The sequence below is a fragment of the Triturus cristatus genome, chromosome 5_2, assembly GCF_964204655.1.
Source record: "Triturus cristatus chromosome 5_2, aTriCri1.1, whole genome shotgun sequence".
Lineage (NCBI taxonomy): Eukaryota > Metazoa > Chordata > Amphibia > Caudata > Salamandridae > Triturus > Triturus cristatus.
Genome location: NC_140588.1, coordinates 615427308 through 616408945, shown reverse-complemented (window position 1 = coordinate 616408945; position 981638 = coordinate 615427308). Strand labels below are relative to the sequence as shown.

The 981638-nt window shown below is 43.8% G+C and overlaps 1 protein-coding gene across 2 annotated transcripts; it reads right to left on the bottom strand.

The window, feature by feature from the left end:
- Positions 1-144493: 144493 nt before the first annotated feature.
- LOC146829075 (glycine receptor subunit alpha-4) lies at positions 144494-931907 on the bottom strand. 2 transcript variants are annotated; one of them, XM_085606653.1, is made up of 10 exons: positions 931656-931907; positions 561461-561579; positions 474904-474971; positions 360158-360381; positions 333649-333731; positions 330868-331005; positions 311342-311556; positions 275838-275987; positions 232821-232931; positions 144494-145499 (listed from the first exon to the last, which is right to left on the bottom strand). In XM_085606653.1, the coding sequence occupies exons 1-10, from the start codon at positions 931796-931798 to the stop codon at positions 145200-145202; spliced, it is 1551 nt and encodes a 516-aa protein (XP_085462779.1). In that variant the 5' UTR covers positions 931799-931907; the 3' UTR covers positions 144494-145199. The 2 variants fall into 2 exon arrangements, with proteins under 2 accessions (XP_085462779.1, XP_085462778.1); XM_085606652.1 differs by lacking the exon at positions 232821-232931.
- Between the last annotated feature and the right edge of the window lie 49731 nt (positions 931908-981638).

The window sequence follows — 981638 nt, the reverse complement described above, 5'->3', positions numbered from 1 at the left end:
CACCCTGCCTCCTGGAATCCCCCAGCCCCTGTCACTCACAAAACCAGACACCCAATACACAAGCTAGCAGAGGCAGGCTGGATGGTTAGGTAAGAAAATACCTACTTTCTAAAAGTGGTATTTTCAAAAACAGAATGTTTAAAACCAACTTCACTAAAAGATGTATTTTATCATTCTGAGTTCAGGCATACTAAACTCAAATTTCTACCATGTTCCCTGGGTCAGTTAGGATTATAGGATGTAATAATCAAACTGCCCATTCTGGCCTATGGGGACTGGTAGCCTTGCAATAGTGAAAACCAAAAATGGCTGTAATTCACTATTAGGACGTGCCACACACACCAGGGCATATCCTACCTTATACTTACAATACACCCTGCCCTTGGGCCTACCTTAGGGGTGTTTGACATGAAGAAAATGGAAGGTTTAGGGACTGGCAAGTGGGTGCACTTACCCAGTCGGCATGGCAGTTCCAGACTGCACACAGGCTCTGCAATGGCAGGCCTGAGACACACTTTGCAAGCTGCTTCTGTGGGTGGCACGACCAGTGCTTCAAACCCACCAGCAGCATTTGATTTACAAGCCCTGGGCACACATGATGCACTATACTAGGGTCTGACAAGCAAATCAAATAACCCAATCATGGAATCACTAATCAATACATCAATTTAAGATAGGGAGCACTTGCACTGTGGCACTGAATAGAAGTGGCACAGTGCCCAAAGCATCTAAAACAAGCAAACAGATCAAAAACAGAGGTGGCAATCAGTAAAAAATGGAAGGGAGACTCACGCCAATGGTACCAGGTCTAACACGCATCCCCTCCAGCTGAAATGTGGGGAGAACTACCCTTCCCCTTGGGAGTTCTTTTCACTAAGGCGGAAACATCTGGACAGACCATCAGCATTGGTGTGATCTGTACCAGGGCAGTGTTCCACCGTAAAGTCCTTCCCCTGAAAGGGAAATGGACCACCTCAACAACTTTGGGTTCTCACACTTCATCTGCATTAACCATCTGAGGGGCCTGTGGTCTGTCTGAACCCGGAAGTGAGTCCTAAACAGGTATGGTCTCAACTTCTTCAGTGCCCAGACCACAGCAAATGCCTCACGCTAATTGCACTCCACCTCTGTTCCAGTGGAAGTAACCTCCTACTGTTGAAGGCTACAGGTTGGTCTAGGCTCTCCTCATTAATCTGTGATAGAACAGCCCCCACACCATGCTCTGAAGCGTCTGTTTGAACAATGAATTCTTTTGAGAAGTTGGGCGCCTGAAGCACGGGTGCTGTGCACATGGCAGTCTTCAGGGCGTCAAAAGCCTTCTGACAGGTGTCAGCCCAGTTCACTTTCTTGGGCTACTTCGTGGAAGTCAGCTCAGTTAAGGGTGCAACAACGTTGCCATACCCCTTGACAAACCTCCTGTAGTAACCTGTGAGTCCTAAAAAGGCTCTCACCTGTGTCTGAGTCTTAGGGGGTTCCCATGCCAGGATGGTTTCAATCTTGGGTTGCAGGGGCGCCACCCAGCCGCTCCTTACCTGGTGCCCCAAGTACACCACGGAACCCTGCCCGATCTTGCACTTACTCACCTTGATCGTGAGGCCTGTCTTTCGCAGAGCCATCAACACTTCCCAGAGGTGGCGCAGATGTTTTTCCCAACTGGCGCTGAACACTGCATGTCATCCAGGTAGGCGGCACTGAAATCCTCCAGTTCAGCCAACACCTGGTTGACCAACCTCTGAATGATGGCAGGGGCATTCTTCATCCCAAAGGGCATAACTTGGAATTGGTAGTGCCCATATGGTGTGGAGAATGCTGACCTCTCTTTGGCCCCATCAGGTAAGGCGATCTTCCAGTACCCAGACGTCAAATCAAACGTGCTGAGGTACCGTGCAGCCCCTAACCGATCAATGAGCTCATCAGCTCTGGGGATGGGGCACGCGTCAGTCCTGGTGACTGAATTGAGTCCTTGGTAGTCCACACAGAACCGGAGTTCGGGTGTGGCACCAGGCGCGGCAGCCTTTGGGACCAAGACCACTGGGCTGGCCCAAGGACTGTTAGAGGACTCAATCACCCCTAAGGCAAACATCTTGGAGACTTTCTCCTTGATATGTGCTCTGACCTTGTCAGTCACTCTGTAAGCCTTGTGCTTCACAGGAGGACTGTCCCCAGTGTCCACATCATGGACGCACCACTCAGTGACACCAGGAATGAGGGAAAACAAATCAGAGAATTGTCCCAACAATTGGCGACAATCTTGCTGCTGATCAGGAGTCAATGTGGCAGAGAGGCTGACACCATCCACTGGCCCATCTTGCTCTGTTGCAGACAGGAGGTCAGGAAGAGGCTCGGTCTCCTCCTCCATTCCACCATCTGTCGCTAGGAGCATGCCCACTTCGGACCTTTCTAAGTGGGGCTTCAGGCAGTTAACATGCAGGACCCGCAAAGGGTTCCTTGGAGACCGCAAGTTCACCAGATAGATGACATCACTCTTGCACTCCACCACCTCAAATGGACCGGTCCACCTGTCCTGGAGCGCACAAGGCTCTACAGGGGCTATGACCCAAACTTTCTGTCCAAGTTGAAGCTCAATCAGAGTGGAATTCTGATCGTACCACCACTTAATTTCCTTCTGGCTGGCTTCCAGATTCGCCTGAGCGAGCTGTCTGAATTGCTGAGTCTGGTTCCTGAAGGCCAGCATGTAACTGTATACATCCTGGAGAGGTTTCCTAGGAGATTGCTCCCAGCCTTCCTTGACCAGACTCAAAGGTCCTCTTAAAGGGGCGTCCATACAACAGTTCAAAGGGACTGAACCCTAGGGACTTTTGTGGCACCTCATGGTAATCAAAAAGAAGTCATGGCAAGAGGACGTCCCACTTACGCCTCATTGGTTCCTCAAGACCCTTAATCATGCCTTTAAGGGTCCGGTTGAATCTCTCAACCAGCCCATTACCTTGGGGGTGGTAAGGAGCGGTGAACTTGTATGTCACACCGCACTCCTGCCACAGGGACTTCATATAATTGGATATCAAGTTTGTACCACAGTCTGACACCACCTCTCTGGGGAATCCCACACAGGAGAAAATCCCCATCAGTGCACGTCCCACCACGGGGGCCGTCACTGTCCTGAGCAGGATGGCTTCCGGGTACCGGGTAGCATGGTCCACCAAGACCAGGATAAACCTGTTGCCCATGGCTGTCTTGGGGTCCAGTGGCCCCACAATGTCAATGCCCACCCGTTCAAGGGGGTACTGACTACAGGGAAAGGTTGGAGAGGAGCCTTTTGCTTCCTTCCACTTTTCCCACTTGCCCGGCAAGTTTGACATGTTCTACAATGAGTGTCTGAACTCTTCAGCATCTGGGGCCAATAAAAGTGGATAACAAGCCTTTCAAAGGTCTTGTCCTGCCCCAGATGTCCAGCTAAAGGCACTTCAGGAGCCAACCCCAGTAGGAAGGTTCTAAAGCGCTAGGGTACCACCAGCACTCAGGCTGACCCGGGCTCAGCAACCTTAGGCTCGCTATACAGGAGGGGGTTCTCCCAGTAGATCCAATCTTATCCAGACTGATCACCTGCTACCTGGTTTGTGGCCTGTTGCCATAAACCCTTAAGAGAAGGGCACTTCCTCTGTTATGCGCAAAATTCCTCCCTGGAGGGTCCTTCTTCTTGCTGCCAATGGGTCAGCTCAGGCAGGTCCCCCAGTTCAGCAACTTGCTCCCCTGTAGGTTCCAGGGCATCCCACTCAAGGTCTGCCTGCTCCTGGACCGTGGGAACTAAGGGGGCTGGTTTCACGCGCCCCTTACCTCTTCTCTTTAAGGCAGGTACCTGGGCCATACTTTCAGGCTCCAGGACCTCTTAAACACCCTTACTGGCTTCCATTGACCGAGTGGTTACACACGCCCACTCAGGCAGACCCAACATCTCAAAATGAGCCTTCTTCTTCACCTTAGCCCAAGGGGAGCTCTCTAAATCAATGCCCAACAGACAATCCACAGGCATGGCTGGCCTCACAGCTACTTGAAGAGTACCAGAGACCCCCCCACTCAAAGGGAACCTGAGCCACCTTGCAGTGTCTCTCTGTGTTGTCAGCGGCAACAACTGGGAAGAATGCATTGGGGACCACCTGCTCTTCAGACACCAAGTGACACCTGACAGCTGTCACACTGGCTCTGGTGTCTCTAAGAGCCTCCACTCTATGGCCATTGAGCCCAGTGCTGACTCACCCTGCCTCCTGGAATCCCCCAGCCCCTGTCACTCACAAAACCAGACACCCAATACACAAGCTAGCAGAGGCAGGCTGGATGGTTAGGTAAGAAAATACCTACTTTCTAAAAGTGGTATTTTCAAAAACAGAATGTTTAAAACCAACTTCACTAAAAGATGTATTTTATCATTCTGAGTTCAGGCATACTAAACTCAAATTTCTACCATGTTCCCTGGGTCAGTTAGGATTATAGGATGTAATAATCAAACTGCCCATTCTGGCCTATGGGGACTGGTAGCCTTGCAATAGTGAAAACCAAAAATGGCTGTAATTCACTATTAGGACGTGCCACACACACCAGGGCATATCCTACCTTATACTTACAATACACCCTGCCCTTGGGCCTACCTTAGGGGTGTTTGACATGAAGAAAATGGAAGGTTTAGGGACTGGCAAGTGGGTACACTTACCCAGTCGGCATGGCAGTTCCAGACTGCACACAGGCTCTGCAATGGCAGGCCTGAGACACACTTTGCAAGCTGCTTCTGTGGGTGGCACGACCAGTGCTTCAAACCCACCAGCAGCATTTGATTTACAAGCCCTGGGCACACATGATGCACTATACTAGGGTCTGACAAGCAAATCAAATAACCCAATCATGGAATCACTAATCAATACATCAATTTAAGATAGGGAGCACTTGCACTGTGGCACTGAATAGAAGTGGCACAGTGCCCAAAGCATCTAAAACAAGCAAACAGATCAAAAACAGAGGTGGCAATCAGTAAAAAATGGAAGGGAGACTCACGCCAATGGTACCAGGTCTAACCCGCGTCCCCTCCAGCTGAAATGTGGGGAGAACTACCCTTGCCCTTGGGAGTTCTTTTCACTAAGGCGGAAACATCTGGACAGACCATCAGCATTGGCGTGATCTGTACCAGGGCAGTGTTCCACCGTAAAGTCCTTCCCCTGAAAGGGAAATGGACCACCTCAACAACTTTGGGTTCTCACACTTCATCTGCATTAACCATCTGAGGGGCCTGTGGTCTGTCTGAACCCGGAAGTGAGTCCTAAACAGGTATGGTCTCAACTTCTTCAGTGCCCAGACCACAGCAAATGCCTCACGCTCAATTGCACTCCACCTCTGTTCCAGTGGAAGTAACCTCCTACTGTTGAAGGCTACAGGTTGGTCTAGGCTCTCCTCATTAATCTGTGATAGAACAGCCCCCACACCATGCTCTGAAGCGTCTGTTTGAACAATGAATTCTTTTGAGAAGTTGGGCGCCTGAAGCACGGGTGCTGTGCACATGGCAGTCTTCAGGGCGTCAAAAGCCTTCTGACAGGTGTCAGCCCAGTTCACTTTCTTGGGCTACTTCGTGGAAGTCAGCTCAGTTAAGGGTGCAACAACGTTGCCATACCCCTTGACAAACCTCCTGTAGTACCCTGTGAGTCCTAAAAAGGCTCTCACCTGTGTCTGAGTCTTAGGGGGTTCCCATGCCAGGATGGTTTCAATCTTGGGTTGCAGGGGCGCCACCCAGCCGCTCCTTACCTGGTGCCCCAAGTACACCACGGAACCCTGCCCGATCTTGCACTTACTCACCTTGATCGTGAGGCCTGTCTTTCGCAGAGCCATCAACACTTCCCAGAGGTGGCGCAGATGTTTTTCCCAACTGGCGCTGAACACTGCATGTCATCCAGGTAGGCGGCACTGAAATCCTCCAGTTCAGCCAACACCTGGTTGGCCAACCTCTGAATGGTGGCAGGGGCATTCTTCATCCCAAAGGGCATAACTTGGAATTGGTAGTGCCCATCTGGTGTGGAGAATGCTGACCTCTCTTTGGCCCCATCAGGTAAGGCGATCTTCCAGTACCCAGACGTCAAATCAAACGTGCTGAGGTACCGTGCAGCCCCTAACCGATTAATGAGCTCATCAGCTCTGGGGATGGGGCACGCGTCAGTCCTGGTGACTGAATTGAGTCCTCGGTAGTCCACACAGAACCGGAGTTCGGGTGTGGCACCAGGCGCGGCAGCCTTTGGGACCAAGACCACTGGGCTGGCCCAAGGACTGTTAGAGGACTCAATTACCCCTAAGGCAAACATCTTGGAGACTTTCTCCTTGATATGTGCTCTGACCTTGTCAGTCACTCTGTAAGCCTTGTGCTTCACAGGAGGACTGTCCCCAGTGTCCACATCATGGACGCACCACTCAGTGACACCAGGAATGAGGGAAAACAAATCAGAGAATTGTCCCAACAATTGGCGACAATCTTGCTGCTGATCAGGAGTCAATGTGGCAGAGAGGCTGACACCATCCACTGGCCCATCTTGCTCTGTTGCAGACAGGAGGTCAGGAAGAGGCTCGGTCTCCTCCTCCATTCCACCATCTGTCGCTAGGAGCATGCCCACTTCGGACCTTTCTAAGTGGGGCTTCAGGCAGTTAACATGCAGGACCCGCAAAGGGTTCCTTGGAGACCGCAAGTTCACCAGATAGATGACATCACTCTTGCACTCCACCACCTCAAATGGACCGGTCCACCTGTCCTGGAGCGCACAAGGCTCTACAGGGGCTATGACCCAAACTTTCTGTCCAAGTTGAAGCTCAATCAGAGTGGCATTCTGATCGTACCACCACTTAATTTCCTTCTGGCTGGCTTCCAGATTCGCCTGAGCGAGCTGTCTGAATTGCTGAGTCTGGTTCCTGAAGGCCAGCATGTAACTGTATACATCCTGGAGAGGTTTCTTAGGAGATTGCTCCCAGCCTTCCTTGACCAGACTCAAAGGTCCTCTTAAAGGGGCGTCCATACAACAGTTCAAAGGGACTGAACCCTAGGGACTTTTGTGGCACCTCATGGTAATCAAAAAGAAGTCATGGCAAGAGGACGTCCCACTTACGCCTCATTGGTTCCTCAAGACCCTTAATCATGCCTTTAAGGGTCCGGTTGAATCTCTCAACCAGCCCATTACCTTGGGGGTGGTAAGGAGCGGTGAACTTGTATGTCACACCGCACTCCTGCCACAGGGACTTCATATAATTGGATATCAAGTTTGTATCACAGTCTGATACCACCTCTCTGGGGAATCCCACACAGGAGAAAATCCCCATCAGTGCACGTCCCACCACGGGGGCCGTCACTGTCCTGAGCAGGATGGCTTCCGGGTACCGGGTAGCATGGTCCACCAAGACCAGGATAAACCTGTTGCCCATGGCTGTCTTGGGGTCCAGTGGCCCCACAATGTCAATGCCCACCCGTTCAAGGGGGTACTGACTACAGGGAAAGGTTGGAGAGGAGCCTTTTGCTTCCTTCCACTTTTCCCACTTGCCTGGCAAGTTTGACATGTTCTACAATGAGTGTCTGAACTCTTCAGCATCTGGGGCCAATAAAAGTGGATAACAAGCCTTTCAAAGGTCTTGTCCTGCCCCAGATGTCCAGCTAAAGGCACTTCAGGAGCCAACCCCAGTAGGAAGGTTCTAAAGCGCTGGGGTACCACCAGCACTCAGGCTGACCCGGGCTCAGCAACCTTAGGCTCGCTATACAGGAGGGGGTTCTCCCAGTAGATCCAATCTTATCCAGACTGATCACCTGCTACCTGGTTTGTGGTCTGTTGCCGTAAACCCTTAAGAGAAGGGCACTTCCTCTGTTATGCCCAAAATTCCTCCCTGGAGGGTCCTTCTTCTTGCTGCCAATGGGTCAGCTCAGGCAGGTCCCCCAGTTCAGCAACTTGCTCCCCTGTAGGTTCCAGGGCATCCCACTCAAGGTCTGCCTGCTCCTGGACCGTGGGAACTAAGGGGGCTGGATACACGCGCCCCTTACCTCTTCTCTTTAAGGCAGGTACCTGGGCCATACTTTCAGGCTCCAGGACCTCTTAAACACCCTTACTGGCTTCCATTGACCGATGGTTACACACGCCCACTCAGGCAGACCCAACATCTCAAAATGAGCCTTCTTCTTCACCTTAGCCTAAGGGGAGCTCTCTAAATCAATGCCCAACAGACAATCCACAGGCATGGCTGGCCTCACAGCTACTTGAAGAGTACCAGAGACCCCCCCCCCCCACTCAAAGGGAACCTGAGCCACCTTGCAGTGTCTCTCTGTGTTGTCAGCGGCAACAACTGGGAAGAATGCATTGGGGACCACCTGCTCTTCAGACACCAAGTGACACCTGACAGCTGTCACACTGGCTCTGGTGTCTCTAAGAGCCTCCACTCTATGGCCATTGAGGGTCACCCACTACCTGTATTTTTTAGTGTTATCAGGCAGCTGAGCTTTAGGGACCATCTCAAAGTCTCCTAAACAGACAAGGGACATTTCTCCGGGACCCCACCCACCTTGGGTACCCATCTCCTCCCCTCCCAGGGCTATACTCACCATCTGACAGGGTGGTGCACGGGGTGGCACATACTGACCCTTTTGGGGACATTGGGGATCATACCAATGGTGTCCCACTTGATTACACTGAAAGCAGGTAGCAGGCCAACTGTGAACAGGTTTACCTGTCGGTGGCTCTGACTTTTTCTCAGGGGGAGGCTGGGAACCCTTCCCTTGTTCCCTTGGGAATTACTTTTGGGCCCTTTCTGGAACTCCCTCTGTTTACCCTTGTCCCCCCCACTCTTCTGCTGGGGACCCTGCCCACCTTTGGCTGAGTCTCTCACATGACCCTTGTGGACCCTGGTACTGACCCAGCGGTCCGCCTCCTCAGCAAGCTTCCTAGGGTTAGTTAACTTGCTATCAATAAGGTGCTGGCGTAGCTCTGGAAAACAATTAGCAGACAAGTGCTCCCATGCAAACAAATCATAGAGCGCTTCAAAAGTATCCACTTTGCTACCCTTCACCCAACCAGCCATAGCTCTGCACAAGAAAGATACATATTCTACCCAAGTGGTTGCCTCCAGCTTCTGACAATTCCTGAACCTCTGTGTATAGAGTTCTGAGGTCAAACCATACCTTGTCATCAGGGCTTCCTTCATGTCATAAGACATCATATTCTCACTAGGTAGGTCGAACAAAGTATCCCTCCCCTCACTCACAAAGCGGCCCCACAACCCAGCTCCCCAATCCTTCTCAGGGACCCGGTGGGCCAACATTGCTATCTCATAGCCCGAAAACCACTGCCCAATATCTTCATGCTTATGGAAATCTTTGATGACATCCTTGGGGATATATACCCTGCCTTCTGAAGGCACAGATGGTGTGCTGCCACCAGAGGGATTGATCTCTAAGCCCTTTGCCTTGATCTCTAACTCCCTCAACATCCTCTCATGCTCCATTCTCATTCTCTCTCTCTCCAAGGACAACTTGTTATTCTCTATTTCCCTCTGACCCTCCATCTTAAGCTTAGCCATCTCCAGCTTGTGTGCCCTATTTCTCTCCCTGTCTTCCAGCTCTCTGGGGACAGGTCTTTGGAAGAGATACTACTGCCAGGTGGGGAAGGTACCCCTCCCCTGGCTGGAAACACTGGCCTATCCAGTTGCCCATCTGCATCCCCAGCTCGCTCCACCACCATCTCAGGGCCATTTCTTGCTTCAACCCAGGCCCTCAGCGCCTTTTGGTAGTCATCTTTTTTGGAAATGCCTGGTGTAGCAACTTTCAATTTCTTGCAGAGATGCCTGAGCTGTTTCAAAGTGTAGGTTTCCAACCTCTCTTCCTCAAAATCAAGATCCATCGATGCAACAGATGCTGGTCTACTCATGGCAGTAAGAATTGGCAGTTCTCAGAAATAATAACTTTCCATGGAAAATAAATTCTACCAAAAAAAGTATCTGGTCACGTTTGGTCTGCACTCACTAGCAGTGCACACCAATTACTGTATCTGAATCACAAATGCAGGTCCAAATCCTCACCGCTGACCACCAATGTTAGAACTGGGGGTCTCTAGTTGGCAGAGGTAGGTACCTTTGACCAAATAGGGACCCTTGCTTCTAACTCAGGGAAAGGGGATTACACTACTGGATAACCCCTGCTCACCCCCTTGGTAGCTTGGCACGAGCAGACAGGCTTATCTCAGAGGCAGTGTGTTAAGCACTTGGGAACACATACAGTAATACAGTCACAACACTACAGATGGACACCACACAGGTTTTATAAAAAATAAGTATTCTTTATATAGACTTATCACAAGACCATAACCAACAAAAATCCGCAATACTGTAATCAATAAAAATTCTTCAAAATGGTAGAAATAGTTAAAAAATGGGTTATTCACTTAAAAGCAGTCTTTAGCAACAGATAACCCCAACTGGAGTTATCAGGACGTCGAGGTCAAAGATATCCCAAAGTACGGCACTGACCGTGAGGTCCGCGGCGTCGGGCCCAGAGTCAAAACAGACCCACAAAGAACAGTACCTTGGAAAAGCGAAAACAAAGACAGGTCACGGCGTCGGGGAGATGCGGCATCGTTGGTGCGTCGCGGCGTCGGTTCCTTACTTAGGGGGAGATGATGTGTTGGGACCTGGATGCTTGCGCAGGCAGGTGAGACGTCGGTTCCTGACCAGAGAGGAGGTGACGTCACGATGGCGCCGAAACCACGGTTCCGTACGATGTCATGATGTCGATGGATTCATGACCACCCACGTCAACGATTGGCACCACAATGATGTCGTCTTCGGAGTCAATGCGGCACAGCAGCAGGCATTGGGCCGGCGTCGCAAGTCGGAGCACCGCTCATGGCTATGGCAGGCTTACGATGTCGTTAGCTGGCATTGATGTGGCACGGCGGCCGGCGTCGGGTCTACGTTGCAAGTGCGAGCAGCGCTCACGGCTTCGATGCAGAATACGGTGTCGCTCGCCAGCGTCGGTGTTGCAAACTTATTTCTGTAGCAGCTAGAACAGCAAGTTCCAGATGCAGGCAAACAGAAGGGGTGAAGTCTGGTATCCCTGAGACCTCGGTCAGGAGGCAAGCTCAAATCAAGCCCTTGGAGTAATATTCTGCAAGATGATGAAAGTTCTTTAAAAGTTCCTTCTCCTCTCCTTGGCAATGAAGACACCACTGCAGGCCAACCCAGCTAGACAGCACACTGGCAGGGGGGCAGTCCAACTCCTACAGCTTCCTTGGTTCTTCTCCTTGGCAGAGGTTTGTCTTGTTGTTCCAGAAGTGATCTAAAATCTTGGGGTCTGGGTCCCCATATTTATACTACTAAATCCTTTGCCCTCTGGAGGCAGAGGGGCCTGTACCTAGCCCAAACCAGTTCTGTGCAGTCCTGGAGCACTTTGTTGACAGGACTCCTTCTTTTCTTTGACAGTGTGGGCCAGGGACATCAGACGCACCACAGGAGGTGGAGCCACCATTGTGAAAGGCAGGCACAGCCCTATTCAGGCCCAGGTGCTATCTCCTCCCACCACTCTACATGCAGATAGGTCTATTCAGCCCGGTGCTGACTCACCCTGTCGCCTGGAATCCCCCAGCCCCTGTCACTCACAAAACCAGACACCCAATACACAAGCTAGCAGAGGCAGGCTGGATGGTTAGGTAAGAAAATACCTACTTTCCAAAAGTGGTATTTTCAAACACAGAATGTTAAAACCAACTTCACTAAAATATGCATTTTATCATTCTGAGTTGAGGCATACTAAACTCGAATTTCTACCATGTTCCCTGGGTCAGTTAGGATTATAGGATATTATAAACAAACTCCCCATTCTGTCCTATGGGAATTCTGTTTTTTTGTGATCAGAGGCGTAGCTAGAGCTTGTGGCGCCCGGGACTATCCCTCAGATTGCCGCCCCTGTGGAGGGGGGGTTGCTGGGGAAAAAGAACGGCGAGCACTTGAAAGAAGTCCGAGAGACACATAGTATCGCCGCTCATAGTTACCTCGATCATGCAAGTTACATGCACATACATTACACGGTCCAAGGCTACACAGTTGAATACACCGGTGCCTGGCAGTGACTGGAAGTACACAGACTGCATGATCTATCTGCGGACTCAGAAAAACCGCATGTGACATCCATCAGAGAGCTGCGTGAATAATTACCTGGTAATCCCCTCAGCACAATGCAAACATGCACATACATGACACTGTTCAGGGATCCATTATCTACAGCTGACATTAAATGACCATTCATCATTGTCCCCCCATTAAAGCAGTGCACTTTATGATCTGCATGGTACATGTTCTTTGCAGCACATTAACCCTCTGTGCTACCTTCCCAGGAGTCAACCCTTCCACTAGACAAAACTCCGATCTCTCTCTCAACCCTTCCACTAGACAAAACTCCGATCTCTTTCTAGGAAGAACATTAATCACCGAAGTTATCATGACATTTTTATTGTTTCTGAAAATTGCTGGAGGCCAGGAAGGAGGCAACACGTTTTTTTTAAACCATAATATACTTGCAAACACTACGCACCCACCCGAAATAGGTACCCAGTGCGGTCACACCGTTCGCATCGCCCTAACCTGCTCAAGGTTCATGTGACCTCAGTGACAGAGTCACAGCGACTAGATCACTGTTGCTCTAGGGTGCGCTGCTTCGTAGGCCTGCCCGCAAGACTGGAGATGAACTTCAGTATGGATTGTGGTGGACTGGCCTTCAAGGTTAACCCACAATTGACACCACTAGGGTACACCTGCTTGTGCTAAGACATCAAGCCTTCTAAGGTCTAGTGGGCCCTTCTAAGGTCTAGCATGTGAATGTGTTCCCTCAGTAGAGTGGTCTGGCGGACTGGTCATGAAGGCTGAACCGGGTTCCCCAGTTCCAAATTCGACAGCTCTGGCCATAGTGCCACATCCTCTTCCCCACTGAACACCATGCTTCCCCACTGAGAGAAACTCGCACTGCCTTCAGCTATAACCTAATTGTGCCCGCTATAAACACTTGGTTGTGGCTCAATTCAAATTATGCACTTGATAAGAGTAATATGCTGCCTAAAAAAAAAGTAAAAGCAACCACTCATAGGGAATGCAAGATTAAGTAAAGCATGTGAAATGTAAGCAGAAACAACATGGTTACCTTAACGATCTCTCACTCACTATTCAGAAATCAGCGAGTGGTTTTACCTGAAAAGTTAAGGACATGACTAGTGGGCCCTGAAGGGAACCGTTTCAATGTCCATTGCTTATATCCTTACAAAGCGTAAGCAGTATGGTTTAAAAAGACCACATCCATAAACACAGAGCCATGGTACACATTTTGTTTTCCAATCCACCCACCAACCAGGTATTGCAGTACCTCCAGGAATGGTACACTTTCCCACCTGGGAACAACAATGCTGTTCAAAGAAAGACGAGAAAACAAAAGTAGCGCTTCACTGGCAAACTCTGTAAAGTGATGCTGATGTATTCGGATGTAAATAAAACCAATCTGGCCACTTTGCAACCACTCTGTCTTGCTTTATTTAGTTATGTATTTATTTTTCATGTTTAAAACCTTCTATTTCTCTCCTTCCCGCTGCACTTTGGAATAGCAAAATGTCAGAAAAAGGGCATTTCTCGCAAGAGTGTTTTTCTTTTTTGGATCCATTTCACAGGGAAGCAACTAAATGAAAGAAGGAAAGAGAGGTTGTGAACCGTTTCTTCAAGTCACGGTTTTCAGTAAGTGAGGAGCAAGACAGAAAGAGAGGGAATAATAGGAAGAGAGGGGGGGACAGCTGCCAGCACAAAAAAGAAGAGGACATTGCCCGAGTCCTATCCCTTCTCTGCCCGTCCCCGAACGTCCAAGAAAGCAAGCCAAGCCTTATCTGAATGCCTTTGTCCTCTCCCAAAATAGTGCCGCCTGGGGCGGACCTCCCCCACCGCCCCCCCCTAGCTACGCCACTGGTTGTGATACATGTGTAGATTAGTATAAGGTATAGTTATTTGGAATAAGGTAGGATGTTAGTATGACAGTGTAGCTAAGTTACTTTAAGGTAGTGTAGGCATGCATATTTTGGGTCTCTATAGGGTAGGAGTTTTTAGATTAGGTTTTATATATTCATAGTAATTTGTCAATAAACAATTTTTCCATTTTCACAACTGCTTACTCCTTTAAGACCTTGCAAGTTACGACATCTGCGAAGGTTTTGTTATGCACATGCTAGGTTCAGAGTGTCATGTTTGTGCATATGTGGGTCAATGGGTGGAAAGTACAAGAAGTCAAATTGCCTCATTGGCAAGCACCACAGCACTACTGTTGGGAAACAGTATTTGAAGCACTGGAGGAAAATTATGGCAACCCACATAGAGTAGACCACAGAAATGCACCATTCCTGAGTTAACAAGGCCTTTGACTTATATGCCCCTTTATTCTGCAGTAGTCTGTGTGACAGGGGTGTTTAATTGGTGATATTGTGGGTGTTTGTAAGCTACATCAATGGACCCTTACACATTTCGAGATTTACAAAGATACTTAAACCCGGTTAAGTTTCAGAATCACACATCTCTCTAGTATAAGGGAGGTCAAGAGAAAGATTCAGATGCCTATTGGTAATCACCAGTAGCGGCCGGTGGTGGGAGTGCTGTGGGGCGGTGCGGGGGTGGAGCAGGGTGGGGGGTAGTAAACTATGGAATACGGCCGAACAGAGGTAAGTGCGCGCAACGAAATTCGTTTTATTTATTTATTTGTTTACTTACCTCTGTTGGGCCGTATTCCATAGTTTACTACCCCCACCCTGCTCCACCCCCACCCCGCCTCACCGCCCCACAACACTCCCACCACCGGCCGCTACTGGTAATCACTCTGTACTTTTTCCTATGAGTGCTGCATTATGAATACTGCTATGACAGTGTTTTACAGACTCAGGAGCTTATTTACAAGCCCCTTGCACCGCTGGTGCATCACTTTTAATATGGGAAAAAGTAACGTGCCAGCGGTGAAAGGGGCTTGTAAATAAGCCCCCCAATGTAGAGCACTATCTGGAACTTGTCCTTTCCTACACAAACTCAATTACCTCTGCAACACATGCCCCCTTTCACCATGGTGCTAGGCTGTCTGTGTTAGTATAAATCATTTTTGTGTACTTCAGTTCATGGATCTGAAAACAGGAATGTTCCCTATCATGTACCTGATATGCATTCGTGGACTTTTCGTTAGATGTACAACATTGCAGAAGAAAAGACAGGTTGCCTGCTATGCATCTATCTCTCGTTTTTGACTAATAATTTTATACCATAGATTTGATTAAACTTAAGTGTCAAACATATGACCAAAGTTGAGGTAAGTGTGAACTTGATTGGTGAATGGACACACAACCCAGGGCAGCTCTAATGGTCATTTTGCAGTGTATGTTTGGTACATGTAGCACATGCTATATCTGTGAAGTTGTGACAAATATAGGATGTACTTGCTAGCACACTGATGGCAATCACTTACTCACTTTACAAAGCAGCAAATTGCAATACCACCACTAGGGTTTCCAGTCTAATGTGCCTTTTATATAAGTCACCTGCGCTTCAGCTACATTTGTACATACCATTGTTAGGTCAGCCATCGTTGCACAGCAAACATTCATGCAAGGATGCCAACCTGAAATATAGCTTGTACCATTTACCCATTTAAAAAAAAAAGTTCTACAGGTTGTCATACCAACATTGTATATCATATGATATCTTCTGCTTTGCAATTTTTATCATTCACCATGTACTGGTCTCTCCACCATAAATGGAGGACATGAAATGTCAATTTCTTGAGACAAAACACCAAGGAGCAAGGTCCAACTGGCATGCCAAAAACCAACAACCACTAACATAGAGGATGAGCCTGTAGATGTCCAGGACCAGTCCATGGGGAATACCTGTCATGTGACTTGTAGATGAGAGGAATGTTTCAGTGCGGAGGAATGTACAATTGTCACTATCCCAAAAACATTACATTGACAGTCCATAGATGGATAAGAGATCAACCAGTGCTCAAGCAAATGGAGGGCAGTTCTAGTTTAGGGGTACATTGGCATGATAAGTAGCACAGGACAATGGAGAATTTGGCCATGTGGCAAACAGAAATGCTAACAGGCAGTTTTTCTTAGCACAGTAAAATCCACATCTTCTTCCTCTGATGTATGTGTTGGCTCAGGTGAGGGTGGTTACGAAGGTCCCGGAGCCAAAGAAGGCACACATACACATCAGGAGCTGAAGACGTGGAAGGCAGGTTCACGGCAGCATTTCCCTGTGCCAACAGGTAAGAAAGCAATGCACTGAGGAGTTCTTGCTAGTTTGCCAGCGCAGCAGCTACATCATAGTGGTAGGCAGCCATTACGGAAATTTAGGAGTCCTGCATCCGCTCCATGAACTCCAGAATGGTCTGGTTGGCCCCCAGCCTGTTGGCAACTTTACTGGTGCCACTTGTGCAGGGCATTTTCTTGTGCCTCTGCTGCATTACAACAGCGATGTCAGCTAGGGACCTGTACAAGCCATGGAGCGGAGAGTTGGTGCCTTTTTCAGGCTCTGCACTGCCCCTATTGGAGATGAGGCACCGACGGACTCCCTTTAGGGTGGCTGCCATGGTTCCATCACCGTCCACACCTCCTCTGCCGACTGCCTCTGCACTTCAAGAACACATTGTTCAAAAACATTTGGCAGGTCTGCGAGTCTGGTGGTTCAGATGTGGGGGGAGGTGGTGTTCGATGGATGCCAGACAGGTATGTGAAGACTCCGCAATGCAGCTTGTCCTTCTCGTGACAGAAAAGGGGGTTTGAATGAATGCAAACAGTTCCTGGAGGATGTCTTGATCCAGGCTTGGCTCACTGTCACCCTCCACAGAATCCACTCCCAGGACAGGTTGCCGCTCAGGATAGGATAGGATAGGATACGTATTTATATAGCGCAGCGAATGCCGAAGCGTCTTGCCGCTCATACAACACAAAGGGGGAAACGAAATCCTCAAATACAAGCCTCTTGAAAGAGCCATGTCTTTAAGATTTTTCTGAATGTCTGATGGTTATGTATAGAATTTAAAGAGTGGGGAAGCCTATTCCAGAGTCCGGCGGCACGAACCGAAAAGGCTCTGCTGCCCCATCTAGCTTTCCTAATCCGATTAATCTTGATGAGACTCTGAGTGCTAGATCTTAGCACACGGCCGGCGGTATGAGGAATAAACAGCTTCTGAACGTCCCTAGCACCACGTCCGAAGACAGCTTTGTGTACCAGGCAGATAGCTTTAAAATCTATACGCAGATGGACAGGAAGCCAGTGTAATGCAATGATTCCCTCTGAGATCGATTGATCTCTTGGGACGTCCAATAATAACCTCGCCGCTGCGTTTTGGAGAGTCTGCAACCTTCCTATCTGCGTCTTGTTTATCCCTAGCAATAAAGCGTTGCAGTAGTCGAGTCTGGATAGGACAAGTCCCACTACCACCGCTTTGCGCATTTCGGCGCTGATGAAAGGAAAAATCTTACGCAGCGTCCGTAGAAGGAAGGAGCAGGATGATGCAAGGCTGTTGACATGGGCTGAAAAATTCAGCTGATTGTCAAACAGCATGCCCAGATTTCTCACTTTGGGCACGGGGCAGGGACACTCCCCAGCCCTTGCCGGCCACCAAGATCTGTTCCACAAGGGACTTCCATGACCAAACTCAAGCTTTCCTGCATCCAACTCATAATTTCTGACAGACAGCTATGGAATTTAAGGGCTAATTCATTAGAATGTTTAGCCGCGGAAATTATGAGCTGAGAGTCATCAGCGTAGGAGACTATCTGGAACCCATGCTTCCTGATAAGTTTCGCCAAGGGAGTCACATAGATGTTGAACAGCGTGGGTGACAATGCTGAGCCCTGAGGAACACCACACGGCAGCTGAAAACTGTCCGACTGTAGCCCGTCCCAAAGTAAATTTTGCTCCCTCGCCTCCAGAAAAGAGGAGAGAAGGGACAGTGCCGTCCCCCGAATGCCAACCTCCTGAAGCCTCTGAGTCAACACCGTATGATTTACGGTGTCGAAGGCTGCTGATAAATCTAGCATCACTAGGACTGCCTTACCTCCCTTGTCCACAATATTGCGGATCTCCTCTGCTGCCACCAGAAGGGCTGACTCAGTAGAATGCTGTGCCCGAAAACCATGTTGGCTCGAATCAAGTAGGTTGTGGGCAGTTAAATATTCTGTCAGGGATCTATTTAGCTCCCTTTCCATAATTTTAGCTGCAAAAGGCAGATAGTTCTTTAGTGTAAGAGGGTCTAATGAGGGTTTTTTTAATAGCGGTCTGATGATTGCACTCTTCCAGCTTCTAGGGTAGGTGCCAGACTCTATTAGCTGGTTGATTAAAGCGCATAGCTCTCCAGCAATCAGATCTGGTGCAAGGTGCATAACAAGGGGGGGGGCAGGGATCTTTAGGTGAGCCTGATTTCGTCAGAGTAATCAATCTCCAAGTTTCCTCTTTTGTAATGAGAGGGAAGGTGCTAAGGCCAGAACTGTCCTCCCCACCAGTTGTCAATAGCTGGCTATGACTATCTGGACTAGGGTGCAGATTAAGGAGATCCCTATATATTACCTGCACCTTGCCTTGAAAAAAACGGGCAAGTTTCTGGCACATTTCCCGGTTTGGCCGATAAATGTTATCCGAAAGGGGCTTGGAAAGGGCCGTGATAGTTTTAAAAAGCTCCTTGGCTGAATTCCCTGCATCCTTAATCTTAGTCTCATAGAATGTCCTTTTGGCTGATATAATTGCCTCTCTATAAGCTGATAGAGCATGGTTATATCTGGCCTTTCTGTCAATACTATAGTCGACTCTCCAAAGGCGCTCAGCCCTTCTACAAGTACTCTTCAAGACCTTAAGCTCCCTATTGTACCAGGGGGCAGATGGCTTAGTCCTACTTGTACCAAGTTGTTTAACAGGCACTACTTCATCAGCCGCATCGGCCAGCCATTTATCAAAAAGCAGTGCTGCCTCGGAGTTGTCTCTACTATGAAGGGGGCGTAAATGACCCAGAGCAGTAATTAGATTATCCGCCTTTGTCTGAGACCAAAGTCTAGTTATTACCTTCGGCGCTTTAGAGCGGAAGGACGCTGCTGCTATTTCCGCTCTGATAGCAAAATCCACTACGCTGTGGTCAGACCAAGGAAGAGCTGTAATGTTCATAATTTCCAGATCCATATTGCTTGTGAAAATACCATCTAGGGTGTGACCCATTGTATGAGTCGGACCCTTGACCACTTGGTTAAAGCCTAGGGCAGTTAGATTATCCAGTAGTAAAGCTACCTCTGGTTGATTACTAAGTTCTAAGTGGTAGTTAAAATCGCCCAGAAGGATAAAAGGGTGAGGATCCATTCGGGATTCCAAATGGCTCATAAGCTTTGAGGGGAAAGTGGATTTAGGCCCAGGCAGTCGATAGATTAATAGGCATTGCAGTTTGAAAACATTTCCCAAATATATAGTAAAATAAAGTGCTTCTGCTGGGAGATCAAGATATGTTTCCACTCGCAGGTTTAAATGTGCTTGATGAGCCACTGCTATCCCTCCACCCCTCTTGCCTCTCCTATCTTGAGAGGAGACCACATAACCGCTGGGTAAGGCGATGTTTCAGTCTGGGCCCGATGTATTGTCGGTCCAGGTTTCGGTTAGAAAGATTATATCAGGGAGCGGCTTTCTACCAGATCAGCGATCTGATACTTATTCCTATGTAAAGACCGAACATTTAAAAGAATGCAACTTAAGATTTGAGACTGATTGACTTTGATCTGTTTATGCGGGTCATGCCTTCCGATGCTCTCTGCATCGGCTATATGTCTCACGTCTAAAAGGCTGTCTGGACCCCTCTCCTCTCTGACACATTTAAACCGATAGCGGCAGTTAGTGCAGGTCCACTTCTCTATATCTTCCCGTGATAGCACCCTATCATGGGGTTTGCATGGGGCCATATCTAGAGCCATCAACTCAGCCCTATGATATTAACGTACCTGATGGGGAGGGGTCTTGGCGCTGGGCACGTCTCGAGCGTGGATGGGCACAGACGAGCTTGCCTTTGGCACGCCTTTGGCGCGCATCCAGGCGCTCCCGCTGCACGCGCCCGCTGCGTGAACGTCCCAGCGCCCGTTTTGTAGACATCAAACACGCCCACCAGCTGACGTATCAACCCAGGTGCAATGCGGACCCGCCTAAGAGCCGGGTCCGCTTGGGTCGAGCGTCAGAAACAAGCAGCAGGAAAAGAGGACTAACAAATATGTCCTTCCACACAGCAGGCAACAAACAAGAAGGTAAAATCGCTTTTTAATTAAAATGTCTAATGGTGCAAACAGCGCAATGTGCAAAACTGCATAAAAGCCTATTAATTCTTTAATAATACCAAAGCGTGCTATAGGGGGGGAATACGATTAAAATGATAGTGCAATCAGAGGAAAAAAGGTTTGTATTTATATAGCGCTTGTTACTCCTGATGTGGTGTTGAAGCGCCTTTTTTTGGGGGGCTAGTAGCACGCTGCTCCGGAAACCCATAAAGGATTAGTGGTGAATTAGTGTGGTGAAATATGAAAGTAGTTTTGAGTGGTGGTGATAGAGCGTCATGATGTTCTGAAAATTGTAGGGGTGCATCATAATCATGATTAGTCTGCACCCACATATATTCTTGTGTTGAATTAAAAAAAAGTTCATTAGAATGTCAAGGTAATAACAAGATGTGTACAGCTATTGGTAGAATACTAGTTTGTGTTAGTTGAGAAAGGTGAACGACATTTAAAATGTAACGGCTTATCGCAAATGTTTAATGAATTAGCTCTTGTGTAATGTAATGCATTATATTCAAACATGTACAATATTAAAGTCTGCATGTGTAGGAATGACTACTTATATACTGAATGTAATGAAATAGTGCTTATCGATGCAACGTTTATTAATGTGTAATGTTTAATGTGTAAAGGCCTAACTGAATGTTCCCGTTTTGCTATGAAAGGACTATTTGTTTTTCTTATGTTAGCTGAATTATGTAGTCCTGAAGTGTACTTTCTCTGGAAAAGCCCTCATTTGGAGGTAGTCAGCGAATTTCATGTGCGGGGAAGGATTTTCTGTTCTCATGCTTCTATTGCAGGTGCAAGGACACCACCTTCGTTAGTTAGACAGATGCCTTTTGTTTTAGGAGTTAGGTATGGAGGAGAGCTGAAACAGTGTATCCTGGAATGCTGATAATTGGAAGAAGCCTGGGACCCAAGGACGTATCAACTGTTGCTGGACGAAGTACAAGTTTGATGGAAATTTACCTACGAAAGGTGCTTAGCCAGAGGAGGTGTTACAGAGGCATGTCCTTCATATTGTGCATTTTGTATTAGGGACAGTGCCCCGGGGGGGAGGGAGCAGATGTAGCAGAGAGCCGTTAAAGGGTCGAAGGAAGATATCGATACAGAGGAAGGACTTAGAACGAATTCAAAGCTTTAGCTACTGACCCTTTCAACGTGTATTTCTTAGGAAGTCATCACGCGCTGACACCTTTTCATTGATGTGGACTGGGAGATGCTAAGTAGGGATGTCACCTTAGTGATAGTGTAGGGACAGACTAACTGATTTTTCATAGGAATTAATGAAGACTGATTTGGATATTGGAGCAGTTATCGCTTGCTTAATATTTTTAGAGCTTCTTATTCTTTTTATGCTTCACCGAATTAGATTATTGCGTAGGATGAACTTTGTATTAATGCCCATGTATTTCTTTAACCTCGTCATGAGGTACTTGTATGTTCAGTTATTTTTGGCTTTGTGATAAATCCCCTAAAACTTAATTCGGAGTTAGTGATTCTTCAGAGTCAGAATTGATTGCTTCGTTGGTTTCATCTAAATTAATTGTTTTTTCTCCCCTTTAAACTTCACAGCAGGTAAAAAGGTCCAGTCGGTCGAGGATTCTTAGGAGTGGTAAGATAAGATAAGAAAAGAGAAGAATCCGGCGTTATCAGTTGGTAGCAGAGTAGGATGGTTATCTCTGTAGTAAGGGGAGAAGTAGAGAAGGGTAGATATTGATCCCATAGCGCCCATGGGATGGTGATACAGTGGATCGTGAACGGAGGACAACGGCGTTGATGGAAGCCGGCGGAGAGTAACGGTGCGGCTGAAGCAGCAGTTTGTGGGAGAGTGAGTATGAACAGGGATGTATGCCTGTTAGATTGCGGTGTTGTGTTGATTGTGTGATGTCTTGCAGAGTTGGTGTGAGAGTCGAGTGATTGTGGTTTCGGGCTGTGAGCGAGCGCGGTCCATGAGATTTGATTTTGACATCCCGAGATAAGAGGTTGTGGTGTAGAAGACACCAAGAGTTGAAATTGTCTGACCAGTGATTGTGGGAGTCATGAGATGTTGTTGACTGACCCACCGGTGATAGGGAAACGTGTGTGTGAGTGCGTGAGTAACTGACGCAGGTCATGGGTTGCAATATGTTGAACATCGAGCGTTTGGATCCTATCGATTAGGTACATGACTGTCTGGCCGTTTGTGGGCAGATAGTCTGAGGCAGTTGTCCAGTCGTTTCGCGGACAGACGATTCCCAGAGTTGAGGTCGACAATTGCATGAGACTGTCCGGTCGTTTGGTGAACAGGCAGTCAGAGAAGTGACTGTTAGGTTGTTTGGTAGACAAACAGTTATTTCATTCTATGAAAAAGATGTGTGAGTGTGTGAGAGACGAATTGCAAAATAGGGGAAATGCTGCATGCGGAGGAAGAGTGACGTCAGAGGGTGCCGCGCTGCGATAGGTCAGTTGGTGTGAAACCGCGCTGGGATTGGTGGTTTAACATCAGGAAGTAAAACAAACGCTGGATGTAAAGGAAAGTTGATTCCATCATGAAATGTTTTAAAGTGTTACCAGATATGTGTAGAGGAGATAGAAGGGTGGTTACTCGGGGAGGAGAAGAAGCTCTGCCTGAGGATACCCCAGCCCATTACGTGGCAACAAATGTGGGATTGCATACTATAATTTGACTTGAGAATTGGCATAAAATGACTGAAAAAGAGGGAGGATTGGCTTTTCTACGCTATGGTACTTTCAGATTGGAAGCGTTGTATCAGTTGAAATCAGTGATGTCTTCATTGCAACCTCTGCCCAGACCAATGCAGTTCGAGGCGCTACATGCATGGATTAGAGCCGCACATGACAGGAAACGAGATTGAAGTCAGGAAAGGGTGAAAAAGTCGATTAGGGCATTTCAAGATGCCCGGTGGGATGCATTGGAGAAAAGATGAAGGGTGGAGACTACCAAGGGGTATAGGCTACTCCCGTTGATGGTGAAGGTGGGAGACACGAAGAAGAAGAGTACCGAGGAAGACGATAGTGACACAGATGACAGCTTGTTAGAGAGGTTATTGTCAGAGAGACCACCCCCATATAACCCATACTCAGAAGAGGGAAAGTCAGTGCCGACAGAGGGGATTGGGGATTTGCAGGCTCAACCTAATGCAAGGGTAGTTGGAAAAATCTCAACAGTAACAGAAGGGATGAGGACACAGACACCAGCAAGTGCTGAGGCTAATGGAGTTACAAGGTTACCGGATGCTCTTACAGTGCTGGTTACCATTGGACCCATAGTGTCAGTTTATGACCCAGATCAGCCGAGAAATGGGAGTCTGGCATGGTCAGCAGGAGGAGAAGGGATTAGCTCTGGAGGGAATGGCACAGTGAGTGGAATAGCTCACCATCCGAGACCCATAGAATCGAGTTCGCCATTACCATCCACTCCAGACTCCTCTAGAGGACAGGTGGATGTGAGGATGGCGAGACCAAAGTCTTTGGCTGAGTCAAGATCAGACCTAAGAATGTGGGAACCACCAGTAAGAAACCAGAGTGACAGGATGGCAGGAGATTGGGATCGTGAAGACTCAGGAGGCCGACCAGTCCTTAGGAATGTAGTGGAAAAGAACCGTTGCAGAGATCAGAGCAGTGATAATGAAGAGTCTAGTGGCGCATCTAGTCGAGGGACCCTGAAAGTTGCTATAAGAGCAAAGATTTTGGATGTGGTGAGATTGAAAGCTGAAGTCGACGAGATAATTAGTGGGAACCTGCCTTTGGAAAGAGTGGAACTTTATGAACCATACGAGTTACTGTTTGTAGCGAAGGATGTAACTCGCAAGGCAAGGTCAGCACATGAGAAATTGACTGAAGTGGCAAAAGGGTATGAGGTGGATCTGTCCAAAACAAAAATGTTACAAGGAAGTCACAGGTTGCAGTACAGTGATCAGGAATTGGAAGAGAAGAGAGTCATAGGGTTGAAACCTCATATTCGAGAATTGATTATAGGGGTACGCGCATGGAGCATGCTTGATAAGTGGGAGGAAAGATGGTCCAAAAATAAAAGCACTAAAAAGAACGTAGGAGAGATGCCACCTCCAGAAGGGGGGATGATAGGAGTGGAGAATTACCCTTTACGAGAGGTACAGAATGGAAGGTATGTGCATGTGCCTTGGAGTAGAGGTGATTTGGCAGCATTCACTAATGACTTTCCTTGGTTGAGGGAGAAGCCCCTCGAATGGTACAAACAGTTCGATCGTTTTGTTAAAATCTAGAAGGTGTTGTGGGTTGATCTGAATACATTGTTTGACATTGTAGTACTGAGTGATTTGTGGGTAGCTTGTAAAGTTGCAGTTGATTGGCCAACTTCTGAACCAGACAGGGATTCTGTTACAAATGGTCCTTCACCTATCATCATGAAAAGGTTTGAACAGGTAATTGCATGGCTGAAGTCCAAATTCTCACCACAAGATATTGATTGGGTTAAGACAGACAGAACTGTTCAGGAACTGAAAGAATCTGTCCATGAATACTACGAAAGGCTCCTGCAAGCCTTCAAGCAGTACAGTGCTAGACACCTTAGACCCCAAAGACATGGGACAGTTTGTTTGCAAGTTCATTTTGGGTCTGAGACCGGAAATTAGCTTCATGATTCAGCAATAATTGATCTGCTGGCAGAACAAGTCAGTGTTAGTCCAAATGCAAACAGCTGACAGGGAACTTCAGACACCGTCAAATGGAGGGACGCTAAGGAGAAGACAGGGAACCAATCAAGGAGGGACTCAGTATGTGCAGTGTCAAGGGAAAGGGAAACCTGTAGACCCCAAGACAGGAATGGATGTGGCAACACTGAAAAAGACCACTGCATGTCACCTTTGTCACAAGGTCGAAGATTGAATCCAGCAAATCAGGTGCAACAAGAGACAGAAATAGTGCAGGTACCTGAAGCTGTCAATACAGTAACGAGGCCTAGATCCATGCAAGGGGGGACGATGGTCCAGCAGGTGCAAGTCCTGCAACCTCTGAGAATTCCACAGGAAAATCGAACGTACCAACAGATGCCCCTTTTCGAGAACTTTGACGAGTACAGCTCAGACCCATTGAAATGACGGTGCCTGAGAGGGGAGGAACACTGCACTCTTGGTGCAGTCTTAGAGGTAGACCAGAGGGGACCGTTTGTAGAGGCGGATGTTGACGGTCATCCTACCACTTTTTTGGTTGACACTGGTGCTACCCATTCTACTTTAAGATCTGCAGTAGTTCCCAACCTACCCCTCTCGGGACAATCAATCCAAGTTGTAGGTGTGGCAAATAAGAGAATGACTAATCCTTTAACTGAGCCGATTCCTGTGAGAATAGGAACCATCCGAGACCAACACCAGTTTGTGGTGTGTGACTCAAGTCCAGTCTGCTTGCTAGGACGAGATCTTTTGTGCAAGTTGTATTGCACCATTTATTGCACGCCCAAGTGAGTGGAAGTACAGATGAAAGACGATGATGCCACCTTTAAGGTTGCAAATCAGCATTTGTGCATAGAGATGTATCCTGTGCTGACAGTGGAAGAGCTTCCACTTGATTTAAGAGACTCTGTTTCACTGGATGTGTGGAATTTCATGGGAGAAGAGATTGGGTTAATCAAAGGTGTCAAGCCAGTTAAGATCCAGATTAAGCAGAATGCTGAGTTTCCAAGAACGCCCCAGCATCATCTGTCAACGGAGACAATCGCAGGGATCAAACCTGTGATTGATTCCATGATTAAGCAGGAAATACTGAAGGAGATAATAGGTAGTCCATGCAACTCACCCATTATGGGATTACTGAAACCAAGCGGGAAATTCAGAATCGTGCAAGACCTGCGAAAGGTCAACACGATTGTTGTTCCATGTTGTCCAGTGGTACAGAATCCATCAGTGATACTATTCAAGATTCCATGCCAAGCCGAGTGGTTTACTGTGATTGACTTGTGTCAAGCATTCTTTTCGATACCTCTCCACGAGAAAAGCCAATTTTTGTTTGCTTTCTGGCTGCAAGACCGTATGTTAACGTGGTGTTGCATCCCTCAAGGGTATACAGAGAGTCCATTGATCTTTAATCAGATCTTGAAAAAGAATCTTGAGAGTCTTGTATTGCCGCACAACTCTGTTCTCGTGCAATACATTGATGATATCCTTATTGCGTCAGAAACTGAGGACGCTTGCAGGATTGACACGATTGCCCTACTGAATCATTTGGGAGAGAATGGACACAAGGTGTCCCCAAATAAGCTGCAGTATTGTTTGAGTGAGGTACAGTATTTGGGTCACCGAATTGAGAAAGGCAAGAGGAAGGTGTCACCAGATCGGATTGAGGTGATCATGAACATGGCTGTACCTACCACTCAGAGGGAAGTCAGCATGTTCTTGGGGATGGTTGGCTATTGTCGCCAATGGATTCCCAATATCTCTCTGAAGGCAAAGCCTTTACAGAGACTGACGCACAAGGATGTAAGTGATCCAGTACCATGGGACCATGTCTGGTTTCATTCTTGGAGTTGAGAGAGGGCATGTGTCGTGCTCCTGCTCTGGGAATGCCTGATTCCATAAGCCCTTTTCATTGTTCTGTTGTGAGTGAGAAGGTTGCGCATTGTCAGTCCTGACTCAGAGTCATGGAGGTATTCGTAGACCAGTTGCCTATTCCTCAGCTACTTTAGATCCAGTGGCTTCAGCGTTTCCCGGATGTCTCAAATCCGTTGCTGCTGCGGATGTCAGCATTGAGAGGTATGAAAGCATTGTCATGGGCACCCTTTGATAGTTTGCGTTCCGCACTCTGCTGAACTGTTGATGACGAGGACTAAAACACAGCACCTGACAAATAATAGACTCACACGCTACGAGCAAGTTATACTTGCCGCAGAGAATGTAACTATGAGAAGGTGTTCTGCTTTAATCCTGCTACGCTAATGCCTTTGCCAAATGCAGATGATGAAGAGTGTGAAGGCCGTGACTGTCTCGATGTGACTGAACTTTACACCAAACCGAGACCTGACATTGTTGATGAACCTCTGCCTGACCCTGATGAAATCTTCTTTGTTGATGGTTCATGCTTAAGAGACAATGTTGGTCAATTGAGAGCAGCGTTTGCTGTATGTACCATTACGGGAGGGGTCGAAGCTGCCTGTCTAGAAGGAGTATACTCCGCACAAGTGGCCGAAATCATTGCCTTGACTTGCGCCTGTTTGGCAGCCGATCAGATCCAAATCACCATCTACACCGACAGCCAGTATGTGTTCGGTGTGGTTCATAATTTTGGACAGCTATTGTCTCAGAGGGGTTACATGACTTCATCTGGTTCTCCCATTAGGAACGAAGAGTATGTGAGACAACTGTTGGAGGCTTTGCAATGTCCGAAGGAAATTGCTGTAGTGAAATGTGTGGCCCATGGCAGGGGAATCAACTTTGTTTCTCTTGGTAATAGCTATGAAGATGAAGTTGCAAGTTTTTATGCTGAACAAGGTTGCATTTTTACTGGAGATTACACAGCTCAACATGATGTTAGCCATGGCAGACATTTGGGATGAACTCAAGCGCCTGCAGGAACAGGTTTCAGAGGAGGAAAAGGAAGTATGGGTCAAATCAGGATATGACAAAAGGGACATTGACATTTGGGTTTCAAGTGATGGTTGAGCAGTGTTACCAGATGACTTGTTGAGCCCGATGGCGAGGCAGTTTCATGGTGCTGTGCACCTTGGAAGGGATGCGATGGTGCGAGTGTTCAGACAGACGTGGTATAATCCATGGTTTCGTACGGTTGCCAAAGCAGTGTGTCAGAGGTGTGTTACTTGTCAATAAATGAATGCTGGAAAGAAGACAGTGGTTACACTGGGAGGTCAGGAGGGCCTTTCAATAGGATGCAGTTAGATTTTATTGAGATGCCTAAGTGCAATGGATTGAGGTACATTCTAGTGGTGGTATGTGTTTTTCCACGGTGGGTGGAAGCTTACCCAACACGAAGGTGTGACACCCTCACAGTGGCAAAGCTGCTATTGAGGGAGCTGATTCCTAGGTTCGGTTTTCCAACCTCGTTGGAGTCTGATAGAGGAACACACTTCCACAGCGAGATCATGAAGTTGCGTTGTGCTGCTTTAAATGTTGATCAGAGACTCCATTGTAGCTATCGACCAGAGGCTTCTGGAATAGTGCAGCAGATAAATGGAATTTTAAAAGCACGAATAGTAAAAGTGTGTTTGTCTACAACTCTGAAATGGCCTGATGCATTGCCTTTGGTGTTGATGAGTGTTCGCAGTGTCACAGATAGGAGGACTGGTCTTCCCCCGCATTAGATCCTGATGGGGAGTGTGATGCGATTGTCAGCAGTACCGTCTACAGCTTTGATAAACATCACTGATGACTTAATGTTTGATTACTACAAAGGACTAGCTGATGCATTCCGTTCTGTGTCTCAGCAGGTGCAGGCTGCCGCTGTTCCTGCTTCAAGTGACCTTTGCCACGATTTGTGCCCGGGAGATTGGGTATTTGTTTGCAAGCACATGAGAAAGAGCTGCCTGGATGCTCGGTGGCGAGGCCCTTACCAAGTAATACTGGTAACGAATACAGCAGTGAAGTGCAGAGGATTGCTAAACTGGGTACATGCTTCTCACACCCGCAGAGTTTCAGCACCCTTGAAAGAAACAGCTACTCTCACGAAGGAAAATCCAGCTGTGGCGGCAGGGCCATGAGAGAGGACAAGTCAAGCTGCGAGGGTTGCTGGTGAAGCTGGTTGCTCACCAGACCAGGCTGAGGAGGGTCACGTTATCCATAACCCAGGTATTGACTCTGAGGAAGAAAGTGACGTTGGCAGTGGCATAGAGTCAGACTGCGGAAGGAAGTGGTGCGCAGAGTGACCGAGAAGAAAGCAGAAGGGCTAGAAGCGCAGAAGAAGCTGGCCTAGGAGACAGAGAAGGTTGAATCTGAGGCTGGCTCCCAAGAGAGATCTTGTCCCTGTGTCTGAGGTCTCTGAATCAGAAGAGAGTGAAGAAGAACAAACTCAAAGTCTGAGAAGGTCAAAAAGGACAAGAGTGCCTTGCCAGGGATCCGCAGCCCCGGAGTGGACTTACACAGTAACTGATGCCGGTAGTAGTGAGTTCCGGGAGGCTCAGGTCCGTGAAAGTGATCAGCAGGAGTCCTCAACTGAAAATCGATGTGGAACTGTTAGTTCCAGGACTTGAGATTGAAGGGATGTAAACAATCACGGTTCGGAAACCTCCAGTTTTGAGTAAGGTATGAATCCTGATATTGCACAGATTGGTCTTTCCATCGTTTGCATTTGAACCACCACCTCACCAAATGGTAGATGCTCGTCTTGAAATTTTGCATCACGTTTTAGCTGCAATCGAATCTGAACTTATTGTGGATTGCGAATGAACTGTGTTTTGTAAATAAATGTTTAAAAGAAGATAACCTAGGCCCGAGAGGAAGAAGAAGAAATTCAGGGACTTTCCGTAGAAGAAGAAAGAGGGTTAAAGAAGTCTTTTTGAACTGTGTAAATAAAGAACTAAGGGCCATATGTAGGTAGAACGTGTTTTGCAATTCTCTAATTGCAATTTTTAGGGAATCGCAATTAGAGAATTGCAAAACGGAATGTAGGTAGGATTAGCAAATAATTATGCGAATCCTACATATTCCTTAATTGCGAATTGCAAATTGCAATTCGCAATTAAGGAATACCTCCCCATTCATTCCTATGGGCCTAGAGGCCCATAGGAATGAATGGGAAGACATTCTCAATTTGCAATTCTCAATTAGAGAATCGCAAATTGAGAATGCAATTTCAAGTGTGCCAGGGTGTCAAAAGGACACCCTGTTGCACCCCTGAAATGAGAATGGGTGCACATGTGGCACACATACATGCCCTAAGGACATGTGTGTGCACCACATGCCACTTTGAAAAATGCAAAAATATGCATTTGTGAAAGAAATCGCAAATTACCACCAACCTGTAGTTGGTGGTAATTTGCGATTCCTTAAGGCCAAATTGCACTTTTTTGGTGCTTCTTACATTGCATTTAAGGAATCGCTAAATTTGCGATTCCTTAAATGCAATTGCAAAATAAGGAATCGCAAATTTAGCGATTCCTTATTTTGCACGCAGATTTGCCTTCCTACATACCACTTAGCAAAATTGCGATCGCAAACGCCGAAATTCGGCGAATTTCGGCGTTTGCGATCGCAATTTTGCTTTCTACATATGGCCCTAAAGTACTGTAAAGGGAATTTCCAGCACTTCTGGAGGGGTGTCTGAACTGGTTAAACGGCAACTTGTGTTGGAGAAAGAGACTCTAAGTGTTCGTTTGCTGAAAACCAAGCCAACAACGAAAATGGAGGCTGGAAATCCAAACCGTATGTCCAAATGTATGATAGGTACACTCATAGGAGGAGTGATAGTTTCAATAGTTGTAGTTATTATAGTGTCAGTTGCTAATCCACATGAGGATGAAGCTGTAGAGGTGAAGGGAACACCTACACCCTATACTTCAACCAAGAAAGAGGGTATCATAGGAAAAGAAAAGGCTATGCTAGATCAGAATAATAGTAGATTTCCTGTAGATTTGTCTAGAGGTGGTTCAAGCTTAATTCATATGCCAAGCTGCTATATGAGTATGTGGAGCCGATGGATGCAAAAGATTGTTATCTGTGTATGCAGTTGCCTGCCTCAGTGGACGAGTGTATTAAGTACCATCATCTTCCACTGACGTATGGAATTTCATGTAGTTTGTTGCTTAGTATGTTCTATGGGAGAGGCCAGTATGAGTACTTCTTTTCAAATTGATGCAGTGCTTTCAGAGGTACCAGCTTACAAGCACCTGAATAAGTATGATTAACATAAGCAGGAAGATAGGATTGGAAAGTATTTCATACCGACTACAACTTTAGATACAGCCTATGCCCTTAGACATAATCTAACCTGTTCGCTAACCAGTGTAGAGAAGATATTTGTAGACCAAGTAGAAGATAGATATAGTCAGCTAACACAAACACGTAACACTGGAGAAAGTCCAGTAGATTGAACAGAGGAGGAGAGAGCTCACCGAGCAAAGGGGAGTTATGGCCCTATAGCATTGGACTTAGTGCAAAAGGGGAAGCTGTGTGTGAAACGTGTGCAGACCTATTATGATATGATCTATGTGGGACAGAGCACGTGTGATCATGTTTTCACTATGGAAGAGTCCGCATAGAACTTTTTGCAAGGTCCGGTGCAAGTGGTGCCGAAAGTATATTATGTGTGTGGAAAAAACGCTTATGTGAGATTGGCTGCAAATTGGTATGGTACATGTTATATGGGAATTATTTTTCCTAACATCTACCATGCAGAGGAATTAGAACTTTTGGAAGGTGAAAGTATTCTAGAGCAAGGAGAGATGCAAGTGCAGGAGCAGTGATTGGAGATATCGTTGGAGCAGTAATACCAAATTTGGAAGTGATCTTGAATGATGTAAAGATTAGAATGTTGGCGACTGTTGTGGACAAGTTGTTGACTAATACAGCTAAGTCGTTGATACTTGTTGATGAAGAGATGTTGTTGATAAGGACGATGGTGATACAGAACCGTCTTGCTTTGGACGTGTTATTGGCAAAAGAGGGCGGAGTCTGTAAAATGTTGAAGGTTCAAGAGCGCTGTACTTATATACCAGACCACAGCAAAGATCTGGAGAAACATATAAGTAACATCACTGTGATCCATCATGAGATCCAGGATCTGACTGAAGAGGGTGTTTGGGAAAAAGTTGGTAAAGGATTTGGCAGAGTGGGAAATTGGTTTGAGAATTTGGGAAAAGGTATTCTTGGTTAAATTCTGAAGCCTAACATTATCATTGTGGTCTGTGTGGTTTGTTTGTGGGAATTTGCTAGAGCTTATCAGTGGTACAAGGTGAACTAAGTTGAAAGGTCCCTTAGGGAGCAAGAGATAAGGATGGCTACACTGCAGGACAGTCACTACCAGAATATCAAGAACATAGAGAAGTTCCGACAGGGAAGACTGGTTACGAGCTCTGTTTAGGTCGGTTCTTTCTCCAGGGAATGGTAATTTTGTGATGACACTAGTCATCAAAGGGGTGAACTGATAGAGCGTCATGATGTTCTGAAAATTGTAGGGGTGCATCATAATCATGAATAGTCTGCACCCGCATATATTCTTGTGTTGAATTTTAAAAAAAACGTTCATTAGAATGTCAAGGTAATAACAAGATGTGTACAGCTATTGGTAGAATACTAATTTGTGTTAGTTGAGAAAGGAAAACGACATTTAAAACGTAATGGCTTATTGCAAATGTTTAGTGAATTAGCTCTTGTGTAATGAATGTAATGAAATAGTGCTTATCGATGCAACGTTTATTAATGTGTAATGTTTAATGTGTAAAGGCCAAACTGAATGTTCACGTTTTGCTATGAAAGGCCTATTTGTTTTTCTTATGTTAGCTGAATTATGTAGGCCTGAAGTGTACTTTCTCTCGAAAAGCTCTCATTTGGAGGTAGTCAGCGAATTTCATGTGCGTGGAAGGATTTTATGTTCTCATGCTTCTATTGCAGGTGCAAGGACACCGCCTTCGTTAGTTAGACAGATGCCTTTTGTTTTTGGAGTTAGGTATGGAGGAGACCTGAAACAGTGTATCCTGGAATGCTGATAATTGGAAGAAGCCTGGGACCCAAGGACGTATCAACCGTTGCTGGACGAAGTACAAGTTTGATAGAAATTTACCTACCAGAGGTGCTTAGCCAGAGGAGGTGTTACAGAGGCGTGTCCTCCATATTGTGCATTTTGTATTAGGGACAGTGCCACGAGGGGGGAGGCAGCAGATGGAGCAGAGAGTCGTTAGAGGGTAGAAGGAAGGGATCGATAGAGAGGAAGGAGACTTCGAACAAATTCCTAGCTTTAGCTACTGACCCTTTCAACGTGAGTGTACTTCTTAGGAAGTCTTCACGCGCTGACACCTTTTCATTGATCTGGCCTGGGAGATGCTAAGTAGGGATGTCACCTTAATGATAGTGTAGCGACAGCCTAACAGATTTTTCATAGGAATAAATGAAGACTGATTTGGATATTGGAGCAGTTATCGCTTGCTTAATATTTTTAGAGCTTCTTAGTCTTTTTATGCTTCACCAAATCAGATTATTGCATAGGATGAACTTTGTATTAGTGCCCATGTATATCTTTAACCTCGTCATGAGGTGCTTGTATGTTCAGTTATTTTTGGCTTTGTAATAAATCCCCTAAAACTTAATTTGGAGTTAGTGATTCTTCAGAGTCGGAATTAATTGGTTAGTTGGTTTCATCTGAATTAAATGGGTTTTCTCCCCTTTACACTTCACAGTAGGTAAAAAGGTCCACTCGGTCGAAGATTCTTAGGAGTGGTAAGATAAGATAAAACAAGATGAGAATCCGGCGTTATCAATGGATATTAGTCAGTTCTTTAGAGTGAGAAGGATAGCGAAGGGCTAGAAGGGGAAGAAAGCTTTGCATTCATATAGCACCTGTTACCCCTAATGGGTGTTGAAGTGCTTTTCTGGCGAGTAGCACGCTACTCCAGAACCCATAAAGGATTAGTGTTATAAATTAATATAGTGAAATATGAGGTAATTTGAGTGGTGGATATGTTATTCAGTTATTTGGATAGAGAAGGGTAGGTAGCAGGATAGAAGAGGGAAAGAGGTTGGTATTTATATAGCACTTGCAACCTCTAATGGGGTTTTGACGTGCTTTTTTGGGGAGTAGAATGCTACTCTGGAGCCCATAAGGATTAGTGTTGAATTAGTATGGTGAAACAGGAAAGTAATTTGAGTGGTGGATATGTTAGTCAGTTACTTGGATTGAGAAGCGTTGGGGAGGGGCAGAAAAGGGAAAAAAGGTTTGCATTTATATAGCGCTTGTAACACTGATGGGGTGTTGAAACGCTTTATTGGCGATTAGCACGCTACTCTGGAACCCATAAAGGATTAGTGGTGAATTAGTATTGTGGAATATGGAATTTGAGAGGGGAACATGTTATTCTGCTATTTTGATTGAAAAGGATAGAGGAGGGATAGAAGAGTGAAGTTTGGCAAATGCTGTAAATCCTGCGATAACCCTGGGAAAGAAACAGTGTAGCCTTTTTGAACCGCACACCTAGAGATACAAAGGCAGGTCTAAATGGGAATGGAGTTTATGGGTGGGGGTAGCAAGCGCAGAGTTATATTCTGAGAAAAAACACGGCCTCATAAGCGCAGGGTGCTGGCCTGCTCCTGGTTGCCCTAGTGGCCCGAAAGAACAGGGCAGGCTCAGTACGCAACGCGTGGCTAACATGCTCGACTTGATGCAGACGAGGCTGAGCTCAGCAGTTTATTGCAGTCTCATGGTAATTAGACGGGTAGCACCCCCTCCCCGGGGCTGCCAGTCTGACGCAGGCGTAAAATACTGTTACACTTGACTACAGCAGTGTAGCAGCTAGGCTGATTGGATGCTAAGACTCACCAGGTGCCCCAACCATGGAGCACAAATGCACCATATGCAAATACTTGGCTACCTCCCTACATTGAAGCTGCTACCCAATAAGTGTTGAGACAGACCCCCAACCTCCCCATCTGATCAATGAACCCTGCCACAGAACCTCTTCCTCTGGAGCATCTGCACTCCCTTTCTTCAAATACCACACAGGACCAGAGAAAGCCGCTCTTTTCTTTGTTGGTGACTGCTGCGCTATTCTGCAGAGGTCGAGTACCACCGACAATCTACCTATAGCTTTCCCTTTCAGGCGAGGGGTGTGCTTTTAGTGCAGACATTTGTGAACTATTCAGCTAACCACATGAATCACATAACGGTCCACAAAAGTGCTAAGGCAGCTAAGCGTTGCTAACAGGCCTACACAGTGAAATGGTACTCACACTCATCCCCTCGAACACACACACAGATCGGTCATAACTCCCACTGCTATTACCTGCGTTTGCTGCCATTGCACCCACAATACCCCTTTGAAGGCACCCCTAACCACCAGCACTCATACCAGCCTCACCCTTTATTTGGTTGTCTTCTGGCAGGCAACATTTCCACATGACACAGGGCGGTATGCATATGCCTCTGATTCACAAATACAACTTCCACAGTAGGACCCATCAGACATTACTTCACCCACCCCCTTTTCTACCGACTCATTGTACATCTCCATCCCTCCTTTCTCTGGTGTAGTCCTGTCAACTCTATACATCATTCCGTCACTACCCCCATCAACTGCAATCTGTAAACCTTGTTGAACCATCACCCTAATCCCAAACCTCATGAACTCCCATAACTAGCCCAGGTCTTCTCAGCTTCAACAAACCCCTCACTTCACAACCACAGCATACAGTACCCAACACGTCCTCATACCGCAATATGATCCTATTCCAGGCAACCACCTAATTGTTACACATACCACTCAGGAACGCAGGACTCTACAGACCCTTCGGACGCACTCCCCTCCACCATTTTCTAATACCAGTTATTCCCTTTCCGAAGTCATATTCACACCACTGGTAGTTAACAATCCCCTTACCTCTTCACACCCTTTACTTTACTATGGTCTCTCCTTTAGTTAACCGAATGCATCTCGTATATATCTACTCATCCACCCTCTTCTCATTTCCCCACCCACTTCTACATAATTGATCCCCATGAAATACTGATCCTACCTAATCTGAGGAGCACAGCTCAAAGCGTATTTTATTGAATGCATTTTTATATAGTGCCGACTTTATCCATAGGTGTCAGAGCGCTTTACAATAGAACCAATAATTGAAAGGACATGTTTGCACATGCAACAGACGACTGCCTACGTCCAGGACTTGCCACCAAATAAACGGAGGCTTCGCCAGCCTTAATCACCGTTAGAATGGCGATCGCGTGCCCTACCTATTTTAGTCACCTTTTCACTGCATCTACACACTCTAGGCCCCTCACTCCCACTGCATCATATGGCGAGGAACAAAAGATCTCCGCTAAAGAGCCCCTTTATGGGTGCCCATTGGGTATTGCAGCGCCGACCCGATGAGGAGAAGGTCCATATGATGAAGCATGACACCTAGCTGGCTGGGTGTGTGAGGACCCTAGTTCCGACAAGAAGGATTCCCCCCTCCTGTCTCCTGGAGCTACCCAGTTTGCACTTACAAACAGGGGTTCCTTGACTTTTTGAATTTTTGTCTCTGGCACTGAGAATAGAGGAACTGCATATCTTTAGGTAATAGATTGCTTGTCTTGCCCCTTTGAAACGTGCGCATCTATATGCATCCTTCATCTGCAATATTAAGCATACGCAATTCAACCTCTGCGCCACACGTTGTGGCGACGCATGCGCACTGTGCCCTTGGCATCCTTGAAATATGTGGCAAATGAGCTGGACATGCGCGCAGCGTGCTGCTTCATCTCTCACTCACACTCCATTTCCCCGGTACTCACCATTCTGTGGCTGTAAGTTTTTATATTTCGGTGTGCAGAGGGAGTGTGGCGGCTCCTGTGGGGGAGTGTGCGGGGCGGGTTGTGGGTGTTCTGGATGAGGCTCTCACCGACCGACCATTAGGAGTCTCAGTGAGAAGAGCGCTCATGTTTGACAGCTGTTCTCAAGAGCCTACATGGTAGGGTTTAATGGCATAATTTGTTTGCTAACATTGTAGGTCAAAATAACAAAGTTCATGCAACACAGCATTAAATGTACATTTTAGACCATGAATGCACCACATCTAAGTCGTTTTTGCCATTTGAGTACTCTGCCATAGCGCAGGCCCTTACATGCCTGCCGTGATCCAATGTATGCAAGTAAGTTTGCATGCCTTGCTGGGCTGATTGTTTTTGAGCAGGAAGGGACACCTTTCTGCACAGAAACAATATCCACTTTCTATTTGTGTTCCATAAATCAGCACACATTGAAAGAGGAATAACCATGAAGATATGTTAACGTTTCTCCTCATGGCACCTCACAACGCCACCCCTGATGTGGTATTAGAATGAGACCCATTCTCATGTTCGCAAGATCTCATAAATCTGGGAATTCTTCAGATTCAATTTTTGTTGCAACACCCATGAGGCTCCCCTATCACACTTTCTTGTACATGGAATTGGCTCATATTTACAAGGCCATGGAAAATCACACAAATTGTGCTTAGGTAGCCTTGTTAAAACAGAACAGCACAATGCATCACTGGTACATCTAAAAAGTTACATACCAGCGGCACATTACTGCCGCTGGGCTTTCAAAAACGAGGGCCATACTTTTTAAGCCCCTTGTGCCTGTAATACCTCACTTTTGACAATAGTGACATACCAGCAGCGCAAGGGGCTTGTGATTAAGCCACATAGTTTTACTGTGGCTCCCCCATTTTTACATGTACATGTATAAACAGCCAATTAACAAATATGACCAGGTACCAAACTCATCTTCACACACTGTTGACAACCAGATCCTACATAGATTGACGTGCCTAGTACTACAATAATATGCATGGACATTGCAAGTTATATAGCACCCAGTGTTAGTGGGCTGTGGTTAGAGTAGTTTCCCAAATGGAATGTGGTTTGCAAATGAGACATTTATGCAGCCTGGTTTTACACACAGCAGGAGCAAGTCTAATGAAGCAACACATCATCCCTTCTTCAATGGCTTAGTGGTGTCACATATGTCATCCTGTACCTTGCTTAACCCTGTTTCATAACATCCAACTGTAACATATGTGTCATGCTGTAGATGTAAGCCTACAGACTCCCTCCTACGTCATGTCCCATTTTCTGACTAGCCTAAATTACATATATGATGTGTTGGCCAAATGGACTTATATCTGTCATAGCTTACCATGTCCCTCACAAGGCTGATGCTGTCAGACACATCAGTGGATATTTTAGTTTATGGGAAGCTTGCTGGATACTTATGCCCTATCACTTTTTTCTTATGCAATTTCTCCACATGCATGTACACTGCCAGTTGGATGTGCTCTGCCTGCACCTAGTGTTCACAGCAGTTACTGGGAAGAGCCAGGGTCAGCAACGTGGCCTCACATACATGTATTAGGCCTGCTCCACTGGGGATCCAGCTGTACAGCCCTAGAGTTAAATGTGAACTTATAAAAATGGATAATGTATGTGAATGATCATGTAGTAGTAATTTTCACCTGCACTGGCACACAAAGGAATTCCAGGCACAAAAGCAGGGATCCTTGAACCCTGGAGTAATGATGTTTGAGTTGTAGGGGGAATTTGTTTGCATTCATGAAGGACACCATCTTACTGAAAATAGAGGAAAATATACATTAGTATTTGTCTTGCTTACATTTCACAACAGATGTAACCCAGAGAAAATCTGAGGATGTAGATATTTAGCCATCCTATGAACCTTAACTTAGTCACCATTGAAACAGTGCACACAGAAAAATTTGCAACACCTAGAAACACTTGTTTTGCATCTGATTCCATGAGTTTTGTTATGGAACACACCAAGCAACACACACAGACCACACCTTTGAGACAATGAAATGCTTGTATTCTAGACAATTGTAATAAGGCATGACAAACCATTGCATTGCTTCACATATTTTATAGAGAGGCATAGACCACCAAAGTTTGATGATATGTAAGCTTCACACAACATAGGTCTATGCTGAGATTAACACTGGGCCCCTCATTTACCGTCATGTAATGCACAGCAGCACGGCAACCCTTCACACTGCATTTCCTTGTGTCATTGTATATTTAAAATAATGTGACATTTATAAAAGATAGGGGACATTCTGGGTCATTAACCCTGCAGCATGGAACAGACAGCAGCCATACACTAGTGACGGTAACCGTATGCCATGTTGCAAGGGGACTCAATTGCAGGGGTGATTTTTTGTGTGGAAGGAGAGATACATGCACAAGGGATGAAGGCCTTTCGGTATTGAGAAGTGTGTTGCAGATTGCAGCACACAGTGTGTGCCTCATTTATGAACTGTTAACCCAGGGCAGCAGCACAAGAAATCTTGCAGCACTGGTCTGTATCAAAACAAAAGGGCATGAATGTGCCATTATGTATGACATGCACTACATACTGGTCCTTTTACCCTACTTCAGCACACAATGGTTTGGCATGTAGCAAAGTACTCATCCTTGCACTCCGGTGCAAATGTGCCTGCTTTGCCAGGCAGATTGCTTTTGTGTTTGGACGGAGAACTACCTGCCCCAAAAGATGAAAATAAATGGGCTTATTTGCAAGCCTCTTGTGCCGCTGGTGCCTCACTTTTGAAATGTGAAAAAGTGACATATTGGCGGCACATGGGTGCTGAAAATAAACCCCTATAACATTTTCAATTGTATCTGTATGATGCAGAATGCAGCACAATGCAGCACACACAAGGTGAAATATCCACAATTTGGCGAGGTGCACCTCCCTATTTATACCATGGTGGCATTAGGGAGGCACTATGAGGTGATTTAATTAATTTCTAATTGGTTCTTCCATGTTACATGTGTGCTGCATTCTACAGTACACATCTATCAAGGAATTTTCACATTTATTTATTTATTTCTGGAGTTTTATATTGTGCGAACTTGACCCGAAGGTATCAGAGCGCTTTACATGAGCACCAGTTACGTTACACAAGGACACATTCACTTTTGCTGGGTACGGGGAGATTCAGTGATTTTCCCAGAATCAAAGGATGTTGAGCGTCATTGCCGAGACACGGACCCTGTTCCCCAGATTGAGATCAACCGCCCTACCCCATTAAGCCACATCCTCTCCCCTATCTTGAATATGAGCAGGGAGGTTTCCCTTCCAGCACTGACTCAATCAACCCAGTTAGACAAGCACCATTGCACCATACAGCAAGGATGAGTTCATTGGCTCATGGCAGGCCATTGTACCCAACGCAGGGAGAATGGGCAGAAATGCAACATATCTTGGAGATTGAGCACAATTCATACCTTTTGTTTTAATGCAGGGTACCACAGCAAGACTCCTTGCAGCACTGCCCAGCCCCAAAAAAACATACATGAGGCTCTAAGTGTGTAGTAGACCATGGATGTTGTGTCAAAACACCAACATCAACACCCATGCTACAATACATTCACATATAGCACTGGCTGGAAGGTAACCATGATTACACGTCCTCAAAAAGCCACACAGCGTGACTCTACATGGCCTTGAAAATGTTCGCCGAACCATTGTGCTACCAGTATAACTCATGAAGGGACGTACAAGTGGTGATGTGGTGTCTTCATGAGACCCTATGGAGCTTTTTCATCTGCTCTTTGCACCGCTGATGTGTCACTTGTTTAACGTGACCAAAGGGACACTCCAGTGGCGCAAGGGGCTAATGTATAAGCCCATATGTATTTTGCAGGGTATTGTGGGATTTGTAGTTCAGATGGGTTCTGGTATAAGTACACTTGCATGTAACACTTCACAGGGGTGGCAATGGCCTGGTACTGCACTTCTGACATGTGTGTGTTACATGATGGATCTGGAGTGAGCTGGGCAACATCTAACTGTCCAGTGTACGTGACAATTATGTGACACTCAACTGTAATTGACACATATACCTTCCCTTTGCACAACACATGTCACAAATGAAGATTGATACCTAGGTAAATGCACTGCATACATTAGCTTGTTAGCCACATTGACCCTTGCTGAGACTTACCCTGTGGGTCTTGCAGTTCCTCATGCTCAGCACTGTCCTGTCCTGGAAGTCCTGCCACCAACTCCTCTGGGATGACAGCTACCACCCGCTCCTCCAGGTCTCCATTGCTGCCTTAAGGTTTTGGGCCACTTTCTCTTTGGTCTTGTGCTCAATGTCATGCCAGCGTTCCTTCAAATCTGGTATTGTCTTCTTCGATTGAGCCACACAGTTGACCTTTGCCAATATGGACTGCCAAATGGTGTCTTTTGTGGATAATGGCAATTTAGAGGTGACAAACATCTGGTGTTGGTCGTCTGTCACCTCATTAATTAGGATTTCATTCTCCTCCGCACTGAAATTTAACTTCCTCTTCCTCTTCCCCTGGGTTTCTGCCTGGGCATCTTGGCTGGTGTGGGGGGGTTTTCTCCTGGCTGCTGCTCCATGGATTTTTTATTTGCCAACAAAAATTATTTTAATGTAGCTGCGTGTATTTTTGAGCATTTTTAATCATGGCCCAGTGAAAAAGTGGTGCAAGGCTAGTTTGTCTTGCATCCGAATATGTGATTCTGACTTACGACGCTTTTTCAGCACTTTGCGTCACTTTTTGATGTTACGATGGCAGCGTCAATGTCATTTTTTTAAACTTTACTCTTGACTTGCAACATGGTGTACCAAACCATAAATTTGATGCATTCATGCCCAAATAAAATGATGCAGCGTTTCGTAACAAATTGTGACGCATCCCTGCGGCAGCGCAGAGATGCACCCCTTTTCATAAATAAGGCCTTGTATACTTTATTATTCCTTTTCCCTTGCATGGAACATTCTTTAGAACATTGCCGCTCTGTCAATGTGATGGCGTATCCAGGCAAAGCACGTCACTTTATGTTTTCTTGCACTTTATTCTCTGTGCCACGTTGCTAATTTTGGGTACCTATTTTACATAAGAGTAAAATCAGATCACATAAACTAGCTATGATACGCCTACAGAAATTAGACACATCAAATATCTGTCTTGCTGTTTTAAATTTAATAAAAAGAGCAATCTCTATCAAGAAAAAGGTATGAGTTTGGTGTATGCACTTTATGATTTTTTAATATTACATTTTATCAATATATACTGTAGCTTTTGCTATATTTGTATCTGTCTATTTTATTAGAATATGTTGTGATGCTTTGCTCTTTTATTGCTGTTTTAGCTAAATAAAGATATATTGAACGGAACTGACTATTCATCAGCACTGTATGTGACATTAACTTGATTGTCTTAAATGATGTACTGCTAAACACAACAGCCCGCATAATCGTCTGACAGCATTTGAGGCGACGTGCAAGTGAAATAATCCTCCAGCCCTCTGCCTTTTTGAATGAAATAGTAATACCTTTGCTTCGTTTTCTTTCAAATGAGTAGTTGGTGTATCTGTGCGCTGACAAACTTAGCCTTATCCCCGGGACACGTAGAAAATGGAAACAGGGTTTAGAGTGACGCGGATGGGATTACTTCCCTTTGTGTGGCATTATATGAATTTCAACAGAATTGTGACCTTTCAGGCAAACCACAATAAAGCCCTCTTTATGCAAACCAAGTGCATAAAGTAGCAATTTCTTCTTTACATGAAGGCAAACATCGAATTCCCTGGAGGTCGATTGTTGCATCCTGAACTAACAAGCCATCAGAAGATATGGAGGATTTAAAAACATATTTTGAGCTTTGTGCCCCGAGAAACAATAAGCTTCCTGATTTCTGCGCAGAAAAAAAGTCTATTTTAATTGTGTTTAAACAAGAGACGAGTTAGAGAGAAGGAATCAGGCACGATTTATACTTGGACAAAGATGGGAACGTATGAGCAGAATTGATGTTCAGCAGACTAGAGAAAATGGCCACAGGCTCTGCATTCCTCGTTCTCAGTGCTGCAATTTGACAGGTCAGTTTGTTGCCGGAAGTCTGGGGCCGTGGAACAGATGTTTCCGCGTGGCGCAGGAAATCTGTCTGATGAAGCGAGAGGCTCATTCCCTTTGCACACCCAGGAAATTAAGCTACAAAGTGAGCAGCAGATATCCCAAAATCAGTGTGAATTTTTACTTACATATCAGATTGACAGTTTTCATAAATGTGCTCGTAGTGTACAGAAATGTCGCCTGTAGTTGTCAGCAGAATTTCCTCAGAGCCCCATCGCCAGCCTGTCATTTTCAGAAAGTACATCCATTGCCCCTGAAATATCAACTGCAATTTTAGCAAACAACCTAATTTTGGACCAAAACATTAGCTCATAATTTTCTTAAGTGACACGTTTTGTTCCGCAAATATCAGATTCTCATTTTCAGTAAAGGCATTTAGGGGCATATTTACAAGCGTGGCGATAGGGGCTTCGCCTTATTCACAAGGCCGCGTTAAGCTACTTAACGCTGCCTTGTAAATAAGGCACCCTTTAACATTATACTTAGCACAAAAGGAGTGGGCAATGGGTGTTGAGGTGGGCGTTCTGCCGCACCACCCATTGATTTTGACGCTGCCTCTTATTTACAAGGGTGGCGTAAATAGGGGGCAGCGCCAAAATTAGGACCAGGGAAAACCTGGTCTAAACATGGCAAAATGAGGAGAAATGCTTTATTTCTCCTTGTTTTTGCTGTTTCAATGTGTTCTGCATTGTGCAGAAAATAAAGCAATGTGTTGATTCCTTACTACCAGGATAGGTGATGTGTCGATTCCTTACTGCCAGTGGAGCTGATGCATTAATTCCTTACGGCAGCACAAGGGAGGTGATATGTTGTTTCCTTACTGTCAGGGGAGGTGATATGCCTATTACTCAGTGTGAGGGGAGGTGATGCATTGATATCTGAACATGCCACCTTGGTTACTTACTGCTGGTGCAATGCATCAAAAATCGGGATGCACTGGTTTGATGAAGCAGCGGTGAAACAGGCGCTGCGTCGATTTTCATGCTGCGAGGCAGGTGATGAGTTGATCTATTCAGCCGCAGAGAAGCACCTGTTTCGGAGTCAGATTAGGTGCTTCTGATGTTGGAGAGACAGTGCCCAGGACTCGGACTGTGGCAATCTTTTCAACTGCATGGGAGGCACTACATACATTTTTTGGCCACACCGTGGCGATGTGTTGGTTTTTCAGCCGCACAGCAGTGCTGCATCAGAAAAAAAAGGCGCTGGAGGTCAATGCATGGATTTTCTCAGTCCTTTACAGTAAAAGCCACCTCTAAGGGTCCAGATTAGGAATTAGCAACACTACTTCCACTTCCAGCAGAGAAGTTCAAGGGCTGCAGATTGAAGGAGGCAAGCACACTCAAGCCCTTGGAGAACCTTGGCAAGAAGAATACAGAAAGCAAAGTCCAGTCCATCCATCCACTGCCCATGACAGAAGCAACAAGCAGTAGGCAAACACAATAAAGCACACAGCAAAGTGGTAGTCCCGCCTGACAGCATATCCAGCCCTTCTTCTTGGCAGAATGTCCTCTCAGTCTAGAAGTGTTCTGAAGTTCTGATGTCACAGCTCCAGTACGTATACCAGTTTCTGCCTTTGAAGTAGGGAAACTTCAAAGAAAAGTCTTTATAATGCACAAGATCCTGCCTTTCCCTGACCTGTCTCCAGACACACAACAGGGGGGTGGAGACAGCTTTGTGTGAAGACAGGCATAGTCCTATTGTGGTGTCAATGGCAACTCCTTCCCACCACTCTAGCTCAGGAAGACCCATCAGCCTGGAGATGGGCCATCAGGATATACAGGGCATACCTCAGCTCCCTTAGTGTGACTGTCTAGAGTGAATGCACAAACCACAATTCCACAGGCAATGAGAGGCCCAGAATGGTGAAGCAAAAAAATGCTCACTTTCCAAAAGTAGCATTTTCAATCACACAATTTACAAACCAACTTAACTAAAAGATGTATTATTAAATTCTGAGTTCAGGGTCCTGAAACTCCATATCTTCATCCCGTCCCAATTGGAACTTACACTTGTAAGAGTCACTAAAATCCCATGCCAAAATATTGACTACCTATACTTAAGATTAAAAAAAAAAAAGTATCCCAAAAAATATTGCATGAAAAAATTGATGTAAAAAATATTGAGTACAAAAATATTGTAAACATAAATATCATTAAAATTAAATGAACATATAAATTAACAAAAATATCGTCATCCACAATATCGAAAACATGAACATCGCTCAAATATAATTTTTAACCAAAAAATGAAATACACACATTTAAAAACATATAGAAACATATTAATAAATACCACAATTAAAATAATAAATGTCAAACAAAATATATAAATATATATTACCAATTATAATTATATAAATAAATACATATTTTATATAATTAACAAATAACCAAACAACACAAATATTTAAATAAATAATTAAAACATATATAACAAAAACATGTATCACCATTAAGAATAACCAAACACATATTAAATATATTTAATTATGATAAAACATATCAAAACAAATACATTGTTACATAAATATAATATTAATCAAAGTATACCATTAAATAAATATATACAAAGTTTTCCAAATTAACAATTTAATAATTAAACAGATGCTATAACAACCAATAAAATAAAAACATAAACAACAAAAACCAGTAGAAAGCTTTAACTAATTAAAACAACACTATAAAAGAAGTCAATCAATTAGGCCAAAATTACCTCACAACCTGCAAAGATTGGAGAAGGACGAAACTCTGCCAGTTTGAAGCCCCAACAAAGGACCTTCAAAAGAGTCACATCAAACAACTCAAATTCAAAGTAAGTACAAAACTTAAAAAGTTACATATTCTCCTAACTAAACTTACAATAATTAAAACATGTAGAAAGAATAACATTTTGCTATTTTAGAGACTAAACAGGTTTACAAACCTTACCAAAATCAACACTGCAAAGAAATAAAATGTGCAGCATTCTACCAATAATAGATTAAGAATTAAAAAAAATTATAAAACATATAAAACACAGTAAGTATAACCATTACTAATTTTTAAACCTTAGTTAAATCAGCTGATAAGCAAAACTAACAAACTAAAACTAATAAACATTTTTTTTCCTACTACAGGCTGTAACAATTCCAAGAACAAAACTACACTAAAGCAACTAACTAAATCAACCAAAAATAGTAAGTTATGTTTTAAATATTTTTAAAAATAAAACCAACTAAACACCAGCCAACCTGTAAAAATTCAAACGTGTTAAATTTCCATCATAATATTAATCATAATTGTTTCACTGAACAGATAACAAAAACAACACTAAATCACAAGAAAACAGCAAAGAACTTCAAAGAAAAATCGAAATTGACAAAAACAACATATATAGAAGGATTAATATAAAAGTAATATAACAGTAAAAATGTTTACATTGCATTTATTATTCATGCCGGTTTATTTCAAGGCAACTGTTACTCCGCAGTGTAGGCAAAAGAAAGTCCTGCCCCACGCGGTCTCCAGGCTTCCCGGAGTGGTGCAATCTTCCCAGCTTGGACTTGCCGGTAAATATCTTCACAAGGGTGTCCACAAATGAAGACGCACTCCGTAACAGTTAATTCATCCGAATTCTTTACTTGCGGCAACCGGCACTCTTGTTATGGATAATTACAAGCCTTACGCATTTCGGAGTCGCATCGCTCCTTGTTCAACGGCAAAGATTGTCACGAGCAGTTCAAGGGAAACACAATTTTTCATTTCATTTATGCCCTCTGTTAGGCGTTGTGCATACTTTTACTCACTGATGCAGGCTGGTACCTGTAATTTCCCTTGTATCCAGTTTCGCCATTTGGTGGGTTCTGCTTTGTGGCATCCTTTGATTTTCTATATTTAAAACCCTCCAGTGGGTCTCCATAATTACAAATGCTGGTTTATTTCAAGGGAACTGTTACTCCGCAGTGTAGGCACAAGAAAGTCCTGCCCCACGCGGTCTCCAGGCTTCCAGGAGTGGTGCAATCTTCCCAGCTTGGACTTTCCGGTAAATATCTTCACAAGGGTGTCCACAAATGAAGACACACTCCGTAACAGGTAATTCACCCGAATTCTTTATTTGCGTCAACCGGCACTCTCGTTATGGATAATTACAAGCCTTACGCGTTTCGGAGCTGCATCGCTCCTTGTTCACAGGCAAAGATTGTCACGAGCAGTTCAAGGGAAACACCATTTTTCATTTTATTTATGCCCTCTGGTGGGCGTTGTGCATACTTTTACTCATTGATGCAGGCTGGTACCTGTAGTTTCCCTGGTATCCAGTTTCGCCCTTTGGTGGGTTCTGCTTTGTGGCATCCATTGAGTTTCTATTTTTAAAACCCTCCAGTGGGTCTCCATAATTTGAAATGCTGGTTTATTTCGAGGGAACTGTTACTCCGCAGTGTAGGCACAAGAAAGTCCTGACCCACGCGGTCTCCAGGCTTCCCGGAGTGGTGCAATCTTCCCTGCTTGGACTTGCCGGTAAATATCTTCACAAGGGTGTCCACAAATGAAGATGCACTCCGTTACAGTTAATTCATCCGAATTCTTTATTTGCGGCAACCGGCACTCTCGTTATGGATAATTACAAGCCTTACACGTTTTGGAGCCGTATCGCTCCTTGTTCACAGGCAAAGATTGTCACAAGCAGTTCAAGGGAAACACCATTTTTCATTTCATTTATGCCCTCTGGTGGGCGTTGTGCATACTTTTACTCATTGATGCAGGCTGGTACCTGTAGTTTGCCTTGTATCCAGTTTTGCCCTTTGGTGGGTTCTGCTTTGTGGCATCCATTGATTTTCTATTTTTAAAACCCTCCAGTGGATCTCCATGATTTCAAATGCCGGTTTATTTCAAGTTAACTGTTACTCCGCAGTGTAGGCACAAGAAAGTCCTGCCCCACGCGGTCTCCAGGCTTCCCGGAATGGTGCAATCTTACCGTCTTGGAATTGCTGGTAAATATCTTCACAAGGGTGTCCACATATGAAGGCGCACTCCGTAACAGTTAATTAATCCGAATTCTTTATTTGCGGCAACCGGCACTCTCGTTATGGATAATTACAAGCCTTATGCGTTTCGGTAGCCGCATCGCTCCTAGTTCACAGGCAAAGATTGTCACGAGCAGTTCAAGGGAAACACCATTTTTCATTTCATTTATGCCCTCTGGTGGGCGTTGTGCATACTTTTACTCACTGATGCAGGCTGGTACCTGTAGTTTCCCTTGTATCCAGTTTTGCCCTTTGGTGGGTTCTGCTTTGTGGCATCTATTGATTTTCTATTTTTAAATTACCGAAGGGTAATAATGGAATTTCAGGCAGACTACAAAGCCCAGCATGCTTTGCAAAATAAAGCGCACCAGAGCGACCCACCGAGGGACCAAAACACCAATTAGCATGCGGCTTCTAGATGCTTGAAACTACCTGCAGGAACCAGCCATGCCTATGATTAAGGAGTAGAGGACTCCGAAACCGGTCAGCCGCATCAAATCTCAGGACCGTAAATGCTGGTTTTCCTCAAAATAAAGGTTCGTGGTGAACAGTTGCTGTTTGAGTGCATTTTCATGTCTTTGGACAAAACTTGTGAACATTAATTACGGCCGCCCAAGCCGTAGAAAACTGCACCGCTGACTACTTCAATGTCAAGGACCACAGGGATTGAATTAAAGCAACCCCGACAAATGGAACAGCAGCGTTATAAAATTGAACCATGTTTTTACTATCCTGGAGCCCACCAGAGGGTATTAAATGGAATTAAGATACTGGTTTGATGTAGGACCCACCGAAGGGTAATAATGGAATTTCAGGCAGACTACAAAGCCCAGCATGCTTTGCAAAATAAAGCGCACGAGAGAGACCCACCGAGGGATCAAAACACCAATTAGCATTCAGCTTCTAGATGCTTGAAACTACCTGCAGGAACCAGCCATGCCTATGATTAAGGAGTAGAGGACTCCGAAACCGGTCAGGCGCATCAAATCTCATGACCGTAAATGCTGGTTTTCCTCAAAATAAAGGTTTGCGGTGAACAGTTGCTGTTTGAGTGCGTTTTCATGCCTTTGGACAAAACTGAACATATATATATATATATATATATATATATATATATATATATATATATACTTTTCACTCGTACAAAACCATTGATATTCCCCCGTTATAGTTAGTTCAGCTAACTATAACTCGCGCGCCCGCAATGCACTGCTGATGACATCACATAGTACATCACTCATGACATGGTCAGTGACATCACTCATGACATCACTGATGACATCTCAAATGACATCACTGATGACATCACTGATGACATCATCCTTGTGATAGAGTGGCAGACCTCCTCTTCCCCTAATATAACCTTTAATACACACATTCAAAAATAGAAACTACAATTTTCAAAACAATGGACATACCAATACCAGTTACAACAGAGTTTCAATGGTTTTGTACGAGTGAAAAGTCCAGCTAACTATAACGCCCCTGAAACCTATGTTTTTTTCAGTGAATTTCTAAGGTTTTTTAAATGCTAATTCCTAACTATAACGTTCCTGAAACCTATGGTTTTTTCAGTGAATTTCAAAGGTTTTTTAAATGCTAATTTCTAACTATGCCTACAGAGATAGGACATGTTAAGAAAGAAGGAAAAACGCACAGAAAGAAAAAAAAGAAATGCAGAAAGAAGCAACAGAAGTCCTCAAAGACAAAGAAAAGTGCAAGAAGAAGGATAACGTGCAGAAAGAACAAACAGAAGAGCAGAAAGAAGACTTGTTGCAAAATCATCCTGTACCCTCAACTTTTTCAGACGGATACTGGTGGTAACTGAGTCTGACTAACCAGTCCTAGAGCCAGTGCTATGTTAAAAGACACTCAGAATACAGTGAAAACACCTCCATACACTAGGGAACACTATGCGTTGGGGTCCCCCTGTGATTAGCATGACCTCCTCTGTAAGCCCCTAGTATATAATAGGGCAGGGGATTAAAACTACCTCTTAAAACGCGCCACAGGGCGTGTTTGCACACGTCACCTCAGGCCCCGTCCCCTCTGTGTAAACACGCCCTGAGGCCGTTTTAAGTAGGGAGATTAAGTCCCCTTGAATCCTGAGGGCCCCTAGGGTCCAACTAGACCACTAGGTACCTCCAGTAAGCGCCACAGAGCTGCGTTGCAGAGAGATGTAAAAAGGGGCACGGCCTAGACCACCTATCTGCAACGCAGTGCAGTGGCGCTTACTGGAAGCACCTGGTGGGCTAGTTGGACCCCAGGGTCCCTCAGAATTGAAGGGGTATTATCTCCCCAACTTAAAACGTGCCACAGGGCGTGTTTGAACACGTTAACTCAGGCCCTGTCCCCTTCCTTCACCACTGTGTAAACACGCCCTGTGACCGTTTTTAGTTGGGAGATTAAGTTAATTTGAATCCTGAGGGTCCCTAGGGTCCAACTAGCCCACTAGGTACCTCCAGTAAGCGCCACAGAGCTGCGTTGCAGAGAGGTGTCAAAAGTGGCACGGCCTGGACCACCTCTCTGCAACGCAGCTCAGTGGCGCTTACTGGAAGCATCTGGTGGGTTAGTTAGCCCCCAGGGGCCCTCAGGATTGGAGCGGAATTTTTACCCCAACTTAAAACGCGCCATAGGGCGTGTTTGCACACGTCACCTCAGGTCCCGTCCCCTCCCTTCCCCACTGTGTAAACACGCCCTGTGGCCATTTTAAGTTGGGAGATTAAGTCCCCTTGAATCCTGAGGGTCCCTAGGGGCAAAATAGCCCACTAGGTATGTCCAGTAAGCGCCATTGCAGAGAGGTGTAAAAAGGGGCACGGCCTGCACCACCTCTCTGCAACGCAGAGCAGTGGTGCTTACTGGAAGCACCTGGTGGGCTAGTTGGCCCCCAGGGTCCCTCAGGATTGAAAGGGAATTATTTCCCCAACTTAAAACGCGCCACAGGGCGTGTTTGCACACGTCACCTCAGGCCCCGTCCCCTCCCTTCACCACTGTGTAAACGCGCCCTGTGGCCGTTCTAAGTTGTGAGATTAAGTCCCCTTGAATCCTAAGGGTCCCTACAGTCAAACTAGCCCACTAGGTACCTCCAGTAAGCGCCACAGAGCTGCATTGCATAGAGGTGTAAAAAGGGGCGTGGCCTCAGAACACCTGTCTGCAACGCAGCTCCCTGGCACATACTGAAGATACCTGTTGGACTAGTTGGCCCTCAGGGACCCTCAGTATTGAAGGGGAATTAATTCCCCAACTTACAACTGGCCAGGGGGCACGTTTGCAGAGTGCTGCAAGGAGGGAGCGTGGCCTCCGGCGCAATGCCTGTCTTTTAGTTATTTTATTTTTTTAAGAAGGAGGGCTGTGTGGCCCCCATTCTTTTTCTAATTTATTGGCCCTGGGGACCCCATCCCCCAGGGCCTGCACCCTAATTTTTTTTGTTGAAAAAAATAAATTTGGAAGGGGGCCGCGTGGCCTCCCTCCCAAGGCCTTAATCGGCCCCGTGGACCCCAACCCCCGGGTCATGGCCTTTTTTAAAATAATTCTTTAGGAGGAGGGCTGCATTGCCCCCCTCCTCAGGCCACTTATGGCCCCGGGGACCCCATCCCCCGGGCCGACCTTTGTTTTTTATTATTTAAAATATATATATATTTATAGAAACACCTAGGACATGCTGGACAAACCGTATGTACCTATCACCATGACGATTTGCGTGATATTCATTAAAAGGCGACTATGCATACAATGAATCCACGTGGAATGTATTTACACCGCTAGTGAAGCTCTGACGTGTCTGATGCTCTACCGTGCATAATCCCGGCGCCCCCGCCGGTGGGTACTCTCCAAGTAGACACCCATGTTGTTTATTTATACAAACATGGGTAGCTATTGACGGGCACATTTAATACACACACACACCAAGCCATTCAAAGGGGATTCGACAAAAATTCGACCAAACTATGCAAGAAACCCCCCTCACGGTTAATAAAACACACATCCACCGCCAGATGTGTAATACTTTTTATTTTACTCTCTGGAAAGGAGACGAACCTCACTTGAGAGTCACAGCGTCCTCCTGGCTGAGCCCAATGCAGTGTTACACCCACCAGTGCCCACCCAGTGCCACACACCTCTGTGTTGTATTCCACCAGCTAGTGCGTATGCTATGACACTGTCTAGCCCATGTGCACTGTAACACCACCCCGTGAATATGTCATGCCACACTTGCCCTCGCACGGGTTATATTGCCCCATCTAACGTGCCTTCCTCGATGCCTATGTTATAACGCACAGCGCTATGCCATACATATTACAATCTAGGATCCATATCTTTGTCACAGTGCATATGCAACGTTACACTCCCCAGCACATATTTTATATTACAACTTTAGAGAATAGTTAGGTTACACAACACTGCCCTATGCATATTACACTCCAAGGCGCATATCGCATAGCACGCGCTAGCGCCTGTGCTATCTCGCGCTCTCCAATGAATCTGTCATTGCGCACAATGTATTGCATATTATATTTCACGCCCCGGTTCATCTTATATCACACTTTTTGGTGCATAGTTTATACCATATAATATATCTAGTTTTCATTCTCAACCGTGCTCTCAGGACTATGTTCTATATAACACTGCGTCCACCTACCCTTTTCACGGGAAATTACATTTTGCGATGGGGGGTGGAGGGTCAGGGGGTGTTTCTGCCAAGTGAGCCCGGAGTCACAGTCACAAACGTCCTCTTCTTCCTGAATAAAAGTGAGATTATGCTGCATACTTGTTCATATTTTAAGTAGTTCACACAGACACACATTTTAAAAACAATCAAGTTCCTAATACCCACTTTCTCTGAACAGTTAGCTTGCTGCCCCATCCACCTCATCCCTATCCTCTGTTGTCTGAATCCATGGACTAGCCTCCTCCCTCCTGCCATGCGTGGTCTGATGTGCTGCCACTGCCCTCCATTTAGCATGATGTACCAGTCCACTCCTCCTGCCCTCCATTGCCCAATTCTATGGCCCATCATTGACCTCCTGCTTAGCCTCTGTGCTTAGCTTGCTGCCCCTATTCTCCTTCCCCCTGCCCTCCGATGTCTTTGTGCATGCCTCTGCTCCATCCTTTTTGCCCACTATGTTCCATGGACCTGCCACTCCTATCTACCCTGAGTGTTCTGTTGAGCTGCCACTCCCCTCCCACCTGCCTAGCATTGTCAGATGACTGTAACCTGTTCCTGCCACCTCCACCCTGCCTGACCACATACCATGCCCCTATCACTTTCCTCCTGTCCTCCACGGTCCATTGTACTGCCACACCCTTCTGCCCCCCCTGGTCTGTTGTGCTGCAACTGCTCCTCCTGCCTGCCCCACGCGGTCTGTTGTGAGGCCCCTTCCCCTGAACTCTCTTGTCTGTGCCCAAGTCCTGACCCTCCCTTTTATCCTCCATGGTCCTTTGTGATTGCCCCTGCACCCTCCTTCTTGCCCATCATAGCCATTGTGCTGCCAATAACCCTTCAGCTTGCCATGCATGGTCTTCTGTGCTGCCATGGCCCCTCCCACCTTCCCTGTGTGGTCAGCTAGCTGCCCCTGACCCCCTCCCACCTTCCCTCCATGGTCTGTGTGTATGCCATCATAGTCTCACTGTTGCTGTCCATGGTGTGTCTTGTTTCTAATGCCCATCCTGCCTGACCTCCATGGTCATCTTGCTGCTCCTGCCCTGCCCCCTTGCTCCCAGCCCTCGGTTTCCATGTGCAGACCCCTATTCCCTCCCTCCTGGCTTGTCTGTTCCATTGTAATGCCCCTGATCCGTCCCTCCTGCCCTTTATGGTCTGTTATGCTGCAGCTTTCTCTCCTGTCTGTCCATTATGGTCAGCTAGCTATCATTGCCTCTTTCGCCTCTGTTCTCTGTTGTCCATGTGCATGGTCCTGTCCCCTCCCTATTGCTTTCTATGGATTGTTGTGCTGCACTCCCGTCCCACATGCCCTGTGCGGTGTATTGTGCGGCTGCAAACCCTGATGCCTGCCCTGTAGGGTCATTTTGGCGCACCTCTCCATGTCCCTCCTGTCCTCTGTTATCCGAGTCCATGTCCCTACCCCAATTCCTCCTGCCTACCATGATCCAATGTACCATACTTGCGAACATTTTGAACTTGGTAAGAGGGAGATTTTGAAAAGAAACTATGGTATTGATTTTCCCCTTTGAGTTACATTGAAAAAGAGGAGATTGTAGACAGGAGACAGATCAAATAAAGCCCATTTGAGCTTAAAAACATTGGACGTTTCCTGGCTGAAACGAGTCTGTTGGCATGTATGGTTGTACTACCACTGCCTCTTCCTTCTGCCCACAATGGTCTATTATATTGCCACAGCCTCTCTTGCCAGTCCTGTATTGTTGGTTTGTTGCCTCTGCCCCCCTTTCCACTGCCCTCCATAGTCTGTTGTGCTGCCACTGCCTTTCCTGCCTGCCCAGTGTGGTCAAATTGTTGCCTCTGCACTCTCCTACCTGCCTTCAATTTTCAGAGTCCGTGCCCCTGGCCTCTGCCTCTCAACAGTATCCCAATGAACAACTAGATTGCTAACATTCTATATTTATTACAAAAGTGTGGAACGCCTGACGTCATCTTGATGTAATCAAAACTGTAATACCTAGAGCATTTCCTTTAGAAATTACATATATGAGAGGGTCTTATTTGCATCACAATTATGGTTAGTGCTCTAAAAAACTAAAATAAGGACATATTTTCTGAGTTTTCAAATAGCGACAAAGAACTTTTAAATTATTTGTAATCTTTGTTTTTTTATCCAGTTGACCACTTGATTAAATGTTGCACTTAGAGGAGAGGAGGTGGTGTTACTTCCAGAGCTGCAGACTTTGCAATTGGGGAACCAGGTTGGAGTTTCTGCTTCAGCTCAACATTCTGTGATTCTGGTCAAATCACTTAGGGGCCGATTCCGATCCTGGAAAAACCGGGTACAAACTGTCGGTCGGAGCGTTTTCTCTGTCCGACTCGTACCCGGGAAAAAAACCCTACAAACTTGCAAGTACGATTCGTACGGAAACACCATTTCCGTACGAATCGGAAAAAAGACCGACCGACAGAAAAATACATACAAATGTGATCCGGGACACCGCGGACGTGACGTCCGGACGGAGTTTGGCAGCTTTTTACGTACCAGCAAGTACGATTCGTACCGACAGCACTCTGGACGGCAATATTTTTATGGCACCCAAAAAGTGCCGGAAAAGCGAAGTACGCCGCGAAGCGTGAGGAAAAGGGGGCCCGGTACGCGCGGAACACCCCCCTAGCCCCCCGTAAGTACGCGCCGGACCCCCAGCCCCCCCCGCGGATGGACGCGCCATACCCCCAGCCCCCCGTATGTACGGAGCGTACCCCCAGACCCTGTATGTACGGAGCGTACCCCCACCCCCGTATGTATGGAGCGTACCCCCAGCCCCCCCGTATGTACGGAGCATACCCCCAGCCCCCCGTATGTATGGAGCGTACCCCCAGCCTCCCGTATGAATGGAGCGTACCCCCCAGCCCCCCCCGTATGTACGGAGCATACCCCCAGCCTCCCGTATGTACGGAGCATACCCCCAGCCCCCCCGTATGTACGGAGCGTACCCCCAGCCCCCCGTATGTACGGAGCGTACCCCCAGCCTCCCGTATGTACGGAGCGTACCCCCAGCCCCCCCCCGTATGTACGGAGCGCACCCCCAGCCTCCCGTATGTACGGAGCGTACCCCCCAGCCCCCCCGTATGTACGGAGCGTACCCCCAGCCCCCCGTATGTACGGAGCATACCCCCACCCGAGCTGGGGGTCCGCACCGTACATACGGGGGTGGGGGTACGCTCCGTACATACGGGGGGCTGGGAGTCCGCTCCGTACATACGGGGGTGGGGATACGCTCCGTACATACGGGGGGCTGGGGGTCCGCTCCGTACATACATAGGTGGGGGTATGCTCCGTACATACGGGGGGCTGGGGGTCCGCTCCGTACATACGGGGGTGGGGGTACGCTCCGTACATACGTGGGGGCTAGGGGTACGGCACGTACACACGGGGAGGCTGGGGGGGTGTTCGGCGCGTACCCGGCACCTGTTTGGACATCTCCATGGTTGCTATGGGAGTTCGCTCCGTACAGTCTTTTTTCCATACAGTTGTACAATCGGACGGATGGGACGGATCGTACTTGCGCATTCGGACTTCAGTTTTCCCATTTGTACGTAAAAATGTCCGGGGACGTGTCGGAGACTTTTCCCGACCCGAGGACGTGTGGGGGAATTTTCCCAATGCGATTCGTATGGACTTTTTCCCATACGAATCGTACTTGCCAGTTTGTACGGGACTTGTACGATTCGGTCGGAAAAAACTCCAGATACGATTTGTATGGGGAATATTTTTCCAGGATCGGAATCGGCCCCTTAATCTCCCCATGTCTACAACCAAAATGAATTTGATCTTGTGTGATGTAACCAATGCTCATGTAAAGCACTCCAATACCTGACAAGTCTGCACTATATAAAACTGCAAATACACAAAAAATAAGTGTTTTGCACACTTCTGTCATTGGGCTACATGTGGGCTACATCTGGGTGATATTTGTGCTGCATTTGGGCTCTTTTGTCTCTGGTGGCCATCTTGGGAGATTTATTCGTTATGAAGTTTCCTAATTTCCTCATTTACTGCAGTCTCCTCAGTAGGAAATGCTTTCAGTTTTTTTACTTTGATTCCATCAAGAAGGTATTCAGATATATCACACATTTGCCTTAGATTCTGAATGTTAGCACTCTAGTTGCTCATTAGATCACTGTAGTAAAGCTACTGCTCACCACGGAAGTCTGCTGCTGGTATTAAAAGTGCATGTTTCAGTCTGCATATCAGAATTTTTTAATGAAATAGAAGAGGATTTGAGAAGTCACTCAAAATGTGCCCTAATTTTTCTTTCTTCAGCACTGATCATAATTTCTATGGCAAAATGAACCCCCTCATTTTGTTCCTTTTTAAATTAAATGTTTTAAGTGTTACCACTTTATTCCAATCAAGATGGCTTCAGGTGTGCCATACTTTTGTCATAAGTAAGACAGTAAGCGCTCTAGTTGTTCTTAAGAACACTCTGGGACATTCTGTCATTGGGCTATACTTGGGCTACATCTGGGTAATATTTGGGCTACATTTGGGCTCTTTTGTCTCTGGTGGTCATCTTGGGAGATTTATTTGTTATGAAGTTTCCTAATTTCCTCATTTACTGCAGTCTCCTCAGTAGGAAATACTTTCAGTTTTGTACTTTGGTTCCATCAAGAAGGCATTCAGATGTGTCACACATTTGCCATAAATTCTGAATGTTAGCACTCTAGTTGCTCATTAGATCACTGTAGTAAAGCTACTGCTCACCAGGGAAGTCTGCTGCTGGTATTCAAAGTGCATGTTTCAGTCTGCATGTCAGAATTTTTTAATGAAATAGAAGAGCATTTGAGAAGTCAAAATGTGCCCTAATTTTTCTTTCTGCAGCACTAATCATAATTTCTAAGGCAAAATGAACCCCCTAGTTTTGTTCCTTTGTAAATTAAATGTTTTAAATGTTACCACTTTATTCCAATCAAGATGGCTTCAGGTGTGCCACACTTTTGTCATAAGTAAGACTGTTAGCGCTCTAGTTTTTCTTAAGAACACTCTGGGACATTCTGTCATTGGGCTATACTTGGGCTACATCTGGGTAATATTTGGGCTACATTTGGTCTCTTTGTCTCTGGTGGCCATCTTGGGAGATTTATTTGTTATGAAGTTTCCTAATTTCCTCATTTACTGTAGTCTTCTCAGTAGGAAATACTTTTAGTTTTCTATTTTGGTTCCATCAAGAAGGCATTCAGATGTGTCGCACATTTGCCATAAATTCTGAATGTTAGCACTCTAGATGCTCATTAGATCACTGTAGTAAAGCTACTGCACACCAGGGAAGTCTGCTGCTGGTATTCAAAGTGCATGTTTCAGTCTGCATGTCAAAACATTTTTATGAAAACGAAGAGGATTTAAGCAGTCAAAATGTGCCCTAATTTTTCTTTCTGCAGCACTAATCATAATTTCTATGGCAAAATGAACCCCCTAATTTTGTTCCTTTGTAAATTAAATGTTTTAAATGTTACCACTTTATTCCAATCAAGATGGCTTCAGGTGTGCCACACTTTTGTCATAAGTAAGACTGTTAGCGCTCTAGTTGTTCTTAAGAACACTCTGGGACATTCTGTCATTGGGCTATACTTGGGCTACATCTGGGTAATATTTGGGCTACATTTGGGCTCTTTGTCTCTGGTGGCCATCTTGGGAGATTTATTTGTTATGAAGTTTCCTAATTTCCTCATTTACTGTAGTCTTCTCAGTAGGAAATACTTTTAGTTTTCTATTTTGGTTCCATCAAGAAGGCATTCAGATGTGTCGCACATTTGCCATAAATTCTGAATGTTAGCACTCTAGATGCTCATTAGATCACTGTAGTAAAGCTACTGCACACCAGGGAAGTCTGCTGCTGGTATTCAAAGTGCATGTTTCAGTCTGCATGTCAAATTTTTTTTATGAAAACGAAGAGGATTTAAGAAGTCAAAATGTGCCCTAATTTTTCTTTCTGCAGCACTAATCATAATTTCTATGGCAAAATGAACCCCCTCGTTTTGTTCCTTTGTAAATTAAATGTTTTAAGTGTTACCACTTTATTCCAATCAAGATGGCTTCAGGTGTGCCATACTTTTGTCATAAGTGAGACTGTTAGCGCTCTTGTTGTTCTTAAGAACACTCTGGGACATTCTGTCATTGGGCTATACTTGGGCTACATCTGGGTGATATTTGGGCTACATTTGGGCTCTTTTGTTACTGGTCGCTATTCTGGGAGACGTACTTGTTATGAAGTTTCCTAATTTCCTCATTTACTACATTCTCCTCAGTAGGAAATACTTTCAGTTTTTTACTTTGATTCCATCAAGAAGGCATTCAGATGTGTCACACATTTGCCATCAATTCAGAATGTTAGCACTCTAGTTGCCTATTAGATCACTGTAGTAAAGCTACTGCTCACCAGGGAAGTCTGCTGCTGGTATTGAAAGTGCATGTTTCAGTCTGCATGTCAGAATATTTTAATGAAATAGAAGAGGATTTGAGAAGTCACTCAAAATGTGCCCTAATTTTTCTTTCTGCAGCACTAATCATACTTTCTATGGCAAAATGAACCCCCTCATTTTGTTTGTTTTTAAATTAACTGTTTTAAGAATTACCACTTTATTCCAACCAAGATGGCTTCAGGTGTGCCATACTTTTGTCATAAGTAGGACTGTTAGCGCTCTAGTTGTTCTTTAGAACACTCTGGGAAGCTGCAGTAGAACACAAAGGAATCAACTGACAGTCTCTGCCCTTGTTGGATGTACATGTTTTACTGAGAATGTCAGACTTCATTCTCACATGACTGAGAAAGATAATGTGAATTTACAGAAAATATGCTCTCAGTTAGCTTATAGAACACCTTCCAAACCTCTGTGGGAAAAGCATGAGAAAATAGTTTTCTCTCAAACATGATTCATGATATCACAGCAGAAGGCTTTTTCACATGGTAAAATCACCTTAGAACACACCACAATTCCTAAAATGAGTATGGTACCATCAACAAATGATTTATAATGTAACTAAAGTCTTAAAACCTTCTATTAACTGCAATGCTTTTTAATGAGGTGCTATCATGTATATTGGTCCCAAGATGGCTGCCAACACTTCTTGGATGAAGTACTGACAGCCAATCAGATTTCACGATGAGATGTGTGGTTAGGCTCCGCCCAGATATATATGTGATTTTACTTGTGATTTTCTCAGGAACTACTGAACGGATTAACACCATTTAAGCAAAAGGCACATGCCTGACCTGAGGACTACCTCTTTGCCAAATTTCAAGTAATTCTGTTCAGCAGTTCGGGCTGTACCTTCGACTAAAGGTCCTATGGGAAAATGCATGGGGGAAACGCGTTTTGGGACCCCCCTTTTTTCTCAGCCCCCGCTTGACGAATTACCCCGAGACTTTCAGGGCAGGAGCTGAGTGGAGCGCCCCATTAGTTTTGAAAATTTCACGAAGATAAGTCAACCGGCGCCAAAGTAATTCAAAATAGAATTTTCAGATTTCCTATGGAAACACGATCCTAACTCTAACTATCTATCTATCTATCTATCTATCTATCTATCTATCTATATATATATATATATATATATATATATATATATATATATATATATTATTTTTTATTTTTTTATTTTTTTATATTCGTATGCTCAGCACTTGAGGGTGCACTCTGTAGACCGCAATCTGTTCATTAGGGCAACGCTAGCACTTCAACCTCGAGTGTTCGCCTGACGCGTTTCGGATGGTTCCTTACTCAAGGCGTAGGAGGGTAGCACCACCCCAGGATTGCCAAAGGGGGCCACGGCGCGCAATTCATGTCGTCGCCGTATGTGGGGGACTAAATTGAAGATGGGCATCAGCGGCACATCACGGCGCAATCAGTGCCGAAGGACTATATACTTACCTAATCTCATTTGAGCAAGAGGCGGCGGCTGACACTACGAGTCCCAGCAGGCGTTGGGAAAAGCCAGAAAGAAGCTCATTGAAGGATTTTCAAATGAGTGTCAGCTGATATGCAAATCATTGGAGTGAGCCTATGCGTAAGGAACCATCCGAAACACGTCAGGCGAACACTCGAGGTTGAAGTGCTAGCGTTGCCCTAATGAACAGATTGCGGTCTACAGAGTGCACCCTCAAGTGCTGAGCATACGAATAGGAATATATATATATTATATATATATATATATATATATATATATATATATATATATATATATACATATATATATATATTTGAGAAAACTGAGCCCACTCAGAGAGAGGAACAACTCCTCCTTCGTTATCCCTTTCACTCGTATCCACACCAAATCGCTTGGAAGTCCATTTAGGCTGGTGTAACAAAGCGCGAGTCGTGCCCCCTCAATTAAATATACACATCTTCCTCCACTTTACCGGGGGCCTTCAACTCTGCAGGGCGGGCTCCCAGACAAGAATGGAGAATCCTGTTTTTTGAAAGCACACGAAAAAACGGAGCCCACATATATATATATATATATTCATTGAATTTGAGATGTCATCAGTGATGTCATCAGTGATGTCACTGACCATGTCATGAATGATGTAATATGTGACGTCATCAGCAGTGCATTGCGGGGGCGCGAGTTATAGTTAGCTCAACTAACTATAACGGTGGAATTTCTATGGTTTTGTATGGGTGAAATGTCCAACTAACCATAACGTCCCTGAAACCTATGGTTTTTTCAGTGAATTTCAAAGGTTGTTTAAATGCTAATTTGTAACTATAACGTCCCTGAAACCTATGTTTTTTTCAGTGAATTACAAAGGTTTTTTAAATGCTAATTTCTAACTATATCCTCCCTGAAAGCTACTAATAATAATAATAGCAGATACTTGTGTAAGTAGCTGCTCCATTCCATAAGTACATGACTAGTAACTGGAATAATTACAGTGCTGCAAACAGAGTGCATGGTGAGTTACGTATTGCCTGGATGGGTAATTGTAGAAGTGCATCAGGCTCACAGGAGGATTCTTACACTGCATAGGTAATATCTGCGTATTTAGAGGAGTGTATTACTAGTATATAGTTGGTTAGAGGTCTATATGGATAGTGTACAGAATATTGTAGCTGTACTTATATTCGTAATTAGGCCATTCCATAAGTACGTGACTAGTAACTAGATGATTATAGTGCTGTAAAGAGAGTGCCTAGTGTATTTATAAGTGCTTGGGTGTTAGTGGACAGATTGCATTAGTATATAGTACTGGCAGGGTGACTGGAGATGGGCATGGGGAGTGACAGTGTCTTTGATAGACTGCAAGGGTAGTACCTGGGTGCATTAATCTTACCTGTTTCCAAATAGATATCAAATTAATAGTAATATATATTCCCTTATTTTTTTAATGAAAATTTAAAATATTTTAAACTTTAGTATTAAGGTCTGTAAAAGAGAAGACAAATTCTGTTCTTACATATAATTTTATACTTTTTACAACACAAGATAAGTATACAATTACATCACATATTCAATTTGCCTTTTTTTGCTGTCTTCAGATTCTATTGAATTTCACCATACACAGTGATTTCAATTTTGATCATCAGGTGACAGCGGGGAAGAAAATACAATCAATAAGATTGTTAAAAAAAACACATTTATCTTCAAAATATCTACTACAAACTCAATTCTCAATTTCCATTTTCACAAATGAACATCCTTATTAACACTGTATATAACACAAAGATTACATATATGAACGCCTTCTTTCAAACACATTTTTCAAAATGCAATATGAAGAAACATAATCAATTATTTAAACCGTAATTCTGAACATATTTCCAAAAGGCCAAATGATGTTTCTGAAAACATTTGCATTGAGGATATCCAAAATAAACTTCTGAATTTATATTAACACCTTCCCAATAGGCCGAATGATGTTTGTGAAATTATTTGTTGTGAATATATCCAAAATATACTGATTACTTCATGTTGACATCTTAGAATTTTGGCATCAAAAATATTAAATATGAATTTGGTAATTCATTAGGCAACCAAAATGTATACTCTAAATGTGCATCATTACATAGTGTCCATACTTTATTGCATTTTAAATATACAGTATAGTGTCCAGATGTTGTAGTTCCATCGTGGAAAACAATAGCCACTGTTTTACAAGTTCTTCCTGAAATTGAAACTTGACCTGCCACAACATTTTTAATTTTGGTTTCCACTTTTTGTTCCATCTGCTCTACAATGTTGCAGCATTAAAATAATATATTGTCCACATCTTTGTATAAATAATGTTGACAACATTTCTGAGTTGCATTGATGACATTCCATATGTTGGTTAGCTGATTTTACTAAATCGTTGAAAGACACTGTTTTCAAATCTGGCATTGTCAAATATATGAATCATTCAGTGTCTATTTTAGTAGTAGATGAAAATGAACAGCTGTCACATCTATGATCCCATCTGTAACGTAATCCAAACATATTTTCAATTTGTATACCTTCATCTTCTAATACTGCAAGCATAAACATAAGATATTCCTGAGCATCTTGCTGTACATTCTGTGTAAATTGTGAAGATCCAGAAAAGATATCCAGAAGATTCCGCACATCAGAAGCAGTATGGACTTTCGTTTTATCAGTTTTCAACTTCTCAAAAATATAATGTAACAAAGAACAAAATCTATTTTCTCGATTTTCCTTAATTGCATGCTATAGATTTTCTAAAAAAAAACACAACGTTGACGATTACATTAGCATAGCAGTTGATACCTGAACTATTTTCAAACTGATATCCTACAATATTAGCGACCGTGTTCTCTTCTATTTTCTTTCCAGACTCATCATTCTTTTCAATTCATTTTTTCTTTGCAACCTCCGTAAAGTCTTTATCATATTTTCGTTTTGGACGTATTAAATAGGATATTCACCTAAACTAGGAGCATAGTGTCTTCTTAACCTATTGTACTCTTTTACACAATTTACATCTGCACTAACCTTTTCTTCATCAATATCAATCAAATACAATCCGGATAACGTTCTTACTCAAGACAATACAACATATGCCATACCCTCCTTAAGCACAGAACTTCCAATATTTACCAAAGCACTGTCTACACTTAAACCTTGAGATTTATGAATAATCACTGCATAAGCTAAGCAAAGCGGAAACTGTTTTCTATGAACATACAAATCTTTTACAAGCAAAAAACAAACAGAACAGCGTCCAATCTGTTTCACCAGTTCAATATGATCAAATTTAATCTTCAAAAATTCAATCCCATCTCTATTTGCATAACTAACAAAGTCTACAACTTTCCCCATTGCTCCATTTACTAATCCTTTCTCAACATCCAAATTACGCCGTAATATTACCCGGCAGTTTAGAGATACATATAAGGTCTTTTCCAAATCAGCAGTCTTAGATATTGATTTTTCCAAAGAGTCTAATTTTAACTGCAATTTCTCTGACAAAAGAATAGCTACTCCTTCATGTTCTATTTTATCAATAGCTACCATTTTCATTATCGATTAATTCTCAAGTTTCAACAGTTCTTCATTGAATGTAGAGCATTCTTTCAGTGTTGGCATAAGGCAAATTATAGATTTCTTTTCTGCAATGCTTCCGTAGATTGTTCCAGCTGCAACATTTTCTTTTGGAAACAAGTTTCTTGGTAGACGACTTTCTAAAGCATTTTTTCCATCCTTTGTTAAGACACCAATTCTAATATTTTGAAGAATATTTCCATAATCTTCATCATTTGCTTGTCGCATGTTCTTGATAAGTTCCTTATATTCAAAATAACTCCAAATGTTCACATTTCCACTACTTCCCAAAGATTTGTTAGTGTCTTCATGAAGAAGGGTTTTAAACTGGTTGGCCTTTCACAGGTGTGAGTTGTAGTAGATCACCAAGTACAATTACATGTTTCCCTCAAACTAAAACATCATAATTTTTTTAAAAATCTGGTGCATCCTCAAATGTGCAAATGCAAGCATTAAGTTTGAGACCATGCTTACTTCATCAATTACCAGAAGTTTCATTTTGTTCAGTACTCTTGAAACTTCGAAACAAGCGTCTCCAGATAGCTTGTGGTATTCCAACTTATTTTCATGTTCTACTGGTAACATAAGTAGACAATGTAAAGTAATTCCTTTAATGTTGTGTGCTGCTAACCCAGTTGGAGCACTTACAACACAAGACAAATGTGAATCAGTTGTTTTCTGTAGATAACTTGACAAACATTTAATCAAGAAACATTTCCCCGTTCCCATAAGAATAGGTCTAAATTATGTACATTGGCAATCATTCTTTTCATGCAGTAATCCATGTTGTATCTGTTGTGTAACTTGGTGATATATTTCTTTCTGTTCAGTATTCAGACGTACCTCCAAATTTTCCAAATCAATATTGCCCTGTTGTGCTTGCTGCATCACCGTTTCCACTTCACTCATTGCTATTGCCACTTTATTTTCAAGTATGGCTTCTCCTAGTGGATCTTGACTTTGTGGAGCAGGACTCTGACTGTCTTGTGAACTATCTCTAGCAATTTCTGCCGCACTAGTTTTTTCTTGATTAATCTCTTCATTTAACATTTGGAGATAATTTGGAAACATTGTATATTCAATGCTATCTTTACATGCATTGAAAGAATCTTCATAGCAGTCAAAATCTCCAAGAAATTCTTCTGTTCTTTTTATATTATAAGTATTTTTGGGTGATTTTCGAGTGATAGTATGCCTCACTGCTGACATAAAACTGTTCACTCTTCCTTTGGAAATTACTGGACGTTAAAAGCCAAATCGACATTTTGTGTAAAATGTATCCTTTGACTTATATTTCCGTTGACAATATTTTCCACATCGATGACTCTGAAACCGTAAAACTTGCTGTCTTAAGATATTTTGTCCTCCTGTTTTCGGAATTGCACAGGTAACATACTCTTCAATAAAAGATAAAACAGTCTCATCCGAATCAGTTACACATTTGGGTGCATCCTTGAGCCATAAAAGCATATGTATATGAGGAGCACCTCTAGCTTGGCATTCTTTTCTCCCAAAAAAATCAATACCTTCGCCAATTGATGGATTTTTTTTATTACACATGAAAGACATCATAGCTTCAAATCTATGATTAAAATGTCTGCAGACATTTACAGGATCTAGGGAACACAGTTCTCCAGGTGTCTTCTATTCAATATTTTCTATATTTGAATTTGCTTCTCGTAGAAAATCCTGTAAATCATCCCATGCATACTCAGCACAGCTAAGTGTAACAAACCAGGTAGGAGTTCCTAAGTTTCTTAACATAGATTTTAATTCCCCATGACGTCAATACCAATATTCATTAGTGCCACGTTGATATGCCATCAAATTAATTAACTGTGATTCTAAATGTTCGTCTCTTTCTTCAACTTTGTCCATAAATTCCTTTGCAGAAACATGTGAAAGATGCGTTCCTGTTTTTAATATATGGGTGACTGCATATGAAAGTGCAGACAGATCACTCTCAAATAAAAGATTAAACAAATATGGAATACACTGATGAAATCTTGGTTCTTCTGAGTAGAGTCATAAAGTACGATATTCTGAAGCTGGAATCTGAACTGATCGTTCATCAGATCATCCACCTTTTCCAGTAGAGAACAGCTGTGGAAAACAACGAGCTTCGAAACTTTTTTCCCGCACACTCATGGGAGTTCCTTTTGCTTTTTTCATCTGGAACAATTGAAAAGTATCTCCTATCAGTTCTTTTGAATGTAGAGGGTGTATAGTATAATGTTAATACATTTCTTCTTTTCTTGAATTCTCCACTTTTTCTATTTGTCCACTTGAAATATCAGTTTCATCTTCTGAAGCCATTTCTTCTTCTTCTTCTACATTTACACTTTTATAGTAAATATTGTTTTGCACCAGATATAATGTAGCCTATTGGTCTTTCCTCACATCTACTAACTCTTTCCATATTTTCCGACTCTTTGTGGGTACACCATTAACAAAAATGACTACTCTCTCTTTCTACACCAACAGTTTCAACATTTTTCTTAAAATCTAAAGGTAAATACACAACTCTTCCTTTTAAACCTCTTTGTAGATTTGTAGGAGGCAGCTTACCTGTTTTAGGCTCCATATACGAATTACAGCCTGAAAAGGGTGCACAGATTGAATAAGGATGGCCTTATTTTTTTTTAAATCTTTAAGTTCAGGCGCTATAGCTATTAATTCTAAGTCATTATGGAAAGCTCTAGCTGGAATTTTGTTTTCTTCTAATTTATTGAAACAATATTTAAAAATACATTGTACAGTACCTAACTCAAAATGAACACAAACAGATATGCAGCAAATTCTTTCCATTTATCATTGTTTTTGTTTTCACTTTTTAAAAACACATCTACATTCCTAGTTTGAATTTTATAATGAGTACGTCGACAACAAATACAAACATAGGGCATCATTAGGATGGCTTTGTCTGCCAGCCATCCCGACGTGAAGAGGGACCGCCTGCCATAAGGGCAGGGGTCCTGTGGGGGCAATTAGGATGTGCCCGCCACAGTGGCGGGCACATCCCTCATATTTAACATTGTGGCGGGCGGTGCTGAATGCACCGCCAGCCGCAATGCTAAATATGCATGTCGCACATTCCAATGCACAACGTGACAGGCACCGCACGGTGCCTGCCACGTTGTCTATTGAAATGCAAGGGGGTACCATAGGTACCCCCCATGTGCACCCCCCAGAGTCCCTGGGGGCCCGCAATGGGCCCCCGCAAGCAATTCCTGCATGCCTTTCTGTGGCGGCAATGCCATCACGGAAAGGCATGTTTCCGCGCCCATAGTATTATGGCTGGTGGTCTCTAACAGACACCGCCACCATATTAAACTCTTTACCACCCGGTTGACTTGTTGACCGAGCGGAAAAGCGGCGGACGGTCTTTCCGTCCGCCGCGGTCCCCCCGCCATAGTAATATGGCGAGGGAAATGGGTGGCGGATAGGGAGGGATCTCGGGCAGATCGCCACCGTCATGCGAGCGGTGGCGATCCGCCCGAGATCCTAATGGGCCCCATAGTTGGGATTTTCACCGGACACTACTTTAAACTTTGTTATTTCTTTTTCAAACTTCACATCAGTACTATCTTCCATCTCTTCTTCAACACCTACACTTATCAAACTCTCACTTTCTCTACACTCCTCTTGACCAGCAAAGAAACGTAACTCTATATCATCACAAACTTTTTTTACATCCATCACTGAACCATGCAAAAGAGCTGTATTAATTTCATTTAAACGTAATGCAGGACTTTTCACGTAGTATAATCTCCTAACTAACTTTCGCATTTTGGAATGATGTACTGCTAACATTCTTAAATGATGAAAACGACTTTGACCCACTTTCCTAGAAAGACAAGCCAGAGAATGACCTTGCAACCCTGTATATTTTCTCACTTTGCAAGGATCTAGTCCTTCTAATATCTTCCATTTTACTGTTTTTCTTCCATATTCTCTTAAGAAATCAAGTAAAATATCAATAGATTGTTGACGTATACTACAAATACTACTGCAATCCCGTGTAAACAGTGGAGCCTGGGTACGTCTCCCTTGAACTTCCTCAGCTATTACTTGTTCAACATTTCTAGGAACTATCTTTTCTTTTTCAGTTGGAAAGCCATTTTTTACTTCATTCGAATGACCACAGGTATTACCTGCATGCAGTAATCTAATTTCTTGAAAATAACTTTCTTCATTAAAAAAAGCTTCCATTCACCGGAAAATATTTTACAAAAATTAGTTCTATTTACAATTCTTTTCCTTTTACATTTGTCCTTCATACGCTGCATTATTGTATTTAAAGTCTTCAATCTTTTTATAATTTGGCTAAAACCTCATACTACTCCTGCCATCACTTTAGGAATTCCAAACAATTATAAAATTGTAAGACTTGATCGTCCTAGAAAAATAGGAGGTGGGATTGCCATCGTGTACAAACAAGAAATTAACATTCGGGTCTTAGAAGAACTAAGTACTCCTGAACTCGAGTTACTAATTTTTCAAATAAAACTGTCTTCTAAAGAAAATATAAAGGGTGCTTTAGTATATCGTCCTCCGGGACCTTGTAACAATTTTTCAAGCACACTGATGGAGCTGCTTGTCCCATATGTTGACAATAATAATGATTTTATTTTGGTCGGGGATTTTAATGTACACAGTGACAAATCGGACTGTAATGAAGCACAATCATTACTGCTTGACATGGCCACTCTAGGACTGTTGAAACGTAACTGCGGCCCTACACACCAGGCAGGTCACACCCTGGACTTGATCTTATCTAACTTTTCATTGATTTCCTGTTCACCTGCCAAACAGGTTAGTTGGACTGACCACTTCCTGGTTGAATTTTGTACTCAGCATCTGAGGTACATCTCCTCCCGTCCAGCTCCACTACCTAGGATATATAGACAATGGCATAAAGTTAATGACGGCAGTTTTAAGAAAAACTTTACCTTTTCTTCCTACCCTACACAAGTATGTATTGAATCTGCCCTCACAAAATATAATAGAGCCATTACACAAACAATAGATAAAATCGCCCCTATGAAGCAATTTAAATCCAGACCGACCAAGAAACAGGAAATTTAGTTTTCGGATAACCTAAGGACATTAAAACTTAATGCTAGAAAATTAGAAAAGAAGTGGAGACTTTCTCATTTGGCAGAAGATAAAACAAAATACTGGGACTCACTTTGCACATATCATAAAGCTATTCGCACTGCTCGCAAAAACCACATCACAGCTCTTCTAGGGTTCTATATCAAATCCTACAAACTTTTACCAAACCTGCAGCATGTGAATCTATTGAATTAGGCTCTAAACAACTATGCGATGAAATTTCATGTTTTTTGCGAATAAAATTGAACTCATCTATGATAAAATAATATGTGCCAATAAAAGTGTTTCCATTGATAGAGTGTTACCTGAAATGGAAGATGAACTTAAGCAGGAAAAACATATGTTAACCTGCTTTCCACCTATTTCTCTACAAGAAACACTTCTACTCACATCTCAGATTAAAAGTGGCAGTCCTGATGATAATATTCCAGCCTGGATTATACCTGGCCTGAGCGAACAGCTTTGTCCTATATTTGAAGGATTGGTGAAGCTTTCACTTAGTTCAGGTACTGTTCCAAGAGATTGGAAACGAGCTTTGGTTAGACCCATTAGGAAAAACACCTCCATTCCATGGACTGATCTAACCAACCTTAGGCCTATATCCCTCCTACCATTCTTAGGGAAACTGGCTGAGAAACATGTCAATCACCACTTGTCCAATTACATCGAACTTGTGGGGGCTCTGGACTACTCTCAGTCAGGGTTTAGGCCTAAACACAGTACGGAGTCTACTCTCCTGTCTGTCACAGATGACCTACAGATGTATCAGGACAGGGGCTTTTCAGTAATCCTGGTGCTTTTAGATCTATCAGCAGCGTTCGATACCGTCTCACATGCCATCCTTATTGAACGGTTATCGAACACTGGCATCAAGGATAGGGCCATCGAATGGCTGAAAAGCTTTCTCCTCAATCGTTCCCAGAGAGTTATCATGGACTCCTACCACTCAGCGGAGATTGAGATCTCTAAGGGGGTGCCCCAGGGCTCTTGTTTGAGCCCAACCCTTTTTAATATATACGTGGCGCCACTGGCTAGAGTGATGCGAAGATATGGTTTTATTCCAGTATCGTATGCTGATGACACCCAGCTCCTCTTTCCTTTTAAAACTCTCTCCGCTGAAGTGAAAAGTTCCTTTTCCGCTGGCATGCAGGCAGTAGCTCGCTGGATGTCTTCCAACTTTCTCCAGTGTAATGTCAGTAAAACGGAGGTAATGTTGTTTGGTGAGGCAAAAATGTTGTGGACCCCTGACTGGTGGCCACTCGATCTAGGAATAGTTCCTGAACCTAAACAGGTGGTGAAGAACCTTGGGGTTCGTTTGGATCAAGACTTGCTTTTTAAACAACATGTCAATTACACTTCAGGAATTTGTTTCCATACCATCAGTTTGCTACGGAAAATTTTCCCCCTCCTACCAGATTCCTGTAGGAGAACCTTGGTTTAGACCTTGGTTTTAAGTAGGATTGACCACTGTAATGGCCTGCTTTTTTCTGCCAATGAAAGCGTTTTGAATAAACTTCAGGTCATTCAAAACACGGCAGCTCGCCTTGTCCTTAATGCTCCCCCTAGAACTGCTTCTAAACCCCTCCTGGATCAACTACACTGGCTGTCGATCCGTCAGAGGATAAAATTTAAGATATGCTGTCTTATCCACAAATGTATAAATGGCCAAGGGCCCGTTTATCTCCAAAATAAATTTGTCCCCTACATTCCGCTTCGATCACTAAGATCTTGCAATAACCTTCTCTTGGTGATCCCACGTGCAAAAAAAGCTAGACATGGGAAGAAAGCTTTATCAATTACAGGCCCCACATTGTGGAATAAACTTCCTTTATCATTAAGACAGTGCAAGGAACACCTTACCTACAGGAAACTCCTCAAAACTGTGCTGAATGAGATCTAGCTCCTCTTTCATCTTATCCTTGCTTTACCGATTACTGAAAAGCGCAGAGATACTCCATTGGAGTCGATTCTAGCTCTATATAAACCAATAAATAAATAAATAAATAAATTAAGATAAATAAATTTATTTTCAATTCAAAGGCTTTTTCAATTCCACTTATAATCTCCTTTTTTTGTCTGTAAAATGCTGATCTCCTTTTATATATTTTACATTGTTTTAGTAAATTTTGGAATACTTTTATAGATTCTTTCGAATTTCTGAAAATTGTTTTTTCCTGCTTCCAACATAATTCTTTTCCCAATAATCCAATTTTCCACTGTTTTGTACATTTTTCTTTTCCTTTTGTTTCTCTGCTCTTGTTGTATCTGTCTGTTTTTTTTTTTTAAATTAGAAACTGTTTTTAAAAGTTTTTGGAAAAAAATCTTTACTTCTCTTACCAGAACACTTTTTTCTTTAAAAATCTGCGAGCCCAACAATGTTTTGCAGAGGGTCAGCTGCGAACTGGCGGGCTGGCTCGTAGAGGGACAGCTGCAGCCTGTGGGCTCGCAGAAAGAGAGATGCGGGCCAGCTCACACAGGAACAACTGCAGGCCGACTGCTATAAGAAAAGGTGCAGGCCGTTGGCTTGCAAATCATGCGTGTGGAAAGGTGATATGGGGAGAGGAAGCGTGAAGGTGGTATTTCGTAGACACACACCTGCGGTATATTTCCAGTCTTGGTTTGTAGAGCTACAACTGCGGGCCTGACGGCTCACAGACAATGAGCTGCAAGCCGACTAGTGGTTCGCAGATGGAGAGTTGCGAGCCGGTGGGCTAGCTCGTAGAGGAAGATGTGCGAGCCAACCAATAGTTTGCAGAGAAAGAGCTGCAGGCTGGCTCATAGAGAAAGAGCTCCAAGCAGACTGACTGACTCGTAGAGGGAGAGCTGCGGCCCGAATTCAGACTCTTGCATAAATGGTGTAAATCCGTTCAGTAGTACCTGAGAAAATTAGAGTAAAAAGATAGATATATCTATGGCCTCGGAGGATCCGCGCACCCTATGCGCACCCTGAGCGCACCCTCTGTGAACCGAGCGCGCACCCTCCTGATCACGCGCTGAATGCTAATTGGCTGTCAAGTGTCTATCAACATTCGAAAGCAGGAACTGTTGGCAGCCATTTTGTGCATCGGTAGAAGCGAGGCTGAGTAAGTAAGGGAAATAAGTGTGTGAAAGATGTAAAGGGGGCAAGGTAGAAATACTCTGACCCTCTAGTGTTGCTTAGGGGGTCCCGGAAGGACCCCCTGGGGCCCCCTTTTTTTAAAAAAAACCAGCGAAATGCACGCAGGGAGCGCGGATTCGGCCGGAAAAAAAAACCAAAGCGCGGTCTTCCGCGCTTCGTTAATAATTCGTCCCCAGTGGGGCCAAATCCCAGGGGCACAATCTGTAAAAATGAATGGGGGGCCCAGGGGGCCCCCCCAAGCCCTGAGGACCACCACCCCCAGGGCTTCATTGATTGAGGGAGGGGGCTGCGTGGCACCCCTCCTGGAGCCCTCGAGGGCCCTGGGGACCGCCACCCCCCAGGGCCAGCTCCTACAGTGTCCTGGGATGCCCACCCCAGGACACTGTTGTTTGCTAGAAGAGGGCGGGAGTCTCCCGCCCTCCCATAGCAATCTTCATTAGGATTTTGAAAGAGAGAGCAGGGACACCTGCTCTCTCTTTCAAAATCCAAACGATATTGCTTTTCCACACAGGGAGCTGCATGTCAGCAGCTCCCCATGTAGAAAAGCAATGCCAGCTCCCGAAGGACGCGGGGAGCCGGCTGGGACCATGGGTGGCGTTGGGGCTCCCCCCACGGTCCCCATCATTGTTTAATGAAACCCCGGGGGATGGGGTCCCCGGGGATAATAAAAATTAATGATAGGGACTATTTTTTTTTTATGGCAAAATTAGGAGTCGCGCTTCCTAACGCATTGGGTGCACTATTTCTCTTGCGTTGGGTGCGCGGTTCCTAACGCGTTGGGTGCGCGGATCCAAGGAAAAAAATTGCATTTTTTGGGAGATAAACATCAAGCGTAAGTGTTTTGTTCTTGAGTGGCTCTAAAAAGAGCCGTTGTGTTCATTGAGAGTTTTTGGTACTTATAAGTACCTATACAGATTCTAAGGTTGTTGAGGAAGACTCTGTTTCCTTCATCAGTAAAGTGTACTCCATCTCTCCTATACATCTCTTGCATATGAAAGCGCAAATTGTTATTGTAAATCGACCCCATTCTATAGTCTCGGAGAAAAGCAGATTTATTCACATGTTTCCTAGCTTTCTCAATCTGTGGACAAAAATGATTGGACCAGTTCCATTTCTGCCTTTGGCATGTGTTAGAATACACAAAGGCAGTTTTGGGAAAAAGTGAAATAAATTCTGCAAAGGTGTCCTTCATTAGCATTTCCAGACCTACCCCAGTCAAAGTGCCTAGGTCATTGCCACCACAGTGCACTATTATGAGGTCAGGGTGTTGGATATGCATAAAGGATTTTACCAATGGCATTAATTGGTGCCACTTTAACCCTTTCTGGCCAATCCATTTAATGTCTACATTTGGCAAAACCTAGGTCTTTGGGAATGCCTTTGTTTTCTGCATACCTTTGGCTCCAGAAAATATAGCTGTGTCCCACAATCCACACTCTAAGCATCTTGAAGGGAGGTCTGGATGCACTCAGATGGTCTCTGTAAATGAAATAGCAGTTTGAAAAGTAAGATTTTTCTAAAATGGTGGCTAAGATGCAGTTTTGAACAAAGACAAGAAATCATTGGTTGTTTGACAACCTTCTACACTGAAAGGTAGGGTGCATGTTTCTGTTTTTTAAACGCATGATTCTTATTGGTTAACAAAAACTGATTGAAAGGAACATTATATATGATAAGCTGATATGTTGAAAAGTCAAGCACACTTGCTGTTTTGATTAGCAACATTGTGTGCTGAACTTGTGACCTGTGTGCTCAGTTCAGTGTTCCATGACCTGTTTCTATGGTAACAGGCAGAAGGCAGATTTGGGGTAGAGTTAAAATTTATGTCGTTTGGTAAGGGTTGAAATGTTTAACCAATAAAAATGTGTGTTAGCTTTTGAATTTATGTGGGAAGGAATGTGATTTGATGTTTACATGTATATGTGTGGAAAATGAGAGGGAAACTTTGCCATTCTTTGGTTTTGCTGACAGGTGCACAGTGCAGAGATTCTGTATAAGAAAATCTGGTGTGTGACTGATATACTTCTTAATCTACAAAACAACTTGAAAGGTGAGATATTTAATTGTGAGAGGATGTATGTGGTCTATTTTGATTTTAATCAAACTAATGTGTTTCTCCTGCTAAAGTGCAGGGAGTACTTTTTTTTGTCTACAATCTTATTGACAGTGTGTGTGCATGTAGAAACCATTCTGTGATAAGCATTTGTGTTTTTCATGTGTTTGCAGACAGATAACTGTGCTGTTTTTATATTTTGGTACAATTAGAAACCAGTCATTGTTTATGAATTTGCAAAATGAGTCATGTTTCTACACTAAAATGTAGTATTCATAGATTAAGAAATGTGTTTTGGTATAGTGCAAGGGATAATGTTGTTTGTCTAGAATCACACAGTGAGTCTGTGTGCATTTAGGAATCATTTTGAGAGAAACATTTTGGTACTAATGTGTAGTAGAAAATGTTGTGTAATGTGTGCAGTCACCTTAGATCTTGTAGACTAGTAAATGTATTTTGTTCAAGGGATAGTTGGCTGTCTACAATCACACTGTGAGTCTGTGTGTATTTGGGTAACCATTGTGAGAGAAGCATTTGGTAACATCATGTATTTGCTGACAGATAACTGTTTTAAAAACCTGTCATGTTGTCAAGTTTTAGTAGCATTAAAAGCCAGTCTTCGCTTATGCATTGATAAAATGAGTCAGGCTTTGACACTAAAGTGCAGTACTTAAATATGTACATTGTGTGCAGTCCCCTTACCCCTTCCACAGTAGTGAATGAGTTTTGGAAACTCCTAGTGATAGTGTTGCTTGTCTAGAATCACACTGTGAGTCTGTGTGCATTTGGGAACCACTGTGAGAGAAGCATTTGGTAACATCATGTATTTGCTGACAGATAACTGTTTTAAAACCTGTCATGTTGTCAAGTTTTAGTAGCATTAGAAGCCAGTTATCGCTTATGTATTTATAAAATGAGTCAGGCTTTGACACTAAAGTGCAGTACTGAAATATGTAGATTGTGTGCAGTATGCTTGCCCCTTCCAGAGTGGTGAATGAGTTTTGGTAAACTCCTAGGATAGTGTTGCTTGTCTAAAATCACACTGTGAGTCTGTGTGCATTTGGGTAAGGATTGTGAGAGAAGTATTTGGTAACATCGTGTATTTGCTGACAGATAACTGTTTTAAAACCGGTCATGTTGTCAAGTTTTAGTAGCATTAGAAGCCAGTCTTTGCTTATGTATTGATAAAATGAGTCAGGCTTTGACACTAAAGTGCAGTACTGAAATATGTAGATTGTGTGCAGTATCCTTGCCCCTTCCAGAGTAGTGAATGAGTTTTGGTAAACTCCTAGGATAGTGTTGCTTGTCTAAAATCACACTGTGAGTCTGTGTGCATTTGGGTAAGGATTGTGAGAGAAGCATTTGGTAACTTCGTGTATTTGCTGACAGATAACTGTTTTAAAACCGGTCATGTTGTCAAGTTTTAGTAGCATTAGAAGCCAGTCTTTGCTTATGCATTGATAAAATGAGTCAGGGTCGGACACTAAAGTGCAGTACTGAAATATATGGATTGTGTGCAGTCCTCTTACCTCTTACACAGTAGTGAATGAGTTTTGATAAACTCCTAAGGATAGTGTTGCTTGTCTAGAATCACACTGTGAGTCTGTGTGCATTTGGGTAAGGATTGTGAGAGAAGCATTTGGTAACATCGTGTATTTACTGACAGATAACTGTTTTTAAAACCTGTCATGTTGTCAAGTTTAAGTAGCATTAGAAGCCAGTCTTTGCTTATATATTGATAAAATGAGTTAGGCTTTGACACTAAAGTGCAGTACTGAAATATGTAGATTGTTTACAGTAGCTTTACCCATTCCAGAGTAGTGAATGAGTTTTGGTAAACTCCTAGGGATAGTGTTGCTTGTCTAGAATCACACTGTGAGTCTGTGTGCATTTGGGAACCACTGTGAGAGAAGCATTTGGGTACTTCATATCTTTGCATACACATAACTGCTTAAAAACTTTCCTGTACTCAAGTTTTGGTGGAATTATGTATGCTTATGTAATCACCCAGGAACTGTTCTTGCAATACTGTAAACATTCAGTTAATATCCAAGTAGTAACGGAGTGAGGCAGGCCTTAGCACATGCATTGATTTCAAATGCTTATCCACTATGCATGCAGTCCTCTAACCATCTACACAGTTCTCTTTTCACACCTTTAATTCCACAGTCAGTATCCATACACTTCCAGCAAACACCCTGCCACTCCCCTTGTACTCCTCTAGTGACCCATTCAGCACCATGTACTAATCCATTCACTGTGCCAAAACCCAAACACTTATAAATTCATCCAGGCACTTTCCTTGCAGTACTCAAATCATTCAGTTAGTACCCAAGTACTCATACAGTGAGCCAGGCCTTAGCACATGGACTGCTTCAAACGCCTATCCACTATTCATGTAGTCCATTAACCACCTACACACTTGTCTTTCACACCTTCAATCCCCCAGTCAATATCCATACACTTCCAGGAAACACCCTGACACTGCCTTTGTACTACTATACTGATCCATTCAGCACCATGTACTAATCCTTTCAGTGTGCCAAAACCCAAACACTTATAAATTCACCCAGGCAGTGTCTTTGCAGTACTCTAATCATTCAGTCAGTACCCAAGTGCTTATTCAGTGACCAGGCCTTAGCACATGGACTGCTTCAAACCCCTATCCACTATGCACGTAGTCCTCTAACCATTAATACACTTGTCTTTCATACCTGCGATTCACCAGTCATTATCCATACACTTCCAGCAAACATCCTGTCACTCTCCTTGCACTCCTCTAGTGACTCATTCAGCACCATGTACTAATCCATTGACTGCACCAAAACCCAACCATTTTTAAATTCACCGAGGCACTCTCCTTGTAGTACTCTAATGATTCAGTTAATACCCAGGTACTTATGTAGTGAACCCGGACTTAGCACATGGACTACTTCAAACGTCTATCCACTATGCATGCTTGCCTCAAATCACCTGTACAATTGTCTTTCACACCTTCAATTGCCCAGTCAGTATCTATATACTCTAATAAACATCCTGTCACTCCCCTTGCACACCTCCAGTGATTCATCCAGCACCATGTACTAATCTATTCACAACCCAGAAACTTAAAAGATTCATGCAGGCACTCTCCTTGCAGTACTCTAATGATTCAGTCAGTACGCAGGTACTCATGCAGTGACCCAGGCCTTAGATAATGGACTGCTTCAAATGTCTGTCTAGTATGCATGCAGGTCTCTAACCACCTACACACTTGTCTTTCACACCTTCAATATCCCAGTCAGTATTTATACAGTTTCCGCAAACACCCTGTCACTCCCCTTACACTTCTCCAGTGACCCATTCAGCACCATGTACTAATCCATTTACTGCGACAAAAGCCAAACACTTATAAATTCACTGAGGCACTCTCCTTGTACTTCTCTAATGATTCAGTCAGTACCCAGGTACTTATGTAGTGAACCCGGTTTTAGCACATGGACTACTTCAAATGACTATCCACTATGCATGTAGGCCTCTAACCACCTACACAATTGTCTTTCACACCTTCATTTGCCCAGTCAGTATCTATATACTCCAATAAACACCCTGTCACTCCCCTTGCACACCTCCAGCGACTCATTCAGCAGCATGTACTAATCTATTCACTGCGCCAAAACCCAAAAACTTAGAATATTTATCCAGGCACTCTCCTTGCAGTACTCTAATGATTCAGTCAGTACCCAGGTACTCATGCAGTGACCCACGCCTTAGCCCATGGAGTGCTTCAAACGTCTGTCAAGTATGCATGCAGGCCTCTAGTCACCTACACATTTGTCTTTCACTTTTTCAATTAACTAGTCAGTATCTATAAATTCCAGTAAACACTCTTTCAGTCCACTTCCACACCTCTACTGACTCATCTGGCACTATGTAGTAATCTATTCACTGCACCAAAACACAAAAACTTAAAAAGATGAACCCAGGCACTCTCCTTGCAGTAGTGTAATGATTCAGTCAGTACCCAGGTAATCATGCAGTGGCTGAGGTCTTAGCTCATGGACTGTTTAAACGTCTATCCACTTTGCATGCAGGCCTCTAGTCACCTACACACTTGTCTTTGACTTCTTTAATTAACTAGTCAGCATATATATACTTCAATAAACACCCTGTCACTCATTTTGCACTCCTCCAGTGACTGATCCAGTACCATGTACTAATCTATTCACTGCGCCAAAACCAAAAATCTTAAACGTTTCATCCTGGCAGTCTCCTAGCAGTAGTTTAATGATTCAGTCAGTACGCAGGTACTCATGCAGTGAACTGTGCATTACCACATGGACTGCTTCAAAGGTCTATCCAGTATACATGCAGGCTTCTAACCTACTATACACTTGTGTTTAACAGCTTGAATTCTCCAGTCAGTATGCATGTACTTCCAGCAAACACCCTGTCACTCTTCTAGCACTCTCTCAGTGACTTATTCAGCACCATGTAGTAATGCATTCACTGCTCCAAAACTGAAACACTTATATATTCTCCCAGGCACTCTTCTTGCAATAGTCTAATCATTCAGTCAGTACCTAAGTGCTAATGGAGTGAGGCAGGCCTTAGTAAATGTATTGATTCAAACGTCTGTGCAGTATGCATGCAGGCCTCTAGTCACCTACACACTTGTCTTTCACTTGTTCAATTAACTACTCAGTATCTATAAAGTCCAGTAAACACTCTTTCAGTCCACTTGCACACCTCTACTGACTCATCTGGCACTATGTAGTAATCTATTCACTGCACCAAAACACAAAAACTTAAAAAGATTAACCCAGGCACTCTCCTTGCAGTAGTGTAATGATTCAGTCAATACCGAAGTAATCATGCAGTGTCTGAGGTCTTAGCTCATGGACTTGTTGCAGGGATTCTGCTTATGCACAGAACTATGCGCAGGAAACCAGGACCTCAGAGAATTGTGGTGTACCAGAAACTCCCCTCAGAACCAAGAACCCCTATCCGACTAGCTTAGTGTCCCATTCGTTATCCGAGATTTAGCTCGGCGGTCCCAATGTATAGACAACCCAGAACAAGCGACTTAGATACTCTCAGGAGTGGTGGGAATCCGAAATACCCGTTGGTAGCTATATATCAGTCCACAACAGAATAACAAAGACACGGTAAAGTTTAAAGAGTTTATTTTATAAACCTCGCATCCTAAGATGCAGTACTTTGGCTAACACAAGCAGACAAATGGTTAGGATCAGTACCATCAGCATTGTTACACTACCATAGAAAATGAAAGGAGCAATCATAATAATAATGACAGTGGAAAGCAACCACCCTCCTTTCTCTAGCAACTAATAAGGTATTATTAGACTAATAGAAGGTCTCTTAGGCTTGCATGGGGGACCCCATACCTTATAGATCAGCTTAGTGGAATCACATCACAGGATCAGCTAGGCTCTCTCCTGCAACAGCTCTTCATTTCGAATGTGTCAGAAAACATGCTACTCTGCAATATTAAAGGACTCGTCTTTCAGGTATTGGCAGCTGTATGTATGTTATGGCTAAGAAGTGGTACGATCAACCTGAACACAATAACCTGCACTGTCTAGTGACCCAGACTCGTTTTTTACACGGTGCACAGACCAAGGTCACTGCTCACTGTTAAGGATGTTAAACAACAGACGGTTCTCATGTGAAGCAAAGTCGAGTCAGCAGTTCTCGAATGAATAACATGTAACAACAGTGTCGCGTGCAAAAGCAGCAGAAGCGGCAAGCTGGCTTTCTAACAGCCGATGAGGTTATGCTAACTTAGCTTTGTACATAGGGAGTGGTTAACCCATACTACACCCCCCCTTGTTCGGACTACTAACCACTAGGGGCGCACTTATCAAGAACGCAGAGTTCAAGCTAAAATGAACGGAACCAAGGGCATGAACTATAAGTCCATATAAGGTAAGTGTAAGTTCGAGAAAATAAATTAATTCAAAAACAGAAAAAGATGTCATCAGGTGAAAAAACCATGAAAAAATGGGAAAAAAATGACATCGACGGATACACCATGAGTCGATCAAGACAAAGAGTCAATCCATAAAGGTATAGGTACAATAAGCTGCAACAGCCTCCAAGAGGAAATCATTGGAGCGTTCCGCAAAAGTATCTGCCATCCAATTCAGCAAGGGAAAGGAACACACGTGTTCACTCACAATTGGAGCTTCCAGCACCACACGGGGACAACAGGAAGGTTCCTTGATATAACTTTGTTCCAGAAAGTCAATCGCAGCCTCTTCAATGGCCCAATTTCCAAGGACTCCATGTGCCGCACCCAAGGCCATAAACCCAACACCAGAACATTCAAACTCATGAGCCGTTAAGGGGCCCATTAGTTGACCAAAATCCGGTACAGGTGACACCGAGGTTTTCAGGCATAAATCCAGAGCCCACTGGAATGGACAATCCAGGCAGTGAAAGACGGCTTGCACACAAGTAAAGAAGGGAAACCGGAAGGACAATCCATACGCGACACTTAAAGTCGCCAGTGGCAACGTGCCATAGTATTCAAGCATCCGGGTACGCAGATGTAACAGCCGGAGCATGTTGTCTCGGTACGCAAGTTGCGCAGCCATTGCGTAGGACGCAAATCAACAGAAGTATCCCAGCTATAAGGGCGAGAAGCAAAGGAAGACCTCCGAAGACGCTGTAAAAAATAGAATGAAAGAATGCGGAAATCACACCAAAAATAGTTTGAAAGGAGGTCACGAGGCCGGAGCCCACAAGTTGAAAAAAATGAACTATGCCGGTCGTAGACGAGGCATTAAAGATAGTCTGTATCAATGTTCCAAAATGGAAGGGGAGGTCAGTATTCAAAAGCGCCTGCACCTCCGTGCGGGTGTTTGCCACGTGAAGAAGAAAGGTTTCACGGGATGATGTCAAAGCGACCACCCTTTGAGACAAAAGAGCCCTTATTCTGCTCATCTGGTTGAACTCTGCGCTCAAGGTTGGAATCGAAGGCCAGATAGAAACATCGAGCCGGCCATGCGGGGGTGGGAAAAGGACATTATTACAGCAAACAACACGCTGTGAAACAGTGACTATGTATGGTATGCCCTTTAGCATCCCACAGCAATTTTCATTATTTAAAAGCAAATAACTACCGTTAGCAAGCAGTGTAAATGAAGGGGTTATAACTGGCACCGGTACACCTTTCAGGACGCAAGCCAAATTAGGAGCGTGTACATTGCAAGCACCATGTAATTGTATGTGTCTACACACCACAGAATGATCAGGAGCAGAAGTGCATTCCTCACCCTTCAGATAAACCTCTGTGCCCTCCCGCATGCATCTATATGTGAACGGGAGCGACCAAACTTCGTGCAGGAATGCACTACCAAGTTGTTCATATATGCCTAGAGCATAATGTTTCATGCACGAACTAAACTTAAAAAGCGAAAAAGGTAAAGTGATCACGCCGTGGATAAGCCACACGGCTGAATTTAACTCAGCAATAGAGAAAGGCAATGGTTCTAATTTCTCAATGTGCAGTGATGAATAAGTTGCATCCTTCATAGACATAAACTGTTGTTTCGCAGTTAAATTAAAAGGGAGGAGCAAAGAGGAAACATTCATGTAATCCCATGGGACCTTCCCTGCCTTTAATGTTTGTAAAGTCCATGCAAACTGCATAACAGAACGCAACTGATTCTGGCCATGGTACAACACAGACAAATCATCCTGCACAATGTCTATGACAGATGAAACGATATTATCTAAAGTGTAAATTCTAGAAGACAAGGTATTTATACTATTATCAATCACGGCCAAAACTTTTTCCATATTGGCCTGGTCAATAGCACGTAATCTGGACTCAGCCTCGACATTTTCCAAACTTCGTTGTAAATAGCATATACCCATCTCTTGGACCTGCCTATTGCAGGACCTTTAATAAAATCATTCAGATCAATTTTGTCGTTTAAACGTGACAAATGAAGTTTAACAGATGCTAATGTGGAATGTTGCAGCCACGACTGGCATAACTTACCCACAGAGTAGGTAGTTACGGTGTGTGATGATTCAAAACGAGGATCTACCCTAACTTGAGTGTACCCAGGTGCCAAGGCTAAAAATCGACGTTGATAGGAATCTGAACCAGTTTGCCATACCAACCACCCTTCAGGATTAAACGCTGAAACATTAAAGGTGGTGTTGGAAATGAGGGACTGCAACCTACTAAGGGAAAGATCTGTGTAATTACCCCAGCCGAGATAAGGACCCAGATCCGGGACTGTGGGGGAATTCAATTTTTTAGACGTTGCCAAACCAATACAGGTTGTCTGAAAAATAGATGAATTCAAAAACAAAATGTGGTTTGGGATAAGACAGGCGCGATGCAAAGCTTCTGTTCCCTGAACCTGCCATGGTTTAGTACCCCAAACCGATTTAAGATCGATAGTAGCTTTCCATAGCTCATAGCCTCCGATAGCCAATTCGTCCATAAAGGACTTGGAATATAACAATTTGGTATGTGTCAATCTAACCTTAGAGGCGGTTTCAGCTGCCACTTTAAAATAAAAGGAGGTCGGTTTAGACACACTAAAATCCAAAAAATATGTGAACTTGTTCACTAATGTGGCAGAATTGCCACGATAAGGGGTCGGACAGTGTTCCCATTGTGTGTAATTAACAAAATTACGAAAGGTATTTGCTCTGTGTAGGAAATGTGTGCCATAATGTTGATAACAAAATTGCTCACCATAACTAGCAGAATTTAAATACAAATCTTCAGCATTTAAATGCAGCATACTATTTTAGATCAGAAAATAGTGCTTCTATTGCTTGTACATCCCAATCATCAGATCGGATATTCTGTTTAACTACATCACCCATAGAAACACGAAATACATTAGGCACATTAATCACTTCGGTAGGTCCATGAATTTGAAATTTAACAGCATCCCAAGCGATCCCATCACACACAGGCCAGGCAGTAATGTTCACAAAAGTCTGGTCCCTTTTCATAATGTGTGATGAGGCCAAAGTTCCATCAATTAATCCAATCGTAGATCTTTCAGTCAGGTAGTGTCCATTTATAAGTTTAAAAAACACTACCACAAAGCCAAATGTCATGAACAAAAAAATACATATTAGCACCAGCCAGATGTAAGTCCATGGTGCCACCAAAACATGTCTCTTGAACCAGGCAAAAAATATAGCAATTTTGGAAGGGGCAGTGGAAGCCATTGATTCAGTGTCAAAGGAAGAACGGGACTGGTTAATCACTGTTGAATGTAATAGAGGCAACAGGACACCGGCAGGATAAGCATACTCAGGATCATCAGACAAACCACCGTCAGTAGGCGGCATAGGAGGGGCAGCAACAGCATGCATCTCAATGGCAACCTCAGGCATGATGTTCGAGGGCGGCATCACAACAGAATTTCGCAGAATGGAATGGTAAGAAACTGAAGGTGTCATACTATGGAGTATCGGCCACTCGCTGTAGCTTGACATTGTCAATCGAGATGTACCTGTTATCCTTGCGACCAGGAAGTGGTGGTAAAATAACTGTACGTGTACCCTGGACTCCAAGCACCGGGACTGGTGCACGATAAGAGGGGCCAAACTCTTTCTTGTTCTCCACCTTCTCACGGACCAGGTCACCAACTCGAGGTAGCCAGCCGACTACCGGAATCTGGAGCTCAGCTTCGCATGTAGAGGGTACGTGTTCCTTTGGTAGAGTGTCTCTGGCTTCTTGTAGATTCTGCAATACAGCACAGTGATCATCTAGGTCAAAAGGCGCGGCAGCCGCCGTCATGTCTAGACCCTCAAGGTCCGGAACAAACATTCGCATGGAGTCCGCCCACCCAGAGACCTTCTAGGGAGATTATTAAGTGCACGTTGCACATCATACAAGTGGGTTAGCCAGCTTCGGCCTGTACCTAAAACCCTTGCTGTCAAAGATTGCTTTAGGTCACGGTTCATTCGCTCCACAACACTATTGCCCTCAGGCCGGTATGGAGACGAAAATTTGACTTGGACCCCCAAACTTCTCATGGCTTCTTTGTAAGCCCTAGAGGCAAACGCAGGGCCCTGGTCAGACTGAAGGGTACCACATGCAAAACTCCCAATAAAGACACGCAAATCCTTGATGACCGTCCGGGCATCAGTACTCCTTTGCGGCCACACCCACAGAAAACGTGTGCACGAATCCACTGCAACCAAGATGTACTTGTACGCAGTATCAGAGGAAAAAGGAGCGCAGTGATCTAAATAAACACACGCAAGTGGTTGATTAGATATATACAGCTGCGTTTGTGGTGGACGCGCGACAGAAGAAGGTTTAATCTTCTGGCAAATGTCACATAAAAGGACATAAGCTTGCGCTTTTTTGTACAAACCGTACCACCAGTAACGTTGCTGCAAAAGAGATACAGTCGCCGAAACGCCGGCATGCGCAGACGCAACACCTTCGTGGGCAGCTGTAATCAGAGATGGTCTGCAGTCTGCGTTGGGAATCAATCTGTCACCAACGTCGTTAATCCTCACTAACGGGACGTTATCAGGACTTAAACGATAATGACAGCGAGAAGGTAATCCTTTCGGAAAGCCCGTCCCTGTCTCGGACGCAGCAATAGCTGCCAAGATGTCATCATCAATCCTAGTTTTGGATCTCGTAACTGCTGCTACTAAATATGTCGCCACTGCGGTTTTTGCTGCCTCGTCAGCCAAACTGTTACTGACAGCATGGACACCAACATGTTGGTGACCAAGAGTGTGAATTACATTCACGAGGGGCAAAACTTCTTTAAGTTCAGCCACTCGAACCCAAAGCGTTTTGTGCTTTACTGTGCTACCTTTCGAATCACGAAAGTCATTGTGACTCCAAAAGTGTAGATTCTCGTTGTATGATTGAACACAATAGTACGAGTCACTCACTATAAGAGTGGTGACTCGAGGATCAGCAAACTCCAGTGCAAGCACCAGAGCTTTCAGTTCTGCTAACTGCGCGGTAGAATCACCCAATGACTGCGTATGCACGACATCAGACTGGAACTCACCGTTCACGAAAGTACCCACCACAATTGCGCAGGCCTCTGAATAGGCGTGCTTTGATCCAGTTGCGGGTTGCGCAGACCTATCAGTGTAAATGACACAATGGTACTCCTCGAGCGGGTGCAAAGTCAGAGGAGCCGGATGAACAAATTCATACTCCAAGAACTCCTGTGTCTGTAATGCCGCGTCAAAGATATATGTGACGTCAGGCGAGGTCAAGGAGGTTGCCCATTGTATCCACCATGGATGCAAAGCCTTAGAATTTGGTACACTGGCTTTAGTGACCGCCTCAAGGGCAGGGTACGGTGTTACCACCAGCATGTGCTTCCCCTGTGATAGCGCTCGCTCTTTCAGGATCGCCATCTGAACTGCTGTCAGTACTTTTTCGACAGCGGAGAAGCGTAGCTCAGCCGAAGTGTACAGATGAGATTTGTATGCAATGGGGACGGTGTCGCTCTCATTGAACTTCAAGTAGGTGGAACCCACTGCACCCGGTACGATTCTAATGACTAGGTTAGTGTGGTTATCACGAGTTTGTAAGAATTTTGAAGCAAGAAGATCAGACTGCAAAGATTGCAATGCAGCCGAATGCTCAGGCAGCCAGCAAGATTTGGTAAAAGTAGGTTGTACCAAGGCATAAAGCGACTTGATACGCTGGGCATAATCAGGAATGTAGGTACGACCGAAATTCAGAAAACCCAGCAAAGATTGTAATTTCTTCAGTGTCGTAGGAGTACTAAGGCGTGCGCATTTCTCAAGGAACTGCGGAGCCAAGCCTCTACCCTCATGATTGAGCTCGTACCCCAAGAACAACACTGTGAACTCGGCAATGTGGGACTTCGCAAAGTTAAACTTGTAACCGAAGTCAGCAAACATAGTTATTATGTTATCCACGCGAGCAAGGTGTGGAAGCAACTCGTCGTCCGTCAGGTAGATGTCATCTACATACGAATATGCTTCCGGGTCAATCATCTCCAAGAGAGAGACCACACGAGCAGCAAAGACCCCGGGGCTATTTTTATAGCCCATCGGGAGCCTTTTGAACTTCTTTTGTTTGCCACCCGAGGTAAACGCCGTCCACTCATAGCTATGAGGGGACAGATTGTGGCTATAAAAGCCATTGGAGATGTCAAGAGTAGTTTTAAATCATTTTCTCACGAGACTATCGACGAGAGCCGAACTGTGTGTATTCTGTACCGCACATGTCCGGCAGTGCGAATTTAAGTGCGGGTAATCCAAAACTAGGCGGTACGATCCGACAGGCTTCGTCACAGTGAATAAAGGATTATTCATGGGTGACACACATGTTTCAATTACTCCCTGGCTGGGGTTTTGACCGCAACGGAATCGTATGATTGGGAGAAAATTTGTCCCAGCCCACCTGAGTACGGTACAACGCACCGCCCACTCCCTGGCTAGCCTGTTAGAATGTTCCAGTGGCACTGTGTGCCCAAATGAAGGGAGGATTACTACCTCCCCTCTAGGAGCCTCTAAAACGAAAGCCGGGGGCCAATCTGCCTCCGCCAAAAGGATATCATAGGTGGAGGTTAGATTATCCCAAAATACCACTTTAATTTTACGTTGTATGTCACCCTCAATTAAAAGGACAATTTCAAACATCCGTTCAGGGGGAGCTACGCGAGTATCAGCAGTTTCAACACTTACATATGTATCAGTTGCTGTCGCCGCCAGAAATGGACGCAGCGCTTGCCGCACTACTGTAACTTCCGCCGCGCTATCTAGCAGCGTCAGTGCCCATGTCTGGTTCAGAAGCTGTGTCCGTACCATCTGAGGCATATCACGCAGTCAGAGCAGCAACTTTTTTCTTCTGAAACGGGGGTCTTTGACGTGCAGACTCGTCCTGCTTGCCTTTACCGTCAGTCTGACGGGGCTGCTCACGACCTTGAGCACCCCTTCCCTTCCCACGATCTCCGCCACCGGATTGAAAAGCTGATGTTTCCTGTGAAGAACGAGGAGAGCGTTGTTCAGGAACATGAAATCTATCAGGTGACTTAATATTAGAACGGTCGCGCAAATCATAAATGGGTTCACTTTGTATCTGCACCGGCGACGCAGAACGAGACCTCCGTTTCTCTTGCTGCTTCCCCTGTTTTTTAGCTCGCCAACTTTGTTTTGGAAAGTTGGGCTTCTCGTCTTTAGTAGACGAGCTCACTTTAGGCTGCTGCACCACAGTAGGAATGACCACGGTGGGTTTCACACCCAAGGCGCTACGTCCCACCATTCTGTAGGCTTTCGCTATCATTTTTGCGAATTCCTTTGGCCTGTCGCCCGGATCCACAAGTGCCAACATATTATACACTTGGAATTGCATGGCATCTCCTTTAAGGTTGCCCATAACCATGGAACAAACAATATCGAAGCTGTCGACAAGCCTCATTCCCAACTCAATTGCTGCCTCTGCACCATGATTGTCTTGGACCTTCTTGATGACCGAGGGCAGTACAGACATAGACGGAGTGCCATAGCACTTCGAATAGGTCGCAGCAAAGACCTTGCCCCAATTGTCACAGTCGACCATATCCGGGACCAGATCCTTCGGCAAAGTAATAGTGAGTATCCTGTGTTTATCCACAGGAGAAGTATGTGGAAAAACGGCTTCTAATTGATCAAATTTTTCAGCAAGCCAGTAAGGAAATTCATCCCTATTTTGGGGGCGCTTGCCGACAACCGCATTAACCATAACAGGACTGATGACCACCGCGTGATGGTCAGTCGTGTGGCCCGCAACTGCAGGTGCCCCCACCTGTACATTGCGAGACACGTACTGCACTAACGCCCTATGGACCGTAATCAGGGCAGTGTGTAGCACTCGTAACTCCGCCACCGCCACAGTCATGTAGCGGGGGTGGGGTGTATAACCGGCCAGCACGGGCCATGTGGCCCCTGCAATAGACAACAGGCCCATTCTCGCCGGTACTACCGCATGGGGAAGGGCGCCATTAAACCAAATAGTATGCTGCCAGGCAGTGAGAGGAATCTCAAGTGTCCGATAAGGGGCATAGGCTGCAGGCACCGCGGTGTGAGTATATTCGTGGAACAAATTGTCGTTTGCATCCACTTTCTCAAACGTCACCCAAGAGTAAAACAACTCATACGGGAACGCCGCATCAGCGCCTACTACTAAAATAACAGCCAAGCCATCATCAGGGACCCCATAGACCCGTAAATGTTCGGTCAGGGGAACCCGACTATGCGCGGCAACATTGACCGCTATCGGGACACTCAGAAGAACAACAAAAAGCTATACTGTAGCACTGGGATTCAGAAAAAGAAAACCTTTTTAATAATCAAGCTTGAAAGAACCTTTAGTCGAAACCTAGGTAGGTTAAGCCGTCACTCCCGTTGTCCGGAAACCAGAGTGAGGGCGTTGTGGACTAATAAAAGCACTACTAAGGCGTTTCAGATCAAAAGACCAAACGTTAGGTGCGCCATGTTGCAGGGATTCTGCTTATGCACAGAACTATGCGCAGGAAACCACGACCTCAGAGAATTGTGGTGTACCAGAAACTCCCCTCAGAACCAAGAACCCCTATCCGACTAGCTTAGTGTCCCATTCGTTATCCGAGATTTAGCTCGGCGGTCCCGATGTATAGACAACCCAGAACAAGCGACGTAGATACTCTCAGGAGTGGTGGGAATCCGAAATACCCGCTGGTAGCTATATATCAGTCCACAACAGAATAACAAAGACACTGTAAAGTTTAAAGTGTTTATTTTATAAACCTCGCGTCCTAAGATGCAGTACTTTGGCTAACACAAGCAGACAAATGGTTAGGATCAGTACCCTCAGAATTGTTACAATACCATAGAAAATGAAAGGAGAAATCATAATAATGACAGTGGAAAGCAACCACCCTCCTTTCTCTAGCAACTAATAAGGTATTATTAGACTAATAGAAGGTCTCTTAGGCTTGCATGGGGGACCCCATACCTTATAGATCAGCTTAGTGGAATCACATCACAGGATCAGCTAGGCTCTCTCCTGCAACAGCTCTTCGTTTCGAATGTGTCAGAAAACATGCTACTCTGCAATATTAAAGGACTCGTCTTTCAGGTACTGGCATCTGTATGTATGTTATGGCTAAGAAGTGGTACGATCAACCTGAACACAACAACCTGCACAGTCTAGTGACCCAGACTCGTTCTTTACACGGTGTACAGACCAAGGTCACTGCTCACTGTTAAGGATGTTAAACAACAGACGGTTCTCATGTGAAGCAAAGTCGAGTCAGCAGTTCTCAAATGAATAACATGTAACAACAGTGTCGCGTGCAAAAGCAGCAGAAGCGGCAAGCTGGCTTTCTAACAGCCGACGAGGTTATGCTAACTTAGCGTTGTACATAGGGAGTGGTTAACCCATACTACAGACTGTTTAAACGTCTATCCAGTATGCATGCAGGCCTCTAGTCACCTACACACTTGTCTTTCACTTCTTTAATTAACTAGTCATTATCTATATACTTCAATAAACACCCTGTCACTCATCTTGCACTCATCCAGTGACTGATCCAGTACTATGTACTCCTCTATTCACTGCGCCAAAACTGAAAAACTTAAAAGTTTTACCCAGGCACTCTCCTAGCAGTAGTCTAATGATTCAGTCAGTTCCCAGGTACTCATGTAGTGAACCATGCATTACAACATGGAGTGCTTCAAATGTCTATGCAGTATGCATGCAGTCTTCTAACATACTATGGACTTGTCTTTAACAGCTTCAATTCCCCAGTCAGTATCCATGTACTTCCAGCAAACACCCTGTCACTGCCCTTGCACTGTTCCAGTGACTTATTCAGTACCATGTAGTAATGCATTCACTGCACCACAACTGAAACACTTATAAATTCACCCAGGTACGCTTCTTGCAATAGTCTAATCATTCAGTCAGTACCTAAGTACTAATGGAGTGAGGCACGCCTTAGCACATGGATTGATTCAAACGTCTTTCCACTATGCATGGAGGTCTCTAAGTACCAACACAATTGTCTTTCAGACCTTCAATTTCCCAGTCAGTATCTATAAACTCCAATAAACACTCTGTCACTTCAACTGCACACCTCCACTGACTCATTTGGCACTAAGTACTAATCTATTCACTGCACTAGAACCCAAAAACTTAAAAAGATTCACCCAGTCACTCTGTTTGTAGTACTCTAATGATTCAGTCAGTACTCAAAAAGTTTTGCAGTGATCCAAGTGTTACTCTATGGACTGTTTCAAACATCTATCCACTACGCATGTAGGTCTGTAGCCAGCTACACACTTGTCTTTCTCACCTTCAATATCCCAGACAGTATTCATACAGTTTCCGCAAACACCCTGTCACTCCCCTTATACTTCTCCAGTGACTTATTTAGCACCATGTACTAATGTATTTACTGCACCAAAATACAAATACTTATAAATTCATCCAGTATTGCACTCTCCTTGCAATACTCAAAACATTCAGTCAGTATCCAAGTACTATTGGACTGAGACAGGCCTTAACACATGGATGGATTTAAACACGTATCCACTATGCATGTAGGTCTCTATTCACCTACACACTTGTCTTTCACACCATCAATATCCACGTAAGTATTCATACACTTCTAGCAAACACCCTGTCACTCACCCAGTGTCTCTCCTTAAAGTACTGTAATCATTCAGTCAGTTAGCATGTAGTCTTGTAGTGAGGCAGGCTTTAGGGCATGAACTGCTTCAAAGTAGTATGCACTATGCATGTAGTGTTTTAACCATCATCACACTTGTGCTTCGGGGCTATAGTTTCTTAGTCAGTATTTATATAAAATGTGTTTGCACAGTAATAGAATAGTATACATTTGAAAGTTATTAATATACATTTATTTGTGATTCTTTTTTACAGATACTATTTTTCACAGTTAAAATTGAGAAATCATGCCAGAAAACAAAGGAAAAAGAAAAGAACAGAGACAGGAGAATTACTTGAAGAAACATCAACCACAAGTATTGAATGAACAAGATAATGTGGCTAAAAAGAAAAAATCTTCTGGTAAGATCACAAAGCAATTTATTAAAAATGTTTGTAGGACCAAACAGAATGTACAGAATGCTGAAACCTCTGAGAATGCTTCAACTAGAAAAAAAAATCAGAATAAGAGGAAAAGCAAAGAAGCAAATGGACAGTCAAAGGAGACAAAGTATAGTAAAAGAAGGCAAAATCAGTATAAGGAATTACGCAAAAAAATATTTTACAAGAGAGTAGTACATAATTTGCTGAAAGATGTGAAGAAATATAAAAAGAAGCATATTGAAACCATTGTTGAAAAGGCTTTTGAAGTAAAAAGGAAACTTTTCATTTTAGTATTAAACAGAATTCGATCACTAGATAAACCAATCCATTTAATGAAGGCCAAAAGTAGGAGGAAAAAGAGTAATTAATAGAAAAAAAAATGTTTTTTGGGGAGAATGGAAACACAGTTCCAGTTCAGAGCCTTTCTTTAATGAAGAGAGTTATTTACAGAGCAAAAAATTATTGTATGCAGTTGACACCAGTGATCGAGGTTATGAGGTTAGAGATGGTTGTCCAATTGAGAAAGAGAAAATGGTTGAAAGAAATGCAGAAGAAGTGATAGCTGATGAAGTTCTAGGGAGACGTCCTAAACACCCTGTGTACACTTGGGATTGCAGTAGTATTTGTAGTGTACGACAAGAATCTATTGATATATTATGTAGTTTTTTATGAGCATATAGTAAACAAAGTGTTAAAAGATTAAGGTGTTGCAAGGACTAGACCCTTGCAGAGTGAGGAAAAAATACTGGTTTGCAAGGTCATTCTCTGGCTTGTCTTTCTAGGAAAGTTTGTCAAAGTGTTTTTCACCATTTCAGGATGTTGGCAGTACATCATACTCAAATGCGGAAGTTGGTGAGAAGATTGTATTATGCAAAAAGTCCAGCACTAAAGTTAAATGAGTTGAACAGTGCTCTTTTGCGTGGGTCAGTATCAGATGTGAAGAAGGTTTGTGATGATATTGAGTTTTGTTACTTTGGTCCTCAGCAAGAGAGTGCAGAAACTGACACATTAGTAGAACAAAATGTTGAAGACAATATAGAATCCGTGATTACAAAAAAGTTTGAGGATGAAATCACAAAGTTTAAGGTAATTTCAGGTGAAAGACCAAATGTTTCTTGTATTTGTTGTCGGCAAAGTCACTATAAAAATCAGACTAGGGCTGTCAATCTGTATTTAAAAAGTGTAATAGAAGATAATGATAAGTAGAAGGAATTTGCAACTTATTTGTTGGTAGAGGATTGTTTTGATTTGGGATTTGAGCAGCGTATTTGCAAATATTGTTATAAAAAATTAGATGAGAATAAAATGCCTGCTAAAGCTGTTCATAATAATCTAGAGTTGGTTGTTATTCCTCCAGAGCTGATAGATTTGAATACGTATGAGTCTATTCTCATTCAATGTGTGCACCCATTTCAGGCTATTGTTCGTATGGAGCCTAAAACAGGTAAATTACCTCCATCAGAGTTACAAAGAGGATTGAAAGGAAGAGTTGTGTATTTACCGTTAGATTTAAAGAAAAATATTGAAACTATTGGTGTAGACCATGCAGAAAATGAACCACTAGTCATTCTAGTTAATGGTGTTCCTACTAAGAATAAGAAAATCTGGCAAGAGTTAGTGGATGTTAGAAAAGTGCAAAAGGCATCATTGTATCTGATAAAAAATAATGAGTACTATAGAAATGTGTTTGTAGGAGAAGTAGAAATAGATTTAGCACAAGATTCTGAAACATTAAGTGGACAAATTGAAAAAGTGGACATGTCCAGATGTGAAGAAATCTATGAACATTACAGCGTACATCCACTTCATTCCAAAGAGGTGATGGGGAATACGATTGAGTTGTTCCAAATGAAAAAAGCAAGAGGAGGTCCCATGAGTGTATGGGAAGAGAGCTTGGAAGCTCGTTGTTTCCCGCAGTTGTTTCCAACAGGAAAAGGTGGACGATATGATGAACGTCCTGTGCAGATTCCTGCATCTGAATATCGGACAACAAGATTATATGCAGAAGATCCAAGATTTCGACAATGGATCCATTATATGTTTCATCTTCTGTTTGAAAGTGACTTGTCTGGACTTTCATATGCAGTAAATCACATTTTAAAAACTGGAATGCATCTGCAAAATGTAACTGCAAAGGATTTTATGGATAAAGTGCATCAGAGAGATGATCATTTCGAATCTCAGTTGATTAATCTGATGGCATGTCAGCGTGGGACTAATGAATATTGGTACCTTCGTCATGGAGAACTGAAATGTATGCTACGGAACTTGGGAACTCCTACATGGTTTGTTACACTAAGCTGTGCTGAGTATGCTTGAAGTGGTTTACTTGAATTTCTTCGACAGGCAAATTCCAATATAAAAAATATTGAATACAAGACACCTGGAGAATTGTGCTCTTTGGATCCTGTTAATGTATGCAGATATTTCAATCATAGATTTGAAGCTATGATGTCTTTCATCTGCAATAAAAAGAATCCTCCTCTTGGAGAAGTTGTGGATTTCTTTTGGAGAAAGGAGTATCAAGCAAGAGGTGCTCCTCATATACATATGTTGTTATGGATCAAGGACTCCCCCAAATTTGGAACAGATTCAGATGAAACTATTTTGTCTTTCATTGAAGATTATGCCACATGTGCTGTACCCAATAGCAGAGAAGATAAACATTTTAAATAACAAGTCTTACGATTCCAAAGCCGTAGGTGTGGAAAATACTGTCGACGAAAGTACAAGTCAAAGGATAGGTTCTATACCAAATGTCGTTTTGGATTTCCACGTCCTGTCTTATCCAAAGGAAGAGTGAACAGTTTTATGTCAGCTATGCGACATACAATCACAAGAAAGTCTCAAAAAAATACCTGCAACTTAAGAAGAAGCGAAGAATCAAAATACATAAATGACTACAATCCAGTTATTTTATCAATGTGGAACGCTAACATTGATATTCAGTATGTTGCGGACAATTCTATTGCTGTTGCTCGATATGTAACGTCCTACATTACTAAATCAGAAAAGACGGAATTGAAAGAAATGTAGGGAGAGATTTCTCACAAGAAGACTATAAGTAAGAAATTATACAGTTTCAGTTTGAAGATGTTATCGCATCGTGAAATTGGAGCATATGAATGTTCAGATCGGTTATCATCTGCAAGTCTATATTCCAAAAATATAAGAATCATTTGGGTGAGTCTAGGTCTCGCAGGAATGCGAAATCGGGTACTGAAATCTGTTCAAAAAATTGAATATTTAGCAGAAAAAGAACCAGAAAGTAAAGATATTTTGGAAACGAATATGTTGGACACATATTACCCAAACAGAAATCATCATCTTGAGAATATGTGTCTCTATGAAGTGCTGCAAAACTACACTTTTAAACGGAATACTACAAAGAACATCAATGATGGAAAATATGCAGTGATTGGTTCCGAAGGATGTCTGGTGAAACAAAGGAAAGGAAATTTAATTAATCACAGGAAACTGAGTTGCGACACTGCTGACAAAAGGTCATTTTACTATTTAGCCCTTTTGTGAACGTTCAAACCGTGGCGTTCAGAACTGGAATTACTTGGAGATTTTAAGAGCTATGAAGATTCATTTAATGCTTGTAAAGATACCATACAATGCAGTGCTTTTGCAAATTATGTGAAAATGTTGAATGATGAAATTGATCAAGAAGCTACAATTACAGCTGAGATTGCTAGAGACAGTTCTCAAGATAGTCAAAGTTCTGTTGCACTGAGTCAAGATCCACTAGGACAACCAATTGTTGAAAATGAAGCAGCGACTGCCATGAATGAGGTGGAAACAGCAATGTATCAAGCTCAAGAAGATCTAATACAGTTAGGAAACTTGGAAGAACAACTAAATGTTGAACAGAAACAAATATATCAACAAGAGAAAGAGCAGATTGACCATGGATTACTTCATGAAAAGAAAGCGTGCTCATGTACATCATTTCAACCTATCCGAATGTATGTGAGTGGTCAAGCTGGAACAGGAAAAAGTTTCTTCATTAAAGTAATTACAAGTTATCTGCAGAAAACAACTAAGTCGCATTTGTCTTGTGTTGTCACTGCTCCAACTGGGTTGGCAGCACATAACATTAAAGGAATTACTGTATATCGTTTACTAATGCTACCAGTAGAGCATGAGAACAAATTGCAATACCACAAGCTATCTGGAGAAGCTTGTTGTGAAGTTTCAAGAGTCCTGAAGAAAATGAAACTTCTCATTATTGATGAGGTAAGCGTGGTCTCAAACTTGATGCTTGCCTTTGTGCATTTAAGAATGCAGCAAATTCTTAAAACAGAGTATGACGTGTTATTTGGAGGAAAACACGCCATAGTTTTTGGAGATCTACTGCAACTGACTCCGGTAAAAGGACAATCGGTATTTAAAACACTTGCACATGAAGATACCAGGAAGTCTCTTGGTAGTGTTGGTAACGTGAACATTTGGACTTATTTTGAATACAAAGAACTGACAACAAATATGCGACAGGCAAATGATGCTGAATATGGAAGTATTCTTCAAGATATAAGAATTGGAATTCTGACAGAACATGGCAAACAAGCTTTGGAGAGTCGATTACTTTGTAATTTGTTTCCAAATGAAAATGTAGTTCCTGAGAAAGTGTACATGAAAATTGTAGAAAATAAATCAGTGATCTTCTTAATGCCAACACTGCGCGAGTGTTCCCTATTCAACGAAGAACTATTGAAACTGGAAAATGAAGAAATTATAAAAATGGAAGCCATCGATAAAATAGAGCATGAAGGAATCACTATTATTTTGATGGGACAGTTGAAAACAAAACTGGATTCTTTAGAGAAAAAAAATATCTAAAACATCTGGTTTAGAAAAGACACTATATGCATGTGTAAACTGTCGGGTAATTTTAAGGCGTAATTTGGATGTAGAAAAAGGTTTAGTTAATGGAGCAATGGGTAAAGTGGTGGATTTTGTTAATTATCAGAAAAAAGAAGGAATTGAATTTTTAAAAATTAAATTTGATCAGATTGAAGAAGTTAAAGAAATTGGTCGTTCTTCAGTTCGTTTTTTGCTTGTTAAAGATTTATATGTCCGTAGGAAACAATTTCCATTTTCTCTGGTATATGCAGTGACTATTCATAAATCTCAAGGATTAAGTGTAGACAGTGCATTGGTAAACCTTGGATCTACCGTATTTAAAGAGGGTATGGCATATGTTGCTTTGTCGCGAGTCAGAACATTATCTGGTTTGTTTTTGATTGATTTTGATGAGACAAAGGTTACTGCAGATGCAAACTGTGTAAAAGAGTATAATAGATTAAGAAGGGTGTATGCTCCAAATTTAGGTCAATATCCTGTATTTGAAAAGCGTGTGGTTGGTCAAAAAAGAAGGTTTGAGAATATCTGTTCTGAAGGTGTAGAGAAGGGAAAAGAACAAGATAATGTTGTGATTGCAAGTAAAAAGAAAAAGGACACTATTGAAGAGATTGTTGGTTATCAGTTTGAAAATAGTTCAGGTGTCAACTGCTATGCAAATGTAGTGGTCAATGTTGTTTTTTATCTTGAAGGTTTGCAAGAACAAATTATGCAGAATCTGCAAAAAAAGATTTTGTTCTCTGTTGCATTCTGTTTATGAAAAATTGACAACAGATACAAGTAAAATACAATCTGTTTCAGATGTTCGTAATCTTTTGGATGTGTGTTCTGGCTCTACACAATTTACACAAAATATCCAACAAGATGCTCAGGAATTTTTAATGTATATGCTTTCCATTTTTGAAAATGAAGGTGTAGAAATAGAAAATATTTTTGGCCTTTCTTACAAATGGGAACATCATTGTGAAAATTGCATGTATACATGTACCACTAATGTAGACACTGAAAGATTTCTGTATTTAACATTACCAGACTGTAAATCAGTGTCTTTCAATACATTAGTTAAATTTGCAAATCAAAACATGGAGTGTAGCCAATTTAAATCAGAAATGTTATCCACATTATTTTTAACAAAATATGGACAATACATAATTTTAATGATGCAACGTTGTACAGCTGATGGAAGAAAATTGGATACTTTAATAAAGCAATTTGTAGCAACACAATTATCAATATCAGGAAGGACTTTTGTAGCAATTGCAATAATTTTCCATGATGGTCCTTCCACAACATCTGGACATTACACTGCCTATCTAAAATGTGACAAAGGCTGGACACTTTGTAATGATTCCCAGTTGGTTTTCAAACAACGTTTGCCTAGGAAATTGCCAAATTCCTACCTAATATTTTTAAAGTCAAAGTTTTAGGAAGATAATTCACTCTCTGAGGAATTGATTATTATAATTTAATAGGATTACCATTGGACAATTTACATCAAAAGGAGTGCAAAAATACCATTTGGCCTCAAGGAAAGGTATATGTTTGAATTATGGACTTTTTCGTGCTCATTGACTCAGTGAATATTTTAAAGCGACAACATATACAGTTTTTATAAGTTAAAGTTATAAAATTTTGTTAGCCATAAGCATTTCATATATGTGTGATTTGTATTTTCTGGTATTTTACTGAGAATAGCATGTTGGTTTTTTTTAAACAATCTTTTTGATTGTTTTTTTTTGCCCGCTGTTGAATGAATGAATGAATGAAGCGGATTTGTATAGCGCAACTAAGCCCAATGGGCGTCAAGGCGCCTAACCAAACAGTACTGACTCGCAAATAAGCGGAACTTACTGGTAAGCCTTCATAAAATACCAGGTCTTAAGTGCTTTCCTGAAAAGGACCAATGAGGGTTGTGACTTAATCTCTAAAGGGAGAGAATTCCAAAGTCGCGGAGCAACGATGGAAAACGCTCTACTACCCCATCTCACCTTCTTGCTTCGGGGGACTACCAATTGATTAGCCTCTGAAGAGCGGAGACATCTACTGGGAGTATAACGTGTCAGAAGAGACCCCAGAGCATCCGAAGGGCCAGCAGAGAGGGCTCTGAATGTGAGACAAAGAAGTTTAAAAGAAATCCTGAAATGGATGGGGAGCCAATGTAAGTGCTTCCTAGCAGCTGTTGCGGAGGAGTCTTTTGGGAGAGCCAGAACGAATTTCGCAGCAGCATTCTGCACCACCTGAAGGCGCTGGATGAGATGTTTATTGGTATCCGCATAAAGTGCATTACAGTAATCCAACCTCGAGCCAACAAGAGCAGTCACAGTTTGCTTGCGTGCCAGTGGTGAGAGATAATGAAGAATTTTTTTTAGGGTCATAATGACTCCCCAACATGTGGATACCGTCCTGCTGACCTGGAGATTCATAGTCAATGAAGTGTCAAAGATGACTCCAAGGTTCCTAGCAGACTTGACAGGGGAAGGGCAAGTTCCTAAGGATATAGGTCACCAATCACTATTTATTTATTTATTTTTAATTTATTTTTGAAATTTGTAAAGCGCAACGTTTACCCGTGGGCGTCTTGGCGCTATAACTCGGCTTAAGTCTCTTTAGGAAGCAAGTAAAACATGCAACAGATGAGGCACAAAATAGGGAACTATTGGTCAAAAAGCCAGGTCTTCAGCAGTTTCCTAAATTGGACAAGTGTGGGTGTGGATCTCATAACCAGTGGGAGAGTATTCCACAGTCTTGCTGCGGTGGTAATGAAACGTCTGTCTCCCCAAGAAACGGTCTTAGTCCGTGGCACCACTAGTTGGTATGAATGTTTGGATCTTAGCTGACGGGTAGGGTGGTAGAAAGAGAGATTCTGTTTAAGGAACTCTGGCCCTAGCTGATGGAGGGCTTTAAACGTGAGACATAGTGTCTTAAATTTAATCCGGTTTTTGATCGTCAGCCAATGATAATTCTTTATTACTTGCGTGATCGGTTTGAATTTGGGGGTCCCAGATAGCAGTCTTGCAGCCGCATTCTGGACCAGTTGCAGCTTGGCTAGTACCCGACATTGGGCATTTGCAAATAGACCGTTGCAATAGTCGAGCGATGATAGTATCAGTGAAGTCACTACAGTTTTCCTAGCACTTTCTGGGAGAAAAGGAATTATTTTTTTTAAAAGTTTAAGTTTATGAAATGCTGAGGAAGCTGTTTGGTTGGCATGGTTAACAAAATTTAGTTTCTCATCGAAGATGATACCTAAATTCCTAACCTTCTGGACTGGGGTTGGAATGGCTCCGAGTAATGGAGGCCACCAGATAGATGACTACATGGGCGATAGATTACCAAAAATGATCACCTCAGTCTTCTCGGAGTTCAGCCTTAGACAGTTACAGGCCATCCACTCCTTTATTGCCAACATGCCTTCCTGAAACTGGGCCGCCACTCTTTCTCCATCATTATTGATGGATAGCACCAACTGGGTATCGTCGGCATATGTTGTTAGGCTCATCCGATAGGTCTTAATGACCCTGGCTAAGTCCGACACATAGATGTTGAAAAGTGTCGGACTTAGGGATGAGCCCTAAGGAACCCCACAAGGTAGAACCAAATCGGCCGATTTGAAAGGGCCTAATGTTACGGCCTGAGTTCTACCGGCCAAAAAAGAGGCAAGCAATGCTCCTGCCTTTGTGTGAATGCCCAACTTTCTGACACGGTCATTCAAAATGGAGTGGTTGACCGTGTCGAAAGCCGCAGACAGATCAAGCAAGACCAATACTGCCGTGCCCCCCTGGTCTCTAATAGTTCTAATGTCATCTGCAGCTTTGATTAAGGCGGTCTCAGTGCTATGCAATTTCCGGAATCCGAACTGAGAGTCATCCAGCAATGCGTTGTGTTCAATGTATTCTGAAAGTTGCTTGTTCATTACCTTCTCAGCTACCTTAGCCAGAAACGGCAGGCTAGCAATAGGCCTATAGTTTTTCAACAGATCTTTATCTAGACCGGGTTTCTTGAGAAGTGGTTTTAATAACGTGTTCTTGAGACTATCTGGAAAAATCCCGGAATTGAACATTGCGTTGCATATTTGCATGATGGTTTCACTGATCAGATCAACTACTGGATGAAGAAACATTGGGGGACAGGGATCAATGGCCGAGCCTGTTTTGACGGATTTGATAATGTCGGCTATTTGGTCTTCTTTTATGTCTTTAAATTGGTTTAATGAGCATTCAAGGTGTTTACTTTGAGAGCTGGGAACCGGAGTCATAAGTGAGTCATCCGTTGCGAACTCAGAGTAAATATCGTTTACTTTGGAGAAAAAGAAATTTGCCAATGCGTCACAAAGCTCTTGAGAAGGGAGGGGAGCCAGGTCGGGTAATTTCCCAGCCAAAGATTTTACCACCTCATACAGTTGTCTGCTTGAGTTTTTGGCTTTTTCTATTTGATCCCCATAAAAGTTTTTTTTGGCTTCATTGATCATTGTTTTATAGGTAAGCAATGTATTTTTGTATAGAATTTTACTTTCGCTATCGTAATACCTTCGCCAAATTCTTTCATGGCTCCTACAAATTTGTTTTTGTTTTCTTAACGATTCCGAAAACCAGGGTGCAGACGGCGTTTTCCTGTTTCTAGAAATCGATTTGAGAGGAACTAATGTCTCCACAGCGTTACTTAGCCAATCTGAGTATTGTTGCACAGCTATATTGGCATCTGTGGAAATGGTTGGACGGGAATTGTTTAAGGATGCCCTTAGGGTCACATCATCGACATCCTTCCAAACTCTAAAATATTCTTGGGTTTGAGGAAGCTGATTAGGTGTATGAGTCGGGATGATGGAGATGTTACTCAGAATGGCGAAATGATCGGACCATGTAAGAGGCAGTATATCACTTACTATTATATCTTTAGTATTGGAGAAGATACCGTCTAATGTATGACCCGCCTCGTGTGTGGGTACAGTTATTAGCTGAGATAATCCTAAAGTACTGAGATCAGCCATAAGGGACTGGGTCTCTGTATCTTCCGTTTTTTCCAAATGGAAGTTAAGGTCTCCAAGTACCACAAAGGTATCGTCAATGGCAAGGGGTTCCATAAGTGACATAAATGTGGCCAAAAATTCGGAGCGAGGACCTGGTGGTCGGTAGATAAGCGCTCCTTTAAGGTTATATAAGGGGGTAAATTTAATATTAAAGTGTAGAGCTTCGCAAGTGTTGGAGAGAATGGGGGAGATTCTGACCTGGAAGTTGCTGCGGATAATAATTGCCAGACCCCCACCTTTCTTCCCCTGTCTATCGTGACGATATACAGTGAAGCCCTGAGGCACTGCTACCACTAAATCAGGATCGGATGCCTCATTCATCCATGTCTCCGTGACAAAGAGTAGATCAATTTTTTTGTCCTGAATAAAATCGACAATCTCCTGCCTGTGTCTGCCTAGGGATCGTGCATTAATAAGTGAAAACAGGATGTTCTTAGTTTTAGACTTATGAACTTGAGATGAAACGGCTTTGGAGGTACAGAGTGGTATAAAGGACTTACATTTAAGGCAGTGAGTGATGACTGTTCTAGTGATGGTGCTCGGATCATACTGTGGGCACACAGTCTCACTAGAAGGTCTCAGCTGGGATAACTGCGCCGTAGAGTATCTAATCCGTTCTTTAGTTAGTGGACAAGGGGTTATGGCGCTGGGCGCTGGTCCGGCGCGGACGGGCGCAGACGGGCGCGGCTTTGGCGCGCCTTCGGCGCGCCGCCGGCGCGCCCGCTGCGCCCGCCCGCTGCGCGGACGGGATAACATACTCTTTTTATCCAGTGAGGAAGAGTGGAAGAGGGCGGGAATCAGCCAACTACTGGCGCGGCACCCTTTGTTCCCCCAATATGGCGGCTGGTCACACTTTCCTCCCAGCGTCAGCACGTCATCGGCTGCGCCGGAGCAGCGTGATGAATCAAGTGAGATGCAGTCCACTCGCAATTTTTTAAAAGCAGACAAAAATGTGAGTAAAACTAATACAAACTAAGCAGTACAAATGCACGCAATTTAAAAAACCTTGCTGAGCCCCCGGCTTCCGCCTCAGGGGTGAGACTAGTTTTGGAGTCGGCGCAGTCACACTACAAGTCTGTAATTTGTAACCTTAGAGGGCGGGAATCAGCCAACTACTGGCGCGGCACCGTTTGTTCCCCCAATATGGCGGCTGGTCACACTTTCCTCCCAGCGTCAGCACGTCATCGGCTGCGCTGGAGCAGCGTGATGAATCAAGTGAGATGCAGTCCACTCGCAGTTTTTTAAAAGCAGACAAAAATGTGAGTAAAACTAATACAAACTAAGCAGTACAAATGCACGCAATTTAAAAAACCTTGCTGAGCCCCCGGCTTCCGCCTCAGGGGTGAGACTAGTTTTGGAGTCGGCGCAGTCACACTACAAGTCTGTAATTTGTAACCTTAGAGGCCGGGAATCAGCCAACTACTGGCGCGGCACCCTTTGTTCCCCCAATATGGCGGCTGGTCACACTTTCCTCCCAGCGTCAGCACGTCATCGGCTGCGCTGGAGCAGCGTGATGAATCAAGTGAGATGCAGTCCACTCGCAATTTTTTAAAAGCAGACAAAAATGTGAGTAAAACTAATACAAACTAAGCAGTACAAATGCACGCAATTTAAAAAACCTTGCTGAGCCCCCGGCTTCCGCCTCAGGGGTGAGACTAGTTTTGGAGTCGGCGCAGTCACACTACAAGTCTGTAATTTGTAACCTTAGAGGGCGGGAATCAGCCAACTACTGGCGCGGCACCCTTTGTTCCCCCAATATGGCGGCTGGTCACACTTTCCTCCCAGCGTCAGCACGTCATCGGCTGCGCTGGAGCAGCGTGATGAATCAAGTGAGATGCAGTCCACTCGCAATTTTTTAAAAGCAGACAAAAATGTGAGTAAAACTAATACAAACTAAGCAGTACAAATGCACGCAATTTAAAAAACCTTGCTGAGCCCCCGGCTTCCGCCGCAGGGGTGAGACTAGTTTTGGAGTCTAGACCAAATATCCTGGTCTTTACCGAAGACAAGGACCTCAGTTTTGTCGGCATTCAGTTTTAAGGAGTTTAACACAATCCAATCCGCAACCAACTGCATACAGGACCTAAAACTGGACGCCGAGACACTGACAGGGTGGGCTAGGGACACCATGATTTGTGTGTCGTCGGCGTACGAGACTACCTCCATCCCCTGAGATCTTACTAGCCTAGCAATGGGGGCAACATAGAAGTTGAATAAAGTTGGGCTTAAAGCAGACCCTTGAGGCACCCCACATTGCAAAGATTTAACAGGGGAGAGGAAGTCTCCAAGCATGACTCTTTGCTCTCTCAGATGTAAAAAAGAGTCAAGGAGACCTAGAGCCGACCCATCCACCCCTGCCTCCCTTAACCGAGAGGTTAAGATAGAGGGAGACAGGGTATCAAACGCTGCGGTAAGGTCCAAAAGAACTAAAATAGTTGTCTGACCCCCATCAACCTTGCAGCGAATGTTATTTACCACCATCGTCAGAGCAGATTCAGTGCTGTGGAATTTCCTGAATCCATGCTGAGAACTATCAAGAAACTCAGAGGAGTCAAGAAAGGTGGATAGATGGAAATTGAGATGAGCCTCAAGCATCTTAGCAGGAGCAGGTAACAAAGAAATTGGTCTAAAATTCTTCAATACTCCAGGATCAAGGGAAGGCTTTTTAAGGAGAGGTTTAACTATAGCCTTCTTCCAAACCGCGGGAAAAATACCCTGGGCTAGGGCCTCATTCATAACTTCAAGCAGTGGAGGCAAAAAGATCTCCCGGCACTCCTTTAAAACTCTTAAAGGACAGGGATCAGCAGGAGAGGCAGACTTAGTCCTATCGAGTAGGACAATCAGACCCTCAAGGGAGAGCGGCGGAAAGAGGGTAAGGAACTTATTGGGGTCCTTCCTCCAGGACTCTGCGGCCTTAACAACAAGGAGGGAACCATCATCTGATAGATTCCTCTGAGTTTCTAAGTCCTGATGAATATCCGAAATTTTCTTATAAAAGAAATCGGAAATATTGTTGCATAACTCCTGCGAGTCCACAACTGGATCCGGTGACTGAAAAGAACACAGAGAGTCAACTATTTTAAACAATTCTTTGGACGAGGGGAGGGAAGCCGTCAAATTAGAAAAATAGTCTTGTTTTTCCTTGATCACATTAGATTTATAAGTTCGTAGAGACAGCTTGTGATCATCTCTATCAGAAGGATCCCAAGACTTACGCCATTTCCTCTCCTTGGCTCTACAAGTTTGTCTAAGGAGTCTTAGAGACTCTGTGAACCAGGGCGCTGAGGGTTTACGACGAGCCACATATCGCAAAGAGGCGGGGGCAAGCACATCAACCGCTCTGCTAATGGAATCGGCAAACTCCTGAGCCGCCACGTTAACATCTCGTGAGGACAAAACCCCAGAGCCTCTTATAAGAGGAGCAAGGGCTTGGGTGGTAATATTTTTATAGCTTCTTTTCCAGACTCTATTATTGATGGCGCAACTACGGGGCTCTTCAATAGAGACTGTGAGTTCAAGGGGTACAGCCAGATGGTCCGACCAGGCCAAGGGAATAGGAGAGCCAGCTGAGAGTCTAGGGTCGTTGGTAAAGACCCCGTCTAGTGTATGGCCCGCTCGATGAGTAGGGCCTTTCACCAGCTGGCTAAGCTCACAGGCTTCTAACGAATTAATCAACTGAGATGTATCTCTTGCTCCAAGATCCTCCAGATGGAAGTTTAAATCCCCCAGAATAGTGAGCTGCGATTTACCAAAGTAAGGCTCTAAGATTCGAAGTAAATTGGAGCAGAAACTCGTTCTGGGACCGGGCGGTCTATAAACGAGAATGCCCGTGAAGGAAGCTGTAGGCGAAGAAGAGATACAAAAGTACATAGCCTCGAAAGAGTCCGAGGGATCAGAAACAGTCTTTATCACACAGGAAAATGGGGCTCTACACAAAATTGCCAACCCTCCCCCTCTACGTCCCACTCTATCCTGTCTATGAATCGTAAAGCCCTCCGGAATTGCCAGTAATAAATCATGTCCGGAAGAGTCGGAGGCCCAGGTTTCCGAGACAAAGACCCAGTCCGGTTGCCTATCAGTGACGAACTCATGGAACGCAATATTATTCTTGATAAGCGACCTGGCGTTAATCAAGAAGCCCTTTTTAGATTGTGTAGTAGTCCGACTAGCTAATAGATTAGAAGAACCTCCCCCCACCCCTTTAGGTGGAGACAAAACCGCCCCACATAGGCGGCATGAAGATGAAAATCTCAAGACCTCAGGGGAGAGAGAGAAATGGCAAGCTAGAGGTCGAGGTCTGAAGGCAAGCAACTCACCTATTGAATAATTCCTCACTATATGTAACGGGCAATGCGGAGTCCGGTCGGCCAGCCCGCCCATCAGCATGTCCTCAGCGCGGACGGGCGCAGACGGGCTGAACTCAGGCGTAACTCCGGCGGAAGTCCGGCGACTCCGCTGTGCGAGTCCGCTGCGCGAAGGCATGACTCCCTTTTCAAATGTCTATGGCCCTACGGAGAGCTAGAGCGTCCAAGCCACACGCTCACCTCGTAGTACTCCTAAGATGGCGCCCTATCGACTTCAATGAGACTGGGAGATGGACCCGCCCAACAGCGGTGAGCAATACAAATTATAGTGCAAGCAGGGGACCTAGAGAATAAAACCAGGGAGTAATTCAAAATTAAAAACTAAATAAAATACAAAACGAGGGAATTTTAAAAAGCCAAAGGCCAGTAGTTCCAGGTATACAGCGCTCGCAAAAGCGCCAGCGCTACAACAAATTTCACAAGTGATTAGTCAGCAAGGGAGAACAGACAGTTTACCTCCCTTTTCAAGTGTCTATGGCCCTACGGAGAGCTGGAGCGTCCAAGCCACACGCTCACCTCGTAGTACTCCTAAGATGGCGCCCTATCGACTTCAATGAGACCGGGAGATGGACCCGCCCAACAGCGGTGAGCAATACAAATTATAGTGCAAGCAGGGGACCTAGAGAATAAAACCAGGGAGTAATTCAAAATTAAAAACTAAATAAGATACAAAACGAGGGAATTTTAAAAAGCCAAAGGCCAGTAGTTCCAGGTATACAGCGCTCGCAAAAGCGCCAGCGCTACAACAAATTTCACAAGTGATTAGTCAGCAAGTTAAGTGATGAGTACGATTGAAATCACTATTTCTAGTGAAATTCAATATATTCTGAGAACAGCAAAAAAGGCAAACAAATTACTTTGTTGAAATTATGCTGTGTTGTAAAAAATGTATTATTACATGTTATAACTATTTTTTCTTTTCTTTCACAGATCCTAATTCTAAAATAAGCAATTTACATCAATTTACATTACAAAAAAAATCAGAAAAAAATGTGTACCATTTTTAATTTCTATTACTGTGAAGGTAAGTTTAACTAAGTATTAATATGCAGAATGGGCAGATCTGCAAGAAGCTACAAAGTTTGAACACGTTTTTAAAAACACTCTGTTTATACCTATGTAGTTTTGAAATCTCTCTGTTATCGAATATCATGTGACCTCCAAAAAAACAGATTTGAGTGGTTCATAATATTTCCCATTGTACCTATTGAAGGACCGCAATCATTTCAATCATTCTTCTTTGAGCATCTTTGCAGACCAAACTCTGTGCTTACCTCCTATCATTCGGAAGCAATTTTAAAAACAGAAATATGTCACTTTTTGTAACATAGTTATCGCACAAGACACTCTTTCATATTTACAAAGAGAGGAAAAGGCACTCTGTGTACTTTTTCTACTCCATGTAAATACAACCTCATCATACACACCACTTTGCGTTGAAAGGGTTTTCTATAAGTGTTGTTGTGCGTGATTGCACTGAATACTCATAGAACAAGACACATCTCCAGATTTATCATAAATCATAAATCACGATATGTGTGTGAATGCTGCACCATTCTCCAATTGGTGTAGGAAAGCACAACAAAGAGAATTGTTTTCATTTCTCCTCATTTTTAAATCTTCAATGCATGCTAAAATGTTCAGCATAAATTGAAGGAGAAAAATGCGTTTTCCTGCACAAAAACAAACAGCACATGACACAGATATCCTTGCACTATGGTGCAAGGGTGCCTGTGTCACCACATGGCTGCAATTTAAGCAGCCGTGCAGAGCGAAGCATAGATTTGCAACACATTTATGTACATATGTTGCATCCCTGTGCTTCAGAAGTACTACAGCACACTGCAGTTAAAGAGGTTACTGTGTGATGCTGCAGCACTTCCTCATAGTTCTGCACTTATACATTCACCATATGCTACTAATGCATTCATTCAGTCAATTACATACTACACATACATTCATCTAAACTTTCACACACTAACAAACAAATATAGCTCTTTTTTTAAACCAGGAAAGTTAGTTCTTAGAAGAACTTTTTTTTTCTTTTATATTTTTTTTTGTTGGTTTTTTGAACAATTTTTACATTGTTTTGGTTTTTCTTGAAAAAAAAAGTAAAAACAGAACTGGAGGAGTAAAACAAGGAACTTCGGGGAAAAAAACAACAAAAAAAACTAGCAATGGTGACTCTCTGGCTTTCGGCAGATAAGATAGATTGACTGCTCTCCATTGCATTGCATTTTATGCAGAGCACTTTTAGGGTTTGAAACTGTGGACGGATGTCCAAATTTTGTACAGAAGGATCAACCCTTGAAGTGCTTGGCTGTGATGGATCTGAAGGAGCAGGAACAACTCTCATTCTGCAGCATTCCTCTTGAGCAAGGTTCACCGGATGAAGGGTCCTCAGATGCTTCATCATACTTGCACTTCCACAGGGATATTTTTTGTTCGGATCCCCACGGGACAGCACTCTCTGGTAGATCTTGTAGGTTACTAAGGTGGCATTGGTTTTCGTTTGCCCCTCAGGAAAGATGAAACATTTCCACACCACAGATGAATATCGTGGTGGGCGTGGTGGTTCTTCCAAAAATTCATCCACAGATGAATGAGGAGATCCTGGAGATGCCTGCTGCCCTGAAGCCATTGTTTGTAAAAAAAAAGTTTGAGCTAAGTGTAAACTTAGTCCAAAAATGCTTCTTGTCTGCAAAGAGATGCTCCTCCAAAGAAGGTCAAAGAAGAATGATTGAAATGGGTGGGGTATTTCAATAGTTAGAACAGGAAGTGTAATGAACCAGTCAAGTCTCTTTTTTTCAGGTCACATGGGATCCGCGCACCGTGCGCATAGGCAGCACGCACCCAGCGCGCATCCGCGAAATTGAATTTAAAAGGAATATAGGATTAGAAGTAAAAATATATTACTTTTATGAGTAGTTTAGAGTTTGTCTTCAATTAATATTCACATGAAATACATATATATATGTTTTTTTAACTGTAAAATATTTCGCGGGATTTGCGCACCCACCGCGTCATACACACACATGACGTATCGCGGAAGCGTGCAAGCGTCGCGTAACGTGCATCTTACGTGTCACGTATAGGCGTGGAGTCCCGTACCAGTCGCATTGCAGTCGCACACCAAACACGTACCCAACGCACACCATACGCGGATGATATCGCGCAGGGATCGAGAACGGTGGGCAAAGGGGGCGCGAATCCCCCAAGAAATGGGGAAAAAAATAATAATAAAGTATTTAAAATATAGTTTACAAAATATTTAAAAACATATAAAAAAATAGATATTTTTTTAATTAAATTGTTTTTTTAAAACATTAAAAACAAATAATATTTTTTAATTTTTAAAAGAATTAATTGTAAAAATAAGTTAAAAAAATGGTGATAAAAAAGTATTTTAAAAAAACATAATTAAAGTAAATGACACACTGAAATAGAAAAATTTTGAAATCCAATGAAAATCATTAAACATCATAGCTTTAGAGATAAGTTATAGCTAGGAATTAGCATTTAAAAAACCTTTGAAATTCACTTAAAAAAAAACAGAGGTTTCATGCACGTTATAGTTAGGAATTGGCATTTAAAAAACCTTAGAAATTCACTGAAAAAACCATAGGTTTCAGGGGCATTATAGTTAGCTGGACATTTCCCTCGTACAAATCCCTAGAAATTCCCCCGTTATAGTTAGTTCAGCTAACTATAACTCGCGCCCCCGCAATGCACTGCTGATGACGTCACATATTACATCACTCATGACATGGTCAGTGACATCACTCATGTCATCACTGATGACGTCTCAAATGACATCACTGATATAATAGATCTATTGCTCAATAGGTTTCCCCTAGGATAAGAGAACTGGTACATACATGACAGCAGGTGTGCCGTTATTGGAGGCATTAGTTTAAAACCATAGTTATCCGTCGGTTTCTCATAGATACGGATGATGAGCTGTTGAATTGGAGAGGGAAATAGAGGAAAGGGAAACATAATCACCCTAATTCTCTCAACCAGCTACAGTCAATGTTTGTAATTGTACCACCAGTGCTTTGTGCAACTAATGCTTTGTTAAAAAACTATGATTTTACCTGATGGTGTTGCTGTAATGTTCATGCAACAAATAGATTTAAAACCTGTAAAAGAAAGGTGGTATGTTACCATTAAATGCAGTGCAAGGTCGAGTAATCCGCTTCACAGAGATATTCTTTAAAGTTTTATTTAGTCCAGGTACGTGTATCTTCACTTTAGTTATGGACAATGGGGAATCAATGTCTACAATTTGAGAATGTTACTCAAGTGGTTGTCTATTCCCTCAGCCATTTTTGGCGTTGAGAACGTATAAAGCCCGCAATGTGAACCTTTTACTTTTAATTTCATGCAGAGAAGTAAAGTTATCTATGCTGTAATAACCCAACTTCAACACTCATGTGTTAGATCTGCCGGTATACTGAGACATCTTAATTAAGCATAAAGTTGTATGTCTTGCTTCCATCCCACTTTTTTCATCAGTATATGCGGTGTTATTTACCCTGTTACATGTTTTTATTAAGGATATAAGTTATTCCCTCATTTTTGTTAATAATTTTATGCTATTTTAAGATAATCACTAGGCCGAGAGTTATCTGCACATCTCATTATTATCTATGTCAATACATTTTAGCTTGTATTATGAGTTACAAAATGCCATAGAGTCATCCCGCTTACCTTTTAGAAATACTCAGGCCTCCCTGCGCCAACGAACAACTTCCGGATCAACATACACGTTTGTGTCAGATCCAGAGTTCCTTTATATATGTTTTTTTGGGGAAAGCGGGGTCACGTGGCATCAATTAAACCGGGCGATTTCCCGTATCAGTGTGTATTTTAATTTTAACTGAATATTATCTCATTTAGTAGTTTAATTTGGGAAAATCAGGGATTTCCTTTGTGGACCACAATAAACACATTTGCTTATTTGCATTTGTATATGAACGGAGAAATGGTATCGCCGCAAAAAGGGCCATGAATGAGTCGGCCATCTTGGAGCAGGATACGCTCTACTGAGCTGAGACTTTAAAGCATCCCTGGATTAAGACTCTGGTTCTTATTTTTTTTCCTTTATAATTTTTTCATTATTGGAAGTCTCTTATTCCTAGCAATATTTTTATAAGAACTGGTATGTATTTGGGTTCGCATGTGTTGCTGAAGTTTGTGATCTATTGCTATCAAACTCTGCTTTAATCTGATGTTTTTGTGCCTTATAGAATTACACACATGACGGAAGAATTATTTCCTGTTGCATGAAGACTGATTGAGTCTGTCCTCAATTGATCAAAGGTAGAGTGAGCAAATTTAGTGAGAAACTATGAGTGTAGTTATTAAATGTGCATGCACTCATGTTGCTGTTCTTTGTTTTGTAGGTTCTTTTCCCCTCTGTTCCTATCCTACCCTTCCCTCACTCGATCGCCCTAACACTCTGTAACCTAAAGTCAGAGTTGGGGATGTCAAGGGGTGGACCCTTTATTGCTTCACCTGGATCCTGAGGAGTTAACTTCTCATGTTGTATGAGATCCTGGCAATACATTTCTTATAACCCACCATCATTAATATCATCTGCTTTGAATCCAACCTACCATTCAGGGTTACATGGCAATCACTGAACAATTTACTCACTAACATGGATTCCTTTATAGTTCTAGATTAAACTGGTTATTGGAGAATCTAATATTTTTTGTTGCTGAAATCCAATTTGCAGGAAGGTCACTGTCAGGCTATGACAGGGGTGCCCTCAAACGTATGTGCAGGTCCAATGGAACAGGCTGCTCTATGACATCATAGAAGCTCCACAGTACGAAATAATTTTGGGGATGCCATGGTTTTGGCACCATAATCCCACTATCGATTGGAGGAACAAATCGGTACAATTTGTATCGAATGAGTGTCAAGAACATTTTACTCAGGACACTCTTTCTCAGGCTGCAGCATTGACTTACCCGTTTGTTGTGGCTACTGCAGCTGAGAAAGAGGTGGTGTTGCCTTCGGGGTACTTGCAATTTGCAGATATATTTAGTAAAGTCCAGGCAGAACAGCTTCCACCCCACAGATTATATGATTGTCAGATAGATTTGATAAAAGGAGCGACCATTCCAGCATGTAGAGTGTATGCATTGTCGGATCCAGAAACCAAATGCCTGAGAGACTACCTCGATCACTGTCTAGAGATTGGTTTCATTAGGCCTTCACGTTCCCCGGCAGCCACTCCGCTGTTTTTATAGCTAAAGCGAGTATTGAATTGAGAGCCTGTATAGACTATCGCATGTTGAACACAAACACCATACGCAATAGATACCCTTTGCAACTCATTTCGGTGTTGTTGGATCAGGTGTGAGAAGCCACGGTTTACACTAGCTTGGATTTAAGAGAGGCCTACCACTTGGTTGGTATCCGAGAGGGGGATGAGTGGAAGACCACCTTTAAGACTTTGCATGGCTTATTTGAATATACTATAATGCCGTAAAATGCCCCAGCGGCTTTTCAGTATTTCCTGAACGACGTCCTTAAAGAGTATGTAGATCGCTTTGTGGTGGTCTACATTGACAATATCCTGATTTATTCCGCTTCTACTGAGTTACATGAAGAGCAGGTCCTCCTAGTTTTGGAAAAACCTACCTACAGTGGGACAAACTGCTCAATTACTGTTGAGTAATGTCATACGTATTCATGGTTTGCCAAAGGTGATTGTGTCCGATAGAGAGCCTCGGTTTATAGCAGGTTTTTGGAAAATGTGGTGTAATGCGTTACAAATCGACTCACCTTTGTCAACAAGCTTCCACCCCTAAGCAGACGGCCAAACAGAAAGGCTAAACCAGACTCTGAAGAAGTACTTAAGGTGCTATGGCAAGGAAGCTCAAGACTCATGGGTCTCATTACTGTGGATGGCTGAGCTGCCTTATAGCAATGCCTTGCACTGTTCGACAGGAATATCCCCTTTTATGGCTAACTTTGGTTACAGTGCAAGAACTTTACACTTAAATATCCCTGATGACACTGCGAACCAACCCACAGTTAGGGAACACATTAAACAACTACAAGCTGTTCATAAGAAAGCAAGAAGGCATTTGATACTAGCCAAGCAGGTCTACAAAAAATGGGAGGAACGACACAGAATAGACGGCCCTCAGTATCTAGTGGGAGATCGTGTATGGCTTTCCCCAAAGAACATCCGGTTTAAGTTGCACAGTGTGTTCCATCCTAAATTTATTGGTCCATATACTATAGTAAAACAGATCAACCCCGGGGCCTACAGACTGAAGTTGCCCGGCAGCCTCAGAATACTCCCAGTGTTTTATTGCAGTCTGTTGAAACCAGCTGCTGGGGCTCGGCGTCGGGCTCCACCTCTGGTGTCTTTTGATGGGGGATTAGAATATGAGGTCGGAGCATATTGGATTCAAAATATCAGAGGGTCAAGCTATGGTATCTTATCTTCTGGAAGGGGTATACCGCTGAGGATGACTCTTGGGAACCCAGTCAGAATGTGCATGACCCCGCCGCTGTGCGTTCCTTTTTTCGGAGGAATGCCTCCAAACCTGGATCTAGGATTCACATGGCAGGAGGGCCTATTGTCAGGAATCAGGTTGGATAAGCGCCTTCCTGGTGTTTAATCACAAAACTACAATTCCCAGGAGACTGTGGTGGAGGGGGAACCAGCGTCTATATGACGGAATGATGCGCGCATGCTAGCGTGTGTAATTCTTGTTTCTGAAGTTTGTCTCTTGGCTGAGAGAGTTCCTGCGTGGAGGATGCAGCCTTGTGTTGCTTCTGTTCCTGGACCTGGGGGTGTTTTTCCCCGACTTTGGAAGATTGTGGTTATGTTACCGCATTGCCGTGCTCAGCTGGGCATTGAGAGACACTTGGTTTCTAAAATACCACCACAGTTTGCTGTAGCCTTTGGGCGTCTAGTGGCAGAGTATTGATTTCCTGCTGAGACGCTGTGTTCCAGTACACGTGTGCTGTGCTAAACACTCTGTGGTGAGTGGAGCGTGTCATTGGACAGTAACGGGGATGCAGTGAGGTTAACCGTGCCTTTCCTTTTGATCATCAGAGGTAGGAAAATGTTTGCCCTCGTTTACTTTTCCCCTGTTTATTTCTACCATGCACTATTTATCATTTCAACCGCTTCCAGGCTGGAAGTGAACTTGTGTTGAAAGTAGTCACAGGTAGCTGACTACATGGGATCATCATCGTATATATAATGTGATAATAACTCTCGAGGAATACATTTTGTTTTACATTTTGACTAAGAAGATTGAAAAACCATTTAATATGCACATTTGTCAGTACATGGGAAAATTGCATTGAGACTTCAAAGCACCCTTGTATTAAGACTCTGGTTCTTATTTTTTTCCTTTATAATTGTTTCATTATTGGAAGTCTCTTATTACTAGCAATATTTTTATAAGAACTGGTATGTATTTGGGTTTGCATGTGCTGCTGAAAATTGTGATCTATTGCTATTAAACTCTGGTTTAATGTGATGTTTTTGTGCCTTATAGAATTACACACATGATGGAAGAATTACTACCTGTTGCATGAAGACTGATTGAGTCTGTCCTCAATTGATCAAAGGTAGAGTGAGCAAATCTAGTGAGAACCTATGAGTGTAGTTATTATATGTGCATGCATTCATGTTGCTGTTCTTTGTTTTGTAGGTTATTTTCCCCGCTGTTCCTATCCTACCCTTCCATCACTTGATCGCCCTGACACTCTGTAACCTAAAGTCAGAGTTGGGGATGTCAAGGGCTGGACCCTTTATTGCATCACCTGGATCCTGAGAAGTTAACTTCTCATGTTGTATGAGATCCTGGCAATAAATGTCTTATAACCCACCATCATTAATATCATCTGTCTTGAATCCAACCTACCATTCAGGGTAACATGGCAATCACAGAACAATTTGCTCACTAATATGGATTCATTTATAGTTCTAGATTAAACTGGTTATTGTAGAATCTAATATTTTTTGTTTCTGAATTCCAATTTGCAGGAAAGTCTCTGTCAGGTTATGACAGGGGTGCCCTTAAACGTATGTGCAGGTCCAATGGAACAGGCTGCTCTGTGACTCCTGAACATGCATGTCTTTACGAGCAGAGTAGGATTGAAGGGTGCCTAGCTTGTGGGTGCTACTTGGGCAGAATCCTTATGTCTCAGAAGGACATATTTTGTGAAACATCTGAAAAAAAACCAACAATGGCTACATGTCCTAGGAGCACACAGGACTCTCACAAGACTTGCCAGTAGTGGTGGTCATCCAGAAGGCATAAAGTATATGTTTCTGGTTGTACAGAGAATTCTTGTTAGGCACTCATGATACACAGTAGCCGCAGCCAGGACTTGCTGGTGGATTTTTGTCATCTGTTTTACCGTGAAGTTGAAGAAAATACATCCAGGAAACAACAAAGTATCTTGCAAAGATATTGACTTGAAATTGTTGTATGCACAAAGAAATAGCCATTAGCATTGCAAACTTGTAGCAAATGTTTGTTTAGAGAGGGAATCATCCATTAGAATCACAAAATCTTAGCAAGGAGGCATCTGAACCCTATTACACTTGCTTTTCCACAAGAAGTTACCCATTTGAGCCATGTACTAATTTTTGTTGTAAACTCCGGCAAAATTAGGTTCGCAGAGAATTACTGTTGTATGGTATGTCAATATCAATGTTAGTAAATCTATGTTGACCAGGGGCAGAAAACAAGCACTTAGTACTAACAAATGCTTTTCATGTTCCAATTATCAACATATCACTTTAAACATAAACACATCACAAGTTACTTCTTCATGTAGAAGGTAGGTCTCTTTAGCAAACAATCTACTATGACCCCAAGTGTGATTCACAGTTACTATGTTAGTCATAATTATATTTCAGCTCAGATGAAAGATCGAGTTTCACTTTATAATAGGAAGTAGAAATATAGAGAGTGTCAGGAGGTATATGAAAGACCATACCTAAAGTTAAAACTCTAGTGTCCAAACTATGGTCATGCTAAAGGTCTTCTTTATATGTTTAGCTATCAACACTCTTGTAGTGCTGTCTAAGGCTAGTATTGCAACCCGGTGTGTGGGGAAATCCAGTGTCTTTGTTTCCATTTGTTTTTTAAATATTTTCCCTTTCCCTGGGCCTATTGTGCATCTAGAGGTTAGGAGTGTGAGACTGGTTATGCGTTTTGTGAAGTGTGAAAACTACCATCTCTCCTGTTGGATCTGGATTACCAAGTTATTCTGTATTGACAGACCCATATTTGCAAATGATTTTTCTGAAGATAAGCTCTCAATAACACAGCTGAAAAGAGGAAAGACCTTTGGCCATAATTGATTCCTGATTGAGTTGGGAATCAAGCAAAAATGTTGGTCATGTCCTTAACATTTTACAAGTGGCTAGGAATGAGGCAGGCATGAGACTTTTTATTGGATAATTTCACATTGGCCACAAATGTAGGAAATACATAAATTAGAAGATTCAATTATGACTGCTTCATACAGACCTATTTCATTATTGAGTCTGAATTGTTGGCCATGGGGATAGCTAATAATTTCTGCTGACTTATTGAAACCCTGATACATCCTGACCAATCTGGATTCAAGTGTGCACGTCCATGAGGCTGATATTTGCATCACCTGCAGTGGTGCCTTAAACTCGAGGAACATACAGTAATCCTATCACTCTGTGCCAACATGGCATTCAACTCAATTGACTGATTATTCATGTCTGCACGCCTCGAGAGTGTAGATATGGGACTTTCTTTTCTAGCTTCAATATTTCTTCTTTATAGGGCACCGAGATATTGGTTAATGGGACAATGTCACAGATTTTTGACTTGTGGAGATGGAGTAGACCGCACTGCCTCCTGCCACCTTTCCTCAATGCTCTAGCCCTTCAGTTCCAGCCTGCTGGATTTGGAGAAACACCCTCATCATGGAATTGAGATGGAACCCAAGCTGATAAGACGCGGTATCCATGTATGCTGCCAATCTTTTACAGAACACTGCTTATCCTAACACCTCCATTAGTAGCCTACTGGTGATATTTAAGATATATGGTGTCATGCCTCAGTCTACCTGTGCCTTATGTTTCCTATTGTCAACAATATTTTGCAATTAGACAGGTGCCAGTTCTTCTGCTATGTACTTTATTTTGCATGCTATGCTGAGTATTTATTTAAAAGTCATTTTATGCACTTTAGTTTGTGTGCACTCTAAATAAGTATGTTTATTGATTGGTATGTTTGTTAAAACAACATGAACTGTTGAGCAATCAATTATTGGCCTGTGTTGCCTGCTGTCCTTTTTTCCCATCTGAATGTCTGTTATATTTGTTCGTATAACGGCGGCTGGCTAATTGTACACTGCTAAGCAATTTAAGACCTTTGATTCCTGATGTCCTCATTTCCTGTCAGAGTGTCTGGTATTTTGTTTCTGTTTGTACATGCCTGTTTACCTGGTAATACACTTTTCAGCAATTAAAGACCTCTATTTTCTGTTGCCTTTGTTTCCTGCTGGAGTGTCTGGTATTTTGTTTTTGTTTGAACAATGACTGCTGACTAATGCAGAACTGGTGTTTCCTGATGGAGACTGTTTTCTGATTGACAGGCAGCACTCTCCATGTGCATGATGGGCTATAAATACCATCATCAAAGTGTGGCCATCCGATTGGCTTTGTTAATCTCTGTTGGCCATTTGACAGGTCAAAGCTCTATAGGAAAAGGTAGGCCCATCAGAGAAAATTCACCTTCAATCAATCAGGGTTGGTAAAGCGCAACTACTCACCGTGAGGGTCTCAAGGTGCTGGGGGGCGAGTCCATTGTGTGATGGGGTAATCTGAAGAGCCAGGTCATGAGGTCCTTCCTGAACTGAGGTGGAGGGGGAAGAGGAAGGGCTGTGAGTGAAATGTCTCCAAGCTACTTATCAGCATCTCCCTAGCAAGAACATGCCAGAGGTCAGCACGTAGGACAAAGGGTGACAGGTAGAACTTTGGCTAGTCATGACAGAGAGTTTTATTTAAGCTTGAGGAAGGAAACTACTCTTGGGTGGGCAGAGCCTGGTGAAGAGCAGACGTCTGCCGTAATTTCCCTCTCAGCTGCTATCCCCTTTTTTATCCCAGAACGGTGTACTATGGGTTAGGCAACCAATGGGCTTTTCCTTGCAAGTGTCGCTAGGGCTGGAGGAGGTGATATGGCTTCTATGGGTGAGATCGGGGCTCCCAGATTCTAGAATTCTCCACCTACATTTTCAAACCTTAACACCAGTAAGAAATGCTGAGAAATAGGGGAACAAAATAATAGGATGATGGGCTCTCACAGAGAATGAATTCCTCTCTGAAATGTGGAGGACCTACTCTGGATTTGTGCACTCTGTCTTTGGAGCTAGTGGCACTAAATATCTTCCTTTCTCTCAGGGCCAGTAGAGTGGCAGGGTCCCTGAGGGCAAGGGATACCTTTGGACTTCAGTGGACTTTTCCTGTTTGTGGATGCTTTAAGAGTGGGTACTAAAGGCTGAACATGCAAGTGGCTGAAGCCCTTGTTGATTGGTGGGGGTACAGGCAAGGAGGATGGTCTGCCTTGAGTCCTTTAGAATATTGCTGTCGAAACAACCCCTGATCAGGAGAAAACCAGAGCTGGACTGTAGAACAGGTACAGGCTCTTACAGCAACCTGCTGCCGAAGAAGTGCATGCAGCAATGCCAGTGGCTGTAAAAAGGTATCATGGGATTACAAACTTGCATTCTGGGAGTCAGGAGATCTCACAATATCTCTCTTATTAGCTAGAGAGCCCCACCAAGAGCACAAAGCAACAATCCCGACCTGAGTTAGCCCATTTGGGCACACAATTTTAAACCCAACCCAATATTTAAACCCCAAGCAGGAAAGCCATTCCTGCTTGGGGTTTCATGAGCTATAATAGGTGCCCTGAAGGTCCAACAAGAAGGCTCAATTAAACTACCCCAGGGAGCTTGTCTGTGCTGCCCTCTCCCCAGGGGATGAGGAACGCTCCAATGCTAACCTTAAAATCATCCCCTATAGAGGAGGTGAAACTGCACCAAGATATACTACACACTTGCAGGCCCGGCATGAGCAGTCAGGCATGAGCTATAGAGACGCTGGACTCGCCCACATGGCACCAAAGAAGGAAGTGCTGAGGCAATCACTTACCTTACAGACTTGCAGCACTTGCACTGTCCTAAAAACTATGGAGCAGATTTACAAGGACTGGCGCATCCCTGCATATTAGAAGGGATGCGCCAGTACCGATGCGACACGCAATTCTACCCTTGCTCCACCACGGATGCATCGCATTTACAATGCGGCGCACCGTGGCGCAGGGATAGACAGATGAGTGTTGCATCTGATGGCACGACTGGGCCTGAAGCACTGGTTGTGCCATCCACCTAAATAGACCCTTACAAATATGTCTCAGGCCTGCCATTATGCAGCCTGTGTGTGTAGTTTAAACTGTCATTTCGACCTGGCAAAATAAACCTTTGGCCAAGCCCAAACCTTCCTTTTAAATACATATAAGTCAGCCCTAAGGTGGACCATGGCCAAACCAGAGGGCAGGGGGCAATGTATTTGAAAGGCAGGACATATATGTTTAGGTTTTTCATGTCCTGATAGTGAAAAACGATCAAATTCATTTTTCACTATTGCAAGGCCTATCACTCCCATCGGCTAACATTGGGATTACCTTATTATATTTTATAAGTGTCATTTCCAATTAAGAAGAGATGATCCTTTTAAGTTTGGTGTCTCTGAAATCCTAATTTAAAATCCTAATTTGTGGTTAAGCCAGATTTTAAATTGTAACTCTGAAAATGCCATTTTTAGAGTAGTTGGCATTTTCTTCCTTTAGCCATTTGTTGCTTGTAGCCTGCCTCTGATTATATGACTCGGTGTAGTTGGCAGATGGAGTTGCTGTATTCAAACCCCAGTCAACCAGTCACCCAATATCCATTTCCATTATTAAAAGTGTATCAAAGCCAGTAGGTTTTACTATTCAATAATTAAAGATGAAATATTGTATTTTTTTCGTAACAGCACACAAAAGTTCATTTATATTGAAAGGAATATTATAACCAAAATGTTATCTGACATAATTATGATGTCAAAAAGATAGTTTACAAATACATCACTGCATTTGTATTAATAGCAAATCCATACCTAAAGGGCAGTATCTTTGTAAATGATATTTAGGACAAGAGGTTTCTTACAGCTATTGTGATTTGGGTAATAAGGAAAAGAATAAGGAGATATTTTGTGGCTGCACAGCAGCCACATCAAAGGCTGATTGAGGAAAGCTCTTGAGCTCATGCACAACTCGTTAAATGAGACTTGGACCTAGAGAGTCTAGTCTGCATTATGGGGTTTACTTGATTACTTTGATCTTGCCTTAATGTGCTCTCCTTGTAGTATCAGAAGGTTCTTCTTAGGGGTGTCCTCATTGGTTTTCCATCTTATATATATTATGTGACATATTTGAAATTGTGTGCATCAAATTAATACATGCATGTATTAAAGCATATTTTCTTTTAAAAAGTAAAGCACTGACTAATCACTGATTCATTTAGTTATTTGTTTTGCCACTGAGTTCCAAATTTCTAGCCCACAGCACCTGCTTGAATCATTCTTGGATTGCTCTGCCTCAGCACCTTGTAGGTCGAGGCTAATAGGAGTATTTGACGTTCTGCAGTAGGGGATCCTCAAACACCAGAGTTGAAATATGTGAGTTGACTTAATTGTGGCCAGGTAACATTTAATTAACAGTCCTTGAGTAGACAGCTGTGGTTGTGCCAAGCCCCCGGACCAGTCAATTGAGTTCTTAGGGGTCAGGCAAGGTAAGAGGCCCATAACAAGGAAGAGGAGCAGGGGGAATATGGGGCTCGCAGTGGCGCACAGCCAGCTGGTCAGGTGAGGAATGTTTCAGACTGAGGGGGATAGTCGAGATGTGGTATATGTGGATGTAGCAGACACTTTTGTTAGGGATTGTTGTCTGGGCTTTCAGAAGGACAGGCTGCCAATGAGTCTACAGTGGCAGCTTCTTGCCTGGTGCCCCTTGGGTGTGCCGGCCGTGAGGAAGAGGACTTTGAGCCTCTCTTAGAAATTCTAATGTGCCAGAGACCAGTTCAGCTGCTGGACTCAGCCCATAAGCTGAATGAGGGGAAATGAGAAAGTATCCACCAGAAGATGATTTGTTAAATTTCGCAAGGGGATCTATAGGTCCCGGCTTGACTAGATGGGGACAAGAGAGTTGATAGAGGTTGGGGTATGTCAGATGATACCAGCAGGGTGTCCAGAGGTACTCCCAGTTGGTCCTATGTGGCTTGACAGTCCCTGTGTGGGGGACCTGGGCCCTCTTCTCATGGAGGACAGGTAAGCCAATGTTCCAAGAGAGATTCCTGATGATGGGGATACCCAAAGGAGTATACTGGATCATCTTCAAAAGGAAGACTCCAGTCCCCCTAAGGGCATTGTTGTAGTGGTAGATGGCATTGGTCTGATGGCTGAAAGAGGGGTATTGACCGCTGGTGTTCCAGGTGAGAACTAGACCAAGTGTCCAAGGAGGGTGCTCAGTGAGGAGAGAACACTGGAAATTGAATGGATTCTTCTCCCAGAAGGGAAATCATGTCATCCCTAAAGGGTAGTGAAAGCATGAGACCCTCTGTACAGATGGTCAGGGTTTAAGGTCCTGTCTGGGGTTGGAGATTGCACCTTTAGAGTGTAGTGACCCTGAAAGAAAGGTGGAGAATGGATTATCCTTTTCTCCCTAGGGCTGTGATAGTGTGTGCAAACCTTTTCTACATGACTCCTTGATGGTATTGGTGCAGAGCAGGTAAGGGTAAAATTAGGCTGTGTAACTGCACATCTGTGTACTGTGGCTATACTGGGAAGCAAGATCCCCCAGGTTGTGGTGAGTGAGCACACACTGTCTGACCAGTGTCTGGACAGCCCTTGGGAATCTTTAGGTGTTTGCTGTTTTACCAGCGAAGGCAAGTAGGACAAAGTGTGGATATTGTCATTCTGCATTCTCTAGAGATTGAAAATGACAGCCACCATCTTGACAAGTTTGACACCTATCAGTTAGCAAATTCTGCTTGGATCAATTTGAACCAGGCATTTTACCCTAGTAAAGTTCAGCAACTTTGACCTGACAAACTATAGTAGGGGAAAATAGTAGCGAAGAGGGGCTGATAGTCTCGGCATAGCTTGAAATTCTAATTTGTATAATGATATCACAAAAATGAGAATTTAAAACTACAGTCAGAAGTGAAGCCATAGTGTTTATGCTGATGACACTAAACCCCTCCAATCCTTCCACAACAGCGATTTATGTATCTGCTATTTTCTTCTTCTGATGCTGACTGTGGTAAATACCACAAACGTGCAGTACCACAGGATATAATTAGATATTCCTCTGGGACCAGCAGAAAGGATGCAACACCACATGTTGTTACCAGAGGTTCCTCTGAAGTTAGCCGAAAGGGTGAAAGGTGCCAGTTTCTTGTTGTCCCTTCAAAATCAGCAGAAGTGTTTGGTACTATCACCTATGTTAGAATTGAAATGTTATTATCCTATTGCTCATGCTTCATTCTGCATTAAGGTAGCATGTATTGCTCCGTTTTCTTAGCAGTGGCCATTTTGTTCTATTATCAAAACTAAGCTTCTATCTCATACTGCTTGCCTCAGCAGAAAGCTGCCTCGGTGCACCCCTTGTTTGTATTTGTTCAAGGCCGAGTTCCGCTGCACTAATGAATGTACTCTCTATTATGGCATATCCTCCCTGTTAGATAGGCTGGTTCCCACCTTCCAGAATGGCGGGCACGCGCCGAAACAACCTTGAAGCAGAGAAACTATGTACCCGGTCTCAGGACCGTAGCTCTTCCTTCTGTGCCCCTTTGTTTGCCAGTGCCCGGACTGGAATTTTCCAGTCTGGGCGTGTTCTCTTAGAATTGGAAATGTACATTATCTAATGTTATGTTGGGGGAAGTTAGTCCCTCAGCAGCCATCTCGGGAGGCTGGTCAGACTGGGCTCCGCTGCTGCGCAATACTAATAAATAACTCTGGTTTGTGTTCTCTACTGTCTGACCGACTCTTCATTTGGTTTGGAAGGCTGAGAGGTGGTCATGAGTGACCCGAGTGACCCTAAGTGGGTCACTTCCTTCACCTATCAGATGTCCTGTGCACTCAGAAGTCTCGTCCAGGTCACATCCACTTAATGACAATGCCGCCTAAATGTAAGCCAACCGGATCCTGTTTGAAGAATCAATGGTCAGCAAGTTCAAAGGGTGCCATTCGTTCTCCTTGACACTGCCAACAATTTCTACTATAATAAATGTGTTTGATATAGAAGTGACTACTAGTTCAGGCCGAAATCTGAATTGATATGCATCCAAAAATAGATGGATTCAATCATTGTAAGCTGTATAACCATAATTCATTTGAGCAATTTGGAGTGGATTGGCAATGATGAAGACATTATGAATTATTGGAGGGTTTCTGAATACAGAGTGATCCAAACTCTTGTACAACAATTGCATAATGATTAAGTAATTAGAAGCTTTAGAGCTGATTTAATTTGAATTACCTTCTGGCCACCATTAACATAAATTAAAAGTGTAAAATCAACAATGTGAGAATTACAGTGCATTGCGACAAATCTGAAGCAATATATTTTGAAATTTTACAAGCAAGCTTCAAGAGAACTGTGTTCAAGAATCAACTGACCCCTTGTGAGGCCCTTGTCTCTTATATTGAATCTTTCTGATGACATGGTTGGCTGAATCACCATTTTATTTGTAGAGTGTTGCAAAATGCCTCTTTTAGCATCATCACTCCCATGTACTTTGGATTGATGCTGCTGTTTGTTTTTGCATTGGAACTATGCTAGCCAGGTCTCAGTGCATATGCAAGACCCCCTAAAACATGTTGCAACTTGCTGTAATCATAATTGGCAAATTTTAGTGACCTATAAGTCCCTAACATATGGTACAAAGTGTTCTCAGGCTCATCAGAACACTTCTGGGACTTTGGAAGACAGAATAAGAACTGCAGCTGCTGCTGTGATCTTTGAGGAGACCTGAAAAGGTGAACCTATTCCCACCTGTACCGAGGACAAAGAAGTAGACTTCAAGGGTTAGTTACTTAATCTTTTGTTAAGGCTATAAAAAGCTGCAAGAAGCCCCTTTTCCTGTAGAGCCAAGTGATCAGTTCCAACTGGACAATTCCTGGTGATGGCTTCTGTTGGAATGAGTCTTGACCCCCATGTGATGTGTCTGAGGTTCTGGGACCTTTGGCTGTGTAAAAATGTACTCCTAACATTGTGAAAAACCATTCGCTTAGAATCTTTTTTGCCTCCAAAGACCTCTGGAGAACTGGGACATACATGCCAAGTTAATCTGATGAAGGTGTGTTGCCTCTGGGCCAAAGAGTCAGGTTTCTCCGACTATGAGCTTTTCCGTACTAGCAAATCTATTTCAGCAGCATGGCTTGGAGAAGGTATATGGCATCGTAGAGACCTGTTCAGCTTCTGCTTGCAGCCTTGATCCACTGGAGGAATCTGAGCTCCAAAAAAGTGACTGGGGGCAGGTTTACCATTTTTTCGGCACATTCCTGTCCTTTCCTAGAGCTGGTGCACTTTTGGTTGCCTAGCGCCAGCGCAGGCCCCCTTGCATCATATTGCAAGGGTGCCTGAGTTGTAGGCAGGATCGTTTTTGTGCAAAAATGGAAACCTTCCTGCTCAAAAACAACGCTGAGAGACATTTCCCTCTTTCTATGTGTGCTGAAGCAAGGCTCACCTGGGGAGGTGTAGTATTTTGACGCATTCCCAGGTCTACCACTAATGGAAAATCTGGGTGTTGGAAGGTGGTTAATTGGTGGTGGTAAGTATGCACCTACCACCAGTAACACATTTGCCGACACTGTACTGGGTCCTGAAAAGGGTATGTATCAATTAGCCCCTTGCTTACACCTTGGTAGCTGACACCCAGCAATAAGGCCTTACTTAGGAGACAGGCATGTAAAGCATTTGAAAACAACAATACAGTAAATAAGTAAGACACAACACACAATATAAATCTATCACCAATTTATGAAAATAGGACTTATTTTCATCTTTAAAATGACATCCAAACTAGCAAAATCCAATGTAGGGAACCGGAGATATGAATTTTTAAAGAATAAACACTTTCTGGTGCTTAGAAACCAATTGCGCCACTCTGCTACATCTGGTCGCACTTGACCCAGAAAAAAAAGTCAATGTTTCAGGCTGACAGGGATTGAGCCGTGCTCGAATACACTAATCGGGAGGCCCTGGTCATAAGTTTAAATCCACAGTTAGAAACTTTTCTGGATCTTTTTCTTCTCGGGGCCCTCACTGCTCTTCACAAGGCCGAATTCGGTGAGGGTTCACCAGCTTGACTTTCAGGGAGCTTCTGCTCAAAGTCGGAACTCTGGAGCTCTTCAGTGGGACGAACCTAGAATTAGAGCTGGCTTGGGGTTGAAGGTGACCGGCTTGGCCCTAGCAGCCAGGTCGCTCACCTTATGGAACATTTTTCCAAATGTCCCTAAAACTTTCCCAAAATTCGGGAGGTCCTTCCAAAAGGTCTCCTTGTAGGTTCCAAGGGTCCAAAACACAAATCCAATGGTCTGGAATCTCCCAGATGGTCCATGGAAGGCCTGAACTTCACTTCCCACAATGCACTTTGTCAACCCCTTAAAGGTCCACTGGATGCACTCTAGGAGGGGGACTCTGGCTGGAGAAGGGTCACTTAAGCTCTGTTAACCTGTAGGGAGGCCACTCATTACTTCTTCTATAAGTAAGGCAAAGTCCTCAAAGTTGTTGCGCCAGACAGTGCAGCAGGTGCAGTCTTTACCAGGCAGGCCCTTGAGTGCAGATCAGTATTCCAGCAGGACAGTCCTCCTTCTTCTTGGAGTTTCAGGCCTCAGAACAGAGAGGCTATGTACCTCTCACATATTTAATCTCAGCTTCTGGGCATCAAGAGGGGGCACCCTTAACCAATGAGATGTAGGGTGCTACCCAGGCTCATGACCACTTTGTCAAAGTGTGGCATCTTCTTGTCCCAGAAAGCACTATTCCTCCATTTCCATCAAGGCTAAAATCTCAGCAGAGCAGTAAACGATAACTAAACCAACTCTCAGTGTGGCTCAGTTCCATGGTTCTCCTCCCCCTAACATCTGCAAATTCCTTCCTTAAGCCTGCTAGCTGGCTGGGGAACAGTGGACTGGGGTAGGTAGGACTGACATTCCCTGCCTGTCCTAGCTTCCTTTGACTTCTCATGCTTTACAACCCCTGTCCCCTGCTCTGGCATTCCTGTGTAGCTGCAGAGCTCTGTACAGCAAATAACCTTTCCCCTTGATAGCCACTTATCACTTAATCAAGGCAGCCTTGCAAAGCCTATTAGCACTGATCAATCAGGGAAGACTGCTGGAACACTGGATTTTGGGTCAGGGGCAAGAACGTGTAATAACTTATTTTCTGTATAAGTTAGTATAAATTCAACAAGAGGAATCTGTTGGATTTATCAATACCATTCTGTTAAGTCTTTGAATGAAATATTTTACACTTTCCTAGCAATAGTTATGTATCCATTAAATATTTCCATGTTAGCCTACTAGGCCAAGTATCTACAACGGGAAAAATGAAATGTGCAATTTATAAAACATTTTTTATAGGGACCCTGCTCATAATTACAGGAACCCCCTTGCCCTATTATCTACTAGGGATTTATAGGGTAGGTCATGCCAATTATAAGTGTACAAAAATACATGTGTGTACATTTAATATTTCACTGGCCCTGGGCCTGACTAGCAGGGCTCAGCACACAGTCAGAGTCTGCTACTATCAGTACCAGTCAGCACACAAAAAGCGGGGATGAACAGACCAAAGGGAGACTTTTTAACACTGGGGATGCACCAAAATTAATCGGTCGATTAGTCGGCAGACCCATGCTGCCCCTATGGAACAGCTCACTGCCACAGAGTAATGCAAGGAAGCTATTTGCACTGCCTTGTGCTACTTTAGATTGATCAAGCAATGCATGGATTTGTTTGTTTTGGTGGTATTTTGTTCATTAAGTTATTACCTCTTTTCTTAATTCGAGATGGGATTTTATTGTGTTGTAGATTTGATGTTTTAACAGTTTAGTACTTTTAAATGATTTTTACATTATCTAAAATTAAGTCTTTCTGATCTGTGGCATGGTTAGCAGGGGCTGAGCTCAGGATTAAATTACTGAAACTTTTACTGTACCTAACAAGAATAGCGAGCGACCTTATCGCTTGAGATGGGCTTCCATCCACCCCAAATAATAATCCACTTTCTCACAAAGGGTAGTCCATAATACCACTGTTCAAGGAGCAGCCAATCCTGGTTTTGTATGCTTTTCCATGATGGCCTGTTTGCAGATCACAGAGTGGTGCTAATTCCTACAAGTATCATTTATACTCACAAGTTAAGCATTTCAGAGATGCAAGAGGACAGCAAAAAAAGGAATCAACAATAAAACTGTTATTCTTAATGTCACCCTTTGTTTAAAATAGCTTGAGAAAATATATCTTAATACCACACTATGCAATTCCAATATGGTTTCACTTACATTGACCATGCAATGTTGATGAGAGACTCCTTTAAAAAAAATAAGTGTGTACCTTTCTCCTGTTGGCTAAAACAAACTGCAAAAGACATTAAAAATAAGTGATGCCTGAAGGGGGCTGGACTGGAATCCATTTGTTATGTATTTGTGTTTATTGATTACATGACCTCTGGCAATACCCAAAGTTATAAAATGGCTGTGATTTATAAAACGACCATGGATAATAGAAGAGTGAGCAGGCACATTACTGTGAAAGCTCAGTTGTGAGACTTGAACTGTAATTGTGCCAGTAGGGCAGTTTACGAACCATCCTGGAAATACCTAAATGAGTAAGACTGAGTTTGCCTTTTCAAAACAGCACCCAAAGTTATATTCTGGTTTCTGTTTTTCTTTGAACTATACATAGCATCGCCGGATACTATGTCAGAAAGGGGAAGACAATATCATGATCGATTCTCCTCAGATCCTCACCAATTGCCATTCGCCTGTTTACGTGGATAGTCACAAAGAGGTGTGTATTTCACAACGAATCTAACAATCATAGGTGCATATTTACAAGCCCCCTTTGCCACCTGAGTGTCACTTTTCTGATGCTCCAGTGGTATTGCACCATTCCCAATATCTACATGGTGGCTCTAAGCCACTTAACATGGCTTAACTCCAGCTTGTACATGTGCCGCTTTTTGCAGCAGTCCGCTGTGGCAAAGGGCGTGCAATGGGTGTTGCTGTGGGCATTCCACTGCAACACCCATTGCAGATTTACAAGGCTGGGGCAGCGCTAAAAACTAAGGCCAGGTTGCGATACGAGTAGAAATTATTAGTTTCTCCTCATTTTTTGCTCTTTCTATGTGTGCTGCATTTAATAAATCCCCATGAATGATTGTTTATGTGCAGGAAGGTGTTCCTTCCAATACATAAGCAATCGCCCCTGCAGCTCAGGCACTCTTGCAACATGGCGAATAGATGCCTGCGCTGGCGCTAGGCAGCTTTTTTTGCGCCAGCGCTAGGGGAAACACTGGGGTGCGTCATATTTTTGTAAATACAGCGCATCCTTGCGTATCGAAAATGCTGGAGTGCTGCATTGCCAAATTTGGTGTAGCACCGCGCTCCGACGTTTGTCTATAAATATGCCCCTTAATATTATTTGTGTGCCCTGATAATTTCAATGCTGTAGGTTCACGGCCCAACGTTATTTAACAAATGGAACCCAGAGGCAGGGTGCTAGAGACTCTCATTGGTTCATCAGTTCATTTGAGACATCCCACCAGAACAGATACAATAACTTTTCTTTCATAGAGCAACAGTAGTCATGTTAGAGACATATTGTATGATAATAATTTATTTGTTAAAAACACATCCTTTTAAAACGTGATGTAAAGTTTGTCCCAGAGATGGTACAAGTCCTTGTCAAAGTCTTTTTGGGCGCTTCAGTGGAGAATTTACAGACAGAAATATCCATCCTGTTTCTTGGGAAGCTTATCCCTGCTGGAAAAATTGATGGCATGCCAGGATGTCCTGACATCTATCTCCAAATGGCTCTTTCAGTTATTGAAAATAATGAAGTGTTTGACATTTCAGTCATTTGAAACATTTTAAAGATGCGTTTGTAAACGTAAGCCAGGTTTCACTAGGACAGAGATGCGAAAGTTTGTTCTGCACCTTTGCTGAGGCAGATTTAGAGTAGCAGGGCATCACGGCACAGTTCAAAATCAGTGGCACTGCCGGCATGATGCTGCTCTCTAGTGGGTTCATATAGGGTTGCAATGTGTTTTCTCAAGTGTTCCATGACTTTGCCTCTTTCGTTATATGGGGAAAGGCTAAGTTACCTCTGTATTTGCAGGTTCTGTTGTCCCTGACCTAGGACCTGATTATGGCTGTGGCCTGGCCTCTTGATTGTGGGTCTTGTGTGTCCTGTTGAGCTGGCAGGTGATGTATTTGTGCCTGGCAGGCAATCACCTTAAAAAGTCCCTCCCATATCCTGCCACTGAATGGTTCTGACAGCAAGGAGTAATGGGGAAGAGCTGCAGAAAGAGAAGGGACGTTAAAAAGAAGCAAGGGTGGCTGGGAGAAAATTATTGTTTTGTTTTTGAAAAGGAAAGGGGTAGAGTAAGGAGGGTGGCTGGAGTAACCTGGGGCATATTTACTAAACTTTCATACAACGCAGGGCAGCAGACAAAGTTGCTGTGCTGCGTTGCGTGAAAGGGCAGAAAAGCTCCATAATTACAAAGATATGGAACATTTCTGCTCTCGCCTTATGCTGGCGCGCTTCAGGGAGCTTAGTGCCAATGCAGGCACCCTTGCAGAAAGGTGCAAGGGTACGTGCGTTGCAACAGGAATTGTTGTTGTGTAGGAAGGAATCAGTACTTAATTTGAGCCAATGGTTTCCGGTGCTCAGCACCGGCACTTAATTTTCAGCACTGGCACTCATGACTGTCTGCACGTGGTGGCACTGTCAGTTGACTTTAGAGTTAAGGACAGCAGCGGTTTATTATTCAATTCACCAACCACCCAGGCCTTTTCTTTTACAGCTTGGGGGGCATTGATTGTCACACTTTTAAGAGTGTGATGATTAGGGTGTGTTGGTGTCATTGGCAGCTCTGGTAGAGACAGCAGGTGGTGCAAGCTGCATTGGCCTCCTGACGAGGGCCCTGGCACTTATTTCTTTTTACAAATTAAGCACTGGAAGCGATATATCCCTGCACAAAAACAATATCTGAAGGCATTTTTCTCTTCTATATATCCTGCAGGTTACTGCACACACAGAAAGAGGAAATAACAAGGAGAAAAACAGATTTTTCCCCTCGTTATGCCATCCACTGGGATACATAGAGATTTCACACAATCCTAGGTTCACAAACTTTGTAAATCTGGGACTGCATGTAATCCATGGGTGGATGCTTGGAGACGCCCATATTCCATCGAGGGATCGCCTCCCAGAATAAAATGTAACACAATGCAGCCCAAGCCACTGCATTGTGCTACTTTTTTTTTTTTTTTTTTACAAAGCCACACAAGGCAGGGCAAATCACCTCTTGCATGGCTTTGTAAATATCTACTAGCATTTTGCGTCATGGATGCGCCATAAAAGTGGTGCAAGCATGACGTAGAATTAGTAAATATGGCCCCTGGTGTTTTCCTGTGGGAATTGTGAGCTGACGAAAGAAGGCTGGAAGATGAATTGGAAGCCAGGTGACTACAAGGGAGTAGAGCAGTCAGGACTCTGTGAAGCAGGAAGTCAGCTGAGTCCACGTGCTGTCTCTTGTGTCCACCGGAGACAGAGAATAGAAGCAGGCCTTTTTGTGAGGACTTGGAGGAAAGAGACAAATCGATGATACTAGCTGGAGAAAGTGTAGTTTTTCATGTGACGAGGCACCGGTTGAGCGGTTTGGGAGGGTCGCATTAGTGTCATTGTATGTCTTCTGTAATCCCCCATACTTCCCCTTCATGCCCCTTGGACTGTCTTTACTTTTCCAAAAAAGAGTTCGATGGATGGAGTTCTGGGGGTGGTAAATGGCACAGGGAAGGACGGGGGCTCTCAGTATTATACACCCTTCTTTCATGTCTCAGTGTAGAGGCTCAAATTAAGCAGTCCAGTGGGGCAACGAACGGATCCTTTAAAATGCTGTGCTGTCGTCCGAACTCATGGCTCATATCAAACACGTTTTCAGTGATAAAACGGTTTAAAGCAGTGTATCGAAAATTCACCTGTTAGGCTGTTAATGAAACTGCAAATATTGTAGATATTAATGCAAGTCAACGCAAGCATGATACACCGCCAAGAAACAAATGATTAATACGCAGGTCTTTCCTATGCAACAGACATATTAATGATTTTTTTTTAGACGAAATGGAAATAAACAAGTCCCCTAGAGCCTGATTTGACCCTCCACCCCCACTTCTCCCTTCCTGGGTTTGAAAAAAACACACAGGCTTCCTTTTTCAAATAAATATCCCTCCCCTGAGTGCGCCGACCGCTGACCCAGCACACTTCCCTCGCAGACATTTTCTACTTGTGCATCCGAGTGATGATGATCCTGTGGAAATGGCGCGAGCCGCAGTTTATCATAGTTCGTTCTTGTCACCTTTGCAGAAAACGCTTTGGAAGGAGCGCTCGTGGCAGGCCCAGGGACCACCTGCGTGACACGCGGCCTCACGCGCCGCTCTCAGGAGCTCAATTATCGCAAGGATTCCAGGAACAGCAGAGTCTCGTTTCAGGTCACGTTCCAGAAAAATATAAGAGGATTTTGTTTCAAATCATGCGAGTGCAGACCAAAACGCCTTTAAGAACAGCAATTTGCATTTACTCATAAACATGTGTTTACACTCCTGACCCTAATACTTTATTTCAGAGTTGTAAAGTATACAATGTTTGCATGGATGGCTTGTTTCCTTAATACCCTTAGTCCTAGGATGCTCAGCGGGTCACATTATTACATTTCTAATAAACGGATTAATGGTCGGTCATAAAAAGTAGCGCCGGAACCATGCTTACAAATTGTACCTGCCTAAGCATTTAAGTATGATCCCACACAATTATTCCCTTGTGGATTTTGTCAAACGGATCTTATCTATTTTGTTGTTGTTATGAATTAATTTGTATTAGTCTAATAGCATGTTTGATTGTCAGCACACAGATCTCATTGATGCTGCACTCCAATAAAGAAGCTGTGTGGAAGCCCTCATTGCGAATGGTGCCATTTCACCAGAGACATGCGTCTGGGTGGAAACATGTCACTCAGAAACCCAGGGCTACACCCGACCTCACTTTTCTACAGCAGGGGCTGCAAAGAGTGGGCAGCAGCACAGCCTGGCTCCGCCCCAACCACATAGCAGGCAGTCCTCCCCCTCCAGACAGGCAGAGTCCTGCCCTGAACCTCTACACCCCCCTCCCCAACAGTCTGTTGGTCTGTTCCTTCCGATTGCTCAGGACAGGCTGAGCATGGAAGAGGTTTTCTCTCTCAAATGGGGAAGAAGTACATGGGAGATGACCTGGAATGTGCATTTATACCCCATTCTGGTAAGAAACCCTCAAATAGTGTAATTTGGTGCTGGAATATTGGCCCGAATCGGAGAGCCCGGCTCCCCACGCCAAACTGCGTCAACTCATGTTGCGATTCATATTGTTGCTGGGAGGTGCAGCCTGCACAGCTGTCCTGGAGAGGAACAACATGTTATGATTTTGGTAGCTCGACAAAGACCAGATCAAGTTAGAAAATCCCAAGACAGGATGACAGATCTTTTGGTAGGTGGAAAATGTCCGGATATTCGAACAGCAGCAAGCACTGAGGCATTATCGTGGATGCTGAGCAGCTGGTGCAAGGAAAACGTATCATAGCCATTGGACAATATATTAATATTATTATATTGGGATATTTATAAGTAATCTACGACAATGTCATATGTAATAGTGGTATTAGAAGGAGCAGTGGTTCCTGCGGACAAGGTATATAATAAAAGATAATTGTTATGCTCAATGGCAATATTTATGGGTGACAGATATCGGAGGGAGACTCACAATTATATACAGGGAGTTCATAAATATTTGCTGTTTATATATTATGTAGTAAATCTAGTTAAACAAATAGGTGCTCGGTGTCCCAAGTGAACTTAGAATCTATATTTCATAGTGACAGTTTGTGACATACTTATGGTTTCAAATTATAGAAAAAAATGACTATCAAATCTGAATACATTAGATCTTAACAGCCTCCTAACTTAAGATATACGGACGTATACCTTTACCACTCCGCAATCGACTGTCAGTCCGCCCTCCCCTCACAGGGTGCCCGGATGGACCACTTATTTTAATGGTGTGCCCTCCACCACCCTGAAAGTCAATTGTTATCTCTTCAGGTGTCCCTCATTGTTAGGTCCTGATGAGACCTCCTACTGTCTGTGGGGTCGAAACGCCATCAACAAGCATTTAAAACAAACCACTTCTCAGCCCCTATTTTTGTGTTATGAGGCTGTTAAGATCTAATGTATTCAGAGCGTAACGATTATCTTTTATTATATACATTGTCTGCAGGAACCACTGTTCCTTATATAATTGATACCCTGGTTCCATGTGAGTAGGGTGGCCCTTGTTTTTTTAACACAATGTGTAATAATGGTGCACAGAATTACACCTAATTTGATCAGCGTGTATACTGCATATCAAGGACATAGTGGATCCTGTTGTGTTATGTTAGCCAGCACTTGTATCGTGCACAGCTACTCCAATGCAGTGTCCCGGCGCGTGGATCCTGGCCCTCAATATGGCATGATATGGGAAAGTATAGAGAGTTAGCATATGAACATTTTAGCAGCACAGACACTTCTCCATCTTTTACCTGACAGAATATATCTAGGTAACTGAAAAGTTCCTGTTCATCACACAAACATCGGGTTGGCATATTGTCATACTAAGCATGTCCTGATTCCATGGGTTCCAATGTTGCACCACACTATGATAACCTCTTGGGGTGTAGAAACATGGGGTACTGCTAGAGTTGAGTTGATGATACCTCGCGATGGTACAGCAAATACATGTGACATAGAGTGACAGAAGTTGTGAATCAAGAGAGCATGCCCAGGGTTCAATGTAGGAACAGTTTGAATGTTTGGGCTGTTAGCAGATGGTGCATATCGCTTAGGCTACTTATGTCTAGATTCTGTATGGCACATAAGAGTCACTAGTGTGACCTCATGGCATGCTGACAGTCTACGGCGATTGTTTTAGCAACAACATGGTAGTATTATCCTAAAATGTTGCAAGTAGCATATAATACTCAACCTTTGCTATCATTAGACCCTGTAACAAGATAATAAAGGCATTCAGTGTTATGATTGGCTAATGTAACTGCTTGGTGCTCTGGAAACACTTGTAGTTACTAGAGCACTGTTACACTTCCTGAAACATTGTGCTCTGTGTCATGTTGAGAACTAAATAGCGTCAAACAGATTCTGTAGCACAACTGAGTCCTTACTGATGGCAGAACCAAACTTATATGTTCATATTCACTAGAGGCAATATAAAGATAACATCATTTGGCCTGAATGGGAATTTTAGAAACATGTTGGAAATCAGCATATTTTCATAGCAGATGAAGACTGAAAAACATGGCACGAAACAAAACTTATTTTAAGGGAGCTGCTACTTGTGTTCAGATTTTAGCAGTGAATGAAGTTGGACAGCTGGGGCATCTTCAACCAGGATTCATTGCCACAGACAATACTACTAATGGCCAGTTCTTACAATAAACGCATGTTTAATACTACAAATTCTTTCTTGTTTGAAGGAAGAGTACCAATTTTGAGACCTAAGTTTGCCCTCTGAAAAATTCTTTATGACCATTGCATTTCAGAATCTCTTATGGAACTTGCCCCTCCCTCTCGCACTTTTATTTACTTAAGTTTCTCTGAACTCTAAATTTTAAAATTATGAAGCTGGTGTAAATCCCAACCACCTTTGTCTAGATCCAAAGCTGTTGCTGCCACTGTGTATAGACTGCCTCCATCATGTCTTGTGCAATGGTACAAACTGACTCTTTTCCTAATTTCTATGAGATGAACCCACCTACAGAAAAGAGAATGTTTTTTTCTGTTTTTCAGTGTTTGCATTGATGACTGATTCACTGATTATCATAGAGGGGTTGTACAGTCATATCCCATCTTGATCTGGTGTGGTGTAAACATAATAAACTATTTTTAGATAGAAAGCATGATGTCCAGCCAATTACGCAAACTAAAGATTTGCTTGTGTGCTTTTACTGCTGCGCATCATGGGATATCTGTGGCAGAAGTACTGATTGGCTGTTTTTTTACTATTCTGTGTGCTATGTTGGAAAGACATTTCGTACAGTGACGTGGTGTATGAGAAGACTGGAGAGGAGAAAGACAGCCCCATAACTGGTCGATCAGCCATTCTGATGTCAATTACTTGCTTGCTATATCTCCAAACAGAAACACAAAGGGATGTTAATATCGGATCAGCACAAACAGGGTTCTGTGTTCGTTTTGGGTTTACACGCTGTTCACGCTGTGCATGCTTACATCATTTCTCCATGTGCAGATTTTGACAGGAAAAGTGGTGGGAAGTAGGAGAATCATAGTATTATGTCTCGTTTATACCAATATTGCAGATTAGCCATCATTCTGTATCATTATCTCTCAACGAGGTAGTAACGTCACACTGGGGTAATAGTGCTCTGAGCTGTATGAGTCTTTTCCTGGTGCAGAATTACCCAATTTAGAAAGGCCCTCTTTGACCTAACAAGCATGTGGGTTTCAAAAGAGGCATATAATAAAACGTTCTGAAATACTGTATCATCTATGCTCTAAATTAAATATGCAAACAGACACATACTTGGAAAGGAAGATGGCGGATTGACTCAGCTAAGGAGAGCGGCTTCTGTAGCCCTCTCCTGATGAATCCTCTGCCCCTGGCATCCTCCAGTGAGCATCAGAAATGCTTGATTGAAACCCGTTATTCACTGAGAGGGGGAGGAATGGATTATGCAATAAATGAAGCCTTTGAAAACTTACAGGTAAATATAGAAGGGCGGCCGTGGCCGGTACCTCGTGGGTGGATGTGCCGGATTTGCTCAGCAGTTGCTAGCGGCTTCATACATCTGAACAGGTAAGCAAGGTGGCTCTCGGGGGGCTCACCTATCTCTCCCAGCCTCAACTGTTTTAACCTCATCCTCATCCTCAGCCTCAGCTTGAGACCGGTTACAGCAGCAAACAGCTTGGCCCCAGAATGACCTGTCGCCCTGAAGGGACGCTGCCGTATCGAAGAACCAGTAGGAGCATCAGCATGCGCAGCTCAAAGGATCCTCACATTGGGCATGGACCCCGCCGAACTGAGAAGAGATGCAGCCAAGGAATCGGCTGCAGCATCTGAGGCAGCCCCCGGCTCCCAACTTGGCAAGCAGATCCTCTGCTTGCTGCATTCCGGAAGGGTTGGCTGTCTACCCCAGTCCAGTGGGTCGGAGACTTCCACCCCGGGATCTGAGATGACTGATGTCCTCATTACAGCAGTACAGGGGGGCTGGGGCATTAAGGATGGTTTCCCGGTTCATCCTGCTAGTGGCAAAGTAACCTCAGCTCTTGAATTGCAGGGGGCTAATGGGGGAGCTAGCCCCTCTCCCAAGAATATGAATTTCACAGAAAAATATGTAGGTCATTTCTCGCCTGAGAAGACAGCTTGTGTCAACTTTAAGCCTGTTAACCTCAGCTCTCTCTTGTCACCTAACGCTCTACCTGGACCATCCATACACTTACAATTGTGCACAAGCAACTTGAGTGTGACAACGTTGGATGCTGTTGACCCAAATCTGACCCCATGGCTGACCCCAAATCTCAGAGTCCACTGAGCTCAGGAGCAATTGAACCTTGATCTGAGGCACCTGTGGCATCAGAAATTACTAATTCTCTCCCAAACATTTGGGCCAGTGCCCAATCGGAGCCCCTGGTCCAGCCCATGGAACTGGCTGATTTCGAGGAGGCCCCAGAGCCTAATGTTACAAAGGACAGTATCCCGGTGAGGGGTAAATCTTCGAGGGGGGGAAAGGATCCAAAGGTGCCAGAGGAGCTAAAGGAGGGAAAGGATGCAGAGGCACAAAACCACCTTGTACTGCTTTGGAGGGGCGATTCAAGAACCCTACATTGAGTGGTATGAAGACTGGTTTCAGCGCTAGTCCCTTGCGTAAATGGGTGGCCTCAAAAGGAGAGGTTAAAGTTATCATCACTCGACTGTTTAACTCTGGCAATTCAGACGTCACAGCGCTTGAGGTGGGGGGCCTAGCAAAATTCCTTCATGCCTGCCGCAATACAGCTGCTTCTCCTCTGGTTCAATTGGATAGCTCTGATGGGGCCATGGACGGGGCCCCCGATTTCTCTGGCCCTTCACCTCTACCTCCTGCACCCATGGAGCAACTTGACCTCACGAAAGGGCCACTCGCCTGTGACTCCAGACCTAAGGAATGCGACGAGCCCTCTCTATCCAAAATTTTACAGGCATTAACCACTCAAAGAGCAGAGGGCCAGGAATTTTATCTTCAAGCCAAAGCTGACAGTCAGAAACAAGCATTGGCGGACGTTACTACCAAGGTTGCCTCACTATCTTCGGAAGTTCTGGACCTGCACGAGCGGGTTACGACAGTCGAAGAAGTCAACACCTCCACTGCGAGATTTGTTAAAACACAAGAGACCCAGATGACGTTTCTACAGGCACCCTGAAAATCGACAACGTCAAAATAACTTGAAGGTGTTTGGTATACCCAAAAAGAGGGAAGGCTCTGACCTCCGGGCCTACATAGTCAGCCTTTTCCAGCAGGCATTCCCAGATCTTGCTGACTGGGACATGGACTCACAAGTCCAGTGGGCACATCGACCACCCTCCTCTATCTCACAAAGGAACCAAGCCAAATCATCCCATCCATGTCCAATATTGGTATTAGTAGGCAACTGCTTTCTCCATCAAGCAATCTATGTTAAATCCCGTACTTCCACTCCTGTCAAACTGGACACGATCACTATATACGTAAGATCGGATCTTTGTAAATCTAAAATGGATAAGTGGTGGAGGCTTTGCCAGTTAATCGATCCCTTTGAGACAGTCTGCTCACAAGTCTTCCTGCAGGAAGATTTATGCTCAAGATTTACAAAGACGGACAGTCGCACTTCTTCTATACTGAGTCTGACGCTAATCAAGCTGTTCTAAGATGGCAGTCTGACTCCACTTAGTTAACACAAAAGAGAGGGGCTAAAACGCAAGGGGGGCATAGAGTTTTTTCAGGATTTCCTCTCTCTCTTCTCTCTGAGATATTCTCTTGTATTCAAAGTTGGTGGATCGGGGAGGATGGGGGTATGGGCATCGGGGGGGTCTTTGGGAGGTTTCTCTCTTCAAGCTGTCAGTCAGTGACAGCAGAGAAAGGGAATGATTCCTTTCTGTAGGCACAGGGGGGTGTGTTTAGCATGGTCAGGTCAGGGGTTGGTAGCACTGGAGAGCAACTCTCTGTCATCTCGTTGGAGGGTGGGGAGTGGTGGGGGTTGGTGTGGGTTGGGAGGGGGTTAAGTAGCCATTCAATAGTTCGAAGCTCACACATAGACAGAAAGTGGCACAAGGATAGAACCATGCGGTAGACGGTTGAACGTAGCTTATGTAATGTCTGACTTAAAGATGATGTGTTGGAATGTTGCGGGGCTGAACCAGGCTAGAAAGCGGCGATTGATCCGTGAGGAACTTCAGATATTTATGCAACAGATATTAGGCCTATCCGAGACTCATTTAGCCTATAAAGATAGATCTGTGTTGAAACAACTGGGGCTCGATGTTTTGATATGTACCTCACAGACAGTCTCCATACGGGGGGTTGCTATTTTGAAATCTAGAAACTTAACAGTTACTGTCCTGCGCACACTAGCCGACTCTAAAGGGAAATGTGCAATAGCTCAGTTGTCTGTATCAGAGCATTGTGTATGGCCCCAACTCTGATAGCCCCGAAATGTTTCATTATTTAAGTTCTGGATTACTTGGGTGGGATGGGGCTTTGATCGTTATGGGGGATTTCAACTGTATTATGGACAACAAAACCGATACCACTAATAGTAAAACGCGGGTTAGAATGGTGAGGACCTGGGCAGCTATGTTTGAATTATTGTGTATCCCTCAGCTAGATGATGCCTGGAGGACACTGTTCCCAACACTCCCAGGGTACACGTTTTACTCATCCCCACACAAACAATACTGACACATTGATATGATTTTCATTAAGAGATCACTACTGGAAAACACACATACAGAGATGTGCCCTAAAATCACATCAGACCACAATCCAGTGAGGCTAGCACTACAGAAGCAGTTAGGGGGCAGAGAGGCTTATCAGGCCTTTTCATTTCCGCGACAATTACTTAGCAATCCAGAGTATCTTGCGAGTATTAGAGTATTATTGAGGGAGCATTTAAGAAATAACACGGGCACTGCCTCTATCTTGGTGGTATGGGATTGTATGAAAGCCTTTATTAGGGGGGCCACGCTTTAGTTCATTCTAACTCAGAATCGGCGTGTTATTTAAGAGGCGGAACAGGGTTGTCTTGACTACTTAGATCTGGAACGGCAACATGCAAAAGCAATTGAAGCAAGGGATCCAGCGGAGCAACCAATATTCTTTGGCTTCTAGAAATGCGGTGTAAGCTAAACAGAAGGCTAACGGCGAAGGTTGACGCTAATTACCACAAGTATAAAACATTGCAGTATGAATATGGGGAGAGTGTCGTCTGGTTGTTGGCTATTTAGATATTTGATAGGAAGGCTAGATCAAGCATCAATTGTATCAAAGGAGAGGGTGGTTTGCTTTACTCTCGACTACAGGATATAGTTAAACAGTTCAGATTATTTTACGCCAAATTGTATTGCGAGTTAGCCTCTTATAACAACCATACTCCCCTAGAATGCTTAAAAGAGAGCCACCTATCACGGCTTGACACCGCAGAGTCTGTACTTTTGCAAAGGGATATAAAGCTAGCTGAGGTGGAGGATGCAATCAAGTCCCTGCCTTCTGGCAAAGTTGCGGGCAAGGATACCATCCCACTTGAGTTCTGTAAAATCTTTAGGGATATTCTGGCACCTGCTCTCATAAAATTAATTACCTGCATCACCAATGGGGGAATGCCCCCTGCATCCTGGAGTGTGACTAATATAGTGGTATTCCCCAAGAAGGGAAAACCGCTTGAGGACAAAGGCTCGTACTGCTCAATATCTTTGATTAAATCCGACGCCAGAATCTTTTCTAAAATCTTGGCTACACGCCTGGCCCCCCCTTATCCATCAGCTAGTCTCCAATCAACAGCATGGGTTTGTCCTCAGCAGAGACACCGCAGCTCATATCAATACAGCTATTGCAGCTTTCGAAGTATCTTGCAAATTAAAGAAACATATAGGGATGATCATGCTAGACGCCAAGAAGGCTTTTGACAGAGTACCCTGGGAAGCACTTAGGCTTACTATGTCAACATTTGGTCTTGGTTCCCGGTTCATCTCTTTGACACAGAAACTTTATAAAAACCTGGTAGCAACAGTCAAGCTAAACGGCATTTCATCAGCATATTTTGCTGTTCAAAGGCGTACACGACAGGGTTGTCCACTTTCTTCTTTACTGTTTGCCCTCTACATCAAGCCTTTTATAAGACATTTGTTGCACTCTAGTGTGTCTTAATGGAACTTAAGCGTACTTCATATGCAGATGACGTTGCTGTTTATTTCTGCCAAACCCGTTGTCGCAATAGCCTGTATTAAACGATAGCTGAGCTTTTCGGGTTTTTTTCAGGATACAAGTTAAACTTGGCCACGACCCAGGAAATCTCAAATTGCCAACCTGGTACCCTGCCTATATCCTTAGGGGCTACAAAAAAATGACTACATACTTATGTGTCTGTCTTAGCAGCCAAGTAGAGAATATTGTTACCCTGAATTATGAGCTGCTTCTTAAAACAGTCTTGGCTAAATTGCGCAGTTGTCATTGGCTTCCCCTCAGTATTTCTGGTAGGTGCAATGTAATTAAAAAGAATATATTGCCTAAGTTTCCATACCTATACTGCTCAATCCCCCTGCGGATCCCATGGTCTCTCTTCAAGCATTTGGATAGCACCATAGGTAGTTTTATATGGGGGTACTAACGTGCTAGGAGGGCCCTTAGGTTCATCAAATTGTCTTATAAACAAGGGGGCTTTAAGCTACCAAATTTCAAGCTTTATTATAGGGCGGCATTCATCGGGCGGATTCAGAGCCTGTTAAATGGGCTTGAAGCTGGTTTGAACTCACTGGCCTATCAACTAGCTTGTGGACCATCCATCGGGTTCACACTATACAAAACCTCTGACCCTAACTATTGCAAACGGGTCAGATTCAAGGTAGTCAAGGATATCACCAGGATCTGGCAAGATATCTGTAAGGAATCTTTTGTGCCCTCGCTGCATCAGTACACAGTCTTATGGGGTAATCCAACACATCCTGATATATTTCAGGATTATGTCAGAAGAGTCTGACAGCACAAGGGCATCAACAGACTAGGACAATTGTACAATGGTCATGGGTTTCGTTCTTTCGCTGCACTAAAAGATGAGTTTGGGCTCCCGCATAGTTCTTTTTTAAAATATCTACAAGTAAGGGGCTATTTCCTACAGGGACAGAAGTTGTCAGATATGCCATGTTTATCAGAAATACTGTCAGGAATATACGCGACCTCTGGCAGTGGCGCTATTAGCGCATCTTTTTCAGAAATGTAACACAGTAGCTCATGTCGAGCCTGCAGATGTCCGCAAAATTAAGCCGGCTTCTTAAATTTAAAACTGGCATAATAGCAGAGGAAATACAGGAGGCATTGGGCACTCTAGACCGAGTAGTAGCTTCCGTCAATCTGAAATTGCAACAGCATTGGACAGTTTTTATGCTGAACTATACGCCGGAGCTTATTTCTAAGAGGGCAACATCCCAACCCTCTGCTAAATCGTACTGCCCAAAATGTAAGCTTTTTGCTGCAGATTTAAGGCACATGGTCATAGACTGCCCGAGGTTAAATCCGTTCTGGAATGATGTCTCTACAATGCTTACACTGCACCTCAGCTGTGATTTCCAGCCTACAGAAGAGGAAATCTTTCTTGGGATTAAACACGAGGCTGCTAGTCACGAGAGCTCACTAGCCACTATTATCTTTGTATGTGCTTGTCTATGCATAGGAAGAGCCTGGATAAACCCTATCAGCCCAAATGTCAATGAAGTCTGGGCACTGCTCAGACAGGTGTATGAGTCGGAATCAGCTCTAGCCAAGGTCAGAGGTCTCCGTTCTTGGTTAAAATTCAGAAGGACCTGGTCTAGCTTTCAATCTGATTAATTTAGTGTTGTTACTTTATCCTATGTTTCTCGTAGCAATTTTGCTGTCTTTTTATCCCTCTGTTTCTTCCCCAAACGTCTCGATCAGCCTTTCTTTTTTCCTTTTGTACTGGCCTATTTGTATAATTTTCTGATTTAGAATTATGTGATTATTCTAAGCATGTGTGTGAATGCCTTTTTTTTGTCTCTTCAGCACTTTATAGTCTTGCACTTTGTCATATTAAATGGCTAATAAAAAGTTTAAAAAATAAATTAAAAAATAAATAAATATGCAAACAAACATAAGGATGACAAGCAAGGAACAGAGGCTAATACTTCTGCTGTGCATATGGCAGGCTTTAGCGGCTAAATCTCCCAATGTTAACCACAGACACAGGTTTACTGATGTCTATGGCAGTTCGCAACCTATCACAATGGCAGAGGTTTCCTTCAGAACTTCAAACAGTGTAAATGCTTGCCCATAGCTTGCCACAGGATGCATCACACGGCTTCATACATGGGCTGTCTGTGACTGTTATCATATTTCTACCACTTATGAGAATGTGCGAATTGCTCCATAAAAAGCCCAAATAAAGTTACACGGATGTATTCCTTACTAGACACCACACCATTCAGGCCTACTCCGAGGATGTTTATTGAAAAGGTGCTAAAGATCTTTCATCGCCACGCTAATTTGGAATTCCACTACACCTGGGGGTGAAGGAGAGGGGGCTGACAACTTGCTTAACTACTCAGAAACTACAAAGATGGCTCAGTAAAGTTATTTCTCATTCTGACAGCTATTCGCAGGCTGCCTGCTGCCAGAAGAAACATGTTCCCGCTCTTCTACTTTTTCAGACAGTAGCTTCAATGCCTCTGTGTGAGAATGAGGTAGACATTGGGGTAGTACTCTATATTCCGAGCAATAGGGGCGGATAGTAATCTTACCTTTGCCACAAGTACCACACCCCTATTCGATAAGTTTAGGGGCTCAGGGCTCTTTTTTACTCCTTAAGAACATCGTATTCTGAATGATACACTTTACTTTATTTAACTGCCAGGATTGCTTTATGTAGCAAAAGGTGATTGGTAAATAGGATAATCATTTTCTAGCTGAGAACAAATAAATTATCTGTACGATGCAGCCATATTATGTTCCGAATGGCAAATGCAGCACCTGGAAATTCAGGCCCTTCAAAGGCACAACCTTGTCATCAGAGCCAGTGTGTGAGTCCCTACATACAAAGGTCTCCAGCTATGCTGCATGAGAGCCTACAGAGACACTGACAAACATCTCCAGGAACACCCACAAGGAAACCCGAAGCCACTACTTTTCTGGTGGGCGCTAAGAACTGTAGGAATATAGTAGGATAAGTGCTGCAGCAGTAGAATATGACGTGGCGATAAGCGATGGTTTTCTGGGCCTCCCCACTCTGAGGGCCAGATTTACAAAATTGTGACGCAGAGCAAAGTAGCAAGACAACTTGCTGTGCTACGCTGCGTTGTATGGAGAGGGCAGGAATGTGCCATATCTATAAAGGCGGGAACAGTCCAGCCTAGCGCCAATCAAGGCACCTTTGCACATGGTGGTGCAATATGCAGCACACGTAGAAAGAGGAAACAAATAATGATATTTGTCCTCATTTCACCTCCCCTGGGATGGCAGATATTTTCAAAGAATTCCCAGGGTTACTCCTAGTAGTAAATCTGAGAATGTGCCAAAATCCATGCGTGGATTCATGGGAGCACCCATGCCCCACCCATGGAATGCCTCCCAGGGAAGAGTAACGCAAGGCAGCGCCTTGTGTTGTGCTGCTTTGCTACAATTTTACTATGCCACCCAGGGCTTCGCAGGGTGGGTCTGCATGGCATATTAAATCTTACGTAAGGCTTGTGCTGCTCTTGTATTACCTTGCGTGATGCAAGCGCAACACAATACTTTCATAAATCTGCCCCAAGTCTCTCCATTAGGACAGGGGATGATATTTGATAAGGAGTTGAATGGTGCCTATAGCACATCCAGCACTGTGGGTTTTGCCATTTAACAAACTCCCTCCCTAAATAGCTCCATTCACCAAAATGAGGCAAGAATGATACTTTAATGCTGGGGGTATTGGAACAGAGCCTGCAGTGCACTCTACCTACCAGGATGCAAAAAAAACGTATTCTCTGCACAGTGAGAGAACGTTGAAAAACAGTACTGACCAGGTAATTGTGAAGAAATCTTATACTCCTCTAGCTGAAGTTAAACTAATCACAACTTGGGCCGTATAGTCTTTTGCTCTTTGTATAGCTAGTCTAAGGTCAACACGTACCATATGCTGCTAGAGGGGGCATCAAAGTTGATCAAACCATATGCTCAAAAATCAGTCCTCTCACTATGCTCCTTTCTTTCAGGAAAGTGCTAAGTAGATGCAAGTTCTTACTCCTTCCAATCTTACGAGTTACACAGAAGGTCCAGTCCAGCTCTTTACATTATTGTGCCTAGATATGAATCAGTTTGTAGTATGTGCCTTGCCATGCCTGAAAACAAATTTGGCATAACATAACACGGCAAACCAACAATTATTTGCAGGCATTGAAGAACCTTTGCGTTAACCATAGCCACAGGCCATGTCAAGGCTAGATAGGGAACAATTCTTATGTGGAGTTGTGGCCCCGTCTCATTCTTACGCCAGCGTAAAGATTTTGTTAAACCTGTAAATTCTCTTCACAATAAAGCCATGTATTCTAAAAGTAATTTCTCCTCAAAACAAATTAGAATCAATTATTGGCATTTTGCCTAAAAGATTTGAACAGAACTCCAACCCACTTAGAACCTTAGAGATAAACCAATGCTAAGATTCTGGAATGTACTGAACAGAAAGGAACACCACCACAGGGTAGTCGTGGGCACAATTTGCTGTCCGTCGATTTTCTGCTGAAACCTGTAACTGCAAAGCTCTACCAAAGGTCTCATTTCCCCAACCTGAAGAGTCTTGGACAAAGGCCATTGCAGTATAAACAGAAAATGGGGGGATAATGCTGTCTCTCATTCCAGGTAGGACCACTCATAGTTCACAGTACGGCGTGGATGTCCTCCGATCGCAGCACCTTGTAGGTCAGCCAGTAAAAGATGTTGAAGATGAGAAAAGTGAGGGGGAAGAAGGCTCGGGAGACGGTATCAATCCGCTTTGCACGGTCCACAAAGCGTTTGTGAATGACTTCGCTGTCCTTCAGGAGTGGTGGCGGCGGTGGTGGTGGTGGCGGGCTGTACACGCTTGAGCCTTCCATGGCTCCCACATCTCTCAGTTGCAGACAATGGCCGAGGCCATAACCATGAAAGTAGAAGCGACTCTCCCTCATGACGTCTTCTTCCTGCAGCAAAGTAAGAGAATGACACCACATTTTTGTTACAATGATTTGGCAACTCACTCTGTACAGACTGCATCAGAGACACTGCAAACCTCTTGGGTTAACTATCTCTCTTTATTTACCAGACTTTTATTTCTTAATTTATAAAATGTTGAATATAATGCCAGCTAGCAAACAACTAGCAAAATAGACAAAGGAAGCTATCTTCCTAAATGTGCAGTCTCTCTCCACAGCAGCATGCACAGATGCACATTTTACAGCTCAACATATGCAGCATAAGAGGTGGGTGTATCAGGAAAAGACACGTACACAAGTTTGTGGATTGGCAAAACACACTTTACATACATTCATACATAATCCCCATGAATTATTGACTGCCTACACAATCGCAAGAGGCTCGCCCGGGAGAAGCCACCAGCAGGTTATGAAAATCCAGCACTAATGAGTCGAGATAAATAATGTATCCGCGGTTAGTACATTGGACACTATGATTTATGCAGCAGCTTGTTTTATATTGTACTTGCTGTTGTGCTTCTGCCCTGCAAGCAGTTTCCTTTTTTAACCTTGCCGAATGGTACAGCAGAGGTTATAGGGGGCACATTCTATCTTTGGGAATGAGAAACTGAGTCAACTTTCATGTGCACTTTTGGGTAGCGTGATTACAGATGTTATTATCTAAGCAGCACATGTGCTGGTTCAGCCGATTGGTCCTCTGGGATAGTGCCTCGAAGCTAACTTTTCCAAGCTTGACTCCTCTTGTACAGGGAGGGTATCGGAAAGAACTCTTCCAATGGGAAGTGGCAGATCTCATAAAAAAGATTATTAATAATGATTTTACTTTTCACCTCTTAATGTGAAATTTTCAAGGGCTTTATTATTATTATTTTTTTATATAATGCACTGTGGTAACCTTTTAGTTACCGCAGAAATTCTGGAGGTGGATCTGAAGAGAAAACAATGTCAGGGGTGAACACTTTAGAAAAATACGGTTGGTACCTGTAGCTGATTTTCTTCTATCGTAGCCCATGATAGTCTGCAAGGTTCATTTAGAAAAGGAGCATGAATAATGCAGTTTCCGGGAGTTTTCTGAAGCACGTGTTCAGTTTCGAGCACAAGGAAGGCATAACAGCATTCCACAATCTTGGCACTTTAACTCAAAGGAATTTGCCACAGTGCCTCAGGGCTGTCACAAGGAAAGGGCAGCTGGACCTGCATTTCAAGGGCCAGGGCTCGTGTTATTTATATAACTAAAAAAACAGGCCTGACCTCTTTCTTCATGATGCAGTTGATACTGCAACATCACTAGTGTGGTGTTTGCCTTGTTCGCCCTAAGTTGGCTGGGTTTGCCCAGACGTGGGTCCCTTGCTCACTTTGCCACTGGATTCAAGCTAGCCTGTCTCATGAGGAGTGTTAACCAGAAACTGGTCCCAGGATGCATGTTTCCAGTCCAGGGAAGACCTGGCTTGGCAGTTCGATCTGGACTGTTCCCATGAGGCACAGGGTCAAGACTGGATTGCATGTGGCTGGGTCTGAACTGAGATGGGGAAGTGAGCTAGAGAACGATGATGGATTCAACCCAGATGTGGGACTGGGGGTGAGTGTCTGAAATGTTTCAGTGCTCCGTCCATCATCTCCTTGTGTTTGCTTTGTTTGCCCTAAGTTGGCAGGGTAAGCCCAGACGTGGGTCCCTTGTTCAGTTTGCCACTGGATTCAAGCTAGCCTGGCTGTTGAGGTGTGTTACCCCGAAACCGGTCCCAAGATGCTTGTTTCCAGTCAGGGCAGATCTGGCTTGGCAGTTCGGTCTGGACTGTTCCCATGAGGCACAGGTTCAAGACTGATTTGCATATGGCTGGGTCTGAACTGGGGTATTGAAGTGGGCTAAAAAACGATGATGGATTCAATCCAGATCTGTGACTGGGGGTGAGTGTCTGAAAAGTTTCAGCGCTGCGTCCATCATCTCCTTGTGTTTGCTTTGTTTGCCCTAAGATGGCAGGGTATGGCTAGACGTGGGTCCTTTGCTCACTTTGGCACTGGATTCAAACTACCCTGGCTGATGAGGGGTGTTACCCCGAAACCGGTTCCAGGATGCTTGTTTAAGGTCCAGGGAAGACGTGGATTGGCAGTTCGTTCTGGACTGTTCCCATGAGGCAAAACTGATTTGCATATGGCTGGGTATGAACTGGGGTGGCGAAGTGAGCTAAAAAACGATGATGGATTCAACCCAAATGCATGACTGGGGGTGAGTGTCTGAAACGTTTCAGCGCCCGTCCATCATCTCCTTGTGTTTACTTTCAGAAATTGGACATTTTTCTGCTCTTACTGCTCTGTGTGCCTGCAGCCTGACTCCAATACATGTCTGGGCTGGGTGATAACTACTCTTTGTACATTCCCTCTAGACAGCCACAAATAGAGGAAGGGTAGGTGTGACAGAGAACTCCTCTGCATTCATCTGCATTCTGAAAGCTCTACCTGGGCAGGAAGACTGGGGGGAGCTGACACTTACACCTGAATAGGCAGTGTCCAGTTTCCCACACAAAGGGCTGATTATCCCCTACTGATAGTCTGGACCCAGGGCTGGGAAGAAAGGGCCTATGTGCGCCTCTCAGACCCTACTTTAAAGTCACTCCCACTTCAAAGGCATAACTGGGCATAAGTACTTGGGCTCTGACCCGACCAAAACACTACATCACTGGACCTGTGAAGAACTCTGCCAGGAGTAAAGACTGTTGTGTGACAAGAATTGCCACTCTGCTTGACTGCTGCTCTAGAAGAACTGCTTATGCTGTCCTGCTGCTTGCTGATCTCTGCCCCGAAATGGAAAGCAACTGGACCCATCTCACTTGAGCCCAGAGTGACTCTAAGGGCTCTCTGGCTTGCTCCCTGTTCTGAAGTCTCATGGCCATCAAAGACTTCCTTCAATCCTGCAACAGTAACTTGTGTCTGCCATAAGTGAGTCCTGTCCTGCCAAGTGCTGCTGCCAATCCAGTACTGGATAGGTGATTTCTGCTGTGCTTATCTATCAAAACCGATGCATCAACAACTTGGCACCAATCAGTCCCAAAGCATTGCCCTACACCATGGATGGGGCTACCCCTCGACAACATCGCTTTGACAGACTACATGGCTCGACGACTATGAACTGCTCAGCTTGACAATGATGCATAGCCTGCATTGTAAAGAGGTTCATCGATGAAGCCTTCATCAACAGCGTAGATCGGAATAGACGCATTGCCTGCATCCACAGGATCGACGATGATGCCTCGCCTCCTCAGCTCCTCGCATCGAGTATCGACATCCACACTTCCTCCATCCAATATATTTTTTCAGTGGGACCTGCGTGAGTCCTGTAGATGGCCTGCCCTCAACACCGATGGCCTGAGCTGTGGATTTACCCCATTCTAGGATGAACAGATGTCCCTGGTTAGAGATTTATGATTCTAAGCACTTTAATTTGCCTTAATCTTTCAAGAATGCTAACTCCGGTTCTACTTATTGGATTCTTGCCGTTTTGGTCTTGTTTTACTCACACAAATATTGTCTATTCTTCTAACCCTGTGTGGGGTATTTCTGTGGTGTTTTCATATTGTTACATGTGTTTATGTGTTGCAAAAATACTTTACACATTGCCTCTTTAGATAAGCTTGACTGCTCTGTGTCAAGCTACCAGAGAGTGAGCACAGGTTATCTTTTGGTGAGTATCTAGCTTACCCTGACTAGAGTGGTTGTTCCTGCTTGTACAGGGTGCATACTCTGACAACCAGAACCCCGTTTCTAACACCACTGCACTGTCTTCCTTGCCTTCTGTAGTTGCCAAGATGCATCCAAGTCCAGAGATGCTGTGTACTGAAAATTAGGCTATTATTGTCTGATCACATGCAAGAGAAGTGCAAAAGAATTATATAGAACCCAATTGAACCTATGGTGTGACTAGGACATAGACACATTGTAACCATATTGGAAAGGCTTGACGCCTGTAATCTGCCCAGTGTTTACTCAACATGCACTGATCATAGAAGAGAGCCACTAAATCCTGAGAAATTGTTTTTTGAGATTAGCTGTATTTTTACTGGATGCTAATCCCCGAGGGTATCCTGGTGCTGTAGCAGGTGAGTGAGTCTAGTGCTGGTGGCCTTCCTTGAAGAGCTAGGTCTTCAGCTTCTTGCAGAATTCAAGAAGGGAGGAGGCTGGATCAGGCTGGTTCCCAAGGGCCAAGTAGTTGACCTCCTGTTTGCCTGACAAGGATACAAAAAGAAGAGGAATTCCAGACTCAACAAAGGCCTACCTGACCACTAGGGCTGGACTCTGCTGGAGCCTTTACTGGAGACAGGCCTGTGCTTAGAAGCCAGCCCTGAGGAGTTGAAGGCTGCAGGAGTGACATGGAGGAGTTTTCCCAGCAGTTGAAGAAAAAAGGTGCACCAGGCCTGGTTTAACCCCTTCAGTGCCACGCCCTTTCCCCCTCCTGTGCCGGGCGTTGCACTAGTGGGTGGGGTTCATGACGAGATAGTCTCATCATGGGCACAGCGCAACCGTGCTCCATGACGAGACTATCTCGTCATGGGCACTGAAGAGGTTAAAGATTGGTAGACAGGGTACACAGTCACAAATGTGGCGGGGTACCCTGTTTGCAAAACCGACAGTCCGCCCTTCTTATTTACAGTCAGGTGGACCATCTTCTTTCTGATGGCAGTGCTCCCTCTGGTTCCACTTCTGGAAGGCTTACACCAACAGGCCGTAGAAGTAGGGGCAATCAGATTAAATACATCAGACTCCCCACCCTATTTTGAGTGGATGTCTGATGTATTTTTTCTGTCTGTCACTTCCAAGAAAAACCTGGAGGTTTTTAACAGAAAAAAAAGAAAATAACACCCACACCCTGGGAGAACACCCAGAGTGTGGGCTATTAGAGTTTTGTTTTTCAATAACAAACTCCTGCTTCTTGAGTTTGTTTCTCAAAACCAAAAACGTTTGGTGCATGATCACCTGAAAGATGGCACCAAACATGCTGTGCCTTCAGAGGATTCACAACGATGGTTCCTCTGAAGGCATAGAGATCACCAGTGGGATGCTGGTGATCTCAAAATATCGTGGTCTTCTATCTAGCAGGGTGCTAAATACAGTGTCTGTTGTGACCCTTATATACAGAGAAAATACCTCCAAACTCTAAATCAAGCTCTTATTAATTTATTCTACCTCCAGAGGATTGAAGCAAGGTGCTGAGGCTTGCCCAGGGAGATCACACCGTAGGTAGACAGGCAAGGAAATCCAGGTTTGTCCAATTTGGAGCTTTTACAGTGCTGAAAAAAGGTTCAGCAGGACCTCATGGTAAAGGTATCTGTTATCATAGGGTCCTGCCTAGCTTTCAGCATTGCCCTGCTGGAGGATTTTGAGAACCCAACATGTATTCAAAGTTCTAAGTTCAAAGAAAATACTGTGGACCTGGGCAGGCAACTAATCTAAACCTATGACAAGGTGAACACGAGGTTGCAAAACCCAGCTTTGTCCCACTTGGTGTTTGTGGCTACAAAACCAACAGCTTTAGCGGGAACTCAATGATGACATATTGAACTTTAGAGGACCCTCACTAACTTTTCTCGGGCTTTGGTCTATTGGATTATTTTGACCTCAGTTGGAATGTAAAAACGTTGAACTGGTAGGCCCGCTTTATGTATCTGACCTCTGCTTCATTACAGTTGACATGACATTGCACCCATGTACAGGTCAACCACAAACTAAGGGCCAGATTCACAAAAGTAAACTGAGATGCAGTCTAAATTTACGACTTTTGGTATTCACAAAGGGCATTTACAAGTAGTCTTAAATTTAACTGAGTCCAAAAGTCTAGTCTCAGTTAAACTTAGGACAAAAACAAGTTAAACTGAGACAAAAGTCTAACTTTACTACTCCTAAATGCCCTTTATGAATACCTAAAGTCGTAAAGTTAGACTTTAATCTCAGTTTACCTTTGTGAATCAAGCCCCTAAGACTTTTAATTGGTACTTTATTTTTGTAGGCGCTTTTTTCTTGAAATCTTACAAATTCATATTTCATGATTCCCATATACAATTTGTAAAGTTTTGGAGTGTTTGTTTATTACATTTTTCTTTATTTTTTCTAAATTGGTTGGGGAATTCATTGTGTTGATTTATGGACATTATTTTTGGGTATTTTTTTAACTTACACATTTCTCCGGGGAATTGCCCTTAGTCAAATCTAGCTTTAAGTCCTGTATTAAAGTGAATATGGATAATAAGGACTGCAAAGCATTTGATTTTAAAATTGAATTGCTTGGCCAACACTCTTTTAATGGAATTGTACTCTATCGCCTGCCCACATCTTTGGTCACATTTTTAGACAACTTAGGCACCTTGTTAGCTCACAAAGCGGGACACCCTAATTTCACGATACTAGGGGATTTTTATTTCCGTGTAGAAAACTGTGCCGACCCTGATACTAAAGCACTTTTAGATCAAATGGATAGCGCAGAGATGTGCCATCTTGTGAAGGGCTCAACCCACAATGCTGGACACTGCTTATATGGTATTTTCTCAGATAACCCCCTGGTCAGATCATAATGCGATCCTTTTTGACATATCAATGCTGAAAATAAATCATCTTAAAATCCCCAGAGAACTCTATGTCAGTCGCCCATGGAAGAAAGTAGAGGCTAGTTCTCTAAATACTATTCTTTTAAAAACTCTGCCTAATCTGTCCTCTGATTCTGATCAAGTGCAGCTCAATACCACTCTTGGCTTGACTCAGCCACGACACAATTAGCACCCTCCAAACAGTGTCATCAATCCAGGAGAACAGCATCAGAACCATGGTTTAATCACACATTGAAAGCACAAAAACAACTGTCGCAAATAAGAAAGAAAGTGGAGACTTTGAAGATAAACCTATAAGGAACTTATCCTCAGGGAAAAATACCCTATACTTTTCTGAGGAAATCATGGCGGCCAACAGTTGTCCCAAAGCCTTGTTCACTACAGTTAAGAAATGAGCAAATCTGCCATCTGCACTTGATATTAGTCTTAGTCAAGAATTCTGCAACGCATTACCAGAATCCTTCCAATACAAGGTCAAGTCTGTCTTTGGCTTTTTTATACAGAAGAATAATCGCCCAGCTCAAACACCGGTAGAGCTTAACAAGATTCAATCAGCCTTTTCTGATAAAATACAAGATCCCTCAACCCGTTCCTCTTTTAACACCTTGACACATTGCTGCTACTAAATCTGGCTCTCCATCAGATCCATGCCCTCCCAATATTCTGCATATTTCGCCAGAAATTATAGCTATTCCTTTAACTGTGATTTTTAACTCAATGTTTACGACAGGAATTTTTCCAATGGAAAGGAAGAAAGCCTCCATACTTCCTTTATCTGGATGCTAAGGAGACTCTCAATTACAAAGCGATAAACACCAAACTCTGTCGTTATCAATGACAATGCTGTTCTGGAACACTCCCAGTTTGGATTTCGTGCTTAGCACAGCACAGAGTTGGCTCTCATTACTGCAAAGGAGGAGCTCAGGCTGATACTAGACACTGGGAGGAACGCATCTCTGATCCTCCTGGACCTGTCAGCATTCTTTGATACGGTCAATCATGGGCTGCTGCGGGACCGGTTGAGCTCCATCGGGATCAGGGGTAAGGCGCTGTCTCTATTAAGCTCCTTTTTGTCTGAGTGGTCTCAGGAAGTGGCTTTGGGGAACATGGTGTCATCCCCCTTTACGCTGCCTTGTGCAGTCCCCCAGGGCTCTTCCCTCAGCCCAACGCTCTTTAACCTCTATGTCACCCCTCTTGCAAGTGTAGTAAGAAGCTACAGTTTTGCCCTTGTGTCGTATGCGGACGATCATCGTCTCGTTGAGCAGTTCTGCCAGCCAGACAGCTACTGGGTTTCGCAGCTGCATGGGCCACATTGCAAATTGGATGTCAGACAACTGTCTAAAATTGAACTCTTCTAAGACTGAAGTTTTGCTGCTGGGGAACAATCCTTAATTTTGGACAAACAACTGGTGGCCGGTCCAATTGTGCCCCTTGCCCAAACCAGTGCCTAAAGCCAAAAACCTAGGTGTAATTTTTGACACCAAGCTGTCCTTTGAAGCACAAATCAACTCGGACACTTCTGCATGTTTCTTTATCTTGAAAATGTTGAGGAAAATCCTTCCGGCAATACCTGTGGATCTATGGAAGACGGTGGTTTCAGTGCTGATTTCCTCAAGACTGGACTACTGTAATGCCCTTTTTTCCAGTGCTCTGCGGCGTAGCATCAATAAACTTCAAACGGCTCAGAATGCAGCAGCAAGATAACTGTTGGACATTTCTAAATGTGACTGAGTCTCTTCAGCTTTAGTCCGACTCCACTGGCTACCAGTAACCAAGAGCATCCAATTTAAATCATTATGTATCGCCTTTAAATATTTTAACAACCTGGGGCCATCACAGCTGAATTAATTCCTTTAGCCGTACACTCCTGCCAGAGCCCTCAGATCAGCCGCACTGGGAAACCTAATTGTTCCTAGAGTTAGCAGGGTGAGATGGGGCAGTAAGAGTTTCACGGCCACAATGGCCAACCTTTGGAATTCTTTGCCTACCACGTTGAAAAAGGAACCCCGTCTATTTGAATTTAGGAAGGGCCTTAAAACGTGGTTGTTTACGGTTTAATTGTTTTCTTATCTGTTGTACTGATTGAATCAAAGGCAGCGGCTAGACACCCCAGGGTATTTGTTGCACTTTATAAATTCTCATTAACATTATCACTAGTACCAAGGGTTGCACAATTTCACTCACACTTGCGATGAGACCTAACTGGGTTGCCTTTTGAGTTGAAAGGGATCCCCCTTCTCAAATTAATAACCCACTTACTGACAGTAAGATTCTTGGTGGAGGAGTTACACAATAATACTAATATGAACTGCATATAGCACTTTGGCAGCAACGTGTTCATGAACTCGGGCCCCAGTGATGCATTCTCCAAGTTAATTAGGACCTCTTCTTTCTTTGCCACCATCTTAAGTATTCAATGAAAGCAACCTGTCCTGCAAATCAAGAGATTCCTCAAGCTTCCCGCCTTTACAATGGTAAGCCGTTCTGCCACCCAATTTATAAATATGACTATTTCACCCTAAGCCTAATGAAAGTCTACTGACTCACCTTTAAAATGTAATTCTGTTTAAATTCTAATGCATTCACTAAAAGGCAACGATAATCAAAGTTGACTCCTACTTCACCGAATAACTGTTTTCTGGCAGAAAACAAAAGACCAAACTGTAAGGAAATACATCTTTGTGTCATTTTTGCACTTTGGATACCTGATATTTATACGTTTGGGCAATGAGGAACTGCTAAATAGTTTGTACCTGCCTGCGCCTTTTGCTAAATCGAGGAAATCATTTTTCTATTCAATTGGCATGTTTGATATTTGTATAAGTTATCTGCAGAGAGTAGACCAGAAGCACAGTCTGCTTTAATGCATTATTTCGGGTGTGCATCTGTTGTGGAAGCATCTTTCTCTCAGATTTAGAGCAAACCGTAAACCTTGGCCCTTAGGACTGTCATGTAACACTCAATTATAACCAAGTGTGTTAATTATTTTACTTTTTAAATGGTAGTTTGAGCACAGCACAAGACAGCTGTACCTGTTCCTTGCAAAGGTTATGCCCAGATACCCTGTACCTAATTCTAAAACGTAAAATGAGCACAGGTATGTTTAAGATGTTAATGTAAATATTATGTTATTAGAAGGAAGCTGCAAGCTTTTAAAACTAAGGAGTGTTTGAAAGCCTATTGTGCTAAAGAGTGTTTCGAAATAATTTGGAAAGGCATTTCTGTGATATGTATCTAGTAAAGGCAAATTAAAACCAAAAGTCACATTGCATTTTCAGTTCATGTGTTGGGAATGGCACTTCTATAAGCTTGTCACCTTGTCTTGTCTTTTAAGTAAGCATTGTGTGATAGATGCAGGTAAGCTCCCTCCGATGGACATGTAATGACGTAATTAGGGTCATGCACTGGGTGGCCTCCTAAGGGGCTAGATGATGAATAAAAAAAAGTCCCAATCAGGCCTGTCATCAAAAGCCTGGGCCAGGATCTCCCCAAAGTTCTGAGATTAGTTCTAATATTGTGAGTGCTGTTCACCACTGGCACACTCCATGTCTCTGGTTCAATTAACTGGTCAAGGGGCATAACCAGTGGCAATAGATTGGGAAACGTATCTCATAGTTCAGTGCCCATTTCAGGACCATAACTCGATGCAGAAAAAAAACCTTTTAAAGCTTTTTCAAAGTTGTTGCTCGGGAGAATAGAGTAGCTCAGCACTCACTGCTTAGTCCTTTAGTTTGTCCAAACTATTGGGACCTACATCTTGTGTGTGGGAGTACCTAGGGCACCCAGAAGAATCCAAAGCTTCACCAGCATTAACTAGGAACTAGACAGTAGGTGTGGAGATTCACCAGATATCTGCAAGGCTATATCTTTCAAACAATAACAGTTTGGAAGTGAATTTTAATGGTGCCAGAATCAGTGCACCACCTCCACCCTGTGGAACCAAATACCATTCTAGGGGCTTAAGGTTGCAAGACCCCTTGGCTCCCCTGAAACTAGACAGGCCTCCTAAGTTTACTAGATGAATCATGGATAGTGCAGGCTTTTGTAATTAATGTTGTAATGATGTTTCAGCAACTCTGATTCCACGTGATGGTGGTCTTTGGTTTCTTTGCTGACCAGCTGGGTTGTATAGATCTTGTCACTAATAGATAGTCTTGGTCTACTCAGGTGCCTTCCATGTGGATTATCTTCTTATATCTTTGTTATATCAGCGCATCTCTTTCTATAATAGGTACAATTCAAACGCTGTTGAAAGCAGGTATGCCTCTGACCCACTTTGGGCGACTAACAGTAGCAGGAAGAATGTTGCAAGGGCCAATAAGGCTCAGCAGGACACTTACTTTACAGTCAAGACAGTCATCAGTCCAGTTCCAGGCTCTATGGGTGAATCATCATAGGCATTAATGGTGCGCTCTGTATGCAAGGGATGCAGGATGCCGCAGATGCGAAGGATGCTGATCTAGTCAATGGGGTCTTGCTGAAGGCCCCCCTCGGTTCACAAAGGGTTTGGGGTGACGTTGGCCATAGAGGATGATGTCCCTCAAAGTCCAGGTGAAGTTCAGCAAAATCTAGTTGTCACTGGTCTGCTGGTCTCCAGTCACAGCGAAACCAGCAGTTTGTTTTAACTGCGGCTAGTCCATCTTGGACGACTGAACTGCACTTCGACGACTCTTTAGGGTCCCGCCTGCACGGGTGCAACCTGAGTGTCAGGGTTTGGTCTACGAGGCTTCACTTTGGTGGTCAGTGATGTACAAGTGATTGTGACTACCTACTTTGCCAAGGCACCTTCTTCAGCTTTTTTGGCCCTGGAACTGTAACAGGAAGTTAGGCGGCTGACTCTAGGAGTTCACCTCTTCTGTCTGGGACTTGGGACGGCTTCTCCTCAAGCAGGGCACTACAGGCACAGTCCTCTCTTTGCTTGTTCAGAATCAGCAGGTGCAGTCCAATCTTTGGTGCAGCCTCTTTTTGTCAGGTCCAGGGAACAGCAGGGCAGTCCTTCTTCGGTCCCCTCACCAGCACAGACGTTATCTGAAGTCTAGGTGCCAACGGTGCCACTTTTATGTCCACAACTATCCCTCTGGAGATGTGGTGTCTACTAGCCAATGGGCTACTGGGTCCCCCCACCTGATGATGACTTCCAATTTGTAGCATCTAGCTATCCCAAAGGGCAAAGTTGAGTTAGCAGTTTAAAGCTGCTCTACCTGTCCACCGTGTCAGCATGGGAAGCATGTTTTACCTTGTCACACTGATGCTGGCACAAGTGCTGCAGCCCATGAGGGATACTTTAACTTACTGAAGCGTGGGTCTGAGGGTCCTATTTTTATACCTGGTGCCAGCTTTGAAGTGGTAGACCCTTCTGGGGTTTTCTCCCCACAGAGGTTTCTAGAATTTCAATCTGACCTGCCCAGGTTCCAAAGGGCCTGGGGTGACAAAAGGTTAGTGTGAAGATCTTAGTGAGTGTGCATCTCCTTTGAAATGTAAATGGGGCAATGAACACCTCTGCCCCACATATCCTGGCAGGATGGGCCATTCTGCCAACATCTAGCCCACATTTGTCTTACTGTCTGGGAGGAATATACAAAGGCTTACTGCCATGCTAATCACAGTCATGTGAGCCAGGATACAGGCTGCATTCACAATTAGTTAGGGAAGAAAATACCAACTTTCTAAAAATGACCTGTTAGAATTGTCGATTAAAATCCAACTTTACTGTTTAACAGGATCTTAAACTACAATTTTATAGAGACCAAACATGATATTTCTACCTGCTCCCAATCAGAAGTAATCACTTGTTCAATTTAATAAGGTAGCCCAATATTATTCAATGGAAGAGGTAGGCCCCACAGTAGTAAAAAACTACCAGGACATGTCTAACTCTTTAAATACAATGCACCCTGTAATGTTTGCGGGTGACCCTGCTGAGAGTGCTAAAATGTGTATTCTGAAGGAATGGATGTCTGTGACACCTACTGTAAGGGAGGAACGATACATGGATGTCGTAATTAGAGCTGGCCATAAGCACCTATTTATAAGATCAAGGATTAGCTACTTATATTCTCAAAACTCTGGGTTCACCTTTTTCTACAGACTTGGCATAATGTTGGTGTTGACTGGTTGGACATACAGAGGTCAATGGATGGGAATGCGGATCCCTATGCATAAAGTGTGTGGGGGGGGGTTGATGTATTGGAGTGGAGGGGCCCATGCTACTATATATGTTTTGCATAACTGCATCCTCATGCTCCAATGTATACTGTCCTGAAAGCTGTATCTGCTATCAAGGTCAGACAAAACTATGGGACTCATACTGAAAATGCTTCAAGAATATTGGCTGCAATGTGCACACCATGCTTATTGAATGCATTTTTATTTTGTGAACCAACCTATTTACTAATAGGTCAGTTCACAAAATACAGAAATGTAGTGGATTGCAATTCGATCTACCTCAAATATTAATGCGATAGGTCACAAATTGTGACGCACTACAATTGGCTTGAGCCACAGGCCCGGTGGCCTGCTGGGATCAGAACACCACCATGTATGTGATTGCTTTTCAATAAAGCATTCATTTTTTTCTAAATGTAGCCTGTTTTCTAAATGGAAAACTGGATGTGTTCAAAAACAAAAATGAGATGTTACTCATGCCATTGCAAATGGGTTACTACCACCTGTAAAATTTTAATGTTTTGCAACTGCATTCAGGTTGCAAAACATTAATTCAGGCCATAAGAAATAAGCATTTAGAAGGGACTCCTTCAACATGCCACTTCCAAATGTTTATTCATAATGGTTTTCTAAAGCGATTTAACAATTCAGAAAACATTTTCTACATTGTTGAATGGAGTTTGTACTTTTAAAAAAGGGATTTAGCATTCTCAAACCCTCTGATTTACTGAATCAGAGGGCTTGTGAATGCTAAAACCATTAGTACAAGAGGCCCTGTAACAAACTGGGTTATTAGTTGAGACAGGTGGGAGCCCCACCCAAATGTTATACATAATATTTGTCAGGATGAACCACAAAAGTCACTAAATAAACCCATGCTTAACCCTCCAGTAGTATGGAAGAGACGCAGTCAGGCTGAACTTAGAGGCAGTGTGTTAAGTATTAATGCAATATTCCAACAGTAATAAAGAGAAAAGGTAAAACTAGAAAAATCCCTCTTTACACTTTTCACAATTTAAAAAAATAGAGTACATGTTAATAAATAAAATGACACCACCACAACCCAAATACTATCAGTAGAACAGGAGTTATCAATTTTTACATTTTCAGGTGAATATAGTGACAAAAAGCACAAAGCGCCACTCATGGTTATCTGGATTCCAGTAGACCAGGTCAAAGTCATAGGTTCAGGCCGACCCCCAATGTAGCCCGGATCAAATATAGTGATCAGATTTGGCCCGGTAAAGAGTTTACCTTTTCGCACAGTTCAAGTTCATGAGAGGAGCCTCAGCCGGAACTTCACGCTGGTGAGAGCTGCAAGGAGACCATTATTGGCACAAAGAGCAGGTTTTCCCTGAAGCTTTGATTTGGCGGGAGACACAGGCGGTCATTGTTGATACAAAGAGTCCACTCGTAGTCACGAAGATCTCAAACCCTGTGGATTTTCACCTCTAGTGCAGTTTTGAAGTAGGAGGAGAACACTCTGATGCCAGTGAAGGATCCAGGACCTGGTAGGGCACCTCTTGATGATTAGGACTCACTCCAGCAGAGGCCAGCAACAGAACTCAGGCAAGTCCAGTTGGTGATGATCAGCTGGGCAGTTGCAGGAGAAGCCGCGGGAAGCTTGTTGTACCCCTGTAGCTCAAACAGGAGGCCGGGCAGCGGACCCTTGGTATCACTTCTGGGGACCCTGAGTTCAAATCAAGCAGGTCCAGTCTTCCTTCTTCAGACAGCAGGGCAGTCCTTCTTCTGAATCTTCCACAGGCCCAGGAGTGTTAGTCCAGGTCAGTTCTGTCCCTTCCCCTGGGATTGGCTCCAAACTGTCTAGGGTGAGAAAGGGCAGGAGGGTCCAGGTGTCAACTGCATTTGCTAGTGACAAGCAGGCAGCCTCAGAAGTCAGAAATGGGGTGGGCACAGTCCTCATGCTTCACTTTGAAGCTCAGGAAGGGTTGAGTACAACGCCCCACTCCACCCTGCTCAGAAGAGGAACACCCTCTCTCACACCCAATGCCCTTTTGTTCACTGTCTGGAAGGAATAAACATCACACCACAGGAGAACAATTTTCAGTCATGTGACCCTGGACACTGGCATAAAAGTAAAGTCAAGTAAAGAAATTGGAGGGATTCACGGGAGTGAAGCCACAGGCATGTGCTCGGATGGCGTAATGACCAATAGTCGATTAATGCGCCGTGCTGCTCAGGGGTCAGCATCCGGATAGCGGATCCCGGATGCTGACCCCCTGAGCAGCACGGCGCATTCATCGACTATTGGTCATTATGCCATCCGAGCACATGCCTGTGGATCCACTCCCGTGAATCCCTCCAATTTCTTAACTTGAGGCCATCGCGCTGCCATCGCGAAGTCGTATTACACGCAGCCCCTCCTGAAGTGTTCCCTGAAGTGCCCCTTGATCCTCGACCTGCCAGTACCGCATATCTGCGACGGCCGGAGCGCCTACCGAGCCCAGACGTTCCCGCATCCGGTGTTGTCACACCCACAGTCTCGTGGCAGGCCCTTCGGACTTCCCCAATTATCTTAGGCACTTATATACAGGCATGCTAATATAATGTCCAGAAGATGATCCAAGCATTGCTCACTTGGATCGAAACGCCGTCGACACCTTAAAACACCTCATGCACTAAATGTGATGTCATTATTAACTGTGTAGAGACGTTACTTGCGATTTGTTTCTTAAAATTCATACTACTTGTCAAAACAAACCGTAAGCGTTGCCTGAGCCTCGCTTAAATGTTCTCCCTATTTTATGTTTGTATGTTTGTGTAGTAGGATGCAGGCTTGTGTCCCACTTTTCAGTATTTGTGTTTGTTTATATCCCAAAAACTTGCTGAGAAATTAAATATTGAACCTCTGTCCGGCTGGATAAGTTAACCAATACAGCACTGATTGGGTCTGTATTCATTTGTTACTTCCTATCCCTACCTCCCTGGGGACCATTGTAGCACAAAATAACTTTTATAAAAGTGGAATTTTCAGAATAGTAGCTTAAAATCCAGCATTACCATGAAAGAAGATTTTAAATGACAATTCAAATGAGTGGCAGAAGTATTTCTTTACCTTCTCCCAAGCTGAAGTTATCACTTATTAACCTCTTCGATGCCGATGACGGAACGGTTCCGTCATGCACGCCGGTTGGGCTGTGCTTATGACGGAACCGTTCCGTCATGGCCCCGCCCGCGCTCAGAACTTTCAGCACTGCGCGGGAATCCACGCAGCGCTGAAGAGGTTAAGTGTAATAAAGCAGCCCAGTGTTAGTCTATGGGAGAGATAGCCTTGCTATAGTAAAAAGAAAACGACTTTAGGAGGTTTTCACTGCGAGGGCATGTAAAACTTAAGTACCCATGTCTTACTTTTTAAACACCATGCACCCTGTCCTATGAGCTTTTAGGACTACCCTAAGGGTGAATTATAAGTATTAAAATTTAATGTTTGAGCCTGGCAAAAGGTGTACTTTGCCAGGTCAATATGGCAGATTAAAATTGCAGAACTAGCTGAAGGCGCAGCCTGAGACATGTTATACAGTGCTACTTTAGTAAGTGGCACAATGAGTGCTGCAGCCCACTTGTAGCATTTCGTTTACAGTTCCTGGGTACATGGAGGACCATTTTCTGGGGGCCTATAAGTTAATTACATTTGCCAACTAGGCGCATACCAATTTTACTATGTTTAAGAGAGAGAGCACAAACACTTTATCTCTGGTTAGCAGGGCTTAAGTGCACAAACACCTAATGCCACCACAAAATGGGTTCAGCAAAAAGCGGGGAGTGAAGGCAAACTGCCCCTATGTTTTTAACTGCACTGTTGTCCTTAAGTGACTTACTATTGGTCCTTAAGTCTAAAACAGATTAACATGTTAGCCACAACAGTTGGATTACTTATTTTGGAGGCAGCCTGTTTTTGAGATGTGTTTATTAGCTATTTATAGTATTCTTGATTGTAAATGAGTTTTTCCTTGTTTCACATGATGGTGACAAATTATAAAGAATTTTAAAAAATGCCACATATGCATTGTATAAAAATAATTTAAGCTTAGAAACAAACATATTTGAAATTCAAATAAAAGAAAGATATTTTTTTTCTTTATTTTGACTTCGAGTTTGAATCGGGTTTAGGGGTACACAGGCTGCCATCAAACAGTGGTGAGAGTTTATTAATTTTGTAGGCCTCTTGCTGAAACGCATATGATGGGAAGTACCACAAGACAAAGGTACGCTTCCACTTCTTTATTGAGGTCCACGCAAATAGGTGGAAACACGACTGACCAAGCAGGGAAGCCACTATAACTGCCACTTAAGTTCCTATCATAACATTTCAAACATCACTGGATTCTCATCACAGAATCCAGACCCAACACATCTTCCCCTTTATACTAATTTCACAAAACTAGTTTAAAACATATGAAACATAAAAGAAGCCTACAAAATTAAAACACACCAAAATGAACCCCCCACCCCCCAATTATTATAAAATAAAAGCAGTTAACAGGTTGCACACAGTCTTGAAATCCTGAAAAGGACACATGTTAACAGGTTACACATAGTCCCTAAACCATGTGGGGGTTCTCCTCACACAAGTTTACCTTAACACATGAGTACTCCCAACACACACAACCCCACCCCCATCACCACTCACAATTACATCCCTGCTCCACTGAGGTGATAACTTCTCCATGTTCTACCATTTGTTGTCCTCCACTTTGAACACACGATCCTTGACTCAAAGAACTCTCTTGGGTTGGGAAAACTTGGAACGACCTTTCACCCCTATTCCAGGAAGCTGAACTCTGACCAAATCTCCAGGCTAGATGGACGAGGTATGAACCCTTTCCTGCCTCACACCATCACAATACTTCCATTGAGAATTTTCACGTCTCACTTTCACAGATGCAAGATCCCTCTCTTTTACAGAATTCCCCATCCAAGGACTGGCCAGCTTGGTCACTGGTTCATGACCTTGAGGAGAGTGAAAGGAGACACGCCAGTGACTGCATTGGAAGTGATGTGAATTCCCCCTACTAAGTCCTTAATTTATTTGTCCCAATTCAATCCACTGGAAAAAGACAACTGAATGCTGTCCTTGATGACCCTGTTGCATCTCTTGACGAGGCCATTACTTGGAGGGTGCTACAATGACGATTTGGTGTGTTTTACACCCCCAATGAGATAGAAATTATCCAAACTCGCCAGACAAAAACTGAACAACATTGTACAACATAACCTCATCTGGTGCTCCTTCCCTTATGAAAACAGTTTGCAGAAATTCCACCACAGTAGAAGAATCACGACCTCACAGATTCTACCTCAGGCCAGCGTGAAAAATAGTCAATCAGCACAATTCCATATTGACAGCTCTCCTTCGATACATTAATGAGTACAATAATGTCAATCCCCAATTTGGGCCACGCTCTGTCAAGAAAAGGTACTGTCTACATTGGACTAAGACGGTAACCTGTGACTTGTCACTGATGGTACAAGCCATACATTCACTCAGGAAATGCTCCACCTCCCTATCCAAACATGGCCACCAACATTTATTGTGAATCCTTCATTTCATTGCTCTCATTCCTACATGACCTTCATGAGCTAACTCCATGACCTTATCACCTAACTCACCAGGCACAACCAAAGTATCTCCTCTTCTTAGCCAACCATCCACAACTCAGCAAAACATGCTTGTAAGTGCTCATATGAGCAAACGACTTGTCTTTAGGCCAATCATTGCCAACGTGATTTCTGACATCCAACAAATCTTTGTCACTCTCTAAAGCAGATCTCAACTCAGCTTCAGAAATACTCCCTTTCAGCAATGCTAGCTATGGCACTAACCATGACAAAATCATCAATATCCATGTCTTCAACTTCCTTCACATAATTCAAGGACAAATGGGACTAACAATCCGCAAAAATGTTCCTTGCCCCTGGAATGTACTCAAACCGGTAGTGAAACTCTAAAAGCCTAAACTGCCATTTGGCTATGCGTAGTGTGGCATTACAGACACCTTTGGTAGTAAAAAGATTAAGGGCTTATGGTCCATCCTGTTGGTGAATTCCACACCTCATAAGTAATTCCAGAAGTGGTTAATTCCCCACCAACAGGCCAGGGGCTCACGCTCAATAACAGAATACGTGCGTTCAGCCCCTCTCAAAGCACGAGAGGCAAAAGCAACCATTTTGTCCTTCCCTCCACGTGTCTGCAACAAAACTGCCCCTAAACCATATTGGCTGGCATCAGTACCAATGATGGAAGAATCATGTGTGTCAAAAGGCTTCAAAGGATTAGTAGTGGCAACTTCCTTATTGAACATCAAATTCACGATTTACCTCTTTTCCACACAAATGCTTCTTTTCTCTTGAGCAAACTCCTCAAAATACAGGTCCTTTCTGCACATTTGGGTACGAACCGTGAATAGAATTCCAACATGCTAAAAAATGATTGCACTTGATCCTTGTTCGTGGTAGCTTGGAATTCAGCAATTGACCTCATTAAACTCTCCTTTAGTTCCAACCCTTGTCCAGAAAGGTTGTAGCCCAAACAGTCCACACACTCATCAGCAAATTTGCACTTATCTGCTCTTAACGTCAAACCTATGTCTCTAAATGCAGCTAAGAACAATGCCAATGACTTGTCATAGGGGGACATGTCTTGACTAAAAATCAGGATATCATCCTGAAAACATCAGACATTGGGTATACCCTTGCACAGTGCCACTACTACCTTCTGAGAAACCATCGGAGGCCAAGGCCAAACCAAAAAGCATGTGTTTAAAATGAATTGCAACTTCTCGCGTGATAAATGATGTGGTCACACAAGCCACGCAACAGAATAGGTCGGGTGACCTGGCTTCTCGGATTTGCAGCAACAACCTCATTAAATTCGACTTTAAATTAGACTCGACTGAAAACCAGGATCCTGCAGGGGGATTTGCATCAGTGGATAAGGAGCGGAGAGGACGGTGGAGGGCGCATGAACCCGGCACCACCACCGCGTGCTGCAAAAAAACCACAGAATACCAACGCAGGTGCCTGAAACCCCGATCGAGCGTTTACCATTCGGTGGCGGCCGCGGTGCTGGTCCGGATCTAGAGGGTGGTCAATGTAGGCCAGGCGGAGCGCAAGCCCAAGATCTTTCATGTGAGGCACCCGGAGTGCATCTAAGTCTCGGCCGCCACTGCGAGACCGGAGACCAGGCCATGGTGAAGGAATCCGAGCAGCGGGTCCGGTATGAGGATAATGGTGACTCCGCCGAGAGGCTCCCCCCTGCGATGCAGTGCACAGGCGGCTGAGGGGGCGCGCGGCCCCAGAGCAGAGCTTCTCGATGTTGTGGCGCCTCACCTGACTCAACGCGCTAAAGAGGTGAGCGGGGCCCGGTAAATGAGGCGGAGCGGACTCCCTGTTCTAAGCAACACCGCACCAGGAGCATATGAATCCTAAGCTGGGTGGAAGGCTGGAAGTGGCACCTGACCTCAAGATGGCATCCAGGAGGAGGTCTTGCTCACGATAGAGGAACAATTAAATACACTGGCTACTAGTCTGGGGGACAGACATTTAAGCCATAGATCTGAAGCATCTCATCCATAAATGCAAGGTGAAAAGGCTGATGCACTTTGCACTGGCACAAACAAAGCTATACCACACACCTAACCCTAAGATGGCTGACTAAGGCTGAACTTGACAAGACCACCATTGACTTGGCTCACGCCTGACAGCCACTACTCAGCATCAGCCTACACGAAGGGGCCGCAAAGCGGAGAGGGGGCTGCTTGCCCAATAGAGGAAGGCCTACAACACAGCCCTTATGCCACCGAAAAAAGTGGCATAAATTGTGTGGAACCTGGACACAAGGGCTATTTCTGGCTCGGGCGTTTCCAGCCTGGAGAAGCGGTGGGGCTCCCCCACATACTGACCTTGATCCTAGATCTAGACTCTAGAGGACTGAAGGCAAGTACCATGGGTTGTCCCACAATCTACAGACTTAGGCTAGCGGGAGGACGAAGCAAAGGGTGTTTCCCAATTACACCAGGAACGATGCCTTCGATTGAACTATGATGATGCCCCATGGGCGAAAAACCAAATCTGTTTGTAATTTACACTGAACCCGAGTACCATTAGCCGTTACCCAGTGGAGCTGTCCTATGCAGCTATAGAGGAGTCTGGCCATGGTTCACCCCTCGGCCGTCACCTACCCAGTCGAACATCGGACATTGGTTTTAACGGTGTTTCACGGTCTTGTCTATCTTTCACTTTGACTGCTTGTTTCCCCTGAAGTGCCTTCCCCCCTCTGGTCTGTCTTATGCTATCTGCATTCCTTTTTCCCTGTTTACCTTTCCCCCTCTACCTTCCATTCCGCATAGGACGTTTCGGTCTTTGCTATGTAACTCGATAATAACCTTTATTATCATGTAATCTGATGATTTTCTACTGTCTGTTCTCACCGCGGAGTCTGAACAACCTTGGCCGATGCCCGGTGGAGCTGTCCTAGGCAGCTATAGAGGAGTATGGCTAGGGTTCACTCCCTTGGATGTCACCTACCCAGCTGGACGTCGGACATTGTTCTTAAGGTGCTTCACGGTCTTGTCTATCTTTCACTTTGACTGCTTGTTTCCCTTGAAGTCCCTTCCCCCTCTGGTCTGCCTGACGCTATCTGCATTCCTTTTTCCCCTATTTACCTTTCCCACCTCTACCTTCCATTCCACATAAGACATTTTGTCTTTGCTACGTAGAGCAAAAATAACTTATGTTATCGTGTAATCGCATGTTTTTCTACTGTCTGTTCTCACCCCGGAGTCCAAACAACCTTGGCCGATTCCTGGTGGAGCTGTCCTATGCAGCTATAGAGGAGTTTGGCCCTGGTTTACCCCCTCGGTCGTCACCTACCCAGCCGGACATCTGACATTGTTTTCCTCTCCTCCCCGTTATGTTTCCTTCCCTCTATCTTTCTCTTATGTCTATACTTGGAATCTGTAACTAAGTAATTATGTAATCTTTAACTTGCTGATCCTCATGTAAAGCGCTCTGATACCTACGGGTCTAGCCAGCGCTATATAAAACTTTGCAAATAAAATAAATGCCTTGAATCACTTTGAGCGCATTCTGGTGATATGTGGTTGTCATATCTAAGGTTGTAAACACCTTGGCACCCTTAAGAGAAACCAACATCTCAGTTATATTGGGAAAAGGATGACTATCTACCCAGATTCTATTGCTGCAGTCCCTCAAGTCAATGCAAATCCTCAACACTCCATTGGTCTTCCACGCTAACACAATGGGGGACAACCATTCAGAACTTTCAATGGCCTCAATAATACCTTGATCACGCAAATTGTTTAGTTCATTCCTGATTTCCTCCCTCATATTTAGTAGAACAAGCCTCACTTTGTGCACCACTGCAACAGCCCCAGCTTTTAGCATAATTTGAGGAGAGAAACGCCTAAGTTTTCCCAGTTTTTCTTGAAAAATATCTGGAAATGCTTTCACCCACAGGCAATCACAGACAGTTGACACACATTCATATTTCAACAACACTTGCTCTGGTCTATAGGGATCAAGGATTATACCCAATTTCCTCTGCTCCAGCCATCCTAATAGACATGATCCATCTTTGGCCACATACACAGTAGATCATGCTTTGTTCCCTTTAAAATCCAACACTGAATCAAATTCACCCACGACCTCTATGGATTTCTCTCCATAAGAAATTGGTCACACAGTGGACTTTCCTAAACTAATATCTGTGAACCTTTCCCACTCTTTAGTTCCAGAGTGAAATAAGATACTGAAGGAGCAATCATACTGCCCAAATGTCAGCTACATTCACCTGGAAAAACGGCCTTTTAGCATTTTCAGATTTAGTCTGCTTCACACCTTTGTCCGGATCATTACTGGCCTCTTGCACCCAAAATACAACATTCTCATTGTCAGATTCTTCAGACACATCACCCTTACTGATAGTGTTTTCAATGACATTAATTTGTTTAGGAACACTCTTCTCCTTACCAGATTTGCACACCTTGGCAAAATGTCCCTTTTTCTTGCATTTCGCACACTTTTTATCCACAGCAGGTCACACCGGAGAATTCCCCAAAGGATTCCTATTCCCACATCTGTAATATTCCATGACTGTTCTCTTAGTGTCCCCTTTCTTTTCCATATGCTTCACAGAGTCCCCTTTCTGGACAGCATGTACCTGTGATCCAAGAGACATCTGTACCATGTAAATGGTAGTAGCTTCAATGCTACTAGCGATTTCAATAGCATTATCCAAGAGTAGGGCATCCATGATCAACAACTTCTCTTGAATGTTCTTATTCCTAGTTTTCGCCACAATCTGGTCCCTGATCATCTCTTCCTCAAACACCCCAAAGCTACAGGTAGCAGCTCAGATTCTTAATGTGCTGACATAAGATTCAATAGGTTCCCCAGACAACTGTTGTCTAGCATAAAATGTATGCCTTTCCATAATAACTCTTTTCTTTTTCTTGAACCTGGCATCCAAGTTGTTGATAACTGTGGCATATTCATTCAAAACATCCCCTCTCCCAACCTGCTGACTCTCTCAAACCATGATAACTAATGAAACACCCTTTTCTCGTGCAAAAGGTGAATAAAACTCAGCAACTGCTCTCCGTGGGAAAAAAGCTGGTGCCCAGAGAACCGTTCTGGGCATGAAGGCACCTTGAGACGTCATCAGCCGCGGCCTGTGGAGGGAGTTCCGTGGGGCGGTAAGGCGGGGCGGGGGAGTGGCAGGGTGGGGGGTGTTAAAAACCGGAATATGGATAATTGCAGGTAAGTAAACAGTTAAATAAATAAAAAGAATTTCGTAGCGCGCGCTGCGAAATTATTTTTATTTATTTAATTGTTTACTTACCTGTAATTATCCATATTCCGGGTTTTAGAACCCCCCACCCTGCCCCTCCCCCGCCCCGCCTTACCACCCCACGGAACTCCCTCCATGGGCCGCGGCTGAACGTCATTAGCAGGAGGGACTTGAGGGCTTCCCTCAGTTTTCACATAGGGATCCCCAACCTCCGGGGCTCCACGAGTATTGTTCACAGCCACCACTACTGCATAAAAATACAACGCAAAAATTGGTCAATATCAATGGGTGGGTCTTCTCCCCCACCGAAGAACCTGCATATCGGGTGGATCGCATGGCCATGGGGAAGGGCACCTATCTCGCTGCCCTGTACAGGAAGAGGAGGGGCGACTCTGGTCTTCCAACTCACATGGAGACGGTCCTGGCGACGTGGCGGAATGCAACGAAGATGATGGGGTGGGACGCCAGGCTCACGGAACAAACCCCGCTGTGGAAAGGGGACTTTTTGTCAGAGACTGCACGTTTGAAGGGCCTTCTTGGGTGGAGTTCCATTGGGATAGATCTGCTGGGGGATGTTTGGAAACGGGAAGATGCTCAACTTTTCGGCCATGCAGACGGAATATTAGATGGGCGAGGGAGAATTTCTAAAATATTTACAGGTCAGGCATGCCTTGCATTGCCATCTCAAAGAGGGGGAGCGGTTGCCGGAGTATTCTCCGCTAGAAGATAGGCTCCTACTCGATCCCATGGTGGATAAGGCCATCTCCCTTACATATAATAAGTTAATTAATAATACGGCCGATCCGTTGGGACCGTTACGTGAAGCCTGGGAATCGGATGTTGGGCTCCTTGAAGATGATGACTGGGCTGAGGCCCTACAGAGCCCCAGAGAGATAGCAGTCAGGGCACGGTTTCGCCTGGTTCAGCTCCGGATTCTCCATCGTTCCTATGTCCCTAGAACCTTGCAGTATCGAATCGGGTTTAGCGGGTCAGACAAGTGCATGAGGGGTTGCAATGAGACAGGGATGTTCTTTCACATCCTGTGGGCATGCCCATTGATGCAGAGGTATTGCTCACAGGACACTCCAGCGCCGCACGGCCACCAGCCGTGCCGGTGCCCTCTCCCTTCGCTGCTCAGCCTCGCTTAGACCTCTGCCCAGCTCCGCCCAGCTGACCCGCCTCCCCCTGCGGCGTGCTCTGCTGCTAGGCAACGCTCGCACTCCGTGAGCGCTCTCCACCTCTAACTCGGCTCCGCCGGATCTGGTAGCACCCTGCTGCCCGGTTTGTCTTTCTGCGCTATTGTCTAGTTCAGTTCTATTTTTGTGACTTGTGACTGCGGTTTTTCTGCACGTTTCCCTGGTGCTCGTTCCCCCTGTGCCCTCCCCGCCCCGCTCCCCGCTTCCCGCCGCCGTTCTCGCGGCCACGCCCTCTTCCTTTCTGTGCCCTCCCCGCTCCCGCCTCCCAGCTGCCCCTCCCTCGCTCCGCCCCCCCCACTCTCCACTTATGGCAGAGTGGATAACGCACAGCGGTCACGTGCAGTGGGCGCGCCCTACGCGTGCCGAAGGTGCGCCAAAGGTAAGCCCGTCTGCGCCCGTCCGCGCCTGGACCGCGCCCAGTGCCAGGACCCCTGGCCCCCGCAGACCCCAACCCACCCACCTGACGTACGACACCGCCACCCTCAACGCACTCAACGCCGGCCGACTCCCGGGCTGCTACCAAGCCACCCCGAGACGCACCCACGGACCCTTCTGCTGCAACTCCTGCAAGTTCACCTGCATCCGGAACTGCACTACTCCAGCATCAACCAAGACTAAGACGAGCAACAGCAGCAGCCATCTGAAATGCATCCTGCTCAACACCCGCTCCGTCCACAGGCACGCCATTGAGCTCTGGAACCTGCTCGACACTACAGCCCCAGACGTCGCCTTCCTCACGGAAACCTGGATGAACGCCTCTTCAGCGCCCGATATCGCCATCGCCATCCCAGACGGCTACAAGATCATCCGAAGGGACCGCACCAACCAGACCGGAGGAGGCATCGCCATCATCCACAGGAACACCATCCGCATCACGACCAACACCGACGACACCCTGACAACCGCCGAACACCTTCACTTCCAGGTCCACATCAACCCCAAGACCACCCTCAGAGGCACCCTCATCTACAGACCCCCGGGACCACGCACACAATTCAGCGAAGACATCGCCGACTTCATCAGCCCGCACGCCCTCCTCTCCGCTGACTACATCCTCCTCGGGGACCTCAACTTCCACCTAGAGAACAACAACGACCGCAACACCACCACCCTGCTGGACAACCTCGCTAACCTCGGACTCAAGCAGCTGGTGACCACCCCCACCCACTACGCCGGACACACACTCGACCCCGTCTTCTCATCCAGCAAGGACATCGCCTTCAGCCACACCACCGGACTCCACTGGACGGACCACAGCTGCGTCCACTTCAGCTTCAGAAGGACCACGATCCACCACCACCAGCAACAGGTTGCACGCAGAAGCTGGAACAAGATCACAGCCAATCAGCTCGCGTCCTCCCTGAGCATGAACCCCCCCACCAGCACAACGGACCCAAGCCAGGCGGCCACCAACCTCACGAAGTGGATCAGCGACTGCGCAGACGACCTCGCCCCCCTGAGGACCCCGCCTAGCAGACACGGCAGCAAGAAGGCCCCATGGTTCACCGACGAAATCAAGAGCTCCAAGAAGCACTGCCAAGCCCTCGAGAGAACCTGGCGCAGAGACCCAACCCAGGACAACATGGCGGCCCTCAAGCTTGTCACCCGAAAGCACCACCAACTCATCCGCACCACCAAGAAAACTGCATTCAAGGACCGACTGGACAACAACGCACAGCAAGGAACTCTTCAACATCGTCAAAGAGCTCTCCAACCCCAACGCCGGAAACAACGACATCACCCCTTCGCAAGACCTCTGCAACTCCCTCGCCTCCTACTTCCACAACAAGATCGCGGACATACACAACAGCTTCAGCACTCAACCGATGCACGCCACGACCAAACCTCCGCCCCCCACCACCACCCTCCGCACCTGGACCCCGATCAGCACCGAAGACACCGTCCGCACGATGAACTCCATCCACTCCGGATCTCCGACCGACCCCTGCCCTCACCACGTCTTCAACAAGGCCGACGCTATCATCGCGCCCCACCTGCGGGACATCATCAACACCTCCTTTGACACCGCCACCTTCCCGGAGAGCTGGAAGCACGCCAAACTCAGCGCTCTACTAAAGAAGCCTTCAGCCGACCCCACCGAACTCAAAAACTACCGCCCCATCTCGCTGCTCCCGTTTCCTGCTAAAGTCATCGAGAAGACCGTCAACAAACAGCTGGCCGCCTTCCTCGAGACGAACGGATCCCTCGACCCCTCGCAGTCTGGCTTCAGGGCCAACCACAGCACCGAGACCGCCCTGATCGCAGCCACCGATGACATTCGAGCGCTGCTCGACAACGGAGAAACAGCGGCCCTCATCCTCCTAGACCTCTCCGCGGCCTTCGACACAGTCTGCCACCGTACACTAGTGCAGCGACTCAGCAACGTCGGAATCCAGGAGAAGGCACTGGAGTGGATCATCTCCTTCCTCGCCGGAAGGACACAGAGAGTCCGCCTCCCCGGTTAAGATCTGAAGCCACCGAAGTCATCTGCGGCGTTCCTCAAGGCTCCTCGCTCAGTCCAACCCTCTTCAACGTCTACATGAGCCCCCTCGCAGACATCGCACGCCAGCACAACCTCAACATCATCTCCTACGCCGACGACACCCAGCTGATCCTCTCCCTCACCAACGACCCCGCCACCGCCAGAGCCAACCTTCACGAAGGGATGAAAGAGGTAGCCGAATGGATGAAGAGCAGCCGCCTGAAACTGAACTCGGACAAGACGGAAGTCCTCATCCTGGGATCCTCACCCTCCGCCTGGGATGACTCCTGGTGGCCCCCCGCCCTAGGCAACGCACCCAAACCAACAGACCACGCACGCAACCTGGGCTTCATCCTGGACTCCTCCCTCTCCATGACCAGGCAAGTCAACGCCGTCTCCTCGTCGTGCTTCAACATCCTGCGCATGCTACGTAAGATCTTCCGGTGGAGCCCCACCGAGACAACGAAGACGGTCACCCAGGCCCTCGTCACCAGCCGTCTGGACTACGGCAACTCCCTCTACGCCGGAACCACCGCCAAACTCCAGAAGAGACTCCAGCGGATCCAGAACGCCTCAGCACGACTCATCCTGGACATCCCCCGTCGCAGCCACATCTCCGGTCACCTGAGAGACCTGCACTGGCTCCCGGTCAACAAGAGAATCACCTTCCGACTCCTCACCCACGCACACAAAGCCCTACACAACCAAGGCCCAGGATACCTCAACAGCCGCCTCAACTTCTACGCCCCCAAACGCCAGCTTCGATCGACCGGCCACGCCCTCGCATCCGTCCCCCGCATCCGAAGAGCCACCACAGGGGGACGGTCCTTCTCCTTCCTCGCCGCCAAGACATGGAACTCCCTCCCGACCCACCTCCGCCTGACCCAGGACCACCTCGCCTTCAGGAAGCAACCCAAGACCTGGCTGTTCGAGCAGTAGTGGACCCCCCCTCCCCCAGCTCCTTGAGATCCTCTGGGTGAGTAGCGCGCTATATAAATGCTTTGATTGATTGATTGAAGCCATTGCGCGGGTTATGTCTGAGGTGGTGGGCTCCGAGGTCCCGCTATATGGTTTATCCTGGGAGTGACGGGGGAGTTAGTGTGGCCCAAATGGGCTACTATTTGGCTGACGCTGGCCGGGGTGGTGGCAAAACTAAATTAGCTAGACTGTGGGGGGCCGCAGAGGTTCCATCGATAGAAAGATGGGAAAGGGACCTTGATTGGTGTCAGCGAGCCGAACATGTGGTGTACCAGAGCAGGGGGTGTCCACGTAAATGGGAAAAGGTCTGGGAGGTATGGATGGTGTTTAGGGGGGATTTATTAATTGATTGAGGGGTAGGGTTTGTGGGGGTGCTGGGGGCGTGTTGGGGATCCACTGGCAGGGCCTCGGACTATTACTGGCCTCAGGGTATGACAGTTGCTGTATACTGTAATATCACTACCCGGCTGACCCACTGCTATGTGTATTGTCTCATTACATGGAAAGCTATATTTTGTTAATAAAAAGATGTTAAAAAAAAAAAATACAACGCAGAAAAACTGCAAAAAACAGATACGAGATACCGCGGACACCATGCGCTCTCAGCAACAAACCTTGAAGTACTGAACTGGACAAAGGGGCCACAGGACCAGACAGTAAAGCGAAAACAAAGCACTCTATACCTACAGAGGAGGACAGGAAAAAGCAGCCACCCAAACAACAATCATTTGCAATGCAATAGGACTTGTATTTACGCAAGACCTATAGCATTGCATCATGGACAACGAGAGGGGGGAAAGCACGGACAACGGGAGGGCCAGCGGGGGGAGGGGGAGAAGGCCCGGACAACGGGAGTGCAGGTGGGGGGAGGGGGGAGAAAGGGGTGAGAAGGCACGGACAACGGTAATGTGGGCGGGGGAGGCGGTAGAAGGGGCGAAAAGGCATGCACAACGGGAATGCGGGCAGGGGGAGGGGTAAGAAGGCACGGACAACGGAAGGGAGGGGGGAGTAAGGAAGGCAGTAGGAGAACCTCATTAAAGAAAATAGTGCTCACAATCTAAATAACACGTACTGTGTAACACTCAAAGTAAAGGGCCCAGTAGCCATGGGAGGATACAAATGACGACATGGCTGTAATAAGGATGGAATAACAAGCCTATAAACAAATCCGAAGGCAGCATTTACGAAGGACAAAGGCACAAGCCAATAAAAAATAGGGGCGGGCAGTGGGCGGGGCTTCCCTCACGTACTGAACTACCACAGATCTTCCTTAGGCTCGACCTAAAAATTATGGTCAATTATCACATGAATCAGGGTATTTTTAATCCTTTTTTTCAGCTCTTAAGTTCTTGCCTGACTCTAAGTTGGCCATCTGGTGACTCCCCTCCACTGCTGCCAGGCACCCACCTTAGTATCAACTCACACATTAGGGCTGACAAAAATAATAAAAGAAAAGGCATGATGTAGTAAAAAACAAAAACATAAACAATGCAATTTTTGAACAGCATTGAAGTATGACATTAAGGCCCAGATTTTCAAAACATTCACAGAAAGCAGTGCAGCAGCCAAAAATGCTGTGCTGCATTGTGTGACAGGAAGGAAGAAGGAGGGTGGCATAGCTACAGAGATATGGCTTTCTCCTCCATTATCCCTAACACCGGTGCTGATTTTAGCTGCCGTGCACCAGGCACACACCTTAGTGCCATAGAGCAAGGGTGTGTGCCTGAGTCTACTATAGGCTGTGTACTGGAAGGGTTACCTTCCAGTACAAAATACTTTGCTTAGACATACTTTAAAAGTTTTCCTACTTCGTATGTGTGATGCACAGTGCAGCACCCATGCAAAGTCAGAATGGAAAGGAGAAATAAAAACATTTCTTCTTTTAACACTTTCTTTGAAATGGGGCTAAACCCTGTCTAATATTGTTTGTAGATAGGGTTTTGCATCAAAAGGCATGGGTGGCAGCATGGGAAGGCCCATTTACCACCCATGTAAAGCCCCCTTGGTGCTAAGTAACGCAAAGCTGTTGCACTGATTTGTGTTACTTTTAGGGTACTTTCCAGCACAAACATTTTTTTGTACTGGAAAGTACATTAGGATAAAACATTTTGTGCTGGATAACATCACTTTTGTGATGCTAACCCAGCACAAAGGTTTGTAAATCTACCCCAAAGTATTGCGTGCATCTAGGTTTTTGCCACCACTAAGATGGTCTCCGGGAACTCCTGTACTAGGCCACCAGGATGCTGCTCTCACAATGAGGGTGTCTGGCAACCCGTCTCCCCAGGCCAGTAGCTAGTTTCCTTTGTCGCTGGGATGCTATATTCTATTAGCATGCCCGACAGATCCCTTCTAATGACAAACATTGCAAAGCTAGTCTGACTTGTAAATCACAATGTGAGCCAATACTATTGGCTTTGCCATTGCCAGTGTTTGTTCTGATTCCCATGCCCCTGAGAAATGTGAAAACCCCAAACCAGACCTTTGGTGTGTTCTTGTTATATTCTTGTAGAAGACTAATTCAACACATTACCAATTATTCAGGTATGAATGGTGCGAATTCTCCCATTTTAAGATTTACCAGATGTTATTGTACTTCTTTCAAAAAAAGACTTATCTGATCTTTGGGACGTGCTCGTGTCAGCTTTGTCTATTAGTTCTAAAATATTAATTTATTGTTCAAAAGCAGCTGCGGGATAATGACTGGGCTTTATCATACGAAAGACTAACGAGGCAATTACAGTCAGTTTTGTCAACTCAGTGCCTGCAGGTCATTCTAAATCCGGGCCAGGATCCCTGAGCGAGTTAAAATGCTGGTTAATGCAGCGTTTCCTCGGGAGTTTACGCGCCGACAGATATGCAGAGCATAAGGGAACACCGGAAATAGAAGTGAACCAGTCAAACCAGCACGGGTGTTATTTGTACCTATTCGCTACTGGCCCTTTCTTTAGCTGGCCAAAGAGCTGTGGGTAAGTGCACCCCGCCGCAGCTTGGAGCCTGCGACTTGAAGTACATTATAGATCAAGAAACGCGCGCCTATCACACAGGACCGGTGGCTCACAAGGTTCGAGGAGAAATGCACCTCTTCCCAGAGTGCATGCTTATGCTACTGTAACGTCACTACCTGATGTTTGACAGAAGTGTGAGAGTGGGGTAGAGCCTGTAAGGAATCGAAAGCCCTGTATACATATTCTCAGAAGGGTGGTGTAGTGTCCTAGCATGGACACGTTCTAGTGTTCATCCGTGTGTGTAATACACTATACACCCACCCACCACCTACGTCACTGGGTCAGGTGACGAGGATAATAAAAGGGCCGAGCGCACGTGCTCGTGGCCATTCCCACTACACTCTCCATGTGTCCTGTGTCAGTCCTTTACCCAGCATGAGGGCCTTGGGACCAACATTACAATGGCGACGAGGCGGGTACTCTACCCCGCGTGTGCAGCCCCGATCTGCGCCACGAAAAGACAATGAGGGAGAGAGGACTGCTCCCAGTGAGGACACCCCCCCTCTGCATGGAGGTGCAATGCGCCGAGAAGCCTGCAGGGCTAGGCGGAGCCCGCAGCATGTCCTGTAGTGACCGGGAGACTGCCGCTGTGATTCCCGGTGAGGGGAAGTGTCCGCGAACAGCGCGCACCGATCGGAGCTCACCCGCATCGGCCGCGACAAGCCCAGTGAGTGAGGGAGGAGCTGAAGAGCCCCAAGTGCAAGGAAGCCAGCGGGAGCTCACCCCGCGCCTCCAGTCCCCACAGCTAAGCGCGGCCTGGCCAGGGAGTGGCACGGTCCGCGGGAGCCCACCCCGCGTACACCAGCGAAAAGGAAAGGTCCGGCCAGCGGGTGCTCACCCCGCGGCCAGAGAAGAGCGAGGTACCAGCACCCCCTCCCCGCGCAGCCCGTGAAGTGAGGAGACCGGCTGCAGGGAGGGGGCGGTATCGATGTGGAAGCAAAAGCGGAGCCCACCCGCAGCACAAGACACCGGTTCTACTCTTTCTCCCTCCCCTGTGCGTGCAGCAGGAGAAGTGAGCGAGGCTGCTGCGGGAGGGAGGGAGATGCCCAGGAACTGTATGCGGCCAGCGCCGCTCACACTACGAAATAAATAGACGCCGCAGAGGTGAGGAGCGAGCTCCGCGAGTGCACCCTCGCCCTGCCGCGCGAGGACTGAAGGAAGCTGCCGTGGGCAGGGAGGGCAATCTCCAAAATAAACAATGGCCGCCGCCGGCCATCCGGAACATGCCCCCACCTTGCAGGGCCGCAGGCGGCATGGAAAGTGTCCCGAATGTGCTGGGAAACCCAGCGTGAGGAAAGAGCAGGTCTTCCCCAACTCGCACACAGACTGAGTAATGCCTTGACCTCTGCAGCACACTGAAAATGCCTGTGCCCCCCCCCCTCCTGTCTTCAAAATAGGCAAGTGCAAAGAGACTTACCTGCTGGCTGGTGGTGTCCTGCACTCCACTGTTCTGCCTGGCTCCAGCTCCCCTCCACAGTCCGAGTGAAGCCTGGAAAAAGGGAAGACAACAGGGCAGAAAGTTCTGGCAGCCAAGAAGGGTGCTGCTGCATGGAGATGAAAGCAACACTGCCATCTAGTGGCCACTGGTGGTACTGCAGCAATAGAGACAGAAACAAGCCTGCAGCAAGCCAAGGAAATCCAGCAGCCACAGGAGACCGACGGATTGTAGCGCAAGGAAGAAGAGACAGTGTGCCACAGGGATGCAGCGCCATCCCACAGCGACAAGGAGGAAGAAAGAAAAAACGGTGTCAAGCCACATCCACCCCAGCAAGGACTGCGCTGTCGCCGCATCAAGTGGAGCGAACCCTCGAGAGAGCGAACGGACTCAGCGCAGATGTACCCCGGATGCGGAAGGTACACAGCAGCGCCTACAGGAGAGGAACCCACTGAAGAGGATGGGCGCAGCAAGTATCCGACACTGACGGGTAAGGATGCAGAAGCACACCCAGTGGCGCCAAGAAGCCACCACAACATGAGATCACACGGTACAAGGAGCAACGCTACACTGAAGATGTACCACAATGGTACGAAGAGAAGCACGCACCAGCGCTCGACAAGTCAGAAAACACAGGTAGTCACACAACGTGGCGCACCTCGTGAACACAGGTAGTCACACGACGTGACGCACCTCGTGAAGCCGACCAGCCAAATGGTCACACCACAAAGGCCAAGCCGACCAGCCAAATGGTCGCACCACAAAGCCAACCCGCCAGGGGTTGCACAAGGAGGTGACCGATGCACGGGTCAGTGAATCTACGAAACAAGGTCTGACGCAAGACCGAAGGTATCCTGCCAGTGATCGGCAGAGTGGATCGTCAAGTGGTCCAAGAAGTTCAAGAACGAAGAGGACCAAGAGCATGGCCCCGCGAACTTCGACAACCAAAGTACCCAAAAAGGAGAAGAGGAAGAGAAGGTCACGACCCTAACTCGGAATGCTGAGGAAGATGGAGAGAGTGTCCTCGGACGAGGACAAGACCAGGGGGAACACGTGCAGAGTACGCGCGCTGCATGGAGTAGCCTGGCCAGACCAAGTGGAGAACAGAAACGGTCCAGAGTAGGTCGTGAAGCGAAGGGAAGAAGATATCGGAGTGGCACGTTTGCCACTACAAGAAAAGAAGGAAGATGACATCGGAGTGGCACGTCTGCCACTAAAAGGAAAAAGGGGAAAGAAAGAGATCTGAGTGGCACTGTTGCCACTGCAAGGAGAAGGAGAAGAAGTCAGAGTGACTCGACACCCTCACGGAGAAAAGAATCGGGGAAAGAGAGAGGAGTGTGGCAAGAGTACTCACACCCCGAAGATAAGGAAGGCAAGTGCCAGAACATGGAGAGCAAGTCCTGAGAACACCCGTGGCACGGAGAGAACACCATCTGCTTGACAATGCTTTCAGCACACCTGGGATCTGCAGAGGTGAGCAGGCCGGACCGTTCGGAACATCCACCTTTGGGGTCACGCGGACACGGGACAACGCCAGCCGTGGTGACTCAGGGGCAAAGGCCTCAGGGATGCCAGTGAGAGAGAGCATCCCCGCGACGAGAGATGGTCGTCAGCCGCCCTTCAGCAAAGGTCCCAGGAGGATGAAGACATCGCGCGCAAAGACAGGAGCCAACAGCTACCCTCCAGGTCTGACTGCGGAATCTGAGGTGAGACTTGTCGTCTCCTCCGCACCCGCACTTATCGGCATGGGAGTAACACGATACAGGACACTCAACCCAGGACAGAGCTGATGAAGAGGGCCTCAGGGATATCCCGTGGCAGGGGAACACCTGCGAGAGAGGCGTCATGGTGAGAGGGGTGTCTTGCAACCAATCCGTCTTTTGCCAACACAGAATACACGCCACAGATGAAGAAGAGGACAGGACGGAAAGATGAACGGCAACAGCTAGCGGTGAACCACAAGAACTTCAACTGCATTTGTCGCCACGGAAGTAAAGTGAAGAAAGGACTGTGAGTACAACTTCAAGGCAGAGTCGTCAACAGACTGGATCCATCGAGCACCCATGGCTGGTGTCACAGTAAACTGGTGGTCTCCACGACAGGAAGAACATCGTATGTGACCCCAAGCAGCGGAGGCGTAAGCGACTCTACAGAAGTTTTGGTCACTGTCTTACTTGTGTATGGGTTTTCCTTCTCCCACAGGTTGAACTTTGACTTTGGGTTTTTGTCATTAAAAATTGGGAGGGATGTAGTGTCCTAGCATGGACATGTTCTAGTGTTCATCCGTGTGTGTAATACACTATACACCCACCCACCACCTACATCACTGGGTCAGGTGACGAGGATAATAAAAGGGCCGAGCGCACGTGCTCGTGGCCATTCCCACTACACTATCCATGTGTCCTGTGTCAGTCCTTTACCCAGCATGAGGGCCTAGGGCCCAACATTACAGGTGGTAGCTAAAGGGTCAAGAGGTTGGAGTACGAAAAAGAGTTGGGCCTTTAGAGAGTTTCATGTTTTCTGCACCAGAGAAGAGGGTTCCGGGGACGAGGACATAAGATCAAACGTGTAAGATGCTGGGATGCAGAGTCAATGGAGATCGGGCACCTGGTGGAGGACACTATTAGAACAGAAGGTAGACACATGAGAACAAAGGTGTGGGTGTGTGCCTGAGAGTGTGCACCATACCTTTGGCAACAACAGATTACCGGCTCGGGAGTAACGCATCCACCACAGAGACTTGTGCTTGACACAATGGTCACAATTTCGAATCCCAGTGCACCCACTGCACAGTCAAAAGCCAAAGCACCGCTTCACATAGCTCAACCACCGCCGTTCTCCACCAGACCTTAAAAGTACTGGACTATTTAATGAGTATCATGTCACAGTGCCTTTCAGAGCCCACGGCTTTTTAGCAATTGGAGCAGCAAAATGTAGGAAACCACAAAATCCCCTTGAGGTAGACGGGTCAGCAATTTGTTTGTTCTGTGAAATTTGTCTTTGGACATTGTCAATTTAGGCAAAGGGTGGTGCCAGTGTGGTGCCAATGAGGGAAGTTGCAAGCATCCTTTTTAGCCATCTTTAATAATTTTTTTAATTAAACATAGGGAAAGCGTTGAGGGTTCTTCTTGGAGATGGTGGACTAGAGGGCATGGGCTTAGATGGGGTTGCAAATGTACTGACAAATGGTGCATTTGGAAGCACATTAGGCCAGTAAAATTAGTCAAAATGTAAGGACAGCTTTACAAGAAGAGCTGTGATTCTCCGGAAAGTATCTCTGGAAAATATTAGTGCTGTTAGGCTTGGCATCCTTGTTGTGGTTTTACCCCTAACCTTTTGCCTTCAACCCACCCTCCTGTTTGCTGACTTCATTTTTGCTGGCTTTAGGAATCTGCACACGTTTCCACTGCTAACCAGTGCTAAAGTGCTTGTGCTCTGTGCTTAAAACATGGTAGAATTGGTTTATACCCAATTGGCACATTTAATTTACTTTAAGTCCCTAGTAAGTTGGTAATGCCTGTGCCCAGGCCTTGTAAATTAAATGCTGCTAGTGGACCTGCAGTACTGATTGTGCCACCCATTTAAGCAACACTTTAAACATGTTTCAGGCCTGCCATTGCAGCCTGAGTATGTGCAGGTTTAAACTGCCATTTGGACCTGGCAAAATAAACCTTTTGAAAATTGAGATAGATTATGTATTCCTAATGTAATTTATACCTCCATACCACACTCAAACGGCCTTGAGGCAGTAGAATGGGCATTACTTAGGCAATCGAACATGAACACTTCAAACTGTTTCGTCATCGAACTCCTGGAATTTTGCCTACAGCACAGCTATTTCGAATGGAATCAAGAATATTTCTTACAACTCAACGGAACATCAATGGGCTTTCCATGAGCACCAGCGTACGCCAATACCTTCATGGCAAAGTTCGAGCATGAACACATTTTGACGAATTCAGCCTCGAAAGATGGATTAATTTTCTTTTGGCGACTTATAGATGATATTTTCCTCATTTGGAAAAACACGGAAGAACATCTTATTGAAAACATCAGAATACTTAACACCAGGGATCCCGGGATACAATTTACGCATTCACTCCAGAAGAGTGGGCTTGCATTCTTGGACTTCTGGTTTGAATTGGAATCAAATCAAATCACCAAACGAATGTATAAAAAACCTACGGATAGGAATAACTCATGGCTATTTCGTAGTTTTCATCCTCCATCCCTTGCGAGGAATTTACCATATTCTCAATTCTTGAGAACACGGCGAATATCTGAAAGGAGCACATGTGAGCAGACTATGGAAATACAAAAAGATCAACTACATGGAAAGAGGATACCCCAAAGAGAAGCTAGAAAAACATGAATTACAGGCTATGTCCTTTGGGAGAGAGGCTCTACTACAAAAAAAACTAAGAAGGAGACCAACGGAATGGCGTTTGAATCTAAATACTCAACGGTTTCTAGGTAGGTGAAAACCAGTATATGTAAACGTTTGGAACTTCTGGAAGCAGAGTCAGATTTCAAGGTCTTTTCACAGATAAACCACTGTTTTCATATACGAGAGCACGGAATCTCAAGGAAATTTTATTTAAAAAAGCACAAAGACACCAACAGGGAAAGCCGGGACCATGAAATGTTGGAATTGCATTCACTGTAATAATGTCATACTGGGGGATATACTACTGCACCCCAGAACAGGAGAATGGATATGATTGACCCAATCCACTGATTGCAACACAAACAACATAGTTTACACGATAAAATGTCCTTGCGGCCTACTGTACGTAGGGAAAACTGAGAGGAAAATGAAAATTCACCTCACGGAACACAAAAGTAAAATCAGAAACAAGGGCATCAACTCCAGCTTGGCAAAACACTGGGAGCAAAGCCGACACACTATCGCACAATTAAAATTTCAAATCATCAAACAAGTACCCATTCGCCAAGGAATAGACAATTCTAAAAAACTTCTACAGAGAGAAGCTTTTTGGATAAAAAGACTGAATACTTTAATGCCGCAAGGCCTCAATGACAAATTCGAAATGGTATGCTTCTTGTAATAAGTAGATTCTGAGGAGTGTCACCAAACACACACTGATTTACTACCATTTCTTAGAAAACATGCTGGACATGAATTAATTGAATAATCCTCTGACGAATCAATAACTGTATGATTTTAATTAGTTGACATGGTTATGAGAATGTCTTAGTGTGATTCTAAGCTGTTAATATGACAATATCATAGCAGATTTGCTTATGTTAAATCATGAGTGTACTGTACATTCTCACATAATGTTATAATTGCACAACATCTTACATGCAGGGCTGGGATAGCCCTCATAGATGCGCAAAACTTTCCAAACACTTTGTTATAGGCGATTTGTAGAAGTGTTCTGGTATAATCAACCTATTTAAACATGGCATCCACCCTAGGGACATACTTGGTTTCTTTCACAATGTGGTGCGGGTATGGCATTTACTGTGTTATAACCTCAGGTATTTACCTTTAAGATAGGTATAAGGATTGAAAGTCATGAGACCCTTCATTGTATGGAAATGAGATGTTGGTTAATATGCGATGACGGTAGTTTCAGATGTTCGGGTACATTAAAATATGGCGCCAGTTGTGGCTAGTCGAGTAACTCTCGCGGGATTCTGGCATGTTACAATTCAGAGCACGGGAGACCAAGGTAATGATTGATTTACACAGAATTGAGTTTGGAGAATAAGCGTGTCGAGCAGGAAGTAAGATTGCGGATGCAGAGATGTATTGTACTTGCAATGGGCTGAGCGGTTATCAGAACAACTGTGGTGATTGAGGCTTCTTTTAGGTCTTGGCAGAAACTACTGGGACAAACTTTTGCCTTAGTATACCTAGCTGTGAAGCCAAGAGGTCCGGACACTTCGTATAGAGGAACGAAGTACAATTCTTTATTCTCAGTGATCCTAACTGTGATTGTAGCATGGTGTAGCAGATAGTTGACCACCATGGCATGTATCGTTGCAGGTCTTGGTTTGCTTGTCGGTACTTCAAGATGAGTTTTACTTGAAGCTTGGATGGTTGTAAGTAATGACACATAATCTTTCCCTCAGGCATAGCACAGGGGTGCTTTACATAACGTTGGTTTGTGGTGGTGACACATGATTTGCACAAGGTTTTTGTTGCAGTACAAACTCTTCTATTTAATGAGATTGAGGAAAACACTATTTGGTTTTATTTATGAGATGTTGTAAGGATTGAACCATTGACGTACATGATTTGATGTTTGTTTTTTTGTTAACAGGTTTGCCCCTGACAAAGGGACAGTTCGTCCCGAAATGCATTGGGCGCTGCGTCTCCCAATATTTTGATTATGACATAAAAAATATTGTATAATTATTGAATGATGTACAAAACACATTATGTGTGTAATGTATTGATCCACATATTTTCTTTGAAGGATTAAAAAAAACAAGAATTAAAATTAATATTCTTGAGTAAAATGGAAAACTACTGGTGTAAATGTTCTATAAATGATGTAAATCCCACATAGCTGTGCACGCTACAGCCCAAGTTGCCTAAGGAACTTGGCCACTTTTCACCAAAATAAACCTTTTGCCAGGCCCAAACCTTCCTTTCTTATTACATACAAGTCACCTCTAGGGTAGGCCCTGGACAACCCAGAGGGAAGGGTACAATATATTTAACAAGTTGGATGTACTTTTAAGATTTACATGTCCAGTTATGTTATGAGGATTTGTAGAGTGTGCTCATCACCAAAGGGTTATCCCGACGCTGGAGAAGATGAGTAGGCGGATCAGGCTTCTTACTGAATAACCAGGTCTTACATTTCTTGCAGATTTTGAGAAGGGATGGGGAGGTCCTGATGTGGTGTGGAAGGTTGTTCCAGGATTTGGCAGCAATGTAGGAAAAGAAGCATCCTCCTAACTTACTCCTTTCCATGTGGAGTGAGGCTGAGCGTAGTTGCCTGATGGGTTGGTGGAAGTTGAGGCGGTGTTTGAGATAGGCAGGTTCCATAATTGTGGAGGGGTTTGTATGTGTGGGTGAGCAGCTTGAATTGGCATAGCTTCGGGATTGGTAGCCAGTGTAGCTTTCTGAGTTGCGGCGTGATGTGTGTATTGTGGGGAAAGTTGAGGATGAGTCTGGTGGTGGCATTTTGGGTGGCCCAGAGTCTTTGTATGAGTTGGTTTGTGATGCCGGCATAAAGTGCACTGGCGTAGTCAAGTTTGCTGGTGATGAGGGCCTGGGTGACCATGCATCTGGTGTGAGTGGGAAGTCAATGGAATATTTTGTGGAGTATACGTAGGATGAAGAAGCAGGAGGAGGTGACGACATTCACTTGTTTGGCCACCGTTAGTCTGTCATCCATGATGATGCAGAGGTTTTTGACATGGTCGGTGGAGGTAGGTGTGTGTCCCGGTCTTTTGGCAACAAGGAGGAGTCCCAGGGATAGCTCTTGCTCCCAAAGATCAGGAATTCAGTTTTGTCTTTCTTGAGCTTTTGGCAGTTCTGTTTCATCCAGTTTGCTACGTTAGACATGCAGGTGTTGAAGTTGGCCCTGGTGGTGTGGTTATTGTCTGTGAGATGGAAGATGAGCTGGGTGTCTTCTGCTGAGGATAGACGTTGAAGAGGGTAAGGTTCAGTGATAATCCTTGAGGGACTCAGCAGGTGAGGTTCTTGTTTTTGGGGGTGTAGGGCAGGAGCCTGATTTGCTGGGTGCTGTCAGAGAGAAAGGTAGTGTTGTGGCAGTGAAAAACTCTCAAATTCATGTTTCACTACTGCAAGGCCTGCCTCTCTCATAGAATTGTTTTGGAGTTACCTTATCACCTTTAAAAAGCTGTAATTACCGAATAGGAGCAGGTACCCAGTTCATTGCTGGTGTCTTCGGAAATGTAACGAAAAATCCTAATATATGGTGAAGTCAGATTCTAAATTACAATTTTGAGAAGTCCACTTTCAGAAGTTTGTCATTTTCCTGACTAAGCCATTTGGTGCATGCGTCGTATCTCTGACTCACATGACTGGGTGTAGTTAACAGTGGGGCATTGTGTATTCCTCCTGGACAGCCGCACACAATAGGAAGCTTGGATGTGCCTGGATGGATGAACACTGGCAGGATGGGAGGGAGGTGCTGGGCCCAACCCCACTAACACTGGGATAGGCTGTGTATTGCCACAACACAATGGGCTGCATACCCCCTGTAGCTAGTCTGGACCCAGGGCCAGGAAGGCAGGGCACCTGTGCGCTTCAAAGGCCTGCCTCTAGAATCTTCTCCTCACTTCAAAGGCACAACTGGGTACACATACTGGACCTCAGACACCAACTCTTCAGTACACTGCTGGACCTGTGGATACTCTGCCAGGAAGAAGGACTGCTGTGCTGCTGAAAGGACTGCAACTCTGCTGGAGCTGCTCTGAAGGACTGCCGCCCTGCTGTGTTGACCTGCTGCCCTCATGCCTGGGTGAGAAGGACTGGACCTGCATGTGTTTAATCCAGGATCCCAGAGTGACTCCAAGGGCTAGCTAGCTGGCCTCCTGACTTGAGCCTCAGGGACAGAAGGGTACAACAACCTCGACCCCAGCACCTGGACTTTGCCATCTGTGAGTCTACCCTTCTAAGTGGTGACACCCCAGTCCTGGACCCTTGGAAGTGGAGCTAAGATGATCTGCTAGCCCTTATGGATCCAGTGGCACCAACACATCTTCTCTGCTGCATGGCACAACCCCGAGCAGAACTGACTCATCGTATTGCAAACCCTCAATAATGGGATAGGTGACGACGGAGCAGGACTTTGTATCGCAGCCTTGCCGCCCCACAGAACCGACGCATAGCTTCTGCTGTGTGATGTATATTTGATGCAGAGCCTCATAACGCTCTGCAAACCAATATTTATTGTACTTTGTTCAGTGGGCCTAACTTGCTCTCCATTGCTGTCAGCCTCAACTTGTGACCTTGTCGTGGTCTGGCACAATCAGATACCCACCATTGGCACTTTGGGCATTTTGGCGCTATTTTTACTGAAATCTTTAAACCTGCAAATCTCTGGTTCCACTGATTGTATTTCTATCATTTTAGTCTTGTTTTACTTATTAAACATAACTCTAGTTTCTAAACTTTTTGTGTGGTGTTTTCATATTATTACTATTTGAAATGTTGAGTAAATACTTCACACATTGTCTATAAGTTAAGCCTGACTGCTCTGTGCCAAGCTACCGGAGTGTTGAGCAAAGATTAATTAAGGTTCGCTTTGGTCTCACCCTGACACGGGTAGTGGTTGACCAGGGTTCACATCGAGGTCAACAAACAACCTTAATTTCTTACAAGTGCCAAATGGTGCATTTGTAAGGATCGCAAGCAGAAATTGGCAAAGCTTAACAATCGTTATAGAAGGGAATCCTGGGTTCGCTCAGAAGAAAAGTTTTGGAAATGTGTAAGTGAATGGCCAACTTGTAACCATGTTCAGCCAGCAGCATTTTGCTAAAATTACAGTGCATGTATACTTGAGAGTAGGCCCATGAGTTCTTGTGGCGCATTTCATGCAAATTGTGCACATTTAACTATGTAAGGCCAACCTAGTTTTATAAAATATGAGATTCAAAGAACAGTTCATAGGGTTGGTTGGAGTACTTAATGATTGTTTGGAAAAATCTTTGGCAGATGTCACATTTCAAAATACTGTTCATGGGATGATGGGAGAAAGAACATGCTAGGGGTCGATATGCTTTCCCCTGGTTGGAGAACATCATCTTCTGGGGGAGGTATATTGATGATGTGATTGTCAATTGGAATGGCTCTGTGGAACAATTGAAGGACTACCATGCTTTTTTAAATGACAATCCATACAATGTTGCACTGACAATGACATTTTAGAAGAATAAAATTGATTTCCTAGACATCACTTTTTATGCCAAGGAAGAACTCATTCACAGTACACTGTATCAGAAACCTACCACCAGAAAAAGCACACTACATGCCATCAGCGCGCACCATAGAGCCACCATCAATAACCTCCCCTATGGTGAGATGGTTAGGGTGCATAGGAACTGCTGCTAGACTGACACCTTTACAACCAATCTGGAGGAGAGCAAGGAACGTTTTAGAAAAAGAGGTTACAATGAAAGGATCCTACAAGATGCAGAGAAGAGGATTAGTCAGAAACCTAGGGCAGACACACTGAAACAGCGTGAGTGGAACCCTAATATACAGAATAAGAAAACCAACGTCAACTTCGTCACAAAGTATAACAAACACAGGCAAGGAGTTTTCAAGATACTTTTAAAACATTGGGCCTTGCTTCAGGATGTGCACGGTCTGAGGGGTGTTATTTCACCGAAACCCAGAGTAACATACCGGCGAGGTACAACCATAAGGGACATACTATGTCCAAGTTACATAGCACCTAACAAAACAGATAAGAGTTGGGTGCCCAAACAAACACATCGATTTTTTTATATGGACTGCAACATCTGCCAGTATGGTAAGAACAAACTAAAACAGTTTAAATACAACATGGAACATGGTTATACGATTTGCAATACCATCCCCATTAAAACATCCTTTCTAACGTATGCTATTGGCTGCAGTTGCAATACCATTTTTGTTGGAAGTACGGTTAGGGCCCTGAAAACCAGAATTTAAGAACACGTAAGGGCAATCAAGCTACACGATGCTAGGTATCCGATGACTGCACACTTGACGGAACAACATGCAGGCAAACCTGATATTTGGTTTCATGCGATTGACCATGTTCCACAGAGGGCGAAGGGTGGAGACAGAGAACTGTCTCTTAGACGTAATGAGGCAGGATGGATCTGTCGCTTACGTTGTGTCACTATGGGGCACAATACGTACGAGGAACTCCATTACTTCTCATAGGGGCTATCTCTGAGCATACAACGACCTCCTCTAAATATACCTCATAAGCGTGATATGCTCATGGATGTACACAAGGCTTTGTGTAACTTTGGGGAGTCCTGGGGAGTAATTCACATCTCTTTCCTTCTTTTTCTTCTATCCTGGGACTCATTTCATAGATAAGAATACAATCACTGCCCCCTCTAAAGTGACATTACATCAAAGGTCAATACCTATAATTTACATGCATAGGACACGCACTATGGGCCCCCACAGATTACTAGGAATATCACCAGCATGGACTGACACTGGGAGATATATCCCATCTTTTCCATAAACCGGGGACAAACTCTCATTGTCAAATTACTACAGTTATTAATGATGATTTCACTATTCTTAGATAATAAAGCATTCATACATTTGGTTTCTAACTTTGATATGAAAAACGGGAGAACTGTGATGGTACAATGTGGTTGAACAATTTGAGCTGGATAAACTAGCCAGCTTTCTTTTCACCTGTTGGTATATTGCTCTTACATTTATGAACGCATGGGGAAATACTACATTTCTTAGAACTTCTTTCACATTTCCACATAATGGCATACAAATCAATTTCCTTTTGTCCACACCAGATTTTAATTTGAAACTGCATATCATATTACGCCTTTGAACATGCAATTGGGTTAGTACACGCCATACATATGATATGGGCCTTCCTTGATTGCCATAGTACACATGGCTATATCACATTGCCGTCTAAATTAATCTCTGTTGCGTATACTTTATGTTTTTTCTTTATACTTGGGTATACTTTATCGTTTCTCTGTAAATAAGTGGTTATGCCTCTTAGTAGTGCACGAATTCCACCGAAGTACAGCTTACAGATATCCCCTTAAGAACTTGTACTGGGCTTGTGCACGCAGAGAGTCTTTACGTCTTGAATTAGACAAGTGCATCAAACTACAATTCGCAGGTATTCCCTTAAGAATTTGTGCCTACCTCTTGCGTGCCAAGACGCCTTACGTCTTTAATTAGACAAGTGCAGTTTCGCGTTTAACACTGCACGATCGGAGACGCGGATTATGGCGGTCTGAATTGTTACGCGGCGTGGTGAGTAGTAGCTTGGGAGCTTTGCTTAGCTCAATGGGTGGAACAGGGGGCCAGGTGAACCCACATTTTTTGCTCTAGGGCCCCAGCATTGTGGCTTCTTCCATATTGTGTTTTCATGGAATGGCTCAGGCCAGGTCGGTTTTTACTCAGCGACATGCGCACCGCACTTTGATAAAAGTTAGCACATTCCACCCGGGGTTCTCCTTTTTCTTTTGTAACACACACAATTTTATTTTATTTTATTTTTAATGAGGCACCACAATTTTGAAGTAGGCGGTAGTTGCCGAACCGGTCAGACGAGTGCAGATACTAATGCACGACACTCGGGGCATATTTACAAGTGTCGTTAATGTATGTCCAGGTACCATCTAACATGGCAAATGTTGTAACATTTCTGAACATTCTAGACACCATATCTGCTGTTACTCTTTGAGCCGCTGTTTGTAATGGTGGCAAAATGATCAAAGATATCTCCCTGCATTGCTCAGAGGGCAAGCGCTATGGGGGGGGGTTTCTTTTCTCTTCTTTTATTGGACTTAATACCCATTGATACGGCTATGGATCCACATCCTGGATTCCATCGCAAGATATATGGGACAATAGCACACATTGTGTCAGGGTCCTAATGCAATTTCCACTTTTTAGGGGATAGTAATTCAATCGCATGTTTCATACAAACATTTCAAAGTCCCCCCTAGTCTTCAGGGGGCCAATAGTCTGGATGAGGGCTTTAACATCAAATATCTTGTAACTATACTTTGTAGGCACTGGAGCCAAGCAATATTGAACTTATCCTGGATACAGGAGGGATCAGTTCTAACGCAAGACACACACTGAACTTGAAAACATTGTTGTAAATATGAACAACCATAGAAGAACAAATCTAGATACTAAGGTATGTCGCTTTGGCGACGTTCACTTCTTGGCACTATCGCCAAAAAGGGTACTATCTTGCTAATAACTTCTCTTCACTCTGGATTATCTACACTTATAGGGTGTCCAAATTTCCCCAATTAGTCACGGTGCATTATAATCTATTCTTTTATAAATATCCCTCTGTACTCTTCGGTTCTCTTTTGTCTATTCTTTATACTATGTCACCCAGATATGTAACAATATTTTTCGTTGGTTGGACGTGTGCCGATACTTCCCCTGTCTCTTGTATATGTGATTTTTTACATGTGAATTTATATATATGAATGTTTTTATGTGAGTTCTTTATATGTGAATATTTCTATGTGAGTTTTTCACACAGATTTTCCATGTGGAAATGTTGGTGTAAATATTGTGTTGTTTTTTTAATCATTGTCAATAGTTTACTTGTTGTATTATACACTATATGTTTTGTATGTTTTACATCCCTGAGGAAGTCCACGGAAGTTGGACAAAACACGTTGACTGTTTGGCTGTTTTAATTAAAATTTCAAAGTGAAGAATAAACAAATTTTGCGATATCAAGTATTAGATGAGCTTAATCACTCTTGAATTTGAAATTGGTGGTGCAATCCACATTTGTGATTGATTACACATTTCCAAATATGTTAGACCAGTAGGATTTAAAATTGGAAATGGGGTTCTCCCAAGGCATTTTTAAAGCAGTGCAATCAAAAAGCTTCCAGCTGCTGGTCCAAGAACTAGAGATACCATGAATGGGTAGTTCATTTTTTTTTCAGATAAGCAAATTGTGAGAGGCTGGCTTAGCATATGGTGCTCACTTATGTAAGTGTAGCACCTTGCACTAATCCAGGCAACCCTTATGGCGATTTTAGTGGTCTTAGACAACCTTAGAAAGCTCTCTAAGTGGTAGCTGTGGACAGCAGCCTTCAGGCTTAGTCCAGAAGGAGTGTAAAGCAGATTCTTTTACCAGTACTTAATCTTATGGTACCGGTTAAATGAAAAAGAATCACACAGTGTAGTTATATAAATATGTATTTTATAACAAACACTCACTAACACATTGTATTATATCCTACTTGGAGATATAAACATAATACACACAATACTTAGGAAATAGAACATGTACGTAGCACAAATGCACAGTGGTCTCCAGGGGGAGACCAAACCATATACTAAAATAGTGGAATGCGAACCACGACTCAAATCAAGAATGGACCCAAAAGACGTGGAAGAGCCGGGGACCCAAGGAACCACCTTAGGTGGGTATTTAGGAACCCCACAGAGGTTGTGTGCAGAGTGGGAACAAGACAGAGTGCTCAATGTTAGTCAATAGGTAAGTTGCAGTTGCAGTTTTAAAGAAGGACCCTTCCCAACCGACCCTGATCAAACCCCATGGAAGATGGAAGGTTGGAGAGTTACCCCACCCATGGATACCCCAGGAACCAGGATGCCCACACCAGGGAAGCCAGGTGCATAGGTGTCAAGTGATGACGGAAACCACTGTAGACCACAATAGAGGACTTCAGGAAAGATGCCGCTGGATAAGAAGACAAAGGAGTCCAGTGGATCCCAAGGGTGGGTTCAGGATGAGGGGTACCTGCAAGCAGAGGGGACAGAGTCTATGCCACTCAGGAGTGACCAGGAGGCATGGAAGACAAATGCCCACCAATGTCGGAGATGCAGAAGAGGTTGATGGTGCCCTCGAAGTTGCAGTTGTGCGGACCAGGTGATGTTGTAGGAGACCAGGAACTGTTCACAAGCTGTCCCACGTCAGATGTCAAGAGCCAAGGGGTAATTTTTTGGCTGGGGCACAATCAAGCCTTGGCAGCGGCAAACAATGTGGTCAACCCAAAAGGTGCAGTGTCGAGCCCACAAAGGTCCAAGTGACTCACCACAAGCAGGTAAGTTGGAGCAGGCCCCAAGCAAGCAGGGGAGCCCACTAAACCAAAGAAGACCCTCAAGAGGAACCACGGGCCTAAGGCCCATGAGTCGCAAAAGGACCTCGAGTTGCTCACCAGTTAAAAAGGCCCAGGATGCAGAAGTAGTGGTGAGGGCAAAGATCTTGGCTGCAGTAGTTGCTTGAGGTTGGAGCTTCTTGGAGCCTAAAGATCTCTGGAGAAGAGAACCAGCAAGCCTTAGCAATGGTAAGTCGACACAGTGCACAGGGTCCTGTTCCAGTGGTTCCGACGAGGGATACTGGCCTCAAAATTGGTTTGAAGTCAGTGCAGGCCTCGAGGGAGTAGCAGAACCACCACCTGTGTTGCTGAGCTCGTGGTCCGTGGGAGCCCAGGATCAGCAGACCAGTCAGCTGTGTTGCGGCGCCTGCAGATGCAGGAGTGTGACTCCTTCACTCCAAGGGATATTCCTTCAGGTGTCTTGGATGTCCACAGGTCTGGTAAAGAACCTGTATTGAGCGCAGGCAAAGACGTTGCAGAAGACCAGCAGGACGATGAGACCAGGAGCAGCAGGAATCTTCCCTGTTGCAGAGTCGGTTCCCAAAGCGATGTCCAGAGTGTCAAGACGGTCAAAGTTGAAGTGGTATGTGATCTGAATCTTGTCCCACAACTAATCTAACGACCCACCCACAGGTAAGCCCTTAAGTACCCTTAGGACATAGTGGGGATGATTCAGGGGTCCCTCCCAAAGGAGGGGCTGGACAGTGGGGAGTAAACACCCATGTCCTTTGTCCAGTTTCATGCCAGAGTGGGACCCTACGGCTCCCTGAACTGGTTTGAACTGGAGTATGCACGGAGGGCACCAAATATACCCTTCAAGCAGTCTCAGTGGCGCTGGCTAGCACCCCCGCCCGATCCCAATACTCTAAATCCTGTCTGGGAGGTGGTCACACCTCTCTGTAAGAGGATACCTATTGTTCTGCGTTCCCCTGCTTGAGCTTGGCTCAGCAGCAGGAGGGCAGAATCGTGTCTCTGGTCGGCAGCAGCCCTAGCTTGCTGTCCGGTTCTGGAAGACTGGTACCGGAAGCATTGAGGGCCTGGAATTATACCTCCCATACCATTTAAGGTATGGGGGTATGATTCCAACATGCTTGATACCAAACATGAGAGGGTTTGTTACAGCCAGTTTAGAGATGGTCATCGTGTAATGACGCATGTCCACTCTATATGTCATAATGGCTGATGCACTTACAACCCAGGAGAATGGACTCTGATGTTTGTAGGGGTGCCCCGCTCATGCAGGGGCACCCTCTCACTTAAAACTAAGCACCCTCCCTTCAGGATTGAAAGGCCTGCCTTAGGCAGTGACCTCAGATATAAGGAATCTTATATCTGTCTTAAGTGGTGCTAGCACCAGCTTACACAGGCTGCAATGGCAGGCCTGTAGTCACAATTTGAGTGGTCTCTCATGGGTGGTATAATACATGTTTCAGCCCATGGGAGACCGCTGGTGTACCTAAGCCTTGGGCACCTTAGTACCATGTACTAGGGAATTATCAGGGTACACCAGTAGCCAATCTGGAGTGTACCTAAGTACCCACCGTGTCCAATTTAGGGAGGATTCATTAAGTATAATGGGGTTACCCAGTGACCCTCATAACCTGGGTGTCTGAAATCAAAGGTAAGGTAGGTTTTGTCTGGAGTTAGATAATTACTTTAACAGCATTTATAAATAAAAAGTAAACGGTAAACACACCTAGATTGATGTAATCAATATCAATTGTATTTGCAATTTGATTCATTTTTCTTGTATACAATTAGAGCTATATCTTAGTCAGGCTGTCACAAAAAACTGTTTTGTATACAGTGCTGTACAAAATGTATATAAAAAGTTAATTCAGTAGACATCATTCCCTATTTCATTGAATCTTCAATCCATACATGGTTGTGCTATTACATGGAGTGTAGAGAATGGGGAAGGATTGTGTAGGCACGTCGATGTTTCGACCCAAGAAAGTGTGTGATTCAATTGCAGTCAATTCTTTTTCAGGACGAGGTGGGACAGCCAGTAGTAGTAACAATCAAAGATCTGATGAGTGCTTCGATTGGTCGATCCACCAGGGGTTGGATTCTATTTAAGAAAACACTGCGTCATTGTAGAACCATCAGACTTTGACTCAACCTACCCCTGGTGGTTCTACAATGACGCAGTTTTTTCTTAACTAGAATCCAACCCCTGGTGGATCGACCAATCGAAGCACTCATCAAAATCTTAAAAACAATATATGCACAATTAGTGTTGAGGTCGAGAGCGTCATAGCGCCATTCTTAATCACATGTATGCAGATGACACACAACTGTATCTGAAAGTATCCTCCCCAGAAGACTTTATTTCCCTCAACTCTACCTTGTTGAATATGCAAACCTGGCTCACTGATAACCATATTAAGCTCAACACTACCAAAACAGAATTCCTCCTTATTGCTGCCCCTAAACACGCTCCCAAGATCGAACTCTGGATAAAGCATCTAACAGCCTTCAACTGTACAACTCATGTTATTGAGTCAGCAAAATACCTTGGAGTCACTCTAGACAAACACCTGAATATGCAGAATCATATCAGCAATGCCACCAAGGGAGCTAATCACTAAATGAGTATACTAAGGAAACTTAAACCCTTCCTACCACAAGATGACTTTAAACTGGCAGCCCAAGTTCTTGTATTGCCTAGACTAGACTACGGAAGCTCCACCCTTTGCGGTCTTCCTAAATACAACATGACCCCCCCCCCCAAAGGGCATCCCTTAATGCTGCAGCTAGACTTAGAACCGGTACTAAAAGAAAGAATCACATATCTCCAGCCCTAAAATCTCTAACATGGCTTCTGTATGAAGCACGAATTCTGCTAAAGATTGCGTGCATGACTCATAAAGCCCAACATTTCAAGACACCCATATATCTGGCACAAAAGCTTGAGTTATCAGGGAGCAGCAGTCCCTCATGAAGTGCAAACTCATTACTACTGAAACCACAGATTTTCCCAAAAAGGAGAATGAGCTACAGAGCCATCTCGGGCATCGCCCCGAAAATATGGAACTCTCTGGCACCGGAAGTCGGTCGAATCTTATCTACCTCGTCATTCAAAAATGAAGTGAAATCTACACTAATGAATACATGTTTGCCCTAAAACACAGCATGATTTATTGTTTATCTATCTGCCTATTATTCTGATGCTCTGATTGACCACTACTCTGATGTGCAACCATTGACTCCAGCTTTAGCATGCTACTCCCATATATTTAATGTTTGTTTGTTCCTACTACTGCATCCCACATATAATGTGAAGCACTCTGATGCCCTCTTGGGTCTTGCTCACGCTATACAAAACTATATAAATAAAAAGAAGAACTTTCAGCCTGGAGGGTGAGAGTCACAGATGTAGATCCCATGGACAGACGGAAACACTTTCGTCTGGCAGGAGACACAATTTTGCAGCTAATGTGACAAAAACAATCCGTTTTTTGGCAAGTCAAAAGAGTACTATTTATGTTTGTAAGCAGGCATTTTGCATGCTTTTTGTATATGGGGTTGATTCCATCAACATTAATTGAAACTTAATTGAAATTCATAATTACTGTTTTGCATGGTCTATTACTTGCAGAGTCACTTATAAAATCCAGTACGTACTGCAGTACATTATAAGTGAGTACACAATGCACTGCACTAGTGTGAATAGAGCTTCTATGAACACCAATAGATGTGCTAGCAGCTAGAAGCCTACTGGTAGCAGCTGTTCACAATAATAACCAATACTGCATGGTACCTGCATACGCTCTGCGTCCTCTCAGTCCAGGGTCCTCTTACATAGCAGCCGCTGCCTTTGAAGCCTGGGCTGCAGGCGCAGCTGTAGTTGCTGTCGGGTGATTTTAGACTCCATCAGGAGACTTTTTGCAACAGTGCTTGGTGCACTTGGACTCCTCGGAGACTGGCAGGGTGGCAGCATTGTAATGTGGTATTGTGCGATAATTGCATTTCTCCAGCATGACGGGCATCAGTGGAAGTGTTAATTATAGAGCAGGAGGGACAGCTGAGGGCAGTGGCAGGGAAGCGGCAAGGCCTGAACAGGGACTCAGCAAGAGGGCATGGCAGGAGCAGTACTTGGGCAGCAGCAGGGCAGTCATACAGCGCCAATGCCATAAATTGACACAGAGCAGACAATAGCGATTTCGTCATGCTAGTAATGACAACAAGCGCCGGCCTCTGATGCACTCTAGAGAGTGCTTTCTTGTGCCCATGGGGGACTGTGGAGTCTGCATTGCAATGTGAACAAGTGACAGGCTCTGATGCAATCGAGTGGGACCCTGCTGAATGTGCCTATGTGTTATATAATTGGTGCTCATCTTGACCATGTTAAGGTGAGATGACAATAACAAAGACCAACTGGTCTGCTGACAGAGAAAAAAAAGCGCTGTGCATGCAAAACCTTAAAAAAATAGTTCCTTAAAAGCAGATGGAAACAGTATTTGGTCACGGGGAAACTGATAAGAGAAGCACAGGAACAAATATTGGTAAATGCAGGAAACCGTATGCTTCAGCCGACAGAAATGGTGAAAAAGTAAGTGCCAAGCACAGGTACCAATGAAAAGCAAGGAAAGCCAAGAGATGGGCTATAAGCACCTTTTTATGATTTATAATACATACAATTGATTTCACAAGCGCAGTGCAAGCGCTGTGGAGGCAAAACCTATAAAAACACCTTTAACCCTTTCGCTGCCAGGCCTTTTCCCCCTCCTGTGCCTGGCGCTTCCCCCGTGGGTGGGTTCATGACAAGATGGTCTCGTCATGGGCACAGCACGACTGTGCTCCATGACGAGACCATCTCGTCATGGGCACAGAAGAGGTTAATATAAAACAATTACTTAACATAAAACAAACACGTTTTATACACATACTTAAATAAAACAGAAATAAACAAAAATATATTTACATTTACTTCTCACTCCCCAAAAATATATAACAAGAAATTATAACAATACAACCCCCCAAAAATATAAGTATAAACTAGAAACATTTAAACTACAGCCTAAATATTACTTAGGGGCTGATTGCGAATATGGTGGTCCAAAGACCGCTGTAACATCGGTGGTAGTCTGACCGCCACCTCCTCGGCAGTCCGACCACCAGATTACAAGCATGGCAGTCGGACAGCCACAAGACTGTTGCCATGGCCTGGATTGTGGATCTGCGGCAGTAGGGAAAGTGGTGGGCCATGGAGGCCGTGCCAATGTCAGAACTGCTGTGCTGATCATGAGCGACCTTTCCGGCCTTTTCATGGACGGGACCATGCCATGAAAAGCTCGGCAGAAAGACAGGGAAGTGGCCCCAAACAGAGCCCCAGGGCGATTTCGGCCATCGGAGAGTGTGTATGGGGGCACATGTTGTGCCCCCCTCTTTTTGCACTGTTGTGCATGCATTGTGTGCCATGCATGGCATGGTGCATGGTACACAGTGCTCCGACGTGCAAGTGGTGCTGCACTGCAACAGTATTTGCTTCAGACTCCCTCTATGAGCTAAAGCATGCTGCGTCTGTGGAACCACTGCAGTCACACCACCAGTCCGTTGGTCATTTTGTAATGAAGTGGTCAGGATGCTGCCGACTTGTCAGCATTCTCCCGACTGCCACCACTGCGGGCTCAAGGTGGGACTGATAAGGTCATAATTGGGCCATAAATATATATAATCAGAGGAGGGAAGCAATTCATTGTCATGGAAATCAACAAAGGTCTCTTCAAGGTTCACAGAGGTATGTTTTTCTGTCGGCCATCTTACAATAGGTTCTCTTTAAACATACTATAATTTCATATGTACCAAAATGGTCCACATCATATATTGTTCCATACTATCAATTCATTCCAATATGATATTCCTCATTTGTATTCATAAGGTTATTTACACTATCAAATGAGTTTGTGCAACAATAAAAAATGTATATTATTATTTAGTTTTGTTTAATTGAGCCCTGAATGGGCAAACTTAGTTCACAAAGATTAGCAGTAATAATTTGTTTTTCTGGGGGTCCAATTACTTATGTCAGATCTATTTTAATGGATTTTACTGAGCAACAGGCATTTAGTGTTGTGTTCACAACTTTTATGGGTAGATTTCATATTCTCTCACTAAATGTGTACCCATAATTCTTCCTAATTATTGTGTCCTTTCGGATTCATTGTTTGCAATTCAACTATGTACTTGGACTCAAGTAACCTAAGTTTTCTTGTTCCTTCTCCTCCCCTCTCTTCTCTTGGTATCTGGTCCAAGCAGAAGAACTTGAGTAGGTTCGGATTACTTTTGTGTTTCTCTTCAAAATGGCGGGTCACTGGATATGTGTGGTCTGTATTTTTGATCGACCGCATATGCTCCAACACTCTTTGCTTGGTTGGATGTATTGTGCTACCAACATACTGTTTCCCGCAAGGGCAGGAAAGACAGTGAACGGTGTATTCGGAGTTGCAATTGAGCATCCTAATGATTTTTCTCTTTGTTATCCTGCCTGGCATATGAAAGTCTCGGACTTTGTGACTATATTTACATGCCTTGCATCTCATGCAAGGAAAAAACCCTGTAACCATGTCTCTCTTTCTGTGTCCTGCCATGAAATTACTTCTGACCAAATGGTCGTTTAAAGCGGAGCCTCTTCTGTATGTAATGAGAAGTGATCATGGTATGTGTGGGCCTAAGATGATGTCATTTTGAGGAATTCACCAGTTTCTACGACATATCTGATATATTTCTGATGAATTTGTTGTGCAGTCTGTTAGTATTCTTACTTTGTGATCTTCCTGTCTATCTCCTATTGTCTTTTCTTTTTTCATTAGGTGTTCCTGCCTTTGCACTTTGTCTGGCTTCCTTACTGCTTCTTGTAACATTCCCTCTGTGTATACTGTCTCTATGAATCCATTAAGGGCCATGTCTCTTGATTTTATGTATTCCTCATCCGTTGAGCAATTGTGTTTTATGTGCAGTAACTCCCCATAGAGGACACTGCTAATCACGCTACGAGGATGGAAGCTGCCTGCATGCAGTGTGCTGTTCCCTGCCGAAGGTTTGAGATACAGAGTTGTTTGTAAAGAGTTGTTTTTGATGTAAACTAAGAGGTCCAGGTATGCTACCTGTGTATTGCTAATACATTCAGTGAATTTCAAATTGAAATCATTATTATTGAGGGCAGTGATATAATCCATTGCCTCTTGTTGGGTGCCCTTCCAAATAATAAAAAGGTCATCTATATAATGAGCCCAGAGAGTTATGTTATCCAGCTGTTTTTCATTTTTACCAGCCCAGGCCACGTGCTTCTCCCACCAGCCTACGAAAGATTCACGCTGCTGGGGGTGAAGCATGTGCCCATGGCTGTTCCCTGTTGCTGTCGGTAGAGCTCTCCTAAAAACAAGAACATTTTGTTATTTAAACAAAAAGAAATTAATTCCAAGAACATCTTGTTGTATTCCTGATATTTCAGGGCTCTTGTATTTAAAAAGAATTGTATTGCAGTCAATCTTTTATCATGGGAAATGCTTGTATAAAGACTTGTTATGTCTAAAGTTATTAAAAGCATATTAGGTTCCTACTGAATGTCTGATACAATGAGCAAAAAATCTTTAGTCTCTTTCACATATGAACTCAAGTCTTTTACAATAGGATTAAAAAAACAGTCTATGTATATTAATGCATTCTCTAGTAGACTGTTTTTAGAAGATACAATTGGACGTCCCGGAGGATCCATTGTGCTCTTATGAACCTTTGGAAGGTGATAAAACATGGGTAATTCGGGATATTCACAGTGTACAAATTGAAAGACCTGTTCCTCCAGAATTCCCCATCTCATCCATCTCATTAGAAGTTTCTGGAAATCTTGTATATTACCAGTAGTTAGTAGGACCTTGTTTCTATTCAAAAAGCTTATTTTCTTTTGCCAATTTCTTTGGCATCATTTGACGAATATCCGTGAAAGTTTCAAAACTAATTGCCCACTCACTTTAGCTGCAGTCGTGAAAATTTGGGGCAAACTGTTGACGCAGCTATAGCCCGAACTGCTGAACGGAATTACACAAAACTTGGCAGAAAGGTAGTTCTTGGTCCAGAGTGCACTGTTTTTGTTAAATGGTGTAAATCCGTTCCGTAGTTCCTTCTCAGATATACAAATATGGCCGCAGAGGATCCGCAAACCCTCCCGATCTCGTGCCTGAGATTTGATTGGCTGCCAACACTTCAAACCAGGAAGTTTTGGCAGCCGTCTTGTGACGGAAAATTGTCAAAAAAGGTTAAAATCAAGAAAAGAGGGCAGGGTAGAAACACCATGACCCCATAGGCCTGCACAGGGGGTACCACAGGGAACCCCAGGGCCCAAAAATAATTAAATTGTTTTTTTTTTTTAAATGAAGCATGGTCTCCCGGGCGTCATTTAATTAGGCCCCCAGTTGGGCCAGGTCTTGGAGGCAATGATCAAAATACATGCAGGGGCCCGTGCAGGCCCCCGCAGCCTGGGGACTGCCACCTCCCTTGGGCTATGGTCATTAAATGCAGGGGAGCCATGTGGGCCCCCCACAGCCCCGGGGACCGCCAACTACCTGGGGTTTTATTTTTTAAATAAAGACTTGTGGGGGCTCCTGCCCCCCTCGCAGCCCTACGGACACCACCTCCCCAGGGCTACATTAAAAAGTCAAATATGGGGGGCTTGACAGCACCTGGGACCACCACCTCCCTGGGGCTTTAGAATTGTTGTAGGGGGCCGCACGGACCCCCTCACGGAGTCATAAATGGCCCTGGGGACCACCACCCCCCAAGGCCGGCTCCAGCAATGTCCTGGGTGTAGTTTCCTATGGCATGGTGAGAGCACTGTACCCGCCATGCCATAGCAAACTCTGCTTTGCCTCATGGAAGCGAGCTTATGAAAAATGCTCTCACTTCCATGAAGCAAAGCAGAATTGCTTTTGGGCAGAGAGAGCTGCATCTGATGTCACTGACCATGTCATAAGTGATATAATATGTGACGTCATCAGCAGTGCATTGCAGGGGCGTGAGTTATAGCTAGCTTAACTAACTATAACGGCTGAATTTCTCTGGTTGACATCATTGATGACATTATCCAGTGACTGTGAGTGATTGAGTGCTTTTAAAAAGTTTGAGTGTTATATATACGCCAAGGTGTATTGGTGAATCAGTGGTTGTATGAGGGCCTGTACAGATGATTTAGTGGGTGCATGACTGACTGTATAAGTGAGTGATTAGGTGTCTCAGTGATTGTATCAGTGAGTGACTCGGTTGTGTGAATGTCTGTATCACTCTGTCAGTTGGTGTCTAAGTAGCTGTATGGGTTCGAGTGGATGTATGGTGATTGATTGGTTCTCTGAGTACCTGTATGGGTGTATGAGTGTCTGTGTGGATGGATGAGGGGGTGTGTGACTGCCTATATGGATGAGTGAGTGGGTGAGTCGGTGGCTGTAGGGGTTAGTGAGTGAATCTGTGAGGGGCTGTATGGGTGACTGAGTGTGTATATGACTGTGTTGGTGAGTGAATGGATATGTCTGTAGGGTAAGTAACTGCATATGTGAAATGCAGTATAGGTGAGTGTATGAATAACTGTGTAAGTGAGTGATTGTGAGAGTGGCCGTTTGGGTGAGTGTGTGCTTGTGTCAGTGACTGTATAGGTGAGTGAGTACATGTTCGTATCTGTAGGAATAAGTGAGTGGGTGTGTGCATAACTATATAACTATATAGGTGAGTTAGTGGCAGTGTGATTGACTCTATGGGTGAGTGAGTAGGTACATGAGTACCACTATGGGTGCTTGACAGTGTGTGAGTTCCTGTATGGTTGTATGAGTGGATATATCAGTGGTTGTATAAGTGAGTGAGTTGAAGTATGAGTGGCTGTATGACTGACTGAGTGGATGCATGTGTAGACCAATGAAACAGTGAGTTGATGTGTAAGTACTGGTACGGGTGTGTCAAGGGTTTTGAGAATGATAGTGTGGGAGTTGGAGTGGGTGTATGAAAGGTTATATTGAGGTGTGAGTGGGTGCGTCTTCAGTTGATATCATTAGTGATATCATCAGTAATGTCATTTGAGATATCATCAGTGATGTCAACAGTGATGTCACTGACCATGTCATGAGTGATATAATATGTAAGGTCATAAGCAGTGCATTGCAGGGGCATGAGTTATAATTAGTTTAGCTAATTATAACTGCTGAATTTCTCTGGATTGCACAAGTGAGACCTGAGCCTAACTAAAACTTCCCTGTAACCTTTGGTTTTTTTTCAGTGAATTTCTAAGTTGTTTTTAATTTCATTTCCTAACTATAACACCCCTGTAACTTTTGTTATTTTTCAGTGAATTTCTATGGTTTTTTAAAATGCTAAATCCTAACTATAACTTCCCTGTAACCTTTGTTTGTTTTCGGTGAATTGCTATGATTTTTTAACCAGTAGTCACATTTACAGAGTGGTGGAGAAAGGGGTCTGGGTCTACGTCCAGCTCTCAGGAATCCCACTGTGTAAGACTTGCAGGAGGTACCAGGAAGGCTTTTTGGCCTCAAGGTCCCTCAGGAGTAAAGATGACTTCATCCCCCAACCTGCAGTGCACCACGGGCCATGTTTGCAGAGTGGTCGAGAAAAGGAGCGTGGCCTCCGAAGACCTCTTCGCAATCCTACTGTTTGCGACTCATTGGAAATAATAGGAGGGGTAGTTGGCCCTCAAGGACCTGCTTGGTGGTCAACTACCACTCCTGTTACCTCCAGTAAGTCTCATACAGCAGGATTGCTGAGACCTGGTAGGAGGCCTCGCCCCCTTTCTTTACGACTCTGTAAACACGCCTCCTGGTGTACCACTAGTAGAGGGATGAAGTCCCCTTGGCTATTGAGGGTCACTGGGGGCCAACTACCCCTCCTGTTACCTCCAGGAAGTCCCACACAGTGGATTTGATGAGAGGTTGTCAAGAGACTATTCCCCCCTTTCTCCACCACTCTGCAAAAGTGCCTCCTGGTGCACTACTAGCACGGGCAGGAAGTCCCCTTGGCTATTGAGGGTCCTTGGGGGCCAACTACCCCTCCTGTTACCTCCAGCAAGCCAACACTGTGGATTTGCTGAGACCTGGTAGAAGGCCACCCCCCTTTTTTCCACCACTCTGCAAACGTGCCTCCTGGTGCCCTACTAGTAGCGGATGAAGTCTCATTGGCTATTGAGGGTCCTTGGGTGACAACTACCCCTCATGTTACCTCTAGCAAGTCTCACAAACTGGGATTCCTGAGAGGTTTATGGTGGCCCGCCCCCTTTCTCCACCACTTTGCAAACGCGCCACTGGGCGCACTACTAGTAGAGGGATGAAGTCCCCTTGGTTCTTGAGGGTCCTTGGGGGCCAACTAGCCCTCCTGTTACCTCCTGTAAGACCCACACAGCTGGATTGCTGAGAGATCATCAGAGGCCCCACCCCTTTTCTCCACCAATCTGCAAATGCGCATCCTGTTGCACTGCTGCTTGGGGTAAGAAGTCCACTTTAGTCTCAAGGCCCGCAGGAGGCAAGGGAACCTCATCCCCCCACCAGCAGCGTGCTAAGAGGTTCGTTTGCAGAGTGGTGGAGAAAGGGGGCGAGGCCTTCGATCACCTCTCAGCAATCCCACTGTGTGGGACTTACTGGAGGTAACAGGAGGTCTTGTTGGCTCCTAAGGACCCTCAACAGCCACGGCGACTTCATCCCACAGCCAGCAGTGCACCAGGATGTGTATTTTCAGAGTAATGGAGGGGGTGGGGACTCTGGTGAGTTGCTGTTTTAAAATGTTTTTTTTGTTTTCAATTTTTGGCCCCCCTTCCCTTGACCATTTTGGGCTCCAGGGACCCCATCCCCTGGGGCCTGCCTTTTTTACCCCAACAACATGGGAGTGAGGCCCCCTCCCGGGTTGATTTCAGCCCCAGGGATCCCATCTGCCGGGGCCTGGCCTGTAATCTGGGTGCCCTGGTTCCACCCAGGGCACCTACTTTTGAATCGTTGGAGACCACGGGGAAGCCTGAAAGCCCCTGCAGTCCCTGCAGGCTCCCACCTCCTGCGGGAGTCAGCATTGCTTTGGGACCCAGGGAGCTGCTCCCTGGGTCCCAAAGCAAAGTGTCTGTTCCCCTGCTTGCTTCACAGTGAGTGGGGAAACATACACTTGCTCTGCTTTCAGCAAGCTAGAGCATTTTGTGCTCTTGCTTGCTGAAAGCAGAGCAGCTATATGCTATGACGGGGTGCTGCTCCCACCAAGCAATAGCAAACTGCAATGTCCCAAGGGTAGACACCCCAGGACATTGCTGGAGTCGACCATGGGGGTGGCGGGGCCCAGGGCCATGTAGGGCTCCTAGAGGGGGGACCCGTGGCCCCCCTCATTTGTTGAAATTTGCCCCAATGAAGTGGGGGTCCCCAATGTCCACAACAGATCCCTTCATTATTTGATTTGTGCCCTGGGGTGATGGCGGTCTCCCTGGTGGGTCTCTGTAGGACCCAGCCACCATATCTGGAGGTTCAGGGTATTGCTACCCTGCCGCCTTTGCTTTTTAGTGACTTTTTTTCTGGGACTTGGCTTCAAGCTGAGTCCCAAGATGGCTGCAAACACTTCGTGGTTAAAGTTTTGGCAGCCAACCACATTTTAGAAGGATCTGCGAGTTCACTGCAAGAACTCGTGCCCCCAGATATCTATATTTTGTAAACTTAAAGGGCCAGATGTACGACCCTTGGCTTTTGCGACTCGCAAAATAGTGTCAGTACATTAGCCATGTAGGTTTTCGCATGCGCAAACGGGTCACAAACCTGTTTGCACATGCAAAAACTGGTCGTTCATCTGGCCCTTATTTCTCTAAAACTACTGAGCGGATTTACATCAAATCACAAAAAGTACTCCTTCTGGACCAACATCTAGCTTTCTGTGAAATTTGGGGTAATTCTGTTCAGCAGTTCCGGCTGTAGTCGTGATCAAAAAATAAAAAATCCCCATACACATCACATGGGGAAAACATATTTTGGGACCCCCCTTTTTTCTCTGCTCCTACTTGACAGATCACCTCGAAACTTTCAACTCAGCAGCTGAACCAATCAGGGGAAGTTTGTGAAAAATGTGTAAAGAATCGTCAAGTGGCAAAAAAAAATACGCTTTTCCGATGGAAACTTTGGTCGTAACTATAACTACCTAGTGGAGACCACCAGTAGGTAACATGTATACACATATATATATTTATATACCTTAACTTATATTCAAGAGTAGGAAAATATATATTATACACCAATATATATTATACAACAAAATTAATTTCTAAATTAGCATTTACAATAGAAGGACCAAACGAACAAACAAATTCAAACTAAAACTAAACAAACCAAAGAAACAGAACTATAAACAACTTTAACAAACAAAATCAAACAAACAATTTAATCAACAATATAAAGGCAGACTAATTTAAACAAGTAACTACTTGAAAAATGGCAAATGCATGACGAGGAAACTCTGCCGAATAATCTCACCAAACCATTACAGAAAAAACCTATACATTTCAGCAACTAGTTAACCAAGTAAGTGCCACTAATATTTAAAGCTAAGATGTAATTGTTATTAAACTTAAATCTGAAATAACAATTGATAAAATACTATTCAACATCTGTCTTTTTACATAGCCTTCCCAAAATAAAAACCCATGCCTGGAAACAGCGACAAACTGCCTGAAAATATCAAAAAGGATCAAAAAGATTTACGAAAGTAAGTATATAAAAATTAATACAAAAGTATAAACTCACCCAAATAGCAAGCAACAATAAACATAATGACCATAACATCTTGAAACCAACAACAAATTAACAAAAGCACCAGCTTCACATTAGGACACCCACAACATAAAAGCTTCAAAATGGTGAATAAACATCTATACACAACATACATGTAAGTATGCAAAATAGAAGTGATTGTATACTTTTAAATGTAAATTAAAAATACACAATTGTTAAAATATTCTATATATTCATACTATTACACTACTTTTGGATTCAATGACATTAGCTGCAAAGTGTAACAGTTTGCAGAAAGGAAAGCAGTTACTAAATCACATAAGCACACCTACAGCCAGAAAACTGCATCAAAGCAACTATAAAGTGGACTTTATAGCAACTAAATATTATTCTAATGCATGCTATGGGTGGGCAACTACAAAAAACAGTATGCTGTAATTCATGTAAAAGAGCACAACCACTCCCCAACTGTAACAGAAATAGAAGAGGGAAATTGCAATATATAAGAGAGGCAAGCACTAACTACCAGAAACCCACAAGCAAACTCCATAAAGATATACTACCTAAAGTCCCTGAACACATACCAGGCCAACTACCACCTATTTCCACTTTAAAACGTTTGATTGCATGAACTAAAAGAGCCACCAGTGATACCCCACCTGCCCCTAGAAGATATCAAGATATACACATGCCTGAACACTTAATAGTGATACATAATGAAGACAATTTCCTCTTAAATGACAACCAAAATAAGGAAAAAATGAATCCTAACATGCTCTACATCAGATAACTTACTAAACTGAAGCAATGTGACTCATGGATGATGGATGGGACCTTCAAAATGTTTCCCAAACCATTCACTCAGATATACACAATACATGGCAAATATCAAAACACAAATATTCTTTTTACATATGCTCTACTACCAAATAAACAAAGCAGCACTTCCTACAAACTCCTAAACCATATCAAACACAAAACAAATAATTACTACTCTGAAAAAATAATCATAGACTTTGAGCAAGCCATGATTCAACCATTCTAAAAGTGTACTTCCACACAGCCATACAAGGTTTTTACTGTCTTTTTACTATCCTTTCAATTAAAGTCTGTGGAGAAACCATTGAAAATCTGCACACAGTGTAGAATATTTTACAAACAGCCACTTTGCCTTTGAAAAAAAAAAATGATAGCACCAGCCTATGTCCATGTCACACAGGTAGACAACCACTACAATCTATTAATTGAAAGACCTTTCTACCAACAAAATGAAGAGAAACTTAGCCCCTTAATGGAGTATTTTGAAGACACTTGGGGTGCTCAAGACACAGATGCCAACCCAAATCGCAGATACCATGGTGGAATGTCTACAACAGAGCCTTGGCACAGGAAGCCGAAGCAAACACATTAGAAAGAACCCAACTTGACGAGCAAGATGGAATCGACCTGAGTCCACGTTGCTCGGCTGCTCACGCCGGACGCGTAACGCTCAGCTAGCTGCCCTGCGCCGTCACCCGAGATGCCAGAGCATCGCGTTTACTGCTCTGCAACGCGAGCCCGGAGACTGCTCGTTTTGGAAAGGGGGCTTGTATTAGAGATCTCGACTCGACTGAGGGCTAATCGACCCTTCTTCATCTCATACAAGAAGTTGGCGGAAAAAGCATTGGCCACGCTGCATGCTTTTAAACACCCGATTTTGCGCTCTTTTCATTTGGCATTCCTGGCAGCATTCAGCGGGGGTAACGACCACCAGGACGTTTGGACTCCCTTTTTCAAAGATCTCTGTAAGGTGAAGCTGCTGGAATATAGTAGGATCATCATGAGCACGCGCGGGTCCCGAAGAGGCTCCAAACAAAAGACTCCTGTTACTGCTTTGGATCTCAAAGACGCAAAAGCCGCCAAAGATGCCGTCGTCGCCACTGAGGAAGCTCCAAAATCTAAAAACGAGGTCAGTGGGGACAAGAAAATGCAGGGGAAACCTGGGGGCAAGCCCCCCCTGCAAAAATCTTTCTGGGAGTCAAAAAAAACATTTCAAACCCCTGTACGAAACCTCAATCCTCTCTTGCTACCCACTCACTAGTAGATATCGCAAAGGTTGGGACATCCCGGACAGGGAATGAAGTGGACTTTGCTGCACTACCCACTTTATTAGATAATGAGTCGGCTGAACTAAGTGAGCCCACAGGGATCCAGGATGAGTCTTCCCCTGTCCCGGCGCCGGTACTACTACCCATAGACAATAAGATTTCTTTGTCACAACCCTCCCATCAGACACCGGAACCTGAAAATATACTCAGCAAGAATAATTCAGAGGCCCCTCGGCTCACTCCTGATCTCGATTCTGGGGTAGGGATTTACAAAGTAATCAAAAACCTGTCGGTACCCCCTGGATCACAGACTCCCTGGACTCCTGAAGCAGGAGGGGAAGATTTTTACTCTGTATCAGACAGTACCCCAAATTCTTCTAACGAAAATGTCTCTGGAGAAGCCAGCGAAGAAGACAGTGAGACCTCACCTCAAAACACAGGCACAGTACAGCGACAGAAAAAGTCCGCCAGCAAAAACAGGCGCCGTAGTCACCTAAAATGGGACTGCTCCGACTCTCAGGTATCATACCCCCTAGAAGAAGATGATTTAAACTCTACTCAGTGGGGTAGTTCCAAGAGTCTACATGCTGATATGGCTGAACCCTCTTTAGCCTCTATCTTGACCTCCATCAAGAGTTTCACGAAGAAGTCTGGGCAGATAGTCGAATTGCCAAGAATGCTGCCAAAAAATTGCAGGGTGGGCTAAGGCATCTGAGCAAAACCTGTGTAGACATTAGCGAGCGGGTTTCTATGGCAGAAACACGAATTGATCACTTGGAAACTGACACTCTGACTACTAAAGAGCAGGGAGCGTCTAACGCCGCCTGTATGATGGACCTGATGACAAAAATGGAGGACCAGGAAAATCGCCAGCGCCGGAACAACCTCCGCTTACTTGGTATTCCAGAGGGGAAGGAGGGGAACGACCCCCGGCGATTCATAGTTCAACTACTAAAAGACTCCTTTCCAGATCATCCAGGTTGGGATTGGGACTATGAAGTTCAGAGGGCACACCGATTCCCCTTTTATCAAAAGCGACAACACAGCGGTGCCAATACGTCAGGAGGGCAGCCTAGAGTATTCCTTGTTTACTTTGGAAATTTTTGCCTTAGACAGATGATATACGATCAGGCCCGCTTTAACTCCAAGAAAGGAGCAAATGGTGTAACATTTTTTGCTAAGCCAGACTTTTGCCACCAGACTGTTGAACGAAGATGGCGTGTGAGACAACTAATTCCCCCTTTTCAACAGCAGGGGGCAGAAGTGTTTCTCATGGTCCCCTCAAGGCTCAAAGTAATACTTAACGGGAGCACTAAGATTTTTCTCTCCGAGATCAAGGCAGGGGAGTATTTGGAGGAATTGAAAAGCAAGAACAAGTGACACTCGTTCACTAGGGGTTACTAATGCAGTCAGACTCAATTCGAACTTCTTTTTTTTTCCTATCATGACTGGCATTATTGCTTTTTTTTTTTTTTTTTTCTCTCTATGACCCTAATTGACTTTTGCCTTATTCTTCATTCTTCACTGCATGGGCTTTCTCCTTTTCTTTAGGCTGTTATTACATCACATCACTCCATTACGTTACGTTACGTTACTATTGAACATAGCTAAGAGAAAGGGGCATGCGGCTGAACTTATAAAATTAGAGTTATAGAATTCACCAATCCGGCGTGGCCGGCAGTCGGGGCTCAAGTTGATTTTTTCATCACTCAGGCTCTGCCTGATTGCTCGAAGAAGGGGGGGGGGGGAGGGGGGCGGGGTGGGAAAGGCACTACAAGAGAAAAGTTCTTTACATTTTTTTTGCACATACATCTGCATATCTAAGACACACTTGCCACGGCATAAGATAAGATACCAGGATCTTGTAATATTATTATTATTCTTTGGTCTCTTTTTTTTCCTTAAAAATGGCTAAGTTAAATTCTCTAAGAATTGTCTCTGTTAACATCTGCGGGCTAAACGATCGCTCAAAAAAACAGAACGTGGCGCTTGGGCTTCGCTCTTTGGGGGGGGACATTAATTGTATTCAGGAAACTCACATTGAGGGCTCTCAGAGATATTTATTGGACTCCTTGGGATTTCAGGTCTTAGGGGCCACTACACAGGGCTCAAAAAGCAAGGGGGTGGGTATTTTGGCTGAAAGAAAACTCTCTATTCTCTCACCCAGGGTCAAGGCCGATCCCTTAGGTAGATGGGTGATTATCGAGTGCCATGTCTCTAATAATCCCCCTTTTACCCTTTGCTCAATCTACGGGAGTAATCTAGACGACCCAGGAGCCATACATTTGGTCTCCGGGGAACTAGCACACTGGCCCACCCCCATTGTCCTCTGTGGCGATTTGAATGTGCATTTACCCTCTAATTGGGATAGTGTCAGTCACCGGAAATACAAGGGTAGGAAACCACAGGTATATCAGGCCTTAATAGACCTTGCACAGGTACATGGTCTTAGAGACTGCTTGGCAAGCCTAAACCCCTCCTTGCCAGGGTATACTTTTTATTCTGCTCCACACCATACCCTTGTTAGACTAGATTATTTCTTTCTTTCATCCTCGATCATTAATAATTGCACTATCGAAATGGCCCCTCGCTTTATGTCCGATCATAACCCCCTTATCATCAATATCTCAGGTCTAGGGAAAGTCAAAGCGGTCTCCACCTGAACCTTTGAAAAAGCTCTACTACTGGATCAGACATATAAAACACATATGCAAGGATGGCTAGAGGAATTTCTGGAATTCAATGTTGGCTCTGCCCCTCTTATGACAGTTTGGGAAGCATTAAAAGCGGGGGTCAGGGGCGAAACACTGGGTTTCTCAATACGTAAAAACAAAAAAGAGAAAGCGGTGATAAATAACCTACAAGGAAAGCTTAGGGTGGCTGAAATTAAGCTGACTCACCACATTCAGACCGGACAAAACATCGAGACAGTCCAGAAAGAGGTAGTGCTGGCCAGAGCTGAAATTGGGGCAATCTTTGCAGAAAAGACCGCCGCAAAATGGGCAAGTACCCGAGAGAAAAATTATGAGTGTAGTGACAACATTGGACATCATTTGGCCGTCAGGACTAGGCAACAGGTCTCCCATAACGAGATTCGCTCGATTAAACTTCCATCAGGGGTCGAGACTAACAACACAGGTCATATTCGAAACGGATTCCAGGACTTTTATTCTAAGCTTTATTCCGAAGAGAATTGTGGCCCTAGCGACTTAATCGCTCTTGAGATCACTAATTATCTTAGCGAGGTCAATCTCAGATCTCTTTCCTTAGAAGATATGAATAGATTAGATATAACTCCCACATGGGATGAGATATTGGGGTCCCTTAATAGCCTGCCTGACGGGAAAGCCACTGGGCCAGATGGCATTCCAGTAGAATTTTATAAGTCCTTTGCCCCACAGATTAAGAAAATCTTAACAGAAGTAATAACATCTACTTTCAACGGGACTTTACCACCAGCATCCTGGTCCATGGCCAGAATAGCTATCTTCCCAAAGAAGGACAAATCTCCAACAGAGATGAGCTCATATCATCCAATAACGCTCATTAACTGCGACTCAAAAATCTTCTCCAAAATATTAGCTAATTGAATCTCTTCTGTGGTTGAATCGTTGGTCTCAGAGTGGCAGCACGGGTTTATCCCGAAAAAAGGAACAACCGAACATGTCAGAAGGGCCATTACTCTTTTTGACACCGCACAGGCTGCCGGAGACCCGATGTCACTCACACTCTTGGACGCTGAAAAAGCCTTTGATCGGGTCTCCTGGCGATTTCTGTGGGCGGTCATAAAGAGAATGGGATTTGGACCTAAGATCATGCAGGCAGTACAAGCCCTCTACGTAAAACCAACAGCTTGTGTCTCAGTTAATGGGCAATTGACTAGTCAGTTTAAGATCTCCCGGGGCAGCAGGCAGGGCTGTCCATGCTCCCCACTGCTGTTTGCCCTTTATCTTGACCCTTTTATCAAGCAAATAGAGAAGAATAACGAGATCCTCCCAGTTAACTTCCAAGGCAGCTATACAAAGATCATGGCTTATGCCGATGACCTGGCCATCACTTCACCTGATCCCTCAAACACCATAGTTGCTCTTGAAAATGAGGCGCTAAAATTTGGGAGGCTTTCTGGCTATGCTCTGAACCAAAACAAAACCCAAATAATAACAAATAGCCAAGCTCTATGGACTGACTTTCGAGTTGTCTCTAAAGCCAAATACTTGGGAGTTTTTATATCATCAAATTTGGACGAAATTGTCACAGACAACCTAGCCCCCCTGGCACTACATACAAAAAAGGCCCTAAAACAAATTAACAACTTACATTTAACCCTTGTAGGCAGATGCAATGTCATAAAAATGACATATTTTCCCAAACTCTTGTATTTCTTCCGCACAATACCCTTGGAGTTCAGTAAATCCAATTTGCTAAAATTTCAACAAATTTTCACACAGTTCATCTGGTCTTACTCCCAACCTAGGAGGGCACTAAGGCAGCTTTGTCTACCAAAGGAGCGAGGGGGCTGGTCCTTTCCCAACATTACACTCTACTACTGGGCTTCGGTACTACAATACAGCACAGAACTGCTAAAAGAGGCTCCACCCCTCCAGACTATAGGGCTCCCCACGCCTTTTCAGCTACTGCTGGGTGAACAGTCCTGGGGCTGCTTACTCCGGGAGACCACTTACGGATACTATAAAAGGGTGAGGTTTAAGACACTACTAAACTCTTTTAAAGTCTTTCGCAGCATCCGTAAAACTCTTGGGTTGGGAAGGTTTAACTTCTACACTCCCACGCTGAATAATGGCAGCTTACCTGCTATATTCGGTAGGGCTTATCTTTTAGACTGGCATAAGGCCGGCATACTGAAATTAGGAGACCTTATTACCTGTGAAGGGGAGGTCCCTTTTTCGGAGCTACTAGTTAAGATTTAAACTCAAAAATGAAGATGCTTTTAAATACTATGGTATATTTGATTTTTTGTCTAGGAAGGCAGGGGGGCCCTCCGGCTTCAGGGAAACCGACTTGCTTAACATCTTACGCAAGCCAGTTGCACCACAAATTGGCTCATTATACAACATAATAAATAGACAGACCCCCGACGACCTACAGAACATAGCCGATAAATGGTCCAGCAAAACTGACACTTCTAATACTATTTTTTTTAACTCACTTTCTCTCTCACAGAATATTTTAATTTTAGCCAAATTACAGGCGCAACACTTTAAAACTATTTTTTTTCTATATCTTACCCCTAGTAAGATTGCCAAGTGGGGGTCTGGCCAAGGCACCCTCTGTCCGAGATGTGCGGAATATGGGGTTAATTCTATTCACATTTTCGCCACATGCTTAAAACTCTCCATCACTTTAAACAGAATACAGGAATTCTTAAAGGAAGTTACAAGTCAGCCCATAATTCTGAATCCTACCATTATTTTGTTAGGAACGCAGACTGAGTCCTCCCAGCTGAAAAGAGATGGTTTAATTTTCATCGCCATGACTGTTTGGAGGCTCTGTGTGGCTTCCTCCTGGCTAGACCCGGAGCCTCCATCGTTTTCACACTGGCTAGCCCGTTTCATTGCTACATATCATTTAGAAATCGCTATATATGCAAAGAAGGGAAGAAGGGGACGGAAGAAGGGATTGGAGCTTTGGGAAAAAATGAGCCTATGGCTTGCACAGTCAGGATAAATATAAGCGCTTCTCTCCTTCTTTCGTTTTTGTTTCTTTTTCTTTTCCTGTTCTCTGTGTCTTTTCTTTTCTCATAATCATACGCAAGTTCTTTCTTTCGTGGGGGGGTGGGGGAATGGGTTCCATTCTGTAATGCCTATTGTAATTTTCCCTTTTCTTTTTGTTTTGGCAAATAAAAAAATAAATAAAAAAAATAAGAAAGAACCCAACTTAAATTTACAAATTTACAGAAGCTTTCCAAAAAGAGCAAAGCTACCAACAACTAAGACTAGAACAGTCTGTTACCCAAATTACCCCTAAGCTTAGCAAACAAACCAAAAGAATGTACAATATGCTACAATTTAAAATCAAACTCTTCATAAATAACAAAGGAGTAGATCACTTAGAAACGATTGCTAAAGACATATTATAAATTAAATAGTAACCTACCAAAATCCTCAAAAACCATGATAAATTCTAAACGAACAAACCAAACGTTTTTTATTTTAAATAATAAATATAATATTTTAATACATCGGTCAAAAAAGCAATTAAAATACCAATATTAATAAAGACTGATATAATAAAATTATGCATTGCTTATTTAAAATAAAATGTAACGATCACCAACTAAAAATGAAAAAAACAAATTCAATCCATCACACAAAATAATTACAACACATAAACCATCAAATTCCACATAACATTCAAATAATATTAACACAAATATTTTAAAATTAAATTTCCCACCCAAAAGGAAATAAAATAAACAATACTTAGAGCCTTATGACGAGTATGGCGGGCCACAGGACTGCCATACGCAGGGTGGTGGTCCAACCACAGCCACCACTGCCGGTTCACCCACATATTCAGAGTGTGGTGGCCGGACAGCCACAGGCCTGCTGCATCCACCCAGGATCCCACAGCAGTCTCACAGAGGAAGGTGGCAGCAATATGCTGCCTGTGCCGCTACGACACCTCCGTGCATATTAACGAGCTATCCAAAAAAAAGGGGAACTTAGGGCCTTTTAATCTAGGTCCAGCATACAAGCCTGTGATTATGTTTGAACAGAAGTGGTATGTCGTTCCTATTCTAAGAAGCAGGTAGGTGTATGTTTTTGAGGGCACATAAAGTGGTGTACAGTCAAGAGACAGGAGAATAGTTTCCTCCTTTTGGAAAAAGACCCTCACACACCCAGCCAACTAGGTGTCTTGCTTCATCATCGGGTCTGCTCCTTATTGGGTCGGCGCTGCCATACCCGATCGGCACCCGTGATGTGGCCTTCTTGGCGAAGATCTTTATTCCTTATGCCGTTGGGTGTAGTGCGTGTGAGGGCCCTTAGTCAGTGTAGGTTTAGTGATGTGTAGGGATGTGAAATTAAAACAGGAAATAGTGGTCCACTCACAACAATTTTAATGAATTGTGGCCACTACCCTGATTAAAATGAAAAGGCGCGTATGCTCACTCTAAGGTTGCGTGATTATACGCTTGTGATTTAGGTCAACATGTTTCTTGCCTTATATCAATTTGATGGCAATTCCTCAGGACCAACGCGAGATCTACCTGCACATTTTGGTGGTGGTCTTAAACTAAGTGAAGTGAAGTAATGACCACCCATACAGCACCATAAAAAGTGGTACCTGTAGATCTACAACACAGCCTGCAAAAATAAAGATTTATACACATTATTATTTCATATTGCAACTGTAGTTCTTACAATGTTGTTTGTGAACCATTCATTATCCAGGGTGCATTACACACATGCTAAACACAGGTGACTGGTGGCATGCGTCATTAGAGTACTTGCTACGTTAAAAACACACGTTAAAAAGCAGCAGCCGTATTAAACATTATTGTGCATAGGGCACAGCAGTGAGACTCACCCTCTTTGGGTCAATTGTGCACTGCAATGTGTACCGGCAGGTGCAGACACTAAAGGTGTAGTGTCCTGGTGGATAAAAAAGGAGAGTTGAAATATGGACATACAGGTACAGTTAACTGAGGGCAGTATCACAATCAGAGGCAGAAGACACAACAGTGGTGGTTCCTTGTTGTGTTTCATCATGCTGAGGTATATGCGCCTCGAGTAGGGACTCTGTGTCGCCCTTCTGTTTTGGTACAAAGTGGTTTGCACAGAAGTGGTCTCTCCAAGCGCCATCCGGCGGCTCCTCAGACACCAACCGGGGTTGGTATCCGATTAACAGCAGGCACGTGCCATGAGGGACGGCCCGGCACACGCTCCTCGCAAAAAAAAACAGTGCCCACAACTCTCAGTCCGCGCTGAGAGATGCGCCTTAATTACACCGCCCCCCTTTCATGGCGGTGAGCCTGCCATGAAAAGGGTGATGGAGAGGCAACTGAGGGGACCCTAATAGGGCCCCCTGCTGCTCTTCGGTCTGAGGGTACATGCTGTCGTACTTTAGAATTTGGGACCGCGTAGGAGGCAGGGCCCTACCCCTGTCCATCTCGGTAATAGTGAACCGCGAATGGTTAATGCGGTATGTACAAGTGCTTTGTGTAACATTTTAGCTATGAATGCACTGTGTATACGCTATTTTACATCACTACGTGGGTTCCATTTTGTATTGGTGACCATCTTATGGTTGCCCTCACATAGGCTATATAGCATGAAGCGACAACGGGCCTTTTTAGAGCACATGTGCCTTCCTTTGACTTTTCTGTGACCTGGGCAGCTTGGCTCCGCCGCCCCAGGTCAAACTGGTCTCACGAGTTCCCCGTCCTCTGGCCACCTGTGATTAGCATCAGGGCTTGACACACCATAAAGTCTTTTCATCCTACACAAGCCTCCAGCTAATCTCTTTCACACCTGACTGTTCCTGCTTTATGGCTTGTTTCCCAAAACAGGAGATGCTCATGTCTATTGGGGCCTATCGATATCTGATGTGGGATCTGAGCCTTGCTGGGTAAATAATTGCGGGCTGGCTGAACTGGAATGTGGGATGGTCATCATGACTCTGCCTTTTCGTTTGTAATGTATACTTTAAATGACCATACCATAAACTAAGGAATGTATGCCTGAGGCAGGAAATTCTGTATTTAAGGAGAAGCCCGTTTCTGTGATTTTTAGCAGTCTCCTGAGAACATACACGCTGTTGTACTTCTAGGATACCTGTAATTGGTCTGCAGCCAATAAACTGATCTTTGACTTCACCCAGAAGACTCTGGGCCCGATTCACAGAACTAACTTAAGACAAAATCCTAAACTTACTACCATTTTGGTATTCACAGAAGGCACTTACTCATTTTGGTATTCACAGAAGGCACTTACTCATTTTGGTATTCACAGAAGTTAGGAGTCCTAACTTTAGGACTCCTAAATGCCTTCTGTGAATACCGAAAGTCTTAAAATTAGGATTTTTCTCAGTTTAGTAGTAGTATAGTTAGGACTCCTAACTTTAGGACTCCTAAATGCCTTCTGTGAATACCGAAAGTCTTAAAATTAGGATTTTTCTCAATTTAGTAGTCCTAAATCTAAACTTAGGACTACTAAATTGAGAAAAATCCTAATTTTAAGACTTTCGGTATTCACAGAAGGCATTTAGGAGTCCTAAAGTTAGGAGTCCTAACTATATTACTACTAAACTGAGAAAAATCCTAATTTTAAGGCTTTCGGTATTCACAGAAGGCATTTAGGAGTCCTAAAGTTAGGAGTCCTAAACTTAGGACTACTAAATTGAGAAAAATCCTAATTTTAAGACTTTCGGTATTCACAGAAGGCATTTAGGAGTCCTAAAGTTAGGAGTCCTAACTATACTATTACTAAACTGAGAAAAATCCTAATTTTAAGGCTTTCGGTATTCACAGAAGGCATTTAGGAGTCCTAAAGTTAGGACTCCTAACTTCTGTGAATACCGAAATGAGTAAGTGCCTTCTGTGAATACCAAAATGAGTAAGTGCCTTCTGTGAATACCAAAATGATAGTAAGTTTAGGATTTTGTCTTAAGTTAGTTCTGTGAATCGGGCCCTTCGTGTTTCTGTAGGTCTGAAACAGGAAGAACCCCGAAGTCATAGGGTGTGTTCCCCTGCACCGCTGGGCTTAAAATACCCAGTACTTCAGTTGGCGACCAACTCGGCGCGATTTCAGCGGTACCGGTCCAAGCCAGAGGTTCGTGAGGAGCTTCATGTGGAAATTCTGGAGGAAGGCCGCCACTTCATCGACCCCTGCATGTCGACGTGGTCCGAAAGTCTTTTCTGCGAGGTTCTCCGCGACCCGACGGCTACGAAGGACTGCTGCCCTGATTAATCGCCCTGTTTTGGACCCTTGACGATTTTTTGGTAGAGCGAAACAATCGAGAGAGTCTTCTGGTGACGCCATCGATCATCAATATTCAGTTAAGTATAAGTGGAGCGTCTCCTAGTTTGAATTTGGTATCCTTCGGGATCATTTTGATTTGGTGCTTGCAAGTCCCAAAGCCAGAGGACTCGTGTATTCACGAGACTATCGTATTCAATAATCCTTTGACGTTTGAAACTAGACTAGTGAGCGAAGATGCCTGGTTCTAGTGTATTTTGTAGATTGTTTTGTTTGGGTTGTGGAAGGGATTTCCAGTTAGAGGATTCATGTCCGGTTCCTCCAATTGGAACTCCTACTTATGAGCTTTATGTAAAACATGGCGTGGGCCCCATTGCATATAATGAAATATGGATCCGATACACCAGAAAGGACGGTGTTTTAAAATGGCCCCAAAATGGTAGTTTTGATACAGATATCTTAGATAATTTGGAAGTTAAATTGTTTAAAAAGAAAGCCCGGCCGGCGATGTTTGATTCTTTCCGCCTATGGCGAAAGGAAGCCAAACAGAAGGAAATTAAGCTAGCGAAAAGAAATAAGAGAGAGAGAGATATGTCAGTGATGCAAGCAGCTGTGCAATTTAAAGATAATGAGGAGGAACAAATGAAGGAACAGTTACATAGACAGCGCAAACTAGGGATTGATAAATGTTACCCTGTTTTGTCACCCCTTGTGCAAGATGAGACAAAAGAGAAAGAAAAAGATTCCCTGATGTCCCATTTGTTAAGTTCGCCACCCCCATATGCGCAAAATGCCACCGCGCCTCCACAGCTTGTAAATGTGCAGCCTCCAGTAAATATGCCGCAAGCCTTCCCGCAGCTGCCAGCTCCTCTTCAGCTGGCTCCTATCCCTGCAGTGCAGCCCTCTCAAGGGCTGCCAGTTTTGTTACCTGTTACCCCCGCTCTTTCTGCGACTTTGCCTAGCACGCCAGCGGCTTCCCCTGGCGCTCCTCCTTACACTACCCAGGTACCTGTCTCTGAATCTTTTTTTCTTCCCTCTCTCTATCCCCCTGTTTTCGCCTCAACCTCTCCTTCAGCACGACAACGACTAGCTAATGTAGTTACTAGTCTAATGTTGCCTCTCTTTGGGTCATCGAGTGCAACTCCTGCCTTACAGCATAAGCAATTGTGTAGTCAGCTACCTGGTCCCGAAGAGAAAGAGGTGTTAGATCATTTGGCGCGTAGGTGGATTGGTTTCCCTTCACTCTATGATGTGGAATCGGTTGTTAACGTTTTTCACCAATGGGATGCCCCAAAACAGAGGTATGTCTTTGATAAAATGTGTGAATTCCTCTGTGAGGAATTGGAGGATAAGGGTGCAAACCCAAACCCACAGGAATTGTGTCGAGTGCGATTTGATTTCGAAACAGGTGTAATTGTGGGCCCCAAGGTAGATAAAGCAGTTGCGACTTTACTGTCCCTCAGAAATGGCGATTGTCAGCAATCATTGTTTGACCAGGATTTCCCTGTAGGGAAGGAGGTAAAAGCGCGCCAATATCCGATGCGTGAGGTTCCCCCAGTTTGGAGACCTGCTGATCTGAATGCTAATCCAGCTGTCCCAGCACATTTTCAGCGTGTTTGGGTGCATGTCCCTTGGAAACGATCTGAAGTAATAGCGCTTAAACAGACATTGCCTGCCCCCCGTAAAAACCCTACCGGTTATTATAAGGAGTTATCCCAAACTGCAGAGTCGTGTGTCATGAATTTGGCCGACATAGATATGCTGTTTGGGAATGTGGTTCCACAGCCTTTATGGGGATCCATTCGTAATATAGATCACGCTGTAGAATTGGGTGACACATGGGCTAATATCGTTGCTGCAGACGCTAGACAAGTTGGTGGTGCAAAACCTGCGCCTTTGGTAGCAGAGCTCCCTGGTAGAATTATTACCTACATGAAAACTATAATGCCTGCGATGCGCGTAAATTGGGACAAACTATCCGCATGCAAGCAGAAGAAAGATGAGACAGTGTCTGATTTCTTCACCAGGTTTGAAGAAACGTTTATCGACCACAGTGGCCAAGACATGAGCACTGAAGGTGGCCAACGGTTATTCGTTGATAAATTTGTGCAGAATCTACTTCCCGAGTTGTGTAAAAAATTAAAAGACTCAGAAAGTTCTTGGGCTGTTTCCTCTTCAGCGCAAATACTGGCTACTGCACAGTATTATGAGAATAGAGACAAAGATGAGAAGGATAGAACAGATAAGAAAACGAAAGAACTTAAAACAAAGGTCCTCTTGCAGCAGGCCTATCCGCCACGTGGAGGACAGAGCAATTATAGGCAAACACAAGGTATCTATCAGCAGCCCCAACAGTTTCAGAGTAATCAGCAAATGAATGGGTATTATCAACCACGAATCCCTGTAGGTCCCAACCAATGTTCATATTGCAAAGAGGAAGGTCATTTTAAATATAGTTGCCCTAAATTAATGCAGCGTAACAGTAATGCATATGGCGCAAGAGGTAGAGGTGGTCAACAAGCTCCTAGAGGCAGAGGGCGTGGAAATGTTCTCCAGAACGCGCATCCTCTTCCGCCTCTAAATAGCATAAATAGCTTTGATCAGCAAGCCAACGCGACTGGTAATACAGCTCAGTACTATAATAATGATTATTATGCAGAAGACGACAATGTAGAAGATGATGATTACTAGGACAGCCGTAGACAGAGAGAGGGAGTTGTTTCAGTGCCAGTGGATCAGAGCGGACCTTATGTTAAAGTAACTACAGCAAATGTAACGGAGCCCTTTCTGCTAGATACTGGTGCTGCAAAGAGTTCAATCATGCATTCAAAACTCCCTGGCGCGCCTTTGTCTGGCGAAATGAATGTTTCAGTAGGTTTTTCTGGCGCCCCAGTTAAGAACCCGATTTCTAGTCCTATGTCACTTTCTGTTGGACCTTGTGAGCTAAAAGCACCCCTCATTCTAACGACAAGTTGTGGTGAAAATTTGCTAGGCTTAGATTTGCTAAAAAGATTGCATGCAACGCTATATTGTTCTCCCTCAGGAGTACAACTTACATTAGGCAAGAAAGTGATTTCCCTGATGTATTTGTCTAAAAATGCAATGCCACCTGAATTGTCATCCCTTCCGGATGCCCTTTGGGCCACTGGTCCCAATGATGTGGGTCTTTTGGAAATACCGCCATATGTGGTCACTTTAAAAGCCAATGTCAGATTGCCACGCATTCCCCAGTATAAGATCTCCAATGAAGGTCAGAAAGCGTTGTTAGAAATTGTCAGCGATTTGATCAAGAAGGGTGTGATTGAAGAGACAAGAGGCAACATTTGCAATAGTCCTGTTTTACCTGTCTTAAAACGAACGGACCCTTCACAGCCACCTGTTTACAGATTTGTGATTGATCTTAGAGAGGTTAATAAGATTGTTGTGCCACAGTTTCCAGTTGTCCCTGATATAACTGCCTTGTTAACTATGATTCCAGCCTCCGCTGCATGGTTCTCAGTGATCGATCTAAAGAATGCTTTCTTTAGCATCCCAATTGCAGAGGAGTGCAGAGACATTTTTGGCTTTAGTTTAGGAGGTCGCAGCTTCCGCTTTAAACGCGCTCCTCAGGGCTACTGTGAAAGTCCATCAATATACAGCCAAGCTTTAAGAGCGCAGCTTGATGCACTGGTTTTACCCAGTGGCGCTATCCTCATTCAGTATGTTGACGATTTACTAATCGCCGCGGATACTGAAAAGATTTGCAAAGAAGCTACATTGTCATTGTTGCGTCATTTGTCTGCATTTCATCACAAAGTGTCTCTCTCAAAATTGCAATATTGTCGACAAGAAGTGACCTACATAGGTCATCTCTTATCGAAGGAGGGAAGGAAACTGACCCCAGAAAGAATTCAAGCCATTGCACAGTTGAGTGTGCCAAGAACACAGAGAGAAGTGCGTGCTTTCTTGGGCATTACTTCATACTGTAGGCATTGGATTCCTAATTTTTCTTTGTTGGCAAAACCGTTGTTAGCATTGACATGCAAAGACACACCGAATCCTATTCCATGGTCTGAAGAGTGTCAGAAAAGTTTTTGGGAATTGCGTAATGCGTTATGTTCAGCTCCTGTGTTGGGTACCCCTGACTACAGCAAGCCTTTTACATTGTATGTTCATGAGAAAGATGGTTGCGCATTATCAGTGTTAACACAGCCTTTTGGCGACAGACCGCGTCCATGCGCGTATTTTTCGTCAACCTTGGACCCTGTAGCGAGGGCATTGCCAAGTTGTCTGAGAGCCACAGCCGCCGCAGCTATGTCTATTCGACAGTCTGCTGGACTAGTAATGGATAACACATTGATTGTTATAGTCCCACATGCTGTGGACACATTGTTAAACAGGACCAAGACACAACACTTAACTAGTGCGCGATTATCTGGTTATGAGCTGACACTGTTAGCAAACCATATACACATAAAGAGATGCAACACATTGAATCCAGCTACACTATTACCAATTCCAGCAGACCTAGATGAGATTGAGCAACATGATTGTCTATTCAGAACAGAAGAAGAAACGAAAGGGAGAGTAGATCTTAAAGATACTCCCCTAACTGAGTGTGATGGTACTTTATGGGTGGATGGTTCGTGTTTCTAGCTTCAGAATGGTGATACGACTGCTGCATATGCTATTACGACTTTGCACACGATTGTTGAAACTGCGCGTGTGGCACAGAATTCGGCTCAAGCAGCAGAATTGATTGCCCTTACGAGAGCATGCGTGTTGTCTGAAGGAATGAAAGTGAACATATATACAGACAGCCAGTACGCCTTTGGCGTGGCTCATAATTTTGGGCGATTGTGGAAAGAACGTGGGTTCCTGACTTCGCATGGAGCTAAGATTCAGAATGGCAAGTTGGTGAATGATCTCCTTGAGTCGCTGACCCTACCGTTGCAAGTTGCGATTATGAAATGCAGTGCGCACAAGAAAATCACCGATGATGTTGGTCGTGGTAATGCGTTTGCTGATGAAGTCGCGAAAGAAACAGCAAAAGATGTGAAGACTCGAATGTATGTTGCAGGCCCTGCCAGATGGGTTGGTGATGTTGGAATGTGTGAAAACACAATAGAGAGTGTAAAGTCCCTTCAAGCTGAAGCCACTGAGAAAGAATTGAGCAAGTGGAGAGAAAGTATGGGTAAGTTGGATGAGAATGGTTGTTGGGTTGATCTGTCAGAACATAGGCGATGGTTGTTGCCTGATGCATATGTGCTTCCAGTGGTTACTATGGCACATGGAATGGCACACATCAGTACGAAAGGAATCTGTAAGTTGTTGGCTCCAGTATGGCAGAATGCTGGAATTCCTAAGTGTGCAGAGAATGTGGTCAAGAATTGTATGGTATGCTTGAAATACAACCCTGGTAGGGGAACCCCAACTCCAGCTGGTCATTTTGCACCTCCATCATATCCATTTGAAGTTTTGCAGCTAGATTTTATTCACATGGAAAGGTGCAACAACCTGAAATATGTATTGGTGGTTGTTTGCGCTTTTTCAAAATGGATTGAGGCCTATCCCCTAAAAGATAACACTGCTCTATCCACAGCCAAAGCCCTTGTGAAAGAATTTTTCCCTAGGTTTGGAATGCCAAGAATGGTGTGGAGTGATAATGGGAGTGAGTTTGTGGGCCAAGTGATGAAGAATGTGTATGAGGGACTAGGTATAAGGCAGAAATTTCACGCTGCAAATCACCCCCAATCAGCTGGATTAGTAGAGCGCTACAACGGCGCTCTAAAACTCAAACTGGCCAAAATCCAAGCGAGCTCAGGTCTTAAATGGCCTGACGCTCTGCCTCTAGCACTCCTGTCCACTAGAATGACCATGCACTCACAAGTGGGACTTAGTCCTTATGAGATTGTTTTTGGCCGCCCGGCCAATGTATGGGGTGTGCCAAGACCGACGAAATTCAGTGAAATCGAACACGCAGTACTGCTTGATTACTTGTATGATTTGACGGTTAAACTGCGTGTTTTACACCAACAGGTGCACGATACTCTCCCTCCGGCCTCTGAGGCTCCAGGACACCCCATGGCACGTGGGTGCTCATCAAAAATTTTCCGCGGAAAACCAACGATGAGCCCCGCTGGATTGGCCCTCATCTCGTGCTACTGTCTACAAGATCAGCTGTTCGAGTAAAGGGGAAAAGGAACTGGATCCACGGCGCCCACGTGAAGAGGATCCCTTTGCCTCTGCCGTATGACCAGTGGGTCCAGGAGGGTATCGCTGACTCTGAAACAGACACTGTACCTCGTTTTGTGCCATTCAGTGATGCACGCATAAAAGGCACAACTTCAGACCAGGAGAGTGACGATATTTTGCAAGAAGCTGTGCCACCGTCAATTCGATTGGACACTACAGAGCCTGAACTCTTGTTCCAAGACCAAACAGTACCTGGCCGTCTCCATTACAATCTGAGACCAAGGCCTATGGACAAATAAATATTCTTTTTCTTTTACCTTTTTATTTTTTGATAACCAGAGCTCTCCCATCTGAAGGACTTTCTTGATTTTTGTTTTTCGAACCACCATCCGGGTTCAGCCGCAGGGTCGCGGTGCCAAGACTTTGGGGTACAGGCCGAAGACGTTAGGTCGACGGTTCTGGTTGGTCTAGGGCGTTCCCTGGACTGACAGGCGTACTCCTTAGCAGAAGATACTCACCCGCCGCGAGCGGCACAATTAGAGGATGGAGTTTTGTAAGATGGAGAGACTCACTGGGGAAATGAACTTTAAAGCAAGAATATGTAAAACAATGAGGAGCAAATGCTTTGTATTTTTATGCCTGTTTGTATTATGTAGTATGGTAGTGTTTACTGTAGGATTTGTATTCTTCTCCTCTCAAGAGCCCATTGCCCCCACTGTACAGCCTATACCTCCTCCTACTATCTCCTCACACTCTTTTCACCCTCTGCCTGAACATGAACAAGTTAGACGATCAGAGTTTGTGAATAACTCGTTTATTCAGCTCCTGCACCAGCACCAACTAGTCATGAATACAACAAAGTGTTGGGTGTGCGGTTTAATGCCACATACCATTAATAAGGGTATTCCCTATCTGGTGCTGCCGTATAGTTACAATGGATCGTCATGGGCATTCCAGACCATGTTTCTCTATGCACTAGATGCGTACTCCCCGCGACAACGCGTTCCATCAGACCTAGCACCAATAATAAAGCTTTAATGAAAGGAGTTCCCGATATGAGTAGAGATATCGATGCATACTCATCCATTCCCAAAGAAGAGCTGAGAGCTTATGTAGGGTGGAACGCGACGGGGTATAGTATCAGTCTAGGTGAAAGACAGCGGAAAATCTCATCCCCAATCTGGGTCGTACCCCACATAGGTCGGTTCTGTTTGCAAGGTAATGGTCAGAATCCTAGAGCTCAACTGGGAAGAAGTGACTGTACTGAAACGTACACTTTTCCGTCACAGTTTTCCCCTGCGTTTTTGGCTGCCAAGGGTACATATTTTATCTGCAATGACCGAGCATATACATGGTTGCCCCCCGATTTCTCGGGCACATGTTATATTGCAAATCTGCTACCGCCAACATTTACTGCCGCCTCTGACTATCACAAGACCAGAGTTGTGAGAGGCGTGATTAGTAAGGAAGTTACTGCCGGTCAGGAAGCGGGAGATTTCTTTTTGGGTTTCCTGCCGTTTTGGGGACCTATGGTTAATAGTAGGAACCTGAGACAGCTGACTCGTGTGGTTGAATCCACTGTTAATGTTACGGCTGGTGCCCTTGGTAATTTGACAGCTGAGCTCCAAGCGGATCACCTCATGACTTTGCAGAACCGCATGGTTCTAGACGTCATACTTGCAGACCGTGGTGGGGTATGTAAGGTTATCCAATCCAGTTGTTGCATTTTCATACCAGACAACGCTCCAACAGTTTATCAAGCCATCTCCAAACTGCATAAAATATCTGAGTCCATACACGTGGATAAAGGAAATTGGTCACTGGTGGGGTGGTTCTGGGAACTGATATCTGCCTGGGGTTGGAAAGTTCTGATGGTCATTGGAATGATCATAGCCATCCTTTTCCTGTTCTGTCTGTGCGTACAGTGTGCTCCCGCAATATGTGGCCTCTGTGCTACATTATGTGTAAGGAAACCTGTATCGAGGGACGAGCTAAGTAATAGGATGATGTTACAGCAACATCGCCATGACTTCGTGAATATTGACCTAGACTCGGATTGAAATGAGTATAGTTATTGCCTATGTAAGGGCAAAAGGAGGGTCTGTCGTACTTTAGAATTTGGGACCGCGTAGGAGGCAGGGCCCTACCCCTGTCCATCTCGGTAATAGTGAACCGCGAATGGTTAATGCGGTATGTACAAGTGCTTTGTGTAACGTTTTAGCTATGAATGCACTGTGTATACGCTATTTTACATCACTACGTGGGTTCCATTTTGTATTGGTGGCCATCTTATGGTTGCCCTCACATAGGCTATATAGCATGAAGCGAAAACGGGCCTTTTTAGAGCACATGTGCCTTCCTTTGACTTTTCTGTGACCTGGGCAGCTTGGCTCCGCCGCCCCAGGTCAAACTGGTCTCACGAGTTCCCCGTCCTCTGGCCACCTGTGATTAGCATCAGGGCTTGACACACCATAAAGTCTTTTCATCCTACACAAGCCTCCAGCTAATCTCTTTCACACCTGACTGTTCCTGCTTTATGGCTTGTTTCCCAAAACAGGAGATGCTCATGTCTATTGGGGCCTATCGATATCTGATGTGGGATCTGAGCCTTGCTGGGTAAATAATTGCGGGCTGGCTTAGCTGGAATGTGGGATGGTCATCATGACTCTGCCTTTTCGTTTGTAATGTATACTTTAAATGACCATACCATAAACTAAGGAATGTATGCCTGAGGCAGGAAATTCTGTATTTAAGGAGAAGCCTGTTTCTGTGATTTTTAGCAGTCTCCTGAGAACATACACGCTGTTGTACTTCTAGGATACCTGTAATTGGTCTGCAGCCAATAAACTGATCTTTGACTTCACCCAGAAGACTCTGTGTTTCTGTAGGTCTGAAACAGGAAGAACCCCGAAGTCATAGGGTGTGTTCCCCTGCACCGCTGGGCTTAAAATACCCAGTACTTCAATGCGTGGGGGCGCACATGTTTTGCCACCCTGGAATTGCACGCCAGTCCCTGCACAGTGGGGCATGCATGCTACACCATGCAAGAATGTGCTGCATGCGCTGTCACGGCTGTGTCTGCAGTTAAGGCTCACCTATGAGCCTTATACAGCCGTCGCTGTGAGACCTCCGCAGCACCGCCTACCTGCCATGGATTACAGCTGTAATCCAATGGGGGCTTGGTGGTCCTCCTGTTGGCGAGGTGGGGTGGATGGACAGGAAGATACCAGAATGTTCACATGAAACATATATATAAACCTTTACAGGATTAATCTTGATAATATTTTCTCTGGCAGTGAAGAGTAGTGGTAAATTATTCCATTGCTTACGTTAAAGCAAAGGTTCATAACTGAGCTTCCACATGTTAAGAAGATTAATAGATATTTTAATACTAAGACAGTAAACAGAGCCTTGGACATACATGTGGTCTTCATATGGAAAGTTTTTAAGAGATTGATTTATGAATATATGTTCATCTCCCTGTGTATTAGCTATAGGTGTAGACCTTGTTACAGGCTATGTTCCTCCAACACAGAGCTGCGTGACATTGGACCGAGGTCACAGGATAAGTTAGTGCGACTGGGGCACTAAGCAATGCTTACCTTGACTCCAGAGGTGTGTTGTTGCCGGCATCGAGGACTAATCTAGGCCTAGTGAAAGAGTTATCTTTGAGCTGGGCGCCAAAAATGCAAGAGTTCACAGAGTTGGAAGAGTCTCAAGGCAATGTTTGCTCGCTGTCAGAGTTGCAGTGATCGATGATCGGAGACACTTGTCATCGGAGTTGAGTGCTGAAGTTGGCATCGGACTGGGGTTGCTGTCATTAGTGCCGGACAGAAGCCGCTTGGCATCGGAGTTGCTGAAACTGTGGATTGGGGTCCACTTTAGAACTGGATTTGGGGAGCAGTCGATGGCCGCTGCTGTCGTTGGAGTCAGACTGGGCCGCTGGATTCTGAACCGCTTGTAGCCTTCGATCAGAGTAGGGCATTGGGACCTTCAGAAGTCGTCAATCTGAACCGCTTCAGATTCAAAACTGGGGATCATGGTGCCGCTCAGCGTCGCTCAGTCGGTGAGCAGAAACATGCAGGAATTGCAGGTAGGAGCACCCTTTGACACCACCCAAGGGTCCTGTATATTTAGGACAGCTCAGGACTAGACCAGGTTCTGGTCAGGGAGAAGCAAGCGAGGCAACTGGAACTTGTTGTAGGTCTGAAAGTTCAAGCAGGGAACCATCCAACTGGTTCTTGGAGTCACTCAGGAGTCTTGGAAGAGAGACCAGGTCCAGTCTCTCATGCAGCAAGGCAAACCACTTTGCAGTCTTATCTTCTGCTTTCCAGTCCAAAGATGAGCTAAAGCAATCTCTGAGCTGGGGTTTTTTGTCCAGATGCAAACCTTTGAAGTGAGGGACAGACTATTGACACTAAAGTCTGTCTTGCCCAGTTCTCCTCTCCTTCCTCTTAGATGCCAAGATGTCTGGGCCCTGGTGTGTTGGTCAATGTGTGAGTGTGAAGACAGGCCATTGAACTAAAACTGGTGTGTCAATTCCACCCCCTCATCCTACCCCAGGACTTCACCACTCAGCACACCCAGACCCCATTACCTAGTGTCTGGTTGAAATTTACAACCCAGAGAGGCAGGGAGACTACACCCAGGAAAGGCTCTGGAGATTGTAGGCAGAAAAATACCAACATTCTAAAAGTGGTATTTTAACATTAGGAACTAAAAATCTAACTTTTTATTAAAGAGGATTTTAACTTCTAATGCAATTAAGTATGATAAATATTTATCTTGCTGATCCCATTCTGATTCCAGCCTTTAGTGGATTGCATAAAGGTGAATCAGTGTTAATCTATGGGAGATCAAGGCCTTGCAACAGTAATAGTTGAATTTGGGAGATTTTCACTTTTAGAACATGTAAAACTTAAATAACATATGTCCTACTTTTTAACTACACAGCACCCTGCCTTCTGAATTGAAAGGGCCTACTCTAGGGGTGACTCACATGTAATGAAAACTATAGTTTTGGGACTTGGCAGGAGTGTATCCTGACAAGTCGAAATGGTAGTTTTAAAACTAAATTGCGGGCGGCAGGAGTGCTGTCCTGAAATATAGTATTACAGCTGCAGTAGTGGGTGGCACAATAAGTGCAGCAACCAACTAGTAGCATTTAAGTTACAGGCCATGGGTACCACAGTACTCCTTGCCAAGGACTTAGCTGTAAATTAAAAGTGGTACATTACATTTAATGTATTTATATTTTTGAATGTTAAAATAAGTTTATTTAATTTAACATTACTCCCCTATGGGCTTTTATTTTCAGCCCCAGCCTCCCTTATTTTATATGGCAGGTTGTTGCAGAAACAGTGGTTGGCAATGTGTGATGCTGGATTTACTCCAGTTCTGAGCTGAGTACATTACAACTCTTTAAAGTCCTTTGTGGCTGTAGTAAATATATAAATACAGCTTGTGAATAGCAATGGGCTGACTCTTTTGTTAGTGGGTGTCTATCAGTCCCTAAACCTCTTTATAGCCCCGCCTTAGCCCCTCCTTACTCCTCCCTTAGCACCCTTCCCTTTAGTAGTAAATATTGCCCATTTTTCAGCCTCTCATCCCTGTCCCGCCACATTTACTGCAAGAATATATGCCTAGATTTGCAGCGATATCTGCAGTCATGAAGATATCTCCGCACATAAAAGATAGGAGAGGAAAAGGCATTGACCTCTGCATGTAGGTTTGTTGATAGCATTTTATAGTGCATTAGTAGCACTATTGTTTTACTACTAAAGTACTACAAAATGGAGTTTTTGAATATGCTGCTTAGTCTTCTGTTTGTTCCTTTCTTTTAGCAACCCCGAAAAGTGGCATTAGCCGGGTTGCCTTTTTAACTGGGCTTAAAATCTGCAACTCCTTCTTGTGGTACTGGAGATACTGTGAAAACATTGCTTTACTCTCCATGCCCTAGATCATACAGATTTGCTTACTTATTTTGCTTCACTTTTTTTTAATCAACCTGGCTCATTGCCTACTTCCCTTACTAGTTTTAACAGTTTGTACCCCATTTTATTGCTCAGTCGTCAACATTCCTCAAATGAATACCTCTCATCCTAATTAATTGTCTCTGATCTCTGGACACTTGTCCATTCCTTGACGTGAACTTCTCACATGTAAGAAGTCTTTTCTGACTTAATTTTATTTTTTTCTAACAGCGTTTTTTTTGGTTCCTCTTTCCCTATCCATTGGATGACCAAGTTCCTCTCCCGCATTGTTTTCACACACTATTCCCCTTGTTTTGCCCAAGCTTTCCTTGTTTTTTGTTTGTCCCTATATTCTTCTAACATTACCCTTCTCACCTCATATATTTTTACTACTCCTGAAAACTATCTTGTGTATAGTGCACTGTGCAAGGCCAAGAGGAGATGAGAGCTATTTAGATCACCGTCTGACCTCCCATCTCAATGCTTTTACAACTGTTGTGGTAGTTTAGTGAGTTAGATATGCGCTGGTGCAATCCAAATATGAAAGGCATCTCATACTTTAATTTTTCTCAGGTCCACTAAAACAAGTACCAGTTTTATTTGAGTAATATTATTGGTGTATAAAAAGTTAAATGTAAAGAATATTGGATGAAAGTCATATAAGTATAATAGATTGTAGATAAATAACACATTATTAACCCTCTTTTTAATTATTAATTTCTTTAAGGCCTTAAGCTTATGCTGTTTTACATTGTATATGCTTTACATTGCCGTTTTTGTTGTACCTCTTTAATTGTCATGCATCATTCTCTGATTCTTTGATATTGTTAAACAATATAAACTTTGAGTTTAATTAATTCTGTCGTACATTGAAGAACAACACTAGACAATATTAGGTAAAAGTGACCTCTTTTAGAACTGGTAAGATTTATTTTTTCCTCCTTAAGTGTCTTGGTTCAGGCACCCACCCCTAGTTGCAACAAATAACTGTGCCCTCATATTTCTGTCTTCAGATTCCTACCAGCATAGAGCTTAGGTAAAATTATTTATGCCACTAACCTCCTTCACAAATGATTGAATTCTAATACAAACTGGCTGATAGGAGCTGATTCCCTCTTCTCTTAGAGTTACTGTTCCGATTCTCTTTGACATGTGTCCTGAGGAAGACTCAAGGAAGTGACTATAAAAATTGTTGAAACAATTTTTGTTTTGGTCATTGACTTGCACTCAACAACATTGAGAGATATAGCATTCCCTTAACTTAGCATGAATCAGCCTTGGTAGGCCTGCTTCAGTTCCTTTGAGAGAATTATTTATTTTGTTTCTTTTTTTGAAGAATGGGCTCAGTTGTTCCTGATTGCTTTGTTTGAATGGGGAAAGCAGAATCAAGAAGTATAGCATGCAGGTAAGGACAGCACCCTTTTATTCTTTAATTTTTGCATACCTCAGTGCCAGACCCATAGGTATAATTATTTAAAACCTAAAAAATGTCAATATAACCTCAAATATGTTAATATATCCTCAATTTCAAGGCCTTCAAACTATAATCTGCTATCACACAAATGATTTGAATACAACATAAGGTAAAACAAAATTCATTTGATTGAATGGAACTTGATATAGCGTTGTCTTTTTATTTTTGACATGAAAGACAAAAATGCACCTTTAGTAACGTGTAATTGTGAAACAAGCAGTATCCTTTGATTGCTGAAAAAGCGGTGACTTTTCGAGACGTTTTCTAGCTGCCTAGTGCTGCTGCTGTGCACAAAAACACATACAACACCAGTGCCCATTCAAGGAATCAAGCAAGGACAAAGGGAATTTCACTAGACAGGGAAAACGCAAGGGACTGGGACGGAAACAGACGTGGGGGGTGTACGTTTGTTACCCTGGTGTTGGTTCTGCAGAACTGAGAAAGCGTTCCGTAGGCGGGGTCAATGCTGCTTAGGCTGCTCGACTGTTGGTCAGACTCTATGCTCTCCGTCTCGCTATCCAATCCCTTTTTTTCAAGTAGCAACCAAACAAAAACAGGATAGAATGTGATTGATGGCCCTGCTGGTCGGTTAAAAAACAGAATCTGCTATGCTAGTTGGAGTCTCTTGTTACTGTAAACAGAAAGCCAAACTAGGGACGTATGAATGTGTGTACTTTTAAATAACTTTACTTATTTATTTATGTATGTATTTATTTATTAGCAGTTTTATGTAGCATGGATAAGACACAAAGGTTGACAGTAAGCTGTACATAGGACCAATTTTGCACAAATAATAGAAAAAAATAATATGATGTACAATATAGCATTAAATAATATATTACAAAAAACACATAATAGCATAAGAAAAGGCATTTTTGAAATCATAACATTGTGATCATAACATTGTCAGGTACAGAATTGGTTTCATACTTCATTCAAGGTCTTGTGTCAAGGACTTTCATAGTTGGTTACATTAAAGTTGTAAGTGCAGGCGTTTGAGTTGTTTTAAAAAAATTAAATATCATAGGATGCAATTTTCATAATAACTGGTGAGATGGAATTCCACATCACAGGTGAACTTCCAGAAAGTTAATTTTTGAGTATTTCCCTTAAGTTCTGATGTTTTCAGTAAACCGTTGTCCTATACTTGCAACTGCAACATAATTCTTTTAGCATTGATTTTGTTTTTATGATTACAAATATTATATTTCTGGCAATTATTTTTCTGTGTTAGGCAGCCCTTTTTTTGAAAGACATCAGTAGTTTCATTGACAAGGTCTCTTGGAAGGTAGCACTCTTTAAAGCTGAGCACTTCCTGTCAGTAACATCAAACAACTAGTAGCTATCTTATTATTGTCTGTCATCTCCAGGCATTTACAGCATTGAGCAAAAGCCTGACCTGTGTATGAACTACTAAGTGTTAGTGCACTTTAGGGGAAATGTGAGAAAATATGAGTGTTTGTCACACCCTCTTCGGTGACACTTTTACATCATCTCTCTCACTGTTGGTATGCATATTTGATAATATACGTACAGCACAAGCTGTCAATCGTAGCTCACACTCTCGAAGTGGGGTATTATCCACTTTGACATGTGCAAAAAAACACAAGAGGAACTGAAACAAGCATTTGCAAAGCGAATAGGTCTGTTATTGGTCGCCACCCTTTTGGCTTTGGCAATTTGTATTTTGTTCTCTTGTGGCCTTTGCAAAACATTATTGTAGGGGAGGCTCCCATGTCCTCATCAATCTAAAAAAAAAACCTTGGCTAAAGACAAAAATAATTTTTGTTCTCAAAAAAGCACACATTACCATAATAGTAACTGGCACTGACGGGAACTACGTTGTGTGTGGATGTGCTCCTTGTGAAATGGAGGCATGCTGTAACTCACAGCTGAAGCCAGCCAACGGCTGAAATGGGCTAACCCGTTGCCTCATGATGCATGCTAAAGTATGTACAAGAAAAACTTGAATGTCTCTAAACCCCGGTACCACCTATATTGTACACATAATGTTAGTAACTAGTAGCTATCTCATTATTGTCTCTCAGCTCCAGGCATGTACAGCATCAAGCATGAGCCTGACCTGTGTATGAACTTCTAAGTGTTAGTGCACTTTAGGGGAAATGTGAGACAAATATGAGTGTTTGTCACACCCCCTTCTGGGACTCTCTTACATCATCTATTTCACTGTTTGTATTCATTTTTAATAATGTAGGTACAGCACAAGCTGTCAATCCTTGCTCACACTCTCGAGGTGGGGTATTATCCACTTTGACATTTGCACGAAAAACAGGAGGAACTGAAACAAGCATTGGCAAAATAGTGGCGTAACAAAACTTATTGTGCCCCCGTGTAAAGTACCTGGTGCAGGACCCCATGCTCCAGGCCCAGTCATGAGCTCTCAGTGCCACACAGTGCTGAAGGGGCCTCCCTGGAGCTCGGAGCCCCCCCCCACCCTGCACCGTGGGGGCTGCAGGGGCTATTGTTACACCACTGCGTTTAATGATAAACATGTTGTGGGCAGGGATCCCAGTCCACTTCCTCTATAAAGAGCCCATTCATTCCAGATTTGGGGGTATCCCCTTGGCCATATAGATTGGCCTTCACAGATTTATGGAATGATGAACACTGCTCTTCCAATGCTCCAATGAAGGAGGGCGAACATTTGTGTTGTTTGAGCAAGGTCCCTCTTTGCAGCCAAGAGACCAATCAGTAACAGTCTGAGTTTGTGACGGTTTCTATCTAGATAAATAGAAATTAGCTTGCCTTTAACTTCCTAGTATATGTTGTAGAAAATGCGCCCAGGCCCTGGAAGCTAAATGCCCCCTTTGAACTATAGCACCTCTTATGTCATCCACAGAGTGGGCCTGTATAACATGGCTTCATCACTACCATATGTAGCCTGACTGCAACAGTCTAAATACCTTCTGTCAACATGTCAAAATAACCCTTTTTGGCAAGCAGGAAACCCTGTATTTAAATAGTAATGTCAACCCTAAGTACACCTTGTTGCCCACTATGTTAGGTCCCTGATATTTAAAAGTAAAATGTGTACAAAACGAAAGTTGGCATATTCCTCGAGAGACTTGCCCCCTGAAGCTATTTTCATTGCAAGTCTATAGTTGGAACCCGGAAATGTCAAAGTACAGATTATAAACTTTAATTTGTAACTTTTGATGGGAAATGGCTAGAATATTTATCATATTCATAAAAAATCCAATCCTTTACTGAAGCTTGATTTTTAGTAAATGTATGGCAAAAGTAACTTTTGGAAAGTTATACGTTCGTGTCTGAGCCCAGATTAGGCTTATTAGCATTTTCATGGGAAATCTTGCCTTTCAGTGCTTCCTTGATATTGAGGTATGAAAACTGCTCCCACAGCAGAGACAGTAACCTGGGTGTAGGGTGGTGTTTTTCTTCCTCTTGTATGAAAGGCAAGTAGCGTGGGTCAAGGAACTTCAGTAACCTCTAAAGGACCAAGGTGAGGCCTGCCCTTTCACAAGAATGTGAAGTAAGACCTGGAGAAAGGCAAGCATGTGTTCCACAGTCCCACACTAGCCCTGTTAGTTCCAAATCCAATGGGAGGAAAGCTGCCCCCAAAACAAGTTTGGGGAGTGGATACAAAGGAGACGACTGCTCATTTCTCTACCTATTCCTCTGGGAGGGTACAAATGATCTGCACAAGGCCCCTCCACCTTGACATTTGGGAGTAAGGGGCATTGTGGAATTGTTTGCAGTTGGGCAAACAGAAAGTGCTGGCAAGTGGAGAGAGTTACCGCTAGTAACTTTTACTCCTTCCAGAGAAAAGGACCAAGAGTCATCCACACCCACTGGCTAGTGCCAACCATAAATGTGGCACCTCAAGCAGCCCTCCTCAGAACACTTCCTGCACCTGTGGAAGTTCAAAAGAGGACATTACCCTCCTTACAGAAACTTAAGAGGAGCTCTGAATTACTAAATGTGCTCCCTCTTATACACAGGACAAATACATTGATTCCAAGTTTCAGCGGGCTGATGTCCTGTTTGGCTACAGTGACACCAAAAGCTGAAACACACATTTTCCGGGATTCCCAGTTGGCAAGTCTCATCTGGATTTGCAGTGGACCCTATTTAAGGGCTTTGCTGGATCAAGGGCTAAAGTCCTGCGAGCCTACCTGACGTCTGGAAGCCTTGGGGAAGAGCTGAGGCAAAGGTGCTACTTCACTGGGCTAAATAAATAAGTTCTTCCTGCTTGGAGCTTCTCTGAAGCAGCCAATCTGCTTCAGCATGTCCTTGGCCAGAGGGTACCAGCCTTATGGATCCCTTGTCGGATACAGCCTGCTGCCTTGGTGCACTGGAAGTCAACGGCTTCCATTTCAGATACTAAGTTCCAGTGAGAAAATGTTTTCCAGCCAGAGACATGAAAAGTATACAGGAGACGGTTGGACCTCCATCTGTGGGAAATTCAAATCTCTTAGATGATAAAATCTATGATCAGTTGGAATTCGAAGAAGCTGGAGCCTTGTCAGGTCCCCAAACACAGGATGCACAGGGAAAATGAGAATTCACCAACGAATCAATTTAAACGACAGAATCCATTTTTAATCTATGTGTTTTTAATTCCCATTGAATCCATAGTCCATTTTTTGCACAGTTATTCATACTATGTCATTTCAACAACAGGTTCAAAATATGCCTATCCAGTCTTTTCCTCCCAAACATATGGGGGTCCACTGTGTCCCACAGCGCAATGTCAAAAATATGACCCAATGCATTTTGGGCATCAAACTGCCCTTCCTCAGGGGTAACTACGATTAAACAAATCACATTTTAAAATGTAAACCAACAATACCCAATGCAGACACATATGCAATATAGTTACTATGTGTAAAACTCTTCTTATATAGTTATCCACTCATAAAGTATGACATCCACCCCTCTGCATTCAATGGATACAATTGCAATACGAGAACTCAAGCATGTGAATGAGGCAGAAAAAGTTTTGCAATCTGAAAAAAACTGAAAAAAGGCAGTTAAAAAATAGAATCTAAAATAATGAGATAATTTTAATGACATATAATAAACAAACGTGCTCCCTAACTAAAACGCCAAAGTGTGAAACAAAATATGTGACCAAACCACAATCAACAGAGCAAGAAGCCATAGCGTTACCACACATTTAAAGCTCAAGATTTAAATATGTCATTACCTTCAAACCTCAATTTAATATAATTGCAACAGTAGTCATGCCAAAACTTGCCAAACACCAAAGTTAGAAAGCTAATTAAACATGATTAAACCGGAACATGTGCTCGCAGAGACCATGAAACTAAACAAAATACTACGATGTCTCCATCCACTCCGACACATGACAATACTACAAAGTGAATGATATTAAAAAACATAGCTTGCACTAAATCACATTCTATCATAATCACTTATTATGATAACATGCCCCTAAAAAAGATCTGTGCATAATAAATCGCATGACATATTAATAAAATGAATATACAGATGCAACCGTGTTGATGATACATTGCCAGATCTGTGGATGTGCACGTTTTTCTTAAAATCACAAATTGGTGAAAACACAAATAGGAAGCCCCGTTGGTATTTTCGGTGCGGCAACCTATTGCAGCAAGGTGAACCCCCAATGTAATATACTTTGTACTCTAATCATTTGACCATGTGAACTTATGGCATAACTATATCTGCAGGTGCAAACTAACCATTGGATGGAAAAAGATATGTATAATGCAACAATTGAAGTAGATGCACACCAAAGTTTTATGATGCTCAACAACTTATGTAGTAGTTGAAGCGTGCAACCCTGGAGCACTACATTAGCAGAGTTTTACACCTAGTAACTATATTGCATATGTCTCCGTGTTGGGCATTTTAAGTGTACATTTTAAAATGTGAGTTGTTTTATCATAGTTACCTCTGTGGAAGGGCAATTTGATGCCCAAAATGGATTGGGACATATTGTTCACGTTGCACTATGAGACACAGTAAATACCCATATGTTTGGAAGAAAAAGGCTGAATAGGCATATGTTGTTGAAATGACTCAATATGAACAGTCATTTGAATTAATTTGTTGGTGAATTCTAATTTTCGCAGCGCATGGGTGACAACGATAAAACAAATCACATTTTAAGATGTAAACCAACAATACCCAACACAGAGACAGATGCAATACGGGCCTATTCAAAGAATTGAGGACCATATCAACAAGGCGGCGATAAAAAATTATTGCTGCTTTTGCGGCCGTTTTCGTCCGAAAAGCGGCAATAATTTTATCGCTTTATCAGCAAGGTCACGCTATCGAGTGAATCCTTGCCTTAGCGCCCTTTCGCGTAACGCCAGCTTTGCATCTCTAATGAGATGCAAGGTGGGCGTTCCGTCCCAAAATAACTGGAGAAATGTCGCTAACCGACATTTCTCCAATTATTAATGGGCACAAGCATAGTGATAAGAAAAGTAGCGCTAACCTTGGTTATCGCTACTTTCCTTACGCCTGCTTTTAGTTTGACTTAGCCATGATATGCAATGGAAGGTGGATATCATGGTTAAGTATGTCCTGCCCTATCAACAAGCTATCGCCAAAGGTTGTGCGATTATCGCTGGATTTCCAGCGATAAATCGCACATTTGGCAGCTTGCACCAGGAATTTTATCGCTTTTGAGATAAGCCTTGCTAATAGCACGCTATCTCAGCGCTAAAATTCGGCGATAGCCGACGATAATTATCCTAGCACTAAGTGCGCTTAGCGATAATTATCGCCGGTTATTGCTGATATGCCCCTGAGCTGTTTGCAAATGCAAAAAGGCATGTACAAAACCCAAATTGCGATTTGGTAACCTGTTATTAGGAAGGGGTGTCTTCAGGGCATCCCTTCCTAAAACTGAATCACATTGGTATGTATGAATGTTTTGTGACCCAAATGTGGTCGCAAAACATTTGCATTTTACCAATAACTTCAAGTAGGTGGTAACCCATTGGCAAATGGGAAGGGGTGCCCTGAGGGCCCTTTCCTCTTTGTGAATGTTTGTAAAAGCATTTTATAAGAGCAGGAAGTGGTCCCATGGAAAACGGGCAGCATTTAAAAAAAAAAAAAAAGATTGCTTTATCTAAAAGCAATCACGGACATGGTGGCCTGCTGAACCCAGCAGGCTACCATACCTGGGATTTTAGCGATTCCTAATGGGTCACAATTATCAATCTACCTCATTAATATCATAAGGTAGGTCTATTTGTGACCAACTAGGAATTGCCAATGAAAGTTTCATAAATTTGAAACAGAAATTTCCTAATTGCGATTGGTAGGAAATTACAATTAGGAACACCCTATTTCAAACTTTCATACATGTGGCCCAAAGTTACTAGGTGTAAAACTCCACTAAGGTAGTGCTCCATGGATTAGAAATGGATCCAGTTATTTAAATTGATTCGTTGGTGAATTCTCATTTTCATGTGCATCCTGGGTTTGGGGACCTGATGATGCTTCAGCTTCTTCCAATTACATTTAACGTGCATGGACAGATCGCGCAACAGGGATGCATGCTTCTACTACACACAAGCCGTTGAGCATCATAACACCTTTGTGTACATCTATCTCAATTGATACATTATACATATCTTTTTCTATCTAGTGGTTAGTTTGTACCCACAGATATAGCTATGTCTTTAGTTCACATGGTCAAGTAATTAGAGTACAAAGTATATTACACTGGAGGTTCACCTTGCAGCCATAGGTCGACGCACCGAAAATACCAGCAGGCTTCCAATTGGTGTTTTTCCAATTTGTGATTCTAAGAAAAACGTGTGAATATCCACAGATCTAGCAAGGTATCATCAACACTGTCGCATTTGTATACTCGTATTATTAATATGTCATGCGATGTATTTATTTTGGACAGATACATTTTTTTAGGTGCATGTTATCATAATAAGTAATTATGATATAATTTGTTATGTTTTCTTATATCATTCATTTTTTGTTATTGTCATGTCTTGGGGGTCGATGGAAAGATCGTAGCATTTTCTTTAGTTTCATGGGTTCTGTGAGCACATTTTCTGAATGAATTAGGTGGTATAATTTAAATGCACTTGGGATGCTCGTGCATGTTTGATTAGCATTCTCACGCTGGTGTGCAGCATGTTTGTCGTGACTACAGTTGCAGGAAAATTGAATTCAGTTTTAAAGATAACGATATATTTAAATCTTAAGATTTAAATGTGTGGTCACGTAATGTCTTCTTGGTCTGTCGATTGTAGTTTGGGCAGATGTTTTGTTTCACGCATTAGTTACTGAGCATGTTTATTTAATATATGTTATTGAGGTTGTCACTATTGTAGATTCCATTTTTTTCACCGCGTTTTCACAGTTTTTTCACTTTTTTCATTGTTTGCACATCTTTTTCTGCTTTATTCACTTGCTTGAGTTCGTGGATTGCCATTGAATCCATTGAATGTAGTACGGTGGATGTCATTCTATATGAGTGAAGTACTGCATCAGTGGAGTTTTACACCTAAAAACTATGTTGCATATGTCTCTGCATTGGGTATTGTTGGTTTACATGTTAAAATGTGATTTGATTTATCGTAGTTACCCCTGAGGAAGGGCAGCTTGATACCCAAAATGCATTGGGCCATTTTGTTCACATCGCACCACGGGAGCTGGTGAATCCCCATATGTTTGGAAGAAAAAGCAGAGGCATAGATTAAACATGTTGTTGAAATGACTCCGTATGAATAACTGTGCAAATAATGGACTATGGATTCAACTGGAATACAAACACATGGATTAAACATGGATTCAGTCAGTTCAACTGATTTGTTAGTGAATTCTCACTTTCACCGTGCATCCTGGGTTTGGGGACCTCACTAGGCTCCAGCTTCTTCCAATTACATTTAACGCGCATAGACAGAGCGCGGTACTGGGTCGCATGCTTCAACTACTACAAAAGCAGTTGAGCATCATAAAACTTTGGTGTGCATCTACCTCAATTGTTGCATTATAAAAATCTTTGATTAGGCAAACCAACTTGGTGTATTTGACCTTGGGATCCATTGTGGTGTTATTTTCACTTAAATCTTTGAAAACTCATATCTCAACATTTCAGTATTCGATTTTTGTGTCATTTTGTTTGCTAAACTTTACTCTATTGTTCTGAATTGGAGTTGGATTTTGTTCTTTTGTATTTTGACTTAATTACTTTTTTGGTACTGCATAAATACTTTACACATTGCCCTAAGTATGCCTGTCTGTTCTGTGCATTAGCTACTAAGGAGTTGATCTCAGGTTAATTTAGTGGATTCACCCTGAGAAGTTAGTGCTATTATTTATTACTCAAGGTAAGCGACTGCTCGCACCAAATAGGAATCCATGTTCTTACACCCACCAACTTCAAAAACATTATAAACAACCTTGAATTGTTACATTTCATTCAGCTAGTGAAGAGCCAAATGCACAGTGTGAGCAATGTTGCCCTGGTGAGAAACAAACCTAGTCTCCTACTTTCTGTTGTTGATCTTTACTTTTTCTATTCACTTGATTTATAAAGAGTATGGCTACCCATCACCCTGCTTTCCTGCACTGTTGGTAATAGCTGGAGTGAGGAATAAGAATGGTAAGGGGAAAAGATAAATTTTTAGTTTATCTCTGAAACCCACAAAGTTGTCCTCCTTTTTCAGGCTAATATGCATGGAATTCCAGAGTTTTGGTGCAAGGTATGTGAAGGAGAGACCGCCACTTCTTGTTTCTGGGGTCCACCAGAAAGTCAAGATTGTTAGACATAAGAGCTCTATTAGTCCAGTGAGAGGTGACCAGCTGATGGAGAACATGTGGGTCCACTTTGTGTTTCGCCTAATCTGTCATACATAGTTCATTGAATTATATTCAGCAACTTACCGGCAGCCAGTGGAGAGTTTTAAGCGCTGCCCATGCTGACTGTGTTTTCAGGATACCCAACAGTATTTGTGCGGCAGCGTTCTGAATAATTTGAAGTTTTTTAATGACTGAAAATGGGCTGCCCAGGTAAAGAGAGTTGCCATAGTCAAGGCAAAAAAGAATCAATCCATGAATCACAATCCTACATGAGTCCATTGGGAGTCAATTCAGTCTTTCTTAGGGCTCTTAAAAGGCCGAAATAGCAGAAAACCACCTTTTGTACTTGGGAAAGAAGCTTGTCCAGATTGATCCCTGGGCCCTTAACTTCCAGCTTGGGGGATGGACATTTTCCTAAAAAAGGAGGCCAGGTGATTTGGTTCCAGAGTATTGATTTGTTCCCCACTACCATGACCTCTGTTTCATCTCCATTTAGATTTAAGCAGATGGCTGACATCCATTGGTTACCTTCTCTAGGCAATCATCAAGTCCCGTAGAGGTGCAATCTATATCAGGAGATAACAGGACTATCAGTTGACTATCAGCAGTGTACGATACCAACTTAAAGCCAAATGAGGAGATGATATCGGATAGAGGATGGACAAACACATTAAAAAGTGTGGGGCTTAGAGAGGATCCCTTTTGTACCCCACAATTCAACTGATGTCTGGGCGAAAGGCAAAGCCTTTTATTGACCTGAAAGGTATGCCTCCTCAGGAATGAGTCAAGCCAGTTTAAGGCATTCCCATAATGTCCACTTCTTCCAGCCGATGGAGTAGGATGGAATACGACACTGTATCGTAAGCATCACTTAGATCAAGGAGGATCAGTGCCACTGAGCCACCCTCATCCAGGACCAATTTAAGATCATCCATGGCCCTTAGAAGTGCGGTGTCTATGCTGCAACCAGAATGGAAACCTGTTTGAGGGGATGAAGGATGTTGCTTGCTTCCAAATATTCTGTAAGGTGCCTGTTTATCATCTTCTCCAAGATTTTACTGACTCCTGGAATTAACAATATAGGTCTGTAATTTTCTAACAATAATAGCGTTTTTCCATTCCACCGGAAAGCTGCAATTATTTAGGGACAATTTATACATATTTGTCAAGTCTGAGAGCATCACATCACCCCCTTTAAATAAGATATCTATTGTGGCAGGCTTAAGTGGCAAATCTGACTTGACTGAGCTTGCCACTGCAATGGCTTCCTCAATTGAGGAAACGTTTGAGAACACATGGCAATATGTCTTACAGCCTATGCACCTACTGGACAACAATGCTTTACATTACAAAGATTCAAAACTACTAAGGTCTAGAAATATTGTTACACTTCACATCTTCACACAGACCTTATTCAGAGAGGGCCCAAGCTAGAACTTTGATAAACCGAAATGCCGGGAAGCAGTTGTTTTAGTGAGAAGTCCCAGTAAAGTAGCAACAAGGCAGGATAGACAAGTAACAAATATTTAATTCTAAGGTAACAGTCAAAGACCATAACATACTCCTTGGAGCGCAAGTTTAGAACATAATATGATTCTAAAGTAAAACCCTGCCTCTGAAAGACAAATGAGACAACAGAAAATGGTGATTGGGAAAACATTTTTTAGTAGTGTCTGCACAAGAATGCATATGTCAGGTTCAAATCAGAACAAGTAATGGCAAATCTTAAATTAAGTTGAAATATCAGATGTGATTAAGCCTAAAGTAGTTACCAAAGAAGGCCTTTGTAAATATAATGCTTTTGAATTCACTCAAGTACCGCTCAACAAAACCCGGCGCAATCACACATCAGCACTATTAATTTGTCGATCATACTAAATCACCCCTTCTTTTGGCCATACCTAGAATAGGCTCATTAATTACATAAACCAAAAGTTCATATTAGGGATCCAGCACAAAATACTGCATTTTTAAGAAAACATCTGGTATGCTCATATCTTTCAGAAAGTGTTGCGAGGAGGTGTAATTGTCACTGCACTTGAAGACTGTATCAACCTCTGTCTGGAATCTCAGATGGAAATCACCTCTTTCATGATAGCAGTTGCTGTCCAACCTTTTGAAAGAATCATCTTCGGGCAGGTGCAGGAAGGCTTTTTAAATTATAGAACAGTACAAATGTGGGCTATCTGGTGAGTTGTTGGAGTGCGTTGCCGACCGTGGTTTAGTCAAGGTGCCATTGTCCCAGGTGATAAAAAGAGTTGGTCCTGTGTATTCTTAGTCCTGGCAGCTAAAGCATAGAATGCTATTTCAGTGACCCAAGATCAAAGACCATCTATCCTTTGGGAAAGCTTTAAGCATATGCCTATTTGCAGTATAATTTGTTGACCCCCTTCATGCTACATCTCCTTTATGCCCATCTTTACTTTGTGCTTAAGCCCACAGAGGCCACCAATTGATGACTGATTCACTTTATAGACCTCTTTGTCATAACATAACAAAGCATAAATAAGTGCCACATTATCTCTCCTATAATAAAATCAAATACAAGAGTTTCTCCTTAACTTGAAAAAGGTTGTGCAAATCTGCAAAATATTTTTATTGCAGGAAAAGAGAAATAATACAATAACATTAAAACACAACCATTGTAGCATCACATCAGAATCATCAATCTCCCCTTCCCTCTAGCCCGCCCCTGTGGCGAGACATCAGGTCATATTGCCAAAGTTTTAAAAAAATGTAGGAAATCGGATTCGGTGGGAGCAGTCAGAGTACATAATTCACCTCGGAAGTTGTTCCACTTCCCACATAGTTTGGCCCATTTTTTCAACAGCCCCATCCCTCATAAACTGCCCTCTCTGCCAGCATGCAACAATCCATGCCTTTGTTCCAGTCATTCAGTCGTGGCACCTGGGCGGCCCTCCATTCACGTGCTCTATTGCGATTCACTACCATCAACCCCAATGTCAAGCAAATCTGGTCAATGCGGGGGGAGGTCCGTAGCCGCCCATACATTGAGGGTACTCCACTTCGGGGGGCCTGCGCATTGCTCCCACACACCTCAAACAGGCATGCTACCACAGGGTTCCAATTTTTCTGAATAGCAGGGCAACTTCAGATCATGTAGAAAAAAGTATCCTCTTGGTTACAACCTTAGTGACATAGTGTGGTTGCCGCCCTGCCCATCTTTTCCCTGGTGGTACATGCAAAATAGCTGCAGTGTAGGATTTATAATTGTACAAGGCAATCCCTGGCTCTATAGCCACTTCTCAAGGGGACGCTGATACCTCCAACCATTCATCCTCCACTATACCTCGGGGAGAGGAGTTGGCCTAATGGCTAGGGAGGTCTACCTCGAATCTTGGGAACTGGGTTCTAGTCTCGGCAATGATGCTGAACATCCGGTGATTCTGGGAAAATCACCTAATCTCCCCGTGCCTAACAAAAATGAATGTGTCCTCATGTAATGAAACTGGTGCTATGTAAAGCGCTCTGATACCCGATTCGGGTCAAGTTCGCGCTATATAAAACTCTGTAAAATAAAAAAATAAAGAATTAAAAAAACACCCTCTAGATCTCTCTCTCAATGCCCTCGTAGCCTAACTACGGTGTCGGGTGAATTGTTAATTAATTTAAGGTATGTGAGGGAAATGGCTATTTTTGGACACATGTTCGTCAGGGGAGAAATCCTCCAGGAAGGGAGGACTCTGAGAGCTCCTCTCCCTTTGGCAGCACCGTCTGGAATGCATGATGGATGTGCAAGTATCTATATGTTTCTGTGGGTGCTATTTGATACTCTTGTTGAAGCTCTGCAAATTGGATGATTCCCCCCTTGTCTCTTCAGGTCACTCAATTTGGAGAGACCAATGAGGTCCCATTTGGTAAATCCCTGCTGCTTTCCAGCATTTAGGGGAGTAGCCAATGTAAGTTTACATACCAGCCTAAGGAGTAGAGGGCTGTGTGCCAAAGAGTGAGTGTGACTGCTGTGGGGATTAGAAGGACTTGGGGCATACATTACCATAGATAGCCCCTAGGTACCCCCTCCTGGTATCCTCCTGGATGCATTGCCTGCCTGTCAATATGACCAGCTGGTTCCCCTTCAGGGAGATTGGCACAATGATCAATTGAAATGAGCTGCACTGCCCAGTAGCACTTTTGTATGTCGGGGAGGTCAATGCCTCTATCGTACCATCCGCTTGTTCTTTTTTTAGGGCAATGCTTGTGGATACCCCCATCCCAGAGATGTTGGTGGATTTCCTAATCTACGACCTGGAAGTAGGAAGGAGGGACTGGGTAAGGGGTATTGTAGAGTGCGAATAGAAAGCAAGGCAGTGCCATAATTTTAAACACAAGGAGATGATTGACGGAGTGCTGAAACTTTTCAGACACACACCCACAGTCACAGATCTGGGTTGAATCCTTCATCGTTCTTTAGCTCACTTCGCCACCCCAGTTCAGACACAGTTATATGCAAATCAGTCTTGACCCTATGCCTCATGGGAACAGTCCATCCCAAACTGCCAAGCCATGTATTCCCTGGACCGTAAAGAAGCCTCCTGGGACCGGTTTCTAATGCATATGTCGCCCTAAGTGGGAAGGGTATGCCCAGATGTGGGTCCTGTGCTCACTACACCACTGGATTCAAGATAGCCTGGCTGATGAAGGGTGATGCCCTGAAACCGGTCCCAGGATGCTTGTTTTCAGTCCAGGCAGGACCTGGCTTGGCAGTTCAGGCTGGACTGTTCCCATAAGGAACAGGGTCAAGACTGATTTGCATATGGCTGGGTCCAAACTGGGGTGGTGTGGTGAGAAAAAGAATGATGGATTAAACCCAAATCCTTGTGACTGGGGGTGAATGTTTGCATTGTCCAGCATTCCATCCATCAATTGTTTCTTTTGCATATGTTGCCCTAAGTGGGAAGGGTATGCCCAGACGTGGGTCCGGTGCTCATTACAGCACTGGATTCAAGCTAGCCTGGCTGATGACGGGTGATGCCCTGAAACCGTTCCCAGGATGCTTATTTCCGGTCCAGGAAGGACCTGGCTTGGCAGTTCGGGCTGGACTGTTCCCACAACTAACAGGGTCAAGACTGATTTGCATGTGGCTGGGTCCAAACTGGGGTGGTGTGGTGAGTAAAAGAATGATGGATTAAACCCAGATCCTTGTGACTGGGGGTGAATGTTTGCATTGTCCAGCATTCCGTCCATCAATTGTTTCTGACACAGGTAGGGTCATCCGTTGTATATCTCCTTGGAGGCTTGGAAGAGGTGGCTCCAGGTCACGTCTGAAAAAAACCTCTGAAATCCGCTGTAATGCAGATTCCTAGATAACCGTACTCCCCAACTGTGATTTTGGCATCTCGGAGATAAATGAGTGATTTATCCCAATTGATAGTTTATCCTGAATAGAAGCAGAACAGGGTAAGGATGTGCATTATCCTATCGAGCCTAGGGACTTGGTCAGATATATACAACAGGATGTCATCTACACAAAGAGAGATCCGGTCCTCCCAGTCCTCTGTCCATTTTATTTCTCGGACTAGGGTTTAATGCTTGATGCTAATGTCTCCAGAACTAGGGCAAATATGAGAGGAGAGTGTGGGCAGCCCTGTCTTTTGGGATGTCGCAGATGGAACACTGAGGACGTACCACCATTGACCGTCACCTGAGCCAGAGCAGCAGTATATAAGAGTCATACCCATGCCAAAAATGTGCAGTCCGAAGCCCAGCTTGGCAAGGCCTTGAATATGTATGGGCACTCGACAGTGTTGAAGGTAATATGCCAGTCCAGCGACAGTACAAGGGCATCTTCACTGAGCCTCTCAGCACATCCCAAAATACCATGGGAGCAGTGGAGGTCTAGAGAAGTGTTGCACTCTGGCATAAAGACGGATGGATCGGGAGGATTAATGATTTGATCAGCATGATGGCCAGCAAAATCGCTAATATTTTTACTTCAGTGTTTAATAGTGAGATCAGCCTGTATGAGGCACAATCTTCAGGAGGTGTTCCTTTTTTGTATATCACTACTATATTGAATAATCTGTGATCTCTGGGCAAAAGACCTGAATCTCGGCTTTCCTTATACATTTTCAGTAAATGGGGCACAACTGGGGGAGCCATGAGCTTGTAGAGTTCACTGGCCAGGCTGCTGGGTCCTAGGCCTTTATCAGGGGTTAAATCCTGGATCACCTGGATTATGCCTTCGTAATTTTCTGCTCCAATAGCGCTGTGTCTGCTTGTATCAACCCAGGTAACCGAATATCCACCAGTAGCTCAAGAGACCCTTCGGCTAAGGCCGTGAGTGCTGGGGAGTAGTGGCGTGCGTAATAGGCCACAAAGGCGTCCGCCACTCCCTGTTGGTTGTCAACCCATTTTCTCCTGTCCATTCGTATGGTAGGGACCCGCCTCTTTATCTTTTCTTTCTTGTCTAGCCAAACTAGTAGTTTACCTGCTCTGTGACCTACTTCATAGAGACACTGTTGAGTTGTGCGTAGCTGGCTCTGGCAGCCTCCTCTGCAGTGTCCCTATACTCGTTTTGTTTGAAAATGAGAGCATGGTGCACGCCGTCATGGTTCATGTGCTTCGAGTCCACCAGCTTTGTCTTGAGATCTTGGATCTTACTCTCTGGTGCCTCCATGCATGCCCTCTTTTCTTTTGTGTCCTACTATCAGAGAGAGGAACCAACGCTTAATGATTGTCTTGTACGCCTCCCATAAGGTCTGTGCCAAGTTTATAGATCCCTCATTCTTGCCAAAGTATACCTCCGCGGCCTCATGGAAGCCCTTGCAAATACAGGGTACTTTGAGGTGCCAAGGGCTAAGTACAATCCTTTTATGGTCATGGAGGAGGCTGTCCATACACCATCCACATAGGGGAATGGCCAGAAATACCTCTTGCGAGGTGTTGGACCTCCATGAAGCATATGAGCTGCAATGCAATAGTAAGAAAGTAGTCAATGCACGAAAGGCTGCTATGTGCCCCTGAGTGAAATGTGTAGTTTTGTATCACAGCATTACAGACACACCAGGTGACAATCAGTCCCAGAGCCATCACGAAGTCAGCAAGTGATCTGGGGGAGGGTCTTTCCATCCTGTGGAGCCATTGGTCCCTACAGTCATCTAGGGACAGGTTAAAATCTCTGCTGACAATCAGTCCACCCTCAGGAAGGCGAACCAGAAGAGCACCCCGGTCCAGGAACATTGCCTCATGTAATCTAGGGGGACATAGACTGGATATTAATCACTTTTCCCTCCCAGTGTCCAGAGAGAGCAACATATCTATCTTGAGTATCTGGCCAGTTACTCTGTATGATGAATTTTAGGGATTTGGGTAGTAGGATGCCCATCCCTCTTGAGCTGCATGTGTATCCCACTTGTGCCACAATTTTGTATCCCTATCTGTCTAGGGCACGAATTGAGTTCCCCTGGAGATGCGTCCGGGCATGTCTTTTTCAGGTATTGGAGTACCACTGCCCTTTTAATTTTATGCCCCAGCCCATTCACAATCCAAGAGGGCACATTGAAACTCAGAGGAGCGAGTGTGGTGGCCATGAGTTGTGGGAATTAAGGTTCAGAGTCGGGCTTTAACCGGGAGAGTCATGGCTTCATTAGTAGCATGTAATACTAAGGATAGAATAAGTTGAAACAATAGAAAATAAAACCAACCAACCACCCCAATCATACCACCTCCCTGCTTCTCTGCATGGTGGGCCTAGAATTGCCCACTACCCCAACTCTGAAGTGTGCCTGTCGCCCCAACCCAACCTAAGTAAACTGTAGGAGATGGAGGCCAAACGAGAGGTCCCCCCCCATCTATCCCCCCATATCAAACACAAAGAGAAATGTTACCAACAGTACCAAAGGAATGCATGTTATGGCTGAGTCATGCGGCTGTCACTTTTGGGTGCTGCTTCAGTTACAGGCAGCCATTTACTGTGTGTTTTCTGGTAGGACTGGCCCGGATTCCATGTCAAGAAAGCCAACTGGTTTCAGTCCCACCTGTCCCCAGCAAGTGAGCACTACAAAACTACAACCAATGGAGTGATCACGGTGCCGGGTTTTTGGTGAGGTCACTATCTTGCTGGCGATTGCCAGCTCAGTCTTGCTGCTTTAATGTCTTACCCCCTCTACCCCGGCCTTCAGATTGTGCCTGCAGTTGTGTTTTTTTAGCCATTCTCCAGCCCTCCAGTCAGTCCCATGCTTCTTCAGGGGTTGAAATGTACTAGGCCTTAACCTGGGTTGCAACACAGAGTGTTGCTGGGAAGATAATTGAGTATGTGATCTCCCAGTCCCAGAATGTTTTTTTACTTTGAGAGAGTTACGGTGCATTTCCTGACCTTTCAAAGTAAAGTCCGGGAAAAACATGATGGTGGCATTTTTGTATTTGAGTGGAGGGGCGCTGCGGGCAATTTGAAGGATAACATCACAGTCGTGATAATTGAATATTCTGTTTATGATAGGGCGGGGTTGAGTCCCTGTTTTCAGTCGGGTCCCCGGTCGGGACCAAAAAGTAGTTGGAGAGGCCACTGAGCACAAGCATCTCCAATATAAGTTCTTGCACAAACAGGTCAACCTCTGGCTCCTCCGCACACTCGGGTACTCCAATGATGCAGAGATTATTGTGAAGAATGAGTTGGCTCACGCAGTCCGAATGCGTAGAAAAATATTTTAAATATTCCGTGATTTGATTAATCACTTGTGAGCGTACATGAAGGAATCGCTTTCTGATCCCAAAGTGTAAAGAACAAAGCAAGATAGCTTTTCCCGTTGTGGCATACGTCCCTCCAGTGCTCTGCTTGTATTCCAAATGGGGAATGGGTAAGGTGTGGCTGTTATTGTATTAACTTGATTTATTTCATCAAGAGTTTCAGCATTCTAAAATGACAAAAGAGCTCAAGAAGAGCAATATTCAATTCTGCATCATATCAATTCATCACAGAACATATACATCATGAATACATTCACAACATTTCGGGCTACATTAGCCCTGCATTAGCCCTTCATCAGGGAAGAGAGTTCTGTAAGGAAACAAAAAGGTGAAGTAAGAAAAGGGCTCGCCGATAAAACAATTTTCAGGACAAGAAGCAATAATGGCCCACTGTGGTATGCAAATGCCATTGTATTGAACCCTCTATAGCATGTGCAATGTGATGACTCCAAATGATTGCCAAACCATTAACATCAGGAAGTGCCCATAATAGAACCAGTAAAGCGAGGAACAAGAGGGATGTAACAAAAGGAATGTTCTAAACATAATGCAGAATTTGATGCAAACACGTGCGAGTAAAGCAAGGCTTTGTAAATTTCAAATGGTTTAAAAGATGTGATTAATAGTAACAGTAACAAATCGGAAAAAATAGAAAAGAAACCATGTGTGAAAAGATCATAAAAAGAGTGGCAAGTGAACCTGAATAAATCTCCACCAGTAGTTTACGCAAAGTGACATTAATCGGAAAGTGAAATGAATAGGAATACACTAATGGAAAGTCGTGTCTATTGTCTCAAATGGCAGCCGTTAGAGTGAACGCGGCCGGCCACAGGTTATAAGGAATAAACATTAACGGAGGGTGCACACTGCATGTGTGAATGTTGTGATTATGCGGTCGCCATATTGGAAGAGAGTATTAAATGAAAAGGAAAACGACGAGAAGAATAGGCGGTTAAAGAGTAAAATTAGATAAAAAGCCAATTAACATTGTAAATTGAAAAAAATATTTAGGCCTTTAGATAGGGCTCACGGCTGTGTGGTGAGCAGAACATGAAGAGGAGACTGCTCGTCACAAAAGATGGATGATTGGATGGATTAATGGGGGATTATATCAATGAATTGCCAGAGCTGCTCTAGAAAGGAGGCATCTTCCTTGATGGCTAGCCACGCCCCCAAAGCACAGATCATATCATACCACAATACAGATCATTGCCAGAAACTGAGAAGCCATCCTGCTGTGATATTTATTATACTTTTTTGGTGGAAAAAGTGTAGAGCTTAAGGCTTATTAATAATGTTAGAAATTGGGTCAGTGGGTGACTAGGGTGTTAGCCCTGGTCAAGTAGCAACCACAATTTTAGTCAGGGTAAGGCACAATCAAACCCCAAATTAGCCTGTGCTCAACCCCCTGGTAGCTTTGCACAGAGCAGTCAGTCTTAACTTAGAGGCAATGTGTAAAGTATTTCAGCAACACTTCAAACACTAAAACAGCGGAAACACCACGTAAAAAGAATACCACACCAAGTTAGAATAATAGAGTTGAATCTAATAAATAAAGCCCAAAATGACAAAAATACAATCAGTAAAACTGGACTGAAGAAGTTCTAAAGAATAAACTGCAACATAGCGCCTAAGAGCATAAAGCGCCAACTGCAGTTCTCTGGTCGCTCTAGACCTGGTCTAATTCAAAAGTTCAGGCCGATTGTGATGGAGCACAGGTCGGATACAGTCCCAGATTAGTCCAGTGCCCATATATTAAAGTGCCAGGTGCTATATACAATTTATGCTACTCAAGTCACTTATAGTTCCCACTTCAATAACTTATTTTTTTTTATATATATTTTTGTCTTGTTCATTTCTATTTTCTTCGACAAAACCCACATATTGTTAAATAAATCTAGATCAGAGTGGATAATATAGCTTAAATCGAACTATGTACACTCTCACAATTCAACATTTCATTATACAATGGAAAGCACTCTTCTGGTCCCTACATGAAACCATATGTAGTGATCCTATACTACAGTCACACTCCTATATATCTATGGGCAATTCAAATTGTCCACTCCTACTATACAATATTGGGTATTTACTCAAATTTACAAAAAAAAATGGAAGTGAGACTTATTACTTATTTTTCTGTGTATAAAGTGTCTTAGTGCTACCTAAAACAAAAAATAAATACATATTCACACAACATGATCTTTCTAAGAGGAATGAATGCTTAGAGGATTTCAATTAGTATAGGCATGTATAGAGCTCTTCATCAATATTAAAACAATTTGGTTCATTACTATCCGGCTCCAGGATGTAGAAGGTTTCTAACTTTATAAGTTCCTTCTTTCTATCCCCCCCTCTTTTCTTTTTAGGGGTTTGAGCGATGCAGCTATATTTCAAGTGTAATGAATTGCTCTGATGACATCTTTCAAAATGCCTTGCTATTGAATAACTAGGATCATTGTTATCAATAGCACGAATATGTTGTAAATTTATCTTATGTACAGCTACAGTTGTACTCCCAACATAAAGTTTTTCACATCGGCATTTGACTATATAGACAACAAAACTCAATTTATAAGTTAAATTAACCTTGATTTTTATGCTTTTTTGGAATGGCGTAGTTATTGTTGATAGATTTTTGCCATTTTTACATGCTTTGCATTTAGAACATTTCTTAAAGCCTTCTCTCAGCGTAATCCATGTTCTATTGGTATTATAGGAAGATAAGTCACTTTTAACTGAGTAGGCCCTTAAAGATTTGGATTTCTTATATGTAACTTGTGGTCGTTTAGTGACTATTTTGCCTGAAACTGGGTCCTGCGTCACTAGGTGCCAGTGTTTATTTAAAATTCCTCTAACTTTAATATGTCCAGAATTCTATGTGGTTATGAACCTGTGTGGCCCTTTCTTTGTGAATATTTTTTTCTTAGCTGCATTAGAGGGTTCAAAGAGGGCAACTACCCACTAAGGTCTCTAGCTTTTTTAGATGCTGCTTCCAACATTGAACTGGGATATCCTTTCTGTATGAAGCGATTTCTAATTTCTCCCTCAATCTTATCATATTCCTCCAATGTGCTACAAGCTCTTTTGGTCCGTTAAAATTCACCAATGGTATACTTTTGATCAGTGGAGCAGGGTGCGAACTATGTGCATGTAAAATGGTCTCCCCGTTTGTTGGCTTTCTGAACATGGTTGTCTCTAATTTCTCTTTTCCAATCCAGACCAGGAGAGCTAGGATTTCTACAGACGTGGTGCTTGTTTTTCCTGTAAATTTCAAATTCAGGGTATTCACATTGAGGTCCTGTATAAACAGTTTAGCCTCTGCCTCTGTGCCCTGCCACAGCACAAAGACATCTTCGATAAAACTAAGCCACAATATGGCTTTTGCGGCCCAATGTTCCATGGTCAGGCCTCCGAGCACCTGCTCCTCCCACCAGCCCATATGCAAATTAGCATAACTGGGGGTGAAGAAGGGACCCATGGCCGTTCCCTTTTCTTGTTGGAATAATTAATTGCCAAACATAAAGATGTTTTTTGCCAGACACCACTGCATCATTTCTATAAGCATTTGATTATGTAATGCAAAGCCTATTGGTCTCATCCTCAAAAAATGCTGGGTTGCCCATAAACCATCCTGAAGTCTGATGCTGGTATACAGTGTGGAAACATCCAATGTCATCAAAAGCATGCCGCATTCCCATTTCACCTGATATATATGTCTTAAAAAGTCATCAGAGTATTTTATGTAGGATGGCAGGGTAGTCACAATAGGATTTAAAAAAAAATAAAGATACATTTTCAAAAATACTGCTTTGAGCAACCATAATATGTCTACCAGGTAGTCTCTGAGGATCTTTATGTACTTTGGGTATCATATAGAATGCAGGAATCATGGGGTGATCTTGTTTGAAGAAGTTATATTCCTCCCAACTGATCAGTTCTTGCTCTCTCCAATATTTACATTTCTCTGCGAACTGCTCTGTGACATTGACATATTCATCCTTTCTAATGCGCTTGTAACACTGCGGATTACTCAGTTGTTGTAGGGCTTTCATTTTATATAGTTCTTTGTTCCATAAAACTATGTTCCCTCCTTTATCTGAAGGTTTTACTACAACATCTGCACATTTTGCAATCCTTTTAACAGTGGTAAGCAAGGTTTTGTCTCTCCAGGGAAGATTTTTTTTATTTTTCCTTGATGGATTATGATATAGTGACTGCAGATCTTTTATTACATTCTCTTAAAAAATTTCTTAATTGTCTTTTATTGTTTGTGCGATATATTTCAACTTCAATTGAAAGGGTGCCATCCCCTCAGTTTTGGTGGCAAATCTGTTTCACTCCATGTTCGATGTGTCCATATTTGCTTGTGTACTTTGTATGGAGTTACTTTCTTCCTCTAAGGATTGTGGGCCTTCCAGTATATCCAGGTCCAACACTGTAAGGTTGGTATTTCCATTTTCGCCGATGGTACCTTTATTTGCTAGTTCTATATTGTTACTCCCTTTCGTCATATGTGTTTTAGTCAACTGTCATTCTGCTTTGCAGATAGTTGTAATCATTGGCATGGCAGTAGGACAGTCCCAGGCTTAAGCAGGAACTTACTTCCTCTGAAAGATCTATCTGGCTTAGGTTGACTACTGTTCTTTTTTCTTCTAATCCCGGGATGTTTTCTTGGAGTTCGAACAAGTCGATCTTGTTGTTGTGTCTCCTTGTGTTTCTTTTTCATCCCTCATCACCCTTTCTTTGTTTCCTCTTCCTCTGGGTCTTCCTCTCCCCCACGTTGTTTTGTGGTCTGTTCTCTGATCTAACTGTAAAAAACGTAGCTCATCCATTAGTGAGAGTCTCAATATTACTCCATCTTGTCTGGTTGTTTCATCCAATTCCACTTCAGAGACTGCGTCTTAGCTCATTTCCCTTTGGGAAGTCTCCTGCTGTTGTTTATAAACCTCCTGTTGGGTTTCCTGTGTTTTCTGTCATCTAACAATATCAAATCTCTTAGTAAACGTGTAGGTCTGACCTCTCTCATAAACTAGGCGATCATAATAATTTTGTGGCTTTCCTATCCTTTATCCTCTGCTCATATTACGTCAAGCATCCTTTTAATTCAGTTTTGAATTTGATGATTTTTCCTTGATCCGGTTCTTTATCCAAGATTGCAGCTAATCCCTAATTTGTTTTATTATATCCATTCTCTCAATTTCGGCATATTTTATGAGCATGTTTATCATTCCCATTGAGCTCTGAGCACTGTGCTCAGCCCATTTGTTCAACAACTTGGGGTTTGGATTTTCATATATGAGGGTGATCATGATCCGTAGTCCCATCAGTACACGTCCTACTTGTATGTATTTTTTCAACGAGGCACACTCCCAGCAGTGTAAGATTTCTCTCTTCTCTAGTCTCTCCCATAATTGCAAGTTCATCCATATGTTCATTATCACATTGTTTGAATCACTCGTTGCATCTTTGGAGCTCACCTCTGAAAACACTTTAAAGGCCTCCTGCTCCCTCTCAGCGCATTCCTCATCACTCATTTCCTTATCTTTAATGAGTTTTCCAACACAGCTCTTTAAACAGCGTCTAACTAGCCGCTTTTGTGAAATTCACTAATCTCCTGACTGCGGGGCCCACTCCTGCCTCATACTCTTTCCATTTCTTTACTGAGGTCGCTGGCATGCTTCCTGAATGCTGGTGGTGCCACTTGAATGATGCATCTGCCACGCCTCCAATTTTCCAAGGAGAAAGAATGTCCCTGGGAAGGAGATAAAAGTGGCCCACTTTCACCAGAGGGACTTATAGCAGTCATGTCAATTATATCCTATTGAATTTAAGAATCTGGCACGAGATATCACACCTGGCAGGAGGCAACAATTGCAGTAGTGACCATTTTCCCATTTTCCTTCTCTGGGACAAGATGATAGACAAGTGTCGAGAGGCCTTTGAAAACCAAGATGCCACAAATCAGTTGGTGGTTACTAACAACAAGCGCACTGTCAAATGGGGAGACCTTCCTTAATTCTGAGGAATAATTAGCTAATTTATACCAACTTGTAATAAATTAATTTAATGCACTGTTTCAAAAAGAACGTACCCTAGGACAATCAGTGGCTGCTCATAACAATTTATTTCACAGACTGGGCCTCTTATTCGTAAAATACTGCAATGGAAAAAGGGGTCCTAAACCCGTGATGTCTAATGAGTGGTTTAACCATAGTTGCAAAATTTCCAAGGGAGCCCTCATTAAAGCCATAAAACATAAGGATATACCCCTGATTGCTTCATCTAGAAGGAAGTATGCTAGTACCATGTAGGCAAGTAAAACCCAGTGGGAAGAGGATGTCTTGGAAAACTTATTAGTGGCAACCAGAGAAACAGACAGCAAGCGCTTTTGGCAACTGGTTTTCCAAAATGGGTATACCGATAAATTAAGGCCAGGCTGCCACATTTCCCCCAAGGAATGGGTTTTACATTTTGGAGGTCTTTATGAGGTAAAGACCTCAACAGCTATAAGGAAAGTTAATTTAACATTAGCGCTGATGATGGCGACAGATAGCATGAGTAATTTTCTCTTAAAGAAACTACCTGAGCTATACTAGCCCAGAAAACTGGAAAGCCCCTGGCCTAGACAACATTCCTGTAGACCTCTATCGAAGTGAACCTCAGGTTTGGGGTCCATACATAAGCTCTGTGTCCAATGCCTTGATGGCAAGAGGCCAGATTTGAGACTCCTGAAAGGGAGCTATGATGGTACTGATCCAATAGAAGGGAGATAGGGCCATCTCGAGCAACTACAGACCCAAAGTCTGATTGACAGTATACAGAAAGTCTTCAGCTCTCAAATACGTAACAGACCATGGGGCTGGATTGCGCAAAATAGGATACTATCCCACCTACAGAGGGGTTCAGGCAAAAAAATAGTATATAGTGGACCAAATCATGCTTTTTTTAGTGACTAAGTGGAGGTGTTAGATATGGGGGTCTATAGTTGGCAGAGGTATGTACCTTGACCAAATAGGGACCCTTCCTTCTAATCAGGATTAGGGGGATACACTGCTACAATAACCCCTGTTCACCACCATGGTAGCTCGGCATGAGCAGTCAGGCGTATCTCAGAGGCAATATGTAAAGCATTTGCACATAACATACAGTAATACAGTGAAAACACCACAAAAGGACCCCAGACCAGTTTTAGAAAAATAGCCAATATGTATCTTTGCAAAACAAGACTAAAATGATAAGAATCCAACATACAGTTATTCAGAATATCAATAAAGCAAAAATAGACTTTAGAACAGTTTCGTGAAGATGATAGGTCCATCTGGGGCTATTACTGCATTGTGAATAAACAAATCCAACAGTTCTGTCTGACCGTGGCATTGCAGGTCAGCTAAGGTGTTGGGGAGACCCACAGTGCCTTCTGGTCAGTGTCGGCAGCAGCTTTTAAATGACATAGAGTTGTTTTTTCTTCTGTTGCAGCACAAAACACCCAATTCCTGGTGCTGGCAGCAGATGAACTTTAAGTCTTTTCTGTTTCTGAGACTTCTTGAACAGGGGGCAAGCTTTACCTCAAGCCCTTGGAGAAACTCAGGAAAATAAGATGCAGAAAGTCCAGTCCAATAATTTCACTGCCCAAGACAGAAGCAGCCACTGTAGGCCAACACAACAAAGCACACAGCAAGGGGATAGTATCTCCTCACAGATTCTCCAGCTCTTCTTTTTGGCAGGTACCTTGATCCAAAAGAGTTCTAAAATTCTGATGTCAGCGCCCCAATATTTATACCACATTTCCCTTTGACGTCAGTGCAAACAAACTTCATCTGGCATACATAAACCAGTTCTGCCTGGCTCAGGCCTGGTTCACTACAGGAGGTAGAGACAGCTTTGTGAAAGGCAGCCACAGTTCATTCAGGAGCAAGTGAAAACCCCTCCCACTACTCTAAATGCAGCCAGGTCTCTTTAGCCTGGCTATGAGTCACCCAGGAAAGGCAGGACACACCTCAATCCCCCCTTGTGTCTATCTAGTGTGAATGCACATCCTCAGCTCCTGCCACTCCAAACCCAGACGGTGAATAGACAAATGGCAGAGGCAAACAGGATGGTTAAGTAAGAAAATCCCCACTTTCTAAAAGTGCAAAAAGAACAGTTGATGGACAGAATGTTGAACAATGTCAAACATTCACCCCAGTACAGAGATCTGGGCCTAAATCCATAGTTTTTTTGCACCCCATGCCATTCCAGTTTAAACCCAGCCATATGCAAATCAGTCTTGACCCTTCTTCCCATGGGAACAGTCCAGCCTGAATGGCCAGGTCATTTACCTCCTGGAGCAGAAACCAGCATCCCGGGACCAGTTTGGGGATTTCACCCCTCATCAGCCAGGCAAGCTTGACTCCACTGTCATGGAGAGCACAGGACCCCTGCCCTACTCAGGGTGACAAATACAAAAAGTACAATGGATGGACAGAATGTTGAACAATGTCAAACATTCACCTCAGTACAGAGATCTGAGCCTAAATCAATCATTTTTTTGCTCTCCATGCCATTCCAGTTTAAACCCGGCCATATGCAAATCAGTCTTGAACCTGCTCCCCATGGGAACAGTCCAGCCCGATCCGCCAGCCCAGGTTCTCCTTGGACCAGAAACAAGCATTCTGGACCGGTTTTGGTGTTTCACCCCTCGTCAACTAGGCTAGCTTGACTCCAGTGGTATGCCCAGATGTGGGTCCCGTGTTCACTGCGCCACTAAATTAAGTTTTAAGTTCTAGACATTACCATCCTAAAATTCACCACCTGGTAACTGACCTACATATCTCCCACTTGGCTCAACTCAATCAGTATTTCTGCTATATTTTATTTATGTATTCCGCCGACAAGGTGATAGTGCTGACATTAAAAAAAAACCTTGCCAATCTATTGCCAACTTTCAAAAGTGCCAAACATCAATTGTTATCTGGAAGAGCCTTAATTGGTTACAACTTAATGATGCCAAAGCAAACATACTCTGGTCAACACTTAATTCTAGCACTAATTACTTCAGCTTCTATAATTAGGAGAACCTCCCATGCTAGTTACCTGTATAAAATAAATTAAGACTTAACAAGGGACTCAAAATTGAGCATGACCTCTCAAATTAATTCTGCTCGTGCATTTTATGACTTCAAACAGTGAAAAGTATCCTTATTTTTTTCTATTCCTCACAAAGTTCTTACCCTCAACATATTAATATCTTCCTGGGTTATTACTACAATTCAGTTTACATTAACCTGCCTAAAGGTTTACTGCTTAGACTGCAGCTGAAGCAGTGGTTAGACTCTGGGCTTAACCAGAAGGATTAAACACTGGATTCTCTTGCATTGGCCTCACTACACTGGCTGCCCACTGAATAGCAAATTGTGTTTAAATCCATGTGGCTTGCACATAAAGCTATGAATTTCTAAAACCAACCTAGTCAGAGTGGGGAGCAGGGCATTCTCAGTAACTGCAGAGGTCCAATAAAACTGTTTTCCCGAAGAAAGATTAGAAAACTCTGGCGCTACCAGTCTAAAAACACCCTGTGGTATTTTCCATTTGTGGGCTACCCTTAAATGCCAACTAGGGAGCTATGGGTATGCAAAAGTGTTTAAAAAAACAACATAATGGAAATATATTGGAATCATGCACAGATTAATTCAGGTAATTTCCAAACAGCATACATATCTTCGAGGTGGTTGATCTAAAATGTGATCCAGTCACATCATTGTACATTATTAAGATTTAATTTTTGTTCAAATATGTAAATGTAGATATTTGTTTATGATTTAACCACATTTGACTCCATTACCTTTTCCACAAACTACGAGAAAACATGATTACTGTGCTTGAAATAATTATGAGACTAGATCATATGTAACAAATAAAGCAAAAAAAGACAGTAATATTAGATTTGAGATTGTTCTAGCACAAAGGGGAGGGCCGGGTAGTCAATGAATGTGTTTGTGAACTTTTAGAAAAGTTAAAACCTGGGAATCACTTTGTTGAAATTGTTTTACTACATTGTTGTGTTGCCCTTGACCTTTATTTTCTGGTGTCTTCATCAATTCATTCAGTTGATTCACGCATCCTCTTGCTACAAAATGTATCTGTGATTAATTATGCAGCACTTTGAGGAAAAGAGGGGGAAAGAAACAGGTCCCAGTCCCTTAGTGACCCTATGATTGAGTATAATATTGGTTGAGTTTTTGTCCTCAAACAGCGGGTGGACCCCTGTCCCACTGATAGAAATAACGTTTTAAGAGGATGTTTAGGACAAATGTTTTTTTTTTTTGTTGATAGTTGTGAGGAAAAATTCCAAAGTCGGCATTTTTGCGATTTTTGCATAAGAGAAGTTTTTAATTGCAGTTGCATGAGATATTTGTGATTTTTATGTGAACAAGCAGCTAGAAAAGTGCAGCCAACACGTGTTTCACCCCATTAGGTTGGCCATCCGGCCTGGGGCTTCCTCAGGGCTGTGGTGATACGTAACAAAAGCATGTCAATTCAAGAGTAATGCATTGGGAAGAAAAAATACATTTAGAATGGTTGGAAGTGCAGTATGGTACAGTGTTAAATGCAGAGATGTATAACATCATATGCAAGTGAGCAATTGGAAAGTAATAGTTAAAAAAGAGTAAATCGTAAGTGAGATATCACAGGGAGAACCGAAAATGTTGCATTTTACCGTGGGCATTCGAAAGTATAAGGATGCATATCACGTATATAATGACAAGGGATGAGAATTGCAGTGAAGAAGGCACAGTTGAGTGATGTGATGGTGAGGAACATATATTAAGAGGTGACAAGTATTAACATATACAGTCAATAACGTATCGGGTAACGGTAAAGCGACACATATGATTCAAGATATGGAGCATGAAGAACAACTATGCAAAAAATAATAATAAGTATCACATGTTCATAATACGCATGTTACATTAAGATGCACATTTTGGAAATACAGAGGCAGAGATATATGGAGCATGGTGGAAGGTAAAACGGATGTTGAAAGAACACGTATCATAAATCGACATGTACAGTAATTGGTAGAAGATGGCAAGTAAGTATAATGCATATGAGGTAGCATGTACAAATTGTGCAGGTAAGGCATGTAGAAAGAAGCGTTATTCATTGAAATGGTAAGGTGAAAAACAATAATTACCATGTTGGAAGGATCAGATGCCCGGGTCAGGAAGAGCGGGAAGAAATGAACAAAAGATACGGAAAGTTAGAATTTAGACAGAGAGCTGCTTGTGGGTGGTCAAGGAAAAAGGGGGGGTAGACCCGGGCGTATAGCCGTAACCGGAAAAAAACTCTTATGGGTCGCGAGTCCTATGCGCTATAAGGAAGAATGGGCGGATACTGCAGGTACTGCGCTTACGAGTTTATGTAAAAAGGGGGAGCGGGGGGGGTTGGGAGGTCGCGGCAGCGTATTCTATATATAGTTCCGCTTACCGTAGGTAATTCAGGTGGACTCTTGGGTTTTTTAAGGTTCAAAATGGAAAGTAGAAGAATTTCTCGGTCATCTACGGAGGGAGACAAAGGGAGGGGAAATGGATAGGTTAGGATCGGGAGCGGAACTCCATAGGGGGAGGACGAGGGTTTCCGGTGGAGCCAAGCGAAGGGTTTACCTATTTTGGCACGTCGCCTCTGCGTTCAGGTCCTGATCGGTCGGTATGAAACAAGTATGCAACGGCGGGTCGGATATTTAGGGAGCTAGTAACGAGTGCTTCCGGGTGGGGCTGGTGGCGGAAATATGCAAACTGGGTGCTTCCGGGGTGACCGGAGTGAAGCCAGGGGGCGTATGAGGCCGTATGTGACCGGCGCCATCTTGAAAGGGGTTAGATATTTCAAGACGGATGGGGTAGCAAGTGGATTACTGGAAAGTATGAATACATAAAGTATGGGATGGCGGAGAGAATGAATAAAAAGATGTTAGCAAAAAATATAGCGAAGAGGAGAGGAAAGGATATCTGACCCAGGTATATACATTATAATAGATATGTATTCGGTTATAGATAGACATAATAATAAGACAAGATCATTCAGCATTGTCTCATACTTCATTGTAGTATGGGCTGTGGAAGTCCAACTGGGGGGTTGAGGTTAGATACATGGTAATGGGATACAGTCTAAGGGTAGGTGAACATCATTTATTCACCTAGCCATACATGCATCTCAGCATCTTTATTCAGGCCGAGTTTAACTGTGTTGAAGTGGAGGATGAGCTCAATTTCTCTCCTCCTGAGTTTTAGTGCACGGTTACCTCCTCTTTTGGCTGGTCGTACCAGTTCTACACCAAACCAAACCAAACGAAAGACAACAGTGCTGCACCAAATTGTGCAGCACTGTTGTCTTTTGTTTCTTTTGAGATCTAATACTAAAAAGTTTTCTTCATATAATTTCTCCTTCACGGAGTAATTTCTAGATATTTTTGGAAACAGAATTACAGAAAGTTTCTATATTTTTGATAGAGGCTGGAGAATCAAATGTACATTTTGGAGGCTATTTTTCATGGATCACTGATATAATATCGACTACAAAAATATAGACTTACAAAAATATCGATGCCAAAATATAGAATACCAAAATATCGACTCCCTATCTCCAAACAGGAAAGTACAAAAATATAGAATCCAAAATATCGTTGTAAATAATATAGTTAGTCAAAATATCGAATTTTTTAAATGTTTTAAAAGTAATGTAAACTTAATGAAATAATACATATAATTAACTGACACATACTTAAAAATACTTAAATAACATTAAAATTAATAAATAATTAATGTAAGTAAAAAAATTATTAATACATATATATTAACGTAATATTTATTAAAAATATTCAATATTTTCTGCGTAGCATAGCGGGAGGGTAAAATTTACTATTACCACTCCAGTAAGTGCAATAGTAGGGAAAGCGTTGGATAGCGGGAGGGTAAAAATTACTATTCCCACTCCAGAGAGTGCAACAGTAGGGAAAGCGTTGGATAGCGGGAGGGTAAAATTTACTATTCCCACTCCAGTGAGTGCAACAGTAGGGAAAGCGTTGGATAGCGTAGGGGTAAAAATTACTATTCCCACTCCAGAGAGTGCAACAGTAGGGAAAGCATTGGATAGCGTAGGGATAAAAATTACTATTCCCACTCCAGAGAGTGCAACAGTAGGGAAAGCGTTGGATAGCGGGAGTGTCAAATTTACTATTCCCACTCCAGTGAGTGCAACAGTAGGGAAAGCGTTGGATAGCGGTAGGGTAAAAATGTACTATTCCCACTCCAGAGAATGCAACAGTAGGGAAAGCGTTGGATTGCGGGAGGGTAAAAATTACTATTCCCACTCCAGAGAATGCAACAGTACGGAAAGCGTTGGATAGCGGGAGGGAAAAAATTACTATTTCCACTCCAGAGAGTGCAATAATAGGGAAAGTATTGGATAGCGTAGGGTTAAAAATTACTATTCCCACTCCAGAGAGTGCAACAGTAGGGAAAGTGTTGGATAGCGGGAGAGTAAAATTTACTATTCCCACTCCAGTGAGTGCAACAGTAGGGAAAGCGTTGGATAGCGTAGGGGTAAAAATTACTATTCCCACTCCAGAGAGTGCAACAGTAGGGAAAGCGTTGGATAGCGTAGGGATAAAAATGTACTATTCCCACTCCAGAGAATGCAGCAGTAGGGAAAGCGTTGGATAGCGGGAGGGTAAAAATTACTATTCCCACTCCAGAGAATGCAACAGTACGGAAAGCGTTGGATAGCGGGAGGGAAAAAATTACTATTCCCACTCCAGAGAGTGCAACAGTAGGGAAAGTATTGGATAGCGTAGGGGTAAAAATTACTATTCCCACTCCAGAGAGTGCAACAGTAGGGAAAGTGTTGGATAGCGGGAGAGTAAAATTTACTATTCCCACTCCAGTGAGTGCAATAATAGGGAAAGCATTGGATAGAGTAGGGGTAAAAATTACTATTCCCACTCCAGAGAGTGCAACAGTAGGGAAAGCGTTGGATAGCGTAGGGATAAAAATTACTATTCCCACTCCAGAGAGTGCAACAGTAGGGAAAGCGTTGGATAGTGGGAGTTCAAAATTTACTATTCCCACTCCAGTGATTACAACAGTAGAGAAAACGTCTAATGGCGTAGGGGTAAAAATTACTATTCCCACTCCAGAGAGTGCAACAGTAGGGAAAGCGTTGGATAGCGGGAGGGTAAAATTTACTATTCCCACTCCAGTGAGTGCAACAGTAGGGAAAGCGTTGGATAGCGTAGGGGTAAAAATTACTATTCCCACTCCAGAGAGTGCAACAGTAGGGAAAGCATTGGATAGCGTAGGGATAAAAATTACTATTCCCACTCCAGAGAGTGCAACAGTAGGGAAAGCGTTGGATAGCGGTAGGGTAAAAATTACTATTCCCACTCCAGAGAGTGCAATAATAGGGAAAGCATTGGATAGCGTAGGGGTAAAAATTACTATTCCCACTCCAGTAAGTGCAAAAGTAGGGAAAATAATAAATTAATATTTTGTTAAAAATTAATTAATTATTAATACCAAAACAAGTATTACAATTAATTACCAATCACACAAGATTTAATAATTGATTATTTAAAAATACCAATATATTTTTGTTTAATTAATTACCTATTAATAATTAATTAACAACCAATTGTTTTTCAATTACAAACATTAATAAATGCTAATAATACCAATTAATCATTAATTAATAATATATTGATTAACGATATACACAAATTATTTAAATAATTAATTTTTTACAATTATATTACTTCCCACCATATTCCCCTATAAACACACTACCCGCTACAAATAGTAAATGAATACAATTAACATAATTATCAATTAAACAATTAATACAAATTAATTACCAATTAATACAAATTATTTACCAATTAATAATTAATCAACAACCAATTAATTTTCAATACCAATTAATAATTAACTAATAACAATTAAATTACTTCCCACCCTATTCCCCTATAAACCCACAACCCGCTACAGAAGTAAAACGCTAAATTAAATTAAAGATATATTAATTAACAATATACACACATCAATTAAATAATTAATTATTTACAATTATATTACTTCCCACCATATTCCCCTATAAACACACTACCCGCTACAAATATTAAATGAATACAATTAACATAATTATCAATTAAACAATTAATACAAATTAATTACCAATTAATACAAATTATTTACCAATTAATAATTAATCAACAACCAATTAATTTTCAATACCAATTAATATTTAACTAATAACAATTAAATTACTTCCCACCCTATTCCCCTATAAACCCACAACCCGCTACAGAAGTAAAACGCAAAATTAAATTAAAAATAATTAAGAATTCCTATAAATTATTATTTAATGTACGATAATTAAATTACTTCCCACCCTACTCCCCTATAAACCCACAACCCGCTACGGAATTAAATTACACAAAAATAAAATAACATAAAATTCATTACTTTAAAAATATACTAACATATATTACAATATTAATACATACTTTTAACACATATACTAACACTTAAAACACTATAAAAAATTCGATATTTTTAACAACTATATTATGACTGTCGATATTACTTACTTCTATATTATTGCAATCAATATTTCTTACCTGTTTTTCGATATTCTTCACCACTATATTTTGGCAATTCGATATTCTGTCCATTCTATATTTAAAACTCGATATTCTGTCCACTCGATATTTTTTTTTCGATATTATGTCTATTTACCATTTTTCATATGTCTCCTTTTAATCGATTCCAACAAAAGTCTCAATACAGGAATCTTTAGTCTTTCTTTCCAAAATAAAGCAATGTAGGTCGGTTCCATTGTTGAACCAGTTTCAAGCACAATAGAGATCGAGGTTTAACTGAAACATTTGATCTCTTTTTATTGCCCCTCTTCAAATAGCTGAAGTTAGACCTACTTCTTCTTTTATTGTACTCCTCCACGAACGTTTAGGTTTCTTCTTTATGTCTAAAAAGAAGCACAAGTGGTATTTCCTGTATGAGCTTTGAGGGCAGTGGTGTTATTTAAGAATCTAAGGGCTTTATTTAAAGTTTGACTGAAGGATTTTGTACTATCGCCATATGGAGTACTTCACTCTTGCCATGGCGAAGGTACTGCGCCTACCAAATGTAAAGATATTCAGCAAACACTTGTTACATTTCCAGGAACTGCCATCACGGCAGTTTCTGTAAATGCACTGGAAGCTTGAGAGATGGCTCTGCCAACTTGATAGAGCTGCACGTCAAACTTTCAACTTTTTTTTAATGACAAAAACAAAGGGGGCGAATACGACATCAGTCGGTAAGCCTCCGACCGCTAGTCGGAAGCTTTCTGACAATATTGGCAGTTGTAGCATAAACCGGCCAGTTATTCTGATGCGGTTCCGATCGGTGCGCGGAGTCTTCCGGCTTGTCGGAACCACACCGTAATCCCCTATGGACGGTGTTTCTGCCATCGGGATTACGATGGCGGTTTGAGACATGCTTTCTGTGCCAGCATTTCCGAAAAGGCTGTCATAAAGCAACTTTGGGGGCCCCTAACAGGCCCCCTTGCCTCTGCAGCCTTTGGTTGGTGGCCAAGGGGTACCTAGGGCATACCCCTTTAAATCCCTGCATTGTGTGGCAGTCACCATGGGGTGCCTACCACAGGATGCAGGGTTTTACACACTCACCCATTTCTTTCTGAGAGCCTGTATTATGGCTATTTTTAGCACAAGCTCCCATAGAGAAATGGGAGTATGCGACTGAACAGTGTTCGTTCGCGTCGTAATCAGGCAGTCGGAACAGCCGACCGGTGGTCGGTCAGTCCTGAGACCGCCACGGTGTAGGTCGGAAGACACTCTGACCGACATCGTAATTGGCCCCAAAATGTCAAAGGGTAATTTTGTTTTTGGAAATTAAAAATGCAATGATCCCCTCACCATGGGAGTTTTCCCATGGCGGAGGTTAATTTTTTAGTTCTTACTGCCCTTTACTGCAAGGTTTTACCTGGAGGTGACAGACAGTGAAAACTTGCCAGTTGTCCTCCCATTCTTAATAGGGCAGACAGATGGACAAATGGCAAAACCTTGGATGCCCATTACTTTTTTGGGCTATCGGAGGTGTATGTTTTAGTCGACAGCCCATGAACATACTGATGGTCCACCCGATTCTAAATGAGACTGGCAATTCTTCAGTTTGGCGTCACAACAGAGTACCCTCTCCGCCAAGCTCCAAATTGAGCTCTAAATGTTTCAGCATTCATACTTATTGCAATCCACAAACTCGCTCAGTTGGAGGCAATGAAAGGCTGCTTTAGGAGAGATGCGTGGAACGGAAATTGAAAGACATCTTTTTCTGCTGCTTAGGGGCTAGATATACAGGTTTTTTTTGTGATTGCAAACCCTGCAATTGGGTAAAATACATTGTTTGCATCTGCAAAAACCCTCTGTATTAACTCCATTTTACTATTTGGAAAATTTGTTCGGGTTTGAAAAATGGGTTTAGAAATCCTTACATAACGAGTGTAGGAGCATTCCTTCCAAATTGCAATTCCATAACCTATGTATCAACGGTTTGTGAAAGTAATTATGGTTGCAAACCATTGATCAGTTACTGACTCTGGAGTTGGAATGGGACCTGATTCACAGAGGGAAAGAAGTCCCCTGGAACCCCTTCCCATTTGGGAATCAAGGTGGCAGCTTCAGTGGGAGTAGGCAGTGGTCATGCGCTCTGCTTCCTGAGGTTGCTTTTAAAAAAATAAAATTGTAATGCAATCACAGGAATGATGGTCTGTTGTCACTTGCAGGCCCTGTGGTTGCAGTCAACCACATAGGGTCGTAAATTGCGACCTCACTAGTGAATATTGTAGGAAAATGGGAAACTTTTTGATGGGGGTGAAACCCTACTCCGGCAGTAATCGCAATTCTTGTCAGAGGGAAGACACATGCAAACCTCAAATGAATCTGTGCTTAACTGTTCGGTAGCTTGGCACAAAAGCAATCAAGCTTAATTTAGAGGCAATGTGTATATTATGCATTCAGCACTTCCAACAGTAATAAAGTGAAAACACAACACAAGAAAAATCCTAAACAATTTAGAAAAATAAAGTAAATGTAATTAATTATTTTCCAGCAAAACGACAGAAACCCAATCAGTACAACCAGAGAAATGCAATTTTAAAGATTTAAGTAGAAATGGTGCTTAAAAGCTCAAAGGGCCAACTGTGGTTATTTAGATGTTCCGGACCAGGACAAAGTCACAAGTTCAGGCCGACCACGATGGAGAGTGTGCCGGATACAGGGACAAAGTTATGTGTGCTAAACAAAGTACGTTACTCTTGTCTAGCATAGGTCAGCGGAGGCTCTGAGGAGCAGCAGGGCTGTGATGCGAGGTCCTGCAGCAAGGATGCATTGTGCGATGGCAGTTCAAGGAGCTCACCATTTCTGATGGGTCTCGGCACACCCTCAAAGAGGAAATCATTAGGCTTCAGATTGAGAGGTGTAAAAAAGAAAAAAACAAACCAGAAGGACTTTTCAAACTATGCACCAGGATCTGGAACAACATCCCCATATCCATTAGGACTGCCCCATTGCTGCTCCAATTTAGGAAAGACTTGAAGATGCACCTCTTTAAAGAACACTTCATCACAATGCATCAACAGTCCACAGACCAGCTCCCTCGGTAATAACTTGTTGACTTTATGCTTGGCTTCGACCCGGTTTCACCAAATTTCAGTGGCTTTGTTAATTTAAAACAAGTATGTTTTAACTGACATTTTCATCTAATTATAACATCACTTTAACATTTAGTTTTTTTTTATTGAATATATATATATATTATTAAAAAACAAAGGTTAAACTAATGTTATAGTTAGGTGAATACGTCAGTGACAACATTAACGTTTTGGACAAAAAAAATAAACACAGAACTTCACCAATTATAGCTAACAGAGCAAACTATAACTTGCACCACTGCCATGCACTGCCTATGACCCCATATTTCATCACTCATGAAATGTTCTATGACATCTTTTATGACATCACTAATGACATCTCAAATGACATCAATTATGACATCATCCAATGAGGGTGTTAGTTTATTTTACAATTTACATAGCTTCGGGTAAATATCATAGTACTTTTCTACCTAATGTGCACAACTTTTGTCCAGCGAACAGGTGTAACTGCTCACAAAATGCATGTGCTCCTAATGCATCATAGATGTATAGAGGTATTGAACATGTTATAAATCTTTGTATTGAAGAGTAACTGTGTGTGCAGATGACAGTTGATGACTTGTGTTCAGCATGTGTCATACAAGTTTTTTGGTTCTGCAGAAAAAGTTTCCAACTTGGCAAAGATTCTACCTTGTAGATACTAAGTATTGTAAGTAGCCTTGAGTTATTGGATATAATCGTCTCAGCATGACAATTTGTACATAATATAGAAGACTTTGTTCACCATGTACTAATCTAAGTACATGCGCTACTTTTGCTTCAGAAGATGGGTTATCTGTAACGTTTTCACCACAGTACAAAGACTGCAGGTAGTATGCTCTTTAGCACCTTCAGACCTTGGTTATTTTAAGCAAAAAGTTTTATTTTTTACAAGCGTTGCATAAATTGTACACTGTTGTTAGAAGATACTTTTTAATAATCTGTGGTGTATTTCACATGAGAGTTTCACTGTCTGCAAACAGTGTGGTACAGAACCCACTTTTCTGCTCCTATCCACTTAGTTTCTCAGTGCAGGTTCAGTGACTGTCAGGAGCTTGACACAGGTAAAGAATATCCATAGTAGGGCATTAGTTATGTAACAGGGGTAGGGCTACATCACCACGGGTAGGGAAACAGATCAAAAGTGTTCTCTCAGTGGGAGGGAGTATTTTTGAAATCCTGTCCGATGAGATTGGACTTGGTGTTTGCTCCCACTTGGCAGGAGTTTTGAAAATGCTCCAGTGAAGTGAGAGCAAACACAGGCTTGCCTGCCAGCACCTCTTTGGGCAGGGAAATCCCTATCCTATCTCCCGAGGTGGGCTCCCTGAGGCATAGCATCTGAGCTGGCTCCGGCAGTGGGCTCTCTGGGGCATCTCAAGTCTCAGGAAGGGAGCTGTGCGTCCCCCCTCCCTATACAGAATATGTTCAGCCATTGGCGTGGACTCCCCGGGGCCTCTGATGGCCCGGGGAGGGGGGCTGCACATAGCCCCCTCTCTATAAACAATGTTTTTGGCCCTGGGAGCTGTCTCAAGAGGGCCACACAGCCCCCTTTGCCAGTCCTGGGGGTTGGCTCCCTGGGGCTTATAGTTTATAATTGCGTCCCGGGCCTCCATTTCTTTTATTTAGAGACCACAAGAATCCTGTGGTATGTGACATTCATTGACTCTTTTTTGGCCCAAGGGTCACCCTGGGTCCCCCATTGGGGCCTAGAGGGTCAGGGTATTCCTACCCTGCCCCTATATATCTTTATTTTTAATACATTTTGGACAAGATACTAAGGGGCTAATTACAACTATGCCGGTCCTGGGACCAGTGTATACGCGCTGGCAGTCCACCCACCTCAGAGCATATTCTGAGTTGCATTTTCACCACCCATTTCATAGCGGTGAGCCCGCCATCAAAAGTGTGGTGGACATGCAAGTAAGGGGGCCCTAAAAGGGCCTGGGGGTGCCTGCGGGGGGTACGTGTTGTGCCCACTTGTCCCTGCACAGTGTGGCATGCACGCCATGGTGCATGTCACACCATACAGGAACGTGTTGAAGGCTCTGTCCTGGCTACAGTCTGCTGTTAAGGCTCTACTATGAGCCTAACACAACCGCCACCATGAGACTGCAACAGCACTGCCTGCCTGCCCTGCATTCAAGTTGGAATAAGGCAGGCAGGTGCAGCACAGGCTTGGAGGTCCTCCTGGCATTGTAGCAGTGGTGGTGCTGCAGGACGACCGCCAAACTTGTAATCGGCTCCTCAGTTCCCAAGGTCTGTAATGGTTGCCAGCAACATTTTTCTTATGTTGCTGCGAGCCTATCAGAACACTCGCTCTTGCAGGAGTTTGACTCTCACAGGAGTGAGATGGCCCAAGGGAAATAAAGCATCCTGGGCCAATCAGAATGCTCTGATGTTTTGAAGTAGCCGCGGGACCATGATGTAGCTTCCTGCCGAATTTGGTGTAATTCCTTTCAGCAGGTTTTGCTGTAGCCCGTCTTAAAGAAGTTACATAGGGATTTTGCATTTTGGGACCCCCTTTTTTTCTCGAACCCCGCTTGACAGATCACCCCGAAACTTTCCAGGAAGGAGCTGATGTGGATGAACTTTTTTTGGAACTAAAGATTCATCAGATGGGGCAAAAGTTATTAGCAAACCAATAAGCGGTCTTTCTAGGGAAAAGCAGACCAAATTATAACTACATACATAAAAAATGCAATCCCCGTTTGCCCATTACAAACATTATTAATAGCATTTGTAATTGCAAGATTGGTGCATCAATGCTCCTGTTAAGGGCTATTTTATTACAAAGCTTGTTTTTTTGCCCTCACACATTTGGAGCTCCTGGTGAGGCACTTATGATCATGGAATGGGCTATCATGAGATAAACGTCTTACGCATTTCAAATGCTGAAACTTTAAGAAAATACATATTATGTGACGTGGCCATGTTAATTATAAAAACAAATGAATAGTAAAGTTTTTTGTAAAGGCTGCTCTTGGTTGTGCAATAAGGATTGTGTAGACCTGTATTTAGTCCAGAGCTCAGCAGAGACACGCCATCTGTCCTTTAATTTTCATCTGTGAGGTGAGTCGTGTTTTCTGGGCAAAAGCTGTCTAGGAGTATAAACCTTATGTGCAGTGACAGGTGGGCAGAGTTAACACAATAAGCTAGCTTTGCATGATCTCTACAAAGCAGTTGCTTTTTTCTTATGGAGTTCAGAACAGTGTCAGCTTAATTGTGTCTCATTTCCAAGTGCAAGGAGCTTTGTAGTTTTTGCAACTCACTGGCCGCAAGAGGATGTTGTGTTAATATCAAGCAAGGTGTGTTGAGTTGCCATTGGTCCTCTATGAAATTTAATCATGTCCAACGTGGTTGTTTTTAGGCAGATTTATTGAATTTAGGAAGAGTTATGAGTGCCTTGTGGGCCTCAGGCAAGATCTGCTACCCCTTACCATTTACATTGGTCACATCCCCTGAGGAGCCAAATGAGTTTACTTTAGGCTTTGAGTAACCAACATCACCAGCCCAAGCACAGAGGGGCTTAATCTAACTAGACTTAAAAATATTATTCTGAAAATCCAGTGATGTATGTAAAAAAGAAATTTTTACCAAGGTTATGTCCAGGGTCTGATTAAGACAGAAATAGGCCGAGGCAACAAATAAAAGTGTCTCTCGTTAGCAAATCAGATTATTACAAATGTTTCCATCATTTGCAAATCGGGCAGTGTTGAACTTGTTAAGATATGTTGTATAGGTGTTTTGCATGGTATGGGGGACATAATGTATTTGTGCTTTCTAAAGGCAATGTTTGTGGTAATAACAGGGAAATGTTGGCACAACTTACATTACCACACTCCTACTGGTCAAACACAACAGGAGAAGTTGGCCACAGTAGCCATTTTGAATATAGTTAAGTTACAGAAATGCAGTCTATATTCAATACTGCCTTGCATCCAGTGTCTCACTTGTAGGTGTCATGGCCTAGATAAACCTACCGGGCAATTGACAAGGTAGTGAGCTCAACGTGGGGTGAATTGCATTTGTCATTAAAGACTTCTCTACCACTAAAGTATTTATTTGCTGCATATGTTAAGTAGGGTTGCAAATTCAAAGGCAATCATGCATGTACTGAATTTCTAAGCCACTGTGGGTACAGAAAGTCTATACAATTAATGCATGACACGACTTGTTCAACTTTCTAGGCCAGATACAGAACAAAAATATATGGCAATGCTATGTTTCCTTTGAGTGCATGCCCACTGCTATACTATGCATTGACGGCTGGACCAAAATTTTATGTATAGGATTTTAACCTGCTGCTAGTTCTCCCCGTACCCACAAATCCTGATCATGATTTTAGACCTGCTGGCTTTGAAAGTCCAGCTCATCTTTGCAAGAGGTAAAATGGTTCTTACAAGTATCAGACCGCAGTTTCCTAAATCAGACGCTAGGGGCCTGATTCACAAAGGTAACCTACAGTTTTGTTTAAGTTTAGTCTTTTGAGTAAGTTTACTACTTTTCGGTATTCACAAACTGCACTTATGTTGTAAATACCACTTTTGTGGTAAGTTCAGCAATACACATGGCCAGCCACTGGTTATGCAGCACTCTCTCATTGAAAATAATGAGGTTATGGGCTTAAAATAAAACCCCATAGTAAATAATGTGAAATTGAATTAAATTAGATAAAAAATATAAATACATACAAATGAATGGTAACAATATTTTTCTGTAATACATATTTATTATTTAATTATAAAATATTTGATGAATCAAAATGTAATGGCCAGATGTAAAATAATTTGGAATTGCAGTTTCGAAATTGAGATTCCAACCAAACTGCAATAGAAGTCCCTACTACCTATCAGTAGTCAGTAAAAAATGTATGTTTTGCAACTGTAGTTCATTCATAAAACAATAATAAACACCATTGCGATACGATATTTAGAAGGGATGCCCTAAACACGTCACTCCCAAATACTGAATCGCAAAACCAAATTATGATTTGGGAACAAGTCTGTAAATCGCAATTTGGCTTTTGCACATTTCACGGCATTTGCGACCTCCAAAGTCCTAAATTACTACAAAAGTGCAGTGTGCGAATACCAAAAAGGAGTAAGCTCACTCGAAAGTGTAACCCTACTCCACAGTGCAGCCCTCAGGCTTATATTCTGGGAGAGTTGTATTGATTCTGGTACAGGCTCATTCAGAGCCCTTGGATAGAGCAATCGCTGAGTTTTCCCTTACACATTTTAAGATTAACAAACTGAGGAGTCACAGTGGAAATATTAATATTTATGCCATTCATCTGAGTACATTTTACCAAAATTACATTCAGTTAGTTTTCATAATATAGTCTTTCAGATTAAAACTGGTGTTTTAATGCATTGTATTAAAGTAAAATATTGGGTTCAATAAAAATTATTTTCCCAATCAGACATTGGTAGGAACCCTAATCCTAAACTAAACCAACCGTAAATGTATCCCTCACTCTTTCCTCAATCTTATCTAAAATTAACCCTGACCCTAACACTTACTCCTATCCTAACGTGATTTAACCTATAACTACACCTGCCTCTGACCATATCCGTTAACCAAACCCTACGCACAATGCTAACCTTATGTTTGTTTGCATTGGTATTTATATAGCATGAACCTAGCTTGAAAGCAACAAAGCACTATACATTACTTGGAGGAATGGGAAACGATCATGTACAACAAGTGGAGATTACAAAAATACAATTCACACATTGCACTCAAGATGCTTTTGCACCAATTTGCACTGCAAAAGAGCGAGATAAAAATCATTAAACAGATGTAGCCTGATGTAAGATGGAAGCGGGGTGTACGAGGGGGCATGAGATTAATGCGGTAAGCACATGTCCCCAAGCGAAGAGAAGGAATATAGATGGGGATAGACCATTCCTAGAAAAATAAGAGAGGAGTATGATAGAATTGGATTGTATTTGAATCCCCATCTTTAAAAACAAAAGATGGGGTGGAAGTATAGACAGCCACATATGCTCTCCAACAAAAAACAAGGAAAACCACATGAGGCTAAAATCCTATGTATTGAGCATCATATTTTTTCCAGCTGACATTAACACATTGGCAAAAATGAAAACATGACAACAGGGGAGACAGGGCACCGAGTTTGGAGCAGGAAGCAATGAATAACAGCCTCACCATTCTCTGACGTCTTTGTCTTCTTCGCAAGCGGAGAAACTCTTTGTGCTGGCGGGAGACAAAATTTACTGCGGCGTACTCCAGCAGAGCAGCAAACACGAAGAGCAGACACACTGCCATCCAGATATCGATTGCTTTCACATAGGAAACCTGGAAATCGACCACAACATTAGTTGCGCTTTGCATAACATGCATTACTCCCCCTGCAGGGGCATAGTTAACAATAGTGCAGCAGGTTCAGTGGCACAAGGGCACAGGAGTCAGAGGAGCCTAATGCACTCGAATTATGACTGTATGTCAGAGCCTAATCAAGGAAAGAGGGCCCATTTTACTTGGCCCATCAGAGCGTTGCACTGAAGTATACAAAACAGTGATGGATGGAATGCTTGAATTAATCTCAGCCACCAATAACTAATCCGGGAAGCATCCCAGTCCATTGCTATTGTGCACGCCAGGCCACTTTCAGTGTGGACGCAGCTGTATGCAAATCAGTCTTGACCCTGCTCCAAAAGGAACATTCCAGTCCGAACTGCTAGCCAGGTCCTCCCTGAATTGGAACGCAAGCAACCCAAGATCACTGGCATTTTTCCTACCCCACTTCCTCCCAGTACATTTTCTGCATCAATATCTCAGTAAATATCATAAAAAGAACTCACATAATGGCAGAATTTGCACGCATTTAGGAACAAGCATTGGTAAAGCCAATAGGTCTGACATTGACATCTTGCCTTCTGGCAATTCTTGTTTTGGTTTGCCATGCTTTTTGCAAAACTTTATTGATTAGGAATATGTCAGACCCTCATCAATCTAAAAAAAAAAATTGCCACAGGCCCCAAAAATATTTTGGGGTAAAAAAAACACACACATACACACGCACTATAGAACTTCTTTGCAATGAAGAGAACTATTTTGCGAGTGGATGTGTTCCTTTTGAAAGGGCAGCATGCTGTAATCTGGAGTGAAGTCAGACAATAGCTGAAGTGGGCCGATACATTGCCCCATAATACATGGGTGGGTGGAAGAAAATGTGAATGACACAAACCAAGACCTATAGGTAACTATGTTATACACATATATTTTGTAAAAAATCAAAGGGTCTTGGCTGACAAAGACCTAAAAAAGTCCCTCAGCCTGACATTGGGTGCAAGCCTCTTGCCTTTAAGAAAGAAAGGAACAAAGAACAAAAGAATGAACACAGGCAAGAAAGAAGGCTAAAAAGAAAGAATGCAAGAAAAAAGGCAACAAAGAAAGAAGGCAAGAAAAAAAGGCAAGGAAGAAGGTAAAAGAAAGAAGGAAGGAGAGAGAGAGAAAGAAAGAATGAAGGAATGAGAGCAGGGAAGAGAGGAGGAATGAAAGGAGGAAAGAGAAGGCAAGAAAGAAAGAAGGTAAAATGAGGTAGTAAAGCTATAAGGAAGAGAGAGAGAAGGAAAGAAAGAAAGAAAGCGGAAGAAAGAAAGAAAGACAGAAAGAAAGAAAGAAAGAAAGAAAAAGAAAGAAAGAAAGATTGTGAAATTTGCCAAATTTGCTTTCTACTAAATATGTAACATTTCTCAAAATTAGACAAAATTTTACATAGCTATGCAAAATGCAAAATCAGTCAATTGGTGCTACATTTTATTGCGCAATGTGTCCTTGCAAACACATTTCGACCAAGCACCATTAGCAATAGCTGCTTGCATTCTGTTGTTCATGCTCCTTCGCTGCAAATTTGCATTAATTGTACATTTTTATGGTAAATGGTGTGTAATTACATGAGGTAACATCATGGTGGAATTTCTGGAGTTTTGTGTATCAAGCGTATAGTGAAATTTCTGAAGCTACGCAATATATGCCTGCATCATTTACATTTCGCCCAGGCCTATCTGTATCCCAGCCTACCTTATGCAGCCTCTCGGTCTGCCATCTGACATCCATTTCTCAGCATGTATTTCTCAGCAATCGGTGTGTGCCACCCCTCCCTAATTCTAGCAACACAGAAGGTAAGCAATGCAACTATTTCTGCTTCTTTTCAAGTCAGATCTGTATAAGGTTGGATGGCATTGGCTGAAATCAATAAACATAGCTCTTCAGTTTTTGGAGAGTGGAAACTTTCCAGTTTCTCTGTTTCCGTAACATGACTAATGTCAAAATGCAGTTATGCAGGGCGATCAAGCACACATGTGTTAGCATTGCCAAAGTTAGCTTTCCAAGTCTAAGCAAGTCACACACACACTCTGATGAATGAGCCTGTTAACGTTGACATACAATCAGTCATGGTTTGCATTTAACATGCATCTTTTACCTGGAATGCCCTGCCACAAGTGACATCACAACACAGCAGCTAAGTACAGGCTGTCTTGTGTTCATTCAAGCACACCGCAGTACATACAATGTGATGATGTACATTTTCATTTTTTTGCAAGGTTTGTGGATTTACCACATCCCTCAATATTACAGTATTATTTTAATTTTGGGCCACTAGTTTTGGACTTCTGAGGTCACTCAAGCAAGCTTATACCACAACTACTCTGCTTAAATATGATGGCTCTTCTTCCCATTGCAGCCAATGCTTTGTGTGATTGGTTGGCTATTTATCAGGGCTTCAGACTGCCGCTGAGGAATAATAAATTAATAATAAAACAACACTAAAAGTGTAACCTCCTCCATTTTGCACCTGGGCCAATTAGGGAAACGCAGATCAGGATATATGTGCCCACAATTCAGAGTCAGATAACTTAGAGTTACATTGAACTATTTCCTCATAAGGGGACGTCACGGAATGAATGGGATGGTATGTTCCATGGGGCATTTGTTGTGGGGGGGTAGATGGCATGGACTTCACATGGGTAGCGGGGTATGCGTGGAGGGATGGGGTGGCTATGGGCCCTGGGTGTGGATTGTTGATGTCAGTTTCATCTGTTTCAATTTAGACAAGTATTGATGGGGGATTGATCAAGGGGGTTCTGATGTCGGATGCCATCCATAAGTTACACATCTTGTCAGGGAGCTGGAAGTGTTGTGATGTACCTCCATACTTTGTCATTGGTGAACGCACAGCTATCATTTGTGTACCGTTTGATTTTGCAAATCTAAATAAAGCTTTAAAAAAAAAAACTATTTCCTCATAAGAATAAATGCAAAATGTTATGGGGTTGGTCGGTGTATTAATCGTACTAACTGGTAATCTCAGTGAAAGCATGAAATGTATAATCAGATTTGAGGTATTCACTGTGCGTTTTGAAACCCTTTGCCATAATGTACAGAAGCAAATTCAAGGTATATTAACACTCATGACAGAAGATCTCCCACCTTCGCGCCCCTCTTCAAACCTCTTACAAATCCTTAAAAGCCAAATGCCAGCCTAGAACTTGAAAGGGATCACCCACAGCAGGCTGGGATACACGTGGCATTACACTGCCATCACCTTGTCGCTTTGAGGATGGGGCCCACTCTTGTCTCAATCTGCTCACTAGGACATCGTGGGCACGAGGAGGCAGAAGACATTGAAATGCCTTTGCACTAGACTGGGCAAACAGTGGGTGGAGTAGATGGGGTGGGAAGAGGTCCTTAGCCAGAAAACTAATATCATCCATTCCGGATTTTCACATAGCAGGAAACTCGAAAGGTATTTCAGTGCCATTATGCACTCAATCAAAACGGGGTCTGAATCACACTCTAGTAGAATTGGGAGCTAGAGTGAGAAAACCTTCCAGTGACTAGACTTCATATGAAATGCGTTTTGATAAAGCTGTGTTAACCATTCTTTAATATTCAAACCTATGACATTTTCCAAATGTCAGCGAGAGAAACATTTTAAATTCCAGCCATCAACTCTGCATTACACCAAGGTCTCCAGAAGCCTTTACATACAGATAGAACTTCCATTCTCAGCAGATGCTAGTTTGCCGAAAACTCCTCTGAGTTCCACCATGGCGTAATGGGTTTTGCATGGTGGCTTCACAAACTAGAGCTAAAGCTTCTATGACTCCTTTCCACAGGATGCCTTTGCCTCAGAATTTCTAGATCTCGGTTTCAAAGGGACTAAGCAAATATTGGCTAGACCGCTATCCAAGAACATTACATCACATCTCAGCTTTTGCCCTTTAGAGCATCAACCTGTATGTATGTGTGGTGGAACATAACCCTGAGCCATCAATATCTTTATTCAAGTGGCTTGATGACCAGATCCTCTGAGCTCAATCTGCTCAACCTCATTGTGCTGAGAATTCTTGCAGGTTAGAAGGCAGTTCCTCCATTAAGCTTAAACCCACCTGCAACCTCATCACTGGCCCTCTCCAGATATCCTGCCCTTGGCTCCTAGGACTTTCATGGAGGCACTTTCATGTGTTTTTGAGGATATGTTGACTCTACAATAAAAATATTGTACTGTTTTTGCCTCCTTGTTTTTTATGGTGGTTAGTGTTTTTCCTTTTTAACTTGTAAGAACATTTGACTAATCTCCTTTATTATTGTATTGTTTCCTAATTGTATTGTTTTACTTAAATTGTACCTTGAAGATCTTTATTTGTTCACATTATTGTTGTTTGATTGGTTAGTTAAATGAAACACCTCACACACAATCTCTGCTGCTGAAGCTAAGAGACCAAATAGGAGGCAACGTTTTCTAAATAGGAACACGTTTACCTCTTTAGAGTCTTCTGCCCATGCCTACTGGAGGAAAGCACAACATTGATGGCTGGAATGCTTGCAAAAAAGACTGACAATCTTGTAGAGGTGTTTTAACTGACAGGAATTGCTAAGTGGGTCAATATTGATATCCACTCACCGGGAGATGTCTAGGGACATGAAGAGAAAAATTCTTTCAAACAACTACAAAATAAATTCAATCTGGAACCGACTAGGACAATTCATTGGCAATGTATATCACTCGTCAAACACCCATTGAAAACTGCTCTCCATTAGAAAATAGGGTTTTGTAAAAATCACTGGGGAAGGGAGCTACCTCTTCCATATATAAATCTTTATTTAACAATACATCCGATACTTAGACTAGACTTACAGTGAAATAGGTTGTAGATTCTGGGGCGCTGGTCAATCTCAACTGGGAGGAAACACCGGGACATCGCAGAGAAGTGGCAATAAGGGCTGGATTCAGGCAGATCTAAATATAGATGCCTGATAGGATATAATATACAAGACTTCATTTGATAACATTTGGCATGCTTGTTTCAGATCTATGTCTTCACAGATGTGGTCAGTTGGGAGATTTTGTTCACACTGTCTGGTTGTGCACTATACCAAGATCCTTTTGGGAAGGGACTGGGGATTTCTATCATAAATTACATGGTCTCTGTAAGTTCTTGTGTTATTGTTTGAGGGGGGAGAAAATTCTTCTCAAGCAACAACTACAATCCTTGTCAGGGTGAACCACAAAAGTCACTACATTGACCTGAGCTTAACCCTATGGTAGCTTGGCACAAAAATAGGCAGGCTTACCTTAGAGTCACTGTGTTAAGTATTTATGCAGCACTCAAACAGTAATAAAGTGAATACACGATACTAGAAAAATCACACATTAATTTAGAAAAGTAGAAAAAATATTAATGAAGAAAATGACAAAAAAATGAATTAAATCTAATCAGTAGAATGGGAGTCATGATTTAAAAAGGTTTTTAGTGATAATTAGATCCTAAAAGATCAAACCACTAACCGCAAGTATTTGGTCGCTCGAGACCAAGGCAAAGTTAAAAGTTATGGCCAACCATAATGGAGAGCGATTCAGATACTCAAGGTGGATTGGGCCCAGTCACAGCTTACCTTTGGACTAAAAAGGAATTTTTAATAAAAGTCCTGGAGAAGATAGAGTTCAGCGGGGGAAGGCAGTAGGCTGCATCCGAGGAGGTCTCCATGAATACGTCGATGATGGTGGGAAAAAGCTCAGAGCAACAGAAGCCAGACTTCCAGGCTGAGGAAGTCATTGCTGTCAATGGGGAGCCTGTCACTGTTGAGCCCGGTGAAAAGTTTTACCTTTCAAACATAGCCAACCTTTTGGAAGCTGAAAATCCTCCAGCAGGACGAAGCTGCAAGCTGTAGCTGAAGAGGGCTGTTGAATACCATTGCTCGGAGGTCCCACTGAAAATTATTTGCTGCTGTGGAGAAGAATGTAACTGAAGCTACCTCGAAATCAGGCCACCCGGCGATGCACCTTGAGTGGATTGTGTGGCAGGTAGGTCCCGGTCTACTGTTGGTTCTTCTGGCACTTTTTGGTTAACATTTTTCCAAGTCCTACCTTTTAGGGTTAGGCAAGTGCAGCACATCTAAAACAACTTCAAAGGGTCCAGGAGTGTAGGGGCACTGCTTGGGCAGTTAGGACTCACTTCACCAATGGTTCAAGGTCTTTGGGGCTTGTTATGTCCATGTAGCTCACACAGGAGGCCAGCCAACTAGCCCTTGGAGTCACTCTGGTAGTCCTGGTCCTCTCTCCTCTAAGCAGCAAGACAGGCCTCAAGCAGCAGGGCCCTCCTCCGTGGAACCAGGCAGGCCTTAAGCAGAAGGATAGTCCTATGGAGTACAAGGCAGTCCTTATGGCATTTTCCACTAAGGAGGATTTTAAATTCCAATTCATTAGAGACCAGACTTAACATCCCTATCTGTTCCCAATCAAAAGTTAGGTCCTATTTAATGTAATAAGGTAACTCAATGTTACCCAATGGGAGAGATAGACCTTACAGTAGTGAAAGAAAGCTATCTAGGAGGTTTTCATGACCAGGACATGTAAAACTTAGAAACGAATGTCCTACATTTTAAATGCACCCTTCTCTATGGGCTGTGTATTGCCTACCTTAGGGGTGACATATGTTTTAAAAAGCAAGCCTTTAATAGGCCTGGCAAAAGGTTTATTTTGGCAGTTCAAATTGGCAGTTTTAAATCTGCAGTACAGGCTGCAATGGCAGGACTGAGGCACATTTTAAAATGCTATGTAAGTGGGTGGCACAATGAGTGCTGCAGGTCAACTGATAGCATTTAATTTACTGGTCCCAGGTACATGTAGTACCATATACTAGGGACTTATAAGTAAATTAAATATGCCAATCAATTGTAAGGCAATAGTTTCATATTTTAAGGAGGTAGCATATGCACTTTAGCACTTGTTAACAGTGGTAAAGTGCACAGAGTCTTAATACCAACAAAAATGACATTCAGAAAATAGGAGGGGTGAAGGCACAAAGTTTGGGGGAAGATCACACCAAGATAACAGGTCTAGCAGGTTCAAATAGGAGAAGAGGCGAAACCTATGCTATTGGGTACCTGGAATAACTATACCCTGCCTAAATTTACCAAACTTTTATGTGTCTTTGGCCCTGTGGTTGCTACATTTAACCTAGCCTAAGATGACTGAACAATTCATATTGGCTGGTGCATGGCAACTGACAAGCCTATGCTAAGATATGGGATTACTGGAAAATATGCAGAGGCCTGTCTTCACCTTACACCTAGATACCATATTAAGAGATGAGTGGTTGTTAGACCTCAGGGATCGATGTATATTGTTTCCATGTCGTACTTGAAAGCTCACCATGATATACACCCGAAATCTTCATGCAAGATTTTCCTTCAGACGCTTGTATGATTAATGATGCAACCAGGAAATGATGATGGACTACAATTTTTGTTATTTAAAAAAATCAATAAAATATGTTTAAAACTACTTGTACATCACGAGGAGGTGTGCCAGGGGAATTTCCTCCTCCATTGCACTAAACAACAGCTTTTCAAATTCACTAATGGACATGATTCATAGTGACCAGGAAGCCATGGACCTCAGCTACAAGGAGCTTCACACTGACCTTTAGGAACAAGAAGATCTAACTATTCTCACAGGTTAGTTAACATTAGGGGACTTTGCTGGAAAGCTTGAATAACTGCAGAGGGTTTTAGCTTTAGGTATTGGGTGTTTAAGGTACTCTAATACCTCTAGAGGCAGGTTAACACTTTTGGAGGTTCTTTGGTTGGAAACTGAAAGATCTTCCAATTGCAGGCTCTGTTGATAGTAGGGTCTAGGTACAGATGGGGACTGGCCATTAAAACAAATAGGGTGAATGCTCAGTCAGCCAGCTACATCAAAGGATGCAGGGCTTATTTAGGACTGCATCACTGCATTTGATTACCACATTCCACCCACTAAGCCATAGGCTTCCATCGGAAGAGAATACAACAAAATAATAAATTCTTGTATGGCTAAAGATAAACGTATTGTATGAACAGAGTTGTGTATGAGTCCTAATGTCCTTTCATCATTTTAAACAAATGACTGACTCATTGTGGAATTAGGGGTGGTAGATATGGTATGAGATTGGAAACTGGGTGGCAGCCACACCCTGGGGCTCATTTACAAGCCTGTTGTGCCGCCGGTGCATTACTTTTTTGGATGCACTGGCAGCCCAGTGTGCCTGCCTATATTTACAAGGCCGCGTAAAGCCACTCTGCATGGCTTTTCAGGGGCTTGTAAATATGCCCTCCTTTCACACATTACTCTGTGTGAAAAGGGAATTCCATGGTTGTTGCTGTGGGTGTTACCACACAACACCCATGGAATCTGACGCGTTCTCAGATTTACAAGGTTTGGTAAACCTAGGAATGCGTCACATTCCTATGCCTCACCAGGGAAGGTGTAAGGGAGGAGCAATGAGGAGAAGTACTTTTATTTGTCCATGTTTTTTGCTTTTTCTATGAGTGCTGCATTCTGCAGCACATATCGAAACAGGAAAACGTCTCTTGTGATTGTTTTTGTGCAGGAGGGTGCCATTCTTGCACAAAAACAATCACCACTACAACGCAGACACCCTTGCACCATGGCACATGGCTGCCTGCATTGGTGCATGGCAGCCCATTTAGCGCCAGCGCTGGGGAAAAGGACAGGGATGCACAGTATCTGATAGATATGGCGCATTGCTGCCATTTTATTTTGACACACGGCAGCGCAACAGGAAGGCTTGCTGTGCTGTGGTGCGCCAAAATATTGTAAATAAGGTCCCCTGACTGGGCTCCTGGTGGCACCTGAGTTCATCATTAGTTCCAAAGTAAGGCAATCAAGGAGGCAACAGGTTGCCCCTGCAAACAGTAAAGTTACCCTATTGTTTGTAAGTTAAATGGAAATCTCACTCCGCTACGAAAACCTAATGTCCATGTAGCAACTCTGACATTGTGAATCCTACTTTCAAATCCACAATTTAGGTACTGCAGTCACGTATACCTTGGTCGCCCCAGCCACGTGAACATTTACTTCTGCATTCAACCAGTAACAGTTAAAAAACATAGCCAAATAAAAAAATAGGAAAAACTGGCATTCACTATTCCAAGAGATGGTTTATAAACTCTCTGTAAGCTGGGCACAACAAATAAACTTCTAAATTGTAATTATTGGTGAGCCAAGTTTTCTAGAGTGCAAGCAGTGAGAGTGTCAGAAAGCTATTCACACATTTTGCTAGGGATGGTTCGATAAGAGATGCGTTGAAAGAGGCAGTGACCTGTAATGTGAAGAAGTGACAATCACATACTGTCATATTGGCAAACGCAATCTTCAAGAAGGAATAATGTGCCAGTGGCCAGTAATGGGCGAGCTGAAGAATGTGTCAAATCACTCTTAAGGAGCATACCTAAGACAACTCCAGTATTTATAAATGCACCATTAATTACATTTAATTACATTTGATATTCAGAAATAGATTACTGTGTAGTAGATGTGGCCTATTGGATAGCCTTCAGTTTTATAATCGAAACATTTGAGTTATAATTCCCCTTTTGAACATATACGGTGATACTGGGATCATCATATTGTTACAGTGTTCCACATTATCCTTATTTGTCAAATTTTGCACAATTTAGAAATAGGTACTATCTGCAAAAGGAGAAAGCATAGATTTTGTTTTGCCATGCAGTCATTTCAAACTGCTAACATTGTTACATTAGCTAAGGGGTGAAAAAGTATTTTCCAAGTAGAAAGTGCAAAATAATTTTTCACCCAGTTGTATCGTTGTTAAATGGCTTGTCCAGCCTGACAACTGAGTGTCAACAAATTAATAGCCATTGTAAATATTGAATAGGCACAGTGAAGAAGCACTGTTGGCCAATCTGACATCAAAATATGGCAAAGTCGCCGTTTCGACCCCAACAATACGTAGGTGGCTTTGGTCCTCACAAAGGAGTCTTCCTCAGGACTGTGTATGGGGTACCGTGGGCCACCATTTACTGGGCAGTCGAAATACGTATTGTTGGGGTCGAAACATTGACTTTGCCATATTTTGATGCCAGTTTGGTCAACAGTGCTCCTTCACTGTGCCTATTCAATATATACAATACCCATTAATTTGTCCCCCTCCACCCCACCCCACCCCACAGTTCTTACCTGCTCGGGCCGCTTCTGCTTTGGGGTAGTTCTGAGCCATCACCAGCAGCTTTGGTGGTGTGCTTTGGGTATGGACTGCTTCATGAACACAACCCCAAGCACTTCTTCAACCAGCGCTGTGGTATGCCGATGACTGTTTTTTGTAACTGGATCACTTTGCTTTTAGGCATCTCTTTGTACTGTCTGACACCTGCTTGATCTCTGCCTCACAGTGATTTTAATTGCAGCGTTATCTTGCAATGTGCTGTTGCTATTTACTGCTCTTTTCAAAACCTAGTTGTATCCGCCTTTAACGTTATCACTCCGTATGATGTATACCTTTAGGTTGCATAATAGCAATGCACCTCTTTTTATGGCCTTCCCAGCAGGTTCTTTGGCCAACAATGTGTAGATTTCTCAGTGAAGCTTATGTTATCTTCATTCTCAGGGCCGGGTCTACACGGGCAGCTGCTATTAAGGGGCTGCCCCACTAAAAGTAAACACAAGAAAAACCCACTGAGTTGCTTTCATGAAAGGATCCGGTGCTAGTTTCAGGCAGTATATAACCTGAAACTCGTTACAACCACTCCATCTGTGTCAAACTGTTGAGATAGCTTTTACAGTGCACCAAACTTTTGTGATACTCTAGACAACCCTCACCATACTCCCTCAGGACTCCAGCTGGCACTGATAGTAAGAAATACTTAATTAAGCAAACGCACAGATGATGAACAGCCTGCACTTTAACTGAAAATACAGACGAAAGAATTAAGTTTAATAGTGTGCACCGATGAACTTGAAAAAATGTACAGCCAGAACTATATATGTTCCCAGTTATGAAAGCTTTAGAATATACATTGGAATTAGTTTCTTAAAATAAGTAAAGATTTTAAATTTGGAAGTTCCTGCTAGAAAAAAAGCTTCACATTGCAGATGTTGGCTGGTGACTATGATAAAATACTCTCGTTTAAAATGTCCACCTTGTTCGTTTGTTCATCCTTCCCGAGTGTTACTTCCGTCCAGTTTGTTTGAACACTAGAGCGTGGCTGGTTTTGAGTCACTTGTATTGGGGCAGCCACATTTGTGTTTCTGTAGACAAAATAGATCAAAGTGCAATGGATATGTTTAACCCACTTTTCATATCACAGCTGCCGCCCTACGCTGTACAAGTATATATATCACCCACTCTCAGCATGAGTCACCTCCACTACCAGTAAGTAATATGGCCTGGTGTCAAAAGAGACAGCTAGGGATGTTGAGTCGTTTGTGGCTGGAGGAGAGACAAGGGTGCAGATTTACAAGCCCCCTGCGCCACCAGTACGTCACTTTTTGGGAGGTACTGGTGGCATATTTCACTGCTCCATATTTACAAGGACAGGAAAAGCCAGGCTTTTCCTGTCCTTGTAAATATGGCCCCTTCACACGCAGCACTTTGCATGAAAGTGGCATTCCATCGGTGTTGCTGTGGGTGTTGCCACGCAACACGCATGGAACCAGACACATTTCCAGATTTACGAGGAATCATAAATCTGGAAATGTGTCGGTATTCTACGACACACTAGGGGTGGCGTAGTGAGGCGCAACGCGGAGAAATGTTTTCATTTCTCCTCGTTTTTTCCTCTTTCAATGTGTGCTGCATTCTACAGCACGCATTGAAAGAGGGAAATGCCTGTAGTGATTGTTTTTGTGCCTCTTCCTGCACGAAAACAATCTCCCCATGACGCAGGCATCCTTGCACCATGGTGCAAGGGTGCCTGCGCCGTCGTATGGCAGCTGTTTGCGTGCTAGCGCAGGGGAGAGCACAGGAATATGACATGTCATTGCAAATATGTCACATTCCTGTGCTCTGAAAGTGACTCAGTGCGGAACAGCCAAATGGCTTGCGGAATGCACCGAGTCACTTTCTCGTAAATCTGCCCCAAGGTATGTTAACGCCCCTTCATCATCTTAACAATGTAGACTCTTTAACTTATTGAGCTGCACTTTACCACCTACGTTGCCAGCTATCCCCGCCCGTCACTTTACCTCCCACCTTGGTTTACTTTGATTTCCCTTTGGCGCTCTTCCCAGTTGCCTGTTGCTTCGTCGACACTGTTTTTTAAAAGATTTTCTCCATTGAAATTCTTGTATTTTTCCGTTTGTTCCTTTGACGCTTTGCTGGCTTATGCCCGTCTTTTAACACTCTGGATGGCAACTGCTGCTGCAATTGGCATTCTTGTTTTAAGCACTGTGAGAGTGTATGGCACAAGGCAGTGATGTGTCATCAGGATGGTGGGCGCTGCATTTTGCAATGCCAGTGTATTTGATTCCTAATCAGCATTAAATCTTGTGGTAGGGTGCACTAGCACCAGAGACAAGAGAGGCAGGGTTGATTAGGTGTGAAACGTGTGAATCCCTCCAAAACCCCATGCTTGCCTGGAATGCTTTTGCTTCAAAGAGGGCGGGTGGGAGGAGGGGCCCACAGCGTATGTGGCAGATGGGGCACATGAGAGAGGTAATGGGTGCGGAACATTTTGTTTCAAATTCAGCATGGTGTACCTTGCTCCTTTCACCAGTGTTGTCTCCAGCAGCAAGATAGCAGCTGATCTGTGCTGCCAAATGACCACCCCTTGCGAGCTGCAGGGTACCTTTGTGGACTGGAGCCAGGGTGGAGCCAAGTCTCCATTGACCAGCGGACTGTCTCATGGGACAGTGGGACATTTTCATTAGGTATGTATTAATAGCAGTTAACACATCACAGCATGAATGCTATAAATAGTGTTGCCATTTGTAAGTGTGACATGGTGATGCCATCCAAAGTCTGTCTAACAATTCTCCTGGCCTCCCAGCACATGGAAAGAGAAGTTTGCATTACAATGAGGGGCATGACATTTCGTCTCGGGCATTTTACTTGTGTATCAATGAGGAAAGCTACCCTTTGCAGTTAACAAAAATGCCCACTCTCCTGTGTTGAGTGTGCATATTTCAACTGCATAATTACTCTCTACATATGCTTTAATGGCAGAAATGGCCCCTAGAAGTGCCAGATCTTCTTCCTGTCTTTATTGCCCACTGCAATGAAGAGATGCCATTAATCACAACTGCTGGTGCTGCTAGTTTCTCAGTGCATTAATTGATTAAACCTCAAATGTTCTGGTATCAGGAAGAGGGTGTTCCTCTAAGGGTATTACATGGACTTAATGTGTGATTCTGGGCATCCATGATTCTACAGATTCCTGTATGTGCTATAAGTCTTTCCATTTTCTTCATGTATGAGTCCAGGCTGAGTGGTGTGCCTGTATGAGTGCAGAGTGAGTGCTGTGTGCCTGTATGAGTGCAGAATGAGCTGTGTGCCTACATAAGTGCAGGGTGAGTAGTATGCCTGTATGCGTGCAGGGTGAGTGGTGTGCCTGTATACGTGCAGGGTGAGTGGTGTGCATGTATGAGTGCAGGGTGGGTGGTTCAAACAAAAGCCTGCACAGGTGGACATTTCGGTATGCCCAGTTTGCAGACCTCCATTATATGCGCTGTAATGCTTAAGTCATCTGCACATCTAAAAAGAGTAATTTTCAGATACCACAGAATTACATACTGTGCATATGCAAAGGGTCTGCATTGTATACTGTAGGCATATCTGTGACATAGCATGTTACATGAGCCTATGATATGTGCACATTTTGGAGATTTGATATATACAGATAATCAGAGGTTTTAGCTGTCCATATTGACATAATACAGGACTGAATGATGTGCATAAATCAGTTACAGGATGTGCATATGCAAAAACAACAGTTGATGGACAGAATGCCGAACAATGTCATACATTCACCCCAGTACAGAGATCTGGGCCTAAATACATGATTTTTTTGCTCACCATGCCATCCCAGTTTGAACCCCGCATATATTCAAATCAGTCTTGACCCTGTGCCTCATGGGAACAGTCCAGCCAAACTGCCAAGCCATGTCTTCCCTGGACCGGAAACAAGCTTCCTAGGACCTTTTTCAGGGTTTCACCCCTCTTCAGCCAGGATGTGCATATGCCAGAGAGGGGCATATTGTGCTTCTAGCAGCGCCCAATATATTCTTCATGTGATAGATACCTTCATAGTGGGCTTGTGCCTCTTAGCTCTATAATGTCCTATATCATTTGGCAACAAAATGTACATATATCAATGGCAAATTCCCCAAGTTCTCAGAACAAAATAATTGAGAAGTGTGCAGGGTGTGGTACTGTCTTTTACTAAACGACTGGTCAAGAGAAGCTCAGGGCACTGACGTAACGAAAGTTGAGGGGGCCCCCCTGCAAAGTACATGGAGGGGCCCCGCTCCAGAATGAATCCGGAGCTCTCAGGCCCGACTACTGTGCTGAGGGGGCCTCCTGAAGCTCGGGGCCCCCAAGCACCGCGGGGAATGGGGGGGCCTGTGTTATGTCCCTGGCTTAGGGTATTATTTGAAAAGCAATCCTGGGGAGACACAAAATACAACAGAAGTAGATAGTAATTTCAGCATTACTTTAGAGTCTTTATCTTTGGTTCCAAAAGCCATGACACCCAGTCTCTTTTGCGGTTTTGCCTTGATTTTATTAAGATATCCTTCCCAAGGAGCTTGAAAACCAATATGTGTTTCAAGTCAACCATCATATTACGAAGGTATGAATTACATCTAGCTTTCATCAGTGCCAGTTGAGGATATGGGTGGAGACAATAGACAGGGGTGGGGCAGTGAAGGAAGTGGGTGGAGCCAGGGAAGTGGGTGTGGCCTCCTACAAAAACTTGAGCACCTAGACTTAATATTTTACAAATTAAGCACTGTCCAAGAGACTGGTATTGCCAGGCACATTGGTCAAAGTATGGATTGTTCCATGGTGTTGGATGTTGCTGTGATACATCTGCAGAAACATCAGAAAAGCAATTGTACAATAATAATGTGCTGTGAGAATGTCTGAGAAAGGGGCGGAGGGCTCTCTTGGATACACAAAATGCAGGCACTGCATTCCCTTTTTTCCTCATCAGGGCTCAGCACTTTTGCAGTGCTGGAACAAGTCCCAGCTTCTGCTTCAGGTCATGCTCAGCTGCCTCGCAGCCTCTTAACTCTACTGCATGGTCTATTGCCTTGAAGACTCCAGACTCCACTCTTTAAGATGAGCTGCAATTATAGCTCCAGTATTTCTTTGAAATTCACTGTGATCGATTCCTGCACAACATTGCGTAGCTGCTATTTAAATGCTGGTTTAGTAATCAAATTTACTAGAAGTTTCGTTGACTTGGTTATCAATTAACTGTGAACCCAATGGATGTACACCAAGACTGAAAGCAAACTGAAAGACCAAAAGAAAAAATATCTTAGTAAAAAAAAAAAAAATTGAAAGTCAAAAGGCACAACTAAATACTTTGCATCCATATTAAAATTAACAAGATCATTCAAACCAGCTGCAATTAAATGAGTCAAAGGATAAGTGTCATTGTATACATTGGGGCAGATTTTCTATTTGGGCACGCAGGACAGCAGCCGCAAATGTTGTGCTACGAAGCGTGAAAAGGAGAGAGGAGGAGGGGGCCATATTTCCAGAAATATGGCACTCTTCTCCCCTTTACCTTGCGCCTGCGCTGAAATCAGCTGCCCTGCGCAACGGAGACACCTTTGCATGATAGTAAATCCACCATACAACCGTGCTGCAACAGTCAGTGGAAGGAGGTACAGGAAAGCAAAAGCTGTAAGTGCTGGTTGAGATTGAGTGGTTCAAAGACATCTGGTTACACATGACCGGCAGAAACTATTTTTAACTCATTATTCATTGTAAGTTTAAAATTTAGTACAAAAGCAAGGAAATCAATAATTTGACGTTGATGACTTACACTCTATTGTTGTGAACATATATATGAACAGTTCCATTTTTAGGTCTCGCCTGACCCAGCGCATGCGCTGGTCTGGCGAGACATTTTGTGAGGGCTCCAAAAAGTGCTACAAGGCCAGCCTAGACCTACAGTGCATGTGCGCGGGCGCGCGCGTCACGCTTTCCCGCGCTTAGTTTCACTTTCGTGGCCGCACGGCCGCTTTGATGTTCTCCGTGAGGCTTCAATAGATTGCAGCAGTTAAAACAAGCATTGGCATAGCCAATAGGTCTCGCTTTTGGGACCTTATAAGTGTTTAGTTATGCAACTGTTGCATGGCTAAACACTTATAAGGTCCCAAAGGCGAGACCTATCGGCTATGCCAATGCTTGTTCAATATACATCTTGGTAAACCCCCGTCAGAGTCTAAGCCTGCCGTTCCTTATTACTTCCTTCGTCTCGATGTAGGCAAACCTTTCTGCATTCAAATGACTAATTAGCTGTTGTTGCATTAGTTACTGGATGTGACCATTTCTACTGGTACTTGCATTTAAGCCATGTTCTACTGTCAGTTTTACTGTCAATGGGTTCCTTGATGTTATTCGGACACTGAATGGAAGACAGAGAATATGCTTCATTGTGTCCTGGACAATAGGACAATAAAATATTACTTTGTCTTCAGCCAGAGTCACATTTCAGTGATGACCTGGAGTCTAGACTAGTTGTGCTAGAGGCAGATTGATACCATCACCTCTGAATGTTAGCGCACCTTAAAATTTTCAGGCCTGCTGGACTATTCAGTGGACCACGGTAATGCTTTTTCCTTGAAAAGTTTGGCTGAGTTTTAAGGAGAGCTACACATGACGTGGCATGCGCAGTAAGAGGTTTACTATTTATGTGCCTCATGAGCCGTCCTGGTAACTGCAGGCTAATTAGGTGTGAGTAAACCTGGGGAAACGGTCTTTACAACGCGGGCTGAGCCACGCATGCCTTTTCCCCACAAGCGAAACCATGCATATGTCTTAACCACGCATATGCATGCGTAAGGCAGTGCACGGTCTAGTTACGCAGCTGGGTGGGCACAGAAAGAGGGAGGATCAAGAGATGGGGTCTGTTAAGTTTTTTTTGTGGATTTGGATTTGGGGGTGGGGGATAGGTTCTAGGGGCGGGGTAGAATTTAGGACATCTTGGGATCAGAGTAGTTTTCAGGGCTCGGCGGGTCAGGGTTGTTTTTAGGGGTAGGGGTTGTTTTAGGGCTCAGGGTTGTTTTTAAGGCTCTGGGGTTGCCGGGTTGTTTTTAGGGCTCAGGGTTGTTTTTAGGGCTAAGGACTGGGGGGCTGGGGTGTGATCTCTACCACACATTTCCCTTTACCAGTCATGCCTTTACCACAAAATTGTATGGTAAAGGCATGCATGGTAAAGGCACGCATTCATTGTTTGATCAGTACGATCACCTGATCACCTTGTGTTGTCAGTAATGCCCGCTCAAGTCTGTGTGTTTATCATCATGTCAATACGCTAGAAGGAAAGAGTGGGAACAGTGATTTGGCTGAACACGTTTGCACCACATTGAAAGTAAAGAAGTTCAAGCATGCTTATCAGTGAACCATTAGGTGAGGAAAGACAAAGATCAAGGGTATCATAGTAAGTGAAGAAGGACAAAGTTCAAAGATGCCTATCAGAAATTCATGTGAAGTAAGGACCTTGGAAACGAGAAATATTCATTTAAACTGTTCTCTGTTACTGAGTGTTCGGGAGTTAGTTAGCCTCAGCTGGATTCATCATTGTCCATGATCAGATGGTTCAGTGTTCTAAAAGCCCCTGATTCAAGAGAAACCTTTAGTTAAAATTCTAGATTTGAAGGAACTAGTGGCTCCTGTTTGTTTAAAGGAGATAAAGGTAGAAATTATCAAAAGGAGTACGTTGAGATATGGAATGAAAGGTGAAGAAAGTAGAAAATTCTGTGAGGGTCGTGTTAGTAAGGAGAAAAGTGATTCCATTGTGATTCAATTGTGAAATGTTACCTGTGCAGGAAGACGGAACATGTGACGAACAATAGAGTGCGCATTTCCAGGAAAGCAAAGTGCAGGCAACATGGGAGGAAGTGAATGTTTGCAAGGTCATGGAAAGAAATAAGTAGAACGGGGATCTAGGAGGTTGAAAGTATTGAAGAAGGCATTGCTGGCGCTTCAGATGGAGAGCACTGAATATAAACCTGAGATGTGTTTCACAGAAATCATTTTAGAAGGAAGGATGGTAAATGTTTAGCAGATTCAGGTCCAATTTATATGGTAATTAATAAAGATGTAATCAATGGAAAGTTTGTGAAGGAAGGGATTGCATTGCTGACAGAAGAACTGAAAGGGAACACTGTGGTACATAGCAAAGAACAATAAGGATGATGCCTATAGTAAATATAGAGTATTTTGTGATTAAACCTGCTTGGCTGGAGGGAGCAAACTGATTTGGGTAATAAGTTGGATCTAAATGCTGAAGATCCCATCTTGTTAATGGAGAGGATGATGCCAGGTGATGAGATCCACTCTTATCTTTCCCGGGGTCTTTTCTGACAAGAAGCGTTTCCAAAAACAAAGTATTTATCTTAAAGATGGTACTTTGGAGGTAACGCATATAGCATGTTCGGCATCATACGTCATGGATGAACTACGGAAGGAGTTAACATGTGCATTAACTGAAGTGTTCTTAAAGCTAACAACTCAGCAGGTCATACCTCTTTGCTTAGTATAGCTGTGATGCTTAGTTCAGTAAGCTTATCTGCCTTCTTAAGCATTATTGATTTGTTGAGGGCATTTTCATAAGAAGGTCTTCACTTTAAATCAAGGAATTTGACATCTTTTTTATGGTCGTGGGGGTATTGTGGCTTTGAAGGATGCTTTTTGATTTGGCTTCACCAGCTGCTGTAAGCATCATGCAGAAATCTTTTAAGGGGCTTCAGAATGTGGTGTTTCAAAGAAAACATCTAAGCCAAAGGGTGTGATTGTTATAGGAGTGCCGAAAATTTTGAATGGCAATGTTCTTCGTAGGGGCAGTGGAGTTTGCCGAGGTGGTGGGCACATTAAGGGGTTTTCTCAAGGAAGGGGCTTTATTTGGTTGGATTAGTTGAGATGTGCTTTTTAGATGGATAAAAAGGGTATATGTTATGCACCTTCTTTGGGTACATTTGAGGATTATAATTGAACATGGATGCTAGTAACAAAGACTTTAGTGGTAACTCTTACCCAGGATGTCGAAAGCAAAGAAAGCATTTTATCTTTTGCTTAGAGTGCCCTAAAGAGTAAGGGGATTTAATAATTTAGCATGCGGTCTTAGCATGTTTTCAGCCATTAGACAGTTTATATTTTTCTTTTGGAGATTGTCTTTTATGGTGCACATTGAACATAAGCCTCTCCAATTGCTTTTACTTGATTGGGTGCTGAGTGCACAACCCCTCATGTGCGCACTGGCTACTGGGGCTGTAAGAGCATCATTTCAAAGTAGAATATTAGGATGATAGCTAAATTGGAGGGTATTGTTGGTTAAAATAGTAGATTAAGGTGATTGTGTGGAAGGTTCAATTTTGACAGTTGAAACATATAGTATCTGATAAGAAGAATGGGATCAGAGTAATAGAGTTAGTAAGGTGTTGACTTTGATCAAAGTAAGAGTATTTTAGCCAGTCACGGGCAACAGATGAATAAGTGGCTATGAGCAAGTTTTGGTGGTGAGAAGTAATATCTTGGGGATATATTGATACCCGCTTTTGTACTAGAAGTCATTTTAGAAGACGTCTGCCAAAGATCAGGATCAGAGCATGTTACTGGCAGTTGTTTTGGGGAATCTGGTCGAGCACAAACTCATAAGGTGTTTAATGTGTGTAATAGAAAGAAAGATTAAAGTGATTCATAAAACCTGAATCAGCTCCAGTTAAAGTTTCTGAAAACCTTTGGGTAAAATTAGATTTATATATTGTAGGTTCTGTTTTTGGATTGGGGTTTGAAAGCACTATTTGTTTCGGTCCATGTTGATTATCATGAGGTAAGGTGGTGCAAGAATATCCATTTTTGTTACCATGAAGGTGCTGACTGAAATAAGAAAGGGAGTACAGTTGGAAGAAGGTACACCCGCGGTTTTCATCATGGAAAAAGGTATAAATCTACTATGTGTTCATCATGGATAACAATATGCAGCTATTGTCTGAAAATGATAATGTTTACAAGAGCTGTCTATGAGGCATTGGAAAACGGTGTTGAAATGCCCAGATCAAAGGGATTGGTGGAATTGGTAAAGTGGATGTCTAATTATTGTCTGCTGCTTAACAAGCTGAATTTTGCTCCAGGCAGTGCTTAATAAGAGCTGCTAGTTTTCGGTGCTCAACACCAGCACTTAATTGTCAACACCGGTGCTTGTGGCTGGCTGACACCTCTGAGATGACTACAACTACAATCAATTGTTAATTCACTATACATTAAAAATGACTACTACCTGCCACCCAAGCCATTCTTATAGCTTTGGGGCCTGGAATAGTCCGAATTGTCACACTTGTCATTATGGTTAGTATTTGTGTTGTTACTACCATTGGTGCACGTGCATGACGTACAATGTAGGGGTTATCAAAGAAGAAGGATGGCGAGGACGAGGAAGGAGAGCGGCCATGGCGAGGAGGAGGCAGCCATGCTGGGTACGTGATTTTATTTTATATTATAATTAGGGCTCCCGGTTTTATGGTATCTATTTTTTTAACATTTCCGTCTGTATTTATCCATATTTAATTTTTGCCCATTTTATCTGTATTTATCCATATTTATTTTGTGTTTTGCGTATAAATGTAGTTGTAAAACTTTACATTTCCATATTTATTTAAATGATAGACGCGCACTCATACTTTGATGCCTGTCGTGTTTTAGCTATTTAGGTTGCCAAATATTACATAACAGTACATCCACTGGCAAATATTTACGTTATACCACAAATGTATGTTGACAAATGCAGTTATTTAAGGATATTTCATCCTGTTTTTTTAACTTCCCATGCTGTCCGTCTGCTCAGCTGTTGGCCTAAATTCATGAAAACAGCACAGAGAGTCACTGAAATGAAGCACATTTTCTGTATTTATCCATTTAAAAAAATAAATGCAGACAGAAAACAAATTGTTTTCTGTCTGTACTTATCTGTAAAAATCCGTAAAAACGGAAAACAGGGAGCCCTAATTATAATTACTTTGGGAGGGGGGAGGGAGCGGAGTTCAACTGAGTTTCTTTCCAACTCTGTGGAACTCCGCGTAGAGGCGCTAAGCCTGCTCCGCCCACCCTTAAAAACAAGATCAAAATATCAACAATCCAATGTGTACAAGTTGAGATATTACATTTTGATGAAATAAATGTAGTAAAGTGCTTAGAAGCAAGTAGCCCTAAAAAAGTTACTTTAGGTTGTGCTCAACCAGAGTAAAATCAAAGTTCGGCCTACCGCGATGGAGCATTGGCTGGCTACAGGACTCATGCAGGCCCCGGTGAACAAAGTATCTTTCCTGGTCGCAAGCAGTGAGATGCGTCGATCTCCTCATTGCAGTGAGGGCAATGCGTCAGTTCCGAAGACGGGACCCGGAGTCAAGAGACATCGATCTATGCACCGGTTTCTGCCACGCAGTCGAGGTGATGCGTTGATATCACCAAGCGTCAGTAATATGTGGTCTAATACATCGATATCTGGAGGCAGAGCGTGGGTACTGAAGCGATGCACCGATTTTACTCGTTCAACTGGGTCGATGCGCCGGTTCTGCTACACACAGACAGGAGTTGCGTTGAAATCCGTTTATCAAGTATCTGGGCCACTTCCAGTGAGCCAGGCACAGCATTAAGGTTAGAGACTTTTATATTCCTGAGTCTCAAGCAATAGGAGGCAAGCAAACAACCATTGGAGATCAATTGGAAAAAGGCAGAGTCTAGCTCTCCTTCAGCAGAGTCAGAGTGCAGCAGGGCAAAAAGGAGGACAGAAGGCCTTCCAGATCAACAGTCCAGTTGAGTGCTTTGAGCAGCACAGCAGTTCTTCCGACAGAGATTCAGGTGTAGGTCCAGAAGTGTCTCATTTGCTGTAGTCAGAGATCCAGTACTTATTCTCAAATAGGCCTTTGAAGAGGGGAAGACTTCAAAGAATGGCTTTGAGGTGCACCAGTTCCCTTTCAACCCCGTCCTGTCTGCCAGGCTATCTGTGGAGGGTAATCAATCTTTTGTGTGGGGTCAGACCACTACCCTTAGTAGTGCAAGTGTGAGCCTCTTCCTCCCTTCCTGCTCAGGAATGGCCATCAGAATGCAGATGTATGTAGATGGGTACTCAGCCACACCCAGCCTTCGTGTGTTTGTGACTGTCTGGAGGGAATGCACGAAGTGGAACTGTCACCCAGCCCAGACGTGCATTGGAGCCAGACTGCAAGGCACACAGAGCAGTAAGAGCAGAGAAATGTCCACTACAAGATTTCTTTGTAACAAAAATAGGGAAGGGTTGGGCCCTTAGCCGCAAACTAGATTGGGCCTCCCTAAACTTTATATACTAACCAAGTATCTTGTTGCCAAATAATAATAATGCTTGCTCAAAATAAAAGGACCAATAATATTTTTTCATTAGCCCATGTGATTTTTTTCACTTTTCTTCTATATTAACTGCAAGATTTCATATACTTCATCTCACATGTCTTTTATGAAGGGCAAACTTTTTTCTAGAAGACAATCTCAAATGTACACATCAAAACACATTTAACATTGCAACAAATACAAAAACCATAATATGATCAAAACAATAAAGTTATCCCATTGAATTCAAAAACACATAATGTGAATGATCTTACTTAGACCAGTCCTTCATTTAACATATTAACACCTGGCAGAATATTTAGTTTCTGTTTCTGGCCAGAACACTGAACGACGGATAACTAAGAATAATGAAAAATACACTGTCTAAAAGTGGCATTCTAAAATATTAATATTATATCCGACCTTACTAGTAAAGAGGAGTTATCATTACCATTCCACATATATGGAACATGATGCAGCTACTCTTTTCTAATCAGAATTATCAATGCTAGCCTATGAGAGGAGTAGGCTTCAATGTAGTGAAAAAAGAAATAGACTGTTTGTCATTACCAGGACATGTAAAACATAAATGTACATGTTCTATCTTTTGTTCACAAAGCACCCTGACCTTAGGGTTACTTAGGGCTTGTCTTAGGGGTGACTTATCTGTTATATAAAAGGAGTTTAAGGCTTGCCAATTTGTTTTAAATGCCAAGTCGAAGTGGCAGTAAACTGCACCCACAGGCACTGCAGTGACAGGCCTGAGACAGGTTTGGAAGACTACCTCTGTGGGTAGCACAATCAGTGCTGCAGCCCACTAGTAGCATTTAACTTACAGGCCCTGGGTAAATGGTATACCAACCTGCAAGGTACTTACAAGTAAATTAAATAGGTCAGTCAGGTATACGCCAATTACATAACTGTTTAAGGAAGAAGCACATGCACTTTAGCACGGATTAACAGTTGTATAGTGCTCAGAGTCCTAATGCCAACAAAAAGAGTTCAACACTATGAGGAGGAGGAAGATAAAAAGTTTGGGGTGACCCTCCAAAGAGGTCTATTTTCAAACATTATGTATGAGTGCAAACATACATACTTCCTTAAGTGACAATTTCGCCCTTTAGTCTTTCTCTCTGACCCTCCTCATTGGATGGATGCTAGCGCCGGGACACCTCCGTAGGAGGTAGCTGTTGCGCTCTATAAATGTTAATAATAATGTTAATATGTGTTTATGTAGTTAGTGAGTAGGATTGATAGGTATCTATTTGTGTCTAATTATATATATATATATGTATGTATGTTCATATGAATACACTTATTTAAGCATTTATTGTAAATATTTTTGTCATAGAATAACTTAAGGGTGCTGACATATGCCTCTTCATAACAAGAAATTAAAGAGGCTTGGGCTGCAATTTATAAAAACAGCAAAATGTTTCATCATCAAAAATACTGTAAATCAGGAAATGTATCCCTCTTCTTCTGACCACCTGGTAATGTAACTTAGCCAACTACCTTAAAAGTCTCAGGTCGGAAGCTCAGTGGGTCCATACAGTGCTGCCAAAATGTTCTATAAGGAATAACAGCTTTTGAGTTACTATCATTAACAGATGGCAGAAAGTCATCCAGCAGCTAGTCGCAGGCTTTCTGGCCTGGGATCAGTGGTTTCCTTCCGACCGCCGTATTACAATACTGGCAGTCAGAGGGAAACCCGCGGGGGGATTCTGCTGCGCTTAGCGTTGGAATGACATGTAATCCCATAACGACGGCTCAGCCAGCCTCGGCTCTTCCATCTGGATTATAACGTCACTTTCCCACAGCCTTTCCATGTCGGCCTTTCCGACATGGAAAGGCTGTCAGTAAGTGACTTTGGGGGACCCTAACAGGGCCACCTCCCTCCCGGCCGGCGGCGACAGGGCTATCCCTGCACCGTGTAGCAGGCACTGCTTGGTGCCTGCAACATGGTGCAGGGTTGTTTACAGCTTTTGCTGCTGGCCTTTTCTGCCAGTGGTCGCATCCAAAGTACGGAACAGAATCGGTCGGACGCAAGTCCGACCAACATCATAACGAGCCCCTATGTTGTATGTACTTACTATAGAAGTAAGGTTTATGGGGAGATGATGCGCAGCACATAGTTTCGGTGGAAAAGAAATCCAGAAAATTATCATTGTGCTATGCAGACATGTTTTTCACAAAAATAAGGGAAACAGCATTGTACTTATTCTCACACACTTTGCTGGAAGAAATAGTGAAATTCATGTGTGCTGCAGAACTTTCCAGCAAAAAACATTTTGGGCAGGAAAAGTTCTTCAGAAGTTGTAACAAGATAAAAAGTTAAAACATTTGTTCTGTGGAGAAATCATGACATTTGCACATCCCCACTGAAAGTAAGAAAACTTTGTAGCCCTAGTTTCATTCGCTCAATCACCAGTCTTCCTTCTGAGGTTGTAGAGAGTAAAAAAAATACTTTATCATCAAGAAATTATTCACTTTGAGTGTGTGCTCTACAGACCGACTTTTACTATCTTCACTAGAAGTATATCAGCAAATAGCATTTAGATTGTTGCTAAAAAATCATATGTGGGCATATTCATCACTGTGGTCCAAAAGGACAAATTAATCTGCACAGGATCACTCACTGTGGGAAATGGTTGAGCTAAGGATTAAGGCATAATAACTGACAATTCAGCCACCACGAGGTGATCTGATGATATGCAGAGGTGCCACGTGATATGGGTGTCCTACTGGCTATAGCGCACTCTTACTCCACAGTCAGCTGCAGGTGAAATGTTATGACTTGCCTCAGAACTATATGCAGGACAGTGAATTGTTACTGTCCCATTTTGTTTCAATACCTCTACTGTCCAAATGAACGTTTTTTAACCCCTTCCCTGCTCATGACGGAACCACTCCGTCATGAACCACGGGCGCCGTGTGCTCATGATGGAGTGGTTCCGTCATGCTGCGGCCGTTGGCGGCCGCTCCGCCCTCGCGGCACTGATTCCCCGCCTGTGTGGGCGATCAATGCCAGTGGGTGGAGTCGTGACGGAACCACTCCGTCATGAGCACAGCGCGCCCGTGGCTCATGACGGAGTGGTTCCGTCACGAGCATGGCGGCGCCGCGCTGACCCCGAACCCCCCCAGCGCCGCGGCGGAATTTGTGCCGCGGCGAAGGGGTTAACCCAAATAACTAGTTAAGGAATTGTCAAATTAAAAGCACAGAGGCTCGGTAAGAAAAGGGTTGTATAGGCCATTGCCCAGCCATCCTTCTTGGAAGTGTCGATACAATCTCATTAAAACTAATTTGATATATTGAGTTTATCTCATCACCAGTGCATGGCCTACTGTGAAAAGATGTTTCTACTGCTTTCTGGTCTTTCAAAAGCACCCCATTTGAACCACCTTCACCCAGACCCAGCAAGCACCATGCACAGGCAGATGAAGAAAAGTATGTATCTTGACTTGTGCTTGCCTTCAAAGCTGAGGCAGGACAGCACTCTTCCCTGGTACACCTCAGGCATCAGCAGCAACGGGCACTCCGCATCCATGGTCTTCTCTGGACAGGTACTGAATGCCACAGAGTGAACACTATCCCAATAAAAAGCCCCTGGACCATGCTAGGGGGCAATCCGCCTGTAGAAGGCTGACAAATGTTCTCCAAAAGGCTTCCGGCCCTGGGGCCGTTCCATAACACAAAGGGGGTGTCAAGCCCCCAAAGTTAATTGCATTTTGAACTCTGAGGTGTCCTGGTGGCTGTGCTCCCAAGGGACACTTCAAAGAGCAGGCCAAGAATGACAGGCCCATTTTTCCAGGTAGACGGAGCTGAGTTGGCTTGTGTGGACTCCCCAGGTGGGACTGTTTGTTCTGACCCCACCCTTAACCCGTCTAAGTGAGTAAACCTCTCAGTAGCTTCTTAGTGACTTTAAATTTGATTACTTTGAAAGAAGCAAAAGTATTTAGCACTATCCCCCGAGTTCAATTTTTTTAGACACACCCCAAAATTGTGTTTGTTTCAGGCCTTTAAAGGTCACAGTCACAGAGGGAGAGATGTTGGGGGACAATCATCTCAATACAGTCCACTTCAGTTTGTATTTTCATATATATCATTTAATATTTGGACTAAACCTGTTTTCAAACAACCACAATTTTTGCACATAAACCACATGAGGATAACATGTTTTGGCCAGGATCACACAATTTGGTAAGGTAAGAGAATCAGGGTTTAGAAGTGTTGTTATTTGGTGCCACAGCTGACAGTGTAATCACTAGACAACGTGTACCTCAGTGAAAAAAATATTCTGTGAAAAGAACCTAAAATGGTGAAAATGGTGCACAAGAGGAAAAGTTAACCTAAATGTCTTCCTTATGGAAGGAAGTTAATAGTTTCACAATGAATACACAGGATTGTGAAATTTTAGGGAGACTGTAGGGCCAAAATCACAAATGGCAAAACCAGATGCTGGAGTCGACGATTAATCATAAGCCGTACGTAGGGCCCTATGGAAATTGTATGACTGAAGGTAGGGAAACATGGGAACTGGGGATACTGAATAAAATCAGCATATGGTAACAACTGGCACTTAGAATTTAGAATGAACAAGGCAGAAGCCAGAAAAATAAACTTCCCGCTACTTTCAAACACTGATGAATAGCAGTGAGTGGGGCAAACAAGCCGGGCACTTGTTCACCTGTTTCCACGAATTTGGTCTTTTATCCATCCTTCTACTCCATCCTTTTTTCCTTCCATCCATTCTTCACTTCATTTAACAATCAATACAATGTTTCTGTCCATCCACCCTTACTTCTCTCCAGCCATCAATCGATTTGTCCCTGCCATCCATCAATCCACCCTCAGCCAACTCTCCATCCCCAGCCTCACACACCTACCAAGATCTTAAGTTGCTTAAGTGTAGGATTCATGACGCCATTGGTAGTAGCTACAAATCAAAATCATGTCCTTCTTAATGCATTTCCTCACTATCTTCAAAGGTGCCCCTCATCTCTCCATTGCCCCCTTCCACAATTTCTTTTGTAGTGCTACTCATTGTGTGGCAGTGGGCCAAAGTGGTGGGTGTAGGGGCCCACTCAATATTCTTGCAGGGGGCCCCAATCAGGTTTTGTTACACCCCTTGGTCTTCCACGTAGAGATAGTCTATTTGAATGTTATTGCTTTTGATTGCCAAAACAGATGTGACTAATATACCTAGCAGCCTGGATTTTAGTTTGCATGTCCCCTTAACTTGAGATCTGTAAGGATAGACTTTTTGATAACCTATACTTTTAAGGCTGTGAAATAAATTACGATATCTCATATAGAAGAAACATTCCATTGTTTTCTAAGAACCTTAGAGCATGACTTCATTAATCCATGAGAAGCAGTGAAAAAAAATGTTGTGTCTCCTAGGTATGGGAATATGTTTATTCTGCCTGATGTGGGAGAACAAGGGATTCTTATATTCAATTTAAGTAGTTTTATTGTTAGATTCAAAAACACAAAATACAGTGCAATTCTATTTTAAACGTGTTACCTGAGCCTATATGGGACCTAGACATACATTTATTTACAAACATAAAGGTAGGGAGTCACTTTAGATGGTTAAGATAAAAAAGATTGATTAAACATCACTTACCTGCAAAGTTCAGTCACCCACATGGCTCATCGGAGTTACCAGTATCTCTGCTGAGGAAATCTGTTGTCTGTCCATACATGTCAATAAGAGTAAACACAACAGCAGGATACCTAGTAACGAGAATGAGCATCACATCTTCTGGTGCCTCTGGCTGGCCTACCTGCCTTCCTGAAGCGAGTGAATTTACAAGAATCTTTTCAAGACTCGCAGGTCTATTTCACTATAGCTGACAAACGTCAAGCACAGAGCCCTATCTGCCTCCTCCCCTCTTGGTTTTATTGCTGACTAGCCCTGAGAAGGGCACAATTATTCTTACAGCACTGCCCGTTGAAGCCCTACCCTTCTGAAAGGGTTTGGGATGCTGATTTTTGGAAAGTGGGTTATTAAAAGTGGTAAATGTATTTCTACACTGGCAATAAAGCCATTAACACAATATAGGGCTCAGTACAGGTCTAAGATAATAATTCCCATGCTCAGCCCTTGGTAGCTTGGCTGCAAGCAGGCATGCTTAACTTCAAAGACAGGTATATAAAGCATTTAAAAACACCAATTCAGTAAATAATTAAGAGCCAAAACACAAAAAAATCCAACACCAATATATAAAAATGGGAAATATTTTTTATCTTACAAATGACACCAAAACAAAAAGAAATCCACTGTGGGGAACCGGAGATATGATTTATTTTAAGATTTAGCACTGTATAGCACATATAAACGTATAGCACCTATTGGGACATCTGGTCACCCTAGACCGGGTCAAAGTCAAAGCTTCAGGCCGACTGTGAAGAGCCCTGTACGGCTATACCTCGCAGTAGGTCTCAGTCAACTTTTTACCTTCTGATTTAGAAACTTTTCTGGAGCTTTCTTCCTGGTGTCCCTCGAAGCTCTCAGTGAGGGTTCGCCGGCTTGCCTTGTGATGAGCTCCCTGTCTAACATATTGATGTCTGACCTCCAGAGCTTTCCAGCGGGACAAACCAGGGATCCAGGCTGGCTCCCAGTTGAAGGTGGGTGGCGTGGCTCTCGCTGTGGGTCGCTCTCACCTTTTCTACATTCGGACTTAGAAACTTTTATGGAGCAGATTGGGCTGCTGGCCTCTAAACTGCCAAGCCCTATTATATAGTAGGGAAATAAAGATGGTTTCAATCCCCCTGCCCTATTATGTACCCTAGTACATAATAGGGGGGGTCAAGTCAATCATAGGGGTACCCTAAACCCACAGTGTACCCTAGTGTGTGTAGGTGTTTTCACTGTATTCTGTCTCTTTCAGGAAAGCACTGGGCCTGGTTATACAAAGCCTAGGATCAGTCAGAGTCAATTACCACCAGTACCAGTCAGCAAAAAAGTTGGGGTTGCCCAGGGCAGAGAATTACTTTGCAACACTGATGAACTAAGCCTCCTAGCACCTCTCTACATTCACTTGGGAACTGTCCATTCTGACCAGTGGTTAACCCTCGAGTCACATGCCTTCCTGTGGCACGCATCACCCTCGGCGTTGTGCTTACTGCCAGTAGTTGAACAAGTCTAATGCAGATAAGGCCTGCCTGCTTGTTAAACCAGCAGTCTACCAGGGGATGAGATCATGTGAGCATGTCTTTGGCAATAGCCACAAGCCACAAGCAAAATAGAGACAAGTTCCACAGTAAGGCACAAGCTCCTCAAAGAATGGTTTGACGTGTTGGAATGACTAAATAAAGAGCCTGACATTTTAAGATTTTCTGCACAATGAAATAGATTTCCTGAATACAGCACTTTAAATCTCTTTCAATAGAGCTGGAGTTAGAACAAAGAGGTATTGCTGGCATTTAGTTTAGTTATTAAACCCAAAGAATTTGCAAGCAAAGAGGCCCAGTTGAAAGAGGTACATACACTTCCAAGTTCAACTCAGGTGTACTTTCATATAGGAGTGCAAGCTCATGGAAGCTATTTATGAAAGATGAATTAGACTCATAAATGTATTTATTTACATGTAAATTGGTCTCAGGAATTGGCTTGTGCCATTCTAGGGTGCTGGTGCCGTAGGGTGGTTGCTGAAAATCTACAAACTTTCATGTTTGTGGTATTCACAAACTTCTGGCACACACATTTCCAGAGATTTACTCTTGCCAAGACAGAAGTAATTTTAGGTGTGGAGAGGACATGAACAAGCAGACATTGGTATGGGTAATCTCCGTGGAGGTAAACTATTCCAAATGTCAAATTCTCCTTTGGGGGCACATTTAGGTTTGCACAAATGTTAGTTTAGTGCATGTCTGCATGAGTAAATATTTCGCACAAAGGAAGGTGCATTCAATAAAAATAAGTCCAAGGGCCATATGTAGGTAGCCTAATACCGGTCGGTAACGGCCGATTTTCGGTAAATATACCGTTACCGACCGGTATTTAGGCTTTTGCTATGTAGGGGGAACATTTCAGGATTCGGTTATTTACCGAATCAGTAAAATTACCGAATCGGTAATTTTACCGATTCGGTAAATACCAAATCCTGAAATGAGATGTAGGTGACACTCAAATGAGTGATGTGTAGGGAAAATAATTCGGTATTTAGCACCAAATATATGTTGGTGCTAAATACCGAATTCATTGCAAAAAGCAATATTTCGCTGGACTAACAGTGCCATGTGGCAGACATACATGCCCTTAGGGCATGTATGTGCGCCACATGTGCACACATGCAGGAATCAGGGGTGCAACAGGGTGTCAATGTGACACCCTGCCACCCTTGAATGTGCTCCCCCGATTACCGAATCGGTATTTACCGATTCGGTAATGAGGCATACCTTCCCATTGATTCAATCAATGGGAAGGTATGCCTCATTACCGAATCGGTAAATACCGATTCGGTAATTACCGAATTTCTCTGATTCGGTAATATTTACCGAATGATTACCTACATACGAGTTACCACTTCTTAAATACCGAATCGGTAAAGTTCGGTATTTAAGAAGTGGTAACTTGTATGCTACCTACATATGGCCCCAAATGAGCAAGTATATTCCATAGTTCTTCTTTTATTCAGAAGATCACTTAAGAAACAGCAAACAGCCAATGCGTTTCGTTCCTTTTGCCACAAGAACTTCTTCAGGGCTTTGAATAGTGATATACATAAATCCTTCAGTGAAGCAAAAGTGAAGCAGATTGCATAAGTTTTGAGTCAAAACGTAAGATACAGAAGGTAAAAAGTCTGAAATATTAGAGGCATCCGGACGTGACAGGCGACATGGTAACTGGCTGCCGGTTTCCATGCCGCCTGTCACGTCTGGATCACTCTGATCATTTTACCCCAGAGCTTGTTGCCGGTTTTTCAAGGGACCAGACTCCCATTCTCGACATCTATATTCTTGAGGTTTTATTCATGCCTCTAATATTTTAGAGGAAGGGTCCGTGGTGCTGAGCGTGATCCAGGGGCAGACAGACGCAGACGGGCTTGCCTATGACTTGCCTTTAGCATGGGAGACATCCATTACAACGCAGGCATTACATCGTAATGCCTTTACAACGCAAATCCAACAATGCAGGTGACTTTACATCGCATTCCTTTACAACGCATTGTGAAGTCAGTAATGGGGTATTTTTAAGTTTTAGAGTGGGTATGGGTTTCGGGTGTCGGAGATGAAATGTGGGGTGTATTATGGGTCAAATATGAAATTTGGGGTGTGCATTTGGGTCAAATATGATTCTTAGGGTGTGCTTGGGAGCTCAAAGATGAATTTTAGGGTTCAGGGTTTGCTTTGGAATGCAAGGGTTTGATTTAGGGTTGCACCCACTGAAGTGGGAATAGTAATGTTTACATCCTCGCAGTCCAACACCTTCCCTATTGTTGTAATATGCCTCGTATTAGTATGCATTGTAAAGGAATGCGATATAATGGTATGCAGCGTAACTCCATATATACCTTTGGCACACCAGTGGTACACCTGCTGCGCATGGCCACACAGAGGCTGCCATTGAGAAGTGCTGCGGGGGGACTGGACAGCTGGGAGGTGGAAAACGCCGGAAAGAACACTGGATGGGCCGTGGACGTGCGGTGGGTGTATGTGAGCGGGTGTTGTAGATATTTAAATTAGAGAAACCTTACCTTGAGGCCGGGTCCCGTGTCTTCGTTGCTCCTGCTCTCCTGAGTCTGCTTCCAGGAACAGGAAGTAGGCAGCCAGGCTCCCTCCCCTAGGCCGATTACAACGCTGCAATGCAGCATTGGGATTAGTCATTGGCGCTGGGACGAGGCGTTCAGCCAGCGGCTGGAGGTGTGGGCATGTTCTCAATGCAGTCTGTAATGCAGCCTGCATTGTGACCAGATCAGTGCGCATGACTGCTTTGTGCGGCCTGAGCGGGCCGATCAATCAGTCACTGCTCACTTTAGTTTCCATGCCACTCTACCCCTGCCCTGCTCCATGAGTGGAGCAGTCCTACCCGCCCTCCCGCCTGCAAAGGAAACATGGCATGATAAAATCAGGAAGTTATCATCGTGTGATGATTGTTCCTCTTCTTGCACTGCTTGGAAGCAGTGGGGCGACACTCTTCCGCCACAGCGGATGAGCCGGCATTGGGGGTGCGTCATCTACTGGTGCTCGGCCTGGGAGATTAGACCCCCGGGCCTGCTCCTCCATGTGTCCCACCTTCTCCTTACCTGGAATTTGACACCGTGGCGCAATCCGCTAAACTTTCTCCAAAACTGTGACTCACCCAGCAGGAGCCTCAGCCAGGTGGGATTTCACCAGTGTGGGTACAGCATTCGCCGCCAAGTCCGCTGGTGAACCTCCCAATGCAGTTGATGCAGCAGGGCCCCCTTAGGCGTGAACTCGCAGCACTCCCGCAACACAAGTTTGGCTCAGCTCAGGGGCATCACCCTCCACAGCGTCTGGCCAGCGCAATGTCATCAGGCCTGTGATGGAGAGAGGTGCCGCCCACCTTTGGTAATCCTCTCTGTGCACCCCGGTGTAGTGGTGGATCGTAGTATGCGATGCAGACCTCCCTCCGTTGGTGCGTAGGAGCGACTCTACCATTCAAAGCTCTGAGGGGCGCAAGGGGGTCTTTTCACACAGGTCAGAAACGTGTCTCCTATTTTCTATTGGAGGTCGACTGATAGGATATTTTTTCCATTAGAGGCCAAAAAAACTCACGTAAGGCTGACTAACGTGCGTTTTTATCCCCACTAATATGCCTATCGTTGGTTTTCGCCCGCTAACGCTGGAATTCCTATTGCCATCACGCTAATGTTAGCAGCAGTTTTCACCACTGATCCCTGAAGCTATCACCATGTAGCGACATCTTGTACATATGTCGCTAACAAGGTGATAGTTTTCAGAGGTACATAGTGGTAAGAAAACTGCCGCTAACTAGCATTAGCGCTAGTTTTCGTCAGTCCTTGTACATGTGCCCCCTAATTTGGGGTAAATTAAAAATAGTTAACATTAAAAAATGTCAAGCCAAAGCAAAATCGCTCCCGAAATCTAAACACACAAACACAGAGCTAAAACTAAAACAAACTAGAAAAAAGTATGAACAACAAAGCTTTCCCACTAAAGTTCCTTTGAAGTCCCTCTTTGAAATCGCCAGTCATAATATTCAAGTGCTATCGCTGTTCGTGCTGGAACGTGTGACGAATATAGAACTTTTTGCACACTGCCTTTTTTGATATTAAGTAAAATCACAGTACATCTAGAAACTCTGATGACATCATCAAACAACGTAACATTCTACAATGATGATAGAGATGCAGGAGTTGGAGAAGATACTGTTTTCTCTGTATTGGATGACCCTTTTAAAAAGCTGGTAACCAGAACCAAATTGTATGGTGAATGATTCTCCGTAAAATACCTTATTCTAAGTAAGCCTGCGTAGTTTGCGAAGTTCGCGCTACTTCGCACTACGCGAACTGCACGTAGCACAGTGCGAACACGCATAGCGTAGTGTTGCGTAGTGCTGCGGTCATTTTTTGCTTGCTCGCGGTCCTCAACGTCAAGTTGGCGACCGCGAGCAAGCAAAATGACATCCCGGCGAGACTTTTTTCTTGTTCGCGATCAGCAACATCAAGTTGGCGATCGCGAGCATGGAAAATAAACCTCCCGGCGAGATTCCCAAAGCGAGGAGGTCAGGTGTCTCATTGCGAGTGGCCGCGTATGCTCGCGACCGCTCGCGATGTGAAACTACCAGTTCGCGTTGAGAAAGCTGCCGCTCGAGTAAAAATCTACTCGAGCAGCAGAAAACTACAGCTCGCACTGTGCGAGATGCCATTTTCAAAGATTGCACAGTGCCGGTTGCTTGTCCGCACTGTGCAATCATTGAAAACGACATCTGGCACAGTGCGAACAAGGTACTACGCAGTTCGCGAAGTGCTACGCGTAGCTCGCGTAGTGCGAACTGCACTTTGCGTAGCTTCGCGAAGTGCTACTTCGCGAACTACTCCCAGGGTTAATTCTAAGTCTTGTCTTCTCGAAGACCTATTGTCTGCAATACAATGTAGTAAACATGGAGTGAGCTGTGGTCTGTTCCTTGCTCGTTGGATGGCTTTCCTGTCTGCCTCAGTTCCGTATTTCATGGCATTCCTCTCTAGTCTTCTTGTGTTTGCCCTGCCCGTGAAGCATTTCTACTTTACCCCATATCTAATTGGGTTACTTGTAGCTTTCCATTTCAGGTATAGAGGACTGAGTTTTTAACTGTCGTTCAGCACTTCATGTGAATGCATTGGTTTCCACACGCTCTGTTTCCCATCTGCTTGCTATCACCCCCTCTCTCCTCCTGCTCGCCTTGGTTTTATAACTGAGCACATGACAACGGGCAAGACTGTGTACCCCTTTACACACTTGAGCACCGAAAGTCACATTTTCAAGCACTACTTTAAGGATGGATACATTGCCTGCAGACTCAAACATTCATATAGTTTCTAGCAAGACAGGAGAAAGAAGTAGGGAAACAGAAACTGACCCCACAAAGAGTTATACGTTCCGACATATTAGTTTAATTAAAAAATTTTATGGTGAATATTTACAAAACCAAGGCACTATGTAACATTGCGCTAACCAAAGCATCTCGTTTGTTTATATTGTCCTCTTTCACGCAGCATGACGTATTTTCCACGCTTTGTAAACCCAGACATTACCGACACCAGCCATGACGTATTCACATGGTAGCTGAAGAGACACTGAGACACTACATACCCTCCCGTGCCTCCAATACTGACCTTTGGCAGAGAGGCGCGGGATCCGGAGCTCTGGGTAGTCATGGTCAGCACGGTGGTGATGCCAAGACCCACTCTGGCTGGGGCAGCGTCCATGTTTATCCAGAAGGAGACCCAAGAGAGGATGACGATCAGCAGACTGGGGATGTACATCTGAATCAGGTAGTAACCCATCTGCCGCTCCAGGTGGAACTTGACTTCAATGCAGGTAAACATGCCTGAACAGCCACAAATCACAGCAAACGATCACAACTCAGTTCATGTCTCATTTTGGCTCATTTAGAGGCTATAATAATTTGCAGTCAAGTTAGTTGGGCACAACATAATCAGCTATTAAAAAATCAGAAGATGCAACACTTACACACAAAGAAAATTACAGCCTAGTAAAACTTCCCTCTTCCCTACAGCATATTTTCAAATACAACACAGTGTTTGCATTTTCTCGATTTTCCTTGTCTAATTTTCATTAATATTAAAATTAATATTAACAGCAAACTGTAGACTCAATGAAGGATTGAATCCTTAAACAAACAATATATAGGTCATTCTATATATATATATATATATATATATATATATATAAATTAATTAATTATTTCATTCAAAATTAAGTTAATAGTACTGTAGCATTTTGTATTCTGTTCTGCATTTGAAGGAAATATATAAAATTAATTTGCATTAAGATTTATTCTAAAAATAGTTTCCCATTTGTTGTTTTAACTTTAGTAAACTTTTTTGCTATTCCCTATGCTTTATTATAGGGAGATTTCTGGCGGCAGAGACCTCCGCCTACATGTGAAGAGTTAGTAATTTAGTAGTACTCTTACACTCATAAATTAGGCTCCACTCTGAATTCAGGGGGTGAAAGCTTATGATTCTACACTTTGAAGTAACTTTACACTCAGAAATAGTGACTAGCCAAAACTATTACAGTTCCAACAAAGTGTAGAGTACATTTATATCTGTAGATTTACTCAGATGTAAATATACTTTTGTGACTATACACCTCAGACATTGATGTCAGGAAAAAGCTAAGCATTCATGATTAAATAAAAATATCTATTGACTTAAAGGTTTGAAAAGCAAAAAGCAGAGCCAAAATATAGAAGGTAATGCTCTGCGGGACATAACAATAGCCAGTGGTGCGGACTTAGCTTGCTAAGCCGAAATCAATCAATCAATCAATCAAAAGGAATGTTTATTTAGACCATTGGTCCTTAAACATAAAAAAGCATTTCAATCATTTCAAAGTACAATGTCATTAAATAAATTATACATAATAAAATTACAATCCCATGATAAATAGTTATTTCATTTTCCTAATCTAATTCCTTTTATCCTAAAATATAATTCATAAATTCCCAATTTTATAAACTCTTTTAACTTCAAACATAAATCTCCCAAGTCCACATTCAATGTCCAAATACGACATTTCTGTTAACAATTCTGCTGCCTGTGCACTGTTCTTAATACCATATTTTAAAAACTATTGGTCGTAAAAACATTTTCTGTGCAACAAGAACCTTAAAACAATCTAATATTCTGTGCAAAATATCGCATTTTGTGCCTATGTTGCAGGTACACTTCCCTTTAGAATCCATCATAACCCCTTTTATCCTGTCATTTGCAAAACAAGGTTTAATTCCTATTCGTAATCCAAATACTTCATTTCTAAGGCAATGATTGGGTAATATATCTATGTACGGGAACTGTCGATCAGATTGCCATGACTTAATCATTAAATCCACAGATTTTTTTCCCCTCTACGTACTGGCTGTCCTGTTCTCGAGATGTTTCTTTCCCTAGTATCTTTAATTATCGTTTTACAACATACATTTTTCAATCCTGATGGTACAGTTTAACTCCCAGCTCCCTACATATTGTATCTGGTGTTTTCCTGACCCCCTGCCCATTTCAGATCACTCTGCAAGATTTTCCTTTTGCACCATTCTGCTATTTTGTGCTCCTCCCCATTTCCCAGGCGTTGCCAGAATCTTAATAATGCCATATGTGCCATTCCCTCCCAAGATAACATGTCCGTTTCTATTCTTACCTCATGAATAAGAGATGACCCATGTATGGACAATACATTCTTTATACATTTTCCCTCTTCAATATCCCATCCTCTTTTGCCACTAATATACAATATTTCAGCTCCATATTGGAACTGAGGTGGTATGTATGTATGTATGTATAGATATGCTTATATAGCGCAATGACTGTCACCCAACGGGCATCCTGGCGCTTAGACATTAGATGGAACCTACAGATGAAATAAAAAAAAACACTGTAAAATTACGCCACTCTTGGGAACAGATGTGTTTTCAGGGCTTTCTTAAAGGAGGGGAGATCATCCATGTTCCTCAAGGCCAACGGCAGAGAGTTCCACAAAATTGCTGCTGAAAACCTGAGAGACCTACCTCCCAACCGAGTCCTCAAAATTTTAGGAACTACCACCAGACAGGCTGTGGCAGAGCGAAGAGCTCTGGACGGAACATACCAGGAGAACATGTTCCGCAGGGGAATGGGGCCTTGTTCATGAAGAGCCCTAAATACTATACAGAGTGCCTTAAATTCAATCCGCTGAGGGATTGGCAACCAATGAAGGTCCCTGAGCGCAGTAATGGAGGAATCAGCACGCCGGCGTGACAGGGCCAGTTTAGCCGCAAAATTCTGCACACGTTGCAGTTTCCCCACCAAAGTCACCGGGGCTCCCAGAAGTAGTGCGTTACAGTAGTCAAGTCTACTTAAGATGATACTCCGCACTACCTCTGGTCTGGCCTGTGCTGGGAGAAATGGTAAGATCTTCCTCAACGTACGGAGCAAAGCCATGCATGTTGCCACTGTTTTGTTAACAGATGCATCCAATTGAAGGTTGGAACTGAAGAATACTCCCAGATTCCGCACACAATCTGCTGGTATACTGGTGCCCTGGGAGGAAGGAGGCCAAAAGTCCAACGGAAGGGGCCTAGGGATGCGGTCAATTGAACATTGCAGAACCTCCGTTTTCGAACTGTTAAATTGCAACGAGTTGTGGCATAGCCAATCTGCCGTAGAGGTCATACAACTATGGAAGATCTCTTTCGACACCGCCTCCTTACCCTCAAACGAGAAGATAAGTTGGGTGTCGTCCGCATAGTTGCTTGAAAGTATAATGGCCATATATGCTTTCAAGGTAGGTCTATCTGACCTTATTCCTTAATTTCTTTTACATTTTTTCTTCCCACCAACTGAGGTCAGCGCACATATTCTTAGAGCATTCAAATGAGATTCCCATTTTAGGGATCTTTCAAACCATATTCCTAAAAAATTATACTCACTTCCTATTTACAGCTTTGTGGAGCCCAAGAAGCAAATGAATTTCTTCCTTTTCTTGCCAAAAGCCTCAAACCTTTGCTTTTTCCAAGTTTACTACAAGTTGTTTCTTACTACAATATTCATTAAACACATCCAGCTTCCTCTGCAGACCCATCTCTGTTCGATCTAATATTACCAGATCATCTGCGTAAAGTGAGCAAGCAATGTGTTTGCCATCTAATTTGGTACTAGCTCCCTGTACCTTACCCAATGTGACTGGTAAATTGGCTGTAAACAAAGAGAAGAGCAAGGGGGGCATGACTCACCCTTGTCTTAACCCAGTTTCAATTAGTATCTTCTTTGACAATGCCCCATCTGTGTCCAGGAAAACCTGTGCCCAATTGTTCCTGTGGAGCTCTTGTATCATAACCAGAAGGCCCTCAGGGATAGTAATATGTATCAACATCTCCCACAGCAGATTTTGGTCTACCAAATCAAATGCTGCCTGGAAGTCGACGAAGCAGCTGAATAGCATACCTCCCTGCTCCACCGACATCCACACAAAGGATCAAAGGGAGAAACAGTGGTCTATTGTAGAATGCCCCTTCTCGAAACCCCCCCCTGTTCTGGGGGTATTATCTGGTTAACTTCTACTCATTCTTTAAGTTTTTCTAGGATTAATTTAGCAAATACCTTTCTCCCACATCCAAAAGGTTAATTAGCCTTTATTTTTTGGGATCTTTACATCTCCCCATTTCCAGGTCCAATGATTGCTCCTTTCCAGGTTTGGGGCATCTGCCCTGTTTCGAGAATGCCAGAAAACACCTTTGCAAAATATTTTGCCCACCAGTCTGATTTGGTCTTTATAATTACTGCTGGGAGGTTGTCAGGGACGGCTGCTCTAGTCAACGTTAGATTTGCTATGATGCGTTTAACATTACATTATGAAAACGACAGCCTGATATCCTCCCCCATTCCTAACCATAATACACGTTCTGTAATTACATATTTCACCAAAATATCGTTCCCAATCATCTTCTGTCACTACGCAATTCATAGTCGCCTGTATCTTCCCTGACCCCTCTAGGACCAATTTCCAAAACATTTTTACATCTTTAGTTTCTATTGCCTGTAGGTTTCCCAGCATCTCTCTTTATATGTTATTTTATGTTCCCTAATGACCATTTTTCTTTAATTTTTGTAGGTTAATCATCATATCTGTATCGTGCTTCAATTTCAGTCTTCTTTCCCCTTTTCCTATATTTGATGTTAATTTCCTACATTCCTCATTAAACCAGTTTTTATCTTTGTTCGAACCTTTCTTAGGATTCCTATCTTTCCTGTAGTTCTCTTTTAACTTAACCCTTATACATTGAACCATTTGGGTAATCGCATTTTCGAACCAACTTATGTTACTAATATTGGAAATATCATCTAGTGTTTGGCACTGCTGAAATGACCCCAATTTCCCTAAACACTCCCCTGTAATGCAAGTTGTTAGCCATCTAGGGTACTCCAATTGTACCGGGATAATTGTATCTCTAGAATTTTTATTTCCTCTGGAGTAACTTTACACTAAGAAATGATGAATAGCCAAAACTAGTAAGGTTCCTACAAAGTGTAGAGTACATTTATATGTGTAGATTTACTCACATGTAAATTTACTTTTGTGGCTATACACCTCAGACTTTGTTGTCAGGAAAATCAAAGCATTAATGATTAAATAAAAATGTCTATTGACTTGAAAGGATTGAAAAGCATAGAGCAGAGCCAAAATTATAGAACATAATGCTCAGTGAGATATAACAATAGCCAATGGTATAGACTGAATAAAATTCCATACTTTGTCGCTTTATTAAGGTGATTTTTAGCTTTTTAGCCATTATAAATTGTAGAAATGTGTAATTTTGGTCCACTGGTTTTTATAGTGAGTGCCATTTTTTAGAAGCAGAAACAATTGACTTTAGCTGCCACCAACCACATTGACAGTTAGAAAAGGAAATAGTGCAGAAACTCAAGACTGAACGATTTGTGCCATGGTAGTAAATAACACATAGGAGCACATTAGCATCAACTGGGCATGACATGTTTTATTGTTAGTATAACTGTAACTTGCTTCCAGCATGTTTTACTTCTCATGCTAACAAATGCCCAAACGAAGTGCCCATCTCTAACATTATGAACCTCTCATTTACATCTTGGCTCCCAAGATGGGAAGGTATTGATTAGCTTGCTAAGCTGAAATATTTATATTCCTGTAACAAGCTGAATATTGTCTTCTTCTTTACTCATGATTTCAGTCTTCAGACCCCTGTATGCTACCTTGTTTGAATCTGTCATACATTCAACTTTGCAAAATCATTTATGAAATACTATGTGTGTGCCTTGCCTTTGCTTAGCAAGCATATTTCATCAAATATTTCTGGGGGACACTGGCTTACTGGACCTGTGAATCACAGGCTAATATTGTTCTTTATGTTAATAAAACATTTCAGACGTCAAGTGGCGTGTAGGCAGAATTGCTTTTACACTAGAAAGTTATGAATTCCAGGCTTCAGCTGCAACCACATAACTGAAACATCTGAGCAAAGCACATCAAACTACAAGCCACAGCAACAAATATTGCTTTTCTGAAAGAACAGTCTGTTCAGTAAATATTTTACACACTAGTCCAAAATATGTGACTGCTTTGGAACACCTGTAAATAAATCATTTGTCATCAGCTATTTTCTAACGGAATCCAGTTTACTTTTTGATTACTGGTGCACTTTGACAAATTCATACTTTGGAAACTTTCCCATGTCTTGGTTGTGACTGTAGGTAGACAGTAAGCAAAGAAGGTTCCAAAGGGTAAGAAAGGGAGCCATTTAAGATGACCAATGTGCCGACTAACATTTATACCTAGACAGCGGCATTCACTATATTCGCAAGCGTTCATTGTCAAAAGGCTCCGGAGCAGAGTATTGCCTTATGAAAGTGTGTTGATGTCTTAGGATGACAAGCATCAACTTTGGAGGCTTCGCATGGTTAAGAAATTACAAACATATACGGTGAGTGGTTTGCCAACTCCTCACCAGCCTTTTCTGAGCTGTCCCACTCAGAGCGGGGTGGGAGCTGGGTGGGCATGGGAACCTGCTTGAATTTTAACAAAGGAGACTTTTATAGGTACTCCTTCAGGTTTCACCATGGCTGTTCTAAGTGTGGCGGCAGGCAGTCCCTGGGGCAACCCACAGGACAGGAGGGACGGCAGATGAGTGGCTGTGAAGGGTGGTTACTCCGGTTAGACCAGAGGCAATGCTGCTGTGATTAAGGAGATATCCTGATGGCGCTGCAGTGGCTTTCATGTGGAAGGGATTTAATTTTGTTTTTTGCATATATTATATGCGTCCTAGGGTGGGACAACAAACAGACAACCTAAAGTCCAGTAAAGACAAGGAGGACCTGGTAAGGGAGAAGAAGGGAAAGGAAGTGAGTCAGGGCAGGATGGCAGGTCCATTCTCATTGTCACTGTTGAGGAATGTGATGGTGTGTTCGCTAGGGCTGGTATCATAGAAACGGGAGCGTTCAGGGTTATACACCAACTGTCATGGCCTGAAGGGGGATCTGTAAATGACTTCAATGACCAGGTGGTGTATTCAGTGTAATATGCAAGAGTAGACATAGCCCTTCAGTTGGTGTGAAGGTTCAAGCCTCAAGTGAAAATGGGCAATACATATATTAATCAGGCTTTCACCTTCTTCCAGTGCTCCTGGACGATTTCCACTTGCTGGGAATACATTTTTAGGGTGGCTACGTCATGGATAAATGTATGCCTATGGGTTGTTTGGTTGCATGTGCAGTATTTGAGAGATTTAACACCTTCCTAGAATTGGTGGGTCTAAGGTTGGGGTCATCAGAGTGGGTCTTTCATTACTTGGATGATTTCTTGCTAGCGGAAAGAGCGGGGTGCCGGGTGAGTGTGTGAGATTGATAAAGACATTGGAGTTTGTAGTGGACAGCTTTGGAGTAGCATTGGCAGCCCAGAATCTGGAGGGGCCAGCCCCCACGCAGACATTTGTGGGGATTGATTCGGATTCTGTGGCAAAGTTGTTGTGGCTGCCAGGTGACAAGTTGAATATGCTGAATGAGTTGATTGATGAGCTGCTGCAGAGAAGAAAGTGTGAGCTGTGTCTGGTGCTAAAAGTGTTGGGTTATTTGAATTTTGCATGTAGGGTAGTGGTCCCTGGGAGTTTTTTGAAGGAACATTGCATTAGTGATGCATCGGGCTGAGAAGCCATATCATCAAGATTTGCTTTTCCAGCCGAGTGAGGGAAAACTTGTTGGTCTGGAAGTGGTTCTTGGGGGGTATAACGCAGAGACAATGTGACTGCAAAATGACCCAATGACATGGATGGTGGAGATTTTTTTCAGATGCCTCAGAAACAGGATGTTTGGGGCAAGCACTGGATGGGGGGCTGGTGTGCAGAGATATGGCCTCAAGCTTGGAGAGACAATGGGCATAGTATTGCCTTCCCGGAATTGTTTTCATTACTGCTAGCAGTGGATCGGTCGGGTGATGAGCTGAGGGACAGGAGAGGGATGTCTGTGTCTGATAATGCAGCAGTGGTACAGGTGGTGACCAGGATGGCTGTTTCTGTTGCTTGGGTGTTGAAGATTCTGCGATAAATTGTACTGCTATGCTTGGAGAAGAATATTTTGTTTTGATCTAGGCACATTGTGGGTCTGGACAATGAAGTGGCAGGTGAACTTTCTCATTCACAGTGGGAGATGTTCAGTGGTTTGGCTATGTGTTCCAAAAGACTTGTGGGACATTGTGCTCTGAAAGTGTGCTTGCTAGTGGAATATTCATGTGCGGAGTCGAAGAGAATTATGTGCTGACAAGGTTGAAGGGAGTTCATAGCAGACAGCGTGACAGTGACAGGATTGGCTTATGGTTCAGACACTAGGTCATGCTAGAATTATTCTTGTGAAAATATAAGAAGGGGTTATCTGTGATTCCCACAGTGGCTAAGTTTGCAGGAATTGTCTAATCGGGGAAGATGTGATGATGGTAGGACCCATGCAGTGGAAACCTAGGTCAGAGAATGTTAGACGACTAGTCACTACTACATGGCAAGTTGCCCCGATTTTGAAGATGGTCCTGAGGGCAATGGTGAAGCAGGCATGAGTCACGTGCACTTCCCCCTGGAAGGCACAGCTCTTCAGAGAGATATTCTGTCTGATGTTCTTTGGAGCCTACAGGGTTTCAGAGTTGATAGGAGGAAAAGGCAGTGCAGGGAAGGTGCAGGCTGGCTGGTGTGGAGAGCAAAGAGTTTGTATGTACATTTGAGGAGTTCTAATACTGACCAGAAGGGAAAGAAGGCAGTGATGCATCTGAACCATTCAGTGGAGGCATGAGTATGCCCTTGGTTGCAGTTACAGGCTTTTTTGGAGTTAAGGGGCTGGGGAGAGGGCCTCATTTTCCTGAATGAGAGCAGCTAAGGATGCTCATGCAAAGGGCTGGGAATGTCGAGAGGGTCCTTCCGGCACAAGACTTTGGCACATATGTTTTAGATAGGGGCAGCAATGGAGGGCTTCTGGTTGGGAATGGGGTAGGACATACTGAAGGTTTGGGGGAGATGGAGAAGCAATCTTCTGTGATATGTTCAGCAGGACCTGAAATAATTGTTTCCTTTATTGAAAAGTGCTCCTTGTTCTCACTGGATATATGGATCTGCCGCCACTCCTTGGTTAAGTGGACCAGAGCTCAGGCTGAGATACAATATGGAAGAAATCAGCAAGGGATGGAAAAAGATGGTGCCAAGTTCTATTGGTTTGGACTTGGTAGGATGTGTTTCTGCTGCCCGTGTGGGAGTATAAGGCAAAGTGGGGCAAGCCTAATGTGTTAGTCATTCACCTAGAGGAGAATGACTTTGTACAATCAACTGGTTTGGAATTGCTGAAGTCCATGAAGCAGGACTTGTAAATCCTGAAGGTCACATCAGGTTCCATGGATGTGTTTTGGACTAGGCTTTTGCCAAGGATGATGTGGAGGGACACGCAGGAGCTGCCTATGTGGTTTAGGCATGCTCAGAGGGGTGCAAGTCACTGCACCTGTTCAGGCTAGCTGGTCTGCATATATCCTAGCAGGGCAATAACCTACATAGGGAAGGGTTGGGAAGGTCCTTGGGTGGATGATTGAAAGAAGCTCTGTGTTGGGGGGCAGAATTAACACCTTGGTGAACGATATTTACAGTGGTGGAGGAAGGCAAACTGTTGAGCTGATTGGAGGAAATATGGGGGTAAGTATAAGCAAAGAACAATAGGGCCAAGATTTGGGGTAAGGACAAGAGCCTGGTATAGTGAACGGGAATGCTCAGCTTTTGGATTATTGTGGGTTCTGATGCGACCACCACAATTTAGAATAATCAAAATTAAATCTATACATAAAGTTTGGCAATTTTATAATACATAAATCAACAACCATAAGGTAATTATTTTGGGTTCTGGTGCAAGGACCATAAGGTGGTTAATGAGGGACCACAAAGACTCATGGCATTTCAAAGGTTGTGTGCAGTTGAGAATTGTTTGCGGGGGTGGGATGTTGGGGTTGGGAGGTAATTAGAGGAGACAGGCTGAGCCTTGCGTTAGTGTAGTGTCAAGGGAAGCATACCACAACATGGGAAGAGGACAGCATAGGACACCATAGAGGGGTAGAATCAACCTAGAAAAAACAATTCTCTATAGCACTTTAACTCCTATTGATGTTTTGGTGCCATTAAAAATAATATCCATCAATAAAGGTTTGAGAACCAGTTTGCAAATTGCCTAACATCCTAAATAAACATTTGCTGAACACTTCAAGTTGGTGAAGGGTCACTAATATTGAAAAATAAATTTAAAAAGAAAACAATCATCCCTCAAATGAGAACTGAGGTCAGGAGGACTTGGTGCAGGTTTGACATAAGGCAATGCCCTGCTTAGAAAGACTGCTGCTGATGGCCATAGGCCATGCAGAGTGAGCTTTGTGTCCAGGAGCACAAGGCTCAAGGCATGAATGAAGGCCACTTACTGTGATCTGAATGGTATACACTGTAGTCTCTGTGGCTAGGGCTTTGGTCGCATATGGTGGTCTTTGGTCACATCATCTGCCCACAGCTTTGTACAGGGTCACAAATCATGTGCAGCATATGCTGATTGAAAATGCATGGTTACAACCAATCTATTACATCCCACAGTTCATGGCCAAATGGCATGAGAAGTACATATGTAAGAATGTGGTATTTATATAGCACAAACCTAGCTGAAAGGCAGGATAGTGGTGTATAGGATCAAAGACAAATATTACAATAAACTAGTGATTAGAACGGTAGTGGGGTTTTGAGAACAGAGTGTACTGTTGCTGCAAAATGATGCAATGTTCTTTAAAGATGTGTGTACTCAACTCTTTCCTAAATTGGAGTAGTGTTAGGACAATTGATGAATATGGGTTGTCATTCCCAACCCTGGGTACATAGATCGAAAAAAGCTTATTGGCAAGTTTTGTTTTCTTCATTTTGTACAGCTTGGTTTGCAGTCTGATGGTGTCCTGGCTGCAGGTGTGCTGCAATTCACCAGAGATGGAATTGCAAGTTTGTTGTCAGGTGCAGTTTGTGATGACTTTGTAGATGTTAAAGCTGGTTTTGAAGATGAAGTGGGCAGCGGAGTTCCATTGGGGTGGTGATCTCCTATCACTTCAGTCCCTTGATGATGTGTGCGGCAGTGTGTATGTGGCCCTCCTGGGAGTCAGTGTGGAGCCTGGAAGGCACGGGAGAAGTGCATTGCCACCATCTAGATGTGAGAGTACGAGCTTTAACAGCAGTTCCTAAGTTGCTTTCTGTGAGGACTAGATTCACTTTCTTTAGCAGAGAGAGCTGGTACCAATCATTCTTGATTATCTTTGTGATTTGTTCCTTGGCAGTGAAGTCAGTGTTTGAGGTAAATCTGGTTGACATGGAGTTGAGTGGAATTTGGTACTTTCAGGTTCATCGTGTTGTTGACCCAGCTTATTATTTTTTTTTTAATTGTTTTTATTTGCATTTTGTATCAAACAACAAAAAACAGACATTGCAATGCTGGAAATGTATAGATAGGACATGGCAGCCCAATGTAATATACAGGCAGCTATAAAATTCTGTAAACATGAAATGACAATTGACATAAATTTGCACAGTGTGAAGTCGTGTCATACACCTCCAGGTCAAGATCCCTCGGCACAGGCCAGTGGGTGTTACAGCGGGGACATATGTCATGGCGCTAACTCTTTAGTCGTCTCCTGTCCTCGAGTTTAGCCATGTTATAAACGGTTCCCAAATGCCCTTGGGTCGGGACTTGGCCGGCTGAAGTTCCCAAAAGACAGACAACTGTGTCCTGCAATAGGTTACGTTTGTGACCCAATCTTTTATCAACGGGGGTCTGGCCACTCCCCAATGTAGTACTATTTGACGTTTGGCCATCAGTAGGAGCAACCTGGGTAGTTTACGTGTCTTAGGGGCCACTGTGTCCAATATCCCAAGTAATGCTGTGAGTGGCGTGCAGGGCAGGTCCAACCCAGTGATGTGCTGTACATGTTGGAAAATTTCAAGCCAGAAGTTCGATATGGGTCTGCAGATCCAAGCTAAATGTAAAAAAGTTGCATGAGGAGATCCGCATTTCCAGCAACCGTCATCTTCACGAAGTACCATTTCATGTAAGTGTATGGGTGTCTAGTACAAGCGATGGAGGTATTTAAAGTGTATCAGCCGGAGACGGTATTTGGGCGACAACCACTCCAGCTAAGTTTCCATTGTTCATCCGTTAAGGGTGCCCCCAGCTCGCACTCCCACGCCACATGCGAAGGGGGAAATATGACTGGGGAGGTCTTTTGTGTGTGTCGGTATATTCGTGAGATAAGCTTCCGTCCTGACTTCCCGGCTACCAGGTTTTCAAGCGCCGGCAGCACTTGCGGAAGCACCGGGAATGTTGGAAACCTGCTCGGACAGGAGGCGCGAAGCTGGTAGTATAATAGCACATCTAGTGCTGACGGTTCTGCAGGGGAGCACATGTGTTGTAGCGTAAAAAAGGCATCATCAGGATAAAGATCTCCAACTAGTGCTAAGCCATGTACGGTAGTGCGCTCTCGTGCCTTGCAGTCCATTAAAGGGGGGAACATGGGGTTATTGAGTAGGGGCATGGATGGTGCATAGAGTACCTCCAGGCGTGCCCATTTACGTAGGCCCTCCCAAGCCCACCGCATGGCCTGCACAGTGTCTATTTCATCACGGGGGCACTTGTAGGGTTGAAATAAAGCCGTAGATATCGGAAGGGGGGAGGCACGGTCAATTTCTATGGACAGGTGAGGTTGATAGGGTGTGAGGTGGACCCAGAAATGTAGGTATTGCGCCTGTGCACTGTATGCATATAGGATGAAGTCCGGAGCTGCCATCCCCCCTTGTTCCTTTGGTAGTGTCAGAATTTCCCAGGCAATCCTTGGTTGTCCCCCCGCCCACACCAGGTCGACCATGAGGGATCTCAGTCATTTAAAAAAATGCATTGGGAGCGGAAGAGGCAGATTAGCAAAGAGATAGAGTAATTTTGGCAATATTATCATTTTAGCTACCGCAATGCGGCCCGCCAGGGAGAGCGGGAGAGACTTCCACCGTTTTACCCTTTCCTCAATCCACACTATCACTTTCCCATAGTTAGCTGTCCATATTTCCTGCAGATCAGTGCTGAACCATATACCCAGATACCTAATTGGGCCCGATGCCCACACTAACGGGTACTCGTTAGTAAAAATCCGAGTTCCGGGCGTGAGCAACACCGAATTGCTCCAGTTAATGTGCACTCCAGAGAGCCCACCGAACCACCTCTCTGGTCATAGGTGCTAGGTTGTCTGCCGGATTAACCATGTAGAGCGTGATGTCGTTCGCATACATGGACAATGGACACAGTGAGTGCCCTGGTCGTGAAACCAATCCCCCTGTTCGCGTGGTGTTGACGCAAACGCACCGCCAGTGGTTCTGTCGCAATCGCGAACAGTAACAGCGACAGGGGACATACCTGCCTAGTGCCACGTGTTACGGCAAATGGCTCAGAGATCAGCCCATTAACTCGGAGACGCGCCGTGGGTCTTGTGTAGAGAAGTTGGATTTGCCTGATAAAGGTCGGACTCAAACCTTTTCGTGTGAGTAAGGGAAACAGAAAGCTCCATTCAAGTGAATCAAATGCCTGCGTGGCATCCAGGAGAGCTGCAGCAGCGGAAACATGTATTGCCAAATAGTGCAGCAGTCCAAATAAAGTTCTGAGATTGTGCAAAGTTGCCCTCCCCGGCACAAAGCCTGATTGGTCCGGTAGGACTATCATTGGGAGTAGAGGTTGAAGTCTTGTGGCCAATAGTTTCGCAAAAATCTTGGCATCTAAATTTATAAGTGATAGTGGACGATAAGACTGGCATTGCTGTGGATCCTTGTCCAGTTTGAGAAGGGCTATTATGATTGCCTCTCTCATCGATTCAGGGAGGCTAGCATCCAGTAGTGCCTCCTGGTATTCCTCAAGGGGGCAAGTTCTGCAGAAAATTCTTTATAAAATTGCGCAGTAAGACAGTCCGCTCCCGGCGTCTTGTCTGCTTGCATGCCGCTGATAACCCGACGTACATCCGCCACCGTAAACGGCAGATCAAGATACTCCCGATGAAAATTGTTAAACCAAACTAGTGCTATAGATTCTAAGTATTCCTCTAGCACTTCGCTCGGGGGAGTCACTTGGGATGTGTACATCTGTGTGTAGAAGTTGTGCATGGTATGTAGAATGTCCGGTGGAGAGTGTACCAGGTCATTAGCTGGGGTGTGAAGTGCTGTGATAAAGGTGGCCCCCCTGGGTGGTTTTAGAAGATTCGCTAGTTTCTTCCCAGGCCAGTTTTCCTTGCCATAACTCCTCGCAATGGCATACTGATGAAGGAACTTAGTTTCCCTGTCAGCTTCCTCCCGAAATGCGGTCAACTTGCTATGAATTTGTCCCAAGGTTCCCGCTGACGGTGTTGTGTAATATTGCTGTTCCAGTGTGTGTATTTCCGATTCCAGACGTCCCAGTCTGCCACGTATGTCCCTGAGCACCCTGTGTTGCCCTGCTATACAATGGCCTCTGATGACCACTTTAAAGGCCTCCCATAATGTCCCCACTGTGTCCACAGACCCTGTGTTCTTCTCAGAGTATTCTGTGATGTGCGATTGTAGTTCCCCCCTGAAGGCTGAATCCAGCAGAGCGTGGGATAGCAGGCGCCATGCAAAGGCTGTAAGGTTGGGGTATCCTGAGTGTTAGTGGGACTGGAGAGTGGTCAGATAATGTGTGAGCAAGGTGTGACGCGTCTGAGACCTAAGAGTGCAGGTCAGGGGAAGTAAGCCAAAAGTCTATGCGTGACCATGCATTATGCTGGTGCGCAATACAGGTACCCTCCCTGGAGTTGGGGTGAAGGCTCAGCTAGGTGTCTATTAAGCAGTAATCTTTTTTGATTTGGTGTAGGACTGCTGCGGCCTGTGGGTGGTGGATGCGCGAGGCCCCCAGTCTATCTGCGCTCAGGGACATGACGGTATTAAAATCACCTCCCCATATGAGGGATGCATCCCCCATGGATTGCATAGTGTGCCAGATATGGTGAAAGAAGTGGGCGTCATCTATGTTTGGCCCATAAACGTTTGCAAAATGAGAACCTTTTGGTGAAACCACACCCCCAACACCAACACATAGCGCCCTTCTGTATCGCTGGTCACCTTCAAAGTTTGCCAGGGCGTTCCCTTCTTTATTAAGGTAGCAACACGACAGGAATAATTGGAATTGCCTGAAGTAAATACCTCACTCCACCTATTGGATCTCAACCTATCACCAGTTACACATCGTAAATGGGTCTCTGGAGGAGGCAAATTGCGGCTGAGTGTCTAGAGAGGTGAGACTGGACCAGGCGCATTTTCCTATGGTCATTCAAACCACGCATATTCCAAGTGAGGCACGTTAAGGTAGACAGGTCAACTGGAACGAAAACATGACCCCTATGCTGAACAGTCCTGCCTCTAAATATGTTTCCTGTGATGCTACAGGCTTCTGTCAGGTGTGTGATGGCAATCTCCAGATAGTGTGAGACATGTCCAAAGATCATCGTTACAGTAGTATTCTGCGAGGCACATTGCAATGAACACTAAACCAATAGGAACAAACCCCCCCATCCACTACAACCCCCCAATCAGGTTGAGTTTCGAAACTGCCCACCCTCTAGAATCTAATACCCCAAACATTCTCAGAGATAGGGAATTATCCCAACGGGGGTGTGAGGTCACCGGCATACTGCCCTGTCTCAGCCAAGCCTCTTTGAACTACCATAAATGCGTTATCACAACTTATATCTAGAAAACAGAGCAAGAGCATGTGGAATACTTTCATCCCCAGCTGCGTGAGGGGGCCAACAGAATGAAGGGCCACTAATAGATCAAAAAATGTTACATCAGTCATTGTCATTTAGCTGACTCTGTGATGAGGTGCCTTGGTCGCGGTCCTTGTCCCGCTGTTTTCGTGTTTGTTGCTTGGCGAATTTCAATGCAGCACTGGCATCTGTAAAGAAGGAAGGCTTGCCAGTGGTATGAACACGAAGTTTGGCAGGATAGAGCATGGCATACGTGATTCCGGCTTTCTGGAGCAGTTTCTTTGCCGGAATAAACTCTCTTCTCGCAGCCTGGGCCGCCTGCGTGAAGTCGGGGTACAGCGAAATTACGTTATTTTGATACTGTAGAGTACCGCATTCACGCGCCAGACAGAGGACTGTGTCCCTGTCTCTGTAATTGAGAAGCTGTGCCAGTATTGGTCTCCGAGGGGCGCCCGGCTGTGGCCAAGGACCCAGTGTGTGGTGGGCCCGCTCCACCAGAAACATGGTAGAGAGGTCCGACCCAAACAGATCCTGGAAGAGACCCTCTACATACTTCTCCATGTTTGATATGTGTGTTGATTCCGGCATTCCAGTCAGGTGAACATTGTTCCTACGTGAGCGCACTTCAAGGTCCTCATTCCGCGCTTTTATGACCTCCAGTACCATGTCCATACGAAGAATGTGGCCCTGCGACTCGACTTGGCAGTCATCTATGTCAGAGACCCTGGTTTCCAGCTCATTTAGCCGTGATTCATGTTTGTTGACTCTGTGAGATACCTGGTCCATTCGGACTGCGAGAGAGTCAATTTTAGCGCCAATTTCCTTTAGACACCCTTTTACATCACGAAGCATGGTTCTTATGTCCTCATCCTGTTCCGGGTCCAGTTGAGTTTCCGATACTACTGTCTGTGAGGTTATGTCTCCGTCAGCTTGTCGAGTGCTGCGTTTATCAAAGCTTATCTTTGGTTGTTTAGCATCAGCCTTCTCCATCGTGCTACTAAACTGCGGTAACACCTCCACGAGTGGGCTGGCCAACTATCCGCTAGCACAGTGTGGGGGAGATAATGGTGTCTCTGGTCCCCGAGGCAATCCTCTTGCGGGCTGTATGATCCGCCCAGCATGGGCGGAGTGTGTGCGCACTCCCACACCGCCGTCCGCCCGCCACAGGGCAGCAAGATTAATTCACCTCCAATAGGTCATACCGGTGGGTTTGGGGTCCACGTCTCAGATGCTCCACTAGAAGGCCCACGCGGCGGCACTGCCGGCGGGGGGGTGCCACACTCAGCAGCCGGGGACAGTTACATCTCAGCCTTCAGCACCTAGCTCTGGCCTCCAGGACTCCCCGATCAATCTCCCTGTGTCCCAGCAAAGCAGAGCCACGGGTGTAGCGGGACCGGAAGCGTGCATCGATGGCTGCGCCGATAATATGTCTGGGGGCGCAGGGCCCGCAATGTTGATGCCGATATTATTACACTGTCCCCAACTTAGAGTGGCGTGGTATGTGGGTCCACATGCAGGTCTCCTTGCCCCCGCACCAAATCAGGTTTGGGCTCCCTCGGCAGGACGGGAGCGCCTTGGGGCAAAGTCAATTTGGGCCGGTGCAGCTCCCGGGTCTCAGCGCCCGTCTCCTCCTCTCACTGTGATTTTAAAGTGTCCAGGCTAAAGGCCGCGCATGCGGAGAAGCGCCCGACGGGCCTTCGGCTCCTCAGTCTCCACAGCGGCACAGCATGGCTATGGACCCCCCCCACTCAGACCATCTTCCGGAGGTCCCGAGCGAGCCGGGGTTCCTCCGTCCGCACTCACCACGGGGAAAGCATTGCAGGGGTTGGTCCAGGCCCCCGGAGATCGTCTCCCCCACACCGCCAGCAGTCACAGCAAGTTTCCAATGCGGGCGCACAAGTCGTGGCTAGCGGAGGTGTCCCACGGCGCAGCGATCGCCTACCAGTCACTTGGCGGCCGCAGTCATTTCCTCGGGCGCCATGCTTGCCAGCCCTAGCCAGTCTGCCAGCTCTTGTTCGGTGTACAGGTCGTTTCCACGCGAGGTACAGGATCGATGGGCGCCTTAATCAATGCAGCACAGTGAACAGCATCCAGTTCCGACTCGTACTTTGTAGGATGGGTGGTTTTTCGTCGGATAAATGGCGGAGATTGTGCTCGGCCGGCAGAGCCCCTTTACCAAGCGGCCATCTTGCAGCTCGACTCGGTCACGCCCCTGTTGACCCAGATTTAGGCTAGCACTTGCTTGCTGTTCTTCGTGAATAGCAGCAATTTGGTGGAATTGAGTATCAGGTAGGTCTTGGACATCTGGATCTAGGAGAGAAAGAGGCAGTGTTTGAGCTGTTGTATGCCTGGAGTTGATGAGATTGTTGTCATCGGCGTACTGATGAACCTTTACACTGTTATTTGTGAGTAGAGTCCAGTGGCTTCATGTAGAGGTTGAAGAAGATGAGCCACAATATGGAATGAAGTAGGACTGCACAAAGGGCTCCGTAGATGACAGGGATTTTCTTGGACCTGGAGGTGCCCATGTGAATGACCTAGTTTCTATTGAATATTCTGGAGAAAAGTCAGTGCTCTGTTGAGAAGGTACAGTGTGTACCAAGTATGCCTAACATCCACACCCTGCACCCTGTAGATGTGTGCAGTGGAAACTTTGGACAGGAATCAAGGTATATTATAATAAAACCCAACCCATCACTCTGAAAAAACAGCTTGTTGAAGGGAAGTGCACATACTAGAATAATATTTATTTAATAGAGCATCACAATTTTTTATTTCATCAATGATATCTTTAGGGATATCTCCATGATATCGCAATTTATATCATTGCTCATTTTGATGAAGTGGGAAATAACAGCTGCTTCAAACAAGAGAAGATTAGCAGTCTATATGCATCCATGTTTCTATATGTATTTTTTGTAAGGACATCCAGATTTTAAATGCCAAAGGCTGAGCTATGAAGGGTCTGTGGGTAGGGTTATCAGCAAACTGTTCGTCTGATGTGATATCATTTGTGAGGTCATGAATAGTGTGTTAGAGGGAGTTATGGATGCAATGCAACTTTTAGTCAATTTGTTTGGATTTTCATAATATATTTATGATATCTTGTACCCTCAATCCACAGTATCTTCTAGACATTACCTTCTGGTATGTCTAGCAGATATTGGGCACAGGGTGTGGCCTTTGACCAAGACCTGCAGCAATATCCTGTCCAAAGTTCCTGCTGGGAACGCTACGGCTTCTATGAGTATGGAAACCATGCCCACCACTGGGCAAGCTATTTCTTCCACTCCCACCTATCGCACAGTGATAGAAAGTTCAGCCTTTAAAATTGCAGCATCTCTATTTTGTTTATTTTACGTGTATGAGAATAGATCTGTGTGGTGTGACCAATTACACAATTGATACTAGATTTTCTCCTGTTTTCAGTCAAATCATAGTTTTAGCAGTGAAGTTCGATTGCAATTGGCCTGGAGCTCCACTTCCATTAAAGATCCCTGAAGGACAGGGTCAAACTCCATCTCATCTTGTTCTAGGGAAATCATGACTGTATTGTATTGATATCGGCCTTAATTTCATACACCTGCTGTTACTCTTCACATTTGTGAAAGGACAAAGGCTTAACAATAACTCAGCTTTATAAAATATATGTGCTTCACATTCAGTCCTATGGTCAATATTGTATATCATAGGATCGGCCATGACGCAAAATGTTGCACAATTTTGTGCACCATAGTGCCACTGCTGAATGTGGTACCAGAATATAAATTAAACATGATAGTTCAATGTTTACCATTAGTAATGGGAGTTAGACGCCATTTACCTGTGTTGTAGTGTTTTGTACAGTATCCCAGATCCATTTCTGTCTTCAGGATAAACTGAGGCAGAGTCAACCCCTCTGCCACCTGGACAGGTCCTTTGTCCAGCCATTCAAATATGAGGTCATTCATAGTGTAGCCAACTGAAAAGAGAGACACGGAAAGAGAGTTAATGGTAATAGGGTAATAAATCGTAGACCAACAAAGGAGAGAGAACAAACATTAAAAACATCACCAGAGTGTAAAAAGCGGAAATGCAATAAATAAGGTGTGGTCAAGATCTGGTGGAATGAGAAAGTTCCACTTATTTTTTTCCAAAAAGTGTTAACAAATCTTTAGAGAAAAATGTGACATATACAAGGGCACTTACAATATAAAACAGCCTAAAACGATAAAGACTAACTTATTGGTTTCATGTAAACCATGTTTCCCAAGTACAAACTAAGAATCATATTATAAAGCACAAGTTAAAGCCCATACGTTATTACTTAAGATTGGTTTGAATTAAAATTGAAATGCACTTTAACGTCCATAGCTTTGCAGGCGAATTAAATACATTTCTTCTCAGTCTCCAAGAAGGATTTCTCTTTCAGCGTGTTAAACCATTTCCTTCCTAATCAGACACAGTGGCATATAACATGTACTATATCATGTACTCCAGTCCCTTGGGTCTCATGCAACAATCTTTGGGTGCATTTTATTTATTCGCACAGAAGTGGACTCTTGTATTGTTAGGTTTACAGATGCACTATGATGTCAAAATATGTTATCATGCATATCCATGCATAATGTTCCATTTTTGGCCAAAACTTCCAGGAAACCCCAAAATCACACAAGCACAATATTTAGACAAATTCAGTTTGGTTGAGGGTCCTACTCAGTGGCATAGCTAGACTAGTTGCTGTCCTGTGGCTGTGTGTAAGGGCTGTCAGGGGGTGCCGGTGATGTTGCAGCTAAGATCAGGGCGACTGTAAGCCTGGGCGGTAAATTCCGTTCCGCTCGCTGAATTTGGGTAATTTCACGTTCCGCGGAGAACGTGGAATTGCCTAAAATTCTGCATTCCACGGCTTCGCAACATTTTTTGCTTGTTCGCATTCTCAAAATGCGTGTTCGCGAGATATTTCCCCCTGGGCATGCAAACAGCATTCGCGAACAGGAAAAAAGCATCGCGAACAAGCAATTCCAGGTGTTCGCGGAATTTCTGCATGCTCACGGAGATTTTTTACCGTTTCGCGGAGCTTTGGTTAGCTCGACTACGCAAATTCCGCCCACCCCTAGCAGACTGCTCCCCCAATCCCCTTGCTACGCAACTGGCCATACTGTAGAAATGTATTCATAAGGCCCAGACGAAATTTTAATTACGCTGGCGTAATCAGAGTAATTTCAGTAATTCCATGTTACTCTTTGATGTGGAATTACCAATATAACAAAATGATGCTCCCTCTCGTAATTAAATGTAATTTGGGGAAAAACAATCCTACCACGACAGCACATTTAGCGACCATGTGCGGCCACTCGCTATTGGTGATCAGCTGGATTTCGCACTATTTCTCAACACAAAATGAACCCTTGGAACCATTTTATACACGAGGGTGCATTTTGCACTACATAATTGCACTAGATGGCAGAATTGAGTTGGGGGGGGGAAGTCTACAGCACATTTAGCACTATTTCATAGTGCAAAATGCCTTCTCGCACCCATTTTGGACACAAAGGTGCATTTTGCAATAAGATAATAGCACTAAACGCCAGAAGTAAGCTTGGTGAAAATCCTACCCCATGAGCACATTTAGCGAACGCCTACTCGCGCTTGTCATTCATGTTCTGTACCACAGGTAGGGGTGAACTTCTGCTATAGACAGGAAAAAGTCTCCAACTGCATCTTCGATGGGAATGTTTTTTCCTAATGTTTGTAAATAACAACAAACATCCAGTCTCTCACTCATAATCTTCAGTCTACTGTCTCTGTTCTGTAGAACACCCATACCCTATCTCTGTCATTAGATTTTCCATATATATAATAACAAAATGTTAGTATATTTTTACATCAGTCTTCAAAGACGATACAAAATGGCGGACGCGGTGACTGAAACCGGCGCCTCACATTCGTTGACAAAATTGGAGAGAAGGAGATAAATAGGAGGCGCCAAAGTCACCCCAGCAATGCCACAGCTATTCCGAAGGATAAATCCACGATTTCCCTGAGTGCCAGACACGTTGGGAGTCTCATTGCGGTAACTCCGTACCACGCCACCCGGGAAAGCTACGGAAACGCCGCCATTGTCCGCGGGCGCTAGCCACGCCCCTCATTTTTACATCAGTCAATCATTTGATGACAGCAAATTCGTAAAAAAAAAAAAAACCTCTTAAATGTTCAACTGACTTTGAAAATCCGGTGTATGTTTTGTCTGTGATTTTACATCTCCGTTTCTACTCCGGGAGTTTGACAACATTGTTCCCCATGTCTCGCCCAATCTTTCCTTGCTGCATGATTCATAACCACACCTTATTAACCTTACTGGAAATTATTATTTTAATAGATGATTTATATTTGAACAGAGCAGATGAACATGGAGAGCAGCGCTTGACGTTGGTTACACAGAATGGAGCTTTTACCTGCAGCGCCACAAAAACAGCGTTTTTGGAAAATAATTAATGGGAACACAAATTTAGAATAGTAAAATAATCTAGACCACTCTAACTGTCAATATTTAGAAAATTAGAAGGTTGTTGTCTTTTAATTAAACCCATCCAACAGCAGAATGTGAAAAAGTGAAAATACTTACAGCTCTCCAGTTGCATGGTACATGTTTGGATGTCCATGGGAAAGTTCTTTAAGTCCATTGGGCATGACAGGATTAGGGTCAGCCTGTGAGAGCAAGAAAACATATGAATTTAGTTGACCTTTTTTACAAATCAAAAAAAAAGATTGGTTGAAATAATGAATAATCGGAAGTGCGTTCTTTTAAACTATACCCTGTATGATATATAAATGCCACATGTTGATTCTCAAATATTTAAGCACAAATATTATAAAACATCAGCCAACAAAACATCTTGGTTCATCACACAGGAAGTTTTTTAGGTCTGTCTTGACACCACAGCTGTTGCCAGAGCATATGAGATCAACAGAAAAAAGAGCTTTAAGAAGCACCGAGGGAGGGGTTTTGGCTCCACCCACATGCTGGCTGCCTCGAGCAGTGGTTCTTAACCTGTGGTCCGAGGTTCCTGATGAATCGTGATGCTGACTCAGGGAGTCTGCAACTCTTTTACAACATTAAATAATATAAAAATGTATCAATTTAAATAAAGAAGTATAAAAATTAAAGAAGCAAAATCGAAAATGTGCAAACATTCTATATTTGTTTCCCAAATATACAAAATGATTCAATATTTGAGCGTTTGATTGGTTATACTTATTTTGATATATTGTTTCCAGATTCAAATCATATAAATTGCTTAGGCAAGGGGTCAGCAACTTCCATTATTGACTCAGTGGGGGGCCACCCGGATTCCAGTAATGATTCAGTGGGGTCCGCGGAAGTCAAAAGGTTCACAGCCATTGACTTAGAGTAAAGCAGATTCTGTAGGCTTCTGCTGAAAAAGATGGCTTGTATTGCATGTTTTTTACAGGAAAGTTTATGTGGAATACAGCAGGCCTGAGTTGGTCATGGTGAAAAGCCATTGGTCAAACATATAGTCCTGATCTGTTTCTTATAAAATGCTATGTAAAAATCAGTCGGCCTAACATGTTTTTTATGAAAAGTATATCTTAAATCCATTACGTTCGAAGGGTGGATTGTTAGTACACTGTGTTAGTTTTGCTACATGAAATCTGACTTCTCCCTTTAACAAACCCTGGAGGCCAAAGATTTACAAAGTGATAATCCTTGTTAGGATCTCTTGTGGACATGGGAGAGTTGTATATTCCTTTGCCATATATTTGCATGGTTATGAGAGTATGCCTATTAGTTGCCTTGAGGGAAAGCTTACCATCAACACCGTAGGGTTGAGTTGGTTATGGTGACAAACCAACGATAACGTTTGTAGGCCTCAAACCTGATTGGTTGTTTGAGAAAAATTATGTCTGATGCCATAGTTCTGATCTCTTCTGCTTATTATGTTATAAAAATGAAGTTTGACTTATTTATTATGAAAAGAAATTTTAAAGCCAATATGCCTACAAGGATTCATTTTTATTACACCGTGTTAAAGCTACAGAAATGCATTTTGCTACCTGTGATTCACAGATTACCATAGTAAGCCTTGGTTTTGGTGTTGTCTATCCTATTTGGCAAACTCTGAGGAAAAGAAGATTTAGTAGAAGATTTGCACTTTGAGAAATGTTGATTAATCTTATTAACAGTGGCGTAACAAGGTGCAGAGGGCTTTAAAGCAAATAAGAAAAAACGGGTTCCCTGTCCATTGGTATGATAGTAAAATGAAGAAATCACTTGGGTACAGACGGCCCATCGAATCCCTGGACCTAGTGGCACTGCACTTACAGCACTATGGATAAATTTACCCCTGCTTGCTAACCCTTTTTAGGAGGATTGTATATTGTTTTGGCAACTGTTATTTTTCACATTTGTGTATTTTTATGAATATGCCTAATGTTGCCTTGTGGGAGAGCTTATGCTCACTACAGTAAACCTGAATTGCTTATGATGACAAGCCAATGATAAAGGCTGTAGACCTGATTGGTCCATTGAGGACAGTGTATGTTATATGCCATAAGGTTTATTATCAAATGTTAAAACAAAGGGAGCAGGTCTGAATTATTTACTGTGAAAAGATTATGTTAAAGGCGATGGTAATTGCATTATTTGAAGCAAATTATTGTGCTACCATTCCAAGAGGTCACTATGTTTAGAAGCCTTATGTCAGCCATCTAGGTTCAAAACAGCAGTGATTGCACTATGCAAAACATAATGTTGTGTATGATTGAATGTATGTGAAAGGCAGCAAGTACTGTGCAGGTTCAAAGACACAGTTAACTTGTGATTTGAGAGGTAGCTGGATTCTAAGTGCGACATTTCCAACATGGCTTCCCAGTGTGATGTTTATTGAGTGGTCGTCTTCGAATGCTTTTTGAATCATGTAGAATTGTTTTACTACTTCAAAGTAGCTAAAAGGTTGCTTCTAGACCTGGAGGCCATTTTGGAACTTTAAAATAATGATACAGTACTAATACAAAACGGCTGCAAGCAGCGATGTTTCATTAAATTTTTTGTTGCAAGCTTATACCAGCCCCATTTAGGCTGTAAAATACTTACCTTTTTCGTTTGTTCTTTTATTTCATATTTTGTATGCTTGTTGTATTTGTGTGCTTTATTGTGGGTAAGTAAATGGGTGAATGCAAAAATGGGCCAGTGGGTGGATAAAAGGATGCCTTAGTGCATGGATAAGTACTGTATGGTAAATTACTGATTGCCTAAACTCACCAGTGTCTGAATAGGTATTTTCAGTTTTATGCAAGATCTGTTGGCATTGCCAGTGCTTGTTTATCTCCATAAATCTACATATTAATCTGTGCCTCATCATAAGAAAATATCAGCCTTATCGGAAAAAACATCCAAGCGCTCATACACACAATACATCAGGTTACCGGGTCGAGTAACTATAAACCAATCTCAAAGTGCTTGATTATTTACTTGCCGCCCAAGGTATTTTGGTCTGTTGCAGCATAGAAGCTTCTGAAAACAACTGTTTCCTCGTCTAGGAGATCGGAGAAATCCCTGTGTTGTGTGTGTTTGGGGGATTGGTAGGGGGTATCTTTCTAGTATTTTTCTTTTTAGGGTAAGACATTTATTTTCGAATGGCAAGGTGTTTTTCTCCGTTTATGGTCATCTGCGATTGACAAACACAGTGATTTCTGAACAGGGAGAGTGCCTGCTCCGGAGAGCCTGTTGTGGGACACATTTCCTCGATCGGTAGTTTGGTAATTCTATGATTCTCTGAAAAGTGTTTTAATTTGGTTTCTGACTTGCGATGCAGCGCGCGCAACGAAATTCGTTTTATTAATTTAAATGTGTACTTACCTCCGTTCATCCATATTCCGGTGTTTACATTTCCCCACCCTGCCCCTCCCCCGCCCCACCTCACTGCCCCACCGAACTCCCTCCACGAGCCGCTACTGGTTTTGATATCAGGGAACTCAGCAGGAAACCATAAAACAGGTCCACAAGCAGCAACAAAATGCAGCCCACACACTGATCTGTGAGACCAGCCTACCAGGTACTTCCTGCATACCCGATAGGCCAGTCCAATCCTGATCTATATCAACATTGATATGTGCAAGAAACAAAACCTTGTCCAGTTAATCAATTTGGTGCTCCTAAATTCAACATTGTTGCACAGAAAATGAAATGTGTAGGCGTAGTCACATGACTTTGATACACTTATCCTGGTTCTGTGTGTATTTCCTCCTGCAGATGAGAACATGGTTATTACCTAATATGTGGTTGAGGTGGCACTTGGGAAGACAGTGAACACTCACAAAGGCATTACATTGTAGGCATTTATAAGCCCTCACAATGTTTTTGATGCCAAATTTGCATCCCTACAGTTCGGGAAAAAAGGACAGCAAAAGTGTGTCTAATGTGTATGGCAGGCACCCTTCCTGTCTCATAGGAGTGCGTGATAATGATGAATATGGTGTTAAATCCTACATCCAATTACAGTTTACGTGCAGTATTTATTTTTTATAAAATACGAGTGCAAGATTTGCCGAACTTCAAGATTGCCTAGTCTTCACTCCAAGTCATATGTCTTTCTTCCTCCATCCTATGCATTGTATCTTTCATCCATGCTTTCTACGTTTGTTACTATTTTCTACCCTTTTCTTCCCCTTTCTTTCTTGCTTCTCTGTTTTTGCCTCGCTTGCTCTTGGTCAAAGTCTGATGATGAAAATTTCGTCCCACTCCTCGATTTGAGCACTGTTTACATGGTTCTTCAGGGACAAGATCAAAACACTTCTTGTTGGTCCTGTATTTCATTTCCTGCTTTATTTTTTTTTCTCGATTTCCAATGTCTCTTCCATATTTTGTTAATATTTCTGGAAGGTCCAATCAGCATTCATATAGACTTGCAGAGACATCCTCGCAGCCAGACTTCTCGCATGGCTACGAAAGAAGGGAGACCAAGAAGTACCAGTGAAAAGAGGAACTCTGGAACATAGAATTCAAAATGGTGCACACTTTTAGGTTGTGTGGGAATGGCATAAGGCGTTATCAATGATGTTAGTCTCTCTCTTTTCTATCTTTTGGTGCCATCATAATCCTGAAATATTTGTATAGCTGGCTGCATGAAGAATGTGCATTGTTGGTGACATCGCCCAGCTGCCATCTTTTGTTGGCAGCTGTGGCATTGACTGGGCCGCGTTTTGATCTGTATCCAGTTGACAATCAGTCCAAATGATGTGTAATTCTCCTCTTACATTACTGTGTACCAATCAATGCATCGAAAAAGTAGTGTGATGCAGTCGGGGGTCCTCTTTCTCCAAACATTGTGTTCCTGTATGTGCTGAACCATAAGTAGTAAGAAATGTCACCACTTTGTGACAGCCACACAAGACTGTGTGCAGACGATAATCTTAGGGTACCATTTAACCTGTTGAAGCATTTGCTTGCGTTGAAACTGACTGGGTGTTTTTAAGCACGGCTATCGCTGTATTATGTTTGGAAATACATTTGTACCCATGGCAGCATTCATGAAGTGCTAGTTTGTAGTGGGGGGCTTTTGGGTGTGGACACTAAGAAAGACAAGACCCATTTAAATGAGTTATGTGAACTATGTTCCTCTGTAGCATAGACAGAGAAAGTTATTGCAAAGCTTTTACTGATGCTGAGTGGGCTCCACGTTCCAAGTGAGCATGTAACAAGCAACTAAGCGACCACTAAAGCTGTGGTGAAGGAAACATACACAATGAGAGGGTGGGGAGCTGGATTGGAAGCTTTGTTTTCGCTCCTCAAATTTGGCAGGTGATGGAACTTTATTGAATTACAGCATCTTCATTGGTGTTTATGATGCCAATGGGAGGACATTGCCACTCATTAGGAGGACCAGAATTACAGCCTGGAAAGTGGCTTTTAGATCTGTTTTATTTTGAATAGCAGAAGAAAGCTGGCATCAGCCTGTCAGGCTGTTTGGTTTTCTTTGCAAAGTGTGTTCTAAAGTAATGTTCAATACCGATAATAAACCTATGTGATTTGGCATCGTTGGAAATTAAGGGGGTGCTTTCCTTCGTCTTCATGACAGGTAACTACACCTGGAAGTGCAGTCACAGTTGCACTAACCTGGCAATCCAGATCAAACAGCAGCGATGCTAGTATTCACAATTTGTTGAACCCACTGACAACCATGCAAATTACATGCAGGTCAGCAGTAAATCTGGGGAAAAAGGAATGGGACAAGAGAAAAATAAAAAGACACTGGATATCTTAACCTCCCATGCTCCTGCTAGCGGACTCCATCTGCACTGCAGAGACACTGATGTCTACAATGTGAAATAATTATTTTGGTATTTGGCCATTGCTGCTATAGTTCAATATTTCCGCTACGCCATCTAATATGCCTTGTGGCAATCTCTGCATAACTCACTCTCTGTGGTCACTGATAATCCTACGACTTCTTAGAACTGAAAGATTTATATCACATATGTAAATAAAGAATAGAATACCCTAAACTGTAATGCACATCTTATAAATAAATCAAATTTCAGCAAGATAGAAAGCAAGACTGTTGTCTGGATGATTCTTAATATAAATAGTTCATCAGCTGTAACATAATGAATTCTCGTTGGTATTTTGCTTTCACTCCCGAAAATATACATTCACTTCACCACCTCTGGCAATATCTTAATCGAAGCATAAATCCTTGCTTTCTAATGTTTATTCAGAATATTTCTTTGAGAAAAAGGTCCTTAACAGGTTTTGATGAAATCACAGTGAATCCAATCTTCTGGCAACAAGTTTCCAGCCCCAGCAATTATTTATCATGATTGTCTAGAAAGAAATGCTCTGAACTATGAGGAACGTGTACTCAATATGTCTAAAATGAGTGACACCATATGCAAGTCTCTAGAGAGCCCTGTGGAGTCCTGGGAAATGTAGTTTGTATTGATTCCACTTTTATGTTGTGTGTAGTGCAGGTGTTGCAGCTGCAAAGCTTCAGCACGATTGGTAACAGCACTCTGGGGGTACCACTGACCTCCTCTGCAGCATAAAACACCAGGACCATTGACCTTTGGAGAAGCATACATTTGTGCCTGCCGAGTATGCACAGGTACGCATGATGCACTGATCACAACACTGAATTTGCTTGATGCTGTATGCTATGAAAATGTTTAGGTTCTGCGAAACTGTGTAACTAAGGGGCACATGCATCAAAACCAGAATTTGCGATTCCTAAATAGCGATTTGTAAGGAATCGCTATTTAGAAATCGCTATCTGCAATGCATGACCCCACTAGCGAATATTTACAGAATCGGTAAAATTTGCAATCGCTAATAGTGATTTGACAATAGAGACGCACAAACACCGATAAAGCAGTTTTGCGATTTCGCTTTTAGCGAAATCGCTGATAGCAAAATCGCTAATAGCAAAATCGCAAATAGCGCGTCGCATTGGAAGCATGCTGATGACATCACAACCAGGAAGTCATCCAGCCCATGCTTCATTCAGTGCCCAGAGAAAGTGAGAGGAGGAAGCAGAGAGCTGGAGCTGAGCAGAACCCTCATCCAACTTGGCTTGCAGGAACTTCCAGTGCACAAAAATGGATCCACCTACATCAGGGGAGAGTGCCACGCCCAGGAAGCGCAAGTTAAAATTTTGTGTGAGGGAACTTGAAAACCTCGTAGAGGAGGGGGGGCCAAGAGCCATGACAAGCTCTTTGGCAAACTCACACTCAAAGTGCCAGAGGCTGAAAAACTAAAAATATGGTTCCGGATCAAGAGCAAGGTAAATGCTGTGGGGGTCACACACCGCAGCATAGATGACCTCAAGAAGCGGTGGTACGACCTGAATAGCCATGCCAAGGAGCGAATAGCAGACAGACTGAAGGAGGCCAAGAGCACTGGAGGGGGCCCATCAACAGTTCCTGACAACACAGCCCTGGAGGACCTGGTTGAGTCCACAATCCAGCCAGGAGCAGTGGTGGGAGTGACCCAGCTGGATACATCCGGAGCGGCCAGTACTTCAAGAGGTAAGATGCATGCAACCATGCACATCAAAGTACTGATCAATTGTACACATCCCCTCAGTCCAACCCCAGTGTACAGATAAAACTCCAGGCCACCTTTTTCCTCAAAACCCAAATGCATTATGGGAGTTGTAGGCATGTCAGGCAAGTGGGCAGTCAAACACAACAATGGCAAGTAAAACTCGTCAGCACTGCATGGCAGTCCGTGATTGCAGTCAGTGATTTAATGAGAGCCAAGTATGCTTAATATCACACAACAGTAGCCTTACCACAAATTAACATTGCACTGTTTCACATCACAGATGCAGCAGCAGGAGACACTGAGGACAGTGAATGTGTAGACATCACGGACACTCCTGCAGAGGCTGATGTGGAGACACCTGTGGCCCCAGCAAGCATACCCCCGCACCCACAAAACACAGGGCCCCCGTTACGTCACTGCAGCCCATGGAATCTGAGCTGGCTCCTGAACCTGCTACTGTTACTAGCCAGCCTCGTGTGAGCCCCACAAATACACCACAGGCACAGGTCCGACAAAGACGGAGGCGCAGCTCAAGGGCTTGCACTGCAGCACAGGATGACCAGATTCCAAATGTGTGGGGTGGCGTGGAGTCCCAGATGTTGAGGGTGCAGCGCCTGCAAGCAAGACATATGTGGTCAATACAGCTGCAAATCACCAAATTGGCTAGGAACATCACAGTCATGACTGATTGTGTGCGGGAACTAACTACAGCGGTGGTGGAAGGAAACAGGCAGAACAACACAAGCATGCAGAAGCTGACCAGGGTGATGCAGGAGTGCCACGACACAGAGGAGAAGGCATCAGCAGTTCATAATGCGCATGGCTGGCTATACCAGGTCAAACAATAACCTATGCAACACCACTGCACTGCCGTCACGTCGGTCCGTGGCCATGCAAATGGACATGGGCCATTGTTGTCGGGATGTGGCCAGGGCCCTTGGCCAAGTAACCACTGCTGTGGAACAGATCCAGGCTGCTACTGTTGGGGGCAGCAATGTTACAGGGGAGGAGGGGAGTAATGAGGCATCCAGCCTTAGCAGCCTGTCGGTGCCAGTGACCACTAGCAGGAAGCGCAGTACCCGCAGCACAACACCCTCCGGTGCACCCATGGGGGATGTTGCAGATTCAAGCGAAAGGCGTTTGTGGGTGCGTGGCAGGAAGCGCTAGACTGAATTATCCTTCATTATTTGCCCATGGTGACGTAACCATGAACAAAATCATGATTGTGACTGAGTAGCACCTTCTATGTGTGGCACTGGCTACACACTACTACGTGGTCTCATGCTAGTAAATACTTTTCTGTTCAAACATGAAGTGTCGTGTCTCATCATTACATACCTCAGAAATAATGTTGTGTGATGTCTGCATATCTCCTTTGCCCTTATGCTGAGCTTGCCCCATGCACTTGTCGTAGTTGTGCCAGTGGCTGGATGTCCCCCTCAGACTCGCTGTCGGACACTTCAATGGGTATGCCTCTCCTGGTTGCAATATAGTGCAACATGGCACATGCAGCCACAATCCTGCAGCAGGTCTCTGGCCGGTACTGCAACGCTCCTCCATTTTTGTGTAGGATGCGGAAGCAACCTTTCAGCAGTCCAAATGTCCGTTCAATCACATTCTGTGTGCTGATGTGTGCTGCCTTGTACCTCTGCTCATGTGGTGTGGCTGGGTTGAGGTATGGTGTCAATATGTAGTTCTGCACGGCGTATGCGCTGTCACCTACAGGGTAGTAAGCAAAGGGTTAGCGACAGTTATGCATTGCCATTTTGTCATTTTGTGTTGAGAATAAGTATATGTGTTTACCAAGCAGATGTCCTTCGCCAAATTCACACCTGAGCAGGCAGGTGTGTATTCCACTTTGTCAAAATATATAGGAGTCATGTGTGCTTCCAGGGTATTGCGCCACAATGTCTTTTATGACATGGTTTGCATTGCACACTACTTGTACATTGATTGAATGGTAGGATTTCCTGTTCCTGAAAATGTATTCATTATGTGCTGGGGGACAAATGGCAACATGCATACAATCTATGCAACCAATCACATGAGGCAACTGTGCTACCTGGTAGAAGTCCAGTTTGGTCTTGTTCAATTCCGGTTGGGTTGTGGGGAAGGTGATGTAGGTGTGGATCCTTGTCATCATGGCATCCAGGAAGGACTTGAAGAAACATGAAAGGGAGCTTTGTGATACCCCTCCAGCTATAGCTACTACCCCCTGGAAACTGCCTGAAGCAAGTAGGTGCAGGCAACATAGAACCTGGACATGTGTGGGGATGGCATGGGTCCTACAGGTCTGGCGCTGCATTAGGGGTTCCAATTCTGCGATCATTGCACCATTCAGCCAGTACTTGTCGTAGATTTCATCCTCTGTTCGTCCCAACAATGTGATGCGCACTCTGAAAATCCGCTTCTGTATTCTCCTTCTGTGCTGGGCTGCTGCATGGATCCTCATCCTCCTCGCCATCATATAGTGCTGCAATAGTGAAAAGCTTCAGGGGCCTCCTGAGTCAGTTTAAATAGGTTTCTGAGTGGTTACACCTGTGTGATTGTTTTTGCTCCTTTTTACCATCTGATTGTGATTCCCCTTATTCAGCACTTGCAAAATAGCGATTTTCGTGCGAATCGCTATTTGCGAGTTTATATGCATTGGTTTTTGGTTCTTTGTTTGGGAATTGCTATTTGCTATCGCTGTTAAGTTAAGGATTCGCTATTTTGGCTTTCGCAATTTGTGCGATTCCTTATTATTGCGATTTTGCATATTTTTCGATAATTGTGTTCCTGCATTGGGAAAGGCGGAATTGCGCTCGCAAACAGCCTTTTTTTGCGATTCGCAATTTTTGCGAGCCATTTTTAGCTTGATGCATGTGCCTGTAAGTGTGCTTCTTCACAGTCTGAGGTAGTGGGTTCGCCTGCTGCTCAGTCTGCAAATCCCCCCCCCCCCCCCCAGAACATACACTAGCAAAGGATCACTTTAGAAATCTACTGTTTTCCTATATCTGCAGATTTTATTTCATTTCCTTGCTAAATCCAATGGAAGAAGCCTATTGCTCCAAATTTCTTGCTGACTCAACTAGCTCCTTTTTTGTTACTTTGTTAAATGTTCCCTTTCCTATTGTCCTCTCTTCGCTTTGTTCTCTTCTTTCTTTTGATCATTTTCTTTTCTTCTTTCTTTTCCTTTCTTTCATTATAAACTGCATAGCATTTACCCGCCCTCTGAAGTTAGAGAATGTCAAATCTCATTACAAGCACATGGAAGCTGAAAAGGCCGATTCCGGCCATTTGCAAGGATCAAGGGCCAGGACTACATTTGGTGGAGTTTGGGAGTCCAGGTTGGTTTGAGGTCTCTGTGTGTACTACCCTCTTCTCTGCCATCTGATTCCAAGACTAGGCTGGGGCTTCTCACAAACTGGCATCCACAAGTCAGGCAATGTTGGTAGAGAAACCTCGGGTGGAAATGCTGCCAGTGCTCATGTTGGATGTTGAAATTTGTACTACCAAATCTAGATGATGTATTTATTTACCCCTACGCTTGGTCTAGATCGTCGGTGTCTGCATACTGATTCTCCCTCAAATCTTTGGGGTGTATACCAGCATGTTATAAAACTTCACTTACTTTTATCTTTAAGTCCTACATCCTTTAATTGATATTCTTTCATGTAACTATATCTGTAGTGTTGGAAATGGGGTTACTGGTTGAGGGGTGTGAAACCCTACTCAAGCAGCAGCCATAATTTACGTCAGGATGAAATCACAAGCCAACCCTAAATTAACCTGTGCTTAACCCTCTGGTAGTTTGACACAGAGCAGTCGGGCTTAACTTAGAGGCAATGTGTAAAGTATTTATGCAACACTTCAAACAGTAATAAAGTGAACACAGAACACAAGAAAAATCACAGGCCACTTGAGAAAAGAGCTAAATTTAATAAATTATTTGAGACCAAAACAACAAAAATGCAATCAATGGACCCAGAGATATGTAATTTTAAAGATGTAGGTAGTGCCTAAAATCACAAAGCACCAACTGCAGTTATCTGGTCGCTCCGGACCAGGACAGAGTCACAAGTTCAAGGCTGACCACGAAGGAGCAAGGGCCAAATACAGGGACCAAGTTAGACCCGCTGAACAAAGTATCATAAATCCTGGTTGTGGAGCATTGCAGGATCTCGTGCTGAGGATGCATTGCACAGAAGCTTTTACGAGGAAGTTGCAAGGCCGTAATGTGGTGTCCTGCTTCATTGTCAAGGATGCCCCTGATGAGGGGCTTGCAATAGGAAAGTCCTGCATCGAAGGTGCGCCACGCACTGGCAGTTCTGAAGAAGCTGTGGGGCTGTGCTGCAGAGTCCTGAATTGTCGTCGAGGCTGATGTCAACGAGTGTCTTACGATGTGAAAGCCTGCATCAAGGTGGCGTCAATCATCAGTGGTTTCAAGGAAGGTAAGGGCTGCGATGCAGGGTCCTGCATCACAGACGTGTCATGCTGTGGTGATTCCAAAGCGGCTGCAAGGAGGTGCATCGTGCTGTGTTTGTTCTGCTCACAGGACCACAGATTGGCTGCCAGAGCACCTTCAGGCTCACTTCCAAGGGTCCTTGACTGGGGTGGCATCACTAGGGTGACAAAACACATGGCAGATTGAGTACGGGTGCTAAGTTAAAGGTTGTTAGAACTATTTCTGTTCCTGAGGCTATGATCAGGAGGCCAGTCACCTTTGTAGTAACTGTGGTTGTTCTGGGTTCAAGATGCAGGTACAGTTCTTTTCTCTCAGGCAGCAGGCAATCAGGGCAGCAGAGAAGCAGTCCTTACGGCAGGGCAGCACAGCAGTCCTTCTCTTCTGAATCTTCCACAATTCCAGAGGTGTACTGAAAAGGGTGGGTCTGATGGTTCAATATTTATACCTGGTGCTCACTTTGAAGTAGGAGAAGGTTCAGGAGGTTCTCACCCCCAGAGGTATTTGGAATTTCCTGCCTCCCTGCCCTGGCCCCTACTTGTCTGGAGTCATATCAATCTAGTGTCAAAACCCTTTGTGAGTGTGCTGGGAAAAGCCTTTGTGATGTGCAAGTTTGGTAGGTGTCCGGTCCTCCCCCTCATCAAGTCAGAGATGGCCGAACCTGCCAGCCCCTATTCTCCCTTTGGCTCACTGTCTTGGAGAAATACACAAAGACCAACTGGCAGGTATATGTTACAAGGAAAAAAAGATAAGTAGTCCAGTGATGTATATAAGGATCACAGCTTTATTCTTCAGATAGGATCCACATTAAGTTTCATGCTAGGCCGTATTCAATACCCCACCAGGAGCAGCCTCCCTGCTGCTCAGCCCTTTCACACCAACTGATTCCTTCTTCCACTCAAACACTCTCAACATTCCGATGACATCACATAGACTGAGCAGCAAGGCAAAGGCAGCAACAGAGGATGCATTAATCACTTACTAGATCATAACAGTACATCTGGTTATGTGACCCAGGATAGATAAGGCAGCCAACCAGTGGTGCTGCTGCAATGCTAAAGTGGGGGTGGGGTCTGGACGGTGGATTACAGGAATAATAATTTGTAAAAAACGTACCTGACTACGCGGCGGTCTCGATCCTCTTCTCCGGCTCTCCTCTCACCATTACTTAGGCACAGGCTCCTTACCCACTCCTGGCACTGCTCCTAGAAGCCTGTGACATTTCTCCAAACCAGCTGTGCAACACAGCTGGGTTGGAGAAACCTAGGTGCGCATGTCTGTTTGGCCGGCTTAAGATGGAAGGCAAAACAGACATGCACACTTACAGTTGGCTCAGTCAGCCAGCAGTCATTTTATTTTTAGCTTGACTGCTGACTGACTGACCAGTGGGGCGACGATCCCCCAGCATTACAGAGGAGCATCCTCTGCAGGCAACACATGGCTGGAACAAGAAAATGCCAACTTTCTAAAAGTGACATTTTCGGAATTGTGACTTAAAATCTGCCTTTACCATTAAAGAGGGTTTTAAATTACAGTTCTTTAGACACTAAACTCGACATTCCTACCTGCTTGCAATATCACTTATTATATGTTAGGTCAACACAGTGGTATCCTATTGGAGAGGCAGGCCTTGCAGAACTCAAAACCAATTTTTGAGTTTTGCACTACCAGGAATTGTGAAAGTTAAAAGTACATGTCCATGTTTTTAAATACACTGCACCCTGCCCTATGGGTTATTTAGGGCTTACCCTCGAGGTGACCTATGCGTATTAAAAAGGAATCTTTAGACCTGGGAAAAGGTTTATTTTGCCAGGCTGAAATGACACTGTAAAAACTGCACATACAGACTGCAATGGCAAGTCTTGGACATGTTAAAAAGGCTAATGAAGTGTGTGGCACAATAAGTGCTGCTGTCCCACTAGTAAAGTAGAGGCTCTTGGTGCATATAGTACCACTTTACTAAGGACTTACAAGTACATTAACTCTGGTTTTAGGTTTTAGTCCATTTCACCATGTTTAAAGGAGACAGCACAATCACTTCATCACTGCTTAGCAGTGGTAAAGTGCACAGAGTCCTTAAAAGCCAACAAAAAAGGGTTCAGATAATAGAAGGGTGGAGGTAAAACATTTCAGGATGAGCCTGCAGAAAGGGCCTAGTCCAACATGTAGACATCAAGAGAAACAACCACTTCATCTACAAACTAGAAAAAGAAGTAGAGAGGTTTAAGGATAATCTGATACAATTCCACACCTACAGATGCTTTATTATAACCATTAGTGCACTGTGCTCCCTTCTACAAATCTATCAAAATAGAAGCAGTCAACAATGCAGAGAACTCTTGAAGACAGTGAAACACTTGATGAGCTCTCTTTCTAGCACAACAATACCCAGTCGCTCTGACAAATGCAATGGAACTGATATGTCATATACAGAGAATAGAAACAACCTCAAACACCGCATCAACACAGGAAACGTACCACTACCATACACCATCAAACCACACACATTACCCAAGTGGATCTTGTTTACATCACTGCCAAGCACTATCTTCATGCACGTCTTTCTAGTTTCGAGCACTACAACTTATAATGCTGAGATGCTTCACTCAACCATCTTGAAGTCCCTCTCAATACAAGGACTCATGGGTCTCTACAACCTAGTTCACATCTCCATCACAGAATATATCTTCCATGATCCACTCAAAAATGGAAAGCTACCAACTACCCGTCCATCAACCATCCCTGAAGAAAACAGCACTAAATTAGCTCTAATTACTGTTCCAATTACTATCCATCACACACCTTGCATACATCAGAAAGATAACTGAAATGATTGTGTCCAGCTGGACATTCATATAAAAAATCATTAATTCCTGCAGGAATTCCAGCCTAATTTCAGATCAAGATACAGGAGAGGCCACAGCCTTTCAAACTATGAACAATTGCCTCTTTGTCAAATATGATGCTTGGCTTTCGATCTTGCTTAATCTCTGTTTTATGTCCACACCTCTAGCAATCCAGCTCTCCTTTTTGTCAAATCCAGACCACCTTGCGCACATTGGCACCTTAAGATCCCGAATGTTACCAATTAACTGCAGATAATCCAGGCATCCATTCTGTCCCCCATCATATTCAATGACCACATGGAATCACTTTGAAATCTAATTTAAGGAAAACACATAAAAATCCCAAAATATGCAAAATATTCATAATGCTCCTCCTGCCTGATTCTTGCTCAGAATAGGAGGTCAAGTGTCTATCTGAAGCACAGCTAAACCAAGTGGACATTGTTCCACTTAGCAAACAGCGAAAGACAAGCCATAACCAAAACTGACGATTCAAAACAAATGCAGATGAATTCACACCACTCACAATGAATGGCAAATTACATACCTGTCCTTAACCCCTATCTACCCCTTCGAACATACTGTAAAATAAAATATGTTAGTTAGGGCTCTGCAAAGTTGCACAGCCGTCAGCTTGCAATTCTGTGCAGTCTATTTTTTATGCTTTGTAGCTTCTTTAAGAGCCAAGTTTGTGAAGAAGAAAAACCTTCTGCTGTAAACAAAAGCAGGTGATCCATTCAGAGGCCATACTGCCCACTGCTATCCTGGGCAGGGAGTAGCAGTGCTTACCTTTTGGCTGTGTTGTGTTCCTTTTGAATCCCCTGATCCTGGAAGTCCCACTGGTGGGCTTCGGAGCTCAGAAAGTCCACTAGAGAGATTTTGGAAGCCCACAGGAATTGAAAACGAAGACCTTGCACAGCTTAACTCATTCTCTATAGGCTGATGTTCCATTTTATTGCATGAGACACCAGACTGCGAGAGCATAGTGATTTGAACTGCACTGTATACTAAAGAAAACTCTAGACACTCTGGAATTTCCATCAGGTAGGGCTCACGATGGCCCTGTTGGGATCTCCCTTTAGATCAGTTCATGTCTGAACAGTCTCCTGCACATGGCATACCTCTCACTACATCACTCTTATGCATCCACCATCCTGAAGCATTATGGTCCATGTAGTTCCTTCTATTGCCAACCCATATGTGGATCACAAACTGATGTGGGTCTTTGTTCGGTATCATGCTCCCTGGTTTCTACAGATATACGGACTCATACAAACATGCCTTCTGCACTTTTCTCTTTGTCGCCTCCAATAGGCACTGCATTCCTGGTTTCCCTCTTTCTCTTCTTGTTCACTCTGCATATACCTTGTCCTGTCCTTGTTTGTGCTCAGATGACTAAACTTGGATTCCAGTGTACTTCGTTTTGTATGCATAGTTCCACCCCAGTTCTTGTTTGGTGCAGTTTCCTTGTCTTGTAGGTCACTGTTCTGTGATGTACTTACTAGTCCTCTCTTGTATTCAAGTTGAAATTTAATTTGTGTTACCAGAGGGTGCCGGTTAGTCTGGGGGTTGAGGATTCTTGCACAGAAAGTAACCCAGCACTCTTCTCCCATAAATGTTGCTGGGACTCTTCATAGACACTGTGAGATGAACAGCTCCTTGTTTTATGGCTGGCTTTTCCTACCGACAGACGCACCATTTTCCACATAGCATACAAACTGCCATTTATTATATTTTATCTGTTGGTCTTCTGCGCTGCATGTTCTTGAGCCCTACCTTTTCCTTGTTGAAATGTATACACCATGTCTTTTCTAGATTTGTGTTTACAGGCTTTACCCAGTTCAAGTCTGGTGCATCAATCCCAGAAGTTCCAATCTGCTCTAGTGTTCACCTTCTTTCTTGTCCTCTTTCCAATGTTTCAGGTACTCCCTTGATTGTGCCAATCTCTTCCTCATGAATTTCCTTCTCCCTGCAGCTCTCCCTGTTAATTTGTCTTGTCTCGGACTCAGCCAGGTTTATTCTTTATGTGGATCACACATTTCCTGAATCCTCTTGCCAATGTGAGCATGATTAAAAATCCACTCTGCCCTCGTGTATTTGTGAAGCTCCATTCACCTATAGGGGTGCATTTCACAATTCAAAAAAGCAGATGTTTATTGTTAATCCAGTCTCTGGTGCTTATATTGTCAAGGCATGCCACACAGTAGCTTTCTCTGTTGGGCAACAAAAATGCCTATGTCATTATAGCCAATGTCAGCACAAGTAATCTTCCTCTCTCATCTGTGTGAGCGAAGCACCCTGCTCACCACATCCCAATATTTACACTGGGCACTTTCACTGTCCGGATTAGGTAATGTACCTTTGCCTAACAAAATGATTCTGACCATGGCTGATGTAACTGGAGCTTATGTAAAGTGCTCCAATGCCCTTGGGCTGAGTTTGTCTAATATAAAACTGCAAACAAATCAAAAACCAAAATGTAAATGAATGCCAAATATGGTTAGTGAAAACGTAGAAGGAAAACTGGACTACTAATCTCAAAGGGTAGAGCCTCCACTTTCAGGTTAAACAGAGGGATTGCTTCATGGCTTTCCATTTCCTGAGTTTGTCACTGTGTATGTTTCCTGAACCACTCTTGCTTTGTCCCCATTACATTGCCTCGTGTAATGGGTGAGGCAGGTATGTTACTTTGAATACCTCCACCTTAATATTACAGATTTTGTAGTGTCCTAGGATTTGACACCTGTATTCAGGTTGGTGTTGTTCCAGCACCATCTGCCATGGAGTCCGTAAGACCCATTTCCTTTATGTAAAAGTATTGTTTGCTTTTGTATGTCTTCATTGACACATTTACGTCTCTGTGTGATCAGTGTCAATTTTCCAGATTCTACCAGCCAAACATTTCTGTCCAGAAGATGTGTAGCAGACGAATTCTCTCTCTCTCTCTCTCTCTCTCTCTCTCTCTCTCTCTCTCTCTCCCTCTCTTTCTCTTTCTCTTTCTCTCCCTCTCTTTCTCTTTCTCTCCCTCTCTCTCTCTCTCTCTCCCTCCCTCTCTCCCTCTGTCCTTCTCCTCTCCCATAAGCCTTGTGGATCTCTGCTTCAGCTACGTGTGCTTGTTCTAGTCGACAGGGAGTAAGCGGAAGGAGTGGGAATCTTGTCCGAGTCACAGTCCTTCTTGCAAAGCTTCAGACCTACATGTTGTTACTCAGCTCAACAACACAAGCACATTACACACATACGTAACAATATTAACACAACAACCACTGTAGCTAAGAGAACATGAAGGGATCCATATCTAGGTATGACATGATACTAAATACCCGGGCGTTGTTGTGTTAGTAATGCTACTGGATATCCATACTTTGAGTTCTATTTCAGTTTATTGTATTCTGGCCTCTGTGTCATACCTGGGACTGGTGCAATATTCTGTGTTACATGTATTGTGCACATTGGTTGTATATCAGTTGACCTTAGCCTGGCCACTGTGTCAGCAATAAAGACTGAGATGTGATTTTGATGCTCAGCTCCCACTGCTTCATGACTCTGTCTTTGCTTAGCACTGCTGAATTCCCATGAGACCCATTAAATGAAAACATCTCCTCTTAGCAACTTGGAGCTACTCACACCCTAGTTGACCACTTGGGTGTGGAACCCTGATTTATAGAAGGGACTCTCAATCCTGCCTAGGATACTAATGCCACTTGATATCAGGAATGTATGTCATTTGCACCACTGGAATGCTTAGTTGCATCAACAAGCACACCCAGAAAAAGATTATACACATCTTCAGCCATCACGCACCGTACCCACTTTACTCACAAAAGATAACCTTGTCCAGTACCCCTCTAACTAGGATGAGCACCTCCCTTCAGGTCAGTCTCGACACTGTATTCACCCCTCAATATATGTGTGATAGTCCAATGCATTCTGAGTTCTGTAGTGTTTTGATTCCATTCATCTAATTAGATTATCACTTTTGAAAACAATGATTTGTAGGTGAAAGTTCAGAAGAGGAGACAATAGCCATACTGACTGGAGTGAAGTGGGCACCTTAACTTCAACCATCATAGGACCATGTCATTCATACAGATCTAAATTCTGCACTTCAATATGGATTTAAATGTGCATCAGGAAATCTGCAGTTGAGAAACGTTCTCCATATACTTCTTTCTTCTAATTTTTCCAATTGAATGTCACTACAGGTGTCAACTAGATCTCAGGAATGTATGACGTTACAACGTATGCCTTTACAACGCAGTTTTTACATCGCAACATCCTTTACAACTCATTCTTTTACATCGCATGCCATTACATCGCATTTTCAGAAACTACCTTTACAATGCATTGCATTACAGCGCATTATACCTTTACAACGCATACCATTACAATGCATACCATTACATCGCATTTAAGGTAAGTGTTGGATAGTATAGGGGTAATAATTACTATTCTAGCTCTAGGGAGTGCAACAGTAGGGTACGTGTTGGATAGTGTAGGGGTAAAAATTACTATTCTAACTCCAGTGAGTGCAACAGTAGGGTAAGTGTTGGATAGTGTAGGGGTAAAAATTACTATTCTAACTCCAGTGAGTGCAGCAGTAGGGTAAGTGTTGGATAGTGTAAGGGTACTATGTGTTATAATGGTATGCATTGTAATGACGTGCAACGTAATGCCTGCATTGTAGTGACATGCGTTGTACTGACATGCGTTGTAGTGACATGCGATGTAATGGCTTCGTTGTAATGACATGCGATGTAAAGGATGTTGCAATGTAATGACTGCTATGTAAAGGTAGTGCGATATAATGACTGCGTTGTAAAGGTTATTTCCCTTTTGCCAGACCTAATGTTTTCAATATACAAAGAGGGGGCTTTTTGTCAGCCCCTAACTCATGAGTGGATGGCTTTGTTGTCTATCTAACTTCCCTGCTCCTGATTAGATGTCTTTGCTCATTCACATTTTTGTCCTACCCAGGAGCATATCGGTCTTATGGTGTCCTGATTCCTTGAATTGCATTCTTTCACTTGCATTCATGGAACTTTTATTTTATACTGTACACACTCAATGTGTTTTCTTGCACTGTCCCCCTTATAGTGGTTTTTTCTTCCTTTCCCAATCATCGCTTTCTGTGTTTCTTCCCCACTTCCTCCCCTTTCCAGTTTATCCATTGCTTCCTCCACAACCCGCCCCCTACTCATTTTTTAAATTATTTCCCTTCTCATACACTCCTAATTTGCTCCTCTCCCATCCCTCCTGAGGGCCACCTTCCACATGTATATTTTTATAAATTATTGTAAAGTTTTGGGCACCCGCTGCTCTTTCAGCGGTGTCCATCTTAAAGTGCTTGTCCCATTATAAGATAACAGCCTACAGGAGGCACCTGTGAAAAGGTTTGTATTATTTGGAGAAAATAAATCCCATTCAAAGAGGACTGTTGAAGATGCGCTGGCCTGCCTGGTGTACATCCATGCCAGCCATCTTTGAACCGGTTCGATAAAATAATACAGATGCAGTCAACAGTGCGGCAATTAAAAGAATTGTTTTTTTATACGCACGCCTTCTTCTTTGTATGAAACTTAATATTAAGACACAAACTCCTGTTAACAGAAATTTAGGGAAGCAACACATGGCAGAATATGCATACACAAATTATTACTGGAACTATCGCCCTGCAGTTTTTCACTTAGCTGTTTTGGAAACTATGAAGTATGTATTCACACAGTCATGAAGCACTTACTAATCAAGCCATAGAAAGAGCTCCTGTTAGGTGTAAATCAGATGAGGGATTTTGAACTCTTCTCAGAGAAACACATATGTAGGTTTCCATTGTGCCAACGAAGCTCAGTTCACAAAATCTAAACCTCAACATCAGGTACTTGGATATATGAGCAGAGCAGGAGCCGTATTTAACGCTGAACTTCTGTAGGTTCCCAAACTAGCTGAAATCCTTGACTGGAGTAAATATTTAATGAGACTCGGTCAATTCTGTTGTTGTACTCTCAACGTTCCTCCTCTTCTGAGTGCGGAGCTGATAGTTACAATTTTTAATCCCTTAAGAATGTTGAAGGACACTAAATCACTTATAAACACTACACTCCTTTTCCCACCATTCTTGCGGCCAAAAGGTGTCAAGGCCGAGACCTATTGGCTTTGCAAATGTGTGTTTAATCTATGGGGCAACACCCTGTGGGCCCTTCTTTTTCCTATCTACTCTCTCTTTGTCATGTTAGCGAGAGGCCACAGCCCTCCTATGCCTCTCGTTGCTCCTATTCCTAGCCACCGGACTGCTCCTTCTTCTTTCTCACTCAACTATGATTTTCTTTATCCTGCTCTCTACTCCTACCTATAGCCTGGTATATCTACCTAAATCTATAATCTCTACCCCGGCATAAACTCTAATTTCCTTACCCCTTATTCTACCCAAATTCCTCTACCACTGCCTATACTATAATATTTTTTACTTCAACCTATAACATAGTACCTTTACTCCTGACTATACCACAGCAATCCAATGCCTTCCTATACACTAGAACTTTTACTTATGCTTAACGCATTATAATATCTCACCCCCTCCATTACCAACACCCCTTTTTCGTCTCATCTCTCTGTTTCAGGTGTGTTTTTATTATTTTCTCAAATTAATTGTGGAAAAGTGTTATCCTCTTTTGGAAATTCACTTTGAAGATGAATGCCATACACCCAAATCTTTCCATGAGGATATTATCCACCCACTCACAGCTCCAACATTTCATACAGGGTCTGCCCTTCAGCTGCTTCTGGACAAGGCGCAACACTACCATGCCAGACCAGAGGCAGGTGCATGGTGCATGCTAAACATAACCAGATAGCATAAGACCCTCAGAGAACTGCAATGACTGCTGCTCCAGGTCTGCATCAGCTTCAACAGTTTTTAGCATCACATACAAAGCAGCAAGACAACATCCACTGATCTAACTGGCAGTAAAACTATCCGTTCAGACGACCAACATAACAGAAGGAATCAAGACAGGAAAAGAGTTAAAAACAAAGAAGTGCAAAACAGAGAACTTTAGAAACAAAAGTATTCTCAGTGATTGCACTAAGAATCTTCAACAGCTTTTCTATTCACATCAGAATGTGACATTCACTCCAGCAAATCAAAAAGGAACCAAATATTCAACAATCCAGGAAACACCTCTCCAACACTTGGTAAAAGCTCTTCTAGGTTCTCTGTCTGGCGCCCAACAACATAATTCCAACTCTCTTCCTGAATACTGTATACAATATTGAGCTGTTCTCACACCTTGACTGCACCTAGGACTTCTGTTATGAACAGCACTGCCTTTCTCTTTAGCTAGGTTTGTGTATAGCCAGATTTGAATGATGGGACAAAGGAGTGTAATGGAGAAGTAGGGCCCCGATTACACTGGCAATCTTCATTATGCATGCTCTTTTATGCCCCTGTGTCTATGACCTTCCCTCGCTTCCTTCTGTATGATTTGACCATTGAGGCGAGGATAGGTATTGCCATGGTGTGTAGACAGTGGAAGTTGGCGGTGCCAAACCTTTCTTGACGGCTCAATATTTGCTCAAGGTTAGGCATGGCTAAAAGTGGTGTGAGATACTTTGAAGGGCATTTTAATTGTTGAATCAGGCATTTTTGGTATAGATTGAACCTCCTCATGATTCAGGTTAATGGAAATGACTGAACAAATGGCCACTTGATATACTTTCACCTTCGGTTCTTGTAGCCTAGTTTTTTTTGTCTACACGTGTGGCAAGAGCCCTAACTCCCATACATTAAAAGGGGTTAGAAACAATTGCTTCCGTGCAGAATCGCCTTCATGATAAAGGTTTAGTGAAGAGAAATGTTTTTTGAAAGAATAACTGTGCCAACATATGCATTAAAAAAGTAGATTCCATGTTCAGAACACATGCACTTGCCTTGGTTAATGTTTGAAATCATAACTGCGTTGACCTTTTAATTTTGTTAATCTTTTATCATAGTCAAGCTATGCAGGATGTCTGTTAATAAACTCAGCCCAGAAATAATATTTGGAGATGTTTTAACAGGAGTGGCCAGTGCAGCTAAGAGCACTTGCAGCATCGCTTAAGTTAAGTGGTTTTATTTATTTATTGATTGTAGGACTTGGCCTTTTTGGCTAAAGTTCCCTAAACTTATGGCTTTCCCCCTAGACCGTTTTCCTGATATAGAGTTCTCAATTTAGATGCTTTGGGTACTTTGCCACTGCTGATCAGTGTCAAAGTACAAGTGTTCCCTATGTAAAATGTAATGGTAATTGGTTGGCCATGATTGGTGTGGTTGCCTTACTAGTAAAGTCCCTAGTGATGTGCACTGTGTTTGCCAGGACTTGTAATGCAAGGCGCGCAGAGTAGGGAACTCAGGCCTGCAGTGTAGGGCCTGCACGCAGTTTGCTAAGTTAGCATGTTGTCCTGCCAAGTGCAACCACTTGGCAGGACACAGGCCTGACTTTCCCTTTTACATACACAATGGTCACCCCTGTGGTAGGTCCTGGGTAATCCCTGGGCAGGGTGCAGTGTAGGTAAACGGCAGGGCATATCCTAAGGTGTGTGTCATGTTCTGACAGTGAAAACTCTCTATTTCGTTTTTCACTGCTGAAAGGACATCCTGCCCATAGGACAGAATGGGGTAGGCTGGGTGTTGTGTTTGTTAGCCTAGTTTCCTGTAAGTTTATAATGTAGAGGTGGAGAGGTGTATGAACTCACAGTGTCATAACACATCTTTCTGTGAAGGTGGTTTTGTCACTGTGTGTTCAGAAACCAATCTTTTAGAAAGTGGCTGAGTTTTGTGCTCTAGGCATTTCTGTGTGTCTCTGCTGAAATGTGGATTGTCTGTCTGGATCTGAAAGGTGAAAGGAGCTGGGAATGGTCTTGACCCAGGGAGGGGTTGAGATGGCACCAGGCTGCCCTGCATCTGGAGAGTAGGGGGAGGAGAAGCCCGGGAGGTGAAAAGGCCTGGGCTGGTGCTATAAACCAATTGACCCATCTCCTGCTGAGTGATTAAGGATCCAGACCCCCAGTATCAAAGGGAGGGAGGTGAAACTGGGAGGGAGACACCCAGAGCTGATTTAGGGAGGGGTCAGGGATCCCTGAGCACAAACGAACTTCAAAGACATTAAGGGGTATAACTATGAGAGCTGAAACCTCTGAATGTGGGAATGAAACAGAAATGGATTGAGACTGAAAAGGCTTGGACCCATTCTGTGGTCAAGATGAACCTCTGCTAAAGAAGGAGCAACTGAAGAGACTGCTGTGGAAAGACCAATCCTTGCTTCGTGATCTGGGGCTGGTCTGCAGTTTGCTGTTCTAACCAAGGGAGAGGCTTTTGGGACTGTGCTTGGAGGTGCTAGGTCCCCCTGCTTGAAGAAGACTGTGCTTTGTGCTGTGTCTTGTAACCCCAAGGGCCCAAGGAGAGCTGGCTCCCTGTTTGGAAATACAGGATCATAAAAGTTTCCGGAGAAGTCCCAAGCAACGCGGTGTGCACGTACCTTTGCAGCTTGAGACCCTCAGAAGTTGTGCCTTGTGATCGTGGGCATGCAGGAGTAAGCTGAGTCTCTGACGCGCTGGGTGTGTGTCGTGGTGCAGGCCAAGGCGTTGGTGAGGAGCGTCTGGTCGTGGTGTGCACGGGGAGACGAAGTCAGACTCAGACATGCAGAGTGCGTGTCGTGGTGCAGGCCAAGGCGTTGGTGAAGAATGCGTTGCCGTTGTGTGCACCAAAAGACGAAGTGAGTCTCAGATGCGCAGCGTGCATGTCGTGGTGCAGCCAGGATGCTGGTGAAGAGCGCCTGGTCATCGTGTGCACCGGGAGAATTGGTGAGACTCGGACAGGCGGAGTGTATGTCATGGTGCAGTCAGGGCATTGGTGAGGAGCGCCTGGACATCGTGTGCACTGAAAGAAGAAGTGAGATTCAGACGCGCTGAGTCTGTGACGTGGTGCAGCCAGGGTGTTGGTGAGGAGCGCCTGGACATTGTGTGCACCGAAAGAAGAAGTCAGTCTTGGACACGCAGAGTGCGTGTTGTGGTGCAGCCAGGGCGTTGGTGAGGAGCGCCTGGTCATCGTGTGCACCGGGAGAAGAGGAGAGACTCGGACACGCAGGGTGCATGTTGAGGTCAAGCAGAGGCACTGGTGAAGTGCGTCGGGTCATCGTGAGCACCAGAGAAGATGCGATTCTCAGACGCGCAGTGTGCGTGTCGAGGTGCAACGTGAGGCGCTGGTGAGGAGTGCCTGGGTAGGGTGTGCACCGAATTTAAAGTAAAGTCTCCACAGCGCTGAGGGCGGGTCTCGATGTTCTCTGAGACCTCCAGAAGGAGGGCCAATTCATTGGGCCCTCGGAGGAAAACAGCAGCGGCCCGGACCTGCAGCCCCGGAGGAGCTGAGCCGCCGGCCCGAGCTCGCCCCACCCCGTGACGGAGTTCTGGATCAAGGCCCAAGTCGCTGACATCGGAGAGGAGAGTGGGATCACGCCCCCCCAGGTAACATGGATCATCACCTGGGGTGGGGTGCGGGCCCGGAGGGACACTCTCTCGGCCTCTCGCTTCTGTCAAATGTGCGAGCCTGTTGCTTCGGCTCAGATCTTGGCCTGTGCTGACCCAAGGAGGGCCAGTACTGCGGCCGGAGTGGGAAGCAGTACTTTTGTGTCATCATTGATCCATATTGGGGGCACTGTAACGGAGCACCTAAACTATAGTATTACACTTTGCATTATTGCTGCTAACAAACTATTGAACTGTCGTATGACGCCTGACCTCATTTGTGCCTGACAAACTACATACTTAGTGCGCTACGCACTGCATTATTTTTCCCCTGCAGATTACCAGATTGTAACGTGGCGCATTGCATTAATTCTTCATTGCACAGTATATGATTATAATGTGGCATAGTGCATTATTTCTTCATTGCACTGTACAGGATTGTAGCGTGACCAATTGCTTTGTTTCTTCCTGGTACAGGGCATGCCGGTAGTGATATGCATTGCATTATTCCTTCTATTGCAAAGTAAAAGACTGTGGCGCTACGTATTGCATTGTTTTTCTGTTGCACAGTACAAGAGAATATCGCTGCGCATTGCAGTATTTGTTTTCTTCTGCAACGTGTGTAATTCTAGCAATACGACTGGCCTAACCTTTTGGAAACAGAAGAGAGCTTAACTGTTGGTTAGAAGTGGTGGTTGGGATTAGAACCTACCAACCCACCGGAAAGAATACTACCCATTCTAATATGTTGATTTTGTATCGTGTGGTCGTATCGTATAACCTTTTATATAAAGTTTATACTCATTTTATAAAAACTCATGTGGAGTCTATTTGTGGTGACGTCATTGGATTACTGTGAGCATGGTTGCACATACTGTACACTCGTGCCTTGGAGATAAGCCTGGCTGCTCGTACCAAGCTACTAAGGGGGTGAGCAGGGCTAGATCAGACGGTGTCCTTACTTAGCCTAACGTTGAAGCGAGGGGTTGGGTACACCCGCTTCTAGCATTTGGTAACAGCCGTAAGCGATAAGGACCCCCACTTCCAACATTGATTTATTTTATTTTCCCTATTCCATCATCTGTTGACTTTCCTCCGTCCTGCCCCACCACTCTACTGCTCTTACCTGCACCAGCTGCGACGGTGTTTTAATCAATGAAAAGGTTTGACGGGCATGACTGAAAGAGAGAGTGAATGTCTATGTGCATGTTAGGCAAAGATTCTCCCCTCTCCTCGTTAGGTTCCATTCACTCCTTTTTCCCATCACATCACAATTCTCAGACACTACCTGATGCTGTACAGCACATTGCCATTCTTGAAGATCCGGAGCAGCTTGTTGTCCGTGGTGACTTCATGGAAGTTTGCTCCCTTCTCGTTGGCAAAAAACAAGTCTGGTTTCCAGATTGAGTCCAGCATGGAAGGGTCGAGGTCCAGAGAGTCATCAGGGTACTCCCTGTATGCCAGTCGGGGGTCATTCCACTGCTGCCGCAGGAAGACATTTACCCTGTAATCCTGGGATGATAAAGAAACACAAACATCACTCACATATCAAAGACCAGGACAGCTCTTGTGTTTGTGGGACCATGTAAAATGATCCCACTTGCAATGTCACCAGCAATGAGAGAGCATGTGTGCATGTGGAGGTCATAGGCAATAAATGTGACCCATCCACATATCACCCTTTACTGCTTCTGCTCATGCATGATGCACCTATAGAGATTATTAAACAGGCCAGTTGACCAATTCGCTCATTGAGCTGTCTTTTTTTTAAGTATGTTGCTGAAAACTAAATAGGTTTTAGCAAACTGGTTCTGTATGGTCAAAGACTGCATGTATTGCCCGTTGGAATGTGCACTGTCAGCATTTTGAATGTATTACATTCAAGTAGCCTTTACATATTTCTCACACCAATTACAATTAAGGAGAACCCATTTTATTTGGGTTTGGTTAGACACTATTGTCACGTGGACAAATCTTTACTGAGACAACATTTTGTGCCATAGATACTTTGATTCGCACCTTATATTTATTCAACTGGACAGATTACATTGTTACCTACAAAGATACATAGTGATAAAGAGATTAACTGAACAGATTAAATTGCTGTAACCTATATCAACATTAAAGTTTAGCACACTGCACCTGGTCAGTGTATAAAAACAGGCACAACAAGTTAACATGGAAGTGAGTATGCCTTTATGTGTGTGTCTGTGTGCACTCATGTATGTGCATGCACGCATGTGAATGGTTGTATATTCGTTTGTGGTTGCCTTACACTGTTACCAGCTCTCTGAAAAATGTGGCTTGTAGCATTACTCTAATTTAGAAACAGCATTAATTTGTTTTACTATTTTTTTATAACTCAGTAAGCACTATAGTATGTATTATTATCTAAGAAAGACTGACTTTCACATGTTACCTTGGCAGAAAATACATTGGTATGTGTTGTGGAAGATCCCAAGATGAATAACCAGTGTTGCTTGCCTATGTGCTTATGGTACGTTATGGGGAAAGGAACACAACAACTAGCTAGCGGCAGGATTTTGTACTACCATGTTGCACGGAGATAAGATGACGCAGCAATAGTGCGGTGCCCCCCCAGCACGGACGGAGATTTTGAGGAAAAGACTACTGTGCTAGCATTTGTAACGCCACGGGCTCAACCGCACTTAGACAGGAACCGTACCGCATCAGAACCTTTTTGTTACTCCAAGCAAGTAGGCACTCATATTCCCAGTGACTATTTGAATACAGGATCTTACCTGTTAACCATTGCCCCCAACTCCCGAACACTATTGTGACATTCTATTGCTGAAAAAGCCTAGAGCTCGGCATCTCATGATAAGGAATTATGAATACATGGCTACCTGATGAAGGCACAACGCCGAAACGCGCGTAGAGACTATACCTAGCCATGCTAAACAATTAGATTTGATATTTGTTGCCCTTTTTCCTACACCCCCCTTATCTTTCCATTATTAATTGGAATTACAGACAACATTTATTGTATGTTTTTGATTATAGATGTACAGATGAATGTATAAAGAGTTGAATCAAAGGACATGTATCCTTATGCGAAGAAATATTTACAATCTGTAAATATTTGTATAAATTTGCTGATTTCTATTGATCCACATATAATAAAATTTAAAAATTAAAACTGTATTTTTAAGTTGTTTTGGTCCTTGGACTATCACATGTGTTCTTAACTAATTAGCCTACCGTAGATTGAGTTTCCACAAAAATGTCATGCACAATAACCTGAATTATTGAGAAAGCAACAGAAGACCCATGAAAAAGGGCAGGTATCAGAATATCCTCACTACCGCTTACTTTTTTAAGTTGCCGCAGAATGATGTCAAACACCACCTACAGGAGTTTTTGAAAGCCAAGGAACTATTACTCAACCAAGTAGCCGTGCTCATGCCAGCCAGAGGCCCTGCAGCATTCCTAGCAAATATCAGAGTAGTCCCCTCACAACACTGAATAAGAACTAACCAGTATTCCTAATCTTCTAAGGTATGTCAGTCATGGATCATACCGTGAAGCATCAGGCTCTTCTCTGCCAGCAACAGAAACCGATAGGATTCTCTGGCTTGACATTCCAATCCATCAAGGCCTTCCTCACAGATATCAACATTGCAAAACAGGCAAGTGGGATTCTGAAAATCTCTGTTCCAGTTACATTCAATGCTTACGACGTATCCCTCGGCTCAGTTCTTCCAACAATATCACCTCCACCTTCAGATGCACCCCGCTGATCCACGCCCTTCTGGCGCTGGCTTGGAAAACCAGCCAAACATCAAGTGATGCCTTGGGCGCATAGTCTTTTGTCGGACAGAACCGTTTTACAGCTAAATAGGTCTACAATAAAGATGGGCCAGGAGATGTTCAGCCCAACTGAAGATGTACTTATTACTGGACATTCAGGAAAACCCCTGCAGCCCCTCCACAAAAGACCAAACAGCCTGAGACAACCCTCAGTTCTGAACTTCCAATAATATGCTGGTGACAAGCACAGCCACCAGCTAAGTTTGTCGCGTAAAACTCATCCGTTGCTCCTGTCGCGCTTCTGCGAAAGATAACCATCAACCTAGACTACAACAGCAGCAGCATGCAGGGCTCCTTAAGAACACATATTGAAACTAAAAATAACTCAGTACAAAGCGCTTAATCTCGCTTCTAATTTCAGAATGAAGGACAGACTGCGCCAGCCCTAACATCTCTGAGCGGAATGCATCTGGAGCAAAATGACATTCAAGGTTTGGAGCACCGTTCACAGGCACGGGCGCTGGAAGCAGGAGTGCGGGAGGGGGGGGGGGGCTGCAGCAGGTCCTGAAGGAACCATGCTGGAGCTAGGAGGTGAATGAGCAATAAATATGCGTTGAAATGCTGCGTTTGTCCTGTTACATGTGCTGCACGCTCAGAGCCATGGGTCACATTCCAGGACGTGTCTCCTGACACATTGCTGTGGATTGCTTGCACATGGCGACTGGTTTACTGTTCGTGAACTATATCTTGCACGAGTACAAGAAGTGTGAAAGGAAAGGCTGCATAGCATATCATATTTTTCTAACACAAAATGTAAACACACGTAAATGCACTGTACAAATATTTCAAAATATACCAGCAGTTAAGAACGCACAAATTAAGACATTTTTGTCATTCTGAAGTGTGATGGAAGCAAAAAATGTTATTCGGATCAAAACAAATCAAAACACTTTACTTACTGATGCAAATGATAATTAGCATCTGAACTCCTATTTCCACACATTGCTGCTTGTGTGCTACATAGTTTGACTAGTAAAACTGCATGTTTGTAACATTTAGTGGCCATTTCTATGGGAACACATCCATGCTATATTAATATCTTTGCTACAATGCGCTCCAAAGTGCAGCTACATGTCACACCCTTAGCACTCTCCTGGTGAACGGGCTTTGCTCATTTGCTACACTTGTACTCTGCTGACGCTAGCATTGTTCACAATCCTTATGACTTCCGTGATGTAACAGTGATGACAGCGCCGCCGCTCTGAGAATTGTTCTAGCACCACTGTTCACAGGGACTCTCTGGGACAAGATCAGATGTTTTAAGGCATGTGCGTGATGGCCAATACTCATGACAACTAGTGTAACGTGACCTGCACCATACCATTCACAATAAATAAATAAACTCACCGAAAACTGAAGAGGCGACTAAAAACCTCCGTGTGGCGTCATTGCTGAAAACCTGTGCTGCGGCATTTCATAAGCACTCACACGTCGCCATAAGCGGTCCAGTGGCCCAGAAGAGCCAGTTGGCACTCCCGGCTGGTGTCTCTGGCTACTGTGCTTCATTATGCTACAATGCGCTCCAAAGTGCAGCTACATGTCACACCCTTAGCACTCTCCTGGTGAACGGGCTTTGCTCATTTGCTACACTTGTACTCTGCTGACGCTAGCATTGTTCACAATCCTTATGACTTCCGTGATGTAACAGTGATGACAGCGCCGCCGCTCTGAGAATTGTTCTAGCACCACTGTTCACAGGGACTCTCTGGGACAAGATCAGATGTTTTAAGGCATGTGCGTGATGGCCAATACTCATGACAACTAGTGTAACGTGACCTGCACCATACCATTCACAATAAATAAATAAACTCACCGAAAACTGAAGAGGCGACTAAAAACCTCCGTGTGGCGTCATTGCTGAAAACCTGTGCTGCGGCATTTCATAAGCACTCACACGTCGCCATAAGCGGTCCAGTGGCCCAGAAGAGCCAGTTGGCACTCCCGGCTGGTGTCTCTGGCTACTGTGCTTCATTATGCTCCTATGTCCTTCTGCCATGATGCACCATACTTTATGCCAGGCATGTTGAAATAAGTAGAAATCATCACATGTTCTCTTCCGAACAACAATTTCTTTCTCGGCTGCTTCTCGAATTAAAATGCTGTTCTACGGCTCTTTACTCCAGTTTTGTTGGCCTTCACCCGTGTGTTGCATCTGCAAACTTGGCAATCCCTACTCGCCAGCTGATGCTAGCCTTAGCCTTGGGACTGCGGCAACTGAAAACCATTTTGCGAATTTTCGAATTAATCCTTTTTGTCACCACGTCTACTGTTCAGGTTATTTCTCGTACAAAATTCCATTTCAGTAGTTGTTGCTGGTGAGAGGCGTTCGTGTTCCCATATACAGACTGCAAACTCCTGCCACTTGGAGAAGCAACCACATTCGGTATTTTAAGGAGCGCGGCTGGAATAGAGTGGGAACCAGTTTTCCGGAAGCTGCAGTTAAGCCAAGGCCGTCCTGGCCACAGACCATTACTTGTACGTAGGTGACCAACTGACATGGGTGCAAATTCAGGACAGTGAGTGTAAAAATTCAGGACAAGGGGTCAAAATTCAGGACAAAAATTCAGGAAAGGAGGTCAAAATTCAGGACAAAAATTCAGGACAGGAGGTCAAAATTCAGGACAAAAGGTACGTTTTACAGACACATCAGAGAAGGTTGCGCAATAGTATATAAGTAAGTAAATAGACAACTACTAAAGTATAAGTGAAAATAAGTTTATATTAGGTTGAGACAATTGGGTACTTCATGGTTTGTCAGTGTGCGCGCAGCTTTAAGCAAATGTGCAGGTCTTTTTGTGGTAACAAAACCGCCCCCACCTTTCCAGCTCCCAGAGAAAACGCCTGATGCCCGGTCCGGCCAGTCTGGCCTTGATACCACCCTCCAATGGCGCCCCTCATCTTCACATAGAGCCTCTCTCATGTGTATTTAATTTCTTCTATAGTGCTACTCATCCGAAGTATGTGGGGCAGAGTGTTGGAGTGCGTTACAACACACACACATATTATATAGAGACAATCATTCATATAAATGTGAAAGTCAATGAATAGGAAATGTTGCTTAAGATAATGGGGCTTACAATGTGTAATCATACTTTCATCCATCATTCAGTCTTTCACCATTCATTCTGTCCTTCCATCTGTATGCCCACCCATGTCCATATTCAACCATTTACAAACCTATCCATCACGAATCCTTCCATCCATCATTTCACTCATCCATCCCTCAATCCACCCTTTTACTCATCCATCATCCACCCTTTCACCCCATCCTTCCGTACACTCATCCATCCACTCTTCCACCCATCCATCCATTGACTCATCCATCCAGCCATTTACCTATCCAGCCATCCTTTCACTTACTCATTCATCGATCCAGTCACTCATCCTTCTACCCATTCACCCGTTCAGCCATCCATTTACCCATCCCCCTTTCACTTTCAATTCCCCTTTCACTTAGCCATCCATCCTTCCATCCACCCACCCATCCATCTACTCATCCACTCATGAATCCATCCATTGAACCTATCATTCATCCATCCTTTCACTCATCCATTCATCTTTTCTCTCATCCATCCACCCTTTCACTCCTTCACTCCTCTATCCATCCTGTTGTCCATCTACCCGCCCTTTCACTCACTCATCCAGCCTTACATCCACCCTTTCACTCATTCGTCCATTCATTCACCCTTTCACTTATCAGTTCAGCAATCCACCCTTTCACTTATCAATTCATCAATCCATCCATCATTTCACTCATCCATCCACCCATTCTCTCACCCGTCACCCACCCTTTCACTCATCCATCAATCCATCATTTCACTCATCTATCCAGCCATCCATCCACCCATCCCTTCACTTACTCACTCACCTTTTCACATTAATTATGAGACCCATCAAGAACTCCACCCTCGCTGTAGTTCCTAAAGCAAGGGGTGGGGTGGGGTGGGGTGGAGCAGAGTTCACTATGCCCCTGCACTTAGGCAATCTGAAAAAGTGGAAGTCATGCATGATGCACAGTGCCTGGACGTGGGGCGACTGTGACATGGTGTTTCCAGAGCTTTAAGTGGGATGTAAAAACTAGGGGGTCTCTCCAAAAGGCTATTTAATGTAATAAAATGCGTGGCTTAAAACACATAAGCTAAAAATCTGTGCTTAATATAATGTGCCACCCGACTGGTATTTTTGTTGCTTGTGTCATTGCATCCAGATATATAATACAACAAGTAACGTTACACTTAGAACAAGTAACGTTACACCTACAACAAGCCAGAACAATTGGCTTTGTCAATGGTTGTTAGTTGCATAAAATAAAAAAAGCAGCAACTATGGCTGCTATACTATAACTATAATCCTTTCCTTTGAACTTCTTTCACTGCCTTCCTTCGATTAACTGGATTCTCAGGTAGCAGCAGCATGGGCGTTTTGCGCTTCCAGGTGACAGAATGCCCTGCCCTGGACCGAGGCAGGAGGAGGCCACCGCATGCTGTGCCAGCCCAGACTGAGCCATTGTCATTCTGTGTGTGGCAATCAGCCCCACACAGAATGACAATGGGCGGTGTGGGGCTGCTCTTGCACTCAGAGGAGTGCGAGGCGGCCCCATCAGGGAGCTGAGGCCTCTCGCAGGGGAACAGATCTGTTCTCTGTAATGCCTAAAATTACGGACAAAAGGCGTCCGTAAAAAGGATCTTCACGGACAACGGACGTGAGGTCCAATTTACGGACTGTCCGTGAAATTTACGGACGGTTGGTCACCCTACTTGTACGTGGACAGTGGGGCACATGCCGCAGTGCCAGTCCATTCAATGTTTGTGCCAAGGGAAGCTGCCGTGCCCGCTTCTTTCCCGTTCTCGCACAGAAAGCTGCATAATGTCTCTATTCACACTCCCCTTTCTGAAAGTGGTGGCTAGTCTTGGAACAGCTGGAGAGCACAACTGGAAGCTTACACATGGCCAGCACACACAGCAGCCCATGGTCAGGAAAAAGGACACATCCTGCAGAGGTATTTCGCAAGTTTTACATCCATAATGGCGGATATACGTTTTTCCGGACTTTCACATGTTCTGTATCTATGCGAAATGTGTTAGGCTTCGTATGATCTACAAGTACATTCATTCCATGTTAACATGTTTACTGTGTGTTTTACGAAGCTCTGACACTGACGTTCACAACACAGAGATGTAGCTCAGAGTGCAAAAAGAAAACAACACTGGAAGAGGCTTGATAGTAAATTTAAAAGATGTCTTGGATATGTCCTATGACTCATAGACAAGGAGAAGATGAGTTAGTCCAAGCTAAAGAAATACACATTTTAATATTAGTATGGAAAGTGAATATGGAGAGAAATAAAGCATATCATGACGGTCAAGATCCTGTTAAAAGGAAGCGTAAAAGGGGATTATTCATGTAGCATGCAAAGCAAACTTTGGTTGGTGCTTAGTAACTGAAGGAAGCCTGCAACAAAGCATTAACCCTCTTAGCTATGGTCCCTAAAAACGCAAATATGTGACCCACATATTCCAAACTTATGCTCTGCGGTAGCATGTTAACCAGCTGAGCCATTACATGAGCAGTCAGACCTGTGAACAGAGATTGCAAGCAGACCTCTCCAAGAAACGAATTAAACACCAGTCACATACTTACTTACTTGCCTATGCCTACTACCCCTCATGGGGTATAGGCCTTCATCCAGGACTCTCCAGCCATTTCTGTCCTCTGCATTTTTTTAAATCAGACTCCAGGTTTGACCCATCTCTGTGAAGTCAGCCTTGAGGCATCGGCGCATCTTGACCTTTGTTTTTCTATTTTCCTGGAGGTTTTCAGGTCTGGGCTTGCCTGGGGGTGTTTGAGGTGGGCTTGTGAGGGGTGTGGCCTATCCTGCCCCAGCATGTTTTCTGATTTCTTCATAAGCAGGGAGTCGGAAAATCTGCTGCCATGGGTTGTTGTTACTGATGGTGTTAGGTCAGTGGATTTGGAGGATTTTCCTAAAACGGGTGTTGATGAAGGTCTGGACTTTGTTGGTGGTGGTCACTGCTGTTCTCCAAGCTTCTGCTCCATACAGAAGGACCAATTTTACACTGGTGTTAAAAAGCCTGATCTTGGTTTTCAGTATTAGGTCCCTGAAGCTCCAGATCTTCTTTAGCTGATTAAAGGCAGCCCTTGCTTTGCCAATTCTTGCCTTGACATCGACGTCTCTGTCGCTCTGCTTGTCTATGACACTGCCTGTTGGAACGTGGTTTATTAGTAGGGGTACAGAGGTACCCACCAATAGTAATAAGGCCAAGGTATCTGGCTGCAAGCAGGCAGGCTTACCTTAGGAGACAGGTGTGTAAAGCATTTAAAAACACCAATACATTAAATAGGTAAGACACAAGACACAATAAAAATCCAACACCAATTTATAAAAAATAGGAAATATTTTTAGGATTAAAATGACAACAAAACAACAATAATCCAATCTAGGGAACTGGAGATATGAATTTTTAAAGAATAAACAATGTCTAGTGCCTAAATTCCAAAACCACCACTTTGGGACATCTGGTCGCACTTGACTGGGGGAAAGTCAAAGTTTGAGACTGACCGCGATGGAGCGAGGGTGGAATAGTTAGTGGTAGGGTTCGGTCAAGTTTTTACCTTATGACTTAGTCACTTTTTTCGAGCCCTTTCTCTCAATGTCAAGCGAGCCTCCTTGCCAGGCCAGCTTTGGGTTTGATGAAGGTGGCTTGGCTCAGCATGATGCCTCGGTCAAGTCCTGGAAGTCTTATTGACAATTAAAAGCTCCAGAGCTTCAGCGGGGCAAACCTGAAAATCTCAGGCCGAGTCACAGTTAGACGTCGCAGGCTTGACTCTCGGCGACGAGCAGGCCAATATATGGAGCTTATTGACAAAAAAATCTCCAGATCTTCTCAAACTTCTGGATCTTCTTTCAGAAGGTCCTTTTGGGATTCCAAAGTGTCCGCAACACCAATCCATGGTTCCAGGAGCACTGAGTTGCTCCTTGGGATGCTGGGACTACGTTTCCCAAAATTCACCCTGCCAAATCCTTTAAATTCCAGCTAAAGGTAGTCAGCTGGTTTCTTCTTGCTGGAGCTCTTTTAACCTGTTGCTTTTAGGGAGTCCACTCCTTCACTTTTCAAAGCAAGACTAAGTCCTTAGAGCTGTAGTTCCAAAGTGTGCAGCAGGTGCAGTCACTCAGAGTGTAATCCTCTTTGTGCAGTTAAGGGTTTCATCAGGGCGGTCCTTCTTCTTCTTGTAGTTTCAGGCAGGGAAATTAGTTGCTGGCCAGTCTGCTCATATTTATCCAGTGTTCTTGGGTGACAAGCAGGGGGACACCCCTGACCAATGGGGTACAGGGTGCCACCCAGAGGTATAACAGCTGCCTCCAAAGTGTTGCATATTCGTGACTCAGATAGCACTGTTCTTTTAAAATCCAAAATGGAAAACCTCTCTCCTGGAGGTTAAGATCTGGCTAAACCAACCCATGGACAAGGCTAAGTTTCCCTAACACTCTCCTTCCAACCCCTCTGCTAATTCAATTACTGGAGCTCCTGCCTGGCCGAGGGTGCAGGATGTGGGGTGAGCCTGTGTCCTGCTGGCATTTCCACTTTGAAGACCAGTTTGGCTACTGCACCCTCATCCTGCCTTTTTCTCTACAGTTGCAGGTCTCCTTCCCCCACCAGATGTCCTTTGTCTCAATTCAAGCCACTTCATACCTCGTCAGAGCATTTTGGCTCAGCCTGTCGAAGAATGGCCAATCGGGTGAGGCTGCTGGAAGGGTGGATTTTAGCTCATCAGAAAAGCACCTTCTATAACTTTTCTTCTATAATAGTTATAGTAAACCCAACCTTGTCAAATTGTTGGATTTAGTCTAACTATCATTTTAACAATTTGAAGTGTATTTTTTAGCACACTCCTGCCAATAGTTACACTTTATTAAAGTATTACCATGTTAGCCTATGAAGCCAGTGTGCTACAATGGGGAAGACCGAAAACAGGCTTTTTGATCCTCAGCAGGGCATATAAAACATCTTTTAAAATGTCCCTGCTTATTTTTACATGGCACCCTACCCTGGGGGCACCGAGAGTAGACCTTAGGGATGCTTTATATGTAAATATAAGGTAGTTTAAGACTTTGGAAGGACCTTAAATTCCAAAGTTGAATTTGCATATCATTTTACTTTAAAAGCAGCCCACAAGGCAGGGCTGCCTTTAAAATGACAGCAGACAGCACAGCAGTGCACACTTAAGTGTATTAAATCTACTGGGCCTTTAAACCTACATGCCCTATCATATACTAGGAACTTACAGGTAGGTTGTCAGTATCAATTATAATTATAAATAATTACCATGTACTTTTAAGCAGAGCACAGACCCTTAGCAGAGCCTAGGGCACAATCAGAGTAAAAAAACCAGCATATAGTTGTCAAAATGGGGGAACAAAGTGGAGGGACACTGCAAAAAAAGTCCTGGTTTCTCACACAGCCCAGGTAGGTGTAGGTCTCCACCTCTTCCAGTGCATCGCCTGCAAGAGTGACTACAGTTGTGCTGGCTGTGTTAGCCTTCAGGATCTTTGTTCTTCCTCTGTGGATGTTAAGGCCAAGTTGAACTGATGTGGCTGCCTCATTGTCAGTCTTCTCTTGTATCTGCAGATAGTTATGGAGAGTAGGGTCAGGTTGTCTGCAATGTCCAGGTCATTGAGCTGCATCCAAATTGTCCACTGGATCCCATTTCTTCTCCTTGCAGTGGATGTCTTCATGATCTAGTCAATGGCAAGCAGGAAGAGAAAAAATGAGAGCAAACAACCCTGGCTGACTCCGGTCCTCAGTTGGAAGGCTTCCGTGAGTTATCCTCCATGAACTATCTTGCAGGTCATTCCCTCGTAAGAGTTCCTGATGATTCTTACAAGTTTATTTGGCACACCATAGTGGCAGAGGAGTTTCCAAAGGGTCACTCTGTCCGCACTGTCGAATGCCTTCTCATAGTCAATGAAGTTCACTTGCATTACATTGACTGCTCAATGATGATGTGCTGTGTTGCAATCTGGTCTATGCAGGATATTCCTTTGTGGAAGCCAGCTTGCTGGTCTAGTAACTGAGCATTAACTTGCTCCTTCATTCTGCTCAGGATGACTATGTTGAACACTTTAATACTCAGGTCAGGCAAGCACTTTCACACTGAAACTACTAGAGTTTCTCTTCCAAAGTTCAATAAACCAGAAATCGTTCTTTGAAAAAAAGTATTACATTGTTTATGCTTTGATTAAATCATACATTTATTATAGAATCTTCTTTGGTTTATTTTATGCTGAAAACATTCAATAATTCATCTTGATTCCATCATTGCTGATTTTTTAACATAGCCCAATGTATTTCGGGTCTGTGTTGACCGTTCATCTGGGGTCTAAAAATGATATAAAAACAAGAACCAGTTCAGTCCCTCTTCTGTTCAAACACAATACCACAACTGAAATTCAATACCCATACAAAATAATTAAGTTGCCAAACCATTGGTACACAATGTCATAATTATTTCTTACAGTAACCTACTATAACTACTGCCATTAATATGCGTTCTAGTTTGCCATCAGTTAACCGTGGAAAAACATGAAGCTTTATCCAATTTAGTGTGCTATGCCTTACATTAAAAGCATCGGTGTAACCGCACAGACATACTCGTTAAATCAAAAAATAAGATGAAATCAGTATCAGTATCTGTGTATTCCAAGCGCCGCGCGCACTTACACTTCCTGGTGTGCATCGAGCGTAATGACTTGGATGCCTTCATGTGACTCTCAATTTAAAGGAAACTGATCTGAAAGCAACCCCGGGTACTCGAGAGTTCTAAAGAATGCTTTAACGTAGCGCAGCTGCGTCATGGAATTGTTAGGACGTGGGAACGTATCTGGATTAGATGGCAGAAAAAACTCAAAGTTACTTAATGCCCAAAAAAACGGGATTAAAAAAGAACCATGTGCACGAATGGAATCTAAAGTGAGTGTACATTGAGCATGAACGCTCAGAAAAGGAATTGTAATCGCAGTCTATTGTGTGTAACGTAAGCGCTTATGAAACCCCATATATTCAGTGGTTCTAAAAAAAGCTTTAACGTAGCGCAACATAATGCTGCGTCATGCAAACATTACAACATGGTAACATGTCTAAATTAGATGAAAAACGGGATTATAAATGACCATGTGTGGAAATGGAATTAAAAATAGAGTGGGCATTGAGCATAATGCTCAAGAAAGACATCGCAATCTCTTGTGTATAATGTGAGCGTATATGTTCACACGGAACAAAAAAGTAGTGTCAGCTCTCCTCCAAAAGTGCAATGCACACTAATTTTTAATTCCATTTGCACATATGGTCATTTATAATCTTTGGAAGAGAAACTCTAGTAGTGTCAGTGTGAAAGTGCACACATCCATCCATGGTTCAATGTCTTCAGTGCATCTGCATGAATGTTGTCAGGTCCTGCTGCCTTCCTATTTCTCAAATATTTGATGGCTTGCTGTATTTCTTCTTTGTTTGGTCTGCTGCAGTTGACTGGTAAGTCCTTTTCAGCTAGCTGTATGTCTGGTGGAGACTGCGGCATGAGCTGGTTGAGCAATTCTTCAAGTTTGCTTCTTTGTTGGTTTTGGTGTATTTGCCTTGAGCTTTTGATTTTTCTGCTTTTGTTCGGCTGGTGTTGACTGCAGCCTTCTTTTCCTTTCTCTCTTTGATTTTGTGAAAACTCAGTGGAGATCCATTCTTTTTTATGCTAATGTTTCTTCGGACACAGTATCTCCTGGCAGGTTGATATCACAGTTTCTTTGATCTTCTCCTACTGTCTTTCTACAGGATCTCTGTTGTCCTCTAGTTCTTACAGGATTTGAAAACTTGTTACTGAGGATGACTGAGTATTTACTCATTTTCTGTGCATCTTTGAGTAGGGTGGTGTTATATCACTGATGTTGGTTTGTTGGTTCCATCTATGCTTTTGTCACCTTTAGCATAGGCCTGGCCATGACAAGGTGATGGTCTGATGCCATGCCCATTCCTCTCATCACTCTCACATCCTGCAGGGACCTCCAGAACTTCTTGGCAATGCAAACATGGTTGATCTGATTCTCTATTGAATGGTTTGGTGACACCCACGTTACTTTGTGTGTTCTTTTGTTTGGGAATACCTACAGCCTATCACCAGACTATTCAGGGCAAACAGATCTGCAAGCCTTTCACCATTCTCGTTCATGTCGCGAAGGCCATGGTTGCCCATGACTTCTTTGTACCCAGTGTTGTTACTTCCAGTCTTGGCACTGAGGTCTCCCATCAGTATGGTGATGTTCTTTTTCCTCTTCTTTGCCGTCAATTGTAGGTGCATAGCAGTCAATAACATTTATGCTGATCCTCTTTTTCTTTGTGTGGAGGCTCACTGCAATGATTCTGGGACTGTGGACTTCCCTTCTAATCAGAGCTCTGTTGGCTGCTGGCACTAGTATCAGTGCTACTCCCTACGTGTGTGAGGGCGTTTTTCCCTTGTTTTCAGAATACAGCAGCATTTCTTCTGGAGCCAGTCTTTTCTGTCAGGACTGTCTCCATTTGGTATCACTGATGTTAAGCAGGGCAAGGTTGTATTTTTCATCTCTGCTGCCACTTGGGCTGCTGTTTTGCCTGTCTTTTACATGGTCCTCAGATTCCATGTCCCAATGGTAATGGTCTTGGGCAAAAGCAGATGAATCAGCTTTGAAGTTTTCAGGGATCTCTGGACTTCACCACAAGGCATCATAGTACCCTGTGAAGGAGATTCCTCTCTCCTCAAGGCCGGGATGTTGCTTGGTCTTTTGGTTGATGTTTCAGTAGCTAGGATTTTTTACATGGTGAGATAGTTGGCCCCATACGTAAACCTCCTCCTTTCACAACTAGGCTTGCTACCGGCCAAGGCAGTCATCTTACCAGTAGTATAGCATTAAACTAACTGGATATGCTTATCTCTGTGCAGCAGATGCCATCATTGCCTAAGCCATCTTAAAATTCAGTTTATGACTGACCGATTAGGTAAATCAGAACACCTTTGCTATCACATTTTTCATTTCCTATTACAATTTCTTTGTGAGAAGGCTTTGTAAACAAATGAATGCATATGCTTTCGTTGACTTCATCCCTCATGACACTGTCCCTCATGACTCTACCTTTCTTTGGCTGACATCACACCTCATCCCACTTAATGGGTCTTTGGAGTATTTTTTCCATTTCCAGCACAGCCTAAGAAGTATGTATTTTCTGTGGTTCTTTATTTTCATTCACCATTATAAAAGGCTAGGGATGCAATAATTGCTAACATTTGAAAACATGAAATCTTGACAGAAATAAATTATTTCTAAATGACATATCTTTTTTTCAGATAACCAAGCAGGATACCAGCATGGGAACATGTTGTGCAATGCAGTGTTCAGAAATTAGATTATTTGGACCAATGTGCTCAATAGATGTGTATGCTGAGTGATATCCTCAATTCCTTACCAAGAAAGCTATGAGTTTCTTAGATCACATCCTCATTTTCTATTCTACACTGAACAGGAAGGATCTGAAATCAGTATGTGTTAGCTGTCTGGACAGACCTACCGCCACCACTACACATTTTACAGGTATGCACACATAATAACAGTAAAAAATGGGATTTTGGAGAGCCTTTTACACACATTGGCTGGTCTGTGAGCTCACTTTTTGCATTGATTGGATGGCTGGCTATTGCAATTTGGATCACTCCCTGGCACACTGCATATGTCAATTTGTTTAGTAGGTGCTTTACATTGGTGAGTAAGCTAAATAATTACCACCTCCCAGGCATGAAATTGCCCCCATATGGAGGCTGGTAGCTCCCCAGTTACTGCCTCTGCCCCTCTTCCAATGACATGCTCCCAACTGCTCCCCTGTGGCTTCTGTCTGGCATTATTTCAATAAGAAATAGAAATTACAAAAAATATCTTGAGGTAGGGGTGTAACACATGTTCCTGAAGCCCGTGTGCAGCAGGGGGGGCCCAAACTCATAATGGGGCCCGTAACCATTCAGGGTTCCCTAATCAGCCAAAGTCCAATGAACATCTGTGATATATGGGAGACTCACAAGCCCCTCATCACTTTTTGCAGGGGGGGGGGGGCAACATTTTGAATTATGCCATTGTCTTGTGGACGGGAAGATAGGGAACTGCTGTGTGTTTGCTTTGCAGTGACAGCATCATTGTTGGAGCCTGCAGACTGTCCCCTCATATACAATGCAGCTGTAAGCTCTGCCAAGCCAGTAACATCGCCCCACATTGCCCCTACTCTTATGTTATCCCTGCAGCCTAGAAATGCCAACTGCACATTGTGCATCCCACTCCCATCGAAGTTGTTGTTTACAATTCCGTTCCTGATCACCCTTTTAAGTTTAAGAGTTTGGAAATTCCACATGCTGGAAGACTGGAAGCATTCTGGTTGTAATGCTCCCTCTCTTCTGACAATTAGAGTCTAGAAACCAAGTAGTGTAAGAAAGGAAAAAACAAGGCAACAGGCCTTTCCCGTCTATTCACCCTAGATCTGGAACAACATTCCTGTAACAATCAAGACTGACCCAACACAGCTCCTAGTTAAAAAAAAGTGTTAAAAAACGCATCATTTTAGAGAACCCTGCATCACAAGGCACTAACAGTGCACTAACCAGCTTCCTCTCCATTCACTCGTTAATTTGAGCTTCGGTTTGACTCTGTAAAGCGCTCATCTGTTGTTTAGCTATACTTGTGCTATAGAAGTACCACATCCATAAAAACATATGTGTGAGCTATACTTGTGCTATAGAAGTACCACATCCATAAAAACATATGTGTGCTCAGGCCAGGACATTTGATGACCCACATCTTCATCAGCGCCAGGTCAGCATGCGACAGTTGGTGAGGCAGATGATAAAACCTCCTTTTTGACACGCCTGCCAGACCCAGAAGATAGCCTGGCTGCCGCTGAAGAACCACACCACATGACATGCTCGTACACAATACAGGAGAAGGCGGCGGGAAAGGGTGTTTAGCCGCACGCGAGCCACAATGTCCCGTTTGGGACAACATTACAAAAATGAAATCGATTGCAGCAGGGCACATTTAAATAAAGCATATGCGATGTGACCGCAGCCAAAAGTAGCATAGGTGCACAATGAATAAAGACAGCGTCGTTGTTGCTAGGCAACCAGGACAGCAAGAGCTCAAAGTCACCACAGAAGGCTCCTCGCAGGGAGAACATTTGCAAATTGAGCCGGAGCGCCTGTATAGGCCGGAGGGGCGCATGCATGGAGGGCCTCTCTGGCCCAGCCACAGCAGAACATTGAAGAACACACTGTCTAGAGGCTAGAAAGCAGAGGGGCCCAGAATTGGCATGGCGTCACCAACAAACAAGCCTCTGAAAGCTAAGCTTACGACGACTAGGTTCGGGTAGTGCCCTTATGTACTGCAGCCTGCATTGGCATCAAAACGTACTGCAAGTAAAATAAAAATATGTAAAAGATCTTCAAATTCTAGTTTTGACACTGTTAAGAATGTGCTCACACTTAAATGAAGCAGAAAGTTCCTTTAATTAGCATAAACCAACACATGCTCCGGAAGGGAGGAGCGAATGACGACTTGCAGTGTCGGCGATCAGCTGTCAACTGTCAGTGCTACAGTTGGACAGCTGATGACCTCACAGGTATGGTGTCCGCGCAGGGACACACAGTGGCAAACTAGAACGGTGTCCCAAGTGGGACATAAGAGGAACGTAACACATCTTCCCCCCTTTAAATCAACGTAAGAGTCAGGAAACTATGGAAGAGTTGACAGGTCTAAGTGAGGAAAGTTTCATTCACAAACAAAGTCCTTGAGCTTCATGGGCGCCCCCAACAACCTTCCCGCACGTGTTCTGCGAACTTGTGGTGAATCTCCTTCAAGAGGTGTGGGTGGCAACTTGCGCCGGTTTTCCTTAGTGTCCTGAGTGTCTTTAGTCGTATTTGATGGATCCATGGTGGTTCCTGTATCGCTTCTTTCCACAGTCACGGGTGTTGCAGGGAACTCATAGTCAGACTCGTAGTCTGAAAAGTCCATGGATGTTTTGTTGTCCTTGGAGGCTGCACCTAGATTATCCCTGTAGTTTTCCGGAACGGGATCCTTCTTGGACTCAGCTTCGGGTTTTGCTGGATACTTGTACGCTGACAGTGCTGAGAAATGCCACACTCTTCCGTCGCTCAAGCGAGCTGAGTTGCTGTAAATGTCCCGTACTGACAAGGGTGGGGTATATCTATTCTGCATTTTCCCCACGTGACCACTCCTTCTTACCTTAACAAGATCACCCACTTTGATTTCTACTTGCTTGCATCCGTGCTTTTTGTCATAGAAATCTTTTGTTTTGTGTTGGGCTCGCTTAAGTCTCTCTTGGATTTCTCTTGCTGACCTTTCCACTCTTTTGGCAGCATTTATCCACCCCACGTTGTCTTTGGATAGTGGCGTTCTGCCGCGCATAAGTTCAAATGGGCTATAACCCGTGGTGTCACTTGGTGTAATGCGGTAAGCCCACACAGTTTTCAACACCTCTTGTTTCCAGTCGAGGTTATTGTTCGCTGCCAGTTTGATGGTCCCCTTCAACACTCTATTAAATCTTTCAACTGCACCATTGGCAGCGGGGTGATACACAGATGTGGTTTTATGTTTTATATTGTGTTTTTGTATATAATTTTGAAAAATGTGAGACATGAATTGTGCCCCATTGTCACTAATAATCTGCTTGGGTAGACCTTCCCTTGTAAATGTCTCGTCCATAAATTTAACAAGGTTGTACGCATCTGGCTTACTGGTTATTTTTACTTCCGGCCATTTGCTGAAGTGATCCTTAATTACTATCACATACCATTGTTCCTGCGCTTCCGTGATGGGTCCCATCACATCAATGCCGATTCTTTCCCATGGCATGGCGGGTGAAGCTATGGGTTGTAATGGTGGTCTAAATGGAACTTGTGATTTATCTGCGTCCATGCATAACTTGCATTCTCTGATCACCCTTTCAACGTCTTTGCTCACGCCTGGCCACCAGTACATATTTTTCACTCTGCTCTTAGTCTTGGCAATACCCAGATGCCCTTCATGGCATATGTTGAGAATTTTGGTACGTAATGACTCCGGTGGTACGAATCTTCCGTTTCTGATCAAAAATCCGTCCTCCTGGCACAATTCATTCTTGACTTCCCAAAAATGTTTCAGTTTTTCTTGTAGCCTATTCTTTGCTGGCCACCCCTTATTAATTTTTTCCATCACTTGAACGATGGTGTCATCTTTGCTCTGTTCAGCGAACCATTCGTCTTTTTCCAACCGGCTGTCGTCATCAAAAATTTTAGCAATGCACATTTCTTCGTTTTCCTCTTCAGTCTGCTCCCTGTTCTTCAAGGGCATTCTGCTGAGATAGTCAGCCACGACATTCTTCACACCTGGTATGTAATGCACCTTGTACACGAAGTCAAACAGGCGTACAGACATTCTCGCTAACCTTGAGGATGCAGTGTATAATCCCTTGGTTGTCAGCACTTTCACTAAAGGCTTGTGGTCAGTGCAGAGATGGACCATCCTTCCCCAGATATACTGCCGGAAATGTTCCAATGCCCATACACACGCGAGTGCCTCACGTTCAATCACGGAATACTTTTCCTCCGCTGGAGTTAGTGAACGTGAGGCGAAAGCCACAGTATTCTCATTGCCCTTGGAGTCTTTTTGGGTTAGGACAGCACCAATGCCCTTGTTACTGGAATCAGTTGTCAAATAGTTTTGCAAGGTTGAATCGTATCCTTGCAACGGTAAAGCCGTGCACATGTCGTTCTTGAGGTTTTGAAAAGCGGTTTCACAGTCCTTGCTCCATTCAAACCTGTTCTTAGTTTTGAGCAGTTGTCTTAGATCGTATGTTTTCAATGCAAAATTTTTGATGAATTTGGAGTAAAACTCCACCAGACCTAAGAACGATCTTACTTCATCCTTGTTGGATGGAATGGGGGAATCCTTAATTGCCTGTAACAATTCCATTTTTGGGCTAATACCTTCACCTGTTATCTTATGGCCCAGGTAATTTACAGATTTACATGCAAATTTGCACTTGGAATGTTCTGCGGTGAGACCTTTACTTTCCAGGATTTCGAGGACTTGCTCAACTCTTACGTCGTGTTCTTCCTTGGTCTTTCCCATAATCAGGATATCATCCTGAAATAGTAAAATTCCTTTAATTCCTTTGAAGACATGGTTCATAAGTCTTTGAAACATAGCTGCCGCTGAGGCCAAACCAAAAGGTACTCGGGTGAACCTGAAACAGCCATGTGGAGTAATGAACGTCGTCAATGACCTGCTGTCACGATGTAGTGGCACTTGGTGGTATGCAGACTTCAAGTCCACCGTTGAAAACCACTTTATACCCTTGGTTGCAGCCAACATTTCGTTTATTTTTGGAAGTGGGTACTGTTCTACAATGATGTTTTGATTGAGGTCTCTCAAATCGACGCAGAGCCTCAATTTTCCGTTGGCTCGTTTGGCAATGACCAATGGGGCGACCCATTCAGAGGCATCGATTCTTTCAATAATTCCCTCGTTCAGGAGTTGGTCCAATTGAGATTCAACCTCCTCTCTGATGGCAAAAGGGATATTTCTTGATTTATGTATCACAGGTGTGTTAATAGGTTTAAGTTGTATCTTATGTTGATATCCCTTGAGCTCTCCTACAGTCCCACTAAATACCTTGGGGTATTTCTTTAGCAAAGAGTCTGCGTAATTCATGTCATCAAAAAGGCTCAGAACGGGATCCTCTCTACTCGGATCAAGGATGATTCCCAAACTTCCCTGATCCATCCATCCCAATACAGATGGACCAACTTCAGAGACATACAGTTTACTGTCGGATTCGCGACTTTTATATTTGAAATTTAGTCTCTTGTAACCACAAACCTCAATTGGCTCTCCAGTAAATGACCTTATTTTTATGTCTGGTTTCTCTAGGTCATTTCCCAGTTTAGATTCAAACTTATCCTTCCATACTTGCTTGTTGACTATGGTGTATGGAGATCCGGAATCTGCCACAATGTCAATATTTATTCCTCCAATAGTCATGTGACATATGGGTTTTCTTGTTCTGGTTATTTTTCCTGTGGTGTTTATTACATCTACGTACTCGCCCTTTTCTTCTTCAATGCATAGTACATACATGTTAACGTCATCATGTTCATCTTCACTGTCACTTGAGTTCCCACTGTGCTCAATCATTTTAATTTTTTGCGGTTTTCTTTTATTACAAGCTTTCACATAATGCCCTTTAACCCCGCAATGTGTGCATTTGCTTTCTTTGGCTGGACATTTGGGATCATTGGCCAAGTGAGATGGGCTCAAACATCGATAACAATGAAATTCAGTTTTGGTATCATTTTTCTTGTACACTTTTCTATAGTTTTTTTGATGTACATTGGTTTTGTTATAGATCTTTTTATCAACCACCTTCCCCACGACGTCACTTTTATTTTTCTCTTTCGTCTCTGCCAGAACTGCCTTGGCGCAACGCCCTGTAAGTTCTGCCTTTCTGGCTATATCAATTATGTTTTGTAGAGGATACTCTCCCTTAGCCCACAGATTGTCTTGTATGTTGGAGTTGGATCCTTGCATTACAATCTGATCACGTATAAGTTCATCATGTAGGTCCCCGAAACGACAATTTAGTGCTAGGTTTTTCAATACAGACACATAGTCGTCAATAGATTCATTGTCACCTTGTTTTCGGTGGAAAAATTTGTATCTGTCCACACCGACGCATACTCTGGGTTTATAGTACGTATTGAGGTCGTCAATGGCATTAAGGAAAACGTCGCCTTCATTTTCGGCCCTAATCCTTTTGTTTATAGCATTATACACTTTTATGCCACCAGCCCCCAATGAATGCATAAGTAATTTATACTTCCTTTCAGGCTTGACTTCGTCATCTTCTTCCAGTGTGGATATGTAGTTTAAAAAGTAGTCTCTCCACTCTTCCCATTTGAGAACTGGTTCATCCCCTGCTCTTAAAAATGTCTCTGGTGGTGCGAGATTCCACACATATCCAGTTGCCATGGCAAGGGTTATGTTAAAAAGGTTGGTGAAAGAACAATAGTGAAATGAGGAAAGTACACGTTAAGAAATAGTGAGGGTAGTTCTCAGGGTGAGCGAAGATGTAATGAAAATGTGCTAAAAAGCGCAGGGGATAACGTATCTGCCAAGCCCTTGGGAGTGAAAGGGTTAAAACTATCCACAAGATGCCAGTATTATAATCAAAATGCTTACTGGTGTAGAAGTCTCAAAGGATAGTCCTGATACACTGTGTGGTCTTCCTTGAGCGCGCGCTGCACCGGTGGTGGTTTGTTTGCTTAATCCGGTGCGCGCGTATGTTTCGTAAGTGTGTTTCTATGTACGTTTAAGGGCCGTCCGAAGCTTACACGAGGGGTTTGGCGCTGTCCGCCGAGTCAGTGCTGAAACAGAGCGTGGAGTCTGAGCCGAATCGCGGCCAGCCATGGTCCCTGGGTGCGGCTGCACCGTGCTCACTTAAAACTCAGAAAAACCGACCACGGCGGCTCTAGACTACCTATCGTTGTGTCACCTATACCAAACATCCTCCTGCACTTCTTAAACAATGCTGTGTTTGCAGATTTACCTCCTTCCTGCCAATAGAGCGAAGCTGTTCACACCAAGCTGAGAGAGCAGTCATGGCGGATCTCGCTAATTGCATTTGAAGTTCATTTTTCACGGCTCTAGTTCACATCTACTTATCAATTTGCCGTATAAGGAAGGTTATTTTCTAAAACGCTGCTTTGTGAAAAAAAAACTGAAATGAAAATTAAGAAAAACGGCTTTCAAATTTTCATTCTAAAAAGAGAGAATTCAGAATTCGAATGGGGCATCAATGCAGGAAGCATGAGGTGTGTTGTTCGAAGCCAGCTCTGATTTAATGGGCATGTCACCAGAATGTGTTTGTCAGCAGGGGCACAACCAGACCCGAACTTTGGTGAGCGGGCTGAGCTATTGCTGCAAGAAATAGAACGGAGTTATCCTCGGAGCCAGTAGAAGAAAATAGAGTGAAAAACTGTGCATTTTAAACATTGGTCAAAGGCGATACAATTGCAACAAACATGTTTCAGTAGATTTGACAATGCTTTTAGGCTACTACTAAAACTTTGAAAACGAGACAGCTAAAAAGCGTCGATGTATTTCAATGCATAGTACTTTAGAACCAGTTTCCACAAGTTGATTCTGCACAAGGACAATTTTTGACAATTCTCTGACAATTCCTTCAGTGAAATAACAATGAACTTATAAAATATTTTTCATTTCATCTTCAGAAAGATGCTATTGTCTGACTGTTGACCAAAAGGCACATTTTCAGTCTGCTCATCTGGCGGTTGCAGCATAAGCCTCATTGAGGCCACTCACACTCAGAATATTAATCCGAGTGGGCTATTGGGATGTGGGACTGGCGAGTCTCAGGTTTAATTTCTATTGCATCTTCCGTTCCTCCTGAGATTGAATACGCGAGTGCCATTCTTTTGGCAATATTACTGTCTGTTACTTACTTTGCCAGGATTTTGCACTATTCTAAATCAAAATAAAATCTTTATTCTCTGCACCCCACATTGAGCACTTCTCACATGAGATAACAGAGCTAGATCCATGTAGGAAGCCGCCAAGCCTAGAGAACTGGCAAAAACCTACTTGGCTGGAAATAACTTAGCAAAGAATTGTGTTCTAGCATTCAAAGAATAAAAGTATTCCTTCAAGCTCCAGAGCACACAGAATGTCCTGCAAAAATAGAGAACTTCTGAATTGCATAAGTTTTAATAACAACCATTCTTTCAATTATGTTCTGAAACAACCAGCAAAAAGTGTTAAATCCATGATAGTATACATGTTTTTTTAATCATGCAGGGTGCAAGTGCTCCCTCTCTTAATTGTTATGATCGATTCGTTTTCCATGATTGTTTTTTTTTGGTTTACTGTTAAGTCCCTATTACACTCCACTCTGTGTGCCCAGGGCCTGTAAACCAAATGCTGCTAATGGGCTTGCAGCACTAATTGTGCCACCCACTCAAGCAGCTTTGCAACAGAGTCTCAGGCCTGCCATCGCGGTGCCTGTGTGTAGTCTAGTACTGCCATGTTGAGCTTGCAAGTGCACCCACTTGGCCGGGCCTAACCTTCCCTTTTCTTACTCATGAGTCACCGCTAAGGTAGGCCTAAGGTACCCATGTGGGCAGGGAGCAGTGTCTGTGAAAGGTAGGACATGCCCTGATGTGTGTGGCATGTCCTGATAGTGAAATACTGCCGATTTCGTTTTTCACTATTGAAAGGCCATCTCTCCCATAGCACAGAATGGAGTTCATTTATAACATCTTATAAATATAGCTTCATATTGAGACAAGATAGGAAGTTAAAGTTTATGTTAGACCTGGCACCTTGGCGTGAGTCTCCCTTCCACTTTTTTGTCGCTGTGCCTCATGTGTTTTGCTGGTGTTAGCTGCTCAGAGCACTGTGCCACTGCCAACCAGTGCCACAGTGCAAGTGCTCCCTATTTAAAAATGTATATGTTGGTTGGATTCCATGATTGGCTTATTTGGTTTACTGTCAGACCCCAGCAAAGTGCACCAGGAGTGCCAGGGCTTGTAAATACAAATGCTGCTGGTGGGCTTGCAGCACTGGTTGTGCCACCCACAGAAGCGGCCTGGTAAAATGTATCTAAGGTCTGCCATTGCAGAGCCTGCGTGCAGTCTGGTACTGTCATGCTGACTGGGTAAGTGCACACACTTGCCAGTCCCTAAACCTTCCCTTAACTTCATATCAGTCACCCCTATGGTAGGCCCAAGGGAAGGGTGCATTGTTAGCATAAGTTAGGACAAGCCCTGATGTGTGTGGCATGTCCTAATAGTGAATTACAGCCATTTTCGTTTTTCACTATTGTAAAGCTACCTGTTCTCCATAGGCCAGAATGGGCTGTTAGAATTGTTACATTCTATGATCCTAACAGACCCAGGGAACATGGTAGAAATTCGAGTTTAGTATGCCTGAACTCAGAATAATAAAATACATCTTTTAGTAAAGGTCATTTTAATATTCTGTGTTTGCAAATACCACTTTTAGAAAGTTGGTATTTGCTTGCCTGACCATTTCAGCCCGCCTCTGCTATGATGTGTATCTGCTGTCTGGCTTGTGTGAGTGACAGGGCTGGGGAAACCCGGAGGGGTAGGGCTAGGTAGCCTGGTGGTGAATAGGAAGATTGGCAGTCAGATGGGTGGGAGGAGTACACCTGGGCTCTGAATAGGGTTGTGCTCTGCTACCACAATGCTGGCTCCACCTCCTGCGGAGCGGCTGATGTCTCTGCCCTGCACCCTGAATAGAAAGGCAGAGTCATGTCAACAGAGTGCTCAAGAACTGGTTTGGACTGGGCAAAGGCCCCTCAACCCCAGAGGAACAAAGGAATTAGGGGTATAAGTATTGGGACCCTGCTCCCAAGAAATTAGATCCTGCTGAAACAAGAAGAACCTCTGCCAGAGGAGAAGGAACTGGGAAAGCTGTAGGAGGAGTAACTGTCCCTGACCTGGGGGATTGGCCTGCAGTGGTTGCCTTGCTGCTGAAGGAGAGGAGAAAGACTACTAAAGACTTTGCTTCAACTTGTGCTTTGAAAAGATCTCCAAGGGCTTGAACTGAGCTTGCCCCCTGAACGAAGTCCCAGGACCAGCGGACTTCACCCCCAGCTCCCCAGAGTCTTTTGGAAGTGCCTGCTGCTGTTGTTGGGCCTTCTGAGGGACTGTGTGTCGCAAGGAGCTGGAAGCGCGACGCAAGGAAGAGAAGCGTGCCGCCGTCGGAGCCGCTGTCGTCGCATCTTGCAGAGAGTGTCGCCGCTGCAGCATCGCATCGAGTGGAAGCGTCTCGCATCATTCCGGAAGTGTCTCGCAACACCGAAGAAGCGTGTCGCCATCGCAGCCATCGTAGCTGTCGCATTGCACCGCATCGAGAGAAGAGTCTCGCATCGAGGAGAAAGCGTGTCGCCATCGCAGCCATCGTAGTTGTCGCATTGCACCGCAACCAGAAAAGGCATCCACGGAGAAGCGTGCCACTGTCGGAGCCGCTGTCGTCGCATCTCGCAGAAGGGGTGTCGGCGCTGCAGCATCGCATCGAGCGGAAGCGTCTCGCAATGTCGGAGAAGAGTGCCGCTGCCAAGGCTGTTGTCGTCGCATCTCGTCAAGGGTGATGCCGCTGTAGCTGACGCATCGAGTCGAGTCTTCTCGCAACATCGGAGAAGCGTAACGCATCTGGAAGATCCCGTCTTTATTTCTTTTGCACCAAGAACTTCAACGCATCTGCATCGCTGCAACACTTTCGTGGCCCTGCGTGTCGCATCTAAGGTACATTGACTTAAAGTGTCGCATTTAAGAACTTAAGAGTAACTAAGCAATCTTCTACCAACTAAGCAACCGTATTTTTAATCGTTTAATGGTCTTGTGAGAATCCTATATAAAGAATTCTTATTTTTAATATAAATACCTGTGTGGTGTCCATTTGTAGTGTTGTCAATTGGTTACTGTATGTGTTCACAAATGCTTAACCTATAACGCTCTGAGATAAGCCTTGTATGCTCGCGCCAAGCTACCTAGAGGGTGAGCAGGGGTTATTTTAGGAGTGTAACCCCTTACCCTGACTAGAGGAAAGGTTCCCTGCTTGTCACATGTACCTACCTGTGCCAACCAGAGAACCCGGATTCTAACAGTTTAGTATCCCTGAACTCAGAATATAAAGATGCATCTTTTAGTGCAGATGATTTGTACATTCTGAGTATGAAAATGCAACTTTTAGAAAGTAGGTATTCTTTTGCTTAACCATCCAGTTTGCCTCTGCTAGGGTTGTGTGTTAACTGTCTGGCTTTGGAGTGACAGGGCTTGACAATGTGCATTCTGTTCAGACAGCCACTTGGGGGGAGTTACGTGTGCCCTGGTTTTTCAGGGTTAGTCAGGTTGGGCGGAATAGACCTGGGCTGCATTCAGAGTAGGGGGAATAGATTTCTTTCACACCTGAATGGGACTGGTATGCCTTGGACAATGCTGTATCCACCTCTTGCCGGACACCTACACCAGAGAGGACAGGATTGGTTTTGGCTGGGCAAAGAGCTTCTCTGCCTCCAGAGAACAAATAATTGTGTGCTATAAAGAGTGGGACCCAGAACCCTGAACTTTAGATTACTTCTGGGATTCAAGAGGAACCCCTGCCAAGGAGAAGAGCTGGAGACACTGAGGAGAAGTACTGCCCCTTTGCTGTGTACTATCTGGCATTGGCCTGCAGTGGCTGTTCTGCCAAAGAAAGGACAAGGACTTTGCTGTTTGCTGTATTCCCTCCTTGAGGAAGATCTCCAAGGGCTTGAAGTAGAGCTTGCCTCCTGTTTTGAAGTCTCAGGGATACAAAGATTTCACCCCAGCTCGCCTGAACTTCCTTGCTGGGAGTTCTGAGCTGCCAAGAGCTGCCCCCTGTTGTTCTGGGCCTCTGAAGTTTGTTCCTGTTGTTTGAACCTGGAAAAGCAACACTACTAAGAGAAGCACAATGCATCCACACCTGTTTCCGATGCATTGCCAAAGAAACCGACGCAGTACCTGCCCGCGGCTTGAGAAATGGATGCACGCTGCATCGAATGCACTGATCTACGGAGTCCAAGATCACTGCACCAGTCCCAACGCAGGCCCGGCTGTGAGGATGCAAGCATCAAGGCATCATAGGACCACGGCTGCAAAAACTGATGCATCCCCAATCCTCACGCATCGCATCTGGGCACCACACCTTCAAGAATGCCAGGACCGCAGTAAGAAACCAATGCATCACCTCCCCGCACAGTAAGAAACCGACGCATCACCTCTGCTTCAGTAAGGAACTGACATATCACTGCCCCTGCGTGGCAGTAAGGCACCGATGCATCACTTTCCTTGAAGGAAGGACCTGACGCATTGACTTCCCTGGGCGTAAGGAACCAATGCATCACCTTCCCTGTGACAGTTTTTGTTTGGCTGCATGATGCATCCAAGGTACTTTGTATGAAAAGTGTTGCATCTTCAATTTGCTTTGAACTGAACTGTTTCTACCTTTTGAAAGTCATATTTTTATTACAGCATTTTGGATGTTTGTGATTTTGGTCTTGTTTGGTTTAGATAAAGATTACTTATTTTTGCTCAACTGGTGTGGTGTCCATTTGTAGTGTTTTCACTGTTTAACTGTATGTGTGCACAAATGCTTTACACACTGCCTCTGAGATACACCTGTCTGCTCGTGCCAAGCTACCACAAGGGTGAGCAGTGGGTATTTTAGAAGTGTATCCCCCTTACCCTGACTAGGAAAAAGGGTCCCTCCTTGGACAAAGATGCAAACCATTGCCAACAGAACGTATTCTACACTTTGTCAGAATTATTTTGCTTTTGAGAGACCCAGACTATGTATAGAAGCAAAATAAGATTTTACCAACATTTTGCTGCCAAACTCAACTAGTTTGAAGATTCAGGACAAAGTGATGCAATACCTACACAAGGGAAGTGTGGGTATACTGAGACTGCATAGACGCCATTCTGGTGAAAAAAAAACACAAGGCATTTATTAAAGTAAATTCCACATTTATGTTAAAATGCACTATGAGAACCTGATCATAGAGGTGTTTGCTTTAGGAAGAAGAGGTATGCCTCTGGTTAATCATAAATTATATGTTCAGGTTTCACAGAGTCTCCACACAGGCCAATTGGCAGACACCTCTCCTATGTCTGCGGTGACAATGCTCCATCACCAAAGGACCAAATCCACAATTCATCATTTCTGACCAATGACTTGTAATGTTCCCACCAGCCCTGCATTTCAGGCCTAGGACACCCATTAAATACTTTGAAATGCTGCATATGCAAAGTATCAGTTTAGGTGAGTTGTTACTTATAAAGTGTAACAAATGCCTTAAGGAATCTTGTCACTGAATTGACTAACAACATCAGGAAAGATATGAAGATAATCAATAAAACAGAATAATTTTAAGAGCCTTTCTAAACATAGAAGGATTCTCTATTTTGCACAGGCCAAGATGGAGTGTATTCCAAACAGAGGAAGCAACAAAAAGACCACACTCTATCCCACAGAGATCCTTTCTAAGTCAGGGGACTGATTGCAGGACAGAAGAACCATGATGAAGCGGTCATTTAGACATGGATGCAAACACATAAGCAGCATGGGGCCTGTTTCATAATAGGCCCTATGGGAAGCTTAGCACCATATAATAGATCCTATGTGCCTGTAGGGATATCATCATGGTACAAGCACAGAGACAGATTTCGAGTCTGGGCCATGATTTAAAGTTATGTAGTATTTGGGCTATTAATAGTGCGCATCATAATTACTGCCACCCTGGTTTGGGATATGTAATGGGTGACATAATTAACTTCTTTCGTGTTCCCCATCTGGGATTGAAGCTTAACAAGTGGAATCAGTGTTCTCTAAGCCTGGGGAGAATTTCAATTATGTCGGAATATTCAGAGTAATTTTGGTATTTTCGCATAACTCTTTGACGTGGAATTACCAATAATTATGCAATTACTCCTGTTTGGGTAATTTGGTGAAAAAATTCTACCACGAGACGACATTTAGTGAGCGTGAATGGCCATTCTTGAACTCACTAATCATGTTCTTCTGTATTTAATGAACTTTCTTAGCACCAAAATGCATCCTCGCATCCATCTTTTGCTCAAAGAAATAGTGCTAAATGTAAAATTACTTTTCTCGTGCAACTCTGCATCATCCCGTAGGATTCTTAGGTAATTCCATGTGATTAAGTTACACAGAATTATGCAAGCTATGCCCACCCCTAGTGTTTACCATACCAATTTCTGCACGTTTTGCATTATTAGTTTATGTCTTAACATTTTTCCTGATAGATTTCCTCCGCTTTTTTCAGGGGAAACTTGACAGGAGAAAGCTGCAGGTTGTGGCAGTTGATGCACAACTCAGAATTCTGACCTCGGAGCAAACATTCATGTGTGCCTGGATAGGAGCTTAAAACATATCTTTAAATCAGCTTCCAAGTAAAATATGTATGTTTATAAAAAGCAGGGACAGGTTATGTCAATAGCAATTTGCCTAGCTCTGTGTTGCCAATATTAGGGACTTACAGTGCTGTAGGGTTCATGTACGTTGTACTGTATTTTAATTATATTTATTTAACACTTCGTGCTCTTAATGAGGCGCCTCAGTGCGCTTGTGAATGGGTAGCACGCTACTCTGGGGAATGCCACAGATGGGACAGCGCATGTTTGTCATGTCACCTATATAGGGAGGTTTTTTTTATGTCATGCGTCAGGATTTGACTTATGCTTTTAATAGATTTTGTAGCTAAGCCCCTGCATGAATTTTCAAGAGAAAATGAGTGAGAGATAAATTACAGTGATTTTAAGAGCTAGGTTTTCAGGCCAATAAATGTTGGTATGTTGTTCGCGCAGCCAGTAAATTCTGAAGCAGGCACACTGGGCCTCTTATAATTGTGCGACACATAATTAAACTCTTCCCTGTCAGAGCCCCTGGGCACCTTTCATGTGTGCTGATTAGGCAGAGAGAGGGCGACACCATTAGGCAGGAAAAGCAATGAAAAAAACAAAGCCCCCTCTATGTATAAATGGCTTTTGGATGACCTCAGTGGGCAGACATTATTAGAAACAACACTGTCAATCTTTTCTATTTCTTAGAATGAGAGTCAGCATACCTAAAAAAAAAATAAAAAAAAAATAACCACCATTACAGAATGGATAATGCTGACCCTTAGGCGCCTCTGGCTGAAAGGGAAGGGGAGGTGGTCTCCAGTTCTCTCGAGCCAAGGTAGGGGCAGGCAGCAAAAGATGAAACAAGCATTCCCTCCAGGGAGTATGTGAACTGAAATATATGCAAATGTGTGCAATTAGTTAATCAGCAAATCTGCAGGCTGAAGGGGAGCCAGTATATTTCTTGAATTGATGGATCCATTTGCAGCTTTATGGAACAACGGTTTATTCTTTCTGCGAGGTAATGTAAGGGTGTTATAAGCTGTGCTCTGGAGTGTGTCTCTCTACTACAAACGTATTAAACAGTTTTGCACTACATATACTCGTATTGCGTATTACTACAAATATATATATTAAGTCACTTGTTTTATCTTAAAGTCTAAGGACCTGATATACTGATATGCAGGAGCAAACAGTGGTTGCAAATTGAGCACCAGCATTTTGTGAAAGGAAAATAAATTTGTAAACCAACCTAAATACTAATAGGTCTGTTCACAAAATTGCAAATCACTGTTGATCATGATCTGATCTGCCTTATCAATATTTATGAGAGAGGGCACAAATTGAAATCCACTATGATTGAATGCCATCACAGGGCTGGATAGTGGTCTGCTGGGTCGGAGATCACCATGCCTGTGACAGCATTTAAACAAAGTAATTGTTTAATACAGTCTGTTTTTCTTAAATGAAACGGGCTGCATTTAAAAAAGATTTTTTTTAAAGTTTGATAGTTGGCAGTAGTCCCTTCGACTACTGTATACTTGCCAACAAACTTTGTTTCACATTTCAAAATGTGTCATCAAACCAGCTCGGGAATTTGTATTTTTTCAATGTTCTTCCACCTGATTTTGGTGGCAAAACATTGATACATACCAGGTACAATCATAACATATCGCAGTTTAGAGGGAATTACCTAAATACACCCCTTCCAAGTAGAATAATGATTAATGATGCCTTCCTTTACCCCATTTTGTGATTTGGTAACCTGTTACCGAATCAAAAATTGATTTACTACATTCAAAAAAGCCATTTAGTGGTTGTAAAAACTGTTATTCTGCACATTGCAGGCTTTAAGATCGCAAAATGGCTTTGTTTGCCATACTCTTTGCTTGCACATTTCCCTGTAGCCTATCTCATGCTGTGTAAATATTATTTAAAAATAATAACTTGCATATATACAGTGCTTTTAGCTTTAGGCTAGGACCTCTTATCACTATAAATGTATGTCTCTATTTCGTGGTGCACCAACCAGGATTCAGTTGTGTAACTGTCTGGTTACTCACACAGACATCAGCAGTGATCACGTTAACCAGCTGAGTTTCTATAACATAAAATAACGAATTACTTTAAATTACATTTATTTTTCAGTTAAGGTGTTTGTAGTAATATATATTTACATGACGGTGAAACACCAACATAATATTTGCAGAATGTTTGGTTTTCTTTTAGCCACTTTTAAGACCCTGTTCCCTTCGCACTTAGGATCACAGTACCCATACTTGTTTTATGAAGTGCAGCTCCTGGATGAGCTGGAAATACTTTGTACGAAGCTGTCATTCACAGGGCAGCCCAGAAGACCAGTTTAAGAGGTTAAGAGGTATGCATGTCCTGGAAGCTTCACAGCTAGGGTTCAGTAACACGAATTGGGTCAGGGGTTCTAAAGCCCTTTTAGCCAAATGGGCGTTGCAAACCTGTTTGTCAGAATATCAGCTGATTTAAATATCTTGTGCTAAATATCACTTACAGAAATATAAAAATAGAATAGAAATAGAAAATATACAGCCAATGGGGCAATCATTTTTTGAACAATATACAGGACACAATATTTATGTCATACAATATTTTTGTTTAAATATATTGTAACATACAACCGTAGTGGAAGTGGTGTGTCTATTCCAAGATGGTTTGAGGTCGATGTGGCGGTGGCAAACAGGCGCTGCGTCGATTTCTTCAGCCATGGTCCCAAGATACACTGGTTCTTTCAGCCACACAGTAGGACCTGTGTCGCAGTCAGTGTGGAGATCTCGGACTTCAGAGGTTAGTGCACGGGAATCGGCGTATGGCGGATTTTTCAGGTGCTGACAGGCACCGTATCGATCCTTTGGCTGCACTGTGGCAAAGCATGGAAACCTTTCTCTCTCAGTGGTGCTCTGTTGGGAAAACAGGCAATGGAAGGGCGATGCATCGATTTTCTTGTTTTGTTCAAGCTATTTCAGCTCCCAACAAAAGGAACAACCTCCAGAGGCCCAGAACTGGAACAGGCACCTCCTGGCAGGTCAGAACACCCAGCAGTGGAGTTCAGGGAAGCTGGTGGTGAAGTCTTTGTGTCTCCAAGACTTCAGAACAGGAGGCAAGCGCACACAAGCCCTTGGAGATTTTTCACAAGCAGGTTCACAGCAAAGTCCCAGGGTTATCCTCTCCTTGGCAGAAGCAGCAACTGTGGGCCAACCCAGCAAAGCAACACACAGCAAAGGGGCAGTGCTCCTCCTTACAGCTCTGCAGCTCTTCTTCCTTGGCAGAGGTTCCTCTTGATTCCAGAAATGCTCTAAAGTTCTGGGGTTTTAAGTCTAATATTTGGACCCCAATTTCTCTTTGTAGGTCTTGTTGCAAGAGTCTCTGAACTAAGTAAAAACCAGTTCTGTCATCCTTGGTCCAGCTGCACTACAAGAAGTTGAGACAGCATTGTGCAGAGTAGACACAGCTATTCAGGTGCTATTGAAAACCCCTCCCACCACTCTAAATGCAGAACGGTCTATTCAGGCTGAATGAGTCACCCAGGAAAGGCAGGGCACACATAAACCCCCCTTGTGACTGTCTAGAGTAAATGCACATCCCCAGCTCCTGTCACTCCAAAACCAGACTGTGAATACACAACCAGGCAGAGGCACACAGGATGGTTAAACAAGAAAATGCCCAATGTGTCTTTTACTTTCACTTTCTAAAAGTGGCATTTTCAAACACACAATTTAAAAACCACCTGCACCAAAAGTTGTGTTATCAAATTCAAAGTGCCCAAAGCATCTAAGCCAGAAAAAACTAAATCCAGCACACAGTTAAAAATGCAGGCGGTAGAGGCAAAAAGCCATGGGAAACCACCCCAAGGGTGCTAAGTATAACACTGACACTCCTCTTTGATGCAGGAGGTGGTGACTGAGCACTGTGGACCAATTTTGTTCAATACAAGGGTCTCATCTGCATCTGTCCACTATACCTGCTCGCCTGCATGTCTTGCTCAACCCTCCGAACCCTCTAGTCCACCTGGGTCCTCGGAGATTTTCTACTGCTTTTTTGGATATGCTTCCTTCATGTGCCTGCCACCTTTTGATTATCACTTGCTTTCTCTCTCACTGACCCCCTCAGAGCCCTCCATAATGTTTGCTTCTAGCAGTGATTGTAACCCCTTGGGGAGGGTCCTGAAATGGAGGCACGGGTGAGTGGTTATACCTCCTATGCATGCAAGGGTGACGGTTTGCGGCTGCCCACAGTCTCCGGCAGGGGTGTTATTATTACCGAGGTGAATGACTCTGAAAGACTCATTAAAATTGGACTTGCTGTGTAAAATGGGCAGGAAACAGCTGAATAACCCCCACCACATCTCAGGTGGAGGCATATTGAAGAGAAATTCCTCAATATGGAAAGGGAACCAATACCAAGTTATCCATCTTGCTAAGAGGAAGAACCAGCAACGCCTGGGTCTAAGCAAACGTGGTAAATGAGATCAGCACCCCTCAATGAACCTCCTGTTCAACTTCCCAGAGAAGGCAGCTGCCCTGCTGAAAGGAGAAACAGAATTGGGGAGACACAAGGGACTTCCTCAGTTCGGTACACCGCAGACCAGCAAGTCGAGAGTGAGAAAGCTGGAAGATGAAGCTGTCTTTACCTGCACAGCAATTGATAATGTGGGGGACAAAGATAACCAAGTGAGGAGAGAAAATCCAGTCAAGCCAGCAGAAGAGTTCAGGCCTTCACTCAGTTGTGGTTTCAGCCACACATATGGTGACTCCCCAACCGGACCACAGTATCTTCTTTTCCTTAGATCCAGTAAAGGGGCAGAGGGCGGCCACATCTACACAAGATCTCAATGCTGGGAAGGAAGTGCGAGACCCAATTCTGGGGTCCAGATTTTGTACAAATGTGAAGGAGGAAATACAACTCTCCCAACCCATGTCCAATGTTCAGCAAATCTCCCTGTCCAAGAAGGAAACTCTGGGAGGAAGACAGAGGCCTGCCCTGTATCTTCCCTCAGCTTTGGCATTGTCTAGGGCACATGCTGTGGTTTAGCCAAATCAAGGGCTGCTAAAATGTTCAGACCCTTACAGTGTTAAACCCAGGGGACAAGGGGACCCAGGGCACAAAATACTCGCAAAGTTTCAGCTTCTGCTTACAGAAGTACAAGAAAAACCAAACACCCAAACAGTGATTCCAAGTAAACTAGAAGCCAACCTGGGAACGATTGAGGAAAGAAAACTAGATCTGAATGCTCACTATGCAGAAGTAGAACAGAGAGTGTCTACTTTGAAAGACAAAATCATCAACCAGTCTATGGCATTTTGACTACTACAGAGAGAGATGAAAGGCGTTAATGGAAATAATTGAGGACCTTCAAAATCAAAGTTTGCGTCTGTGGGGGGTCCCCAAAAGATGGAGGAGAGGCTCTAAAATGACTCAGGTAGTTTCCAAGTAGATCTCTACAAATGTGCTCAAAGAATCTCCGGCTGACGTTTCCATTGATAGAGCCCACAGGGTACCACCCGCAGTATCACCCAGGGATGGCAGAAAAACTCTTATTCTGGTGTTTTTTCAAAACTTTAGGATCCAGGAAAAAGTCCTGCATAAGGCCATACAGCGTAAATCTATAAATGTAGAAAATGATTTTTCATTTAAAGAGTTTTCATGATGTGTTTGCAGAAAAGTCTCGCCGTAGCGGGAGTTTAGGCAGATGATTAATGAGTTTAAGGTCAGAGGAAAAAGCTTCAGATTGTTTAATCAGCTGAACTGAAACTTTTATGATCTGTTAGTTTTCATATCTTCAGAAGTACAGGGTGCCAGAGTGCTGTTCTCCAAGATAAGCAACACTTGAGCGATTCACCAAGTTTAACAATCTAGAGTCTTAAAGGAGGCCAGAGGCTGAGTCACTCCAGGTGCAAGACCAATCCACCCATTGCATGTTGGGAAGTGGAGGACTTCGTAATCTGGGACTAGGTGCTCCGGGGGGTTACTTGGTGATTGGGGGTTGGGACTAATGGGGGTTATGAATTGTGCATTGAGTTGTGGGGCTGGAAGGGAATGGGGGAAAGGGGCGGGAGAAGGGGTGAAGAAGAAAGGATTGGTGTCATTTTTTCCAAAAAGAAAAAAGTGAAGACACATGTCAGGCTAATAATTCATGGAGGATTTGGTGGCTTTAATGCAGATGGGATTTTGGATGCTTGGGCAAGGTTAAAAACAAAGAAGAGGCCAGTGGGGACAGATTAGCAATCCCCCGCATCCAAGTCAAGGGGGATCTACATGTCACAGCTAATTTAGCCCAAAACGGGTCTCATCAGGACCTACAAATAACAGATCCCTATTTTCCTATGTGTGAGGAAAATTCCAGACACAAAATGTACGAAAATGAATGTGTTTAATTGTCTCACACGCCGTGACATCACCCTTGCCTTCCCTGTCCAAAATAAAACTAAGTGGATCATATTGCCTTATTTTTAACTCCTACTGCATCAAACATCAGTTGGGTTTTGTAGCTGATTAAACCCTTTTCGAGTCTGGGGGGCTATAGTATCAATGAGGCTAAGACAGAGTGCCGATTGTTTTTTTGTTTAATATCGCCCCTGAAGCCCTCACACCAGTTTTGAAGAAAAATTATGGAGCAGGCCCTAAAATGTATTTGGGGATTTACTATACTGGAGCCGGGGGAGCTATTTCATATCAATTTTAATCCCATAATGAGAAAAGTCTCTAACTGTTTGGAAATATGGAAAGTACTGTCTTTATCCATTACAGGGAGCATATCATTTTTTTAAATGCCAATTTAACCTTTGATTTTGTCCCTCTTACAGCCAATCTCCTGCATGTTAGAAGTCTCTTTCTTTGCAACATTAGAGCAGGCTACATCATCTTTTGAATGGAATTAGAAATGTGCCCGTGTTAAACTGAAGGTCTTTCAAATTACCAAGATTGAGGGCAGCTTGGAACTTCCTGATTTTCAGCAATATTATTTGCCGTTTTGTATCTTACAACTACGCCGCTGCTCACCTCAGTTCTCAAATTTTGATAATTAAATTTTTCAACATATGTTGAAGAATCTTAGACCTTCGCTAGTGCATTAAAACACTTAAACCTCCAAAGAAATGAAGGTACAAGACATTGAATCTCATTTGGACTATGACACCAAAATGTTTTACTAAATACTCGCGGTTAACACTGAGATGCCTGGCAGTAGTGTCGACTTCCGTTGCCTAGCTCACAGACGGAATAATAAGTAGAAGGGCGGATTCATCTATTACGAACAAATAGATAAGGGCCTTCTATGAGGGTTATGGCTTAAAATCAACCCAAAATATTTGTTTTCCGCAAAAGAACTTTGAGTGTTCCCAACTTTTTATGAATGCCCAAATATGTGCCAATTTTTCGAAATATTTTGGCAGCAGATATGGATTCTCATAGGCGCCTTGTAAGGCAGTTTGGAGAAGAAAATGTCAATCTAACCATGAGTATTTGGGGATGCATACTCTCCGGAAGGAATATATGAGATTGGAATGGAAAGAGTACACTGGCTTACAGTTAGGAGAAGCACAATGGGAAAGCTATTTTGATCTCCGCTCTCAAGTCTTAGATGGGCTAATTTCCGGTGCATGGCATTTTTAATGGATGTGATATCTCACACCACGAACCCCGAATAAGGTTTTTCCCACCTCAGCCAGAAAGTGCCCCAAGTGCAACCAGGAAGGGGATCGGCTACATATCTTCTGCTTCTCTAGCACCATGGAAGCATTTTTAGAGGGTGTATTTCAGATAGCTGGGTTTACAACAGGGAGGAGTATGAAGGCCTCCCCTGAAGGGGCTCTCCTCGGTTCATGGGACTCCGGGACGGCCACGCGCATAGCTTGCTCTTTGATTACCACGTATTGGAACTCTCCTGGTGCCCCCAGTGTTGACGAGTGGGTTACAAAAATGTGGAAGGTTAGTCAGCGTGAAGCCTGGTATTATGCCAAGCTCAATGGACTGTCTTCATATTTTAGAACATGGGAATAGTGGGCGGTTAGCAGCAGGTGGATCCTATGAAATCAAGCACTGTCCCTTTAAGAATGGGCCCATTATAGGCAGTATGTGTTAAAGTACGGATCTCTACTGCATAAGTATTGTCACTCTATGCGCAGAAGGGAATGCTATCAGGGCTGTTAACGTTCGAGAATTTTGAATATTCTGATTAGTACTGTAATAAAATAGGAAAGGTGGGCCGGTTTTTTTTTTTGTATTCATGGCTGCCCTCAGGAAGGATGTTCGTTTCATAAGAAGGGTCGAGGCGGGCCAGCGGATAGCTGAGTTTAATGCAAGGCCCCACAGATGAAAATCACACGCTAGAAAAGGGGAAATTCTAGGCAAAGTGCAGAATGTATCGCATAACTTATCACTTACAGCACTGTGACTTTGAAAGTAGGCATATTTTGGGGGGTATGTGTTTCAGACTTGGTTTGTTCTGTAGTGCACCAACACTTTATGCGGATAATTGTATTACTCAAAAGGTGTCAGATTTAAGTATAAAAGGGGAGAGCATGTAGATTTTAACTTGAGTACTGTTTAAAAACAATGTAAGGATTTTTGGGGCATTACAGGACGATTTTCGGGGAATCAAGGAACTTTATATGTTGATTCTATTGTGATATGCTCTGGAATGTTTTTTAGGCCCGACCTTAAACATAAGCAATTTTGTATTATGAATTTACCTTTCCTTAATTAATTAAAATCAATAAAATATATCATTAAAAATGTAAGTCCGAAAATGTGAAAAGATAAAGACCTGCAGATTGTCGCGATAGTAAGTTTGGTCCATTCTTATCACCCGTTTCAATTTTCCTCGCGTTTATCTGTTTGTTGCAAGTGTCTTTCAAACGATGGTCCTTTATTGGTGTTCTTTGAAACTCTCTAAGATAACTATACAAGTGTTGGTTTCTGGTCTTGGTCAAGATAGTCGCCATCCTCGTGAAGTAGCCTCACCATAGCCTCCTAGCCCTGCCGTACTCGCATCACATGCTCCAAAATGCTCCCAGCAGTTCCCTATTTGCTACAAAATACAATCAGCCTATCTGCACCTAGGGCAGCTCTTGCCTATATCAGTGTACACTTTATGCAATGCACAGGGCGTTTAGAGCTTTTGGTAGGTAAAATAATTTAAAACACCTTGTACGAGGCAACTCAATGTACATTGTCTGCTTCTGGAAAGACTGCACTCCTATTATCAGGGCCAGACAGGCCGTACCGGGCATCCCTCGTTTACCCGGGAGGCTGGAAGGGTGGGGGCTGGTTTTGTAGCAGTGCTGTAATATTGGCCCCCAGTAACAAAAGCAGCAAGCAAGCGTTTCCAGTGCCAGGCAGTGCTTCCCCAGGGGCTGCTCAAAGAACATTGGGGGGGGGGAGAGAGTTTTCTATAGCATGAACTCGACCCAAAGGCATCAGCGCACATTACATGAGCACCAGTTGCATTACAGATGGACACGTTCATTTTGTTAGGCATGAGAGATTAAATGATTAGCCCAGAATCACAGGATGTTAAGCATCCCTGCTGAGACTTGAACCCGGTTCCCCTGCTTCGAGGTTGACTGCTCTGGCCGTTATGCCACTGCCAGGGCTGCTTTGAATTCCCAGTTCGGCCCTGCCTATTATTCTCCAAATTGGAAACCTTCCCAGTACAATGCTTCACACGTGTACTGTATCCCTCACAACACGAGTTTGGATGATACAGTGATCCAATAAATATCTGAGATCTTTTCTAAAAATAAAAGTTTCAAAAACTACGGTAATTTTAAATTAGTTTCAAGAAGATTTTAAAGTACTATTTAAAAAGAAATCTAAAGGAAGATAATAGTTTGATAACATGTTGAATTTACTTCTTTCCTGTTCACAAAATAAGCAAGTGCGTGCAGGCTTTCTCAAAAATGCTATGCAAATATTGGCCCTTCGTGAAAGGTATCTACTATGCAATATTGTGTTTCATATGCCTTTCAGATGCGACACTTTCCAGGCAAGCTTCCTCTTTAGTCTCGATTCCACAACTCTGTTTTTTGAGGGTACAGCGTAACTCTGCTAATGCAATCTCTTCACCAAAGTGGCCATTTTTTATCATTATTGTTATTTGAAGTAAGGAAAATCACAGACATGTCTTTGTATTATTAAGGAATTCTTTTTCTTCTCCTACAGCACTGTATTTTTATATTTCATGCTGTGAACTGAGAGCAGCAAGCATAAAGAATGTACCACATCAAATACAATGAAGCACAAATATAGAAGCAAAAAGGTGTGACTTATTCATAACAGTCTGTTCTTCATTACGATTGCTATGATTTGTAAAAAAGAAGTCTAGAAAATTCTTTAACAGCTCAAACTTTTAACTACCAGACAAATGTTATGTCCTTCCTCGCCAAACCTACCATATTATACCTAACGTATTATATCCACCCAGCATGTCTAATTATTAAAATCCCAAAGCGCAATTCTACTTCTTGGCATATGATACCACCACAGTACTATCTTTCAGCTAGGCTGCATGTTTACTGTATATATTTTGATCCCCATCAGTTGCATCTACCTGCTCATCCAATGATATTGTGTGTGAGTCACACGTTTTGCCATACATGGATTCTTTCTATTGTCTGCCTTCATCGCTGTGCAGCACTCTGGGGTGAACCCTGACGTGGATCAGACTGTGTAAAATTCTAAACTAAATGAGATATGAATGAATATAAGATTACCAAACCAACTTGCCATGCCTAACTCCCATACCTAATGTACCTCCTAAAAGTATTTCCCACTGCTCATCTATCATACCCACTCTAAGTACCAAACCTACCAAAACTATCTACAATATCTACCCACTGCCATCAGCAATGATCCTTATCACAATTACCTATCATATCTTCCATACATAACCTCATATCTATGTTTTCTACTATGCTTGACCTTACCACACATATCCTAAAATCTATTGTACCTACCTATCATAACCACAGTACCATACCTACCTACCACACCTAACCTAAATTACTTACCCTACCGCCTAGGGTCCATAACCTACCATACATAGCATACTTAACTAATCATGCCTAGTATCTAATTTATCATACATAGCATATCATATTGAACCTAACCAACAATATCAAGCCTGCCTTAACCTCTGTAGTACCGATATCTTGCTCTGCCCTGAGGTCGTGGTTATGTGAGAGGGGACAGTTATGCCTATTGGACCTCCAGGTATGGCGTAAGGTACTGCAGCCTGACAGAGAAAGCACCGAGGCCATTACTATAGGTCCCTCAAGTTAGACAAATGGTACTGCAGCCTGAATCAGGAAAATGGCAAATGCAGCTTTCGAAGAGCATAAAAATATGAATTCCATTGTTTCTTTAAAAATATTAAGGCCTGAGTGAGTTTTGCAAACAATTGTTTGTTGCGTTTACTATTCTCTTGTTTGTGTTATCCTTTCTTACTATCTTCAGTTTATCTTCCATTTATTGTTTTCTACATGCATGCTTGTAGTAACAGTAGTTAAGCATTCTCATGGAATGATTAAAGATATGTTAAGAAACAGAAATGAACTGTGTCTATGGTCTTGATTATGAGTTGTATGGTACAGGTTGGGTGCAAATTTAGTTAAGACCCCACCAGTTCTGTGAAATTACGAGTTCATTCCCCAGAATGGGGGTTAACTGTACAGACCTGGTTTTACTTGGCACAATTTTCTTGTTTCAGGGGAATTAAAACTCACATTTATCACTTGCTTTAACCAGGTGCTAACTGTAAGCTGGGGACAGGTGCAGGGTGGAAGGGAAAAAAGCACTCTGGCTGGGGGGTGTCCATTCCCGAAAATAACTGCTTAGACAGGAATGGGGAAAGAGGCTTGGCTGCTCATGCCGCCAAAGCTGGAAGCAGTGTTATCTGCCATCATTTTTTCAGGTGGTAAAGTCATGTCCAGCGTTACTTCCTGGGAGCGGGAACACCGACACACTTGTGATGGGGTGGAGCAGAATTATATACGGTGATTCCACTCTGCCTGGCTCGTAATCAGGCCCCAATTGTTTATCAAACTCCATATGCATCTGAAAGCTCTATTAGATGCTTTGCGTGCAATTTCTTGCGTTTTGTCCACTGTGAAAGGTAACACAGTAGCAGTTGTGCTTTGGTTTGGGGTCTCGTTGACCGTTTTTGCTTTTCTAAGTATGTTGGCCTGCCATCTTGTCTGCATGCACACCTGGTCGGTGCTATGTACCTCGAATAGGTAAGTTAACCTGCTACTGCAGTGAACCAACTTCCAAGTCTACCGCCTGTCCCTTCGTGTTCATTTCCAGCGGGTCTTCCTGAGTAGGGCTGGACCAGTTGAAGCCGAGCTCAATCACTCAAAGCCTTGCAGAAAAGATGGTTTGGATTCAGTTCTAGAGCACCAGACTCATCAGAGAGATCTTCCTTAATCAGCGCTCTGCTATCTTTTGGCTAGGTCCATGCTACAGAAATACCATAATACAATTATAAATTCCTGAATTAATTATGTGTCGGCCAAGTTTCGAGTCTTTGCCTTTGTTACAACCCTCCTGTGGAATGGGTGTGAATTACTTCAGTGCGTCTGTCTGTATCTTCAACTTGCCAAATACCTTGATACTCCACGTTAACTACCTGCAACAACTCTGATTATCAGGCGAGAGTGGCATCATCACATCCTCTGGGACAGATCCATTAGTCGCTAAATTGGGAACTACTGAATTCAAAACCCACTATGTAGTGCACATGCCCCCGTTCAGCAGATTTCGCTACATCATTTCATTCTGTGGATAGAGGGTCCTTCAAGGCAATATTTTTTGGAAAGTTCAAACTGGAGGACATGCCCTTGCGGCACAAGCAGTAGATCTTTGAGACTTAGTAGAGGTATCCTATTTGATCTTTAAAAAAATCTAATGACAGTGTTGCTCACTCTTAGCTCCTCTACTCCAAGCTAAGCTAATCTAGTTGACTTCATGCAATCGTTTTATGGTTCCTTGCTTTAGAACCATGCATTATCCTGTTTGGTCTATATGATTCAAAGGTCAGAATTAAAGATGATATATCTGATGAGTGTATTCTAACAAACAGTGAAGTTGCTGAATGGTCAAGTTCGCATTTAGCCAAATTATATTTTTTAAAAGACCAAATTGTTGAAAGGAAGAGCATAGAAAATTGTCTCTCAGAACCTAGGATAAAAAAAAAAACATTGTACAATTCATAAAACTAAACTGAAATAATGGTTTGCTGGCAAACAGTCAATAGATACATGTTTTAGTGTGTCAGAAGTGGGTTATTAATTTGGGAAGGAGGGGCCCTGATCTCTGTAATAAACACATATTTGTTAGATCTCAACACAAGTCTATGTGTGTTTGAATATTTCTATTGGCATATCAAAAAGAAAGAAACGTATCAAACATCAACCATCACTGGTACTCAGATCTTCCAGCTAGTCCTCAGTCAAACAGGACATGTACATCTGAAGTAGGTAGTAAACTCAGTCTAGCTATGTTGAGGCAGTTCCTTGAACCGTGAGAGGTACAAGAATATAAAGCTAAAGAAATTGATGCAATAAATAGGAAGGCAAAAGAAGCAGGGAAAGGAACAAGGAGAGGGCTCATTAGGTAGGTATAACACATGCCTCTGTGAAATCTGTCCCAACACTTGTTAGTGATGTAGCGGAAACCGCATTTTGTTTGTAGGCGTGCATTATAATCACACGTGTAGACAGCACTCGCATATGATCCTTTGTCGTGTTAATATGAAGTGTTAGGATCTTGAAATGTAGTAAGATGAAATGTGATGTATTTAGGCCATTGAATGGTAACCTGAAGAATTAACGTAGAAAGTGAATGTAACTAGCAGAAAACATTAACACGAAGAATTTGTGTAGTGCAACTGACAATCATTCATTTATTAAATGTGTTTATTAATGTGTCATTTTACGTGTAGGTAGGGCCTTAATTTCTTATAAAATTTCATAAAGCTCACATGCCATTTTCTTATGTTAGTTGAATCTTGTAGGCATGAAATGTATTTTTCCCTGGAAGCTCGCGCTTTAGAGTGAGTAGCTGAGTTTCATGTGTGCTGTGGATTTTGTTCTTTATCATGTTTTGTGTTGCAGGTGGAAGAAGCACTCATGTTAGCTGGAATAATGTCTTTGTTTTACTAGTCAGGCAAGAAGGGAAAAAGTGTTACAGCAAACAAATGATGGACGGAATGCTGACAATGCAAACATTCTCCCCCCGTCAAAAGATCTAGGTTAAGTCCATAGTTCATTTGCCCACTACGCCACCCCAGTTTGGACCCAGACAGATGCAAATCAGTCTTGACCCTGTGCCTCATGGGAATAGTCCAGACCGAACTGCCAGGCCAGGTCTTCCCTGGACCGGAAACAAGCATCCTGGGACCGGTTTCAGGGTATGTCACTCTTCTTCAGCCAGGCTACCTTGAATCCAGTAGCACAATGAGCAAGGGACCTACTTCTGGGCATACCTATCCCACTTAGGGCAAAAAGTGTTACAGCAAACAAATGATGGACGGAATGCTAACAATGCAAACCTTCTCCTCCAGTCAAAAGATCTGGGTTAAATCCATCGTTCTTTTGCCCACTACGCCACCCCAGTTTGGACCCAGACATATGCAAATCAGTCTTGACCCTGTTCCTCATGGGAACAGTCCAGACCGATTCAGATCAAATGATGTAACTGATCTGGCAGTTCGATCAGAGAGGGCAGTTGTCCTTTGCACAGGAGAAGGCTTGTGAACAAAGGACAGAAATGGTGAGAAACAGAACATTGCGGTCCCATGGAAAATTACCTTAAGGAATATATGCAGAGCAGATGGCGTGACCCACAAGGACTCTTGGGAAGGATACCTGTAATAATATGAAGTGGAAAGTAGGGAAAGTGCCCCACTTCTCTTTCTGCCTTCGGAGAGAGAGCATCTTAGAACAAACTCTATCTCGATAACTTTATGCTATTGGACCCATTAATGGTGGAGAGACTTCTTAGGAAGACTCCACATGCTGACACCTTTTTATCTCTTGTCACTGAAGAGGCTTAAGTAGGGATGTCATTTTAGTGCTAGTGTAGGCATAGATGGATGCTTTATTTCCATCAACCTTCGATGCAGGGAAATTTGGACTCATGCCTTCTAATCCTCTGCTTCCTGTTTCTTGAATCCATTGTTCTTTTTATGCTATAATGCTTACATTGGATTTGAAGATTTGGCTTTATGCTGATTCCGATGTATTTTTACACTCTTGTTTTGAGGTGTATTTATGTCCAGTTAGTTTTGGCTTTATAATAAATTAACTAACCTTACCTAGTTGTCTGTGGTTACTATGGGTCCAGTGAAATTCCTGATAAATTGATTGGCATTAATAACAACTTTCTCCCCTCTACGCTTACATGCTGCTAAAAAGAACCAGAAGAACAGGTCCAGAACTCATGGGCCTGGCCCTTACAGTAGCTATGACAAAAGTAGCAGGTTTATTACCAAGTGAAATGTGTGTTGGGTACAAACAGTGCCAACAGTTTAAAGTGAAGAAGATGACATGATAAATGACCCCAGTCAAGTCAAGTCAAGTCAAGATAGCTTTATTCGAATTCAAATTTAAAATCATAAAAGCAACACAAAAATACATACATTTAAAAAAGACTGAGTTAAAAATCGAAATTTTAACAGCTCAAGTACATCATGGTCGGGGTATCCAAGATAAAAGCAGACTCTAATTTAATTCATCGACAATCTGCACCGAATAGCAAATTTTAAAAACTTGGATAAGGCATTAATAGTTATTTCATCTTGTAGTAAAAGCAGTTTTAGAAAAGCAGGCCTACACTGCCTCAGTCCCCAGGTCTTCAGTAGGGGAATCAAGTATTTCCTTCTTCCCCAAGAATAAAATTTACAGAAAAGAACACAGTGTATTTGCGATTGCATTGCAAGATTATCACATGGGCAGTTAATTAAATTTGGAGACCAATCATTTCTGTCTGGAAAAGTTATCAACCTATAATAGGACCCGACTCTCAAACGAGCTAACAACATCCTGTCGTAGCTGGAGTAATCGGGAGACAGATACAACTGTAGGCCAGGGGCCTGTAAAAGTAAGTTGTGTTGGGATACAGATATCTTACTTTTTTCTTCACACCATCGTCTACTTTCCAGGAAGTCAAGACAACATTTTTTAAAAGCCTTCCGGGAAATCGAGGTTAAGGAACAAGGATTATCAAAAAAAGTTAAATACCCCATATTAATCATAAACTCTTTTACGTAGCCAATCCAAGGAATATCCATGCATCTTTCTAATTTGAGGCAGTCAATCAAAATAGTTCTATTAAAAACAGTTTCCTCTGTAGTCCATATCTTGTGCCATAGCAATAAGGGGCTAACTTTAACTAGATCAGAAATATAAGCCAGATCTAATTCCTTGTGGCAGATAAATGTGGAGGACGAGTTGGGAACCGCTAACAAATAACGCAGGAAAGAATTTTCTTTTACTTGAATCTCCTGACAGTCAGCGATACCCCAAATGCCGGAACCGTATAATGCAGTTGAAACACATTTGGCATTATAAATATCCATTAGAATACGGACAGGCCTGCCCCCCAACTTATTGGAAAACTGTTTTATTGCTCCTAATGCCCGAGCAAAAGCAAGGTTCCTGCTCCTAATCGCTGCTTTCCAAGTACCTTTTTCATTAAAAACAACCCCTAAATATGAAAAAGTACTTGTAAGTCCTATCTTAGACTTTTCAATAAAAATATTACAAGGAAGTTTATTCTTCGAAGAGCAGCACATGGAGAACGTTTTCCCTATATTTATTTTTAGGCCTCTAGAGCTCATAAACGTTGTAAAACAGGTTAGAGCTTTTTGGAGGCCCATTTGGGTTCTAGCCATGATAACTGCATCATCCGCATAAAGTAAAATGGGAACCGTCGTGCCATCAATTTGGGAATAATCTACTTTTTGTTTGATTAAAAATTCCGCCACACCATTGATATATAGATTAAAAAGTAATGGTGCCAGAATGCACCCCTGTGGAACCCCTTTCTTTATTGGGAACTTAGTAGAACACTCTCCTTTATTTCCAAAGCGTACCTTTGCCCCTGCCCCCCTGTATAATTCTTTAATGAAGTTAAGAATGTTTGTGTCAATACCCAGGCCTGTCAAAGTATTCCATAAGACCTCATGGTTCAGACAATCGAAGGCTGAACTTAAATCGATGAACGTCATAAAAAGATTACCTTTTTTAGCCGTCATATATTTACCAATGATTAGGGCTAAATTAAGTCCTTGTTCGATTGTTCCTAAACGAGCCTTAAAACCATATTGGAACTTAGAAAGGACATCATTTTCCTCAGCCCAGGAGTTTAATCTGTTTAAAATGACTCTACCTGCCACTTTCATCAAAGAATCAAGTAGGGAGATGGGCCTGTAGCATGACCCAAGTCAATCTCGAGAAAGACGAAAACATGTTAAGGAAAAAGACACAAAAATGTATAAATGTATAAAATCCGATATGGGGCCAGAGATATACATTTTTTAGGTTTTAAGGCAAGGAGGCAAAAAAAGTAAAGTGGCAACGTAAAGTCTTTGTTCTCGATTGACAGGGACCTAGATGCAATTTCATTTCTGACGAGGATGGAGTGGAGATCGGACACTCACGGCAGTTTCTCTGAGTAAAAGTTTTTACCCTCTGATTTAGTTCCTGAGTTAGAGTTTGACCGACAGTGTACTCCATCATAAACGCAACAAAGTACTTGGCCCGTCAAACCCTTGTTCCAGCCACCTCATTTAGAGATGGGTGGTCCTTAAGTTTTCAGTTGACAGACCCCCTGTTAACTCCATCAACTGAATATTGCCTCCAATATGCCAATAGAGTAGCAGTTGTTGGAGAAGGACATTACACTGTCTGGTCTATTTAGGATGAATAGTGTAATGCCTTTATTTTCCTGTCCTTCACAACCAGGACACACCTGGTGATGATAGGAAAAAAAACAGAATGACCCACACGCCCTGGAAGAAACAAACTCGAGCTTTGTGAATGTTTCAGAAAAACAAAAATGTCAAAGGTTTGGTGCACGGCTGTCGAAATCAATGGCGGACACTTTGAAAGGATTCACTGTGACAGAGGTTGCCTTCAATGTACAGTGATTACTGCTGAGCCAGTGGTCATCTCTAAATTTTGCAAGCTGAGTACAGTCTAGATCGTAGAGGTAGCATCTTCTGACATCCCTATAGACACTAATCCGTCCAACAAACCATAAATCAGGCCATTTGTCTCAGTTATGGAGGCCAATATTTCCAGCAGGGGAAAGTCCAGTGTTGAAGCCAGCGAAAGTACCTCAATGTCCACTTCATTGCCATCAAGCCCCCACTAAAGACATTGGTTTTGATGCCAAAACCTGTGAGTGGGGCAAAAGAGGATTTCGCTGCCACAGAGGTTGCTTCACCACAGGGTTAGATTTGTTCCCTCACTCAGGTGCATGGTTCAGTCACTTAATCACTTTTTGCTTATCAAAATCTCCAGCAGGAAAAGGCTGGAACCTGTAGGTAGGATGGATACCTTCACTGTTATGTTTTGCTGAACCCAATTTTGGAACTGCAAAAAATTCCAAGCTGGATAAACCTGGTTTTTTCCCTGTCTAGCGTGCAGACAAGATGGTAGAGGAAAGAAAGAGAGGCAGGGGATCATGTGGAGTTCCAAAAACTGGACTTAGATGGGGAGGATAAATATATGTTCTTTGAATGTTGCAGGGCTGAATTATAGAGTGAAAAGGGCGAGTTTATCGGAATTAGTGAGAACGAACGCAATTGATTTAGTGTGTTTACAAGAAACCCATATTCCTTGGGAGAAAAAGGAGCTGTTGAGTATTAGAGGATATAATCTACTAGCATGCACCTCCCAAACTTCAAATACGCGGGGAGTGGCTATATTAGCTAACATCAATTTGGGACTGGCTAAACGAAAGGCAGCGGATACATTGGGGAGGTGGGTTATAGTAGAATTAAAGGCAGGATTCACCTTATGTTCAATTTATGGGTCAAAACAGGATGATCCTCAGATATTCGAGGATTTGGAGTTGGCGCTTGCGTCATGGCCCAGCCCATTAATTTTATGTGGTGATTTTAATATCTCACTTGACTCAAGACAAGGACAGCATAATCAAGGGGGGTTATCACGCTCAAAAACACAGAGTTTATAGAGCACTAGCCTCCCTCAAAAATAGCCATAGTTTAGTGGATGCCTAAGCATTGAACAATCCAAATAACGCTGGCTATACATATTATTCTTGTCCACACAGGAAGTATGTTCGGATTGATTATTTTTTCTGCACAAGAGATTTATTAAATGTAGCAAACATTAAGAAACTCCTAAAGGTGATCTCAGATCATAATCCTCTAATCTTGGAGATGGAAATTGCAAGCTTTATCCCCCCAGAGCCGGATAGAGCCATACGACAGGAACCGAGAGAGGATCCTGCTCTGCATACGACTCTGGAGTTGGTAGAGTCTAACTATACACAGAATATTTAGGATCACCAGCTCTTCTGATTAAGACAAATTGATTTGGGTTGGTCTTTCAATTTTGCACAAAAATATTTATAATTTTTGTTATTGCTCAGCAGAGTGACTTGATATTAAGGTCCTGATGAATGCCCCGAACTAAGTATTGTCAGCCTGGGCAGAAACATGTTGACCACCACACAGCGTAAACATCCATAACCCTGTATCCAGTTAAATTTTTAACTCTATCCAGCGGGACGTTTGAATAAAAGTTGAGTTGTACCCTCTGAGATAATTTTAATTCACACAATTTTTATTTAACTTTTTTTGCACTCTGCCCCTTACCCGCACCATTGAGGTATAGAAACATTCACATGCTAGGTTAAAACACTCCTGCTCTTTCCCGAAGGGGATGCTGAAGTCCACACTGGGTACCTTGGGGTCCCAGTGCACTTGGAGGAACCCAATGATGAAGCATGTCACCCTTGGGTGGGTGAGGGTTTTCGGCCATTAATAGGGAATGCCCCCCTATATATATATATATATATATATATATATATATATATATATATATATATATATATATATACATATATATATATATATATATATATACACACACACATTCATACCTAGTTAGCGTACTATCCTTTATTTAGTGTGAGTTATATTAAGCTTTAGGAGAACCCAGAGGAAATGGACATTTGACAGGAAACTCCTTGTAAACAATGATTATATCGAACATATTAAGAATTGGTCATAGGAATTCTTTGATATGAATAGATATAGTGCTGGCAGGGGGACTGTTTGGGATTCCTTTAAAGCCGGTCTTATAGGGGAAACCATCAGCTCCGTTGCAAGGGCTAGGACCTCGCAGAGGATTAGGAATCAACAACTAATGCAGGAGCTAGCAGAAGAGAAACATGTCTCCTTAATGGAACAGGGGCTGGAAGGGGTTCAAATCCAGTATCAAATAATAACTCTGAAAGCAGAAATTAATAGCTGGTTAACACAAAAATCTGCAGAGGAATAGCAATCCCAGCAGAATAGCTCATATGAAAATGGTGAGCTAGCTCTTTGTACTAGGCAGAAGAACTCATTGAATGTAATATCTTCTATTATAATGAATGGGCATACATACACAGATCCAGATGATATTATCGGGGTATTTAAGGATTATTATCAAACAGTATATCAAGTATAATGATGAGGATACAGTTGAAGTATTACAGCATATATCTCGCTTAGCGAGTAACTTCGAACTAGGTGAAAGGGTGGATATTTTAACTAAGGAAGATCTAGAAAAAGAAATTTCACTAGAGGAAGTCCAGATAGCACTGCAAGGAATGGCATCAGGGAAAGCTGCCGGTCCCGATAAGATTCCGCTAGAGATCTATAAGATATTAGGAGAAGCAATAGTCCCTCTTTTATTGGATCTGTTTAGGGGTGTCCAATATAGTGGGGAACCCCTGAGTCATGGAGAGAGACCGATATTATAAGTTTTCCAAAGAAAGGAAAACCAACAGACAATCCGTCATCATATCGACCGATCTCTCTGATTAACTCAAATACAAAAATCTATTCCAAGATATTGGCTAATCGGTTAGGGAGGGTCATAGGTCGTCTTTTCTCCCCTTGCAACAGGGGTTCATCCCCGGGAAAGAAACAATAGATCATATTCGAAGGGCTATTTCATTATTCGATATCATGACTGAGACCGGGGGCCAGATGGCTATGATCCTCCTCGATGCCGAAAAGGCATTCGATCGAGTGTCTTGGAAGTTTTTATGGGGGATATTGGAGTTGAATGGGTTTGGACATCAATTTATAAGGGCAGTTAAAGCTATGTATAGTGAACCAAAAGCCCAGTTACAAATAATGGGGAAGGAGTCTAGTAATATTGTAATAACCAGGGGGACTAGGCAAGGTTGTCCCTGTTCCTCCATTTTATTTGCCATGTATACTAATCCTCTTTTGGTGAAACTTTTATATTCCAAGAAGATTAAGCCAGTTGTAACCAGGGGATATGAGACAAAAGTCCTGGTTTATGCCGATGACGTTGCTATATTAACTACGGATCCAGCAGAGGCAATTGAGGAAATTATTCAGATAGCTGAGGGTTTTAGGATTCTTTCAGGTTATGCTCTGAACAAAGGGAAGACCATTGTTATCTTTATGGATAATATTGATTTTAATGATCCTATACAAGCAGATTCGGCAGTCTACTTGGGGGTCCGAGTTAGTGCGAAAGTGGATGATATTATTAAACTTAATTTTGATCCTTTAGTTAATTCAATAGCTACGGAACTAAAGAGAGTTAATGGGTTACATCTCTCTATTAAAGGAAGAGGGAACTATCTGAAAATTACAATGTTGCCTAAAATACTCTATTTGTTTCGTTCAATACCCCTTGTGGTGGATTACCACGTATTGAAAACTTTGGACTCTATTTTTTCTAATTTTATTTGGCAGTATGGGAAAGTGAGGAGAGCATTAAAATATCTAACCCTACCACAAAATAGAGGAGGGCTTACAATCCCCAATATTACGTTTTACTACTGGGCGGCCCTTCTTCATCAGATGATGTCCTTGTTCATTGCAAATGGAGCTAGAAATAATGAGCTGGAGGAGAATCTGAGAGTGCCTACAGTATATGAACTTGCTTTAGGGAATGAGGCACAGGGCCTGTTATTGAGACAAATGGAGCCGAGCTATTACAAAAAAGTTTGTTTTAAAGTAATATATAGCTCATGGAAAATTTGGAAACAAGTTTCAAAGTTTATGACGATTCCTAAAATCTGCAGATATACTTCTGATTAAGACAAATTGATTTGGGTTGGTCTTTCAATTTTGCACAAAAATATTTATAATTTTTGTTATTGCTCAGCAGAGTGACTTGATATTAAGGTCCTGATGAATGCCCCGAACTAAGTATTGTCAGCCTGGGCAGAAACATGTTGATCACCACACAGCGTAAACATCCATAACCCTGTATCCAGTTAAATTTTTAACTCTATCCAGCGGGACGTTTGAATAAAAGTTGAGTTGTACCCTCTGAGATAGTTTTAATTCACACAATTTTTATTTAACTTTTTTTGCACTCTGCCCCTTACCCGCACCATTGAGGTATAGAAACATTCACATGCTAGGTTAAAACACTCCTGCTCTTTCCCGAAGGGGATGCTGAAGTCCACACTGGGTACCTTGGGGTCCCAGTGCACTTGGAGGAACCCAATGATGAAGCATGTCACCCTTGGGTGGGTGAGGGTTTTCGGCCATTAATAGGGAATGCCCCCCTATATATATATACATATATATATACACACACACACACATTCATACCTAGTTAGCGTACTATCCTTTATTTAGTGTGAGTTATATTAAGCTTTAGGAGAACCCAGAGGAAATGGACATTTGACAGGAAACTCCTTGTAAACAATGATTATATCGAACATATTAAGAATTGGTCATAGGAATTCTTTGATATGAATAGATATAGTGCTGGCAGGGGGACTGTTTGGGATTCCTTTAAAGCCGGTCTTAGAGGGGAAACCATCAGCTCCGTTGCAAGGGCTAGGACCTCGCAGAGGATTAGGAATCAACAACTAATGCAGGAGCTAGCAGAAGAGAAACATGTCTCCTTAATGGAACAGGGGCTGGAAGGGGTTCAAATCCAGTATCAAATAATAACTCTGAAAGCAGAAATGAATAGCTGGTTAACACAAAAATCTGCAGAGGAATAGCAATCCCAGCAGAATAGCTCATATGAAAATGGTGAGCTAGCTCTTTGTACTAGGCAGAAGAACTCATTGAATGTAATATCTTCTATTAAAATGAATGGGCATACATACACAGATCCAGATGATATTATCGGGGTATTTAAGGATTATTATCAAACAGTATATCAAGTATAATGATGAGGATACAGTTGAAGTATTACAGCATATATCTCGCTTAGCGAGTAACTTCGAACTAGGTGAAAGGGTGGATATTTTAACTAAGGAAGATCTAGAAAAAGAAATTTCACTAGAGGAAGTCCAGATAGCACTGCAAGGAATGGCATCAGGGAAAGCTGCCGGTCCCGATAAGATTCCGCTAGAGATCTATAAGATATTAGGGGAAGCAATAGTCCCTCTTTTATTGGATCTGTTTAGGGGTGTCCAATATAGTGGGGAACCCCTGAATCATGGAGAGAGACCGATATTATAAGTTTTCCAAAGAAAGGAAAACCAACAGACAATCCGTCATCATATCGACCGATCTCTCTGATTAACTCAGACACAAAAATCTATTCCAAGATATTGGCTAATCGGTTAGGGAGGGTCATAGGTCGTCTTTTCTCCCCTTGCAACAGGGGTTCATCCCCGGGAAAGAAACAATAGATCATATTCGAAGGGCTATTTCATTATTCGATATCATGACTGAGACCGGGGGCCAGATGGCTATGATCCTCCTCGATGCCGAAAAGGCATTCGATCGAGTGTCTTGGAAGTTTTTATGGGGGATATTGGAGTTGAATGGGTTTGGACATCAATTTATAAGGGCAGTTAAAGCTATGTATAGTGAACCAAAAGCCCAGTTACAAATAATGGGGAAGGAGTCTAGTAATATTGTAATAACCAGGGGGACTAGGCAAGGTTGTCCCTGTTCCTCCATTTTATTTGCCATGTATACTAATCCTCTTTTGGTGAAAGTTTTATATTCCAAGAAGATTAAGCCAGTTGTAACCAGGGGATATGAGACAAAAGTCCTGGTTTATGCCGATGACGTTGCTATATTAACTACGGATCCAGCAGAGGCAATTGAGGAAATTATTCAGATAGCTGAGGGTTTTAGGATTCTTTCAGGTTATGCTCTGAACAAAGGGAAGACCATTGTTATCTGTATGGATAATATTGATTTTAATGATCCTATACAAGCAGATTCGGCAGTCTACTTGGGGGTCCGAGTTAGTGCGAAAGTGGATGATATTATTAAACTTAATTTTGATCCTTTGGTTAATTCAATAGCTACGGAACTAAAGAGAGTTAATGGGTTACATCTCTCTATTAAAGGAAGAGGGAACTATCTGAAAATTACAATGTTGCCTAAAATACTCTATTTGTTTCGTTCAATACCCCTTGTGGTGGATTACCACGTATTGAAAACTTTGGACTCTATTTTTTCTAATTTTATTTGGCAGTATGGGAAAGTGAGGAGAGCATTAAAATATCTAACCCTACCACAAAATAGAGGAGGGCTTACAATCCCCAATATTACGTTTTACTACTGGGCGGCCCTTCTTCATCAGATGATGTCCTTGTTCATTGCAAATGGAGCTAGAAATAATGAGCTGGAGGAGAATCTGAGAGTGCCTACAGTATATGAACTTGCTTTAGGAAATGAGGCACAGGGCCTGTTATTGAGACAAATGGAGCCGAGCTATTACAAAAAAGTTTGTTTTAAAGTAATATATAGCTCATGGAAAATTTGGAAACAAGTTTCAAAGTTTATGACGATTCCTAAAATCTGCAGATATACTCCCCTTTGCGCTCTTCGCTATTTCCTCGTCAGGTATATGATGATATGGTGAAAAGATGGGAAGAGCTGGGGGTAGGAACAATTGGTGATCTTTATGGGGGGACACAAGTTTTGCAATTTTCACAGCTTCAGTGTAATTTTGGAATTCCAGCAAATCATTATTTTAAATTTGTACAGATTAGGAGTATTCAACTATATGTAGGCCAACAATAAATTTAGAAAGGATACCACTGCTAGAAGCTATCACTAAGAGATCAAACAGAATCAGGAATACCTACAGTTTACTACTTGAAAAACTACCAGATGATTTGGAAAAAAATTAGACATCCTGGGCATCGAAATTGGACAATCCTGAGGTAGATATATACATGAGTTTATCCTTGTCAGCCAAGCTATTTTTATCCACAAATTTAAAGGCACAACTTTATAAAACCATTTTTAACCTATTATTTACACCCTCTAAGTTATTTTTGTGGGGGAAAAAGGTAGGATGATAAATGTCCCAGATGCGGGGTAGGTCCAGCAACCTTGATGCATATGTTTTGTGATTGTGCCAAATTATGTGTACTAAAAAAGGGGTTGCTTGATTTCTGGGATAAACTGTTTGGTTTCAGATTCAAACTGACTCCTACACTGCTGATGTTAGGGTGTGTTAGCTCTCTGGCCCTCAACACTGCACAGGAATACTGTTTATTTCTGGGGACAGCAGTATTTAGAATAATGATAGCTGCCAGGTGGAAAGATGCAGAACCTACAACTTTTCAGATGTGGCTTGCCAGACTGCTCATGTTAGATCTGGGGGTCTCTAGTTGGCAGAGGTAGGCACCACTGTCCAAATAGGGACCCTTGCTTCTAGTAAGAGTAAGGGGGATACACTCTTTAGATAACCCCTGCTCACCCCCTTGGTAGCTTGGCACGAGCAGACAGGCATATCAAAGGCAATGTGTAAAGTATTTGTACCAACACTCACAGTAACACAGTGAAAACACCACAAATGGACTCCACACCAGTTTAGAAAAAATAAAAGTATTTAATCTAAACTAAACAAGACCAAAACGACAAAAATCCAACATACATAGTTCAAGAATATGATTTTTAAAGAGTTCTAGGGTTTGCGTGAAACTAATTTACTGTTGCGTCACGTTTAGCCTAAAGTACCTGTAGATGCAACAAAAGTTCCAAATGGAACCTGCAGCGTTGAAAAATAAGTGATGCGTCATTCCTGAGACCCTGGGGAGGCGATGCGACGCAGCGGGCGTGTTGCAACGAATCCGGTCTGTATGGGGAGGGATGCGATACCTTGTATGGATTCCGTTGCGCAGGTTCGGTAGGAAGCGTCTCGCATAGGCACGATGCGACGATCTTCGGGGCGGTGACGATCTCAGGTGCGGCGGCGATGCGCGGCGCAGCGTCGATTTTCTCCTCTCGCGGCCCCTCGATGCGATGACTCTGCGCCGATGTTCGCAGCGACGTGATGCGGTCCGCAAGCAAGCGGTGCGCCGATCTCACCCAGCGGTGACAGGCTCTGCGACGATATTCTCAGCAACAGGAATCTTCCCGCACCCGGGGCGATGCGCTCTGCAAGCGAGCGATGCGTCGGCTCTTGCAGCAGCAACAGGCGCTGCGACGATCTTCGCGGTGGCGGGAATATTCTCGCACTGTCGACGATGCACTCCGCAAGCGAGCGATGTGTGAAAGTTGCAGATCTTCTTCTTTATTTCTTGTCCAGCTCCCCAAACAGCAGGCACAACCTCCAGAGGCCCCACAATTGGATCAAGCACTCTAGGAAGGGCAGAACTCACTCAGCAGAGTTCAGGGGGGAAGCTGGGGGTGAAGTCCTTTGTTCCTGGGACTTCTTAACAGGAGGCCAGCTCTCCTCAGGCCCTTGGAGATCTCTTCAAGCAAAGGGACACACCAACAGCAAAGTCCTTCCCCTCTCCTTGGCAGCAAAGCAACTCCAGGTCAGCCCACAAACACACAGCAGGACAGTCCTTCCTCTTCAGTCTTCCAGCTTTCTCCTTGGCAGAGGTTCCTTCTTGATTCCAGGATGATCTAATTTCTTGGGATCAGGGTCCCAATATTTATACCCCAAAATCCTTTGTCCTCTGAGGGCAGAGGGGCCTTTGCCCAGCCCAAACCAGTTCTGGAGCACTCTGTTTACATGACTCCTTCTTTCCTTTCACAGTGCAGGGCAGAGACATCATACGCACCACAGGGGGTATAACCAGCACTGTGGGGGGGCAGGCACTGTCCTATTCAGGTCCCAGGTGCAACTCCTCCCTCCCATCTAGATGCAGATCTCTCTATTCAGCCCTGTGCTGACTCACCCTGTCTGCGGGAATTCCCCAGCCCCCTGGAATTCCCCAGCCCCTGTCACTCAAAACTCCAGACAAGGAATACACAGCCTAGCTCAGGCAGGTTTGGGTGGTTAGACAAGAAAAGACCTACTTTCTAAAAGTGGTATTTTCAAACACAGAATGTTAAAACCAACTTCACTAAAAGATGTATTTTATCATTCTGAGTTCAGGCATACTAAACCCGAATTTCTACCATGTTCCCTGAGTCAGTTTAGGATTATAAAATGTAATAATCATACTGCCCATTCTGGCCTATGGAGAACAGGTAGCCTCGAAATAGTGAAAAACGAAAATGGCTGTAATTCACTATTCGGACATGCCACACACATCAGGGTTTGTCCTACCTTATACTTACAATGCACCCTGCCCTTTGGCCTACCACAGGGGTGACTAATATGTCGAAAAGGGAAGGTTTAGGAACTGGCAAGTGGGTGCACTTGCCCAGTCAGCATGGCAGTTTGCAACTGCACACAGGCACTGCAGTGGCAGGTCTGAGACACCCTTTTAGGGCTACTCATGTGGGTGGCACAATCAGTGCTGCAGGCCCACTAGTAGGATTTGAATCACCAGCCCTGGCACACTCAGTGCACTTTACTAGGGACCTACTGATAAACCAAATCTGCCAATCATGGATAACCAATCATAATAACAATTTATACAGAGAGAATATGCACTTTAGCACTGATCAGCAGTGGTAAAGTGCCCAGAGTCCTATAGCCAACAACCATGGGTCAGGAAAAACAAAGGAGGAAAAAGGAAAAAGTTTGGGGATAACCCTGAAAAAAGGGCCATTTCCAACACAACCCCCTTCCACCCTAAAGCCATGGTAGACCAATCGATACCTCGATGGGATTCCCTGCTTGGGGCGATAGAACACGGAAACTGGCCCAAACAGCAGGGCGCTATTCCTGTTCTACGCCTTCCTGAACCCAGTTAGATCCCTCTATCCATACTCTCAGGGTCCACCAATTCAACCCACGTGGAACCCTTCTCCTCACCTGTGGACACCATGTGTGCAGCACCTAACCTTAACTTGCTCACAGGTGTGTCCCGACAGAAAGACCGCAAGCCACAGTGGCCACTGACAGTGGTCAGGGATGAGACCCAGGCCTTATGCCTCTCAGAGCTCTCAAACCCCTGTGCCGTCAGAGGGTGGGGGGCTGTAGCCTCAGGTGATTGGCACCCTTTGTCCACTCCCCCTCCTGTCAGGTCAGGTCTGACATCCTGGCACTGACCCACCAGCCCCGGGCAGCTGGATAGGAGGCTGGGGTGGGCTTTCCCATACCCGGTCCTCCTCTTCCTTGGGGCTCTGTACCCTCCCACCTGTACCCCCTTCTAGAATAGTCAGGGCACCTGTGGCAGGGGTCCTGCACCATTCGCCCACCAGTTCAGGGGTTCTATCCTGCAACTGGGATTCCAGGTCAGGGGGGACACCCCGGACCTGGCCCTCCAACCAAGGGTTGAAACCCTTCAGGTGAACCGGGGTCAGAGGCGAGGACTCCCTCCCTCTGCACCCCCTTCCAGAGTTCTGCACCCTTCCGCTTGGAGTAGTACCCCTAGAAGACAACCTGGTAGGGACACTGCTTACAGATGTCCCTCCCTCCAGGTCAGGCAACACCTGAACCTGGCTTCCCCACCCAGGGACCAACCCCTGCGGTTGAACACTTGCCCGGCGCACCAGGACTTCACTCACAGATGTGTCCACACTGGTAGACAGCACCCACCTGGCCAACACAACGGTGTGGCCCAGTCCACCCCCAGGGTGTGACTCCTGCCCTCCTCCCAGGGGCAACCCTGTCCACCAGGACAACCAGCCACAAGGCCACTGACAACAGTCAGTGATTAGAGCCAGGCCTCATGCCTGTCAGGCCTCTCTAACCTCTGTGGCATCAGAAAGTAGGGGGCAGTAGCCCCAGGTGCCTGGCACCTTTCCTCCACTCTCCCTCCTGCCAAGTCAGGTAGGGCATCCTGCCACTGGCCCGCCTGCCCAGATTTTGTACCCTCAGGCTGACCAGAGGTCACGGGCGAGTCTCTTCTCCCCCTACCTCTCCTTCTGGGATCCTGCCCTCTCCTCCCAGGAGAGTCACCCTCAGAACACAACTCACCCACCAGTTCAGGACCTCTCTCCAGCAACTGATCTCCCAACCTAGGGTCTAAACCCTCAGGTTGCACCGGGGTCAGAGGCAAGGACTCTCTCCCTCTGCACCCCCTTCCAGAGTGCTGCACCCTTGCACCCTCCACACTGGAGTGGTACCCCTGGAAGCCAAACCATTCAAGACACTGATTACAGATGTCCTTCCCTCCAGGTCAGGCAGAACCTGAACCTGGCCTCCCAACCCAGGGACTAAACCCTGCGGTTGAACACTTGCCTGGCACGCCAGGACTTCCAGGGACTCACACAGTACTCCCCCTGCCCAAGGATGACACATGACTCATGTGTCTGGTGACAGTCCACCTGGCGCAGATCTCCCGACCCCTGTCCACCTGACAGTGCGTGAAGATCCCCCAGGACAGAAGTGGTGTCAGCATGGCCACTCCTGGGAGACTCAGCCCTTCTGGCTGGTCCCTGACCCACTGGTTCTCCCACTGGGGAACACTTCCCCCTTTCACCCCTCAGTCTGGACTTCTGCACCCTCCTAACTGGAGCGGTACCACCAGACACCAAAACCACTGGAGCTCTGTTTACAGACGCTCCAGGCTCTCCTGAAACTAAGAGATCCCCCTCAAATGGCCTTCTAGTACAGCCTAGGCCCCCAACCTGGTGTTCCCTTAAGGAACCCTCCAGGCCCTGAGACTGAGTTTCGGGCACCTTGGGACCCACAGTCCCACACTCACTCTCTCTCCACTGAGACAAGACATGAGCCCCTACACCCCTCCCACTACACTGGGACCTAACTGGGCTACACTAAACCTCTTCCACCTCACAGGTCTGGAAGATATCTGCGCCACTTCTTTTGGGATCACTCCCCAATGCCTCTTCAGACCCTCTGGAATCCACCAAGAGGTCTGCCTCCAACGCAAGCTCCCTGGAATCAGAGTACTCCCACTCCACTGAGTGTTGGTATAGCTCTGGAAAACAGGGACTTAAAATATGCTCTCCAACAAATGAATCACACAGCCCCCTACAAGGGTTAACCAAACCATCCTTCACCTCACCATCCAGTGCCGTGCACACGTACCCCACACCACTCTCCTGAGACTGGCAAGACTGTATCTGACTGTCTCTGTCACACTCACACACCAAGGTTTCTACCATGGGGGAACCCCTCTCCCTGTACCACTCATCTAGATTCAGTAGAGTGTCCCTCCCACCACTAGGACTATGGTCCCCTGTGTCAGTTCCAAAATCTACTTCAGGGACACTGCACACCACTGGAACTACCTCATAAACCTGAACCACCTGGTGTATGTCAACCCCCTCCCTCAAGTCAGGCGCCACATCTCTGGGTGTTTGTACCTCTCCCTCAGCACTAGATATTACAATCTTGCTGCCACCATCTGAGCTGGACTCCACCTCCAACTCAGCAAAGCTCACTTCTTGAGCTACCCATTTTTCTTCTTCAGCTGAGACACTCATGGCCTCAAGCCTCTCGAGCTCCAAATCAAGCTCCCTCATCCTTAGTTCATGTGCCAAGGTCAATTTAAATTCTTCCAAGGCATACATCTTCTTGCTCTCTTCTACTTTGTTTTGGGTTTCTATTTCCATCAGCTTCAACTCAAGCCTCATGACTTCTAACTCATGATCTCTAACCCTTTGGTTTTGGTCCAACTCCTCTCTGCTAAAGATGTTCTTGTAACTTCTATCCGATATGTATTATATGTCATGCACTTTATGAACTTACACCTTGGTTTTAATCGTTAGAATTGTATAGCTTGATTAATGAATATATCAGCGGATGGTCTTAATACCGATAAGGCCCCTGTTTTTTTTATTTTATTTTTCTACCTGTACAACTTTTATGAACTGTTTAAATGATTTTTATCCCCGGTTAATGTATAGACCTACTAAATGACCTGTGTCATTTGATTAACTAACCGCTATTTTTGTGTAATATGATGTTTTTTTCCCAATGGCTTGGATGATTATTCCTCCTGGTCACACCTGCACTCCTGAGATTCTCATGGCTGTCTTCAAGGCATCAAGTCTCTCTCCAGCCAGTTCTGTAGGGACCAGGCCTCAGTGCTCAGCTGAGCCTTCTTGGAGTAAGGAGTCCTTCTTCTTTTTGTGCTCCTGAAGTTGACAAAGAGATGCCCAACCACTTGACCCTTGAGGAACAGTTCATGTCCCCATGTACTGTGAGTTGTCAGTTGTCCTCATGTCAAGTTTTTCTAGGAGGGCCTTCTTAGGGTGCAGTCTTCCAAGATCCAGGAATGTTCTGAGGAGGTTTTCATGAGGTGCCAGTCTTATTCTGTGCACTAGCCAGTTGATGGAGACTTTTTCAGTCTCAGTCCTGTTTACTTTTTTACCCTATGTTCACCACCTTTGGCATCGCTTCTTTTTTGCCCATGAAGCCTAAACCCAAAATGGCATATCCTTTCTTCCATCAGCTGGGGCTCTGGATCTCCATAAACCATTCCCCTAATTAGATAAGGTCACATCCATCTGCCAGGTCCAAGAATTTGTTTCTTTCCTACTGGAACTGAAGTCAGAGAGTCTAGGAGGGATCTGGGAATGAATAGCAGCAGATCCTGACAGCCCTATTTAAAATGTCCAAGTCAGAAGAGGTAGTGTGAAAGCTCTCCTTTGTTCTGTCAACTGTCCCTACCCCCTCCCATTGTTGTTAAGTGAGCAGTTGTGGTGAACACCTGCCTGTTTATAAAATATTATTAACAAGAGTGCAGCTCTTGGTACTTGGCACTGAGTGACGCATCACTTGAATTGTCCCCTCTTTACTGGATGGACTCACACTGCAGTGCCCTCCATCGTCCATTGGCTATAAGTAAAAGACACAATGCATTTGCAACCTTTTCCTGAGACCTCTTGCACTGGTTGCCAGAGAGATATTTGCCATGGGCTAGCGTGATTGATGATATGCCATTAAGTGTTTTTTGCTCTATGATAGTTGCGATTTATGAAATCAGGTCATTGTCACCAAGGAAATTGCTGTCCCTTCACTCTATGAATGAGTTGCCAAGCAGTTGCCAACTTAACATCTGCGATAATTGACAGAATGATATGGAAGTTATTTTGTTTCTGAGCCACAACATGCACTCACGGTGGAAGAGAACCTGAAAAGGTCTACAGTACTAAGTGCTATCGACAGCCCCTAGAACATATCAGATGGACTAGGGTCTGTGCTTCATCCCCTAGTCTGATGAACAAGGGTTGAAATGTTTAAATGAGCAATTAAATATAGCACAGTGTGCAATGAGTGTCATTTGCTTTGATCACACATGTGGGATTGGGGGGAGGGTTAATGATGTCAGAGAATGTGCGTTTACGTGTCATATTGATAGGAACATACCTTCTTCCTTAGGCATACAGGCCTTACTCCAGCTTATTACAATTAAGAAGTTTTCTTTATTCTCTTCCTAGATGAAGCCGACCTAGGAATATATAAACGGACTGGGTCTATGGTCTCCAGGAAAGCCGGAGGTTGCTTTTTGTACCAGTTGATGGCCTGAAACATGTCGACCAGAGGATGATAATGATAAAGGTAGCATTATAATAGCTAGTATCTTCCTTTCCTAAGTTAGGTTTTAAATTTTCCTATAATATGACGTTTACAGATAAACTGACTGCGCACTTCTATCTAAATGTAATTTTAACAGCTCGTCTTTGAGAACCCCTCAATCTGCCACACACATCTTCATTTAACAATTCTTTTCAAAAGACCTCAAGGGCTCATAAATGGTCCGTACAGCATTCACAAGGTGCTGATGAAGGAGTGACCTCCATGATGAGGCATTTCACCTGATATGAGTGAGGGGTGGCATTTATTTTAGAAAACATTCTAGATTTTGATTCGGCTACTGAAGAACCAATGTGTTGCATGTACCTTAGTGCATCCATACATAAACTCACTAATTTTGATGCTAGCAGCCACATAGTGCCCAGGTACATCGACCTACGGCAAGACGCTGATCGCTCAGGTATGTTACAATAACGATTGCCACATAAACCACGCTGCACTCTTCATACCGAGCACTCTGTCCATGATTCAGCATACTATCAGTCCTCTAATACATTTCTCTGCCTTGTTGGGGGTTGGAAGAGATGTATACATGCAATTACAATACAATACAAAAGAGACAGGAACATATAGGTCATGTATGTGCTAGCTCCTAATGCAAGATATCTCCAGCCTCAGCTCATTTGCTAAAAGAATCTCAGCATGAGGTAGAGGGATATACTGCCATGGATGAAGTTAAGAAATGGTTGAGCGCAAGATCTGTAAGAGGTATTTTGCATCCAAGGTGTTGAGGCCTGCTAGAAGAAGAGGTATTGAATAGTAACAGTGGAGAATGAAGAAAGGCCTTCTCCTACTGTTCAATATCAGATGGACAGTGAGGCTGTCACTTTGCTCTTTTCTAGCTTTCTTGTTCAACAGTTGTTAAGATCAGGATGGGAAAAAACACAGTTGGAATCAAAGTCCTCATGCTGTGTGGGTTTATCATGCTGGACACTTTTGACTTTTCCCATCAAACCTTGTTTTGCTCAAGTGAACTACACATCTCAGAAATATTAATGTACCAAATGTATTTTTCTCGCTCCACAACAAAGCACCCTAAACACGGTTGTTGGTGGATAATGCACTGCACCACTGTAAAGGGTGACTTATTTTTGGAGGCATCGGATTTGTTTGTGCAGAGTTGAAAGACTTTTATGTCTACCTCCAGGTGAGTCCCACAAGCCCCATTACAAATCGTCAGCTTAGTGCCCCCAGCATGTCTTCATTTGCTTCTAAAAGGGCATGTTACAGAAAGAAGTGCTGTGCAAGCAGTATTCTCTATATGATGTTGACTTCAGCAAAAGATGGAACTCTTTATCTTGACAAACACAACCATCTGCATGAAACTGAGTGGTACAGAAACCTGAGAAGACTTTGGACAGAATTGTCAGCACACCCAAAACAAAGCGTTGCTCTATACTGAAAAAGGATAATTATCCTGAAACATGTATCTAGCGATACACAGCACTGGCTGCAGCAACAAGGGTGAAAAACTAAAGACTATCACTGAAGTAAGTGTTATCTCGCACTGCGTTTACCATAATGCATTGGGGCGATCTGATTACTGGTATTCGAGGCAGTGTGCTTCCACCCTCTTTTTATCTGCATGAATCTGTGCCGGAGACACACAATACATGCGTGTCGGAGTGTTGGGGGAATCAACATTCACGGTCTCCCAACTGTGTAGGTCTGTTCTAAGGAATGCATGGAGATCTTCAAATGAGGGGTTGGGAGTACACCACTTCCCCAAACTGTGCCAGTACGATTCGGAACAGGGGCGTAACAAACACCCCTGCAGCCCCTGTGGTGCGGCAGGGCCCCCAGTCTCCAGTACGTGAAGGGGGCTCCCTCAGGTCATCTGTGGAGAGCTGTGTGTGCTCTAAAGCAGCTGCAGTGTGCAGCATGCTCTGCGCTCCTCGCGCTGACCCAGGATTGAAGAGAAACAAAGTAACAACTTACTTTATTTTTCCTCAGTCAGAGCCCGCCAGGACCCTGACCACGGTGGGGTGGAGGCCCTCAGAGAGAGCATTCTCCACAAGGCACTGCTCCTTTGAGAAGGGACGAGGCAGCACAGAGACAGTTCAAAGCTTACTCCATGGCAAGAGGCTTTTTATGTGTTCTGTATTGTATGCAGGTGTTGTGGGTAATGGATCTTGGGAGGCAGAAGTTCGGTTTGAAGGGGAAATGAGCTACCCGCGGCTTCCAAGGTAACTGCAAGGCTGATAACTCTCCTCGGGTGGCAGTGGTATGTAGGAAGTGAAAGCCTGGCAGCCAGCTTTACACTGAGCAGGGGTCTGCCCGGACCAAAGATTGTGTGGAGCATTACTATCTCATCCGCTGGTCAGATGAACTGCCCTGGGAACATTTCGGCGTTCCGCAGGATCCCATGCCTTCAATTAAAAAAAGGCCTATGTGGAGCCCTGGTTAGCTTAAACTGACGGGAGCCGCTTTTCAACTTCCAGGTTGTCCTTGCTTTGGCCCACGGGGGCCTTTATCAGTACCTTGCCCTGGTGGCAATAGCTGAAGCTCACAGAATCCATAACTAGAGATCACCACTGTAACATATTTGACCCCTGACAAATCGGCCTGCTTTGGCAAAGGCAGCAATGCCTCTAAATAATCACCTGTTCCCTCCTTCGGCCCACTATGTACTTCTAACACTAGTGTATCAATCCTTTTATTCACACCAATACCACATTTAAAATAATTTTTCTCTGTTTGCAGAATTTCTAAGTACGTTAAGCACTGGCCACTGACATCTCGGGTGTCTTGAAGGTGGTATCCTGGTGAGGTTAACTCAGCCTTGTGAGGTCCATAATTTAAGTACTGTTAAATTTGATAATAGTAACACCTGCGCTGTAGCTGGTAGAAAGAACTGATGCGTGCAGAAACACTATGAAAACATAAGTCATTCTTTATTCATTTCTGTTGTGTGTGACGGTTGGCCTGCTGGTATTGAGGGGCAAAATGAGTTACTGCACTCTTTTGTTGATTGTACCCTGGGGGGTGGAGGGTGAGGGAGGGACTGTACTTCGTAGGGGGCCATGAAGTGGCCTCCAGGGTGGAGGGATTGACATGACTCCCCTCTTTCATATGTCACCATCCGCCACTGGACTAAACATCGAAGTCCGCTGGTACAACCAGTCTTGGGAGCCATGACACCGATTCGGTGAGCTGGTTTCTAGAACCATTCTGTATTACTATGCTGTACCTAATGCTGGACTAACTATTCGGGCAGTCAGGCAGTCTGTCACCGCCAGATGGGCCAAATTGAAAGGGCTAGTGTGTTCATGCTGCTGGGCTCCGGTGTCACTGCACCTGCTGCACTAATGGAAGCTACGTCCCGGTATCTCTTCTGGTTATAATGGAAGCTTGGCATGCTGCAACTACTGTAGTTCCCTTTCATTATATCTGAGGGAGCCTAGACATCTGCTGCATCGGCTTACCTCGTTTGTGTGAGCGTGAAACTGGAACTGCTTCTAGCGATGTTCCCTCTGCTCCCTAGTTATGAAGGAGGCTTGCAGATAGCATCAGAACAGAGATATCACTCACGCGCCTGCTCGTACTAGATCTGATCTGCGTGCATAAGGGCTGCTTTCACCGATGTCGGTACCGGTTGTGTATGTGCGTGTGTTTTGGGATGAAACTTGCACAATATGTACCAGTTATGTGTGTTCGGGGGAGCTCACATTGCTGCCCTCCTGTCATGTCTCTGTTGTGCGTGAGGAAGCTTGCACTGCATTTTACTAGCTTGTCGTTGCTCCTTCTTTATAAGAGAATCTTGAGGTCTCTTGTGTTTGTGCTGCCCTTTTTTGCTGTGAGCGAGGGAAGCTTGCCCTGTTTCTGTCTGAGACGTGACTGTTCTGGCAGTATGAGTGAAGGTTGTACAGAACTGCCTCTACTATATGTATTCTGTGAGTGGGGGTTAGGGGTCAGTGGGGATTGAGCTTGCACCTCTGTCGGCTATGCTGCGCCTGCTTTCTGTGAGAGTTACCTGCCCTGATCCTATCTGCGGTTGTATCATCAGGGTCCTGAAGCTTACACTGCTCTGATGTGCATGTGCTGCGACCGCAAGGGACTCTTAAATACAACTGTCTCTGCTGCACGTATTGCGTGTCTGGCGAAGCTTGCACTACTGTTGTTTGTTATGCACCTGCTGTGTCGGTGATGTATCCTATCTTATATTGGTCTTTTGGGGTGAGAGGGGAGGCTGCGCTGCTAGCACTGTTGTTGCTTGTGACATGTACCCTCTGTGGTGAAATGGAGGCAGCTTCCCGCCACTGACAGTAGGTAGAGTGCTCCACAGCCCGAGAAAAGCCAGCCAAGAGCGCCAAGGGTTCTAGCTTGTATTCATATATTGAATACACGTTGAGCTGTGATTGATGCCTTTGACTGGAGGTTGCTTTAGGTGTGAGGCGGGGGTAGAAGACGAGGGGGGGAACAGAGGGGATATTCCACCGTTGACAAACACTGTGTGGCTGCGCATGTGTTTCCACCTCACATTAATCATTCATCTTGGATGGTAACCAGGCTGCGCCACAGAGGAGCTGATGTGTGGAGGAGACACTTTGTCACAATTTAGGAAGGTGAGGGACACCAGGATCCCCCTCATTACGAATCAGCCGGAGCAGTATCACCCAGTCTTCCAGAAACAAGCGGCCCCATTTTACTGGCTGGTAGAACCGCATGAGGGTGTGGCTGCAAACGCCCCTGATGAAGCATTTATTTTTGCCAACGGGTAGTAGAGTTAGAAAAGACCCCGTGGGGGCGCTGGAGGAGGAGGGAGAGGGGGGCACTTACAAGTCCTTGGCCTGAGAGACCCGAATTGGATCCGGAACATTGGGGGCCCCCTGCAAAGTTCCGTTACGCCACTGATACAGAAGCAGTGAATCACAGGGAATGGTTGACCTAGTGGAGTCTAAACTAGCCCAAAGTCAAGGTCCTTATGTCTAGGGGATTCTTACAGATGAATAAATCACCAAGCACATACCTAAAATCCTCTAACAGAAAGCATTCACATAGTCATAGCTGTTTAACCACAACTGTTTATCCAGGGTTATGGGCAGTGTCTTTAATAATCACCCTCCAAGTCCATAAGACAACAGATCCATGATTAATGTGCAACATAGGGAGCTTCTACTTCGAGCCAAACTGGTGGATCCTCAGGGACAGTATCTCTGCCTAACAACAGAGGGCGCGATTCACAAAGCTTTTTGCTGCTAGTAAGTGTATCTGGAGCCAGGAAATGCATTAGTAAGTCATTCAAAAGTGGGGGTTGAGACTCAACTTCTTGGAGAATTAGCTTTGTTAATTCTGTAAAGATGGGGCACGTTTTCAACAAAGGGAAAACAAAGCAAGTAGCTAGGAGTGGGTTTTTCTAAAAATATAAAGTATCAAAGAATCACACACTGTAGTGCACAGCTAGAAGTTCAGCCTCAAAGTTCACTACTTCTAAGAATTAATTCTGATAATCATTCCCCCAGAGGAAGGAATATCCCTTCTTTCATGTCACGTAGGTCTAGGAACTCACAGTAGCCATGTAGGGATTTCAGCCTATTTATTTCTTCTCCCACATCAAGTGTCCGGCAACCCAACCAGGTGCCCGTCCGTCCTCCTTCTGTACGTGTTCCTTGGAATCCTGTGCCCTCCCCTTCATGTCCCCACCACTTCCTGCTCTTCTCACCATCAGCCCAGGGTCCTGGCATCCACAACACCACCCTCATAAAGGAATGCCGTAGACTTGATGTGAAATAGAAGCTGCCACATGTATGGATCTCTCTGGATGCAAAGCAAGCGATTTCCGGGAGCCCTGTGCAGTCATGTAGCACTTCCTGTTACCCCTCTTCTCACAGTCCCGCACAACAGAGTGTACCCTATTCGGCTGCAAGGCTTACCTACTGACAATCCATTAAACAGAGTCCTTCATACTGCGAGGCGGGCTCACCCGGGAAGTCCTGAACTGATCTCTCGGAGGGCGCCAGGCTCTGGCCAGTGGGAGCATTTACGGGGGCCCCGGGGAACCAAGGCAAACTTCTTGCTGAAAAAAACAGTGCTGCATTTTTACTGAAACAAAAATGAGTGTCAGCGAGCCACTCTGTAATGGGCCATCTGTAATGTTTTGTCACTCATGTACTTTAGCTGTCATAGTGAGAGGCAAGGGCGTAGTGGACCACCCGTTACACCAGCTTAAGCGGGGGTGCTACTGGAGCGGATGAAATTGTTTTATGTCCTTCGTTTTGGCTCGATGGTCATCGCATGTCAGAATAAATTCCGCCAGAATAAACTACGATAATAAAATAGCTGTGGGTGGAGGAAGGACAAAATGAAAACCTAAAAGTGAAAGAAAAATTATTAAAATGGCAAAGAATAATAAGTTACAGCAAATGGAGGGAGACAGCACAAAGGAAAGAAAGTAAAATGAAAATAATGAAGGAAGGGACAAGGAAAGAGGGTGCAAAAGAATACGAGAAAAAAGGAAAAAAATATATATAAAAGAGAAAAAAGGAAGAAAGAATGAAGGGTGGAATGGAACTGGAAGAAACACATAAAAAAGGAAAAATGGAAGGAGATGGAGAATGCGAGGGCTGGGCATGGGCGCCCTTTTTAAAAGGAGGTGGTGGGGAGCAGAACAGTCTCTTGTTCTTGCACCCCACAGGCAGCATTCACTGGCCGGCTGCGGGCCCGTAATATCTTCTTTCTTTTTCTCTTTTGCAGGTGATCGACGTCGTTGTGGGGGTTTGTTCCGTGGAGTCGCAGCGGAAGTTCGACGCGAGCGGTGAAGACGCGGTGCGGTACCGGAGCAGTGTCTACGCGGGAACCTCTGTTCAGATTCCCTGACATCGTCTCTGTGGTGAGGCATCGCTGGCGGGTTTCTTGGAAGCCTGCCCGCTCTACCGGTAAGACGCGTGTGCTGCGGGCGTGTCAGATTCCCCGACATCGTCGCTGTGGTGAGGCATCGCTGCCGGGTTTTAGGAAGCCTGCCCGCTCTACCGGTAAGACGCGCGTGCTGCGGGCGTGTCAGGAAGCTGTTTTTGTGGGGGGGCGTTCTAGTTAGAAAAGGACCTGGCAAGCTCCCGATGCAGCACGCGCGTGCAGTGTAAAATTGCACATTATGGTCCCTCCTGCATTTAGCCCGGTCGAGGAGGCTTTACCGCATACAGAGAACAAAGTGGGTTTTATTTTCTCTATGTACAGCCTGCTTGGTACGGTGGGCAGAGCGTCAATTTGGTAATCGGAAGGTCCAGAGTTCGATTCTCTAGTAGGGCCTTAAAATAAATTTTAGAAACACGATCATCTATACACCGAGGAGTGTGATTAAAGACGCTGCCTGCAGATATTTTATTGGCTCTGTGCGCTCGTAGGTGCTGTGGCTTAGTCGGTATAGCGCCTGTGTAGTACAGAGGAAGGCATAAGGTTTTTGAGAGAGGCAGAGCTCTTTTGTGTGAAAGCAGAATCAGGGCGGAAGCACAGTCACCACCTCAATTCTAAAGCTGCATATTGGGAGTAGTGGGGCAATACGAATAGCGAGTTGATCTCATTGGCTCTCTGAATTGTGTGCAATTTGTTGCCATAGCTTTTCAATGCACTGTTACTCAGTGTAAAGTTTGTGCAGTATATTGCCTTTAGGATAGGAGTAAATAAGTTCTGTTGCCCTTTTTTGACTCTCACTGCAGATTAGGTAAGCAATCGGTCAACGGTATCTACGCCACTACAAGTGGGGAGATAATTAAGTGTTTTGCTGGGGGTCTGCTGCTCAGTACATAGGAGCGCGTTAAGTGGAGTTTGATTAGTATCTGTGGGGTAACAAACTGGTAGGGCGCCGCGCAGTAAAACCGGTTTTCTTTGTGCGTTCACAGCCCCAGCACACATTACGGGAGGACAAGACGGTGCCAGTACCAAGGAGATCTCTGGTGATCATTGGAGGAACACGCTTGGGCGGCACCGGCTAGCCGGCATCTCATCGCTTCTGGGAGCCACAGAGGGTTTGAGCGGGCGGCTCACCTGAGCCTACTGGGTTAGCCAGTAGGTCGTGGCTCTGGTTGCATGGGTGCAAGGGTTGGCTGGTGGCTGCTGCTTCTACAGGTAAGGGGTGACACAGTCGCCTATCTGGGGCTACGGTTACGCGTGCAGGCAGGTCCCATATAATTTTACATCTGTTAGCCATGGCCCCTCCGGTCCGGCGGCATGAGAAGCGATTGCGCACGGACGTCCTGCTGGAGGCTTTAATGCAGCAAGTCCAAGTAATGGGGCAGACCCTCAACAGGTTCCAAGATAAGGTGGAAAGGCCTGAGGTGCCAGAAGGGAGGGGTAGGCGGCCTATTGTCCCACCAAGACACTACTCACCGCCACTGCCAAAGAGGTGCAGGCGTAAGCCATGTGGGAGAGGGGCAGCGATGCCACCAAGAAGTGAGCACCCGCGCCAAGCCCTCAGGGGGTGGGGGGTGCAGGTTACGCAGTCCCACCAGCAGACACGTCGGGCCCCGTGGGCGACGGGGGCCAAGGTGGTACTGTGCCTGTGGGACCCTTTGTTGACCCCGCTCTTCCCCTGGGGAATGGGACTGGGGGAGCAACCCCGGCAGAGCCAGACATAGCCACCAACTTGGCAGTAGTCCTGCCTTGGCTGGAGATGGTAGGGAACTGATCTCACGCTGCAGGGGCGACAACTGGCAGGGGGGATGCCATTGAAAGGCAAAGAAATTGATGGATGAGCTAGGAAAGGGAAGGCCAAGCGAGGTGCCGGCAGTACTGGCAGGTGGTGCAACACCCTTTGCCACAGCACCAGTCCCCGGTGGCGAAGGTGTCCGGGAGATAATCAGCGACGCAAAGAACACAGACGCGGGCAAGACGGCTGATGCAGCAGCACCAGCAGGTACAAGGGCAACACTACCTCCACTAGGTTTGGGAGAGATGCGCTCCGGGAGGGAACAGTTGGGGCGGCATCTTTCGAAAGAGACTAAGGAAAGGATCTGGAAGGGGGAATATGTTAGCATGTTTTCCCTCTTGATTCATGAGGCAGACAGAGAAGAGGCAAAAAAGAACAAGGAATGGACACATTACAAAGAATGGTCTAGTCCTGAAATACAGAGTAGAAGAGAATTTGGCCAATTGGATACAGGATTTCACTATATTCATGGCTGTCATGTTAGAGCGTTTCCCAGAGGTTGGATCTGAGATGGCATGTTATCAGAATAGGATCACAGTCGCCCATGCTACACAAGGGGGCGATGGGTGGAAAGAGTATGACAAGGAGTTTAGAAGGGCAAAAGCGCAGGATCCAACCCTAAGATGGAGCCAGACAGACATGTTTATTCATCCGAGACATTTGGTTCAGGGAACAGCTGATAATGGGCGGGGGCAGGTACCTGACGCAGTGCAGTCTCAGCCCTTTAAAACAGGCCCCACCGGTAACATGGGGGATTCACTGGGAAGGCAGGGAGCAATGGTAAAAAAGGCGTCTGTTTTGACTTTAACAAAAGAACTTGCAGTAGAGCACCAGGCACATATAGGTTCAAGCATTCCTGTGGTTACTGTGGTAATGCACCCCATCCCGAGTCCAGGTGTCACAAAAAGTCCAGGGGCAAAGGGGTAAAGGGGTAAAGAAACAAGAATAGAGCCTGCTACTAGGAAAGGCTAGATCTCCTGTTAACATTAGCGCTATAATACTTTGGTTAGAGTCTTACAATTGCCCCGAGGCAGCCAGGATGATCAGGGAGGGGTTTTTGGAAGGTTTCAGGATACCAGCCCAGGGTTACAACGGGGTGGTACACTGCCGGAACCAGCTGTCAGTTAGGTCCAATGTAGACATAGCAACAGCAAAAAATCCTTAAGGAAGTGAGCCTGGGTAGGGTGGCGGGGCCTTTTGAAGACGTCCCAATGAAGGATTTTGTGTGTTCCCCTCTAGGGGTAGTACCTAAGAAAGCGCCAGGCAAATTCAGACTGATTCACAATCTTTCTGCACCAAGGGGCAGTTCAGCGAACGATGTCATCTCTGACACACTTTGTAGTGGGAAATATGCATCTTTCGACCAAGCGGTAGACATGCTTAGGTCTTTGGGTCAGGGGGCTTTGCTGGCGAAGGCCGACATTGAGTCTGCATTTAGATTGCTACCAGTACACCCTGCAGATTTTCACTTACTGGGTTTCCAGTTCCAGGGGAAGTATTACGTCGACAAATGCATGCCAATGGGTTGCTCAGTGTCCTGCGCCTACTTTGAGAAATGTAGCTCATTTTTGGAGTGGGCACTCAGGAGGGTGTCAGGGCATCACTGGGTGCTGCATTACCTGGATGATTTTCTGTTTCGGGGGGCGCCACAATCTGGAGAATGCAGGGCAGCATTGTCAAAATTCTGTACATTGATGCAGGAGTTCGGTGTGCCCCTGGCGCCCGGTAAGACAGTGGGCCCAAGCACAGCAATTGAATTCCTGGGGATTGAACTAGATTCTGCCCAAAGGTTCTCGAGGTTACCCGCTGACAAAGTCAAAGATTTTGGGGCGGCTTCGCAACACTGCCTCAAGAAAGAAAGTTACATTGCACCAGCTACAGCAGGTGATAGGGCAATTGAATTTCGCACTACGCATAATCCCAATGGCTCGCCCTTTGTCTTGCTCTATCGCGCATGCAATGTCAGGCCTCAGGGAGAAGCATCACCACACCAGGCTGTCCGGCGAAGTCAGGCAGGACATGTTGATTTGGAAAGCATTTTTGCGTGACTTCAATGGGAGAGTGGTGTGGCCCAGCCCACCTAGGTCCAGCCCGTAGCTGGGCCTCATGACTGACGCTGCAGGTAGCGAGGGTTTCGGGGCCATCCTGGGGTGCGAGTGGGTAGCTCAGCGTTGGCCAGACTGGGTGACGGAATCTGGACTCACCGCTAACATAAGTTTCTTAGAGCTTTTTCCAATTCTAGTGGCACTGACTGTGTGGGCGGAGGGTTTAAAAAATGAGTCTGTAATATTCTGGCCCGACAACATGGCAGTAGTAGAATGTGTAAATAGCCAAACAGCTAAATGCAGCATGATGCTGCATTTGTTGAAGGAGATTGTGTTGCAGTGCATGAAATTGAATGTCCTTTTTAAAGCTAAACACGTTTCAGGTATTCTGAACCACGCGGCTGACGCATTGTCTCGTTTTAAAATGCAGGCATTCAGGTCACATATTCCAGAGGCAGCAGTGCACCCATCACCTTTCCCAGAACAGCTTTGGCAGGTTGGTGCCCCCGAGTATCGAACCTCGTGGCAGCGAGCCTAGCACCCAGAACCAGGAGTGCCTATGAAGGGTCTTTTTGCTTGTCTTGGGGGAACAGTGGGAGCACAAATGGCATGATCATGAGTCAGTAGTTGAATACCTGGTGTTCATGAGGGAACAGGGGCACACGGTAGCAGGGGCAAGAAGACATATCTCAGCCATATCATTTTTTGCAAAGATGAAGGGAAAGGGGGATCCCACAAAGAACTTCGTAGTACGCCAGGCGCTGAAAGGATGGCAACGCTTACAGGGAGGGCAGCCGGATGTCAGAAGGCCCATAGGTTTAGAAACACTAGGGAAGCTAGTGGGGGCTCTGCCGCAGGTTTGCACTTCCCCAGGCGAAGTGATCTTGTTTCAAGCAGCATTCTGCCTTGCATTTTACGGCGCTTTTAGGGTAGGCGAGCTAGTCACAAAGAATAGGTAAGATTGGCTGGGGGGCCTGCAAATGGGACACGTTAGCATAAAGAAGGATTCAGTGCTGATTTCCATCCGGAAATCAAAAACCGATCAAGAGGGTAAGGGAGAGAACATAGTATTACACAGGGCAGGGAACACGCCATGCTGCCCAGTCTACAGGCTTGAAGCTTTTATGGCCCAACGGGCACGAGCTACGGAAGGGCCTCTCCTGATACATGGGGACGGGACACCACTCATGGTGTTTCAGTTCAGGAAAGTCATGCTTCTGGCATTGAAGAGTGCCGGGCTAGACCCTGCCGACTCCGGGACTCATTAATTCAGAATAGGAGCAGCCACCGAGGCAGCAGCAAGAGGGCTGGGGGACGAGCATCTCAAAAGGATCGGTAGGTGGTCCTCTAACTGTTACAAGAGATATGTGCGGCTGCACATGCTCTAACACGGTGTGACTGTCCAACTTTTAGGTGAGCAATGGGTTTTTCCCTTTCTCCCTGTTACTCAGGGAAAGGGGCTTTCAATGTCACTATCTGATAGGTGCTAGATGCAGTTTTGTGGTATTTTTGTGTTGCATGCCAACATGGCCAGGCACTTACCTTTGGCTCTCTTGTTTCAACGTCATTCGCAGTTTCTTCATCCTGTGACTCAGGAGAGAAGCCTGGACTCGTTCGCACTCACAGACCACAAGAGCAAGCAGAAGAGCGGCAGACGTTGAATTTTGGGCAAGCAACAAAAATGGTGGCGCAAGTTCACTCTTCGCACCAGGAAGATCAACATGTTTGGATGATAGGGCACTCATATGTTCGCCGTTTGAAGAATTTCTTTTCAGGAGCTAGCAAGACTAGGGCCGCTCAGCTAGGGATAAACTTATCCTTTATCGGTCAGGGTGGCTTGTGCGTAGGTCAATTCAGGGAGTTGGTGAACCGAGCGTTGAAAACAAGTACGGGACCACCGGCAATCTGGATCCTGCACCTGGGGGGGTAACGACTTGGCCCGATTAGGCAGGAGAGTACTAGTGGCGAATCTGCTCACAGATGTTGGGTGGCTAGCGAAGCAGTGTCCCCAGTCGATAATAGCGTGGTCACACATGATTCCCAGGTCGCAATGGAGGGGGGGCGAGTCAGTTTGAGCGTTGAATTTTGATAAGTTATTTAGGCCCCCTAGATTAGGGTCCATAGGACACAGATACATCAAGGGGGAACAGTTTTTTCTGCAGGACGGGGTGCACCTCTCACATAAAGGGAATCAGGCTTTCATGGAGGACATCCTAGCTTGGGTGGAAAGTGTAAGGCGCAGTACATGACCTTCCTAGTGAGTGAGGGGGAGACCAGGTAGTCGGGCAACTACGCTGGCCTGTGGCGGTAAGGCCATGATTGGTAAGCATAGTCTTCGGTCCTTAGCGGTCAGCATCATGTAACTCCAGGGGGTAGTGACATCCGGTAGGTAGGCTGTCGTGGTGCGGGGGTCAGGGGAGTCATCCTTCCCAGTGGGCCTGGAGCCACCCCCACACGCACATGCGCATCAAGGCGCCATTATGCAGCAGTCTGCAGCCCCCCCGTAATGGAGTGTAAAGCACAGGGCATAGGGGGGCCCGGGGGGAAAGTATCCATCCAATAAGCTGTAACCCCCTGCGCAACCTTATTAGTACACTGGGACCGGGGGAGCTTCCAGTCATTGACTTTGCCGTAGGCTCTAGATGGGACACGCAGAAAGTAAATACATGCATTGATAGATTTACGGTAGGAGTGTCTTGTGTATTAGACTGTGTTAAGGTTAGCCATGGAATATCTGACTATCAAAATGTATCTGTACTTTCTGTGTAAAGTTTCTGTATATAATGTTTTTAATTTGTTTGTTAATGTTAATAAATACGGCCGGGGGGGGGGTGACTCCCCCCAATCCAAAAATTTAGAACTATTGGTGTGGTCTCCAAACTGTTATGCTGGAGGGGAGGGAAATGCCATCCATAACCCCAGGGTCTGTAGTTAGAGTAGGGGACATAGGTAAGTACCAGACCAAAGAAAGACGAGAAGCAGAAAAATATAATGAAATTTAGAAGAAATGTGAGATAAAATGATGGGCGACTAAAGGAAAGAAGTGAAAAAGAATCTAAGAATGACTGGAATAAAAAAAAGAAAAGATGCAAAGAATGTGCTAAGGATTGACAGGAGCATGATAAGAGTAAAGGGATAGAAAGCTAGAAAAAAAGACAGATGGGATGAGAGAAGAATAGACAGAAGGAAAGAAAGATGAAAAGAAAGAATGAAATATGCATAACAACAAAAGAAAGATGATAGAATGAAAGAAGCATGAAAGGAAAAAAAGAAGATGGAAAGGATGAATGAGAGAAATAAGTCAATTCTGGTAAATTTGCAGTTGTGTGTCAAAATCCTTTAAAATTACACAGTAATATTCATAATTTTGCACCGTTTCCTGCAAAATTTCCACAGGGATACAAAAACGATGGCACTTCATAGCAGTGGTTGGGTTTCTCACTTTACTTGCACGTTATTTGTCATATATGGGTCAAAGTGGGGAATATTGAATATTTCTGGCCACTCCCTTGGTGAGAGGGAAAGATCCATGTAACCCTCAGACCCTCCCTCTTTTAACCTTTTGGCGAGACCAGGCTCCCAGTAGCATTTTGGTGATCATGTATTTGATTTCACTGATAAAAAGAATAAATAAACATAACTACAATGCTGAATTGTTAAATATGTTCAGAGCTATCGATTTTGTAGAATTATTGGGAGAAAATGTTTTTTCTTTCTCGGGAGCCCAGTTTTCTGATTATTTTTTTTTACATGGGGAGGTGGGGGGGGGGGGGGATTCGAGAGTTAGATTTGTCCTTGACCTCCTGTGGCTTTTGTTCTCACCTTCTGTGACTACAGCAGCGCCCACGCTGCTGCTGTTATTTTATTCATCCTTCAAAGCCCTTCTTCTCAGTCCCCACTGGGACTTGTAACACATTTGCTTTAGCGCCACAGCAAAGGCCCATTGATTGTGTGACTCTGCCAGCCACGTATCAATAATAGAGGGCATACGGTTTTTGAGGATTCATTTGATATGTTCTGCTGCCTGTTCTCACCGTGTGACATTCATAGTAAGTAGGACACCTCTAGGCAAAGTGAGATGTTGGGAATGGTCCCTGATGGATAACTTCACCGTCCACAGGCCCTTGGAAGGAAATGAAACAAGCGCACATGTTTCGCACTTCCCATTGGAAGGGGGCATTCACTGGTTACACCGCAATCTCTGCAGATGGAAACAAACTGCATTAGACAGAGGAACTCTTCATAGGGCTCTAGATCACCAGGGCCTCATTAGCAATGCCCCATTATTTGGTGCGGAAATACCGCATTGTGTAAATACCAAAACAGTGGGGTGCTGCACCTACTGGGTGTGGGAATACCACACCACTCAAGTCCCACTGCTTGGAAAGGTGTGGAATAGGGCAGTAATATCGCGTTTTTCCTCATTCTGAGGTGCAAAACTGGAATGTGCAGCATTTCGCTCTACACATTTTGCCTGGCGAAATTCGTGCTGGGAAGAAGTGCAGTATTGCGGCAGCTGTTGTACTCACAATTGGTTAGCACCAGACTCGGAATGAGGCCCGAAGTGTCACAAAATATGTTTAATACATTTATTGCAGGGAGTGGGAGAGCTCCGATACTCGGTAGCACGCACTGAGTATGGTGAAGTAAAACAAGAAAATACTTGTCTGGGTTCTCACTCTTGACGATGAGTTTCATTCTCATTCATCCCAAACTATGTTGCAGGTTCTTAGAAGCTGTTTATTTTTTCTTATACAACTATCCTCTGTGGGTGCCCAGAGCCATCTTTCTTTTTGCCATCAGTCCCCTGACAGTAACCGTCAACCACTTTCTATGGTCTTTTTCTTCTTTCCAAAAGTGAATTGTAGGAAATACGCATTTTCTGCATGGTCAATCCAGATTGTTCGCCTTTTACTAGACTTAGATTGTTTGTTGGCCTTAGAACTCTGTGCTCTTTACCCCTACTAACCAGTATTAAAGTGTGTGTGGTCTCCCTTTAATCATGGCAAAATTGGCTTTTTCCTGGTTGGCCCATTTAACTTGCCTGTGTGAACTTACTATATGGTGTAAAAAGTGCAACCACGGCCTAGAAGTTAAATGTCACTTGTGGACTGTAGCATCCATTGTGCAATCCACTCCAGTGGCAGTGCAAATATCAGTGACACTTCAAAATCCAGGGGAAAATCCTACACATTGCGCGTCATTCATCCAGCTTTACTTAATAAGTATGGGTACAAAATTACTGGCTAGGTTTTTGGCAAACTGGCTATTATTGCCTCTTCCCAGTATTGTATTACCAGATCCAGCCACTTTTATACCAGGCAAATTGACTGCCCACAACTTTTGGTCTCTTTTTGCGCTGATTATCAACTTGTTCCCGAAACCGAGGCATAGCAGTCTTCCTAGACGTCACCAGCCCTTTGACTCACTAAAGTCAGAGTTCCTGTTCGCTGTCTTGTATGGGTGTCCTGGACTGTTATACAGCTGGATTCTGACTACTGTACAAGCAAACAGCCACTAAAGAATCATTGATGTGTTCCTCTCTGACCCTTTTGCTACAAGACAAGAAAACCCGTCAGGGATGCCCATTGTCCCATCTACAACATGTGCTGGCCTCAGTGGCTTTGGCTTGTGCTGTTAGACAATATCATGCCCATAAAGGCTTGCAATTGTGATTCTGGAACTTAATACATTTCTTATATGAGGATGATATTACCCTTTACATGAAAAATCCTGCCGAAAACCTGAGCCCCACTACTCAGAAATTTACCCTTTTTAAAACATGAGCAGGGATTTTGATAAACTGGCATAAATTAACTGGGGGCATATCATCAAGGGCATTATCGCCGCTTTAGCGGCACCTTTTGCTGCTAAAGCGGCGATAATCTTAATGCCCTATCAACATGCACACGTTAGCGCGTTTTCATGCATTTTCACCCTTTCCCTGAATGCCCAGCTGTGCATCTCTAATGAGATGCAAAGTAGGCGTTCCTCCCCCAAATAACGGGAGAAATGTCGCTAACCGACATTTCTCCTATTATCAAACCTCCCGCTAACTGGCATGGCGATAAGAAAAGTAGCGCTAACCCCGCTTATCGCTACTTTTCTTACACCTGCTTTTAATCTGACTTAGCCATTATATCCAATGGAAGGTGGATATAATGGTTAAATCTGCCCTCTCCTATCACCAACGTTTCGCCAATCGTTGTACGATTATCGCTGGATTTCCAGCGATAATCGCACAATATGTAGCTATCGCTGGTATTTCTATCGCTTTTGATATAAGCGATAGCCGGCGATAATTATCCTAGCGCTAAGTGCACTTAGCGATAATTATCGCCGGGTGTTGGTGATATGCCCCAACTGGTTCTTTCCTTGCATGCGTATAGTATAAGTGAAATGGAGTTCCCCCTTTCTTGGACCCAATCACCTGTTATGTACTTCAGATATGGATAAGAGGGGATAGAAATAGGGTAATAGTTCAAAACTGCAGTACAGCATTATCTAAAATCGGAGCTCAAATAAAGCGATGGATCTCCCTCCCCAATTCTCCGATGGGCAGAGTTGCCTGAGGAAAAGGATAATCAGGCCAACATTGCTCTACTTAGCCTACAATATTCCCATTCCACTAAGTAAGTAATTTTTCAAAACTCTCAGATCACACATGATTGCATTGTCTTGGGTGGGGGGGCAGCCCTGACTAAATAAAAAACGCTTCACGCTACCTCATAAACAGGCGGGATTTGCAGCCCCAGATATCAAGCTAGATTATCAATGCAAACAGGCACAGTGCACTAACATCTGGATAAATCCACTGCCATACATCTGGTGGTGCAACAATACACTGTGCATCCAATCCTCGTAAAGGCACCGATTGGTCAAGTTCTGTGTGGGTGCAGATAAGAAATTAACTCAGCCGCTTCTACACTATTAGCATTGGGGGATCAAAAAATAAACTTCATGTTCCATTCTTTACTCACCAGAGGAATCAATATCACAGTACCCTCTTTGCTAGCAGACACTCCTCCATACAATATGAAAATGGGAAGCAAACACCATTGGTGACATATTTACAGATGCCACTGTAACAAGTAAGACTGCCACCACTGCTGGATATCCTTCCATCCCCCTAGACACTAAACCCTGCAATGCCCAGTCCCTACGCCTAACTCTTCCCTCAAGCAGACAGCTGGTCACTAGCTTATACACAGTGATACAAACCCATACCCTGGTGACCAAACCCAAAACAACAACAAGGTGGGAAACCACTTTGGAACACACACACTCACAAAAAAAAGAAGAAATGCACATATTGCTGTAGTCAGATTGGATTATTGTTGCCGAATGTTAGGCTGCGATTAATCCATTTCAATTCCTTCACCAGAAATATAATACACACCCCTTAAATCTCACAAATGTAACCCTGCACACGAGGCAAACTGTGCCAGATGTTCTGCTCCACTGATGGACTCATGTAGTGTCCTAAAATCACTGGCTTCTGGCGTAAAGTGTTTCACCTTATTTCTACTATGATAGACACTGCAGTGGCAGCATCACCCACAGTGGCTCTGCTGGGATATACTGAATGGCCGCCCCCTACAGTGTGGCATTTTTCCTCAATCGCTTTATTGCTCGCATAAAGAAGAGTGGCATGTGCATGGGGAAGAAGTGGGTGTTCACGGTTAAGGCTTGGATGTCTGAGCTTATATTCTGCATTGAACAGTTGGGGACATACTATTCGACGCCACCCATCCACAGCAGGCCCCAAAACATATAAGCAGTATAAGGGAGAGGAGTTGGCCTAACGGCTAGGGCGCTCGACCACAGACCTGGGGACCTGGGTTCGAGTCTCTGTAATGATGCTGAACATCCGGTGATTCTGGGCAAATCACTTAATCTCCCCGTGCCTAACAAAGAATGAATGTGTGTGCTAATGTAACGTAACTGGTGCTGTGTAAAGCGCTCTGATACCTGATTGGTTTCGAGTCAAGTTCAAACTGTATAAAACTGCAATTTTTTAAAAAAAAAGTACCATTGCAGAACTATTTGGTTGCGGTAACTCCGATGATGTAGAGGGATCCAGCTAAGCATTGAAAGTGGACCCGGTGCCCTCGCTGTGGAGCATTGCTCCAGCTCGCCAGTACACTGGCTGGCCTCTGCCAGGGTTAGCGAGCTGCACCAGAGGTGTACCATCAGACTGTTATGACTTCACATGCACCACTGAACAGGATGCAGACATCAATATCATTGATTCTGGCTATGAACTGAGCATTGTCCTAACCTCGCTTTGAACAGAACACCCACCCCTGTAGGGCGTGTGATGTGCAAGCCAATTGCACTGGTGATGTGTTTTGATGTGATGTTTACGATGCCTGCATGACTTTCACTGCCTGGTATTCTTTTTTTCTTTTCTTTCTTTCTATTAGGTTTGATACACATATAACTAAAAGCTTTTAAAAAGTATATATAGGTAAGTATGGATTTTGTATACTTAGGTTCACGTAAATGTATCTTGACGATATATATATCATCAAGTTACCTTTCAGTGAACTTAATTTCATGTAAATGTGAACAATACATTTACGTGAATTTAAGCATACTAATCCTATACCTATAGCCTATAAACCTATATATACTTAAAGTTCATTGATATGGCTCACAATATTTTTGAAGTTCAATATTTTTGAACTCAATATTCTGACAAACAACCTGAACGTTCTGTTGAAGACTTGTATGTCAAAATATAATTTAAAAAGTGTAATTATATCATAATATCATGGGCAAAATATCAAGAGCCAAAATATCAGGAAGGTAAGTGAATGTAGGGAAGTATAGGTTTACTATTGTTAACTCCAGACATAGGTACTTTGAAGATATATATATGGTCAAGGTATACATGTGTGACTTAAGTAAAGTAATCTACATTTATCTATCCAGTCCTACCTTGTTGACATCTTGATTCTCGAAATTTTTCCCATGAGAGTAGGGTAACAGATTTTTTGTAAATGAAGTTTAGGTGGAATAGCTTTCTGCTAAGTGGAACTAATAACATGTATAGCAATAACATGAAGCATCAAAAACAGAGGGACAGAGTTCCAGAGTCCTAAAATGGCAGTCAGAAAATTTCTCTTCAAGTTGTTTCCTGCCATTCAGAAATTGCGCTTTGAGCATGGGGTACTCAGCGGTAGTACCACGAAGGTATAGCAGCCTGAAATATCTACGAAGGTTGAACTATAATTTCTCGAAAAGTACTGAACAGATTCACTAAAACCTCTCTTTCTGGATAAAGTTCTAGCTTTCTGGCAAATTTAGTGTAATACTGTTCTGCCATTTTGGCTGTAGCTGTGTCTAAAGTTCATATTGGAAATTGCATGGGGAAAATGTGTTTTGGGACCCCATCATTTTCTCAGTCCTGCTTGATAGATCGCCCCAAAGCTTCCCAGTAAGATGCTGTGTGGCTGAACCATTTTTTGGAAAGTTTCATCACACGGCACTTAAATTATTAGCAAACCCAAAATATTTTTATCTTCATTTTTTGAGTGTTTACAATCTAATCCAGATTTTTCTAGGAGATGTGTTGTAGAATATGTTCCAAACCCTGAATTAGATACTGCTAATACTTTGTCTTACAGAGTGCTATGTAGTCACGAGCTGCTTTTCAGCACATTTTGCACAGAGCATTTTACAATATTATTGATTAATTGATAATCATCTATTTACATGTTTCCTTCTCCTGGTAGACCCTTGTTTTAACTGCTTGAAAACATTTGACATGATTGAGAATCATTAGGTTGTATTCAACAGCATTAGAATGCAAATGGTATTGTGCTAGAGTGATATTTCTAAGGTATTGTGAGCCCCAGGGTATAAGTGAGTCCTTTAAAAATGTGACAAAAATTAACACTGGGAGTTTGTGAATGATCTGAAGGAATTACAATATTTTCTGGGACAACCTAATATATATAATGCTATTTTATAAATGGATATTACCTTATAGTGTCTCCTCCCACTTTTCTAGGGAAAAATCAAAGAAATCCATGTGGCATGTGTATAGTCAGGCACAGTCCAGGACCTTAAGGCCCGGGTCAGTATGTCTCCCATCATACAAACAGCAGAACCTTTAATGTCTCAAATGGTTGAAGAAGATGAGGCCCTCTTTTAAATTAGCACCAAGTGTTTCATGATCACAAGCTGACACAAGAAATTCAGCCAAAGGCATTTCAGTCATTGAAGAAGAATACTGCTCATTGCAACTATACAGTGTTTGAGAAAGAGTTTCTAATTATTAGAATGCCTTACCCAGAGGGAGACATACATTTTGAGGGAGCCAATTGGCATGCCATTTCAGCACAGGGAATATAAATATAGGGTGCCTCAAGATGGCAAACAGCTACTACCCTGGTGAATAAATGATTCCCTCAATTCATGTTTGTGGTTATTAATCGATATGTCAGTACAGATCTGGCTAGACGATTTGTTAGGGCGAGGCGATCAAGGAACAGTTAAAGAATTCGCCCTATTGCTTTTTGTGCCTTTTGATCAGTAACTTGCTGTGAGCATGAATGCTCCCACCAAACCCTTTCTGAAAATCTAGACCATGTACAAACAGGTCACACTGCTAAAACATGAGATTTTACTTTTCTAACAACACAATCTAAGACTGTTAACCAAGCCGTGTCATTAAATATGTGTTGCGCTGATGCCGTCCCTTATGCTGAAAACATCCAGGAGCTGGTCTGCTGTTTGAATTGATAAAAAATTACTTTCTCAGGATGCAAAAGATTACGTCTCAGGAGGAGGCCTGGGTGGCACTTAAATATCCAATCTTTGCAGTACTTCTGTAAATACAGTCAGCCAGCACCCCAGGTGTAAGGCACACCATGGCACTAGACTTTCAACAGATGTATTGGTGTCCTCAGAGTGCAGTATTAAAGGAATGCGGTAGATACAATTGCTAAAGTGTCCGACTACAGTTAAAAAAAGATCGCTGCAGTTTAGTACCGGCCATCCACAGCATCCTCTTTTTTATATTCATCTACTAATCATTTTCTCTGATCATTTAACAGATTTCCTCAACAGATTCAAGGAAGAAATTCACTGACTGTTACATTTATTGGTAAAATATTCTTCCAGTTACCCTCCTCACAGGTAAGAGAAGACACAGCGAACCAATCAAGTAAAGGTAAACACTGTTGTTTATGTGTAACCCATGTAAAACATTGCTATTTCCCCCAAAGTGCTCCAGCCGGCTAAAATATCCTGCTGTCAAAGTGGGGAACTCACAACATAGCAGTGAGGCCTCAGCTGGGATGGTGGAGTCAGCTGCATGGTGATCTGCCCCCCAAAAGGAAAACAAAGCACGTCTGAATTGTTTTTAATGTCAGTTTGTATATTGGGTTGATTTACTTTTATTGTTCATGTTGATTGTGTGTGTTCAGATGTGTGTATGTGAATACTTGCATGTGTGTCTGCATGCCTGTGCACGCCGTATGTGATATTTGGTTGCTGTAATGATTTTCCATTATGTCTGTAACATTTTGGAAAGCCATGATTTCAGGAAATGTTCATCTAACGTATTCGAAATTAGATCACAAGTGGAATCCACAGTGAGTCATTAAAACGTGTAAATGCACTACATTACCCGTTGTCTTAGTTGGTCTTGTGCAATGTAATAACGTTCTGTTTTTTGATTGCTCTTTCTTTGCTTCTGCTAAATCCTGTCATGTAGTGTAATTGTTCTCTAACTATATTCATAAATATGCCTTACTCTATTGTTGGTTTATTTTTATTTGTTGACTCTTGTAGATCTTGTTGACTTGCTCAACTTCCTTAAAGCTACTTCTTATAAAGATGATGTGTTACCCTTATCCTTCCGCAAAGGTCTTTGGTGGTCTTTCACCCCTACTCACCATTGTCAATGTCTTCTGTAATCAAGGCATCTTCCCAGAAGCTCTGAAGAGAGGCAAGATGCTCCCACTCCTTAAAAAACTTCCACTAGACCCTGATGACCAAACAAACTATGGGCCTATCATTCATCGACTATTCATTGGCAGGGAAATTGAAAATGCAGTCCATATGTAACTCCATAATCTTAATAATACTAACCATCTCCTGCACAGCAACTAGTCTGGCTTCAAATGATGCTTCAGCAGAGAGACCGCTCTCTTACACATTGTGGACGATGTCCTCCTGACCACAAATGAAGAAGACCCCTGCCTCCTGATATTGCTGGACCTCTCAGCTGCCTTCGACATAGTCAACCATCCCACCCTCATGCACTTTCTTCAAATGGGGATTCCCCAGCAATGTCTATCACTGGTTCTCATTCTACTTTTTCAACCAATACCAGTTTGTTCACATAGTCCCCTTCAGGTCTAAATAGATACCTATCACCTACAGAGTCCTCCAGAGTTCCACACTACCCCTGTCATCTTTAACCTCTACATGAAGCCGCTTGGTGCTCTACCCACAGATAACAGCATCAAGATTCAACAAATGGCTGGTGATGGTCAACTCTATTTGAAAGTCTCTGCTTCAGTCATCCAGCATTTCCAACACTACCTGCACTTTATCCAGACCTGGATGCCCAGTGCCTATCTTAACATCAACCCAACCAAGACAGAATTCTTGTTAATTGCCAGGAAAAACAAATATGAAACATTACAAACCTGGCTCAATTACAAGAACCTTGACAATTTTGAGCTCTAACTTTCTCTGAATACGAAGTCACTTGAATTCTACCTGGGCACCAACTTCTCCCTCAAAGAACAGTTGCCCAAAACAATTATGGCCTGGCACCAGAAAGCGACCACATAGCTACTGTTCAAGCGTCGTACTCTACCATCTTGATTATGGTAACGCCATGCTCGATGGCCTGCCAGACTCTACACTGGCATCCCTTAAGGGCACCCTACGTGCTGCAGCACGTCTCATCCAGGTAATGAAAAAAATATCATATACCTCCCATCCTGATGGAACACAATTGGCTTCCCTGGCTGGTCAGTATCATCCTCAAAACCAGTAGCATCACTGACAAAGCAATCACAACTAGTACCCCCTGCTTATCTTGCAGACTTGCTCACCATCTCTAGTGGGTCTTAGCACACCCACAGCTAGGACACCATCAGACTGTAGATTAAGAAATGTAAAAAAGAAAAAACAAGCCAGCAAACCTTTTCCATCTATTTACCCCGGTCTCGAACAACATCCCTGTATGGATCAGGACTGCCCCAATGCTGCGCCAATTTAGGTTACATGTTTAAGATGTACATATTTAAAGAACACTACATCACAGTGCATTAACACTCCACAAACCTCCGATCTCTTCTACTAGTCATTGACTTTATGCTTGTCTTTGACCCTGTACATAGCCCTACTGCTTTTTGGCCAGGTACACAGTACATAAATATCACCTATATACATACATGTAAACATAGATATGCAGAAGGATGTAAATAAATCGAGTAAGAGGTTCACAGCCAGTGATGTGTCGATATTAATGTGAAATATACAAAGCATAAACAAGTAATGAAAATGCATTCTATTTTACATGGGTAATGTACCTGTGCCCATGGAATTCTTGTCAGCCAATAAATTGTACAAACTTAATGATTCAAAAGTAATATAGCATATTGAATGCCCTTGTGGCCATATCTATAGAAGCAAATCAAAATGGAAAATACAATTCAGAATAGTGAAATAAAAAGCTGGATCCAAAAGATGGGAACAAGTTTTCTAGTGAACATTGTCATAATTCAGAGTATTTAAAATAGACAATACGCAAAAGAGAGGAAATGTTGATTTGCTTCTATTCGGAAATTAACTTAAGATAATTGTGTTACAGCATCATATTCAAGGAATTAAATAGGTTGTTGTGTTAATACAATAAATCACTCAGCTAGACAAATTATAGAAATCATTAGGTCAATAAACTGATTACAAGGATGACTAGTCCAAATAAAAGAATTACATACAACCATTGACTCAAACTAGAAATTTGAGGAAGATAAACAAACCTAATTGGGTGTGCATGGGTTGGTCATGGCAATCATAAAGTTGAACTTTGAATGTCTTTGGGATGTGGAATAGAAACAAAGGCAAGGTAACATGGTTTGATCTGTACATTACAGGCTAGAAGCATGCTAGAACAAGCAAAGGAATGTTTATGTGACAGGAAAACCGATGTGTATCAATGCCAAGCTGGTTTCTAGCCTACATGGAATGTACCCTTTTATTACTTCTCTAACTTGGTAAATTAAGTTGAACCTGCCAACTACATTTTTGACTCTTCCAGTTTCATAAAACCAAATTATTAGGTTTTTAAATAGACACTTTCTAAGATGTTCCAAAAATTGGACCGATCACCAGATCCAAAAAGGCAGTCTAGACCCAAACAATTTGACCAACTTCAGGCCGATCTCCAACCTGCATTGACTAAGAAAACAATCAAGATATCTGACTCCATGTAAATAAATGCCTACATCAATTTCAATCACCTGGTCTTCTATTAATCAGGCTTCCCCAGTAGTTGTAGAATGAGAGAGAGCCTTTTTAAAAAAAAATGTTTTCTTTTTTTGCTAGAAGCTGTGTAACTGCAGCATTAGCTACATGTGCTCACAATCCAAACATAAAGCCATACTTTGATTTGAAAGACAAAGAACAATCCGGTAATACTTTACACACAGTAATCAGTAAATAATAAACTTAAAAATGACATGATATAGTAGCAAACTTTTCACTATGAACTTAAGGGGAACATTTCAGATTATGATAAAGACGCAATGCAGGAGGAGAGGGGCCCCCAGATCCTATTCCCTTTGATCCTGCCTTTTCTGCCTCTCCTTTCATAAAGTGCCTTTTTCTAAATTATATATATGTAAAAATCGTCCCTTCCACTGCTGGAAGGTTGGAAGTTGTAAATCAAGCCAGGCTGAGGCGACACAGAGCCTGAAAACTGCCATTGCTATGAAAGTGAGTTCTACCCCTTTATTACCAACTAGATAATTTACTCCTAATAACATCCTCTTAGGTGTTAGAGGAACATCTTCGTTAAGAATCTGTTGTAGAAAGCCTGAAATTTCACGACCTATAGATTCTATACAAGGACAAGTGGCAAAAATATGCACTAAAACCACTCCAAAGGTTGCACATCTGAAGCAAGAAGTCCCCTCTGTACCCCCCAATTAACGATTTTCGCAGGTGTAATATATAGATTCAATAAGGTCTTAAAGTGTTGAGCTCGCATATTAGCAGAGCACAAGACCGTATCCCAAAGTTCTAAGGATCTCATAAAACAAGAATCCTCAACCCCTAACCTATCCTGCCATTTCAGCCTATGTTTATCTAAATCATTTGGTATTCCTGACTGCAGGCATCTATATATTTGTGTGATTGAGGATCTTACATTACTAATTAGCAATTCCATCAAAGGTACTTGTCCAAACCCTGCTGCACCACCAGCCTTTTTAAATAGGAAGTCTCTCAACTGTAGATATTTAAAAAAATCCCGGGGGCCAACTCCGAACCTATCCCTGATGACTTCGAAGGAAGTTACATGATCCCCAGATAACAAGTCCTCTATCCTGTATAAACCACCCTTTCCCCACCTTGCCAACCAAGTATCTTGTAATGCCCTTGGCAGTTGATAATTTCCTATTAAGGGAGGATAACGGTTAAACCTACCTATCCTAAGTTTCTTCCTTAAGCCTGCCCAATTGCGAAAAGCAGCAATCAGTACCTTGAAACGCGTTTTCCTAAAGTAGCTTGCTTCATAGAATTTCAATAAACAGCCGTTGGCCCGGGCACCTAAAAGTAGCTCATATATTGTCGGCACATGAGCGGAATCCTCCCAATCCTTTTCCTTAGCTCCAAAGAGAGGCCATTAATATTGGAATGGAGCTGCTAAATAATATAACTTAAAATGTGGGAGCCTCCATCCTCCTTTATCCATTAGCTCTCCTGGTCTTTTGGTAGCACCAGATTAACCTAGGTACCTCCTTCTCTATTTGTTTAAACCAAAAATTATGAATTTCCAAAGGAATCGCACCAAAGATATACAAAAGTTTTGGCAGAATCATCATTTTAATAAGATTACATCTCCCTACTATTGACAATTTCAAATGATCCCATCTTTGGAGATCGTTCTTGATTTTCCCCATCATAGGGGTGATATTCAAATCCACTATGTCTTCCACCTTTGATGTAATGGTAATGCCTAAATAAACCGCTTTTTCTACAATTCTATTATCTGTACTTATGACAAATCTATTTATCACGATCTGCGTTTTAGCTTTATTCAATAAAAAACCAGATTGAGTCCCAAAACTTTTGGTAATGCTTTCAACCGCAGACATTACACGATCAGGGTCAGATGAAATAATAGCCACGTCATCAGCGTAAGCCAAAAGCTTGGTGTCTCCAACTTGTGGACTAACCGGAATAATTTCTGCGGAGGCCTCCAGACGCCTAAGAAGGGGGTCTAAGTATAGAGCGAAAAGTCGGGGAGAGGCAGGACAGCCCTGTCTTGTTCCCCTACTGATTGAGAATGGCGCCGTCTCTTCCCCCATAATTTGTAATCTTGCTATAGGGTTGACATATAAGACCTTTATTGCCTTCACAAATGAATTCCCTAGGCCATAAGCCTCAAGGGTCTGCCATAAAAAGCTCCATGACACCCTAGTGAAGGCCTTCTCCGCATCTAAAAAAGCTACCCCCATAGGTTTGGAGGCAATCTCGGTAGCATCAAAGAGAGTAATTAACCTTCTAACGTGATCAACAGTTCCTCTGCCTTGTATAAACCTGTGCTGCCAAACCGATACAAGGTGATGCATTACAGAGTTCAAATGCGAGGCCAAAATCTTAGAATAAAGCTTGGCATCACTGTTTAACAGCGTTATTGGCCTAAATGAGCCTAAATTCATGGGATCTTTGCCCTTTTTTAAAAAGATGACAATATTCGCAATACCCCAAGAACCCGGTGGTGTAGCCCCTTCCCTGATCTCCTGAAATAAATTAAGCATAAAACAATAAATTTCGCTAAAAAAGTCTTTATAGAATTCTATCGGGATACAGTCAGTTCCTATTGCCTTGTCCGATAGGAGGGGTTGAAGAGCACTAAATAACTCCCCCTGTGGAACCCTTCCTATCGGATCGAATTCCTGTACTTCAAGATTTGATGAATTACCATCACAAGATGGAGCTGAGTAAAGGTCTTCATAACATTCTCTAAAAGCCTCTCTGGTCTCGGCAGGCTCCGTCACAACTTTGCCCTGCATATTTCTAATCCTATCTATGTATCCTGCTTCCTCCTGCTGTCTGGCCCTGATTGCCAATAATCTGCCCACAGTCTCGCTATATTCATAGCAGTCCTGCTTCTTAGGTAAATATTTTCCTGCAAGCCTCTCAGCATTAAAATCATTCAAAGAAGCTTTAGTTATGTTAATAGAACTCAAAATTCTGACCACCTTGCCTCCGCGAGACACAGTACTGATCAATTCTTTTTGCAATCGGGCAAGCTTTTGATAAAGCTGTTTAATCTGCTCTGCCTCTTTTTTTCGCGCACTCAAACAGTATTGCAAGATCTCACCTCTGGCTGACGCTTTAAAGGCGTCCCAAACCATACCAGAGAGGGTGCTACCGCTATTATTATCAAAGAATTCCCTGATCCAACCCTTCACATAATCGATACATTTTTTATCTGAAAGCAGAGCCCTCTCAAAGGTCCGTCTTGAATACTCCTTCCTTGCCCCGGTTACTGAGAACTCTAGGACTACCGGGTTGTGAGCGGACATAATTCAGGGGAAAAGCTCTAATCGTGCCTCTTGGAGTATAGATGGCGAGGTTAAAAAGTAGTTAAATCTAGCAAACTTGTCTCGTGGAACTGAATAAAAAGTATAGCCAGGCTTCGGAGCTCTTAGTTTAGGCCATGAGTCTACCAGACAAATATTAACACAATTTTTAAACGCCCTCATCGAATGTGGCTTCCGATCTTTACTGGAGGTTTCTAATGCTCCCGAGATGTCTCTAGATCCATTAAGATTTAGATTCCCACACACCACAAAAGGAGCTGGCCAAGATGGTAATTCATTGGCCAAAAAACAGAAAAGCCCAGGGTCATCTAAAACAGGGGCCTAGACTGTACATAATGTAAAGGAACCAATTGTGTGCCTGCATTCCAATAAAATCCATCTACCATTTCTATTGACAGCTTTCCTACCTCCACTGCCTTTTATAAAAACTGCGACCCCCCTTAATCTTCACATCTTGTGTAGTGTAAGCCGCTTCCTTCAGCCCCAGGGATTTGAGTAAGTTACTATTATTCCTGGCAATGTGGGTCTCCTGCAAACAACAAATATCTGCCTTTAATACTTTGAGATCTTCCTGAATCCTCCTCCTCTTAGCCATGTCATTCAGCCCGCAGATATTAATAGACGCAATGGGAACATTAGCCATTATTCCAAAAAGAAATTATTACCATCTGTATTACAATGTCTGAATAAATACAAGTACTGTACTGTCCTAGCAGGCAGTCACGTACATTCTTCTTTCTAAGTCGCACTCTAACCTTAAGTATCCACATAAAATGACACCCATAATAAACATCATGCTTCGGCTGCAATTTACACTTCACATTACCTCCTTGAAACCCCTCTGACGATGAACCCAACCTCCCACCCCTCCACCCGTTCTCCCTCCCACCCTCCCTCCCCTACCCTTGGAAGCAGCCACACCAAAAAGGTCTGAGTGATGGAGACAGGAAAGAACAACGCAGCTCCCCCCCCAAACTCCCTCCGTACTTATCAAGCTCAGCCCACATATAAAGATAAAAGAGGAAGAAAAAAAAGAGGAAAAAAAGGAGAAGAAAAAGAAAGCGTAAACCACTTGCATATTAAGACTTTTACTCACAATGAAGTCTTATTTAAATTTACTCCACAGATGCAATGAAGCCTCAGACATTTCTTTTATCCAATTTGGCTTGATCTAAGTACTCTTTAGCCTGAACTTCCGAGGTAAAGAACTTGACCACCCCTCTTACAATTGTCTTCAGTCTAGCGGGAGCAAGCAAGAAGGCCTCAAACCCAGCGTCCTGGAAGGGCTTAATTAGTTGCCGAAGTCGCCATCTCGCTCTACGGTAATGTGACAAATATCAGGGAGTACAAAAAAAGAGGACTCTTTATATTGTCTTCTGGCCTCGGGTCGAGCCTTCTTGAAAATAGCTTGCCTAAGCAAAAAAATTGCCAAAAAAGACCAGGATGGCCCTTGGTTGATTTATATCTCTGCCTGAATTTTTGTATCTAGTGAAAGGGAATCGATGAACCCTCTGGACTTCACGTTCCCATTCCCACCCTGTAAGCTCAGGGAAAGCTTCTTTATGAAGATTTACGATGAAAGTACGAATGTCCTCCCCTTCCAAACCTTCTTTTATCCCTAAGAAGCGGAGGTTATTTCTCATCATACGGTTCTCCATGTCCTCCAGTTTCCACATTACATCAGTGAGCTGAGCATCATGGGTTTTAGTCTCTTCTTTTACATCAGACAGCTCCTTTTTGACCGCCGTTGTTCTTTCTTCCAGAATGTTCAACCGTTCACCAATCTCTACACAGGTTTTGCCAACCTTCCGTATTGCCCCTCCAGTTTTTTAGAGGCCTGCCTTGCCTTCGTTCCATCAGCACGAGTCTCAGCACAATGTTCTTTTTATAGAATCCAAGATCACACTCAAAGCGGAGTTCATGGGTGTTATTCCCTTTGCCTGTAATACGCCAGGGGAAGATTCCATCTGTTTGGTTGTCGATCCCATAGGACCGATTATCCTCATGTGGGAGTAGTCCCACTTCAGACCAGAGCCATCTGAACGCCTTCCCTTATTTTCTGAATCTCGCTGTGGCTTTTAGCCCGCTTAGGGTTCATCCAACATTTCTGTCACTTCAGGGCTGTCTCAGGTGCTTCCAGAGTGCTAGAGCCTGACGAAGAAAAACTATCGTCGATCTCACTATGGTCTGAGTCGGATATGCCTGATAATGACTCCTCAGTAAGTGAGTAAAACGTATCCGTTCCATCGGAAATTATGTCCTTAGCTGTAAAAGACAGTTCCTCGGGCATGTGACACCTCCTACTTCACCAGAAATACCATCTGGAATTTGCGACGGCTGTCCGATTTGGTGGTCAAGTAAAGTTCCATTATCGTCCTCCCTGTTAGCCTCAAGTACTGTCTCCTTTTCTTTCCGGACATCTTCGGTATTGCTGGCCGTCTCGTCCTTATGTATTGCTGGATTTTCCCCCATGGCATCGACCGGATCTGCGCTCAAATTAAGGGTCACCAACTCTGGATCTGAATAACCAAGAGATTCTGTTGTATGCTCCAGAGTACCATCTCTAGTTTTTTAAAACAAATTCAGTAATAGCAGGTTGAGGAGGTATAGAGAGTCTATTTGGTTTATCCCCCTCAAAGGCAGTTCCCATATCTTCCAAAGTTTTTATTATTCGTCCCTTTCTGCCCGTTGGTACGCTCAGTCTGAATCCTCCGTCTCACTGCCCCTCCACTCTCTACTTGCTTCTTAGCGTTGCGAGGCTCATTGGTTTTACCTGCCAATACACCAGTACCCAGGGGAGACTCCAGGCTATTGCCCTGAGGTGGCTGTATTTGCGGTGATTTTTTATTCATGGCTTCCTTCACTTGCTTTACTGATTTGGATGGCATCCTCTCGAAAACAAAATTGTTGCCCCACTATGGATCCTGATTGAAGTTTATTCCTACTCCCCAAGGGTGACTCCTAATGCTTTACTTGTCAGCAGTAGGTAACCTAGTTACCCACTGTAGGCTGATGGCACCTCTAGAACGTTGCATGGGTTTTCTGGGTAAAGTCCTGAGCCAAATCTGCTCCTTTCTTTTATTAGGTCAGAGAAAAATTTCAATTACTCTGGCAGAAATAAGTCACATAATTCTGCGTTAATCTTGTAACATGAAATTCCCTGAAATTACACCTTTCCACTATATCGTGCAATTATTATATTATAACACAGGCGTGCAGGACCAACGCAAACAGCCAGAACGTGTGTGGCTGTTGTTTGTAGCATTTGTTTGGCATTTGTGCGTTGCTACTGTATTTTTAAAGTGAGAAGAATCCCCATGCACAAAAGAGACATGAGGTTTCATTTCTTGCTAAAATATGCCATTAAATGGCAGTCTTACGTTTTGCGTAATTATGTGTCATTTTGTGTAATGTTACCAAAATTATGCTTAATTCCGCAAGAGAAAATTACACAATTTTTGTACACTCCTATTTTTTATCCAATCGATTAAAGTTGGTTGAAATTGAAGATGATACAAATTTCAACAATGAATGCACAACAACCTTTTGAACCAGAAGCTGCAAAAAATTGAGTTCCTTCTCATCATCCTCAAACACCAATATAAATTTGCTAGATCATTGGATCTTTCCCCTTAATCATCTCACCAGTGAAATCATGGGACTTCATATTGAACACTATCTTCTGCTTTGTCCATTACATGAACAGAATCGCCTCAGCCGCTACCACCTGGACAACAATAATGCCTAGTTGATGGGAATACATGGGCCTTGTGTTGTATTTCCCACTAAAAGCCTTTTACCATGAGAAAATTGTCCCCAAAATGTAGGAACTTACATTGGCTCCACACCGAGGCAAGGATCACATTTAACATTTCTTGCATTACCTTGAAAACAATCTACCTTGAAACTAAAGCTATCTAACCTCACTAACCTTCTAAATGTGTCTGGGAGACAAGGTGGCCCGAGAAATAATCTTTCTTTCTCGAAGCAAATTGATTCAATACCATACAAGCGCACAATTAATCATTTTCAGATGCAGTAGCTAAAATAGGGAACTTAGTTCTAGCCAATATAGGAGGCATTCCTATTCTTGTTTCTTTCAGAAAAGCATTGAAAACTCATCTCTATTGAACCCACCAGTACTTGATCTAGTAAAATGTATCCTATGTTTAATGCTCTGATGACTTACTCTCTTGTAACATATTTGTAGTATCCTGTTCTTGTGAATGTCCTGCTCAGCCAGTGTAAATGTGCTGTGTGCTGAATGAAATTTTGGAGTGATGATGCGTATTGCAATGTTGGGTGCCAGTGAGGTGAAGTGTAACAGTTGGAAAAAGGCAGGTAGGCTGCTCCCCGTGAGGCTGCTACACTAGAACTCTTCTACATGTAACTTACTTAATAAATCTACTTAATCTACATCCTATCTGCGTGGACCTCTTTACTACCTTATTTTGGCGACGAGTTGGTGACTACCTCCGTGTCACAACTGGACTTCATGGACATGGCAGCCAAAAGAGCAACTGAAGATGAAGCTACCTACAGAGCCTACAGATGCTGGCAACACAACATACATTACCAAGAGGAGTTATCCACTGAAAAAAAAATACGCTCACAAGAAACAAAGGAGTTCTACACAGAACAGTAATGACGTCCATGAGAAACCAAGGAGTACTTCACATACAACAGAAGATGTCCACAAGAAACCTGTGAAGATGAAGAACTACGCCACTCAGCCCCACCAGTGTCATCACCATCTGACAGCCCTAGCCCAGGCGTGTTGTGCTCATCTGGATTACTTACTTTGGACTTTCATTTTACAAGCACAGATTCAGTCATCAAGCCTAACTACTTTCAGCTTGTTAATTCTTTTGGGTCACTAATCTGTATTTCCAGTCAAATACAGCATGACCATGAGGACATTTTCAAAAACAACATGAAACTTGGGAAAACATTGCAGTCGACAAGAATGGGAGGGATGGTCTCTGCCCACTATCTTCAATGGCAAGCAACATTCGGTGTTTGGGAGACGTGTAGCTGCACAGAGTAAAATTGTGCTCTTGTGTTAAATCGCATGTGGAGGATTGTGGTGTTTGTCTGGTGAACTCTGTCTTACACTGAGGATATCTAAGGGGCCACTACGGACCTGGATGACTGTGTTCAAGGAAGCGTCAGCTATTTTTGCATTACTTACTGGTTCCACCTCTTTCACAATGACTGTTAGATACGGCTTTCACAAACAATTTATTATCACATGTGCAGTTTTCACCAGGATTACCAATACGGTGAGGAAGAGGAGGACTGCAGCCCGGGAACACGGTAGTACAGAGGTAAGTGGTTTTAAATGCATTTTGAATGAATGTTTACTTACTTGTTAATGGGGGGTGGAGGCAGGTGGCCTAGCGGAGCTCCACGGAGTTCCTTGGAGTTTGTTTGCGACTCTGTGGACCTCCGCGTAGCCCCGCTACACCCACTACGCCCAGGGTCACTTTCTTTGCCAGTTTCTTCAAAGTAATAGGCAACTCGCCTTTAGCGAACTAATTGTCCCTGACTCGTGTGTCTTTTTGTTGCTGTGACATATTATGTTCTATGGTGTGTGACACTTCTTTCAGCAGGCAGTGCACATGGGTACACAGCTTCATGGGACTTGATTGTGACCGCATTTACCAGCATACTATAAGTTTCAAAGCTACAGACTTCCTGTTTAGTTCTTTTTTTAATGAGGTTCATGCATTTTACAAAGTGAAATTTGGCTTGATTTCTTATCTATATGTCCAGTTGGGGGAAGTATGAGCTCATCCCCATGCTCTATTATCAATTACATTCTAGGTTCCTGTAATGTCGCATTACTTGCTATTGTAGGCAATGTATTTATAGTATTTGCCATATTCTTGCTAGGGTCAGTACGCCTTTGGGAATGACTCTGCCAAAAAAAGTTAAAAGTTTGGTGAACGGCCATCAAAAGCGATTGCAGATGTCCCCCGAAATTTAGTACACAGAAAAGTGGAGTGCAGTTTGAGTAGCTGTACTTTGCTTTGGGTCTTTAAATGTTGCCTATCCCTCACAGTAGCACCTAGGTTTAGCTACTCCTTTGTTTTAACTCCACTTCTAATCATTACATTTGACTTATTGTCATTTTATCTTTCACAGGGGTCTGTGTTGTATGACCCTCACACAGCGTATCTGCTTATGGGTGTCAGTCCCATTTACTTTAGCTAATCACCCTTCTGTTAGGGGGCAGGTATTGGGTGTCAGTAGCTTTTACTTTAGCTTTCCACCCATTTGCCTTGGGGTTGGTTATGGGTGTCAGTCCCATTAACATTTTTTTCCCTTCCTCATGTCACAGGGTAGGTCATGGGTGTCAGTCCCATTTACATTATCTAACCACCCTTATGCCAGGGGTAGGTCATGGGTATCAGTCTCATTTACACTATCTATCCACCCTTATGTCAGGGTTAGGTCATGGGTTTTAGTCCCATCTTCTAGTACCAGTGGTACATTATTACCCTTACACAGGGTGTGTCTTATTGGGTGTCAGTCCCATCTTTGCTATTGGTTATACTCTCTCGAGGGTTGTCCCTAAGGGTGTCATTCCCATCTTACACTATTCTCGTCAGTAATCTTTTCATTATCAATCACCTGTTGGGGTGCACTTTATTTTGAGTCTTCACCTAGACTTTTCTGTTCATTTACTTCCAGCGTTATGCTACCATTGTATTACTTTCCATTTTGAAAATGGGAGAGGATGAGTTATATTTCCTGTATTTTCTTCTCATCTCTGTTTTCTTGCTTGTTCAGTTCTCCTTGTGATGTCTTATCCTTGGAATCTGGACTACATTTGGTTGTTGTCTTCTTTTGTCCACTATTTTTCCATCATCGTAGTGTGCTTCTCTTTCTTCCATGTTTAGGCTGAGATCTTTCCCTCTCCATTTTGTGTGTCTGGGTGTTATGCATGTGTTTAGTTTGTGTCGTGCTATGTCTTTCCTCCTTGCATAATGCTCTGGTCAGTTTTGTTGTTTGGGGGTAGTCATTGGTGCTTTTTCATCAATCTCTTATCACGTTGTTCCTTCCACCTTACTTTTGCATTCTGTTCTGTTGTTATTTATTGCAGGGGAGGGTGGGTTATATCTATCTTTTTATTTTTATCTATTGCTCCCTCTTCATTTACTTCCACCTATCTTTCCACTCTCTCCTTTTTGTTCACTTCATTGCATCTATTCAGCTGCATTTGTGTTCCTCTTATTTATACTTCTGTTATATAAGAAAGGGGTATCTGTAGTATCCTGTTCTTGTGAATGTGCTGCCATTATCTCCCAACCTGCTCAGCCAGTGTAAATGTGCTGTGAGCTGCATGGAATGTTGGAGTGATGATGCATATTGGAATGTTGGGTGCCTGTGAGATGAAGTGTGACAATGGGCTGAGCAGCAGGCAGGCTGCTCCTGGTGAGGTTGCTACACTAGAACTCTTCTACAGAAAACTTACTTCAATAAATCAACTTAATCTACATTCTACCTGCGTGCACCTTATTACTACAATATTCATAATCTATGTAAAGTGAGCAAATGCCTCCTGGGAATGATAGTACTATAGAAAACGATTACATACATTTTTAAAGGTTTCTTAGCATGCATGACTTGGTACATAGATAAGGGACATATTTACTATCATTTTATGCCGTGCGACACAGCAAACAAACTTGTTGCGCTACGTCAAATGAAGAGGGCAGGAATGTCCCATATCTACTAAGATATGGTGCATTCCAGCTCTCCCTCTGTGCTGGCGCACTAGTTATTGCCTAGCACCAACTCAGGCACACTTGCACCATGGTGCAAGGGTGCCTGCATTGCAGGCAGGATTGTTTTTGTGCAGGAAGGGACATCTTCCTGCACAAAACCAATCCTCTGAAGCTCCTCGTTATGCCTTCCTTGAGAAGGTGTACCATTTTGAAGCGTTCCCAGGATTTCTAGTGTTAGTAAATCTGTGAATGGGCCAAAAACCATGGGTGTATGTGTGAGAGCACCCATGATCCATGCATGGAACACCTTCCCAGGGCAGAGTAATGCAAGGCAGCGACTTGCACTGCCTTGCGTTACTCCAGATTTACTACGCCAGGCAGGGCCACATAAGGTGGCACTGCCTGGCACAGTAAATCTCACTAAAGGACTTGCGTTGCCCTTGCGTCACCTTGCGTAATGCAAGGGCAACACAAGCCATTGATAAATCTGGCCCTGATGTTCCTGAAGAGCAGGGTATTTGTATGATGTTAAGTAAGTAAGTGAGACATATGTCAGCAAGATACATCAAGCTGGGCAATGAATCTTAACCCAGGTTATAGATGAATTTTGGAAAGCTGAACAACTATTCCAAAAATTTGCAATAATAAATGCACTAAACATGCATGGGCATGACAGGGTCAGCATAGTGGGGGAGTGAGACTGTAATATCAGAAGATTAGCAAGTGCAGCACATGTTTCAACAAAGCCAAGATCGGGCTAAGCTCAGGCCATCACTCTCAGTCCATGAGACCACTTTATATCTGTGCAGTGAATAATATGCATAGATTAACATCCTCAGCAGAGGTCACTAACACCTACTACCGACTTCACTATTGATCAATAATGAGTAAATACAGTATCTGATAAAGAACCTATTTACGGAAACCATATTTTAGGTGGCAGCATTCACATGTCTTAATTGTTTGAAACTCTTTGTACTCTAGTAGTTAAGACTGAGAATGACATTTTGATAGAAGCACTAAAAATTCCTTAAGGATACAACAGCAATAGAGGAAGCAAGAAGACACTGGGGAGCAATAGTCCTATAACAAAGGTTAACCATGTAGGAGTTTGAAGAGTAACATAATGAGATTTTCCTCACTGAACGTCTGACACATGCAACAGCTGTAACAAAATTCACAGGTTCTATGCTAAACAAAAAGGAGTGTGGTAGTGCAAGAGTCTACTGTAAATCCCATAAATTGGAATTTGTAAATCAAAATGGACACTGGGGTACATATCTGTGATCAATATCTTTGATTCTTTTTTATTTTTTATCATCCCCTCATGCACCTACGTATTTTTGCCCTTGCGATCTCCATTTCCCTTTACCTGCCTGGAAGATGCGTACCTTACTTCCCCTTTCAACCAGTAAACTAGTAGATGGAACCCTTCCTCCCTCACCCTATTGGATGCATGGAAGCACATCCAAAAAATCTGACCAACCCTTCCCAACATCTCCCATGACATTAGGCATTACATTTTCCACAAATATTCAAAACTAGATTTACATCACAGTAAGTCACAAATCCCCTTTGGTGATGAGAGGATTATGAAGTTTTCCGCTGTGAAACAACTTTCTAGTACTCACTGGCATCTGAAAAATCATAAAAGGACCCCTCCAATTAATTCTGAGTCTGAATCCTTTCAAGGTTACAGGGTAGAACATGTCTGAAATTCTAGAATCAATGTATGAGGTTCAAGCAGTTTTGCAGTATTAGGCCAGGTCTGAGCATGCTTGTAAATAGCCTGTGTGCTCTTGTGATTAATAAGTTGGGCGTTGAGCTGAATACTTGTAAATCTTGACTAATGTATCCTTAGGTACATTGGTACCCCAAATATCCTTCGGTTTTAGCATTTGTATCTATTTTTGGGGTCTTCACACTTTATCATTAGAGTTTTAATTTGTAAGTCATATTGGTTTCTGTTGACTTTGCTTGTTCTTCCATTTGGGTTACACTAAAAACTGCATGCCGGTGGGTTTGCATGGTATCATCAGTCTTTCAGCAAGTGCATCTACTTTTTCCCGATGCTTCCATCTTGGGGCCTTGCTAAATGTAACTTTTTTTATTCTTTAGGACTTGATCTAAAGTTTGTTCTACTGACTACCCTGCATGCTAAACCCTTGGTTCGCCCGCCTCATTTTGAGGCATCTGATGGCCTAATGAAGTGGGAGCCATTGGCAGAAGAAAGTTACACTGCCTACACTCCCAGGGCGTGAGGTCATTAGCTTTTGATTTTCAAAAACAAACTCCAGCTTTGACAGTTTGTTTTTGAAGAGCAAAAAAAAGTTAAAAGTTTGGTGAACGGCCATCAAAACCGATTGCAGATGTCCCCCAAAATTTAGTACACAGAAAAGGACCACTATGGTGACGGTTCTCTTCAATGTACAGAGATAACCACTGGGCCTGTGGCCATCTCTAAATATAGTGGGCAGTAGTCCATTAAGGTAGCAGGTGTAATGCCCTCTGCAACCCTGATAGACTATACCCCACCTCCCAAGTGATATATCAAGCCCCTTATTTCCTCTAAGATGATTTTAAACATCCACTCAGAACCCTCATTGGACCCTTGTCCACACTTAATGTTCACCAATTGACTCATCCCCATATTCACTGCCCTCACTGGTATCCTCAACAACACTCTCATCATGACATCTTCTCCGATCAGACAGTTGGAAACACGCCATCATCCTACCTCTTTTGAGAAAAACCTTCAGCGGACCTGAAGACTCTGTCTCCTTACAGACCCATCTCCTTTCTACCCTACATGGCAAAAGTCTTGAAAAAACATATCAACAAATGTCATGTTGGTCATCTCAACAATTGCTTCCTCCTAGACCCTTCTCAATCCGCATGCAGACCAAATAATAGCACAAGACCACACTCACTGCTGACCCAGATGACAACCAGTTCATCAGGGACAAGGATGACAGTGTGACACTCATCCTTCTTGACCTCTTTGCCTCTTTGACACCATCTTCCACCCCATCCAACTCCTCCACAAAACCAGAATTCAAGGCCCGACTGCAAAAAGTAAGCTCCTTCCTGAAAGTCCACATGCAATCAGTCAGCCTGCCCCAGTCACCCCCACTGCCTCCAACCTGATCTTGGCATCCCTCAAAATCCTCACTCAGCCCCACTTTATGAACAAATGGCCTCACCCGCCAACATCGTCCACCCCCTGGACTCAACACCATATCATATTCCGACTTTACCCAGCTCATCCTCTCCTTCCCTGATGACACCACCAACACTCAGATAACTTTCATCAACTGCCGGTCAAAGTTTCACAATGGATACAGACCAACTGCTTAAAGCTCAACTCCAAGAAGACAGAGGTGGTACTCTTCAGAAAAGACACCTGACTTTGGTCCTCAGCCTGTTGGCTATCAGAATTAGGACCTACACCCATTCTGTCAGATAAAGCCATGAACCTAGGGATCATAATTGGCAATCAACTCTCGATATTGAGCCAGGTTAACATGGCCACCTCCTTCTGCTTCCACAGTCTTCCACTCCTCAGAAAAACTTCCAGATGTCTCCCACTCACCACTATCCTCACTCAAGTGTTGATAAAGAGCAACTTGGGCAACATATATGGTGTGTACTTCGGAATCTAAGTAACAACCAAGGGCTTCCAGAATATCCAGAACTCAGCAGCAAGACTCATGTTCAACCTCTTCTCCGGCTCTTACATTTACTCTCCCCTCAAAGGCCTCCATTGGCTCTCCATTCACAAATTCTGTCTCTTCAAAGTCCTTACACACACACATACATATGAAGTATTAAACAAACAAGGAACAAAATACCTGATTAGCCATATCAACTTTCACATCCCAACCAGGTTCCTCCGCTCAGTGAACCTCCTGCTCGCTCACATCCAACACATCTGAAGAGTAAGAGCCACAGTTGCCCCTTCATGTAGCTAGCTTCTAAAGCCTAGAACAACCTTCTGCTGCAAATCAGAACAGCCAGCTCAGTCCTTCAACTCCACACAAAATTAAAAACATGGCTATTGCTATAGGTCTCTGTAATAATAGCAGAAGATGCTGCTGCCCTGACTATCATAACATAACGCAAAAAATCAATAAAGAATGGACCACTTGTCCTGTGTAGCCAGGGTCTTTTTGGTCTTGGTTCCGTCATAAAAGAACCCTCATAACTGTACACAGGTGGAAATGGCGGCATGTACTGGGTCACCGTTTGAGTGTACTAGTACAGCATCATCATAGGGTCTTTTATTTGTATGTGTGCTGACCTCCGCCAGGAGGAAGACCGACTGGTTTTTCAGTAGCGTCCAGGCATAAAAATTGAAGAGGGTGTGATAGTGCTCAGGTGTAGTGAGGTTAAAATTCTCAAAATCGTTTTTTCTGGTTAATCTTTATTTGAAGAATATTGATAAGAGAAATTAAAAGTTGGAGTGCGGATGAAGACCGAGTTACTGGTCTACCTAACTTTCAGATGTCGAGGGTCAACATGTTTCAGCCATCTGTGGTAGTCTAAAGGCTTTCGTCAGGACCGAGTTAATAAAGGAGTCGCATTGTGGCTCCTTATATAGTGGAAATTATCCACTAGTTGTGTCTAGAGGTCAGATCCATGGTATCTGTACCTAATGGAAAAGGGAGAACAATTGTGTTTGGATAATCCTAATTACATAAATATACTGTAAAGAACATGTTTTATGTCTCAAGTGACTCACTTGTGGAGCTACTGTTGTGGTCAACATGTAGTGAGGTTAATAGCTACGTGAACTATTGGCTTCCTCATTCTGGGCAAATGGCGCGAGAAAGGAGGGTGGCTATGTGAAGATAGAGGGACTGAATTTGAAGCAACAAGCGTTTGTCTCATTTAAAATAGCGCCCTGATGTCGTATATTCTTACAATATCGGGCGTTTCTGTAACCGCCTTAAGGTGCAGTAAGTAAAGAGTGTTATGAGATAGCCGCATCTAGATAATACGTGCATGCACACCAAAGGTGTGCGCCCAGTACATTTAGTAACAAATAACAAATAACCACCAATGCCGGTTGTGGCCCTATGCTGATGTGGTCTCCACAATGCTGGAATATAAAAGGTGGCGTATCAATGTGATGTCATGTGGTCCTGCTTACAGGAATTAGTTCGCTGTCGATGTCGTGTTTAAATAATAACAAATAGCATGATAGGAAAGAATACATCGTTACCTTATAGATGCGTGTTGTGCACTTCCTGGAGGTACCCAACTGCACATACGGAACTTATTTCTAAAGTAACAAGATAAAACAGGATGTATAAAGGATTAGAGGCGCCTTACTTTTGTGTGGAGCGTTGTACCTCTGACGGCGGCCATTGGAGCTTACCGGTTCCGTCAAGTCATTTGCTTGTTCTAGCTCTGTTCGCGGTACCCCCGGTGACGCGGGACCGCTTAGAGCTCCGATTTACATAGAGAATCGGTGTGGAGATGGAAAAAAGACTTTGTTGAATACCTGCGGTTGGGGATGTATGTCGTTACAACGCACACTTTTACAACGCATGCACTTAAAACGCATTTTTTACAACGCAAAATCCATTACAACGCATTCCATTACATAGCATGACACTACAACGCATTTTTAAAAACTACCTTTCCAACGCATTCCATTACAATGCATACTACCTTTACAACGCATACCATTACAACGCATAATATTAAATTGCATTTAAGGTAAGTATTAGATAGTATAGGGGTAAAAATTACTTTTCTAACTCCAGGGGGTGCAACAGTAGGGTAAGTGTTGGATTGTATAGGGGTAAAAATTACTATTCTAACTCCAGGGGGTGCAACAGTAGGGAAAGTGTTGGATAGTATAGGGGTAAAAATTACTATTCTAACTCCAGGGGGTGCAACAGTAGGGTAAGTGTTGGATAGTATAGGGGTAAAAATTACTATTCTAACTCCAGGGGGTGCAACAGTAGGGTAAGTGTTGGATAGTATAGGGGTAAAAATTGCTATTCTAACTCCAGGGGGTGCAACAGTAGGGTAAGTGTTGGATAGTATAGGGGTAAAAATTACTATTCTAACTCCAGGGGGTGCAACAGTAGGGAAAGTGTTGGATAGTATAGGGGTAAAAATTACTATTCTAACTCCAGGGGGTGCAACAGTAGGGTAAGTGTTGGATAGTATAGGGGTAAAAATTACTATTCTAACTCCAGGGGGTGCAACAGTAGGGTAAGTGTTGGATAGTATAGGGGTAAAAATTACTATTCTAACTCCAGGGGGTGCAACAGTAGGGTAAGTGTTGGATAGTATAGGGGTAAAAATTACTATTCTAACTCCAGGGGGTGCAACAGTAGGGTAAGTGTTGGATAGTATAGGGGTAAAAATTACTATTCTAACTCCACGGGGTGCAACAGTAGGGTAAGTGTTGGATGGTATAGGGGTAAAAATTACTATTCTAACTCCAGGGGGTGCAACAGTAGGGTAAGTGTTGGATAGTTTAGGGGTAAACATTACTATTCTAACTCCAGGGGGTGCAACAGTAGGGTAAGTGTTGGATAGTCTAGGGGTAAAAATTACTATTCTAACTCCAGGGGGTGCAACAGTAGGGTAAGTGTTGGATAGTATAGGGGTAAAAATTACTATTCTAACTCCAGGGGGTGCAACAGTAGGGTAAGTGTTGGATAGTATAGGGGTAAAAATTACTATTCTAACTCCAGGGGGTGCAACAGTAGGGTAAGTGTTGGATAGTGCAGTGTAATATTATGCGTTGTAATGGTATGCGTTGTAAAGGTAGTATGCGTTGTAATGGAATGCGTTGTAAAGGTAGTTTTTAAAAATGTGTTGTAGTGTCATGCTATGTAATGGAATGCGTTGTAATGGATTTTGCGTTGTAAAAAATGCGTTGTACGTGTAGTGCATTGTAAAAGTTGCGTTGTAAAGGTTGTTCCCCGCGGTTGGCAGTGGTGGTTGGCATGAATTTTGAGCCATGGGAGGGGACGAAATGTATTAAAATTTAATGTTAAAAAGTGGTGTCTCCTCTAGTGTACCAGTTGCTGTGGTGGGTAAGGGAGGGCATGTCTCGGTCGACAAACGACAACTTATTGTTGGTGCATTTGGTCAGGAATCAACCAAGGAAGTCCTCTCCTGCAATTAGATGTATTGGCACAGTGTTTGGGGACTGCAGTGAAAGGGGACACTAGTCGTATTCAGTCTGTGTGTCCTGGAAATAGATAAAGGTTTGAAAATTACCTTATGCTAGTGTGTGCCATGGGATATTATCGTTCAAACCTCCTTTATCTGTCCCCAGACGGTAAATCCAACGTTGTTCCTTTTCAAAGAGGACACGTTCGGCATTGTTGCTTTTGATCTGTAGACTTTCCAAGATTACCCAGTTTAAATCGCTGGCACTGTGGTCGTTTTCTATATAATGTCTGCTCATTTTGGTGGTTAGTCTTTTGCAATTCACATTGCTTTTGTGTTCACCGATACGTTGTTTTATCTTGCGACACGTCATCCCAATGTATCTTAGATCACAGGGGCAGGTGATCATGTAAATTACATGCGTGGTGTTACAATTTGTGTGTTGGCGCAGTGTCCAAGTTAGGTTGGGGAGAAGTTGGATGGTTTTGGTGATCTTAGTCAGATTGCACACTGAGCATGTACCGCAAGGATAATGTCCTATGATTGGTTCTAGGTTCCATGCTGCAGTGATCGTTTCTCTTGCTGTGTTTGGTGCCGGTCTCGTGTGCACTAGAAAGTCTTTGATGTTCTTTGTTCTTTTGCTTGCAAATCTAGGTTTTGGCCATTGTAATGTATCTGATGTCAGAATCCTCCAATTTCTGTTGACGATTTTTTACACTGTGTTCGTTATTGTGTTATATGTGGTAACACAGGTCAGTAGGTCCTCTGGTTCTTCTCGTGTGATCATTTGTAGGAGATTTTCTCTTGGCTGATTGCGAGCTCTTTTTTGGCACTTGTTGATGGTTTTTGTTGGGTAATCTCTTCTTACAAGTTTGTCTCCCAGTTCTTTTGCTTGTGTCTTGTAATCCTTAAGGTTACTACAATTTCTCTTCAGTCGTAGAAATTGACTGTACGGTAAATTGTCTCTTAAGGAACGGGGATGAAAGCTTTGGTATGATAGTATGCTGTTCTTTGCTGTAGGTTTGAAGTATGTTTAGGTCTGTAAGATGCTGTTCTCCGAGTAGACTGTGACGTCCAGAAAGTCAAGTTGTCTCCTGTCCGATGTACACGTAAACTTCAGGCATTCGTCTCTGGAGTTTATCCAACCTAAGAATTCTTGTAGGGCTTCCTCAGTGTCCTCCCAGATCATGATGATGTCATCAATATAGCGTCTCCAAAATCTTACTTGTGTAAGATAGGGATTACTGGGGTTCTGTATGTGTTGTTGATCGAAATCACTCACATACAGTCCCGCCACACTAGGAGCAAATGTGCTTCCCATAGAAGTTCCGTGGCGTTGTTTAAAAAGGGTACCATCATACTCAAAATAGTTTTCAGTGAGAGCTAGCCTGCAGCACTCTAACACGAAATGTCTTGGTGTGGTGTAATTCCAAGTTTCTGAGAATAGGATGTTTTCCAAAGTGTTCAGTGTCTTCTGTTGTGGGAGGCTAGTGTAAAGGCTCTCTCCATCCAGTCCTACAAGGTACATGGTGTTCTCATCATAGGATTGGCCTCCTAGTTGGTTCAAGAGGTCTCGTGTGTCTTTCAAGTACGTGTGTGTGTTTTGTACTAAGGGTTTGAGAAACTGGTCTGCAAATTGGGACAAAGGTTCTAGTACAGAACCAATCCCTGAGACGATTGGTCGTCCTGGTGGTGGGACTCTGTTCTTGTGCGTCTTAGGTAAAGAGTAGAAATAGGGTACCTTGGGACATTTTGTCCTAAGAAAGTCTGCCTCATGTTTTGATATCCATTGGTTCATTTGTGCCTCTTCTACCATCAGATCTATGGTTCTTTGCAGTCTCTTAGTTGGATCGCTACCAATTTTCTCGTAGAATTTCTGGTCTGAAAGTAGGTCCAAGCACTGTTTGTCGTCTCCCTGTTTGTCAAGGAGGACAATGCTTCCTCCTTTATCCGCCGGTTTGACGACTATATTATCATTTCTACTTAGTTCTTCCATTGCCTGTTTTTCTCGTCTTGTGATGTTGCTATAAGGTTTTTTGGACAGGGGTTTGATGTTATCTACTTCTTTCATGATGGCCTGTTCAAAGGCCTGTATTTCGGCGGGGACCATGTGGTTAGGGGGACAGAAAGTTGATTTCGGTCTCAGGTTTGTATCACTTCTAGGGGTCTCACTCTCTTTATTGTGGTAGTCTAAAGGCTTTCGTCAGGACCGAGTTAATAAGAGCCCGAAATCAACTTTCTGTCCCCCTAACCACATGGTCCCCGTCGGAATACAGGCCTTTGAACAGGCCATCATGAAAGAAGTGGATAACATCAAACCCCTGTCCAAAAAACCTTATAGCAACATCACAAGACGAGAAAAACAGGCAATGGAAGAACTAAGTAGAAACGATAATATAGTCGTCAAACCGGCGGATAAAGGAGGAGGCATTGTCCTCCTTGACAAACAGGGATACGACAAACAGTGCTTGGACCTACTTTCAGACCAGAAATTCTACGAGAAAATTGGTAGCGATCCAACTAAGAGACTGCAAAGAACCATAGATCTGATGGTAGAAGAGGCACAAATGAACCAATGGATATCAAAACATGAAGCAGACTTTCTTAGGACAAAATCTCCCACGGTACCCTATTTCTACTCTTTACCTAAGACGCACAAGAACAGAGTCCCACCACCAGGACGACCAATCGTCTCAGGGATTGGTTCTGTACTAGAACCTTTGTCACAATTTGCAGACCAGTTTCTCAAACCCTTAGTACAAAACACACCCACGTACTTGAAAGACACACGAGACTTCTTGAACCAACTAGGAGGCCAATCCTAGGATGAGAACACCATGTACCTAGTAGGACTGGATGTAGAGAGCCTTTATACCAGCCTCCCACAACAGAAGACACTGAACACTTTGGAAAACATCATATTCTCAGCAACTTGGAATTACACCACACCAAGACATTTCGTGTTAGAGTGCTGCAGGCTAGCTCTCACTGAAAACTATTTTGAGTATGATGGTACCCTTTTTAAACAACGCCACGGAACTTCTATGGGAAGCACATTTGCTCCTAGTGTGGCGGGACTGTATGTGAGTGATTTCGAACAACAACACATACAGAACCCAGTAATCCCTATCATACACAAGTAAGATTTTGGAGACGCTATATTGATGACGTCATCATGATCTGGGAGGACACTGAGGAAGCCCTACAAGAATTCCTAGGTTGGATAAACTCCAGAGACGAATGCCTGAAGTTTACGTGTACATCGGACAGGAGACAACTTGATTTTCTGGACGTCACAGTCTACTTGGAGAACAGCATCTTGCAGACCAAAACATACTACAAACCTACAGCAAAGAACAGCATACTATCATACCAAAGCTTTCATCCCCGTCCCTTAAGAGACAATTTACCGTACAGTCAATTTCTACGACTGAAGAGAAATTGTAGTAACCTTAAGGATTACAAGACACAAGCAAAGGAACTGGGAGACAAACTTGTAAGAAGAGACTACCCAACAAAAACCATCAACAAGTGCCAAAAAAGAGCCCGCAATCAGCCAAGAGGAAATCTCCTACAAATGATCACACGAGAAGAACCAGAGGACCTACTGACCTGTGTTACCACATATAACACAGTAACGAACACAGTGAAAAAAATCCTCAACAGAAATTGGAGGATTCTGACATCAGATACATTACAATGGCCAAAACCTAGATTTGCAAACAAAAGATCAAAGACTTTCTAGTGCACACGAGACCGGCACCAAACACAGCAAGAGAAACGATCACTGCAGCATGGAACCTAGAACCAATCATAGGACATTATCCTTGCGGTACATGCTCAGTGTGCAATCTGACTAAGATCACCAAAACCATCCAACTTCTTCCCAACCTAACTTGGACACTGCGCCAACACACAAATTGTAACACCACGCATGTAATTTACATGATCACCTGCCCCTGTGATCTAAGATACATTGGGCTGACATGTCACAAGACAAAACAACGTATCGGTGAACATAAAAGCAATGTGAATTGCAAAAGACTAACCACCAAAATGAGCAGACATTATATAGAAAACGACCACAGTGCCAGCGATTTAAACTGGGTTATCTTGGAAAGTCTACCGATCAAAAGCAACAATGCCGAACGTGTCCTCTTTGAAAAGGAACAACGTTGGATTTACCGTCTGGGGACAGATAAAGGAGGTTTGAACGATAATATCCCATGGCACACATTGGCATAAGGTAATTTTCAAACCTTTATCTATTTCCAGGACACACAGACTGAATACGACTAGTGTCCCCTTTCACTGCAGTCCCCAAACACTGTGCCAATACATCTAATTGCAGGAGAGGACTTCCTTGGTTGATTCCTGACCAAATGCACCAACAATAAGTTGTCGTTTGTCGACCGAGACATGCCCTCCCTTACCCACCACAGCAACTGGTACACTAGAGGAGACACCACTTTTTAACATTAAATTTTAATACATTTCGTCCCCTCCCATGGCTTGAAATTCATGCCAACCACCGCTGCCAACCGCAGGTATTCAACAAAGTCTTTTTTCCATCTCCACACCGATTCTCTATGTAAATCGGAGCTGTAAGCGGTCCCGCGTCACCGGGGGTACCGCGAACAGAGCCAGAACAAGCAAATGACTTGACGGAACCGGTAAGCTCCAATGGCCGCCGTCAGAGGTACAACGCTGCACACAAAAGTAAGGCGCCTCTAATCCTTTAGACATCCTGTTTTATCTTGTTACTTTAGAAATAAGTGCCGTATGTGCCGTTGGGTACCTCCAGGAAGTGCACAACACGCATCTATAAGGTAACGATGTATTCTTTCCTATCATGCTATTTGTTATTATTTAAACACGACATCGACAGCGAACTAATTCCTGTAAGCAGGACCACATGACATCACATTGATACGCCACCTTTTATATTCCAGCATTGTGGAGACCACATCAGCATAGGGCCACAACCGGCATTGGTGGTTATTTGTTATTTGTTACTAAATGTACTGGGCGCACACCTTTGGTGTGCACGCACGTATTATCTAGATGCGGCTATCTCATAACACTATTTACTAACTGCACCTTAAGGCGGTTACAGAAACACCCGATATTGTGAGAATATACGACATCAAGGCGCTATTTTAAATGAGACAAACGCTTGTTGCTTCAAATTCAGTCCCTCTATCTTCACATAGCCACCCTCCTTTCTCGCTCCATTTGCCCAGAATGAGGAAGCCAATAGTTCATGTAGCTATTAACCTCACTACATGTTGACCACAACAGTAGCTCCACAAGTGAGTCACTTGAGACATAAAATATGTTCTTTACAGTATATTTATGTAATTAGGATTATCCGAACGCAATTGTTCTCCCTTTTCCATTAGGTACAGATACCATGGATCTGACCTCTAGACACAACTAGTGGATAACTTCCACTATATAAGGAGCCACAACGCGACTTCTTTATTAACTCGGTCCAGACGAAAGCCTTTAGACTACCACAGAAGGCTGAAACATGTTGACCCTCGACATTTGAAAGTACGGTAGACCAGTAACTCGGTCTTCATCCGCACTCCAACTTTTAATTTCTCTTATCAATATTCTTCAAATAAAGATTCACCAGAAAAAACGATTTTGAGAATTTTAACCTCACTACACCTGAGCACTATCACACCCTCTTCAATTTTTATGCCTGGACGCTACTGAAAAACCAGTCGGTCTTCCTCCTGGCGGAGGTCAGCACACATACAAATAAAAGACCCTATGATGATGCTGTACTAGTACACACAAGCGGTGACCCAGTACATACCGCCATTTCCACCTGTGTACAGTTATGAGGGTTCTTTTATGACGGAACCAAGACCAAAAAGACCCTGGCGATACAGGACAAGTGGTCCATTCTTTATTGATTTTTTGCATTAACAATTGGAAGCCGAATGGATCACAGCTTCTTCTCCCCCCCATTGATTATATTGTATCATAACATAACAACACATTTAAGCTCAGTGTTAGTGGATTAGGTTGATGAGTGAGATGTCTAGGAGATCTTGAATCCCTCAGGATTGTTAGAGACTATACTGCTCTTGGTACCTGGAATGACTGACCGTGATAGGGTACCTAGCTCAGCATTCTGGCCTTAGCTAGGCATGAATTGTACTTTGATGTTGAACACTGGGGCAAAAAGGCTATATACATATAGGAACAGGAAAGTTGAATAACTTGGTTGCTAATCACACCAGCAACCTTCAAGGCCTAGTGTGCTGATAATGGATATCCGGGCCCTGTTGAGCATCATTCTGCATTGGATGTTCTTTGAGCAAAGGAACTTGGTTTTTATCGAAGGATAGACACAGGAGGTGGTCTTCCTTCAATTTACGTATTTTTGATTGAGCTTTTAGGGTGTCCTTGTTCCTGTGCTTGTTGTTGCAGAGTGGTTTTATTTATTGATTCTCTTTCCTGGTTATCGTCATATGTCAGAGCCTCAGGAACTTCCTCCAAGGGGATTACTATTATTGGGTAGTTAGATGAGAAAGAATCTGAAAAGGTTCCTCTGGAGATTTCCAAATTATCAGCATCAGGAGACAGTCCTCAATAGTTGTTGACCTAGTTTATCTCTTGTAATTTATCTGAGGTCCTGTTCTGCATCAATAATGCCTCTGCTATAATAAACATATTGTATGGAGGCTGTGTAATTAGAGGTATCGCGAATGAGATCCAGTCTATTTGAAATGGTTGGTTGCCACGTCCCCCTCCCACTTTAGTCCCTTTATACCATTCAATACCTAAGTTGCTCCTTTACAGATAATATATATATTTTTTTATTTAGCAACCATTGTGTACAGTTAAAATGAGGGGCAATGAGAAAAGCAGCTGGTGTGGGACAAGCATTTTTGTATAGCTGTGGGTGTTTAAAGTAATATTTAAATAAACCAAATATTAGCAGCAGGCTTTTTTCATCCACACCAAACCAAGCAGCTGTATAATGGCTCAGTGAAGTCCCACAGGCCACACACAGTTGCATCCAGAATGTGGAGTGCAATTGAAGTTCACCCTCTGCTGGTGGTGTTATGAAGAAGCACTGGTTAGTTAAATTGCTTCTCAGTGCTGCCAGCTACAGCTGTAACGCTCATAGGCTCTTTTCAATCCGGGTCACACGTGACATCTTGTCCTAGCTGTCCTTCATAAATGTTTTGTATAATAACTTTCTCGAATTATAAAAATGGCAGCAAATAGTAGAAATATAACTGTACATTTATGAAACGGTCCTAATGTTAATCATTGAAGACTCCGCCTACGATTTTAAAAATATATTCTTGCAGACAAGATATGCTTTGCTGTGACAAAAAATGCCACAATAAGGGGCACATTTATGTGCCCCTTGCACTGCTAGAGCGCCACATTTTGTGACGCTCTGGTGGCACAAACCATGAAATCATATCTATGAGGCTATGAAAAGACACTTTGCATGGCTTTTAATTGCCTCATAGATATGGAGTAAGGCAAGGCAGAGCAAAAAGCTGCATTGCCTTACACTGCACTAGAGAGGCGTTCCATGGGCGTTGCGTGGGTGTTACCATGCAACACCCATGGATTTTGACGCTTCCCCAGATTTACAAAACCATGTAACCCTAGGGATGCGCCAAAACCTTATGCCTCCTGAGGTGAGTTGTCACGTGGAGAAACAGCTTTATTTTTCCACATTTATTCCTCTTTCCATGTGTGCTGCATTCTGCACCATGCATAGAAAGAGAAAAAAAACTCCCAGAATTGTTTTAGTGCCAGAATGTGCCCCTTCCTGCACAAAAACAATCCTGCCAACAACACAGGGACCCTTACACCACGGTGCAAGGGTGCTTGTGTTTGCACCAGGCTGCTGAAATGGCACTAGGGCAGGGTGAAAGGACAGGAATGCACTGTATTGGATAAATACGGCCAATTCCTGCCCTTTCACTTTGGGCAACGCAGCATGGTGACTTGCTGCTGTGATCTATGCCAAAACCTCATAAATCAGGGCCTAAGTATTTCTGGTCAAGACAGCTAATATTTCTGTTGTCGGGAGACAAGCACAGGTTATGGGATTGTGTCAGTGCTTAATTTGAGCAGATGGTTTCTAGTGCTCAGCACCAGCACTTAATTGTGAGCCACCGGCACTATGACAGTCTGCCACATGGTGTCGCAGTCTGTGTAATTTAAAGATGAGCAGAACAATGGCTGTTTATTGATTCCAGCTTTGGGGGCTTTGATTAGTCTGACTAATCACACTTGTAGGAGTGTTATGGTTAATAGTTGCATAGGTATTTCAGTTGGCAGTGCTAGCAAGGTAATGGGTGGTCAAAGCTGCAGTAGCCTACCGGCGAGGACCCTGGCACATATTTTGTTACAAATTAAGCACTGGGCACGTGTGGTCAAGCCTTTACTTCCAACTACTCCAACATGAATCTGCTCTTGCTAATTCAAAGTATATTCTAGAAATAAAATGATATGAAAATACTAGCTGTCAGAAAATTGCAAGTAAAAACAACCACATTGCTGGTGTGAACTGTGAATACTGTACAGAATTGTGTGTACTGTGATATGTTTTGCACATCAGATTTTGCATTTGTTGTCAAATCTCAGTAACAGTCAAATTATTAAGAACTGCTGAAAGGAATGTACTTAACACAATCCTACCATCGTAGTCTCTGTCACCGACCCAAAACTGTTGATGAAAATGTTGCATGTGACATTGACAGGAGGCCCTGCAGGACAACAAATTCAAGACAAGAAAACACAATTAATTTAATAAGAACATGTGAAAGTGATTATTTTCTCCTGTAGTAAAAAACACACCTGTAAACAGTACATTTCCTTGACTTCCCTTTTTCATATGATATGCTGTACATGGAGGAGGGAGCAAGAAGAGCGGAGAGAAGAGTTTGAAAGAAGGGAAGACAAGGGATAAGAGAGAAAAGATAAGGAAGGAAAATACAAGGAAGGAGAAGGGTGTAGAGGGAACCAGAAGGTGAGGGAAGGAATCCTATTGAACTTTTGCAATTGTTCAAATGGCAGGTGTATAAGGAATAGTAACAGCAACAGAATAGGACAGAAGATGACAAGAGAGGAGAGCTGATAGAGGAGAAAAGAAGCTAGATCTGTGCACCTCCATCCACATAGATCCCCACCCACTTGGGCTAAACAGTTACCGCAGCATGCAAATCCCCAGACAGAAGATACAGCTTTCTCCGATTGTCAAATATAGAAATGCGTTCTGCTCAGCAAAAATAAGGTTAAATATGAGCTTCTTATGCTGTGTTGCAACACACGGCAGAGAAAATTATTCAGATAGCACAAGTTGTATGGCATTTGTTGTATATGGCTATCTTGCTTCATCATTGTATTTTGGAATATTAATTATCGTATGGTAAATCTGTATAATCCCACATTATAGTTTTATTTGGGAAATTGTTGTATCATCATGTGGAAGTTAGATAAAATTGCATTAAATATTTATAGATATAGTAAAGGTGATTTATGCTTGCTCGAATATTACAGCTGGTGACAACCACATATTTGTTTGTTAATTTGGAAATCCTACTCATGGTTAATTCATGTTAGTGCAATGGTGGGGCAGTCAACAAATAATGGACTTGTAAAACGCACCTTCCCTCACTCATTTTTAGGTCGAGCCTATAGCGGCAGCACGCATGCCCTGCTTGCTTTGCGAGGCATGCAGTATTCAGTATGGAGTGGAAGCTCGGTGGAAACTCCGCCCACTCTCCACCCATCTTTTTCATCGGCTTTTGTATTAAATGCTGCCTTCCGATTGGATTTAGGCTTGTTAGTCCCTCCCTAAAACGGCCATGTTGTCATTTGTTTCCTTCCATGGCTACTGTCCCCTTTACTTTGACTTTTGCACAACACTACTTTCTTCCCGTGCCCACTCCCTGCAGTCCATGCCTTCTCGCCCGTGCCCCCCTCTTTGTTCGTGGCTTCCGCACTCCCGTTTGCAATGCAATAGGACTTGCGTAATTGTGAGTCCTATTGCATTGCAAATACTTGTTTTGAAACCCTGTACCCGCTCTTGACGCCAGTGCAACTCTCTCTCGTTTTAAGAGGGCGATGTTCAGCGCAACATTGTGAGTCTCTTCTATGCACCCATGTTCTCAGAGCAGCACCTGACGTACACTGACCACGTGTGAGCAGGCAATGTGCCCACCTATCCAGGACAGACACTGTGCCCCGATGCAGTTACCCCGGCCTCGGGATAAGGACTCCTTCAGGATGGTAACAACCACTTTAAGATGATTTACTATTTAAAAGTTAGGCTGTGTGGCCAGGACAGAATGCCCCATGTGATTTTTCTTTAGTCCATGATGAGGAAAAGTCTGCGTCTTTAGATCGGGAGTTTTGATCTATTCTTTAATTCGTTTACAAGTGTTTTCTTAAATATATAATTTCAAGTCCTGTTTTCGGCCGTGAAGTGGGGTTTCGTCTAACGGAAGCCTCAGCGACTGCCAGTCACCAGGGACAGTCCCTGTGGTCCCACTGGACAAGGGAGGAGTGACCCCGTCGCTAGTGCATGGCACCAGTAGTGTGCAAGGTAGCAATGGTGAACATCGCACACAGTTGGAGAGCTGGGTGGCACGGCCTCTTGTACGAATGTTGTATATACGTCCAACTGATATTTGCACGGGTGTTATATGCTTTAAGGACCTGCATGGCTGGTCTTTTACATCTCCTACTGGAAACCCTTTCTGCATCTAGGACGTATAGTGAGTTGCAGAAGATGAAGGAGGCGTAATGTTCCAGAATCTCACTCGTTGGTCACCGGGACATACATTGTAATCTAGCCTTAACTTTAAAATTGACTTACCTACTATCTCGTTTCGTATATTAGACTGCCCATGCACGCCTTAAGCATTCAGAGATATTTTGAGTGTGCCACGAGGGACCTAAGTCTTAGTAGGGTGTTTCGGCTGCAATGCTTGTGTTCTAAAAGGCACGAGAACCCGAGAGTTAAAGCAAATGCATGCCTTGGGTGTTTGCGGTTGGACAAAATGTAAGCTCCTCACATGGTGCTTTATATTTTGTTGTGGTGTCGGAAAGGTGGTTTATGAACAGGTGTTTTTCATTTGTAACCAGTGTCATTTTAGTATTCGTAAATTCTGCGGTTTGAGCCATGTAGCCCTGACTTGCCTGGAGGAAACTGTTAAACCTCACTCTGAAACATTGCTGTCACTTGTGTGTTTGTGTGTGTGCTCTGGGGGGGTGGAGTGGCAGGTTTGGGTCGCCTACTCGGAACCTTGGTTTGCCGGTTGCTTTAAGACCCAACAGTGTGAGCTAAACTCAACATTAAATGTGGAATGTGGTTCTACTTCATCTGTCCTCCCGTGAGGACAGACGGCGTAAGCCATTGGTCCGAGCTGAGGTCACTTGGTTCTCTGTTCAGCACTTATGTCTTAGTTGTATTCCATTAGTTCTCGTTCATGAATGAATTGGGATTAAATGTAACCATATTTTGTATAAATCCACTTACTAGACCGCCTGCGTATACCTAAAGCGGTGCATGCAGCGATGAAATGCGGTATGTTTATTTTATTGTTTTTGGGAACGTTTAGTGTTGACTGACACTGGTGGGAAGTCTATGATCAGCTGAGTCATTCTGCTGGCATCATATGCCTCCTTGGACAATTAACCAAGTCCTATAACGTCACTTCTGCTGATATCCAGTGGGTCTCCGAATCTGTCATTGGTATTAAAGCTAAAGTCACCAATGAATGCCATTTAAGTAGCAAAACTGCGAAAGACTTTGACCTGCTCTTTGTGCAGGACATGTACTCTCATATGTCCACAAAACTAATTTTCTACACAGCATAGGTCAGTAAAATACCAGAATCACTTTAGCATTCTCTAGATTCCAGTCCATAGAAATTGTCTTCCATGAGCACTGGTAGACAATAATATTTTTTTCAAATCTTGTATTTTCAGTGATATGGCACCGAAGGCTATACCATTTCCCGCTGTAAGGAGATATTTCTTTCCATGTGTTCCCATACCTGGCATTTCACGCAGTTTGGTGCTTATTTTCCCTCCATGTTAAAGAACAGTAGATGTTTTAGCACCCAGGCTTATGTGCTGCATAGCAAAATACATATAAGGTCCCAAAGGCGAGATCGATTGCATTGCAAATGCTTGTTAACTTGAGTAGGCCCCATTCACTTCACAAGAAGGTAGACCTACAACCTTTTGTACCCTCTTAAAAAGTCACTCCAAGGAGAGTCCACTGTGGTAACGTTTGAGGACTGCACTGATGAACCATGCCACTTCGGTGGCTTGTGGTCACTGTCCTTTCTAGGGAATAATCCCTATGAGGGATCACCTTGTTTAGCTAATAAATACATTTTTCTTCACCCTCTCTCACTGTAAGAGAATCTAGTGAACTTGGCCTTATGTCAAGGTATCTGTTTGAGGTATTCAAATTAATTTTATGTTACTTATTCCAATTTCCTACATTTTACACCTCAGGTAAGCTATCAACAGCTATTAAAAAGTGGCCTTGTCCATTGTGAGAAAGTCATCCTTTTGGCCTTGATCACCCTTTGCTTGATACTGGTATTAACTGACACCGATTGTGCCCGGGGCTCTGCTTACCAGACCCATGGCCAGTGCTCTGCTTTAAACGAATGTGGTTGTTAGGTATAATTACAATTGACAATGATAGACCTCTGTAAATCCCTAGTATATAATAAGGCAAAGGGATCCAAACTCCATATACGTCCCTAGTATATAATGGGACAGGAAGGTTAGGAGGACCAGTAGATTTCCTGCACTGGAGTGTGCACTGCTATGTTGCCTGCTGTCATTTTAAAGGCAGCCCTGCTTTGCAGGCTGATGTAAAATTAAATTATATACAAATTCAGCTTTTGATTTAAAAGTTCTTCCAAAGTAGTAATCTACCTTATTTTTACATATAAGTCACCCCTAAGGTCTCCCCTAGGTGCCACAGGGGTGGGGTGTCATGTAACTGTGAGCAGTGACATTATAAAATATATTATATAAGCCCAGGTGAGGGAAAAACTGCCAAATTTGTTTTCCCTATTGTAGATAATTGTCTCCATTGGCTAACATGGGACTATGTTATTTAAGTATAGATATTGACAGGAGCAAGCTAAAAATGTCAAATAAGGACTTAAAATGATTGTTATGATAAATCCAACAACTTGCCACTGTTAGATTTAAAATAACTACCACAGAAAATAAGTTATTAAACTTTCTTTTCAGCCAAAAGGAAAGGCCGGCACAAAAAGTCAGTTGGAAACTGCCATCGTAATCCCTCGGCCAGAAAGAGGCGGCCGGGGGATTACTGTGTGCCTTCCGAATGGTGGATGGGCTCTCTGAGCCCATCATAAGCCATTCGGAAGACTGGTTCGGATTCCCTTCCGACCGAGTCCATCGAAATGGCTCGGTCGGAAGGGAATCCGAACCAGTGATTACGATGCGGGCAGGAGGGCTCCACCGACGGCCGTAGCCCTTTGCGCCCGCATCGTAATCAGTCCCTAAGTGCAAAGGTAACATTTTGACCGGGCCCCCCGCTTCATGTATCCAACCAGGGCTCCATCACAGTCCGCCTCAAAATTTGTCTTTGTCCCAGTCAAGCATGACCAGCGGTCCCAATTTGGCGCTATAGTATTTTTAAGCACAAGACAGTGTTTATTCTCACTGCATTGGATGTTTGTCATTTTGGTGTCTGTTTGTTCATCATAATATTGCCTATTTATATAAATCTGACTTGTATTTTTACTGTGTGTTGTGTCTTACTTATTTAATGCATTTTGTGTTTTTAAGTGCTTTACACCCCTGGTTCCTAAGTTATATCTGCCTGCTCGTTGCCAACTGCCAAGGGTTGAGCAAGGAAATAATTTATTGAGACCTTGACTGACAATTTTATTGTGTTTGTGGCCTTATTACTGGCGATAAGTCACTACTTATCACTACTAATAATCCACTTTCCAGCATCAATATACTCCACACCCAATCCCCATACATTCACAAATAAATAAACAGCCCATCAAACCTGTCAACACAGACACACACACACATACCCTCTCAGAACAAACCTACAGAACACACTCAAGCTCATCAGTGCAGACTCTGAAAAAAGGACTTGTACACAGTGAACATGTGATCACATCTTCCTCTGAACACACCACAAAGAAAACAATATGGACCTTGCCCTCTCCTTCATCCACACCCTTCAATTAGACGTGCCACATCACAATCTAAATTACACTACACATTTCAGACTAGCACATTTGCTGTCAACCAAAGACCTTCATATAGTTGTCCTAGTCATTCAAACACTATTCCACTAACACTATGTAACATAACATAACATGTGTATTTGTAAAGCGCACGTTCACCCCAGCAACGGGGCATCTTGGCGCTGAATAACAGATGTTTATTGTTACCCATCTCAATGGTACTCTATGTAACTAGACCTGATCGCAGTGACCCCTTCATCAAACACCTCCTCAGATGTTAATTCCACACTCAACTCCCTCCACCACTAATCAACACCCATATAGATGCTTCTGGTGTTATGAAGCAAACTCGCCATTCTTTGCCACAATAAGAAATTGCTAATTTCACAGCCCCAGGAAGATCTTAAGGCGTTAAATTTCAAAGAAATGTGGAAGTTCACATCATTGGATCTAGATTGAAAGGGAAAACATTTTTGTTTTTGGACTGACCAGGACTCTTGAATTGCAAAATGGTTTGGGGAGTCACAAGCAGATAGAGCTATTCTGACTGGCTGCTGGGAAGCCAGGCCAAATGGTCTAAACACGTAGACCAGATCTGATTGAATGCAGGGCACCCAATTAAAGCCAGTTCACTGTTTAGTCTATTGTGATTGGCAGATGGACAGCCTTAAATAATGGTGCTGGCTCTCAACAGTACTGCCCATAAGGGGATGGGTGAGCTGGCATTCTAACTGCTATTCATGACCCACTGTGTGATACCTGCAGAATTTCTCTGTCTGGAGTATGGGACCATTTTTCACAAAAGGTAGACTGGCCCATTTATGTATATCTGCATATCAAGGAGAGTCTAAAATGTTTCTCTCACACATTCTTTTGAAATCTGAAGGGATCTGCAGCTCCTGATTTTATTCCCCACAGTAACAATTTAGGATCCATTATAGAGATTTGGCTCACCATCTGACAGAGGAGCAGAGTAATAAACTCTCCTACCCTGGCAAACTACCGTCTGATGCATTTAGAGATGTCTGCCAACTTGGTTGAGCTCTCCATGCCTACAATGAAGCCATTGAATGTCTCTAAGTGTCATGAGGCGGCTCATCAAACTATTACATTTTACAAAAACAAACTCTCAAAATGGAAGTTTGTTTCTGTAAAAGAAAAACAAAAATGACTGTGACATCCATGGAGATGTTTCCTAAGGTATGGGGGTCTGTTTCTTTTTTCTCTCCTGGATAGCCAGGCTTTTATCAGAGGACCTGAAGAGAAAAATATATACATCAGACAGCCTGCTCTAAATAGGACTAACAGTCTGATGTACTTAGAATGAAACCCCCAAGTCCATCAAGTTGTCGGTGTAAGGTTTCCACTGCCAGAACTAGCGGGGAACCCCTGGCAAGAAGTAGAGCAGATGGACCATGAGTTTGGTTGACTGGGTGCTCCGCCACTGTCCACAAAACTCTAAATCGGGCCCCTCGTCTTTAATCCTCAAAAGTTAACTTCTTGCATAACAATAAATTGAATCTCAGTAATACCTGCTGGTCACAGCATTAGAAGTGGCAAAATTGTTATATAAAGAAATGTATGAAAATAAGTTATTGTTATGAAAGTGTATTTCAGGCTGTTGTAATGGTCCAATTATTCATGCAATCCACTATTTACTCATCTGCTTCTGAAAAACCCACAGTGTGCCTAGTCCAGATGTTGATGCGATGGGCCAAGGTTGCTGAGGGCAAAGTAGCTACCTGCCCTGGAACAAAAGGGCATTCAATCGCAGACTTTACCCCATCACCACCTGATCTACAGTATAATAATCTCCATGCCTGCAAGAGGATTACTCAACCTCCAATACTTCTACAATATTAGGTGATGCCACTATCAAGTTCCTTGCCTTCCAAGACATACTCATACATATGGTACAGCGATTCATCAAAATGTTATACGACAATGCCTTCAACCTGCACAATGTAACTGCTAATAAAAAAAAAATGACATCCTCATGAATACTGAAAACTAATTAACACACATTATTCCACCTCTTTAGTGCATATTGATCTACTTAAAGACCAAAACAGAAAAACTGGTCATGGCGGTAAGGGACCGATAATATACAAAACAAAATTTTAAAGTGTGAAATGTGGGGTTCTGATTTATCGCCTCTGTGCCTCACTCTCTATAACACTTATGTCAAGCCTACAAGTTAACCATATAAAGCTTCACTCATGCATAAGAAAAACATATGTACTATCACACAGGCAGAAAAACAGATCATCACCACCAACAAAATTATGAAGCCTTTTAAAGTAAGTATGGTAAAGATCAGTCTCAAATTTAACGGACAGATTACTGAAATCATTGTCCTTGGCTTCTGAGGCAAACTAAAACCTCTCACCCTGTTCTCACTTTCTTTGCAAAATTCTTTCCCACCAGAACAGAAGGCAAACATCTGCATGTCCCATGATGTGTGTTCTGCATTGATTCCCATCCTCAGTGGTCATTACAACCTGCTAGCAATGCAGCCTCCTAAAAAGTATTCTGTAATCCCTCCCATCCTTCAACTAAAGATCCATGCCCTCTTCACAGATTCATGTTGAAGCCTGTCTTGACTATACCAATGTCCTCTATGCAGATAATTCCTGAATACCAAATCAACATGCTACAGAAGAAAGCAGATTGTCTTGTCTTAAAAATGGAGACAACCAAACTAAAGTAACATTCAAAGTGCTGTGTCTCATGGGTATTTATATCAATAGAAGGTTCTGCCCCTGCAGATAAGGTTCTGCCCCAGCAGACCTTAATCAATGAACCATTACCATTCCACCTGGTGCCTGCGCTGTGTACCTGAAATGTACATGATCACACCAAAATCAATGTGCAAAGGCACAAGAATTATTTCCTAAGCAAAGGAATGCAAAGCGGTGCAAAGTGACACAAAGCATTCTGTCAATTTTTTTTACTATTATATAAGCCTGCAGACAAAGCATTAAATTGTGCAGGGCTGCACAAATACCCATACCACCCTTAGTAAGTAACTCTCCCAATGTTCTTACCTTTCACTTGTAGAAACAATGTTACTAAAAACATCCGCATAGTTGTGCTACTGATGTATTTAAGGGCCTCAAGTCATAATACATGGGATTCTGCAATACCTGTATAAGCGTCAGTCTCTAATTTCTTTATAATAGGCGACTTGTCACGCACCCAGTCACTGAGGATAAAGAAAACACATCTGAACTCAACTATTATAAGTCATTACAGTTGAATCAGGTTATGGAGCACAATTGAATCAGCTGTTTAAAGCATTAAAAAAGGAATGTTGCTTTTCCTCCTTCTGCTCTATTTTTCTAGCTTACAATGACAAGCAGAGAGAACATGTTTACTTTTGGCTTTCCTTAGATAGTTAGAGAAAAGCTAGCATCTTTCTGCATGTCTCTACATATTCCAAGCTACTGCAGCTTATTTTATTTTTATATGTCTTGTATAGAACTGTTTTTAATTTCTGTTTGCAACAAATATCTAACAGGTTTTTGATGCGTTTAATTTTACCCTAGAGGATTTATTTTTATTCTTCATGTTTGTAAACATTTATGCTCTTTCATATGAAAGAGGTATGTACCAAGGTTTTAAGTGATTTGTGTGAAAGGTAATGATGTGACCATATATTATATGGGATAGGTACCCCCTGCCATACATTATAAGGATATTGCAAGTCACCTCAGCATACCATAACCTTAAAAAGGAACTCAACCTTCAGCCTCATTCATCTTCATGGTTATGGAATTCCCCAGTGACTTGCAATATCCTTATAATGTACTGTAGGGGGTACTTTGTTCCTTATATATGAAGACATACCAAAGCAGGAAGGCCCATCATCGATCGCCACCAAGGTAGTCAGTCAGAAAGGGAAAAGCCAAGACACAAAGTAGGAAGGACTGCACCCTGAAGGTCAACAAAGCCCCAAATATCTGTAGCAACAAGACAACAGGCACCTGAAGCACAAAAGGCAGAAAGGACAACAGACCAGGGGCCACCAAACATTAGGAGACGACAGCAATAGCAACCCACAAGAGGCAGCAAGGAAGCCAAATGTAGTAGCACTAACTCACAAGTAGCGATTCAGGGTAAGAGCCAGAAAGGACCAAAAACACCAGCAGGAACTCCCTCTAGCATATCAGGCACTTGCAAAATCATGCAAAAATGGGAGGCCACAGAAGAGAATGCCATTTAACCCCACCACCATGGGGAGGAAGGAACAGTAATGTTAATGAGAATGCACATGTTCAAGACAGAGACCCTCAAAACAAAATGAACCTCAAATACCCTTGAATTCACAGGGCAAATGCAACAAACAGGCATTACACTATTACCAGAACAGGGCCCAAGAGTACATTTGCTCTAACAAAGGCAAACCAAAGGGAAAGCAAGAAGTAGGGCCAATGGACGCGAATAAGGCCCAACAAATAGAAGGTGAAGACTCAGATCAAACAAACAGGCAGGCCAGAGTAAAATAAATAATGCCAAGAAGACAGGAGGGAGGGAGATAAGCCCAGAAGAGGAAATACATGCACTGCATGCACAAATCTGAGCCTACCAGACAAACCCAGCCCTCTAAAATACAAGGCAAGTGGGGATTAAGAAACACTGAAGAAAAGGAAGCAAGGAACCAACCAGCCAAGAGTTGATCAAGCCCTACCCGGTGCCTAACTAATAGCGCCAGGCAAGTATGTGACCATGTCAGGGAACAGTAGGATTCCAGGGCTGGATGGGTGTTGATAATAATTAGCTGGAATAGACTAGATGATATGCCTAGTACACAAAACTTGACCCTAATCTGGGGCTCAATATGTAGAGGCTGCCACCATGCTCACAATCTTTCAGGATGCGAGGTCGATCTTGAAGAACCCTCCTCTCAACATAGACACCTTACAGCTCGCTGGGCACAGTGATAAATCTCCTACTTTGCATTCTCAGAAGACAAGTACCTTTACACCAACTTCTTTTGTAGAATGTTTAAAAACAGAAGGAAGACTGTCTCACTACAGTTCTTTCGAGACAAGTTCTTCCTGTGAGAGCTATCCTGCTGTGGCCATCTTGGGTGAGGCATCTCTACACAAGGTCCCGCTCGAAACATACCTCGCTCTTCACCAACAGCATCGAGAGACACCAGAGGTCTGAGTTTGCAGTTGCCTGACAACACAGCAATTAGGAAGGGATCATCAACCGCTTTTTCAGGAAGGACAGAAGTGACCTCTTCAACAACTTTTACAGGTACAGCATTGGAGAGTTTGTTTGTAAACAAGGCATATGGATAGGTATATCTTTTGAATGGTAATACATTAAAGAAATTAGAGAATTGCAAGAGCAAAGACTCATTGGGTAAGACACTGAAAGGAAGGAACTGCATGTGAATGACTCTAAGAAGTGTTTTGTGTAAGACACTGAAAGGCAGGAACTACATGTGAATGACTCTAAGAAGTGTTTGTGAAATTGTGTTTCATCAAGAAGATGTGAACCAAACAACTATAAATCAAACATGAAATGGTGTCTATTCTTTGAGTAAAGTATAGCACAGAGGAGAAGATCTTTTAGTGAAAGACGTTTTAAGCAGTTGGGTGTGACATGGTAACATCCCAGTTTAGAAAGCAAGGAGGTAATCATTATGTAGTAAATTTGAGAGGGCAGCAAACATTAACAACTATTGGAGGTGAATGCTTTATGTACAGATTCCCAAGGAAGCTAATCTTTTTCATATCTTTAATTTGAAGGTACACATACATGAAGTATGTTAATGCACATTACGAGAAGGATGTAACACTGAAGATAGTCCAGTGGGGGTAGCAGGTATTTGTATCAGTGGTGCTTCAAGAGAAAATGTACGGAGGAGATTGATCTGTTGAAAGGGTAGTAGTGATTGATGTTTGTCAATGACAGGTCTATCAAGGAGCCTGAGTAATAAACAGACAAAACCTAACCAGGACAAATCCCATAACTGCAAGGAATCCAGTGTTTTGTCGATTCATTTTGTTTGTTCTTCCAAAGATCTATAGTTAAGCTCATGTGGTAATCAGAAATCACAATTCATAGGTGGGATTGGCTAGTCATATATTTTTCACTGTGTTCCTGCAGCAGAGACAAGTACTTTCTTGACATACCGGACCCCTCCCCGAAGAAGGAGGTGGGAGAGGAGGTCAAAGACCCCATCAAGAAGGCATGCGAGATTAGGCAAAGCAATCCCAGAGAAGGTCGAGCCCCCACACCAACAAGGAGAACAGGGATAGAAACCACCAGAATCCAGAGCCCACAGCTTCAACAAGAAAGACTAAAGCAACCAGAAATAGAACTTCTAGGGCATATTATGCCATAGGTTTGAAACTCCAACAGGAAACCAGGACTGTAAAACCCCAGAGGTGTGACTAAAGGCCTAAGAAGGAGAACACATTAGACTAACCATAGTGAAGCAACTAAGGAATCCACTTCTTGTAACAGAAAAGAACAAGCACACACTACTGACTTGAAAGGACAGGACCATTACAGAAGGCATACAAACTACTACTCCTGGATGATGCACGAGCAAGGGGTAGCCTAGAGGCGGGTAAGGCCCCAAAAAATAAGCACGTCAGAGCAAACACTGCTTTGATGGGGTGCAGAGCTGTTGAAGAAACAAGATGAAAAAGGACTAGACAAAGCAATCCATATCATCCCATATATCCTGAGGCGTGCAGCAAAGAGAGACAGAGATAGGCCAGTAAGAAGCCAGAATCCTCAGAGAGCATCGAAAGGGCCAAAGACTCAATCCCCAAGACCAGCAGAAAATGGAGTAATACATAAAGGGAGCAAGCTAACAACAAGCTAAGGATACAAGCACCCAACCCCAACACTAATAATACTCTTCCACAGATTTTCAGAAATTAAAGATAGACACCGGGTATGAACCCACCACCGACAAACACACAGTGCTGATTAAGACACTTAGGCCACAAAAGCAGACAACAACCTGTCAAGCATGCCTGTGTGAGGAGGAAATACCCCAGATCACAAAACTGCCACGGTGAAAACAAGGCCAACCAGACCAACAAAGAGTGACAGAATCACAACAGGACAAAAGCACTCCATCTCTGGTAAGGTCAAGTCCCAACAAGAAGTAAATCAAACTGCATGCCAAATAAACAGGATGGGGCAAACTCCATTAAGAACAGAAGCTCCATCAGAATAACCAAAAACAAACAATGGAGTCAGGAGTACCACAACTCCCTTGGCACCAAGAAAGGAACATAAAACTCAGGCCGAAGGGAAAGTTAAGGTAAAACCTCAAAAAAGCCCTAGGGCAAGAAGCACATGGCCAGCAACCACAAGCTCCAAATCCAGGGGAAGCAAGGGGTGCACACTCAAAGGCAATGAAGAGGCACATGAACCAAAGCAAAACAATGCAGAGTACCAGCCTGGAATAAAAATGCAACTCCCTTCACAGTAGCCACATAGTGAGGGGAAAAACGTAAGACTGACCGCACCCAAAACCCCTAACTCAAAATAAAGTGGAGTGGACCAAAACCCAAGCAAGAATGCAGAACCAGCCCCCCAACCCTAAATAAAACCACAAGCACAAGCAGAGAGCAACACAAAAACACCAAGCGCAGCAGAGAGAGGTGGTTGAGCGCACCATATCACACCATGACACATGTGTCCATCTCCTGGCTAGGTCATGCAACATCGCAAAGGCACACCTGGAAGGGGAGGAGTTTACATATTTTCATTTAGGTAGTCAGAGAGGTGCTTGTCTCCAGAGTGTGGGCACATCTTATAACATAGGGACTGGAATGAGGAAGCGAGGAGGAGGTAATAGTATTTCTTCACTAAATAGTTCAACTTTGGAACATAAATCTGCTCAGGAGAAAGCAAGTGATCTCATTGTTCATAGTCACTCAGTCACCCCAAGCCAATAAACCTAATGAAGGGAGGACACGGAAAAATCACTAGAAAATATGCGAACACCACCAGAGGTACTCTCTTAGATGTCACCTGGGGGTACATAAGCAAAGGACCCAGAGCCCAACTCCTTCTCAGCAATCCTTAAGTGGTCCTTCTCAGCAATCCTTAAGAGGAGTAATCTGAGAATTGGAACCACTCTCATACGTGTAGGTGAGGAATCAAAGTCAGTAGGGCCCCTGGAAGGTACTTGGAAGTGGGCAGAATTTCCCTTAGTGATGTAACCATCATCTCAGTAAGTAAAGATCATACCCTGATAGCTTTAAATGTTACAGTAGATTGTTGAAATCAAAAGGCATAACAGTGACCCTACTCACACTAGCATTAATGATAGGGTAGATAGAGCTGTCATATTCATGTCAGAGCTCCCTCAAGAAATGGAGAGCTTGAAAAGTACAATAAGGAGCCAGGAGAGCTGATAACCTGTGCAAAATAAGAATGGTAAGAGGAAAATTAAGAGGACAAGAGTAGATCTACCACTGTATTTCCAAAGAAAAGGTTTGAGACCAAACACACATCTCAAAATGCCTTGACAAAATCCCTACAAAAGAAAAGGAACATTATTAAGCCACCACTTATTTCAGTATACCACAGCGTAACTACCAATGACACTGCCACTCATGTTTCGGAGGATAAAACCACGGGAATAGGTAAGCTCAGGCAACTAAAACAACAACAGAGATCCTGACTGATATGAGTTCATTTAAAGAAGTAGTGCTCTAAATCAAACAGCCATGAAGCATAGGTTGAATCCTCAATATCCACAATTACAATGGCCCTGGTAAAGAGAAAGGTTACTAAAGATAAATGACCCTATATAATCATCACAAATGTTCAGCAGATCTCCAAACAAAAATCCTGGAATGCTCTAAGGAATTCACTCTTGAAGGCTCAAGAAAAAAGGAAGATTATCTGATCTAAAAACTGTAACATGAGTCTTGTTAACAAAGTGGAAGCATGGATTATTACTGATTAAGCATTGATAGTAGCATTGGAATATTACCAGAATCATTAAACAATATCCAAAAACCTAAAATCAAAACCCCAGCCTAATATTGTTACTATGCAACAATGTTTTAACAGCAATAATACCCCCAATAATGCCTGACTATGTTTTCAGCTATCCGGTCAACCAACCCATAACCCATGGTACCAAATAATAAATTCCCTTCTATTCCAGCAAAACTGGTGGTCAACATAAGCTGGAAAACTAAGGCCAAAAATATAGGTGGGCTGAAAGTGAACGTAATAATTATCACACCTAATAAATTAGCATACTCATTGTAGGAAATGGGGCTTTTGATTGAGGGGGGTGAAGATTCTTGTCAAGCATTAACCACAATCCGTTTCTGGGTGAACCACAAAAGTCACTAAATAAACCCGTGCATAAAACACTGATAGCTTTGCAAAACAGCAGTAAGGCATAACTTAGAGACAATGTGTAAAGTATTTATTCAGCACTCAAACAGTAATAAAATGAAAACACATCATAAGAAAAATCCCACACCTATTTTGAAAAAAGACTTTATGAATACTTTGATACCAGACCAACAAAAATCCATGAGTTTATGATTTTTTAAAGTTTTTAGTAAAAACTAGCGCCTAAAAGATCAAAGTGCCAGCTTCCGGCATCTAGTTGTGAGAGGATTTGCTGCTGCAGATGAAAACATAGCGGGAGCTACCACAAAGTCAGGTCAACCACAATGCACCTTAGGTGGATTGGCAGGCAGGGAGGTCCCAGTATCCTGTCAATTTTCATGTCAAATTCTGGTGGAAATATTTTAAGGCTCGAGTTTCAGTTTTTGGCAGCTTTAGCACCACTTCCAAGGATCCAGAACTGGTGGGGTTCCACTTGGAGGGCATGACTCACTTAAGGAAGGGTGTAGGTGCAGGGTTCAAGGTTGTTGGAGCCTATTGTGTCCCTGCACGTCACACAGTAAGCCGGCCAACTAGCCTTTGGAGTCGCTCTGGTAGTCCTAGGATCAAGCCACAAGGCAGGCCTCAAGCAGCAGGACCGTCCTCTGAGGGTACAAGACAGGCTTCAAACAGCAGGACAATCCTCTGGTAGCAGCAGGGCAGTCTTCTGAGGTACAAAGCAGACCTCAAGCAGCAGCGCAGTTCTATGAAATATAATGCAGACCTTCTGGGGTTCTTCTGGCGGTCCAGTAGTGAACTGAAAAGTCTGAGGGTCCAATATTTATACCTGGTGCCTGCCTTTGAAATGGAAGACACTTCTAGACTACTCCCGACATCTGGTTCTAAAAATTTCCTTCCTCCCCTGCCCAGGCTGTAAGAGGTCTAGCGTGACAAAGACTGGTGTCAAGTTTTTTGCAGGTGCGCTTTAGGCAGTCCCTTTGAAATGTAAATGGGACAGGGAACAGCTCTGCATCTCCCATCCTGGCAGGAGGGCCCACTCTGCCAACACCTAGTCCTCTTTTGTCTTGCTGTCTTGGAGGAATACACAAAGGCAAACTGCCACTATATTCTGAGTTATGTGATGCAGAACAAAGGCTGCAGGCACCAAATGGTTAGGACAAAAAATAATTGAGTGTCTTGGTGCAGAACAAAACAAAGAGTCGAGATGGCACACATCCCTGTGTGTCATGCCCACAAACCACTGCCCTGGCATACATCAGTCTCCCCTCTAGCTGGGTGCCCTATGGCAGTGGTGAGGGTACAGGTGCCTGAGCCCTGTACCCCTACAGTGCCCAAGTCCATTCCTGGGCTCTGTAAGTGCAGTGTTGCCATTAAGAGTATATGGTGCTCGGAGTTTGTCATTACGAACTCCACAGAACCACAATGGCTACACTGAAGACTGAGAAGTTTGGTATCAAACTTCTCAGCACATTAAACCCACACTGATGGCTGTGTGGGATTTAATGTAAAATGCACAACAGAGAGCATCTTAGAGATGCCCCCTGAAACTCGACCAAGTCCCAGTGACCTGACTGAGTGGCTGCCTAGGCTGCCATCACAAGACATGTTTCTGGACCCCTGGGTCGAGAGCTTGCTGCTCTCGGGGGCCTGAAACAATGCACATCCTGGGACGAGGTGCCAAGCCTCCTCCGCCAGGATATAGGGTCCACGAAGGAGAAGCTTCAAAGGCATGCCGCCTTTGTGAGTCTCTTCAGACCATTTGCTGCTTTCAGCAACTGGTCCCACTGGTTCTACCCCCCACTTTGGGCGGGAGACTCGGCGGGAAAAACAAAGTGAGGAAGAGAGGTGTGCCCACATCTGCCAACTCAACCCCTAGGGTGAGGGAGGTGGGGTGAATTACAACCTCGAGTCCCCGCCATCTTGAGGATGGGGGACCCAGCCAACCAGGGACAGGCTCCTGCCCCCTCCCACTGGAGAGTGGCAGAATAGGGGGTGTACCCACCCCAGGGAAGGGACCCATTGGTCCCTGCCCTTTACCTACAGGTAACGCCCCTAAATTTAGTTATTTAGGGGCACCCTGAACCTTCCATCCTCAGATCCAGCAACCACAAGAAAAGAAGAAGAAGAAGGAGGACAAGAAGCCGTGCAGAGCTAACAAGAGGACGACGCCCGCTGACTTGGCCCCAGCCCTACGGGCCTGTCTCCCCTTGAACCTGCTCCTGCAAAAACCCTGGCATGTCCAGCGGCCAGCAACCTCAAAAACCCCAGAGGACCTGCCTGCATTCACTTTCCAAACTGTTTCTCCCGTGAACACCGGACGTGTTTGAACTGCAGCTTCTGGTGCCAGCCAGAACCCGCAAATCCAGCCCACTCTGCACCCGTAGAGCCTGGCCCCAGCTTGAGTGGAAAAACACCACGAGGAGGTACCCCCGGCGATCCTGATCTGAGATCCGGTGACCCCTAACCTGCCTCTAGCCTCCTGATGATGCCTGCAGCCTCAATCCAGAGGACCCCCCCCCTACCGTGACCAGATCGGGTAAGAAAATCCGACGTCCCAAGGCACACCTGCACCCGACGCCCCACGGCCTTGTGTTCCCAACCCAGCAGTGCCTAACCAAACCTCTACATCCCAACTTACCCCTCAAAGTGGTGGTTCACTACTGGAAGATCCTCATCCCTGAGCCTGCAGTGTTTCTTTGTCCCGGATAATCTCCATTGAAATCAACAGGGCACCCGGCCTCAAAACAACACCCTGCACCCGGCCGTCCTAGTGCCGCTGAGGGTGCCCCTTTGGTGCTACCTTGGTCCCCAACGTGCCCTGAGGTTAACCCTAGGAGCTTTGCTCGCACAACCCCGTGGCCAGCTTGCCAGCAGCCAACAACCGGAGTCCCCCTATCCTCCGTAGCATAACATTGGGCCTCAACACTCTGCACCCGGCCGCCTGAGTGCCACTGAGTGTGCAACAACAGTGCATCACTGACCCTGGGAGACCCCTGAGTCTAACCCCAGGACCCTAACTCCAAAGACCGATTACCTACCGGAAACCGATAACCTCTTTTTCCTCATAGAATGACATAGACACTTTTTCTCCCAAAAAGTTGGAGTCGACTTTTGAAAACTACATATATTCCTTAAAAATCAGCCGAATAACCAAAACGCATTTTCTCAACTGTTTTCAGGGAATGCCCCAGTGCTGAATCTAAGTATCCAGCACTGAGTAAGAAAAAGTATCGGAAACATAACTTACCTGCTACGTGAATTTCCTCCCATAGGATAATATTGGTGATTTTGTGTGAAAAAGTTTCTGTCAACTTTTGAAATGCAATAATATTCTTTAAAAATCGTACCTCTAACTAAAACGCATTTACTAACCTATTTTCAGGAAATGTCTCAGGGCTGAATCTAGGATCCAGCCCTGTGTAGTAAAAGTAATCTGAAAAGTAATTAACTGCATTTTACTTAATAAGCCCATTCATTCGAATGTACTATGCCTGCAATGTGTTGCACACTGCTTACTTAAAACTGTAACCAAAACCAGTACAAGGTACACTGCAATTTTGAACGGTGTTCATACAAGTAGTCTACTACTGAAAAGTATTTTTATGCTTACCTGTACCAGGCTTGCTTGGTTCTAGAAATAAAACAGCAGTATATTTTTTATACAAAACAATTGGCCTAGAGTTCAGTTCTCGAGTGTGTGAATTCATTTGCTGACTGAGTGTGTACATCAAATGCTTAACACTGTCCTCTGATACTGCCTTACTCCTCGACCAAGCTACCACTTTAGAGAGTAAGGTTCTATCTAACTTTAACCTCTGCCAAACCTCTGGAGACCCTTGGACTCTATACACACTGTACCACAATTTGGTGCAGTATATATAGAGCCAGTTTCTTACACTTTGTGAACTTTTCGCCCCAGCCACAAGATCCGAACTCCATCAGATAACTGCATTTCCTTTTGTTTTTGCAGCACACTATTTAAAGCATGTATTATTATATTATGCTTGGTTCTTCTTATGATGCAGCAAGATCAGTCAGGTGAAACAAAATTATACTAACTTGAACGTGAAAACACGCAGCTTAATTAGAACAAATAAAACCCCCTCTCAGGCATGCGAGTTCCCACCTTTCCCCCTAGCCATGCCCTGCACCATCCGCCCTTCCAATCATTCAGGAGACAAAAGTTTATGGTGCACAAAGGCCGCAGTTTATTTCAAAACATGGATGATAAATTTCGCAACTTACTGGTTGGTCATTCAAGACCCAAGTTTGTGTGTTACAGCTCACACTTATCCGTCAAAACATTTTTCGAATGGCTTTGTTTCCATTTCTGTCTGACAGCAATGACCCTGCTCGATGGCCCCTTTTGCAGGTGTCTCGGGATTCTGCGGGTTCTAGGTTTACCTTGTTACTGACCTTGTGGGTGGCCATCAGACCAAGCCCGGGCTACAAGTGCCGTTCCACTTCCCTGGACCCTTGCTGACCACTCGCCTGCTCCCCATATCCCTGCCGTCAGGCATCCCAAGGACACTGTTTGAGCAGCTCTTCTGCCCATGCCCTCCATCCCCTATTGGGTGGTTCATCATTTTAAAAGGTGCCCCGAATCATCAATCAATCAATCAATCATTGGTATTTATAGAGCGTACTACTCACCCGGAGGGTCTCAAGGCGCTGGGGGGAGGGGGGTGCTGTTACAACTCGAAGAGCCAGGTCTTGAGTAATTTCCTGAACGTGAGATGGTCCTGGGTCAGTCGAAGGTGGGTGGGGAGGGAGTTCCATGTCTTGGCAGCCAGGTAGGAGAAGGATCTTCCTCCTGTGGTGGTTCTGCGGATCCGTGGGACGGTGGCGAGGGTGAGGCTGGCGGATCAGAGCTGGCGGGTGGGTGTGTAGAACGTGAGGCGGTCATTGAGGTAGGTGGGGCCCGTGTCGTGAAGGGCCTTGTGTGCGTGGGTGAGGAGTCTGAATGTGATTCTCTTGCTGACCGGGAGCCAGTGCAGGTCTCTCAGGTGGGCGGAGATGTGGCTGTGACGGGGGATGTCCAGGATGAGACGTGCTGAAGCGTTCTGTATGTGTTGCAGTTTCTTCTGTAGTTTGGCCGTGGATCCTGCGTAGAGGGCGTTCCCGTAGTCCAAACGGCTGGTGACGAGGGCCTGGGTGACCGTCTTCCTGGTTTCGGTGGGGATCCATCGGAAGATCTTGCGGAGCATGCGCAGGGTGTTGAATCAGGAGGATGTGACGGCGTTGACTTGCTTGGTCATCGTGAGGGAGGAGTCCAGGATGAGGCCCAGGTTGCGTGCGTGGTCCTTAGGCTTGGGGGCAGTGCCCAGTTCCGGGGGCCACCAAGAGTCGTCCCATGTGGAGAGGGATGATCAGAGGATGAGGACTTCCGTCTTGTCCGAGTTCAGTTTCAGGCGGCTGAGTTTCATCCATTCCGCGACTTCTTTCATTCCTTCTTGGAGGTTGGCTCTGGCGGTGGCGGGGTCGTTGGTGAGGGAGAGGATCAGTTGGGTGTCGTCAGCGTAGGAAATGATGTTAAGGTTGTGTTGGCGTGCGATGGCTGCGAGGGGGCTCATGTAGACGTTGAAGAGGGTGGGGCTGAGGGAGGATCCTTGCGGGACGCCATAGATGATCTTGGTGGGCGATGATTGGAAGGGGGAGAGGCGGACTCTCTGTGTTCTGTCTGAGAGGAAGGAGGTGATCCAGTCTAGAGCTCCCTCTCGAATTCCGGTGTTGTGGAGGTGAGTGGTTAGGGTGCGGTGGCAGACTGTATCGAATGCGGCCGAGAGGTCGAGGAGGATGTGGGTGGCAGTTTCCCCGTTGTCAAGCAGGGCCCTGATGTCGTCGATGGCCGCGATGAGGGCGGTTTCGGTGCTGTGGTTCGCTCGGAAGCCAGACTGTGAAGGGTCGAGGGAGCCGTTGGTTTCGAGGAATGCAGTCAGCTGCTTGTTGACGGTCTTCTCGATGACTTTCGCGGGGAAGGGGAGGAGCGAGATGGGGCGAAAGTTCTTAAGGTCGGTGGGGTCTGCGGTGGGTTTCTTCAGGAGGGCGCTGATTTCTGCGTGTTTCCAGCTCTCCGGGAAGGTGGCGGATACGAAGGAGTTGTTGATGATGTTCCGCAGTTGGGGGGCGATCATCACAAACCCTTTTCGCAGGTTTTTACCCATGGTGGGTGCTACCGGTGTTTCCCCCGCCGGTAGGGGTTTCTTGCGGGCCCCTATCTGGTCTGGCTTTGTCTCCCTGGCCCACGTCGCATCTCATCGCTCTGCTCCATATTACATAATATAAATAGTTCTGAAAATACACTATTGTTGTAAATATTACTACATAAATTTCAAAAAGAAGTCTGTTATCTCTTGCCCTATGCCCAAATGTATATTTTTCAGGTATAACATTTGCAAATAGCACAGCTTGTAATCTGGAAGTCTTATAAAGTACTTAATTGAAATGCTAAACAATGCACTTTATAGCCAATACAGGGCCATACGAACGAACACATTTTCCCATAGACACAAAATGGAGAAAACACTTTGATACATCTGGCCCACAGTGTTTTTTTTAATCTCCATGGCGGTTTAGTCACTGGCGGCCCCCTGTAACAAAAGCGGGAGCGGTGCTTCATACTAGCACATACCCCCCCCCCCCCACACCCCCGGCTCAAGGCCAGACGAGCAGCAATCTGCCAGGGCTGGTTGCTGTTCCCAGTCCGGCCCTGACCAGTCTCCCCTCGCTCCTTGCAGCTCCTGCGCACACAGTGGACATGGACCACCACGGGCCACTTGAGTACTATACAGTACTTTAAGGTTGCAAGGGTGGTGGCAATTTAAGCCTATCAGGCCAATTTAAGTCTATTTATGGAATCAAATGCAATAATCATTAAAAATTAAACTTGACCACCTGGAGGTCTGGATTTGCTGCATGAGAGGTGCAGACAACTCACTCAATAAAGACCACGGCCCGTTCATGTCCCCTACACCTATACTCTGATCCTGACGTCTATTGGTCACCATAGATTCTGTCGTCCTAGATACATGCATGCTTCCGGTCTGCTTACCTTCCCCCATCTTTACCTCCCCTCTCCCGTGCTCGAAGTTACTATCGGGTGGGTGTGGGTAACTAGTGATTCCTTACAGTCAATCAAGTGCACCCAAACAGTGCTTGAGTACTGTGTGTATGGCCAGGCCATCTTATCACTAGCCAGACCTACCCAGATATACCAGTTCGACTGGTTACTGCATACTACTTGATCGTTCACATAATATATGTAAAAAGTGTTTTACTTTTAGTTGCTCACTCCTTTGTCACTGAGGAAATAAAGCAAAAAGTGAAAAAAAGAAAAGAAAACAAAATAAAAAGCACACAGGTGCTGGATTAGGTGTGAATGAAATAAGAGCGTATGAGAGAGAATCCCAGTTTGAGAGAGGCGAGCATTAAAAGGCATCGCGGATGCTCTGCGAGCTGCTGCCCCGCTGTCAGAGGCTGTCAGTGGCATTGTTTCAAAGCCCGGGGAGAGGCAATTGGACGGCGGGGGATGCGTGCGCAGCACCTGCGGCCACGCCGTTAGCTGCTCTGGAGCACAGCGCCAGCATCACGGCGCGCGCGCTAGTCGAAGCTGGCAGTGACGGCTGATCGCAGCAGACTGGTGGACCCCTCCGCAACCTCGGATGCTTTTAATTCTCCACATGAGCCTGCGAAGGACAAAACCCAATTTTAACCGACAGCGCTATAAATTGAAAGCTTCTGCTGACCAAGGAAACGTACAATTTCTGTTGAAATCCCTCGGATGAAAGTGCCCTCCGTGACACTCCGTTCCTGGCCCTTCTTAACATACCTCAATTTACAATGGGCTTTGATTTGTGCTTGCGTTTCTCATGCATTCCTTCTTTACTGTTAGCACGGAGTATTGAAATTCTGATTGAAAGATGCCTACGCCTGGTGGGCACTGATGGAAAAAATAATCCGAGAATATGTTTAGATGGGGAGTGGTTACATCTTCGAAAGGTGAAAGCTGCTCCTGGAAATACTGGGTCTTCTTCGCTCCACTAGATTGGTATTATTATTTTTATTATTATTATTATAACAAAGCATTTACGCACCCTGTGAAAATCTGTAACAGTTGTTGAAGGTTCCAAACTCAGAAATAGGATCAAGTGACAGAGGAGTGCCTTTAACAAGGGAGAGGGCCTTTAATAAAGGGAGAGGGCCTTTAACAAGGGAGAGGGCCTTTAACAAGGGAGAGGGCCTTTAGCAACTGGTTTAGACCGAGGTAGATCGATTATAATGCTATTAGAACAGCGCCTCCCAAACTTTAGACTCATCACCCAATTTTTAGAACTGAAAACTTTCTCGACCCACCTAGCTTGAGAGGATCGAGGCAGGGGCAACTTTTTAATGCAAAAACAGCAATTATTTGTAAATGTCGCAAACACAGCCTTCAATATCAGACTATGGTCAAGATATTGATCTGTCCATAAAAATGGAAGATGGGGAACTGTATGGAGCCTGGAGCTAGGTGACATCTATATTACTTAATTCCTTTGTGAAAGTCATACACAAATGGTGTTGTTGTGTAGGATAACGTATGGTGAGCAGATTCTCTGTTCCAATGGCTTTGTGAAGTAAATAATAAAGCAGCAAAACATACTGTCAGAATTACCTGGAGTCTTGCTTGGTGAAAACTTGGAGTCCTTGTTCAGCACATATGCACGGGTGCCAAGTAGTATCAGTACACCATGAGTACACCTTGCCACTTCAAAGACTGTATGTAGGGACTAAATGCCAACATGCACTTAAACCAATCTCAACAGGAGCTACCTATGCCTGCTAATAGTCTTGCTGTAGGGATTTAGGGCAATTAACGGAGTAGTGCAGCATAACTGTATATCACCTTTTCCCTTTCTTGCATACTCTGAAGCTGCTGACCTTTCTGCTGTAAGGTTATACCAACCATTGACCTTAAATAAACAGTATTTTATGAATACTTTGAGACTGGGGCAAGCCTCCTAACTACCTATGAAGACCCACCCGGAGGTATGTGACACTGCCACACAGTACTTAAACAAAGTCAGTTGCATGTAAAGGTTGAGGTGATTTCAATAGTGTCAAGTGTATCAGATCACATGCTTGTCATCAGGTCCTGTCCGCTGAAGGTGATGGTGCTACATGTAAATCCACCAGCATGGAATTGGAAATGCTGCTCCACATATATTACAGTGCACCTACAACTCATGGGAATGCCAGTATAATACAAATACGTTATTCCTTTCACTTGGCTGTCCAAGTGCTTTCAGTTGACTATAATGGCTTCTCAAATCTGTTTGCCCATGACAAGAAGAAGGCTTTCACATGCAGGAAGTGGTTGAAGACATTTCCCAACCACTGCATGCATTACTTGAACTGTTACTCATTCCCGTGGCTTTCCATGCTCTGCTTTCAGCAGTTCTTGCTTCTTCTGAGTTAACATATATATTTTGTCCTCCTGATGTCTTCTTGATGATTAAAATTCCCACTTGCCTTGTGGGTCCTCTCCTTTTCTCCACTGGCCTTGTACCGTGCAGTATCTTCTATGAAAGGTGTAATAAAACAAATGTTATGCCTGTCACAGCTCCTTCTGTGAGATATCCCTCACAGCATTAAAGCCGTTCTTCTTGGACCACCTCAGCAGTCACTGATGAGAAGCCTTTCGGCCGCTCTAATAAACAGGTAAGAAGGTGCCTTCAAGGGATTTATTTAGTAGTTAACTTATGTAATTTTAGATATCAGTTAGAGGTAGGGAAGTTATATACCTACAATATTAGTTATTTTCACTGTTTCTATTCTTGAACAAAATCAATTTGTCTGGTTATACATCAAACGTGTACGAATATAGCAGCACAGATCGACGTACATTGAACAAGGAGGAAAGAAAAAAGAAGTAGAAGTCGGGTGTATATATAAAAATCAAATTTATGATGACAGTTCAAAAAGGGTACTTCAAATAACAGCAGTTATAGATGTACTGGAAGGAAATGATTTAATTCTTCATGCCTTCACTTTCATATTAGTCAAACACTTTTTCACAAAAACAGTGGATTATTTCGCTGGAAAACAGTGTGAGAGTCGACGTTTCGGTCTCTAAATTTTCTTTGACAAGACCATCCTCAGGACAATTACATTTAAAAGGTTGACCCCTTTGCGTTCAGCGTGGTTTAAACGGAACTCGATCAACACGCTCCGTTATATGAAAAGTTCAAGTCGAGAGCTCTATAACTGCCATTTGAATCTCTGAATTAATGACTACACGATTCGGACACTAATGAACAAGGGATTATACTTCCTACAAGATTATCCACTACCTAAAGAAATTAAAATACATTTGAGACGGAGCCGCGAACGTCTAAACGTCCACCTGAATATCGTATCGTGTGATTATACCACTTGGACTTTTCATATACCGGAGCGTGTTGATCGAGTTCCGTTTAAACCACGCTGAAAGCAAAGGGGTCAACCTTTTAAATGTAATTGTCCTGAGGATGGTCTTGTCAAAGAAAATTTAGAGACCAAAACCTCGACTCTCACACTGTTTTCCAGCGAAATAATCCGCTGTTTTTGTGAAAAAGTGTTTGACTAATATGAAAGTGAAGGCATGAAGAATTAAATCATTTCCTTCCAGTACATCTATAACTGCTGTTATTTGAAGTACCCTTTTTGAACTGTGATCATAAATTTGATTTTTATATATACACCCGACTTCTACTTCTTTTTTCTTTCCTCCTTGTTCAATGTACGTCGATCTGTGCTGATATATTCGTACACGTTTGATGTATAACCAGACAAATTGATTTTGTTCAAGAATAGAAACAGTGAAAATAACTAATATTGTAGGTATATAACTTCCCTACCTCTAACTGATATCTAAAATCACATAAATTAACTACTAAATAAATCCCTTGAAGGCACCTTCTTACCTGTTTATTAATATTTGCCCGAGCCCTCAAGGGTATATTGGGTTGTCCACTGCATTTACCTATTTCAGCCGCTCTGGCATTCGAGTCCAAGAACCAGGAAACACTTCCTCCTTCCCATACTTACTCATTTATTGTACATGATTTTAAACAGCCTCCTATCTCCCCCTCACACGCACATTAGACTCGTTCACTTTCTTCTACTTCTATATGCAGCACTCCACTACTCTTTGGTTGTCTTCCTCCTACATTTTCTTCTAATGTATGTGATTACTTCAACTTTTTTTTTTTTTAGAACAAACTTTATTGATTACCATAAAGTATCCAATTGTTACAAAACATTTCACTGGGGTATTTTCCGTAATTGTCCAGCTAGCATATGCTATTAGGAGTATTGCAGTGTGAGCACACAGAGTCATGTTGTTGTTACAAAAGTAGTTTGCATGATGCAATTGCAATAAAGATGCATGAGTTTAAATAGGTTATCAATATAACTACTATTGGATCCCCAAGAGCCCTCCCATGTGATTACTTCAATTTAATACGGCTATTGTACAGCTCTTCATTATAAGGAGCAAGACGCAGGTGTAGCTTTTGGTTTCCTAATGCTGTTACAGAGGGTCCACCAGATAATCGACTGTTAATTCATTTTATTCTCTGGAAATGTACAACAGTATGTGGTCAATATCAAAGTAGTTATCTGGATTATATCAAGAAAGCTAAGGGGAGTCTGTTAACCTTGAAAAACACCACTAGGATTAAGCCAAATAATTATCAGTGATAAAGGAATGTATAAAATCAACTTGTCTTCCAAAAATAAGTACAATTATACCAATTAAAAGAAAAAAGTCAAACCCCCTCACACAAAAATAAACCTCTTGGCCACCAAAAGAAATAAAGTGCACATGATGCTGGTTGTTTTTTTCTACGATTTTCAATGGCGATCCCCAAGAATTCAGTGCATATCTATGAGTTGTTGAACATCTTAAAATACCACTGTGCTTAGATTATAGCCTTATTATTAGGAGTGGGCATGACTGCATAATTCTGTGTAGCATAATCACATTAAATTACCTGAAATGTCCTTGTGATTATGCAGAATTACACGTGGAGAGTATTTCTGTATTTTCTGGATGCCTCTTCCTAGACCTCCAACAAGCATTTGATATGCTTGGGTGAGATGTTATGTTTGCAGCCCTTAGCACATTTTAACATCCCCCTACCTACATAAGCTGAGTTTCAGTATCATACAGAGCCCCCACAGCATGGGCCAAGATGGGATCGCACTTCTCGCCATTCCCCGTGTCTCGCGGCACCAGACAGGGTACCCACTCTCACCACTACTTTTTGTGCTGGCGCTGGAGCCAGTGGCACAGCGAGTCAGACAATGTGCATTGGGATGGGGGATCCTACAGGAACATATTACGCATGCCATATTCCTATGTGCCGATGACATGATATTATACATCCGCAATCTCCGGGCAGACCTGATGTCTATGTCCGGGGTGCTTCACTGGTTTGGTAACTTGTTTGGCCTCAGGATGAACTATGGTAAATCCCAAGCTTTCTCCTTCTCAGATACCACCGATAAGGATACTCTGCCTTTTGGCCCTGATAACATATGGATAACCCACCAAAAATGTCAATACTTCAACATACAGATATATTGTAACCTAAAGAATAATTGGATGGCAATCTTATGAGAACTATTAACTCATTGAAACCTCAAATTGAAATTTGGGTCACCCTGCCCCTGTCGGTCGGAGGATGGCTGACACTTGCCAAAATGGTCATGTTACCCCGTCTGTTGTACTATTTGGTGTACTGCAAAAATTCCCCATTGCTATGGCATAGGATGTTATTCTTGAGTCCATTAAATCCCAAGAGCAGAACACTGAATGGACTTCTTGCCCTTTCCTTATAAGCACCTATCACTCTGCTCTGCATGCACAATACACCGGGAATGCCCCGCCCCCGCTATGAAGCAGTGGCCCATTGGAAATAATGGGTGGCCCACTGACGTGCTCTGCCTTACCCCATTACTCATCATTGATTTGCTAGGTTTTGGTCCACCGATTTCACAGCCAGCCTGCACGCTTCGTGATGTCTAACAACAGGCATTTTACCCACACCCCGATATCTTTAATCCGTGCTATGAACAACCGCATGGCACAGCAGTATGATGACAGGTAGGGGTAGGGTGGGGGTTTCATGTTGTGGTGAGTTGGTCGTATTTCTTGCCACAGCTGTTAGCGCTTCATTCATTTGTTCTACAAGCCATTACATTAATTGCGTCAAGTAAATGATCTTCACCATTCCACCGTATGGAGCACATGTATTATATAAGATTCACTTCCTGTAAAATGTTAACCTCAGGCCTGGAGAATGCACATCTTAATGTTTTACGTATGCTTTTCTGGTGACTCGATAAAATGCAATAAAGTTTGTGTTAAAAAAAGAAGAGTAATTCTCCATTTAGCTCTATCTTCTTAACACAAAAATGCCCCCTTTCATCCAAAATGGACGCAAGGAGGCATTTTGCAATAAGAAATAATGCTAATGCAGCAGAACATGAATAGCGAGTGCAAACATTCGCTCACACTCGCTAAATGTGCACATGGGGTAGGATTTTTCCCCAACTTATTCCTGCAATAGGCACTAAGGGGCATATTATCAAGCACGGCGTTAACATTATCGCCAGTTTAGCGGCAGCAAACTGCCGCAAAACCGGCGATAATGGGCTTGATAATATGCTCCAGAGAATTTGCATAGAAGCCCATGTTCACACCAGAACATGGGCTTCTATGGGAGTTCCATAGAGCATATTATCAAGCCCATTATCGCCGGTTTTGCAGCAGTTTTCAGCCGCTAAACCGGCGATCATTTTTAACGCCGTCCTTGATAATATGCCGCTAACTTCTTAGTGTAAAATGCATCCTTGCATTCAAAATGGAGGGGGGGATGCATTTGGCACTAAGAAATTTGAGCTAAATGCAACGGAACATAAACAGCAGTGTAAGCAGCCATTCGCGCTTAGTAAATATGATCTTGCTGTGGGATTTCCCCTCCCCCCATGACTAAATTACACAAGCAGGCATAATCCCATTATTATTTGCGATTACGCAACAAAGAGTAATGTGGAATTACTGATATTACTCTGATTACTTTGGTGTAATTAAAATTACGCCCTGGCCTACTTATTATGAACTTTTTGCCTGAATTCTCTTTCTTTAAAACCCAAGTGTTTCCAGCAACAACTTGCATACTCGGAAAAGTTTCCATGTTTTGAATCTGGAGAGAATCTCAAATAAAGGGTTGTTGTGGGGCTGTGTGGTACGTAGGTTTTCCAAAACTGTGTGTTTCTGCCCATTTCCATGTGCCCCTTATTTAGCGTACTGTCCAGTGCAATGAGACAGTTTGCAACCCCACATTCTGGCAGTTTAGTTGGTGGCAGCGCAGAACATGTATAAAGCCAAGTATAGGGTCAGAATAGTACAAAGCAACTGAAAATAGATGTGCAAAAATGACAATTGGCAAATCTTACTTAGGCAACTATGTTGGTCACCGTTGAGACAATTCTGGGCGCACAAATGAAGATTCCAGGGCTAAACTTATATCCGACTACAGATAAATGGAAGGAGTGACAGACAACACACAGACCACACAGCACCTTGAGTTGCACCACAAACTACCTTTTAGTCTGACTCGCAAAATATGGTCATGTGTAAGTGTATTCCAACACTTAAAGACCACCAGCCTCGAGGAGATGAACGGAGTGGCAAGCAGGTCGCAATGTGCTTAGCCCCTTGAGCAGACACGCTAGGAGGGACAATCCTGATGTGCGGATCTATTCATACTTGTCACTGAGACCCTGAAGGACTCAGGAATGTTTGTGCACAGGGTCCAAAGACAATCTTCCACACCAAAAATGGTATATGGACAACCCCACTAAAAGCAATGCTGTGATCAGAGAATTTAGGAAAGAGGTGGCATAACCTCAAAAAGAGTTTCCATGAAAAGGCAGCAGAGCACCATGTACATTCGAAATTAAGAGAAGGTAAATGCTGACCACCACAAATGGCTCCTTGGCAGTAGTGGTCCCGGTGTATGATGAAACGGGGCTAGAGACCGTAGAGTGTCAGTCTGAGTGGTCTATGTGAGAGCTCAATCACAGCTTAGACCAAGAATGGGACCTCTTTCCCAAAGAGCCTAGTGCACCATGCATAGAAAGCTGTGTAGGTGTAGAATGTATCACTATGCTTATTACCTTTCTGCCTTGGCGCGTTAATACTCACTGATGCCCTTGACCTAAGTCAATATTATAAATTAATACACATTAGAATAGTGAACCCCCCCCCCCCCACAAGACCACAAACACTCTAAACTCAACCATGAGGACGCAATACAGAGCAAGCATTTCCTAGAACTTCATTACTAATTTTAAAGAGACCCACGATATAGGCCCAGATTGTAATATACATATCATATGTGCGCCTGTGTGAGGAAGGTCATAAAGCCAATGGCACCACGTGCACTTTTTCCAGTGTCTGGACAGATTGGTGCCAGAAAATGATGCAGAGGGAACCACATTAATTCCTGCTGAAGCATCATAATAAAGGCAACATTAAGAACGGGATTTACAAAGCCCACATGTCCCACCCCTTGAGAAATTGTCACAGCAAGGCTTGACAGAAAAAACGCTGATAGAGAAAAAACTCCTGCAAAGCATATACAAGGCCAAGTAGGAAAGGTCCAGCTTGTGGGTGGTCACTGACCACCCAATAACAGTGACCCATGTAATATCCCAATAATACTATTCCCAGCAATGCCAAACAGCACATGATGACCACAAAAATCAGGATCGATGAAATCACCTCTGGAAACACAGTTGAGCCACAAATCTGAAATGAGAGACATAAGCCAAGTTCATGACAGTAGTTTGTTTGCACACGACAGCCCCGATTTGCAAAGGTGTCATGCAATGCTGTGCAAAACCCAAAGTTGCTCGGCTATGTTGCATGACAGGGAGAGAGCAGGACAGCACCATATCTGCAAAGATATGGCTCTCTCCTCCCTTCTCCCTAGCACCAGTGCAGAATGTTACTGCTGAGCTCTGTTAGACTTGGGGGTCTCTAGTTGGCGCAGATATGCACTTGTGACAAATAGGGACACTCGCCTCTAGTCAGGGTAAGGGGGTACACTCCTAAAATAACCCCTGCTCACACCCTTGGTAGCTTGGCACAAGCAGACAGGCTTATCTCAGAGGCACTGTGTAAAGCATTTGTAAACACATACAGTAATCAAGTGACAACACTACAGATGGACACCATGCGAGTTTTATATAAAAAATAAGTATTCTTTATATAGATTTACCACAAGACCATAAACGACAAAAATCCACAATACTGATACATTAAATGGTATTTTTAGCTTAGTTCTCTTTAGTTCTTAAATGCGACACTTTAAGTCAATGTACCTGTAGATGCGACACGCAGGGCAACGAAAGTGTTGCAATGATGTTGATACAATGAAAGTTTGGTGCAAAGAAATAAAGATGTGAAGATCTTCCTTATGCGGCTCGCTTCTCTGATGTTGCGAGAGATCTCGGCTTGATGCGTCAGCTGCAACGGCGACACCCTGGTGCAGTGATGCGACGACAGCGGCTTTGGCGGCGACACTCTTCTCCAGCGATGCAAGACGCTTCCACTCGATGCGGCAGTTTCAGCGGCGACACCCTTGTTCAGTGATGCGATGGCAGCAGCTCCGACGGAGGCACGCTTCTCCGTGGATGCGAGGCGCTTTTCTCGATGCGGTGCAATGCGACAGCTACAGCGGTGTCAACCAAGATGCGACGGCACCGGCTGCAACGGCGACACGCTTCTCCCTCGATGCAAGACTCTTCTCTTGATGTGGTGCAATGCGTCAGCTACGATGACTGCGACGGCGACACGCTTCTTCGGTGTTGCGGGGCGCTTCTCGTGATGCAGTGCAATGAGACAGCTACAGCGGTGACAACCTTGTTCAGTAATGCGACGGCAGCGGCTGCAACGGTGACATGCTTCTTCTCAGTGAGTCGTGCTTCCAGCTCCTTGCGACACGCAGTCCCTCAGAAGGCCCAACAACAGCAGCAGGCACTTATAAAGAACTCTGGGGAGGTGGCGGTTGAAGTCTGTTGTCCCTGAGACTTCAGCAGGAGGCAAGCTCTTTTCCAAGCCCTTGAAGATCCTTCACAAGTTGAGCAAAAGTACACACAAAGTTCCTTTCTCCTCTCTTTGGCAGAAGGCAACCCCTGCAGGCCAATCCCACAGTTTCAGGGATAGTCTCTCCTCAGTTTCTTCTTGGTTCCTCTCCTCAGCAAAGGTTTCTTCTTGTTCCTCAAAGTGATCTAAAGTTCTTGGGACCAGGATCCCAATGCTTATACCCCAAAATCCTTTGCCCTCTGAGGACAGAGGGGCCTTTGCCTAGTCCAAACCAGTTCTGGTCAGTCCTGGAGCACTTTGTTTACATGACTCCTTGTTTCCTTTCAGAGTGCAGGGCAGAGACATCAGACGCACCACAGGAGGTGGAGCCAGCATTGTGGAGGGAAGGCACAGCCCTATTCAGGTCCCAGGTGCAACTACTTCCTCCCATCTAGATGCAGATCTCTCTATTCACCACTGGGCTACCTCACCCTGTCTCCTGGAATTCCCCAGCCCTGTCACTCAAACTCCAGACCAGGAATACACAGCCTAGCAGAGGCAAGTTTGAATGGTTAGACAAGAAAATATCTACTTTCTAAAAGTGGTATTTTCAAACACAGAATGTTAAAACCAACTTCACTAAAATATTTATTTTATCATTCTAAGTTCAGGCATACTAATTTCGAATTTCTACCATGTTCCCTGAGTCAGTTAGGATTATAAGATGTAATAATCAAACTGCCCATTCTGGCCTATGGAGAACAGGTAGCCTTGCAAAAGTGAAAAAACGAAAATGTCTGTAATTCACTATTAGAACATGCCACGCACACCAGGGCATGTCCTACCTTATCCTTACAATGCACCCTGCCCTTGGGCCTATCATAGGGGTGTCTGATATGAAAAAAAGGGTAGGTTTAGGGACTGGCAAGTGGGTGTACTTGCCCAGTCAGCATGCCAGTACCAGACTGCCCACAGGCTCTGCAATGAGAGACCTTAGACACACTTTTATGGTCTGCTTCTCTGAGTGGCACAACCAGTGCTGCAAGCCCACCAGCAGTATTTGGATTACCAGCCCTGGGCACTCCTGGTGCATTGTACTATGGTCTGACAGGTAACCCAAACCAGCCAATCATGGAATCACTAATTCATACATTAATTTACAATAGGGAGCACTTGCACACTGGCACTGGACAGCAGCGGCACAGTGCCCAAAGCATCTAACACCAGCAAAAACACATGAGGCATCAGCAAAAAAATGGAAGGGAGGCCTACGCCAAGGTGCCAGGTCTAACATGTGTCCCCTCCAGCTCAAATGTGGGGAGAACTACCCTACCTCCTGGGAGTTCTCATCACTAAGGCGGAAAAATCTGGACAGACCATCAGCGTTGGCGTGTTCTGTACCAGGGCGGTGTTCCACCGTGAAATCCATTCCCTGTAGGGAAATGGACCACCTCAACAGCTTTGGATTCTCATCCCTCATCAACCATCTGAGGGGCCTGTGGTCTGTCTGAACCCGGAAGTGAGTCCCAAACAGGTAAGGCCTCAGCTTCTTCAGTGCCCAGACCACAGCAAATGCCTCACGCTCAATAGCACTCCACCTCTGTTCCTGTGGAAGTAACCTCCTACTGATGAAGGCTACAGGTTGATCTAGGCCCTCTTCATTCATCTGTGCCAGAACAGCCCCCACACCATGCTCTGAAGCGTCTGTTTGTACTATGAACTGTCTGGAGAAGTTGGGTGCCAAGAGCACGGGCGCTGTGCACATAGCAGTTTTTAGGGCCTCAAAAGCTTTCTGACAGGTGTCAGTCCAAATCACTCTCTTTGGCTGCTTCCTGGTAGTCAGTGCTGTCAAGGGTGCAACAATGTTGCCATACCCCTTGACAACCCTCCTGTAGTAACCTGTGAGTCCTAAAAAGGCTCTCACCTCTGTCTGGGTTTTGGGCGGCTCCCAAGCCAGGATGGTTTCAATCTTGGGCTGTAGGGGCGCCACCTGGCCGCTCCCCACCTCGTGTCCCAAGTACACCACGGAACCCTGCCCGATCTGGCACTTACTTGACTTGATCGTGAGGCCTGTCCTCCGCAGCGCCATCAACACTTCCCAGAGGTGGCGCAGATGTTCCTCCCAACTGGTGCTGAACACTGCGATGTCATCCAGGTAGGCGATGCTGAACGAGTCCAGTCCAGCCAACACCTGGTTGACCAACCTCTGAAAGAAGGCAGGGGCATTCTTCATCCCAAAGGGATTAACCCGGAACTGGTAGTGCCCATCTGGTGTGGAGAATGCTGACCTCTCTCTTGCCCCATCAGTCAAGGCGATCTTCCAGTACCCAGACATTAAGTCAAACGTGCTGAGGTACCGTGCAGCCCCTAACCGATCTATGAGCTCATCAGCTCTGGGGATGGGGTGCGCGTCAGACCTGGTGACTGAAATGAGCCCTCTGTATTCCCAAAAGAACCGGAGTTCTGGTGTGGCACCCGGTGCAGCAGCCTTTGGGACCAAGACCACTGAGCTGGCCCAAGGACTGTTAGAGGACTCAATCACCCCCAACGCAAACATCTTGGAGACCTCCTCCTTGATGCAAGCTCTCACCCTGTAGGTTTTGTGCCTCACCGGTGTACTATCCCGTGTCCACATCATGGACGCACCAATCTGTGACACCGGGAACCAGGGAGAACAGATCAGATAACTGTCCCAGCAACTGGCGGCAGTCATTCTGTTGCTCAGGCGTCAGGGTGGAAGAGAGGTTGACACCATCCACTGACCCATCTTGCTCTGTTGCCGACAGGAGGTCTGGAAGAGGCTCGGTCTCTTCCTCCATTCCACCATCTGTCGCTAAGAGCATGCCCACTTGGGACCTCTCCAAGTGGGGCTTCAGGGGGTTGACATGCAGGACCCTCAAGGGGTTCCTGGGAGACCGCAAGACCACCAAGTAGGTAAGTGGACTTTTGCGCTCCACAACCTCAAATGGGCCGGCCCACTTATCCTGGAGCGCGCAGGGCTCCACTGGGGCCATGACCCACACTTGCTGACCGGGCTGAAGCTCTACCAGAGTGGCATTCTGGTCGTACCACTGCTTCATCTCCTCCTGGCTGGCTTCCAGATTCGCCTCAGCGAGTTGCCTAAAACGCCGAGTTTGGTTCATAAAGGCCAGCATGTGGCTATATACATCCTGGGGAGGTTTCCTGGGAGATTGCTCCCAGCCTTTTTAATAGGGGTGGGCGGAATTTGCGAAATCCACTTTTGCAAATTATCGCGAAAATGTTAAAAATTATCGCAAACACGCGGAAATATCGCGAAGATGCGGAAGTTTTTTTCCTGCATGTTCGCGAGATTTTCTGCATGGTTGCGGCTCGCCAACTTACCCATGTGGTTGCTCGCGGGCACGGCCATCTTGTTTTCTGTTGTCTCGCAGTGCATGATCGCGAGAAGAAAGATGTGATTGCGCGACGCATGACGTCACTGCGGGCGCGAACTCTCGCGAGACAGCGCAAATGGCTAAAAACAATACAACATCTCATGGAGAACGCGACCGGATCAAGAAAACTTGCCGGCGAACGCAGGGATTCAGGTAAGGCGATCGCACGCGCGCGCGCAAGAATGTATTATTTTACAGCGCGAGCAAGAACCAAATTATCGCTAAGCTGCGGAATGCGTAAATTTTGACATTTTTGCGCTTTCCGCGGAACGCGAAAATGTCAAATTATCGCAATTTCCGCGAACGGAACAAAATTTTAGCCCAGGCCTACTTTTTAACCAAACTCAGAGGTCCTCTTACTGGGTGTCCATAGAGAAGCTCAAAGGGGTAGAGATTTCTGTGGCACCTCAAGGTAAGAAAAGAGTAGGCATGGTAAGAGGACATCCCACTTACGCCTCATGGGTTCCTCAAGACCCATAATCATGCCCTTCAGGGTACGGTTGAACCTTTCAACCAACCCATTTCCTTGGAGGTAGTAATTAGTGGTAAACTTGTAGGTTACCCCACACTCCTGCAACAGGGACTTCATATACTTGGAAATGAAGTTAGTATCTCGGTCAGACACTACCTCGTGAGGCAATCCCATTCTGGAGAAAATTCCCATCAGTGCTCGTCCCACCACGGGAGCTGTCAATGTCCTTAGAGGTATGTCTTCCGGGTACCGGGTGGCATGGTCCACCAAGACCAGGATGAACCTGTTGCCCATGGCTGTCTTGGGGTCCAGTGGCCCTACAATGTCAATACCCACCCGTTCGAAGGGGGTGCTGACCACAGGGAATGGCTGGAGAGGAGCCTTGCGCCTCCTCCCACTCTTTCCACTTGCCTGTCAAGTCTGACAAGTCCTGCAGTGAGTGTCTGAACTCATGCGCATTTGGGGCCAATAAAAGTGGGTGACAAGCCTCTCAAAGGTCTTGTCCTGCCCCAAATGTCCTGCCAATGGAACATCATGAGTCAGCCCCAGTAGGAAGGCTCTGAAGCACTGGGGTACCACCAGCACATGGGCTGACCCAGGCTCAGCAACCTTAGGCTCAGTATACAGGAGGTCATTCTCCCAGTAAATCCAATGTGACCCAGACTGACCACCTGCTGCCTGGTCTGCAGCCTGTTGCCGCAGACCCATAAGAGAAGGGCATTCTTTCTGCTCCTTGCAGAATTCCTCCCTGGAGGGTCCTCCTTCTTGCTGCAAATGGGTCAGCTCAGGCAGGTCCCCCAGTTTGGCTGCCTGCTCCCCTGTAGGCTCCAGGGCAACCCCCTTAGGGTCTGCTTCCTCCTGGACTGTGGGAACTTCGGGGGTCAGTTTCCTGCACCCTCTGCCTCTATTCTTGACGGCAGGTACCTGGGCCTCCCTCTCAGGCTCCAAGTCCTCTTGAGCACCTTTACTCGCTGCCATGGACCGGGTGGTCACACACACCCAGTCAGGCAAACCCAACATTTCTAAATGAGCACTCCGTTCAACCTTTGCCCAAGGGGAGCTCTCCAGATCGTTCCCTAACAAACAGTCAACAGGCATGGCGGGTCTCACAGCTACCTGAAGAGTACCAGAGACCCCCCCTCATCAAAGGGAACCTGAGCCACCTCGCAGTGACTCTCTGTGTTGTCAGAGGCAACAACTGGGTAGAATGCACCAGGGACAACCTGCTCTTGAGACACCAGGCGATACTTGACAGCTGTCACACTGGCCCCTGTATCTCTAAGAGCCTCCACTGATGGTCACCCACTGCCTGTATTTTTTAGTGTTATCAGGCAGCTGGGTCCTGGGGACCACTACACAATTTCCTAATGAGACAAGGGGCATCTCTGCGGGACCCCACCCACCTCGGGCACCCATCTCCTCACCCAGGGCCAGACTAGCCATCTGCCGGGGGGCTGCACCAGGCGATGCTGGTTTTCCAACCAGGTCTCTGCATTTGTAGCATTTTGGGGGTCCTCTTTGAACAGGTGGACCTGTCGGGACCCCTGACAGTTTCTGGGGGGGGGAGGCTGAGAACCTTTCCCTTGGTTCCCTTGGGGACTACTTTGGGGCCTTCTATAGAACTCCCTCTGTTTACCCTTGTCCCCCCCACTCTTCTGCTGGGGACCCTGCCCACCCTTGGCTGAGTCTCCCACGTGACCCTTGTGGACCCTGGTACTGACCCAGCGGTCCGCCTCTTCAGCAAGCTTCCTAGGATTAGTCATCCTACTATCAGTCAGGTGCTGGTGTAGCTCAGGAAAACAGTTACTTGACAAGTGCTCCCATGCAACCAAATCAAGAAGTCCCTGGAAATCATCAACTTTGCTACCCTTCACTCAACCATCCAATGCTCTGCAGAAAAAAGTGACATATTCCACCCAGGTATTGTTCTCTATCTTCTTGCAACCCCTGAACCTCTGTCTGTACAATTCAGGAGTTAAACCATACCTGGACATTAATGCACCTTTCATGTGGGGATAAGAATTATAGACATCAGCAGGCAAATCTAACAGTGTGTCCCACCCCTCACTAAGAAACCGTCCCCACAACCCCGCTCCCCAATCCTTCTCAGGGACCAGGTGGGAAGACATGGCTACCTCATAGGCCTTGAACCACTGCCCAATATCATCATTTAAAAAAAATTCTTTCACCACATCCTTAGAAATATACACTCTAGATTCAACAGGCAATGACGGTGTGCTGCCACCAGAGGGAGCAATGTCTAAGCTCTTGGCCTTCAACTCCCTCAAAACCTTTTCATGTTCAAACTGCATTTTCTTCTCTTCTAGGGCTAACTTTCTAGTTTGCATTTCAAATTCTAACTGCCCATTTAACTTGAGCTTGGTCAGCTCCATCTCATGCACCCTACATCTCTCCCTGTCCTCCAACTCCTCTGGAGACAGGCCTCTGGAAGAAACACCAGTGGCAGTGCATCTATTGGGGGCGCTGGGGCGTTGCCCCACTAGCCACATCGCCCCTAAATTCGTTATAGCAAGCAAATAAAGCAATTCTTTCAACTCCTCCACTCTCGCGCTGCTGGGACACACGTGCGCGGCAATTGGCCGCTGAAGGGGGTGGGGGCGGGGCTGCGGCAGCACTCAACGTGGTTTGAGTGACAGTCAGACTGTCACTGACAGTGGCGCGTAGTGTGCATGTTCGGGTTTGGGCTGGTCATTTTTCACTACTATAGCGGCTTCAGGAGAGCGAGGGAGGGGGAACCCGAGAGGCCATCGCAGAATCCCGGTCCCCTAGTGGGCGGGCCGTATCCGTGCCCTAGCCAATCGTGGCGCTGCTAATGCAGCGTCTGGATTGGCTGAAAGTGAGACACCGGCCGCGTAGTCACTCTGAAGGTGTTCCTGCTCTGGACCGGGCCAGACCTGTTCCTGCTCCGGACTCCGGACCGGCCCAGGAACTGGACGCAGAGGCGGCGCGGGAACGGGATCGGGATCAGGATCAGAAAGGTAAGTTTTTTATGTCACCCACCCCTCCGCTCCCGAGAATTGCGAGCCGCGACTGATGGTATCAGAGAAATAAGTGAGGAGAGTGGGAGAGAAAAAAGGCCAGGGAAGAGAGCAACATTGGACAGAATAAAGAAATCAGGGCTGTATGAATAATACCCCCTGGGAGAGCAATCCATGAAAATGCGAGAGAAGGGGCGGCGGTGAGTGTTGGAAAGCAGGGCAAGTGAGAAGTAATTATCGAAACTAACAGACAACACCTAACAGGCACCTCGAGCGATGGGCACGGTGCACCATGCCAAACACCCACAGTTGCACAAAACTTCAGAGATCCCAGGCACTCTGGCCTGCACTGATGGTCCGATTTTCAGCTCTGGTCCCTAGCGCCTCGAATGCTGAAAATTACGACTGTAAACGATAGCATACTTGTGACGACGTATACGTCACAGGCACCTCACAACTTTCACCCTCTCCTGCACACGCGCCCAATTCTATCATTTTGATGTTCTACTTACAGCTTTTACATGGAAATTAAGCCCTCAGTGATCGAGAGGGTGCTTTTCACCCTGGCCTTGGGACCCCACCAGGGTGATGGAAATAGAGTTTATAGTCTTGGACACGGGGCCCCTGCCGGTCTCCACCTGTGGACTGAATCCCTTCCTTTTTAAGGAAGGAAGGCAGAAGCGTCACTTTCAAACCCAACCCTTTTTATTATACCCAAGGAGGCCGGATTTGCTTCCTGCCAGGCGCCAACATCCGATAACGACTTGGAGACACTCCCAACGCTGTTGGCGACGACCACCATTTCCAGAGAAGGAGTTTTTCAGGACAAATTCACTAGCCTAAGATCACACATTTTGTGAACAATCTTTTCTCCCCTGTTTTACCAGCATACATAGAACGGGCATCCATCCGACGCCTTCAGTGCGTTAATTAATTCCAAAATTAATCAAAGGTCAAACAATGCATACAAATTCCAAAAATGAAACCATCACCTATTACATGCAATATGCAGATAAAACAGATAAAATTCATAACGGTCAGCACAGGCTCGAAGAAATTCCTACTGCAATATAAAATTGTCCTTGGCACCCTCCTAAGGGCTACAATAAAAAATTTAACAATTTTACGTAAATATCCTGTATTATTACAGAAGAAAAAAAAGCTTGCTGCAGAAAAATCAGGCTAACCAGAATCGTCTTCCTTCTAGAAGGGCTTTACAAGTGCACACAGTGTGAAGGGTTGCTTCATTCTTAGAAGAGCAAAGCCTGCAGAGATCAAAAGCCTCCTTGGAAAAAGTGTCCTGGCTCAGTTCTGAAAAGGGGATAGGCACGCATATAAATTGATCACTTGTTATCTAGTTTTCACTGAAGTGGAATACATTGTGCGTGCGTGTAAAGCAGTGCATTCCTTGAATGTCTGTGCCTTTCAAAATATGTACTTAAACCTGGGCGCCTGTGCTTGCGTTGTTTGGGCCGGCCTGAAGTTGTCGAATTTCTAGAGGCCACCTTTTCATGTAGTATGAACCTTTTACATCCAGTAACCAGTGTACACCTCTTTGGACCTCGTAAAACACACAAAAACGTTGTCGTGTCTGAATACGTTAATCTCCGCCAACAAGCTTTCCAGTGTAAGTTTTAAAATGTATGTTCTAAACGTACCAGCAAAAATAAATAACCTATAACTTAAGGTGTCTTGAACGCTTCCCAGACTTCGATAGGTTGTATGTTAGTCTGTTGTTTCATTATCAGACGTACATAACTGATCTTTTTGATAACTTTGCGTTTTTGTTATCTATTTCTTTGCGTTAGTTGTATAGCAAGGGCCTAGTCATGGAGGGTCCTAAAAAGCGTAAGTTAAACTGTATAAATTAATATTGCACTATCTTGAAAATTTTTATTTAGTTCAAGTTAAGCGTGAATACAAAACCTGAAAATACCCGCAGTTCGCTATTTTATAGTAGGAATGTAATCTTTGCACCCACCATGCATGCTTAATTTACGTTACTTCGGATACAACTATTTGCAACACCTGCGACGTCACTATTATTGAAGCATGGACGGGCTCACACTTTGAAGATGAAAAGCTGTAAAACACTACCGTACAGCATGAAAACTAAACTCATACAGTGCCATGTAATCACCCCTTCATGCTGCTGCAAACATTAGATGGTGGTACCAACCCTGCTATTTGTTAGTGTGAAACAGCTGAGTCCCAGCTGTGGAAAGCCGTGAGATTCCAGACAAAATGACCTTACATTTAAAATGTTCAATTCATTTTGAAACAATGTTGTATTTTTATTATCCATTTCATGTGATGTGCACATTGCATTCAAAAAAAGTGTGCTTTTTAAATCTTCACTGCTGCTAGACATAGTTGGTCACTGCATTTGTGTTTACGAGTGTTTCTGGGGCTATTGATGTCCCTTTCATTCATCTCTTCACAAAAAACCTCCTCACCGTGCTGGCACGGTGAGCAGCAGCATGTGGATTATGAAAGCATGTGGCTTTTGTGATGTGGGCTACGCCGTAAAAGTTCACATCTTAAAATGTCGCATGAGGGTCGCAGAAAGACCTGCCTATGTAATGAATTGCACATTCAATTGGAGTTTGTAATCCTGTAGTGGAGGAAAAAAAGCCAGCTTTCGGCAATTTTCCTAACTTTTGTACTGGTCGAGACAACACCTCCTCCACAACTCACTGAACTCTGCTCGAGTAGGTGGGGGCCAGGCAGAGCTTAGCATTGCTGCAGCATGGGATCTGAATGTGGGTTCAAGGGTGGCTAGTGAGTATGAATGTACAGTCAGTTGTTTAACTGTGTGAGTGCGGGTGAGTGGTGTGCATGTATGAATGCAGGGTGAGTAATGGTAAGACTGAGTGTAGAGTGAAGGGTGTGCCTTTGTGAGTGTTAAGAATGGCGTGCCTGTGTGAGCCAGAGTAAGTTGTGTGACTGTATGAGTACACTGGATGAGTGATCTGCTGTCATGAGTGTGGCATGAACGGTGTGAATGCACTGAATGAGTGATGTGCCCTTGTGAGTGGCGGATGAGTGGTATGCTTGGTGAGGGCTGGGTGAGTGAAGTAGTGTGAGTGTGGGAGTGCAAGGTGAGAGGAACAACGAGTTTGTGTGAGTACAAGTTGAGTGATGTATGAGTGAGTGGAGGGAGACACGTGTCTCTTTGTGAACCCATTCGCACCTTTAAAAAAAAATTGTAGCAGATTTTCTTGAAAGGTATGCTGAAAATGCATCATTCCCACCCATTTTCTTCTCAAATTTTCTTGTGGGGGAAGAAATCCCTTCCCTGCGCTGCCCACCTATATATGATTGATTTTCCCTTTGCTTGCACTTTATATTCAACATAAAGGTTTCTGCCTTACCACTTATAGGAAGCTTCGCAATGTTATTCTGTGGCTTCTTCTGAAATGAAATAGTATTCGACTCATTCATTCCATTTCAGTACGGCATTTTGTTTTTTGAATTGGCATTTACTGGGGCTAATGGCAACAACCCTATTCTGAGCCATAGCTCTGAATACAAAATGATGCTGTCACTGAGTCATTTACAGATGAAGTATCAGAAAAACACTTTTGATCATGCTAATTTTTATATGGGTGCAGTATGAATACCAGTACTCATGGTCAGGCATTTATCATTTGTTAATACCCAGGTAGGCCCAATGGCCACCAAGGCATTAACGACAAGGGAATGCCCTCGTCTTCAGTCAGCACTGCTGAATAGCAACTCCGATGCATGTGCCTTTCAGTTTGTTCTGTGAGACACAGTATTAAAGTGGTTATGTGAAAGTGGACTAGCTATATGTTTCAGGAAGAGCAACTTGTTTGAAACAGAACTTGTTTTCATAGAACTATGCCAGTGGCCGCTATTTCTCTTTATAAGTTTTGCTAGACTAGATATGTCCTTCGGGTGTATAAAACATCGGGTGAGTGGTGACTCAGGAGTGGTGAAAATGGTCTGAAAGAGCAGTAACTGAACTATAAAAATGGGAGTAGGAGAACTCGATTTGTGCTCACTTCAATGTTTGCCCAAAATGCATAGACATTCATACTGGCAGGAAGGGCGCACAGTACAACTTTGCTTTCTAAAATTGGCTTGAAAATGCATCATTTGCCCACTCTTTTTTCAAAAATTTCTCGTGGTGAGATCCCTCCGACCCCCCCCCTTAGGTTGATAGGGCTCGCTCGCTACGCTCGCTCGCCGCTGTGCTCTTCGACAACATTTTTATACCACACCACTTTCAAATGTCACCAGCCGTCACTGAGAAACACCGCTACTTGCTGGGGAGGCTGCTTTCCTTCCCCCTGGGCCCAATGGCCCTTCCAGCTGCTCCTCTGCATTCCCATTATCAAGGGCATTTCTTGATTCTACCCAGGTCCTCAGTGCCTTGTAGAGCTCTGGCTTATTTTTGCACCCAGCAGTGGAAACATCGAATTTCTTGCAGAAGTACTTCAGCTGTGTAACTTTGTAGCTTTCTAGTTTCTCTTCCTCCCATTCAAGATCAAGAGATGCTATGGATGCTGTTTCCTTCATGATGGTTAAACTTGGCAAAAATAGAAAGTCCCAAAAAGAAATCTACCAAAAGCATGTGGTTGCGTTTTGGTCTGCACTCACTAGTAGTGTTCACCAATCACTGGACATGAGTCACAAATGCAAGTCCATAATTCTCACCGCTGACCACCAATGTTAGACTTGGGGGTCTCTAGTTGGCACAGGTATGCACTTGTGACAAATAGGGACCCTTGCCTCTAGTCAAGGTAAGGGGGTACACTCCTAAAATAACCCCTGCTCATCCCCTTGGTAGCTTGGCACGAGCAGACAGGCTTATCTCTGAGCAGTGGCGGTGCGTCCATTGGGGGCGTTGGGGCGTAGCCCCCCCGCCCGTAGCTCCCTCGGCGTTTCTAAACTTAAGTAAACTGAATCAGTTTACTTAAGTTCAAAGACGCCGAGGGAGAACCAACTGAAATCATGTCAGGCCTCCAGGATTCCACACCTGTAAAAATTGCAGCATCTGCAAACTTAGCTGCAGTAAAATGACAAGAGTCCCAATAACGCAAGGACGGGAATTCATCATAAAAGAATGGATTGACTGCAATAGTAAATTCTGCATCTATGTGATAATCTGCCCCTGCAACCTTCCGTATATCGGCAGTACCATCCGACCACTAAGGATCCGGATTCAGGAACACTATCGCAACATCCATAAACATACCTCTGGCCATCCTCTTACGGAACACTTTGAAGAAAGACACCCTCACAAAAAGGACTTTCACTTTTTTGGTCTGGAAATTGTACACCAAACCAAGAGAGGGGGAAACCGCGAACTCAGACTACGGAGACGCGAAAGTGAGCTGATCATGAATTACAAAACTACCAATCTGGGACTAAACAAAGATGCAGAAATGCATGTATGGTTAGGAGATGACTAGCTGCGCTCTGTTTACCAATACCTGACAGCCTGTCTCTCCTAGCCCAAGGACAACACCTTCCTAACATCCTTTTTTACCTCATTAATACCTCCGACCCGTGGCTCCTCTATTGTCACATGAGCCTCCCGGGTCTAGTTGTTAACTGTATTGTACATATGCCCTGATATGTTGATAAATTAACTAAATGTATTTCATACGTACTATTTGTTGACATACCACCACTAATTGTCACATGAGCCTCCCGGGTCTAGTTGTTAATTGTATTGTACATATGCCCTGATATGATGATGAATTAACTTAATGTATTTCATACGTACTATCTGTTGACATACCACCACTAATTATACAGCATAACCACAACCGATCACCATTAGCCTCTGCCTGCTAACCTTGACACTTCTCCCATCCCAACATGGCGGCCGTATTTCACCTCCCGCCCACCCTCCTGCTATTCACTTTCCTTCGCTGTCACACCATCCCAAAATGGCGCTGCGCGGTAGAACCTTGCTTCTTCCGGGTTACCACCCGGAAGTTCTCATACGCGACTCCATTTAGAATGCTAGGTTCCTTCGGCTTCACCCACACGACCGAAGCCGCTGAAACCGAACTCTCCTGGCATTGGCCATGACCTAAGGTAAGAGACAACCCCTGTGCCCCTCCAGACCTTGAACCAAAAGAATTAATATCTTATATGGTTCTTTCTGTTTGTTTTTCTCCCAACTTAGAATCCAGGGTATACAAACCCTTTCTTTACATAGAAACCCCTATACGTGACCACCCGGTAAGGTATCCTGATCGTACCGTGCACTCACTAAGATTTGCTTATCTTTAGCAACGTGCACGTTTACCTCACCTAATTACCCCACCTGATTTCTAAACACTCTCAGATCATGTCAGTGTTTCTTCTAGGTTGGCATTTACGTTATACCTCACGTAATTTAGCTTGTCAAGCTATTATGAGCACTTCTCACACCTTGGGATAGCTCCACGTCCTATACCTTATGCACTCTTGCCTCGACCTAAACCGCACGCGCATATATTTAACCTTATCTTTTCCTTATCCATGCCTTTGCATGATACTGCATATGATACTTCTATCACTTTCACATTGCACCGATAATGCACTTTCTTTCGGATCACCGAATTTACCGCATCACTACCGTTAAATTTTGACATCACGCCCGCGCGTTTTTATCCGCGATTCTACCATAACGTCAGAATTTAGTAACTAATGCTGATCTCCTTTCTTTTATCTTACTCCTGACCCTGTTGCCCCTGACGCCGAAAACACAATATTAATGTAAATATATGCCTGCTTCTTACACTTGTCTTTACGTGCTACCTTGTATTTGACTGATTGTTTAAACGTAACGCTGGTTTGAAATGTTTCCAATTAACCTTTCTTACATCTATATGGTTGGTCTAAATTGCGTTCTGCTGGTTGCATATTCTCCCTGAAACCATACTGCAACCCGCATTAACTTGCCTCATGCATGCGGATTCTCTTGTGCTCTTGACCGTTTTTGTTCCTAAATGACATATATGTATAATTCCTTTCTCTCTCCCTAACTAATTGCTTACCGACCTTAATTTCAACATCCAAAAATTTTTGTTACTCATTACATGTACCTGTACACTGGTAATTATGTCTCTTTCGGTATTGCACATGCATTTTTCCTCATAATTTGGGGTTTTCTGACAATTTTACAATTTATTGTCTTCATTCTTTCGCTGATGTCTATTTGGCTTTTCAAATGCCTTGTCATAACTTGTCATAATTTGTCGAGCTCCCTTCAAATGTACCATATGATATGTCGTTCCATTATGCCAACCCTCGCTAATTATTATAACCTTTCCTCTCCTTTCTTAAATACTTCTTCCACATATCTATTCCCCACCCTTTATTGACACGTTTGACTAACACTTTATGCAATCTAACCGGTACTGTTACTAAACCATACTAAACTCCTTTATATCTCCTTACGACTAATATTGGAACTAATCCAACTGTCCCTTGTCCTGTTAATCAACTTAATCTCACATCTGTTCTAACATACTCCTTCACACCTCCACCATACTAACCTTCTTCCATATACTCCCTTCTACCAATCACACTATCATTCTGTAACATTATTTCGTTAAATCATTCACACCTCAACTCTGCTTCTTCTTCTTCTCTTATTTTCTCTCCTCATTCTCTGACCGAAACCCCCCCCGTTTTTCTTTCCCATCACCTACACCCTGTGTGAAATTTGCACTTGACATATTGAATCCTTTGTAAATACAATTGTTTATACTACTGCCCATGTGCAGCCCTGAGGAAGCCCTAGGCCAGATGGCCATCTAGAGGGCGAAACACGTGTTGGCTGAGCCATTTTCTCTCTTTTTCCTACCTGACGAATAAAGCATAAATATATCGATTTGGGAAAAAGGGGGTGGTGATGGACAGAGTTTCTGAATGATGCAGAATACTCTTACCAAGTCAAGAGATATGACCAACACCACCGGATCTATTTTCACTAATTTGGATATTTTATCCTGAATAACTCAAAAACTTATAACTCTAGCCCAGCTACTACTACAAATCCTACTTTATATTAGGGGGATAGGGGCCTCTCCCCTGTCTCTGGGCTAGAACCAGTACAAAAAGGATACATGCTTATTGGATGACTAGTAAGGGATGAGGATCTTTTTCCCCTTAACCTACTTACAACAACCCTTAAGGTCACATCCCCGAAAAATCAACAAGCCTTATTCAAACGACGCTTTTGTTCAGCTGAACATAATTCTCCATCAACACCGAATAGCCAATAATTGAATTCTGATCACATGGCTTTCTGCCAAGACCGACGAGCGCAACGTTCTACAAGAGTTGAGGAAACTTTCTCCACAGAACCAGTAACCAATAGAAGCACTAATCCTAAACCTAACCCGACATCGGCACGGAATACATTCCAAAACTTGGAACGTGCAGTCAAGAAGGAGACTAGCAAATGGTGGGAAGCAGAATCCCTCAAAAAATATCTTGAAGCTGACCGAATCCCACGGGGACTACGAATACTTATCTTTCCCCCCTCTGACACCTCCAACCCCCAATACATAAGCAAATGGGAAGAGAACCTCAAGGAATGCTCAAATAATATGATTAGGCAGCTAATTGATCACTCACAAGAAGAATACAACCTTGCTAAAACTGAAGTAGACAATCTTAGCAAACACATTGAGGATTCTAACTGGGGCGAACTCACAAGAAAGAACTATGAGATACTCAACCTAATAATTGACGAATTCGAAGAAGACATCATCAAAAGAAAGAATCGTAAATTCAGAAGGGACCAACTGGATTATCAATTTGGGAGAGTCTACACTCTCGCAAAAAAATACGATACAAAACCACAGGATACATCCAACACAGATACTGAGGAACAACCATCTGGAGCGACCTTCAGCTCAGACATCGACTCACCAGCACCGGCACCAGAGGGTGATAATCCAAGATGCAAGGTCAATTTTTTAGAGGAGGTACTACGCTATCGACTCGGTATCAAAATATCAAACACCACAAATACTTCAACCATGGGAGGTTCCCAGCAATTTGGACGCCAACAGACGCCAACAATTGGCGTCACTACGAGATCAAGGAAAAAGGAGATGGAAAGGAGGACATAACACCATTAAACCTAGTCAAGAACCTATCCCACATCCAACTATCAAACCAAGAGGCGAATATTCTTAACAAAGGACTATCCTTTTGCCCAACGGCTCCATGGAACCTAACTAAAACACGAATAGATCTATTCAAATTCATCCGCAGACTAAAACTAAAAGTATTTTTTGCAGACCAATACATGAGACATGAGCCCTCAATAACAACGATAACATCCGAATGATCAATTCAAGAACTAGAACACGTGGACCTACTAACCCACCTCAGTGAGACAAATGATGATCCGGATACAATCACCACTACAGCACTTGAACTGGGAATTGATACAAATCTCTCAATTGACAGTAGACTAACCAAAAAATCTACTTTCCTACCACAACTACCCGCAGGCAACAGCATTGATGCCTTCCACCTAGCAGTTACACATGATTTAGAACATGAATACACCAAATACCGAAAAAAATCCAAATATTTACCACAAAATATAACACAAGAAGAGAGGAAGGCCATTAAAAACCTTAAAGAAAGAAAAGACCTGATCGTTAAGGAGGCAGACAAAGGTGGAAACCCAGTCACACTACACATTGATGACTACATCCAAGAGGCTAACCGACAACTCGCAGACAAGGCCTGCTATGAACTCCTTACGAAAGATCCCACAAAAGACATACTCCAGTCAATCAGCACCATGCTTGACAAATGGTACTCCTCAGGACTCATATCGCAATCAGAAAAACGATTCCTGGACATTCCATATCCTACCATGCCCACTCTATACCTCCTCCCCAAGATACATGAGGGCATCTACCCGCCACCAGGTAGACCCATCATAGCAGGTATCAATTCACCGTGTTCCAGGTTGTGCGAATATGTAGACAAAAAACTACAAGGACTCATGAAGGAGATCCCATCCTTTATTCAAGATACAAAAGATATTCTGGACAAACTTCAAGATATCACTTGGGAACCGGACTTCATATTAGTTTGCATAGATATTGTCAGCCTGTATACATCCATCCAACACCAGGATGGACTCACCGCAGCACAACTTTCACTATGGACACAATCTGCCAACTTACTAGAAAATAACAAAATGACCCTAGAGATGCTCAATTTCTGTCTAAAAAATAACGTCTTCAGCTTCAATGGCAAAATATACCGACAGATACGCGGTACGGCCATGGGAGCCAAATTTGCGCCGCCGTACGCATGCATCTTCATGAGCCACGTGGAAAAATTCTGGTTGTGGGACCCAGAATTTGCAGAATTCGCCGCCCATATCGTAATATGGCGGCGCTATATTGATGACATCCTGTGCATTTGGCAAGGAGATGAGATATTGCTGAAAAGATTCTTGAAACAACTTGACAAAAATCCATGGGGAATAAAAACAACCCATACCTTCTCTAAAAAAGAGATCAACTTCCTTGATGTAACACTCTATGTCAAAGACAACATCTTACAAAGCAAATTATTTCGGAAAGAAACAGCAGCAAACTCCATCCTACGCGCTGATAGCTTTCACCCACGACATAATATAAGAAACATTCCAAAAGGAGAATTGTTAAGGACACGCAGAAACTGCAGCGAAGACGAGGTTTTCAGAACAAAAGGAGAAGAAGTTGAATCAAGACTCAGACAACGAGGATATGAACCATCAACGTTAGAAAACACAATGACAACAGTGGCAAAAATGGAAAGAAAACAGATGTTCCAAAGAAACAGGAAGAATAAAAAGAGTGATTCAGCAATACGCTTTGTAACTGACTACAATATTGGTCATCACCAAATCAGACAAAGCCTTAAAAAACATTGGCACTTACTACAACATACACCCAACCTTACTGAAGACCTAAAAACATACCCTAAAATCACATTCAGACGTGCACCAAATCTGAAGGACATTCTATGCAAATCAGAATTTGTAGACCAACGGAACTCGGTGACTACATTCCTAGACAGGCCTCCAGGATTCCACACCTGTAAAAATTGCAGCATCTGCAAACTTAGCTGCAGTAAAATGACAAGAGTCCCAATAACGCAAGGACGGGAATTCATCATAAAAGAATGGATTGACTGCAATAGTAAATTCTGCATCTATGTGATAATCTGCCCCTGCAACCTTCCGTATATCGGCAGTACCATCCGACCACTAAGGATCCGGATTCAGGAACACTATCGCAACATCCATAAACATACCTCTGGCCATCCTCTTACGGAACACTTTGAAGAAAGGCACCCTCACAAAAAGGACTTTCACTTTTTTGGTCTGGAAATTGTACACCAAACCAAGAGAGGGGGAAACCGCGCACTCAGACTACGGAGACGCGAAAGTGAGCTGATCATGAATTACAAAACTACCAATCTGGGACTAAACAAAGATGCAGAAATGCATGTATGGTTAGGAGATGACTAGCTGCGCGCTGTTTACCAATACCTGACAGCCTGTCTCTCCTAGCCCAAGGACAACACCTTCCTAACATCCTTTTGTACCTCATTAATACCTCCGACCCGTGGCTCCTCTATTGTCACATGAGCCTCCCGGGTCTAGTTGTTAACTGTATTGTACATATGCCCTGATATGTTGATAAATTAACTAAATGTATTTCATACGTACTATTTGTTGACATACCACCACTAATTGTCACATGAGCCTCCCGGGTCTAGTTGTTAATTGTATTGTACATATGCCCTGATATGCTGATGAATTAACTTAATGTATTTCATACGTACTATCTGTTGACATACCACCACTAATTATACAGCATAACCACAACCGATCACCATTAGCCTCTGCCTGCTAACCTTGACACTTCTCCCATCCCAACATGGCGGCAGTATTTAACCTCCCGCCCACCCCCCTGCTATTCACTTTCCTTCGCTGTCACACCATCCCAAAATGGCGCTGCGCGGTAGAACCTTGCTTCTTCCGGGTTACCACCCGGAAGTTCTCATACGCGACTCCATTTAGAATGCTAGGTTCCTTCGGCTTCACCCACACGACCGAAGCCGCTGAAACCGAACTCTCCTGGCATTGGCCATGACCTAAGGTAAGAGACAACCCCTGTGCCCCTCCATACCTTGAACCAAAAGAATTAATATCTTATATGGTTCTTTCTGTTTGTTTTTCTCCCAACTTAGAATCCAGGGTATACAAACCCTTTCTTTACATAGAAACCCCTATACGTGACCACCCGGTAAGGTATCCTGATCGTACCGTGCACTCACTAAGATTTGCTTATCTTTAGCAACGTGCACGTTTACCTCACCTAATTACCCCACCTGATTTCTAAACACTCTCAGATCATGTCCGTGTTTCTTCTAGGTTGGCATTTACGTTATACCTCACGTAATTTAGCTTGTCAAGCCATTATGAGCACTTCTCACACCTTGGGATAGCTCCACGTCCTATACCTTATGCACTCTTGCCTCGACCTAAACCGCACGCGCATATATTTAACCTTATATTTTCCTTATCCATGCCTTTGCATGATACTGCATATGATACTTCTATCACTTTCACATTACACGATAATGCACTTTCTTTCGGATCACCGAATTTACCGCATCACTACCGTTAAATTTTGACATCACGCCCGCGCGTTTTTATCCGCGATTCTACCATAACGTCAGAATTTAGTAACTAATGCTGATCTCCTTTCTTTTATCTTACTCCTGACCCTGTTGCCCCTGACGCCGAAAACACAATATTAATGTAAATATATGCCCGCTTCTTACACTTGTCTTTACGTGCTACCTTGTATTTGACTGATTGTTTAAACGTAAAGCTGGTTTGAAATGTTTCCATTTAACCTTTCTTACATCTATATGGTTGGTCTAAATTGCGTTCTGCTGGTTGCATATTCTCCCTGAAACCATACTGCAACCCGCATTAACTTGCCTCATGCATGCCGATTCTCTTGTGCTCTTGACCGTTTTTGTTCCTAAATGACATATATGTATAATTCCTTTCTCTCTCCCTAATTAATTGCTTACCGACCTTAATTTCAACATCCAAAAATTTTTGTTACTCATTACATGTACCTGTACACTGGTAATTATGTCTCTTTCGGTATTGCACATGCATTTTTCCTCATAATTTGGGGTTTTCTGACAATTTTACAATTTATTGTCTTCATTCTTTCGCTGATGTCTATTTGGCTTTTCAAATGCCTTGTCATAACTTGTCATAATTTGTCGAGCTCCCTTCAAATGTACCATATGATATGTCGTTCCATTATGCCAACCCTCGCTAATTATTATAACCTTTCCTCTCCTTTCTTAAATACTTCTTCCACATATCTATTCCCCACCCTTTATTGACACGTTTGACTAACACTTTATGCAATTTAACCGGTACTGTTACTAAACTATACTAAACTCCTTTATATCTCCTTACGACTAATATTGCAACTAATCCAACTGTCCCTTGTCCTGTTAATCAACTTAATCTCACTTCTGTTCTAACATACTCCTTCACACCTCCACCATACTAACCTTCTTCCATATACTCCCTTCTACCAATCACACTATCATTCTGTAACATTATTTCGTGAAATCATTCACACCTCAACTCTGCTTCTTCTTCTTCTCTTATTTTCTCTCCTCATTCTCTGACCGAAACCCCCCCGTTTTTCTTTCCCATCACCTACACCCTGTGTGAAATTTGCACTTGACATATTGAATCCTTTGTAAATACAATTGTTTATACTACTGCCCATGTGCAGCCCTGAGGAAGCCCTAGGCCAGATGGCCATCTAGAGGGCGAAACACGTGTTGGCTGAGCCATTTTCTCTCTTTTTCCTACCTGACGAATAAAGCATAAATATATGACCAACACCACCGGATCTATTTTCACTAATTTGGATAATTTATCCTGAATAACTCAAAAACGTATAACTCTAGCCCAGCTACTACTACAAATCCACCCCCTTCAGAGTCTGAAGGGGGTGTGCGGTCCGGCGTCATGTTGACTGACATGATTGTCAGACCAGGGGCAACAGGCAGCAGCACAGGTGCACATGAGTGGGTAAGGTGAGCGAATTTTCACCCGTGCCCAGTCATGCACACTTGTGTTTGCACTGGCTTGTGCATGCCCATTAGGAGCCCCTCGGTCTCCTAATGGGCAGGCGGCGGGCGTAGCGTAAGTTGTGCCCTCAGCCAATCCTGGCACCAGGATTGGCTGAGAGGGGTTGGCAGGCCCTTCCAGTGCCGTTCGTGAAGGCGCCCAGGGGAGCAGAGGTCTGAGAGGTGGCGTGGACCGGCTGTGAGGTAAGTTTTTTGTTTAATATTTCTTCCTCCCCCCCCCCCCGCGAGCCACGACTGGTTTTGCAAGTAATTCAAAATCCTGTGCACTTTTTGTGAACGTGTGTGCCGCGTGCGCGCTTAAATGCTTTTGTTTTCTTCACGTGCACCTTTAACGGACCGGCACATTACTTGTCTTCGTATATTTTTCGTACCCGTCTCTCAATGCAGTTTTTTTCAAATGCCTTTGGTCGCTCTCTGTGCCAACCCGTGTGATTTCTGACTCCTGACCGCGCACGCTGTGTTTTGTGTTTGGTTATTCCTCAGAGCTATTTCCCAGCCAGCTTTCAGCCGTATTTGTGATTTAATGGGGATGTCGCTTCGTCTGGCATACGCTAATGCTGTTAAGTGGCTGAGCGAATTATGTTTATTTTATGAAAGTTTTCTACCTTTTACGGCTAAACCTGTTTTTGTTTTTGACGCCCAGCAGTGACAACGTTCCTGTATGACAAGGTGATGTCTCTTTCCCTAGCCGACGTGTGGCTTGTGTGTATTTTGTCGCTGACCGTAATGTAAATAGATTTTAAAATACCCCGCGGATTCTCTAAGCTAAGCAAATAGAATAAAATGCCTCGCCAAAACGCGTGTCTTCTAAAATAAAACTGTGCTGGCTTTGTAGATTTCTTAAAAGATGTTTCTAAGGTTTCAGGAACACCCCGGTGAGGAGTGATTCGCGTTGCAGTTTTCTCCTCCCTTCAATATGTGATTAGTGTTCAATAGAGGTCAAGCGCCTATGTTGGATGCGGTGTGTGTTATTCCCCATCCCCGTGCGTGTCCGCCTGTGTTTTAAAGTTGATTATTATATATGTATTTCACAAACACCTTCTTCCAGGTTTGAGTACATATGTGTTTTCTCTTCCCCATGGTGACGCTTCACCACTGTACTTCCGCACCACAGTCCTCGTTTTCTCACAGTTTTTAATTATGTTTAATTTGATTTAAAACGTTTTCCTGCAAAGGCCTCTTCTGATCCTTAAGGTTGATGTTTAATTTAAGTACATAAACGGGCCTCTTGTGCGGCTTTATTGAAGTAATACCGCCAGTTATGTAGCATGATGCCGCTGTTCATTTTATTTTTATAGCGCTTACGGGGAAGCAGCGTTGAAGCGCTCCACTAAGTTATGTTAGTGCTTGTATGTGCTAGTCAATCACATGTAAAAAAAACCTATAAGATAATTGTCATCATTTGTAGCGGTACCAAATTTAATATTTTCAATATTAGGAGCCAATGGAATATTATTCGTATTAATATATTGGTATTCGTGTAAATATTGGAACGACCGTTACTGTTAAGGTTATCAATTGTAGTAGTAGTAATGGTATTGTTATAACTACCGGCTTTCCACCTTTTCATGCTGAATCTTGTGTACAACGGAGTGAGAAGTTAGGGCGCAGTGTACTACTTTGAAGACATACCCCCAATCCCTGTATATATATATATATATATATATATATATATATTCTGTAATGAATTTCGCCCTTCCTGGAAGCTCCGCCCGTTGATCGGTGGCGCGTGAAGCCAGTAAGGCACAGCTGGCAAAATGTACTCTGATCCAAAAATGCAATAATACGCGCTCTCAGAAGTTCAAGGAGGATATTTAATTAAGGTACAGGCTACGCGTTTCGGAAGTCAAACTTCCTTGATCACACGAAGAGCCGAATACAAAACACCCATTACATAGTGGAGGGTACTAAACATAAACATAGGACAGCATTACAGCAAGTGTACTTCCGTGCTAGAAGTTTGTCGGCCATCTTGTAATGTCCACAGGTACATTCATGTATACAATAGTTGAGACTGGCATAAATACATATAGGTGCATAGTGCACAAGAAAACATAGGAAAGATCCTAGTTTACATTAGCTGTGTACAGTCTATAGCTATTTCCTCATAGTGAAAGGAAAAAAGTAAAAAGAAAGATAAAGGGATAAAATTAACAGCCAAGTGGCTTAGCGCATCTTAACTGAAAGCCCTAAATCTATGCCACCAATGTACCAGCAAGTGGAATAAACAAGATAGAAATCAGAATCAAAGCTGATAGCTTATACTGGCGCCAAGTTGCCTAATGCTACAGCAGTGATAAAAAACTGTCCCAACAGGTTATAACACTCTTACTGCTCTGAAAAGCAAGTGATCTAAAGCAGAATCACAGACGCAAACCCATGTCTAGCACTGTTCTCAGTACTGGAAACAACAAAAACAAAAAGCCAGAAAAGCACTATCCAAAATACAGTAAAAAAGTGAGTAGAAAATCTTATCTATACATGGTGATATTTTCTTCTGGGGATAGTGAAGAAAAGGGTAGGTGACCCGTGACGTGTAGAGAATACCCAAAGGGCCCCTTCCTTTCCTCCTGTGAAGAAAAGGAAAAAGAACAAAGTTTAGAAAAGATAATAAAATAGAAAAATGACAATTACAGTTGTATCATACAGTATTTACAGATTCATGAACATCAAAAACATCAAGCCATACATCTTGAAACCTAGCAGAAAAAGCGAAGAAAGAAACATGTCAATGCTCCATTAGATGGTACTCAGAAAAAGAGAATCCGAATGGATCTTAAATCTTGAGACAATGTACCCGCTAGGACACAATATAGATGAGGAGTTAGCAACACATCTAATGGAGCATTGACATGTTTCTTTCTTCGCTTTTTCTGCTAGGTTTCAAGATGTATGGCTTGATGTTTTTGATATTCATGAATCTGTAAATACTGTATGATACAACTGTAATTGTCATTTTTCTATTTTATTATCTTTTCTAAACTTTGTTCTTTTTCCTTTTCTTCACAGGAGGAAAGGAAGGGGCCCTTTGGGTATTCTCTACACGTCATGGGTCACCTACCCTTTTCTTCACTATCCCCAGAAGAAAATATCACCATGTATAGATAAGATTTTCTACTCACTTTTTTACTGTATTTTGGATAGTGCTTTTCTGTCTTTTTGTGTTTGTTGTTTCCAGTACTGAGAACAGTGCTAGACATGGGTTTGCGTCTGTGATTCTGCTTTAGATCACTTGCTTTTCAGAGCAGTAAGAGTGTTATAACCTGTTGGGACAGTTTTTTATCACTGCTGTAGCATTAGGCCACTTGGCGCCAGTATAAGCTATCAGCTTTGATTCTGATTTCTATCTTGTTTATTCCACTTGCTGGTACATTGGTGGCATAGATTTAGGGCTTTCAGTTAAGATGCGCTAAGCCACTTGGCTGTTAATTTTATCCCTTTATCTTTCTTTTTCCTTTTTTCCTTTCACTATGAGGAAATAGCTATAGACTGTACACAGCTAATGTAAACTAGGATCTTTCCTATGTTTTCTTGTGCACTATGCACCTATATGTATTTATGCCAGTCTCAACTATTGTATACATGAATGTACCTGTGGACATTACAAGATGGCCGACAAACTTCTAGCACGGAAGTACACTTGCTGTAATGCTGTCCTATGTTTATGTTTAGTACCCTCCACTATGTAATGGGTGTTTTGTATTCGGCTCTTCGTGTGATCAAGGAAGTTTGACTTCCGAAACGCGTAGCCTGTACCTTAATTAAATATCCTCCTTGAACTTCTGAGAGCGCGTATTATTGCATTTTTGGATCAGAATATATATATATATATATATATATATATATATATATATATAGAGAGAGAGAGAGAGAGAGAGAGAGAGAGAGAGAGAGAGAGAGAATTACCCAGCATTCTTTGCTTTTTTTGCGGCACTGTAAGCCTGAATGGGAATTTTGTATATATATCAAAAACATTTTGACTGCAAGGTCCGAAAATGACAATTTACTTCGGGTGAGCTAGTCATTCCTCTCACGGTTGGAGAGCGCATGGCGGGTCTGACGTCAGAAACCTTGGACAGAAGCTTAACTTTCCAAAGCACTTCAAGGTGGGACTGTGAGTACCGACTTTCATGTTATCCGATAATGCGTTCAGTTCATTTTTGTCGCAGGCTAGGTTGGTGCAAACTTAACGCTGCAAAACTGCAATTTTAGGAGTAAGGATTATAGAAAAGGAAAGACAGTTGCGCACATTTCGAAATACACGAAGAAACAGCGCTATAGGTGGAAGGTGGCTGATGGATGAGAAGGGAGTTTTATTCATTTGCCTTAGGAAATTTGCTTTACTGTATGAGTGGTTTAATGAACGTAGGATGGCAATCAAGAAAGGGGGCACAGATTATGGATCTGGAAATTAGGTTTTAAAAGACACAAGAACTTTGTATTGCTACTGTACCAAAAAATACATAACAAGTCTCAACGACAGACCTCCCTGGTGTTACATCGTTTCTCACTCTGCTTTTGTTTTTGCATGTGTTCTGTTTCCAGCATGCAGCGCAGATGGATGTGCAGGGTTGATGTTTAGGCTTTTGGACTCCCTCTCGGCACTTCCTCCCACTTCACTGCCATCATGATGCCCTCAGTCCTCATTCCCACTTTGCTCCTTCTGGATCTTTGGCTCCTGCCAGCACACCTGTCCTGCTCCTCCATGGAATATCTCGCCTCGCCTTGGGCATAGATGAGTTCTCTGGTGCTCAGGGGTATTTCTCTTTTTAAGTTAAGTTTAAAAAAGGTTTATTTCGACAAATAATGATAAAAGAAGATAAACAAACAATTGAAAAGATATATTGTACTATTGGTCACTCTGGGTTAAAATGAGGTGGATAATAAAAGGCGATGCAATGATTTATTTCAGGCCAGTGTGCAGGGGAACGAAAGACGCTCCGTTATGGTCTTTGGGTGCACACAAAATGAATCGGTTCTCCACTGAAATCACATGAGTCAATAATGTAAATGATGAGGGTCTCGGCAAAGGTGTCTGAAACCAGTGACCTGAAGACCGAAGGTGAGGAGCTGGTTTCTGGCGTGTTAAACATGTAATACTCCCCTGTGTTTGGTTTCCAGTTCCCTGGGCGAGGCAGGTATGCCCGTTAAACATGTGGGTGCTGCTGAGCTCATGTCCTTGGCTCGGAAGCTTATGTTCAAGGATATATTTTAGCACCTTGATCCTTTTTCATGTTTCCATATTGCCTCTTAGAGTCTTAGTACAGCACTGTGGCTAATAAATAATGCTTCCTTTGATATTACTCAGCAATGCATTGTATCTCGAAGTCTGTTAGGAAGCTCTGTGGTTATACTGAATAAGCAGCTACCTATGTTATATGACATCTCTTTATTAATGTAATAACCAGTACTGGTAATAACTGCACTTTCACAATTGCTTTATTAACCTTCTTGCTTTCTCAAATTTGCTTGAAAAGGCATCATTTGTCCACTCTTTTTTCAAACTTTTCTCGAGGGGAAACCCCCCCCCCCCCCAAACGCCCCTTAGGTTGTTCGGGCTTGCTCTCTGTGGTGCAGTATGACAATAATTTTCGGCCCACCACTTTCAAATGTCATCAGCCGCCACTGTCTCTGAGGCAGCGTGTAAAGCATTTGTGAACACATACAGTAATCAAGTGACAACACTACAGATGGACACCACACAAGTTTTATATAAAAAATAAGTGTTCTTTATATAGATTTACCACAAGATCATAAACGACAACAATCCACAATACTGTTACTTTAAATGGTAGTTTTAGCTTAGTTCTCTTTAGTTCTTAAATGCGACACTTTAAGTCAATGTACCTGTAGATGCGACATGCAGGGCAACGAAAGTGTTGCAACGATGTTGATGCGATGAAAGTTTGGTGCAAAGAAATAAAGACGTGAAGATCTTCCTGATGCGGCTCGCTTCTCCGATGTTGCGAGAGATCTCGGCTCGATGCGTCAGCTGCAGCGGCGACACCCTGGTCCAGTGATGCGACGACAGAGGCTTTGGCGGTGACACTCTTCTCCAGCGATGCGAGACGCTTCCGCTCGATGCGGCAGATACAGCGGCGACACCCTTGTTCAGTGATGCTACGGCAGCAGCTCCGACGGCGGCACGCTTCTCCGTGGATGCGAGGCGCTTTTCTCGATGCGGTGCAATGCGACAGCTACAGCGGCGTCATCCAAGATACGACGGCAGCGGCTGCGACAGCAACACACTTCTTCCTCGATGCGAGACTCTTCTCTTGATGCGGTGCAATGCGTCAGCTACAATGGCTGTGACGGCGACCCGCTTCTTCGGTGTTGCGGGGCGCTTCTCGTGATGCGGTGCAATGCGACAGCTACAGCAGCGACACCCTTGTTCAGTGATGCGACGGCAGCGGCTGCGACGGTGTCACGCTTCTTCTCCGTGAGTCGCGCTTCTTCTCCATGAGTCGCGCTTCTTCTCCGTGAGTCACGCTTCCAGCTCCTTGCGACACGCAGTCCCTCAGAAGGCCCAAAAACAGTAGCAGGCACTTATAAAGAACTCTGGAGAGCTGGTGGTTGAAGTCTGTTGTCCCTGAGACTTCAGCAGGAGGCAAGCTCTTTTCCAAGCCCTTGGAGATCCTTCACAAGTTGAGCAAAAGTACACACAAAGTTCCTTTCTCCTCTCTTTGGCAGTAGGCAACCCCTGCAGGCCAATCCCCCAGTTTCAGGGATAGTCTCTCCTCAGTTTCTTCTTGGTTCCTCTCCTCAGCAAAGGTTTCTTCTTGTTTCCCAAAGTGATCTAAAGTTCTTGGGATCAGGGTCCCAATACTTATACCCCAAAATCCTTTGTCCTCTGAGGGCAGAGGGGCCTTTGCCTAGTCCAAACCAGTTCTGGTCAGTCCTGGAGCACTTTGTTTACATGACTCCTTCTTTCCTTTCAGAGTGCAGGGCAGAGACATCAGACGCACCACAGGAGGTGGAGCCAGCATTGTGGAGGGAAGGCACCGCCCTATTCAGGTCCCAGGTGCAACTCCTCCCTCCCATCTATATGCAGATCTCTCTATTCGCCACTGGGCTACCTCACCCAGCCTCCTCTTATTCCCCAGCCCTGTCACTCAAACTCCAGACCAGGAATACACAATTGAATGGTTAGACAAGAAAATACCTACTTTCTAAAAGTGGTATTTTCAAACTCAGAAAGTTAAAACCAGCTTCACTAAAAGATGTATTTTATCATTCTGAGTTCAGGCATACTAAATTCGAATTTCTACCATGTTCCCTGAGTCAGTTAGGATTATAAGGTCTAATAATCAAACTGCCTATTCTGGCCTATGGAGAACAGGTAGCCTTGCAATAGTGAAAAAAAGAAAATGGATATAATTCACTATTAGAGCATGCCACACACACCAGGGCATGTCCTACCTTATCCTTACAATGCACCCTGCCCTTGAGCCTACCATAGGGGTGTCTGATATGAAGAAAAGGGAAGCTTTATGGACTGGCAAGTGAGCCCAGTCAGCATGACAGTACCAGACTGCCCGCAGGCTCTGCAATGGCAGACCTTAGACACACTTTTACAGGCTGCTTCTGTGGGTGGCACAACCAGTGCTGCAAGCCCACCAGCAGTATTTGGATTACCAGCCCTGGGCACTCCTGGTGCACTGTACTAGGGTCTGACAGGTAACCCAAACCAACCAATCATGACATCACTAATTCATACATTAATTTACAATAGGGAGCACTTGCACTGTGGCACTGGACAGCAGTGGCACAGTGCCCAAAGCATCTAACACCAGCAAAAACACATGAGGCGACAGCAAAAAAATGGAAGGGAGACCCACGCCAAGGTACCAGGTCTAACAAGCAACCATACACACACCTTTGCACCAAAGTGCCAGGGTGTGTGTGTGTCTAGCAAAGGTTTTGTATGGTAAGGGTTCCCTTCCAGTACAAACAAGCATTGGCATAGCCAATAGGTCTCGCTTTTGGGACCTTATAAGTATTTAGTTATGCAGCACAATATCCTTGGTGCAACAACATCAAATGTTGCATGGCTAAATACTTATAAGGTCCCAAGGTGAGACCTATTGGCTATGCCAATGCTTGTTTGTTTGGTGCCTGGGTCAATTTTTTTGTGTCCCTTTCTGACCCTGAACCTGGGAAACTTTAGCGGCTGTGTGGGTGGCACAGCGCTTCCGGTTAGCCGCATTGCATTATTTTGCCTTGAGTGGCAGAGAACATTTTGTCCTGCGGCCGGCAGGGACCATTTTCATCCCCTTTCTTTCCTGCGATTTTTTTTGCACTTCACAGAACTGAAAAAAGTTCCAATGAAATAAAGGAGCTAACCATGTCCAATTCACAAACTCTTTGCGTGGAACCATCTGCCATTCCTGGATTTTTACCAACAGCCCATTGGATCTTGAAGAATAATGTTGACAGGGGTTTAAGTGGGATAAAAAAACTGTAGGGGATCTCTCAGAGGGGCATGGCTGGTGTATTCAAGGGTGTGTCTTAAAAGCATCTAAGCTGAAGATCTATGCTTAGCTTTGTGGTATTTCGGTACTTCTGTCATTACATCCAGATATATATAATACAACAAGTAGCATTACACTTACAACAAGCCAGTTCTATTGGCTTTGTCAGAGGGTGTTAATTGCATAACATGAATAAGCAACAACCATGAATTCGTAGTATAGAATATTGAAAGTGCTTCAGTTCTGAAGTGATGAGACTGTGAAAGAACTATAACGAGTTTCTTTGAAGTCACATCAGAGACAGTAAAGGGTGGCACTGCTGCAGAGTTAAGAATCATGTTTTTTAATCCAGAGGGTGAGGGCACAAATGGAGAGCCCAATAGGGACCCTTATCAGCACCTGCTTTATAGAACTGTCGGTGCTGAACACCGGCAAGACCCGGCCCACTTAAAGCCCTGAATGCTAAAAGCTAAAGCACAACGTACTGTTTGGCGAAAACGCCTGGACAGGCTGAAGATGTCACGCACAGCGCGGTACCACCTGGTAAATTAGTGGTATTGTCATATCTGGGTTAAAAATGCACCAGTTTGGGAGACTCTTCCGAATGACTTGGTCAGCTCGTGTTTTTTGCTGGCTCATCATGTTGTTGGAAAAGGTCCCGTGTGTGGATTTGATTTCTCATTTCAGTTGGCCTCAGCAGTCCGTCATTACCTCACTCTCCTGCGGCTGTTAGTAATTTAGAGTAATAAAGGGCCGGTATGTGAGACATCACCGGGCGGCCATCAGCTTTCATGCAAATCTCCGCACCAGTTTCCTACCTCTCCTCTCTGCAGGCCAGCTGTGAGAGCCCAGCCAGGACAGAGTGGAAAGAGAGAAGAAAACGCGAGGAATACAGGAAGAATACGTGGGCAGTGGGCGGGTGGAAGCGTCCTCTGTGTGGGAGGCGGGTGCAAGTAAGGACAGGGTAGGAAGGGAGATTAATTGCTAAAAATAAAAATGTACATTTGACTTTAATTACATATTTATTTCCGCCTTTGGAAAATGCAAGCCTTTGAAGTGCTCTAACGGGGGCAGCGGGTGAGAGGACGCAAACTAAACGTCGGCAGTGGGTGGGTGGAAGCGTTCTCTGTGTGGGAGGCGGGTGCAAGTAAGGACGGGGGAGGAAGGGAGATTAATTGTTAAAAACATGCACTCTCATGGATTTCAGCAAAGAAGGATAACTTTGTACACAAAAGTCAGCCTTGGCTTGAGCTTAAACATGGTTTGCAAATAATGAAAGTGAAACTGATACAAGTGATCGCGCGCCATGCAAAAACATGAAGCTGACAAAGAGGGAGTGGGAGAAGGGAGGGGGTAGGGGAGGGCATTCACGCATGTGCTGAAAGAAGCCAAATGGCAGCTGTGCACGTCACGTGCGTGCTTGTGTGCGTAATAGCAAGCTGGTGGCCGGCAAGGAAGCACTTTTAAAAGCAGCTACTAAATGTCTCGCCAGTTCAGCGCATGCGCTGGCTCAGGCGAGACCTAAAACCTATGCGTAGACAACTTTTACAACTTTTTCTACTTTATATGTGTGCTGTACAGTGCAGCACACAGGCAAAGTTGAAAGAAAAGGAGAGATTTAAACGTTCTCTTTTAACACCTACTTTCACGTTGTTGTAAAGTAATCCTTTGCCCTGGGCACCCCCCAACATTTTGCTGACTGGTACTGGTAGTAACTGGCTCTGGCTGACCCTGGTCTCTGGCTAACCAGGCACAGGGCTAGTGCTATGTTGAAAGAGACACTTAGAATACAGTGAAAACACCTACATACACTCGGGTACACTATGGTTTGGGGTACCCCTGTGATTGGCATGACCTACCCTATAAGGCCCTAGTACATAATAGGGCAGGGGGATTAAAACTACCTCTAAGTCCCTAGCATATAATAAGGCATGGCAGTTTAGAGACCAGCAGTCCTTTCTGCACTTGCATGTGTGCACTGCTGAGCCTGAGATTAAAAGTAGCCCTGTGTTTCAGGACTGCTTTTAAAAAGTAAATTGTGCCCAAACTCGACTTTGGTGTTTGGGGCATTTAAAAAAAGAATAACCTACAATGTGTGGGCATATTGGGTAGCCCCAGGGTCTCCTCTGGGTTTCCCAGGGGTGGGGTGGTCAGATATTCATAAGGCAGACCATTATACAATGAGTTTTATATGCCCTGGGTTAAGTGAAATTGCACATTTGACTCCCCACATTGTGATAAAGTGCTGCACAAAATCGACTTTGGTGAAGGGGCACTGTGGAGAGAGGATCTGCAATATTTCTACATATTCTGAACCCCTAGAGTCTCCCTAAGTGTTCAAGGGGTGGGGGGTCCTGAAGATGTAGGCAGAGCACTTATAAAATATGTTTTTATAGGCCCTGGTGCTGGAAAAATGGCCCAAGTAATGTTTCCCAATACAAATCCCCTGCCATAAAGGTTAACAAGGCAAGAAGTTTTTTATCTACTAACTCTTGATAGGAGAAGGCTAAAAATACCATTCAAAGATGTCCCAGAATGGTATTAATAAACTCAACAATATGATATTGTTGAATTTCTATTTAAATGTACAGACAAGAAGTTATAAGACTTTCTTTTCTGTAAACCCAGATTCTGCTGTCTAGTGGTCTGTCCTGATTGATCAGAGTTAAGTGGATTAGTCAGGCTCCTTTTAATAGGTGATAAAGAGCCTCTGGGGTTGACCAGCTCCGCTGGGAGAGCAGTGTTCTGTACACACGAATGCCAGAGCAGGGGGAGGAGTCATAAACAAAGGACTTCAAGGGAAGGGGAAGACACCAGTGTCGTTTACAACTCCACTCTTTTGACCCCAGCCAGTTGCTAGGATTAAGGAAGGAATGAGCTTATGCAAGGGGGAAAGACTATGGAGATTAGCCATCCTAGGGGTGTGTATAGCCAGCTCTTCTCTTCCTGCTGGAAAATCAGCCATTATGAATTTGGAAGAATTGGTGCACTCTGGGAAAACATAGTGCCACACTTTTCAGCAAGCGGTCAGTCCTTTGGGTGGTACCCTGCTGCCCATTGGACAGGAGTGACCTCCTGCTTGACACAGAGAAATTGGAATAAGTATCTGAGAAGGGCAGAGCCCCTCAGATCTGCTGCTTGAAACTTAGGCAAGCAAGACGGGCAATGCTGGAAGTTTGTTGTGCATTTCCTAAGGCCTGCACTCAGAAGACACCTTCTGCACCATCTGAAACTACAGCCTGTGGATTACCTTGCTGTAATAATGACTAAAGAGTGGATTCCCTGCAAGCTACAGGTACAAGAGCTCACCTGGAACATCACCTCCAAAGAATCCTCAACCTGGAGCACGACCAGTGGATTTGTAAGGGTTTTGTCCAAGTGGATTGTGGGAACAAAAGTCCTCAACTTTCAAGGACCATGTTGGAGTTTCCAGATCCTTGGAGTGAGTTTGAGACACTTTGGGACCCTTTGGGGAACTTCAAGAAGAAGTTCCAGAAGTTTGGAGAACTTTGGAGCAACTTTGGAAAAAAGCTCCATAAGGGGACCGATTCAACCTGGCCAGCCAAGCCGCTTGCCTTCAACCGCCAGTCGGCCTGCCGTCCAGGTTTGTCCCGCTGAAAAGCTGCTTAGGTCCTACTTCCAGAGTTTGAACGGGAGTAGTCGAAATCCGAAGCTGGTGAACCCTCTCCGAATCCAGCCTGGTTAAGAGCATCAAGGGACCCCATGAGAAAAAGCTCCGTAAACGTTTCTAAGTCCGAATAAAAAAAAGGTGACTGGGAGCAACCGCAAGAGCCAAGCCACCTACCTTCAACCACGTGTCGGCCTGGATTCTTGGTTTGTCCCACTGGAACGCCCCAGAGGTAGGACTTCCAAAGGTTTGACCGGGAGCTCGTCGCAAGGCAATCCGGCGAACCCTCACCGAATCCAGACTGGCTGAGAGCATCGAAAGACCCCGGGAAGAAAGGATCCAGAAAAGTTTCTAAGTCAGAAGGTAAAAACTTCGACCGAGAACTACCGCAAGGGCTAGCCGGCCAGGGCTCCATCGCGGTCGGCCCAAAACTTTGACTATGACCCGGTCTATCGCAACTAGATGTCCAGATAAGGCGCTATAGGTTTCTAAGGGCTATATAGTGCTAAATCTTTAAAAATTGATATCTACATTGGATTTTTGTCATTTTGCATTCATTTTAAAGACAACAATATTTCTTATTTTTATTAATTGGTGTTGGATTCTTATTATGTATTGTGTCTTAATTATTTACTGAATTGGTGGTTTCAAATGCTTTACATACCTGTCTTTGAAGTTAAGCTTGCTTGCTCGCAGCCAAGCTACCAAGGGTTGAGTATGGGAATCATTTTCTAAAACCTATTCTGAGCCCTACACTGTGTTTTTATCGGCCTTATTGCCAGTGGCAGATATACATTTGAATCCACTAATAATCCACTTTCCAACATTTGGTGCTCAGTGGTGTGGATGAGGATTTGTGTTTAAAAAGTACACCTTTCAGTAACATGAATTAAGATTTTAAAAATCCTCTAAATTGCCTTAGAACAAAACTTTAGAGTTTAATTTTTGAAATTTGGACTAAACTGTTTTTAATCGATCGTTTTGATTTTTCCAAATAGTTCTAAGTCTCTTGTGCCTAGTTGTTTTGACCCAAAACAAGGGAACCATGGAGCTGGACCTGGCTAAACTGTCCCAGTTCAGGATGGCTGATCTTAGGGTACAGTGTAGGCATAGGGGCTGCCTGCTTCTAACAAGATTAGGAAGTCAGGGTTGCCTAAGTCCCTAAGGGCCTGGGCTGGGGTAGCTGGGGAGATTCAAGGGTGGACGAGGGTGTTCCCCCCAACCTTACCCAAGAGGAGGGGGAGGATGGTTCCCATTCCATTTTCTCTAGTGTTAGCCATATGATTCCAGATGGTGGGAGGGGGGAAGGGTCCCTTACTCAGGAACCACCATTGTCCCTTGCAGAGAGACAGCTTGAGGCGCAATTAGCTTTGATAGCTTTGGAGCAGAGGAACCTGGAATTGGCTGAGAACAAGGAGGAGAAGGAGAAGGAGTTGGAAAGAAATGGTGGCAGTGAAAATGATGAATATTTTGAGATGTCCGGGGGTGGTGGGTTTGATCACAAACTTCCCAAGGGTATAGTACCCAAGTACACCAAGGGATGACATTGATAAGTGGCTAGCAGCCTTTGAGAGGGCCCTTAGAAGAAGTAGGGTCTACTCTAAGTATTGGGGTGCACTCCTGTTGGAGCTGATTCCAGTAGCTGGGAGGGATAGGCTCCTAATCCTGAGGGGGGAGGATGCATAATCAGACCAGCAGATGAAGGCATGCTTAGTCAAAAGATTTGGTCTGACTCCAGAGCAGTACAGGGTGACGTTTAGAGGCACCCAGAAAGTGAGTTCAAAGTCTTGGGTAGACTTTGTGGACGTTTCAGTGAAGGCCCTGGAAGGCTGGATTGTGGGTAACAAAGTTGACACATATTAGGGATTGTATGTTGCTTTTGAAAGAACATATTTTGATTCATTGTGCAGAAGAGAGGTTACCTCAGTATCTATTGTACTCTAAGCTGACAGACCCCAGAGAGCTGGGGGAAGCAGCTGATGAGTGGGTGAGAACCCGGGTTTCCATTCAGCACCACGGGGTGAGCAGAAAAAAGGAGGACAGGGGAAAGCCCAGGGGAAAGAAGGTCAAAAATCTAAGGAGTCCCCAAAGGACCCACAAAAACTTGAACAAGGAGGGGGGCCCGAGCCAACCCAAATTCAAAGGGAGGGGGTATCAGGGAAAGAATAGTAGGTTCTTTGATCCCTCAAAGGTGGGTAGGCGCGTTGACTGTAAGCAGCCAGGGCACAAAAGAGAGATGCTGTCTGTGCCAAGAAGCTCCCCCCTATGTAGCCATCCACAGGGATTGGCAGTGTAGGGGTGGAGAGTGGTGCCCCAGAGAGGGGTAGTCAGGTGGTGGAAGCAACCTAAGTGTCCCTGGGTGGGGTTAATATTGCAACCCTTGCTGCTTTACCTACAAATGTTGACAAGTACAGGTAGAGGCCTAAAGTGAATGGGACTGAGGTTAAGGTTATAAGAGACACAGGGGCTAGTGAGACACTAGCTGGTGCCTCCAGAGAGGTTGCTACCGGGCAAGTTTCACCAGGTGACTTATGCAGACAGCACTACCAAACTCCATCCTATGGCTGTGGTGGATTTGGAATGGGGAGGTATAACAGGCCCTATTAAGATAGCTGTGTCAAAGGTGCTCCCAGTCCAGTGTTTACTGGGCAATGATCTTGAAGCCCCTGATTGGTCAGAGGTGGAGAGAGTACTCCATATTAAAATATTGGAGCTCCCTGAGTGGGTATGTGCTGTGACTAGGTCACATACTAGCCAGAAGGAAGGGGCTGGACACTTGGACCCTGGAACAAAGGGCCAAGCATCCAAGGGCAAGGGTAGTGGGCCTGGTGAGCCAGCCCAGGGAGCCCCAGAGGTGCAGGATGTATCTAACCCTGATGGGGAGGATATCGTCTCTGAGGGAGGGACTCCATTCCTGCCAGAGCTGTCAGATTTGGCAGAACTGACAGGAGAAGGTGGTCCCTCCAGGGAGGAGTTCAGTAAGGGACAGAGAGACTGTCCCACCCTTGAGAGCTTGAGGTGTATTGCCTCTAAGCAAGAGCAGGGACATGGCAATGGGTTTCACAAAATCTACTGAGAAGATGGACTGCTTTATACTGAGGCCTGAAACCTCAAGGAGGGGGCCACCAGGAGGTTGGTGGTGTCCTAGAAGTACAGAGAGTTCATCCTGACTTTGGGTCATGATATCCCCTTGGCAGGACATTTGGGACAGACAAAGACATGGCAGTGGCAGATATACATTTGCCCCTACTAATAATCCACTTTTCAACACACGTGGTGCTAATTGTTGCCGCAAAACCCTGTCTACTATTGTCAGTAGATAGGCTTTTGTGTCAAAAGCCATGGGTGGTACCACGGGAATGCACATGTACCACCCAAGAAAGGTCCTCTTGATGCAGAGTAACTCAAAGCAGGGCTTCGCGAGGATTTGAATTCCTTTTTCTTACAAACCAATGCAAATAACAATTTGCGTTGGTTAGGAAATGCCCTAAAAAGATTTTGCGTCAGGTCTGCATTAAAAAAGTACCGCAAACCTGACGCAAAATCTTTCTAAATCGGAGTCAACTTGTTTTAAGAAAGAGAGGAGCTGCAAAAGAAACCCACAGCAATGGAGTCTTCTGACAATACTTCTACAACTATGCTTCTGTGTCGAGTAACAACCCTTCTGTGGAAGTGTATGTCCAGGGCCGTGTGGTAGCTCAATACATTGTGAGAATATCGTCTGACAAAAATATTTTGTCTTTCTTAAATATTATCTACAATAATATCTCCTCGTCCTGTTGTAATGTCTGGAAATGTGTACGTTTTGCTAATTTTTGCAGGCTTAACGAAAGCTGCGATTGCATCCTATGTATAAGCCTGTTGTCACAAGCATCCAGTCTGTGCACCATAACTGGAAGAAAGTCTTGTCGATGTGCAATTTATATCCACAGTAAATTTGCTTTTTTGGCAGACTCAACATCATTACCCTAATATTATTTTGTAATTTTTCTAATCAAAAATTCATTAAGGTTTATGGAATTAGTCACTAAGTGACATTTTCAGGGTAGATTTCCCAGTTAAGAAAAAAGCTCCCGACTGCCACCTGAGCTGCTGTTTGTAAATTAAAAAATCTCACTGGGTGACACAGGGGACCTTTGGATGCTAAGCTCACTGTGATGCAAAGTAACTTTTTTTGCTAGGAGGCAAGCTGCCCTTGCAAGCGCCTGCCCCCCACTTTTTTCCTTGCATAGGGAGCATTGTCTTTACATGTTCCTCGTTATTTTAATAAAGACCATCTCTTGAGTAGAACGGAGCAGGCAGCCCTTTCTCAAGCGTGTCATTAGAATGCAGCACAATGGAGCAGCTTGAAACCTACATGCCGGAATTCCACGGAGAACCAGATCTCTAACCCAGAGCATCACTTTCATATTTTAGGACAATGTGTCACACAAGAAGACATTTCCTAAAGACCCTTTTAATCTTGCACACGCTACAGATGTTCTGTACAGTCAATGCATTCTCGTGAGATTTGTGATAGAAGCTGACACTCTTCATTTTCACAACTAGTTCACCCTGGAGTCAGTTTTTAATGGGTTTGAAGACAACCTCTGCATGCTGTTAGCGCGTCTCCTGACTTCTCTTTAATTTCAGCAGTGCGTCCTTTGGAGTTTCGCATTCAAAGAACGCCCTTCTTCTTCACTTTAAGCTTTTGACTGAAACATTCTTGGCTCTTTAAATGCCCATTGCTAATTTATCCAGAACCTGCTTTTGTGTTGGCAAGGGCAGTTCCTGCACAAGAAATGGCGCTCCATCATGGCCCCCTTCTCCACCGCGACAAACTCCAGTATACAATTTTACAAGAGGGTAAGCCACTGAGCAAGCAATGCCAAATTCGATTCGATGATCTTGAGGCTCTCACCTGGCGAATGTTTTGCTGTTTTAGCACCTCACTAAGCTAGCATAAGCATGTCCATTTGACTAGTCGATGAGACATGATTGAAATTGCCCTCAAAGTCACGACAGAGAAGTTCAAAGCCCAGATTTAAAGAGTGAAAGGATGATAGATGTAACCGTGGTGGGTGCTAAAGAAAATTTCAAACAGGTTTGGATCCTGAATCTTCTGTGACTACAGAATCTCGTGGGTCACTAATATCATAGACAAATAGGTATTCTGCATATCAAGGGACAAAACCATACCACCTCTGTTTGGACTCAGTCATATGCAAATCCGCCTTCATCTTGTTCTAATAGGAGTAGTCCACCCGACCAGGCTCCCCATGTCCTCTCAAACCCGGAACACAAGCAGCCCAAGACTGCTTTTGCCCTAGTTGGGGCTCTTCAGGTGAGAGTAACTTGGTTCCAGTGGCACAGGACCCACATCTAGTCATAAAAATAGCACTTAGGGCATCACAATAGAGATTATTTCCAGCGTTCCATCCATCACCTTTTTGTATATTTCACTGTGACGCCCTAAGTGGGATGGGTATGCTGAGACGTGGGTCCCTTGCTCACTGTCCCACTCGAACAAAGCCACACCTGACTGAAGAGCCTATTTCAGGAATAAAACTGGTCTTGGGTTACCTGTGTTCTGGTTCAGGGAGGACCTGTTGTAGCAGTTCAGGCTTGACTCTTGCTATTGGAGCAGGGTCAAGGTTGATTTGCATATGGCTGGGTCCAAACTGAGGTGGCATGGTGTGCAAAATAATGATGGACTGGGATGCGCCAGAGTATTTACCAGTAGTTCAGATTAAATCAAGCATTTTATCTATCACTTTTTTGTATACTTCGGTGACAATCATTAGTGCACACTGTGCAAAAAGATTAAGCGGTCTGATGGCTGTTGAGCCAATAGAATGGAAAAGACCTGTGGAGAAAGCCTTCAGACGGTATGACTCTACCTGCTTTATGCCCCACAATTGGCTGGATACAGGAGGAGTGTAATAGACATTGGCCCCTCGGGCCAAGTCGTATTTTACATCTCAGGAGTTGTATAGCCATGACTAGTGTATTTCAAAATGGTCTGAAAGAAGTGAAATTGTGTCACAGCTGTTCGGAGTGCTTTTTCATGTTAGATAAATCTCCTACATCAGTGCATTTAAGTAGGGTACAATGTATGTACGAATAAAAGTGATCTATGATTTTATCAGCCAATATTTCAGGAGCAGCCAGAAAAGCATAAAGTCTGTGAAATGATTAAGACATTTTTGGCTGGTGTGACAGAAAGTGGCCGGTGGCACCCCAAGGCAGAGAAGCCAGGAGATGTGCCAAGAGCTCTCCTGAAGACCTGCAGTCACTTGAAAACCAGGGAAGGTTCTGGCATAAAATACTGCACTAGACTCTTCTATTGACTAGTATGCAGATATTCCCAGGTTTATCATCTCATGGCCTGATTTTATTGCGCCAACCCTGTGTCAGCATGGATTAGAGATGAGAGTTGAAGTTTGTACTTATAGAACTATATGTTTACCATCTGGATCATATTGATGTTGCACTGACAGAAGGTTATCCTGATGATGCTGAAACAGAGGACAGACCGTGTCTGGGTGAGAATGCTGGTAACTGATTGTTCCCTAGAAAATTAGGGGAATTTAGGTCATAATTTAGGGTTGGAGGAGTGGGATCTTTACTTTAAGTCAACAGAGCTGAAACTTTGTCAGGTGATCTGATGAAGTGTGAGTAGAGGTGGGGCCTGGCTGTCCCACCTGGTCAGCAGACTTCCCAGTGGGGCTTAAATCATATCCTAGCTCCCTCACAGTGTTAGGATCTGATAGTAAACCTTGCTCTGGGGAGAGGTACATTCTATACAAATGAAGGTGGTCAGTATTTATTTATTTATTTATTTTTGCAATTTATTAAGCGCGTACGTATGCCCTTGGGCGTCTTGGCGCTGAGACTTTAACAGAATCCAGAACTTATCATTAATAGAATGGAAAGCAGGGGGTTAGCAATAATTATTGATTAAAGAGCCAAGTTTTCAATAATTTCCTAAACTGCAGCAGAGTGTGACTTAATTTAATGTGTAACGGTAGCACATTCCACATTTTTGCGGCCGCTACCACAAAGCGTCTATCTCCCCAAGACACGGTTTTTGTGCGCGGGACCGAAATTTGGAAACTTGTTGTTGATCTCAAGGATCTTAGGGGTTGATATAGAATCAGTTGGTCTTGAAAGACTTGTGGACCTTGCTTATTTAAAGCTTTAAACGTAAGACATAAGGTCTTAAATCTAATCCTATTCCTGACAGTAAGCCAGTGAAAGTCCCTAATAGTTTGACTAATGGGATCAAATTTAGATACTTTGGAAAGCAGTCTTGCCACTGCATTCTGAATTAATTGCAATTTTGCTATCACCCGGATTTGGGCATTAGCAAAAAGACCATTGCAATAATCCAAGGAAGATAGTACTAAAGTGCTCACAACTATTTTTGCCACATTGTCAGGTAGGAACGGGATGACCTTCTTTATAGTCCTCAATTTCTGGAAAGCAGATGAAGCGGTCTGATTTGCATGTAAGGCAAAATTGAGTTTATCATCAAAGATGATACCCAAGTTCCTAACTTTAGATACTGGAGTCGGTAGGGCGCCCATGGAAGGAGGCCACCAGACGGAGGACCAATCAGGCACTAGTTTTCCAAAAATGATCACCTCTGTTTTCTCCGAGTTTAATTTGAGGCAATTTCCTGCCATCCAGTCTCTAATTGCGAGCATACCTTCCTGGAACCTTCCTGCTACCTCCTTCCCATCGTTCTTAATGGCAAGCACAAGCTGGGTATCGTCCGCGTAAGAGGTCAGGCTCATCCCATGTTGTTTAATGACCCTAGCCAGGTCAGACACATAGATATTAAATAGTGTCGGGCTTAGGGATGAGCCCTGCGGAACCCCACATGGCAATGCCAGGCTTACAGATTTAAAAGGGCCTATTGTTACCACCTGTGTTCTGCCCGATAAGAAGGAGGTAAGCAGGTCCTTGGCTTTTGCTTGAATGCCTAGATTTCCAACACGGTCAATCAAAATAGAATGATTGACCGTGTCGAATGCTGCAGAGAGGTCCAGTAGTATTAAGACTGCGGTCCCCCCTTGATCTTTGATGACTCTGATTTCATCAGCGGCTTTAATCAAGGCAGTCTCCGTACCGTGTAGCTTCCGAAAACCAAATTGAGTGTCATCAAGCAGTTTATTTTGCTCTATATATTCTGCCAGTTGGAGATTTATGGCTTTCTCAAGAACCTTTGCCAAGAAGGGTAGGCCTGCAATAGGTCTATGTTAGACCTGTCAGCCCTTTGGGTGGTCCCTCCTCATCATTATTTATTTTGTCCCACTTTTGCCTCAAACCCTGTTTGAATTTTTCCTTTTTGGGAACCACCAGACTTTTTAGTGTTGCTGCAGATTCAGGGAGCCATTTTAGCTACCCCTGAAACTTCTGTCTGAGGGCCTGAAGCACAAAATGGTGGCCACCTGTGACATCACCAGCATCCACTGGAACCTACCAGCACCTTCCAGAACATTCCAGAAGATTCCAGAACTCTGTGACAGTTGGAGGCGGTTTAGAATGTTGGGAAGCTAAGACAGAGAGTTGGCAGTTGGAGCTGGCAGTTGGCACCTGACTGGTGAAGAGAGAGCAGCACAACAGTGAAGGAGGAAGGAGTGAAGCAGCAGGGGTGGAAACTTGTGCCTGGAGTGGGGTCCATAAACCCACCCTTGATACTAGTCCCTACTGATGGATCCCAGCCTGTAGCCCTGTGTGGGAAGAAGCCAGAAAAACTCATCCTAAGGACCTGGACAGCAGGAACAGGCCTTAGAAGCAGAAAGCAGCAAAATCCTGACCTGGAAACTGGTTTCCCTGGAGTCCGGCGTCGAGTAGCCTAAGACCTGGAGCCCGAGGTGGAGAAGCGGCGCTGACTGAAGAAGCAGACGTCGTACCCGGAGCCGCCTGAGGTCGTGAGAGGGCGCCGACGGAGGTCGTGTGGAATACCAAAGGTCGAGGAGGAAGTTAACCGAGGTCGAGTGAGCGGCGTCATCGGAGGAGTGAAGTCCGCCCTCCGGAGTCGTCGGGGACCGAGGTAGAAGTGTACCGGAGGTCGGGAGTGAGGATCGCACTCCGGAGTCGCCCGGAACCTGAGAGGAGGAGCACCGGAGGTCGGGGGTGAGGATCGCACCCCGGAGTCGCCGGAAGTCGACATCGAGGCCAGGCCGGCCGACGTCATCGGAGCCGAGAGCGCCATCGGACCGGAGCCGCCCGAAGTCGACATCGAGTAGAGACTGCCCGACGCCGTCGAATCGGAGGTCGAGATCGAACCGAGGCCGCCGACATCGGACCGGAACCGCCTACCGGCGTCGTCTAGAACTGACATTGTGCCGAGGCCGCCGAGACCGAACCGGAACCGCCTCACGGCATCGACACGACTCCAGCGGCGTCGGAACATCAGAAAAAGGGCAGTAAGTGGAGTAGAGGGCGCCTAAGGCCCTGTGGAGACCTGAGAGACTGCTCTAAGGGGCTAGGGAGGTGCTGGAACCCACCTGACTGTGCCAGGGGTGAACTGGGACTAACCTAGAGAGGTTGTGTGGAGAGAGAAAGCCAGGGCACTGGTATTCCCCCCTTGATCTACCTCAGTTTAGGCCTCAGCCTTGTCTCAGCCAGGGAGTAGAACCCCTCAAGCCTTCCACAACCCTACAAGCTGTGCCTGGGCCAAATCAGCCCTTAAGAATTGAAAAGTGATCTGATTACATGAGTGTTGCTGTATACTTTTAATTATTTATTGGGGGCACTGTATTTATTGAGTTTTTACATATTTATTGCTTCACTATATTTATTGGTCCACAGGGCTTGTTGGTGTACAATATTTATTGGTGACAGTATTTATTGCCTCAGAATATTTAATTGCCTGTATTACCTGCACTTATATTTATGTCCCTTGTATTTATGATCATCCCTATTTATTGAATCTCCAGACAGTATTTATCTGACCTGCACTATTTAAAATTTGTATATTGTGATTGACTTATTTATTTTCTCCAATCAGCAACTAAGAGAAAAAGCAGATAAAGAAAGTTATTTTCATAATTTTTACGGTGTAGAGTCGTTTTTGGAACGGATGCACGCATGGTTATTGTTTGGGTATGTTGTATGCTTAGCACGGAGCCTGATTCCTGACCACTCGAGCCAAGCTACCACAGTGTGTTCGGGGAGTCCACCACCACCCTGCGGAGTGGGAGTGGGCTGTTTCCAACATAAATTGGTGTTCAGTGGTGGGATAGAGCTGTGCCTACGTATACTCAACAATAACTGTGGGTAGTCCATAGGCCTACACCGGGAGTTTTCTCAAAAGCGGCCTTCCTAATTGTGGGTTTTTGTTTTTTCCAAATTTACTCTGGTGGTGGGAGGAGGTATTATTAAAGGTACCCCCCTGCATTGTTACTGCACAAAACCTGTCCTCTAACCTGAGTGGGCAAGATGGAGTTTGTACTAGAAAATCTGGAAACGTACACTGTGGCCCAACTCAGGGAATTTTGCCAGCGGGAGGGGGTGTACTGTCCCCCAGGAGCAAAGAAGGGTGCACTCCAAACCAGCTTAAGGGCTTGGGGGGAGGCACGCCGAGAAAGCAAGGCTGAGGAGGAAGACAGGGATGGAGAGCCTGACCCCGAGGGGGCTGAGATGTACCAACCTGAGGTGGGGAACCTGTCAGCAGGGCCCAGAACCATTTCTAGGAAGGGCAGCAGTGCCTCTAGCGGTGGCTTGTCTGAGGTGGAGTTAACAGACCGGAGGGAGAAAAGACAGCTCACATGGGACTTAGCAAGGCTGGAGAAGGAGAAGGAGGAGCAGAGGATGGCCCATGAATTGCGACTGAAAGAAATAGATCTTCAGATCTTGAGAATCGAGGCACAACCTGTTCCTAATGGTGGCAGCCAGACCCAAGAGATCACCAGGGAATCTAAACCATACCTGCCAAAGGACATAGTCGCTAGCTATGGGGTGGGTGATGATATCGCCAAGTGGCTAGCAGCCTATGAGGTCTCGCTGAGGGCCCATGGGGTTCCAGAGAAGTACTGGGGAGGGGGATTGTACAAGTACATGCCTCCAGCTGGTAGGGATGCTTTATTGGCCCTCGAGGAGGATGAGCAGACCCACTACCCCACCATGAAACTGGCGCTCATCAGAAAGTTTGGACTAACACCTGAAAAGTACAGACAGAAGTTCAGGGGTAGTCACAAACTGGGCACACAGAATTGGGTGGACTTCCTGGACTATGCAAAGAAGGCAATGGAAGGTTGGATCCAGGGCAGTGAAGTGAGGAACTACGAGGAGTTGTTTGACCTAGTACTGAAGGAACACCTGCTCGAGAAATGTTTCCCTGAACTGCGGCAACACCTGGTGGATAGCAAGCTGACCAGTCCCCGGAAGCTTGCTGAGGAGGCGGACATTTGGGCTAGTACCCGGGTGTCCACAAGGGGGACTGGAGGGGATACTCAAAAGGCCGGACAGGGCGCCCCCCAGAAGAAAGAGGGAGGGGAAAAGAAAAAGGAGTTCTCCAAAGGCCCCCAAAATAACTTCCAAGGGAAGGGAACAGGATTCCCCTCTAAGGCTAACCCACCCAGAAACCCTAATCCTGGCCAGAGTCAGCAGCCAAGGGTTGTCCATTGCTATGAGTGCGGTGGCGTTGGACACTATAAAGGAGATCCGAAGTGCCAGAAACGACCACCCCCTCCCACTGGAGGAAAGACCCCCGGAGTAGCTAGTGCAGTGCTCGGGGAGGAGATGCCCTTAACTAAGGGAAGGGAGTGGGCGGGTGTCACTTTAGTGTCCCTGGGAGAACGGGAGATGGTTCCTAAGATCCAGGTGCCCGCAAATACCGCAAAGTATGGGCAGTGGGTCACCATCAATGGCCAAAGAGGGGAGGCTCTGAGAGACACAGGAGCCAGTATGACTATGGTGCGTAGCCAACTGGTGTCTCCAGAGCAGGTAATTCCCGATGTACTCCACCCAGCCGCGATGGCTGACGGCAGAACAGGTCACTATCCCGTGGCCGAGGTTCCCTTTGAATGGGGGGGGGTTGCAGGTTCACTTCGAGTTGCCGTAAGCCCTGCCGTGCCAGTCGATTGTCTGCTGGGGAATGACATGGAGCACAACGCTTGGAAGGAGGTGGAATACCGGACTCACACCGAGATGCTGGGTACACCTGACTGGGCCTGTGTTAGCACAAGGTCCGCGACTACCCGAAGAGGGAGTTCATTTCGGCTGGAGCCTGGAACAAAGGCCCAGCCAGCTGCCAGTCAAGGGAAGAACCGAGGACAGGAGGAGCCTGCCTCGGCGTCTCCACCCCGTAGGACGGATAGGCCACCGGAGGTGGTGGACCAGGAGTCTGCGGAGGGGGACGTTACCAACCTGGAGGACCTACCTATCCCGGCCGAGTGGCACGTGGAGGGAGGCCCGTCCAGGGAGGAATTCTGTCAGGGCCAGAGGGAGTGCCCTACCCTTGAGGGGCTGAGGCGACAGGCCGAAGCCCAGGCAGCAGGGAACGTTGAAGGGAACTACAGTGTTTACTGGGAGGATGGCCTCCTCTACAGTGAACCCAAGGCACCCCTACATGGATCGTCACGAGCCTTGGTAGTTCCTCAACGTTATCGAGCCTTCCTTCTGGAGTTGGCTCACGAGATACCATTGGCAGGACACCTGGGGCAAGACAAGACCTTCGCCCGTCTTGTCCCACACTTTTATTGGCCTCAGATGAAAGTGTCGTCCGATACCTACTGCCGGACATGTGTGTCTTGCCAAGCCAGTGGGAAAACAGGGGTGAAGCTGAAAGCTCCCCTGGAACCACTTCCTGTCGTTAGCACCCCCTTTGAAAGGGTGGGCATCGACATTGTGGGTCCGTTAGATCCGCCAACATCAGCTGGTCACAGGTTTATCCTGGTCCTGGTGGATCATGCCACACGGTACCCAGAGGCAATACCTCTGAGGACCATAACAGCACCTGTTGTGGCTAGGGCCCTGATGGGAATCTTTACCCGAGTGGGTTTTCCCAAGGAAGTTGTGTCCGACAGGGGGACCAACTTCATGTCAGCGTATATGCGGGCGATGTGGAAGGAGTGTGGAGTGACCTACCGGTTCACAACTCCTTACCACCCCCAGACCAATGGTCTGGTGGAGAGGTTTAACAAAACCTTGAAAGGCATGATCAGAAGTCTGCCTGAAAGCCTGCGGAGGAAATGGGACGTCCTCCTACCCTGTTTACTTTTTTCCTACAGGGAAGTGCCACAGAAGGGAGTGGGCTTCAGCCCCTTCGAGCTTCTGTATGGGCACCCTGTACGTGGACCTCTTAACCTGGTGAGAGACGGATGGGAAAGAACTCCCAGAAAGCTTCCCCAGGATGTGGTGAGCTACATGCTGGCCTTCCGGAGCCAAATGGCTAAGTTGTGGAAGCAAGCTTCTGACAACTTGGAAGCCAGCCAAGCAGTGATGAAGGCGTGGTATGACCACAATGCTCACCCGGTGGAGTTGGAGCCTGGCCAGAAGGTGTGGGTGATCGAACCAGGAGAGCTTAGTGCCCTCCAGGATCGCTGGTCAGGACCCTTTGAGGTGTTGGAGAAGAAGGGTAAGGCTACCTACTTGGTGGACCTGAAGACCCCTCGTCAGCCCCTGCGGGTGCTGCATGCCAACCGCCTCAAACCCCACCACGAGAGGCCCGAAGTCATCTTGATGATGGTGACTGACGGAGGAGAGGACGTGGAAAGCGAGCCTCTCCCTGATCTGTTTGCGTCTCAAGAGAAGGATGGGTCGGTGGAGGGAGTGAATCTCTCCCCATCTCTAACTCCTGAACAGCAGGAGGACTGTCGCCAGGTCCTGGGGCAGTACTCCTCGTTGTTCTCCCTTGTCCCGGGTAGGACTCACCTGTGCGTCCATGACGTGGACACAGGAGACAGCCCACCTGTGAAGTCCAAGATCTACCGGATGTCAGACAAGGTGAAGGCCAGCATTCATAGTGAAGTCACTAAGATGCTGGAGCTAGGAGTGATCGAACCTTCTAGCAGCCCCTGGTCCAGTCCGGTGGTGTTAGTACCAAAAGCTGCACCACCGGGTGCCCAACCAGAACTGAGGTTCTGTGTGGACTACCGGGGACTGAATTCAGTGACAAAAACTGATGCTCATCCGATCCCTAGGGCGGATGAATTGATTGACCGGCTGGGAGCTGCCCAATATCTAAGTACCTTTGACCTTACTTCAGGGTACTGGCAGATCTCGTTGACTGATGGAGCAAGGGAAAGGTCAGCCTTCTCCACGCCCAATGGCCACTACCAGTTCTGTGTGATGCCCTTTGGGCTCAAGAACGCACCTGCCACGTTTCAGCGCCTGGTAAACCAGATCCTCACCGGAATGGAGAGTTTCTCTGCTGCTTATCTGGATGACATAGCCGTCTTCAGTAACAGCTGGGAGGATCACTTGCGTCACCTGCAAGCTGTTCTCCAGGCCCTGAGACAAGCTGGATTGACGATCAAGGCCAGCAAGTGCCAGATCGGGCAGGGGTCGGTAGTGTACCTTGGACACTTGGTGGGTAGGGGAGCGGTGCAACCCCTCCAGGCGAAGATCGAGGCCATCATGGCCTGGGAACCCCCCAAGACTCAGACTGAGGTCCGAGCATTTTTGGGCCTCACGGGATATTACCGCCGCTTCGTGAAGGGGTACGGTACCATCGTAACCCCCCTCACGGAGCTCACGTCCAAGAAACAACCTCAACGGGTAGTCTGGACGGAGGCTTGTCAGCAAGCCTTTGAGAGATTGAAGAAAGCCATGTGCGAGGCCCCGGTCTTAAGGGCCCCAGACTTTTCCAAGGAGTTCATTGTCCAGACAGATGCATCAGAACATGGCATTGGGGCAGTGTTATCGCAACTCAACGAAGAGGGTCTGGATCAACCCGTGGTCTTCCTATCCCGGAGACTACTTCCCAGGGAACAGAAGTGGAGTGCAATAGAGCGTGAAGCCTTTGCAGTGGTATGGGCTCTGAAGAAGTTGCGGCCATACCTGTTTGGCTCGCACTTCCTAGTTCAGACCGACCACAGACCCCTTCGTTGGCTGATGCAAATGAAGGGGGAGAATCCCAAGTTGTTGAGGTGGTCTATTTCCCTACAGGGGATGGACTTTCAGGTGGAGCATCGGCCTGGAGTGGACCACGCCAATGCAGACGGTCTCTCAAGGTATTTCCGCCTTAGTGATGAGAACTCCCAAGGGGTTGGGTAGCTCTCCCCACTTTCAGCTGGGGGGGACGCGTGTTAGACCTGTCAGCCCTTTGGGTGGTCCCTCCTCATCATTATTTATTTTGTCCCACTTTTGCCTCAAACCCTGTTTGAATTTTTCCTTTTTGGGAACCACCAGACTTTTTAGTGTTGCTGCAGATTCAGGGAGCCATTTTAGCTACCCCTGAAACTTCTGTCTGAGGGCCTGAAGCACAAAATGGTGGCCACCTGTGACATCACCAGCATCCACTGGAACCTACCAGCACCTTCCAGAACATTCCAGAAGATTCCAGAACTCTGTGACAGTTGGAGGCGGTTTAGAATGTTGGGAAGCTAAGACAGAGAGTTGGCAGTTGGAGCTGGCAGTTGGCACCTGACTGGTGAAGAGAGAGCAGCACAACAGTGAAGGAGGAAGGAGTGAAGCAGCAGGGGTGGAAACTTGTGCCTGGAGTGGGGTCCATAAACCCACCCTTGATACTAGTCCCTACTGATGGATCCCAGCCTGTAGCCCTGTGTGGGAAGAAGCCAGAAAAACTCATCCTAAGGACCTGGACAGCAGGAACAGGCCTTAGAAGCAGAAAGCAGCAAAATCCTGACCTGGAAACTGGTTTCCCTGGAGTCCGGCGTCGAGTAGCCTAAGACCTGGAGCCCGAGGTGGAGAAGCGGCGCTGACTGAAGAAGCAGACGTCGTACCCGGAGCCGCCTGAGGTCGTGAGAGGGCGCCGACGGAGGTCGTGTGGAATACCAAAGGTCGAGGAGGAAGTTAACCGAGGTCGAGTGAGCGGCGTCATCGGAGGAGTGAAGTCCGCCCTCCGGAGTCGTCGGGGACCGAGGTAGAAGTGTACCGGAGGTCGGGAGTGAGGATCGCACTCCGGAGTCGCCCGGAACCTGAGAGGAGGAGCACCGGAGGTCGGGGGTGAGGATCGCACCCCGGAGTCGCCGGAAGTCGACATCGAGGCCAGGCCGGCCGACGTCATCGGAGCCGAGAGCGCCATCGGACCGGAGCCGCCCGAAGTCGACATCGAGTAGAGACTGCCCGACGCCGTCGAATCGGAGGTCGAGATCGAACCGAGGCCGCCGACATCGGACCGGAACCGCCTACCGGCGTCGTCTAGAACTGACATTGTGCCGAGGCCGCCGAGACCGAACCGGAACCGCCTCACGGCATCGACACGACTCCAGCGGCGTCGGAACATCAGAAAAAGGGCAGTAAGTGGAGTAGAGGGCGCCTAAGGCCCTGTGGAGACCTGAGAGACTGCTCTAAGGGGCTAGGGAGGTGCTGGAACCCACCTGACTGTGCCAGGGGTGAACTGGGACTAACCTAGAGAGGTTGTGTGGAGAGAGAAAGCCAGGGCACTGGTATTCCCCCCTTGATCTACCTCAGTTTAGGCCTCAGCCTTGTCCCAGCCAGGGAGTAGAACCCCTCAAGCCTTCCACAACCCTACAAGCTGTGCCTGGGCCAAATCAGCCCTTAAGAATTGAAAAGTGATCTGATTACATGAGTGTTGCTGTATACTTTTAATTATTTATTGGGGGCACTGTATTTATTGAGTTTTTACATATTTATTGCTTCACTATATTTATTGGTCCACAGGGCTTGTTGGTGTACAATATTTATTGGTGACAGTATTTATTGCCTCAGAATATTTAATTGCCTGTATTACCTGCACTTATATTTATGTCCCTTGTATTTATGATCATCCCTATTTATTGAATCTCCAGACAGTATTTATCTGACCTGCACTATTTAAAATTTGTATATTGTGATTGACTTATTTATTTTCTCCAATCAGCAACTAAGAGAAAAAGCAGATAAAGAAAGTTATTTTCATAATTTTTACGGTGTAGAGTCGTTTTTGGAACGGATGCACGCATGGTTATTGTTTGGGTATGTTGTATGCTTAGCACGGAGCCTGATTCCTGACCACTCGAGCCAAGCTACCACAGTGTGTTCGGGGAGTCCACCACCACCCTGCGGAGTGGGAGTGGGCTGTTTCCAACAGTCTATAGTTCTTAAGTTCCTCTTTATCCAAAGAGGGTTTCTTCAGCAATGGTTTGATTGTCGTTTTTTTAAGGCTGTCAGGATAAATACCAGTTTTAAAAGTGGTATTACAAACTGTGGTGATGGTCTTTATAATTGTTTCCATAACTGGGAGAAGAATCTTTGGAGGGCAAGGATCCAAGGCCGATCCTGATTTTATCTGTTGAATAATGGTCCTCATAAATGCAGTGTCTATATCTGTAAATTGATCTAGAGAGCAGTGCAACATTCCCTGGTTAGCAATATTCTGGTCAGCATTAATTTTTGATGAAAATTCTGAATAAATATCGTTAACTTTTGTAAAGAAGAATGTTGCTATGGAGTCGCAAAAACTCTGTGAGGCGGGGGGTGCTAAATCTACCACTTTGCCGGCCAACTGCCGTACTACTCCGAACAATTGTTTACTGGAGTTTTTTGCATTTTCTATTTGGTGTGTATAGAACTTTTTCTTTGCCTCATTAATCATCCTTTTATAGTCATGTAGAGTATTTCTATACTTTTCTCTGCTCTCACTATCATATGATCTGCGCCAACAACGTTCCTGCACTCTGCATTGTTGCTTTTTTTTCCTCAGATCCTCATTGAACCAAGGGGCAGATGGTGTAGATCTATTTCTAGATACTGTTTTTATGGGCACAAGAGTGTCAATCGCATTTCCAATCCAAGATGTATATTGAGCAGCTGCTATGTTAGCTTCAGGGGAAATCACGGGACGCGATCGTTCTAGGTGTTGTTGGAAGGCAACATAATTTAAGTCTTTCCAATTCTTGAAATGTTCTTGAGTTGTAGGTGCGTGCTTCCTACCATACGCAATGTTGGCAACAATCCCAGCTAATATAACATGGTGATCAGTCCACTCCAATGGCAGAATCTCAAAAATCTTTAGCCCATTAATGTTGGAAAACATAGCGTCCAACGTGTGACCAGCCTCGTGTGTGGGTGTGGTGATCTCCGAGGAAAGGCCAAAGGCATCGAGATCTGCCAATAACATTTGCGTGTCTGTATCACTTATGTTATCGAGATGGAAATTCCAATCCCCTAGTATCATACATTCATCCTCAATAGCTAGGGTTTCCAGCATTGAACTAAAATTAGATAGAAAATCATTACGGGAGCCCGGTGGTCGGTATAAGAGTATACCTTTGAGATTGAATGTAGGTGTGAGCAAGATGTTAAAGTATAATGCTTCACAGAACGAGGACTGAATAGGGTTAGTCCTGGTAGGGAACTGTGACCGCAGTATTATTGCTACACCACCCCCATTTCTACCTTGCCTATCCATTCTCTGTATAGAGTAGTTTGGTGGGACTGCGATAATTAAATCTGGGTCTGAAGAGTCGTTGAGCCAGGTTTCTGTCATGAATAAAATATCTATGTTATGATCCAAAATTAGATCTGCTATTTCCTGTCTGTGTCTTCCAACAGAGCGCGCATTGACTAATGCCACTATAATGTTTTTTGTTTCCTTTCTCGTTGTTTCGTACCTTATATTATTCATGAATGGTGGGACACACTTACATTCTGGGCATATGATTAGACCATCTCCCCATCTTACCAACTCAGGGTCATAGTGGGTACAGCCATTTGTGTGTGCTGGTCTGTGAAGTAGTATCTTTCACCAAGAACAATGCCTCACATTTGTCCTCAAGATGCTGAATGAAAGTATATATGTTAGACACAGGTTTTATTAAGTGAGTAATGTAAAAAGAGCCTATTATTGTGTAGGAAGATGATTTCTCCTGCTTAGGAGCTCACGACACTAGTGCAAATACACCCCGCATGTGAAAATGGCAGAAATCAACGTCATTAAAGACGTTATAGAATTGTGCTACAGCTTTATTCAAACCCTCCTCAGATTTACATACTTTGCAAGGAAACGAGTTCAGGCTTTATATAAGATGATTAACTGCACGTTCGGAAGATGAGCAGAACCTCCTGTAAAAGGGGAGCACCTTCCTGCTTTCTGGGTTGGATTACACATACTTTATATCGGTTGCATTGCAAACCTGCCCTTTCCGATGGGCTGCAGGAATATTCGTCCTTGAGTGGTCCTTGGCATGGTTGCAGGTTTGGCTGGTTTATAAAGACAGATGAATCGAACCTAAAGAATGCATGTGTTATTTATTCATTCAGACTCCATGATTGTCTGTATGATCCATAAATTATTCGGATGAATTAATGACACCAGAATATTGCTTTACCTTAACTTCCAGTTTAAGTGGAAACTCCACATTTCTTTCAAATTGCTATTAAAAGGCCACTCATGATGAAGGCCTTTGGGAAATCAATCGCTGTCAGCTACCGGATGACCCAGGACACACTTTGAGTTTTTAGGAGGCAGAGCAGAGTTGTTAAACTCTTACAGTGAATTTTAGGTGAGTGTGTCTTACTGATTATTTTCCCTGGTAACTCGTTCGTACAGGAGCAGTGCAATCTCTATACGTTAACAGTTCAGGCTGCTTAGCCTTGTCAAGGCAATAGAGAAACCCTTTCTTGTTGTATCTACACAAAGCCATAATATTAGACGTGTGGTGCATGGAAGGAGAGAGAGGTGGGATAGAACCGATGTTATGCACTAAAATGGCCATAAACAGCCAGCAGCCACCCGGAACAGTCCTGCCTGATGTATGGGAAGCAAAGTGTACACTCTGTTGCCTGCAGAATTCCTTTGCATGGAATCTGAAGACTGCCCAACATGACCAGTGGTGAATCCTTACTTCCCAGACACACGCCAGAGGATATAGATTCATACCCATGAGCTCTAAAAAGATGAGACCTTCTTAACCAGTACAAGGGGTTGTAAAAGTTTATTTTACCAAATCCATTCACAATGCAAGCTCCAGTATACCTGACCAAGCCAGCACAGTCATCATTAGACAGAGCCTTAAGACAACCAGTTCTGGTGACAGATAAGTTTATACAAACATAGAAATTCCAAACAATCCGGGGCACATTTATCAAAGTTTCATGCATCACACCGCAGCAAGCCACCTTGCTGCATGAAAGGGAAAGGGCAGGAATGTGCCATATTTAACATCATACAGCACATTCCTGTCCTTTCCATGCGTTGGCGCTTTCTTGCCTGCCTAGCGCCAATGCAGGCCCCCTTGCACCATAGGACACAGGTGCCTGCATTGTAAACAGGATTGTTTTTCTGCAGGAAGGGCCACCTTCAAGCACAAAAACAATCCTCTGAGGCAGTTTCCTCTTTCTATGTGTGCAGCAGAATGCAGCACACATAAAAAGAGGAAACAACTAGGAGGAATAAAGATATTTCTCCTCCTTATGCCTCACCTGGGGAGGCGTAAGATTTTGACGCATTCCCAGGTCTCCCAGTAATAGAAAATCTGGGAATGTGTTAAAATCCATGGGCAGGTGCATGGGAACACCAACTCTCCACCCATGGAACACCCCCCTGGGGAACAGTAACGCAACGCAATGATTTGTGCTGCATTGTGTTACTCTAGCTTTATGAAGCCACTCAGGGCCATGCAAGGAGACCTTGTGTGGCTTGATAAATCTGACTTTGTTGTTGCATCAGCTTCGCGCCCCTTGCATGGCTCAAGGGTTATGCAACACCAATGATAAATATGCCCCATCCACCTTTTTCACTGAGGCAAAGGCTCAGTCCTGTTTGAAGATAAGCACTGGTCTGCTAAACTTAATAAGGATTCGTGGTACTACCATTTTTTTGCTGAGCTCAATTCATAGAAAGTATTCAGGAAGGTTTCAGCTCTAGTTTGAAGGTTGCAGTCCATTTGTTGCCCTGTTATTTTCACCATGGCAGCCACCTGTAGGATTCTTCGAGTATGCCTTGGGTTCCGTTTACACTTTCATCATTCCCTAGCTAATCTCACGTCTCTGGATTCTGCTGTTTTTGTGAATATGTTGCTACGTTTAATTATTTTACTTAACCAGCAAACCGATCTTCGGTAATATATATATTTTGGAATATATTGCTTATCTTTCTTTGTAATGTTTATGTTGGCCCTTAACACTAGGTTTGTTCGATATAAAAACACTCAATATAACCAACAATAAAATAAATAGTTAAAAACAGGCAGTATTCAATCACTCTTTACCTTTGAAGTTCGGCCTGATACGTGCATCGTAGCCTGACGTTCTTCCCATCAGCTTGTCTAGAAAATCAGAGGGAGACATTGGCTGTGATGATTTAATCTCTTCTTTTGCAGAGACGAACCTAAGGAACAAGATAATGCCAGTTGCTGCAGGGTAATTTTGATCACACTTTAGTTTCATACAACTACTGTCATGTGATAGGTGCCCATGGCAGGATTTGAAAGTTGGCGACATTAATTAGAATACACCTCAATTACATTTTGCTTCATCTGGCAATCCATGTAATCAGGGGTCATAAGGGTAAAAACAGGAACAAAAAGTAACAAGCACTGGCAAAGCCAAGGATTTCAATGGATTCCTGTGCGCTATTCTCTTTGCAAAGGCCTCTTCATTTACTTGAGAATGAGTGCAGACAAAAGCGTCTTAAAAATGGATGCTACTGAAAAATGGTTTGCTTTTTACTGTACTATCCATCCTTCAGATGCTTTTGTCAGCACTTAATCCTGATACTGCAATGCTGCTCTCTGAATTATTATATACGTTGGCCATCTTGGAAAGGTAAACAATAATAGACTATGTGCAATACCATTCCAAGGTGGCTGCCATGATTATTCAGCGAGTTTTACCAAAGCATTATGGTCCAAGTGCTTCGAAAAGCATCTGGAAAATGAATGTTCCAGAACATAAAGCAACCTTTTTTTTCTGTAGCAGATGTTTTCCAGATGCTTTTGTCAGTGCTTACTCCCCAATGCTACCAGGCTGCTTCAAACTGTAAAATATCATGTCTTGCAATCCAAAGGAGGTGGAGAGACAACCCTAAAGGGCCAAAAGAAAAACAGTGATACCAAAATATTTGTGTGGGATGATACAAAATACAAGTACTTGACCTGGAACACCCACTAGGAGAGAACTTTCTGGTTCACTAGTAAAGTGGTGCTACCTCTACCCAGGGCCTATAAATTAAATGTTACTAGTGGGCCTGCAGCACTGATTGTTACACTAACTTGAGTAGGCCTTTCAAACTTATCTCAGGCCTGCCATTGCAGCCTGTGTGTAGAGTTTTAAGCAGCCATTTCAACCTCACAAAATAAACCTTTTGCCAGGGCCAAACCATCCTTTTTAATACATATAAGTTACCCCTAGTGTAGGTCATGGACAGGTCAGATGGCAGGATGCAGTGTATTTAAACAGTTCAGTTTTGTTTCAGTTTTACATGCCCTGGCAGTAAAAAAACCCTTACATTCATTTTTCATTACTGAAAAGCCTATGTCTCACATGGGATAATATTGGACTTACATTATTACATTTATTAAACTGTAACTTCCAAATAGAAATAGGTAACCAGTTCATTTTTGGTGTCTTTGGAATTGCAATAAAACATCCTCTCTTTTTGTAAAGTCGGATTTTGAATTACAATTATGAAAATACCACTTTTAGAAAGTTTGCATTTTTCTACCCTAGCCATTTAGTGCTTGCAGCCTGTCTCTGGATCACATGACTGGATCTAACTAACCTTTGTGTTTTGTGTATTCCTGCTAGACAGCCACACACAATATAGAGCATAGATTTGCCGGGATTGGCCATTACTGACAGGATGTGAGGGAAGAGCTGGACACAGCCCTGCTTACACCTGAATAAGCTGTGTCCTGTCTCCAAACAAAGGTCTGCATACCCCCTGCAGTAAGTCTGGAGCCAGGACAGAGGAGGCAGGAAACCTGTGCACTGCAAAGGGAAACCTTTAGAAGCTTCTCACACTTCAAAGGAAGACCAGGTAGGAATTCAGACACCAACTCTTGAGTACACTTCTGGGCCTGTGGAGACTGCCAGGAAGAAGGATTGCTGTGCTGCTGAAAGGACTACCACTCTGCTGTACTGTGCCCTGCTGGACTGCTGCCTTGCTTGATTGCTGCCTTGCTGGATTGCTGCCCTGCTGCCTTGTTGCCCTGCTGCCTTGATGCCCTCCTGCCTGAGTTAAAGGATTGGACTTGCATCTGATCCCAGGACTTCCAGAGTAACTCCGAGGGCTAGTCTGCTGGCCTCCTATTCAGAGCCACAGGGACATGACAGACTCACAATCAGCTGAACCAGACCCCAGGTCCATATGGTGCAAGGCCCTGACCCCCTAAGTGGTGTCCCTCAGGTCCTGGGCCCTTGGTGTGGCCTCAGAGAGACTGAATTCAAGTTTTTAAGCTCTTCACGACTGTGAACGGGCCTGTTGGTACTCTGCCAATGTGAAGTTCCCTGAACGCGACTCTTCGTGCTACAGCATCGACCGGTCGGGGGAGGGTTGCCACCGTTAAGCTCTGTCCCGCCCGCTCGCCACAACAACAGGATCTTTGCGATACAACAACACCTGTCCAAGCCAGCTCTTCGCTCTATATTTATGACTATCAGTGACAATTCTCTGCTCTTCGCGGCCCCCTCCACCGTGAACGAGAAATCTGCGCTAGGCTGAGAAGGTAACATTTAAGTGGGACTAACCTGATCCCTGTATCCATTGCAGTCAGCCTGAATTTGTGAATTTTTCCATGTCTTGGCCATGTCTGAACTGGGGTGGCAGAGTGGGCTGAAGAACGGTGATGGATCAATCCCAGATCTGTTGACTGGGTGTGAGTGTTTGATTGGTTCTGATGCTCCGTCCATCACCACCCCCTTTTGTACCGCTTTGTTCGCCATAAGTTGGCAGGGTATGCTCAGACGTGAGTCGTTTGCTCACTTTGCCACTGGATTCAAGCAAGCCTGGCTGAAGACGGCTGAAATGCCAGAAACCGGTCCTAGGAAGCTTGTTTCCGGTCCAGGGAAGGCATGGCTTGGCAGTTCGGGCTGGACTGTTCCCATGAGGCACAGGGTCCGACTGATTTGCATATGGCCATGTCTGAACTGGGGTGGCAGAGTGGGCTAAAGAACGGTGATGGATCAAACCCAGATCTGTTGACTGGGTGTGAGTGTTTGATTGGTTCTGATGCTCCGTCCATCACCACCCCCTTTTGTACCGCTTTGTTCGCCATAAGTTGGCAGGGTATGCTCAGACGTGAGTCCCTTGCTCACTTTGCCACTGGATTCAAGCAAGCCTGGCTGAAGACGGCTGAAATGCCAGAAACCGGTCCTAGGAAGCTTGTTTCCGGTCCAGGGAAGGCATGGCTTGGCAGTTCGGGCTGGACTGTTCCCATGAGGCACAGGGTCAGACTGATTTGCATATGGCCATGTCTGAACTGGGATGGCAGAGTGGGCTAAAGAACGGTGATGGATCAAACCCAGATCTGTTGACTGGGTGTGAGTGTTTGATTGGTTCTGATGCTCCGTCCATCACCACCCCCTTTTGTACCGCTTTGTTCGCCATAAGTTGGCAGGGTATGCTCAGACGTGAGTCCCTTGCTCACTTAGCCACTGGATTCAAGCAAACCTGGCTGAAGACGGCTGAAATGCCAGAAACCGGTCCTAGGAAGCTTGTTTCCGGTCCAGGGAAGGCATGGCTTGGCAGTTCGGGCTGGACTGTTCCCATGAGGCACAGGGTCAGACTGATTTGCATATGGCCATGTCTGAACTGGGGTGGCAGAGTGGGCTAAAGAACGGTGATGGATCAAACCCAGATCTGTTGACTGGGTGTGAGTGTTTGATTGGTTCTGATGCTCCGTCCATCACCACCCCCTTTTGTACCGCTTTGTTCGCCATAAGTTGGCAGGGTATGCTCAGACGTGAGTCCCTTGCTCACTTTGCCACTGGATTCAAGCAAGCCTGGCTGAAGACGGCTGAAATGCCAGAAACCGGTCCTAGGAAGCTTGTTTCCGGTCCAGGGAAGGCATGGCTTGGCAGTTCGGGCTGGACTGTTCCCATGAGGCACAGGGTCAGACTGATTTGCGTATGGCCATGTCTGAACTGGGGTGGCCGAGAGGGCTAAAGAACGGTGATGGATCAAACCCAGATCTGTTGACTGGGTGTGAGTGTTTGATTGGTTCTGATGCTCCGTCCATCACCACCCCCTTTTGTACCGCTTTGTTCGCCATAAGTTGGCAGGGTATGCTCAGACGTGAGTCCCTTGCTCACTTTGCCACTGGATTCAAGCAAGCCTGGCTGAAGACGGCTGAAATGCCAGAAACCGGTCCTAGGAAGCTTGTTTCCGGTCCAGGGAAGGCATGGCTTGGCAGTTCGGGCTGGACTGTTCCCATGAGGCACAGGGTCAGACTGATTTGCATATGGCCATGTCTGAACTGGGGTGGCAGAGTGGGCTAAAGAACGGTGATGGATCAAACCCAGATCTGTTGACTGGTTGTGAGTGTTTGATTGGTTCTGATGCTCCGTCCATCACCACCCCCTTTTGTACCGCTTTGTTCGCCATAAGTTGGCAGGGTATGCTCAGACGTGAGTCCCTTGCTCACTTTGCCACTGGATTCAAGCAAGCCTGGCTGAAGACGGCTGAAATGCCAGAAACCGCATGACCACATAACCATGAATGATGCTTTGGGCTTTTTGGCATTATTTTAACTTAAATCGTTTAAATTGCGTATATATCCGGTTCTACTAATTGTTTTTTATTTTGGTCTTGATTTATTTATTAAATCTTGCTGTATTTTTCTAAATTGGTGTGGATTTTTCTTGTGTTGTGTTTTCACTTTATTACTGTTTAAAGTGCTGCATAAGTACTTTACAGATTGCCTATAAATTAAGCCTGACTGCTCTGTGCCAAGCTGCCAGAGTGTTGAGCACAGGTTAGTTTGGAGTTTGCTTGTGCCTCACCCTCACCCTGACAAGGATTGTGATTGCTGCATGAGTTGAGTTTCACCCCTTTAACCAGTAAACCAATTTCTCACATTGGTGATTTGTGTTACACTGAAAATTCCAGATTAATAATCTGAGACTAATTTGAGTTTTAAATTCTCATTAATTGGCTTTTTTGCTATTTATAAATTTACCCCATCCTACTTGGCTGTTTGTGCCTTGGACTTCACTTGCCAAAACGGAATTTGAGTGCCTCGGTCAGGAGAGCTACACAGTGGCTAAACTCAAGATATTTTGTGAGCTGCCCCTCAAAAGGAGCACCAGGAAGGCACAGCTCCTAAAGGCTCTAAGGGCATGGGCATGGGCAAAGGTCCATTAGTGGCCTGTCATGACAGAGGACCAGGATGGAGAGGATGATGTGGAGGAGCCCGAGCAGGGCTTGGATACCAGTCCTGAGATGCAGCATTCAGATGAGGTGGATGACTTGACTCCTGAGTTGGAACTCCCTGCCTGATTAGACAGCAGTGTCTCTTATAGAGGCCTGTACCCAAAGGAGCTGGTAGTCAGAAAGGCCAAGATGGAAGTTAGGCTGCAGATGGCCCAGTTACAAATTGAAGCAAAGCAGAAGAAACTGGCATGGAGGCAGAGCAAAAGAAACTGGCCTTGGAGGAAACACAACTGGCCATGGAGGAAAATAAACTGGCCATGGAGGCTGAGAAGCCTTGTAGGAGAGACAAATGTTACTAGCTCATTAGGGGGCATATTAACAAGGACGGCGTTAACATTATCGCCGGCTTAGCGACAGAAAACTGCCGCTAAACCGGCGATAATGGGCGTGATAATATGCTCTGGAGAATTTGCATAGAAGCCCATGTTCACACCAGAACATGGGCTTCTATGGGAGTTCCATAGAGCATATTATCAAGCCCATTATCGCCGGTTTTGCGGCAGTTTTCTGCTGCTAAACCGGCGATCATTTTTAACGCCGTCCTTGTTAATATGCCCCAAAATGAGTCTGAAGGAGCTGGACATCATGGCCAAAGAGGCAGGGTCCAGCAGTAATAGTGGCAGCGTATCTACAGTGCCCTCTGGAGACAAGATGGTCCATATTCCTAAAAGCCTGGTGCCTGACTTTGTTTGGGGGGGTGACATTGGCAAGTGGTTTGAAGATTATGAGGTTGCTTTACAGATGCATAGGATCCCTGAAGAAGATTGGGATGCTAGACCCTGGGAGCATATACTTAGTGAGGGGAGCGACACCCTACTGACACTAGAGAAAGGGGACATGATGAGGTATCTTCCCTGAAGAATCTATTGTCTCACCGCTGAAAAGTACAGGCAAACATTCAGGGACATACAGAAGCTGCCCCAGCAGTCCTGGGAGGATTTTGTGAATTCCTTTTACAAGGCACTGGATGATTGGGTGAAGGGCAGTGATGTAAATGATCTGTTTGCAAGCAAGTACATGTTCAGTAATTGTTTTCCAGAGCTGCACCAACACTTCATTGATAGTAAGCTCACTGACCAGAGGGAGCTTGCTAAGGAGGTGGACTGCTGGCTCAGCACAATTCTTTCCAAGTGGGTTTCTGGGGGGATAACCACAGGGGTGGGCATGGTCACCACCAGAAGAAGGACGGAGGAGACAAACATAAAAAGAAGCAGTTCTCTACAGGTACCCAAACCCAAGATTCAGGGCCCCCAATCCCTGCCTGAACCGGAAAAGAGGTGGATCCCTGAAAATAAGCATTCAGGGAGGGCACCCCTTGGTGCTATAAGTGGCAACAGGATGGGCACTACAAGGGGATGCTAAGTGTCTGAAGCAAGCATAACCTCGACTGATGGGCAGACACTGGGGCTGGCTAGTGTAACGCCTGGGGAGTAAATAGCTCCAGATTGTATAGGGGTCGGGTAGAGGCTACCCTAGTGTCTCTGAGTGGCAGAGAGATGGTGCCAATGGCTCACATGCCTAGTATTACCAAGAAATACAGGCAGTGGGTCACCATCAATGGGCTGAGAGTGGAGGCTCTGAGACTGGATCCAGCATTATAACTATCAGATGTCATCTGGTGACCTCAGAGCAGGTAGTCCCTATTGTATTCCACCAGGTTATTGTAGCTGACAACATGTTCCTTTTGAGTGGGGGGATCTCAGGTTTGTTGAGGGTAGCTGTGAGCCCATCCATGCCTATAGATTGTCTGCTTGACAGTGACCTAGAACACACCTTCTGGAAAGAGATGGAGCTCAGGTCTCACCTGAAGTTGCTGGAGTTGCCTTTGTGGATGTGCCTGACCACACTGTCCATGGTTGCACAAGAGGGTGGTCAGGAGGACCTGGAGCCTGGAAGAATGGCCCAGGTGCCTGCCAAAAAGAAGAAGGGTTAGGGGTGTGGGAAACCAGCTCCAGAAACTCCCACAGTACATCAGGAAGCTGAGCCTGAGGGTGATGCCCCAGAACCTACAGGGGAGGACATTGCCGCCCTGGGGAAATTACCTGAACTGACCAACTGCCAGGAGGAAGGGGGTTCCTCCTAGGAGGCACAGATAGAATACCCTACTTTGGAGGGCCTACGGTGGGAGGCCAAGGTCCAGGCAGCTGGCAACACCTCTGATGATCACCTGATCTATTGGGAGAATGGTCTCCTGTATAACAGGCCTAAGGTTCCTGAGCCTGGTGTATTCCGTGTGTTGGTGGTCCCAAAGTGCTACAGCACCTTTCTACTGGAGCTGGCTAATGATCTTTCCCTGGCAGGTCAGCTAGGGCAGGACAAGACCTTAGAAAAGCTTGTTACCCACTTTTATTGGCCCCGGATAAGGATGGCCTCAGATGCGTTCTGCAGATCATGCTCTACCTGCCAGGATAGTGGCATGTCAGGAGGGAAGAGCAAGGCTCCCCTGCAGCCATTTCCTGTCATTGGCACTCCCTTCAAATAAGTGGGATCACATTGTTGAGGCCTCTAGACCCCAAGGCAGCCCTGGGCAACCGGTTTATCCTGGTCTTAGTGGACCATGCCACCTGATATCCGGAGGCTAAACCTCTGGGTAAAGGGTCTCTCTTACCACTGTACTGACTTCATGTTTGCATCATACATAAAGTTAATGTGGAAGGAGTGTGGGGCAAGCTTTTAGTTATTCACATCCTACCATCCCGAACCTATGGGCTTGCTGGGTGGTTCAACAAGACCCTAAAGGGCATGATCATGGGCCTGCAGAGCCTTTGAGGTGGAGGTGGGATGTCTTCCTGCCATGCCTGTTGTTTGCATGCAGGGAGGTACCGCATAGTGGGGTTGGATTAAGCTCCTTTGAACTTTTGTATGGGTAGCCTGTGAGAGGGCCTCTCAGCATGGTGAAGGATGGTGGTTGGGGGGAAGCTCCCAGGAATCCTCACAGGATTTAGTCCCCCTGGTCGAATTTCAGCCTAGTCAAAAAGTGTGGGCAATGGAGCCTTTGGAGCCCAGAGCCCTACAAGAATGCTGGTCTGGGCCCTATGAGGTAAAAGAGTGTAAGAGCAATGTCATCTACCTGTTGGACCTCAGACCTCTCAGGAACCCTTTAAGTGTTTTGCATGTCAATCGCCTCAAGACCAACTTTGAGAGGTCTGAGGTAACTATGCTCCTGGATCACGAATGATGGAGCGGAGGAGGAGAGTGAACCTCTCTACAACCTCCTTTCTTCCAATGAGCAGGATGGGTCAGTGATGGGTGTCAGCTTCTCCCCTACCCTGACCCTAGGATGACAGAGGGAGTGTTGCCAATTGTTGGGGCAGTTTGCCTCTCTCTTCTCCCTTGTCCCAGGACTCACTACATGGTATTCCCATGATATTGATGCTGGGGACAGAGTAAAATGTACAGGCTTTCTGATAAGGTGAGACCCAGCATAAAGAAGGAAGCCTACTGAATGCTGGAGCTCTGGGGTCACTGAGTCCTCAAACAGTCCTTTGTCCAACCGAGTGATGTTGGTCCCCAAGGCTACCCCTCTTGGCACCACCCCAGAAATTAGGTTCCACATGGATTACTGGGTGCTCAGTGTAGTCACCAAGACTGATGCACACGCTATCCCTCAAGCTGCTGAGCTCATGGATTGGCAGTTCGGGCTGGACTGTTCCCATGAGGTACAGGGTCAAGACTGATTTGCATAAAGCTGGGTCTGAACTAAGGTGGCAAAATGAGCCAAATAAATATGATGGATTCAACCCAGATCTGTGACTGAGGGTGAGTGTCTGAAAGTTCCAGCGCTCCGTCCATCATCTCCTTGTGTTTGCTTTGTTCGCCCTAAGTTGGCAGGGTATGCCCAGACGTGGGTCCCTTGCTCACTTTGCCACTGTATTGAAGCTAGCCTGGCTGATGAGGACTGTTAGCCCAAAACCCGTCCCAGGATGTTTGTTTTCGGTCCAGGATAGACATGGCCTGGCAGTTCGGGCGGGACTGTTCCCATGAGGCACAGGGTCAAGACTGATTTGCATATAGCTGTGTCTGAACTGGGGTGGGGAAGTGAGGTAAAGAACGATGATGCATTGAACCCAGATCTGTGACTGGGGGTGAGTATCTGAAAAGTTTCAACGCTCCGTCCATCATCTCCTTGTGTTTGCTATGGATTGATTAGGAGCTGCCAAGTTCCTCAGCACATCTGATTTAACATCTGGGTCCTGGTAGATTGTCTTGACTGAGGGGACTAAAGCAAGTACTGTGTTTTGTACTCTTGAAGGAATCATTCAGTTCCGAGTAATGCCTTTCGGGTTGAAGGGAGCCCCTGCCACTTTCCAGAGATTGGTCAACCAGTACTGGCTCGACTTCAGTGCTGCCTATCTAGATGAAATTGAGGTTTTCAGTTCTATCTAAGAGAACCACTTGTGCTACCTCAGGAAAGTGCTTCACAATCTGTGAAGGACAGGCTTGACTATCAAGTCCAGTAATTGCCACATAGGGCAGAGCTAAGAGGTCTACTTGGGGCACCAAGTGGGAGAAGGCAAGGCGCAGCCCCTCCTGGCCAAAATCCAAACAATTCTGGTTTGGGAAACCCCAAAGAGGGAAGAGCCTTCCTAGACTGCATATGACAGGAGAATCACTAAGGGGTAAAACACCATTCTTGTTCCCTTGACAGAGTTGACATCTAAGCAGCTGCCCAGACAGGTGATCTGGACAGGGGTGTGCCTGAATGCTTTTGATACCCTCAAGAGGCCATGTGCACAGCACCCATGTCTAAGGCCCCTGACGTCTCTAGAGAATTCACTGTGCATAGAGATGCCTCAGAGCATAGCATAGGGGCCAAGCTCTCACAGCTAAATGAAGAGGGCCTCAATCAACCTGTAGCCTTCTTTAGTAGGAGGTTGCTTCCCAGGGAACAAAGGTGGAGTGCAATATAAAGGGAAGCCTTAACAGTAATCTGGGCACTGAAGAAGTTGAGACCATACCTGTTTGATGCTCACTTTTGGGTTAAGACCCCACAGACCCCTCAGATGGGAACACTGTCCTGGAACATATCATGCCAATACTGATGGTCTCTCCAGGTTTTTCCGCCTTAATGATAAGACTACCAAGGGGCAGAAGCAGCTCCTCTGCTAAGGTGGAGGAGCATCGCCCCACTGCTCTCAGAGCAGGAAAAATAAAATACAATTTTGCTACGGGGCTAGGTTAGTGCAGGGCGGGACTGGGGTCACAGGGGGAGGAGTGATGTGCACACTCTAAATGCACAATGGTGTTTGGCCAGCCATCTTGGTCCGGCCAAACAGTCATGCGCACTTTGCATGTTTCTAACCAGGCTGTAATACACAGCCTGGTGGGGAACATGCACAGGCCCCTGTCCCCATATGGGAGCCAAACCACGGCACTCAGACTAATCACTTTGGCTTAGGGGAGCCTGTTTGCTTCCTGCACCAAAGCTGATGAGAAGGCGGTCGTAAGAAGGGACCGACACTGAGGCGAGACGGCGGCCGTAAAAAGGTTAGGGTTTTTTTTGTTCCTCCCCCATACTCCTTCCTCACCGCCCCCTTTCACAGCCAGCTGCCACTGCCAAGAGGTTGGGTAATTCTCCCCCTTTTCAGCTGGGACACACACACACATGTAGGACCTGGACCCTTCTTGTGGCCACAGCGAGACTTGATTGTAGTTTTTGGGCTCTTCGCGACTGCAACCTGGCCAATTGATACAAAAAGTGTCAGATATTAAAAGCAAAATGAGGGGTCATGTGTGGAGAACACCTCATAGCATGTCTAGCTGTTGAATGCACTTATGACCTATCCTTAACCCAACAGTGCCTTGAGCAGATGTTTACAAGACACCACTAAAGGTATTGCGTTTATATTATGCCTGCCTGGAAACGCATTTGAGAATGTCCTATAACACAAGGCAAAGGCATCTGCCTCACCCGATATATCAGAAGAACCAAATAAATATAAATAGTTGGCGCTTATAATATATTGGGTGAAGAAGATGCCGTAGACTTTTGTTATATGACAGCTCAGCCAGTAATTTACCCTGCAGTCTCCACTTATATTTGGACTGCTTGGTTTGTGACTGGCAAATTTAAGAATAGGTGAAAACCAGGTTGATTTTAGTTTGTGCACTGTCTTTTAGAGCGTGATGGACATCTTTTGCACTTTATTAAGAAAGTTATTAAGCTGGATAAAAGGCATTTGTAGTCTATCACTGAGCAGGTAGAGGTGTGGAAGCTTTTATTTAATCTATTTTGTTCCTGATTATTTTGTGACAAACAAATTGTATTGATTTTATTGTATGTTTTATTGCTTGTTTGACTATTTGACAGTATTGTCTGTAAAAATGTATTATAGTGTTTTTATTGTTGGTATAATTTATATACACTTTACTATTTGAAAAATACTTTTGCACCCATTTGTACACTTTTGCCTATCACGAGTTTAACTAAAATAGCCCCAAAAGACTCTCACTCATCATGTGATAAACTCTGCAATTATTCTATTGACACAATAAACTCAAAAATCTAAAAAAAAAAAAAAAACAAGCAGACCATTAAAATGAAAGTGCTCGAGTTCAGACATTCACTTTACTCATGGTTAGATTGCATTTATCACATTCACCAAAGCATGCAAAGAGTTGCATGACAAAGTATACCACCAGTACAATCATTCTTAGCAGACTCGTGAAAGTAGACGTGAGCTTCCTTCAGTGAATGAATAGATACTGATCCTCTAGACAAGTCATGGCGACATCCGTGCTCAAAAGACCCTCAAGAACCAGCAGTCACCAAGATACACATCAACAGCAAAAACCTGGAAATGCTTTAGTGACCCAATTCTAAACACCCCTTACCACATTCTATCTCTTTTATCCATTCTAGTCAGGGTTCTGTCCTGGTCAAGGAACTGAAACAGTACTTGAACCAGTTTGGACTGATTCACCAAAAGCAGAAAACAAAATAATTTTTTGTATTTGTAACAAGACCATGAAATTGTATTGAGTAACGCAACGCAGTGCAAATCGCTGCGTTGCGTTACTCTGCCCCAGGGAGATGTTACATGGGTGGCGCGTGGGTGTTCCCACACAACACTCATGGATTTTGGCACATTCCCCGATCTACCATTACTGGTAGACCTGGGAATGTGGCAAAATGCTATGCATCCCCAGGGGAGGCCTAACGAGATTTAATATCTTTATTTCTCCTCGTTTTTTCCTCTTTCTATGTTTGCTGCATTGTGCAGCACACATAGAAAGAGGAAAATGCCTCAGGGGATTGATTATGAGCAGGAAAGTGTACCATCCTGCACAAAAACAATCGTGCTTACAAAGCAGGCACCCTTGCACCATCAAGGGTGCCTCCTTTGGTGCTAGGCAGTACATTATGCGCCTGTGCTGGGAAAGGACAGGATTGAGCCATATTATGTTAAATATGGCGCATTTCTGGCCCTACCCTGTCATGCAGCGCACCACAGTAAGGAGGCTTGCTGCGCTGCTCTACGTGACTTTTTACTAAATATGCCCCTTAGTGTTTTTCTTCGGATAAGGACTTTTGTTTACTCACACTACATTCCTCATGCTCTTTGTTCTTGAACCCTGCATTGTTTTCACTTTCACCCTTACTTAATACTATTGTCCACCTGCTTCTGTTGCAGATATTTTAGTTCCTCTCATGTTTTAGAGTCATGCAGTTTTGGTTTTGTTTTAATCATGTCTACACTGTGGCTGAAGCATGCATGTCATGAATGATAAAATTCACTCTCTACAGGTGCAAAAAATTAAATTTACAATGGATTTTGCACGATTTTATTTTTGACTTATAAACACTGAATTTCTACTGTGGTCTGAGGCCTGCTGTTTAACAGAGAGAAGAGCAATGACAGACACTGTTCCTTTGGTGGGAAGCTTGCGACCCAATGAGTGAAGTGAGTGGAAGGTTCATGCTTGGCAGAGACCTTTCTTCAAGCAAGCAGACCTCTGATCTTATTGTTTCTCAGAAGCCACCTGGGTAATTTGCCAGACACGAAAACAAACCTCAGTGTTGTTTTTATAAAACTGTGTAGGATAGGCTGGAATGTCCATGTTAGCAGCATAAAACAATTTTTATTTAGAACCTGCTCCGTCACAGGTTGTAAGACAGAATATCATCAACAAAGATATCGACAGACTTGAATTTCGTGGCAAAAATATTGTTGACCAAAATCACATATTCCCACACTTGTAATGTAATGTAATGTATACAGTAATAGCCGTCCCCCGCATCCGAAGAGCCACCACAGGAGGAAGGTCCTTCTCCTACCTGGCCGCCAAGACTTGGAACTCCCTCCCAACCCACCTCCGCCTGACCCAAGACCACCTCGCCTTCAGGAAGCAGCTCAAGACCTGGCTGTTCGAGCAGTAGCGGACCCCCCCTCCCCAAGCGCCTTGAGACCCTCCGGGTGAGTAGTGCGCTATATAAGTGCATTGATTGATTGATTGTAAGAAATATAATGGAATAGAAAATGGCCAAAAAGGTAAAAAAAAAAAAATTGAAATAAATACAAAGCTATAAGTAATTTATTTCAAATATAAAGTTATTAAAATATAATTTAAAATAAATACAAGACAAAGTCAATATTTGAATATTTTTTTTTAAAACAGTGTGTTTTAAATATGTACAATAATGTAAAAATAACAATTAATCAACAATATAATAAAAGCTATATATACTATAATAGAAATATTGAAATTAACATAAAATATTTATAATTGAAATGTTAAACAAATTATATAAATATAATATCTATATATAGCTATAGGTGCATATTTATATAAAACCCCCTTTCTAAGGACTCAGTTTCAGATTTAATTCCATCTATTGGCAAAAGAAAGAAAAGAGCGATCACAGCTAAAAGGATTACAGCTAAAAGATGCACTGGTATTTGCACACCAGGCCCTAAGGATGGAAGAGGGAGGAAACAATCGCCGTACCACCCCCACACCATAGGACTCAAAAGTTCCTGAAGATTTTTGTACCATTAGTTCTCTGCACACTGACTCTTTCTTGAGTGAGTTTTATGTTAAAGTGGAATTCCTTCTGAAGAATTCTTTGGAGCCTATACAACAAAGACTTTCTTACACTGACACAACCCTTAAAGGTGTAAGAGATTACATGAAGTTATCAGGGCATAAAGGTTTGGACCTAAAGACTAAGCAGCTTATTACGAGTTTTAGACGGAGCGGTGGCGCAGCAGTCCAAACTGCTGCGCCACCACTCCTCCAGAGGTCGCGCCACCCTCCCACTAGATTATGACTTTTTAGCAGTTTGGCTGGTGGGCAGCGTGGCGGTCCCATGGCGATGCCTCTTTTAAAGATGGCGGTACCCTTACAAAAGGCACCGCAAAGGGACCACAATACAGGGTTCCTACACGGCATGGACTTGAAAGTCCATGCCATGCAGAAACCTATGTGCACACACAGGAGGGCCCATGTTATGCCCTCCTGTGTGCATCCACAAATGTTTGAGGCACAGGGGAGCCCCCTTTGTTTCCTCTCCGCAAGGGTTTTCATGGCGATGGAACCGCCATGAAAACCCTGGCTTAGAGGAAAATCATAAAATATATTTCAGCTTCTGACTGCAGCTCCTATGCCAGGGAATGGTGGTTCCCTGGCGAAGCCAGCAGTCAGACTTCCTGAAACATAATCGGGTGGTCGGACCGCCGGTGTCAGCTAGATCAACTACTGGAAAGCCGGCCCGCACGATTTATGTTAGGAAACCTGCGAAGTGACAGCCAGGATTTACAGGGGTATTCCTGTGAAAAGTGAATGAAGGCAAAGGAATTTTGAAATCGAATAACAGGTTTTACAAAAAGTGGCACAACCGTGACTATCTACGTAATTACATACATCTCAGCCGTACATGGAATTGAATCCTTTGAAGGCCAGAAGAGGGTCTGTAATTAAGTTTTAAAGCCAAGGCAATAAGGGCTGTGGATTAACTTGATGATGGGCCACGGACACATTTTACAATAATGGAGCATTATGGTTAATGTGGTCCCTAAATAAGGAGGAACTATGTTCAGTGCACCAAATGGGAGATGCAAAAAGTAAGAACTTCCTGGATTTATCCAAACATCGAAATACGTGTGAACTATGCACTGTTTCTAATAACACTAAATAAAGTTGATGAAAGGTGACCTTTTCCAACATAAGGTTTGCTTTAATTAATTATTCCCCATCCAATCTAACCAACAGTAGGGAAGGTGTTGGACGTAGGAGGGATAACATTTTCTATTCCCACTCCAGTTTAAGCAACAATATAGAAACTGTGATACATCAGTCATGTTACATTCCTAAATGAAACACATAACTTTTTTTATAACAAAATTAAATGCTTAACAAAAATGTTACACATTAACATTAAACATAATATTTTTAAAAATCAAACTCATTCAAAATTAAATAATTATACATAGAAATTATTTCTCTGTCTAGTGCCCAAAAATATTAATACAAAAAATAACATGACTTATTAATAAAACAAAATTAACATGAAATTACTACCTAAATAACACAAAATTTAGAAAGATAATAAATATTACATAGATTTTACATTAAACATTATTAAACACACCTCCCAATCAATCAATAGTTAATCAAATAGTAGTTAACATAAAACATTATCAATTTTGAAATTAGCATACATAAATATATTTTTAATATGTAATTAACATAAAAATGATTTTTTTTTAAATACAACTTAAATAACTTGCGACGATATTCTCCTACAAAACCCAAAAACCAACTACTAAAATCTTAGGGGCCGATTTTGATGGCTGTGAGACCTCCACTGACAGTCGTGTTGGTGGCGGTCTCACCGCCATCGTAAGCAAGTTTCCCACCCACCATATTGCAATGGCGAGCAGCTTGTTGGTGGAACTAATGACCGACCAGCACGCATCGGACGGGCTCCTTGAACCCGCCGGTGCGTCGGAGGGAGTTATATTCCCTACAATGGTGGCGGTGCCTGGCAGACACTGCCGTAGGCATTACAATGTCCCTTTACACCCGCCTTTTCATGGCGGGTAACCCGCCATGAAAAGACAGGTGGAAAGGGACTTTGGGGTCCCTTAGTGAGCCCCCCCTTCCCACCTTGCACCAAGCTATGGTGCCACTCTACATATCCCTGCACCATGTGACAGGCATCACATGGTGCCTGCCACATAGTGCAGGGATATGTAATGTATCACATTTTTGCATTGCGGCATGTGCTGCAGCCAGCAGCACCCTCTGCAATGCAAAATATCGGCATTGCGACCACCATGGTGGCAGCAATCACATTGTAATGCCTCTGTCTGGACCGCCGACAACCTGTCGTGTGGTCCTGTTTGTGATAATCAGCCCCTTGATTAGTAAATACATTTATAAATGCTAAAGAATTACTGAAACAAATCACAATTTAAATTTATATTTGAATAATTAAAACAACAAATTAACAAATAAAAATAAATTAGTAACTAATAACCTATTTAAATTACATTAACAAATTTATTAACATAAAATATATATATATAACTGAACTGAATTAACTTCCCAAACAAGTCACTAATAAACAAAGTTATTTTTGACACTACTACTCATATATCAACTACTAATTAAACCTTAAAACAATTTAAGCATCATAAATTATACTTAAACAAAAACAGCCAATTAATACAGTTGCATAATTAATAACCTTTTAAATATTTTAATTCAATTAAAATAAAAAAAATAGTAATAAAATATGACTAATTTAGCTTCCTATTCCCCTAAAAACCCAACCATCTGTAACTACGTGACAAATTCATAAATACATGTTTTTCAAATTAATTACACATTTGAAAGTACAAGCTAGTAAAAAACATGAAAACAACTAAACTAATAATAAGACATAAAATTAAAACAATAAGTAATATATACTAAATTAGTTAAAAAGCAATAATAATTACAACTACATTAAAGAAAACCATATTTAGTACAACACAATTGTTTAAAACAGTATTATATTAAAAAAAGAGATATTTTGCATTTAATATGTTACTATGGAATATTTTTGTAATCACAAAATTTTTGACAGGATATTCATGTCACACAACATTTAGGTAATTATATTTGTGTAATTCACCGCTACACATTCATAGGACTGATCTTAACTTTTGCATGTATTCCTGATCCTAAGCACCTTTTCCACAACTGGGAATGTCCGGATACAGTGAGGCCCACATCTGCCGCGGATAGTCTGATTTACACGCTCTGTTGGAAAAATAGCTCTTTATAGTTCTTTTGATTTGAGACATTCTGTAAACCCAGAGGGAGTTATAGAGGATTTTCTGTGAATTGGATTTTTGAAATCCTGATTGGGCTGGAACCAGCTGACTGGGAATAACTAATCAACTATAAACTACCGGGGCCGGCTCTGTGACTTGACGTCTTGAAGCCTGAAATGTTGGTGATTCAACAACTCCCTGTAAAACAGAAATCACACAAGCCATGTGGACCATCACTGCTGATTCTTGTGAGAAAACAACTTTGAACGTCTACAATATCAACACAAAGGAACAGCAGGCATCAAAGTACCTGACATCAATCTAAACTGTACCAGTTTCTTTGAACACCCTGGGTTGAGGTTCAGTAACACTCCTAGTGCACTGCCGGTTTGGTGCAGAACATGTTCATACATTCCCCTCATGCTCTAATCAATGGTTATGGTTTTTATTTAACATATTTGCAGTGAAACAGATAAAAGCATAGTTACACCACCAATGACAAAATTGTTCCTATTATCAGGGTGTCTTATTTCTCAGCCTACATGACTGAATGTGAGCCACAGCTGCACTTTTTGAAACTAATTTACTCCTGAGGAAACTCATACATAGGAAGTGTGGGATTTAAGTTACTCTATCATGCCTTTGGTCCCTCTCCCTTGTAGTCTCGCTACAACCGAAGGCTTCCAAAGTAACTAATATGTAGGTGGTAAAGCATGCTACAACATGATTTATGCAAAAACATGATGTATGAAACGTAGACATCAACCATTTATTCTTCAGTCCCTCTGCTTATAAAGGGCATTCATGGAACCCTTGATGCCCCTTTGCAATGAGCTCAAACAATACAGTATGTAATTTTCCCTCCAAACCATATTCTTAAATCAAATACACACCACACGTCTATTCTGTGTCACTAATAGTAGAGGTGGCATAAGGGGTGAAAAACATGATGGACTTGATTACAGCTCAGAGTAACTTTCCTCAATAATAGAAGCAAGCATTTTAAGCCCAAGGCTTTCAGTTGTGAAAACACCTCTCATCAGTTAACACAGAAAAAGGCACATGTTCTAAATCCTTATTTTAACATTCTCCCCTACCCAGGGTGTTGTATTTAAAGGTACTTCAATCCCTAACTCACTCACTCACTCACTCACATTCAGATCTCTCACACAGGTCTTTGGGGCCTATTAGTATCACTAGTGGATCGCCACCGCCAGTCCGGCGGTGACCATCCGCCGGCCAAATGTCTGTGTCACCCCCCACCATATTAGTGTGGCGAGGGGCACCGTGGCGGACAGAAAGACCGTCTGCTGCTTTTCCGCCGGTCAGATTGCCGGCCGGGCAGAAAAGGCAAACAATATGGTGGCAGGCACGGTGCCTTTCACGTTGTGCATGCCAATGCACAACATGCATATTTTACATTGTGGCGGGTGCTGCTTACAGCTGCAATGTAAAATATGCGGGATCCGACCGCCACGGTGGCGGTCGCATCCTAATGGGCTTCGTGGGACCGGCGCACCTCTGGCAGTCAGTCCCGTTTACCGTTACGGTGGCAGGCGGATAAAGTCCGCCCGCCATCGTAATGAGGCCCTTTGTTTTGCAAGCACCTGCCATTTGTCTCCTCAGGTGTAATTTTATGAGTTACTAGGGGGAAAATATTATCCAGCAATATGGTTACCACCTCCTTAGAATACTCCTCAACACCACGGAACACTCATATATTGGTTATCAGCATCTACCCAAGTCCTATTGTATGACAAGTTATACTGTGAATGCAAGTGAAGGGCAATAGAAAGCTTTCTGATGCCCTTGGGATCAGAGGACAAACACGCATCTAACCAATATACAAACGGTGCCCTGCCTAGCAAAGGGACATGTTAAAATGGTTTGTTAAGGAAAGTGAGGGGCCCCAGCTTTTCGCAATTTCCAATGAGCCATTTTGAATCTACGCATGTGTCCAGGCTAAGGAAGGGCATGAGTTGAGGGGTAAGATTGGCTTTTGACAGACATGGCAAGACATCAAGAGAAGAGTGTCATGGTGCTAGATTGATACAGGTGCAGATACAGTATTAACCCTCCTCTCAAAGCTGTCAGCCAGTGCTGGATTAAACCCAGGAGCGGCCGATACGCTGGAGGAGCGGGGGTGGTGTGAAAGGGCAGTAGAGACCGCTGGGGGAATAACATTTTCTTTTTAAACTTACCTTCAGGCGGCCGTGTCCCACATCGTGGTCCTCTTCACCTCTTCAGGAAGGCACTGGCTCCCAGAATGCCCTGCGGCCAATCCTGACGCTGCTCTCACACAGAGAGAGCAGCTTCAGGATTGGCCTTAGCGCCCTCAATTTGTGCTCCAGGAAAGACTGTGAGCCTGTGCCTGCTGTCCAACCCAGCTGTGTTGCTGGGTTGTGGAGAGCTTTCACTGAGACGGGCCAGCCAAACTATCATGCACAGTGATGGGAGTGCACTACCACTCCCATCAATGCCTGTCACTACCAGGCAGCGCCTACAAGAGTGTCATTTTATTTTTGCCTTTCCTGCCGTTTTCGGAGGGGGCGCTCCTCCGCCATAGCGGAGGAGCTGCCCCTGATTAAACCCTATGGTGGCCCCTAGGTAGTTTAAATTTACAGACCCCCTCGCAAATTATCTCCTAATCCCCTGGATTTGTTTTACAACCTCACAGCTACCAGATGATGATCTTTCAAGAGACAAACTGTTATGTGAATCTGATGTCCCTGGTTTATGTACTTTAATTTGTATTTTGCTCTGTTGTTGCGGGGCCCCAAAAAGGAATGGGGCCCATAGGCTGGTGCCTAATTTGCCTATTTGGTAATCCGGAACTGCAGTCAGCTTTTAGTAAATAGGGAACCCCCATATTCTTTTAGTGGTTAGCAGAATGGAGGAGCAGGACCAGCGTAGTGGTCCAGTGCCCAGCCCTCTGGAAAGGGGGCTATAAAGGCCCTGGCATTACCAGCCATTACATAAACTTAAAAGCTGCACCACAACACAGTCCTGACTCCAGGGGGGCTCAGTAACACTAGCACACCTGTGATGAGGCTTATGCCTTAGTGATGTCGACACCAGACAATAACACTGTGACAGCCTGTTCTAACCACAGAGATTAAACCAGGATCTGGTTAACTAGAAAAGTGTTTACTAAAATATGGATTCCAACACAGTTATCAAGTTACAAACCAAGTCGAACTGCCATGATAAAAATAAAATAAACATGCGCACGCAAGGTAAATTTTTTATTCATTTATTTACTTAGTTTACTCCGTTCTGCCGTATGTCGGAGTCCACTACCCCCCCACCCTGTTCATGTCAATGTATAAGGCTTTCTAAATTTCGGTAAACACATCAAGTTTTGGACTCTTCATAGCCAGAGCATGTGTTTCATTGGCTCCAGGCGTGATTAATATTTTCTGTACGAGATGTAGCTGGCAATACAGGGCAGGTCATTCAGTTCGGATAATGGGGCTACTCAGGAGATACAAAAAGGGGAAAGGTTTTTCTCACCTTATTGCCGTCTCACCACAGCTAAGTTTGGTGCTTGTTGAACAGAAAGGTTGGAGCAGAGGCAGCCAAGCGAAACCAGAGGGCAGCATTGGGTATCCGGGCTCTGGATTACTGGCCTTGTACAAGCGTACAATTATTCCTATTGGATACTGTTAAAAGCGCTGTTGTAGTAAAGCATTTTTTGTGCAACTTTTCATGGGGCCAGCACGCTCTTGTGCATTAACTCCACCTAATGCCGTTAAGGTGATATTGAGCCAGAGTCAGGTTGGCCTAGAAACGAGAAGGTGGAGATTTCATCGTCCTTTGAGCATACTAGCCCACAAACGTCCACTAGAAGGAAGTGGACGTGGAAAAAGAGAAGTGAGCGAGTATGCAGCAGCAATTTGAAGGTAGGCTATGCCCAACAGGGCGCCTCTGAGATAATGAGTAGAACCAAGGGGCATATTATCAAGACAGGCGATAAAATTATCGTCGCTTTAGAGGCAGAAAACTGCCGCTAAAACGGCGATAATGGGTTTGATAATATGCTCTATGGAATTCCAATTGAAGCCCATGTTAGATGTGAAGGACATCTAACCTGAGCTTCAATTGGAATTCCATAGAGCATATTATCAAGCCCATTATCGCTGTTTTAGCGGCAGTTTTCTGCCGCTAAACGGCGATAATTTTATCGCCTGTCTTGAAAATATGCCCCCAAGTTTCCCTTGTATGGTCAGTCACTTTCCTTTGGGGCCCAAAGGTCCATCAAATGACCTTATGGGTGTATGACCAGCGGGCACGTTTAAGGTCCCTCTGCACCCAGTGGGGAATCGGTAGAGGTCCTTGTGTATTATCAGACAAGGCTCAATTTTATGGTGGTCTGCTTACATATGGGTGGGGGTATGGATTTACTGAGTCACTACAGGAAAGTGGTAAGCCAACCCCTGGAATGAATACTTGGATCGGTTGGAGATTATATCTGGGTCAGTATGGCCAAGTAATTCATGCCACAAGGTGCGGTATCACTCAGTGCATAGGTGAATCTTGAGATACCAAGACTATTTTTCAAACTATTTGTCTGTGAGCTCAGTTATTGGTACCATTAGGCAAAACATTTACTCCAGGTTCAAGAAGGCAGAGCGATCTGTCTGTGGTGTGCTCCATCTGTGGGGCAAGGAGTCCTAGATAAGCTTTAAAGATGCCGAAGGGGCACAGAAGGGTAAATCCATCCATGGACAAATGTGGTTGGGCAAGGGCACATTAGCCTCTAAGTTGGGAGGATACTGAGATTTGGTGGAATATTTACATTGCCAGATCGACTCGATACTTGGCACCTGGGGTGGTCTGATTGTGCACCTGAGGTTTTGGTATGGCTTACAGTTTAAGGTGTTGGTGTAGTCAAACACTAATGCAAAAGAAACAATGGATGGACGGAATGCTGGGCAATGCAAACATTCACCCCAGTCACAAGGATCTGGGTTAAATACATCATTCTTTTGCTCACCATGCCACCCCAGTTTGGACCCAGCCATATGCAAATTGGTCTTGACCCTGTGCCTCATGGGAACTGTCCAGCCCGAGCTGCCAAGCCAGGTCCTCCATGGACCAGAAACAAGCATTCTGGGACCAGTTTCAGGGCATCACCCTACATCAGTCAGGCTAGCATGAGTCGAGTGGTGTAGTGAGCACAGGACCCATGTCTGGGCATACCCTCCCCACTTAGGGCGACTTATGAAAAAGAAACAATTGATGGACGGAATGCTGGACAATGCAATCATTCACCCCCAGTCACAAGGATCTGGGTTAAATCCATCATTCTTTTGCTCACCACACCTACCCATTTTGGACCTAGCCATATGCAAATCAGTCTTTACCCTGTTCCTTGTGGGAACAGTCCAGCCCGAACTGCCATGCCAGGTCCTCCCTGAACCGGAAACAAGCATCCTGGGACCGGATTCAGGGCATCACCCTTCATCAGCCAGGCTAGCTTGAATCCAGTGGTGTAGTGAGTACTGGACCCACGTCTGGGCATACCCTTCCCACTTAGGGTGACTTATGCAAAAGAAACAGTTCGGGCTGGACTGTTCCCATGGGGCACAGGCTCAAGACTGATTTGCATATGGCTGGGTTCAAACTGGAATGGCATGGGGAGCAAAAAAACAATGGATTTAGGCTCAGATCTCTCTACTGGGGCAAAGTTAAGACATTGTTCTGCATTCTGTCCATCAATTGTTCTTTTTACAGTTGTCAAACACTAAACATAAACCCAGTGGTGAAGCACCCACAGAGTGGTGCCTTGGCGATAGAGGGATGCCCCATAGGGATGGGCTTCATATGTCATCTGGGGGCCACAAGCTCATCCTTTGGCATTCGCACAATCTTAGGGGCCATTACTGAAGCCCTTCAGTAGCGGCAGGGGGAAGGGCGAGATCTCCAGTGAACTTTTCACCCTGTGGTGGAATTTCTAGCAGCAGAAAAAGGGGGCTACCCAAAAATTTTGACTGTTTACTGAAGTGACCTCTTGGAGCTGTGTTGATTTGTGTGGGCACATGGCAGGGAGGAGGGAAGACAGACCTGCTGGTGGTCCTGGACCTTTCTTACCTACCCCAGGATGCCTGGAGTTGAACATTTTGGGGGATTCGCCTGGTGACAGGTGCCTTGGCAGGGACGTAGCGCGATGTGGTGCCTCAGTGTATGTGTTAGTATGGAACTGAGGGTATTGCTCATCCCTCTGTGAGATGAAGGGGAAGTTGCCACTAAGATATGCCTGCCAGTAATCTCTCGGATGTCCTTGGTTGAGGGCATGGGTGAGAAAAGAAAAGGGGCCTTCTGGCACTAAGCATTCTGGAGTGTTGCACTGTAATGGGAAATGGAGACAATTGCTGTATTTATTGGACTACCTTTGAGCTGTTTTGCTGATCTTATGTCCTGTATACTCATAACAATACCATCTGCTTAACTATGATTCTCATTTCTCACTGATTCAGTGGTTGAACTACCATAATTGAAGCTCTGTCTCTCCTTGGGAGTTGTTTCAGTGGGGGCCACGACTTGCACGCTGTGATCGCACTAATTGGGTTTAAAATTTGTGAGCTTGTTTCACTAGATATGATGTACTGTACAGTAGTTATTAAAATAGAGAGGTAAAGGGAAAGTAAGAAACCAGGATGTGCACACCTGCGGAGCTGTCTCCACACACAGCTAGCACCGGGTGTAGATAGATGCAGTGAGATGCAGTAAGTCAGAGAATGAGAGCATCACTCTTCTAGAAGAAACAGGAAGATGTGTGCCCGTGACTCAATGCAATTTATAAAGAATGTTCCCATCCAAAACACAGAAAACTGAAAAAGTCTTTGAAACTCTGAAAAGTGGTTAGCAGCCCATGAACTTATAGACAGAAGGGTTTTATGTACAAGGAAAAAGTGTTGTGCACTGTCCTAAACTTAGCAGGGTAAGGAATTAAAAAATGGTGCACCTGCATCTCATTTGTGCCGATGAAGGCCAGGGTGGGAAGTGTGGTTAAGAGTAAGCATGGTAGCTCCGGCAAATCCCTCAAAATACAGTGGCCAGTGCAACTGCATGTGCCAAATGGAGAACTCTACTTTGAATTACTCATGACCCCTGGATTGAAGAGTGAATGATATTCATGTAAATGCCCTTGAATCTAGCTACTCCCAGGGATCCATGCCCAACTCCCTGAATCTAGCTTCTCCCAGGGTTCCACACCCACCTCCCTGAATCTAGCTGCTCCCAGTGATCCATGTCCACTTCCCTGAATCTAGCTGCTCCCAGGGATCCACGCCCACCTCCCTGAATCTAGTTGCTCCCATTGATTCATGTCCACTACCCTGAATCTAGCTGCTCCCAGGGATCCAAGTCCACTTCCCTGAACAAAGTTGCTACAAGGGATTCACCCAGACGTATGTGTATTTGAAGTGAACCGAAGGTTGCCGATGCTTGGGATGAGGCATGAGAGGGCTTACCCCCATCTCCGAGCAAGCGTACTACCTGCCCTCTGCCACCCCCCTGGCTTGGTCTATGGTCTGGATCAGATTGAGTGTACAGCTGCTTGATTATAACCTGTCATGTTTCTGCAGCCTGTGGATAATGTGACAAGCATGAACTGTACCATTCGATCTGAAGGATCCCCCTCTGTTCCATGTCCAACCTGGTCTTCAGCGTGGCGCGGTTCAGGAGACAGCCCACTCAGTTCAAACACCAAACTGAGCCTTAAGATGCTAAAATATCCCACGACTTAACAGCTTCACATGATTTAACTAACAGCAATAAAACCATGACCTTAATTAGAGGCACTTTACCATTTCATAGCTCTCAGTGCTTGGTTAATCATTGTTGCTCCATCCTTTAGCTTTTTAATCGCGGATTGTGCCTTATGAAGCTGTGAGGGTGTGTCCCCCTGGGCAGGGCACTGAAGTCTGGGCACACAGCAGAATATGTACCGGTAGGACGCTGCTGGGAACGGGATCATTTCACGGACGGTTGATTACCATTGACAGGGCACTCCTCGGCCCCTAAGTTAGTTTGGCATCGCACCGCTCACAGCGCTGTAGATTAAACAGGCACTGACAGGGCCCTGCTTCGGCCAAACTCTATCTGTCAGCAATTCTATTTCTAATCTCTTAGGCAGGGCTTTGTCTGTCTGTTTCAGATGGCCAGTAAACCCTCACCCAGTGCATACCGTAAAATATATCAAACTGCTATGGAAATCTTCACTATGGGATATGGGAAGAGGTGTAAAATGAAAGCTCCTTCAAGCATTGCTACCTATGTTCTACTCTAAGGCATGTTCTTGTATGTACTCTTTCTTGTAATCTTACACCCTGCCTGTATGTTCTTACTGGACTATTTTGTGAATGTATCACTTCAATCTTTTTTTACCTTAAGGTTTTAGAATGTGTTACAGTCATTTGCTGGGAGGATGGCTCAGTGAGCTGTACGTTTGCTACAGAAGTGGCAGAACTGCGGTACGAAGTGCTGCATATAAAGCAATTGCAGATGTTCTGCGGTTTGAGCTGTGGTGTCCTTTCGGCCTGCAGAAAAATGACCTGTTCTACGAGCCATATGTTCTGCAGCCCTTACCAAGCCTGCAGCAAGATTTGACTGCAACATTTTGATACCTTTTAGGCCACAACATCTGCATGACAAGTAACACGGAACATTCTTAGAACTGAACTTTACAGTGGAGAACTTGACAGCGTTTATTTGCTTATTCATTCATTTTCAGTTTTATTTAGCTCGAACCAGACCGATATGAGTCAGAGTGCTTTACCTAACAAGAGTTACACATAAATAACTATTTTATGGTACATAATACTTTGCTGCGAGCATATTTCGATGTGCAAGTCACAATCAAGCATCCTTTTCATTAATTTCTTTTATGAGTGATTTATACGTGAAAGAGAAAAAAACAAAAAGGTATAAACATATTTCTCTTTGTTATGCCTCCCATGTGGATGCGTAGCAGTTTTAATGCATTCCAAGGTCTAACACTTAAGGTAAATCTGGGAATGTGTCAAAATCATGCGGTTTACATGGGAAAACATATGCACTACCCATGGAAAGCCTCCCTGAGGCAGAGTAACCCAATGCAGCAATATGCGTTGTGCTGCGTTACTCTAGATTTATCAAGCCACTGAGGGCCAGGCAAGGTGGCCTTGCATGGCTTGATAAATCATATCTCAAAGGTTGCGTTGTTTTTGCACCCATTATTTGCATGGTGCAAAAGCGACTCAACCCTTAGTAAATATGGCCCAGAATGCTGTGCTTACCAGTGTATCAGAATATGGTCAATTCAACTACTGGACACATGAACAACAGGCCTTTCTAACTTTCTTGATTACGTTTTAGAATAAATAATTTCCATTTCCTAAAGACCATATCAAGTGTAAAACCGTAGAGAGAGGAGCGAATAGTTCGTCCTATTGGGACATGTCAAGCCTTGACAAAACCACAGGCCTCCATGCCGCACATGGGGGTAAATACATGTTGACAGTCAAAAAATAACAGAAATATTTAATAAATGTTCTCAAAAACCATGTAACTTTTTCATTGTGTAATTGTATTCTTCTGTGCCATAAAAACTCATATCAAGTCTTTATGTTATACATATATATATGGGCTTTATTTTCAAGTATTTACAAATGTTTACAAATGTTCAAATATATAAAAAAGTCTACATTAATTATTTTTACTAGCACTATCAGGTTTACATTGCACTGGTCACTTCAGGAATTATTCCTTTATTAATACGAATAATGATGGACCGATGTACCCTTTTTGAATACTTTGCATCATTGTAATTACTCAAAGTGACACTGGTCTGAAGAAAGACTCATTTAACAACAGTATTTCTTTCATGTTAATTTATGTTTACTGGTTGCCAAGTAACCTGGGGGTGTGTGTTACGAGCACGTAATTAGCTTATAAGCATTGCATCTGTACTGGGTCTGACACAGTGAGCAAGGCGGACTTGTTCGCCGAAACGCGTCTGGGCCACAGCTTTTTGAAATAAAGCATTTTCTTTAAAACTTATCCCACGGAGTCAGTGCCTGTTTCGTATGCATGGAACCCGGTTTGGAGCGAATATATATATATATACCTATATATACCTATATATAGTAGCAAGGAGGTCTCCCTCCGAAACGCGTCGAGTGACTGGGCGTTTGTAAAATAAAGACACGCTGACAAGAATCAAGTGGCCTGGACATCGTTTCTTTGATGTTTGTGACGATTGTTTGGATATTTGGCCCGCCACTGTGAGTGGCCGGGGTTTCTGCGCGAACTTGGCAGTGGAAAATATATATATATATATATTTATATATAAATATATATATATATATATTCACTTAAAAAACCATAGGTTTCACACATGTTATAGTTAGGTGGATATTTCACTCGTAAAAAAACAATGAAATTCCCCCGTTATAGTTAGTTCAGATAACTATAACTCGCGCGCCCGCAATCCACTGCTCATGACGTCACATATTACATCACTCATGACATGGTCAGTGGCATCACTCATGACATCACTGATGACATCATCCTTGTGATAGAGTGGCGGTCGCGCAAGTTATAGTTATCTGAACTAACTATAACGGGGGAATTTCATTGTTTTTTTACGAGTGAAATATCCACCTAACTATAACATGTGTGAAACCTATGTTTTTTTAGGTGAATTTGCAAGGTTTTTTAAATGCTAATTCCTAACTATAACGTGTGTGAAACCCATGGTTTTTTCAGTGAATTTGTACGGTTTTTTAAATGCTAAGGGCCTCATGTAGGTAAATACATTTTACCGGTTCTTAAATACCGAGCCGTACCGAATCGGTAAATTAGAATCGGTAAGTTATATGTAGGTAAAAATTCGGTAACAGTTACCGATTCGGTAACATTCGGTAATCACGAATCGGAATTCACCGAATCGGTAAATACCGAGGTGGTATTTACCGATTCGGAAAATACCGAGGTGGTATTTACCGATTCGGAAAATACCGAGGTGGTATTTACCGAATCGGAAAATACCGAATCGGTATGTACGGATTCGGTAAATAAAATCACATGACTTGACGAAACAGCTAATCCTGTGCAACGACAGCCCACCCAACCAGGAAGTGGCCACACCCAGGCAGGTGTACATAATTAGCCGACCCTGGAGAGGCTTTGAGTGCAGAGGAGAGCCAGGGAGGCGTTGCCTGTGCGAGCGGGAAAACGAACAGCATGTCCAGCCAGAGAACACAGAGAGACGGAGGGGAAAGGAGGAGGAAGCTGAAATTTAGCCCCAAGGAACTCCAGGTGCTGGTGGAGGAGGTGGTGAAGCAGCACCAGAAGCTGTTTGGAAGGCAGTCCCTGCAAGTGCCTGAGGCTGAAAAGCGCAACATATGGCTGGCCATCCAGGCGCAGGTCAATGCTGTGGGAGTGACCCACAGGGACATTGAGGTCCTCAAAAAGCGCTGGTATGACCTGAGGATTGTAACCAAGAGGAAGATGGGCGACATCCAGAAGGAGGCCAGCCAGACCGGAGGTGGAACCAACAGGGTACCTGCCCTCACCGAACTGGAGGAGCTGGTGGCGGCCACAATCGAGCAAGAGAGCGTCGTGGGCCTCGGGGACGCCGACAGCTCTGCCAGAGCCGCAACACACCAAGGTAAGACGAAAGCACAGCAATGTAGCCCCGCCACCCCTATCCCACATCCCCCATTGTGAAACGAGAATCACACTGCAGTCCACACGTGTCAGTGCAGACAGGCAATGCATTCCGGGAGATGTAGTCAGGGTAACACTAACCATGACGTAAATGTTACAGGGCAACAAGGCATGTCACGCACTCGAGGCACAAGGAGACAGAGGACATTTTGGAATGTGAAATGATTTATTGTGACGCTTGCAATGCAGCCCTTCGGGGACACTGAGCCAATGTTGTATTTCTGTCCACAGATGTGACATCATGCAGGACAGGGCATGCTGCAGGAGAGACGGCACACCGGCCACAAATATCACCTCTAGCCAGCACAAGTTCAGACCAGGGAGCAGGCCCACTGGCAGCCGCACCACCAACACAGCCAGCCTCGCCGCACCCAGAGCCAGCATCACCTCACCGAGAGCCAGCATCACCTCAACCAGAGCCAGCATCGCCACTCATGTTCGAATCACCGGCCACATCTCCGCTTGCAGGTGTGAGAATGAGGAGGCGTCCAGCAGCCAGGCTACGAGCCTTAGACACCTCGTCAGACAACAGCATGGGCCCAGACGACCGCACCAGGCCCCAGGAAGGGAGCCATGCCACTGTGCCCCACACCTCACAGGCAGCACAGACGGGAGCAAGAGGGCGCCGCAGGTCGCGTGTCCAGAGTCCACCAGCACCCATTGACGGCCATGGTGTCTTCTTGGGTCTCGAGGGCCAAATGTTGAAGCAACAGCGCCTGCAATCAAAGGCAGTCATGTCAGTCCAGAGGCACATGCGGGTGATGAAGACAACATTAGTCAACATGGACAATAACATTAGCGGCATGGCTGCGGGCATTCGGGACATGTCCCAGTCAATCCAGCAGTTGTGCAGCAAATTAGATGCTGACATCGAAGCACGGCGCCGGGAACGCCAGAGAAGGGACACTACCAGCAGGGCACTCAACCGTCTGGCAACTGCGACTTCTCTACTGTGCCGGCGCTCTGTGACGATGCAGGAGGGCCTAACACAGTGCTGCAGCGACCTGTCTCGGGGGATGGTGCAGGTGACAAGTGCACTAGGGGTGCTATTGACTAGTCAGGCGTCGACAACTGCTGCAGGGGATGCTGCGGAGAGCATCGACACCAGCAGCAGGAGCAGCATCACACCCCCCGTCCCAGAAGCACGCAGGAGCAGCAGGCGGCTTGGGGTTGGCTCTAGTGAGGATGCACAGGCCGTGCAATCCACCACTGCAGCGCGTATGCGCAAACATTGATGTAGCCCTGCTTAGCCACTTCCCATTGGGTGACGTAACCCTGGACTTACTCCTTGTATAGATGGGATATTGCCAGATTGGCTTGTTCATGTGTTCATGGCGTGGTGCCACATTAAAACTACGTCATGACTTCTCACAACTCGCTGTGTCCCCTCACTTACTCAGAAATAGTTGCATGTGATCTCTGCCCGTCTCTCTCTCCCATCGATTGCAGTTGGCACTCTAGCTGCGTTGCCCTCTGGCTGGCCTGACTCATCCTCGTTGTCCTCAAAATATGTTAGTTCCACATCTGTACCTTTTTTCGTGGCAAGGTTGTGCAGCATTGCACAAGTGGCAATAATCTTGCAGCAGGTGATGGGTTTGTACTGGCGTGCGCCCCCGCTCTTGTGCAGGCAGCGGAACCTGCTCTTCAGTAGTCCAAACGTGCGCTCCACCACATTGCGTGTTGTTTTGTGTGCCACGTTGTATCGTCTCTCACTCTGGGTTGCTGGGTGTAGGTAGGGAGTGAGGATGAATGACCGGCATGCATATGCACTGTCGCCTAGATGAGTGAAAGGGAACCATCAGTAACATGCCTCTATACACTATGATTTGCAGGTTTCAAGGGGCGTCACTGTTACTCACCTAGCAGGTATCCCTCTCCAAATTCTCCGGCACTCAGTCGTGTGTAGATCCCACTATTCTGGAAGATGTAAGAGTCGTGGGTGCTCCCAGGAAACTTTGCAACAATATCTGTGATGATGTTCCCTGCATCACAGATCACCTGCACATTGATGGAGTGGGTGGACTTCCTGTTCCTGTAGATGTGCTCTGTGTCAGCTGGTGGACAGATTGGGATGTGTGTACCATCAATACAGCCGATGACATGGGGGAACTGTGCCATGTGATAAAAGTCTGTTTTTGTTTTCTGCAGTGCAGCCTGTGTGTTTGGGAAGCTTATGTAGTGGTGCATTCTCTGCATCATGGCATCCAGGAACTTCATGAAGAAACGTGACAGGCAACTCTGGGATACCCCACCCACCGCAGCTGTCACCACCTGATAACTGCCGGATGCCAGCAGATGTAGGCTGCAGAGCACCTGCACATGTGGGGGTATGGCGTGCGCCCTTCTTATTGGCTGGTCCAGGAGTGGGTGAAGGTCCCTGATTAAGTCCATGAAGGTTTCGGGGTGTAGCCTGTACCTCTCATGTATCTCTGCATCAGTCAGCTGGAATAGTGTGATGCGCTGTCTGTAGATGCGTTCCTCCCGTCGCCAAACCCTCAGTCCTGCTGCCTGTAGACGTAGGCGCCTTGCAATGACGTACATAGCGGCCATGTTGTCCACGCTGTTGCATTTTGGGATTGCTTATCTGCACTGTTGATGGTTACCACCTGCTTTCAATCCGTGTTAATTACCGACTCTTATTTACCGATTTTCTTGGATTTCTTAATTACCGAGTGCTCCTACATGTCATTTTAATTTTTACCACTTCATATTTACCACTTCATATTTACCGATTCGTTAATTGTGTATTCGGTAACTCTGATTCGGTATTTTGGAATTCGGTAAATATGAATCGGTATTTACCGCCTCATATTTACCGAAAAGTGGTTTTTGGACTCCTACATCTCACTTGTCTGAATACCGGTCGGTAACGGCATATTTACCGAAAATCGGCCGTTACCGACCGGTATTTGGCTACCTACATGAGGCCCTAAGTTATGTATTTATTAATATTTTTTTTTTCAGGTTTTTCACCATGCACCGCGCACCGAGCGCCCATGATGCGTTGTGCGTGCCGTGCGCACACGGTGCACGCACCCCGCGCTTTTTCGTCGAAACAATAAATGTTAAAGACAAAGGCTAAGGGGTCAGGAACCGTCCACCCTGCCCCCTTTTCACGTTCTCCACCTTTGTTTTTCACTGCCTCAGACTGCGAGAGACAACATGGCGGCAACACTTCCTGATTTCGACCGATTCGAATGTTTACTGACATCTAACAACCAATCAGAATTGCGCTCGCGCACGTCACCGTGCGCGCACGGTGCGCGCACGGTGCGCGCTTGTAGATATATATGTACTTTTAACTGAAATTTTCTCAGGAACTACTGAACAGATTGACTCCAGATATTCAAAAGGCACATCCCTGACCTGAGGACTACCTCTCTGCCAAATTTCAAGTAATTCTGTTCAGCCGTTCGGGCTGTACCTTGGACTAAAGGTCCCTATGGAAAAATGCATGGGGAAAACGCGTTTTGGGACCCCCCTTTTTTCACGGCCCCCGCTTGACTAATCACCCCGAGACTTTTAGGGTAGGGGCGGAGCGGAGCGCCCCACCTATTTTGAAAAATTCGCGATGATTCGTCAACCGGCGCCAAAGTTATTCAAAATACAATTTGCAGATTTCCTATGGAAACACGGTCCTAACTATAACTATCTACTGGCGACCGCCAGTAGATAATATATATATATATATATATATATATATATATATATATATCCAATTTTGCAACCACAACAAAATGTTAATAACTTTGACTGATTTCTGTTTAAATAACAACTACTTCCTCTTCCAGAACCAATTCTACCAGCAAATTCAAGGTGTGGCTATGGGGGCAAGCTTCTCACCGAGTTACGCTTGCCTCCATATGGGCTGGTGGGAGGAGGTAGTAGTGTACAGCAAATATAAGAACATCTTTGAAAATCATGTTATTAAATGGGTCAGATATATTGATGACATTTTTTTAGTCTGGCGTGGGAATAGGGAAAGCGTAGAAACATTCATCAGCAGTCTCAATGAGAATGATATTAATCTACAGCTCACACATAATATCAGCAACAGTTCGGTTTGCTTCCTTGATGTAGAGGTGTTTATCCATAATGATAAATTGGAAACCAAGCTGCACCGCAAACCAACGGCAGGAAACACCATTCTCCACGCTTCTAGCTTTCACCCTAAACATACACTACATAGCATACCTTTTGGGGAGATGCTAAGAATACGCAGGATTTGCAGCAGGGATCAGGATCTGAAACAGGCCCAAGAAGAGTGCAAAGATCGCTTTTTAGCAAGGGGGTACCCATTGCATACAATCTCATCGGCCATAAACAAAACTAACCGACGAAACAGATTGGAGCTACTCTTCCCCCTGCCCAGATCCGACCCAGTTTTGACGGTTTCTCATACAATCAAGGAACCCTCCAATCCTAGGTTAATTATGACCTTCAACAAACAAAGGGATGTAATTGGCAGAGTGTTGAGGAAAAACTGGCATATTGTAAGGACAGATCCCATAATTGGAGAACATCTCTTAGCAAATCCAATTATTACTTACAGGAAAGCTCCATCTTTCAGTGATTTCCTTGTCAAAAGTAGCCCAGAAATTTCAGCAAATAAAAATTGGCTACTAAATGCGAGAGGGTTTAAGAAATGCCCCTCATGCAAAGCCTGTAAGCTAGGATTGAACAAAACTTCCCTTACAACCCCCTTTAGACAGGTGCCATCCACTATATCAAAAACCTTAAACTGCAAATCGGAGTATGCTATATACGTGTTGGAATGCACTTGTGGCCTAAAATACATTGGTAGCACAAAGCTACAAGTCCACAAGCGCATCCTACAACATACCAGAGCTGTCACTAACGCAGATCCCACATACCCTGTAGCTCGCCATATGAAAGAAGTCCACAACAATTCATTACAGGATCTTAAATACTACGTTGTGGACGCAATACCTGTACCTAGGAGAGGGGGCAACAGAGAGGCACAATTGAGAAAATTAGAAACCAAATACATTTTGGAATGTGACAGCAAGTTTCCTAACGGTCTTAATACGACCGAAGATTTATATACTTGGCTGTGATTTTAGCAACATGAGTCCTAACATATATATTATAAAAGTTGAACTCACTGCTTTAATCCATTTATCCAGCTCCTAGCATATTCATTGAAGCTGGGTATAGGCATTCCATAATTTCATGATTTTATCATATTGGATTATTATATTATTTTATTATATCAACGTATTTATGTTTTTATAATATTTTAATATATAGACCTCCGTTTCTTGCCTCAATTCCACCAGCTGAACTCCCTTCAAGACAAATGAACTCTTTTAAACATTTAAGACTTTTTATTCTTTTTCTTCCCCTCTTTTTGTAAGATTTTACCATTATTCTAATCATCATTATTGATGTTAATGGTTTGTCATAACACTTGTAAGCACATGTGCACTTTATTCGGGGTTTTATACTTATACTGAGCACTTTATCTTGTGGACCTAATTAAGCAATGAATTTACCACCAACATTGAGCCAAATAACTTAATCTCTCTGGATCTGTGGAAGGGTTCAAAGTTACATCTCACAATGTGTTTTTATATTGTTTTAAATGTTTTTTTAATTAAGGATATTTGGAACTTTTTTAACACAATGTTTTGATGTATTCTCTCCTAATTTTAGTACGTGCGGAAATGTTAGACTACAGGGTCTTATCTATTGGAAATTCCAATTATCCGACATATAGGCACATTGCTTTTTAAATGTTTTTACTGTATTGATACAGGAACTGATCACCATTAAGTTGACTAATATACGTAACACAATAGTGACCCAGGCTGTCCTACGGCATTTAAGTCGGTAGTTGGGTACATTCAAGATGCATATTAGGCATTCCTTGTAAAGTCACGTTTGATTATGTGCACGTATTGAGCATCAAATAATGGATCATGTTATACTCAACAAGTATGTCGGACATGCAGTATTGTGTTGGAATTTAAACATATAACTGGCCCTGTTGTTCGCATGTTTTGCAAGCATTATGCTTATGTCATGATTTTGGTGGCAACATCATCGCATAGTCTGTCTTCATGCTCTATGGTTCACTAACACTGTATAAAAAAAGAAAAAAAGCCACAGGCATGTCATGTGATCAAGGGCTTACGGGCCCGAAACGCGTCATGGCGGCATCTACTGCGGGTAATAAAAGTAATTAAGCACAAGTTGGTGTCCGTTTCCTGCTTTCGGAAGGTCCAGCAGCACGATTCTTCCGAATTAGTTGGATTTCGAGGATATATATATATATATATATATATATATATATATATTTTTTCACTGAAAAAAACATAGGTTTCAGGCACGTTATAGTTAGAAATTAGCATTTAAAAAACCTTAGAAATTCACTGAAAAAAACACAGGTTTTAGGCATGTCATAGTTAGAAATTAGCATTTAAAAAACCTTTGAAATTCACTGACAAAACCCATAGGTTTCAGGGATGTTATAGTTATTTGGACATTTCACTCATAGAAAACCATAGAAATTCCCCTGTTATAGTTAGTTGAGCTAACTATAACTTGCACCCCTGCAATGCACTGCTGATGATGTCACATATTACATCATTCATGACATGGTCAGTGACATCACTGATGACATCACTGATGACATCTCAAATGACATCACTGATGTGCCAATAACGTGGTGCCAATAACTCTGTTCAACACAAGGCAATCCCATATGTGTAACTGTGTCCTGAGTCCTGAATGGCAGTCACCCCAAGTCCGTGGCAGCGACCACAGCACCACACTCCCTTCGATCAGTGAGGCATATTTCGATGTGCAAGGCTGGCAACACCTAGTCCCACTAACCCTCTTTAACACAAGCTGATCCCACATGTGTAACTGTGTCCTGAGTCCTGAATAGCAGTCACCCCAAGTCCGTGGCAGCGACCACAGCACCACACTCCCTTTGATCAGTGAGGGGTATTTCCATATGCAACTACAGACGCCAGTAGGCAGCTAACTATCACAGTCCAACACCCTATACATTATCCTTTTAGTATCCTCTCTTCAAGAACTTTTTTTATATTAGTTATAGCTGTACTACAATGACCAAATTAATCTTCAAATACAAACTAACATGGAATAGCAGTCTACACTACAGGCAGTACAGCTCGCAATTCCAATTTTAAATGCTAATTTCTAACAAGATTGTACTCAGAAAATACAACACTTCGTCAATGTATTCTGTACTTATTTAATCTTTTCATCATACACCTACACTGCACTCAGTAGGGCTCACAATAAAAATTATTTCTTCATTCGTTAACTACAGAGTCCACTAGGCAAGTAACGATTACAGGCCTCAAATCTACATAATATCCTTTTAGTATCCTTTCTTCTTGAACATTTTTTATATCAGTTATAGCTTTAGTACAATCACCAAATTCATTTTCCAGTACAAATCAACACTAAGCAGTCTACACTGGGGGCAGCAGACCTCACAATTAGAATTTTGGACACGTGGTGCCAACTAACACTGTCCAACACAAACCAATCCCACATGTGTTACGGTGTCCTGAGTCCTGAATGGCAGTGACCCTAAGTCCATGGCAGCGACCACAGCACCAGACTCCCTTTGATCAGTGAGGCATATTTCGATATGCAAGGCCGGAGACACGTAGTCCCACTAACCCTCTTTAACACAAGCTGATCCCACATGTATAACTGTGTCCTGAGTCCTGAATGGCAGTGACCCCAACTTCGTGGCAGCGACCACAGCAGCACACTCCCTTCAGTCTTATTTGTTGTTCTTTTCTTCACATAATTTTTATATGTAAATCTATACATGACTAAGATTCTTCTTTGTCCAACCGCACAGGGACACTTCCAGCCCCAAGAAGGTTGTTGGGGGTATGATGGTAATGTGGGAAGAGGGTGCGTTACCTGCTGATGTGAGGAGAGGCAGTGTCAAAGGGTTATCTATCACAGAAAGAACTCTGATATGTTTTCACAAATGCCTTTGACAAATGCCAGCTGACGGACTGAATCACAAAATGGTTTTTCAATGCTTATATAGTGTGAGCACCAAGGCTCGCAGAGGGACAGCTGGGGCCCGTCCGCTCGAATCACAGACGCAGTACTACAAGCCGTCTGCGTCGTTGTAGCTATCCCGGCCCTGTTCCGTTGTTTGCCACACAACGCCACTCCGATTACGTTCCGACGTTGGCCCCACATAGCTACCTGTCGCAGGCGTACTCGCTGTTGGTGTGCAGGTCAGTGGTCTAGTTCTTAACATCTCACGGCCACTCCCTGAGGGCAGGTTTGTACACACACCACACTCATCTGGCACATGCGTCACAAGCCATGTGACCACGCAAATATAATAGATCGACAACGTTACATCCTTTATTGTCGGTGCTGACTAGATGGCGGACGCTCCACATGTCTCAACCATAAAGAGTCTTTGAAAAGTTGCGCAGAAGGTTAGTCGCACCCTGATCTGTATAACCGTCAGGGGCCTACCACCCCTTTGGCGCGGACTTCAGATGCACAGGGTTAGTGCCACCCGAAGCTCATATGGACTTGAGTTCCACAGGCTTAGCGGCCCCAAAAGCTGATTGCTCAGGACTCAGCGACATCTGAGAGATTTGCCGGGCTGTAGAGAAGCTGATGTGGCCTCCGCCATTGATGACTCAGCGACATATCTGGGATGCGTTTTGACAGGCACATGGAGTGCCCACTGCTGCACACTCCGGTGGCACCAGGTAATTATTTGCTCATGGATGCGCAGGGGCGGCAGTGTCTTTCTCTCTCTCTCTCTCTCTCTCTCTCTCTCTCTCTCTCTCTCTCTCTCTCTATTCCTTCTTTTCCTTCTATCTCTCTAACTCTCTCTCTTCCTTCTCCCTTTCTCACTCCCTTTCTTTCCTTCCCTCTCTTTTTCTCTCTGGCTTTTTTTTCCTTCTCTGTTTCTTTGTGTCTCTCTCCTTTGATATGCCCATTACACACGTCCTTATTTTGTGCTTTATTTTCCAGGCTCTGTCGTCGACATCCATGGTCCCCACAGGAGTGTTCCACCTTGTTGTTTTGTATTATTGTTGTTAAATTTTGTTTATTAGTTTATTGTTCATATATAAAAATAAATTTTGGAAAAAAAAAAACGTTTTGGGTTGTTCTTTTAACTGCTGTCTGACTCTTTCTTGTTCTTTTTACTGTTATTTGATGGAGTCCACCATGGTGTTACATTTTGGGGCACTTATCGCGGGAATACTGGTGATGTCTGCAGTTTGAACCAACTTCTGAATAGTGTGTTAGATTTATCTCAACTTTACTTCCATTAAAGTGCTGATAATGAAATGCAGACTAGCCGTTCCTGTGGAAAAAGACACGAGGTGCACCTTTGCGATTTATTCTAAATACCAAAATCCTGTATTGAATTGCACTGAGGTAGTGGCTGCACTTACAGTGTACACACAAAATCAATTAAGAAATCTCATTGTATTTATTTTGATTAGGAATAGTGCATCAGGTGCTGGATCTTGGCGAGATACACTGCTCAGTTTGTATATTGTTCTGCACACGAAAAAAATCACATCACAACTTTCACACCAACTGCGATGCGAAACAAATGCCGGCGATAAGCCACGTTAGCACCAGGGATTTTACACCTGCTTTCTGCTGGGTTAAGCAGGACGACTACCTGCACCATGAAAGGGAACACAGCCCAGGGCCACACCAGAACACCCACAGGTGTCATAGAGTCAATGAGCATGATACAGGGATACTAAATGAATAAAGATGTGGAACGGTTGCACTCCCGGGTAGATTGAGGTAATTCAAGTAATCTTGTGTAACAAACTCTGGTGCTGGTGAGACCACCTCCTAATCGTTGAGGTGTAACTGAACAATGTCTGAATGCGTCTCAGGGAAAGACGTCCTCACGTTAGCACTCAATTGCGGAAAAAACCGCTGTTTAAAAAGTAATACACTTCAGTTCTCTTCTTTCACACGTTTTGTACATAACCAGCACCAGTCTTCTAACCGACACGGATTCGATGATAGTTCTCTTTGGTTACCAGCTCACCATTGAAACTCAGTTCCTTTTCATCACGCTGATATTCATGTCACCTTATTTATACAGCATAGACACCATGGTTATCGAAGTGTTTTACTGTTTTACTGATGTCTGCATACATCCTGGACTCCAGCCTTATGTCCTCCTTTATTTTCTTTTGTAGAATTCCCCCTGACGAAGGGCATGTCCCGAAATGCATCGGGGATATTTGTAAAAATGGCTTGTTAAAACCATGGATTCAATTCTATGAACCTATTCTGTGGTCCGAACCCACTTTTGTTTGTATGAGTACCATCATACTATTGGAGTAGTCATATGAAAAGAATATGAATTAAAAACACAGAAAGAATCATAATACTTCGTTTGTATTACTTTTTAAACAGCGGTTTTTTCCGCAATTGAGTGCTAACGTGAGGACGTCTTTCCCTGAGACGCATTCAGACATGATACAGGGATACCCATGAGGGCCACAAGACTCATCGTAACAACTCCAGGACCCCCAACGCCCCCCAAACCCGCATCTGAGCAAGGGTGTCCCCGTGGTCATTGTCTTAGCATTATAGGCACGAGCCCTGCAACATCACAGTGTGCTGTCACCTCAGTGTTGACAGTGAAATCGGAACATGTAGCTACGCACGCATCCTCCTGCATGCACAAACAGCGTGTGCTGGTCCGGGGTACACAGGTCAGCGCAGGGGTGTGCCTATCCGGCAAGGGGAACGGGTGTCTCGGACATGTCCGTGTACAGGAAGTGCGGTAAGTGTGCCTCTGTGTTCTGGTTTGGCCTGCCACAAGGGCCGCAGCAGTCGATGTTGTAAAGTGGCATGCACCACCTCCAAACGGCACTGTGATGGTGTAGTTGGAATGTAGCAGGACATGCGCAAATAGGCATTACAATGGTGTGCCGCACGAGTGCACAAGATACAACAGCACACCATAGAAAAGTGTGGGGGCTCGTGGGAGGGAGGAGCAGCTGTTTGGCAACATAAAAAACAGTGAACTCGCCCATGTGCCACGTGCTGGGCATCTCATCCATGATGACCACAGTCGCAGACATCCCACAACACCAACAACCGGCCTTTGTACACATCCTGTATGAATGCAGCGTGGTTTTCACTTCTATGCTCGTTCAGTGGTGTGATGTTGGCGGGTAGTGTGACTTGTGCTCCTTGTTGGTGTGTTTCATTTTGGCCATTGTTTGTCTATACTTGTGCTGTACTGCACTGTGCATGTGTTGCATTCTGCCCATATCCCCCCGTAGCCCCACTCCCTGCTTCTTCCTCTTCCTGGTGCTGTTGTGTCTATAATTTTGTTGCTCCACACATAAATACATGTAAAGAGCAAATTAGAATAGTTCCTTGATTCTTTTAGGTTTCAATACTTCTCTCTATTGGTTTCTTTTTAATTTTCCATATAAAAGTTTTTTAAATATTCAACAACACATAGAAGTCAGAAGTGCAACATATTCTATCAACACACTTTCTAGAACATTCTACAACACGTGCAGGTTAAAAGTTCATCAATTTTTTTAACTTAACGATATTTTTTTGCAACATTTTTTCGAACATTTAACGGAACGTGCAGGTTAAAAGTTCACGATTGTTTAAAGTTCGAACAGTGCCTTCCAAATGCAAGTAGCAGGTGTGGTTGAGTTGAGCATATTTTATCCTATGATATGTACTCCACGTTGAAACTGCTTTTTCTTAATCAATCACAAAGATGCTTTTCCACAAAACGAATGTGCACCCTACTTTTAAAAAAGAATGCTTTTCATTTCCCAATCACGTATCGTTTTGTATGGCAAAAAAAAGTAGTTCCACATCTTTAAACATATCTCTTATTCTACCATGGAACTGCATGAGCTACAGACATCTTTCCATACCTTCCAGCCATACCTTCAAAATGCTAGTGTGGATCGTAGGACATAGCTATATTTTCGGGTGCAAGAGGTATGCAGAACACAGACGTATTGACTTAGACCTAGGTTTACAAAATGTGGACATTAAATGGTTAGTGGCATCAATTGCTACCTTTGGTTAAAACCTCTTTGCATCTTCCACACCGTGACCTCATGATTGTGCATTGTGGTGGAAATGACCTAGGCACATTGACTGGGGTAGGTTTGGAAATGCTAATGATGGACACCTTTGGACACCTCAGCTCAGCACCATGTGACTCTGGGCAATAGCTCACTTAATAGCTCACATAACTTTCACGCCGGCCTCGAGGGCCTTCAGACCCATAGGGGTGAGCAGTTTGCGCTTTACAAATACCGTATTGCTATGATACGCGCAAATTTACCTTTGCACTCCCTGTATAACACCCCCTAAGCACCATACACAAGTTACAATGTTCGAAACAAAAGTTCCTCCGAGTAGGTATAACTACATGCTGATACTACTTGACAGATGTGGTAAAGCGGCCAGAGCACACGACTTCACAGCATATGACACACAGTTTGGACTCACACTTTCATCCCCGACTCCGGCAGCACCTCAGCATAACACCATGAGACTCTAGACAATACCTCACATATTTTCCATACCCCAGGACTTTCAAACCAGTAGGAGTCAGTAGTTCGTCCTACTAGGTATAAACACATGCTGACACTACTTACACAGGTGTGCTGCAGCGGCCAGGGCACATGACTTCACACCATAAGACACACAGTTTAGGCTCATGCTTTCATCCCCGATTCCTGCAGCAGCCCACCTTAGCAGCATCAGACTCTACGCAATACCTCACCTAATTTCCGTACCCAGCACTTTCAGACCGGTAGGTATGAGTAGTTCGCTTCGCACCCCCTCTATAGCACACCCTAAACACCCCACAGAGGTTACAGTGCTCCTACCCTCCTCTTTCCTACTTTTTTCACCCTTTTTTCCCCTTACTCTCTTCAACAGAATCACAAAATGGCAGCCAACACTTCCTAGTTGCAACCGCTCGCAGCGCTCCCAACCAATAAGCAGCAAGCTCGTGCTCGTATCGCCTCAGCCAATCAGATGGCAGAAGTCCCAAATATCGATATCTGTATATTTCGATAATTCTCAAAAACTTCTGAACGGATTTCCACCAAAAAAACATAAGCGTGCTTTCTAGACCAAGAACCTTCTCCCTGCCAAATTTGGGGTAATTCCGTTCACCCATTCGACCTGTAGCCTTGTCTGAAGTTTCCTATGGAAGTTAACATGGAGAAAACACATTTTGGGACCCCTCTTTTATCTCTGCCCCCCCCTTGACGAATCACCCCCAAACGTTCAACATAGGAGCTGATAAGAACAAAGAATTAGTTTGGAAAATTTCATGAAGATTCATCAACCGACGTCAAAGTTATAAGCAAAACAAAAAATGCTCTTCCTATGGAAACTTGGTTCTAACTATAACTACCTACTGGCGACTGCCAGTAGGTAATATATATATATATTATCTACTGGCGGTCGCCAGTAGATAGTTATAGTTAGGACCGTGTTTCCATAGGAAATCCGCAACATTCTATTTGGAATAACTTTGGCACCGGTTGCCGAATCCTCGCGAAATGTTCAAAATAGGTGGGGCGCTCCGCTTCGCTCCTACCCTGAAAGTCTCGGGGGGATTCGTCAAGCGGGGGCTGCGAAAAAAGGGGGGTCCCAAAACGCGTTTTCCCCATGCAATTTTCCATAGGGACCTTTAGTCCAAGGTACAGCCCGAACGGCTGAACAGAATTACTTGAAATTTGGCAGAGAGGTAGTCCTCAGCTCATGGAAGTGCCTTTTGCAGGTCTGGTGTAAATCTGTTCAGTAGTTCCTGAGAAAATCAAAAGTAAAATCATATATATATGTGGGCGGAGCCTAACCACACATCTCATCCTGAGATCTGATTGGCTGTCAGCACTTCATCCAAGAAGTGTTGGCAGCCATCTTGGGACCAATATACATGATAGCACCTCATTAAAAAGCATTGCAGTTAATAGAAGGTTTTAAGACTTTACTTACATTATAAATCATTTGTTGATGGTACCATACTCATTTTAGGAACTGTGGTATGTTCTAAGGTGATTTCACCATGTGAAAAAGCCTTCTGCTGGGATATCATGATTGAGAGAAAAATATTTTCTCATGCTTTTCCCACAGAGGTTTGGAAGGTGATCTATAAGCTAAACTGAGAGCTTATTTTCTGTAAATTGACATTATCTTTCTCAGTCATGTGAGAATGAAGTCTGACATTCTCAGTAAAACATGTACATCCAACAAGGGCAGAGACTGTCAGTTGATTCCTTTGTGTTCTACTGCAGCTTCCCAGAGTGTTCCAAAGAATAACTAGAGCGCTAACAGTCCTACTTATGATAAACGTATGGCACACCTGAAGCCATCTTGCTTGGATTAAAGTGGTAACTCTTAAAACATTTAATTTAAAAAGGAACAAAATGAGGGGGTTCATTTTTCCATAACAAGTATGATTAGTGCTGCAGAAAGAAAAACTAGGGCACATTTTGACTTCTGAAATCCTCTTTTATTTCATTAAAAAATTCTGACATGCAGACTGAAACATGCACTTTCAATACCAGCAGCAGTTTTCCCTGGTGAGCAGTAGCTTTACTACAGTGATCTAATGAGCAAAAAGAGTGCTAACATTCTGAATTTATGGCAAATGTGTGACACATCTGAATGCCTTCTTGATGGAATAAAAGTAAAAAGCTGAAAGTATTTCCTACTGAGGGGACTGCAGTAAATGAGGAAATTAGGAAACTTCATAACAAATAAGTCTCCCAAGATGGCCACCAGAGACAAAAGAGCCCAAATGTAGCCCAAATATCACCCAGATGTAGCCCAAGTATAGCCCAATGACAGAATGTCCCAGAGTGTTCTTAAAAACAACTAGAGCGCTTACTGTCTTCATTATGACAAAAGTATGGCACACCTGAAGCCATCTTGATTGGAATAAACTGGTAACACTTAAAACATTTAATTTAAAAAGGAACACAATGAGGGGGTTCATTTTGCCATAGAAATTATGATTAATGCTGAAGAAAGAAAATGAGGGCACATTTTGAGTGACTTCTCAAATCCTCTTCTATTTCATTAAAAAATTCTGACATGCAGACTGAAACATGCACTTTTAATACCAGGAGCAGACTTCCATGGTGAACAGTAGTTTTACTACAGTGATCTAATGAGCAACTAGAGTGCTAACATTCAGAATTTATGGCAAATGTGTGACATATCTGAATACCTTCATGATGGAATCAAAGTAAAAAACTGAAAGTATTTCCTACTGAGGAGACTGCAGTACATGTAGAAATTAGAAAACTTCATAACAAATAAATCTCCCAAGATGGCCCCCGACGACAAAAGAGCCCAAATGTAGCCCACAATCACCCAGATGTAGCCCAAATATAGCCCAATGACAGAAGTGTGCAAAACACTTATTATTTTGTGTTTTTGCAGTGTTATATAGTGCAGACTTTTCAGGTATTGGAGTGCTTTACATGAGCATTGGTTACATCACACAAGAACAAATTCATTTTGGTTGTAAACATGGGGAGACTAAGTGATTTGGCCAGAATCACAGAATGTCGAGCTGAAGCAGAAACTCCAACCTGGTTCCCCAGTTGCAAAGTCTGCAGTTCTGAAGGTAACACCACATCCTCTCCCCTAAGTGCAACATTTAATCAAGTGGTCAACTGGATAAAAAAACATAAAGATAACAAATAATTTAAAAGTGCTTTGTCGTTATTTGAAAACTCAGAAAATATGTCCTTATTTTAGTCTTTTAGAGCACTAACCATAATTTTGATGCCAATAAGACCCTCTCATATATGTAATTTCTGAAGGAAATGCTCTAGGTATTACAGTTTTGATTACATCAAGATGACGTCAGGCGTTCCACACTTGTGTAATAAATATAGAATGTTAGCAATCTAGTTGTTCATTAGGATACTGTTGAGAGGCAGAGGCCAGGGGCACGGACTCTGAAAATTGAAGGCAGGTAGGAGGGTGCAAAGGCAACAATTTAACCACACTGAGCAGGCAGGAAGGGCCGTGGCAGCACAACAGACTATGGAGGGCAGTGGAAAGGGGGGCAGGGGCAACAAACCAACAATACAGGATTTGCAAGAGAGGCTGTGGCAAAGTAATAGACCATTGTGGGCAGAAGGAAAAGGCAATGGTAGTACAACCATACATGCCAACAGACCCGATTCAGCCAGGAAACGTCCAATGTTTTTAAGCTCAAATGGGCTTTATTTGATCTGTCTCCTGTCTACAATCTCCTCTTTTTCAATGTGACTCAAAGGGGAAAATCAATACCCCAGTTTTTTTCAAAATCTCCCTCTTACCAAGTTCAAAATGTTCGCAAGTATGGTACATTGGATCATGGAAGGAAATGGGGTAGGGACATGGACTTGGATAACAGAGGACAGGAGGGACATGGAGAGGTGCACCAAACTGACCCTGCAGGGCAGGCATCAGGGTTTGCAGCAGCACAATACACCACACAGGGCATGCGGGACGGGAGTGCAGCACAACAATCCATAGAAAGCAAGAGGGAGGGGACAGGACCATGCACATGGACAACAGAGAACAGAGGGGCAAGAGGCAATGGTAGCTAGCTGACCATAATGGACAGACAAGAGAGAAAGCTGCAGCATAACAGACCATAAAGGGCAGGAGGGACGGATCAGGGGCATTACAATGGAACAGACAAGCCAGGAGGGAGAGAGTAGGGGTCTGCACATGTAAACAGAGGGCTGGGGGCAAGGGGGCAGGGCAGGAGCAGCAAGATAGCCATGGAGGTCAGGCAGGATGGGCACTAGAAGCAAGACACACCATAACGAGCAACAGTGAGACTGTTTTGGCATACACACAGACCATGGAGGGAAGGTGGGAGGGAGTCAGGGGCAGCTAACTGACCACACAGGGAAGGTGGGAGGGGCCATGGCAGCACAGAAGACCATGCATGGAAGTGGGAGGGTTAGTGGCAGCACAATGGCTATGATGGGCAAGAAGGAGGGTGCAGGGGCATGCACAAAGGACGATGGAGGATAGAAGGGAGGGTCAGGACCTGTGCACAGACAAGAAAGTTCAGGGGAAGGGGCCTCACAACAGACCACCCGGGGCAGGCAGGAGGAGCAGTTGCAGCACAACAGACCAGGGAGGGCAGAAGGGTGTGGCAGTACAATGGACCATGTAGGACAGGAGGAAGAGGATAGGGGCATGGCATGTGGACAGGCAGGGTGGAGGTGGCAGGGACAGGTTACAGTCATCTGACAATGCTAGGCAGGTGGGAGGGGAGTGGCAGCTCAACAGAACACTCAGAGTAGATAGGAGTGGCAGGTCCATGGAACATGGTGGGCAAAAAGGATGGAGCAGGGGCATGCACAAAGACATCGGAGGGCAGGGGGAAGGAGAATAGGGGCAGCAAGCTAAGCACAGAGTTTAAGCAGGAGGTCAATGATGGGGCATAGAATTGGGAAATGGAGGGCAGGAGGAGGGGACTGGTACATCATACTAAATTGAGGGCAGTGGCAGCACATCAGACCATGCATGGCAGGAGGGAGGAGGCTAGTCCATGGATTCACACAACAGAGGATAGGGAGGAGGGGGATGGAAAGCAAGCTAACTTCTTCAGAGAAGGCGGGTATTAGGAACTTTATTGTTTTTAAAACGTGTGTCTGTGCGAACTACTTAAAATATGAACAAGTATGCAGCATAATCTCACTTTTATTCAGGAAGAAGAGGACGTTTGTGACTGTGACTCCGGGCTCACTTGGCAGAAACACTCCCTGACCCTCCACCCCCTATCGCAAAATGTAATGCCTGTGAAAAGGGTAGGTGAACACAGTGTTATATAGAACATAGTCCTGAGAGCACCATTGAAAATGAAAACTAGAGATAGTGTATGGTATAAACTATGCACCAAAAAGTGTGATATAAGATGAACCGGGCATGAAATATAATATGCAATACATTGTGCGCAATGACAGATTCATTGGAGAGCGCGAGATAGCACAGGCACTAGCGCGTGCTATGCGATGTGCGCCTTGGAGTGTAATATGCACAGGGCAGTGTTGTGTAACCTAACTAGTCTCTAAAGTTGTAATATAAAATATGTGCTGGGGAGTGTAACGTTGCATATGCACTGTGACAAAGATATGGATCCCAGATTGTAATATGTATGGCATAGCACTGTGCGTTATAACATAGGCATCGAGGAAGGCACGTTAGATGGGGCAATATAACCCGTGCGAAGACAAGTGTGGCATGACATTTTCACGAGGTGGTGTTACAGTGCACATGGGCTAGAGAGTGTCATAGCATATGCACTAGCTGGTGGAATACAACACAGAGGTGTGTGGCACTCGGCAGGCAATGGTGGGTGTAACAGCATTGGGCTCTGCCAGGAGCGCGCTGTGACTCTCAAGTGATGTTCGTCCCCTTTCCAGATAGTAAAATAAAAAGTATTACACATCCAGCAGTGGATGTGTGTTTTATTAACCGTGAGGGGGGTTTCTTACATAGTTTTGGACACATTTTTGTCGAATCCCCTTTGAATGGCTTGGTGTGCATGTGTATTAAATGTGCCCGTCAATAGCTACCCATGTTTGTATAAATAAACGACAAGGGTGTCTACCGGGATTAGGCACGGTAGGGCATCAGACATGTCAGAGCTTCACTAGTGGTGTAAATACATTTCACGTGGATTCATTGTATGCATAGTCGCCTTTTAATGAATATCACTCAAATCGTCATGGTGATAGGTACGTACGGTTTGTCCAGCATGTCCTAGGTGTGTCTATAAATATATATTTTTTTAAAATAATAAAAAACAGTGGCCGGCCCTGGGGATTGGGGTAAAAAACATATAATTAGGAGACAGGCCCTGGGGGATGGGGTCATCAGGGCCAATAAATAGAATAAGAAGGGGAACCACACAGCCCCCCTTCTTAAAAAATTAAAATAAATAAAAGACTGGCATCGTGCCGGAGGCCACGCCCCCTCCTTGCAGCACTCTTCAAACGCGCCCCCTGGCGAGTTGTAACTTGGGGAATTAATTCCTCTTCAATACTGAGGGTCCCTGAGGGCCAACTCGCCCAACAGGCATCTCCAGTATGCGCCAGGGAGCTGCGCTGCAGACAGGTGTTCTGAGGCCAAGCCCCTTTTTACACCTCTCTGCAACGCAGCTCTGTGGCGCTTACTGGAGGTACCTAGTGGTCTAGTTTGACCCTAGTGACCCTTAGGATTCAACAGGGCGCGTTTACACAGTGGTGAAGGGAGGGGACGGGGCCTGAGGTGACGTGTGCAAACACGCACTATGGCACGTTTTAAATTGGGGATATAATTTCCCTTCAATACTGAGGGCCCCTGGGGGCTAACTAGCCCACCAAGTGCTTCCAGTAAGCGCCACTGAGCTGCATTGCAGAGAGGTGGTCCAGGCTGTGCCACTTTTTACACCTCTCTGCAACGCAGCTCTGTGGCACTTACTGGAGGTACCTAGTGGGCTAGTTGGACCCTAGGGACCCTCAGGATTCAAATGAACTTAATCTCCCAACTAAAAACGGACACAGGGCGTGTTTACACAGTGGTGAAGGGAGGGGACGGGGCCTGAGTTAACGTGTGCAAAAACGCCCTGTGGCCTGTTTTAAGAGGTAGTTTTAATCCCCCTGCCCTATTATATACTAGGGGCTTACAGAGGAGGTCATGCTAATCACAGGGGGACCCCAACGCATAATGTTCCCTAGTGTATGCAGGTGTTTTCACTGTATTCTAAGTGTCTTTTAACATAGCACTGGCTCTAGGACTGGTTAGTCAGACTCAGTTACCACCAGTATCCGTCTGAAAAAGTCAAGGGTACAGGATGATTTTGCAACAAGGATTCTTTCTGCTCTTCTTTTTGTTCTTTCTGCACGTTATCCTTCTTCCTGCACTTTTCTTCGCCTTTGAGGACTTCTGTTGCTTCTTTCTGCACTTCTTTTTTTTCTTTCTGTGCATTTTTTCTTCTTTCTTCACATGTCCTATCTCTGTAGGCATAGTTAGAAATTAGCATTTAAAAAACCTTTGAAATTCACAGAAAGAACCATAGGTTTCAGGCACGTTATAGTTAGGAATTAGCATTTAAAAAACCTCAGAAATTCACTGAAAAAACGATAGGTTTCAGGGGTGTTATAGTTACCTGGTCTTTTCACTTGTACAAAACCATTGAAATTCCCCCGTTATAGTTAGTTCAGCTAACTATAACTCGTGCGCCCGCAATGCACTGCTGATGACGTCACATATTATATCACTCATGACATGGTCAGTGACATCACTCATGACATCACTGATGACATCTCAAATGACATCACTGATGACATCACTGATGACATCACTGATGACATCATCCTTGTGATAGAGTGGCAGACCTCCTCTCACCCTAATATAACCTTTGATACACACATTCAAAAATAGAGACTAAAATTTTCAAAACAATGGACATACCAATACAAGTTACAACAACCTCTTCAGTAATTCTAAGATCCACATACACATTCACTCATTCACCAACAGTCCTATACAGTCACTCATACATGTACTCACTCATCATATGTACTCATACACCTATACATCCTGTTACACAATGCCACTCATCCAAAGAGTTACTCACACACATTGTCACTCATGCTAATAAAGAATCAAACATACATTTACTTGCATATACAGTTATACACACACCACCACACTTACTTCTACGGAAACTTACACACACTTAGTCTTTTAAACAATCACTTATAGAAACACATACTTATTCATACAGGAACTCTTTCAATCTCTCACTCTCACATATACTCACTTATATACACCAATAGTCACATATACTAGTTTAAAACATATGTAGTTACTCATAAAGACACTATTGAGACAGTCATTTACTCACTAACACACCCATACACACACTCATCCACCCATACAGTCCTGCACACATGCTGTCTTCAACACATACAAACAGTGAGTCACTCATTCATGCACCTATGCTCTACGTAATACCCCCCACCGAACCATGCAGACACTCAGACTGATACTCAAAAAACCAACTAATAACCTATATAGACACCCATGTAGCTACTCACCAACCCATGCAGCCACTTATACACAAAGTGAGAGACTGATACAGATATTTACATATTTAAACATTACTCACTAAGCCATGTATTCACTATGATACACTTAATCAGTCAGTTACACAATCAATTTTTCAAAAACAAATCATCCATTTAGACACTTATATACCCATTTATTCTTCCATCGACCTTGAGATATACATATTTAATTTTCAGAAAAACAGACATTCACTGGATGATGTAATCAGTGATGTCATCAGTGATGTCATTTGATATGTCATCAGTGATGTCATGAGTGATGTCACTGGCCATGTCATGAGTGATGTAATATGTGACGTCATCAGCAGTGCATTGCGGGCGCGCGAGTTATAGTTAGCTGAACTAACTATAACGGGGGAATTTCAATGGTTTTGTACAAGTGAAAAGTCCAGCTAACTATAACACCCCTGAAACCTATGGTTTTTTCAGTGAATATATATATATATATATATATATATATATAAATATATATATATATGTGTATATATATATATATATATTACCTACTGGCGGTCGCCAGTAGGTAGTTATAGTTAGGACCCCTTTTCCATAGGAAATCCGCAACATTCTATTTTGAATAACTTTGCCGCCGGTTGACGAATCCTCGCGAATTTTTCAAAATAGGTGGGGCGCTACGCTCCGCTCCTACCCTGAAAGTCTCGGGGGGATTCGTCAAGCGGGGGCTGAGATAAAAGGGGGGTCCCAAAACGCGTTTTTCCCATGCATTTTTCCATAGGACCTTTAGAACGAGCTACAGCCCGAACGGCTGAACAGAATTACTCAAAATTTGGCAGAGATGTAGTCCCTAGGTCAAGGAAGTGCCTTTTGTAGGTTTGGTGTAAATCTGTTCAGTAGATTCTGAGAAAATAGCCTTTAAATCAATATATATATCTGAGCCCGCTTACGGTACGCTTACCGTACGCTTACGGTAAGCTTACGGTACGCGTACGGTGGCGTGCGCGAGCGCGATTCTGATTGGCTCTTAGATCTTAGTAAACATTCGAATCGGTCGAAACCAGGAAGCGGCGGCCGCCATTTTGTGTATTTCACTCTGAAAAAAAAGAGTGAAAACAAGGAAAGGGGGCAATGAGGAGAGTTACAGACCCCCTAACATTTGTAAGGGGGTCAAAGAAGGACAGAAAAGTACAAAGAAAACATTTATTGATTTTAAAAAAAATCACGGGGTACGCGTACGGTAAGCTTACGGTAAGCGTACGGTAAAAAAAAATAAAAATAAATAAAAGAAAAGCAGATTTAAGAGTTTAGATATTAGGGAGCTCTAAAAAGAGCTGTTGTGTTTATGAAGTCATTTTTTTAGTGGTACCTACAAGTAAGTACCGATGCAGAGTCTAAGGTTCAAGAGGAAGACTCTGTTCCCTTCATCATTGAAGTGCACACCATCTCCTCTATAAATGTCTTGCATGTCATAACGCAAGTTGTTGTGGTAAATGGCACCCATACCATAGTCACGGAGGAAAGCAGAAACAGATTTGTTGACGTGCTTTCTTGCTTTGTCAATCTGTGGACAGAAATGATTGGACCAGTTCCATTTTTGCCTTTGGCATATGTTGGAAAACACAAAGGCAGTTTTAGGGAAAAGTGTAAACAGTTGTGCAAAGGTGTCCTTCATAAGCATTTCCAGACCTACCCCAGTCAAAGTGCCTAGGTCATTGCCACCACAGTGCACTATTATGAGGTCAGGGTGTTGGATTTGAATGAAGGATTTCACCAATGGCATCAATTGGTGCCACTTTAACCCTCTCTGACCAATCCATTTAATGTCTACATTTGGCAAAGCAGGGTCTCTCACCATACCTGTTTTCTCTGCAAACTTTTCACTCCAGAAGACATAGCTGTGCCCTACAATCCACACTGTGAACATCTTCAAAGGAGAACTGGATGCACTCAGGAGGTGTCTTTCAGTAGAATGGCAATATGAAAAGAAAGACAGTTTGGAAATGGAGGCATACATATTTTTTTCAAAACAAAAAGAACTGATTGGCTGTTTCATACCATTCTAGAATAAAAACTAGGCTGTATGTGTAAATTAATAGAAGCATGTTTTTTATTGGTAAAAAAAAATGTGTAACCAAAGAACAGTACTATGGATTTGCTGTTAGGCTTGAAAAGTCAAGCACTCTTGCTCTGTGGAATTGAAACATTGTTTGGCGAACTTCTGACCTAACTCAACACAGCAGTGTTCCATGAGCTGTTGCTATGGTAGCAGGCAGAAGTCAAGTTGGGGGAAGGGTACTAGGCAGAAGTCAAGTTGGGGGAAGGGTACTTTTGGAAAAGGGTTGGTTTTAAACCAATAGAAATGTGTGATTACATTTGAAAAAAAGGGGGAAGCACTGAGATTTGAAACTTACAAGTATATGTGTGGAAAAATAGAGGGAAAGTTTGCCATTATCTGGTTCTGCTGAGAGGAGAGAGGTGAACACAACAGAGATCCTGGCTCTGATAATCTGCTGTTTGAGTGTCACATTTCTTTCACAACTAACTAATTTTAAAGGTGAGTTTACAGTTTGAGAGGGGATGTATGTGGTAACTTAAAAATGAATAATAGAAATGGAAATTGTTTTTGTTGTAGTTACACATGGTGGTTTCATAATGTGTCAGCCTGTAAAAGTGATTTTCACTTGCCCCGAAAAAAAAAAGAGCAGTAAGTGTGCTTTCAAATTGGCAAAGAAATTTCGTTTTGGGACTAATGTGAAAACATGACTCTGTGTGCAGAGAGGAATTATAGGCAGAGATTTATTGCGTCTTGCTCTGGTGATTTCAAAGTTGCATTAGATGGAAAGGGGGAGCAAATTTTTGGGGGAAGAAGCAGAGTCTTAGCACACACCCATGTGCTTGCCATGTATAGTCATGCACAGTATTTACAAGCGAGTGGGGTTTTCAGGTTTCAGTCTGTAATGCAAATACATTCAGCATCAATAAGGCTGGTTGCCCTTGCTGGACTGTAGGCAGTCACCGAGAATACACATGGTGGTGGTCTGAAAAAACAGTTTGGACATGTGCATTTAAATAAATCAAAAAAAGTGGTTTCATAATGTGTCAGTCTGTAAAAGTGATTTTCACTTGTAAAAAGTGATTTTCACTTGCCCCGAAAAAAAAAAGAGCAGTAAGTGTGCTTTCAAATTGGCAAAGAAATTTAGTTTTGGGACTAATGTGAAAACATGACTCTGTGTGCAGAGAGGAATTATAGGCAGAGATTTATTGCGTATTGCTCTGGTGATTTCACAGTTACATTAGATGGAAAGGGGGAGCGAATTTTTGGGGGAAGAAGCAGAGTCTTAGCACACACCCATGTGCTTGCCATGTATAGTCATGCACAGTATTTACAAGCGAGTGGGGTTTTCAGGTTTCAGTCTGTAATGCAAATACATTCAGCATCACTAAGGCTGGTTGCCCTTGCTGGAGTGTAGGCAGTCACCGAGAATACACATGGTGGTGGTCTGAAAAAACAGTTTGGACATGTGCATTTAAATAAATCAAAAAAAGTGGTTTCATAATGTGTTAGTCTGTAAAAGTGATTTTCACTTGCCCCGAAAAAAAAAAGAGCAGTAAGTGTGCTTTCAAATTGGCAAAGAAATTTCGTTTTGGGACTAATGTGAAAACATGACTCTGTGTGCAGAGAGGAATTATAGGCAGAGATTTAAAGCGTATTGCTCTGGTGATTTCACAGTTGCATTAGATGGAAAGGGGGAGCGAATTTTTGGGGGAAGAAGTAGAGTCTTAGCACACACCCATGTGCTTGCCATGTATAGTCATGCACAGTATTTACAAGCGAGTGGGGTTTTCAGGTTTCAGTCTGTAATGCAAATACATTCAGCATCACTAAGGCTGGTTGCCCTTGCTGGAGTGTAGGCAGTCACCGAGAATACACATGGTGGTGGTCTGAAAAAACAGTTTGGACATGTGCATTTAAATAAATCAAAAAAAGTGGTTTCATAATGTGTTAGTCTGCAAAAGTGATTTTCACTTGCCCCGAAAAAAAAAAGAGCAGTAAGTGTGCTTTCAAATTGGCAAAGAAATTTCGTTTTGGGACTAATGTGAAAACATGACTCTGTGTGCAGAGAGGAATTATAGGCAGAGATTTAAAGCGTATTGCTCTGGTGATTTCACAGTTGCATTAGATGGAAAGGGGGAGCGAATTTTTGGGGGAAGAAGTAGAGTCTTAGCACACACCCATGTGCTTGCCATGTATAGTCATGCACAGTATTTACAAGCGAGTGGGGTTTTCAGGTTTCAGTCTGTAATGCAAATACATTCAGCATCACTAAGGCTGGTTGCCCTTGCTGGAGTGTAGGCAGTCACCGAGAATACACATGGTGGTGGTCTGAAAAAACAGTTTGGACATGTGCATTTAAATAAATCAAAAAAAGTGGTTTCATAATGTGTTAGTCTGTAAAAGTGATTTTCACTTGCCCCGAAAAAAAAAAGAGCAGTAAGTGTGCTTTCAAATTGGCAAAGAAATTTCGTTTTGGGACTAATGTGAAAACATGACTCTGTGTGCAGAGAGGAATTATATGCAGAGATTTAAAGCGTATTGCTCTGGTGATTTCACAGTTGCATTAGATGGAAAGGGGGAGCGAATTTTTGGGGGAAGAAGTAGAGTCTTAGCACACACCCATGTGCTTGCCATGTATAGTCATGCACAGTATTTACAAGCGAGTGGGGTTTTCAGGTTTCAGTCTGTAATGCAAATACATTCAGCATCACTAAGGCTGGTTGCCCTTGCTGGAGTGTAGGCAGTCACCGAGAATACACATGGTGGTGGTCTGAAAAAACAGTTTGGACATGTGCATCTAAATAAATCAAAAAAAGTGGTTTCATAATGTGTCAGTCTGTAAAAGTGATTTTCACTTGCCCCGAAAAAAAAAAGAGCAGTAAGTGTGCTTTCAAATTGGCAAAGAAATTTCGTTTTGGGACTAATGTGAAAACATGACTCTGTGTGCAGAGAGGAATTATAGGCAGAGATTTATTGCGTCTTGCTCTGGTGATTTCACAGTTGCATTAGATGGAAAGGGGGAGCGAATTTTTGGGGGAAGAAGCAGAGTCTTAGCACACACCCATGTGCTTGCCATGTATAGTCATGCACAGTATTTACAAGCGAGTGGGGTTTTCAGGTTTCAGTCTGTAATGCAAATACATTCAGCATCACTAAGGCTGGTTGCCCTTGCTGGAGTGTAGGCAGTCACCGAGAATACACATGGTGGTGGTCTGAAAAAACAGTTTGGACATGTGCATTTAAATAAATCAAAAAAAGTGGTTTCATAATGTGTCAGCCTGTAAAAGTGATTTTCACTAGTAAAAAGTGATTTTCACTTGCCCCGAAAAAAAAAAGAGCAGTAAGTGTGCTTTCAAATTGGCAAAGAAATTTAGTTTTGGGACTTATGTGAAAACATGACTCTGTGTGCAGAGAGGAATTATAGGCAGAGATTTATTGCGTATTGCTCTGGTGATTTCACAGTTACATTAGATGGAAAGGGGGAGCGAATTTTTGGGGGAAGAAGCAGAGTCTTAGCACACACCCATGTGCTTGCCATGTATAGTCATGCACAGTATTTACAAGCGAGTGGGGTTTTCAGGTTTCAGTCTGTAATGCAAATACATTCAGCATCACTAAGGCTGGTTGCCCTTGCTGGAGTGTAGCACTCTGGACATGGGCTTTTTAAAAAATCTGAAAAGTGGTTTAATAATGTGACAGTTTGTAAAAGTGATTTTCACTTGCCCAAAAAAAAGAGCAGTTTGTGTGCATTCAAAATTGGCAAAGAAATTTCGTTTTGTGACTATTGTGAAAAGAAATGTAGTAATATATTTAAATACAATAAAGGATTTTTTTTTTAGTTTTTTTCAGGTATTGCTGAAGAGCAGTGAACAAAATTTAAGATGCCTACAAAATCCAGAGTTCAAAAAACGCTAAAAAAAAAACTATATTTGAAGACAACTGGAGGACCAAAGTTAGTAGAAGATGCTCATGTTGGGAAAAAGAAAAAATCTTCTGGTAAGCAGAAAAAACAATTTCTTAAAAATATATTCAAAACAAAGAAAAATGTACAAAATGTCTGTACTGGAAAGAATGTTACAAAAGGAAGAGAACAGGAAAAAATTGAGAATTTAGTTAATGCAAATATACCTTCTGCAACTGAAAAGATTTACATAAACAGAAAAACAGCGTTTAAAGAGATACGTAGAAAAATGTTTCAGAGAACAGTTATGTCCAATTTGATAAAGGATGTGAAGAAATATAAGCAAAAGGCAAAATATTACAAGAGAAAAAAAGAAATTGAAGCCATTGCAGCAAAGGCATTAGAATTAAAAAGGAAACTATTCATATTAATTTTGAATAGGATGCGTACATTAGACAAAATGGTTAATGTACTGAAATCACATAGCAAAAGGAAAAGAGTAGTGAACAGAACAAACTTTTGTAAAGTGTTTTTAGGAAAGTGGATGCATAGTTCAAGTAGTGAACCTTTTTTTAATGAAGAGAGCTATTTTCAAAGTAATAGTTTGCTGCATGCAGTTGACACCAGAGGTCGTTCATACGAAGTAACAAATGGTTGCATAATGGAGAAGGAGATAATGGTTCCAAGAGATGAGGTACAAGTGATGGCAGATGAGGCAATGGGGAGACGTCCTAAAGCCCCAGTGTACACTTGGAATTGTAGTAGTATTTGCACTGTGCGTCAGGAATCTATTGACAAATTTCGAGAGTTTCTAAGAGAATATAGTAAAAAAAAGTGTAAAACAGAAGATTAAGGTGCTTCAAAGTCTGGATCCATGCAGAGTGAGAGAGAATACTGGTTTGCAGGGTCATTCTCTGGCTTGTCTATCTAGAAAAGTGTGCAATAGTGTTTTCCATCATTTTAGGATGCTGGCTGTTCATCATACTGGAATGAGAAAGTTTGTGAGACGGTTGTATTTTGCCAAAAGTCCAGCAATAAAGTTAAATGAATTGAATAGGGCTCTGTTCCGAGGAACGGTATCAGATGTAGAGAAGGTTGTTGATGAAATTCAGTTTTGTTACTTTGGTCCTGAACAAAACAGTGCAGAGAAGGACACAGTAAATGAGGAAGAATTGGAAGAGAATGTAGAACCTTCTGTAAGTAAGACATTTAATGATCACATAACAAAATTTGCAATAGTCTCTAATGAAAGACCAAATGTTACTTGTATTTGTTGCCGCAGAACTCATTATAGAAAACAAACTAGGAATGTTGATCTCTACAGAAAGAGTGAAAATGAAGATAATTATAAGTGGAAGGATTTTGCCACATATATATTTCTAGAAAATTGTTTTGAATTGGGTGAAGATCAGCGTATTTGTAAATACTGTTACAACAAGTTAGAGGAAAATAGAATGCCGACCAGAGCTGTACATAATAATTTAGAATTGGATGCTATTCCTGCTGAACTTTCTGAATTAAATACATATGAGTCTATACTCATTCAATGTGTTCATCCGTTCCAGACCATTGTACGTATGGAGCCCAAAACTGGTAAATTACCTCCTTCAGATTTACTGAGAGGTTTAAAAGGTAGAGTGGTGTATTTGCCCTTGGATTTGAAAAAAAATATGGAAACTATTGATGCGGATACTTTGGAAACTGAACCATTAATTATTCTGGTTAATGGTGTACCTACAAAGAATAAGAAGATTTGGCAGGAGCTGGTAGATGTGCGGAAAGTACAAAGAGCAAATTTGTATTTGAAAAAAAATAACAAATGGTATGAATCAATTTATATAGAAGAAGAAGAAGAAGAAGACGATTTTCAAGAAGACACAGAAACACCAACTGGACAAATTGAAAAAGTGGACAAGTCAAAGGAAGAAGAAATTTATGAACATTTTAGCATACATCCTCTTCATTTGAAAGAAGTTATGGGAGACAATATTGATCTCTTTCAGATGAAGAAAGCAAAAGGAACTCCTGTGAGTGTATGGGAGGAGAGCTTGGAAGCTCGATGTTTTCCTCAGCTGTTTCCTAAAGGAAAAGGAGGACGATACGATGAACGTCCAGAACAGATTCCAGCTTCAGAGTATCGGACTACAAGACTATATGCTGAAGATCCCAGATTTCGACAAAGTATTCCTTATTTGTTCCATCTTTTATTTGAAAGCGACTTGTCTGCACTGTCTTATGCAGTAAATCACATTTTAAAAAGTGGAGTACATTTACAAAATGTGTCTGCTAAGGATTTTATGGAGAAAGTGCAGCACCGAGATGATCATTTGGAAACACAACTGATCAATCTGATGGCTTGTCAGCGTGGGACAAATGAATATTGGTACCGACGCCATGGTGAACTAAAATGCATGTTACGGAATTTAGGAACACCAACATGGTTCCTTACCCTAAGCTGTGCCGAGTACGCTTGGGATGATTTACTGGATTTTCTACGAGAGGCCAATTCAAACATTAAAAACATCGAATACAAGACAGCAGGAGAACTGTGCTCATTGGATCCGGTTAATGTTTGCAGATATTTCAATCATAGATTTGAGGCTATGATGTCCTTCATCTGCAATAAAAAAAATCCACCCCTTGGAGAAGTAGTGGATTTCTTTTGGAGAAAAGAGTACCAGGCAATAGGTGCTCCTCATATTCATATGCTGTTGTGGATCAAGGATGCCCCAAAGTTTGGAACAGATGCTGATGAAGCAGTGTTATCTTACATTCAAGAATATGCAACATGTGCTATACCAAAAAGCACAGAAGAGAACAAGTTAAAGGAGCAAGTTTTACGTTTCCAAAGTCATCGGTGTGGAAAATACTGTCGACGGAAATACAAGAGCAAAGAAAAATACTACACTAAATGTCGATTTGGATTTCCTAGACCTGTTCTTTCAAATGGAAGAGTCAACAGTTTTATGTCAGCTGTGAGAGATACTATCACAAGAAAATCACCTAAGAATACCTACAACCTTAAAAGAAAAGAAGAATCAAAAAATATAAATGACTACAACCCAGTCATTTTATCCATGTGGAATGCTAACATGGATATACAGTATGTAGCTGACAATTCCATTGCTGTGGCACGATATGTAACGTCTTACATTACGAAATCAGAAAAAACAGAATTGAAGGAAATGTGGGAAGAGATTTCTCACGAGAAGACTGTCAGTAAGAAGCTGTACAGTTTCAGTTTGAAGATGTTATCGCATCGAGAAATTGGATCCTACGAATGTTCAGATAGGTTATCTTCTGCAAGTCTCTACTCGAAGTCAAGAAGAATAATTTGGGCAAGTTTAGGCCTTGCAGCAATGAGAAATCGGGTACTGAAATCTGTAGGAGAAATTGAATATTTGGTCGAGAATGACCCAGAAAGTACAGATATATTGAAAACAAACATGTTGGACACATATTATCCCAAGAGAAGTCATCATCTGGAGAACATGTGTCTCTATGAAGTGCTGCAGAACTACATTTATTCAAGGAAAGCCGCAGAAGACATCAATAATGGAAAATATAAAGTCGTTGGTGAAGAAGGATGTTTGGTGAAGCAAACAAAAGGAAGTTTGATAAATCACCGGAAGCTGAGTTGCGACACTACTGACAAGAAAGAATTTTACTACTTGGCTCTTTTACAGTTGTTTAAACCATGGCGTACAGAGGATGAACTACTGGGAGAATTTCAAAGCTATGAAGATTCATTTAATGGTTGCAAAGACAGCATACAATGCAATACATTCACAACTTATCTGCAAATGTTAAATGAAGAAATTGAACAGGAAACTACAATTGCAGCAGAAATAGCTAGAGACAGTTCTCAGGACAGCCAAAGTTCAGGAACACACAGTCAAGATCCCCTAGGACAACCAATCATTGAAAATGAAGCATCAATAGCCATGAATGAAGTGGAAACGGCTATGAATCAAGCTCAAGAAGAATTTATAGACTTAGAAAATTTGGAAAGACAACTGAATCAAGAGCAGCAACAAATTTATGAAGAGATCAAAAACAAAATTGATCACGGATTTCTACATGTAAAAAAAGAGTGCTCATGCACATCATTTCATCCAATCAGGATGTATGTAAGCGGACAAGCTGGAACTGGAAAAAGTTTCCTAATAAAAGTCATCAGAAGCTACCTACAGCAAAAAACGGATTCTACTTTGTCTTGTGTGGTTACTGCTCCAACTGGGTTAGCAGCATATAACATAAAAGGAATCACCTTACATCGTTTGCTAATGTTACCAGTGGAGCATGAGAACAAAATACAATTCAACAAGCTAACTGGAGAAGCATCCTTGGAAGTTTCAAGAGTATTGAAGAAGATGCAAGTTCTCATTATTGATGAGGTGAGCATGGTATCAAACCTAATGCTTGCCTTTGTGCATTTAAGAATGCAGCAAATTTTGAAGACAGACTATGACATGTTATTTGGTGGAAAACACGTCATAGTTTTTGGAGATCTTTTGCAACTTACTCCAGTTAAAGGACAACCAGTGTTTAATACTGTGACACATGAAGACACGAAGAAGTCATTGGGAAGCATCGGAAATACAAATATTTGGTCCTTCTTTGAGTACAAGGAACTTACTACTAATATGAGGCAAGCAAACGATGAAGAATATGGAAGTATTCTGAAAGATATCAGGATTGGACTACTGACAGAAGTTGGCAAAAAAGCATTACAGAGTCGGCTGCTACATAATTTATTTCCAAAGGAAGAAATAGTTGCAGAGAAGATATACAAGAACATTGCAGAAAACAAAAGTGTCATCTGCTTAATGCCAACTCTACGTGAATGCTCAATATTCAATGAGGAGCTTTTGAAATTGGAAAAGGAAGAGATCAGGAAATTGGAAGCAGTGGACAAAATTGAGGATGGAAGAATTACTGTCACAGTAACAGGCAAACTGAAAAATAAATTGGACTCACTAGAGAAGAACATCTCCAAAACAGCTGGATTAGAAAAAAATCTATATGTTTGCATGAACTGTAGAGTGTTTTTAAGGAGAAATTTGGATGTTGAGAAAGGTTTAGTTAATGGAGCGATGGGAAGAGTTGTGGGTTTTATTAATTACCAGAAAAAAGAAGGAGTTGAATGTTTAAAAATAAAATTTGATCAGATAGATGAAGTTAAAGATATTTGTCGTTGTACAGTTCGTTTTATGCTTGTGAAAGACTTATATGTACGTAGGAAGCAGTTTCCGTTTTCTCTAGCATATGCTGTAACTATTCACAAGTCTCAAGGATTGACTGTAGATTGTGCATTTGTGAACATTGGTTCAACTGTGTTCAAAGAAGGTATGGCATATGTTGCTTTGTCACGAGTCAAAACATTATCAGGTTTATTCATGATAGACTTTGATGAGTCAAAAGTTAGTGCTGATACAAACTGTGTAAAAGAGTATAATAGATTAAGAAGAAGCTATGCTCCTCATTTAGGTCAGTATCCTGTGTTGGAGAAACGTGTAGTTTCTCGTAAAAGAAAAAATGAGAATATCTGTAGTGAAGATGTAGAGAAGAGGAAAAAAAAGAGGAGTGATGTAATTGCAAGCAAAAAGAAAAAGGAAAATGAAGAACAGGTTGTAGGATGTCATTTTGAAAATAGCTCTGGTGTCAACTGCTACGCAAATGTAGTGCTGAATGTTGCATTTTATCTGGAAAGTTTGCAAGAGCAGATAATAGTAAATCAGGGAAAAAGATTCTGTTCAGAGCTGAGTCTCCTTTTTCAAAAGCTGAGTAAAGATAAAACTCAAATAGAAAGTGCTACTGACATTAGAAAACTTTTAGATGTATGTTCAGGACGAACACAGTTTTCTCAAAATGAACAGCAAGATGCACATGAATTTTTGATGTATTTTCTTCAGGTAGTGGAAGAAGAAGGAGTTCCCATTGACATTTTTTTTGGTCTCTCTTATAAATGGGAACATAGTTGTGATAATTGTTATAATATATGTGGCTCTATTGTTGATAATGAAAGGTTTATTTATTTGACATTGCCAGAGAGTAAAACAGTCACTTTTGCAAAATTAGTTAAAGATGCTAATCATAGCATGAAATGTGGTGAGTGTAATTCTGACATGTTTTCAACATTAATTTTAAAGGAATACGGACAGTATGTAATTTTAATGATGCAACGATGTAGAGCTGATGGTTCAAAATTGGATACTTTAATAAAGAAGTTTACAGGACAGCAATTATCAATTTCAGGAAAAACTTTTTTAACTGTTGCAATAATTTTCCATGATGGACCTACTGTTACTTCTGGACATTACACAGTTTATCTTAAATGTGAAAAAGGCTGGACACTGTGTAATGATTCCCAATTGATTTTCAAACAACGTTTGCCTTTTGATTTAGCAAATTCCTATCTAATCTTCCTGAAACCTAAATTTTAGAGAGACTTGGCAAGATCTGGACAAAACAATTTTACCATTTTACTGGATTACCATTGCAATTTTGTAAAAAAAACATTTTTTAAATTATCATTTGACCTAATGGAAAGATAACCAATTGTAATGTGGACTTTTTAAATTTTTAATGAAACTTTGAAAAACCAATAATTTAGAGATTATCGGTAACTTCTGCACATTTTAAATTTTGGAATATTATTGGACTGCCATTGGAAATTTTTTCAAAAATGTTTTAAAAAATTACTATTTGGCCATGTGGAAAAGTAACCAATTCTATTGTGGACTTAATAAATTATTCAAAAAATTTTCGTGAACCAAAATGTTACAGAGAATCGGTGAGATCTGGACAAATTAAACTTTAGAATTTTATTGGATTACCGTTGGAAATTTATTCCAAAAAAAAATTTAAAATTACTATTTCGTCTAAAGGAAATGAAATCAGATGTATTTTGGAGTTATTTGAGATATAATATTGTGATTATACTTCTGAAACAAACATATCAGACGGTATTTTAAAGAAATAACTATTGGTATTAGATGATATTTTTTTAGAATATTATGCTTTTCTATAATGTTAAGTTTAAGTAAAAAGAGATTCTGGGCTTTTTTATTACAATCTTTGTGATTGTTATTTTTTTTTTGCCCGCTGTAAAATGATGAATGCAATTGCTTACACAATTTATAGTGAAATGCAATATATTCTGAAAACAGCAAAAATAAGGCGAAAATATTTTTGGGAAAAAAATGTAAATGTGTGTACTGTATTATAAAATGTTTTTAAAATATTAATACTTTTTTCTTTTTTTCCAGATAGATATAGAAAATTTTCGAAAACTACAAACATTTTTAAAACTATTTTTTAAAAAAACAAATGAATAAATATTTTTTCAGTGAGTATGGTAAGTCAATAATAATAATTGTAGTCTCTCAAGGACAATGTAATGTGATAAATGATTTTTAGTGTTTTTAAAAAAAAAAAAAAAAAAAGTACGCGCACCGTACGCGTACGGTAAAAAAAAAATAAAAAAACGTTTTTAAAAACATATGTAAAAAAAAGATGAAAGATAAGGTTGGCTCTTAAAAGAACCGTTGTGTTCATGCAGGGACAGAGGAAAGGAAGCATGGGAAAACTATTCAAAGCGACAAATGTGCTGATCTATTTTGTTGTTCACTAGGGAAACACTGGTCTCCCTATGGCAAATTAGATCTTTACAAAATGTGCAATGAATATCAACCTTCCGAAATCGAGGGTTCATTTCCAGAGGGCCAGCAAAAGGAGATTCTCCCCCCACAGATGAAGGGCTCACCTGACCTGCAGAAGAAGGAGTCAGCCCTGCAGATGATGGTTCAGGCTGAGCTACTGTGGATGTACTGGCTCGTCTTTCTGAAGAGTTACCTCCAAAAAGATGACCATGTGTCCTTCTGTGTACATCCTGGAGGTGTCTCTTCATGGTGTGATTCCCAAAGGAATACTTCCTGTTAGGATTACCTCTAGAAAGTACACGCTGACACAGCTTACAAGTCACTAAGGGTGCATTTACCTTTTGCTGGCCTTCAGGAAAAGTAAAATAATCCCATACATAAGAGGGCTTTTGTTTCCTCGATCTCTGCCTCAAGACAGTGCTGCTAGTGCTAGCCTCACTCTCAGAAGAGCTCTGCTGTTCTGCCATCGTATCCCAAAGACAAACCAGCTCCTTCTCCCAAGGGATCACAAGCAGAAATGAGGGGAATGGGTGTGGTGTAGGAGAGTTCTAGAACTGAAAGTAGTTTCAACCAATCAAAAGTTGTGTTTCATGATCACATGACCTACCGTACGCTTACGGTACGCTTACGGTACGCTTACGGCAAAAGTGCGCATGCGCGTAAAAAAGACACGCGCTTGCGCGCATGCGCATAACAGTCACTACCCGACACTTCCGCGTAACGTGCGCGTGTGGCGTAAGCGCGCACGCGTCCCACGCGCAGTACGCGCGGCAACGCAAAGTGCGTAACTATACGCAAGCAGCATAGATAGATTACGGACGTTGCGTAAACCGTACGCTTACCGTGAGCTTACGGTACGCGTACTAAAAAAATATTTTTTTAAAAAAAAAAGTACTGCAAATAAATTTTACATGTTTATTTTCAAAAATATATTTAAAAAAACATATTAAAGAATTTTAAAAATTTAATCATAGTCTTTATAAAAGGTAAGATAATTAAATTAAAAATATGTTAGAAAAAAAAATAAAAAAATAAAAAATTAGCATTTAAAAAACCTTGCAAATTCACTGAAAAAACCATGGGTTTCACACACGTTATAGTTAGGAATTAGCATTTAAAAAACCTTAGAAATTCAGTGAAAAAACCATAGGTTTCACACACGTTATAGTTAGGAATTAGCATTTAAAAAACCTTAGAAATTCAGTGAAAAAACCATAGGTTTCACACATGTTATAGTTAGCTGGACATTTTACTCGTAAAAAACCAATGAAATTGCCCCGTTATAGTTAGTTCAGCTAACTATAACTCGCGCGCCCGCAATGCACTGCTGATGACGTCACATATTACATCACTCATGACATGGTCAGTGACATCACTCATGACATCACTGATGACATCTCAAATGACATCACTGATGACATCATCCTTGTAATAGAGTGGTAGACCTCCTCTCACCCTAATATAACCTTTGACACACACATTCAAAAAAAGAGACTAAAATTTACAAAACAATGGACATACCAATACCAGTTACAACAACCTCTTCAGTAATTCTAAGATCCACATACACATCCACTCATTCACCAACAGTCCAATACAGTCACTCATACATGTACTCACTCATCATATGTACTCATATACCTATACATCCTGTTACACAATGCCACTCATGCATAGAGTTACTCACACACATAGTCACTCGTGCTAATAAAGAATCAAACATACATTTACTTGCATATACAGTTATACACACACCACCATACTTACTTCTACGGAAACTTACACATACTTAGTCTTTTAAACAATCACTTATAGAAACACATACTTATTCATACAGGAACTCTTCCAATCTCTCACCCTTGCATATACTCACATATATACACCAATAGTCACATATACTAGTTTAAAACATATGTAGTTACTCATAAAGACACTATTGAGACAGTCATTCACTCACTAACACACCCATACACACACTCATCCACCCATGCAGTCCTGCACACATGGTCTGTTCAACACATACAAACAGTGAGTCACTCATTCATGCACCTATGCACTACGTAATACCCCCCACCGAACCATGCAGACACTCAGACTGATACTCAAAAAACCAACTAATAACCTATATAGACACCCATGTAGCTACTCACCAACCCATGCAGCCACTTATACACAAAGTGAGAGACTGATACAGATATATACATATTTAAACATTACTCACTAAGCCATGTATTCACTAAGATACACTTAATCAGTCAGTTAAACAATCAATTTTTCAAAAACAAATCATCCATTTAGACACTTATATACCCATTTATTCTTCCATCGACCTTGAGATATACATAAATAAAACATATTTAATTTTCAGAAAAACACACATTCAATGGATGATGTCATCAGTGATGTCATCAGTGATGTCATTTGAGATGTCATCAGTGATGTCATGAGTGATGTCACTGACCATGTCATGAGTGATGTAATATGTGACGTCATCAGCAGTGCATTGCGGGCGCGCGAGTTATAGTTAGCTGAACTAACTATAACGGGGCAATTTCATTGGTTTTTTACGAGTAAAATGTCCAGCTAACTATAACATGTGTGAAACCTATGGTTTTTTCACTGAATTTCTAAGGTTTTTTAAATGCTAATTCCTAACTATAACGTGTGTGAAACCTATGGTTTTTTCACTGAATATATATATGTGTGTTCCCATTTGTGTCAACAAGCACGGACGCACTCCATAACAGCTGAATCTTCAAAATCATTATTTTCAGGAAAACCAGCATTTCACGATTCTGATCTCTTCGTGATTGCTAACGCGTTTCGGAGCAAGCCTGCTCCTTAATCATAGGCTGTTACTGAGAATGCGCAGAGTTTCCCAAGCACCTTTTAAATTTCCTGATGACATCTTTTCCCTCTCACAGGTGAGTATTATTTGTGAGGCATGCTGGATCTTGTAGTGTTTGGGAACATTCTTACCCTTCAGTTGGTTCTGCTGCAGAGTCAATATATTTACATCCATATTTAAGGCCCTCCAGTGGGCCTCAGAATAGAGAAATGCTTGGTTTAATTCCATTACTGTTGTTCCACAATGAGGTTTGCATAATTCATAAACCTGGGGCCCCATATTCATTCCATGGGTGGTGCTGTCCTCCACAGTTGAGTCGCCGTTTTACATGTTCCCATTTGTGTCCACAAGCAAGGACTATATATATTCACTGAAATAACCAAACAACCAAAGGTTAACCCCTTCGCCGCGGCAGGAATTCCGCCGCGGCGCTGGGGGGTGCGGGGGGCAGCGCGGTGGCGCTGTGCTCATGACGGAGCCGCGGAACGGTTCCGTCATGACTCCGCCCAGTTGCGTTGTCCCCCCGCACAGGCGGGGAAACAGCGCCGCGTGGGTGGAGAGGCCGCCAACGGTCGTGGCATGACGGAACCGTTCCGTCATGAGCACACGGCAACCGTGGCTCATGACGGAACGGTTCCGTCATGAGCGGGGAAGGGGTTAAAGTACGGTTATAGTTGGATGAATATGTCAGTGATAACATTAACATTTGAACATCATTTATGACATCACTGATGATATCTCAATTGACATCATCCAATGAGTATGCTAGTTTGTTTTATAGTTTATTTAGTTCCATATTATTTTTGCTCCTAATTATGTACAGCCTGTATCCAGCTAATTGGTATAAGTGTTTACAAAACGCTACTAATGCATCATAGGTGTGTACAGGTATTGAACATGTTATATGTCTTTGCATTGAAGAGTAACACTGTGTGTAGGTGACAGTTGACTTGTGTTCATTATGTTCACACAAGTTCTCTGGTACTGCAAAACAGGTTTAAAGCAGGGCCAAGATTCTATGTACTACACACCAAGGGGCCTATTTATGAGAGTCCTGCATCACTTTTCTATCCATGTAAATTGGTAAATGCATGACACAGGGCTCTCATAAAGATTTATGAAGGCACACAAAGTCACCCTATATGGCTTTGAGTGGCCTCATAAACCATGAGTAAGGCAGCGCAGCAAAAATCGCTGCATCATCTTACTCTGCACCCAGGAGGCAGTCCATGGGTGTTGAAGTGGATTTTCGTACGCAACACCCATGGAATTTGACTCTGGCCAGGATTTACAAAGTGATAGAACCTGGGGAAGCATCAAATCCATACGCCTCCCAAGGTGAGGCGTAATGAGGAGCAATATGTTTATTTCTCCTTGTTTTTTCCTCTTTCCGGCCCACATGGAAAGTGGAAAACATCTTGTAGAATTGTTTTTGTACAGGAAGGTGCTCCTTCCTGCACACAAGCAATCCTGCCTGCAACTGGGGCACCCTTGCACCCTGTAGTAAGGGTGCTCACATTTGTACTAGGCTGTCGAAAGGGTGCCCTTTCACTTTGCCCTTCAAGGCATCATATTGAATGTCAGGTTTGTCCTGTGTGAAGAAGAGTTTTACGTCAGAAAAACAACAAACTTCCTTTTCAGATTCGGATTTAGAAACTTTTTCGAACTTCCCTACTGTAAGGCAACTTTAATTGGTGTACTCTATTGCTGTGGACCTCAAATCTTGCCTGGGCCCTGTTCTACTATGACCATTGACTACCATTTGTGCCTTGCGCATCTTGGTGATTTTTTCGCTTAAATCTTTAAAAGTTAATTTCTCTTGTGTTCTTATCATATTTTTACTATTTTGTTGTTTGCTTATTACATTTTTTTATCTTTCTGTAAATTGGAATGAGATTTTTATTGTATTGATGTTTCAACTTTTTAACTGTTTTGAAATTTCTATATGCTTTACAAATTTAAATTACTGAAATTACTGAAGCCTTTCACTGGACACGGATTCAGAGGAGGACCCAGCACTCCACAGTAGTTTTCTGGAAGGATTCCATGGTCCAGAGGTCCCTTGGCATTTAGAAGATGGAGGGAGCTGAAATTATCTTCAAAAGAACCTGTGCTACACCACTGTACGGACACAGTATTCATGGCAGTTTACCGGATGGACTCCAGGGCCCAGAGTTCCCTTGGCAGTTAGAAAGAGATGAGAGTATAAAACTTCTTTAAATGGAGGTGTGCTACACTGCTGCGTGAGATGCGCACAGGGTGCGCCCAGACTGTACCCAGGTGAAGACTGAGCCAAGAGTGGGTGTGTCTGCGCTTGTCAGGTGCCAGCGGAGGAAGGCTGTGCCCACTCTCTAACATCTAACAGTTGATATCCATCTGTGAAGTGAATGCATCCTTTAATGTTCTTGCGAGTCTTGGGCCACTATGGGAAAGAGGAAAATAACTGGTTTTGCAGTCACCCCCTTCTAATGTACTTCAATTGATAACATGATGGAGAGAGCTGTGGGGGTTATCTCCGATGAAATCTCTTTGACTGAGTGCAAGCTTTCGCTTGACCTACGGCCAAACGACAAAAAATTAGAAACTGATAGTTTGGAAGGACTGAACATCCGCACAGAGAAAGGAAGAGGAGAACACCCACTGACTTGGCCCCAGCCCTACTGGCCTGTCCCGAGTTCAGACTCCGCCTGCAAAACATTGCTATGTCCTGCAGCCAACAGTCCTCAAAAACCCTCTCACTGCCTTTGAAATCAAATAGACACTGTCTCCTGTGAGCACCGGACTTTCTCAAAACCAACCGACTCTGACTCCGGCCAATTCCTTGAGTCCCAAACACTCTGTCCCGGCTCCCCGAGCCTGAGTGACCAATAACCTCAGTAGGTCCTCCTGAAGATCCTAGCCTGGATCCCATTGTCCCCTGGACGTCTACAAGCTCCAAGACCAAACCTGCAGCCAACAACTAAAGGATCCCCTCAACCCCGACCGAAGGCGAACACCCCAACCGAATGTAAGCAAAGCGGTCCAGAAAAACCAACCACGACCATCCAACCGACTCCGTCTCAGAACGCTTGTAGTCACAAAGCAATGACTCCCAAAGACCCCATTCGCCTCATCAGCCGCTGACCGACTCTGAGGGATCCTCGACCGAACCTGCAGCTTCAGCCAAGACCACATCCTACATCCGGCTGCCTCTGTGCCACTGGCGGTGTAGTTCGTGTGTTGGCCATTGGGTCTTGCCGTGCTGACCTCGACCTCAGGAGGTTTTGCTTTCCAATCTGGTGGCCTGCTTGCCACAGTCCCCAAGCCCATGACCGTGCTTAGCCCGTTGGCTAACTTGTGGTCCCTGCACTTTGTACCTGGCCGCCTCTGTACCACTGGTCGTGCGACTCGAGTGCCCATTGGACCGAATCCTACCCACAGACCCGTAAATCCCGTTGTGTCTTCTCAGGACTAAGTGTGGCTCATGAGTAACACTGTACAGCGGTATTGAGTTATAAAAAGTATTATCTCCTTTTTTTTCCTCAGGTAATGCACCAGCCTGGTATCTAGAGATACCTGGCTGCATAAGAAAAGCAACCGAAAAGTAATTCTAAATATTTATGAATACAAAGTAATCCTTATGTAACCAATTTATTGCATTTAAACTGTATTTAAACTACATATGCTTGCAAAGTATTTTTATACTCCTTGTACCAGGGCTGGCTAGGTTCTAAAAAAAGATATAATTAAATCTTAATTTTATACAAAACAAATTGGTCAGAGTTCAGTCCTTGAGTGTGTGAAATCATTTCTTGCCTGAGTGTGTACAATAAATGCTTAGCACTACCCTCTGATAAGGCCTTACTGCTCGCCCACACTACCACAAATAGAGAGTAAGGTACTATCTACTTTAGCTTCTGCCTACCTTTGGGGATCCACCGGTCTCTGTGCACACTATACCTCACTTTGGTATAGTATATACAGAGCCTGCTTCCTACATCAATGCTTCCAACGATTTTCCTATGATTGGCAGTACAGCATTTCCAGCATTATTGCACACTGATGATGCCATCTTAATAACCCACACACCCAATGCTTTGCGTAAGTTGGTTGATTCTTTTGTTATTTTTATGGCGGAACTCGATTTGTCAACTAACTTTAGCAAATCCCAGATGATGACATGTGGCTCCAAGAGATAGAAGGTGCCCTCTTTGGCTTTTGGGAATACTCAGCTAATTAATGTGCACAAATTCTCAAATTTGGGAATTGTGTTTGACTCTTTTGGTACCTGGGACTCTCACATTTTTGCTAGCATTTTAAAATTGTGTAGGGAAAGCTGTTAACTTTTGAGTCTCCCATGGTCACCTGGCTGCAAGGCCTTTACTCCGCTTTTGTCTATATGTAAGTCTCAATGCATCCCAATAGCATGTTATGGCGCAGAGGTTTGGGGCTATTCAAATAGTCATCCTCTCCAGGTTGGGGACATGTGCAGATGCCTATTGCTTCTACCACCCAGCAGCTCACACTTTAGTTGTCATGATGAACTGGGCTTGCCAATCACAATATTAGTTTTGTTTTGGACCAACCCTGAAGTTAAAGTGAACAGGGCTATCATTAATTATTGTTCATTGTTAGATATGAGCTTATCCAATCTGTGGATTGCATATCGAATCTACCTTGAAGGACCTTGGTCACCTAGAGTTACTTTTCTTGCCATCTCTTATATGTAAGAACGACAAAACTATAGTGAAAGCTATTTTTATGTTGAAAAGAAGAATTTTAAAGGAGAGGACTGAACGTTGTAAAGTTACCATGCAAAATTATCTGAACTTGAAAGATAACGATGGCCTGGATTCTTATCTATCATGGGTGTGGAATGTGAGAAAAGTCACTTTTATTCCATTTCAGGGCACTGTTCCATACTTAAATAGTTATCTATAGGGATTTAATGGTGTATTTCATGTGGCTGCCTGTCCCTGTAGTGGTAACTCAAAGCAACCCTTGTCACTCTGTGTCTTTTTCTGCAAATGTTTTGAATTTTTAACGAAACAGTTTTTATTATCGCTATTGAGAAAATGTAGTTCTATTCAATGCAGGATTGCTTTATGCTATCTGCAGTTGTTATGAAGTGTAGAGGTTTGTTTCATAGTTGGCTTCTTTTTTAAATCTGCTGGATTTATTTCAAGGAAATGTATAGGCTACTGAATTGCTTGAAAATGTTGCTTCCACAGATGCTTGCCTTTTGAATCTGTTAAATTGTTATTCTTGATTTACTCTTGTGCATGTTTTGTACATTGACGAGGGCCATTATAATTTCCAATGTGCCACTGCCATGACTAGGATGGGTATGGCTGGGTGAATAGTGGTGTAACTGTCTAGTTGTTGTTAGGACATTGTTGTTAGGACAACAAAACCCTAACATGGCAGCCATCAAGAGGAAATGCGTGTTGTAAGACACAAGATGTTGGTGCTTGATAGACCAAGCAGTTTCTGGCTGTGACACATCGAAACCAGACAGAATCCACTGTCCCAGAGACGATGAGTAAGATACACTTGTGAAATAACCTGTACTCACCCCTTGGTAGCTTGGTGGAGAGCAGTCAGGCTTATCCTAGGGGTCAAAGTGTAAAGTTTGGCACAGCACCACCCTTGCAACACAATGATTATACTACAGAAAGTCTCCACATAGTATTATGGACACTAATCTTTGTGTTACACACACATTGCAATCAAAATGACTTGTACATCTTGTATATTCTTTACAGTTATATACAATGTTTGACCTCTCCCATTAGAAGCAGAACGGCATTAGCATATATCTACAATTCATAGGTATTCACTTGCCCCATTATCCCCTCAGCCTCAAAAGCAGCATAATCCCATGTGGATACCTTACTGAGGTAGTCACGATCCAAGCTATCCCTTTCACGTCAAAATGACAGAACATATATGCAGGCTTGTTCAGAGGTATTCCACTTTCCAGCAATCACAGTAGAATAAAACCCAACATATCCCAATATCGCATACCCCACAGCTTGTAATGGTCAAGAAGTCACAGTTCTCCCCTATGCCTCATGACCCAGCCCCCACCCACTCAACCTACACCAGCCAACTATAAACTTGTACCCACTTCAGAGACTTTGACTAAGCGGAAGCACACAGTTACTTGGTTTCGTCTATCTGGATTAGGCTGCCAAGGCACCCAGCGGTACCTTCATGCGTGCGGGATCACTATCATCCTCAATAGTCAAAAGACTATGATGCTGGAAGCTGGCACGCTTCCAGTTTGGAGATATGCTTCCCCCCAGTCAGAGGTGCGAGCCGCTGTTGCTCCAGGGAGCCAGCCGTGGGTGCACACAAGGCACAATGAGACCACCCGGGTCCAGTCACAATGTTACCCACAACAGAGTACCTTGTGGTGTGGGTCCACTGGGAGGGAGCCTGCAAACTCAGACTGAGGCCATGATATCAGGCACTGTCATCCTCCCAATCTAGAGGTTGGAGATAGTCCAGGTTTCCGGACACCACACGCTTCAAAGTGCAAGCTAGCACAGGTTTCCAGTTGCAGGCTCGGGTCCCTCAAATTCAGCAAACCTCCCCAGTAGTCCTTGAACTCCTCACATTATGGCACCCCAGGTGGGTGCTGATCTTTACAAGCACACTCCTCTGCACAGTGTGATTACTGCAAAAGTTAGGACGGTCCTCGACTAATGACAATAACTTCCACTCATTTCTGCCACACACTACATAGTCCTTATGATCTTGTGGAAATGGGGAGATCCTTTCTGTCCTTGGGATCGCATGGACAAGAGACCAGCCAACCAGAGTGCTTAGAGCCCTAGACCATGGGAGGAGGCGATTGACTGCAGGCCAGTAACATCTAGGCAGAAATCCTCCACCACGTGATACTCCCCTTGCTGAAGCAAAACTAACCCCAGGACACCACAAATCTGCAGATAATCCAGTTGCAGTCCCTCCTTGTTGAAGCCCCAGCTTTGAAACAGCGTAGAATGGGTCCAACCCCAAAAGTGTCTCCAAACTCCTGAGGACAGAGCCTCAGTAGTTATACCCACAATGGCTTTTGAAGATGTGATCAGTTCAAAAGACCACTTTTGAAACGCACAAGTCCACTCTAAATGTAGTCCTGTCTGCCATCCTACCCTGGGAGGTTTGATCAATTTCTTCAGTGGAGCCAGGACCCTGCCCCTTGGATTGCAGGTACCAATTCCACCCCCTCTTATCCGTTCCAGGAAGGCCACTCACAGTCAGAAGTCTGCAGTTTCCCTCGGAGTGTCCCTAGTGTATGGCTATCTACAAGGAATGCACAGATGTAGCTGTCCCCCAGCACCCAGATGTGGTCAGGCTGAAAGGCACACAGAGAGCCACAAGAATAGAAATGCCCACTTTCCCAAAGTGGCATTTTCGCATTAGCAATGTCAAATCCACTCTCACTACCGGAGAGGATTTGACATTACTAATCCATCAATGCTAAACACCATACTGCTACTCTTCGGCAATCAGGAATTGCAGATCAATAGCCTTTCCACAGATCCCCCATGTTAGTCAATGTGAGAAGCAGGCCTCACAGTACCGAACACACCATTCAATGTTATTCACTACTAGGGCATGTAACGCACAAGTGCACATGCCCTACCTCTTCGCTACACCACACTCTGCCCCCAGGGAGTACTCAGATGTAATGAGAGACATGCAGAACTTGGCAAATAGCTTTTTAAATGCCAAGCTGAGTAGGAGTACCCTGCACACACAGCCCTGGCAAACCTGTGGTACATTTGAAGAGCTCCCTCCATGGGTGGCACACCCAGTGCTGCAGGCCCACTTAGTAGCATTTGAGTTACATGCCTTAGGTATATGCATTACCACTGGACAAGGGACTTACAGCTAACTCAAATCAGCCAGTCATGTATACACTAATCACCAGTATGTATATTACAAGCACAGCACTTTGGCACTAAATGGCAGTGTCAAAGCACTCAAAGTCCTGTAGCTAGCACGTAGATCAGAGGTAAACCAGGAGGGACAAAGACAAAAAGTCGAGGGAAAGCACCCTACAAAAGGGCCATTTCCAACAATGTCTTTCCTGACCATCTCCCCAAAACCTACTATCATCCCCTGACTGTAGAGATCAGATATTAGTTTCAGAAAAAGGCTTCACGTTCAAACAATCTGAGTTCAAGTAAAGAAAGCTGCCCCCCAGTTACTGTACATCAGTTAACAAACCTTAGAGTCTAGATTGAAGGTATTGTGTGCCTAACGCTTACTAACACTTACTTAGCTCCAGCATTTTTTAATAGCCCTGATTGTCAGTAGTTCTTGTTTTGGGAAAGTAGCATGGATGTCAATTCACCAAAATGCCAGGAGTAGCGTCAGTGACATTGCACGTCATTTGACCTTTACTTTGACTCACACACACATGCTTACACATACCATAACATTCTCTCACTCTCTCAGGTACATAAACACTCTCACGCGCAAGCATGCATACAACATACATTTAACAGCATTTTTCACTTACCTTAGCTTCCAGAAGTAGTCATTTCCCAGTTAATGCACTCAATGTATGTATTACACTAATAGTGAATAATATTATTCCCTATTTGTATATATCAAAAATTGACCTAAATCAGGCAAGTGGATCTCCAACCAGCATCCATTAGGAAGAGCTGCCCTTGTGCTCCAGGCACTGATTTTGTCACCGCTGAGGCCAGGGGTGGCAAAAGCAGTGCCATGGGTAGCAAGGGGCAAGCCAGTGGTAGCAGCTGCGACCCCTAAATGACGTCCAAGGAAAGAGGTCCTGTGTGGTTTAGGAACCATGATTTATGGGCCACTCTCAATGATGCCATCCAGACTTTATATCAAACCTTTTTATTGTTACATATGCAAGTGTAGTAACGTAAGTACCAACATTTTATGATTTCAGAAACACTTAAATAATCATCACAAACAACACAAAATGGATGATATGAGTTTCCAAATTACTCAATATGGAAAGCAGAACTACTACTCTCCTTTTACTGAAAGGAAGAGCAAAGCAAACATCGGATTGAATAAACAGTGGGCTCTCAGGACTTGTAGTTACAGGTGGACAAAATGGAGAAACCAGCGAGAGACTAAACGAGTGGTTTCTTTGTGCGTATCTCAGGTCACAGAAGGGCTTCCTACTCTATCAGTCTCCCGGCTTAAGGGTGTTTCTCGGGCTTGCATTCTTCTAAAGATAGGTTCCTTGGTCATTTCAGTGACTTTGTGTGCAGCTTTCTCACTACTGTGATATTCAGAACGGATCAGAACAACTCTTCTTTCTCTTCCAGGCACTTGCAAGAAGACCAGGGCCCTCTGCAGTGACAAATACCATGGAAATCGATGAAAATTGCTTTTATTTCTGAGAAAAACAGGGTGAGGGGTGGAAGCAGTGGTGTAGATAGTATCAGGACTGCAACATTTCCCCAATTGCAAATAGCGGTGATTCACATGATTGCTAATAACCACATGTGAATATTTGTGCATCTCGCTCAATAACATCCACTTTGCAAATGGCTAAAATTCAAGAGTGTTAACAACAAATGTTACTCATGCTGGACTCCGTAAGACCGTGGTTTGGGTATCTCCTGTTTACACAGTCACTGTCATCAGACTTTAGAAGGGAATAATGTGCAGGAGCAGGTCTCCATATCCCTGCTTGGTCTGCAGTTTATTGTTGAAAACTGTTTGTTTAGTATATAGCTAAGCAAATATTATCCTTGAATTTCCAATTAAATCTTCGCAGTAATTGAGCATCAAATCATTTATCTAGTTAAAGCAGTGGCACAAGGGGGGTGTTTAATTTTAAATACATAAACATGAGCACAGCTTGGCTTAACTGTAGGCATACATAATTGGACAATTAATGGAAAGGGGTTTGCATTGAGCCTGGAAAAAAAAATAGGTTTAGGGAGCTTTTACAGTTTTTTGTCGGCAGTAATGGGTTTTGGAATCTGGCATCCTTTTCTGGCAAATGGGTGAGTAACATGGAGGAGATCAAAATAAAGCTCACAGGCTGGGAAGCTTTGGAATCTAAGGACCATACTCGCATTGTATGATCTGATTAGGGTTTCCTATCTACCAACGTGTGAGAAATTGAGAGTCATCGGAAATGGTAAGGTTTGTTGCAGCAATTGTTCCTACTTCTATACCTGCTGACAACGGCATGAATCATCTGTGAGGGAGTCTCCTGAATAAGATCTTTGAAAGTTCCAGGAGGCTTGAGGTAGATCACATCAATACCAACCATCTCCTGCACATCTACCAAGCTGGCTTCAAATCATCCTGCTGCATGGAGGTTGCTACCTTATAAATGGTAGATGATGCACTCTTGACATTGATGAAGAAGACTCCTGCCTCTTGATATTGCAGAACCTCTCAACCACCTTTGGCACATCAACAGTATTGACAATCTCACCCACATTCACGATTTAAAGTCTCAAATAGGATTAACTAGCAGCATACACAATCTAGGTCACCTCCATCCTATCCAACTGCCACTCCCAGAGGATCTTTATTACCTGCAGACTTCCCCAGTCTTCCATCTTGTCCCCACTTCATCTTAAGTCTCTACATGGAGCCCCTTTAGACTCTACGCACCGATAACAGCATCAAAATGAACCAGTATGCAGATGATTCACTTCTCTGCTTGAAAGTCTCCTCAGTTCCAGACACCTAGTGCCTAAAACACTCCCTGCACCAGAAAGAAGAAATAACTTGTCCAATATGGACCAGGACAGATTCAAAACAACCTTTCAACCTATTCAAAGTCACTTGGATTTACCCTCAATGAACGCACTGCCAAGAAAATAATGGCTACCTGGTACCAGCTCTCAACGAAAGATTCGTTCCTCCCAGAAAGTGACTTCAAAACTGCTGCTCAATACCTCATGCTCTTGCATCATGATAGTGTCATTTACCTGCTCCACGGCGTCAGTGTCCCCACACAGGCTCCTAAATGGCATCCAACATGCCAAAGTATACGTCATCCATGGCCTACAGAAATATTACCACTTCAACTCCATTCCAAGGGAAATCCACTGTCTCCTCATGCCGGCTCACACAATTGTCAAATCCAGCTACATCATTTACAAATCCAAAATGGCCAGCTCTACAAATATCTGGCTGAAAAGATTACCATCTCTGGTGGCTATTGACATACCCACATCCAAGACAACATCAGATTGCAGGCTTAGATGCGTAAAAAAAAGAAAAAAATGAGGCAGCAAGCCCTTTCCTTCTATTTATTCATAATCTGAAACGACATCCCCGTATCCATCAGGGTTCGTATTACGGTATGCAGTGCATTTTCCTGGTTAGCGAAGAGGACAGGCTAACCAGGAAAATGTGCTGCATTATATTAGAGAGTGCTCTGGACTGTTAATGGCTGGTAGAGCCCGGAGCATCAACAGTCCAATACTTGTCCACAAGCGTTGCTGATTTGAACCCCTCGGGCTCTGTGAGTCCTTTGTTTTACAAATTAGAACATTCTGCCCTCTCGGGCAGAATGTTCTAATAGCCTTAGAGCCCTCCGTAGTGGGCTCAACCGGCCATTAAAGGCCTGCTTCCTTGTTAAAGGCCCTAGCCTTCAGCTTGGGTGTTTAAGGCCTTTAATGGCTGTTAGAGCCCGCTACGGCTGGCTCTTAGGCTATAGTGAATGTGCTTCCACCATGGCAGCTTCAAACTCGCTTTGCCTTGAGGGCAATGCATTCAGGTGAAAACGGAGTGGCTGCTTTGAAGCTGCTCCGTGTTTCACAGTGCAGGCAGCATCCTGCCTGCACTTTTAATGGGGATTAGAGATCCCCTTGCAGGTGGGTGCAGTGAGCGCCTGCATCCACCTGCAAGGGGATGTCTGGGGGGGTCCATGGGACCCCCTATCCCACTTCCAGAGGGCTGCTATCAGGGGCGCACTAACAGTGAACCACCTTTTAGATGGCGCACTGTCAGTACTCTTCCTGACATGTTCTTTGCCTCTGCGCCTGTGTCTGTAATACGGCACGGGTGCAGAGGCAAAGGGATTACCTAATTTTCATGGGGCCTCGTTCCCATGCAAATGAGGGAATGGAACGTCCTCTGATGAAAGCGCAGTGCTTTATGTGCGTCAGCTCTATCGATATTACAGAAGGGGATGCACAAGCATCTGTGACCTCTTCTCTAATACCACAGTGCCTCGGGTGAGCAAAGTGGGCCAAACGCCCCTTGCGCCCCCGGGGCACTCCGGTAGTACAGCCCCTGCTGGTCTACAAGCCAAAGTATCTAAGAATGTAGCCTATGCAATTTCCTCTGCTAAAATGTCTTGAGCACAAACCCTGAACCTAACGTTGTAATTATTATGCTGACAATACTGTTACTGGTCCACTGGGCTTTATAATGCAGTGTAACCCAGATATTGTCCGGAAACATGACACGTATTAAATCTGTACCCACAAATAATTTGGCCTTGGACTCTGAAGAAAGCCTAACCGCAGTTGTTCGCAACTTCAGCAAAATGTGTCTAGTTGCGCCACCCGAAACCTACTACCAGGGCCCTATTATATATGTGGTGAACTATGTCACATAGAATGCGCTGCCCCTAGGGCAGCAGCAAACTCTGGCTGCCCTGGGGGCATTGCATTCAGGTGAACAACTGAACAACTTTGAAGCAGCCGCTCCGTGTTTCACTGTACAAGCGGCAACCCGCCGGCAATTTTAAAGGGGATTAGCGAGCCCCTTACAGGCGGGTGCAGTGAGTGACTCCATATGCCTGCAAGGGATTGTCTGGAGAGGTGGTCATAGATAGCATAGCCGGTAAAAAATGATTTTACCTCCTGTCCAGCCTCCCCACAATCTGCTGCATTAGACACATTGGCTTTAACTAACAGCGCCCCTTTACCTGATTATTTCACAGTATTTTGCGATTTATCTCTAATTTTAAAGCAGTCTGATTTAGAGAGAGTCCAGCAAATGAGAACATTTAGAAAACACTAATAACTGGACCGAGAATATCGTGGACCTTTCGTGCTGTGGGGCTATAATTTCAATGTCTGAACTGTTCTCTTTCTTTCCCGTCTGTTGTTCCCAGGTGAAATATCCATGTTACTAGATTTATTCGTCGGGATTAAGGAAAACCACATTTTTAAGCCCTTTTTACTTTTGGGAATTCTTAAAACTACGAAGGCAGGCTTTTACTAAATTTGATCCGGTGTCTCTAATGTGCAATCTAGATGATGTGTTATCTGCCAGTCTCAGAGTAGTTCTGCTCGATGAAGATGTACTGCTGGAAACAGTGGAACACGTGATGACGCAGCTGTTAAAGCCCCACACAGGGAGGTTTCCATGTTTTTTATGCAGCACTGAGCGAGTTGCGGGGTTCTTTAAGTGCACCACTGGGGTCATTTGCTCAGGAAACACTGTGGCTGGAGAACATTCTTTCAACCTCTTTGGACAGCGTTTAACATCGTCGAATCCTTTACATTTCACTTATATTTGGGTACACGAGAGGATTTGCAATGTGGTGCAGCTTCACATAAATAAAATCTTGCTATCAGGAACAACTTGTTAACACGTACCTTGGTTTACTTAAAAACGAGTCAGGCTTATGTTGTAAGATGTCGCATGATATCTTTTAATAAGACAAAAGTGAATGCGTGTTGCATTATATAATTAATTGCCACAATTCTTCCAAAGTAAATGAATGAATTAGTCAACTGTGTAGTGAACCGAACATCAATGAATCACCTTTGTGTACAAGTGCTGATGAATTGTTTAACGTGTGGTAGCACAGGTAGAGATATTTCATATCATAGAATATATCAGGCAGTACCAAATAAAGGCACATACAGTATCAGTAATAAGAAGTATGTTAAGGGATTTTATATTCACCCCAGCCGGCCCCAAGCTGTCGGCTTAGTCACACAATCATCTGGTCACTTGTCCTACTTGTAATGTTTTACCACTGATAGTAATCCTAACAACGAAGACTCCACACCAACCTTGTGCAGCTCCTGCGACTGCTGACTTACAGGTCTAGAGGGTTGCATTGTGAAAGGACACAATCCTACCACACTCCGCAGTGCCTGTGGCACATGCGACAACAATAGATTAGCCCTCCATTTAACACCTCGCATGAGGACAATCCCCCCCTCGGCCCCTCTGCAGGCAGACCCCTGTGCCCAACTCCTCTGCAGGCAGCCCACCCCACGCTCCTCATGTGTGACAGAGCGTTGATAGTCATTCTCCTCACAGGTGCACGCTTTTGAAACCTATCTTCACCAATATGTCTCTCAGAGTCCGAAGTCCACTCTAAGTCAAAGAGGCCAATTCTATCTTACATGGACTACACACACACACACATAAACACAGGCAAGCACACACGCGCACACACACACACACACACACACACTCCTTCCCTTTTGCACTCTTGGGAATGCCATACTCTCCTTGAGTTATAAGCAAACTACTGACTCTCCTCACCAAACTAGACAAATCATTTCTTTCAATCTTAGGAGGCTAAGCCATGAATTCAAGGGCCATGGGTCTACCCCCAGAGACATCACGTAGTACCACTTTGCACTCTCACAACACATTTCATTGCTAAAATAGCACTTCCCCAAAAAAGCACCACAAGAACCTCCTATGGAATATAACCTAGGTAAAAGGGCCAGAAAGCCACCTTCTGAACAATCTCTCCAATTGCAAGTAAAGAATTCTCAGACCTCTTACAGTAGAAATATATGTCTGGCTCCTCCACCAACTGCTGCCCGAGAGACATCTTCAGGGACCTCTTGCTAACAACCTCTGCAGTCCTCTTCTCCAAGACCATGTTAAACACCCCCTTGCTACAGTACCCAGATGGATCTCATTCAAGGCATTATTCATTACATAGGCAATCACTGGCACAGGGCTCACTTCGTACAACAAAAACTGACTACAAACCCAGGAAGAATCAAAGGTCAAAACTGATGCCTTTTATTGTCATCAGCAGGAAGTGAAATTGTCACAAGTGGAGCAGCACAATTTAGGCTCCACCCTTCATTTGTCACAATTATGTAATTCTATACTCTTAACTGACATTATAGTCAGTGTATGCCTTGACTTTATTAACATTTGTGAAGTACTTAAACGTATTAATGGACTGAAACCATTGTAGGGATCGGAGATTTATGCATGTGCACATTACTATTCAGTTGAAACGCACAAGCATGTACTCTTTTACCCACTTTTTGCACTTTTTCTTAACACGATATATATATATATGTATGATCATGCATTCAAGTTCATATTAACTGCTCAGCTAATTTATCCTGACCACAGGCCTCAATTCAATTGAAGTGCATTCAGCCTTTCCATCTTATTCTTTTTTAATTTGCAAGTGTATTATCATGATTGCTGTTAGTTAGAGAAAAGTTTATTGTTTGTATTAGACTGCTGACATTGAGGCCTGGAGGGAAGAGCTTGGCAGTGAATGTGGAGAATTAATTTTTGAAAGAGGCCTTCTGTTTATCATGTCCCAGGATGGAGAGATGTTCAAGGTTAAGAATTACAGTTCAAGTTTAGATTCAATAGAAAGCTGAAGGTATGTTGCAGATGCTCTCCTGAGTAATGAGTTGTTTGGTTCCTGGTGGTGTGAAAGGAGATAAGGATGTTTCTGAATCGCCTGATACCTTTAAATTGGTGTTCTCACAGTAAGAATGGCAGATTCCCTTTAGACTTCGAGAGGTACATATCTCTCTGCTTCCCTTATTCTTGCAAGTGTGAAGCTTTATGCTAAACTCTTATTTCCTTTTCCCAAGACATCAAATGAAGTACGATCATGCTGACACCTTCTATGCTCCCTTAATAGAGACTCTTGGTAGATGATCTTATTTTTGATTAATGGTTAGAAGAGAGAAGGGAAGTTACCTTTTGGAACACCTGTTTGCTTTAATCTGTTTCTTTATTGTGGCTGTCACAATTCTGTATCTCAATTTTTGCGACTCAACCTACTGAGATATTTCAGCTTATCTTCTGTATTGCTGTATCTCTTGAATTTATTTTTGGTTTGCCCATATATCGGATTGATTGATACTCCAAAATATAATCCCATTTGACTATATTTGGCGATTCCTGGTCCTAGTGCATATTAGGGCAGGGGGATTGAAACTACCTATCAGCCCCTAGTATAAATAGGGCATGGCAGTTTGGAGGCCAGCAGCTTTTCTGCAATTGCACGTGTGCACTGCTGATGCCTGAGTTCATTTTTTTAACGGCCCTGTGCGGCAGGACTGCTTTTAAAAAGTAAATTGTGCTCAAACACGACTTTGGGGTTTGGGGCACTTAAAAATGGATAACCTACAATGTTTTGGCATATTAGGAACCCCCAGGGTCGCACCCTTGGTGACTCAGGGGTGGGGGGTTAGGTAGTTATAAGATAGACCCTTATAAAATGAGTTTCATATGCCCTGGGTTAAGTGCAATTTCACATTTCACTCCCCACATTGTAATAAATTGCTGCCCAAATTCGACTTTGATGCTAGGAGCCCAGTGGAGGGAGGATCTGCACTATTTCTACAGATTCAGAACCCCTAAAGTCTCCCCTAGTTGTCCCATGGGGTGGGGGTCCTATAGATATAGGACAAGTACTTATAAAATATGTTTTTGTAAGTCCTGGTGCTGGCCCAAGTGATTTTTCCCATTGGAAATCACCTGCTACATAGGTTAACATGGTGGGAAGTTATTGATTGATAACTCTTAATAGAGAGGGCTAGAAGTCCCATTCAAAGATTTCCCAGAATGGTATTGGTAAACTCAAGAATATGGTATTGTTGAATTTCTCCTAAAGTGTACATACAGGAAGGTATAAGACTTTCTTGTTTGTAAGTCCAGATTCAGCCTTCCAGTGGTCTATCCTGATTGGTCAGAGTTAAGTGGACTACCCAGGCTGCCTTGAAGAGGTGATAAAGAGGGGTTAACCAGCTCTGCTGGGAGGGCAGTGTGCTGCTACATAGGAATGCCAGGGCAGGGGGGCGGGGAGTCATAAACCATGGTCTTCATAGGGAAGATGAGGCCTTAGTGTCATTTACAACTCTAAACTCTTCACCTCAGCTAGAGCCAGGCTTATGGAAGGAATGCACAGATGCAAGGGAGAGTGTTTAGGGAAAGTAAGCCATCCTATGGGTGTGTTTAGCCAGCTCTTACCTCCCTGCTGGAAAATCAGCCATTATGAATTTGGAGGATTTGGTGCATTCTGGGACAAAATAATGCCACACTCTACGGGATGTGGTCATAGTTTTGGGGAGTTGGCCTGCTCCAATTGGTCAGCAGTGACCTCCTACTTGACCCAGATAACTGGGAATAAGTATTTGAGAGGGTCAGAGCCTCTCAGATCTGCTGCTTTAAACTTAAGGAAGCAAGACTTTGCCATGCTGAGATGTTGGGGGTGCAAAGTTCTAAGGCCTATCCTTTGAAGACTGTACAAGATGAAACTACAGACCTGTGGATTACCTTGCTGCAAAAGAACTAAAGAGTGGACTTCCTGCAAGCTACAGGTTAACAGAGCTCACCTGGATCATTGCCACCAAGAATCCTCAACCTGGAGCACACCAGTGGATTTATAAGGGTTTTGTTCAAGTGGATTGTGGGAACGGAAGTCCTCAACATTCAAGGACCATCTTGAAGCTTCCAGACCCACAGAGTGAGTTTGAGACACTTTGGGACCCCTTGAGGAACTTCAGGAAGATGTTCAAGAAGTTTGGAGAACTTTGGAGCAACTTTGAAAAAAGCTCCATAGAGGGACCGACTCAACCTGGCCAGTCAAGTCGCCTGCCTTCAACCATGAACCAGCCAAGCCATCCAGGTGCATGCCGCTAAAAAATCTGCAGGACCAACTTCCAGAGTTTGACCGGGAGTAGAAGAAATCCAAGGCCGGCGAACCCTCTCCGAATTCGGCCTGGTGAGGAGCATTGAGGGACCCCAAGAGAAAAAGCGCCGTAAAAGTTTCTAAGTCCGAACGAAGAAAAGGTGACCGGGAGCAACCGCGAAAGCCAAGCTGCCTGCATTGAACCGCGTGTCGGCCTGGATCCCGGGTTTACCCCGCTGAAACGCTCCGGAGGTTGGACTTCCATAATTTGACCGGGAGCTCATCGCAAGGCTATCCGGCGAAATCTCACCAAATCCGGACTGGCTGAGAGCTACAAGGGAGTCCGGGAAGAAAAGTTTCAGAAAAGTTTCAGAAAAGTTTCTAAGTCCGAAGGTAAAAACTGTGACCGGGACCTACCGCGATTGGTAGCCGCTCAGGGCTCCATCGCGTTCGGCCTGAAACTTTGACTTTGAGCCGTGCTAGCGTGACCAGATATCCCAATAAGGTGCTATATCTTTCTAAGTGCTATATAATGCTAAGTCTTTGAAAATTCATACCTCCGGTTCCCTACGTTGGAGTTTTGTCGTTTTGGTGTCATTTTAAAGATACAAATATTTCCTATTTTTATTAATCGATGTTGGAGTTTTCTTATGTATTGTATCTTAATTATTTACTGAATTGGTGTTTTAAATGCTTTACATACCTGTCTTTGGAATTAAGCCTGCCTGATTACAGCCAAGCTACAGGGTTGAACAAAGGAATAATTTTCTAAGACCTATGCTGAGTTCTATCATGTGTTAGTGGCCTTATTGCCAGTGGCAGACCTACATTTGCCCCTCCCAATAATCCACTTTCCAACACTGTCAAAGCTGTGCTTCTTTGGAATTTGCTAGCCCTTTCTCTGTGCAAAGTGATGGATCTACTTCCTTTTAGGAAAGCCTTAAAGACCTAGCTTTCTACACAGTAATTGATTCTGTCCTTTCCTTGTGTAATTAGCAATTACCTCAGCACCAGGATAACTCATAGGTCACAGTGCGCTCTATGAGTTTATAACATAACATAACAATACCGAACATAACATAACAAGACATTATGCCAACTAGTGGTGCCAAAATCTCACACGTCAACAACTCTTCCCCTATATTTGACACCACTTCTGTGCACTACACCGCCTGTCACACAAACCCAAACAGGGTTCACACTTGCCTTGACTCCTCTTAACATTGACAACTGTGGAGCATCACTGAGAACCACACACCCCTCACTGGTTCTTCCTATATAGGATATAGAACTTCCATACTCTCCATAAAGTACATATGCAAGCCTATGCCTGCAATGGTCAGAAAAGTTCATAGAAGTGCGATCGGGCCACATTTGTGACAAGCCAGCATTCAGATGCACACCTGCAGGTGAAATCTGTCACTCACAGCTTTTCTGTCCCTATAAGGGGCTTAGTCTGGGAATGTTTTCAAAAATAATTTCCCCTTGAAAAAATGTATTCACTAAATCAATGGATTTACACCGGCTGGCAATATAAATTCCTCGGTATCTGCTTTCAAAAGTGGCTGTATGTCTTTGCATTAGGCATAAAACGAGGGCCTGGCAGCTTGTAGCAAATACTTTTATGAGAAAGTCATAAATGATTAAATCATATTTGAGAATACCTACAACAGCTTACCCAAGTACAATTCCTTCCACGCCACCTGGACTTAGTTGCTGTATTACACTCTCTCTGTCTAGCTATTTCAGACTGAAGACAACGTGGATACAAAGCACACGCGGTCTGGTTACTTTTACATAAGAAGGAAAAGGAAAAAGTTACGTTGGGTCCATTATCCTTCTTTCAGTGGAGGCTGGGGAGGAAGACAGAAGACAGGAGGGGCAGCAAGGTTATAAACAAGCATTGGTAAATGCAGTAGTTTTCGCATATATAATTAAAAACAAGCTGTCATTTGTTGTACGTTGCACCTTGCTGAGAAAGTCTGTTGAAGTGTTATGACTTGTTTATGTACAAATAAAAGGCAATATATTGTGCTGTTACTACTGCAATGGTGTGGGTAAGTAATAGTAACATTTTGAAAAATGAAATGAAAGAGGGAAATGATAGAATTAATTGATATAATAACAATATTATGTGTTCAGAGGAGTTCTGACAAAATTTGGGCCTGGTGCCACTACACCTGCTGCACCATTCACATCATGCCCCTAGTGCCTGCAAGATATCTGCATTTGTGAATGCCTGTTTGGTAGAAAAATATAGTAATATTAGGGGGCACATGCATCAAGCATTTTTCCAGTCGCAAACGGGGCGATTCTGCGAACCGGTAACATGCTATTTGCGATGCATCAAACCCAAAGGCATTTGCAAAACAGGTAATTGCAATTTTTGTGATTACCTATTTTGCAAATGCAGTTAGGGAAATTGCGATGCAATATGGATTCGCAATTTGGAATCGCAAATTACCATCAACTTCAAATTGACAATAATTTACAATTCGTTTGAAAAATGCACAAGAATGCATGTGTGTGCACCACATGTGCATACTTACCTTTGTTGGGGGTGCATCAGGGTGGCCTTTTGGCCCCCTTGCACCCTTGAAATTGCATGCACAATTTGCAATTACCTCTTTGTTAATCACAAATTGTGAATGCTCTCCCATTCATTCCTATGGGCATCTAGGCACCTCCTGACAGCTTCTTTGCTTCTGTGCCCATATCAATAATATTGCATGGGCGCAGAGGCAAAGGGTTTTCCCCATGCAAATGAGGGAAAACCCTCTAGTGACAGTGCAGGCACTACATGTGGGCCAGCGCTAGCTCGATTACAGAAAGGGCCCCACAAGCATATGTGGCCCCTTCTGTAATACCAAAGTACCCCAGGGTGCACAAAGCAGGCGCTAACGCCAGTTGTGCCCCTGGTGCACTTCTGTAATATAGCCCCAGATATCCACAGTTGGCGCTTTGTGCTTTTTGGTGCTATTTCCACTCAAATCTTTAAACTTGCGTATCTCTGATTCTACTGATTGGGTTTTTGCCATTTGGTCTTGTTTTGTTTATTAAAAGCTACGATATTTTTATGAAGTGGTGTGGGATTTTTCTTGTGTTCTGTTTTCACTTTATTACTGTATATTACTGTCTGAAAAGCTGCATAAATACTTTACACATTGCCTCTGAGTTAAGCCTGTTTGCCCTGTGTCAAGCTACCTGAGAGTTGAGCACAGGCTAATTTGGGGTTTTCTTGTGACTTCACCCAGACAAAGATGGTGATTGATGCTCTAGTATAGTTTCAACCCCCTCAACCTGTAACTCAATGTCTTACAGATTGGATTTCGAAATGCGGGTTATGTTCTAATCTGTTGCATCACAAAATGTGGAATGGATGACTGTGAGGCCTCTGTTTGCATCTCCATTATGTCAACAGTTTTTTTTTTTAAAGCAGCCCATGTCCTAAAAAGTGAAAGGTGCAGCGTTAAAAAACACAGACTGACATGCTCGGAAGACTTTGGGAGGAGTATCAGTAGTGGTCTTGAACACTGTCCATAAGGCAGCCCTCCAGGATTCTCAAAGGGAATGTGATCCCACGAGGTGAGCTTCTCCTTTGCGAATCAATTACAACAGCAACTCAGCTGTCAGGCACTGATCAATGGTTTGCAACCACAGTTGTGATCACACACCTTTGATACATAGCATTGTGAATGGCAAATAGGAAGGAGATGATCCTTCACCTCCCTCCTATGTGCAGTTTATAAACATACATAAAACCCCATCTTTGACTCTGAGTGACTTTTTCTGTTCAGTTAAAAAAATTATTTTGTATTTGCAGATCCTGTGTTTTTTCAAAGCACAGGCTTTGTGGCCCAAAACTCCTTGGTATATTTAGCCAACTAACTTCCCCAAGTCCCTAACTTGCCATGAACTTTAGCTACACCAATGAATTGTAGATTTCCACGGTATTAGTGTAATAAATATGGGTATGTGACTTTTTTGTTACAAGAGCAGCACCTGGTTTAAGTCACAATTATTAGTTTTTAGAGTATTCTGATTTTGCTATAACTACACACTTGTTCATTCTTTCCCTGTGTACTGCTAACATTTTCTGCCAAGTGTTACTTGGTGCTGAAAATGGATGTGTCAATTACTCACGAGATGAGTCAATTGTTAAACAGCTTTCCTTTTGACTTTTAAGCTGAGAAGATAGTGCATATTTAATTTTAATTAAAACAGTTTAAAAGGTGTGTGAAAGTCCTGATTCAACATGAAACCATGTGAAGTATGGGCACTAACTGTAGTATTTGTGGTGGAGGAGGCCATGAGGAGAAAGCGGAGCATTAAAGATGGTCATTACTGGGGCGTGAATAGTGTGCCGGATGTCAGAGTTATCGTCGCTGTAGTGCGAAGTGCTGGTTGGCCGTCACGGGTGGTAGTTGCTGGAGCTTTAGGTTGTGGTCATGGCGGGCTTTTGTTGCTGTAGCACGGAATGTAGATCTCACATTGCCGGTCGTCACTGTCGGTTGCAGTAGCATGACAAGCAGGTCTCACTCGATCTTTGCATTATTGGTCATCGCAGTTGGCAGAGTGTAGGTGGAACAAGGCCTGTTCATGGTCACAAAGAGCCCAATCAGGATTTCACCTTTTTTTCTTTAAAGGAACTCAAACTGATGCTAGCCAATAATTCAGGACTTGGGGCTGGGAAATACATCCTAGGTATCAGGAGCCCACTCCAGCAGATGCAAACAGGACTCAAGCAGGTCCAGTTGCAGGTCCAGGCAGGCCTAGTGCAGCAGGTCAGCTGGCCAGTTGCAGGGGGGCCTCAGGAGCTGGTATGTCCCTGTCGCTCACACAGGAAATGAAATGAAAAGGAAATTTATAAAGCGCGAAACATTAACCCGAGGGTGTCAAGGCGCTTACTCATCAAACAGTATTAAACAAGGCGGTTCGAAAGCACCTTAGAGACTGAACAACCATGTCATCAAAGCCTTCCTGAAGGCCAACAGATGGGTTTCTTGTTTCAACCTCATTGGGAGAGAGTTCCATAGTTTTGTTGTACCTACCAAAAAACGTCTTCCACCCATGGAACATTTTTTGACCCTGGGAACAATCAGATCATGGGCAAGGGATGAACGAAGATGACGGACTGGAATATAAGGTTGTAGATTCAGTTTTAGGAAACCAGGGCCTATGTCATGTGTGGCCTTAAAACCAATACATAGAGCCTTAAAGTCAATTAGTCTCTTAACTGGAAGCCAGTGTAGATCATTGAGTGTCCTAGAAACAGATTTATGTCTTGGGATGTTAAGTAAGAGCCGTGCGGCAGCATTCTGCACCACCTGTAATTTGGACAGGCACTTTTTTCGAAGATTGATAAAAAGCCCATTGCAATAGTCTGCTCTAGATAGAACAAGTGCTGAGACCACTAGTTTACGTAGCTCAGCTGGAATGAATGGGAGAATCTTTCTCAGAAGAAAGGGAAGTGACCTGATTAACATGACTTTCAAACGAGAGTTTAGAGTCAAATATGACTCCAAGATTCTTCACCTTGATTACTGGCATTGGTAGCGGACCCAACTCCAAAGGCCAAAGATCGGAGGACCAGAAATTGGTGTGGGCATCGAAGAGTAAGACCTCCGTTTTACTCGTATTAAGTTTTAAACAGTTGGCGGCCATCCAGTCACCAACCTGACGAAGGCAGGTATGAAACTGTGCCATGGTGTCAGTGGGTGAGCCTGTCACTGAGACAATAATCTGCGTATCATCGGCATAGGAAATAGATATTAAAAAGAGTCGGGCTCAGAGAGGACCCCTGTGGCACCCCGCATAGTAAAGCAAAGTTAGGTGACTTGAACTCATCTAGGGCCACAAATTGCTCCTTGCCAGACAAGAATGATTCAAATAGAGTAAGTGCTTTCCCTTTGATACCGATCCCCCTCAGAACTTCCAACAGTTTCTGGCTGTTCACCGTAACAAATGCGGCGGAGAGGTAAAGCAGCACAAGTGCTGCATTACCACCCGCGTCAACTGTCTGCCTCATCAGTTCCGATTATGTAATCACGGCTAGTTCTTTACTATGATGTTTTTGAGATCCGAACTGGGTATCATCCAGAAAACCATGCCTCTCGATATACTCTGATAGAATGCCATTCATGGTCTTCTCCACCAGCTTTGCCAGCAGCAGAAGTCTGGAGATCGGGCAGTAGTTGTTGGGGTCCGCCCCATCTAAATGAGGCTACTTCAGAAGAGGGAGCACAGATGTCAGCTTCCAGCTGACAGCGAAAATACCAGAGGAGAACATTTGATTAAAAATAGGAGTCAAATGGAAGGCAAAAAGCTCTGGTAAAAGATGGAAAAATTTTGGGTGGCAGATGTCCAATGGGGAATCCGATTTAGTACACCGTAGAAGGTTTATTGTCTCTTCCGTAGTCAGTGTCGGGAAGGCAGATAGTTCGGGCATGTCCCTAGATTCAACAGGGGCTCTGGGGATGATGCTAACAGCCCCTGACACGGCTAAAGCCGCTAATGAGGGTACCGTTTCTTGATCCATGGATCTGGCAAATCCATTGTAAACCGCCTTAACTTTCTCTTGGAAAAAAGTAGCCACTGTGTTACAAAATGCTTGGTTTTTAGGTGAAACTACCGCCTCAGAGCATTTGGCTAACTTTTTTACCATCGAAAAAAGTTCTTTTGAGGAATTGTTTGCTGTTAGTATGGCCGTGGTAAAATAACAAGTTTTCTCCTTATGTAGAAGTTTTTTGCACTCGAGCAAGGCTAGTTTATAAATAGTTTTATCCTCCAACTCATACGAGGATCTCCCAGGTTATCCAACTGACCTTTAGAGTCACTCAGGTTAGCCTGGGATGAAGGTAAGCCCGTCCAGTCTTTCTTCTCGGATAGCAAAGCAGCAGGGAAGACCACTGGTAGCAGGGCAGTCCTTCTTCTGTAATGACCAGAGATTCAGGAGTGTGCAGACGAGCAGCTCTAGAGGTCCAATATTTATGCCTGCCCCCACATCTGGTTCTTCCCCTTCTGCTGTCAAGGCACCAAACTGTTTGGTGGTGACAAAAGACCTGGTGTCATATTCCTTTGTGTGGGCAGGTATCAAAGACCTTTGATGAGTAAGTGGGACTGGGTGCAGCCCCTCCCAGTCTTCCTGCCAGGATGCCCCCTCCTGTCCACACCTAAGTCTCCTTTGTGTTACTCTCTGGAAGCAATATACAAATTCTAACAGCAAAGCTATTCACAGTCATGTGACCCAGTGCACTGACAGAAGGCACAAATGGATGGGAGAAGAACATGCCAACTTTCTATAAATTGCAATTCCAGAATAGTCACTTAAAATCCAACGTTACCAATAAACAGTATTTTAAATTACAAACCATTTGAGCATAAACAGTATATCTCTATCTGTTACCAACCCAAAAGTATTACTTATTAAAAATAAGAAGGTAACCCAGTTTTGGTCACTAGGAAAAATGGGTATTACAACAGTGAAAAACAACTTTAGGAGTTTTTCACTGCCAGGACATGTAAAACCTAAGAACATATGTCCCACTTTTTTAAAACCAGTGCCCTGTGCCCTATGAGCCTTTAAGGACTCATATGCATTAAAAAGGAAGATTTAGGCCAGCTAAAAGGTTTATTTTGCTAGGTCAAAATGGCAGTTTAAAACTGCAATACAGGCTGCTGTGGCTGGCCTGAGACATGTTTTAAAAGGCTACTGTGGTGGGAGGCACAATGAGCGCTGCAAACCCGCTAGTAGCATTTCATTTACAGGCCCTGGGTACACATAGTACCACTTACTAGGGACTTACAAGTAAATTAGATGTGCCAATTAAATGTAGGCCAATTTGACTATGCTTGAAGGAGAGAGCACAAGCATATTAGCTCTGGTTAGCTGTGGTAAAAGGTCCTAATGCCAACAAAAACTAATTCAGCAAAACAGGAGAAGTGAAGGCAAAACGTTTGGGGGATATTACGCCAAGGATGCCAGGTCTAGCATGGTGACATTTTACTTGTCTTGAAAATGAAGTTTCAGTGTTGAGTTAAACCAGTGAAAAAATGATTATGTTGAGGTGGTGACATATTTTATTGGACCAACACAAGAGATATCAAAGTTATAGATATACGTATAAGCAATATGCAGTCCACAGAAGCCTTCATCAGATTGTGACATTGGGCCTAATGTAGAGTTTGGTGGATGAGTAAGCTGTCACAATTGTGATGGATCTCCCATCAACCGTATTGCAAGTGCATTAGAATATAATGCACTCGTAATAAGGTGGATGGAATATCTGTCACATTTGTGGCATAGTACCAAACTGCCAAACTCTTAATCCGGCCCATAATCCCTTGTGATAAAGTCTTTCATTAACAAATTCCTTATGGAATAAAAGAGTTTGGCTCCAGAAGTCAGCTCCTCACTTTTGTGCATAGGAATTACTGAATCCATAAAGCTAGATAAGATGTTTCTCATGGAGATACAGCATTAGTAGGAGGGGCACCTCTGGAAGAAGCATAATTGTTGCCTTATGGTACATGTTTTAAGTGGTGTTCCTGGATGAATGTTTGTGAGTACTTGCAGAAATTGGAGCAAAAGCGCAGTCACAGTGTCAGGTGGAAAATTCTCCACTTGGAAATGAACTTGCACCCATACCCCTAGTGCCCCAACTGGATCCCTAATGCAGATTTTGTTTGTGATAGGTAAACGTGGATCATGTGTGTGCACCATAGCATAGGCCTGCCTCATGGGTTGCAGTCTTGTTGGACCAGGAGGGATGTCCAAAGCAATCCCTCATATTAGCAAAAGGCTGCTGCCTTTACCAGGAGTTAAGCAGCACTAGTGCAGTAGTGGCAGCATACTGAGTAGTGATCAGTAGGAGTGAAAAGTTGCTATTTACCTGTGTCACTGGAGTGAGGTCTACAGGCTCACTCCTTTAACGTTTTACTGTTGTGTGCTAAACTCACACTTGGCCAATATCGGCATACTGGGTAGTGCTGCACAGTGCATGTGTGGTGTACATGTGCTGGGGGCCCGGGCCTGCTGGTCTTCTAGCTTGGTGAAGGGACATTAGCCAGAACATTCAGGGCCACCTGCCCTGGAGCCTGGAGCACCAGTGCCTGCCTGTCTGCCAAGACGACTATTCCCTGTGAGGAAGAAGAGAGTGGTGGAGGGAGTGAGGTCCAGTGGGGTGGCCCCCCATAGCGACATGTGAGGAGACAGCTACTGCAACAATCAGGTTGTTGCCTGTATGCATGAACAAGCTGGCAACCTCTGCCTGCCAAGAGGACCACTGTGAAGTCAGCTGTCATCATCAATGTGCCAAACGAGTCATTGCACATTTGCAGTGAGGGACCGGTGACCCAATATACTGGGGCCACCATGGATAGACAGGTGTGCTAAATGGGCTGTAGCCCATGTTCAACTGGCGACCTTGTATGCAAGGAGGGTGCGCTGTGAAGGGATCTTCTGTGTGGATCAGGTTGGAGCCCATGTATAGTGGAGAGACTGCAACTCCGTATGCCAGAGCGTGTCACCAGGAGCAAGCAAGAAGTTTGACCTGGTCGGCATCAGTGAAGGAGAAAGGGAACTCTGTGGACCTGCACCATGACAGAAGATAAGTATCGGGATTGTTGCACTGCTTCACCCCCCCACGCACTATGGGATATACCATAGAACTTACCCTGCTTGACGGAGCCACAAAGACCCTCCGGTCGCTGAAGCTGCACAACCACATGTGAGGAACTCGAGCACGGCCAAGTGCAGACCGCCTGGGCTGCATGCTATGAACTCACCTGAACCAGCTGTTTATATTCCAGCACCCGAGGAGGGCGTACACCCAGGAACTCTGGTGGCTTCGATCCTGCAGGTGTACGTAAGACTGATTTCGAGCTATTTGGCCCAAGAGGGAACTTGCTCGCTAGGTATATCTTCGGTGCTGGAACACTTTTAACTTTAAGATAGAGTTGGAAGGGAAAACACGAGACTCAGACTACTAGTGGGGAGTACCCTGGGGGTTGCCTAGAGTGAATGGGGAATAATCACCATCAATAGAGTAACAAGGGAACTTCCAAAGAAACACTAGAGCCCTGACCTCAGGGGGACTGTGGAAATTGTCTGTGAATGTCATATTTCCCTTTGCATTGATAGTGGTAAAATACTTTTTTTTCATAAAAGTAAATATTTGGCTGTACAGTCATTTATTGCTGCTGCACATGTTTTGAGTTATGAGCCTGTGTTCGCTCACTGTAACTACCTTCCCATTCCCGCTCTCCACCCTGAGTGAGCCTTTGACTGCTTGAAACACGCTATTACTGAGAATCAAGTTCTGAAGAGGTGCTTGGCCCAGTTAGTCAGGATCCATAGTAGGATGGGCCTGAGGCATCAGGAGTAAAAGGCCCCAGCACCCACAGTTGTGCCCAATAAACCCTGCTTTCCCTGTGGCCCTCCGAAAGGATTTCTGACACACAAATATTGTGGGTGGCTCCCAAAAGGTGGCAGCTATAAAAGCACAGACAGGTGGTTCTTTTGTTGATATGGCCATGATTCAGCATGGAAAAGGTGCTGGCTACAGACAGAACAGTGCTGCCGTCTCACGCAAGAGTTTGGGCATGAAGGCTATCATGCCCAGTGGTATCTGACAATGGAGCACCCCTACAAGGTGGTTGAAAGACCATGGAAGCCAATGCTGTAAGATGTTACATGTTATAGCTACCTGATCAGGTGCATAGCAAAATTGGCTGTTTTAATAATGCATCCCAGCACATGCTGCTTGCTCACTAATGGTGTTGCATACAATACAAATGTTAATGAGGCATTCCTGATGTGTCTGGTCCCATAGTAGCTCAAGATTTGTGTATGCTGCTCCATCCCATTGGTAATAAGTCTTTGGTGGGCTCCACTTTCGCCGTGGAGGTGGGCCACCATTGGAAAGAAGATCCTACCACCTCCCAGAAGCCAAACCATCAGACGGGATTCGCCAGCATATGTAAAAAAGTGGGTGTTTTTATAAAGTCATATATAAGCAAGGAATACTCACTGAGGATTGTGCAAAACAGGAGTTCCTTTGTTTAAAATAAAAGCTAAATAATTTTGACAAGTACAATATCAAGATCATATTTGCTTACAAGAATCTTTATAATTTATTTAACATCTTGGACTCTTTTGAGAACACACAGGGATACACAGATGGACACATCTACCAATATGTGTGCGGGTGTGCCTGTGTGTGTGAAATAAAGATTGAAGCAATTAGTAATGTCCCATTACTTACCGGTTATTTTCATTGCCTCAAATTCCTAACTTTTGAGGCAGTTACGCCTCCGATAGAGATTTCCATGCTAGGGATTGAAGATCCCCTAAAGCTTTCTTCTATCTCCATGGTAGTACTATGAAGCCCAACCGTCCCTGCCCATCCACCTGTAAAATACCAAGTCAGAGCAAAACAAACTTGTGGAGGTGAACACAAGGGCAAGATGGAGGGATGTGGACTGGGATGAGGAGGACTTTGATTCGGGGTAATGAAGATTACCAGTAAGTAATGGTATATTACCCCCTCATCTCCATCCTCCTTGCCAGTGTCTTACTTGTGAGGACATACCAAACAAGCAGCACACTGACTGCATTAATTGAGATGACAATTACTCCATTGCTGTTTGCAAAACAGCTTCCTCAGACGAACGCTCACCACTCACCACTTTCAAATGATAATGACAGGCAAAAGTCAGCTGGGAAAGTAGCAGCATGACAGATCTCCTGTATAGAAGACCTACCTGACTCAGCCCAGGGAGCAGCCAGTGCCCGAGTAGAACACACACATCACCAAAAGCATGAGCCTGAATGATAGCCTGTCAGACCTACCGGCCAATAGACTGGGAAGGAACCTTGTTACCAAGGGTACCAAAGCCAAAAGAGATAAACAAATACATGGGCTTACGAAAGTCCTTGGTCCTAGACTAATAGACAGACAGAGGAAGGCGGAATCCCCTCTACAGTCGAGGGAAAAACTAGCAAGACGGTTTCCTGGTTCAAATGGAAAGACGAGAAATCTTAGGAACAAAAGTGGGATTAAGTAGGAGCACAACGTGGTCAGAAAAGAAGCACAAAAAGGGAAAAGAGGAATGAAGAGCCCCCAGTTTACTCAAACGCCTAGCAGACGTGATGGCCACCAGAAAAGAAGTCTTAGTAGACAACCTTGACAAGGGACAAGAATCCAAGGGATCAAAAGGACCAACTGAAGACCCCTAAGAACAAATGACAAATCCCAAGAGGAAACAGTCTTAGACACCAATGGCTCTTCAGGAGCTGAGACACTAAATTGGAAACCTTGGAAAAATCGTCTCGCACAGGAAATGCCCGATGGCAGCCCACTGTGCACAAAGAGTGGACAGAGATAGCCCCTTCAAGAAGTCAACTTGCAAAAAATTAAGAACAGAAAAACAATCCACAGTCAGGGGATCAAAGGCTTTAGCAGAACACCACTCCTGAAAAGAACCTCAGTGCTTCTTATATGGTTTACGAGAGCTCTGGATATCGATAGACAGGACCTCAGAGTACCCAACACCCATCAGCCCCAACCTTTCACATACCAGGCTGTCAGACAAAGATGAGGCATGTGCGACACCAGAAGATAGGGAGACTAGAGCAGGGAAAGAGACAACAGGAGAGGGAACCGAGGCCTAAAAGGAGCAATCAGAATGATCTTGGTTATATCTTCCCGAATCTTATGCAGCACCCTTTGAAGGAGGAGGGGAATGGGAGGGAATGCATAGAGCAGACCCTGGGGCAATGGTACTGAGAGGGCATCGACTGCCCACTCCTGGCGCATCCGAGCCTTGGAACAGAAACGAGGAAGCATCGCATTAGTGTGGAGACGCAAACAGATCTAGCCATGGACTTTTGAACACCGCACACACGCAACTTAACTCCTGAACTGAGATGTGATACGATACCAAAGACCTTGCTCAGAGAGTCAGCCTGAACGTTGAGAGACCTCTGAACATTCACTGCAGAAAGATGGAGAAGATGGGACTCCGCCCAAACAAAAATGGAGGCTGCAGTGCAATTCAGACTTTTGCACCTTGTCCACCCCTGTCTGTTCAGATAAGACTGGGAGACCTGGTTGTCTGTATGAAACACACAATTCAGCCCCACCAACTGAGGGGAAAAAACCACAGGGCCTGCCACACTGCCAACAGCTCCCTCCAATTGGAGGACTGATGTGCTTCCCAAGGCGCCCAAGGACCTTGGCTCTTCTAATCCTGGAACACCACACCCCAGCCCCATAGGCTGACATCCGATGTGAGATACACCGGTGGGGGATATCAGAATCACATGCCCCGCTACAGGTTTGATTCAAATTTCCATCAAGTCAAGGTCACTCTGACTGCAGGCTTCACAGCAATGGGATGATTGTAGTCACAAGACCAGGGACTCTAGATAACAAGGACATGATTCACCAAGGGCTTGAGATGAAACCATGCCCACTGAACCACTGCCACGAACCCCGAACCCTCAGCCATGCCCTGACTGAAATGGAAGACTGTTCCAAGAGACGATCCACTGAGTTCCGGATAGCCGTCAGCTTCTGAGCGTGCAACCGGGCCAACCCCTGCACAGAGTCGAACAGTATCCCATTGAACAACTTGGCCTGAGTAGGTTCCAACTGGAAAGTTGACCAGGAAACCCAACTCTTGCAGTGTCTGTACTACTAGCTTGAGATCTTGCTGAGCCTTAAAAAAAGAAGTAGCAGATAAGAGCCAGTCATCAAGGTATGGGAAAACAGAAACATGTTCCAAGTGAAACAATGTTACCACTAGGTCCAATACCTTGGTAAACGCCCTGGGAGAGGTCGCCAGACCAAAGGGCTAGAAACAGAACTGAAAGTGGTGCCCTCCAAAAGCAAACGGGAGATACTTCTGACTTGGATGAACAGGGACGTGGAAGTATGCCTCCTGGTGATCCAGTGTGAACAGGAAATCCATTCTGGCTTTCAAACGAAGAACAGATTCGACCGAAACCATCTTGAAGTGTTCCAGTACCAGTTACTTGTGCACAATCTTGAGGTCGAGGACTGGCCAAAGCCGAGGATACTGATTCAGGACCAAGAACAGCAGAGGAAAAAAAAAATTCTTTGTAAAGCAGGCACCGGGATAACCTTCCCTTTTTCTAGAAGGGACTGAACCCCCTGAATCATGGCCTGTCAACTTGAGCTCCCCATCCCAGGCCCAGCACATAGACAGCGAGCGTGCCGCATGCAGTGGAAGACAGACCGTTGCACCCAGCGACCATGGTAAGGAAAACATATGCAAAAAACATTTGTCAAATGACCGGCAGAGCCGGAGCCCTACAATAGACCTACAACAGTTGCATGCTTTACTTCTGTTAAGAAAGGACAGAGAAAAAAACAGATGGATGGGCAGGGGGGTGGGGCTTTATAGGAGCACCATAGAGATGGAAGAAAGCTTTAAGGGATCATCAATCCCTAGCATGGAAATCTCTGTCGGAGGAGGAAAAACTCACAAGTTAGGACTGGGATGAGTAGGACGGAGATGAAGAGGTAGTGCAAATGCAGCAGAGAAACCAGCTGCTATGCAATCCAGGAACCCATGCAGCAGAACATTATCCTGGACTTTTAAAGAGTTCTAAAATGCCCTGGCTCCAGCGTAGTTATCAAAACTAGGTCCCAAAACCTTGAAATGTAGCGTGAAAATTATATTGAGCTACTTGTTCTTAGTCCTTGGTAATCACTTTTGACAGTAATCTATTTGCATGCCAATAAGGCACCTATACAACTATGGCATCATGTCCACGCTTTAAAAATAACGAACGAAATCATCAGCTTTTGAGTGACAGATCCCATCTGCTTCTCTTTGCAGTTCGCGTGCCAAAACGTTCATGAAGGGAAATCTTATCACAGTACATGTCACACTCTCTTAAGCATAATTATTTATCCATCAGCGCTGCACAGCTGCTGTGCCACATGCACATGAAATTATAAGCCTAAGTATGAGGCAGTAATCTCACTCGGAAACAGAAGGCATACAATAACCTAACACGCTAACTTACACACACACACCTCATCAACACTGCTTCAGGTAAATCTTACTCACTGTTTGGGGTAAAGTTAATTAGCAGAAAAGGATTTAGAACAAGCATTTGCAATGCAATTTTTAGCTATTGGCATTCCAAATGGCAATGCCTTAAAAGGCATTGTCATTTACAATACCAATAGGTCAAAGTTTGGCAAAAGCGAAACCTATTGTATTGCAGAGCGCGGTGTCCCTGAAGCGGGCGCTGTGCTCAGTATTAACATTTTTAAAAAAGCAACCAAGACACAACGAAGGTGGACACAGTGATAGAGACACACAGAGATGGGCACACCGGCAAACACAACGAAGGCAGACACACTGGTAAAGACTCTCACGGATGTGCACATAGGCATGCAATGACAGAGAGATGCATGGATACAGACACACCCACTGACTAAAGGGCAAACAGACATGCACACACAGATGCGCACAGAGACATACACACTGATACATGGATGGAAACACAAATATAGACACGCATACACCCACAAATGGGCACACAGATATACAATGTTAGACAGACATCCACTGGCAGATGGCATACAGTCAGACACCGACTTACAGGCAGGCACAGAGGCATTCAATGAGAGGCAGACACAGATAGAAATACACCCACACCTCGAAGAATGGGTACACAGACAAACACAATAAAAGAAGTACACACTGATATAGACGCACACATATTGAAAGATGGGCAAACAGGCACGCACACACACATGTGCACAGAGATATACAATGAGAGGCAGACACACACACACACATGCACATAAGACAGATGGATACTTAGAGATGCACGCATAGGAAGCTGGATTGCCCGGTGGGGCAAATCCTTCCACCGTCTTGCACAACTAGCTCCAAAACACTGTTTCACTGAGACAGCCTCGTCTACCCCTTAGTGGCGCAGGACGAAGAGGGAGGGCGACATCAGAGAATGTGTGTTAAAGTTAACAGAACCAGTATCTCCTATGTTTAGTACCCGCTCTCTTTACTTTGAAGTAATTGCCCCGTTTATTACAACGTGCCACCCACCCTTCTTGCTACCAGCACTCAAAGCACCTGACCTGTCTGCCCGCAGCCTGATCACCTTTCCGCTGGTCACGCGCTCCTCCAACTGCTGCTACCACCCTTAAAACAGCGAAGACACTCGCTCACCAGCAGGGAACACCTCCGGCTCATGTGGCGAGCACCGAGTGACAGCAGTTGAAACAGAGAAAGGATGAACAGAGATGCACCAGACACTTGCAGGAATCATCTGAGTGTGAGTTTTACCTCTGTCGGCAATGTATAAATTACATTTTTTACTGTCTGCAGACGTTTGTAAAAACGATTTTTTACTAAAAAGAAGTTTTAAAAAGCTTTTTGTTTATGAAAAGCAAACGACCTTTGAAGCTATATTTTATTTTAAAATATGTAGAAATAATAAATGTATATCATCTACGCTTAATATATTTAGCCTAAAGCACATTGGAAGCTTAATTTAGATTTTATTATTTTAACAGTTGAATGTAAGTAATGAAATGCTTTTATTCTCTCAGGGCTGTTTTTTTCCGGAAGGGCTGTGTGCAGTTGACACCGCTCGAACTACATACATACTTGCAGAATGGGCGGCCTGGCTAAGGGAGGAAAGCAGCGCGTGACACAAAAAAAAGAGTGCAAACTCACCCAGCCAATTCCACAACAAACAAGCATTTCTAGTGCAATAGGAATCATATTTACGCGAGACCTATTGCATTGGAAATGGGAGGGTGGGTGTTGAAGAAGGCACGAATGGAAGTGGGAGGTGTAGGGGGGTGAGAAGTCACAGACCGTGGGAGGGGACTGGGGGGAACACAGGGCAGAAAATAGTGTTGTAGTAAACGGGCCAATAGCCAGGGAAGGATACAAATCATAATATGGCCGTCAGGAGGAGGGACTAACAAGCCAAAAACCAATCAGTAGGCAGCATTTAGGGTGTAAGCCAAACGAAAAGATGGGCGGAGAGTGGGCAGAGCTTAAACGAAGCTTCCCTGCTATAGTGTATAATGCATGCCTCGCGAAGCGAGCAACGCATGCGCGCTGCAACGCAAGGCAAGACCTACAAACATGTTTTACAACAGGTTATGATACATAGCATCTTGGGTGGATGATTAACAAAGAACCAGGTTGGCAGTGTGTGATGATCATAAATGGCAGTGTTTGTGAATGCAAGCAGTGAATGTAGGCAGAAATATGAACATACTACCACTGAAGTGTACATACGTACATTTCAAAAATAGACAGGCAAACTTCCAAAAGGAAATTACAAAGCTTACGATATTTACAGTGTGTGGGGCTGACAGAGTCAAATCAACCATTGCCTTTCAGGGACAGAAGATGAGGGTTTAGGGTTGTTTGGAATTCTTTGGTGGAGGAGTTGGCCTTGATGATTGGAGGAGTTGAGCTCTAATCAGACCTCCCAGGATTTTGCGATTTGCAAAACAAATGCTGCAGTTTTTACAAAAGTGCCCGCAAAATATGTTTTTTTAAAAACCTGGCGTTCACCCTCTCTTTACTGGCTCTGTGCTTCCACTGTGCCAGTAAATGGAGGGTGAGCAACAGGCAGGAAGCAGAGGTAACAAATTCCTCTGTTGCCTGTGCTTGAAATGCACCACGCCCCCTTCTGAGCAAATAGCCTGCAGGCTGCCTCACACCTTTGTGTGCCACCAGCGGACTCTGCAGGCCATTTGATAGGCTCTCCTGTAGCCACCCTCCACTGCACTTCTCTCCCTTGGCTCCCCATTGTCTCCCATTAACCCCAACCTCCCCCATGTCACCTAATTTTTTTTACATACCCATAATCTTCTCTTCATCCCTGCTGCTCTGCACGCATAGGATGTCTGATGCCAAAAAGAGCAGGTTTCATATTGTAATCTGCTCTCTTTGACATCAGACACCCTCTGATTCCAGGCACTATTCTGCTGGAGACTCTGCAACGTTACAGACTGTGACAGAGCACAAGCCTTCAGTATTTTTGAGGCGGGCACATGTTTTACCCACTGTAAAAATACCGCAACCTTTGAGGTTTTGGGCTGCAAATATTGCTTTTTTGTGCCGCAAAATTTGCCACCCAATGACGGAAAATCCTAGGGGTCTGTCTAATGAAGTGGAGCAGGTAGGGGTTGGCCCAGAATCAAGAGGTAGCACAGGGTGGAATAGGGGAGACAAGAAGATTGTGGCTGGCAGATAGATGGCTTGTTGAGGGCATGTTTATAAAGAACTGGGTGGTTGAAAGATAGTCAGGTGCTAAGAAATTGAGTACCTTTGAATATTTGCATTTTAGCTTATAAAGGGCCCTGATATTTCCAGAGAGCCAACCATCCTTGTCCTAATACGAAAATACGTCTGTTCCTGTGGACAGTCTAAGGTGTCCTCATAGCAAAATTCAGGACCTTGGCCAGTGGGGCAAAAGTGTAATGAGGGAGGCTTCCTAGATGATTTCAACTTACTAAACACAAGGGACGATATCGGTTGTGTGGTAGTGTAAAGTGGACTGAAACGAGTGATCTTCCATATGTTTTAAACTTGATACTAACCTACAGTAGCACTGGGAGTGATAACATATCCCAAGCACATGGTAGGACTAAAGAAAACACTGAGATTTCTGGCAGAGGGGTCTGTTGCCTGAGTGTCAGGAGAGAAGATAGGATATGGTTAAGAGAAAAATAGAGAACATGTCATGTGACAGTTTAGTACATGGGTTCCTGGTGCTATATGGAAACTCAACTGCTGCCTGACTGTAAAGCAGAAAATCAAGATGCGGGCTGGATAAAGCACCTTTTTACAACACTGCTTCTTAAAGCTCTTTTTGTCAATTGGTGACCCCATGTATCATCCCATTCGCAAACCAGGGTTATTGAATTTGCACACCAACTGGTTTGCAAATGAAAACACAATTTCCAACCTTTCTTCTGATGTGACTTCACAACTGTCTATCCACAGGAGGTCAAAGACCAAAGTACCTAATGAATGATAATTCTGCAAGTTGCAATTTTCAATCCCTTCTGAATGGCTACCAATGCAGGGCTAGAGGCCTGAAAGAAATGGCAGACGTTTGTTCCTGTAGTTGCTTTCTGAAACTGGAAAACACATTTCCAAAGCAGTCCTTGTCTGTTACACACACATGTGCTGTTTAGAAATAAAATCCAATCTGGGAAGACATTGGGGCAGTAAGAAGAGATCCTCTAGACCCCTACCTCCTCCTCTGAGGCTTCTGAGATGATTCACAAAAGTGAAAGTGTCTCAAGAGGATACTTTTACCATTGCAAATCAGTGAGCTCCCTAACATGGGGATCAGTAACTCATGGATGGTTTAAGACTGCATTTGCAGTCCCAAGCAACTGATACATTCCTTTCCAAATCACAAATAGGAGGGATGTTTTCCGACTTGTAAAAGGAATTTTGTACAATTAAAAAGCCATTTTGTGGTCTTAACCCCATGATTTTGTATACCACATAGTTTGCAACTGCAAAAGCACTTTGCACATCGAGCCCTAGATGAGCTAAGACCAATTTAAAAATGTAAATTAGGAGTATTGCACCTGGCTGCCCACTTTTGTCGTACATTATTTTATCCTGAAAGATATATGCTCCCAAAATGTTAGGCATAGAACTGTCAAGATTTCACAAAAAACAGAATTACTTCCATCATTTTACTCATGAAATTCTTTGACTTTTTTACCAAAAAAGTGTGTGTCAGCCATCTTTGAATTGGACCTTAGGTAGGGGTCACTTTCAATAGCTTTGAGACAGTTCAATACGTGTCACAACAGGAGAGGTCAGAATGTATGGAAGACAAAAGCATGTGGGTGTCATTACCGTAGAAATGGTATGAGTAACGAAAATAAGGGATGATGCCACGAAGGGGCATGGCATATAGAGAAAAAAAGCGGGAACCTAAAGTTGAACCTTAGGAAAAGTTAACTAATAAGCAGAAAGCGTGGCCACGTAACTGAAAAAAGATTTATCTGCAACATGGAAGGAGAACCAGCTGAGGGCTGAGCTTGAAATGCCAACAGAATACGAAGGATGAACCATGTAATCGCTAACTATAGCAAACGTAGCGGCAAGATCGAGCAGTATGGAGATGGATGACATATGATTATGGTGAGGTGATATGGAAAAGTTAGTTAATTATCTGCGAGCTGTTTCTGTAGGGGAAGGAATATAAATAATATTGCAGGGGATTAAGCAGGGAGTTAACCAAAAGATCCAAAATAAGGAGATGAAAAGCAAGAAATTCTTTAAGAAAGTGAGCAAAGATACTGATCTGATTTTCCATGAAGAGGGTAGGTACACTGTAGGTTTTCCACTGAAGATTTGAATCACTCTGGACAGATGCTGGCTATTAGGGAGTGAGTAAATAAAGAAGTAGACCAGAGGACAATCTTACAGGGAGAACAAGAGCTTTGCACTGCACAGTAACCTCAACAAATAAAGCTCACATCAGTTGGAAAATAAGATCTTGATTCACAAACTATTTTGTAGTGTGTAAAGTAGTACTAGACTAGTATTACTCATGTAATTCAGAATGCAGTTCACATACCTACAGTCAGAAACTTCGACCTCTGCCTCGCCTATCTGTTCTTTGTGATCTCCAGCATGGTGTCAACGATCTCTGTACACTTAGCTGTACATTTCCATAATAATTAAGGGAGGGACCAGGGAAAATGGTGGTAAATGGGGAGCATCAACTACAAAATAGAAGGGATTTAGGGAAATTTAGGGAGGGATTAAGGGAGAAACTTACTAATACAAAGGCAAACCCACAAAAGAATAAGTCCATTGCCATACACTTAACTTCTAGAGTTGCTAAAGACAAAAAGCTGTCACAATAGGTATATGCATTAAAATATACGTATATTTTTCTCAAATAATATTGTTTTTTAATTTTCACAATACCTTGCTGTACAAAGATCTCGATCTCAGTGGCGGAGAGCTTCACAAGCTGATAGTAACTTAACATTCATAAATTCTAATATAGGAGGATCCATTCCCTCATGTAATGGGTGGAGACATGTAAGTCTACACCCAGGTGTACATCTCTGCTGGGAAATGGAGAATAGCAAAACAGTGGAGAGTTAAACCTAGGTATAGTTTGAAATATATATGTATATACATTTGTATATTTACCTAAGTGAATCGGGCCCTCTGTGTTTTTTTTAATAGATGTAAAGCATAAGACCATGCCAATATGCATTAATTTGAAAGGGTATATAGAAAAAGTAAACATGATCCAATTAGAATCTAAAGTAAACACAGAGCACCACAAAACACACCTGAATAATTATATGCACCTAAAACTATTCTCAGCCAAGAAAGCTTCAATATCAAAGGCAGCAAACATGCAAAATTACATTCAAATATATTAACAATAATCATGCAACTACTTTTAAAAAAAGTGTATTCAAAATGAAGTGTGTAGTGACTTGTGATAAAAGAAAGTTGAAACTGTTTTGTTTCCCACTGTATACCGTATGCCTGTGACATAAGCATTGGAGGGATGAATTAAAAGCAGGCATAGAATGTTGAGTTCTGACTTCCACACAGTGTAATAAAGATGTGTAAAAATACTATACGTGTGTGGTGTATTTATTGGCTAGTGCCTAGTCTGGCAGGGCACTACAACTAGTGACGAGTAGGGTATCCAACACCTGTACACTGAAAATGCTCGCCCAGAGAGTTTATTATTGGCATATGCTAAATGGAGTAAAGAATGCAACCAGTTTACAAAAGCAGTGCACAGCGATACGTCAGTACAAATCAAATTGAAATTCATATGCTACAAAGTAGAGATTTACGAGGTGGTTGTAAAGAAACATTTAAGCACAGCGCTGACCAAAAATCATAACATTATCTTCTTTCATGGGCTAGTAGAATGCAAGGCTTATCTACTTACCAAAACCATTACCGAATCATTGTGCCAAAACATGCAGTGAAACGGCCTCAAGGAGAGGGTCAGGGTGTAGCATGCAAAGTTGTCTCCAGACAAAGGAGCACACCACCAAAGCTACGGCACAGGGGCCCAGAACAACTCCTGAGACAGCCATCAAGTAAAGAGCTCCAATGGAGAGCAAGGGCCAGATCCAAGTAGCAAAAGCTGGTAAGGCGGACCCCACAGCCAGCACCTAACAAGGCGCTATATAAGCCCTGCCTGTTCAACACGAAACGCTTGAGAGACCGCTACTGTCCACCAATGTATCTATGACTGCTACATTCTTAAAACCGCCAACTGCATTTGATACTGTCAATAAAACACAATATTGGCAACAGGTGGATTGCATGGATAGAGACGTTTGAAGATTTCATAGATGCAATAGATGCAAAAGATGATAAAAATATTAAAATGTATATGAGCAACATGGCTGGTGAAGGGGTGAAGTGCATTTAATCAAATCAAAACATCCTTGAATGTAAAGTTTAATCCAGTGTCAAATGTGGAGTACGAAAGATACATATTCAGTTAAGAGCACCAGAGACCATGTTAGACCATTGAGGAGTTTGTGGAGAGACTGGATGCTCTGGAGAAACACTGTAAATTCAATGGATTTAATGATGAGGAATCTACCCGCCACAGATTAATCAATGGATGTCTGTCAGATTCCTATCCACAAAGAATGCTTAAGGAAACTTTGAGTTTAGAACAAGTACTCATAGCTGTGTGCGGTGAAGAGTGGGCTGATTGACAAGTGTCTGACATGGAGGCCGGAGGCCCAAAGTGCATGTGTCATGAGCATAAAAAGTAAGCCAAGGTTCAAGGCTAAGGGACACAAGAAAAAGAGAACGTGTTACAGAAGTGAATTGACCTTTTCACACAAAGGTAAATTTCCCGCCATTGGACAAACATGCCTCAGCTGTGGTAAAGCAAACCAATTCTTGACGACTTGCAGGGCGAAGAGAAAAGTAAGCGTATCACTTTCAATGCACTCCCCCAAGGCAAAGTGGTCACACCAACTGAGGCAAATAAACACCAGAAACAAAGTGCATCATCATGTAAATCACTGCCAAAGAGTTCCTAAATCTCAGTTTCCAGCAGCAGTGGCAATGATAATTGTGCAATGTTGATGTATACCTCAGAAAGGCATGCACATGGTCGAGTGGTCAAATGTGAGAAAAAAATAAAAGCGAAAAATATCGACATGAAGAAGCACCAAACACATTTAAAAACTATCTGAACATCACTATAAAATAAATGAGTGTTCAATACCTTTCTTAATTGACAGTGGTGAGTCGATAAATATCATGCCTGAGGAGAAGTACCAAGCACTGTTTCTGTTACCACAACTTACTAAGTCAAAGATAAATGTATACACATGCGCTGCTTCAATACCCTTAAAGAATCAATGATCCCTTGTAGCCATTGTAGAAGAGTAGGATCTGCTTCAAATGTTACCCCAACTTTTTGCTGGTGTTTCACTGTTTTTCGACTTTAGTCTGGCTGGGCCCCTGCTATTCAGGACCCCAGCCTAGCTGCTTCCTCTCTAAATTGATTGCAAGTACTTTAGGTACATTCCAGATTGGATTCTGGGGTACCCTTGTGAGTCCCTAGTATATGGTATACTATGTACCCAGGGGATAGGTACCCCATAGGCCTACCAGGGGCTGAAGCATGTATTGTGCCACCCCTGGAAAGCCATGCAAAATGACACCACAGCTCTGCTACTGCAGCCTGGGTAAGGTGGTGCATGCACCCCTTACTGAGGTATAGGTTTACTATACCTCACCTATCACTGCACATAGTAACCTATCAGTCACCCCTATGGCAGGCCTTATCAATCCTGAAGGCAGGGTGCTTGGTTATATGTGAGAGAGTGCCCAGACATGATATGAGTCCCTCTGCAGCCTTCAAAATCTCTTCTCCGGGGTTGTCAGTGGTGCAGCCTGACCATATACTCTTAAGTGCATTATATCTTAAACGGTTAATGCAAACTTTGACTGACTGTACGGAAACATGTTGTGTTTGGTGTCAAACACCTTGGAATCATACCCTCACATCAGTTCTTGATGTGAGGATATGATCCCATCCTTCTAGAGGGAGAGACATGGCAGTACTGGTATACCCGGTAGAAATCTAATAGAGCCCTGGCATCACAAAATGGATGCTGCAGCCACAGACACGGGTCTGACCTCCTGCTGCTGACCGAAACTCTGGCAGGGGAGGCCTGGACAATAGTTTTCCTGTCACAGGGAGGTGTAACCACCTCCCAGACATGCTCATGTGTATTGGGGCTGAGTGGGAGCACTCTCTGAGTGCTTTGAAGTCCTGCACTGGGGGCATATTTGGTGTCTGTGTGCATAGTCCAGCTCAAACCGGTTCAGAGGCTTCCAGCCCCTGCTCTGGTGTGAAACTAGAAAAAGGAAATGGGTGTAGCCACCCCTCTTTCCAAACCCTCCCATAGGTGGGTCCCCAGAGCTAGTCCAACCCCTTCCTCAGGTATAAGTAAGGAACCTCCGTAACCAGAACTTTAGATATCCATGGACTAAACTCTGAAGCTGAATCCTTGAACTTCGACGCTTTACTAAAGGGCTGAAGAAATCTCCCTTGGGGTCAAGGAGTGACTCCCCTGCTTGGCAGGCACCAATGAAGCAATTTGCCGGTCTGCATCTCCAAAGCTCCCGCCAGACTCCAAAGTATTTGCAGCCCAGGAAGAGGATTTCCAGACATCCCAGAGACTGACCCGAGTCCCTAGCAAAGCTGAGCCCCGCAGCCCTCGTGAGTAGCGTGGAACCGGAATTCCTGTTCACCGTGCACTTTTGTAAGTGCATTAACTTCTCGATGTTTCTTGAAGTTGTACTTGGGGTTACTTGTAGCCCCCATCTCAAGCAGAAGATCCACTAAAGATTGTTGGCCTAGTCACCCCGAGTGACCCGTGAGCCACCATTTTGTGTTTCCTCTCGAGAACCCTTTGCGATCCCTGGTCTGTTGACTGGTGGGTCCCTGAGGGGGTAACTTTGAATTTCCTTGGGCTTCCCTGGTTGCTCCAGACGTGCCCCAACTCTCTACCAAGTGGTGAGTCCCTCAGACCTTGCTGGTCTGCACCGAAGCATCTTTCTCCTTTCTGTGTGGGTTGCTGTTACCAAGGCTTGTTGTGTCCAATCCAGGCACTGACACTGCAGCACTCAACATCCTTCATGGGACAGCTCGAATCCAGCTCCTGGTTGTCTTTGACACCTCCTGGTCCTCATGGCTGAAGAGTCAAGTTTCACCACCTTCGCCTGAAATCACCCAACATCGGTGGGCATCCGCATATCGCCTTCCTGGTCACTGGCTAGTGACCCAGACTCTGTCCCCTCTGCTTTCAGGTTCTTTTCGACTTCGATCCAGGCTTGGATCTCTTCGGACACTTCGCATCTTCCCGGCAGCAGCACTTCTTTGCCAGCTCACATTGAAATTGACGACGCGACCCGACACCATTTGACACCTATGCACCCGGCTACCCTGGGTGAGGTAACTCGAGTACTCCAGTGCTTCCATGGGTGTTGGCCCTAGAACTTCCTACGTCCCAAAGGGTTTGGTCCTGACTCGTTTCTAAGTGTCCCTAATCCCTAAAAATCTAACCACGACTTTCCCATAGAAGCTAACTGGAGCTCGAGGCTGTGTTCTCACACTGCACACGCCCCCTGTGTGTCCCCTGTGTCACTACCTTGGGTGGTTCCTAGGGGTCCCAGCAATTCTACAGGCTCTAGGCCTCGTGTCTAGTTAGGTCTTGGTTATTATACCACTATTTTAGTATATGGTTTGGCTCGCCCCGAGGGCCTGACGTGTATTCATGCTTATTACTCTGATATTTGAAGTGTAACTTATGTGTTTTGACCTCTAGTCTCATAAAGAGACTAGGAGGATGTGTTTAGGAATAAATACAAATATTTTATATATACCCGGTGTGGTTGTCTTTCATTTAGGCACTAAAGAGATTATAGACTGGTAAAACAAGCTGCTTTACATTCCTTCAAGACTTAGCCTGAAGGCTGCTCTCCATAGCTACCACTAGGATAGCTTTCAATAAAGGTTGCCTTTAACCTATAACCAATAAGGGGTTGTTTGGACTGGTACCGGGTGCCCACTATAACTAGTAGACAGCATATACCAGGCCAATTACTCACAGCCATGATGAATACAAGAAAAATGTGATACAATCACCTATTCCAGTACTTCAAGGAATAGCTTCAAGTGCCAATTTGCTGAGTTTTAATACTGAGGCTGATATGACACTGATATCAGTGAAGTATAATATGAATGCCCATCATGAAATTGTATGTCAATTTCCTTCACCTCTGGCCGGACATCGCCACCGCCATCCCCGACGGATACAAGATCCAGAGAAAGGACTGCCCCCACCGCCCAGGAGGAGGCCTCCCCACCGCACACAAGACCTCCCTCCGACTCTCCACCTCCAGCACGAGCGACCCCCACTCCAGCACAGAACACCTCCACTTCCAGATCCAGACCAGCCCCAGGACCACGCTGCCTGAGGCTCTCGCCTACAGGCCCCCGGGACCATGCACCCCGGCCGCCACAACCATTATTATTATTATTATTAATTTGTAAGGCACAACAGCTACCCAAAAAGGGTTTCCCAGCGGCAACCAGAACGAGGAATAGATAAGAGCCAAGTTTTTAAGGATTTGCAGAATTGGACATACACAGTTTCATTCTGAATTGATATGGGGAGGGAGTTCCATAAGGAAGGACCAAGGCAAGCGAATGATCGACCACACATCCGAGATAGTCTGACTCTGGGCACGGAAAATTTCCCTTGAGTGGAAGAGCGAAGGCAACGGGAAGGCACATAGGGATGTACCAAGGACTGCAAATACTGGGGGGCCACACCTGTTTTGATTTTAAACATGTAGCTCAGGGCTTTGAACTTAATTCGGTTCTCCACCCTGAGCCAGAAACAGAGGTAGCTCTAGGAACCTGGCATAGCAATCTTGCAGCAGAGTTCTGAACCATCTGCAGCCTACGAGTCACCTGTTTATTGGTCCCCAGGTAAAGGATGTTACCGTAGTCCAGTCTAGAGGTGACAAGCGCCTGGACTACGGTTCTCTGGGTATGCTCCATCCAAATAATCTTTTTTAGCCATTTCAAGATGGTAAAACATGTAGCAGCCACCTTAACAGCTTGATGTTGCATAGTTAATGAATCATCATTGATGAAACCCAAGTTATGAACTTGGCGGGAGAACTGAGGAAGAGCACCCATTTCACTAGGCTAGTGCTGGGGGCCCGAAAGATCCTTGTTTTTCTTCAAAATCACAACCTCGGTCTTCTCTCCGTTGAGCTTGAGGTAGTTTGCCGGCATCCATGAAGCAATTTTACCCAAGCCCAACTGGAGGGGGGAAGTCTCAGCCGCCCTCTCCACTGAAAGACAGAAGATGATCTGGGTGTCGTCCGCACAAGAGAACAAGGACAACCCAGCTTCTTCTGCAAAATCAGCTAAGGGTCTAACGTAAAGCTTGAATAATAGAGGGCTGAAAATGGAGCCCTGAGGTACCCCATAGGGTTAAGAATGGGTATTGGTACTGGCTGCTGGAGAAAAGACCTAGAAGGTCCGATTGGCAAGAAAAGAAATGAGCCAATTGGGAGCTGAACCACAAATGCCCAATGATCTTAAGGTTTTTACTAACAGGGTGTGTGACACCGTGTCGATGGCTGCGCTTAAATCAAGCAATATAAGAGCCACAGTATCTCCAGAATCTAAATGGTGACGCAGTCTTTCCATGACCCAAAGGAGTGTTGTTCCCATTGAAAAACCGGCTGTAAAGCCCGATTGAGATGAATGAAGATATATTTGTGACTCTAGAAATTGGGACAGCTGCAAGTTAATATGCTTCTCCAAAATCTTTGAAAAAGTTGGTAACAAAGAAATAGGCTGGTAGTAGGAGGGCAAACCAGGGTCCACACTAGCCTTTTTCAGAAGGGGGAGCACCATAGCATGATTACCATTAATGATGGCTGCTCAAGCTGCTTGAGCACAGAAATAGAGAGAGGGTCACTGGAAGATCCTGATTTGACACTGTCTAAAAGACGTTTAAAAGAGTCCATGTCTAATAAAGGCCATGTATCCAGTTTGTTAGTGGGTTCAGAGGGCACCCTGTCTTGATCAAGGCAGGTATTGTCAGTTAAAAACAGTGTGGATGCTGGTTGGGGGGAATTAACAGATTCAATGGAGAACTATTAAACTGCAACCTTTCTATTTCAGAGTATATTTTCTCTACTTTCTGGAGAAAGAAATTAGCCAAATCTTCGCATTGCCAATTATTTAGCGAAGGGGGCCTAGATTGAGTCGCCGACCTCGTCGCACCTCACGCCATCACCTTCACGGACTACATTCTACTTGGAGACCTTAACTTCCACCTCGACAACCGCAACGACCAGGACTCCACCACACTCCTCGACAACCTCTCCAACCTCGGACTGAAGCAGCTTGTCACCACCCCCATACACCAAGCAGGACACACCCTCGACCCCATCTTCGCAGGAGGAACCAGCATCCGCTTCACCCATACCTCACAGCTCCCTTGGAAGGACCACCACTGCGTACACACCCAAACCCCCCGTGCCCTCCACAACATAACTGAAGCAAGATCACAGAGGAACACCTCAACACCACCCTTCGCCTAGACCCCCCCAGCACCTCGACTGACGCCAACTCTGCAGCCAAAGAACTCCACTGCTGGATCTCCATCTGCGCCGACAAGCTCGACCCCTCCGCCACCCCACTAAACAACCCCCACCGAAGACCGCCTGGTTTGCCACCGAACTCCAAGAAGCCAGACGCACCTGCAGATGCCTCGAGAAAACTTGGCGTAACCGTAAGACCACGGAACACCTGAACAACCACAAGAATGACACCAAGCAGACTTTCATCAAGAACAAGATCCACACCAACGCAACCAACGCCAAAGAACTTTTCAACGTCATAAAACAATTCACCAAACCCCCAAGCAAAGCCACAGACATCCCACCATCCCAGGAACTCTGCAACTAGCTCAGCTCCTACTTCCATCTCAAGATCAAGGCCTCATACGACAACTTCAACGAAAAAACACCTGACACAACCCGCCTCCACACCATCGACAACCGGCCGTCCATCTTGACCTGGAATCCCACCACAATGGAACATGTCACCGCGACCATGAACAACACCCACTCTGGAGCCCCCAAGAACCACTGCCCTCCTCATATCTACCACAGGACCACCGCCGCCATAGCACCTGAACTAGGACTGACCATCAAAGCCTCTTTCAAGTCCGGTATCTTCCCGGACAACTGGAAATGGGCGAAGGTCAAGCCCCTACTCAAGAAGCCCACAGCCGACCCGACGGACCTGAAAAACTACCGACCCCTCTCCCTGCTTCCCTTCGATGCCAAAGTCACCAAGAGACTTGTAAACGCCCAGCTGACCACCTTCATCGAAGAGAACTCCATCCTAGACTCCTCACAGTACAGATTCCGTAGCAACCACTTCACCGAGACCACCCTCCTCGCTGCCACGGATGACATCCGCATGCTACTCGACCAGGGACACACCGTGGCCCTCATCCTACTAGACCTCTCCGCAGCCTTCGACACCATCTCACACCGCATGCTCACAGCCTGACTTCACGACACGGGAACACGAGGAACCGCCCTCAACTGGATCCATTCCTTCCTCTCCGGCAGAATCCAGAGGATCAGACTCCCTCCCTTCCTCTCCGAATCAACAGAGATCAACTGCGGAGTACCCCAAGGGTCGACGCTCTTCAACATCTACATGGCCCCCCTTGCCGCCATTGTCAGACAGCATGGGCTCAGCATAGTCTCATACGCCGACGACACCCAACTCATCCTCTCCCTCATGAAGAACCCAGAAGACACCAGACTCTGCTTCCAGGAAGGAATGAAGGATGTCGCGTGTTGGATGAAGGACAGCTGCTTGAAGCCCAACTCGGAGAAGCCCGAAGTCCTCATCCTAGGACTCTCCCGCTTAGCCTGGGACAACAACTGGTGGCACCCAGCCCTCGGGAGTCCACCCACCCCTATGAACCATGCTAAGAACCTCGGCATCATCCTGAACTCCTCCCTCACCATGACCCACCAGATCAACGCTGTCGCCTCCACCAGCTTCAACTACCTTCACATCCTCCGAAAGACCTTCAAGTGGATACCCCCCAAATGCAGAAAGACTGTCACCCACGCACTCATTACCGGCAGAGTGGACTACGGCAATGTCCTCTACGCTGAAATCAAAAGACCCTGCTGCACAAGCTTGAAACCATCCAGAACGCCGCAGCAAGACTCATCCTACAGACACCATGACACGAACACATGTCCCAACACCTATGAGACACCCACTGGCTCCCCGTCAAGAAGAGAGTGACCTTCAAATTTCTCTCACATGCCTACAAAGCCCTCTACAACATCGGACCCAAATACCTCAATGAGAGAGTCTCCTTCCAAGTACCAAAAACAAGCCTCCGCCCGGCCGACCTCGCCCTGGCAGAGACCCCCCTGCATCCGCCGAAACAGAGCTGGTGGACGAGCCTTCTCCTACATCGCAGCCAAGACCTGGAACGGTCTCCCAGCAAGCATCAGATGCTCCCCAAGCCTGCACACCTTCGGGAAGAACCTCAAGACCTGGCTCTTCAACTGCACCGGAGCTGCCCTCCCCTCCCCAGCTCCTTGGGACCCTCACGGGTGAGTAGCACGCTTTATAAACTCCTTGATTGATTGATTGATTGATTAATTATTTCATGGGCATGGGAAACTCAAAGTAATGAAAATAAAGTTACACATAAATGAGGATGTTCGTCCTATTGCTCAAAGACAAAGTGTTTTTCACTTGCAAAAGGAACTTAATTTCTAACTTAAACATTACATCCACTTGACCGACACCATAGGCTTCTCCCATTGAAGTAGTGCCCAAAAGAGATAATGATGGAGCTGTACGCATATGTCTTGAGTTGGGCCAGACCAGCAAGGCTAATGAGAGTGAAAGGCATCCAGGTCAGCACATTACTGATAAGATAACTCAACTGAATTGTGCAAATAATTCTCATCTTGACTTGACTACACATAAATAAAGGATCCATTACAACCTTTTCTATGCATATTGGTCTGTTTCGCTATAAGGGATTGAGTTTTGGTGTATCCTCTGCTGCAGAACTTTTCATTCAATGTATCATACATCCTGTAGTAAATGGATTTAACTATAATGATGACATATTCGTTTTCAGAGCCACACAGAAAAAACATGACAAAGCTCTCATGCAAGTATGCCATTTGTTGACCAATGCAGGTTAACTCTGAATGTCGACAAATGTGAATTCCACAAGAAAAGCTTGAAATTCTTTGGCCATATCTTTTCTGATGGGGGGTATGAAACCAGATCCATCAAAAGTGCAAGAATTGTCTACTGCACTGTCAATCTCCCACAAGACATTTCTATGTTTGGATTCTGTATTGGACTGGCCAGTTACTGTGCGAGATACATAAAAGAATTTGCTATAGTCAGTGCACCATTACGAGAACTCACAAAAAGAATATGTCTTTTCATTGGTAACAAGAGTGTAAAAAATGTATTCCGACACATCAAGCAAGCCATTGAGAGTACCACTGAAATGTCCCACTTTAATCCCAAACTACATACAGAGGTTGCCGTTGCTGCTAGCCCTGTTGGGTTGGGTGCAATCTTTGAACAGCATAGCGGAAAGCCAAATGCCCAGAGACATATTGTGGCATGTGCTAGTAAGAGCCTGTCACCAAGAGAACGTGCTTACTCGCAACCTGAGAAAGAAAGTTTGCTAGTGCTTTGGGTTGTGAATGTTTCCATGTTTTCTTGTATGGAAAGCCTTTCACTGTAGTGATTGATCATCGAGCACTGTTGACATTATTTGGCAATCCAAAAGCCAAAATGCTTCTGTGAATTGAGCATTGGAATTTGAGGTTACCTGAATACAACTATGCAATTATTCATCATCCAGGGAAAGACCAGAATCCAGTTGATTATTTTTCAAGAGTGCCCTTACAATACCCTGGTATCCCATCTAAGACAGCGGATACCTACATCAATTTTATTGTGAAATTGAGCACACCATCTGCCATGTCTTTAAAACAATTTGTCATTGCCATGAGCCACGACAGTGACATGTTAAGATTAAAAGACATTATTGCTTATCATTCGTGGAACCAGCACCCTGACCTTTCACTAATGACAAAGAGTGGTATATGCTTTATTTCGGTTCAGAGACCATTAATGTGCAACTGCAATAAATACATTATAATAATAAAAGACATAAAACAAATAATAGTAAAAAGGGAAGAAGAATGCATAAAAAACATTACAGTAACATGTAATCCATAGGATGGGCATGATGGGAGACCTCAGTGACTACCCTATCTAGAATGAATAACAGAGGAATTCTCCCATTCATACTAACCGTCAACAGTAAGTGCCCTATTCTACGAGTAAAAAGTGTTAAAAAAGAAATAAAAGGTATCATGTGTAAAAAACAGCTTAGAAGCAATTCATAAAACAATGACCTATATTTACATAGCAGAAATTATGATTACAGGTTCACAGATATTTAACTTTTCAGGTGTATTGTCCAAGTCCCCCATAGAAATCATACAACCTCAAATACTAATGGCTCACTCGTATCGCTTTTCAGAATATGCCTTGCCTCCCGGTAATGCCATACACTCTTTCGTTTGCACCATGCTAAAATCCATTTGTTCCATAGAATGGAATGTCTGGGACAAAATAGCAAGAAGTGAGCCTCAGTTTCCTTTATTAACGGGCCAGAAGGGCAACTCTCCAGATCACTATTCGTTTTACACAATCTAGAGGTAAGGTTTCTTCATGACAATGAGTATTTGAAGTTCAAAAATGTACGCAATGAACTTTCAGTGACCCAAGAGGGCCTCATTCAGTGAGGCACATGAACTGTTATTCCTGAGAGTCTACAGCAACAAGTAATTGATGTTGCCCATAAGGGACATCGAGGAATAATTGCAACCAAGAGAGCTCTGAAGTACTGGGAATTTTAAGCCCAGCGGTGCAGAGGAACACACCCTATGACTTCGGGTTCTTCCTGTTTCAGACCTACAGAAACACAGAGTCTTCTGGGTGAAGTCAAAGATCAGTTTATTGGCTGCAGACCAATTACAGGTATCCTAGAAGTACAACAGCGTGTATGTTCTCAGGAGACTGCTAAAAAATCACAGAAACGGGCTTCTCCTTAAATACAAAATATCCTGCTTCAGGCATACATTCCTAGTTTTATGGCATGGTCATTTACATGTATACATTTCAAACGAAAAGGCAGAGTCATGATGACCATCCCACATTCCAGTTAAGCCAGCCCGCAATTATTTACCCAGCAAGGCTCAGATCCCACATCAGATATCGATAGGCCACAATAAACATGAGCATCTCCTGTTTGGAAAACAAGCCATAAAGCAGGAACAGTCAGGTGAGAAAGAGATTAGCTGGAGGCTCGTGTTTAATGTAAAGACTTTATGGTGTGTCAAGCCCTGATGCTAATCACAGGTGGCCAGAGGACGGGGAACTCGTGAGACCGGACTGACCTGGGGCAGCGGAGCCAAGCTGCCCAGGTCACAGAAAAGTCAAAGAAAGGCACATGTGCTCTAAAAGGCCCATATTTGCTTCATGCTATGTAGCCTATGTGAGGGCAACCATAAGATGGCCACCGCTCTAAAATGGAACCCACGTAGTGATGTATAATAGCGTATACACAGTGCATTCATAGCTAAAACGTTACACAAAGCACTTGTACATGCCGCATTAACCATTCGCGGTTCACTAATACCGGGATAGACAGGGGTAGGGCCCTGCCTCCTACGCGGTCCCAAATTCTAAAGTACGACAGCTCTCCATGATCGGGTCTGGTTTCCGTATCTCAATTAAAGGGTCAAAAAAGAATTAAAGACTTGTCATATGCAACTGTCTTTCATCTCAAGTCATTTAGCACCCTTTACACATGTCAGACTTGCAGCATCATGATTAGAAGAGAATTGCTATTTTGCTATTGATGTCTTTGTTCCTCTTGAGAATGGACCTCATCTTCTAGTCATTGTTGATGAATGCTCCCATTTTCCATTGGTGTAAGACCTTTCATCCACAACACATGAAAAGGTCATTCAAAAACTAGATGGCATCTTTGCAACATGGGGTGTACCTGCAGTACTGACGACGGCTCACCTTTCACTAGCCGAGAATGTAAAGACTTTCTGAATCACCTCAATATCAAGCATCAAAAAGCACTGTTCTTTGGCCCGAGGACAATGGACTGGCAGAATGGTTTATGAGTACTCTAAAGAAAGCTTTTCAGCATGCTGCATTGGAGAAACTCAACCTGAAAGTTATTTTAAACACTACTCTTTGAGCTTAGCATTCAACCCCTCAATCAACAGCATGGGAAAGCCCTGCTACTCTTTGGAAGAGCCTGGATGACCAAGCAACCTCAATGGACGAACCTCAGATCTAAGACTGAGGCAGAGATTCACACTATGGACTTTGGTCGCAGACAGAAGATGAAAACGTATGCTTACCAATGAAGTCATGCATCGGACATCACTTTTACAAGAGGGGGTCAAATGCTTGTTTAGACAATACAGAAGAAGGAGATCTGATGTTCCTTTTGAGGTTGAACCATTTACTATCACCAACACCAAAGGACACATGGTGACTTCCCAGCGTCCTGGGAAGTCCCTTATGAGAGATTCCTCTAATCTTCGACATCTGGCCTATCCCTCACCAAGCATCAATGTAAATGTAGAGACTGGGTCTGTTGATGGCTTTAGATCTGCTGATAATTCCACCTCTCCTGTGCAGATCACTGACACCTCAACTGGCAGTTCATGGTTTCCAGTGACCTGATCAGGACGTGTGAATCAGGGGCCACAACGTTTAATTGTAGAATTGTAGTTGCTTATGTATTTATTCATGTATTTATCGATATATTTCTGTATGTATTCCTTTGTTTATCTATTTTTGAAAGGTGTGACTTTTTATTTAACAAATGTAGTGTCTTGTAATAAAGGAACGCTGGAACTCTTGGTTCCCACTGTATACCGTAGGCCTGGGACATATGCATTGGAGGGATGAATTTAAGGCAGACTTAGAATGTTGAGTTCTGACCTACACACAGTGAAATAAAGATGTGTAAAATTACTTTCCATGTGTGGCGTACTCATTGACGAGTGGCTAGGCTGGCAGGACGCTACAATGTGTATTTAAAAAGAAAGGTGAACAGGCTACTACAGATACCTTAAAGTGCATTCATTAAGAAAAAAATGTATTTTTACCTTTAAAAAGGGACATTTTAGGACTGAGTAGATGTACTGAGTCAGACGTTTAGCAACCCCATCTCTCATGGACTGACCTGCCATCTTAACTCTGTTCTATCTGATGATCACTAATTTATAGTTATAAGTTGACGAGGGGTACTTAATGGCTGATGATGCTGCATAAAGAGAGTTAAGGGGGCCTGGGTGTGGAAAGCAGCTGATAACTTGTATTTTACCTGCCTCTTGGTCCAGTGATAGCCAACCCAGTCGTGACTTATGTTCCAAAACATGGTCACATCTCCTTAAAACGATGATTACAGAGACTGCTCAGTTTATAGTAGCAAGGTAAAGTTATGCAGATTAATAAGCACTATTGCTGTTCAGAATAATCGCTCACATTTTCATTACGTACTTCAGCTCTATAAAAAGCACACTTGTATCCAGTTATACTTATTGGCATTGGACAGAAACCTTCGCAACACTCCGTCAAGGGCTCATCTTAATTTCATCTTAAACCTAGCCCTGCACATTACCTTGCTTCCTAATCACAAGACTCTGTTATAAACCACAATGCTTTGCACTATCCTTTTCCCCCTGACTTCAAAACTATAATGCTGCATACTCTCAGTGTCGGAGAGTACCACAAGTCTACACTTTGTAAAATGGTACAACAAAGAACACACACTAACCCTTTAAGTGAATTCACATATAGTAACAAACACCGATACTGAAAGGAACCTAACCACTGCTAAAATACGGACTGGTATATGGGCATATTCAAAGATGGATGAAACCCAGACCTTTTGTTCACTTTTCGGGGGGGGGGGGGGAATTACAAATTTCCATGAAAGAAATACTGGAAGAAATTCTCCGTTTTGGGAAGCCCAAACAGTTCTAATCCTTACATGTTGATAGTACATGTCGTTCAGGACAAAAAAATATGCAACTCTGTAGTTCTGTGAGCTTGCAGATTAAATGCTTCTGATTTACATAGTTCTTCAATGGCTTAACAGAAGTACAGTTAACCATTTACAAAATCACAACAAGAATGTAGAAATTACAGAATAGGTAGCAGCCACTGTTAAAGGCTACTAAGGGAAACCAGTCAGTCAGTCAAAACAGTCTTTATTTCGAATATTTCATCTTAAAAGACATTTAAAATTCATCAAATACAATTAAAAAGTTAATGTATTGTTTATAACAATTGAGACTAAAAGCTATTTAATAAATAACAGGCTAAGATCAATAAAAAAGTATTAAACATACATAGACTTTGACTTGAAATTCATTCTACAGTTGGGGGTAATGCTACGCTATAGTATGTATAGCCAGTGGTAAAATTTCATCTTTTCCGTATAAGCCACGCCCAACTAATATATTTGGCTAGACCGATGACCACAAGAGAGGATGTATCAGTCTTTAGGATCCTTCTAGCGGCCTGGGCTGATCTGACACCTAGTTCACGACACACAGGTCGCAGCCAGACTCGCCTAGGTTGGTAATATGCCGGGCATACAAATAAAAAATGATCTTCTGTTTCGACCAAATTTTTACAGGATGGGCATTTATCAGTGCCATTTAAGGACCAGCTAGAAGTAAAGGAACCTAAAGGAAGGGTACCAATTCTGAATTGGTGGTATAATTTCCGATCCAGCTTTTTGGTTATTACGTCCCAATATACTTCTAAAGATGATTGATCCTTAATAGACAAATAAATTGAGGTCAGGGAACCACCAGTAGAAGGAGTAAATCGTTTTTGTGAGGCCCAAAGCCAGTAGGCATCCCTATATATTTTTTTAGGGGGAAACACAGCAGACACAGGGTTGGACCACAAGTCACCCATGCCCATTTCTGTCAGAATAAGTTTAATTTCTGTAAGCCAACAAATTCTATGGGAGCCTCTCATATCCTTTACCTCATGCAGCGCTTTAGCATAAATGGATAGCTCCGGGGTAGTCCATAGGCGTCGCCAAAACGCCAGGGGCCTATACCGGATCATATCCTCTATGGGTTGGCAGCCCAGATCGAATAACAAGGGGATACGTGGGGTGGAGGGGGGTAGCCCTATCAATGATCTCAAGAAGTTGTTTTGGGCCACCCTCAAGGAGTCAAGATTACTAAACCCCCATAGCTCGGCGCCATACATGACTGCAGGGAGGATTTTAGAACCATAAATTTGTATCACAGGTGCAATGGGTTTACTGCAGGAATGCATATGTTCCTTTAATAAGGCACCACCAAGTTGGGAGTGCTTTAACCTAAGCAATTCTATCTGGGGCCCCCAACTTAGGTTATCACTAAAGGTGACCCCCAAATATGTAAATGTAGAGGTCTGTTCCAGCCTTGCACCACCCATTTCAACCCTAGCTTTAACGGGGCGTGGGCCACGAAGAACCATAAATTTGGTTTTCCCCACGTTGACCTCGAGCTCATGTTCGCGGCAGAATAACTCAAACCTAGAGAGGGCCAATTGAAGCCCCTGTCGGGTTTTAGAAATGAGGAGCGTATCGTCCGCGAACATGAGCAGGGGCACTTTCATTCCTGCCAACGAGGGGGCATCAGTCGGGCAGTCAGAAAAGTATCGAGTTACTCCATTGATGAACAAGGAGAACAGTGTGGGGGCCAGGACACACCCTTGCCTGACCCCTTTAGACACTTTGAATCTCGTAGTCACTTCCCCAGGCTTACCCCATCTAACCTGTGCATATGTGTTAGTGTGCAATTTAACTAAAAGCCTCAGATATTCGGCAGGCATGCCCATCTCCCGAAGAGCCTCCCACAGTTTTGGTCTAGGCACCAAGTCGAATGCGGACCTTAGGTCGACAAATGCTGCAAAGAGCATACCCCCCCCTAAATAGACTTCCTTCCAATATAAAAGTGTAAACCTAAGGGCTTGGTCTAAGGTTCCAACATGTGACCGAAACCCGGCCTGAAGGGGCGTCAGGACATTATTATCAGTGATCCAACTAGTGATGCGGCCCAACAACAACCGCGCAGTAATTTTTTGGGCCGCATCTATTAAGCTAATTGGGCGATAATTGGCGGGGACTGAACGATCGCCCTTCTTATAAATTGGCAGAATTTCAGCCCCGAACCAAGATTCCGGTGCCGACGCACCACAGGCCAGGGCATTAGCTAAGTTCTTTAGATAGGGGACCCATAGATCCAAGTCCTGTTTAAATAAATCAGCAGGTATGCAGTCAGGACCTGGGGCCTTACCGTTGGGGAGAGATTTTAGTATTAGAGTCACCTCACTACAGGTAAACTCTAACACACCTGCATCACTGAGATGCAGCGAGGCATTAAGTGAGGTATTAGTGGACTTAAACTGATTTTCAAAGTAACTAACCCACTGGTCGGGTACAACATGGTTGGCCGGGGTCATAGCCTGCGTGTTACTGCCCCATTTCAAAAGGTGCCAAAAATGGCACATGTTTCTGCCCACACAAGCCTCGAATAACTCACGCCAGCGAGATTCATCCCAGTTTAACTTAGCTGCCCTTTGGGCGGATTTATATGCGGCTCTACAGCTCCTGATCAATATCGGCTCCCTTAATTTGATAGCTTGAATTAGGGCTTTACGTGACTTTCTGCACCCTGCATCAAACCACGTGTTTTCCCGCTGGCTAATGGGTTTAACAGTGGCTGGGACATTTTTAGTGAAAAAGATTTTAAGAGCAGTAAATAATTCACAATGTATGTCTGGGGTACAGTTAATAATCTCTTCCATTGAGTCACAATTAGACAACTTAGACAGAGCATCATTAACCAGTACCCTAATAGCAGCCCTAGCAGTAGGATCAGGGGCAATCTTAGGCCAACGGACCCTTCTCAAATCGTTTGACGTGGTGACTTGGACCTGAAAGGAGCATACATCATCCGTAGCACCTCCTGAGAAACTGCTATCGGAAAGGGTCAGCATCAGGGGATTGTGATCACTCTCTAGCCTGTCCGTCACAACCATGTCAATGACATCTGCCCATAGCTCACAATTAACTAAAATATAGTCGATTCTGCTCCTACTTCTTCCGTTATCAAAGGTGAACTTGCCAACCCTATCCGATGGTGTTCTTCCATTGACAGCACGCAACCCCATTTCCAAACAGAGCCCTTTTAGGAACAGGGCTATTTGTGACCATTTGCCTATGGGGTTTAATTCTAATTGGGGAATGCCCCACACGGAATCCTCAGCCTCTGAAAGAAGCCCATCATCGAAGCCAAGCGGTTCGAAACAGGCATTAAAGTCACCTGCCACTATCCTGTGGCCAGTTCTAGGTAAAATTCGTAGAGTTTGGTCCAATACAAAGACGGGGGAGGGCATTTTCCACCTGGAACACCCCTAAGGTAGATGTTAAATATATAAACGTTGAGGCCCCTAGTAGAGGAAATATGTATGGCCAATATATCAGGGCTATCCGTGGGGACTTCCCTTACTTCTATACCTTCACGTTGGCGTACCCATATTGACAAGCCACCCACCGGTCTGCCTCTGATACCCCTCGTAGCTGCTTTATAAAAGTTTAGGTACCCTACTCGATAAATTGGGTCAACTGCCCATGTTTCTTGGAAGCACCAAATGTCCACCCGATCTACAAACGCCACCCAGTCAGGAGAAGCCAGTTTAGAATGAAGTCCGGCTATATTCCAGGAAGAAATTGATGAGCAGGCATTAATATTTGACGAATTTACAAGCTGTGCCTCCGTTGGGGGGTCATTAATAAGGCAGACGGGGGATACACTCATGGGTACAGGTGTAGCAGAAGGGGCCAGTTCGTTGTCTTGTGACAAGGATTGTAGGGGAAGAACTGGCTCCCTACAGACCCGCAATAAACTCCCGTTTAACACAGGACAGGTCGACACTGAATTATCCCCCTGTCAATCGTTGTCCTCCAGAGTGGACAGTGCAGCAAAGCGATTAGTTAACCTAATTGGACGAGGTCCCAATAAAGGGCCACAATGGGACCCACGTAGTGACATATGGGTCAATACCCTTACTGGCCTGTAGAAGTAACCTAGGGGTAGGATTAGAATCTCTTCTTGGGAGGGAGCAAGGTGTGTTGCCTGCTCCAGGATACGTTCTACCAGTAGGGGAGACCTAAAGCTTAGTACAACACAGTCACCTCTTATGGCCTTTTGATCATGCCCAACCCAGGGCACACGCCTGACCATTTTAAACTCTTCAAAAAGTGGTTGGGTCGCCCCAAACTTCCTACCTAGGAAGTACAAAGCTTTATTTTTTAAATTAGACCAATGCTCACTAGACCCCTCCGCCAGGTGTGGGACATTGGCTAAGATAATTGTATAGGGTGTGGCTTCAGGGGGGAGATGAAGACTCCTTGGTTCTTCCAAAGCCACTAAGTTTGGTGGTACAGGCCTTGTCAATTCCTCGGTAGGCTGATGATTGGTCAGAGGACTTCTAAGAACATTATGAGCAGTGGGAGGTCTGAGAGGTTGAGCCCTTGGAGAAGTTATGGTCGCAGAATTATTTGTGTAGGGTCCTATAGCATTTTGTGCCATCATAGGCCTAGCACTAGTACTGCTGGTCCCTTCCACAGTAAGCTGCGCGGATGTAGTTACTGCTAGCAATTGGAGTTTCGCCAAGTTATCTTCTATGTGGTTAAGTCTAGTTACCACAGTATCAAGCTTGGCAAGGACTGGTTGGATCAGTAACGTTAATTGGTCCCGCAATAAGGAGTTTAAACTTTCAAAGCTCTGTTGGCCTGGACACTGTAAGTTACTTGTACTTATAGGAGCAATGAATTGGGTTGGGGGCTGCATATCCAGTGGGCCTGTGGGAACTCTAGAAGTGGGAAGTTTAGATTGTACCCTGCTCTTCCTCTTTTTACAAGGGGGTTCTCTGGCTTTAGAACCAGCTGCTCTATTATTCGCACGTGTGGATACCATTACAGGAGTGGGAGGGAGACTAGAAGGAGGAGATAGATCAATATGACCAGTACATGAGGTCGCATTAGACAAGCCCCCCAATAAACAGGGAGCCGAGCACGCGTCCGGCAGGATGTCATTAGTGGCAACAGGGGCAACACTGGTCAAGGTTGCCAATGGATCCAATGACAGCCTCCGTTCCACAGCTAGGATTTTGTCAGTTATTTCTGATTCAACCCTTGTAAGGTAATCATCCAGAGTGCCCGCTATCCTTCCCTCCAACTTCCTTTTACTCATGTTGAGGGGGACACTACACAACAAACAGCCCACCAATAGCGCTGTACCCTAATACCAAGTAAAACCTCCGGGCCCCAATACAATTTACTATACAATAAACTCAAAATCCAAGAGAAGGAGCCCAGCCCAGCCTCTACCGGCCATTGACGGGCAAGGACGGGCCCGTCCTTGGCCCGGGCTTCGCCCGGGCGCCGCCCGCGCGCGTCCCGCGCAGCGGTGACACCTGGCGGCCTAAGTAGTGGACCGGCACTGCCAGGTGACGTCACCGCCAGCGCCACTCACCAAGGATGCTGGGGGCTGAAGTCCGAGCGAGCCGTTCCCCTCACGGCAATGATCGAAGCGTCCACAGTCAAAGCGGAAGCACCCCACTGAAGAGAGCCGTTCCCCTCACGGCAGGTGAGTGATTTTAACAGGAGCCAGGCAGGTCACCGGAAGAAGCACCCCACTGAAGAGAGCCGTTCCCCTCACGGCAGGTGAGTGATTTTAACAGGAGCCAGGCAGGTCACCGGAAGAAGCACCCCACTGAAGAGAGCCGTTCCCCTCACGGCAGGTGAGTGATTTTAACAGGAGCCAGGCAGGTCACCGGAAGAAGCGTCCCCGTTTGAACAGCAGGCAGGCAGATCACAGGAAAAAGAGGGAACCTTATTCGAGAATGTATATTCAATCCCTACCTCCTGCATACACTATAATTTCTTCCTTCCTTTCTGATATCAACATGTTCAGTTCCTTTTCCTTGTGTTTATTGCCTTTGTATAAGCATCTTCACCCAAGGTTTAATAGTGAGCGTACAGGCCTTTTTCATTCATTTGTGGGGCCATGTCATGGTCCACCCTGTATGATTCCTTGAATATTTACATGCATGCAATAAATCGTAGAATGTGTATTTCTTTGGCATATATTATTAAACATATAGGGTGATTGATTATCTTATCCTGTGTCAGTAACCTTGCTCTGGTATTAATGCAGCCAAACTTGACTATACAGCTTGTGAAACCTCCTATGTGGGAAAACATTGCAAAATTACAGTATCACTACTGCCAGCAGTATTCACTCAAATGAACAAATCAAGCCTGTCAACAGAAAGGGTACTGTGTATGGAAAAGACATATGGAATATGGAGCAAGCAGAAAGTGCAACATGTATGTGTAGACGTCAAAAGAAAGTGGCAAGAATTTGCTTTCACTTACAAAAACTTACCAGACCAGGGAGATGCAGGAATTAAGTGCCGAGTCCTTTGCATCATATATCAAATCTTTTAGGGCAAAGAACAATGCCTTTACAAGAAATTAGCACTTTTCAGTGCACCTAACTCAAACCTAGGCTCAATGAATGCTTACCTGTGAGCAGTCAAACGGATAAAGCCTGGCGGCAGGAATTTGTGTGCAAAGGCTCAGATTGTAGAATGTTCTGATCTTAACTTCAGGCAGAATCAATCTACATGTAGTCAGTGGCGGTTTCTCGTACCGGGCGTCGGGGCTCCGCCCCCTTTACTTTTGTCCCCATCATCACCGTCCATCTCCACAATAAAAACAGTTTGCAGTTTATGTTATTAAAAATGCAGGCTGCTGCACTCACCTAAATTCGGTCGGTAAATAGTATACATGCCATCCTTGTTTTCTGTGAATGGGGCCATAAGTAATGCACAATGCCAGCCTGAGTCACTGACGCTGAGTGACGTTGGGCAAACTATTTGCCGGGCTGAAGAGCTCACCGACCTGAGGTCTGTGAGGTCATCAGCTCGGCAAACACATAGCTCAAAGGATCAGTCTCCACCCCCTGATGACGTGGGGGTAAAGTTAGCCCCGGGCGCTTCAGGCTTAAGCCCTGTAGTGCAGGGGCTTCACGTCAATCAGGGAGTGAAGAGCATGGCTACCCCACCCATTTCCAACTCGTCACGGTGGGTTGGTCCCACCCTGTGAGGAGGAGTTGGCAAGGGGTGGGGTAGAGGCTCCAGGCAGACAGGAAGCGTAGAAATTGATTCTGTGCAGTGTATCCACATGATTCCTGAAGACACACTGCGCAGACTCGAGTTTTCTGTTTCCGGTGTTGAATTGTAGGTGCATCACACGTCTACAGCACTACACAGTGATGGACTGTCTGGCAGCCAGCAGAAGACCCCTGGACACGATGGCAGCATGAAGGGAAGGTTGCTTAGGTGCCCACTTCAGTTGTCTGGGACTCGTGGCTGCGTCACTGCTTGCAGAGTCCAGATGGTGCTCTGCAGACTCTCAACCCTGTCTCACGAGGTGAGCGATTTGTATTTTATGGCTCCATCTGACTGGCTGTAGGATGGGATTTCCCTTAGGTTATGTTCAAAGTTTCTTTATTATAGTTATACTTAGAAACAACTAAAGAATGTATTTAATCACTACATGTTTATGACTGTAAATATTGGATTTTACACGAGTGTGATATATTTATATATAAGAAATACTGAATACATATACCGACAATTCTGTTATAGTATATTCATCAGCTTGTATATCACAGAAAAGTGGTAACATTCCTTTGGTTTAGAATAAAATTAAAGTATGTTTGTGGTTTTTTGGGGCAATCAGAGTGGCGTGAGATAGAGCGTGGAGCAGGGCAGGGACAGAGGAGCAGGGAAGAGACAAAGGGGCAGTCAAAGGACAGGCAGAGCGGGGAGAGTAAGAGGGGGAAGAGCCTCGAAGGCAGAGAGTGGCAGGAGGAGGGAGAGGGGCAGTTGGGCCAGAGACAGAGCTCTGAGTGTAAGAGGGCAGAGAAGGGCAGAGACAGAGGGGCAGTCAGAGCGGCGAGAGAAAGAGTGTGGAGCAGGGCAGGGACAGAGGAGCAGGGAAGAGACAAAGGGGCAGTCAAAGGACAGGCAGAGCGGGGAGAGTAGGAGGGCAGAGAAGGGCAGAGAAAGAGAGGCAGTGAGAGAACCGCAGGCAGAGAGGGGAGAGTAAGAGGGGGGAGAGCCTCGGAGGCAGAGAGTGGCAGGAGGCGGGAGAGGGGCAGTTGGGCCAGAGACAGAGCTCTGAGTGTAAGAGGGCAGAGAAGGGCAGAGACAGAGGGGCAGTCAGAGCGGCGAGAGAAAGAGTGTGGAGCAGGGCAGGGACAGAGGAGCAAGGCAGAGACAGAGGGGCAGTTAGAGGACAGGCAGAGCGGGGAGAGTAGGAGGGCAGAGAAAGAGAGGCAGTTCAAGAATCGCAGTCAGAGATGGGAGAGTGAGAGGGGGGAGAGCCTGGGAGGCAGAGAGAGCAGTGGGGCAGAGACAGAGAGTGGCAGGAGGTAGGAGAGAGGCAGTTGGGCCAGAGAGAGAGCTCTGACTGTAAGAGGGCAGAGACAGAGGGGCAGTCAGAGCGGCGAGAGAGAGCACGGAGCAGGGCAGAGTCAGAGAGGGGTAGAAGGAGGCAGATGGGTAATTAGAGAGCCACTGGCAGAGCAGGGAGAGTAAGAGGGCAGAAAGCACTCAGGGTTCTTCAAATTAAAGCAGGGTGCACTTTCACTCAGGGTTCTTAAAATTAAAGCTGGGTCCACTTTTGGATTCAGGTCCAAGTATCAGTGCTGCTCAATGGCAGGTTCCGCCACAACTTTTTGACATGGATACATGTGTGCCAAACTAAGCCGATCTGCTTCTATTTATAGATTGGTGTATGAGAGCACCCAAAGTATGTCAGAGAGCGCATGTTATTTCACTTTAGTGCTGTAAAGAGGTCTGCAAACCCAGAATACCTACATAGAGTTTCACATTGTTGCAAGTGTTAGAAACCACATCAAAGGCTCCTTGCCGCCTAAGCTAGGTGGCTGGCACGCCATTTGATGCCTTTAACTTAGTAGCGTAAAATGCAGTGCAATTTGCGCAACAGATTCTGCTGACAGAAGGCGAGAGTAGAGGTGAAGTGGGAACCCTTCTCTCAGCAGACTCCTGAGGCCGAGTGAAGTCATCACTAACACAGTGAGGTAACGTTTAATAATGGGAAAGAGTAGGCAGTTTTTTTTGTTATGTTTGTGCTCCTGTTTTATGGTCTGGAAGGCTGCTTTTACTGTTTATTTCTCTGGTACTACCACAAACATTGTCTGCAGCAAGTAAAGTGCATGCAATCTCCTATACCTTGCAAAACACCTATATGAACTTGGACTTTGATGTTTCTGGGGGTACAGAGCTGACCTCGGGTGACTGTCCAATTTACAGGCAAAACTACTGATTATGCAGCAGTAATGCACTGTTGTGCTTTGTTATGATTTTTAAATATTTTTTTCAGCAGTTTTTCAACTGTTGGCTTTTATATTTTATAGAGCAACAACAGTGTACACTGATGCATGTGATCGATGTTTCGCTGTGAGAAATAGTTACAGAATGTATTTGGGAGATTATGTATTCCATCTAGTGTCCTTTTTTCAATAAAAGCCACAATGCTGAGGCAGAATAGGACTGTCGCTGTGTATGTTTTAGTAATTACAGAAGGAAGTGTGTTTTCAAATTAAAGCTTTCATGGTGGGTCTTGTGCCTTACACTGCCAACTTATGTTTTTATTTTTTGTTAGATTTGTGACAAAAATACAAGTCAGGTTTAGTCCAACACTATGTCCCTAGACTGCTTACTGAGGTGCAGGTGTACTTTACTAGAAGTGTTCAGCCTCCCTCCTTACAATAATGCCATTAACAAAGAGGCAGCTCAGTTGTCGTGCACCCTATGTGTGGTCTAGATTCTTATTGCTTTTTCATTTTTTTGTCTAAATTAGCTTAAAATGCACTATTTGCCCTTTTTTTCTTTCAAAAACTTCTTAGATGAAGAACCCCCTCCCCCTGATCTTGACTTATATCAGTTGGGCTCAGTTGGTTCTAACTTTTTTACACTTTGAAAAATCACCAGCTGCCACTGCTTTACTTATTTTACGAGCTCAAACAGTTAAGGTGAATGCTTCAAAAAAAGAACATTTTGATGGCAAATGTGCTATGTATGAATGGTACTCAGCATTGTTATCTCGAAGTCTGCTATGCAGTTCTGTGATTATACTGAATAAAGAACTACCTATGTTATTAATATGACATTGACATCTCTTTATTAATGTAATAACTGTACTTTCACAATTGCTTTTTTAACCATCTTGCTTTCTCAAATTTGCTTGAAAATGCACCATTTGCCCACTCTTTTTCCACATTTTCTCGGGGGGGGACCCCCCCGAACCCTCCTTATGCTGATCGGGCGCGCTCGCTCGCCGCGGTGCGTTCCACCACACGTTTGACGCCTCACCACTTTCAAATGTCACCAGCCGCCACTGCATGTAGTTAAAAAAAATGAAAACTGCACTATACTGACTCACCAACAACTGGACTGCAAAGTATTTCTAAAATTATTGTCAGTTCGAATTTAAAAAATGAATTGCCAAAATACAAAAAGGAAAACTTTCCAATATAACACAATCATCCACATATATCATCAAGTAAAAAACAATTATGTCTTAATATGGATATCGATGTGTTTGGCAAAAAAAATGAACTTATTTATAGAATCACATGCTCTGAACTTCACATGTAGCTCGACATGCAACTGCAAGTTGGTGGTTAGGCAGGCCCACAACCTAGGCCAGGTGGGAGGGTGTATAGCTGGCAGGTAAACACTCTTGCAGGAAACTTTTGATAAGTTCCACAGATAGGCAACACAACATTACAATTGTCTGGGCAGAAATAAAGCACACATGGCCTTTGGGAGTACCTCTCCTAAAAACTCCATAAAGTCAGAAGCCACATGGGTTAGGAACACTTAGCCAATCAGGGCCTAACACACGTAGTGAACACGTGCTCCCCACGTTGGACATCTGGACACATTCATCATTGGCCACACTGTGTCCACGCAGTTCAAAACCTACCTGCAGTAACCATTGAGCATTAAATGATGACCCCAAAGGCAGCAACCAACATTCCTCACCATATATGGTATGCCAGAAATCTTTTATGGCTGCTGTAATATTGTATTTAAAGAAGCTTCAAACTCGATGTAAATTGAGACAGTGCTCAGTCCGAATTAAACAAACTGTTCCTGTTTTGCTAAATGCCCTTTGTCTTCTGTTTTTTAAGAAAATACAATTTGAGCAACAGAAGAATAAAATATTAACAGTATTCAAATCAGTAGTATCATTCTAATAATAGCTTTAATTTCGAGCTTAGAAAGAAATGGAATTGAATAGCTACTCTTCCAAACATTAGGATCTAATAGAATGTAAAATCTTCAGGTGCTGCGATCATGCAGACTTGATTAATTTAGCCACGAAAAAGACCACAACCACCCGTGTGTTAATTTTACATATCCTTCGTAAATTAATACGATCAGTTAGACCCAAAGCCCGACACATTGGTGCAATCCATGTATGCTTCAGTCTGGAATATGCCCTACAAAACACTATAGAATTGCTTCTCCGACTTGTCCACAGAACAGCAGACCAGGCAAAGAGTTTGATTGCCAGTCGATGAGGCCCATTTGAGGTGTAGGTAGCCAGTGGAAGGGTACAATAGCAAAACTGCAGATAAAGGGAACGTGCCCGGGTGGGTAGATATAATCCAAGATGCACTCAAGTTCAAATACATTTTTATGTGTAAGAAAGGCTTTGGTCCTGCGACCTGTGGAGTCAGAGAACTCACTTGCTGTAAGAAAATTTGCCCGTAACGCCTTTAGCATTAGTGTTACTTGCTTGGGGGGCACTCCATAGGCTACCCAGTCCTAGGCTGTTAAGGATCTTTTTAATTCCCTGTACAGTTTTAATGCCTCTATTGGCCACACTTGAATCCGGTACAATAAGGCTAACAATCACGCCTCTTTCATGATTGGCTCAAGTGCAAGATCTAGTCTCAGTGGCAGGAGTGGAGTCCCATGCCCCAGACTGACGACAGCCCTTATAAAGTTGCTTTCACCCATATCAAGATGCCAGCAGTCGCTGTAACCCCACAGCTTGGCTCCATAGAAAGTGTCACTCTTGATTTGGGTATTGTAAATCTGTATCACAGGAGAAATTGAGTAGGACTGAGTTCTTTTGGCAAATCTCTTGAGAGGAGCACTGCCTAATCCAATAGAACTGCCCAATCTCTTCTTTTTAGACTGAACCATGAATTTGGTCTTTAAAGCGTTTATCTCGAGCCCATATGTGTCACAAAAACGTAAAAACCCATCCATAAGCGTTCTGAAGGCCCATGTGTGCCTTAGAAAGCACAAGGTGTCATTGGCAAAAACAAAGCCAGCAACTAATTGTTGGCCAAGGATGGGGAGCCATTAACACAATTTAATATGTAGTCTAATATTTTGTTTATGAGCATAAGAAAAAGAGCAGAGGACAAAATGGAGCCTTGGTGAGCACATTCTGCTGCATCTACCCTGTCCATAGGTTCCCTGTATGGTCCCCACTAGATCCTAGCGTGATTCCCTTCATGCAAGTGCATTATTATATTCAGCAAGTTATCTGGGATGTTCCTGTCAGCTAAGACCTCTCACAATTTTGCCCTTTGGACCAAGTCAAATGCTGCTTGCAAATGTATGAAAACAACAAAAAGTGAACCGCCTCCAACATCAACCATCTTCCATTTAGTAATATGTAACCTGACGACCTTGTCAATAGTTCTAATTTGTGGCCTAAATACTGCTTGGAGGGGAGATGACATTGTTATCCTCTATCCAAGATGTTAAATGGCCCTAGACCTGCTTGCAGATACTATTCTGCAGGTTGTTTAGTAATCCAACAGGGCAGTATTTGCTTGTGAGGTTATGACACCCTTTTTTCTGCTTTGGGACAATTTCCGCACCTCTTCACATAGATGAAATCAGCGTGCCTACAACTATTGCATTGGAAACATTATTAGTATATGGCACCCAAACCGAAGGGTTCGAGCGGAACATATCATAGGGAATTTTATCTAGCCCTGGGTCCTTCCCCTGTCTTTGGAAGTAAATCGCAACCAAAGGTTCCTCTAGTGTAAAGCTTAGTGGTGGGCTCTTAAGGTGGGGAGTGGCTTTGTGACCCTCAGGAAAGGGTAGCCGACTGCTGGGAGGCTAAACAGGATTGCTGTACAAGTCTTCATCCCATTCCCTGGGCTTAATAGAGGGTTTGGGTGATTTAACCCAAACTTTGGCTCCTTGTCTCACTATCTGCCAAAATATTTTTGAGTCCTTCTTAAGTGAGGCCTCGAAAAGATCTACCTAGATAGATTGTTCTCAACTTACTTTGGCCAATTTGATGGTCTCCCTACATGCTGCTCTGGTCTCCGTTATAGCGGCCTATTCCCTGACTTTAAGATAGTTACTAAGTTGCTTCTAGCCTCCCTACAGAGAACCACTCCTGGAATTTTGGAATCTTGATAGACTGTTTGAAATTCTTCGTAAAGTAATCTTTAAGGTCTGAAAATAGGTGGTTGTGTTTAAGTGAGGATGGAATCTGGGCAATCCAGTATCTTCCCTACATGAATAGCCACTTTGTCTTATATCGGGGGATCATGTCCTCAGTGGAACAAAGTGCATTCCATTTAACGTTCCTTTGATTGTTGGCCACTACTAAAGTATTCCCACTACATATTGGACCCTCCATTAATGTCTAAGACAATAGGCTACCAACTGTTAATACCAATGGGTCATGGTCGCGCTCGAGGCTATGCCTGACCACCATATCCACCATGGTTCCCCAAATGCGGAGATATAATAGGATTTAGTTTATGGAGTTGAAGTAATTGCCTCTATTAAAAGTTAGGACAGTTCTTAGATCTGAAACAGAATGACCAGTGCAAGTACGTAGTCCATGGGTTAGACTGGGATCCACCATTTGGAGGGCAGCCCTGAACAAAAAGCTCTTGCAGGGGGACCTTAACTCAGGAATGATCTATACCACATCCTCCTCTGCACACGAATCTTGTGCTATATGATTGGGCTTGAAGGTTAAGTTTAAATCCCCTACGATTATGTTGCTGTGGGAGGCTGCGTACGAGGACAGTATTATGTCCAATAAGGTAATAGTTCTTGATTCTTCCTGCCTACCTGTATTTCTATTGCAGATGTTAATTAACAAAATCGGAGTCCTAGTGGATTGTGTTATAACAAGCACCTGCAAGGCAGGGGGGAGAAACAACAACTCTATGAAGGAACACTTTTGTGTGATGTTCATTCAAATGAATAAATCCCCTGAGGATCTCTATGCAGATGAACTAATTGCAGGCGTGAAAACACTTTTGCAACCATTCTTGTAAACATTTTCCACTGCTCATGTCTTTTGGGAGAGATAAACCCTGTGGTCGTCAGTAAACGTCACCCTCAAGTTTGGTTTTGATCCCTGCTACATTCCAGCTTAACAACGATGGCAACATTTGCTGGTTAGGATAAGATCCCAGGAGTAGTGGTGTAGCAGAGGGGAAAGCAAAATTACTAGATAGAATTGGATTAGGGAAAAATCCTACAGGCCATGTGGTGTTCGTACAGGTGGGAAGGGAGGTAAAGACCTTGTCTGGATAGCGGAGGGAATGGCTCTCTCAGATTCAACTCTAGCTAACTCTAGGGCCAAGTCACACATGGTGGGGAAAATAATATTTGACCCTCCTTTACTAGGCGCCAATTCCCCGCTGCATGTGTCAGCTCTAGCAGCCAGTGTACATTGTGTGCGGGTGCTGGCACAAGCAGAGGGGTCAGCCTGAAAATTGAAGGGCCAGTTAACGTCTATGGCCCAGTTGTTATAATCTGGTAAGGAAGCAACTGGTTTTGCTTCATTAGCAGCGGTGTGCTTTCCATGAACCCTTTGGTTTTGCCAGACTGGGGGAGGGGTAAAACCCAGGGTGAATTCTCTACCATCAGGAGGCAGTAAATTATTCTCATTCAGACTTGCGAAGGGTGCAAACCTATTGGCAGTGAAAATTTGGACCTGAGTTGGGACAGAATCCTTGCTATGAGAATATTTCAGAAATGCATGGTGAAGATGGCAGTAGACGTAGCCTAAAGGTAGTAGCTTTATCAACACTCCTGCTTATTAACTTGACCATGTTTTGAAAGAAGAATCTTGACTAGCCTCGGATGTTTAGAGGTGATAATCACACAGTCTCATTCTAAGTTTTTCTCTAGTGGACCCTGTGCACCATTACAATGCAGATAGCGTTTGAATAGGAGAAGTCCAATTTAAAGTGTGACCGGTGCAAAACCTTGTTCCTAAGTTATTGAAATGATTCTACTGGATGCTGGGTGAGGGAGGACATGAGACATTACAGCTAAGTAAGGGCAGGCAGCCATAGGAAGGTCAATAACATGGCTTGAAGTAGGCTGAAAAGTCAAAGTTTGTTCCCTTGCTCTCCCTGGGGTCCTATTGATCGAGCTTATTCGAACCAGGTTTCTTTGGAGGCCACATCTCCATAGGCCTGGGACCTGCCAATGCTTGCTGCCCCCAGCTATCCTGTTGAACAAGTGGGGGGGGGGGCAAAGGGAAGCTATTAATATCCTCTGCTTCTTCGGGGAGAGTCGTTGCCACTAATAGTGCCATTGTAGCAGACTAGTAGCCCACCTAGCCAGCGTACACTGATGCTAAGCCACCTCGTGTTGTTTCAGAGAAAGGTTTTTCGTCACAAAGCATGGGGTTTTGCACACAATCGCTGTTCAATAGCCTCAAAATGTTTCTCCAATGGGGATAGAAGAAATTTAAAAGTAGGGTTATATATGTAGGAGCTTGTGTTCCTTCCTTTTGAACAGCAGACCTTTGCCTAATCGGATTCACCCAAGGACTTCTGCAGACCTTTTTCTCACTAAAATTTGGATGTTCTACTCTAGCTATTGAAATGCTGTTCACCGCGACTTAATTAAAAGATTGATGAAACTGTTTTGCCTTGAGAAAGCCCTGGCGGGATCTGCCATATAGGGCGAAACACGTGTTGGCTGTTTTCCTTACTGTCAATAAAAACCAAGAGTGAAATGGATTAACTAAGTGGCAAATGATCTGGAAATTGAATAATAGCCCGCTATCAGCAAAACATTTGATAATAAGGATTTATCCTTGTCGATCAATTAACTGTTCAAAAGGAAGGAACACAAGCTCCTACATATATAACCCTACTTGACTTTGCGAAGCTATCACGGCCCAGAGCTTCGAGCATAGTTCCTCCACCTTCTAACTCCTTAGAAATCATTATCCAAACCTAGGATCCCTGGACCTGTTGTCTTTGTTCGAAGCAATTTAACAGTGGCTGTAAATCTGCTCAATAATTTTCACAAAACAAGTCCTCCCAGTCAGAAGACCAAAGTAGCTGATCAATAACTGAGGACTGTGCCGGTGCAGAGGGACTAGCACTAATAGCTTTGGGTTTGGATCCAGGAGCACACTTTTTTTGTTGGAATTGAGGGCCCTCATCAGAGAAAACACTTCACTCCTCTTCCTGGTTTGGAGTGAGAATGGGAATTAGGTGGATTTACCACTGTTGAATATATAAGTGTCATTGGGGGAACCTAGGACAATTTTTGAGGGGGATTGGAACTTTCAGGTGAAAGTCAACTATGTTAATCACCCCCACTCCCCTTTGGATGAACTTGTCAATTGAGGAGTTCAATGGTGGTTTGGGTAGACCTGGTGGTGCTTATCTTTTCCCCATGATGTGCCAGGCAAGGTTTAATTATGTGATGGGTTGGAAAAAAGGAGCCTCCCTGGGAGAAAACCTTTTCTCTTGCTAGTTGGGACAGCGGGAGAGGATGCAATACCGACTTTGAGCATGGGGGTTTAAGTGTGTTTCCATACTTAAAAGATGCAGCAAAGAAAGAGTCCTGGCTCAAAGGGAGTTACAGGAAGCCCAGCCTCCTCAGGGCCCTCAAGCGTCTCATGCGGCGGGGGTCAAAGTGTACTTGTATAGCGCTGGTGTCACTCTCACCCCCCTCCTCCTTCTTAAGGTGCAGGGAAAACTGGAACATGCAGTCTCCCAAGAGTCCACACCAAGAAGGACCCCACAAAGTAAAGACCCAACTATATTTGAGTGGAGCCCTCCGATCCGAAATGCACTTTAGCTTCTCCTATCTTGGAAGTTAATAACACTGCTCCAATAGAGCGAAAGGCAGTCACTGTGCTTTACAAAACTACTTGTTTAAATAGATATGTGTATGTACAAGTGATAAACCCATAGACATAACTTTGGGGTCGCCAGGGATTGCAGCTTACATATAATTGGAGTTATGGATTTTAGAAGAAAACATAAATCACACCAAGTCAATACTGCAGAACTTTTGCATTTTGGTCAATGGGAAAAAGTGGTAGTGACTATCGGTCAATTTCAGTTTGAGTTGCATGGAACCCAAGGAGGGTAGAGGTGATGCAGGTCCCAGGACCATGTCACGATAGTCAGTTTGATTTTACGTGGTTTGAGAAGCCCGGGTGCAGAGTTGTCCTGGCTGTCCTCAGTGCTGAATTGGAAGCCACGGGTGAACGGGTGAACTACTTTTACCACTTACATGGTGCTGTGGAGTAACAGGGTGTAAAATATCAACAAAGGGGCCACTGCTGACGTTGGATGAAAGTTGTATGGAGTTCCCTCTAGCTGCAGCATCGAGTGAAGAAGTCAGTTGCCAGACTGGCGACCAACAATCCATGGCAGCTGTAAGCACAGCAGATGATTACTTTGATGCCTGAAACTTCGTGGAGGGCAGGACTACCGTTCCCACAATGCACTAGACCACCTGGATTTGAGTGATCCCTCAAAGGGCCCAATGGCCAGAGATTCTTTGAATCTGATACGCAGTTTTTATCTACAGTTGCAAGGGACCATTACCACTACTCCAGGGGAGTCAGATGGTGCATCTGGCTATCACAAGGGTCCCTCTGTCTGGGGTAACTGAACTTTAACCTAGGAGGAACCACGGTTGTGCAGGTCCAGGAGTGTTGCCACAGGTAACTAGTATCCCTTTTTTGGTTTGTGCAAGTTTTGTCGTCGACTCATGTCTCTTCTTTCTCCTCTTTGAAGCAAGTTGAATCGGAACTGAGGTTCTGGTGTCAGGGGTAGTCCTTAAATCCTAGATCTAGATGCATTAGGGGTGTGGGTGCAAGTAACATGGGCTACGAGCCTCGGGTGCTAATCCGCCCCGGAAGGTGACCACATCCGGGGGGTGTGTTGCACCTTTTCTGGCAGTCGCATGGATAGGGCAGGTACACTGGCGTGACCATCTGGGCTTAAACATACTGACCTGGAGCCCACTTTTCATCATCAACCTGTGACCACACTGAGGAACACAGTTTGTGGCCCAGAGCGGTATTGAGGGTATTTTATTATGTCTCACCAACCTTCACGTGCACTTAATTTTAACAATTTGGTCCTGACGAAGCGCCATCGACCTCTTATAGGCGGAAGAAGCGCGAAACATGTTGACCTATGACTGACCTATGACCTATGACCCCTGGGCATAGCGTGCCTCTAGGGTCATAACTTTTCAGCAGTCCAAAGCCTGCTAAGGGTACATCTAATAAAATTTGCTGCATGATGACCCTTTTTTATATATTTTTCACACCAACTAGCACGCACTTCATTTACCCTCCATCAACAACCCACTCCCCACACACCCACATGCACCATCCGGCGGTCCTCAAAAGATCTCCGACAAAGAGACCCTTCGCGGGGCCCGTAGGGAATTGCAGCGCCGGCCCTACGAGGAGCAACCGCCCGATGATGAAGCATGACACCCTTTGGGGTGTGTGAGGGCAATAGAGGACAAAGAGTGGTCTTCCAGTTTCATGAGTGGGTTTCCAATCTAGGAAATTTTCACACTCTGCTTTCCTTTTTTTCTTTTTTAGGGCTTGGTGACTTTTTGCACCCGCCCATAGGAACTGTGTCCTCTTGGTTTAGATATTGAATTTAGGGAGCATGGACACTGGACCTTTCTGGCTCCTAGATCCCCCCTCTTTTTGTGTGATATATTGCACCTTTTCTACCCAGAACCCTCTATTTCCACCAATTTAAAAAATAGCAGAAGTCTTCCTTAGTTGTGCAGACCAGGTAGCCAGCCATAGAGGTGTGGCTAGCCTTCTGTGGCTGTACACCACTCTCATACCTAATTTTACCACCCCATTAAAACTCATGCCCTGGGTACCACAGGTATCATATGCTAGGGAATTATAAGGGAGTTAAAGTCTTTGGTAATTGGGGTTATCAATTCACACATATTAGTTTTAGGGAGAGACCACTGGCACAGGGGTCTGGCCTGCAGGCTCCAGTGTGCTTTCAGAGTCGAAAATCAGCAACTAGTGGTCCAAATAGGGGCAAAAGGTGGCGACGGTCTGCAAAAAGGCCAGGTTTCTTACAGCTTCATAGACATATAAATTGACTTAATGAGGAGAGCATTTTCTGCTGTCCATTTTCCCACTGCAAGGCCTCCGTAACCCTCAGTAACTAGGCCAACGTGTCGTCCCTGCAGGAATTTGGTGACATAAAGTGGAGGTTTGCACAGCGATCTTTCAGCAAACACGTTTACTGTCTTTCACGAAGATAGTAACATGAACAAAAATCGAGACATTAGCCACCTTAGCAAGCAAACATTGGCAATGCCAATAGGTCTGGCTTTAATGAAAGATTGTATGGAAATGTGAAACATTATTAGTAAATAGCATGGAAGTGGATATGTATTTGTGCGGAAGCAAAGAACTGTAGATTAATATTGGTTAAGGTTAAATGGTTAGGTGGCAGTTGAACTTTCAAAGCCTTTCAACATCTAACCATCAATGCAGGGTAATGACTGCCTAACTCCCATCTGTGCTGCTGCCAGAGAAAAACACCATACATTTTCTAGTTACCTAAGACACTTTAATAGCTTTAAATGTCCTGTGTGTGCTCCTAAAAGTTGAAGCTCCGGCAGCTGGATAAATAAAAAAACAATTATCACAGCTGTGTGGAGGCCAAGCTCTTTAGGTTTTGCCTACAGCGTGCTTGCGCTGTTAGTGAAATCTATTGCTACCACAATGGCTTAAAAATGGGCTTAGAGCCTTCCAAATACTTACCATTAGTTGGAGTCCACTTCACTCTCGGTTCCTTGCTTCTTACTCATCATGCCTCCTGCTTCTGGTTCGCTGCTCACCTCCTCCTGCAGTCTTCTACAAACTTGTGTCCATGCCGTGGGAAATAGATCAAGCACCGCTTCCTGTTTGCAACCAGTGTTCTGCCACCGTCCATGTTTTACTAAAGCAATTTTTTTTTTGCTTTGGCCAAAATCTCTAGAACAGTGCATGGCATTGTAGAGTCTCCCCACTTCCTGCAATCCATTAATCCCCCCGGCTGGCCCTTTCCCTCAGCAGTCAGCATCCACCAGCCCCCTGCAGTCCGTTTTCACCCCACCCTCTGTTCGCTTTCACTCCCACATCTCCTGCCCGTTCACTCCCTGTCCATTTTCACACTCACCACCATCCATTTTGTTCCCCCCAATCCCAGCCCTTGTGCTACTTAACTGCCCCTTCCGTGTGCTGTTTCACACATATTGCACAAGGCATGTGCTGCTGTGCAATATGTTTTAAAATTTAAAAAAGCAATAAAAATCAGTCAACGCTGGTCACATCATAGCACTTTTTAAAACTTTCAGCTATGCTGAACAACGCGCGGATGTGTCACATGTCTAAAAAACTTACAGATGCAAACAATAGGTTACCAGTTGTGTCACGGTTTTTGAAGTCCAACACATGCATTCTAAATATATCTACTGCACGTGAGAATAAGGAAAACAAGCACAAGCTCGCGCGGCAGCAGGGGGAGAGAGTAGGGGGCCTACGCGATTCACTTGAGGGAGCGAGCAGCTGGCGCCACGATAATTGATAACATATGGCGCCAGCCGCTCGCTCCCGCAAGTGAATCGCCACACGTGCACACGTTGCCATTGAAGTCAATAGAACGCGTGCACGTTTTTGGCCGCAAAGCTGTGCCTATGACTAAAGGTCTCATCCTATGCAGCGCATGCGCGCTGTGTAGGCGAGACCTAAAAATGGGCTGGGACCTACTCTCATCTTCCTCTCACATATACTCTCATCTTCTTCTCACATATGTGCATCTGCTTGAAGTGATGGTACGAGGAGCAGCAGTTGGTTTATTGTAGAAAATATCTCTAGAATCATCAAAAGATCATTTTGCAAAAAGTCAGATATATGAAAATAAAAGCGTTCTTGGAAAACCCATTTTTCTAAGATAAACATATACAACATATTAAAGAGTTTAAAACTGTGGAAACAAACAAGTGAAACATCAGTTCGAAAAAAACTCCAAACAAAATGCACTAAATAACACGAATCAGCTAATTGGCTTTAGGTACAATCAAAATAGCAACATAACCATTTGGCAGGAAGAGAGCATCACTACAGATGTAAGCAGAGCATCCTTAGCCAACCAACACTCTTCAAACGTAGATTCTTTCCATCCAGTCCTCGTGACCATACACACCAACAAATACATCCATTGGTGCTTGAGAGCTCTTCACATGCCGAGAGCAACATGGCTAATCTTTGTCTGCCCTATAATTGCAATTGCGTAACCCATGGCATGAGGTCTAGAAGAGGGTGTGAAAATATGAATCTTCCATTCACCAAACGAATGCTGGAAGAAACTGAAAATTCCTATAATTTACCACCCCAATTAAATGCTTCCAGTATTATGCAGCCGCTTTGCCATTTGTATCGTCTCGTGGGACAAAGCTGAGATGTGTAGCAGACATTGGAACAAAACTGACCACACACATATCTTACACCACAGTGCATCTATTAATGTTACCCAAATATTTGCTGCTCGTATTACAAAGACAAAATGGGGAGCTTGCATGTCCGGATTTGAATCTCAGATCTGTGCATCAACAGACTGAGCTGTCTTGCTACGGATTTTGATGTGCTGACTTATCACTCACGCAAGAGCGTTAAGCTGCTTTTTTGCTCAGCCCCGTTCACAGTCCCATCACTTCTCCCTCTTCACCTCTGCCCTCCAGGCGTGACTCCCGTTCACCTTCATCTTCTTAGCTGTGCTTTTCTAAGAATCTCAGCTCTGACCCCTTGAGTTTCGATTAGAGATTCAGGTCTCTGTTTGGTCAGTCATGTTTTCCAATCTTGCTGGAAACTTACAAGAAAGAGTGGCACCTGCAGAGAAAGTTTCCCAGGAGAGGTGACTTGGTCTTCAACATAATTAGATTCTAAAATGGTAGGAGCAAGATTCAGAGAAGTCTGTGATTTGCGCTAGAAAGCAGGCATGGTTTACAGCAGTTGTTCTTACATTTTTGACTACTGTGGACCTCAAATGATCATTAGTGGAACCATGGGACCCCCACTGAATCATTATTGGATTCCGTGGACCCCATCGAGTCATTACTGAAAGAGAAGGACCCTACCCAAAGGATTTTCTATGTTTTGAACACCAAATCAATACACAAAAAAACACAGAAGCATTCATCAAACAAACACACAAATGATTAAATATTTTAACTCACCAATATGAAAAGGTTACATTTTAATTTGAAGGTTGGAGCATTCTAAATGTAAATGAGGTCACTCATCGTCCATACTGTATTCTGTTTGATGTGCATGCCCTGCTCCCACGACTTAATATGAGGACACTAACTTTATTTCTAGCCTCCAATTCAGATTCTTTCATATTCACAGAACGGTTTTAAATGTTCAATTTTGACATTTTGATTCTTCATTTATATACACTTAACTAATGTGCTAATATTATTTCACTTTCTAAGCAGTTGGAGACCCCCTGAGTAGGCTCTGTGGACCGCCAGGGGTCGCTAGACCACAGGTTAAGAATCACTGATTTACACAACTGTACTAGACAAGAAATAGCCTACCTGGTAGGTTGACCACTCATTCTTTCACAAGAGCGTCTTGTGGTTCTGAAAAGCAAATCAGTTACAGGTCAAATGAGGCGCACCGAAAGTGTGGTAGTTGGGTGGCTGCTTAGTAAAATCACAAATCTCTCTGCTAGTGAGTGGGTGACGAAGGGTCTGCTTTAAATCAGAAACGTCTCCCAGTTTTAGGAACAGAGAGATAGCGTTTGGATTCCTATCCTCAACTTTACACCCACCTCTTACAACATAAAAGCTACCTCTGCAAGCCTACATTTTGGATAGTGACCAAAATTTTGGTCCTAGTAAGGACAAGCAGGCCATAAAGTTACCACCACCTCCAAAGCAAAAGCACACAAAATGTGAGACTAAAGTTGAAAAGCTAACCTATTTTTCTTGTAATTTTATAACTATTAAATGCAAGGAAATGCATGAACAAGTGAATCAAACATTTGTAACGCCAAGACTTTTAATGTTAACAAAAAAATCTCATGATTAACAGTATCATGATAACGCACAAGTAAGAAATTGTGAAAATACACTGTTTCATTAAAATATACAGTATTAGACATATAAAGTTTTTCTTAGTAAATTGCATAAAGGATCTAAAGTGGTATGGACAATCTTAGCAGTTTCTCCAGTGACCCCATTCAAATGTGATTATGATGAAATATATATATATGTATGAGCAGTGTTCTCAAAACAAATACAAAGGAGTGTAGGTCGAAATAATTGTTGTAGGTAGAATAAAATTGGTTATGTGACAGCATATTGATGACAAAAACATCCTCGGGCCATAATATCATGGCAAAAGTATCGTGGACCAAAAATATTGAGAAGATGAGTGTATATAAGTAAGTATAGTTTACAATTCTTAACACCACATCTAAGTAACTTGAGCATATATATATCGTCAATGTACATATATGTGGATTTAAGTGTAATAAACCTATGCATACATATAATTTACCTTCAAAATATTTTGATCAGCAATATTTTAATCACTATATTTTGGCCCTACGATAACATTTCTGGTAGAATACCATAAAAATACGGCAGGTACCTGTTACACAGAACTTTACGACTGTAAACCTATGTTTATACTTAAAAATAATGACTCATGTCTGTTGGGTGTCCACAAAATAATATCTGCCAGGTGTATCTTGCTTGTTTACTGTGTTACTGTACTGCACTACTGTATACAATTACACTGTAGTAAACCCCACACATTGATGATGAGAGGGTGGACCGTAAGACAGTTTGCCTTGAGTGCTTGTGATGGCCACAAACTTGTGAGCTTGTTGGCATCAGTATTGTCTTATGGATTTTAGGGGACCCCTGCAAGACAAATGTTGGGGCCCCCTGTTTGTAGTAACTTTGACTTTTATGACCCACTTTTGTGCTAATTGTAGCCTGTATGTTGCCAAACAAACCTTTGGAAACAGATTTCTCACAACAACCATTGATATATGCCTCGTTGAGGAACCAAAAGTTCCTCAACAACTTTCAAGTTGCAAAGCATCCGCATATGTCTAAAAACATCCCGCTAATGCAGGGGGTGCCGCAAGGCTCAATATTGAGCCCTACCCTCATCAATCTGTACATTGGACCCTTGGCAGAGATTGTAGACAAATACAAAGTTACCATTGCATCTCATGCGAATGACACACAACTGATAGACACTCTATCACAAGACTCGAAGGTAGGGGCAAACCAGTTCTCCTCTTGCCTAGGAGAGCTCGCCGCCTGGATGACCGACAACTGCCTTAAATTGAACTGCAGTAAAACTGAGGTACTGATTTTGGGGAAGACCCCCTCTATCTTGTCCTGGGCATGGTGGCCTCAGACCTTGGGCCCAACCCAATCCCCCAGGGAGGAAACTAAAAATCTCGGAGTTTGGTTCGACCCCAAGCTCTTCTTCGAGATTCATATTAAGAAGATTGTTGGGAAATGCTTTGGGACTCTCAAAGTCCTAGGAAAGACCCTAGACCTACTTGCCCTATCGGCTAGGAAAACTCTAGTACAAGCCCTTGTCACATCACAGTTGGACTACGACAACGTCCTATACTTGGTCTGAACAAACTGCAACGCACTCAGAATGCGGCTGCACATCTGGTCCTTAATCTTCCCAAAAGAGCCTCCTCTGCCAGAGCCCTGGATACTCTCCAATTGCTGCCAGTGGAAAAAAGGATCTTCTACAAAGCAATGTGCTACTGCCACAGAATTTTGCAGAAAAGAGGTCCTAGCTAGCTTCATTCCATGTTAACTCCTTCACAATTTGAGGTCAACGGGAGCACACTTGGTCAAAGTGCCTAAAGTTCAAAGGGCCAGAATGGGGACACACTCGTTTGATTATTTTGCAGCCAGAAAGTTGAACTCCCTACCTCTCAGCCTGAGACCTGAGTCATTTGAGAGCACCTTCCAGAAAGGCTTAAAAACCTGGCTTTTCCACCCCTAATCTTAGTCTCTCCTTTGTTACCTCTGCTTTGGTTCGTTGCTGGACTCTCTGCCCTCTGTTCAGGGGGCGGGAGCCTAGCGCGGGGACACAGCGTTGGGTGTAACCAGGTACTCTATAAATGGAATTATTATTATTATTTAAAAGGTTAAGACAACACTGGAAAAAGAGAAATACAGGAGTAGATGTAGACAGAGATAAGAACGGTGGTTTAGAAATGGAAATATACTTTGGTGAGATTAAAGGTTACTTTCCCATGGAGGGTTCCTTGGAAGGTGGGGGCCCTGGACCATTGCCCACTTTGACCATGCCTTAAAACATCTCTGGGTAGCATTAACAAACTCTTCTCTGAGCCTTTCCCACCTTGGAAAGTGATGAGATTTGCTCCAGCAAATAGCTGGAGTAACTCCAATACCAGAGTGGGGAGGAGAACAGAACACCCTGAAACATTGTGAGACCAACTAGGCTGTGTCCTTGGTGATTTATTTTTTCCTTGAGGAGGTAAGAAAGGAAATGAAATTGCATTTGCACACTGGACTGCCTCTTTGCCAATGTGGAGTTGTATTCTTTGTAGAAATTGTCACTGAAGAAACACCAGAACTCTTTTCCAGTTGTGTGCCTGGAAACCTAATTCTGGTGCAGATTTTTAGATGTACTAATGGGATTGTCTGTTCATTCTCAAAACTTGTAAAGCTACACTGATGCATAGGAACCTGCAGAAGTATTGGTTTACAAGCATTTTTTGTTAATTGGGTCCAGCCTCTTAATCAACATTGTAAAAAAAATCCCCTCAACATATCCAGGGAAATACACGTACTGAATCCTTTTTAGGTCTCGTCTATGCACATCTTTGACTAACTGCTGTCAAAAGACAATACAGCCCATTGCTTATTATTGGTTGACGTTTTTTGTCAATCTCATTTGCTTGTTTCTGATTCAATGACTATTCATGTATATGTCCCTTCTCTGGAAGATAGATTCTTTCCCAGCCATTGCACTAGATGACCTGTGGCCTTGCACTGCTTACATTTATGGAATTACGTTTTGTTTTTAGCACTCCATGGGAGTGCATGTGTTTTCTTGTTCTTTCTCTTCCTTGTGTGCTGCTTTCCCCTTCATATCTCCACCACTCCTTGTTGCTCGTCCGTCTTACTGCTCAGCTGCTGATTCCTGTCTGCTTTTTTTATCCCTCACTCCATTTCTTGCCTGACTTTCGCTATTTACCATCTCCACTAGTCAGTAGAATTTACTTTCTCTCTTCAAACCTGCTCCTCCATCTGCAATTTGCTACCGGACCACTACTCTTTGCAAATCCATTGTAAGGGACCTTATTTATTTTTTCAATTTACCACTTAATGTTTGTTTCCCAGTTAATTATCAAAGACATGATGCACAATGACACATGTGTGTGTATACGTAGCATGCTTGGGCTTATGTAGTGTTGTGACACATATATGCACAAGCGTGACAATGCATGTACACATATACATCATCATGATGGGACAGCAAAAAGCATTGCAAGGCCAAATGTTGAGATATATTGACTAAGAACGATTAGTCTATTTCTAGGTTTATTGTGATTTCCAAATCTGAAGCAAGGTTCCTTTATTGAACTTGATTTTGCGGGTGTAGAATATGGCACTTTCTACATTTATGCTAACAGAAAAAATTCATGAAGTCAATCCTTCCCTTCACATTGTCTCACTTTGTAAATATTTGATTATTGGGGCTGATTTGCAAGGACATTTGGACATTTTATCACAATCTATCACATCCAAATGTAAATGTTTTTGCCTGGTCTTAAGCAGCATATTATTAATTTTTTGCTCTATAAAGACTAGTTTGTCATTTTCATTTGTTTGTTAGATTCATAGGGCAATCCAATGTATTATGCCATCTTTTAATAGCCAGGCCATTAGTCAGTTTCCCATTCTAGCTATTCCTCTTACCCATCATAGGGGTATTATGCCGTAAACAAAGATTTGTACGCATTCTTTTCCAACAAATACAATAAATTCCAAGTTGATATAACGAGTTTAGGTTGCGCTGAGCAAACTCTCGGCAATAAGTTTCCAAAATATCATTTATCTACAGTTTTATCCGTATAGATACTAAAAAAGGAATGTATGATCTCAACAAAACATATGCACATATTAGGGCACTAGATCTATCCATATACCACTCTCCTTCTCCAGTGAAACATGCTTTCTTATTTTGGCTCATGTGAGAAGGCTTGCAGGCTCTTCCTGAAGACCTAAAGGAAAGAGTGTGGGGGAGCATAACCGTGCCACAGTTGACTTGTAGAGGAGAATACGCCGCCAGGATCTTTCAGCCTGCCTACCTGGTGTCCAGGAACCCGAGTAGTCCACGAGCCTTGCACCTGTGGCCGCACCCGCCGTCGTGCTTCTAACACCGCGCGGCCGCGGAGTGGTGCGGACCACAACTCCAAGGCTGCCCAGCGACTCCGCCCACTGCCTGCTTCCCGCGCCGGAGGACTTCAAAAGAGGTCAGCCTCCACTGGGGAGCGGGGGAGCATAACCGTGCCACAGTTGACTTGTAGAGGAGAATACGCCGCCAGGATCTTTCAGCCTGCCTACCTGGTGTCCAGGAACCCGAGTAGTCCACGAGCCTTGCACCTGTGGCCGCACCCGCCGTCGTGCTTCTAACACCGCGCGGCCACGGAGTGGTGCGGACCACAACTCCCAGGCTGCCCAGCGACTCCGCCCACTGCCTGCTTCCCGCGCCGGAGGACTTCAAAAGAGGTCAGCCCCCTCCGCCTCGCAGACGCGCCGGGCGGCGCCGGGCTGAGCCCGGGCAGAGGGCGGGCCGTCTGTGGCCGTCAGGGGCAGACAGGGGCAGACAGAGGCTGGGCTGGGCCACCCCCTTTGTCCGCAACGACCCATAGCACCCGTGGTGGAGGTAAGAGTTGCCACCGAAGAGAGTACATTTGTCTGTCACGCTTGTCTGCCATGGGTAAAAATGATTCTATCCACCCACGACCCAACACCAGACATAATAAAACATCCACCAACCCTCTTCCAAGTCTAACAGCAATTGACAGAATGCTGCAAAAGACTATAGGGGTAGTCGCTTCGGCTATAGAGTCTACCGAAAGGCGTCTCTCACTCCCAATTGGATCAGTCACTCCTATTTTACCTGAGAATGCATCTACAACTTTGGGCAATTCCTATGATTCTATGTTAATGATTTCCTACGCTGGTTTACCTGAACTTCCAGGAACTAATACCAACCTGGAGTTAATTAACCCTAACCATTCTTTGACTTTGGATCATACTCCCCCGGCAAGCAGACTGTCCATCACCCCTGTACTGCTGAAGCAGGTTTCGAATGAGGAGGAGCTTTTGGCTAATGACATTATTGATGTTGATGGTAATAGTGCCGTTGGGACACCTATTGTTATTGCACAATCCCCTGCTATTACTTCACCAGTCCAAACAAGAGGACAAAAGGCCAAAAACAAACAAAAACACAATAACAAAGAACAGAAGGCATCTAAACCCAAGGGTAAAGGTAATGGCCGCCATTCCAAAGCGGTACAAAATCTACTTGTAGTAGAGCCACGTGTAGATCAGTCAGAGGTTACTAATGCCCAGCCAAATCGAATCAATAAGGAGTCCAGTTCTGATGGCTTTTGGGAGAGATTGGACGTACTTGTATCAACCTTTCTAGGGCCTATTAACGAGAATATCCGGGCTCTTGAAGCTAGGGTTAATTCTATTGATCAACATGTACAGACAATAATACACTCAATCAAGTCGATTTCAACCCAATCAGTTGCCCCTATACCCGACCCTGATCAGATTAGGAGGACGCCCACACCTATTCCCGTCCCTGTCCCGTGTGTTTCTGAGGGCACAAAGTCAAGACCAAGGGGGGTAGATAAACAACTAAGTGCCCCAAGTACCTTACCTGTAAGTTCAGGTAATAGTAACAGTTGCCCCCTCGACATAGGGACTAGCGAAGATAAAGACAAAGCTTCGACGGAAAAGGTTGTAACATCAAGGGAAGACACCGGGAAACATGGGTCCCAAAAACCAGACCAATTGAAGAGTACCTTCCACCTTGTAGATTATAAAAGTGATAATGTACCATCAGTAATGAATCTACCTCCAGAATGTGGAGCGTATGTTGCGGTCCTTTGTAATGTCCCCAGGCTACGGGAAGGGCAATTTGAGACCAATGAAACCCTGAAAAACAAAACTCTTTATTGGTTAACTAATAATTGTGGTTTGCCAACCTTATATGCAGAACAGATCTTACTCACTCAGCGAGTAGGATGGATAGGCCCCACAACCAAGAACTTTAATGGGGACTGCATCATTATTAGTTTTAGATCACCATATTGGGCACATAAAGTTCTACGCAGAGCCCCCCCCCCTTCTCACTGGGAATTTAATACTACCTTGTTGCCACTCGCCTATTTTTATAGACATCCACTAGTTAATAATCATGTCATGAAGCCCATTACCCATTATGTGAGTAACAATTGGTCGCCAATGGCTTCAGCAACCCACCAGTTGTTACCACCACTACCATTATATAATAGGTTTCAATGTCTGACCTCAATGGAGGACACCGATTGACACACAAAATCTGTGGAGATTATCGATGGGGGGGGAAATGGGACACCAAACCTGACTCCTATACAAAGGGATAATAGTGAAGGATTGTGTATGGACCCATTTTTGACAATCAAGTTATCGGGGGTAAATGGTGACAATGAGCCTGTTATTCCTATAGTTGATACTTCTGTTAAGTCTATTTTGTGCAAGGATGTATCTATAAAATTGACTAATGATGAAGGTATTTTAACTCAAAAGGGGTATACACTGACTACCTGTAATATTGCAGGTCTCAGAAATAAATTAGGGACGCCCTTCTGGCAAGACTTTATCACTTGTGGCACTGATATCATGTGCTTACAAGAAACATGGAGTACAGAACCTATCTCAGTAGAGGGTTATACCTCATACTGTGTAAATGCAACCCCCTCCTTAATGGGTAGAGCGAAGGGTGGTCTTATGTTGCTTATTTCTACCAAACTGATTGGTTGCAAAGTTTTAACTTATTTACCTATTGACAATTATAGTCAAGTTTTACGATTATCTTTTCCGCAAGGTAAAGACTTGGTGCTAGTAAATTTTTCCAATAATAATTTCCAGAAAGATGGAGGAGCTTGTTTAGCGCCACTGGAAAAAGAGTTGGACAGGCTTCTAAACACATCTAGTAAATTGGCTGCAGTTTTGTGGGCTGGTGATTTTAATATTCAAGCATGCCCCACCACATTTACTAATTCTTGTGGTTATTTGAAAACCTATTCAACCACTGATGGGATTAAAGATGACATGCTGCATTTTCCCCATTGTGAATATGGTCTAACCCTCAACACTTTAATGGCCAAATACGATCTTGAGCTGTTGGATTGTACCATAAATGAGGGGCATCTTAAATGTCCCACATTCACTGGTAGGGAAGCTAGTAGCAACATTGATCATATCTTATTCTCTAAGAACTGCCCTTATATGAACCTTTGGATATCCGAACAGGTAGTTAGTGATCACAATAGTATTTCCATAGTTTTGTTAGCTTGGGGAAATAGAATTACTAGCACTACCCATACAATTAATGATATCCTCCCCATTAGACCGAATGGTAGGAGATTAAAGTGGATTGGTCTGGACCCACAAAAGATTCAACGGGATGTGATTGGTAAATGCAGAGATAGCATTAATTACTGCCTCAGCGAGGAGGTTACCCCTGGAAAGCTATGTATGGAATTCGCCAATATAAATATTGTGATAAGAAATATCTTAACCAGGAACACCAAAGGCTCTAGACAGAATGGTAAGAAGTGGTTCAACTCTGAATGCTCCAAGATTTTATCTAATCTAAAACTAGCATTAAGGACTAAACCCCGCAATCAATCCCTTGTCTGTAAACTACGTGAAGATTACAAACAAGCTATTTCAGCACAAAAAAAGGCATTGAGATTAGACGCCTGGGATAAATTAACCATGGCTAGTGAGTTGAACAATATTAAACTTTTTTGGGAAATTGTAAATAGCCCCTTCCTAAAGGAAGATTGCACCCCTGAGTTGATGTCTCATGTTAATTGCACTGAATGGATTGAGCACTTTTCAATTTTTTTTAATCCAGAACAGATCGTTTTAACTTTTCCTCTTTTAATAAATAATTTTACTTGGCCTCTACTACCACTAACAATTAGCGTTGAGGAGGTGCGTGAAGGTCTGTTAAATAGCAAAGGGGGAAAGGCTCCCGGCCCGGATGGTGTTCCGATCGATCTATACAAGGATGAAATGGATCTCTGGGCACCACTCCTTGCAAGAATTTTTAATGCTGCTGCTACAGGAAATTTTCCATTATCATGGGCCGAATCTTTAATTGTTCCACTTTATAAAAAGGGTTCGCGCTCTGAAGCATGCAACTATCGCCCTATTTCATTGCTTGATTCTTCAATAAAAGTACTAAGTAGGGTGCTTTTAAAAAGATTGGAAACATGGGCCGAAGAATCCAATGTATTAACCCCAGTCCAATATGGTTTTAGGAAGGGCATTGGGACCATTGAACAATGTGTTAATTTGGAATTACTTATCAACAAATATACAGTGGTAAAAGGGGGAAATTTGTTTTTATGTTTTGCTGACTTGAGCAGTGCGTTCGACTTAGTGGACCATTCGCTCCTCTGGTCAGTATTACTTGAATCTGGGGCCCGAAAGGAGATTGTGTTTTTCCTAGCCAGGATATATGAAAAACTCTCTTGTAGTGTACGTTATGGACCTACGGGTGAGCGAACCCCTTTTTTCACTGTGCGGAGGGGCATTAGACAAGGGTGCGTATTGGCTCCCCTTTTATTTTCTCTTTTTATAAATCAAATTGCTGAGGTTTTAAATAATACCCCTGCTGATGCCCCCAAAATAGATAATACTGTTGTGCCTATATTGTTATATGCGGACGATGCCGTCCTAATTTCACGCACTCCTCCGGGTCTACAACGTTTAATTGATGCTTTTACGGGATTTATTAATGACAGGAAATTGCTGATTAATAAACTAAAAACTTTTATCATGATATGTGGACGAAAATTTAAATCATCGCGGTCCTTTTTTCTTGAAGGCTCGAAGATACAAGCGGTTGATACCTTTTGTTATTTAGGCATCAATTTTGATGCTAATGGCAAATGGTCTAACGAGCAAGGAAACATTGGCCACAAAATGACTAGAAATTCTAATGGCATTTTCCGTTTTGCCTCAAACATAGGGGATTACAGAATAAAAGATATGTTAACCATATATAACGCAAGATGCGTCTCTTCGGCCTTATATGGAGCTGGTTTATGGGGCCATTCTCCAATGGCCCAATTACAAATAAACAAAAATACATTCCTTAAATGCCTGCTATGTGTCCCAGTTGCAGCCTCATCTGATTTAATTCATCAAGAAACAGGCCTTAACTATTTATCGGATTTGGCTGCTTTACGCCCTTTACTACTATGGCGTTCAATATGGAACAAAAAGGAACTGTGTTTACACAGTCTGTAATTAAGGACTGTCTTAAGTTGGACTTCCATCTCTGTATTCAATGGCTGAATTATATTATTTTTTTGGTATAATATCCTATTTGGAATTAAGATTTCCAAAGATTCAGTTTGTGATATATTACCTTCCAAGAAGGAAATTAAAGACACATTCCTTCTATATAAAACAGAAGAAAGGAATAAGTTGATTAAGACTCATAAGACATCTGTGTTTTATAGGCAGCTTAATCTAAAAAAAGGCCTTCAGTCATATTTGGTGGAAGTGACTAGGAAATTACACCGATTTGTTCTTGTACGTTTAAGGTTGGGTATCGTACACCATCTCGTATCATTCCCTGTGATTGGGGCTGGCTCTAGAGAAGAATGCCCATGTGACAATATTTCCAAACAAAGTTGTTGCCATTTTCTGTTATTTTGTAAATTTTATATATCCCTGAGGAAATTTTATCTGAAACCGATCTTTTTAAAATATAACATCCGTTTAACAGCAGATGCCATGAACCTACTCTGTTCTCTACAGAGCTGGGACATTTGTTTCCATGTAGCACTATATATTATAAAATGCAGAGCTGCTAGGAAATCTATAACTATCTGTTAAATGATAAATGTCGACTGTATCTTACTTTGATGTTATAGTTATGTATAAGTCATTTTATGAAATAACCTATTTTATGCATAAGTCACTTTACTATAATGAGTCGAACTCATTTTTCTATACACGAGTCACTTTATGTTAGCCACCTATTTTCCTCACCTATATGGTGATAGCTACTGACAAAAGATTTTAAATGACTTAATATTACAATGTCTTATTTATTTTTAAACATGTATATATATATGGATGTATTAATTATGACTCACCATTCAATGCAAGTTAGGTTAGGGCTTGTATCGGAATCACTACCTGTCCATGATTTTGCTGAATTATATGTTATGCTATTTTATGTATTTTTTATTTGTTCAGCTTATATGGTTGTATTTATACAAACCGAATTAAAGCTTATTTAACTTTGACTTTGAGTGTGTCCTTCTAACAAGAGAGATAGGTCTCACTGAAGAATCACCCTAATAAATAGTACCCACTCTCCCTGCAGTAATTTTTTAACACACCACTTTAGACTTCACTGCCACTTACACCCACACACCCAAACTGCTTCTCATCAAAAGATCTCCGATAAAGAGACCCTTCGGGGGACCCGTAGGGCATTGCAGCGCAGGCCCGACGAGGAGCAAAGCCCAAATGATGAAGCATGACATCCTTCGGGGTGTGTGAGGGCATTATGATGAGGATACACTTTCCCCCACAGATAGTGTAGCACACAAAAAAAGTTTCTTTCTCTTTCATCCTCTACACGGAACAGTGACTCCCATTGTGTACTAATAATCAAAACTCAACACTTCACCTGGTGCAAACACTGCATCGTAGCCCACTCCTGACCGGAGGATTTAACAGCTGGGGATATGAGTCTCAGCAACCAGGGTTCCGCTGTACCAAAGCAGACGCGTCCGTCCCCATTCGGATTCCATAATCCCGGTTTCTAAGTCAACAACCCTCAGTTTTATAATCTCAAAACACACACTGGTAGGTTCAAGAGTCTTCCCCTCTGCACCAAGGAAACTTACTGGAACAAGCCAGCTTCCAGGCAAGCATTCCACAGCAGGAAGGAGTTCCCACATTCCCTCTACTTTCTCACATGTTCCAGCCTTTATCTTGACAAAGCTTACGAAAGCCTTCCATGGTACATTAAACAATCTCTCACAAAACAATCCTTTAACGTGATTAACCCAAACAACTTGCAAACCTGTCTGTGCGTGCAGAAAAGCTCAAGCAACGCAGAGTCAGAATTCAGGATGACATGAGGCCATGTCAAAGCCAATTGTAAGAACTTGAAAATATTTGTCAATGTACAACACAATGTACATTTGTGCACCACTGCCTAAAGCATCACATACTTCATCTCTCAATGTACAACACAGTGAACATTTATACACAACTGCTCATAACACTGCACTTCGAAACCAAAAAGAACATTCCACACCTCTCTCTCTCTCATGCTTTCAAATGCACATCCCACATGTTCTGTTCTTGGCAAGGCTGTTCTACTGTGACAGCTCCCACTATAAGACTGCAAGATTACAAGAAGTAAACCTTTAAGAGAAACAAGGCATATGCAAGGCATATGCAGGACATCGTACATTCAGGCTAGGATAAAAACACACACCAAAGTCAATTAAAATGATGGTCAAAGGTCATCATGTGGTGTCAGACCACAAGAGTGCCTCTAGCACTAAAAACCCATATACCCACTGACTCACCCACTCATTCATCCATGCAGGCACTTACACACCCTCTTACTCACCCACACAGACACTCATACAGGTATTCAGACAATCAAGCAATCACCCATACACCAATCCATGTACTCACTGACCAATCCATACAGCTACTTAGATGCCATCTGACACACTGACATTTGGACAACCTAGTCAGTCACCCATACATTCACTGAGACACCTAATCACTCACTTATACAGTCAGTCACGCTCCTACTGAATCATTGATACAAGCACTCATAGACCCACTGATTTATCAATACACTTTGGTGTATATATAATTAACACTCATAAACATTTTAAAAAACACTCACAGTCACTAGATGATGTCATCAGTGATGTCATTTGAAATGTCATCACTGATGAGAAAGGCTGTGGGGCCTCCAATGAGGTCTCAGCAATCCAGCTGTGGGGGGACTTACTGGTGGTAACAATAGAAGTTCTTGGCCCCCAAGGACCCTCAGCAGCCAAGGGGACTTCATCCCCCAACCAGTATTGTGCCAGGAGGAGCTCTTGCAGAGTGGTTGAGAAAGGGGGCAGGGCCTCCAATGTGGCAACAATTGGGGTTCTAAAGCCCTCAGCAGCCAAGGGGACGTCATCCCCCAACTAGTATTGTGCCAAGAGGTGCATTTGCAGGGTGGTTGAGAAAAGGGGCAGGACCTTTTACAAGGTCTCAGCAATCCCACTGTGGGGGACTTACTGGTGGTAACAGGAGGGGTTATTGGCCTAAAACTCATCTCTGCATCCAAGGGGTGATGGTGCAGTACTCAACCTGCTCACAGAACTCCACAGAATTTGGCAGAGTTTTTTTGTAATTTCGTGGAATTTGGTGGAGCGAAACTTCACGAGCTCTGCCCAGGCCTACCAGAAAGATGAAAATGAAAGGTCAGCAATGAGTAGAAAGAGGCAAAATAAAGGTCATAAGTAAGCAGAAAAAAGGCAAAAAACAAGCAAAAAATAAGCAGAACCCAATCAAGCATTTGTGCACCCACTCACAGAACAACTCAGACTTACAACTTACTCAGACACTCTCACACCTACTCACAGTCCTACTCAGACACTCACACACCCACTCATACCCAGTGAGATACTCACATACCCACTCACACTCATGCACTCTCTCACACACTCACACTCAAAGGTTAGTGGTTACACTTAGAAAAAGACATCAGAAAAAAATTGAAATTCACTGAAAAAAACAAAGGTTAAAAGGACATTTTAGTTAGGAAATAGAATTTAAAAAAACCTTAGAAGCCACTGAAAAAAAATGTTACAGAGATGTTATAGCTTGGAAATATAATTGTAAGAACCTGAGAAATTCACTGAAAAAAACAAAGGTTACATGGACATTATAGTTAGGCTCAGATTCCACTCGCACAAACCCAATGAAGTTCAGTAGTTATAGTTTCCTGAGCTAACTATAACTTATGCCCCAGCAATGCACTGCTTAGGACCTCACATATTACATCACTCATGGCATGGTCAGCGACATCACTGATGACCTCTCAAATGACATCACTGATGACATCATCCACAGAACAATTCCCACTCATACCCCTATGTAACATCTCATACACCCACACCATCACTCACCTATCCATTCACAAACCCATTCACAAACCCATACAAATACTCATTCACCTACTCACTCGTGCATAGAGCCACTCACACACCTACTCACTCATTCGTACAGGCACTCACACAACCAGTTACTCACCCATACAGATACTCACACACCCACTTACTTGCTCATACAGATACTAACACATTTACTCAGATACCTAAACAGTCACTGAGACAACCACATAGTGTCCCATTGAACCTCTCTCACACTCATTCACTCACCCATACAGGCACTCACACACCCACTCACTCACCCATACAGCCACTCACACACTCACTCACCCATACACCCACTTACACACCCATTCATGCACCCATACAGCCACTCATGTACCCTCACACTCAGCTATACAGACACTTATGCATCTGCTCAGTCACCCATGCATCCACTCATAAACTCTCTCATTTAGCATTACAGCCACTCATGTACCCACTCACTCACCCATGCAGCCACTCACGCACCCTCTCACTCACCCATACAGCACTCACACAGCCACTCACTTACTCAAACAGCGACTGAGAGAGCCACTTGCTCAGCCATACAAAAACTAACACAACCACTCACTGATCAATACACCACTTACACACCCATATAAACACTCACACAACCACTCACTCACCCATACAGCTACTCAAACACCCACATTTTCACCTATATAGCCACACATGCACCCACTCACACACAGAGATACACAGTTACACAGACACTCACATAATCTAAGTATTTAAATAGAATCACTCATGAATAGTACACAAATTAAACTAATTGAGCTTTTGCGATACCTCAGTATATATGTTAACATGCATAAACCTTTAGAAAACATCCACAATCACTGGATCATGTTATCAGTGATGTTTTCAGTGATGTCATCAGTGATGTCATCGGTGATGTCAGTGACCATGTCATGAGTGATGTAATATGTGATGTCATAAGCAGTGTATTGCGGGGTATAAGTTATAATTAGCTCAGGTAACTATAACTGTTGAATTTCATTGGTTATATATGAGTGAAATCTGAGCCTAACTATAGCAACTCTGAAACCATTTGTTTTTTCAGTGAATATATGTAGGCATATATTCACTGAAAAATCCAAAGTTTACAGGGGCATTATAGTCAGGAAAGAGAATTTAAAAAACCTTAAAAAAACACTAATAAAACAAAGGTTACTGGGACGTTATAGTTAGGTTCAGATTTTACACACACAAAGCCATAGAAATTCAACAGTTACAGTTATCTCAGGTTACTACAACTCGTGCCCTAATATAACTATAACTCGTGCACTAGCTGTGCACAGTTTTCCTATCAAAAATTGCACTGAAAAAGTTGCTGTGATAATATCAATGATGTCATAGAAGATGTCATGAATAATACAATATGGGGGTAATGAGTTATAGTCATCTAAGGGCACAAGTTATAGTTACTTGAGATAACTATAACTACTTATATTCTATTTCCTAATTATAACGTCCCTGTTACCTTTGCTTTTTCAGTGAATTTCTATATTTTTTTAATGCTGTTTCATAACTACAATGTCTCTATAACCTTTGCTTTTTCATTGAATTTCTATGGGTTTTTAATGCTATTTATCAACTTTAATATTCCTGTAATCTGGGTGTGTGAGTGGTTTTGTGGGTCTATAAGTGGGTGTTTGAGTGTGTAGTGTGTACGTTAGTCGCTGTGTGGGTCTGTGAGTCAGTGTGTAAGTGGCTGTGTAGGTCTGTGAATGGTTGTATGGGTGTGTATGTGGGTGTGTAAGTGCCTCTGTAGGTGTGTGAGTGGTTCTCAGGGTCTCTGAGTGGGTGTGTGAGTGGCTGTATGGGTGTGTGTAAGTGGTTGTGTAGGTGTGCAAGTGGGTGTGTGAGTGTGTATGTGTGATTGGCTGTGTAGGTCTGTGAGAGGGTGTGTGAGTGGTTTTGTGTGTCTCTGAGTGGGAGTCACTGTCCAGGTGTGTGCGTGTGAGTGGTTGCATGGGTGTGTACCTGGGTGTGTAAGTGGGTGCATGAGTGCCTATTTGGATCTGTGAGTGGGTTATCTGGGTCTCTCAGTGGGTGTGTGAGTGGCTGTATGGATGTATGGCTTTATGGGTGTAAGAGTGGTGTTCTGGGTCTCTGAGTGGGTATGTGAGTGGCTGTATGGATGTGTGAGTGGTTGTGTGGGTATGCAAGCTGGTGTTTGAGTGAGTGTGTGAGTGGGGCTGTAAGTGGGTGTATTTTTTTAACTGGGTAACTGGATCCGAATATCTGCTGCGGAGTCGCATGGATCAGCGGATCCTCGCATGCCCAACAAAAAAAGCACTTTTGGACAATGCCTTGCCCATGAGGGGTCCCTCACAGATCCCTCCATCAGTCCCATGGGGTCTGGATACCTCTATCCTGGCCCCAAAGGCCCTATTTACAGTTTATTCACCCCCCAGGAACTGGGTCCCAATTGACAAAATGGCAGCCGCAACTTTTCTCTCAGGTTGCGGTAAGCCAATCACGGCATTGCTGTTGGCAAATGGATTCGCGGATCCACTGCGGTGGATCCACATCTCTAGATATACACAAATCTTTTTTTCTTTAATAACTCCAAAACTATTGAACAGATTTACATCAAATTGGTCGGGGTGTGGCCGGATCGGTGACCGTAATGGCCGCTTGGAGCTGAAGCTCCATGCCGACCTCGCACACCACAGCACAGAACGACATGTGAAAATATTTCAACCCTCCTGAAACATCGAAATTCCGGGACCGGAGCGGTAACAGCAGCTGAGGAATTGCAAACTGTGCTGAAAAATGGACAGTTGGGGCCCAAAACAACTGCCAGGCACTTCGAGCCCTGTAACACAAGATGGCGACCGACTAATGTGAGCAGAGCAAAAGACACCCCGACCCTGCTGAAGCACTCCCAGAGTGGAACTACAGCTCAGCGCTAGAGCCCAGAGAGGAATCGGTGTTGGGTGGGGCGGAGGAGCCCAGACACACCCAGCCGCATGGAGCGTGACATGACCGCTGCGGTGGAAGCCTGCAGAACACTGGTCAAGCGGAGGCTACTGTGATCTCAACGAAGTCTCAGGCGCACAAACCAAATCACTCTGCACCCACCGAAACCTGAGTGTCATCTGGACGTGGGGGTGCTGCTCGCTGGGTGGATAAAAGGAACAACACCAGAATGTAAAAATCCCCCCACAACGTAGAATCACTAGAACTGGGCAGCTACCAAGGCTCTCTTTGAGGCATCAGGCACTTGCAGCATGGCGTCGGAAGTGGGCACAGCTTGAGGCTCAAAAACAAAGGTTAGCTGCATCAGAGTGCTCAGCCTCCCCCATAGGGTAGCAGTGCGGCCCCACAATCAGTTGAGCATCACCAGAGGAACACCTGGGCAAATAAATTACATCCAGCCACACAACAGGGAGCATCGCCCTTTGACCTGGTGAGTGAGCCCCCCCAGCTGGCATAACGGACAGTTGCACGAAGCCCCTAAAAATATTGACAGGAATGGGGTGAAAGACTGGGAGTGTAGTGTCCAGGGCAATTTGTGCACACCTCAAGGGCGCCACGCCTACAGCAAGCCCATAATCTACACCCTGATTAAAGGCCACCCAGGGGAGCCCTCATAACATCTATGCGTGCACACCCTATTATGGTACATTACTGGACTGGGAGCGGACATATACTGAGAAGACTATAACACGGCTAAGGGTCGGGCCGAACAGAGTTTATTACGCCAGCTGGGAATGGTGTGCAAGGACCCCAAACAAAACCAACTCAATTTCGAACCCATTACAAAGACGACCGTTCGGCAACCCTTCACAATGGCTGCGGAAGCTGCTCCCGGCGCCACTGGTGGTACGATGCCCCCAGATAACTCTGCCCTGCTGCTAGAACTACATTCTGGATTCAACGCGCTCGACACCAGATTTGACTCCCTAGACCGGCGTCTTGACGTAATGAGAGAGGGGATCGACCTCCACAACACTAGGTTGTACACTGTGGAGGGCCGCACATCAGACTTGCAAGACGGAGCAGCTCAAACCACCAAACAAGTCAAATGATTGGAACGAATATTAAAGTCAGTTGCCGCAGAGAATGAAGATTTGGAGGTGCGAAGCCGGCGCAATAACGTGCGCATCATGCGAGTTCCGGAATCAATCAATACAGGAAAACTGGATCGCTTCGTGGAGCAACTACTGACAGACCTATTCAGAACGAATCACATCTCAAACACCTTCATAGTGGAATGCGCCCACAGAACGCATGGCCCCGCCCGAACCAGGGACTGCCAACCAGGCCAATCATGGCACGATTGTTAAATTTCAAAGACAGAGACACAGTGCTTTGATTGGCCAGAGAGGCGGGACACTGACATGGCAGGGATCTCATGTTTCATTTTACCCTACAGCATACTTAACACTTACTGGCAGTAAATACACGGTCTAATACAGCAGATGGTGGGGATACAAATACCAGCAACTCCCTTAATAGCATTGATGGGTTACTTAGAGTCACTGCCCAAAAGCACACGCAGATTTACGGCAATTGCCATGCTACTGGCGAAACGAGAAATAGTTCTTCACTGGGGCACTAGGCAGAAACCCACTGTCAAGAGCTGGCTTAAAAGCATGACATACTGCGATACCACAAGTGAATTATATGCAGAATTGCAACCAGCCCCTTCGCAACCCAGAGATATATGGCAGCCTCTTCGGTAATACCTCCGGTTACAGGGTACACAGAGCACACTAGACAGTCAGGAGGGACAGGAAGTGAGTCACTCATGATCAAAGAGGACGTGCTGTATTCATTAGGCCATGCAGGCTTTAAATAGGAAGCGGGTATGCAGGAGCAAAAGGGTAGGAAAAACACAAACCACACTCAAAAGTCCACCATCCATCTTAAAGGAGGGAATTTACCAATTTATCTGCATATGTTTCAATATGTCTGTAATCTTAACTTTCTTTTTAAGTCTGCGAGAACTGTACCTATATATTTATACACTGTGAATCTATATATGCTGTTAATAAAATGATAACTAAAGTTGAAAAAAAAAGTTTTTTACCAAATTATAAAAAACACTCTTTCTGGACCAAGCTTTCTGCTAAAATTGGTGCAATTCCATTCAACTGTTTGTGCTATAGTTGTGTCTAAAATCCCTATAGGAATTGCAAGGAGTAGCCCTAACTTTACTACTCCTAAACTGAGAAAAATCCTAACTTTAAGACTTTCGGAATTCACAGAAGGCATTTAGGAGTCCTAAAGTTAGGACTCCTAACTTCTGTGAATACCGAAATGAGTAAGTGCCTTCTGTGAATACCAAAATGGGTAAGTGCCTTCTGTGAATACCAAAATGGTAGTAAGTTTAGGATTTTGTCTTAAGTTAGTTCTGTGAATCGGGCCCCTTGCATCCCGAAAAAGCATCAGTAACAAAGAAATGAACTGAAGCACTAGATCCAGAAAAGGTGCTTTATTCAATATTCATACTGGCAACCTGCTCTCTTTCTCCAACGTGTTTCGGGTGCTACAATCAGCCTTTTTCACAGGTGACCAGTTCCAATATCAAGGTTGACCATATGCTTTTAAATTAATATAGCCTAAGTGGCTCTCTAGCCTCTTTGGTCCTATAAGTCCCACAATGCACTTTGAAAAAATTTCAGGACTGCAGTGCAAATGGAAAATAAACTTGCTATCAATTGCATCCAGTGCCACAGTTATCAATTAATATCACAATATTTTCAGAAGCACTGCTCAGGAGTGTCATAATTTAAAATGCCTCTGCGCACACATCCTAGATATTGAAAGAGTCCGTGAAATACTCATACCTACCAATTCTCTTGCAGTATTCATCATGATACAAGAAAGTAAATTCATTTTATGCAGACTACAATATAGTCTTGTACCAAACATTCTAGAGCAAATACCAATGGCATCTCTCTTGAGTAGACAGTGAATGGCACTCTTCTTCTAGATGCACCCACCGACCCTACATCAATCCACAACTCAGGTCAAGCCTGGATGAACAGCGATGTCCACCTATGGTGGTCAAACATGTCATTTCTGTATATATTTTGCTATGAGATTAAATCTTGATATATGTATCCACTTGATGCGGATTGGTAGGTTCAGTGAATTACTCTTGTAAGGGGTTAATCAAAATGTGAAAGGAGACTTATATTTATTGTTCATGGCGTTTGCAGAGTTAAGAGGCACCATTTCATAGCTGTTTGTTGGCAATGCACACTGTCATGGGGTGTAGTAAACATGTAAAATGTGAATGCCATGTGTGTCAGTATTGAAAGTAGCATGCAAAATGTTTGGAGGTGTGTACAAGGATTCTTGCTAAACTAATGCCTCATTGGGTAGAGAGTGTGATTGGACAGAGTGGTTGTAAATCACTGGCTTGTGTGCTTTATTTACTTTAGAAAGGGAATAAGAGACGACGGGTCTTCTAAGTTATTCTGAGGGCAGATTAAATGAGGGGGTGACTATCCTTTGAGAAAGTTTATCTTCTGGAAACCACTTCCTACTTCCCCTTCCAAACACTTCCTCTCCCTCATCCTTTCAGTAGATGGAACCAACCACACTTTATGAATAATGGAATGTGGGGCAAGAACAGTTAACACAAACAATCTGGTCTGTGGTCACCTACAAATATGGGCGTGCTCCAGACGTTCGGTCGCCATATTACACAATGATTGTGCTCCTTTGGGAGGCGGGACCAGGATTGTTAAAGTCGAACTGCATATTCACCACGGCTACTCCTAATGCTTGCCTAAACGTTTGGTTTGCTCCCAATACACCGTTCTGCTACCCGAATATGCTTAATTATTGAAGTATTGTCATCTGTTTTGGGAGTACAGAATGTGTTTTGGAGTACAGGGTGTGTCTTGCACAGTGTGTGTTTTGGAGTACAGAGTGTTGCTTGACTGGTACTAGAATTCTGGTGACATTAAAATAATTAAGAGTTATCTTTTACATGTAACCATGTGAGTTTGGCATACGTGCTGGGTCAGGATTAGAAATTCTCTGACAATGCAGCAAGAAAAAACATTACTCACCTGAGGCAAAGTACATTGAGAGTGTAGCAATAGTCACTCAGTGGGAGAACAAGTGAAGCTCGAAAACTGAACTGCCACACTTTCAAAATGGACCAGGAAGTAACATGCGGTCACAGCCGCTGAATCAGGCTGCCTAGAATGGTTTGGGTGATGTGTAGCAAGTACTTCAGAAGTCTTGCCAAGGTGGTCGCTTTGCATGAGAGAGTCTGATTGGCTTCTCCGAAGAGCACATAGGGGCAGATTTACAAGCCCCTTGCGCCACTTTTGCGTCACTTTTAACATGGGAAATGTGACGCAAAAGTGGCGCAAGGGGCTTGTAAATCAGCCCCATAGTATCCAGAGGATGAACTGTTTGCTTACTGACTTCTTGAAAGACCATTGGCAGAATTTTGCAGTGCTTTCAGAAATGATTATGTGCTGAATAAACTTACTATGTTGGCCTATCACTCCAATTTCATAAGAGCAGAAATATCAATAAGGTCAACTCATTTACATAATTCAATTCAGCGTTTTGCTCTTTTTTCTTTAATGTGACTTATGAACCCTCAATAACATTAGCCTAACGAACAATATTGGCAATACATATGATAATATATATTTTAATTTATTCACAGAATAAAAATCAGTATCATTTGATATCTCTATCACTTTAATAATGAGGTATGCCCCTACATTAAAACATTGACTGTTAAGGAATTTTCCTGAACTTAGTCGCTGCCATTGTTGTTACATATGTTAATAGTATTTCTGGCTATGGGACAGTGATTTCGGATGCCAGGAGAAAACATTTGCCGTTGGAAAAAGTACAAACCATATGTATGTTACATTATATTAATATATGTAACAACTTGCAGCTGGACATCTTTTCTAATAATGCATTTCCTCCTTATCTTTTCCCAGTGCCATGTATAATTGTATGATATGACTTCTCTAATCCACATAGCCCTGCATAAGAATATGGTGCAATTTATTTATAATAAGATAACAGCATGTATGGTGTTTGTGAGATCCTGGATTACAATTTAGTGAAAGATTCATGTAAAAACTGTTGCAAAGTTGCCGATCCAGAACCTTTTTACTTAAAAGTAATTTCATTAAGATTATTAGAAATGTAAGATATTATTTAAAGGGCAACACAACAACATTAAACTAAAAACCAAGAAAAAACAAACAAACATATATTTCAGCATATGAGCAGACGAAAACATTTCTTTTCTTCAATTAATTTCGGTAAAACTACAACCCTGATACTTAGGCGCATATTTACGAGAGGTTTACGTCATGCTTGCACCACGCAACACGGTACATGAGTGATGCAAACCTGTAAGTCTGATTGATGATGCCACGCAAAGTCACTTTGCTTCATAAATTTGTTAGTAAAGCAACGCAGTGCAAATCTCTGCATTGAATGACTATGAGCAAGGTAGGGGTTCCTTGGGCATTGTGCTGGTGTTCCCACACAATTCTCATGATTTTTGCTGGATTTCCAGATTTACCAAACCTGGTAACCCTGGCAATGTGCTAAAACCATATCCCTCCCCAGGAAAGGGGTAAAGAGGAGAAATATATTTCTCCTCATTACTTCCCTTTTCTTTGTGTGCTGTATTCTGCAGCACACATACATAGAAGAATATGCTTCCAAGAATTATATATGTGCAGGAAGGTCCTTCCTGCTCAGAAACAATCCTGAATGCAACGCAGACACCCTTGCACCATGGTGCAAGGGTGTCTGCATTGGTGCTAGGCTGCCAAAAGGGCTCCAGTGCATGGGGAATGGACAGGAATGTGCCATTTGCCTTAAATAGCCCTTGACCCCTGGTCTTGTATGCCACTCCCCACTGCATAGCTCCTCAAGACGCTGATGCGTCCTCCAACCTCAAGGTCTCAGGTACAGTTCTGCTGTTGGAAACCGCTGCCTGGCTGGTATTTTTTACTGATATTTCTTTTGCAGCTATTTTTAGCATAGTTTTAGTCTTAAGTTAAGTTTCTGTGTTAGCCTTTTTGGGTGCAACTCTGCTTGGTTGTTTAAGGGACTTTCTTCCCTCTTAATGGTTTGGTTTCCACCCCACTGTTTCCTGCCACTTTCCCACTGCTTCCCCATGTACCATCCTCATGCCTCCCTGCCAGCCCCTCTCACCTCCCAGGAAAACTATGCGGCTCCGCTGCCGGTGCGCCTGAGGTGTGCCAAAGGCAAGCCCTTCTGCGCCCATCCGAGCTGTACCGTGCCCAGCGCCAGGAACCCTGGATCTCCCGCCATCTGCTGCTACACCGCCAAGGAGCTCCTGGCCCTGGACCCTATACACAGGAACAACAGTTGCTTCACGTCCTCCCTGTGATCGCCCAAAGAACTCTTCACCTGCCGCCACTGCTGCTTCTCCTGTGACACAGGGTCACCAGCCCGCACTGGATCCCGCATTGCAGTCGCTTAGAAGACTACAAAGAACCAGGAACCATTACACTGCATCCTGCTCAATGCCCGTCACCTCTGTAAACATGCCACTGAACTCTGGGACTCCATCACCTCTCTCTCCCCAGACATTGCCTTCATCAATGAAATGTGGCTCAACCCCTACTCAAACTCCGACATCGCCACTGCCACTCCCAATGGCTACAAGATGATACACCCAGACCACTCCAGCAAACACTGCGGGGAATTGCCATCATCTTCAAGGAAACCATCGGACGCACCATCACCAACGACGACCTAACACCTCTCATAGAACACCTCAACTTCCGACAACAGACCGACGCTAAGACCACAATAAGAGGCACCCTCGCCTACAGAAGCCCAGCACCCTCACAAGCCATCTACAATGCTGTCTCCAACCTCATCGCCCCTAGCCATTGACACTTACCACCACGTACTACTCGGCAATCTCAATTTCCACATCAATGAACCCAACGACTAAAACTCCATCATCCTCCTGGAGAATCTGAACAACAAGGGCCTCTCCCAACTGGTCACTGAACCCACGCACAAAATCGGACACACACTCAATGTCATTTTCACCTCCAGTGACAGAATTAAATTCACCCATATCACAGAGCTCACAAGAACCGCTGACCACACCATCATTCACTTCACCATCTCCGAAGCTGAACATATCATTGCCAAGCACCAGAGCTCCACCCACCGCAGCTAGGGCAAAGTAACCAAGACATAATGGACACAGACCCTCAACACCACACAACCTGAAACCTCAGTTGACCAGGCCGTCCAAAACGTCTTCGCTTGGATCACCAAATGTGCAGGCAGAGTCACCCCGCTATAACCAGCAAAAGCCAACATAACCTCAAAACAAGCCAGCTGGTACACCCCGGAGCTCGGAACCACCAAGCGCAACTGCTACCAACTCAAGAAGCAATGGTGCGTCACCAAGGACCCCTCCGAGAGAGCCGCTCAGAAAGCAGCCCTTAGCAACTACCACTTGCGCATCAAGGAAGCCAAGAGAGCAGCCATCCCCACCTGCATTGACACCCTGACCAACCACACTAAGGAACTCTTCAAAATAGTCAACGAATTCTCCAACCCGACAGCTACGGAAAACACCTCTCAAGAATTCTGTGACACCCTCTCAGACCACTTCCACAACAAGATTGCCACCATCTATAACAACTTCTACCCCCAACCCACCACTCTCTGCATTGACAACCTGAACCAACCTGCGAACACCAGCTGAACGATGAACACCTGGTACCCACTCAGCACCCAGACAACCACAGCCAGCATGTCATCCATCCACTTCTGGGCACCCACTGACTCCTGCTCCCACCATCTCTTCAACCTTGAAATCAGCCCAATCAACACGAAACTCACCAGCATCCTCAATACCTCCATCTCCACAGCAACCTTCCTGGACCGATGGAAAAATGCAGAGGTCGGACCAATCCTAAAGAAAACCTCCACCGACCCAAGCAACCTCAAAAACTACAGGCCGATCTTCCTGCTCCCCTACCCAGCCAAAGTACTTGAGAAGGCCATCAACCAACAGCTCACCAATTACCTGGAACAAAACGACCTACTAGACACCTCATAATCAGGATTCTGAGCCAACCACAGCACAGAGACCTCACTGATTGCCGCCACAGATGCCATCAAACCTCTCCTCCACCATGGAGAAACTGTGCCCCTGATCCTCCTCTACCTCTCTGCTGTGTTTGACACCAGCTCTCACCACACCCTCATCGACAGACTCTTCAACATCGACATGCAGCAAAACACCCTCAAGTGAATTACCTTTTTCCTCACAGGACACTCACAGAGCATCCAACTGCCTCCCTTCACCTCTGCACCAAAGGACATTATATGTGGCGAACCAGAAGAATCATCCCTCAGCGCTACCCAGTTCAACATGTACATTACCCCCCTCGCAGATGTCGTCAGATCCCACTGACTCAACATAATCTCCTATGCAGACGACACTCAATTTATCCTCTCACTCCCTGAAGACCCCACCAACACATAAAATAACTTCTGCAATGCCATAACCAACGTAGCCAAACAAATGAGAGACAACTGCCTCAAACTCAACTCTGACAAGACAGAAGTGCTGATCTTCGGCAAGAACACCTCCACATGGGACCACAGCTGGTGGCCAGCAGAACTTGGACAAGCACCCACACTGACAGACCATGCATGCAACCTGGGCATCATCCTTGACAGCCAACTGACCATGAAACAACAAGTCAATGCAGTTGCCTCGTCCTGCCTCTACAACCTTTGCATGCCCTGTAGAATCTTCAGATGGACCCCAAACCAACATCAGAAAGATCACCAAGCAAGTCCTCGTCACTAGCTACCTTGACTACGGCAACACCCTCTACGCCGGAATCTCTACCCAGCTCCCCAGAAGTCTCAATACCATAAACAACACTGCAGCCAGATTTATCCTGGACCTCCCCAAATGGACCCACATAACCCCCACCTCAGAAACCTCCACTGGCTCTCCATTAAGAAAAGATACCAGTTCAAGATCCTCATGCATGCATACAAAACCCTACATGAGCAAGGACCATCCGTCATCAACCATCGCCCAAAGACACCTTGGCACTGCCTCACTCCCCCTCGCACCATCCCCCCACATCCACTGCAGCCGCAATGGGGACTGCTTTTTCTCCTACATCGCCACCAAGACCTGGAACAACCAGCCCCTCCACCTTCTAACAGCTCCCTCTCTGTCGGACTTCAGAAAGAAACTCAACGGAGACACAGCCCCCTCAGTGCCCAGATACCCCTAGGGGTGACACTGCTGCATTCTACAAATGTTGATTGATTGAATTACAGTGCATTCCTGCCCTTTCCCTGTGATGCAGGGCAGCGCAGCCGTTCTGACCTGCACCACAATCTTGATAAATATGTCCGTCTATCTCTCTCTGCTGTAATTCTTTGTATATTATCCTCCCAGTCTGCTTAGGGGCAAGAGTGCAACATATCTAAAATGTGAAGGCTCACCTAATCCTAGAAGTAAACAGACGCTGCCTGATCACACCTCCAATCCCTGTACTGACTGTCTATCCACGAGAGCAGTATGGCCAAGACCACAAGTCCATGCACCTTGTGGAACTCACCCAGGTACATGATCTTTCAGTTCTGCCTTTATTTTCTCCACAGACATGATCATTCACAGAAGATATTCTGAATAGACCACCGTGCCTTCTCATTGATCATCCGTAAAGACTGCAGCTCCCTCCCACCTTTACATTGTACGGCTGCATGTCACACAATTCCACACAAACGTCAGAAAACCCATCTTTTTCCTAGCGAAATGTCTCTTCATTCGTGGCAGTGCAGCCTTTTCCGGGTTACCATGTCCTTTAGAAATTGTAATGCATCCATTCAAATGTGTTCATCTCGGATGTACAAGTGCACATTTTGTTTAATCATGATTTGCTCACGGTGAGTGAATAGACACAGGATAGTCAAAATATCGCATCTGACAGTCAAGAAACAGCGCTGACGTAGTGTAAACGTACCCTATTCACATATACGCTCAATTCAGATTCCCACGAGGGATGAAAATTGTATAAAATGCCCGTAGCACACTTTCAAAATCAGACTGCAATTGGATAGTTTGGCCCGTATAAACGAGGAGAGGCCAAGAAGTGAAGGGCCATGAGTGGTAGAACGAGAAAGACAAGAAAGAAAGGCCTCACTTTGATGATTTGCTCAAGCAATGTTCCCGGGTCGTGACTGCTCCGGTATCAAACAAGAGAAACGTTAGTAGGGCAACCCTGACCGGGTGCCATACCTGTGACGGGAGAAACGGAAGGATTATGGAAGCAAATGCACAGTAAATAAACCAATATGCATATGGATTATATTTAATCGTTCATTCGATTATAGTTTGTCATTATACTCCGAGATTCCACGGCAAAATATGAACCATGTAATATAAAACTCATCGTTCCAAATTTACACAAAAAATAATGTCTTCTTTCTGCAAATACCCAAAATAGAATCTGAATAGATGCAAACGAGAGGCAAAGAACCGCGCTTCTAACATAACTATGCTTATGATTTCTATATTATGCACAGACAGAGCTGATTACACTAATTTAAATAAATTATACACGGACACGACGGTGAAAAATACTGATGACAGTGATTTTGCTTTGTCTAATTCATTGATGTTATTAACATCATGATCTCATATTATTATTATTATTGTTGTTGTTATTGTTGCATTGACATGATTGGGTCGTTCGTCGTTGATACTCAAAGTACATGTTTTCAGGGTAACAGACTTCAATTGATGAGCATCTCCGTGACCTTGGGCACGTTTCCCATGATCACTTCACCCTTGAGGGATCTGGGCTCATAAGATGTTCATGTCGCACACGTGCTAATTATCTCCTGCACATATTTGCACAGAGCACATTTTCTGCCCAACTATCATCGATCAGAGTTGATTGCACGATTAAGGGACAGTGCATTCTTTGGGGGTTCATTAATTAGTTTCTATTCATCCTAAATGTTCTTATGAAACAAACAAAATGGCCGGGTAAACTAGCAACACCTGGGTAACTTTAAGAACAACAACAATAATAATAATATGAGATTCTTATTGATAATGAGATGTTAGCTATGTCCTGAAATTTTCACCTGTGTTTTTTTTAGACTCCTCAGAAAGGCCGCGCGGCTACTCCTGTTAAGGAGAGTAAAGTGTTTATGCCCAGCTAACACGCTGCTGTTCGAGGGCCTATTCAAATCACTTTTCAGGGTGCCAGCGAAGGTTGTATAAAGCCAGGTGGATAAAAGCCCTTGCACCCGAGACATTATAAAGGCAGCCCGCTCAGTGTTACTAACGATCATCACAATGCCCCCATACCATTTCAGCAACTTGAGACCCTCGCGGGTGAGTAGTCACGCTTTACCAGAAACCTGACCGATTGAGTGATTGATTGAATACTTCAGAGGGACAGAGAGTAGGCTTTCCAGAGATGGAGCCTTGTTCGCAAAGCTGCAATAAGTGGGGGAGGGGGTGGGGGCAAGGGGTTAAAGTGGGCAATGGCCCAGGGCCCCTACCTGCCAAGGACTCCCTGTAAAACGCGATTGTGACAGTCTAAAGTCCTGCAGTAATAACATAACAGTGTGCTGAAGAAAGATGTTTTTTAATCTGATAACATAATAGCGTACATGGAAACAGATTCTGTCCTTATTTGACAGCTGCTATGCAAGTGTTCCACAAACGTTTAGGTGCCTTCTTGGACTGCCACAACTTTAAACGTTGGCATATCAGGCGGTCAGGGGCAATCACATTAAGAAAAAATCTTTCTGTCTCATGTCTCTCTCCTTACTTCACCCCATGTCCTCAATGTAGTAATGATGGCACGCTGTAACTTGTAATCCAGGTAGGTTTATTCATAGATAGTGTCAGTAAGTCCTTATCACCAGGTAGGTCATCATTAACAGGTATTTAACCCCTTCAGCGCGGCGCGGATTCCCCCGCGGTGCTGAAGGGTTCGAGCGCGGGCGGGGCCATGACGGAACGGTTCCGTCATGAGCACAGCTCAACCGATGCTCATGACGGAACCGTTCCGTCATGAGCATGGAAGGGGTTAAGTCCTGTAGGGGAACCTGTGGGTGATCATCCATAGCCCCACCAGGAGCAGCCTGCTAGCTGCTCAGCCCCTCTCACCAACTGTCATCACTCATCCAGTCACACAGGCATTCCACACACAGCCCACACGCCAACATTCCACTCGGAACACGCACACAGGATGAGCAGCTAGGGAACAGGATAACATAGGAGAGAAACCAAAACATCAGAATACTACACTCACCCCTCTCTATTGAACTCTATTACACTCTCTAATAATGTTTACATCTCTGTGAACCTGTCCCATCTCAATCTCTAATCTCTCTATCATACCGATGCCGACCTCACCTCTCTCTCTAAACAATCTCTCTCTCACAATCTCACCTCCTTCTCTACTGCTCTTTGCTCCCATCTTAATATCTACCTCACTACCTCCTCTCTATCTCAACTTTCTCACTACCTCACCTCTCTCAGCGCCTCCCTCCTCTTTTCCCCTCTTGTTTCCCTCTATTTCCCCTTATCTACATCACCTCTCTTGCTACATTGTCGCTCACTTTAACTTACCTCCCGATTTCACTCTCCACCTCACTATACCTCACTTCTATCACTGCCCCCTCTCTACATTAACACTCTCCATCTCGCATCCCTCTGTCTTGCAATCTCTCTCATTTCTTTCACTTTCTCACAACTCTGTAACAATGTCCTGTTTCTCTACCCTACCTTTCTCGCACTACCTAACAGCTCATTTTACTTTACATGCTGCCTCATTTCTTCACCACCCAATTTCTCTTTCTGTTTCCTAAATTTAACCTTTCTCACTACCTTTATTCTTTCTTGCTACCTCCAACTTTTCTTTATCATTACCTACTCTCTCATCGCTCTGAACCTCCTTCTCAATTTTGACTCACCCTCACTACCTGACTTCACCTCTCTCTTTCTCACTATCTGACTTGCTTTTCTCTTTCTCTGTATCAAATTCACCTCTCTTTCTGTGCATCTGTTTCTTTCTTTTACACTACCACATCCTTCTTTCTTTTCCTTACGTCTCTCCCTACCTCATTCGTCTATCTCCCCTCATTCTCAATCTTCCTTCTCTACTTTAGCACTCTCGCTGCTTCATCTCTACTTTATCTTTTTCTCTATAGACTTCATTTCTCTTTCTGCTCTTCCCCCTTCTCTACCCTTCTCTTTGCCTCACCTCTCTTTATCTGGGCTGCCTTTCTTTACCTCTTCTCCTTTACCCCTGTCTCACTGCTCTCTCTCTCTCTAAGTTGCATCACTCAATGATCCTCTCCCTTACTCACCTCTCCAACTGTCTACCGCTCCCATTCTTTGTCTCGACCTCTCTCTTACTCACCTCACTTTCTACCATAACTCTACCAGTACCACAGCCCTCCATGGTGTACCCCATTTCTCTCCCTCTTAATACATTTTTTTTTCTTTAACACTTTTTTCTCTACCTCACTCTCAAACTTCACCTAGCTCTCTGCCTCCCTTTCCACACCTACCTCTTCCCCTTTCTAGCGTTCTGCATCTTTCTTTCTTACTAACTCATTTTTTTCTATTTACCTTACATTTCTTCCCTCCTCACAAATCTGTTTCTCTCTCCTAAGTCTCCATTCACTGCCTATTGCACCACTCTCGGTTTATCATATCTTTACCTCCCTGACCTTTCTCTGTATCTCACTCCAAAACAACAGAATCGGAGGAAACTGTTTAGCCATAGAAGTGTGGAACAGAGAAAGAGGAGAGTAAGAGTAAGACATGGACAGAGAGTTAAAGAAAGGATTTCCATATAGAATATCCTCAGAGCAGTGCTTTGACTCTTCAGTTGCAGCAAGCATGTCAGTTGTGGGGGAGTCTTTATTTGTGTATGGTGAATTTAAAAGGTACAAATTCCATGTGCATATGTCTCATGGCAATATTATACACTAGTCCACTAAAAATCCACAAAGTCGCCCTTAGGTTCTATTTCTTACAATGAAAGGAAAAGGCTGGTTAAACCCTGAATGCCAATGAAATCACTAGAGAAATCAAATAGGAGGGCCCCTGCTACAAACATTCAAGGGTGCGGAACCAGGAGAGCAAAACATCATATGAAATAAAAATAAAAAAGCACCAACCCCACTGTTATACATTGCATGTCACACTATCAATATATCACAGTAAAGAGCCAAAAAACTTTGTATGTAAGCCTGCTTTCTATTCGAATTCCTTTTATTTATTTTTGATAAACATTTTTATTCTCAATTAAGACATTGCTCATTTTGACATGAAATATTGTGCAACTAACATATCTGAAATGCCTCCCTTCTCAGATAGACAACCCCTTCCCTCAGATCCTCAAAATATTGCATTAAAATACTGAAAGCATTCAGCATTCATCCATCCACAAATTCGTTCCTCAGTCAAATCACTATTATACCCAACATCTCACCACAGTTAAAAACAAAATGGAGACTGAAATACCTGGGCATCTTATATTCATCCACATGCATAGAGAAACATCACTTTTTCAAATACATCTTTTGTATTATCAATACTCTGTTTTTTGATCGCATAAATAGTTGAATCCCTTCCACCATTTATTATAAGGCATTCCTTAAACATAATCAATACATAGTTAGTTTCCAACGTTATAACAAAATTGATTTCCCAAGTTATGCATAACATTTCATCTCTTGTTCACGGTCTAGACTACAAGACTTTCACTATTGTATATGCCTTCAACAATATCTGCCTTCTATGCTTGGTTATTAGGTGATCCGGTCATGACCAGCTAGTGTCGGACTGGCATTCTTGGACGGGCCAGTAAAGGGCCCACGTTTTCTTTGGTCCCATGGGCCATGACGGAAAGAATAGTACCAGCCGGCAATTGGCCCTTTCAAGCTGCCCATTTGGCAGTGCCAGAGTGCCTGACAGGCCAGTCCAACACTGACTGGCTGCACTGGTTGCCCACAAATATATATGAGTTATTCGGTGCACTGTTAACGAACTGAATGCCAACTTACTGCTACAATTGCTCTGAAGTCGGCATACGGCTATATGTCGAAAAGCAGATTTACCAACTGAAAGTAAATATTAGAACAACCTACAAATAAATCGGTGAAGCAAACAGCTTCTCTTCAACCAAGACTCCGGCAAAGGTTTAATTCAAACACTTACAAATAAAGCAAAACAATCCACGGAAGGACTCAGAAAACACAAAATATTCCACAAAAACGTATAAAGGAAGTAGTGTAAAAACCATGAGTGAGTCTTGTTAGAAAGGTTTTATAGCAGATGATATGTGGGGAGCCTAATAAGAGCCAAGGTGAACCTTGGTGAAGATTTTATCACTTATAATGAACTCATACAATATTCTTCACAGAAGTGGAAATGTTTATAAGCAGTGTGGTGTAAAAATCATTAGGTACACCATACTCATCTGAATAAACACCTACAATCTGCGTAGTTTCACAAATTATTTGACGGATAGTAAATCTTGGGGGCATATTATCAACGGCCAGCGATAATTATCGCTGGCCGTTCATAGCGATAGAAAAATTATCGCCAGCTATCGCTGAATATTATCGCCATGATAACGCTATATTTACAACGCATAGCGCTATGGCGATAATATTTCAGCGATAGCGGTGTTTTTAATGGAACATAACTGGTTTTCCAGCGATGTTCCATTGAAAACAGCGATAACATTGCTATAGGACCCTGTGGTCCTATCAGCATAATCCATATCCCATTAAAAGTATGCCTTAGTCAGGAATTTGACAGGTGTTAAATTCCTGAGTTAAGGCTGAGGTAGCGCGATTTTTTTTATCTCTGCACCTCCTTGTTAATATCGCGAAGCTGCCTTCACGATATTAACATGTGTTGTTTTCACAGCCACGCCTCTTTTGCATCTCATTAGCGATGCGAGGCTGTGAAAAAACGGGCTCTACATCAAGGCGACATGCGCTAGCGTGTCCTTGATGATATTGCGATATAATTATTGCCGCTTTTCGCCCAAAAACGGACGCTAAAGCGGCGATAATTATATCGCCAGCCCTTGCTAATATGCCCCTAAGTAGTATAGCACCACATGAAAATGTGCAGCTCTTCATTGAAAGAAAGGTACAAAAATGTGCCATGCGATATTTCCTAAGAATTGTACGCTGTTCAGGGAAGTTACAGCTTTGATGAAATGGTTCATATGGGTAGGAAGCCACAGCTCAAAATTGATAAATGACTCGCTGCAACCGAAAGCGGGGCAACTCCCACATATGGAACAGTACTGTCTTTGCACATCAGCTGGCACCACTATGCTGCATCCTACACCAGGCCTCAAACACGCCTAGATGAGTCCAATTACAGAGTACATTTTTAACAGGCAAAGGCCCCCTATACCCTTTATAAACAGGACGCAAATAACCACAGCTATCCCACAACCCAATCGAACAGACCACCGTTTATGTGTGGAACATCAAAGGCAATGATGTTCAGCCTGAACAGCTCATTTAAGGACTTTCCAACGCTACATGAACTACCTTTAGGACCGATGGTCTGAAGTTCTGCACCTTGACTACCTTGACGAAGACTGGGCTGACTTCATGACCACTCATGACAAAGTCTTCTGGGAAGCACATCTTAAACTCAGCTATTTGAAGATCCTCCACAGGTGTCAATGGGCCCCTTGGAGGCCGCATGAGACTTCCAAGTGCAAAATGCTGGCGATGTCCTTCTCTGAGGTCTGACATTGGACACATTCTCTGGGAATGCCCAGCTGTGACACACAACACGGCAAACACCCTCAGGCCACTTGACCCTCTCACAAGCAGGGCAGCACTTCTGCACGATAGGGCATATTGTACGGATGATGTCACACATCCAGTGACTGGATGGTTTGCGACTGCTGTAGCAATGGTTAAGCTTTGCACACTCTGGAAAACCCTGCATAGCCCAGACATACCAACATGGGTACAGGAAGTGCACACAGTAGCCACTTATGAACAAATAATTTGCAGATTAAACGACCAATTTGGGACAGATTTATCTCTCTAATCTATTGGAAAATCAATTAAGAATGGTTAATATGTACTTGCACGCTGGTGATGCCATCAGCTACACTTATGCAATAATCATGTTTTAGCGTTATGCCATAACACACAGGCAAAGCAATCATGTTTCCCGGGATTTGTAATTCAAGTGTACCCTCCAATATATATATCAATGCAATGACGTCCGACCTGAGTAAACAGTGTAAAATATTTAATTTAATACAAATTACATGTGTTGCACATGGAAATAACACACTATATCCTGTTGGCCAAATGGCTCTGCCTGATTTCATTTGGAGCTAGGATTTCACACAAAGCTAAGTCATGCTACTTCAGTGGAACTGCTTTGTGTGGAATCATTGAGGTGTCAAAAATCAGAATTCTGCTTTTTTTTTTCCTGTTTGAATTTCACGAGGTTTTACTCGGTGAAAATCATGCGGAGAAAAAACTGCGGGTGCAGTAAAGTCCACATTTTTTGGAATTCCAATTCAGTTACAAACTTCTGTTTGTGTTTTATGTTGAGATTTTCACAAGCAGGCGCAGTACGTGTAGGTAAGAGCGGTGGTGCGGTGGGGTGCGGTGGGGGAGTCGAAAGACGACGATGAGGTAAACAAGTGGGCGATGCTGCGAGTTTAAGGTAAGTGCTTTTCGTTCTTTTATTTAAGTTTACCTCATTGTCATCTCTTGACTTTCCCCCATCCCGTCCCACTGCTCTTACCTGCACGGGCCGCGCCTGCTCACAAGACTCCAAATTAGCCTCATTGTGTTGGAAGTGAAACAAACATACCTTTTTCTTGCCTATTTTTGATTGCAAGCAAGATACTTTTGTGAAAGAGGGTGTAAAGCCCAAGTGTTTCAGTTTGGTTGGAGCTGGAAGTGGACAAATAGGTGAGATGCAGAAGTGGTTTCATTTGAGGGCAGGAGAGTGCCAAACCCCACCCTGCCCGCTGCAAGCCACGCAAGAAAAAATAAAATGGCAATGAAAATATTTTATTTCCATTCCATTTTTACTGGTGCAGTGCGCACTGCAGCGGCCACAGCCCCAGCCCCGTGCCCAGAGACATGCTGGTGGTGTCCTCTACTGCCGATTGGCAGCAAAGGAGGACTAAAGCATGGCTGACAGGATGCTTCAAAGTGCGCATGTCACTTTGGCCAGCTGTTTTGCACTGGCCGAAGTGACATGCGCACTTTGAAGCTCTCCACTCAGCTGTGTTTTGACAGCCGGGTGTAGACCAAGCACAGGCCTTCAGGACCTGAAGGAGCATCCAGCCAGTCTGCACCATCCAATTCAGACAATTCTCTCATGCTGGCTAGCAGCATGACAGCAGCATGTAAATTGATTAGGGAAGCTCTTCATGCTTCGTAGAAGGAGAAGAACACCGAGAAGGATGCGCAGCCCATGGGTATGCTGTTTTATTTTATTTTAGTTGATATGTGTAATGCATGTAAGTGTAGTGGTTGTGTTTTATTTTGTAGTTAGTGTCATGTTTTTATTTTGGCTTTTTGAGTGAGGGGGTAATTTATATTGGGGTTTTTGAGGGAGCGGTGGTGTACTTTGGGGTTTTGGAGTAAGGGGGTGGTTTTTTTTTTGGTAAGTGGTGGGGCACTTCGCTCGCCCCATCACTTTCAAAGGGTACCAGCCGCCGATGGTAAGATGTCTGATTCTTGCTGAAATGCTGTAAAAATAAAGAGGGTCAGTTCCAGAGAGAGATCAGTTCAGAATCTAGAGTCATGGATGATGATGGATTGCTTAATGTAGCCTTCATTATGGTTCATATGTAATTCAGGACTTATCCGTGGTGGAGGGAGCACAATGTGCCAAACACTTATCCATTGTTTAGGTAGTCAGGTTTCTTAGAGTAGACTGACTTGTCTATTATACAGTAGATGAGTTGGAATGCTGTGCTGAACATTGTTCGGTGCCTGGATACCCTACCGGGTGATAAACTGTGGTTTACAAATCCACATAGCATTACATTGGCAGGGATGGTGTTTAGCAGAAATGCATGGAAATATTTTAACCAATTGCTCGTGGAATGGCTGCTGTTAGAAATGGGGGTCTCTAGTTGGCAGAGGTAGGTACCTTTGTCCAAATAGGGACCCTTGCATCTAGTCAGGGTAAGGGGGATACACACTTTAGATAACCCCTGCTCACCCCCTGGGAAGCTTGGCATGAGCAGACAGACTTATCCCAAAGGCAATGTGTAAAGTATGTGTACTCAAAACACACAGTAATACAGTAACAACACCACAAATGAACACCACACCAGTTTAGAAAAATAAAGTATCTTTAGCTAAACTCAACAAGACCAAAACGGCATAAAAATCCAACATACAAGTATTAAGAACATGACTTTAAAAAGGTTTTAAGCAACTGGGCCCATAAAAAACTATGGATGCGTGATTTCTCTCAAAGTACCTGTAGTTGTGACAAAATTCACAAGGCCAAACAGCTGCGGAGATGGGAATCGCCGAGAACACAAAGAGTTGTGTCAGTTCCTGAGACCAGGGGGAGGTGATGCAACAGTTCTGCTGCACGCAGGAGAAGTGGTGCATCGTGTTCGGTCTGTAGGGGGAAGTGATGCGTCGACTCAAGACGATTCAGGTCCGTGGGTGATGCGTCAGGAAAAATTGCCACACGTACAATGCATGGAAATCCAGGATGCGGCGGCGATCGATGCGGCGGTGTGGAGCGATGCTGCATTGGTTTCTTCAGCTGCGATCCCTAGATGCGTCAGTTCTTGCAGCTGCGACAGGTGCTGCGTCGGTTTTGGCAGCAGCGCAGCGATGTATGGTGATTCTTCTCCCACCACGGTGCTGTGTCTGGAAAAATTGCAGCAGGAAGAGCAATGCGTCGATTTTTTTGTAGCTGCTTGGCTTTTCCAGCTCCCAATCCAGAGGCCCAACACTGTCACAGGCATCCCTTGGCTGATCAGAACTCCCAGCAAGGAAGTTCAGGGGAGCTGGGGGGTGAGTCTTTGTGTTCCTGAGACTCCAGAACAGGAGGCAAGCTCCACTCAAGCCCTTGGAGATCTTCCTCAAACAGGGGGACACAGCACACAGCAAAGTCCTTGTCCTTTCCTTGGCAGTAACAACTACTGCAGGCCAACACCAGACAGCACACAGCAAAAGGGCAGTACTCCTCCTCCCTCCAGGGTCTCCAGCTCTTCTCCTTGTCAAAGGTTACTCTTGAATTCCAGAAGTGATCTCAAATTCAGAGGTTTTGGGACTAATACTTATATCCCAAACTGTCTTTGTTCACTTTGTGCATGGGTCTCTGAGCCCAGTCCAACCCAGTTCTGTTCTCAGTGGTGCAGTATGACCACAGAGGGTGGAGACAGCATTGTGCAAAGGAGAAAGGCCCTATTCAGGTGCAAGGAAATCTCCTCCCACTACCCTAGATTCAGCCAAGCCCCATTCAGCTAATCTCTGAGCCATCCAGGAAGGGCCAGGCACACCTCAACACTGCAGTGGCTGTCTACACTGAATGCTCATCCCCAGTCCCTGTCACTCCAAAACCAGACAGTGAATACACAAACAGGCAGAGGCACACATACTAGTTAAACAAGAAAATGCCTACTTTCTAAAAGTGGCATTTTCAAACACATAATTTAAAAGCCATCTTCACTAAAAGATGTGCCATTAAATACTGAGTTCAGAGAGCCTACATTTTATTTCTCTATCTTGTCCCAATGGGATGTTATACTTGTAAGATGTTACAAAGCATTTACCATCCTATTCTTTAAGGCAAAATAGCCTTTAAATAGAAAAAAATGAAAATGAATTTCACTATCAAAACATGTCACACACCAGTACATGTCCTACCTTTCACATACACTGTACCCTGCCCAAGTGGGTACCTTGGGCCTACCATAGGAGTGTCTCACATGTAGAAAAAGGAAGGGTTAGGGCCTGGCAAGTGGGTGTACTTGCCAAGTTGATATGGTAGTTAATAACTGCGCACAGGCATTACAGTTGCGGGCCTGAGCTACCTTTTCAGTGCTTCTTGTGTGGGTGGCACAATCAGTGCTGCAGGCCCACTAGTAGCATTTGATTTATAGGTCTTGGCACACTTCAGTGCACTTTACTAAGGACTTATCTGTGAGAACCAATTGTAAAAACACTTTACACAGGGAGCACTTGCACTTTGACACTGATCAGCAGTGGCAAAGTGCCCGAAGCATCTAAGCCAGCAAAAACAAAATCCAGCATAGCATCAAAAATACAGGCGGTAGAGGCAAAAAGTCAAGGGAAACCAAGCCAAAGACGCCAAGTCTGATAGCTGTCCAAAAGTTAGTCGTCACTCCACTGATACCATGCTGTATGGGACTTCTTGTTCACATTTTTTAAGAAGATGCGCTAAGAGATGCATCCAAGTCTGGGTTATCAAAAGCATCCCTAGAAATGTTGTTCAAAATTAGCCTGCTCTTTTCCTCTCTATTTTGCATTCTATTCATCCAATCTCTGCACCTCTCTTTCTACCCCTCTCTACTTCCTCTGTATGGTCTTTCTCCAACCTGTATCTCTCTTTCCATCTGATCTCTTTCCCTTGCTTATATATTTCTTTGCCTCTTCTAGTTCTCTTTTTCATGCGTATGCCTACATCAAAACAAAAAAAACATGGGCAGCTGAAGAGGGAGTCAGAGGCACCAGTAGTGGATCTGAACCTTTAAATACGGGCCTTCGTTTGCTCCAGTCCCCTAAAGAAATTCCTAGTGATATAAATCGCCAATCCTGCCATAAACTCTGGAATTTTGTGTAATTAATAGGGAATGAAGAGAAATCATCCATGTCTGTGGTTGGGGGGAAAAATTCCAAAAATTCAATTTGGAAGTCTAAGGTTTTGCCTAAGAGACGTACGAACTCTAAATTTGGTGGAGTTCAACTTGAATTAGTCGGATGATTCCCAGGTCTGTGTTAGTGAAAGGCACATATTGAACCAGCGAATAACATTCACTCATGTGTGTTTGGATATGAATTTTTCACATCTCTTCAGTGTATAAAAAGAAGGAAGTTTAATTAGTAATAGTTGTTTAGTTGCATATTAAGCATTTGATGTATACTTTCAGAATAAAGCCTCCTCATAATGGAGCAAGGATAATCTTGTCATCAACTGTGGTGGATTTGAGGAAGTTGATAATGCTAGCCGAGTCATCTAGTGTAAGGGGTTCCAGTGACTGCTATGAGAGCAGGTCTCTGGAGAATGTTTCAATTATCACCATGGTTTTTTCAATTGAATTCAAGTTAATTCTCCACTCAGTTACTTTCCTGCCTCCAAGATAAAAACTACATTTAAATAAACAGGTAAATAAGTAGTTGTCATCAATACTGTATTAAACTCCTACCAATCTGATTACTGATTCAAATACAGCACAGAAACATCTACAATACACATCATTTATGATGCCTTGAATAATGGATAATGGAGGTTCCTGCCTCTTGTGCAACCAGTTTGCAGAATTCAACACCCTAGATGGCCAATGACTGCTGCAAATCCTAAATGCTAGAATCGTAAAATGAACTATTTTAAAATGGTTTAAATCATTCCTTTCTTCAAGATCCCAATTTGAAAAACTGCAATCTTTTGAATCAGTCACATACCCTTTGACAATAGGAGTTCTAGACGATTCCACCTTTTCCCTTCAACTTATTTATGGAACCTCTGTACGTCAATGACAACCAGTTATACGTGCATGTCTCGGACCCCCTACATTACAAACCTGAAAATCTTCTAGGAGGAACCAACGGAATGGATTTTCTTTCTCTCTATAAAAAGGAATCTGACCAAAACAGAAATCATTCTACACTCCCCTAAAGACTCTGCGAACAAAAATTATTTTTTTAATACATCCACTTGGCATTTCCCTTCTTTAGACTCACATGTGAAGTCTCTTGTCTTCATCATCAACCAAAATCTAACCCTGAATGAACACATTGCTAAACTAACCAAATCTGCATTCTATCTACTACATCTGCTCACAAAACTAAAGCCTTAAATCCCTTGATCAGACATCAGAAGTATGGTACATTCACTCATTCTTAACCACCAAGATGGAGGAACAACAGTTCTTGATGGCCTGCCCAAAGCCTCCACTGGTCCTGTTAGAGATATTCCCTGGACTCTATACTCATACTTCTTACAGGTGCCAAAAATTGACAATTTCACACCCATCCTGAAACAAGTACATTGGTTCCCTGTCAAAGCAAGGATTAAAAGCCAGGTGTTATGTATAACCCCCAAACCTATCCACAACGGCTTACCATCCTATTTAAAGGAAAACCTATAATTCATGGGATATAAGTAAAATGCAAGGAACAGGGACAGTCTGATCCTCAAAATCTCTAAAACCAAGAAATGCAGGGCCTCATAACATACCTTCTAGTACCTTGCTCCAAGACTATGGAGCTCTATAACTGACCACATCAGACATAACCCAGGGCCTCTGGTATTTTGAAAAGAACTTAAACATATGTCCTCAAACTTTGCTTCACTTATTGAGAAGAACTCATCAACAGCTCCTTTAGTATTGCTTTTATGATTATTCACCAATATGTTACCTTCAAACATGTCACATGTAAAACGCTGATATCTCTTTATTAGCTGCTGTGTTATATGTAAAGTGCTCTACTGCCCTAATGCTAGGTCCACATTATATAATGACTGCAAATAAAATTATAAGTCACATACATTTTTGGAGATGTCATTAAGGTGTTATGTGCTAGGAGGTATACATGTGGAGAAGTGTGGCTCACTGGTTAGAGTAGGCAGACCTGGAAGCAGAGGTCAGCCCGGGACCAGGGTTCAATTCCCGGCTCGGCTGGGTCTTGAGTCCATAAATTGTCCATGGACTTGATAATTCTCGCTCCAGTGCATACTCGATTCATGGGTTCACACTCTGCGACTCTGGGCAATAGCTTGCTTAATCTCCACAATGGCCCCTCGTGGCGGGATGCCTGGCTTTCACCTTGTGGATGCCCTGCTGGGTTATCTCACAGGGGAATACCAGGACGGGTTCCCTAAGCAAGCGCTTAGAGACCGGTTGGTGATTTGCGCTATATAAATATCTGCACATTTACATGTGTTGCTGCTATTTATTGGTAAAATGCATCCAAAAATATTTTGCATATGCCAGTACTAGAGCACCCTGTATCATCAAGTGCTGCCATTCTTCAGGATATGTTTTACTAGGTGCAGGAGGTACTAATGTATTTGGGTTATTAATTTAACCAATCACATGGCTTCCCCTCCAAGCCCTATCGCCCACCGCAAATAAGGGCCTACTATGAAGCAAAAAGTAGTCTGCCCCTTCATCTGTAGCCATTAATCTCCCACTTAATGACAGAAACTTTACTTGCACATGAATGTGCCCTTAGTGGAAATTTCCCTATGAGGTGGCCTACCCACCATCCGAATTATGATGCGACCGCCACCGTGGTGGTCGCATTACCTATATTTTGTATTGTGGTGGGTATGTGGTCAGCAGCCCCTGCCGCAAAACAAAAAATAGGGTGCAGACATATACCTGCACTACGTGGCAGGCACCATGCGGTGCCTGCCAAATGGTGCAAGGATATGTAGGGGGGCACCATATGTGCCCCCAAGGGTACATGTCCCTGCCCCAAGGATTAAGGGGGGCCTGCTATGGGCCCCCAAATCCATTTCTGCCAGCCGTTTTGCAGTGGGTTGACCGCCGCAGAACAACCGGGGGAAAAAAATATCGTAATCCCTATGGCGGTGCCTTGCATGCACCTCCGCAATGTAGGGATTTGCAGGTGGTCCGACGGGCGGTCAGATTTGATAAGTCTGTCTGGACCATGGCGGTCAGTCTTTCCATCCGCCACGCTTCCCCCGCCATCATAATATTGCAGGTGAAAACTGCATTGCGATGGTGGAGGGGCCACCACCGACAGCATGTCAGTGGCGGTCCCTCGGCCGTTTTAATAAGGCTCATGGATTGGATTTATGAAATTGTTTCCAGGTTTAGTGAGCTTAAGTTTTTAAGTGTTTGTTTCTCTTCTGTCTTAAACTGATATTATTTTTACTCCTATGTTGAAACCAGTGCTTTTTGCCTTTTACTGTTCTAGGGGCCTACATTTCCTCCCTCTGAAGCAACTTGCACGCCTTTTTACTACTTCTCAACTAATTTGAAATACTGAAATATTTGTGCCAAAACTGGTCCACCATTGTTGGATGTTTATCGTTTACCCAAATACATGACAGGTGATTACAGTGTGAATCTGGATTCTAGTGTAGCATCAGAGACATTTTTACTATCATTAAGTGATCTTCCTATGTGCATCACTTTTTGTAGTCTGTTTAAATCCCTCCACATTTCAGCCCAGTAGGTGGCAAACCCAGCTATTTTAGCAAAGACATACTCCTTTATTCTATAATTCCTCCTTTATTCCTTAAGCAGTGATTGTCACTTTTCTCTGTTAGGTGATACAAAGAACATTTTCCCCCCTCCACGGAAGTATTAAGCCTAAACTCACTTGGATAAAAAATTATGCCAACCATTGAATTGCACATAAATAGTTAAATAAGCATTTCTTATGATGCAAGAGACACATTTTACACCATATGCAATTGCTCCCACATGATGGCTGAGTGACGGTGAATGGTGACAACGGAGAAGCAGATGTGCGAAGTGCTATGCACAAAGAATATATGGAAAACTATGGGCTGATATAAATGAAAACTTTCACAACATGACTCAAACTAAGACTACAATGCATGCATACATGTAATTGATATCAGTACACCAGTGTGGTTGTCAACGTTTCGACCCCAGAGAAATCATTTTGGAAAGGTTCATCATCAGGACAAAAAACGTGGTAGCAACCAGGGTGGGGCGATGAAACACTGGAGACAACTTAGTTCAAAATCAGTCCCGCTGTGAGTTCGGACACTCTACGATTGTGTAGTATTTTTACACTCAGGAGGTACCTTGCATCATGAATATGGTATTACTTTGGGCAGAGCTGTAAACGTTATTGTTTTGTCAGTTGTAGGTTATTGGCTTAACATGTATTCATTGTGGGTTCATCAACAATGGGTATAGACAGAGTAACGTATGCTTTCACTTTATGTTTACATCCTTAATTTAATACTGTTAAGAGAAATGAATTTGCATTTTATTTGGTATATTCAGCATAAATATACTTGCACTTTATTCATACGAACTTGCCTGGATTCAAACTTTGAAAACTTTTAGCATTGCATGTTTTATTATTTACATCCTAAAACCAAAGAGGCTATAATGAATAAATATAGAGCTTTGGGAATTACTTCTTTTAAACCTCTATATTATTATAACTTCCCTTGTGACTAGGGGTTGCAACAGTGACAATTTTTCTCTTATGTGCTAGTTCACGAAAACCTTCTCAGTCCATTTGTGACAATCTTTCAGCAGATCAGCCACCAGTATTTGAAAAGTCATTGAACTTTCTGTCTTACCCTCTTTTTCTAAGGATGAGGTAACTAAAGTGCAGCTTGGTCTGAAGGTGATCTCCCCTGATGACACCTGTCCAGAAAACATTCTTCAACTCCTGGAAAAATTTGTCAGAAAGCAAATTTGTGCTTGTATTAACTACTCCTTTGTGTCTTTTGTTATTAAGTCCTATAGGATTTATGTACCTTGCTGGTGTGGCCTCCAATTGCCTTTGATTGTTTTAATCAGGCTAAATCAGGGTGCATCATTGCCTTCTTTACATTCAGTCAACTCACTGTTGAATTCCCCAGGGTGTCGCCCTCTCCCCTAGAATATGTAATTGGTATGTGCAACCTCAGTCAGAGATTGTAAATTCATTTAGGTTTAGGAACCTTCTCTTCCACCAGTGACATTCAGCTCCTATTGAAATGTATTTGAATTGAAGTTGAATTGATAATTAGGAAAAGTTGGTTAGTATGCAATGCAATCAAAAGGGGATATGAGAGTGACAAAAACAACTTAGAGTGCACTCACTCAATTATTATAATCTACGTCAGTGGTTCTTAACATTTTGACTTTTGTGGACCCCCAATGAATCATTACTGGAAGCAGGCAGATGCCGGCCTATACAATTTGTATGAATGGAACCTTGTTAGAAATCAGGTTTCTGGTTGGCTAGGGAACACACCTAGGTAGGCAAAACCCACCACTCTAGTCAGGACAAGTAAGTTACACACCAAAGATAACCTGTGCTCACCTTCTGGTAGCTTGGCACAGAGCAGGCAGGCTTATCATCAGAGGCAAGGTGTAAAGCGTTTGTGCTATACACTCAGACAGAAATACAACGAACACACCACAAAAGAGACTCTACACAGGATTATATAAACATATATATGGTATATTACACATGACCAAAATGACATGAATCCTAAATAGGTTGCATACTATTCAAACCCTGAGATAGTACTCGTTAACCTGACAATGCAAGTACCAAAACGACATACATAACAACATCAGGGCACAAACTGCAGAAGTTTGATTAGGAGCAAAACGTACATGAATCATAAATGCTTAGTACATTTTGCATGAGCCGTACACATTTGATACGTTAGGCATGAATCATAAGTAATCTGCATGTAATATCATTAGAAAATCACAACCGTAAGTATATGGGCCGCAAAGTACCACCATAAGAACCTAGGGCACGGCGTATCTGCATGTCTAATACATGTAGTAGGATGATTTAGGGACTTCGAAATGCATTTCTTATGACGGTACTACGTCACTCTCTGAGGGCCTTCGTTGAGGTTTTATCCCATAGCGTGAGTTAAGCGGCTAACACACCCCAAGGTATGGTCCAAACACAGGGGAGACACAACTCAAGATCATTAGGGGAGGCCTTGTTAGGTCCCCCCAAAGTCGGAATGCATAAAAATGTAGATGCACGCAAGCGCACGGTGCAGCTTAGTACTGAGGGACTCCGCCGGGGCCCTCTCACTGTCCCGTGCTCAGGCTCCACCTGCCCATCATGGGGCCGTTAGTGAGGAAGGCTCTGTCAGGACCTCAGCGGAGCCGAGCTCCCACTTTTGGTACATTCCAGCAGGGCATTACCAATCATCTGGCAATGGGCCCGCTGCACTGCATGGGCAACTCTCCAATGTTGCCAACCCTGCTAGCCTCACAGTACTGTGAGTGGCCTAGGACCAGCTCCAGAATCGTTGGCGGAACTCGGAAGCGAGGCCTTTTTGATCTCCTCGACCTCTGCCCTGCTCTCAAGGAACTACGGCATCGGTCTCACATGTAGCTTGAGCTGTGCTGCGATTGGCCAGTCTGCTTCTGACCAGTTGTCGGTGAGGTGCAGCGTCGTGTAGGTAGCTTCGGGGGAAACAGCTGATTCCCGCTTGCAACCGGCAAAGTAGATACGGTGACCCTCACACGTGGCTACTAACGCTTGGCACAATACCCAACAGGGTGGGAGAGCAACTAATCACAGCAGCTTGTGATCAGCTCAGGAAGCAAACACACCCTTCCTTCTCTGTAATCCAAGAGGCGAGCTGCTAATCACAGCAGCTGAGTCCCAAGGGAATCCCAACTGGTATTCCTTGACCATTGGGCTAGCCCAACATGCCCTTGGAGAACACTGGGGACACAGGGCGATGAGCAGGCAGGCAGGCCAACACATAAAGCTACTTGTAGCAGAGTGACAGTCCCTTTAGAAGCTCAGCAAGCAGCAGGTCAGCACCAAAAAACAGTCACCAAATGATGGTTCCTCCTGGTAGCACAACAGTTCTCTGGCAATTTGCAGTCTGTAGAGCCAGCAGCGTCTTCTTACAAGTCTATGCAGTGTCTAAAATCATGGGGTCAGAGCCCCTGTACTTATAATCAAAAATGTCTTTGTTCAAGAGGGAACTTAAAAGGGAACCTTTAAAGTGCGCAACAATCCCTTTCAAACCAGCCCTGGCTGCAGACATCAGTAGGGGGTAAATTAGCCCTTTATGTGAGGGCAGGACTCAACCTGTACAAATGTAAAGTGCGAACGCCCTCTTCTTCTCCCAGGCCAGGAAGACCATCAGTATACAGATCAATGCAGATGTACCCTATCACACCCAGCCCTCCCTGTGTTATGACTGTAAAGTATGCACAAAGTATAGCTGTCACCCAGGCCCTGACGTGGATTTGCGTCAGGCTGCAAAGCACAAAAAGTTATAAGGACAGAAATGGCCACTTTCTAAAAGTGACATTTCTAAAATAGTAATATAAAATCCAACAACACCAGTAAGTAGGATTTCAAAGTACAATTCTAAACATACACAACATGGCAACGTGACTCCTTTCAGATCAGGATTGACCATTTCAATTTATATAAGGAAATTCCCAATGCTAGCCTATGAAGGGGTAGGCCTCTCAGCTGTGAGAGACAAAATAGGCTGTTTGTCATTACCAGGACGTGCTACACATAAAGGCACATGTCCTACCTTAGAGCTACCTAGGGCCTACCTTAGGGGTGACCTATGTGTAATAAAAGGGGAGTTTAAGGCTTGGCATGTAGTTTTAAATGCCAAATTAAGTGGCAGTAAACTGTGCTCGCAGGCCCTGCAGTGGCAGGAGTGAGACAGGTTTGAAAGGCTATGTCTGTGGGTGGCACAAGCAGTGCTGCAGGCAACCAGTAGCATTTAATTTACATTCCCTGGGTATATGGTATACCACTTTATAAGAGGCTTACAAGTAAATTAAATATGCCAAACAGGTGTAAACCAATCATACCATGTTTAGGGGAGAGTTCACAGCCACTTTAGCATTCATTAGCAGTGGTAAAGTGCCCAGAGCCCTAAGACCAACAAAAGGAAGGCAGAACAATAGGTGGAGGAAAGCAAAAGATTTGGGAATAACCTTGCAAAAAGGGCAAGGTCCAACAAACTTTAAAATACAGAAAAAAATATACATCAGAGAAATCCATACATTATAAAATATTTCATTTAATTCACAAACAAATATGGAAAAATCGAGATTTTAATGGGAAAGATGGAGCTTGTCAATATATGATTTTTCTTTCTAAAAGACTAGAGTATAACTTTTTTTGCTGGTAATGGATGTTTCTTGTTATCGGTGCTTCGATTGGTCCCACACTTTGCCTATACTATATTATGTTTACTGTACTTTCACTGCTTCCTCATATCAAGCTAAACACACCACCTTACATTTTAGCCTCCAATCTCAAATACCGCCTCAGCATTGGTGCATGGCCTACTCTCTAGATGAGCATTATCTGGAATCTATTCGGAAATGATGCACTGGAATTCAAACCTATGTGTCATGTGTGTCATGTCTAAGTGGGGCTTGTAGCATGCTTCCTGTTACAGTTCTTGCTGCACTAACTAAATGGTAATAATGCAGTAGTTCATTGTGAATTGGTGGATCTTCCAAAGTAAAACATGACCAGGGAACACTGTTAGGCTCCAATATTAGAGTTGGCTACCACATGTTAAAACAACATACATGTTTGGAACGGAGTTCAAAGTAGATACTTCAGGACCCCTAAACCCTACAAAATGTTCACAGTGCCTCCTAGGTAACCTTTCTGTTCCCCAGTAGTGTGATGTAGGGTATGGCTCCTGTGAATCCATTGTTTCACATCGGCCGTCAGACCTACCTAAAAGTGTGATGTATTTTTCATGATGGAAATGCTCTGCTCACTTAATTATTTACAACATTTTCTTGGGGAAGAACGGCTTGTAACGCCACAAGACAGGGCAGGCTCGCATGCATTGTTATAGGGTACAGTGAAGGTATCAATATGTTTGCGAGGGCTGATTTTGAACACCAGTCTTACCCAAAGACAAATGCTTGACATTTCACAGACTAACAGAGCCTAACTGGCATTTTGGAGATACAAGTCTGGCACATGAATAACCCCAATCCAGCCAAACCAACCTTTCACAGACACCTGTCTAACAGGCAGCTGACTGTGCAGCATCATGTGCTATCTGACCTGGACTACAGTGCACATTAACGAGTGTTCTGAGGTGGGTTTGGAACTTGGGAGAGGCACCAGATAATTGCAAGTGTCCTACAATATCAGTGAGTGCCAGTGCAGATAACATTTCACGGTGTGCCCCAGACCCTTAGCACTTCCCACAGTTCCTCATCGGTTTACTTGGTTTTCAGTTGCATTAGCATATTGTGGGATTGTCTCTGCTCTTGCCTTAGCTGCCTTCCTGGGGTGAGCTGAAGATGGGACGTTCTCTTCATCCACCCTCGACTTCTCTAAGGCACTGCCCTAGAATGTGACAGACTGTGACCCAACCCCACTATATTTTGAGGGTTGTGTCTGACATGAGCGTTGTTTAATACACAAGCCTTCGCGCCCACGTGCTGTGGAAAGCAAAGTAATATATCCTCATCCCTACGGAGGCCATCTAATCCTGTGCTCATATGTCTCCCCGGCCTGCGTTGTATCTTTCCATGTACAAGACAGGTCTCCCGTGGGGCATCCTTTGCAAACAGGAGGGGGCACATATTTGCACCATCACCATCATCATCAATTATACCTCGAACACCCATTTTATGGTAGGATTCCAGAGTTCAGAACAGTTCGGAGGAAAACACTTAGAGAATCTGGAACTTTACCCCCTTTCTTCGCATTTTCAGCTATAGCTTGAGATGTCTGTGATTCTGTAGGTGAGGAAAAATGACCCTCGACTGGGTAACAGCGTAAAATTTAATTAAGGGAAGTTTCCTTAAAAGGATCCATGTTGTCGCTTCTTAAAAATATATTCTACATGCTGTACTTCGAAAACAAAATGCAGGCTTGTCCCTTCAGAAAATACTCCAGTTCATTGCACTTTTTTGTGAGACGTTAATTTTGGTAAATATTTATTAAAATGATCCATTTGCATCAGGCACTAAATAAGTGAATACAATCAATTAACGTGCATTTTTTAATGTGCTTGCTTGTTAATCCGTTCATACATTGATTAATGGTGTGTGCAAATTAATAAATCTCCAGATAGGAATTTTGTCCATTTTTATTGATTCAGAAGTTGATGATTGAACCAAAGGACTTTCCAAATATGAAACCATTCACTTTACCCTATTTCAGCCATTAAGAACGAGCACAATCGCCAGAGGTTATCATGAACATACACATTATTGTTCAAGCTATCTACTGACAAACATTCAGTTTCTTTATAAGTAACATATAAGGAATTATGTAGATGAGGCAAGCAGTATTTTCTTTTATAACCCCTGTAAACATTTGCATTTCCGTTCAAGAGCATCAGATCCCAAGGGGCCCTGGAAAATGAAGATAAACATCTCTCTCCTTCATGGCTCTGTTACTAAACACTTCCGCAACAAGGCTGTTAACACTCTCGATATTAATGTATCGCTTCTCATTATTTTACTCTCTAGGAAATGCTCATTGCCTCTATTTCGGTTAACATGAAATATTATGTATTCATTCGAAAAGAAACAAACACCAGAAAATAATTAATCTTGGAGACGCAGAGCAATTAAACTCTGAACGTTTTTTAAATGAAAAAGAAGAGGTGCTGGGAACATTAACAATGACACAGGCAACAATAAATTAATTTCGGGAAAAGTCACAACAAGGCCTTTATTTTATAACTACCTGGCTGGTAATTAACTTTCTTGAAACATGGTGGGTGTAGGAGGGCAGTGGAAAAAGAGACCTTTGAAAAAGTGTTAGTAAGGCAATGACAGTCAAGAGGGTTGGGGTGGTATCACTGCTGTTTAGAGGAAAATAGGTGATTGACTAGTTGAAATAAAAATGGCGAGACTGATCAATTTTTGTGCTCAGTTATTCATTTAATAATTTTATGTAGTGACAAGCATGCTAGTTTGTGGTCACTATGTAGCTATGCTGTGTAAATATGCAGGGGCCTGATTCACAAAGGTAAACTTACACTTTTGTGTAAATCACGATTGTTTTGAATTCACAAAGGCGGTTTACTAATAGTATTCTTATGAATGTGGAGTCTCTGCATATAAAAAGAAAGGACAAGCCTGTCTACCACGGCAACAAATATAGAGTTTCACATATGTTTGTGGCTTCGTCAATGGCAAAAGATCAGCAAGAAAGAAGGACCCTTAAGATTTCCACATTATGAAAGATTTGATTTGAGAGTTATTGAGAACTTAAGGGGAATATTGTATGACTTGAAACCTCCCCTTAGGCTAGCACAGTTTGAGATACTGAATGTTTGGGAGCATGCTGTGCATGCAAAAGAGAAGAAGACATACCAGACTAGCGCTAGGAAAGCCGTGTCTAATTATTTTAGAGTGTGGACTACAGTATCTACATTTATATTGTTAGTTTGTTACTTTCTTTGAGTTTGGACATCGGTGACCACATTATTTGTTTAAACTGTGGAGTAACACTATGATGTAGATTAGTTGTGTGGTGTGTGTGTGCGGGGAACCATGCAGGGCATTGCAGCTCTGCCTGTTTTCCTAAATGCCTCAGGGGATCCTAGTTTGCCATGTGAAGATAGGCAAGAAGCATTTGAGACCTATTTAGAAGCTTTAGGGTGTACTATGCTTATAGATAAAATGAAGTTTGCGCTTTTCAAACATAGCCTGAGAGTAGAGAGAAGGAAGGTATTGAAAGCTCCACCCTGCAGAAGTGTTGACACTGAGAACAATGGAAAGTCAAATGAGGAGGATGAAGAGGAGTATGCATACAGTATTGCTATGAAAGCATTAGACGTGCACTTTGGAAAGAAAGTCAGTGTATGGGTAGAGCATCACAAATTGTTTTCACTAGTGCAGGCATCGAGTGAATCAATAGACCTATATGTAAGCGCATTGCATACATTATCTGTCACGTGTAATTTCCATGACCTTCATGAGGAGATAATGAGATATCAGTTGATAACTGGTACAAGAAATATGAAGGTGCAAGAAAAATTGTTGACTTTGAAAGATCCGTCTCTTGAAAAAGCCATTGCAGTTGCCAAGTGTATAGAGAATACTTTGTGTTATGTGACAGAGTTATAGAAAAAAGGAGATGATGAAGCAACTGTACAAGTAATAAAAAGGAGGATAGGGACAAGAAGGTGAAAAAAACAGTGAAAGAGAAAAGAGAGCATTCTACAGGTGTGGGAGCATCAGACATGTGGTATCTTCGAGCAATTGTCCTGCTATGAAAGTTGACTGTAACAGAATTGGGCATTTTTCAAGGGTGTTTAATCATAGAAGGTTTCAGGGTAAAAGTAGTGTGAATTATGTCCAAGTTGACACCAGAAGGGTTGAAGAAGATTCATCTGACGATGATACTGAGGTGCTAATGTTGGGTGATATTACTAAATGTGTTCATGATAGAGAATTCATGATGGAGGGAATGTGTGGGAGAAATCTGAATATGTTGGATGATAAGCAATATAGTCCTCCTAAGTCTAGTATGTCAATCATTCGAGTTCAAGTACAGACGTGGGCTGATTCATGTTCGCCATACACGCTAATTGATCAAGGGACTTGGAAGAGGGTACGAAAAGAAGAGCTATCTACAACCAAGGTGGAGTTAGTGGGTTATGGAGGAAACAACTTACCTGTTATTGGTTGTTTCCAAATTCAATTGTTTTTTAAACAAAAAGAGATCACCTGCTGCTTTTATGTAGTAGAAAAAGGGTGATGTCTACTAGGTTGGAGGGAACAAAGAGCTTTGAATATTGTATTACATCCTAACAATGTGGAACAAGTGGTATCGGGAGTCCATGGTGATGCTAAAATGTGTTCAGGAGTGATATGGGGTGTTTTAAGAAGTATTCTCATGAAATTGTGCTAAAGGAGGGTGCTGTTGCAAAAGTTAATAAAGTAAGAAATGTGCCTGTGGTACTGAAGAATGCAATGAAAGCAGAAGTGACAAGGTTATTAGAGTTGGGGGTGATCAAACAAATTCAAGCATCGGATTGGTTAAGCACGGTTGTGATTTCCCGTAAACCAAATGGAAGCATTAAGATGTGTGTGGACTTAAGAGAATTAAATGATTATATATGGGTGCTCCGCCATCCTATTCCTAATAGCAATGAGTTGTTGACCGGTGTTCAAGGGTGAAATGTATATTCAACACTTGATCTATCAAGTGTATACCACCAGATAATGTTGCATCCAGAGTCGAGGCATTTGACCTCATTCCTAACACCAGAAGGAGCATTTCAATTTGCTTGCATGCCATTTAGGCTTGTGTCTGCTTTAGCAGTGTTTCAAAGGGTTATGCAAAAATTACTGGGCCAGGTAGAAAATGTACGATTCTTCCAAGATTACATTTAGTGTGGGCATAGGACAAAGTGAGGCATGATGGGCTGTCTAGAAAGGTGTGTGGAATTTTGGAAAAAGCTGGACTCACAGTTGAAGTGAACAAGTGTAAGTTTACATGTCAGTGGGTGGAGTACCTAGGCCACACCATATCGTATGGGGGGATTAAACCAAAGCACAAGCTGATTGATGCTATTGAAAATGCCCACTAGATAAGGACCAATTAAAGTCATTTAGCAGAATATTATGCAAAATTTGTCAGAAGGGTTTGCAGATATTGCACAACCGTTGCATGTGTTGATGAGAAAAGGACAACAGTATGAATGGACAAAGGAGTGCTAGTTGCCTTTTGATGAAATTAGGAAAAGTATTATAAATGCAGTTGAGTTAAAACCTTTTGATTAGAGTGACTACACCATTGTGTCCACGGATGCCAGCATCCATGGATTGGGGTCAGTACTGATGCAAGTAAGAAATGGGAAGAAAAGAGTAGTGGCATTTGTGTCCAGAACATTAAAGGGGGCAGAACTAAGTTATTCTACCATTGAAAAGGAAGTGTTTGCCTGTTGGTGGAGAGTCCATCATTTCAGAAATTGTGTGTGGGAAAGAATGTTCAAATTGCGGGCAGATCACAAACCTTTCGTTGATGTGTTTATAATAAAAGGTGAGAGCAGAGCTTCCTTAAAAATTGTAAAGTGGATACATAGATTACATGAATACACATTTACAATGAAGTATGTCCCAGTAATTTCAAATGTAAATTCTGATTATTTATTGAGATTAGCAGTACAGTCAGACAATGATGTGGAAGAGGAAGAATGAATGGTTGCCAACATTATGGATATAAAGGCCAAAGCTGTGTCTGAAAGTGAATGGAAAGAGGTGATGGCAAGGGATACTGAAATGCAGGTTCTTTTAAAAAGTTTACCCAAGGAGTGGTCTAAATTAGAAGGAGATATGGAGGAGATATGGAGGAATTAATGAATTGTAAAGAAGTATGGTCTGAGTTGGCATACCTGGAGGGTATCATAAGAAGTGGTGACAGGTTGTTGGTGCCATTGGAGTTGAGAGAAGGATAGTTGGAGACCCTGCATGAGGTCATGGAGTTATGTTTGGGATGAAAAGAAAAGTATGGGAGAGTTTTTGGTGGCCGGGAATAGATCAAGATGTTGAGAGATACATGAGAAATTGCAAGAGTTGTGCGTCTAGTGACAAAACACATGTGATGAAGGAAACACCTGTGGCCCCTATTTAATTCCTTTGCAAGTGTTGTAAAAGATACTAGATGCAGAATTTAGTAGAAATCCTTTAATGATATTGAGGAGCTGCTGGCAGCATGACCACAGCTCTTAGAAGAAAGCAGTAACTGTCGCACACTTGAAACATTACATTCTTAATGACATACGATAATTCTAAATGACAAGTAGAGATTCCAAACATAGTTCACATTACCAGAATATCCTTTCTTCGGAAATGAGAAAGAAAAAAAAAACAACACAACTGATAAAAATAAAACCAAAAAGCAATACCTAAAACAGACAATATAAACTTTCAACAATTACTTATTACTGACAATATAATCTTTCAACCACAACGGAACCATCCTCTTCCTCAAAGAATGACGAGAAACATTCTCAACAAGAGTGGATGAAGAAGAAGATGACTCTTGCGATAGTTGTAAATTGTCAGCAACTTCACCACCAGAAGAAGTGGTAGAGACATCAATCTCAGCTTCATTAGTGTCACTATTAATGGAAGAGGTAGTAAAGTCACAATATATATTACTGTCATTGGTGTTACTACTACTAGAAGGGGTAGCTGAGTCAAGGTTAAAATTACTGTCCTCACAAACCACCTCACCAGGAACATCACCACTGGACTCATCAGATAACAAATCATAATCAACAGTCTGTTCATAAGGAACATAGTTGCTTCTAGCAATTCTGTTTAGATTCCAAACCTTTCCATCACTTACTTTATCTGCATTTAATAAAACTTCAATCACTTGAATAGGTTCAGAAAAACGGATTTCACTCTTAGAAACCCAACCAGGTTTTTCGATACGTACCCAGTCTCCAATACTTATCACAGGAGTTTTAGTACCATGCTTAATATCATAGTATGCTTTGCTGTTATTATGCGTTAATTCCATGCATGCACGCACCTCATCTTTCGACCAGGCTGGGCATCAGAAGAAAATAACCAAGAAGGAGAAAATTTGGGACGAGGATTTCGACCTCTCATCCCAGCCTCGTCGCCAGTGTTGTAAAGGATACTGGATGCAGAATTTAGTAGAAATCATTTAATGATATTGAGGATCTGCTGGCAGCATGACCACAGCTCTTAGTAGAAAGCAGTAACTGTCGCACACTTGAAACATTACATTCCTAATGACATACGATAATTCTAAATGACAAGTAGAGATTCCAAACATAGTTCACATTACCAGAATACTAATAAAGAATAAGAACACAACAGCAAGCCATGGCAAAAGGTGGCAATGAACATTAGTGGACCGTTTGAGTTGGAAGAAAGTGGGAAAAGTTTGCTATAGTAATGATGGATTATCATTCAAAAGGGCCGGAAGTGAGTGATGTTAAATTGTGTGTGATAAATGAGTTTTGTGAGGAGGTATGGAGAAGAGAAGGTCATCCTGAGGAGGTGGTGATGGAACGGGCCCCAGTTTGTATCAGAGGAGTTTGAATTGCACAGTGTGGGGTAAAGGATGTTAAAACGGCAGTGGGACACCCTCGCAAAAACTGACTAGTGGAAAGGTTTAATAGAGTTTTGAGTGAAAATGTACAGTTGTCATTGCAAAATGGGTTAGCGTTGAGAGGAGCTGAACAATTTATTGTGAAGCTATCACACTACTCTGAATTCAACAATGATGGAAACACCAATTCTGTTGCTGAAAGGAAGGAAACCGTGCACCAAAGTTGTGCCAGGTTGATTGGGAAAAATGGGAAGGAAAAGAATAAATGAAAAGGAGTTGTTGGAAAGGGTACTGTGTAAACACATGGAGTATGCTAAGGAGGGCAGAGAGAGTACTAGTGTAGTGGGTATAAATGTGGAGAGTTGGTGCGTACCAAGCTGTTGGGTAACGTTAGGAAGGGAATGTCTAAGAGGTCAAATCCTAAGCAGATTGTGGATTTGAAAAGATTCAGTGTGGTGTTGGAAGATGGAAAAAGATGAAATCTGAGGGATGTGGTTGAGTGAAGTGGGCCTGAAGTGGAAAAATGGAAGAGGAACAACAGGAGTGAGAGTATAGGGGAAGAAGATGTGAGGAAACGAGGAGAGAGTTTTGGGATGGAGGAAAAAAGAAGTGAGGGTGTCATGGAAGAAAGAAACAGTGGTAGTGGTATACCATTGCCTGGATATCTGAGGGATTATTAGTTGCGGTAACATTGGAGCTGTAAGATATTATGTTGAATAAATGATTGTACATAGTCTAAGCAGAAAAAAAATATTTTAGAAAGGGAGATATATTGTATGTTAATTATTAAAGTTATGCGTTGGATGGTTTGTAGTAGGCCATGTATTGTAACCTAGCAACATGCTGTAAATAGATGGTGGAATGTAGAACATTGTGTCCTGGTCAAGCCAATACTGGCAGTTGCTGAACTTGTTTTTCCAGAGTTGGCCGCATGTATATTCATAGGAAATAACGAAGAAGATATTGGTGAGTCACATTCCACAACTCCAGTGCAAATTAGTCAATCAGGGGAATTGTAATCGCGCCACTCACCGGTCAGGGTCTCAAGGCGCTGAAGGAGGCGGGGGGGGGACCGCAGGTCCGTTTAGCCAAAGAGCCAGGTCTTGAGAGTCTTTTTGAAGGTGTCAGGGAAGGGGCATGTGTGCCCGTAACTTGTTCCAGGTCTTGGCTGCAATGTGAGAGACTTATCTTCCGCCTGCACTGGCTCTGTGGATGCGCGGGGCTTCGGCCAGTGCGAGGTTGGAAGATCGGAGGTTTCTTTTGGGTATGTGGAAGTTGATTCTGTCGCTGAGGTATTTGGGTCTGTTGTTTTGTAGGCATTTGTAGGCATGGGTGAGGATTTTGCAGGCGACTCTTTGCTCCACGGGCAGCCAGTGGAGTCTTCATATGTGTTGGCTGAGGTGTTCTTGCTGGGGATGCCAAGGACGAGTCTGGCGGCGGTGTTCTGTATGGTCTGGAGTTTGCAGAGTAGGGACTTGTTGATGCCGGCGCAGAGTGTGTTTCCATAGTCCAGTCTGCTGGTGATAAGTTCATGGGTGACTGTCTTTCTTGACTCAGGGGGGATCCATTTGAAGGTCTTGCGAAGTATGCAGAGGGTGTTGAAGCAGCTGGATGTGATGGCGCTGACCTGTCGGTTCATGGTGAGTGAAGAGTCGAGTATGGTGCCCAGGTTTGAGTGGGTGGGTGGGCTTCCGAGGGCGGTCAGCCAACAGATGTTGTCCCATGCTGAAGGGGTGGTTCCGAGGACGAGGACTTCTGTCTTCTTGGCATTGAGTTCGAGACAGCTGTTGGTCATCCTGACTGCGATGTCTTGCATTCCTTTCTGGAATTTGAGTTTGGCGGTGGTGGGGTCTTGGGCGAGGGAGAGGATGAGCTGGGTGTCGTCGGCGTAGGATACGATGTTGGGACTGTGTGGTCGGACAATGGCTGCGAGTAGGGCCATGTAGATGTTGAAGAGGGTTGGGCTCAGTGATGACCCCCGTGGGACTCTGCAGGTGATTTTCATGGGATCAGAGAGGAAGTGGCAGTCTGATTCTCTGGCTTCTTCCGGTGAGGAACGACCGGATCCAGTCCAGGGCTGTTCCGTTAATGCCGGTGTCGTGCAGTCTGGCGACTAGTGTGCAGTGACAGACAGTGTCGAAGGCCGCTGACAGGTCGAGTAGGATGAGGACTGCGGAGTGGCCTTGGTCCAGAAGGGTGCGGATGTTGTCTGGTGCGGCGAGTAGGGCGGTCTCGGTGCTGTGGTTGCTTAGTAATCCGGATTGGGACGGGTTGAGGATGGCGTTCTCTTCAATGAATCGTGTCAGTTCCCTGTTGGCCGTTTTTTCTGTAACCTTGGCTGCGAAGGGGAGAAGCGATATGGGCCGGTAGTTCTTGAGGTCGGTGGGGTACACTGTGGGCTTCTTGAGCAGGGACCTGACTTCTGCGCACTTTCAGTCATCTGGGAAGGATCCTGTTTTGAAGGTGGTGTTGATGGTGCATTGTAGTTCGAGTGCGATGGCGGCCGCAGCTCTGTGGTAGATGTGAGGAGGGCAGGGGTCGGTGGGGGCCCCTGAGTGGATGCATTTCATGGTCGAGGCAGTGTCTTTGGTCATAATCGGGGTCCAGTTGGAGATGGTGTGTTGCCTGGTGTCCTTGGGGGTTGGAGGCGTTTGTGACGTCTGGAGGATGGTCGATGAAGTTGTCGTAGAGGGTTTTGATCTTGAGGTGGAAGTAGGTTACAAGCTTGTCGCAGATATCTTGGGACAGGGTGATGTCTGTTGCTTCGCTGCGTGGGTTGGTGAATTCCTGAATGACGCTGATGAGATCCCTGGAGGTGGTGGAGTTGGCGCGGATTTTGTTGTGGATGAAGTTCCTCTTGGTGGTTCTGATTTGGTTGTGGTCATTTGTCATGGCGTCCTTGTAGGTGGAGTAGTTTTCGGTTGTCTTGGTGTGTCTCCAGTTCTTCTCCAGGCGTCTGCAGGTACGCCTGGCTTCTTGGAGGGCGGTGGTGTACCATGCAGATTTGGTGGGGCGCAGTTTGTTGGGGTTGGGTAGCAGGGCGAGCTCATCTGCGCAGTTGGAGATACAAGTGTGGAGTTCTCTGGCTGAGCTGTTTGTGCCAGATGTCCAGGTGTGGCTGCCTCGGGTGAGGGTGGAGTTAAGTTGCTCGTAGGTGACTTTGCTCCAGTTCCTTCGTGATGGGCGTGGGGTTGACCTGGGTGCCTTGGGTTTGTGGATGGTGAAGTGTACGCAGTGGTGGTCGGTCTATGGTGGTTGCATTGTATGGCTGAAGTGGACGCTGTTTCCTGTAGTGAAGATGGGGTCGAGTGTGTGTCCTGCTCGATGGGTCAGTGTGGTGACGAGTTGTTTAAGTCCGATGTTGGCGAGGTTGTCACGAAGGGTGGTGGAGTTGGGGTCGCTGGGGTTGTAGAGGTGGAAGTTTAGGTCTCCAAAGAGCATGTAGTTCGTTGATGCGATGGCGTGGGGTGCGATGAAGTCAGTGATGGTGGTGGCGAAGGGTGTCTGTAGACGAGGGTTCCTCAGAGTGTGGTGTTGGGGGTGATGTGGATTTGGAAGTGCAGGTGTTTGGCGGATGGGAAAGTTTCACTGGAGGTGGTGAGGCGGAGGGTGCTCTTGTGGGCGATGGCAAGGCCCAGTCCCGAGTGGCTGGGGCGGTTCTTAATCTGTATCTTGTATCCGTCCGGGATAGCGATGTTGATGTCGGGGGCGGAGGAGGCGGTGGTCCAAGTCTTAGTGAAGAAGGCGATGTCGGGCGTGAGGGAGTCGAATAGGTTCCAGATTTACATGGCGTGCTTATGTACGGAGCGTACGTTGAGGAGGATGCATCTTAGGGTGTCGCCATTGCTGGCGGTGTTGGAGGCTGGGGTTGTGGTGAGGGTTAGGTGGCAGTGGAGGCAGGAGAACTGGCCAGGGGTCTTGTTCGGTGAGGCCTGTTGGCAGTCTCTGAGTCTTCCGGGGTTGAGTGCGAGGAGCCTAGTGGGGTCATAGTGATGGCTGGTCGAAGATCCAGGGTCCCTGGTGCTAGCCGCGGTCGGGTCATGGACGGGCGTAGATGGGCTTGCCTTAGGTGCGCACGCTGCGCGCGTCCACTGTGCCACTGTGTAATGGCCGCCATTAGGTAGGGGAGGGGGGAGGAACGATCAGCAGGGAGGCGGGAGTGGGGGAGGGGTCACGGGGGCAGGGGCAGCAGCGGGAACGGCGGGAAAAAAGAGAAAAACGCGAGTGAAAAGAAAAATGGACACAATCCAACAAGACGAATGGGCACAGAGATAATGTCAGAATGCAGGGAACAGGTCACAACAAGTGGGGGATAGCAATCACAGATAATAACAATAACAACCGAATAACAGTGCTGCAATAACGAATCACAACGAGGGTGGCAGCGCAATGAGCAATACCAGCAAGGTGGGCACAGGGCAGTCTCGAACCCTGCACGGGTGGGGCTCTGGAGATCAGCGGCGGGGCAGAGCACAGCGGAGCTGCTGGGGTGAGAGTAGGCCTCGGACCGAGGTCAGAGGTCTTACTCGCGCTCCCCCGCAGCTGCTGCCATTAAGTAGGGGACGGGGGAGGGACATGCAGCAGGGAGGCAGGAGCGGGGCAGTCAGGGGGAGGGGTCATGGGGGCAGAGGCGGCAGTGGGAACGGCAGGAAAAAGGAGAAGAAGGCAAGTGAAAAGAAAAACGGACACAATCCAACAAGACGGATGGGCACAGAGATAATGGTAGAATGCAGGGAACAGGTCACAACACGTGGGGGATAGCAATCACAGATAATAACAATAACAACCGAATAGCAGTGCTACAATAACGAATCATAATGAGGGGGGCAGCGCAATGAGCGATACCAGCAAGGTGGGGACAGGGCGATCTCGAGCCCAGCACGGGTGGAGCTCTGGAGATCAGCGGTGGGGCAGAGCACAGCAGAGCTGCTGGGGAGAGAGCGTCCTCGGACCGAGGTCATTAGACCCTTTTATGTGCCAAAGTTGAAGATAGAAATTGGAAGAAATTATCAGGGAATGTTTAGACATTTCACATCAGAACCAATAGCAGGAAAATTAGCTGATATATTTAAGCAAAGACATCACCAGGCATGCAGCTGTGGCACATGAAATTGGCAGTAAAATGTAATGTAGATCTTTCTAGGAGTCTTCCCTTAAAGAAATGTTTCAGAGCACAAACTAGTTATTACTATGCGATCTTCAGGGATGAAGTTTCACATTTCTGTATTGGCTAAATGCATCCAGAAGTGGAGTGATTTTGACAGGTTGGAGAGCAAGTAGCAAAAAATTAAGAAAAGAAAAAGAAGCAATCAAATAGTGTACAGGTAAATGGATAACCGCCTCCAACACCTCAAGATAGAAAAAAGGTTCAGACATTCCCTATGAGAGAGATACCAGGTGGAGGGAATGTTCATGTACCATGGAGTCGAGGTTATCTAGTGACATTCATGAAGAATTTCCCTGAATTGAGAGATAATCCAGCCCTATGGCACACCCAGGTGCACAGGTTTGTTAAGATTTCAAAGGTTCAGTGGACAGTTTTTTTGAGATTATGGTACCAAGTGACTTATGGACTGAGTGTAATATCATGAATATCAATGGGGAGAGAGAGGAAAAGCCAGAGCTAGTTCACTTCCCCTAGTAACATGTTAGATACAATGGGAACTAACTACGGGGTAGAAGCTTGTTGTGTATGTTTGCAGATGAAAAAACATTTGAAAAAACAGCTTCTACCCTGTAGCTAGTTCCTATTGATTCTAACTGAGTGTAATATAGATATAGTGGCCTCCTACAGAACCCCCAAGGGATCCACGGACTCATGCTCCATCTCCAACAGTGATGACAAAGTATGATGAGGTGATTACATTTTGAAGGAAAAGGTCAGGGCAAGGGATATTGAGTGGATTAAGATCAATAGAATGACCAAGGAAGCTAAAGAAACAGTGTTTGCCTATTATGAATGATTGTTGCAGATGTTTATGCAACACAGTGGTCAGGAGTATTCTGTTTTGTATCACAGTTTGCTCTTGGATTACATCCAGGAGATTAGCATGCACATCCAAAAGAATGTTATTTGCTGGTAGACTAAGCAATTGGAGGAGATCTTGAGCTATGCCGAGTAATGCAGTGGTGAGTGATGCACTTTCAAAGCATTACACAACACGGGCCAGCTTACCTGAACAGCAGGGTCTTCTTCCCCCAACCACCCAGAATCCTCCACTCAGCCAGATTCCTACTTACACACATCATCACGCATACACAGGAATAATACTGGAGGTCAACCTTCTCTTTCATTGCTCATAAAGCCTGAAACGAACTCCCACTTCAAATGAGAACCTCCTCCTCACTTCTTGAATCCCGAAAGAAGCAGAAGACCTTACTCTTTGATTGAACCCCGCCATGTCCTCGAAACCAGGCTCTCACACCTGGTCAGCACCAGAATTCCCTCTTGCATGATTCTATGGTTTTCAAATATACTTATTGTTTTCAATAAACATTTTCCTATTTGAAAAAGTCATTTTCTATGATAATTGCCTCAAAATAAATAGATTATATATATACAAAACAGAACAAGTATGTAACTATATAATGTTACAGGAACATTAAATTAATATGTATACTACAAGCTGTTGGGTGCTTTTAATGCACAAAAGTGGTATAAAACTCATATCATTACACAGAGCCCTTAAAATATGGAAAATAGTTCATGGGTAAAATACAGATAATATTTCACAGGGCCATGTGAAATATGGTTTCATCACCATAATGGCCACCCAAAACCACTCTGCACAGCTTTAACGTTGACAATTGTTTAATCAATATTGGATTCATGACACAATACCAGGATATTATAATTCCAATCATTGCTAATTTCTACTTTATTTACAATGAAAATGTTCAACAATTTCTCATTTCCCAGAGCGAATGTGTTTTTTCAAAGCATGGGTGATATTCCAAAATTATACATGCTTAATTCCATAATTACATAGATTTCTTGTTTTTGTAAAGATAACCAAACAATATAGTCCAGTATTCTATGTACTGGTTTCAGCATACATTTCCCTACTTGAAATAGACATCTTTTGTGATCTAAGGAAAACTGAATTGAAAATAATAAGTAAACATCAAAATCCACAAATATGCAGATTGCACGCAACTCTACATAAACCACGTCACTAATTGACATCACTTGGATCTACGATTGCCACATAACCAGGTCTGGATATCTAAATCAGACTTGAAGAACAACACTACATGATGATAGAGTTTAATCTCCAATGGCAACCAATAGGCACCTGTGCAGGGACTGCTCTCAACAATTAGCCTTGACAGCTTCACCCCGCACACTGGTTAACCACACCACCCTTAGCATTCAGAAAGCACATCTTAAACATATAAACTGCCTGGCATCAACGTATCATTCTGCACAAACTGAAAGTTTGTCCATTCACATCTCATCAGAAGCAAAGTCCTTTTTGCCAGTGTCCTGAAAGTCCCTCTCCGAAAGTACAAAGTATTGAACTTAAGCATAGCATCGAGAAGGCAAAATCAATGTCTCCAGTGAACTAAAACTTGTCTCTACGCCCACATCAGACTTTAAACACAAATACGTAGTAAGGACAAGCCTTTTCTCGATAGGACAATAGGAACTCCTCCCTATTCAAGTCTTGGCAAGCACAGTCACTCCTCTTAGGGAACAATCTCAATTTGCTGTTCTAAAAGCAGCACCTTCTATCGACCTCCTCTACAATCCTCTGGATGATGGACCCTGAATGAATCCCCCTTGCATAGTCTGCATCCTGTCTCTGGTCATCCTCCTTGATACCCCCCCTCTCGCACCATCATACAGGGCTATGTTGTATGCAGCTAGATTTGCACTATATAAATGACTATATATGCATATCCTGCTCAAGTTTCAGGTTTAACACCTCAATCAAAATGGCACAAGTCTTTCAATTGCTTAATCCCCCTCGATTTTGGCAATGAAATCATAGTATATTCTACCTGGTATTGATCATGAGCTTCATAATCTTTCAACTTTTTCATAGATGTATAAATCAATATTACATACATTTTGTTTGGCTAATTATGCTTTATATCTTTAATTAAGATTTCCAAAATTGCTAGAAACAGTTTCAAGACTAATATCATGTAGAGGATGAGTACTTCCATAGAAAGCTAAAACATTAAGGACTAATACTGAGCACAACCTTTGCTTAGCTATGTGGTTTGAAAATCAGCCACCTTTACTACAGGTCCTCAGGCTCCCTTAGACCCAATCTCTCTAATTTCCTCCTGTTAGAAATGGGGGTCTCTAGTTGGCAGAGGTAGGTACCTTTGATCAATAGGTACCCTTGCTTCTAGTCAGGGTAAGGGGGATACACCCATTAGATAACCCCTGCTCACCCCTTTGGTAGCTTGGCATGAGCAGACAGGCTTATCACAAAGGCAATGTGTAAAGTATTTGGAACAAAACATACAGTAACACAGTGAAAACACCACAAATGGACATTACACCAGTTTAGAAAAATAAAGTATCTTTATCTAAATTAAACAAGACCAAAATGACAAAAATCCAACATACAGACTCTCAGTAGAATGTCTTTAAAACGGTTGTTGCAAAAATAAACTTGTAGATGATGAACTGCAACACTTTACTCACAAAGTACCTGAGATGCATAACGCAAAACAAACAAAAGGGTCGCAGAGAAAGTGATGCGTCGATTCTTCCTGCACTCCGGTTCTGATGTGACAAGATGGCGCCTCAATGCGTTGCGACGATCCGGTGCGATGCGAGAAAATGGTGTCTTCACTGCGATGCGCCCAGATGGAGGCGATGTGTGCATGCCCTGCCCCCGTGCGGCAAACTCAGTGATTTCCTGCGCCACAACAGGCCCTGCGACACGCTTCTCTGGTGATGCGCCAACACCCTCTGTGATGGCGACACACTTCTCCAGTGTTGCGGCAGTGATCAGCGGCAGCACGCTTCCTCAGCGATGCGATGGCCCTGCGACACGCTTCTCCGGAGATGCGACAGCGAACAGCGGCAGCGGTGAAACGTTTCCTTGATGATGCAACAGCAGCTGCAGCGGCGGCACACTTCTCTCTCGTTGCGTCACGCTTCCAGCTCCCAACAGCAAAAAGGTCTCACACACAGTTACAGGCCCTCCTGGCAGACTGGAACTCCCAGCAAGGAAGTTCAGGGAAGCTGGGGGTGAAGTCCTCTTGGACTTGGACTTCAGAAACAGGAGGCCAGCTCTTCTCAGGCCCTTGGAGACTTTTCTTCAGAGGGACACAGCACACTGCAAAAAGTCCTTCTTCAAGCAGGGGACAGAGCACACAGCAAAGTCCTTTAGATCTCTCCTTAGTAGAAATAGCAAACTGCAGGCCAACCCCAGACACACAGCAAGGGCAGTACTTCTCCTCAGTCTCTTCAGCTGATATTCTTTGACAGGGATTCCTCTTGATCACTAAGTAGTCTAACTTTCAGGGGTTTCAATTCTCATATTTATACCCCAAAAGTCTTTGTTCTTTATGTGTAAGAGGTCCTGGACCCAGTCCAAACCAGTTCTGGGTGCACTCCGCCAGTACACAAATTCTTCCTTTGTCAGTGTGGGCCAGGGTCATCAGACGCACCGCAGGAGGTGGAGCCAGCATTGTGGAAGGCAGGCACAGCCCTATTCAGGCCCAGGTGCTACGCCTCCCACCACTCCAAATGCAGATAGGTCTATTCAGCCTAGTGCTGACTCACCCAGCCTTCTGGAGCCACCCCAGCCCTTGTCACTCTCAAACCAGACAGTCAATCCACAAACATGCAGAGGCACACAGAAAGGTTGAACAAGAAAATAGCCACTTTCTAAAAGTGCTATTTTCAAACATTGAATTTAAAAAACATCCTTCCTAAAAGATGTGTTATTAAATCTGAGTTCAGGGATACCAAATTCCAAATTTATATCTTGCTTCTATGGGAAGGTATGCAGGTAAACATGTTACACAGCTTCCCATTTTGTCCTATGGGCAAGATAGTCTTTCAATTGTGAAAAACGAAATTGGCAGTATTTCACTATCAGGACATGTTACCCACACTAGTACATGCCCTACCTTTCACATACACTGCACCCTGCCCAGAGGGGGGTACCTAGGGCCTACCATAGTGGTGTCCAATGTGTAAGAAAATGTAAGGGCCAGATCTGGCAAGGCTGTACACTGGCCAGGTCAACATGGCAGTTTAACAAACTGCGCACAGGCACTGCAGTGGCAGGCCTGAGACACCATTTTAGGGCTACTCATGTGGGTGGCATAATCAGTGCTGCAATCCCACTAGTGGCATTTGAATTACCAGCCCTGGCACACTCAGTGCACTTTACTAGGGACCTACTGGTAAAACAAAGATGCCAATCATGGACAACCAATCACAATAACAATTTACACATAGAGCATATGCACTTTAGCACTGATCAGCAGTGGTAAAGTGCCCAGAGTCCTATAGCCAACAACCACAGGTCAGGAAAAAAAATAGGTGGGAGAAGCAAAATGTTTGGGGATAACCGGGCTAGATTTAATTTGCCACATGTCTGACTGATGGAAAATATAGCGCTATATATACTTCTGCTATAATATGAAGTTCCACCCCTTTGCCTGTATCAAAGACATATCACTATATGCTGAAACCCACTTGGGGAATATGGTTTAGGTACAAGGATTGAATATTGTATTTTTTTCTTGCTGGCTGGTGAAGGACACTAACATCTGCTAAGATTATTTGTCATATTACGCGCCAGTGAAAATACCCGGAGGGGTGGAACTTCATATTATAGCAGAAGTATATATAGCAATATATTTTTCATCACTCAGACATGTGGCAAATTAAATCTAGCCCAGTTTACAACACTCAGCAATATAGAATATTGGGCATGACGTAATTGTTATTTGCACATTTACGACATTATATGCAATAGGCTGTTTAAATTGCAGACTCGCACTCATGATGATATTGAATTGAGTTTATAACAGAATGTGATTTATTTATTGATATTTATCACATTAAGGACATTATATATAACATCAATAATGATATCTGTACCTTTTAAAAATGGCCGCGATAGTTGCAATGTTGTGGAGGCATTTGTACGATGAGTCCATCTTTTGATCAGAGACGAGGTGGTGTACTTAATCATGGCGAACTTGTAGACATACGAGCTTGAACAAGGCATAAAGCTGAAACGCGTTGTTTTTTACCCTGCCATTAAAATTATTTGCAGCAATCTGAGCGTCTGAGTTTTTCCTGGATTGGTGGAAATTCGTGTAGTGTATAATAAGGAGTATCGGTATCCTACCTCGGACCGCCCGCGACAGCCTGACATATTGTTACCGATAATTGTGGATTGTGTATATATATATATATATATATATATATATATATATGAACGTAAATTCGCCTTATGTTTCTGCCTCCCACGGGTAGAAAAAGACGGAGAGCGGACCCAGAGATCAGTGGCAATCAAGTTCTACTTTATTGAATATTTGTCGAGCCTGTCAGTCATGACGCGTTTCGACCCCCACTCGGGCCTTGATCACATGACCTTATATATATATGCTACTTGATCTGTACAAAATGACAATCATTTTCTCATTACATTTCTGTCTACAGAAGAGTTTGAAAATAACAAATTATGCTTTTCACATTTATTATCAAAAGTGGCTCAAGTTTGGATGTAATTTTCTTTCTCTACCCTATGCAGAACTAACAGCTGCTGATGCCCGATGGCATGAGTCTTCTGTTTCACACACTTATTTGCATTAAGATGTAAAACATATTCTTTTGCAAAATGATTATTGAATAAAGGTCAAGTGCATTTTATTTTGTTCTTTCTCATCAGTCCTTTTACTTTATTTCCAAGTGTACTTTTTAACTAGATTTTATCTTTACATCTTCAGTGCTAATGTTTTCAATCTGCTCTTTTCTCTATTTGTGAGCAATGATTTGCATCGATGAGCCAGAAAAATGGCCAGGATAGCATGTAAGACCCCCACCTCATGTTTGATGCCTGATAACATCACTCTGCTGATCCCTGGTATTACCATTCACCCATTAACAAACATTTTCTCCTGCTGAATGGCTTGAGGGTGGGCAAGGAGTAGAAACTACAGAAAGAAAGCAGGAGTCTTTAAGCTATCTTTACTTACGTTTTCATTTGCTACCTCCATGACCCCTGATACCAGGAGTTGCATGCGTAGAGATGGTGATAACAAAGTGCATGCTGGGCCTAACTGCTAACCTGGACTACTCCTGATAGGCATCAATGTCTATTTTAGTCAGTACAGCTTGCTTCTCTTTGGTCCTAGTTACATAAACGAGGTCCCCTCGGGCCAATATGCAGAAGATCCTGCCAACTGATAAGAAAGCACTCATTCTGTTATGTGCAGATGGTGAACCTTGATGTTATACAATGGGCAACTCATGCCCTTCTATAATTTCAAATGTAAAATGACTGCTATCTGCTAATGCATTGGAAAGTACGTATTTCCTCGTTTGTACAGTGGTATGCCCTTAGGAACTAAAGCTCCCATTGTGGAGCATCCTTCTTGCTCCCAACAATCCCTGGAGGGACAAGCTAACCATCCATCACCCACAGCATGGCAACCATATCACAACTATAAAAGTATTTCAGTTGAGCTGCATGAAAGGATTTGCTTACACAAGTGATTTGATAAACTCAGGCAGAGTGGCTATAGCCTGGGAAAGAATGAACACTTTTGGGAACCTTTATACCCCATCAAAGTTCAGGGTGGCCTTTTCTTTTTAGGTCGCGCCTAGGCATCATGCATGTGCTGTCTTCGAGACACGTGGTATTCAGTCTATAGGCTTTGAACACGCCCAGTGCTCACCATTAGTTCTTCATTTGCCTTTAGAAATTCATTTGTTTTCATTGGTGAATAGTATACATTTGTCCTGCCTTTTGGCTGTTTTGTTCCGCCCTGGAGACTGCCCCTGCTGCATGGATCCTTTCACTATTGGTCATATGTTTAGTTTTGGCGCACTACTTTCCCCTCTCTCCTGGCCGCTAGCTTGGGCTTTTGTTCTTCAAAGCGTTCACCCCATATGACTAAGATTGTCATTTGTAAGGAATTTCCAATTTTTGCAATTTGTTTCAGTTTTGCCATTGTTCAATTGTATTTGTTCAAATCAGCATGTTTTTTGTAAGCACAAGGAGAGCTGACGCTGAGACTTGAACCCGGTTCCCCAGTCCCAAAGTCCACAGCTCTATATGTTACACTACATCCTCTCACTTGAAAAACACGTTGTCTGTTATTAATTGTGCAGCTCCAAAACAGACGAAATCAACCACATTCTCCTTATTAAAACCCAGTTAATAGCTTCTTCCGGAGATGATAGTAACTGTTTGAACAAACTCTTCCTAATATTAACATAATCATAACAGTACCTACACTTGTATCTTTCCAATTGTTTTCCTCAGCTTCCACTATGCTAATGGAAACACAGAAACTCATGGATGATTACAGACACAACTTAGGTAAAAAACGACCAATCCATGTGATATACCAGCTATTTAGGATAGTTTTATTTCCATCTGCTATATACAGTGATGGTCCGTTATCACTGTTTTATAACCTGCATTCTCAAAAACGATAATGATGCTTAATGTCATATGTCCAAACCCTCAAAACAGAAACATTAATATCCATAGAATTACAGACACAATTCTGGTGCTATATGCCATACGCCCAAATGCTAGAACTGTGTCTGAGAATGCTATTTGAGATAGTAATGTGTCTGTTTTGAGTGTTTGGACCCAGAGTTTGTGTGGATAGAGGCCTCATAATTGTTTGCATTAGGGCCTTTAGACAGCTTGCTACACTACTGATAGACTGAGCTGAAGCTTGCGTCAGGGATGGCTTTAGCATTGGTGGCGCCAAGTGTGACAGTCTTTGTAGCCCCGCCCTCCTTTGAACTGCTTCATTCTCCACGGATGTCATCACTTCCACTCCATCAGTGCCACTCATCTTTCCCTAGCTTCCTCTCACATTTATTTTGTTTTATATCTGTACTCACCACAATGTAGGCTCTCCCAGCACTTTACATCATACACGCAAATTAGACAAAGACAATGAATGGCATAGCTGTGTAAATTCCCTACCCTGATCCTTATTCTCTTTGCATTAACAAATGTATAGAAGGTAGTTTCAGAAAGTACTCTACTCAGTATTTGTGTTTAGCAAACAGGATAAGTACATGTGTACACACATTAAACTGTAGTGGAAGTTAACGATGCACAGAAGCATTCACACGAACCGTCTCACACAGAGCATGCTCTCGCATACAAGTGTACAGTGATACACGCAGGCCTGATCTCATGCACTGGTACAGTCTTAAACAGCCGGGCATGTGGTACATATATCACAATCAACCATAAGCATATGTAGTGCAGAAGGCTCACAACGAGCTACCAAGCACTGCAGATTAAAGTAGGCTGCTAAATCTAATAAGAGAGAGTAGCTTTCAATGTTCTCCTAAAAACTATCAACTCACATTAAGGTTTCTAAGACTCTAAGCAAATGTACGGGTGCCCACCGATTTACAAGCAGACTTACAGTGCACTCATAGTCTCCTCAAGCAGACATACAGTGCACTCATAGTCTCCTCAAGCAGACTTACCGACTCATGTCTCACAAACACAGCTACTGATTTACAAAACCACAGAATTACACAAACACAAAGAAAGATTTGACACATGAATATGCGGCCACTTTGTAACAAGCTCAGCCCCACATCCACAAACATGCAGACTTACACATCTAGAAACATGCATACTTACAAACATGCATACTTACACATCTACAAACATGCATAAAAACATGCATACTTACACATCTACAAACATGCATACTCAGATGAAGTTGACAGCTTAACATGCAAAGTCGAGATGTCCCTTTGTCCAATTGAGCACAGGTATGACAAGACAGATAAACAGATGTTGAGCTGAAGCTAGGCATTATCATGATATCCCCCTTCTCTACTAGGGTACCGCAGCGGGTGCTTGCTTTCAACTCCACTTCCTTCCTCCAAACCAGATTTCCCTGCAAATAGTGTTCACACAGGTGCTGCACGTTCACGTGATGATTGCTGCCCTGTTGGAAGCCAGATGGGCTGGGGCAGAGTCAGTAACAAACAAAGATACTAATAGTCGTTGTTAAATAGATTCCCTTAAAGTTTATCATTGCACAACTGTAACATTCTGTCAGTCCAATATACAGAGCAAGCCAGGACACTTGTTCTTTCAGCCACAACTGTACATTTTTTTTTCCAGGCAGAGTACCTGCACTTCTCTGTTCCAGGGTGAGTACCAGTACTCACTGACCTTTAGCAAGAGCAGCTGTACACACAGGTTGAGGTGAGAAAGAAGCTACCAGCATTCTAGATCTGAGCACCACTGTGTCTTTGTCTTGAGTTTGCCTTAGAGCCGATCCGGTCGGAGGCCCTGCATGGTCACGCTGTGATTGGCGGCACCGGGGCAATCCCATTTTTGTGAGCAGGGTCTCCCCTGCCTTGTCATGCGCAGGATGACGATACAGTCTGAGGTGAGTCAGGCAAATTGATATTGCACGTTTTGGATTTTTTTTTTAAAAGTGATGAATGCTGTGTGCGTGGCTCTCCTAGTATGCCTCTGTCAGCGTGTTTGAGTGCAAAGGTGTTTTTGTTGTGCCCACCCTGGTAAAATGCTATGCTTACAGTAAAGATTGAGCTGAAAAGAAATGTAAAGGGAAATTCGGGCATTCTGAACGAACCCAGTGCTGCAAATATCACACATCTCATTTTGACTTCATTTTTTGTAAAAAGATTTAAAATGTTTACAACGCGACACTACATATATTTCTGGGGTAAAGGCTAAAGCCACTCAAATTGTGCAGCAGAAGAGGAACACATAATGTGAGAGGTGTGACTAGATTATGTGGTAAGAAGAGGCAAATTATCTGGAATAATGCAGCACCTGTTGTGAGAGAACTATTCAATTATTTCGACCATTTTTCCTCATGTAAATACTGCCCGAGCAATGGTTTCAACTCACTAGCGGCTGTTAACACCTCAATAAAGCAATCAGCAAATTAAAGGTGACCAGTGAACCTTTGCCATCTCCCTTCCACTGCATGCCAACATATGTGGCAGTGATTCTAATAATGTTTGCTCTGTTTGAGTTAGAAATATTTTTTGTTTCTAAAAATCTAAAAATATGCAGCAAATGAAGGATTATGTGGCAAGTACGGCAAATGCATAATTATGCGTAATGCGATACAGCGGATGAATCGTATAAATCCAGGGCCTCATTATGCGGCCCCTTGCACTGCCGGAATGTCACTTTTTGTGACGTTCTGTGGCGCAGGAGCCAGCTCCATATTTACAAGGCAGCACTAAGCTACTTTTTTTGGCTTAATGTTGCCTCGTAAATATTGTTCCCTTTAACACAATTTTCTGCGTTAAAGGGGCGTGCAATGGGTGTTGCTGGGGGCGTTCCCAGCAAAATATATGGCTTTTTGACATTGCCCCACATTTACGAGAAATCGTAAATCGGAGGCAGGGGCATAAACGTATGCCTCCCCAGGGAAGGCATAAGGGAGGCACAACGAGGAGAAATATCTTTATTATGCCTCATTTTTCATTTTCTATTTCTGCTGCATTCTGTAGCACACATAGAAAGAGGAAAAAGCCTCTTGTTATTGTTTTTGTGCAAGTAGGTTTCCCTTACTGCACAAAAAAAATATCACCCCTGCAACGCAGGCCCCTATGCACCATGGTGCAAGGGTGCCTGTGTTGGCGCAGAGCAGCCCATTGTGCACCAGCATAGGAGAAAAAGACAGGAATGCGCCGTATCTGATAGAAATGGGGCATTCCTACCTTTTTATTTTGCCGTAGGGCAGCGCAGCAGGAAGGCCTGTGGCAAAATCTCATAATTGAAGCCCCCAATGTTCCTGGTGATGATGAATCCTTAAATTTTTAGGTTTTAGCTAGTCATTGGTATCTTGTGTCATGTTTTACAGCTGAAACTGGTCATTACACAGATTACCCTCCACGCCAATAGAGGACCACGGCGAGCGCTTACTGTCAACTCCACTTCCTTCCTCTAAACTCAAATTACCTGTTTATAGTGATCGGAAAAATAGCAGCTCTTGCCTTGGAGCATTGCAAATACACATAGGTGTTGCATGCGCTGATGACGATTGCTGCCCTGTAGGGAGCCTGATGGGCTGGGGCAGAACATTTGAAACCATACTAAAAGTTTACAATTTCAGGCCATGGAAAAAATACAGGCTAAGGAGAAAAGTCAAGTTAAACGCCTTCTAAAACTCATATTTCATTTTAGTATAAAACTCCTAAATTATATAAAAGCATCATAAAACATTCAAAGATATCATGTTTAAGCATTCTAGAACTTTTCAAATGATTGATGGAGCAGGGTTTTTGTGAAAATAAAACCTGCTTGGAATAAATCCTCAGTAACATTCCTTAACAGTGTGCTGTGAAAATCTTTATTAAGGAAAGCTAAAATAGGGGGAAATGCTTTTGCGCATGCGTGTACTAATGCATGGAACTAGGTTCTGTCTAAAGAAGATAAAAAGACTAATGTTGCTTTTGTGCACAATAATAACGTTTGCTAGGCAATAAATAACATGGGTTGTGCATAGATTAATGCAATGCTGGGATGGTGAGCAATGAAATTACATTTCATGAAAATAATAATGTTTGCGTTTGTTTTCTGTAGAAAAGCAAGCAGGGGTCTACTCTTCTGCATGCCAATCCAGGGTTAATAATTGGTGGAAAAATAAAATGACCAAAAGAGGGTTTCGAGAGAGAAGGGAGAATGCTAAAGCTGCGTGACCTTCCTAATAAATTGTGTGACTGCCAAGCTACTGGGAAAAATGAGATAACCAGTGGAAGCGAGTAACTTCCTTCTCTGGATGGCAGAGTCAAACAATGGAAGCGCAGAGACTTGCAACATGCAGTGAACTGCAGGAAATATGTACTATGATTGTGGTTCAAAGATATTTTCTGGGAAGAATCTGTCATAATGCTGAAAGTTTTAGGCAAAAGAACATGGAATAAAATAGTCATGCTGTGAGTGGTGTGACAGTACACCCCATCCTTAGCCAATGAGAGATGGAATTTGCTCTCATATTGAAACAAATGTGGGTTGGACATTTGGGTTTTAGGGTATAATTGAGGTGCCCGGTGGGTGGGCGTTGGTAGGGGTGTCTCTCAGAGGTAGCGGGAGATCGTCACTGTCGTCAGTTTGCTGTTTTCCAGATAGAGGCCTACCTATTTCCTGACTCCTGACTTAATCTTTGCCACTCTGCTCTTCTTGAGGGGCCTTGCTACCCTTTGGCCAGAGGGTAGATTTCCCTGATTTCTTATTTGGGTTAGTATAGATAATATTGTGAATTTTTATAATCATTTGCAAATGTATTTTGTCTTTGAAACTTTTTTCTCTTCGCCTATCCACTCCTTCAATGCATTGCTTTTAGGACACAGGGCCTCCACTAATACATAGACTTGCTTCAAAGATGTAAATGATCAATCTCCGCAATATTCGATATTTGTTTTTCGTAGTCCTTGTGTTTGTCTTGGATTTTGCAGGCAAAAGCATAGATTGGGACAGAACACTAAAATACATCTGTCCAGTTAATGTCTTTTTTTGTGCACCATTGGCATATTATCCAAATCATAAAGAGTAGAACATTTTCAAAGTCAGTAAAAAAAAAAAAAGAATTGTGCAACTTGTTCACAAAAGTCAACAAACATTCAGGACACCCTTCTTAAGTGCCAGTCTACGGTTTTAGGTTATCTTGCAACTACTTGATACCTAGTTGTTCCTTGCGCCTGCATTACCACTCTAGCAGGTCCAAGTCCCTTAGTCAGCAGGGCGTATTTCACTCCTGAACACAGGGAAGGTGTTTCATATTGGCAGGTTGAAGAGAAGTCACATTTCCACTTTCTACTGTTCTCCTTCCAGGTGGCTGAAGCTTATTTTTTCCCCAAGACCTTCTGCATTCTCTAGCTTCATGAGGAAAGTTCCCACAGTGAAAACATTTCTGGGTGGACCTGGTCCTCTTTGTCTGTATGGGTTTGCCAGAAATAGTTTATCCATTAGAGCAGATGTTCAATCCCAGAGATGTAAGTCTGACCTGCCATAAATACATTAGGTAAAAGGGAAAGGGGACAGTTTTCCACTCTGATGCTTATGCCACTTGGTTGGAAAGTGTTCATGCAATTGTGTTTTTTTAATGTAGGGAAAAAGGAAAAAGTGATCTGACTACTGCAACAGCTATCCAGGAGTCCTTTGTACCACGGAAAACCAGGATGGTGGCATTAAGCTTACCCACTGTTCATCTCATCTCTCCGTAAAATGTGTCCAAGATTATTTCACTTCTGATATGTGGTTCTGAGAAAAATCTCTGCTCCTTCAGGTCTGAGCTACTCTCATTCAATGCTTGAAGTGCTTCACTGCAGTTAGGAAATATATAGTGTGAGTGTGGGAACACCATAGCTGCCATCCACTGTACCACGGACAAGTGGCCACTGTAGGTACGCTAAGGAAAGAGACACAGCCTCTTTGCTAACACTTATTATATATAAGGCATGTATTATGACAATTTATCAAATATATTCAGTGATGGAAATCAAAAATCCATTGATTGTGCCAATCTTGTTTTGCACTTATTCAATATGATTTTGTAATATTTCCCTAATAAAATGTGCAACGGCTAACTTGTCACACTCTAATCTACAGGTTTCTATAGTCGGTAACATATTCTTTTAAGCAAGTTACATTTTTAAGATGAAAGTAGAAAAAACACCCCTTTCTAACTTACTTTTCAGAACTGGCCATTGTGCAAAAGCTTTGTTCGCATTTACAGCGGACCTACCTACCAGTGCATCAAATATGACAATTTAAGCCCAACGTAGCTTGCATTTCTTTCACAATAAGACCTGCAAGTGTGTCGCACCACATATGGGCATTGAAGCATGCTACCCTTCTTTTAGATTCAGCAGGGGGAAAGCATTCCTTCAAGCTTCACGCCAGATTTAAACTTTGTGCAACTGTCCTAAACATTTGCACACATTTAGAGCTAAGTAGGAGTGGGTGAAATATTCTGTTCCACTCGCGGAATTGGCATAATTTGGTGAGTCTGCATTACTTGTGTAACACAGAGTTCGGGCCAAATTCCAACAATCACCACATGGAATTTTTTCCAGTGCGCGCCTCCAGAATGGTAAGTTGGTGAGCGCGAGTGAGATTTGGATTCCCTAGTGCGATTTCCGGTCACTAGGAGGATATTCAGCGAGATTTTTCTAACTTGGCAGGTAGCAGGTCTTAGTGGTGAGAAGGTTGTAGCTCGAGTAGCAAATCTACCCGAGCTGCAGCAAAATCAACTCGATTATCTTCACTCTCTGATGCACTGTGTGGTGCAGTTCATGCTAATTTTTCAGCATGGAACTTGCTACCGCCACTAAATGACAGAGCGAGCAGCACAACATGCCTATTTTCCTCCTGTTGGTGGAACTCTGTGGAATCTTGCAGAGTTTTTATGTAACTCAGCGGAATTCTGCTGAGTCAAATGTTGTGAGTTCTGCCCACTTCTAGAGCAAATGTAAACACAAACAAATGTATCATTTTTTTAGGAGAGCCAATAGGGAGACCCACATACACTAGGTGTAAAGTACCTGATGTTCAAAATCCAGAAATTAAAATAAAGTAACATGGAACACAACAAAATTGCGTATTTTCTAAAATAGGCACAGTATAATGTCTTCCTGCCTGCATCTGCATTCCCCTGGAAGGCTGAAAAAGTGAATCAGAATTTCATCTTCATCCAGTTCTCGTCCTTAATTCCTTCATAAAGCCATTATTTTGAGCTAATCAGTACATGAACTATTACAGCCATGTACTCTAGACTGCAGGCTAATGCAGGGTTTACAGGGCTCTGTGTTGTTGTCATGGGAGTGGATGGAGGCAGCTATTGATTGGCAGGTGGCGTTGGCTATATCAACATTCTTTGCCAAGTCTTTCTTTAGGTCAGCATGCATGGCATCGCTGTAACTCTTATTCAACGAGTTATTCTACAAACAATATACAGTATCAGGTTGGGACAGGAGTTTGTTTTAAGGTCATCCAGAACAACAATATACTGTTGTCTGCGACACAAACTCTGTATTGGAAACGTCTCTCCCAATCCCGACATATGCCTCCAAGGCTTCAGACTGTTCTTGCTTCAAAGATGCTCTTCTGATAGCTCCAGAACAAACAACTCACCTTGAACAGCTTATTTGTTTTCTCTGGACCCCTTGGGCTGTTGCACAGTCTTTCAGACTCCATCAGCTTCCTATGCACTAAGAAATGGCGATTGTACGTCTGAGCTACACACAATTATAATCAACCAATGGCATTTTTTTCAGTTTTTATTACATTTAGACAAATGAGTGCCTCTTTTGATTTGCCGGTACCTCTCAATATTTTTTGTTGAACTGTTTAAAAGACTCCTATAACAGAGTTGATCCCAATGAAGACACATTATTAGATATCACAAGCATTGCTACGAAAGTACAGAGATAATTTGGTGGTTTGCGAGACCTGATGGTGCTGCTTCAACCTACCAGCTGTGTAGACATTAAAATTACATGAATAATCAAAGGTGCCAATAGCATCTGCGTGAGGGCCATAACATACTTCCGAAGTGCAGACACTGTAATGGATGACTAGAACATTTAACAAGAGAATCATTAAAACCCTTCTCTTGATTAACCTCTTCGGTTAAATTGTCCTTGATTATCGAACATGATTCTTAATTTGATTGTAACCAGGTACCTCATTTAATCACAGCCAATTACAATGACTATTGAGCTTCTCAGACATTTGCACTGTAAGAAGGTTGATTTTTAGGTTTCTCTTCATTGACTCCACCTTACTTAAAACGTGCATTGAAGTAACCTGCTGATATTACCGGGGTTTAGGGTTTAAGGGTGCCTGATAGGAGACTAAGGGCTCCATTTATATATTGGCGGTAAGCATAATCCATCATAACAGAAAATGAGTATGCTTACTGAAAATATAAGGGTCCGCCTGCCAAATTTACATGCGAGAGTGCCTATGGTGTAACCACGGTGAAGACTATTCCATCTCCGGCATGATAACACCCCTCTAACGGAGTAAGGGCCATTGGAGGTTGACCTGTATGTCTACTGACCTAATTTAGATGAACAGACACACAGGTTAGTTTTCACTGCCTGTCACAGCCAGGAAAACCCTGGCCGCAAGGGGAAGTGAAAATTGTCTAATGCCCTCCTTGCCATAGAAGATAATTCCCTTGGAAAGGGGGGGCTCGCCTTTTTCTTTTTGTGTTTTCATAAAGAAAATTCCACTTTGGGATTTTCTTTTTAAAAATAAAAAAAATAACTTTATTGTAAGGCTCCATCATGTTTGATGGAGCCATGCTTCAACTTTTCAATGCATTTGCATTTGAAAGCAACTTGATTGTGATTCCTGTGAATTACAGAAATATCCGTCAACCCAACAGACATTTCTAAATTTGGCAGTTGGGACCTCCACTAAGAGCCTGATTTAGTTTTTTGCATTTAGGATACTCTGTCACAAATGTGAGGGATATCTCGTCAGCCGTATTACAAGTGCATTATATCCTGTGGCACTTGTAATATGGTGGCTGGGATATCCGTCATGTTTGTGATGAAGTAATCCATCCACTGAACTCTCAATCAGCCTCTTAATATTCAAATATGTCATCAGAGATGCAACAGATGGTTTGGTTATAATTTTTAGAATGCATTCTTTTCCCCAGAAACTTTTGATTTGTCTTTCACAATTTTCGTTACGGCTATGTATTTTACAATACGCAGAGATTAAGGCTCCATTTGCTATTGTTTTCATATAGTTTAACTTAAGTCGTTGTTACAGAAAATTATATTGAAAGTTATTTGAAGATATTTAACTTTGGTAAATAACCCAGGTAGCCTAAAACAGTGTGCTTCTTTCTCCTTAGAGCATTTATTGTGCTTATTATGTTTTCCTAAAGGACTATATTGTCATAGATAGATGGGAGTGTTCAGTCAGTAGACATAATTAATTGCAACATACAACAGATTATTGAATATTATTGTTCTAGAGCTCTAACTGTATTATCAATACATACCTCCAAACAAGAGAATGTCAATGCTGAGAGAAATCAATATATGTGTACACCCCCCACTCCTTTGCTTTTCACAGGGCAAAACATGGCTCTCTGTTTTAACAATCTTGAAAACATTGCTAAGCTTTTCTGAAGCTTTTGACTTTTTAATGATACAGTGTTTACAACAATTGCAAATGTTTAGAAACTCAAATATGTACAGTAAGTCAAAAAATGCCAACTATGGACTATAGCTTAACAGGGTACAACATAATCCCACGTTTTTTAGCTGGATGCTTTTTAGAGGGAGAGATTGAGCAACCCTAACAACTAACTTCAGTCAAAATGACGAACCCACCTCATGTATTTTTGTCAATTGTATGATTACCCCAGACAACAATATTTATTACCATTTTTACACACCCTTGGTTTTAGATTTCACAAAGACTGTTTGCGTTGCCTCCAACCTTTAGCTAGCGAGTATTGTTGCCTTGTTGTAATAAGCTTTGTATCTCAAGCCCTTAGACTTAGGAAAATCTCAAATGACGGTTGTCTATTTGAACTAACTATGATATTTTATTGATTTTAGTATGTCTTGTAGTTATGTCATCAATATTATTCTATGTTTTTAATACTGCATATTTTTATCTTTGTCCAGTATTGATACATTTGATCTGTGATGTAATATCTTTTATGGCTCTTTAGTTGAACAAAGAATTTTGACTTACTGACAAAATCATCTTCGTTTCAATAGTCAAAAATTGCATGCATGGAGGACTAAACATTCACTTTGTAACTATTATCCAAGGGTCAAAGTGCAACGAACACCAATATAACGAGGTGTGCATTAGAGTATTATATTAGAAGCTGTCACATCATTGCATATCGATTTTTTATTTTAATTGATATAATATGAAATCCAACATTTACATAAACATTTACATAAAACCAGAAGATTCGGATGCAGAATAAAAAGAAAATACTTTTTCCAATCAATATCGGAAGTACTAACTCTCATTCATACAGGTCAGTCACTCTTGCAACATTTCACAGTAACACCTTGCTCTCCTTTCTCAATGCACAACATGTGAATTAATGCTCATCAATACAAAGTACAATGCGATAGCAATGATGGTCTATGGAAGTCCACACCGTGTGATGGGGGCTCTGTCATTTAACTTTCGGCCATTTATCTAACAACACGACTTAAAAACATAATAAAGCCTGTTAGCAAAATCTTCTCTTATCGAAACCTCCTGATTTATCCCTAGGTTCCTCCAGTTGGTACATGAATCTTTTTGTGGCAGCTTTCCATCAAAGTTCCCTACCCAGAACAGAGGTCTGATGCTAAATGATGGGCAGAAAACTCCTAAAAGGACCTTCTTTCATACAAGACGAATCCCCATATGCACACGTCACAAAGACACTTCGTAGTGTTTAGGAGATCATCACTATAAATAGTAGTATGACTACTATCATATGGCTGTGAACGGCTGTTAGTGGCACCAGTATGGCTTCATGGTTGTATGTCTAAATATCAACTACAGAAACATTGTGCTTTAAACTATGGCGGCCAAAATACTGTGTACCAAAAAAACAAAAAGTTAAAGGCATATAAGTAAGTATAGATTTACTATTCTTAATGCCACCTCAATGTACCTTGAAGATATACATTTTTAAGATACATGTACATGGAGTTATGTAAAGTTCGCCTATACTTACTTTTATATGCTTGTCTTCACAAGACTTTTGTGCTCAACATTTTGTCCACTATATTCTGGTAGCTGAATATTCTTAAGTCAATATTAAGGTGGCATACCTGGATTGATAGCAAACACAACAAGATGATGGACAGAGTGCTGAAACGTCTCCAACACTCACCCCCAGTCAAGAGATTTGGGTTAAATCCATTGTTCTTTTGATCATCATGCCACCCTAATTTGGACCCATCCATATGAAGATCAGTCTTGACCCTGCTGCCTATGGGAACAGTCCAGCCCGAACTGCCAGGCCAGGTCCTCCTTGGACCAGAAACAAGCATCCTGGGACCGGTTTCAGGGTATCACCCCTCATCAGCCAGGCTAGCTTAAAGTCAGGGGCACAGCAGGCAAGGATACCTGAATTCATTTCTGCTGACATCTCTTACATACTTGTTTTGTTTCAGTTCAAAAAAATTAAAAATTAAAATATTGAATTTCATAAAGGTGTTTATGCAGCATCAAGTTGACAAACTATTAATATTTAGCCTATAAATCTGTAATGTTATAGGCACTCAGAAGATGCCTTTTGGAAACAGTGACCTGAAAATAGCATAGAGCATAATACGATGTAAAACTGAGGGTGGGTGTGTTGCTTATGTGTGTGTTTTGAATGAATGTGTGATTTTGTGCTAAAATTTTACCCAGTTTAAACTTTTATTTATGATTTTTCTTGAGTCTTAGGTCCGACGTCCAAAGTGGTCGACTTGTGCCATGGCATGATGCAATACTGCTGTGGAAGCATGGGTGGCTCATTTAGGGAAATGCTTGGCTGCACCGCTGAGCGCAGACCCCAGACTGACTCAGCAGCTGGGACCCAAACTCGCCCCCCTCCTAAGCAACAGGCAGTCCCTGCTGACACCATCCAGCTCTCGGGAGGCAGGGCCGTGTCTCCTTGTCCTGGTCCAGGTGTCTGGCTCGCACGCTGCCAAAGTAACTCTATAGGTCAGGGAGATAACCTTAGTCAGTTTAGAGGTGGCGCTTCGACCGCTTGGGCCCAGTTGTGGGGGCTCACCTATAGCGAATGTGGCTCTGGTGTAGCTTGTGGCTACGCAGCCGTCTGTACTCTCAGAGACCCAGGTTGAACTTGCAATGCAGCATTTTGAATCCACGCTACCCAGAAGCATCTGAAAAGAGACTCAGCATGCTGTATTGTAAGCAGCACCTAAGTGGGGAGGGAAACTGCCCTTGTTGCTATTTTGGACCACCCACTGGTTGGTGAGCGCATGACAGCCCTGAAGGAGGTTAGCATTTTAACTTGATAAGCATAAGCTTTTCTCTGACAGGTCCTGTTAACTTTTATAATCAATGGAGATCAGGTTAATACATGCTCTTTAAGTTAACTATTAAGGGAATGATAACTCCTGTCAAAAAAAATCCAGAGTCACCAAAGCACTTTTTAAATTCAAAATACGACGTTGGTCAAAAATACAAAAGGGCCACCAAACTATCTTGCAAGGTATGAGGTCTGATCACATTAGATATGAACTGCCCCCCCTTCATAGACTCAGCAGAAACATGCAGCTAGAAACGGCTGCTGTCACAGACACAATGCCTGTTGGTGCAAAGTGTTCCATTGATTATGCACCTGACTGCTGTAAAACTGCTGGCATAAAGCGGAGGACTGACAAACATTTTGAAAAAAAAAACTGCTGGGGCAAGTCCCAGTGTTGGCTACGAACCTCCAAAGCCTTGGGCCCTCACTGCACTATCCAAAAACTGCAACAGACACAGAAAAGAGCTTTACAGACTATAAAATCCACCATTAGTATAGCTAGCACCCCAGATACTTTATAGAACAGCTTTGAAGATCTTAAAGATAGCCAAAGCTTTTTTTCTATCTGAGTAGGTGAACAGCTCAAAATACGATCAAAAAAGAAAGCTCTCAGTACTCTGCTTTATCTCACTTGTCCCAGGATCTCAATATAAACTCCCCACACAATCAGACAAAAGCACCTTCCAAGCCGGGAGAATCCTTGCTGCTAATTGATCAATGTAGAGAGGCTGCTTCTTCGCCTCATCTATGGATGTCGCTCCTCTCAAGCTGAATGAGTTCTCAAAGGTCAGCACTTCCAATCTATCAAATTAGAACCACAGAATGACGTACCTCAAACCGTTGCAAATACAATCGCAGAGACATAAAAAAGTTGCTTAACTTAAATTCAACCCTCAGCCAAGGCACTTCAACAATAGAATACAAAAAAGAAAAGTCTCTGCTCTCCAATAATTAAGTTAACATCTCTAACAGAGATTTCAAGCTATTTAATAGCAGAGATGACATCTCTAAAAAATAAACAAGGCCCTACAATCAAAGAAAAACTACAGATCCCAAATATCATGGTGGAAGCCCAGGTGCATAAGGAAGTAGACACAATAGTGCTATCCTTCTATTAAGCTTCCTACTAAGCCCCACAAATTGTACCAATGAGGTGATCAGTAATTAACAAAATTTATATCACTCAAGGGCAAACGTGGATCCAAACAAGATTCATTGACCAAACAGGTGATAAAGTCAGCAGAGAATACCTCCGCGTTGGTTGAAGACTCAGAATATATACTCACAAAAAACACAATAACACAATATTTAGAGAATAGAGAATCAATTTTAATAGGCCATCTTTAGTTTCCTATTGAATGATCCTTGTGAGAAATTTAGTTTTTGGTTGAAGGGTGGTGAATTCCTACTCAAGCAACAGCTGCCATCCTTGTCAGGGTGAACCACAAGTGAGTCGCTAAATTAACTTGTGTTTAACCATCGGGTAGATTGACAAAAATGCAGTCTTGCATAACTTAGAGGCAATGTGTTAAAGTATTGTTGCAACACTTAAACTGTAATAAAGTGAACACAACACAAGAAAAGCCCCACACCAATGTAGAAAAATAGAGTGAAATGTTAAAAAATATCTGACATTAAAACAACAAACATCCAGTCAGTAGAACCAGAGATAGGCAATTTCAAAGATTTGTGGTAAATATAGAGCCTAAAAGCACAAAGCATCACTTGTGGTTATCTAGTCATGCGAGATGGGTTAAAGTCACAAGTCCAGACGGACTGCAATGGAGCATGGGCCAGAGACAGGGACCATGTTAGTCCCACTGGAAAAGTTGCATTCAAAAGTCCAGAGTGAAGACCTTTATCCATGGTGTAGAGAATGCCAGGCATGATGCACAGTTGTCGCCGTGGCATGAAGATCCTGTCAGGTGTCACAGAAGGTCATTGCTGGAGCGCGGGCTGTCGATGCTGTAGCGTGAAGGGCAGATCTTGCATTGCCGGTGGTCTCTTGCAGTTGCTGTAGCACAAAGAGTCGGGTTCAGTAGAGCTTCGTGTTTGCAGTCAGCACGGGCAGCAAGATCTTGGTGCAAAGAGTCCAAAACTTCAGGATTCTGAGTCAGAGGAGTGTACTCTGATGCCAGTCAAGGGTCCAGGGCCTGGTGAGGAATCTCTCAGTATCAGGGACTCATTCTTGCAGAGGGCAGCAGGACTTAGGTAGCTCCAGTTGCAAGTTCAGGCAGCAGGTCATCTGGGCATATACATGGTAGCCTCTGGAGCTTGTTATGTTCCTGTAGCTTACAACAGGAGGTCAGTCAGCTGACCCTTGAAGTCATTCAGCCTGGAATGAATGGAGCAGGCCATGTCTTCCTTCTCAGCAAGCAGGGCAGGCCTCAAGCAACAGGGCAGAAGCATGTCCTTTTTTAGCATTCACACATCCAGGAGTGTACTGAAGAGTGGGTCTGAGGGTTCCCTTTTTGATGCATGGTGCCCTCTTTCAAATGAAAGAAGCTTCTGTAGCTGTCCCTCTATAGAGGTGCCTGGAATTTCCTGTCTCCTTGCCCTGGTTTCAGTCTGTCAGCACAATAGGCTAGTATGAAGTTCTTTGTGTGTGACCTGGGGCAGTGCCTTTGAAGTGCAAGTGTGGTAGGTGACAGCAGCACCCCCTGCCCCCCAACAAGCCCGGATTACACATCCTGAAACATCCAGACCCTTCATTGTGATACTGTCTGGGAGGAAAACACAAAGGCCAACTGCCAACTACACCTAGTCATGTGACTCAGGACCAGGCTGCGAATACCAAATAGTTAGGACAATAAAATGTCAACTTTCTAAAACTGAACTTCTATTTATACATTCACTTTTGTCATTGTACAGACAGGATATAAATATCTCATTCAAAATCTTTCAAGAAACGAAAAACATTAATAAATGACGAAAACACAAATGGGTCTCATTTCACATTTCTTTGATGTATTCAAAACGTTCATATCAGAATCTCATTAAACAAACATAAAAGGCTGCTTCTTAATATAAAGTGAAGAAAGTGCTTTTGCAGTGCTTAGGTGAGAAAAGGTGATTCAATAGAAATAGGTCAAAGCTGAAAAATGATTTGACAGAATTGCTATATCAAAATAATTTAAAAGACACCTGTCTCCAACAAACAAATACACAAGTCCTAATTGTACATTGGTGGAAATGGCCCTTTCTAGGTTACTTTCCTTTGACTTTTTGCTTTTCTCCTTCCCAGCTTTCCCCTGAACTGAATGATAGCCTTAGGACCTTACGCGTGTTTAATACTGCCTTTCAGTGCCAAAGTGCTCTGCTCGTCATATACAAGATTGACTGATTTAAGTTAGCTGTAAGTCTCTTATCAAGAGGTAAGACATAAACCCAGGACATGTATCTTGAAAGCTTATCTCTGGGCCTACAGCCTGGTTATGTGTACACGGAGGTACCTCATTGATTGTGCCACAGGTTTACCCTGGTGGGGCCTGTGTGCACGGGTTACTATTACTCAACTTAATTATTTAAAAAGCTGTGTGTCAAGGTCTTCCTTGTCTCTTGCTTTATCTGAGTTCTCCCCGGTGACAGTGTGCAGTGCTGGAAAGATGTAGGGCATGTGCATATGTGTGTTACGTGCAAGGGTCATGAACGGCACTGGGTGGTGTGTTTAGTACAGCGGGCCGGCTTCTAACATTGGGTTAGCATGAGAGGGAGTAAGGATAGGCTATCGAGCAGTATTTCCTAGAGCCCCAATAATAGCAGTATTGCTATAGATGAGTTCATAATGGCGAATCCTCCTCGGTAGTTCCAGAGGTTGGGCATTACAGTGATGGAAATGTCACCTGGGAAAGTGGGCATTTCGATGCTCGTGGCTCTGTGTGCCTGTCGGCCGGTCTCCTAAATCACAACTAGGTCCTAGGGGGACAGCCATATCTGTGCATTCCTGATAGACGACCATAAACTAGGGGCACCAAGGGAAACTGCAGACCTCTGACTCTGAGGCGGATTCCTGGGAAAGTGAAGTGGGGTGAAATTGGCACCTGCACTCCAAATGGCAGGTTCTGGGCCCCACTAAAGATTATGATCAGACCTTCCGGGGTAGGGTGGTAGACAGGACAACATTTAGAAAGTGCCTGTGCATTTCAAAGGAGGCCTTTTGAACTGATCGTATCTTCAAACACCATCGTGGGTATAACTACTGGGGTTCTGACCCCCAAAAGTAGAGAAACTTGGAAATTTGGAACCACACTACGCTGGTTTGCTACTGGGGCATTGACACAAGGAATCATTAGAGCAGGAGGGACTGGAACTAGACTATCTGCAGCTCGTTGCACTCCAGGAAGGGGTCGATCACATGGTGGATTTTGCCTGGACGTTGCTGGCCTGCAGCTAAGGGCCAACTGTCATGGCCTGGGTCCCAAAGTACTCTCCAAGGGCCGGTGAGTTGACCTCCTGTCCACGAGATCCCAGGGACACAAAGGATCTCACTGTCTCCGCTGGATCATAAGGACCACATGGGATGCCGCAGAGACAGGTGGAAGTGATTGTGTTTGGGAAAAGAATTGTCTTGATGTTCACAGTCATCACGCTGTGCAGAGGAGTGTGCACATAAGGATCAGCAGCTAACTGAGGTGCTAGGACGTGAGGAGATCAAGGAGTGCGGGGGAAGCTTGCAGAGTCCGACGCACCCATGCTTGCAACCAGGGGACCTGTGATTGCTTGTGCTCATGAGCATGTGTTGTCAGAAGGGTGTTGGGGGAACCTGTGCCGAGAGCAGAGACTGTCTTTACCCTCCAGATCGGGAGGGCGACAGTGCCTGACATGGCAGTCTCTGTCTGAGGTTGTTGGCTCCCTCTCCCTGGACCCACGCCATAAGGAGCTTTGTTGTACAGAACACCATGAAAAGGCCCAAGGGGTTTTGTGCGCCTTGTGGGCACCTACAGCTGACTGTCGGGGGCTACAGTAGGTAACACCTCCGCTTGAGGGGAAAACATTTCTCCAGACTTGGACGCGCACCAGCTTCCTAGGTCACAACCCTTTTGTCTCTGGGGGTTCCCATTCTTTCCATGTTAGGTAGTACCGACTGTCTAGTCAATGGTACGCCAGCTGGGGCAAAGTGTTTCATTGGCTGGTGGAGTTGAAGGACTGAGGTACTGTGAAGGAAGTGAACTGATTAGGGCCACCTGGGTCACTCGCGATCACCTCACAGCCTTCTATACAAATGAAGTCGGTCAGGCAGTACCAAGTATTTATTCAGGTACACTCGAGTGGAGTCCAATCTGCCCAGTTTCTAGGGATCACTGCAGAGGGACTGACATCAGAAAACTTGATGATACATTATGTACAATTCAGAACCAAAGAAGGCACGCCCAGGCTGGAAATTTCCAGATGGAGGCAGCTACACAAAGGAGATACAGAAGGATAGGTTTCGATCCTGAGACAGGGCCCACACTATCTCTATGCCAAGGTCGTTCTGTCCGTGTCTACCGCTAGACTAGTGGGAGAAGGCCTCTATCTAGTGGGAAAGGTATGCGCCAATAAGAACAGTGTATTTATTAACAGAGCAAGACCTAACCTTGGAGAAATTAAACTTTCCATAGTCTGCTTCTCGAGGAGGGAATAAACAGTTAATGGCAAGATTCAAAATGTGGCTAAACATAAAATGGTACAGCGAATGCTAACTTACATAGAACAATGCACAAGCAAAATAGCAAAAACATATTTATTTCATCAGACCTTCCTTTTAAAATTCGCTAACAATTTTCATGTGGTGCGCGGAAAAGACATAACATTCTAATAAGCAAAAGGACATCAGTACTCGGAACAATTCATATACTCTGCATCAGGAATAGAAGCTGCAAGGGATGATGTAGAACCAAAGATGCCCTCGTCAATCTGCATCATTTCATCAATCTGTTTTTGTAACATAACTGCTGAACTAGTATCATGAACTGGCATTTTCAGCTTGGGAGTAAGGATAGTTACACAATAGGAACAACAAGCTCTGACACATTGTATGCAGAGGCAGCACGTGAAGAAGATACCGGCAACTACAGCAGGGCCGGACTGGACGTAGCGGGCACCAGGCAATCCCCCGGTCGGCCACACTGGTGGGGTCCGGTTTTGGGCCCCTGGGGGCCGTTTTTGTTACAGGGCCATTTTTGCAGCATAGCTGCAAAATCAGCCCTGTAACAAAATCGGCTGAAAACCGGCCCTGGCAAAGAGCTCAGCCGCACCCCCAACCCCCAGGGGGGCAGCCGAGCACTTTGCCAGGGCCGGTTTTGGTTCCCAGTCTGGCCCTGAACTACAGCCAGAAAAGTGAGGATCTTCCAACCCCAGGAGGTCAGTATGTTCCAGAACCACCCTGATAGGGTCCAAGTACCTGTCTCTTGGTGTATGTCAGACGAAAGTCTATACAATTTTTATATAGCTGCATACACGTTGGGAGTGTGATCAGGTATGTAAACACAACAGCTGCTAGCAATGATGCGGCAAGACCCTCCCCGATCTGCCAGGATAACGTCTAACACCACCCTGTTTTGCAAAGTGACTAATCTCGTAGCCTGGAACTCAGCAGTGGTATTTGTCATTATCCCAGCGGTCGCATTAATAACCCCCTCCACCACTTTTGTTAACCGACGAAATTTAAGAATATTAGTCATGGGACCCCAATAAGGTAGTAGACCCATTATGACATCCTCAAACTGTTGTGAGGTGGTATCTGTCTGATCTTCATTGTTTGTGTCAACAGCCCTTCTGACTGGGGGCAAGTATGTACTCCTATGCTGCAGCTGATGATGTTTATGATAAGTGGATGTGGCAACATACACAAAAAGGAGGTAACATCTGCCTGACCATCCCCTCGGAAGCCAGACATGAGATTGGGATCCACAGACAAAATAGACACTATGGGGTAGGATCAGAGATGGACTAATATTCCTTCTCAGTTTATAGGTGAAATTGCATTTACTCTCCCCCCCACCTCATCAGTCCCATGGACGCAGAAACTAGCAGTTGTGCTGACCACATACACCAGCATCGGTTTGTCCCTAGCAATATTGCAAGCTTGCAAAGATTGAAAATACTCAGAGGTGTTGAACCTTTGGAAATCAGCCATTTCCATTTGAAGCCATGTTTAGTTCTTCACTTTTTCATATGTGCTCATACAGGAATTTGGGGACAATGTACTGAAGGTCCCTTGTCCTGCCAGTTCTATGGAGATAAACCCATGATGGAAATGTATATACTCTACCACAGTGCGAGAATCAGCAGGTGTCATAACCAGAGTAGAGAGCTGGAAATGGTAGTGCACCATAAGGAACAATTCAAACCAACCTTCACAGCTTCCAATATATGACAATGGCATGGACAACAAATTGTCGCTCTTATGAGTAACTGAGGGGAGCAATCCACAAACCCAACAATTAGTAATGTTGGACACAGTATGGGCTTGAGGCAACATTTATATAAATGCATTGTCTGTGTAAGACTTTCTATGCTCTTCTTTGTGAGGGGCCAAAGTAAAAAAAATGTGTTCAGGGGAAATTGGCATCATACCAACCAAAGTGTGCACAGGATACTTCTCCTCTAGAAACCAGGATATTCCAAGTATTATTATTAGCGTAATCACAGCAATTAATATGCAAACTATCTTACTGTTTGTTAACCACCCCTGGGCTAATAGCGGTGGTGCAAACGGCTGTTCCTCCTCCTCAATAGGTCAACCAAATGGATGCATTATGAAGCAAGAAGAGGAATGCAATAAAACTGATAGCAAAGATAAATGTTCCCAGTGTCTGTCAGAGCCTCGCTGGTACAGGCTCCTATTGTTCATCAACGTTGTCGCCCTTGAGCTTGCTCAGTCCTAAGTTCACAAACAATCCCACGTCGCACAGGATAATATACACCTCTCCTATGGAGCACGTTTGATTTATCCTGTCCAAGTTCATAACAGTGCACCAATCTCACAACACCCTAAACTAACACCATTATGACTATAGCAAATTATACCCTAACTCACACAGTCCATTCCTAACTAATCTGACTTCTCCTTTTGCGCACTATTCCTCAGCCGAGAGCGCAAATTGTACTTGGTGACTCCAGGCACAGAGGGGTCAACAAACAGCGGCTCTTTAATGGTTCGAATTTCTAGAGGAACACCTGCATTTAGCGCGTCATCATTCTCTGCATTGTTTGGGTCCACGTTAAATTTGCGTTGCTGAAGGGGACGAACTGAGGCCTCTTATCACACTCAGTATCCCCCAATGCCATCCCTCACCCACTGATCATAGGGCAAGGGCAAGGGTATCCTGCGGCAATGGCTGGCATGAATCCAATTCTTTTGGCTGGAGACTTTCACAGCTGTTCGAGTTGCAAGGAGGACCTGCTCAGGTCCTTTCCAATGGGCTCCAATCTCTTCTTCCGCTGGAAGCTCTTTATTAGCACAAAATTGCTAGGCAAAACGTTATGTCCGGGCCCCTCTGGTGTATATGGCAGAGTGTCCCGGACCTGTTGGTAAATAGAACGCAAATTTTCAGTTAACTGGCACAGGTAGTCGATCAACAATGGAAACTCAATTTCGGAAAACCAACAGCATCGCGGGACGCCCCAAACATTTGCCTGGCATGCAAACACGACCTAGTACGGTGACAATCCTATCCTAGAGTGTGCTGTTGTTCTTGTCAACAAAAGAGCTAATGGCAAAGCATCTGCTCACTGCAACCCTATTGTCTCCTGAATCTTTGCCGATTTCAGTTTGAGAGTATCATTGGACTTCTCAACCAAACCTGCTGATTGTGGGTGATTTGCAGAATGAAACTTCTGCTTTATGTGCAAACCTTTGCATATTAGCTGAATGACTTTGCATTAAAATTACTTCTGTTATCACTCCAGATCAAACGGGGCAAGCCAAAACGAGTAAAGAACTCCTTCAGGAGTACATTTGCAGTTGCCATGGCTGTATTGTCTTTGGTGGGGTAAGCTTCAAACCATTTACTAAGTGTACAGACAACCACTAGCACGTACTTCATGTTATTGACCCTGTCTAGTTCGATATAGTCTATCTGGAGGACCTCAAAATGGAAAGTGGGTGGTGCAAAATTACCGGGTGGTGTAGGGGTACCTTTCCCAGGATTGTGCATCATGCACACCATGCAGTATTTCACTAAATGTGCAGCTGTCTTAGAAATTTTGTCATTTTGCCATACAGGGTCTAACAAATTGCAAATACCCTTAGCACTGATATGGGCTGGGCCATGAGCCATCGTGACTACAGGAATAACACATGCATCTGGCAACATTGGCAAAGTTCTGCTATTTCTTTTAAAACATTGCCTGCTGATATTATATTAACGGGAAATGTTAATGTTCACTCACCTCCAATCACGCATCACGCATTTCCGGACTTCTGAGGGGGACATCCTAGGCCACCATCTTGTTCAGGGCGTGCTCTAGTTGTTGGGGGCAGTTTGCTAGAAAGCATGCGCGCAGCGGGCACGCAGAAGGCGCGCCGAAGGCAAGCCCGTCTGCTCCCGTCAGCGTCCCAGAAGCGGCCAGCGGTAGTCACGCTGCCCGTTATCCTCCAGATCCACATAAGGTTCACTTGGTGATGAGTCGCACCAAAATGATGGCGATTGGGGAACACATGGGTGGGTGTGGCCAAGATTGGAGGGTCCTGGACAGCATGGCAAGGACCTGCCAGGTTTGCAACTACCGATTTAACCACACCCTGGGAGTTACTTCCCACTCCATTTACGACCCGGGTGCCCCTCTGAACTCCCGGCGCATTCAGGCTGCCTTAATCAATGCTCGGTCCCTGGTAAAGCATGCGCTGCACATCTTCGAGCTACTGGCTGATAGTCAGTTAGACCTGTTATTTATATCGGAGACATGGCTTAATGAGTTTTTGGCCCCAGTCATCACATTGGCCATCACTGCAGGCTAAAAAATAGCCATAATGGACCAGAAAGCAGGCAGAGGAGGCAGGATGGCGGTAGTATTTAGGGATAACTGGACTTTAACGCAGTCAGAATCTTATGACATGACGAATGGGGAAGCATTGGACATCGCCCTTACCATGTCTCCGCACTTTCTTTTAGGTGCTACACTAATATATCGCCCTGCCAGTCCCGCGAGCTCCTTCTTAAAAACTCTGAATGAATCCATTGTACCTAGGGCCTTGCACTATGATAATTTTCTGCTGCTCGGTGACCTCAATATCCATTTGGATTGTAAGGAGGCTGCTGACACTAGTGAACTGAGCGACTCTTAAACCTCACCCATTTGATGCAATGGGTTAATTCCCCTACACATTGCGGGGGGCATACTCTAGACGTGGTCTGTTCCAACTTTACTATAGTGGTTCAGGATCCCCTCCCGGTCACCTGGTCTGATCACTTTTTAATTCAATTCTCCTGGTCCATTAAATCCTCTGAGTTGTCCTCGAGGTCATACGAAGGCAGACTGCCCCCTCGCTTGGAGCCGGCTGCTTTCGGCAGTGCTCTGACTGAAACACGTCCGGTAGTTGCTGGGGGATTATCAGATGCGATAGGAGGTTTTCATAGTTGGATTTCGAGAGCAGTGGAACAATTGTCCACACCTCTGGGCCACAAGAGAGCAAGAATGACCCCGTCCAAACCTTGGTTCTCCAATAAACTAAAAGAACAGAAGAAGCGTGTAGAAAGCTTGAACGCAGTTGTCGACAAGCTTATTGCTCGCTGGCCAAAATAGCACTCAGGAAATGTCAGAATAACTACTATGTCGTGGTCAAGAGTGCCAAGGGCTTGTTTTATGCGGAGTGCATTGCACAATCTAGGAATAACTCTAAGGAAATCTTTACGATTGTCCAGAGTTTTCTGAAGCCGTGTGTAGAACGCAAGGCCGCTCCTGCCTCTAATTCCTGGTGCGAGCAGCTTTCGGATTTTTTTATAGATAAAATACAAGCAATCCAGGATAGCTTTGGGCCGGCATGCCCCGAGTTGGCGGAACATTTGCTCTAGACAATCTGGCAGCCTGAGCCTGCCCACACTTCTCTGTCTGTGCCTATTCCTTTGCCTGATACTTTGCCCTTCTCAAATTGCTTAAATCAGGGTCCCCAGCAGACCCTTGTCTTGCCAGGCAGCTGGCAGCTGTGGCGGAGATAGTCAACCTCGAAGTTATTAATATAATCAATCTGTCCCTGCAATCCGCCACGGTTCCTAAAGAATGGAAACAGGCTAAACTACTTCCCCTGGTAAAAAAACCTTCATCTAACTCCGACATTTTGTCTAGCTACCGACCAATATCACTCCTCCCGGCTGTGGCAAAGGTATGTGAGAAGCCAGTCTACAAACAGCTGTCTGCGTTTGTCAAAACGTCTGGCGCTCTCCACCCGGCCCAGTCCGGTATCAGGGCCTCATACAGTACAGAGACGACATTGGTCGAGATGACGGAGACTATTAGGGAATGCCGTGTTTCTTGAGGCAGAGCCGCCCTGGTATTACTGGACCTCTCTGCCGCAGTTGACACGGTACCTCATCGTCAGCTACTTGCCCGCCTGTCCAACATCGGAATCTCAGGCCAGGTGTGGGACTGGATTGCATTCTTTTTGGCCAATAGAACACTGCAAGTGTGGCTGCCGCCTTTTTCGTCCACACCGAGAAGTATTACCACGGGTGTTCCACAGGGCTCAACATTGAGCCCTTTACTCTTTAATGTTTATGTGACACCACTGATTTATCTGGCGGAAGGGCTGGGCACAAAATCATAGCATATGCTGACGATACCCCGCTGCTTTTTACAAAAAAAGATGAGGTATCCTTGGACTCAGCTAAAAACTGCCTGACAGAAGTTTTTAAATGGTTAGCGTGGGCCCAACTTAAATGTAACGAGGATAAGTCTGAGGTTCTCCTCTACAGGTCCTTCCGCAAAATTTTAGGGATGACTTGTGGCCCGAGGGCTACCCTATGCCAAAAAACCATGGGTAGCCCAGTAAAAACTTGGGGGTATGGTTTTGCGAGGACCTCAGATTCCTAACAAAGATCAATACATTGGCAGGAGTGTGTTTAGGCACATTAAAACTCCTTACGAAATTTCTGCCGCTATTGCCTAAAGCGGCAAAAGAAATGGTGACCCGCGCTTTCATTCTCTCGCAGCTAGACTATGCCAATTCTCTCTACATCGGCCTCCCCCATAACCAGCTAAAAAAGTTACAGATCATTCAGAATGCAGCCGCTAGAATGCTCCTGGGTATTCCGGGTAGGTCCAGTATTAACCATCTTCTTCGCGATTTTCACTGGCTTTCGGTTGACCAGCGCATTCTGTTTAAGGCATTGACCATCGCCCACGGTGCCCTCTACAAATCAGGACCTCTATACCTCAGAGGTGCTTCGATTTCTATGTGCCATCTAGACATCTCCGGTCCACAGGACAATGTCTTACTGCTATCCCATGTCACCGCCTCGCCGGAATGGGAGATAGCTCCCTCTCTGTTAGGGCAGCTTTGGCCTGGAACAGCCTACCTTTTGAGCTTAGGAACAACCACGACCTCAGGCTGTTCAAAAAGCAGCTAAAAACCTTGCTCTTTGATTAGTCTTCTAGCTGAGTCTTCCACCTCTGCTCCCCTCTGAACAAGCTTCCGCGCTGGGACACTTCTGAATATCCGTGCGCGTACAAATGGCGTATAACATAACATAACATCCATCTCTGCTTCCCTGACTTGTCAATCCAACATCCCTCATCGTTCAATTGTGCTTTACTTTCTTGCCACACTGCTATTTCCTCCACTGTGGCCTCGCTCTGTGTTTCCTTCGCATTCTCAAGTGTATTCTCAACCATGGGGACCTCAGGCACCCACCTAGTGGGACCTGCTATGAGCATTCTTTTCATTCCAGTCCGGGCTGTTTCCTTAGCTGTCTGATCTGCAAAAGCATTTCCTTTACCTACATCGTCAGTAACTTTCCTATGGGCACTACACTTTACTATTGCCAATTTCTTAGGAAGTGTCAAAGCAGACACAAGCCTATATATAAGAGGACCGTGCTGGATCTTTGTTCCATGGGAGGTAAGAAATCCTCTTTCTGCCCAGAGACGCCCGAAATTATGGACGACTCCAAAGGCGTACTGGCTGTCAGTATAAATATTAACAACCAGTCCCTCACTCACTTCTCAGGCTTGTATTAGGGCAATGAGCTCTGCAGCTTGGGCCAACTGATAGGGAACTCGTGATGTCTCAACTATCGTGTGCAGCGCAGTAATAGCATACTCAGCGGTTAAAGTGCCATCCGGTAATTTAAAGCAAGAGCCATCGACATATAGTTCCCCTTGTGGGTCAGATAAGGGAACATCAGTCAAGTCTACCCATCCTTTCGTCTCTTCCTCCGTCTGGAAAATACAATCATGTATGTCAATGTCCTCATTCTCAGAAGGGAGGGATAGTAACGTGGCCGGATTCAGAGTGGCACATCGTTTGATCGTAATGTGTTTAGTGAAAAGTGTTAGCACATAACCATTCAGACGTGCACTGGTGAGGTGCGGTGTCTTTGTATTATTTAAAAGTGTATCTATAGCATGTACGAGTCCAGCCGATTGTCTTATCGAGACAGCCACTGCCGCGACTGCTCTTAGACAGCTCGGGAGGGCTTGTGCGACTGGATCAAGCACTGCAGAGAAATGAGCACATGGCCGTTGCTTATCTTATTTGTGTTAGAACAGAAAGTGCGCAACCAGCTATCTCATAGACGTACAACACAAACTGCTTAGTATAGTATGGGGTGACGAGTATTGGAGTCGAACAAAGCGCAGTTTTCAATTGCTCAAAAGACTGCTGACATTCAGGCGTCCAGGGCAGGGGTACATGCACATCTTTTAGTGTTATAGCAAGCAGGGGTTTGATTAACAGCGAATAGCTAGGTATCCACTGACTGCAATAGGAAGTGATATCTATGAAAGTGCGCACATCTTACCGAGTTTGCGGAATGGGCATTTTAACAATGGTACTGATGCGCTCAGGGGTCAATCTCCAACCCTCCTTCGACAGAAGGTGACCTAGGTAGGTGACCTCCTGTCGACAATACTGACATTTGGAAAGGGATACTTTATGGCCATGCTCAGCTAAATGTAACAACAATTTAACTGTACTGTCTTTGCAACCTTGTTCTGTATCCGAGGCAATGAGCAAGTCATTGACATACTAAAGAAATACATTACCTGTAGGGAGAGACAAGAAATCCAGCTGACCTTTCAATACCTGACTAGAGATACTCAGACTCTCTGTATAGCCTTGAGGAGCACAACAGAATCTAAAGCTTCTACCAGCTAGTGTGAACCCAAACAGATACCTGCTGTCAGGACGAATGTGAATACTGAAGAACGCATTTTTCAAATCAATGACAGAAAAGTATGTAGCAGAAGAAGGAATCATCGTAAAAAGAGTCGCAATGTCAGGGACCACCAGAAACTGGGGAATCACTATTTTATTAACTTCCCGCAAGTCAATCACAAAGCGATAAACATTTGCATGATCGTCAGAGGAACCCGTAGGTGTCCGTTTAAGATTGGGAAGAATAGGGCTTTTATAAACATTAGCAGTCGTTTCCTTTCTCAATCAAGTCTTGTACAATTTGCAATAGAGCTTGCTCACCTGCCTGCCTGCCTGCGGTATTTTATACTGAGGAATGCGAGGTAAAATAGCATTGTCTTTAACTTGGATCGAAACTGGTGGTATCTGTAACAGTCCCACATCAGTGTCACCTGTTGCCCAGAGGGTGGGCAGCACATCTTTAAACTCCGCAGGAAGAGACGCATCTTTGGACAGACACTACATAGCGCACACAACATTTGGACCAATTGTAAACACCTGCCAGGGAGCAATAAATCATAGCATGCAAATTCTTCAACAAGTCCAAACCCATCAAATTCTGTCCACAATTAGACGTCAACAACAATGGCAAATCCACAGTGAAAGGACCAATAGTCAACGCAAGGGGTTTTGAAATGGGGCTCACAACCGGTACACCATAAAAACCTACCAAAACATTATTATGGCCAGACAAAACCGCCCCAGGGACCAAGGAACGAGAAATAGAACTGTTTGTTGTACCTGTATCCACCAAGAACTCCTTAGTTGAACCATGCATATCCACACTAACGTACGGACCACATTGATCTACAGGTATCAGAACTGGTCCCTCAGTCTGTCCCTGGCTGTCCTAGCTGTAAGACATCCCTGTCACCTCATCCATATTGTATTCATCATAATAATACTGGCCTCCCTGGGGGTCATCAAAATAATTCTGATCAGAATGACCCTGTGGGCCACAGCATTCCAGGGCCCTGTCGTGGCCAACAACTCCATGACCTGGTCCACAAGTACCTTGTCTTCTTGAGACCACTACCTTCTGCAAAAGCACAGAACACTCGCTACGCCAGTGTCCCTCCTCTTTGCAATAGGCACACTGATTCGGCCCTACAGGCATAGTGTTCCTGCTAGTACATGGAAGCTGCCGGGGCAAACCACCACGTCCTCTACCATTCCCCCTAGAAGACAACAACACCTTTGTCTTCAAATCCTTGTCCTTATCCTCATTGTCCCTGTTCTCACAATACTGTGCCATATTCAAAATAACTGATGATGAAGAGGTGGACCTGGTGCTCTCGGAAGCCTGCAATTGGGTCGCAATCTCAGGAAGTAAATTAGAAACAAATCTATATACAATCGAACGCCACCTTCGATCGACAAATCCTGTCCACTTTAGTATATTTACACACCTTCAAACAGAGTGGAAAAATCTGTCACAGTCTCAACTTTCTTTTGACGGCAAGCCGATAACTTATCCCAATCAACTTTTCTCGGAGGGATGACAGAATGCATATACGTAATGATACGGCCAGGCAAAGCAAGTATCTCTGGTCTAGGCTTATCACCTGGCTTCCGTTCCTGATCCCATACGTTTATTTGATCAACGGTACCACCCAATTCCGCAAAGTCATCCTGTGTGTGTACTTGTCTTCAAATATCAACCTGAACTAGTAAGCCTAAGAACATTTCAATATCAGCGAATGTCATCACTTTCAAAGAGGCAGCTTCAGTCAACTCCTAATAATAAGCAGTTGGATTCTTCCTAGGATCAGGTAACTGAGTCTTAAGAGACAAGACCTCACTCCTTTTCATCGGAGTATAAACTCATTGTTCTTGGAAACGGGCTGCTACACCTTGTTTAATAACATTATCGTGCTGATCCCTTAGCTCTGGTATTTCAGGGTGATTTATAGGATGACCCTCCTGCATCGGAAACTGAGATAATGGGGTGGGACTCTTCTCAAGTAGCCTACCCTGATAAGCACCCAATGTCACAACATTGCCAAGCACTTGGCCAGGTTCCATATTAGTGACATATACTTGATCTTTAATATCATATACAATCCGGGGTGCTGTATCTTTGAAACACTGCTCCCAAAGACCAATCTCGACTAGCAGACATATGCTTGAGGGAATGCTGTTGTACAAAAGGCTCCTAATCTTTCATCACACTCTACACATCTTCCACACTGTAAATGGGGTTTCAGGCCCACTTGGCATCCTGATTAGCTCTTACCCTTTTCTCCTCATCTCCCACATCAGATCGAACTAACATCCGCCCCATATGTTCCTTAAATTGTGTCCAGTGTTTATTCTCAAATCCACGTACTGGTGTCCCACTACTCAGTAATGTCGGGGGATGGAAGTACACAGTGGGGGTAGCAACAGAAGGAGCAGGCACCAATGTTGCTGCCCGCTGTGTCACCAGTATAAGAGGTGGCGAAAGACATACTGAAGCAATAGGTGTCACAGGAGTACTAAAGGTCATAGTTGCCACAGACGGCAAAGACAAAGAAAGGACAGGAGGTGCTGTGGCAAAGGCAGTCTGATCAACAGTAACAGAAGCAGAAACAGCAGTGACAGAAGAACCGGGTAGCTGGGCCTGTGATGGGAAAGCGGTATATAACCTCTGCAGGACATATTGGGGTGGGGGTCGAGTATTTAACAATGCCTCCACAAAAATATCATTTTTTCCCGGGCCAAATAGGATTTATCAATATTCAATGGAAACATCCTATCTGCATGTTCGATTCCTATCTTTTGCTTCTCTTTATCATGTGCTACAGCTTTCTGAGTCAATGTTTGCATTCTCATCTTTCACGCCTCCTCCTCTGCTCTCATTCACCTCTGTTTAACTTCCTTTTGCCACGTTCGAAGAGAACCAAACAAGGACTGCCTTCTTCTTTTCGCAAACAACTTCTCCTATAACAACCCAATTTTTTGTTCAACAAAAGTGCCCGTCAATGGCCACTGCAACTCGGCATTGTCCCTCGAATATTTGTGCCATAGTGTACTAAACATAATAGGGTCAAGGCCATGCTTCACATACATATCAAAGTTCGGGGTCACTTCTGGAGGCCCCGGCTGACGTTCTTCCAATCGAGCACCTGCAGAGCAACAACAGCAAAAAGATACCAAGAACCTACTAAATCCAGGCATTTGCAAAAGTAAGGTAAATTTGTTATGTTGCCTGGCAAAGTATTCGCAAACACTTTGTACCAAAATTGATCCTCAGACCATGCCAAATACAAACCAAAATGGTACCATATCCACAAAGAACCAAAACAAACTAATCTGGTGCACACAGGTCAATCAAATGTATTCTCCACTGCCGACTCTTTGGACCAAGCGGTCAGATCCAAGGGTTTCACCGTTCAGGACTCCAGTCGGGATGACCGCTGGGCGAGGCACCATCTGGCGGGACAGAAGGGGCGGCTGTGAGCAAACAATGCTCCTTGTTCAGGGATCCCTGATCCGTACGTCCGACCCAACGATGGCCTCGACCTCCCCACCCGTGCACAGGAGGGGATGCGTCACCCGATGGAGAACCTGTTCGGGCACCAACTGAAGAAAGTGACCCGATTAGGGTCACCTGGGTCACTTGAGACCACCTCTCAGCCTTCCATACAAATGAAGAGTCGGTCAGACAGTAGAGAACACAAACCTAAGTAACTATTCAGGTACACTCGAGCAGAGCCCAATCTGCCCAGTCTCTAGGGATTGCTGCAGAGGGACTGACATCAGAAAACATGATGATACATTATGTACAATTCAGAACCAAAGAAGGCACACCGAGACTGGATATTTCCAGATGGAGGCAGCTACACAAAGGAGGTACAGAAGCATAGGTTTCGATCCTGAGACTGGGCACACACTATCTCAATGCCAAGGTCATTCTGTCCGTGCCTACCGCTAGATAAGTGGGAGAAGGCCTCTATCTAGTGGGAAAGGAATGCGCTAATAAGAGCAGTGTATTCATTAGCATAGCAAGACCTATCCTTGGAGAAATGAAACTTTCCACAGGCTGCTTTTCGAGGAGGGAATGCACAGTTAATGGCAAGATTCAAAATGGTGGTTAAACATAAAATGTTGCTGCAAATGCTAATTTACATAGAACAATGCATGAGCAAAACAGCAAAAACGTATTCATTCAGCTGTATCACAAGGCATTGTGAAAGAAATGTGACTGTTTGACCTTTCTGCTAATGGGAAAGTCCAACAATTACATATAACTGTAATGTAAATGTGTGTTTCTTTTTTTTGTGTATAACTACAGAGTGTACAGACAATATGTATCTCATTTTGATTTCAGGGTTTGTAATACAAAGACACGTGTTTTATACATAAGGTGTGGAGTCTTTTGGTGGCATATGCAGTGTGTTGCAAGTGTGGTGTTTTGCCAATACTTTACATTCGAACCTTAAGGATGAGCCTGACTGCTCGATGCCAAGCTACCAGAGGGTGAACACAGGTTATCGTACAAGTGTATCAGACTCATCCCATTTGGAACAGTGGTATTTGACTGGCTTTGATGCGTCCCATCCACCCAAAACCGATGGAGAGAACATACATGTTTAGTAAAGTCTGTCTTTCCCACTGTCAACTAGGCTTTGGATTTAGTACAGGCTAGATATGTCAACCCTTGAAAGACGTGATCAATACAATACTTCAGTAGGTGTCTTCTTCAGGACTAAATAAAAACAAACGCAGTCTCTGTGACAAAAAATATAAATACTTCGTATTATACTCCATGTGTAAATGTGCTATACATTACATTTAAATTTAAAGGACATACTAGTCCATGACTGACTCACCTGGAGTCATAACAAAAACTTGTGTCACCCGGAAATCTCGTGGATCTCAAATGCACCATTCAGGCACTCATTTTAAGGCATATCTCCATAGAAAGAAACTCCTATAAAAGCCAAGCATGTGTCAATAGCTGTATATACAGCAGTATTGAATGGCAGTCCACTGTATAAACAAAGGAGTTTGCTCCCATTTGTGAAGAATAATGTCAAAAACTTTGGAGCCGGTCACAGTACGTCGGGTTCGTAACCATATAGTATTTGTGCCTCCTGGATCACCAAGGAACAGCCATGTCGCTCAATTCCAAATGTAAGTTCCTGTGGAGCATGAATCCTAGAAACACTGAATAATCATCAAAGCCCATCTAGAATGATACTGGGATAGTTCACTAAAAAGTCTATTTAGGTCCCAAAAGTTCACCTGCTACTGATTCTGCAGACCAAATCATGAGGGAGAACGAGGTGATTCTCGCCCTGCTTTGTGATAGAAGTGAGCGCTGCACAAGAATCCCGCTAGATAATGCAGAAGCGCACACCGTGTGAGCATGCAGCACGCCGTGTGAGCGTGCGGCACGCCGTGTGAGCGTGCTGCACGCCGTGTGAGCGTGCACGCTTGTCCGTGACAGTTGTTCCTTCTACTAAGATGGCAGGCAAAGGCAAGCGGTCTATATACTGTTTCTGGAACTTACATTTTTAAAATCCCAGAGACCACAAATAAGTAATGTGGGAGTATACAATGATACATTGTGTCAATCTGTGATAAAACCATATTTTAATGTTACCGATTACTAAGTATCTAGCTTGGACATCGTTGGACAGATACTAAGTGAATACAAACACAATCGCATTTCATTTTTACTTTGGGTGTCAGAACATGCTGATTTGCTGGAACTGTTTCGAGAATAAAATATTTACATCAGCCATCATGAGACAAATGATAAATAAGTATAACCATGACCGTGTTACATTTATACATTGTACATTAGTATAATCAGATGGTAAAAACGTGTGCCAGCCGTGCTAACTCACAAGACCTGTTATTCAAATATCACAGGGCAAGGATGGGTGAATATTTTACTCTAGACTCGACCGTATTAAATCATACATTATGCAACAGTACATTGAGATGGGCAAGATGCGTTCCAGTGATGTTGGCTTGTAATCCCATGCATGCATCGGACATATCCAGTCATCACCGAAATAAACATGTTGAAACACAGTCAAGAGTGACATGCACATGGATAGATTAACCGTTTCCATTATTCACACATGATCTAACTAATTGCTCCAAAGGGGGCATGACGTACATCTGCAGAGCTTTTCTTAGCCATTACTCAGTAATGCTACCTGTTTCTAGATTTCCTCTAATTCATTCAATCCTCCATTCACAGTGTCTAATATGTGTATCCATTTACATTCCCTCATACTCAGAACATTGGTTATATCACCTACTCTTGGGTGCAGGATAACCCTCTCGAGAACAACCCATTTCAGACTCTCGACACTACGACCCACTGTGGTAAGGTGTTCCACTAGTGGGGGCCCCCTGCACATTCCAATTGATCCTACTATGTTTTGCGTAAGAGGGAATGTAAATGGATACATATATTAGATACTGTAAATGAAGACTTGAATGAATTCGAGGAAATCTCGAGACAAGGAGTATTGCTAAGTATTGACTGAGTAAAGATCTGCAGTCAATTTATGAAAAATGCTTCAGCATAAATCATGATGGGAAAAAGTGTAATGCAAAAACAGGAGATGAGATTAACTAAGGAACGTGGGAACCTGCGTAGGTGGGTGGTGTCCCATATCCGAAATGACCCAGGAACCCATGGCACTGTCTTCCATCTGTCTTAAGCACCCCAAAACGGGCCTGCATGGAGGGGAAAATGCACATGACTAGTTTGGGCGGCCCGAGAGGACCGACCAAACAGTCATTGCGCACTCAGGGGTGGGCAAACCAATCCTGCCCTGCTCCGTAGGCAGAGCAGAGAAGCCCCGCCCACTCATCCGCCTGCAAAAGAAACATAAAATGGTAAGAACTAAAAGTCTTACCATTTTATGTTTTTGCGTCTCGTACTGTGAGAAAGCAGTGGGGCGACGATCCTCCGCCATAGCAGAGGAGCCACGCCTGTTTATCCAGGGTCTCGCAATGAACTTAGACTACTCTTAATAGCCATTTTCACATCAAAGGTTTTGTCCATCAAGTACTGTATACCCCCTTCTTGGACTTTAGAGCAGCACTTGATAAAGTGCCTCTGCAAACTTCTTTGAGAAAAAATTAGTAGATGGAAATCCCGCTGCCCCTGTTTAGAGAAATCCAGTGTCAGAGATCCGGAAAGCCGGAGCCAGAGAGCAGGAAGCGGGAATAGAGCAGAGGAAAACGCTGTGGAAACGCGGTCGCGGCTGTTATCGGGACCGGGGCCCGGGGGTCATTGAGACTTGGAAACAACTGGCTCCCCCATCCCCTTATTCAGCCTGAGGATTACTTCCATACGGCTCGGCCGGCCCGGCTCTGCCCGGCTGCGGTAGGAGCCTGCTACCCGCCTATCTGCATGTCTGTCTGACTGCCTGCATGCTGCCTGCGACGCCGCGGAGAATTAACTAAAAAATAAAATTAAAATATTTTCCACGAAAATTGCACAACGCGGCACAACGCGGCAGAGGCAAAGGGCAGAGTGCAGACCTGCACAAAAGACAAAAAGCAAGAGAGCAAGAGCAACCTCCAAAAGCACCACCAAGTATGCACTGCAATCCAGGTAGCTGAGGAGCTGAGTAGTGCAGATTTACCCACAGGCCCACGGACCCACAGACCCACAGACCATAGTGCATTGGAGCCAGCATTGGAGTCAGCGTTGGTGACCGGCACTCGTCGAGGCGGAAAGCTGGAGGCTGAGGCCGAGGTAAAAGGGCGGGGGAGTGCGATAGCTTAAAACCAACCGAGTACATTGTAACAGCTGCCCTCTCCGGCAGCGTGCCTTGCCTCCCACCCTCGCCCTTGCTCTCTTACGCCACCCCAGCTGCCACACCGCTCACTGTTGCCTGCCTCTAGCGCCCCCCCCAGAGCCTTCCAGTGCTTCCCAGAGCCTCACGGTGCCCTCCAGAGCCTCCTGGTGCCTCCCAGCGCCTACTAGCGCCCCTGGTCTGAAATAGGGACTGAGACTGAGACTGGGGCAGTCAGTCATAACTGCTATATCTTCAGTCTGTTAACTTCTGCGATCTGTGGGGAAGATTTATGAGCCCCTTGCGCCTCATTTACGCCGCCGTTGCGTCACTTTTGTGACGCAGCGGCGGCGCAAATCCTGCGCCATGCTGCGGGGTATTTACAACGTGACGCATCTGGCAGATAAGTCACGTTGTAAAGCCCTGCGCCACATGTAGGCGTTCTGGAGCAGGGGGGGGGTGTTCCGGCGCAGGAACGCCTCCTAAAAGTGGCTGAGTGAAATCTACAAGATTTCACTCAGTCACTTTTAAGACCATGCTGCGTCAAAACCCTGCACCTGCTTGAAGCAGGCGTAAGGATTGACGCAGCATGTAAGGGATAGGGCACCCCCGAGCCTTGCTGGAGCTGCGTCGCGCTTGCGACGCAACTCCAGCAATGCGCCGCCTTTCCGACAGGAGATGCGTCACGCATCTGCCCATCTGAGTGCCACGGTGCGCCGCATTGTAAATGCGGCGCATCAATGGTGGCGCACGGGTGGGCAGATGCGTCGCAACTCTTCTGGCACATCTCTGCTGATTAGCAGAGATGCGCCAGACTTCATAAATCTGCCCCTTTATCTTTCGTCACAGTGACCTCTCCAAGAAGGTTGATCAGGACGAGCTCAAGACCTCAATGAACTCTAAATGAAGCACTGAGTAAAGCTCTGAGTGAAGCGCTGAGTCTCCAACAGTAATCACATTGCCAATACTAATATCAATTACACTGCTAATACCTAAGGACCTCCCCAAGCATCAAGCCCCAAGTACCAAATCAAAAACACACTTAATTTAATTACAAACAAAAAACGTCCACAAAACAACCCACAGGAGCTATGAGATCCGGTAGAGTTAGGCAACCCTTACTCAAACCAAAATCAAACTCTAAGTCTAAGTCAAGGAAAAGGAAACTTGAGCCAACAATGTCATCACACTTAGCCAATCCTCAGGAAGTAAACTCCAACGTCCATAATACTCACAAAGAAGGACCCATCACAGCAACCTCAACTTCAACCTCAACTTCAATTTCAATCGTAATCTCAAATGAAAATAAAAAGGACAACGTACCATCAATGGCAAATGCCTCCCACTTAAGACCAACTATGGCTCATCAGCTGCCACCGAGACCACTGATTTCACCTAAGATACCACAGTCATTGCAACAGCTATTATCACCTTCTACGCCAAAGCCATCATTAAACGATCTCATAACCATTGAAGGAATGCCAGTGAGGAAAAAGATATGCACCCACCAACCAAAGATATATACAAAGTTTTCCTTCCTAAAAGACCCTGGAACAGCTATTTATTCTAAGACTGGGAACATTAAAGGACTGCAAACACCACTTCTATCAAGCAAAACCGATTGCAGCCTTATCCACAGCAATCTAGCCGACCCATCATGGTTCGCCGGGGTTCATAACCATTCCACCGCAACATCTGTAACAACAACATCATCCAGAACCAGATGAGTGGCTGAATTCACCTACTCAGCAGGTAAAGGAGTCAATATCCACAACAGCCACAGCAGAGAAAACTTGAATCTGCTACGCTCCAGAAAAAGGATCGCTAACGACAACTCACGGAGCCCACCAAAGGTGGTTAAGTCCGCCGAGACAGCGATCCACTCGATTTCAGCCAGTCGGGTCGAGACACATCCAAGCCAAGCTGGCATACTGCACCCAGAAAACCTAGACTCACCAGCCAAAACCAAGGTTCAGGTTCACAATGGCGGAAAAGAACAAGTTTCACTTTTTCTCCAACTGTATAGCAGTTCCCAATTCCAACAAAGACAATCAGAGTAATACAGACAGAACAATCAACAACGACTAAAGAACAGGAATGCAGGGACGGAAAAATGCAAAATGAATTTTCCCAACCAACCAACAGTTTTCCTACTCAAACTAAGACACCTCAAACAAACTATGCAGACACCTGGGAGCAACTAGCAGCACATAGCAGACCAGCAGCATATACGCCCTCAGTGCGTCGCACTTTACTACCATACAATGATTCCCATTCTATGAATAATGACATGACCTTAATAGCCACGCAGGAATGGGAAGAACTAGTTGCTTCTTACAATTTGAAACCAGCCCATGTTAATTCACCCAATGAAGTAAATAATCCCCCAAGATTGGAGAAAAGTAACAATATTGGAAATCCGTTCCCGGAATCTGTATGGACAACAATCCTAAATACCTTGCAAGACTCAGTCACAGCTCTAGAATTTCAATCATATAAAATGGACTTGCAGCTCTCTGTCCTACAGACAATGGCCGACTCTATTTCAGGAATTGACTGGAAGATATCAGAACTAAACAGTCTCATAAAAAGGGGACAAGAAGCGGCATACGTGGTCCAAACGATACCACCACCATGCCCCTGCGAATCGATCATAGACAAATTATCAACCTTACCATCCATGTTAGGGGACCTGATATGCGACCTAAAATCAGCAGTTCCACAAACCTCAGACCTTACCACAGAACTGCCAGCAACGTTAGTGACTCAGCCAGCAGCCGAACAGACTGCAACTAGCAATCCATCTCTAGAGGGCAGAGAAGTTCTACCATCATCGTCAGAGATAACGGAAGCCGATCCGCAGCAATCGCAATCGCAGCTGATCCGGTAGTAGTCAATGCCCGGGCCTCCTGCAAAACTCGCAGAAAGAAAAAAAGGAAAGGAAGAAACAGACTTCTAACTGACGCAAGATCTCGTACTGAAATGCAACTATACCCATCCTCAGCAGTAACCACCCGTTGCCAAAAAGCCACAGACATGGAACAACCTCTACTCTTACCCTTGCAAGAGGATCTAGAGAGTCCTTCAGCATCGCCCACTGCCGTTCCACCAGTAACTTTGATAAAACCATCTGGAGACATCACCCAGAAAACTCGACCTAGCAAAAGCAAGCGGAGGTTTTGCCAAGCAAAAACTACCCAACCTGCACATAATATTGACCTAATAATGCCCGAACACATTCTAACAACAGAAATCAAGGACAATGCCAAGACCAGTAACACAGAGCTACCCCAGCAACCTATACGAGGAGCAATTAACAACACAAGAGAACCCGGTAGAGATAGTCATCAAAGTGCGCAACCAACCTGCCCAGTCATTGGCAGCCCAAGCTGTTCCTCCCAGTCTTGTTATTTCTGATTTCTATGATATGGTCAAATATTTGTCAGTCGACCCACCCCTCACCCCTCCCCCCCCAAGACGGGCAATTTTCAACTGCCAGCCCTAGAACACGTAGATGACACCGTTCTTTTAAGTAAACCCAGAAGGCATGTATAGTTTACTAGATTTCCTGGGCACATACTGCACAAACAATTTTATATTTATCCTAGACAAATTGAAAACTGTGACCGTCGGGAAGAAAGAAGCAAAAATGAAAACCTGGTGCATATACAATAAACATATTCAAACTGTGCATGAATACAGATATTTGGGTATCAGTTTTGATCACAGAGGGACCTTCAGAGATCTAATTTCCTCCTTAGCACTAGTAGCTAATTCGCTATGTCATGCCTTTAAGACCCTACCATCCAAAACTCAGAATCCATCATTTGAATCTCTACTCAAAGTGATGAAAAGCTGGATTTAGCCATCTATATTGTATGGCCTACCCTCATTGCTGGAACTGTCAGTCCCCAGGATCAATACATTAGCTTGCAAAATATACAGACGAGGGATGTCCCTGCCACCCAACGCATCCCAAGCCAAAATTACACTTTAATCTGCCTCGACTGACAAACTAACATCATGTTTCGCCAAGCTTATGTATAAAATAAACTCAAGTGGCAAAATCTCTTCTGGCTATAACATCTGGCAAGATATGTCTGAAGGCTTTAATTGTGAGGCATGCAAGTGTACATGGAATTCCTGCCTCTCAGAGAAGTGTGTGCCTCTCAGAGAAGCCGGTGGGGCTCGCTCAATACTAGAACTATGTGGGCCTATTTTTTCGATCCAGTGATCTGTCTGGCACCTGAGCGTAGCAGAGCTTTCTTGAGTGCAAGTGAGTTACTGAATTAGCAAATTGAAAGGCATGTCAACAGTAACTTTTTGAAATAACAATGGCTTGAATGACAACATATAACTGGTTTGTTATGGTACTGTTTTAAGTCTTCTTAAGGCAAAGAAGAATGCTCTCCTTGAATTCACTATCCACTCAATGTGTGTTTTCATGGTGTAAAACCAAGATATGTTACTTATTGAACAAGGTTTCTTAAAAAGCAATTCATATTTATTTTCTCAATCCAATTTTTATGACCTTTTGTATCTCAAGCAATGAGAATAAATTGAGTTCAAAGTAAACTTTATTCGGTTTTATCTTAGAAATCCATAAAAGTCTACAACAGCATATTTATAAAAGAGCATAAATACTTCCTAAAAACTATTAGGTTAAAAAACATTTCATGAAAATTAAAATCAAAATTTACAACAACAGAAATATGTAAATGTCTGTAGGTTTTTCTACATCTAATCACAGTCCTTAGATATATTGACACAACGTGTGATATATATAAAGAGAAGGATACTTGTTTGCCCAGATTCATCATCAGATGGGCATTTCCCTAAATTTGGTGACCAATTGTTTAATAGCGGGAAACTGGTCAATCGATAAAAGGCATCTAGCCTGAAATAAGTTAAAACAAACCTGTCTTGTGATTTAAATACATGCTTTAAGTATGGCTGCGTATCATAGGCAGTCAACATTATTTGTTTTTTATGAACAGTAGGTTTCACCAGTTCATTAGACAATCTTAATTCCTCTAATGGTAAGCAATCTATTTTAAAATTCGTTCTGCCAATATGTTGTGAAATTTCCGGTTGTTCAAAATATTTGGGATGCCCCATGTCACTCATGAAACTCCGGCTCATGGCCGACTGGAGTAATGTAAATAAATAAATAAATAAAACGAATTTCATTGCACGTGCTGAAACGCCAAATGCGTTTCAGCGCGCGTAGTGAAATGAGTTTTATTTATTTATTTAGTTACATTACTCCGGTTGGCCGTGAGCCAGAGTTTACCACCCCCCACCCTGGCCCTCCCCCGCCCCGACTCACCGCCCCACTGCATTCCCTCCATGAGCCGCTACTGCATCTCAAACCACCACTGAAATAGTTATGGTACGGCATAGGGCCAGATGTACGCACATTGGATGAGCTAAAAGTGGTCATAATTTGAGCACCAACTTTTAGCGAATCCAACAGTATTTTGCAAACTGAATGTGCACTAATTGGTCGGTTCACAAAATCCTGAATAGCAGTGAGTCGCAATTACACCTATTCATGACTATTAATGAAGTAGATCACAAATTGCGACCCACTATGTTTCACTGCCGTCACAGGTCAGCAGACCATTATGTCTGCGATTGCTTTTAAATTAAGCAATCAATTTTTGTAAAATGTGGCCTGTTTTCCTTAAAATACCACTGCCAACACCTGATAAAATGTTTTTGGGACCGTTCACAAAGGGAATGATTCCCTTGGGGACCCCTCCCTTTTGAAAATGAGTTATCACCTCCTTTGAGGTGTTGGTAAAATATTATTGTTTTGCGACTGCAGTGGGGTCGCAAAACATGAACACATAACATAAGGTATAGCTATTTAGAAGTGACACCTAAAAAAAACCTCCCAAATAGCGATTCCTTATGATTTCCAATTCTACGGAATCACTAAATGGGTTTAGTACATTTGAAAAACACATTTCCTTGTCTCAAACCCTGAGGTTTACCGAATCGCAGGTATTGTGACAAGAAAATTCTGTATTACATCTAGCCCTTAGTTGAAGTGTGCAATTTTGAATAGCATATGACGAAATGCTGACGCTGATATTCGCAAGAACGTAAAGGTACTTCCACATTTTAAGCAATTTTATGCCTAGCACATTGAGCCACAAGACATCTATAGGAAAACAGAGAGCTCACCAAGATTGTTTTCAGTTTATTAGAGATATATAACATTGCGTTTTAATGCTGATTATATATATGACCCATATTGGCTAGTCATTGCAGGAGCATTGCTGAAGATGGATCAAATGCCTAGGAGCTAAACAATCCCTGTTTTGTGTTGTACTATTTGAGAAAAATACATAATACATTTCTGTACACTGCCTGGGGATTTAAGAAGGGATTGCAGGAGTGCTTTGGAGTTGCTAGAGCTTGTAGTGCGTTGGTAACCAAGGAAACTGAACTTACATGGGTCTCTACACAAAAGTTTTCTATTTTTTTTAAGTTTGCTCATCGGAGTGTTTGGCTTTACATTCACCACCACGATTCATGTCCTACTGTGCCTTTTCTGCTTCATGACTAATTCTATAGCCCTTAATTGAGTTAAATATTAGGAGTCCCTGGGGCTCATTTATTTGCATCAGCTAACTTGTCCCTTTTATGTATACCTTGTTAATGGAATCTGCCTGTTGAGCTGTAAACCTGAATACTTTTCGTAAAGCTGAACATAAAAGGAGCAATTTATGTTAAACACATCAACAAGCAACAAATAGCTTTAACAAATACAAAAATAAACATCAGGAGGTAAATCTAAACTATGTGTACTAAAAAGCACTTGTTACACATTTATACAAAGGGGAAATGCTCATCTGTTCCTGAAGTCTCTCTGTGCCATTGACCTTGCCGCTGCCTGTCCTACTTACCTACATGTCTTGACGGCAAGACTGTGCATCACGTGGTCATGTGTGTGGGTGTGCCTTTCTTTCAGGAGTTTCTTAGGCTGCTGTAAGACTTGATGCTGCTGGAGAGGCTCTCCATGAAAGGCATAGTGGCTGTGAGGATGCTTTGCTGTCCAATGACCCCAGCTGTGCAACACCCCCCTTGTGACCATCTGTGATGTCATCTGCAACCATCCTGTCTTTAGAAAAAAGAAACGTACAGCTTTTCTCGCCCATCAATGATTTTCCTTCCTCCTACCAGGCAGTTCACAGAGTCAAGGATGAGCCCCCAACAATAAGATGCGGTTGTCGAATTGAGACCTTTAGGTGAGTGGACCTGCTTTATCTGATCTTGAGGGCTACAAACTAGCTGGACAGGTTCAGTATGTCCAGTTCTGGCATTATCCGGTGGCTGATTTACTATCACTATTACTCAGTGACTTTAAGCTTTGAGTAATGAAATTCAGCCACAGCTTTGAGCCCAGGTCTCATGGGATGGGCTCCTGAGGCTTAGTGTGCACGTTTTCCTCTTCTCTTTCCTTGAGGCACTTTCAGCTCAAAGAACAAGGCACTGAGGATCTTGCCTCACTCTGGCCTCTAAGTGCCTGTTCTCCTACATATTGTCTACTGTCCGGAATCATAGCTGAAGTGGGCTTTTCAACGTCACTTCAAAGGTCAGACCTCAGAAGTCCAAAAGGGCCCGTGCCCTTTGTGACCTCCACTACTTGGGGGGCACAACATTTCAATAGTTTACGACCGGAATTATGGTCATAAACTATTAATACATCTGAATCAGAGTGGTTGTGGACGCTCTTTTCTGACCTTTGACCCATGGTCCTCATACAGCTCATAGAATGGGAGGTGGAGCGGATGCAGCTAGCCAGGCTCATTTGAGGATGTAGAAAAATCGAGAATCTCACATGCTGCACCATATATCCCACCACAAGCTCCACCCTGACACCTCTTTGCAGCAGCGCTTCGGCCAAAGCAGGCCTGCATCCAAATAGCTCTGGCTCCTTCTAAACTCACACCAGTACGCCTGTGAGCTTGGAAGCACCACTTTGCTCCCGAGCTTGGAAAAGAGATATATGCTCCTGCTGTTTGTTCCGTGAAAGCAACCAAAAAATATCTGTGCAGGCACAAGGTCCCTAGCCGCCTCCAGAAGTGATCTGGTGGGATCACCTACATCCTCCACAGGGTCTGGTACCATTGCCCCCGCTATTGAATTCTTGGTCGTTTATAATTGCTTAATGACTTGTCTTCTTCTATGACTTTCGCCTGAAATGGTTAAAGTGTCTTTTCCATTGCTTACCCCACACCATATGTACTGTGCACAAACTAGTACACACAGCTGACCACTCATGGCAATATTTTACTACTTGTTTGGGTATAAAGTGGTGCTGCTGATGACCCCCCAGCCAAAATGTATCACTTTATATCTATAAAGAACAATGGGAGAGCTAGGGAAAAAAAGGGGGGTTGTGTCCGTATCCCCTGGATGTAAATAAGCTTTGTCAAAGGTGGACAGACCCAATGTAGTGTGGTACGGTCAAAATGAAGCAATGTTTGGGAACCCACGAAGTGGGTTAAAAGGCCCCTCACACACCAACCTGGTTGGTGTCATGCTTCATCATTGGGGCCCCAACCGGGTGGCCGAATGCCCCCCGGTTGTGCTGCGACGCCTGACTACAGCGGAGCTGGTGTGGTGCAAAAATGTGATGTGGTGATGATTAAAAACAAATATCGCTGAGAATCCTTGCCATTAGAAGATTTATTATTGGCGGCTCAGGATATAGACTAAAAAGATATGTGATGCAACTAATGGAGAAATAATTATCTGCTAGTTGGCTGTGTGGTGGGTCTACATGTTTCAGCTCACGTCTAAAAATAATAAGGAGCTTTCGTCAGGACCAGTGTATAGTGAGTGGCAAAAGGTGAAGTGCCACGTGGTGAAAAAATATAAAAAATGTTAGTTACCTACACACTCGCTAAGGTGTGTGGACACAGTGTCAACACAATTGCGGACACTGCGGCGCAAACACTATGGCTGAGTGAAAGCGCTATGCAGGAAGCTGGAGGGGGGCGCTCCTTACAACAATTTTGGTTGTGAAGCTACCATCGCCTGGCACCTACTGTGGCCTCCCGAAGTCCCAGCCAAAATGTATCACTTTATATCTAACCTGTGCACCACAAAGAGGTTAATTCTGACGTCATTCTAACATTAATTGTTGTGCATTACTGTGCAATGCTAATCATGCTATCATCATACTAAACACATTGTAAATTATGCACCACAGGAGAGAGGTCAACAGTCCTTTCTGAGGCTAGAGTGCATATGACTAGCTGCAGCTGGGACTAAACTCAAATACCTGGCTTATAGAAAGTGGCTCCAGACATTCAGGCACCATGCAATGAGAGCATCAAAAGCCTCTGCATGGAACACTTTTCTAAAGCTGCTGGAATGCAGGGGTAGAATTCAACTATTTATTGAAATGCAGGAGTTTGCTGCAGGTCTCTTTAACAGCAGACAAAAAAGGAGGGGTAGAGGGGCTAGAGATCAACCACAGAAGGATCCAGATTACCCCTACAAAATAGAAGAGTTCCCCCTGCCGATGGGGTAAGTCTCAGCAAAATATCTGTTTACCTAGGGATGCAAATATTCTTGAACAGACTACTGGTAATACTTATCCGCAAACATTGCACGGATTCAGCACTTTTTCCCCACACAAACACCTTCAGGAAATGCATGGTGTAACCCAAAAAGATTGCAAGTGTGCAGTTTACTGCATTATCCCACATTCGAACTTTGAGAACTTGCAATAGGGAGGCAATGCTGCACCAGGGAAAACCACGCCATGTAATATGGGTATTTTCCCAGGCAGCATTACAACGCCAACATACCAGCCAGCTCAGATTAAGGTCCATAATTAAGATATCAGTGACCGTTAAATGGTATAGGTGAATAAACATTATGCACTATAACCATACTGGCTGACCATGGCCCTGGCTGAAACCAACCTTGAAAGCAAAGCCACCGTTCCCACTTCACAGGTGCATGCACTTGCCACGGTAATAAGAGCCATTATCAGTTTCATTATTAAGATACATCATGTGTTCAGGAATAGAAATATGTGCTCTTGATTACATGACATCAGCATGAATTTTCAAATCAATTAATATTGCTTATTTATGGTGTGGAATTGTATATGGTTTTGCAACATCGTTATGCAACATTTTTACGCATTGTAAGGACACAGTAATAATATCAGTTAAAGGATTGTGTAGATTTTTCTTAAGGGCAGACTCCAATAGGACAAACCTTTCCACTGCCCAGTGGATGATGGAATGCCTTCCACGGCTGACTGATCTACCTTCGCTGCTGTGAGAGGGAATAGGCGGCGCATTCAGGATGAGTTCACAAGCCCTCCAATTCTACAGTACATACTAAATGAAAAAGAGGGTGTCTGAGTAGAGTGAACTAAAATACCTATAAATATACACTACACTTCTCGCAACAATCCCTTGATTAAGCTAAAAAATGTAATACCACTATCAAAGATGTAATCTGATAGTAAGCAGTACCTCAATGCAAGAGTATTTCAGTTTATTAATTTGTAGAGTGATGCCTTATCACATGCCATAACTTCGAAGCGCTGATTCTTTCATGGGCGGAAACCCTTCTTCAGTTCTTAAACGTACTTGCAGTTTCCGCTGACTTGGGTGGGCCCTACAAGGGGCACTTGCCTATAGGTAGAGGAAGGGTGGTCCCCGGGCATCTAACAAACTCACCCTTTGAAGAGGCCAGAGGGCAGAGGCCAGTTTTCAGGTGTTTCTTCAAGGACATTAGGTTAGGCTGGTGTCTGAGGTCCAGGTTTAATGAGTTCTACGGGCAAGCCACCAGAGTTCTGATTGTGTGCCCTCAATGGGATTTCATGGAGAATCCGCTTTTGACAATCAAGTTTGCTTTTCGTGATCTAAGGATATATCTAGGTTGAGGTATGGACTTGCAGGTATTTCAGGCCTATACAACCCTCAGATTTTAAGATTGTACAAAGGAGTTTGAATTTGATTTTCTGCGCCAGTAGAGAACTTCCAGCATTGGTGTCCTTTGTTTGTTTGTTTTAGACTGAAAAAGATTGTGGCTGCTTGATTTTGTATCCTCCATAGTTTTTGATGGTCCTTCTTATGTGAAGCCATGCAGACAATGTTGTAGCCATCGAGTGGGGATAGGACCAAAGGCCTCATTCGTTCAATACTATGTTTTCGTTGCATTTTAGGGGCAATCATTCTCCTCATTATGAGATGATGGCTGGTGCTTTTAAGAACAGCTGTGATTTGGTGCTTAAAGTGAAGGTCTCTGTCAAACCAGAGCCCAGTGGTTTTCAGAGTCTGAAATGGATTTGAACATCCCCTAGTTCCCTTGGTCACATGAACTGAAAGCAGATTGTTGTGGTCTTTACGGTTGTCAGAATGTTGGTTTTAGAGTAATTCAGGTGACGGTAGCTATCCTTCATACAGTGGTAGGTATGTTTCAAACATGGTGTCAAGTTTCTTGTTTGGGTTTAAATATTCCCTAGTTTGAGGCTGGTTTGTAGGTTGTCGACATTCATATAGAATTGAAAACGAGAGAAGGAGATGATTTTAGCTAGGAGTCTCTCGTAGATGGTATGTTATTGGTGAAGAGCTGCAAATACCTCAAAGGTTATCCTGGCACTAGGAAAAACGAAGAACCGGTGAGACAAGAGGCAACGACCAACACGAGAGAAGCCACGTTTGAAGTCTCTTTTCCAAAAGAAGGTCGTAGCAGGTATGCTTTTAGGTGCAGATGGCATGCTATTCCAGAGCTCGGAAGCAAGGTCAGAGAAGCTTACCCATAGAGGACCTCATTGATGGTAGACACTAAAACAAGATTGATGGAGACGGATGGCAGCCAGTGGGCCGGATGACAGATACTAAATTTCTTCCTGAGATATACTCAAAATGTAGTGTATATGGTTCTGAAGGTGAGTCATAAGGATTTAAAGTGACTAACCTTTTTGATATATAGCCAATGGAGATTCTCGATATGTACTCTGACAAGAGTGGTACAATGTTTCAGAATCAACCTGACTTCTGGATTTTGAATGATTCCCAGCTGATGTGTGAGATAATCTGGAAAGCTTAAGGAAATAAAGTTGCCACAGTCAAGAAGTGGGGTTATATGATCGTGCACCACAATTCACCTTGCATGGATAAGAAGGAAAGAAGGATATGTAAAACAGTGTAGAGGAATGGGGGAACCTTGGGAAACTCCGCAGCTCCATAACACAGAACAAATAGAATATTGCCATGCCAGTTAGGTTATGTAATCTTGAACGTGGCAGTATTGAATTGGATGTATTTCTCAATGCACAACACAACAGGAAGAGAAATCACAGCTCTAGGCACCAAAAAAATATCCAGTTAAGCATGAAACATGGATAAAATAATAAATATGTGAACAAATCCACTAAAACAGCAAAATACAATCTAACACCAAAATAAAAACATTGACTCGCAGGGAATCTGCAGAACGAACAACACATTTGTGTATGAAGACAACATGCAGCTTCTGAGAGACTAAATTTGAGAGAGGACAAACTTAGGGTATATGAAAACCTAAGACCCTCTAACAGATGGAGCAAAGAGGACAATATAAACTTCAAACAGAAACCTCTAGAAGCTTCTCTGTCACATCAAAGGCACAACTGGGTATAAATACTGGACCTCAGAAGCCACAGCTTCAGTACACCTCTGGACCTGTGGAAACTCTGCCAGGAGGAAGGCTGCTGTGCTGCTGAAGGGCTGCTACTCTGCTGGATTGCTATCCTGCTGGGCTACTGCCTTGCTGAACTGCTGCCTGATGTTGGTGACTGCACCTGCAGTGGCCAGGAACCTGATGGGGATTCTTACCCATGTGAGGATCCCCAAAGAGGTAGTGTCTGACATAGGCAGCAACTTCATATCACTGTACATGAAGTCCATGTGGGATAAGTGTGGGGTAACTTATAAGTTCACCTCACCCTATCACCCCTAAACAAATGGTCCTGTGGAGATATTCAATAGGACCCCATGGTCATGATAACAGGCCTTCCTGAGCCTGTGAGGCGTAAGTGGGACATCCTTCTGGCATGCCTTCTCTTTGCATACAGGAACGTGCCTCAGAAGGGAGCTGGTTTTAGCCCCTTTAAACTACTCTATGGCCACCCTGTAGGGGGACCTCTTAACCTTGTGAGAGACGGCTGTGTGCAAGCTCACAGGAAACCTCCTCAGGATGTAGTCAGATACATGCTGGCCTTCTACAACCAGATGCAATGCTTCTGAAAGAAAGCTAAAACAAATCTCGAGGCCGGTCAAGAAGACCACTCTTATAAAGCTTCAGCCTGCTCAGAAAGTATAGATAGAGCAGGGTTCTGTGGTATAGCTGCACCACTTAGTAGGTGGGGCAAGGTGCAGCCACCCAGTCCAAGACTGAAACTATCTTGACCTGTCAAGCCCCTAAAACACAGACTGAGTAGAGGGCCTTGCTGGGCCTCACCGAGTACTCTTGGATGTTTGTTAAGGGATATAGCATCATTATTGCTCCGTTAACAGAGCTGCCTGCAAAGAAGCAGCCCAGAAGGGTGATCTGGACAGAGACCTTCAAAGAGGCCAGCTGTACAGCACCTGTACTCAAGGCTCCTGACTTCTCTAAGGATTCATAGTGCAGACAGATGCTTCAAAGCATGGCATACGGCCTCTTAGCACAGTTAAATGAGTAGGGCCTGGACCCACCAATAGCCTTCATTAGCAGAAGGTTACTTCTACTGGAACAGAGGTGGATTGCGATTGTAAGGTAGGCCTTTGCTGTGGTCTGGGCACTGACAAACCTGAGTTTCAGACAGACCACATGCTCCTTAAATGGCTCATGCAAATGAGGGGTGACAATCCCAGGGTTTTACCTGTCCTGGTAATGAAAAACTCTTACATTTATTTTTCACTACTGCAAAGCCTACTCCTCCCATTGACTAACAGTGGGGTTACTGTATTACTTTTAATAAACCTTCATTTCCAAATGCTAACAGGTATTCAGTTCATGCTGGTTATTTTTGGAATAGTAAATAAAAATCCTAATCTATGGTGGAGTCGGATTTGAAATTGCCATTTTGAAAATAGAGCTTTTCCTCCCCTAGTCATTTATTGCTCCTAGGGGAGGACAGAACGCAGAGAATTCCGCATTGTTACACAAAAACTCTGTGAGATTCTGCAGAGTTTCATCAAATATGCAACGTCAGTTCTCATAACTTAGCTCCCTTGGCCACAAAGAACAGATTGGGTTAGCAATATAGATTGATTGTGTGGGATATGCAGTTTGAAAGGCTAGTGCAAACTTCTCGTTTCCATAACTAGAGAAGGACTCAATCTGTAAAGCACATTACTTCAGCCATTTTTGTGTGGATCCTGCACAACAGACAGTGATTAGTTAAGACAAAGGGCATGATTACGAGTACGGCGGTCCCAAGACAGGCGATACCTATGGTGGCAGTCCCATCACCGCCTCCTTGCAGTCTGACCACCGGGTTACGACCATGATTGTCGGACCACCTCAGCACTGCCACCACTGCCAAGATCCGAGATCCTGCGGCAATGGGAAAAGAAGCGGAAAATGGAGGCGGTGCCAATGCAGGCACCGCCATGCTAATCATGACCTGCATTTCCTCCGACCTATTCATTGCAGGCCTCCGGGAGTTTTAACCTATTGGGCATTGTGGCTGGGAGCACATGTTGTGCCCCAATGCCTACACTGTCATGTGCGCACTCTGTACCATGCACAACATGGTGCGTGGCATTGCCTTCAGGCTCCCTCTGTGAGCCAAAGCATGTCACTTCCGCACCCGCCAGCCTGCTGGTTAACTCCAAATGTTTGCGAGCTGTATGCCCCTGTCTTGGCGGCATTCTCTAGACTGTCGGCACTGTGGCCTTGTATTCCAACCTCCAAGGTCCTAATAAGACCCAAAGAGTGGGCTAAGGACACAGGGCTGTTAGGTTTGCAAGCATAACCACTGCAAGAGTTCAACAAAAACCACAGCCCTGATTACGATCTTGGTGGATGGGCTACTCCATCACAAACGTGACGGATATCTCGTCTGCCATATTACAAGTTCCACAGGATATAATGGAATTGCAATTTGGTGGACGGGATATCTGTCACCTTGGTTACGGATTAACCCTGTCTGGCAAGATTGCAATCGGGCCATAAGTACTAAAGCCATTTGAGTAGGCCAACAGAATCGTGAGAATTAAGATATTGAGCATCAAACATGAGTAAAGATGCAGAACATTGCCATTGTGCGGGTACATGCTGAATCAGCAACAGCCAAAGTTGTGTACATAGTTTGTGGCAAGATATTGGGTTCACGGTATGCTTTCTAGTTTAGAGAACTAGCTTGGCCCTACGGAAATAGACTGTGCTGCCCAACCGTGTGTAGCTGTGTACGTGGTGCACTGCTGTTCATAAGGTGCTCGGCAGAGGTGACACCATTCGCACTGCTGGCTGACACCTAGCAAAGAGCCCTTGCCTGAGGCTATATTTTTACATGTGCAAGATCAATGTCACACTTTAGTGCATTATTTTGGGTAACAGAAGCGGCTGTCAGAACACACTGCTCACAATTCATTGTTGGAAATGATCTCGGTCCCTGTATGTCAACTCAAATTAGTCACTGATAACATACTTCAATCCTATTTTCAGTGCTTATACACAATGTGGTATGTATTTCTAAAACTGAGAAACCAGATATAAAAACATGAATCATAGAAGTTAGTAATACATCGCATGAGGACAAGCAAGGTTAATTTTATCTGTTTGTGTAATCTAGAACTAAAATGTTAATCTGCCCGTTTTTTATTTGTGAGTTTATTTAATGTTTTGGTTGATCTGCTGCCACATCAGACTGGTCTCTCATTTAAAAGCATTCATGAGATAGGGTTGTATCTACCTTTGGTTAGTACACGATATCCTGTGAAGGATTAAGCCAGTTAGGATGCATCTGCTGTAAATTTGGCGTCTAAATTTGTAGTGGAGGCTGGTGCTCTCTGAAAGCGGTAAGGCGTAATACTTGCAGCTAGTTCACCTCATTCTTTTCAAAATTTGCCTTTAGTTCCCTCACACCCAAATGTACCCACACAATCCACAATTACACTCACTGCTTCTCACTCACAAACCCACTTGCACACATTCACACTTTCATAATCACTGACCTTCACTCACAACTACTGGTGAGCAGGGGCTCTGATTTGACCTCCTGGGATACAAGTGTTCTTCTTTATTAGTGCAGCAAATGCAGTTGCACCAGGGCCTATGTGCCCTGGTGTAACTGCACTCATTGCACCATTGATAGAAAGATGCCTGACTCTGTCTCAATCACTCTCACAACCTCCTCCTCACTCACTCATTCTAACTTACTCACGTTGCTTTACTCAGTCCCTTGATATCCCTTATTCATACTCACGCTCACTCACTCATTGATTCTCACTCTTTCTTTCTCATTGACACTCTCAAACACAGTGATTAACACACACTCTCCCTCAATCTCATTCTCTCTCAGTCACTCACTTTCACTCACACTTAAACAGAAAAACAACACTAACCTTTCTTTCTTGTACAGAAAATAGGAGGTCATGTACATCCTCCAACTTTTTTATGCGATTTTGTGTTTTGCACAATGAATGCGAAATTAGCTGTGAAGCCTGACCCCCAAGATTTTCAAGATACAGGCCACACTAAAAGAAAATAAACTTTGCCACCTAGTTATACAGCGGCAAAGGTCAAGGGAGTGTTCTATAAATCTGACAGCACATTTAGTTCTTGCAACAAAAAAGCATTGGTAAAGCCAATAAATCTCACCTATGCAAGGAATCAGTTTTGTCAATGGTTTGTTGTAAGCCATATTGCATATGCGCATCATGGTTGAATATTAAAAACAAGAACTACGGCGTTGTCATAACACTTTTTTTTTTAATTTCTGGCAGAAGGGAGGGTAGGGCAGAGGCAATACAGAGGCAGCAAGGGATCGAGGATGGTATGTGTCCTAGAAGAGCTCGGGTTACAGCGTGATGTGTATCCTATATGACAGCAAGGGACATGAGGTTGATGAGTGCTACTACAATGCTGCATACACCACCCAGTGTCTTTGGGGGGAATGTGCAACTGACAGACCAATATGTTTAGTGCTCATCAGGGTGTCCCGGGTTGGTGTGTTCAGCAGAGTGTCCAGCAGTAGTATGTGCAGCAGGGTGTCCCTTGATGTACAGCAGGATGGACAAAAATGGCGTGCTCAGCAGGGAGTTCCCGGGTTGTTGTGCCCTTATCATTACATTGCATGAGTGGCTTACGACATGGTGTCCTGTGGTGGGTGCAGCACGGTACATCTCTGTGGCATGCTCAGCCTGGTATCCGTCGGTGGTATGCAGCAGGAGTCCCAGGGCAGTGTCCTCAGAAGGGTGTCCCTGGATGGTGATGGCCCAGCATCGGTGTTTATGGCTAGTGTGCTCAGGTGGATGTTCCTGGGTAGTGTGTGCAGCTTAGTTTAACTCAGTGGCCTGCTTTGCCAGGTGACCCTGGCCGATGTGCTTTGCATGGTGTCCATGTGTGGAATGCTCAGCGGAATTTCCATAAGGACTGTGCTCAGCATTTGGTAACATTTGGCAGGGTCTGTGTAGTAGGCATTGGGAGGGTTGTGTGTGCAGCAGCGAGTTCTGGGTGATGTGTGCAGGGTGTGGGGGAACCCTGGGTGTTGAGTGCAAAGCAGCAGGTCCTTGGGTAGTGTGTGAGGAATGAGGTCAGTCCATGCTGAGTGTAGCAACAGATCTTTCAATAGGGTGTGGTGCTCACAGAGGTCTCTGCAGTATGTTTTCAGCAGAGAGTGACTGGGTTTGTGTGTGCAGCAGGGGTCCCTGTATTTGTGAATGCAACAGCTAGTTCAAACATGGTATTTGCAGCTGGAGTACCTACATGTGTGCAGAAGGGCATCCCAGTGTGGTGTGTAAGTAAGTGGTCTTGTATGTTGTCTGCAGTGAGTGATGTTAACAGCAAATAGTTTCAATTCTATATGAGTGAAGTGTGCAGCAATGTTTTTCTTCATGATGTGTTCAACAAGCAGGTGCTATGTGGTGTGCTCTGTGTGCAGACACCTCTCTGGCAGTGTCTATTCTACCTGGTGGTGTCTGCAATAGGGTATTCTTAGAGGATATGCACAGAAATGTCTCCTTTTGTAGAATACACAGCTTCAACGTCTGTGCAGTGTGGGGGCAAGGCCAACATGGACAGGAGAGAGGATTGAGCAAAGCCAATGTTGACAGCGAGAGCGATGGGACAAAGCCAGCACATACAGAGGGAGGGAGACTGGAAGCAAAGCCAATACAGACAGTGAGAAGAAAAAGGAAGGATGTAGGCAGCCCACCACAGAGGGGGGAGAGGTACATGAGGGAGCTAACTGAAAAACAAGCACTCTGACAGATTGATTAAACAGAAAGAGAAAAGTAGAGCCTAAAAAAGCGAGCAGTGGAAGAACACAAGTAAAAAGTCCATGCTCCAGGGGAGGGGCAAACACACAATGGGAAGGAAGCCTACAGCATCTGGCTAATAAGAAGCAACGAAATAGGAGTGACAATGAAGCAAACCAATGGTAAGTAATGGGCGGGCTCTAACCCCATGCTATAGAAAAAAAAAGATCTTGCATGTGACAGCACATGTGCTGTCTTAGGCGAGACCTAAAAACAAAGGATGCAACCTGAAACTATTTTAAATCTTCAAGCTTTACTGGGTGTTGAAACTTAAAGTAACCAGCTCCAATGTTTGATATTTTCTTTTCCAAAATCCTAAATGAACTTTACTTTTTAAGTGTTCTTGTCTGTGCCACTGCCTCCTGTTTTAATTTTGAGGGTGAGGAAACAAAGTTAATACAATACTCGACCTAGCCACTACTTCACCTTAACTTCCACACTGGGCATTTGATGGCAGAATTAAATAATCTGGTAAACGAACCTGAGAGAAACTTTCAGAGGTTTACATCCAACAGCTTGAGCGCATAAGACTGATACCATTAACCAATAATACCCGCAACAATCGATTAACGACTAACCTTCGGTTCCAGGGCACCGTGCTGTCCTGTGTGATGCACCTAAATGAATCATCATAGGTAGCAAGAGGTATATAAATGCAATTACAATTACAAGAGCTACTTCTTAGCTTTTCATCCTGCACTAGGTAATAGTGCTAGAGACCTAAGCAATTTAGGCAAGTTCTTGTGAAAGTCAGGTGTTAGAGCCAAGATGTCTCTCAGGTTTTTGTGGATGCGATCCATACTGGTTAATATGTTCAGGGCCGGACTGGCTGTAGCATGCGCAAGGTGTTTCCCCAGTGGGCCGCCAGGGTGGGGGCCGGTTTTGGACTCTGGGGAGGGCGTTTTTGTTACCAGGGGCCAGTTTTGCAACATAGCTGCAATATCAGCCCTCAGTAACAAAAGCAACTGCAGTGTTTTCCACGTGCACACCCCAAACCCCTGCGTGGCAGGTCAGGCTTGCATTCCCAGTCCGGCCCTGAATATGTTAGTGTTATGAATGCAGAGAATAGGTTCTTTAACTGTGATAACAAAGCCTTGTTAGCAATGGCTAAGCAATTCAAGCCCTAAGCTCTCTAGAGATGCTTGAGACTGGATACCAGAGGCAATATAACAGTTGTCTCTAGTCAATGAATAGGAATGTCCCGACAGGTATTTTATTTTTAAGATATAAGAAGACTGATGCAAGAAAATCAGGTTTCTTCCCTCACAGTTACACAAATCTAACCCTGCACAGGTTTGTTAAACTTAAAGACTATGGAGCTGATTAGAAGTGGCCCTTGTCAGCAAGGATGCAATAGTTCTCAAATCCGATGAAATTGAGCACAGAGTTGTTAAAAATGTATTTCCTATGATAACTATCACATTTTCTGAGTCTTTGGTGAATAACGTGGATTATGGTACTCGCTGCACCAAAATCCACATGTTCCAATAAATATTAGGTCTTTCCCTGCTAAAATGTAACTTAGGGGCATATTTACAAGCAGGCGATATAAAATTATCGCCGCTTTTGCGGCCGAAAAGCGACGATAATTTTTTTGCCTAATTAGCAAGGCCACGCTAACGCGTAAAACCTTGCTTTAGCGTCAGGATTCCTAACGCCCAGCTTTGCATCTCTAATGAGATGCAAAGTGGGCGTTCCTGACCTAACATGACAGGAGAAATGTCGCTAAGCGACATTTCTCCTATCATCAAGCCCCACGCTATGAAGCATAGTGTCAGGAAAAGTAGCGATAACCCCTGTTATCGCTACTTTCCTTACGCCTGCTTCAGGACTGACTTAGCCATGATATCCTATGGAAGGTGGATATCATGGCTAAGTTTGTGAGTCCCTATCAGCAAGCTAATGCCACATTGCGTGAGATTATCGCTGGGTTTTCTATGTTGGACATAGGAACCAGCAAACAATTAATTTTAACGAGGAGCTAGACAGAGCAGCAACCCCAGTTTTCAGAGGAAGTCCCACTACAAGCCTTCACCCAGCTTCTTGATAGGACTGGAAGCATGACCCTATAAGAGCTGGGACACTCTGGGGTCCTGCCCCTCCTACTCTGCGTGGTCCTCACTGGCCTCAGGGATGCACTAATGTGCCTCCTAACAACCACATTTTGGCTGATATACTGTGCTGCATGGGGCATGCACAGTATGTCTGCTAAATAAACCTTTGCACTAATGTGCCTCCTAACAACCACATTTTAGCTGATATACTGTGCTGCATGGGGCATGCACAGTATGTCTGCTAAATAAACCAGACTGAGATTGTGTGAGGGGAGCGTGGTTGACATACGCCCCTCGGACATGCGCAATCTAGGCATCCACCTACAGTGTTGTGTTTTTGAGCAACACTCTGTAGCTGGATCGACGCTCAGCCCCCTTCCTCCTCTCCTCCTCCTCTCATCAGGAGCCTGGCTGAGAGGCCGGAGGGCAACCTGCGCTCTGCAGAGTTCATGTAACTCCAAAGGTCGTGTTTACATGAACAGTGGTAAATTAAAATATTACAAGTGTAATTATGTAATTTATCAGTGGCTCCTTGGGATCAGGTGCCAGGGCAAGGGCTATACCCTGCAGGCCCTGAAGAGGAACCTCCCCTGTGGATTTGTCATTGGGTGCTGATTTTAGCAATGTGGGTGGGGTGAAATGTCAGAGCAGGGCCAAACACTCACATCTGTACTCGTTATATTTTACATGCCACTATTTGTACTAAGTAGAAATGTTGATTTTAGTTCTGCACAGTGCTGCATGTAACTTGCATGTCATTGGGTGCAATCCTAGGCTCATTCCATGTGGTTGTTTCAGTACTTTTGTGTAACCTAAGGGACATGAGCTAAATACTGGGAAATAGTTCAGATGCCTGTTACAAACACCAAAAAGTTAACTGCTTGTCATAGTGAGACTTGAGCTGTTTGAGAAGTGTAGTATTAATAATAAATGCCACAAATAACGGCATTGTATTGTCATTATTACCATAATTAAAGGGATATACCTGCCTATATGATATATTACATAATAGTTAATGGATATGCTATATTCCATGCCTGTTAACATTTTTTTCCTTTGTAAACCATGTGTATCACTAGAAACAAGTTCTTATCTTGCTTCATCTTTTGGTGCCTTCTGAAATGACAATCAGAGTGCACCTTTTCCCCTGGTGGTGACCTGTTCAATCTGGAGGCTAGGTGGACTGTTGGCTTCTGCCACTCAGCAAACACCATTCACAGAGGCATTAAAGAGTGGGGTGGCTGGCCTCTCTTTTCTATTTTCAAGCCCCCTACAATACCTTCAACGTGGCCGCTCAATACACTGCTTACAGCGCAGCATGGACTTTGCGCTGTGGGCATTGCGCACTCCCTGATACGCCTCTGAGCCTCATAGGAGGAGGGGGCTGCACTGCAATTTGTACATGAGATAACCTTGAATATTGACTAGCTAAGGAAACAAAGGATTACCACTACGATCGGGGTCTTTGAGTCGGAGAGTCGAACGCTATTGGCGCCATTTTAACATTTGATCAAACAGTTTTCACATATAGAGGAAGCCCACAGGTGACATTCAAAACAGCCCTAACTTAAAGGAGCGCTTAATTTCAAGCAAATATAGTTTACAAAGTAGTCAATCGTCTATCTTGTAAAACCTGCGTCAAGGGTGCTCCTGAACATGCGATGATGCAAAATCTGCAAACATGGGATAACTAGTTCTCAAATTAATGAAAAGCTACTGTTAGCTCGACGTTTTATGTTTAAGACCTTCAAACACTGTAGTTTAATATTTGTATTATGCCTCTAAAAATGCACATGCAATTCAATATATTTTAGATGTGCTCAACAGAAGTTAGAAAACAAGCCCTAAAAAGAATTCAGGGGCCAGGAAATGATATGCAAAAACACAATTTATTCTACTCATTGTCTAACATATTCAAATGGTGCACAATTGAACCTCAATATGTGTATTTTTCAAATGATATGTTGTTAAAGACACACAAAAAAAGGAGGTCCAGAGTAAAACACTACAACAAAGCAAATCCCAGCTAATCATTGAACTGGAAACAAAATACCCTAGTAGACAGAATCCGTACAGACTCTCTTTCCTGATGAGTAATTCTGAAACATGTCGATATTCCTACTTATGGGTTATACCTTGGTGTTTTTTGAATTTGCATTTGAAAGCTGCTTTTAAAACATGTTAAAGGATCACCTTTTTTGCCATGTGATCCACTATGTGGGTTGTATGAAGGAGTGGTAAACCTTGGCAGGCCAAGTATATTTGATGGTTGCTTCCTTTGACTGTTCTGTTTATTATCGACGAACAATATATCTAAAGTATATTCCAACAAGATTGCTCTCTGTTGTGTGATCCTGACAGGCTGGCACAGGGATAGGGACCGCAGGGATGGGAATGCTGTCCCTTCGCCTTGAGCAGGCAGAGACTTTCTCTTACAGTGCTTAAGGAACAGGACGCGTATTTGCATCAAGTGGCAGGTATAGTTAAGATGTGTGCCAGGTTAGTTTGGCTCGAAGGTTTACCTGCAGTCAGAGAAGGATGTTGGTTTATTCTTAAATCAGAAATTGTAGCATGAGGTGTTCAGCCAGTTGATATAACGGGTGCATTCATCTGTCTAAACATAATATGGATGGCCGGTGTGCTGTTCCTTGTGCCACACTCAGTGTAGGCGACTGAATGGCCCAGCCCTTTACAGTCGGTCACGACAACAAAGAAGTAAACTGATGCGGTTCTGGATGATTCCCGGCCCCTCCTCACTCTCAATCTGGTGGATGTTATGGTCTATGATATCACAAGCCAAGGACCTGGTAGTGTCTTTTACTCTATAGACTGATGGGCCATAAAAGAGATGTTTATCCCATGGACTCCTGCAATGGTTTTGTGGCTTACATCTCAAGGAGTGAGGACATTTACAGTTCAGCTGCAGTTGAGAGATGGTTTTGGGGTTGGCCACTGTTTTCTTTTGGAATGGATTGAGAGTTGCCCATTCCGCTTCTGGAGGTCAGGGATTTTCCCCTTCATGACGTCAGTAATGTCAATGGCAAATGCAAGGACATGAGTTTAATGCCTGATGTTGTAGGTTTCTGTGGGTAGACAGCTTTGGTTGTGTTTGCTCAATTAGCACCTGGTGGGTTGTGGGGGGGTGAGTCCCAAGAAAGGGTCAGCGCACGAAAAACACCAAGAGCCTGAATCACAAAGGGAAGCTTACACTTTTGTGTAAGTTTATGTTTCATTTTTTGGTATTCACAAACTACGAGGCCTATCTGTTCATAAGCGGAGTTATCCGCCCGACTGCGGAGTCTTTGCAGTCGTAAAATTACTATTAGTAAAAATAAAACTGGAATTTGTGAACACCAAACAAATAGTCAACTTTCACAAAAGTGTACGTTTTCCTTTGTGACTCAGGCCCTGGATGTTTTGCTGGATTGATGGGGTCTTCTGATATGTACAATTGGTGGAATTTGTGGATAAAAAGTATGGGATGTAGAAGAATTTCACAATTGTATAGTAAGATCTATGCTATTTTTTTTTACCAATGTTGCCTCGCTCCATGATGCATAATAAGACATCTACTAGACAGACCTTGGAAGTAGGAAATTCAATAATAATGTTTTTTACTTAAATAACGTCAAAAGCACATGCCATATTGCTAATAATAGAAATGCCAAGACTGACCAACTGTTCTATGAACATTAAACGTGAAAGGTCTTGTAGGATTGATGCCCCTGACTATATCTTTCCGCAGATCTGTTCTATGGAGGATCTGTCATCTGGAGGATTTAGATTTTTTTTTTTTATATTGGTAGTATTCCAACTAGTGCTCTCCAATGGCGTTTGCAGCGTGAGTTAATTCAGAACAGCATGAACTAGGATACATCTTTTAACTGTGTGCATCTCAGTGTAAACATCCATCGAACATGGACAGAATCATTAGAAAATTAAGTAAAAATGTAGAGCCTGTATCCTCGAATGCAAAAAAGAAGCGAAACATATTCTCCTCTTCGGGTAATGATAGATTCAGAAGTAAATTCTATTTTCTACAAATTGATGGCTAATATTTCGAAACATGACATTTGTATAAAATGAATCTGACTTGAATGAATCAGGCAGAAAAGTTGGTTATGAAATAATCTTGAAGTCACAATTCGCATCATCAGTCTGTTCTTGCAACTACAAATAATTCACTGCAGCATAATGTAAAGAATGTAAAATGAACGTGAAAGCACAAATCCTTAAACATTACGTTCTTTCTACAGTCCCCCGGCAGTACCCAAGGGGGCTGATGTCCTCTTAAAAATATACACAATGCACAGTGATTTTCTCTGAAGGCATCCTCTCCTCCATGGAAGAAGGAGGCTGTCACCCCAATCAATGGATCCATCTCAATATAGCATCTCATAATGAGGCAGCAAAAGGTACTGAAGTTTCATAAGAATTCAACCTGCAAAATCTCCTCCATTCAATACACCCCAGGGACACGCGGGCTCAGAACTGGTTAGCTTGTTAATTTTCTTCGCAGATTCTTGTGACATGGATGGAACGTGGGCGATCAGGACGGTAACCGGCAGACTTTGCAAAAGTTGCTTATCTGTCTATTTAACTGCTTGCAGGAGCATGCGGATTCTTTTGGACGACCTTTTCCAAAATGAATAGCGTCAAACGTATCCTGATTGGATACTTAACACATACTGTAGGTTCTGAGACGGTTCCAAACCCTCAAATCAAAATATCCAGCCTTCTGTCCTTCCTTCTTTTTAGGGTAACTTGCTTGTTGTCCAGTGTTAGAAATGGGGGTCTCTAGTTGGCAGAGGTAGATACCTTTGACCAGATAGGGACCCTTGCTGCTAGTCAGGGTGAGGAGGATACACACTTTAGATAACCCCTGCTCACCCCCTTGGTAGCTTGGCATGAGCAGACAGGCTTATCCCAAAGGCAATGTGTAAAGTATTTGTACCAACACTCACACAGTGAAAACACCATAAATGGACACCACACTAGTTTAGAAAAATAAAATATCTTTATCTAAACTAAACAAGACCAAAACGACAAATATCCAACATACAGATACTCAGTAGAATGTCTTTAGAAAGGTTGTTGCAAAAATAAGCTTGTAGATGGGAAATGCGACACTTTACTCTCAAAGTACCTTGGATGCATAACGCAGAACAAACAAAAGGGTAGCGCAGAAGGTGTTGCATTTATTCTTCCTGTGCTCCGGTTAGGATGCGACAAGATGGCGCCTTGAAGCGTTGCGACGATCCGGTGCAATGCGATAAAATGGCATCTTTGATGCAATAACGTGGAGGCGATGTTTGCACGCCCAACGGCCGTGCAGCGAAATCGGTGGTTTACTGAGCGCGACAGGCCCTGCGACACGTTTCTCCGGTGATGTGACGGCAACCTCGGGGGCGGCGGCGCACTTCTCTGGTGATGCGGCGGCAAGCGGCGGCACGCTTTCTCAGCGACGCGACGGGCCTTGCAACACGCTTCTCCGGAGATGCGGTGGCGAACAGCTGCAGCGGCGGCACGCTTCCTTGGTGAAGCGACGGCGGCTGCTGCGGCGGTGACACGCTTCTCCCTCGTTGCGTCGCGCTTCCAATAGCAAGGACCTCACACACAGTTACAGGCACCTCCTGGCAGGTTAGAACTCCCAGCAAAGAAGTTTAGGGAAGCTGGGGGTGAAGTCCTTTTGTTCCTGGAGCTTCAAAAACTGGAGGCCAGCTCTTCTCAGGCCCTGGGAGACTTTTCTTCAGATGGACACAGCCCACAGCAAAGTCCTTCTTCAAGCAGGGGACACAGCACACAGCAAAGTCCCTTTATCCTCTCCTCAGTAGAAACAGCAAACTGCAGGCCAACCCCAGACACACAGCAAGGGCAGTACTTCTCCTCAGTCTCTTCAGCTGTCCTCTTTGGCAACAGGTTCTTCTTGATCACAAAGTAGTCTGACTTACAGGGATTTCTGTTCTCATATTTAAACCGCAAAAGTCTTTGTTCTCTATGTGTGAGGGGTCCTGGACTCAGTCCAAACCAGTTCTGGGTGCACTCTGCCAGTGCACAACTCCTTCCTTTGTCAGTGTGGGCCAGGGTCTTCAGACACATCGCAAGAGGTGGTGCCAGCATTGTGGAAGGCAGGCACAGCCCTATTCAGGCCCAGGTGCTACTCCTCCCACCACTCCAAATGCAGATTGGCCTTTTCAGCCTAGTGCTGACTCACCCAGACTCCTGGAGCCACCCCAGCCCCTGTCACTCTCAAACCAGACAGTCAATCCACAAACAGGCAGAGGCACACAGAAAGGTTGGACAAGAAAACAGCCACCTTCTAAAAGTGTTATTTTCAAACACAGAGTTTAAAAACCATCCTCCCTAAAAGATGTGTTATTAAATTCTGAGTTCAGGGATACCAGATTCCAAGTTTCTATCTCACTCCTATGGGAAGATATGCAGGTAACCATGTTACACAGCATTCCTCATTCTGTCCTATGGGCAAGATAGCCTTTCAATAGTGAAAAACGAAATAGGCAGTATTTCACTATCAGGACATTTTACACACACTAGTACATGTCCGACCTTTCACATACACTGCACCCTGCCCAGGGGGGTACCTTGGGCCTACAATAGGGGTGTTCTATGTGTAAGAAAAAGGAAGGCTAAGGCCTGGCAAGTGGGTACACTGGCCAGGTCGACATGGCAGTTAACAACTGCGCACAGGCACAGCTGTGGCAGGCCTGAGACATCTTTTCAGCTCTACTCATGTGGGTGGCACAATCAGTGCTGCAAGCCCACTAGTAGCATTTGAGTTACCAGCCCTGGCACACTCAGTGCACTTTACTAGGGATCTACTGGTAAAACAAATATACCAATCATGGATAACCAATCACAATAACAATGTATACAGGGAGTACTTGCACTTTGGCACTGATCAGCAGTGGCAAAGTGCCTAAAGCATCTAAACCAGCAAAAACGAAATCCAGCACAGTGTCAAAAATACAGGAGGTAGAGGCAAAAAATCAGGGGAAACCACGCCAAGCTTGCCAGGTCTAACATCCAGTTAACATGGAAATAATTTATTCTGAAAACCAGCAAACATGACGGTGGGAAAGGGATGGTCATGGAAAGGGTGGGTGTCCAGAAGGGGAAGAAATATGGAGAACAGAGTAGCAAGGCCCAAAGTCAATGAAAGTCAGCCTGCGGTCTGCCAATACAGAGGTATAATGTTTACAAACTCTTCCCGCCAAAGAACTACCAGCAAGTTAAAATGTGACAATGTAGCCGTCTATAAGACTACAATTTAAGATTCTTAAGATGGTTAATGTATCTACTCTATATTTAGATGCCACTCCATCCTGTTTCAGGGCATAATGGTGTTAAGACAGCCAATGTAGTAAATGAGTTTGCCGCAAAGTTTTATTTACATCTAATGTGACTTCCTCGAATTATCATAGAATTACTTAAATGCTTAATTTGAGCCAGAGGTTTCCAGTGGCCGGCACCAGCACTTATTTGTCAACACTGGCACTTATGATAGTCTGCCACAAGATGACGGTGTTTGTCTAATTTAAAGCCATTAAAAAGACTTATGGCTGCTACTAAAGCCATTCTTATAGCTTTGGCGCCCTGGATTAATCAGAATTGTAGCACTTGTAGGAGTGTGAGGGATAGTAGTTGTGTTGAAACTCTAATTGCCAGTGCTGACAGCGGCAATGGACACTGCAAGCGGAAGTGGATTCATAACAGCACCCTGGCACTTAATTTTGTTTACAAATTATGGATAGGTTAACTGATTTGTGCCTCCTGCGTAGAACTCTGCAGGCCACAGGTTTATATCCTAGTAAGACTGCTCAGTGGTGCAAAGCTTTTGTTGCAACATGAGTTCTTCCTCCCAGGCCTATATCGACACAAAAACTAGAAAGGCAATCAACAGAAACCCACAGTGCCTCCTGATAAAGTAGCTCTCTTTTTTCCAGCTCTATGTCCTTCTGTGGGCCTCTTCCATGGCAACAGGCAGCTTGTGGATGCTTTTGTGCCCATTATCCTTTCCAGTGAACATACACACCTCTACATTTTTTATTGTGGTATTTGTACATTATTTTGAAATCGACCCTATTTAGACCAAATTCCTTAAGGAGCTCCTATGCCTTCAAAGATGATATGATTCTGGGGTTACCAGTGTCCCAACAGTAATGTAAAGTGTATGTAAATATTAAAATATCATTATATATATAACAATAACTTTCAATTGGCAGTTGTTTATTTATCTGCTGGTGTATTGTGCCTCTCTTTAACCTGCATCTTAGCCACAAACTGAAAGAGTTCTTCTGGGTAATCAGATAAGCTTGCGAAGGCAATGCCATATACCGAAAGGATGGCTCAGTGAGGTGAACGCTCATTGTTGAAAAGTGCGGTGTCCTGGAGCTCATGAGTTTAAATTGTGGCAAGACAGCTTCAGGCTTCACCCTTCTGAATTACGTAAACTGAGCAGCGTAAACTGGGTTAAAGTAATATATGTTATTTACAGCGCAAAGAAACAGTACCAAACTGCTACAGGTAATCTTTATACAACTAATCTGTTGACTAACAGTGCTCCCTCTGGTACTAGTCTAGGCAAGCCACCTCGCGCCAGTAATGACATATTTGGGCTGCAGTGCCCCCTGTCTAAAGTGTGGCCACCGACACTGCTTCCTCTGTGACTGATGCAAAGGGGCGACTCCTGAGCGATACGAGCACCAAAGCTTCAAGATCCAGGTACCTTTAACCTTCTCGTAATATTATCTCCTTCTAACACCCATTTCTAGGGACTTACTCTACGAAATTAGAAGTTTTCTAATTAAATGAATATTTATGTTCATGAAGGAAATTAAAATCACCCTGTGTGCTGATACTTCTTGGGATGAAAGATACAAGGGGACGCCCTTGCTCCACCCATGGAACGCCTCCCCGACGCACAGTAACGCAAGGCGGTGCTATGCGTTGCATTTACTTTGTTTTCTCTAAATCACGCACACGTGAAGTGTCTTAGAAAATCCCAGATAAGGAACGCAAGACAGCGCAAGTCTTAGTAAATCTAGCCTGCACCTCCATCCTACACATCCCTGATGCAGCAATGACACTTTTATACTCCAGGGAGTTGACGATGCTTGCCCCTTAGTGCTCCTAGGTTTGCAAGAAGCAGTTGACATTTCTGATTATAGCAGTAGCATGTCCACAATTATATAGGGGTTCCTACCAAATAACAGTTATTAAGATTTTGCTTAACGTCCAGATCTGCAGATTATGAAAACTCAAATGGTTGGGGCTAAACCAATATTTAGTTCAATTATTTACATGCAGCACAATGAGTGCAGACCCCTTGTTGCAGGAATATTATATTTAACATGTCATCTAACAACAGGGTCTCAAGGCACCAAATGATGCAGAATGGTTGACTAAATTATGCTTCAAGAAAAGACAAATGATGCGGCATAATGTGGGACATTTGGTGATCGTATTATTTAATTATTTTGTCATATCTGCACAAAATAATAGTGTCTGGTAAAACATTTCACACCTTTGGCACAGTTTAGCAATCAACCACAGAAATAAGCAACTGAAAGAATAAAAGAGGACGAGTCAACCTTTGCCACGGGCCTTGCACTGCGAACAGGTTGCCAATTTTTAGTAACTTCTGATACTTTTGAGCTCGAAACTATTAATATTTCTAAAATCTTCAGATTATGCAGGAGATGACTGATTATGTAGCAAATGTGGCAAATCAATAATTATACAAAGAAGCCACAGCAGCAGAATCACATAATTGCAATGGCGCTGCTTAACACTAGACATGAAGTTATGACTTATTTCCGTATCATTCACCCACCACAACATCTAAACAGAGTGATATAAAAATGGAATAATTTTTTCAGTAAAACAAATTTCGATGCTTTGCAAACAGGCTGCAGATACAAAGTGGGCACCTTTTCAATGCTCCCATGTGTGCAGGCTGCAGTAAGTGCGTCAAGGCAGGGTCAGTTTCAACAGAAAATAAAGAATTTCGCCTTCCAGGTGCTCTCCATTATTGAAATCCACTTGATGAGACAATGAGGTAGAAAAGCCAAAAGTATTTCTTGTTGGGAATGACCTATAACAATACATGCCTATTGTACATTTCCAGTTATGGGAGGAATGGCCGAGCAGCCAGTCTAGAAGAGCAAAGAAGAAAAAAAATGCTGACCCTAACATAGCGCATGCCTTTCCAACACACCAGGGACCCTGTTATGTATAGGGTGCAGTTGGAAAGTGGGTTATTAGTGGTGGTAAATATGCATCTACCACTGGCAATAAGGCAACTAACACAGTCTAGGGCTCAGTATAGATCTCAATAAATGATTCCCATGCTCCACCCTGAGCAGCTTGGCTGCGAGCAGGCAGGCTTAACTTCGGAGACAGGTATGTAAAGCATTTAAAACCTCCTATTTAGTAACTAATTAAAACACAACACAAAATAAAAAACCCACATCAATTTATAGAAAGAGGAAATATGCTTATCTTTAACCCCTTCAGTGCCGGCCCCTTTCCCCGCCCTGTGCCGGCCGTTTCATTAGCGGGCGGGGGTTTATGACGAGCTGGTCTCGTCATGGGCACAGCGCAACCGCGGCCCATGACGAGACCAGCTCGTCACGGGCTTTGAAGAGGTTAAAGTGATACCAAAAGGATAACAAATAAATGTAGGGAAACAGAGATATGAATTTTTAAATATTATACACTTTCTAGCACTCACTTAGAAACCTATAGTGCCACTCTGGGACATCTGGTCGTATTTTAGTGGGGGGCCATATCCTGACGCAATCTTGAAGCGGACCTACCTGGCAGACGCTGCGGAATCTTCACGGGACGCCCACGCTGTGTGTCTCCCTCGCCGCCACTTACTTTCGTTGGCCGCAGCTGGGGGAGACCACAGTTCCCATCATCCTCTGCTCCCGGCTTCCGCATCCCGCCTCACTTCCTGCTACCAGTGCGCCCGGAGGCGCTACTTAAACGACAGGCTCCCTCGGTGGAGCGGGGGCCATATCCTGACGCAATCTTGAAGCGGACCTACCTGGCAGACGCTGCGGAATCTTCACGGGACGCCCACGCTGTGTGTCTCCCTCGCCGCCACTCACCTTCGTTGGCCGCAGCTGGGGGAGACCACAGTTCCCATCATCCTCTGCTCCCTGCTTCCGCATCCCGCCTCACTTCCTGCTACCAGTGCGCCCGGAGGCGCTACTTAAACGACAGGCTCCCTCGGTGGAGCGGGGGCCATATCCTGACGCAATCTTGAAGCGGACCTACCTGGCAGACGCTGCAGAATCTTCACGGGACGCCCACGCTGTGTGTCTCCCTCGCCGCCACTCACCTTCGTTGGCCGCAGCTGGGGGAGACCACAGTTCCCATCATTCTCTGCTCCCGGCTTCCGCATCCTGCCTCACTTCCTGCTACCAGTACGCCCGGAGGCGCTACTTAAACGACAGGCTCCCTCCGCGTCGCGGGACGCGCGCGGGCGGCGCCGGGCCAAGCTCGGGCAAAGGGCGGGCCCTCTGTGGCCCTCAGTGGATCCCCAGTGGTCTGGCGGGCCACCCCTCTTTCGCCTTTAGGCTGTTCAGGTAAATATATTCAACATGGGGAAGCGTACGATTTTGACCGTATCTGTAGACCCTGCTGTCCCTATTGAGCTGCCCACATCGTTTGATACATTACTGACCAATGCCCTCACCATGGTAACCAACGAGATTGCTGACACCGAAAGAAGATTGTCCATTGGACTACCTACTATTACTTCCCTATGTTTCCAAGTCCCAAAGGCTCCATCTAATTCGGGTCTCCCACTTTCCCCCACAGTAATGGTCATTAAACCCACAGTTCAAGCAGAGACAATAACCCCTATGATTAGAGCTACTAGTTTGGCGACTACTCCTGTCACTAACTGTTTAGTGGAACCCGAAACAGATAAAACGCCATGTACTAATAAAACATCAAGGGAAAAACGCAAGAGAGGCCCCGTGAAAAGTACTATAAACAAAAGGAAGCAACCAAGCCGTTGTAGAAACCAACCTACTCCACAGAGCATGTGGAATAAAGATAAAGGCTGCGAAATAGTCACACCAATTGTCACTGAGGATTCTTCGTCTCCACTATTATCATTGGACGACGGCATTGAGAGACTCCCTGCTTATACTTGTAGACCACAGTTTTCAGCTCTGGACAAAGGCACCTGTGAGGACTTCATGTTGCAACCTGAGGGTACTGATAACTTTATCAGTACGCAGACTGAGTTTCTCGATAGAAATATCCAACCTAAAACAAATGGCAATTTGATTGAAACTATCGTAGACACCATTTTTAAACAAGTTGAAGTTCCAATAGCTAAACAATTTAATACTATTTTTAAGAGACTAGATAAAATCGAAAACCTTGTAAAAAAAGAGGAAATTAAAAGGAAAGGTAATGTTAGCATAGATGCCCTTCGAGGCGAGAAATTCATGAATGAGCTAGAATTATTATGTAATGGCCTGAGGGAGGGGGGTTTGGCTGTCACCGCTGATCCTGGCCATAGTAACATCATAGGCCCCACCATCGCTAAAACTGTTTCTTCATATAGCAGCCTAGCCAATACCCCACCAGTAAAGACTACCGGCTCAATTCGTGACCCCTCTGATGTAGTAGGAACAGCAACGGCCAGAACTGTAAGTTCAAATGTTAAGGCCACCATTACCCCACTAGCTACCTCACTAGTTAGGACAGGCAATACTTTGGATGGCGTAAGCAATAAAGGAGGCGTACCTGTAAGAAATAGACCCACTAATAATCTAGGGCCGCCACTCCACTTACCCCCAGAAGCCTGCCCATATGTTTTAGTTTTAGCAGGCGTCCCTGCCCTTAAAGAAGGCCAAAGTGAGTCATGGGTACAATTACACAATAAATGTATTGATTGGCTGACTAAACACAAAGGGGCAAGATGGGACATTTTGAATGAGGTTATATCAACCCGTCGGGTTAGCTGGGTGGGCCCACAATATAAAAATATTAGTGGAGACTGTATAGTGATTAATTTTAGACATCCAAACTCTGTAAGATTTTTTATGGATACACATAACACACACGCCAGTCTGTCCACTGCAATAACCCTTCTCCCATTGGGTTATTTCTATAGACCCCCTCATAGACTACCTCAAATGGTTCCTACTACCTTTCCTTTATCTAATAGATTTTCCGCCCTATCCGATTTAGGAAGCCTAGATTGACCACCACCAACATTTCCTAACATATCTGTTGAGGTCACTAGCACAATCCCCCTGGAAATGGCAAATTCTATATGTATTCCCACACCATGCCCAGGTACACTAGTACCTCCACATGTAGGATGCCCCGACCCTCCCATTGCCCTCCCTTTTTACCCCACTATCCCACCGATTGACACTTTAAGTGTCATTAGTTGGAATATTGCTGGGCTTCTAGGCAAGATGAAAATCAAAGAATGGGTCACATGGATAAGTAATTTTGATGTAGTAATGCTGCAGGAAACATGGTGTACATGTGCTCAATCATTGGAGGGCTTTTTCTGTCATAATTTTATTGTACCATGTCCTGCTATGGGGCGACCTAGTGGTGGTCTATCTATCTGGGCAAAAATTTCCAAGGACGTGAAAATCGAACCACTACATGTGGTTAGTAAACATCTGATAGCTGTGAAATACGTTGCAAGGTTAAAGATTTGTGTATAAATTTTTACAATAATGATTTCGTCAACCATCCTAATCCCACTTTTTTAGAATTGTTTAAATTTATTGATGAAGTTGCGAATGGAGAAAAGTATGGCCAATTTGATGGTATTTGTGTAGGCGGAGATTTTAATGCTCATATTCATTCTATATCCCCGCCTTGCAGACGAGGATCTGAACTATTGGACTTATTATATAGTAGGGATCTAGATGACGTAATGGGCTACAGTGGAATTGCCGAGGAAAAGGCACCGGCTCCCACTTATATTGGCCGTGGTAGTTCTACAACTATTGACTATATGTTTACCTCCTCTCTCCTTAGCGGAGTGTTATTCAAATCTGAGGTTGTCAGTAGTTCATATAGCGATCATCTGCCAATAGTAATCCATCTTAAATCCATTAAAAGACCTACAGGCCCACATGAGGTTGGAGCCTCATATATTACTCTATCCACAGACAGGCTTCGGATTATATGGAGAGGGATCGACAACAAAGAGATTCTAGCTAATGTGATTAGAAATAACCCTCTATTGATCTCTAACTGCTTAACATTCGGTGGCCCTGACATAATCAAGTCTTTTTGTGATTTATGTGCAGTTATAAAAAGGGCAATTTCCAAACCCCTAAAAGAACATAATATAAATAACTATAGATGGTTTGATACCAATTGTTCGAGGGCCAATAGAGAACTTAGAAAGGCCCTGGAGACCAAACCCAGAGATGTGTCCCTTGTCAGATCATTACGTCTTAAATATAAGCATACACTAAAAGCTAGATCTGAGGAGCTGTTAATAAGCCATTGGGACAATTTGACCAAAACTGCTGCCCTAAAAGACTCGACAGGGTTCTGGAGAGAAGTAAAGAACCTAAGAGCCCTGGGCAGTAATATTGCCCCGATAAACTGCAATATCATAGGTGACTCATGGGTCACTCATTTCTCTAAGCTTTACGCTGCAGTTGGAGACCCAACTGAGGATATTTTCCCTGATAGTACCATAGTCATAACACTAGAGGAGGTGGAGGAAGCTATTACCAATAGTGCTGTCAACAAGGCTCCTGGCCCGGATGGTTTGTCCATCGATCAGATAAAATCAAATATTTGTTTTTGGGCCCCCTTACTCTGCAATCTCTTTAACAACTTGAGTAAGAAATCCATCCCCTCGACATGGTCTAGTAGTACTATTGTACCTATTTTTAAAAAGGGAAATAGAATGGACCCGGGGTGTTATCGACCAATATCTTTGATCGATAACACCCTGAAGGTCCTTGGAAGGGTTTTATTTAACAAGATTAGCTCCTGGGCAGACGAGAATTCTATTATCCATCGTTGCCAGCTGGGTTTTAGGAGTAAACTTGGTACGGTGGAACAATGTTTGAACCTCAATCTCCTAATGGCCAAGTATACAAGAGCCAAACAATCCCCCTTATATTTTGGTTTTATGGATTTAAGCTCAGCATTTGATTTTGTAAACCGTTCCCGCTTATGGTCCATCCTTTTAGACTATGGTCTGGATGAAGCCTTAGTCCACTTTTTGGCCAACCTCCATCGCAATTTGAAAGCCCGAGTACGAATAAACAACGAAGGCGAGGTTTCAAACGATATTTTAATTGGCAAGGGGGTGAGACAGGGCTGCGTCTTGGCCCCCTTGCTTTTTATATTATATATTAATGAATTGACTAATTCTCTATGCAATCTGACAAAGGATGTCCCCATCATTAACAAGAAACCCATCCCGGCGTTACTATACGCAGATGATGCGGTCCTTATGGGCCGCACCCCGAATGCTCTGCGTATTTTAATTTCGGGATTTGCTAATTATATGTCTGATTTAGGGTTGTGCACTAACTTTAGTAAATCTTTCATAATGACCTGCGGCCCTAAAAATGATAAAATCTCTAAGATTGCGATAGGACAAAACATTTAAAAAAGCACTTGCACTTTCCCTTATTTGGGCCTGCTACTCTCTAATAGCGGTTCATGGCAACCCCACGTCGCAATGGGGAGGAATAAACTCTCCAAATCCATTAATTCTGTTACCTCTCTTCATCAACCCCGTCAGGCTGATGTTGTTCCCAGTTTATTACAAATCTATCGGACGCAATGCCTCCCAACTGGAACGTATGGAGCAGAAGTCTGGGGGATCTCGAACTGCTCAGAACTACAGAGAGAAGAGAATAGATTCTGTCGGAAGATCCTGGGGGGAGTCATTAGTGCATCGACCTTCGTATGTCACAATGAATTAAAATTGCATTATATTGAGGATTTTATAAGAGCAAGACTGTTGTGGGTTTCAAAGCCTTCTTTATTGTACCAGTTCCAGATCACTTCAGACAAGGTTCAGCCACGTACCAGCTTCATCATTAGCCTATCTAGGCCCTTGTTACAGCCTCTATGTAACAGCCCCACCAGGAGCAGCCTGCCTAGCTGCTCAGCCCATCTCCAACTGTCATCACTCACCCACACAGGCACCCAGGCATTCCATTCATCACAGTCACACCAACATTCCGTTACCATCTCTCACTCTGGCTGAGCAGCTAGGAAGACCTAGGCTAATTACAATTAAGTAAAACTCAGGATATAACAAAGACCTGCACTATTTTGGTTAAGGATTTGGCAAAACCCAGCAGCTTCCCTTTCACGTGAGATCATTATGGATTGTTTGAAAAGTGAGAATTCGAGTTTAATCCCATGGATAAAAGCGGTAGAAAGGAGCCTTGTGAGTGTCAATTATGGTCATCTCTTTACAGACCCCGACCAGATTGACCGCTCCCATAAAAACCTGGTGAGAAGGGCACTCTATCAATATTTTTATAATGAGAGGGAAAGAGTGGACTCACTGAAACAATCCACAATAAACTACCTAATGATCCGGGAACCACATATTGAATCTCCGATGTTACCCCAGCCCTATTTATGCAAAAAATTGGGCAGGTGGAATAGGATTTTATTATTTAGATTCAGGGACAGGAGCATTGTAAATCTTATCTGCTTTCCATTGGGCTATACTAAAAACCTGGAAAAATTACATTGCCCTCGTGATCTTGGTGGTACCCAGAGTATGCTCCATTTTATTTTTGGCTGTGGTTTTTACAGGAAATATACAAAGTATTACCTAATCCCTTATTGCAGGAAATATGATCTGATTGACCACAACCATGCTTTTAGACACTTTTTAATGCTAGGATCAGATGAACTAATTTTTAGAGTTATTGGCTTCCTCAATGCAATTGTACGTTCACGCAGGTCTTTGAAAATTAAGTAATTTTGTTTACATATGCATTTTGCACTTTAAGCTTAATTTGCACAAACTTAATGCATCGCATTTGTTTACATATGCATTCTGCACTTTAAAGCCTAACTTGCACAAATTTAACGCATTGCATTTGCATTGCTTCTATAAAGTCAGTGGTTACATCTCTGTATACCCTTATATATTGTATGTATGGTGGCTTTATGCATAGTCTAGTAAGAAAGTATAACTGTATTTTAATTGTTGCTTTTGCAAGTTATATTTAATATGTTATTTATTATAATTGTGGCCCGAAATTGTAGTATCAAATTGTGTATTTTAATCCAGTTTTGTGCTTTTATGAATGGTTTTTGAAATCCGAATAAAGTCTATTTGAATTGAATTGAATTGAATTGAATTGAGACAAAGTTAAACTTTCAGGATGACCGGGCTGGAGCCCTGCACAGATACACTGAGCGTGAGGCCCCAGTCAAAATGTTACCTTCGGACTTCGAAACGTTTCTGGAGCATTTTCCACCGGGGTCCCTCGATGCTCTTCACCAGTCCAGGTTCTGTAAGGGTTCGCGGCTTCACTTTCAGGGAGCTCCTGGTCAAACTCTGGAATTCGCACATCGGGAGCTCTTCAGCAGAACGAACCTGGAATCCAGGCCAGGTCACGGATAAAGGTGGTTGGCTTGGCTCTCACAGTTGAGTCGGTCACCTTATGGAGCTTTTTTCAAAGTTACTCCAAACTTCTGTGCAACTCTCACATAAATATTCAGGTTTCAATGGGGTCAAGCAGGAGAGCACTCCTGTCCAATGGGGTGCAAGCCAACACCCCAGAGCCCAATCACTTCCTCCAATGTGTGGCATAATCTTCTCCCAGAAAGCACTGTTCCTCCAAAATTCAACATGGCTGAAATCTCAGCAGAGCATGAAGAGCTAACTAAACCAACTCTCAGTGTGGCTAATTTCCATTGCTCTCCATCTGCTAACATCTTTAGATTCCTTCCTTAAGTCTCCCATCTGGTGGGTCAGAGGAGATGGGGGTAGATGATCCTGCCTTTCCTACTCCTCCTTTGAAGCTTCATGCTTGATGACACCTCCCCCTGCTCTGGCATTCCTATGTAGCAGAGCTCTCTCCAGCAGATAGCCTCTCCCTGGGGGAGCCACTTATAAATTTATCAAAGCAGCCTGGCTAATCCTTTTAACTCTGAACAATCAGGGAAGGCAGCAGGATGGCTTAATTGTTGCTTACAGACATTTCTGTACAAATTAGGGTGAATTCAACAAAAGGATATTGTTGGACTTATTAATACCATTCTCCTGAGTCTTGGAATGATATTTTCTGCAATTCCTAGCAATATTTATGCGCTCATAAACTAGTACAATGTTACCCTATGAGACTAAGAATCTACGTTGGGGAAACTGAAGCGTGCAATTTCTCCATCACCAGGGCATCCTGAATATGCAAAAATAGTGTTGATCATCGCCCCACAGTGCTCATAGCACCAAAGTCGAGTTTGGGGGTACTTTACTACAATTGTGGAAGTGAAATGTGCAATTTCTCTGTCCCCAGGGCATATAAACCATATTTTACAAGGACCCTGCTTATAATTACATGACACCCCACTCAAGGGACACCTGGGGGAAACCAATATTTAAGAATAATGTACATTATCACTTTTCAAGCAGCCCTACCACTAAAGTCGAGTTTGGGCACAATCTACATTTTAAAACAGCGCTGCAATGCAGTGTTGCTTTTAAAATGACCTCAGGCGTTCAGCAGCGAACACATGCAAGTGCAAAAAGGGCTGCAACCCTCTAAACTGCCGTGCCCCATTATATATTAGGGACTTATAGGTAGTTTTAACCCCTCCTGCCCTATTATCTACTAGGGACTTGTAGGGTAGGTCGTGCCAATCATAGGGGTACCCTAATACATGGTGTACCATGATGCATGTTTGTGTTTTCTCTTGTGTTTTCAACATAGCAGAGGGTGTTTTCAACATAGCACTGGCCCTGGGCCTGCCCACAGCAGAGCAACAGTAAACGCTAATCTACCCCTTATCTAGTTATTTATACAGTTCTGTAATGAATCAAAAATAAACAATGTCCCACAGAAATATAGTTTACTTCATTTATTATCACAAATATAATTTTTTCTTTTTTTGTAAATCCTCTCATTACATAAATATGTACACTAAATGTGACATTAAAAATAGTTCTGTATGAAATTCATTCAATACATAGGAGCCCTAATTTAGTAAAGAAAGAACCATACAAATTCGGTACATGTCTCCAAAAATAACAAAAGAAAAACATGAAAAAACATATAATGTGAAAAAAACAGGTAACAGTATCACAATAGACTCCAATCAGGAACACAATTACAAATTACACACAATGTACATAAACAACAGAGACCAGGGTATTCTTAGAGTCCGAAAATCAGAATCCACGTGTCTCAAATGGGGAAAAAAGTGGGGGGACAATGCAAACAGGTCTTAATTTCCAACAGGTGCACCTTCCCTGTCTGCGACCGCCGCACCTTAAAACAGGTGCACCGGACGCAAACAGGGAAAGTGCACCCTATTACATAGAATCCACTCTCCTGAGGGCAGCAGCGAACTCGTGCTGCCCTAGGGGCAGCGTATTCAGGTGAAAAATGCAGCGGCTTTATAGCAACTGCTCCATGTTTCACTGTACAGGCAGCAGACCGCCTGCACTTTCAAGAGGGATTAGAGATCCCCTTGCAGACGGGTGCAGTGAGTGGCTGCACCCACCTGCAAGGTGATGTCTGGGCCTTTCCCCCTGTCAGAGGGCTGCTATCAGGTGGCGCACTGCCAGTGCGCTTCTTGACTGCTTCTTTTCCTCTGCATCCACGTTTATAATACGGCAAGGGCACAGAGACAAAGGAATTCCCGATTTGCCTGGGGCCACACCCCCATGCAAATGAAGTAATGGCCTCTTGAGAAAGCGCTGGTGCTGTGTGTTTGCCAGCGCTTTCAGTGTTACAGAAGGGGCGCACAAGCGGCTGTGACCACTTCGGTAATACCAAAGGGGCCCAGGGGCACGGAAAGCGGGCGCAAACGCCGTTGCGCCCCAGGGATACTTTGTGTAATACGGCCCCAGGTCAGACTAGCTGACCACTGCCTTACACTAATGCATAAAAATACATTTAATTCTTAGGATGTAAGAAGTAAGATAGTACATGCATGCTAATCTTGTAATTAATTAACAGAACCAAGGAGACTATGCATATGAGACGTGTGTGAGTGACACAAAGATTCAAATCAAAATGATCTTCCCCTGATATTATCCATAAACACACATTACTTAATGATAATAGAACCCTATATGACAATAAATCGAATAACAAGTACTTCTTCTCTTCACCCTTTTCATAGTTTAGAGCAATAGAAAAGCAGTGATTAATCCTTATCAGAATAAATCTAACATCTGACAAAAATCTTTGTAGCTTCTCTAACTGGGGCCCTATTATCTTTAGGGTGCACCCTACCTGTTTGCACCCGGTGCACCTTAAACCGGTGCGCCGGGCGCAAACAGGGAAAGTGAGCCGTATTACATAGAATGTGCTGCTCCGAGGGCAGCCACAAACTCATGCTGCCCCGGGGGAAGCACATTCAGGTTAAAACTGGAGTGGCTTTGAAGCAGCCGCTCAGTGTTTCACTGTGCAGGCAGCAACCCACCTGCAATTTTAAGGGGGATCAGAGATGCCCTAGCAGGTAGGTACAGTGAGTGACTGCACCCACCTGCAAGAGAATCTCTGGGGGGTCCATAGGACCCCCTTTCTCCCCTCCAGAGGGCTGCTATCAGGGGCGCACTGTCAGTGCGCCTCCTGACAGCTTCTTTGCCTCGGCGCCCACGCCTATAATACAGCGCAGGCACAGAGGCAAAGGACTTCCCTCATTTGCCTAAGGCCACACCCCCATAACTGCCAAGGTTTCAGATCAGTATGTGTGACATTTTCATAATTTTAGGGCAATTATGAGTGACATTTGAGCAATTATGCGTGACACTTTCTCGCAAGCAAAATAAAGCATTAAAGATTAGGGAAGCATATAATTATCAGAAAATACACTCATTTCGACAGCGAGAAACTTTAAGAGGATCTTAAAATAACTGCACAGCTATAGAAATGAAAGTGCACCACTAAACTAGTACACTACTCGGGTGGGGGTGGCAAGTGGTAACTAGTTTACTTACAGTCAGTCACTCATGTACTATAACATCACATACTAAATGAACTAGACGAGTTGAGACTGCTGTCTCTGTGTCGTCGTCCCGGTCCGTCCGGCAGCCGTGGCATGAGCCGCACAGGGACCCGCGGCCACACAGCAGTTGCACCACACTGCATGATGATGCACTCTGCAGCAGTCTTCTTCTCCAAGACACTGAGTGCAGACTCACTTACTCGTCCCCCAGCCTGCCGCACTAGTGTGCGCCCGCGATCATCACCGATGCCTCTGATGTGTGGCGCTGGCGTCCCTCAGTGTCCACAGTCCTGTCGGTGAGTCAGTGACAGAAATTATTCAGTCTCTGGTCGCGTTCTGGCCGCGGCTCCCCTCCAGTCTGGCAACGTGAACGCCGGGGGCTTTATTGCAGCGCTGCGCACCGCAGACAGACAGTCAGCAGTGCATCGACTCGTCTCCTCAGATTGACTCTCCCCTGCTGCTTCTGACCCACCTACCTCACTTCCTCATCCTCCAGACGTGAGGAGGCACTACGGTCACATCCTATCCCAGGCCCCCCATGGTGTAGCAACCACTAAGGGCAGGCCCCGCGGCACCCCGGGGGTCTAATTAGTGTCAAAGCCGCGCGGCGCTGCAGGAAATATGCAGCCAGGCAAGACAGGAAGCCCCTGACCTGGGCAGAACATTGTACCATTGTAGCAGCCACTCTCAGCCGCTCGAGCTGAGAGCAGACAAACAATTAACTATTAGCGTACTGAGCCCAGCAGCTGCTGGCAGCACGTCTCGGAGAAGCACTGAGAGCCGGTAGACAGGTGCACAGGCGCCTGCAGCGCGCGCTGGCACCCTGCGTAGCCAGAGTTTCAGAGTGTGGCATGTATGCATGACAATGCATTTCAGTGCGGTGATGCGGAACACCACACTGAAATGCATGAGCCTCACACCTGATGCGTGATACTTGGCAGGCATGCACCACCATGCAAATGAAGTAACGGCCTCTTGAGAAAGTGCTGGTGCTGTATGAGCGCCAGCACTTTCAGTATTACAGATGGGGCCGCACAAGCGTCTGTGGCCCTTTCTGTAATACCAAAGTGCCCAGGGACGCAAACACCCGTGGCACTCCCAGGGCACTTTGTGTAATATGGTCTCTGGTAATCTCAAGTCTCCTTTTCATACTGGGACTTACTGCACATGAATCTATCTCTCGATGGATGTGAAAGTGCCACCTGATAACTGTCCTTTCTTGTTGAGAAAATACAGTCATCATCAATTCCAAGGTATGGTACATGACACTTTAGATTTATTTATATATTTGGCTAAACCTGAGAGCAAAAATAATTTGACAATAAGGCAATTACTTTTAATTTTAAATGAGGCACTAGCATCACCTGTACAACAATACGTTGTGCTCCAATTTAGTTATGCCAAAGGTCCTGGCAAACAACATTGAGGACCAAAATATCTAGACTTATTTAAGTACTACTGAAAAAGAGAAACTAAAGGAAAAATCCAATGTATGTTTTCAAAACTGCAAATTCATTTAATGTGTTTTTTCAATTCAATACAGTTGTTTGAAGGAGTGTGTTATCCACCCACCTTGTGAAATAATTATCTAAACATTGTTTTCAGGCAAATTGCTTAGACTCCCTCTTGCAGCAGTCGTACACTCCCTCTTGCAGCAGTCTTATACTACACTGTTCCTTACTAACACAAACATATATTTTTAAAAACCAAAATATGATTAATTATGTTAGAAGCTGTGAAAAATTGGGTTGATGGCTGAGAGGGGATTGAGCCCTTCTCAATCAACAGCCACAACAACTGTCATGGTGAACAGTCACTAAATTAATCTGTTCTAAACCCTTTAGTAGCTTGGCACAAAAGCAGTCAGGCTTGACTTAGAGGCAATATGCAAGGTATGTACGCAGCACACAAACAGTATTAAAATGAAAACACAACATGAGAAAAGTCCCATGCCAATTAGGAAAAATAAAGACATTTTTAATAAACTATATGATATCAAAATGACAAAAATCCAATCACTAGAACCTGAGACAGGCAAATTTAAAGATGAAAGTAATAATTGTGCTAAAAAGGGCAAAGTGTAAACGTGGTTATTCGGTTGTGCTAAACTAGAACAATGACAGAAGCTCAGGCCGAATGCGATGGGGCTTGGGCTAGATACAGGGACCAGGTTATGACCGCTCAGAATAGCACCTTATGTCCTTGATGCGCTGCATTGCTCTGCACAGTGGCAGTTCTGGGAAGTGATGTGTTGAGTTTCGTTGCGCTGCATTGGTTCTGATGAGGAGCTGAAAAGCCTGCGATGCTAGGCCCGCATCAAGTTGCATCACGCTGTATCATTTCTGATGGGGATCACAGCTGGGCTGGCAGAGCACCTTCATGCTCACTTGCACGAGCCTGGGACTGGCGAGGCACATCTTGGGGAGTTAGGACTCACAGAAGGCAGAGCCCAAGTGCAGTGTTCAAGATGGTTGGAGCTGTTTCTGTCCCTGAAGCTCTGATCAGGAAGCCAGCCAACTAACCCTTGGAGTCACTCTGGTTCACGGTGCAGGTTCAGTCCATCTTCCTCAGGCAGCAGGGCAGCACAGCAGTCCTTCTAGCAGCTGAGCAGCACAGCAGTCCTTCTTCTGAGTCTTCCACAGGTGATCTGAAGAGTTAAGTCTGAGGGTTCAGTATTTATACCGGGTGGCAGCACTGAAGTGGGAGAAGCTTCTGGAGCTTCCCTCTACAGAGGTATCTGGAATTTCCTGCCTCCCTGTCCTGGTCCCGGGCTTTATGGAGGCACAATAGGTTACTGTGAAGTCAGTTGTGTGTGAGCTGAGTCAGTACCTTTGAAGTACAAGTATGGTGGGTGACAGCTCTGCCCTCTATCAAGTCAGAGATGGCCCATCCTGCCAAAGCCCAGACCCCCTGTTGTGATGCTGTCTGGGTGGAATGCACAAAGACCAACTGCCATCTACACCTAGTCATGTAACTCACGAACTGGCTGCAGGCATCAAATGATTAGCATAAGAAAAGGCCAACTTTCTAAAAGTAAGTAGCAAACATAAGGGGTTAGGCCAAATCAATGGTCAGTAAGGCTAGACCACTATAAATGCAATAACAACACAAATACACAATATTATTTCCTTCTGTGACCACACAACATAATTATTGTGATTTCCATTAATTCTTTCTTTTTAATTGGATCAAAATCTCATAGTCTTTGTTTTGAATAGTCTTACACAAAAGATACATAACATATAATGGGCATACTTTTTTGATACATATCACCCACAAAACATCACATATCACCCACAAAACATCAGCACGAAATCAAACATTTTTTACAACCACATTTCGTGAGCATGAACCTTAGGAATGTGCCCAAGTTTTGAATTTGCATGCCCTAACAGGAGCTCATTCTTTACATCATCCTTTAAAGCTCCTACTTATTGGGCCACACAACCAAACAGTGCCAAGCTGGTTATCCCCAGGGGCATAGCTGTTCTGTCATTTAGTCAATTTCATCCCTTAAAATGAGCAACCAATATTTTGATTGCATTCGGTTGAAAAAACTGTTGACGTCTTTTGAACCCTCCACCATTTCCATGTTCTCCTCAGGACTCAGAACTGCTGAACACTCATATCCATATTTCAGCATCAAAACAACAATCCATTTCACACTGTTAATTGCATTAGTTTCAAAGTGAGTCGCACCTTTAACCCAATGGATTTTTGGGTAATGAGGTCAGTCTTCAAAGCTGCAACCCAACGCACCCTAACTCCAAAGGAGCATTCCATGCACCTCTTAAACACAACTTTCGACAAGTGGCATTTTCAGAACTGTGACTTAAAATCGCACTTTATCATTAAAGAGGGTTTTAAATTACAATTCAACATATGCCAAACATGACTTTCGCACCTGCTTCCAATCAAAGGTTATCACTTATTAAATGTAATAAGGTTACCCAATGTTATCCTATAGGAGAATTAGTACTTGCAATAGTGAAAACAAATTTGAGAGTTTTCAATACTAGGACATGGATAACTTTAAAGTACATGTCCAACTTTTTAATTATAACAGACCCTGTCCTATCAGCTGTTTCGGTCCTACACTAGAGGGATTTATTTCGATTAAAAACAAAAGTTTAGTCCTGGCAAAAGGTTTATTCTGCCAGGTTGAACTGGCAGTTTAAGAACTGCCCAAACAGGCTGCAAGTGCAGACCTGTGACATGTTTAAAGGGCCACCTAAGTGGTTGGTACAATCAGTGCTGCTGGCAAACTAGTGACATTCAATTTACAGCCCCTGGTAACATGCAGAACCACTTTACTAGGGACTTACATGTAAATTAAATATGCAATTTGGGTGTTAGCCAATTTCACTATGTTTAAAGGAGAGAGCACAAGCACGGTAGCACTGGTTAGCAGTGGTAAAGTGCACAGTGTTAAAAACCAACAAAAATGAATTCAGAAAAATAGGAGGGGTGACGGTAAAAAGTTTGGGTGTGACCCTGCACAGACGTCCACGTCTAACAGAAACGTAATTATCTCCACATAGCTATTCTGACAATCATTCCTCTCTGGCAACATTATACACGTATATGTGTTCCACCAATTTAAGCATGATTACCTAAACTCAATTCATATCTGAGTTACGTTCCCCAAAAACACCATTAAACCAATCAATGACCAGTAGAAAGATACAAATGGAGGTTTTACCACAAGGGTCGACTGGAAGTTCCCCAGGAGAATATCCTAGCTGAATCCACACAAAGTTAATAGGTCAGGTTAGAAGCCCACCCAGCCCAAAAATCGTATATTTTTCAAATCCAGTTGTTGTTAAGGTTCTCTATTCCCTAGCACAAGTAAATATTAGGTCTGTGGTTTACATTTCTGAAAATAATGTGAACACAAGCATTATTCTGAATATATTATCCGGAACAAAAGTCATGAGTCAGGAAGCCAGAGACCATAATGATTTGGTCAAATCTTTCAGGCACATCAGCTGCTATTTAGCTCTCAAAATCCGATTGACAGTCAACTCCCCACGGTCTCTTTAACAATATTTTTCCAGCGCCTACTCCTACTTCAGCACACTGCTGCAGACCTCTGGCCCTGTAGGTTTAATTAGCCTTGAAAACACAGAGGCGCATTCTCCAGCTCATTATCATCGGAGCTGACAGTAAATAGGTGTAGCTTGTTGCCACATCACCCAATTAAAGAACAAAAACATATGTCTGACTTTCACTAATATGTATTTGCAGTGTGCAGAAAATTATGATGAGCATGATATGCATGCCTTACAGTCATTGTAGCTTGAGTTCTTTCTGCATTTTTCAGTCTATATTTAACAGGTATAACTTGCTGTTTACTCTCATTTTGCATTGTCAAACTTCAGCTTCAGTAACAGCAAGCATAAGCAAAGCCAATAGGTCTTGCTTGTGACTGAAAGTGTCTCTTCATTAATTGGTGAGATTATGCACTCATAAATCATTCATGCTGTCACTCCTTGCACTTCTGCAGCCATTCATTCATCCACTGAGTTATTGCCAACACAATCACACACATGCATACATACAAGCAAACACACAGACACACACGTCCATATACCCACAAATCTGCCCATCTGTGGTATTGCTTGTGTTTTATTTATCAGTGCCATGAATTGCTTTACGTCAATATAATAACTGAAGAGCACTTGTGATTTACCAGTTTTGGACACTCACCACAAACAATCTCAATTAAAACAAAATGCAGGGCATGTATAAAACATTGAAAACATGCAAAACAGGTAGATTGAAAACCATGACGTATTTCTTGAAGAACAAAATGTAACTTGTTCACATGACAAAAAAAATCGATTTTCAGAGAAAGTATCACAGTAAGACGAATCTGCTGCCAAACCAGGAAATTTGTGGATAGGACCAAGCATGCCAGAATTGTTTCGCTGTGACGGGGCTGTAATGTTGTGGGCCCTAGGCCCACGTGCCAGTCAAATGAGTGACTCAGACACAAGTTAGTGGGGTGATCAACTGGCCATGAGTTCGAGCTCTTTTGTTGATAGTGTCACCTGACCGGTGACACCTGTGTTGGATGGGTGTGGGGTGGAAGTAGAGGCCTGCCCTCAGGGAGTGACTGGTAAACAGATACATGCTAAAACACACGTATATGTCTAGCAGGACATTACGTTAATACCAAACTTTATTGAAAACAAAAATGAGTCCAACCTGTAGGGATAAAACAAAAATACACTACACAACACTTAGTCTCTCATTCTCAAGAGGCAGTCCGCAGGATAGCAGTGGACAGGTGCAGCTGGGAGCACCCGGGCATCTCTGCATGTGTCCATGGTTAACCAGATACCTCTGGGCACGGATGCGGTGTGAAGGGAGTCCGGCTTCTTTGACAGCATGTCAGTTGGGTCAGTCCTGCGTGCTCTCTCAGAGATGCGTTTGTTGTCAACAGTTCAAACTTGGCTCATCAGGAGCATCAGTGGAGTCCACTGCAGAGCTTACTCTTGGGGGTGTCTTACTCCATGAATGACAACTTTGTTAGGACTGGGAGGGCATCAACAACGTTTTGACGGGTTCCTCTGATACCCCAGTGCCTCCCGGTACCTGTCAGTGGAACAGCTTCCAGACCACCTCTCGTGCTGGAATTTCCTTGGGGCCCTTTCCAATGGGTTGCCACGGGACTGTGTTAACTCTGCAGGGTTGTGCGTGGGCCACGGGGTGGCCACTGCAGGATTGCCAACAGAAACCATGGGCAAGTAATTTGTGCAACTGCAAGGGTGGATGACACAAGGTCAGATGTGTTTACCATTAGATGGCCTGGACAACAGGTGATATAGACCTGCAGGGACAGAGTGTGACTGTTGGGACCTTGCATCCACAGAGCTCGGAGTTTTTGGTAATGCTGTTCTTTTCCTTCAGGCTTGTGCAGTTATTAGCAATGATGCCATCTCTCACCAAGCAACTGGTAACTGAATGGACGGTTGCATTGGGAAGCACAGGGCAGAGACATGGTTTGCTCTTTCTACATTTAGTTCTCCCGCTGAGCTGTTGCCAGGGATGTGGCTCCACACTGGGGGCTGGCTTGTGTCTGTAAGTGCACTCTCTGGTTGTAGATGAGTCCTCAGGATCTTCAATTAAACAACAAAAGAGTGACAAAGGGATAGGGAGCAAAAAAGAGAGGCACGGGCAAAAACCAAAAATATTTGTTAAAAGAACCCTCACTCACCAACCTAGTTGGTGACATGCTTCATCATCGGGTTCCCACCAGAGAGGCCGAATGCCTCTCTGGTGTGCTGCGACGCCTGTGTTACAGCGGAGCGGGTTTCTGGTTGTGAAGGGAAGTGAGATTAAAAGGTGAATGATTTTAACCAATGACAAGTTTATTCTTGGCAAATCAAAAACCAATAAAAACGTGAATTGGGCAAGTTCTGGCCAGTGATGTTGACCAGGGCTTGACCAATTTTTAGGTCGACATGTTTCTGCTTACGGTGCCTAATCGGCTAAGCTTTCATCAGGACGAAGGTAGTCTCCACGGCGGTATGCACACTCTAAGGCGCACCCTGACCTGTGGAGATCAAAAGGTAAAACTCACGGTTTTACCCAGGAGCCTCCTATTATCCGGGGCTCAGAATGTCTGAAAAAGAAATGGGACAGACGAACCACATATAAAGAAACATACAAAGACAAAACATTGTTTGATTGCAGTTACAACCGTGCTTGAGTGAACAAACATATTATGGAGCCGTGCTGTACAACGAGAGTGGGTCTCTTGGTCGCAATATTAGCTAGCAAGACCGCAGTACGAGTGATTATTCGTTGTATCTTTAACTTGTGAAAGTGTGGACTGGTATTCATAAGACTAAAAAGCACTATTTGTGTCTAATTACGATTACTTAGTGATGTCTGCACTATTGACAAGGTGCAATCGTAGTGGCTAGTTGGCCGGAGTGTATGTCAAACATATAGCGAACTCGTGAAGTGGCAGGCATGCTAAAAACAAGCGTCTGTGGTGTTTGCCAGGCGCCGTTGCTCCAAAGCATGTCTCACATTAAAAATAGCTGCATGAAAAAACCAAATAGCCCTCTTACTTATGCTGTTGTTGTTACTAACATCATGGGTCCGGGAGGGGGGTAGTGAGCTATAGTATCTGGCGAGATAAAAAAAGCAGATCGTAGCTGTTATCATCTGCTTTTGGAATGGGATTAGGAGGGAACCTACTGCGGTGTCTTAGCGATTCGTCAACTTACTTCCATGCTCGCACACTCCTGCGATCAACCTCGATCTGTCCTCCTCGGCCCGGATCTTGGTAATGGTGCGGAGAACACGGAAGTAAATACTTCCTGGTTCTAATCACGTGATGGTTTCTAAGTACGTGTGGTCCAATGGGGCGGGTGAATCCGAATGCGGAAAATGCCCTCCCATTGGTTGAGTCCTCGTGATTAGTGTAGAAGGAGGGGCGGGTAATGACGAGTGTGAGTGTTGGAATCTTATTGGCTCTCGCCAAGAGAAGGAGGTTCTTTTGGGTAGGTGCGTTTGATCTGTCATATGCTACCATTAGAAGCATATAATATCGATGTCTGAACCCCGGTTTGTGAATTGTTATGTGCATATATGTATGATGCAGATAAACACTCTTTTCTAGATGTTAGTATACCCGAGTTGGTATGTATCGCATCGTGCGTACAAACTGTGGGCAGCATAGCCGGAGGAGTTGGTCATCTATGCTGTCACAACACACAGAATGCAGTGTGTGCATAAAAGAACTACACGGAGGCTACTAAGGAGTTGATGTCGTGTATGATGGAATCAGTTTTTCAATATGGAACCCCATGGAATATTATCATTCAGTCCTTGGAGATGAGTAGATAAACGGTAAACCCAGCGTTGTTCTTTTTCAAATAGCAGTTGTTGGTTGTTTGCTCCAGGCTTGAGTTTCTCGATGATCGTCCATCTCATGTCATTTGTGGTATGGTTCAACTGTAGGTAATGTTCAGCCAATTTAGTGCTCAGTTTGCGACATCGGATGGTGCTGCGATGTTCGCAAATTCGCTGTTTTATCTTTCTGCTCGTCATTCCGACGTACCTCAGTCCACAAGGGCAAGTGATCATGTAGACCACATCGGTGGAGTTGCAATTGGTGTGCATTCTCTGTATCCATTGTTTGCCTTGTTCCAGTAGTAGGTATTTAGATGGGGAAGTCAAATGGCAAACACTGCATGACCCACAGGGGTAGTGGCCCACAATGGGCGAAAGGCCCCATGTACTGGTAATGGACTGATCTTGGTTTCTTTCTTGAACTTTCGGACGGGTATGTACAAGGGAGTCCTTAATACTTCTTGCTCTCTTATAAGAGAATAATGGCTTCTCCCAGTCATGTTTATTACTTGTCAGTATATGCCAATTTTTCTTTATGGATTTGCTCACTGCGTTGGAAGCTGCGTTGTAAGTTGTGACGCAGGTGAGAGGTGTAGTGTCCTGATCACCTTTCTCGTAAACTTCCAGTAGAGCTTCTCTGTTCTGGTTGCGAGCTCGTTTGTTACTTTTTGCCAGTATTTTGGTAGGGTATCCACGATCTTTCAATTTGGCAGTAAGATCATTGGCTTGCTTTTTGTACATTGAGACCTCGCTGCAGTTACGACGGAGCCGTAGGTATTGTCCAAACGGCAGGTTTTCCCTCAATGGACGAGGGTGGTAGCTGGTAAAATGCAGTAAGTTGTTTTTTGCAGTTGGTTTGTGGTGGGTTTTAGTTTGAAGAATATCGCCCACCCTGTTAATTACCACATCCAAGAAGATCATTTCCTCTTTATTGTGAGAATGTGTGAAATTTAGGTGAGGATCGCATTCGTTCACCCAGTTGTAGAAATCAAGGAGGGAATCCTCAGATCCCTGCCAGATGATCAAGACGTCATCAATATATCTTTTCCAAAAGAAAATATTGGACGAAAAAGGGTTTTGTGGCGTTAGGATGAATTTGCTCTCAAAATCAAATACATACAGTCCTGCTACCGAAGGCGCAAAGGTACTGCCCATCGATGTGCCGGATGATTGTAAAAACAGATTGCCCTTGTATTCGAAGAAATTTCTTTTTAATGCAAGTGTGGCACATGCGATCACAAAATCGCGCGGAGTTGTATGATTCCACGTGCTGGAATCAAGGGTACTTCTGATTACATTGATGGTGTCATCCTGGGGAATACAGGTGTATAGGCTTTCAATGTCCATAGTCACCAGAAAAATTACTCCATCCGGAAGAGTGATTTCTTGGAGGAGAGCCAGTAGACTTTTCGTGTCTTTCAGGTAGGTGCTAGTAGCCTGTATCAATGGTTTCAGGAAGAAGTCGCAATAACGTGACAAAGGTTCCAAAAGAGAGCCAATCCCAGATACTATGGGACGTCCGGGAGGAGGTATCCTGTTCTTGTGGGTTTTAGGGAGAGTGTAAAAGTAAGGGATGATTCCCTCACTGGTAGTGAGGTAAGTTGCTTCTTGTTTGGTGATAAAACCCTGGGTTTCCGCGTTTTCTACCAGTTGGTGAATTGTACTGCGGAGTTCATCGGTTGGATCAGTAGCAAGAGGAGTATAGCTGATAGGGTCATTAAGGGTCATTAAGGAGGCGTCTGCACTCCGAGTCATAGGCAGTAGTGTCTTGTATTACTACTCCGCCTCCTTTATCAGCCGATTTTATCACGATGTTTGGGTTGGCTTGTAAAGAATGTAAAGCTTGGAATTCGCCAGTTTTCATGTTCTTAAAGCGATTCGGTTCTACAAAGGCATCAATGTCGTTGGATACCGCCTGTTCAAAAGCTGTAATCTCCGGTGGAATAGCATAAGGGGGCGGGGTGAAGGTGGATTTTACCTTCAACCCTGTATCACTTTGTAGCGGCTGGGTGTTATCCAGAGGCTGTTTGCCAACAGAAACCATGGGCAAGTAATTTGTGCAACTGCAAGGGTGGATGACACAAGGTCAGATGTGTTTACCATTAGATGGCCTGGACAACAGGTGATATAGACCTGCAGGGACAGAGTGTGACTGTTGGGACCTTGCATCCACAGAGCTCGGAGTTTTTGGTAATGCTGTTCTTTTCCTTCAGGCTTGTGCAGTTATTAGCAATAATGCCATCTCTCACCAAGCAACTGGTAACTGAATGGACGGTTGCATTGGGAAGCACAGGGCAGAGACATGGTTTGCTCTTTCTACATTTAGTTCTCCCGCTGAGCTGTTGCCAGGGATGTGGCTCCACACTGGGGGCTGGCTTGTGTCTGTAAGTGCACTCTCTGGTTGTAGATGAGTCCTCAGGATCTTCACCTTTGATCTTTTGCTCTTGCGCATCTGTGGTCATCAGGTCCTTCAGTGTGACAGGTCTGGTCATACACTCTGTTCTTTATAACTCTTGCTTGCAATGCAGAATCCTGCCATGTGTCGCACATATTCTCCACTTCATCTTGTGAGAGGTGACGTCAGGCCACATGTCATTGGATTTCCTCACATGGACCTCCTGCCAGCCCTATCCCGCACATCTTCTACCATCTTGGACCACTCGTAGGTCTTCTCCTGTCTGTAGGTCTGGCATCTTCTCACAGGTGCATCAGTCATGTTGTGAACAGCGGTACGGGTAGGCTTGCTTTCATGGAACTGGTCTGAAGCATCTTCTATACCTATCTTCTCCTGGACAAGGTACCCAGGGTGCAACTCGGGATCACTGTGGGAGGCGAGGGTTTCCTTTCATTTGTGGTGGTGGCAGCTTGCCATGAGGGGGATGTACGACTCTCCCTGTGCCTGTAATGTGCCACTGGACAACTCAGTCTTAAGGCAGTGTGGGTGGGGCACTCCCTGAACATTCTCTGGTCTACTGTGGGGCAGTGCTTCTGCAGCTGGGCTGCAGATGCTCTCCTTCCTGCATTCGGGCACCCTGAGCCTTTGCTTTCCTCTTGTCAATGGGAAGCGCTGGTGGTGCTGTACATGCATGTGAAGTAGATGGCAGACAGCTCCTTACTTGTCTTGTGGTGGGGAGTAGTGCCTGGCTTCCTCCTCCTGGCATCAGCAGTGGCGTCTCTTACGGGCACCCAGCAGGTAACCCCTCACTTACTTTGCTGCTTGCTCAGTTTAAGCTCATGGGGACACTCTTTTGCCCCTTTTGATGGATTGCCTACATACAGCTTTCACCATGAATATGTCTTGGCTTCTTCTCTCCTAGTGCCAATATGGTGGCATTGGGCTTTGCCACTGGGTTCAGGGTATATGCTGCACTGGTTGAGGATTGAATTCAGGCCGGGGTTGGCCATCTTGCTATAAACATAGCTGGTTTGTATGCTGAGTTGTATTTTAGTTCATGTTATTGTTTGTGAAATGGTGCTGGCCAATGCAGCAGGACTGCTGTTAGAGGCACACAGTCTCTTCAGACGGCCAGCCGGGGGCAGATGCTGTGCTCTCGCTTACCCTCCATGCTTCCTTTCCTACTTGCAACTAACCGCTAGTGCTCCAGGGTCACTCTCTTCACCTCCAGGGCTGTTGGTGCTGCCTGAGTTGCAGTCACGTTCCTCCAGGACTTCACAAAGCACAGGAGGTACCTGGGTTTGTTGAGGGAAACAGTACCGCTCTGCCTTCCCGGGCTAGGGCTGAGGTGCAGTGCAACACGCGGACACTAGGTGGCACTGCAGTTAACTACTTCTGGTGATCAGCTGTGAGGCTGCACAGCATGTGGGGTCAGGCCCCTCATCACCAATGTAATGTTGTGGGCCCTAAGCCCACATGCTAGTCAAATGAGTAACACAGACACAAGTTAGTGGGGTTACCAACTGGCCACAAGCTCGAGCTCTCGGGCTCCTTTATTGACAGTGTCACCTGTCCAGTGACCCTGGATGGGTGTTGGGTGGAAGTAGTGGCCAGTCCTCAGGTAGTGACTGGTAAACTAGTCTGTGCTAGAACACACGTGTGTGTCCAGCAGGACATTAGATGGTTCACTATCTAGAACCCGGGCCTTCGGAGTACAAGGCCCTGTTTTAAAAACATGTTCTGCAGGGAGAGCGGAAACACTGTTGATCCAGAATCTGGCTCCATATAGTGGTGTTAGTCTTCTTAGCTATGACATTTTTAACAACAAGCATTGGCAAAGCCAACAGGTTGTGCCCTGGACACCTACTGTCTTTGCCAATGAGCAGATACTGGGCCCTCACAAGAATAATTTAAAAAACTAAAAGCAGTTGCAAGGAGCTAATGGCATGTGAGGGAATGACCTAAAGTGATAAGATCAAGCTGCTCTGACAGCCTAGTGGGGATTGAGTGGAGTCAAACATGTCTCTATGAGACAGCCACATACCTGTGGGGGGCAACTGACTTTGTCACAGTATTTTTACCTTTGTATCAACTGTTCACCTTTTTATTTCTCTTTTTATAAACCCATCATTAAGTTCCTTCAATTGTAATGATTTTAAATAATCAAAGAATAAAGTTTTTCACAGACTTTGTCCACGCCAATATGGCCATCTGGAGGCACCAGCAAGTCTGGAAATCTCCCTATTTCGCCCAAGGGCCAAGCCACTGAAAATAGTGTAAATATAATAGTGAACATTTTATTGTAAATATGATCAAGCTGGTAATATTCCAAAGCACTGTTCTACTCAAATGGGAAACTTGGCTGCTGATTTTATGCAAGCCACCATAGATTGAACGTGTCAGTGCAGTATCCTTCCAGAACACAGCAGCAGCAATCATCTGAAGAGGGAAAACAATATTGCTATCATTTCTTCATTGATGTAAACACCCTGGCAGGACTGCGACACCCAGAGTCTTGCTATCTGTAAACACACGCCATCATGCTGCAATCTAGTTTCCATCTTCCTGTATTTCTCTTAAGATGGACAATTTGTAGAAACCTCTGCACTGCACACAGGTGTTTAAAACCAGAAGAAATGGACACAAGCTATTCCTCAGCCCATTAGAGGACAGACATTTATTCACAAGCCACCATCAACTGCTTCCCTTTAGGAATCAGCCACCTATTAGATCCATCCCAGACACTGGCTGTCCCTTGGCCATGTAGGTCTGGCTTGTAGAATTACAGAGTGGGAAAATTAAAGGGGTGTCCTTTGCCAACGGGTTTGAACCCCATATTCAAGTGAGATATACAGAAGGAATCTTGTGTTTCTGGACATAAGCAGAGTAACCGTGCTCCGGCCAGACGTCGCGGTGGAGACCTGCAGCCGGGCAGGATCAGCCATGGTACTCGTGCAGAGAGTGTCTATTGTACAAATTGTGCCCACCACCATCTGCACCATGTAAGGACGATGACAGATGATTCAACCAATACTTGAATGCATTTCAGACCCACACAGGATGGGTGTGGGCACCCATGGTTATTCCTGATCCCACCATTAAATATGCGACAAATCCAAAAAGGATTGCCTGCAAAGGGAATCGTTGCAAACACAGGCTTCAAAACGTGTGAAGCAGCTGCCAGGCTCACAATGTTCTGAGGAACTGGTGGGACTAACATCATTGGCAGACAGGGATGCAGTCTTGCCAATAGTAATAAAGGAGGCTTTTTTTGCTTTACTATTGTCACAAACTATTGAGCATCCGGCTCAGCGAGAGAGTTGTGATGCCGCTCATTGGGCCATGGCTCGCAGCCATGCCACAGCTGTTATTGGGCTGTCTGTGCTGTGATCTGCAGTCGTGACGGTGCTGTGCTGCTCCAGACTATGGTTGGTGATTGGGTGGTGCTACTGTTGGGGACTGAGCTTCTGTTGGCACTCCACATGTCGGGTTCACTGCTGCTGCTGCTCCTTGCAGTGAAGCCGATGGGACCAGTAAAGAAGAACCATAGACTGGTGGAGGCAGGGCTGGAGCTGTGAGACTGGGAGCTGCAGAGACCCCTCAGCCCAAGGCATGCTACTTGAGGTGAAGGGAACTCAGCACGATTACTCACCACATCATATATTCTTCCTTAGAGCCCCAACCAACAGACTACTTTGTATGCCAATTCACAATGCAAATGTAAAAGTAAAACATTTAAATGTCCACAAAATCCATAGGCTGGCACAAAACATGAGAGATGCTTAAACAAACAATGGCTGAAGGGGCGGACTCAAAGAAGCCAATGGCTAAGCGCGCTCAACAAGACCCGATCTCCATTTGTTAATCGCCAACCGACTTGGCCACGACAGACCTATCAATAATTGTAATCAGGGGCAGTGCACAGTGCTGTCTCTGTAACGTGCTCTCCCTTGAGGGCTCATTTCAAGGGTACTGTATAATCTACACCAAGAACATGATGACATTAGGGCCAAACCACAAAGTCCCCTGCATAAGTAACATATGAATGAGAAAACAAAACAGAAGTAAATATTGTTGTACATAAATGTGCGATAGCCATACATTTCCTAAAATGAATATTTGAACATAAAATTTACACATGGTTATTCCTAGACGTTTCTTGGTGCTGTTCACAGTTGATAAATATTTTTTTTTTATCAAACTCACCAAAATTGTAAATAATAATTTCAGAAAGATAGAGACAAAACACCATGATTTGAACCTGTGTCTAAGGGATCAAATACAGATGCAAGGGATGTATTTGTCAAATTAGCTACCATATTCAGATTACTCGAGCTGCATAAAAATATATGCACATTGACCAAAATAATATTATACAAATAAGGGTCTACATAACTCATGTTTTTCTTAATGTACTTAGTTTTCCTTACATCTTCTGAATCTGCACCATGCTGTGTAGATTACTTGCACAATGAAGACCGTGTCAAAATAGAGCTAACATTCTAAGGACACCTGTTAAAAAGATACACTCCATCATATAAACAAGGTAGTGGCAACCACTGTGGGAGGTTGATGGTTTATTAGGATATGTAGTACAGGAGAGACATCCCAGCCATCCGTATAGGTCAGGCCACTGGTTCTTCTGTTAAAAGTACAACATTTTCATTAGAACTCCCCACATGAGGATTCCAGTGGAACATGGCCTGGTCACATTCCATATGAGCTGACAACAGGCCCAAGTGACCACAACAACTTCTACCAGAATTCATGCACACGCATATTTGCAAACTTCCTTTCATTATTCTGCCTCACCGAGAATTTACATTTGTGCACAAGACTGGGTAAATAAATAATGTCTGACGTATTTTCTACTTAATTTATTTTAATTTCTCAATTTTCCAGTTTGCTGTGTAATTCCCCATTGGCTCCGTTACCCAACTAACTGGTCTGGCTTCATTTACAGTAGCATAATTGATAGCATTTTCCTCCACATTGTCCACAACATCACATTTATTTCCCCAATGATCATATTCTTTCTCTACGTCCTACGGTTTGTCTCCTGTTTCATCTGTGTGATAGATGTGTTTCCTTCTCCCTAATTTCTTCTGTAATCACTACCCATCGTCAGTAGGCACCATTGAAAAATCTTTCTTTTCACCTTAAACTGAAATCCAGCCTGACAATCTCTCTGGGCTTAAATTCACTATTAGCAATACTTACAAAGGTATTAAAAGTACTATGTTGAAATCTACAGACCTTGTACAAAGTAGTTCCAAGTCATTTTACGAAAATCTTGTGACTAACAGAGGTTGGACCTGTTCTCGTCGTTCAAATGCCTCCTTAACAACTAACTGTGTAGATATATCAGGTTTCCTGCACAGGCGCTCGAAGAAATGCAGCATTTTCGGTAACATAGTAGTGAACTGCACATTTTTAGGTCTCGCCTAGGCAGCGCATACACTGTTTCATCGAGAGATGCTGTATACAGTATAGCGGGGGGAAGCTCCGCCCACTTTACGCCCATATTTTTGATTGGCTTCAATCCTAAAATCTGCACTGTGATTGGTGTTTAGCTTGTTAGTCCCTCCTCCTGACGGCTATGTCGTCATTCTTTTCCTTCCGAGGCTATCAGCCCCTTTACTTAAAACACAGTTTTGTTCCCCTGCCTCTCCCCGTTCCCTCCAGTAGTCCGTGACTTCTTAGACCACCCCTACCCCCTACCCCCTCCAGTTCGTGCTCTATTTCAGGTCCGCACTTACGTTTAAAATGCAATAGGTCTCACGTAAAGACGAGTCCTATTGCATTTTCTTTTTTTTTTATAGTTTTTATTCACATTTTGACATTTTAGTACAATACATACCCCCCCCTCCCCCCTAGAAGATCAAGGTCATGAAACACATTCGGTTGAACCACCTTTAGTATATACATTGAAGAAGTAGACTCTCGCAGCGTGCAGATTTGTTAGCCAAGAAAAAACAAAAAGGAGAAGAAGAAAAGGAACAAAGAGAAAGAGATTCGCACATCCGCTTTCTCCTTAGGGTTATTCCCTTAAGTATATTACCCTTAACTGTGGTCTTCTAACCAGAGTAGCAATGGTTCCCAAATCATCATCCCTCTTTGTTTTTTCTTTGATCCCTTATTCTTATATATGGCCACCTCCACACTACATATGGCAAGTAATCTAGCCCTCCATTGTGTGAAAGATGGCGGTTGAGGATCAAGCCATGTGGTGGCTATACACAATCTAAGAGCCGCCATTGCTACAAAAATCAGCCCCTGTTGATATATTGGGCGCTCAGTTGCAGCCACTCCTAAGATCATTTCATCACTGGAGATATACCTGAAATATATCCGAAATGAAATTGGATACTTCTATCCTAAGGTTAGTAAGTGATGAGCACGTGGCGAACATGTGAATATCATTAGCTGCCGCCAATGAACAGCGTGGACAAGCAGTTCCCGAGCCGCTAGCCCATTTGTCCATTTTGTATGGTGTGTAGTAAAGGGCAAAAAATGTTTTGTAGGATTGGGCTTGCAATTTTATTGACATTAGCAATGTTTGTGCAAGCTCTAGCGCTCGCTCCGGTGTTGCTTGCTGTACGGATAGGTTAGCCTGCCATCTAGTAAGATGTTTATCTAGATCATCCGGGAGAGTACTAATAAGGTCCTTATATATTTCCCCGATTCTAGGGGTAGTTTCTGAACATAATTTATCTATTGCTACGATATTTTGGAAATTACAGCGCCCCCCCCATTTTCTTTGACAAGAAGTCCCTAACCTGTAAGTACTTAAAAGAATCCCTATTGCTAACATTATAGTCATTACGTAGCTAAGAGAAACTTTTCAATTGGTTTTCGATATAGAAGCAACCTAGTTGGGTAATCCCTGCCCTAACCCACCTAGACATACAACCATCATGAAAGATCTCAGAGAGATCAGAGTTGCCGCTAGTTGGAGTATAGCATGAGAAGCGTCCCAACCCTAGGAGTTTACAGATATTGCTCCAAACCTTCCAAATTCCCAAAATGGTCTTAAGTTTAGTTTTCTTGAAAAAGTTGTCATTAATATGTCACCATAAACACCCTTTACTTCTGTCTCTTAAAACCATTTCCTGTGGGGTCGGGATCGCACAATTTCCTCGACTCGATATCTATCAGGTTTGTACAATATTTGGCCACTGTGGCCCAATAATAGATCCTAAAGTTGGGCAACGCTAACCCTCCTCTTTCTTTTGGTAGCATAATCCATTTTAGTGCCCTTCGTGGTTTCTTAAATCCCCAAATAAATCTAGAAAACAGAGATTCGATGTTTTTAAAGTAGTACGGGGAAAACTCGAGGCAAATTGTTCTGAAGAAGTATAAAAATTCAGGTAGAATCAGCATTTTAATCAAATTGCACCTGCCACCAATAGTTAAGTGTAGATTATCCAATCTAATTAAGTCTTTTCTGGTGCGCCCTATTAGTGGGTCGAGGTTTATCTGTACAATTTTGTCTACCTTGGCGCTTATATTGATACCTAGATAAGTAGCGTGTTCCACAACTCTACCGTCCTCCTTCTCGACTTTGTCATTTATAACTATTAGAGTTTTCCCCGTATTCAATTTATAACCAGAAGTTTTGCCGAATCGTGTTGCTTCCTCCTCAACCATCTTGATTGCCTCCTTGGGGTTGGTGGTAACTAAAGCTATATCGTCTGCGTAAGCTAGGACTTTGGTTTCATAATTGTTGATCATAATAGATGGCACGCAAGGATGTTCTATCAAGTTTGCGTATAAATTGATCGATGTATATCGCGAATAAGAGAGGCGAGCAGGGACACCCCTGCCTAGTTCCCCTCGTGATCCTGAAGTTCCCGTACATACTCCCGTTTATCACGACGGTAGCCCTTGGATTGACATATAGTCCTTGGATAGCTTTAATAAATCCCTTTGTTAATCCCCGATCTGACATTGCTGCCCACAATAACTTCCAGGAGACCTTATCGAATGCCTTTTCTGCATCCAAAAGAATAATGGCCATAGGGTCTCCTGTAGTTTCTGCATAGTCAAATAAAGAGATAACCCTCTGTATATGGTCACTTGTTGATCTGCCAGGGATAAATCCATGTTGATGGACTGATACAATTTTATAAATTATAAGTGCTAATCGCACTGCAAAGAGTTTGGAGTAAATTTTTGAGTCACCATTAATCAGGGTTATTGGGCGATACAAGCCCATTTCCAACGGATTTTTCTTTTTCTTCAGGAAGATCATAATTTTTGCTAGTGACCAAGACGGTGGTGGGTCTCCTCCCTGAAGTATGGACTTAAAAAGTTGTAACATAATAGTTTTCATTTGTTCTGCAAACTCAAGAAAGAACTCTGTAGGGATTCCATCTACACCTGCTGCTTTACCAGCGGTCAGGGATTTCATGGATAATAGTATTTCCTCCCATCTAATGGGAGAGTCCAATAAATCCTTATCTTCTTGTCCGAGGGGCTCGACCAGCTCTTCATCCAGATAGTCTCTAGCGTCCTCTTGCCCTCCTATCGGTTCCTCGTACAATTCTTGAAAAAACATACGAAAAGCAGTTCTAATATCGAGTTCTTCTAGTCTCAATTCACCATTCCTATCATTTATAGCTTTTATCATATTTCCCGTCAACTTCTCCCTTGTACGAACAGCCAGCTGGTGCCCGACTTTCTCGCTGAGTTCATACGTTTTTTCTTTGTATGTCATAGCTTTAGTGATCGCTTTTTCCGTAAAGATCTCAGATATCTTATTTCTCGCGATTGCAACTTGCGCTAGTCCTTCGGTACCCTGACCTGTTTGCAGAGCTATAATCAAATCTGCTTCAGCTTTATTCAGATTCTGATATAAAGAGGCTAGTTGTTCTTTACCTTTCCTATTAGTGCGTACTGAGAATTGCAATGTCTCACCTCTGATGCCGGCCTTCATTGCATCCCAAACTACCTCAACAGGAGCACTGCCCATATTTATTTCTAAGAAAGATGGTAACCACTCTCTCATAAGAATATGGTACTCCTCATTTCTTAAGAAGGCTCTTTCAAAAGTTCAAAGATTTCTAGTACGGATAGTACTACTGCATGCAATATTCAGTTCTAGAGGGTTGTGGTCGGATAATACCCTTGGAAGTTTCCTTATAGTGCAGCCATCCTTGATGGAATTCGATAGAAGAATATGGTCTAAATGGGTATGACGAGAATGAGGATGGGAAAAGAAAGTATATCCTTGGTCCCCGGGATGACCCAATTGCCATCCATCCAGTAGGCCATGTCGTTCGCACAAGTCTTTAAACGCTCTAAAGACTTTAGGTTTTCTCCCTTGATAGTTAAATGCAGGGCCAGCAGTCAAATCTCCGGGTAGATGAAGATTTAGGTCACCACACACAATAAGAGGCAAGGGCCAATGTACTAATTCATTGGAAATGCTTAGAAGTGTATCAGGGTCATCCCCCAGATTCCCATAAACTGTACATAGGGTCACCATATTCTGCCCACTATTGTATCGGCACTCAGTAATAGCCCATCTCCCAAGCTTGTCTGCAAGTGATCGACTAAATTATAAGCCCCCTCCTTTAGCAAGAATGGCCACTCCCTTCGTACAAGTTCCCTGAGTGGATGCAGATATAAGTTGAAACCCCAGGGATTTCAGCAGATGTTGTTGGCCTCTCTCTATATGGGTCTCTTGTAAGCAAACTATATTGGCCTCCATGGCATGGAGACCTTCTGCTACGGTTTGTCTCTTTTTTAGGTCGTTGAGTCTGCAAATATTTAAGGATACAATTCGTAGTCTAGCCATCTATGTTATAAATCTTACGTCGTGTAAAAGCAACAATTGTTATTTTTAACCGCCATACTCTTCCTCCCTGGCCCTTGATCAGTTCTTTAAATCCTACTGACAAGTTTACTTCTTTTGGAATACTAAAGGTACTCTCTTCACTGATTGTCTTCCCTTGGTCTTCCCCCCATCCCAACCCTTCCCTCCCTTCCCTCCCTTCCACCTGTTTGCCCACCCCCCCACACCCCCTTACCACCCTATGAGGCGTCCTGGGTCCTATTGCATTTTCAATGCTTCTTTGTTGTATGATTGGTGGGTGACTTTGCACTCTTTGTCTCGCATGCGCGCGATGCCTTACATTATACGCATGTGCGACAAAACAGTGGCATTTGGGTACGCTCCCCTTTCTGTTGTCCTAGGATTGCGGTGAACAGGAAACGGACCCGGTAACAAACCCCGAAAGGCGATGCCCTTGGCCATGCGATGCTCCTTGAAGCGCTCTGCGGCACTTGCTGCATCTCTGCTTATCTTCTTCATCCTCCTGCACATAGGAACTAGGGAGGAAGATGACCCGGCACGGTGAGTATCTATTCCCAAGGATGGTGGTGGCCAGTAGCTGTCTTAAGTGGTGGACGGGAGTAGTGCCCGCCCACCACAGGTTGGTGTGTGTTTTTCGCCGTCCCAGAAAGAGAAGAACTGTCTCAACGAGGCTTATGCAGAGATTGTGCGGCAGACCCGTGCCTCTTGGGAACTAACGAATACTGGTGGAGTCTCTCCTGTGACAAACTTTACATTCAGATTGCAAGAGACCGCTGCCCCTGACATGCCTTTAGGGTCACACACGTCAGGCTTTATGCGAAGATTTCATATGAGTCAGTTCCTCCAAGGGGTATGGAGTTGGGTAGTCTGCCGCAAGTGAGACAGTAACTAGCATATCACTTCGTGCCCTCCCCACCGGCCTTTCAGAGGCACAGCCTGACATGTGGCAGACTCTGCCCGGCCTGCAGTGAAAGTTGGACCCCTGCCCACAGGCCGCCCAGCTGTGTACAGGTTAGTTCCTGACTGGTATTCATCCATGTTCTCCGATGTGCACAAGTGCTTTTAGCTATTTCTGCGGCTGTACCTCAGTTACAAGGCTAGCAGCCTGTGTCTTGTGAGATAAGGTGAAAAAGTGGGCGACGCTGGGTGGTATTTATCGGCCGAATGTCATTATTTTTTGATTCAGCATCGTAATGAATCACGTGTTGCCTAATGGTTAAGGAATTTTAAGCAGAGCTGCTATATTAGTGTAAAATATACACGTTGTTGCTAAAGTCACAATTCTGACGTGCTTATGGCAATGGGAAAATGCAACTTGGCACACTCCTTTTAAGTGTCCAGCTGGGGTCCAAAGCAGTGAGTGTCGACATGTGACTCTATCGTCCCAGCCCTACGTAAACCTTACCAAATCGGGTCACAGTCCCAGCTCCACAGATCTTTCGAAGACAGCAGCCTGACGTGTGAAAGGCCGTCCCGTCACCTTTGGTCTTTTGGAGATTCTTACATATACACGGCAGACGCTTCCCTGGCCTTGACGATTTTCAGGAAGACTTCTCTCATTTGATAGAATATGACCCTGCACTGCTTGGCCCTTAAAGTCTAACGTGGGGCTGACTCTGCCTAAGCTCTTTCAGCCTTGCTGGTGCAGAAACCTACAAGATGATTAATGACTGTAGCTCGGCCCCACATGTCTTTCAGGAGATACTGACTGCCATGGGATTGACTTTTCACAAGACCTAGAATTCAACAAACTCATCCCTAACTCAGTTAGCCATCGGAAGCCCCTGTGTTATATGCCACCAGTGCAACAGGCCTTTCATAGACACAGGCCTGCCTGGCACGTCTCCCCTGCTCTGGTGGTAACTAGTCAGAGTTCAGTGGGGGACATCTTCCACCACCGGGTGTACTCCCTGTCTACTTGCCGTAAGATATCAGTGCACGATTACCCTCCTATGATCCATCATCCAAGCAATTGAAACTGCTTGTTGATCTATTCCCTACAGTTCCACTAACTAACACCCCCCCTTCCGCCCCCCACCAGCTTTTTTAGTCCCCGGGACAGGAATCATGTTGAGTGTGGCGCTAGGAACATTGTAGATATGAAAATGTTACACATGAACTCACAATAATTCAGTTTCCTCTCCTAGCTGTGTTGTCGCTCAGTTTGTTTTCCACCCTCCCCCATACCTGGCGTGTCATGCAGTTTGTCGCTTACTTTCCCTCCAGGTTTAAGAAGAGTAGATGTTTCAGCACCCAGGCTAATGTGCTGCATAGCTAAATACATATAAGGTTCCACAGGCGAGACCGATTGCATTGCAAATGCTTGTTCCATTTGGATTGTAGAAGAGGACACACATTGACGTCAGGACTAGCAGGAGGTGTGAAGCAGATGGGTGCTCAGAGGTGAATATTTCATTTGAAACCTTTTGGGCATACCAGGGCTGGTCAAGGTTGGAGGTGGGAGGCAGGGGAAAGTCAGCAAAGTTAAACAAAGGTGCACTTACTCATTTTGGTATCCACAGAAGGCACTTACTCATCAATGAGTAAGTGCCTTCTGTGAATACCAAAATGAGTAAGTGCCTTCTGTGAATACCAAAATGAGGAACTGCCTTCTGTTATTACCAAAATGGTAGTAAGTTTAGGATTTTGTCTTAAGTTAGTTCTGTGAATCGGGCACAGTAGGATTAATCAACTAGTGAATTTAAGATGTTTAAGTAACCGATTACCTTACATTTTTAACAAAGATGTCATGAAAACTAATGATATTTTAGCATTGCTATTAACTTCATTGCAGAGTGTCTTAACAAACTAGTTAGTGGTGCAATTCCTAACCTAAATGTGTTAGATGTCTGAAATAGTCAATATATGTACTTAGCATGATAAAGAACATTTGCGTTCAAGAACGATTTTATTTTAATGATTTTTAGCATTAGTTTACCATTGCTACCTTTTGAAATTGTGCCATTAGTCCACAATTTAAGTTGAACATTTTTGTGTAATCATTACTGACAACATAACAATATATATGTGTGAATTATTTCACTATGCTTAAACTTAATTAGGAGTTTATTACACTAAAATATGAAATGTTGAATTTAAACACATTGAGATGTCTTTTCTCCTAAGGCTGCATTATTTCATTTTGCAATGAACTTTGATATGTTTTCTCAAATGTTGCTTTATTTGTTCTTGGTTGATACGACATTCCTTTGGACAACAAAGACCTTTCTTTTTACCCTTTTTAGTGTGAATGATGGGAAAATTACTTTGCACCTATATCTGTGGAAAGTAACAAAAAAATAAGCTCCTTGTCAACTAACCTGTGAGACTGGAAGGACAGTCGTTTCTCATGATGTGTGTGAGAAAATATGCCGGAATAACAATTTGTACCTACAAAGAAAGAAGGATGATCACATGATGACCAGACTATTGTGGACTGACCATTGATGTCATGAAGATAAATGTGAACTAGATAATGCTTTTGATGCGTCTTTTGAGGAGAGCTTTGCCTAAGCTCAGATGCCCCCGTTTCCCTTTCCTTGCCTCCAATTTGCCTGCTGAATTTACTTTAAGCCCTTTGATTTTTGCCCTTGCTGATTTGCCTGTTGGACGATTTTGAGCAGTTTGGTGAGAAACCAGACTTGAACTTTCCTGATTTATACTCTATTGCCCCTTCCACATTCCCATGGACTTTTCCCCTAGTGGACTCTAACTTGATCCATTTGCCCATGGTAAGAGAACCTTTGAAAACCAACTTCTTGCTCTGTTGGTGGTAGAAGTTTTTTTGTTTACTAAACATTATCCTCTTATGGATTCTTTTTTTAGGGATAGTGTATTCCAACTAGATTTGTGGTTTTATATTTCAAACTGTTAGATTTATGATTTAGCTTCTTAAAATGTTACTTATAATCATTGATTTTGGATCCTTAATACAATAACCACATTATCTAAAGTTGTCTGAGTCTTATTGTGTCTAAATGTTCTTTCTGTAGAAACTGTGTTGATTTTAAAACCATAACCAAGATAGTCACAGACTATTTTTAGAACATCAGGTTCTTTTGCTCTTTTTCTGTGTAGCCATAGTGGAGCTTTTGGTTTGCATAATTCTTGTTAGACCAAACTTCTTTAGGAGGTTTGGTCGCATGGTTTTGATAGTAGTTTACCTGAACACCAATTTGTGAGTTGGCTACCAATTAATGGTCCTCAAGGGGTAGCTGACAGTTGGACATCCTGCTTCCTCACCCCTCGTTACAACAGAGAAAGGACCATCACCTGTGAGGTGAAGTATTGAACCTGAGTTGAAATCCTACTCGTATGGGCCAAGCAGTGAATATTAAGGTTATGTTTGTAAGTGTTTTGGGCTTATGCTGCAACAGTTTGCATCTGCAACATGTGATAGAAAAGGACAGATAGTGCATATGAGCATATGAGTAGACCCTCAGCAAAGAAGGGCACCTCATCCTCCAACCAAGAACAAGCCAGGAGGCGCGTTTGCAGAGTAGTGAAGAAAGAGGGTGGGGCTCGCCGAGTTTCCGTGTTCTGTTTTTTTTTTATTTTGGAAAGGGGGCAGTGTGGCCCCCCTTTCGTTTACCCTTTTGGGCCCTGGGGACCCTATCCCCTGGACCCTGACCCATTTGTAATTTTTTTTTATCATTCATAAAATGGGAGGGGGACCGTGCTTCATTTTTTAAAACATTTTTTGCCGGATTGGTACAGCCATCGCAAATCCGGTTGCTTATTTAAAAAAAAAATGCTTTTTTTGGCCCTCAGGGTCCCTGTGGGACCACCTGAGCAGGCCTAGAAGGCATGGTGTTTCTACCCTGACCCCTTTCCTTGTTTTTTACCTTGTTTCTTGAGACTCGGTTCAACTGAGTCACAAGATGGCTGCCAACACTTCCTGGTTGGAACTATTGGCAGGCAATCAGATTGCAGGCTCGAGATCGGTAGGATTCGTGGAGCCTTCATGTCGATATATAGATATCTGAGAAACGTAAACATTTCCCCAGGAACTACTAAATGCATTTATGCAACAAAAAGAGTGCTGTCTCAACCAAGAGCGACCTTTTTGCCAAATTTATTGTAATTGAGTTCAGCAGTTCGGCCTCTAGCCGTGTCTAAATTTTCCTATGGAAATTAACATGGAGAAAACACGTTTTGGGCCCCCCATTTTCTCGCCCCCGCTTGACAAATAACCCCGAAACTTTCAACATAACAGCTGAAGTGAGTGGGCCATTACTTTCGAACATTTCACAAAGATTCATCAAATGGCGCTAAAGATATTGGCAAAAGGAAAAGCACTTTTTGAATAGAAACAAGATCCTAACTATAGCTACCAAATGGAGATGGCCAGTAGTTAATATACACACCACACACACACACATATATATGTATATATATATGTATATATATATATATATATATATACATACACATATAAAAATAATAATAAATGTAGCAAATAAACCTCCAAATATGTTAATATACATGAAACAGTATACATTATATAAAAATCTGTTTTACTACAAATATGTTACAAATTACATAAGTTTATATATATAAAAATATCAAATTAATTACATAAACACATAATAATAATACATATGTAAAAAAACTGTTAAAAAAGCTATTAAACTCCATGAATAATAAATATACTATCCCCACTCCAGTATGTGCAACAGTAGGGAAAGCATTGGATACCTAAGGGGTTGAATTTACTATTCCCACTAAAGTAGGTGCAACAGTAGGGAAAGCGTTGGTTAATTTAACTATTCCCAGACCATTCAGTGCATCAGCAGAGAAAGCGTTAGACTCGGGAGGGGCTAAATTTACTATTCCAACTCCAGTCTCTGCAACAGTAGGAAAGGTGTTGGACATTGAAGGGGTAACATTTACTTTTCCCACTCCAGTGTGTGCAATAGTAGGGAAAGAGTAGGACTCAGGAGGCGTCAAATGTACTATTCCCACTCCAGTCAGTGCAATATTAGGGAAAGCGTTGGACGGAAGGGGTAAACTTTACTATTTCCACTCCACTGGGTGCAACAGTAGGGAAAGCGTTGGAGTCAGAAAAGGTAAAATTAATTATTACCACACCAGTCGGTGCAACAGTAAGGAAAGCGTTGGACTCAGGATGGGGTTAAATTTACTATTCTCACTCAAGTCGATGCAATAGTAGGGAAATCGTTGAACTTAGGAGGGGTTACATTTACTATTCCTACACCAGTCGATGCAACAGTAGGGTAAGCGTAGGACTCAGTAGAGGTCAAATGTATAATTCAAACTCCAGTGTGTGCAACAGTGGGGAAAGCGTTGGACTCAGGAGGGGTTGAATTTATTATTCCCACTCTAGTAGATGCAAAAGTAGGGGAACCATTGGACTCAGGAAAGGTTACATTTACTGTTAACACTCCAGTAGGTGCAACAGTACGGAAAGCATTGGACTTGGGAGAGGTTAAATTTACTATTGCCACACAAGTCGGTGCAATAGTAGGGAAAGCCTTGAACTCAGGAGGGATAAAATGAACTATTCCCACTCTGGTTGGTGCAACAGTAGGGAAACTGTTAGACTCAGAAGGAGTAAAATGTACTATTCCCACTCCAGTCACTGGAACAGTACAGAGAGAGCACTATCCCTTCAAAGAAATAGCATATTTTAACAACTCTATTAAATACCCTAACATATAAAATTCTAAATATAAAGATTCAATGTCTTGATTTTAACATTTAAAAAAAACACATAAATATTACAATGTTTATTAATTATTATCAATTAACACAAATATTATTAATATAATAAAAAGACCACACTATGGCTCTCATTACGATGCAGGTCAGATGAGCATCCGACCGGCTTCGTTGCAGTAAAGGGACTGGCTTACAGGTAGTCAGCAGTCCTGACCACCTAATTAGGATCCGACCGCTGTGGAGTAGGCGGAAACATGCCTTTTGGCATTGAGGCTTGTGCTGCGGCCCGGAAAAGGGCCACAGCACAAGCCCCAATGCCAAAAGGCATGATCTTAAACATCCCTGCACCCTGTGGCAAGCTCCTTATGGTGACTGTCACATGAGGCATGGATGTTTGTGGGGACACCTGTGGTGCCCCCCAGGCCTTATAGCGGAGGCAATGGAGGGCCCCCCAAGTCTGTTTCTGACAGCCTTTCAGTGGCGGTCGGACCGTGTTCAAAGGTGGCCGGAAAGGGCCGTTGAAAACCCTACAACGGTGCCTGAGCAGTCACCGCCCTCATTGTTGGGATTACATTCCGACCGCAGGGCCAACGGGCTCCTTGAGCTATCGGTCCCTCACCCATGCGGTCAGACCAACCGCATTGTAATGCGGCGGTCTGACCGCTGCTTCAGATGTCGGTGGGAATGACACCAACGTGCTGTCGGTGTTGGTCCCACAGACATCCTAATGAGCTCCTATATTCCCACAAACATATGATTACTTAAATAATGTCCCCCATTCCTCTACAAACTAAACAACACACACCTAAAATATTACTTAACAAATATGCTAAGTTCACAATTAACATAATTATCAATTAAATAATTAATAATATTGTAATAATTAATTATCAAAAATTATTACTTAATTAACTTCCCACCCTGTAACACTAACAACACAATAACCCACACCTGACATAAGCTTAAAAAAAAATGTTATTACATAATTTACATAATTAATTATCAATCAAGTAATTATTAAATTAAAGTAATTATTCATTAATTATAATTAATTTTCTTCCCACCCTGGAGCCCATACATAACCCACAACCCTCACCTAAAACATAACGTAAAAAATAAATGTATCACATATTTATTTTACATAACTAATAATTAATAAAATAATTAGTTATTAAAAATAATAATAAATTATTTAAAATTGTATTCACTTCCAACCCTTTACCCCTACAAACCCAACAACCACATCTAAAACATAACTTAAAAAATAAAGTACACAATGTACATAATTAGTTATCATTTAAATAATAAATTAAAATTAAAAACATAATTATTAATTAATTATAATTAATTTACTTCCCACCCTAAGCCCCTACAAAACCCATAACCCGCACCTAAATCTTAATGTAAAAAATGAATGTATTACATAATTTACATAATTAATTATGAATTAAGTAACTGATAAGTATTAAAAATTAATTATTACTTAATTGTAATTAAATCACTTCCCACCCTATACCCCTACAAAACCCACAACCCACTCCGAAACCAAAAAGTACAATAAACAATTACATTAAATTAAAAAACAACTACAAATTTGCAAACCATATTAAAAAACATTAACAATATTTATACAATTTCTAACATATACAATTAAAATATATACTAAAATACATACACATAATTAAAAAACATTATAAGCAACAATATTTGTGTAAACCATATTAACAACATAGATAGTTTTAACATCAATATTAACAACATAGATACTTTTTTTAACTATATTCACGACATACATATTTTTTACATCAATATTACTTACCTTAGAAAATCGATATTCTTGTCAACGATATTCTTGCATCATATTAAAAACTCGATATTTTTTCATCTTGTTATTTTTTACTTGATATTTTGTCCGAATACCGTTCCCCTTGTCACCCCATCCTGAAAAGGGATGTACCCTGTCCTTGTCAGAAGCACAGATCTGAATTTTATGGGTGTGCACATAGTCATGGGGTATTCATCACTATTACAGCTGAGTCCATGCCCACTCATTCCACCTGTAAGTAGATTTTGTCACACAAAACTCTTCATGCAAGATAAATCTGTTTACAAATGCATATCTTTTGTTTGTGAATACTAAAAGCATTGGTGTATCCTTAAAAATGCCACATGCATGTGTAAGCCAAACTTGCATGCGCAAATTGGTTTGAGTATTGGCCCTTGGTGACCTACCAACAGGCGTCGTTAATTATGCAGTGTAGCTTACCTTTATATCATTTGAAGAACACAGTAACAATAGTAAATACATTGCGCTTGTCAGTTTTGCGTTTTGTACATGCAATGTGTCTCCTTCAATTAAATTGCTATAAACTACTATGGGGTCTATTATGATGGCAGGTGGACTTTTGTCCGCCCGCCATCCTTGCGGAGCTGGGACTGTCGGACGGTGCTGTTGGCTGCAGCACCGTACGCAATGTTAAAATCCCAAGTTGTGCATTGCCATGCACAACGTGGCAGGCACCGCGCAAGGCCTGCCACCTTGTGCATGGCAATGTCGGGGGTACAATGGGTACCCCCCCACTCCGCCCGGGGGCCTGCAATGGGCCCCCAAAGTAATTTCCCGCATGCCTTTCCACGGCAGAGTCTCCGCCATGGAAAGACATACCCACCACAACCATGATAATATGGATGGCGGTGTCTGCAAGGCAACGCCACCCTATTGTGGGCTTTTTCCGCCCAGCTGGCAATCGTGACGATTGCTGACTGGTGGAAAGCGGCGAACGGGCTTTCTGTCTGCAGCGGTAACCCCCGCCATAGTAATATGGCGGGTGGTAAATTGTGTTGTGATGACCCCCATAGTATTAGTAAGCATAAGTAAGCATTTAAACTGCTCTAAGTATTTTATGAATTCAGAGTTGTGTACTCTCAGTGGTGATATTTATCAAGGCACTCTGACTTTATATGATATATGTCGGGCCCTTCCTAGGAGTTTTGGGGACCTGGGCAAATGGGGAAGATGTGAGGCCCTTCTAATTTACATGTGGCATTACAAGAAGTGACATCACAGAAAAAGACATCATAGGACTTTTAGTATCACTGAAGTGACCTTGTGTGGATATCAGTAACATGGATAGAAAGCTAAGTACCCAAATGAAAAAGTCAGTCTATTTTAAAGACGCATTAAGTGGATTACAATGGTCACATTGAATGGAAAAGCTCGGCATAGGTCTCACAGAGATTTCATTACTCAAGGTTAACTGATTGTTTTCAGATTAGAGCATGATAACAATTTCATGGCACTGTGGAAAATTAATTGAATGGCATCACTATGGTTAAAATTATGCAACTGAGTATAGTGAAATAAAGTTGAGTTCAAAAACATGTACCTTTTTATTTGAAAGTTTTGTAAGTCACACGTCATCAAAGTGTCACGATCACCCATGTACTGAAAAGGCCGTTTTAAATGTGAATCTTTACAGTTCCTAACATTTTATTTTTTGCTTTCATTTGGATCTTGTACTGATGCATTTATGGTGTAAAAATAAAAAGGCAAGTTCCGGAATGTAAGAAAATAAAAGCAGGATGAAATACTTAAATATGGTATAAAGAAGCAACTTGAGACTTCCTATGGTGGACATCTGTGCTGCGGAAAGTTACAGTTTTCATATAAATCCATTTTAGTGTGACCTGAAAATAAAGTTTGATGATGCACTTATTGCACTTATTTTGGAACCATCAGTGAAGCCAGTTGTGAGGATAAGGTGGGGGACAGCTTTGGTGTAAGTGTGCTCACGCAAGTGTGTGTGTTTGTTGCAGCAGTATGCTAGTGCTGTTTATTCCTTTCACTGCAATGAGAGTTTAAAGCTTTGTATCATCTAGACAGAGAAACAATATCAGCAATTAGATTTTGACTTGAGACTACTGCGGAACAGCTCAGTTTCTTAGCTAGAAACTGGATGCTGACCACTTACTCGTCCCTTGAGAATTGGTCTTATATACTCTTGGAGTCATTAAGAAGTTCTTGCATCACATTACTGAGGGAATGTTATTAAAGAACTCTTGCTGTGGTGGTGAACTAGGGGGATTGCTGTGTAGGACTCACTTTAGGAACACATTATGTGTGTGTCAGCAAGTGTGACTTAAAATAGGGCGTCAGACTTCATTTATGGGGGCATTGCAGAGAGGTGCAATAAGTTTGCCATTCTGGGAGGCTAGCACTGGCTGACAGGGGTCACAAATGGGCTTTTCTCTTCAGGGCTCTTGAAGCTGGCCCCGGGAATACACTGTTAAACAGTTTAATTTGGACACCTTGCCTATTGCTACAAACAAAATATACACCTCACATTTTGCATCTTCATGGCACTAGAAGACTCTCTCTAGAACCTTACACTTTTAACAAAACATGCTACAATTTACAAATATTAAAGTAACATTTAAGTGACAATTGGGTGCCATTCAAAATATCAAATGTATGATGTAGATATGCCATAGGAAAACACACTGCAAATACAGAAATGTCACACACAGGCAAGGGAGTAGCCAGAAAATTAAAATACCACCAACTTAGAACTAAAGTTCTGATGGCACCAACCATCAAAGCAAGTAATCACAACCTTACCTATAGGAGCTCTCTTGTCTCTCCCATCCAAGCATCTATCCATTTATCCTTTCATCCAACCTCTGAGATCCACAATTTCACCTTTACATTCTGTCATCCATTCTTTCCTTCATCTATCATTCAATCTTTCACAATTCTATCCATCTGTCCATCCATCCATAACTATCCATCCATCATTTCACTCATCCATCCATCCAGCCATCCATCAATCCATCCATTCTTTCAATTATCCATCCATCCTATTGCTCGTTCATCCATCCACACTTCCACTCTATCCTTTCCCTCATCTGTCCATTTACCCATTCACCCATCCTTTCATTTACTTATCCGTCCATCCATCCATTCACACTTTCGCTCATCCATCATTCTTTTTTCCATCCCTCCACTCTCCCTTTCACTCATCTATCTATTTTTCTCTCAACCACCCTTACATCCATCCTTTCACACATCTATCTATCCTTTTGCTCATTCATCCATCAACCCTTTCACTCCATCCATTCACCCATGCATCCATCCATCCACCCATCCATCCTTTCACTCCATCCATCTACCCTCCTTTTTTCCTGCCATCCACCTACCCTCCTTTTTGTCCTTCCATCCACCTATCCTTTCACTCAGCCATCCATCCTTTCACTAATCCATCTACCCTTACACTCACCCCTCCATTTACCCTTTCACTCTTTCAACCTTTCACTTTCTCATCTATCCATTCTCTCATCCATCCATCCACTCTTTCACTCATCCATCCATTCACCCTTTCACCCATACATCCATTATTTTACTCATCCATCCTTACATCCACCCTTTTCGTCATGTGTCCATCCATCCATTCACTCATCCATCCATCCATCCATCCATCCACTCATCCATCATTTCACTCATCCATCTATCCACCCTTTCACTCCATTCATCCATTCTCCATGTCATGCTTCCATCCACCCATACTGTCAATCAACCATCCATCCTTTCACTAATCCACCCACCCTTCTACCATCCATGCATCTACACATCCATTTACCTTTTCACTCATCCTGCATTTTACTCACTCACCCATCACTTCCTTTATCAACCATCCATCCACTTTTTTACTCATCCATCCACTCATCCATCACTTCACTCATCTATACACCCTTTCACTCCATACATCTAATCATTTATCCTTCCTTTCACTCACTCATTCATCCATGCAACCTTTCACTCACCCATCCATCCTTTCACTCACCCACCCATCCATCCTTTTACTCATTCATCCACCCTTCCACACATCCATTGATGCAGGTGTTTCATGAGTCACGCATAATGTACAGTGCCAGGATGTGAGGTGACTGTGACATGGCATTGTTGTCCCTGTTTTTGCACTTTTATATAGCACAAACCCAACCAAAGGATTTTGGAGCCCTTTACCAGAGTGCAAATAGCTTTACAAAAGCTCAGATTTGTGTTTTTAGGCATGGGGAGATTTAGGGTCTCATTACGAGTTTGGTGGTCCTCCTGTAACACCGCCACTGCTGCGCTGCTAGGAGGACCCGCTAAGCCCATGGTGCACCTGCCCATCGGATTTCGAGTTGAATCCATGGTAGGCAGGAGGTGCTACAGCAGTCTCACAGCAACGGCTGTGTTAAGCTCATAAGGGAGCCTTCAACAGTAGAGCGCTACCGTGAGAGTGCCTGTAGCACGTTCCAGCACTGTGTGGCATGTACCATGTTGTGCATGCCACATCGTGCAGGAACGAGGGTGCAATTCCAGGGGGGCACAACATATGCCTCCCTGCATGCACCCCTAGGCCCAGAATTGGCAGCATCTTAGACACCCTTTTCATGGTGGCTGACAGGTATGAAATGGATGGTGGATATGCAAGTCGAAATATGCTCAGCAGTGCTACATCTCCAGCATATACTTGCCCCTTTCCTCACCTCTACTGCTGTGGGATCCTTGATCCCTGTGGAGGCGGAAGTCCTGTGGCAATCCGACCGCCATACTTGGTATACAGTGGGTGGGGCCACAGAGGTGGCGGTAGTTGGACTGACACCATGAGTACAGCAGTCGCAGGACTGCTGTATTCCTAAAAAAGCCCCTTAATGATTTCCCCAGAATCACAGGATTTAGAGCTGATACCAGGACGTGAACCTGGTTCCCACTTCCATTTTACTAGTCGTTGTGCTGCGACAACCAGGGGAGGGAGTTTCAACCCTGGGTTTCACTGCACTAGTGTAGCACTGCAGTAAAGGAAAGGGGGCCACTGCCCTGGCCTCACAGCACAGGAAAATGTCTGCAAGGCCCAGAAAAGGGGGCCCCATACCTGGACTTTGCAGCCTGATGCAGTGCTTTAAGGCCCAGGGGACGGAGGTTTGCTAAACACTGCCCTGCCATGCCGATCTCTTCTGACTGCTCCCTCCTCCCTCAACCCACCTCTCCTCACCTGATGATGTCTGGCCGGCCCTTGGGAAAAAGGGGCCCTTTTTTGCCTGGCAACGCAAAACAAAAAGGGAAGGAAACGCTTCAGGGCAGGTTTTTGAGAGAGGTGCTGCCATGCCCCTGATGGTGCGAGCCAACACAATTGTTGGCTTTTCTGCTGCCCACTTCCCCACCCACTGTTTTCTTTCCCCCATCCATGCTCCCCCAGAAATGCCACCACTTCCTCGGACCAGGAAGATCAAGACACCCACCTTAAAAACTACATTTGTAATTGTAGTTGGATTTAGATAGCGCTTACTATCTCTGACAAGGCATTTTAGCACTTTGATGTGATCGGATTGGGGAGGAGGCACTAGAGGAGCAGGTGGACTGACTGGTAGTATGGCATTTCACCCAGAAGCGGGCCCCACATTGCCCATGCTTAGCTCCGACCCTGGATATGTGTATTGCCTGCAGAGTACCTGAAGGCTTCAGGCAACCTTTATTGAACTGTAGATCATAGTTTGAAATGGTTTGAACATTAATTTTGAAACGTTCTCCGGGCACGTGAAGTGTGTGGCAATCAAAGTAAAATATGCAAAACGCATGGCATTACATTTGCTTTCGACCCTGTTTTTATTGAGCCAATAAATACAGATTCCAGTGTAATTCATGGCTCCATTCTAGTGACCAGTAGTCGCTGGTTCCTGCGGAGATGCACGCTGTGTAGCTATCCGCCCACTGCAGGAGACTTATTAAAGCCGGTGATGAGCATCTGATTGTTAGCAGGTAAGGTCACTGGGGATACTAAATGTGCTCCTGTCAATTAGCCACACTATCTGTAACTATCTTTCACTGGTAACATCTCTCACTCCTTCCAATGTAGCATTAAGGAGCCCATAAGAGGGCTTTGCCAAACACACATTGAAATGGCTGGAAGGAACTGTGTGTGCTATTATTAAAAAGAACATTTATGGTCCTGTCCGTAAGCCAGTACAATCATGGGTTCAGGAGGGCGGGATCCAAGGTGGATATTTGGGAATCACTAAATGAATGTTTACGTCATATGACATCCTGGAAATCTGGCATGGGTCTGACCCTCTTTGACTTCGGTTGAACACCCTGGTGCAAGAGGACTGTGTGACGGTGACCTTTTGTGACAAATACATTTCAAATGCCTCCAGTAAATGTTACACAAATGACCGAAATGGGGACCAAAATCCGCACTGGCAAAAATGCAGAAACCAGCTCTTTTTTCTTCTCTCTATCTGTTTACATACATCCTTTTGTTGTGTTGGCTTCTAGCTTGCTGCTCAGACAGTGTATGTTGTGGAATGTTAGCATGAGTGTATGATGTCATAGAGTGTTGTATGCGTGCATGAATGTCAGTTGAGAGTAGGGCTGAGCAGCAAGCAGGCTGCTCCTGTTGGGGTTTCTTACTTACCTTGTTCTTTCGTTATTTGTACCTTACTTCATTTATTAATTACTTAATAAACTACTGGAACATACCAACCGGAATACGGACCTTTTTATTCCGTTACGACACTGGCGACGATTGAAGAACCTACATCTGTTTCTCAAGGATTTTCGAAATTTAAAAAAACTAAGCAACCACAAGGTATGATCTTGCAACTACTTATGAACCTTTAAGGCATTCTGGAAACCTTCGTACTTTTAAGCTTACTGGCACCATCTTACGAACCCCAACAGTGACCTCCCACCGGTCGCCCTCAACATCTACGTGCCAGTCCCTGTTTCACTTTTTTGTATCTGCCTGCTGTAACCTGCCTTGGAGTATTCCGCCTTTTTTTTCCATGAATGAAACCTGTCTCTACTGCCGTCACCTTTCTCTTTCTCCTTCTGTGCTCTCTCTTCTCCCTCTCAGATCTCTTTTCTCCACCTCCATCCTTCCCTCTCTCACTTTCTCTCTCTCTTGAATTCTCACTGTGCCTGCTGCAACCTCGGGGAGCTGGGAAAAGTGGCAGATGCACCAACAGCGAACCTTGGCTTTCAAGCTATGCCCCCATTGGCTCCAGACAACCCAGGAAATGGTGATTGCAGTATAAGGCCAGTCTGGCCTGGTGCACAGATTTCCATCTAACAGGACTGGAAGACAGTCACCTGCCTGTGTTACAAGGTTTTGCAAATTCACCCAACCAGGGCATTTATTTAATGAACATATCAATATAGTCACCACCCAAACTTAAGTAATAGGAAAACGACATTCACCTGCTCTAGAACAACCTGAGACATTCCACTCTGATTTGCTGTATTATAATTGTGTTATGGGCCGCACTCCTAGAGAGCCTCTATCTTTTATTTCAGTATCTGAATTTCATAACCCTCTGCTATGACATAGCAACAGTTGATTACAAACCTGCTTACCCACTGTTGTGATGTCATAAAGACATTCCAGGCCGCCTGACTGGCCTTCCAGAGGGCCTCGCAGCACAGTACAGCGCTGCTTGTATCCCGAGGGCCTCGCAGCACAGTACAGCGCTGCTTGTATCCCGAGGGCCTCGCAGCACAGTACAGCGCTGCTTGTATCCCGAGGGCCTCGCAGCACAGTACAGCGCTGCTTGTATGGCTTGACTGAAAGCAGGAAGCACAGCTGCAGGAGAGGGTAAGAAGGCAGGGAGGGGGTGGAGGTTGGTGACGAATGGCAGGAAAGTTTTTTTTTAACCTTTGGGACAGGGCTACATAACAGAGGTCATCTTATATAAGGCTCCCCATTACTCCTCTGCCACGGCGTGCCAGTTGAAAGCAGGGAAAGATGATTTGGGGGGCTGTACGTATCATTAAATTATAGATGGGTAACAGTGAATTATGGGGATTTTTTCACTTTGGGGTTCTGAGTGACATCATAGACAACTCGAGCTTTGCTCTTGTCTATTTGATGCCACTCAGAACATCTATAATACTATTTAACTCTAAACTGATAACCTGTGGTTTCAGTATATCTGGTAAACACATAGGTCCTGAATCAAACCTTCTAGAATTGCATGCAAAAAAAGTTGAAACAAACGTGGAATATGGCACTAATTTCAGAAATGTAGGATTGCATTGTTTTTCATGCAGATGTTCCACCATGTATGTGGAATTTGTTTTCATAGTTGTATGTAACTCCGAATGGTGGAGCTGGTGTCCTTAAATGAGCATAACATATAAAAAGAATGCTAATCATGTGGGTATTTGGAAACATATACAATGAAGTGTCCACATTCATTTGCTCTTCTAAGTTTAAACTTAAGTGACTAACACATAAGTGATGCAGCAAGTGTGAGAAAGTGCACAAAAGACCCCCATATTTAGGTCTCTCTTGAGAGAAATTTAGCTGTCTTACAGCTTTATGTGATTGCAATAACATACAGTGAAGGGTTTTCAGTGTCAATTAGCACAATTACATATTTAGCATTGTATTTTTGCACTATTGAGAAGGCTAAAACAAGCATTGTCAAAGCCAATAGCTTTCGCCTATGCGTGATCTATTGGCTTCGTCAAATTCTTTTAGAGATGCTGTGCAACGTTACTTAAATTTTAAAAACAGCTCTGTTACGTGACTAGGGTTGACTTTTCCCCCTACAAGCCATGTTGAAGCCCGCACTGCTGTGTAGTATGTGTAAAAACAGTGCAGGTGCCTAACAACAGGAGGGAGGTGCGAGGGAGGGAGCTACAACCTCAGACAGTGGGAGGAGAGTAGGAGTGGGAAAGAAACAAAGGACAGCGGAAGGAAGGTGGTGGTGGGAATAAAACAACAGACAGAGAGCGGCAAGCAGGGGATTTGGAAAAGAAACAGAGTTTGGAGGGTGGAAAAGTGGGAAAATAAACAAAGGACAGCAGGAGGAGTGCAGAAGTGGGAAAGAAAAGATGGAAAGCTGGAGGAGGGGGTGGAAGAAACAACGGCCAGCAGGAGAAGGGGTGAAGAAAACAACATGAGGGAGGGAGCAGCAGCAGTGGGAGGAAGTGGGGGTGAGGGAGAGGGGGCTCCAGATACATGCTCTCAATAAGAGTGCATGTCAAATGGTTAAAAAATAAAGTACCTGCAGAAGCCTGCATCGAGAGGAAGGACACCGGTCACAGACAGGAAGCTGTACCTGGTCCATGCTCCACAGCGGGAACATACATGAAGCCCCAGGAGGAAGATGGAGGTGAGGAGGATGCGCTGACCAATAAGAAGCAAGGAAACAAGTTCGACATTGAAGTCAATCAATGGTAAGTATTTAAGCCTGTCTTAAGCTGTTTTTTGTTAACAAAAGATTTTGCTGATAGCGCATGTGCACTATTCAGGCGAAACCTAAAAAAAGTACTGTGTACATACCCAGAATCTCATTATAGAACTTATTTTGGCTTTGCCAATGATTGTTTTACTTGCTGTACTTTTACTCAACATGACCTTTGGGGCTCAAAAAAGAGGCAGGGAGGATGTGCTAATGTGGCATTGTGCCCTGCATCTGGGGCACCACTGTCGTTCTCCCAGATCATTTTAACCGACCACTGGGTCAGCAAATGAAAGGAAAAGTCCAGGGACACTGACAGTCCAAACGGTGCATGACATGTTACTTTCTGAGGTGTTCAGGTAAAGGTAAATAAGTTGGAGCAATTGTACAGAGATACTTTTGGGGCATCCTCTTCATCTTACTGGCGTTCGTACATGCACATCTTCCTCATGTTACATGATATTTGGCAATTACACCCTGTACATGCTTGAGACAGAAATTCCAAACTGTGCCTTTCTTAAAATTTCCAGTGACCAAAGCAAACATCAAATGTGGTGATTCAGAAAGTTAATCAGGGTTTAGAGAGTCTTCACCTTTGTCCAGGAATGACTGGAACATTAATGGAAGCAGGATATGGGCAAAACAGGCATAAGCAAAACAACAGCTAACACATTGTTGTCTAATTAAGTGTGGTGTATTTATGCATGTCTATTAAACATAATTGCCTTGTATTTGTTTTTGCTCACATAAAATTGACCACGATATTCCAAGTTACGTTTTGCTATAGACAGTGATAACGTGCTCTACATTCCATATCCATTTTAGTCAATTGGCACGAAATGTTACGTGGCTCCAAAAGCTGAGACATGTTCAAGTTAACATTATAAAATCTCAAACATGTTTGTGTGTCTTGTAATTTATCAATACAGGCGACAAACGTTCATGATGCAATAAGGCCTGGTGTACTGAATTCTACCACTAATGTCAAAATGTAAACAAGATGAATCATATAAGTCCAAATCTCTTTGTAAAATAGAAATAACCAGATCTTTTTAAGCATGTCAGTCTTGAAAATAAATCCATTATCAACAAAATCTAACTAACCACTGTATGAGTTCCAAATGCACAATCCTCAGCAAAATCATTGGCAGCCTCACGGCCTTTGACCTCTCCTTGCCTTATGGCAGTGGGTCACTAGATACTTTTCAAATGCCCACTATAATGAGCGGGTATATAGCTTTTTACAAAGTGCAGGGTGCCATATGAGTCATCTAAAGACAATAGGAGTGTGTGTTATTAAGTTCTAAATATAATGTGTGAGGTTTGAACAATCTGAATTTATTTCTAACATATTTAAAATGTTTATGCGACCTTCAAAACGTTTTCACAAACGACTTAAAAACTACTTAGACTAGTCCCCTATAAACGCTGGAACATCATTACAACCTACGATTTTATTTACATGAAATAAAGTATACATTTTTTCCTACTACCACCAGGTTTTGCCTGAAATAAATGAATACAGAGCTGGGTGTTGGTGAAGGCAGGGAGGTATATTTGACACATCTTTTCCTTGACTTAAAAAAAAAATGCGTATTTGAATATTTCCAAAAGCAAAGCCAACAATTCAATATAGTGCCACAATCATATGTTTTCTTGATTATGTATTGTATAACGTATTATGCGTGATTTCACATAAAATAGAGAACTCGAATTTTACCCAAAAATATAATATGTCAAATCACAAAATACTGCTGCAACTATTGTCATGATGTTGATCTGGAAGTGATTCGCCAACATTTGAGCCTGAAATATACTTTAATCACTAAAGGATTAAGCTGTACCTGGAAATATTTGTAAATGGCCTTAAAATGTCTTAAACAGATTACATGCTCATGGCCAAATGACATGAGACAAAAATGCTGGATTTTCCCCATGCACAACATTCGCAAAGAAGATGTTCCTCTTTAAGAATTATTTTTTTAGTCAAAAATACCTCAATTTGTGCCAGTTTAATTCTTGAAATATCAAGTTGGAACAAGTTCAATTGATTACCAGTGGTTAAACAGTCAATATAATTGGTAAATACAAGCAAATTATTTTCTAGCTTCTCAAATCTCCCCAAGCTGCGATCCGCTTCTTTGAGGATGTGCACAGCACTCACATTGCATTGCATTATCCATTTAGCATATGAAAGTGTGACGATCTGACAATTGTATCCCTTTCTCTGCAGACTTTTTCTATTCCTGTTTTGTTTTAGCACGCACGTGTTACTCTATTCAGAGTAAGCTAATCATTTAGTATGTACACATAGTATCTCTCAGAGAAAGTGTATCCCCCTCATACCTATTTGCACATTGTTTTCATTTTGTGAATCACATTTTCATTTTGTAAATCACGTGCATTTTCTTCATCAACAGGGTCTCACAAATTAATGACTAGTGTACAGAGATAGGAGACATAGCACACTCTGTGAGTATAGGCTGCATGTTGTCTAGGTCATTCACATACTTTGTTACTCAAAAGGGCGTGACTTATACACTGTGGAAGAACCCGCTATAAGAGTACAGTATCCATCAAAAAGCACAGACCTGCCTGCTTTCCTGGATCCACACTGGGATATTTTCCATACTGCATTACATATGCATGTTTAAGGTTAGGATATTTGAATTATTTAGTTTTAACTGTGAAATCTTTTTTTATTCCGGGAAAATATTTTTCAATGGTATGTGTTTTCTTCCCACACAGCATCCTTTGAGGAAAAGTGATATCATTGCAGCTTAAAGGCGGGTCTCTGGTATTGTTTGTGCTTAACGAATCATAAACATAACATAACTTTCCCCATTCCAGGCAGCACTCATGGCTGGATTTTTCAATGTGATATAAAGTGTGGGGGGAAGAATTTGCACTTGTGTGTAGATATCCATTTAATTACCCCTGAGTATTTGTTCAAGACAACTGACTAGGATTCCACTAATCGTTCCCCCAACACGCACAATGGCTTTGCCCTCAACAGTAATTTAGGCTGATAATTATGGCACACACACGCACATGCACCCACACACACACACACACACACACGTGTCTAGCTTGCATATTTGCATCCTGGAAAGTTACATCTGCATCCATATCTTTGCAAATCAGGAGGAACTCACCATGCTACAGTCTATACATTTTCCTCAGTCATACATCCGATTTGGGATTTAAAAAAATGTTTAAGTATAGGGCTCATACATTAGTATTATAATGACTCAATCATTCAAGTGATGCCTTATTCCAAACAGCCTTTAATATTCTTACCTGGAAATGGAAGAGCTATCATATTTCACAAAATTATAATCTTCATAACCTAACTTTTTTACGTGTGTCTAAAATGGATAGCAATCACTTAGCAAAAATGTGGTTTTTTTCTTTTAAGGTATACACATCCATATCCCAATAGAGAATAACCTAATTACCTTATTCCCATGTCTACCACACATCAGGCCACATATCCACCAGCTGTCTGCAACTACTGTACATATCCCCGAGCCTAGTAATCATGCCTTCAGTGGCAAGAACATGGCTTCCAGTGCTTTGTCTTTGAGATGTGAGTGATGAGTGGGAAATAAATGGCTACACTGGTGAATAAAAGATGTTGAATGCATGGATCCATGGTCAAGAGATAAATGGCTAATAAATGCTTGGATTAAACGATAGACAAATTAAAAACATGAGAGATGGATGTTGGTTACATTTACTTACTATACATTTATGTTTACTTTATGAGGTCTAAGAATAACATAAAAAATCTTAAGTGAGTTAAACAAAAAAGTAGATGATCACAACTATAGTTTGGAGAAAATCAGAAAAAGATTATTCTGCAAATCAACGAATGTCATTAATATTTTCCAAAGTTTGCAAGTAGATGACAAATTTATCAGATTAAATTAAACCTATAAAGTTAATTATTGGCTGTTTTTAATCAAGATTTTCATTAACAGAACAGTATTATCTATTAATATACACAGCATCACTTTAGGTGAAACAATCTGCATTGTCTATCCTCAGATCCAACAACACTCCAATGCTAATCACATCCATTAAGAGAATCAATTATAAAACTTGGTAAATTTGCTTATAAATTTGCAGCAATACACAACCACTAAGGGAATGTTTGTATATCCACCAGAAACGTGAAGTCTCTCATACAAGGGCAATAATTCACTCCGCTTTTTAGAATCTACTTCAAAGGCGACATGATGGAGTAGAGTTATGGATTTCTTTTTCAACACCAGAAATGCATGCCCATTGAGAGAAAATTCTAATGCAATAGACTTTTGATGCAGGACTATCAAAAATATAATATATTATTAAGGTCAGTTGTTTCAATTTTTCCCATGAACCATAATGACACATCAAATCCCCTAGCCTTGGCAGAGTACAGATCCAGTTCAAGGTGAATTGCTTGAACTTGAAGAGAACTCCAAATGCCCAGTACAGCCCTCAATTTTATTGAATTATACAATTATAAAGGAACCGTAAAACAGTTAAGTATTAATGTTTTCCTATAACCCAATGTAATTGGTTTGAATTACCCATTTCCTACAGATCTACTAAATGTTATAATTCCTCTCATTATTGATTTAGTTGTTGTAGATCTACTTTCAAGCATCACTCTAAACGCAAACATTAATATATGATAAGACCCAAATAACTATGCTCTTTGACTACTTCCTTTGGCTTCTACTTCTGCTTCCCACCAATATCTAATCATGTATGCCAACCTTCATTAATTTGCTTTCCTTCATATTGAGCATAAACATTTGTATCTTGCAACATTGCTGAACTCTATATATTAAATGTTGGATTATGGATAGTGGTTTAAAACACAAATGAGACTTTGATGTTAAGGGAATGGATTAGGGATTGATAGGTTGTGTGGGAAATGTTCGTATTTATGGATGCAGAAACGAAAATTGGATCTTGCTGATTTCCAAAAATATATATGGCTTTAAAGGCTCAAGCTGATTATAAATCAACAGAGTTGTGTTAAAGGGCAGTTTGAGACAGCAGAGTGAAGGGGCTCAGGGAAATAGAGATAATGGAAAGATAATGGCTAAAGAGGATATTAGCGATGGAGGGTGGGCAGGGTTATGGTAATGGGGAAAGAGGTGAATTGCTGAAAGTGGGTAATAAAAAATGGCAAATAACTAAACCCAATAGCTCTTGTACCTCACTTTGCCCAGGTAACAAAACTTTGGAATGAAGTACGGTGGTGGAATTATGATTTGGCAAAGGACTGGGTACATAATGTAGTGGAAAGGGAAGGATAGTGTTTGGCCAAAAGGATAGCAGGACTGGTACTCTTAGGGCAGGTCCTGTGAGTAACTGAATGATTACACTGTGCTTGAGGCGTTGCTTGAAGATGAGGGTGTTGAGTTATTTTCTAAAGTGGATGAGTACTTGTAAATACATAAATACATGAGAGGCTGAGGTAGCTTCAATGGATACAGGATTGGGAGGTAGGCCATAGATGAGTGGATACATACATAAGAGATAAATATTGGATACATGGAGGCATGCTTGAGAGAAGGTTGATGAACAAATGTTTGGATAAATGGGTGCATAAATGAGATATCAATCTTGATGAAGAGAGATTATTGAAAGATTTATGTTGACTAAATGCATGCAGGATTAAGGGATTGATGATGGATGAATATTTCGATGAATGGATACATTAATAAGAGCTGGGTGACTTTTGGGTGAATTAAAGTTACTGCATGAATTATTGTGTGAGTTGAACTGTGAACAGCTTTTACCTTGATCTGCTGATCAAGCTAGCAAGATAATTCAAAAAAGTATTTGTATCTAACATTTTTGTGTCATATGCAGGTCAAAACTTCGAACCTTGGTAATGTCAACTCAACATCAGAACTACCTATCACTTACAACATTTACAAACTTCATAAACGTCTGTGTTCAAACTAATACTACCTAAGCTGTATATATGGTTTAAAACGATTTTTTACCCTCGCCTTTAATTGTCTGTTGCAAAGGAATTGAAACTGATAACTCAGTTTTAAGGAAATAGCCATCACACTGCAAATTGTACAGGTTTACAATATTCTTAACAAGAGGTTGCCGCTCCGGTGGAATGCACTCGCCGGAGGTCAGGCCAAAGACAGGGCTGCTCATTCAGGACATCTCCCCACATGTGCGCCGCCTACATGTTTCGGGATACCGCCCTTCCTCTGGGCAGCATTAGCACAAAATGAAAGACACCAGCAAGTTATAAGGAAGTCCCATCTTTATTTCGCATAGTAAATCCTGATATGAATCAAGTGAGTGAAACTGTGGCATGATGGAACTTGGAGTCCTGTTTTGCATCTCTAGGTGGGTGCTGGCTTCCAGTTTGTGAAATAAAATATGCTTGTGGACCAAACAATGTTCGAAGTGCCGCCCTGACAATACAAACGGCCCCTCCAGCTCTGCTGTGCATCGGTAAGTCCATTGCTGCGGACCCACTTGGGTCTAGTGGTGGTGCAAAGCCGTGGCCTGGGCTTGGCCACACATATTCCTAACAAGAGATTGCCACTCCGGTGGAACACACTCGCCGGAGGTCAGGCCATAGACAGGGCTGCTCATTCAGGACATTTCCCCACATGTGCGCCGCCTACGCATTTTGGGATACCTCCCTTCCTCTGGGCAGCATTAGCATAAAATGAAAGGCACCAGCAAGTTATAAGGAAGTCCCATCTTTATTTCGCATAGTAAATCCCAATATGAATCAGGTGAGTGAAACTGTGGCATGATGAGACTTGGAGTCATGTTTTGCATCTCCAGGTGGGTGCTGGCTTCCAGTTTGTGAAAATAAATATCCTCGTGGGACAAACAATGTTCAAAGTGCTGCCCTGACAATACAAACGGCCCCTCCCGCTCCGCTGTGCATCGGTAAGTCCTTTGCTGCGGACCCAATCCGGTCTCGTGGTGGTGCGAAGCTGTGGCCTGGGCTTGGCCACACATATTATTCACAAGGGGTTGCTGCTCCGGTGGAACGCACTCGCCGGAGGTCAGGCCAAAGACAGGGCTGCTCACTCAGGACATCTCCCCACATGTGCACCGCCTACGCGATCGGGATAACTCCCTTCCTCTGGGCAGCATTAGCACAAAATGAAAGGCACCAGCAAGTTATAAGGAAGTCCCATCTTTATTTCGCACAGTAAATCCCGATATGAATCAGGTGAATGAAACTGTGGCATGATGGGACTTGGAGACCAATTTTGCATCTCAAGGTGGGTGCTGGCTTCCAGTTTGTGAAATAAAATATCCTTGTGTGACAAACAATGTTCGAAGTGCCGCCCTGACAATACAAACGGCCCCTCCAGCTCCGCTGTGCATTGGTAAGTCCATTGCTGCGGACCCCACTCGGGTCTTTTGGTGGTGCAAAGCCGTGGCCTGGCCTTGGCCACACATATTCTTAACAAGAGGTTGCCGCTCCTGAGGAACGCACTCGCCGGAGGTCAGGCCAAAGACAGGGCTGCTCACTCAGGACATCTCCTCACATGTGTGCCGCCTACACGTTTCGGGATACCTCCCTTCCTCTGGGCAGCATTAGCACAAAATAAAAGGCACCAGCAAGTTATAAGGAAGTCCCATCTTTATTTCGCACAGTAAATCCCGATATGAATCAGGTGAGTGAAACGTGGCATGATGGGACTTGGAGTCCTGTTTTGCATCTCAAGGTGGGTGCTGGCTTCCAGTTTGTGAAATAAAATATCCTTGTGGGACAAACAATGTTCGAAGTGCCGCCCTGACAATACAAACGGCCCCTCCAGCTCCGCTGTGCATGGGTAAGTCGATTGCTGCGGACGCACTCGGGTCTCGTGGTGATGCGAAGCCGTGGCCTGGGCTTGGCCACACATATTCTTAACTTCGGACATTGTTTGTCTAGGTAAGCAGATGTGGAGCTAAGAACTATGAAGATATACTTACTTATGGTACAATATTAGTGTAGGTTGTTATTTGGGACCTGGATATAGTGTCATACAGCCCCTCTCAATGGCCCCTTGTTGTTATATTGATTTGGACATTCTAATTTCTACTTGTTTTATGAAATGTCTCCATGATGCTATGTAAAGTAAACGAAAGGATGCTCATGCTATATTTTTATAAACATGTACTGTTGTGCAAAATGACAGATAGATGGGTCTTCCAAGACCCCATTTCAAACAAGTGCAACAGTACGTTCTCTGAGTTGATAAAATGTTTTTTATTGCCCTAAACTCTGCCTTATGCCTCAGAGTATGCCCCGGGGTGCAGTTACTGTACTGCGCTCACCTTCCAATCTGCTTGTAGGTTGTTTCCACATGTTCTTTTACCATGTATGTTTTACAACATAATGACAAGTCTGCCTTTTTCACTAAGCCTCTCGGAATTATGATAAACTGGAAAAAAGAGAAATGGAGAAACCGAGATAGAGGAAAGTAAAAGTAAAATACACTAACAACATAATGAGTTGCAAAAGACGAATATATATTACCATAGAGATGTATTAAATGCAAGCGGTCTTCAGTCGACCCTGCTAACATTTGTTTTCAAAACACTGTTGCTCAGTTGTAAATAGCGCGAACTCGATCCCAAGGTATCGAAGCGCTTTACATGAGTATTAATAACATTCCACAAGGTCATATTTATTTTCTAGGCATGGGTTAAATGATTTGTCCAGAATAACAGGATGTTGAGCCAACGCTGAGACTCGAACCTGGTCGCCCAACTCCGAAGTAGACAGCTCTGGTCGCAATGCAGAAGTGGCCAAGATGCCAAACATCAGCGTCATCTGTGATTAATGGGATCTCTGCCCATCTCATATTTGAGGTGATTTGGAATGTTGGTTATGATGTCATCTCTGACGATACATGACTTTTCATGTTGCTATCCAGACGAGGTGTGTGAGGCAATGTTAATGCGTTCCTCACCAACATATTAAAGAGCAAAACTGTTCACATTAGGAAAAAGCTGCCTTGTATGATTCACCAATAAGAAACTTGTATCTGTTGGACCATCACAAATACCCAGAAGGTCTGACAATGAACGAAATTAAAGATTCATTTTAATGTTGTTGTTGTGATTTCTAAGCAAGTTTAGGGGATTGATCTGGTTTTTCTCAGAAACATAAATTCTATGTTTTTAGTAAATTTTTGTCTGTCCGCTTTTGTCAGCTACTCTGTGTTCCTTTCGTCACCATGGCAACACGTTTAACAAGTTTACAGCTGCTTTCCCGGGGTACTTAATGAAGCGGGGCTGCTGGACAAAATCTAGACATTGAAAGTAATAATCCAGGGGCTTTGATTTTAACCAAAATGAGAAGCAATATACTGGTTTGGGCAGGCGATTAGTGTTCTAGAGAAAGAGAGGGAGGGAAAGAGAGAGAAAGAAACAGATAGAAGAGAGCGAGAGAGAGGAAGAGAAAGAAAGAAAACACGTCACTATAATTCTCAGTTGTGAGGGTGCTTTAGCTTCACTTGTTGGCTTGGGTCACTCAATATGATAAAGGGCTTTTCAGTAGCTTTAGCTCTGTATTAATCATATTTATCTACTCTAGACATAATATTTTCTATTACAATATTGATGCAATCTAGCAGACATGAGTTAGCTTTGAGTGTATGCTGGTGAATCTTTACTAGGGGTGGACGGTAAACTCTGTTCCGCCAGCAGAGTTTGCAGAGTTTTGCCTCTTCCCGCTCCACTTGCAGCACGAAGTTCAGCAAAAACTCCGCCAAGCGTGGCGGAGTTTATCTAGGCCCACCCTACAATAACAATATTTTGCGCACTAAAAGAACATGGTTGTGGCCACCTCACTCCCTGGAACACTTACAGGCCCCGCAACCCTTGCCCTAGTGTTTGTGCTTCTCGTGCTTACGGTGTTGTTCTTAGCCATCCTTGCGGTGCTTCTCAGACGAGCTCATGGTTGAAGTGGGCTTCTCTCTTGTGCTGGGTTTTGATGCACCTAAGTTGTGTTGACCTTTCAACTTTGCGGAAACCGAATGGAGGGCAACCTACAGCATGTGTAATTCAAGCAAGCAGGCTAAGGTGTGCACAGATTTTTATTTGCTGTCCAGGAGTATCATGCTCTCTTTCAAAGTCTCAATTGTCAGTTAAGTTATTACTTTAGCTTTCCCATTAAACACTAACAATGCACTTGTAAAAAAGTAACATAGGTGTCAATGTGAGTGTGGAGTTTGATTAGGATGTTTATTCAAAAAGAAAAGCTTGTTTGCTATTGGTTGGTTCTTGGTTCTCTTGCTTTGCTATTTACTGTGGATTGTGGTTTATTCTACCCCGACCCCGGCAATACTGTGGGTTGATCGTGACAAACTATTTCTGCAACAAATTGATAGCCCTGTGGATGAGCAGTGTTTGCTACGCTGGGTGAGTAGTGTTTGCATAGTGGTCCCGACTCCCAGAGTTGTGACTGTTGTATATAATTGTAAGTTTGAGAAAAGGGATCTGCTGTATTCTAGCATTTATTTATATAGTGCTTACTACCCTGAAATGAGACATTGAAATGCTTATCCACATGAAAAGCCTTAATTGGGATGAAAAAATCATTCCACATGTCAAGAGACACAGGATTGTTAAAAATCAGAAGGGGCATTCACCCCAGTCGCTAGCTTGCCTGAGTCGCATGGTATAAAGCGCAAATTACTTTAAAACATAGCTTTTGCAGCTGAGGCGTTCGTAGCCTAATTTTTATTTTTTTTGTGCTGCACAGTGAAATTTTGTTTAAAGACCAGGTAAATCAAAAAATGTACAATTAATTCTTCACTTTCCGTATCAGCTGAGTTTAACCACACTGGAGTGCATATTGTGTAGTTTGTCTTACAGATCTGTGTTTTATTGTGATGAAAAAACAATATAAGTTGCTTTGAATGGAAGCTTGTGCACATTACTGGTCTTCTCCTCTAATGGCCAATTTGCGTTTTAATTTTTTGAACATCACCTCTGTTTCAAGTTAACCTGCTCTAGGCACTTCTAACTTTGATTGCATTATATCACATTTGTTTGACATATCATGTTTTTTTTTTGCAATAAATAATCATGAACTACAAGTGTCATATGAAGAAGATCATGGGTGAGGGAAAACCTGACAACAATTAACAAAGGCTCACGCACATGGTGACAACCCGTTGACAAATTGCCATTTTGACCGTAGCCTTCTGACAGTTCTTTGAGGTGTCATGCATAATTTCCTAGCGTGACCGTGTCACCCACATCCTCTTGATTGTAAAAAGCCCTCATCTCTTAAATGGCATGGGTAGTGCGCAAACAGACATGCCTGTGTGATTCCGTTGCACTTTGAAGTAAAGGAGCTAATTGCAAACAGAGGGGCATATTTACAATAACTGGCGCATACCTGCATATCAGCAGGGATGCGCCAGTTATTGTGTGCCATAGCTCCGCCACCATGGTTGCAACGCATTTACAATGCGGCGCACCATGGGGCAAAAACGGCACAGATGCGTGACGCATCTGTGCCGTAAAAGTGGCGCATTGCAAGCGCGACGCAGCTCCAGCAATGCTCTGGAGGGGCCCTATCTTGTGAATGCTGCGTCAATCCTTACGCCTGCTTCAGGCAGGCGCAGGGTTTTGACGCAGCATGGGCCTAAAAGTGACTGAGTGCAATCTTGTAGATTTCACTCAGCCACTTTTAGGAGGCGTTCCTGCGACGGAACGCCCCCCCCTGCGCAGGAACGCCTACTTCTGCCGCAGGGCTTTACAACGTGACGCATCTCCCAGATGCGTCACGTTGTAAGTACCCCGCACCATGGCGCAAGATTTACGCCGCCGCTGAGTCACAAAAGTGACGCAACGGCGCCGTAAATGAGGCGCAAGGGGCTTGTAAATCTGCCCCAGAGTCTTTCAACACAGCGTGCTATGCATGCGAAGGAGACCTTTCATTTCCCACTCTTTTTTTGAGTCACAAACACAGGGAAGCTGTTAAGCGGCTCTAGTTTAAATTAGTGGTGGATGGAACACCACGAAATGTTGCTGAGTTTTTATGTAACTTCGTGGAATTCCACTGAATAATACTCTGTGAGTTCTGTCCACTCCTAATCTTTATGAGACATGTTCAACTTTTCATCTGCTGTGCAAAATGTGACAACCCTAAAGTAATCTTGAACAGCAGGGTTTTTGGGGGACATATGAATGTTTGTACAGCATCTATCCAGCTTCTGAATTACTTATAGTCTATTGGGAATAGACCCTTTTTAACTTCATTGCGTGCACAATGGTGTATGGCATACATGTGCATGCACACACTAACATACACACACATGCACGCACACACACATACACATATCCTTTATTTCCTCGGTTTTGGTTTTGTTGCTATACTTAATTATTTTTAAGTATTCTTTTCTCAAATAACAAAGTAGAAGGGAGACCACTTCTGAGACATGAGGTGTGAGAATTTGGGTTATTAGTTGAGAGAGGTGGAAGCCCCGCTCAAATAATAGATGCAATCCTTGTCAGGGTGAACTACAAAAGTCACTAAATTAACCACTGCTTAACCCTCGGGTAGCTTGGCACAAAAGCTGTTAGGCTTAACTTACAGGTGATGTGTAAAGTAGTTATGCAGCATGCAAACAGTAATGAAGTAAATACACAACATAAGGAAAATCGTACATCAATTTAGGAAACTAGAGGTTAGCTTAATAAATACAATGACACTAAAATGACACAAATACAATTAGTAAAACCAGAGATATGAGGTTTTAACACTTCAGTTGAAATAGTGCCAAAAAGCACAAAGCAACACTTACTGTTAACTTTTCATGCTGATAAGTGTTAAAGTTACAGGTTTAGGCCAACCATGATGGTGCATGGGTCAGATACAGGGAACAGGTTCATACTGCTGAAGAGTTACCTTCTCAAATCCACCCAAGGAGCTTCCGTTTGCATTGGGGAAGGGGTCAGGAGGATTTTGTTGTTGGCACGAGGAGCAGATCAGGCGTTGCGTACAATCAGTTTTGGAACGAACAGCCAGCCATCGCTGGAACTTGCTCAAAGTCCTCTCCTAAGTGTCCTTAACTTCTAAAATTTCAACCGCGACTTTCCCATAGAATAGAACGGGGCTCGCGGCTATGTTCTCACACTGCACACGTCCCCCGTGGGTCTCCTGTGTCACTCCCTTGGGTGGTTCCTTGGGGTCCCAGTGATTCTACGTGCTCTAGGCACTGTGTCTAGCTAGTCAAGTCGTGGTTCTTAAACCACTTTCTTAATATATGGTTTGGTTCGGCCCTAGGGCCCATTGTATATTGTGCAATTTACTGTTGTTTTAGAACTGTATTATTAGTGCCTGGCTCTCTAATCTCATAAAGGGATTAGTAGAGAGTGTTTAGAAATAAATACATATATTTTATATATATACCTTGTGTGGTTCTCCTTTCATTTAGTGATTCAGGAGGTTATAATCTGGTAAACCAAGCTGCTTTACACTCCTTCAAGACTTAACCTGAAGGCTGCTCTCCATAGCTACCACTAGAGTAGGTTTCAATAAAGGTTGTCAAAAGGATGGCAAAGGAAAGCAAAACTCGGGGTGACTCTGAAGAGAGGGCCAGGTCCAATGGTAGGACTATCAGCTGACATGAAGCTGACAATAAAAGCTGGAGGTAACTGTAGTCAGTTCACCATGTTTAAACCATATTTAGGAAAGAAATAGGAGGGGTGGGCATTCACTAGGTTTGTGTTCTACTTCAGGCCAGAGTATCATCGGAACAGGAGATGTCCTATTATCAAAGGACCATATAGTACATGATATCATGGATGCCATTCGGCAGTCTTATAGCAGCCCCAATTGTCTTGCATTACACTTATTGCCAAACAAGCAAGAAGACGTAAAGTTGCTTTTTTGTAGCTCTTTGATTCAATACCTTTACTCTTTTGAAGCATTTAAATTGAAATTAAAAAATACAGCAGAAATGCTTTTTTTCATTTCATTCACTTCCTCATTGAAATAAAGTACTTTATGCCCATGAAGGTATGAAGCACCATTCCGTAGCACTAAAAAAATCAAGGTCTCTGTAATAGGCCGTCAGCAATTTGAAATGTACAACAGAGCAAGTAGTTCACATATTAACACTTCCTTTTATCGACAGACAGACATAGGGGATACAGAAGTGTCAAATGAAGGCGGCTTGTTCAAACACAGTGAACCTGATAAGAAGGAGAATGAGATGGACATCAGAAATCAACAGGGCCCTGATGGAATGAATAGACAGAACAGCAACAAGCAAACTGAAGGCTCAACTATTGTTGATGACAAGTATAGAAGTGAGCTTTGAGGTCTACCTAGAGATAATGACTAGATTGGAAACTTGTGTTGCAAGAGGTCCTAAGCTTGGCAATCATCGATATTGAAGCAACAATGCAAGAATATATATTGGATGGTCCAATGCATCGCATAATGAGGGAAGGTAGCTGAAAATCATGTGGGCATACGTCAACATGAAATTAGGTCTTAAAAACAACAGGTAAAGAAAGAGAAATAAAACTCTCAAGAAATATGTTGGAAATCTTTCATCAAAGTAGCATAAGAGAACAGCAAATGATCTTGTGAGTTTTAGTAGCACTGTGCACATATACGTTTGAACGAACCATGGCAATTTGCAAAGGTAGTTAATTTTAAGACACTCTCCGTGGATCATGACATTATTAGTGATGAAACTGAATGTCTGATCATCAAAGTACAGTTAATGCCCGTCATTGACTTACATCATGCCGACCAAACATGTTGAGCATAAAAAACATAGAAATGCACATTTTAACTAAGAAGCAACAAGGCAATGGACCCTAACATGTTTCCTCTATTAATCTTAAACAATTGTGTGGGAATGTGTTGAGTAACTCTTTTTGGAATGTGCTACTGGTCGAAGCTTTCCTTTTGTCATGGTTAACCAATGTTGTGATCTTAATTTATTGCAAAGGTAATTAGAACAAGCCTGAACCAATTGGTCTATTCAACATATAGTTGAAATTGTCTTGAAATGTGTCTTAGCTGCCTTGCAAGTGCAAATGGAGTAGGTGGAGATAATGGTGCCTGTTTGGTGAATTTCAGGAAGGTTCTTTCCAATAGCAGCACTACATTTATTTGTCCCATTTATCGCATAGAGGTTGGCTATCCAACTGGATATTGGATATCCAAAACATATGACCCTCTGATCTGAAATGAAACTATATAAGAATAATCTTAGGTAATAGGTATCATTATAAATTTCAATGCAAACATAGGAATATAAATACAGACGTAGTTGGATGGCCAAGGAGGCACAAATATTGGCCACTAACAAAGGGTGTTAATCTGGACTGCCTCTAGTCCTTCCCCTTTTTAACTACAGAAAGAAAATGTAATAAATAGAGGGAGAAAACCCCAATCCTTGTGAAAACTGAGGGCTATTTAAAGTCAAAGAGATGAGGATCAATTAAACAAATGCTAAAATGATTATTGCCTGCACACAAAAGATAAACAATAACAATTCTGAATCAACAGAAAAGTCTAAGAGGTAGTAAAAAAACAATCATATTTGGTTTGGAGAATAGGTGATTATGATTCTTGGGGCTTTCATGACCAGCATTTACCAATATAAGCTTGAATCACTGCACAAGGCATACAAACATATGCAAGGCACCACACACCACCGCACCCAACAGCTACCACACCGCTGCTGGGGCAAGGTCACCGAGAACCAACTGACTACCGCCCTCGCCCTGAGACCACCCACCGACCCCACCGACCCAGACACCGCCGCGACCAACCTCACACAGTGGATCAACGACTGCGCCAACACCCTCGCCCCTCTCAAGACCTCTACAACCAACCACACCAACAAGAAAGCCGCCTGGTTCACCAAGGACCTCCGGATCTCCAAGCACACCTGTCGGAAGCTGGAGAAGAAATGGCTCCACGACCGAACACCAGACATCCACACAGCCCTCAAGAGCGCCACCCGTAGACACCACCAACTCATCAGGACCGCCAAGAAGACCGCCTTCAAGGACCGCCTAGACAACAACGCACACAACACCAAAGAGCTCTTCAGCATCATGAAAGAACTCTCCAACCCCAGCTCCAACACCAACGACATCCCGCCTGTCAAGAACGGCAATACGTGTTCCTACACGGTTTCCCCCAGGTCTGATCGCAAAAGAAAACTGCTCAATTACCCTTGGAGTAAGCTGTTTCACTTCCCTTCCTTCAGACGTTCCAAAAAGAAGACTAGTCTGCTAAAGACCATTACCAACAGGGCGCCCGTTCTCGGGGCGATCTTGTAGGTTAGCGGTCTAGTGTTTGAAAGACAGTTTGTTTGAACGTGCGCGCGTTCCCTGACCGCGGCGCACTTCAACTGTAGAGATTTGTGAGGAGGCTGTGTCGTTCGCGCCTCTCACAGAGTTTCCTGAAGTATTCGTTGGGAGTGTGAGATAGTTTTTTCTCCGCTGCCTAACAGATTCCGGAGGTGGAGTTTAGTAATCCTCTACCTCAGCTCGTGTCACTTGAACATTCTTGTTTGTTTCCAGCGTGTGGAAATTCACCTGAGTCTCGACCAGCGGCGCCTTTGTGGAAGGATTATCAAGGCAAGAACTTATCTCTGAGAACAAGTCTACGGTCATTCCCCGGTGAGTGACTACTATGTATAAACGCGCCAGTACAGGAGCAGCAGTGCGTAGTGAAGCATAAACACGCTGCTACAGAGCAGCTGAGCGTAGTGAAGCATTCAACAAGATTGAGACTGTTCAGGCTTCTAGTATTCCACTTCTGTAGAACAAGTTGCAGTCCCCATAGACTTACTTATTCCCTGGATTGGGTGACTGACAGAAATTGCAAGAGAGTACAGATCAGGCTTCAAGCTCCAAGTTTCTATGAGGAACATTCTTCTCCAGTTCAGATATCAGAAAAAGAATCCACTTCATTATCTAGTATGTAAATATATATATATATTGCTTACCACCAATTGCCGCAGCAGTAACCCTCAAGCGCAGCAGCAACCATCAAGCACAGCAGCGCCTGCCAGCGAGGAGTTCATTAAACAGCAACCGAACAGAGAGAGGCTAATCCACAGTAAAAGTCAGGTAAAGGATAGGGCGTAGGGAGTGGGTAGCGAGGGCCTGTTAAGGGGACTTCTCAGTAATCCTCTGTTAATTTCAATTACAGATGCCAGCGTAACCACTCTAGTCCAGGAGAAGCAGGCATCACAGTGGAGTCTCTCTTTTTATCCAATTCCCCTTTCCCCCTTCTTGCTGGAAGTGAATTTAATTCGCTGTAGCGAGGCAGGGGAGCTGGGAAGTTATCATCAATAGAGTCCAGGTCCTCAGTCCAGCTGCTCCCGTGGCGGAAGGGAATTTCAGGTGCGTGGTACTTTCTTTCGCTTGATCTTGACAGATTGAAGTGCCATCCAACTTATTCCCACCTGAGCGGTATGGCTGAGGGTCTGGATGTTAAAACATTGGCGGTAGTGCTAGAAAGAATTCAGGAACAGTTAAATGTCACCATGGAGGCAAATAAGACTCTCAGTGAGGAGGTCAGGAAGTCTAGTCAGGAAGCGAATTTCCTTAGACAGAGGGTGGAAGAATTTGTTACCGGAGCTAGTGCTGAGTTTAAGGCCCCAAAACCTTTCCATTTCTCGCCCACGCCATCTACATCTGAACTGACCACTCAGGTTATCCATGCCATGTCTCCCACAATACCTTTGGCAGCCCCAGAAAGATTTACAGGGGACCCCCATAAGGCGCAAATTTTCCTCACCCAATGCTCTTTGCATTTTCTTTGCAAGCCAATAGTTTTTAAGGAGGACCAATCCAAGGTGGCCTTTGTACTGTCTTACCTGAGCGGAGATGCGGCAGCCTGGTCTATGCCGCTTGTGAGTTGCAATGACTCAATTCTGTATAACTTTGAGGAATTCAAGGAAGAATTTCTTCGCATTTTTGATCGTCGCACTGTGTCACAAACGACAGACAATGAACTTTTGGATCTGAGACAAGGGAGTCGGGAGTTAGTAGCTTATATTGCCCACTTCAACAAACTAATAGTGGAAACCAAGTGGCCTATGGAAAAGAGGGCGGCAATTTTTTATCGAGGACTGAGAGATGAAATAAAAGATGGGTTGGCACAAATTCCTAAGAGGCCCACAGATGTTTCAGAATTAATGGACCTTGTTCTTCAGATCAACTCGAGACAGAATGAGAGGCGGAGTGAGCGTCGCAAGGAGGTGCGGCCTTTCCTTCCGCGTTTCGATAGAGCAAGGTCTGATCCGGTTAAGTGGTCTGAGACAACTTCGGGGGAAGAACCTATGCAAATTGGGTCAGTTAGGGGCCCATTAACTAAGGGGGAAAGAGAGAGACGACGTAATGGGAAGCTGTGTATGTACTGTGGAACAGCTGGGCATTTTGTCAAGGAATGTCCACGAAAGCCTAAGAATGGCACAGGGCCAAAAGACAAGCCCCACCAGTAGGAGGAGTTGCTCTGGTGGGCGCAGGAGATAAGTCAACTCCAGAGCCACAAATGCTTGCTAATACCCTACAGTCCGCGGCTCCTCATTTGATTATTCCCTGTGGAATTAAATTTGGAATAAAAGCTACTGAAAACATTTCCGTTATGATTGATTCTGGGGCAACAGGGAATTTCTGCGACATCAAATTTGCCAAATCCTTAGGAATCCAGTTTGTTCGCAAGATCAAGCCAGAACCGGTGCGGGCTGTCGACGGCACAAATCTCTCTTCTGGCCCCATCACTTGGGATACTGAAGAAATCATCGTGGAAGGTCCAGGGAGCCATAGAAGCATTTTAAAGTTTGCTTTGATTGATGCCCCTCAGTTTCAGCTGATATTGGGTTTGCCCTGGCTCACGGAACACAACCCAAGGATTGACTGGGCTAGAAGATCGGTGGAAATGAGCTCAGATTATTGCAAGGAACATTGCTTTCAAGGAGAGGAAACCAATCTCCAGCCCTCCCAAGCAACGTTATTGGCGGAGCCGTCCTTGGTGGTCTGCGCTTTGGAGGTTCCAGCGATTCCCAGTGAATATTTGGATTTGAGAGACGTTTTCGATGAAAAGGAGGCAAATAAATTACCCCCACATAGGGAGTACGATTGTACTATTGAATTGGAACCAGGGGCACTTTTGCCGTGCAGTAGAATCTATGCCCTCTCTGAAGCCGAGAATGTTCATCTGAAGGAGTATCTGGATCAATATTTAGCTAATGGATTCATCCGGCCTTCTCAGTCTCCGGCATCTTCTCCCTTATTTTTCATTCCTAAGAAGGATGGGAAGCTTCGCCCATGCATAGATTATCGCGCCTTGAATCAGGTGACAAAGAAGAACAGATACCCGCTACCACTGATTTCGGAACTTTTGGATCAGGTGAAGGATGCTTGCATATATACTAAGTTGGACCTTCGCGGAGCCTATCATTTGGTCAGAATGGCTGAGGGGCATGAGTGGAAGACTGCTTTCCGGACGCGGTTCGGCCTCTTTGAGTACCAGGTAATGCCATTCGGCCTGTGCAATGCCCCAGCTGCCTTTCAGCATTTTGTAAATGATATCCTTCGAGAATTTCTTGACCGCTTTGCAGTGGTTTATATTGACGACATACTTGTTTTTTCTGCTAATTTGGAAGAACATGTACAACATGTGCGTGCCATCTTGAAGAAGTTGCGGGATCATCAGCTTTTTGTCAAGTTGGAAAAATGCGTTTTTCACACCACAGAGGTTGAATTTCTGGGATTCATTTTGTCTCCTGAAGGAGTGGCCATGGACGATTCCAAGGTAAAAGCAATAAGAGACTGGCCCCCACCACATAATGTCAAGGAAATACAAAGGTTCATTGGATTTGCTAATTTCTACAGGCGATTCATTTCAAATTTTTCTGAGAAGGTTCGTCCAATCACTCTCCTTTTGAGGAAAAAAGAACCTTTTGTGTGGGGACCAGCGACTGAGGAAGCCTTTCAGTCTTTAAAAAAGGCCTTCATTTCCGCTCCAATCTTGCAGCATCCAAACATCGAAGAACCATTCTACGTGGAGGCGGACGCTTCCGATCAGGCGATTGGAGGAATTCTGTCGCAGAGACATCGAGAGACTGGCCAACTTCATCCAGTTGCTTACAGGTCACGGAAGTTAACAGCGGCTGAAGTCAATTATTCCATTGCTGACAAGGAACTATTGGCAGTGAAGGATGCTTTCCAGGATTGGCGACATTACTTATTAGGGGCCAAGCATGAAGTAACAGTCTATACAGATCATAGGAATCTGCAGTTCTTGAAGTCTGCTCGAACACTCTCGCCACGACAACTGCGATGGTCATTGTTTTTCGCAGATTACAACTTCGTTTTGACATATAAGCCAGGAACAGACAATGGAAAGGCAGATGCCTTGTCTCGGTTGAATTCAAGTGAGCAAAGAGAAACTTCCCGAGAAGTTCACATAATTCCTGAGGAAAAGATAATTGGTGCAATACTTTACTCAGAATTGGAAGAGAAGATCAGAGATTCAATGTCGCAAGAAGACCTGGCAAGATGGATAAATGAGGACCCAGAGAGAGAAAGCAGAGATGGGAAACCTTATCATCACGGAGTATTGTTCGTCCCACAGGCTGATCTACAAAGAAGAGTCATACAGCATTGTCATGATGATCTTTTGGCTGGCCACAAAGGGGTCACGAAGACCATTGAACTGATAAAACGAGACTTTTGGTGGCCCGGTCTGGAAGCTCAGGTGAGACAGTATGTGGCATCTTGCGCCAGTTGTGTCAAGGGAAAAGCCTTAAGACAGGCCCCACAAGGTTTGCTCCAACCTTTGCCCATAGCACCAGCTCCTTGGCACACAATCTCAATGGATTTTATTGTAGATCTCCCTTCCAGTCAAGGGTTATCCACTATATGGGTGGTGGTAGATCATTTCACCAAGATGGCTCATTTTGTTCCATTGAAATCGCTCCCAACTTCAACTCAACTTTCCACTCTGTTTACTCAGCACATAGTCAAGGCACATGGGATCCCAAAGGTGGTCATATCCGATAGGGGTCCTCAATTCATTTCACGATTCTGGAGAGCCTTCCTAGACAAATTAGGGGTGGATTCTCGTTTGTCCACCAGTTTTCACCCACAGACTGATGGGCAAACGGAGAGGGTAAATCAAGAGCTGGAGCAATATTTGCGCTTGTACTTGATGGATCAGGAGGGAGATTGGCCAGAGTTAATTTGGGCAGCTGAATTTGCATATAATAATGCAGTTCATTCTTCTACTGGATTTTCCCCGTTCTTTTTGAATTCAGGCCGACACCCCAATACCTTAGTGAACAAGTCTGAAAGTCTAGTACCAGCTGTAGAAGAGAAGGTGCGTAAATTACAAGAGACTTATAAGGTAGCAACTCAGAATCTGATTAAGGCAAAGGCAACACAGAAGGTGCAGGCAGACAAGAAAAGAAGGAAGAATCCCGTTTTTGAGCCTGGGGATAAGGTTTGGTTATCTACTCGATACATGCGCCTCAAGGGGAATCGGAAATTCCAGCCTAGATTTGTAGGTCCATATGAGGTAGAAAGGATGATAAACTCAGTTACAGTGAAACTCAAGCTTCCCACTAGTCTAAAAATACATCCAGTGTTCCATGTATCGTTAGTAAAGAAAAACCCCGTGGGCATGAGAATGGAGTTGCCTCCAGCTCCAATTCACAGACAGGCTGGAGAAGAATTTGAAGTTAAGAGGATTCTAGACTCAAAATTGAAGAAAGGGGAAGTGTTTTATTTAATTGACTGGAAAGGGTTTGGTCCAGAGGATCGTTCTTGGGAGCCCAGTTCAAATGTCCATGCCCCCAGATTGGTTCGTGAATTTCATAGGACACATCCCAATAAACCAAAGGAGAGAGGAAGGGAGTTCTTGGTGGGGGGTACTGTCAAGAACGGCAATACGTGTTCCTACACGGTTTCCCCCAGGTCTGATCGCAAAAGAAAACTGCTCAATTACCCTTGGAGTAAGCTGTTTCACTTCCCTTCCTTCAGACGTTCCAAAAAGAAGACTAGTCTGCTAAAGACCATTACCAACAGGGCGCCCGTTCTCGGGGCGATCTTGTAGGTTAGCGGTCTAGTGTTTGAAAGACAGTTTGTTTGAACGTGCGCGCGTTCCCTGACCGCGGCGCACTTCAACTGTAGAGATTTGTGAGGAGGCTGTGTCGTTCGCGCCTCTCACAGAGTTTCCTGAAGTATTCGTTGGGAGTGTGAGATAGTTTTTTCTCCGCTGCCTAACAGATTCCGGAGGTGGAGTTTAGTAATCCTCTACCTCAGCTCGTGTCACTTGAACATTCTTGTTTGTTTCCAGCGTGTGGAAATTCACCTGAGTCTCGACCAGCGGCGCCTTTGTGGAAGGATTATCAAGGCAAGAACTTATCTCTGAGAACAAGTCTACGGTCATTCCCCGGTGAGTGACTACTATGTATAAACGCGCCAGTACAGGAGCAGCAGTGCGTAGTGAAGCATAAACGCGCTGCTACAGAGCAGCTGAGCGTAGTGAAGCATTCAACAAGATTGAGACTGTTCAGGCTTCTAGTATTCCACTTCTGTAGAACAAGTTGCAGTCCCCATAGACTTACTTATTCCCTGGATTGGGTGACTGACAGAAATTGCAAGAGAGTACAGATCAGGCTTCAAGCTCCAAGTTTCTATGAGGAACATTCTTCTCCAGTTCAGATATCAGAAAAAGAATCCACTTCATTATCTAGTATGTAAATATATATATATATTGCTTACCACCAATTGCCGCAGCAGTAACCCTCAAGCGCAGCAGCAACCATCAAGCACAGCAGCGCCTGCCAGCGAGGAGTTCATTAAACAGCAACCGAACAGAGAGAGGCTAATCCACAGTAAAAGTCAGGTAAAGGATAGGGCGTAGGGAGTGGGTAGCGAGGGCCTGTTAAGGGGACTTCTCAGTAATCCTCTGTTAATTTCAATTACAGATGCCAGCGTAACCACTCTAGTCCAGGAGAAGCAGGCATCACAGTGGAGTCTCTCTTTTTATCCAATTCCCCTTTCCCCCTTCTTGCTGGAAGTGAATTTAATTCGCTGTAGCGAGGCAGGGGAGCTGGGAAGTTATCATCAATAGAGTCCAGGTCCTCAGTCCAGCTGCTCCCGTGGCGGAAGGGAATTTCAGGTGCTTGGTACTTTCTTTCGCTTGATCTTGACACCGCCATTTCAAGACCTGTGCAACTCCCTGGCCACCTTCTTCCATCGCAAGATTACCAACATCCACGACGGCTTCAACTCCAACCCCCCCGCACCCACCACCGAGTCCACCACCGCTGCGACTACCACTCGCACCAGTCGCCTGACCGTCTGGTCCAGCGTCAGCGACGAAGAAACCATCAAAACCATGAACTCCATCCACTCCGGATCCCCATCGGACCCCTGCCCTCACCACGACTTCAACAAAGCCAACGCAACCATCGCGCCCCACCTCCGGAAAACAATCAACTGTTCCTTCGAGACAGCAACCTTCTCAGAAAGCTGGAAGCACGCCAAGATCAACGCCCTTCTGAAGAAGCCCAAGGCGGACCCCAAGGAACTCAAGAACTTCCGGCCCATCTCCCTGCTCCCTTTCCCGGCAAAAGTGACCGAGAAGATTGTCAACAAACAGCTGACCCGCTACCTCAAAGTTAACAACATCCTGGACCCTTCCCAATCCGGTTTTCCCAGCAACCACAGCACCGAGACCACCCTCATCGCCGCCACTGACGACATCCGGACCCTGATGGAAAAAGGAGAAACAGCTGCCCTCCTTCTCCTGGAACTATCAGCAGCCTTTGACACGGTCTGCCACCGCACCCTATCAGCACGCCTCCATGACGCCGGTATACAAGAGAAGGCCCTGGCCTGGACCACATCCTTCCTCTCCGGCAGAACCCAGAGCGTCCGCCTCCCACCCTTCCGCTCCAAAACCACCAAGATCATCTGCGGCGTCCCACAGGGATCCTCCCTCAGCCCGACGCTGTTCAATATCTACATGGCCCCCCTCGCCCACGTCGCACGACAACACAACCTCAACATCAACTCCTACGCCGACGACACCCAGCTGATCATATCCCTCACCGAAGATCCCCACACCGCCAAAGCTAACCTCCACAGACGAATGAAGGCCGTAGCCGACTGGATGAAGGACAGCAGACTGAAGCTGAACTCAGACAAGACAGAGGTCCTCATTCTCGGACCCACCCCATCAGCCTGGGACGACTCTTGGTGGCCCATGTCACTAGGCACAGCCCCGGAACCCACGGACCACGCACGCAACCTGGGGGTCATCCTCGACTCCACTCTCTCCATGACCAGGCAAGTCAATGCCGTCTCCGCGTCCTGCTTCAACACCCTCCGTATGCTCCGCAGGATCTTCAAATGGATCCCCCTCGACACGAGAAAAACCGTTACCCAGGCCCTCATCACCAACAGACGCGACTACGGGAACGCCCTCTACTCAGGAACTACAAACAAGCTCCTGAGACGACTCCAACGCATCCAGAACGCCTCGGCCCGACTCATTCTCGACGTCCCCCACCGAAGCCACATCACACTCCACCTGAGAGGCCTGCACTAGCTCTCCGTCAACAAAAGGATCACCTTCAAGCTCCTGATCCACGCACACAAAGCATTGCACAACACCGGACCCACCTACCTCAACAACCGACTCAGCTTCCACACCCCCACCCGAAGCCTCCGCTCAGCCAACTTCGCCCTCGCCACAGTCCCTCGCATCCGAAAAACCACCGCCGGTGGCAGATCCTTCTCCTACCTCGCCGCCAAGACCTGGAACACTCTCCCCACCATCCTACGACAGACCAAGGACCTGCTGGCCTTCAGAAGACTCCTCAAGACCTGGCTCTTTGACCAGTAGCACCCCCCCTCCCCAGCGCCTTGAGACCCTCTCGGGTATGTAGCGCGTTTTACAAATGCAGTGATTGATTGATTGATTGAAGCATAAATCCAATGGATGGTTGCGTATAGAACTGAGCTCTGGTATAGAGAAAAGGTGGCAGGAACGATAGTAAGTTTTGAGAAAAAAATTTGGAAAGAAGTGCTCAGTGCTGCAAAAAGAGGAATGAACACCATATAGAAAGCTGATCAGATCTATATAGTGACTGTGGATTGAGTGTGGATAAGTCCCTGCAATATTTCTATTAGCACATATATATTGTAAAATATGAATCTAGTGGATGTCTTCTAATCAGAACAACTGAACACATCACGTGTTTTCTGCTGGAAGAAAAACCTTATGAAGATATCAGGCCTGATCCATTCTCAGGAAGGCATCTGGACAAAAGCAAAGTAAATCTCTGGATTATAAAGCAATCTCATGTTGAAAAAAGACCTGAGCGCCTGCAATCAATACTACAGATGAACCTATGCTCTGATGGAGGGCACACTTTCAATGGCTATTTTAACATTGTGTCAAGAAAGGGGTCCTTTCTGGCTGCCAGGTACATCAACTTTCCCCTAAAAGACCACCAGAATATTCTATGCTCTATGCAAAGATTTCTGAAGAAAGCATCTTTAAATTACCTTCACTTACAACTGAAGTAGTCTTCAAACCCATCACGATCACCATACCAATTCATTCATGCTAGCATCACTCCTTCTGTCCAAACCTCTTCCATCCTGACTCCCAACAACTCCAATATCTTAATGAACTACTTCAAGAACAAAACCTTATCACTCCAAACTGCTGCTACTTCCAATGGCCCTGTGGCCTTATTTACACCTAAATCGACATCTGGTTGTTATTACTTCATGTCAGTTCAAGCAGAAGACATCTGTATAATAATTAAAAACTTCAAACCCACCTCTTACTCAAGGATCTTATTGGCTAGCATCATCAAAGACAACTTGGTTTTTGGAGTGGCTTGGTGCCCAATCATCAATGCCTCAGTCAGCTAAGGATCTTTCCCTGACTGCCTAACATGCCACAGAATCAACCCTCTGCTAAAAAAATCTGACCTCAATCCTGAATTCTGTTTTATTATGGCGTTAATTCAAATCTTCCTTAGTTAGGCAAGAATTAGGAAAAAGCATCTCTATACAGCTCACCAACTACTTCAATGAAAATAACCTCCTGACAGGTCATTAGACTGGTTTAAGGACTAGTCAAGACATTGATAAAACCTCACTAAAGTCACCAATGATATTGTAGAAGAAAGTGGTACATGGCTTCCTGTCCTAATTGGCTTCACAGCAGTCTTCACTATTATTAATCATAAATGAATGCTTGCCCTACATGAGCGATACTTTGGAATCAAAGTTTCTCTATTATATAAATTGGATCCTTTCTCTCCAGCTGTTCGCAATTTGTAAAGATTGAAAGGAATATCTGTAACCCTACTGTCTTTACATGTGATGTCCTGAAAGACTTCAGCCTGGTACCCACACGTTTTAACCTTTACATGGAGCCCCTCTCTGAAATCTGCCAGGGTGCAGGGATCTTAATTCATTAATTCACGGATGACACACAAATCGATCTCAAAACTTCAGCAGTTTTTGACATTCTTACTCTGGGTTCTGTACATATCAACATTCAATTCTTGATGTCTGAGATCTAAATCCTTACCCTACACCAAAACCCCCCAAAAAACAAATTCATTCTCTTCTCTTCCTTTTTCAAAAAGTCTTTTAATACAGAGTTGATAAAAAATCAGAACATCCCTGACTTCTACACATCACTCTCACCCACCATTTTTTCAGTTGGGATCACCTTAGATTCATACTTACCCATGATAACTCTCATAAATAAATATTCTAAAGCATTTTATCTCCATGCTTTGAAGAAAAACAAGCCACTTATGTCACCATCTCTACTAAAGTGGGCAGCTCATTCTTTGATTCTGTTGTGATTGGACTTTGACAATGCTGTACCCTGTGGCATCCCGCAACATCTCTCCTACCACTGAAAAGTGTCCTGCATGCTTCAGCCAGGCTTGTTTTATTAGCCACTACATTTTACAATATTATTCCTCACTGAGTAGCATTGGTTCCCTACAGGGCGCGAGGATACGGGTTAAACTGTGTTTGGCTTAAAAAGCTGACCATGCTTATCCCCCTCTCTACTTCACCACCCTGCTCAAACGGTTCGGTAAAACCAGAACCTTAAGAAACAAAACTAACCTAAACTAACCTCCTTCTTGAGTCAAACATTTTGAAAATCTGCTCAGGCTTAGTATCAATTTTCTCAAAAGCATCCTCCCATCTTTGGGACTCTCTCCCTCTGAACTTGAGAACTAACCCCAGTAGATACCTACAAAAACATCTATTGAGACTGCACATATCTTGATAAGCATTATTGATCTTTCAATACCTTGCCAGCTGCAATAGATGGTAGCTCCTCTTTTCCCTTATCCTTGACTTCTTCCTCCTTTCATTCTCCGGACTGCATCCTTTCTAGCCTTCCTCCTTTTCTATTCTAGCGCATTCCCCTCCCTTCTCCTTGCTCATTATCTCGTCCCTTTTTCCCTTAATCCCTCCCTTCCTCCATCCTTTCTTTTTCATTGCTACATTCTTTTTTATCCCCTCTTTGTCCTCACTGACTCATTCCCTCTCTGCCTTTTCTGTGCTCCATCTCCTTGGCCCTTCATATCTCTGTCCGTTTTCTCTTGGCCTTTCCTTCATCCGTTCTTCCTCTGGTCTCTCGGCTCCTCCCCTCCTCTCCTTTCACTTTGCTTCGTCCCATCTGTGCCCCCTTCTTCTCCTACCTTGACTGTATCTCCCTCTCTTGTTTCTCCTTGCACATTCCCTCTGACCACTATCTCTTCTATAAAAAAAATGTAAATGCATACATTTAAATATATACAAGGCCTTTCGATTAGCTCTCTTCATTCATTAGTCTGTTCAAGTATCATTCAACATTTGCTTTCACCCACATCAGACTGTATCGTGGGGCACTAGGCAGGCCAGCTTCAGTCTTCAGCTCACTTCATTATAGGTGACGGCATGAGCCTCTTGCACAAGTACACATTCACCGAAAACTAGGCCAATCGCTGCATTCATTTATGATTACATTTCATGTTTTTCATTTACTAATTTTTGCAAGGGATCATTTTCACTAACTTTTTTGCACACATATGAACACTACTTTTAGATAGCTCAATATTTACTTGTTATTACTTTTACAATTTTAATTGCATATATTAGCACAAAAAAAAGAAATAAAAAAGACAGACTTTCCACTCTCTTAAACTTTGGCTTTGCTAGTGCTTGTTTACTAATTAATCTTTTTTTTGCTGTGACACTTGGGCCCAGATTTACTATGATTTTGTGTTGGGTTTGTGTCTCTATTTTGACACAGCCCTGACGCAAAATCTATCTATTACAAGGCCGCACAGAACCCGATTTGTGTGGCTTTCTGAAAAGTCACAACATGCAGCGCACATCGCTGCCTTAGGATACCTTGCGTCTGGAAGGCATTACATGGGTGGAACATAGGCATTCATGTACATCCACCAAGGCATTCTGTCGCCAAACCTATTTACTAAAGTCAGTTAATATGGGTTGGCACCGGAATGGTGTGCTTATCGGACTTTGGAGTGACAAGGAGAAATACCTTCATTTTTATTACTTCCTCTGTGCATGTTTTCTGAATTTTGCAGAACACACACAAAGAGGAGCAAGCCTCTAAGAATAGTTTTTGTGCAGGAAGATATGCCTTCCTGCACAAAAACTATTCTGACCAGAACGGAGGCACCTTCGCACCATGGTATAATGGTGCCTTTGTTGGCGCTAGGCAGCCCTAAGTGCCCCAGAGCTATGAGAGAGCAGAAATGGTCCATTTCTTAGTAGAGAAGGCACATTTGAGCTCCCTCCCTTTGACACAGGGCAGCAACTTCCCTTGCTGCGTTGCATTGAATCACAGTTAAGTAATTCTAGGCCATAAGGTATAAGCCAAAAGTGTTTTCAATAAAAATGAAATTAATTGACAAGCAAATTGCCAATTTATGAAAAACTTTCTCTTTAATAGCTTTGTATTTTTTTTTAACCCTCATGAGAAAAGTGTGACACATAAGTGACGTCCTTTATCTGAAACTATGCATTATTGCAAGTAGAGAGCACAGTATCAATTTAAACCAAATAGAAGATATTTTTAGTGTCTGGCTATAGACAGCTTAATCTCTCTGTTGCGAGTGCTGATGTGATCGAAACAAGACCACAGTATTTCGTGTATGGTTATACTGTGCCTTTCCATGATGACTTTTTCATAGTGGAAAAGTAGTGCTTTTCAGCACACACAATAAGTGTACTGTATGTCTACCAGCAGCAGAAGCAGCCTGAACAGTCTTTGGAAGGGCTTCCCTTTGGGGACTCGCAGCACGTCTTGCTCCACTCCCCTACTGACTCTACCCGGCTTATTCTATCCATATCTCTTTGCGCAGGGGAAGCCAAACATGTTGGTTTAACCAATGCTTCTTGCATAGTCTACTTCACAAAAAATAAGTGTTTTCCAAGTGTCCCTTTTTTATTGATGTATTGTATATTGTGTTTCTGGTCTCTATAAAGTTATTTTCCTTTAAAGCATTTTTAATGAGACTGAAGGTTGCAAAATTCATTATGAGTGGGATCTTCCATAGGGGTTATATATTTGCTGATGTGCACTTCAGCTTTTACATTTCAGATATTTTTTGCATTTGGAGGTAGGGGCATACTCCCACATAAATAATGTTATTAATTGCTTACAACATATTTTGTAAAATAAAACATCGTGGAGCAGCCGTCTCTCATTATGGGAGCAGCCCTCGACTGTCTCTCATCAGAAGTCTTCCGCCAAGACCATAATTGGCCTGATTACTTAGGTCGATATGCTTTTGTACATTGTTTTCGGCTGCATTTTCATGTGTCAAGTCACTCACAGCAGTTGACTGTTGTTACTTTAGCATAGGGTAATGTGGGAGACTTTTTGGTGACAGTACTTCATTGGTATCACAATGGTGAAACCCCACACAGGAAGTTAATTTACTATTCACCTTTCTTGCCTTCATGCAAAGAACGCCTCCATTGTTGTACATCATGAGCATTATCTGTTGATGTTAACACAACACACTGATTATGTGCAAAATAACATAGCTCACAAACTGATCAAACACAAACTGAGGGAGGAGGACAGAAGGAATAGCATCTTCCCTCCTGACATCACTTTGCTTCTAGATTTACTTTTGATTACATATTGATTTGTCCCAGATGTCCATCCATCTCTTTCCTCCACCCATGAACCCCATAATGTGCTCTTCCTTATCCACTGTCCATCGCTGATTCCATTCCGCTCATGATGCTCTATATCTCCATCTACCATATTACTTATTTTCACACTCTCCTGTCACTCAGTCCTACTCCCATCAAGAAAATCAACTCAACTTCATCCTGGTTCTCTGTCATTCCACACTTTGCCTGCCTGATACCTGTCTCATTCCTCTTCTGAAACAGCAAAACCCACAGTTCATGTCACACCCAGCATAATCTCTATTTATGTTCAGGCCTTCCCTCACCCATATTGATCCACCAATGTCAACATATCATCCGAAATTGGATGTCCAGCAGTTAGATAAAGCTCAGTTCCAATGAGGCAGACTTTCTACTATTCACCAAGAACGACCAGCAACTAGTTCAACCCTGGAAAAAGGTGTGAACCTAGAAGGATTCAAACACCAACTTTCTCCCAATGCCAAGTTTCTTGTATTCCCTCTGAACACCAGACTCATCTTCAAGGAATATATTCCAAACAAATCCAATAATAATTTAGTAGCAGCTCTCTCTATCAAAGAAAGGGAATGCATTTCTCCCAGAAAGTAACTTCAGAACTGGGATTCAAGCCCTCATACTCTCACATCTGGATTGTGGCAATGCCCTACTCAGCAGCTCCCAGACTTCATGCTGGCCCCACTTAAGTGTATCTTACATGCCACAGCATACGTCATCATGGACTTAAAGAGAAATTCCCACATCACTCACACCTTAAAACACCCCTGACTCACCTCAACACCCAAGAGCATCTTAAAAACCAGCTGCATTATCTACACAGCCATCGCAAATGGTACTTACCTGGCAGGCTAAGTAGGCTTTTGTGGCTCTCAGCACACCCACAGCTAGAACAACATGAGACTGGAGATAAAAATTTTAAAAAAGGAAAAATAATGCAAGAGACGTTCTTCATGCGTGCACCCAGAATCTTCAACTACATACCTATATCTGCCAAGACTGCCCCAACACTTCTCCCATTTAATATGGAGCTGAAGGCATGCCTGTAGGAAATTGGGTTGCTGGTTGACAGGCTGAAACCCTACTCAACCAGCTACCACAATCTCTGTCAGGGTGAAACACAAGCAAACACCAAATTAAACAGTGCTTAACCCTTTGGTAGCTTGGCATAAATCCAGTCAGGCTTAACTTAGAGGCAATGTGTAAAGTATCTATGCAGCATTTCAAACAATAATAAAGTGAAAACAGAACACAAGAAAAACCCTACACCAATTTAGAAAGATAGAGTAAAATTTAATAAAATATTTGTGACCAACACATCAAAAATCCAATCAGTAGAACCGGAGATGTGGAATTTCAACGTTTTAAGTAAAAATAGTGCCTAGAAACACAAAATACCAACTATGGTTATTTGCTCGTACCAGACCAGGACAATGTCACAAGTTCAGGCAGACTGCAATGGAGCAGGAGTCAGATACAGGGATCATGGTAGGCTCACTGGACAAAGTACCTTAAATCCTGATTACAAAGAGTTGTGAGATACTGTGTCGAGGACACGTCATGCAGCCGTGGTTATGAGGTGCTGCGATGCACAGTCATGCATTGTCAGCAAGGATGCCATTCACGCGGGGCTTTCAATGGGAAGTTCTATGTCAAAGATGCTTCACAACCTGGTAGTTCTGAAGAAGCTGCGGGGCTGCGATGCGCAGTCCTGCACTGTCAATGAGGAAGGCATTGAAGAGGGGCTTGCGATTCTAAATCCTGAGTCGAAGATGCGTCATGCAACGGTGGTTCCAAGGAGGTTGCGGTCTGAGATGTGAGGACCTGCATTGGGGATGCATTGTTCTGCAGTGGTTAGAAGCAGAGCTGGGAGGTGATGCATTGCACTGCATCAGTTCTGACCACAGCTGGGCTGGCAGGGCTCATTCAGGCCCACCTCCACAGGTCAGGGACTAGGATTCACAACAGACCATGTGTTGGATTCAAGGTGGTTGGAGTCTTTTCGGTCTCTGATCAGTAGGCCAGCCAACGAGCCCTTGGAGTCACACTGGTGGTCCTAGGATCCAACTGCAGGTCCAGTCCTTTAAATCAGGCAGTAGAGCAGTAGGACAGCAGGCCAGCAGGGCAACAGAGTAGCAGTCCTTCTTCACAGCAGCACATCAGTCCTTCTGAGTCTTCCACAGGTCCAGGAGTGTAGTGAAGAGTTGAGTCTGAGGGTTCATCATATATACCTGGTGCCCATTTTGTTGTAGGAGAATGTTCTGAGATTTCCACCATCAAAGGTGTTTGGAAATTCCTGCCTCCCTGTCCAAGCCCCAATTTGTCTGGGATCACAAAATACTAGCTTCAAACCCTTTGTGAGTGTGCTTAGGTATAGGCTTTGTGATGTGCAAGTGTGGTAAGTGCCAGCTTCTCACCCTCATCAAGTTAGAGATGGTTCATCCTGCCAACACATATTCTCCTTAGTCTAAATGCCTGGGAAAATTACAGAAAGACCAACTGCAAGCTACACCTAGTCATGTGACCCATGATACAAGCATCAAATGGTTAGGACAAAAAAAATCCAACCTCTAAAAGTGGCATTTTCAGAATTGTGACTTAATTTCTGACTTTACCATTAAAAAGAGTTTTAAATTACAATTCTTTAGGCACCAAACTTGAATTCCTACTTGGTCCCAATTGAAAGTTAGCACTCATTAAATGTGATATGGTATTCTAATGTTATCCTATGGGTGAGGAGTGAAAAACAAATGTAAGATTCTTTCAATACCAGGACATGTAAAAGTTAACAGTACATGTCTAACTTTTTTAATACAATGCACACTGCCCTACTGGCATTTTAGGGCCTACAATACAGGTGACTTACATGTATTATAGAGTAAGGTTTAGGCCTTGAAAAAAGGGTTCTTTGGCAGGTTGGAATGGCAGTATAAAACTGCACACACATATGGCAATGGCAGTACTGACACATGTTTAAAAGGGTACGTACGTGATTGGCACAATCAATGTTGCAGGCCCACGTATAGCATTTAATTTACAGACCCTGGGTGCATGTAGTACCACTTTACTAGGGACTCACAAGTAAATTAAATGTGGCAATCAGGTGTAAGCCAAATGTACCATGTTTAATGGAGAGAGTAGAAGCACTTTATCACTGCTTAGCAGTGGTAGAGTGCACAGATTCCTAAGGCCAATAAAAAAGAGATTGGAAAATATGGAGCAGTAAGGCCAAACTTTGGGGAAGACCACCCTAAGGCTGACAGGTCTAACAATACCTCTTTAAACAACATTGTATACTGGAACAGTAATAATCCACTTCGACTCTCGGAAGTCAGCAGCTCCTTCAATCGCTCTTTGAATATATCTGTTTTTTTGACACTGAAAAACGCTCTGCTGGCTTTTTGGCTGTTTGCATTATACAAATACCACATACATGCCTACTTTGATTTCTGTTACATCTATCCTCTAACCATCGCCAAACCTAGTATTTTCAACCTAATTCCTGTCTGTGTTCTCTCTCTTCCCTATTTATGGCACTTTCCGCTCCATTCACCGCTATACCTATACTTCTTCAATACCCTATCTCTTCCTCAACACTGTTAGAGTTGTTTATCTTCCCAACACGGTGCATGGCCTTTGCCTACCAGATTCCTGTCCCTTTCCTCTTCTGTAACAGTATACAGTCCACAGTTCATGTGAAGCCTCCCAAGAGGATATATATGTGGTTTGTGTTCATGTGTGCATGTGTGAATATGTGTGTGTTTGCATTGTGTGCTTCTTTTTGTTTGTGTGAAGCCTCCACACTTCCCACCTATGTGTTGTGTGGAGTGTGTGATATGATCTTGTCCTGTTGTGGCTTGTAGTTTACCTCTGTCTTGTGGGTTGAAGGAAGCTTATAATGTTTTTGCTTCTGCTCTCTGTGTGCTGTATGTATAAAGCATGCACTGCTAGTGGACCATCTACTGTACCTGCCCTGCGTGTGACAGGCAAACGATGCTGGCCTTGATGTCCCATTCTCTGTGTACATGAGCGTGCAGAACTGCTAGCTGAGATGTACCTGCGCTACATGTTTGGCTGGAACTTGCACTGCAGCTAGCTATGCTGTACCTGGACTGGTGACATGTTGTTCCTCTTTCTAGGTGTGAGAAGAACTTGCACTGCAGCTAGCTATGCTGTACCTGTGCTGATGACATGTTGTTCCTCTTTCTAGATGTGAGAAGAACTTGCACTGCAGCTAGCTATGCTGTACCTGTACTGGTGACATGTTGTTCCTCTTTCTAGGTGTGAGAAGAACTTGCACTGCAGCTAGCTGTGCTGTACCTGTGCTGATGACATGTTGTTCCTCTTTCTAGGTGTGAGAAGAACTTGCATTGCAGCTAGCTATGCTGTACCTGTGCTGATGACATGTTGTTCCTCTTTCTAGGTGTGAGAAGAACTTGCACTGCAGCTAGCTGTGCTGTACCTGTACTGGTGACATGTTGTTCCTCTTTCTAGGTGTGAGAAGAACTTGCACTGCAGCTAGCTATGCTGTACCAGTACTGGTGACATGTTGTTCCTCTTTCTAGGTGTGAGAAGAACTTGCACTGCAGCTAGCTATGCTGTACCTGTACTGGTGACATGTTGTTCCTCTTTCTAGGTGTGAGAAGAACTTGCACTGCAGCTAGCTATGCTGTACCTGTACTGGTGACATGTTGTTCCTCTTTCTAGGTGTGAGAAGAACTTGCACTGCAGCTAGCTATGCTGTACCTGTGCTGATGACATGTTGCTCCTCTTTCTAGGTGTGAGAAGAGCTTGCACTGCAGCTAGCTGTGCTGTACCTTTACTGATGACATGTTGCTCCTCTTTCTAGGTGTGAGAAGAGCTTGCACTGCAGCTAGCTATGCTGTACCTGTACTGGTGACATGTTGTTCCTCTTTCTAGGTGTGAGAAGAACTTGCACTGCAGCTAGCTATGCTGTACCTGTACTGGTGACATGTTGTTCCTCTTTCTAGGTGTGAGAAGAACTTGCACTGCAGCTAGCTATGCTGTACCAGTACTGGTGACATGTTGTTCCTCTTTCTAGGTGTGAGAAGAACTTGCACTGCAGCTAGCTATGCTGTACCTGTACTGGTGACATGTTGTTCCTCTTTCTAGGTGTGAGAAGAACTTGCACTGCAGCTAGCTATGCTGTACCTGTACTGGTGACATGTTGTTCCTCTTTCTAGGTGTGAGAAGAACTTGCACTGCAGCTAGCTATGCTGTACCTGTACTGGTGACATGTTGTTCCTCTTTCTAGGTGTGAGAAGAACTTGCACTGCAGCTAGCTATGCTGTACCTGTGCTGATGACATGTTGCTCCTCTTTCTAGGTGTGAGAAGAGCTTGCACTGCAGCTAGCTGTGCTGTACCTGTACTGGTGACATGTTGTTCCTCTTTCTAGGTGTGAGAAGAACTTGCACTGCAGCTAGCTGTGCTGTACCTTTACTGGTGACATGTTGTTCCTCTTTCTAGGTGTGAGAAGAGCTTGCACTGCAGCTAGCTGTGCTGTACCTGTACTGGTGACATGTTGTTCCTCTTTCTAGGTGTGAGAAGAACTTGCACTGCAGCTAGCTGTGCTGTACCTGTGCTGGTGACATGTTGTTCCTCTTTCTAGGTGTGAGAAGAACTTGCACTGCAGCTAGCTATGCTGTACCTGTACTGGTGACATGTTGTTCCTCTTTCTAGGTGTGAGAAGAACTTGCACTGCAGCTAGCTATGCTGTACCTGTACTGGTGACATGTTGTTCCTCTTTCTAGGTGTGAGAAGAACTTGCACTGCAGCTAGCTATGCTGTACCTGTGCTGATGACATGTTGCTCCTCTTTCTAGGTGTGAGAAGAGCTTGCACTGCAGCTAGCTGTGCTGTACCTGTACTGGTGACATGTTGTTCCTCTTTCTAGGTGTGAGAAGAACTTGCACTGCAGCTAGCTGTGCTGTACCTTTACTGGTGACATGTTGTTCCTCTTTCTAGGTGTGAGAAGAGCTTGCACTGCAGCTAGCTGTGCTGCACCTGTACTGGTGACATGTTGTTCCTCTTTCTAGGTGTGAGAAGAACTTGCACTGCAGCTAGCTGTGCTGTACCTGTGCTGGTGACATGTTGTTCCTCTTTCTAGGTGTGAGAAGAACTTGCACTGCAGCTAGCTGTGCTGTACCTGTGCTGGTGACATGTTGTTCCTCTTTCTAGGTGTGAGAAGAACTTGCACTGCAGCTAGCTGTGCTGTACCTGTGCTGGTGACATGTTGTTTCTCTTTCTAGGTGTGAGAAGAGCTTGCACTGCAGCTAGCTGTGCTGTACCTGTACTGGTGACATGTTGTTCCTCTTTCTAGGTGTGAGAAGAACTTGCACTGCAGCTAGCTATGCTGTACCTGTACTGGTGACATGTTGTTCCTCTTTCTAGGTGTGAGAAGAACTTGCACTGCAGCTAGCTATGCTGTACCTGTACTGGTGACATGTTGTTCCTCTTTCTAGGTGTGAGAAGAGCTTGCACTGCTGCATTTCCATCTTTGCTGTAGCTGTCCTTTGTTTATCTGTGATGCTTTATCTTTCCGAAAGAAAGCTTGCTCTGGTTTTGTCTGTGAGGGAAGCTTGCACTCTTGCTACCGGTAATAGACATCCAGTGATCGCAAAAAAGCTTGACCTGCAGATATCCCTGCTATGCTATGAGTGTGGAACGGCTAGAACACCCCCACACCCTGCACTTCATGTGAGTGCTTAAGGATGTGTGTATGTCCCATGTCCATGCTGTACGTTGTGTGTGTGTAATGGCACCTAACACTGCTGCTGTTCACGCTTTACCAGTTGTCCGTGTGTATTAGTGGCAGCTGAGAAAACATGTCTTAATATTCACAAGTCAAAAATGTTTGCAGTGATCCTTTGTATTTTTAGTGCCACCACCCAGGCTCCTCTACCGAGGGATGAAAGCTGACCCAGTGGTTAGGTCGGCACCAGCACAGCCAGGATACCTGAGTTCAAGTCCCCTGTTCTCCAGCTGGCTGAATAGCGTGACTGTGAACAGATACACTTATCCCTGTACCACAGCTCTAAATCTACCAACATTGCAAGCATGTATAAATAGAACAATCCAAGTATTGTTATAAACAAAAACAAAAACGTTATGTTACACCGTGAGTGGTAATCGTTGCTCTCTTCGCCCTGCATCACTTCGTAGTTATAAAGGGAGCCAATCTGCTTCATAGCACCAGGGTGATGGCGCTGGAAATGGAGGTGTTTCTTTCGCTCACTTCTTTTCAGTCTGGTTGAGAAGGATGAAGTTTGCAAGAATGCAGCTCAGAATCAAAAGCCCATCATTCCTTGGCCTCTGTGCTGAGATGCCAGAAGGCATCACTCTGTGCTACCTGCAGCAGTGGGTTTGCATAATATGGTCATCTCTCCAAGGAAGCAAATCTGAGGGCATCACCTTCTTTCGAGCTATGGAACTGACTCAGCAATGATCCTTAGTACTGTTTACCCACAATTGTTTCCTTAAATGTTCTGACTTAGCACACATCACTGCTGCTAGGAGCCATCCTACCATTGTTCTCTAAATACATGTCCATGTTTCTACTTAACACTATCCCAAGACAACCTATTTTATGATCCTTGTGCCCACACAAGGATTCCAATTGCACATTTGCACCACACCATCTCCAAAGCATCAAGGACCTGATTTAGATCTTGGCAGACGGGCTACTCCATCCCAACGGTGACGGATATCCCGTGCCCCGAAATATGAATCCCCTGGATATAATGGTATGCATATTCCGGCGGACGGGATAGCCGTCACTGCTGTGATGTAAGATGTTTAAGTTGTAGCATTTTTTCTCTATGAACTGTTGCTGCATACTTCTAAAAAGCATTATTCAGGGGCGACTTCTCCACTAAGGCGGAGGAGCGTCGCCCCACTGCTCTATGAGCAGATAAAAAAGGAAAAATAAAATTATAATTATGCATTGTTACTATCATTTTATTTTTCCATCCTTGCTCAGCTGGTTAGGGGCAGGGATGGCCTGTGTCCGAGGAACAGGGGAGGAGCGGTGGCACACTCCTAAATGTGCATGAATGTTTGGCTGGCCCTCTTGGGCCGGCCAAACAGTCATGCGCACTTTGCATGGTCGCCACCCAGGCTGCATTACAGCCTGGGTGGAGACCATTCCCAGGCTCTCAGTCTCATCCATGCGCGCCGAACTACGGCACTCAGACCAATCGCAACACTGCATTACAGTGTTGTGATTGACTTAGGGGAGCGGGGAAGCCTGGGTGCTTCCTGTTCCTGCTTCCTGCCCTGGAGTCTTGGAAACGGGCAAAACTGGACCGAGAGGCGTCTGCACCGGTGGCGGGACACAGGTAAGTGATTATTTTCTCTTTTTTCATCCTCTCCCCCGTCCCCCCCTCGTAACCCTCCCCACTGTCGTTAAGTAGCCACCGCTGCTGGTTGTATTATTTATATCTCTCCTGATATTAATATTCACATAAGAGATACATGCTTGGGTATTGATTCTGTGCCGCCATAGAATTCAAATGACTAAAATACCACAGTGGAGGTGACTTCAAAAACCCTTTCACAACAAATGGCAATTCACGGTTGACCCCTTCATCCACCTTGAGTTCCTCAACTCACTGACTCCTCACCGTCGAGCAGGAAGAAAAGGAGTGCGAGCCCAAAAAACTTTTGAACTAGGCTTAATTTCTGATCCTGCCTCTGTGTTGCTGGACCCTAAAACCAGCAGCTGACAGGACAGTGCCACGTTACCAAATGGCCTACCAAGGTTTACCTGTTAATATGCTAGTTACGCCTAATTTGTGTGGTTAGAGGCATCATTGATAATCAAACATTATGCTTAATTTCTACACTCCATGTGCTGTTAACACCAAAATCTTTCCAAAGGATAGATTTATTTCATGCAATGGTAGTAGCCAGGTGTATCAAAGCAATGAACACCCGATGGGAGGTGGAACTCAGGATTACCATGCAGTACTGTTGAATATAGGTTCACTATTTTGTGACCCACAGTACATAGGCATAAGGCATCCTTATAAGGAGGGACAGCAAGAGATTGGTTGCTTCTAATAGGCTAGTATTCTAACATAAACCTAGTGTGCGCTGAGAAATGCGCTATGAACTAAACAATGACAAAACAAATGCATTTAAACTGAACCATTTGCTACAAATTTTGACAAATCTCCTTTGTGGAAGTAAGCCTAAATATCTTGTATTATTTTAAGTCCCAGTATTTTAAGACCAATTCACCTGGCCCAGTGCATTTTATAATGCACTATTAGCCATTTATTGTTCCTGAACTTCCACCGATAAAATGTCTACTGACCCAATGTGCATTTAAAGGTAGCATTCACAGTTCATTCAGTTAAAAATCCGTGATGGAGGATCCTTAAATCCCACTAAAGGATATCAAATTGAGAACAATGATATTGGCCGACTATGCTGCAAAATCCACCGATAGCCATATATTGTCCAGAAAAATGCTCCCATATTACTCAGCATACAACAACAGTAAAGACAGCCCCTGCAAGACATTTTGACCCAGGTTCTGCATATGCCCCCTGCTGCCATTGTCAAAGTGTTAGCCCCCGCCCCCAAGTTTGAATCTGGTTACGCCCCTGGAAATGACTGTACTGAACACTTCCTCTGTATTTACTCTCCTCCAGTCTCTTACTTTGCTTCTCTGGCCCAAGGTGACGACTGATGCAAACTTCAGTAAGAGCCCCCTGATTGCCTAGATGATTCTTCTCCATTCTGACCAGTGCATCTGCCTGCCCACCCTGCCTCTCAGAGCCACCATCCCAGTCTGACTCATTTGCATACCTCCATCCACCCTTTATCTGAATCCCGCCCACTGCCACAGGTGCTGTCAATCACATGACACACACAAGGCTTCATCTCCACTCCTCAGCACACACCTCACCTGTCTCGCAGAAGTCACACCTGAACACCATCCACCTACCCCCATCTCCACCACTAGACAGGTACATTCACATGTCCCCCCCCACAGCCACCCTAACCTGTGTTGACACGTATTTCCAGCCCTTTGCGAACAGCCATGTTTAAATATAAGCTCAACTCCTGCATTATTCCCGCCGCGCAATACCAGCTCGTGTGCAGTGCATGCAACTGTAAACATACGTGTGATGCATGCAGTTTAATTGGCAAGTCATTAGCAAACCATGACGATCTTTCAATGAATCCCGCGTCATAGTGATCGTCCACACTAAGCATCCATTAATATCCAGAATGAAATACAAACCCACAAGAGTTAATCGTAGGTATCCGGGCACACATGGGCACGCAGCCTACTCACAGCGAGCTCGCAGGCAGACGGGCGATGGTGTAAGACACCTCTTCTCTGAGACGCCTGGATGTACCACGCACACACCCCCACACACAGGATCGGGCAACACGCGCCTCACCTGCCGGCGCGCTTCACACCTCACTGCTCTCGGTGACATATCAGAGCACATGACCTGAAAAACTTTTTTTGACCACCTGACCCCACTCTAGTTTTCATGAATGATAAACGTATTCGTGACGAATGAATCAAAATTGACTCAATCAAGCCGTGCATTTTATGGGCATGCGATCTCCTTCTCCAAGCGCGTGTACTCAATATTGGGCTGCATGGTGAGCGTGCATGCACGTACATGGTTGTGTGTGCGCGCGCGCGTGTGTATGCGTGTACGCGTGGGCGCACGTGTGTGTCAGATAGAGAGAATGCATGATTGGATGGTGGATATATAGTGCTTTCAAGGCGTGCCTTTTAAATTGGGCCAGTATCATTTGCGATTTTCTAGCGCACTGAAGCAACAGATGTTTGGCGTGAACCACCGTCATTACTCTTGTGAAACACACGATTTAACTGTATTGCACTTAACTGTATTCTGTACAATTTACTGATGTTGGTTTGTGCCTGTCTGTTTTCTTGTGTGGGGTGAGGGATTGTGAGTGACAGTACGACTGCACTAGAGCGAATGTAGGTGCAGATGTTCCTGCTGTTTGTGTAGGTGCACATGAGGGCCCGGAGTATACATGCATTTGCATAACGATCCATATGTGGATGCACCTACATTTGTACATATTTATATGTTGGTAGATGAGAATTTACAATTTAGCTGTGTACGATCATGTTGATATATTGTGCAAGCGCTTTTTTTTTTTTTATAAGAGAATGTACTGGTATAAATGGTTGTATATGATCGTACATGCGTGTGCACAAGAAGATTCCCCATCATACAATGTTTCCGACAACAGTGTGTTTCACAGCACTTGGGTTATAGAGTATTCCTGTTACTTATTTCATTGTTACATGTTTCGTGTGTGAGTATTAATACGTTCATCCAGGTATAGCATATCAACAAATACACGAGTTTTAAATGTATACATACCAGCCTGTGACTAGCCCGGTCTGAATGTTAGTAAACACGTGAGTGCATACGTTTATATGTGTGCATATACGTGTGTGTGAGTGAACTGTCAATGCAGATATGGATGTGCACATGAGGCCGTGCAGTTTGAGTGCAAACGTGGCATGTTATGTTAAACAAATATGTTTATTCATTAGTATGCATTCTTAGATGACGGTTTATATTCGTGACTATATACTTACATATACATAAATGCATGTATTCGAGTGTACGCGTGTATCAACACACGTTTGCTGTAAATATGCATGCGTGTGATTGAATATGCATCCTAGTGCCTGAGCACAAAGGGGCACTTTGTATATTAAGCTTTGGACACAAGTTTGTAGGTACGTGCATGCACGTGCGTGTGGTTTCATGTGAATGTGCACGTCTGCGGCTGTGATACTACCAGCCGTTCTGTGAGACTTTGCATTGTGTTTGGTGGCGGTGTGCTTGCGTGGTGTCTGTCTATATGTGGAATGCTGTGCCGTGTGTGTACCTGTACCACAGGGAGCCCGCTCCTGTCATAAAGTCATGCAGAGACCGGTGGCTCGCGCGCTCCTCACCTCAGCGTGCTGCTCCCGTGCAAAACACACAAGACGACGAAGGAGAGTGCGTCCGGGACGAGAGCTTTCATTCCTTGGAACTGAAGCCCCCTTTTCTCTCTTAAAAGGAGAAAGTGCCAGAAAAGGACCAGGAAAGCCAACATGAGGAGAAAAGAAGTCAGAGCCGCTTCTGCCGCCACAGGCTCCGAGGCATGTTCTTCTTTGCCCGAGTTGTGTGTGTCTGCTCTTCCGCTGCACGAGGGGGGCACTCCTGCGCACGCCTCTTCTTTCGACCCCGCTTTAACAGCCGGGCTTTGGACTGCGCTCTTCTCCAAAGCTTGGAGACGCTGAGAGGAAGACGCGCTGCTTGCTCCTGGATTAAAGGCGCAGACACCAATTCGCGCGCAGTGAGGTTGAGTGGAAGCGGGGCAGAGCCCTCTGGGTGGGCACAGGTGCCGTGCAGGGGCGAGGATGGCAGGTCCAGGTGGCAAGCAGCTAATAAATGTAACAACCAGTCTCAGCCGGCAGCGGTCGTGTCCCGGGGAGGTGTGCGTTCGTTGCGCCTCACACACTACAATAACAGATTTCAGTTCCTTCTCCAGGCTACATCCATACAGCCTCTTGTGCTGAAGAGCAGCGCATCTCACCGGCTCACACAAGGCAACCTCCAGGGGGTCGGGATTGCAGGGAGAAGTGTGTGCGAAGAGGCAGAGGGGGCTTTGAGGAATGTCAGTGTCATCACTTTGTAGTTGAATACGGATATCATCCAATAGAATATTAAATGGACTTTCGCCGTTTTCCCCTAGATTTCAGTCCTAGTTCCTCTGGAGGGCGTGTGCATGAATACTTAATAACTCACTCTGCCTCTCTAGCAATGTAATTATAAAGCGTGGATATTCTGAGAAAATGTTGTAGACGTAGCTAGTTTATTAATTGCAATAAAGTAACATTGTATACTGTCAGTATGTCATGTGATAAAACTAATTTAAATGTATTGTGTCTTTAATACACAGGTACATAGCTCTTCATCCCACCTTCCTTGCCCTTTTTTTTTCTTTTCTCACCTTTCCCTCACTATCACCCATCACTCTTTCTTTCTTTCTTTCTTTCTTTCTTTCTTTCTTTCTTTCTTTCTTTCTTTCTTTCTTTCTTTCTTTCTTTCTTTCTTTCTTTCTTTCTTTCTTCCTTTCTTCCTTCCTTTTACTTTATCTCTCCCTGTCCTTGTCTTATGTGCTCTATTTTAGTCTGCATTTCTTTTAATCTTCTTAACTTTTCTTCCAAGCACCACCTTCTCTCACCCACCCTATTCTATCATTTGTCTTCCACATCATACTGTTTTTGCTTCTATGTCTCCCTAATCTTTTACTCTTTCTTTTGCATCTTTTCCCCCCTCATCTTATGACGTCACACCTAAAACCCGCCCTGTAGTCTTCTTCCCTCATGGTCTACCCTTCCTTTCCTTTCCTACCAATATGTCTCTTGGAGTGCCTTTAGTACATTCAGGGCAGAATTGTGTCAATGAAGACAATCCAGGGAATTTCTTTTCCATGACACCTAGAACTGTGTGTAACCGCCCTCTGGATGCAATGCAAAGTGCCTGGTAAACAAAGTGCAAGAAATTAGGTTATTAGTTGAGTGGGGTGGAAGCCCTGCTCAGGCAACAACCACAATCCTTGTCAGGGTGAACCACAAAAGTCACAAATCAACACGTGCTGAACCCCGCGGTTGCTTGGCAGAAAAGCAGTCAGGCATAACATAGAGGCAATGTGTAAAGTTTTTATGCAGTACACAAACAGTAATAAAGTGAAAACACAACACAGGAAAAATCCCAAGCCAATTTAGAAAAATAGAGAACACTTAAATAACTAAAATGAGGCAAAAACAACAAAAATCCTATCAGCATAACTGGAGCTAAGCAATTTTAAAGATTTAGGCAGGTAGAGCACCTAAAAGCACAAAGCGCCTCTAACAGTCATCTAGTCTTGCTAGACTGGGGACAATTCATAAATTCAGGTCAACCATGATGGAGCATGGGCTGGAACAGGGACCAAGTTAGTACAACTGAAAAGGTTACCTTCTCAAAGTCCAGCCAAAAGAGTCCAGAACTTCAGGATTTCTCCTTTTCTTGTAGAGCAGGCAGTGTACTCTGATGCCAACCAAGGGTACATTACCTAGGGAGTACCCCTTGGGGATCAGGGACTTAATCTAGCACATGCCTGAATGGCACAGGCAGGTCCAACTGCAGGTCCAGGCTGATCCAGTTGTGGAAGATCAACTGGGCAATTGCAGGGATGCTACTGGAGCTTGTTATGTCCCTGTAGCTCAGAACAGGAAGTCAGCCAACTGACCCTTGGAGACACTCAGGTAGCCTGGGATGAAAGGGGCAGGCCAAGTTTTCCTTTGAATTGAGCAGGACAAGCCCCAAACAGCAGGGCAGTACTCTGGGGAACAAGGCAGGCCTTAAGCAGCAGGGCAGTCCTCTGGAGAACAAGGCAAGCATCAAGCAGCAGGACAGCCCTCTGCTAGCAGCAGGAAAGCCCTCTGTGGAACAAGGTAGGCCTCAACAAGCAAGTCAGTCCTCTGGGGAACAAAGCAGGTCTCAAGAAGCAGGGCAATCCTCTTGGGAACAAGACGGTCCTTATTCTGTAATGTCCGAAGGTCCAGGAGTGTACTGAAGAGTGGCTCAGGACGTCCGATATTTATACCTGATACCATAACTTTGAAGTGGGAAATTTTTAGGCTACACCTACATCTTGTACTGGAAGGTTCTTCCCTTCAGCTGCCAAAGCACAAAGAAGTCTAGGGTCATAAAAGACTAGTGTTAGGTTTCTTTGTGTGTGCTGAAGGCAAGTCCTTTGAAATGTAAGTGAGACATGGAATAGCTCTTCCTCCAGCCATCTTGGAAGGATATCCATTCCTTCCTACACCTAGTACCCATTGTTCACTGTCTGGGCCCAATACACATTCTTCAAAATTGTAATCTAAAATCCTACTTTACCATTAAAGAGGATTTTAAATTACAATTCGTTTGAGTCCAAACATGACATTTCTACCTTGCCAGGTTGAAATAACAGTTTAAAACTACACTACAGGCAGAAATGGCAGGCTTGAGATGTGTTTTGAAGGGCTATTTTAGTGGGTCACACAATGACCGCTGCAGGACCACTAGTGCCTAGGCCCACTAGTAGCATTTACTTTACAGGCCCTGAGTAGTTGTAGTATCATATATTAGGAACTAGTAAGAAAATTAAATGTGTCAATCAGGAGCAGGCCAATTTGACCATGTTTTAAGGAGAGAGTACAAGCCCTTTCACAGTGGTTAGCAGTGGTAAAGTAATAGAGAACTAGTGCCAACCCAAAACAAAATCAGAATACAGGAGGACTGAAGGCAAACATTTTGTGGAAAGACAACACCAAGGATGGCAGCTATAACATAAAACTGTACAAAAGGAGACAGGGTGCCTTCATCAAGCTACACTACTCCACCATCCCTGTAGCATTTGCCATAACAATCTAATGGCAAATAACAATAGGTAATCCAATGTTCAACTTCAGTCACACCTTAATTTTGCACAAACTACATATTTAAACCAAGCACCGAATTTTAATGGAACTGTCAGCCCTTACCTTTAGTATTATATGAGCAAGTTCCATAGCATCTCTCCTTTTTGCTACTTTTTGTAAATGTTTTTTTAGCTTTTTTTCTCAGTTGTAAACTAAACATAGATTTTTGTGGTACTTGTTTCATGTTGTCCCATTAGCCTAATGATGCTTACTGTCCCAGGTATCCTGAGCGCCATAGTTCACCCATAATTCAACTTTATGTATTGAAATTGGTTCTACTTTCTATTGCCTTACAGTATAAAATATTTGGACTCATTCTCTGACTGAAGTTTGGTTCCAGCTATGATTTTATAGTTGGTTCATCCTCGGCTTAGAGATAAATTTGCAATTGCAATCCTAGTAACATCCGGAAAGGGAGAACTCTGTCCCAGGGGTTCTTTGGCAATGCAAAAAGATTGAGGAAGAACAACACAATCCAGTTCAAAAGCCAAACTCAATCTAGTTGTATACATGAAAGTTAAGTAGATGAAACACAGCAAATTGTCCTTTTGAACGTTATCGCAAGGCACAGATGAGTTGAGAGCCAGTTTTCTAATACATAAGTTGTTTATTAGGTTTTTGTTAGTCCATGGTGAAAGGCCAAGTGTGCTGCTTCTTCTGGAATCTCTGGTGGCCCTGTATATTTATAACTGAGTTGGGTGCTGTCTTCCATGGAGCTGACCCTCCTCAGACAAAGTTCCTCCTTCCCTTCTTCTTCACTGTGCTGAGTCTGGGTTCATGGCCATCCGTGATTTGGAACTGAGACTTCTGGCAAGTTTTTGTTTGAGTCCGATTCACAAAGGCATTTATAAGTATGAGAACAAGATCTCCGGTAGAACTACTTAATGTAGTCTTGAACATCTTTGAAACTGGCCCCAAAATATCAAAAATGGGAATAAAATTGGAATTTTCATATACAATTTTTCAGGAAGTAGATTATTAGTTAGAGTGGATGAGAGTCCACTGCAATTAATACTGTAACTATTCTTGTTTGGTCCAGTAACGGTCTCAGCAATGTACACCTGAGCTCAGCCCCATGTAGCTATGGCATAAAGCAGACAGGCTTTGATTTAAGAAAATTGTGTAAAGCATTCAAGACAGAATAAAATATCACTCCAATTTATAACAATCGAGAACTTTTTAATGGATAAAATGAGATAAAAATGACAAAAATCTGAAAAAGGGAACTGGATATACGATTTTTAAAGTTTGAATGACATTTTTGCTCCTAAAAGTGCAAAGCACCAACCACAGGCAACTGGTTGTTCTAGACTGGTTAAGCTCGCCGTAGTCAGTCACTGGCCAGATACAAGGACTGGGTCATCCCGGTTGTACCATACCTTCCTAGAAGCAGTTCTAGATGTCGATTGGCTTGTCAGCACTGAAAGCAGAAGGTGGAGAATGTAGCAAGGCTCAACAGGGATGGGTGGCAAGAGGACAGGGTCCCAACAAAGATGGAAAAGGTCTGGGGTGTCTGTGCCCTGGAGGTCTTTGGGGTCAATCGAGTTCTTGTCCACAGCAGTGTTGAGGCAGCTGAAGAACAGATTCAAAGCAGCCCCTTTATTCACTGATTCCAATGTCAAGCAGAGAACGTGGCAGGAGCTACTGTGAAGTCAGAAACAACGACGATGCACTGTTGGTGATTGGCTTGGAGGTTGATCTCAGTTTTCTGTCGGTCCTCCAGGTTTTAGGGTTAGACCGGAGGAGTACACTCTGACACATTTCTAAGAGCCCCACTACCTTGGAGACACAATTTAAGGGTGAATACTCACGCTGAGAGAATTGACCAGCAGAGTCCAGGCAGGTTAAGTTGGAACTAGTCAGCTCGGCTCTTCAGGATAGTGAACATTTTGCAGCCATTGTGTCCCTGCAGGTCAATCAGCCAAATGATCCTTGGGGCGTACTTCCCCAGCTTGGGTACAAGTGGGAGTAGGTCCAGCCCTTAGGCTTCCCCTCACTGCTCACACCAGCAGGTACAGTCCTTCTTATGTCTTCCACGGATACAGAGGTGTTCTGAAAAGTTTACTGGGAGTGCCACATGTATGCTCAGTGCCACCTTGTGGGTGGGGGAAAGTCCTGGCCACTCCCTATCCAATAGGGTAAAAGTTCCCGGGGGTGACCCTACTCATGTTTGCAGCTCTAGCAGTGTGTTATACAGTAAACTGTCCCACAGTGCTTCTCTTTACCTAAAACAAACATGGCAGAAACTTTCTTACCCTGTACAGCGCTCTCTCTGCCCACCCAGATGTGTGATTATGATACTGGTCACTCAAAACAGGTTCTGGACACTGTTTCTCTCCCACTGGGACTGGAAGCTGGTTTTCTAGCAGGACAATACAGTGGGCAGGCCCAGATGTGAGCCACATCTACCTGTCATAAGGTAGGCACCTTTTAAGATTAATCCCTTTTTCCACTGTTTGGGAGCAATACACATTTCACCATAAGGGAGCCATCAACAGTTAGGTGACACTGAACACTGACAAAAAGGTACATTTGACTCAGGCAGGGAACTGACAACCTAACAAAAGTGTTGCTTTCAAAATAGTAATTTAAAATCTGACTTGCTCATTATGGTAGATTTCAACGTACCATTAACATTAGTCTTTTAATCACCTTTCTAGCCATTCCCAAACTAAAGTTAAGCATTATAAGGGGTTATAATATAACCCAGTGTTTTCTTAACCCTGTGTTCGCCTATGGGAAGACCAGCTTTACCACAGTGAAAAAACAACTTTGGAGATTTTTCATTGCCAGGACATGTAAAAGATAAGTAAACATAACCTACTGTTTAAATACCCTGCACCCTGCCCTAGTGACATGTAGGGCCTTGCTAGTAATGGGGTTTCTGGTTGCCTCGGGTATGCACCTAAACCAGGCAGAACCCACCGCTCTAGTCAGGGAAAGTCAGCTACACGTCAAAGATAACCTGTGCTCACCCTCTAGTAGCTTGACACAGAGCAGCCAGGCTTATCATCAGAGGCAATGTATAAAGCGTTTGTGCAACACACTTACTCAGCAACACTGTTAATACACCACAAAAGAGACCCCACACAGGATTATGTAAAATTAGATTCCTATATTATACATCAAACAAGACCAAAAGCAACATGAATCATAAATATGATGCGATTATTTAGATAATAGTCGTTATCCTGATCAAAGCAAGACCAAAATGACATACATCATAAATACGTTGCAGGTGTGTCAGGGAAAAACATAAATTACCTTGAAAACATAGGCACAGTGCACCTACGCTCCTATTACACTTTATAAGGAAATTGTAGCAAACTTGGTTTAGGTGATTGCATTGAGAAACCACATGTAGGGCACAGAAACACCTGCACGCCTACTAAGAATTCTATGGTAAACAAGTTTGAGTCTTCAAGCAGTTCTCCTCTATGGATGGCCCTGTACTGTTCTCGGGGTCCTCTCCAGAAGTTTTACCTCACTAAGTAGAGCAGAAACTATGCCCCTATTCTCCGTCCCAAAAGGAGACGAGGGAGGCAAAAACTAAAGGATCACACATGGAGACCTCATTTGGTCCCTTGATATCAGCTTACCAATGCAACTGGCCACAAGTGCGTGGTGCGGCTGCCACAGCGCAGCCCCTTTCAGCCTAGGTTCCACAGAAGTTTCTTCGGGCCTGGGCACCGACATCGGCCTCACGGTCCATCCTCGGCGACACCCTGTAAAGGGGGGGGGGGGAGTTCCTCAGACACAGAACTCCTCTGGGCACAGAAGATGTTGGCGGGCTTCCAGAATAGGAAACACCTTAGAAAATACAGGTAATTCATTGGGGGGTGGGGCATAACCACATCAACATCAGTGAGTACATCCTCGTTGCCTTGGCAATGCATCTCGGCTGACAATGGGGCCTCGGAATCATCACACACTGCCGGCAAGTCATGAGGCAGCAGTAAACCAGGAAAACATTGATTACAGGTGCAGCCATCGCTCTTTACCCCAACTGGCTCTTGATCCTGAACAGCACATCATGCTGGCTAGCTCCTTGATCCACACGCTCATTGGTAGGCGAGGTACTCCCCACACTGAATTGGAAATGGGACAGACAGCACAAGGGGCAGGCAGTCATGGCCCTGAATTATCTCACTGCTGCCGGACTCCCAAGAGACAGAGTCCCACAATAGAGGGGCTCAAATGCAATCTTTTATGACCCCGAGATTGCAAGAACAAGGGACAAGCTAGCAACCCCTTGGAGAATACTTGGGGGCACAAAGGGAGAAGAGGGCGCCAGGCCAGCACATAAAGACAGGTTGCAAAGTGGCAGTCCCTGCTGCAGCGCAGCAGTCAGCAGGCAGCAGGCCAGTACAAAAAAACAGGTGGTCCAAATGTCTGTTCCTCCTGGCAGAACAGCAGTCCTCCTGGCAATGTGCAGATTGTTGAGCCAACAGCATCTGTTTACAAGTCCCACACAGTGTCTAAAAACATGGGTTCTGAAACCCAGGACTTATACTCAAAAATGTCTTTGATGAAGGGATGGCTTCAAACGAACCCTCAGAAGTGTGCAGCAATCCCTTTAAGCCCAGCCCTGGCTCCTGACGCTCAGTAGGGGGCAAATCAGCCCATTGTGTGAGGGCAGGACATAACCTATACATATGTTAAATGTGAACCACCTCTGACTCTCCCAGCTCAGGATTACTATCAGATGGCAGATGAATGCATATGTATTCCCTATGTGTAATAAAAGGAGAGTTTTAAGGCGTGTCAAGTAGTTTTAAATGCCAAGTTGAGGTGGCAGTAAATGAACACACAGGCCCTGAAGTGGCAGGCCTGAGACAGGTTTGAATGGGTTCTTCTGTTGGTGGCACAAGCAGTGCTGCAGGCCCACTAGTAGCATTTAATTGACATGTCATTGGTATATGGTATACCAGTTTACAAGGGACTTTAATACACCAAACAGGTGTAAACCAATCAAACCATATTTAGAGGATTAGCAGTAGCAAAGCGCCCAGAGTCCTAAAACCAACAAAAATAAGGTCAGAAAAATAGGCAGAGAAAGGTAAAATGTTTAGAGATAACAATGTAAAAAGGGCCAGTTCCAACAGGCTTACTTTAGTGGTGACATATATGTAAAAAAAGGTTAAGCCCTGGCAAACGTTTTATTTTACAAAATTGAATCGGACGTTTTAAAACAAACTACACTGGCTGCATGGACAAGCTTGGAGACATGCTTTGAATAGTCACATTAGTAGTGGCACAATATGTGCTATATTCCTCTAGTGACATTTAACTTATAGGCACTGGGTACACTTTTCAAAAATAGATTAGGGAATTATTTTTAAATAAATATGCCAATCAGGAGTATAGCCAATTTCAACATGTTTAGGGGTAAGAGCTTACGCACTGGGATCTGGCTAGCAGTGATACAGTGCTCAGAGTAAAAGTAAAAAGCAGCAGTTCAAAGAATGGGGGTCACAATATAAAAATTGGAATTTTCCTACAGAGTAAATACAGATAGAAACTGTGCTCCCATTGCGCTTTAATTAATAGTGAATTGGACATTTTCGGGACAATTCACAAAGGTACTGTTGGACTTGGCCCTTTCTGCAAGGTCATCTCTACACATTTTGCCTTCACCCTCCTGTTTTCTGAACCCTTTTATGTAGCCTTTTAAGACTCTGTGCACTTTACCACTGCTAACCAGTGATAACGTGCTTCTGCTCTCTCCTTTAAAGATAGCAACATTGGCATGCAGCCAATTGGCATTTTAATGTATTTGTTAGTCCCTAGTAAAGTGGTACTACCTCTACCCATGGCCTGTAATTTGAATGTTACTAGTGAGCCACCAGCACTTCCTTTTTAATACACATACATCACCCCTAGAGTAGGGCCTAAACAGCCCAGAGGGCAGGATGCAATGTATTTCAAAAGTTGGACTTGTACTTTCAAGTTATACATGTCTTGGTAGTGAAATAAATCTTACATTTGTTTTTCACAACTTCAAGATCTACCTCTCCGATATATTTAATAAGTGCTAAATTTTAATTGAGAGCAAGTAGGAATGTAAAGTTTGGTGTCTAAAGAATTGTAATTTAAAAACCTCTTTAATGGTAAATTCAAATTTTACGTCACAATGCTGAAATATTCACTTTTATGAACTTGGAATTTTCTTGTCCTATATAAACAAAAAAAAACTTGGAATTATCCAAGGGAGGGCACTAAAGGCTATGGGGTTCGTCAGGAAGGAGGAGTGGACGAGTTTAAGGGGAAGGCGAGGGACGTCCCTTGAGGCAAGTGTGACTATGGGGGTCCCTTTACCCTCTTACCATGGGGCAATTAGGACCCAATTTTGGGGTATAAAGAACACCAGTTTAGTTAGAGGATGACACAGGTCACCCTAACATAGTGGTAACAGCTGGAACCAACTTGGTGAGATAGGAGCCCAATATTGGTCCGGATGAATGTTACGGACCCACTTGGGCCAACGGCAGAAACATGTTGATGACAAGGGTAGTGATGGGGTAATAATTCCCCTAATCCCCACATTCTGGTTCTTGACACAGAGTAGTACCCCGTGATTAAATGTAATTTGGGGTAATACATTGGTTTTTAAATCACTTATTCATGGGCCCCACTTAGATTATTAGAAGTACCTCCCTGTTTCCAGGTGTAAACCCACTCTCTATCACATGTGGTTTTTAGAGAGCGACGACTTCCAGTGACGCAGCATGACACCTGGTGGTTTGTGAGGACAGTCCTTAAAATCTTTTGAGATGTCCAGCACTTTACTGACTTAGTGCTTTCTAGGGATATGGTTACATTATGTCAATGACCAATTTTTCAGGTTTCTATTGTGTGTGAATTGTCTTGTCGTCACCATTTGGTGCCTGCAGCCTGTATCCTGAATCACATGCCTAGGTGTGGCTGGCAGTTGGTCTTTGTGTATTACTCCCAGAAAGTAAGACAAAGGGGGAATAGGTGTTGGCAGGATGGACCATCTCTTTCTTGATGGGGGAGGAGTTGCTACCTACCACACTTGCACATCCAATGCCTTTGCCTGAGCACAATCACAAAATGTCTGACACTAGACTTTTGTGTCCCCCAGACAAGCTGGGACCAAGGAAGGGAAGCAGGAAATTCCAAGCACCTCTGGAGTGGAATTTTCCAGATCCACCTCCTACTTCAAAGCTAGCACCAGCTATAAATATTGGACCCGCAGACCCAACTCTGCAAGAAGGACTGGTATTCTGTAGATCTACTGCCCGCCTGCCTAAGTGAAAAGGACTGGACCTGCATTTGGAACTCAGAACCCCAAGAATGACTCCTGATCAGAGCCTCATGGACAGAAAAGGCTCCAACCAGATTGAACCCAGCACCTGGATTCAGTCTTCTGTAGGACTTGACCCCAAGTGGTGCCACGCTAGTCGTGGACCCTTGGAAATGGGCCTAAAGGTGCTCTGCCAACACAGCTGTGGTCCTGTGGGCAGAACCAATGCAACCAGTTGCAACCAGTATTTAAGGAACTTTGTTCAGTGGGCCTAACTTGATCCCTGTACCCAGCCTGCACCCCATCAGTCGGCCTGAACTTGTGGCTTTGTCCCGCTCTGCCACAACTAGATTACCCCAGTCAGCACTATGTGCATCTAGGCACTAATTTGACTTATTTACATATCTCTGGTTTTACTGATTTAATTCTTGTTTCAAATAATTTATTATATTTTACTTTATTTTTCTAAATTGGTGTGGCAATTACTGTTTGAAGTGCTGCTCAAATACTTTCAACATTGCCTCTAAGTTTGAACTGGTTAATTTGGACTTTGCTTGTGTTTCACCCTGACCGAAGTTGTGTATGCTGCTTGAGGAGGGTTTCGCCCCATTCAACCAGTACCCCAAATTTATACAGGTTTTTAGTAGTATGTGAAGTTGTACTACAAGAGTAAAGTATAACCAGGTAAATGTTCATGGTTTTCTTCTTGATGTTAATGTTATCTAATATAATGTTTTTTACTTTCACGCTGGTAATGGTATATCTTGAATTGAAAGAACATAACTACCTAACACCATCAACCCCTAGGCTACATTCCATACTGTAAAATATTTTAAATATGGTCCTTGGGTCCTCACCTGCTGTTCAGTTCTCTGTAGCTCCCTTGCATGGTTTTCACTTTAAAAGCTTCATGCATGCATACATACATCCACAAAGATGCCTGTTGTGCCTCCGAGGCAGTTTGTATAATATGGCCCAAGGGCATTTTTTTGTCTGGAAGATTGTTTTTTAACCATAAATCCAGAGAAATAATGGGACAGGAACACGTATGAAAAATGTGGGGTGTTGCATGCCTCTGTTCAATCTATATATTCACTACGAGTATGTGAAATTTGCATAATTTGCTTTTGCATAACTACACGAAGTTTCAGAAACATTATGCATAGTTATGCAAAATGCAAACCTGGCATATAGTGAGTGAAATTCACCCTCACATCCAGTTGGCACATAAGATCCATTCAAACAAAAAAAAAGAAATTGAAAAAAGATCAGTGCTGCAAACAGCATCTACTCGCATTCTGATCATTCTCATTGTTCCCATGTTCTCACGCTAACTGTTCGATGTGAATGGCATGCAATGTGGCACAATAGCATAATTTTCAAAATTGTGCAAGACTACACTGGTTTAGCAGAAATTTAGCTTGCACTTAAATTTTACCCTCTAAATAACTTGTGGTCCAGAGCAGAAAGATTACGGGAATTCACTTTGGATTTGTTACACAGTTCTTTATTTTGTCAATGTGAGAACATAGACAGTCTCAGAGATAGGGAAGCCTAGTCCATTTCTTCGCATCCGGTTGTAGTCCCCGAGAGTCTTGTTCTTCCGCCTTTGGCCCTCGTTTCACCAGGGAGACTCAGTGGAGGTGGGAAGATGACAAAAGAGAAAAAAAACATAAAATAGTCCGTAAGAAAGGAGACCAAAACCCGGTCTATTTTTTATGCAGGGAAGGGAGTGTGGGACAATGCACCCAAAACCGTCACCAGTGGATAGCTAGCAGGCAGCAGCACGCTGTTTCTTCCTTTATGCACCAGATCCTTTATAGCCCTCCCGGCACGTCCCTTGGTGGCTTTCCACCTTGGTCCCCTCTACCCCACATGGCACGGATACAAGCACGTACCTTGTGGAGCCACGCTCCTCCAGGAGCGTGGCTGGAGCTTGCGTGGTAGCGAAGTGGGTCCGTCTCCCTCTTTATTCTGGGTCGGTCGGCGTCCTCCACGTCAGTTACTTCTCTCGGAGGCAGCAGGGCGCCACCTCGAATCCTTCCGTCCGGACGTCACAGCCGAAGTAATTTCCTCCTTTCCACCGGGGCTCTGCAGCGCTTCTTACGTAGGGCGATTCTCCTCTCAAATCGTCCCTAGTGGCGCCGTAATCGCTGATTGGGGCATGTGACCAAAGCATGTGGGCCGAGGCCAGGTCTGGAGGATTCGTATTATTAAAGGGACAGTGCGCTTCCTGATTGTCAGCATCCGGGGCAGACTGGAAACAGAGGAGAGGATACAGGTGAGAGACGAATGGTTCTGCGTCGCCTTCTTTTAGCGGGGTTTGAGTAGGCATTTCGTGACACACCCCTTCCCCAGAATGTTCCCGTTCGGAGAACAGCGATATACGTGAAAGGAAGTCCGCATTCCCGGTATCAACGCCTTTACGATGCCTGACCTCAAAGGAAAAAGGCTGTAAGCAGAGGAACCACAGCAAGACCCGGGGATTATTACCTTTGTTTTGGCTCATCCAGAGTAAGGGGGCATGATCTGTGTATAAGAGAAAATGTGAGCCCTCCAGATAATATCGGAGTTTATCTATGGCCCATTTTATTGCGAGACATTCCTTTTCTATCACCGGATATCATAGCTCGCGGGGGGAAAGCTTATGGCTGATGAACAGTACTGGATGTTCGGAACCGTCTTCTGCTATTTGGAACAACACAGCGCCTATACCATTTTCGGAGGCATCTATTTGTAAGGTGAAAGGCTTTGAAAAGTCAGGTGACCTCAGTACAGGGCTAGAAGTGATAGTTTTTTTTAGTTCCTGAAAAGCGTGTATGGCTGCTGGGGGGGGGGGGGAGTTCAGAAGGTCTTTTTCTTTCACGTGGGTTTGGAGAAGGTCCGTCAATGGGGTAGCTATGGCAGAATATTGGGAAATTAATCTCCTATAATAACCCAATAACCCCAAGAAAGCTCTGACTTCTCTTTTTGTAGAGGGAAGTGGAGCGTTTATGATAGATTTGACCTTTTCCTGTTGAGGCTCTAAAATCCCATTGCCGAGGAGGTACCCCAAATATTTCACCTTCTGGAACCCCACCCGGGATTTTTTTGCATTGACATGGAGATCCGCTAACCGTAGGGCATCGAGTACCTGTTGACAATGTTGTAAATGGTGTTCCCAGGTTGGGCTATGGATGACGATCTCATCGAGATATGGAGATGCATATTTTTGGTGGGGTAGGAGACCTGTTGGAGTGGAAAAAGCAGTCTTCTGTTGGTCTTGTTCTTTGAGTGGCACTAGCCAATACCCTTTGGTTCGATCCAGGGTGGTTATATATTGGGCGTCTCCGAGCTTTTCAATGAGTTCGTCGACTCGGGGTAGCGGGTACAAGTTGAACTTGGATATGGCGTTGACGGCCTGAAGGTCTATACAAAACTGAACGGACCCGTCCAGTTTTGGGACTAAAACGATTGGAGAAGAACAACAACTTTGGGAGGGCCTTATGACCCCCAAAGCCATCATGCTCTCAATCTTCCGTTTTATGGCTTCTCTACGGGCAGCAGGTATACGATAAGGTTGTAGTTTTACTGTTTGCTCTGGAAGAGTCGGAATGGCATGTTCCACTAAGGTTGTTCTTCAGGGTAAGTTGGAAAACATCGAAGAGAAAGGTAAAAGGGTGGTATGTAAGGCCTTCTTTTGGTTCTCAGATAGAGCTTCATTCATCTCTAGCTGGTCTAGGGTGTTGGTCTTTCCGTTCATGGGATGGTTAAATGGGTGTTTTGAGGGAGGGAGCCTAACCATTTTTTTAGGAGGTTGATATGGTATAAATGTGTTCTTTTGGGTGTGACTTGTTCTTGAAAGGAAGTTAAACCAACCTTTTTTTGTGATTTTATAGGGGCCTTTCCACTCAGAACGGACCTTAGGCAGGGAGGAGGGTAAGAGGACCAATACCAGTCACCCACATTCAGGTGTCGCCACTTCTTCCCTTTGTTGTAATGTATCTGTTGTTTAGTCTGGACCCTTTCCAAGTTTGCATCAGCAAACTCCCTTAGTTTGTGCAGTCTGGTGCGTAAAGTCCGAGTGTAGTCAAGGAAAAACCTGGTCTCTTCTTGTTTCTCCTTTTCCCAGGCCTCTTTAGTTATCTCTAGGAGGCTACAGGGTTGCCTACAGTACAAGAGTTCAAAAGGGGAACATCCCAAACTTGTTTGGACCTGGCTCCTGATCACGAAGAGGGCAAGGGGAAGTAACATATCCCACTCACTGCCTTCCGCCGTAAGCATTATTTTGAGCGTTAATTTAAGGGTGGCGTTGTAATGCTCACAGATGCCATCAGTCTGTGGGTGATATACTGATGTTTTAATGTGCATGATGTTGAGAGATTTAAATATCTGTATCATCAAGGGGGAGACGAAAGGGGCCCCTTGATCCATAAGGATTTCTTTAGGAAAATCTACACGTGAAAACAACTCAAGGAGTTTGTCGCTGATACTAGTGGTCGTTAGAGATCGTAAGGAAAAGGCCTCCGGATACCGAGTAGCGAAGTCGACTAAGACTAGGGCATACTGGTTTACCTTTTTGGATCACGGGAGGAGGCCTATGAGATCCACCCCTACCCTCTCAAAAGGTTTCCCTATTATCGGAAGGGGTTGTAGGGGCACGGGGGAAGGTCTGTAGGGGTTCTTTCTCTGACAGACCTCGCTGATTGGGGCATGTGACCAGAGCACGTGGGTCGAGGCCGGGTCTGGGGGACTTGTATTGTTAAAGGGACAGTGCGCTTCCTGATTGTTGGCATCGGGGGCAGACTGGAAACAGAGGAGAGGATACAGGTGAGAGAGAAAGGATTCTGTGTCACCTTCTTTAAGCAGGGTTTGAGTAGGCATTTCGTGACACACCCCTTCCCCAGAATGTTCCCGTTCGGGGAACAGCGATATACGTGAAAGGAAGTCCGTATTCCAGCTATCAACGCCTTTACGATGCCTGACCTCAAAGGAAAAAGACTGTAAGGAGAGGAACCACCGCAAGACCCTGGGATTATTACCTTTGTTTCGGCTCATCCAGAGCAAGGGGGCATGATCTGTGGATAAGAGAAAATGGGAGCCCTCCAGATAATATCGGAGTTTATTGATGGTCCATTTTATTGTGAGACATTCCTTTTCTATCACCGGATATCGTAGCTCGCGGGGGAACAGCTTACGGCTGATGAACAGCACTGGATGTTCGGAACCGTCTTCTGCTATTTGGGACAACACAGCGCCTATACCAGTTTCAGAGGCATCTGTTTGTAAGGTGAAAGGCTTTGAAAAGTCAGGTGACCTCAGTACAGGGCTAGAAGTGATAGCTTTTTTTAGTTCCTGAAAAGAGGGTATGGCTGCTGGGGGGGGTGGGGTTCAGAAGGTCTTTTTCTTTCACGTGAGTTTTAAGAAGGCCCGTCAATGGGGTAGCTGTGGCAGAATATTGGGAAATTAATCTCCTATAATAACCCAATAACCCCAAGAAAGCTCTGACTTCTCTTTTTGTAGAGGGAAGTGGAGCGTTTATGATAGATTTGAACTTTTCCTGTTGAGGCTCTATAATCCCATTCCCGAGGAGGTACCCCAAATATTTCACCTTCTGGAACCCCACCCGGGATTTTTTTGCATTGACATGGAGACCCGCTAACTGTAGGGCGTCGAGTACCTGTTGACAATGTTGTAAATGGTGTTCCCAGGTTGGGCTATGGATGACTATATCATCGAGATTTGCAGATGCATATGTTTGGTGGGGTAGGAGTACCTTGTTCATAAGCCTTTGGAACGTAGCAGGCGCTCTGTGTAGGCCAAAGGGCAAGACAGTAAACTCATAGAGACGTGTTGGAGTGGAAAAAGCGGTCTTCTCTTGGTCTTGTTCTTTGAGTGGCACCTGCCAATACCCTTTGGTGAGATCCAAGGTGGTTATATATTGGGTGTCCACGAGCTTTTCAATGAGTTTGTCGACCCGGGGTAGCGGGTACGAGTCGAACTTGGATATGGCATTGACGGCCCAAAAGTCTATGCAAAACCGAACGGACCCATTCGGTTTTGGGACTAAAACAATTGGAAAAGACCAACAACTTTGGGAGGGCCTTATAACCCCCATAGCCAACATGCTCTCAATCTTCCATTTTATGGCTTCCCTACGGGAAGCAGGTATACGATAAGGTTTTAATTTTACTGTTTGCCCTGGAAGAGTGGGAATGGCGTGTTACACTAAGGCTGTTCTTCCGGGTAAGTTAGAAAACATTGAAGAGAAAGGCCTTCTTTTGGTTTTCGGATTGAGGTTCATTCACCACTAGCTGGTCTAGGGTGTTGGTCTCTCCGTTCATGGGGAAGGTTAAATGGGTGTTTTGAGGGAGGGGGCCTAACCATTTTTTAGGAGATTGATATGGTATAACTTTGTTCTTTTGGGCATGACTTGTACTTGATAGGAAGTTAAACCAACTTTTTTTTGTGATTTTATAGGGGCCTTTCCACTCGGAACTGACCTTAGGCAGGGAGGAGGGTAAGAGGACCAATACCCAGTCACCCATGTTCAGGTGTCGCCACTTCTTCCCTTTGTTGTAATGTATCTGTTGTTTTGTCTGGGCCCTTTCTAATTTCACATCAGCAAACTCCCTTAGTTTGTGCAGTCTGGTGCGTAAAGCCTGAGTGTAGTCAAGAAAAGACCTGGTCTCTTCTTGTTTCTCCTGTTCCCAGGCCTCTTTAGTTATCTCTAGGAGGCTACGGGGTTGCCTACCGTACAAGAGTTCAAAAGGGGAACAGCCCAAACTTGTTTGGACCTGGCTCCTGATCACAAAGAGGGCAAGGGGAAGTTTCATATCCCACTCACTGCCTTCCGCCGTAAGCATTTTTTTGAGCGTTAATTTAAGGGTGGCGTTGTAACACTCACAGAAGCCATCAGTCTGTGGGTGATATACTGATGTTTTAATGTGCGTGATGTTGAGAGATTTACATATCTGTGTCATCAAGCGGCAGACGAAAGAGGCCCCTTGATCCGTAAGGATTTCTTTTGGGAAACCTACACGTGAAAACAACTCAAGGAGTTTGTCGGTGATACTAGTGGTCGTCGGAGATCGTAAGGAAAGGCCTCCGGATACCGAGTAGCGTAGTCGTCTTCGACTAGGGCATACTGGTGTACCTTTTTGGATCGTGGGAGGGGGCCTATAAGATCCATCCCTACCCTCTCTAAAGGTTTCCCTATTATCGGAAGGGGTTGTAGGGGCACAGGGGGAGGTCTGTAGGGGTTCTTTCTCTGGCAGACCTCGCACTCCTGACAATACTTGTCGACCTGAACAAAGATACCTGGCCAATAGAAGTGTTGGAGGAGGGTTTGTGTATTTTTCTGAGCACCCCAGTGTCCTGCCAAAACAAGCATCCTGAGACCGGTTTCTGGCTAATCAATTCAATTCAAGCTAGCCTGGCTGATGACGGCTGATTAGCCAGAAACCGGTCCCAGGATGCTTGTTTCCGGTCCAGGGAAGACATGGCTGGGCAGTTCGGGCTGGACTGTTCCCATGAGGCACAGGGTCAGACTGATTTGCATATGGCCATGTCTGAACTGGGGTGGCAGAGTGAGCTAAAAAATGATGATGGATTAAACCCAAATCAGTTGACTGGGGGTGAGTGCTTGCAATGTTCAACACTCTGTCCATCATCCCCTTTGGTTTTGCTTTGTTCGCCCTAAGTTGGCAGGGTATGCCCAGACGTGTGTCCCTTGCTCACTTTGCCACTGGATTCAAGCTAGCCTGGCTGATGACGGCTGATTAGCCAGAAACCAGTCCCAGGATGCTTGTTTCCGGTCCAGGGAAGAAATGTCTTAGCAGTTCGGGCTAGACTGTTCCCATGAGGCACAGGTTCAGACTGATTTGCATATGGCCATGTCTAAACTGGGGTGGTGAAGTGAGCTAAAGAATGATGATGAATTAAACCCAGATCAGTTGACTGGGGGTGAGTGCTTGCAATGTTCAACACTCCGTCCATCATCCCGTTTGGTTTTGCCCCAATTTTAGATAATAGCCATCCACCTTGATCATCATGTGAAAAAGTATCAACTGAACACTTGACTTGTTTTGAAATCAGAGTAAACACTCCATTCTTCTTGGTAATTGCTGGAGAGCACACACAATCAGAAACCCAGGTATGTTGAATACTACGAGCTTCCTTCAAACCAGTTATGGTCTTCTGAAGAAGGATAATATCACTCTTCAACTTAAGACATTTTTTCATTTGAGTGTGTGATTAAGAGCTTTAGGTTTAAGTGAAATGATTTTGAGTGATGCTTGAGTGATTATGCGACAATCTTATTGAAAAACGACATGGTATACGCCAAGAAAGATCCTTCATAAAAGAGGAAGAGAATAGAGAAAGAAGAAAAAAAGAGAGCACAAGAAAAGGAGAGGGCAAGTGACATCATAGCAAACAATATCATTGCACCGTACATTAGAAGAGATAACCAGACCTCTAATTCAAACCCCATGTCACTCCCACCACCCCTACCCTCAAATCACCCTACAAACCCAACTCCCACCACTAAAGCAGAAAAAGGAGTCATGTACACCTCGGAACAGGAGCACAGTCTCAGACAAAGGTATAAAAAATACCAACGATATAATTTATGAATAATATCAATGAAACATCTTGCAAACATGACATTTGGAAATATAAAAGGTAAAAAAACATTATGACATCATATCAGTAGTTGATAAAAAGTAGACAAGGTAAGAGCTCAAGTCATATGAGTTAAACAGTTGATATAAAATATGAAAGAACACACATATTTTATTGGCTTATAAAAGGTAGACAGTCTATCTAAAAATTATCTGATACATTTTCCTCCAAAGGAAGATAATTTTGTTTTGTTTATAATACATTGTATAGAAAAGCTATTGTATACCAACTCAACTAGTTCAATAAACAGTAAAATTCATAAGGAAGGGTGTTACACAGTATGTTATAAAATAAATGTACACATTACTACCTGAACCAAGGTAGCAAGCAACATTCATAAAGAAGGATATTATCCAATGTATGGTGAGAATACCTTCATAAAATCACATCTAGACCAAGATAACAAGCCAAATATCTGAGAGAAAAGTAGTAATGAAGATAGATAAAAATTACTGTGCACAGATTTAGCTGTGTATTAAAACTGTATACGTGAAACATGTCAAGACAGATTAGTGAGAGATTTGGGAATCTAGTAACTCTTTCAAAAAGGTATATAAATCTCTAGGTTCATCAAAAACCTGCAAATTTCCTTCATGAACAATCTTCAACTTTGCTGGACCTATAAAAGAAAAGGTGATGGTCGAAGATGTAAGCTCAGTATGTAGTGCAGGAATTTTCTTCCTTCATTCTACCGTAGACTTGGCATGATCCTGTGAAATGCCCACTTTATGACCCATCCAGTCAATGGCTCTAATAGGTTTCATATGATCCAGAATAATTTTCGTATGTTGATACAGCAATGGTCGTAATTTAAGAGCCCTTGGTGATTAGCTGAAGTAGAGTTCACACATGTTGGAGCCCTATGAGCTCTTTCTGACTCAAAGTTGCAATTGAATGATAACTCCAGGACTCGTAAGAGCCATGACTCAAGAAAGGTCACACAGTATTTTTTACTGTTTTCCATGTTCTCTGGCAAACCAAAAATTCTCAAATTGCCTTTCCTATTTCTGTTTTCTAGGCCACAAATCACAAATTTCTCTTTCCAACGACAATTCTGAGTGTCCTCAACTTTGCTAACCCTGAATTCAGCCTGCTCCATTCAATTGGCTAAGATTCAAACATCTTGCCTAAGGCCTCTCCATTTCGATCTGTAGACTTTCTGTATTAACTATGGTATATTGTGTCAGGTAATGTAGTGAGCTGAGCTTCAGGAGAATAGTTTCAATGTTATTAGAGAGATCGGTGACTGAGGGTCTTGTTTGGAACGTTTTTTAACAGGTTTCTGATCTCTTTGGTCTTTAGCGCCTTTTTGTTACCACCCTGGGTTCTCTCTTGTTAGAACTGGCTTGTCCAGCAGGTTTATCCCCAGGCATTTTGCTTTTTGACCTCCTGTTTTGGACCCGGTTTTTGATGGTTTTTTGACACCGGGCACTTTACCACTGCTGATCAGTGCTAAAGTGCATATGCTCTCCCTGTAAATTGTGTTTATGGATTGGTGATTCCATGATTGGCACATTTGATTTACTGGTAAGTCCCTAGTACAGTGCACTGTGTGTGCCCAGGGCCTGTAAATCAAATGCTGAAAGTGGGCCTGCAGCACTGATTGTGCCACTCACGTGAGCAGCCTATAAATGTATATCAGACCTGCCACTGCAGTGTCTGCGCAGTTTGGTACTGCCATGTTGACCTGGCAGGTGCACCCATTTGCCAGGCCCTAACCTTCCATTTTATTGCATGCAAGTAACCCCTAAAGTAGGCCCAAGGTATCCTTGTGGGCAGAGTGCAGTGTATGTGAAAGGTAGGACATACCCAGATGTGTGTGGTACTGATATGCTGCCAATTTCGTTTTTCACTATTGAAAGGCTATCTGTCCGAAAGGATAGAATGGGAGTTTATTTATAATACTCAATCAAGGAGAAGGAACAACACAATTAAATGACAATGATATCTATATTAGAATTAAATCCTCAAAACGAAAAGAAGTCATTAGGCAGATAGTTCATGATTCAGATCCAATCCTCTTTATTGTAATTCTAGTCAAGTTTTCTTCATGAAAAGTCATTTGATTTTTTCAAATTAAAGACTTGCAGCTTTCTTGCATAAATCAGATCACTCTTTGTTGCAATATTTAATTCAGCCAACGCGTTTCGTCTTAAAAAGACGTCATCAGGGCTGAAATAATAGAAAAAACAAATATAACTATTCAATTGTAACTTCAAAATAGAAACATAATCCTTAAAAAGTATAACTCTGCCTATATCCGTTCAATATTCTAATATTGAGGCAGTATCAGATGGAGGTACTATATTACAAAAAATATAGTTTTGGATTATTTCAATGTGTACACCATCTTTACATGACGATTAGTTTGTTGCCTAAACACATTATCTATATTCATAACACCATAGAGAAGGGCCTGTATTAAAAGATAAAACATTCCTATACAGTTGACACAAAGCCCAATTTCTATAAATTAAGAAAGGTATTATTTATCTAATCAAATGATCACTATAGAGTAAGTCTATCATTTTGAGGTCTACAGTGGTTTAAGAACCAGTAATCACTATTAAATTGAAACCAAATTCGTACCTTAAGTAATTTTAAGGTGAATCTCCTCATTAAAACATTCAAAGACACCGCATGAATCACTTTTGCGCCGCCGGTGCGTCACTTTTTGTGACGCACCAGTGGCATAAAACATGCGCCATGGTGCGCCATATTTACAAAGTGACGCATCTAGGTAGATGCGTCACTTTGTAAACTCCTGCGCCACATTATACCTGCGCCAGGTATAATGTATGCAAGGGGGCGTTTTGACGCAAGACAGGGTCGTAGAAGTGACGCAGTGAAATCTACGAGATTTCACTGCGCCACTTTTAGTGTGCAAATGCGTCAATTTCTTGCGCCTGCCTCACAGCAGGCGTAAGACTGATGCAGGCCCTTTCACATGGGGCTTGCCCCATGTGAAAGGACACATTGCTGGAGTTGCGTCACTTTCGTGACACACTCCAGCGATGCGTCACTTTTGCGCCTACAGATACGTCAGAAATACTGACGTATCTGTGACTCCTTGCGACATGATGCGTCATACTGTAAATATGACGCATCACTGGAGTCGCAGGGAGGGCGCTGTGAAAAGTGGCGCATCACTGTTTTCACGCAGTGATGCGTCACTTTTCATAAATGAGGCCCTAAGTGTACTAGTATTCTTAGAGGAGTTTCATCTAAGATGTAGGGGGAGAAAGAAGTAAACATGGCAAATCTTTAGGACTGTGGTCAAGTTAAGCCAATATGGCAGCAGTTTAAAGGTCTATATAAAATGATGCTTACCTATTTAATATCCATTAATTTTGCATGTGTATTTTTCAAACAAGTAATCTTATTCAAATCTTGTTACGGTATTTGAATAAGATTACTTGACTTCTTTTCGTTTTGAGGATTTAATTCTAATATAGATATTATTGTCTTTTGATTGTGTTGTTCCTTATCCTTGATTGAGTATTAGTTAGTGTGGTTGTTTAGCGGTAAAACAACGAGCATAAAAACTACGAATTTTTCTTTATTACTGATTTTTTTTTTTATACCTATGTAAACGCCTAGTGCGCTAGTGCTTGAAGCCCTACCACTTGAGTTCTGTTGTGAGCTTATTTATAACATCTTATAAATATAACTTCTCATTGGGACAATATAGAAAGATGGAGTTTAATATGCCTGAACTCAGAATATAAAAATGCATCTTTTAGTAGGGATGATTTTTATATTGTGTGTTTGAAAATACCACTTTTAGAAAGTGGGTATTTTCTTGCTTAGCCATCCTGTGTGCCTCTGCTGGTTTGTGGATTGACGGTCTGGCTTTTGAATGACAGGGGCTGGGGATGTGCATTCTCTTGGACGGCCATCGGGGAGGGTTTGATGTGTGTCCTGCCTTTCCTGGATGAGTCTGGGCTGGGCTGAATGGACCTGGGCTGCATTTGGAGAAGGGGGAGGAGATTTCTTTCACACCTGAATGGGCGTGGTCTGCCTTGGACAATGCTGTCTCCACCTCCTGCCAGACAACTGCACCAGTGAGGACAGAACTGGTTTTGGCCGGGCAAAGAGCTTCTCTGCCACCAGAGAACAAAGGAATTTGTGCTATAAAAAGTGGGGTCCGGACCCCTGAACTTTAGATTACTTCTGAACTAAGGAACCTGCTAGGAAGAAGAACCGGGAAAGCTGGAGGAGCAGTACTGCCCCTGTGCTGTGTGCTGTTGCGGTTGGTCTGCAGTGGTTGCTTCTGTCTTGGCCAGGGAAAGGACTAGACTGTGTTTTCACCATACTGCTGTTAGTTTTCTCCAAAGGCTTGAAGTAGAACTTGCCTCCTGTTGGAAGTCTCAGGGATAAAAAAGACTTCAAAGATTACTTCTAGGATTCAAGAGGACCCTTTGCCAAGCAAAAGAGCTGGAGACACTTAAGAGAAGTATTGCTCCTTTGCTATGTGCTGTCTGGGGTTGGCATGCACTGGCTGTTTCTGCCAAGAAAAGGACAAGGACTTTCCTGTGTGATGTGTCTCCTGCTTGAGGAATATCTCCAAGGGCTTGAAGTAGAGCTTGCCTCCTGTTTTGAAGTCTTGGGGATACAAAGACTTCACCCTCAGCTCCCCTGAACTTCCTTGCTGAGAGTTCTGACTTGCCAAAAGGAGCCTGTTTCTCTTCTGGGCCTCTGGAGGTTGTTCCTGCTGTTGAGAGCTGGGAAAGTAACGCAACTAAGGGAAGAATGACTCATCCTCACCTGTTTCCGATGCATCGCCGAAGAAACTGACGAAGCACCTGCCCGCGGCTTGAGAAATCGCTGTACGCCGCATCAAGTGCACCGATCCACGAAGGCCGAGATCACTGCACCAATTCTGACGCAGGCCCTGCTATGCGGCTGCAAGAACCATCGTATTATCCCAAATTATCACGCATTGCATCGAGGCGCCAGGTCTGTCGCATCGCTGGGGGACGCAGTAAGAATCCGTTGCATCACCTCCCCTCCACAGCAGTAAGGAGCCGACGCATCACCTCCCCCGGAGCAAGAACCCAACGCATCACCTTCACTGTGTGTAAGGAACCGACGCATCACCTTCCCTCTGACCCTTTTTTGTTTGTGCGCGTGACACATCTAAGGCACTTTGTGTGAAAAGTGTTGCATCTACAATTTGATTTGAACAGAACTGTTTCTACCTTTTAAAAGTCATATTTTTATTACTGTGTTGTGGATTCTTATCATTTTGTCTTGTTTGGTTTAGATAAAGATGATTTATTTCTCTAAACTGTTGTAGTGTCCATTTGTAGTGTTTCCACTGTATTACTGTATGTGTGCACAAATGCTTTATACACTGCCTCTGAGATAAGCCTGTCTGCTCGTGCCAAGCTACCAAGGGGGTGAACAGGGGTTATTTTAGAAGTGTATCCCCCTTACCCTGACTAGGAAGAAGAGTTCCTATTTGGAGAAAGGTGCAAACAATTACTAACTTCTCTCTTTTTTGTGTCCACCATGTTGAGGAACAATTTCTGTCTTGAGGCAATTACAAGATGTTTCTGCACACTGCTTTCTGCTCACTGCTTGCACTATAAATGTAGTTGTTTTCTAATTCCTCCCAACAGAACTGCTCTTAGAACTCTTGTCGCAATAGCTTAATTGACATTCATTGTTATCTCTGACTCTGCAGAATAAACAGAAAAAGACTGGTACAGAATTGAAGTGCAGTTAGTTATTGAGGCTCTGTATTACTGTATTCTCCTCATATGTAAAATTGTCAAGTCATGCTATAATATGGCCAAGTTCCATTTTATTCACAACTACTGAGGAGAAGTGAAGAAAAAACCTTGTCTCGTCGTACAGCTCACCATGAATTAAACATCTTTACCAAGGGTGGTGGTGCAATGAGCAAACCTCTTTAATTAAGGGTCCTTATTGCCACCACTGATGTCCATATAAGCCACCCAAATGACGATGCAATAACATTTCAGGCTGTCTGTTAGACCATTTTAAAAGAGAGGCACAATTTTGGAAGTTGACGAGAAAACCAGTACTAAAATAGCGGGCGTAAAAAGCCTGGAGAAGCAGTGTGGCTTAAAGTATGGCCAGTGGAGAGTTATGATATCCTACCTTAAGAGCATTCGGCCAGCACAGTTATTTCTGAGTCATTTACATGAGAAAGTTTGTCACTTGCTGCACGACGAGTTCAGAAGCCATCTTGCTTCTTTAGTCGGTCATCTCCACTGCCCTATTTCCTTTGGTCCGCAAGGTGATAAAAAACTGAAAAGGGGCTTAAACAGGAAACCATCTGAGCAGTGCACCCTCACATCATCACAGTTCTGAGTTTGCGGACAAAGCACTCCTCAGTAAGGACGTTTACGTACTTGGAAGTCTCTCGAGACCGGCGCTCCGCTCCTACATGACTATCTACATCGGGTGCTAGTCATGCCCCTCCTGAGCTTGCAAGCTTTGATCCACTTAAGGAATAACTCAACTCTCCAAACTCTCTCCTTCTTCATTCCACGTTGTTGAAAGAAAGCTCTTCTGTCTATTTTCAAGGGTCTATAATCTGTGTCATCTGTAGGATCACTTTGCTCTGGGTCACCACAAAGAAGTTTCTGCTATCGTCAGATAAAACCTGTACATTCTGTATAATTTCAGGGAAGCCCCTGCTGTGTAAGGCCTGTCCCTGTACAGATTGTGAGACTTGAAAAGGCACTTCTATCAAACTAATAATGCCCTTAATATCCTTGTACCCTAGAGTATAAGTGTGCTGTTTGAAACTTCAGTAACTTCGTAGAACACCTTTAGGATGGCTGTACTGTGGGTGCCCAAGCCTGAAAGATTTGCTGTTTAACATCACATCCTGTGGTTCTACATAGCCTCTCGGTATTTCTGCTGTGTGACCTAAGAATCTTGTAGTTCTGTGCCCTCATAATCAATCAATTATTTCAACAGGCTCAGCAGGGCAGGGGAAAGACCAAAGTACACTATTAAAGTTTCCACTCAGCGATACATATCAGTTGATATCAGAACCTTCTCCATAGAAATCATAAACTGCATGAGGGATGTATGTCATTCCAACGCATACTAATACCACGCATGCCATTACAGCGCGGGTATTACTACGCGATGTCAATGACAACGACATACCATTACAACGCAAATTTTTACCATGACTATGCCTTTACCATGCATGCCATTACAACGCAAAGGCTTGCGTGGTAAAGCTATACTCGTGGTGAAAGTTTGCAAGGTAAGTGACTACCCTACCCCTACACAACCCTCCCCCGCCCCCCAGTCCTCTCCCTAAAATAACATTACACTACCCTGCACTACCCCACGACACTACACTAAAACACTACACTACACACTGCAACACTACAATAAAACCCTAATGCACTACAATACTCAAACACTACAACACTTCCCTAAACCCTAATACACTACACTAAACAAACACTACAAAACTACACTACACTACAAAAAAACACATAAAAAGTTATTAAAAAACCCACACAACACAAACATTACAACACTACTTTTACACTACCCTAAACCCTAAAACACTACACTTCTAAAACTCTACAACAGTATCCTAAACCCTAAAACACTACAACACTACCCTAAACCCTAAAACACTACACTACACAAACACTACTACACTACCCTAAACCCTAAAACACTACACTACCCTAAACCCTAAAAACTACACTACAACACTACCCTAAACCCTAAAACACTACACTACACCAACACTACTACACTATCCTAAACCCTAAAACACTACACTACACAAACACTAATACACTACCCTAAACCCTAAAACACTACACTACCCTAAACTCAAAAACACTACACTACACAAACACTACAACACTACCCTAAACCCTAAAACACTACACTTCTAAAACTCTACAACAGTATCCTAAACCCTAAAACACTACAACACTACCCTAAACCCTAAAACACTACACTACACAAACACTACTACACTACCCTAAACCCTAAAACACTACACTACCCTAAACCCTAAAACACTACACTACAACACTACCCTAAAACACTACACTACACCAACACTACTACACTACCCTAAACCCTAAAACACTACACTACCCTAAACTCAAAAACACTACACTACACAAACACTACAACACTACCCTAAACCCTAAGGGCCCGATTCACAGAATTAATTTAAGACTAAATCCTAAACTTACTACTTTGTGGTATTCACAGAATGCACTAACTACTTTTGTTATTCACAGACTGCACTTACAACTTTTGTTATTCACAGAATGGATTTACGACTACTAACTTTACGTCTGCACTAGGGCCGGAAATTCCGGGCCGGAGGCGGAGCTTCCGGGCCGGAGGCGGGGCTTCCGGGCCAGAGGCGGAGCTTCCGTCCCAGAGGTGGAGATTTCGGCCATGGCTAAATCTCCGCCACCGGCCGGAATCCCCACCTCCGGGCCGGAGGCGGAATCCGGGCCGGAAGCTCCGCCTCCGGCCCGGAAGCTCTGACTCCGGGCCGGAATTTCCGGCCCGAGTGTGGACGTAAAGTTAGTAGTCGTAAATCCATTCTGTGAATACCAAAAGTAGTAAGTGCAGTCTGTGAATACCAAAAGTAGTAAGTGCATTCTGTGAATACCACAAAGTAGTAAGTTTAGGATTTAGTCTTAAGTTCATTCTGTGAATCGGGCCCTAAAACACTACACTACTCAAACACTACTACACTTCCCTAAACCATAAAACACTACACTACCCTAACCCCTAAAATACTACACTACTGAAACACTACAACACTACCCTAAACCCTAAAACACTACACTACATAAACACTACTACACTACCCTAAACCCTAATACACTACACTAAACAAACACTACAAAACTACACTACACTACAAAAAAACACATAAAAAGTTATTAAAAAACCCACACAACACAAACATTACAACACTACTTTTACACTACCCTAAACCCTACAAAAGCAACCCCCACCCCAAGCGCACACCCCCTTACCTCTCTCCTCTCCAGCATCGTCATCTCTGCTCCCGGTTCCTGCTTCCTCCTTCCTGCTTGGTGCACGTCGTTGTGAGGAAACAGCCTCAGTTTCCTCACAACGACTTGGATAGCCAGCGCCGCCGGCGCCGTTACACATTACATGGCATGCGTTGTAAAAGCGCATGCGATGTAATGGTATACGTGGTTTTTACCACGCGTTGTAACATTGCATGCGTTGTACCGCATGCGATGTAATGAATGGCTGTTCCCCCTGCATGAGTAGCCCTTGTCAATAGATGCAGCACCTGAACACTGCAGAGCTGTAATACTTGCTCATTGATTGCATGATTATTTAATCCAGCCCAGCTTCTTTGCTGGGTTATGTTATGTATAGTCCTGAATGGCAGAGTTTCTTTATAGGGTCATGGAACTTCGAGGTTACTTGCAATATTCTTTTAACATATGGCAGAGGATGTGTTATTCCTTGTATGGCCATACCATCAATCTTCTCACAAACTGCTTAAATCCTTGGTGTCATAATCTTTCTTGTAGAAAGAGAATATGGTTGCAGACATAAAGAATAAAAACACAATCTGTAATGCTAAATTAAGCATACCATCAGTTTAATGTAAATCAGATGAAAATAATTTGGAGCTTAGAATGTGTATAAACATGCAGAGATATTTAATCGTTCCTGTAATGATCTGTGGTATGCAAAAAAAAAATGCTGTCATAAATATGTCTTTTCTTTTGCTCAATGTCCATTTTAGAAAAGCAGAACAGAAGATTGAAAGGCCAGCCCTTATTTCGACCTGCCGATGAAATTATGCTCCGGGATCTGCCTTTTACCTTAGCTGCTGGCTCTGCCAGCAGTCACCATAATGTCATTTCTCAACTGTAATAATTTATTAGAGCTGATCAGCTATGTCAGTTTGTTATTACAGGTGACTAGAGACATCACAACTTGACTGTAATAAGACAATTAGAGACAGGCTTTTACACACGGATTGGCTAAAGAGGGCTAAAAGCACCCGAAGGCAATCCATTTATTTGGACTCGGTAAACTTCTAATCTATGAAATTATGATTTATGAAAGCTTTGACCTGAAGAGTATGCTCTATTCGGATTTTCTGCTACAGCATTTACTGCTCCACTGCTCTCATAGTCTGACTGCATACCTTAGTGCTAGAGGGACATGTCCTAACTTCACATCAAGCTTCAGCTTCTATGCACTGCAAGCGCACAGCTTGGGTTTAGTGTGAGTGCATGGCACGCGTCCCCAGTGCTACAGTGCTTGTGCAATTGAGCAATGCAGGAGCACTCTCACCTTCAGCCCATCATGTCCCACCATTAATTGCATTGCACTGCAAAGCATTTCCTATATTCATTATCCTAACCAGACATTTCAGAGCAGGGCGATGGCAAGCTCTGTGCATATCCACCTTGGCATGATGAAGAAAGGAAGGATTCTTTAACATACTATTGTTCTTGTGCAAGCTGAAATCCTAACACCTCATATAAGCTATAAGTACAGGTGGAAGGCGAAAAGTCGAGGGACCATCCGGCCAAAAGGGCCAGGTCCAACACTTGCCTAACCATTTCAGCCCGCCTCTGCTATGATGTGTATCTGTTTGTCTGGTTTGTGTGAGTCTGGGGAAACCCAGAGGGGCAGGGCTAGGTAGCCTGGTGGTGAATAGAGAGATTGACATCCAGATGGGTGGGAGGAGTGCACCTGGACTCTGAATAGGGCTGTGCTCTGCCACCACAATGCTTGCTCCACCTCCTGTGGAGCGGCTGATGTCTTTGCCCTGCACCCTGAATAGAAAGGCAGAGTCATGTCAACAAAGTGCTCAAGAACTGGTTTGGACTGGGAAAAGGCCCCTCTACCCCAGAGGAACAAAGGAATTAGGGGTATAAGTATTGGGACCCTGCTCCCAAGAAATTAGATCCTGCTGAAACAAGAAGAACCTCTGCCAGAGGAGAAGGAACTGGGAAAGCTGTAGGAGGAGTAACTGTCCCTGACCTGGGGGATTGGCCTGCGGTGGTTGCCTTGCTGCTGAAGGAGAGGAGAAAGACTGCTAACGACTTTACTTCAACTTGTGCTTTGAAAAGATCTCCAAGGGCTTGAACTGAGCTTGCCCCCTGAACGAAGTCCCAGGACCAGTGGACTTCACCCCCAGCTCCCCAGAGTCTTTTGGAAGTGCCTGCTGCTGTTGTTGGGCCTTCTGAGGGACTGCGTGTCGCAAGGAGCTGGAAGCGCGACGCAAGGAAGAGAAGTGTGCTTCTTTCGGAGCCGCTGTCGTCGCATCTCGCAGAGAGTGTCGCCGCTGCAGCATCGCATCGAGCGGAAGTGTCTTGCATCATTCCGGAAGTGTCTCGCAACGCCGAAGAAGTGTGTCGCCATCGCAGCCATCGCAGCTGTCGCATTGCACCGCATCGAGAGAAGAGTCTCGCATCGAGGAGGAAGCGTGTCGCCATCACAGCCATCGTAGTTGTCGCATTGCACCGCATCCAGAAAAGCGCCTTGCATCCACGGAGAAGCGTGCCGCCGTCGGAGCCGCTGTCGTCGCATCTCGCAGAAGGGGTGTCGCTGCTGCAGCATCGCATCGAGCGGAAGCGTCTTGCAACGTCGGAGAAGAGTGCCGCTGCCAAGGCCGCTGTCGTCGCATCTCGTCAAGGGTAACGCCGCTGTAGCTGAAGCATCGAGTCGAGCCTTCTCGCAACATCGGAGAAGCGTAAAGCGTCTGGAAGATCCCGTCTTTGCTTCTTTTGCACCAAGAACTTCAACGCATCTGCATCGCTGCAACACTTTTGTTGCCCTGCGTGTCGCATCCAAGGTACATTGACTTAAAGTGTCGCATTTAAGAACTTAAGAGAAACTAAGCAATCTTCTACCAACTAAGCAACCGTATTGTGTATTTTTAATCGTTTAATGGTCTTGTGATAATCCTATATAAAGAAACCTTATTTTTAATATAAATACCTGTGTGGTGTCCATTTGTAGTGTTGTCACTTGGTTACTGTATGTGTTCTCAAATGCTTAACCTATAATGCTCTGAGATAAGCCTTGTCTGCTCGCGCCAAGCTACCTAGAGGGTGAGCAAGGGGTTGTTTTAGTAGTGTAACCCCTCATCCTGACTAGAGGAAAGGTCCCCTGCTTGTCACAAGTACCTACCTGTGCCAACCAGAGAACCTGGATTCTAACAGGAAGCACATACCAACTTTCTAAAAGTGGTATTTGCAAACACAGAATATTAAAATAAACTTTACTAAAAGATGTATTTCATTATTCTAGGTTCAGGCATACTAAACTCGAATTTCTACCATGTTCCCTGGGTCTGTTAGGATCATAGGATGTAACAATTCTAACAGCCCATTCTGGCCTCTGGGAACAGGTAGCCTTGCAATAGTGAAAAACGAAAATGGCTGTAATTCACCATTAGGACATGCCACACACATCAGGGCTTGCCCTACCTTATTCTTACAATGCACCCTGCCCTTGGGCCTACCATAGGGGTGACTAATATGAAGTTAAGGGAAGGTTTAGGGACTGGGAAGTGGGTGTACTTGCCCAGTCAGCATGACAGTACCAGACTGCATGCAGTTTCTGCAATAGCAGACCTTAGACACATTTTACTAGGCCGCTTCTGTGGGTGGCACAGCCAGTGCTGCAAGCCCACCAGCAGCATTTGTATTTACAAGCCCTGGGCACACCTGGTGCACTTTACTGGGGTCTGACAGTAAACCAAATAGGCCAATCATGGAATCCAACCAACATATACATTTTACATAGGGAGAGCATATGCACTTTAGCACTGAACAGCAATGGTAAAGTGCCCAGAGTCATAGAATAGCCAACAGGTCAGAAAAAGTACTGGTGGAAGGCGAAAAGTTTAGGGATGACCCTGCAAAAAGGGCCAAGTCCAACACTACCCCCTTCCAGCCAAAACGCAGGGCAGACCAATCACCACTGTGATGGTCTTCCCTGCTTGGGGCGATAGAACAAGGACCTGGCCCGCAACTGCAGGGGCAGACTCCAGTTCTACGCCAATCTGAACCTATTGGAATCCCTCTGTCCATACTCTCAGGGCCCACCAAGCCCATCCCTGGGGAACCCTTCTCCTCACCTGTGGACACCACCTGTGCAGCACCTAATCTTAACTGGCTCACAGGTGTGTCCCAACCGACAGACAGCAAAATGCTACAGTGGCCACTGACAGTAGTCAAAGATGAGACCCAGGCCGTATGCCTCTCAGGGCTCTCAAACCTCTGTGGCGCCAGGGAGCGGTCGGCAGTAGCCCCAGGTGCTTGGCAACCTTTGTCCATTCTTCCTCCTGTCAGGTCAGGTATGACATCCTGGCACTGACCCACCAGCCCCAGGTCCGTACCCGGTGGCTGGACCAAAGACTGGGGTGGCCTCTCCCACACCTGGTCCTCCTCCTTGGGGCTCTGTACCCTCCCACTTGGAGTGGTACCCCCCTTCCAGAATTGCCAGGGCACCTGTGGCAGGTGTCCTGCTCAATTCGCCCACCAGTTCAGGGGTTCTATTCTGCAACTGGGCGTCCAGGTCAGGGGGGACACCCTGAACCTGGCCCTTCAACCTAGGGTCTAAACCCTTCAGTTGAGCGGGGGTCAGAGGCGAGGACTCCCTCCCTCTGCACCCCCTTCCAGATGGCTGTGCCCTCCCACCTGGAGTGGTACACCAAGAAGCAACATGGGTCAGGACACTGATTACAGATGCCCCTCCCTCCAGGTCAGACAACACCTGAACCTGGCTCTCCAACCTAGGGTCTAAACCCTCAGGCTGCACCGGGGTCAGAGGCGAGGACTCTCTCCCTCTGCACCCCCTTCCAGAGTACTGCACACTCCCAACTGGAGTGGTACCCCTAGAAGCAATATGGGTTAGGACACTGATTACAGTTGTCACACCCCCCAGGTCAGACAACACCTGAACCTGGCTTCCCAACCCTGGGACCAACCCATGCAGTTGAACGCTCGCCTGGCGCACCAGGACTTCCCGGGGAGCATGCATGCCCCTCCTGAGGGTGACACATAACTCCTGTGTCGTGTGACAGTCTGCCTGGCGCAGATCTCCCAACCCCTGTCCATCTGACAGTGCGCAAAGATCCCCCAGGACAGAAGTGGTGTCACCCTGGTCATTCACTGGTGACGCAGCCCTTCTGGCTGGCCCCTGACCCACTGGTTCTTCCACTGGGGGCTCCTTCCCCCTCTCACCCCTCACTCTGGACTTCTGCACCCTCCCAACTGGAGCGGTACTGCCAGACACCAGAACTGATGGAGACCTGCTTACAGACACTCCCCGTTCACCAGACACTAGGGGATCCCGCACAACAGGCAGCCCCTCAGGACAGACTAGGCTCCCCACCAGGTGTTCCCTTAAAGAACCATCCAGGCTCTGAGACTGAGGTTGGGCACTTCCGGGACATAACCCATTCTCACTCCTTCCCCTTAAAGACAGGACGTGAGGCCCAACACCCCTCTCACTACTACAGGACCTAGTTGGGCTACTCTGAGCCACATCCACCACGCTGGGTTTGAAGATACCTGAACCACTCCTCTGGGGATCACTCCCCATTTTCCCTGGGTCTGTTAGGATCATAGGATGTAACAATTCTAACACCCCATTCTGGCCTATGGGAACAGGTAGCCTTGCAATAGTGAAAAACGAAAATGGCTGTAATTTACTATTAGGACATGCCACACACATCGGGGCTTGTCCTACCTTATGCTTACAATGCACCCTGCCCTTGGGCCTACCATAGGGGTGACTAATATGAAGTTAAGGGAAGGTTTAGGGACTGGGAAGTGGGTGCACTTGCCCAGTCAGCATGACAGTACCAGACTGCACGCAGGTTCTGGCAGAACTTAGACACATTTTACTAGGCCGCTTCTGTGGGTGGCACAACCAGTGCTGCAAGCCCACCAGCAGCATTTGTATTTGCAAGCCCTGGGCACTCCTGGTACACTTTACTGGGGTCTGACAGTAAACCAAATAAGCCAATCATGGAATCCAACCAACATATACATTTTACATAGGGAGAGCATATGCACTTTAGCACTGAACAGCAGTGGTAAAGTGCCCAGAATCATAGAATAGCCAACAACAGGTCAGAAAAAGTACAGGTGGAAGGCGAAAAGTTTAGGGATGACCCTGCAAAAAGGGCCAAGTCCAACAAGCATGCATGCCTGCATCTACAAAACAACGCAGGCACTTTCTTTTAGTTACCTTTACTAGTTGAATTGGTAAATAAATACCACCAAGAAGGGATGGAAATGGATCGTGAGATTTTCCAAGTACAGTGCATATTGAAATAAGGTCTGAATTGTGATGGTATAGGTATAGTGCTTTTTTGCTCGCTGCGAGTCCATCTTTTACTTGTAACGACTGGCTTGTTATGGAAATAATACAAAATTAGTCAAAGAACTGCAAGAGGAATTGAAAACGTATCGTAACAAGGAGAAGGAAATCTGAAAACATCTGTGACACCATACTTACTGATTTTCTTATGGTACAATTAAAAAACATGAAATCGGAAAAAACACACTTCAGAGATGTTGAACACATATCCACTTGAGACACGTCACCTTTTTATATTTTACTACAAGTGATGTGATATATTTTAAAAAAAAAGAAAAGAAAAATTTGCAAATAAATCTCTGCTTTTATTTCAATGTGCTTTTGGGGGTGGAGCGCGTGCGGCTGCCGTACAAGCCACCTAATCTGGAAGCTCTCAGAGTCGGCAGACAAATGGGACACGCTGGAGCCATTTTTCTTCCAAGTTTACCACGGAGGCAGTCTTCATGGATATCGGAAGTCAGGGTGAGCTGATATCTGTGATGAATTGGCTTTTCTGGTGCTTTTGAGACCTTTTTTAGGTCTTTTTCTTCTCTCCTCATTACAGCGGCCGTTTTAACTACATCTGGCTTCCACATGAAGAACTATTTTGTCTGCTTTTTTCAGCTGAATATTTCCAGGAGTTTTGTTGACCTGCTCTAATATCGTCATGGACGTCCTCTCGTTCTTTAACCTCGCCTCTGCACCATTCACTGCTCATTTGGGGTTCTTCACGCTGAGATAAATTTCTCCTCCTGACTTCTCTGCTACGCTCTATTTTTCTGTGGTATTAGCAGCAAGGGCCTGTTGTTCCTAACCAGCTTTCCTCTAAACTCTCTGTGAACGCCTTTTTGAGTGCTTTATGGGCAGATTGAAGAAACTTAAGGCATCTCTTCTTCACTCAGCTGCCTCCTCACAGAAATTGTCATCTTTTTAAAAGTCTGCCAGTTGTTCAATGAAGCGCACTTCACCTGCACCCATCATGTCATCCTCATCCTCCTCTTCTGCTAAAATTGGCCCGACAACCTCTTCGTCTAGCCACAAAAGAGTTAAACAGGACCCACCGTCTTCTGAGAAATCCTCCTCTCCTATTTCTCTGGACCTAGTTCTTGAGGAGATTCGGGCGCTTCATCCTTTAGTGGAGGAAACTAATATGCGCATTCAGAACTTGGATCACAAATGGTCTCAAATGGAAACAATACTGGAACAATGCATCAGTGATATACATGATGAATCTGCAAAGATAGTGGTCTTACAGAAGGAGGTTGCGGCACTGAAGGATCATTCTGAAGATTTGGAAAATAGAAATAGAAGGAATAATCCGCGCATTTATGGTCTTCAGGAGGGTCTGGATGGAGTGGATCTTGTTTCCTTTTTCACTTCTTTTTTGCCTCAGCTGGTTGACTTACCTTCTTCCACATGTTTGAATAGTCAGAGTGCCCATTGCTTAGGTCCTTGTCCTCTTTCATTCTCTTCCTCAACCAAACGCAGAGGTGTCATCATCTTCTTTTTGGAATTTACTGAATTACTGAAGATCCACAATGCAGCAAGATCTAAAAGGCAACTTTTGTCCCTGGGCAACAATCTGTTTATCTCATGGAATGTCTCAAGAGCCAAGGCTGCCAGATGGAAGGAGTTCTTGGATTTTCGCCCTCAACTCTGCTCTTTGGGTGCTCGCTTTGGTTTGTTTCACCCGTGTCTCTTCAAAGTAACATTTCCGAATAAAACATCCTCCTTCACAGATCCTGCAGATTTGTGAGAATTTCTTCATCTTCATTCTTCCAGCTCCATGGAGACATCTACTTTCTTGTCAAAATGAACCCTCTTGGTATTGGATGACCCCCTCCTGCATAATATCATGCTTTTTTCATTTACTATTGTTCCCATGTAGTTTTATGCTTTCTCTACTTTAAGCTACTTTTTTGACTTTTGTGCATTTTCCAGTTTCTGACTAACCTCAGTTCCCTGATGTTTTTATCCAGCCATTCACTTTGTCTTGTTCCGTGTGTCTGTTGACTCATCTCCCTTGCTGTGCCGACTTGCCCAGTGCTGTTGTCGACTCTCCCCCCAGTATTCATTCTCATCAGGTACGTTTCTGCAGTCATCATTCTTGACTTGTACTGTTTCTCCTTTTTGATATTTTTTCTTCTCCCCTTCCCCTCTCTTCTTTCTGATCCTGTTTTTCTTTCCTTTTTTTCAGTCATTTTTTTTGTTATTTTCCTGTTTAACGTATTTTTTATTTTAAAAGACAGACTCTGTTTATACATATACATTTGTTATTTCATTCAGAGTCCTTTCATGGCACGTTAAAGGAGTAATTAACCCTATAAAGAAGCAGATAATATTATCCTGTTTAGTTACATACTCTCTTGACCTCGTTCTTCTCCAAGAAACTCACCTTTCTGAGTCTGAGGCCTTGAAATTTAAGCGTGGCTGGGTGGGTTCTGTTTTTGTCTCCCCCTCCTCAAATAGAAAAATGGCGTTATTCTTCTCTGTCATAAGAATTTAAAATTGGAGACTGTCTCTCAATGGCTTTTTGTTAAGTTAATTGTGAATGATATCCCCTTAACTACCTGTAACCGTTACGCTCTTACCCAAGTGGATAATAACGTTTGGCCTAACATTTCAAAAAATGTATTCAGCATGCTGATGACTTTCTTATTTTAGGTGATGATTGTAATCAAATATTGGACCCCTTTATTGATCGTCGATCACCAGTTAGATTTAGCAGGTAGCCCTAGTGTAGATAAAGCGAGTTGTTATTTAATGTAAAATGCTGTTCTATCTTTCCAGCCTGCCCTGCAGATATCACATCGCACGCCTTACGCCAGGTAATTAGCCGGCTGTTTAGGCTAAGTTAGCACGCACAGGCATTCTTTCTTAGAACGCGTATATTTATGCTCATTATTATTGCGTTACCCGTTCTTTCAGTGAAGTTGGCCTTACATCTTTCACCTAGAGAGCGCCAGACATAGGCCATTGCATTTTGGTAAACAACAATCAAATCTACTCGACTCGTCCAATCCCTTAGCATGTAAATTTAATTTTATAAATATGATGATGTTTCACTTAGATCACGTGAAGTAGTATTTTAAATATCAATTTCGATTTTCTTTTTTTTACCCTTCAATATATTATCTGGTCAATTGCTAAGCATATTGAAATGTAACTATTTGAACTACACTACGGTCATGATTAACCTTGTAGTTATAAATCAGGCCTGCTTTTAGAATTAGAGAGCCATTAATGGGATACATATATATAAATATATGTATGCGAGCGGTAGCCTTCATATTTATGTAACCACTAGTGGCCATTTAAACCGTAACCCATTCATTTACTTTTCTTATTTGCAGTCAATTAAAAAGGACAACCTATATCCAGTTGTTCGACATTAGCATTATCAGGCCTTCGGTCTGTGGTGTTATTGCAACACACACTTTCAATTGGAGGCTTATTGTTGAAGGTATACACAAAACATATTCATTAGAAATACCATATGGCACAAAGTAATAGATATTAATATAGGTTACGCTTTATTTCTACAGTTTCATATCATTCATTGCCAGATGTAGTGAACGCTCTATATGTTGCAGCAGTTATAGATACAACGTGATCATCTTTATGAGAGATATAAGTTTAATTTTTAGAAACCTTCTCACAAATCCATTCTCTAACTTTCTTCAGTGCCACAGGCATGTAAGGTTGATCACTAGTTGAAGTTTCAATTCATTCAACCTATGTGGTGGTTACTTTCTTTCCTTTCTCCTTTTTTCATTTTTCATCTATCGGGATATTCCATTCCTTATTCATTCATTCACCTAATAAATTTTTCTTTTCTTTAAATTAATTTCTTCAGATTATCTGTATTATATCTGATACTTTCCTTTTCACTCTAAAGTTCATTTAGCCACACTAATTAAATTCACTGCCTGTCAACTTTAGTTAAATGCAAACAATAAGCAATGCACGTCCTTCTGGCGGCTCAGAGTTTACCATATAGTGAGAACCACTTATCTGATATACATATTTTTTCCACAGATATCATCATTGATCCATTGTGGCTCCTTTTCCTGATGAAGGCACTGCCTTATGCTGAAACGCGCGTAGAACACAACAATTTATTACCATTGTGCCACATTGTTTCTCTATGATCATGAAAATCAGATACTAATTGTTATCATTGTCCTTGTCAAAAAAATTGTGGTTTTTATCATGATTTGATTGTATCCTGTATGAATGAAGATATGAATGAATTAGTACGAATGGGGTGTTGTTTTGGTATGAAATTGTTTTTTTAGCATTACATTGATTATTAATAAAATATTGTTTGATACTCTACAGAAAAATAGATATTGTTGGTTCTCTCTTGTTTCTTAAACATCTCTCTTATATCCGAGCACCAGGGCTGCTTCCATTCAATCTTCTGCTTGCTTCTTATGTGAGTGAGGCTGATAGACTGGTGCACTTCTCCCAAACAGCGGGAGAGGTTCCACCCTACCTACACGGGGAGGGTTAGTCTTCCCCTGGGGTGTCACCATATAAAAGGGTAGTGTGCCACATTTGTCCATCTAGCAATCTCCTTCTCCCCGAGGCCTTAGCCCTTACTGGGCAGCTTAACTCTGGAATGAGAGTGCACCACTTGCGGTACCCCCAGCAACAAGTCCCATGAGGCTATGGCATTCCAAAGGGGCTATGTCAAGATTTGCAGAGTGCAGTAGGAGGTTTGTGGCTCTGATGGCACTGGGGGCTCACCCTGTATCTTTTTCCACAATTAATTGCACTAGCACCATTGGACGGTTTTGCACAGAATCTTTATCATTATACTCCTGGTGGCACTCTCTAGCCAAGTGCAACCAGTCTAGAATCTCTTATACCAGATGCCCAGCAGCAGACCCTATCTTTAAAGGTAGGCACTAGCTGTTAGCACTTAAATCCACTTTACTAGAGCTCACCAAGTGAGACTCAATTAGTGAAGCTTGCTTGCAGATCTTCTAAAACTGTTGGCTCAAAAATCGAAAAATGTAGGGTTATAAAATGAGTCATAACAGAGACATTCTGTGCCAAAGATTGGATCAAGGTCACTTCATCAACGATTATGATCTGAGGGCCTAGCTTGAATGGGGCAATACCAGAGCAATTTCTACTGAGGGTCTCTCCATTGCTGTGACAAAGCAATACATATCTAGGTGTAATCTTTTTAGACAGAGCAATAAGTAAACATAATTTGGAAGAAATATCCTTCAAAAGTGGCATATGCCACTTCGCAAGAAAGAAAGGGAATAACTTTCATCAAACCTAAAGTCAAAATAGATGGCACTCCTTGTTACAATGCAGACTTGATTCATGGCTACTAGTACGGTTACATACCAATAGGACAACTGGATTAATGGTTTTGTAAAACAGTAAAAGGCTTCCCTCAGGTTCACATTGACAGGTCCCTTACACATTGGTGTCCAGGAAAAAATATCCAACATTCTACTCTCACACATTACACAGTATTGAATTTGCAAGGAGTCATTCTACTTCAACCCCAACAATTATTGGATGATCCAACAAAATGCCCTACGCCAATTCTTTGTAAATATGTCTCATAAGGCCAACCTTCTAAGATAGCGAGACCAGGCTTTAAATAAAAAGTCATGCCTTCTTAAAGCCAGCACTAACAATATGAAATGCTTTTATTTCTCCAAACATTCTGCACATTGTATGTGCGTTGCCCTTTACAGTACACATAGAATGTTTTAATGTATTTATTTATAAAGTTTTATATAGCACGAACATGACCCGTGAGGGTATCAGAGCACATTACGGGGGGGGAGTGATTAACCAGTAAAGACACAGTAATAAAATGCAGATACAACAAAAATACAATCATAGAAGAATAACAAATTGAAGGACGAGAACTCCCTAGGAGATCAGGAGGATAGTAGACATGATAAAAAAAAAATAACAATACACCAGATCAATCAATATAGGGTATGATTTTAGTCTAACCATTTGTTCATCAGAAATGTTTTCACTTCTGTTTTGAAAGAGGCGGTAGAAGGAATCAGATGAATTTCCTTTGGCAAAGAATTCCACATTTTCGGTGCAATCCCTAAAAAATCTCTGTTGCATATTTTCTTTTTGCGCAAAATCTCTGGTTTCAGTAGTAGGGAGCTGGTACTTCACGATGATTTACATCCGCTAGATAATTCGAGCTTTTGTGCTAAATATCTAGGAGTATTGAAATATAGAGCTTTATGAGTCATGAAAGCAATTTTAAGTTGAATTTGTGCTTTATAAGGGAGCCAGCTTAGGGATTTCAGATCAGGGGGGATGTGTTCGTTTATTTTTGTTCCGGTGATGAGTCTGGCTGCAGCGTTAAGAGAGGCCCGTAAAGGGGCCAGCTTGTATCTGGGCAGGCCACTGAGTGAAGCACTTCCATAATCGAGCCCTGGAATGACTAAAGTTAGACCAACGATTTAAGGTCATCTTGGGGGAGGAAGGGTTTTTATTACCTTAGGATACTCAACTGATAGTTCATTTCTTTAGTGGTGTTGCTGATGTGGCTCTGCATATGCAGATGTTTGTCTCGTATAATTTCCAGAGATCTCGTAGAGTCTACAAAGTGAGGTATGCAATTGAGGAGAGTTAGATACCTTATCCAAAGGTCGATCTTGAGATTATGTGTGGGTGAAGTAATGAGGAGGAGTTTTGTTTTAATGGCGTTAAGTTTGAGATGGTTGAGAGCAAAGCCAGTTCTGATTATTTTGAAGAATAGCATTGAGGGTAGTGAAGTCTTCAGGGGGAGATTTTCAGGTATTATTCTGTGTTGTCTGCATACATGTGCTAATAAATGTTGGAGGATGACAAGGAGTCTGCTAAAGGTTCCATGAATAAGTCAAAGAGAATGGGTGAGAGGGCAGATCCCTGTGGGAACTCTCATACTGACCTCATAGGGCTTTGACAGAGACTGGTTGACCTTGACTTTTTGGATTCTGATATAGAGGTAAGAAGTAAATCATTGGAGGGCAGTCCCTGATAACCCCATCCTTCTTTCAAGCAGGATTAGAAGATTGTCATGTTTCAGAGTATCAAACGCTGATGATCAGCCAAGGAGGATTAGAAGACATCCTTCATTTTGATCCAACAATGATACTTTATCCACTATGTGGTTTAGTGCTATTTCTGGGCTGTGGCCTTGGCAAAAACCAGACTGGTATTGGTCTGGGAGCTGTAAATGATCTATTTGGTTGTAGAGTTGGATCTGTACACATTTCTCAATAATCTTCACCTGAATGGGAATGTTGGAAATTGAGTAGAAATTGTTTAAGTCGTAGCAATCTGCCATTGTTTTTTTTTAGGATGGGAGTTACCTGCCCTACATTTAGACAGTTGGGGATAGTGCCTTGAAAGAGTGAGGCATTTTCAATCTTGGTCCATAAAGGGAGTATAGAAGATTTGATCTCCTTAAAGATATTTGGAGGTAAAGGGCCGATGAAGTGATTGGAAGGTTTCTGCACTGTAAACAAGTAGTGAATGTTGTTTCCTTGAGGGGGAGGGTTTGTGTGCCAGGAGGCATTTTTTGAGGGAATGCCCAGGGTGATTGATAGGAATAGCAGATTGAGATGGATGAGGACTAGTGAGTAAGTTGGTTGGTATCAGCTCCCTCATTGTCTGTAGCTCCTTTTCAATGATGTCAATTTTTTCCATGAAGAATGAGGCAAAGTCTTCTCAATCTGGAAGCTTGGTGGATCCAATGCCAAAGTTGAGTTGGTTGTTGGATTGTTGCTTGACAATTTCAAAACTTTTTGAGGTGATTTCTAGCTTGGTCCAGTTGAGTTCTAAAGAAGTTGGCTATCTAGTGTCTGATTCTTTTGTTGCAAGAGTTTCTCCCTGATCTTAACCGTTTAAGGTGCCTCATGGAAGGTGAGGATCTCCAGGCTCTTTCTGCTTGTCTCAAATTGCGTCTTTCTGTATTGAGGTTTTCGTTCAACTAGGGTTTAGAGACTTTGATGGATAATTTTATTGGCTGTAGGGGAGCGATTGAGTCGAGGATGTTCAAGATGGAGGTATTGTAATGCTCTGTAAGGTCGTGGACGTCCACCATTCCCACCTAGAGGGAGTCAGGTAATAGTTACTTAGGGCCGATAAGTCATTGAGGTTTACGTTCTATGGATTTCTTTTCTAATGCTTTGTTTTTTTTTACTTGAGCTTTTTTTGCAATCACACTGGCATTTATGAGGAAGGTAATACGATAGTGGTCTGTCCAATCACAAGGCAAAATAGACTCCAGTGTTGTCCCATTTTGTAATGATTAGGTCGTGTGTCTCCTTTACTGTGAGTAGGGCGATCAAAAATTTGTGTCAAATTGAGGTCAGATAAAAGGGCTTCAAAGGTGTTTACTACCTGGTCATTCAGGTCATTCCAGTGAAGGTTGAAGACTCCAAGGAAGATCTGGGTAGCTTGTTGATCAGTGTTTGTTGAGATTACTTCCATGACTTGTTTGATCAAAGCTAGGTTGTCTTCAGGAGGGTGGTCGATCCGATGAAGTTTGCAGATGAGTCTATCATTGCTGACAATATTGATGCAAAGGTATTCCCTGGCAGGAAGGGCATCAGTAGCCGCCTGAGTCACAGCAAGGGTACTATGGTAAATGCAGGCAATACCCCCACCTGGTCTGAGTTCTGTCTAGTCTAATGATGTTGTGACTAGGGGGAACTAGTAGGTCTAAAATAAGAGATGATGAGTCATTTAACCAACTTTCTATTAAGATAACGAGGTTGAGCTCATGAGTGCTGGTGAGGTCATAAATGTTAGACACATGACCAACAGCCAATCTATAATTAATGAGCATGCATTTCAAGTAAGTATTGGAGTGGACTGTGTCAGAACAATTGGGGTTGATATGCTTGAGATTGGCTTTGTTAACCACTCTAGGGTTGTGACTTGGTTCTTTGTAGGAATTACTGAGGATGGTTTGGATTTGTCCTGGAAAAACCTTGTTGGTGTCTTTTTTGGGGGTATAGGAAAGGAGTAGTGCATGGATGTCGCTGTCTGAAAGGCAATCGGTCGATCTCCTGGATCGAGAGGAGGAATTACGGGCAGGAGTGGATTTTCTAATAAAGTGTGATGTGTGAAAGTTGAAGTTAGGGAGTGAAACTAATTGGGAACCAATTTGAATCCTCTGAAAACTCCTTTGGTTGAGCAACACCTCAGTGGTTAAGGATGTATGTCTCAGAATATCTTCCTTGAGATGTAGCAGGTTAAGTGAGATCTCATCAGGGCGAGTCTCCAAGGAGACATGGGTTGGGAGGGGGTTCAGTTTGGGAGGGAACGTTCGTACTGGAGGAAGGGAAAGTTTGTAGGTCAGTAATATCCTGTGGTGGAATTGTCAGAGTGGTCAAGGGGAGAGCCTGAGGGTGTCAGGTAAGGGGTGTGTGTGCTGATTTAGAGATCTAAGAGGCATGCGGTTCGTCATGTTAGGGGGTATGTGATCAGGTATAGTCATCGTCTGTGTACTGACAGGGGATGTGGGAGTGCAGGGAGGACCAGATAGCAATAATTCAGGAGGAAGGGGGAGGTTGAGTGGATGGGAATAGGACATGGAGAGAGGGATTCTGTGGTTGCAGTTGTAGAGTCATCTGGTGTATGTGGACTGGAGCATCGAATTAAAGAGAGAGACTCAGTCCGGGGCAGGGAGTGAGAAGTCTAAGTAGGGGTGGGCAGAGATAGAGGGGGTAGCATGTGCTAACGCTGGAGAAAGGGCTGGGTGAAGCTGGTGTAGGAGAGGGTGTATGTAGAGGTACAGGAGTGATGTCAGGCGAGGTGGGGTGTCTTCAGTTAGGGATTGAGTTGTTATTGTTCACAGCTCTTTTAATGATAGGGAAAGTCTTAGCCAGTACTGCAAGGTTTTAATTCGGGAATTGATTTAGGATGATTCCATTATTATAGAGGGATATGGTAGTGACTGCTCTGCAGAAGGGAGAGTGGGATACAGATAGTCTAAACCCATGTGGTGTTTTCCTGGAGTTGGTCATTCAGAGCATGGAGTATATGGCAGTTCTCCACTATGCACGTCTTTTTGTGAAGAATATGAGGTCACTCATTAGCATGCCCTTACTCGAGCAGAAGTATGGGTGCGAGATAAGGGTTTCAGAGTGGGGTTTGAGTAGTCGGTGTTTGAGGCTTTTTGCTTCTTCTTTTTAGAGATTAGGAAGGTAATTAATTGTGTAGGCATTAAAGCCTGTTGGTTTTAGTGTTACATTCGTAGCTCAAGGAGAGACAGCTAAAGAAAAATAATGTTTTAAAGTTAGTGTATATTTATAATGATACCCAGAGAAGGCTCATAGTGAGGGACCATGAGTGAGTGATTACACTATTCAATAGTAAGGCTCATACTGAGGAGGCCATGAGTGAATGAATACAGTTGCCAATGAGCCAAAGTGCAGCCAAAAGGTAACATGAGGGAGTTATAGTGGGCGTTAGAACCAGCAACCCTTCAATCTATTCAAAGATGGGCACCCACATTGAGATTGAGGTTCCTAGAAGGTATGAGGGAGTTATAGTAAGAGTTAGACCCAGCAACAAGCAACCCTTCATTCCATTCAAAGATGGGCGCTCCAAATTGAGAACAAGGTTCCTACAAGGTAGGAGAGAGACTTAGTCTGTGTTCAGTTTCCATAGACCATGTTGTATGCACAATTGCCCTTCCAATGCAGGGCGGTCATCTTGAAGAATTTCCTCAAGTGTGATTGGAGGAAGAGGAGCTTAGGGCCAATGGGTATAAAAGAAAGCAAGATTAAACAAGAGGCTTATGTATTAAGGAGTTAGAGCTAACCACCATTCCAAGATGGCCACCCCCTTTGACATCTGGTTCCTAGAAAGCAAGAGATAATCTTAGTCCTTTTTCAGTTTTTATAACGCCTCAATATAATAATGTGTGGAATATATCAGAATTTGTCTAGGCATAGGATATAAAATTCTATGCTAAACAGCACGCACGCATATCTGCACCATGGGGAAAAGGTTGCACATGGTGCTTGCCAACCTGTTAGAGTGGCAGTGGAGGGGATGAGAGAAGCAGCAGGTCTTGCATGACTATTTCTTATACCAGTCAGAAAAATTCTGACCAAAAGAGCCCAACTGGTGTCATTAACATGACCATGCTGCTTTTCGAAAACACTGACCCAATGTATTTTCCTGGGAAGGGTCTGCCATCATTTCAGAACCATCTGGGCCATCAAAGATGCCAATGATGGCATTCACTTTGTGCAAAAAAAGGATGAAATAAGCATGAGAGTGGCACGCTTTCTGAGACATTGAAAATAAAAACATGGTCTTCTTTGCAAGCGAGTCACTCCACCACAGTGTCAAAGTCTAAACCATTGCAGTTTTCAAAGCACCAATATTTCGCTATTTGTGTTCGAAATGCAGTGAGGCTGAAAGTGCAAATAAATGTTGAATTGATAACCTCCTTTTAAGTTGTAGAAATAAGACACTTAGATCACAATACATGTGAGCCTTGGTTATATTAGATCTACCTTTATGAAACATCGTGGCAGGATTATTATTTTTAGCTCAACGCACCTCAGCAGCCAAAGTTTCTGCATTGCGCAAGAGGAATAAAGCAGCACAGGGCCATGTTTATTAACAAGCATTGGAAAAGCCAATAGGTCTCACCTATGAAAGGTATTAGCTTTCTCAATGCTTTTTAGCCATGTTGTACAGTAGCATGTGTGCTATGCAGCATGGCTGAAAGTAAAAGAAAAAGAAGCTTTATGTTGTGGCCCACATTACTCACATCATGATGATTTTTTTTATTGCTGGGAAGGAGGGGGTGTCGAGGGATACTTTGAGAATGGAGACTGTGGAAAAAAGGGCTTTGATGTAGCCAGTAGAACACAGGTAATATCATATGTTTTTAGGTGTGTGATGAGATGCAATAGTGTCAACTCAACTGGCGTGTACGTGTCATAGCTCTTTTTTTGTTATGGCATGTGGGAAGATCAACATGGACAATTGATGACGCGCCACAGACAATGGAGCGACAATGTAAGGGGCAACATAGACAATGGATGGAGAGCGGGTAGGGTTACCACAGACAAGGGATAGGTAGGAGGGGGACAAAAAGAACAATGGAGGGTGGTTGGGAGGGGCTTTGGTCAACCAGACTGGCAATGGAGGGTTACAGGGATGTGCCTGGAGCAAGTACACGGACAACTTAGAAAAGATGAGAGATGTGTGGGACAAGCAGATGGACAACAAAGGGCAGGAGGGGGGTGATGGAGGTGAGCAGATAGACAGTGCAGGGTCAACCAGCTGAGGAACACAGAGGAAGGAGAAGTACACAAGGGAGACAGTTGAAAAAGACACACTCTCATAGAGTTCTTAAACATGATGAAAATAGTAGTGCCTACAAAATATTTGCAGTGTAAGGACAGAAGTAATGTTTCCATGGTCGAGGGAAGGGACAAACACCTGAAAAGAAAGAAACCTACAAAAGTCGACTAAAAAGAAGCAAGCAAATTAGTGTAACATCGAAGCCAACCAATGGTAAACAATGGAAGGTCTCTAAACCCACTGATAGATTACAGTGGTCTTACAAGGGCAGCGCATACACTGTCTTAGGCGAGATGTAGCCAGTAGAACACAGGTAATATCATATGTTTTTAGGTGTGTGATGAGATGCAATAGTGTCAACTCAACTGGCGTGTACGTGTCATAGCTCTTTTTTTGTTATGGCATGTGGGAAGATCAACATGGACAATTGATGACGCGCCACAGACAATGGAGCGACAATGTAAGGGGCAACATAGACAATGGATGGAGAGCGGGTAGGGTTACCACAGACAAGGGATAGGTAGGAGGGGGGACAAAAAGAACAATGGAGGGTGGTTGGGAGGGGCTTTGGTCAACCAGACTGGCAATGGAGGGTTACAGGGATGTGCCTGGAGCAAGTACACGGACAACTTAGAAAAGATGAGAGATGTGTGGGACAAGCAGATGGACAACAAAGGGCAGGAGGGGGGTGATGGAGGTGAGCAGATAGACAGTGCAGGGTCAACCAGCTGAGGAACACAGAAGAAGGAGAAGTACACAAGGGAGACAGTTGAAAAAGACACACTCTCATAGAGTTCTTAAACATGATGAAAATAGTAGTGCCTACAAAATATTTGCAGTGTAAGGACAGAAGTAATGTTTCCATGGTCGAGGGAAGGGACAAACACCTGAAAAGAAAGAAACCTACAAAAGTCGACTAAAAAGAAGCAAGCAAATTAGTGTAACATCGAAGCCAACCAATGGTAAACAATGGAAGGTCTCTAAACCCACTGATAGATTACAGTGGTCTTACAAGGGCAGCGCATACACTGTCTTAGGCGAGACCTAAATATGGACTGCTGCTGCTCTCCTCCCCTGCGCTGGCACACTAACAATCTGGTGTGCGCCATGGGCAATCATTGCACCATGGTGCAGAGGTGTGAGTTTGCGCTGTCTAGCACAATATTTTTTTACTGAAAGCATAGCCATCCTGTACAAAACCCTATGATAGACAAATTCTGGAATACTCTACACACTGCATGTTTACTGTACAATGCAGTACACATGCAATGTGTGTAATGTTTGGAAAACACATTTCTCCTTCTTATTACCTGCTTTAAGGAGGCATTATTTTTTTATTCAAAGCCTGGCCTAACTATCTTAGAAGATTGGTATTTGCATCAAAAACTAAGTAGTGCTAGTACAGGTATGCCCAATTAATATCCAAATAACACCTCCTTGATGCAAAGAGAGCCCCAACAGGGCTAGGGGACGAGGATCAGGAGAATCAGGTTCCATATAACCAAGAGGAGGAGCAAGAGGTCTATTGTGTGGACCAGTAAGACCAAGAGGAGAAAGAAGAAGACCAGACAGTAAGCCAGGAGGAAGATGAAGACCACCAGGAGCAACCGAACTTCAGGACTAAGAGGAGGATAAGTTCCATAAAGACTACTAGGAAGACCAGGACTACCAGTAGGATAAATTCCATTGGGGGAACTAGAACAAAGAGGATCAGAATCAGAAATACCAGGACCATTATGACCTGGAGTATGAGGGGGAGAAATACCAGGAAGAGAACCAGGAAAAATAGGAGGAAGACAAGGACAACAAAGTGTCTCTGAGCAGGAGGCCAAGTAAAATGCAATCCTAATTATTAAGAAAGTCAGAACCTGGAAGAAAGAGATGGCCGGAAAGACCAGAAGGATAAAGTCTAGAACCTGAAGGACCAGGAATGTTAGGAGAACATAGAGGATGGATGAAAATAAGAGCAGCCAGAAGAGTCAGGCCCATCAGGAAAACAACGAAGAGAAAAGGTACCAGTTGGGAAGGAAAGCAGGACCACATTTTTAGCAGAAGGATAGTACCATAAGGAGGACAATGTGGGCTCAAAACAGGATGGCCAAAAAAGAAGGACCATGAGAAGGTACTCCAGGTGAATGAAGAGAATGACCAGCGGATGAAAAAGAGGACTGAACGGAGGCAGAAGAGGACCATGTGGATGAAGAAAAGGACTGGCATGTGGAGGAAAAAGAATCGGAGGTGAAGGAAGTGCAGTTGTAAAATGACCCAGAAAAAGAGGACCACCAGGAGGGCTAGAAGCATCAGAAGGTCCAATAAAGGATAACCGGAAAGACTAGAACCAGAATAAGGAAGACAAGGACACAAGGATCTGCAGAAATATGAATAGGAGAAACAAGGCAGTGAAGAGAAGGAACAGAAAGGAAGGATGAAGAGGAAGACCAATGGGAGGAAGAGACAAGGAACATCGGGAGAAGGAGGACAAGGAAATGTAAAATGAACATGAGGACCAGGAACACCAGTAGGGCCAAGAGCAAGGCAAGAAGGAATAGCAGTACCATGAGGAGGAGACAAAGGACCCGGAAGAGGAGAAAGACAACCAGGAATGGAGGAGCAAGAGGAGGAGTAAGGACAGCAGGAGAACTAACAGTGCATCAATAAGGACACACTTTTAGATATGTGTATGACTGCCCAACATTTTGCCTTCTCCCTCTTGTTTTCTGAACCTGTTTTTGTTGGCTATTAGGACTTTGCAAACGTTACCACTACTAAACAGTGCTAAAGATCTTGTGCTCTCTTCTTTAAACACAGTGAAATTGGCTTGC

Coding starts and splice junctions, on each gene's coding strand:
- LOC146829075 (XM_085606653.1), bottom strand. CDS start 931,798: ATGTTGGCTTTCCTGGTCCTTTTCTGGCACTTTCTCCTTTTAAGAGAG. Junction 474,972..561,460: donor TATCAGGCCGAACTTCAAAG/GTAAAGAGTGAT, acceptor GTTGTCCTGCAG/GGCCTCCTGTCAATGTCACA. Junction 360,382..474,903: donor CGGTGACAGAGACTACGATG/GTAGGATTGTGT, acceptor TTATCATCCCAG/GATTACAGGGTAAATGTCTT.